This window comes from Schistocerca piceifrons, chromosome 5 (genome assembly GCF_021461385.2).
Source record: "Schistocerca piceifrons isolate TAMUIC-IGC-003096 chromosome 5, iqSchPice1.1, whole genome shotgun sequence".
Classification (NCBI taxonomy): domain Eukaryota; kingdom Metazoa; phylum Arthropoda; class Insecta; order Orthoptera; family Acrididae; genus Schistocerca; species Schistocerca piceifrons.
The window spans coordinates 572,471,422-573,624,854 of record NC_060142.1 but is presented as its reverse complement, the minus strand read 5'-3'; the positions used below and the strand labels follow the sequence as shown (position 1 = coordinate 573,624,854).

The following is a 1,153,433-nucleotide window of genomic DNA, read 5'->3' as shown; positions in this document are numbered from 1 at the left end:
ACAGCCGTTGAAGGCAACTGAAGGTCATACCATGGCGCCACATCTGCGAGTGGCATGGCGGTGGATAATAAACTTCCCCACACGACGCTAGCCGTACCCAATTCACGCATGGACTGGCGGTGGTCAATTCTGCCGATGCATCGCCGCGCGCCACAACCTGTCACTCTCGTCTGTTTACCCGCCTAGTCTAATCCACAGCTTACAACATCGCTAAGTGCTTATAAACTGTATACATTACTCAAGTGTTGCTCGCTGTGTGACACGGAGGAACCAATTTCATGTTGGCTAGCAACGCAAACGCTCTTTTTAACTCATGGAGCTGGTCGCGTGTTGCATTGTGTGTTCCCTGAGGAATATCCAATTGTAGAGACGAGTAACCCCATGCAGGGCTCAGCCGATAGTTTATTATTATTATTATTATTATTTTATGGCCTTCATTGGACCACTCTAGTAAAAAATACGAAGTTGTAAACAAGTTGTTACACAGGGATACAATTTGGCTCAACAATAACTTAATATGATATTTAGGTAATATAATTATTAGAATCTATTTTTATATGAAAGGTGTTTTGCTCTTCTGTCTGCCCAATATTTCTTCATTCTTTCAGATATTTTCTTTCTTTCTTCATCTGAGACCACTCTTCCTGTACTCCTTTTATTGATTTTCATTTGTAGTCTGGTTTGCGGGTCTTGCAGTATTCTGGTTTTCTCTGTCTTGTTTTTTAGGTCATCTACTGTAATTTGGAGTTCTTTTATATCTTCCTTAATTGCTGTGATCCATTTAATGTCGCTCTTGCTATTCCACAATTTTTGTATTATTTTTTTACTAATTCTGTTTTCTGGAGTTCTCGTCGGATGTCCAAAGAATGAGATGCGTTTCTTCCTTATCGTGCTCATGACTGGTTCTATTTTCTTATATACTGTTTCATTTGATGCTATTCTCCAATGTCCATTTATTTTATACTGTTTATTTATACATGTCCTAATTATTCTTCTTTCTATTTTTAGTATTATCTCAATTTCTGCTGTAACTGTTTTATAATGTTTTAGTTTTGCACCTATAGATAGGCTTTTTTTGTTTTATGTAGTTTTGGTAATGTAAATTGCATAGTTCAGTTTTTTTTATTCAATTCTGCCGTGATGGCTTCTCATTTAGATTGTATGTTATTATTTCGCCTAAATATTTAAATTTATCAACAATTTTGATTTCCTGATCTCTTATTGTAATTTTGTTTGCAAGTGGTGGGTCAGTTGGCATAATCTCCGTTTTTTCAAATGATATTCTAAGGCCTAATTTCTCTGCTATTTCTTGTAGTGATCAGCCGATAGCATAACACTTTCCAGTTTTCTGAGAAACATATGGCAGCCTTTATCAAAGTAACTGCCAGGTCATTTATAGGGTGAGGCAACTAAGGCAGACCATCCCAAATACCAGAAACTGGTATAGGAATGCGTATTGAAATGCAGAGATATGAAAATAAGCAGAATACGGCGTTGCGGTCGGCAGCGGCTATATAAGACAACAAGTGTCTGGCGCAGTTGTTAGATCGGCCGCCGCTGGTGGCCGAGCGGTTCTGGCGCTTCAGTCTGGAACCGCGCGACCGCTACGGTAGCAGGTTCGAATCCTGCCTCGGGCATGGATGTGTGTGTTGTCCTTAGGTTAGTTAGGTTTAAGTAGTTCTAAGTTCTAGGGACTTATGACCTCAGCAGTTGAGTCCCATAGTGCTCAGAGCCATTTGAACCATTTTTTTTTGTTAGATCGGTCACTACTGCAGGTTATGAAGATTTAAGTGAGTTTGGACACAGCATCTCCGAGGTAGCGACGAAGTGGGGATTTTCGCGGACGACCTAAAACATCAAATCTCCGACATTGCTGCGGCCGGAAAAAGATCCTGCAAGAACGGGACTACCGACGACTGAAGAGAATCGTTCAACGTGACAGAAGAGCAACCCTTCGGCAAACTGCTGCAGATTTCAATGCTGAGCCATCAACAAGTGTCAGCATGCGAACTTTTCAACGAAACATCATCGATATGGGCTTTCGGAGCCGAAGACCCACTCGTGTACCCTTGATGACTGCACGACATAAAGCTTTACGCCTCACCTGGACCCGTTATCACGGACATTGGACTGTTGAAAATGGTTCAAATGGCTCTGAGCACTATCGGACTCAACATCTGAGGTCATCATTCCCCTAGAACTTAGAACTACTTAAACCTAACTAACCTAAGGACATCACACACATCCATGCCCGAAGCAGGATTCGAACCTGCCACCGTAGACGTCGCGCGGTTCCAGACTGTAGCGCCTAGAACCGCTCGGCCACCCCAGCTGGCTTGGACTGTTGATGACCGGAAACATGTTGCCGGATCGCACGAGACTCGTTCCAATTTGTATCGAGCGCATTGACGTGTACAGGTATGGAGATAAATTCATGAATCTATCGACCCCGCATGTCAGCAGGGGACTGTTCAAGCTGGTGGAGGCTCTGTAATGGTGTGGGGCGTGTGCAGTTGGAGCGATATGGGATACCTGATACATTTACATCATATTCCGACAGGTGACACGTGCGTAAGCAACCTGTCTGAAGACCTGCATCCATTCATGTCCATTGTGCATTCGGACGCACTTGGGCAATTAGAATTCGACACTCCACTCGTACAGAATTGCTACAGAGTGACTCCACGAAGACTCTTCTGAGTTTAAACACTTCCGCTGGCCACCATAGTCTCCATACACGAACATTATTAAGCATATCTGAGATGCGTTGCAACGTGCCGCTCAGAAGAAATCTTCACCTTTCGTATTCTTACAGGTTTTGGACAGCACTGCAGGTTTCATGGTGTCAATTCTCTCCAGCACTACTTCAAACACTAGTCGAGTCAATGCCACGTCGTGATGCGGCACTTCAGCATGTTCGCGGGGGCCCTACACGATTTTGTCCGCAGCTCGTGGTCGTGCGGTAGCGTTCTCGCTTCCCGCGCCCGGGTTCCCGGGTTCGATTCCCGGTGGGGCCAGGGATTTTCTCTGCCTCGTGATGACTGGGTGTTGTGTGCTGTCCTTAGGTTAGTTAGGTTTAGGTAGTTATAAGTTCTAGGGGACTGATGACCATAGATGTTAAGTCCCATAGTGCTCAGAGCCTACACGATATTAGGCAAGTGCACCAATTTGGATTGGATTGGATTGTTTGGGGGAAGAGACCAAACAGCGAGCTCATCGGTCTCATCGTATTAGGGAAGGACGGGGAGGATGTCGGCCGTCGGTGGTCTAGCGGTTCTAGGCACTCAGTCCGGAACCGCGCGACTGCTACGGTCGCAGGTTCGAATCCTGCCTCGGGCATGGATGTGTGTGATGTCCTTAGGTTAGTTAGGTTTAAGTAGTTCTAAGTTCTGGGGGACTGATGACCACAGATGTTTAGTCCCATAGTGCTAAGAGCCATTTGAACCATTTGAAGTCGGCCGTGCCCTTTCATAGGAACCATCCCGGCATTTTCCTGGAGCGAATTAGGGAAATAACGGAAAACCTAAATCAGGATGGCAGGACGCGTGATTGAATCGTAGTCCTCCCGAATGCGAGTCGAGTGTGCTAACCACTGCGCCACCTCGCTCTGTTGCACCAGTTTCTTAGGCTATTCAGTGTATATGGTACTCAGAAACAGTCTGGAATGTTTGTAAGAGTGGTACAAGGTAGGGTGCGATGAGAAATAATTAGCATCGAACTTAGCCAGTCAGTCCAATATGTGAGCCAATTCAAGCGGCCCATCATGTACGATGCCGCCAAACGTGTTCTTCGTTATAATTTCCTAAAACCGAAAAAGAGAGCGATACAGAAAGGGGAGATTGGACGGTAGTACGGATCGAACCAGAGACCGAGGCTGAAACGTCTCCTGCGCTATCACCTACACTATGATAACAACTGACAGAAGTAATTGTATCTGGCAGGCTGCTTGAATCTGCCCGCGCAACGGCCTGATTGGCTAATTAACTCCGAAACGGCGAACGCATCGAATTTCTCAGCGCGACTGATCCTGAAACACTCTTACAAGAAACTTCCTGGCAGATTAAAACTGTGTGCCTGACCGAGACTCGAACTCGGGACCTTTGCCTTTCGCGGGCAAGTGCTCTACCACCTGAGCTACGAAGCACGACTCACACCCCGTCCTCACAGCTTTACTTCCGCCAGTACCTCGTCTCCTACCTCGGACCGGCACACAGTTTTAATCTGACAGGAAGTTTCATATTAGCGCGCACTCCAGTGCAGAGTGAAAACCTCATTCTGGGAACACTCATACAAGTTTTTCAGAATGTGTAAATACACTTCTCGCGCTTGCCGCCGAATCATATTGTGCAACTTGCTCGATACAACTGTTCGACATCTTCGGGAGGTGGTAGCTGCTGTTGTCACTGCTACAATACGCGACTGATGGTAATCGAGCGGCGGCGTCGACATTTGTCAGGCCACGAGCAGGCGATACACTTGCGCGGGAAGACGCTTGCGGTTGGAGGAAAGCAGCACTCATAGCGCCCCCTGCCGGGAGCCGTAGAAAGGCCATCCGTGTGTGGGCTGTGGGCAGCGACTGTGCTGCAGGACGCTCCTGTAGCTAAAAACTGAATGAAATCTCAGCAGTGCGCTACGTCAAGTCATGAAGCAGAAATTCTTATTTAATTTATTGGCAGCCACTGCTAGATTCCAGGCGGCGCTTATTGAAAACCTGCATCCCCGCTGATAAGATTGGCCTCCTCAAGAACACAGTACCAGACGCATGAAGCTGAGGATAAAACTTCAGACTTCTCGTAATACATGCGATTTCCCGCGTCCAGGCAACGCTCCGCTACTGCTGATTTATCAGATAGGCCCATACAAGTTTCTTGCACGGTTCGACATGTCTGCCCAACATATTTCCCATATTGGCATGGGATCTTAAAGACGCCACGTCTCCTCAGGCCAAGATCGTTTTCGACCGAACACGATAAATTCCTCAGTTTTGTTGGTGGTCGAGAAACGTACATGATGTTGTGACTCTTGAGGATTCTTTCTATTCTTGAGGACTTGCCGCGAAAATACGGTAAGAGCGCCGTTGCAATTGGCGCCTCCGCATCTTCATTTACATACCTGCTCTGAACTTGCTTAGAACGGATTGCATGGCGTATCTGTTTATCCGAAAATAATTGTGCTGTTGGAATACAGTTCTGAGGTGTTGTAGCTCACCAGACGGACTGTCGGTATCTAGAGACCGTGTGCTATATGTACCAAAGAGCGCAAGACACGGTCGCATGGTGCAGGGTGATGACAGCATGTGGCCTGCCAAGTATAACCTTGTATGAATTGGTTTGCGGTGCACACCATGTCCCAGTGTGGAATTGGCTTTTCTTCTAACTACGACTCCAATTCCGTGGATAACTGTATATTCGGATGGAGCGAGTTCTGATGATCATGATATTTGATTTGTGGGGCGCTCAACTGCGCGGTTATCAGCGCCCGTACAAAAACCTAATTTTTACGCAGTCCAATTTTTTCACAATCCAATCTAGCCATTGTCACGAATGATGATGACAATGTGGTGTCACCGCCAGACATCACACTTGCTAGATGGTAGCCTTTAAATCGGCCGCGGTCCGTTAGCATACGTCGGACCCGCGTGTCGCCACTGTCCCCAAAGTCAGCTTCTAGCAGTTTTTGCACTCTTCTCTAAAGAATTCATGTTAATTTTTTGCAACCTTGACATATTAAACTGACAGTTCGGTAATTTTCACACGTGTCAGCACCTGCTTTCTTTAGAATTGGAATTATTATATTCTTCTTGAAGTCTGAAGGTACTTCGCCTGTCTCATACATGTTGCTCACCAGATGCGAGAGTTTTGTCACGGCTGGCTCTCCCAAGGGTATCAGTATTTCTAACGGAATATAGTGTACTCCCGGGGCCTTGTTTCGACTTAGGTCTTTCAGTGTTCTATCAGATTCTCACGTAGTATCATATCTCCTGTCTCATCTTCATATACGTCCTCTTCCATTTCCATAATACTGGCCTCAAGTACATTTCCCTTGTATAGACTCTATATACTCCTTCCACCTTCCTGCTTTCCCTTCCTTGCTTAGGACTGGTTTTCGTTCTGAGCTCTCGATATTCATACAGGCGGTTCTTATTTTTCGTTGCCCTCTAAGGGTCACTTTCGAAATGACAACCACTTAAAAATAGAAATTTCGCCACAGAGGGACTACGATTTGCCACCTCAGCACCACGAGAGCTGTCGGCTGAGGCCTCGATTTCGCGTGCTCCAGACCGCTCTCTACGAAATTATATAACGTGCAGACCTTTTAGCCAATCAGAATCAGAAGGAGGTAAGCAGGTATTGTCAGTGACCATTTTCTGCACGGTATTGCCTACTTGTGAGATATTAGGAACTTTTTCTGCAACGGATGTTTGAAATAACGACCGTCATCGGCCCCGACAACAACCAATTTAGGAGGATTAGGAAAGTGCAGCCCTTCAACCCCAAGCTGAAGTAAAACTCCCTTCCCTCGGACACTGGTACCAAGAGACAACAGTAGCAGACACGGCTAGCAAACATGTGTGGCCATGAAGTGATACAACATATTATGTCACTGAAGGTACCTTTAAAGGCTCTTTCCAATGCTACAGAAAAAAAATATTTCGATCAAGAAACAAAGTTCGTGCTACAATTCGGAAGGAAGAAAGGAAGAAATGTTAGAGTTCAATGTCCTGTCGACGACAAGTTCATTAAAGCTTTCACAAGGCAGTTATAATTACTGGCATACGTCAGAAAATTCGCGACATCGTTTGCTAAAAGAAAGCAAAACCTCGCTATTTGCTCGTCACTGATGTATCTCAGGTAGCCTATCTCAGGTGCCTCATCATGTAAACGCAGTTGCACAGGTTTCCGTATTCTCTTCCTTGCAGCCGTCGCGTCACTTTAGCGACGGCGCTGGATTTTCGCACCCGCCTCCCAGACTCGCAGTGCATACGCGGATCACGGCGCCGGCGCTGACATTTGTGCAGCGCGCGGCTGATTCGCGCCTCTGGGGTCGGCGGCGACCCAGAGGTCGACGGCCCCGGGCTTCCGCGGGTACAACACGCTGGCTGCCATCACGCTCCGAAAATCAAAGGGCAGGGCAGGCGCGGAGCCGGACAATCGATACGAGCAGCGGGTCGCTCGGCTGCCTGGCCCTGCTGACACCGCCTTCTGCAGAGGTAGGCCTGACCTCCGGATCGGTGGTCGTCAAACTGCGACCCGCGGTCCTCAGCCATATTTTATAATAATCTGAAACTAGCAACTACCTGCAGAATCCAAAAAAGGCAACTAACTTCAAGAGTCTCATGAGAGTGTAGCTCTCCTGCTGAGTAACAAACAAAAATGCTTAAATAGGCAGTAATATTTTAAGGTGTGTTTAATTTTAAGTGACATTGGTGAGCGAAGTATGGTTCACCTTTTACCTCAGTGATAGAGAGGTATGCAGTGCGACCACACCGGGGTTAAGAGGATCTGAGAGGGACCATATTTTATTGTTTGTCTCCCAGTTCTGAGAACTCTGGGGCCTGTGTGCCTCGTACTGATTAGCTGCTACAGTATAAATTCATGGCTCCATGAATGGCCATTATATGGTTCACCTGGTGCAGGGTGATGACAGCATGTGGCCTGCCAAGTATAACCTTGTGTGAATTGGTTTGTGGTGCACACCATGTCCCAGTGTGGAATTGGCTTTTCTTCTAACTACGACTCCAATTCCGTGGAGAGCGGGTTCCAATACCGGAGAAGCATGGGTAATGTACATCACAAATGTATCCTCTATATACTGCTAGAAGCAGGAACGTTGGAGACTTGTCGACTGTAGTGCTTTCTTCCTCAAACTCTTCTATTAAATAGTTCAAATGGCTCTGAGCACTTTGGGACTTAACTGCTGAGGTCATCAGTCCCCTAGAACTTAGAACTACTTAAACCTAACTAACCTAAGGACATCACACACATGCATGCCCGAGGCAGGATTCGAACCTGCGTCCGCAGCGGTCTCGCGGTTCCAGGCTGTAGCGCCTAGAACCGCTCGGCCACTCCGGCCGGCGGTCATTATATAGACGATCATTTTCAAGTGCGGTACGCACCATTATCAACGAATATGAAATTAAGATTGTTGCAATACATCGCAATGAGAAGAAAAAAAAGTGAGATTCAAGATATTTAGTAAACATTTGTGATCGTGTCTCATACTGCAAAAGGCATTTAAATACCAGTACAGTTACTGCTATTAATCAGTTAATTATCAGCTCACGCAAAGAGCACAACACAGACAATTATAATGTGACAAGTTTGGGGTCGCTGAAGGTGGCAGCACTCTGATAGAGAGAGAAGATTCGAAACGAAATGTTCCGAATGGTGCCGTCATTTAAAGACTTGCCCTTAATGAAACTCACAAGATACTAATTTATACATATTATCTCGAATTGCGGGTATCAGCAACCAAATGTTCACAATTCACAATTTTTATATGAAGACAAGAAACACCGCTCTGGCTGTAGAAAGTTCATTTAAATCACAACCGGCCAGTTAGGCGCATCCTGAGGTCATACAATTGTGTCTACATTATTACTTAATGCTTTTTTTGAAGGACGGGAAGAGGCTTCAAGAAAAGCGTTAAATAATATTGTAGACATAACTAAATTAATGTTCAGAATAAACAGATCACCTCTAACGACTAGAGATAGGACGTTCATAATCAAAGGACATGTAGAATAGTATGCTGTGCAGAAATGATTAGCATTTAATCACCTCGGTTCAGCATGTGTCCCGTTGCCTAGTAGGCAAATGGATCCGCCAGGGGCAGCGATAACTTGTTCCATGCGTGATTGCAGCGACGCGTGCAAGGCGCGAATGGCGTCGTGTGGTATAGCCATCCGTGCTGCATTCACCTTGTTCCAAAGTCGATCTGTGGTGGTTGGAATTGTGTCACAGCGCTGCACCGTCGTTTCAACATATCCCACACATTTCCGACTGGCGGTAAATCTGGTTATCTGGCGGGTTATGGCAAAGGACTGACAGCCTGTGACACCAAGAAGGCGCTTGTTCATGCAGCAACAGGTGGTCGTGCATTGTCTTGCTGAAAAACGGCGTCTGGGGTGTTGTACAGAAAGAGTATGGCTACGGGTCATAAGATGTCATTAAATTAGGCCACAGTGGTCACAATGCTCTGGACACGCACCAACTGTGATTTGTGTTTTTATCCAATAGCATCCCACACCATAAGGCGTGGAGATGGCACTGTATGCGTTATGCGAATGCAGTCACTGGGATGCCACTCTCCCTGTCTGCGGCGAACCAAAATGCGGCCACCATTTTCAAACAAACAGAACCTGGATTCGTCCAAAAACAATATTTGATGCCATTCGTGTCCCCAGTGACGTCGTTCCGTACAACATTCCCTTCTAGTATGTTACTGCACATTCGTCAAAGGTACCGGGGAAGTGGACGACGCGCACGTATCCCATGCCGTAACAAGCGGCGACAGGCTGCCACCCCTGGCAGTGTGTTAGACTGTACCACTGTTGTTCCATAGCCGAGGAGGACGGAGATCTGTCTTGCAGTGCCATTCTGATGAGGTGTCGGTCTTCTCGGGGTGTGGTCTGAGTGTTGTGACTTCTACATCTACATCCATACTCCGCAAGCCACCTGACGGTGTGTGGCGGAGGGTACCTTGAGTACCTCTATCGGTTCTCCCTTCTATTCCAGTCTCGTATTGTTCGTGGAAAGAAGGATTGTCGGTATGCCTCTGTGTGGGCTCTAATCTCTCTGATTTTATCCTCATGGTCTCTTCGCGAGATATACGTAGGAGGGAGCAATATACTGCTTGACTCTTCGGTGAAGGTATGTTCTCGAAACTTTGACAAAAGCCCGTGCCGAGCTACTGAGCGTCTCTCCTGCAGAGTCTTCCACTGGAGTTTATCTATCATCTCCGTAACGCTTTCGCGATTACTAAATGATCCTGTAACGAAGCGCGCTGCTCTCCGTTGGATCTTCTCTATATCTTCTATCAACCCTATCTGGTACGGATCCCACACTGCTGAGCAGTATTCAAGCAGTGGGCGAACAAGCGTACTGTAACCTACTTCCTTTGTTTTCGGATTGCATTTCCTTAGGATTCTTCCAATGAATCTCAGTCTGGCATCTGCTTTACCGACGATCAACATTATATGATCATTCCATTTGACCCATCTTGTCGTTCTCAATGGTCTTCCGTGAACCAGTCTGCAGTCACCCGTTGCATCGGCGAAACACTTCGTCCCACACGAGCAGCAGTTTACCGGATGTTTGCATCATATTCTCTCATGCCAGTAGTGCGCCCTCTTTCAAACTCACTTAGTTGACGGTACTGCGCGCCTACATCTGGGAGGCATCCTGCACGTCCGCTCCTGTAACGCTGATCCCCTACCTTCACTTTATGGCGACGAGAGCCGCAGGCACATTTTACAGGCCGGTGGTGTTGCGCCGCGATATCGATGTTGAGGCTGAGCCCGTGGGCCGACATGGTTAAAATGCTGATCATTTTTGCAGAACATACTAATGTAAATGTCCTGTGAATATGAATGTGCTATCTCTAGTCGTTTTCTCTAAACATGAGTGTATACCACCTGAGGATGCGGCTACACTGAAGTGAAACCATTCGTGGTTCTAATAAACCTCCTACAGCCAGAACGGTCTTTGTTACATTCAAATAAAAATACTAATTTGTGTAGGTAAAATCTTTTCTACTCATTTGGCTTTATTTCCAAAATAATGATTATTTAATAACGCATTCAGCAAAAGTAGCATTGGTCAAAAAACATTGAGACACGGCGTGGACCTTAAACGTATCTCCGGATGCTGTTCATTAAGGTCGAAACCGTAAGTAAACTGTTTTGATGAATGGTAGTAAGTTAAGAATTAATAATAATATCGGTACATACACAGCCCGAGGTATCGCCCCACAATGTCGCTATTGACTCTCGAGCAAAAAGGTTTGACGACCGCTGCTTTGGATGGAGCACTTGTTGCCTAGCACGGAGCACTCCACTCGGTATCGGCGGAACTTCCCCCTCTCATCGCACTCGAGATGACTGGAACCTACATGGGGCTGCTTCCTCACTAACATCCCTATATACATCACGTTACTACATTAATGTAAGGATGTAGAGGCGCATATCACTAGGGGTAAGATAGATACTGCCTACAGGAAAATTAAAGAGACCTTTGGAGAAAAGAGAACCACTTGTATGAATAGCAAGAGCTCTGATGGAAACCCAGTTCTAAGCAAAGAAGGGAAAGCAGAAAGGTGGAAGGAGTATATAGAGGGTCTATACAAGGGCGATGTACTTCAGGACAATATTATGGAAATGAAAGAGGACGTAGATGAAGATGAAATGGGAGATATGATACCGCGTGAAGAGTTTGACAGAGCACTGAAAGACATAAGTCGAAACAAGGCTTCGGGAGTAGACAACATTCCATCAGAATTACTGACAGCCTTGGGAGAGCCAGTCCTGACAAAAATCTGCCATCTGGTGAGCAAGATGTATGAGACAGGCAAAATACCCTCAGACTTCAAAAAGAATATAATAATACCAATGCCAAAGAAAGCAGGTGTTGACACATGTGAAAATTACCGAACTATCAGTTTAATAAGCCACGGCTGCAAAATACTAACGCGAATTCTTTACAGACGAATGGAAAAACTGGTAGAAGCCGACCTCGGGGAAGATCAGTTTGGATTCCGTAGAAATGTGGGAACACGTGAGGCAATACTGACCTTACGACTTATCTGAGAAGAAAGATTAAGGAAAGGCAAACCTACGTTTCTAGCATTTGTAGACTCAGAGAAAGCTTTTGACAATGTTGACTGGAATACTCTCTTTCAAATTCTAAATGTGGCAGGGGTAAAATACAGGGAGCGAAAGGCTATTTACAATTTGTACAGAAAGCAGAGGGCAGTTATAAGAGTCGAGGGACATGAAAGGGAAGCAGTGGTTGGGAAGGGAGTAAGACAGGGTTGTAGCCTCTCCCCGATGTTGTTCAATCTGTATATTGAGCAAGCAGTAAAGGAAACAAAAGAAAAATTCGGAGTAGGTATTAAAATCCATGGAGAAGAAATAAAAACTTTGAGGTTCGCCGATGACGTTGTAATTCTGTCAGAGGCAGCAAAGGACTTGGAAGAGCAGTTGAACGGAATGGACAGTGTCTTGAAAGGAGGATATAATATGAACATCAACAAAAGCAAAACGAGGATAATGGAATGTAGTAGAATTAAGTCGGGTGATGCTGAAGGAATTACATTAGGAAATGAGACACTTAAAGTAGTAAATGAGTTTTGCTATTTAGGGAGAAAAATAACTGATAATGGTCGAAGTTGAGAGGATATAAAATGTAGACTGGCAATGGCAAGGAAGCCGTTTCTGAAGAAGAGAAGTTTGTTAACATCGAGTATAGATTTAAGTGTCAGGAAGTCGTTTCTGAAAGTATTTGTATGGAGTGTAGCCATTTATGGAAGTGAAACATGGACGATAAACAGTTTAGACAAGTAGAGAATAGACGCTTCCGAAATGTGGCGCTACAGAAGAATGCTGAAGATTAGATGGGTAGATCATATAACTAATGAAGAGGGATTGAACAGAATTGGAGAGAAGAAAAATTTGAGGCCCAAGTTGACTAGAAGAAGGGATCGGTTGGTAGGACATGTCAAGGGATCGCCAGTTTAGTATTGGAGGGAAGCGTGGAGAGTAAAAACCGTAGAGGGAGACCAAGATATGAATACACGAAGGATGTTCAGAAGGATGAAGGTTGCAGTAGGTACTGGGAGATGAAGAAGCTTGCACAGAATAGAGTAGCATGCAGAGCATCAAACCAGTCTTTGGACTGAAGATCACAACAACAACTAGATTACTTAAATAGGACGTCTCTGCTATATGTTTATTGGTATTTTCGTGAAAAGGACTATTTCAATGCGCAGAGTGGAAACTCTTCACGCGTATATTAATTTAAGAACTTTCACTGTCTAATATACCAAATGAACAAATGACCAAGATGGCGAATTGATGGCCAGTATTCTGGAGTTCTCAGGAGGTGGGATATAAACTGCAGAGGAAAGATACTGCGTAGTTTGTTCGTCACAATACACACATCATTAGAGGTGTCCTGCAGAAAAGGTTAAAACGCGATGCTCAAAACTATAAGCATCGTTAATAGGCGACTTCGAGTTTCTTGGAAAACAGTCAGGGCGTACCACGAGTCTATGTTAGCATCAGTTGTAGGACAAGGTACGAGCGTTTACGTCCATAGATTACAGCTAGTGAAGCCAGTCTCATTAGTCAGAATAGTGCAATGAGATGTAGCGCTGAAATTAACGGACACCTAACGTACGATCCCGAATAACGTATTGTTAGCAATTCTAGGGATACGCCCGTTGGAAACAGAAGAGCTGCATTGGTTGAAAAAAAAAAAAAAAAAAAAAACAGTGACTGGCGACAGAAAACTTTTAGTTTTGTTCGACAAAAAAAGGTAGTCAAACGCAAGAACAAAGACCACCCGAACTGAGCAAATATAAAAAAGTTAATACGAAATCTGATTTTACAGCTGTGGCAATATGAATAGCACACCTGCAGAAGTGTAGGCACTCCGAAGCACACACCCTACGAAGATGCAGCAGATAATGGTCGTCGGGCGTTAAGGACGGTGGTTCCCAAAGCAACACAGAGGAACATGTAGGTCTGGCACATCTTGGACGATACTGCAGCCGAAGTATCCATGAAGACGAAGGAGGGCTTCACGAGACATTCAGCCACACACCTCAGCATACTGCCGTCCCCACAAGACAAAATCAGTACCGTTGATCACGAGGAAACTGAAGTCGATGGCCACTGAATGAAACGGTCTGACTATCCATCGCACTGGGGCAAGTGAGTCCGAAAATGTGAATTCCAAGGAGTTACAGTGAACCGTGGAATCGATTATCTCGGAGGGAAAGCTGCTGACTTGGTACCCTACGCCCATAAAATTCAGAAGACAGTAGGTGTTGACTAAGGTATTTTGGGTGCGGGTCCAACAGAAGAGCACAGCTTAGAATGGTGAAAGAACGGAGATGCAAAAATTACAGACTAATATCTTTAACATCGGTTTGCTGCAAAATGCCGCGCCGGATTAGCCGAGCGGTTGGTCCCGGCGGAGGTTTGAGTCCTCCCTCGGGCATGGGTGTGTGTGTTTGTCCTTAGGATAATTTAGTTGGCTCTGAGCACTATGGGACTCAACTGCTGAGGTCATTAGTCCCCTAGAACTTAGAACTAGTTAAACCTAACTAACCTAAGGACATCACAAACATCCATGCCCGAGGCAGGATTCGAACCTGCGACCGTAGCGGTCTTGCGGTTCCAGACTGCAGCGCCTTTAACCCCACGGCCACTTCGGCCGGCGATAATTTAGTTTAAGTAGTGTGTAAGCTTAGGGACTGATGACCTTAGCAGTTAAGTCCCATAAGATTTCACACACATTTGAAAATATTGTCAGTTCGGAAATACTAAATTTCCTCCAGAGTGAAAAGCTTCCGTCCACAAGGCAGCACAGTTTTAGAAACCATCGCTCGTGCGCAACTCATCTCGCCCTTTTCTCACATGGCATCCTGCGAATCATGGCTGAAGAGCAACAGGCGGATTCCCGCTGATTGCACATTCCTCGACGTCCGTAAAGCATTTGACACGGTGCAACACCGCCGACAGGCGAAGGTACAAGCATACGGAATAGATTCCGAGGTATGCAAGTGGGGCGAAGACTTGTAAAGGAATAGAACCCAGTATGTTGTCCTTGATAGCTAGTATTCATAAGAGACAATGGTATTGTCAGGAGTGCCCCACGGAAGTGTGATAGGACCGTTGTCGTTTCCTATAAAGATAAATGACCTGGCGGACAGGGTAAGCAGCAGTCTGCGGTTGTTTGCTGTTAATGCTGCGGTGTATGCCAAGGGGTCGTCGTTGAGTGACTGTAGGAGGATACAAGATGGCTGAGACAAAATTTCTGGTTGGTGCGATTGACAGCTTGCTCTAAACGTAGAAACACGTTAAGTCAATGCAGACGAGTAGCAAAAACAATCCCGTAATGTTCGAATACAGCCTTAGTACTTGACACAGTCACCTCGATTACCTATCTGGGCGAAACGTTACAAAGAGACATGAAATGGAACGCGCATGTAGGGATTGTCTTAGGGAAGGCGAAGGGTCGACTTCGATTTACTGCGAGAATTTAAGGAAAGTGTGGTTCATCTGTGAAAGAGACCGCATACAAGACACTAGTGCGATCCATTGTTGAGTTAGCCGGCCGCGGTGGTCTCGCGGTTCTAGGCGCTCAGTCCGGAGCCGCGAGACTGCTACGGTCGCAGGTTCGAATCCTGCCTCGGCGTGGATGTGTGTGATGTCCTTTGGTTAGTTAGGTTTAAGTAGTTCTAAGTTCTAGGGGACTGATGACCACAGATGTTAAGTCCCATAGTGCTCAGAGCCATTTGAACCATTTTTGAACCATTGTTGAATTACTGCTCCGAGTGTTTGGAATCCGCGCCAGGTCGTGTTAGAGGAAAACATCGAAGTACTTCAGAGTTGGGCTGCTAGATTTGCTACCGGTAGGTTCGAACACGCAAGTATTACGGAGATGCTTCGGGAAATGAAATTGGAATCAATGGACGGAAGGCGATGTTCTTTTCGAGGAGCACTACTGAGAAAATGTAGTGGACCGGCATTTTGGCTGACTGCAGAACGATTCCGCTGCCGCCAACATACATTTCACGTAAGGATCGTGAAAAGGTACGATTAGGGTGAATAGGCTGGTACGATGGGATATAGATAGTCGTTTTTCCCTCGAGTGAATCGGAGAAGGAAATAACCAATAACAGTACAGAGCCCCCCCCCCCTCCCCCCTCTCCACGCACCATACGGTGGCTTGTGAAGTATGTATGTAAATACAAACGTAGATGTGCCTTAACGATTGAACCAAAAGGGAAGTGCACCAGTGTTTCTCACAAAAGTGGTAGTTTAGCGGTACTAGTAGTATGGCATTTAGCTTAGGGTAGTATGTACCGGGTGATCGAAAAGTCAGTATCAATTTGAAAACTGAATAAATCACGGAATATGTAGATAGAGAGGTACAAATTGACACACATGCTTGGAATGACATTGGGTTTTATTAGAACGGAAAAAAATACAAAATTTCAAAAAATGTCCGACAGATGGCGCTTCATCTAATCAGAATGGCAATAATTAGCATAACAACGTAAGACAAAGCAAAGATGATGTTCTTTACAGGAAATGCTCAATATGTCCACTATAAGTCCTCAACAAAAGTTGTAGTCGAGGAATAATGTTGTTAACAGCACTGTAAAGCATGTCCGGAGTTATGGTGAGGCATTGGCGTCGGAGGTTGTCTTCCAGCATCCCTAGAGATGTCGGTCGATCACGATACACTTGCGACTTCAGGTAACCCCAAAGCCAATAATCGCACGGACTGAGGTCTGAGGACCTGGGAGGCCAAGCATGACGGAAGTGGCGGCTGAGCACACAATCATCACCAAACGATGCGTGCAAGAGATCTTTCACGCGTCTAGCAATACGGGGTGGAGCGCCATCCTGCATAAACATCGTACGTTCCAGCAGGTGTTTATCAGCCAGGCTGGCGATGATGCGATTCTGTAACATATCGGCGTACCTCTCACCAGTCACGGTAGCAGTTTTGCTGTCCAGCACCATCTGTCGGACATTTTGTGAACTTCGGTTTTTGTTTTTGTTCTAATAAAACTCCATGTCATTCCAAGCATGTGTGTGAATTTTTACCTCTCTATCTAAATTATTCCGTGGCTTATTTAGTTTTCAAATTTATACTGACTTTTTGATCACCCTGTATTTGTAAGAACCAGGTAATAATAATAATAATTATTATATAAACTTTTTATTAAATACAAAATGTAAGTTGTATGGTCCATTTCAGCTTTCCACACATTAGCCGTAACTGTGAATAACGGATAATGGCAGGACATCCACTGAGGAGGACGAGGCCACTCTGCTGTGGTAGGCTGTAATTCACCGATGAGATGAGCAGTACTGTAAACACAATGGCTGAGTTGATTTTGGAGCCTGGGCGTGGTTGGTGGTGCGAGGCCGATGGAAGGGACGGCAGCGAGTTGGCGGCGCCTCGCCGCGACAGACGAGCGCCCGCTTGCTGCGTCCTCGGCTTGGAAAAATTCCCGCCGTTATGGCGACTTTAAAAAGTGAGGCGGGCTGGCGGCTCCGCAAGTTCTGGCGCCCCAAGAGGGGGGAGGACGGTGGAAACTCGCCGAGTCGGGCTTCCAAGAGGCTGGCCGGCGCTTCCCGTATTGGCGAAACTTGCCGGCGGACGGGGCCGGTCGCTGAAAACAGCGGCCGCGATAGACGGCCAAAAAGAAGGCGCGGACAGCAGGAGTCGCCGTCGCGGGCTGCTGGTCTCGGCGCTAAACTCGGCAGCGGGCCGTGCCGCCACACGGCGTAGTTCCGGCCGACGCGGCTGTACCTGTGGGGAGTAAGGCCCTGTTTACACGACGACACTGGCTCGCGCCTCTCGTTCGGTGAAACGAGTTGCACGCAAATGATTTTGCATATGTCTGTAGACTCGGTGGCATCAGTGTACACTTCAGTTTCGTCGTCTGTGCGTGCCGTATATTCTCGTGTTTTAAAATGAAATTTTTGGCAGCTGTACGAGATGTGGCGGAGCTAATGCTTCTTTGTGTCAAATCGCTGCGTAACAGAAAAAATAAAAAAGTTAAGAAAATTGTTTGGGTTCGTGACTGGATCAAGAAAAGACGTCAGCCCGGTTGCTCAGCGACCTTGCTGAAAGACAATGTAGTGGACAACTCCAGAAGTTATTTTAACTATCTTCCAATGTTCCCAGACCAGTCCACTTTTTTTTAATACAGTTAACAATGCAATAAGGAAAAAAGATACTATAATGCGTAAAGCAGCGTCGCCAAAGCTAAAATTACAAAGCGCATTGCGTTTCCTGGAAAATGGGGATTCAGATACTGGTCTACAGTACCTATACCGTTTTCTTAAATCTACGCCGGCCGAAGTGGCCGTGCGGTTCTAGGCGCTGCAGTCTGGAACCGCGCGACCGCTACGGCCGCAGGTTCGAATCCTGCCTCGGGCATGGATGTGTGTGATGTCCTTACGTTAGTTTGGTTTAATTAGTTCTAAGTTCTAGGGGACTAATGACCTCAGAAGTTGAGTCCCATAGTGCTCAGAGCCATTTGAGCCAATCTTAAATCTAAAACTGCCAAATTTGTTCCAACTGTTTATGACGGCACCTACATGAGACTTCCAGAATACATTACTGCAAAGCAGAACAGTGTTTAGTTATTTATTGTAATTAAAGAACAAATTGGTTCAAATGGCTCTGAGCACTATGCGACTTAACTTCTGAGGTCATCAGTCGCCTAGAACTTAGAACTAATTAAACCTAACTAACCTAAGAACATCACATACATCCATGCCCGAGGCAGGATTCGAACCTGCGACCGTAGCGGTCGCTCGGCTCCAGACTACAGCGCCTAGAACCAATTAAAGAACAAAAAATACATTTGCAGTAAGAAGGCACCATTACAATTAAACTTAATTCGTTGTGGTGTGAGAGCATAAGATGATGGCTTCGGACTGCCAAAGCCTTTCTTCCCCGCCTAGTATTTCATCGTCAGCAATCAACTATTCTGACTGGGCCAGTTCTTTATTTTACATTTCGGCCAAAAAACGCTTCCGCTTATAGGCAATTAGACACTTGAATCCCTCCATTAGTTCTAAGTCGTATTCTTTTGGCAATTTTTACATTTGCTTTCTAAAGCTCTTGCGAAAACTGACAATTTCGTACTTCTCCTTAGGCTGATATGTAATTGGCCTTAGCGCATCGACAGCATTTCTGAAATGCTGTAAAGGGCCTTCGACACGTCTTTTCTGCGTACTGTGTTTTGCTGCTGACTGCAAGCTGCTACTGAAAGATTGAACAATCCCGCTGTCATTGATTGTGTTCATGCCTGATGTGGGTGGGGACTGAGGATCACTTATTAGTGTGTCCTCCAATGCATGGGCGCATTTTCATCTTCTTAATTTTCTTCATCAACATCCTGGAAGAGAGAGAGAGTAAGATTGTTATACGTTCTTGTAGCATACCTGATCGTAATTTCGTATTGTTATTATGAACTACAATGTTTGGATCAGTAATCCTGACTACTTTTTTTACAGATATCTTGGAGTGAAGATGAATGGAGCGATATGCTGAAGGATTTCGAAATTAGATGGAATTTTTCATGCTTTAGTGGAGTAATTGGGAAACACGCAGTGATTATATGTCCAGCAAAAAGTGTCTTTGAGTTCCATAATTATAGGGGTACCTTGGGTATTGTTCTCCTAGTTGGTGCAGACAGTAACTACTGTTTCACTTGCGTTCATACAACTGAAGAAGGAACGACATCTGATAGTGGCATTTTTGCAAGCTGTATACTAAAATTGGTTATGAATCCGGAACTCTCAGCCAGCCAGAAGATCCAGTTTTAGTTGGGGAAGATGCTTTCCCATTAATACCTTTTCAAAACTATCCTTTTTAAGACCATGGCCCACTGAATTTAAAAGAATATCTTCAACTACAGACTTTCGAGAGCTTGCCTTGTTGTGGAAAACGCGTTCGGAGTTCTGGTGTCAACATTTCGTGTATTTGAAAATCCAATACCACTTCGCCCGCAAATAGTGCACAAAATTGCCATGACTACATGCCCTGTCCATAGCTGGCAAAGTAACACAGCTCTCCAACAATACGGACAACCCCGAACTGATAGACCAAAAGAATTGGAAGTGGCGTTTGCCAGCCAGGAGTGTGGAGAGACATAAACACCGTGGGGCCGATAGACGCAAAGCTGCAGCCCGCATTAAGAAGGGAATGGTTTTCCAACAACTTTATTACAGATGGAGCTGCACCTTGGTAAAATTTAAGAGTTTAAAAATATGTACCAGTATTACAAATTGTGAATGTGAAGCACTGATATGACTTTTTAAATAAACGAATACTCATTATAGAATTCAGCTTACCAGACTTGCGTATCCTTTTCTCCTGTACGCAGTTTTCCTAAAAAACGAACCAGCCAACTCGAATCATGTGATTTTCATCTTGTAGACGTGCGCTGTTCCACAGCCAGATGTTTTGCTTCCCTGCATTTTTCTCAGTTCGTTTGTATATGTACTCCTAACTGCATGTATTGTGCCTGTCTTGCAGTGTTCAGATCGCGTAGGACGGCCTCAAATGCAGCAGCACGTCGCTGCTTGTTTTTGTAGTCAGCATCATTGAAATCCCATAAACACTTACGCATAGCGTAGATGTCCAAAAGGTGAAGAATTTGTTCCGTTCCTCCGCTTCATATTTCAACTTGTTTACACTATACTGACACACCTAAACTAAAAACTCGTGCAAGTAGTGTCGCCAAAATTACAACGAACCGAAACTACTTAGTTTCACCAAAGAGCTGCGCAAATGTGCGCCGCGCATGCGCAGTGGTAAGGTAGCGGCGTCGTGTAAACTAGGCTCAACTACGGACTGGGTAGGTGCGGTTAGCGTATACCTTGCACAATACAGATCGTCGTTCAACTGAAACATAAAAACGGGCTGCAGTTTCTGTCACACAATTCACATAACACCATAGTTTAAATTCAAAAGCCAAGCTGATTCTTATATTTTTATTGGACTGAAGGCAAACAGGATACTCAGTTCAAAGTTTAGCATCCAAGATGCTGTACCGAAACTGGCAGCTGTTGTGCTGATCATCAGAACATGCTCCGCTGTTAATGGCACTGAATCGTCAAGGCTTATTTATTTTGTTTATTTTCGTTCTACTACGATTTAGGGTATCGTACCGTAACGTATATTCCCGAAGGATTTTCTGATGCCAGGGTGTTAGTCTATCAGCTGTGTGTAAATGGACATTCAAGAGTTTAGAAAAGTAAGGAAGACTAGCGTTGAAGGTCCCGTTGACGACGAAGTCAAGAGTTTGGAAATACTGGCACCTATATCTCAGTACATTTTTTTACCGTGGGATTCTTTGTTAAGATGGATTCGTCATAATAATAATTAATTAAACATGCAGTTAACAGCCAGTTCCTCCCAATTTTTCAGAAACCGCATACGCAATCAAGCATAATCAGCTAGCAAAAAAATATGGTTCAAATTGCTCTGAGCACTCACTTAACATGTGAGGTCATCAGTCCCCTAGAACTTAGAATTACTTAAACCTAACTAACCTAAGGACATCACACACATCCATACCCGAGGCAGGATTCGAACCTGCGACCGTAGCAGTCGCGTGGTTCCGGACTGAAGTGTCTAGAACCGCTCGGCCACACCGGCCGGCCAGCTAGCAAAATTAATACACTAACAATTGAGCACAGACGTGGATTACAAACCGCCTTATTATATATACACTACAGTTTCGGTTCCTGTGTTGGAATGATCGATTGTCTACTGTTGAGACAGTTCCATACAAAAGACCAGACATTATCCACGAAGTCAACAAGACATACATATTGATATTGTATTTCTTCTAAAACAATAGAAAGAAAACATAAACTGCGAAAATGAGCAAATACTGTAAAAATTAATAACATTTGACACCCGCAGGCTGATGAAACAAAAACAATGCCGATGGACCCAATCTCAACTACGGCGCACAACTCGGTAGGAAATACTAGAAAACACTGACTGACTGACTAAAAACGGGTTCAGATCAAAGATCAGAGAGGCGAACAACCTCCAGCTCCAGAATAGCATTTAGTGGACCACTAAACATGTCTTCCCAATCCTCCTGGTAGGTCACCAGTCACAGTGTGACATACTTCAGCGTCCGCAGAAACACCAAGGCACGATCTTAACGCCTACTCTTCGACAATACGTTTGGTGATCTGATTCCCTCACACCACCGCCACACTCCGATGAGGTGAATTTTCCCAGTCTATTCAGCGTACGTCCAGGGTTTAGAAAATTAAGGAAGACTAGCGTCTCTCTACTGGACAATCCACGATGCGGTAGACGGCAGTGTGTGATTGTGAAAAAGGAGACCATTGATCAAATCATCCAAAATGACAGATGGGTGACGACACGAGAGCTTGCTGAAATGACTTGTTTGTCATTGAGTAGTGTGGTATGACTGGTACAGTAACTAGGGTACAGAAAAATCTGTGCACGTTGGGTACCTAGATGATTGACAAGAGAAATGAAAACGATAAAGAAGAATGTCTGCGAGGGTCTCATGAAGACCTGTACTGAAGAGTGGAAACAGTGTTTTGACGGCGTCGTTACCCAGGATGACACATGGTTGTTTTTGTCCGAACCTGAGAGCAAAACCCAATCCATGGAGTGGTGTCATCCGGGTTCCCCTCGGAAGAAGAAAACAGTTGTTATTTTATTGAATTCACACACCCTGTGCGCCGAGACCCTGGGAAGCCACAGACTAACGAGGCATGAACTGACAGTGATAGGAAGAGTGAGGTGACCACCAGTCCCAACAGTGTGCATAGACGGAATTCACTCTCTGTAGATGAGCAGCTGCCATGAGCAATGTGCTGCGTGGCCGAAGTCTATTAACTTGGATGTCTCCAACTGTGAGGGATTCCTGGAATAAGAGTTCGGTACATTCTGCCAAAAACACGTTTTCCGAGTGATTCAGATGGGAAGAAAGGACGGTTAACGTTTTATGCCGCGCCGTCGACGTGTTCATTAACGCCAGAGCACGATTTCGGGTTTGAGGGGGATGCTGAACATTTCCACAACGCGGATCTGATTTCCGCTCCTCCTGAATGCGAAGACGATGTACCTTATTTAGGGATACGTCACTGAGGACAGACAGAAACTGTATGAAGGTTGATCTTATGAGGCCACTGATTCACTGAGTTACATCCCCACGCTATGCTTGCTCGTGTGTCTACTGTGGTTTATACAACAGGCACTGGCACTGTCTTGAAAGCATCCAAGCCTGTTTGCAGGTGGCCTACAGTGCAGACTTTATTCTGTTACGTGGCTCTACTGGTGTGCAGATGAACCTATCTTGCAGGAGTCTGTAAAGATGCGCCTTCTCTGTGTAGAACTGGCCACGGCCACGTGTGCTCTAATGATTTACCTTGCAAGGATTGTACTGTACTATGATTCACTTTTCCTCGAGTGGTAAACAGCGGCAATGAGATTCGAACCGCGTTTAGAAAAGTTGTTCATAATGCCATGATGGGCTATACCAAAGTCAAGGATTACGCTATAGCATTCAAAGTGGCTCTAATACTGTGACTGGTACCGCACGATTGTTGACGTGTGCAGCGGCCGTAAAACACTAGTGGCCTGACGTGTACCGAACTCTTTCGATTATGAAGTACAGAACGAGCGCTAAACAAAAAGCGTACTGGTTTAACAGAGATGACCTACATCGAAGAAGTAAGGTTTTCTTTTGCAGACAGTGCTTCATATCTTCACTGTATTTAAAGAATGACATTGTGGGATTAGTAAAAACTACTTTAATGATTATCTTTCCGGTCAAGTAATTCCCTTCAACGGTCTTGTAAACTGACATACAGCCGGGAGAGCGATGTGCTGACCATATGCCCCTCTATATCCGCATCCAGTGACGCCTGTCGGCTTAAGATGACACGGCGGCCGGTCGGTATCCTTTGGCCTTCATGCCCCGTTCGGGCGGAGTTTAGTTTTAGATTCACTTCAAGTCATCTACATACACACAAAAAGGTAAGAATCATTATATGCCAAAATAATTACGGGACCATTGTTCGTAACAGACATACGCAGCTTAACACGAGGGGCGGGTCTTTGGTGTCAAAAACATAATAGATTTTTACTTGCAGCAACTACATGAAATAGTTAAAAATAAAACAAGTCCAAAAAATCGACAGACTGTTATACCATTAAGCGTGCTATTATACCAAAGTAGTGCCGTAAACAGAAGGCTGGACCGACTTACGTTAGTTGTCTTTACTAGTACAGTAGTACTGCTTAAAAGTTACCATATGCGAAGATTTGTAAATAACTGATCGTAACTTTGAGAAAGTTAGCTGTTAGTGTTTTCACGAAGTCTTTCTTTAAGACGAAAGTATTGCAAAAGTGTGTTTTAAGGCTACGTTCCACGCGTTGTACATGTCGTGCGGGAGTGTGCAGAGCAGCCTACTTTGCAAGCATTACACAGGTCAGGAGCTGTTGTCTGCAGCGGGTGTACACCAGTGGTCTGTTCACCGTTACTTAAGGATTGACACTTCCGCAGGAACATATCGATGATAGGCAATGAAAACTTGTAGCACCATCTTTCCGTCAAAACTTCGTATTTCCAAAGTCAGCAACTCCATTATCACAGAGATATTTGAAAGTGCATAGATTTCTCTAATCTGTCAATAAAGAGACTTCTACTATATAGCTACACATGTGGCAACGTTACCCGTACCTATTATTTTTTAAGAAACCGTTTTTCCTTCTCCTGTAGAATTTAACAAAATGCAGTTACGAGGTTTTCACTGCCTACTATCGACATGGAGGTGCGGAGCGAGTTGCCACGTCCTATACAGAACACATACGTAACTGCACACTTCATTTAGCTCATTCGAACTCGCAAACTTTTTTATATACAAATATGAAACTGACATCAGAGTGTTCTGAAAGAGCTATACTATGTTTTCATTTCAGTTTATTTAATGCAACAAGTTATTAAGGCGATACATTGAGTTACTTAATCTTCTTATTCACTTACTCTCCTGGCCCTGCAAACCACTGGCGGTTCAAGACCTCGTCAAGTAGCCTCCTCCACAGTATTCTCTCTTCGGCATCTTCTTTCCTTGCTTCCAGTACCTGGAGATCCTTGGCAACCTGGCCTCTCCATCTCATTTCCGGCCTGCCTAGAGATCTTCGTCCTTCCGGTTTATTCTCTGAGGCATCTCTCAATAAAGATCCCCGCTCTCTTCTATAGACGTGACCGGCCCATCTTAGTCTTCTTGTCTCGGCTTCCGCAACTACATCTGGTTCATTGTATAGCTCACTGTTCTTTCTTCTTCGCCATTCTCCTCCCTCATAGATTGGACCAAATATCTTTCGCAGGATATTATTTCCAAAAATTTTTTTATCTTTCTCTCCGTATCTTTATCCATTCTCCCTTATATAGCAGTACTGGTCTGATAATGGTTTCATATATTCTTACTTTGGTTCCTCTTGAAAACATGTTCGATAACAGTAGTTTACTGAGTGAGTATTATGCTCTGTAAGCAGCTCTGATCCTCGCCTCTTTTTCTTGTTTCTCATCAATTCTTTTTGTTTACTATTACACCCAAATATTTAAACTTATCTACTTCTTCAAATTTTTTGTTATAGCTGTGCAGTTTCCCGTCTTTTTGTTCTGTAATTTCTTTCTACCCTCATGAATTTTGTTTTCTCGTCATTTGCTTCTAATCCAGCTTCATTTGCTTATTAAAAGAGTCTTTTTGCCATTTGTTGTTGTTGTTGTGGTCTTCAGTCCTGAGACTGGCTTGATGCAGCTCTCCATGCAACCCTATCCTGTGCAAGCTTCTTCATCTCCCAGTACTTACTGCAACCCACATCCTTCTGAATCTGCTTAGTGTATTCATTTCTTGGTCTCCCTCTACGATTTTTACCCTCCACGCTGCCCTCCAATGCTAAATTTGTGATCCCTTGATGCCACAGAATATGTCCTACCAACCGATCCCTTCTTTTTGTCAAGTTGTGCCACATACTCCTCTTCTCCCCAATTCTATTCAATACTTCATCATTAGTTATGTGGCCTACCCATCTAATCTTCAGCGTTCTTCTGTAGCACCACATTTCGAAATCTTCTATTCCCTTCTTGTCCAGACTATGTATTGTCCATGTTTCACTTCCATACATGGCTACACTCCATATAAATATTTTCAGAAACGACTTCCTGACACTTAAATCTATACTCGACGATAACAAATTGCTCTTCTTCAGAAACGCTTTCCTTGCCATTGCCAGTCTACAGTTTATATCTTCTCTACTTCGACCATCCTCAGTTACTTTGCTCCCCAAATAGCAAAACTCCTTTACTACTTTAAGTGTCTCATTTCCTAATCTAATTCCCTCAGCATCGCCCGACTTAATTCGACTAAATGCCATTATCCTCGTTTTGCTTTTGTTGATGTTCATCTTATATCCTCCTTTCAAGACACTGTCCGTTCCGTTCAACTGCCCTTTCAATTCCTTTGCTGTCTGTGATAGAATTACAATGTCGTCGGCGAACCTCAAAGTTTTTTTTTTCTTCTCCATGGATTTTAGTACCTACTCCGAATTTTTCTTTTGTTTCCTTTACTGCTTGCTCAATAAACAGATTGAATAACATCGGGGACAGGCTACAACCCTGTCTCACTCCCTTCCCAACCACTGCTTCCCTTTCATGCCCCTCGACTCTTATAACTGCCATCTGGTTTCTGTACAAATTGTAAATAGCCTTTCGCTCCCTGTATTTTACCCTTGCCAACTTCAGAATTTGAAAGAGAGTATTCCAGTCAACATTGTCAAAAGCTTTGCCTAAGTCTACAAATGCTAGACACGTAGGTTTGCCTTTCCTTAATCTTTCTTCTAAGAAAAGTCGTAAGGTCAGTATTGCCTCACGTGTTCCAATATTTCTATGGAATCCAAACTGATTTTCCCCGAGGTCGGCTTCTACTAGTTTTTCCATTCGTCTGTAAAGAATTCGCGTTAGTATTTTGCAGCTGTGACTTATTAAACTGATAGTTCGGTAATTTTCACATCTGTTATCACCTGCTTTCTTTGGGATTGGAATTATTATATTCTTCTTGAAGTCTGTGGGTATTTCGCCTGTCTCATTCATCTTGCTCACCAGATGGTAGAGTTTTGTCAGGACTGGCTCTCCCAAGGCTGTCAGTGGTTCTAATGGAATGTTGTCTACTCCCGGGGCCTTGTTTCGACTCAGGTCTTTCAGTGCTCTGGCAAACTCTTCACGCAGTATCGTATCTCCCATTTCATCTTCATCTAAATCCTCTTCCATTTCCATAATATTGTCCTCAAGTACATCGCCCTTTTATAGACCATCTATGTACTCCTTCCACCTTTCTGCTTTCCCTTCTTTGCTTAGAACTGGGTTTCCATTTGAGCTCTTGATATTCATACAAGTGGTTCTCTTTTCTCCAAAGGTCTCTTTAATTTTCCTGTAGGCAGTATCTATCTTACCCCTAGTGAGATAAGCCTCTACATCCTTACATTTGTCCTCTAGCCATCCCTGCTTAGCCATTTTGCACTTCCTGTCGATCTCATTTTTGAGACGTCTGTATTCCTTTTTGCCTCTTTCATTAACTGAACTTTTATATTTTCTCCTTTCGTCAATTAAGTTCAATATTTCTTCTGTTACCCAAGGAGTTCTACAAGCCCTCGTCTTTTACCTACTTGATCCTCTGCTGCCTTCACTACTTCATCCCTCAGAGCTACCCATTCTTCTTCTACTGTACTTCTTTCCCCCATTCCAGTCAATTGTTCCCTTATGCTCTCCCTGAAACTCTGGTTCTTTCAGTTTATCCAGGTCCCATCTCCTTAAATTCCCACCTTTTTGCAGTTTCTTCAGTTTTAATCTACAGTTCATAACCAGTAATTGTGGTCAGAGTCCACATCTGCCCCTGGAAATGTCTTACAGTTTAAAACCTGGTTCCTAAATCTCTGTCTTACTATTATATAATCCATCTGATACCTTCTAGTATCTCCAGGATTCTCCCATGTATACAACCTTCTTTCATGATTCTTGAACCAAGTGTTAGCTATGATTAAGTTATGCTCTGTGCAAAACTCTACCAGGCGGCTTCCTCTTTCATTTCTTAGCCCCAATCCATATTCACCTACTGTGTTTCCTTCTCTCCCTTTTCCTACTCTCGAATTTCAGTCACCCATGACTATTAATTTTCGTCTCCCTTCACTACCTGAATAATTTCTTTTATCTCATCATACATTTCTTCAATTTCTTCATCATCTGCAGAGCTAGTTGGCATATAAACTTGTACTACTTTAGTAGGCGTGGGCTTCGTGTCTATCTTGGCCATAATAATGCGTTCACTATGCTGTTTGTAGTAGCTTACCCTCATTCCTATTTTTTTATTCATTATTAAACCTCCTCCTGCATTACCCCTATTTGATTTTGTATTTATAACCCTGTATTCACCTGACCAAAAGTCTTGTTCCCCCTGCGACCGAACTTCACTAATTCCCACTATATCTAACTTTAACCTATCCATTTTCCTTTTTAAGTTTTCTAACCTACCTGCCCGATTAAGGGATTTGACATTCCACGCTCCGATCCGCAGAACGCCAATTTTATTTCTCCTGATAACGACGTCCTCCTGAGTAGTCCCCGCCCGGAGATCCGAATGGGGGACTATTTTACCTCCGGAATATTTTGCCCAAGAGGACGCCATCATCATTTATCCATACAGTAAAGCTGCATGCCCTCGGGAAAAATTACGGCCGTAGTTTCCCCTTGCTTTCAGCCGTTCGCAGTACCAGCACAGCAAGGCCGTTTTGGTTAATGTTGCAAGGCCAGATCAGTCAATCATCCAGACTGTTGCCCCTACAACTACTGAAAGGGCTGCTGCCCCTCTTCAGGAACCACACGTTTGTCTGGCCTCTCAACAGATACCCCTCCGTTGTGGTTGCACCTACGGTACGACCATCTGTATCGCTGAGGCACGCAAGCCTCCCCACCAACGGCATGGTCCATGGTTCATGGGGAACCAGATCATCCGAATTTTCAGCGATTAGTGCTACATTATCTGCAACGACCAATACATTTATTTTTGTTCCAATTTTATTCACTTGCTGCGTCCAGAGCTTCCTGTATTATAATGTTGAGCAAAAGGAGTTCCATTTCCTTGTCTGAATATTGTTTTTTTTATCAAACTCTTTGGAATATCCTCCATCCATTTTCACTACCCTTTCGAGAATTTCGGTGTCACTTCGACAAGCTTTATAATCTCCTTCGGTATTCCGAATCTCTGCATTTTCTCCCACAACTTATCTCTGTATACACTGTCATGGACTTTCTTAAAATCAACAAATGCACTCATGCTCATAAATTAAGGATAATTCCAGAACGTGATGCCACACACTGTGGCACTATACAAATTGGCGCTAATAGCATAGGTACATAGGGAACACACACGACACAGATCTGTAAGTCCGCGGTATTTGTGACAAGTTGAGAAAACTGTCCCGAAATACATGTGCTACGAAACATCATTGTTTCCTGCGCATGTACCCCGACATCAATACGGAATATGATCACCATGCACACGTACACAGGCCGTACGACGGGTTGGCATACTTTGGATCACCTGGTCGAGCAGCTGCTGCGGTATAGCCTCCCATTCTTGCACCAGTGCCTGTCGGAGCGCCTGAAGTGTCGTAGGGGTTTGAAGACGCGCAGCGATAAGTCGACCGAGAGCATACCAGACGTGCTCGATGGGGTTTAGGTCTGGAGTACAGGTAGGCCACTCCATTCGCCTGGTATCTTCTGTTTCAAGGTACACCTCCACCATGGCAGTTCGGTGGGGCCGTGCGTTACCATCCGTCAGGAGAAGGTGGAACCCACTGCACCCCTGAAAAGGCAGACATACTGGTGCAAAATGACGTCCCGATACACCTGACCTGTTACAGTTCCTCTGTCAGAGACATGCAGGGGTGTACGTGCACCAATCATAATCCCACCCCACACCATTAAACCACGACCTCCATACAGGTCCCTTTCAAGGACATTAAGGGATTCGTATCTGGTTGCTGGTTCACGCCAGATGAAAACCTGGCGAGAATCACTGTTCAGACTATACCTGGAATCGTCCGTGAACACAACATGGGACCACTGTTCCTAGGATCATGTACTGTGTTCTTGACACCAGGCTTTACGGGCTCTCCTGTGACCAGGGGTCAGTGGAATGCACCTTGCAGGTCTCCGGGCGAATAAACTATGTCTGTTCAGTCGTTTGTAGACTGTGTGTCTGGAGACAACTGTCCCAGCGGCTGCGGTAAGGTCCCGAGCAAGGCTACCTGCAGTACTCGATGGCCATCTGCGGGCACTAATGATGAGATATCGGTCTTCTTGTGGTGTTGTACACTGTGGACGTCCCGTACTGTCTGCTGGAATCGTTGCCATAATCTTGAGATCACACTTTGTGGCACATGGAGGGCCCGTGCTGCGACCTGCTGTGTTTGACCAGCCTCCAGTCGCCCTAATATTCTACCCCTCACAGCGTCATCAATATGTGGAGCCATTTTGAACACACACGTCTGAAAACGTCTGCACACTTACTTGCTGCACCGTACTCTGACATCCACCGTACCTTGACATGCACGAACACATCTCTGCGTATGTGGACTGCTGCCAGCGCCACCGTGCGACGGCCGCAGGTCAAATGCACCGCATCGTCATACCCTGATGTGATTTAAACCCGCAAACCACCCACCAGAGCGTTGTTTCACTATGTATCAGCATTATCCTTACTTTATGAGCATGAGTGTAGTATTGCCATTCTTTTGTTAAACTCCCAATATTTGGATATGGTTTCTTTCAGTATTAGTTGAACGATTCTTCATAAACACCGCTTGTTTCTCATTGATTATCTCTTTTAAATATGGTTCTAATTTTTTCTGGAGGGTCTTGGAGAACACTTTACAGGCTGTGCTAATTAATGATGTGCCCCTGTAGTTCGTGCATCGTTGTTTATCGCCCTTGTTTATTTGTTTTGCAATTTTTATTCCTCCCTTCTTAAACAATTCAGCTGATATGCTGTCTCCCCCTGGAGCTTTTCTTTTTCTTAATATTTTGTGACTCTTTTGTCTCTTTCGTTCTCGGCGGTTCCACGAAGGGATCTACACTCTGATAATCATGTTGTTGCTCCATTTCTCCATTTCTAGCTTCAACATTTAGAAGCTCCTCAAAATATTCCCTCCAAATTTCCAAACGTTTGGATCTTTCCAGAATTGTATTGCCACTTTGATCTTCAATGCCATATATCCATGGTATATAACTTTTTCTGAAAAAATCTGACTGATCTGCAAAATTCTCTTGCATTCCCAAGCACTTTTATCCTCCTCTGCTATTTTGATTAATCTATCTACATGTTCCCACTTTTTCCTTCTGATAAGATTTTTAGTTTCGCTTTTAACATCTTCATATGCTTCTTTACTTTTGTTGGAATCCTCTTCTAGGTGTTTTTCTTTCGCTGTTCTTCTTTCTTTCACTTTTTGCTCACATGCTTCTAAAAAACATGGATTTTTCTCCCCACTTTTTTTCTTTTTCCGCATACTTCTAGTGCCGCTTCTTCCACATTTGTTTTTGTCATGTCCCAGAGATCTTCAATGCCAAGGTTGTCTTCCATTGTTAGAACATTAAATTTGTTTTGTAGCTAATACCAAACTCCTACGCTTTGCCGTTATCCTACAATCTGTCTATGTCAATGTTACGGTCTTTTCCTCTTCCCCCTCCCCTCCCCCACCACCTTGGCTTTTCTATGGCTATTCTTTGGCGTACCTCTGCTACGGTTGGATAATGGTCTGTGCCTGCCTCGGTTCCCCTTATGGTTTTCACGTTCATTATACTGCTTTTATGTCTTTTCTCTACCAGGACATGGTCTATTTGGTTTTTTGTTCTTCCGTCTGGTGATATCCAAGTGACCTTCTGAGAAAATGTGTGCTCATAACGCTTTGGATGCTCTTGCACAGCTTAGTGCCTCACTCCATTATCGTTACTTTCAACATGTAAGCTTTCAGTCCCAGCTGTTCCGTTCCAGATGATCTCCCTTCCAACTTTAGCATTGGCATCTCCCAAATGAACTTCATATCATATCCTGGTGTCTTACTGATTACCTCTTCGACAATTTAAAAAAAAACTGTCCTCTGCTTCCTCGGTCGGAGCATATAGTATCACCATTGTTATATTTGTGAATCTACCTTTTAGTCTCATGACACCTGGTCTATCATCAATCGCATGGAACCCAATTACTGCCGTTGCTGAACTTTTGCTCACCATAAAACCTACTCACTCCTGGAACTTTCCATCTTCCGATCCACTGTCGTATAGAATGTGCCTGTCCGTTTCCAGTTTTCCTGTTACTGGATATCTAATTTCTTACAGTGCTACAAAATCCATTCCATATTTGTCGAATTCTTCTGACAGAATATTGAGAGCTCGAGGTGTTGCCAAAGGCATAATATTCCACGTTGCAACTCGTAAGTCCTTGTTCGTAAGCTATTTTCTATATTCCTTGTATCTACTTTCTTCCGAGGCATTTTCTTGACGTTTAGTAACCCGCAACCTGGATGACCAGTCCAGTTATTTTTTCACGGTGAGTATTTTATTTTCTCATTACATCGACAGCTTACGAAAATGCATTTCCTGATGCTGTTACCGGATTTTGGATGTGCGACAATCTTTTTTGTTATTGAAGTTAGGTGAACACATTGCGTGAATGAAATCTTACGAACAAGTCCCCATTTCTTGTACTTCAGACTGGGACTCTGTTAGAAATCTCTAACACGAGGTAATGTATGTTAAATGTGATGTGCAATGGTTCGGTAATGCGTCAGGCACAACACCGTCGCCTGCGTGGTTTCGTTACGAGAAACAGATAGCTAAGTTTACAATTAACTTCCTGACCGACCTTCTTGTTAATAATATAAAACATTGGCCTTCTCTATTTTTTAATAAAACTATCTATGTCATTAAATAAAATATCTTCATTTATAACGACGTTTCGGCGTCTGCCATTATCATATATCAGAAAGCTTTGATACCTGATGATGGCAGATGACGAAACGTCTTAATGAATAAAGACATTTTAGTTGGCGATCTAGATGGTTCTTTGGTAAAATATTCAGGCCGGTCACGGACTCATAGCGAACATTTGTTTCCTTTGTTAACAAATGGCCTTCTTATTAAAATGTCAAAAAAAACAATGTCGAATTTTTCCACTCATAGTTTCGACAAAGTTGCTTCTGATATTATTCAGTACCACACAATAAATAACAGTAATAAGAAATAAAATACGTTCTGTAGTGGCAAAAAATAAACCATGCGAAATCACAGGGCGCAACGAACAATTACACGGGACAGGAAGTAGACTTAAAATGAAACATAGTGCAAGCGGGAAATGCAGTAGTGGCAGGAACGACGATTTGGCAACTACGAGTGTTTGTTGCGACTACAGGTCTCGCAGGATTGGCGGAATACGTACGGTGCCTCGTGCATTGATCTCATCCCATTACTCCAACATTAGCTGTCAGTGTTAGAGTAATTTTGAACCTACTGCAGGTGTGGACCTAGCAGGTGCTATGCACATTCGTGCTTACTGAAGGTCTGCAGGTGTGCAGAGCAGCCTACCTTGCAAGCGTTACACAGGACAGGTGCTGCCGCCTGCAGTAGGTGAAGACGCAGGTGTCAGCCTACCTTGCAGGCGCTGTACAGGTGCGCCTGCTCCTTCAGCGCCTCCAGGTGTGAGCGCAGCCGGCCGCTCTCCCGCAGCAGGTGCTTCAGGTAGGAAGTCGTCTCCGGGAACTCAGACTCCTCCAGCGACTGCCCGTGCCCGCCCTCCACGATGCGGACGATCGGTCTGACGCGATGCCTTTTGGCCGCGTCCATTGCGGAGGTCTTATCCGAGACGCGGTCTCAGTATAATAAAGCAACTCTTCAGTCCAATCGAGTTAACGCAATGGTACGAGAAAACTGTCCTCAGTTGGAGCGGATTCCATCTATCAAGCTGTTAGCAAAAGCAGGATCGTCTTCAGAGGTGTGTCTTATATTACATGCTTCCGAGTCACATCCGCAGTATACTTAAAACGGAGCTCGAGGCGAACAGATGTAATGCACTCAAAACATGTCCACGGCTCTCGCTGCGGAAGAGGAAAGATTCGATGACAGGATAGACAGGACACTTTTTCGTAACAATGAAAAATAAAGTGATTGAGTCAGCAAGTCAAAATGATCACTTCACGTGGAACAATCTCACTTGATTAGTGCTGGAGACTTCCTTTCTTACACGTAACAAAGAAAAAAGGGCACTGCGAAATTGTTTACCTCCCTCCCTAACTACATCCTATACCCACGCATGGAACCCCAGGATTAAGAGACAGAGGCAATATCACTTGAAAACCGTTTGCTGAATCCCACGATAGCCACCATATTTAATCAAAAGCCGCTGTACTGTACACGAGACTCGGTGGCGCAGGACGGGATACAAGAAGGTACTCGTGCGCAAAGTTTGATAAACGTGATCTTCTAGCGACATCTACAAGCCAACAGGAGGATAATTTTAAATATTGTCAAAGAAATGTTAAGTTACGTCAAAGCTCTGATCTGCTGGAGGAGGATGGAAGCGATACAATAGGTAGACAAAGTGAAAAATGAAGAGGTGTTGAGAAGAACGGCGCAAGAGAGAGAAATTTTAAAAGTAATCACGATGAGGAAACAGAATTGGCTTGAACATTGGACGAGAGGAGATTGTTTACTGATGGGCGCTATGGAAGGAACGGTGAATACAAGAAGAAGAAGAAGAAGAAGAAGAGGAGGAGGACGCAGGAGATACCAGATGGTGGACAATATAAGGATAGGAAACAATTATGAGACAACGAATGACAGGACTGCATGGAGAGCTACATGTGAAGACCTGCCCTAGGATACAACATTGATGATGGTGATGTTGATGCACCAAATACCAAGTATGGTGATGGATTATTGAAATTCACAGAGAATTTTAGAATAATGCACTTACAGCAAAAATGCACCCACCACCTGGAGCCCATTACTACAGCAAAGCGCTAATGTATTACAGAATCGGTTTCAGATCCAGTCACCTGTCGAACTCTGACGCGACAGTCGATTTTAGATCTTTTTTCAATAGCGCATTGCAAACAGTTTGAATGAATAATCACATCTGCAAGGCCGACATAAACTTTGCAGACAAACTTGGTAAGGTTTTTTTCACTGGTTGTGTTCTTTGAGACATGTGACACGGCTTAGAGAACAACTACAGCCGCAAAATGATCAGCTGAACGTTACTGTTCCAACTGACCAACTGCTGCCTATAAGGCAGTACGAGGAGCGAACTATGATCGTAGGACAGTTGATCAGTATATTGCCAATATAGGTCATTTCCAGTAGATGAATCCTAAGGCAGCGACGTTACAGAGGTGGCCCTACAGTAATTTAGCAGCAGGTACGCTCAACAGACCATGATCCAGGTTTTCCGTGGCTTCCTTAACTCGATTAACGTAATCACAACGATTTCTCTTTGAGGAGGTCAAGACATATCTCATTTTCCATCTTTGTCCTATACGAGTTCCTGGACCTCTGCTCATGATCGAGTGGCTGACAGGACGTTAAACCGTAAATAAACCCGAATTCATTTCCCGGAAGAGATGGCGCAGTGGTAAGACACTGGACTCATATCTCAGTCCAGCCACCCAAATTCAAGTTTCCCATGATTTTCTAAATCATCTGGCGCGAGTGTTGAATGATTCTGTTCACAGGCACGGTCGATTTCCTTCTTCGTCCTTCCCCAATACGAGTTCATGCTATGTCTCTAAGGACCTCGTCGTCAACGAGATGTTAAACCCCCAATCTTCCTTTTCTTTTCCTAATCTTCCTTTCCTTTCACAATGGACACTACAATAGGCATCGTTCAAGGAGAAAGTCTAGATGCTGGTGGTAGGAAACTGTGTGTGCAGGATGGTCAGTGTAGAGTCGACGTTGACTATTCATGTTATGTTTGTATCAATTAAGGTTACACAGCGCTTTTACAAAATATACGTATACCTCTTTTTCCAGTCTGTAATCGAAAAGTCACACGTGACGTAATAATGGTGTAAACAATACGATTTAGTGCTATGTTGTGTATTGGTCGTAGATGCCGTTAGAAACTTTGTGCAAGATCCAGGAAGACTTCACCTTTGACATCTAACTCGTAATATAGATGTACGTAGTGTAACATGCATAGAGATTATGTACAGAGATAGTTTGATAAAATGTTCGGAAGCTAGTCAGTGGAAACAGTCACGATAGTGAAATTGCATCTTCTCCAAATTGGTAGGGAGAGGCTGTCGCAAGATTGTTAATTCCATCTGTAACCCAGTGCCACAGTATCACTTTACAGCCGTTCCGACCACTGGGATATTTGGAACACGTTCTGAAATGCACAGGTACTGGCATACTTATTCCCTTTACTGGCACCCTGAGGGCGGTGAGAGATGAGGGTTTGGAGAAGAGCTAGGTATAACTCGCTAAACCTTTCCTGGGCGGAATACTCGGAGAGTGTCCCGTGATGTACTGGAAACGTTTCTGGTCATTGGCTCGTCAAATTAGGCTTGTGTGATTTTACGGCAACAGCTTCGGTGTGGTCATACCGGATCGACAGCTGCGGCTTTGAAAGTCGAGTATACGATGACTTATCCCATGCTGGTGTTACTGTTTGTCCTTGTTTTGGTGTTAGAGCTGGGGACTATGCTCTTACATATGAATCAGACATCAGGCCCTGAGGACCGATTTGTCATCCTATACTATTTGGATGTGGTATGAATGGGCATGGAAGGGAGCGGGAGGGATCAGCACACCATCCTCCAAGATGTTGTCAGCTTTCCAGACCTTTGAACTGCTATTTCTCTTTCAAGTGACCTCATCTGGACTCAAGAGACTAATTCCAATCCGTTCCAATACTTCCGCCAAAGAAAAATACAAGGCAATGCACGAAATTAAACTCAGTCCTCTCAAGGCAGTCTGAATCGCTGACCGCTCAGATACAGAGACGAGCATGCCCGTAGTTAGCTGGAAGAAGTGCTGGTCAGAGAAACGAACTTTATTAAGTTTATTAAAGTGGGAAATGTTTGTGAAGAATCGGGGTGTGTGATTGTGAATGGACGTTATGACCTTCATATCTCTAAACCGTTATCTTTAGATGTTTCCTTCGCTGAGATAAAAAGAGGCAGTTGAAGGGCAAACGTACGGTTAGCGAAATACGTGTCGGGCTCCAGTGTTCTCTTATCCCAACAGTAATGTGATTACGTCACGAAACTGGGTCGTGTGTGTCGCGAAGACCTGGAGCCAGTGGACCGCGGAGGGACGTGCGTTCGGGAGGTAACGTACTAAGAGGTGAGGAGGAGTAGCTACTGAAAAGCAACTAGCAGTAAGTACAAAGGACCAAGTAAAACTATTCGTGCGGGCGACCGGTGCCTGGGTGACAGATGGCAGAGGAATTCCATACAAGTGGATTTCACCCGTCACCGACGTCTGTTACAAAACCCTCACTCCGTCAGTTCTTGATTAACGTTCGTCAGTTTGGGAAACGTTGCGAGGTCTGCCAGCTTGTCTTGGGTTTGTTTAGTCAGCTCGAGAACATAACAGAATGCTCAAAGAAATCGCTTCAAGGAAAAAACTGCGCACAGCAGGGGGGACTGACTCTCGAATTTCCGACAGTCGAAGCTTGCTTCTTGGATGCTGGAAACGATTTGACGTCACTGCCCATTATTTTGTTGCTATTTATTTTGTTGACAGTCGCTGGTAGCATACTCGCTGATCAACGACTGTCAAAAAAATAAACAGCAGTAAAATAATGTACATGGACGTCAAAGAATTTCCAGCATCTAAGGCAAAAACACTCGCATAGTTCACATATTGTTTTATAAAGTACGTTTTCAACGTGGGAGGAGAATATATAACAGACGTTGAGGGACACATGATGAGGGAAAAACAAGAAATCCTCAACAATAAATGAAAAATCTCTGGTACCAGCGACTATTTTAATTTGATAAACATATAATGTACACAGCAACGATCGGAAATCTTCAAAGGCTACTTTTTTCGAGTTTTTTTTCATAAATCCGTTGTACTGGTTTAGAAAACTGACGTCGTGACACTGACCTCGCGCGTCTGTAAATATAAGGAAAATCAGTACAGGAACAATACTCGAGGGTGGCGCAGCCCGGGGCCGAATCAATAGCCACGAGTAGTCGATTGACACAAGAAAGCCATTCGTGTGAAAAGGGCTTATCAGACTGATGGGGAACCACAGTGGCGGTGCTGTCTGTTTCTGTGTGGCGACCGAGAGGCAGACAGACGCCTTCCACGATGGCGAGAATTCGACATGTTGCTGAGCACAACGGCGATCAATGCTGTATTTCCACTGAAGCGCGGCCACGGCGCAGCCTCGAACAGTGCAGAGGTCGCCATCCAACACTACGGCAAAACGTCCGGAGGAGGACTAAATGGCACTGGATGCCGGCTGTCAAAAGGGGGCGATGCGCAGAACGGTTCGAAACCGAGCCGCCTTCCCACTGTAGGCGTCAGGAACTTCCAGCACGGGGTCCGGCGTACCTTATGTTGCCGTGTTGGGCGTCATCAGGGAGCGCAGAGATCACTGCCGGCAGGTGTGTCAACAAGCTGCTGGCGAGGATCCTATTGTCTGCTCGAGAACACACAATAGGCGTCACACCGCCCGCGCTGATGGCTCTTTGCATCCACTCTGCCCGCCGACAATATCGGCCTGTTGTGCGCAATTGGCTTTATTGTCAGCGAGTTGTAGCGTCTCTCCCGCTGACAAAAGGGATTAAACGGGGCGCTCGCTCGCGAAAACTCGTATCAGTGGAGACAGAGGAGGGGGGTTCTGTGACGTACAGTCGGAATGCAGAGACGAAGGCTTTGGGGATTAACATCCGTCGGCAATTCGTTCTGTGGAGTCCCTTTTTAACGTCGTCTGCTGGGGAAACTCCTTCCTTTTCTGCGGTCGCCTCTCTTTGATCTGAGGCACGACAAAGGAGCAACGGCGAATGCCTCCTGACGGCAAAGCAGACGGACTGTAGCGGAAAGGCGAGGGAACACCTGTAGTAGAAAGGAAATTGTAGCGCTTTCTTTACAGCAGCCATACCAAACGTCCCCATTACGGTGACTTCATTTCATTACAAGGGAGGCCGTTGAGCGAAAAGGATCGCAGGCGGAAAGGAGGAAAAAAAAACCAAGACAGTGGATCGCGTTACATCTCGGTTACGTAAGTACCAAGGTGGTCTCTTATGCAAACACAATCCTTGTGAACAATAGGTGGAGGAGTTGTTTTGTATAGCTCATACAACCTATGGAAAACTCACGTGTCGAGCTTTCATAAATAAAGCTCTGACTGAACGCACTTAAATCAAGATGTCATTCCACTGCTTCTGCATATTGGTCAAACTTGGACTTTCACCAAACTTCAGCGTATCCGCCAGCAGATACATCGACTCAGTACGAAGTTGTACTGGGAGGATTTCTTCACCAACACCCAAATCCTAGACGAGCAAATATCTGCAATACTGAAACTTCAGTTGATGGTCATCAGTTGAGATGGTCGCTGTACGAGTGATGCCAGACGCACTCGCCAGTTGGTTTATGATGAACCGTATTCCGGTTCGAGACTCTATAGTTCTTCTCTGGGGCGTTGTAAGGTCCAGCCTAAACATTAAATGAAAATAATTAACATAATTAACCTGCAAAAGAGAGTCAATTCTAGCGACAATTTAGGCATACTGGTGTCGGTATCTTTGAGGAGAAATGTCGCAGATATGAAAAGCGATGAAAGCGAAAGGTTACGCAAGTTCTACCACGATCAGTCCCCATCCCTAACTGCACTAATTTACCAAACACGGTCGGCACAAAAGCACACAAGAGAAGCTGCATAAAGAAGATGGCAAACATCGTATATGTGAGCGAGTAACACCCCAAGACGTAGGCGCTATGCTGGAACAACTGCTCATATGAATATGTCCATTATCATGGAAATTTGCTGTTTCTAGTTTGTTTTGATTTGCAGGTTCAAATGGCTCTGAGCACTATGCGACTTGACTTCCGAGGTCATCAGTCGTCTAGAACTTAGAACTAATTAAACCTAACTAACCTAAGGACATCACACACATCCATGCCCGAGGCAGGATTCGAACCTGCAACCGTAGCGGTCGCTCGATTCCAGACTGTAGCGCCTAGAACCGCACGGCCACTCCGGCCTGCATTTCCAGGTATTACCATGGGCGTTAAATATGAATTTCATCTTTTCACATAGGATGGACATTGATGGACGTGGAAATACCTTGCATCAACACGAAACAAACAGCCTCGAACTACCACGTATCAAAAGTACGAGAAAATATACACCATCAAACGGACGTCATGGTAGCGTACGCGCAGTTCTGACGGATTATCTGTACTTTGATACCTTTGTGCAGGTCCATATCGTCAGCAACCACCAAATCAGAAGCTCACAACTTGTCGTACAGCCCTTAATACGAACCATTCCACTACTGCTACGACACGCCTTTCGCCGGAGGGAACAAAGGATCATAGCACGTCACATAATCCAGGTGCGCACACGATAGATGTACTGCGAGAGAGAGGAAGAGAGAGTGAGAGTGAGAGAGAGAGAGAGAGAGAGAGAGATAGAGAGAGAGGGGGGGGGATAGGCTTCATGATAGAAGTGCCGTAGTGGGTGCTGTTGCCCCACTCACGCAGGTACTGCAGACCGTGGGGATAGCACTGCATTCGTCAACCTGCACAACATCCATCCGTCACTGTCTACAGAAATCTGTGTCAAAGGCGTTGCGGCGGTGGATAAACCGGTTCCCGTCAGATCACCGAAGTTAAGCACCATCGGACGTGACCAGTAGTTGGATGGACGACCGGCCGGCTACGCCGCGTGCTGTTGACACTTCTACCTTTGGTTTTACGGCAGAGGGAACAGAAAGGCCGTAGGCGTAAAGTGCCTGATCGCCAGTCTTTGCACCAGTGTCCTGGATTAAATTCCAAATCTCTCCACAGTGCTTCATGTAGTGAGGGAATGCGACACTGTGGACGGTGATCCGTCCGTTGGATGGGGACCATAAGCTCGGTGGCCCACTTTGTGCTCTGCGAGGAGAGTAGGCTATGTAGTGTCAAGGGGTTTCATCTTCTCTCTTCTCTCATCATATCCAGTGCGGACATGGCATGACACTACACTACACACACAAATAAACACACACATACACACACACACGCACACAAACGCGCGCGCGCGACAGCCACGTACACTTAACGCACACAATTCTGATGGTTCGCGTTAGAAAGGTGTCTGCGGACGAGAAGTATAGGGAAAATCTTTGCAATTAGGCGGCTGAACCTGCCCTTCGGGGTGTCCCTGTCCTTCTTACTATACGACTTTACATAAGTTTACAGGAATCTGACCTTGATGCACGGCATTTCGCTAGCAGTTTATGGTTGACCAGCCAAATCGTGGCTGACGCATGTAAAGTCGCACCTGGACGCAAGGACGGCACTGTGTTCCTCTAACGACTCTCGTTCGACTCTTAGGGCAAGTTCCGGCGCCAAAGAAGACAATTCACCAACAATGCCTGAACATTTCATTCGTTTTTCCACTGTGGGTTACGCCTTGTGTTACCATCAGTTAAAACGTCCCATCATCTCACTGTATAATTATCTCGCATTAACCTGACATAAAACGAAGAATATTTAGCAAAACATACAGAAAGACTATTGCTCAGAAGCGCAAAAATCTGTTTTCACTGAGTATGAGAACATGTTGACGGACTCAGACTTCATGCTCCAATTGAGCATTTGCACGGGTACCTTACCGACTGTCCCTCTTCGATTCTCTTCACGATTTGATGATTAGGAGAACGGTGACACTGATTTTCTAAAGCAGTGAGACGGAATTCCGAAAAAATCGCATCTGAAGATTGCGGAGCGCTGTTATGCACAAAACATGAGATTATCAACATAATCGCCAGGAACCAAGCGCATAACTAAGTCTTATAGCTGTAAAATCGAGAGGTCAAATCTCGCTACTCGTTTCATTTTTTACTTTTATTTAAATTCTATGTTTATTTAATTAACAAATATTGAATCATAATTATTAACAAGAAAAACATGTTTTTACTTTTAACTACATGCGAAAGATCTGGTGATGACATTTCTCGACCTAGTGAAAGCATATGACAGTGTTCCCAGGGAAAAGGTATGGGCAACCTTGAAGAGAAAGGGAGTTGGAAAACAAACACTTGAAGTCATCCAGGCGATGTATGAAAAAAGCCCTAGTTGTGTGCAGACACCAGTTGGAAGAACTGAATGGTTTAAGAATGTTACGGGACTAAGACAAGTAAGTCTGATATCACCACTACTATTTATAATGGTGATGGATGAAATAGTCAAAGAGACGAAAGAAGCCCATAGAGGAAGGGGGATGAAGCTGTTACTATTTGCTGATGATATTGTGGTGTGGAGAACAAGCAGTGAGGAGGTACAAAAACAAATAGACATCCTAAATGTAAGGTTGAGAAATATGGAATGAAATTTCGTGTGGAGAAAAGCAAGACCATGGTGATAACCAGAGGGGATAGAGAGCGCAAGGGACAAATTCATATTAAGGGACGGGATATTGAAATAGTGGACAACTTTAAATATTTGGGAAGTGTATTAATGGGAAATGCTCATTTGGAGACAGAAATTAGTCAAAGAATACAACAGAGTAGTACATTTTAGCAGTGTGTGAGGGGCTTGGTGTGAGGAAGGGAAGTGCCAATGAGATGCAAGCTGGTGCTATACAAGACTTACTTAACACCCATACTAAATTACGGCTCAGAGACTATGACTAGAAGAGAGGAGAGTACGACACAATCCAGTGAAATGAAGTTTCTGAGAAGTATGCTAGGGAAGAGGAGCATAGACAGAGTGAAAAATGAAGATGTTAGGAAGGAAATTGGAATGGAGAAGTTGACTGAGAAAATTGAAAAGAATACATTAAAATGGTCTGAGCATGTGAAGAGGATGGTAGAGGGAAGATACCAAGAAGAACGATGGAGTTCAAGATTGAGGGCAAGAGGCCAAGAGGAAGACCGAGAACAAGATGGATTTATACAATAAAGATGGGTTTAAGGAGGAGAAACCTGCTATGGAACCAAATTGTGGAAGAAGAATCGTGGAAAGACCGACTAAAGTGGCGAAGTACCATTGATGCCCCAACCCGACCAGATGTTGGATAGAGGGGAAACGAAAACGACGATGACTTTTAACTACTAATCCCATGAAGATGCGAGTATTCACAACAAATTAAAATTTGGCATAAAAAGGCGAAACATTAATAAGAAAGAGAGTACTTTACTTCCATGTGATGAACACTGTTTTGAAGATATTAATTTTTATTTTTATTATAACAGTAAGTTTCGCTATTAGTTCGTCAAAATTTTTATTAATAAACACGGAATTTAAATAAAATTAAAAATATATTACTTCTAGCGAGATTCGAACCAGGGACTTTACTATTAGCCTAACAGACTTTTACGGTGCGCTCTCCGCTATCCGTGTCTGTGTTAATAAGTTGGAAATTTTTTGTACATAAAAACGGTCGGAGATCTTCCAACCTCCAAGGGCGATTTTTAGAGTTTATTTGAGAATTGCCTCGTACTGTTTTAGGAAATTAATGTCCAGGTACTTACTTTCAAACGCTACCACTATAAAGTAAGCGGAAGAGGACAGAGCTCTCTACAAGGCCCCTTTGGCCTACGTGGAATTGATGGCAGGCAACGAGTTACGGCGAGAAGCCTGCAGCGTGAAGTTGCCTGGTTAGCCAACGAGGCGACCGCACAGGCCTCCTGACATGCATTCGGTACCTGCAATTTGGTAACGTAGCCGTTCATGTTTCCCAGCGGCCATTTTCGTATTTTCGAGCCGAAATTGTTAAATCGTTCAACCTGCTGTCATGCACTCCATGTTACTCACGATCAACTTCAACTCAGTCATAATGAACGAATGCTTCTCGGACTAGATAGCCCCCAAGTCCCGAGAACTTCCACAATGCGGAAAAAGATTTGGGCACAAAATGGCAGCCATTCTGGGCGCTCACGAGCACCAGCGATTAGAAAGATGGCAAAATGAACACCCGAGATCCCTGACGATATCGGAACTAACAGAAGAACCTACAGCGCCGCGAAGCCAACACTGGGTGCGGGTGGGTGTCTCCTCACGGCGGCAGATGTTCGCTGCAACTGTGGACATCACACGCAACGAAAAGTTTTCACAGCCCACAACAACGCCATCTCAGCCTCAAGGTTTTGGGGTAGAGCTTGAACAAACAGAAAGTATGCAGTGTGTTCCGTTACGATGATAAAAACATACAGGGACAATGGAGAAAATAAAATATATCAATTTCAAATAAAGAATCCTGCTCGGGAAAAGACTGAGTTGAAATTTTCATGCCGGCCGCGGTGGCCGAGCGGTTCTAGGCGCTCCAGTCCGGAACCGCGCCTCGGGCATGGATGTGTGTGATGTCCTTAGGTTAGTTAGGTTTAAGTAGTTCTAAGTTCTAGGGGACTGATGACCTCAGATGTTAAGTCCCGTAGTACTCAGAGCCATTTGAACCATTTTTGAAATTTTCTTCCAAACATATCGTGGAATACCTCTGCCAGTCGAACGTCAGAACCCAGTAATCGTTGTCTGTACAGCTGCAAATCGTGATGGGTGAGGGCAAGGAACTCCAGTAATGCACTAGATATGAGATAGTGCATTCAGTGACACGGGCAGCCCTGACGTAAAGTTCTGTAAGACTCAGTCAGTTGTTCAAGTTGCAATGAACAGTCGATCGGTCTTGATGAAATTGTGTTGTATCTGGCTACGGAATTAACAGTCATACGGAATAAACAGTTAGACTAACCCTTCGACACAGATTTAAATTACTTGGAATCAAACGAGATAGAAGAGATAGATAAAATGCCAGCGGAATTTCTAAAGCAACCAGGTAAGTTTCGACCAAATGCCTAGGTATTCAAATTAGCGCGTAGAACCTATGAGACCGGAGACGTGCCATCGGACTTCCAGAAAAAGAATTTCGTCCACACAATGCCGAATATAGCAAGGGCATGCAAATGCGAGAACTATCGCACACTCAGCTTGAACAATGGTTAATTCAAGTTTAATAAGAAAAATATACAGAAGAATGGAAAATAATAGTGCATGCCATTTACTTTTGGTTTAAGATAGGTAAAGCACCAGACAGGCAGTTATAGTGTTACACTTGATAATGGAAGCAAGAGTTCATGAAAATCAAGAGACTTTCACAGGATTTCAAAAATGTTCAAATGTGTGTGAAATCTTATGGAACTTAACCGCTAAGGTCATCAGTCCCTAAGCTTGCACACTACTTAACCTAAATTATCCTAAGGACAAACACACACACCCACGCCCGAGGGAGTACTCGAACCTTCGCCGGGACCAGCCGCACAGTCCATGACTGCAGCGCCTGAGACCGCTCGGCTAATCCCGCGCGGCCCTTCACAGAATTTCTCGACCTCGAAAAACCTTTGAACAAACTAAAATTGTGCAAAATGTTCGTAACTCTCAGAAAAACAGGTAGCGGAAGCTGCGGCAGGACAGAACCACAGGGCAGAGCGGAAGTAGCGGTATTTTTTGGCTGCTAAGCAGTGCACTGCAGAATCACTTTCAGAAACTGTTATCCAAGCGAGAAGCCAGTAACGTGTTTGCGCTTGTTTTTCATTTACGTATTGCAATATTAGTAACTTTTTATCTGCAGGGTAAGCGAGTACGCTTTATCTACTAGTTTTCTCTTCCTTAACAACTCAAAATGCATGAAAGGCCATTTATGTTAGTGGGTTTAGGCGATGTTTATTTTTCAGAGCGGAACGGGCCGAGCTTCAGCCAAGGGAAACTCCGTATCGCAACACCCTCAGATCTAGTAGTAAAATGGCCCAGTGGATAGCACGTAAAAAACTGAACATGGATCAAGCGTGAAAACAAGAAGATGATGTACCGAACTGTGGAAAAAGAAGCAAAATAGAAACAGTGAATACTCTAAGCTCAAGATATGTAACATCGAACGAACTGCATGAACCGCGCCGTCGTTGTAGTGTTGTTATAGTGTTCGACTGCAAATCGAGCGATTCGTGTTCGAATCACCGTTGACCCCGATCTTTTTTCCTTTCACAAAATTATGAACTTCCTATCAGGGCATTGACGTGTCTGTTCTCCCTCCGCAGTCTTGGCAATTGTCATACTATACACTGGTTATAGAATATGAATCATGTGGTAAAAATACATTATCGTAGCAAGTAAATGTGATGAATGGTGAGAGCAGGCGAAATCCCGCATAGCCCTCTCACAGAAATGAAAACAACAAATAAACGGGTATGAATTATGTTGCAATAAAGATATTCAAGACTCACAACTTCCAAAACGGAACGCAAGAATCATAACATGTGATACTTGTGTAGAACAAATAGGAGGTACGTACGTCTAGAGGTTTCTTCCGCACACCTCGCTGTGGCAAACGGACGCTACACCACGGCACAGACAGAAATTTGAATACGGCGAACAGATACGTCAATGACCGGACGGGCAGCTCATAATTTTGTGAAAAAAATTATATATACAGTACACGAGGGACATTTGAACACGGATCTCCCTCTTCGGAGTCAAGCACCGTCTCCACACAACCACGACGACTCCACAGGTATCCAATCACGCTCGATGTTACACATCTTGAATTTGGGCCGTTCAAAGTTTCTATTTTGCTTCTTTTTCCACAGTACGGTACATCTTCATCCTGTTTTCATGCCTGATCTGTGTTCAGTTTTGGTGGGCTGTCCAGTGGGCCACCTAACCATTAAATCTGAGGGGGGTGCGACGGGGAGTTCCCCCTCTAAGATACGTTACTGCATTTTCAAGTTTTTCATACTGATGCTAGTGGCAACGCTTTTTCGTTCACAGATGGTTAGACGATACGAACGCAAAACTGACCGTCATATGCGGTCTACAGAACACACGGAAGAGGCAATGACGGATGTTGTGAAAAAGGAAATGGGACTTAGGAGAGCCACTGTTCAGCTCAACGTTCCCAAAACAACTCTTCAAAGAGCAGTTCAGAATAGACTTCAAAATGAGACTTTTAAAAACTGACAAGTCAGACGGAAAATTTAATCGTATTTTCTGGAATGAGCAAGAGTTAAAGCTTGTCGGTTATTTAAAAGACATGGATGGTAAATTCTTTGGCTCTAAAGTGAAGGAGATCAGAGCATTAGCTTCTCAGATGGCAGAAAATAACAAACTGAAGCCCCAGTTTAATAAAGGAATGAAAATGGCGGGCAAGACCAGATGACTCCTTCTCTTTCGAGGCATTTAACATTCTGCCACATGTAAACTCATATGTCTAGTGTATTTTTGTATATTTTATGTATAATGATCACTTTTTAAAGTTAAGCTTATAAGGAAATGTAAATTAGGAGTTTCCCTTATACTACTGTATATGAGAGTTATGCATGTGTTTCCATTCCGCCTCAGACCTGGGGCCCAACGTACCGATTTTCAGCCTTTTTAAATGTTTTTATGGCGTTAGCTCTGTGTCTTTACATCTGATCTCTTTGTTTCACTGTGTAAAGTTTATATCAAATGTCACACAGAAATGTTTTAGCGTTTTCCTTGTCATATTATTTTAACTCTCATCTTTTTAATGTTAGCGTTACCGTCCTGTCCCTCGTTCCGCTATGCACAACAGAGAAACACAGATAATATACAATACGCACAAGAAACAAGAGGGAAATGTAGGAAAGGAAGTCGGAATGAAGTGCTCGGATTAAAAATTGAGTAAGGGAAGAGCACAGTCATCCTCATCTACAGTTCAATCTGTAAATCGGAGAAGCGATTAAGTAAATGAAAGAAAAGCTAAGGAGGAGGATAAAAACTCAGAGTGAAAGGATAACAACGTTAATATTCGTTAATGACAGATTGTCCTCTGTGAAATTGAGGAAGAATTTCAGAATCTATTCGATAGGATGAACGATCTATTGAGCACAGGCTGTGGGTTGAGGCTACACCGAAAAAAGGCTAAGTAATGTCAAGAAGCAGAAATGAGATTAGCGATAAACTTAACATTAAAACTGGGGACAATGAAATAAACGAAGTGAAGAGTTTGCGCCACCTTGGAAGGAAAATAATGCATGAAGGACAAAGCAAGAAACGTATAAGGAGCAGAATAGAACAAAGAGGGCAGTCACCATTAGGAGTCTACTTGTATCAGAGGCCTTAATACGAGGGAGAAATTTCTGTGAATGCACGTCTGGAGCGCAGAATTGCATATAAGTGAATCGTGGACTGTGAAAAAACCAGAAAAGATGAGAATCGAAGCGTCTGAGATGGGGTGCTACGGAAGGAAGTTGAAAATTAGGTCGACTAGTAAGATAAGAAATGAGCGGGTTCGCCGCAGAAACGACGAAGAAAGAAAACATGAAAATACTAAATAGAAGAAGCGATAGAACGATAAGATCTGTGTTAAAATACCAGGGAATATCGTAGTAGCACTAGAATGAGTTGCAGAGGGCAAAGATTGTGAGAAAAGACAGGGATCAGTTTACACATGGTCAAGCAACCAATCCAGGCCAGAATGAATCGATATATCGAGGTGCGGTTTTCACCGAGTTATAGCGGACATTATGGCATATTTGCTGACGTTCGCAAGTCTTTTTATCGTTTATAGTCGCCAAATTACGACACCGACTTTTATTCTAACGGAGCTCTATACTTCTTTTCTGTGGCTTTTGAAACAACCGTCTAAGAGAACTTCATCGCATAACACGTCTGGGACTTGATCAAGATAACAGCGTCACAAGCCGCTATTCCACCGTCAGCAGAAGAGGTTCCACAAACGTTTTTCCTATTACACCAAATGTAAGCAACCCCGCAACTCAGGTATGGTTTTTGTGTTTACCTGTGCGCTTGAAGCGCATCCGACGGTGTTTTGCTTTTGTAACAATCAAATAACTGATTGGCGACTCCGTGGAGTGCTGTGTGCACAACGACCATACATCTTAAATTAAAAGGAAGATCAGCGTTGGCCGTAATATTGATGGTTTATTGATAGCAAAATAGATTTTCAATTACATAGTGATCATCTTCAGTGCTGTGGTGCACAAATTAAGCTCATAGGCACTGGTGTCAAGTTATTATCAGTAACCAAAACTGAGAAACGATCACAATAACTCATTATGGTCTGCACACTCACGAAACATAACATTTCTACACTTTTATCTGTGGCGAAAATTAAAATCAGGAAAATAGGAAATTAACTTTAGGAAACACCGACGATTCCTGAATGCAGGAAATGCCTTAAAACACAGCCATGCGCTGTCGTTAACTCCACATGAAACTGAACTTGTAGACTCACTTTGTAGCGCGTAGCTGACATTTTGACCACTTGGCATGACAATCGTGATAGTAAACAGACGAACTCGTGTTTGCTTACACTTGCTATAGGCCTGAGAGGACAGGCGTTTGTGGAACCCCTTCTCCTGACGGCGGGACAGTGGTTTGCGGCGCTTTTAAATTGATACTATTTGATCAAGTCCCATACATGATGTGTCTGGAAATTCTCTTAGAAGCTTCTTTCAAATGCCATAGAAAAAATATGCAGTTACACTAGAAAAAATAAATAGAGCCGGTATCGTAATTCGGTGACAATAAACTATAACAATGACTTGCGAAAGTCAGCAAATTCGCCATATTTTCGGCTATAATTTGGCAAAAACTGCACCTTCATTTGTGTATTCATTCTGGATATATTTGGTATGGCCTGTCTTAGGTGGCCAATATTGTATAGTACGTTGCGCGTAACTGTTACACAGAGACGAAGAGTATGGCGTAAGAGATGAAAGAATCATAAATCGTATAAAATCAGTGTAGGTAGAAGCAACCGAACAAATGAAAGGGGAGGTGGCAGGTTGTATCGTGATAAGTATCCCCGTGGGAGAAATCCGACGTACAAGATTTCCACAGAATAGTTCCGGCGGTTTAGGGAAACTGAGCACAAATGGGCGGTAAAGTCGATGTGGAGCCGTCAATCAGTACTCTACTAGTTACACGTGAAGCAGTTGTCGCACTCGCTATTGTGTGTAAAATAACAGAGGACGAGCAACTGTACTCGTGCCATTCGCGTAATGTGCAAGCTCCAACTCATGCTGAATTCGTACCTCGCGATGATGTAGTGCTACGTGGTGGTCGATTGTCGTGTCATCAGAGTGGAATTCCCAGCAATCGCATAATGGACTGTTTGAAATAGCCACGATACAGCTTTTTATAGTGTCCACATCCATTTGTAGGGAGTTTCTGGGTGGGTTTAGTCACTGATTAGGTAGTAGATCCTAATCTGCTTCCTTCCTGTTTAATTACATGCACATGCACAGTGTTTCCGAAGACATACTCCCCACGTCGTTGGAGGATATCTCATTTGACCTTCGTATACATATGTGTTTCTCACATGATGGACCCCCTACTCGATTTGCACATTCTGCTCTTGAACATCTGTATCAGAAGTTCGCTGAAAGATGAACAGGAACAGGGGGTCGTGTTTCGTGGTCAGCTCATTTCTTTGATATGGCTCCATTACTTTTCTATTGCACGTTCACGTGAAAATTCTGAAAAGCCCATGACACCATTCGAACAACACTGGGTTTGCGCGGACGAGTATTCCTGGATTTTATTTGAAGCGGGCACCAGTTTGAAGAACTGTTATAAAATTACCACCTTAACGCGGCAACTTAGTTTCATATCATCATTAGTAGAACAAGGGTAAATTTAGAAATGTTCCCTTGTTATTTCTCCATTTCCATACCAGAGCTCCACATTTCAAACTGATAAAATTGCTCCTCTCCAGCGTACCTGAAAGTTTGTATCATAAAAACAGAAGCACTCTGTGAAAACAACTTTTGCAGTTCTTCGTGAAAATCCTTTTGAACATATACCGATACCCAATACTGAAAATGGGTTATACTAAGCTGATTATGTCTTGCAGGGAGTCGTGTATACAGTCATAAGTTAGCACACTGACGCTTTCGACGTTCGTAACGCACTTGTCAGTTTCCATATGATTGCTCCAATTAACAGTGCCCCAACACTCAAAGTGACAGACATCCTCTTCTGCCTGATCAAAGACTGGCCAACTGAACGGAGGAGTACATAACACGAGTGTAATGTATTGTAAACCAGCTTCCCTACTGCAATAATAAACGGAGGCTGCAGCTTGCAAACGGCTGGTGTTGCTGTTATTTTGATGGCCAATTACACGTAATGGGCTGTGAAATGCCGTCGTCAAAGGCAGATAGCTACCAGTCACAACAACGTGACCCCCAACCTTTGTAGATCATGACTGGCTGTAAACTTAACTCACTGAAACAGATCACACGCAGCATCAGAACGAAACAGCGAGAAGTGCAGTCCATACCCTGTGCTGCACAGAAGCCTATTGCCTGAAAGCCTAAGAACCGCACTCCACCTGAGTGAAGACGAATGAATGCCCTGCCCTGCCAGAGCAGTATACCTTTGTGACAATCGTATTATAACGTAACGCACTGTTCACGCAATTTGTACATTTCTGATTCAGAGATCAACTCGAGTTCGAAGTTTTCCTGCTGGCTGTTTCCACGATGTGCAGCAGAGCGATAAAACTGCCAGATGGAATAAAACCTTTGCGTGATACGTGTCGCATTCCAACCGACTGGTATTACGACTTTCGATCACTCCGCAATTAATATTAACATTCTACACAGAAAATCCTGCATAGCCTTTAACTCTGGAGTTGCACTTCTATCACTAGAGGCCGGCCGCGGTGGTCTCGCGGTTCTAGGCGCGCAGTCCGGAACCGCGCGACTGCTACGGTCGCAGGTTCGAATCCTGCCTCGGGCATGGATGTGTGTGATGCCCTTAGGTTAATTAGGTTTAAGTAGTTCTAAGTTCTATGGGACTGATGACCTCAGATGTTGAGTCCCATAGTGCTCAGAGCCATTTGCACCATTTGATTAGTTGGGCGTACCGTGTTTTACCACACTCAGTAAAGACTTACTGACTGACTGCAGACGTGGAGGTCAAGTGCAGGATGGTGTCGGCGCATTCGATAGCGGCCAGGTCATGGGTACCCTCCATCTCCGACGTCGTGCAGTCGTTTGAGTTTTCCGCGTGTCACTATGTTATTTGCGAACAGCGAGTGCGGCGATACAGAAGACATCGCCTCTAGCACAGCCATCTGCCGTGGGCAAGAACTTGCTGACGTCAGGGGGCTGCCGTCGACTTCCTCGGATAGATGGGCCACAGTAAGGCAAACCACTCTCCGATTTAGTGTCGCACAACTGCAATCCGCGAGTAGCCGTTCCATATAGTAAAACTCCTGTTTGTGGGATAAAGCACCTCCCATGTGTGCACCTCTGCACAGGGCACGTCACAGGCCTCGGAGGTTAGCCACCAGTGGAACGGCACCGCTATTGAAATATTAAAGCTGGTCGCCTTTACTGTTAGGTCGTAGAAAATGATGCACCACGTCCATGATAGGGCTGGCAGTGCGTAAATAAAAAAAAATAAAAAAAAAGAAACACCAGGAGGCAAATCGTTCCGTTACACAACAGGAGGTCATTCAAGCAAATGGGGGAGGTATCCACGTGGGGATAGACGGATATTTACATACGATGAGACAGGACTCCTACCACACTTGCCACTGCCTCACACCGGCGAACGATATAAGAACATGTTCGTTGTTCATTTGCAGCATGCCGCAGGTGACCTGCACCTGCAGCAAAACAATGCACTAGAATGGTTCAAATGGCTATGAGCACTATGAGACTTAACATCTGAGGTCATCAGTCCTCTAGAACTTAGAACTACTTAAACCTAACTCACCTAAGGGCATAACACACATCCATGCCCGAGGCAGGATTCGAACCTGCGACCGTAGCGGTCACGCGGTTCCAGACTGAAGCGCCTAGAACCGCACGGCCACTAGCGGCCGGCAATGCACTAGACTAAAACAAAAGTCGCTCCACAATTCTCAGATTAGTTCCCAGGCCACACACTGCAGTCAACTGAAAAACGTGGGATACCATCGAGCGAGAACTGAAAGTCGCAAGACCTCTACACGGGTACAAACATCGCAGAATTTTCCAAAAGCATGCACGCCCACTTTAGATTCGAAAAATCCGTGACGGACCCTCCAATCGAAGCAGGACTTTCAAATTCGACAAAGTCACACAAGAAATCCACGCCGCGCGAGAACAACATTTTTGCATTGAGAAATTTAGAGAATTCCTAGGCAATGGCATCCGTTGGGACATTTAAATGGTGACTGATACCTTAGAAACTGGCTGTTCCGGATTCAGTAACAAATGGAGAAATTTTCCCAGCTCAACGGAAACAGAGAGTGATGTGGCAGATAACCTGCGTGAATAAGCTGCACCGTAGAAGAAAAGACACCGGTAGGTACAATTAACAGCTCACACAACGCAAGGAGACAGGACTGCCTCTCCGCTGCAAGCGCCATCAAACGCGCGTACAGCGACGGTTAAAGAGCCGTTCCAGAGAGCAAGAACGTGAGTGTCGCACGCGACGCGGACGGGACGCGACGTTTCGAGCAGAGCGCGGCGCGCGTCTTCAGCAGCGGGCGGGCGGCCCCGCACTGAGCCCTGTGGGCAGCGGCGCGCGCTAACGACTGGCGTGCTGCCGCCTCGCCTCATCGCACAGCCACAACGCGTCGCGTCGCGTGCTGCCGCTCGGCGTGTCTCTTATCTACACAGCGGGAGCGGCCAGCAGCGCGGGCCGCATCAGCCCAAAGTGCTTCGTGACTCGCAGCCCCAACCACTGTGCCCGCTCGATCATAGGCAAGTGTCAAATCTGGTAGTACACTGTCTAGTCACGTTAATGTGACCTCCTTCCGAAAGCGCAAGTAACCACATACTGCAGAGCGGACCGCTGACACGTGGAGGACGAGAATCAATGAGATTTGGAAGGTATCGACAGGGATGTGGGGCCATGTCGACTCCAGTGCGAGCCATGCTTACTCCTGTGCGCGTGGCCATCTGTGCTAGGTTTCTCGGCTGAGGACCCATAGTGCAAACAGCCCGATCGAGGTGGTCCCACAAATCATCGATTAGGTTTCTATGCGGGGAGTTTGGTGGCCAGAGGAGTACTGTTAACTCATTCTGGTGCTCTTCGAACGACACACATACACTGCGAGCTGTGTGACACATTGCATTTTCCTACTGGTAGATGCCATCGTGCCAAGGAAAATAACAAACTGCATGCAGCGGTGGACATGGTCTCAAAGGATAGATACATAATTGCGTTGACCCACTGTGCCTTCCAGAATGATGAGATTACCTACGGAACCCTCCTCTGGTCTGGACTGTTTCGACAATTGTTGCTGGGTGTTCGGTTTCAGTCGTTTCACACCGTAAACGCCAACTGCCATCTGTCCAATGGAGCATAACATGTGATTCATCTGGAAACACCAATTCCACCGAAAGCCAGATAACCAGTACAATGATGGTGTAATTCGGGTGAGGACAAAGTGACAGATAGCATTGCATCTCCAGAATCTGGTGTTTAGAACACCAAAAGGCAGAAGGAACCACTATAACCTAGGTAGACAATGAAAACAATTATCCATACCCCAATCAAGGAAGCTGTCAAGTTACACGCCCACCAGACAGCATCAGCAAGACGAGGAAAAGTACACTGCCACAAATTACGCTAACCTCCAGGTCAGGGAACTGGGTCGTTAGCGGCCACTAGGCAGTAAGTAACCGCTGGTTGCATTTCACCAATGACAACACTAAATTCAAACTAATATCAAGCAGTAGAAGGTGGCTAATAGCTTCCGCCACCCTGACAGACTATACTTGTTGCGGTTGATCTCATCGACCTTGGGAGAAGCAACATGCAAACAACAGCGGGATCTCAAATAGTGGAGATTTCACTACTGGAAAAGATTCACTCAACTTCAAACCTACTGGATTCGGTCGTCGGCTACAGCCCCTCGATCCGACAGTGCCTGCATACCGCCAGTGGTCCCAGCCTGGCCTCGCGCTGTGGACCTGCTCACTGCTCCGTCCCAAGCCCAACTGCCTGACACACACAATGACTTGGAAATACCAGTGGTCACACCAAAGATAGTACCGCAGTACTGGCTATCGATAACCACTGCTGCTGGCACTCGCAGATAAACAATACTAGCAACTCAGTGGCGCCATTAACATAAGAAGGAAACGAGACGCCACTACCGCTATTACAAGACACCAAGTTATGAACGGCAAGAACGTGAGCCACTCACGGCTATCTCTCTCTCTCTCTCTCTCTCTCTCTCTCTCTCTCTCTCTCTATATATATATATATATATATATATATATATATATATATATATATATATATATATTCACATGATTACATTGCATGTGGTACCCAGAATTCCGCTGCACGACCTGCCTTACCATTGGCGAGAACCAGATCGTCCATCGAGACAGGTTCTGCCAGTTCCCTGCAGTTGAGCAGGTGTTGTTGGACTTGACGTTCACCACGCTCAAATAGCTCGTCCTTTGAGATTTATCCCCATTTCTTCATTTTTCCCTTACATCTAGGTACTCTAGTTCTCAGTCTATTGAGGATCATTCATATCTCGTGTGGGAGGTGGTGACCTGCAGAAAGTTCTTCCTTGGGGTCCTCCCAATATTCCTCTGATGATGAACTATGCCAGAGTTGTATTCTACGCATTGCAGGTGGTGTTGAAATTGGTTGTGTTATCAGCAGCAAGCTTTTTCTTGATTTCACGCTTGGTGACTGATGTGCATGTCCAAACAGGGGATGTCTTGATGTCTTGGGTCTGTCTCCTGCTTCTTTTTTTCCATTTCCGCTACAGTCCTCCTTTGGATATCTGGAGGGGCTATACCTAAGAGAGAGTAGATTTTATTAGCCGGGGTTGCCCGCAGGCAGCCTGTCACAATGCATCCCATTTCATTTAGGGCAATATTTACCTGCTTGGCATGGCTGTAGTTCTGTCAGACAGGTGCTGCATATTCTGCAACGGAGAAACACAAAGAAAGGGCAGATGTGTGGAGGACATCCGGATGAGCTCCCCAGTTGTTGCCCATCAATTTCGAACAATATTGTTCCTAGCATAGATTTTCATTTTTATATCTGTTCAGTAGTCTTTGAAGGTAAGGGAACGGTCCAGCTTTACTCCCAGGTATTTTGGAGAATCGCAGTGAGTTAACTGTTGACCTCCCCAGGCTATGCTCAGTTTCCTCCTGGCCTGTCTGTTCCGTAAGTGGGATGCACACACTTGTGTCTTTGATACTTCCGTTACTCGAGAGCAGAACAAAGGGTATATTCCAGGGATGTTATTTGTAGCTCAAATATTTATCGTTGGTAGGAAGTTTCCGCCTTCTAAACGACTGGTATCATCTTTAAATGACATTATATGTTGTACAATGACATCATATGTTGTATACATCTCTCAATTGCCGTCGATACTATCTCTTTGAAAACATTCCACATCTTTTCTACGCTTACATGATCAGATTGGAAGGAATGATGACTGTCTCTTAAAAAGGCGTTAAGAGCATTTTCATCAGCTTTTTAAAAATAGATATACATTGCGTTTCTTTTTGATGGTTGTAGGTATTACGGTATTCAGCCTAGCAGCAACTGCCTTGTGGTCGCTAATCCTTGTATTCGTCAAGATATTCCCTATTTGTCCAGGATTATTTGTTACTAAGAAGTGAAGCATGCTTTCGCAAGCATTTACGCCTCAAGTGGTTTCATGTGCTAATTGTTGAATATAATTTTCTGATAAAGCATTCAGTACAGTTTCGGATGACGTTTAAAGCCTGCCGCCGGCTTTAAATATATATATATATATATATATATATATATATATATATATATATATATATATATAATTATTTTTTTTTTTTTTTTTTTTGCCGGCCGCGGTGGTCTCGCGGTTCTAGGCGCGCAGTCCGGAACCGTGCGACTGCTACGGTCGCAGGTTCGAATCCTGCCTCGGGCATGGATGTGTGGGATGTCCTTAGGTTAGTTAGGTTTAAGTAGTTCTAAGTTCTAGGGGACTGATGACCACAGCAGTTGAGTCCTATAGTGCTCAGAGCCATTTGAACCATTTTTTTGTATAATTTTTCCAGCATATCGAGGGTAGATTGAAGTCACTACCAACTATAATTGTATGAATGTGGGGTACCTATTTGAAATGAGACTCAAGTTTTCTTTGAACTGTTCAGCAGCTATATCTGGGGGGGGGGGGGGGGTTCGGCAAAAGGATCCAATTAATAGTTTAGTCCGATTGTCAAGTGTAACCTTTGCCCACACTATTTCACAGGAACTATATCCTTCAACTTCACTACAAGGTAAGCTACTTCTGGCAGCAATAAATACTCCACCACCAACTGTATTTAATCTATCCCTTCTGAACACTGTTAGATTCACTAAAAAGATTTTGGCTGAACTTATTTCCGGTTTTAGCCAGCTTTCTGTATCTATAACTATTTGAGCTTCACTGCTTTCTACACTCCTGGAAATGGAAAAAAGAACACATTGACACCGGTGTGTCAGACCCACCATACTTGCTCCGGACACTGCGAGAGGACTGTACAAGCAATGATCACACGCACGGCACAGCGGACACACCAGGAACCGCGGTGTTGGCCGTCGAATGGCGCTAGCTGCGCAGCGTTTGTGCACCGCCGCCGTCAGTGTCAGCCAGTTTGCCGTGGCATACGGAGCTCCATCGCAGTCTTTAACACTGGTAGCATGCCGCGACAGCGTGGACGTGAACCGTATGTGCAGTTGACGGACTTTGAGCGAGGGCGTATAGTGGGCATGCGGGAGGCCGGGTGGACGTACCGCCGAATTGCTCAACACGTGGGGCGTGAGGTCTCCACAGTACATCGATGTTGTCGCCAGTGGTCGGCGGAAGGTGCACGTGCCCGTCGACCTGGGACCAGACCGCAGCGACGCACGGATGCACGCCAAGACCGTAGGATCCTACGCAGTGCCGTAGGGGACCGCACCGCCACTTCCCAGCAAATTGGGGACACTGTTGCTCCTGGGGTATCGGCGAGGACCATTCGCAACCGTTTCCATGAAGCTGGGCTACGGTCCCGCACACCGTTAGGCCGTCTTCCGCTCACGCCCCAACATCGTGCAGCCCGCCTCCAGTGGTGTCGCGACAGGCGTGAATGGAGGGACGAATGGAGACGTGTCGTCTTCAGCGATGAGAGTCGCTTCTGCCTTGGTGCCAATGATGGTCGTATGCGGGTTTGGCGCCGTGCAGGTGAGCGCCACAATCAGGACTGCATACGACCGAGGCACACAGGGCCAACACCCGGCATCATGGTGTGGGGAGCGATCTCCTACACTGGCCGTACACCACTGGTGATCGTCGAGGGGACACTGAATAGTGCACGGTACATCCAAACCGTCATCGAACCCATCGTTCTACCATTCCTAGACCGGCAAGGGAACTTGCTGTTCCAACAGGACAATGCACCTCCGCATGTATCCCGTGCCACCCAACGTGCTCTAGAAGGTGTAAGTCAACTACCCTGGCCAGCAAGATCTCCGGATCTGTCCCCCACTGAGCATGTTTGGGACTGGATGAAGCGTCGTCTCACGCGGTCTGCACGTCCAGCACGAACGCTGGTCCAACTGAGGCGCCAGGTGGAAATGGCATGGCAAGCCGTTCCACAGGACTACATCCAGCATCTCTACGATCGTCTCCATGGGAGAATAGCAGCCTGCATTGCTGCGAAAGGTGGATATACACTGTACTAGTGCCGACATTGTGCATGCTCTGTTGCCTGTGTCTATGTGCCTGTGGTTCTGTCAGTGTGATCATGTGATGTATCTGACCCCAGGAATGTGTCAATAAAGTTTCCCCTTCCTGGAACAATGAATTCACGTCGTTCTTATTTCAATTTCCAGGAGTGTATTATGGCTTCGAGCTCTGGGTCTCTCCCAACACAGCCACAACAATTTACGACTACAATACTGATGGTTTCTACAACGACCTTACTGTGTTTTACCTGCCCCCTTTTAAACGGACGTCCCTTCTGTGGTTTCCTGAGACCCTCTAACCTAAAAAACCGCCCAGTCCCTTCCACACAGCCCCCACTACCCGTGTAGCCGTTTCCTATGTGTAGTGAACTCCTGACCCATTAAACGGAACCCGGAAACCCACCACCCGATGGCGCAAGTCAAGGAATCCACAGCCTACATGGTCACTGATTCAAACCCTCCACTCTGCTCTGCACCAAAGGACCACAGTCGGTTCTATCGGCGATGCTGCAGATGGTGAGCTCCGCCTTAATCTCGCAAGAAAGACTGGCAGTCTTTACCATTTCCGCTGGCCGGCCGAAACCAGAGAGAATCTCCTCCGTTCCAAAGCGACACATGTCAATGGTACTGACATGAGCCACCACCTGCTGTTGGCTTCACTCTGTACTCTTCAAGGCACCTGGAAGCACCCTTTACACATCCAAAATGACTCCCCTCGGTATGCACACAGAGTGCACACCGCCTTCCTTCCCCTGTTTGGCAGCCACGTTGCTAAGGGGCCCCATTACGCACCTAATGTTGGAGCTCCCAACTACCACCACACCCACCCTCTGTGAATGCCCAGACCTTGCGGGCCGAGAAACTTCCTCTGGAGCAGCGTGGATGACTGCATCCAGCTCAGAGACTTCGTAATCCACAGATAATGCCCGAAACCTGTTCGTCAAACGAACTGGGGTGGCCCTACGATCGGTCCCTTGGAAAGTCTTTCCCTGCCTGCCAGACTTGGAATGATCTCCCACTCGACCACAGGTGAGGGGTCAACCTCAGTGCAGGCAGTACCCGGGGCGGCTACAGCAGTGGACCGATCAGAGGACACGTGGGACATGCTCGATGTCCCTCGCATCCCCGCATCCGACCCCCCACAGTGATGCCCTTTGGCAGCAGCCTCAAGCAGTGTGACGGAAGCCAACACAGCCTGGCGCTGTGAGCGAAGGGTCACGAAATCAGCTCGCATCTGTACACAACAATCACAGTTCCTATCCATTACTGCAGTCGCTCCTGTTTGAAGCTCATAAAAATATGTAACGAACGGTGTACTCGGCTTATTAGCAGCAGGAATTCGAAGTGCTCTCTCACTGAGGGTCTACCGACACTGAGCTACACTAACTAAAGCAATAAAAAAGCCTGTACGACACGAGGGTCGATAACAACGGCGGTACTGTATGCTGCACTGTTATTAAAATAAAAGGTTGTGCCTAGTAACCACTCGAGCATGCAAGAAATTAGAAAAATAAACTAGTAACTACACAGATATCTGTAAATATAAGTCGCTCCTGGGGGAAGCTCGTAAAAATATATAACGAACGAACGATGTACTCGCCTTATTGGCAGCAGGAACTCGAGTTACTCTCTCACTGACGTCTGTCCGACACTGATAACCATGAGCACAATGGTGCACTGGATTTATGATCTGTCGTTTCTTCTGTTTATAATGTAATTTCATAATATTCTGGGGTAGCCATTATGCGGCGTATTTCGAAGTCAGTCGTCTTTGACACCTTCATCATTTGGCGTCTCTTCAACCATCTCTCCCCAACCACAGTACTCCCTGCCAACTCACTGGTTTGGCATCCGCTCCGCCCCCAACCAGCTCACTCTTCGTGTTTGCAGAATTCTCCCTCTGCCAGGTCGGATAATGGGCGTTACCTCACGCGACACTTCACTGTCAACATTTATCTCCTGGTATAATGTATTCACCTTCTGTGGGTGGTCGGTCGGCGATGTTCGGACCACGGACATACTGTCAGTTTGTAAGCCTACTCCTTTAAATTTCACAACAGGCTTTGAACGAAGTGGTACTATCGTATCACTTGCATGCATCGTTCATGGGGTACCGTTTTCACAACCACTGATGTCACCCACGAAGTTTTGGACAGTGCGTCTCACTTTCACGACATTTCATGATACTTCGTGTCACGTTCTATGCACTTGTGCATATTTCACAAACAAACTGCTCGTTCCCACAGGAGAAGCGTCCGCGTTACTTATGCCGTGACCGTGCAATGCATTCTTAGCTGGAGCTTACCTTCACGTCATTTTAATGTTCCCTTATGAAATAAGCACAAAGTCACATTAAGAGAATGCTGGCGTGTTGAGAAAATTATCCACAAAGTTCCGTCCAATAGTTGGTAGGTAGCCGCTGCGGACTTTGGAGCGCTATGCAGCAGTGGGGGCGTGTCTACGCCTTTGCACAGGCACATGCCTTGCAAAACCGAACAACTTCGCCACACCAGTCTGCTGCGGCTATCTTCCGCGTTTCACGTCTTCTAGTAGTTTCTTCCGAAACCAGTGATATACAGAGTGTCCAATGGAGGAGTCCCTATTTCAAAATTTAATATCTCGAAAACGAAGCTGATACACGAGCGCAAAAAAACAGTATGCCTATTGTGAAATCTGTAAGAATTTTATACACAAGTTATACAGAAGTTTCGAAATAGCTCTAAAAGCTAATAACAGATGGCGCTGTAATTGCAACACATAGTGCCTATAAATATAGCGCATAGTGAGCAATCAGTTCCACTGTTGGAACGTGAAAGGAGGTTAGCATGCCGAAGGAAGAGGTCGGAATCATGTGCTTCACTGAATAACATGTTTTTCTGGTACTGGAATACCAAACGTCAGAAAACAGTGCTACGGCAACCAGGTACAATTTTCCAACCCGATTTAATTTTCAGAATGAACCGATGCGGAAACCTTTCGCAAGCTCTTCCCCAAATTTCAACCGAAAGGCAGTGTGGCTGATGATCCAGCGGGAATATTGGCTCCAGGCAGATTGTAATTTCTCCTGAAAATACCGCCTCGGTTTACAGAATTATTCAGCAAAGTCCAAAGAAATCTGTACGAAGAACTCCAGCAGAGATTGGTTTAAAGAGTTCAAAAGCACAGAGCTTGCACATGTTTCCCTTCGAAATCCAATGCCACCATGTCCGTACGAGCTGCGCGACAGAAGGATGCCTTTGTGAACCTGACTCTCTCAGTGATCGATAATTGTATGATAGTTGTGCTTAACTAAAGGTAATTCTTTGATGCAAAACACATCCCAATTATCGAGTGACATTAGGGCTCTTTCCAGTGTTGGGATGCAGGTGCTGAGGTTCCTGTTTACACGAAACCGCGTTGATTAACCTTGACTACTGAATGTAAGCATTCACCCTTTGATTGACTCTTCTAGGCAGGGTCGATTCTGGATGTTTTCGAGACTACATGGAAACGTATCTCTTTCTATGAGTTCCTCTTGTCATGCTGATTGCTTTTTAGACATAAGTTCATATCATGGATTCTTTTATCACCTTTACTCTCAATAAGGTGTTCATTATGAGAACTATACTGTTCATCAGACACTTTGTTTTCGCAGTCTTTTTAACAGAATAAGTAAATCTAATCTAATCTAAGTAACCATTTCAAAACTATAAGTAAATCTAATCTAATCTAAGTAACCATTTCAAAATTATATGATTACTACTTACCACAGAAGTGAAATAAAAGGCGAGTGCAAACATGAAGCGGTTGACATTGCAACACGATGGTACGATATTACGTAATTTTTTTCTTCTGATTATTTATGCTTTGCATAAAGTGTATTTTCTTCAATATGTGCTATTTGATATGTTGTACTATGTTTCCTCTTTACTGATTAATTGCTTTGATTGTATTTAGAAATGGATTATTTTGGGTAAATAATTTTGTATTGATTCGTTAATATGGGTAAATGCAATGTTTCCTTAAAAATGTTTACTTGCTACTTTGTAACTGCTGATCCACACTTAGGGCTCTTGATTCATGTCATGGTAAAAGACGAAGAGGTTCCCCTCTAAAACAGAAGTTATTTAGCGCGTCCAAATTACAGTTGGTGCGAGTGAAAAGGTGGACATGAGAGGCAGTCGGAGTCTAGTTACCGTACAGTTGGCAGCTAGTGATTGGAAAGTGCATTGTGCAGGTGCCGAGTGAGGCTTTTAGTGCTTGGATTTATTACGCCAAAGACTCGGGTGGATGAATGGATTTAATACAATGCTCTGTGGCCTGAAAGTATCATAAAATCTGATGATCGCCGCCATGACGAAAATAAAAGAGCATATCAATTACAAACGCAAGTCCATCTGCCATCATATGCTTGCCACCAATATTGCCCAATCACTGTAACAGAGAGGAGGAATCATAGATTTGTAAAGTGATGGATCAGCACATTTAGTATGTGCAAATACAAGGTAACTCATACCAAAATTTATGCACCTACCTTGATTTTTCCCTATCGTGACACCTATCAGGATCCTCTCCTTCTGAGCTATGATTGCCGAGTGTCCAGATTGCGAGAAATGATTATCAAAAAAGTAAGACAATTACCTAATTAAATTTGTTCGAAATTGAGTGAAATAGGTTCTCTAAAATTATTGTGGATTTTGGTGAAGCCGAGGGAGGAAGTACCTGTAGCTTCTGTGAAAGCCTCCCAGTAATTGAACTTCTTCATTTCAAAGTTTTGTGATCTCTTAAAATTACTTGCTTATCCTCTGGTTTCAAAAGTAAACAACTGAAATGATAACAGACAACAAACCATTTTGAGGTCAGTTAAAGTAAATATTCTTAATGACTGGTTTGAAAAGCAATACCTAGTGAATATATTGACTGTAGAATCTGTTAAAAAATGCATACAAGGTCAGTCAATTTACAAAGAACTGTTTTCCTAGTTTTCCTAGTTGGCATTCTTTATATTGTTCATGAAAGTGTGTTTAGTTTGCTTCACTATAGTAGTCAAAATTAGGGGGCTTCCCATTGAAAGTTGCTAAAAATACATAAAGTTACTGGATTAATGAATATTCTCACTGCTCTTGAAATTTATGTTGATTTTTGTGCACATTGTGTGCTAAAAAGTGTAATATCAGTTTATGAGCACCCACTTACTGTTTTATTCTCACTGAAGGTAAAGTTACTATGAATAACATTATTCATGAATACATTTACTTCTTTGCTTTTAAAGAAAAGTGTGAATATTTATGCAAGTGAAATTTAATTGAATTTGTGCTGTGTAGAAAATATCTGACAAAATAAGACTAGACCCATGCCCAACTTCCAGTTTAGTATTGGCTTGCAATTGTTGTGTTGTAGAGTTACTCAGGTTTGACAAAGTATTTAAAATTGATGAGTGTAGCAGTCTCTTTTGTGTTTGTGAGGACAGGCATGTTTTACAATAACTGTTAGCATCCATTTTACCACTTTTTTGCTTGTAACTGGGGTCATTGCACTTTCATAGGAAAAAAGTAAAGGCTGTGTTTTTTTCCACTAAAACTGTTGTCGTCCAGAGTGGCCGAGCGGTTCTAGGCGCTACAGTCTGGAACCGCGCGACCGCTACGATCACAGGTTCGAATCCTGCCTCGGGCACGGATGTGTGTGATGTCCTTAGGTACGTCAGGTTTAAGTAGTTCTAAGTTCTAGGGGACTGATGACCTCAGAAGTTAAGTCCCATAGTGCTCAGAGCCATTTGAACCATTTGAACTAAAACTGTTTACCTTCTCTTTAAAAGAGTTGTCACACATTTCTATGCCGAATTAGGCTAGCGACCATATTCTGTTTCATTTGGCAAGTTTGATTAGTTAAAACAGTTTCTAAATACGATCAGTTACCTTCAGTGTGTTTATGTAACTTCAATTTCATGCCCGATAAGCAAAAACCTTTAGGCAATCACGGTCAAATCTACAAAAATCCTTACTGTGGGTAACATTATACTACATCTAACAAGGGAACCTCCCCATCGCAATCCCCTCAGATTTAGTTACAAGTTGGCACAGTGGATAGGCCTTGAAAAACTGAACACAGATCAGTCGAGAAAACAGGAAGTCGTTGTGTGGAACTATGAAAAAATAAGCAAAATATACAAACTGAGTAGTCCATGCGCAAGATAGGCAACATCAAGGATAATGTAAGCTAAGGAGCGCTGTGGTCCCGTGGTTACCGTAAGCAGCTGCGGAACGAGAGATCCTTGGTTCAAGTCTTCCCTCGAGTGAAACCTTTACTTTCTTTATTTTCGCAAAGTTATGATCTATCCGTTCGTTCATTGACGTCTCTGTTCACTGTAATAAGTTTAGTGTCTGTGTTTTGCGACCGCACCGCAAAACCGTGCGATTAGTAGACGAAAGGACGTGCCTCTCCAATGGGAACCGAAAACATTTGATCGCAAGGTCATAGGTCAACCGATTCCTCAACAGGAAAACACGTCGGATATATTCTATACGACACTGGTGACGGAATATGCGTCACATGACAGAAGTATGTTGTCGACCAACCTAACTTGTACACTTGGCGAATGGGTAAAAATATTATTCTACCTTGCCCGATTTAGGTTTTCTTGTGGATGTGATAATCACTCCCAAAAAAGTGATGAAAACATAACAGTTTGTCACATAAACTGCAACAAATGAATGCAACAGTTTCACAGTCGCACAGTTTCCCCTGTGCTCTGTCAAAACATGTCTTTTTAACGTTTTCAAATTTTTACGTGTGTAGACCGTCAAATCCTGCATATGTGCAAGCAAATCTGAACATGTCTTGGAATTTTGGAGAGCGAAGTTGATTATGTGTGAGTGCCTGACTTTGATAATTGTCTGAAAATAAAATGTTAAACTTTTCACTCAAGGGAAGACTTGAACCAAGAACCTCTCGTTCCGCAGCTGCTGACGCTAACCACGGGACCACGGCGCTCCTTAGCTCACATTATCCTTGATGTTGCCTATCTTGCGCATGGATTACTCAGCTTGTATAGTTTGCTTATTTTTTTCATAGTTCCACACAACTTCTTCCTATTTTCTCGATTGATCTGTGTTCAGTTTTTCAAGGCCTATCCACTGTGCCAACTTATAACTAAATCTGAGGGGGGGTGCGATGGGGAGGTTCCCTTGTAAGTACCGTAATTGGTTATAAATACAGTACCAGTACACAAACGTGTAGGTAGTTAATGTTGTACGTGGCGACTGTGACAGGACTATTTGTTCTGTTGGGGCATAGTGCATAGTGAACCAAATTTGGTAAATGATAGCACACGTGTAAGCAGTTAGTGTTACACCTAGAGACTGGAAAAAAACCATAAGTATTAAGTGTTTCACAAAAGTAAAGTGAGCATAAAACGTCCAGCGGCACGGAATTGCAACCAATTTGAAAGAATAAATAGTAAGAAGTTAGCTAAGATTTAAAGTGAAAGATATCTTAATATAATAGTAACTAGAATGGACAAAAAAACTAGAAATGAATCCAGACAAGCAAGAAGGGAGTGAGTGAAATGTGCCAACTGACAGTAGTTCGAATAGCGTACTGATAGATACTGCCAGGCGCGAACTAAACTACATAGAATTTCACTCGGCCGTAAATGAACAGATCCAACAAGCCATGAATATTGCTCGTACTAAACAAGATAAAGACAGACGATGTTACTGGAGACAGTGGTCAAGATTAAGCCCCCCCCCCCCTCCCCCACCCCATTGAGAGTTGTTGAAAATACATAAAGTTAATGGATTAATTAATATTCTCACTGCTTTTGAAATTTAAGTTGAGTTTTGTGCACATTGTGTGCCAAAAAGGTGTAATATCAGTTTATGAGCACCCACTTACTGTTTTATTCTCACTGAAGGTAAAGTTACTATGAATGCCATTATCCATGAAAACAGTTACTTCTATGCTTCTAAAGGATAGTGAATTTTATTTAAATTTGCACTGTGTAGAAAATATCTGATGAAATAAGACTAGGCCCATGCCCAAATTCCAGTTTAGTACTGGCTTGCATTTGTTTATGTTGATGAAGTTACTCAGGTTCGACAAAGAATTTAAAATTGATGAGTGTGACAGTGTCTTTCGTTTTTGTGATTTTTCTTTAAAAGAAATGTTACACATTTCTATGCCTAATTAGGCTGGCGACCGTATTGTTTCATTTGAATAAACGTGATTAGCTAAAACATTATCTAAATTGGTTATGACATTTTCTGCGTTGTTTACGCAAATTTAAGTCCCGCAAGCAAAATCCTTTAGGAATTTCACGGTTAAACCTATAAAAATCCTCCCAGAGGGTAACATTAGCTGCATCTAAATACCTAAATTGGTTACAAATATTATATCAGTATACTAAACGGTGCAGTATAGTGTTATACTGCTTTTCCCATGAGAGGACTATTTGTTCTGTTGGGCCATTGTGCGTAGTAAGCCAAAATTGGTAAATGATAGCACACGTGTAGGCAGTTAGTGTTATAACATGTAGAACTTCTTGAAATTCGGAAAGAAAGTTACGATCAGTTGCGAAATGGAAACCACAGTGAAAATCAGAACTGTTTTACTTGCAACAGTTAGATACACCTTCCAGTGACGTCTCTACATAGTCGCTGCTCCGACTTAGGCATACGGTGAAATGGTTCGCGACTGTGTAGGCGGATCATGGATACAGGGTAACCCTCATAATTTTCGGGATGTTTTTATAAGCGCGCCTGAAAAATTGATTTACTGGCGTTACATACTCTATTCCCGTTTTCAGTCTTCACTTAGTTGTATGCAAGTGGCCGATGGAGAAATGATTCGCGACTATGTAGGCGGATCAGATATAGAGAATTAATCAGAAATCAGTGACCCAGTAATGCTGATGATAGTTTTTTCCCGGGAACAGGATTCGAGCAGGACAGTTCAGTGCAGCGTGTTACCATGGTTGAGCGGCTTTGTAAAAGCAAGCATTTACGCTGACACAGACTTTACTAAGCAACAGAGGTCAGTAGGAAGACATCAGATATCGTTTCTGAAGTGAACAGAATATTCAACGCATGAAGAACTGAACGGTGAGTTTAAGAGGTAAATATTAGTTGTTAATGACACCATGAAATTTTTTCACCAACAACACAATATTCTGGTATGACGATGGATTAGTTGCATTTCCTATATTACCAACGAATTACTTTTGTACGAGTATGTGAATGGAAGAAACGCCATAATAAATTTCAACTAATCGCCTTGGAGGAGAAGTCTTCGTCCCTGTATTTTCCAATTAACTTTTCTGTAATGTTCGTGAATAACGAGTACACCGATCAGAGCAGTAAGGCGCTGGATCCTTTTACGCTGGAGAGCACGAATTGTCTCTGTTAGCCATGCTGGCCATTACTTAGGATCCTTGCGACCCTTTTACTGCGCATCGTAAAGACGAGCTCGTCTGACTCGACACGATTGCTCGGCTGTTATCGCCGCCCGATGTGTGGACGCAGCACACACACACACACACACACACACACACACACAACATATATACACAGACACGGCCAGGAATCACGCGCCGCACAAGATCGCCCATCGCCAACGAGGCCGAGAGCGCTGACAATAACTGCCAAGATCCCTTGTGATTAATCCGAGGAAAAGAAACGTCGTGTAGTAAATGAAACAGATTTCTCATTTCATAACCAGAATGGAATGTAGTCGAATTAAGTCGGGTGATGCTGAGGGAATTAGATTAGGAAATGAGAGATTTAAAGGAGTAAAGGAGTTTTGCTATTTGGGGAGCAAAATAACTGATGATGGTCGAAGTAGAGAGGATATAAAATATAGACTGGCAATGGCAAGGAAAGCGTTTCTGAAGAAGAGAAATTTGTTAACATCGAGTATAGATTTAAGTGTCAGGAAGTTGTTTCTGAAAGTATTTGTATGGAGTGTAGCCATGTATGGAAGTGAAACCTGGACGATAAGTAGTTTGGACAAAAAGAGAATAGAAGCTTTCGAAATGTGCAACAGAAGAATGATGAAGATTAGATGGGTAGACCACATAACTAATGAGGAGTTATTGAACAGAACTGGGGAGAAGAGAAGTTTGTGGCACAACTTGACAAGAAGAAGGTACCGGTTGGTAGGACATGTTCTGAGGCATCAAGGGATCACAAATTTAGCGATGGAGGGCAGCGTGGAGGGTAAAAATCGTAGAGGGAGACCAAGAGATGAATACACTAAGCAGATTCAGAAGGATGTAGGTTGCAGTAAGTACTGGGAGATGAAGAAGCTTGCACAGGATAGAGTAGCATGGAGAGCTGCATCAAACCAGTCTCAGGACTGAAGACAACAACAACAACCAGAACTTGTTAGAGATATTATTAGATAGTAGAAAGCGAAACTGACATACAACGGCGCTGACCATCGTGCAGAAATTACGCGACGTGCTGATCTGCAGACCAGTATCGTTCACCAAAACATCGCCCTCCAGCTAGCTAGTGGCTCCGCGATCTGACGTGAGGGTTCTGCCCACCGGGCATGTGCGCGTTCACTTGAAGGCAACACTCACCCTGGGAAACGGTTATGTGCCTAACCAAAATTCTACGCTGGATCTCTGGAATGCACTTTCGATTCTTGTAGACTTTACTTAGTGCAAAAAACTACTCGATTGATCACAAAGGTTCGTCCACTACTTACTTCTTCAGCAAACTACAAAAACACCACCTCTACACCAGAGGGCAGACGACTTCTACATCTCATGAGAGCTCGCTGCTCCAAACCTCTCCACAAAATTATTTAACATTTAGGCATTTCAGACGATCAGAACAAGTGCATAATGTAGTCAGTTTTAGTGCTCACTTCCTCCTCCCACTTACAGCGCTTCTGTAAGGTGCGGGAAATCACAAAACGCCAATCCAGGTCAGCTTCAAGCCGGCCACAGCTCATTTAGGAGGGTTAGCAGAAGACCAGCTGGAGCACACCTCCATCTCGCGGAAACTGGCTCTGGCGCGTTCAATAACCAACTGAGGAGCACACAGGAGCGATACCGGAAATGACATATAAGACAGAAGCTTGTTATAAAGAAATTTTAATGATAAACACAGGTTTCCTTCGACGGTACGCTCTTCTCGTAACGAATCAAATTTGAAGTAAATTGTAGTTTGTAGAAGCAGAAGTTTGTTTACTGAACGGAGTTTTAACAACCTACTTTAGCGGTGACAGTTTCCCTGGCAAAGGAAGTATGAAATCAGCCTCTTTCTCATAATTTAGCAGTTTTCGCACTGTTGTACTCGGCACAGATGTATCTGACCAATCTAACATTCAGAGGATGCGAGTGTCTGGTTCCTACATAATATACACTATGTGATCAAAAGTGTCCGGACACCTGGCTGAAAATGGCTTACAAGTTCGTGACGCCCTCCATCGGTAATGCTGGACTTCAATATGGTGTTGACCCACCCATAGCCTTGATGACAACTTCCACTCTCGCAGGCATACGTTCAATCAGGTGGTGGGGTTCATGGGGAATGGCAGCCCTTTCTTCACACTGCGCTGTACTGAGGAGAGGTATCGATGTCGGTCGGTGAGGCCTGGCAGGAAGTCGGCGTTACAAAACAACCCAAAGGTGTTCTATAGGAGTCAGGGCAGGACTCTGTGCAGGCCAATCCATTACAGGGATGTTATTGTCGTGTAACCACTCCGCTACAGGCCGTGCATTATGAACAGGGGCTCGATCGTTGAAAGATGTAATCGTCATCCCCGAATTGCTCTTCACCAGTGGGAAGCAAGAAGGTGCTTAAAACATCAATGTAGGCCTGTGCTGTGACAGCGCCACGCAAAACAACAAGCGGTGCAAGCCCCCTCCGTGTAAAACACAACCATACCATAACACTACTGCCTCCGAATTTTACTGTTGGCATTACACACGCTGGCAGATGACGTTCATCGCACATTCTCCATACCCATACCCCGCTATCGGATCGCCACATTGTGTACCGTGATTCGTCACTCCACACAACGTTTTCCCACTGTTCAATTGTTCAATTTTTACGCTCCTTACACCAAACGAGGCGACGTTTGGCATTTACCGCCGAGACGTGTGGCTTATGAGCAGCCACTCGATAATGAAGTCCAAATTTTCCCACCTCCCGCCGAACTGTCGTAGTACTTGCAGAGCATCCTGACGTAGTTTGGAGTTCCTGTGTGATGGTCTGGATAGATGTCTGCCTATTACACATTAGGGCCCTCTTCAACTGTCGACTGTCTCTGTCAGTCAAAGGACGAGTTCGTCCTTTACGCTTTTGTGCTGTACATGCCCTTTACGTTTCCACTTCACTATGAAATCGGAAACAGTGGACCTAGGGGTGTTTAGGAGCGTGGAAATCTAGCGACAGACGTATGACACAAGTAATACCCAATGACCTTACCATGTTCGAAGTCTGTGAGTTCCGGGGAGCGCCTCATTCTGCTCTCTCACGATGTCTAATGACTACTGAGGCCGCTGATATGGAGTACCTGGCAGTAGGTGGCAGTACAATGCACCTAATATGAAAAACGTATGTTTTTGGGGGTGTCCGGATACTTTTGATCAGATAGTGCAATTAGGAGTAAACTGTTGGGTTCGTACCGATGGTACCCAACGTAGTTTAGACATATCTACCTAGGACCGTGTTCGCCTTTGCGACGGCGGCGACGAGTCGTGATGTGTACACCGGTAGCCACTCAAAGTGCTGGGGAGCCATCCTGATGGATGTGCGCACAATTCAAGAATGTTACTTCCAAAGCGTGTACATCTCGGTTGAAGTCGTCCGAAATCTGCTCACACAGGACAGTGTTCAGATGACCTGGCGGACCACATAAAACCCTATTACTTCCTCAAAACCATCTGATAACATTCTGAGGTGATGGGGAGATGCGTTGTCTTGCTGAAAGTACACGTTGGCTTCGGGGTGCTGTAAACGGAACAAACGGATGCACATGATCAGATAATAGGCTATGTACTGCTTCTTTAACCGGTTATACAGGGTGCTACCAAAAGGTACGGCCAAACTTTCAGGAAACATTCCTCACACACAAAGAAAGAAAATACACTCCTGGAAATTGAAATAAGAACACCGTGAATTCATTGTCCCAGGAAGGGGAAACTTTATTGACACATTCCTGGGGTCAGATACATCACATGATCACACTGACAGAACCACAGGCACATAGACACAGGCAACAGAGCATGCACAATGTCGGCACTAGTACAGTGTATATCCACCTTTCGCAGCAATGCAGGCTGCTATTCTCCCATGGAGACGATCGTAGAGATGCTGCATGTAGTCCTGTGGAACGGCTTGCCATGCCATTTCCACCTGGCGCCTCAGTTGGACCAGCGTTCGTGCTGGACGTGCAGACCGCGTGAGACGACGCTTCATCCAGTCCCAAACATGCTCAATGGGGGACAGATCCGGAGATCTTGCTGGCCAGGGTAGTTGACTTACACCTTCTAGAGCACGTTGGGTGGCACGGGATACACGCGGACGTGCATTGTCCTGTTGGAACAGCAAGTTCCCTTGCCGGTCTAGGAATGGTAGAACGATGGGTTCGATGACGGTTTTGGATGTACCGTGCACTATTCAGTGTCCCCTCGACGATCACCAGTGGTGTACGGCCAGTGTAGGAGATCGCTCCCCACACCATGATGCCGGGTGTTGGCCCTGTGTGCCTCGGTCGTATGCAGTCCTGATTGTGGCGCTCACCTGCACGGCGCCAAACACGCATACGACCATCATTGGCACCAAGGCAGAAGCGACTCTCATCGCTGAAGACGACACGTCTCCATTCGTCCCTCCATTCACGCCTGTCGCGACACCACTGGAGGCGGGCTGCACGATGTTGGGGCGTGAGCGGAAGACGGCCTAACGGTGTGCGGGACCGTAGCCCAGCTTCATGGAGACGGTTGCGAATGGTCCTCGCCGATACCCCAGGAGCAACAGTGTCCCCAATTTGCTGGGAAGTGGCGGTGCGGTCCCCTACGGCACTGCGTAGGATCCTACGGTCTTGGCGTGCATCCGTGCGTCGCTGCGGTCCGGTCCCAGGTCGACGGGCACGTGCACCTTCCGCCGACCACTGGCGATAACACCGATGTACTGTGGAGACCTCACGCCCCACGTGTTGAGCAATTCGGCGGTACGTCCACCCGGCCTCCCGCATGCCCACTATACGCCCTCGCTCAAAGTCCGTCAACTGCACATACGGTTCACGTCCACGCTATCGCGGCATGCTACCAGTGTTAAAGACTGCGATGGAGCTCCGTATGCCACGGCAAACTGGCTGACACTGACGGCGGCGGTGCACAAATGCTGCGCAGCTAGCGCCATTCGACGGCCAACACCGCGGTTCCTGGTGTGTCCGCTGTGCCGTGCGTGTGATCATTGCTTGTACAGCCCTCTCGCAGTGTCCGGAGCAAGTATGGTGGGTCTGACACACCGGTGTCAATGTGTTCTTTTTTCCATTTCCAGGAGTGTATGTTATGTGGACATGTGTCCGGAAACGCTTACTTTCCATGTTAGAGCTCATCTTATTACTTCTCTTCAAATCACATTAATCATGGAATGGAAACACACAGCAACAGAACGTACCAGCGTGACTTCAAACACTTTGTTACAGAAAATGTTCAAAATGTCCTCCTTTAGCGAGGATACATGCATCCACCCTCCGTCGCATGGAATCGCTGATGCAGCCCCGGAGAATGGCGTATTGTATCACAGCTGTCCACAATACGAGCACGAAGAGTCTCTACATTTGGTACCGGGGTTGCGTAGACACGAGCTTTCAAATGCCCCCATAAATGAAAGTCAAGAGGGTTGAGGTCAGGAGAGCGTGGAGGCCATGGAATTGGTCTTCCTCAACCAATCCATCGGCCACCGAATCTGTTGTTGAGAAGGGTACGAGCACTTCGACTGAAATGTGCAGGAGCTCCATCGTGCATGAACCACATGTTGTGTCGTACTTGTAAACGCACATATTCTAGCAGCACAGGTAGAGTATCCCGTATGAAATCATGATAACGTGCTCCATTGAGCGTAGGTGGAAGAACGAAACTAAAATGAGCTCTAACATGGAAATTAAGCGTTTCCGGACACATGTCCACATACCATCTTTTCTTTATTTGTGTGTGAGGAATGTTTCCTGAAAGTTTGGCCGTACCTTTTTGTAACAGCCTGTATACTATGTCAGGCCCCATTCCATACGGTGTAAACATCCCTCTCACGAGAATACTTCCACCTGTCTCAATAATGCATAGCTGACAAACGGGACGCCTCGCCTCGAGTGGTTTCCGACGCATCCCCCTCTCCCATCGGCGTGCAGCGGTGTCTACAGCGACTCTTTTGTCGGCGACTGTTTCCTTTGCTTTAAGCGTCAAATTTCTGTTTGCAGTGTCTTTGTGACCTTGCCGATCTCACTGACCAGCGACGTGCGGTGAACAAAGCCGAATGTCGGAGGCACTGGCTTCTTAACCTCATAGCGAAGATTTACAGCTGTGTATATAGTAGGATTTACGTCAGGAACTCATCATCTGCCCGCGATCAAATCAAGATGTCACGTGTCATGACTATACTGAGATCGACTGTCGGTCCAATGGCCAGCAGAAGGTCTGATGACACACCCCAGGCATGTGGCGTGCTCAATTATTCCATTCGCAAGGGTGACAAGACCACTTCCCCTACATTACAGTTGTCTCCAGTCGAGTTTGCGTATGAGTGTATAACACTAGCAACAAAACCGTCTGTCCGGTAAGTAAGAACTGACAAATAACCAGCACGGATTCAAAAAAATATCGATATTGTGTAGCACAACTGGCTCTTCGTTCAAACGATGTAACGAGTGCTGTCGACAGAGGATGTCAAGTTGATTCCACATTTCTAGATTTCCAGAAAGCTTTTGACACCGTTCCTGACAAGCGGCTTCTAATCAAATTTTGTGCCTATTGAATATCGTCTCAGCTGTGCGAGTGGATTCGTGATTTCCCGCCAGAAAGGTCAGTTTGTAGCAACTGACGGGAAGTCGTTTAGTAAAACCGAAATGATATCTGGGATTCTCCGAACAAATGTTATAAGCCCCCCCAACTTACAGACGAGTAAATGATTTGGGAAACAATCTGAATAGCCCTCTTAGATTGTCTGCACGTGATTCTGTCGTTTATCGGCTGGTAAAGTCGTCAGTAGTTCAATGCGGATTACAAAATGATTTAGATAAGATATCTGTATGGTGTGAAAAGTGACAATTGAAATTAAACTATAACAAGTGTGAGTTCCTCCACTGGAATACTAAAAAAAGTCTGTTTAGTTTCGCTTACACGATTAATAACACAAATTTAAAGGCTGTATATTCAACTGCATACTGTACCTAGGTATTCCAACTGCAACAAAGGCGTTCCTCTTTCGTCGAGGCCATTTCACGAAATTTTGGTAGCTAACTTTCTCTTCCGAATGCCAAAATATTTTGTTAACGCCCACCTACACAGGGAGAAATGGATACCTTAATAATATAAGAGAAATTAGAGCTTGCGCGGAGAGATTTAGGTGAAAGAATAAGCCGGCGTAATGAAATAAGGGAAATTAGAGGACTTAGTGCAACTCGGACGTGAACTGGTTGAGAGATAGTCTGAAAGACGTTGTATGAACATTCTGCAAAACATTTAAGTGCGAACAGCGGGGTAATAATGTGGATGTAGAAGAGCCTAGCTCGATCTGAACGACAGACAAGAACACGTCATTAATATGTAGAGTATATAGAACTCACCAGGAAAATATTTCTTCACCTCTGAACGTTAGTGTACAACATTCAACATACAGCCGGCCGGAGTGGCCATGCGGTTCTAGGCGCTTCAGTCTGGAGCCGAGCGACCGCTACGGTCGCAGGTTCGAATCCTGCCTCGGACATGGATGTGTGTGATGTCCTTAGGTTAGTTAGGTTTAATTAGTTCTAAGTTCTAGGCGACTGATGACCTCAGAAGTTAAGTTGCATAGTGCTCAGAGCCATTTGAACCATTTTTTCAACATACATTAATCAGTCATAGTGACGGGCAGCAAAAGTCGCACTTATATTGCAAATGAGCGATGTATTTTATATACACTCCTGGAAATGGAAAAAAGAACACATTGACACCGGTGTGTCAGACCCACCATACTTGCTCCGGACACTGCGAGAGGGCTGTACAAGCAATGATCACACGCACGGCACAGCGGACACACCAGGAACCGCGGTGTTGGCCGTCGAATGGCGCTAGCTGCGCAGCATTTGTGCACCGCCGCCGTCAGTGTCGGCCAGTTTGCCGTGGCATACGGAGCTCCATCGCAGTCTTTAACACTGGTAGCATGCCGCGACAGCATGGACGTGAACCGTATGTGCAGTTGACGGACTTTGAGCGAGGGCGTATAGTGGGCATGCGGGAGGCCGGATGGACGTACCGCCGAATTGCTCAACACGTCGGGCGTGAGGTCTCCTCAGTACATCGATGTTGTCGCCAGTGGTCGGCGGAAGGTGCACGTGCCCGTCGACCTGGGACCGGACCGCAGCGACGCACGGATGCGCGCCAAGACCGTAGGATCCTACGCAGTGCCGTAGGGGACCGCACCGCCACTTCCCAGCAAATTAGGGACACTGTTGCTCCTGGGGTATCGGCGAGGACCATTCGCAACCGTCTCCACGAAGCTGGGCTACGGTCCCGCACACCGTTAGGCCGTCTTCCGCTCACGCCCCAACATCGTGCATCCCGCCTCCAGTGGTGTCGCGACAGGCGTGAATGGAGGGACGAATGGAGACGTGTCGTCTTCAGCGATGAGAGTCGCTTCTGCCTTGGTGCCAGTGATGGTCGTATGCGTGTTTGGCGCCGTGCAGGTGAGCGCCACAATCAGGACTGCATACGACCGAGGCACACAGGGCCAACACCCGGCATCATGGTGTGGGGAGCGATCTCCTACACTGGCCGTACACCACTGGTGATCGTCGAGGGGACACTGAATAGTGCACGGTACATCCAAACCGTCATCGAACCCATCGTTCTACCATTCCTAGACCGACAAGGGAACGTGCTGTTCCAACAGGACAATGCACGTCCGCATGTATCCCGTGCCACCCAACGTGCTCTAGAAGGTGTAAGTCAACTACCCTGGCCAGCAAGATCTCCGGATCTGCCCCCCATTGAGCATGTTTGGGACTGGATGAAGCGTCGTCCCACGCGGTCTGCACGTCCAGCACGAACGCTGGTCCAACTGAGGCGCCAGGTGGAAATGGCATGGCAAGCCGTTCCACAGGACTACATCCAGCATCTCTACGATCGTCTCCATGGGAGAATAGCAGCCTGCATTGCTGCGAAAGGTGGATATACACTGTACTAGTGCCGACATTGTGCATGCTCTGTTGCCTGTGTCTATGTGCCTGTGGTTCTGTCAGTGTGATCATGTGATGTATCTGACCCCAGGAATGTGTCAATAAAGTTTCCCCTTCCTGGGACAATGAATTCACGGTGTTCTTATTTCAATTTCCAGGAGTGTAGAATGCTTCATGAGTGTAGTATGTACAGGGTGCCAATTATTCAACTATATGAAATTAAAAAGTCATAACTTCTGAATAATTTTCGTTTGGACGTTCAAACTGCACGGCTGGCCGAGGGGCATAGTAGGAATTAATATGCGCTGTATGGATTGGTTTAGCGACGTCGCCCACTTTCATTTGGATCGGTTCGTCAATAAGCAAAATTGGCGCACTTGGGGGACGGAGAATCCGCATTTCGCGATCGAGAAGTCTCTTCACGCTCAACGGGTGAGTATGTGGTGTGCAACGTCCAGTCACGGAATAATCGGTGCGATATTCCTTGATGGCACGGTGACTAACGAATGGTACGTGAAGATATCGCAACATGGTTTCATCCCCATTGTCCAAAGTGACCCACATTTCGACAAGGTGTGGTTCGTGCAAGATGGAGCCCGACCCCATTGAAGCAGGAGAGTGTTTGATGTACTCAGAGGCCACTGGAATGGGCCCCGATTGGTCGACATATTCTCCGGATCTGAACACATGCGACTCGTTTTTGTGGGGCTATATTACAGATAAGGTGTACGGCAACAACCCCAAAACCATTGCTGAGCTGGAAACAGCCATTCAGGAGGTCGTCGATAGCATCGATGTTCTGACACTTCAGCGGGTCATGCAGAATTTCGCTATTCGTCTGCGCCACATCATCGCCAACGATGGCAGACATATCGAACATATCATAACCTAAATACGAATATCTGTAGTGACGTTTTCATGTTAAATAAAGTGCGTGCACGCCGTAGTTTGAATCTAATTTACGTTTTTTTCATATAGTTCAATAATTGTCACCCTGTATGTTCCTCACTCATCACAAAGAGGAGACTTTTAGTAGATATTCCACACATTTGTCTGACTTTAAATCAAAAGAAAACCTTTTATTCAAATAGAGTTCCTTGGTTAGCATGCAAAGCGACAACAAATATGTTTAGATTTGGAAATAATGTATAGTCACTTTAACCCAACAGCCATTCACGAACTGAATGACATCGGGAGAAGATAATCTACGTATAGCATGTCCCAGGAGGAATGGTCAATATTCGAGGCTATAACAAGAACGCTCATTTGAAGCAAAACCCTTCAAACGGGCATATGGCCTATTCCCAATGGTTTCTGAGAAAGAACACATTTAATGTACATTTGTTTTTGGGCTACTGGTGCGCAAGTATGTGTCTTACCCCCCGCCGCCCCCCCCCCCCCCCCCAAACTCTCTGACATTCTATTCTAGCCAGCCTTCCTCGTTGCTTTGTTCGGGATGTCTTCGAGCCATAGGAATCGGAGTGGACACAAAATTGAATCGTGTGGGATTCCCTTTGTGATTTGTTCCTTCTTACCAACATTTTATACCTTTCCAACATTGTTTGAATTGTTCAGCACAACTTTTTGCATTCTGATTGTTAATTATGATTCAAAACTGATGTGTGTAAAGCCATAAGTTCAATAAATCACTATGTAGCATAAATCTAGGAACCCATTAGGTAGAGGGCATATGTTCATATGAAGTGTTTTGCTTCAAATAAACGTTCCTGGGAGACCCTGTCTTTAGGGTTTTGCACGCCTCTGTGGTTGGCAGCCCTGACGCAGTTTGCACACGCTTGAATATTGAGCTCGCGAAGGGAATTAATTAATTATACGAGGGTCGGAACTTCCATAGTGGTAACTATTTATTTACAGCTCGTACAAAATAGATACATTTTTCAAAGTTCTACTGACCTTCAAAGCAGTCACCAGCTGTTCATGTTTGGAACACAGCCTACGACCAGCTTAGAGGTAGAAGTGATGACGCTTTCTTTAGGACCTGACCATCATTTGGCAGCACAGTGCTCAAGCACGTACACTGCAAGCTGTTACTGATTTGTTTCGCTGATGGGGCTGCTGAGTGCTATACCACCTATTGCATCCCCTGACTTAAGCCCTCGTGAATTCAACTCGATTTCTAAACTGAAGGAAACGCTTCACAGCATTCGCTTCAGAACTGCTACAAATTCGTGGGGCAACAGACTGCACCGCTCGAACTGTCAACACAATTGGCACTGCTAAAAGTATCCTACGACTTCCACATCGCTGGCAACGGTTTATACACAATGTTGGTGAATACTTTGAAGGTCAGTAAGACTTTGAAACACGTATCTATTTTGTACGAGCTGTAAATAAATAGTTGCCACTATTAAAGTTCCGACCCTCGTATAATAACTGTCAATTAAGTTACTATTACACCGTAAGTTAATTAGAGTTTGTTTTATATTATCTATTGAAGGTTCCACTCGTTTCAAAGTAATTCTCGAAAAAAAACAAAAACATAACCTAATGGCCGGTTTCCGCGTACTTCAGACGTAGGTTTACATACAAATTTAAGACATTTCTTTAAGTATTAAGTGAAGAACTTAGGTTGTTTTCATTATACATATATTTAGTAGTGCCGTATCTACTCGGGGAATTAAAGGTTTTAAATTCTATCTTTTATTTCCTTTCAAAACGCGTAAAGTACGTGTTGCGCATACACAATCTTAGGCTTAATTTTACGGATATACAAGTTTCAATTTTTAACGTTAGTTTAAGTGCATTACATTACTATATTAATAGTATACATGTACATTAGTGTTCCACATAATTTTAGTGGCTCTTGTGATCTGTAGTTAATAGAATATTACTGTTATTGCCAAGATAAATTCTGTAAAAATATTATAAACAACCACGAGCAAGAAGTGTTTGAGCTGCCATACGAAAATCAGTTCTGGGGTTCTGTACAGCTGTCGTGGCAGATGTTTATATTGGGGTGAATGCAGTGTCATGGGAATCGGTGAAGCAAATGGGTCTCTTCCGTCGTATTGCAGATTATGTTCAAGGGACAGGGAAATAGCGGAATAGAAAGGGAAGATTAGAGCCCTTCAGGCTGAACTGTATAGTGCTGGGGAGGAACTGGTGAGGTTAAGGGGGACCAGGGTGAAGACAGGTGGAAAGTGGTTGCAAGGAACAGGAGCCACAGAAAGAGAACAGTATCTGACAATTTCATCATTGGCACAAAAAATAGATTTGCCTTGTACCTCAGTCAACTAAGGAAGAGGCTCAAGTAGATGTAAGTGTAGTCAGCACTCAACAGACTTTCACTAGGAAATCAACTGTTTCAAAAAAAAGTATAAAGTAGGAGGAAAGTCTTGTTGTTAGGTAGTAGCCATGGAAGAAGTGTGGGCCGATCTTAGGGGAAAAATTAGGTGACAGGTACCAGGTCACAAGTGTTTTCACGCCCACTGCAGGTCTTAGCCAAATGATAGAGGATGTAGGATCATTGTGAAAGGATTTTACAAAGCAGGATCATGTTGTGGTAGTGGGTGGAGCAGGAAACTGTATTTATAGGGACCAGGGCTACAATATTGAGTGACACCTGGTAAAAATAGCATCTGCAACGAATCTTACGAAGGTTGGCTTGGGTCCTGCTTTCATGCGGTATGATCGGCCCCAATTGAGCAGCTCTGTCACTAGAGTCAATATGGAGCTAGATCAGCTGCTTCGGGCAGCTACTTTGTCAGGCATAGGTTTGGTTCCTGTTGATGGTATTGGTCGGTGGGACTTCACAAGACATGGCCTGCATCTCAATAGGAAACGGAAAGGTAAACTGGCCGGGATGATAGCAAAATCTTTAAAGGGGGGAGGGGGGGGCGGGGCACTGAAACTCGTGGGAGTACTTTTTTTAAGGCTAAGATCAGTGTCCAATCATTTAACATTGATTGAAATTAAGCTTAATGAGAAGTTCAGACAGGCAGTTACTAGAGATATTAAAATATCACATGATTCTCATAACAGTACAGTGAAAAATAATATTAGTATGTCACAAGATCCTCATAAAAGCACAATGAAAAATAATGTTAGTACATTGCATCAGAATACCAGGGAATTAAAAAACAAAGAGGATAAGCTTCTTGTTGGTTTAGAAGATTTAGAAACTGAGGGTAGAATAGATGTACTATGCCTGTCTGAACATCATATAGTCACAGGTATGGAAATGGTACATGCAGGGGGATAGAAGCTTTCAGCACCTGTAAGTAGAGGCACTATGGACAGAAGAGGAGAATGGTACACGTAAGTGGATATAAGCGTTCAGCAGTTGTAAGTACAGACACTATGGAGAGAAGAGGAGTTGCCACATTTGTTAAAATCTGTCACAGTGTGATGAATTTGGAAACTAGAAAATTTTGTGTAGAGCAACATATAGAAGCATGTGCTTGTGAGCTTAAACAAAATAATGGTACTTTTATAATTGTAGCCGTGTATTGGTATAGGTCCCCATTGGGAAATTTTCAACTACTTTTGAAAAACTTGGATTCTTTGTTGTGCTGTCTATCAGATAGAGGAAAGCAAATTATTGTTTGTAGGAATTTCAATGTAGATTTTCTAAAAGAGTCCGATTGAAAGCTTGCCTTGAAGTATTACTTGGTTCTTTTAATTTGATGTCAGTTATTGATTTTCCTACTCGGGTGGTACAGGAAAGTAGCACACTGACAGATAATGTTTTCATAGACTAAGATAAATTCAATCAAATAAAAGCTTTTCCAGCTAAGGATGGTCTGTCTCATCATGATGCACAGCTAGTTACAGTATATGATATAGCTCCATACAGTAATGCAAACCAGTCCTCCAAAGTAGAGAGTTCAATTAATGATTTAACAATTCAAAGTTTTAGGGAAAGCTTGCAACAGTTAGACTGGGATAAGGTGTACAGGGAACCTGATGCTAATTTAAAATTTAATCTATTTCATGATATCTTTGTGAGTATATTTTAAAACAGTTTCCTTAAGAAAACAGTGAAACATAATTTTAAGAAATCATGTAAAAAGCCTTAAAGGGATAAAAAATCTTGTAAACAGAAAAGGGAAATGTATCCTATAGCTAGGAGGAGTAATGATCCCAAAACAGTGAAACATTATAAAAACTACTGCACTGTATTAAGAAAAGTTATTAAAAAGTCCAGAAGGATGTGCATTATGTCTGAGAATAGCACATCTGATAATAAAATTAAAACAATTTGGAATATTGGTAAAAGGGAAACAGGGCAACTGAGAGCACAGGAAAGACTTTATTTGTATCAAACTCAATGAAAAATTTGTTAACAAGAAATCAGAAGCAGAAAACATTTTTAATAGTGTTGTAAAGAAAATATGATCCAGCTATTCTTTAGAAAATGCAAGGCAGTATATGGAATTGTCATACCTATGTAATTTGATAAAATCGAAAATCAACCCATCTCTCCTACTGAAATCAGGAAAATAATAAATTCATTCAAAAGTAAAACCCACATGGAATTGATGGCATTTCCAACAGGGTACTGAAAGCTTGTTCCCAACAAATATGTGGAATTCTGTAGTTGCTCACTGAAACAGGGCATTTTTCATGATAGGCTGAAATATGCTATTGTTAAACCATTGCATAACAAAGGAGATAGGTCTGATGCTAACAACTGCCACCCAACCTGACTTCTGACAACTTTATCCAAAATTCTTGAAAAGTAATGTATTCAAGAGTAGCTTCACATATTTGTAAAAATTAAGAACTAACAAAATGTCAGTTCGGTTTTCAGAAAGGCTTTTCAACAAAAAATGCTATGTATGCTTACACTGATCAAATATTAAATGCACTGAATAACGAAACATCACCCATTGGGATATTTTGTGATCTCTGAAAGGCTTTTGACTGTCTGAATCATGAAATTCTTCTAGATAAGCTCAAGTATTGTGGTATGAGTGGGACAGTGCACAAATGGTTTAATTCATATTTAACTGGAAGAATGCAGGAGGTTGAAATCAACAGTACAGATAGCCTGAAAAAATCAGCAGAGTCCTCTAACTGGGGAAGTATCTAGAATGGTGTCCCACAGGGTTCTTAATATATGTCAATGACTTTCCACTCTATATTCATGAATGTGCAAAGCTATTCCTTTTTGCTGACGATAAAAGTATAGTAATCACATCCAACAAGGCAGAATCAGCGGAGGCAATTGTAAATAATGTCTTTCAGAAAATTATTAAGTGGTTCTCTGCAAATGGACTCTCACTAAATTTTGAGAAAACACAGTTTATACAATTCAGTACAGTAAATGGCGTAACACCATTGATAAATATAGACTATGAACAGAAGTCTGTTGCTAAGGCAGAATATTCAAAATTTCTGGGTGTGTGCACTGATGAGAAATTGAATTGGAAGAAACACATCGATGATCTGCTGAAATGGTCAGGTTCAGCTATTTATGCTATTAGGGTTATTGCAAATTTTAGTGATAAACATATCAGTAAATTAGCCTGCTATGCCTATTTTCATTCACTGCTTTCATATGCCATCATATTTTGGGGCAATTTGTCATTAAGAGAGAAAGTATTCATTGCACAAAAGCGTTTACGCAGAATTATAGCTGCAGCGCTCCCAAGATCATCTTGCAGACATGTATTTAAGGAACTCAGGATATTCACAGTACCTTCGCAATACATATATTCACTTATGAAATTTGTCATTAATAACCCATCCCAACTCAAAAACAACAGCGAAGTGCATAGTTACAACCCTAGAAGAAAGGACGATCTTCACTATTCTGGATTAAATTTCAATTTGGCACACAAAGGGGTGAATTATGCTGCCACAAAAATCTTTGGTCATTTGCCAAACATCATTAAAAGTCTGACAGATAGCCAACCAACATTTAAAAGCAAATTAAAAGACTTTCTGTATGACAACTCCTTCTATTCAATAGATGAATTTTTAGATATAAAGTAGTAACTGTAAAAAATTACTTAATTAATTGTTTCGTGTAAAGAAAACTCATGTTAAAGTGACACGTTCCACATCACTACGAAATGTCGTATTCATGATCTATGGGACAAGGATTAATGTGCGCCACATGGAGTTGAGACGATACACTTCTGGAGAACTGACGTCGTTGAGTGTCATCTACATTCTTAACGAAATGCATCGAACGATGGACCTGTAGAACGTGTCTGCGACGTCCTCAGGGGACATGTGCGGTTCGCAGTGCCCCTTCCTAGACTCTCAAAGTGCCTATACCACCTGTGTGACAAAAATGGCATTCACTCCGTATGAAGCTCCATTTTACCACCCCTTTAATCACGTTGCGTGTACTTTTGAGTTATTGATATGTGTATGATTTTTCCCACTATTTCTGAAAAATTTTGTGTATCTGTCGTAAACATTGTTTCAGAATTTGATGTTTCGTGCATAGCCCACACAACACCGGTGTACAAATCACAACGAAATAATGCGCTGCTGTCAATAAATGAAGTAAAATTAGGAAACATTAAATTAGAAAACAATGTCACAGTAGAGAAGTTAGGCCTAATTTTACTTACTTGATTAGTGACCCAACACCTTCAATATTTCTGTTCTGTGTGGACAGTCGATCGTGTTCTTCGAGACAGTCGTCGGAGTGTGTGCTCAGCGTTATTGCGCAAGACGGCCTGTGTTTACAGCCCAGTTCTCCCAATCGATACTCGGCAAGTTGAGGTCGCGTTCTACATTTATTACGTGATCGATCTGTTTCCGTACTACCTAACGTAAGCAGCTGCTCAAAAACTGGTTAAAGATAAACAATATCACGATAAAAAGCATGCACAGCAAACGAGCTCTCCATTGAGCGCTTGATTCAGTAACACGAAGTTCCAGAGGTACTAAGATTTGAACCTACTGTCGACGGGCACTGATTAGATAGCGAATCGCAGGAAGGATGCTAGGAAGGAGTACCATGTCTACAAAACAGTCAATCTACGAAATATTCTTGCAGTCCAGGCACACCAAAGCCGCGGTATCTGCTAGCACAGACGAAATGTACTGATCAATTGTTAACGTCAAAAAAGGTGAAGTCTCTCCAAATGTATTAAAAAGAGGCACATTCGAGGAAGAATATATCGAAGTATTTTGAGCTGGAAACGATTTTAATGATATTAAAAGTTACATAAATATAGTCGAAATAGAGAAATAGGAGCGCTTACGGACCTCTCGGGTATACATTATAATTCATCATTTTTTAACAACCTGTACAATCGGACAGCAATGGAAACAGAAAATATATCTGCTGCAGTACTACAGAAAGCAAGGGATAACGTAAAATGAGTGAAGTTATACAGATTTATGTACAAATACTTTGAGGAGAAAATAACTATCATGTCAAAATAAATAAAATGCCAATGAGGGCTCCATGTGCAGAACATTGGCGTTACTATCCCATCTACTTAAAATTACCAAAAAAGATCAACCTCTGCGTTTAACCAGTTTTTGATAAAAGGAACGAGAAATACCATAACAGCCATAGGACATATTTTACAAAGAAGAACTGAAACGGACAAGGAAATGTGCAATTTCCACTGGCCTAGAAAAGGCTTTTGACACAGAGAACTGAACAAAACTAGGGTAGATTAGAGACTTAAAAGATTGATTCTCAATTTATAAAAAAAAGGTCACAGACACTAAACATTTAATTTGTTTAGAGGACGTGCAGCAAAAACTAATAAACAAACATAAAAATAATACCAATTAATAGTTCGTAAGTACACTGCAATGTATTTGAAGATGGTACTATAATGTTAGGAGAATCAAAACATTAATTATATACGTATTACGAATACTGAGTCGTGGCACAAAGCACTATAACCTCAGGAGAAACAGAAACAAAATCAAACTATTGTGGAAGACAGCAAGGAGGTAAGGAATGAAAATACAAGGCACGTAAACGACTTCTGCTACTCGGGTGCACAATAACCCATTGTTGTATAAGTTTGCGAAGCTATTGTTAGACAAATCGCATTGACAAAAGAAACCTTTAGAAACAAACCTTCACAAACAAACACAAAATGTAACAGCCTTAACGCAGAAATAGAGAAGACATTCGACAAGCCAGTTATTTATAGCATTTTAAGAGGGGAATCGCACAGGGACAAATTAGAAGGAATAGCACTGTGGATATACATAAACTACACCAAGAAATCCGGTATTGAGCCGGCCGAGGTGGCCAAGCGGTTAAATTCGCTACAGTCTGGAACGGCCCGACCGCTACGGTCGCAGGTTCCAATCCTGCCTCGGGCATGGATGTGTGTGATGTCCTTACGTTAGTTAAGTTTAAGTAGTTCTAAGTTCTAGGGGACTGATGAGCTTAGGAGTTACGTCCCATAGTGCTCAGAGCCATTTGAACCAAATCCGGGATTGAAAGAAGATCGTAAGAGCTTAATTATACACCGATGTCGGCATGAGGAATTTCTAGACACCACCTTTGAAGGAAATATCGTGGGAAGGAAATCAAGAGGCAGCCCACTAACGTCCTTAGTGCGAACTATATTCGGTGGAATAAACCGCAACAGTTTCAACCGAATGGAACATAAGCGAGACACAGAGATGGCTACGTCGGCAAGGAAGGGTTGCCTTTAGTAGACGATAATGACGTGTTAATCACGCCTACGACTGACGGAAATGGATTAAAAAAATCGTATTTCACAGTTCGTTGCGCCACCATGACGGCTTGAAACGGATTCTCATCAAATGAATCTTCGGGAAGGCACACGTTGGCCATCTGGTGAAAAGCTGGTTTAATAACTTTGAGAATCCATCGCGATAGCCAGGCACATTAACTACGGTAAGGATTTGTCTGTTAGCGCAGCAAGAGTTACAAGCTCCACTGCTGAGTGACTAGTACTAGCCCGCCGCTTCTTCATAGAAAACTCGGCTGGTAAGTAGTGCACTCCAGGTTCCGCTATTAGGCTACTGTATTATGTCTTACGTCCCTGTCATGGAGCATCTGGCAGTGGTTCTTAGGACATAAATCTGACATTAAATCAACAACAACTGGTGAGGCACACTGAAATATTACAAGCAGAGCAACTGCTAATCCCGAAATGGTTGTAGCGCGATGCGTACTACGACTTTCAAGCCGTACTCGTGAACATGATTCGTAAACTAAGGATTAAAAAGGGCAAGTTCTTTCTTGGCCACCTCTCTCTCTCTCTCTCTCTCTCTCTCTCTCTCTCTCTCTCTCTCTCTCACACACACACACACACACACACACACACACATAGAGAGAGAGATACTACGGACAATACTGTGCTTCGATCGAAGCAGATTTCTTTTTGTTGCTGTATTACTTTGATCCATAGCACTTCTAGATGTTTTCTGTCATTCCTTGCCATGGCAGTCTATCTGAATAACAATACAAAAACTACTACTACAACCACTGCTGCTACTGTATTACTGTTCTAATGTAATACTACTAATGCTAGTAACAACAGTTATAACATAAATCACAATTTCACAGCAGTGTTGAGCACTCTGGTGGCATATAATTCAGATAACCTTCGTATTTCAGGCCATGACAGTAATCTATCTCTATTTACTTAATGGACGTGTGCTGTGCAGTCTGCAAAACCCATAAAATATGTGGTAATCTGATGCCATATGTGTCTTAGAATTTTCGACATTACTCCGCCGACAACAGATACTACTGATTCCAAGAATACTATTCATAGCGTGACCCAGTGTGACACAAATAATTCTTGCCGATGCGTTGAAAACGAGTATCCAGTTACCATATTAATCACTACTCCGTCCGTATCCCACTAGTAGCACAATGATGGAATTGAAGACGTTAGAATAAATACTAAAGATTTGTTTCTTTCACAACATTCGTGAACGGGATCGAAAGAAAACTTAGTTGATACTGATAAGAGGCAGCTTCACGCTCACACGATGTAGAAGATGACTTTACGCCGATTAATAACTGTTCCTTCCTCCGCCTGAGGATTAACTGAACACTGCTATTTGAAAGATTCGTATTAATAAAATAGCTCTCGTGGTAGTGTCAGATTTTGATACCTGAGTTTTTCCTTCATCTTCAGATCTCTCCACATACATCCTTACGATGCTGACTGGACCCCATTGTAGTCCAACCAACAATCAAGGAAGTAGGTCGGTTGGGGAGGGGGAGGAGGTCGGAGAAGTAAGACAAGAGTTTAATGTTCTGTCGACATCGAGATCATTAGAGACAGACTGCTGGCTCGTAATGAGAGGAAGGAAGGAACATCAAGTTTTTATGTTCCATCAGCGACGAGATCATTACAGACGAAGCACATGCTTGAATTGGGGAAGGATAGGGACGGAAACCGACAGTGTACTTTCAAAGTAACTATCCCGACATTCGCCTTCGGTGATTTAGGAAAGTCACGGAAAACCTAAAGCCCGGATGGCTGGACGGCGATTTTAGCCGCCGCGCCTTCCTTCTGATACAAGTCCAGCATCTGTCTCGTCACTGACTGGGCCGCCTCGCTCGATGGCTCTGTTCGGGCAGAAGTAGGGACGTTCCAGTATGGCAGATATGAGTAATTGTGGATTCTTTTGATTCGACACATATAAGCTTATTGACATCGGAAGCATTGAAAGGATCAAGAGGGAGAACAGCGATTCACTACTTGCTTGATGAAGCTTGAAATGTAAGTAGTCTCTACAGGGATTGGACAAAAATAAGGAAACACAGCGAGAAATGCATGTTTGAACATAAACGCAGATGCTAACCAAACCTGCAGGTTGCACTGTTGTTCTTGACCACGAACGGCAACTGTGCAGTGTCCTCAGCACGTTGTAAGTTTCAACCGTGATCAGAATAGTGTCCTGTGTAGTTGTGAGTGCATTATGTCGGAGCTAACTGAATTCGAACGTTGGAAAATTGTTGGCGCTCGTATGGTCGGTGCTACCGTATCAAATGGAGCAGAACCGCACACAGGGAATGCGGAAAAATATCATCCGCTAAGTCACAACGCGGATGAAGCAGCGCGATGAGTGATCGCGAGAGACCGACATTGAAGAGGATTGTGACGAAAAGTAAGAGAGTGACAGCTGCCAAAGTCACCGCACAACTGAACGTCGCAATCGCGAATCCTGTCAGCAGAAAAACAACACGAACGGAGCTAGGTAAGCAGCTAACTCAAATGGCCCTAACAGGAAACTGTGGCGCCGAAGCCACAAAACCTGGACTATGGAGCAATGGAAGAAATTCATTTGGGCGGATGAGCCTTGTTTCACACTCTTTCCAACTTCTGGCCTAGTTTACATCCCAAGACTGAAACATGGCGGGGATTGGGTGATGATTTGGGCAGCCATATCGTGGTATTACATGGGCCCCATGATTACTGTGCAAGATCGTATTACTGCCAGGAATATGTGACCATTTTGGCTGATCAGGTTCATCCCAAGGTACAGTGTTTGTTACCCAATGGTCACGCTACGTTTCAAGACTGCAGTGCTCTTGTTCACACGGCTCGCATCGTCCAGGACTGGTTTTGTGACCACGAGGATGAATTGTCGCTTCTCCCCTGGTTACTACAGTTACCAGATTTCATTCTTATTGAGCCTTCATGGTCTACTTCGGAGAGAAGGATGCGTGATCGCTATGCACCTCCATTATCGTTAGCTGAACTTGCCACTACTCTGCAGGAAGAATGGTATAAAATTCCATAGAAAACCATACGAGACCTGTATTTACCCATTTCGAAACGACTGGAAGCTGTTTTGAATGTCTATGGATTTCCTACACCGTATTTGTCATGGTAATGTGCTGTGTTTTTGGTGTTTGAATATTTTTGTCCAATGTGGTATGTATGAATCATACAAGTGTTGTATTAAAAATTACTGACCATATGAAGACTATAACGAAAATATAAAATTTAGTGAAGTCTATCAGTCATATTAACTATCTCATCTGGAAATGAGAGTGTTTATCTTGAAAGAATGCTTGTGATAAGGCGTTGTAATAGTGATATCTATGCGTAGCGCAATATTTATATCAAGGCCTCTGTGTTTGTGTTTGAAATATTTGTCCTTTACCGTTCATGTCTGTACTTGTGCGTGGTATGCAAACGTTACACAATTTACATATTCCTCCATGTAATGCCCTATTGTGTTAAATGGTTCAAAAATGGTTCAAATGGCTCTGAGCACTATGTAACTTAACTTCCCCTAGAACTTAGAACTACTTAAACCTAACTAACCTAAGGACATCACACACATCCATGCTCGAGGCAGGCTTCGAACCTGCGACAGTAGCGGTCACGCGGTTCCAGACTGTAGCTCCTAGAACCGCTCGCTCGGCCACTCCGGCCGGCCCTATTGTGTTAGAAATGTGTTTAAAATACATAGAAAATAAATCAGTATCTTGGAACACTGTCGTTATTGACACTTTCGATGCGATATTATAGTGGTAACGACACAATTTCAGATGCTTGTAAGAATACCAAATACAGTGCAGGATCAGCTACTGCAACGTCCCTAGGTAGAGTCCATCCTGGCGTTCACTTAAGCGGTCTAGGAAACCACCTGAAAACTTATATTTCGATAGTCGGTCGTCGATTTTTGGGCCAGTATCTTCTGAACTTCAGATTAATGAAAAATCGTTAATATTGTGGGTAGAACTTAGGTACTCCATGTGGCAGCCGAAAACACTACAGAGGCTGTGAAACATTCCAAACATTGTTCGTTGTGCGGATCATTCTGATACATTACTCATATTTGCATATTGTAGGAGTAGAACAATTGATGCACGTTTGCAGTGACATGTTAATGCTCCGAGGAACGACAGAGTAAGATCTTACGCAGTTTGAGCGTTCAAAACGTTCAGTGCAGGGGAGGAGCAGAGAGAAGAAACCCCGTGTGAGGCGAGTGCGTGCGTGTCCGGAGGGCGGCGTGTCGGCACGCGAGCCGCGGGCCGAGATGAAGCCTGCCGGCCTACCTGTTACTGGGTCGCGCGCTATCGACCGGTCGATATGTTTGCCGAGCGGGCAAGTTGGCCCCGCGTGGGCACGGAGTTGCAAGCGTTCAAAGTTCAGGGTTCAGGTGGCGCGCCGGCTCACGCGAACCTCGTGGCCAGCTTCACTTCTCATTACGGGATCGATCTCGCCCCCTCGAAATAGCGGCGTGCGGCTCAGGTACCAACTACGGCCTCTCAAGCTCACTAAGGCGGCTGCATGCGCAGCAGTTCGAGTTGTTGTTCTCTCTTCAGTCCTGACGATGCCACATGGTCACCGTTCCACATAGCACGTGTATGTGCTTCACGATACCGAACGTCCGCGACGCCAAACTAATTTCACATCTGACGATCTGAAATAATTAAGAAGTTGTTGTCACAAAGTAATAGCCACAATAACACACTTAACACTAACGGTAGAAAAGACGACCAAAGCAAAACGGATTATTGTTGATCTCATCTACATTTATACTGCGCTAGCCACATTACCATATATAGCGGAGGATATTTCTGGTACCATTGTCTCATTTCCAAACTGCCCTGTTCCATTCGGCTACGGTGTTCGGGACGAACGATTGGACTGTCCTTGTGTCTCTGTACGACCATGAATTTCTCTGATTTTACTCCAGTGATCATTTCGGTAGATGTATGTGGGAAGAAGCAATATGTCGCTTGACAATTTTTTGGAATGTATACTCTCGAAACTTTTAACAGTAAACCTCCCCCTCCCCCCCCCCCTCCCCCACCCAACGACAGGCAACACCTCTCTTGTAGTGTCTGTCGCTTCAATGACTTATCACCAATCGTTTAATAAAACAATAATGAGTGTTTTCACCAAATGATGTGCAATGTGTTACATTTCCTTATTCGGAGGATCATCTGTTAATCTCTGCATCGAGCATTTATTCTCTGTTGGTCTTACTACATTTTGCTACTGCATTCTCGAAGGTATCTTCCATCCGCGACCTGGCTGTCAAGCGTCCGTTGCCATCTGCAACATCATTCATTGATACGTTTCTATTAGATCGCCTAATTATCTGTTCGTTCGGTAAAAATTTTGCAGCTGGTTTCGAACTAACTTTCTGATGAGCTGGAGACTTGAAACTTTCAAGATAGGACAAGAGTGGCTGACAACGCAACATTAACTCGCTTCCTTCTCTGGTGTGTGGTGGAGGATACTTTGTGAGATGCTGCTACTTCCCCGTTTCCCTGTACCAGTCGCGGATGTTCCGCAGTAAGAACGATCGCGATAAGCGTCCGTGTGAGCTTCACTCTCTCTAATTTTACCTTCACGGTTTTTTCGCAATACACACGTAGGAAGAAGCAGCATACTGGCTGACTCAGTTGAGGAGAAACAAATAAACCTGGGATTTACTATATGTCTCTGTTGCAATCTCATCAAAATGTCTGAAATCGATTGAAAAATTTCACACACACAAGACTACGAAACAAAACATAATTATCTAAATAAAGAAACTTTTTGGATATAACATTTTTCTGAAACTGACTAAAATGTATAAAATGAATTCTCCTTTCCACATACAGATTCGTAATCCCATACAGATAGTCCCAAAAATTTGTGCTTGTAAATTTTTTAACAGCTACAATAATACCTGTAATACTTAGAACGAAAATCGCGGGGTGCAGTGCAGTAAATAATGGTACGGAGTGTAGACAGTAGCTGTCGTCGAGACAAATCACTGAATAGTTCACATTATTTGCAGTGCCATAAAACAGTTACGGTCTTAAGCGAACTACTCATGCATCAATTACCTATTGCATGTGCCCCATGTTTTTCGTTTTAAATTTTACAAGTATTGTTACAGCTATTAAAATATCACAAGCGCAGATTTTCAGGACTATCTGTGTGGTGTTAGGAATATGTACGGGGCTAGGCGAAATTATTTTATACTTTTTAGTCCGTTTTAAAGAGTTTTATATTGAAACGTTTTTTATTTAAATAATTTTACGAAACGTGAACAGTAACAACTCTGTAAAACTATCGTGGGATACCTCCGTAGTAAATTATATATCAGACCATTTCATCACGTTAAGAAAGTCGTGCTGAGTTCTACGTGCTAGGAATTATTTTATTCAATGACAAAGCTGGTACGATCTCCCGTAAGGCAGTATTTTGTTCATTAGGCGACAATTCAGTGACACATCTGAAACCTTACTGAAGGCAAGGCACACGGCATTGGCATGTGGATCTCATATATGAACAAATCAAGCTGCGTTTCTCAAGACTGATGTTTATCGAATCCATGACTAATCCTATAGACGAGGTTTTCGTCAGGTTTATTGGTTTACAGTTTAGGGAATCTGCGCGACTAACCAGAGGTGTGAAGGGTCCACGTTGATCGAGAAGTTTTTAGAAATCAACGGAAACCAGTTGACTATAATGATCCCTATGGTAGCACAAACGACTAAATGACTTATATAGGGGCCTAGAGATGGCGCCAAACCTGGTACCTAAATAAACTATTAAATAAAATTGCGGCAATGGGTCTCTATTACCTTCAAGTCTTCGTCCAGCTGCAGTCCCATTCCTTTTAAAGAAGAATAAATTACAGAAAGGCAGATTAGCTGGGGCATGAATGCGGGCTGTCCAACCTATGTACAAGGAATGATGAATTACTGGCAGCCTTATAACACGAGGCAGGATCAGCGGTCGTAAGAAGATACTAACCGACAGCGACCGAAGACGAATGTCACGCTTTGTCTGCGAATGCAGGTCCACCACAACCAGTTTTCTAGTCAACAATGCGAAGGGAACTGTATGCAATGGACATCTGGAGTCGAGTACCTACCAAAAGAGCATTGTTCACAGCGGTTCCTCAACCTACACATATTCAGTGAGGCAAACATAACAAAAACTAGATAGTGACGGATTAGAGCCGTGTCGGGTGCTCTGAAGAGTCGCGAGTTTGCCTCTATTTAACTAATACGGGACGCCGAGTGCCTCGACTTTCCAATGAGGCGTCGAGTTGTTTTCCGTATCATATGTTGGGCCCCCGTACTCAGGCTAACGTGAACATGACCAGGATGTATCTTTCAACATTTTCGCTGACCAGGTGTAGCTCCTTCTTCTACATCCTGACGATGAGAGTACTATGGACACTCCGGTCTTCCAAGGTGACATCAGCCGTGTTGACGTTCCTCATTTCATGAACTCTCAGGCACACAATCTGACTTCGACTGCTCCGCTAAATCACCCGATTTTAATTTCATAGAAAATGTCTCGAACTATCTGGAAGTGCGGTCGAAACGTAGCCGTCGCATCTCCGCAATTTGACAGCTCTACGCGAGCTAATCGTCAGTGAGTGGCTTAAGCTTGATATGTCATGCCTGAAGACACCTAAAGATTCTCTCCCTCGCCGAATTGAAGCCATTATCAGCGCTACAGACGGTATTACACAGCATCTGCATGATGTCCACTGGGGATGACTAATTTCTTATCCAGTGTGGTTATATTTTCTGTTAGATTGTATCAGCATGGGATACAACAGTGCACAGTAGCATTCTAGAAGTAGCCACAGCAAGAAATGTTCTCCAGTGCGACGTAACCATTACGAAGTGTATCAGTGTTTTACTGTCGGCAGGTCACTGGCTGTGAAGGCCTTTTTAAGTACAGTTTTCGTAACACGTAACCGTATAACAGACGCTGCAGCAGAAAGAGAAGTGGCGCTTTTCCAGGGGGCTGTGCTGAGTCGGACCAGAGACGTGACTGCGTGCCGCCCTATACCGGGTTGCACTGGGAGTGGCGCCTTACTGCGCAGATCCTGCGTCCACGGCGCCCGTAACTCGCTCCACCTGGACGGTGGCCGGCAGAGGCCTGTCGTTCCATAATACATGGACGGCGGGCTTAAACGCAACTCTCAACTCAATTACGAGGAGGGGCGGGGCGCCCGCTCCGGCAAAAATAATCGCCGCCGCTGCCGCTAAGCCGGTTACCGTGTCCCCAAACTTCCTGCCCGCCTGATAGCAATTTAGTTCTTGGCTGCGCTATAAAACAAAGTGAAGAATTAAAGCTTTTAGTGGTCCTGTGACTTTCTGGAAGTAGGGCGAGAGCTTCAGGATTCCTTTTCGTTAAAATCACCGACGTGAAAGACCGCTACTATGTCTCTGATACAGTGCGACTGCAAAGTCTCTCCGCAGCGGCGAGCTCCGCTCGCGTCGCCTTGCGGGCCGCGTAACGCTGGCAGCGCACTCGTGTCGCTGTATGAGCCAGGCGCCGGCATTAGCTGCTAGTGGCTGCAGTCGTGTTGGGAGATGGGATTCAACATTATTAAAATTAAAACAATGAAATTAATTAATTGCATTAATTACGAGGGCAGTTCAATAAGTAATGCAACACATTTTTTTCTGAACAGGGGTTGTTTTATTCAGCATTGAAATACACCAGGTTATTCCCCAATCTTTTAGCTACACAACACTATTTTTCAACGTAATCTCCATTCAATGCTACGGCCTTACGCCACCTTGAAATGAGGGCCTGTATGCCTGCACGGTACCATTCCACTGGTCGATGTCGGAGCCAACGTCGTACTGCATCAATAACTTCTTCATCATCCGCGTAGTGCCTCCCACGGATTGCGTCCTTCATTGGGCCAAACATATGGAAATCCGACGGTGCGAGATCGGGGCTGTAGGGTGCATGGGGAAGAACAGTCCACTGAAGTTTTGTGAGCTCCTCTCGGGTGCGAAGACTTGTGTGAGGTCTTGCGTTGTCATGAAGAAGGAGAAGTTCGTTCAGATTTTTGTGCCTACGAACACGCTGAAGTCGTTTCTTCAATTTCTGAAGAGTAGCACAATACACTTCAGAGTTGATCGTTTGATCATGGGGAAGGACATCGAACAGAATAACCCCTTCAGCGTCCCAGAAGACTGTAACCATGACTTTACTGGCTGAGGGTATGGCTTTAAACTTTTTCTTGGTAGGGGAGTGGGTGTGGCGCCACTCCATTGATTGCAGTTTTGTTTCAGGTTCGAAGTGATGAACCCATGTTTCATCGCCTGTAACAATCTTTGACAAGAAATTGTCACCCTCAGCCACATGACGAGCAAGCAATTCCGCACAGATGGTTCTCCTTTGCTCTTTATGGTGCTCGGTTAGACAACGAGGGACCCAGCGGGAACAAACCTTTGAATATCCCAACTGGTGAACAATTGTGACAGCACTACCAACAGAGATGTCAAGTTGAGCACTGAGTTGTTTGATGGTGATCCGTCGATCATCTCGAACGAGTGTGTTCGCACGCTCCGCCATTGCAGGAGTCACAGCTGTGCACGGCCGGCCCGCACGCGGGAGATCAGTCAGTCTTGCTTGACCTTGCGGCGATGATGACACACGCTTTGCCCAACGACTCACCCTGCTTTTGTCCACTGCCAGATCACCGTCGACATTCTGCAAGCTCCTATGAATATCTGAGATGCCCTGGTTTTCCGCCAAAAGAAACTCGATCACTGCCCGTTGTTTGCAACGCACATCCGTTACAGACGCCATTTTAACAGCTCCGTACAGCGCTGCCACCTGTCGGAAGTAAATGAAACTATACGAGACGAAGCGGGAATGTTTGAAAATACTCCACAAGAAATTTCCGGTTTTTTCAACCAAAATTGGCCGAGAAAAAAAATGTGTTGCATTACTTATTGAACTGCCCTCGTAAAAACGAAAATCACTGTGCTCACCAGTATCACAGTAGGTGCCGAAAATGTTCCCCTCTTGCTTGAAGATATAGTTCAACAATTTTACATTTATTTGCGTACACCTTTACCAATGTTTCAGGTGTAATAGAAAGCAGATAATCAATCATCGCTGTCTTCAGTTCATCTAATGTTTTTGGGTTGTTTTGATACACAAATATTTTAGCCGCTCACCAAAAGGAAATAGCCGGGCGGAGACACTACAGAGAACGCGGGGACCACAGACCTTTCGTAATTACTCTGTCTCCAAAGATTTCGTCCAAGAGTCGCAGGGACTGCTGTTGTGCCGGATGAACAGTAGCGTTGTCTTGTTGGAAAAATGAATCATTAATCTCATTTTCATCGAGCAGGGTAATAAATGGATAAATTATCTGGGAACAATAGAGATTGGAAGTGACCGTAGTATCGAAAAAGGCCACCCCTATAACTCGCGCTCGTGTTATGGCAACCCGCACTTCGATTTGCTCTGTGTGGAATGGCGTTTCTCTTACGGCATGTGGATATTCTCACGACCAGATTAGTGAATTTTGGAATTAACGTGGCCTGACTAGTGAAACCAACCCCCACGCTGAAACTATTCAAAGACACTATAGGTTTCGCATCGTCCACACAATGTAATTGTCGCACAACAGTAATTTTATACGGATAAATACCTAGTTCTTTGGTTATGGCCTTACGTGCTGTCATAGAGAGACTTTAGCCTCTTGCAATAATCTCCTCACTGTTTTTATTGAACTTCGCAACATGGTGTCCAAATTGTCGTCAAGCGTCTGTTCTGTTAAAATTGTGGGCCTACCAGTTCTTGGTTCATCACGAGCTGAAGCTGTTGTCTGGAATTTGCGAATGAAATCACGTACAGTGTCACGACGTGGACACCGCGAGCAGGAAAATAACAGTCTGAATCGTTGCCTCGTACGCTCCCTAGTTTCCTCCTGCACGGGAAACCTCTTCTACTAAAAAACACTCGCTCTGCAATGGTAAGCATTCTCACTACACTCAGCTTACACAAGAGCTAGACAATAACACAACCGTCAGCCGCAACGCACACACCAAACTACTACCTCCTCGCTACCACTGCAGGTCCACGAAACACATGCAAGCGAGACTCGAATGTGCTGCCAACCTTACGCGCTTCGCAAGGCGAGACTTTGCGGATGCGCGATAGAAGATCATTTTGTCTAATCAAATCAAGAAAACGTATTAACGCACTCAAAAAATACTACAAAAATTGAAGTTTACAATAAATAACTCACTCTTAGGTAGTATCGCAGTTGTTAAGACAACTGCGAAATATTCGGGACTGAGTGGTGTTCAAATGCCTATCTGGCAATTCAGATGTTGCTTTTCCTGTGGTTCCATAAATTATCTCAAGGTGAATGCCGGGATGGATCCTTTCAGTATTCCACGACTGGTGTCTTTCTCCTAAGTTGTCCACAAGACCACAACCTCAACTGGACCGTAAAGTCCAATTACTCTTTTGATAATTACTTATTGCTGCCTTGATTTCGTGAACAATTCCACAATCGAATACTTCCATTCAAGTCTTCCATACTCTTGGACCATTAATCTACGTAACTAGTGCTCTGTGTTTGCGATTGCCTATTTTCGTAACCAGAACCTCAGCAAATTAATTTCTTTAGCAAGCTTCCATTCGTTATTGTCCTATGAACACTCTATGACAATTTAGATTATCTTTTTAAAAAGTAAAGAATCCTATGGTGAGAATTTTCAAATAACGAACCAATAACCACCAATATTACACGTGGCACTTTTCAAAACTGCTTATGTTCCATAACAAGCAAATACATGTTGCATAAAAGCTGGTGCACCTACATTAAAAAATTAAATAAAACAAAACATGACATACTGCCAGGAAAGCTGAATGAATGCACAAGTTTGACACTAGGGATCATCCAAATTGGACGACTTTTATCGCTATCCACATCTATATTCACGTCCATATTCTCAAAAATAGTTTAATGCGTGGCTCAGGACACTTCCTGTCCTATCACATATTACGGTGGCTTCCCTTTCCGTTGACGTATGCAGTGCAGGAGCAATAAGTGTTTATATGTCTCAATGCACGCTGTAATTATTTTCCTCTTGTCCTACTTTAGAATACTTCTAGATTCCTTACTTAACGTTGTTTCGTGAAAGTTTGTAGGTAAACCTCTGCAATTGACTTTTTTTTTCTTTTTCAAGATTTCAGTTTGCCTTTCCGTGCCCCCTTCATAAACGCGTATCTTACTCTACCCGCACAACACTATATCCCCAGTGCCTACGCACGACCAAGTACTCTGTCACGTGCTTCCGCATGACACCTTTCCCTGTCTGTGAGAAAAGAACGTCTTGCGCTTCGGGTGACCGATGTTTTCGGATCCGTGCTGGTTGGCCTGCACGAAGTCATTCTGTTCGAGATACCTCATCACGTTTGGCGTTAGAACATGTTACGACATTTTTAATTGATGATAGTGAAGTTTTGGGTCACTTCAATTACGTTCTTGTACACGCACGTGACTTACTCTTTCTTCCCGTGGCTGGACATAACTTTTGTGCAATCGATCTACAGTATATTATGGTCAAGAGAGCGGTGACCTCATCATAAAATCTGTCAAGAAATCCACCAGGTTCTGAATCCGGGTTCACTTTTAGCTATTTCAGTTACTTTTCATTGTCACTGACACTAGGATCTACATAATTCACCTTTGCAAAGGTGCGAGGATTGAAATAGGGCAGTACTCCGGAATTTCCTTTGAAAAAGAACATTTAAATCGGATCTGGAAATATTTGCTTTTTCTTGACTACCTTCACTTCTGATTCATGGTTATCCATGAGCGTCTGAATGCCAACTGTACTGTCACTGACAGCCTTTACATATGACCAAAATTTGCTGTCGGTTTTTGCGAGGTTTCCTTCCACAAGACTCTGCTACGGCATTTACTGAAAGCTTTATGCATTGCCCTTTTGACAGCCATACGTGTTTCATTTAGAATGTCTATGTCTATAACACCATATTTTGTTTTATGCCTATTATGAAGTAAACTCTGTTCTTTAGATGTTTCTTTATAGAGCTGGATTAACCTTATAGGAAACTGGATCGTAAAAAACACGGAGAGCTTTGCAAGGTTCTTGCAAAATAGAGCTTGACGAGAGGGCATTGCGATGCGTGAAAAACAAACCACCAAAAACAACCCTAAAAATCATAAAGCGTCACCCTGGCAAGTGAAATAAGCACTTCAAAGAATTTATAGTGGGGAACAATAGAGGAACAACCGTTATGCCTCCATCAAAAACAACATGTGCCAGTAGCGGGGCCACACGATTTTCAATCCTGAGCGTGGTTCTGTCAATGAACAATTTTGTAACGCATGCACTGAGAGTGGCAGTTCTAGCTTTGAACGGTTTCTATGGGCTGATGTGTCGTTTTGTGTAGTGTTATGTCATGTGTAAGTTGTTTATATCAGGAAAAAAATAAATATTAACATCTGAACATTCCTTTCTTACCACGAAATTCTCAGGTTATAATTCTCTGTTGTCTGTATAATGTTGACCTTAAAGATTTCGAGTATCTTTTATGAATGTACAAGGTGTCAAATTTGTAATGATGCTGTCACGTTCTACTGCACAAAAAATCGTACGAGTTGTCGAAGAAATAGAATTTCTCTAACTTTTTAGGTCCTTGCATCGTTAAAACATTGCTGCCAGTGACACTCAGGCGTCATGTGATGGAGCCGGATGGGTACTGAAGTACCGTGCAGGGTTAAGCGATGTAGCCTTTGTCCACACGGTCCCATGTTTTCCAGGTGCGGGTGAACTACAGCCTTTGGTGGCGTACCGTAACGAAACCGCCAGAGCAGTAAAGCACCCACGTTGGCGGTCGCAGCTGCGTAGAACGTTCAAATGCAAACAACCGCCCATACAAATTTAACGCCACTTCCCGCGGCGCTAAGCGAGTAATTTCGTATACATTTCTAGCCCCCTCCCTTCTCCGTTTGAAGCAGCCGTATCATCTGTCCATGTGTCAACACTGATGTGATCTTAATTGTGCTCCCTCACTAGTTTCTTCATCTAAAGACAAAGGATACGGCAGAACGCAAACGCAAACGTTCTGCCAGTCTTGAGGGGAAATAACGTACTGTAAAACACTGTACCACTACCACATGCGTCACATGTTATATATACACGTACAGACAATAAAACTTTTTATTCACTTTCTTGATCTCTGTAAAAGATAATTTGGTGTTAATTACTGGAAATTAATCATGTTTTTGTATAACGTCTCATAACTATTCCTGTAAATTTATTGATCCATGCACAGGATTTATAAACTACATTTGATATGTAATATCAGGGAAGCAAAATTAAGGAGGGAGTCCCTCTGTATTAGGTACGCATATGGACGCCAGAGTGAAAGATGGAGAACAGAAGTTGAGTGCGGGCAAAGTGAGACGGAGGGAGTCAGTCGAGCCGTGATTGCCGAACAGCACAGTGGAGTGAGTGCTAGTTATCAGTCAGCACAAGTTGTACTGATAGTTACAGGCTCATAAAGTAGTACACTGATTTTGTATCATCCGCCGGGCTGATTCGTGCCGGGGAGCGGCACGCCTTCCCGCCCGGAAAGCAGTGCGTTAGACCGCACGGCTAACCGGGCGGCCAAAAAGTCCGATAATTCGACACGCAAGTCGTCCAAGTTGTGTCAGGTAAAAAGATTTGCACCAGGCGGTAGAACACCCCACAACTGGGGTTCTCGGCCTAGCCATACACATTATCATTATCATTACCAGTCCTATACTATTCGCGATATACCGGGTGATCAAAAAGTCAGTATAAATTTGAAAACTTAATAAACCATGGAATAATGTAGATATAGAGGTAAAAATTAACACACATCCTTGGAATGACATGGGGTTCTATTAGAACAAAAAAAAAAAAAAACAAAGTTCACAAAATGTCCGACAGATGGCGCTGGACAGAAAAACGTTAGTGACTGCACATGACAATCGTGTATAAAAGGAGCTGAATTGAGAGAGAGGATCAGATGCGCCAGCAGTCGCAGCATGTTGACGCTACCTGAAAAGGCGCTTTTAGTGAAGCTGTATTATCAGAATGGGGAATGTGCTAGTTCAGCGTTACGATCCTATCGCCATAGGAAGGGGATTCGAACGGGTAAAGACCCCTTGACAAATGCAGCTGTGGCGAGAATGATTTCGAAGTTTGAAGCCACGGTTTGTTTAGACGATAGACTGCGTAGAGGCCGACCGAGCACAAGGCGTAATGCTGCTGAGACAGTTCAGGAAGAAATGGAGACTGTAACGGGTTCGTCTATGCACGGGGAAGTCAGCGCTCGTGCAGTCGCACGTCGCACCGGCATTCCATAAACTACTGTTTGGTTGGCACTTAGGCGTACCCTCCGATACTATCCGTACAAAATCCATCGGCATCATGAACTGTTACCTGGCGATTTAATGAAGTGGAGGGCATTTGCGATGTGGCCGTTTCCAAAGATGGCGGAAGATGACGATTGGTTGAGTAACGTGTTGTGGACCGACAAAACTCATTTCACGTTCCTAGGGTCTGTCAACGCCCACAACTGCAGAATTTGGGCTACCGAAAATCCTAGAACTGTCGTGGAAACTCCATTGCAAGACGAGAAAGTCACGGTATGGGTAGGATTTACCACATCTGCCGTTATCGGGCCTTTTTTCTTCGCGGAAATGAGTGATTCTGGTTTTGTAACTGCTACCGTGACGGGTGAGAGGTACGCCGATATGTTACAGAATCGCATCATCCCCAGCCTGACTGATAAACACTTGCTGGAACGTACGATGTTTATGCAGGATGGCGCTCCACCCCATATTGCTAGACGCGTGAAAGATCTCTTGCGCGCGTCGTTTGGTGATAATCGTGTGCTCAGCCGCCACTTTCGTCATGCTTGGCTTCCCAGGTCCCCAGACCTCAGTCCGTGCGATTATTGGCTTTGTGGTTACCTGAAGGCGCAAGTGCATCGTGATTGACCGACATCTTTAGGGATGCTGAAAGACAAAGCCTCACCATAACTCCGGACATGCTTTACAGTGCTGTTCACAACATTATTCCTATACTATAGCTATTGTTGAGGAATAATGGTGGACATATTGAGCATTTCCTGTAAAGAACATCATCTTTGCTTTGTCTTACTTTGTTATGCTAATTATTGCTATTCTGATCAGATGAAGCGCTATCTGTCGGACATTTTTTAACTTCTGTATTTTTTTTATTTATTTATTATTATTTTTTTCTAATAAAGTCCCATGTCATTCCAAGCATGTGTGTCGATTTGTACCTCTCTATCTACATTATAACGTGATATATTCAGTTTTCAAATTTATACTGACTTTTTGATCACCCAGTACATAAATGACATTTACATAATCTATGGTAGCTTTTCAATGCTGTTAGCAGTCTAGCGGGTTGCTTTCAGGGAAAAATATATAGGCACATAATAGGGGATACTAGAGTGAACACTTCTGAGACCAGGAACAAGGGACCGAGCGAGGTGGCGCAGTGGTTAAACACTGGACTCGCATTCGGGGGGACGACGGTTCAATCCCGCGTCCGGCCATCCTGATTTAGGTTTTCCGTGATTTCCCTAAATCGCTCCAGGCAAATGCCGGGATGGTTCCTTTGAAAGGGCACGGCCGACTTCCTTCCCTAATCCGATGAGACCGATGACCTCGCTGACTGGTCCCCTTCCCCAAACAAACCAACCAACCAACCAGGAACAAGGCTGGCCGATGTGGCCGAGCGGTTCTAGGCGCTTCAGTCCGGAATCGCGCGACTGCTACGGTCGCAGGTTCGAATCCTGCCTCGGGCATGGATGTGTGTGATGTCCTTAGGTTTAAGTAGTTCTAGGTTATAGGGGACTGACGACCTCAGATGTTAAGTCCCACAGTGCTCAGAGCCATTTGAACCATTTGAACCAGGGACACGAAACACGCGTGTGCAAATACCGAGTATCCAGTAAAACTACATGTTCGACAACCGTGAACCTCCACGGGAAACTCCAAAGTGGCCACATCCTAGATGACAGCATATTGTTTCTCAAGTTAGTGACGCCAGCGTCGATGCGTAAGGCAGGTATTTACTACGAAGCGTAAGCAGTTTATAAACACATACCTCACACGAATTGCTCTTAATGCCATCTCTAACACTGATTTCTGGCCCTCAGTTCACAATTCAAACTACGATCCTCTGCAGTCTGTAAAATTACGACTGTAACGGTTTGGGACACACTGTGAGACCATAAGAGTCGTCTCGAGCCCTGTTATGCAACGTCCACGTCTAAAGCAAGGTGGATTTGCACTATGTCGCATCTGAAGTCCACACTTTTACTGCATTTGTCGCCAATTATTGCAAAATTTATCACTGGAGACAACGACACTCTTGGTTATAACAGATTTCTTGTATCTCTTTAAATTTTCGTTTATTCCGTGTTAAGATAACTATGGTTGCTTCAATACTGCGATATATGAAAAGACTGAATGTTAGCCACGTAGCAAAACGTTTGCCCCTTCACGTACAACACGCGTTCAAACAATGTTTTCATATCTCGAAAAGGCTATCCAATATAGGAGGCGTCCATTGTAAAACTATATGTATCCTTGTCCTCTGGTCTTTCCTCTGGTCTTAAGTTGTGATGTAGCGTTACTTTTCTAGTGGTTATTCACAGCCGTTCTGTGCCTGATCACTGACGAGCGCACCTACACCATACAGTATTTTCAGGATAGGCTGTGCACTTTGTGCGGTCTGAGCGTGAGGTAACACCTAAAGCATGCACCCATACGCCGCCAAATGTCTTAATGCACAGAAATACTCTGGTATGGGTTAAAGCAGAGTTCCAGGGAGATGCAGTTATGGGTAATGTGAGGTTCTAATTTTAGCGATAACGCAAGTAAATAACGTAAAATCTATTTACATTTATTAATCATTCATATCAAGAAAATTCACTGCTTATCCTTTTCTGAATACAATATTGAGACCAAATTAACATTGTGGGTGCAGTGACAACAATCAGCAGTCCGTCTGAACTACTGTGGAATAAAAGTTAGCTACAAGTAAAAAGTCTTTCATTTGGAACTGCCTAAATCCATACATACGCTGAAGCGCCAAAGAAACTGGCACAGGCATCTGTATTCAAAAACTGAAAAATGTTTTTTAAATGATTTCCTGAAGCCTTCAGCCGCCATTTTCTTTATTTCCTGTACGATTGTACAGTTTCGGCCTTAGGCCATTTTCAACCATCTAAAATGGAACTTTCATATAGTGGCTACATTAGTGACACTTGTGTTTTTGATATAGGAGCAGGTTATATCTGTAGATATACTAGTCGCATTATAACTTGCTTTACTGATGATTTTTTGGTAACAGATTACTATTACTTCATATCATGCTCATAAATTAGTTCGATGTGTTCACGCTATTTTAGGAGCACGTTACTTTCGAGCAGTTGTCGCAAAGCACTTACATATAACGTACTTAACACTAAGAAGATTATGATCATTCTACAGGATTTTGCTACTTAACCTGTATATGCTTTTGTTCTCAGTCATATTTAATTATCGCTCATCATTGGTATAAATATGACTGTATGTAATTTCTTTAAAATAACTTGTAAATATTTGTTCTGTTATTGCAGGAGCACGTCATTTTTGAATAGTTGGTACTAAGATCCTATGTGTCACATTTATCACAGTATTCTAATGAGAGAGTACTGAGAACCACGAGAGTCTAGTAAAAACTGCTTTATGGTTGCTTTATATTTAGCATTACAGTCATATTTATTAACGAGTGCAGCGATAATTTTATGTTCTGTGCTTCTGTAACGCTTTACCCTGGAACTGGTAGAAAATTGTCCAGGAATTTCCCATTTCGCAGGTATTTTTGGTCATTTAAAACTTTGTCTGACTGATCTTTCAGATGTATGTAGATTTCAGTTTCTTCGATTACATCCACGACTTTTAATTTCTGTAGCTTATGTAACATTTGAAGTAATCCATCTGTATAAGATATGACTTGCTGCTATATTTAACCCGCAAGTGTCACTAATGTAGCCACTGTTTGAAACTTTCCATTTTAGATAGGTGAAAATGACCTAAGACCGAAATTGTACAATCCTACATGAAATAAAGAAATGGCATCTGTAAATCATCTTAGTGTTAAGTACGTTATATATAAGAGCTTTGCAAACAACTTCTCGAAAGTAACGTGCTTCCAAAAGTAGCGTGAACACCTCGAACTAATTTATAAGCATGATATGATGTCATAGGAGCAACAACGTATATGACATAATCTGTTACCAAAAAAAATCATCAGTAAAGCAAGTTATAATGCGGCTAGTATATCTACAGATATTACTTGCTCCTATATTAAAAACACACAAGTGTCGCTAATGTATCCAATGTATGAAACTTCCATTTTAGATAGCTGAAAATGGCCTAAGGGCGAAATTGTACAATCGCACAGGGAATAAAGAAAATGGCAGCTCAAGGTTTCAAGAAATCATTCAAAAAATTCATCGCAGCTGTGGACCCTATCGCACTGAAAATTACTGAGATACGTAAACAGGCAGAAGACGGCGCTGCGGTCGGCAACGCCTATACACGACAAAAAGTGTCTGGCGCAGTTGTTAGGTCGGTTACTGCTACTATAATGGCAGGTTATCGAGATTTAAGTGAGTTTGAACGTGGTGGTGCAGTCGGCGCACGAGTGCACCTCCGGGGTAGCGATGAAGTGGGGATTTACCCGTACGAGCATTTCACGAGTGTACCGCGAATATCAGGAATCCGGTAAAACATCAAATCTCCGATTTCGCTGCGGCCGGAAAAAATCCAACAAGAACGAGACCAACGCCGAGTGGAGGGAACCATTCAACATGACAGAAGTCCAACTCTTCCGCAAATTGCTGGAGATTTCGATGCTGGGTCATCAGTAAGTGTCAGTGTGCAAACCATTCAACGAAACTTCATCGATATAGGGATTTCGGCGCCGAAGGCCCTCTCGTGTACCCTTGGTGATTGCACGACACAAAGCTTCAAGCCTCGCCTAGGCACGTCAACACCGACACTGCACTGTTGATGACTGGACACAAGTTGCCTGGTCGGACGAGTTTCGTTTCTAATTCTATCGAGCAGATGCATGTGTACAGGTAACATGAATCCATCGACCCTGTATGTCAGCAGGGGACTGTTCAAGCTCGTGGAGGCTCTGTAATGGTGTGAGACGTGTGTAGTTGGAATGATATGGGACCCATGATACGTCTAGATGCGACACGTACGAAATCATCCTGTCTGATCATCCATTCATGTCCATCGTACATTCCGACGGACTTGATCAATTCCAGCAGGACAATGCGGCACCCCATACGTCCAGAATTGCTACAGAGCAGCTCCAGGAAGACTCTTCTGAGCTTAAACACTTCCTCTGGCCACCAAACTGCCCAGACATGAACGTTATTGAACATATCTGGGGTGCCTTGCAACGTGCAATTCACAAGAGATCTCCACACTCTCATACTCTTACGGATTTATGGACAGCCCTGCAGGATCCATGGCGTCATTTCCCTCCAGCACTACTTCAAGCACTAGTCGTGTTGCGGCCCTTCTGCGTGTTTGGGGGGTACTACACGATAGTAGGCAGGTGTACCAGTTTCTTTGGCTCATCAATGCAATATAAAAATGGATGTATGTACGTGCGTATGTTCCACATTTTTCTCCTAAACCACTGGACCGAATTCAACCAAAATTGATACAGACATCGTATACAATCAGGCAACAAACGTTGTCGTGGTAAGAACCACCTGTCTATCATACATCAGGAGATATCATAAACAATGAGACGCGTGAAAAACTGCCGCATCGTGCTTGTCGTTTGAATTTATTACTTCTGTGCTACTAACTCTATTGGCAATAAATTTCGCAGGTACCTACAAAATTATATCATGGTACCACCCTAAGTCAAGAGATATGATGTCATAAGCACTGAGATTCATAAAAAATTGCAGCATCGTGCATGACGTTTTACAATATTTATTCTTTACTACTAAGACACTTCCTAAAATGTTCAAATGTATGAAACCTTAGGGGACTTAACGGCTAAGGTCATCAGTCCCTAAGCTTGCACACTACTTAACCTAAATTATCCTAAGGACAAACACACACACCCATGCCCGAGGGAGGACTCGAACCCCCGCCGGGACCAGCCGCGCAGTCCATGACTGCAGCGCCTAGACCGCTCGGCTAATCCCGCGCGGCGACACTTCCTACAGTCGAGTCAGATTAAGAAAGTCTCTGACACTTGGCAGCGCTTTTGACAGTCTTCAGTCGTCAAACGCAAAAGGGTGTACGCGAAAACAGTAACCGTCTGTACAGTCATGAAGATACGTTGCCATGGACACGTTTACAAAATCGCGTTGCACACACACGAAACTGCTGTGTTCCGCGTGCAGAAACGGTTTCATAATTTCACAGGTGTTTCTGCCTACACAAGGAAACAAAATTTGTTTGCTATTACACAACAAATAAGTTCATTTTTCTCGTTTGTAATGGAAAATTGGCAAATTAACACCTGGGCAATGCCAGGTTTGTCAGCTCATCACAGTATAAAAGAAAAAATAAATAATGACAAGTCATACCTGTATTTAAGGAGTCACTTTGCATTCGTTTTCTTTTTTTTTTTTTTTTGCCATCCACGAACGGCTTCGAGAAAATCATATTGGACCCGTCACGCGCCACTTGTACACGGGAGTTGTCGGCGACGGCCAACAACGAGGAGTTTGCAGTAGGGCACCAAAGGTTCACTGTAGTTGTAAGAGGTCCGAGCAGATGTAATTTCGATGTATTGCTCATGCGCTGCCTGCGATATGCAAGGTATAAGAGAATCGCTGACCAGAGAGCAGTGTGGACTGAGTAGGAACTGTGTAGCTGTAGCAGTAAGTTGTTGCTAGTCTGCGCTTCTGTGGAGTCTGCTCTGCTCTGGTATAGTGTATCATGTTGGCTGGGCCGGTCGCGGTGCAGCGATGCCGGAGCCTGAGTGTTATTGTATAAGGTAAAAAGCAGCCTCGCGCATATCTAGTAATGTTATCTGAACTCCGATGTAAATGTTTTAAAAATGTCCTAATAATAATCTTTGTCATATAAAGTAATTTTTTACAAGCATTCATTTCAATTTAAAGAATTTACCAAATTCTCCAATCCATGATCATTCCGATTGTTGCAAAAGAAAAATCAGTTGCTTCTTTTCATAAATGACAAATCTATCGGCCAGCGTTGCACAGAGCTGTGCCAGAAAAATTTTATTGTAAGAGCAGATTTTTGGCGAATTTATTGAGGTAAGATTTTTTTTTTTTTTTTTTTTGCTTTTTTATTCAGAATGATCTTATAGGGCCATGACGCAGCACTGCTGTTGTCCAAAATTTACCAGGTTACTGAATTTATTTTTTATTATGAGCTTTAGGAATTTTTCTGTTTCGAGTTTACATTAAATGAGAAAAGAATTTTGTGGGTACATTAAATGTGAATGAATTTCTGTAGGGAGGTTATAAATGGGAACCAATTTTGTTCTGAGGTTACACTAAAATTAGAATCATTAACCAAATAATATTTATTTTATTATTTTTTTGTGGGGAGGTTACACAAAAAATTAGAATCATCATATTCATATTATTCATTTTATTAAAAATTTTGTGGGGAGGTTACATAGTGAAGCGAAGTTGTGTGGGCGCGTTACGGACCGAGACAGGGAGGTGCCGCAACCCAGTGTGGATAAGTGAATGATATGATTACCGGAGTAAAATGGAGTGTTGGTGAGCACCCACAGATATGAAACTCATAGCTCAGTACAGCAAAAGTAATGCATGTAAAGATGCGTTCAACACGAAGGTTGGTCTGACTACCGCAGTGCTATGTTACGCTAGGTCTTACTGGAGGCGGTATGTCGTCGCCTTCCTTCAACATTTGAGCTGAGTTACCCAGCCAGTTATAGTGGGACCTACGGTTATAGAGGACTCTCACCCACGATGCATCTCGCCATTTTTTACATTTCTGCATAGGTGAAGAAAACGACAAATAAAATGCTAACATCGACACAAGATTGAATCCCGGTGACTTGGATTTGTACTCTAACACTTACCCATCAAGCCACCGAGCTGAACAACTCCCACAGAAGTGATAATCGCACGATATAATTAAGCAAAGTTATTAGCAACCAAAGCGGATCTTATTCACATTCTAAATTCATTTAACAGAGTGATTATCCGTGATCGAACATTAGTATTGTCAGTAACTGAACGTAAATGCAGCTAAAGAAAGGTGTTCTGTTACCAGTAGAATCCGACTGTAATAAATGATAAATTATGAACGTACTTTAAACAACATCATTTATTGCGTTTCCTTTGCCATTTCGGATGCTGTCGCAACACAATGCGCGTTTACAGACCTCTGATACAATGAAAATTGTGTACTAGATACGACAGGTGTCCGAAACATGTTTAAATTACTGATATTTGAAGTAACAGTTTCTGGCATTCCAAGTTTCCTCCCTCCTTCTCTGAGTCTAAAGTAAAAATATTAAAAAATTGGACACTAATTTACTGACGCGGCAACTACACTATCCGAAAAATTTGAAAAACTTTACAACAAAGATCTTGGTTTTTCTCCATCATTTCTCGCAAACTATAAAAGTTCTACGCTGTCGTTGTGGGCTTCAGTCTGAACACTGGTTTGAAGCAGGTCTCCACGCTACTCCGTGCAATGCAAACCGCTTCCTCTCTGAATAACTACTGTAAAATACACTACTGGCCATTAAAATTGCTACACCCACGAAGATGACGTGCTACAGACGCGAAATTTAACCGACAGGAAGAAGATGCTGTGATATGCAAATGATTAGCTTTACAGAGCATTCACACAAGGCTGGCGCCGGTGGCGACACCTACAACGTGCTGTCATGAGGAAAGTTTCCAACCGATTCCTCATACACAAACAGCAGTTGACCGGCGTTGCCTGGTGAAACATTGTTGTGATGCCTCGTGTAAGGAGGAGAAATGCGTACCATCACGTTTCCGACTTTGATAAAGGTCGGATTGTAGCCTTTCGCGATTGCGGTTTATCGTATCGCGACATCGCTGCTCGCGTTGGTCGAGATCCAATGACTGTTAGCAGAATATGGAATCGGTGCGTTTAGAAGGGTAATACGGAACGCCGTTCTGGATCCCAACGGCCTCGAATCACTAGCAGTCGAGATTACAGGCATCTTATCCGCATGGCTGTAACGGATCGTGCAGCCACGTCTCGATCCCTGAGTCAACAGATGGGAACGTTTGCAAGACAACAACCATCTGCACGAACAGTTCGACGACGTTTGGAGCAGCATGGACTATCAGCTCGGAGACCATGGCTCCGGTTACCCTTTACGCTGCATCACAGACAGGAGCGCCTGCGATGGTGTAATCAACAACAAACCTGGGTGCACGAATGGCAATACGTCATTTTTTCGGATGAATCCAGGTTCTGTTTACAGCATCACGATAGTCGCATCCGTGTTTGGCGACATCACGGTGAACGCACATTGGAAGCGTTTATTCGTCATCGCCATACTGGCGTATCAGCCGGCGTGATGGTATGGGATGCCACTGGTTACACGTCTCGGTCACCTCTTGTTCGCATTGACGGCACTTTGAATAGTGGACGTTACATTTCAGATGTGTTACGACCCGTGGCTCTACCCTTCATTCGATCCCTGCGAAATCGTACATTACAGCAGGATAATGCACGACCGCATGTTGCAGGTCCTGTACGGGCCTTTCTGGATACAGAAAATGTTCGACTGCTGCCCTGGCTAGCACGTTCCCCAGATCTCTCACCAACTGAAAACGTCTGATCAATGGTGGCCGAGCAACTGTCTCGTCACAATACGCCAGTCACTACTCTTGATGAACTGTGGTATCGTGATGAAGCTGTGTGGGCAGCTGTACCTGTACACGCCATCCAAGCTCTGTTTGACTCAATGCCCAGGCGTATTAAGGCTGTTATTACGGCCTGAGGTGGTTGTTCTGGGTACTGATTTCTCAGTATCTATGCACCCAAATTGCGTGAAAATGTAATCATATGTCAGTTCTAGTATAATATATTTGTCCAAAGAATACCTGTTTATCATCTGCATTTCTTCTTGGTGTAGCACTTTTAATGGCCGGTAGTGTACATCTATTTGACCCTGCTTACTGTATTCGTGGTCTCCCTTTATAATTTTTAACCCCCACGCTTTACTCCATTATCAGAATGATTATTCCTCGATGCTTCCGAAAGTGTTCATCAACTGAAGTGTTTTGTAGTCAAGTTCTGGCATTAGTATCGTTTCTCCCCAGTTCCGTTCAGTACCTCCTCATTTGTTACTCTAACTTGCCATCTCATTTTCAATATTCCTTTATATCATTACACCCTAAAAGCTTCATGTCTGTTTTTGATTGAGCGGCTCATCGTCCATGTTTCACCACTGTGGAAGGCTACGCTACACACAAATACTGACTTACTAAAATTTAACTTTATATCAGGTATTAACAAGTTCTTCTTCTTCTTCGGAAATGCTTTTCTTACCACCGCCAGTTTGCATTTTATATCTTCTCTTCTATGGCCACCATCAGTTTGTCTGGTGACCAAACAGCCAAACTCATCTACTGCTTTTAGTGTCTGATTTCCTAACCTAATTCCCTCAGAACACCCTGATTTAATTCAACTACATTACGTGAACGTAGTTTTGGTTTGGTTAATGTTCATCTTTTAAACTATTTTCAAGACACGCTCAACCGTTCTCCCAAGTCCTTTGTCGACTCTAAAAGAACTACAATGTCAAAGTTTTTATTTCTTCTCCCTGAACTTTAATCACTTTTCAAATTTCTGCTTTGTTTTCTTTATTGCTTGTTCAGTGGACAGATTGAATAACATAGGGGATAGGCTGCAAACCTGTCTCACTCCCTTCTCAACTACAGCTTCCCATTCATGCCCCTCGACTCTTTATAACTGTTGTCTGGTTTTTGTACGCGTTGTAAATATCTTTTCGACTCCTCTGTTTTAGCTACAAAATTCCTAAGAATCTTGTCCAGTCTACATCATCAAAAGCTTTCTCTAAATTTAAAAATTATACAAATGTCTGTTTAGTTTTCTTTAACATCTCCCGTAAGGTAAGACGAAGCATCAATATTGTCTCGCGTGTACTACATTTCTCCGGTCGCCTTCTACCAGTTTCTCCATTCTTCCGTAAGTAATTCGAGTCAATATTGTGCAACCACGACTTATCAAACTGACGGTTAGGTAGTATTCACAGCTGTCAGCACCACCCTTTTTTGGAACTAGAATTATTACATACCTCCCGAAGTGTGAGGATACTTCCTCGGTCTCATACAACTTGCCCATAAGGTGGAATAGTTTTGTCATGGCTGTCTCTCCCAAGGATCTCAAAAACTCTGAGAGACTCTGGTCTACTCCATGAGGATCTATGTGAAGCAGACAAACTTGAGGACAATATAGTAGAAACAAAAAAGGAAGTAGGTGAAAATGACATACAGAGATAAGGCGCAGCGAGAGGAATGTGACAGATCACTGAAAAGACTTTAATAATTAAAGGAATGTGACAGATCACTGAAAAGACTTTAATAATTAAAGTCTTTTCAGTGATCTGTCACATTCCTCTCGCTGCGCCTTATCTCCGTATGTCATTTTCACCTACTTCCTTTTTTGTTTCTACTATATTGTCCTCAAGTTTGTCTGCTTCACATAGATCATCTACATATTGTACTGACCTCCTTTCCCTCCTTTACTTAGTACTGATTTGCCGCCAGAGTTCTTGATATACAGCTCCTTATCTTTTCTCCAAAGGTCTCTTCATTTTCCTATAGCCGGCATCTATCTTTCCCAATTCAGCATGTTTCTACAGCCTTGCACTGTCCTCTAGTCAATCCTGCTCGGTCATTCGCAACTTTATTTAAATCTCATTTTTTACATGGATGTATTCCGTTTCGCCTGCTCCGTTTGTTGAATTTTATATTTTCTCCTTTCGTCAATTACATTCAGTATCTCCTATATTATGTAAGGCTTTCTAATAGGCCTTAGCTTTTTACCTACATATTCTTTGCTGGCTTGACTATCTCATCTGTCAAAGCTACCTATTCGTCTTCTGTTGTATTTCTTTCCCCCGCATCCGTTCAGTGTTGCCTATTGCTCCATCTGAAACTCTCAGGAACCTCTCGTCGTTTCAGTCGATGTAGGTCCCATTTTCTTAACTTCCTACCTTTCTGCAATTTCTTCAGATTTAATATGCATGTCATAACGAATAAATTATGGTGAGTGTCATACCTCCTCCAGGAAACGTCCCACAGCTTAAAATCTTATTTCGAATTTCTGTCTTACCATCATATGATCAATCTGAAACCTTCTAGTGTCCCCAGTGAACCGTGACGAAATGTCACGGTTGGTTCTCTGCGTTTCCTCCTCGTCTGTAGCGCGTTCCTTTTGAAGTGTACAGGAGGCCACGCCGTTTTGTTGAAGGTTTGGCGTGACTAGTGTCAGGTGTGATGCATCATTAAAGCCCTGATAGCAGCCAATGTTACTGTCTTGGTCGTGGGTGGATCCAAGGAGATGAGGCCTGGTTGTGCATTGAAACTCCTATCCTACGGATGTCATCGGACGTACAGTTAGACGCTTCGACCATTATTTGCGTCATTTGCAAGTTACTGGGGATTCCGGCGTCTGCAGTAATTCGGTGAAGATTATTTGTTTCGTCGGTGTGTAAATGACTGACCAACGAGCAGTTCGTTTAATGCTCACCTTATGTTCGTGTTCTGCGTGTGCTGCCTGCGAGTATAAACTTGACTCTCACCTTTGTCTGTTGATTTTAAGCGCATCGTCAAATAATGAATCAAAGTAGTGACTTTCAATTAATTAGCTTTCTTCCCTAGTCATGACGCGTGTTAAGTGGCAAAGTAGAATTGTAGACCTTAACTTGTTACCTCATTTGCGTGGCATCAATAACAGAGCCTAACCTGTTAACTAACTAAGGCTTGTGGTAAACAAAGGTATTTAAGTATGTTGTTTTAAAATATTATCTGAAATGTGTCAATGATTTATGTTGCGCTAGGGGTATGAACGGAAGTGTTGGCACGTCTGCCGTGTAAGGGAATTCTGCTAGTTTTGATTGTTTTGGAAACTTTAATTGAGAGAGAAACTAGTGTGCTTTAGTCCTGCCTTGGGTTAAGGCTATATTCGGGCTCTGGCATTTGTACTGCAAGCTGCAATATCATTTTCTTGATTCGTGGTTGTTTTGTTCTCAAACTAGGTGTTTGCGTTAAACATGCTTTGGACTGGACGTTTCGCCCCCTCAGAATTATACTTGAGTTTCAGCTGGGTGTTCAACCTATTGACTGTCCATCTACGCCACATCGGTGACGGTCAACCTGTCATCAGTTGATTTCAGTGCTGTAGTTAGTTGTAAATTAGTACTGGTTTCATTACCTTCTGACCAGGGTTCTTGCTCGACACTTGTCTTTAAATACGCCGCCAACCTGGTTAGCGTATGTTGTGGCTAGCTTAAATTAATCACTGCCCAATAGCCCAACACAGTTTGTCGGCCTTCAGAAGCCGTGTGTGTGTTATTTATTCCTTTATTCTAGTCAATCTATAACCATGCTATTCTTAATTTTGTTACTCTAGGTAGCTATTAGGTTGCTATTTTTAGGGTGTTTAGATGGAGTGCGGCTCCTCTGAGTATAGATTTGTCATTTTCCGATTTAGTGTATATATATATATCGGTAGAATCATATGTTTTTTATTACTATTGAGCTGTATTTAATGTCATATTGTAAAGAAAGGAACTTATTGGAGGTTAACTGTCGCCGTAAGGTGTTGTGGACGGTGCACTTTCCTGTTATTCACCTTAATGTTCTACTCAATGTGTAAACTTCCTAATTATTTTCCATTTAAATGGAGTGTGCCTACCTTGATGTTATAAGTGACTGTTTCATAACCAGTTCCTTAACGCGCCTACGCGCATATTTATATTTATGGGAGAACTTAAATTGTGTTCGCCTGTTGAACTTTAACAAAGTGCAGAAAACTGAATCAGGTGTTTATTTTTGTTCTAGTGCTACTATCTGTCAAGTGTAACACGCTACATTTTCTTGGTCTGTTATCAAGTGCTACAATTAATGCAAATTGCAGTGAAGTGATGCACTATTTCAGTTGTTCCCGTGATTTCCTATCTCCGCATATAATATTTAATTGTTTGATATAAGACTGATTAAGCCTTTGTTGAAATATTGGAGGGAGGTGCGCCTGTCTCACCCAGGTCTCTCCCACGTATACAACCTTCTCCCATGAATAGCGCGAATGGCGAGCTCATAGCGACGTCACAAATTTTCAGGTGAACGCTGTAGTCCCTAGCACTCAGCCGTGCAGTGAGAAACGGATCTAGAGTCAGAGAACCCCCCGGACAGTAGTACAGTAACGAAGGTTTCCGAGTTGGTGAGAATGCCGGAAGTAACCGCCACCGAGCAACAAACACTGCAGCAGTTTAGTATATGCAACTGAATTTGTTAGTAAATGATACTGTTATGCAGATCATCCGTCTTCCAGTCCTTCCCCCAGACAGTTTTAGGCGTTTGTTGACGAAAGGAGAAAATACAAAAATGCAGCAAATGAAGAAGCAAAAAGGGAATACAACAGTTCTAAAAAAATGAGATTGACAGATAATGCAAAATGGCTAAGCAGGAGTTGCTAGAGAACTTATATAAGACTGGAGAATGATGCATGACTTGAGGAAAGATAGATGGCGCCTACAGGAAAATAAAGATGCTTTTGGAGAACAGAGAAGCAGCTGTATGAATATAAACGGCTCAGGTGGCATACTATACTAAGCAAACAATGAAAAATTGGAAAAAAGGAAGGAATATATGCAGAGTGTATACAAAGGAAACAAACTTGAGGACAGTATTATAGAAAGAGGAGAGGAGGTAGGTGAAAACGAGACGTGAGATACGATACTCCGAGAATACGTTTGTAGAGAACTGAAAGATCTAAGCTAAAATAAGGTCCTTGGAGTAGACGATATACTGTCAGAATTAGAAATCCTTGGGAGGGCCAGCCATGACAAAACTGTAACACACGGCGTGCAAGATGTATGAGACAGTAGAAGTGTCCTTGGACTTCAAATTACTGAAACGAATTATTTTCTGAAGAACGGAAAAACTAGCAAAAGTCGACCTCAGGAAGATGTTTAGGTTACGGAGAAACGTAGGAACACGCAGGGCAATAGAGACCATATGTCTTATCTTAAAAGACAGTTTGAAGAAAGGTAAACTACGTTTATAGCATTAATAGATTTAGAGAAATCATTTGACAGTACTGACTGGATTACACTCTTTGAAATTTTGAAGATAATAAGATAATATGGATGAAATAGAGAGACCGAGAGGTTATTTACAACTAGCGAAGTTGTCACCTATCCTCAGTGTTATTCAGACTGTAAGTTGAGCAAGCAGTAAAGGAAATCAAAGAGATATTTGGGAAGAGAATTAAAGTTCGGAGAGAAGAAATAAAAAAAAATGCGGTTTGCTGATGAAACGGTAAAAGGATTGGGAAGAACAGCACCGGCCGTGGTGGCCGAGCGGTTCTAGGCGCTTCAGTCTGGAACCGCGCGACCGCTACGGTCGCAGGTTCGAATCCTGCCTCGGGCATGGATGTGTGTGATGTCCTTAGGTTAGTTAGGTTTAAGTAGTTCTAAGTTCTAGGGGACTGATGACCTCAGATGTTTAGTCCCATAGTGCTCAGAGCCATTTGAACCATTTTTTTTTTGTTTTTGTTTTGAAGAACAGCTGTAGAGAATAGTAACAAATTGTAACAAAACGACACACCTACTCCCGTCCTTATGATGTCATTTATTGTGTAGCTACCAGTTTCGGCGCTTCAGTGCACCATCTTCAGGCCTCAATTGATGCTGAAGGGGTTATCATAATCCATATCTACGATGAATCAGTGGCCAATATGATGGTTTACGCAGTAACACTGTAACTCTGATGCCGTCTCTCCAACCCAAGACGGTGCACTGAAGCTCCGAAACTGGTACCTACACAATAAATATCATAAGGACAGCTGTAGGAGCTTTATTTTCTTACAATAGACCGCCGGTCGAAAGGGTGGACATATAAAAACTAGAGCAGATAGTGTCTTGGAAAGAGGTTAGAAGAACATGAACAATAATAAAACCAGGTTAACGTAATTTAGCTGAATTAAATGAGGTGATTCCGAGGGAATTGGGAAAGGAAATGAGAAACTAAAAGTAGTAGCAAAATTTTTGATGGTCGAAGTACGGGGGATATACAGTGCTGACTGGCAGTAGCAAGGGAGGCATTTCTGAAAAAAGAGAGAGGGAAGATTAGCACATCTAGTCCACATCGAGGTCGTGAGGGATGGAACACAAGATCGGGTTATTGCAAGAATGGGGAAGGAAACTGACCATACCTTTTAAAAGGGTCTATCTCGGCATTTGCCTGGAGCGGTTTGTGGAAATCACTGAAAACCTAAATCGGTATGTCGGACGCGGATTTGAAACGTCGTCCTCTCGCATTCGATTGCAGTGTGCTGATAACTGCGCCACCTCTCTCTGTTTCTGAAAAAGAGGAATTTGTGAACATCTAATGTAAATTTAAATGTTAGGAAGCCTTTTCTGAAGGTAGTAGGTAGTGCTTGGCGTTGTACGTACCAAAGGAAATGTTGAAGGTGAGTAGTTGAGACAAGAATAAAATAACTTTTGAAATATGGTGCTATAGAAGAGTGCTGAAAATTAGATGGGTAATCGACTAAGTAATGGGGAGGCACTGTGTCGAATTGGAGAGAAAGGAAATTTATGGCAGAAATTGAGTAAAAGAAAAGGTCGGTTGACTGGACACGTACTGAGGCATCAAATAACCATTATACTGGTAAAGGGCGGAAGTATGGGATGTAGCAATTGTAGAGGGAGACCAAGGGAAGAATAAAGTACGCATTTTCAAATGGACGTGGGTTCAGATATGAAGAGGCTTGTACAGATGGATGGCAGCGACAAACAAGTCTATGGACTGAAGGGCGCACCAGCGACTGACTACAGCAATTAGATCCTCAGCCAGAATAAGAGTGTACATTTTTTGCGACTGTATGGTTCTTTGCTTAAAGAGGAACACAAATAGTTTTTTCGAGACACTGGGTATCTGCGGCGACACTCAGTAGTTTGCCCCCTGGCTTGCGTGCGCTGTGTCAGCCGCGGAGAGGACGCAGCGGCTCGTTACGTCAGAATAAACGGACGGACGACGAGGCCCCACTGTGTGCCGTGCTAGCCAGAGCACGGCAATTACCGCGGCCATTACTCGCCACAACACAGGCCGCCGTGTCCAGCTGCAGGCCGGCGAGTTCCATCAGATACGACGCTTCCGAGACCATCGCCCCTCCTCCCCTCCCCCCCCCCCCCCACCGCCCACTCCAGACCGGCAACGGCGCCCCCGCAACACAGACACGGCTGTGAATTAATCCTGGCTGCTCCGGCCCTAGACGTAGAACCGAAAGGAGCCTTCCGTACCACGGGAAGCCTCGCAATCGTTGAATAAACCATTACCCTCCAACGAGGGATATGTGAGCAGTAAATCTACCAGTAATTGAGTACTGAAAATAGGCCGTAACAATTATTGTCTAATTTCATCTCAGTGATGACCACATTACGGAGGTATTGCATTCCACAGTTGCTGTTGAGTGATTTCACAACAAGGTCGTGCTTTTCATGGTCTGCACTGCTTGGAATTCTAGGTGGCATTTATTAGACAGTCAGTATTTACTCACATAAATCCCACAAAAAAGGAAAGATAGAAAAAGTGTATAATCAACTTCTCTTCTATTTTTCCTTTGAATATCCGATGGATCTGCAATCAATATATCCGAATATATTAACTAACAGACGGTGCCACGCCAGGCTACTAAAAGACAATTACGAGTAGCACCAGACTGCTCACTCTGGTAACCACGCTAGTTGTTCCTAGGCAGTGATCTCTATATAAACTGGATACAGAACTTCAGCTATCTAAGAGTGCCGGTCAAACATGCTCACGTGGTTATCTCGTCCAGCTACAATTCGGTGGTCATGAAGTCGTCACAAGAATGCAAAAAAAATACCTTGAGATTCTGCGCTCACATGAGCCTATTTCATCGCATTTCCTAAATTTCTGGAGGAAACAATGCCTACAGTTTTCAAGACCGATGAAAAGAATGTGACTATTCTGCTGTGTCATTTCAAATACCTCTTGTGATCTGGAAATTGACAGGATGACCGGGAAACTGATTATCTTTATTTCACTTATATTTTACTCGTTTACTTCACTTTCGTACAAATGAACGTCATGAGATACAGCAGAAACCAATAAATTAGGTAGCATATTATCCAAACATTTAAATATGTGTAATTCGTAAATCAAGTGTTGTAAACAACGCAGACGCCGCTTAAAAATGGTTGACATTCTTTGCTCAGCCACGTCACTACTAATTATTATTACACACAAACAAAAGCTGTACTTATTAATTTTTACATACTTGGTATCCGAAGTTATGCATTGCCTACTAATATTTATGTTGCCAGTCACTGTCATAGAGACACGTACTGCAAGTGAGACAGTACATTTCCTTCAACGGGGCTTAAATATCGAGTTTTCAGGACAATTATCTGCACGACACAAATAAATGTACAAACTGACAGATTTCGGTAATTATGTTGCAAATTCTTGTCAGTTTTCTTCACGATAAACACGAAATATTTCTGAAGCGCTAAATTTTCTGCTACAATACGCATGATTAAGACCATGGGAGAGATTCTAGAAGACTTAGGAAACGTGAAGAAAGCGAATATTCCGGTTATGTACGCCTCTTCTAATGAAGTATTGCAATACTGTACTGGTCTGACAATTCCATTCGCAAGTTACTCTTACAGTCCACAACATAAGGTTTTTATTTTGCCCATCCACAACGTGGCACAGTAATGAACAGGCGCGCGGAAGTTCTGTGTTCGGAGACAACAGTTCTGCAGCCACCTGACACAGAAATCAGTGCTCCTACATTATCTTACTCTAATACACACTGACAATAGAGCAGCTGCTTTCAAAAACGTCACTCCCTTTCCTCTTACACTACATCAAATGGCTCTGAGCACTATGGGACTCAACTGCTGAGGTCATTAGTCCCCTAGAACTTAGAACTAGTTAAACCTAACTAACCTAAGGACATCACAAACATCCATGCCCGAAGCAGGATTCGAACCTGCGACCGTAGCGGTCTTGCGGTTCCAGACTGCAGCGCCTTTAACCGCACGGCCACTTCGGCTGGCTACACTACATCGTTGCTGTTTCTGTGGTGTCCTTCATACGGAAAGATATATGTGTCCGGTTTTCCCGCGCGCTGTTCAGTAGTGGTATAATAGAGAATTATTCTGAATGTTGTTCAACAAACAGTCTACCAGGCACTTAGGTGTGGTTTGCAGAGTGCCCATGTAGATGCAGAAGCATTTACGTGACTTTTCACCGAAGACTAGCAACTGTATACCTGCTGGTAAAGCAGAACATGTTTAACACGTACATTAGCTTACAACCCTGCGTCAAAATATTGTAACAAATTATAAAAGAAATTAAGCTTGTTGGTAGACTGTAGCGGTATTCCGGACATTGGAGTCCACAAGGGAAGATGGGTTGAGGTGAGGTGGGAGAGGGGGGAGGGGGGGTTAGGGGTTCGACGGTCAGTTGCCCCCTCCTGGAACCTGGAGTACAGACATTTTATTCATTTCAGAGTTGTGACGCATTTCTATAATGAGAAATGATTGTCTGTGATCATGCACATCTGTAGACTTATTTTCGAACGCAAAGTGAATGGTGAGTCTTCAGTAGTGATGTGGACAGGGAAAATGCCCATTGGGCAGGACATTTATAAATGGACACATCTGCCCGGAAATTTGCCCAAAGCAATTTTAAAATTCTCTAAATCTGAGCATTTATAAAGAAGTACTATTTTAAAGTTTTTTATTGTTAGAATGTATAATCTACCAATTAAAACAGGGGAATGGGACGTTACTCCCAGTATTAAAAGTTAGTAAATGTTTGCGCTTGCCTTCAGGAGAAGACGTTTTTTAGTTTTTTTACTAGCATTCCAAGTTGCTGTACCAAGGAAGAGCTCATGTTGCTGACAGCTGCGTATCATTTATAATGTGCTTTTATTCTTACAAGTTCTACTCTTCACTCTCGATCTCTCTTTCTCGCATTCACACACACACACACACACACACACACACACACACACACACACACACACAACGCGTTGAACAGCCGTGTTGTGATACGCTGCTATAAGAACAGTGTCCTTCGGTCATCGCTTAATAATCCATGATCCATGTCAAATCTCTGAATATTACTGAAGAATATTTATTGATAACAAAATTATTACTGAATGAATTAAGCAGCTGGCATTTGTTTCCTGATGATAAATGGATTCTTAAATGTTAAATTGTATTCAGTGAAAAAACAAAGATTTACTGCCAGATTTAGCCACATCTGTGACAGACTATATGTTTTATGTTCTGCTTATTTCTTTATCTACTTTCGTATGACTCCACTTCTGTCAATATGAAATGAGAACACTAACATAAAAAAGTTTTAATAACAATGAATCGATGCCCAAGACACTGGAATCGTTCTATTCCGATACTAGTAGATTTCTGGAGAATCCATAGATTTTTGGCGTTGTGGAATTGAAATCAGTAGGTGACACATCTCTAACTAAAATCATTACGCATAAACGTTTTTACTCTAATTCCAATTATTATAAGTAAACATTAGTACTATTGCTATTATTGCAAATAGGTAGTAGACGAAATTTTGAGTGAGTGGCTGATAATTTTAGGTAAGTCATGCCATTATAAAAGAAATTAAGCTTGTTGGCAGTTAATTGGAATTTACAACATTGGTCTGACACTGACAGTCATTCAAGACTATGTGGTTAACTGAGAAACAACATAATCTCGTCTCTGGGTTATTTACAGTGTTATAGACAATAGGCTGTTGAACAGTTGGAAGATCGTTAAGAAAAAAAGGACCTATTTGGAACTCTTTCAGTTTAAAATGGAAAGGATTATCTTATGAATATTGTTTTAAGCAATACAAACAGTCAAATTCCAATAAAATGGAAAAGCACATCATAAAGGGTTTCAAGTGCCCTCAGGACTTGAAAAAAGTACTTGAGTTAGGGACAGTGATTGAGAACAACTTTTTAGCTTTTTGCAGTAGTGTGGTATACTCGCAATTAAAAACACCGGCTACAGGCTATCTACTTAATACAAACCATACTTTATTTAAAAATGTACTTTTAAACTTGAGTACCGTTTTTTAAATTATGTACTACCCCAAGAACTGGCCTCATTAAAGACGTAAAAAGTTATTTTTACTGTCCAAATTATTTAACCTGATAAGTCTCCTCTAAGTCTCGAGCAGCTTTTTCAACTTGGTCACTGAAGAAGCGGTGTTGCAAAAACCCTTTTCCAATACAAAATGTCCGAAAGAACAGATACCATCTTCATATAGTTAAGGCTAACCGGCCATTGACCTTCTTATCTGCGGATGCACACGTATTGCCCGAACTCTTACGGGACTCGGTAAGATTGTCTGCCGCTAGAAATGAGTGTAATGGGCAGGGGCACTAGGAATGTAGTGTGTGGATATTAAGTTGGAAATGTGGGCCTGACGGGGAGCGTGCAAGGGATAAGTCCCTGCACTCGCACTATCGTCTGTGCTCCCGGTGGCTCAGATGGATAGAGCGTCTGCCATGTAAGCATGAGATCCCGGGTTCGAGTCCCGGTCGGAACACACATTTTCAACTGTCCCCGTTGATGTATATTAACGCCTGTCGGCAGCGTAGGGTCTTGATTTAGTTATCATTTCACTTCCGTATGATGTGTCACTGCCAAGCGATCAAACTTTGAGCATGCATAGAAAGATTTGCTACAGTGTAGTACAGAAGGTAAATACAAGAATTACGTAATGAGGTGAACAGAAATGACACTTTTATTCCAATACATTAATTATATTGAAGCAACCGCGATCCGTGATGGTCCTCTGGACATTACGAAAGGCGGGACATGGTTATTGATAGGAAGAGTGATCAGCATGCACGGCGATGCATGCTCTTCAACGTGTTACCATGCTGGTCACAATGTTGGAAGGTTGGTGAGGATTTATTGTGGTAGGGTGTTCCTTCCTGACCAGCGCGGCAGACAACTGCTGGATGGTCGCTGGTGCACCTGGACGTCTCTCTAGCGCATCCAATATGTTCTCTATGGGATTTAAGTAGGGGGAACTGGCAGGGAACTTCATTTGCCGAGTATCCTCTCGTTCCAAGAGATCATCCTTCACCTCGGCTGTTCGATGCGGTCGCGCACTGTCGTTCACAAAACTGAAGTCAGGGCCAAATGCACCACTGGAACGACATAAATGGGGAAGGGCTGCAGTGTCACAATAACGTTGACTGGTGATTGCACCGCGTTCAAAAATTTGGTGGTCATTACGTCCATGCAACATTATGGCTCTCCACATCCTAACATCTGGACCACCAAAACGATCATGATGGAAAATGCTGGACGTACTCTCATATGATGGCTGGTGGGAACACATAATGTGTCCAGGAACATCGAGAAACATGATTGTTTTGGTGTACCATTTGTTATGGTGTGGGGAGCAATAGTGTTGCAAGGACGAACTGACCTTCAAATCTTCGAACACGGCACAGTCACCTGTTAACGTTTGATACTGTACTCCTTCTCCATGTGTATCTTTTCAAGGGTGTATTCGGCCCTGACTTCATTTTTGTGGATGACAGTGCCCGACAGGTGGAGAGCAGGAGGAGGGGGAGGAAGAGGAGGAGCTGTTGGAGAGAAAGAGAATTTTCGCTGAATGGAGTGGCCGCCCGTTCCCCCAGCTTAGATCCCATCGAGCACTTGTGAGACGTATCGCAGCACTTCCACATGCACCATAGACTTTCATGAATCGCGTTGACTTTAGTGTACTGATTATCTCTGAATAAAAGCGTCATTTCTGTTCGTCTCATTGCGTATTTCATTCAGTTATCTTCTGTACTGTACTGTACTGTACTACAGTACGGTCCAAGTTTCATCGAGCCATGTTATTTGGTAGTGAGAAAATTACTATCATCCTTAAATTTTGCGCACCAATGTACTTGGGTTCGGTTGGTTGTCAACTTTTCAGTTCTAAGGGAAGCACGACGGCGGAACAAGCAGTCATGGCATCCAACTGAGGGGAAAAAGAGGGTCTTGGTCCAGTCCTATGCTGTCTTCTTGGCGTAACCTCGGTTTCGGCGCCGTCCTGCAGTCAATGTGGACGAAAAGCTTTACAGAAAATTACCAAAACAGATTCCCGAAACTACCTTCCGTCGCTTGTTGGTTCGGCCCTTATGGAACTACAGTGAAGTACTGGCCCGACAATACGCGCGCCGTTCATCGCCAGTTGTCATCACACTCATCTTCTCAGTCAGCAGTGACACAAAAATGCCTGTAATGTAAAACCCAAGCTGGGCTGCTGGGACTACATTCTGTTTTACACGACAGGACGGCTGTAACAGACTGTGGGGAAAAATGCCATGTTATACTGTAGGTGTGCTCAGCCATCCACACCAGTGTACCAAAATTCAATAACCGGAAAGCAAAAACAACGTTTTCTGCTTTAGAAAATAAGAAAAGAGTAAAATTTCAATGTAGGAAAGATTTCTCGTCTAGAAATTGGCAACTTTTCAGTTCTAAGGGAAGCACAACGGCGCAACAAGCAGTCATGGCATCAATCTGAGGAGAAAAAGATAGTCTTCGTCCAGTTCTAGGTCGGTTCTACAGGCCAGTTTGCAGTTCGTATTGGTAAGTTTCCCACACTGATGTAGTCAAACGTTGATCTTAACTTCCTAAACACTTCTGGTTAAGTTTTAATTATGTCGGTCGACATTAAAGATAGAAGGCAAGAAAGTAATACAGTAAATTCATTAACATGATCAGATGTTGAGTTCTGTGCGTATGCGACATGTAATTGTTACTGATGTTATGATCCATCAAGTCCCTCTGACACCTGTGACACGATGAACGATGTCCATTCATGCACTCCTGGATGTTTTGGTCCTCAGTTCTTTCAGGGTCACTCCGTTGCTTTTTTTAATATCCTGTATCCATCTTCTCCCTAGTTTTCCTACGCCTTTGATCTTCTGTTCTTTCAAACGTTTTCTAATGACTCTTATGCTTTCATGATATGACCAACGTACCTTAATTGCATCTGAACTACTTTGGTCCCCAAAGATATTTTTTTTCACAAATGTTTTACTGAAATCCTCAAGACTCTCCTCAAGATCCACATTTCCAAAGAATTGATTTTCTTACCACGACTCACATCCGTAAAAAAAACAATGGGAAAAGTCAAAGTGTCAACCACTTTCATTTTGGACAGTGACAGTTTCGTTTCCTATAGCAACTTGATCAATTTAATTGCAGCTGCTTTTTCATGTTGCACCATTCTTCTTATTTCCTCAGTGCAGGAGCTGCTTTTTGCTGCTTACTAAAGTACTTCTTACTGTTGTTATTTATAGATCCCCAGACTCCGATTTCAAAACAATTTTGCTAAAGCTAGAGGAGGTTCTTGGTTCACTTTATAGGAAATACAAAAAGTTAGTTATATGTGGTGACTTCAATATTAATTGTATAAGTGATTGTGCAAGGAAAAGGATGCTGGTAGACCTCCTTAATTCATATAATCTTATGCAAACCGTATTCTTTCCAACGAGAGTGCAAGGGAACAGTAGAACAACCCATAGACAATATTTTTGTTCATTCGTCATTATTGGAAGGGCATTCTGTTAGCAAAAAGGTGAATGGCCTTTCAGATCATGATGCACAAATTTTAAGTCTAAAAGATTTTTGTGCTGCAACACATGTTAAATATAGTTACCAACTTTTTAGGAAATCTGATCCAGTTGCTGTACAGACTTTTGTAAACCTTATCAAGGAACAAGAGTGGCAAGATGTTTATAGTGCTGATACAGTAGACGATAAATATAATGCTTTCCTCAAGACTTTTCTCGTGCTCTTTGAAAGTTGCTTTCCGTTAGAACGTTCAAAACAGGGTACTAGCACAAACAGGCAGCCTGGGTGGCTGACTAAAGGGATAAGAATATCTTGTAGAACAAAGTGGCAATTATATCAAAACGTTAGAAACAGTCAAAATCTAAATGCAGCAGCCCATTACAAACAGTATTGTAAGGTGCTTAAAAAAGTTATTAGGAAGGCAAAAAGTATGTGGTATGCAGATAGAATAGCTAAGTCTCAGGATAAAATTAAAACCATATGGTCAGTCGTAAAGGAAGTGGCTGGTCTGCAGAGACGGGTCGAGAATATAGAATCAGTGCGTAGTGGGGATGTCCGTGTTACTGATAAGTCGCATATATGTACAGTACTTAATAATCACTTTCTGAATATAGCAGGTGAACTAAATAGAAACCTAGTCCCAACAGGGAATCATATAGCGCTCTTAGAAAAAAGTGTTCCGAGACTGTTACCTGAAATGCTCCTCCATGATACTGACAAGAGGGAGATTGAGTTAATAATTAAATCACTAAAGACCAAGAACTCTCATGGATATGACGGGGTATCTAGCAGAATACTGAAGTATTGTTCCACGTATGTTAGCTCAGTACTAAGCCATATCTGTAACTTTTCCTTTAGGAGAGGTCGGTTTCCTGACCGATTAAAGTACTCGGTAGTGAAGCCACTTTATAAAAAGGGAGACAGGGATAATGTTGACAATTATAGACCTATTTCTATGCCATCGGTGTTTGCTAAAGTTATCGAGAGGGTTGTATATACAAGGTTACTGCAGCATTTAAATTCACATAATTTGCTGTCAAATGTACAGTTTGGTTTTAGAAATGGCTTAACAACTGAAAATGCTATAGTCTCTTTTCTCTGTGAGGTTTTGGACGGATTAAATAAAAGATTGCGAACGTTAGGTGTTTTCTTTGATTTAACGAAGGCTTTTGACTGTGTTGACCACAAAATATTACTGCAGAAGTTGGAACATTATGGAGTAAGGGGAGTAGCTTACAATTGGTTCGCCTCCTACTTTCAGAACAGAAAGCAGAAGGTAATCCTCCGCAATATTGAGAGTGGTAATGATGTTCAGTCCCAATGGGGCACTGTTAAATGGGGCGTTCCCCAAGGGTCGGTGCTGGGGCCACTGCTGTTTCTTATTTATATAAATGATATGCCTTCTAGTATTACAGGTGATTCAAAAATATTTCTGTTTGCTGATGACACCACCTTGGTAGTGAAGGATCTTGTGTGTAATATTGAAACATTATCAAATAATGTAGTTCATGATATAAGTTCGTGGCTTGTGGAAAATAATTTGATGCTAAATCACAGTAAGACTCAGTTTTTACAGTTTCTAACTCACAATTCAACAAGAACTGACATTTTAATCAGACAGAATGGGCATGTTATAAGCGAGACAGAACAGTTCAAGTTCCTAGGCGTACGGATAGATAGTAAGCTGTTGTGGAAAGCCCATGTTCAGGATCTTGTTCAGAAACTAAATGCCGCTTTATTTACCATTAGAACAGTATCTGAAATAAGTGACATTTCAACACGAAAAGTAGTATACTTCGCATATTTTCATACGCTTATGTCATATGGTATTATTTTTTGGGGTAATTCTTCTGATTCAAAAAGGGTATTTTTGGCTCAAAAACGGGCTGTTCGAGCTATGTATGGTGTAAGTTCGAAAACCTCTTGTCGACCCCTATTCAATAGCCTGAGAATTTTTACATTGCCCTCACAGTATGTATTTTCTTTAATGTCGTTTGTTGTTAGCAATATTAGCTTATTCCCAAGAGTTAGCAGCTTTCACTCAGTTAATACTAGGCAGAAATCAAATCTGCATGTGGAATGCACTTCCTTGACTCTTGTGCAGAAAGGAGTACAGTATTCTGCTGCATTCATTTTCAATAAGCTACCACAAGAACTCAAAAATCTTAGCAGTAGCCCAAACTCTTTTAAGTCTAAACTGAAGAGTTTCCTCATGGCTCACTCCTTCTATTCTGTCGAGGAGCTCCTGGAAGAGCTAAAAAATTAAGCAAATTCCAGTGTTACATTCTTGATTTTCTTTATTTAAACTAACGACTTGTCGCCTGAATATGTTTCTTATATTTCATTTTATCTGTTTCTACAATCGTGTTATAATTTCATGTATTGACTCGTTCCATGACCATGGAGACTTCTCCTAAATGTGGTCCCACGGAACAATAAATAAATAAATAAATAAAAATAAACTAAAAATCGACATCTTCAACTACACGTTATAAACGACGTCAACGTTAAACGAACATTTTTTGAAGTTATTTTCTGTTTCTGTACTTTGAGAAATTTTACTCAATTGTATTTCTTGCTAGTTTTATTGCTATCCAACAGGATTTCTTTAGTAATTCTGACTTTTCTCTACTTTAAATTCTTCATTTTACGTTATAAACCTAACGTTAATGGTATACCAATGCAGATATATTTTATGCATATTTTCTAGCTACTTACTAAATTGTTGAATACTCTGGATGTAATCATATAAGGGCCAGTAACTCAAGAAAGGTCTCATTTATAATCAAATCAGTAATCAAAAAGATTGGTATAACCTAATGAATTATGTTTACCTTTTGGGAAGCACAATAATCTGAGTGGATATCTACAAGTACTTTGAGAGAGCATAAATTTTCGTTATCTCCTGCAAAATTTAATTCTTGGGGTATGACACGTTCTCATCGAATCAATTATATCATAAAGGGTAATTTCAAAATCTCGTCCACTCTTGGATTAATCTCTGTGTACGGCCATGGTGCCGTACGGGGACTCGAACAGAGAACCGTGTCTGTTGCGGGTACGCTCATATCGGCTGAGCTATCCGGGCGCAATTTAACACCGTATTCACAGTTTAGTTTTAGCCTACTAGGAAGTTTCAAAACAGCGTACAGCATGAAAAATTCATTCCGGGAATAAAGCAGTGGCTAATAAAGTACTCCCTTAATTTCATTCTGAATATTTGAGAACTTCCAGTGTCATGCCTAACGTCTGCAGTCAAACTGTTACAGCGTTTTACACCACAATATAATAACTCTCAAATCTAGACAGGGACGCCCTCTCTACTTGGAAATATTTTTGAACTAGTGTTATGGCTGTGAATTTCGCCGTTCATTCTAAACTCACCCTTATTATTAAGCACTAACATCATCTGGAGGTAAATGTGCAGACATATGGCTGTACTTCTCTGAACAAGCTGTTGCAACATTTTCGATGATCACCTATATACAGGGTGTCCCTCCTACGAGACGTCAGGCCCATTTTCTCTAATGTTTCCGCAGATATTCGCAATTTCATTTTTCCAGCGTGTAGCTTGAGTTAACCCAGACAATTACTGCTCGTCGCGTCATTCTTGTGACGCTCAGTCGCAACAGAAATCGACGGTTTGTTTCCGACTAGAAACAAAATAATTTTTAAACTGTAATTTTATGTGTCCATTTGATAAAGCGCTTCCAAATTACTCTAACCCAGTGTTTACCGATATGTGTTAACAGGGACAGTAAAACTTGAGGAATAAGCACCAGTTCAGCAGCGACTCAGTAGCGCTGCAGCCGGCCGGTGCGGCCGTGCGGTTCTAGGCGCTTCAGTCTGGAACCGAGTGACCACTACGGTCGCAGGTTCGAATTCTGCCTCGGGCATGGATGTGTGTGATATCCTTAGGTTAGTTAGGTTTAAGTAGTTCTAAGTTCTAGGGAACTGGTGACCTCAGATGTTAAGTCTCATAGTGATCAAAGCCATTTGAACCATTTGAGCTCTTATGAGAGACACCCTGTATAACATTCATCCTGAAAGCTTCTGTGGATAATTATGCCAGAGGTTAGTATTGAGTGGATGTTTGCTGACAATCCCTTCTGTAGATCAGCATCTGAGGTATGGTTGACTTATCCACGTGCTAGTGGCACCTTAGTTTGTTATCCATGTGTACGCCGTTCGTGCAATAGAAGTCATTCCATTCATACCTACTCTCATAGTGTGCTCAGGGGGCGACTGGTTGCCGTTTACCGGCAAACAGTTTTACCATAAAACGTAACTGTTACAGCGGTAGTGGGAGCTGATTCGATGATAAAGATTTCAAGTGATTACTCTTTTTCGCGCCAACTGCACGAGAAAGGAAATTGGAAACTGGACATGCCGAACGCTGTGGTCGCGTCAAATTTCACATGCGCTCTCGGCGCCGGGACTCATGCAGCCCGACAAATCGCCTGGAAGTTAGACTAACCCGCGTCACCGCGCTGTTGCTCGCCTTGTCTGTGGGCTGAGCGAGCCGGGGGTGTTAAATGGCGTTGTGCCCGCAGGTAGGCAGCGGAAGGCGCGCAAGGCGCCGCCTGCGGGCAGCGTAGAGCCGCACGTGGCAGCCGGCAAGTGGCCAAAGTACGGCGCTGGCGGACCACCATAGACTGCTGTGAAATTACAATTAAATCAATACCATCAGCTGCTGACAGGCGTTGATATACATCAACGGGGGCAGTTGAAAATGTGTCCCCCGACCGGAGCTCGAACCCGGGATCTCACGCTTACATGGCAGACGCTCTATCCATCTCAGCTACCGAGGGCACAGAGGTTAGTGCGACTGCAGGGACTTAACGCGGCGCGCTCCTCGTGAGACCCACATTCTCAACTTATAGCCCAGACACTACATTCGTAGTGCCCCTGCCATTATGCGCATTACTCGCGGCAGACAATCCACGGAGTCCCGTAAGAGTTCAGGCAATTCGTGTGCATCCGCACTGAAGACTGTCATCAGCCGTTTAGCCTTAACTATACGAGGTTTGTCCGGAAAATACGTATAAAAGTTGAATAATAACTTTATTTTACAATTATTCAGGTATTACAATATAGTCTCCTTCAAAGTACTCGCCCTGAGACGCGATAGCCGGCCGTGGTGGCCGAGCGGTTCTAGGCGCTCCAGTCCGGAACCGCGCTGCTGCTACGGTCGCAGGTTCGAATCCTGCCTCGGGCATGGTTGTTTGTGATGTCCTTAGGTTTAAGTAGTTCTAAGTCTAGGAGACTGATGACCTCAGAAGTTGAGTCCCATAGTGCTCAGAGCCATTTTTTGAGATGCGATACACTTCTGCCAACGCCGTTTCCACTGTTGACAACGTTGCTGAAAGTCTTCAGCTGTGATGTTGTTCAGTTGCCGTGTCGTTTCCGCCTTGATGGCTTCCACATCTCCCAAGTGCCGCCCCCGAAGCACCATTTTGCATTTCGGGAACATGAAGAAGTCACACGGGGCTAAATCGAGTGAATAAGGCGGGTGGTCTGTCACGGTGATTGAGCTTCGGGCCAAAAACTCGCGCACACCGAGCGACGTGTGAGCGGGCGCATTGTCGTGATGAAGGATCCATCTGACCCCTTTTGCCAACTCCGGTCGAACTCGGGCCACACGAGCTCTGAGACGTGTCAGAACTTCAACGTAAAAATTTCCGTTCACTCTCTGGCCGGGAGGAACAAATTCCTTGTGAACAATGCCCCTAGAATCAAAGAAAACAATCAACATTGTCTTCATATTGGAGCTTGATTTTCGCGACTTTTTTTTTTGTTCTCGGTTCTTCTGCTAATTTCCATTCCTTGCTTTGAGATTTGAGCTCCACATCGAATTCGTAAAACCAGGACTCGTCTCCAGTGATGACTCGGTTGAGAAAGTCCCCTAGTTCCTCTGCTTCCAACCAATCCTCACAGCACTCAACCCTCTTTGCTTTCTGTTCTGGCGTCAAGAGCTTCGGTACGATCTTCGCACACAATTTCTTCATTTCAAATTTTTGTGTCACGATTTCGTGAACGATTGTTTTGGGGATTGACAGCTCGTCAGCAATCATTCTGACTGTCAATCTACGGTCTTTAAGAACACAACATTTGCATTGGAACTCGATGTCGACGGGCGTCCTGGGCGAGGGTCATCGTTCACTTCTTCTCGGCCATCCCGGAACCTTTTTAACCACTTATTCACGGTTGGTTTCTTCAGAGAATTGTCTCCGTAAACCTGTTTTAAACACTCAAAAATCTCAAGGCCATTCTTGCCTAGCTTTGCAAGAAACTTGATGTTGAAGCGCTCTTCCTCAATCAGCTCCATGACGACGGCAGGTGAAAAAGGGTAACTGTCAACAAGCTGCCGCACACTCCCACCTTCACCCAGAGTGCTCTGACTCGAATTGAGCGTTGATGGCATTGATTACAGCAGTAGTCCCACCTGGAGGTGACTGCAACTTGTAACATAAGGACATTATTCAACTTGTATACGTATTTTCCGGACAAACCTCGTATGAAGATGGCATGTCCGAAAGAACAGATGCCATCTTTATATAGATTGCTGTGGCTTGCTTCTCGAGCACCCGGCCCGCTCCACCGTGGCGGGTCATGGAGTACTACTCATAGCGGCCAGTGAGCGCTACCGGCTTCACCTCCCAACAACAAGATAACTGTAGAGAGTGCCTCAAGTACGCAAACACTCTTCCGTGCCTAAATGTACGCTAGGAGTCTCTTATCCCAAAAATATTTAAAGCAATAATATCACTCAGAAATTTTAAACGTTGCAGGGATAAATTGCATGCAGCAAACGGATCCTTACGTCTTGTACAGAAACCACACTGCATTATAGGAACTGAAGGACACGAAAGGAAACAAAGGAGAAATTTCAGTTTGGCAAAGGGATTAAAGTTATGAAGGTTCAGGGAGGATAAATAAAATCATTGAGGTCTGCCGATGACACTATTTCGTCAGAGAGAGCAAAGGGCTTTGAACAGCAATTGAACGGAATGGACAATGTCTGGAAAGGAGGGTATAAGACGAACGTAAACAAAAGCAAAACGAAGATAATGGAATGTAGCTGAATTAAATCAGGTGATGCTGAGGGAATTGCTTAGGAAACGAGACACTAAAAGCAGTAAATGATTTTAGCTATTCGGGCAGAAAAATAGCTGATAATGCCCAAGTACTGCAAGCTGGTAGGAGCACGAAAAATATTTCTGAAAAAGAGGAATTTATTATCATGTAATATCAATGCAAGTGTGAGCAGTTATTTCCTAGACATTTGTATGGGGTGGAACATGAATAATAAGCAGTTACGGCAAAAAGGGAGTAGGATCTTTTGCACCGTTGTACTGCAGAAGAATGGTGACGATTAGATCAGAGTATACCAAATAACTAATGAGGAGTTAAGAATCAGCCGGCCGGTGTGGCCGTGCGGTTCTAGGCGCTTCAGTCTGGAACCGCGTGACCGCTACGGTCGCAGGTTCGAATCCTGCCTCGGGAATGAATGTGTGTGATGTCCTTAGGTTAGTTAGGTTTAAGTAGTTCTAAGTTCTAGGGGACTGATGACCACAGATGTTAAGTCCAGCCGGCCGGGGTGGCCGTGCGGTTCTAAGCGCTACAGTCTGCAACCGCGCGACCGCTACGGTCGTAGGTCAGAATCCTGCCTCGGGCATGGATGTGTGTGATGTCCTTAGGTTAGTTGGGTTTAAGTAGTTCTAAGTTCTAGGGGACTGATGACCTCAGAAGTTAAGTCCCATAGTGCTCAGAGCAATTTGAACCATTTGTTAAGTCCCATAGTGCTCAGAGCCAGTTAATGAATCAATCTCGAGAAAAAAGAACTTTATGGCACTTCTTGACTAAAAGAAAGGATCGGTTGATAGGAACCAAGTAAGGTGGCGCATTTGGTAGCACATTGGGCTCGGGAGGACGACGGTCCAAATCCATCCCGGTTCGGCCATCTGTGATTTCCCTAAATCGCTAAAGGCCAATGCCCGAATGTTCCCATTTCCTTCCCCTTCCTTCATTAGTACGCCGTCGACAGGACGTAAAACTCTGATTTTTCCTTCCTTCCGATGGCGGGACATATTCTGATGCATCAGGAATCGTTAGTTTGGTGATACAGGGAATCGGGAGGGTTAAAATTGTAGAGGGAGACCAAAGGACCAACTAAGTAAAGAGGTACCGACTGATGCAGGTTATAGTAGACAAGTGTAATGTGCTGCGAGTACATAGAAAGATAGATCCCTTATCATTTAGCTATAAAATAGCAGGTCAGCAACTGGAAGCAGTTAATTTCATAAATTATATGGGAGTATGCATTAGGAGTGATTTAAAATGGAATGATCATATAAAGTTGATCGTCGGTAAAGCAGATGCCAGACTGAAATTCATTGGAAGAATCCTAAGGAAATGCAATCCGAAAACAAAGGAAGTAGGTTACAGTACGCTTGTTCGCCCACTGCTTGAATACTGCTCAGCGGTGTGGGATCCGTACCGGATAGGTTTGATAGAAGAGATAGAGAAGATCCAACGGAGAGCAGCGCGCTTCGTTACATGATCATTTAGTAATCGCGAAAGCGTTACGGAGATGATAGATAAACTCCAGTGGAAGACTCTGCAGGAGAGACGCTCAGTAGCTCGGTACGGGCTTTTGTTAAAGTTTCGAGAACATACCTTCACCGAAGAGTCAAGCAGTATATTGCTCCCTCCTACGTATATCTCACGAAGAGACCATGAGGATAAAATCAGAGAGATTAGAGCCCACACAGAAGCATACAGACAATCCTTCTTTCCACGAACAATACGAGACTGGAATAGAAGGGAGAACCGATAGAGGTACTCAGGGTACCCTCCGCCACACACCGTCCGGTGGCTTGCGGAGTATGGATGTAGATGTAAATAGTAGTTATTCAGATATTAAGACAGGTTAATGCAGAGAGCTGTACAAAACCAGTCTTCGAAATGAAGACCAAGACAGATTTTCATTACCTATCCATCGGACGAGCGGATCATCCTCAGCTATGAAATACACTGAATGTTCTGCTGTTGTTACTTTAGATTCCATGTTGTGCTCAGCAAATTCTGGGGCCAAAATTTTATATTCTTATGCCTCATTTACAAGGAAGTTTCCCATCTTTCATTAGTTCTGCGATTTTAAAACGTTGTACTTCGTTGCTTATTCATAATGCAGTAACAACACAGAGTTGTTACCATACATGTTCTGTTTCAGTTATTGTACACCGTGTGCATTGATCCCCGTTCAATACCAGTCTGTTTCGTATAGTCCATGTGCTAATTATACTCGCTAACATACGTACATTGCATTCTAAATATTTTGGCATGACGATTTTTTAAAGAACACGTTTTTTGTGAGGTGAGGTTTGTACAGCACATTGAGTGACGTTCGCAATGCAAAGGAAGTAGAGCTAAATTCGAACTTAAACTGAATTTGCACAGCAGATGTGGTATAAGCACGATATACTATAGTAACTATCTTAGGGTAAACACGAAACATACAACTGATGACTAAAGGTTTTGCTCATGACTCACAACTCACACTACAGAATAAAGGAGAGAGGGGACCAATGTAATGTACGTTGTAAGACAAACACTCCATACCTTATTTCTTCATACGAGTATGTACTCGCTGAGGATGTTCGATTTAGCTGCAATATTTGCCAGGACCCGTAGACAGGTGGAAAAAAGCAGAGACATCGATGATGCAGAATAGGCTTCAGTACTCCACAAAGTTCGATTATTGGCACTCATGCCAAAGCAAACATCACGACGGTACGAATGAAATATGGAAGTAATTTCAGAAAATTGCTGAACTTTATTTTTATGAGCGACGTGCAAACTGCAGCAGTGTATCTGTCTCACACTCTCCACTCTCAAGTAAACACATTGTATCATATTGCCGGTATACTGTTTCTCTTTTCTACATATTGTCATTTGAGTAAAAGGTGGTATAAGACCTGCGGCGATTCTGACAAAGCCTTTTTTATCGTAATATTGATGCAACATGAAATTGTCGTGAAAGTGGGGAAAAGATTTACGCAGGGGTTTCAACTTTTGAAGAAACTTTATGGAGACGATGCTCTAAGTCGAACGCATTGGTGTGGTTAGTTACGCTGACCTTAAGGACACTTCGTATTAGGCACTGAACGACTTTCCAAGCGAAACCTTCCTGCATTTTGTCGCTAATTTAATAAAATCAGCTTCAATGAGTTCTGAGCACTATCTGCTTAAGCAACACGGCCAATGAATATATACTCACCATCACGAAATGATGAACAGATTCATTCGTACTGGTTCTCGTTTCCTTTGTAGTTCGACAAATTGTGTGGTTTTTGTCTCTTGCTGTAGTTCACAAACTGAACGATTCCTCAGACATAGCATCTTGTCTTACCTGTGGGGAAAAAAGAACAAAACTGTAAAATGCAGAGATAAAAATTATTTTAATAAGTAGCATACAAATTGGCAGAAATACAAACAAAATATTTTCTATGATGCATGGTTTAACGTAACTAGTACTGTGTCATATTTCTAAATCGATTTAAATAATGGAAATTATAACGAGCCACACTACTGAATCGTTACACGTATGGTTTTGAAACGTCTCTGGGAAGTTCACTGGAAAATACTGACTACCTCTAAAACTGCGTAAAATGCATACTCGGATGAAGTAGCGAAATAGTATCACTTGTTAAAAACAAATGTAACAGTATTAAAATACGCACTGCACAGTAAGCAGTATCTATATCCAAGTCTATAAATTTAATGCACAGAACGACTCTCTGATAACTAACGGAAAACATGTCACAGTACAGTATCTGCTTCAAACAGTATTGTTCAGCTGTAGCCGGTGATAGCTATAGCATGCATCTATAAATCTAAAACGTCCTGCTATATGAAATTAAAAACTGTTATAATTTTTTTTTTATTTTCGACTCGTTCCGATATTAAATCAAAATCGAGTCTACAGATATTATTAACATAACATGAGAGGACGTGTCGCTGACTTAGCTGATTTTAAGATGCCTTTTCTGAATATTACACATACATCTCCAGTCTCCGCGATGGAGAATAATACCAATAGCTCCGATAACTGTTTTTGTTCAGAACTCGAATAATATCCGTTTCTCACCACAGTTACAGCATTTGAATGATTGTCATCAAAACACCTGATTCTGATAATTAGTTTTAGTTAGAAGAGGCTGTTTTAATTGCTAATAATTAATAAAACATCGATAAAAATACAGCGATAACTCTCATAATACCTTTCCTAAACGAGAACCAGTTTCATTTTCATAATCCTCTGCCTAAACGGAATTGTTTTTGTCACATCATAATAATGTTCTTTTTTATTATTATTTTGCCACTTTTAGAGATTTTTATTTTTGTATGTTTTTAGCGCTTCAACCCCCTTTCAACTATGTCTAATCAGTATATTATAAACAAGATCTGCATGTGATCAGAAGCAGAATTTTGTAAGGGATTTTGAATGTTATTTAGATGCACTGAATTATATTCATAATTGACATCGTAATTCTGACGCAGGGCTTGTTGGATACAATGCAAATGACATCAGAATCCACTGGAATATAAGCCAAAGGAGTGCAGTAGTACCAGTCTTGACACGATATCGATGGATGTAGCAGGCAGACATTTTGACAGCTACAGATGTATATATTTTCATGACGTAACTGTATTGTGTTTGCCTACCGTCAGGTGGCAACACTGATGCGGTGAGATATTTCAGTGCATCATACTCGTGTTACTGTTTAAGCTCTGAACAATAAAAAGCAAATATTACTCGAAGTTTTTGAGTGTTATTTATTAAGCCAAGATCACCTGACGGAGTATTACAAGCCTTAAATAATAAAATATCGCCAACTGGTATTTTCTCTGCCTTTCCAAGGTGTTTGATTGCGAAGTTCATCTTATTCTCCCAGAAAAACTTTAATTTTATGAAATCGGTGGCTTTACGCAGAACTGGTTTCAATCGTACTTAACAAACAGAATGCGAGACGTTGTGCTGAATAATTCAACTAATGTTGAACGGGGAGAAAATTTTAGTGAATGTTTGGAAATCACAAGGTTCAATTCTGGATCCACCCCTATTTGTTACACATATGAAAGACCTTCCACTAAACATTCATCAAGCAGAATTGGTACATTCTGCAGACGACACTAGTGTTACAACAAATCCCACTAGACAGAAACTGAAGAGGTTGTTAATGACGTTTTTCAAAGAATGATTAAGTGGTTCCCTCAAAATGGTGTCTCTACAAATTTTGAGAACAAACACTAGATTCAGTTCTGTCCAGCAGATAGTCATACCAGTAAGTTAGGTAGCACACGGACAAGAATCGGTAAACAGAGTAGACTGCTCCAAATTTTTGTGTGTACATGAAATGAAAGCCGGCCGTTGTGGCCGAGCGGTTCTAGGCGCTTCAGTTTGGAACCGCACGACCACTACGGTCGCAGGTTCGAATCCTGCCTCGGGCATGGATGTGTGTGATGTCCTTAGGTCAGTTAGGTTTAATTAGTTCTAAGTTCTAGGGGACTGTGAACTCAGATGTTAAGTCCCATAGTGCTCAGAGCCATTTGAACCATGAAATGAAATCTACTCAGACAGTTAATTTCAGCTACTTTTGCTCTTAGTATAACTGCCAGTCTTGTAAACAAACGAATTAACCTCCTGAAATATTTTGCATATTTCCACTCAATCATGTCTTGCGGACTAATCTCTTAGAACGAAAGAACTGTCTGCACAAAAGCAAACGGTGAGAAAAGTTATTGGTGTTAACCTGTGGTCGTCTTCTAAGTACCTCTTCAAGGAGTTACGGATTTCAACTACATCACCGCATTAAATATATTCGCTAACGAAATTCGTCATAAGTAAGTCTCCACAATTTGAGAAGAATAGTGAGATCATTACCTGACCCGCCGGGTTAGCCGAGAGCGCTAATGCGCTGCTTCCTGGATCGGGTAGGCGCACCAGCCCCGGATCGAATCCGCCCGGCGGATTACCGTCGTCGGTCGGTGTGCCGGCCAGCCTGGATGTGGTTTTTAGGTGGTTTTCCACATCCCGCTAGGTGAATACCGGGCTGGTCCCCCCGTTCCGCCTCAGTTACACGACTCACAGACATCTGAACACGCTCGCACTATTCCATTAAATACACACGACGCAGACAGCAGGGGTACATTAATTCTGTCCTGGGGGGTACGGGGCGGCGGCAGGAAGGGCATCCGGCCACCCCTTTCCACTAACCTTGCCAAATCCGTTAATAACAATGCCGACCCTGCGTCAGCGCGGGACATGACACCAGTGAAAGAAAGAAAGAAAGTGAGGTCATTACCTACAACACTAGTCGAAAAAATGACCTATTAAACCTGGCAGCGGCGCAGACAGGAGTTCAGTATGCAGCTATGATATCGGCCACTATTCGGTCGGACGGACTTTCAAATACGCGCGCCGCCAGTTACGCCGCCGCGTTCCCTGCAGCCGCCACCGCGGCATGAGGGCGCTACTACGAACGATTACACCTCTGCGAATGAGATGCAAGCATCCCCTCTCCGGAGCTCCAGTAGCGGGTGTACTTAAGTTCCAGCATTGATGCACTGACCCCATTTTGTGTGTTTGCCAGTTGAATAACATTTACAGAGTTTCATAGAGGCCAGGGTACGTCATTTACTGAATAGTCGTAGTACTGTCACAGCTGACGCTCCCTCCATCAACAGCAACAGAGTTATGTATTACTTTTATTATTTGATATTAGATGTAGAATAAATTAATATTTGAATTCTCTGTTCATTAACAGCATGTGTTACTCGGTCCTGTATCCATTACAGACCCGTACAGCGTGCAAAGGAATACATAACAGCAGCAACAAAAATTTTATATCATTGGCCCAACAACGTAAAATGTCTGACAGGTTGCGAAACATGTTTAAACCAAACTAAAATAATTTCTTCTGGATAACTTTTTATTTCATGGACGAACTGATAACCTCAAAAATACTAGTTTTAAAGAGCAGCTGAATGAATAGGACTACGAGAAGTCAGGTCTAAAGAACGAGAAAAATACAACTCTTTACGACGTTATTAGTTATGTAAGGAAAAAAACCTGAACGGATAAGATAAAGGGTCTACTTATCCGCTTATTGGTTGACACCTCGGTAAGTAAGTATTTTCGCTAGTAAATAAATGTCGATGGTTGGAAATGTTGTTTCCCTTTTCATCACTTTACCACACAAAATTGATCAATAACATACACAAGGTGTTTCAAAAAGGACTTTACAACTTTGAAAATTTATAGAAATTAATTCATAGTGCCTACAGAGGTGATTGTAGTGTCAATTTGTAGGGAAGTACATAAAATTTTGTCTCGCGTAGTTCGCTAGTGCCGAATCGCACCGTAAGGAGCGCTAGCGGCAGTTGCGTTAAGGATAGCTGCCTTCACTAGACCCGAGCGTGCTAGCTGTGTGTTTTGGTTTGAAGAATCGGAGTCGGCGACAACAGTTCAGCGTAATTTAAGTACCAAGAACGCTAAAGATCCTAGTAGGCCTACAGTTTATGAGTGGCATAAACGTTTTGTAGAAACAGGGTGCTCGGTAATATATGGGAAATCATCAGGTCACCCAAGCACACATGACGACGGCGTTGAGCGAGTGAGACAACGTTTTGTCAACAACCCTATGAAATCAACCGGGGTTGGATCTGGCGAACTGCAAATCCCACATACGACTGTGTCACGTGTAAAGTAATCTCTTCTGACGAGTCGACTTTTCACTTAAGTGGCAAGGTTAATACACAAACTTTAGGATTTGAGGCAGAGAAAATTCACATCAAACATTGCAACATGGTCGTGACAGCCCTAAACTGAACGATTTTTGTGCACCGAGCAAGAGCAAAGTGTACAGCTCCTTTTTTCCGTGAGATAACCATCAATGGGAAAGTGTACCTCGATATGTTACAACAATTTTTGATACCACAGATCGATGAGGATGACCAAGAACGAAATGTTTATTTCATACACGATGGTGCACGACCCCACTACTTGGCTGACGTCTGGGATTTTCTCAGTGACTGCTTTCCAGGTTAATGGATTGGCCGTGATGCGCCAATTGCGTAGCCCCACGTTCCCCAAACCTGACACCACTGGATATATATATATTTTTAATGGGGATTCATCTAGAATATCGTGCTTGTACTTCCTGTGCCGGCTTCTTTACCTGAACTTAGAGCAAGGATTTACGCCGCCACTGAGCAAGTCATACTTGAAATACTACAACGAATTTGGGAAGAAAACGACTTCCGATGAGAGGTGTGCAGACAATGGAAGCCATATACAACATCTTTAGTTGAAGGTAAAAAAGAAAATGATGTATTTCCCTACAAAACAACACTAAACCCAGCTCTATATCTTCTTTAAATTAATTTATATGAATTTTTAAAGTTGTAAAGTCCTTTTGTATGAAGTTTGCTTTGACCATTTAGAAAGCTTTATCGTTGTAGTTGCTCAGTTCCGATGCTATACTCCGATGGATGGTATTTCATAACCTCACCTTCACTCGGTTCTGGGTTAAGTGAACAGATGACGTCCGGGGTGAATACACCCTGACGAGACGGCCACGTAACGTGACGTGGCGTGACGTGACGTGACGCGACGCGACGGTCCATTCACGTCTATCGTGAATCGGCCTCTTAAGCCGCCGGCGCTCAGACCTCCGCGCCACCTGGACGCTGAGCTGAGCTGAGCTGACGGGCCGTGACGGGCGGCGTGACCTCCACGGCGGGCAGCCCCGCCCTCTGAATGCCAACAGGTGAGGCTGACCCGCCACCGGCGGCCCCTGGCATTCCGCCCCCGCGGTCGGCTGTCTGAGTCTACGGAAATGCGCGGCGTACTGTGACCAGGGGCGAGGAATACTTGGGGTGTTGACAGAGGACACGAAACAAACATGTGCGTACGTGCACTAAAAGTTTAAGCGTGGGCCGTTTTAAACAACTATGGACATTAAGCGCTTCTTAAATGGGCATGAGCTACATCAATATTATCAGTCTGATGATGACGAAATGAGGGAAGTTTATCACTGCAGGATAACCATTAGCTGTTGACGGCTGCAAGAGATTAACATGTACTGCGTATTAGTGACACTGACACTCGTACATCTGATGGTGACAACGTGACGGCACAGAACCAGTGCGGAAGAACGGCTTCTACTGCGACCTCTATGTAGAAGCGCAGTGGACGCCACAGAAATACACAATACACAGCATTGACAGTCCTAATGAAGAGAACGCGTTCATCTGACGTGCAACGCAATGCTCCTTCCATCCTCGCTGCACTGCAGAAGACCTTACTAATCGTTGCCATCAGAATGACGCAAATAGCGAACAGGAACGGTCGTTAACTGCTATTTGTGCGATTTTAAAATGTGTAACTCCATTAACGACCCCGCCAAAGGTGAGTTTCGTAATGTAATACGGTTTCTGAATACAAAACAGTCCGCCTTGTCGTAATGTACAGACAGGTAAACGAACTCTATGGAAATGTGATGAGTGAAGCTTCAGTACGAAAATGGCGAATAAAGTTTAGTGGCGGAAAAACAACCTTCAGTTATAACTGACGATCTCAAATCAACGACCGAGGAAAAAATTCAACATGACAGACGCTTCATTGATGATGGACTGAGCTTGTACTTTTCTGAAATTTCACGATCAGTTTTTTTTTATCAAATTGTTAGAGGTGATCTGATCTATAGTGAAGTGTGTGCCAGGAGGGCTCCTCGGCGTTTAACAACTGAACACAAAAAAAGCAACGAATGGCAGCTGCTTTTCTCGCACGGTACGACAAAAAAAGTCAAACAAATTTCGCGCATCGTACAGGTTATGGCCGCAGTATTTTCAGGTGGAGGGGTCGTCCTACCCATCGATTTTATGTTAAGAGGCGAGACAATAAACACAGCGACCTGCTGTTACACCCTTCACCGACTTCTCCGCGCCTGTCAAAACAGCTGGCGTGGATTATTGTCCAGTGGCATTGTGCTCCTTCACGATAAAAGTTGCCCGCATTCCGCTACTTGACGGAAGATTGCCTTCTGCAGTTCGTTGCATACAAGTTAAAGACAGAAATCAGTGTACACAATTAACACAAGTAAGCATAAACACTTCATTAAGCAACAAGTGAACTTTCATTAATCTCCAAAGCTGTGGCAGGTTACGATAGTACGTAATTATTCGATACTTGGTATCCGAATTGTTTCAAGTAAAGTAGCCAAATAACAACTGCGTTGCGAGATAACAGTGGTCAGCAAGTCCACCCCCCTGTCACGGATGAGCAGGTACACTGTACAGAAAGAGTAAACAATGACTTTGAGGACAGTACTGGTACGTGCAGTAGTACAGCGAACAAAGCTAAGAACTGTTCGCTCGGTGCACAGGAAGAGCGATTCCATTCGTCAGTAATCCAAACTAATAATATTGGACGCACACTGTAGTGTTGGATACACAACCGAAGCGAGGCGACCCCTGGTAACTAGAACAGTTTGTCTGGAGCGGCCGTTCTTTAAGTGGGAAATTTGTGAACACGTATCTTACAGCGCGGACTTGGCCGCGAGTAATTACCATTTATTTCCAAACTGAAGGTTCCTTTTTTTACGGAAAGCACTTGAAACAGAATGTCAGTGACAGCGTGGCGGCAATTGTGCATGCAAAGGCATACCAGGAAATCTTGAGGTGCGCTACGAGAAATACACTGACGGAAACAGAACCTAACACTAAAAAATGATTAATGAAGAGTAACGAAATTTTGGGAATTCATTTGGCTCAAATGGTTCAAATGGCTCTGAGCACTATGGGACTCAACTGCTGTGGTCATAAGTCCCCTAGAACTTAGAACTACTTAAACCTAACTAACCTAAGGACAGCACACAACACCCAGCCATCACGAGGCAGAGAAAATCCCTGACCCCGCCGGGAATCGAACCCGGGAACCCGGGCGTGGGAAGCGAGAACGCTACCAGGAATTCATTTGTCTAGATAAAATATTTTAGTGATTAAGATTGCAAGATCACGTGTTAATTAAAAACCGGTGTAGCAGGCAGAATGTTGAACTCAAGCATGCAAACGTGCATGCATTATGTTGTAAATGTGTCGGATGTCAGTTTGTTGGATGGGGTTCCGCGCCTGTTGCACTTGGTCGGCCAATACACTGACGGTTAATGCTGGTTGTGGATGACGCAGGAGTTGTCGTCTGATGATGTCGCACATGTGCTTCATTGGAGTCAGATCTGGTGATCGAGCAGTCCAAGGCAACACGAGGACATTCTGTAGAGCATATTGGGTTACAACAACGGTATGTGGTCGAGCATTATTCTGTTGAAAACATCCTCTGAAAAGCAATCCATGAATGACAGTGCAACAGGTCGAATCAGCAGACTGACGTACTGCTTTCCAGTCATGGTGCGTGCGACAACCATGAGAGTGCTCCTGTTGTCGTATGACATCGTACCCCAGACCATAACTCCACGTGTAGCTCCAGTGTGTCTAGCATGTAAAAGGTTGGTTGTAGGCCATCAACTGCCCTCCTCCTAACCAACACACGGCCATTCAGTGGCACCGAGGCAGAACCAGCTTTCATCAGAAAACACAGCCGACCCCCAGCCTACCCTCTACTGAGCTCTCGCTTGACATTACTGAAGTCTCGAATGGCGAAGTCTGTGGTCTGTGAGATGCGCTTTACAGGGAGTCTGCAACGCAGCTCTCCTTAAAGTAACAGTTCGTTGAGTCACTGTCGTGCCAATTGCTGCTCAAACTGCTGCTGCAGATGCAGTATCATACGCCAGAGCCATATGCCGAACACGATGGTCTTCCCTCTCGGTAGTGCCACGTGGCCGTCCAGACTCCGGTGCCCGGTCTCCTTTCGAGCGAACATTCTCGTGATGGCCGCTGCCAGCAATCATGTACAGTGGTTACATTCCTGTCAGGTCTTTCTGTACTGTCGCAGAAGGAACATCCAGCTTCTCGTATCCGTATTACACGACCTCATTGCAACTCAGTGAGGTAATGATAATAGCTTCTTGGTCGTCTTAAAGGAATTCCTGACTAACATCAGCAAGCCACGTCCACTCTGAAAGGTAATTAAAGCTCAAGACCATTACAGCGTGTATTTAAAGCTAACCTGATATGCATCCTCATAGTGGTGCCACTTATGCGACTGGCTCGAAATTTGAATAGACATCACCTTTCAGATGTAGAAACACACATACCAACTTTCGTGTATCGCAAAATTTCTTCTTGGTGTCGTGATTTTTTTCCGGCCCTGTATTTTAATCAGAACGGCGACTACGTAGAAAAACAACAAAGATATCAAAATATGTTGTAAAATAAGTTTTATTTCATTATCTTGAAAACATCCGTTAAACAAACGTTCTTTGTTTTTAGTTTGACCACTGTAGAAGGAAAGAAGATTAGCTTTTAAAGCCTCGTCGATGACGATGTCGTTGGTGACGGAACATTGGCTCGGACTGGGAAAGGAGAGGGAAGGAAATCGGCCGTGTCCTGTACAAAGGAGCCATTCCGGTATTTGCCTTATGCGGTTTACAGAAACCACTGACAATCATAGTCTGTATGGCTGGAACGGGATTTGAACCACTGTCCTCCCCAATATGAGTCCAGAGTGTTACCGCTGTGCCATCTCGCTCCGTAGCGGTAAATAGAAGTGGGACTCGCGCACTGATGTAAGAACGATTGGTCCTGAAATGGAAATCACAGTGAAAATCCTATGAAGCTTTGCACAAATATGTTGGGTAGTGTCTCTAGTACGCCCATAGATAGCTTCATTCTGCTCTCCTCAGTTCTGAGCGCACTGTCGGCGCGTAAAGATGCCAATAAAATAGCGTCTCCTGCCAAATATGGGTGCCTACCGAGAGATTTCGCCTGATTTCATGCAACCCGGCATAACGTACTTGTCACACATTTCATCGTCTTCTTGACGATTTCTGCCGCCCACTGCTGGGGGAATGAGGACGGTCCTGCAGCGTTTTCGATGGGCAGTGTTTGATCACTCACCATATAGCCCGAACTTGCCTCCTCCTGATCTTCATCTCTGTTCACATGAACCGTTGGCTATGAAGACAACATTCTGGCACGGACAAAGAGCTGCAGTTCAGAGTAGAAACTTGTCGGAAAGCACAAGAGGCTGTCTTCTATGACGAGGGTACTGGAAAGCTGATACAACGCCACGACAGATGTCTAAATTGGGGCGGCAGCTACGTAAAGAAGAGGCTGGAAGGTGCAGCTAACTATTGCAAATTTGATTTTCATCGTGGTTTCCATGTCGTGACCGATCGTTCCTTACTCTCCGAATAGCCCTTGTACATGTATAGGTATTTCATCTACAGATTTTGGTAAGGAGTTTCCAAGTACCATAATATGTGACATGTAGGACCGTATCTTTTGGTTGCATTGACTTAAAAACTTAAATTTTTTACGCCGCCGATGGACCGTAGACCTTAGCATTTGACTTACAATTCAATTTGATTCCTCTACCCGCTCCTGTCTGGACAGACAGACAAACAGATAACAAAGTGATTGTTTAAGGGATCCGTTTCTACCAATTGAGGTGTGGAGTAATTGGGTGATCAAGAAGTGTATGAGACGGAAAGGCACCGTTGCCGCCCGTCTGCTTGTGCAGACAGCTGGACAACCAAACGGGAAGTATCATCCTGCAGCAAAGCAGACAAGTATTTGAATTTTGCACAATCCCTGACTGCTCGAGACACGGGAAGGACTGTGAAGAATGTGTCACAAAGAATCTTACTGAAATCTATAAGACTAGAGAGTCATTTTCCTCTGTCTTCATCAATAAGTTCAGAACAGTCGAGAAGTTGTCGCTAAGACCCACAAAGCAGCGACAAAGAATTAGAAAGAGATGTCCGTCATTTGCAGTGGACTTTTGAAACCAGGTATGTCTCTGTGCGTTAAGACTGCACCAGGCTCATTTTTGACAATGCCGTTGCTCAAACGCCCAGTTAGGAACAGTGCAATCAAACAAGTTTCTCAGAGTCTACGCGTCTCAGTATCTCGCAGCACACCTCAGGTACTTACTATGTCATCTACTCGCAACACAAGGTCTCATCTACCCCACATGTATACATCCACCAAAGGAACACATGCCTAACACCTCCTCAATTGCCGCTGTCCGCTACTGGGACAAGTTACATTGCACTGCACGCACAATTCAATATCCTGTTGCATTTCAGAAAGAAATGAAGGACTTCATTTTCTTTGCATAATTTCCTTTCCAGAAATTTACCAAATAGCCATTTTTCTTAGTTCAACAGTGAAGTAAATGGTCTCTTCATCGTCAGCAACGTTTCTGTTTCGTTCCTATCCTTTCCAGTTACTGATTCGTGTTTTTTCCTCTCTTAAGTACGCGTTTTCTATAAATTTTCCAAGTCTCTCTATCTCTCTAACAGCCATATCTTTTCTCCCGCCCATAAACATACGGGCCAAGACTTAAACCTTCGTTATCTACAAATTAGTTATATTAATCTCCTTTTCATAAACGTATGAAAACAGCGCTTTCTCCTGCAGTATCTCTTACACTTTTTGTCGTTATCATTTCAAACTTGTAGAGTACATCCCACATACAGTATACAGAGTGAATTACCTAAAACCTGCCTCGCTTATACTGCGGAAATGGAAAGTGCTATTGACAAGCGGTTTTCACAGAATGGATTGGTAGTCACGGGCTCGTACTGTTAATCAGTAAACAGATTGAAATAGTACTTAGAAAGGGTATTTTTTGTCCAAAAATACATTTTTTTAAGTCTGTCAATGCCTATTGACACTACCAAACTAAAAGTAGGGTAAAACAGATTGTTGGTGGCGTTTGTTGCAAGAGTCTAGTGCGAGTCGTTCACGAGATATCGTATTTTGAAAAGTTCCCACAGTTAAACTTGTACAATACCTGTGGTAGCACACGCTAAATAACAATACTAACGTACACACTAGTTACGTGGATTCTGACCAATAACGAGACAACTGGCCATCGCAAGCTGTGTTCAAGATGAACACCGGCAACGGCAATACACGCCTCCAGTCTGGTATGGAACGACCGCTGTACAGGTGATAGCATTTCAGCGGAGATGTCCGAGCAGGTTGCAGTAATACGTCGTTGTATATCATCGCGTGTAGTTGGTATTTCCTTGTAGACAGCGACTTTCAGCTTTCCCCACAGAAAAAATACAGGCGTCAAATCCGGGGAACGGGCTGGCCAAGCTACAGGTCCTCTGCGTCCAGTCCAACGATTTGGAAACGATTTGTGAAGATATGGTGTAGTAATTCGTGCACTATGAGCTGGACAGCCATAGTGTTGGTACCAAAGGTTCCTGCTAGTCTGTAGAAAACATCTTCTACCGTCCGTGGAAGATGATCTGTTAGGAGGCTGCGATACTTATGCGTATTCAGTGTTCCGTCTATGAAAATTGGGCCTTTGAGCTGATTGTTTACTATTCCACACAACACGTTTACACACCATGGACGCTGACGCTCCACCTGATCAACTCAATGGGGACAGTCAACAGACCAACAGTGCATGTTTTGGAGTTTTACCTGACCATGATTGGCAAATGTGGCTACATCACTAAACAAGATACTTGATACATCTGGAGTATCCTGTCTTATTGTCCTTTTATAGAAGTTAACACGATTCTAATAATCGTTTCCATGCACCTCTTAATAGAGAGAGATGTGATAGGGGTGGAACCTATATCGCTGGAGATTGCGTAGGATACTTTCCTGACTCATGCCAATTGTTCGTGCGATTGCGCGGAAGCAATGTGCGGATCAACTGCAACAACAGCAAGAATATTAATTTCCCCTTCTTCTGTCGTTACTTGTTTCGTACTGTTACGTTGTCTAGGCTTTACACTACCATTTTCACGTAACTAGATGAAGTGGTCGATAAATAATTTCCGAGATCGTTGACCTCTATTGGGATATCTTGCCACATGCACTACGCAAAACCGAACTGAATCTCTTCCTACACTCTCCACTCACCATCAGCAGGTCGGCTTTTTCTGTATTGGTAAGCCGCGTGGGTTTAGGCGAGCGGTCTAAGGCGCTGCAGTCATGGACTGTGCGGCTGGTCCCGGCGGAGGTTCGAGTCCTCCCTCGGGCATGGGTGTGTGTGTTTGTCCTTAGGATAATTTAGGTTAAGTAGTGTGGACATTTGAACATTTTTTTGTATTGGTAAATCCCATCGTCCACTCACGACCTACTGCTTAGATTGCAACACACTAACTGACAAGTAAATCGCAATACACTCAAGTCACACACAAGCACACTCTAGGCAAACAAAACAACATCGTACATAACGAATACGTAGGTTGAGCAGCACAAACAAGTTTCAAAAAAATACGACTCGCACTAGAATCCTCCAACAAACACCTCTGACATTCTAATTTACCCTATTTTTAGTCCGTTAATGTCAATCAATTCATTCTGTGAAATCCGCACATCAATAGCACTTTCCACTCCCTCAATATCTGCGGTGCTACTTTAGGTGACCCACCCTATTTCATGTAACCAGTTTGCCGTGATAAAAGTAGTGGCAGTATTTGGAAAATTTCTGACTAGATATAAGACAGAGCCTTAATGATCTTAATCTTGTCAGCAGAAATAAGTACGCAGAAAGTAACAGCCAGCGTTTCTAGCAGAAAAATTGTGTTAATGTCATTTTCGGAACGTCATACACATACATCACACTGGACTGAAATAAGTGGAGAGAGATTTATCGACCCTCCAGCTGTAGAATAAATTATGTAAAACTACTGCCGAGCCAACACTTCATGTTTTTCCTAAAAAAAAGAGAATGTCTACTGTGTTTCCTACTTTGAAGGATATGCCAAAATGTGGAGTCTAATGTAGTACTACCTATTAGAAGTAGCACATTTTTATCAGTTACGTTCTATATACTGAAGCGCCAAAGAAAGTGGTATAGACATGCGTATTCAAATACAGAGATATGTAAACAGGCAGAATACGGCGTTGCGGTCGGCAACGCCCATGTAAGAAACAAGTTCAAATGTTGAAATGTGTTTGAATTTATAAGGGACCAAACTGCTTAGGTCATCGGTCCCTAGACGTATACACTACTTAAACTAACTTATGCTAAGAACAACACACACATACATGCCCGAGGGAGGATTCGAACCTTCGGCGGGAGAGGCATAAGAAACAAGTGTCTGGCGCAGTTGTTAGATCGGTTACTGCCGCTACAATGGCAGGTTATCAAGATTTAAATGAGTTTGAACATAGTGTTACAGTCGGCGCACGAGCATGGCACACAGCATTTTCGAGGTAACGATGAAGTGGGGATTTTCCCGTACGACCATTTCACGATTGTACCGTGAGTATCAAGAATCCGGTAAAACATCAAATCTATGACATCGCTGTGGCCGGCAAAAGATCATGCAACAACGAGACCGATGACGTCTCAAGAGAATCTATCAACGTGACAGAAGTGCAACCGTTCCGAAAATTGCTGCAGATTTCAATGCTGGGCCATCAACAACTGTCAGCGCGAGAAACATTTAAAGCCGGCCGCAGTTGCTAAGCGGTTCTAGGCGCTTCAGTCATGAACCGCGCGACCGCTACGGTCGCAGGTTCGAATCCTGCCCCGGGCATGGATGTGTGTGATGTACTTAGGTTAGTTAGGTTTAAGTAGTTCTAAGTTCTAGGGGCCTGATGACCTCAGATGTTAAGTCCCATAGTGCTCAGAGCCATTTGAACCATTTGAAACATTCAACGAAACATCATCGATATGGGCTTTCAGAGAAGAAGGCCCACTCATGTAACATTGATGACGACACAAAGCTTTACGCCTCGCCTGGGCCCGTCAACACAGACATTGGACTGTTGATGACTGGAAACATGTTGCCTGGTCGGACGAGTCTCTTTTCAAATTGTATCGATCAGATGGACGTGAACGGGTATTGACACAACCTCATCTATCCACGGTCCCTGCATGTAAACAGGGTCTACAATGGTGTGAAGCGTGTGCAGTTGGAGTGATATGGGTCCCCTGATACGGCTAGATACGGCTCTGACAGGTGACACGTAAGGATCCTGTCTGATCGCCTGGATCTATTCATGTTCATTGTGCATTCCAACGGACTTGAGCAATTCCAGCAGGACAATGTGACACGCCACACTTCCAGAATTGCTACAAACTGACTGCAGGAACACACTTCTGAGTTTAGACACTTCCGCTGACCAGCAAACTCCCCAGACATGAACATTATTGAGCGTATCTGGGATGCCTTGCATCGTGCTGCTCCGCCCCCTCGTACTCTTACGGATTTATGTAAAACCCTGCAGGATTAATGGTGTCAATTCCCCCCAGAACTACTTCACACATTAGTCGAGTCCATGCCACGTCGTGTTGTGACTCTTCTGCGTACTCGCGGTGGCCCTATACGATATTAGGCAGGTGTCCCAGTTTCTATGGCTTTCTTTTTGTGTATTTGACTTACTTTAGTATTTAGAACGCCACGCCTAACTAGTGTTTGGCTATGTCTGCCACATTTTCAGACTGAGCGACGAACGGCTTCGCCACTAGACCGGCGGGCTGGCTCCATACCTTCACAAATTACGCCTCTCGGGAGGCGCGGCCATCACACGCACGCGCGCAGGCCGCCCCCGCTGACGCAAGGCTTCAGTTGCCGCGCACTCGCCCACTCTCCTCCCTCCCCTTCCCTGCTATTTATCGGCTCGTCCTCGTTAAGCCTTTCTTTATAGCCGGTTCGCACTAATTGCGATGGCGTGTCCCGAACGACAACCGAATGCCATCGTTCGCTCCATGTTTCCCCTCTTCTTTGTTTTTTTTCCGGCATTCGTAATTGATGTTCGCACTCGGACGCGGCTTAGCATTGAAGCCCGGTGCTTTATGTCCCTTTTTCTCTCCCGCCGGAGGCGCAAAGCCGCGGGAGGGACGGTGGAAAAGTGGGTTGGGGGAAGTATGCCACATTGTGTCACAGTGACGTACTGTCCGGCCGTCACGCCGGACCGTGCTTTTAAAATGTAATATATGTCAAAACTGTATGCCTGCTAGCAGTTAATCACTCAAGGCGCGATGCGGGAGAAATACCACGGCCAGTATTTATCACGGCCCACCCCGTAAATACCGCCTATACGGATACGCAGATGGCCGTCACTATCTCCGAGACAGCCGATTGCTCTGTACAGTCGCCAGATTAGGAACCTATACAAATACGTGCACGAACCGCATTCAGTCTCCAAGACTTCTCCCATATAGAACTTTCAGTTGCGTTAAAGTTGATTCGCTGCTCCCTAAAGATGACTGTTCTGGAGACAGAACGCCTCTTTTATATGATCCAACACGGTTTCCACAATCTCCGATCCCGTGAGACTCATCTTGCTCTTTTTGTTCGTGACATCCATAAGGTAGGTGACTGCAGAACTCGAGTAGATGTCGTGTTTCTTGACTCAAAAACAGGTTTTAATCTAGTTCTGCTTAGTCAACGAATTACACGAATGTGAAATAGGCCTACCCCAACGGGTACGCAGTTAGGAGGAAGACTTCCTCGCAGACGGAACTGAGTATACGTAAATTGAAGGCGGAGAGGTGGTGTAGAGTGAAAATGTGTACCGGACCGGGATTCTAACCTGGGACCTCTTGCTTTGTATTGTATTGTATTACATTGTATTGTATGGAACTGGGGACCTAGAAACTACGGAGAGGCTGGGCCTTCAACAACTGTCAGCGCCCGAATCAGTCAACGAAACATATGGGCTTTCGGAGCCGAAGGTCCATTCGTGTATCCTTGATGACTGCACCACACAAAGCTTTACGCCTCGCCTGGGCCCCTCAACACCAACACTGGACTGTTGATGACTGGAAATATGTTGTCTGGTCGGACGAGTCTCGTTTTAAATTGTATCGGTCAGATGGACGTGTACGGGTATGGACGTAACATCATGAGTCCACGGACCCTGCATGTCAGCAGGGTACTGTTCAAGCTGGTGCATGCTCTGCAGTGGTGTGAGGCGTGTGCAGTTGGAGTGATATGGGACCCTTGATACGTCTAGATACGTCTCTGACAGGTGACACGTACGCAAGCATCCTCTCTGTTCACCTGCATCTATTCATATCCATTATGCATTCCGATGGACTTGGCCAATTCCAGCAAGACAATGAGACACACCACACGTGCAGAATTCTGCAGAGTGGCTCCAGGAATACTCTTCTGACTTTTAAGCACTTCCACTGGCCACCAAACTCCCAAGACATGAACATTATTGAGTATATCTGGTAAGCCTTGCAACGTGTTGTTCAGAAGAGATCTCCACCCCCTCGTACTCTTATGGATTTATGGTATCAATTCCCTCCAGCGCTAGTTCAGACACTAGTCTAGTCCATGCCACGTCGTGTCGCGGCACTTCTGCGTGCTCGCGGGGGCCGTACACGATATTAGGCAAGTGTACCAGTGTCTTTGGCTCTTCAGTGTATAGTAATGAGAGACATGCATATAGCAAAATCCTATTCTATTATTCTAGTACCTAATACCATGTTAAGAGTTTGTAATAGATTCTTATTTACTAACGTCACGTGGAAGACAGCATGCCTCTGAACTGTTCAAAACCGCGTATCAAGTTGTTATTACGCTGATGGGTATGCATACAACCAGTGATGTAACCACCTCCGTCTACATTGAATATTTGTTCGTCGACAGCCCGTCCCTAAGATTGACAAAATATGGCGGAATGGTTGCTGGGTTCCACTCATCTTGTTGCTCGATTGCCTTATGTGCCTCGCACAGGGCGCGACTGCTGCGAAGTGAGATAGTGAAGAACGGGAGAGTCCTTTCCCTTGCACGCCACCCTAACGTTAGGTTGTACGGCTTGCCTGGCGAAGTGAATCAACTGAACGTTCTGGGGTTTCCAACCGAATGAGGCTACGGGCGAGGTGCGGCACTGCAATGAAATTAACTGTCACCACCATATTTCATACTGTAGGTTGCCAAACGTGAGAGATGCTGGCACGGAAAACAGTAGATCTCCAGACGTACCCAAGTCAGTGATTCCAGTGTCAAGGCGCAAAGGGGCGCACGTCAGTGTGCCTCCATAATCCAAACCGTAGTAAGCCAAGTGTGTATCTGCCTTCTGTGGTTAACTGATGAATGGGGTTTCACGTTTAGAGAAGAGAGAGAGTGGAGACCGCGTGCTGTGCACAGTCTGCTTACCGTACCACTGCTACATCCCGTTCAGTTTCAGTTGTGTCCTAAATACGGCTCCACCCAGCGAGCCGCTGGAGAGTGGTTGGGGATTAAACGTAAGATACTGACACAAAGACTGGTGATTAGAAACGTACACTAATTATCTCTCCTCCTCTCATTGGGAAAGGTTTGGAACCATCATTCTAAAACAAAAACGTGTGGATAAAAAGAAATCTAAAGTCAAGTAGTATGTGGCAGGGATGGAGGGGGGAAGGGCGAACCTGTGCGGCTGTGCTACATGGCGGCCATATTGGAAGCCACCATCGTAGATGCAACTCGTAATTGTCAAATGGAATGGGGATAATGTGACACGTCAGGCGATAAATAATTACACGAGGAACAATGACGCTCTCTATTTGAGCACATGTCTATTATTCTCCAGTCTTGACTCTTCATTAGAGCTGATACCGCTCTGATATTAGGAGAGAGGTGCACCCTTGTTATCAGAGAGGATTTTAACCAACGACACCTAGACAGACGACCGATCACCCACAGCGTATCGTTAAATTTCTCGCAAATTCCGTGAAACAGGCTCTGCTCTAGAGGAATCGAATGCCGAACGATCGAAAATGGCTACGGATGAAGCAAGATCAATGACTGTTCTGGTACCGTTCAGTAAGAGTCCAGAAAGCTGTACTCTCCGCTTCTCACAGGGAACTGCGGTAAGCCGTACATCAATGATGAGAGTTTTGGTCACAAATAAAAGGCACACTTATAAAACGCAAATATTACATCATATCGCTGAGGACGATCCAGATCTTCAGTCTGCCCAACGAGTCTCAAACAAGGTGGACAAACCGCGTTGTTCGTGCCCTGATCCACTGTTTATGGCTGAAGCTAATTTCGATGTTAACGGAGACGTAAATAAACAGAATCACAGATCAAATGTCAAGCCGCACCGTATGAATCCATCGAAGGTAGTTGGCGCATCAAGCTGCTGCTGTAAGAAGAAGATATGCTTCTGACACTGCTGTCATAAATTTTCTTTCAGAATGATGGTGCCCGACTTCATTACGGGCTAGTTGTAAGTACATCCCTACAGTCTCCTGGATATGGATAAGTCGCAGACATGTCAAGGTCAAGTGTGTGTGAATTCCTAAGGGACCAAACTACTGAGTTCATCGGTCCTTAGACTTACCCACTACTTAAACTAACTTTAACTTATGCTAAGAACAACACACGCACACCCTTGCCCGAGGGAGGACTCGAACCTCCGGCGGGAGTGGCCGCGCAATCAGTGACATGGAGCCTCAAACCGTGGGGTCAGTCCGCGCGGCGGAGGTCATTATCTATGCGTTGAAGATCAGAAGTCTTGCACACCTCAGGGTAAAAGTGCATGAGGAATCGATGAAACAGTTAACGACAACTTTACAACGTGCTGGGTAACAGGTCGAGCACGTTCTCTATACCCTTTAAGTGTTATCAGCAGCACTTGCCTTGTTCTGTATATAATGTGGCATAGCTCGAGAATGAATAAAGCTGTGCTCAAATGAAAGGCACAAACTTTATTCTGGTGTTATTCTCTATCTGTCAGATGTGTCACACGAGACCCTTTCCATTTGAAAATTACAACTTGACTCTAAGGTACCGGTTTCCAAAACGGTCGCCAAGTTGGCAACATAACATCACAGGTTTTCCCTCTCTCCGATCTCGTATTAGTTTACTTTAAATATGTGTTATTCTAATTTTTTTCTCTTCGAGATTATGGTTCCACACTTATGGACAACCCTGTACTAGAAATACCATTTGCAGCATGTGGTACACATTCTGCATCCTCAGACGCGGTGACCCACTGAAAGAGAATGTATTAAGCGGACGTCCATTAATTACGTGAGGGTCTTTTTTTTTCAAAATTTTGATTTCCCCTTGGCGAAATTTGATGACATTTAGTGGAAAGTCCTTCCCCCTCACGTTAGGTTTACCCAGTTGTCGCGTAAAAATGAAATTTTTAAAATTTGTTTTATACACTACATAAAACACTTTAATAAACCGCACTTTATTTAGAAAGCGTGAGTAGTATTCGGCCGGACAGACAAACAGAGACAGACGGACAAAAAGGTTTCACGGATATAGTATTAACCGTTATGACGGAACCCTAAAAAATAGACTTTTGTTGTTATATCTACACATTAGATGTCACTGAACCTTTGCCTACTTTGCAGCTGAAAGACAACATTGTTTGTAACTTCGTTTGAACCATATGATAATGCAGCTTTTCAGTCTCATGATTCAAATTATCACTTACAGAATTCTTGTCAGTGATTTTCAGCTTGGCTTGCTTCCACAAACGATTAACGCCTTGCTCGCACGTGTGTTTTGACTTTTTGGCATGCCGCTAAACATACGTGTTGTAGAAGTTTTGATATAATTTCATGCTGGGCACAGTAACGTCGGCTTTGTATGCGATGCAGAATACAACGACTAATTCACCGACTAACACTTTGATTTCGAACGGCGCAACAGGGAATTTAACTAATGAAATCTGACACTTGTGCGGAACTCGTTTCAAATCGGGGAATCCTGGACATGCAAACGTGTAAAGCATTCAGTTTAGTTCAGAGAGGACAGAAGAGTTGGTGGCCACTGTAATACTGTCTGTGCTCTGGATTAATTTTATAAAACAATATGTTATAAGTTATAGTAATGTAGATTCTCTGAATTAAAAAGTTGAGATTTTCATTGCCCCTCCCCCCGTTTTAAATGAGATTTGGTGAGATTTAGCCGGAACCTTCCACCCGCCCCCGCCCCCCCCCCCTCCCCCACCCTCTCCCATTTCGGTGCTCACGTAATTAAAGGACGCTCCCTATGTGCTCTGGGTATCTCACGTGGTTGGTTTCTACGGGCGTTACAAGTCAGCACAGGAGGTAGTGAATCTGCTATACGAGGTACAAAGTTAGTGTCCGCACTGTAGAAGCACGACGAGCCACCCGCAACCCAACAGCTGATACACTACAAGCTCCAAGGAGCGTCGGAAGCGGAAGGCTGTTGGTTCCGGAGAGAGCAGTCTTACATCACTCCTATTTGTATAGATATCACACACCGAACCAGTATCCTTCAACATGGAAGTGAAAGCTGGACAAGAGGCGAGATACACAAAAATTATCTGGAAGTAACGATAGGTGGATACAGTGGAAAATCACCAAAACGACCAGAGCACAAAACTAATCCATCGAAGAAGTTCTGGAATATTTACGTAAAAAAGCCAATTTCTTAAAGAAACGGAGCGACAGAAAACGAAAATGATAGCCTAGCTCTGAAACACATCACGTTGCTTGCGAAAAATATGTGAAGCAAAAGTGCTAGAAAAAAGACTTAATGGTAGATCCGGGAGATGTTACTGGGAAGACCTCAAGAGAACAATGGGACTTGGAAATTACGAGTATCAGGAAGCGACGCATGAGGCAGAAGACAGTAGATGGCAGCTGCAACGTCGTAGCTTGGCATTTAGAAACTGACATCTGTACCCGTACCTAACAGTTTAACCGTTCATTGTTAGCTGCAGGGAATTCTCTCTCGTAACGATAATGTCTTCGTAAGCCACCTAAGACACAAAAAATGTGTAGTGCTGCCTCGTGAGGTATGTAGGGGGACGCATTTGAACTATGAAAATGTGAGAAGATATTTTGCACAAGCCTCTGATAAGCCCATATAATGTTTTAATGGAATTGTCGGTTCAGAGAGTTCCCTGTAACCTTCGTCAAATTATTCTGTACATTCAAATTTCAGATATTATCTACAGAAAAGAATGCAAAACAAACTTAGTGACAGATGACAGACGAGTGCCGCTTGGAGATTCGAATCGGTATCCTCGCTTTTTTTTTTTTCCATACAATACTCTTACCGACTGAGCTATACCGCCACTTCTAACGAGTTGATCTCACGGCTTAAATTTTCGTACTTTCCAAAACCTGCATACCTAGCCGGATAAGCCACTATCGCTCGAAAACAATACGCGTGAAACGGGTTACCTACCCTTGCACTGGAGTGAGTGCAGCTCGGAAACTTCCACAAATGTTACAACAGACAATGCACGAGAGCGTGTGTCACGTTTCCAAGTGGATGAGAGGGACGCTCGATTTGTAAGCTGGGATGTGAGTCGTACAAGGGTAGCTCAAATGTCAAGAACATTTCCTGAAAAAAGCAAGGATCCAGGACAAATCCGGCCTGCTATCACAACGTTTCATAGCAGCGTATACTCTACTGCAAAGTACACTGAAGAGCCAAAGAAACTGGACACCTGCCTAATACCGTGGAGGCCCTTCGCAAGCAAGCAAAAGTGCCGCAGCAAAACGTGCCTTGGACTCGCCTAATGACTGAAGTAGTGCTGGAGGAAATTAATACAATGACTCCTGCAGATTGTCCATAAATCCGTAAGAATACGAGCGAGGAGGTGGAGATCTCTTCTGAACAGCACGTTGCAACGCATCCCAGATATGCTCAATAAAGTTCATGTATGGGGAGTTTAGTGGCCAGTGGAAGTGTTTAAACTCAGAAGAGTGTTCCTGGAGTCACTCTGTAGCAGTTCTGAACGTGTGGGATGTCGCATTGTCCTGCTGGAATTGCCCTACTCCGTCGGAATGCACAATGGACATCAAAGGGTGCAGGTGATCAGACAGGATGCTTACATACGTGTCACCAGTCAGAATCGTATCTAGACGTATCAGGGGTCCCATGTCACTCCAATAGCACACGCCCCACACCATTAACAGAGCCTCCACCAGCTTGAACAGTCCCCTTATGATATGCAGGGTCCGTGGATTCATGAGGTTTTCTCAATACCCGTACACGTCCATCCGCTCGGTACAATTTGGAACGAGACTCGTCCGACCAGGCAACAAGTTTCCAGTCATCAACAGTCGAATGTCGGTGTTGGCGGGCCCAGGAAAGGCGTAAAGGTTTGTGTCGTGCAGTCATCAACGGTATATGAGTGGGTCCTCGGCTCCGTAAGATCATATCGATGATGTTCGTTGAATGGTTCGCACGCTGACATTTGTTTATGGCCCAGCATTGAAATCTGCAGCAGTTTTCGGACGGGATGCACTTCTGTCACGTTGATCGAGACTCTTGTGTCGTCGTTGGTCTCGTTCTTCAAGATCTTTTTCCGGCCGCAGCAATGTCGTAGATTGATGTTTTACCGGATTCTTGATACTCACGGTACACTCGTGAAATGATCGTACAGGAAAATCCCCACTTCATCGCTGTCTCGGTGATTCTGCGTTCCATGCTCGTGCGCCAACTATAGCACCATGTTAAAACTCACTTAAATCTCGACAACCTGCCATTGTAGCAGCAGTAACCGATCTAACAACTGCGCCAGACACTTGTTTCTTATGCCCCTCCCGCCGGAGGTTCGAGTCCTCCCTCGGGCATGGGTATGTGTGTGTTGTTCTTAGCATAAGTTAGTTTAAGTAGTGTGTGAGTCTAGGGACCGATGATCTAAGCAGTTTGGTCCCTTAGAAATTCACTCACACTTGAACATTTAAACTTGTTTCTTATGTAGGCGTTGCCGACTGCAACGCCGTATTCTGCCTGTTTACATATCCCTGTATTGGAATATGCATGTCTATACCGGTTTCTTTGGCGCTTCAGTATATGACACTCTCATTCATAAAAAAATAGTTCTTTTATCGGAATATTAGTAATGTGCTACAACGAATCCAACTCGCTTTCAAACGTTATTGTAATGCTCGAGTCCTCGTATCCCAGAAGTAACTGGAAAACGATTTCGGGACGCTTGTTTCTTCTTCTCACGAATAATACTGCTCCGCAAAATTGCGAGCTCTTTTTGAAACACGACGCTCTTTCACTCTACCTATACTCTGTTATGTAGTGAGGGTAAGCTACCGGACAAATATACGCAAACGGCGTGTGGCCTGCTGGAACAAGAGCGGAAGAGTGCCGCACGAGGCCTGGAGTATTCACCGTGCGCCGTTAAGGGCACTTGCCGGCACTGGGGTGGCATTTGATGCCCGGACGGTGGCGACCCTTGATCTTTGATGTCCGCCAGCAGGCTGCGCCGCACGGTCTGAAGGGGAGCGGACGAACTCCCCAGAGGAGCGGGCAGGGCTCACCGGCTAACGCCAACTCTGTCCAGCTGCCGCAGAGCACACTGAGAGGGGTTCTACGAGATCCAGGCAGTATTTTGGCGCACCTGGATAATGGAAGATCCGGTTGGTAACAGTTTTCTTTAAAAAAATATTTATACTACCACGCATCGTTCGTACTGGACTGTGATTTCGAAACTGCAGCTGTGTATCACACGTAAGACGCAGTGAAACACTTATCTGTGTCAGTCACTAAATTGTTCACAGGTTCTCAAGCATGCCAGGTGATATACAATTACTATTATTGCTTCTATTCTTTAGAGAATGAAATTTAAAAAACGAGAACTTATTGCCCAAACCATTAAACAGATTCGTTATCGTATGCATATTGTGAACTCTATGTGTATATTATTAATTAAAATTAAAGAGACCTTTGGAGAAAAGAGAATCAGCTATATGAATATCAAAAGCTCAGATTGAAAGCCAGTCCTAAGCAAAGAAGGGAAAGCAGAAAGGTGGACGGAGTACATAGAGGGTCTATACAAGAGCGACGTACTTGAGGGTAATACTATGAAAACGGAAGATGACGTAGATGAACATGAAATGGGAGATACGATACTGCGTGAAAAATTTGACAGAGCACTGAAAGACTTACGTTGAAACAAGGACCCGGGAGTGGACAACATTCCACTAGAACTACTGTCAGCCATGGGAGAGACAGTCCTGACAAAACTCTACCATCTGGTGAGCAAGATGTATGAAACAGGAGAAATACCTTGAGGATTCAAGAACAACATAATAATTTTAATCCCAAAGAGCAGGTGTTGACAGGTGTGAAAATTACGGAATTATCAGTTTAATAAGTCATGGTTGCAACATACTAACACGAATTCTTTACAAACGAATGGAAAAACTGGTGGAAGCAGTCCTAGGAGAAGATCAGTTTGAATTCCGTAGAAATGTTGGAGCAAGTGAGACAGTACTGATCTTACGATTTATCTTAGAAGGAAAGACAAACTACGTTTCTTGCATTCGTAGACTTAGAGAAAGCTTTTGATAATGTTGACTGGAATGCTCTTTTTTTTCAAATTCTGAAGGTGGCAGAGGTAAAATACAGGGAGCGAAGGGCTATTTACAATTTGTACAGAAACCAGATGGCAGTTATAAGAGTCGAGGGGCATGAAAGGGAAGCAGTGGTTGGGAAGGGAGTGACACAGGGTTGCAGCCTCTCCCCGACGTTATTCAATCTGTATACTGAGCAAGCAGTAAAGGAAACAAAAGGAAAATTCGGAGTGGGAGTTAAAATCCATTGAGAAGAAATAAAAACTTTGAGATTCGCCGATGACATTGTAATTCTGTCAGAGACAGCAAAGGACTTCCAAGAACAGTTGAACGGAATGGACAGTGTCTTGAAAGGAAGATATAAGATGAACATCAACAAAAGCAAAAAGAGGATAATTGAATGTAGCCGAATTAAATCAGGTGATGCTGAGGGTATTAGATTAGGAAATGAGACGCTTAAAGTAGTAAATGAGTTTTGCTATTTGGGAAGCAAAATAACTGATGATGGTCGAAGAGCAGAGGATATAAAATGTAGACTAGCAATGGCAAGGAAAGCGTTTCTGAAGAAGAGAAATTTGTTAACGTCGAGTAGAGATTTAAGTGTCAGGAAGACGTTTCTGAAAGTATTTGTACGGAGTGTAGCCATGTATGGAAGTGAAACATGGACGATAACAGTGTAGACAAGAATAGAATAGAAGCTTTCGCAATGTTGTGCTACAGAAGAATGCTGGAGATTAGATGGGTAGATCACGTAACTAACGGAGAGGTACTGAATAGAACTGGGGAGAAGAGGAATTTGTGGGACAACTTATCTAGAAGAAGGGATCGATTGGTAGGTCTCGTTCTGAGGCTTTAAAGGATCACCAGTTTAGCATTGGAGGGAAGCATGGAGAGTAAAAACCGTAGAGGGAGACCAAGAGATGAATACACTAAGCAGATTCAGAAGAATGTAGGTTGCAGTAGTTACTCGGAGATGAAGAGGTCAGCACAGGATGGCGTAGCATGGAGAGCTGCATCAAACCAGTCTCTGGACTGAAGACAACAACATGTGTATACACAGCTCTGTTAGGACTGCTTGTGTGAAATTCCAAGCTGCATGCTATCTCGTGGCGAGTTCCAGCTTATAATCCTTGCAGTTTCAAAAACAGTCGTGTAGAAGGTCAAAGTGCTAACACTGCTGCAGCAGGCGCCCTGGCTACGAATTTTACAGTACGCATCTGAGAATGCGAGAAAATGGCGCTCAAGCAGCGAGGCAAGGTCAAGTTTTTTGAGTCCTCTATTACTTGTGGGCGAGAATTCGTCGAACACGGTCCGAATACAGGGGCCAGGCCCCTGGCTGCTCTCTCACGACAACGCCGTGGCTCACAAAGAGAAGTTTGTGTGTGAGTTTTTTGGCCAACGAACGCATCACAGTCGTGGATCACTCACCGTATTCGCCGGATTTGGCCCCAGCCGACTTCTCGTTGTTCCGCAAATTGAAGCTGGCAATAACAGGACACTGTCGTGGTGCCCTTAAGAACATCCAAGAAAACTGCACTGCAGTACTAAACGAAACTCCAAAGAAGGACTACAGTGACAGTTCCAAAACACTTTTAAAACTATTTCAGCTCTGTATTGATTCAGGGGGAGACTGTTTTGGATAAACACAGTGATTTTGAGTGCATAATTAATGAGTTTTATTTTTCATAGCCACAATCCAACGGAACTGGCGCGCGCTAAGACCTGTTTTAAATAGCGCTATATTTATTTCAGAAGTTTCTTGTGTCGTAAACTGCTATATGCATGTTGTCTGTATCTTTAATTCACAACGTAAGATGGTAATGCTGTTCACTTACGAGGCACTGTCATTCTATACCCGTATAATCTCAAGAGTATTTTTGTTGTCTGTTTATATGTTATACAAATGGGTACATGCAGCGACCTGCATTGTATCTCTTGCTTGAACATCTTGATAGTAACTTTGTTATCATTTATATTGTAAGACTTCAGTGTCATAGTACGATACGAAATGACACAAACTAGCTGACTTGTAGCGAATTGATTTGTAAAGAAGACTATTGACAAAACACTTAAACATGTCGCTCTTAGCACAACAAAAGCGACAGATGTAAAGGTAGTTTCAGGAGTAGCGCAAAAAAGTGTGATAGGTCCGCTACTGTTTACGTCAGAAGCTCCATAAGGCGGTTGGAAGATGCTGCGCTCCACTATAAGAAGAAAGCAACACTAGGAGACTTAAGCGATTTGCAAAATGACCTGCAGAGGATTGATAAATGATGGAAGGACTGACCATGATTGTAAATAAATGTGACACTTTGCGCATACATAGGAGAAGAAATCCACTGCTGTACAACTACACCACTGGTGACGAATTGCTGGAAACAGTATCTACCATAAAATACCTGGGAATAACTATCCCCAGCGATCTTAAGTGGAATGATCACATACAGTAGGAAAATCAGATGTTAGACTGAGATTCGTAGACAGAATATTAAGGAAATGTCACTCATCCTCGAAAGAAATGGCTTCAGAAACACTTGTGCTACAGATGCTTGAATGTGCACAACAGATAAGATCAATAGAAGAGATAGACAAGATCCAAAGAAGAGCGGCCCGTTTCGTCCTGGGATCGTTAAGTCAGTACGAGGGCGTTACAGAGGTGCTCAACAGACGCCAATGGCAGACGCAACAAGAGAAGCGTTGAGCGTCACGGAGAGGTTTACAACTGAAATTGCCGGCCGGTGTGGCCGTGCGGTTAAAGGCGCTTCAGTCTGGTACCGCGTGGCCGCTACGGTCGCAGGTTCGAATCCTGCCTCGGGCATGGATGTGTGTGATGTCCTTAGGTTAGTTAGGCTTAATTAGTTCTAAGTTCTAGAGCACTGATGACCACAGATGTTAAGTCCCATAGTGCTCAGAGCCATTTGAACCATTTTTGAACAACTGAAATTCCTGGAGAGGGCGTTCTGGGAAGAGTCGGACAACATATTACTTCCACCCACAGAAGTGTCGCGAAGTGATCATAAAGAGAAAGTTCGAGAAATTAGAGCTAATACAGGGGTTTACCGTCAATCATTCTTCCCACACGCCACGCGCGGGAAGGAACAGCGAACGCGGGAACAGATAATGGTGGAAGATGCACCCTCCGCCACACACCGTCAAGTGCTTTGCGGAGTACAGATGTACTAATGTAGATGTAGATGAGGGTGTAAGCCGTCGAAAAGCACTGTGGAAGAAAATAACAGTGACTGAAAAAGGTAATTGTTTTAATAGTGTTTTAAACGTAAACCAGATGGTAAGAGACTTCAATTGCAAAGGATTTGCAATATATTCCCTGACAGAAGATACTAGGTGGTAAAGACAGAAACACTGGATCTTTCATTCCTTAACATGTCACGATATGCTCATAGACAGAACACTGAATAAAAATGAATAAAATCCTACGGAGCTGATTTGCAGATGGCGCCACCAAAGAATTCATCATGGCTAATGTAGCGAAATAATGAGAATACAAATCCCCAGAAGATAACATTTGAGGCCAAATGACCTATCTGTTGCCCTCGGTCACCTTTATATCTCAATTACGAAAAAGCACCCACTGGAAAACGCAAACTATATTCCTCCTTTTGTTCATCCAAAAAAGTAACGCGACTATGGGCGTCTGCACAAATTGATCTCGGGATGGGGGGAGGCGGTAGTCTCTAAAATTCTCATTTTATGACACAGGGTGAGTTACTAACTATTGCCACCAAGAATAACTCCGAAAGTATGATAGGAGCTGAAAAGTTTGTGGTACAAAAGTTGCATGGGACTACTGGGGTCATAATATGACGTTGGTTTTTTGTTGCTAGGTGGTGTCATGTAAGAGATATGAAGGTCAACTTTGTTTTTTTAAGTGGAATGCTATAGTTTGGTACTTATTTTCTGATAGCGGCTATCGAGATGAATCCAGTGATGTGTAACAGTAAGGTCTTCGAATTTCAACGGAGGTCACAAAGGTGGCACGAACGTCCATTTACAGAAGGTGTTCGAAGTGATGACAATTGGTATCAGTGTAGTGCTCCAGCCTTCTTATCATGGACTGGGTGGTATTCCTTATCACATCGGCACTTATCGAAGCACATGCTCTGACAATTCTCTCTAGTGCATCTTCATGTGTAGTTGGAACGTCTTTATAAACAACGTGTTTTACGAATCGCCACAAGAAAAAATCCAGAGGCGTCAAGTCTGTCGAACGAGCCGGTCACGAAAGATCTACTCCGCGTCTAATTCAACGATTTGGGAATTGTCTCTGTAACTCATTTCTAGCCAGCAGCGAAAAATGTGCCCGACACCCATCGTGTTGACACCATGTACTATTCCTTGTTACTAAAGGTATTTCTTCCAGTAACAGGTCTCATGTCTCTTGCAGGAATGTGTACTTCCTACTATTATGATTTCCTTCTATGAATAGGGGCCTATAATTCTGTCCTCCAGAATCCCACACAATACATTTACCGACCACGATTTTTGGTGTGCAACTTGCCGCAGCCAACATGGGTTTTCAGTTGCCCAATAATGCATGTTATGGTTCGAATGGTTCAAATGACTCTGAGCACTATGGGACTTAACATCTGTGGTCATCAGTCCCCTATAACTTAGAACTACTTAAACCTAACTAACCTAAGTACATCACACACATCCATGCCCGAGGCAGGATTCGAACCTGCGACCGTCGTGGTCGCGCGGTTCCAGACTGAAGCGCCTAGAACCACTTGGCCACAACGGATACTTAAAGGATACTTTGATACACTCCTCAACTTTGAGAAATGGTTCAAATGGCTCCGAGCACTATGGGACTTAACATCTGAGGTCATCAGTCCCCTAGAACTTAGAACTACTTAAACCTAACTAACCTAAGTACATCACACACATCCATGCCCGAGGCAGGATTCGAACCTGCGACCGTAGCGGTCGCGTGGTTCCAGACTGAAGCGCCTAGAACCGCTCGGCCACACCAGCCGGCCAACTGTGAGAAGCCCAAAGAAAAATTACACTTCACGAAAACACTTCCAAACCCAGACTCGAAACCGCCTACAATCACAGAGGTAGAGGAGGTTATAAAACAACTAAAGAACAACAGAGCCCCAGCAGAAGACGGCATTATCACTGAGATATGGATACTCGCAGACCAAAATATTTCAACGAAAATTCATAAAATTCTCTTGGAAATATGGAGTATAGAGAAAATTCCACGGGAATGGAAATGCGCACTGATTCACCCACTCCACAAAAAGGGAGACAGGAGAGACCGTAATAATTACAGAGGGATCTCTTTATTACCGGTCACTTACAAAAGTCTGTCCAAGGTGTTACTGAACAGACTGGAACCACAAGTGGATACAAAGATAGGTGAATACCAGGCAGGGTTCAGAAAGGGAAGATCCTGTATTGAAAAAATTTGGTACCTGCGAACACTCTTGAAAGTCAGACAGGCGAACAACACTGTAGTTACATTTTTGGAAGTTAAGAAGGCCTATGCCTCCATTGACAGGCAGACTCTCTTTCAGACACTAGAAGAATATGAAATAGACAGAACAAACTAGGGCACGGATAGAACAGACGCTCACAGACATCACAACGAACATAAAATTTATGGGAGTAATCTCAGAGCCATTTGAGACACATAGAGGTGTCAGACAAGGAGATGGTCTCTCGCCACTTCTAATCAACATAGCCCTCGACAAAATTATCAAGCAGTAGGAAGAAAAAATAAAAGGAATTCAGTTAGGATGGACACGTGCAAACAAGACAATCATAAAATGTCTAGCATTTGCAGATGACCTGGCAATGCTCAGCAACAGCTGAAAAGAAGCGCAAAAAGCCCTGGAATATTTATTTATATGAAGTCTCTGGTAAAACGGGGTTACGGATATCATACGAGAAAACACTGTACATGGAAGGAAAGAACAACAACACACAAGTCGTGCACACAAAATACGGATTTGTTAACAGAGTGGAAAAATTCAAGTATCTTGGAGAATACATACAAACAGGAGGAACAAACAAGGCATCTAATAAAGAACAAACAGAAAAACTTCAGAATGCGTACAAACTTACATGGACGCACTACAGTAAAAGAAGCATCTCAAGACAGGCGAAACTCAGGCACTACAATATAGTTGTACTTCAGAAGCCCTCTATACATCAGAAACGACCACAATCGGGGCATCAGGCATCACGTAGACAGCAAAGATAGAACATAAAATCCTTCGAAAATTTTTTGGATCATTACATAGAGATGGTGTATGGATGAAGAGGCGAACCAAATAACTGTACGAACCAAACAGACAGACTCACAAACATAATCAGAAGACGTCGGTTAACATTCTTTGGACACATACACAGAATGAACAACAACAGACACACAAAGAGGATTTTTGGTGTAGTTAACAGCTCAATCAAAAAAACAAGTTGGTTTTATGAAATAGAAGACCTAAAACAAGCAGGAGTCAATAAAGAAATGATAAATGAACGAGACAAATTCAGAAACAAAATAAAGGACACGAAATTTGAAGGGAAGGAAAGGAAGAGACTGGGAAATATATGGACAGAACAAAGGAAATATGAACACAGTCAGAGAATGAAGAGATTTTGGGAAGAGAAAAAGAAGAAGAAAACACAAAAGGGGGAAAACTGAATAAACATTTAATATTCAAGTTCAATCACTGTCTTAAGGGCAAAATGTATAATAATAATAATAATAATAATAATAATAATAATAATACAGCTGTGCCACTTAGGGTACAGACAATAAAGTGTGATAAATACATCTTGAATGTCAAAATTACCTGTCTTAAATACCTTCTTTTCGCCAGTGCACTGGCCAGCCGAACGTCTTGATCAATCATACAACTCAGTTAGGCCACATGGAAATCACATGACGGGATACGAAACGTATATAAAGGAATCGGTGGTAAAAATAAATCATTCGGTGCTCTCTGAGTACGGGCCGTAGCAGAAGCTGCCGATTTAAACGACTTTGCCAGATGACAGATACTGGTAAAAACTAGAACCATGAGCACGATTAGAGTAATGTTCTTGAGTTCCATTAATTAATGTGTATGGAACAGGCGGAAAACTGGCTTGTACTTATTAGTGAAGTACAGTATTGACGAAGGAACGAATGCTTCGGTGCAAGTTAATGCAGCAGTAAAATTTTTGTTAGAAATTATTTTAACTGATGCACAATCAGTTAGGTGCCAAATTAACTTGAGCATAAGAATTTTTATAAAGGACTGTAAATCAGATTATTTACTTATTATGGTTCGCTGCGAAACAGTTCTCATTATTACTCAAGCAGAGTTTAACATCGCTTGTCTGGCACGTCCATATGGTGCGATGGGGATGTCTCGTTGCGCTGCACAGTGCACGCCTTCTAAATGTTCCATTTGCAGGCATATTTGTAGCTTCATTTATCCGTTTAACTTGTGGAACGAATGTGCATTAAATGATTTTACTGTTGGTGAAACGATTGAGGCCCCACAAATCCTGCAGTGATTGCAAATCTAAACTCTGTCCAATACATTCCCTATTTTCTGCATCATTCCTTATTTTCTGCAGTAATTTCACTTAAGGTTATGCTGGCAATGACTACAGCCACGTCAAGAAAATGCCCCATTTGAAATGCCACCATTTCAGATTCACCGCCAGAGGTTACTGACTTCTCGTCACCTGGTAGGTCATCCAGTAGCTGTTACAGCACGATACTAGTCAGATCAGCAGCACGCATATGCCACGAATTTGTTAATGAAAAGAGACACGACTCGACCTTTACTTACCAACGGGTACCAACTGAAACTGCACTTGATTATCTTGTCTATTACTAAAGCTGTCTCGTAGTAATTACTTGCTTCCCAAAAAACGTACTTTCGAAGACCCGTCGACACTTAACATCAACTATGAAGTTCTTTGAATTGTACGATCACAAACCAGGGTAACTTAAAGATAACGAAGCCAATAGGAGGTGACAATATCCAAATCGGGAAGGGCGGGAAATATGTGCTGCTCCAAAACCGAGTACTGCAGATGATCGAAAGACGTCAGTAGCAATCAGTAAAAGTCATGGTTTCGATATCACACCTCTGGTAAGCTATGTAGTCGTCTTAGGGGGGGTGGGACGTCAAACGGGCCGACTTGGAGGAGGACAAGCACCACGACATGTTATTTTCTACTGTCTATACCTTTACAAATAAATTCATAAAACTTTGTCAGCATGACCAGGAAGGATTCAGGATTCACACTCATAGTAGTGGAAGTGCAAAACATAACAAAATAATTTTTTTAGATATGAAATTTCATGATTTTTCACTTACTGTTGGCTGTATTTGTTGCTATAGGTAAATTTTTCTTCACAAGTAAGAGAGATTCTTTGATGAATTTTGCACAGCATACAAACCATACTGACAGGTGTATGAAACTCTAGAATTTTCCAAATCTATTAAAAACTGTGGTAAAAATTGAGATAATTAACTACAAGATTTGATTATTTCTAAACATAAAGTTTAAAACGTAACAGCTCATTCATTTTTTCATAAATTAAATAGATTCTAGAGTTTCAGACACGTGTAAGTATGGTTTGTATGCTCTGCAAAATTCATCGAACAGTCTCTCTTACTTATGAAGAAAAGTGTACCTATAGCAACAAATGCCGCCAATAGTAAGTGAAAAAATGATGAAATTTCACATGTAAAAAAAATTATTTTGTTATGTTTTTGAACTTCCACTGCTACGAGTGTGAATCCTGAATCCTTCCTGGTCATGCTGTCAAAGTTTTATGAATTTACTTGTTAAAGTATAGACAGTGGAAATTAAAATGTCCTCTGGTGCCTCTCCTGCTCCAAGTCAGCCCGTTTGACGTCCAACCCCCCTTAAGAAGGGTCGTTCCGCACACTAGCCACGTTTAAACAAAGATTAAAGCCTGTATCGCTCACGATATCATCGCGACTGGTTATTAGTATTCGTCACACCATTCTGTCTACAACCCCCCATTGCCCGTTTTCATACGCTGGCCCATGTACTTTCCGCTACATTTTCCTCGCGCATCTCATCAGAGGCATACATGCACAGTAGCTCAGCGGAGAACAGGCTACGCCCAAATGCAGCCATACAGGCGACGCGCGGCTGATATGTTTGCTGCGGCTGTGTTCCATAGAGGGAGGGCGGTGCGCTGTACACTAAGTCCGCAACGGCCCGCTCGGCCCGTCCCAGCGGACTCGCGGAAATGGGATAACGGCCGGCGGAAATTTGCGGGCTCGCCGCGCTGACCCCGCACAATCCAAGCTCTCCCGTGTGCGCCGGACTCTGCCCGCGTCCACCAGGGTACGGCCGCCGCCCTCCGCCCACATTCGGCGCCAAACCGTTGACCGGGGGCAGCCTCGCTATCAGAACTCCGCATCTCAAGCGACACACTGATACGCCCCGAGAACGTAACATCGGCGAAGGTCGCGCTGCGACAACGCTGCAAGGTGGCCGTGGGTGTATCAGAGTTAAGGCCGCGTCCTACGTAAGCGACCGACAGCGCGCTACAGCTTCAGGCGACGAAACACCATCGCAGATACGGTTACGGAGGTGTCCTAAGTGGGCGACGTCCATGGCGTTGCCTCTACCCTGCTACAACTGACGACGTTTGAAGTCAAACGCGTTTGGTTCAAATGGCTCTGAGCACTATGGGACTTAACATCTGAGGTCATCAGTCCCCTAGAACTTAGAACTACTTAAACCTAACTAACCTAAGAACATCACACACATCCATGCCCGAGGCAGGATTCGAACCTGCGACCGTTGCGGTCGCGCAGTTATAGACTGAAGCGCCTAGAACCGCTCGGCCACATTGGTCGGCAAACCTGTTTGAATCTTGTCGCTGCAGCACGCGTGACAGTGAGAGCGACAGGTGCGTTTCTTCTCAGGAAAGCAGGGGAGCGGACGCGCTGGCAGCTATGAACTACTTATCATCCGATTTTAAGAAAACTATTCGGTGAAAAAACCTTGGTCTTCTGCATATTACAGCTTGATATGTTTGCTCGATAAAGGTCTGCATTTATCTTAGTTACTTGTCATTGTATGCTGCACGAAACTGAATACATGGCTGCACGAAATTATTAAGAGATTACAGAGGTAAAATCACATTTCGTTGACTTTCCGTACAGTTTATTTTATGCCATACATTACTGCGTGTGAAATGTAACCAATACATCTAAATTGTATTTAAGGTTAAGAGCGGAATAATGTCTCTTTTCATTCTGGAGATATTAGTTGTTACATCCGCGGACGGGTCGCTCGCGGCGCGTCCAAATCCTTTCCTGCACATCGGGAATCAAGTGGTCGTACAGATCGTCTCATAAACGGTTCAAGATATAGAAATGACGTTTTTTGGAAATGACAGCACGCAGAAGGCATTATTTTATCGTATAATTAACACTCGATACGTTTTTGTCAAATGTGTAAGCAGAACAAAAAGAAGACTGCCTATAAATTACACAGTGAAGTTTTGTCCGAATTTTCAGAGCCAAACAAAGCGAGAGAAGCAGGCAAACGCAGTTCAAAGTGACCAGCGAGAGGTCTAGTTTTGCATGAAAATATCTAATTGATTGAAAGTAATCCGGGTTATTCAGGAAAACTTTATTACTTAGTTGAAGAAAAACTGAAATATTTCACGAAAAGCTGCTGCAAACTATGTAATTGAAGTGTCAAAAAGTTCGTCTGTTCCAGGCCTAACTCTTTAGCACGTAAAAAGATAAACTGATGCGATATCTAAATGTCAAAGAGTCTTCATTCGAATCAGGTACCAAAGTTAGGATTTTCGACCACAGAAGATGTTAGGAAGACAAATGAGGCACAATAAGATCATGCTTTCTGAATAAAACTTGAAAATAAAAGGTGAAACAAATCAGTCAAATATTTTGCGAAATGATTTGTGCAAAAGAAATGAATAGATCAGAGAAACATTGGACGTGCCTTTAAATGATGCTCGAAATCATGAACAGAAAATGAAGTACATCAAATGTGTCTCTAATATTTTTTGTTTCGTACTTTTAGACATATAATTTCACAAAACGTTTGACTTTCTTTTCAAAACATTTGTATGCTTCACTTCTACAGACTATTTAGGTTAACTGAAACGCTTCGACTTAACACTGACTGTTGCTGAATTACGTTCGCAACAATCAGTAACGTTTCATGATTTTTCATTGTATTTTATTAAGAATTTAATGTGTGGGAGGTACTGGGATAGGTTTGTATACACTTAAAAATCAAGTACTTTGGCAAGACCTTAAAAATATACTTAGCGATGCAGTGTAATCAGTATACATAAAACTTAATATACAGAATGGTAGCTGAGTCAGCTAAAATGTAAACCATAACCGGGACCGAACCCATATTCGTACATTAACCGCAATTACTAACCGAAAACAGTACCCTTACTCCACAGCTACCACTGATTTCGTTCACTTTTACTTAAACTAGTCAGAGACTGTACCGCATTTATCGGCTGTTACAAGTTCTCGATCATGAAAAAACTTTCGTCTTTAATTTACTGACGAGATAGTCGAATGCTCTTCTGCTCATTTATGTGTATTCGAGGGCCGGCAGGTGTGGCCCAGCGGTTCTAGGCGCTACAATCTGGAACCGCGTGACCGCTACGGTCGCAGTTTCGAATCATGTCTCGGGCATGGATGTGTGTGATGCCCTTGGGTTAGTTAGGTTTAAGTAGTTCTAAGTTCTATGGGACTGTTGACCACTGCAGTTAAGTCCCATAGTGCACAGAGCCATTTGAACCATTTTTTTTGTATTCGAGGAATTTGTCTGGTGATCTTCGTAGTTAATGATATAAATTATGAAGTTCATCTACATCTACATTTATACGCCGCAAGCCACCCAACGGCGTGTGGTGGAGGGCACTTTACGTGCCACTGTCATTACCTCCCTTTTCTGTTCCACTCGCGTATGGTTCGCGGTAAGAACGACTGCCGGAAAGCCTCCGTGCACGCTCGAATCTCTCTAATTTTACATTCGTGATCTCCTCGGGAGGTATAAGTAGGGGAAAGCAATATATTCGATACCTCATCCAGAAACGCACCCTCTCGAAACCTGGTGAGCAAGCTACACCGCGATGCAGAGCGCCTCTCTTGCAGAGTCTGCCACTTGAGTTTGCTAAACATCTCCGTAACGCTATCACGGTTACCAAATAACCCTGTGACGAAACGCGCCGCTCTTCTTTGGATCTTCTGTATCTCCTCTGTCAACCCGACCTCGTACGGGTCCCACACTGATGAACAATACTCAAGTATAGGTCGAACGAGTGTTTTGTAAGCCACCTCCTTTGTTGATGGACTACATTTTCTAAGGACTCTCCCAATGAATCTCAACCTGGTACCCGCCTTACCAACAATTAATTTTATATGATCATTCCACTTCGAATCGTTCCGTACGCATACTCCCAGATATTTTACAGAAGTAACTGCTACCAATGTTTGTTCCGCTGTCACATAATCATACAGTAAAGGATCCTTCTTTCTATGTATTCGCAATACATTACATTTGTCTATGTTAAGGGTCAGTTGCCACTCCCTGCACCATGTGTCTATTCGCTGCAGATCTTCCTGCATTTCGCTACAATTTTCTAATGCTGCAACTTCTCTGTATACTACAGCATCATCCGCGAAAAAGTTCTCCATGAAGATTCCTCCCTTTGTAAATTTCACGCACAGGATCCCTTCTCGCTTTATTTTCCGAAGTAATTCTAATTTTCTAGCGCTACTCTCGAGCTATAGTATTCTAAAGTTTAGGGGTGCCGCCTTATAGAAGCAGCTGATCGGCTCTAAGTAGCCGTCCTGTAGCGGGAAGTGGTCGCTCGCACTCAGGACACCCGAGCTTTTCGCCCGATACTAAAAAAAAAAAATGAGTGTGAAATCTTATGGGACTTAACTGCTAAGGTCATCAGTCCCTAAGGTTACACACTACTTAACCTAAATTATCCTAAGGTAAAACACACACGCCCATGCCCGAGGGAGAACTCGAACCTCCGCCGGGACCAGCCGCACAGTCCGTGACTGCAGCGCCCTAGCGCCCGATATTGCTGCTTGTAGCTGGAGTGTCGCGTATCTGAAGTCGCTCGCTGTCGGTCGCATCTGGCGCTTACGTAGGACACGGCCTTAGTAATTATGCACTGCCTGACAATTGTTACGGAACAGGGACATTTATTGAGAGGAATAATCGCAGGCAATGATGGGCGACGTGAAACGCAGTACACACGTAACAGAGGTGGACTGGTATATTTCTAATGAAAAGTGGATAGATTTCACCATGTGGTAAAGCAGGACAAACGTAAATAACGTTCTTGTTTGACGCAGGTCAGAGCCCCAACATAAATGTCGATATCGAATTTTCAGTAAGGATTATGCCCTCCTCTGACACTAACGCACACTTTCCACATATTATTCATTGTACCACTTCTCTCTGAAGGCGGTCTTCAGATCTTTCGCGGTTCAGGGAGAGTGTGTTCGTTGAGAAACACGTCTGCCAGGAGCATCCCAGGCATGCTCTATATGGTTTAGGTCCGGGAAGCACCTAGGCCATTGCGTACCTTCAATATCTTCACTTTGCAGTTTGTCCGACACCTCAGTGATCCTGTGTGGGTGGGTATTGCCGCCCACAGAGAGAAAGTTGGGACCTACGGCACTCCTGAACAGACGGACCTGATCCGGCATTATATCCCTGTAGTAGTGCGGTATCACGCGCAAAGATATGCAGCGGTGTTCGGTCACTGTGCATAATTCCTGCCCACACCATAACGCCCAGGCCATACCGACGACATTCATGTATATTCTGTGGTATGTAATGCGTTCCCTCCTCTCTCCAGACTAACTGGTGGCCTGAACCACTTGCCACAGTGAAGCGGAATTCGTCGGAGGCCGTCATTCTGGACCACTGTTGCTGACCCCAGCCAACAGTGAACTTTTTCTCGACGACGGCGTGGTTGAAGTGGGGTGCACTGAAGAGGCTTCCGAGCGTGCAAACCTGCCTGATTTAATCACCGCGAAATGTTTCTGGTAGAGACACGTGAGCCGATAGCGGTTACAAGATCTGCGGCGATCTGCCTGGGAGTGGGATGTCTGTTCCTTTTCGACACTAGGGCTATGTATCGATCGTCTTGAGGTGTGGTCGTCCTTTTACAACCACCGGCATGCTTTCGCACAGTATTTCCAGCTTCAGCGGCCTTTTCTAACCGCGAGATGACAGAGTCACTTTGGTCGGCTTCGGGCCGTCCATCTGCTCGTCCACGATCGTAAACACTCAAGCGTTGCCTCGCAGATACTCTGCCGTGGTACACGGAATGTCACACGAACTGCATGGGCTGTCGAACGCACGCAGAGCGTTCGTGCACAGGTGTCGCCGCAGTTAGCCCGCCCTCTACAGTTCCTTTCACTATCAGTGGTCGGGTGTTCCGTAGCGACTTTCAGTAGTTCCTTAGCATGTGTCACTTGGTCCTTAGCGATTGCGAAGCAGTGTATATACATTACAAACAAATCTAAATCTGTTCCCGACAAACCCCCTGTGGTGTGTGCCAGAGAGCTGTTTCCCTTCTTCCTATTCCAGTCAATGATGCTACCCAGGAAGTAAGACTGCTGAAAGTTCTCGGAATAAACGCAAATTTCTGTAATTTTAGTGTGGTGATCATTATTGAAGTTACAGTCTTCAGTCCGTTCATGCAAATTTCAGCGCCAGTCTAGCCTGCGGAAGTCCTTCTATCTCTCGGTAACTACTGCAGTCTGCGCCATCTTATTCTTAGCGTTAATCCTGTCTAGTATGGGTGTCTGCTGTATTCAAGATTTGACAGATATATTTTTATTGAACTCTGCGGCCGGGTGGCCTTCCTGTCGTATCAGTCGGCCGCAGTGGCCATGCGGTTCTAGGCGCTTCAGCCTGGAACCGCGCGACCACTACGGTCGCAGGTTCGAATCCTGCCTCGGGCATGTATGTGTGTGATGCCATTAGGTTAGTTAGGTTTAATTAGTTCTAAGTTCTAGGGGACTGATGACCTCAGATGTTAAGTCCCATAGTGCTCAGAGCCATTTGAACCATTTGAACCTGTCGTATCAGTCGTCAGCTACCTGAGGAATGGAAGTCGTTTGCGCCACGTCACGTCTCAAATTTTAGAAAGTAGAGACTCAAAATGTTTTTTTTTTTTTTGTGTGTGTGTGTGTGTGTGTGTGTGTGTGTGTGTGTGTGTGTGTGTGTGTGTTGATCTCGTAATGAATATTTATTTCTTGTGAATCTTCAGACAAGTATCGTACCGATGTACTAAATTAACATAACACCTAAGTTTTCACAAAATCGACAGTCATAAGTCAACATGCGATTAAGTTACTTAGTACTGTTGTGCAAAGGCCAATGTATAAGGGGCGATCAAAAAGTTTCCGTTTGAGGGCGTTGCTGCAGGGTACAGGCAACGTTGTGCGTCTTCCATGCATGCGCCTCCGATGCAGGTATATAAACACCGACATTTTTGCAAGGGATAAGTGTGGCATTCCTGACTTCCGACGTGCGCGCGTTAAATGCTGAAACATGAACTAAGACGACGCTATTGCCAAATGCGTCCAAACAGGACCAACGTGCTGTATTTCTTTTTCTGGCTGCCGAAGGACAAACACTGGTAATAACCATCGGAGAATGAAGAATATGCATGGGAGAAATTAAGGCGAAACGTCCGGGAATACTGCGACAAGAGATGCTGTTGCTTCATGATAACCCATGTCCCCATATCCCTAGCGTCGTAACGCAGAAGTTGCGCCAACTCAATTAGGAGATACTCGAGCAACCGCAAGAAAGTCCTGATCTCTCCCCATGCCATTATCACGCCTTCGGTCCCTTAAAAAAAATTTAAAAAAAAGCCTTGATGGGTCAGCGATTCCTGTGAGACGATGATGTGGAGCAGGCAGTCACGAACTTCTTCGCGTAGCAGGACACGGTTTTGGTCTTTTACAAAACGGATATCTTCAATCTCGAGCGTCGGTGGGATGACTGCCACACCTGTTCACGGCGATTTTGCTTGACTGGCATACCGATCCTGGACTGTACGACCTTCGAAAGGAAACGTTTTGATCGCCCCGTGTATCTGTAGACAGTTGCCCGTCTGAAAATCAGCACTGAAACAACTATGAATGTTTGCAGGACTTTTACACATCGTACAACACAAACACTGTTGAGCAGTGTAGTCATTAATATCAACATTAATCAATATTTTTCAGGTAGTGTCTATACTGAATGCAAAGGCATCCCACCATCGGTAAATTGGCGCAAGGGATCCCTTACGAGCAAATTCTTAGACAATTATTCCGAGCGCTTAAGATTGCAAGAAAAGAACGCATAATCAGGTGCCTGTAAATATTGATAACGCAGCAGCAAATCAAAAGTGACACACGAGCATTTTTCACAATCGCGTCAGGGTTTTCAAAGCACAAGTCGCGTGTAGGTCGTTGCTGCAAGGCAATGAATATTCATTATGAGAGTGACGTCAGAAGTTCCAGACTTAACGTCCCAATTTAAATAATTACGTCAGATAGCAGAGACCAGAACCGTTCCGTGCCTGCGAACACGGTAACGCGTTCCTGCCCAAGTGCACCAATACCGCCAGTCGTCTCGGAATAGATACTGTTTTCCCCGATAACAATGAATGTCTCCTAAAACTGCCATGTGTAGGTTTTAAGGTCTTTGCTGTCCAGCAGGTCTGCAGCAGATTCCCTGCAGATTAATTTTATCATAATTTTAGAAACATTGAAGAAGTTTACTCTAACCAAACAACAAAAAGCGTGAATTACTCTTGGTAGTCTATCGAAAACGAGAAGCAGTTTCGGTTAAAGCGTTCCACCACGTTTACAAAAATGGTTCAAATGGCTCTGAGCACTATGCGACTTAACATCTGAGGTCATCAGTCCCCTAGAACTTAGAACTACTTAAACCTAACTAACCTAAGGACATCACACACATCCATGCCCGAGGCAGGATTCGAACCTGCGACCGTAGCGGTCGCGCGGTTCCAGACTGAAGTGCCCACAGCTGCTCGGCCACACCGGCCAGCAGATTTGGGATACCTTGAATGTATAAAATGTTTCTACATTCCTGTATTACACCCTGAAGGATTGAAATGGGACCAAGATGGTATAATTTCGAATAGAAACTCACATCAGGAATGTACCTTTTTCGAACTGCAGGAACAAACGTGTGAAACAATGCGTCTCAGTCTCCATTTTCTGCGTCGTGAAAACTGGTAGTAGTTTAGTACAGTTCTGTTGGTGGTTATATTTGCAACAAACTAACGATAACATTTTACAACGTTAACAGACTCTAGGACAAAAAAAGAAATGACGCACCACGAAACAATTACCCGAATGGGACGGAAATCGGTTCATGTGATGAACATGTACAGACGAACAAATGATAACAATTTCAAAAAAATTGGACGATTTATTCGAGAGAAAGAGCTTCGCAAATTGAGCAAGTGAGTAACGCGTTAGTCTCCCTCTGGTCCTTATTCAAGCAGTTATTGGCTTGGCATTGATTGATAAGAGTTGTTGGATGTCCTCCTGAGGTATACCGTGACAAATACCGTCCAGTTGGCGCGTTAGATTGTAAAAATCCCAAGCTGGCTGGAGGCGCCTGCCCATAATGCTCCTAACGTTATCAACTTGGAAGAAATCCGCCAACCTTGATGGGTTTTACAAGGAAGAAGACAAGCAGTAAAAACTCGCGTCGCATGCGGGCGGGTACTATCTTGCTGAAATGTAAGCTCCGGCTGGCTTGCCACGAAGGGCAACAAAGCGGGACGTATAATGTCGTCGACGTACCGTTGCGCTGTAACGGTGCCGCGGATGACAACCAAAAAGGTTCTCGTATGAAAAGAAATGTTACCCCAAACCATCACTTACGGTTGTTGGGCCACACGGCGGGACCGCTGGTGTTGGTTGATAATTACTGTCATACCCATGCACCTATTTTATACACACAACAAAGAAGTTTTGCAACACTTCGGCTCCGAGAATTCCGGAACTTGTACGCAAAATTGGAATAGAGATCAACATAAACATCATTTCCACCCTATTTATTGATCATGAAAAACACACATTGCATGTTGTACCTCCATACAGCGAGACCTTCAGAGGTGGTGGTCCACATTACTGTACACACCGGTACCTCTAATACCCAGTAGCACTCCTCTTGCATTGATGTATGCCTGTATTCGTCGTGGCATACTATCCACAAGTTCATCATGGCACTGTTGGTCAAGATTGCCCCACTCCTCAACGGCAATTCGGCGTAGATCCCTCAGAGTGGTTGGTGGGTCACGTCGTCCATAAACAGCCCTTTTCAGTCCATCCCAGGCATGTTCGATAGGGGTCATGTCTGGAGAACATGCTGGCCACTCTAGTCGAGCGATGTCGTTATCCTGAAGGAAGTCATTCACACGACGTGCACGATGGGGGCGCGAATTGTCGTCCATGAAGACGAATGCCTTGCCAACATGCTGCGGGTATGGTTGCACTATCAACCGTAGGATGGCATTCCCGTATCGTACAGCCTTTACGGCGCCTTCCATGGCCACCAGCGGCGTACGTCGGGCCCCACTTAATGCCACCCCAAAACATTAGCGAACCTCCATCTTGTTGCACTCGCTGCAGATTGTGTCTAAGGTGTTTAGCCTGACCGGGTTGCCTCCAAACACGTCTCCGACGATTGTCTGGTTGAAGGCATATGCGACAAAAAAAAAAAAAAAATGGTTCAAATGGCTCTGAGCACTATGGGACTTAACATCTCAGGTCATCAGTCCCCTAGAACTTAGAACTACTTAAACCTAACTAACCTAAGGACATCACACACATCCATGCCCGAGGCAGGATTCGAACCTGCGACCGTAGCGGTCACGCGGTTCCAGACTGAAGCGCCCAGAACCGCTCGGCCACCAGCGGCCGGCGCATATGCGACACTCATCGGTGAAGAGGTGATGCCAATCCTGAGCGGTCCATTCGTCATGTTGTTGGGCCCATCTGTACCGCGCTGCAGGCGTCATGGTTGCAAAGATGGACTTCGCCATGGACGTCGGGAGTGAAGTTGCGCATCATGCAGCCTATTGCGCACAATTTGAGTCGTAACACGACGTCCTGTGGCTGCACGAAAAGCATTATTCAACACGGTGGCGTTGCTGTCAGGGTTCCTCCGAGCCATAATCCGTAGGCAGCGGTCATCCACTGCAGTAGTAGCCCCTGGGCGGCCTGAGCGAGGCATGTCATCGACAGTTCCTGCCTCTCTGTATCTCCTCCATGTCCTAACAACATCGCTTTGGTTCACTCCGAGACGCCTGGACACTTCCCTTGTTGAGAGCCCTTCCTGACACAAAGTAACAATGCGGAGGCGATCAAACCGCGGTATTGACCGTCTAGTCATGGTTGAACTACAGGCAGCACGAGCCGTGTACCTCCTTCCTGGTGGAATGACTGGAACTGACTGGCTGTCGGACCCCCTTCGTCCAATATGCGCTGTTCATGCATGGTTGTTTACACCTTTGGGCGGGTTTCGTGACATCTCTGAACAGTCAAAGGGACTATGTATGTGATACAATATCTAGAGTCAACGTCTATCTTCAGGAGTTCTGGGAACCGGGGTGATGCAAAACTTTTTTGATGTATGTATAAATAGGTGACATGTCAGTCAGTAAATAAAACAGTGTATATTTCATAAACTCTTGTGCTTATGAAACACAAATATCGTACTCAAAGCGTACTTATCGACTAAAAGCGTTTGATATACCTCTGCTCTGTCGCAACGTAAACAAAAGATGTGAATCGTAGCTGAAGTAATCCAGTATCCACGATTCCGTTTGGTCTCAAGAAACATCGCTCCTCGCAGACGATTCGTGCCAAGAACATGACGGCAATATTAGCCTAAACAGTGCGAATGGGAGCTCGAAGCTGGAGGGGAGGGGGCATTATACAGTATGTATCCACTGCCATACATTTTAAGAAAAATGCTAAGATTAAAAACTCTCAGATCGAGGAAGGATAGAGGGTGAAATCGACCCTGTTCGTTTCAAAGGAATTACCCCGCCACCTACCATAAGCGATTTACTGTGCTAACTACCTCGCTCGATCACATCGTAAGAAGGATTGTGAGTACATATGTAGGCACGCTCCTCACAACATTCCAATCTAAAACTGCGTTCACATGACGCTTCAACCTGAGAGTCGGTAGACTTATCGAGGTAGTGTCTACAACAGCTGCTGCGGACAGTATTAGGGATCTCTTCTGCTTTAACTTCGTCCTGAAGCTCCTTCGCGTACGAAATAACAGCATACCCGCTAACAAGCAAAAGCCTGAGGGGCGTAAAGTCTGAAATCTCTTTTTACATTTTATGTCAGGCCTAAGTATCACGAAGAGGAACATAAAAAGGATGCTGCACTCCTACTCTCGCTCTCTCTCTCTCTCTCTCTCTCTCTCTCTCTCTCTCTCTCTCTCTCTCTCTCTGTGTGTGTGTGTGTGTGTGTGTGTGTGTGTGTGTGTGTGTGTGTGTGTGAGTGTCGGAAGCACTTTTTATCACTTTCATATCTGGCTGTGAGTGCCAATCATCTTCCTTTGACTATATCGGAAGTGTAAAAACTCAAATGGTCTACTCTAACGCACACCACCCAGTGACTGCGTGACTTGTTAGCGCCACAGAGTGCATTTAGCGCATTACCCAAGCGAGGCGAAATCATCACGGTTCATAGTTCTCAATTTCAATGCTACGATGTGCTCGTAGTGTCTACTCGCAAAGCTTCTGTTACTGCACACACTGGGAATTACTGGATAAAATTCAAACACATCCACTGATTTTATCGTTGACACAATGTGCTTTCCGATACCGTGAAATGCAGTTAGTTCTTTCCCCTACCTTTCAGTCCACTAATTAACGGGGAGACATATCGGTATTTTATCGTCCTGTATTTGCTTCGAAGTTTGTCCATCTTATACAGGTAATCATTTATAATGAAATTACAATGAAATGAACACCCTTAGCTGCTTACAGGCGTTGACATACGTCAACGGGGACAGATGAAAATGTGTGCCCCGACCGGGACTCGAACCCGGGATCTCCTGCTTACATGGCAGGCGCTCTATCCATCTGAGCCACCGAGGACACAGAGGATAGCGCGACTGCAGGGATTTATCTCTGGCACGCCTCCCGCGAAACCCACATTCTCAACGTATTGTCCCGCACTACATTCGTAGTGCCCCCGCCCATTATACTCATTACTCGCGGCGCGTTGCGGATTCCCGTAAGAGTTCGGGCACTGTTTGTGCGTTCGCACAGAAGAAGAAGATGGTCCAGTGGCCGGTGAGCGTTAACTATATATTTACTAAGATGGTATCCGTTCTTTTGGGCATGTCCGAAAGAACAAATACGATCGGTGACCAAGCAGCTCGTTAGAATGAAATTACAATGAAATGAACACAGATTCTTGACTGGAAATGGAGGAAAAGAAGGTCCTATGAAATGCATCGTTGCCACGATAGGTGACACTGACAAATGGAAGTTTCTCTGACAACGTGCCCTGTGTTTCTTGAGCGTGGCAGGCTGTGTGACTGGCGCAGCAGAATGGTCCGGCATTCATGTCGGTCACAAGCCGAGACGGTATTTATGTACAACTAAGCATATATAAACGATCGAGAGGCAGGACGGCCGCGCGGGATTAGCCGAGCGGCTTTGGGCGCTGCAGTCATGGACTGTGCGGCTGGCCCCGGCGGAGGTTCGAGTCCCTCCCTCGGGCATGGGTGTGTGTGTGTGTTTGTCCTTAGGATAATTTAGGTTAAGTAGTGTGTAAGCTTAGGGACTGATGACCTTAGCGGTTAAGTCCCATAAGATTTCACACACATTTGAACATTTGAGAGGCAGGACGGCTATACGAAAATAAGTACCAGCACGGACACCAACTACATCACACAAGATTTCAAGCCCTTTTTGGGCGTTTGTGTGATCATAGGTCCTTTCAGACAGGCGAACATGCAGGGAGGCGACGGACTGTGCGTAGACCAGTTTAGGAGGGCCGCGTTCTACAGGATATTGAGACGAACCCTAGTACATGCGGTAGCGTTCTCGCTTCCCGCGCCCGGGTTCCCGGGTTCGATTCCCGGCGAGGTAAGGGATTTTCTCTGCCTCGTGATGACTGGGTGTTGTGCGATGTCCTTAGGTTAGTTATGTTTAAGTAGTTCTAAGTTCTAGGGGACTGATGACCATAGATGTTAAGTCCCATAGTGCTCAGAGCCATTTGAACCTAGTACATGCTCGAAGCAAGTGGCTTGCGAACGTGGTGTAAGCCAAAGTACGATCGTGTGTATGTGTATCCTGCATGGCAACCGCTACCATCCCTACCACCCGCAGTCCCATGGCGGCCACTCTGAACATCTGTTGTGACGTGGATGCGATGCAGCCCTGTTGTGTGTTCCGGGACGATTTTTGTTGCACGTGCACCGACCATTTCCGGGCACATGTTCGTATGGCCTTTTTCCCTCCACTTTCAGTCAGGAATACGTCCCTGCGGTTTGTTGGCTTTATTAATGTTCAACCTGTATACTTTGCAACCAACTCCCTTATTGTACATTAAATCAATCATAGACAAAAGTCTTTACAACCAATCACTTAATTAACTGTTTTATTTTAGGCACCAGTTTCGAAAAATTTAGGTCTTATCTTCAACGCAGAGGTTCACACAACTGTTGATAAAGCATAATGCTGGGCACTGGGCATTGCTCCAGGATCACAAAAGATTGAAAACTGTTTCACGTAGCGCAGAATAGATGGCACACTGGCACTGTTGCAAAAATGTTACTGACAGCTTTCATTACCGCCGCCTTTCAGTCTCAGAACTAAGTGCTTTGAATTGTCAAAGGATATCGTTTTTATTGCTTCTGAAAACACTATGTGTCGTGAAAGAAACAGTCTCCATCAAGGATGTTAAGTGTAGTAAAAGACTCTTTGACTAAATAGATAACATTTTTATTTAAACAGGAAACTTAACAATGCCCTTCACGTCACCTCTGCCGCTATCTCATAGGTTCAGCTCTCTTTGTAGTATGTTAGGATTCTCACGTGAATTCAACTCTTTCCGGTACTTTAAACACCAGGGTTCGTCTAAGTTCTTTTGATAATTACGGATGTTGGTTCCTGAGTTTACTGATTATAATGGCTGTATGTCAGAAATTCATCTGATCGGTGGACGTTATTCTGTGCTATATGTCTGTAAATTCTAGAAGAATATATCGCACTAGCGTAGCGCCCACTGCCTCCTTTGCATAGACTGTATGGTCTGCACAATTTTCCTTTTGTTTTTCTTTAATCGAATTTTTATGTTTTCACAAACTGCAACACCTAAACTTTTCTCGCTAATTAAGGTCGTGGTCGTTTCCCAATGCACTTCTGACCAAAAAGGGATTCTGGTCGCTTGAGTCCAAGGTTTTTGTTAATCATGCCTTTTGCGTTCTTGTGGTGATATTTACACAGAATCCTTCATTACTTAACGCATATTTCTTTATGTCTAACCGAGAAGTGAAATAACAGTTTTCGTAGATGTAGCTTTTAAACTTTTCTAATATAACAAACTATTTTCTTAAAACTTTTCATCCCATATTTAACCCCCTTAGGGTTTCAATTTGATAAAACAATAAAACACGTAGTAACAGAGGATCCAAACACAAATTTTCATAGATTTAGCTTTAAAAATTCTTTCATAATGAAATAATGCCAAAAAACATTTCATCCCGAATTTCACTCCCTTAGCGGGTTGAATTTGCAAACACACTGAATCACATAGTTCTTTAATTTCTAGCCGAGAAGTCAAATACTAATTTTTAAGATGTAGCTTTAAAAATGCTTCAGATGTTCCTTAATAATGATTTATTTTCAATTTTACCCCCTCAGTGGTTTCCAAAAATGCTGAAACAAGTATTTCTTTCTGGCTGAGAAAAAAATACCAATTTTCGAAGTTCTAGCTTCAAAACTGCCTTAATAGCTACATATTTTCAATAATCCTTTTACCCGCTATGTCAGTCCTTCAGGTGTGGAATTTCGAACAACCCCTTCTTAAACGATGCCTACAGTATAAGATTCACACTGTCTTCAAATTTCAAGTTCGTATCCTTAGCGATTTGGGCTGGGCGATGACGAGACAGTGAAGCAATCTGCATAATGGTTTCGTAATGAAATGTCTCATAAAATATTTGATCCCCTATTTTACACCCCTAGAGGTTGAATTTCCAAAAATACTGAAACAAGTATTTTTCATTTGTAACCGGGAAATTAAATACCGATTTTTATACATGTAGCTTTAAAAATACTTTAATTGTTTTTAATAATGATTTATTTTCAAAAAAACTTTCACTCATTATTTATTTCTTTACTTCTGAACGAGAAACCAAATACCCATTTTCCTAGGTCTAGCTCCAAATGGCGACATATTTTCGAAAAACTTTTCATACCCCGCATTGCTAAAAAGACAAATCAGGAGGCGACACCTTTGTGAACAAAAGACGGTGTCTGTCCTCTAAGTCCCCACAGGCAGTCCTTGACCACTGCCACTCCCAGCAATTTTTTTCTAGCCCTATTTTCTGAGGTCAGAAGTGTTATGTCCTAGCCAGTAATGCCACCCGAGCCCGCTGCCAAAAGGTTGGCAGCATCAAAGTACGGACGCCGTCCGCATAAGCAGCGCCAGCGAGACAGCAAATCGCCGCAAGTCTGCGCGCGCCACCGCTGGCTTCTGGCTTCTTAAGCGCTGGAGTCGCTAGCGCTAGGACAGTTCTGCATTCGCCGCTCAGTTGTGTACTCGCCACCGAATTGTGTACTTGCTAGTCAGTTGTGTGTTCATCGCAGCAGAGTTGTTGTTTGTCGTCAGCCGACGCTGACCGAGCCGCTCCGACTCGAACTAGACAGATTTCTGTAGACACCGAGTTCACTATTGTGTTTCTGTATCTTCTGTAATAAAAGATAAGTACCGACTTTTATTTAATATGAGTGTTTGGGCTTTCATCTTTCTGTTCACTGTTCCAGCGGACCGGTCGGCCCGCTATTAAAAGTGTGGCGGTGACTTCGTAAGCCATTTCTACAGCCAAGTGTTTGTCGCTACGAACACCGCCACAAAAAGAAGCACACCAGTGTGCGACCGTTCAGAGGCCATAGCTCTTCAGAGCACACCCGGCCCACCCTCAATATGCTAGCGTCGCTTCGGACTAACCGTGGCAGCAAGACGACTCTGACTCGTATGCGCTACGACCTCGACACTTGTCACCTTGAACCAAGGTAATGTTTGCCTGCTCATTACCTTGAGCTGATGGTACACTATGTGATCAAAGTATCCGGACACCCAGCTAAAAGTGACTTACAAGTTCGTGACGCCCTCCATCAGTAATGCTGGAATTCAATATGGTGTTGGCCACCCTTAGCCATGATGACAGCTTCTGCTCTCGCAGGCATGCGTTCAACTAGGTTTCTTGGGAAATGGCAGCCCATTCTTCACGGAGTGCTGCACTGAGGAGAGGTACCGATGTCAGTCGGTGAGGCCTGGCACGAAGTCAGCCTTCCAAAACATCCGAAAGGTGTTCTACAGGATTCAGGTCAGGACTCTGTGTAGGGCACTCCATTACAGGGATGTTATTGTCGTGTAACCACTCCGCTACAGGCCGAGCGTTATGAACAGGTGCTCGATCGTGCTGAAAGATGCAATCGCCATCCCCGAATTGCTCTTCAATAGTGGGAAGCAAGAAGGTGCTTAAAACATCAATGCACGCCTGTGCTGTGATAGTACCGCGCAAAAGAACAAGGGGTGCAAGCCCCCTCCATGAAAATCACGACCATACCTTAACACCACCGCCTCCGAATTTTACTGCTGACACTACACACGCTGGCAGATGACGTTCACCGGGTATTCGCCATACCCACACCCTGCCATCGGATCGCCACATTGTGTAGCGTGATTCGTCACTCCAAACAACGTTTTTCCACCGTTCAATCGTCCAACGTTTACGCTCCTTACACCAAGCGAGGCGTCGTTTGTTATTTAACGGCGTGATGTGTGGCTTATGAGCAGCCGCTCGACCATGAAATCCAAGTTTCCTCACCTCCCGCCAAACTGTCACAGTGCTTCCAGTGGACGCTGATGCAGTTTGGAATTGCTGTGTGATGGTCTGGATAGATGTCTGCCTACTACACGTTACGGCCCTCTCCAACTGTCGGCGGTCTCTGTCAGTCAACATACGAGATCGGCCTGTACGCTTTTGTGCTGTACGTGTCCCTTCACGTTACCACTTCACCATCACATCGGAAACAGTGGACCTAGGGATGTTTAGGAGTGTGGAAATCTCGCATACAGACACAAGTGACACCCAATCACCTGACGACGGTCGAAGTCCGCGGAGCGCCCCATTCTGCTCTCTCACGATGTCTAGTGACTACTGAGGTCGCTGATATGGAAGCGCAATGGACCTAATATGAAAAAATATGTTTTTGGGGGTGTCCGGATACTTTTGATCGCGTAGTGTAGGAATGTCGATCGCGTACAGGCGCGTCTGTTTACGATCGAAGAGCGTTACTACGTCGGGAGCTTGCTGTGAGACAACACACTCCACCGTATTGGTAAGCAGTCGTAGCAACCACCTCCTTTTCGTCACCTCGATCGCTACGTCAGTGGGTTCATCTCTGTCTGTAATAGGTTAAGGTACTCAAGTAAATTTCCTCTCTCCCTGCACTTTAGATTCCAGGGGTTGTTCAAGTTCTTTTATGAATTATTTATGTTGATTCTTGCATTCACTGATTACCATCAGTGGAGGCTGCTCTCGGCTATATGTTTGTAGATTTTAGTAGAATATATATATAAATATATATATATATATATATATATATATATATGTTGTTTAATATTCATCTGCTTTAATTATAAATGTGTCCCCCATGCACTTTCCTCGGTCTCCGAATTACTTGTGGTCCCCTGCAAGTACAATGGTGTGCAAAACTTAAGGACGAAAGTAATTTTCGCATGATGTGTCATTACCAAGTACTATAGCTTGATAAAAAATGGACCATGCATAGAAAGAACTGCTACAGCATAGTATATGACGTAACGGAACGAAATACGCAATGAGGGAAATAGGGAAGCCACTTTTGTCCAAAGACAATAGTTACACTGTAATCACCTCGATTCATGATGCTCTCCTGGACATTACAAAAGGCGGGGCATAGTTCTTACGGGGTCTGTGATCATCACGGACGGCAATACGTGCTCTGCGGCGTGCTCTTGACGCTGCTCACAAGGTTAGTAAGGAGTTCTTGTGGTAGGATGTTCCATTCCTCCACCAGCGCGGCTCACCACTGTCGGATGGTCGTTGGTGCATGTGGACGCGATGCGTCTCTCCAGTGCATCCCACACGTGGTCGGTGGGATTTAAGTTGGGCGAAAGAGCACGCCAGGCTATTCGCCGAACGTCCTCTCGTTACAAGAGCTCATCCAACTGCGTTACGAATTGAGTGGATGTAATGCCGACAGAGGCCGCGTCCGTTTCTCTAGTTTGTGCTCTGCACAGTCACTGGGCTAAAAAGGCATTCCGTAAACAAGTTCACAGCAAGACGTCAATATCTACATCTACATCCATACTCCGCAAGCCACCTGGCGGTGTGTGGCGGAGGGTACCTTGAGTACCTCTATTCCACTCTCGTATTGTTCGTGGAAAGATGGATTGTCGGTATGCCTCGGTGTGGGCTCTAATCTCTCTGATTTTATCCTCATGGTCTCTTCGCGAGATATACGTAGGAGGGAGCAATATACTGCCTGACTCCTCGGTGAAGGTATGTTCTCGAAACTCAACAAAAGCCGGTACCGAGCTACTGAGCGTCTCTCCTGCAGAGTCTTCCACTGGAGTTTATCTATCATCTCCGTAACACTTTCGCGATTACTAAACGATCCTGTAACGAAGCGCGCTGCTCTCCGTTGGATCTTCCCTATCTCTTCTATCAACCCTATCTGGTACGGATCCCACACTGCTGAGCAGTATTCAAGCAGTGGGCGAACAAGCGTACTGTAACCTACTTCCTTTGTTTTTGGATTGCATTTCCTTAGGATTCTTCCAATGAATCTCAGTCTCGCATCTGCTTTACCGACGATCAACTTTATATGATCATTCCATTTTAAATCACTCCTAATGCGTACTCCCAGATAATTTACGGAATTAACTGCTTCCAGTTGCTGACCTGCTATATTGTAGCTAAATGATACGGGATCTTTCTTTCTATGTATTCGCAGCATATTACACTTGTCTGCATTGAGATTCAATTGCCAGTCGCTGTACCATGCGTCAATTCGTTGCAGATCCTCCTGCATTTCAGTACAATTTTCCGTTGTTACAATCTCTCGATATACCACAGCATCATCCGCAAAAAGCCTCAGTGAACTTCCAATATTATCCACAAGGTCATTTATGTATATTGTGAATAGCAACGGTCCTACGACACCCCCCCCCCCCCCCCGCGGCACACCTGAAATCAATCTTACTTCGGAAGACTTCCCTCCATTGAGAACGACATGCTGCGTTCTGTTATCTAGGAACTCTTCAATCCAATCACACAATTGGTCTGATAGTCCATATGCTCTTACTTTGTTCGTTAATATCGCGGTCACAATCCACATAATGTCCACAACAGTAGTCCAGGCAGTGCAAGGTCGCCTTGGGACCAACGCCCACTGTAGTTGGTCTTATGAACGATGGTGGTCCAGTTTAGGACTGTACTACGCACCTACGTCACGCATACTCCGACAGCCAATCAGCGTTCAGTAGCGTTCTGCTCTGAATGCCATAACTAATGTGAGCATTAAACGTGATCGTAGCGAGTTGTTTAGTAAACTTGTATTTCATTAGTTGCGAGTTGTCATTGCTGATGGTGGTGGGAAGTGATAAATTCTGCACAAGCAAGCGAGAGGAATAATTTGCAGGATATACGCTTCCTTAACGCGGAAATCACGCGCATGCGCGTACCGCAGCCGTCGCTTGGAATCGTCAACACTGCCGTTCCCGTCCGTGGCTCGACATGCGCGAACCGCCATCGTTCGTGGATCGGATTCTAGTGTAGTGGCGATGGTGAGGCATACCAGGGGAGAGCTGGAGTGAGCGGCGTGATGAAGTGAAGTGCTCAGGCTGCGACGGTGGCTTTTAACGGCGGCGTGACACCGCAGAAAAGCGCCACCGCATCGCGTGCGGCGTATACCGCCGTGACCAGAGACGCGCTACCCTGTGGTGGGGGGCCGCCCGCAGTTGCGTGCCACCTATGGCGATATCGCTACGCGACACCGGAAGACTGGTTCTGTCTGTCTCGACGGTTCCACGTACTCTACTACGAAGGTATTGTACAACAGTAGCCGTATAGAGCGGTGCCGAGTACATGGCCAGATAGGTCCCTGCCAAGCGCGCAGGCAGAGACGGGGTGCAAAAACGGAACATACATTAAACCAAGAAATAAAGACAGTTTAAGAATTTATTGGCAGAGGTACGTGAGTTCTCCCACCCCTCGTATTCCTGTCTCCTATTTACTAGAAGGAGCCTTTCCCTCGCACCGCGACCGTTAGCGCACGTTGCACAACGTCGTTTCCTTGTGGCGGCATCACAAAGAAACGATTGCTACAGACCGGATGTCTACCGCTAACATAGTTTGTGTGGCAGCATTGCTCTTTGTTTGCACAGCTCGCTCACGTTCTGGCAACTACACTACTGGCTATTAAAATTGCTACAGACGCGAAATTTAACCGACAGGAAGAAGATGCTGTGATATGCAAATGATTAGCTTTCCAGAGCATTCACACAAGATTGGCGCCTGTGGCGATACCTACAACGTGCTGACATGAGGAAAGTTTCCAACCGATTTGTCATACACAAACAGCAGTTGACCGGCGTTGCCTGGTGGAACATTGTTGTGATGCCTCGTGTAAGGAGGAGAAATGCGTACCATCACGTTTCCGACTTTGATAAAGGTCGGATTGTAGCTTATCGCGATTGCAGTTTATCGTATCGCGACATTGCTGCTCGCGTTGGTCGAGATCCAATGACTGTTAGCAGAATATGGAATCGGTGGGTTCAGGAGGGTAATACGGAACGCCGTGCTGGATCCCAACGGCCTCGTATCACTAGCAGTCGAGATGACAGGTATCTTATCCGCATGGCTGTAACGGATCGTGCAGCCACGTCTCGATCCCTGCGTTAACAGATGGGGACGTTTGCAAGACAACAACCATCGACACGAACAGTTCGATGATGACGACGTTTGCAGCAGCATGGACTATCAGCTCGAAGACTGTTGCTGCGGTTACTCTTGACGCTGTATCACAGACAGGACCGCCTGCGATGGTGTACTCAATGACGAACCTGGGTGCACGAATGGCAAAACGTCATTTTTTCGGATGAATCCAGGTTCTGTTTACAGCATCATGATGTTCACATCCGTGTTTAGCTACATCGCGGTGAACGCACATTGGAAGCGTGTATTCGTCATCGCCATCGCCATACGGGCGTATCACCTGGCATGATGGTATGGGGTGCCATTGATTACACGTCGCGGTCACCTCTTGTTCGCATTGACTCCACTTTGAACAGTTGACGTTACATTTCAGATGTGGTACGATCGTGGCTCTACCCTTCATTCGATCCCTGTGAAACCCTACATTTCAGCAGGATAATGCACGACCGCATGTGCAGGTGCTCTACGGGCCTTTCTGGATACAAAAAATGTGCGACTGCTGCCCTGGCCAGCACATTCTCCAGATCTCTCACAAATTGAAATCGTCTGGTCAATGGTGGTCGAGCAACTGGCTCGTCACAATACGCTAGTCACTACTCTTGATGATCTGCGGTATCGTGTTGAAGCTGCATGGGCAGCTGTACACGTACACGCCATCCATGCTCTGTTTGACTCAATGCCCAGGCGTATCAAGGCCGTTATTACGGCCAGAGGTGGATGTTCTGGGTGTTGATTTCTCAGGACCTATGCACCCAAATTGCGTGAAAATGTAATCACAAAAAAATGGCTCTGAGCACTAAGGGACTTAACATCGGAGGTCATCAGTCCCCTAGAACTTAGAACTACTTAAACCTAACTAACCTAAGGACATGACACACAACCATGCCCGAGGCAGGATTCGAACCTGCGGCCGTAGCGGTCGCGCGGTTCCAGACTGAAGCGCCTAGAACCGCTCGGCCACTCCGGCCGGCAATGTAATCACATGTCAGTTCTAGTATAATATATTTGTCCAATGAATACCCGTTTATCATCTGCATTTCTTCTTGGTGTAGCAATTTTAATGGCCAGTAGTGTACTTCGCTATGGTTCTGTAGGATCTCAAACCGCGCGAGTGGGTACCGAAGCAAATATGTTGTCTGTCCGAAAGCTAACGAGTTTTTTTTTTTTTTTTTTTTTTTTTAGATTTCTGCCAACTGAGGACTGTAGCGAGACGCGACGGCGGAGGAGGCAAACAGAAAAGGTGATGGGACATGTAATTTATTTGTCCCTTCAGCCGGTAGTTTTGCTGCTCCGAAGTATCGATCGATACATTCTATTGTATAAGTAAATAATAATTCACGAATAAGACTTTTATGGCCGGTTAATAGTAGTAAAAGAGTTTTTATTTGTTGTGCTTAGAGACAGTTATATCATGCTCATTTACGTTGAATCCTAATATAAACAAACGTATGCTGTGCCATTGGTCGTCGAAAGCGAGCCTGAAAAATCTGGTCTTCTAATACCACTGAAAGTAGATAATACTAATGTACTAGTTGTTATTCTAGTGCTTCAAAAATGGCTCTGAGCACTATGGGACTCAACTGCTGTGGTCATCAGTCCCCTAGAACTTAGAACTACTTAAACCTAACTAACCTAAGGACATCTCACACATCCATGCCCGAGGCAGGATTCGAACCTGCGACCGTAGCAGCAGCGCGGCTCCGGACTGGAGCGCCCAGAACCGCACGACCACCGCGGCCGGCTATTCTAGTGCTAATGAAACTCTGTGACACGTTAAAGAATCGAAAGTCTTAATGTTCTTCGCTAAACACTTCGCTAAACGTTTCACCCATGTAATTCCTACATCAAATCTCAGTTGACAGTGCGTTTCGCTGTGCTTCATTTTTATTAAATCTACACAGAAAATTAATATTTGTTAAAAACGCGTAGAAAAAAATCGAAGGAAAGGGCGCTCCCCCACACCCCCGGTGGGGGTGGTCAGCACGGGATTTCCAGGTTAGGGTTCTGTTACAGTGATGGCCGCATACTGTGGTCTGTCCGAGGGACGAAGAGCAGCTATCAGGCGAATTCCCTGTACGCATGCGTGACATAACTAGTCAGGCCCTAGTGGCAAACATCAGCCATCTCAGTGACAAAGTGGTGAGTTCGCCAATGTCGGTAGTTGAGGCTGCAGCGAGGGCGCGATCTGACATACCTCCAAGCTGCTGCAATCTTCTCTTGGTTCGGTGATAGCACGTGTTACACGCTAGCGCGGTGATCGCAATGTAACAGGCTGTATTATAGAGCAACATACCGAACAGCGCCTAGTTGATGGTTTGAGGACCTATTGCAGACAACATGTGCTCTCTATTTTCGCATCTGTGCCCTCCGGATCAACAACGCATAGTGGTGGGTGAAGCCACAGAAAGCAATATATATCACACCTATATCGTATGTGTGCCCTGAATTAAAAAGTTTCTCACGTACAAAAAATACACATTATGTGGTGCATTTTGTTGTGAAGTATGCCATATGCTTTTTACTCTTTATGGATTGTCATATTTTAGAAGTGTGTCCCAAAAAAAGTTACAATTTTAGAAGAAATGTATCGCAAAAAATTTGCTATTAATAGAGATAGCTGGCCAGATGCATTTTATTGACTGTTACATTAAACTGAAAATACCTTTTTCAGAAAGATGAGACCAATGCGTATGATTTAATTGCAATAGTTATTTCACAACGAAGGGAATAAACTATTTCTTATATCACGATAATCACGCTATGTTTAACTATTTTTTGTCGTATAATAATGAGAATGACGTGCAGCTAACAAAATACGGATATTCTGATACAGCAGGACAATAGTGGTTAAATAAGTCAACATCTGCACCTAAGATTTAGCCAGACATCTTGCTTTCTTGTCGCGCGGAGTGGCCGCGCGGTTTGAGGCGCCGTGTCGCGAAGTCGAGTCCTCCCTCGGGCATGGGTGTGTGTCGTTCTCAGCATAAGTTAGATTAAGTAGTGTGTAAGTCTAGTGACCGATGACCTCAGCAGTTTGGTCCCTTAGGAATCCACACACACATTTCTTGCTTTCTTACTGAGACCATTGGTTGGCAAATGTCCACTTCATAGATGGAAGTCTGCCGATTTTATCAACAGACTGGGGGTTCTCCACCTAAGTAGTTTGGATCTTTTAGTAATTTGATGTAGTATTTCTTTTTACAAAGGTACCTCTTGCTGATTCCTTGGCACTAATTGGTAAAAAGTTTCAGTCGGATATCACTGCTTTGTTTCGGCACGCTCTTTTGTCAACCTATTTAATTTTCAACCAAGATTATTTTGAACAAACTGTTGGCGTTGCCATGGGCAGCCCCTTGCCTCCCCTGGTGGCTAACTTTTTTATGGAGGATTTTGAGGAAAGAGCACTTGAATCAGCGGTTCTTAAACCAACTGTTTTTTGGAGGTAAGTGGATGATACTTTCGTAGTGTGGCCCCACGAAGAAGAAAAGTTAATGGAGTTTTTACATCATCTTTACTCCATTCTGAGAACATTCGCCTTATTGTGGAATTAGAGAAAGATGGTTGTCTCCCATTCCTGGATGTTTTGGTTATACAGAAGACTGATGGCTCTCTGGGACACACTGTTTACCGTAAGCCCACTCACGCTCTTCAAGTTGCCATTACCCTCCCACATCATGAGTGTGCTTAAAACTCTTGTACACAGGAGCCATATAGTGTCGGATGCAGATAGTTTACCTAAAGAGACTGCACACTTAAGGACTGTGGTAACAGACACTGGATACTCGACCTGGCAAATTAACAGGACATTCTCAGCTAAAACCAAGAACCGGGAAGTGGATAAAGAGGACAACGCACCAGCGAAGTCTTCAGCTTTTCTTCCTTTCGTTGGAAATGTTTCCTTCAAAATAGCAAGAATCCTTAGTAATTTTTATGTGAAAGTGACTTTCGTCCCCCGGCCGGTGTGGCCGTGCGGTTCTAGACGCTCCAGTCTGGAACCGCGTGACCGCTACGGTCGCAGGTTCGAATCCTGCCTCGGGCATGGATGTGTGTGATGTCCTTAGGTTAGTTAGGTTTAAGTAGTTGTAAGTTCTAGGGGACTGATGACCTCAGAAGTTAAGTCCCATAGTGCTCAGAGCCATTTGAACCTTTTTTTTTCGTCCGTCATCTATGATTTCGGACCTGCGGGGTTCAGTGAAAGATAATTTGTTGTTGCGAAAGGCGGGAATTTACAAAATACCTCTCCAGTGTGGTGTAGGACCACAACAGGCACAGTGGAAGAGCGTTGCACAGAACATAACAGTTGCTCTCGCCTCCTGCAAAACAGAAAGTATGCAATTGCGGAACATTGTATTTCCAACGGACATTCAATGAGTGTGACAAAACATTAATTCTGGTCACAGCAACATGTTTTTGGGACTGTATTACAAAAGATTCCGGTGATATACGCATCTCGGAAAATCTAATGAACCGTGACAGCGGCTGCCAGCTGCATAATGCGTAGAATCCCGTCATCTCCGAAATTTGCTCAAGATGAGGACGTCAGAATACTCCGATGACTGCAGCGAGCAGCAGCGCTGAAGTCAGCTGATTCTTGCAGTTCCACCAGAGAGGGCGCACCGGCAGGGCGGTGTGGCCCTTCTCTCACCGTGACTGACGCATGCGCAGCAATACTACACTCCTGGAAATTGAAATAAGAACACCGTGAATTCATTGTCCCAGGAAGGGTAAACTTCATTGACACATTCCTGGGGTCAGATACATCACATGATCACACTGACAGGACCACAGGCACATAGACACAGGCAACAGAGCATGCACAATGTCGGCACTAGTACAGTGTATATCCACCTTTCGCAGCAATGCAGGCTGCTATTCTCCCATGGAGACGATCGTAGAGATGCTGGATGTAGTCCTGTGGAACGGCTTGCCATGCCATTTCCACCTGGCGCCTCAGTTGGACCAGCGTTCGTGCTGGACGTGCAGACCGCGTGAGACGATGCTTCATCCAGTCCCAAAATATGCTCAATGGGGGACAGATCCGGAGATCTTGCTGGCCAGGGTAGTTGACTTACACCTTCTAGAGCACGTTGGGTGGCACGGGATACATGCGGACGTGCATTGTCCTGTTGGAACAGCAAGTTCCCTTGCCGGTCTAGGAATGGTAGAACGATGGGTTCGATGACGGTTTGGATGTACCGTGCACTATTCAGTGTCCCCTCGACGATCACCAGTGGTGTACGGCCAGTGTAGGAGATCGCTCCCCACACCATGATGCCGGGTGTTGGCCCTGTGTGCCTCGGCCGTATGCAGTCCTGATTGTGGCGCTCACCTGCACGGCGCCAAACACGCATACGATCATCATTGGCACCAAGGCAGAAGCGACTCTCATCGCTGAAGACGACACGTCTCCATTCGTCCCTCCATTCACGCCTGTCGCGACACCACTGGAGGCGGGCTGCACGATGTTGGGGCGTGAGTGGAAGACGGCCTAACGGTGTGCGGGACCGTAGCCCAGCTTCATGAAGACGGTTGCGAACGGTCCTCGCCGATACCCCAGGAGCAACAGTGTCCCTAATTTGCTGGGAAGTGGCGGTGCGGTCCCCTACGGCACTGCGTAGGATCCTACGGTCTTGGCGTGCATCTGTGCGTCGCTGCGGTCCGGTCCCAGGTCGACGGGCACGTGCACCTTCCGCCGACGACTGGCGACAACATCGATGTACTGTGGAGACCTCACGCCCCACGTGTTGAGCAATTCGGCGGTACGTCCACCCGGCCTCCCGCATGCCCACTATACGCCCTCGCTCAAAGTCCGTCAACTGCACATACGGTTCACGTCCACGCTGTCGCGGCATGCTACCAGTGTTAAAGACTGCGATGGAGCTCCGTATGCCACGGCAAACTGGCTGACACTGACGGCGGCGGTGCACAAATGCTGCGCAGCTAGCGCCATTCGACGGCCAACACCGCGGTTCCTGGTGTGTCCGCTGTGCCGTGCGTGTGATCATTGCTTGTACAGCCCTCTCGCAGTGTCCGGAGCAAGTATGGTGGGTCTGACACACCGGTGTCAATGTGTTCTTTTTTCCATTTCCAGGAGTGTATTAGCGCGCTAGGTAAGGCGGAGCGGAGAACGTCATCGTCAGTCTTCCGTGGCTCACCTGAAGATGACTGACAGGTGTGCAGATGAAATATCGGCTACAGTCCCGAAATCTCCTCGATCACGAAATATTTGTGTTTCCATAGATCTCCTTGGAACGTACGCTCTCAGCATATTGATAGTAAACATTTCTAACCTTCTGTTAGCACTTAAGAAATTGTTATTTGCTTTAAACGGTATGATCAACGCCGGCCCTGGAAATAACATAAATGAAAATCGCACTATGAACATGACTGGAATATCCATTATCTTTGTAATTGTGCAATCAATATGCACTGAAGCGCAAAAAGAAACTGGTATAGGCAAGCGTATTCGAATACAGATATATGTAAACAGGCAGAATACGGCACTAACGGTCGGCAACGCCTGTACAAGACAACAAGTGTCTGGCGCAGTTGTTAGATCAGTTACTGCTGCTACAATGGCAGGTTATCAAGATTTAAGTGAGTTTGAAAGTGGTGTTATAGTCGGCGCACTAGCGATGGGACACAGCATCTCCGAGATATACCGATGAGGTAGGGACTTTCCCGTACGACCATTACACGAGTTTACAGTGAATATCAGGAATCCGGTAAAACATCAAATCCCCGGCATCGCTGTGGCCGCAAAAAAGTTCTTGCAAGAACGGGACCAACGACGACTGAAGACAATCGTTCAACGTGAGAGAAGTGCAATCTTTCCGCAAATTGCTGCTGGTTTCAATGCTGGGCTATTAACAAGTGTCAGCGTGCGAAATATTCAACGAAACGTCATCGATATGTGCGCTTTCGGAGCCGAAGGACCACTCGTTTACCCTTGATGACTGCACAACACAAAGCCTTACGCCTCTCCTGGGCCCGTCAACACGACACTGGACTGTTGATGACTGGAAACATGCTGCCTGATCGGACGAGTCTCGTTTCAAATTGTATCGAGCGGATGAACGTGTACGGGTATGGAGACAACCTCATGAATCCATGGACCCTGCATGTCAGAAGGGGTCTGTTCAAGCTGATGGAGGCTCTATAATGGTGTGGGGCGTGTGCAGTTGGAGTGATATGGGGCCCATGATACGTCTGGATACGACTCTGGCAGGTGATACGTACGTAAGCATCCTGTCTGATCACCTGCATCCATTCATGTCCATTGTGTATTCCGACGTACCTGAGCAAATCCAGCTGGGCAATGAGGCACCCCACACATCCAGAATTGCTACAGACTGGCTCCAGGAACACTCTTCTGAGTTTAAACACTTCCGCTAGCCACCAAACTCCCCAGACATTAACATTATTGAGCATATCTGGGAAACCTTGCGACGTGCTGTTCAGAAGAGATCTCCACTCCCTTGTATTTTTACGGGTTTATGGACAGCCCTGCAGAATTAATGGTGTCAATTCCCTCCAGCACAACTTCAGACATTAGTCGAGTCTCTGCCAAGTCGTGCGAGCTCGCAGGGACCCTACACGATGTTAGGCAGGTGTACGTTTGTTTGGTTCTTCAACGTACATGCGATATAGCTTGCGATTGTGATTTGAAATGCAAGGAGAATGAGACTGTTTAGGAATAGATTCGGAAGGATACTTTTAGCTTTAGGGTAACAAAGAAAAGTAAAATAATTGTGACAAAATCCGAGCTTAATTAAAAATATTAATTAATTAGTTCTCCTTGCAAGACACAAGCTGTTGTTATATTTAGATTAAAGTTCAGTCTTGATCACGTTATGTCTGTATTAATGACTCATTAAAACAGACATAACGTGATCAAGACTGAACTTTAATCTAAATATAACAATTAATTGATCACTGTATTCCAAAAATGTTAACCAAAATTGTACAAGCTGTTGTGCTTTACTACACAATATGTTCCATATATTATTGTACCTATCACAGTGGCAGTTACTTGTCATTTTCAGCATATAAGGAGACGCGTAAGGAACAAAGTTCGACAGTGCCGAAATAAGTCTGTGTTAAAACCAATACAAAAATATTTCTTTCAAGGAGGCGCTTTTCTCCTAATTATTTATGTATTACTGAAGAGAACATTAAGCCTGAGCTACTAGTCACTGTGATTTCAATATGCTTGCTAAACTGAAGGATGTATGAACGATTCATTAGTTAACTTCGAAAGAAATTACGGTCTACTGTTATTTTAATAGAACTGCAGTAACTACACGTGCGTCAGCTGCACAACTTCCACGACATCGCAATTTCACGTCCAGTCTAAGAGCTACCCGGAGGACGCCGGATGGCTAACTGCTTCGCAGTGTTACTGGCGGAAGTAATTACAAAGACAGTTTGCCGCACCTGCTGCCCTCTTCCGCGGAGACTCCACGTCCCGTCCCGACAGAGAGTTGAGTAAACAGGCGAAAGCGCCTCCAGCGCCGTTGGCGGCGGCCGCGCGAACTATTGATCGCACCCCGTCCCCCCTGCCCCGTCTATTCCCACCCACCACATCGGCCAGGCCACTGACACATTTGGCTCGCGCCCAGGCAGGCGGGCGACTCGGTGTGGGAGGAACCCAGCACGAGCAAGAGCGGAGGGTCGGGGGGGGGGGGGGGGGCGGGAAGGGGAGAGGAGGAAGAGGAGGCGGCCTTGAGCTGTCGCCAAAATTACTGTCGCGGGCCGGCCTTTCCCCTTCCGCGCGACCCGAATAACTTTCTCCGGCGGCGCCGCGCCGTGAAGCCTGAGTACGCGGTCGGAATACCAGACGGGGGCGATCCGGGACGCCCCTCAGCGACGGCCTGGGTGCTGGGAGGAAGCACGTGCTCCGATCCAATGGCGTCGCCACAGGTACAGCGTCCGATTTCAGGGCGATGTAAACTGGATGATCACCAACAGCAGGTAGCGTCATTGTATCAGGAAAACATAGGCCTGACTGTCAACACGGATTCATCAGAGTGCTATCACGGCACACTGATCAACATCATCGCTTTAACAGTATTTTTGTGATTATCGAGGCACGTGTGTTCCAAGCAGGAAAAACTGTGGTAGTTGGGAAGTCTCAACATGAGAGAAGCTGGTGATTGCATAAAAACGATTCAGATTAACAAAATCTACAGCCTTTTCTGAGTAGCACAAAAGATCGACGCTGCCACCACCTTCAGCCCAAATAACCAGTTGAGTACGACATAACTGCATGGACCAATTATGTGTTCTGTGAACTTTGTGTTGAACAACCATAATTTATCCTTATTCGTTTGCCTAGACAGGGTCCTACCCCAAGTGCTACCATAAATCCGCGTAGTCTATTTTACTGAATCGAAAATCAATTATCTTCATTAACAAAAATTAATAAATTTTGTGGAGTTATAAAGTACATAATTATGTAGAGAGCGTCAGTACTGAAATACTAAACGTAGTTTTCATAAATGAACGGTTAAAGTTTCATTAAACTGCAATGATTAAAGGAAGATTTAAAGTATTCACTTCAGAGATTCGTCTTACTGAAATTACAGTGTTTGCAGTTTCATGTGTCAGGAAGTTAACAGTGTTTCCCATATTGTGTCGCGACTAGTGTGTTTACCCTTGATCTGAGTTTACCGATGGATCAGTTTCTGGGTCCTCATGCTAATAGTTGAGCCAGATTTAAATCTCATTCTACTATAACAGCAATCAAGGATAATCAACTGGCTACAAATATTCCAACTATACTACATCCAGGTATCACATTTCCACTTGCACTAAATAATGTAAGGAAGTGAATGTTTCATGAGAATGTAAATAATAATAAGTACAAAAGATATAAGTACTTCATATCTATTTCAATAGTAGTAATTTCTATAGTTAAACTGAGAAAAGAACCTCTTGTCTAACTCACAAGTGCTCCACCATTATTTATCATTTACCTATCATTATCCTTATCTTCCAATTGTAATGTAAGATAGTTTTATTGAGAACCAGTTGTTGCCTAAAAGTTGTTGTTTTTGGGAAGGAGACCAGACAGCGAGGTCATCGGTCTCAACGGATTAGGGAAGGACGGGGAAGGAAGTCGGCCGTGCCCTTTGAAAGGAACCATCCCGGCATTTGCCTGGAGCGATTTAGGGAAATCACGGAAAACCTAAATCAGGATGGCCGGACGCGGGATTGAACCGTCGTCCTCCCGAATGCGAGTCCAGTGTCTAACCACTGCGCCACCTCACTCGGTGCCTAAAAGTATTAATACCCCTACTGTGTAGTTCAGGTGAAATCACTGGTACATCACTTGCTAAACTGAACCTTATCAGCCAAACAGTAGTTCAGTATCAAGTAAAATCAATCCCAACAGTTATCATTCTCTATGAATGATGCTAATACTGGAAACATTTTTGCCTAATTAGGCTGGCGACCGTTTCCTGTTACTTAATTATAATTTACTTGATAGCTAACAGAACCTCGTTAATGCTTCCTTTCAATAGCAATCTTTAGGAACACAAAATTAGTTCGATATCTTACCATTATATACAATGACGGTCACAAAAATAAAAATCCTTTCACAGGACTAACATTATCTGCAAATTACTAATTTAATAGTAGCCGTTCGTGTTATATCCTCGAACGTTCCTTTGTTATAAACTGGACTCGGGTGGAATTACAACGGTTGAAATGGAATTGGCTTGCTAGCTAACTGTGGCTATAGGTGTCCATGGACCCACTCGATGCGTGCCTCGTGCAGCTGACCGAGCCAAAAGTCCTCTCGACACCATACAGCAGTCCGCCCCTAGTAGATGTGTGGGCAGCGCGACTGAATATTATACCTAACGGCTCAGGTTCGATTCCCGGCTGCGTCGGAGATTTTCTCCGCTCAGGGACTGGGTGCTGTGTTGTCCTTATCATCATCATTTCATCCCCGTCGACACGCAAGTCGCCGAAGTGGCGTCAACTCGAAAGACTTGCACCAGGCGAACGGCCTACCCGACGGAAGGCCTTAACCACACGGCATTTCCACACCAGACAGCAAGTTGGTGACCGCCCCTAATACACGTGCAGGTGTCTGTTGGGCTAAGCGCTGCATTCGGTGTTAATTGCAGTCTGGAGCCTATATTTACAAGCTGCCATCCCAAAAGCTCTTTTCTCTTCCGCATCTCGAACCTCCACGTTTCTCGTCATCTACAGTATATCCAAACCGATTCTCCAGTTTATAACGCTTCTGTCTGCTACCGTTATGCCATAACCTCAAAACTGGAGGCAAATTGTATAATGTAACTATCCTGTTAAAACTACTATGGTATAAAGCAACAGTGCAGTGTTACCCTCTGGAAGGAATTTAGTTGTGTTGATCGTGATATACCTAACGGAGGTGGCTTATCGGAAGTGAAAGTCAGAATTACGTAAATATTTAAACAGTAGCAAACAATATTTTGCCTACCCACACTCTCCATATGATAAAGAAAACGGTCGCCAGCCTAATTAGGCATAAGAATAAGTAACATTTTTTCTGTTCAAGAAACTTTAACGGACAAACACAACCTATACTTCGCCACACGAGAGTGCAATGAACTCTGGCACCTGCATATGTTAACGTTAAGGTTGGAGCTGACAGTTAGAGCAGAACAAACTATTTACATAAATATAACAGATAACGATACACACTATTATCTTCAGGGCTTAGTCAAACTGAATGGTCTCAATAATATTACTATCAATATTCACTGTAGAATCATAAAATGGACATAGGTTCAGTATTTCTTTTACCAATTACTTTTCTAACTGACATGGGACAAAACTTCACTAGCAAACTATTTCTCACTGTCCTCTGAATAATAGACGTTACTGTTTTCATAGAAAGTGGTCTTTCTGTTAATTGTTATCTATCATGAGCACAATGTGCAAACTGTGGATCCTGTTACACTATTAATATGTACTTTCAATGCACCAGACAAACAAGTACTTAGCAAGCACAAGTATATAACTTTCCACAATCGCAGTTTTCAATTTTTACTGCAGTGAGACACAAAATTGACATATTTGTAAGATACTGACTCAACTTTTGCGATTTACAACTGGCAGCAATATGATCTTTTACTAAGCAAAACTTTCATAAGCCTCAGTTTTAAGAACTTTTAATTTTGAAGTTGACAGCAAACTATTATAATACCTGTTTGTACTACTTTATTACTTTAAATTGTAGTTTTCACTTTAGTTTTTTAGCAACCCCACAAACTTTTAATAAGCAGTTTCAATTGCAAAATTACTTTCAGCAAACATTATTTACTTTAGCTCACTCTTTTGCCACAATAAATTTAACTTTCTTTTTACTACGTTCAAGAGGCATTAATTAGTAAGACACTGGGCTTTAATGTTCTTTCAATAAGGACACTCGGTAATTACTTTAGCTTGGGAAGGATCCTAACAAGGGAACCTCCCCCCCTCAGATTTAGTTATAAGTTGGCACAGTGGATAGGCCTTGAAAAATTGAACACAGATCAATCGAGAAAACAGGAAGAAGTTGTGTGGAACTATGAAAAAAATAAGCAAAATATACAAACTGAGTAGTCCATGTTGAAGATAGGCAACATCAAGGAGAATGTAAGCACAGAAGCGCCGTGGTCCCGTAGTTAGCGTGAGCAGCTGCGGAACGAGAGGTCCTTAGGTTAAGTCTTCCCTCGAGTGAGGAGTTTAATTTTTTTTTTTTTTTCAGACACTTATTATCTGTCCGTCAGTCCGTCCGATGCGAGGTAACTGCACCGTGGTATGGGGACGCTACACCTAAACAAAGATCGTAACACACGACGTCAGTGGAGAGAGAGTATTCCTGCTAACGAGTCTCCCTGGCTGGCAGTTGACTGTTCGCTACTTTGGAGGGGAGTGCATTAAATACGTGAGATGCATTCCGTGGGCAATATGAATCCAGCAAATATAGCTTACTACTTCAATTACAAGGTCAATGAATATTTTCCGAACTCTAAGGAATCGGAAAGTTCTTCCTGGGATCGAACGATTGTCGAACATTTGTATAATTATATTCTTCATCTGTTGATAAACAGTACGTGTGGTGATGTTTGTCTGAAAATAATAAATTAAACTCCTCACTCGAGGGAATACTTAAACCAAGGATTTCTCGTTTCGCAGCTGCTCGCGCTAACCACGGGACCACGGCGCTCATAACCTCACAGTCTCCTTGATGTTGCCTATCTTCAACATGGACTACTCTGTTTGTATATTTTGCTTATTTTTATCATAGTTCTACACAACTTCTTCCTGTTTTCTCGATTGATCTGTGTTCAGTTTTTCAAGGACTATCCACTGTGCCAACTTATAACTAAATCTGAGGAGGATGCGATGGGGAGGTTCCCTTGTAAGTGGAAAAGTGACAGAGGATAAATCAAGGTAAGTTTTCATAAATAGTCTTTTCGTTTACCTTATAATTAAAAACAAATAAATTATCCACATGAGCTGATCCTTCACTGTGCATTTCTACAATTCCATGGTTCCTTTTCAGTGATTGCGCGCAACGCGGTGGCGAGTGCACGTTGGTGGGTGGATTTGCAGGCGGAAATGATGGACTCTGTCATTTCTTGGTGGCGATGATAGATACCAATTCCAGAGTAGTTCCAGCTCTTTCTCTATCCATCCGAGGCATTAGCACCTTGGAAAATAGCACCAAAAGCCTCTCTCGGCACCAGCACAATACACAACTTTTACATGAGCAGTTGACAGTTTGGTAGCTCGTCCCCGACTGACTCTTGGTTCCACCTCTTCTACCTATGTCAACCACAATTTGCGCGCGCTTCTAAGTTCCGTTCCGGAGGGGAACCACACCACGTTTTACATACAAAATAAATAAGAACCCTAAGTGAATGTCAGCAGTTTACATAACAGCAACCAATCACTTTAAACAAAACATATTATTTACACATATTGGTAGTTCTACACAAAACTATTTAAATAAAATTATTCAGTTTTAAAGACAACCAAAGAGATTATGTGGGAAAGACAAAACATATCATTTGCTCATATTGTGCATATTACAGAGATTACACTTCATTACAGTATCGAATTAATCATACACTAATTACAGAAGTTCAACGATGGGATGTTGAACAAAACAGGAAGCTAAATGAATCAACAACAGGTAGGTAGTGTCTAAGCTGTGGTGTTACATGTTTTCTCTTTTGGTGACTGCTGCATCTCCCACCTACCTCTCTTCTCAGTCTTGGGCCATATATGAGACAGGGTGGACTGCAAGTCGGGTGCAGCACACTTACGAGGAGAACGCAGAAAGTACCATAACCTGATTTCTCAGAAACTTCGCTGGGTGGAATAGGAGTTAAAATAAGTGAACACGTGTTTTGGCTTATCCGTAGATACTCGACCGTTTCTGAGAAAACGATGGTGATAGTTCTCGACGTAATTTACATGCCTTTTAGCGCGCGATAACCTCAGCTGAAATGGTGACACGGTAACTAGCGTCGTAGCATCTCACTTTTGCGCCCCGTGTTCGAAACCCGATTATTCTTTTTATTTAATTTATTTTAGTATTTTTTTATTTATCTACCCATGTCCACAAAAGGTTGCTACACGGATGTCCCTTATCATGGTAGTCGACACAAGGACGTTACATTAATTATAAAATTACAACTGGGTTTCACAACGTTATACACTTATTATATAGTAGAAGTGTGTATGGTATTTTCACTAGTTACAATCTTTTCAGAATTATATTTTCTTACATTTCATTCTTAGATCAAGTCTTATTTTAATTCCGATATTTTATTCTTAGGTTTATTCTTCAGGAAGATTTGGTGCAGTCCCTTGGATGATACGGATCGTAGAAACATTCGAAAGATACAAATTCGAAACTCCACGAGCATCGCACGAAGGCAGGTTTGCACAGTGACTGAGATTCATACGAAAATCACTCGGAAAAGAGACTTCGATAACATTACTGACGATTTCACGTGTTGGCAATAATTTCACTGCAAACCACGCACAACGGATTACATTTCCTAAAACTGGCGCTTCAAACTGATTATGAATCAACATTATGAATCACAGGAATTTCACCGAAAGCAATTTGAAACAATTTTCTCGTTCATTTCTTTAAATTGATTCACCAAACATACTATCAGTAGACGAATGAGGACAACATTATTTCGGTATGCAGTGCATAGGAAATCATTCGTACAGTACTCTTCTACGGACACGGATAAAAAAATGAAAAACAAAAATAAAAGTAACCATAGGGTTTAGAACACGTGACGCAAAACTGTGAAGCAGGGACGTTGCAACTGTGCCACTGCTTCGGTTGAAGTACTTACTCGCTAAAAGGCACATAAATTAACTAGAAAACTTAAACCTTCATTTTCGCGGAAACGATCGAATATCTACGGATGTGTTAGCTTGGTTTGACTCTTCTTCCACTGTCCGAACCTTCCGCAAAATTGGTTTATGGCACTTTCCGTGATGTTCTCCTCGTTCGTCTATCGAAAGACACGAAAGACTTAAGCATGTCCTTGGATGAGCATCTAAAGTGAACAGACAAACCTATCACAACATGCAATAAATCTCTGTCTTGCCTATACGCAATAAGAAATTTCAGTATAAAGCAAAACAAAAATTATTCTAGCGGACTATCTAGTACTGGGATGTAGTTCAACATGCCACAAATGGCGAAAAATACGAACGAACCGAGCATTTCGCCGGTGCGAGGTGGCATCGTAGTTTAAGCACTGGATTCACATTCGGAAAGAACAACATTCTTAGCTGCCCGTCTGGCCATCAACATTTACACGTGGTCCATTGGTCCATTTCTGCACCTGACCTGCTGCCCACAGGAAAATAACCATTAATCGATTGCTCTTGCCACATGTGCTTCGAGATACTACCAAACCCAAAACATACGACTTGTAATAGTTATAATTATTAGTCTGCAAACGATAAAAATACTGATGTAATGTTCTTGAGTACACCGTTCTCAGTCACCATCCCCAAGGCCCTGTATAAGAAGTGCAGAGACGAATGGGGTATGAGTTGCAACATGGACGAGTATGGGCCGGATAACGTTCATCGCGGCATACCGAAGACCGAATGCCCCAATGAAAGGTTAGTTAGCCATCATCTTGATGTTCTAGCCACAGCCACCACGATCCCACTTAACTGGATGCAGATGGAAACAAACTGGAATCAGTGCTACACTGCGTAAGCAACAACATTTGTCCTACGGTTACCGACATCACGCCTGAGGAGTTTGATACAGCAGTTGAGTACAAAACCGATGGAATACAAAAACCAGACTAGCTAGCCTACGTCCAGCTTCCTACTACAAACATGAGATGAATGGCGGCTGGTTACGTGGCGAAAAGACACCAAAACAACCATAGATCTGTCAGCGGACCCTCTGTGCAGAGCAAAGATCTTCGCAACAACAACTGAAGAACAGAAATCACTCTTGCAGGAAGCGCTGAACATTGTGGACAACGAATTCGAATAACACCACAAAGCAAATGGCTGAGCGTATTCTCGACAACGAAACGCCTGCAACTCCATGTCTCACTAAACAGTCAGTAGTGAGGCGTAAGAGTTCCGGATCACACCGTTCATCGCACGTTCTTGAATATGGGGTTCCGCGGCAGCTGACACCTTTGTTTTTCCTTGTTGTCCCAACGAAATCGTCAGTTACGATTGCAATGGACACAGGACTGTCGATATTGCACTATGGATCAATGGAAACGTGCCGGCAGGTTGGATGAATAATGTTTCTATGAACATCAGCTCAATGGTCTTCTCCGAATATACCGTCATCCAGGTGAACGGACACAGAGTAGTGGGGGCAGTATTATGCTATGGGTTACTTTCATACGGTTTTCATAGGACCTGTGGTAGTAATCTAACGCACCATGACAGATGTCGACTACGTGAACATTGTTGCGGACCACTTGCAGCACTTCATACTTTCATGCCTTCCCTGACAGAGATGGTATCTTCCAGCTGGATAACTGCCCATGTCACAAGACCAGAATAGTGCTAGAGTGATTTAGGAAGCATGACACTGAACTGACGTTAATGTCTTGGCCCCCAAATTCACCTGATCTGAACCCGATGGAACACTTCCCGCAAACCACCGGTCATTTATTTAAGGGAATTGCATGACTTGTACATAAACGGTTAGCACACAGGACTCGCATTCGGGAGGACGACGGTTCAAACCCGCGTCCTGCCGTCCTGCTTTAAGTTTTCTGTGATTTCCCTAAATCGCTTCAGGCAAATGCCGGTATGGTTCCTCTGAAAGGACACGGGCGATTTCCTTCCCCATCCTTCACTAATCCGAGCTTGTCCTCTAATGACCTCGACGTCGACGGGTCGTTAAACACTGATCTACTCCTCCTCCTGTGTACAGATATCTTTTGCCAGATACCTCCGAGAGCCTACCAAAGACCTGTCAAACCTATGAAACGCATAATCGCTGCGGTACTGCTTTCCAAAACTGAACCAACATCTTATTCAACAGGAAGTCATAAAGTTTTGGCTATTAATGTTTGCTGCAGCGTCATCCGTAGAGGTCACAGAGTATCGAAGTTTCAGGGATCAATACCTGGCAGCAAGTGTGAGTTTGGACGGTGAAGGAGCTCAACCAGAACTTCAAGCAATAGGCTAGGCGGCATGAAGGCCATTAGAGAACGCTTCGTAAGGGATGGCCTAGCGGAAGTTGAGTGTTGCTCATCGTACTGGGACGCTTAGCAAATTGAATTAATGGAAGAGACAGACAAGATCCAAGAAGAGCGGTGATTTTGCACGGCTTCATCTAGTCGGCTCGACAACGTTATAGGAGATGGCCAACAATCTCCAGTGGCAGACGCTGCAAGAGAGGCGTTGTGAGTGACGGAGAGCTTTGGTACCGAAATTCTGAGAGAGCACTTTCCGAGAATCGTCGGCCAATATATTACTTCCTTCCGTATACGGCTCGCGAAATGATCGCAACGAGAAAAGCCGAAAAATTAGAACCAGTACGGAGATTCATTACCAATCATTCTTCCTTTGCGCCATTCGCGAATGGAACACGGAAGGCATCACATAGTGCTACGAGAAGTAAGCTCTGCCACACACCGTAAGATGGCTTACAGAGTATAGATTTAAATGAAAAGATAAAACTTTGACTCTCTGCAGCGTTGCTGGATATTTCCGATCAAGAGTGCACATACTGAATTCGTTCCTCAGCATACCCACTATGAGGGGCAATCAGGCGAAAGCTGAACATCCGCCATATTGGGAGCACGGGACGGTTCCACACAAAAGTAATACCACAGCGTTAAGGGAGATATCCTACTGGCAGACGAGACTATAAATTCCTGTTTTGTAGGACACGTTCGGCCACTGGTGGATCCACAACCACATCCACTCTTGCACCTCCTCGTGCGGCAGAAACCGACACCCACGAATTGCTGTCTTCAGGTTGCCAAAGGTGTAAAAATCACACAGAGCACGATCTGGACTCTTCGGAGGATGATGTAGTGTTTCCCATCCAAACTGCTGAAAAGCGTAGCCTTCGTCCTTATTGGCATCTTGGGGGTGGGTGTTACTGTGCAACTCTGCTCGTCGAGTTCCTCGAGCGTGGAACCACAATCAGTGTGCATCACTGTGAAGACACTCCAGAAACTGCGACGCGCCATAAAGTCAGAACGCCTAGGATTGCTGTCGGACGGAAGAATTGTGTTTCACGATAACGCCCGCCCACACTGCCAGTCAGGAGCGGTTCTAGGCGCATCAGTCCGGAACCGCGCGACCGCTACAGTCGCAGGTTCTAATCCTGCCTCGGGCATGGATGTGTGTGATGTCCTTATGTTAGTTAGGTTTAAGTAGTTCTAAGCTCTAGGGGACTGATGACCTCCCATAGTGCTCAGAGCCATTTGAACTGCCAGTCGGACGAGAGCTACGCTTCACCGTTTAGGATCTTTCAGCGTGTCACTTTCTCATCTTTGGCGACCTTAACAAAGACATGCGTCGACGTCGGTTTCAGTCGGAAGGGGAGGTGCGGGAGTGGGTCCGGTCGTGGATCCGTCAGCGGCCGAGCGCTTTCTAGAAAACAGGAATTGATCTACCATCTCACAATGGTATAAGTATGTTTACGCTTAAGGTGTTTTTTTTTTAATAGAACCAATCCATGGCCCTGTTATGGTTGGTGTTCGGCTTTCATTTGATTGCCCCTTACACAACTCCTCGAACTTTGCCGGTATATTTTTTGATACATCTTGCGTAACAAAGAATTAAATGATGAAACAGTGTCTCTATACAAGATATTGACAATAGGTTAAATAGATAGATGTAAAATACTAAGTTATGAAAGAGAGAAAATGTGTGTTTTCTTGTGTAATATGAGGCGTATTCCGAAAGTAAGGTCCAATCGGTCGCGAAATGGAAGCCATAGTGGAAATCAAAAGTGTTTTATTTGCAATAGTTAGCCACATCTTCCAGCAACGTCTCTACATAGTCGCCGCTCCGCCTGAGACATTTGTCAATACCCTCGTCATAGTAGGCAGCCGCCTGCACTTGTCGCCGATTCTCCACGCTGATCTGCAGTTCGTTGTCTGTGCCAAAACGTTGACTTGGTAGCCAGCCGTTCACGTCAGCGGAGATGAAAATCAGAGCGAATAAAGACCGGGCTGTATGGAGGGCGATCAAACAGTTTCCATCGAAAACGCTGCAGGGGCGTCCTAATTGCCCCTGCACAGTGCGGCCGAGAACTGTCATGCAGAAGGAAATTCATGACAGTTATGTTTTGCGGGCTGCATCAAATCAGGTGAAATCTCTCACGGGCACTCTTACTTGACGGGAGACGCTGTTTTCTAGGCATCTTTTCGTGCTCACTGTGCGCGCAGAACAGAAAAGACAGACGTGACGCCATCAACGGGCATACTAGAGACACTGTCCAACACACCTACGCAAAGCTTTATCGCATCTTCACTATGGTCTCCATTTCGCGACCGATCAGACCTTACTTTCGGAATATGCCTCGTAAATAAAGAGAAAAGATAATGTTCCATAAACTGGCACTAGTTTTGATAGATAATTTGCATGGATGTCTTTCTTCACCTACTGTTAACACCGAATTTACATTTAAAAAGAGATCTACGAAAATTTCGAAGCACAGCATTACTGTTGAGGCGTAGCGCGTATACCGATCCTGCCTTGGAGGCGGTGAAGTGGGGGGTGTGTCTCAGAGCTGGATAGTGACAGATGGTGACGCGAGACTGGACGCGCACGTAGTTTATGTATCAGCCCATAGAGGACAGTATTGGATAGGGGACTGATTTAGTTTCGATTGTGCCCAGTAGAGTGCACTAAAGTAATAGAATGTTTTTCATAAACTGTTCTAGTATTTTCATAAAGTGTTATTATGTCTTTTTCTGTATGTAAAATGTTATAAATGTGTTTTAGCAGTATGAATGTTGCGTGAGTGTGGACTAATGTTAATATGAAGATAATTGTTTAACGAGTTATGTAGTAGGATTTAGTGTGGGAACATTTCGAAGAAGTATGGATATGAACAAAGGGGATTTTTGTAGAATAGATTTGTACAGTAAGTTTATGGTAAAGGGAAAGTTAATTCAGGTATAAATAACAATAGTAAATAACTTTATGCATAAACAAAACTTCAGAATATTAGATAATTACGTCGGTATAAAGTGCAGTCGTTAGGTTTACTATTTTGCGATTGGTTATGAATGAAAAGCGCGGACTGACGCGGGAGAATGTTGTTTTGCTATTGGCTACTAAGTAAACTGACGAATGGTAAAGCAATATTCTTCGCGTGCCTTTCTCTGCTGGTAGAGAAGACTTAGAGTATTCTAGAGAAGAGTGGGAGCCTAGCCATGATACAGATCGGACGTGTGTAGTAGTAGTTCCGATGGAAACGACAAGTTGCCGGATCTAGTAGTGTTTCATACATCAAAAGTGTTGGAAAGTGGCGGCAAAATTATTGCGATGTGTGTGTATAAATTTCGGAATTTTTAAGTGAATTTTGTGACGAGATAAGACACATATTCCGCGTGGCGTATTGAGCAGGTCGGTGGCTATAAACTGTGACTGCATTTGGTACAGACAGACTTAATATCTGGCGAGCATTATCAATCAAAAACAATCAGAATTTTTGTAGCTATTACGTTTTCGGGAAATGCAATACCATAAACCTGCTAACGTGAGTGAAAGGGATTGTGAGTGACTGTGTTAAGACTAGCACGGGCTTGGCAGTGATACTTGTTCACCTAAGTTCCAGAATATATTAATTGAGGACAAAATTTCCGAACTTTCATTTCGTGTTTCTCCCAAAACGTAGATTAGTGACTTAAATTGCACCCTGGTTCACGTCGAAGTACAGTAGGTTTCACTCGGCTTTCCTACTGATGATCTGCTGAGACAATGTTCACAGGTAGGTGCAGGTTCGTCGTAAAGGGGCGGAAAGAATCGCGCGCCCGCACTGTAGCCCAGTGCACGTTTTATCCTTCTAGAGAGAGAGAATAAAATAAGTAACCATCACAGGAGCTAGCGTTCGACATTTAGTGTTCAGTTCATCGAAGCCTGAAAATGTTAACAGGCAGCGCAGAATGTCCGTCAGTAGTGGGGTCGCACAACGAATGAAAACCCCGATAAACAGATGCCTGCGGCAGCACTGGCGCTCGCTCTGCCCAGAGAGACGTTAATTACTGCCAGCGCAGGTGAAGGCCGGCCGCGATCGGAAATGCGTCCGTTAATCGTAATATCTCTTATTTATGATGCATGCATTCCGAGCTCCGAACAGCATATGCCACACTGTGGTTCAATAAATCAAAAACGATTTGATAGCTCAGCCATTTCCGCAGACAAATAAAAGGTCATTACAATCCAGGCCACACAGATGCCACTTATTGAGTTCATAATAAAACTGAGAATAAGCAACCTGCTGTCACAGTCTAGGAATTCAATTTCTTTCAGATCAGAAAACAAGGGTAAATGTACAAGTAATGTACCAATCGCTTTGTTTGAATACATTTATCTGTCTCTTTATTTGTTGGCTTTACAATATCACCTTACACAATACAGTCTCTGTCGGGATCGCAGCGGTACAACACGAGTTAACTGATATTCCCAGATAGCAAAAAACAACACAGTTTTATTTTAGTCACCGTGCATACAGTTAATCAGTGCATACAGTTAGTTCGGACACAAGTCTACACAATTAAAAATGATTGACGTAAGGGTTTATCTTCCCAGTCAGAGTTCAAAAGATGAAACAAAAAGTTCATTTTTTCAGTCAAGTCTGAATGAATGATTGATTAAACATCAATGGGCTAAATCAACTAGAAAGTTCATCAAGGAGACTGTACAACTACGAAGTTCCTCGCAGAGAGACTAAGTCCAACTGTAAGTTTATTGTTCATTGCTGGGACTATTCTAAATGCAACTAAAAGTTTGTTTAAGCATTTCTGCAGTTGTGCTGTATTTTCCATCCAACAGAATTTATTTATCTTGTTATAGTCCCAAGACTGTACCATCTACCCACATGCACTTCAGGTAATGTACTTTCAAAGTTAAATGACAGCGAACTGGCTACAGATCATTAATTAATTTCCTTAGAAATTTCATTAGCGGCACCTTCTAATACTATAGACTACTTAGGTTGCTGTATTTGTACCGTCTATAAACCGAACAAACTAGAATTTGGAAGTGTAACTGATAAACGTCATTAACCCATACACACTAGAAAAATCATTGGTCCCACAGTGGAGCCTTGTGGGTCTCACACAAAATGACTCCTTTCCTGTGCAAAGTGCATTGTTTGTTAAGCGTATCTGTACAGTGTAGATGACTGTGATGAGTTAATGTGGAGTTATAACGTCATGTTTGTGTTGATGTCGATGAAAGAGAGTGACGCCCTTGCTGACACACACGCTGCTCACCCCGAATTGTACCACTGGGAAACTGGCGAACGGTCCACTATTAACAGCGTCACATGCCAACACTCGAAGGGTACTGCCAAGAGGTATGGAGTGTCACACAGGATGTTGGTGCAGCGTCTGCTAATGAGGAACGTCACCACCTCAGCGTCTGTTACGGGCCAGTACTAACAGCGAAAATTTCTTCCAACACCAGTATTCGAATCGGCTGTCTGTGAGTCGACCGCCACCACACAAGCGCGTGCTACTGCGCCCGGATAGGGAGGCACCGTGAGCCTATAATATGCACCCTCCAAATTGATCCGAAGTACACACCGCGCGACTCAGTAATTAGGCAGCACACCCAAGACAGGCTATGGTCCTGTCATTGGGTGGGCGTTTCGGCAGTAACGCATGCGCCGAGGTGGCTCGGCGATCCATCGCCCTCACGACAAGGTAAACCTGCAGGCGGTCAGCAGGAACCGCTTTCTTCCACACATCAACCGCCAAAGCTGCCGTGATCGTAGTGCGAGGCATGCCATTTTCACTGCTTGAAGCACGAATCCAGCACACGATCTTCGGGGATATGTAATAGGCTTGAGCGCTATTATGTTGCATGTGCTGGCTGGCTTTCCTTCGTGCTGAGGGTTGGTCGTATCCGAGTATTGCCTTTAGTCTGCGTACACAGACTGTACGTACAAAACTTCTGAAACAACAGAGGAGTGCAGTGGTTTAGGAGTTTCACCCAGTGCTCACAGCTCTAGGGTGTTTTCTTCGTCAAACACATATATCTGCTATTACTTACCTTCCAAGTGTGAATGCTCACTACCCACTGATGTAAGAGTCCTACCACAAGGCGCCATGGGGTATGGGCTTCACAACGTATCGTCCCGAACGTCAAAACTTCCTTTCCTTACGCACGATAGCATGAGACAACATGAGGGAGGGCACTTGACATCAGAAAGCAAGGATGTCATCACACAAGTAGCTCGATGACTCAACTATGGCATGTGTGTAACTACAGGGTGTATACGACCCGGGACAACCGGGAGATCCGGGAAAAACCCGGGAATTTTTTCATCCGGCAGAAAACCGGGAAAAACCCGGGAATTGTTTAGAATTACGCGAATTTTTCATTGTTGTAGTTTTCAGTTAAATTTTTGTGATTTTGGCTGGTGAGAACCGATACTCGAACAAAGGATATTACCGTATCCCGCTACTGCAGAATAATTCTGCAGCAACAAAACATTAACGAGAGAAAAAAATAAATCGGAAATGAAACTTAAGTTCAAAGGAAACGCGCCATATACAACTAAACACAGTGCTCAGACGAGTGTCTGCTAACAGCAAAGTGTGTCAGAGGCTTTAGAAAGACTATGCAATTCTTCAGAACAACAAATTGCCTCCGATGAGCTTGAGTGACAACTGTTTAAATTAGATTCGTTTGAGCAGTTGCTTGCGGGCTCTTGGGCATGCGCAGTTTCTTCTGGTTACGGAAGTGTGGCTGGGTGCCACTATCTAGTATTGTCCCGGTTCGGAAATATCGTAGATCCGGGGCTGATGCACAGAGCAGTCTGAGTTGTGGTGGGGAGGTGGGTCGCCTCCACGTGACCTCTGTTTAAGTTCAGTGGTTTTTTTGTTTCCTCCTTGTTTCTTGCTCTCACGTTAAATGAAAACAAAAAAGATTTTTGTGGCCGGGAGCTAGCAAATGAATTATAATACGTTCGCATAATTACGGAAGGCTAAAATATGTTATTAATTTCAGATTTTATGTTCACCTTTCTGACAGTCAAGAATTAATCGCCTTGCAGAACAATAAAGTTATTTTTGTCGGTTTGCTAAAGAGATTTGGCTTTTATTAAATCTTTTCCGCTGAGGCAGTCAATTTATTTGAAACAAAGTGTTTAATTTCACACTGTTGGCTAGTTTCAACTGTTCGCTGCATTTCAAGTGCACGTATGGCATTATGCAATAATAAAGAACCAAACATGAGATAATACAGCACTGGTACTCCAACAAAATTTGCATCCGAATCTGGACATACGAATGTGCACTTTAAGCCGAGTTATCCATTTTAGTATGGTTCACGAAATTCCGATGCTCTTGAAGTATCCTCTGACATCTTGTTTCTTTTATGTCATAATGTAAGATCTTTTAATGTTTTACACGTAGGAACAACGGATTTCCTGCGTCATCGTACCTGCGCAAGAGCGGTGACACCCGTTATCTGGCGCTCTCTGGCAACTGCTGAAACGAACTTATTTCTAACAGGTCGCGGGAAAATGTTGCGATTAGTGGTTTGAAAAGCGTTACATTCAAAGTAAATTTCCGTTTACGCAAGATGAACTACGTACGAGAATGTACGATGAATTTCTTAAATCACAAAGCGTTTGACTCTCATTTAAAAATCAATTCTTTGAGGACGACCACTTAGAAGAATTTCGAGCCCAGAAGATCATACATTTACATCGCTATTAAAAATTTACTGGTACATTTGTGTGATGTATCTTAAAGTGTAACATGCGCAAATAAGATCAACATTATATGTGGAATCTTATGTGAATGCTATGAATATTAACGTAAACCATTAACTTTCCTTACTTGTGTGTTCGCGCTACTTAAGAGTGATCATGCTATTGACTGACTGCATCACGTATCTTATGCTGTCATCAGCTGGCGAGATCACGTGACATGAGCTATATTCAAATGTCCAAATGTGTATGAAATCTTATGGGACTTAACTGCTGAGGTCATCAGTCCCTAAGCTTACACACTACTTAACCTAAATTATCCTAAGGACAAACAAACACACCCATGCCTGAGGGAGGACTCGAACCTCCGCCGGGACCAGCCGCACAGTCCATGACTGCAGCGTCTTAGACCGCTCGGCTAATCGCGCGCAGCTGACATGAGTAAGACTGGCTTATAAAAGCGCATCGCAATCTCGATTTCAATGCTTCAGAAAGTGACATGCTGTGTTTGCTGGAATTCAGATTTATACCTTCGTAATACGAAAATATGCAGCGTACATGTTTTTGAATATCAAAGGTCTTTCAAAACTTGATTTTCCCCCGTGAGTTTCGTTTTCTAAAGTGCCGGGAAATTCTACGTCGGTATATAAAACCATAAACATTCAAACGATTGATGAGTTTTACAGTGCCGAGGAAGAGTATACTGTCACTTAACACAGAAAAAGTGTATTTTCACTCGGGAGAAAGCGTATTTTTAACCGGGAAATCTGGGATTTTTTTTTCCTTGTCCACGTATACACCCTGAACTAATAAGGTAAATGAGACAGAGTGTGTGTAGAACCAGCTGCATATTCAATCTGTACGAGAAACTGGACTTAATTTGCTGTCAAATTGGTAGCGCTGTCTCTTTCATCAGATCTGTTTCTCAGTCAAGCTTACGTTGGCCATAAGATGGCTGCACGAGTGTCAGAAACTTCTAGTTACATTCAGATTCGCGTCCGTTTTATATTTAATTTTTATGTTATGGTCGTGCAGCAGAGTGCAAGGATTCCAGTACGGCAAATTTAAAAGCAGAGATGTGATTGATAACTAGCAAAACAATAGACCATATTCCGAGTTTCCGGTGTATCATGCCCCACGTTTCACCAGTATTTGTGTGTGTTATCTTCAAATATGCTGAATCGGCGATCCTCGGTCCGCTGTTACAGCCGAGTTCGCTAAAGTACGAGGGTTGCCCAGAAAGTAATGCACCGCATTTTTTTTCTTCACCAGTTCTTTATTGAGCATAATGAGAATTACACACAAAGGAAAAATTGTGATTTATCCAAACACCATATTTTTCCACGTAATCTCCATCACGTTCTATGGTCTTCCTCTGGCGCGAAACATGTGCGTGTATGCCCTGTCGGTACTAATCCTTGTTCTGGTGGCGGAGCCCGTGCTCCAATGTGTAAATCACCTCCTGATCGTCGTCAAAATGTCTTCCACGAATGGCATCATTTAATGGTCCCCTGTCCACAGCACGTGGTTTCGCGGTCGCGTTCTCGCTTCCCGAGCGAGGGGTCTCGTGTTCGATTCCCGGTGGGGTCAGGGATTCAGCTGCCTCGAGGTGACTGGGTATCACTTCATCATCATTCATGACAGTGGCGAGATTGGACTGAGCACAGGTTGAGAATTTGTACGGGCGCTGTAGGGTGGATGGTGTAACACTGTCCAACCCTGTTTTGCGATGTCTTCAGCAGTCTTCAGACTTGTGTGGGGCCGAGCTTCATGGTGTTGCAGCAAAACATTTCCTGGGTTTTTGTAGTGGCGAAGCGCGTCTTCAACTTTGTTAATGTGTTAACTTATGCTTCTGAATTAATGGTACTGCCTCTTGACATCACATCAATGAGAATCACACCTTCACAGTCCCAGAAAACGGTGATCTTGATCTTACCGGCAGAAGCAGTTTCTCTGAATTTATTCTTCTGTGGCGAGTGGGAATGGCGCCATCGACTGTCGTTTTGTTTAAGGCTCAAAGTGGTGAACCGAAGTTTCATCACCTGTCAAAATTTCGGACAAGAAGGCCTCCTGCTCAGCTTCAAAACGTTGCAACAAATCAAGACCAATGCTTTCAAAAAATGGTTCAAATGGCTCTGAGCACTATGGGACTTAACATCTGAGGTCATCAGTCTCCTAGAACTTAGAACTACTTAAACCTAACTAACCTAAGGACATCACACACACCCATGCCCGAGCCAGGATTCGAACCTGCGACCGTAGCGGTGGCGCGGTTCCAGACTGTAGCGCCTAGAACCGCTCGGTCACCCCGGCCGGCACCAATGTTTTTTCTGTGCGATTTGTGGTCCATCGTTGGACACCGCGAGACTGTTCTGTATACACTTTTGAATATCCAAGGGTGCGGATAGTTCCATCCACACTTCCTTTGCTGATCGACAGATGCAGCGCCAGCTGCCGAGTCGTAACGAGTCCGTCCTCGCGAATGACAACATCAGCTCGCTGCAGCATGTCAGGTGTCAAAGCCGTGGTTGGTCTCCCCGACCGCTGCAAATCGTGGAGCTCCACCGAATCGCATTCTAATGACCTCACCCTCCGTGCCCAGCGACTAACTGTACTTCTGTCGACTGCAGATTCTCCATAGACTTTGCACAAGCATTTATGAATATTCCCCACAGTTTCTTTCGCTGCATTGAGAACTGTAATGACGCCACGTTGCTTGTAACGTACATCACCTACAGACGCCATTTTGAAACTGTCCTGCAGCTACGTTATCTGTCGGAAGTGACGGAAACTTGGCGCGCTCACTCAGGAGACTTCAAATAATACATCCGTGATGTTTCGCATTCGTAGCATTATTTTCGGCCGAGAAAAAAAATACGGTGCATTACTTTCTGGACAACCCTCGTACGCTTGTGCGATGGGGCTGGACTCGTAGATAGCCAGGTCACATCTTGGTGGTGAAGCAATTTTTACTGTCAATATCTGGCCAGCGGTATATCGTTCGAGTTTGTCGGACTCTGCGCCAAAGTCCCCGTTGAGAGCATGTGCTGATGGCGATCTGTCTAACAAATGGAAACATTAAGCTCTGCTGCCCTCTTGATTATTCTCGAGGGCAATAGGCTACGTGTCAGCACCTGACTCCTGCCGCGGTACAAGAGAGGGAACCACACACATGACACTGTACTAGTCACACACCCATCACAGTTACAGAGGGGAGACAGTAATACTTAGGACAAGTCACGTGGAAGCCGCCCAAAAGGCATTAATTAGAAACCCTCGCGACTGACCGTGGGACAAGCGAAGTCATCATCGGCGATGGACGTGCTCATTTGCATGAAACAATCAAAATTCACACATGCAGTACTCAAAGAGTCATATTCCCCAAAACAGAAGTGGCTGTGCTTTCGTATGTTCTCCACTTATTCGTTCAGTTTTTTGACAAACAATATCTCATTTGTGACTGTTGTCACTCTGCTGGTCATAACTGGCTGCTACAAGGTACTGTGCACTCAGCGACTTGTGGTTCTCTGATCATCTGATTTGTTATCTTTCAAACGTCGATTGTACACAAATGCAGAGTTTTACAGATAAACGTATTTGACAGATTGTAGAACAGATACATATCTGTATTTTATAATAATTTTATACGGTTTTAGCCGCTAGAATCAGGGTATTTTCTTCGCAACAAACAAACAAAAATTGTTTGGCATACTCTACCTTGGTTATTTGACAACGCTTACTCCCGTCGTAAAACAATAGTGTAGAAACATATGTCATGTTGTACATTGTTTCGGCCTCATAAAACAATGACCGTTTACTCTGTGCTGAAGGTACGGCGCCTCTTGGGCCAATGTCTCATTGTCGGCCTTAGTTCCGTGTAGCATTAAAATGCCACTAAACGAAGATACAGTGAGTGATGTATCCACTGTTTGTAGTCAGTAACTCATTTCCCGGCTTTTTATTATTACAATTTGTAGCAGCACTGTTTGTAGTCTGGTACTCATTTCCCAGCGTTTTATTATTCCAGTTTGTAGCAAAAGCGACGAGACTTTCACAGATCAACGCACCAGTACCTCGAAGCATCACGTGTTTGTAGACGCAGTTTACAATACTAAATAAGAACGTTCATTACTGAGCCAATAGCAAATCATTCTGCACCTCCAGTCTGATTTACGGACACGTCTCAACGATAAAACAATTTAGGCAGTGGCTTTGAACAGACCTCCAGCGTGTACAAGGCGAGTAGTGGAGCTGATGTTTAAACGTTTTACACATTTCTGGTCTGGAAATTACTAATCCACAATGAGCGATGAAGTAATTATTTCAATACAGAAAGCTCACAAGTATTCGCAAGTGTGTTCGTAGTTTGCGGGCTTGGAATTCTTAGGGCATTCCGATTGTTGTAGGCTAATATTGCACCTTAATGTGTGTACCCATGATTAGTCGGTGGACGTCTTACATCATATTGTCGAACTATTGGCCAGCTCGAGGTGATATTGACACAGGGATGCATTTGCTGATGTGCATTTAAAGTACGAGATGAAACGTGTTTGCTTCCGAGAAAACTTGGACTGTTTTGATTTTTATGTGGCTGTTGACCTACGCTGCCGTGAATCATTATCCCTTCTATGTTTTTGGTGATTTCTGTGGAAGCTGATACGTTTCAGGTGGAAGAAGACTTTTAACGGTTTACGTTTCTCAGTGCAGTAACTGGATCTCGGAATGTTTTCAAATGTGTTTAGATTGCTACAGGGCATTAACATACATGCTGGATTTAACAAGTTTACCTTTGTCTCGTCAGTCAAAGGGATGCTGGTGGCCCATACTAAAATTCTTTTAAAATGATGCAGGTCCGAGAAATTATTCAGGTTGTCCTACAAACATTTCCCATCTAATCCGTTGTGTAACACACAGAGCGCGGTTCTAGTCCCTGAAAGCACGCGAGCCTTAGCGAAGCGCCACGTCAGGGAGAACGATGGAAGGATCGTTTCGGAACTAGCACGGCGTGGTGTTGACAGCAGGGATGAATTTGTTAACTTTCATTCAGAGTAAACAATAAAAGGTATTTGTTTCCGAGGAAACGTGAAATATTTGGATTTTTGTGTACCTCTTGATATGAGCTGCTGTGAATCTTTATTCTTTTTGTGTTTTGGTGACTTCTGTCCCCCTCGCACTGCTGCTTCCAAGTCGGGAGTCACTGCTATGGGCAAAGTTTGCTTCCTCCACAACACCCCGTCCTACCTGTAAGTGGTCCGTGGAAGTGCGACAAATGGTAGACAGGTCACCTAATTACAGGGGAGGCTAGCCGCTCCAGACTCTTGTCAGAGGCGGACGGCCGAGTTGGCGCGGGGGCGGCGTCCTGGGAGCCAGGCCACTAAACTACCGGCCTCGGAGGCTCTCGTGGCTGCCGCAGGGACGCCCACGCGACTGACCAGCAGTGCTGCGAAGCTCAGGTAGCGACCAGCACAGTGATAGCTCCCTGCGCTTGTATCAGAGTGATAGATCACTGCTGCAGAGTATTATCAGTCATTTAAACTAACTACGTAGCATATATACGTAGCGTAATAGATTCCTGCGTCAAAATTTAATGTATGGTGTGGCTCGGTAGTTCAGTGTGTAACTGTCAGACTACAAATCCAAAGGTCCGGTCTTTCCTAAGGTCTTCCCCGTCACTCATCGCTTCTTTCAAATTTGTATACGACTAACACATGTGAAAATAGCCTGGTTGCGCCGCGTTTCAGTGTCGACGTTAAACTGTGCGTTCCCCTACAACTGGCTACGTGAGTCAGTTGAAATAGTGGCGAAAATGCAAGAGCATATGTGTTTGCCTACATTTACATTTATGCCCCACAGGCCACATTTAGAAATACTCGTCGCCAGTTTTGTGAAGGCCTCGCCGCTACTGCTGTGGAGACCGAGTTACCACTGTTGTTATGGTAGGCAGAGTTTCTGAGATCGTGAAACGGTTTCTGGTGCAGTACACCGCTAGGACAATTTCTCCCTGCCAGTATTTCTCAACTATGCCCCAGCGCCAGGTAACAAGTTAGGAGAACGAAGATTTTACACACTCCAACAAATTAATAACAAAGTCACACAAATGAGTTAAAAGGGTTTACATATCTTTGTGACTTATTGAATGATTAAGTCTACAGCACTGCATGCAATATAACACTAAACAGGCCCTCAATGGTTGAGTCCAAATCTATATCTACATCTGCATTTATACTCTGCAAGCCACTCAACGGTGTGTAGCGGAGGGGCACTTTACGTGTCACTGTCATTACCTCCCTTTTCTGTTTCAGTCGCGTATGGTTCGCGGGAAGAACGACTGCCGGAAAGCCTCCGTGCGCGCTCGAATCTCTCTACTTTTACATTCGTGACCTCCTCTGGAGGTATAAGTAGGGGGAAGCAATATATTCGATACCTCATGCAGAAACGCACCCTCCCGAAACCTGGACAGCAAGCTATGTGGCGATGCACAGCGCCTCTCTTGCAGAGTCTGCCACTTGAGTTTGCTAAACATCTCCGTAACGCTATGAAGCTTACCAAATAACCCTGTAACGAAACGCGCCGCTCTTCTCTGGATCTTCTCTATCTCCTCTGTCAACCCGATCTGATACGGATCCCACACTGATGAGCAATACTCAAGTATAGGTCAAACGAGTGTTTTGTAAGCCACCTCCTTTGTTGATGGACTACATTTTCTAAGAACTCTCCCAATGAATCTCAACCTGGTACCCGCCTTACCAACAATTAATTTTATATGATTATTCCACTTCAAATCGTTCCGCACGCATACTCGCAGATCTTTTCCAGAAGTAACTGCTACCAGTGTTTGTTCCGCTATCATATAATCATACAATAAAGGATCCTTCTTTCTATGTATTCGCAATACATTACATTTGTCTATGTTAAGGGTCGGTTGCCACTCCCTGCACCAAGTGCCAATTCGCTGCAGATCTTCTTCCATTTCGCTACAATTTTCTAATGCTACAACTTCTCTGTATACTACAGCATCATCCTCGAAAATCCGCATGGAACTTCCGACACTATCTACTACGTCATTTATAAATATTGTGAAAATCATCGTAGACAAACTTCAGAGTAAATATCAAATGCAGTTAACTACTGTCAGTTCACTTCTAAGACTACACTAAACGAAGTTCCCCGTCTAAGTCAGCCCTGGGCGATGATCCATAACCATGTGGGCGAGAGCTGCTCTTCTGTCTTCCACGTAGGCTTCTGTCTTTCGTCGTCCGGTCATTGGCGGATTGTACTCAGCCGGCAGGTGGCCGAGGCGAAATGGGTATGTTCGTCCTCAGCGCCGCCCGTGCCGGAACTTGCGCAAGTGCCGAGTCTCTACGGCACTGGCACCAGGTCACATCTTTGCGCCTGTGGTGCTTTTTTGCCCTGGCTGTGCCTTGTTCGGATGACACAGCGCCACCTCTCATAGAGTGTGGTCCACTGTCACTTTCCTTCTTTTCTGTTCCAGTCGCAAATAAGGAGTTCGAAAAACGATTGCTGATAAGCTCTCTCATTTTACCTTTTCCTTTTTTCGCAGTTTCAAAAGTACATCACACCGAGTTATAGAACGGCTCTCTTGTAGCGTCTGCCATTGCATTTGACTCTTTCGTGCTTAATAGACGAACCCGTGACGAAACGTATTCCGCTTCTATTTTCTCTATCAATCCTGTCTGCTGTGGATCCTGAACTGACCAGCAACACTCACGTAACATTCGAACAAACTTATTTTAAGCTACTTCCTTCGTGTAAGAACTACACTTTCTGATGATTCTTCCACTGAATCTGCCTGGCATGTGCCTCTCCTGCAATTGTCGTTCCACTTTAAACCTTTCCGTATTCCCTCTCCCACAAATGTGTTGGTTGTGACTCCATTTAGTTGTTATTCACCAATCTACACTGAAGCACCAAAGAAACTGGTATAGGCATGCATATTCAAGTATAGAGACATGTAAACAGGCAGAATACGGCGCTGCGGTCCGCAACCCCTATATAAGACAACAAGTGTCTGGCGCAGTTTTTAGATCTGTTATTGCTGCTACAATGGCGGGTTATCAAGATTTAAGTGAATTTCAATCAAATGTTATAGTCGGCGCACCAGCGATGGGACACAGCATCTCCGACGTAGCGATAAAGTGGGGATTTTCCCGAACGACCATTTCACGAGACCACCGTGAATATCAGGACTCCAGTGAAACATCAAATCCCCGACATCACTAAGGCCGGAAAAAGATCCTGCAAGAACGGGACCAACGACGACTGAAAAGAATCGTTCCACGTGAGAGAAGTGCAACCCTTCCGCAAATTGCTGCAGATTTCAATGCTGGGCCATCAACAAGTGTTAGCGTGCGAACCATTCAACGAAACATCATCGATGTGGGCTTTCGGAGCCGAAGTCCCACTCGTGTACCCTTGATGAGTGCACGACACAAAACTTACGCCTTGCCAGGGCACCTCAACACCGACATTGGACTGTTGGTGACTTGAAACATGTTGCCTGGTCGGATGAGTCTCGTTTCAAATTTCATCGAGCGAATGGACGTGTACGATTATGGAGACAACCTCATGAATCCATGAACCCTGCATGTCACCATGGGACTGTTCAAGCCGGTGAAGGCTCTGTAATGGTATAGGGCGTGTGCAGTTTGAGCGATATGAGACCCATGATACGTCTAGAAACGAGTCTGACAGATGGCACATACGTAAGAATCCTGTCTGACTACCTGAATCCATCCATGTCCGTTGTGCATTCCGACGGACTTTGGCAGTTCCAGCAGGACAATGCGACACGCCACAAGTCCACATTTTGCTACAGAGTGGATCCAGGAACACTCTTTTGAGTTTAAACACTTCCACTGGCCACGACACTCGCCAGACATGAACATGCTTGAGCTTGTAATTCTTCAACTTCTCCGGGCGTATTTCTTGCTCGAACAGTCTTTTGCTCCTCATTTTACTGTGCGTGAAATCTGTTCACCTCACGCAACTCACAACAAAATCCACAACTCTTCGAATCCATAAAACGGCTGAAGCGCTGACATTTTGGCCGTTCAGGACTGCAGCTACAGACTTCTTGGGCACGTCTGTTGGAAGTCTCTCATTATATGCCAGATTCTCTTCTCTGCACAGTGGATTCTCCTCGCTGTACCTCTCATTATCATCATTTAGAATCTAATGTCTTGGACAGTTTTCGCAGACGTAGCGTGAAACCTTCAGACAATTGGACCAGCTCTAATATTCTGTGAGATCCAACGGCTGGACTAAGAAACGTACACCGCTAGCAGCTAAAACGCCGCCTCCAGCTGACTCCTAGCAAAGTCCACCGACAACCTTAACAAAACAAAAGCCGGCCGCGGTGGCCGTGCGGTTCTAGGCGCTCCAGTCCGGAGCCGCGCTGCTGCTACGGTCGCAGGTTCGAATCCTGCCTCGGGCATGGGTGTGTGTGATGTCCTTAGGTTAGTTAGGTTTAAGTAGTTCTCAGTTCTAGGGGACTAATGACCACAGCAGTTGAGTCCCATAGTGCTCAGAGCCAAAATAAAAATAGGGTTACAACTCAAAATCAACAAGTCAAATATCACGCAAAAACACCAAACAACACACACGTAATTTACTGCCCTGCTATAGACCTCGCCAAATCCGTCTCGTTCACTGAACACCACCGTCCAGCTATCCAATGGTTCCACTTTCTGATATCATGCCTCTTTCTACAAGGCACTTGGTCACCCAGTAGCTGCAACGCTCGTCTGGAAAACCGGATAGCACCAAGCAGAATTTTTTTTTCTACTTTGTGTAGCCTTTCCGCGCTGGAAAAATGAACTTGTTAAGCAAGAAGGCTTAATAGCTCCTGACTTCTTACATGTTAACCATTTTAAAATACGAACTCCACCTCAGAGAATACGCTACTTGTCTCGAACACCCAGAAGGACTCATGACAGACTCCTCGATTTCTCAACCTCCCGGAAACTGTTGTTGAGACATTCATGCGATTCAGCCAATCAACACGAGATGCAGATGGCAACAACTTTTATTGGTCATTTCTTGATCCTGCTAATAGAACTCCTCTGCAAGCTGCTGCTTCCTGTCTAGATTTTTCAGAAGTTTATTGCCAACAGGTGCGGAAAAACAGCTACCTTCATGGGAGGGTCACTACCGCTTAAGCCAACCTAGTAGGGTTGACTCACAAACTACTTCAGATGGGTCATGGAAAGAGCAACCCATCATCTGGTTGTTGGACAAAGACCAGAACAACGGAAACTAACTTGTAAGAAGACGATCTACGGCGTGGTCATAATGATATGTTACACAAGATGTTGTATTAAGATATCCCTGAATAACAGCTACAGTAACGTGGGGGCCAAATTTCGTCACCTTAGTAAGTTATGACCTGTGTAAGTCTTGAAAGGTTATAAAAAAGGGTTGAAAATTGATACATAATATTCGTGAATTAATTTTCCAGTTTTAGGCAAATTACAATTGAATTTGCTGTATCAAAATACAATCACTATTTGAGGTAAATATTAACACTGTAAAAACAGAAATACAAAAAAAGTGTTCGTAATTTCATCCCACATAAAAGTTCTCACAAGTGCAATTAATTTAAATGTATTTTTCCGTTCTAACGTTGCCAGACAATTGAACTATTATAAATCACTTGATGGCTATGAATGAACAACGTTTTCAAGCTATTTTCAGCCTTCTAAACATGTGTCGCATATGAACCGGCATATCTGTGTAGAAGGAAATCATTTTTCGTTATATTAGACCAAGCATTTCATGCAACGAATACATTGCCCTCTGCTTGCGTTTTCCCATCTGAAAGAAGTAAAATAACCTTTATAAATACCAAACAAAATTAAATTTTAATAAAAGTACCAAATTTTGTCCCCGAGACGAAAGCAGGAACTGCAAGAGGCACGAAATTAAGTATCATCCCTGATTCATTATAATGGCCACTACAGAAACCGACGCCAAACCCTAGAACGTAATGATTAAAAGCCAGTAACTACAACATGCTACGGAAGTACAGCCCAATATCTGAACCCTAATCATTGCTCACACTAGAAAAACAGGCTGTTAATGTGACTGCTGCGCTAACTTACTTTCGCGTAAAAAAAAAAAAAAGACCTCGAACACAGAAGCTCAACGTGCTGTACAGACTCTCTCGACAAGGCTATGGAACGAGGTGACGTTTGCACACGCAGTTTAATGTTAGTTACATACTGTAGGAACTGGAAGTTCCTAGGGGGACGAAAGCAGGAGCAGGGACGGAATTCAGAGCCCCTAACCCTGCTAGAGGAAGTAGTAGAGAGCGAAAACTGTAGGGGCAGCGAAGATTATAATGTCTGCAACAAATAACTGAGGACTTTGGATGTAGGTGCTACTCTGAGATGAAGAGGTCGGCACAGGAGAGGCATTCGTGATTGCCCGCGTCAATCGATAAGAACAAAAAAGTAGGGAGTCCAGTACAGGGACACCTGCAGCAAGTGCCACGAACCCGGAGCACAGCTCACCTTGTGGTTTAAGTTCGGCTGTGAAGTATAGCAGTTGCTCAGAATAACCCGAAATACGCGGGATTTCATGTATTATCAAACTACAATACATGCACGATCAAGATAAAAATACAGTAAAATATCCATTATAATTTAATAATTAATTTATTAATTTACTACACATTTTGCACAGTAAATAGCTAACGACATTTATAATTTTTTTTCTGCGAGGTTCCTGCACTTATCAGTCAAAATATCTTTGTAGGCAAAAGATGACCTCTCTACATTACAAGAAATTGAAGGTGCAAATATGAATGAACATATTTCTGACAGTGTCAGGTCAAGTTCTTCATTCATGGTTTCACCACAAAAAAAAACCCTTAAGAGTTCGGTTTCTGAATTTCTCAAGTGGTATATTGGTTCCTACAAAATCATCGCACAAATCTATGTAAACATTATTTCGCCGTGCGTTTACTGCGAGAGCAGTAATAAATGACTGTATTTGGTGTGTTTCAGATTCTTTTGCTTTTCGCATTCTTGCAATATGTGATGCATATGCGAAATGCTTTTCAAATTAAAAATTTTTAGTATATTTTATCTAAAATTATAAAAGATTTTGCGGTTATATGGATATTATTATTTTAAAAAACTGGGATTTTTATTTAATTAATTATTTTCATAAATTATGTAATGTTTTACAAAGAAAAAGTGTCATAGAAAATTTTAGGAAAAAGGACAACTTACATTTTTACGACAACAATCACAGAAAACAACATCTCCATCAGATCCTATAGAATCCTTTCGTTTCATTCACTGTGCATCGATTACACTTCCAGAACTCTTAATTGGAGGCATATTGGAAGCACATTGACAATGCAAATATAATAACACAGAAATTTACTAGTTACGAGATTCCGACACACACACACACACACACACACACACACACACACACACACACACACACACACACACACACACATTGTGAAGACGGTGTAGCGAATGATTTCAGTCTTACAAGGCAACCTCTCCATCGCACCCCCCACAGATTTAGTTATAAGTTGGCACAGTGGATAGGTCTTGAAAAACTGAACACACATCAATCGAGAAAACAGGAAGAAGTTATGTGGAGCTATGAAAAAAATAAGCAAAATATACAAAACTGAGTAGTCCATGCGCAAGATAGGCAACATCAAGGATAAGAGCAGCTAAGGAGTGCAGTGGTCCTGTGGTTAGCGTGAGCAGCTGCGGAACGAGAGGTCCTTGGTTCAAGTCTTCCCTTGAGTGAAAAGTTTACCTTCTCTATTTTCGCAAAGTTATGTCTGTTCGTTCATTGACGTCTCTGTTCACTGTAATAAGTTTAGTGTCTATGTTTTGCGACCGCACCGCAAAACCGTGCGATTAGTAGCCGAAAGGACGTGCCTCTCCAATGGGAACCGAAAACATTTGATCGCAAGGTCATAGGTCAACCGATTCCTCCACAGGAAAACACGTCTGATGTATTCTATACGACACTGGTGACGGCATGTGCGTCACATGACAGGAATACGTTGTTGACTCACCTAACTTGTACACTTGACGAATGGGTAAAAATATTATTCTACCTTGCCCGATTTAGGTTTTCTTGTGGATGTGATAATCACTCCCAAAAAAGTGATGAAAACATAAGAGTTTGTCACATAAACTGCAACAAATGAATGCAAAAATTTCACAGTCGCACAGTTTTCCCTGTGCTCTGTCAAAACATATGTTTTTAACGTTTTCAAATTTTTCCGTGTGTAGACCGTCAAATCCTGCATATGTCCAAACAAATCTGGACATGTCCTGGAATTTTGGAGAGCGAAGTTGATTATGCGTGAGTGCCTGAACTTTGATAATTGTCTGAAAATTAAAAATTAAACTTTTCACTTTTTTTTCTTGTTGGCGAAGAAGCAATCTTTTGGAACAAAAAAAAAAAAAGTTTCTCAAAGCCAAAATCAAATTTCTTTTTCCTTTAAGAACAAATTATGAGGAATAAATAAGTAAAAGTCTTTTTTTCTTTTAATTAAAGTCGTCGTGCGACTTGTAGTTAAAGACCAGTTCTTACAGGAGCTCCTGAAGTGCATCCGCCTACAGCATGCCAGCTCGTCCAAACGTGTCTTCTCATGGCGTAGGCGTGGGTTCTGGGTAGCAGATCTATTCAGTTCGGTTCGGTTTATACAGTTTTCAGCTTCTCAGGGCTTGGACGTTCCAGCTACTAGGTGGGTCATCGAAAGTGCTCCGTAAGAAATTGGAAAAATATTGTTTATAGCGTCGGTTGCGTATCGGGACGCAGTGTCGTTCGTTGAGATAAGTCCAATATCCTAGCGTAGACTTGTCGCCAGAAGTAAAAAGATAGCGGATCGTGTGGCCACAGATCCAATTCACAGAGTGAGTTTTGGCGGAGGGGTAGAAAGTCATATCGGGGTACAAAAGCATGTGGACGTCGATCTGAGCCGGTGTCTTGCGAGTAAGAAACGCCAAAATTCGCCGCGCACTCTCTCGAGGGAAGCCTTGAACCAAGGACCTCTCGTTCCGCAGCTGTTCACGCTAACCACGGGACCACGGCGCTCCTGAGCTCATACTATACTTGATGTTGCCTATCTTGCGTATGGACTACTCAGTTTGTATATTTTGCTAATTTTTTCATAGTTCCACACAACTTCTTCCTGTTTTCTCGATTGATCTGTGTTCAGTTTTTCGAGGCCTATCCACTGTGCCAACTTATAACTAAACCTGCGGGGGGGGGGGGGGGGGGGGTGCAGGGGTGCGATGGGAGGTTCCCATGTTAGAAGAATCGAACTTGCTAGTGAGGTTTGTTTGAATTCCACAGTACCGCTTTACCTGTGTCAGCCGCGGTCGAGTCCGCGCAAGATGTGCAGTGGAAAATTTTCGTCCAGAGGACAGAGCGAGTTCATCTGTCTGGTCGGAAGGGGAGGCCGGCAGTGTCTGCCGCCTTCTGGCCGGTCGGCGATGACAGAGTCGAGACACACGCCCTGTAGTTGAGTGAAATATCCACAACAATTCTCATATTTTATAAACAGTTTGAGAGTTCGAAATGAGATTTTTCCAAACGATAGCACACAAAGAATAGAGTATTTTGTATATGGTTATTATGCAAAACTTCATTATCTACCGTGTTATTCCACTAACTACAGACTTTTTCGATGAAAGAATGTAGTTTTTAGGAGCCATCGGTAGCTGGTGGAACGAGATAATATATGGGTTTTCGAACACCATACGTGAAGACATTATTTTGTACTGAGTATTTGCTTTTGCATAAGCTACTGACCTTACTTTTCCTCAGTTCCTCAGTAAATAAACTTAAAAAACCATACTTCAAAATTCTCTCACAACTGTGTCTACACAACATGTTAATGAGGTGACTCCGAGTAAACTCCGTTGTGTTTCGACAAAAGAAGCAAATTTTAACACGGTAACAGAAATGTGTGGATTTTACTAAAAATTCGTCACTCATGACGTTTCTCTGGAAGTTATAAATTGTTATCAAGCCAAGCGAAAATAAATCGCTGCATTTTCAGTGGAATTCTTTTTACATGCTAACTAAAGCAGACGTGACAGATCTTTCTGAATGGTCACCATGCAAGGGTGGGCGTGGAGAGGCTCCACTTGATATCCACAGAAAATTTGAGCGTAGGTCTTAGTTTAGAACGGCGCTTCCCGGCGCTCGCCATTTCCCCTACAGTTTCTGCCCGTATCCGCCACCACTTGCTCAGAAGGCTGGCTAAATTCCCACCGTCGGGAAATCAAAGTCTTGCCGGTGTTTGTTGTGGTAAATAAATCTTTTTATGACACAAGCTCTGCAGAGTGTTGACGGTAACATTCTAGAAAATTCGTTCATTTATGAGAATCTTAGGTTTCAATTTTCCTCCCCATCTTCTTTCGTCAATCCTAACTTCTGAAGCAAACATAATGACCATAAAAATCGAAAAGCTGACGTGACTACTCAAAACCATTACAATATCCATAATTAATCTCAAAATTCCTTACATATGCATTATACGTGTTTTATACCCAAAAAGGTCAAAATATGCAAACATGCACGGAACAATTATACATATGTGGAATGGATAGGTATTACGTCTGGGCTCTATCCAATGATCCTGTAAAATATTATATAACATAAAATATTATAAATATTGTATACTATGAAATATAAATACTATGCACAGGGTGACGCAAAAGGCTGGACACTGGGCATGGGCACTGATTTAAACAAAAGATTGAATTTATGTTTCATTACAAATACAAACAATACTTACAATTATTTTTTGTGTTCAAACTATTTTCCATCTTATCTAATACATCTTTGAAGTCTTGTTGGAACACTGTTACATACTCTATACCACTGTCCAAATCATGAAATGCGTCGTCTTTGTAGTCTTTTAGTTCAGTAATGGCCTTCTGTTTGTGTAACATTCTTTGCATTGGCCTTCGTGATAAATCCAGCTCAGCTGATAATCGTCTGGTTGATTTTCGCGGACTTTGGGTCATAGGTAAAAATACCAGCAATTCTTTTTCCTCAGTTGTGAGTTGTTGGGCGGCCAGATCTTGGTGCATCCATAACAAATTCATGTTCTTCAAACCTGTCTCGTATGTCGTACTCTGTTTGTCTAGACGGTAGTTTCGATCTAAAGTGTCTTCCCCATTCATTAACAACTGCGCTAGCACCAGTTTTATAAAATGTTTTAACGCGAAAATCCTTTCTTATTTCGTTAACATCGTGACAATTCGTAAACTATAGCTGTAAACACTTCTCACAGACCACGCTTTCAGGAGTTCACTAGTTTGATTATTGTGTTTGCTTTCTTTGTCATTTCCTTGTATACCAACTTGACATGACGTAATTGCGAGGGCTATTCGGAAAGTAAGGTCCGGTCGGTCGCGAAATGGAAACCACTATGAAGATCAAAAATGTTTTATTTGCAACAGTTAGCTAGACCTTCCAGCTACTTGTGTACAAAGCCGCCGCTCCGGCTCAGACATTTGTCGGAGTGTCATACCAACTTTCAAATGGACTCGTCATAAAAGGCGGCTGCCTTTGCCTTCTGCCAAATCTCTACGCTGATCCACAGCTTGTTGTCTGTATCATAATGTTGTCCTCATAGTCACCGGTTCACGTGAGCTGAAACGAAACTCAGTGGGAGACAATTACCAACTATATTGTGGGTAATCAAACAGTTCCCATCAAATACTCTGCAGGAGCATCTTCATTGACCTCGCAGAGTACGGGCGAGAATTGCCATGGAGACGGAAACGCATGACAATTATATTATGTTGGCTGCATGATATCAGGCGAAATCTCTCACCAGACACTCCCACATGGCGGGAGATACTATTTTCTAGGAGTCTTTACGTGCTCACTGTGCGCTCAGAACAGAAAAGAGCGATGATTATTCGATTGGCGGGCATACTAGAGACACTGCCCAACAAATCTGTACAAAGTTTCATCGGATTTTCACTGTCTTTTCCATTTCGCGACCGATCGGAGCTTACATTCCGAATGGCCGTCGTATAACCACTTGGTAATAACAACTTTATAGGTTGAAACTTCCTACTGTACTACGTCTTGCTGTTACTTTTGTTGAGTTTTAACTAACTTTCCGGTAACTTTTACATCAACCCGTATTCCCAACAAATTACAAAAACATGTATTTGCATGGACATCTCATCTTTAGTCATAAGCTATGTCTTTTGCATTACCAGAAGCGTTCTCAAAATTCACCCAGTATCATATTAAAAATCACAGTCAGGAAAGGGTCATAATGACTGGAAGACAAGGAAACAGGTAGTGGAACATTTAGGGTCTGGTCAGCCCCCACACTGCCACTTTTTTCATAAAATGGAGAGGTACTGTAGGCTGACGAAGGGGTCCTCGTTTCGCTGGTCTGGCACTAAATTTTGATTTGCGTCGACAGTGCAATAAAGCTGATTCATGACAGTCATAGTTACGCCATGACATCCTTCACACAGCGCCAGACTACATTTCCCGTCCTGTGGGCGCGTTTCCCACTTTACGTAATTATCCCCTGACAGGCCAACACGATCTCCAACAGTGCCAGTGTTGGCGGCTGACGTAGTTTGGATGCTAGCACACAGAGGGAACCGTACGTCCGCGTAGCGCGGCAGCAGCACCACAAAGCGCGCTGCGAGTACCCGCGCGAGCCGGAGATCCAGTACGCCAGCGGGCGGCGCGGGATATTTTTGCCGTCAGCTGGCTGCTAGCGTAGCCGTCACTGCCGCAGTACCTCCGACCGCGAGAAAGCGGCGGCGCCGGCGTTAAAAGCTTATAGGGTGGCCGCCTGGCTGCACGACGCTGCGGAATTTAATTAAAGCGGTTGTGCGCGCTAGGGGGGTGGGGAAGGGGTAGCCATCGGGTGGGGGGGGGGAGGGAGGGGGAACTGCGCTGTGGCGCCTGCGGGTCGCCCCGGGGAGGGGAAGCCTGGCATTCCGCGACGGCTCCCCGCTACTACCACGTGCTGCCCCGCTCGCACCAACGCAAACGCGGCTGTCAACGCAGAGGGCTCTAATGAAGTACCCACAGGGCTGCTCTACATGTCTGACTACCGAAATCAGATTCTCAACGCACTGCGTCTACACACAAAGCACGCTCATGTCGTCACTGCTTCGAGCTACGCTTTCCTAGCTGCGGGTATTTCCCGCAAAGTGTTGCATAAAACGCACGCGAGACGCGCTCCCCACTCGCACAGTGTAAACATACCAGACCGTTTTCCTAGTGTGCGGGGGCAACTCAGTGCCGCTACGGGCTCTACCTGTGGGTAACGCTTGCGTTCTTCGGGAGGAGTCCGTTCAAAAATGGTGCAAATGGCTCTGAGCACTATGGGACTCAACCGCTGAGGTCATTAGTCCCCTAGAACTTAGAACTAGTTAAACCTAACTAACCTAAGGACATCACACACATCCATGCCCGAGGCAGGATTCGAACCTGCGACCGTAGCGGTCTCGCCGTTCCAGACTGCAGCGCCAGAACCGCGCGGCCACTTCAGCCGGCGAGGAGTCCGTTCCGCACGTCGCAGCGATTTTCTCCGTTGGAGGAGTGGGGGCAGACGAACTGAACAACAGGGACTTTTAGGTGACAGCTGCCGTATTTGTTTCACGTACACGGGCAGGAAGAGAGTAGATTAATTCTTCCGATCTAATTATTGAAACATTCACCAGAAACGTCGGCTGACCGCATCTCTGCCTCAGAGGATGAGCAGCTTATCGAGTAGGTATCCAAACAGCATGTTTTGTGGAATGTGGCTGACACCGTGTTGAGAAACTAAATGCAGGACTTAATGTGGGTAGAAATCGGGAGACATGTACGAAGAAATGTCTTTGATTATGTCCAATGTAACACACTTGTCAATTTATTGGTACTTCAGCCGGCGAGGAGTCCGTTCCGCACGTCGCAGCGATTTTCTCCGTTGGAGGAGTGGGGGCAGACGAACTGAACAACAGGGACTTTTAGGTGACAGCTGCCGTATTTGTTTCACGTACACGGGCAGGAAGAGAGTAGATTAATTCTTCCGATCTAATTATTGAAACATTCACCAGAAACGTCGGCTGACCGCATCTCTGCCTCAGAGGATGAGCAGCTTATCGAGTAGGTATCCAAACAGCATGTTTTGTGTAACGTGGCTGACACCGTGTTGAGAAACTAAATGCAGGACTTAATGTGGGTAGAAATCGGGAGACATGTACGAAGAAATGTCTTTGATTATGTCCAATGTAACACACTTGTCAATTTATTGGTACTGAGTCTTTAACCAAAGTTATCTACATCTACATGATTACTCTGCAATTCACATTTAAGTGCTTGGCAGAGGGTTCATCGAACCACAATCATATTATCTCTCTACCACTCCACTCCTGAACAGCGCGCGGGAAATACGAACAACTAAACCTTTCTGCTCGAGCTCTGATTTCTCTTACTTTATTTTGATGATCATTCCTACCTATGTAGGTTGGGCTCAACAAAGTATTTTCGCATTCGGAAGAGAAAGTTGGTGACCGAAATTTCGTAAATAGATCTCGCCGCGACGAAAAACGTCTTTGCTTTAATGACTTCCATCCCAACTCGCGTATCATATCTGCCACACTCTCTCCTCTATTACGTGATAATACAAAACGAGCTGCCCTTTTTTGCACCCTTTCGATGTCCTCCGTCAATCCCACCTGGTAAGGATCCCACACCGCGCAGCAATATTCTAACAGAGGACCAACGAGTGTAGTGTAAGCTGTCTCTTTAGTGGACTTGCACCTTCTAAGTGTCCTGGCAATGAAACGCAACCTTTGGCTCGCCTTCCCCACAATATTATCTATGTGGTCTTTCCAACTGAAGTTGTTCGTAATTTTAACACCCAGATACTTAGTTGAATTGACAGCCTTGAGAACTGTACTATTTATCGAGTAATCGAATTCCAACGGATTTCTTTGGAACTCACGTGGATCACCTCACACTTTTCGTTATTTAGCGTCAACTGCCCCCTGCCACACCGTACAGCAATCTTTTCTAAATCGCTTTGCAACTGATACTGGTCTTCGGATGACCTTACTAGACGGTATATTACAGCATCATCTGCGAACAACCTAAATGAGTTAAATGTTGTTATTGCGATCATTACTGTGAACGACGATTAAAATTCGGCCCGCTGAAGTGTTCAGTGAATCCGCTCCTCACAATGAATCCCCCAGCTTTGGTACAACCCCCGATACCTACCAAGCTTATCATGTTGTCCATAGTCTACATCTACATCTACATCCATACTCCGCAAGCCACATGACGGTGTGTGGCGGAGGGTACCTTGAGTACCTCTATCGGTTCTTCCTTCTATTCCAGTCTCGTATTGTTCGTGGAAAGAAGGATTATCGGTATGCCTCTGTGTGGGCTCTAATCTCTCTGATTTTATCCTCATGGTCTCTTCGCGAGATATACGTAGGAGGGAGCAATATACTGCTTTACTCCTCGGTGAAGGTGTGTTCTCGAAACTTCAACAAAAGCCCGTACCGAGCTACTGAGCGTCTCTCCCGCAGACTCTTCCACTGGAGTTTATCTATCATCTCCGTAACGCTTTCGCGATTACTGAATGATCCTGTAACGAAGCGCGCTGCTCTCCGTTGGATCTTCTCTATCTCCTCTATAAACCCTATCTGGTACGGATCTCACACTGCTGAGCAGTATTCAAGCGGTGGGCGAACAAGCGTACTGTAACCTACTTCCTTTGTTTTCGGATTGCATTTCCTTAGGATTCTTCCAATGAATCTCAGTCTGACATCTGCTTTACCGACGATCAACTTTATATGATCATTCCATTTTAAATCACTCCTAATGCGTACTTCCAGATAATTTATGGAATTATCTGCTTCCAGTTGCTGTTCTGCTATTTTGTAGCTAAATGATAAGGGATCTATCTTTCTATGTATTCGCAGCACATTACACTTGTCTACATTGAGATTCAATTGCCATTCCCTGCACCATGCGTCAATTCGCTGCAGATCCTCCTGCATTTCAGTAGAATTTTCCATTGTTACAACCTCTCGATATACCACAGCATCATCTGTAAAAAGCCTCAGTGAACTTCCGATGTCATCCACAAGGTCATTTATGTATATTGTGAATAGCAACGGTCCCATGACACTCCCCTGCGGCACACCTGAAATCACTCTTACTTCGGAAGACTTCTCTCCATTGAGAATGACATGCTGCGTTCTATTATCTAGGAACTCTTCAATCCAATCACACAATTGGTCTGATAGTCCATATGCTCTTACTTTGTTCATTAAACGACTGTGGGGAACTGTATCGAACGCCTTGCGGAAGTCAAGAAACACGGCACCTACCTGTGAACCCGTGTCTATGGACCTCTGAGTCTCGTGGACGAATAGCGCGAGCTGGGTTTCACACGACCGTCTTTTTCGAAACCCATGCTGATTCCTACAGAGTAGATTTCTAGTCTCCAGAAAAGTCATTATACTCGAACATAATACGTGTTCCAAAATTCTACAACTGATTGACGTTAGAGATATAGGTCTATAGTTCTGCACATCTGTTCGACGTCTTTTCTTGAAAACGGGGATGACCTGTGCCCTTTTCCAATCCTTTGGAACGCTACGCTCTTCTAGAGACCTACGATACACCGCCGCAAGAAGGGGGGCAAGTTCCTTCGCGTACTCTGTAAAATCGAACTGGTATCCCGTCAGGTCCAGCGGCCTTTCCTCTTTTGAGCGATTTTAATTGTTTCTCTATCACTCTGTCGTCTGTCAATTCATTATTACCTGATGCGTCTGCGTTATAAAGCAGCGGGAACTGGTGTTCCTCCAAATCGTCGAGCAAGTGTTTTGTTACCAAAATGTTAAAGACTCTTTCTTCTTCACGACGCAAGAATATTTGTGTGACTGACTTGCACTTCCTGAGTACTCTTCCCTAGCTTCTGCTTACTTTCTGAGTACCAACAGTAGCAGGTTTCTAGATCGATCACTGCGCTGCGTGTTTTGCCTTCGCCGCTCCAGGTACTATTGTCGCGCCACACTGCACCGCGCCTCTATAATAGCAAAATGTTTCTCGCAAGGCGCTGGAATTCACGTCGCGCCAATGAACCACACAACACTATTCTCGTTTACAGGAAACTGTAGCACCCACCGAGTTCAAAGAAACTGTAAAAATAAATTCTAACCTTTCGGAAACTTTGTCTCACATTGACTCCCCACAAAAAGTGAAAGGGGAAAAAGTTGTCACTTATTACATGTAAATGTTGTTTTGTTAAAAAGTCCGCGTCATACCTGAGATTTTCATTTATTACTTCACCTTTACCGACTCTATTCGCCAGATAGTTTGCATACGTTATTGATATAAACTGCTAAAGACAACTATAAAATTATGTCTCTTTTGATCCACCATGGACAGGCGACATCGGCTGGTTAAGTAATTGTGAATATCAACGAATTTCTCTAACATCCGTGTAACTAAGAAGTTATTTTATTTTATTTTGAAGGCTATCAGTTTCGGCATTCCACCATGCCATCTTCAGGCCCCATATGCATCTCTCCGAATAAACGATAAAGTTATATTGTGCCTTAAATCCCTGGATGTCGTGGACTCAATCGTTTCGCTAGTGCTTCATTCGAAGACTTGATAGAGTTAATAGAGTTACACGACCACTGGAGAATTTCATTGATACTGACAGTAAAATTATGTTGTTATACGACAGGTAGCTTAGGAGATATGTCGTGATAAATATTCAGTGGCGCGAAAAACCAACTTTTCTTAAAAGCTTAAATATTTTTCTATTTCAATAGCACAAATTTTTCATCGAATTACAGAAATGTGTCACACGGTAGTCCTAGTATCACTCTGTCAAGAACAATTGTCCAATTATAAATAAATACCACTTTAATTTCTTACATCCTGACGCACAGCACTCCGCGCCTAGGAAAACATTTCACGCAGCATCCTGCACCCCCATCGGACAGCGAAAGACGCAAACGTATTCCGCAGCACGCTACGATAAATTTCCGCAGGTTGAAAACTTAGCTTTCATGCAGCAAGATGTACAATTCTTGGTCATTGGGAAATATAATTTATTTCGCCACTCTAGCCCTGACACTGGCCCCGAGCATTAGTTGGATATCGTGAGTATGGAAAAAAGATCAGGGACACCTTATGCCTGCAGTAAAATCGAAATATGTCTCAATTTGTCTCCTGGCACCAACACTCAAGTGTAAATAGTGTAGCGGGTACAGCACTTATTTATTTACTTACTTATTTACATGGGCAAATTAGGGTCGCTAGGCTTATTTTACATGAAACCAGGTACCTCTCGTTTTACAATTTTAAAATCGCTGAAGAATCAATTAATGAGCGGAGACGCCTTCACCATACACTCACTATTGGAATCCTTATCGAACTGCCATTGTTAAATTAAGTAACATAGAAGTACTTTTAATGAAGCTTCAAACTGTACGGTATTCGTAACTAGGTTTATCAAATAATAAACTGTATCAAACTCATTTCTCCAAACGCTGTGTAAATTTACACTCAAGAACGTAGAAAAATAATAAAACAAAAGTAACAGAATGTAGTCGAATAATTTTTATCGATCTATGAATTTTTGACCACTCTGGCACATTAGATATCACAAGGATGTAGCCAGGATTTTGTCAAAGGGGGGTCTGATTTGTTAAAGAGCACCTTAAAAAGGCTTATTTTTTATTTATTATGAAAACAAATTTATTTATTTTTTTAATTTTATGTACATAATTTGCTTTTTGGAGGCCTTCATACAGATAGTATTTGGTCTACACAATTAACCAATAAAAACTCTTATTCAAATGGTTCAAATGGCTCTGAGCACTATGGAACTTAACTGCTGAGGTCATTAGTCCCCTAGAACTTAGAACTACTTAAACCTAACTAACCTAAGGACATCACACGCATCCATGCCCGAGGCATGATTCGAACCTGCAACCGTAGCGGTCTCACGGCTCCAGACTGTAGCGCCTAGAACCGCTCGGCCACCACGGCCGGCAACCTCTTACGGAATACCAAGATGTATAATTAAATTTTTATTTATTTGACAATAGAATAAATTCACATTATCGCCAAACGAATTAAAAATGTAATATGATGTATTGTCTCTTTGCTAACAAACATAGCTCAGTCTTCCCAGTCTTCCAATGTAAGGTTCACTATCGTAGATCAGAGGAATCTTACCACTGGACTGAATAACTTATAATTTTAAAGACTTCAAACCTCTTTTGACGATACCTACCTTCCTCTAACAACAATCCTGTATTTAAATTTCTGACTTATCTGAAACTACGTGAGAATTTCTTCAGCACATCAAAGTATCCCACGTTCCTCATTTCAATCTCAAATTGTCTCTTTCATTTCATTAATATTCTTAAATTTCCTTAGGTTAACAAGAACTTGAAATTATAGCAACCTAATTTATTTGTAAAATAAAACAGAATACACAGATATCATGAGCTACACTTTGGGATCCTAACACTGATTCAGGCACTGATTTCAGCTTGACTTGTAATGTATGCGACGTCACAAACGAGTTGGTGTTTAGCTATGGTAATATGGTTATACAGTCTTTGGTGCTAATAAACTCCTCTGTGATGTACAAATTACTTTATCGCGTGTATGTTGTTTATTTGCTAATATGCTAGAATTTTGACAGTTGGACTCATTGTACCACGGATATTACGAATAGGACATTCAGCAATAGGCCATCTTTCTTGTAGCAAAACTTGAAGACATCTCACCTTTCCACAAGTGAGCCGTCTTTCTTCACAAGTAACAGAGATTCTTTGATGAATTTTGCACAGCATACAAACCATACTTACAGGTGTATGAAACGCTAGAATTTTCCAAATCTATTAAAAACTGTGGTAAAAATTGAGACAATTAACTACAAAATTTGATTTTTTCTAAACATAAAGTTTAAGACGTAGCAGTTCATTCATTTTTTCATAAATTAAATAGATTCTAGAGTTTCAGACACCTGTAAGTATGGTTTGTATGCTGTGCAAAATTCATCTAACAGTCTCTCTTACTTATGAAGAAAAGTGTACCTATAGCAACAAATCAGCCAATAGTAAGAGAAAAAAATGATGAAATTTCACATCTAAAAAAATTATTTTGTTATGTTTTTGAACTTCCGCTGCTACCAGTGTGAATCCTGAATCCTTCCTGGTCATGCTGACAAAGTTTTATGAATTTACTTGTAAAAGTCTAGACAGTGGAAATTAAAATGTCCTGTGGTGCCTCTCCTGCTCCAAGTCGGCCCGTTTGACGTCCTACACCCCTTAAGTCGGAGCGGCGGCTATGTAGAGAAGTAGCTGGAAGCTGTAGCTGAATGTTACAAATAAAACGTTTTTGATTGTCGCAGAGGTTTCCGTTTCGTGTCTGATCGGACCTTACTTTCCGAATAGCCCTCGTACTCCGTATTCTTTATGTCGTACCCCCCACAACCCAACCCCAATGGAAAATGAAACGGCAGGAAAAATTCTTTTCATATTGACAAAATAATCATGTATTGTTTTTGAAATAAAATTGGTAGACAAATGGTTAATGCACCACTACGTTACAGTATCGTTAAAATAAACCTCACTGTAATAAAAGTATTGCTCGCTGTGGCTCTTTGAAAACTGTGCAGAAAAAAAGTTGTGTTAGAGCGTCCCTCTTATCACTAGGGCAATAGCGAGATATTTGATGGCAGTGTGAATGACAATCGCTGTATAATGTTACCAGGAGTATTTGTTCGGGTCGTTACACTGTGTCGGAACGATTAGCAAGAGAGGAGGTTAATCCCATACACACGTCCACACACACACACACACACACACACACACACACACACACACACACACACACGACCTTCCTACGCGAATGAGCGTGGTCGGAGAATTAAAGCGCCAACGACCAGAGACGGCGGCATTTCTGCAGCCGAGCCCACGGCGATCTCATTTTCCGCCGAATGCTTTCCGCCCCTGCCGCTCTCGTTCTTTCATTTTCTTTTCCCCGCTGCGCGTCGAACGACCCAAATTGCGCGGCGCCGCTCCTCGGCGCTGGAAATTTCTTGGCCGTAGAGGGGGCACGAGTGCAAACGAAATTGGCCTGCGGCGACTTCATTAGCCGCGGGCGTCCCGCGTCCCGCGTCCCGCAAGCGACGAACACGGCGCTAATTGCTGTGGCCACACCTGGCGCGCCCCCGCTTCCCGGGGAGCGCTACAGACAGCCGCACTTAGCGGAGGGTCGCCTAATGCAGTCACGCGGTACGCGCGTGCAAAATAAAACTTGCTCTCCGAAACTTCAGCTTAATTGTACTACCGATACTTGAACAAAGAACTGTGACACTTCGCTTCGACATTCACTCAGTTGACAGAAGTCCTCCTAATTTCGTGTCTGGCGTCTTTTTGTTCGACGCGGCCGGACTCAATTTGTCGTTGGAACTCCCCTGCACAAATATTGAACCAAGTTGCCTCTATAGTCATCCATAATTGCGAAACAGTTGCCGGTGCAGGAGTTTGTGAATGAACTGACTTCTCGATCACGTCCCGTAAATGTTCAGTGGGATACGTGTCGATCGAGGTGTCCAGAATGTTCTTGAAACCGATCGCGAACAAATGTGGCCGGTGACATAGCGTACGGTCATCCAAAAAAATCCATCGTTGTTCGGCAACATGACGTCCACGAACGGCTCCAGTTGGTTTCCAAGAAGTTGCTGGGCCAGAGGACCCAGTCCATTCCTTGTAAACACAGCCCATACCATTATGGAGGCACCACCAGCTTATGCAGTACCTTATTGACAACTTGGGTTCATGGCTTCGTGGAGTTTGTGCCACACTCGAACCCTACCATCGGCTCTTATCAGCTCCAGTCGGGATTCATCTGACCAAGCCACGGTTTTCCAGCCGCCAACCGATCAGGTCACATCTGAAATCTTTCCATATGAATCGCCTGAGTACAAATGACGGCTTCGTCAATGCATTGCTCTTTTATACCTTGTGTACGCTATACTACCGCCATCTGTGTAAGTGCATATCACTATTCCACCTCAGTGTATATTTGTGTTTCACAGACATGGAAAAACATCAGATAATGTGGCTTGGGATAAGCTATAGACTAAAATTAACGAACAAAAGAGTAGACTGGAAAATCCGAGAGCTATAAGCTCATGATATTTAAATCAATAAGCGTCAGTGAAAGTAAGAGTAAAAAGTACGAAATGGATAGCACTAGGAAAAGGAGTACGACAAGGTTGCTATCCGTCTTCTACCCTTCTTAGAGTACATTTACAAAATATAATTGACCACTTCCCAAGGGAGTAAAAACTGGAGGGAGAAGATTGTGGCGTTTGAAGTTTGCAGACGACATGATCCTTCTAGCAACGATATAGTGGATATCATTAGAGCTAAAAAACAGTTACGGAATGAAAGTCAATATAAAGAAAACAAAAGTAATGGCACTGGGAGGAAACAGAAAGGAAAAGATGATGCTGAATGGAAAGTATTAGAACATGTGGCAAAGGTTTGAATACCTCGGAAGCTGGATAGAAACCGAGCACAGAAATTAAAACCAGGATGGCAATAGCGGAAGAGGCATTTTATAAGAAATAGAGAATTTTCTGCAGCAACACGGATAAAAATTCCAGGAAAAGCCTAATAAACTATACTGTATACAGTGTCCTTTTATATGGTGCTGAAATGTGGACACTAATGAGGAAAGATCGAACAAGGTTGGAGGCTTTTGAGATGTGGTCACGGCGGAGGATGCAGAGAATAGGTTCGATGGATATTAAAATGAAGATGTACCGAGAAGAGTGGGAGAACCAAGGCAGTTACTGAATTTAATAAGAATAAGGAAAAGAAACTGGATTGGACATATATTAAAAACGGGGGGACTTATAAAAACAGTTTTAGAGGAGTAGGTGCAAGGGAAGAGGAGGCGAGGGAGGAACAGATTTTAGATCCAGGGTGATGTGATGGACGGCAACACAGACAGCAGTATTAACAAGGAAGCAATGGATCGAAGGAAATGGAGACGCGAAGGACCTGCTAATATTGAAGAGAAATGATGACGATGACCTTCCACAAGGCAATGTAGAATGTCTTCCGAGTGTATATGTAGAATATGTAGATGTAGGCATGGAAGGCAGAGCTGGAGTCATATTAAGAGGCGATTTCTATCACAAATTCATACAGAAAGAAGCAACAGCGATGGTGTTCTGTGAGTAACGTGAAGAGAGTCTTTATTGCCACATCGAATGATGTGTTTCAGTAATTCTGTGAAACCATGATAGAACGAGGAGGGAAAACGTGGAAGGCTGACGAGGTACGCCATCTTGTCCACGTGGATAGAAGAATTACGGCCCCAAAAAGAACACCCACTGGCTCGTTTGAGGAAGAATTTGGAAGCAAGAGACCAAGAGGAGAGTAAAGGAAGAGGTCTATCGATCACGTTAGAAACAATGTAACACGAAGAGGTCTGGATATGCAGCAGGTTAGGGACCACAACATACTTGAACAGAAATAATAAGAGAAGAGTGCTCATTCACTGATACCAAATATAAAAAAGAATATGGTTGAAAAAGATGACAATATAGCCGCAATCATAATTTAGCTATCAACAAACTAATATTAACACGAAAATCATTACCGAGTGTTTGACCAACACGCACGAGACAGACGGAAGGGCAGAATTATGCAAACCTTTTATCTTCTTTACACTTTTTCCTTCACTCGCCTCGCTCACACTGCCACTTTAAGTAGTCTATGTTCCCGTTGTAGCTATTGTTGTGGTCTCCATTCATGTAATTACTCACGTTAGACTATACTGTGCAAGCCTCTTCACCTCTGCAAAACTACAGCAACCTACATCAATTTGAACCTCATTATTCTACTTACGCCCTTTCTCTCTATATATTTTTACATCCGCCCTCCTCAAACACTTCCTTCCATTATCAAATTCACGTTTCCTTCATGTGTCAGAATGTCCTTACACTGACAAGCCAAAACATTGTGAGCACCTGCTTCATAATACGAAGAGCCAAAGAAACTAGTACACTTGCCTAATATCGATGTAGGGTTCCATCGAACACCAGAAATGCCGCAACACGACGTGGTATAGACTCGAGTAATGTCTCAAGTAGTGCTGGACGGAACTGACATCATAAATCCTGCACGGTTGTCCGTAAATCCGTAAGAGTACGACGGGGAGGAGATCTCTTATGAATAGCATGTTGCAAGGCATTCCATATATGACCAATAATATTCATGTCTGGGGAGTTTGGTGGCCACCGGAAGTGTTTAAACTCGGTAGAGTATTCCTGGAGCCACACCGTAGCAATTCTGGATGTGTGGGATGTCGCATTGTCCTGCTGAAATTGACCAAGACCGTAGGAACGCACAACGGACGTACGTGTCACCTGTCAGAGTCGTAGCTAGACTTATCAGGGTCCCATATCACTCCAACTACGTACGCCCCAAACGATTAACGAGCCTGCACCAACTCCAACAGTCCCCTGCTGACATGCAGGGTTGTGGATTTATGAGGTTGTCTCCAAACCCGTACACGTCCATTCACTCGATACAATTTTAAACGAGACTCGTCCGATCAGGCAACATGTTTCCAGTCATCAGCAGTCCAATGTCGGCATTGACAGACCCAGGCGAGGCATAAAGCTTTGTGCCGTGCAGTCATCAAGGGTACACGAGTGGGCCTTCGTTCCGAAAGCCTATATCGATGATTTTTCACTGATTGGTTCGCACGCTGGCATTTGTTGATGGCCCAGCATTGAAATCAGCAGCATTTTGTGGAAGGGTTGCACGTGTGTCACGTTGAACGGTCCTCTTCAGTTGTCGTTGCTCCCGTTCTAGCAGGATTTTTTTCCGGCCACAGCAATGTTTTATCGAATTCCTGATATTCACGGTACACTCATGAAATGGTCGTACGGGAAAATCCCTACTTCATCGCTACCTCGGAGATGCTGGGTCCCCCGACTACAATATCACGTTAAAACTCACTTAAATCTCGATAACCTGCCATTGTAGCTGCAGTAACTGTTCAAACAAATGTGCCGGACACTTGCTGTTTATATGGGCTTTGCCAACCGCAGCGCCGTATTCTGCCTGTTTAGATATCTCTGTATTTGAATATGCATGCCTATACCAGTTTCATTGGCGCTTCGTTCCATAGGATTTACATCAGACGAATTTGGTTGCTGAGTCAGCAATGTGAGTTCACTATAATGCTCGTCAAACCACTGTAGCACGATTCTGGTTCGGAGACACGAACAATTATACTGCTGAAAGATGACATTGCCATCGAGGAAATGGTTCGCAACTGTCAGCGTGTCTTCGATGACTGCCAGTGGTCCAAGCAAGGGCAGGAGGATGCCTCCCATATCATAATACTGCTCCTACCAGGCTGCGTCCGTGGCGCGTTGCACGTTTCGAGCCGCCGTTCACCCCGATGACGGCGTTTGTGGAAACGACCATGAACCTAACGTAGCAAAAATGTGATTAACCCGAAAAGCCGACACGTTTCCATCGATCGACGGTTGAATCCGATAGTCCCGTGCACACTGCAATCGTAATTGACGATGTCATTGGTTCAACATGTGGACACGTAGCAGTGGTCTGGTGCGAAGCTCCGTGTTCAACAATGAACGATGAACGGTGCGCTCCGAAACACTTGTGCGTGCACCAGCACTGCGCATTTTCGGCAGAGATTCCACATCGTATACTACTTTACAAAGCAGATAAGCCTCCACACCTCACATTCTGTGAAGAGTCCTGGACATCCAACCATTTAGCGCCTATTGGTTGTTTCACTGTCTCCGACCTCGTTCCGTAGATACTCACGTAAGTAGCACTTGAACATTCGACCAGCTTCGCCGTTTTCGAGAAATTCGTTCGCAGGCTCTGCGTAATAACGATCTGCTCTTTGTCAAAGCCACTTATCTCAATGGATTTTCGCATGTGCGGTACATATCTTCGCTAGGGTGATCCTCCGCCCGTGTCTACTCCGTTTACATACTTCTGTTACCACATCATGTCCCCGCAACGCCACCAGACGGCATCCACCGTCGCAGTGGGCAGTGGTCATAATGTTTTCGCTTATCAGTGTATATCCTTCGTTTAGTCAAGTTGTACCAGAAATTTCTTTTCTCCCCAGTTCAGTTCAGCACCTTCGCATTAGTTACTTGATCTATCCATCTAATCTTCAGCATTTTCTGTACCACCACATTTAAAAGGCTGCTATTGTCTTGTTTACTGAACTATTTATCGTCCAAATTTCACTTCCGTAGGGACGAAAACCTTCATAAAATAATACTTAACGCTTAAATTTATATTCGATGTTACCAAACTTCTCTTTTTCGTAAATTCTTTTCTTGTTGCATCCACTGTCCGTTTTATTTCCTCTCGATTTCAGCCAACATATTTTTCTGCCCAAATAGCAAGACTTACTTACTAATTTTAATGTGTCATTTTCTAATCAGGTTCCCTCAACATCAACTCATTTCATTCAACGGCAGTCCGTTACCCTAGTTTTATTGAATTTCCACATTTTGAGAGTACTGAAGAAGCGATATGTTTTACTTGCAAAAAACATTCAATTGCCTAGATCGCATTAAATATTTCTTTTATTTAAAAAAACCGGTTTCGAAAAACTTTGCGGGCCTTCGATTTTAAAATTGCAAAACGAGAGGTACCTGGTCTTATGCATACCGCTCAATTGAACTTCCAAGTTTTTCGTCGACAAAGTGCACTGTAGGTATGGAGTAACTACTCTTAGTGTGGTGTACGGGCCGCTCGCCCAGCAGAACTGCAACCTTTCTCACACTTATGGTATGCGAGCGGAATGGATTACATCAGCAGACGATAGAACTTCAATCAAGCACGGTGACTGGGACAGCAGGCAGCAGCATGAGCCCTGCTAGAGTGCGCCGGTCCCGCAGACCTGTTTGCTTCCACGGGTCACCTGATCGCAAATTATTCCTCTAGTATCTCTATGCGATCTGGGCATTTAGGGTGACACAATACTGTCCAAGCCAGCCTTCAGTCAAGTTCTGGGCGAGGCGCTGACTGCACCGGCACTTCTTCAGAGTCTCATTCGGAATCTTTGCTGCATACGATGTTGTTCCGCATCAGCCACCACCAACTGAAGGAGCCACCAATATCTGCAATTACCATCACTAGGACTTGGCCTCAGCATCAGACACAATCAGGAACCTTGTATCAGATGTCTACCGAAACTACGTTAATTTGTTCTGCTTCCAAGTGAATACTGAACTTCCACTGTTTCAAAATTGTGGCCATCAGTTTACGTAAGACTTGTGTAAATTCAGTGCTAATCACGTACTTTCACGGACTATTGTAGTGATTCTTTTTTCTCCAAAGACGAGGTTTTGGTTGATGCATTTATTAACAACTCTGCTCAACATCGTTTACCTGGGCTGTGTTCTCACTGCACCTTTACTGGCGCAAGACACATCAGTTCGCGACAACCATTTTTGCGGCCCCAGTGCCTCCATTAGCTCCAGAATTTTTCTGTGAATCAAAACCTTCACATGTAATCCACAGGCAGACAACGTCTCTCTGTATGAGGCTCCTATGTCATGAAGACTTCGAAGTGACTTTCTGCACCAACATATCTATTTACCAGTGGTTCGTCATCAACATGGAAGCAACACCTCAACCTCTGTCTTTACCATCCAATATACGGCAGTCGATGTAACGCATTCCAGAACTGTTGGCCAGCACCTTCACGACACCAGAGTTACCCAGCCATTGTCTCAGGTGCTCCTTCAACATCAATCAACTCCAGAAATGTCTGCCAAAGCTTCTTGCTTCTGGCATAGCACCAGAACCGTTGGACAACATTATCACGGTTCCAGCCATCGTACCTAACGCCCATCCATGGTCAGCCACCTTCGGATGCGTCCGCCACAGCTTCCTGCTCCTTGTATGGTACAGGAAGCCTTGGTTAGCGGCATCACGACATCGGATGGCCCCAGCTGCCATCGAAAGAGCTCCTACAAGGTCAACTGCCGGTGGAAAGTAACGACGCAGCTTTATCATATTGGCACTGCATCTTAACCTTATACCACATTTGTCCTCTTTTATAGTCCTGCCATCAACTCTTATGTGTGTACCGGTACCTCTGTATTCGTGTCTATTCCCTCCTACCTGGCTTAGCATATGCCTAATCCATACACGCAACTTCTATTTCATTTTACTGTATCTCATCTCAGCGCACATTTTTTGAATTTCTTTTCCCAGAACGATCACTGCACTTATGTAACTGTTTTTCGGTGCTTCTGCAGCCAACTGTGTCCTTCGGGCATAATCATTTCCCCACCCCAAGCCTTCCCATACCCATCTATGCCCTCCAAGAACAATACTCTTCGATTTTAAGTGCTCCAGCATGCGTCTCTGCCCTCCCAGCACACTCTTCTACCCTCTGGGCATAAATATTGTTCATCTTAAGTGCTACCGAACCCACTTCTACCCTCCCAGCATCATCATTTTCCATTTCGCATGTTTCTGCACGCGTTTATGCCTCTGGGCCCAACAGGTTAACTTTTCACGTGCTCCCACGCCCTGTTCCGCCCTCTGGACTCCGCATTTTTTCTTTCCAAGTGTTACGGCTCTCATATCCATCTTCTGGGCACAATTTGTTTATGTTCTTTTCAGATTGCTTTAGCGCCACTTCTAGCTATCTGCATCCCATAGCTCTATTCCTATGTTTGGTCCAGACAGCTCATTGCTGATTTGCTGCCAGTGTTCCAGCCACTCTGAGTCCACCCATACCAGCCTCGCAGCAGGGCCAGGATCGCAGCCTAAGGCACAACCAATGGGTATCTTGGACACCTCCATTTCTCGACAGTGCCACTGGACGCCAGTTGTGATCACGCTGCTGTTGGGTCTGGCCACAGGAAATGTGACGCTGCACGCCAGACCCACATGCCTCCAGTCACAACAACCTGGTGCATCCCTGGAAAATACCGATACGTCCTTATCAGAAGATTTTCGTTAACTTTTGTTCCAGCCTTGCACTTCCTACCTCCCAATGCCAGGGACAACGCCAACCTGCCATTGCCTCACTAGGATTGTTCCCCCAGCTCCCAGGGACGCCAGCCTTTCTCCAATCCCGGCTTCCATACCGATCAACATCGTTCACAGTTTCCTGGGTTACTAATTCCAAGGGAGGGCGTACGCTTCCTGAGTCCTCGATATGGGCACCATCTTCTCATTTTTCACAGGGGGAGGGAGCGATATTTAGTGTATGAACTGCTCGCTCGGTAGGTCTGCAAACCCCTCTCACCTGTTGTGTGGTCTTCCGTCCTGAGACTGGTTTGATGCAGCTCTCCATGCTACTCTATCCTGTGCAAGCTTCTTCATCTCCCAGTACCTACTGCAACCTACATCCTTCTGAATCTGCTTAGTGTATTCATCTCTTGGTCTCCCTCTACGATTTTTACCCTCCACGCTGCCCTCCAATGATAATTTGTGATCCCTTGATGCCACAAAACATGTCCTACCAACCGATCCCTTCTTCTAGTCAAGTTGTGCCACAAACTTCTCTTCTCCCCAATCCTATTCAATACCTCCTCATTAGTTATGTGATCTACCCACCTTATCTTCAGCATTCTTCTGTAGCACCACATTTCGAAAGCTTCTATTCTCTTCTTGTACATACTAGTTATCGTCCATGTTTCACTTCCATACATGGCTACACTCCATACAAATACTTTCAGAAATGACTTCCTGACACTTAAATCTATACTCAATGTTAACAAATTTTTCTTCTTCAGAAACGCTTTCCTTGCCATTGCCAGTCTACATTTTATATCCTCTCTACTTCGACCATCATCAGTTATTTTACTCCCTAAATAGCAAAACTCCTTTACTACTTTAAGTGTCTCATTTCCTAATCTAATTCCCTCAGCATCACACGATTTAATTTGACTACGTTCAATTATCCTCGTTTTGCTTTTGTTGATGTTCATCTTAAATCCTCCTTTCAAGACACTGTCTATTCCGTTCAACTGCTCTTCCAAGTCCTTTGCTGTCTCTGACAGAATTACAATGTCATCAGCGAACCTCAAAGTTTTTACTTCTTCTCCATGAATTTTAATACCTACTCCGAATTTTTCTTTTGTTTCCTTTACTGCTTGCTCAATATACAGATTAAATAACATCGGGGAGAGGCTACAACCCTGTCTCACTCCCTTCCCAACCACTGCTTCCCTTTCATGCCCCTCAACTCTCACCTGTGGTATTCGAGTAACCTAACTCAAGGGAGTTACGTCAGCAGATGACAGAACTTCAATCACATACGGTGATTACACCAGCAGGCGGCATCGTGAACGCTGCTAGAGAACGCCGTCCCCGCAGACCTTTTTGCTTCTTTGGGCTACTTTCGAGTGAATAGTGACTGCTCCATCACTATAGCCTTCAGCCTATGTCGGACTTCCGCAACAGTTTTACGTCAGCGATAGAGGCCTACAATTAAGTGCAACTCTCTTACAACCCTTCTTGAAAACGGGAATGACCTGCGCTTTGTTCCAACGACCTACGATAAACTGAAGGCTAGAAGGCGAGGGGGATCTTTCGGATAATTTATTTAGAATCTTACAGGTATCTCACCTGAACCAGGTGCCTCTCCATTACTATGCGATTGTAGTTACTTTTCTCACCAATTTTGTGCTTTCAAAGTTATACACGGATGCCATAGATCATTCTGCAAGCAGAGTTTCAGAAACGTCCTACTCAGAATCAGACCAGAGGCTTATACTAACAAGGTAAATTCCCCATCGCACCCCCCTCAGATTTAGTTATAAATTGATACAGTGGATAGGCCTTGAAAAACTGAACACAGATCAATAGAGAAAACAGGAAGAAGTTGTGTGGAACTATGAAAAAATAAGCAAAATACACAAACTGAGTAGTCCATGTGCAACATATGCAACATTAGGGACAATATTAGCAGAGGAGCGCCGTGGTCCCGTGGTTAGAGTGAGCAACTACGGAATGAGAGGTCTTGGATTCGAGTCTATCCTCAAGTGAAAATTTTACTTTCTTTCTTTTCGCAAAGTTACGTTCTGACCGTTCGTTCATTGATGTCTCTGTTCACCGTAATAAGTTTAGTGTCTGTGTTTTGCGACCGCACCGCAAAACCGTGCCATTAGTAGACGAAAGGACGTGCCTCTCCAATGGGAACCGAAAACATTTGATCGCAAGTTCATAGGTCAACCGATTCCTCCACAGGAAAACACGTCTGATATATTCTATACGACACTGGTGACGGCATGTGCGTCACATGACAGGAATATGTTGTCGACCCACCTAACTTGCACACTAGGCGAATGGGTAAAAAGATTCTTCTACCTTGCCCGATTTAGGTTTTCTTGTGGATGTGATAATCACTCCCAAAAAACTGATGAAAACACACGAGTTTGTCACATAAACTGCAACAAATGAATGCAACAGTTTCACAGTCGCACAGTTTTCCCTGTGCTCTGTCAAAACATATGTTTTTTACGTTTTCAAATGTTTCCGTGTGTAGACCGTAAAATTGTGCATATGTCCAAGCAAATCTGCACATGCCCTGGAATTTTGGAGAGCGAAGTTGATTATGTGTGAGAGCCTGAACTTTGATAATTGTCTGAAAATAAAAAATTAAACTTTTCTCTCGAGAGAAGATTCGAACCGAGGACCTGTCGTTCCACAGCTGCTCACGTTAACCACGGGACCACGGCGCTCGTAAGCTGACACTCTCCTAAATGTTGCATACATTGCACATGGACTACTCAGTTTGTATATTTTGCTTATTTTTTCATAGTTCCACACAACGTCTGCCTGTTTTCTCGATTGATCTGTGTTCAGTTTTTCATGGCCTATCGCTGTGCCAACTTATAACTAAATCTGAGGGGGGTGCGATGGGGAGGTTCCCTTGTAAGAAACATTTGCTGAAAAATATGCCTTCGACGTTTGCTCCCGTATCTGAATGTAAATAATCAACCTCATACAATAACTGCAACAAAATTCTATGTTCTTCCACTAGCTACATGCTACATGTTTCCCGCGCAGTCAGAAATTTCGCTACTTCTCAGCGGGAAATGAAGTGATAAAACTGGATCTTCATCAAAATATTTTCACTCGCTGAAGGCATTAAACCGTTACGTATCACGATCTGGTATTCATTCTTTCATGAATTAGAACTCACATGCAGGGACCAGAAACTACTGACGTCAATAAGAGGACTAACGCCGCCAATAAGCAACCGCGAGCATTTTTGAAGCTGACTATCCGTTCAGAAAAGCCAAAGTTCAGCGGGTAGCTTCAGAAGACTATCGACACTTAGAGACAAACTCGACAAAGTGGTGAAGCCAGATAAGATGTGATACATCGGCCTTAATCCCGGAAAATGTGGGGAGCACGCCGTGGCACAGCGCTTCATCATTTACCCGCCAAGGGGATAAAGTGAGGTTACAGAGGTAATGTCAGTCGTAGAGCCTGTACAAAAGAAAACTACTGGCAGAGAATGGCTCCACGGTGATAATTCTGCGCACTTGTTTCTAGACGTTAAACCTGCTAACTGCAGCGGAATTGTTTCTCTCATACTTTACCTACCTCGATAGATCAGCAAAAGCGCCCATGCCTGTTGTGCAACATTTTATTTGTTCAGTTAATCGGAAACATTCTCTGGCAGCACGGTCGGCGTGGGTTGTTCGATATACGACTCATTATGGAGTTCGGTAATCTTCTGGTAAACGCCAGCGAGCTGCTGGTGTCCCAGAGGGATTCCTGATTTGGAATTTTTAGGAGGGAACTTCCGGAGACGAGCGATTGGACTTATTTTCGTCTGTGGAACAACAAACACCAATAACTATATGATCGTGGGTAACAGTCGACGATTTCCTCGACATGTATAGTTGTGTACCTCCGATCGAACAGGAAAACATTTCCTAATGTAGGAGAAGTTTTTGATGGGATTAAGTGCTGAGTTTGGCAGCGAGACACACCCACCGTCTCATGACCGCAAACGAGTATCGTGGCTGAGTTTAGGACAGTTTGTGACGTTTTCGCTCAGATCGGAGAGTTATGATTCACTTCTTACGTTTGGCTGAAGGAAGATCTGTGTAGTCTCAGGATCCATTGCTCAAGCACTGCAACGCTAGAATTTTATTGACGATTTGAAGCTGGCTGGATCTATCACAGATCAGTACTTTCCGTGGTTGATGCCTACAATGTCTGTCAATGACTCTGCAAAGGGAACAGTTATTCAGACAGATGGCAGAACCGTTCGCTACCATGCAGAGGTGCAACATTAGCATTTCTCCTCCAGAACGGAAAGAGTTTCTTTAATCTCAATGATTATAAGTTGTTGTTCACACATCTGACAAACGACAATCGGAATAATACAGAATTAAGTAATCCACTTGCGAAATGTGTGGTATCATTTATCGATACCATCCCACAGGCGTCATGGCCAGGGAACTGCAAGTTTCCGTCTGACACCCAATGCAGTCGCATGGAATCTGACGGACCCAGTGATGCACACCCGCTGAGCCACGCCTCCAGTGGCTCTGTACAACGGGCGCCCCCTGCCCCCACAATACAGGACGGCCGGCGGCAGCCACTCGCCCACTTGCACTTGGAGCTCCTGCGCTATGGCACCATCTTTCGCAATTAGTACAGCGAGACCCTTCCATGTTTACATCTACATCATAATCCGCAAGCCACTAATGGTGCGTGGCGGAGGGTACTTTCGCTACCACTGTCTGATTACTCCAACCCTGTTCCACTCGCGAGTAGTGCGTGAGAAGAAGGATTGTCGGTAAGCCCCCGTATTGGCTCTAATTTCTCGAATTTTCTCCTCGTGGTCAATGCGCGAGATGTATGTAGGGAGAAGTAGTACGTTGTCCGACTCCTCATGAAAAGTGGTTTCCCGAAATTTCGATAGTACATCTCTCAATGATGCACAACGCCTCTCTTGTAACGTCTGCCAGTGGAGTTTGTTTTTCATTTCCGTAACGCTCTCTCGTCAGCTAAACGATCCCGTGACGAAACGCGCTGCTCATCGTTGGATCTTCTCTATCTCCTCAAGCAGCCCTACCTGATATGGATCCCAGATAGATGAACAGTACTCAAGAATCGGGCGTACAAGCGCCTTATAAGCCACTTCTTTCATGGATGAGTTACATCTGGTATCTTCTTTTCCCACTATCTGTTTTATGTGGTCATTCCACTTAAGGTCGCTCTGGATAATTAGGCCTAGATATTTTACGGCAGACTCTGTCCCCAGCTGTTTGTCATCAGTGGTAAGGTACATTGCGCTCCATGAACTTTATTTCTTGCTGCATTAATTGTAATGAGTCTTTGCGTGGTGAAATACGAGTAAAGTAAATCTTCTGTTTGTTCTATTATCTTGTTCACTTATCACTTCTGCTGCTGCCCCTCTCTCCTACGACGGCAGTTGCCGCAACACTCCGTAGCCTGCCTCGCCTTACCACTGTGTGCGATGCCGTACATAACAAAATAATCACAAAAATGGTTCGAATGGCTCTGAGCACTATGGGACACTTCTGAGGTCATCAGTCCCCTAGAACTTAGAATTACTTAAACCTAACTAACCTGAGGACATCACATACATCCACGCCCGAGGCAGGATTCGAACCTGCGACGGTAGCGGTTCCAGAATGAAGCGCCTAAAACCGCTCGGTCACTCCGGCCGGGCAAAATAATAACATTATGAACATATTATGGAGTTGCTTCGTCTACACAAAAAAAACATCGGTCGGTAAATACACGAAACGTTCCGGTAGTGAAACAAGCAAATGAGGGTTGTAAGCTAGGAAACATTTTTTCCTGGGTTCGCAGCCAGCGCTACTTGATGAATGCCGTCTCGAGCACGCGTCGTACCTTTCCTTGTACCTACAGTACCTACCGCGTATTGTAGGAGCCAGCAAAGAAGTCTGCTGCGCGGGTCGGCCGCCTCTTCCGACATCCGCCTGCCACAGCCAGTTTCCCATAGTCGTTCCCATAAATAAAATACTTTGAAGTAAATTAATAATTCAATCATAGGCCAAATAGAAAAGAGGCGGACAATTTTCATCACTGAATCGTGTCCTCTTGAGGCTAGTTTCAAGCGACCGCGAAAAGAAGCGCAACCGGTTACATATCCCCCCCCGGCGTGGTGTTGAGACCACGAGAAAAAATTTTTGGGTGCAGTGACGAGAAACACCACAAGTGGATGCAATGTTACTCCCGTAGCACGACCAGCCAGTGTTTAGTTCGGCACAGGGAGTGCGAGCAACTTTCGCTTCAGACGTAATAAGAGCTGTCCTCTCCTGTCGTGGATCCACTACCCAATACTCGGCCATGCTATTCTATTCTATTCTATTCTATTCCATTTCTCCGGCAGAGCCACGCAGCGCGTCGCCCACCGCCGCCGCCCACGCCGAATCCCGGGGTCGGCGCGCCCTCGCTATCCCTATTCGTACACTCCGTCTTATTTACCGGCAAATTGAATTCTTGCTGCGGAAATTGGTTCGCCAGCCTCCCGCACAGCACCCTTTGAGTGATCGCCTGCTTCTGCCTGCACCCCCAGCAGCCGCTACCACCCCCACCCCTCTCCAACTCGGTCGCGTTCTCCGAGACACCGGGCGCTGGCATGTTGGCGGGCACACGTCTCTCTAGTGCAGGGGAAACCTCTGATGCCATCTCGAGGACCCAAAATCTAACGCTAAAAACATTCATTCTTCCTAAAGACAGCGATATGAACAAGCTATTGTCAGTTTTTAACTCACCACAGTTCACCACAAAATCGTGAGTTTTAAGAGTGGCGAGACGCTTGACTAACATCGTGATATTAGCAGATTTTCCGGTGACCCGTCCTGTTCGAACTGAACAAAACGAAAATTTTTTTCTGCCCGTCAAGAGATATGCACGAAATGCCCAAATGTGGTGCAACATGCTTTCTGGGCACAGGGAGGGGTGTTGGCTCACCTCTCTTTACTTTTCTCCTGCCACTCAGGAATGTTGAAGAACACAAATTTTACCACGAAGCAACGGAATACCATTAAACATCATCATTCGACAATGCTTGCAGATGAGGACAGAGAAACTGAGGCTTTTGTGTTAGTCGAAGATGTCTCGACACTGATTTTAACACCGTACCCACAACGTAATCCGACAATGATAATAAGAATTTTCAATTACAGACTAAGTCATGCTCGTCGCTTTGTAGAAGCCATCTTTTGTATACTAAGCAATAAATGGCGCAAGCTTCGTCGTGCAGTCGATGTCCGTTCTGTCGCATGAGTTTCTGAAGCGATGGCTTGTTACTTAGTGCATAATTATTTTACAAAAAAACTGCAGTTTTCATTTTGAAGATGAAGTTCATGTGCGCAGTTTACCAAGGTTTAACTCCTAGAACACAGCCGACGAGCATGGGCATCGTACAAAGTTACTTTGCAAATATTATCACATCGGTAGTCGGTTCTGCACCGTGGGCAATAAGGCTATATTTATTTTGCAAATTTCTTCCCAGATATTGTGTTCCGAAATAAAAACAATATAACGAATTCATACGATTGCTGCCAGGAAAGTAATGCACCGCATTTTTTTCTCAGCGGAAAACAATGCCACGAATGAGAAACGTTATGTTTGTATCATTCGAAGTCTCCTGACTGAGCGCGCCAAGTTTCCGCCACTTCCGACAGGTAGCGTAGCTCCAGGACAGTTTCAAAACGGCGTCTGCACGTGATGTGGCGTCATTAAATTTCTCACTGCAGGGGAATATTCACAAAGGCTTGTGCAAAGCCTATGGAGAACCTGCTGTCGATACAAGTACAGTTAGTCGCTGGGCACAAAGGGGGATGTTATTAGAAGGCGGTTCGGCAGAGCTCCACGATTTGCAACGGTCGGGAAGACCATCCACGGCTATCACACTTGACATGTTGCAGTGAGCTGATATTGTCACTCGCGAGGACAGACGCATTCGTGGAAAACATTTTGAGGACAACGAGGAAGTAATTTACACAGTGTAGCACTGTCTCCATCACCAGGACTAGGATTGGTACCGACAGGGCATACAGATCCTTGTTTCGCGCTGGAGGAAGTCCGTAGAACTGGATGGAGATAACGTGGAAAAATAGGGTTTGTAGATAAAACACCATTCCTTCGTGTGTGTAATTCTCATTATGTTCAATGAAGAACTGTCGAAGAAAAAATTGCGGTGTATTACTTCCTGGGCAACCCTCGTATTTTCTTCTTCAGATAATTGACGGTATGCGCCCGGGTGACATTGGCGACAACCGTCGATACTTCAACAGGAGCACGCCCTGCCATTTTCAAGGCAAAAAATGGCAGAGTGATTCCTATCGAAATATCAGCGGTTGTCGCCAATGTCACCCGGCTGCGCTCCCGTAAGTTATCTGAACTTTGTACATGCCGGGAGAAATTAACGTCTTACATATTGTCTTCCTTCATTAGCAAATAACGCAAGGTGTTGAATAAGGAATTCCTCTTTTCGAGAGGTGACAGTATGAATTAAAAGAAATTAAAACCCTCCAGTGATGAGCAGTCGTTCATCTTCACTGCTGTGAAATGCATCTCTTCTAACGAGCAAGGCTGGAGAAGGCTTTGGTCGAAAGGTAAATGGGTAACAGCCTCGTTTTCGTGCCTATCTGCAACTCAACGTACCATCTTTTCGTTGACTAGCAATCTGTCCTTTTCATAATTGTTGATAAAATAACATTTTGATCTTTTTAATCTTAGACGTACACCTATTGTCCAGTACTTTCACAACAGTTGCCTCCTTCCCTTCCCAATCTCTTATTTTTAAAGACAGTTGCTATGCCATGCTTTGACCATCTCTTATGTTTGTCTTACCACAAACTTGTTTAAATTGTAAAAGGCGAATTCATTCATCTGTGTGTGGTAACACGCTATTCCCATAAAAGCAAATGTTACAAAAATCCGTGTTACAAGAGACGCTTTGTGAGACTGTTTGCTTCTCCAATAACACTTATTATACGAATGTATCTCGTAATAATATCCTTCTCCAATTCTCCAGACATACAGTTGCTTTAAACAAATGTTTTTGAGTTAACAAACGTACAAGCAGTTGTGTAAGAGGTCCATGAGTAAGAAATTTGTTGCTAGCGCACTCGAGCAGATGTAATTTCGATGGATTGCTCACGCGCTGCCTGCTATATGTAAGCTGTAAGAGAATCTCAGACCAAAGAGCAGTGTTTACTGCAGTAGGACTGTGTCGCAGTAGCAGAAGTAGTTGCTAGCGAGCAGTCTGGTGTATCGTGTTGGCTGGGCCGGTCGTGTGCAGCGATGGCGGAGTCTCAGCGTTGTAGTATAAGGTAAAAGCAGCCTCGCGCATATGTAGCATTATCTCAAGTCCCATGTAAATGTTCCTAAAAATCTCTTAATAATAATCTTTCTCATAAAAAGTAATTTTTGACAATCATTCATTTCAATTTAAAGAATTTACTAATTTCTCCAATCCTTGGTCATCCCGATTATTGAAAAGAAAAATCAGTTGTTTCCTTTTATAAATGACAAATCTATCGGCCAGCATTGAACAGGGCTGTGCCAGAATAATTTCTTATAGGAGCAGATATATATGCGTTATCCGGCGACCTTATTGAGGTAAGAATTTTCAGTTTTTTCAGAATGATCTTTCAGGGCCATGACGCAGCACTGCTGACGTCCAAAATTCACCAGTTTAAATTCACAGTCATTATTGAACGGTTATAAGTGAGCGACAATTTTTTATTGAGAGATTAGTGACATTTTATTATTGATAGGTTACGCAATTTATTCTTTTGAGGTTACACTAAATGTGAATATTATTCATATTATTTTTTATTTTGTGGAGAGGTTGCAGTTGGAACTCCTGAACTGTGTATCAATGTTGTTAGCTTTTCGGTGGCGTGTAGTGTACGAAGAACATTTCGTAAATAACGCAAACAATTTCTTTTATTACACGTTTATTTTTTTCGATGTCTCTTTACAGTCCTTCTGTACAGTCTCCCTGATTCTCTATTACTGAATCCCAACGTCTTTGAAGCACTATTATTCCATCCAGGACATCACGTCTGTTTATCTGTCGAATGGCTCGGGTAACGATGGTAGAAAGCTCTTCGAGAGAAAGATAACGACGTCCACGCATAGATTTTTTCCACTTCGGGGGTCAAGTCGAAGTCTGGTGGACACATGTCCGGGCTGTGGAGAGGATGCGGCAACACTTATCTTCCGTATTCGCGCAGTTTTTGGTCTATAACATTGCCGATATGCGGACGAGCATTTTGTGGTGAATGAGTGGCCTAGTCTCGAACAACTGAGATCGGGTTTTGTGCATTTCTTTGTGCAGCTTTTGCATGATGTTGTGATAACACACTGCTGTTTCACATGAGATTCTGTCTGCCATGATGATTCCTTGACGATGTTAAGCAAAAATCATCATTTCCTTAAACTTTGACTGGGCGCGTCAAAAATGTTTTTGAACGTGTAGGATCTAAAGCTCTCCACTCCAAGTCAGTCTCTAGTCCATGTTTCATCAACGGTGACAATTAGACAAGAGGGTCCTTGATTTTCCCGGTCGAATCATTGTTTCAGCAAGGTTGCAATGTCTAGGCGTTTCTGCTTGTCTTCAGTAGTCAAACAGTGTGCGTCTCATCTCGCAGAGATTTTTCTCTTCTTCAAGTAATTTGTCAGAATACAGAATACTGATGTTGGTGGAATTCCCGTCACTCTTCAGAGTGTTCTTCACAAGTCCCACTGCGATCTGCTTCAAGAACACCTGCCACATGTTTCACACTTCGTTCATTTATTGACGTTCCTGGCCTTTCGGCTCTTGGATTATTACCTATGCTCATATAACCACCACGAAAACGATTAACCCACTGTGAGAATGTTCTGCGCTCCACTGTAAACTCACCACAAACTTCACTCAACTCACTGTGGATATCTGTCGGGTTTTTGATGCGTAAGGTGTCGATCTACATGTACGACCTCAGGTCTTGAACAACCACAGTATCCGAGATCCCTACAGGGTCCATTTCTACCTCTCGCCAGTTTTATGTTAGAGTACAGAGAGAAAAAACGAAAACGTGTTCTTCATCACGTTCCCAACTACATCTGACGTAATTTTCATTGTTCTTGCATTAAGCATCCCACAGTAATATCAAACTGTGGATTATTTATGAAAAATCCCTCGTATCTCGAGAGTAGCAGGACTTGCTGGTGGTTGTTCTCTTAGCTCTAACCGTCCTTTCTCCTCCTCCTCCTCCCGTCCATCTTGCATATCCACTGCCATTACCTCCAACATTATAAGTGTCATCCATCGTTTTCTCTAACTGAGAGTAACACGTGAAAGCTTACCCTGTGGTGCTGTTATAAATGATTGAGAAAGAAGCAAAATTTACTAGAGTTCTAACAACATTTACTTTTCATAAGAAAAAAACAGACATAAGTTATTTTAAACAAGTTATTTATTGAATGCTGTAAACAATTAACAGGTGGTTTAAGACCACAATGGACAAGGATTCTGGGTGGCAGAAGTGAGCCGAGTACTCTGGTCCTAAAAATGTGGCTAACACAATCTGAATTGTTCTGATGCTGAGCAGACTTTGATTGTTCAAGTCTACAGAAGTTTCTCTATATTGGTGCACCTGACATCAAGTGGCGATTGAGATCTGTACGCCCTGACAAGGCCGGAGCAGCAGTACGTTACCCTGTCTGCTTCGTGCAGCGATGTAACTTGCAGCTGGCGAGATGTGTGCAGCGGAGGAGAGGCGTGAGGCGGGCACGTGTGAATCGATCGTGGCCACGAAAGAAATGCAAAAATCTCACGGTCTAGCGATCAGGCAGACGGATCGCAATTTACTCTCTACCAGAGCCCTGAAATCATGGTAGATTTCAGTGTGTGACACACCCATTCGCTGGTCATACCAAGGACCAGTTTGGCTCACTTATACGACAGAGTGCACAAGGACACCAAACATCAATACTAATAAACCAAAAACGAATAAGTGTACCCTCGGCAAACGAATAGTCCGAGACGTTTGAAGTCACACCGTTGGTACAGTAAGAACTTCACCACACATGCCAGAGCTTCGACCAGAAGGTGCTCTTACCAGACCAAAGTCCAGCAGCCGAGTGCTTCGCACCTCTCCAGAAGAAAAAAATCCGTTTTCCCGCAAAGTGCACGAACGACACCGCCTTCATGCCGCCTTCAGCCAATCACTGGGCTCTGGAGGCGCTAAATCTCCCCTCCCACACGACAGCACAAACTAATGATGAACCAGGGCATCTCTGAAAGCAAAGGAAACCGCCAATTACTGGCTTTTTTAAGTTTTCGCGGAGGGGGAAGATGATTTTCTCCAAAGTCATGTCACTTCCCACACCAACAAGTGAACAGATACAGTTTTAAAGCTCTTTATCTAAATCGCCTGTGCCTTGTTAGTCCTAGCTATGAGGTGTACTAAAGATTCCGTCTCCAAACGTTTCTCAGACACCAGAGTATTTTTATATAACAGAGGCGACTCATGGAAGTGGTTCACAGGCCTATTTGCGGTATCGGCAAACAAGAAAACGTGTGAATTTTTATAACATGTGACTCTGCACACAATGCCTGGTTTACGACTCCACTGTGTAGATGCATTCCTTCAGTCTGTCGGTCCCAGCCCAGTCTTCGGCTAGACCGATGACCTCACTGTCTGGTCTCCTCCCCCAACCAATCCAAATCCAGGCTTCGGCTGGCGCCAATGCAGGTATCGTGCCGTTGTTCTGCTGGAGACCTGTCTCAGTGAGGGACTGCTCTGTCTGCCCTGTACAGCTGTGGACCTGTCTGACAAGATTTACTGAGGGATGGGCTTGCCGCCAGTTGCTTTCAACTCCCAACATGCTGTTTATGAAAGCTAAGAACCATAAAAATACCTCATGTTTTTAGCGCCCTACCAGGCTCCATCAACGTCTACTCAGGCCGTTAACTTTCTAGAGTCTTGCTCAAGGTGTGTCGGGTTGTAACAAAATATTTAATAATTTTCCATATACGAAAAATAGGTGAGAGAGTAACTTGTCCTCTCTCACACGTTTGTCATTAGTTCCGCATTAGGTCGAAAAAGAGTTTTGCAAAGGTTGAAAATTACTTTCTTTCTCATGCTGAGTGAGATAAAGGAATGATATACATCTTCGACATCGCTGTGTCTGCTGTTTTTTTGCAGATCCATTGAAAAGTTGGCATCTCTACGGTTCTTGGAGAATCAGTGTGTGTGGCAGAAACGCCACGATGGAGAACAAATCAGATTTATTTTACTGATCATCATGCTGCCGTGAAGGTAAGAAACAGATTAAGTTGGATAGCTACCTTTCGCGTACAATGCTCTCGCCAGTGAGACAGACAAGTACGTATTCACCTCAAGGGGATAGCGTGCAGCCACTGAGGAGAATCTCGATGATGTTCAGAATCTAGGGAGATAAGTTCTCCATCCGTGAAGAGGGTCAAAATGCCATCGAAATGGGGAATACGGGCTCGAAACCCACTTCGAAATACAGATCTAATATATCGTTAAGAACCGCGTCAACGTACATCACACTAAAAAATAATACCAGCCATTCCGTTAGCGGCGTTTGCGGTATTCATCTTCGTTTAAAGTAAAGGGGCGCTGTGTTTCACATTTCGTGCGTTCCAGCCACATCCCTACGTCTCCTCTTCAGGCGTACTTCCCCACATTCTGCTTGACAAGAACTCCATTGTATGTATCCCAACATCGAAGAGAACTCTTCTCTTAAAGTTTCCATGGTATTTTGTCGAACTTTGCTTTCTGAAGCGACATCCTTCGTGCCACCTTACAGATCGTACAAGATTTATGTCTTCATTAAAACACCTGATGAACGGCTCGGTTCTCAAGGCTTCTAGAGGTGGAATCTCACCTGACTCGTTAATAAGACACCGCAGCCGCAAAGAAAATTTATCATCTGCAGCGCTACAATTTAGCTTTTTAATCGATATTCGGTTACTGTGAGACTAAACAGAGGTGTAAATTGTAATGTCGACTAAAGTTTCCGAAACAAGTGCACAACATAGTTGAGATGGAAAACGAAATAAAATTAAATTAAAATAGAGTCAAATGAATAGTTCTTATAAGTATCGGAAAAAATGATTACCAATGAAATAACTGATAGCAAAAACATCAAAATAACTTAGCTGTTGAGAAACAACGGATTACAGGTACCTGATATGGACATCTACTAACAATATTAAAGGCGAAATACTGAAAACAAATGCAATACATTAAGAAACTTGGAATAATTTCTGTGATACGTGTAGTAGGTTAAAAGAGGCAGATGAAAGAGACATAGCACCGGACTGTGGGATAATGTTTAACCGAAAACACTGAACGTGTTGCACTCAACAAGAAGCTGTAACAAATTATCGTATGAGCAAAGATGAATTACGCGACCTCAGGAGAAGAAACCAGCTCATTTCCTGATTCTAGGTGACTAGCAGTGGCAAGAGTCTTATTACATATTTCTCTCTGTGGACAGGAAATTAAAGTTATGATGATTACTACACAAATTTTGCATTATGTTGTTAATTTAATAACATGGCACAAAAATGTTATAAGGCTGCTAGTAAAATAGGACTACAAACTTGAAAACGTCTACTTCATAATATCTTACATACGAGTACAAGCTTTATATCGGACAGCAGAAATTACGGTAACTGTTACTTAAAAATCAGTTACAGTTGTCGGTTCCTCTGCTTCAAAAGATGAGTAGTATCAAAATATTTAAATTCCTTCGAAAACGTATCGGTGTTTAACAGGTTTCACTTTTTTCTCTGATGAAGGAGATCGAACTGCTTAATTACCTCTGTCGATTCTGTTTTCAGAAATTGTAAAAAATTATTAATTTGTTTCGCCAAAAATTACGACTTTTCGTCTTATTTCTAAATTTTAATACTTATTTTTCGTTCAGTACGGCAGCCATGCTACTGAACATTGAAACGTATCAACAGAACCGTTCCATAAGAACTTCCTACTAACTAAAGCAATTACGAATTATGTGGCCCACTGTGTATCTGTGGTTGAGGGTATGAACCGCCCCAGAAGGCTGGAGTACGTGGACTGACGGCAGAAAAATGTTTTTTCTTGCCACAAAACCAAGTATTTTGCAAAAGGTCATCAGTGATTAATTATACCATGTCATTTATTATGTTCCACGTTTTCACATATACACCTATTCCTTTCCCTGAATCCTCTTGTGTGTGTGAATGTGAACAAATGATCGTTTGAATGTCTTTTCTATCTATTTATGGTGGAAGTTGAGTTTGTCATCGTCTACTAGAGCGAGGGCTGTGTGTTCGCTGCTTGGAGGGGAGAGCAGGATGACCAACTCTAGATCCTTGTACCTGGGCAGAGAGGTCTATTCTTTCTGGAGGTGGTATTGTCTGTCTGTCAGGTTGGTGACGGAAGCTCTCTCTGGTTTCAGTTTTCACTTGGTAGCCGGTGGAACCTTCGTGGAGAGGTAGGCATTCTGCTGCTGGTTACTGGTGAGTACAGACCTAGTCCTATTTTGTTCTGCTAGGAACTTCCGAAGTTTGCGTTTTATCCGTTGTAAATAGCCTGAAATATTTGTTCACATTCACACGCAGAAGACGATTCAGGGAAAGGAATAGGTATATATGTGGAAAAGTGGAACATAATAAATGACATGATATAATCAAACACTGATGACCTTTTCCAAAATACTCGGTTTTGTGGTAAGAAACAAATATTTTTCTGCCGTCAGTTCACCTACTCAAGCCTTCTGGGGCGGTTAATACGCTCAACCACAGTTACACGGTGGGCCACATAATTCGTAATTGCTTTACTTAGCGGGAGGTTCTTATGGAACGGCTCTGTTAAGACGTTTCAACATATATCTTAAATTGGAATATGTTTTTTGTGTCATTGTAAACGATGGTAGGATATATCCTTTAATCTTTGTTCGCCTATATATATATATATATATATATATATATATATATATATATATATATATATATATATATAAACAAAGATGAGGTGACTTACCGAACGAAAGCGCTGGCAGGTCGATAGACACACAAACAAACACAAACATACACACAAAATTCAAGCTTTCGCAACACACTGTTGCCTCATCAGGAAAGAGGGAAGGAGAGGGGAGGACGAAAGGAAGTGGGTTTTAAGGGAGAGGGTAAGGAGTCATTCCAATCCCGGGAGCGGAAAGACTTACCTTTGGGGGAAAAAAGGACAGGTATACACTCGCACACACGCACATATCCATCCACACATACAGACACAAGCAGACCTGTCCTTTTTTCCCCCAAAGGTAAGTCTTTCCGCTCCCGGGATTGGAATGACTCCTTACCCTCTCCCTTAAAACCCACTTCCTTTCGTCTTCCCCTCTCCTTCCCTCTTTCCTGATGAGGCAACAGTGTGTTGCGAAAGCTTGAATTTTGTGTGTATGTTTGTGTTTGTTTGTGTGTCTATCGACCTGCCAGCGCTTTCGTTCGGTAAGTCACCTCATCTTTGTTTTTATATATAATTTTTCCCACGTGGAATGTTTCCTTCTATTATATTGATATCATTATATATATATAATATCTTTGTTTCCCTGTATATATATCCTGTTGGGAGATTCCATCGTGCTAAGGAAAAACAAACTGCATGGGGGGGTGTGACCATACATGGTCCCCAAGGATAGACGCGTACTTATGTTGATCCACTGTGGCTTCCAGAATGACGAGATCACCCAGGGAGTGCCACAAAAACATTGCCGAGGCCATAATACTCTCTTCTAGTTGCACGGTGTTTGATTTCAGACGTTTCACGGCATACACGCCATTGGCTATTTGTTCGACGGAGTATAAAACGTGATATATCTGACAAGCCCCCTTTCATCACTCAGTGGACGTCCAGTTGCTCTATTGGCGTGCAAATGCCATCCTTCGTCGCCAGTGAACAGTAGTCAGCATGGGTGCATGAACCTGGCGCGTGCTGTGGAGGCCCACACGCAGTAACATTTGCATAACGACCGTTGAGGAGACACTGTTGCTATCCCCTTGCTAGACCTGGGCGGTCAGCTGCTTATCAGTTCCACGTATGTTCGCCTATACACATCTCTGCAGCTCTATACAAACCCGAAGCCAGTGCATCACAGGCCATAGACGACAGGAGTGAAAGATTGCTGCAGAGATGTGTATAGGCGAACAGACGTGGAACTGATAAGCAGCTGATAGAGCCATTTTGCCATGCACGGTATACTTCAACAATGGCAGCACGCGAGCAATTTACAAACATAAACGTTTCGGAAATGCTTCCAGCCTTGGCCCAAAAGCCAATGATCATGCCCATTTGAATGTCACATCGTTTTCACCGTACAACAACGACTGCGCTGTCCCCCCTCCCCCCCCCCCTCCTCCCTCCGACACGCTTTATAAACCTTTCACTGCTATTGCTGCCACTTGCCCTCTGTGGGTGGTTATTGGACGTTGACATCAAACATAGGCCGTGGTCACAATAATGTGACTCGGCCACATATTTTGTTAAATGTCGTTTGTTGTTAACAATATCAGATTATTCCCAAGAATTAGCAGTTGCCACTCAGTTAATACTAGACAGAATCCAATCTGCATTAGGGTTGGGGTTGTTTGGGGAAGGAGACCACATAGCAAGGTCATCGGTCTCATCGGATTAGGGAACGAAGGGGAAGGAAGTCGGCCGTGCCCTTTGAAAGGAACCATCCCGGCATTTGCCGGGAGCGATTTAGGGAAATCACGGAAAACCTAAATCAGGATGGCCGGACGCGGGATTGAACCGTCGGCCTCCAATCTGCATTAGGATTGGACCACCTTACTCTTTCGCAGAAAGGCGTGCAGTATTCTGCTGAATCCATTTTCACCAGTCTACCACAGGAATTAAAAAATCTCAGCAGTAATCCTTGATCATTCAAGTCTAAACTGAAGACTTTCGTCATGGATCACTCCTGTTCTGTTGGGAAGTTCCTGAAAAAATTAAGCTAATTCCTGTTTTATGCTGTTGATTATGGTAATGTACCGTGTACTCGCAGCTGGTCATCTGCACAGTATTCGTCTAGATTTTATTTTATTTACGTTAAATTAATGTACTGAGAAACTTAGGCTAGACCATTACTTTCATTCACGTCAGATAGGTGCGGTGTGCAAGAGGCGAATACCGTTGGCGTTTCTTACGCAGCGCCCAATGGGACTGTACTGCCGCGGACCGGAGCCGTCAACAGCCGCGGAGGGAGCCGTCAGGCGGGCAGTAATAGCGGGCGGCAGCAAGTGCCAGAGGCGGCGGCGAATAAATGAGCGCCGCGCGCGGCCGCCAGTGAGCGGCAGGCCGTAGTATCGACGTACGGGGGCGGCGGCGGGGGCGGCGGCAGGTAGTACGGCCACGGCCGTAGTAGCCGCGCGTGGGCGGCAGCCGCCCCCGCCCCCACCCCCCGCCGCCCAGCGCGCAGCCGCGCCGCCTGCGGTCGATACGCGGCGGGCCGGCTCCCAGCTGCCCGGACGCACTGCCGGCGGCGGCATACGCACGTCGCGGCACAGCGCGCCCGTACTCGCGTCTGGGGGCAGCGAGCCGACTCTGCTCCCTACTGTCCGCCTGTCAGACCGCTGAACGCCCTGCATATCAGCGCAGCGCTGCACACGTCTCCCGTAAAATCCCTCGCAGCGGCAGTAGTGGCGGCGGACCGACACCCACTGAGGCACGTCCGACACATCCCTGTCGTCATCCAAAAGTCACGTGCATTGAGCACAGTTATACGAAAATATGAGTACTGTCAGTTTTCTGCCGAAGTTACTACCGAGTTCGTGACGTAGCATGTTTTCGGTAACAGTATAGGTGCGTAACGTTACAAACACAAATCCCTCGAGGTGCCACATGATTTTTATCACTCTTATACCTTCATTGATCTCTCTCAGTGATATGTTAATCTGAAAATCTCAAAGTGCATTTTGGTTCGGAGTTCACGTTAGTCGGCCAGAGTGGCCGAGTGGTTCTAGGCGAACAGTCTGGAACGTTGGAATGCCTCGGGCATGGGTGTGTGTGATGTCCTTAGGTTAGTTAGGTTTAAGTAGTCCTAGGGGACAGATGACCTCAGATGTTAAGTCCCATAGTTCTCAGAGCCATTTGAACTATTTTTAGTTCACGTTAAGCTTTAGGTCCCTCCATAACTACAAAAGTCTGATGAAATGTGGGAGGAAGACATCATTTCAAACAGCGCCGTGTCTAGTAAAAGAATGCAGCGTTCAACCCTGCCTTGGGTTTGAGGATGGTTTTTCCTTATATGGAAGATGTCAAAAATTTCGCTTACAATGTGTCACGAGTGAAACAAAACATTACAACAGATACATCTAAGAGGAAACATAATAGTCCAGCAGCACAGCCTAAAAAGCTACTAATTAGGTACGATTCGAATGCGACCACAAGTGATGGGTGAACTAAAATTTAAACCACGTAAAAATTTTGAATACTTGGTTCTCTACAGCTTTCAGATATTTATTAAAGGTCGTCTTATATATACCATAAGCTCCACTAGAAATCTTTTATTTACCAAAACCGGTTCTCGGGTTTCATCAGTGACATGTCAAAGGAACTACATACAGCTGTGTCTTCCTCTGTATCAGATGCAACTGATGCTGGGCTATAGATCCGAAAACCGGCCTTGGCAAATAAAACATTTTTAGTGTAGATCATAGATATAAGATAGTGCCCTTTCATAGTTAAACCACTTCTTACAAAGCGACCAAAATACAAATACATGTATCTACTGTCCACACCATCACCAAACTCACAAAACACGGGCACTCCCATGTACATACTTGTTGCCTGGTCGGACGAATCTCGTTTCAAATTCTATCGAGCGTATGGACGTGTACGGGTATGGAGACAACCTCATGAATCCATGGCTCCTCCATGTCAGCAGGGGACTGTTCAACCTGGTGGAGGCTCTGTAGCGGTGCGGCGTGCGTGCATTTGGAGTGATATGGGACCCTGATACGTCTAGATACTACTCTGACAGATGACACATACACTCCTGGAAATGGAAAAAAGAACACATTGACACCGGTGTGTCAGACCCACCATACTTGCTCCGGACACTGCGAGAGGGCTGTACAAGCAATGATCACACGCACGGCACAGCGGACACACCAGGAACCGCGGTGTTGGCCGTCGAATGGCGCTAGCTGCGCAGCATTTGTGCACCGCCACCGTCAGTGTCAGCCAGTTTGCCGTGGCATACGGAGCTCCATCGCAGTCTTTAACACTGGTAGCATGCCGCGACAGCGTGGACGTGAACCGTATGTGCAGTTGACGGACTTTGAGCGAGGGCGTATAGTGGGCATGCGGGAGGCCGGGTGGACGTACCGCCGAATTGCTCAACACGTGGGGCGTGAGGTCTCCACAGTTTATCGATGTTGTCGCCAGTGGTCGGCGGAAGGTGCACGTGCCCGTCGACCTGGGACCGGACCGCAGCGACGCACGGATGCACGCCAAGACCGTAGGATCCTACGCAGTGCCGTAGGGGACCGCACCACCACCTCCCAGCAAATTAGGGACACTGTTGCTCCTGGGGTATCGGCGAGGACCATTCGCAACCGTCTCCACGAAGCTGGGCTACGGTCCCGCACACCGTTAGGCCGTCTTCCGCTCACGCCCCAACATCGTGCAGCCCGCCTCCAGTGGTGTCGCGACAGGCGTGAATGGAGGGACGAATGGAGACGTGTCGTCTTCAGCGATGAGAGTCGCTTCTGCCTTGGTGCCAATGATGGTCGTATGCGTGTTTGGCGCCGTGCAGGTGAGCGCCACAATCAGGACTGCATACGACCGAGGCACACAGGGCCAACACCCGGCATCATGGTGTGGGGAGCGATCTCCTACACTGGCCGTACACCACTGGTGATCGTCGAGGGAACACTGAATAGTGCACGGTACATCCAAACCGTCATCGAACCCATCGTTCTACCATTCCTAGACCGGCAAGGGAACTTGCTGTTCCAACAGGACAATGCACGTCCGCATGTATCCCGTGCCACCCAACGTGCTCTAGAAGGTGTAAGTCAACTACCCTGGCCAGCAAGATCTCCGGATCTGTCCCCCATTGAGCATGTTTGGGACTGGATGAAGCGTCGTCTCACGCGGTCTGCGCGTCCAGCACGAACGCTGGTCCAACTGAGGCGCCAGGTGGAAATGGCATGGCAAGTCGTTCCACAGGACTACATCCAGCATCTCTACGATCGTCTCCATGGGAGAATAGCAGCCTGCATTGCTGCGAAAGGTGGATATACACTGTACTAGTGCCGACATCGTGCATGCTCTGTTGCCTGTGTCTATGTGCCTGTGGTTCTGTCAGTGTGATCATGTGATGTATCTGACCCCAGGAATGTGTCAATAAAGTTTCCCCTTCCTGGGCAATGAATTCACGGTGTTCTTATTTCAATTTCCAGGAGCGTATGTAAGCATTCTGTCTGGTCACCTGCGTCCATTTACGTCCATTGTGCATTCCGACGGACTTGGGCAATTTCAGCAGGACAATCCGACACACCATACGTCCAGAATTGCTACCGAGTGGGGTCAGGCACACTCTTCTGAGTATAAACACTTCCGTTGGCCACCAAACTTTCCAGACATGAACATCACTGAGTATATCTGGGACGCCTTGCAACGTACTGTTCAGAAGAGATCTCTACCCCCTCGTATTCTTACGGATTTTTGGACAGCCCCGCAGGATTCATGGTATCAATTCCCTCCAGCACTACTTCAGACACTAGTCGAGTCCGTGGCACGTAGTGTTGCGGCGCGTCTACTTTCTCGCGGGGCCCTAAATGATATTAGGCAAGTGTCACGCAGCTCGCGGGGTACGCGCGTGGTTCGAGGAGCACCAGGATAAGTTTACCGTACTGCCCTGGCCACCAGACTCCCCGTATTTAAACCCAATCGAGAATCTGTAGGACCAACTCGATACGGCTGTTCCCGCCATGGATCCTCAAACGAGAAACCCAGCGCAGCTGGTCACGGCGCTGGAGTCTGCATGGCTCCACGTCGCTGTCGGTACCTTCTGCAATCTCAGCCACTCTCTTCCTGTATGTTCCGTAGCGGTCCGCGCTGCAAAAGCTAGTTATTCATGCTACTGACAGGTAGTCCATTAATGTGACTGGACACGGTAAATACTGAAAGGCCAGTGTCAGAATTCCCGGACTCGTGAACAACGTTCGCGAACTTACACCACATGTGTGTTTGTACGTTCACTAATCGCTCTTACCTCGTTCTTATGGTCATGCCAGCATAATGGTCGATGATCGCACAGCTTTTTCGCATACAGGTTATCTAAATTTCCCCAACTGGGTCTAGTACGACCTACATCGTCTTTCTTCCAACAATTCCCGTTTAAGTTCTTCGTGTGTTCCAGTTACACTTTCGTAAGAGATTTGCTGACCTATGTTCCTACCAGCACTTCTCAGCTCCACTTGGTAATGAGTCCTAACACCGGAATAATACTCTGCAACTGATTGCAGTAACTTGAATGCTACGTATTTACTTTATAGATAAACTGAATTTTCCCAGAACCCTTACAACAAATCTAAGCCATCCATTCGCCGCCGCTGATACTGATTTTACGTGATGGTCTCACTTCAAATCTCTTCTTCGTGTCATCTCTAAATGCTAAACTGAAGAGCCAAAGAAACTGGTACACCTGCCTAAAACCGTGTAGGGCACCCGCGAGCACGCATAAGTGCAGCAAAACCACGTGGCATGGACTCGACTAATATCTGAAGCAGTGCTGGAGTGAAGTGATACCGTAAAGCCTGCAGGGCTCTGCATAAATCCGAAAGAGTGCGAGGGGGTGGAGATCTCTTCTACACAGCACGTTACAAGGCATCCTAGATACACTCAAATATGTTCATGTCTGGGGAGTTTGGTGGCCAGCGGAAGTGTCTAAACTCGGAAGACTGTTCCTGGAGCCACTCTGTAGAAATTCTGAACGTGTGGCGTGTGGCATTGTCCTGCTGGATTTGCCCAAGTCCGACGTAATGCACAATGGACATGAATGGATGCAAGTTATGAAACAGGATGCTTACGTACGTCTCACATGTCAGAGTCGTATCTAGACGCATCAGTAGTACCTCTCCAACTGCAGACGCCCCACGTCATTACAGAGCCTCCACCAGCTTGAACAGTTCCCTGCTGACATGCAGTGTCCATGCATTCATGAGGTTGTCTCCGTACCCGTACACCTCCATCCGCTCGATACAATGTTTCCAGTGATCAACAGTCCCATATCGGTGTTGACGGGCCCAGACGAGGAGCAAAGCTTTGTGTCGTGCAGTCATCAAGGGTACATGAGTGGGACTTCGGCTCCGAAAGAGCATATCGATGATGTTTCATTGAATGGTTTGCACGCTGACACTTGTTGATGGCCCAGCACTAAAATCTGCAGCAATTTGAGGAAGCGTTGCACTTCAGTCACGTTGAACGATTCTCTTCAGTCGTCGTTCGTCCCGTTCTTGCAGGTTCTTTTCCGGCCGCAGCGATGTCGGGGATTTGATTTTCTAGCAGATTCCTGATATTCACATTACACTCGTGAAATGGTCGTACGGGAAAATTCCCACTTCATCGCTACCTCGGAGGTGCTGTGTCCCATCGCTCGTGCGCCAACTATAAGACCGCGTTCAAGCTCACTTAAATCTTGACAACCTGCCTTTGTAAAAGCAGTAACCAATCTAGCAACTGCGCCAGACTCTTGTTGTCTTATAGAGACGTTGCCGACGTCGTCGCACTATTCTGCTTGTTTGCATATCTCTGTATCTGAATACGGACGCGTAAGTGTATTACTATGTGACATGCTCGAGGCCTTCACCACTAATCCTGTAATCAAAATACTACTGGGCTCCTTCTGTTTGTTTTATGCATTATCTTGCATCCATCCACATTTAAAGAGAGCCGCTCGTCACTAGCGACGGCCTTACAAAATATTTCTTAAACCATGTGTTATGCTACCCAATTAACTTGATATTCAGATACTCCAGGGAGCAACTCACTACTCTTGAAGCATTCTTATAAGAACTGTAAAAGTAACTACACAAACAAACTACTACAATCTTCACTCCATCAAGAGCACGTCTTTACCCTCCGGAGTACGGCAACCGGATGACACAAGGAGTTGGCCGAAATGTCTCTCTCTCTCTCTCAGAGGGCTGGCATAGGGGGATCTGGGGGTACAACGGCTACTCAGCGGGCTATGTTCTTACCTTACATTTATTTAATGAACGAGCTATAACTTAATGAAACTAAAGCGCTACTCGGGAGATGCGAGAATAAATTTCTCATCTAGTGCGTTCTGATTTCAAATATGTTTTACACTGACTGCAGTCTCGTGGTCGTGCGGTAGCGTTCTCGCTTTCCACGCCCGGGTTCCCGGGTTCGATTCCCGGCGGGGTCAGGGATTTTCTCTGCCTCGTGATGACTGGGTGTTATGTGCTGTCCTTAGGTTAGTTAGGTTTAAGTAGTTCTAAGTTCTAGGGGACTGATGACCATAGATGTTAAGTCCCATAGTGCTCAGAGCCATTTGAACCATTTTTGAACTGACTGCAGTTTCTCTTCCAGGCGTCGATCATCCATGCTCGTTATATTTGAAGAAAACCTGTGAGCGAGAGGGGGGGACCTCTGACCTGGGCGCTACCAGCACGTGACATCTCACCTCAGGAAGGGCCGCAGCGTGCTTGGATGGTGTCGCCGCGCTGTACTTATTCATCACCCTTTGTGCCCCTTCCGGTTTGTTTTATATAAGTCTTTTTCTCGACCTCTCCAGACGACAGATGCCTAATCAGATATCGTGGGTAGGTTGTGTAGCGTGGAAACATTAACTGGATATTTCATAAGTGCTACGTGACTTGTATTTTGTATGTGGACTGCAGTTTCACGGTTCTCTACGGCAAACTGTAACTCAGGCAATTTCTAGTCATTCCAGTACACAGGTACATGTGACACCTCACACCACTAGCCTTCGCAGTGTGTTTATGAAACATGACGTAAGACATACCACCACTTTTGTAGAGTGGAGATGCGTTGCACTTTCGACAGCTGTGCATGTCAGATGTGGACAACTTTCAGGAGCCGTACTTGCAAATAGCGATATTTAAAAAAAAAAATGACTTTTATTTTGCTGCGCAGCGTATACGTCCTGTCTGTCCAAAATTTTAGAGACTGGATTAATAAAACAATAGAGAAATCTTAAGATGGTGATGTGTTGCAAGAATGCTCTTTCCCCAATTACAGGATGAAATTGAAAATTTTATTTGCAAGATGGAGCCCTCCTCTCTGGCATCTCTTTATACAAGAGTGGTTGAGCACTGTAGTCTCTGATCGTGGGATTGGTCGTAATCGTCACTTGACCTCACGCCATGCTATTTTTTCCTTTGGGGCTTTAGAAATAATAGTTTCTACGTTCCGCCACTACCTAATGATTTGCCACAGCTGACCTTCAGATTTGAAGGGGCTGTTGCTTGCATTACTCCGACTTGTTAACGAAAGAGGGGGAAGAAATGGATTTTAGGTTGGATGTGTACAGTATAGCTGATGGTGCCCATACTAAAAATTTGCAAGAAAAACTAGGTTAGTTTGCCTTCAACTTGATGTATGATTTGTTGTAAATGGTCTAAATTAAACAGTTATTATATACCATTGAATATGGAACATTCTTTCATGGACACGCTGTATTGTGAAACCACAGATTCCAAACTGTTCAGACTCACAGGCGTGTAACATGTTAAAGAACATGTCAAAGATACATAGATCGACGAGAAAATATCACATCATCATCATCATCATCATCATCATCATCATCATCATTTAAGACTGATTATGCCTTTCAGCGTTCAGTCTGGAGCATAGGCCCCCTTATAAAACTCCTCCATGATCCCCTATTCAGTGCTAACATTGGTGCCTCTTCTGATGTTAAACCTATTACTTCAAAATCATTCTTAACCGAATCCAGGTACCTTCTCCTTGGTCTGCCCCGACTCCTACCCTCTACTGTTGAACCCATGAGTCTCTTGGGTAACCTTGCTTCTCCCATGCGTGTAACATGACCCCACCATCTAAGCCTGTTCGCCCTGACTGCTACATCTATAGAGTTCATTCCCAGTTTTTCTTTGATTTCCTCATTGTGGACACCCTCCTGCCATTGTTCCCATCTACTAGTACCTGCAATCATCCTAGCTACTTTCATACCCGTAACCTCAACCTTATTGATAAGGTAACCTGAATCCACCCAGCTTTCGCTCCCATACAACAAAGTTGGTCGAAAGATTGAACGGTGCACAGATAACTTAGTCTTGGTACTGACTTCCTTCTTGCAGAAGAGAGTAGATCGTAGCTGAGCGCTCACTGCATTAGCCTTGCTACACCTCGCTTCCAGTTCTTTCACTATGTTGCCATCCTGTGAGAATATGCATCCTAAGTACGTGAAACCGTCCACCTGTTCTAACTTTGTTCCTCCTATTTGGCACTCAATCCGTTTATATTTCTTTCCCACTGACATTACTTTCGTTTTGGAGATGCTAATCTTCATAACATAGTCCTTACATTTCTGATCTAGCTCTGAAATATTACTCTGCAAACTTTCAATCGAATCTGCCATCACAACTGTCATCCGCATATGCAAGACTGCTTATTTTGTGTTCACATATCTTAATCTCACCCAGCCAGTCTATTGTTTTCAACATATGATCCATAAATAATATGAACAACAGTGGAGACAGGTTGCAGCCTTGTCTTACCCCTGAAACTACTCTGAACCATGAACTCAGTTTACCGTCAACTCTAACTGCTGCCTGACTATCCATGTAAAGACCTTTAATTGCTTGCAAAAGTTTGCCTCCTATTCCATAATCTCGTAGAACAGACAATAACTTCCTCCTAGGAACCCGGTTATATGCCTTTTCTAGATCTATAAAGCATAGATACAATTCCCTGTTCCACTCATAACACTTCTCCATTATTTGTCGTAAGCTAAAGATCTGGTCCTGACAACCTCTAGAAGGCCTAAACCCACACTGATTTTCGACCAATTGCTCCTCAACTAATACTCGCACTTTCCTTTCAACAATACCTGAGAAGATTTTACCCACAACGCCGATTAAAGAGATACCTCTGTAGTTGTTACAATCTTTTCTGTTTCCATGTTTAAAGATTGGTGTGATTACTGCTTTTGTCCAGTATGATGGAACCTGTCCCGACTCCCAGGCCATTTCAATAATCCTGTGTAGCCATTTAAGACCTGACATTCCACTGTACTTGATGAGTTCCGACTTAATTTCATCCACCCCAGCTGCTTTATTGCACTGCAATGCTGGAAGAGAGATGATTCTACATACACATCTACAAACACATATAGCTAACTACACAACTTCATTTGCAGATACAGACAAGGATACAGTGACCACATAGGCTCAGAATCAAGTGAATCGGCGACAGCTGCTGCATTGGGCAGAGACGATTCCTTTCCCCGCGAGAAATGGAAAATTTAGGCGTGTGGCGTGACCGTCAGGTCGTCAAAGCTTGCACTGTGCGTGGCGTTTGAGCGCGGGAACGACTGGAATGGCGGTAGCAGCGGACAGTTCTGAGTGTCGAACGCGGACGCTTGGTACAGAGGTGGTGGCACAGTGGCACAGGTTGAGCCGTGGATTCAGGTGACACCGCACTGCCAGTCAACTGCTGCTATGTCAGTCCAGTCTACAATGTTTCTTAAGGACGAAGGTCGTTTTATTTCGGCTTTATCTTTCAAAATAAGATGTAAAAGTTTATATTTTTGCTGTGGAAAACGTGTCCCTGCATTTTATGGATGTTGCCAGAACTAGCATGCTGTATATACAGGGCGATTATTCAGCTGCCCCTACCGCTGTCATTTTATGCAAGCCACAACGTTATAGCTGGGCTTGAGAAACCACACGCGAGATTTTCATAGTCTCTCACTCGCTATGCACAAACTATTACTCCTACAGAAAAAAAATTGACAAGCTTTTTGTAGGAAATTTACATAAGTAAACTTCTGCACAGGGATATGTTTACGCTAAAGGCCGTAACTTTCGAGTTATGCAAGAAAAACGCACAAAAGTGAGCTCAAGCGCACCCCAACACTCAGTCCCCACAGGTCAGGATTTCTAGTGTGTTGTTCATGGCACTCCTTCCTACTACTGTACAAATATTTGCGACTGCGAGAATTATTTCCCACATTCAACTTTTTTGGTCTTTCCTGATGGGCCTCATTATGCCACCGGCAAAAGTCGAGCACATACAAAATGTAAAATTGACGTTTGTGTAAATTTTACCTAACAATTTTGTGAATTTCAACAGCATAAAATAATGACACCGCGGTATCCATCAGGCCTTCTGACTGCGAAACTACTGTGCTGAGAAGGGTTAAGTTTGGATCGAGTTATGAACGTAATTAGTTTTTCGCGTAACGTTTACAAAGTGCTTTCTTGTTCATAGCCCTCAGGGGCACATTTCAACTAATGATGTTAACGAAGTAGCCGACTATGTTGGTGGCGTAGTAGCCTAAACAATAGACACCAAAAAAGGTCCAATATCGGAAATAGCATGTGTAGTCGGAAATTTTTGTACAGTGGTAGGAGGGAGTGCCACGAATAACGTGGTAAAAATCATGACTGGTGAGGGATGAGTGTCGGGTAGAGGTGCGTCTGAAGGTCATTGTTGCACTTTTTCTTGAATAACTCGAAAACTGTGGCGTCCAGCAAAAACGTATTTCAGCGTAAAATCTGACTATACTAAATTTTGTACAAAAAGGTGCTTCTCATAGTTTCTATAGGATTAACAGTTTGCCCATAGCGAGTGAGAAACTATGGAAATCTCTCGCATGGTTTATGAAGGCCAGATATAACACTGTGGGTTATGTAAAACGAGGACGGTAGGAGCAGATGACTCAGCCTACATATAAAACAAGCTGCTAATAAACAGCGAAAAGAGAGTTCTGGCAACACCCTTAAAATGCGGGGAAATGTTTTCTATAGCAAAAATATAAATTTCCATACCATATTTTGAAAGCTAAATCCGATAGTCGCCGAGAAACTGATATGAAACGACCTTCTCCCTTAAGAAACATTGTAGACTGGACTGACACAACAGAAGTTGACTGGCAGTGAATCTCACGGTTCAGCCTTGCCAAGGTGCCACGATCTCTGCAGCAAGCGTCCGCGTCCGGCACTCGGAAGTGTCCGCTACCATCGCGTGTCTCGCCCGTCCTGTGCTCGAATGCCACGTCCAGTGCAAGCTTTGAGTTTGTGCGTACTCCTATGAAACAGCGGTTAAAGAGTCGTCTGTAACTTAGAATTTTTTTTCCTTTTTTGACAGCCAAGAGTCCGTTCCGCACAACTGAGTTGCCCACAAGTACTATTCGGCAGGAAATGAAAAATATGTGACGTTGACAGCTGGACAGGTACTCGCTATGACGCCAAGCGTGAGCTCCGTGTCTCATTCGGGCAACGGCCAGTGCACTCAATGTTTTGCTCTTGTATTCCTGCACTTTTACGATACTGTACTACTACTTCTTGGGACAACAACATGCAAAATTGCTTAGTGATGGTTCCATTACGTCACGATATAGAACAAGTGCGAACAAATAGAGTGAAAAGGCACCATCAAACCTGTCAATCTATTGGAAACGTCATGCATTATCGTGGCACACAGAAAAGAAGGAAAAATCACTCGTAATTTCTGAGCTGATAGCTTTTCATGAAAGCTGTGTTGTGTTCACAGGCACTGGTCGCCGAACAGCGGTAGGCGGGGCGTCTACAGAAAGAATCTGACCTCCATCGACAAGAATTCCGACGCATGTTTTTTTTCAGTATTGTGTTATCAAACACCCGTGGTATCCATTGGCTCGTTACAGAGTAATATTGTAAATCTAATTTATTCGGTTTGTTATCCTAAGTAACTTTGTTTCTGTGAAAATAGCCTCACGACAGTGGTTAAGTCTGTAATAAGCAGTCGCTGAAATGTAAAACACAGAACAGAGAGTAATGCAATAACCTTCAGATGCAAAAGAACTGTGACGACAAACCCGTCGCTGTGACGCACTTCCACTACATTCAGTGAACCCATACACGAGGTGCACATTGGGAAACTCTTCATCAATAAACCTACCCATATATCACTTTATTTCGGTTAACGTACAAATAACACTGCCCTAAAAGCAAATCCGAAACGGTACGGAGCAACAAGTAATGGAAGTCTGCGGGCCGGGACAACGAAAAAGGCGAAAATCCAGTTCGCCAATTTTCTCGTTGTAAAAACTCTCGGTGCTATAATTAAGACTGCGCCCCATCGTTTTATGAATTTATTTGTTCCTTAAAAATTTTACTTTCCTAAACGTCTAATTTTTCACGTGATTTTTTTAGTCTCTAACGTTTTTCAATCGATTTTGAAGAAAGTAAGCGGTTAAAAACCTAATTATTGTACACGTGGTAGAATAGCGTCTTAGTATTTTAACAAACCATACACTTCTTCATAATTCGTAACAGTAACTGCGAAATGACGCTATTAGTCAAACATGTGCACTTGATTTACGAATCTTGTAGTGAGAAAGTTTGATAGCGGGTAGCTTGCTCTCTGATATGTATGATACCATACACTATTATGAATGAAATGTAGCTAAAATTTAAAAAAAAGTGTTTCTGAAAGGGTAGTCTCCGTTCACAAGTAAATGCGAGTTATTTAGTGGTGTCAATGCCGCGATCGCCAGCCTATCGAGTTCATCCGTGTTTAGCGTAGTGCCAAACACTGCAGGATACAAAAATCGAATTACTGGCAATCATTGCAGGCCTAGTGTCGTGTTATTTTACTGATCCATGTCCAGGAAACTCCAAATATATACGATTTTTTCTCTCGGAGACGACCGATTGCACTGGCTATGTTTTACAATAGGTCACAGTTGACATTATAAAAGACAAGCAATTATTCGCTGTCAACATCTACAATCAATGGAATGTACATTTCGTGAATGGAACTAGAAGAGAAGAAGTAATTAATCTGAGACCTTACTGTGGATGGACTATATTAAAAGCTTCTGACATTTTATTTAATTGGATTCTAGTTGAAGACGAAAAGCGGCAGATGCCATAAAATAGAATTACATTCATAGTAACTTTAACAGTCAAGTGACTAGTCGAGTCTTTAAGCACAGAAGAAATAGGAGGTTATGGACTCATCCCAGCAATAGCGAGAGACATTTAGGTGATCTTTTTACTTTACATAAAGAAGTAAAAACGCCCCTGAAAAATTTTATTCGCATTACTGAATGAATCATAATTCATTTCAGTATATGCTGCAGAACATTCAAGATATGAGACACATCTGGAAGTAATTCGTGTCGTCATTTTCGATATTCTGCTGTGCCCTTCATCAGAGGTATTTTGTCCGCTCCGAGTTACAAAAGTTCAATAATCTTCGCACTGGTTTCTTTTCTTTTTTCTTAACGATGAGATAGTTGGCAGTGACGATGGTTCACCGACTTGAGCCAATGATGATCTCTCAACATGATCTTTGTCTTGCGACACACACCGATAGGCAAATGGCTCACTGGTTCTGTTCCACTGACTAGGAACTGTGCATTGCGACAGCTTTTAAGAAATTGTGATGAAATCAAAACCAAGTAAAACTACTTTCCTCTGGACTTTTCCCTGGATCATCTAACCTGATTTTGCCAAGTTTTTCTCTGTAACTGCGTCTAAGGTGTTTCCATTTGAATTTCACCATTTTAATTTGAGTAACAATAAAAATGTGCAAGAAAAGTGGCTCTTTAGTTCTCTATTGTTACAGATGTATGAAAATAAATGGAATAAGTAATTTTGGATGTGTCATTACGATGCCCGTAATTTTTTCTCCCTGACTTTGAAACGTGAAAGGGCCTCTTCTTTAATTAAAAAAAAACCCTCATGCAACGACGCCTCTGATAAAGGCAGGTGGGAGATGGCTGACGCGTGTACTGCAGAAGCTGAGTCGTAGCTGAGAGGCTTGCGCTGGCCGCCGGCTCGCACCGTAAATACTAGACATTATGGATGTGGCCGGCCGGGCGCCTCCCCGTTCTCGTCGTTCGCCGCAGTGCAAAACAATGGGTCTGATACTACGGCACGTCAGGGCCCGGTGCGGTGTGATCACGTCCTTAAGCCGTCCTCTCACGGGATATGAAAACGCACGTGGAGGAGCAGCTGGTGAAGTTGGAGCGTGGAATTCCACGATCCACTACACTACGAAGCGTAAAATAAAGAACATATCATATGACGGTAGTTCGGAAAGAAAGCTCCGTTTCGATTTTTCTCCGCGGCACTACTACGATCGCGGTCCCTCCCATGTGCAGTAGTACCACTGGTTCAATGTAGCGACCCTTTTTTCTATCCCGTATCTTGCATGAAAGTAGGAATGTTAATTTATCGATACATTGACTGGTGTTGACGGGTTTTGTTTTATCCCGGCTAGTTCTTAAATTAACCCCAGTGAGTCACTACACGTATTGTCTTCCCAGTTTTGAAGGAAAAAACCATAAGTAAATTAATAATAGTGTTTCCAATAGATTCTCGTTCACTTGTTTCAGTTACTAGTCTGCAGTTTATTCTTGGTGAAAATCACGTAACCTAATTATTTATGAACCTAAATCGAAGTAAAGTTCAAGACGAATAGTCAGTTTCAAACTAATACGTTATTTTATTTAACAATAATTATTAATAAATCAGTTCATTCACACGATCGCATTCAAAGGGGTTCTTTGAATAAGTATCTAATCTGGAATCCCGTCAATATCAGAGATACTAAGCAATGTTCTGTCACTTTCGATAAAATGATTGTTCCCGTTTAATATCCATAAACTGTCAAGAACTATGATTACTAGTCGCGTGAAGTAAAGCTTTTCCACTATCACAATACAAAGTCCGAATCTGTCCAAAAATCGTTAATTCCGTAAAATATTTAAATCTTCACACGAAGTGACGTTAAAGTCAGACAGATTATTGATCACCTCCCCGTTCCTCTAATATGACAAAAGTTCCAATTCTGATCTGAAATTAATGCTTCCCAAAAAACAATCTCGTCGCGATTTATTCTTGCGCCCTGGTTTAATAAAGCTCCTATTGTTGCTTCCTAAAGCTGTACGTCCTAATTGACTTCGAACAGACTAGAGGATAGAGACTGGAGTATCATAATTGCATTGTATGTCTATTTATACTTTAGTAAACGCTATCTTTGGTGTTCAAGACCTACGTTCTGTGACTATAATATTGATTTTCTCATTTATAAGAATAACTACTAATTTAACCATTTCTATCGTTTTTCCCCCTCCCATGTTTCCAAAATTTATGATTAAAATTCTTTTCTTTTTCTATTATTTTTCTACTATAGATTTCCCTCTATTTGTCTCTTATTTCTATTTCGTAAATTACTACTAGTGGAGGGGCTTGGGACATTTTCTGAATTTATATTTCGAGGGCATGGGAGCTAATTTGGGAGATATTTTGGTTTATTAACACCGAGAGGCGTTGTAGGTGTTACATCAAGCAGAACGAAATGACGCCATTTCGAGCTCGCTCTGTGTTGTATGTCGTTCGTAGAGATTGTTTATAATGACGTTGCTGATCAAAAATCCCGCCGCGTGTGAAGTGAAATCTGCGGTTCGTTTTCTGAATGCTGAGAACGTTGAACCAAGTGATATTCATCGACAAATCTGCAAGGATTACGGAGAAAATGCAATGAGTGCTTCAGTGGAGAGAAGAGGGGTCCGACAGTTTAAAGATGGGAGTGATCAAATGTACGACGATGTGCACGTCCACCTGTGACTTCTGATGAACTGGTTAGTGCAGTCGAAGGAATGATCAAGAAAATCGTAGGTTTACGATTAATGGTATTGCTCATCAACTTCCACAAATTTTACGAACGTAATTTGCGTGATTGTTACTGAAAAACTGGGTTTTCATACGCTTTGCATACGTTGGGTGCCTAAAGTTCTTAGTGAACAACACAAGCAACAACGGATAGGGAGCGCACTTGATTTTTTTGACACGTTACAATGACGATGGCGAGAAATTTTTATCCGAGATTGTCACGGGGGATGAAACTCGGGTTGATTGTGACACCCCTGAAGCGAAACTGCAATCGATGGAATGGAGGCACACCTCGTCTCCAGGAAAGGTTAAATCTGAGCTACTCTTGACACCCCGAAAAGTCATGCGCACAGTGTTTTGGGACAGACAAGGCATTTTACTGACTGATTTCTTAGCACAATGCGAAACAACAAGGATGTTTATTGCGAGACGCTAAAGGAATTGCACCCCGCGCAACACAGGACAAGCACAGAGGAATGCTCTCAAAAGGTGCGGTTTTCATTCACGATAACGCCCGACCACACACTGCGAATGTGACAAAACGACTCCATCAAAGCCTTGCCTGGGATGTTTTTGGGCATTTCCCGTCCGTCCCGACATGGCTCCTAGCGATTTTCATCTCTTTGGCATCTGAAGTCGTTCCTTGATGGTAAGCGTTTCGACATCGTTCAGTCCCGACATCGCTACTAGCGATTTTCATCTCTATGGCATGTGAAGTCGTTCCTCGGTGGCAAGCGCTTCAACATTGTTGAAAAGGTAAAAGAACTTGTTACCACATGGTGGCAACTTTCTACGACGAAGGAATACATAAACTTATACCACGCTATGATAAATGCCTGGAAAACTATGGGGTCTATGTTGAAACGTTGTGTAAGTGTTATAGGTATTTGTGATATAAACTGTCTTTGTCTGTATTCGATACCTTTTTTAATTAGCAAACGGAACCTACTTTCCGAACTACCCTCCTATTAGATTTTTCCTCGTGGCCAGAGAGATGCGACGTCCCAACCAGGACACACGAGCCGCTATATTTTACTGAGCTAAACATCGTATTTAGTGGATTTGCTTTCTCACGGACAACATGGTTTGAATATAAACTGTTTCAAAGCATCAGAAAATTGAGACTCTCTCGAAAACGCTCCGTTTTAATAAAATGACAGGAAACTACGTACACATCGGCAGGTAACGGTTTCAAGTAGACTTTTTTAGTGTCATAAGTTGTGAGCTACGTAAGTACACCGTTTCAATGCTGCGGTTCAATGACGATCTATCAAAAGCGCGGTGTTTTGGTACAATTTGCATATTAAATATCAAGCAATGACATTTGTAAGTACAGTGTGTAGACAGAGGTTCAACACTTGTGTCGAAACTGGAGCGCACTTGGTAACGTCGTGGCTTGTGAGTGGTGAAAAGACAATAGTAGGTTCAAGTCCACCACATTCTATGTTTTTTTCCTTTTTCTATAAGATTCTGGGTCTTTCTTATTCATTTAATAGAAATATTATCTCAAAAGTATATGTTATTTATTATAAAAACCTATTTGCTGCAATTTTTGTTGCGAAGGCCAACGAGTGGGATGTTTCCCCAGTGACCAGAAATCGTAACGTGACTGCCAGTCTATGTCTTTTAGACATTGGAAGTTTTTGTAAAATACATATACCTATCTCTGGGTTTATGGAATGGCTCATGTATCTTGCTGCTAAATATCTTTTTCGGTGGTGGTGAGCAGCCCAGAAAAAAATCTCTCCTACCACTCGAATAAAATTACGAAACGAATCTCGATCTTGAAATCTGTGTTATGAGGTATATTATTTCATAGCGTTGTTAGTCGATGAAACATCGAGAATATCGGTGTTAAGCATTTGCAAACTGACTTTAGAAACTGTATCTTAGCTACATTTAATTTAAAACCGAAAATGGGATGAAAATTCGATTTAGTTAACGAATAACTTCTACTAGTATGTATCTCAGGTCTTTATGTAGCACTATGTAGTGTTCCTCTACCAGTAATTCGCTGTTCAAGCCAATTACGAGTCCAGAATCGTCTTCGCTATTTTCTCCGCTCTTGTTCGGCAGTCGCTAACAGAGTTGACGCACCTATTTTACGCGCGTCCATATTCGTAAAAAAAAAAGTACGGTTTGCGCTCCAAATAAGACACATACAGAAAACCCTCCACTTGTGCACTATTGTGCAGTTATTTTCCGTGCAATGTAGATACAAAGATAAATGTGGGTAAGCAGTCAAAGGAAGGGCAACGCACTGCCGGAGACCACGGGTCCCTTACAGCGAAATACTCAGAAAATATCCCCTAGAAAACGCCGACATTTTGTGGACGTAGTTGGGGTCCACCCTGTTTGGTGCAGGGCCGTGACCCCGTCAGCCAGCAGGTTTATTCCCGTCGTGGGCAGCGCGAGGCGGCTCGCCCCGGCGCCGTATGAATGGAACCGGCCGGCCGCAGACGCTGGCTGCCGCTATCGATTCGGCCCAGTTTGCCTGGGCAGGGCCGCCACTGGCTGCCACTCCCCCCTCCACTTCTCCACTGCCCCACCCCCAGCACGTGCCGGCGCGCTATTTTAGTCGTATTTTCGGCGGAGGGGAACTTCTCTGATCTCCCGCGTACGCCGAGCCTCTGGGGGAATAATGAGCGCACGAGTGCTTGCTCACGCAGCGCTCCAGCCTCGGCAGCCTAGCCTACCTGCTGACGCCAACTACCGTGCGCTGCACCGGGACGGGGACGTGAATGAGATTTCGCACCGCGTTACTTCCCCCACAAGATTCGCGTACAGTTTTGACAAGTACAGTTTGATGTGTTACATACGTTGCTATTTAGGCGGGTTTGAAACTTACACAGTTCAGTGAATATAATAAGAAACTGCACAGGTAAATGCCTTAATACTGAAGTATCTGTATGAGACATATAATTCTGCTGACGATAACGTGCATTGTAGATTTCAGACGGTGTAGTACAAGGTGAATTCGAAAAGCAATACATGTTAGAAATAGCTTTTTACTTTCCATGTAATATCCGTTCTCATCGGAGTAGTCCATTTTCGTAATACAAGCTTAGGTTGACCAGACGTCCCGGTTTTGCAGGGACGGTTTTCACATTAACGTCCTTTCCTTCCGCGTAAATCATTTGGGACACATAACTGTCCCGGTTTTAAATCTACAAACAAAATACGTGCACTAACGATTTTCATTTAATTAAATATCTGCGAAAAACAAGTTTCCTAGAAGTAGAACGGCATAGAAATATATATTTTCACAGTACACAGATCTACCGCATTTGGTTTAACTTGTCTTACGCCTAGGAAAAGAGTAACAGACAATTTAGAAGAAAATCAGGTATTACCTACCCCAGCCTCTAACTTCCCGATCTTCCACTTTATTGTCCTCAAGACAAGTAAAAACAAAACGAAAGTACGTATAAAGGAGCATTACTTAACTTAAATCATTTCTCCCAACGGGACTGCAGCCTTGTGGAAGTTAATTTTGTGACGAATGTGAGCGATGCGGCTTGTGTTAGCAGTGTTTCCTGAATATTGTTTGCATGTGTACACGCTAGCCCTAACAATCCGAAATCTTACTATGAAACGTATAATTTGCATCTCATCATTGGTTAGTAATATTACATTCTTTTCAGGATTAACACATTGTACCTAAGTACCTAGTGAGTGAATGGTTCAAATGGCTCTAAGCACTATGGGATTTAACATCTGAGGTCATCAGTCCCCTAGACGTAGACCTGATTAAACCTAAGTAACCTAATGACATCACACACATCCATGCCCGAGGCAGGTTTCGAACCTCCGACCGTAGCAGCAGCGCGGATCCGGACTGAAGCGCCTAGAATCGCTCGGTCACAGCTAGTAAGTGAATAAACATTGCAGAAAATACATCCAGGCTGTTATAAAAAAACGTAGGCTCTTTAATTCGGAAGAAAATAATTTTATCTACATGTAACGTGCCCACGTTTTCCTTTCTAATTCACAAAATGAAGATACATTCTTACTATGGGTTTTTCAGCTTTTGCATCGTCATAGGTCTATTATCGATTTCAAAATACTACGGTCGCTGACAAGAAAGGTAACCGTAGTTGCAGCAATGAAATTAGGTATAAAGTATGAACACAAGCGTCCTGATTTTTTCTCTCTGAAATCTGGTGAGCCTATACAAGTTGATTTCTGAAAGAAGAAAACAGCAACCACTCACTGACGTAACACTATGTACACAAACAGGGCCGTCGCCGGTTTCAGACCCACAGGTTCGTCTTCAGACGGCTATTCACGATTAGATTTCATTTGTTGATTTTCAGGCCTACATTACTCAAACTTGCATTATTTGTTGGCTGTTTTTCCCTCTTACGATGCTCTTAAGAGAGAGAGAGAGAGAAAGAGAGAGAGAGAGAGAGAGAGAGAGAGAGAGAGAGAGAGAGAGAATGGCCTATTTAACTGCAGTTTTACCTAATAACGAGTGAAAGCAATGTAAACAAATCTGTAAGGTAGAACTGTTTCCATTTGAGGTTACATACGTCTAAATTCTCGCGTCGTTATGTTGCACTATTGACTGATTCTTTCACAAAATAGTAAAACATAATCACGCGGAAATTTCGAAAACCCAAGCAGTTCTACCTTATAGATGTTTACATTATTTTAATTCGTTATCAGGTACAGTTACAGCTAAATAGGCCGTTTCTCATGTCGTTTTTTGCTTTAGGGCACCATCACCCCAAGGAACCTTCGCCACAAGAGGGAAAAAATAGCCAACAAGTAATACATACAACAAAGAATTTAATCCAAACTTGAACAGCTGCTTGAAGATGGACTTGTCCGTTCGAAACCGGTATCGGCGCTATTTGTGGAAATAAATACGATTATTAACAGCGACTGGTTCAAACATCAGTTTCTAGTTTGTACACAGCCACTGTCTCAAAAGTCAGTTTCCGACAAAATAATAATCGTAATGTTGCACTGGCTTCTGATCGTCTGCACAGGAGTTCTCGCCAGGGTACTGAATCAACTGACAACGGCGTCCTGGATTCTTCGTCATTATGAAACTACTGCCTAACAAGGCACTGCTTCAGTCGGAGGTGTAGAGTGCATCGCCGAAAACGATCGCCCCCTTGCTTTTTATGTTGACTGGTTAGCATTTTCAGTATCCATTTCCTACACCATTTGGTAAATCTCGGCTTTTCCATGACAGTAGTGTAAATAGTGGTGCGTCCAACACGAAAAACTTCATCATCTCCAGCACCAATCGTCGATCTGACCGAAGTTTCTGGCCCACTCGTATCGCAGTTTCATCCATCTGCATTCTGGGTCTGCCACTCCTCTCTCCAACGTGTACGTTTACACGGCCTCTTTTAAAGTCTTGACTCCATTTTCCAACAGTTCATCCACGCATCACTGTAGGTCCACGAACTAAGCACAAGTCCGGATTCATTTGAACAACAGTAATTACTTTTGCATACAAAAATCAAATTACAGCACGGCCTCGGCAACAGTCGAGAGCAAAGATTTACGAACTTTGTTTTTTTCTTTTGTGTTTCCAGCCAGTAACACAACTAATTCATTAAGACAATGACTTCTGTGGCTTCGTAAACGATTATTAGGTGACGCTGCACCCTGTAACTTTTTCTGAGCTAGCAAAAATTATATATCAACAAATGGCTCTTACTTTCCGAATACTCCTCGTATTTGATCCTAATACGAGACACAGCCGTCCATTTTAGACGCACAAGTATCCTGACACTTCACAAAAAGTATTCGGACAATTATTCTTTTTCTGTTTTAATGCACAAATGCCTGTACTAATATGGTTCTAACGTACTAGGGAACCTACAAGATATGTTACGGCACAAAGTCATTTTGACACAGAGAGTTTAACGTGGGAGAATTATGCCGACAGAAACACTGTTTTGTGTATACATAGATTCTGCTTGCAGGTCGATTAGCTCACGAAACTATTTTCTCTATTGCCAGTTCACTGAGACATTTAGGTTCAATAATCAGAGCAAACACACACTACCGCTATGCTGGAGTCTCAATGGCTGAAAAAAATTGTCTTGATTCCAGAAACACTACGATCAGGGAGTTACAAAAGTTCTACAGTAAGGTGGGCTATACATCGTGAGATAAAAAGAAAATGCCATAGGCTAGAATTCTGTTTCATCACTTACAAACTTAAATAACATTTTTCACAGTTTGTAAAATATTTAGTTACACTTCCTGCGCGTAAAACTACAGGAACAGAGGTGGTCAGTAACAGCACGCTGGAAGGCTGAAAGTGCGATACACAGTGACGTTATTTACAAAATTCGGATGGCTTGTGTGTTTATAGGCATCCTTGACACTGCAAGGCCCAATCGAACAACCAAAAGAACAGTAACATTTCACATTTTAGGATGGTATTAATCTATTAATTGAAAAGAGATACCACAGCGAATGTGATGTCACTGAAGTGGACTCTATAATGAGAGACGGAGATACGTTCCATTCCAGCCATCGAAAGGGACGTGAGTTCGATAAATCATGCTGAATGCCAGTGAGCCGTTTAATTTGCAGTAAGTAGTGAATTTTAAGTTACTAACTTGATTTAAACCGAAAGCCCATGATCCGAAATTCGAGCACCTACGAGGCAAAGGTAATCAACAACTTTAACTCGTTTGAAATTTACAGGATACTAACAACATTCCTTTCAGTTCCTCACTGTCGACCCCTGTTATTGCCTGGGTTACACCAGATGCGAAATTTAAGTACGGCGAGGAAACGACAAGTGTGCTTTTGCAACCTAATTACAAGTCGGGAACAGTAACGTGGCGAGATAACAAAACGTTGATTGCGTTAGACAGCAGATAAACATTTACGATACCGCGGGGCCCTCGTAAACGAGCGCTTGATTGCGTACGCTAATGGTACAAGACAACTACAATAGCATCCCTTGGTACTCCTATAGCCGCTGTTGCATCGCACATTATATACTCGAAAAAAGTTGGCAAGCGCGCAGACTAAATACATCAAAAAAGTTATTTTAAATAGAGTGTTAAAGGCACCCGACTTAAAACTACCCACACTTCGGCACGCAAAAGGCAGTTTATTTCATTATAAACGAGGATGCAATTGATACAGATACTGCGGAAAATTACTACTCACATAAATTTCTGATCCATTTTTCTTTGCTTTTCTTTCTTTTTCATAGATGATTCCATTCACCAATTTAAAAACCGAGATGTCAAGAGTGACTACGCGTTAGCTTGCACATTACTTGCTAGCTCGATGACACGACACTGCTGTTCTGAACTGTGGTGGCACAGCTCTCGTTTCGTGAACTCCCTATATTGGACCAAATAACTTTCCAATTTCAGTAGCTCCTACTGTTATAACTAATTCCGATTTCTTCACAGCGATATCTCTTAATTATTACCTACAATGATTGATTGAAATGTGAACTTAAGATGAAAATATCGACACAAAACTGTAACCTGCTGCCCTGCTGGCGTCATTAAGTGAATTATGTTATGTACCTCCAAATAACACGGAGAAAGTAAGTAGTCTTCCCCGAATTATACTTACTTTTGCTCTGAATGAAGCTGCAAGAAACCTTAGGCATCCTCCTTACCTGCAAGGACAAGAGAACGTCATATTATTACTGTCCCTCTTACGATGAAAAATGGCTCTGAGCACTATGGGACTTAACTTCTGAGGTCATCAGTCCCCTAGAACTCAGAACTACTTAAACCTAACTAACCTAAGGACATCACACACATCCATGCCCGAGGCAGGATTCGAACCTGCGTGACCGTAGCGGCCGAGCGGTTCCAGACTGTAGCGCCTAGAACCGCACGGCCACTCCGGCCGGCTCTTACGATGAAAAAGGAGATTAATTAGTTACGACCAGATATAGAAACACAAGAAAGCTTTTATTACATCAGGCAGCAATGTTCATTGGCTGAAGGAGCCGTAATTTGCTGGCTCTTTTAGCTCAGTTGTAGAGTTCAAAGCTTTGCGCTTAAGAATCCTGGGTGGTCCCAATCTTGTTGATAATCAAGAGGGCCACACCACTGCCAAAATACAGAGAATAAGCTGCAGGAATACATATTATAGGTGTAGACTGCTCTTGGACCTTCAACGACAACAAACAATTAGAAATACATTGAGAATACAAAGTGCTGGATGTTTGAGGTGGAGGATATAGAAATATGTGAATATAATAGAAAGGAAGGGGACAATATTCTCAATGAAATAACGGTGTTCAAAAATTCAGTGCTTAAATTTCTTAAGTCATTCCTTACAAGTAGATTCAAGGTGTACCACTGTCGAGTTCAACCGTTCATTTCGGACTTACGATGCCGACGGAATCGGAAACCTCATCGCAGCTCATGTGTGCTCCACATAATGCTGATGTTGGCAATGTTCATTTACGTCTGTACAGTGAAGTAGTGGTGTGTGTGTGTGTGTGTGTGTGTGTGTGTGTGTGTGTATGGTGTAATTCGTTAAACTTCGTTAAACTTAGCTGTGAGTTGCATCAGTGATATGGTGTAATGTTAAACGTAGCAGTATAGTGTGGTGGCACAAACAAGAAATACAGTACAAATGTGACGATGGACTAACAGTCAGAGTGGTACGAGGTATATTCGACGTGTAGAAATTTGTGCTACAACAATCCACCAAAAGTGTATCTTTTTTCGGCAAACGCAGGTCGAGGCGTACAACTACACAAATGACTGTATGCGTAAAACGCTTGAAAAGAGCAAGACAAGATCTATATTTATTTTTTTATTTGTGTTAAGTTCCTATGGGACCAAACTGCTGACGTCATCGATCCTTAGGCTTATACACTACTTAATCTAACTTCAACTAACTTACGCTAAGGTCAAAACACACACACCCAGGCCCGAGGGTGAACTCGAACCTCCGGCGGGAGCGGTCGCGCAGTCCGTTACATGGGGCCTCAAACCACGCGTCCACTCCGCGCGGCCCCACTCGTATACCCTTCATGACTGCACGACACAAAGCTTTACACCTCGCCTGCGTCCGTCAACACCGACATTCGACTGTTGATGACTGGAAACATGTTGCTCGGTCGGACGAGTGTCGTTTAAAATTGTATCAAGCGGATGGAAGTATTCCGGTCTGGAGACAACCTCATGAACCCACGGACCCTGCATGTCTGCAGTGGACTGTTCAAGCTGGTGGAGGCTCTGTAATAATGTGGGGTGTGTGCAGTTGGAGTAATATGGGACCCAGATACATCTAGATACGTCTCTGAGAGGTGACATGTACGTAGATAAGCATCCTGTTTGGTCATCATCCATTCATAGCCATTGTGCATTCCGACGCACTTGGGCAATTCCAGCAGGACAATGCGACACCTCACACGTCCAGAATTGCTACAGAGTGGCTCCAGGAACACTCCTCTGAGTATAAACACTTTCGCTGGCCACCAAACGCCACAGACATGAACATTATTGAGCATAGCTGGGATGCTTTGCAGTGTGCTGTTCAGAAGAGATCGCCACCCCCTCGTACTCTTACGGATTTATGGACAGCCCTGCAGGAGACGTGGTTTCAATTTCTTCCAGCACTACTGCAGACATTAGTCGAGTCCATGCCACGTTGTGTTGCGGCACTTCTGCATTCTCGCGGGGACCTACATGATATTAGGCAGGTGTACCAATTTCTTTGGCTCTTCAAGGTATGTATGGTAGCAGTAAAGAAAACATATGAGTATCTCATATTGCTATTGAACTCAAGTTGGATTTTTTTTTACTTCACTACACTGAAAGAGAAGAAAGTAAGTACACAAAATTTACGTGGCTAATTACGGGACGGCAATGAGTTGTAATTTGCTATCAAAGATAATTCCAGTTTTGACCGTCAAATGGCTAGCGAATGTATAACTGTTGAATATAATTTTGCAAAATATCCATGGACATTTAATTAATATGTTGTACATGGCCAATTACTGTGCATTAATGAAGTTAAGCGGACAGCTCTGCTATATAGTAATAAGCAGGTTATGGAACGTTCAGAGCAGTGGAAAATCACGCAGTAGAGACGAGTGTGTCAGGGGTGGATCTTCAAACGAAGCAACAATTATCCGTGTTAAAGGTTGTTATTGAAATGTGTGTTATCTCTAGGAATGTATGTAAATTGCTATAAGGCGTATTTACGATGCAAAATTTTCTTTGTGATCACCGAAATTAAAATCCATAATACGTACATGATAACAGACAGGACGGTTTTAGCAAAGTGAAATCTTGTGAAAGGCGGAATGGTGGTTATTGTGAATATGTTAAAAATGGTTCTACGTTGCATTTCTACTGGAAAAACATAAATATCTAAGTTTTCGATCGTTTGTAATTGTCTTCTACCAATTACTTGTGCGAAGGTAAAGAAATACAGGAAGCAGAAAATGAGAGAATGAAATAGCAATTGATAACGTAGATAGGACAGTTGATAACAAGATAGGGCAGTAATAAAACGACAGAGATTTACAAATCTATAGACGAAAGTACAAGTACATATGCTATAGTGGAAGTGGAAGATAAGGGAAGGTGAACCTTCCCAAGTGGATACACACTATCACTAAAATGATCAAGGAGAGCTTATCATAAACTGAAGAAAACACATTCACTAGTGAAGGTGAATCATCACTGTAATCAGCTAGGGAAAGTGTACAGTGTGCATATTATCCACTACTGGCGTCCAACAATGCTACCACTCGTCAGCATGAATGTAATTGTCGTCAGCTTGTTATGTTATACAGCACTGTAGTTATGGTTGACAGTAGTGCAGTTACAGTTTACAGTAGTGCAGCTATGGTTGATAGTAGTGCAGTTACAGTTCACATCAGTGCAGCTATGGTTGAATCAGTGAAGTTCTACGAACATCTTAGAGTGGAACGGGGAAATCTCAGTTACAGTTCTGTCTTCCTGGACAAAGAAAAGCACGAGTCACTTATCAGCAAGACTAAGTCACTAAAATCTGGACGAATGGGGGCTGGCAACGACTACAAGTTTTTGAAGAGATGTGAAGTGCTAGAAGTGAATGGAGTAACCAAATTAATTCAACCTATAACTGAAGAAGGTAAGATTAAATACTATGTTGATGATGAAGAACTGTATTATGTTCTGCATGATGCTCATGTAATAACTAGCCAAGATGGATGCAACTGAATGATGAAATGCTTGAAGTCCAAGTTCTATAATATAACATACAGAGATGTTCAAATTTATCTTAGTTTGTGTGAGCGTTGTTTACAAAAGCAAAGAGGTCGGAAAAAAGGAATAGCAGTGAAGCCAGTGCTGCTCAATGAGCTTAAGTCCAGATGTCAAGCTGATCTCATCGACTTCCAATCGTAACCGGATGGAGACAACAAATTCATAATGGTTCATCAGGACCACCGCACTAAATTCGTTGTTCTCAGACCAATGAAGTCCAAAACAGATGAAGAGGTATGTGATAACATTATTGACATTTTTACATTGTTAGGCGCTCCCTCAGTGTTGCAGTCTGACAATAGTAGAGAGTTCGTTAACAAAGTAATGAGCAGCTTAACTGAACTATGGCCCAATTTTAAGATCGTCCACGGTAAACTTATACACAGTCAGAGCCAATGCAGAGTAGAGGGAGCAAATCAAGACAGAAAATATGCTAACTACATGGATGCAGGAGCACGACACCGCGGAATGGAACCGTGCATTAACATTTGTGCACCTAATGAAGAATAGCCTGTACATTTGGGAATTAAAAGATCTCCGTACGAAGCGATGTTTGGCTGTCCTCAACAAGTTTACCTCCTGAAGCATTGATGAACGTTCACTCTGAGGATGACCTTGAAAATATAGTTAATCAAGTGAGTGTTAGCAGTGAGATTGGGACTGAAACGCTGCAGCATAATGATCACAACAAATCTCCGTTGCAAGAGGATAACATACCAACAGGAACAGAGGTTGAGAACAGAGAGAAAGAAAGTATTCGTGACGATAATGACTACTGCCTGACTGATTAGACGAGTAAACTCGTGCTATTAAAAAACACAAAACTGAAGCATAGAAGTGCTTAGAAGAACAAGCTCAAAGAAAGCGGCGGTGTTCAGATCGCTGCTTCCCAACAGTGGAGAAGGGCTGTACTGTAAGAGTTCCAGTTTCCGACTTCGACAGAGGTCGATGTTGGGTGTCGTCCTCGAGACAACGGCCGATGGCGCTTCTACCGAATCGGGGCGAGAGATGGTGTGCTGAAACAACTATACGCACGGTGATAAATTGTTTGTTTTTAAATAATTATGGAAGGGACGATACGATATGGCACTGCGGCTACAACAACATTTTGTTTCAGATCCCAGTTCAGTACTTTTTCTCTAAGAATAACCTCAGGGGAGGAAGTTCCAGCAGAGAAAACTGTTGCCCTGAGGACAGTTGCGACGTCTCAGTCGATGGGAAACGGCCAGGGATTCTTCAAATGCAACTACCAGCAAAAATGTCAGACTCTGAGATGCTTTTTCAAAAACAAAAATGTGTTGTGCTGCTCAAAGTGCTATGGTGCACGTCCTTGGTGGGAACAGCCACACAGTAATACTTTTGGCAAATCGATTTTTGCACGTGGCCGCCGCAATTGTACATAATATGACCATGTTTTCAGACTACAGGTGATAAATGCAACTTTCGAAGTACGACTGTTTTGTTATTAGAGCCATGGTTCACATTCCTTACTTCTTGGCTGTGAAGGTATACATTCACTAGTCATAGTGCACTGTCCCTAATCAATGTGTACTGTTTGACAGAACTGGAATCAGTAATTCAATTTCACTAAATGGGCCAGTGAAGGTATACTTTCCCTGAAACTTCTACTATAACACATATAAGACAGAAATGCGGATGTCAGAAACAAGAATATAAAGAAAACAAGAGCACTAGAACTGTAATAGTGGAAGGATTGTTATGGAGTAACAGTAAGGAACTGGATAAGGAATTAACGATCGCCGGCCGGAGTGGCCGAGCGGTTCTAGGCGCTACAGGCTAGAACCGCGCTACCGCTACGGTCGCAGGTTCGAATACTGTCTCGGGCATGGGTGTGTGTGATGTCCTTAGGTTAGTTAGTAGGTTAAAGTAGTTCTAGGTCTAGGGGACTGATGACCTCAGAAGTCCCATAGTGCTCAGAGGCATTTGAATCATTTTGAATTAACGATCAGGACAGAAAATGGGAATTGGGATTTGATATCATTGAACTGACTAAACCAAAACGGTTGCTGAAAGCACTGTGGCTACTCAGAGAATTTGAACCTGATGCAAGTAGAATTGCGAGTGTCGAAATTTCCAAAAAACTGTAACGGAGGAATTCTAAAAGATTTTTTTTTAAATCTTTAGTTACCACGAACTATTACAACGTGTACACATGCGGAACTCTGATCCCGTCAGCTGAGCGAAAACATTTACGAGGCTGGAACTATCCGCCGTGGCCTCCTGGTGGGAACAGCCACACAGTAACACTTTTGCCAAATCGACTTTTGCACGTGGCCGCCGCAGTCTGGAAAGTTGGCGTAATGCGGCTGCCGTGTTGCTGAAGAAGCTGGAGTGTGGGTTGGCTCGCTTTTACTGCCTCGTCAGCGGCATAATACACTCGGCTCAGCTGGGAAAAGGGGTGGCGTGATGGACGAGCGCGGGTCGGCGCTCGGCCGCGTGCGCCCCCCACGGTGGGTAAGCCACTCGGAAAGCGCGCCCTTCCGGGCCCTGCCATGCCACGCCACGCCACGCCACGCACCCTCAGGCGACGCGACAGCCGTTAATTATTAGGTACGAGGGCCTGAGTGGCTGCTATACACTCACAGGACTTCCCTCCAGCCTCACGCCTCAGCGGCGCCCGCCACAACATTGAATGCACAGCGAGGCGGACGTGAGGGCGTGGCGCGGCCACGCCTACGTACGGACTTCAGAAAGTGAGTTACTCGTGTCGTCTCACACTATTGTGCAACAATAGTCGCACATTGTCAAAGAGAGTACACGCTCTAGTTTCCCTGCGGACACAGATAAGCTGCAGTACAGATAAAGGCCGATTCACACTTGACGGAACGGAACGTCACTTCACGTCAAGTCAAGTCACGTCAAAATATTCCACAATGCATTTTCAATGGCGGCGTTCACACAGCCCGTCAACGGCATGGACGCCAAGTCAACGTCACGTCACCGTCGAGGTATCTCGGGAAGGAGGTTTTTGCGCAGACGTAGGTATGGGGAACTGTGTCGTCGTCTGCTAACATCGGAAGTAAACCTATTTTCCTCGCCCTCACTCATGTTATTCTAATGGATTTCGCGCTTAAGCGAGGCCAGATTCCTGAAATCAAAAACTGATTTAAGTTTTAAAATGACAGAACAGAGCTGTGACCTACACTGTGTATAAATAATAATCGCTGAAGCAACTTTTGTTAAATAACCTTTCATTAAGTAAATAGTCAGCTCTATTGAAGGAGGAAAATACAGTTGTTTATGGCGTTATTTGCTACAAGAAAAAAGCAACGTAATGGGTACCCTAAACAGACGCTAGTAGCAACAGCAATTGAGAGATTCATACCTCATAAATTGGTAAGAGATGGAACTGATCCCCCATGGTACACAAAACAGGTCCGAACGCTGTTGCAGAGGCAACGGAAAAAGCATGCGAAGTTCAGAAGGACGCGAAATCGCGAAGATTGGTTAAAATTTACAGACGCGCGAAATTTGGCACGGACTTCAATGCGAGATGCCTTTAATAGGTTCCACAACGAAACAGTCTCGAAATTTGGGAGAAAATCTGAAGAAATTCTGGTCGTATGTAAAGTGCACAAGCGGCAAGACGCAGTCAATACCTTCGCTGCGCAGTGCTGATGGTACTGTTACCGACGACTGTGCCGCTAAAGCGGAGTTATTGAACGCAGTTTTCCGAAATTCCTTCACCAGGGAAGACGTATCGATGATTCCAGAATTTGAAAGACGAACAGCTGCTAGCATGAGTTTCTTAGAAGTAGATACCTTAGGGGTTGCGAAGCAACTCAAATCGCTTGATACGGGCAAGTCTTCAGGTCCAGATTGTATACCGATTAGGTTCCTTTCAGATTACGTTGATACAATAGCTCCCTACTTATCAATCATATACAACCGCTCGCTCAACGATAGATCTGTACCTACAGATTGGAAAATTGCGCAGGTCTTACCAGTGTTTAAGAAGGGTAGTAGGAGTTATCCATCGAACTACAGACCTATATCATTGACGTCGGTTTGCAGTAGAGTTTTGGAGCATATACTGTATTCAAACATTATGAATCACCTCGAAGGGAACGATCTACTGATACGTAATCAGCATGGTTTCAGAAAACAACGTTCTTGTGCAACGCAGCTAGCTCTTTATTCGAACGAAATAATGGCCGCTATCGACAGGGCATCTCAAGTTGATTCCGTATTTCTACATTTCCGGAAAGCTTTTGACACCGTTCCTCACAAGCGACTTCTAATCAAGCTGCGGACCTACGGGGTATCGTCTCAGTTGTGCGACTAGATTCGTGATTTCCTGTCAGGAAGGTCGCAGTTCGTAGTAATAGACGGCAAATCATCAGGTGTTCCCCAGGGAAGCGTCCTGGGACCTCTGCTGTTCCTGATCTATATAAATGACCTGGGTGACAATCTGAGCAGTTCTCTTAGGTTGTTCACAGATGATGCTGTATTTTACCGTCTAGTAAGGTCATCCGAAGACCAGTATCAGTTGCAAAGCGATTTAGAAAAGATTGCTGTATGGTGTGGCAGGTGTCAGTTGACGCTAAATAACGAAAAGTGTGAGGTGATCCACATGAGTTCCAAAAGAAATCCATTGGAATTCGATTACTCGATAAATAGTACAATTCTCAAGGCTGTCAATTCAACTAAGTATCTGGGTGTTAAAATTACGAACAACTTCAGTTGGAAAGACCACATAGATAATATTGTGGGGAAGGCGAGCCAAAGGTTGCGTTTCATTGGCAGGACACTTAGAAGGTGCAAGTCCACTAAAGAGACAGCTTACACTACACTCGTTCGTCCTCTGTTAGAATATTGCTGCGCGGTGTGGGATCCTTACCAGGTGGGATTGACGGAGGACATCGAAAGGGTGCAAAAAAGGGCAGCTCGTTTTGTATTATCACGTAATAGGGGAGAGAGTGTGGCAGATATGATACGAGAGTTGGGATGGAAGTCATTTTTCGTCGCGGCGAGATCTATTTACGAAATTTCGGTCACCAACTTTCTCTTCCGAATGCGAAAATACTTTGTTGAGCCCAACCTACATAGGTAGGAATGATCAGAATAAAATAAGAGAAAACAGAGCTCGAACAGAAAGGTTTAGGTGTTCGTTTTTCCCGCGCGCTGTTCGGGAGTGGAATGGTAGAGAGATAGTATGATTGTGGTTCGATGAACCCTCTGCCAAGCACTTAAATGTGAGTTGCAGAGTAGTCATGTAGATGTTTCTTTATAAATATTGACTGAACTGTTTGTATGTATATATTTTCGCCAGCAAATAAATGCCGATGTTTGATACGTTATTTTACTTTTCAGCAATTTACCATACTATAGTTATCAAGAAGTTTGCTTTGGCCATTAATAAACTTCATCGTTGTTTGTTCCTCAAATTCCGACACTATACTGCGACTATTTGTATTACGGATGATATCTCCAACCTCACTTTCACCGTTCGGTATGGGCTACGCGGCTTGGCGTCATGTTGACCACCATTTGACGGTGAATTGACGTGACGGTCGGTTGCCTTCCGTTGATGTTTAGTGTGAATCGGCCTTAACAGGCGCACAATAGTATGGGAACGAGATGGCGCAGCCGCTGTAAACCTACTCCACCGTTAAAGTAGGCGGGACGGTACAATTCTTGTGGCCAAAACGTCAAAACTACACACTGATTCAGAAGCTGTAGTGAAATGGTGCGAACAATCTGACCAAGGCCGCACAAACCTGCTTGATGCTGATAGGGAAGAAAGGTCAGCAACCACAGACGACAATCTCCAGCCAGTCGAGGAACTGATTCGCAGCAGTCACAGATTTTTCAGCTGTGGGAACGTTCACACAGCGGTTCTCGAATGGCTCCGTGACCAAGGAGCGGATTTCTACAGTCGAGGAACTGGACGATGGGTAGAACGTTCCAAGCGTTGTATACAGGGGCTTGGAGATTTGGTGACCATGTTGAAAAACAGTGGCATGTATCTGTGTCACTTTGAAATGTAGTGCAGCATTTCATAAACGCTGCTTGGCATGCCAGAATACCGTGTAACTCACTTTTCAAGTTCCCTCGTATATATTCTGCAAACCACTGTCCAGCGCGGCACGGGGTGCGCTTTTTACCATTATTTGCCATAAGTTCCCCTGTTGACGTCGGTAATGAAGTAATGTCTCTATGTACCCGTACGCTTCTTAATCTCTCAAACGTCTTTCTGCGAGACATATACACAATGGATATAGTACAATCTTTTCGCAGCAGCAGCCAGTGGTACTCTACGTCTATCGAACAGCGTTTCGCGAAATCCAAGCCTTTCTTCGTGCAAAGTTTCCCAACCGTGGTGTGTGATCAGCTCATTTGGTTATAACACTGCCCGCGGAAGTTCAGAATCCTGGTTCAGCTGCCGGTCGGGTACATACTTTTCATCTGTCAGGAAGTTTCATCCTCAATGAAGGTCCTGAGCCATCTCCGTCTCACTCCTGAGTAGCTCAACTGACCGCTCACGTCAGCAATTCACTGAATTCTTTCAACAGTTTACCTCCACACGGCCAGGGCAGGACCCCAAACACTTGACCGGTACTCAATAATCGGTTGCAAACAACCCTTGTACACATTCAATAATACTATACATGAGAGTTTATACATCATTCATATTGTAACTATCTTAATTTAAATATCTATCTTAAGTCAATGTTATAAAAATAAAAAAAACAAGAAATGGAAATAAACTAGCGCCAAGGAGAAAGAGAAAAGGACGCCATCAATTACATAGTCTCTAAGACTTTGGGTAACAACACAAACTCCACATTACCGTGATTTCTGCTTCAGCGAGGACTGAATGAAAAGCTACCAGATTTTTCAATCACTTGCTAGTTTTTAAAGTTCGGGAAAAATCATAACTTTTCTGATTTTGAGGGGTAGGCTATTCTATACTTGTGTGGTTGCGACACAGAGCACTTACGCAGAAACACTGATATACAGCATATCGTGTACCGTCAAAGTACAAGCTGCTACTGCACAACTGCCTTTATATCAGAAGTGTGACATAGTTTAAAGTTAGAGAAGACTTGATCCAAAGTAGTGTTCATAAACATTTTGAATTAGCAGCTATTGAACTAACAAAGATAGGCATCCATAAAAAGTAAATCATTCTATGCCTGTACCGCTCACGTGATGGTAATGTGAACACTTTCTTCAACAAATTAACTGACGCCCAAGAAAGAGTGTAAAGCCATACAACTGATATAACAATATGGAGAAACGTTAATATTAACACAGATTTTGAGAGTGAAATTAGTAACAATTTCCTAAACATTCTGAACGCTTTTGGCACTGCAGAAATGAAAACACTGCTACTAGGGTCTCAAGAAATTTACCATCTGTCTCAAACTATGTACTTACAGATATCGACAGGGAAAACGGTAAATTATTTATAAAAGATCTCGGCCTATATGATCATTACTGTCAGATAATAAAGCTAAAGACCCACTTGGTAAGGCCCAGAATAGGAACTTTTCTGAAAGTAAAATACATACTTTCTCTAAGGTATTGGCACATCAAACCTGGTATGAAGTGTGTACGGAAAGAAATTAGATTTTAATTTCTATAAATTCTGCACATCATTTAAATTAATTTTTGAGGATACATTTCGGAAAGTAGATGCATAGCTGCGGGTATTATAAAGCCCTCCCAGAAGCCTCAATTTCTCAGTTCTTTGCAAAATCACCACACTAGTCCACAGTTCCAAAATCAATACCAAAGGTACAAAAAGAAACAGGATGGTAGTGCTTGCTAAAAAAAATCATTCCATGGTAACATAATGACAAGTATAGTAACATACAAGTAAAAAATACGACTAGAGCAGTAGAATATCCTCAGTAACTAGCACATTTTGTAAATGACTATTTCTCTGATATTGCGGAGAAGTTGCAACAAAATCTTCCTAAAACACGTGAGGCACTTACAACGAATTACACTGCATGCACAATGATACTGTTCCCACAAGTGAAGACAGGAAGACAATACAAAAATTAAAGAATAAAAAGTTAGCAGGAATAAATGAGGTTCCAGTCTCTGTTCTGAAGACGTGCACAGACAGTATACGAACTCTGCTAACAAACATAACAAATGCGTCGTTTTTTTCAGTCATTTTTCCAGAGTACCTGAAGCAGGCCCCGGTTGTGCCTGTACAACCTAAAGGCAATACAGAGAGTATAGAAAACTACGGACCCGTTTCACTAGTGTTAGCATTCTCAAAAATAATTAAATCAATCACGAAAGATACACTAATGACTTACATCACTAAGTATAACCTTTTTAACGAAGCACAGTTTGGCTTCCGAAGTGAAAGAAGTACAATATCGTCCATAACAGAATTCATAAAAGTGGTACTTGAACCTCTAGACAGGAATTATTGTGTTAAACATGGTACTTGTCTTGTCAAACGCTTTTGACACTGTTGACCACAAAACCCTACGAGTATTACACAAACTAGACAGAAAAGGTGTAAGAGGAATAGCAAACGTATGGTTCCGTACTTACGTGAAAGATGAGGTGCAAAAGGTAGACATAGTTCACTCACTTGTTGGTGATACATTTTTAGTAAAACTATTATCAGACAAGAAACATATAAACACAGATGTCCCTCAGAGTAGCGTATTCCAGTCCAATTCTGCTTGTACATCAATGGCTTTCCAGACAGTATAAAACATGAAGAAAAAATTCTCTTTGTTAATGGCAGCAACATTATAGGCACCGGTAAAACAACAGAATTTGTAATAGAGAAAGCAAATGAAACCTTCAAGGATGTTTACAACTGAGCAGTAGTATTAAATTAACACTGAATGTAAAGAAAACGGAAGCAGCATGCACTTCAACACAAAGAGTGAATACATATATGTTGCACTGAGTATATATGATAAACCTGTAGACTTCGTAAAAACATAACATTTTTAGGGATGAATATCGATTTTCAATTAGCATGAAATGAACACACAAACATACTGGCATAAAGAATGTCATCAGAGTGCTACGCTCTTAAGGTTCTAGCATCGGTTTGTAACTGCCTGTGTCTTGTTGCGACATACTATTCGTACGTGCACTCAGTTCTTAACTTTTTGACTCTTTTTTGGGGATCAAATGCATAAACGACGGAGAAGTTATCAAACCGCTGAAAAGTGCCATAAAATTAATAACTAAAATTAGCAGTCGGTCTCATTGTAAAGAACTATTTAAGAAACTGGATATCCTTTATTACTGTGAGATGATCCCTGGATGAATCAAGAAATAATAAATAAAGGTAAAGGCATAAACAGTCATCGTATGGCAAGATACTTAAGGGGGATAAAAATTAAATTTCCTTTGTGGGGGAGCGAAAGACTGGAATAATTGGAGAAAGGAGGCAGGGGATGAAAGGAGAAGCCAATTTTGTACAACGCATAATTTAATCACCGACAACACTTGGTTTCAGAAGCACGAAAGAAGACTGCATTGTGGAATGGACCAACGTCAGATACGGAATGTGATCATAATTTATTGGCCATGAACTGCAGATTAAAACTGAAGAAACTGCAGAAAACAAGAAGATGCGTCCTCGGTAAACCGAAAGAACCAAACGTTGTTTAAGGTTTCGAAGGGGTTGATAAAGAAAGACTGATTAGAGGACCACTCGTCTACGGGTAAGATGATGACGCCTAAACATAAATTAAAGAGATTTTTGGAGAAAAGAAAGCAGCTGTATGAATATTAACATCTCAGATGACATGGCAATATTAAGAAAAGAAGGGAAAGCTGAAAGTTGGGACGAGTATATAGAAGGGCTGTACAAGGGAAATTAACTTGAAAAACAGAGGAAGTAGATGAAGTAGATGAAGATGAAATGGGAGATATGATGCTGCGAGAAGAAACTGACAGATCACTGAAAATGCTGAACCGAAACAAGGCTCTCTAAAAATTACTGACGTCCTTGCGAGATAGCAAGCCACGACAAAACTGTTCCACAGGGTGTGCAAGATATATGAGACAGGCGAAATACCTTCAGACGTCTAGGAGAATGTAACAGTTCCTACTCCTACTCCTACCCCGAAGAAAGCAGGCAGTGACAGGTGGACGCATTACAGAACTATCAGTTAATAATTATATAAAGAAGAAAAGACGTAGGAATCGACCACGGTGAAGATCAGTTTGTGTTCTGGATAAGTATGGGAACATGCGACGCAATATTAACCCTACGACTTATCTTAAAAGATAAGATACTCAGAAAGAGTTTGACAGTGTTGACTAAAATACCCTCTTTCAAATTCTGAAGGCTGCAGGAATAAAGCACAGGGAGCGAAAGGTTATACAACTTGTGCAGAAACCAGACGTATCATTTCCAGGCCAGGCCACGCCCGTAGGCAAGTGGTGGTCGCTATTGTGAACGCCAGCGGCGGGGGATATTTTCCAGCCTGGAAATAATGCACTGGTCTTCCCCTAATCCGGCTAAATGGCTGGTTGCCTGGTTCAAATAGCTCTGACACTATGGGACTTAACATCTGAGGTCATCAGTCCCCTAGAACTTAGAACTACTTAAAGCTAACTAACCTAAGGACATCACACACATCCATGCCCGAGGCGGGATTCGAACCTGCGACCGTAGCGGTCGAGCGGTTCCAGACAGAAGCGCCTAGAACCGCTCGGCCACTCCGGCCGGCGCTGGTTGCCTGGACCGACCACGCTGTTTCCAAGGACTTTTGGCAAAGAAAGTTCTGAACGTCCTGGGAGGAAGCAGTACATTACCGCAAGTAGTATGAGCATTAACAGCAATGGCCAAATAAAGTGCTAATTGGCTGAAAAGCCCAAATATTAAAATAACGTTGTGGAACGGTTTTGCAGCACGCGAAGCCGAGAATCAGCCGGCAGCCCTCGCGAGGGTAGGACGGGATTTGTGGGCCCTGTGGGGAGGAGTTGAGGTTTGAAAAGTGTTGCGCGTGCGAAATCGGGAATGAGTTATTATGGAAGACAATACATTCCATTTTTTCCAGCGGAAACTAGAGGCGTTTTTGCGGGTGTCCTCGTTCTTAACTTTAAACTGTTATCCTGTTTTATTTGTAGGGAGGAGATGGTAGGGACCATTTGTTGACGGTATAGTGACTGTCTGTGGTGCTTATTTTCCAATCCAGTGGTCGGGTCTGAGAGACTTTTGAAAGAAGTTAGATTGCGAAAGGTTAATGACTAGTGACACACGTTAGTGACAATTTTAACCCTATCTCGCGGGTCAAAGCTAAGCTAGTGACCCTTGATTGTAAATTTCTAGTAGTGTGGGGAATCAATTCGGATGAGCCAACAAACGTTTCCAAGGAAGTCTACGGAGCAATAAGTCGTGCGATTTGTCTCGCACCCCGCGCGTAAGCCGTCCTCCGACGGGACGTGTTTCTCATCGCTAAGCACGCCAGACGTGGTTTACATCGCGGTTGCTGTACGCCGACAACCGAGCTGGTGCATCACACGGAACGCTTTCCTCGGCATGATTTGCGCTGGAGCGCTCTTCAGTGTAAGTTGTCGGTTGTATCTGGCTCGCAACTCACACTATTTGTTTGCGAATATGCACAGGCGTAAAATTCCTACGTTGGCTCTATTACTCGCACATTTCCTCTTTGTAAATACGCTAGTAATGTTGTTCTCCCTTTAGTATATATGCATGAAAACAACAGTATCCAGTCAGTAAGAATATCAGCTTAAAAATTTCGTTTCGAAACAGAGTGATACAAATTTGAATGAGTCTCCACATACGAGGTGCGACTAGAAAAAAAAGCGGACTGATGCTGGAAAAAAACATTTATTTACAATTATTTACAATTTCATGTTATCTCCTTCAATGTACTCTCCTCCTCGGTCTCTACACCGCTCCATACGAATTTTCCACTGTTCATAGCAATGCTGCAGATCATTTTCGGTAAGTCCATACATTACTTCCGTCGCTTTTTCTTTTACTGCTTCAACAGTCTCAAATCTAGTTCCTTTCAAAGCTGACTTGACTTTAGGGAAAAGAAAAAAGCCACAGGGGGCCAAATCAGGTGAGTAGGGTGGATAATCTAAGATGGGAATGTTGTGTTTTGCCAAAAACGTCTTCACTGACAACGCACTGTGAGCTGGGGCACTGTCTTGGTGAAGGATCCATGACTTTTTTCTCCACAAATCGTTCCATTTTCTCCGTACTCGCTCACGTAGGGTAGCCAGGACGCTAATGTAGTAATGCTGATTCATTGTTTGTCCCTCTGGTACCCAATCAATGTGCACAATCCCTTTGATGTCAAAAAAACAATCATCATTGCCTTGAATTTCGATTTTGACATTCGTGCTTTTTTTGTCGTGGAGAACCAGGAGTTTTCCAATGCATCGATTGGCGTTTAGTTTCGGGATCGTAAGTAAAAAACCACGATTCATCGCAAGTAATAACATTTTGTAAGAAGGTGGGATCTCTTTCAATGTTTTCCAGGATGTCAGAACAAATCATTCTTCGGCATTCCTTCTGTTCAATTGTGAGACACTTTGGAACCATTTTTGAACACACTTCGTTCATGTTGAAACTTTCATGAAGAATCTGCCTAACACTTTCCTTATCAACTCCTGTTAACTCAGACACTGCTCTGATTGTTAAACGGCGATCTTGTCGAACAAGTTTACCGATTTTTTCAATGTTTGCATCAGTTTTTGCTGACAATGGTCTGCCAGTGCGAGTGTCATCACTGGTGTCTTCGCGGCCATCTTTAAATCGTTTAAACCACTCAAACACTTGTGTTCGCTATAAACAATCATCGCCGTACACTTGTTGTAACATTACAAACGTTTCACTTGCAGATTTTCCTAGTTTGAAACAAAATTTGATGTTAACACGCTGTTCTTTCTGTACACTCAACATTTTCCGACGCATAGACCAAACGTCAACTACTTAAAACAGACGCCACGGGCAGACTGAGTGCAGGAGGCAGATGAAACTCGAGCAGTAGGCGGAGCGAGAGTCACGTGACAGGCCACGCGACTTTCAGCCTTATTGCATTCGTTTTATTGTTTCACCAGTACTAGTCCGGTTTTTTTCTAGCCACACCTCGTAAGTGAAACTGCTTCATCGTTCGCACTTTTTAATAAAACCCTAAGGTGATACTTACTGGATCACTGTTTTTAATCGTTAGCAGAATTTTCAAAACAGGTGAAATACAAGACTTGAAACAAGAAAGCGCAAAAATCCTACCGCAAATAGTACACGCTCTCTTGCATATAAAGCAAACATTTTTAAAAATCAAATATTTATTACAGTAGAAAAATACTGAATTCGAATAGAATCAGATACTGATGTAGAAAGAAGATTAGCAATTAACTGGTCCATGCTGCTTGGCATGTTCACAAAATAGAACAAACTCACTCTTGTGAGAGAGTGCTCTTGTATTTACTTGACATAAAATATTACAGAACGCACTTGTAGTACATTAATAAGTAAGTCCAAAACCTTTTAAAAAATCCGAAGTTACATGAAATTTTTTAATGTAGTAGGGCGCGAACGAGCTGCTCTTTACCTCCACATTGTGACTCCGCGTCTCTATCCACCATACAACACTGGCCTTACATAAAATGCGATTATGTCTTTTATGTGACGTCCCCTGAGGACTTTAATCGACGAAATGTTTTTAACTGACATTGACAACTAAAAATTGAACCCAGAAACATCACGTCCTTTTATGAATTTTCAATGTGCTGCTGCTTCGAAACGAAATACTTTCATAACATGCAAAACATACTACGAAGAAAACCAATTACGGAAATTCTTTAACCACACATATGACATTTCTCGTCATTTTTCTACAGTAAATAGTACCGAGAACAACGCTTTTTCGATAGATCCTCAGCGTTCTGGTGCTTTGGGACAGAATATCATCATAGACCGCAACTTACGATACAAAACTCACCAAATACGAGCTTTGAAAACGACGAAATCCAACATGTCTTCTTCCAAGTTCTGCTTGTGGCTTAGAGGCGACCTCGTATGTTACTGGCCACGTTCCTCTTCACAAAGCAAAAACCTGACTTCTCTTACGCTACACAGTGCTGTGGAACGTGAAATTCCAAATTGTGACATTATATAATTCGAAAAGCTCAACATCCACGAACGCTTCCTCGTCCCGTGCGAAAACGGCTTAAAGTCGTGAAAAGGGTGAAAAAAAATATTTGGAAGGAAACTTACTACCTTGCGCATCACAGCTCACGACACTATCAGCTTAACTACGAGTTCAGTATAGCAACATTGCTTTGTTACGTTCAAGAGCCAAAGAAACTGCTATAGGTATGCGTATTCAAATAAAGAGACATGTAAACAGGCAGAATAAGGCGCTGCGGTCCGCAACCCCTATATAAGACAACAAGTGTCTGGCGCAGTTGTTAGATCGAATACTGCTGCTACAATGGCAGGTTATCAAGATATAAGTGAGTTTGAACGTAGTGTTATAGTCGGCGCTCGAGCGATGGGACACAGCATCTCCGAGGTAATGATGATGTGCGGATTTTCTCGGACAAACATTTCACGAGTGTACCGTGAATATCAGGAATCGGTTAAAACATCAAATCTCCGACATGGTTGCGGCCGGAAAAAGATCCTGCAAGAACGGGACCAACGACGAATCAAAACAATTGTTCAACGTGACAGAAGTGCAACTCTTCCGCAGACTGCTGCAGATTTCAATGCTGGGCCCCCAACAAGTGTCAGCGTACGAACCATTCAACGAAACATCATCAATATGGGCTTTCGGAGCCGAAGACCAACTTGTGTATCCTTCATGACTGTACGACACCAAGCTTCACGCCTTGTCTGGGCTCATCAACATCGACATTGGACTATTGATGACTGGGAACATGTTTTCTGTTCGGACGAGTCTCGTTTCAAATTTCATCGAGCGCATGGATGTGTACGGGTATGGAGACAACCTCATGAATCCATAGACCATGCATCTCAGCAGGGGACTGTTCAACCTGGTGGAGGCTCTGTAATGGTGTGTGGCGTGTGGATTTGGAGTGATACGGGACCCCTGATACGTCTAGATAGGCCTGTGACAGGTGACATGTTCGTAAGCATCCTATCTGATCACCTGCGTCCATTCATGTCCATTCTGCATTCGACGGACTTGGGCAATTTCAGCAGGACAATGCGACACCCCTCACGTCCAGAATTGCTACAGAGTGGCTCCAGAAACACTCTTCTGTGTTTATAAACTTCCACTGGTCACAAAACTCCCCTGACATGAACATTATTGAGCATATTTGGGATGCCTTGCAACGTGTTGTTCAGAAGAGATCTCCACCTCCTCGTACTCTTACGGATTTATGGACAATGCTGCAGGAGTCATTGTATTAATTTTTTCCAGCACTTCTTTTGACATTAGTCGAGTCGATGGCATGCCGTGCTGCGGCACTTCTGCGTGCTCGCGGGGGCACAACACGGTATTAGGCAGGTGTATCAGTTCCTTTGGCTCTTTTTTACATATGGTATACACTCTCTACAGACTGTATGAACAAATATAGCTCTTTGTTACTTAACTACGACAAATTGTACCAAAAGGACGCGCTTTTGATAGATCAACGTTGTGCTGTATCGCTGAAACGATATTCTTTCATAGCACCCAAGTTACAACAGGAAAAAGATCAAATGCAGGAAGCCTGCCGATATATACTTTCCTGCCTTTTATTATAACAAATCGTAGGTGAAATAACGCGTTTTCGAGAGATCGTCAATTTGTTGATGCTGTGAAACAGCTTATATTCATACTATGTACCCTATGGTAAATAAATCCCGCCAAATACGTAGTTTATGTCAATGAAATACGACGGCTCGCATGTTCCGCTTGTGACGTAAAACGATGTCGCGTCTCATTGGCCTCGTTCCTCTCCACGAGGCAAAAATCTGAGATGCCAGACTTTTCATTTCACGCTCCGTGGTGTGGGGCGACGTGGAAGTCCACGCTGTGATGTCAACAGCTCCTCGTCCACGTGCGTTTTCACATCCCGTGAGAAAACGGCTTTAAGAGTAAGTGGATTCTGATCGCGGCCAGATCGTCACCCGATGCTACGGAAGCTCCGAGTCACGTAGGAATGCAACGTTTCAGAACGTGAAAGGGAAGCACTAGTTGAGAAGGGAGTTAGACTCAGTAGTAACCCATCTCTGATGTTATTCAGTCTTTGTATTGAGCAAGCAGTACAGTAAACAAAGAAAAAATTTATAAAAGGAATTAAATTCCAGGGAGAAGAAACGAAAGAAGTTCGAGGTTTGCTGATGAGATTGTAATTCTGTAGGAGACGGTCGGGATTTGGAGGAGCAGTTGAACGGTACGGTTAATGTCTTGAAAAGATGAACAACAACAAATGTAAAACAAGGATAATGGGACGTGGTCGAATTAAATGAGGTCATCGTGGGGTATTACACTAGGAAATGAGACACTAAAAGTAGTGTTCAACTTAATGGAACCAAACTTGTGCTTAGTTTACTACAAGCGGATATCGAGAGAGCGTAACTATACGAAATTTTTTATTTTTAGCGGAAGTGTTCTGCTTGTCATTTCACATTAAATCGGATTGTTAGTTCGCCGTAGAAGAGGTGAAATAACTACGGAAGCGTTGGCTTTCAGTACTTGGGCTGTAACTTGCCGTTTATCGCTGCTCGTACTTCCTGACGTTTTCAGCACAACCGACTGATACTAAATCAGGTATACAGAGAAATTTATGCGACAGTATTTAGCTAGATGCACGACACCATTGCTCTTACTTTGCTAAATAAATGATTATACCAGAATGACGAACTGATCCCATTCAGTTAGTCATATGTCTGACCGTCACGCTTAACAATAAAATATTGGATTCGAATACAACGTCTCCCATAGTTCTGCATAAAGACTGACGATGACAGACGACAGTGAAATAAGGACACATTTCTAGTTGAACTCGACCAATGCTTCCGAGTGTGCACACATAATGGCACAGAGTTAATAAACTATTTCCGAACCAACACATAACGTTCGTGCTACGTCTTATCGTGCAAGTCCTGGTGCTTTCCTCATTGCAGCTACATGTTACGATTAAACGTCGACTACTTGTAAAACTCATGAACTGAAAGTGCATCAGCATACTGGATGGGTATGATTGAAGTGAAGCTACTCACAAAAGTGCACCGCGGGATGGAATTATCGTATGGTAGCGAAACTTGGTAGATGTTCTAATGCGTTAATGCGGAACCGATTTACGCTGTAAAAAATATATTTCCAATTTTGTCCACCAAGTGCACATCTGGTGTTGTACAGCATCTCATTGACGCCTCCCGTGTGTAAGTGGTGGTTACTAATAACATCAACGTTATGCCTTTCTCATTTGTTTGACCTTTTCTGCCCACGTCCCGTTCTTAATCCATTACATAGTGAAAAATTTCTATACTTCTTTTCTGCATTCACAGTGCCAGATTTGCACCTGGTGACGAAAATTGGAACTAATTTTTTCCAAAGTACATCGGTTCCGCATTAACGCATTAGGAAATCTACCAACTTGTGCTGGCATTCGATAATTACAACCCACACTGGACCTCTGTGAGTTGTGCACTTTAATTACAGAGGAGTGAACAGCCGTAATGTTTCCTGTATTGAACAAGATATTGCACAGGCTTTCGCCGAGTAATGAAACGCTTTTGTATGTATAGTTCATATTTAAGTTGTTTATTCATCGCGACACTGAAGCTGCAGTAGTCGAAAGTACATAAGCGAGTGCTGAAAGCACCAGGAGTTTTTTCTCCGCCAGCAGAAATTACCCACTAAACCGATTTCTCACTCGTAGAGGTTCAAGAAGTAATATGTCTCACGTAAAGTTTTATTTAATCCAAGTCTAGCATCGGCGTCTCTCACTTAGGGAGATATAAGAAAAGAGCGTAGAGAAGAATTGTATGTGCTTAGAATTTAGAAATATTGTATTGTTGATGATGAAGTCCCATACTCCTTGACAGAGCGTAGGGGAACGATGCGGGAGACCAGCACCGCCGTACTAGGCAAGATCCTAGTAGGTGGTTTGCCATTGCCTTCCTCCGACCGTAATGGGGATGAATGATGAAGACGACACAACACCACCCAGTCATCTCGAGGCAGGTGAAAATCCCTGACCCAGCCGAGAGTCGAACCCGGGAGACGCTACCGCGAGACCACGAGCTGTGGACGTATTGTAATAATTATAAAGCTTTCGTCTACTATGCCTAATACAAAGTTATTTAAAGAAATCTGCCCGCTTCCCTTTTTTTCTGTGTTTTCAAGCTCATATCTTCTACCGAAAATTAAATGATCAGTATCTGTAGAAAATAGAAAAAAACCGGTGACTATATATACGATCGATACATGTCAACTAATTCGTCTTTATTTCCTACAACACTGACGCCGTGCAGAGAATCAACAATCATGCGTATATTTGTCTGACCTTTCGATTACGTACAACGCATAGCATTTTCTGTGGTAAAGATCTAAATCTACGTCTGTATTCCACTAGCCACCTTACGGTGTGTAGTGGGCACGAAACAAATGATTTATCCAAAATCTTAAGTGTACAACAACAGACACACACTGACGATACCAAAACGTTGCTACCAGCTGCTTAACCACTGAACTGGGTACTTTTCGAGCGCGCTCCTTTGACTCGGTGGGTAATTCCTCCTAGCGCTGGCTGGCGCATTTGCGCCATGTGTCTCGCTCACTCATTCAAACATTTCTCTGTTTATTTTAATTTCTGAGTCAAACCTTAAGTGGGCCGGGATCGAGTAGAAAGTATTAAAGAAAAGAATGAAATTTTATTTTCGCTTAGCTACATGTCTTTTCTGTGTGAAATATTTTCAAACACGGTGCTGCACAGAAAGGAGCTTCACAATATGCCCACCAGTAAATTGTTCTAACGGTAGTTCGATAGGCACCTAAAATTACCAGTTCAATTTTTCACAAGAAAGAAGTAAGTATAACAATATTTACGTCGTAATTTTGCACAATAGACCTAACGGAAGACAATTTATTGGTTGTTAAGCAGGGTCAGTTCGGTTGTTAATCTAGACCTCCAAATGAATTCCAGCGTCACCATGGTGATTTACTCTTTATACTGCATAATCAGTGAAAGAGAAACGTCTGGAACGTTACAGAGGTGGGCTTTGGTAACTGGAGTATGGAAACTAGCGGGCGGAAGACACAGCCACCCACTGTGAGTGCCTGCGGCTGGCGATGCAGATCAAGCACATCCTGCGACCTGAGAGGGAAGACCTGTCTCAGAGTGCCTGGAGTTCGCAAAACGCCCCGTAAATGTGGTGCAAGCTTGTTAAGAGCATAGAATTTAGGAACAACGAAATTTGTTGGCCAAAAAGTGTGGAAGTGTAATTAATAATCAACTTCTTTCTCTTCTTTTTTTCATTTGGTTGTGCCTTTGTCCCGCATCGGCTCAGGATCGGGATGGTTATGCACGGATTTGGCATCATTAGTTTAATGACTGCACGGATGCACTTCCAGTCGCCAACCCACTACCCCCACCCCCTCTCCGGGATATGTACTGTGTGTGCCCCTACTGCCTGTGTGTAGCGTTAGTCACGCAAAAATGAGCGAAAGTTTTCTAATCATTTGCAAATCGTGTAACTGAGATGTGACTTGGGTATTACTGCGGTGTTCACTTGCGGGATGTGGGAAACCGCCTATAAACCAGTCCAGGCTGGCCGGCACACCGACCTTCTTCGTTAATTCGATGGGCGGGTTCGATCTGGTGTCTGCGTAACTCCCCGTCCTGGAAGTCGCGCTTTAATGCGCGCATCTATCCAAGCGAGTAATCACCATTCAACTTCTTTCACTTCGTGTTCTACGTGAGTCATTCCAGCGATCTGCACTGACGTAAGTAGTCTGTTTTACAATGGATTTGACGGTAATTAGGAGCCACTTGGAAAATATGGAGACCAAATTTATGGAGATCTTTTGGTTAAAAATCATTTTGGATACAGCCTTAGTGTTCATCTTTAAGACATTTTAAAATGCATCTTGCATATTAGTGCATTTTAATACGTTGATTAGAAGTTCAAACAGGCAGTTTTAATCCCGTATTTCGAATGACTTGAGTCTGATATTTGTATTTCAGATTATTTGGGCAAGCATCAACTTCAGTTAAACTGCAAACTTTGCATGCTGCTGCGCTGCAGAACTATTAAAATTAGTGCGTACTGTGGCTGGCGGCGGTTCAAGGTAAGCCGTGTTTACTTTTCAGCTACTGCAGCTTCAAATTAAAAAACTGAACTGCTCTGTTACACTCTTGACAGCTTGCAATACCTAGTCTCGCGTCTCAACGATTTGATAAACATTGTATTTTTAAGGCAATACCAAAAAAGTTTTTTGTAGAATTATGAACTTCGTTCTAAGTTCGTGTGTATCGTTCGGTTTGGAGAATGGCTATCTCCTCTACAGTAACCAACATAGTAATCAACATGTACTACGTACATAGAGATTTTGTGAAACTGAGCTCGCTCTGTTCTTCCTTGTGCTTCAGAGAAGTTTGCAGGTAACGCAATGGAATTTCCAGATAAAGCATCGGCGTATATAAATGATCTGCTGGGTAACGTCATAGGTTCTTTGAGGCTATTCGTGGAAGATGCTGTTGCAAGTTGGAGGACAGTTGAAACACCACAAAACTGTAGCGAAATATACGGAGATCTGCTGATGGTCAAAAACTCCACTACCGTTCGTTTACTCTATTGGTTATAAATCACTGAAGACTGTAACAACTGTAAAACATCTGTGAGTCACCGTCCGGAGCACCATAAAGTGGAACAGCCATGTAAAACATGTTGTAGGACCGACAGATTCTGGACTTGGGCTCCAAGGAAGGACACGATGGAACTGTAACAGTTCAGTGAAAGAAGTGGATGGCAGAAAACTCGACTGACCAATTCTTGAGTGTTGGTCGTCAATTTGAGTACCTTATCAGGTAGGATTAAAACAGAAGGTAGTTAAGATCAAAGAAGAGCGGCGCGTTTCGCCACGGGGTCGGTTAGTAAGCCTGAGAGTGTTATGGAGATGCATATCAGTTTCCACTGACAGAGGCTGCAAGAGAGGTGGTGCCCCCCAACGGAGCGGTTTAGTGCTGAAATTACGAGGGTGCACGTTCCAAGAAGAGTCTAGCAACGTGTTACATCCACTCACATATATGTCCACGACGGGAATGATGAGAGACATTACAGCTCAATCAGATAGTTACTGACAACTCTTCTTCCACTAAACTTTAACGGGTGTAGCAGGAAGATGGGTAGATAATAGTGCTGCTCGAAGTACCCTTCGTTTAACATTGGAAGTTGGCTTGCGGGGTATTGATGTAGACGCTGGGTGCGAGAACAGGTTACAATAAAGTAGGCCTGAAAGGGTAGCACTTCTCTTTTTTCCACACTTTGTGTCAGCCTACAGTTCTACATTGTTAGAAACTGCTCCGCGACTAATCCTAATACATAAAAATGTAAATGTTTGTTTGTTCAAAACTCAAATCTCCGAAAGTTCTTCGCCAACTGCTTTGAAAGTTTGGCACAACGTTACATTCGAATAACTGGTTGTTTTATATATCTAACGCATCGCGATCTTAAAATACATAAATGCAAGTACGTATTTAATATGGATAGGGGAAATGTTTGCTGAAGATCTCGAAAAACACGTGACCGATTTATTTAAAATTTCTACTCGATACTCTTGTGAATATTCGGACCGATACAGGCTATATATTGTTAATACACAGTGTGTCCCAAAAAAACACCAATAACGTTAAGTATGTCGTTCGGGAATGCAAACGGATCGGTTTTCACAAAGGAACCCATATCCGGAAGCGCACGGCTTGGACTCTAGAGAGCGTCGAAGCCTGAGAACGAACGGTTATGACTGTTTGTTTCGATCCGTTTTGGAGTCTGAACACGGAAGGTATGCAACCCTCTAGCCATTCGTGTACTGCGGATGGACGAGATGAGCTTAATAACATTCCTGAGCATGTGCTACATTCCTGCACACAGCCCCGGTGCGCATCCTACAGCGGACCTTGTGTGTCTGCCAGTGCAGTAACGTTGTTGACAGCAGTGCGATACGTACCAGTACACAGCTGCGAATACGACTAACATGGTGCTTGCACACGGCAAAGCGGATTGCAATAAGAGAGCTGCTGCAAGATTCAAACTTATCCAAACAGACGTATCCCACATCGTTCCACGTTTGCAGCCATCGAAAGATGCCTCAGAAGCCAGAAAGCCGCACGTATGTATTTTGTGCCGGAGGTGTGTCCTTTGTGCAGTAAACTAGTAGCACTTTGTGCTTGGTACTTGCGAATACTGTCCCCTGTCCACTGTTTGCCCTATGGTCGTCGACACTCGGCTCGAACACTACAGCTGGAGAAGGAAGTGTTTACAATGTTCGAAGAGGACCATACAACCAGCACTCGGCAGGTGGCACAGGCGCTGCACACGGGTAAAAGTGCCATGTGTCGGGCTGTCCATGGACACCGACTCCACCCATATCATCAACAGAAACTCCAGGCATTACGGGAAGAGGACTAGCCACGAAGGGTAGAGTTTGTGCAGTGATATTTACAACAATGCATTCTCCAGCCACAACTCCCGAGCTTGGTGCTATTCACAGATGAATGCACATTTGCTAGAACGGGATATTAAACTTACACAACACGCATGTTTGGGCGCAGGAAAACTCACGAGCGCCGGTGATTCAAAATCACCAACATAGCGTCGGTATTAACGTCTGGGCTGGGATAACTGTTGACCAAATCATTCGGCATTCCACTACCAAACAGACTAAAAGGACTGATCTTCCTCACATTTATTAGAAATATTTTGCCTGTCTTACTGGATACAATACCACTAAATGTTCGGATGGACATGTGGCTGCAACACGACGAAGCTCCAGCACACGTTGATATCGACGTGCGAAATCACCTTAAAGTCGCATATCCCAGCTGATGGATTGGTAGTTGCATGGCCAGCACGGTCGCCAGACTTGACACCTCTCGACTATTTCCTGTTGGGTAGTATGAAGAGTATGGTGCATGGCACACTTATAACGTCAGTGGAGGACCTAATTGGTCGATTTCACGGAGCGATTGAAATACTGCAAAGATCACCTCACCTACTGGCTCACTCACGTACTGGTTCATATGCGTGAGGCTCAGTGCGGACGATGGGGGCTCTGCATTGACGCAGGATGTAATCTGGTCGAAGCGTGTGCTATAAGCTACTAATGTGGTACTCACACCCATCTCGGTATTCGACGCTCTCCAGTGCCCAAAGCACTGCGTTTCTGGATAGAATAGGATACATAACTTGTACATTATCGTTAATAAAATTACATATAACAGTAATGTGCAGGTTTGCTTTTACAGCCGACTGCGAGAAAGAAAATGCTGTACCTTGCTCTGCTGTGAATATATGCAGCTTTGTTTTCTTTCTCGCAGAGAGAACTACGATAGCAAAGCATTTTAACCATTAGAAAAACAGTTTCAGGTGTAGATTTTCTTTCTATTTATATAAACACATTGTTCAGCCAGAACATTATTATCGTCTACCTAATAATCGCTATGTGCACCTTTGGCACGGATAACGACTGCGTCGCTTCGTGGCATGGAAAGAATGAGGGACCTGCACACACAAGTCACTTAATTCTTGTAAGTTCCGAGGACAGGGACGATGACTCTGACGACATGTTCAGTCACATCCCAGATCTGTTCGATCGGGTTCAGATCTGGCAAGATGGGCGGAGGGGGGCAGGGGGCAGCACTCGCCATTGTGTTGCTCGACCCATTCCATCACACTTCTGGCTTTGTGAAATGTCGCAGCATTATCTTGCTGAAAAATTCCTTGCACGAGCTCCACTGGCCCCATGGATGCCAACGTCAATGTTCTCCAGAGTAAAATGGAACCGCCGCCGGCTTGTCTCTGTCCCTCCACACGGGTGTTGAGGAGCTGCTCCCCTCGAAGACGACGGTTTCGCGCCGTTCCATCAGCATGGTGAAGAAGGTATCGGGATTCATCAGACCTTGCAACGCTCTGCCACTGTGCCAACGTCCATTGCCGATGGTCACGTGCCCATTTCAGTCATAGTAGCTGATGTCGTGGTGTTAATATTGGAACATGCATGGGTCGTCGGCTGCGGAGGCCCATAGTTAGGAGCGTTCGGTGCACTGTTTGTGTTCAGACACACTTGTGCTCTGCCCAGTATTATAGTCTGAGTTTAGTTCCGCCACAGACAGACGTCGCTTCTGTTTTACCAGTCCACTCAGTGTACAACGTCCAACATCTGTAATGAGGGGTGGCCGCCCATCCCCACGAAGTCTGGACATTGGTTTCACCATGTGTTGAATATATTCACCACAGCACTCCTCCAACAACCGACAAGTCGTGAAGTTTCCGAAATGCTAGTGCCGAGACTACGGGCCATCACAGTCTGCCCTCGGTCAAGCTCAGTTAAATCGCGCACCTTCGCCATTTGTCTCGTTATTTCTCGCCAGGTGACACTGCTGCCGCCTGCACGCTTTTATATCGATAGTAGGTCAGTGGTCGTAACGTTCTGGGTGATCACTGTATGTAAAGGGAAGTCAGATGACAACCGAACACCTACCAGAACGGAACGATGGAATGGTTCCGTTCACAAGTAATCATCACACGCGTTAAGGCATTTATACCACTGGAAGATGGGACGATCAATTCCTGTTTCGCACAACTCGGCCGGCCACTGACTGATCCACAACCGCAACCATCCTTGCACTTCCTCTCCTAACTGAAACCGACATCCACTCATGTCATTCTCCAAGTCGCCAAATATATGAAAACCACACAGTTAAAGATCCGGGCTGTATGGAGGATGTTGCAGTGTTTCCTAACCAAATCGCTGAAGTGTAGCGTAGCCTTCATCTGATTAGCTGTGTGGTGCGGCCTTTGTCGTATGGCAGGACGATTCAGTCCGACAGCATTCCTGGGCCCTTTGACTTTACGGCGTACTTTCTGTAAAGCGTCTTCATAGCGCTGCGCATTGACTGTGGTTCCACTCTCAAGGAACGCGATGGGCAGAGCGCCCCTCTGCTCGAAGGAGGAGGTCATCATGACCCTACCGGAACTTGCGTGAACAGCTTTGAATTCCTTTGGCAGAGGATATGTGGGATTTTTCCACTGCTGGCTTTGTCGTTTGCTCTCGGGATGTGGGAATGCTACCGGACGGAATCATTAAACACCCGCTCCCACACTGCCAATCGGGTGAAGCCTATGCTACACTTCAGCGATTTGGTTGGGAAACAATGCAACATCCTCCATACAGTCCGGATCTTTCGCCAAGTGATTTTTTGCATCTTTGTCGACCTGAAGAAATACTTGCGTTGATGTCGGTTTCAATCCGACGAGTAAGTGCATGAGTGGCTGCTGTTGTGCATCCGTCAGCGGGCGACCGCGTTCAACAAAACAGGAACTGATTGTCTCGTCTGTCAGCGGGATAAATTACTTAATGCGTGTGGTGATTATTTTTAACGGAACCATTCCATCGTCCGACTGCGGCGGGTGTTCAGTTTTCAAATGGTTCAAATGGCTCTGAGCACTATGCGACTTAACTTCTGAGGTCATCAGTCGCCTAGAACTTAGAACTAATTAAACCTAACTAACCTAAGGACATCACACACATCCATGCCCGAGGCAGGATTCGAACCTGCGACCGTAGCGGTCGCTCGGTTCCAGACTGTAGCGCCTAGAACCGCACGGCCACTCCGGCTGACGTTCAGTTTTCATTTGACTGCACCTCATACGTTGTAAACAAGGATTGTATACACAACGATGAGCTCTTTTATTTTCTTCCTCACATACAGTACTCACAAAAATATAGAAAAGTTGTATTTCTGGCTTATCACCTTATAATTAAAATATTACTACGGAATCTGAAATTGGTATAACAATAAACAAGGCTCAAGTAGGAGCTGGGCAGAGAAAGAGAAAGGAGGAGATGAAGAGAGATGGATGAGGAGGAGATGGCTTCAGAGAGGAGAGACAGAGGGAGGGGGAGGACAAGGAGAAGTACAGAGAGAGGGAGGTGAAGGAGATTAGGACGTTTATCCAATTCCCATACGCAGTTAGCAATTTCGAAGCTCTGCCGTGTTCGCTAGTGTGAGATAAAAACTGACGCGAAGTTACAATAAATGCCACTTCCCGAGTGGAAACCAGTGCACAGTGTCCTGGACATCGTCCCTCCACGGTTAACTGTCATTGCCCACCCGCATTGTTCCTCGTGTCTCTGCAGAGGAAGCTTTTACGGTAATGACTCGCGGTGCTGTCAGAGCTGGCCGTGGTTTCTGCAGTCGTACAGTCGCTCGCTACCTCTACTGTCTCCATCGTTTCCTCGCAGAAGCCATTAGCTCGAAGTTTTGACTCAAGTGTGAAAGATCAGCCGCGTGGTCCTCATTCTGAATTGCACAACCACTGCCGTCAAAAAACGTAATTCTACAGCCCAAACCGGTGTCGGGAATGCTTGCAAGAAGCGGGACAACAGTGGCTGCGCCCCGCGGCAGTCGGACGCCGCTGGAAGCCGACGTGGGGAGGGCGAGGCGCTAATGGGGAAATAATCCCATCAATCAGGCGGCAATTTCACGGACACCAACGTCGCGGCGGCGGCAGCGCGTTAGCTGCAAATTTGCCGCACTGCGGCGCCCCATGGATGAGTAGCCAAACACCAGCAAGTCAGCACTGGAGCGCCCGGGGGATCGAGGCAATCACGTCCACCCCTCAGCAGGCGTGTGGGTGGCATGGGCTGCTTGTGGTGATCGTACAGTCACAGGCTGTCCACACCGAGGCCCCACCGTGTATAATTTGGTTGGAAAAATCATGTCCAGCGTCAGGTTCAGTTGGGAATTGGTTGTCCGGGACACCACACGTTGAAATCCATTTCAAATAATTATTTAGGGACTACGGTTCTTGTCGTTCTCTCTCGCTTGCCATCTTCTCCCGAGAGCAATCGTATAATAAACATGACGCGAAGCCCAGAAAGAAGACTACTGGATGGCTAGTAAGCCCTTGATGCAGCCGCTTATAACGAAGTTCGTTAGGCGAACGCCGACGCTTTGCCATGTAGCAATGGAGGGCGCTGATGCCGTTACTTAACCCAAAGCTGTACTGATGAAAATTTTTGCAGTTTAGTGACGTAAATAATTGTCAGTTGTATCTGCGATGGGCACAACAGTAAAAACAAAAACCAGGAAACTTCAGTACTACAGGATGTAAGTCAATTGGAAGCTATATATCAGAGTACTAAAGGAGTAGACAGACTGACAAAACAGACTGGATGCTCTGTTCCAATGACAGGAAATTCACTACTGAAGCCACTTTTGCAGTTGTTCAGACTTATTATTTACGGAGTACAGTGATGGCGACTGAACAGTAGCGAAATACCACCGACCAGAAGCACCAGAAATTTCATAGACGAGCATGTCAGGTATCAACATAGTAAAGAATTTGGTCTAAACGAATAAGAAATCATGTTATCGTCTACATCTACATTTATACCCTGCAAGCCATCTTATAGTGTGTGTTGGAGAGTACTTGAGTATCTGTGTGACTTCCCTTTCTCCGTTCCAGTCATGAATGTTTCTCAGGAAGAATGACTGCTTGTAAACTTCCGTGTGGGCTCGAATCTCTCTAATTTTTCCGTCATGGTCTTTTTCGTGAGACGTGGGCGAGGAAGAGATATATTGACTGACTTTTTTAGAACCATACGCTATTTGAACGTTAACAGTAGGCCACACCATGACACACAACACCTCTCTTACAGCGTCTGCAATGGAGGTGGATGAGTATCTCCGTGACGCTTTTGTGCTTACTAAACGAACCTGTAAAGAAACGCTCTACTCTTCTTTAGATGTTCTCTAGTTCCTCTATCGCTCCTATCAGCGAAAGAATAGACAAAAGGTACAATAAATCATACCCAAAGACGATATTTTGCTGTCAGGAAGACTAAAGAACCATGCTTAACGCGCTGTGTTACGAAAAATACAAACAACAAATACTCTTCTTGTAGTTATAATACAAATTTATCAAGGAATATAACTATTCTCGAGCAATAAATAGCTTTCGCCATCCACGTTGGCGCTGGTTGAATTCCATACTTGCTGGACTAAGTTGTCTCTGCATGCTCAGAAGTTCTCTTTCTTAGATAACTGGCGACTGACAAACAGCCGATCCCCGCAACATCTCTGAAAAGAGGAAAATACGGAGTTCGGTACGTTCCTCTACAAAAATGCTGCTTCGACAAAAGACAACGTAGTTCATTTCAAACTTCATCATTTAAGAACTGGTATATTTGATCGCACGTTTCTCCAGCTTATCGTCTACTTGAAAACGTTCCTGAAAACTGAAATGCTTCTGAAAATGTTTTCGTGTATCTGGAGCCTGTAAGGTAAATACAATTTATTCAGTGAAAACGTATGGACCTTTAAAAGTATTAGTATTTGATGCTGTTGAACCCAAAATTAATGTTCTAACTTAGAACTGAAAACACCGTTCAGCGAGAGTGCCACAGACAACTTTCCTTGCCGGCCGAGGTGGCCGAGCAGTTCTAGGCGCTACAGTCTGGAATGGCGCGACCGCTACGGTCGCAGGTTGGAATCCTACCTCGGGTATGGATGTTTGTGATGTCCTTAGGTTAGTTAGGTTTAAGTAGTTCTAAGTTCTAGGGGACTCATGACCTCAGAAGTTAGGTCCCATAGTGATCAGAGCTATTTGAACCATTTGAACAACTTTCATCGTTTGTTTCCTGTAGTAAGTTACATGACCTAAACATACTTAAAAATTCCAAGACTGAATGAGCGATTAATTCATCTCTACTATTTTTCAAACGACGTTTATGTGTAAAATTTATATCATAAGTACTTAGCTACGTATAAAACTTACTTACTGGTTGAATTCCGTATTTGATACACACGCCGCGCGGGATTATCCGAGCGGCCTCGGGCGCTGCAGTACTGGACTGTCCGGCTGGTACCGGCGGAGGTTCGAGTCCTCCCTCGGGCATGGGTGTGTTTGTTTGTCCTTAGGATAATTTAGGTTAAGTAGTGTGTAAGCTTAGGGACTGATGACCTTAGCAGTTAAGTCCCATAAGATTTCCCACACACATTTGATACACTCGGTTGCCTCTGCTTGCTCAGAAGTTCTCCTTCTCAGATAACTGGCGATTCATTACAAGCATCAACCTTGGACCTTCTTTCAACCATTGAGTGATAATGAACGAACTGTCTTCTTCAATAGTTACGATATTCAAAGCATTAGCATGTGCTGCATCCTAAATTTCTTTCCGCTAGTGAACTTCCCACGATTCACAGTTTTTTTTCCCCTCTCATTGGCATAAAGATTCTAATTTTCCTATGCAGTTTCTCAGCTCAAGTGTCGGACAGAGTGTTTTTTCCCGATAAATTATCAAGTCCTGCACAGCTTATGTGGTACTCTGATGCACAGTTCATTTACACACCAGCTCATTGTAAAAGTAAGCCATTAACGTTCGTTTGAAAAACGACCCATCTGGTCGCCGCAGATGATGGTTGAAGTGATCGTTATAGCAAGCAGAAATCTACAGGTACCAGTATGCGAATGCTGACTCCTGTTTTGACCAGAACCGAGGTGGAATGATCCTACACGTCGGTCAGGGGCCTGAAGATGACGTAGTAAATCGCCAAAACTGGTAGCCAAATAAAATAAGTTTGGAAACTAGACGTCTGAAAGCTGTTTGATTTGACATCCTGCATCAAACAGGCGGGTCCCGCAACCATCTCTGAAAAGATGAACATACAGAGACTTCACTGATTTAGGTCAGAGCAGTGTTCAGAATTTTTACATCAGTGTGAGACCCGCTCATCAAACTGAAATTGAGTGATTATTTGCGTAATACATATTATTTTAATAAATGATCATTAATTGTTTCTCATCGTGTTTCCTACCTTATTTGTGTTTTAGTTGCTAAAGCCCTTTGACCAGACAGCTGCAGCGTGCAGGAAGGTCACCTTAAATACAGTAACTGATTTCTGTGGTAGGGCGCCAAATTTCTTAATCGAACACAATACTTTCACTTCAAGAAAGTTGATCATTTAATGACACACTGCAGAACTCAAATAACTGTCCACAAGTTACACTTTCAATCACGAGACTTCAGTTTGTGCATTTATGGATGTTATGGCTTCAAATGGCTCTGAGCACTATGGGACTTAACTGCTGTAGTCATCAGTCCCCTAGAACTTAGAACTACTTAAACCTAACTAACCTAAGGACATCACATACATCCATGCCCGAGGCAGGATTCGAACCTGTGACCGTAGCGGTCGCGCGGTTCCATACTGTAGCGCCTAGAACCGCTCGGCCACTCCAGCCGGTTTATGGATGTTACGAAGGAGTCATAATTTTCTTATTGCTTCAATTAGTATACACATATACTATGTTGATAATGTTCACTGAAATTCCTGCTTTGAAATTCTGACGGTAGCAAGGATAAATCACAAAGTGCGAAAGGCAATTTATAACTTAGACAGAAACCAGACAGCTGTTATACGAGTGCAAGGACGTGAAAATGAAGTACTCGTAGAGAAGGGAGTGCGACAGGGTTAAATTGTATCTCTGATGTTATTCAATATGTACCCTGAGCAAGCAGTAAAAGAAAAGAGACAGAAATTTGGAAAGAGGGTTAAATTTCAGGAGGAAGAAATAAAACCTTTTAGGTTTGCAGACGACATTTCATTTCTGTCAGAGACGGCAAAGGACTTGGAAGGGCAATTGAATGGAATGGATAGTGTCTTGAAATGAGGTAACAAGGGTAATGAAATGTAGTCGAACCAGGCGATGCTGAATAGATGCCTATTTGGGCAGCATAACAAGTGACGATGGGTGAAGTAAAGAGCATATAAAATGGAGAAAGGCTATAGCAAGAAAAACATTTCCGATAAAGAGGAATGTGTTAACATTGATTATAAATTTAGATGACAAAGTCTTTTGTGAAGTTATTTGTGGGGAGTATAGCCTTGTACGGATGTGAAGCAAGGTGATAGGCAGTTCAGAGACGGACAGAATAGAAGGTTTTGAAAAGTGGTTGCAACCTCCTCCTTCCTAATCGTCCTACTGGATTGCGATATAATTGACCATGATCGTATATGCCTAATGAAATTTTACTGTGAGTAAGGCTATCGTTACCGAAGGAAAATAACAAAGTGGCTCTGAGCGCTATGGGACTTTACATCTGAGGTCATCAGTCCCCTAGAACTTAGAACTACTTAAACCTAACTAACCTAAGGACATCACACACATCCATGCCCGAGGCAGGATTCGAACCTGCGACCATAGCGGTCGCGCGGTTCCAGACTGAAGCGCCTAGAACCGCTCGGCCACAATGGCCGGCAAGGAGGAAAATAAAGACAGGTTAGTTGGAAGAAAGTATGCAACAGACTCTTCTGAAGGAAGAACCTATTCTAAACTTAAGCTAAACACTGATGAAAATTTTGAAAAGGGTGGAATATAGTGCAATCGCTCACGAACCACACATCGGGGGGGAGGAGGATACCACGTAATATTTACAACAAAAGATTAGCTTAAAAGGAGATAATTAAGCGGTCGTTAGGGCAATGAAACTCCAGAATCTGAAGAAAGGCAATGGCAGAGAAATTCAAGCAATAATCACTGGCGTGGCAACAGAAGGTTGTCACGTTTTTTCACAGCACAACAGTCATGAAAGCACTGAGTTCGCAGTTGCTTATTCTGAAATACTAAATTTTGAAAGTAAGATTAAGTGGAGTTACTGGTTAAATAAATGTAACTAAAACTTCGTTATGTAAAAAACTTTCAGTAACCTCAGCGTAACGTAACGCAAAATTTAGAAAAGTGCAACCAATTTACTTTTGATTATACCAAGACAGCAGAAGTCACTCGCTAAGCTAAATACAGAATAAATGAAATGTGCACTCTTAATTTGTGCTTTATCTTAAGTTATTTGTTATGCCAGTGAAATTTTGCGCTACCTTAAGTCAATGAAGTTTATACTAAAAACTGCAAATTAGTTTAGGCTCTGTTATGCTATGCATGAATGAACTGTCACTGAGGCAGAAAATTTAGACTGAGACTGGTCATTGGCAAGCACGCAAAACTGGTAGTAAATAGTTAATCAATTTTCATGTTCTTACGATACTTGCGTGGAAAGGAAAGGGACCCTGCTTGGTAATAATGTCTGAGGACAATGACAACACAGAATCCCTACAAGTTTTATCTATTGTAGGCAATTATTCAAATTAGTCATACTTTGTGAAAGGAATGTCACTGGGTAATGCTTAAGTAAGTTATGATTTTTCATTTAAAACTCTTACGACATTGTAACTGTGCGGACGACGAAGAATGTAGCCGACGACAATGCTGAGCTGCTTCTAGTGCTGCTGCTGGATGAGAACCTCGAGTCGTCTCCAGAACCACGGATAACTATGGGACAGGCAACTGTTGGAACTGCAGCTTCTTCCGCCTGACCACTCCTACCGTGCTCTCAATACTCGCGGGTTAACCAATTAGGTGCGCCTGCACTGGCGCGATCACAGCTGCACCCCACGTCTGCGGGAGCGCCCAACAAACACTTCCGCACCCTTTCATGACTGAAGGTGCTCTGCGTCCTCTCTGCTCGCAGCACGATAGGGACTCTTCATACGGAAAGATAAACAACGGCACAGCTACTGCCATTGCATCGATACGTTAAAATAATGGCTGCAGTACATTAGGACGTTGTTTTTATAAAACAGACCTGAAGATGGTCATTATAGACCGAAACCGTTTATCTGTTGACAAAAAGTTTGTGACCATAGACGTAAAGTAAAGGAAATTTATTCTATATTGCCGCGCGGTCTCGGGCGCATTGTCACGGTTCGCGCGGCTTACTGATGACCTCAGCAGTTTGGTCCCCCCCTTGTCACAAATTTCCAATTTATTCTATATCGGATACACTGTTTTATTCGCGACAATGTCGCAGCTTGTCATTAAAATAAAGTTCCCTTGGTTATTACCCTGCAATTTACAATATTTTCGTTATAATTATAATCAAATATATACAGTCAGAAATAAATACACTATTACATCGATTACGTATTAAATATAGTTTCTGTAACAAAGCTTACAGATTCAGAATCAGAAATACAGTACAAGTTATCAACGGATATTACGCGGCGAAAAATTTTGGATGGTGCAGGAGGTATTTTATGTGCTATTTCGGTGTTACATGGTGTTACAGAAGAATCCTGAAGCGAATCGAATTGGAGAGAAAAGAAATTTGTGCAGAAGTTCAAAAGAAGGGATCACTTGATAAGACACATCCTGAGGCATCAAGAAATCGTCAGTTTCGTAATGGATGGAAATGTTGGGGAGTAAAAAACTGTAGATGGAGACCAATTGGATGAATACACCAAGCAGGTTGAAATGCAGTAGTTATGCACAGATGGAGAGGCTCAGACAGGATAGACTAGCGTCGAGAGCTGCATCAAACCAGATTACAACAACATAGAGATGGCATACTGTAGAGGATTCGCATACAGCGTGTTGTAAGACGGCGCGACGGGAAGGATTTGCGAATTACTGTCGCTGGTTGTTTAACGTGTAGTTGCTGACGGCTAGGGTTGGCATATAGTTCGGGGGCGGGATTCCTGGCGACATTTGACTCGAGTGTGGCCGAGACTGAAGATCCGGTACGAGTAGCGAGCAGACGGCCATTTTTGGCTCGGTGCGCCCGCCGAGCTGAGCAGAGAGCGGGTCGATACGGCGGCGGCCGCCTCGCGGGTTGCCAGCCCGGCAGGCGCGGCAACGTCGCCACCGGCAAGCGCGGCCGGGCCGCTCTCCCTTTCAAACGCTACCCTACCCTACCTACCCGCCGTCGCGCGCTGACACACATACGCGGGGTCGCCGCTCCGCCTCACAAGTGCTTCCTCAACGTCACACATCGCTGTTCCTTTCGGCACGGAGAGATGCCTAGCGAACTGAGGCTTCCGGAATGTACCCATTCTGTCAGCGGCCCATACATGCTGCAGTGCATCGTCCAGAAAAATCAACACATCCCTTTTTCACTGCTAATTTTCTAATCACGTCAGTTATTCACATACTCTTCACGCCCTGATTCGACCTGCCACAACCGGTGTCCTTTCACCCGAAGTATCAAAAAGAATCGTCCGATATAAAAATATCGTAATTATTATGTTGTTTGAGATATACTGTTGAAAAGAGCAAACTCTCGAATTTTACATGATTCCCGATAGGTAACAACAGTATGCACCCACTTCAGTTCTAGTAAACGTGGTGTCGGGAAAGCGTTTTGTGTTCTACGGTTTTCACAGTGCGTATCAGTAATAACTGTTCAGCGTGACTTTTGTAATGGTGTGGACCCTCCTACAGCACAGAGCATTAGACGGTGGCATGAACAATTCCAAGAAACAGCTTGTTTGCGTAAAGGCAAATCGTCGGGCCGTCGCCGAGTATTTGACACACACGTCGAACGCATCCACCATAGTTTCACAGGGAGTCCGTAGAAATCTGTTCGCCGTGCCGCTCGACAGCTCAACATGCCCCGATGTCCGTCTGACGTGTGCTGCATCGACGTTTACACATGAAACCATACAAAATTCAGCTACTGCAAGCTCTTCGTGAAGGTGACAACCACCAATGTGTTTGTGCTGCAATTTCGTTCATGGCAAGATGGAGGATGACAGTTTTTTTCCGCGGTCAGTGTTAAGCGACGAGGCAACATTCCATTAAATGGAAAGGTGAACCGTCAGGGCGTGAGAATACGGGGTACGGAACAACCACATGAAGTTGTACAACATGAGAGGGACTCCTCAAAATTTAATATGTTTTGTGAAGTTTCATTGGGGAAGGTGTATGGTCCATTTTTCTTTGCCGAGAACACTGTTACGGGAAGCACATATCTCGATATTCTGGAGAACTTTCTTTTCCCAAGGTTGGAGACTGATTCAAACGACTTCATTCACCAACAAGACAGGGCACCGCCACACTGGACGTGGGGAATTTTTTAAATCAAAGGATTACTGGATGATGGATCCGTCGCGCAGGACCAAATGATTCAGCCTTACGTTACTGCCCACAAAGGTCACCGGACCTGACTGTATGTGATTATTTCTTATTGAGGTTTATAAAAGACTCTGTTTATGTGCCTCCGTTACCAACAACAATGAATTAACTGAAACATCGCATACAGCATCTGTGGAAGCTGCAACTCAAGACATGCTCGCTGCAATGTGGGAACAATCTGAATACCGTATTGACATATGCCGTGGATCTCAAGGTGGGCATATTGAATACCTATGAAAAGGTATGAAAAAACACTTTTTGAATTTCCCGCTCATCGAAAAACAAAATTCATTGTACATCTACATCTACATTTATACTCCGCAAGCCACCCAACGGTGTGTGGCGGAGGGCACTTTACGTGCCACTGTCATTACCTCCCTTTCCGGTTCCAGTCGCGTATGGTTCGCGGGAAGAACGACTGTCTGAAAGCCTCCGTGCGCGCTCTAATCTCTCTAATTTTACATTCGTGATCTCCTCGGGAGGTATAAGTAGGGGGAAGCAATATATTCGATACCTCATCCAGAAACGCACCCTCTCGAAACCTGGCGAGCAAGCTACACCGCGATGCAGAGCGCCTCTCTTGCAGAGTCTGCCACTTGAGTTTATTAAACATCTCCGTAACGCTATCACGGTTACCAAATAACCCTGTGACGAAACGCGCCGCTCTTCTTTGGATCTTCTCTATCTCCTCCGTCAGACCGATCTGGTACGGATCCCACACTGATGAGCAATACTCAAGTATAGGTCGAACGAGTGTTTTGTAAGCCACCTCCTTTGTTGATGGACTACATTTTCTAAGCACTCTCCCAATGAATCTCAACCTGGTACCCGCCTTACCAACAATTAATTTTATATGATCATTCCACTTCAAATCGTTCCGCACGCATACTCCCAGATATTTTTCAGAAGTAACTGCTAACAGTGTTTGTTCCGCTATCATATAATCATACAATAAAGGATCCTTCTTTCTATGTATTCGCAATACATTACATTTGTCTATGTTAAGGGTCAGTTGCCACTCCCTGCACCAAGTGCCTATCCGCTGCAGATCTTCCTGCATTTCGCTACAATTTTCTAATGCTGCAACTTCTCTGTATACTACAGCATCATCCGCGAAAAGCCGCATGGAATTTCCGACACTATCTACTAGGTCATTTATATATATTCTGAAAAGCAATGGTCCCATAACACTCCCCTGTGGCACGCCAGAGGTTACTTTAACGTCTGTAGACGTCTCTCCATTGATAACAACATGCTGTGTTCTGTTTGCTAAAAACTCTTCAATCCAGCCACACAGCTGGTCTGATATTCCGTAGGCTCTTACTTTGTTTATCAGGCGACAGTGCGGAACTGTATCGAACGCCTTCCGGAAGTCAAGAAAAATAGCATCTACCTCGGAGCCTGTATCTAATATTTTCTGGGTCTCATGAACAAATAAAGCGAGTTGGGTCTCACACGATCGCTGTTCCCGGAATCCATGTTGATTCCTACATAGTAGATTCTGGGTTTCCAAAAACGACATGATACTCGAGCAAAAAACATGTTCTAAAATTCTACAACAGATCGACGTCAGAGATATAGGTCTATAGTTTTGCGCATCTGCTCGACGACCCTTCTTGAAGACTGGGACTATCTGTGCTCTTTTCCAATCATTTGGAACCCTCCGTTCCTCTAGAGATTTTTATTAGTTTCAGAAATATAGACGTACCAAATAGGATGATTCTTTTTGATACACCGTGTATACGGAAGCCCGTCTTACGTCCCCCTATACTTTGGAAAGTGGACACTGAAATCACATCAAAATAAAAGTAATATAGTTTATGTCCGCCCCTCGTGGTCTCGCGGTAGCGTTCTCGCTTCCCGAGCACGGGGTCCCGGGTTCGATTCCCGGCGAGGTCACGGATTTTTCCTGCCTCGAGATGCCTGGGTGTTGTTGTGTCGTCATCATCATCATTCATCCCCATTACGGTCGGAGGAAGGTAACGGCAAACCACCTCCATTAGGACCTTGCCTAGTAAGGCGGTGCGGGTCTCCCGCATCGTTCCCCTACGCTCTGTAAAGAAGCGTGGGACTTCATTTCCATTTTTTTTTCCAATATAGTTTATATACTGCCTTGGACAATAAGCGATTTGCTCTATTTCAAGGAATCTTGAGTGGTCACTGTAAAAATCTGGTTTTTGTAACAAAGCTGTTTGTCAAGATCATGAACAGTTCTAACGTTTTACATCACTACCATTAAACAGCATTAAATTAGAATTAGTACCCACAATTTCTTCCTATTTAATACTAATTTCTTCCACGTATAGGTACCCAATTTTTTAGAATACTGCACTTCATTGACACTGGATAGATTTATGGACATGCCCTTGTACCTTTGTTGTATGCTTTGATATTGCGAGACGCAATCGTCGTTTTTTTTTGTTTTTGTTTTGTGTGTGTGTGTGTGTGTGTGTGTGTGTGTGTGTGTGTGTGTCCTAACTTCCGTATGCACAAATTATTACTTTACTAAAGCTACTTTATTATGGGGCTGTGGTAGATGATCGTGAATGGACAGCCACCGCACACCTTCCGACAACACACTGGATGGCTTTGTAGCTTCTGTTGTCAGCTCAGCTGCTACGATTCTAGTAGGTTGGTGACAAACACACATAATCATGTTGGGTTTCGGACCCAATACCTTCCTGAATAACATTTACAAGGGGCATCGTCTGTCGCTTGACGTAGATTCACAGGAACATATTTTAATCGGTAAAGTGGTGACAGTTCGTAATTTTAACACAGACTGGACGTTCATCAGTGGCGATGGTTTTTATTAACTGAGGAGGACTGAGAACTTTGCCTAGCCACGCCAACAGTTACTCTGCGGCATTCTCTAACAACTCCCTATGCCACATAAATAAAAGATGCAACTTAAAGGTAGCGAAACCGGTTGTGAGAGTCTCTAATCGACTTAAGTAACTAAAGCTGCAGTGGACAATTGGACTTTTCATTGAGTTTTACATTTTAATATTTTTAACGCCTGTACTGAAACACCTATTGTACTGTATGTATTGTCAACAAATCGTGTGTAATTATTTTAGCTGCGGCTGTCCTAGTTTTAAAATTATCTGTTAGATTGAAGTCGTTAAACGCCAATTTTTATAGGCATATTGCAGTGTCATCCTCCTCCTTTAAACCTACTTTTATTGCAGTATTACTTTAGTCAGTCATATTCGTTCCTTGTTTCTTTACGATATTACCAATTACATGTTACCCTCTTTCCTTACGCGAGTATGTACCAGCTTGGCTGCCTGTTGAGCTTTAGTGTTTGAAACATTCTTTCTCGTCCTTCGTCTCGTAGCGTACCGTCTGGTGAAGTCCTGTCACGGCCACAGTCAGAGTCCACGAGCTCTTAGCATCGTGTGATGCGCGACGCACTCACGCGACGTATTGCTCCGTCGACTTCCTTCCAAACGTGTGTTGGCTGACCGGGTAATTTCTAGGCCCTGCTAAACATACGCTCTGAAGCCAAACAAGGATCGCCAGCCCCGCTTAGACCCGCGAGACGGGCTAAAACAATCCCAAACTCTATAACACTATTCAACGCCCTGAAACCATCTGATTACTTACAAAAGCTTCATGGATTGGACAGCAAACACCGAAATCAGTCTTTGCACCGTCACCAACCGGTTTCTCCCTGATCCTCTGTAAACCATATAGGATTACAGTATGAAGTTAAAGAAGGTAAGGACATACGCAAAAAATCCACTGTTCAAATTTCCACTGAAACAAAAAGTTGCTTATTTTCTCCTAATATCCCTCACCAAGTCCGCTTCGTTCGTTAGACAACGTCTCCAGCAAGCCTGTTGCTCCACACTCTATTAAGCGGTCTATTTCTGAACAGCCAGTGTACGCTAAACAGCAACACTCGCCTAGAAGACAGGCAATACACAAAGACATTTCCCACGCGCGCAAAAGGGAACGCACTTCGGAACACTTTTTGAACCGTCCATACTTAAAAACAACCATACTGACCTGAATGTCTCGGGTTTTCCCTGTCGTAGTTGGCACCGCACTGAACAATGTATCTCGTATACAACTGCTGTCTTGAGGGCATTTACGGCGTCTTTAGTGGACCCTACAAAACTGAGGCTTCTGCAGCCAGATCGGAAAGCTGGTTTCATTCCATCTCGGCAAAGCACCTTGCCTAACCGATTGCTGAAGGTCTTGACGCAAGTTAAGTATGATAAAGTGGATGTTCTTTTATTTCCTATTTATACCAGAGATACAAATTCGGAGAGGAGTGTTTACACTGTTTTGGTAACACAGGACGAAGGAGCATTTACCACATAAGACAAGGGTCTGGGTTCGGTTCCCATTAGTTATTAATTATGCTATCTGTCAAACACAGGTACCACAATGTAGAATTATGAAGGTAGGAAGATTGAGGCTTAACGTCCCGTCGACATCGAGGTCATCAGCGACGAAGCACAAGCTCGGAGTGTTCAGAGGATGGCGAAAGGATTAGGCCTTGTTCTTTCAAAGAAATCATCTCAAAGTTGCCTGGAGCGATTTAGGGAAATCACGGGAAACCTAAATCTTGATGGCCGGACGCGGATTTGAACCGTCGTCCTCCCGAAAGCGCGTTCAGAGTCCCAATTGCTGCGCCACCTCGCTAGGTGTTGAATTATAACAACATGAAAACGCTACTCGCTGCCCGTGAGTTTTGTTCATCATCTGACATACTGCTACGTCCCATCGTAAAGTAAAGTATATCTTAAATAAAGACAACACACGCTATACTGTGACAAGAATCACACGTAGACACGGTGCCTGTGGAAAGTGTTATATGAAATTAAGCAGCTTTAGCCATAATATTAGATCCTGTGTAGCAGACCGCAGATTACCAACGTCCATTGACAGTACTGTTCATTGAATTCACATTTTTTGGAACAGGGAGTAAACAAAATAGTACAATGTCTGATTTACAATGAATGTGTGTTACCAATTTTGACGTACGGCAGTCAGATATGAAGTTCATCTCGCTTTGTTCTGCTTTATCTCACAGTGTTCACGTTCCAGCTCCAGTTCCAGTTCCTTTGATTCACATTATCTATGGCAGTGGCCCTCAACCTGGCGTAATTACTTCCTGAGGGGTAAAACCAAAAGTGTTTGACTGTGTTTTGGGTAATAAATTATTTTTAAAAGACCATTACTATTATCACTATTTTTTACATAAGTTACCAATAAATTTTTTTTCAAGTAACAACATTAATACGTGGCACAATACGGTGGAGGTTACAGCCTGTGAAACGAATGTATGGTTCAAATGGCTCTGAGCACTATGCGACTCAACTGCTGAGGTCATCAGTCGCCTAGAACTTAGAACTACTTAAACCTAACTAACCTAAGGACATCACACACATCCATGCCCGAGGCAGGATTCGAACCTGCGACCGTAGCGGTCACGCAGTTCCAGACTGAAGCGCCTTTAACCGCACGGCCACACACGAATGTATGAACAATATCTTCTTCACATAGACTATGCACTATACATATACTTCGTACCATATATCTATGACGATAAAATTGTGATGTATAAGTCACATATGTTTAAATATCTCGTGAAAATGACTTATCCGAGTTGCAGGTAGTTCCCACAATGGAAAAGAAATTGCTTCGCAACAGATAAACCAACTATTGACAACACAACTGTAATTATGTAATGGCTACTACATTGCTGTACGGCCTACACATTATTATTATTATTATTATTATTATTATTATTATCATCATCTTTCCTTTCTTAGACCTTAGAAGATCTGGTTAAAAATGGAAAGTGAAGCAGACCTTGATCAAGCGTGACTTCCTTTTAACTGTACGGTATATGTTACAATGCATTTAGGAACTTTCGGGTAATTGAACATGTATCAATAATTACAGATTTCTGTAGTTGTATATATACGGTTGGATGTAGCTGTATTGCGTTGATGTACTGGTGGATATTGTGTGGTATGACTCCTGTAGTTGATAGTATAATTGGTATAATGTCGATGCCCGCATCTCGTGGTCGTGCGGTAGCGTTCTCGCTTCCCACGCCCGGGTTCCCGGGTTCGATTCCCGGCGGGGTTAGGGATTTTCTCTGCCTCGTGATGGCTGGGTGTTGTGTGCTGTCCTTAGGTTAGTTAGGTTTAAGTAGTTCTAAGTTCTAGGGGACCTATGACCACAGCAGTTGAGTCCCATAGTGCTCAGAGCCATTTGAACACTTTTTTTATAATGTCGAGTTTATCCTGATGCCACATGTCCATGACTTCCTCAGCCAGTTGGATGTATTTATCAATTTTTTCTCTGTTATCTTCTGTATATTTGTTGTATTGGGTATGGATATTTCGATTAGTTGTGTTAATTTCTTCTTTTTATTGGTGAGTATGATGTCAGGTTTTTTATGTGGTGTTTTATCTGTTATAATGGTTCTGTTCCAGTATAATTTGTATTCATCATTCTCCAGTACATTTTGTGGCGCATACTTGTATGTGGGAACGTGTTGTTTTATTAGTTTATGTTGTATGGCAAGTTGTTGATGTATTATTTTTGCTACATTCTCATGTCTTCTGGTGTATTCTGTATTTGCTAGTATTGTACATCCACTTGTGATGTGATCTACTGTTTCTATTTGTTGTTTGCAAAGTCTGCATTTATCTGTTGTGGTATTGGGATCTTTAATAATATGCTTGCTGTAATATCTGGCGTTTATTGTTTAATCCTGTATTGCAATCATGAATCCTTCAGTCTCACTGTATATATTGCCTTTTCTTAGCCATGTGTTGGATGCGTCTTGATCGATGTGTGGCTCTGTTAGGTGATAAGGGTGCTTGCCATGTAGTGTTTTCTTTTTCCAATTTACTTTCTTCATATCTGTTGATGTTATGTGATCTAAAGGGTTGTAGAAGTGGTTATGAAATTGCGATGGTGTAGCCGATGTATTTATATGAGTGATTGCTTTGTGTATTTTGCTAGTTTCTGCTCGTTCTATAAAGAATTTTCTTAAATTGTCTACCTGCCCATAATGTAGGTTATTATTATTATTATTATTATTATTATTATTATTATTATTATTATTAGTGGCAGTGGTCAGAAAGAAAATATTGGCAGCCTTATAACACTATCGTCTACGACTGCAAAAGCAATACCTGATAATGCTACCCCTATGAAGGGAACTTAATTTGACCGTGACTGTGTGTTAATGGTATTAATGGAATGATTACAGTTTTAATAGGAAAGGTAATGGAACTAGAGAGAATCGAACCAAAGTAGTTGTAGTTTTAAGGTAACTAAAAATTATGTAAATGAAAGAACGATTGCAGCCTAATTAGACTAAGTGTTATCAAGTACTTACCTTGCTCATTAACAAAATTAACTACTATATATGAGTTTAATCAGCACTAAATTCTGTATTTGCAAATGGGACATGAAACAGGTGGCACGCGGTGTGACCACGCGGTTGGAGACGCCATGTTACGGACTGCGCGGCTCCTCCCACCGTACGCTCGAGTCCTCCCTCGGGCATGGGTATGTGCGTTGTTCTTAGCAAGTTAATTTAAGTAGTGTTTAAGTCTAGGAACCGATGACCTCAGCAGTTTGGTCCCTTAGGAATTCACACACACACATGAAACAGCAGCACAGTCTAGCTAGTATTGGAACAGCAGTTTGTTATGAGCAACATAGATCAACACTTATGTTATGACAACAAAGTACCTCACTCTAACATATATCTCCTGTATTCAGCACCAGGAAGCTAAAATCCACCACGCAAGAAAGTAACACAAGTGATTTGTATGTGAGGCGCTTTTACATACTAATTATGGAAAAACCACTAACATAGAATTGATCTTTAAATGGTTATGTTAACTGAACTGACTAATTTTTTTAGGGGGCAATTACTTCTTTGCATTCAGTAGATCATAAATAAACCATGGGGTCCCTGAAACTGCTATGATCGAAACAGTTACAGTCAGTTAAGCTTTACAGAACACAAAAGCTATTCAATTGATTCCAGCACTTCATAAGTACTTGTACAGTAATATTGGTCGTAGTACTATTTCAGCATTTAGCATGAGGATCCAGAAACTATCCTAGCAATTCCCCAAGTTCAAACTGAGCACTTCAGGCAAGACACAATGAGGAATCGCTTTTAAACTAATACATGAATATAAACACTTTAACAAACCCGTAAAGCAGGTATTCATTGAGTCAGCCCTTAAACTGCAATAGCCAAATACCATTTTTTAAGATCACTATTTTATTCAGTTACTTTTAATTCTGATTATAGCTTTTAAAGTAATTAGTTTTTGCTTTGCATCTACACTTACACAAAACTTTAGCTCTTCACTTACGCAAATTTACTTGGAGTATTTCAGAAAGAATACCAACTAAATACTTAAGGAATTCAGTATTCCACTAAAGTTAAAGAGCACTACTGAATCAATAAACAGTACTTTGCAGTTCAATTACGTGGATATATTGCCTCACTAGGAAAATGATCCCGTCTAGGCTAATGACTTTTGTATCCCGCCTGGAAGGCGGCACGTGAGTCTGCTCCTGAACACTGAAACGTTGGCCGAATGAAGGAAGCGAGTAGCAGCAGGTGAGGTAAAACACGTCGGCACTGCAAGTAAGTAAAAGTGGTTTACTGGTGCATGAATATATACGGAGGCATACATAACTTTGTGTAGAGGAGCAGGGTGCAAAGTCTCTATATGAAGCGAAGTGTCCCGACCGTCTGCTCTAGATCAAATGGGCTGAATCCGGAACGACGCTCGCAGAGCTCCACAGCGCCGGCTAGAGGGCGCTGTCGTCGGTGTCTGTCGTAGTGCCAACTTAAGAACTTGCACCTACGCCGTGGCATCGTAGCTATCGATACCACAATGACAAAGGAGTGATTCAAGGTTCTCGCCACAAACTTGAACTAAAAAAAAATATTATTTACAAATAAAGCAAATAACTAGCTCATGGGAGTAAATACGGTTTTGAGCTGTTACTTGAGACGCTGATGGTGGCTGTAGCAACATTCTGTGGCTAAAGTAAAGGCGACAAAATGTGTTCATGGGTCTTGATGTATAAGTGTTCTGAATATTATCCACTTGGCGCCAGATGAATAGCCGGCCGGAGTGACCGAGCGGTCTTTGCGCTACAGTCTAGAACCGCGCGACCGCTATGGTCGCAGGTTCGAATCCTGCCTCGGGCATGGATGTGTGTGATGTACTTAGGTTAGTTAGGTTTAAGTAGTTCTAAGTTCTAGGGGACTGATGACTTCAGAAGTTAAGTCCCATAGTGCTCAGAGCCATTTGAACAATTTTTGAACCAGATGAATACCATGAATAATTGTCCAGTTATTTTCTACATCCGAGGCATTATTAATTAATCTCGCTGCTTTCCTAGCATCATTCAACATACAAGATGTTATCAGTTTTCATGCTACCCACCGATTGACTGTGTCAAAGATTTCTTGCGGTCCCACCGTCAAATTTACGTTTTCTATTAATGCCATGGGGATTTCTTAGCGGAGGACCTCCCTTCAGGTTTTACATAATGATAAAACGTACCCTATGCATGAACCAGTTCTACAAATATTATTTTAACGTAACAGCATTCAAACAGAACACAGATTCGACACTTAGGTGCACAGATTAATTACAGTGTGATAAACTGATAGAAAATATAAATAAACATTTATATACATGCTTAGCAAAAGAACATGGTGGCACAGATGTCACATTAAGTGTAAGAAGACGAAGAAATTACATGATATAAGTACAGTCAATATTGAACAAAAGAGTTGCAGTCTGAAGCCTTCTCATTCTATCAGCTCAGAAATAAGGAGACCAACAACCAAGTGCTTTACAGTCAAGTGGTATGTTGTATATACACATTTTAAATTAGTTGTTTTTAAATGAGGTGGAGGATATGGTAGAAACAAGAATCGCATGGGAGAGGGATGGTGCTGAGGAAGCATGTTTACTAACAAGTGTCAACCCTCAATGTGGATATTAAGATTTCTTTCCTGAAAAGGCGCTGTAAGTAGCACTCTCGATGCGCTGAACATTAATTCATAATTCTATAAAAAAAGGTTGTTAGAAATAAACTGTACCAATTGTCTCACCGACTCATTAGTCCGTTCTTCAATAAAACACCTACGAAAGTAAATATGATCTTCCATCATTTTAAAACTAAAACTGTTCATTAAAAATTCTTTTTGATTCTAAAGTGTAGTTAAGTGCTATTGTTGATGGGGGGGGGGGGGGGGGAGGCGGGGTGACTAGCTAATATCTACTCACACTCAAGAGTAAAGGTCTCAGAAAGGTTGGGAACCACTGACCTATGGACTGGTTCAAATGCCTATGAGCACTATGGGACTTAACATCTGAGGTCATCAGTCCCCTAGAACTTAGAACTACTTAAACCTAACTAACCTAAGGACATCACACACATCCATGCCCGAGGCAGGATTGGAACTTGCGGCTGTTGCGGTCGCGCGGTTCCAGACTGAAGCGACTAGAACCGCTCGGCCACACAGGCCGGCGACCTATGGACTGTAACATATTGTTACGATCTGCACTTCACACCAGCAAGACGAAGTTAGCGTTCTTCTGTGCACTTTAAATGTAACCATTGCACTGTTTTCACAAGAGATCGCTTCGTGTTTCGTCTGCAGTCACGCAATGATGGGAGAAATCAATCGGATTATGTAATTAAACTTCCTAAATCCATCGGATTATTTATGACCATCCAGATCACGATTGTGAAACTTCCTTTCTCGTAGGTTTTTCGTTTAGAGTCTAATGCTGCACGCATCGCCCTCTAGGCACTTTTACATGCACAACTTTATTTAGCACTATGTAAATTGAAAGTGGATGGGGGTGAAAGGAAAAGGCAATGAACTATAGATCAGCTGCATCGGGACTTTCTGCGGAATCAGCTACGACGAGTGAAAATGTGTGCCGGACACGGATTCGAACCCGGGATTTCCTGCTTGCGAGACAATTACGTTAACCACTGCGCCACCCAGATACAGTGTTTAGCGCACTTGCGCAGACCATCTCCGTACGCCCCACGGCAGACCCCACACTCGCACCTAGCGCCATCTATCAGCAGTCTGCGCCCAGGTCCTCCATGTTCGCTACTTCGAGGTTCCGGCAGGAGGTCGAACGTAATTGTGCATCCGCACTGAACGTGGTAAATTCATTGCCCATCGAAGCGAATCAATTACATGATTGTGTAGTGTCTGTTCTTACGGACAGATAATTGATGCAGAATATTCTGCATGAAAGGGAAGCAGTGGTTGGGAAGGGAGTAAGACAGGGTTGTAGCCTTTCCCCGATGTTATTCAATCTCTATATTGAGCAAGCAGTAAAGGAAACAAAAGAAAAATTTGGAGTAGGTATTAAAATCCATGGAGAAGAAATAAAAAACTTTGAGGTTCGCCGATGACATTGTAATTCTGTCAGAGACAGCAAAGGACTTGGAAGAGCAGTTGAACGGAATGGATGGTGTCTTGAAGGGAGGATATAAGATGAACATCAACAAAAGCAAAACGAGGATAATGGAATGTAGTCGAGTTAAGTCGGGTGATGCTGAGGGTATTAGATTAGGAAATGAGACACTTAAAGTAGTAAAGGAGTTTTGCTATTTGGGGAGCAAAATAACTGATGATGGACGAAGTAGAGAGGATATAAAATGTAGACTGGCAATGGCAAGGAAAGCGTTTCTGAAGAAGAGAAATTTGTTAACATCGAGTATAGATTTAAGTGTCAGGAAGTTATTTCTGAAAGTATTCGTATGGAGTGTAGCCATGTATGGAAGTGAAACATGGACGGTAAATAGTTTGGACAAGAAGAGAATAGAAGCTTTTGAAATGTGGTGCTACAGAAGAATGCTGAAGATTAGATGGGTAGATCACATAACTAATGAGGAAGTATTGAATAGGACTGGGGAGAAGAGAAGTTTGTGGCACAACTTGACCAGAAGAAGGGATCGGTTGGTAGGACATGTTCTGAGGCATCAAGGGATCACCAATTTAGTATTGGAGGGCAGCGTGGAGGGTAAAAATCATAGGGGGAGACCAAGAGATGAATACACTAAGCAGATTCAGAAGGATGTAGGTTGCAGTAGGTACTGGGAGATGAAGAAGCTTGCACAGGATAGAGTAGCATGGAGAGCTGCATCAAACCAGTCTCAGGACTGAAGACCAGAACAACAACAACATTCTGGCCCTGTTCAGGGAAGATACCGGCCATTGAAAAAACCGGGCGTTTGCTTCGGGCTAAATCTACAGTTCTCAAGCGCGGAAGTGTAAATTTATGCATGGAGTAATAAATTATATTGAGCACTCGTTACACTCAGGGGTAGTGGTGTCGGAAGGGTTGAGAACTGCTGATCTAAGGACTGCATCACCCTGCTATGATAACGATCACTTCACACAGATCCTAAAGCTTCAGTCCTCCTTTTTATAAATAGAAACGGTTATCGCCTGACAGTATTAGCTTTTTTTTATCCATTCCCGCTTAAGTGCGGCACACGACCCTGGCAGCGAAAAGCTGCACAGAGCATCCGTTTCAAACTCCGAACCGAGCCGTTGGACGAATCGTGCGAAGTAAGAAACATGCTGTTTAACAAAATTCTCTGCTATTTCGCAGGAGAAATTTGCTTTACTGATGAATCCACCCTGGTAAATGGTATTCCGAACGAGCATCGAGAGTGGAAGTACAGCCAGCGAGCTGCACACGCTGCCATACAGCCATCCACATCAGATTATCTACATCAAAGGCATTAAAGCGATAAATGATCTCAAAGGCTACCCACAGATAGCTGAAAGACCACTCCCCATTAATCTCGCTATTCAGCTTGGGCTCCACATGTGCTTCGCAAAGCCCATGTTATCGGTTCACACTGATGAGAGAAACTACCAACACACGCGCTTGCCAGCCACAAATAAGCAACAGGGCATATTCGTTCTTGAACATAAAACAAAACGACAGACTTTTAGTAACGTTTTTCTTTTAGTCTCGATTCACTAAACCGAACGCTTAAAGTAGGCATTTAATAAATGCCATACGTCTGTGATAATACCATATTGTTCACAGGATTCAACAGGTTTATGGAGTCGGTCGTATAGTGTAACGCGCAGCGTGCTAGCTAGCGAGACAGGGAGGTGAGTCAGAATCGATTTCGGGTTAACAATCGTGGGCCGGCAAGCCTGAGTATTGTACTTTTTTTTAGGAAGTTTCCCCGCTCACTTAGGCAAATGCTGGACCGTGTACTGCGCTACCCTTTAGATACCGCTAACGCCAACTTCGTACTATGTTTCAATCGTAGGAGATATACTTCAAGAACAAGCACTAATACGTAGATGAGAAGCAACGTCGGCCAACGTAGCTCACGCTCGTAATACTACAGTTAGTTGTCCTGACAAGATCGTGCCTACACTCAACGACGTAATCTGTGTGACTTGAAATAATAGTATGTACCAACACAACGAGGTCACGTAAGATTTTATATTCAGCTTCTCACGCTTTAAATTACACTACCGCTCGCTACGACATCACTATGTACGAAAGGATGGACACAATAACACTTTTTGTGGTACAGTGGGGTCCATGATAACTATCTGGACATTAATTACAACAAAGCATCTATCACGGTTCACTAGGTTCGAAAGATAAACTACCACCAAAGCTAGAATCAATCACAGAAAAATACTAAATGCCAGAGTCAAAGGGGAGTAGGAATGATGTATTTACTTTACCAATAACAGCAACGTATATTAATCTCTTCATTCCTTTAGCACATAAAAATCGATATGAAGTTGAGGCGATACAAACAAATGTTGCACTGTTTTCGGGCTGAAGACGGTTTGGCGCATTACAACTGGTTCCCAATTGCTGCCTCATAAAATGCGATACCCAAACGGTTAAAATACGATAATGCACACAACAAAGATTACACGATTCAACAGACAGACGGCGCACCCGTCTTCTTTCCCTTACATTGTCCTGACGACTGTGGCGTCAGGAACGGCATCTGGCCACAATGTTAAATATTAAAATAAAAATATGACAAGTACTCAAAAAGCAGACCGCCCACTGGACGGCATAAACGCTAAGGAAAAGAAGATTCAACAAGTTTATATCTGGAATGTTTCTGTTCGCAGTACGACGCTCCTAAACAAATTTCACGTCACCGTGGTTTCATTTGCTTCTTGATTAAGCCGCTACCTACACGTACGGGAGTGTCTTCACTTATAGTCATTACGGCGTTGTTCGTTATGAATTTACTGCCACATTATTTCTCGTCTGCTACGACTGTTTTATCACGCAAATGACTTAAAGCACACCATCTCAACAGGACCGCATGAAAATCTAAGCGTCACATTCAGCAAAACAAAACAGCGGTAAGGCACTGGCATCGCATTCGGGAGGACGGTGGTTCAAATCCCACTTTTTCCGTGCTTTTCCCAAGTCGCTTAAAGGGAATGTCGGGATAGTTCCTCTGAAGAGACATTGCAGATTTCCTTTCCCATTCGTCCACAATCCGAGCTAGTGATTCTAACAACCTCGCCGTCGACGAGATGTTAAACCCTAATATTCCTTCTTCCGAAGCGTCACTCTACAACTGAGTATTGAAAGAAAACAAGGAGTGAGCCACCATGAGGTTTCTGTTAGATTTCATATTTGCTATGAGCACCTCTTCTAGTTCACATTCAACGAGAATCTCTCGCGCGGACAAGTCTCGCGTCTCCGTAAATGACGACACGATGCAGTCATTTGTAAATAAGCTCAAACAAGGCACGCACTGAAATACTGTACACTCTTTCATTCCTTGCTGTCAGATCGACCACGTCGATTTCCAGAAACATCACTTGCGATAAAAACCTCTTGCTTCTTCCTCGTTATTTGGTGTCTGAAGTTCACACAATAGCCGTGATTGTAGACTATGTTATGGGAAATGGGTTCCACCTGAGTATGCAAACTCAGCAAAAGGACATCGAGAAGCAAGACAAAAAACAATAAACGTTGCGTTTCTGGAATTGCTGTGTTTTAGCTTGTAAAAGCAGTTCACTTAACAACGTATACCGAGTTTCTGTGCTTCTCTGTGCAAGACAAGAGCACGCACATGAGGCCAAGGATAACGAAAAAATACATGAAAAGGTGTAGGACCATTTAAAAAAGGTCCTACAGGTCGTTACCTTCTAGATACTAAGACCTGAATTTTAAAAAAAATGCCTCACTGATTATGACAACATCCGCTGAAACGTGTTCGGGCAATAAGAAATTTTGTTATCCGAATTATCAGGAAGAGCCCAGTTCCTACACTTATTTTTTCCACACACAATTTCTTGCCAAAAAGAGCAGTCAGCTGGAGAGGTAATTTTCATCTTTCTGTACTTTCGAAAAGCGTTCAGCATCGTACCACACTCCAACTGAAATCAAGATGCGATCGTACGTTATTTTTTTTAAACATGTGACTGTCGCGAACAACTGACTGAAAAACCCTACAACACCATACTGGGAGGAGAAATTTCAACAGAAGGGTTAATAAAGTGGGCTGTGCACCAGGGAAATGTAAAAGAACCGCTCAATATATACAGAACATCTGTCAACTACGTCAGACGCCGTTTCAGAATTTGGGTTCAAAATGGTTCAAATGGCTCTGAGCACTATGGGACTCAACTGCTGAGGTCATTAGTCCCCTAGAACTTAGAACTACTTAAACCTAACTAACCTAAGGACATCACAAACATCCATGCCCGAGGCAGGATTCGAACCTGCGACCGTAGCGGTCTTGCGGTTCCAGACTGTAGCGCCTTGAACCGCACGGCCACTTCGGCCGGCCAGAATTTGGGCTGGCCTTGCTGTTTTCTGCATCAAAGTAGTTTCTCGACGATTGTAAAGAAACTGAAAACGACGCAGGTAGTCTTACTTCGTACGGTGAGTGTCAGTTCTCCACAAATGTGGATAAATGTAAGATGCAGCCCGTGTTGTTGTTGTTGTTGTTGTTGTTGTTGTTGTTGTCGTCGTCTTCTGTCCGATGACTGGTTTGATGCAGTTCTACATGCTAGTCTACCACGCACAGACGAAAGTTCCCTATAGTATCAAATTACAGCTATAGTAATAATGTTTACATAGCTAGGTATAGCACTACGAGACGAAGAGAAACAGAACGAACACGTGAAATCAATAGTACGAATAGCGAATGCAATGTTTTGGAACGCCAGGAAAATTATGGCAAAGTGTTGTTTATCTGTTAGGAGACTGCCAAACTACAGCACAACCTATTTTAGAGCCGTCCTCCAGTTTTCGGGTCGACGTAGAGGAAAAGTGAAGGAATTCAGTGTTAGGGTGCTAGGATCGGATGAAATCAGTATAGCCCATACCAATGTGTGAGACAGATGCTTGCAAAGCTTGGGAGAACGAAGTTCTTCCGTGAAAACCTAGCTGGGTAAATTCAAACAACGATATTAGAAGTGGACTGCGCAACAATTCTGCCTCAGGCACCGTTCATCTCGCGTCCGCATCAAGAAAAGAAAAAATGAAACACTGAGCCAGAACACAGCCCTCAGTGGACGAGGAAGGAGACAGGGAGAAGCCTCCTGCGAGAAACCATCTCGACTTGCGCCTGAAGTGATGTAGAAAAATAATGGGAAACCTATGTCCGGATTCTTGCTCGGGGTTTGAAACCTGCTCCTCTAGTATGCGAGCCCGGTGCATCAACCAATGTGGCATGTCACTCACTAGGAGCCCATTAACGGAAAAAGCAAGTGACAGACTCCAACATGTTGAAACAATCTCAGACGGTGAATTTCATTTAAACAGGCCATCGCTCACAACTCACTTCCAATGCACGTTTCACCTCTCTTCGTCCGTCGGAGATGAGTTTGATACGACCGATAAAGGAGAGTGGGAATGTGAGAAACGTTTTCAGCAGCTGGCCTTCAAATATGGAAATGAATTTCTTGCTAAAAATTCTCGCTCTATGTGACACGGTTTGAACAACAGAGGTTTATCGAACAAGTACGACAAACAATGTTTTGCACCAGCGTAGGAGCTGTGAGACACCACTCTAAAGAATGGTTGTGAACGTGATAGATTGTGAAGCTATGCACATAGATCAAAATCTTAACGAAAATTTGTCTTCTTGGACTTTCATCATCGTATGCACAAAAATAAAAGGCTCATTTCTTTCCAAACCACTGAAGGGTATACCAAATTGATAATCTTGCATCGTCGATCTTCCCTCACAGCTTGTATAATCAGTAAACACACTGCACAAAGGTCCAAGGAACTGCTGTGTCGTTTGTCACGGGTTTGTTTAGTCAGCGCGAGACCTTCAAAGAAACGGTAGGCAAACTAGAGTGCGAAATGCTTCTGGAATGACGTTGAGTAGCAGTTAAATATTTAATTTTACAAATTCCAAAGTGTATGCTCCAAGACTGACCCAGTGCCACACTTTTTTTCTGTCTATAATGCCTCACGCTTAATAACTGTGAAGTGAGACTTAGAGACACTTGGGCTTTAACACAATAATACCGATGATCGCTCTTCTAACATAACCTTCGTGAATACATTAGGATGGGAACAAATGACTACAATGCATCACCTACCCTCTAACACATTCCATACAATGACATGTTCAAATGTGTGTGAAATCTTATGGGACTTAACTGCTAAGGTCATCAGTCCCCAAGCTTACACACTACTTAACCTAAATTATCCTAAGGACAAACACACACACCCATGCCCGAGGGAGGACTCGAACCTCCGCGGGATCAGCCGCACAGTCCATGACTACAGCGCCTTTGACCGCAATGACATGTACCGCACAAATAAAGGATCAGAAACGTCAGCGTACGGGCCGTCACTCTTCTCATCACAAAGTGAAGTAGGAAAGGGGAGATGATATATGAATGCGTGGTGTCTGTTCTTTCCGACATGTCCGAAAGAACAGACACCAGTTTTCCTCAAAGGGCAATGTTGGGTTGTTTTTGGGGAAGAGACCAAACTGCGAGGTCATCGGTGTCATCGGTTTAGGGAAGGATGGGGAAGGAAGTCGGCCGTGCCCTTTCAAAGGAACCATCCCAGCATGTGCCTGGAGCGATTTAGGGAAATTACGGAAAACCTAAATCAGGATGGCCGGACGCGGGATTGAACCGTCGTCCTCCCGAATGCGAGTCCAGTGTGCTAGCCACTGCGCCACCTCGCTCGGTAAACGGCAATGACTCCACAGCCTTCAATGTGGATGCACATTTACCTTCGACCTCAAGTGGGAATCTAAAATCAGCGAGCATGAAGGACATGGACGACGAGTGCGGACAGGTGTCTCTGGGTGAAAACATGAGTCAGTCGGGAAGGGTGCCGAGAACGTCCGTGCAGTTCCGATAAACTCTGTGTCCGGGTGGCACAGTGCTAAGCGCAACTGCCTAGTAAAGCTGGAGACCCTGGGTTTGAGTCCCAGTCCTGCGCACATTTTCACTCTTTACCATTGATTCCACACAAAGTTCGTGTGCAGCTGATATTAGTTCCTTCCTTTTCTTTTCCTTTCTCCACCATCCACCTTCGATTTACATACGGAGAGATATGTTAGTGACACACCGGTTGCCTTCCTCTCACATATCTCGGTGACCTGGAACATACAGGGTGTTTCAAAAATGACCGGTATATTTGAAACGGCAATAAAAACTAAACGAGCAGGGATAGAAATACACCGTTTGTTGCAATATGCTTGGGACAACAGTACATTTTCAGGCAGACAAACTTTCGAAATTACAGTAGTTACAATTTTCAACAACAGATGGCGCTGCGGTCTGGGAAACTCTATAGTACGATATTTTCCACATATCCACCATGCGTAGCAATAATATGGCGTAGTCTCTGAATGAAATTACCCGAAACCTTTGACAACGTGTCTGGCGGAATGGCTTCACATGCAGATGAGATGTACTGCTTCAGCTGTTCAATTGTTTCTGGATTCTGGCGGTACACCTGGTCTTTCAAGTGTCCCCACAGAAAGCAGTCACAGGGGTTCATGTCTGGCGAATAGGGAGGCCAATCCACGCCGCCTCCTGTATGTTTTGGATAGCCCAAAGTAATCACACGATCATCGAAATATTCATTCAGGAAATTAAAGACGTCGGCCGTGCGATGTGGCCGGGCACCATCTTGCATAAACCACGAGGTGTTCGCAGTGTCGTCTAAGGCAGTTTGTACCGCCACAAATTCACGAAGAATGTCCAGATAGCGTGATGCAGTAATCGTTTCGGATCTGAAAAATGGGCCAATGATTCCTTTGGAAGAAATGGCGGCCCAGACCAGTACTTTTTGAGGATGCAGGGACGATGGGACTGCAACATGGGGCTTTTCGGTTCCCCATATGCGCCAGTTCTGTTTATTGACGAAGCCGTCCAGGTAAAAATAAGCTTCGTCAGTAAACCAAATGCTGCCCACATGCATATCGCCGTCATCAATCCTGTGCACTATATCGTTAGCGAATGTCTCTCGTGCAGCAATGGTAGCGGCGCTGAGGGGTTGCCGCGTTTGAATTTTGTATGGATAGAGGTGTAAACTCTGGCGCATGAGACGATACGTGGACGTTGGCGTCATTTGGACCGCAGCTGCAACACGGCGAATGGAAACCCGAGGCCGCTGTTGGATCACCTGCAGCACTAGCTGCGCGTTGCCCTCTGTGGTTGCCGTACGCGGTCGCCCTACCTTTCCAGCACGTTCATCCGTCACGTTCCCAGTCCGTTGAAATTTTTCAAACAGATCCTTTATTGTATCGCTTTTCGGTCCTTTGGTTACATTAAACCTCCGTTGAAAACTTCGTCTTGTTGCAACAACACTGTGTTCTAGGCGGTGGAATTCCAACACCAGAAAAATCCTCTGTTCTAAGGAATAAACCATGTTGTCTACAGCACACTTGCACGTTGTGAACAGCACACGCTTACAGCAGAAAGACGACGTACAGAATGGCGCACCCACAGACTGCGTTGTCTTCTATATCTTTCACATCACTTGCAGCGCCATCTGTTGTTGAAAATTGTAACTACTGTAATTTCGAAAGTTTGTCCGCCTGAAAATGTACTGTTGTCCCAAGCATATTGCAACAAACGGTGTATTTCTATCGCAGCTCGTTTAGTTTTTATTGCCGTTTCAAATATACCGGTCATTTTTGAAACACCCTGTAATTATGGTAAGTGCGAGCCACTGAGTGGCTTCGTTTCATGCTCAGCCAGAGCTACGGAGCCGCCAAGGCCGACACCAGTGTTGGGTTCACGACTGTCAAATTCCACTGATATTTCGATGGCGATCGCGCAGCGGCCGTGCCACCGGACTCTTCGGGGAATACCCGGCCGCGACGCAGCGGGACTCCCGCGTATCGACAGCACAGCGGCGGCTGGCGTCTACCGGCGACCTCTTTGGCCACCGCCCACCGGGGCTGAGACTGCGATAAGAAGAGGGATGTGCATGTCCACATTGATCTGTCAGCTGGCGGACATCCGCGAGCAGGGCAAAGAGGCTGCCCACACAACAGCTGTAACACACTGCATAACTTTGTCTGCACAATTTTCAGCTGTCGTTTCCAAGAGCCAAGATACAGCTGCCGATCCACAGAACTCACTAATCACTACTTTGTTGTTGTGAAGGTTAAAGGTGCATGAGGGAGACGTCATTAGTGCCTAGAAACAAAAATGGACAGGATCGTAATCCATGAATTACATTCACATTAATAAAAGACACCAAAAATCAAAAATAGGCGCACTCATACATTTAGGAACTCTAAAGATGAATAAAGAGCCATAAAACTACGTAATTTCAAGGTTTGCTGCTAAGCAACCTTCCACTTACACTGAGATGACAAAAGTCATGGAATATCTCCTTGCGTCTGGTCCCGGCGGACGTTCGAGTCCTCCCTCGGGCATGGGTGTGTGTGTTTGTTCTTAGGATAATTTAGCTTCAATTGGTTCAAAATGGTTCAAATGGCTCTGAGCACTATGGGATTCAACTGCTGTGGTCATAAGTCCCCTAGAACTTAGAACTACTTAAACCTAACTAAACTAAGGACATCACACACATCCATGCCCGAGGCAGGATTCGAACCTGCGACCGTAGCGGTCGTGCGGTTCCAGACTGTAGCGCCTTTAACCGCTCGGCCACTTCGGCCGGCTAGGTTCAATTGGCTCTGAGCCCTATGCGACTTAACTGCTGAGGTCATCAGTCTCCTAGAACTTAGAATTAATTAAACCTGACTAACCTAAGGACATCACACACATCCATGCCCGAGGCAGGATTCGAACCTGCGACCGTAGCGGTCGCTCGGCTCCAGACTGTAGCGCCTAGAACTGCACGGCCACACCGGCCGGCGATAATTTAGGTTAAGTAGTGTGTAAGCTTAGGGACTGATGACCTTAGCAGTCAAGTCCCATAAGATCTCACACACATTTGAACGTTTTTTGAATATCTCCTAATCCTGTCGGACCTCTTTTGCCTGGCATAGTGCAGCAACTCGACATGACATGGACTCAAAACGTCGCTGGAAGTTCAAAATGGCTCTAATTACTATGGAACTTAACATCTGAGGTCATCAGTCCCCTAGACTTAGAGCTACTTAAACCTAAAGACATCACACACATCCATGCCCGAGGCAGGATCCGAACCTGCGACCGTAGCAGCAGCGCGGTTCCGGACTGAAGCGCCTAGAACCGCTCGGTCACAGCGACCGGCTCTGCTGGAAGTCCCTGCACAAATACTGAACTATGCTGCCTCTTTAGTCGTCGATAATTGCGAAAGTGTTGCCAGTGCAGTATTTTCTGCACGTGCTGACCTCTCAATTATGTCCTGCAAATGATTGAGGGCATTCATGTCTGGTGATCTGGGTGTCACATCATTCACTCGAATTGTTCAGAATGTTCTTCAAACCAGTCACGAACAACTGTGGCCCGGTCACATGGAGCACTCTCGTCCATAAAAATTCCATCATTGTTTGGGAACAAGACGTCCATGAATCGCTGCAAATGGTTTCCAACATAAACCCCAAGACTGGCTAAGTTTCACGGAAGCTCGAAATTTAGTAAGGACGTCAATGCGAGATGCTTTTAATAGTTTGCACAATGAAATATTGTCCCAAAATAGGGTAGAAAACCCAAAGAGATTCTGGTCGTATGTAAAGCACACCAGTGGCAAAAAACAGTTAATACCGTCACTGCGCGATAGCGATGGAAATGTTACTGATGATGGTGTCACTAAAGCGGAGTTACTAAATACAGTTTTCGTAATTCCTTGACGAAAGAAGACGAAGTAAATATTCCAGAATTCGAAACCAGAACAGCCGTTAGCACGAGTGACATAAAAGTAGGTATCAAAGGTAATGCGAAACAACTCAAATCACTAAAGAAAGGCAAGTCTTCCGGTCCAGATGGTATACCAATCAGGTTCCTCTCAGAATATGCAGACACAATAGCGCCTTTCTTAGCAATCATATACAACCGCTCACTTGACGAAAGGTCTGTTCCTAAGGACTGGAAAGTAGCACAGGTCACACCAATATTCAAGAAAGGAAATAGGAGTAACCCATTGAATTACAGACCCACATCACTGACCTCAATTTGCAGTAGGATTTTGGAGCATATACTGTACTCGAACATTATGAATCACCTTGAAGAAAATGACTTATTGATACATAACCAACACGGATTCAGAAAATATCGTTCTTGTGCAACACAGCTAGCTCTTTATTCCCATGAAGTAATGAGTGCTGTCAGCAAGGGATCTCAGATCGATTCCATAGTCCTAGATTTCCAGAAGGCTTTTGATACCGTTCCTCACACGTGACTATTAATCAAATTACGTGCATATGGAGGATCGTCTCAGTTGTGTGACTGGATTCGTGATTTCCTCTTAGAGAGGTCACAATTCGTAGTGAAAGACGGTAAATGATCGAGTAGAACAGAAGTGATATCTGGCGTTCCGCAAGGTAGTGTCATAGGCCCTCTGCTGTTCCTGATTTATATAAATGATCTAGGTGATAATTCGAGCAGCCCCCTTAGACTGTTTGCAGATGACGCTGTAATTTACCGTCTAGTAAAATCATCAGACTATCAATTCCAATTACAAAATGACCTAGAGAGAATTTCCGTATGGTGCGAAAAGTGGCAATCAGCACTAAACAAAGAAAAGTGCGAGGTCATCCACATGGGTACTAAATGAAATCCGATAAATTTTGGGTATGCGATAAATCGCACAAATCTAAGGGCTGTTAATTCGATTATATACCTAAGAATTACGATTACGAACAACTAAAACTGGAGAGACCACATAGATAATATTGTGAGGAAGGCGAAACAGAGACTGAGCTTCGTTGGCAGAACAATTAGAAGATGCCACAAACCCACTAAAGAGACAGCCTGCATTACACTTGTCCGTCATCTGCTGGAATATTGCTGCGCGGTGTGGGATCCTTACCGGATAGGATTGATGGAGGACATCGAAAAAGTGCAAAGAAGGGCAGCTAGTTTCGTGTTATCGCGCAATAGGAGTGAAAGTGTCATTGATATGATACGCGAGTTGGGGTGGCAGTCACTGAAACAAAGGCGATTTTCTTTGCGGCGAGATCTATTTACGAAATTTCAATCACCAACTTTCTCTTCCGAATGCGAAAATATTTTGTTGACACCCACCTACGTAGGGAGAAATTATGATAATAATAAAATAAAAGAAATCAAAGCTCGAACGGAAAGATTTAGGTGTTCCTTTTTCCCACGCGCCATTCGAGAGTGGAATGGTAGAGAAGTAGTGTGTAAATGGTTCGATGAACCCTCTGCCAGGCACTTAAGGATGAATTGCCGAGTAACGATGTAGATGTAGATCATTTCCAGTCAATGAACGGTACAGTTGGACCCAGAGGACCCAGTCCGTTCCATGTAAACACAACCAACACTAATTTGGAACCACCACAAGCGTGCACAGTGTCTTGTTGACAACTTGGGTCCATGGCTTTGTAGGGTCTGCGCCACAGTCGAACCCTACGTCAGTTCTTACCAAATGAAATCGGGACTCATCTGACGAGGCAACGGTTTTCCAGTAGTCTAGGGTCCAACGGTAGTGATGAAGAGCTCAAGAGAGACGCTGCAGGCGATGTCGTGCCGTTAGCAAAGGGAGTCGCGTCGTTCGTCTGATGCCACAGCCCATTAACGCCACATTTCGGCGCACTGTCCTTACGGATACGTTCGTCGTACGACGCACATTGATTTCTGTGGTTGCTTCACGCAGTGTTGCTTGTCTATTAGGCCGGCCGCAGTGGCCGAGCGGTTCTATGCGCTTCAGTTCGGAACCGCGCGATTGCTGCGGTCGCAGGTTCGAAACCTGCCTCGGGCATGGATGTGTTCAAATGGTTCAAATGGCTCTGAGCACTATGGGACTTAACATCTGTGGTCATCAGTCCCCTAGAACTTAGAACTACTTAAACCTAACCAACCTAAGGACAGCCCGCATCTCGTGGTCGTGCGGTAGCGTTCTCGCTTCCCACGCCCGGGTTCCCGGGTTCGATTCCCGGCGGGGTCAGGGATTTTCTCTGCCTCGTGATGGCTGGGTGTTGTGTGCTGTCCTTAGGTTAGTTAGGTTTAAGTAGTTCTAAGTTCTAGGGGACTGATGACCATAGCTGTTAAGTCCCATAGTGCTCAGAGCCATTTGAACCAACCTAAGGACATCACACACATCCATGCCCGAGGCAGGATTCGAACCTGCGACCGTAGCGGTCACGCGGTTCCAGACTGAAGCGCCTAGAACCGCAAGGCCACACCGGCCGGCGGCATGGATGTGTGTGATGTCCTTAGGTTAGTTAGGTTTAAGTAGTTCTAAGTTCTAGGTGACTGATGACCTCAGATGTTAAGTCCCATAGTGCTCAGAGCCATTTTAACCATTTTTTTGTCTATTAGTACTGACAAATTTACGCAAACGCCGTTGCTCTCGGTCGTTATGTAAAGGCCGTCAGCCGCTGCGTTTTCCGTTGTGAGAGGTAGTCCCCGAAATTTGGTGTTCTCGGCACACTCTTGACACTGTGGACCTCGGAGTATTGAATTGACAAACGATTTACGAAATGGAATATCCCCGTGTGTCTAGTTGCAACTATCATTCTACGTTCAAAGTCTGTTAATCCCTGTTGTGGTTCAAAGACTGTTAATCCCTATAGTGCGGCCATAATCACGTCGGAAACCTTTTCAAATGAATCATCCGAGTACGAACGACATCTCCGCCAGTGCACTGACCTTTCATACCTTGCGTTCGCGATACTACCGCCAACTGTATATGTGCATGTCGCTACCTCTTGGTTCAAATGGCTCTGAGCACTATGGGACTTAAACTTCTGAGGTCATCAGTCCCCTAGAACTCAGAACAACTCAAACCTAACTAACCTAAGGACATCACACACATCCATGTCCGAGGCAGGATTGGAACCCGCGACCGTAGCGGTCGCGTGGTTCCAGACTGTAGCGCCTAGGACCACTCGGTCACCCCGGCCGGCGCTACCTCTTGACTTTTGTTACCTAGTTTATCTTGGTAAGTAACTGCGTGTGCAAACAAAAAACAACTTGCCATGTTACGCTCCTAAATATGCATCTAAATTCATACTCCCCAAATCACTGTGTAATGCAGGTAGAACTTCCCATTGTGCCAGTTACTATGGCTTCTTTCCGTTCCATTCAAGTGTGCACTGTTATCTCAATACATTTATAAATTATAATTAAGGTTTTACAATTTTGAATAGTTGATTAGTAAATCCATATTCGATTCTAAATGAATTTTCGTGTGTGTGAATAATTTATCAGAAACACATCCCTGAGTACGTGTTTTCATTTGTTCAAATAACACTTCATACAAAAATCTTAGCCGTGCGGGATTAGCCGAGCGGTCTGAGACGCTGCAGTCATGGACTGTGCCGCTGGTCCTGGCGGAGGTTCGAGTCCTCCCTCGGGCATGGGTGTATGTGTTTGTCCTTAGGATAATTTAAGTTCAGTAGTGTGTAAGCTTAGGGACTGATGACCCTAGCAGTTAAGTCCCATAAGATTTCACACACATTTGAACATTTTTTGAACAAAAATATTAATTGCTCCATTATTATATAAATGTATTTGGTCTTAGTATGTTTTCGCTGTAATTTCGAAATATTTAATACATTTCGAATACTGGCACAAAAATAGTAAGTATAGCACCAACTGTGTTTGTTTACTTCACATGGTAACTACAAAGATCTTTGGAGCACAAGATGAATCTTTATTCATTGAAAATGTGTAATAGGTTTACTAATCACATTCCAGTCTGTGCTGTTTGAGGCCTTCCCGACATAGTAACGGCTTCATTGGTTCACGGGCGTCGCGGCGGATCGTGTTCTGACAGCTGCTCGTCATCTTCAGATTGTTACTGACGTGCTGCTGCAGTGGCTCGCTAATGAATACGCTTGCTCTTTAGAGAAGCGCAGGCTTCAAGGGGTGGGGCTGTAACGTCATCGTAAACGAATCGTTGCGGACGACGACATCCAGTTCTTCCTGCCGGAGAAACGGGCCACAGTCTTCGCAAGCGGTCTTCGCGGGAAAAGCGCGGCTGCAAATCGCTGCGCAGCGCGCGCGCGGGCATTGTGTTCGCGCCCAGTAAAAGTGTGCCGACCCTTGACTCCCCGTCCGTATTAACTTGGACTTGTTCGTCTGCGGCCGACGATGTCTTAGTGTCGGCAATGCTCGTTCCAACTCCTTGCTGAATTAAAATCCCATTTCTTATATGTATTTAGACTGCTTCTTTGCTAACGGAGTCCCAATACGTGGAGGCGGATGGAAAGACCTTTGTCTGTCCACAGTTCACGCTACGTCAAGTGTCAAGACAGTGTTCAGCAACAGGAGATTTTTCTGGTTGACCCAGTCTCCCGTGCCGTCTATGTTCGGCGCATCTATCTTTTAACAGTGCGACATATCTGGCCAACGTGTGAATCAATGAAGCAAATTCTTATCTGTCTCTTTTCATCTGAATAACATTGTTAAAAAGTGTAGAAAACTAAATATGCTTCTCATATGCAGGGTATCACAATCTTAGAAATACCGGGCATCAACCTGTTCATAGTGCTGTCCATGAAGTACCTTGTGGAGTGTACCTGAAGATCTTGGCCTACAGCCTAACGTGTACTCCAAAGCACGGTGCAATTCGGTATTTTTCACACTAATAGACAACTCATTGCCAAAATCGAAAGAAGCGGTAAATGGTAGAAGAAATCCTATAAATGATAGGAAAGAAACTCCAGAGCTTTGGATTTATAATATGACACCTATCCTTAAGCTATCGAGTCACATAAGGAAAAGAAGAAAAAAAAATAATAGCGTATAAACACCCACCCCCTCTCCCGAGCTCGTCCGCTCGCTCGCTTAGTTCCAGTATCTGCCACCAGAAAAGACATTTGACATGCACCAAAGCGCCACTGGAAGAATATCTACAATATAACTCATTATAGATACGGAAGTGAAGAACACCATAGCACATTCAGCAGCACGTAACGGCTCTCTTTCATACACGTTGAGTATGAGGTCGTCCTTCACAGTGGAGGCCGCTCGCTCGGATGTGGGTCGCGCGGTATGAATGTGGCTGGATGGCTGGCTGGCTGTATAAACCGCCACCGCCGAGTGAAGTCTCGGCGAGAGAAAAGCGCCACGGTAACCGCCGTGGCCTCGCCGAGCGGGCAGAAAAGAGCAGCAGGTAGGCAGCCGGTGGGAACTATTACGGCGCCAGAATAACAAATAACTGCGCGGGGCGCCCGCGGCGACAAAAAGGCGGAAGCGAGCGCGAGCCCGAGCCGGAGCGCCTCTACTCTGCTGCAGAGCCGAGCGCTAAAGAAGCGGCGGCCATTAAATGGATATGAGCGGCGGGTGCAGGACGCAGATGGGACGCGGAAGTACGCCAGACATCTCTAATTGGCGGCGACGTCGCCGTGGGCGTACCGGCGCCCCAGAAAGGTCACGCCGTCGAGACGCGGGGGCGTTCCCACAGTACTGATATCGGTAAGTACTTGCACTTCCCTTGCGGTACGCAAGGTATCGCTGTCGGTGTCATCCCCGATGTTAATGTTTACACTGAGCAAGTTGTCAACGTGACCAAGAAGGTATTTGGAAAGAGAATTAAGGTTCAAGGATAAAAATAAGTATTCTGAGGTTTCTGTCAGAGGTGCCGGCAAACGTCTTGGATGAGCAGTTGAATAGAGTGGATCAAGGACCTAGCATACGGTGGGTCCGGCGGAAGGGGAGGGGGGGGGGGGGTGAACTCCCGCTATAACCTTAATGAAATTACACAGGACCTATTTGCCATGTAGAGAAATTGAAAGATGTTTTGCTTTTCAATCGTGCGACGATAAAGCGATACGCACTATTGACAGTTAACATGGCCATCGATATACTTAAACTATCGACATGTCAACAGCACTAACGGCTATAGTCCATCCATACTTTAGTCAAAACCCAATACATAACAGTGTTGCCTTTTGAGCTCAGTTGTTGTATTAATCACTTCAGTTATACCTGCAATTGAATTTGAAGTAAGTGTTGCCGTTTACTGCTTTTGCACAGTGTGCTGATGTGCCAGTTTCTAGTTATGGTTAGGTTGGTAACAAGAAACAAAAGGAAAACCAAGTTTGATTCATTTACTACTGTAACGGTAAGTTGAAAATATGTACGCGCCACTGTAATACCCCAATTACCTATCTACAGCAGTGTAATGTCAGCATTGGCGTCGTTATTTGCAGACTGGCAAAACTCTGCGATTTCAGTATTTCACAAGGCAGCGGAGCGGTAAACACCATTACAAATAACATTAAATTGCAATCAGTGCATAAAAATACACTTGAATTTGCATGTGTTGCCCAAATATCTGATTGCTCAACAAAAATATCGCCCAAACGGCGATGGTTGCATTTAGTTAAAAAAAATTAGCTCGAAATTCTGTCATTGGTAGCCCAAATGGCAAAATGTCTCCGAATTTTCTCACCCGGCGGTACTTAATTATGAAAACGAGGCCCGATACAAAACGATGAGGAGGAGTTTATGGAGAGTGGAAAGGGTTTGTGATGAGAACACATATTATAGTTCGTTTCTAAAAGATTCTTTTCAGCGAGCTTCCTGAATTCCTCCGAGCCACTGCTCCCTGCATACCTGCCCTACCCACCCCCTACCCCATTTCGCATAGAATCTATTTACGCTCTTGTAATACTATAATAACTGAAGCTTTTTCATATGGTCTATGGTTATCTTCAAACTGTAATGTTTTTAAGTTGTAGAAACAAAGATATAAAAAATAAGTTTTTCGTTAGTTTTGTAACTGTACTTGTTTTGATTTGGGGAATAGTATTTATTTCTCGGGCAGACAGTATTTAATTTTAGTGCTGGTTTGCGTAAGATTTGGACAATATACATAGTCAGCGATATTTATCACGGAAGGCGGCTAGCGATCGTCATTTTGTACCATGTATCTGTGTACAAAGATGGCTTACTCGTGGAGCGGTTTTACTACAAGAACGATGTTCTACTGTGATACGACTTATTCGTAATATTCTTGGAATAGTGAGTCCAACCGTCTCAACTTTAACGTAATTGTAAATAAATATCCTAGAAAAGATAACGTATCGTAGAGGAGTGTATTAGATTCGAAGACTGTATAGCCATGTTATCATCCATAAATACAAACTCATGTATAAGGTCGCATACATTAGAAGTGTAGCTGAAATCAATGTGTGGATTAGTTAAACGTTTTTAGGATAAACATTAACAAAAGTAATACAAAGGTAATGGAATTAATTCTGGCGATACTGGGCGAATTAGATCAGGAAATGACACAGTGGCAGATGTAATTTGCTAATTGGGGCAGATAAATAAATGACGATGGCCAACTTAGAGAGGATATAAAGCGCCTGGCAATAGAAAGAAAAGCACTTATGAAAAAAGCAATATTTTCACACGATATATAAATTTAAATATTACGAGGCCTTTTCCGAAGGTCTTTCTCTGCATTGTAGCCCAGTAGAGATGTGAAGCTTAGGCGATAAGCAGTCCAAACAAAAATAGAATAGAACCCTTTTGGAGAGTTTTGCTACAGAAGAATGTTAAAGAAGGGTAGATCAGGTAACTAATTAAGAGATATTGAAACGACTTGGGGTGAAAAATTTACGTTACTACTTGGCTAATAGAAGGATTTGTTGACAAGACACATGCGGGGGCAGAAAAAATTATACTGGGACGATAAGGGTTGGCTACAGTAAACAGATTCAAGTGAATATAGACTGCTGTAGTTACACAGATATGAAGAGTCTTGCACTGGACTGAACAGCTGCACCAAACTAGTTTTTGGACTACACAACAACTTCAGTATTCAATATAATCACAATGATTTCGTAGTTCGTAACAAATATCGTAGTACAAATATGGGATGTATTCAGTGGCACGGATCTACTTTCATGTACTTTTTCATCTACTTTGTTCCGAACACTTGCGTAGAAGTCAAACGTTATTCAAAAATGGCTCTGAGCACTATGCGACTTAACTTCTGAGGTCATCAGTCGCCTAGAACTTAGAACTAATTAAACCTAACTAACCTAAGGACATCACACACATCCATGCCCGAGGCAGGATTCGAACCTGCGACCGTAGCGGTCACGCGGTTCCAGACTGAAGCGCCTTTAACCGCACGGCCACACCGGCCGGCTCAAACGTTATTCATTTACCCGTTGTAAGGAAATTAATAAAAAGAATACATTGTTAAGCGCAGAAAATACTGGCCATAACCTTTCTGCGAGTTGAAATGGGCTTTGTCCTTTCCAAGCCACGTGTTCAACTCGAAGCTGTTTAGGATTTTGGGTAAAAGAAATTTTTATTACCAGTTGCACGACTAGTATACATGATAGAGTTCTTAAGAAGAAGACTCTGAGGCAATGTCTACAGTATTCCATAACGAGGACATGTCGTACTGTTGACACTGTCCAGTCCGTTGGATACGGAAATTAGGTTCAGATATGATTCCACTCTTTTTTTTTTTTTTTTTCCTTGGTGCAATTCAAGAATATCGTGGTTTCATCTTCTCCCTTCCTTGCAATCCACACTCATCCATAGCAACAAACATGCAACACTATAATGGTGCTGGCAACCAAACATCGCAGTTACACTTGCACTGAGTAGCCTTAAAGAGATACTTTACACGAAATCAGTTATTTACATGAGGCTAGATACTTAAAGGGTACATCAACATAACTGACTTTTTTCTGCTAGAATAAGTGAACGGAGAGAACGAGAGAATTTCGAAACACATCCGTTATTTCATCATTTAGTAATTACTGGAGTTACCTACGCTGAAGTCCAATGTCATCAATGTCAAGCTGTTCACTTATCTGTTGCAAGCAAATCAATAAAAAGAATAACAGTCATCGGTTTTAAAGGACTGCGTCGTTACGGTATAGGATGCAGTCACCGGTTGTTTTAAAGGACTGGGACATTACAGTATAAGGCTCAATCGGCAGTTGGCTTTGACTACAACTACAAAGAACTCGGGAGAGCAGCGGAAGTACAGCTCGAGCAAGGCACGCAGTTTCGTTCTCAGCACTGGCCGAGTCCATCCCTCTGTTCCGGCGGGTGGCCCCTTTAATTTGCTGTCGGCTGCTGAGCAATGCCTTCCGTCGTTACGAACGAAACGCTCTCTGCCCGCCACGTCTACATCACGGGAACAGAGGCGCGCGTACGCGCTGCACTGCATTCTTTTTCAAACGATTTTAACGAAACCATTCGATAAAAAACATTGAGTCTCACACATATAATGATGAACTGCCTATCATTTCGTTATTGGTCATAAGTATTGTTATATTTCTACATTAAGTACGAGACTGTGCAAAATTTGAAAAGTTTGTAATGAAAAATATGGGTCGCTATGAGTTTAGGTTTGGTGAGTGTTTACATTTTGCTGCGGATGAAATGGAACTAACATACTGAATTTATCTTCAAACTTGGGACGACATTTATATCTATCGCCAATCTCGAGAAAATGGATTGTATGTAGTGCGCATCTTCAGATTGTGTGAGCAAACGACAGAGTGGAAGTGAAATAAACGTACATCATATCTCATAAACAGTTCGAGGTACCGAAAGAAATTTTTGACGCATGGTAGCATGCAAAGCGAAGAATATTTTGCCACATAGATAATCTGCGTAAGTTTCTCATCTACTGCGTTATAGAAGTGACTACAGATTTTTTCAATGAAAATAATGTCATTATTTCAAGGCTCATCGATGGCTGGAGAAATGAGTATTAGTATGGGTTTGTAACAACGAAAATGAAGAAATCATACTTTTTTTAATTTTTATACCGAGCATGAGCTTTTCATAAGCTATGGCACCTGTCCACAAGTGTTGTATTAATAGCAGATTATTTCAAGATTCTGCCAGAATTGCAACTGCTTCAGCGTTTTAGTGAGGTAAAATTGTCTACACCCCGCTGTGGTGTGGGAAAAGCAGCTCATTTTAACATGGCACCAAGAGAAAGAACAAAAGGCGTACAAGACAGGCTAAAATAAATTGCTCTCTTGTTGCAGTTTCAGCATGATCCCGTACCCACTGTGTTTTTAATAATAAACAGTTAATTTGTCGAATTATTCGTCGTACTGGCATAACCTGTCAATAAGATCGTTTGCAGAATGGCTAGCTGTAGGTTAGAAGTTCTGTGTGATATGCGTTTGTGTGAAGGTTTCAGCTATAGAATTACACCTTCCCTGCCCTTTGTTCTGTTCGCGCCTTCTGCGCAGCTAGAGGCCATGTGCATCGCACGCGCTCAACCGTTAGGAGACAGAGCTCGGCTTTCAACATCTAGTTACTGCCTATAACCCTCTGACCAGAAGAACGAACACACAACACCGACCCGATACATGTAAGCATCATCGTTAGTACATGGACCACAGGAAGAATATGTAATGAGAACAACCTTCACCACTGTGGATGATGCGAGATATAGTTTGACGCTTGCACATCGTGAATACTTCACCTCATTGCGTTGTGACGAGAACGAAATCCGTTGGAGAAGGCGTTGCTAGTGCTCTGCCCGTGAAAGGCTTGGATCCGGGTTAGAATCCCAGAAAGATTTGTCAGGTCCAAAAATTGAACAGCTGGACTCGGCGTTACGTTTAGCTGGACATTTTCCCTACAAGCCGGATTACCTATTTTAAATACAAATAGAATGATTTGGATATCGTTTATTAATAGTCAAGTCACTCAGTTTTTGCGAGATCAACATTAAATGAGCTGCAACTTTTTAAACAATCAGTAAACAGCCTTATAATTTGGCAGTTACGACAGGAATTAAGTGCTCAATCTTATTAATTACTAAGTTATCTTACTATAATAATCTTATGTCAAAATATACTAAAAGTTCTTCATTACATAAAATAAACAATTATCTATTATTCTGGGACGGTAAACGAAAAGCTTTTGAATATCTTTGATCATTTTGATTAGACTTATAAAGAAACAACAATACAGTATAGTTAGGTATTAACACTTCTCGTTTAAACCCACTTTATTAAGAACACAATTTTTCTTGGAAGTCATTTGGTGAAACTCTTGAGAAGATAATTTTAATTTAAACGACAACATCGCCAACATCTTTGTGATTGTGTCTGCTTGCAATTTCTTACGTTCCTCTCGTCATTGGACGTTTATGAAACAGCACCCATTCGACGTTGCCCTTAGGGCCTGGAATTGCAAAGTAATATTCAACCATTTACAGTACAACCGAATAAAATTTTCAAGTGCCAAAAGCTTTTTAAAAGAGAGACGTCTTTTTGTTGCATAATTTTTGTGGAATTTTGCCACTGATCAAAGAATTTACTGTCATTCAACTTTACGTTTTTTGTAGAAAAATACCTCAGCTCCTTGTTCTAGGCCTGGAGCTTCAGCAAATGTCTTCCACTGAAAGTGATTCAATTGAGTTCTAAATACACATACTCAGGATTGTAAGTAGTTTTTGGCAATTACATAAGTATTAATCATGTTTGCTCTTGTGACTCTCGAAATTTTCCCGGCGTATCGAATATTCCACAAGATTTCGGTATTGCAGTCGGATCTCATCGACTTCCTTCCACGATATTTCGGCTGACAACCTTACAGCCATCTTCAGGCGAGTGTTTGACACTGGAGATTGCTAGTGGAAGTCGCTCTATTTATACGTAAAAGTGCCGCAGGCGCGCATGCGCAAGTTACCGTAACATGCGCGCCACCTGTCGATTCCAAGGCCCTCTACAATATTACTGCATCTATGGAGCGCAAACGAATGCGTGAAAAAAGTAAAACATACACGCAGATGTGACCAAAACATTAAAATGCAAAATTTCATATTAAAATAAAAATTACTTGTCGCTCGACATGTCAGAAGCCATAAAAAGTTTTCTTTTGGTTGAAATTAAAGAAATCAACGGGTCCCAGGCCTTATTCAATGAAAAGCCGCCATCACGATTAATAAGATTTTCCGCTAAACGTATTTCCACGGATTCCTTCACAACTGAATCCCAGAAGGATCTCGATGGGGCCAAGATTTTCGTGGCCGAATAATCCATAGTATGTCCTGTGGAAATACAATGTTCGGCTATGGCCGACTTACTGGGCTGCAAAAGGCGAGTGTGGCGCTCATGTTCAACGCAGCGATCGAGTACTGTGCGTGTGGTTTGACCAATGTAGGCTTTCCCACACTCGCAAGTTATTTTATAAATTCCAGCCTTCCGTAATCCCAGATCATCCTTGGCTGAGCCCAGAAGAGCACGAGTCTTTGTAGGTGGCCGGAAGATTGCTTTCACACGATGTTTCTTTAAAATTCTGCCTACTTTCGATGAAATGTTCCCGACATATGGGAGAAATGCTCTGGACTTAAACACCTCCTTATCTATCCTCTTGATCTTGTGGGTGGTCACGTTTTTTCCTCCTTAAAGCAGTACTGACCTGATGTGCAGAATATCCATTATGTTGAAATACCGATTTCAAGTGCTCTAATTCGTCTGCAAGGCTGTCTTTATCAGACACGACATGTGCCCTATGCACCAACGTTCGAAGGACACCCATAGTTTGTGACGGGTGATGACAGCTTGACGCCTGCAGGTACAGATCCGTATGCGTGGGTTTTCGATGGACAAAATGCCCCAATGACCCATCCACCCTGCGTTTAACCATGACGTCCAGAAATGGTAGGCAACCATCCTTTCCAACTTCCATCGTAAACTGAATGTTTGTGTGGATGGAATTCAGATGTTGTAAAAACCGTGAAAGCTCTTCTTCACCGTGAGGCCACACTACAAAGGTATCGTCCACGTACCGCCAGAAGACTGTTGGTTTCAACATCGCCGAATCGAGAGCCCTCTCCTCAAAGTCTTCCATATAAAAGTTTGCTACCAGAGGGGACAGAGGACTGCCCATGGCAACACCGTCAAGTTGCTCAAAATATTCATTATTAAATAAAAAGTAAGTAGAGGACAGGGCATGGTGAAACAGCGCCGTTATATCGGCCGTAAACTTATTGCCGATAAGTGACAATGAATCCAAAAGAGGGACCCTCGTGAAGAGTTAAACGACATCGAAACTTACAAACAAGTCCGAATCCTTCAGCTGTAGTGTTCTCAGTCTATTGATAAAGTCCGCAGAGTTGCGAATATGGTGCGTACATTTGCCGACAAAAGGTCTCAGTAGCGAAGCCAAATGACTAGATAAATCATATGTTGGAGCACCGACATTGCTCACTATGGGGCGTAAGGGCACATTATCCTTATGGATCTTTGGAAGACCATATAACCTCGGTGGAACAGAACTGTGAGGTCTCAATCTTTTCACAACTTCTTGCGGCAGAGAAGAGGAGTTTAGCAACTCTTGACGTTTTCCTTTCTACTTTCCGAGTAGGGTCTTTATCAAGCTTCCTGTACATTGTCTCACTCAGCAAACTATATATCTTCTGATCATACATATCACGTGGCAACAGCACAGTAGCATTCCCCTTACCCGCCGGAAGGACCACCCTCTAAGGATCTTCCCGTAACTTGCGCAGCGCAGCCCTTTCCATTAAAGAAATGTTGCTCTTCTGAGGCCGAGTTCTCGTATGGGCGCGACATGTTTCCCGCCTGATTTCTTCTGCTGCTTCACTGGATAGAGGCCTGTTAAATCTGTTAAAGATAAGGTCCTAGGTGTCGGTGCGAAGTGCAGATTTTATTAGTGCTGTTGAAGAAGCTGTAAGGCCCAGTAAGTCGGCCATAGCCGAAATTGTATTTCCACAGGACATACTATGGATTATTCGGCCACGAAAATCTTGGCCCCATCGAGATCCTTCTGGGATTCAGTTGTGAAGGAATCCGTGGAAATACGTTTAGCGGAAAATCTTATTAATCGTGATGGCGGCTTTTCATTGAATAAGGCCTGGGACCCGTTGATTTCTTTAATTTCAACCAAAAGAAAACTTATTATGGCTTCTGACATGTCGAGCGACAAGTAATTTTTATTTTAATATGAAATTTTGCATTTTAATGTTTTGGTCACATCTGCGTGTATGTTTTACTTTTTTCACGCATTCGTTTGCGCTCCATAGATGCAGTAATATTGTAGAGGGCCTTGGAATCGACAGGTGGCGCGCATGTTACGGTAACTTGCGCATGCGCGCCTGCGGCACTTTTACGTATAAATAGAGCGACTTGCACTAGCAATCTCCAGTGTCAAACACTCGCCTGAAGATGGCTGTAAGGTTGTCAGCCGAAATATCGTGGAAGGAAGTCGATGAGATCCGGCTGCAATCCCGAAATCTTGTGGAATGTTTGCTCTTAATTCTTCCGCCTTATTTGGCATCGGACAATCAGCACGTTCTATTTTACTTCAGTTGCTTTGCGTGTAGCGTGCTTGTCACATTATGTATTAGGCTCGTTCGACCTGCAAACAAAACCTTAGGTCATACACCTAACAACAGCATTGGTTGGTACATCTACAGTGAAAGGACAAAAGTCATGGGGTACCTCCTAACATCATGTCTTACCTCCTTTTGACTGGTGTAGCGCGCCAGCTCGACATGGCATGGACTCAACATGTCACTTGAAGTCCCCTGCCGACATATTGAGCCATGCTGCCTCTATAGCCGTCCACAGTTGCGAAAGTTGTCAGTGCAGGATTCTGTGCACGAACTGACCTCTCGATTATGTCCCAAAAATGTTCGATGAGATTCATGTCTGGCGTTCTGGGTGGTCAAATCACTCGCTCGAATTGTCCAGAATGTTCTTCAGGCCAATTGCGAACAACGGTGGCCCAATGACACGGCGCATCGCTATCCATCATTGTTTGGGGACACAAAGTATACGAATGGCTACAAATGGTCTCCAAATAGCAGAACATAACCATTTCTAGTCAATAATAGGTTCAGTTGGACCAGAGGACCCAATCCATTCCATGCAAAGTCGGTCCACGCCATTATGGAGTCACCAGCAGCTTGCATAGTGCCTTGTTGACAACGTGGGTCCATGACTCCGCGGGATGTCCCCCACAGTGGAACCCTATGTCTGCTCTTACCAAATGAAGTCCGGACTCACCTGACCGCGCCACGGTTTTCCAGTAGTGTAGGATCCAACAGATGTGATGACGAACACAGGAAAGACGCTGCAAGTGATGTCCTCCTGTTAGCAAAGGCACTCGCGTCGGTCGTCTGCTGCAACAGTCCATTAACGCCAAATTTCGCCGCACTGTCCAAACGGACACTTTCATCGTACGCCGTACATTGATTTCTGAGGTCATTTCATGCAGTGTTGCTTGTCCGTTTGCACTATCAACTCTATGCAAACGTGCCCTCGGTCGTGAAGCGAAGGCCGACGGCCACTGCGTTGTCCGTGGTGAGAGGTAATGCCTGAAATGTGGTATTCTCGATACCCTCTTTACACTGCGGATCTCGGAATGTTGAACTCCATGACGATTTCCGAAATGGATTGTGTCGCGTGTCTAGCTCCAACTGCCATTCCGCGTTCAGAGTCTGTTAATTCCCGTCGTGCGGCCATTATCACGTGGGAAACCTTTTCACATGAACCACCTCAATACCAATGACAGCTCCGCGAATGCTCTGCCCTTTTATACCTGGTGTACGCGATACTAACGTCATCGGTATATGTGCACATCAGTGTACTTACCCTTATGGCACAACTCCTTATCCCTTACGCTTAAATTATTAGTTTGGAACGGGCCGTAGTTATGCTTTCTCCAGTTCATTGCTAAAGAGCCTAACAAAATCCGGATTGTGGCCAGGCTTGAATATACGTATTTGGCCGGACACGCCCTTAAAAGCCGGACACGTCCGGCTAAGGCCGGACTCCTGGCAATCCTAGTCTCAGAGAGGCGCACAGGTTTAACTTTCACAAATGCTCATCGCTTCTTATGCTCTGCTGAAGTATAGAAGGGCGTCACGTCATCTCATGTCAGACAGGGAGCTGCTCCCACAGTTTGGCAGGAGTGTGTTGCAGCTGACTGAACATCGACACCGCATTGAATGACTCTTCGTTTGTCTTTTCACTTATAGTGTATAGAGAAATTTTTCAGTGAAAGCTATACACTCACTGACGGTGTCAGTAAATGGTGAAACACTGGTGCCGGCTCCGCAATAGCCGTAACGAGGCGCTGTTCGGTGTAGGTTTCGCGCCCCTGGCAGACAATGGGGTGTGGCTCACCGCTCGGCACCTCTGCGGACCGCAAGTGGGGATCAGCTGCGGCCCGCGACAATAGCGGCGCCACAAAGCAGCGAGCAACATCTGCGCGCCTGCCACAAAGGCGGCCGAGGGGAACCCCCGCTCTCGCAGCTGGAGATCTCGTGGTCAACACAGCCGCTCTGTCCACAGTACTGCTGGTCAAGGCCCGCAGTTAATCACGCCCCTCACAGTACATTTATGACGGCCGTTCTTGGCACGCAGCCGTGTTTATCACTTAGGAGATCCACTCAAGATGAGTTTGTGGACCGTGAGGCGCGAGTAAGGAATATTAATGAGTCTGGAGCACTACCGCCCAAGAGATGACACATCACGCTTCTCTTGGCAGAGAAGCCTACTTGGAATGCGCCCCTGGACCTTAAGTGCCAACAGAAACAGTATATACTATTCCCCAGGCTTTGTCGGCAAAACTGATGAATGACAAATTGTGTTGCCGGCCGAGTTGTAATTTACTGTGTACACATTATTTCGTCAGCTCCCCTACCTTAGGGTGACCAGATGCAATTGTTTAAAAAGGAGGACAAACAGCTTCAAAAAGGAGGACAAAGGAAGAAAAAAGAGGACACATCAAACGGGTCAACTGCACGTGAGGATACCACCCGTCAGCTTTGGACACGTCACATGACTGCCGGGAATTACCGGTAAAACTAGTACTTAATTGTTACTGATGGTCAGGTGATGGTTAAATGAGCAATATAAAAAAATTAAAAACATTGATTGTGGTGACAGTGTGGCGTCAACTGTTTTGTTATGTCAACCACACGGAGTTGTTTACAAAGCGAAAAAAGTAAGACCATTCACCTTCCTTCATTCGACGCACCGCTAACAACATCTACAATTCAAACAGCAGCTGACGACATGTAAACTGCACTTTAACCTTCCGAATACAAATAAACTGAATGACTATGAAACAATGAAATAAAACCATGACATTTAATACGTCAAGTTTGTTCTTACCTTTATTGGCCACTGAGACGTACGTTCCAACTCCACATATCTTACATTCCGCTTCAAATTCATTTCTCCCTTTCTTGAAAGCCGAATATTTGCAGGAAAGGACATCAGAAAATGAAAACTTTCGTTTAGGCATAGCCAAATATTTTACGTAACTCACTCGGTTAAAAATTACACTCACAAATCATACGTGCACTACAGCAAGCCAAGCCAATACAAACTGGAGATACGAAACGAAAATTTGAAATAATCGATATATGCATTCGCTTATAGGTCGATCAACGATAACATCGACGATCCTGGTGCCACCTACTAACACCGCATTCGTTCGTGTTTATCACGAAGGCTGTGCCAATAGTTAAAGTATTTAAGAAAAGAGCAATAGAACGGGACGAATTATAAATTTAACTGTATTACGCTCAACTTTGCGAAAAAGCCGGACACTGCTAAAATCCACCCGGACCCCGGACTAAGAGCTAAATAGGAGGACATGTCCGGATTAATCCGGACGTCTGGTCACCCTACCCTACCTGTCTTCTTCAGATGTCGAGTATAAATTTCGTTCCTCAAACAGGAATCTAAAGTTGAGGAAACTGTTGAATCCTGTCTTGACGTCAAATATGTGGAGTCTAGGAAACCTGTTTTCTCGGATTGCTGGACAACAAAAATGGTTCAAATGGATCTGAGCACTACGGGACTCAACTGCTGTGGTCATCAGTCCCCTAGAACTTAGCACTACTTAAACCTAACTAACCTAAGAACATCACACACACCCATGCCCGAGGCGGGATTCGAACCTGCGACGGTAACGGCAGCGCGGCTCCGGACTGGAGCGCCTAGAACCGCACGGCCACCCCGCCCGGCGCTAGACAACAATTCAAGCTGAGTTTTATTACGAAAATTACACGACAATACTTAACTTTGAGCACATAGATGTGTCGCAAGCAAAAAGCGACAGACAAGTATCTTCAGTATAGACAATGCTACATTGGACAAGCCAAATGACTCGTCTTGAAGCTACTGTAGAACTGGGCAGCGACCAGTCGGCGCGGCGCCTGTGTCCTCTTCGCACAGAGGCCGCTGCCGTCGCGTTGTTGTCCTGGAGAGGGGTCGATCAGCGTGCGATTGGCTGTCGTCTTCTTCACAGCTCTCTCTGCTCTATCGTTTCCGAGTGGCGTGCCGGCGTCTGACTTTACACCGCAAAAGAAACATCGTGGAAAGAGCAAATGAGAGCTCGCTGTAAACCAAAAAGCTTGTAAACCAGTATCTAGTTTGTCTCTATCTAGACGATAAAAGATATTCTTCTGCTTTTTGTAGCTTTCACAGAAGTCAGACATGAACATACAATGATTTGCTTCATTCTGAGAAAGAAATGGGATAGAAAATACAACTGTTTCTGATCACTGCAAATTTTGAGTCAGCGATTGCTCTATCCGTCTGTAGATTCAAGATCTGCTGTTCAGCTGAGCAGAACGACCGTGCAACACGTTCGTTCGGCAAGCTATGCGAACATCAGATTGCGAGGGACAGTATGTACTTCGACACTAACAACACACGCTTTTAACCAAAAGAGTTACATGTTTTCTTTCGCACAGTTGAAGCACGTACATAGATTAACTAGTGCTGCCCTAGTACAATGCGCTTTCGAGAAATGCAGGTTTCAAGTTATACAAGCTTGCCGAGTACCACACGAAAGCGCCGTATGATGAGCAGCGCCATAAACTCAACTGGCTGCGGAGGCAGAGTGCAAGTCACTTCTTACTGCGTTCGAGTCTCGTAATTTTCTTTCTGATTTCCAACCAGCACTTTTATCGCTCCGACGGATCTTGTTTGTTAGGAAAGGAGAAATGGTGACATGAGAAATAATAATAATCCATATACCTTGTAGCCGGCCGGAGTGGCCGAGCGGTTCTAGGCGCTTCAGTCTGGAACCGCGCGACCGCTACGGTCGCAGGTTCGAATCCTACCTCGGGCATCGATGTGTGTAATGTCCTTAGGTTAGTTGGGTTTAAGTAGTTCTAAGTTCTAGGGGACTGATGACCTCAGAAGTTAAGTCCCATAGTGCTCAGAGCCATTTGAGCCATATACCTCGTATGAATACCGGTAGAACTATCACCTGTCCTTCCTTACGCTTCCCTCTTAAACCACTTGAGCGATTTCAACCAAACGTGGTATGGTACACATATCCTTTACTGTGACGCAACAATCGCTGTCGGGGTAAGAACCACCTACCAAACGTTCTTCAGGAGATATGACGTCATGAACACTGAGATTCGTTAGTAAATGCCGCGTCATGCATTAAGTTTTAATACCTTTACTCTTTACCAGTAGGACACTACTACAGTCGAGACAACTTAAGGAACCTCTGACATCTGGCAGCGTTTTTGACAGCTTTCCACTGTGAAGCGCAAACGGTTGTTGGCGAAAGCGATAGCCGCCTGCAGAGGTATGAAGAAGCGCTGCATAGAGATGTTCACAAAATCGTGTTGTAGACATGCGAAGCAGCTGCGCCCAGCGTACAGAAAATGTCCAGGACCATGTTTCGTAATTTGGATACTGTACTTATACATCTGTACATGATGTACGCCACTTTGCAGGATTGTTTCATAATTTTAAAGAGGTTTCCTCGAATACAAGGAAATTAAATTTTTTCGATATTTCACTATAAGCATAGTTCATTTTTGTTTTTGTTTCTAATTGAAAACTGGCAGAATGAATATCCGGAAAATTCCAGCTTTATCAACTAGTAGTAATAATTATTATTGTGGTACATTTGTGGTGGAGTACAATCGAGGCATAATAAGCAATTGTGATGAAATGAACATTTCTGTAGCGACACATTTATTAGCGTGTAACAGATACAGTGTACGTTAGTCAAAACAGATACAGCCCGGTATGACTTCACTGCCAGACGCTCATGGACGTATCGATAAATAAACGTTCATTTCCTCATGATTCCTTCTTGCACTACCATTATATCACGCCACAAATGAACCTCAACAATTACCATTAATGTTATTGCTCCTTTCCGAAGAAACATATTCGTTGCAGCGATTCAAATATCTAGCGGAACAAAACAACTAAGACGACGGGACTGGAATGCAGTACGGGCAGACATGTACACTAGTCTGTCGCCTTACGTGGTTACGCTAACGCTGGTACTCCACGATTGGCGCTGTCGTATGTCATTCAACAGGCTCGTAAAATTCTGAACACTGATTTCTCGAAAACGCATGTGAAGTGCATCGAACTTGAACAGTATCTGTCACGTCTAAATATGTGCTACAGCTGTGTGAAAGAAGAGCAAAATCAGCGACTCGTCGGGCCTGTGGTTCCCTTGTAAATGGGTTCACACTCCGGTTAACTATAGAGGCACATTGCCATGGTAAATATTGCACGTTATTATGATAGTGCTACAGGTATTCTAACGGAACTTACGTAGTTTGCGCATTTGGTTTCGCAATGTATTTCATCAGTTTAACCCAATCTGATCAAAACCTCTTGTCCAAAACTTTGGAGGCCTGATTAAGGAATCTTCTTGACTTTATCCCAGTGTATTAAGGAAGCCACTGAAAACAAAAATCAGAATGAACTGATAGGGATTTGAACGCTGATCTTTCCTTATAAGAGTTCAAGGTATGCACTTCATTTATGTGAAAATAGGTTTCGTACTTCGGTACGGGGTAGTTCATATTTGGTTTAGCCGCAGGAGAGCTACAACTGTTCAATTCAGTTCACGGCTTCGAGCCTTATAACCTTGATGAATATTTGAATTAGTGTGCATTTCTTCACTCTACATGTATAGAAACTTTGTTGTGTTAATACCAAAGGCTATTATAGTATAAAAATTGAAGTTGCTGTCAGACCAAAAGAATAACACCACAGAGCTTTACTAGATATGGTCCTATTGCATCTTTAGCTTCCTCCGTCCTTTGAAAAGTCCTTGCTCATATAGTTACAAGGGGACTAATAATTTGAAGTGTACTCCGAACCATAGTGCAGCTGTGTAATTTTATAGATAGACGAACCAGTCCCAAAGATGAAATAAGTGAAAGGTGGCAGGGAAAACATCCTAGGGCCGACATGGCATGCAGCCCAAAATTTTGGGGGTTATCTGAAACTCACTCACTCACTCACCAGCTACACTTTTAATATCTAACACAAACAAACAAAAGTAGGGTAAAACAGAAAATTTTCCCAACTAATGAACTTAGACCTTCAGGCAGAGCTTAAATTTTTATCAAATAAACTGTCATCGGTTACCTTGGAAAAACTCGAGCCTTCTGAGGTCGTACTAACTACAATTTCTTCTACGCCTTAACCTATTACTATCGTGAAATTCCAAGTGGTTCCTGTCGACGTTTACGTGCGCTGTGGCTATCGAGTCTGATCATACAAGTGTGATTATTTTACAACAATGTTGCTCATATCACATGTTGCAAGCAAGCACGATAATTTAATTTCAGCTTAATAGAACACATTTACATCCCTTATTACAGTCACGAACACTATTTTTAGCTATTCGTATATTTAAATATTTTATTTACAATATACATAAATAATCAATTGGATAGCGTCGGAAGCTACGTGCGACTTTTCACGGACGATGCCGTTGTCGACAGGAAGGTTGAAACCAGAAGACTCTAGGAAAATGAAGGAAGACCACAGACGATCTGTGATTGGTGCACGGGCTAGTAGTTGACCCTCACCATAAATAAATGCAACGTATTGCGCGCATATAGGCAAAGAAAACCATCACACTTCAGTCACCCTATTGGCTGGCAAAAATGTGTCAGCCCAGCTTCACAATACATTTCTGTGAAAATACAATAGGAAAGTAAGGGAATACACGTACTTGTATGACATCAACCATGCCTTGTATTAGGTGATATTATACCTAATTAAACTTTCAATTGCATTTAAACAAGACAAACAGTTACCCTGTTACATAAACGCAATAAATAAAAAGTGAGTACCTCAAAAATTTCTTTTCCACGCTTTCGTCTAGCGAAGTCCTCTACCACATCCTGGAAGTCAAGAGAACTGGTCACCTCATGTTCGACTGATAACAAGGCAAGAGTGGAAATGCGTTCTTCTTGCAGTCTAGTATCTAATTTGCTCTTGATGAGGGCTAGTTTCGAGAATCCTCTCTCAGCTTCACAATTCGCAACTGGTATTGAGAGGAAAATTTGGTAAGCAATCATCACATTTGGAAAAACATCACCAAGATCATTTTCAACCATTAATTCATATCATGCGACGCGTAAAACGGTTAGAAGCCTATTCTTTGAGGGAACACTTCAAATATTAACTACAATGAAGAGCTTCACAACGAAAATTTTCCTCATCGAGATCACCTCGGTATTTTCACAAAGTTCTGACGTTTCTGTTAAAAATTCTTTAGCTTCTTGGTTTACTATATTGTTTGTTACAGGCAGGAAAAGATTGACTACTTCGCAATACTTTTCGCTTTTTTAGTTTTGCTTATCGTTTATCACCAACTGCAATAAGTGCCACACGAAGTTTATCATGTCCACTCAATTCTTCTGATTTTTCTCCATCATGGAATCTTCTTACTTTGTGTTTTCTTCCGCCGCTATATTCTTGATACACATGCTCAGTTCAGCTCCTAGCTTGGATTTCATATTTATCAAAACTTTGCCTAGCACGGCTGAAAAACAAAATCAATGATCACAACACCTCAAACCCGTTAACTAAGTCCAGTCCTGGCTTTTGCAAATATTTGTTATTTTTGTCAAAAAAATGGTTCAAATGGCTCTGAGCACTATGGGACTCAACTGCTGTGGTCAGAAGTCCCCTAGAACTTAGAACTACTTAAACCTAACTAACCTAAGGACAGCATACAACACCCAGCCATCACGAAGCAGAGAAAATCCCTGACCCCGCCGGGAATCGAACCCGGGAACCCGGGCGTGGGAAGCGAGAACGCTACCGCACGACCACGAGATGCGGGCGTTATTTTTGTCCATTCGAGACAACACGTCATCCCAGGCAACAATCGATATTACTGTCTGCAGTTTTTTTAGAAGTGGTTTTGCCTCATTTCCTGACGCTGCCTTTTCTTCTATGTCCTCGACAATTTCTTCAGGTGATACGTGAACGAAATCGAAATTCTGTCGAACAACTGATACTGCTTCCTCACGGCATGGCCATCTAGTATCGGACAATGTCTGAAGTCGCCCATTATTCTTCACAAGATCGTGCCAACGATGAGTAGAAGATACAAAAACGTCATAGAGTTGTAAAACATGAAATAAAAAACTGATTCTAACGATTCCTCACTGTTTTGGACCACAAGGTTTAACGAGTGCGCAATACATGGCCCATAAAATGCTAATGAATTCAATTCATTTATCCTTGCGTTTAAACCTTAATATTTTCCACTCATATTACTGACATTGTCACCCGCCAGGTTAGCAGAGAGCTCTAATGCGCTGCTTCCTGGACTCGGGTAGCCGCGCCGGCCGCGGATCGAATCCGCCCGGCGGATTAACGACGCGGGCCGGTGTGCCGGCCAGCCTGGATGTGGTCTTTAGGCAGTTTTCTACATCTCACTAGGTGAATACGGGGCTGGTCCCCACGTTCCGCTTCAGTTACACGGTTCGCAGACATCTGAAACACGTTCGCACTATGTCATGATTTACGCTAGACGCAGACAGCTGGGGTACACTGCTCCGGCCCAGGAGGGTTTGGGGTGGCGGCAGGAAGGGCATCCGGTCACCCCTTCGAATTACCCATGCCACATCCGATAGTAACAGTGCTGACCCTGGGCAGATTGCGGGACAAAGGCTCAAGCAAAAGAATATTACTCGCATTGTCATAGAATTGCAAATGACTATTTTCTATCCTACTATTGTATTTTCCAAAGAGATCTTGGATAACCTTCCTAAGATTTTCTCCCATATGGCTGTGCATGGGAACAAAATAAATATCTTTCATGAACTCTTCCCTAGAAATAATACCTTACTTCAACGACTAGTTGATCTTGCACTGTGTCTGCTGCTGAAGCTACAACTAGTCTGCAGTTTGCTGTTTGAATTTCGCGAAGTATTTTACTCAATACCTTGTTTCCCATAAGGTCAACGAATTCTTCAGAAATAGTCTTTGACAAACATGACTGAAGGCTACGACCTTTAGCGACATGGTCTTGGATGCGTTGTTTCAAAAGTGAGTCAAAATGAGCAATTAGTTCAAGAGAACCTAAATAGTTACCAATATTTGGGGTTCCAAAAGCTTTGTTATCGCCACGAAAAGCAAGTCCTCTTATTGCCAAATGTTTAATTACTTCTACTACGCGCCGAAGCAATAATTTTCCTCTGTTTCAATCATATGCTGCAGTTCTCTGTCGATACGTCCTTCTTCGATCGCAGAAGTCACGTCACTGAATTTTGCAATGATTAGCGCTGTTTTCAGGAGACTTCACTTTTTCCCCCCCTTCTTCCAGTCAGAAAATCCACCGGTTGAAAATGGAGTATGCGTGTTTTCTAAGTCAATGCTGTCACTGAATGATTTACAGAAAATACAAAATAAATTTCCTGTAAATTCGGAACACAACAGCTACTTCCTTTCATTCTTCTCTCCATTTGGCAGTTTTCTAAAGAATAAGGTTTTGGATGTGTCCCTTTTTTGTAGTTTCTAGACACTTGGACAGATTTACTTATATCATCTAATAGATTTACTTAGATCATCTAAATTGTTCTTGAAATAGTCTAAACCTTTCGCTATACACAGTTCAACGAGTTCGTTTCTCAAGTTTTTCCATTTCGCTGAAACTTTCTCCAGTGCTGGGGACCTCACTAATTCATTGTCAGTACTGTCGTCGATTTCGGTATTATGACCGCCTAGTTCAATATTCGCATTTCTCACCGCCTCACTTCCAAAATACTGCTCCACAACAATTTCAGATTCAGCAGATAGAAGAAGTAGGCGCAGGTGCACGAGGTTCTGGTTCTGTACAAACTTCAGTAACCAATGGAGTAATCTTTCTTCGCAAAATACGAAGTCACTTTTGGCAGTTCCTTCACAAATTCAGCTGCTTCTTTCTGTGTTTTTCTTTTCCTGGCACCACTGGAAAACTTTCGCATGCGACGAGATTCACGTCCCGTAAACCAGAAATGACTCTCAAATACTCGTATAATTTACACACTAACTGATTAGAATAAGCAATGTCACCCCACGTACTAATAGCCAGTCTGTAAATCTGTTGCAAATTACAACGCTCTAAACAAGACTGCCACACGAATTGACAATTCAGCTCTACAACAATAGACGAGAGATAAAATCAGTGAAAAAAGAAGGAAGAGGCGACGGGTGATTTTATCTCACAGTGCACAAAAGTGTTTGAAGTAACCCGCCTACTAATGTGGTCAAAAAGTTCTACCCGATTCCACGCAAACGGAGTTTATAAATACACGAACTTGTCACCATGAAAGGAATACTGTGATCATCTAGAATATCATGACGACCAACCTACTATCGATATAAACCCGCCCAGGCGATAGCAGCGTCACCTGGCGAGGAGTGACTGCTAGTCATACACTCGCACGGTGCCAGTAGCATCATGGAGCGTGCTGTCTGTGTGTAGAATGGGGAAGGCGTGCGATCTATTTGAGTTTGACCGAGGGCAGATTGTGATGGCCCTGGGGCTCGGCACGAGCATTTCGGAAACTTCACGACTTGTCGAATGATCGAGGAGCGCTGTGGTGAGTGTCTTCGACATGTGGTGAAACCAAGGTGAAACCACGTCTAGACATCGTGGGGTTGGGCGGGCACCCCTCATTATAGATGTCAGAAGTCGTAGGGTGGGCAGACTGGTAAAAGAGACAAGCGGTGAACTGTAGCGGAACTAACATCAGACTTAAATGCTGGGCAGATTATAAGTGTGTCTGAACACGATGACGCTCCGCAATCGACGACCCATGCTTGAGCCAATGTCAACACCACGACATCGGCAACTACGACTGAAATGGTCACGTGACCACCAGCACTGGAAGTTGGCGCAGTGGCAGAGCACTTCATGGTCTGATGAATCCTGACAACGTCTTCGTCATGCCTGGGGAGAGCGTGAACTGGTAGCCTTCCAGGGCAACAGTACATTGACACATGTACTGCGGTGTGGAGACAGACTGGCGGCGGCTCCATTTGCTCTGGGGAACATTCACATGGGCGTCCATGGGTCCAGCGGAGCTCGTGCAAAGGAGTATCGTACGCTGGTTGCAAAAAATGGTTCAAATGGCTCTGAGCACTATGGGTCTTAACTGCTGAGGTCATCAGTCCCCTAGAACTTAGAACTACTTAAATCTAACTAACCTAATGACAACACACACATCCATGCCCGAGGCATGATTCGAACCTGCGACTGTAGCGGTCGCGCGGTTCCAGACTGTAGCGCCTAGAACCGCTCGGCCACCCGGCCGGCACGCTGGTTGCAGACCACATACGTTGGTTGCAGACCACGTATACCCCCTCAGAACGAGCACTATGGGACTTAACATCTGAGGTCATCAGTCCCCTAGAACTTAGAGCTACTTAAACCTAACTAACCTAAGGACATCACACACGTCAATGCCCGAGGCAGGATTCGAACCTGCGACCGTAGCGGTCGCGCGGCTCCAGACTGTAGTGCCTAGAGCCGCTCGGCCACAACGGCCGGCTACTGGCTATTAGGGAGGTGATCGTAATGTTCTGGCTGATCGGTATATATCCTACTGCGCAAGTAGGCAGTGACTTAATTTCCCTTCGATTGGGACTGGGTATTCTACAACTACATGAGACAGCAGAACACTTCTGTTAAACGAGAATATATGGATCTCGATTATTATGCACTATTTTCGACCTCTTTTAAGAATTGGTTTATGCTAATTTATTAAGATAGTGGATGTAACAAACAAAGAAATTTCTTTCATATTTTTGGTCATATTTTATCCTACGATGATGACTGTATCTTGAATGATCTTTATTAGGCACCAGTTGAGAGCTCGATCAGAGTGGAGTTCCATCGTCCACCTAGAGGCCCCGATCTAGTGCTCCCCCTAAGCCTCCTCCCCCCCCCCCCCCTACACCTTAATCCGGCCCTGCGTGATCTTTTAGCAAGTGCGAAACTGTTATGTGGATGCTCAACCAACTCTAGCGGAAGATGCTACATCAATGGAGAGTTTTACTGTTGAAATTCCGAGAGCGTACATTCCAAAGAAGAATCAGACAACGTATTACTTCCTATCACACATCTTGCGAAATGATCACAACGAGAAAGTCAAAGGAGTTAAAGGTCATAATGAAATATACCAGCAGTCATTCATCCCACCCAACATTTGCGAATGGGACAATGAAGGGTGGGGGGTGGGATATGACAATGGTACCATACTGTGAATTCCGGGCTATAGACGTAGATTAAGCCATTCTTAGTTTTCTGAGACATCAGCTGAACTGATCTTGAAGACAACCCAGGTCTTGTTAACACTTATTTCAAACTGCTTGGCATGGCTATCTTTTTCACGACGGACATACGTCCACCAATACCGTCGGGGTCTCGTTGTAAAGATAAATTGTGGACTACAACAGTTATGTTCCTACGGTGAAAGGAAAATTTGTTATCTTCCAAATTACCTGAGTTGGTTCTTCAAATCCGTTGAAGTTTATTCCATATTCAGTGAACCCCCTGTCCTTGAGTGATGAAAATGTAGCATATGCTTCCAAATCATTAACAATGCAAGACGTCCTGCTGCCCGGAAAGGTCCTTCGACGCTCAAAAGGGGAGAGTTTTGACGTTTCGTCGACGAGTAGGTCAGCAGGAACACGGAGCCAAAGGTCGGGTTGGACGAAGGTGGGAAACGGAACTGACTGTGTCTTCCTGAAAGGAACCACCTCAAAATTCGCCGCAAACGATTTAGAAAAACCACGATAACCCAAATCCGGAACGCCCGAACGGAGTTTGAATCCCACTTTTCGCGAATGTGAATCTAATGTGTTAACCACAGCAGTGAGTCTGATAAAAGGTATTTCGCTGACTAAGGGGGACTTTACATAAGTGAACCTTACTTGTGCAACCAAGTAATTCTATACTGACAGAAAAAAATGTGAATTTACTCTGGAGGATATTTTACAGGTTCTCCCTATATCTGGATCCCGTCTTACTATGAAAGTTTCCCAACGCATAATTGGAAACTGACACGTTTAACTTTCATCCTAATGGCTTCCTATGCTGAGGCTAGCGCGCAGCATATATCAGGAGGAGGTCACTGGATGAAAAGCACACGGTTTCAATGATTACGTTTGTTATTATCTCATAAATTATATCAGTGCAAAGTCAAAATGGCTAAGCAGTCAGATAATACACTCCTGGAAATGGAAAAAAGAACACATTGACACCGGTGTGTCAGACCCACCATACTTGCTCCGGACCCTGCGAGAGGGCTGTACAAGCAATGATCACACGCACGGCACAGCGGACACACCAGGAACCGCGGTGTTGGCCGTCGAATGGCGCTAGCTGCGCAGCATTTGTGCACCGCCGCCGTCAGTGTCAGCCAGTTTGCCGTGGCATACGGAGCTCCATCGCAGTCTTTAACACTGGTAGCATGCCGCGACAGCGTGGACGTGAACCGTATGTGCAGTTGACGGACTTTGAGCGAGGGCGTATAGTGGGCATGCGGGAGGCCGGGTGGATGTACCGCCGAATTGCTCAACACGTGGGGCGTGAGGTCTCCACAGTACATCGATGTTGTCGCCAGTGGTCGGCGGAAGGTGCACGTGCCCGTCGACCTGGGACCGGACCGCAGCGACGCACGGATGCACGCCAAGACCGTAGGATCCTTCGCAGTGCCGTAGGGGACCGCACCGCCACTTCCCAGCAAATTAGGGACACTGTTGCTCCTGGGGTATCGGCGAGGACCATTCGCAACCGTCTCCATGAAGCTGGGCTACGGTCCCGCACACCGTTAGGCCGTCTTCCGCTCACGCCCCAACATCGTGCAGCCCGCCTCGAGTGGTGTCGCGACAGGCGTGAATGGAGGGACGAATGGAGACGTGTCGTCTTCAGCGATGAGAGTCGCTTCTGCCTTGGTGCCAATGATGGTCGTATGCGTGTTTGGCGCCGTGCAGGTGAGCGCCACAATCAGGACTGCATACGACCGAGGCACACAGGGCCAACACCCGGCATCATGGTGTGGGGAGCGATCTCCTACACTGGCCGTACACCACTGGTGATTGTCGAGGGGACACTGAATAGTGCACGGTACATCCAAACCGTCATCGAACCCTCGTTCTACCATTCCTAGACCGGCAAGGGAACTTGCTGTTCCAACAGGACAATGCACGTCCGCATGTATCCCGTGCCACCCAACGTGCTCTAGAAGGTGTAAGTCAACTACCCTGGCCAGCAAGATCTCCGGATCTGTCCCCCATTGAGCATGTTTGGGACTGGATGAAGCGTCGTCTCACGCGGTCTGCACGTCCAGCACGAACGCTGGTCCAACTGAGGCGCCAGGTGGAAATGGCATGGCAAGCCATTCCACAGGACTACATCCAGCATCTCTACGATCGTCTCCATGGGAGAACAGCAGCCTGCATTGCTGCGAAAGGTGGATATACACTGTACTAGTGCCGACATTGTGCATGCTCTGTTGCCTGTGTCTATGTGCCTGTGGTTCTGTCAGTGTGATCATGTGATGTATCTGACCCCAGGAATGTGTCAATAAAGTTTCCCCTTCCTGGGACAATGAATTCACGGTGTTCTTATTTCAATTTCCAGGAGTGTAGAATGAGTCTGGAGAGTCGCTGGATGTCAAGAACCAGACTTGAGATCCAGTCTTAAGGTGGACTTGGAGGGGTGTGGATGAAGAAGAAAGGTCCTGTGGGACTCGTAGTAGAGTCTTGGTGTGATCTCAGCGGCGAGCCGTGGAACGCAAGGGGTCCTGCGGGACGTGTACCACAAGTTTCGAGAGCGCTCAGTGAAAGTTAAGAGTCCCGGAGCGGGCTTGGGCGAACAACGTTAGTCGGCAGTGAGGAAGCAATTCCGGGAACAGAAGCGACTGTAGGGTGGCGCCAAAGCCGAGTACCGGAGTGGCCATGGAGATCTTACGTTTTGGAGAGTCACTAATGCTTAGTTACGCCGTTTTCCAGGGAGTTTTGAGACAATAAAGTAAGTGAAAGCGGAATTTTTGAGTATCAGCTCTCGTTTAGCTCTATTCGTTTCGTGATTATGGTGAGCTGTAGAAGGTTATGGTGTTAGAAAGTGAAGTAACTCGGATGTGTGCAATCTACAACATGGGCCAGGTATTTCCTGTGATGGCCAAAGCGAGTTCAAAGTTGAGAATATTTGAGGAAAAACTGTTGTCCGCTACTGTTCAAAGTGGTAGCTGACTGGAGGGAGTCTCTAACAGTACTTACATTCACTATCGCATCGCCATATGGTCTCCAGTTCAGACTGTCATAACTTTCATTATACCGTAATTACAGTGAACCGCCTCACTTTAGAGTCTCTGATCAAATGATTGGTTATGTTCTCTGAAGTTGAAAGGTTGCTGTGCCCGTTCCGCGATTGCAAGAATTCAGAATAACTGTTCTTTTCCTGTGTAACAAAGACACAATGAGCCGGCCGAAGTGGCCGTGCGGTTAAAGGCGCTGCAGTCTGGAACCGCAAGACCGCTACGGTCGCAGGTTCGAATCCTGCCTCGGGCATGGATGTTTGTGATGTCCTTAGGTTAGTTAGGTTTAACTAGTTCTAAGTTCTAGGGGACTAATGACCTCAGCAGTTGAGTCCCATAGTGCTCAGAGCCATTTGAACCATTTGAAAGACACAATGGTTATTCCTGCGTTATGCCCTTCGAAATTTACGGACTTTTCCCTACAGAAGCGTCGGAGGTGTAAAAAAAACAATAAATAAATAAAAAAAAAGGCAGCAACATTACAAATATTTGCACTTACAGTACTATTACAGTTAACTCGTGAGGAGACCTACTTTCAGTGAGCAACTGAAGAGCATAGCGTTTGTAGACAACCGTGTACTGGACTCCAAAATGTGCGAAAGAGGTACACGTCGCATAATGACCATTTTAGAAAAATATCGACAGTGGTTCTTTCCATGTTGTAACCATAAATTGTCTAGGAAGGAAGGTGGTAAATCATATTGTACAAATAGGCGCGGCAACGAACCGACCGGTGTCTTGTGGATAAGGCATGTAGATGCAGATGTAAAAACATTTTCGTACAGGTGCTATGTAGCAATTTTGTGGCAGCCGTCAATTCTGCCTCTGTATTCAGTAAGTTTATGCGGGCATTTTTAGCACAGTTCTTAGAGTGAAGTCAGTGTGGCAAGTTGTGCGGAAAAGATGGCACTGTGGAACACATGGGTATTTGCGCGATCATTTGAGAAGAATACAGCCACTGAATATCGGCTTTGGCCTAATGAAAAATTTGCTTCCATCATCGCGAATAAAAGTGGTACTGGCACAACACGAATAAAGAGTAAAATTTACGCTGTGAAAATGCACAATTGCGAGCCACGTCGGCCTTGAAGATACACTTGCGACTCTGCTTTAGAATGTGAATAGTGTTATACCCTGTAAAAAACACGTAACATCGATTTCTGCGGTCAATGAGAAATGTGTTGGACGGGCGGCCGATCAGCACGAGACACGACTAATATTCGTAGATCGCTGAAGAGACGTTCATCACGCCTGATTGGAACTGCCGGCAAAGATTCATGAGGAATAACTCTGAACAAATCTTTCCCTCTCCGGCGGAATAAATTCTACTGGAACATTGTGACAGCAATTTTGTGGACCGAGACTCGAATCCAGACGGTTGACTTCCGGTTCGAAAGGAATTCTTAGGCTGCGGCTAAACCATTCTCCTGCACAGCCTCCCCCACGGAGACCAGTCCAGAAAGCTACACAAGATGAGCATTGAGTTATTCCGTGAGATTTGCGTGTATGGCTCAGCCGTTAAGGACAATGCTCCTGGGAGACAAGGGTCTGGGTTCGTGTCTCGATCCTAAAAGTCGTTGTAACCTCTCAGAAAGTTTTAGAGAAAACTTACCTGAAGTCAAACGCGCCAAGGCCTTACTGTTCAAAACAGCTGCGTTAAGGGGATGTAGAAAATATGGAAACTTTCTACTTATATTTTATTGACAGCGATTTGAAGAGCGTAATCATTCCGACAATACTGAAATTGGTATAAAACGCTAAAAGTAGTTTTTGTCGCGATCTTAACACTGCTGTTTTGAACAGTAAGGCCTTTGTCGCGTTTGACGTATTTATTTTATTTACTTATTTATTTATTGTTCCGTGGGACCAAATTAAGGAGAAGTCTCCATGGTCATGGAACAAGTCAATACAAGAAATTATAACACGATATTAGAAACAGATAAAATGAAATATAAAAAAACATATTCAGGTGACAAGTCGTAAGTTTAAATGAAGAAAATCAACAATGTAACACTGGAATTTGCTTAATTTTTCAGCTCTTCCAGGAGCTCCTCGACAGAATAGAAGGAGTGAGCCATGAGGAAACTCTTCAGTTTAGACTTAAAAGAGTTTGGGCTACTGCTAAGATTTTTGAGTTGTTGTGGTAGCTTATTGAAAATGGATGCAGCAGAATACTGCACTCCTTTCTGCACAAGAGTCAAGGAAGTGCATTCTACATGCAGATTTGATTTCTGCCTAGTATTAACTGAGTGAAAGCTGCTAACTCTTGGAAATAGGCTAATATTGCTAATAACAAACGACATTAAAGAAAACATATACTGTGCGGGCAATGTCAGAATTCCCAGATTTTTGAATAGGGGTCGACAAGAGGTTCTCGAACTTACACCACATATAGCTCGAACAGCCCGTTTTTGAGCCAAAAATACCCTTTTTAAATCAGAAGAATTACCCCAAAAAATAATACCATACGACATAAGCGTATGAAAATATGCGAAGTAGACTATTTTTCGTGTTGAAGTGTCACTTATTTCAGATACTGTTCTAATGGTAAATAAAGCAGCATTTAGCTTCTTAACAAGATCCTGGACATGGGCTTTCCACAACAATCTATCCGAACGCCTAGAAACTTGAACTGTTCCGTCTCGCTTATAATATGCCTATTCTGTCTGATCAAAATATCGGTTCTTGTTGAATTGTGAGTTAGAAACTGTAAAAACTGAGTCTTACTGTGATTTAGCATCAAATTATTTTCCACAAGCCATGAACTTATTTCATGAACTACATTATTTGTTACTGTTTCAATATTACACACAAGATCCTTCACTATCAAGCTGGTGTCATCAGCAAACAGAAATATTTTTGAATCACCTGTAATACTACAAGGCATATCATTTATATAAATAAGAAACAGTAGTGCCCCCAGCACCGACCCTTGGGGAACGCCCCACTTAACAGTGCCCCATCGGGACTGAACATCACTACCACTATCAATATTGCGTAGAATTACCCTCTGCTTTCTGTTCTTAAAGTAAGAGGCGAACCAATTGTAAGCTACTCCCCTTACTCCATAATGGTCCAACTTCTGCAGTAATATTTTGTGGTCAACACAGTCAAAAGCCTTCGTTAAATCAAAGAAAACACCTAGCGTTCGCAACTTTTTATTTAATCCGTCCAAAACCTCACAGAGAAAAGATAATATAGCATTTTCAGTTGTTAAACCATTTCTAAAACCAAACTGACCATTTAACAGCAAATTATGTGAATTTAAATGCTCCAGTAACTTTGTATATACAACCTTCTCGATAACTTTAGCAAACACCGATGGCATAGAAATAGGCCTAAAATGGTCAACATTATCAATGTCTCCCTCTTTAAAAGTGGCTTCACTACCGAGTACTTTAATCGGTCAGGAAACCGACCACTCCTAAAGGAAAAGTTACAGATATGGCTGAGAACTGGGCTAACATACATAGAACAATACTTCAGTATTCTGCTAGATACCCCGTCATATCCATTAGAGTTCTTGGTCTTTAGTGATTTAATTATTAACTCAATCTCCCTCTTGTCAGTATCATGGAGGAGCATTTCAGGTAACAGTCTCGGAACACTTTTTTCTAAGAGCGCTATATGATTCCCTGTTGGGACTAGGTTTCTATTTAGTTCACCTGCTATATTCAGAAAGTGATTATTAAATACTGTACATATATGCGACTTATCAGTAACACGGAAATTCCCACTACGCACTGATTCTATATCCTCGACCTGTCTCTGCAGACCAGCAACTTTCTTTACGACTGACCATATGGTTTTAATTTTATCCTGAGACTTAGCTATTCTATCTGCATACCACATACTTTTTGCCTTCCTAGTAACATTTTAAGCACCTTACAATACTGTTTGTAATGGGCTGCTGCATTTAGATTTTGACTGTTTCTAACGTTTTGATATAATTGCCACTTTGTTCTACAAGATATTCTTATCCCTCTAGTCAGCCACCCAGGCTGCCTGTTTGTGCTAATACCCTGTTTTAAACGTTCTAACGGAAAGCAACTTTCAAAGAGCATGAGAAAAGTCTTGAGAAAAGCATTATATTTATCGTCTACTGTATCAGCGCTATAAACATCTTGCCACTCTTGTTCCTTTATAAGGTTTACAAAGGTCTCTACAGCAACTGGATCAGCTTTCCTGAACAGCTGATGACTATATTTAACACGTGTTACAGCACAATAATCTTTTAAAGTTAAAATTTGTGCATCATGATCTGAAAGGCCATTCGCCTTTTTGCTAACAGAATGCCCTTCTAGTAATGAGGAATGAACAAATATGTTGTCTATGGTTGTTCTACTGTTCCCTTGCACTCTCGTTGGAAAGAATACAGTTTGCATAAGATGATATGAATTAAAGAGGTCTACCAGCATCCTCTTCCTTGCAAAATCACTTATACAATTAATATTGAAGTCACCACATATAACTAACTTTTTGTATTTCCTATAAAGTGAACCAAGAACCTCCTCTAGCTTTAGCAAAAATGTTGTGAAATCGGAGTCTGGGGATCTATAAATAACAACAGTTAGAAGTTTAGCTCCGTTAAATTTAACCACACCTGCACAACATTCAAACACCTTTTCAGTGCAGTACTTTGAAACATCAATTGACTCAAATGGGATGCCGTTTTTCACATACATGGCTACTCCCCCACACCGCAAAGAGCTCCTCGAAAAGCTGCCAGCCAACCTGTATCCTGGTAAAGGAAGCCTCTGAATTATCTCTTTATTTAAGAAGTGTTCAGATATACCAATAATTTCAGAGTCAACATCTATAAGCAGTTCACTAACTTTATCTCTAATACCTTGTATATTTTGATGAAATATACTAATTCCCTCATTACTCGGATACCTAAGCTTTGTCAAAAGTGATTCCCTTGTTAGAGAGACTTCCCTTAAGCAGGAATATCTATCAGCTGACTTCAGTCTAAAAAAAGGTGCAGCTCTAACACCCACTACTGCAGGAATTTTCCCATGAGTGATCCCACCAACCCCACCTATGCTGTCACCTATAAGCTTTGCCAACCTCCCCTTCCCATACCTGTTGAGGTGCAGGCCTGATAAACTCCACCGACACCACTGAAATGTGACCCATGCTTTCTGTCATCAGCGCACCCCCAAGTCTCATGTTATTACGCCTGACGGGTGTATTAAGATGAGGCCGATCGTGACGCTGAAACAGTTCCACGAAATGCACATTCGTGTTGCCAGTCTGAGTGGCTATCTTTTCCAGGTCACCATCTATGTTATACTCCCCATCCCTATCAATACTATTACCAGCCCCACCCACAATCACTACCTGATCCTCTTTAGTAAAATCCCTACATAACCCCCCTATGTTAACAGTCACCTGAGCCAACCCTGCATTAGGCTTCACAATGCTGGTGACCTGGTACTCACTCCCCAGCACTTCCTGCAACTGCTGGCCTACACCTCTGCCATTAGAACTACCTAACAGCAGAACCTTCTTCTTCCTCTTCGACTTTGCAACTGTTCTAGACACAGTAACTACTGAGGTCTGCTGCATACTTCCTACATCTACAGCCACTAGAGATTCCTCTCCACTAGACTCTGACAGTTGGTCATATCTATTGTAAACACCAATAGTAAAACTATCTGAAAATCTTCTTCTCCTAGCAGATCTCTTGCCAACAGCCAGCTCCCATTCCACAACCCGCTTCCTTCCTCATCCTATCTAGCTCCTCCTGTTCGTTTTTCATCTGCACCTGAAGGGCACAGATCTTACGCTCCTGCTCCTCTATCAACTTACTCTTGCTACATAACCTGCAGTTCCAGGAGAGGATCTCACCAGAATGCCCACTGGCTTCCCCACTGCATTCCCCCCAGTGAAAATACTTCGAACAAGTCTCACACTGCAATCCACTACTCACGAACCTACGGTAAAGCCCACACTCTCACTCATGGTAAAATTTTATTTTTTCTAAGTTCCGCTACTACAATAAGAAGATGTTAAAAACCTGACTACAATAATCACAAACATACTCTACAAGGGAAGTAACTACTATTATTAACAGTGTTAATAAACAACAAATGTGAATATAACAAAAGACTAATACAGAAAGAGAATCAAACGTCTAATGACACAGTAACGAAGCTGAAAACAGTTCCCAAAAGGTTCTTCTGAAATTATTTCACTAGAAAACACCAAGAACACCGGTTGAAGACTACTAAAGTTCCTAAATAAACCAATATACACAAACAATTAATTAGTACTTAGCTTTCGATGCGCCGCTATAGCTGCAACTGGTCAGCGCGGAATGTAAACACAGGCAAGAGGTTAAGTTGCTCGAAAGGAAACACTCATAAATATCAGGTCACAACACAAGAAAGGCAGAAGTGAATGAAGAAACCACTAATACGTCACTTATATAGTAAATATTATCACAAAACCCGTTAAAATATGTAGCTGAAACCTAAAAATATATGAAAACTTAGAGAGCGATCTCACACGCAGTCACTCGCTTATGACGTCACACCAAAAATCTATTTCAGGTAAGTTTTCTCTAAAACTTTCTGAGAGGTTACAACGACTTTTAGAATCAAGACACGAACCCAGACCCTTGTCTCCCAGGAGCATTGTCCTTAACGGCTGAGCCATACACGCAAATCTCACGGAATAACTCAATGCTCATCTTGTGTAGCTTTCTGGACTGGTCTCCGTGGGGGAGGCTGTGCAGGAGAATGGTTTAGCCGCAGCCTAAGAATTCCTGGCCGGCCGCTGGTGGCCGAGCGGTTCTGGCGCTACAGTCTGGAACCGCGCGACCGCAACGGTCGCTGGTTCGAATCCTGCCTCGGGCATGGATGTGTGTGTTGTCCTTAGGTTAGTTAGGTTTAAGTAGTTCTAAGTTCTAGGGGACTTATAACCTCAGCAGTTGAGTCCCATAGTGCTCAGAGCCATTTGAACCATTTTAAGAATTCCTTTCGAACCGGAAGTCAACGATCTGGATTCGAGTCTCGGTCCACAAAATTGCTGTCACTATGTTCCAGACCAGTAGTGATTCTTCCGTCGTGGCATCGGAAATGTCCAGCAGTATAAAAAGACTGGAGGCAGTTGCACAGCAGTTATTTTGAAACACTCGTCTCTTTTGGTACGTGAAATTTTATTATGGTAGAAGAAAAGCGAAATAGCAGATCAGGTCGAGTTTACGGAGAAACAAGGGTCGTCGAGAAGTATGGGACAGATTTATAGTTACATCTTTGTGAAACATTACGCATCCTGCAGATACAGGGGCCGCAGCAATTAAAGGACTCCCTGCGAGTGAAAAACATCTTGCTCTTATGGGATCTTTTTAATGCGGACGTTTTCTTTCTCGGGCAAATCCCAGCGAGCTGAAAATGAGGCAGAGGGGCTTTCAACTGAAAGTATTTGGGTGGCTAGCACACTGCAGCAACTGCCTCACAACCAAGAAAAATCTCCCGGACACATTGGTCGGAACTGGGATTGGAGATATTTTTATTGCTCGGACACTATATCCCAGACAAAAATACAACCAGCTTCCGTGTATTTGTAGGTGTAAGGAAGTAAAGTCGGTGATTTGTGCGGGATTTTTTTTTTTTAAATTACATTCCCTACTAATGAGGAAGGTGTGGTCTGTTACGGGACTTTGTTTCTTTCATCCAAATACGCTACAGGCTGGCAGTAACGCTGAGAGTTTCCCAAATGTTAATATTTGGAAGGGTATTCCCAATTCCGGCATTCGCTTAGCAACCAAGGGTAACCTTACGGACATCTTGGTCGGAACCTGCCTTAACAAACGTCATTCACTAGTGCAGAAGCAGTGGATTATCCTGCTGGTTCTTAAGCTTGTGAGAACATTAACGTTGCACGAAATTCTGGTAACAGCCGACTCATTAAGCGTAGTAATGACACTATAAGCACTTGAAACACGGTTAAGCAGCACCTCGCATTTCAAGAACAGTAAGCTAAAATGGATGAATGTCTTCAGTATGGAACAGCACGAACTTTTTAACGGTAAAAGTGAACCAAGAAAATCGCCAAAATGAATTACTGATCTTCTGGCGAAAGAAACAAAGAACAGAGGACACATGCCATTCGTCGATTTTAACATAGGTAAACTGTAAACCGGAGGATATGTAGCGAGGAGAAGAGGAGAGTGAGAGATAACGAGTTGGAACAAAGATCGTCGGTACACAACAGACAAGTCTGGCATCCTAGAATGTCTATCTTTACTGAATGAAAATGCAATAGACGAAAAAATACCGTTCGGTGTAAGAATGCGTTTCCAGCACAGAAATTTTCTAGACATTTCCTCCGTCCGACAGGCATCATTTAATTGCCTAGCTTCTCATGCGACACAACAGCAGAAGAAGGACTCCGATCATCCACTCTTCTCGTGCAACAAGAACCGCATAAAACACACAGGATTTAAGAGATTTAACAGACAAGCAGACAGAATAGTCAGTTCCACGCTGGTACAATAACTCATTTCGAACTGTAGGGTTCTACTACACGTAGCTATAATTAAATTTTGGAATGATTATCGCCTGCAACTATAGCTGCTTAAGTAATCCCCCAAAGAAAAAATTGTGAGTTGATTTGATTATTCAGTAAAAGGGCGTAAATGTCAAACCACGAAACGAAAAGGCCCAGGACTCAATCCATAATCCCTTACCGCCTTTTTCACCACTGCAGATGTAAATCCACATGACTATCCTGAAATTCACATTTAAGTACCTCACAGAGGGTTTATCGAATCACCTTCAAGCTATCTGTCTACCGTTCCATTCTCGAACAGCGCGCTTGAAAAATGAACACTTAGATTTTCATGTGCGAGCTCCGATTTCTCTTGGTTTTTTTTTTTTTTTACAATGATCATTTCTTCCAACGTAGATGGGCACCAACAAAATATTTTCGCATTTGGAGGAGAAAGCTGGCGATTGAAACTTCGTGAAAAGATGCTACCGAAATGAAAAACGCCTTTGTTTTAATGATTGCCACCCAAACTCGCGTATCATATCCGTGACACGCTCTCCCCCGTTTCGCGAACGCACTAAACGAGGTGTCCTTGTTGGGACCTCTCCGATGTCCTCCGTCAGTTCCATCTGATACGGATCCCACACCGCGCAGCAATACTCCAGAAGAGGCCAATAACATGTTTTTTCGTCACATGCAGGTGGCTGGACAGCATGGTGGCTTGCCCTCACACACGTCAATTGCTGCTTGAATTTTCAACAGCATAACAGCTGAAACTGGCGCGAACAGTGTAAAGGAAACAATACTTACAGTCGAAGGCGGAGAGGTTTTCATTTCAAAAATCTGTATCTTTTGATTTTCTCGACGTAATTGATTGGTGGTACATTTGCTTCTTCCTCATCGAGTTGACGATTGCATTTTTCGCACACTAGTTCAAAGAGATACCTAGTCTTCTACTTAAGGCACCGAGTCCTTACGTTTGCTTATTATCTAGGCTCTAGCCATACTGTGAAATACTTCTCACTCGGTGGAATCCTTGTAGGCCTTTCTTCAGAGAGGTCGAAGTTCATAACCTTCCGATTTTTCCTTACAGTTTGGTTAGTCCATGGTTTGTGTATTTCATCTGGTTGCCTTTAGTTATGATCCCTTTAACTCCATTATCCAGTACATGCAGCTCATCTATTCAGCAAATCTGGCCAACTAGTATTGGCACTGCGATGCCTCGCTATGCCCATTTGCTGGGCTGACACGCCTTCTCGTAAAACAGTTGTGCGGCGATTCCCTGAAGGGGAGGGGGCGTGGAGAGGGTCGGGAAAGCCTGTGACTCCCTGCAGTTTTGCTGCGGGGAATTCCGTCCACTGGCAGGGGCTCTGGTGCGACTCTAGCAGTCCACAGTTCTGGACATACAGTTGCAACGCTCGTCCCACGTTGTAGGTGCTAAAATTTTACACTTTTAATTCTAATGTAACGACATGCACATCGAAACTTTAATTCTTAAAACAGTTACTTTTTATGGTGTTAGTTTGGCGCGATTCAAGTATCTGCAATTCTACTGAAACATGCTATATTGTAGATAAAATCCCGAAAGAGAGATAATAGGAATGTCATGCGAAAATGTGAAGTACCAGGCAATGGAACATTAGCATTGGCAAATACATGTGCGGAGACGTCGCTAATATTCAACAAAGCGCCCCGCGGTGTAGCCGTGGTGTCTGAGGCGCCTTGCCAAAGATCGCGCGGCTCTTCCTGTCGAAGGTTCGAGTCCTCCCTCGGGCATGAGTGTATGTGTTGTCCTTAGCGTAAATTAGTATAAGTTAGATTAAGTATCGTGTAAGCCTAGGGACCGATGACCTCAGTAGTTTTGTCCTATAGGAACTTACCACAAATTTCCAGATTTTTAAACAAAGTTAAAAAAATATTTACAGCTGAATGACTAAAAGGAAAACAAAGAGTTACCGGTAGCTCATGGAGCAAGCGTCTCCTAGGTTGCTTTGCCTGCACTACTGGAGACATATGTTGTATAAGATTCTTTCTTCAGACTGAGTTTCTGTTCTGCAGCTGACTGCACAGTGATTTGAAATTTTTGCCACAAGTTAAAGAAAATTGCGACTCCAAAGCTTCTGACTAAGCATTTCGAGAGATTCCCTTGGTTATTAGGGGAGTGATGGAATTATAAATATCCTTCCGAATATTCCCAATTATGCAATTCAGAATGTCTCCCCCCCCCCTCCCCCTTCTACCGGCCACTGAGAGGTCGGCTGGAGGGGAAAAAAAACTACTTGGCTCGCCTTTTTTTGCTTGAGTCGAAACAGCCAGCACGTACAAGATGTATTATAGCCGCCCCTATCGGAGACGGAGGTCTTTCGGTTTAGTTTCGCTATTATATGGTTTTTACCCTTTATTTGGGATTAGGTTGCTTTACAGTTATCGCCCAGAAAAGCATGTTTATGCCAGTATCATTGATGCCTAATCCACTTTAAAGTGATACAGTGAAGGAGGAGGAAGATGATAAATGCAGATAGGACATTTTTGTTTTTCCCATTGGAGAGGTTAGAGATATACATTGGTTGATCTGGCTGAAACGAGTGCGCCGTATGTATGTGTGTGTGTGTGTGTGTGTGTGAGAGAGAGAGAGAGAGAGAGAGAGATTCCTTTCTGCAGCAGTGAGTGTGTAAAGCCCTGAACTAGATTTCATTATAACTTTCTGAAAAGCATCATTTTGTACTGTACGAATCTCTCCGGAAATTGCAGTACGAAGATCTTGGTTCCAGGTATATCGTTAAGACTCTGTACTTTAGATAACCCCATAATAAATAATCACTCGGGTTGCGACCGTGGCCACAAGGGGGCCATTCCGCGCCTTATCCAATGAATGCTAAGATATCCAGGCAACCATCTGAAGTCTGAATATCGTCTGAAGGAAATGGATGCTCCATCTTCAAAAAATGCTCAAATGTGTGTGAAGTCTTATGGGACATAACTGCTAAGGTCATCAGTCCCTAAGCTTACACACTACTTAACCTAAATTATCCTAAGAACGAACACACACATACCCATGCCCAAGGCAGGACTCGAACCTCCGCCGGGACCAGCCGCGCAGTCCATGACTGCAGCGCCCTAGACCGCTCGGCTGCTCCATCTTGCTCGACCTTGCATGAACCAGTAGTTTCAGAGCATTCGGCTGCGTCGTACAAATCTATGTCCCAGAACTTGTTTGTATTGGTGTTCCGTGACAGGTTTCCCGATAAAAATAGGCCCAGCAATGCATTGTGCACTTACTGCGCACCAGACAGTGACTTTTTGTGGATGATGTGGAGCAGCAGCTTGATCGTGTGGAGTCAGAGTACCGCTGTTCCTATGATGTGCTACCATTCTGAAATGTGGACTGAGGCCACGGAGAATGAGCTATAGAATTTTCGGAGCTACAATACAACAATATAAGTAGGAGTATCATTAACGGTGTACTTTACCACAGTAGACAAATACTTTCTGACACGTTTTTTACGCCATATTTTGTTTCGTTCGTGTGTTCTTCCCTACCTCGGATAATTGAAAGCGATTATTTATCGTCCATTTTTAAGTTATGTAGTTTAAGAATAGATTGTGGTGGACTGTAGATTCGTACACATGTATGCCAACTGTGTAATACGGCGTGGACGGCATGGTGTGTATAAACCAAAAGCCAATAAAGGAAGAAAGAACACTGCCGAGAGCAGCGGCACGCGGAGCAGCGCGGTGCGCTCGGCTGCTGAGCCAGACTGGCTTGATCGACGCGCTGACAGAGCGCGGAGTGTACTCCGGAGAACGAGCCACTGTGTGCTCAGCGCCGCCGCTGCCTGCCTCCACGTGGGGAGTCAGTCTCGCATCACATTCGGGCAGGGGAAGTACCGAGGAGAGATGAGAAACCCATTCATAGCTCGAAGAATGGACGCTTTTTCACCACCGACTCGAATCACCAGTGTCTTCCTATAATAATGAGAGTTACTCGTGTACTGATGAATTCATTCACCGTGTACCGTAAATCTTATCGTAAAAGCGAACCTTTACTGACGTAGAACGAATCAAATTATTCATCAACAGGCGGAATCAGTAACTGTTTCTGTAAAATCCATATTTATTATGAACATGAGTGTACATATATAAGTACGATTGTGTGTTCCGCATCGTCTCCTAAACCATTAATCTGATTTCAGCTAAACTTGGTACACATGTAGCTTATTATACGGAAAGAATCGCTGTGGGGGTAAGAATCATCTACCTATCAAAAGGATGGGGGTCTGAAAACAGAGTGGCCAACGACACGAGAATGCCCTCGTTTTAGTCACCCCATATTTGAGAATGACAGCACTTAGTTACTTGCAACAAATATGACACATAATTTCAAACTTTTAGAAAAACCTTTTCTCGCTGACAACGCCAGTAGCATAATGAAAGGAAATAACTTTGTGACTTACTACATTTTCGCTATTCATGCAGTAAAACTGTCGCATGAAGCAAGACGTTTTAATTTATTACTTCTTTACTACTAACTGTATTTGCGAGACTTCTCGCAGTCGGTATCCACACATACCGCTGAATGTATCAGCGAAGTTATATCATTGCATGACTCATAGTTCAGGAAAAATGTCAGATACACTGAGCTGCCTGAAAATGCAGGGCGAAATTCGCTAGAGATTGAAACGTCTCTGTGAAGTCGTTTCATTGTACTACCTGATTTTAGCTCAATTCATGAACTCTTCCAGAAAGACTGAGCACTCAAAATGGTTCAAATGGCTCTGAGCACTATGGAACTTAACTGCTGTGGTCATCAGTCCCCTAGAACTTAGAACTACTTAAACCTAACTAACCTAAGGACATCACACACATCCATGCCCGAGGCAGGATTCGAACCTGCGACCGTAGCGGTCGCGCGGTTCCAGACTGTAGCTCCTAGAACCGCTCGGCCACTCCGGCCGGCACTGAGCACTCAAATAAGGCCTACTGATTATTATAAGTGTGTTTTAATGTGGGTTTCGTTTTTGTTTTGTGGGAATCGCTGAATTGGTCATCGTCTGCTGGGAGCAGACGATGTTGCTTCTCGTTCAAAGTAGAGCACAGGATGACCAACTTAGGTTTCCAATACCTGAACAGAGAGGTTTACCCATCTTAGCCGAGGGCTGTTTTTGTGTGTGAGGTTGGTGACGGAGGGCTACCCCTCTGGTACCTTTCGCTGCACGAGGAGCTAGGTAATCTGGAAAGAGAAAGGGGCACTCTTCGGTGAACGCTTGGTGAGTACGGATCGTAGCTCTTAAGGGGGGTTTCAGGTGATAGGAATCAGGATGAGTTAGGACGTCGTTATGTTAAACTGGTGAAGAACTTTAGCTTATCTGAAGCGTGTGAAGCGAGTTATTTTTTTAAATGGTTTTTAATCTTATATTTTGTGGAAATTGCTTTTGTCTTTGTGTGTCGATTTTGTGCCACGTGTTTGGCAATCAATGACCCTTCTGGTTCACCACGGCACCGCAATAGGCTTTATTTTAACAGTTTGCTTGTTTAATGAGCTACAATTTCTGCAAGAATATCTGTTCTGTCGTGCGCTTTCTACAAAGCAGCACAACAGTTTGAGTCAGAATGCACCACGTGCTGTAGTATGATATTAATGCAAAGGAGATGATAGTATAATTGTCTCCCACCCCCGTCTTCTGTGTTTCTTCTTGCTGTAGTTAAATTGTGCTCTGTTTTATTCTCACGTAATTCTTACTTAAATATTTCGAGTCAGGCACCAGTTATGTGTAGTTAGGATGTTCAACCAAATATTTAGTTACAATAAATAACTTACGTGAAAGATAAATTCTTTGGTGTCGATCTTACCCCCTTACTCTGATTTCCATTCCTGAATTAATCAAGTTGCTTCATGTACGACATAGAGTGCTATTTATCTGGCTGCTTAAAGAAATTTGTGTACTTGTAATTAAATTATTAAAGTAATTAAACTAATAATTTTCCAGCTCCGTTTTTTTCTAAATGGTTAGGAAGGGCTTGAGCTAGTGGCGACCCTGAATTTCTGAATTTCTATCATTATTTGTGTGAGAGAAGCAGCTATAAATGCGAGATAACGTATATGGCTCGACGAGAAACGTCGTGAACATAGTAATACGTTACAAGATACAAGTGAAATATGTGTGCACGCACGTCTGAAGTATGTTAAACATATGAGAAATAAATTTTGACATGTGGCAAAACCAAAATGCTCATCCTAAATCCCTGGAATGATTTCTAGGACGTGGACAGAGAGATGGGAGACGAGGAGATAGACAGAGAAAGGAAAGAGGAGGAGGTGGACAGAGACAGGGGGAGCAAGAGATACACAGAGAGGGGAGATGAGGAGATGAATAGAGAGATACGGGCAAGGAAATGGACAGAGAAACGAAAGAAGAGGAGCTTGACAGAGAGAGGAAAGAGGAGGAGATGGACTGAGTGGGAAGAGGAGGAGATGGACAAAGAGAGGGGGGAGGAGAAGATGGACAGAGGGGGCAGAAGCACTTGAACAGAGAGCACATGGAGAGAGAGAGAGGTAGGAAGAGACAGACAGAGAGTGGAGGCGGGGTGGAGGATGTGGACAGAGAGATCGGGAAGGAGGAGCTGCACTAATAGGAGGCTAAAATAAATACGACTACATACTTGGGCCACGCCAGGATCTCAGCTAGTAAACAATAAATTATGACTAGTGCTAATCTCCTCACAATTCTAATTGTGGGATTTACTTCTAGGTTACTTTAAACTGGATGGGCAGGATTGATTCTTATTGAGGAACATCACAGAAGATGCCGGGAACGGCCATCGTTGACGTCGATGTAGCGGTATGCTCGATTTATCGAACTGTGAGACACGCATAGCAGCTGAGGGATACCAACAATAGCGTTTCAGCGTTCTATTGCAGCTTTTCCAGTATGTGAAGATTATTTGAGTACACCCCCAAGAAAAAATCCCAGGGAGAGACATCAGGCGATCGAGGTGAGAGGAGATTGCACTGCCTCTTTTGATTGACCTCTCTTCTCCGAAAAACTAATGCACTCGTTACAAAGTCGTCGTTGAGTGCCATTGCTCCATCTCGCTGAAAATATCCATACAGTCGTTCGTCTTCTGTAAGCTGATGCAAATGTGGATGAAACAGTTTCTGTACGTACCAACAGTTTGGTAAGAAAGAATCGTGTTACCATGCGAAAGGGAGACATTGCCCACCAAAAACCATTCTTGAGATTACACAATGGCTCTTCAAAGTACTGATGGAGAGTTTCTGATTCATGATGGCGCACATTCTGTGAGTTCACAGACCCTGACGGGCTGAACTAGGCCTCATCTGAAGAAATGAAAAACTGAGTTTCCGAAAGTCCTAATTCCACTTCACTCAGGAACCAACGGCAGAACTCAACACGTGAAAGTCCGTCTGGACGCTTTACCTCAGCAACAACAGTTAATCTGTAAGGGTAGAGATGCAGGTCCTTTCGATAATATTTCGACAGGATGACCTCGTAATTCCGCCTTGTGCAGATAAAAGGTGTCGACATTTCGACAGACTTCGTTCGAATCTTTCCATCACTCGAGCAAAGTTTTCAGGCGTCCTGCGCCATTTTTCCGCTACAATGAGTTGACAAAAATTATGGTATACCTCCTAATATCGCGTCGGACCTCCTTTTGCCCGAAGTACTGCAGCAACACGACGTGTCATGGGCTCAACAAGTCGTTGGACGTCCCCTGCAGATGCTACCTCTACAGAAGCCAATGATTACGGAAGTGTTGCCGGTGCAGGAATCCGTGCACGAACTGACCTCTCGATTATGTCCCATAAATTTTCGATGCGATTCATGTCGGGCGATCTGAATAGCCAAATCATTCGGTCGAATTGTCGAACAACTGTGGCTATATGGCGCATTGTCATCCATAAAAATTCCATCGTTGTTTGGGAACTTGAAGTCCGTGAATGGCTGGAAACGGTCTCCATTTGGCCGAACATAACCATTTCCAGTTAATGATCGGTTCAGGCCCATGTAAACACAGCCAACAGCATTATGGAGCCACAACCAGCTTGCACGGTGCCTTGCTGAAATCTTGCGTCCATGACTTCGTGGGCTCTGTCCCACACTCGAACCCTACCATCAGCTCTTACCAACTGAAATCGGGACTCATCTGACTAGGCCACGGTTTTCAAGTCGTCTAGAGTCCAACTGATATTGTCATGAGCCCAGGAAAGGCGCTGCAGGCGGTGTCGTACTGTTAGCAGAGGCACTCGCGTCGGTCGTTTGCTGCCATAGTCCACTAACGCCAAATTTCACCGCACTAAATGGATACTTAATGGATACGATCATCGTACGCCCCACGTCGATTTCTGTGATGGCTATCGGCCACTGTGTTGTAGGTGGTGAGAAGTAATGCCTGAAATTTGGTATTTTCGCCCAACTCTTGCCACTATGGATCTCGGAACGTCTTATGCCTCTAGCTCCAACTGCCATTCCGCAATCAGAATATGTTGTTTCCAGTCGTGCGATCATAATCACGTCGGACACCTGTTTATATGGATCAACTGAGTATACATGACAGCTCCGCCAACGCAATGCCTTTTTATACGTTGTGTACGCGATACCACCGCTATCTCTACATGTGAATAGTGCTATAACATGGCATTTGCCACCTCATTGTAAGTTTTGCATTGCAGACGTTGCTGGACACATCGTCTAAACACTTCCACACTCTTGCGCAAAACGTTCCACACACGTTTTCTACAAATTGAAGTTCGGATAGCACTTGACTGTGAACTCGCGCTGTTTTACTGTGAGCACCATTTTGAGCTGCATGCAGCCGGTGACGAGACAAGTCTGCCCCTCTCCCTCTGTCAGATGTAATGACGCAGTGAAGTACTCGGGTCACTAGCAAACCGAAGATGCAGCATCAAATCTCGGTTTCCAGCATTTTCTGCGATGTTCAGTTCTCCTCTCCAACAACAACTGTCAGTTCCGCTTGAGTCTTATAAATATTTTGAGAGTCAGTTTTATTTTACCCACCCAGCCTGCAATTATACACTGATGAGCCAAAATATTATGACCACTGCTCACCGCGACGCTGCATGCCGCCTGGTGGTGATGTGGCCACGTGACGCGGTAAGGAAAGTACGTAAGTGGGTCAGACACGGTCGGGGAATCACCCTAGCGAAGATATAGAATGCAAATGGGGAAATCCATTGAGATAAGCAACATTGACAGAGGGGAAATTATTATTGCGCAGAGACTATGAACCAGTACCTCGAAAACGGCGAAGCTGGTCGAATGTTCACGTGCTGCTGCCGTCAGCATACACGGAAAGCGGTCGAAGGACAGTGAAACTACAACTAGGCGCTAAATGGTTGGGCGTCCACGACTCTTCACAGAACCTGTGCTTCAGAGGCTTGTCTGCTCTGTGACGTAAGATATATGGTGATCCGTGGTAGCACAGTGCTGGTGCGCGCATCGGTGTTTCGGAGCACACCGTTCATCGTTCATTATTGAACTTGGAGCTCCGCAATAGACCACCCCAACGGCATCGTCAATTACGATTGTAGTGGGCACAGCACCAAATGAATCTGACCGTCGATCAATGGAAACCTGTCGGCTCTTCGGGTAAATCACATTTTTGCCACACTAGGTCGATGGTCGTCTCCACAAACGCCATTATCGAGATGAACGGCGGCTCGAAACGTGTAGCGCGCCACGGATGCAGGCTGGTGGGAGCAGTATTACGAGGGCAGTTCAATAAGTAATGCAACACATTTTTTTTTCTCGGCCAATTTTGGTTGAAAAAACCGGAAATTTCTTGTGGAATATTTTCAAACATTCCCGCTTCGTCTCGTATAGTTTCATTGACTTCCGACAGGTGGCAGCGCTGTACGGAGCTGTTAAAATGGCGTCTGTAACGGATGTGCGTTGCAAACAACAGGCAGTGATCGAGTTTCTTTTGGCGGAAAACCAGGGCATCTCAGATATTCATAGGCGCTTGCAGAATGTCTACGGTGATCTGGCAGTGGACAAAAGCACGGTGAGTCGTTGGGCAAAGCGTGTGTCATCATTGCCGCAAGGTCAAGCAAGACTGTCTGATCTCCCGCGTGCGGGCCGGCCGTGCACAGCTGTGACTCCTGCAATGGCGGAGCGTGCGAACACACTCGTTCGAGATGATCGACGGATCACCATCAAACAACTCAGTGCTCAACTTGACATCTCTGTTGGTAGTGCTGTCACAATTGTTCACCAGTTGGGATATTCAAAGGTTTGTTCCCGCTGGGTCCCTCGTTGTCTAACCGAACACCATAAAGAGCAAAGGAGAACCATCTGTGCGGAATTGCTTGCTCGTCATGTGGCTGAGGGTGACAATTTCTTGTCAAAGATTGTTACAGGCGATGAAACATGGATTCATCACTTCGAACCTGAAACAAAACGGCAATCAATGGAGTGGCGCCACACCCACTCCCCTACCAAGAAAAAGTTTAAAGCCATACCCTCAGCCGGTAAAGTCATGGTTACAGTCTTCTGGGACGCTGAAGGGGTTATTCTGTTCGATGTCCTTCCCCATGGTCAAACGATCAACTCTGAAGTGTATTGTGCTACTCTTCAGAAATTGAAGAAACGACTTGAGCGTGTTCGTAGGCACAAAAATCTGAACGAACTTCTCCTTCTTCATGACAATGGTTCAAATGGCTCTGAGCACTATGGGACTTAACATCTATGGTCATCAGTCCCCTAGAAGTTAGAACTACTTAAACCTAACTAACCTAAGGACAGCACACAACACCCAGCCATCACGAGGCAGAGAAAATCCCTGACCCCGCCGGGAATCGAACCCGGGAACCCGGGCGTGGGAAACGAGAACGCTACCGCACGACCACGAGATGCGGGCTCTTCATGACAACGAAAGACCTCACACAAGTCTTCACTCCCGAGAGGAGCTCACAAAACTTCAGTGGACTGTTCTTCCTCTTGCACCCTACAGCCCCGATCTCGCACCGTCGGATTTCCATATGTTTGGCCCAATGAAGGACGCAATCCGTGGGAGGCACTACGCGGATGATGAAGAAGTTATTGATGCAGTACGACGTTGGCTCCGACATCGACCAGTGGAATGGTACCGTGCAGGCATACAGGCCCTCATTTCAAGGTGGCGTAAGACCGTAGCATTGAATGGAGATTACGTTGAAAAATAGTGTTGTGTAGCTAAAAGATTGGGGAATAACCTGGTGTATTTCAATGCTGAATAAAACAACCCCTGTTTCAGAAAAAAAATGTGTTGCATTACTTATTGAACTGCCCTTGTATTATGCTACGGGAGACGTTCTGCTGCACGTACGTGGGACCTCTGCTACTAATCGAGGACACTGACAGCTGAAAACCACCTGCAGCCCTTCATGCTTGATGTCTTCCACGATAGTGATGTCGTCTTTCAGCGGTATAATAGTCCGTGCCTCTGAGCCAGAACCGTGCTCCAGTGGTTTGAAGACCATTATTGTGAACTCACGTTGATTCCTTGGCGATCAGATTTTGCCTGATGTAAATCCTATGGAACCCATGTGGGTCGCTATCGGGCCCCATCACCGCGTACGCAAATCAGCGGCACTTTATTTACGCGAGTTACATGACCTGTGCTTAGGCATCTAGTGCCACATACTTCCACAAACGTACTAACAGACTGTCGCATCTCTGACACGCGGAATCAGTTACGTATTTCGTGTTTTGGCTCATCACTTGTTTCACAGAAACATAAGTGCCGTGCGGAATTTATAACCCCGGATTAAAATATTCTGATAAATTTGTAGGAGTGGCTAATGAAGTGTTCTTTTACTTTGCATTTGAATATCTGGGCATTTTCTGCTTCCTGTCATTGTGCGGCGCTCAGTTAGTGAGTAGCACATATCATTTACATAGAGTGACCAGAACAAAAACTGGCTTGGACGTAATTGACAGGTGTGATACGAAGTAAGTTAACCTAGTTAATGCTCCTTGGCGCTGTGTGCGATATATCAAACTGTGAGAGACGCACAGCTACTCTCCCAGTAGCAGCGATTCCAGGGTTTTGCAGTCAGAGCGACTGCCAGTGTGTGTGGTTTACCTGAGTACCCTTCCCCCTCCTAAGTGTGCCGAACGTTAACATCAGAGGCAGAGAGATCAGGCGATCTAGGAGGCCAAGACATTTAAATGTATTTACTAGCTCTTCTCCGTTAACCTAATACCTCATCAAAGGTCCTTCTGGAAATGACATAGTTGATTGTTCTTGGTACTTCTGCTGTATTCAGAGTTTGAACCCACAATATAGAAAGCACCATTCGGTGTATCGCCTGGATTCAGGAAAACATCTCAGTTGTTGAACGGAAGACACTGTGCAAGAATTTAACCGTTCATCCATAAAACAGAAAACATCTCAGTTGTTGAACGGAAGACACTGTGCAAGAATTTAACCGTTCATCCACAAAACAATATGGTACTGAGAGTTCAGAGTCGCTCTACGCCTTATGACATAAGTGATAAGAATACGAAATGCACACAGGGGTTCCCCTGTACATCTTCACAGAATCAAAGTTTTAATCTCTCTGTTGTTGTTGTGGTCTTCTGTCCAAAGACCGGTTTGATGCAGCTCTCCATGCTACTGTATTCTGTGCAAGTGTCTTCATCTCCCAGTAACTACTGAAACCTACATCCTTCTGAATCTGCTTGCTGTATGCTTCCTTTGGTCTCCCTCTACGATTTTTACTGTCCACGCTTCCCTCCAGTACTAAACTGGTGATCCCTTGATGCCTCAGAATATGTCCTACCAATCGATCCCTTCATTTAGTCAGGTTGTACCATAAATTTCTCCTCTCCCCAATTCTATTCAGTACCTCCTCATTAGTTACGTGATCTACTCATCTAACCTTCGGCATTCTTCTGTAGCACCACATTTCAGAAGCTTCTATTCTCTTCTTGTCTAAACTGTTTATCGTCCACATTTCACTTCCATACATTACGAAAATCACTTCTCAGAACTTGAGTATCCAAAGCACTTATAAAGCAGCACTTATTATTATGCCAGACTACAGGCCAAACTCAGTAAAACTATCGTCATACTCAGAATTCTCCAACCGAAATTATCACAAACACTGCTCGAGAACCTACAATGTATGTACATATTGCAAGAGATTTTTAAGAAACAGGCATTCCGCTGTAAATTTCCTATATGGGAAGACATCGATCCACAGAAACCTCAATATTTAACTGAAATCAACATAGGCGCACATTGGCCAACTGCTACTAAAATAAAGAACAATCTGTAGTCATTTACATGGTGTCCTTAATAACGTTCTTAATCCTAAGTTTCCATTACTTAGTTATCTCGAGTAATGAGCTCCATAAAATCTACCACGAATGTCAGACGACCGTTAACTATGATACATTCTCAGCACATGACAGTCACTTTTACTCCATGAACTAATAACGAAGATTGTATTGCATATTTCGGAGTGACAATTCGTAATCAAGAACTCTGAGAGTGGTGTGCCGAAAGCGTATCATGTTATGTGTAACATATCAAACAAAAATTGTAGTTAGGTGGACAATTATATGTAAAGTAAGAATCAAAGTTTTAAAAAAATCCTCAGAACAATTCGTAAATTAAAGCCTATGTTGCATAAGCGGTGTATGCAGTTGCTTTAGCTAGCTGAAAGTATCCGTTCCGTCGATCTTCACATCGCTGTTTGGATTACAAAGTTCCGAGTACACTTTTAGGCCCAGGTTTGTTTTGGCTACCAAATATTACTGGAAAATACAACAGATATTGACAGCATACGAAGTCCCATATGTTACACAGTTTAAGCAGCCGTGAACATCTTTCATACCACGTTCGCAAACACGTGGACTAACCACTTGCACACAATTGTGATGAGAGTATCCTTACCTGGAAAATGTCGCGCATGTAGTTCACCTTTAGTAGGTAGTTTTAATGAGATTTGTCATACAAAGCCGGCCAGAGTGGCCGAGCGGTTCTAGGCGCTACACTCTGGAACTGCGCGACCGCTACGGTCGCAGGTTCGAATCCTGCCTCGGGCATGGGTGTATGTGATGTCCTTAGGTTAGTTAGGTTTAAGTAGTTCTAAGTTCTAGGGGACTGATGACCTCAAATGTTAAGTCCCATAGTGCTCAGAGCCATTTTTTTGTCCACAGAGAGAGAGAGAGAGAGAGAGAGAGAGAGAGAGAGATAGAGAGAGAGAGAATCCAAATGTTTCAGTGAAATCCCAGTTGACGTGACTACTACGAGTCGTGATGGTATCCTGTTCCCGCTAAAAGCTTTCTTTTCCTCTGCTCTGACCCTGGAACGCAAGCCTCCAGTTCCAGCCATTTATACTTGTACTTTCTAATATTAACGATTTTAGTTATTTTTATCGGTAATGTGTGTTCATGAGACTGCATCACTTTTCGCTAGTTCCATTGGTGTTAGTTACAAAAGGGACGCACGTAACAGCACAAACTGATGGGTGTGTAAGTATTTAAAACAACGAGTATGCAAGTAGCCGGTAGCTGCATAACAAGGCAAGGCACGCTCTTGGAACACGCAAACGGAGCCTAACCACCACATACACACAGACAATAAATCCAACGCAAGCCGCCAAGGACTACCCGTGATGCTTTATAAAAACAGAATAGAATATACGTTGCTATTGAAAAGCGCATTCGTAAGCGTGCTGACAAATAAGTAATAAAAAAATACGTGTCTCTACAGCGGTTATCGGCGTCACCTCCACATGAATTAAGATGTCAAAATTCTTTTCTTGGCAGAAAGAGCTATACTCAGCATGCTGCGTGTATTTGGTACTTACACATATAGACGCTGATTAAAAGCACTGCCAGCACACGCAACGATACGCACCTGCAACAGAAGAGAAAAATGGGTGTATCAGTTTATTTCCCGCTGGTGTCTTTCTGAAAAAGAATTATTTTGTTTAGGTAGGTGCAAATAGCGACAATAGAAAGCATGACCCATTAGACACGTACAGTCGCTTAACGTCGTCCTTAACTGGGAACAGTCTCTTCCAAATTTTCTAGGTATAGTTCTTGCGAACATCGTCCAATGTAACAAATAAAAATTGTATTGGCTAAAGCTCTCTGGCAGATAAGTGAACTGAACAACTGAGGCGCTGAAGCCCTCAGGGCAGACTCAACAACTGTATATTTCGAGTAAATCGCATATTTGTGAAGTGTTACCAGGGAGAGCTCAACAGCAACTGATTGGGAACTATATACGATTCCACAGTTTATTTACATTCGAAACATTTGGTTGCACATAAAGATCAATAAATATAAGAAAAACAAAAACCATTGTGGAGGTAAAGGTCAGTCGCAGTCCAGGTACATGTCATCATGAAGTCACACCTAAATATTTGTGGCCTCACTGTAAAAATTAGATTACTAGTGCTGTATTATGTTTGTAAGGCAAGTGCTGCACGTCAACAGGACATGTGGAAGAAGAGACTGTACATCTTTCAATTCCGCCGGTCGTACATGGATTGGCGAATCGTACAGTGGGCTTAAGCGCTCCTTCCTAAGGTCGAACTTCTGCTGAAGTTTGTGAGACCACTCTCTTGCCTTATGAAGTTTCATTCTCACTTTTGCATCAACTCTGCCGTAACTACTATGGACATAAAATCCCTCTTTTTATTTTATACTGTGTTGTTAAATTCTCTCTTCTGCATCTTTCACCAATTCAGTGCCGATTTTGTGATACATTTTTGCAAATCAGAGAAATCTCCGGAGCTGAATTACTGTAAACGATGTTTCTTACGACATTTCTCTATGATGAATTAATTGTGTTCTCTATAGTAAGCCGGCAGAAGTGGCCGTGCGGTTCTAGGCGCTGCAGTCGGAAACCGCGAGACCGCTACGGTCGCAGGTTCGAATCCTGCCTCGGGCATGGATGTGTGTGATGTCCTTAGGTTAGTTAGGTTTAAGTAGTTCTAAGTTCTAGGGGTCTGATGACCTCAGAAGTTGAGTCCCAAAGTGCTCAGAGCCATTTGAACCATTTCTCTATAGTAAACATCAAAGCGTCGTTTCGCTTTTTCGATATTACCAAAATGACACACAAACACACACACACACACACACACACACACACACACACACACACACACACACCGTAAACAAAAATGAACGTAAGTTCGGAATGTTTGTGCGTGCATGTAAGCTGGCTGGAATGTACATTATCGGAATGAATTAGTAGTGGATATCAGGATGCAACGCAAATATCCTAAAACGTAAAGATATTTTCGTTCCGTGTGCGTTTCTCTAATTATACCTAAATGACTGATATTTTCACCAGCACTATGATCACAGCTTCTGGCTGCACGTGGAAAATAATGTTTCTGTAGCACGTCCATCTGATGATGAGGCTGCCGTGGGTCGAAAACTAGTTTGTACTACAATAAATCGCAAAAAATTGAAAAAGCGTTTCGTTGCTTATGATACCTACATTAACCGTCAATTTAAATCTCAGTTGGTCGCGCAGGGTAGCCTCACCGTCTGAGGCGATTTGCCACGGCTCGTGCGGGTCCGCCCGTCGGAGGTTCGAGTCCCTCGGGCATGTGTGTGTATGTTATACTTAGCGTAAGTTAGTTTAAGTTAGAGTAAGTAGTGTGTAAGCCTAGGGACCAATGACCTCAGCAGTTTGGTCCCATAGGAACTTACCACAAATTCCCCCCCCCCCCCCACCCCACCTCAAAAAAAAAAAAAAAAGAAAAAAAAAATAACTACTCTCAGTTGCAGTTCGTCATCTACAGTGGATATAATAAATAAATTAACCACCTATTCACAGAAGGCAGCACGTAATGTTCTTAATCGTGTGTTGGTGTAAGAGAATAACGCAGAAATCCCGCTGCAGCCTCTTGACTAGGCTGCGCGGCCTCTGCGCTCAGCTGTTTCTGCCTGTGGGACGGGCGGTGATGTCACGCGACCGTGACGTCAGCGCTGGAAGCGCTCTGCGCTGACACAAGCAGTCTGGACGGTGTCCACACCGCAGCGGCGCGTGGGCCAGGCGTAGCAGCGCGCTGACAGTTCCTCGTGTCGCCGTCAGCTGCCTGTCAGCGGTCAGGTCCTTCGGGCTCGGTTCCGAACTGACAGCCAGTAATGGAAACCAACCCGTCTGCAGGTTTACTAATCATCTGTGAAATTATTCATTCTGCAGGAACTAGGCCGAAAATGTTGTTGTATTCATTTCTGTGAGAGGTCTATGCGACATCTCGCCTGTTCTCATTATTTCTACATCTACATCTACATGACTACTCTGCAATTCACATTTAAGTGCTTGGCAGAGGGTTCGTCGAACCACAATCATACTATCTCTCTACCATTCCACTCCTGAACAGCGCGCGGGAAAAACGAACACCTAAACCTTTCTGTTCGAGCTCTGATTTCTCTTATTTTATTTTGATGATCATTCCTACCTATGTAGGTTGGGCTCAACAAAATATTTTCGCATTCGGAAGAGAAAGTTGGTGACTGAAATTTCGTAAGTAGATCTCGCCGCGACGAAAAACGTCTTTGCTTTAATGACTTCCATCCCAATTCGTGTATCATATCTGCCACACTCTCTCCCCTATTACGTGATAATACAAAACGAGCTGCCCTTTTTTGCACCCTTTCGATGTCCTCCGTCAATCCCACCTGGTAAGGATCCCACACCGCGCAGCAATATTCCAACAGAGGACAAACGAGTGTAGTGTAAGCTGTCTCTTTTGTGGACTTGTTGCATCTTCTAAGTGTCCTGCCAATGAAACGCAACCTTTGGCTCGCCTTCCCCACAATTTTTCTGTGTGGTCTTTCCAACTGAAGTTGTTCGTAATTTTAATACCCAGGTACTTAGTTGAATTGACAGCCTTGAGAATTGTACTATTTATCGAGTAATCGAATTCCAATTGATTTCTTTTGGAACTCATGTGGATCACCTCACACTTTTCGTTATTTAGCGTCGACTGCCACCTGCCACACCATACAACAATCTTTTCTAAATCGCTTTGCAACTGATACTGGTCTTCGGATGACCTTACTAGACGGTAAATTACAGCATCATATGCGAACAACCTAAGAGAACTGCTCAGATTGTCACCCAGGTCATTTATATAGATCAGGAACAGCAGAGGTCCCAGGACGCTTGCCTGGGGAACACCTGATATCACTTCAGTTTTACTCGATGATTTGCCGTCTATTACTACGAACTGCGACCTTCCTGACAGGAAATCACGAATCCAGTCGCACAACTGAGACGATACGCCATAGGCCCGCAGCTTGATTAGAAGTCGCTTGTGAGGAACGGTGTCAAAAGCTTTCCGGAAATCTAGAAATACGGAATCAACTTGAGATCCCCTATCGATAACGGCCGTTACTTCGTGCGAATAAAGAGCTAGCTGCGTTGCACAAGAACGATGTTTTCTGAAACCATGCTGATTACGTATCAATAGATCGTTCCCTTCGAGGTGATTCATAATGTTTGAATACAGTATATGCTCCAAAACCTTACTGCAAACCGACGTCAATGATATAGGTCTGTAGTTCGATGGATTACTCCTACTACCCTTCTTAAACACTGGTGCGACCTGCGCAATTTTCCAATCTGTAGGTACAGATCTATCGGTGAGCGAGCGGTTGTAGATGAGTGCTAAGTAGGGAGCTATTGTATCAGCGTAATCTGAAAGGAACCTAATCGGAATACAATCTGGACCTGAAGACTTGCCCGTATCAAGCGATTTGAGTTGCTTCGCAACCCCTAAGGTATCTACTTCTAAGAAACTCAAGCTAGCAGCTGTTCGTGTCTCAAATTCTGGAATATTCCATTCATCTTCCCTGGTGAAGAAATTTCGGAAAACTGCGTTCAATAACTCCGCTTTAGCGGCACAGTCGTCGGTAGCTGTACCATCGGCACTGCGCAGCGAAGGTATTGACTGCGTCTTGCCGCTTGTGTACTTTACGTGATTCAAGCACGTCCTGTATTTGCCATGCACCCTTTGAGATTGCAGCCCACCCCGTACTTTCCCGAGGCCTTCTAACCTAAAAAACCGTCCAGTCCACGCCACACAGCCTCCGCTACCCGTGTAGCCGCCAGCTGAGTGTAGCGAACTCCTGACCTATTCAGCGGAACCCGAAACCCCACCACCCTATGGCGCAAGTCAAGGAATCTGCAGCCAACACGGTCGCAAAACCGTCTGAGCCTCTGATTCAGACCCTCCACCCGGCTCTGCACCAAAGGTCCGCAGTCGGTTCTGTCAACGATGCTGCAGATGGTGAGCTCTGCCTTCATCTCGTAAGCAAGACCGGCAGCCTTCACCAAATCAGATAGCCGCTGGAATCCAGAGAGAATTTCCTCAGATCCAAAGCGACACATGTCATTAGTGCCGACATGTGCCACCACCTGCAGCTGGCTGCACCCTGTGCTCTTCATGGCATCCGGAAGGACCCTTTCCACATCAGGAATGACTCCACTCGGAATGCACACGGAGTGCACACTGGATTTCTTCCCCTCCTTAGCCGCCATATCCCTAAGGGGCCCCAATACGCGCCTAACATTGGAGCTCCCAACTACCAATAAGCCCACCCTCTGTGATTGCCCGGACCTTGAAGACTGAGAATCATCCTCTGAAACATGGCACGCAGCTGCATCTGGCTCAGCCAGAGACAGTGCCTGAAACCTGTTTGTCAGACGCACCGGGGAGGCTTTCTGATCAGCCTCCGGGGACGTCTTTCGCTGCCTGCCACGCCTTGGAACGACCTCCCAATCAACCACAGGCGAGGGCTCAGCCCCACTGCGGGCAGCAACCGGGGCAACCACAGCGGCAGACCGATCTGGGGACAGATGGGACGAGGTTGATATCCCCGTGATACCCAAGTCCGGCTCCCCACAGTGGTACCCATTGGCAACAGCCTCAAGCTGTGCGACCGAAGTCAGCGCCGCTTGCAGCTGTGAGCGAAGGGATGGCAACTCAGCCCTCATCCGAACACAGCAATCACAGTCCCTGTCCATTCTAATCGATGTTGAACAACAGCTACTGAAACACGAGTCAGTGCCTAGATAACGCAAGGGAAACACGCAAAGAATGTATTAACTAACCTGTACAAATGCCTAACGACTGCGCTACAATCTGCCTGAATTTACGATTACAGTAACTAAAACTCGAAATTACACCTCCTATACGAAACTCACACGCAATTTAAGTAAGAATCTACGAAGTAAACACTAAAGCGCGATGCTACAACTCTCAAATACTATAATACGCCCGAAATTTATGAATTAAACAATGCAAGTACCCAAAAACGCGCAGAGAAATTAAGAATTAAACTATGTAACAAATAAGTAAGCTAGGGGTATACGACTTGCTGCTGCAGCTGCTTATCCAACGGCGGCAGGGAGCACACATTACATTTACGTGTGACGATAATATATTCTTACCATACGACTCAAATTCTATAACCAATGTATAGTATGACAGTTGCCAAGACCATAGAAGAAGAACAGACACGTCAGTGACCACTGTATGGGAATTTCATAATTTTGCGAAAAAAAAAAATGGGGCACGAGGGAGATTTGAACGTGGATATCCCACTTTGCAGTCCAACGCCGTAGCCACATAACAACGACGCTGTGATTTTTGCAATTAGCTCGGCGTTGCACATCTTGAGCTTGGACCGTTACCGTTTCTATTTTGCTTCTTTTTTTCGCAGTACAGTACACCTTCTTCCTGTTTTCGTGCTTGATCTGTGTTCAGTTATTGACGGGCTCATTCGGTGAAACTATTGCCCGCGAAAGGCAAGTTTCTGGTTCCACGCTCTGTCTGACATACAATTTCAATCCCCCCGAAAGTTTCAAAACATCTCGCTCCGCTACAGAATGACAGATTCACTCTCGTCTCATTCTAATCGTTCGCGGTACCCAAACAGCGAAGCCCTGGTTGTTATATTTTTTTTTTAGTTTCGAAAAGCATTCGATACGGTTTCGCAGCGATTAAACTACATACTTGCTTACAGAATACTGCAACAGGTATGTAACTAAACCGAAATACTGGCAGCTAAACACCACTGCATGTAATAAGATGGCCGGCCGAGGTGGCCGAGAGGTTCTAGGCGCTACAGTCTGGAGCCTCGCGACCGCTACGGTCGCAGGTTCGAATCCTGCCTCGGGTATGGATGTGTGTCATGTCCTTAGGTTAGTTAGGTCTAAGTAGTTCTAAGTTCTAGGAGACTGATGACTTTAGAAGTTAAGCCCCATAGTAATCAGAGCCATTTGAGCCATTTTGTAATAAGATGGGCGTAAATACACAAAAAGATCCTACACCTTTTGACAACACGATCTACGAACATCACTAGCGACTCTCCCATCCGTCAAGCGTGTTAGAGTATCTGTATCTCTAGCAATGTAGCGCCGAACGACCACGCCTACACGCGGAGACGGAAAATCCGGGGCCCTTGACAAGTTAAATTAATGGAAGTGATGAAAAAACAGCTGTTTGCTGTGTACGTGAGAAAGCTTCAAGGAAATGCTTAACATTCCGCAATATGGGATGCTACAAGAACGGCCCTGTCCGCCGCGGAGGTTTCAGTACCAATGAGCGTATTGGTTGAAGAAACTGGCCTTACAGTGTTCGAACAAAAATATGGAAACACTGCGAGCACTACATGTTAGAACGTAAATGCCTGCAGGTTGCGCTTCTGTATTTGACTACGAACGGCACCTGTGCAATGTCCTGCGCACGTTGCAAGTGTCAGCAGTCGTCAGAACATTATTCTGTGTGGTTGTGAGTGCACTGTGTCGGAGCTAAGTGAATTCGAATATCGGCAAATTGTTGGTGGTCGTATGGCAAGTGCTTCTGTAACCAAGGTAGCCGAAGTCTTTGGTGTTTCATGAGTCACCGTGTCGAAGATCTGTGCCGCACACAGGAAACGTGGAAGACATCATCTGCTAAGTGACAGCGCGCGCGAAAGTCTCAACGTGGACGAAAATGTGTGTTGAGTCATCGTGACAGAGGTCTTTGACGAGGATTACGACGAAAAATAAGAGGTCAACAGCTACAAAAGTAACTGAAGAACTGAATGTCAAACTCGCGAACCCTGTCAAGGCCAGCGCAATACGAAAGGAACTTCATAAGGTGGAATTACAAGGCGAGATGGAACTCCAAAACCACATATTAGTGGCGCAAACGCGTGTAACAGAAAAACGTAGTCTCGAAGACATAAAACCTGGACTACAGAGCAATGGAGGAAAGTTATTTTGTCGGATGAGTCTTGTTTCATAATGTTTCCAACTTCTGGCCAAGTTTATGTCCCAACAGTGGAAGATGACGGGGATTCGGCGATGGTTTGGGCAGCCATATCGTGTTATTCCATGGGCTCTATGGCTACTCTGCAAGCTCGTATTATTGCCAAGGATTATGTCACCATTTTGGCAGATCGAGTACAATCCACAGTACACTGTTTGTTCCCCAATGGTGATGCTGCAGAACGACAGGGCCCCTGTTGACAGAGCTCGCATCACCCCTGACTGGCTTTGTGAGCATGAGGATGAACTCTCGCGTCTCACCTGGCCGTTCCAGTCATCAGATCACACTCGTATTGAGCCTTGGTGGTCGACTTTGGAGAGAAGTATGAGTGATCGTTACCTGAACGTGCCACTATTTTGCAGGACGAATGGTATAAGGTTCGCTTGAAAACCATGCAGAAGCTGTATATATCCATTCTGAGACGACTAGAAGCTGTTTTGAATGTCTACCTGTTTCCAACAGCGTATCAGGCATGTTAATGTGTTGTGTCTTCGGTGTTTTCCTATGTTTCTCCAACCCCTATACGTTCGTATATTCGGCAGCGGCAGTTTTCAAATCTCCATCTGGCAGCTCAGTTTTAGGATCCAAGCCCTGAGGCTGTTTCTTATACATACCAAAGGCGATTTCTTCGGCCACCATTCCCAGTCAAGCTAATATTCCGTCTATAGTGATCTCGACCTGATGTTGATCTCTAACTTGCGTTCCCTCCGTTTTAACTATCTCCACAGTCATGTCACACTACAACAGCACATTGTAAACTCTGCTGATATGTGACCCGAAACATTGTGATGCGGAGTGTAACCTCGGCTGTCAATAGCAGCTAACGCAAGCAACATTGACAGCTATTGATTTGGTTATGCCCTCCGCCTCGTGATTCACACAAACAATAGGTATCAGCACAGTCATAGCCCCTACGAAAAGTAGACTAATTAGAAATTCAAATCTCCTAAACATACTGCATAGCGCACAAAAGTAAAATATGCGTAACTTAGAAAATGTTCGCTTGGTTTCGAGAATGTCACGAATGAGCTAGTTGTTATCTGTGCTGTCCATCCCATGTAACTAATCGAATCTGGACACCCAGTTGAAGTTTGCTCATGAATTCATTTTCACTTAGTGTTATTAAGAATGAGAACGTTCATCTTAGTGACAACATTAACACTTGTACGCAGACTGCCATTTTACTTATCACGCAAATAAAATGGAGATTGCAACTTAGCTTTTCTACATGTTGTGTGCAAAAGAGGCACCGCCATTGGCGGTTCGTATTATTGTGTATATATTTATTTCTGACTACCGCTGACAGTGGAAGAATTTATGGGCGCTCACTGGTCCTCAAGATCTCATCTAAGTGTATCGTACAGAATATTCATTCTGATACCAGAAACGGATAATTTGTAACCGTAACCGGTTAATAACTTTCGTTGATTGTAGTTCTAGTCAGTCTAGCACTTCCCCACAGCAATGAATCTCTTGTGCAAATGTGCTGGAAGCATTTCCTGGGTGCTTGGATTGTTTCAGTTTTTGCATAAATACGCTATTTTATAAAATGTGTTACCATTGTATGCAGCTTTAAATTCCACTTTTGGCTTTAAGAATTTTCTCGTATAACTATCTGTTAGTAGCAGAATCCGTCACCTTCTGTCCATTTTCTGTCCCGTTTGTCATCGAGCTACGTACTCCAGCTTTTTAAGGACAAAATAAAGTGGTCAGCAGCGATAAAAGTGAAAAACACGAAAGCTGCAACACAGACAGACATGACACACTTGCAACAAGTGATAAGTCTGCCACACACATAAAAAAGTCTTTAGTGCTATGAGTTTCCAGTGTGGATTAGCTCTGAGGTCATTGCCATGTTACTGGCAACGAGCACCAGTGAGCATATTATTACTTTAAATATAAAGGTCATTTCAGTCAATGCTCACATAAATTGTTTTATGGAATTTTGAGCAAAAAAAAGTCACAAAACTGTAACAGCGCTTCTAGACGGAATTTCAATGCAATTAAGGCAAAATGGCAAGCTTATACAGACAATGTTAAAATGTGTGTGAAATCTTATGGGACTTAACTGCTAAGGTCTTCACTCCCTAAGCTTACACACTACTTAACCTAAATTATCCTAAGGACAAACACACACATCCATGCCCGAGGGAGGACTCGAACCTCCGCCGGGACCAGCCGCACAGTCCATGACTGCAGCGTCCCAGACCGCTCGGCTAATCCCGCGCGGCTGTTGCTATACTGTCACAGAACTTGACACACGCAGTTCCTCAGGTAAATTCTATTGAAAAAGTAGTTAACATAACTGGTCTTGGAATTTCAGCTCGGAAAATTATGACAAACACAAAAAATGCAGTAAAACATATAGGAACACAATGCAAGGAGTGGTCAAAAGTATGGAAATAACAAAAACGCAACTCATTACATGCCTAATATGGTGTAGGAAACCGTTGGCATTCAGAAGAGATCCGAGTCGTCTCGGAATGGATAACTACAGGTCCCGTATGGTATTCAAGGGAATTTTGTACCATTCTTCCTGCAAAATAGTGGCACGCTGAGGTAACGATGATGGAGGTGAATAGCGGTCGCTCATCCTTCTCTCCAAATGAGACCACGTAGGGTCAATAAAATTGAGATCTGGTGGCTATGGTGGCCAGGGTAGGTGCGACAGTTCATCCTCGTTCACAAACGGTGCGAGCTATGTGAACAGGGGCGCTGTAGTCTTGGAACACTAGCATCTCCATTGGGTAACTTTGTTGGGATGGATGTGATCAGCCAAAATGGTCACATAATGCTTGGCAGTAATAAGACCTTTCAAAGTAACCATCGGCCGCATGGAATACCACGATACAGCTGCTCAAATCATCACCTGACCCCAACATTGTGTCACTCTTGGCAGCGACCAGTCTGCATCATAGTCTTGGAGCGGCGTACTCCAGGCGTAAACTCGGTCAAACGTCGGGAGCAGTGAAACAAAGCTCATCCGAGCAAATGACATTCCTCCATTGCTCCATAGTACAGGTTTTATGGTTTCGGCACCACGTTTCCCTGATACAGGCATTTACATCACTAATCAGTGCTTTTGGAATTCCCAGCTTTCCCTTCTCCCTTGTTTTGGTGCCGACAAGGCTTGCGAGTGCGACATTCGGTTCTGCAGTGGCTTTTGCAGCTTATTTTTCGTCACAATCCTCTTCGATGACCGTCCCTGACGCTTACTCAACACACACTTTCGTCCGCGTTGTTGAGTTAGTGGGAGATGTTTCTTCGCTGTCCCTATATGCGGTAGAAATCTTTGATACGGTGCCTCTTAAAGCACAAAACACTTTGTCTATCTTTGTTACAGAAGCACTCACCATACGGGCACCAACAATTTGCCCACGTTAGCTCCGACATGATGCACTCACAACTACACTGACCACTGCTGACACTTCCGACGTCTTGAGGACATGGCACAGGTGCAGTTCATGGTCAAATACAACGTCATAAGCTGTTGGCTTGGATAGCATCTGCGTCTATGTCCAAGCGTGTACTTCTCGCGGTGTTTCCACAGTTTTCTCCATCATGAGTAAGTTTATTTTGGAAAACCTGTAGAGCAGAATGGACTAGAAATTTTGCAATAGATGTATTAGTCAGTAAACTGAAAGAGTACATGGTTTAACTAAAAGTATCTACAACTAGAAATGCATATCTAGAGACACAAAACTAAAATACTGCACAGCAATGGTAAGACTACAATTTTTATATGCATGCGAACGCTAAGCAATGAAGTATAACATAGACAGAATAGAGACAGGTCTACTCGAAAGGCGGATTTTTAGAAAAATAATGCAATACACACTACAGATGATTGGGAAAGGAAGAGTAATGGGAAGATCAACCAAAATGTATGGAATATATCAGAAGTCTTAGCAAAGTGAAGGTTAATTCTCTTCGGACAATTCGAGGGAATAAATGATAACACGCGAATGACACAGATATTGCCGTATGTCTGAAAAACACGTCAACAACAGCATGAATCACAGAAATAAAAATAACTAGGAAGAAACATAAAGTAATCGGGAATGACAGGTAGAAACTGTTTTAAGAATAACATACTAAATTTAGAAGACTTTCAATGCACAAAAAATAATCAATCAGGTGTAACATGGACAGAAGAAAGAAAAAGACAAATGGCGAGACGATGAGCACCTACTAGAAAGATAGGAAACAGCAACAAAGAACGACGAGGAACTGAAGTTGTTACCTGATTCTAGTGGGCAAATATGAAGGTTGGAAAAAAAGTTTCGTTTCAGTGAGAGTCAATATGGCTTTCAATTGAGGTACAGACAGGACGGGCAGTCAGAAGGCAGCAAATGTTCTGAGAACGATTCGGAACATGGCTCAGTGGAAACGGACAGTGCAATACACAGTTCTGTCGTCGGTGGTGCAGTAAGACATGACTGGGATTACTTCGAAAGCAGCCTCGTGTATGCGGTGACGGTACAAACCCCCGTTACTAGATGAATCGGTCTAGTATGCAGGGATTGCTTTGTGGAGAGCGAGCGATGCGGCAGTGGATTGTGGTCAGCAATATGCACCTTCTGAAAGATCGATCTTTATTTTAAGTCACGAGACGCAAAAGTTATAGTAACCTCAAAATCAGTTAATATCACGAATACTGAAAGATTAATAAAAATAGTAAATAACAACTTACAGGGATGAGCGAGCGCTCATTAAAAACCTGTCATCATAGCGGATCGAGTTCCGTAGTCATATGCTAAGATTCATAAATAATCAAGCTCGTAAAGAGCAATAAACAAAGTTTGATGGGAAATAGTTTATAAAATTAAACAGAAAATTCATGACGTAAAGAACGGCACTATATAATATTTTGGGTGGCATCAAACGTATTTTAAACTAGTCAAGTTATACTATACACTTAACTTGCAATAGGTTTCATTGTTTGCAAATTATTATTAACATTTATTGCCCATAATCAATTAATTATTATAGATATGAAGATTTTGAACAGCGCAATGTGTAGATCGCTATAGATTACGTCTAAAAACAGTGCTATAAGCAGTTCTATGTTAAAACTTTGCAGCACAGATGTAAACATTTGTAAAAACTAAAACTTGATTTACGGGCACTAGAATAATCCTAAAATTAATGTAACATAGCAGATCAGATGCACTTTTTATCGCGGTTCCGATGGTGTACTTATTTCAGTTGAGGGATGTATGTGTCAAAATTTGTAACCTTAACTGGTGAGATTGGTACTTGCATAATCAGGGGGCGTAGACATCCGAGCCTATATAAGAGAGCGGCGATCTTGGCCAGGGTTCAGTCGTTGGTCAGTCGTTTGGGAGGGTGGGTGGCGAGCGAGCCCCACTTGACTTTTTTTTTCGCGACGATTTATTTCGACAAAAAGTATTGTTTAATAGTGCAAGTGTGCATGCACATATTTGGTGAACTCGAAGTGCTACGATTATTTGGGTGAGTAAGAATTACGAGGTATACATCGGCGTAAGTGAACATGTGGCGATATGTGATTTCGCGCCAAAACTGCTAGAACAAAGAGGACAATGGGACTTGTGGTTCTGTTCGAGTTTGTTGAGTAACATTCGATCATAGCAGCCTACATTACTGCTATTGGGGGCTCGGAGTCAATTTATTATTAAAGTAAAACTGAAAACCGTCTCACCAGTGCTAATTTCATTGTGTGAAACAAAAAGGACGACGTCAATAAATAGTGCTGAACTGTGTCGTGAAAAATGATTTTGCTATAATAATCGCCTAATTTTTGTTCCCTGGCATAAACTGTACTCATGTCTGAGTGAATGTTAATTCAAAAACTGTAACTAATGCGCGGGTGTGGAACAGTGAAATAATACACCAAGTGTGGAATTGATCCCCTGAGACTTATGTGAGAGCCAAAATTTGCTCTAACATTTTTTAACGCACATTTGTATATGCACATTCGTGTGGACTCTTCAACCGCACTTATTTTCCGCCCCGTCGCAATGCACAATGTTTTTTTATAGTATTGCATATTTTAAAAGGTGGTAGTATGGTCCATCGAAATATAGAAAACAAAGTGGTTAGAACAGAAGAGATACGTTTCACAGTAGAGAAGATGAACAAGTATTCGTAGCTCTTAAGAGATGCATTTTAGAGACCATGTTTATTGGAGTTTTTTTTCCTTGTTTGATCTATGGTACCACTTCTCAAAATATGGAATACCTTTTCCTTTAACACCCCGTATAGAGCCGGTTTAAAGCTGACGGGTTATGCTGGATGGCTGCTCGGCTGAAGCGCGCTTTCGTGTCCCTGTGCACCCGCCAATGAGGTTGGGTGCGGCAGGTGATGTGCCCAATTTCGGTGGGGCAAGTGGCTCGAATGCCATTGAGAATGAAGATACTACACTAATCCAGCAGTAGGACAGGAGGGAAGATTAAGATTTAGCGGCCTGTCGATGATGAGGTCATTAGAGGCGGAGCACAATTTCAGATCGGCGAAGGATGGGGATATAAGGGAAAAATCTAAATCTGAATCGCCAAAGGGGGATTTGAATCCGCCGTTCTGCCAAATACGAGTCCAGGGCCTCACGACTGCGCCGCCTCTCTCGCCGGTACGAAGGGGAAATCTTTCGCAACGACAGCCGCCACGTTTGCACCATACATTAGGGAATCGGTCAGAGTACGATCTCAACATGAGATGTGAGAGCACCTCCTAACTCCACCCCACCCGCACATTTCGCTGGAGGCGCAACGCATGCCTGGAGATAAAGTTTGCCAGACACTCTGCAGCCAAGCATTCTTCCGCCAGAGCTCCACAGGCTACGCGTAGCATTTGTCAGTATGACATGTGGCTTCTGGAGAGCCGTCCAGCAAACGGGACCAGTTTTAATGCCGATCGGGTCCATCAGTCATGTCAGACGAATTAGTTCCGGAGCATGATGGGGCTCTTCAGTAAGAAGCAACGGATGATGGAGGATAAGTGGTTCACCAGATAGACTTTTTCAGAGGCTGGCGATGTTTGGAGATCAAAATGTTGAATCGACTACGTCACATTTGGGGCATGACCACTGTGCAGTGTTTCCAATTCGCTTCCGCTACGATATCATAACTAAGTAATACGGGTATGTTATGGAATTTTGAGCCCGCTACTCCCGGATACTCTTTGTTACAATGTCGACATCCAATCACCCAACAGTGTTTGAAGTTTCAGAGGCAGCGTAATAGGTTTTATTCCAATGTATAGCATTCCCATGCGACTGTGATAATTAAAAAAAATGGCTCTGAGCACTATGGGACTCAACTACTGAGGTCATTAGTCCCCTAGAACTTAGAACTAGTTAAACCTAACTAACCTAAGGACACCACAAACATCCATGCCCGAGGCAGGATTCGAACCTGCGACCGTAGCGGTCTTGCGGTTCCAGACTGCAGCGCCTTTAACCGCACGGCCACTTCGGCCGGCTTGTGATAATTAAAATTTATCTTCGAATAAGGTGGAAGCATTGAAGGAGCTACAGTATTTCCGTTGCTGTCCGAACGTGTTCCGCCACGAGAGGTTCTTCGACTGGTGCCTCTGCAATTTCTTGTCAAGAGTAAAGAATGCCTGTAAATGTGAGCTCGCATGTTTCGTTGGCGGGATGTGTCATGTGCAGGTCGATTACGCCCTAATCACTGTATCAGGCTTAAAATAATTAAAACCGAAAACGCAAAAAATGTTACATATGGACTGTGTGCCATAGTGATTGCCAAGAACAGAAAAATAAATTATTTTGTACTGGAGGATGAAGCAGACGCTTCTCCATTCTTCGCGTTAGAAATTGAAATAATTATAGATTACGTATACTACGCATCATCTACACGTTCCAATATTTGGAGGTACTCGACACGTCCAAATAGCGTCAGCTTTCCCATCAGTCTGTGCTGTGTGTCTTTCACAAGCCAAACTATGTATATTAATTACGGCACGCGGTCTGAGTTCCTCTTTGGCACAACGGCCGCTATGTATATTTGTAATATTCTGAATCAGTTTGTGCTGGCTCCTTTTCGTTGCGTAAACTACTTTCTAGTGTCCTCCTGCCTGCAGGATTTACTGCATTAGCAAAATCAAAAAAGGAGATTATCTATTTTCTATATCATATGGTAGAATGCAGCCTGCACTTCTGGCTGTTCCCGCGAAATTTCTATTTCAAGCGCAGTAGTCTACATTCATTAGGACTTTCTTAATTTACCGTTCATTTTATTAGACAGGGTGATGAAAAACAGTGTGAAAAGGTTGTAAGGATGTTGCAGGGTAGGTAATGTAATGCCGTGTGACTAGGGCCTTCCGTTGGGTAGACTGTTCGCCGGGTGCAAGTCTTTCGATTGGACGCCATTTCGGCGAATTGCGCGTCGATGCAGATGAAATGATGATGATTAGGACAAATCAACACCCAGTCCCTGAGCGGAGAAAATCTCCGACCCAGCCGGGAATCGAGCCCGGGCCCGTAGGATTGACATTCTGTGGCGCTGACCACTCAGCTACCGGGGGGTAGGGGGGTGGCGGACGCAGCATAGCTTGTACTGAAAAATAACTGTTAACAAAAAAAATTTGACATGTTGCGCCGTTTCCAAGTTGATTAGCATTGAAGTTAGCCAATCAGGTCGTTCCGTGCGCAAATTCAAGCGGCCCGCCAGACACAGTTAGCGTCAGTTGTTCTCATAGCGTAGATGACAGCGCACGAGGCTGCTCACCCTTTGGGTCGGGTTCGAACCTTACTAGCGTCCCATATCCAGTTTTTGTATCGCTCTTTTGTTCTGTTTTAGGACACTAGAAGAAGCACACGTTTGGCGACACCATCTATGGCGAGTCGCTTGAATTTGCGTGCGCAACAGCCTGATTCGCTAGCTTCAGTACTAATTAACTAGGAAATGGCTCAACGTATCGAATTTTTTCTTAACAACTATTTCTCAACACAACTGTCCCCGCAACACCCTTACAAGTTTTTGGTTGCTTGCTTGCTTTGCGGGAGGGGACCAAATAGCGAGGTCATCGGTCCCATTGAATTAGGAAAGGATGGGGAACGAAGTCGGCCGCGCCCTTTCAAATGAACCATCCCGGCATTTGCCTGAAGTGTCACCAACTGCCGCTGTTCCAATTTCGATATCTCACAGGTTCGAATAAAATAGTTAGCAAATCAGCACGGGCTGTGCACTGCATTTCAATGAGTCGATAAACACCATCAACACTATTTATCGTGTATCCTGACGTGAATCCTGTTCTAAATATTACTGACGACAACTAGCAATTCTGTCTAGCATGTCATTTATCTTAGAACTGATCAAACGTTGCCCCGCCATCTTTGTCTGTCTCAAATCGTTGATCGAGTACGGCATTTCGATCTTTCATCAACAGAGGACCTACGTTTTATAATCAGTTATGCACATTTGACAGACCAGTTCCTGATGTACCACCCTTATTGTTATTTTGGACCACAAACAATTCTGCATATCCAAACTGTTTCTAGAGGGCTCTGTCAATACCAGTTTCCCTAAATCCTTAATACTGCTGATACACCCAAACCGACCACCCCCACCACCTATTTCAGTACGCTGAGGACACAACCTCATCTGCCCTTTAACCAGTCTTTACTTCTAACTTTTGGAACCAGAAAGTCAGTCCTGAAGAAATCCCAGCGACACCATTCCGATCTCACCATGCACAATCATACCATCCAGATTATTCACAATCATACCATTCAGATTATTAGCAGTTCGACTGCAAATTAAACTAGAAATCTCAATTACTGACCGTCCAACACACAGACCACATTTAACTGAAACCGTTGAGTCGTTGAATGAAGGGATTGCAACTTCACATCACCCGGTTCCATGACACATACAAATCCATGTCTCTTAAGAACACACTACAGTTTCCTGAACGCTATAACACCAATCTGCTCGAAATTCTATTTCAGACTGAATTTAATACTCTCCCTGTTCCTGATCCCGAAATCTGTCTGTGACACCCATACATTTACGTATTCACTCACTCTCACCACTTCCATTGCAAACCTTCTACAGATCTCAACAATGCCCTCCCGAAAGTTTTTTACTTAGTCTGCATATTGCACAACGCATTTCTCAGTAGTCGTTAGAAACACCACGATATGGAGAAAGCTCCGATTAGATACTGATCTGAAACGAAACGCATTTAAGGAGATATCACGTTTGCATGCTAGAGGAATAAACACGTAAAATAATTTGTTCCACTCTCCCGTGTCTGTTGAATAAAAGACCGGCAGTAATTTACTGCCATTCTGACAATAGTTACATTTGTAACGAAGAGTAAAAATGGGCAATGCTAAGGAACACGAGATATGTAGAGAATTCATTTTTTCATTATATGTCCGCCGGCCGTGGTGGCCGTGCGGTTCTAGGCGCTGCAATCCGGAACCGCGGGACTGCTACGGTCGCAGGTTCGAATCCTGCCTCGGGCATGGATGTGTGTGATGTCCTTGGGTTAGTTAGGTTTAAGGGCCTCCGGAAAGGCTCAAAATCATGAAAAGTTCAATTTTTACTTTTTTGCGTTTTCTGAATCTGCAGACTATTACCTTTTAATAGATATATAATTTATTCAATTCCGAAGACTACAACTATTTTTAAATTTTTTTTGAAATGTGTTCTACATGGGCGTGACCCACTGTGGCGCTGTTAAACTGCTGTCAAATGGTGTTATTATTAACGTCCGTGTTCATCAGGTACATTTTAGTGATGTGAGATAAAGTATGTGTTGTGGCTAACCTGTGATGGTTCAATATATATCGCTGGTGTGATTGTCGATTGTTTCATGTTTATTTACTCTGTCGTTATCTGGAAAATATTCGTAATTAATTCTGTTTCTTGAGTCTCTGTTTTGTTGAAGTATAATAATGAGTAAAAGTAAAGTTATTAGAAATCCTCTGAAGGCTTTTAAAAGGCTTTTAAGAAAAGGAGAAATGTTGGAAAGCCAAAGGTATGTGTTATTACTGTAAACAATAAAGACGATAACCAAGTGAGTGAACCTAACCTCTCAAGTACACCTGCCCATAGCAGTCAAAGTGGGAAAGAAAATACTTCACAGAAGAAGCTTGGTTCAATGAGTGAAAACTATGAATGTTTTATGGGCGAATCGGATGTGAATGAAATATTTGATATGTCGGTTCTCAAAGGAATTTTTTCAAACTGTGTAAGATGTATTCATTGTAGTGAAGTTGGTCTGGAACTCTCCATAATAAAGCACGTTGGACTTGCTAGTGAAATACAACTGAAATGTGATAAGTGTTCATACATGACCACCTTTTCGAACAGTGTTGCAGTAACTGCAACTGAAGAAAATGGTAGCAAAATCTACGAACACAACAACGAGCGATGCTTGCTTTAGACAAGGAACGCCTTCGGGCTGCAGACAGGGCTGTAAAGAGTCTAGAAATACAAGCAAGAGTAAACAGGAGGAGGAACAAGAGGAAGCTGGAGGAGGAGTTTGCAGAGGATGAAGATAATCCATCCTATGGACCTGGAATGCACTAAAAAGTTAATCCAATCTTTGTCGCTCGATTCCCAAAACTTTTATTTTCTCATACTAATTACATGTTTTCTGAGGATCTTCCAAACATATTTGTTTCAAACTTTCAGTAAATGTTACACAGTACCTTCTGCATAATATAACACAGCCCTTTTCCAAAAAACTGTATATTTTTGAATATACAAATAAAAAATTGCAAAAAATGTTGTGAATTTTCATTACAATCGAAAAAAATCATCTTTAATAACTGAACTAAAATTTTGTAAAATCCCTGTGTTAAGTTGTAGCCCATATTCCAATAAATAATCTGTAAAAAGTTCAACTTCCTACCTCAAATACTTTGTGAGGAAAGATGTAATTTATAAGCGTTAATTTAACATTGCAAGTATAGGGCGTTCCGGAGCCCCTTAAGTAGTTCTAAGTTCTAGGGGACTGATAACCTAAGATGTTAAGTCCCATTGTGCTCAGAGCCATTTGAACCATTTGAACCATTGTATGTCCAATGTCTCTTCTTGGAGTAATGCTCCGCATACTTTTCCTCTACGGTCAAAGTGGTTAGTGTTTGACACTTCTACCACAACAGTTAGTTTGTTAAATTCGTAATTACAACCCGAGTCACACAAAACTGCTATCCCTCTTTCGTCCAGCAGATGATGCTGGAGAATGGAACACACTGTTTTAAATGTTTGTTACTGCAGCATCAAAACCATTCGTCACTGCATGGTTGCTTGTCAAGTTTGTGTGGAGAAATCAGAAACGCCCTTTATATAGGAATGAGGTAGCACACTGAGGAAGACGCTAGACTCAAGTGCGGGACGACCGCTGTTAAAATCCTTGTACGACATTCCTAATTTAAGTGTCTTCGTTATTTATTTATATGGTCTAAAACTAATGCTGAGACTGTTTGACAGCATCCATGTTGGATTAGCTAGTGACGCTTCGCTAATAAATGCGCTGCTGCTGAGACATTGAATTCAAAATTTTCGTCACCTTCGTATCCCTTATCCTCCCTCATCCGCCAGTCCATACATTCATTTTGTTCCGTCGACTCCGGAATCTATACAACTAACATTTCACACTGATGGCACGTTAGTTGGACACACGATAAGGCATACATGGAGCTGCACTGCCTTTCTTCTTCACACATACATGGAATAGCTCATCAGATTACAGTATTTCCATTAATAAGTCCCAGAACTCTGCAGATATCACAAACGCTAAGTGATAAATAATTTCAGGGGAGGTATCGAGCAAGAGACCCAGATGGTGTCAGCCAGCATCATCCGACATCAGTCGGTCATCGTTAGCAAAATCTCTATCAGGCACTGGTTTGTATTAGCAACTTAATACAAATGTAAATAAAAAGTAAACAAATAAATTCATCAACGAAAATTTTAAAATGTCACTGTCGAATGTTTCATAAAATATTCCTCAGCTAAACACTGAATTTTATTGTTTTCTAACCTTCATTAAACCGGTTGTGGAAGTATCATCTGCTTTTTTTCTTTAACATTTGCAGGTTGAAGAGCATAAACACGGCAGCTCAAAGTGCGCCGCTTCTGTGTGAAGTGAACGGAAAAGGAAAAATGGAAAAAAGGACGGGAGCGCCTTGGTGAGCCGATTGTTGGTGTGACTGCCAGCAGCCAGTTGCCGGTGCAAGCTGCCTTCCGGAGCCGAATTCAATTTCCGGAACTACCCGCACCGGAGAGCTCGCCCGCCGTTTGCTCAACACCGCGATGGAGGCGAAGAGCATTGCATACTTCCTACACCCGTCGCGGCCCAGACACACGAAGCTGAAGCCGACCAGATCTCTAGAAACAAGGGTACATAAAACGCCGCACAATGGAGAACAAGTCATTAACGCTGTTATCATCAATTAAATACGAGGGACGTTCCAAAAGTATGTTTCGTCATTGTTTTTTTACACGGAAACTTCATTGCCAAAATCAAATACACCTCGGCATCATGAACTATAAAACTTGCATTAGTAATTGACACAGTCGTCACCGACATTGAGACATTTGTCGTAGCGTGCAATCAGTCTGAAGATACCACTCTGGTAAAACTAGGTACCTTGCGATGCAAAGAACCGTCGCACTGCCTGCTCCAACACTGCATTGGCCTGGGTGTGGAGAGGCGTCCCCTTCGACCTCTATCGTACACTCTGCCTTCTATTTCTGAACATGAAACACCAGCGACCGACCATATGATGATGATGACCTTATAACCCTACCACTACTATTGTCACATAGTATGCTTTTACCTAAAGAACAGAAACCCTGTCTCTATGTCGCCACTTATAACCCTTTTACTAAATTTAGTTTAATTTCCAAATAAAGTACACTATGGGAGGATAGTCCTCTTAATAGGAAAAGCTAATCAATAGAGTTACTCCTTTTACAGGATTTGACTGTGTGTTGTGTCTAATGGATTAGTTAATGAGACTATTGAATTCTGTCCCTAAGATCTTACCCAGCGGTTGGATAGAAACGCAGTATGAATAATATTATATTGAAGCTAGGACAACTCTGTTCCGAGTTCATTTAGTGGTTTAAAACATGTAACAATGGTCGCCAGCTTATCCAGGCAATGAAACAGTGAATTATTGGAAAAGCATAAGTATGAATTTTGCCTACTTTCTTGCTACTGTTTAAGTTGCTTCTTCAAATAAATATTACTCCACTTAAACAATGTTGGATTACACCACTATATGGCTCTTAACATCTGAGGTCATCAGTCCCCTAGACTTAGAACTACTTAAACCTAACTAACCTAAGGACGTCACACACATCCATGCCCGAGGCAGGATTCGAACCTGCGACCGTAGCAGCAGCACGGTTCCGGACTGAAGCGCCTAGAACCGCTCGGCCACAGCGGCCGACAGACACCTATACATTAAGTTTTTAAAAGAGGAAAAAGCCCAGTAGATATCTTCAAGGAAGCTAAAAAAAACCTTTAGAAAAGCACTATCGATAACAAAAAAACTTAAATACTAAAACACTTAGATACTAAAGCACACACGTTTTATGCTGAACATTTCACTTCAAGAAAACCTCTTCCTTGGTAGAATTTACTTTCAAAAGCTATTACTCTTTGAACTAATTCTTTATAGTCATTTAACAGATTCTAGTAACTTGGCTTCACTCTGATTGAATTTTACGTAAGCAAACTTTTACTATTATACTTCGCAATAGCTATGAAAAATTATTTCATTGTTTACACAAAAAACAGTTTAAATGGTGCCTCTTTAAATTAACTTGGCACTTCATAAGTCTGTAAAACAGGATACTCGGATTAATCAAACATCAGGAAGGAACCCTATATAGGTGTATGATTAGGATGAAATAACAGGGTGAAGCAGTTTCTTTAAAGTTCAAGAATCAGTATTGAAACACAGTTTAAATTAAATGTTTCACGCTGTACAAATGTAGAAATACAAAAAAATCTCATCTGGTGGCTGTAGGCTAGGGTGTGGCGAACAATTATGACGGCTACACTACCCACAGTACGGCCTGCAAGTATCTTACTGTATGGGCTCAATTTCTCTTCTTGGCGTCGTTCAGTTTTACATACAGTTGCCCAACAACTCGCAGCTATGCCGTAAGCTGTTTGCAGACTTCATCCGAGGCATCTTTGTGCAAATTTGCAGGCAAAGCTTCTCCTGCTCCTGAAAGGTGTTGCCTCAATCACTGCTGCCTACAGACTGTGTGACTCACTTCCCGCGCTTGCTATAGGTAGCGTGCCGATACGCCCTTGCCACCTTTTCCACTCCCCAGAGGTACTTTCGTTTCAAACAAAAGCACACTGGCTTTTACATAACACCTATTTCTTACATTGTTCATAAGCGTTACCATTTATTAAATTGTCAAATTTACATCAACATGAACAGCTTACACACACAAATATTTTAAATACAAAATGTCATCAGAAAATTATTTAACGTAATAAACAATTTACAAAGTATTTTACATACATTACTCACATACAATGCAAAGAACTTCAGACTCCAGTATAGCACACTTTACTTTACAGCTACAGGAAATATAGTACCAATATTCGAAAATTATAAAGCAAAAGAAATTATAAAAATTTAGATGAACCATAAACAAATATTCTTCTAACCTCACCACCTTATACGGTCCGTATGTGTCCAGGAATGACGGACACACTAGTCCCAGGTGCCCAATCATACCGGATAACAGAGAGCACTTCCACTGGCGTCCATGTTGTCAGTACACATTCGTCTGCTATCATGATGTATACTCGAATAACATCGAGCACGCCCGTATCCTGCTAAAACCTCTTCTTCGGAGCTCTGCGCATGCGTTATTCCACATCCGCTGAGGTCCCTTCCGTCGTTGAGCTAGCAACGGGTGTGACGTGGTATGATGTCCGTTTGTGTCACTGGTGTACCATCTTCTCTTTCAAAAACAATGACGAAATTGACTATCGGAATGTCCCTCGTACATTTACAAAGCCAGTGGATGTGATACTTGACAACATCAACAGGTGACGATGCCAAATTTTGGGACAGATTCGTACACTGGATAGATATTCATCGTCATCATCATCATCATCACCATCAGTAGGAGCAGTACTGCAGTGCCTGTGTTATTCCGAATTACGATGTAATGTTCCCTGAGACATGCTTGCATGTGCAAAGGAACAAGCACTGCGGCGACTACAGCCGTTGTGAAATATGTGAAACATATTCGCAGTTGCAAATATGGACAAACATCAACTGTACAATGAAATGAGACAATGAAAATTTGTGCCGGACCGGGACTTGAACCCGGGTTTCCCGCTTATTGCGAGCGGCCGCCGTACCGTTAGGCTATCCGAACATGCTCCGCGGCCAGACCCAGACTTCCATATGTCGTCAACCATCTGTGTACGACCTGTGCCCGTACATACATTACGCACACACCCCTACGGTCGAGACGTTTTAAACGAAAGTCGCTTGCCCGGCGTCGGCAGATAGGTTCGATATTTCAGTGCCTTTGTTATTTCTAATTACGAGGCGATGTTCCTTCAGACCTGCGTGCATATCGTTTTCATCTGCCGACAATGGGCAAGCGACTTTCACGTAAAATGTCTCGCCTGTACGGGAGTGTACGTAATGGGTGTACGAGTACAGATTGTAGACAAATGGTTGACGACGTAAGGAAGTTTGGGTGTGGGCGTGAGTCGTGCTCGGATAGCCTAATGGTAAGCCTATTGCTCTGATAAGCGGGAAACACGGATCCGCGTCCCGGTCCGGCACAAATTTTCAATGTCATCATTTCATTATGCAGCAGCAGCCTCCCCTAAACAGTGGCATGTGTTACGGCCATCAGTCACATGCTTTCCTGTGCTCCTGGATGTTTCATAATGCCGTCCATCCACCTGCATTAGGTCGACATCTCAGCCTTTTGTTGTCTCTTGGAAGCCGACGAAGAATTTTATTGGTCCATCTACCACCACTCACCTGGCTACGTGTCGCAACCAACTCTACTTAAATTCATTGTAGCGCCAGTTACGAGTACATCTTCCACTCGATTCTGTAGCCTGATCCATTTGTTTATTCTCCTGTCACTCCCACCAAGTTCCATCGTGCATTTCTCGGTTGGCCATTGAGCAATCCACAGTTTCTGAATGGTTTTCGCGTTTAAAACCTCTGTCTCTCTGCCGTAAGTCAAAACTGGTAATACACGTTGAGTATAAACTTTCCATTTCAGACACATCGGAATCTTCATTTTGAAAACAATTTAGTTTACCAAAGCAATCCAGGCCAATTCTATTTTTACGAGTATTAACTTCGTTGTCCATTCGCTCGTTCTCTTCATCTACCCTAAATACAGTGGTGTGTAAAACTTAAGGACGAAAGTAACTTCCACGTTACGTGGTATTGTCAAATAACGTAGCTCGATGAAACTTGGACCATTCATAGGAAGAACCGCTACAGTACCGTACACAAGGTAACTGACATAAATACGCAACGAGACAAGCATAAATGACACTTGTATTCAAAAACAATAATTGTAATGAAGTCTGCGAGAATTATGACGTCCCGTGGACCTTACAAAGGGCGCGACATGGTTGTTAATAGGGAGAGTGATCACCACGGACGGTAGTAATGCTCTGCAACGTGGCCCACGCTGGCCACGAGGTTGGTGTGGAGTTCTGGTGGCAGGGCGCTCCACTCTCCCAGCAGCGCGGTTGACACACCTGCTGGATGGTCGTTGGTGCCTATGGACGCGCTGCGGTACGTCTCCACAACGCATCCCACACGAGGTCAGGAGTCAGGGGAACCGGCGGGGCAGTCCACTCGACGAATGTCCTCTCGCCCCAAGGGATCCTCCACCTGTGCTGTTCGATTTGATCGATATTGTCATCATTAAAAGGAAGTCAAGGCCGAATGCACCCACGAAAAGACGAGCATGGGGAAGGAGGACACTGTCACCATAACTTCGACCGTTAAGTGTACCACGTTCAAAGATCTGGACCTCAGTACGGCCATGCAACATTACGCCTAAACACACCATAATACCCAGACCACCAAAACGATCAGATTCTACAATGGTCCTGGGCGCGTTACGTGTTCCCACCTCTCGCCACACGAGGGTACGTCGAGCAACCGACTTGGGAAATCTGAATATTGGGTTCCTACAAGTGACTGAAATTCGATGTCCCTTGTCGCAGTGCGTATAGATGTGTTTCTCACACCACTCCTTTAACATACACCTTAACAGGCAGTATGTTACATAATCGACCATCTTTGATATTAACATACAAACTTATATAAACTGCAGGTACTTCGAGATTGCAATATTCCGGTACCTTTCTCTGGTGTTAACACTAAGTTGCAGAACACGAGTTAACTGTGCTAGATATGGAAATATCGGACGATTCCTTTAATTACAACTTCACAATTAAACAAAAAAAGATGTCAGTACCTTTACATTTTGGTGCAGACATTCTGAAGTAGATTCATGATTCATTCACGATATATATATATATATATATATATATATATATATATATATATATATATATATATATACTGGGTGATCAAAAAGTCAGTATAAATTTGAAAACTGAATAAATCACGGAATAATGTAGATAGAGAGGTACAAATTGACACACATCCTTGGAATGACATGGGGTTTTATTATAACCAAAAAAATACAAAAGTTCAAAAAATGTCCGACAGATGGCGCTGGACAGCAAAATGTCAGTAACTGCGCATGACAATCGTGTATAAATGGAGCTGTAATGAGAGAGAAAATCAGATGCGCTAGCAGTCGCAGCGTGTTGACGTTACCTGAAAAAGCGCTTTTAGTGAAGCTGTATTATCGAAATGGGGAATGTGCTAGTTCAGCGTTACGATCCTATCGCCTTAGGAAGAAGATTCGAACGGGTAAAGGTCCGTTGACAAATGCAGCTATGGCGAGAATGATTTCGAAGTTCGAAGCCACGGGTTGTTTAGACGATAGACCCCGTAGTGGCTGACCGAGCACAAGGCGTAATGCTGCTGAGACAGTTCAGGACGAAATGGAGACTGTCGCGGGTTCGTCTATGAACGGGGAAATCAGCGCTCGTGCAGTCGCACGTCGCACCGGCATTCCATACACTACTGTTTGGTTGGCACTTAGGCGTACCCTCCGATGCTATCCGTACAAAATCCGTCGGCATCATGAACTATTACCTGGCGACTTAGTGAAGCGGATTGCATTTGCGGTGTGGGCGTTTCAAAAGATGACGGAAGATGACGATTGGTTGAGTAACGTGTTGTGGACCGACGAAGCTCATTTCACGCTCCGAGAGTCTGTCAACGCCCACAACTGCAGAATTTGGGCTACCGAAAATCCTAGAACTGTCGTGGAAACTCCATTGCACGGTGAGAAAGTCACGGTATGGGTTGGATTTACCACATCTACCATCATCGGGCCTTTTTTCATCGAGGAAATGCGTTATTCTGGTTTTGTAACTGCTACCGTGACGGGTGAGAGGTACGCCGATATGTTACAAAATCGCATCATCCCCAGCCTGGCTGATGAACACCTGCTGGAACGTACGATGTTTATGCAGGATGGCGCTCCACCCCATATTGCTGAAAGGCAACATCCGACTCCAGTGCCTCACCATAACTGCGGACATGCTTTACAGTGCTGTTCACAACATTATTCCTCGACTACAGCTATTGTTGAGGAATGATGGTGGACATATTGAGCATTTCCTGTAAAGAACATCATCTTTGCTTTGTCTTACTTTGTTATGCTCATTATTGCTATTCTGATCAGATGAAGCGCCATCTGTCGGACAATTTGTGAACTTTGTTTTTTTTTTTTTGTTCTAATAAAACCCCATGTCATTCCAAGCATATGTGTCAATTTTTACCTCTCTATCTACATTACTACGTGGTTTATTAAGTTTTCAAATTTATACTGACTTTTTGATCACCCTATATATAAATATATTTCGGACGAAATGACTTTACGACTAAGTTGTCAACTAGAAGCATTCAAATTCTAAGGTAGCCATAAGGATTTTAATACAGTATTCCAAAAGTACTCTGCATTCGCCACCTAGCTCTATGTACAGGAAGACAAGAGTGAACGGTACCTCTTTCGTTAGCGCAGATGGACAGCTGGCGTTTCGTTCATATTTGCGTTTCTTTCACGGTGCGCGTTTAAGATGAAGTGCCTTTATGGGTTTACCACAGCTGTGAGCAGCGTGCAGCACCCACTTTGAGACTGCCACGGCACGATGTTCTGACGCTGTGTAAACATGGCTGAGCACGGAGCAGTGTGCTTACAAGAGAGCATTTTGCCGCAGCACGGGTATCGGGGTGCCCTGGCGCTGACGTGCGGCGCCGGCTGCCGGGCAGCACGACAGCTCTTATCTCGCGGGCGGCGCCTTCCCCAGAAATCACCGTCACGCACGGGAACCCCGGCCTCAGACGCTACGCTCCACGCTCCATGAGGGGCTGCTCTCCAGCGCTCTCCAGCGCTCTCGCTCGAACTGCCGTCAGGGCGTCCCTTGTGCTGCACGTTTTCTGTGTAGCGCACAGCACCAAATACAGGTCCTCCTTACATCAGATAGAAACACAACATCAAATGTCCAGCCTAATGCTTAAATGCTCGCTGTTGCGTTTTACTGATAATACTTCTGAAGTAGTTACGGGAATGAGCACTACACCACTCAACAGAATCGTTTCCTGCGCTCTTAAAAGATAATTGGAATGAATAAGATTACTTTAAGGTGAGTAAAATGGTCATTTTGTTAAAAAAAATTAATTTTTCTTTCTGTGTAGAAACATTACTTGTAATTGATTGAATAAATGACCGTTTTGTTACGAAAATTTAAATTTTGTTTCTATGTTGAAAAATTACTTGGAATTTGCTGATTAATTTAGTGTATGATTTATTAGATTTGGCTGACTGGGAGTATATTTAATTAAATTCAGTTAGTTGCGTAGGACATTTTGGGATTTCATAAGCCGCTGTACAGTTAAAAATTAACATTTCAACAACCATAAGGTCTACACAGCTGTGGGATGATGTAAATTCTAGTGGAAACCTAGCTGCGTAAGTTGATAGGACTCGCATGAGACAAAACAGATATGATTATTGTTTACGTTGTGCGTGTTATATTCTCGATATAACGCAGGAAGCAGGAGCTGTGAAAACACGGCTGTGTGATGGCACGTCTATTAGGAGTCGTCTGCTACACAATACATCTACATCTACGTCTACACTCTGCGAATCACTGTGAAGGGTGTGGCGTTTTCCCATTCCATTCACGTATTGAGCGCGGGAAAAACGATTGTTTAAATACCTCTGTGTGTGCTGCAATTAATTGAACCTTATCCTCAGCATTCCTATGGAAGCAATATCTGTAGGCGGTTGTAGTATATTCCAAGACTCATGAGTTAAAGTCTGTTCTTGAAACTTTGTAAGTAGACTTTCTCAGGAAAGGTTCTGTCTGTCTTCAAGAGACCGCCAGTTCAGTTTTCTCAACATCTCAGCGCACTCTCTCGCGAGTCAAACGAACCCGTGCGCGTCCGTGCTGCCCTTCTTTGTATACATTCAATTCCCTTGGCTAGTCTAATTTGGTAGGGGTCCCACATACTTGAGCGATATTCTAGAATGGGTCGCTCGAGTGATACGTAAGCAATCTCCATTGTAGACTGATTGCACTTCCCCAGTATTCTACCAATAAACCAAAGTCTGCTGTCTGCTTTACCTGCGACTAACCCTATGTGATCGTTCCACTTCACTCCCTGCTATGTGTTACATCCAAGTACTTGTATGAGTTTACAGATTCCAACAGTGCCTCACTAATATTATACTGATAGTTTTAGTTTAGTGCAGTGCACAGTTTTATGGTTTTGAGCATTTAAAGCAAGCTCCGAACTTTGCACCACCTTGAAAACTTATCAATGTCTGACTGAATATTTGTACAGCTTCGTTCAGACTGTACCTCTTAGCACATAATTGCATCATCTACGAAACGCTTGACGTTACTGGTGATACAGCGCGCAAGGTCATAAACATGCAACACGAACCGCAAGGGACCTGACACACTTCTCTGGGGTACACTAGAAGTTATTCCTACGTCTGTCGATGACTCTTTATCCAAGATAACATACCACCAAGCAACTATCAGACTACTATGGTCAAGCCATAAGAAGCAACGAATATAAGACTGTTTTTCCACAAAATAACAACAGATGACAAGCAGATCCACAACCTTCTTTCAGGCTAATGGTACAAACATTATAACGCTGAATCTTCTGGAACTTTAAGTAAGTCTACCCACAATAGCTCCAACTCCAGCTGTTATGTTGGTTATAAAGCCAGTTTACAGAGATCTGGCAAATCCAGACCTATTGAATAAATGTCTGATAGGGAAAACACAAAATGTGACTGAGTCATTCAGCAATGTACTGTGGACAAGAGTACCTAGAAGTGTATTTGTGGGTACCATACATTGAAGCTTCGTGCGTATGACTCTCTCATCACACTTAATTATGGTAATACTGCTAGACTGAAAGTCTTGAAGGAGCTGGGAGTGAAGACTACTTGGAATCCGCTAGTCAGCTTAAAGTGCCCATGCCTCCCGCTTTGGTTGGGACAGTGCCGCTTCCGGGCTGTCTGTCCCGTTGTTCCGAGCCAGAGTAATAATATCCCACTTTTTCAAACAGACTAAACGATAATTGATTAGACGTACCCCCTACCTGCCTCTATTCATTACATTCGAAACGGTGACGGCGGCAGCGCGGGCGGGGTGGAGAAGAGAGAGAGAGAGAGAAAAAAACATGCTAGTGCGAGACAGATGCTGGCGCTCAATTCAGCCAACAATTACATCGCGCGAGTGGCAACTTGACGTGCGACAACATTATCAAACAACAAATTCAACTTTTTCGTGTTTGTGTGTTTGTAATATCAGAAAAATGCATAAACGTAAGTGTACCCTTACTATTACTTTGCAAAATAAGAATCCATTTATTAAACAAAGAAGTGGTGCATTCAGATGTTACGTGTGAGAAGTGTCGTATTGATCTTAGTGTTGATCATGGTGGTGGCAGCGATACTGAGAAATATTTAAAATCGGAAAAACGCGGCTTTCCGATCAAGCTGCTGCTTGCAGCTCGTCGATGCTTGCTTTTTTCAAGGTAACCTATTTGCCGACTTTGACAGATTTGGATGTAGCTGCAGCAAAGGACACATGGGAGCATGACACGGCTCAAGAAAACCACAGCTTTCGCTCAAATCACTGTGCCTCTAATTTAATTCAAACGTGTTTTGAGAAAAAATTTAGACATGCTCGTATAAAATCCCAGGCTATTCTTGTAAATGTGCTGTCACCTATGGTGATGTATGAATCGAAAGAGCATCTTTCTGAAGCCTGCTCCATATCTTTATTAATGGACGCTTCAAATTATGGCTCAGTAAAATTATTTCCTGTTTTTATTCGATATTTTTTACCTTACGAAGGCGAGAAAGTCAAGATTTTTAGAGTTTCGAGAGCACTCTGGTGAAACGTCGGATATTGTTGTCGATTATTTGAAGGAGATATTATCGTGCAACGATTTGAATAAGAAAACTGTGGCATTCTGAAGAGATAATACTAACTGTAACTTTGCTAGAAAGAAAAGAGAAGGGAATAATAATGTATATGCAAAACTGAACCTCTCACTCGGAAGGCAACTCATTAGGACTGGATGACGATGACGATGTTTGGTTTGTGGGGCGCTCAACTGAGCGGTAATCAGCACCCATCAGGATTGGATGTGGAGCCCATATAGTTCACAAAGCGATTAAAACAGCTTCAGATTGTCTCCCTGTGGAGTTCGAATTTATCATTCTGTAAATTTACTTTTGTTTACAGCGTTTGAGAGGAAGCTCTCAAAGAGTTCCGTGATTCCAATGACACAGAGTATCAGAAACAGGTGGCTCGCGTTAATATCGGCTCTTAAAAGAATTTTAAAAATATTTCAGCCCTTGAAAAGCTATTTTCTGAGCATCGATAAATGCCCAAATATCTTAAAAACGTTCTTCGAAAATCCCATCTCCAAATTATGATCATACTTTTTGCATGCCCGAGGCAGTTACTTTCCATCAAACGGTGTTAAAAACTGAAAGACAATGCATGTCTGTTGTAGAATCTACAAAGGAAATTAAGCGTCTTCAAGATAACTTGGCACGTAAAGAGAGTTCGCTTTTTCTTCCTCACACCGTCCGTAATCTAATAACAAAATTACAAGAAACTGACGCTCTTGTTCAGGGTGTAGGAACTGAATTATATAGGACTAAGACTAGTAAAGAGTACTGGGATCAGTGATATCAGTTTAAAGCAAACTTAGAAGTGTTTGACTGGGAAACTTTGACAAAAGTACCTACGTGGGAAGAAATACAGAATGTGACGTATTGAAACTTCTTTATTTAAATTTGTGTGAATCTGTACTAAAATTTCTGAATGACTGGGAAGATGAAACTTCTACGTTATTTGATTCTGAAACAGCTGAGTAAAACTGAACGTACTGAGCCTACTTTCTCTTCACTTTTTCTTATCATGTCAACACTGACCCACAATATTCCGGCGCAACACAATCTGACTAAAAAAAAATTACAACCTGACTTCAAAAAATCAATACAAAAGAATGGCCCTGAATAAGAAGCAATCCTCACAATAACCTATACATTTCATTAACCACTTACCTCACAAAAATCTTCATTACGCGAACTACTGCAATACACCGAGCGTCAATACCTCCAGCTAAATAAAAGATTCTAGCTACTAAAGCCACTAACTACTAATGACATGTGGTTAGCATAGAAAAGATTTTGTTGCAAACCAAATAATGTATTTTTTACCTTAATAATGTGACATCCAGTTCAAACACGAATATAAATCGTCATTGACATCCAGTAAAAAAATATATAATCATGAATAATTTTCAGTCTCCAAGTCGGACACTTCCAGATGGTTAGTCTACGCTAACACTTCACACCTCTATCCTCCATCAATGCTAACTTCTCACATCTAACATCCATCACTGCTGCCTATTCACCTCCAACTGCCCAACAGTACTTCCATCACTGCTGGCGACTAACTTACAACAACGAGTCCGACCGGCCACAGTCTCTTACAAAGAAAGCGTAGATCGAATGCAAAGCGCTACACAGCGCTGCCAACACAGAAGGAGATCACTTACAGAATTTGCTGAAAAAATGTTCAAATGTGTGTGAAATCTTATGGGACTTAACTGCTAAGGTCATCAGTCCCTAAGCTTACACACTACTTAACCTAAATTATCCTAAGGACAAACACATACACCCATGCCCGAGGGAGGACTCGAACCTCCGCCGGGACCAGCCGCACAGTCCATGACTGCAGCGCCTAAGACCGCTCGGCTAATCTTGCGCGGCGAATTTGCTGATTACAAAAGTATTTCTTAGCAGCGACCCAAGATAATGAACGTATTCGGTGAGTTTTCGCTGATTTCCAAACAGGTCACAGATGAAAAAATACCAAGCTGGAACGCTAAAAATGTTGCTGCTGAAGACCGTTGGGGAGAGTTGTTCACACATTTACGCGACAACAATCTGAGCTATACGAAATTTCGTATAATTTTTAAATACGTTTTATGTTTGCCTGGAAGTAACGCATTTGTCGAAAGTGTTTCTTCTCTAATGGACAAGACAAGGACAAGTGCCAAAACACAGTTAAATGCCGCAGCTTTGAAAGCCATTTTCATTACCAAGACGAACATCAAAAAAATCATGTGATAAGCTCAATTCCTGCTTGAAAATGCAAAATTTAATGTAGAGGTGTTGTTCCTCTAACTCTGCCATCTCGAAATTCGCAAACTGTGCGCACAACATTCTACTCAATACAACACTGAACAATAGCAAACTGACATACGACAATGAAACTTCGGCATTACACATTAAACATAGGCGTGTGCATGGTGCCCAATGGCATTTCGCTCTACCACACCATTGGCGTGAAATTACGAATGTTCGGAATTTTTTGAACAGACCTTGTACCTTTGTACATAGAATCGAGTCCGCTGCGGAGAACTAGCGTATTGCTGCAGAACCAAATCGTGTACAATTTCTGTTCCAACGGCAGGTTCATGCGTTTTAGGGGTGCAATCAGACAGCACATCAATGGCGTTTGAATTTTATCTAAGTAAGGTGATCTTGCGGATGAAAACGAAGCTGTCGATCCCGAAGAAAATAATTTCGTAAGTATAGGAGTACGGAAAGTGAATTACGTCCGCTCATGAACTGTATTTTTTACCAACTAAAGGATAACTAGCTGACACATCAAAATTGCATATGTGTGACACCATCTGGGCCACGTAGCGGGTGGTTATAATTAAACTGCAGCAGCTCAAGTAGGTCCAGTGTGGGTTGTAATTATCGAATGGCAGCGAAACTTGGTGGATATGCTAATGCGTTAATGCGAAACCCATGTCCGTTGAAAAAAAAATTAGTTCCAGTTTCGCCACCAAGTGCAAATCTGGCGCTGTTCAGTATCTCGTCGACGCCTCCGATTCTCATATCGAACAAATTACGTAAGTGGCCGTCAATAATAAGATCAACATTATGCCTTTCTCACTTATTTGACCTTCCCACCCACGCCCCGTTCCTAACCCATTACTTATGGAAACCTTTCTATACCTCTTTCTTGCATTCACAGCTCCATATTTGCATCTGGAGACCAAAATTGGAACTATTTTTTTCCATCGTAAATCGTTCCGTATAAACAGATTACAGTACCTTCCAAGTTTTGCTGTCTTGCGATAACTGTAGCCCACACTGGATCTCTGTGAGTAGTAATTATAACTACCCAGTACATGACAGTAGGGAACATACAATAGTTTCAGAAAACAGACAACGAACATTTCATTTGGTGACTCTACCAGTGTTAAAGAGAGTGCAAGGAGTCAACGGTTGGTTGTTTTGGGGAAGGAGACCAGGCAGCGTGGTCATCGGTCTCATCGGATTAGGGAAGGATGGGGAAGGAAGTCGGCCGTGCCCTTTCAGAGGAACCATTCCGGCATTTGCCTGGAGTGATTTAGGGAAATCACGGAAAACCTAAATCAGGATGGCCGGACGCGAGATTGAACCGTCGTCCTCCCGAATGCGAGTCCAGTGTCTAACCACTGCGCCACCTCGCTCGGTAAGGAATCAACGGTTCCCTAATAGAAAAACTGTCCCCTTGAAAGGTATAAATGCCTCAGATGGAGCAACTAACTGCAATGTGTAAAGTTGTTGGCAATAGCGTCACTTCTGCAAGGAAGATGAGCATCATGGATTCTTCGTCTTTTTTGAAATGGTACATTTATAAAAAAGCGGATACGGCGTTCTGAAAAAGAGGTCTTGACAGACAGTGCTTACGAGAGATTCTGGGAAAACACATACGTCAAACAAGCAGTCAGTTACCGAGCGAGGTGGTGAAGTGGTTAGCACACTGGACTCATATTCACGGGGACGACGGTTCAAATCTGCGCCCGGTCATCGAGATATAGGTTTTCGGTGATTTCCCTAAATATCTCCGAACAGATGTCGGGATGGCTCCTTTGAAAGGGCGCGGCCGATTTCCTTTCCCAGCGTTGACACAATGCGAGCTTGTGGTCCAACTCTGATGACCTCGATGACGACGTTAAACGCAATCTTCCTTCCGTCTTGTTTTATGCAGTGAATTTCCATTTCATTCCACACTCTAATTGTGAACAACCCCTGGTGCCCATCAGGAATCGTACCACGAGGATTTTCATTCGTCCAGTGCCCACATTCAGCACAGTCACGATACAGGGTGCTGGAGGAAAAGTGCTGTCTATAGCGAATGAGAATGAACCGGACAGAACCGGCAGTATTCCATATCTCCAGCGATCGTTTCTCGAAAGCACACGAGGCAATAAGGCGGAGAAAACGGGAGCAAGGAGATGCGCCCGCCCCCCCCCCCCCCCCCCTTCACCGTCACCATGCGAGAGACAAAGGTTAGATGGAAGGCGACACTAGCGGGGAAAGAGTTATTTAAGGTAAGACAAGTCCCGGCGGCCGACAAGCAAATCTGTATTAGACGCCACAGTGGCCCTTAGGTACGCATTACCCTTAGACAGGAAACTAATCCCCTTTGCACAGCGAGGAGCAGACAGTTACCCCTCTGCAGCAGCCGCGGGCAGCGTCTGGCGAGAAGAGGAGCCATTCGCAGTCTGCACACGGCTCGCACAGCGTCAGAAGCGGCTCCGCTCCCCCGACTTTTCCGGCCGTCCCGCGCAAGAAGCGCGCTATAAATCTGCGGCGGCGCCGGCAGACGCAGAAGGGCCGCGGGAGGCGAAGCGTCGGCGATTTATGCCGCGGAGCGCCCCGGAATATCTCCGCGGCCGCGCTGAGTGCGGTGCCGGCCGGCCGTATCTCTCTCCTGCTTGTCGCCTGCCCCTAACGGCCACTGAAGCACCCGCTCAATTACTGCAGTCCAGTATCACTCATAGTTGTCAGCAAGCACATGCCACCCAACATGACGTCCTGAAAATTATCTGTCAAGGCAAACACGTGGATACAACATTCACTTCTGAAAAGCACCAAACAAACGCATTTTAATGAATGTACAACCACGTGGGGCATCAAACGAAACCGGATTGAGCATCTCTTGGTAGGGGGGAAGTAGCATGTTACCTTAGAGGAAGACTCATCTACAGACGTAAAAGTAACTTCAGCCGTGCCCCAAGAAGAGTGTTCGGATCCTTGCTGTGTTTATGTTGTATGGCAGATGCCTTTTCGCAGACGATTCAGTCATTTACAGCGGAAAAAGGTGCACAAATATCCAGTCAGATCTCGGTATAATTTCAAAGTGTCGCTTTAAACTTCCAGAAATGTAAAATTGTGCACTTCTCAATACGCAAAATATATCATTAGCTGGCTGCAAGTTTTGTGGGGATATAAAATGGAATGATAACAAGAGCTGAAAAGAAGGTAAATTAGATAGCAAGCTCCGATATGACAGGAGGGAAATGTAATCAGTCTTTAAAGAAGATTGCTTAACGAACGCCCATGCGACCCATCCTAGAATATTGCTCAGCTGTATTGTATCCGTAACGCATAAAACTAATAGGGCATACTGAACGTATACAAAGCTGGGCTGCACGAATGGTCAAAGATTTGTTTGCCTCTCGGAACATGTCATGAAAATGGTGAAAAAGCTGAATTGCAGGTTGACGGCAACCATCGCGCGAAAGACTACTCTCAAAATTTTAAGAACCATATGAAGTGAGGAATCCAGGAACACACTTCGGCATTCTACGTATCGCTCCAGTACGGGCCGCGAGGACAAGTTAAGTTGAATTACAGGGCGTACAGAGGGATTTAAGCAGCCATTTTTCCTGCATTCCATACGCGAATGCAACGGGAAGATTCCATAATACGAGGTACAGCGGGCAGTAGCCCCTGCCATGTACTCCACTTTGTTTGTTGAGTATGGCTGCAGAAGTCGAGATCGCCGCACGCCTCTGACGCATTCGTACAGAGGGATTTAAGCAGCCATTTTTCCTGCATTCCATACGCGAATGCAACGGGAAGATTCCATAATACGAGGTACAGTGGGCAGTAGCCCCTGCCATGTACTCCACTTTGTTTGTTGAGTATGGCTGCAGAAGTCGAGAGCGCCGCACGCCTCTGGCGCCTTCGCACCTGCCCGGCAGGCAGCCCGCTCCACCGGTGCGCCTTGTTGGCCGCAGGCCTTCAGGTGTGAGCCAGACTAATGCCTCTTTAAGCAAAAACTCACCATCAAATTTTTCGTCTTCAGGTGAACGTCGGAAGTAAATCAGCACGTATAAATTTTATTTATACACAATCACAGTCGTGCAACTTTCTTTGCACCATGAAACAGACGCACGCTAGTAAATCGGCCATAGCTGTGCAGTCTTCATCAACCGGAAACATGAAGGAAGGAAGACTGGGATTTAACACCCCGTCGAGGACAAGGTCATTAGAGACAGACCACAAGATCGTGCTGCGGAAGGAAATCGGCCGTGTCCTTTCAAAGTAGCCATTCTGGCATTTTCCTTTAACGATTTAGGGAAGAAAAGCACCTTAATCTGGGTGACCAGACGAGCATTCGAAGCGCTGTTCTCCCAAATGCGAATCCAGCTTCTTACCACTGTGGCCTTCACTTGGTATGAATCAGGCGTGTACAGAACTGTTAGTAGCCGGGGCCGCAAATCCCTCACTGTGGCTGCGTAATGGCCGCAAGGAAAAGAAAGTTTACATCATTTGTTTCACAAATATTCATTTCGTTTAGCAAACACAACTGCGAAAATGTATTATTTTGACAGAAACATTATTTACACAGATTAATTTGAAACATGGCACTCCACTAACTTCATAATTGCTTCGATGTTTGGCTCAACTTCTGTCAGTTTACAAAAACGAGCGGTGATGGTCCGGCCGCCATCAGATCAGTGGCGTGTCGTATGTGACTCGCGAGCCGGGGTCTGCGCATCCCTGGTCCAAACTATCAATCTGAACTACTCCAACTGTTACTACAAGACAAAAATCAATTTATTTACGAATATTGGGAGAAAAATTCATGAAGATAGTGTCTTTCTTCACGTATTATTGCATTACTATATCACGGAAGATGATACGTCAACAAAACTTACTTCGACTTCAGGTCTACCCTGAGAAAAAAAATCTACCAGTGTCGTTAGGTTCGGTTTCAATATTTTACTGTTACTATGCTACCTAGAACTGTCATTACTGGCATAAAAATTGGTAAAGAAATCTTTAAAAAATTGTGAATCGTAAGTAATCTCGCTATCTAGTTTCTCGAGAAGACACAATTTTATTGATGTTATTGTGGCACAATAATTTGTTAACTACGTTCCGTAAAGTGATTAATCCCACTGCTACGTTTCAATACTTCTGTGGAAGGACTATAATGTTACTTGAGTATGACACAGGATTGCACATAGACACAGACAACATTTAAGTCAAACTTTTTATTAAGTCTTACTAATCCGTCACTGTTTGGGCAAGCTCGTGTCACGGATACTTCATGTTCTACTAAACTATATTTTTGTCGTAAAACTGAGCAAAACAGATAAACATAAGAGAGAAACTGATCACCAACAATATATTCTCTCACGCTATATAAAACAGTCTCACAATGCTAAGGTACTTTATCGATACCACGCTTGTAGAAATATATTGATTCTAAAGTTAAAACACGTTGTTAAAACGATGATTGAAGTGAATTTTTGCCCGGAAGAGGATTTTCTTGATGTTCGCTCAATAGCGATCGTGAAAGGTAAACATTTTATTGAGTAAGAGGGGAGTAATAAGTGTGGTGGTGGAATATTTCCCAACCAAGCATTTGGATAACTTCTTTTCTGAAATCGGGAGACTGCTGGCGTGCTTTATCACACAACAACAACATTTTCTGTTGCAGCCATCTCGTTTGTTTTTCTTATACAGCGACCGAAAGGCGTCTCAGTTGTTGACAAAAACTACCAACAGCGATGTACAAACTCTGGGAAACAATATGTAGTACATAACATCTTCTTTCTACCAAAAGATGCAAAACATTTTCTTCTGACCACTTACACTAAAATTTGCTTGAGGTGTATTTTTGTTAGTATTGAATATTCAATTTCTTTTTTATGCCGTTGACATTTAGGTGCCATATCTCGTCACTAGTAAAGATATTTGATAGGTATATTCGATGAGGCAGCTAATGATGGTCAAGATAAAATGCATATATTCAGTTCCCTTAAAACGGAATTTTTGTTCGGTTGAAATCTCCATCTGGCAATCTTCATATAGTTTTATTGTATTTCCCTGTACAGCTGTAGGCGAATGTTGCATGGTGTGCTGGACTGGTTCTAGTTTACTGTGCCAAAGGTCTCTTGTTCAATCCTAACTTCAGACAAATTAATAATTAAAAAGTAATTAACCTTTCGCTACTTGACGTAGCGACAACGGAAACCGAGTGGTAGTAGAAGAATGAAACCTTTTGGAAACATTTTTAAGTTCATTCGGAAGAGAAGTAACGAATAAACCATCGGATGAAATAGCTTTTAATTTCCATAGGAGAGAGTAACATTCGTTAACTGTCTACCATGTTTAAGTTCCAAGTTATAAACGTTTCTCAGTGTGACGGCCATCTGCGTCCACGACCGCCTGGAAGTTAGTACGGGTACCACTTCACAGTTTTTCGTAGCATTTTTCAAACGGTGGACCACGGAATATTCAGCTGTCGTGACAAAGCTCGTGCACTGACCGAAGATCGCACACTGCGTCCAGCATTCTAAGCCACGGTAACAGTTACTTCTTCAACAATTTGTGGCGCAATTGACTGTCGGCCTCTCCCAGGTGTAATTCCGAAATCGTCAATTAAATCAAACTTCTGAATCACGTTTTTCAACCCCGGTGGGGACTCCACCGTATTCCTTCAACGCATAGATGCTATTGTTTTGATAAAGCAGCTTTAATAGTAAAGCCCAGCTCACCTTGTTCACAATCATGTTGACTGTCTGCAACTGCAATACACGCTGATACTCATGTTCCAACCCTACGTAGCCGTACAAGTACCGGTGCCTAACGGTAAGTCATGACACTAACACAACTAACAACGCGAATCCTGCAGCCCACAGTCAGAACACCATTCACATGAAATTAGGGTCCTTTGCGGCAAATAGTTTTCCGTCTACACTGGCTCAAGTAGCGAAAGTTTAATTATAACCACTCCACATTTTAACTAGCACCAAAGAACAGGGTGAAATCGGGTTGTATTACACCACGACAGAGGCAAATGTCGCGGCAAATGGAAACTCTGCATCTTGCTTAACCAGAAAATTTAGTTTTCGTGTCGTTATTCAAAAACAAGCAACAATAAGTCATTAAGTGTTTGAGAAATGTGACTCCATACAGTTCCCTGTTCCACACGTTTCGTTTCTTATCATGAGGATTTGTCCGAGCTTACAGAACAAGACTGAATGACTACATTACTTTGCGCATAATGATTACAATCCCTCAGTATTATTAAAAATACACATGAGTTTTTCTTTATGATCACAAAAACCTAATACGAAGCATATAGAAATGCGAGAAATCGACAATACTCGAGCGTCCGATGTTTGTATTTGTTGACCACTTGTATGTGAGCTGGTCTGACTTTGTATATAAGCTAATCTGGCTTCAGAAATAAGCTTACATTTTTAACAAAACTCAGTGGTTTGAGTTTTCGTTTCACACACTTCCTGAGTGTCCGTATTAGGCCCCAGTATGCTATAGTATGATTATCATTAACTGTTTCCATACAACACCGATTTTGCACCGGTTAAATACAGCTGGAGAGGTTGACAAACGATTGTCAAATTCTGTAGTTGCGATTACTGATGTAGGGCAATAATATGTACACAATGAGTGGACTCGGTTATTCGTGACTGGCTCTTTAATGGTACGTGGGATCGACGCATAAATTTCCTCCGGTGGACGGTATGTGATCCATCACTTCCAAAATTGAGACACGCAGCTGCAGAGACGCCCTAAAGTGGCCGCATAGTTTAACGTACCGGTGGGATGGTTCCCTTGAAAGGGCACGGCCGATTTCCTTCGCTTTTCTTGCAACATTGCGAGATTGTGCTACGTCTCTAATGACCTCGATGTCGACGGGTCGTTAAACCCCAATCTACCTTCCTGTCTTTCGTCTCGGATAGAACTTATGTCGTTCGATTAGACCACGCAATTCGACCCGAGAGTGGGTTTCATACGTTTTCTCATCCACTCCCAGGCGAACTTTGGAGTGGTCAGCGGTTTTCCTTTTAGTGAAACTTTTCACAGTTAGGAACAACAGAACAGGTTTATTTGAATCTTAGTACAACTATGCGAACGAATTTCAGAGACAACTAGGTTCGCATATAAACATACACTGAAGAGCCAAATAAACTGGTACACCTGCTTACTATAGTGTAGGACCCCACGAGCCAGCAGAAGTGCCGCAACACGACGTGGCATGGACTCGACTAATGTCTGAAATAGTGCTGGAGGGAACTGACACCATGGATCCTGCAGGGCTGTCTATAAATCCGTAAGAGTACGAGGGGTGGAGATCTTTCCTGAACAGCACGTTGGAAAGCATCCCAGATTAGCTCAATAATGTTCATGTCTGGGACATTTGATGACCAGCGGAAGAGTTTAAACTCAGAAGAGTTTTCCTGGAGCCACTATGTAGCAATTCTGGACGTGCGGGGCGTCACAGTGTCCTGTTGGATTTGCCCAAGTCAGTCGGGATGAACAATGGACATGAATGGATGCAGGTGATCAGACAGGATGCTTACGTACGTGTCACCTATCACAGTCGTATGTAGACGTATCTGCGGTCCCACATCACTCCAACTGCACACGCCACACACCATTACAGAGCTCCGCCAGCTTGAACAGTTCCCTGCTGACATACAGGGTCCGTGGATTCATGAGGTTGTCTCTATATTCGTACACGCCCATCCGCCCGATACAATTTGAAACGAGACTCGTCCGACAGGCCAACATGTTTCCAATCAGCAACATTCGAATGTGGGTGTTGACGGGCGCAAGCGAGGCGTAGAGCTTTGTGTCGTGCAATCATCAAGAATACACGAGTGGGCCTTCGAGTTCGAAAGCCCATATCGATGTGTTTCGTTCAATGGTTCTCACGCTGACACTTGTTGATGGCCTAGCATTGAAATCTGCAGCAATGTTCGGAGGAGTTGCACTTCTGTCACGTTGAACTATTCTCTTCAGTCGTCGTTGGTCCCGTTCTTGCAGGATCTTTGTCCGGCCGCAGCGATGTCGGAGATTTGATGCTTCACCGAATTCCTGATATTCACGGTACACTCCTGAAATGGTCGTACGGGAAAATCCCCACTTCATCACTACCTCGGAGATGCTGCTTCCCATCGCTCGTGCGCCGACTATAACACGTTCAAACTCACTTAAATCTTGATAAGCTGTCATTGTAGCAGCAGTAACCGATATAACAACTGCGCCAGACGCTTGTTGTCTAATATAGGCGTTGCCTGTTTACATATCTCTGTACTTGAATACGCAATCCTATACCAGTTTCTTTGGCGCTTCAGTGTAGAATCATATTATTGCCGATAAAGGAAGATCCTCAAGGCCTTCCGGTCACGTTTATCCAAATACATCGCCAACGGTACCTTAGCAACCAATCACACGTTCGTATCCTGTATCTGGAGTAATCAAGTGACAGAAACTTGCAGCGGTAGTAACTGTCGATAGTTTGCATCACGCCACCTAATTTGCGGAATTGCACGTGATGTAAGCACAGTTCCATTCCAGTGTGTCAGAAATGTCTGACTAATGTTTTAAACTGCAGAATCTCAAGTATTATTGCTATCTTCGTTCGTTGAATTCACGATGACAAAGATGTAGGAAAGAATGTATCAATCGTGAAGATCATAAAATGCAGTGGGAAAATAAAATTGCAAAGCAGTTGAAAATTCCTTAATAAGGTGCACAAAAAGTCTCATTAAAAAATTTTAAAAAATGCAAAGAAAGTTATTATTAGTGGCTGTGATATGGTGCAGATGATTATTTTCCTTCCGTGTGTTATGGTATTTCATCAACTGTTTTTTCTTGAAATTCCTTTGTATTAACTTCTAATGTTGGCCTAACTGGTATATCACCATTTGATTCCTGTAAGGAAAACCTGGGACACATGCGGGTTGACAATACTTCGGTAGCAGTCTCCTTACCTGTTACGCGGTCTAACAGACAGTAAAGTTTTTCAGACCTTCAAAACGACAAGGCGAGGGATCTTGAGAATACTGTCCGCGACTGTACATTTACACTGCAACGGCACTAAGTAATATTATAAATTTATAGATACGGAAAAATTTTTAATGTAGTTACTGAACGACAGAGTCAACTGGTTTTTGTGAACGGAAGTTCATGTCGTTAGCAGTTGATATTTAATTTCGTCATTATAAATTATAATGACTTTGATTTAGCACATGTCAATTAAGGGAAAGTGCATTCTCTATAACAATAGCCCAGTTTTTAATACTTGATGAGCTTCGTGAACCTTCCGCGACAGATCGCAAAAAAGTAATTACGTGACCCGAACCGACAGTTCTTCAGCATCAAACGAATAGAGCTGTTTGTGATTCTGCAACCCGAGCACCATTTGCCGATCGGACGATCCCCACAACTGGTTATAGTTAGTTATAGACGAGTACACATTACTGAAAACATCTACGCCGATTTTGTCGTTAACTATGAAGTGTGGAGCTAAATGTTTTCAGCAACGAGTATCTGTGACACACAGCGGCCGGTCTCCTATTGCAGGCATCTAAGAAGATACTGACACATGTTGGACACAGGGATTTTCCTTGGTACCACGAATTCAGTTTTAAAGCTTTACCCTCCAGAGGTGTGTAAAACTGGAAGAACGCAGGCATTTTAACGTTTCGTCGACGTCTTTAGAGTCCGAGTACAAACTAGCACTGGACAACGACGAGGAAGTAATTAGCCCCGCCGTTTTGAAGAAATCACCTCGGCATTCACCTTAACTGATTTACGGAAATCACGGAAAACCTAAAACTGAATGACCCTGTTCCTCCGGAATGAGCGCTCTAGCCACAGACTAACCACGAATTGGTAAAACGCTCGATATCTGATTTTGTTTTCTTGTTTTCACTAGTGAAAGTAACGAGGTTTCTTAATCTTACGCTGCTTTTTTGATACCCGTGTATTTCGGAATCTGTAAGTAGGTTTACATTCGTAGCGGAATGCTGTGCAGTAGATGTGACGTCCGTTTCCTTTTACTGCCCTGGCTACTTGAGAAATCACAACTTCGGACTACAGCGCGCACACGAAAGGATGGCTGGCCGCAGCATTCGCTAGAGCCTGACTTGTAGTCTCCATTAAAAGATATGCGTTCCGGTACGTATCGCGCACTCACAGTATTGCTTGCGCTGTTCCCATCAACAGAAGTGGTATCCAGACACTTACAACTTACAACCTCAGAAAGTCAGCGTATCTGCTCGGTGCGATGCTGCAGCGAACGGATACTTCACGCACATTGACTGAGAAATAGTGATATCCTCACAGTGAACGGGTCTCCAAAACGTGTGATTCCAGAATTACTACCAATGTTTACTTAACGATTCCAACAACGCAGTTACTACTACTAACCATCCCCTGTAAATGTTAGACCTAGGTCTTTATCCCACAGGACAGCACAATAATTTTGCCAAAAATTTCTTGGAGTTTAAAATCTCCAAAACTGTGCAATTGCAGGTACGTCTGTTTCATTTTGGTTAGAAGTGAATACTTAACTACTGTTGGAACCAATTACATGAATTCTGTCATTTTCCAGAATAAATGATAATGTTTTGTTGGCGCCGTCAGCTGTCTATCAGCTTCTGCATTTCCTTTACAGACTCCTTTAGGCAAAACACGCAGCGAGACTCCATATTCCTACAAAACATTGTGTTCTGGGCTGAAATAGATTTACGCCATTTTAGTGAGATCAACTACAGCGAATGGGTAAAGTAGCTCTCTAGCACGCATACATAAAAGTTAAACCAAAACATTATGGCCACTTTTTAACAGCTATTCTGTCCGTTTTTGGAACGAAATACACCGCTAATGCTGCGTATCAGGGACCCGACAGTTTGTTAGTAGGTTTCTGGAGGCATGTGGCACTAGATGTCCACCCATAGGTCATGTAATTCGCGTGAGAAATGGGCCACTGATTTGCGTACGCGGTCATGGCGCCCGATAGTGACTCATATGGGTTCCAAGGAACTTACATAAGGCGTGTTTAGTCGCCGAGACTGCAACGTGAGTTCACTATAATGCTCCTCAAACCACTGCAGCACGGTTCTGGCTCCGAGACACGGACAATTATACTGCTGAAAGATGACATCGCCTTCGGGGAAGACATCAAGCATGAAGGGATGCACTTGGTTCGCAGCTGTCAGGGTGTCTCCGATTATTACAACAGGTCCATTGCGAGCGCGAGAGAACGTCTCCCACAGCGTAATACTACTCCCACCAGCCTGCATCCGTGTCGCGCTGCACGTTTCAAGCCGCCGTTCACCTCGATTACGACGTTTCTGGAAACGACCATCGACATAGTGTAGCAAAAATGTGATTCACCCGAAGAGCCGATAAGTTTCCATTGACCGACGGTCGAATCCCGATGGTCCCGTGTCCACTGCAATCGTGACTGATGATGCCGTTGGGCCAACATGTGGACACGTGGGGGTGGTCTGCCGCGGAGCTCCATGGTCAACAATGTAAGATGAACGGCGTACTCCGAAACACTTGTCCGCGCACCAGCATTGTGCTCATTCGGCAGAGATGCCACATATCACCATCTATCCTACTTTACAGCGCTGACAAACCTCCGAACCCCAAGCTCTGTGAAGAGTCGTGGACGTCCAACCACTTAGCGCCTAGTGGTAGTTTTACTGTCCTGATACTTCATCCCGTAGATGTTGACGACAGTAGCACGTGAACATTCTACCAGCTTCTCCGTTTTCGAGATACTCGTTCACAGGCTCTGCGTAATAATAATCTGCCTTTTGCAAAGTCTCTTACCTCAATGGACTTCCCCATTTTCAGCCCATATCTTCGCTAGGATGACCCCCGTTCGTGCCTGCTCCGCTTACATACTTTTAAATTGCCACTACATCACTGGCCCACAACGCCACGAAGCGGCAATCAACGCCGCGGTGGGTGGTGGTCATAATAGCTTAGCAACGTATGTATGTGAGAAAATGAACAGGCGTAACTGCTGCATGTAAGGAAATGGGAAATCAGACTCTGTTAACGGGATACATTGCTGACCGTTCTACGCTGAATGGATGTTGTGAAAAAAAAAAAAAAAAAAAAAAATGGCTCCGAGCACTATGGGACTTAATATCTGAGGTCATCAGTCCCCTAGAACTTAGAACTACTTAAACCTAACTAACCTAAGGACAGCACACACATCCATGCCCATGACAGGATTCGAACCTGTGATCGTAGCGGTCGCGCGGCTCCAGACTGAAGCGCCTAGAAACGCTCGGCCACACCGGCCGGCTGTGGATACGCCCTTCAAATTCAAATGGCTCTGAGCACTATGGGTCTTAACGTCTGACGTCATCAATTCCCTAGACTTAGAACTACGTGAACCTAACTAACCTAAAGACATCACACACGTCCATGTCCGAGGCAGAATTCGAACCTGCGACCATAGCAGCATCGCGGTTCCGGACTGAAGCGCCTAGAACCGCTCGGCCACACCGGCCGGCTATTTGCTCTAATTTCTCTAATTTTCTCCTCGAGGTCATGTATGTGGGGAGAAGTTAATATGTTGTCCGACTTCTCCTGAGATGTGCTGTCCCGAAATTTCAGTAGTAAATCTCTCTGTGATGCACAACGCCTCTCTTGTAACGTCCGCCAATGGAGTTTGTTTATCGTCTCTGTAACGCTCTCTCGCCAGCTAAACGATCCCATAACGAAACGCGCTGCTCTTCGTTGGATCTTCTCTATCAGTCCTACCTGATATGGATCCCAGATAGATGAACAGTACTTACCAGACTTCTTTTTTCCTTTTATTACACACCATTGCTGTGGATTACTTGTGCACTCCTGGCTTTGGTTGGACGACTGTAATGAGTGCCTGTTAACTGAACTGTTGTATTTCTGTAGTTATAGATGGGAGTGAAATGGAAGAAAGGAGGAAGCAAGGAACTGGCACACAGCCTACTCCCCTCCCATAGCAGAGCTTACCGTTCCCACGCGAAGGACGAATGAGCACCCACAGTGATGAAATCTCCTTGGGTGAGCATTGGAATACGCCGATAAAGCCTGCAATCACATATTGCAACCACGATGTCACGTCCCACCACCCCACGAGACACCGCAGATTGGTGCACCAACTGCTGATTAGGAACTTCACCATGACACCTCTGCCTCCTCTGCCAGTCAAATGCTGGTGACCTAAAATGTCTCCCGCCGCTACCGCCCTGTTAAGTGCCGGAGGCGCTGCAACCAGACAAATTTGTGCCGTTGAAGACCCAACTTCCTTAGCGGTACGTCTTCTTTTTTGTGTCAACCCTCTTTGATGTCCCGCGTTGTGGAACGCTGAGAAGGCGTTTCACCAGGCGAGTGTTACATCAACACCACTATAATACACTTAGCACAGTGTCGGCCTTCTATACGTCGCGGTTAAACAATCTACCGTTGTTGAATGCATGAGATCTTCAAAACTGCGTCACTTCAGTCTGGATCGCTTCATAGCTGAATACGGAATGGAGTTTTTAGCGTAGTGCGAAATAACTTGCTTCACTGTGTTAAAGAACTGCAGCCATTCATGTGTCAATATCGCAACACGAAAAATATGACAAGTACGATCTATTCGTGCAGCTCAATGCGAAGCGCATTGGCTTGGGATACAGAGAGGTAAGCCAAAGACAAGTTCAATCCATCCTGAGTGTGTGCTGTAAACTATTTCCATGTTTACTAGACACATACCTGAGTGGTTTACCATTTCTGCCTGAGAGAAACTTCACATACACACTTACGCGAACAAACTCTGTATAAGACGATAAACACGGTGAGTTACAGAACCTACGCGTTTCAACTGCCCTGGTAATCATCGGTGTATTAACAAAAAAGCCTTCCATCCGTGTCCTTCATACTGTACTCTACACACACCCAGCAGATGAAATACACCACAACACTCAATACTATATTTTCCATTTACCAAGGCGAAAGAAGGTAATGTCAAAACAGGAAACACGAGAATTCAGGGAAAAAATTGCGGGATGTGACAGCCAATGACATACATTGACGGAAAAAGAATCGCACCACCAAAAAATAATTAATGTAGAGTGATGAAATTTCGGGAAGATATTTGTCTTGGTAACATATTTAAGTGATTAACGTCGCAAGATCACAGATTAATGTAAGCGTGAGATAGGTCACTGCAAATATGAAACGCTGGTACATTAATAGCTAGTGTAACCGCCGGAATGTGGAATGTAATCATGCAAAAATGCATGCATTGTGTTGTACAGGTGTCGGACGTCAATTTGTGGAATTGAGTTCTATGCCTGTTTCACACGGTCGGTCAAAACAGGGACAGTTAATGCAGTTTGTGGATAACGCTGGAGTTGTCGCCCAATGATGTCCCAAATCCGCTCGGCTGGCGACAGATCTGGTGATCCAGCAGGTTAAGGCAACATATCAACACTCTGTAGAGCATGGTGGGTTAAACAGCGGCATATGGGCGACCGTTATCCTCTTGGAAAACATCCCCTCAATGCTGTTCATGAATGACAGCACAACAAGTCGAATCACCAGACTGACGTATAATTTTACAGCCAGGGTGCGTGGGATAACCACGGAAGTGCTTTTGCTGTCATACGATATCTCACCCCAGACCATAACTCTAGGTGTAGGGACCGAGCGAGGTGGCGCAGTGGTTAGCACACGGGACTTGCATTCAGGAGGACGACGGGTTCAAATCCGCGTCCTGCCATCCTGATTTAGGTTTTCCGTCATTTACCTAAATCGCTTCAGGCAAATGGCGGGATGGTTCCTTAAAAAGGGCACGGCCGACTTCCCTCCCCATCCGTCGCTAATCCGATGAGATCAATGACTTCGCTGTTTGGTCCCCTCCCACATATCAACCATTCTAGGTTTAGGTCCAGTATCTAGCACGCAGACTGGTTAGTTACAGGTCCTCTACTGTGTTCCCTTTAACCAACACACGGCCCTCACTGACACCGAGGCAGAACCAGCTTTCATCAGAAAACATAACAGAGCTCCACCCCGCCCTCCAATGAGCTCTCGCTTGACACCACTGAAGTCGCCAATGTCGGTGGTTGTTGGGGTAACTGGAATGCACGCTGCAGGGCGACCTAGAAATAATCGATCTGTAACAGTTCGTTGTGTCACTGTTGTGCCAAATGCTGTTCAAATTGCTGCTCCCGAACACGATGGTCTACCCTCTCGGTAGTGCCAAGGTCCGTCCAGAGGCTGTTCTTCTTGCGACCGTACATTCACGTGACCACCGTTGCCAGCATTCATGTACAGTGTCTACATTCTTGCCACTTTTTCTGCAATACCGCAGCTACTCGTAGCCCTAATACACGACCTCGTTTAAATTCAATCGGGTGCTGATAATGGCCTCTTTGTCGCCTTAAAGGCATCTTGACTAACGTCAGCTCAGCACGTCTCATCTCAAAGGTAACTGACGCTCAAGACTGTCACAGCGTGTATTTAACCCTTTCAGACCATCTGGCTACAATTGTGTACATTAACTTTTACAGTCTGTTAGCTGCATCAAAAGTATTTCTTCCCTAGGCGAACCTGAGCTACACACTTGTAAATGTGCAACCTTTTAATCACGCGCAAATGCTGCCAACCGTTGGGCATTACTACACTCCTGGAAATTGAAATAAGAACACCGTGAATTCATTGTCCCAGGAAGGGGAAGCTTTATTGACACATTCCTGGGGTCAGATACATCACATGATCACACTGACAGAACCACAGGCACATAGACACAGGCAACAGAGCATGCACAATGTCGGCACTAGTACAGTGTATATCCACCTTTCGCAGCAATGCAGGCTGCTATTCTCCCATGGAGACGATCGTAGAGATGCTGGATGTAGTCCTGTGGAACGGCTTGCGATGCCATTTCCACCTGGCGCCTCAGTTGGACCAGCGTTCGTGCTGGACGTGCAGACCGCGTGAGACGACGCTTCATCCAGTCCCAAACATGCTCAATGGGGGACAGATCCGGAGATCTTGCTGGCCAGGGTAGTTGACTTACACCTTCTAGAGCACGTTGGGTGGCACGGGACACATGCGGACGTGCATTGTCCTGTTGGAACAGCAAGTTCCCTTGCCGGTCTAGGAATGGTAGAACGATGGGTTCGATGACGGTTTGGATGTAACGTGCACTGTTCAGTGTCCCCTCGACGATCACCAGTGGTGTACGGCCAGTGTAGGAGATCGCTCCCCACACCATGATGCCGGGTGTTGGCCCTGTGTGCCTCGGTCGTATGCAGTCCTGATTGTGGCGCTCACCTGCACGGCGCCAAACACGCATACGACCATCATTGGCACCAAGGCAGAAGCGACTCTCATCGCTGAAGACGACACGTCTCCATTCGTCCCTCCATTCACGCCTGTCGCGACACCACTGGAGGCGGGCTGCACGATGTTGGGGCGTGAGCGGAAGACGGCCTAACGGTGTGCGGGACCGTAGCCCAGCTTCATGGAGACGGTTGCGAATGGTCCTCGCCGATACCCCAGGAGCAACAGTGTCCCTAATTTGCTGGGAAGTGGCGGTGCGGTCCCCTACGGCACTGCGTAGGATCCTACGGTCTTGGCGTGCATCCGTGCGTCGCTGCGGTCCGGTCCCAGGTCGACGGGCACGTGCACCTTCCGCCGACCACTGGCGACAACATCGATGTACTGTGGAGACCTCACGCCCCACGTGTTGAGCAATTCGGCGGTACGTCCACCCTGCCTCCCGCATGCCCACTATACGCCCTCGCTCAAAGTCCGTCAACTGCACATACGGTTCACGTCCACGCTGTCGCGGCATGCTACCAGTGTTAAAGACTGCGATGGAGCTCCGTATGCCACGGCAAACTGGTTGACACTGACGGCGGCGGTGCACAAATGCTGCGCAGCTAGCGCCATTCGACGGCCAACACCGCGGTTCCTGGTGTGTCCGCTGTGCCGTGCGTGTGATCATTGCTTGTACAGCCCTCTCGCAGTGTCCGGAGCAAGTATGGTGGGTCTGACACAACGGTGTCAATGTGTTCTTTTTTCCATTTCCAGGAGTGTATAAAAGTATCAGCAAGTCAATGTAGCAGCGCGAAGCAACTCGTGACCACCATAATACATGGTTCACTATATTCCAGTGTATAACTGAATATTGTTGTTGTTATTTTACATGGAAATTATTGAATAATCATTTGACTATTTATTGCAATAGACAATATTTCATAATTACTTATTTTAGTCCTTACAGTGAAGCCAAGTGAACAAAGTACGTTTTGGAAACGGGTACATATTTTTGTATAAATCTTGCTCCTAAAATCATTAAAAAATCACCTAAGACCACTACCACATAAAGAAAAATTTTTCTTCCTCCAGAAAAATTTCGGGTCTGAAAGGGTTAAAGCAAAGCTGATTGTCATCCTCTTAGTGGCGCTACAGGCGGAATTTGAACAGACATCATCTAACAGATGTGGAAACACGCCTATGAACTTTCGATTACGTCGCACAATTCCTTCTTGATACTGCGATTTTTTTCGGGAGTGTACGTACGTCACTAAATTTCGTAATTCAGTACATCACTGCCCTGCACTCTATCTTCTCTCTCCGGTGGCACCGAATTAACCGTCGCTGTGAAGAAAGGTGGATGGCTGTGGCGCGCCTCCCTGTCTACGGACAGCAGGTAGTCATATGACGCGTAGTTTTCCGCTCCAAAGAGACGATTCTCTAACGCGTGGTAATCGTAGCCAACAGCTTTCAGTACGCCACACTGATGTGTTTTATATTCAGACAAGAGGGCACTGGCAAGTTAACCGGATTACACAAACATACCAATATGATCCGACTTCAAGGCTTTGTCTGTTTCCTAAATGGTGGTTGGTAGAGTGTGATTGTGGGAGTGAATGTGAGCGAAAATAGGACACAGCAAAGAAAGTTTTACTAAGGTTCCGTTTGAGGCCTTTGTATTTTTTTCTCGTTTAGATGATACAATACCGACAATTTTAGCGACGGCGCAGAAAACCTTCATGCTGAGCATCCTAAATTAACGAAAACCACACATACCAAATCATCTTCAGCCCGTGAAATGCTATCTGTTTTCTTTGCCAAGATATGTTTCTCTTCTTTTAGGGCTAGCGTTCAAAACCACTGTGTTCTCCTATCATCCCTAAAGGAAAGGATGTTACACTATGGTGTGACATTCAACACGACTTTCGAGATGGTTTTACCAGTGAGGCTACTAACATTCTGTGTTCGGGCAGATTAATTCTTGAAAAAAAAGTGAATGAAATTGAAGTTAGAGCGAAAGCCAAGAACTTGGGCAGCGGGTTTTTCATTCGACTGGCAAGCAGCCAGAAGAGAGGGGGAAGTGGGGGAGGGGACCTTCGGCGTCGTTTAATCCCATTACCGGTACTTATAGGCTGAAAACACGTCTTTTCTCTGTTACAAGGTAAAGAGGTACTACTGGAAATTGCTCTTATTCTTCAACGATCGTTTAACACAGCTCTCAAATTCCACTTTGGTTGTCCTCGGGAAAATCTTTGGGTGTGTGGTGTAATATTTCCTTCCATTGACCTAATGATGTGTTAAATGCGTACCTACGTCCTGTAGATGACTGAAGTAAGCATTTGTCGAGTTCCATGCTATATTTGTCTTGTACAGTAAAACACTGGATAAGAACAAGATTGTTCGCCGACGATTTTGATGTCTGCACAAAGTATCGTCGTTCGATGATCGTTAAGAATTGAAAGATTTAGAGGAAATTTCCACCTGGTGTAACGAATGGCGGCTTCCTTTAAATGTGTAAAAAAAAAAAAAAGAAAAGTGTCCCTTTACAAAAAAATCCGCGAATATCTGAGTGCTTCTTCTTCACCATCTTCACAGCAACCAAGTAGTTCCATCTTATTCGATGGGCCGCCAAGCGAGGCTTCTCCAGCCATTACGATCCATAAAACTCTCCCTCTTTGATGCTGTCCCAGATACGTCCCCCCTGTTCGATGTCAGATTTCACCATATTGCTGTATCGGAGTCTTAGTCTTCGTCTTTGGCATCTATGTCTGAATTTCAGGTCACACTTAGTCTTGGTAGCAAGTCAGCATCCTTGTGTCGCCTACATCCATTCCATTGCAATCGCTGCGACGTTATTTTGTCTTGTAGTCTTACAATCTAGGCCTGTTTACGCATTTCTTCATTTCCGATTCTATCCCTCCCTGTCTTTCCGACCGTGTTACGAACAAACCTAATCTCAGCTGCCGGAATTCGGCTGATGTCTTTACTTCTCATCGTCGATGTTCCACAACCATATGTCAAAATGGATATGTAACAGGTTTCATAGATGCCTCTTACCATTTAATGGTAATTTCTTGTTCCATATTACATCTTCAACCATTTGATGGAAGTTAATAGCTTTTTGAATTTTGTAAATGATTTCTTTGGCTGTCGTACCAGTATCGCAGCAACACTACCAAGATATTTGAAACCATGGGTCATTCGTGCAGTCATCAACAGATGTAGACGTAACTTCTGGTGTACTCCAGGGAAGTGTGTTGGATCTTTGCTATTCGTGTTGTATGTTAATGATCTTGCACACAATATTAATAGTAACCTCAAACTTTTCGCAGATGATGCAATTATCTAAAACGAAGCTGTACAAATATGCAGTCAGAACTTGATAAAATTTCTAAGTAGTGCAAACCTTTAAATGTTTGCAAATATAAAACTGCGCACATCACAAAACGAAAAAACATAGTACCCTATGAATATAATATTAGTGAGTCACAGGTGGCATCCGAAAACTCATACAAATATTTGGGTGTAAAATTTAGTAGGGACACGAAGTGGAATGGTTGCATAGGCTCAGTCATGGGCAAAGCAGGTACCAAGGTTTCGGTTTATAGGTAGAATACTAGGGAATACAATCAGTCTACAAAGGAGATTGCTTACAAATCACTCGTGCGACCCATCCTAGAATATTGTTCAAGAGTGTGGGACCCATAACAAATAGTACTAGCACGGGGTACTGAACGTTTACAGGGAAGGGCAGCACGAATGGTCGCAGTTTTGACCTGGGGGAAAGTGTTAATGAGATGTTGAGAGAACTGAGCTGGCAGGCTCTTGAAAATAGACGGAAACTATCCCGAGAAAATTTACTACCAAAGGTTTCAAGAACTGGCTTTAAATTATGACTCTAGGAATATACTATTAACCCCTACAAATTGTTCCCATAGCGATCGTGAGGATAAGATTAGATTAGTTTCGGCATGCACAGAGGCATTTAAACAATCGCTTTTCCCGTGCTCCATACATTAATGTAACGGGAAACTACCATAATAACTGGTAGAGAGGGACGTACCGTATGTCATGCACTTCACCGTGGTTCGCTGAATATAGATGTAGATCTATACCTGTTTCCCCTCCGTTTCGACGTGTCCCGTCGGTTGTCTGTATCTTTTCATGACCGTCACCTCATTTTCATTTTATCGTGGCGGAAGATGAGACCATACAATTCAGCAGATTCTACTCAGGTGTTTATTACATATTGGAGCTCTTCTTTAGAGTCGCCCCACAGATATACAGGGTGTTACAAAAAGGTACGGCCAAACTTTCAGGAAACATTCCTCACACACAAATAAAGAAAAGATGTTATGTGGACATGTGTCCGGAAACGCTTAATTTCCATGTTAGAGCTTATTTTAGTTTCGTCAGTATGTACTGTACTTCCTCGATTCACCGCCATGATTTCATACGGGATACACTACCTGTGCTGCTAGAACATGTGCCTTTACAAGTAGGACACAACATGTGGTTCATGCACGATGGAGCTCCTGCACATTTCAGTCGAAGTGTTCGTACGCTTCTCAACAACAGATTCGGTGACCGATGGATTGGTAGAGGCGGACCAATTCCATGGCCTCCACGCTCTCCTGACCTCAACTCTCTTGACTTTCATTTATGGGGCCATTTGAAAGCTCTTGTCTACGCAACCCCGGTACCAAATGAAGAGACTCTTCGTGCTCGTATTGTGGACGGCTGTGATACAATACGCCATTCTCCAGGGCTGCATCAGCGCTCATGCGATGGAGGGTGGATGCATGTATCCTCGCTAACGGAGGACATTTTGAACATTTCCTGTAACAAAGTGTTTGAAGGCACGCTGGTACGTTCTGTTGCTGTGTGTTTCCATTCCATGATTAATGTGATTTGAACAGAAGTAATAAAATGAGCTCTAACATGGAAAGTAACCGTTTCCGGGCACATGTCCATATAACATATTTTCTTTCTTTGTGTGTGAGGAATGTTTCCTGAAAATTTGGCCGTACCTTCTTGTAACACCCTGTATGTCACCTCCAAACAGTATGGACTTCCCTTCTGCATTTCCGATGTTTTGGTATACTTTTTTCCTGGATCTCGTTCATTATAATAATGAAAAGAAGAGGAGACAGAACTCCATCCTGCCTTAACACAAATTCCATGTCAAAGGTTTCAGTCATTCCCATGGGTGATTTGGTTTTACTGTGGCTATCTTCGTACAAATTCTTGATCCTGTGTACCATGTCATCCTGTATTATAATTTTCTTCAATGTTCCCCACACCTATTCCCTATTAAAAGCACCAAACGCTTTCTTTATGTCCAGAAGGGCTAACCACAGGACTTGGTTGCATACATAATATTTTTCCATTAACTGGCGGAGAGCAAAAATTAAATCATTTGTGATCTTCGCTACCTAAATCCATACTATTCTTCTAACAGTTTTTCTTGGATGAGGTGTCTGGTAAACACCATCACGGATTAGGCCTAGTACCAAACCACCCAACCTAAGAAAATTCAGAGGAGGTACAGGAAATCAACCCACGATTCTTCCACACCGAAGGCAGCGACGCAAATCATTGGGCTACGGAGGCGATTCTGATCTTATATCTGCTCTTACTCGTATATCTTCTACCTGAATTATAGCGTATAAATGTTTAGGACGAGAACTGAGCAGCGATATGAAATGAGACGAGAACACAAAACCAGTGACAGGAAAGGCGAAAGGGTGACAGATTTGTCGGAAGAGTTCCGGGAAAGTGTAGTGCAACTGTAAAAGCAATCGAATGTAGGACCACAGTAAGTGCAATTCTGGCGTACTGCTCCAGCGGTTGCGGTCCTTATCAAGTAGGCAGCACAGCAGACATCGAACTAATTAAGAGCCACGCTACTAATATACTAAAAGGTCGGTGTAGTCCATATGACTGTGTAACTGAGATGCTCCGCAAACGTGAATGGGAATTTTTGAAAGGAACAGGTGTTTCTCTCGTGAACGCTGTTGGATGTACTCAGACAATCTGTATATGATGAAGACTGTGTGATAATCCTGCTGCAACCATAGTTTATCACGCACAGGGATTATAAGAATAAGATAGTTAGGAAGCGTGCAGCAGCAAGTAAGGTATCTTTTCTTCCTAGCGCAGTTCAAGATTGTCACACGACAGAAAGTAGTAACGGGCACAACAGCCCATGGGAATTATGTATATTACACTGACGGGAAAAAAAACTCACAATACCAAGAAGCAGTGGTGAGAAATAAACGAAAGTTGGTAGGCGTGTTTCTACACCTGATAGACAATTTATACTCAAATTTCATGACAGTCACGTACGAACGGTGGTAGTAGCACCACAACGAGGAAGCAAGCCAGCTTTGCTTTAAATACACGCTCCACGCGCGTGGCGTTAGTTTCCTTTGAGATTGGACGTGGTGAGTTGATGTTAGTCAAGAACGCATTAAAGACGAAAATCCCATTACAAACACCTCAGTGAATTTGAACGAAGTCGTGTACTTGGGTTACGAAGAGCTGGATGTTCCTTCTGCAATGTCGCTTCAAGACTTGGCAGGAACGTAGCCACAGCACATGATTACTGGCAGCGGTGGTCACGAAAATGTACGATCGCAAGAAGACTGGACTCCGGAAGGCCACATGGCATTATCGAGAGGGAAGACTATCATCGTCGGCCTATGGCTCTGGCGCATCGTACTGCATCTGAACCTGCAGTTGTAATTTGAGCAGCAGTTGGCACCACAGTGACACAACTAACTGTTAAAAACCGGCTACTTAAGGACAACTCCGAGCCAGACGCCCTGTAGCGTGCACTCCATTGACCAAAACCACCGTCATTTGCGACTTGAGTGGTGTCAAGCCAAAGCTCACTCGAGGGCAGGGTCGAGGCCGAACAGCATTCCACGAGATGTTGTCCAACCCCGCCCACATAGCACTGCTGCAACCCAACATGCTCTACAGAGTGTCGACATGTTGCCTTGGCCTGCTCGATCACCAGACCTGTCTCCAATCGAGCACCTATGGAAATCATCGGCCGACAACTCTAGCCTCATCCAGAACCAGCATTAACCGTCCATGTACTGACCAACCAAGTGCAACAGCCAACACTCATGGAACTCCATCCCACAAACTCAAACTGACATCCGGCACCTGTACAACACAATGCAGCACCGTTTGCGTGCTTGTATTCAACATTATGGCGTTACATCCGTTAGCCTATTACTGTACCAGTATTTCACATTTGCAATGGTTTGTCCGCGCTACGTTAACCAGTGCCCTTGCAATGGTAATCACTTAAATACGTTACTTAGAAAAATGTATTCCCGAAATATGATTGATCTACATTAATTGGTTTTGGTACTGCGATCTTCTCAGTCAATATATACTGAAGAGCCAAAGAAACTGGAACACCTGGCTAATATCGTGTACGGCACTGCGAGCGAGCAGAAGTGCCACAACACGACGTGGCATGGACTCGACTAATGTCTCAAGTAGTGCTGGAGGGAACTGACACCACGAATCCTGCAGGGCTGTCCATAAATCCGTAAGAGTACGAAGGGATGGAGATCTCTACTGAACAGCACGTTGCATAGCATCCCAGATGTGCTCAACAGTGTTCATGTCTGGGGAGTTTGTTGGCCAGCGGAAGTGTTTAAACTCAGAAGACTGTTCCTGGAGCCACTCTGCAGCAATTCCTGACGTGTGGGCTGTCGCATTGTTTTGCTGGAAATGCCCATGTCCGTCAGAATGCACGATTGACATGAATGGATGCAGTTACCATACAGAATGCTTACGTACGTGCCACCTGCCAAAATCGTATCTAAACGTATCAGGAGTCCCATATCTCTCCAACTGCACACGCTCCACACCATTGCAAAGCCTCTACCAGCTCGAACAGTCCCCCGCTGACATGCAGGGTCCATGGATTCATAAGGTTGTCTTCATAACCGTACACGTCCATCCGCTCGATACAATTTGAGACGAGACTCGTCCGACTAGTCAACACGTTTCAAATCATCAACATTCCAATGTCGGAGTTGATGGGCCCAGGCGAGGTGTAGAGCTTTGTGTCGTGCAGTCATCAAGGGTACACGAATGGGCCTTCGGCTCCGAAAGCCCATATCGATGATGTTTCATTGAATGGCTCGCACGCTGACACTTGTGAACGGCCCAGCACTGAAATCTGCAACAATTTGCGGAAGGGTTGCACTTCAGTCACGTTGAACGGTTCTCTGCAGTCGTCGATGGTCCTGTTCTTGCGCGATCTTTTTCCGGCCGCAGCGATGTCGGACATTTGATGTTTTACCAAATTCCTGATATTCACTCGTGAAATGGCCGTACGGGAAAATCCCCACTTCGTCGCTACCTCAGAGATGCTGTGTCTCATCGCTTGTGCGCCGACTATAACACCACATTCAAATTCAATTAAATCTTGATAACCTGCCATTGCAGCAGTAGTAACCGATCTAACAACTGCGCCAGACGCTTGTTCTCTTACATAAACGTTGCCGACCGCAGCGCCGTATTCTGCCTGTTTGCATATTTCTGTATTTAATATGCATGCCTATACCAGTTTCTCTTGCGTTTCAGTGTATATATGCCACTATTATCGCAGAGAAAGTTGTACACAATTATTAATCACTCTGGCAGCGAGCGGCCTGATGCGCCCACAAACTATGGCTGGTTAACCTTTGGAGTGACACCAGCGTGTCGAGAGCCGTCGTCTGCTGCGCGGCTTGCTTTACGGAGCGGCTGCGCTGACAGCAGACAGGGGTAGGCAGCGCTGACAGGCGTCCGCTGATGGCGTGTTCTTCCTCTCCGGTCTTTCCTCACCTATCTCGCTTCCTGTCCGAGGCGTAACCGGCTGCACTGGGGATTTGTTGACAGGCTTACGTCTGGGGAGCAGAAGGCATTTGAATCCTCTGCTACATAAACGGCTCCCGTCCAGAGTTATCCTCACATTAGTACGGTCTTCAGCTACACGCATCCATGTTGATCTTGCAAGTTTTTTTATAACCCATCCAGCTTCCAGTAGGCCGTGTTTTCGGTTTTTTCTTAACTCTTGGACTGAAGAAAAGATCTTACTTTGCGCATCTACCATCTTTTCGCCTGACTGTACGTCTGGCTTATTTCAATTTCGTTTCTATAATAGTCAAAATTGTGTCTCCCACTTCAGTCTGTCCCTGATCCATTTGCTTGCTTTCTGTCTCTTTTGGTAATCCCAAACATGCACCTCTCCGTTGTTAGTCAAGCGAATCTTAGTTTTTGTCTGGTTTTCACAATGAATTTTCAAGTCCTGCAGCCTTAAGCTAGAACTGATATTACTTCAGATTGTAAACTTTCTTTTTCAGACACAAAGGAAATTTGTTTCAAAGAATCTATTTCATTTGTAAATATACTTACACGTCATTCTTATTTTTGTGTTTATTTCTCTTGCTGTCCTTTCAGTCGTCTTCATTTGGCGTAAATACAAAAAGTTATCAGCTGGTTCCATGACTTCACTGTCAATCCACACAGTTAGGTCTTCGATATAATGATTATATATACTATTTTAGCCTTACTGTGGTTAATTTTTCATGCCCACTTTGAAACCGGTTATATTACGTTTGCCGGAAGTCGGGCGTATTCCAAAATACAACCGGCAACTTCCTACGAACCTCGGCGGATAAACAAATAAGCTCAGTTGACAGTACTACCAACGCAGATCACAAAAAAGTAGCATATCCCCATGAAACCCTAAGAGTGATTATCAAGATAACTGTGGTGCTTACAGGAAACGTTAATTTAAATCTCGATTTCATGAGGAAACCTGACATAAGTGATTACGGTTGGAGAGCGTTGGTAACTTAATAATGACGGTAGGATAAATACTTGGATCAGAGAGTTCGATCTGCTAGTAGTATACATCTAGTTCACGAATAACACATGCAAAATACAATTTTTACACATTGGCTTTATAACACAAACCAAAGAGCAAATAAAGCAGAAATACAAACTAGGGTCGCCACCAGCGTAGTCCTGACTAGTACTGGCTAAGTAATGTTCAATTAGCGCCAAAGCTAGCAAACTAAATTAACCGTGATTTCATTCAAAATATTTTTAAAAAAGGCAAGAACGTGAACTGATTATACAACGTCTCTATGAACGTAAGAAGATGGAAATTGTCATATCAGCATGATCTCAAAGAAATTATTCATGATTTCAAAAGCGATTCTTGAGTTAAAGTTTTCCTCCGAATTTAACATGACAGCAAAAGAGAGCAATATACAAACGGCTGTGTGAAGCTCATGTTACAGTACGAGATTAGTGGAAGCTTAAGAGGGTAGGACGTCAAACGGGCCGACTTGGATCAGGAGAGGCACCACAGGACATTAATTTCCATTGCCTATACTTTTACAAATAAATTCATAAAACTATATCAGCTTGACCAGGAAGGATTCAGGATTCACACTCATGGCAGTGAAAGTTCAAAAAACATAACAAAATACTTTTTTTAAATGTGAATGTTCATCATTTTTTTCACTTATTATTGGCTGCCTTTGTTGCTACAGGTACACTTTTCTTCATAACTAAGAGAGACTCTTCGATGAATTTTGCACAGCATACAAACCATACTTACAGGTGTATGAAACTATAGAATTTATTTAATTTATGAAAAAATGAATGGAGCTGTTACATTTTAAACTTCGTGTTTAGAAAAGACTCAAATTTTATAGTTAACTATCTCAATTTTTACCACAGTTTTTAATAGATTTGGAAAACCCTAGATTCAGATATCTTTTCCAGGTCGTTTGCAATTTGTTTTGATCTTATAATGACTTTACTAGTTGATAAACAACAGCATCAGCTGCAAACAACCTACGACGGCTGCTCACATGGTCTTCTGAATCGTTTATATAGATAAGGAACAGTAGAGGTCCTATAACACTATCTTGGGGAACGTCCATAATCACATCTGTTTTACTCGATAATTTTCCGTCAGTTACTACGAACTGTGACTCTCTGAGAGGAAAACACGAATCCAGTCACATAACGCTATTCCATACGCACGGAATTTTACTACAAGCCGCTTAAGTGGTACAATGTCGAAAGCTTCCTGGAAATCTAGAAATACCGAATCAATTTGAAATCCCTTGTCAATAGCACTCAAAACTTCGTGTGTGTAAAGCGCTAGTCGTGTTTCACAATTACGATGATTTGTAAATCCATGTTGACTGTGTGCCAATAGACCGTTCTCTTCGAAGTATTTCATAATGTTTGAACACAATATATGTTCCAAAATCCTGCTGCATATCGGTGTTACCGATATGGGCCTATAACTTGGTGTATTACTTCTACTACCTCTCTTGAATTTTGGTGTGACCTGTGCAACTTTTCAGTGGTTGGGTAGGGATCTTTCGTCGAGCGAGCTGTTGTTTATGATTGTTAGGTATGGAGCTATTGCATCAGTATACTCTGAAAGGAACCTAATACGTATACAGTCTGCACCTGAAGACTTGTCTTCATAAAGTGATTTAAGCTGCTTCATTACTCCGAGGAAAATATACTTCTAAGTTACTCATGTTGGGAGTTGTTCTTGATTCGAATTGTGGAATACTTACTTCGTCTTCTTTGGTAAAGGAATTTCAAAAGGCTGTGTTTAGTAACTCTACTTTATCAGCACCACCATCGACAATATGTTCGTTGGTATCGCGCACAAAAGGCATTGACTGCGATTTGCTGCTAACATTACATATGACCAGAATCTCTTTGGATTTTCTGCCAGGTTTCGATACAAAGTTTTGTTGTGGAAAGTATTGTACACATCTCGCCAATATTTGAGATTTTGTGTTCGCTTAAATTTGTTTCGTTGTTTCTGCAGCTGTGATCTCATCTGTATTATGTACCAAGCAGGATCAGCACCATCGTTTGTTAATTTATTTGGTATAAATCTCTCAACTGCTGTCCATACTATTTCTTTGAATTCAAGCCACATCTAATCAACACTTACATCGTTAATTTGGAAGGAGGGAGATCGTCTCTCAAGAAGGCGTCAAGTCAATTTTTATCTGTTTTTTTTTGAATAGGTATATTTTTTGTTTGTTTTTGGAGGATTTGGGGGTTACAATATTCAACCCTATGTTCGCCAATCCCTGTATGCGTTTTGCTGCTCGTTATTCGTTCAGGATTATTTGTTGCTAAGAAGTCAAGTGTGTTTTCACAACCGTTTACTATTCGCATGGGCTCATGAACTAACTGCTCGAAATAATTTTCAAAGAATGCGTTTAGCACAATTTCGGGTGAAGTTTTATGCATTCCTCTGGACTTAATGTATTTTCGCCAAAATATCGAGGGTAAATTAAAGCCACTACAAACTATAATTGTATGAGTCGGATATGTGTTCGAAATTAAGCTCAGGTTTTTTCTGAACCTTTCAGAAACTGTATAATCTGAGTTGGAAGGTCAGTACAAGGATCCAATTATTATTTTACTGCGGTTGCCAAGGATGACCTCTACCCATACTAACTCACTGGAACTATCTGCTTCAGTTTCGCTACAAGATTAATTACTTCTAACAGCAACACTGTGTTTTGCCTATCCTTTCGGGACACTGTTAGGCTCTTTGCATGAATTTCGGCTGAATTTATCTCCAGCTTTAGCCAGCTTTCAGTGCCTATAACGATTTGAGCATCACTGCATTCTATCAGCACTTGGTGCTCTGGTACTTTCCCAACACAGCTGCGACAATTTACAACTGTTACACCGATGGTTGCTGTATCTACGTTCTTCCTATGTTCCATCTGCACCTTTTGAGACTGAAGCCCTTTTCGTATTTCCCCAAGAGCTTTAATTTAAGAAACAACCCAGTCCACGCCTCACAGCCCATGCTACTAATGTAGCCTTCTCCTGCGTGTAGTGGACTCCTGACCTATTCAGCAGAATGCGAAACCCTACCACCCTATGGCGCAAGTTAAGGAATCTGCAGCCAACATGGTCGCAGAACGGTCTGAGCCTCGGATTCAGACCCTCCACTTGGCTCTGTACCAAAGGTCCACAATCAGTCCTGTCTTCTATGCGGCAAATGGTGAGCTCTGCTTTCATCTCGCAAGCAAGAGTGACAGCCTTTACCACTTCTGTCAGCCGCTCGAAACCAAGGAGAATCTCTTCCGTTCCACAGTGACATACATCATTGGTACCAACTTGAGCCACCACTTTCAGTTGACTGCATCCTGCGCTCTTCATGGCATCCGGAAGGACCTTTTCCACATCTAGAATGATTTCACCCGGTATGCACTCGGAATGCACTTTGGCTTTCTTCCCCTCCTTGGCAGCCATGTCCCTAAGTGGCCCCATAATGGGCCTAACATTGGAGCTCCCAACTACCAATAATCCCACCCTCTGTGACGGCCTCGATCTTGCAGGTTGACAGGTTCCCTCCGGAACAGGACAAGCGACTGCATCTGGCTGAGGGATAGTGTCAGCCACAAACAGCATCTGGAACCTATTTGTCAGACTAACCGGGGAGGCCTTACGTGTGGGGCCCCTGGGGAGTCTTTCGGCCGCCTGCCACGCGCCGAGGTGATCTCCCACTCGACCACGGGTAAGGTGTCAACCTCAGTGCAAGCAGCAACTGGACTAGTCACCAGCGCAGATCGATTGGCGGACTCAGGCGTGACGGACGTCCGTTGGATCCACATGGCCGACCCACAACAGTGGTGCGCATCCACTGCAGCATCAAGCTGTGTAACAGAAGCCATCACAGCCTGGAGCTGAGAGCGAAATGTCACCAGCTCAGTTCACATCCACACACAGAAAACACCGTCCCTATTCATATTCACCGTCCCTGTTCATATCACTAAACTACATAGACAAACAAGGACAATCGACATGTGCTATGGAACTGTACTGTAGACACGAAGGAAAACCAAGAACTGTGTCCAGTAAATTAGATTAATCAGCGAAAAGTTGACCAGGAGTTAAAGGTCGCATCTGTACCATCACATCTCAGCTGTAAAGAAGATTCTAGGAGGAATGCAAGATTCAGTGGCAGTATGGGAAAGGGCGACAACATGCTGCAACTTAAGGCCAGGAAAGTCATCTTGTCACAAGTGACCAAAGATGTTTTAACTAGCACAGCACATGCTCCTACCAGAATCTCACGCCACTCGTCTCCAATCAGAGTGAGTGCCCGTTCCGAGACGTCGGCCTGCGTTACCAGCAACGTGCAAAATGAATTATTCTCACACCGTGGCACCAAGTTGCTTGGAATGGACCCAGTAACAGAGAAGTAGAGTCTGGCCTGTGGATGAACCGCAATTTAGCCAGGATAGCTATTCCCTCATAGACCCCATCATGTGATGTGCTCGTATGGCACATTGCACCTCTGTGAAAGATGTGAAAAGATTCAATATGGTGCTGCCAGTATTCTCGCCTGTGGCGGCGTCTCGTTAGAAACACATACACAGTGTCTGTCTTTCCTAGGGATATAGAGACGGCAGAGATCAATGGGGACAACGTGTGGTGATGATATTTGATGGATATGGACCTGGAGATCATCTGATGGATGATGACAGTCCACCACACAGGTGCGGCCTACTGTATGCGTCGCATCTCTCAATCCATTACCCCTTATATGTCCCATATCTCTTCAAATAACATCGTCTCTAATCTCATCCACAGCAGTCTTACAAGGAACACACGTCATCATAATCCCACATGACACAGAATTATGCACATCAGAAACATCTCATCATCAATTAACTCATCTTTTTTTATGTCATTCAATAAAATTTGACTACCACAGTATTGGTAATCTGAGGCGTAGTCGGTCGCTTGCCTCATCAATGAGCCTTCGCAATGCTTTCCTGCCTGTGCATTCCTCTTCTTCTAATTATAACTTAGCAATGTGTCTTATAATGTTATCTAACCGTCTCTGTCTGTCTTCCCCTCTCTCATTCCATCCATTTTTACCTTCAACATTCGCTCTACAATTTTTCCAGCTCTTGTCGTTACATGTCCTTAAGGGTACAGTTGGGCTGTTCAGATCACGGGACTAATCTGCCTGAAATAAGAAATGTTGCAACAGTGCACTAGTCCCTCACAGAGTCACGGTCGTTTTGCCTTCTGTGTGCGCCCCGTGTTTTCTATTTCAATGACAGGACAGAAGAACAAACTCTAGAGGTACGCGAATTATGATGGATGTTTGCCATAGTTAAACAATACAACCTCACAAATTAAGGTATACTATGCACAATAAGGTGAAATTTTAAACTCTTATTGTTACATGTACAAGAACACAGGTAATGCAGTATCAACAAGTATTGCTGGCTTTTTCCAAGAAGGTCTGTTCTGTCATGTCTTTCTGAATGTCTGAACATGGGGTTATTTCGCCACGTACATGTGGAGCTATTTCCGCTCAGTCAAATTATTGGTTTGGTTAATGTATTACAGAAAAACTCTAGAGATACGTTTTCTTGGTTTCTTTTCAGATGGTCCGTGTATGCGAAAGGAAAAAGCCAAGTGCTTCATGGTCCGAGGAAGACATCAAACAAGCAGAAGGACGAAAAATGTTTACTTGTGGCAAATGCTTGTGATTTTGAGACTGAAATACATTGGGCGGAATAGCCTCTTGACCGGGTGGAATAATTTTTTATCAAATGTGATTCCTGCCTTCTTCAGATGTTTGTTCAATACTTGTTTCGTGGAAAGGAATTTCGCCTTTTTATATACTGGAGCGTATCATAGTTAAAATACCGTAACTGTATCACATTGACAGAGCTTTTAAAAAGTTTCATGTCGTACTATATAGGAATTGCAGTTGAAATGAACGGGATAGCCCCGCTATACCCTACATTTTAGTCTATTCTGCTTCACTTGTGCTACTATCTCGGGTGTTCCATTCATTTTTTGCATCCCACTGTTTCGCCTTGTTCTCGACGTGCCTTGTTCCTTAATACCTTGATAGGTCATAAGCTTTCTCTCTGTTTTTCGAGTTAATGTCCATGTGCCATCTTTATACAAAATCTATAGGTGGAGTATTGTTTTGTACAGTTTCATCTTAGTTGTCCTTAAACTGATAGCTGAGTAATTTATCAACTGTAAACTGTGCCTTGGTGCCTGCTTTGACCCTGACCAATGTAACAGACCTCCGAGGTAGTAACAGAAGCTTTCTACTTTTTCAAAGGGTATTCCTTCGAGTTCCAACCATTTTAAGTTTTCACCTATTTAGTTATTTTAACCAAAGGCCGCAAATCGGCTATCTGCAACATGAAGCTTTTAAGGCTGCCGTTTCCTCGGCGAGATATGTGAAGTGTGACTGCGATCAGCTGTAATCAAACCGAATCAGCCGCTCGCCAGGGTATAAATAACCGCGGCAGAAGACTCGTTGACGCCGCCTTCTATTATTCAGACGAGTCAAGACATGAGACACGGCGCAGGGCAGATGGGCCGCCGCGTTATAAACGGAACAGCGAGGAAAAAGAGCGGCTAAAGCCGTTAATGTATTTGCTGAATTATTCAGTTCATTATTCACAGCTGCCAGACCTTTTTTTAAGGCAAAGCGCTGTATCTCACCCCCTCCCCTCCCCTCCCTCCCCCCCCCCCCCTCCCCCGGGAGAGTCTGACGAGCTTACAAGCGGAAGCGCCGGCGACGGAAGGACGTGGCAGCGCGCAAGACGAAAACGCTCTGCAAATGCGAAAGGAAAAAAAAAAGAAAAAGAAATAGCAGAGTAATTTTAGAGGAGCTCAGTGCGGCGCGAAAGAGCAGAACCCGAGATGCGGAGTCGGATCACGACTTGAAAGATTCTTTCAAAATGAATACAGAGACGTTCACGAGAGCCAGACGGCGGCAGATAGCGCAGCCCAAGTCGATGCAGTGCTTCCTGACTTCCAGACAACATTCGATATATTTTCCGCCTACTTCCTAGTAAACAAAACGCGTGCTAACGGCATTTCATGTCTTACTGGTAACTAGACTGACCACACCCTGGAAAAGAAGAAGAAAAATACCAGTACTTCAGTCTTAAAGAAAAGTAATTTCTGTTCATGATGTATGAGATATATACTGTCAGTTGCGCTCTTACGTGGGATAATCAAAGTTTTAATTATGATCTCGATAAAAAAAGTACATCATACTTATTTTTTTGTTTGTAGGTACATGTGTGCAGTTCTGGTACATATTGAAATCCGTGCGGGACAGTATCTAACACGTCGCTAAAGGAGCCATTTCGTTTTGCTCCTCTAGCACTGAGTTGCAGTACTGTAGTGCAGTTATTTCATTGTCAATAGTACTAACATGTACCTACAAACAAACAAACATTAATTATGTACCTTTACTTTTTCCATTTGATAATTAAAACTTTATGAGTTCTTCCCGTAAGTTTATTCGCGAATAACGAAACTATATAAACGCAATTACATAATTAGAAGATAGTTGCGAAACGGTGTAAGACCTGTAGACGCCTGGTACAAAGACCCACTGCTGATCATCAGTTTTAAAGAAAAAGGAATGAAATTTGCATAAACGGGCAGCTACACCTGGTGTTTCATTACACTACATGTCGATCCATCACTAGATCCAGTCGAATTATTAACGATCCGGAGTGATTTCATTTTAAACAATAATATAAATTTAGGTGTGACGAAAGAGGATGGGCCGGCCGCGGTGGTCTAACGGTTCTAGGCGCGCAGTCCGGAACCGCGCGACTGCTACGGTCGCAGGTTCGAATCCTGCCTCGGGCATGGATGTGTGTGATGTCCTTAGGTTAGTTAGGTTTAAGTAGTTCTAAGTTCTAGGGGACTGATGACCTCAGATGTTAAGTCCCGTAGTGCTCAGAGCCATTTGAACCATTTGAAAGAGGATGCTACGGAGATTCATTGCATGAATTAAAAGAAAGTGTAATTTAAATACGTCGAAGATCACCTATAAAAGCTTCGTTCCACCAACTCTGAAAACATTATTTTTGAATCTACTTTGAAAATATTTAGGAACTACGCAAAATGTGCAGCATCGGCCATGTTTATTTTGTGCTTATGCCTGATGTCTTCCAGAGGAGCGCAGAACACGCATGCAGTAGACTTCTCGTCCATTCCCACTGTGTTAACTGAACAGCAAAATTGCGCTAGATGCCGTGTTCGAGTGCTGGAAGGCGTATTTATTTCTTATCGTGTTTCAATTTTTCCTCTAATCTGAAAGTAGTAATGAACGAAAAAAGTAAATAAGTGTCCTGTGGCTCATTGCCGCGGACACTTGATGAGAATTAACACCGCGTCGGCGACTTGGGGTATGTTTTTATTTTTATTTTACCAAGAAGATTGTCATTTCGTCTAGTGACGCTGAGCGATCCTCGTTCGAAATATCTGCAACACATAAAAAAATCTGAAGTAGTCCCCAGGTATCGAATCTCGGACCTCATCCTTAGTAGCCAGCGAAAGCTAACCGGTAGACGGTGTAGGTTACTACAGACTACAGAAACGTATGACAATTCGACTTTTCATCTGAGTACAGCTCGATATGTTTCCCATCTGCAGCACAACACAGAAAAGCGGTAACTTCAACACCACGAACACGCTCCTGCTACGGGAGATGTAGGGGGTGGACAAAAATATGTAAAGACCTACATTACAACACATTACCATGCCTAATACGGCACAGAAAACCCACTGGGATTCGAAACAGCTTCCCGTCGCCTCGGAATGTATGGATACAGGTCTCGTATAGTTTTCAAGGTAATGTTTACAATTCTTCCAGCAAAACAGTGGCAAGTTCAAGCAACGGTGGCAGAGATGGACACCGATCACACACTCTTCTCCCCAAATCAGACAACAAAGGGTCAATAATATTCAGATCGGGAGACTGTCGTAGTCAGGGCAGGGGCGACAATTCATACTCGTGCTCACAAACCAGTCACGTACAATGTGAGCTGCGTGAACCGGGGGCACTGTCGTCTTGGAACCTTGTGTCAGCATTAGGGAACAAACACTGTTCCATGGGACGGACCTGATCAGCCAAAATGGTCACATAATCCTTGGCAGTAACTCCGTCTTGCGGATTAATCACGGGGCCCATGAAGTACCATGATATGGCTGCCCAAATCATCACCCAACCCTCGCCATGTTTCATTCTTGAGACGTAAGCTCGGCCAGAAGTTGGAAACATTATGAAACAAGACTCGTCCGACCAAATGACTTTCTTCCATTGACCTGTAGTCCAGGTTTTATGGTTCCGGCACCACGTTCCTCCGTTACGTGCATTTGCGTCGGTAATATGTGGTTTGAAATTGCATCTTGCCCTGCAGTTTCCAGTTCATGCAGTTTCCTTCGTGTTGCTTTAGTGCTGACAGGATTCGCGAATGCGACGTTCAGTTCTCCAGTGATTTTTGCAGCTCTCGTCCAATCATTTTTCGCCACAGTCCTCTTCAATGACTGTCTGCACGATCACTTAACATGCACCTTCATCCACGTTGTGATTTAGCTTCCTCTGTATGCGGTATATATTTTCGATACAGTGCTGAGACACTCCGGCTCCCTTGGTTACGGAAGCACCAACTACACGAGCAGCGTCAACTTGTCCTCGTTCGAACTGACTTAGTTCCGACATAATACATTCACAACTACACAGAATACTGTTCTGACCACGACTGACACTTGCAGTGTGTTGAGGAGATTGCACATATCGATTTCTTGGTGAAATAAAACATCGCAACTTGCTTCACATTTTATTCATAAATTCCGAAGCTTTAGCTTCAAAATTCGAAGGAAAAGCATTTGCTTCACTTTATTCTTATGGCCCAATGTATCCATTTCTGTGTAATGACCGCATTCGATATAAATACAATTTTAGCATTTCTATTTCCAGCCGGCCGGTGTGGCCGAGCGGTTCTAGGCGCTTCAGTCTGGAACCGCGCGACCGCTACGGTCGAAGGTTCAAATCTTGCCTCGGGCATGGATGTGTGTGATGCCCTTAGATTAGTTCCAAGTTCTAGGGGACAGATGATCTAAGATGTTAAGTACCATAGTGCTCAGAACCATTTGAACCATTTTTTTTCTATTTCCAGTAGCCAAGTGATTTGATCAGGGCGGTTGTTGATGATACCCTTAAAGAAAACACTATAATTTCATGCTGTCTTTTTTCTGAACATGATGTTAGTGCCATATTTGAGTGAATTAGGCATGTCTCCAAAATTTGACCTGAGACACAATTTACATAATTAACAGATAAATTTTATTCCTGGTCAACAGTTTTGACATACTCTAAAATGCATTGTGTTAACTCTGTCTTTCAAACTTTTCACTGTGATTTGGTTGACTTTTCAGTTTCTATACCATATGCGACCATTGCCAAGGTAAATCAAGTACTAGCCATGCTTGGCTGGCATCTGAATTTATGTTCAGATGTGCATTCATCGCGATTTTCCATATTTTGTCCAACTTCTGTACACGCGAATCACACGACGGATCACGGCGTAGCAGGCTGCGGTGCGTTGCTCCCAGCAGCTGGGCCTGTTGCTATACTTGGGATACAGCTGCGTCTGGGGAAAAAGGCCGGCTGGTGCTGTTCGCTCTGGTCTGGAGTATAACTGTGTCAGCCGCGATCCCGCCTCCCGGGACGCGGTGGAGGGTGGGGCCAGCCGGCGCGGCGTGGCCTGCAGATTTCTCCCGCCCGTGGCAGGACAGGGCGGGCCACCACAAAGGACGGCGGGCGGCTAAACATAGCGCAGCCAGCGCACTGCCGCGGCCGGGAAGCCGAGCCGAGGCGAGCCGGCGAACAGGACCTTCCCGGAACACAGCCCCCGCCACCGGCGGCAGCGGGGCTCCTGCCTGGCGCAGCGTGGGAGGCGCTATCACACTCGTGCCAGGGCTGCAGCTAAGCAAACGCGCCGCCCACTTCGCCTGGCCAGTAGGACGCCTGTCAAGCGAAAATATTACCACGCCGTGTGCGTCATGGCTGTAGCAGTATCCGCCTGGCGACGCGCGACTTCTAAGGTACACTCCTACCAGCTACTGTTAATTTGTAACACAATATTCATGACTGCATATATGCGGGTGGCGCCTCTTCCGTCGAACATGTCCGACAGAGCAGACACCACTCACATATGTACAATGGAGAACCAAAGAAACTGGTACACCAGCCTAATATCGTGTAGGGCCCCCGCGAGCACGCAGAAGTGCCTCAGCACGACTTGGCATGGACTCGACTAATGTTTGAAGCAGTGCTGGAGGGAATTGACACCGTGAATCTTGCAGGGCTCTCCATAAATCCGTAAGTGTATTGGGGGGGGGGGGGAGGGGGGGGGGGAGATCTCTTCTGAACAGTACGTTGCAAGGCATCCCAGATGTGCTCAATAATGTTCATGGCTGGGGAGTTTGGTGACCAGCGGAAGTGTTTAAACTCAGAAGAGTGTTTCTGGAGTCACACCGTAGCAATTCTGGACGTCTGGATTGTCGCATTGTCCTGCTGTAATAGCCCAAGTCCGTCGGAATTAACAATGGGCATGAATGGATGCAGGTGACCAGACAGGATGCTTACGCACGAGTCACCTCTCAGAGTCGTATCTAGCCGTATAAAGACTGCATATGACTCCAACTGCACACGACCCACACCATTACAGAGCCTTCACCAGCTTGAAAAATCCCCTGCTGACATATGGGGTCCATGGATTCATGAGGTTGTCTCCATACTCGTACACGTCCATCCGCTCGACACAGTTTGAAACGAGGCTCGTCCGTCCGGGCAACATATCTCCAGTCACCAACAGTCCAATGTCAGTGTTGAAGGGCCCAGGCGAGGCGTAAAGCTTTGTGTCGTGCAGTCATCAAGGGTACACGAGTGGCCCTTCGACTCCGAAAGCCCTTATCGATCATAGTTCGTTGAATGGTTCGCACGCTTACACTTGTTGATGGCCCTGCATTGGAATCTGCAGCAATTTGCGGAAGGGTTGCTCTTCTGTGACGCTGAACGATTCTCTTCAGTCGTCGTTGGTCCCGTTCTTGCAGGATCTTTTTCCAGCCGCAGGGATGTCGGATATTTGATATTTTATCACATTATTGATATGCACGGTACACTCGTGAAATGGTCACACGGGAAAATCCCCGCTTCATCGCTACCTCGGAGATGCTGTGTCCCATCGCTCTTGCGCCGACTATAAAACCACGTTCAAACTCACTTAAATCTTGATAACCTGCCATTGTAGCAGCAGTAACCTATCTAACAACTGCGCCAGACACTTGTCTTTTATAGGCGTTGCCGACCGCAGAGCCGTATTCTGCCTGTTTACACATCTCTGTATCTGAATACGCTAGCCTATACCAGCTTCTTTGGCGCTTCAGTGTACATTTCTGGAAGAGTACGATGACTCCTTGACGTTTATTTCAGGGACGATGCATATATCGTGCGAACTTCTACGGAAAACAATAATTTGCGAATAGGGGGTTAATAGACGAGGGACACTGTGTTGCAGCGTTCGATGTGTCGAAAATCTCTGTCGATCAGAGACCGTTTCCGGATAGTTGAAGCGGTTGAGGCAACTGCTCATGAGAAGCAGTAAATCCGGTTTCGTGTCCAGTTCCAGCACAAATTTTCAGCTTTCGCCATTGCATTACCACAGTCTCCTGAGCGAATGGAAGTAACGAATTCCGACCCATCCCTTCTCTTCCTCTCACCATTCTCTATTTCATATAAATGTTCATGACGCCTGGATAACTCTGGCACTTGCTTGTTAGTAAAATGTTGGCTTTTATGGTATCCATAGTGACTATTCTTGTCGACACCAAAGTAATAAAATAAATGGAAAACTTTGTTAAATATTCAAGCTATTGTCTCTTCAATTACAAAGCACAGTTTAATCATTTCATTAGGGCTGTTTTCCAAATACCTTCATTGCGATGTCAGGCATCACAATCATGTATCTGTGAATTTGTGTGATTTCTGAATTAGTATATGATATCACAATGAAGTAGTGTTCGGGCGCTGTATCGTGGCAGTTTTAAGTGGGGCGTATTTTGATTTATGGTTGCTAAAGTAACCGGTAGAGTTCGCGAGTGTCCCACCGCTTTCACAGCACTGCCAACCATTAACGAATGAAAATAAACTAAACAACGCCCGAATAGGCCTCGAAAGGCCGAACGATACCGAATGCCTCGTGTATTCTCCGCTTTGTGTTGTGCTTTGCTTGTTGCTCGTCTCAGATTTTGAAATGAGTGAAGACGCTACTCCAGGTCCATTACGGGGTTCGAATACGACTCCCGCGACCCCTAAAAGGAAATGGTTCACGTAATATAGTGCATAATGTGTCGTAGTGCTGCGAGGTGCAAAACGAATGCAAAAAGCTCCTACATCCTATCGCTCAGGCTCGTAAGAGAGCTGCTACTTGCACCGGCGAAAATGTACGAACCCTGGACGGGGCTAGAAAATTTGCAAGCTCGCATCCAGGCGAATCACCTGCTATCCCTGGTAAGAAAATGCCAGTTTAGGTTCTAACTTGTAATGTACAATTGTAAAGCTATCTATACTCGCCAATGCTTCCATGTAAGCAGCTGTTAGGTTCGAATTCCTTTATTATGTTTCATTTAGGAAGGGAAGCAGTGATACTGAAAAAGAAGTCGACGACTTTAGTAAATTAATAAAAATAGGAATAAGAATACCATTGCGGAACTCTGCACACAACAGAAAGAAGTAGTTGCTAGCGTGGCAAAACTCCTTCCAGTGCCGCGTAAGCAGGTAAACTGGAGATGGGGCAGGACCTCATTAAAAAGTTTACTAAGTCGATGGGATTCGTATGGAAATCCGTTCTGAACAAACGAAAACTCTTGCTTGAACGTTGTGACATGGTTATTTGGCGATGTCGTTGTCTTGCCAACCTCAGGAGCATTATGGAACACCGATTTTTTTTTTAATCTTGACGAGTCGTGGAATGCCCGCTATCTAACATGCGGCAAATGTTGGCGGAGACGACGAGATATAATGCGTGTTATGGCGTAGGGAAGTGCCTCCAGAATAATGATTGTGGCAAGTGTTGGCTCGGAAAACGGGTTTGTGAAGCAAGCGGACCTGAAGTGCTGGACGAAATGGACGCACGGAGATTAATATGGTGAAATATACTCTGAGACTTTCGAAAACTGGTTTTCGGAGATGATGCTCCCAATTGTGTCACTGTTACGGACAATGCGTCACGTCACTGTAGGCAGGTGGAGAAACACCGTCAATATACTACCCAAGGATGGTAATGACGAAATGGCTACGAAAAACGAAAGTTAAAGGCAATGACAGCATGACAAAGGCTGAGCTGTACGCTATGGTGCTGACAAATAAGCCAAATGATGAAAGTGTATGTAGTAGACGAACTAGCTAAGAGTGTAGACCACATGGTTCGTATACCGCTATACAGCTGCAACCTGAACGCAGCTGAACTTGCATGGGCGAAAATTAAACGTTACGTATGGGAACACAATGTCTCTGGCGACATGTCTGCAACAAATCTCGAGAAACTGACACACGATGCCTTCAGTTCTGTCACTCCAAACGACTGGGGAATGGTGCTGCAGAAATGTGCAACAGATTGAGCTTGATCATAGGTGGTGCACTGGCGTAATGGAAATTGCAACTGACGACATTATAATACGTGTTAATGACTCTGGTGACGACTCATCTGAACGCGAGAGCTCGTCCCGCACGGACGCAGCTGATAAAAATGGTCAAACTTTTTCATTCAATATGTAAACGTTGCATTCTGTATAATTACATCTACATCTACATCCATACTCCGCAAGCAACTTGACGGTGTGTGGCGGAGGGTACTTTGAGTATCTCTATCGGTTCTCCCTTCTATTCCAGTTTCGTATTGTTCATGGAAAGAAAGATTGTCGGTATGCCTCTGTGTGGGCTCTAACTTCTCTGATTTTATCCTCATGGTCTCTTCCCGAGATATACGTAGGAGGGAGCAATATACTGCTTGACTCTCCGGTGAAGGTATGCTCTCGAAACTTCAACAAAAGCCCGTACCGAGCTACTGAGCGTCTCTCCTGCAGAGTCTTCCACTGGAGTTTATCTACCATCTCCGTAACGCTTTCGCGATTACTAAATGATCCTGTAACGAAGTGCGCTGCTCTCCGTTGGATCTTCTCTATCTCTTCTATCAACCCTATCTGGTACGGATCCCACACTGGTGAGCAATATTCAAGCAGTGGGTGAACAAGTGTACTGTAAACTACTTCCTTTGTTTTCGGATTGCATTTCTTTAGGATTCTTCCAATGAGTCTCAGTCTGGCATCTGATTTACCGACGATCAACTTTATATGATCATTCCATTTTAAATCACTCCTAATGCGTACTCCCAGATAATTTATGGAATTAACTGCTTCCAGTTGCTGACCTGCTATTTTGTAGCTAAATGATAAGGGATCTATCTTTCTATGTATTCGCAGCACATTACACTTGTCTACATTGAAATTCAATTGCCATTCCTTGCACCATGCGTCAATTCGTTGCAGATCCTCCTGCATTTCGGTACAATTTTCCATTGTTACAACCTCTCGATGTACCATAGCATCATCCGCAAAAAGCTTCAGTGAACTTCCAATGTTATCCACAAGTCATTTATGTATATTGTGAATAGCAACGGTCCTATGACACTCCCCTGCGGCACACCTGAAATAATTCTTACTTCGGAAGACTTCTCTCCATTGAGAATGACATGCTGCGCCCTGTTATCAAGGACCTCTTCAATCCAATCACACAGTTGGTCTGATATTCCATATGCTCTAACTTTGTTTATTAAACGACTGTGGGGAACCGTATCGAACGCCTTGCGGAAGTCAAGAAACACGGCATCCACCTGGGAACCCGTGTCTATGGCCCTCTGAGTCTCGTGGACGAATAGCGCGAGCTGGGTTTCACACGATCGTCTTTTTCGAAACCCAATTAATTAATTACATTGGACTTCTAAATGACGTTATGCTTAGCTATAATTTCATATCACTTGTGGTAATTGTTACGCACTTCGTAGCAATAGATGTCTTCACTGGTTCCGGCGTTCTCTTTCACCAGGCTTCAGATCTGCTTTCGTTGACGCGCAGAACACGGGTGTAGTCTGGATGCCCCGCGAGAGGGAGGCGGAGCTAGTCCCCTCGCACATCTCTTCTCCCCTCAACCGGCTGTATTCTTCGTTTGTTTATGCTCGCGGCCGACTGCCGCTATATACTGTCCGGGTACTAACTTCTACATGTTGTTTACACTGTTATATAAATATACACTTTCATGTTCGGCGGCCAGCGCGGAGGACTGGTAAGAGAAGGGGCCCATCTTCGATTCCCGACCGAGTCGTAGATTTTTTATGCTCATGCACTGGGTGTTGTGTTGCCCTTACATTCGAATGGTCACGATTGACACTACACCACTGAGATAGCTGTGTGGGCACTCTCCGAAAGCCAATAAAAATGTTTATATAAAGAATTAAACACCTTGTGAACTTACTTCATTGTGATGTCATATAGCTACGATATCAGTAAAATTCAGAGATACGCGTTTCTCGCACGTTGACATCGTAATGAACGCACTTCGGTAACAATTGAAAACCATGATGATTAAATTGTGCTTCCAAATGTGCAATGCCGAAGTAGAATATACAATTGTAAAGAAGGAAGGTGGAATTAATTACTGACTTTTCCAAGATCTTGGATTACTCTAGAAGCTTCAGTCTTCCGCATAGAAAAGGCCGTTTTCCGTGCAGGAAGCAATTGATATGTACTCCCGTCATCAAAAGTTCAAATGGCTCTGAGCACTATGCGACTTAACTTCTGAGGCCATCAGTCGCCTAGAACTTAGAACTAATTAAACCTAACTAACCTAAGGACATCACACACATCCATGCCCGAGGCAGAATTCTAACCTGCGACCGTAGCTTTCCCGTCATCTTCCTGTGCTAAGCCAGCTCATTTCCACTGGCAACCCAGCTGGTCAGATTCGTTCAGGACTCTTACAGACTACATGGCAGAGACTGACGTAAGACGTCACACTGATATTGACTACATCCGAATTAAACCGCCACAAAGCCGTCGCCTGCCTGCACGGCCAGGAGACGGATTACAAGCAGTTAGTCACTCGGGGTCCACTTCTTCAACGCACCAAACGATATGAAAGCGCTGGTGAGTCAACTAAACATCACGCATCCAATAATAGAATTGGATTCGACTGATTCGCCACGTTCCCGGGTTCGATTCCCGGCGGGGTCAGGGATTTTCTCTGCCTCGTGATGACTGGGTGTTGTGTGATTCCGTAGGTTAGTTAGGTTTAAGTAGTTCTAAGTTCTAGGGGACTGATGACCATAGATGTTAAGTCCCATGGTGCTCAGAGCCATTTGATTCGCCACGTACAACATGAACAGCAATATCATCTGTCTCTGCAATGTTTACTTGTAATCGTGCGATATAAACCTGCAGTGATTCGAAAACAACGTACACAAACATAATAACTGTAACAGCTGTGGTCTCGCGGTTAAGGCGCTCAGTCCGGAACCGCGCGACTGCTACGGTCGCAGGTTCGAATTCTGCCTCGGGCATGGATGTGTGTGATGTCCTTAGGTTAGTTAGGTTTAAGTAGTTCTAAGTTCTAGGGGACTGATGACCACAGAAGTTAAGTCCCATAGTGCTCAGAGCCATTTGAACCATTTTTTTGTAACAGCTGGCAGACGTTTTATGCAAAGTTACCGTAATACACGAGCAAAAGCAAGTACGCTTAGAGTAAAAACAATCAAGGTTGAGAAAAGTATATTGCAGGGTAACAGTCAGTCTTTATTACACAACAACGTTTAGTGACTTACTGGTTTTGACACACACAAAGATCTCTCACATATATTTTGCTGCAAGGAGAACTTCCAATACTCTCTCAAAAACAGTTTTTTTAGCGGTCCTAGACAGACAAATACAAAACTTTTAACTGAAGCACAGAGATATTGTCAGGGGGACTGTTTTGACAGCAGAGTTGGTTAGAAGTTTGCGGTCCTTTTCATATGGCTGTATTTTCACCAACACTGAACATACACTCCTGGAAATTGAAATAAGAACACCGTGAATTCATTGTCCCAGGAAGGGGAAACTTTATTGACACATTCCTGGGGTCAGATACATCACATGATCACACTGACAGAACCACAGGCACATAGACACAGGCAACAGAGCATGCACAATGTCGGCACTAGTACAGTGTATATCCACCTTTCGCAGCAATGCAGGCTGCTATTCTCCCACGGAGACGATCGTAGAGATGCTGGATGTAGTCCTGTGGAACGGCTTGCCATGCCATTTCCACCTGGCGCCTCAGTTGGACCAGCGTTCGTGCTGGACGTGCAGACCGCGTGAGACGACGCTTCATCCAGTCCCAAACATGCTCAATGGGGGACAGATCCGGAGATCTTGCTGGCCAGGGTAGTTGACTTACACCTTCTAGAGCACGTTGGGTGGCACGGGATACATGCGGACGTGCATTGTCCTGTTGGAACAGCAAGTTCCCTTGCCGGTCTAGGAATGGTAGAACGATGGGTTCGATGACGGTTTGGATGTACCGTGCACTATTCAGTGTCCCCTCGACGATCACCAGTGGTGTACGGCCAGTGTAGGAGATCGCTCCCCACACCATGATGCCGGGTGTTGGCCCTGTGTGCCTCGGTCGTATGCAGTCCTGATTGTGGCGCTCACCTGCACGGCGCCAAACACGCATACGACCATCATTGGCACCAAGGCAGAAGCGACTCTCATCGCTGAAGACGACACGTCTCCATTCGTCCCTCCATTCATGCCTGTCGTGACACCACTGGAGGCGGGCTGCACGATGTTGGGGCGTGAGCGGAAGACGGCCTAACGGTGTGCGGGACCGTAGCCCAGCTTCGTGGAGACGGTTGCGAATGGTCCTCGCCGATACCCCAGGAGCAACAGTGTCCCTAATTTGCTGGGAAGTGGCGGTGCGGTCCCCTACGGCACTGCGTAGGATCCTACGGTCTTGGCGTGCATCCGTGCGTCGCTGCGGTCCGGTCCCAGGTCGACGGGCACGTGCACCTTCCGCCGACCACTGGTGACAACATCGATGTACTGTGGAGACCTCACGCCCCACGTGTTGAGCAATTCGGCGGTACGTCCAGCCGGCCTCCCGCATGCCCACTATACGCCCTCGCTCAAAGTCCGTCAACTACACATACGGTTCACGTCCACGCTGTCGCGGCATGCTACCAGTGTTAAAGACTGCGATGGAGCTCCGTATGCCACGGCAAACTGGCTGACACTGACGGCGGCGGTGCACAAATGCTGCGCAGCTAGCGCCATTCGACGGCCAACACCGCGGTTCCTGGTGTGTCCGCTGTGCCGTGCGTGTGATCATTGCTTGTACAGCCCTCTCGCAGTGTCCGGAGCAAGTATGGTGGGTCTGACACAACGGTGTCAATGTGTTCTTTTTTCCATTTCCAGGAGTGTATATTCCCACCATGTCAATGAGGAAAGTTTGTAATGTCTGATTTAAAAACAGTCCTGGTTGCAATTTATTCTTTTATTAACAACGCGTTTCGCCTTGTGGGGGATCTTCAAGTTTCTTAATTTTATCCGTTTCCGTCAGTGTTTCTTCCGTGACTGTATTACTTTCGTAAAGTAAAGAACAACCACCTTCAGTCACAATTGTTTTTAAAACGTAAAACGAAAGAGTCTCTCCAGATTCATTTGATTCGATGCGTGCTTCAATCTAGCACAGAGCCGTTTTATTTTTAAAATGTCGTAAAAGGAAAATTTTAAGAGAATCTAAAGATGCCCCATGAAGGCGAAACGCGTTGTTAGCAAAAGAATAAATTGCAACCAGAACAGTTTTTAATACAAGTATTCTACATATGGTTGCTGTATCAGACGGCCTAACGTAGAGGAAGATATTTTATGAAAGTCATGTAATGGCCCTGTCCATCGACGGAATGACTGAACTGTTGTGTCACTGAATGGGAAAAAAATACGCAAGCACAGATAATTCCCTACTTTATGGAACATCGGATACGTCGAGTAGGGCCGGTTACGTGGCCTGCAGTTTCACTTGATGTTTTATGTGGGGATGATTCAAGAGCATTAACTACATTACATCAGGGCTGCGATTGACTACCTGAACCAAGACGCGTGTCATGACATGATTCAAGTTCCCCCACACAATTTGAAGACCTGTGTCTTACCCCATGACCACTACCTGTGTTACAACAACAACTAAAACGCTGGTAAATAATGCCTCGGGCTAGCTTTACGAATTTTGAGTTTATTATGCAGTTATCTGCTGTATAGGCTCATTCCGTCGTCTTCGGTGGATTGGATAGCAGCATTAAACCAGAAGGCAGCCGGTGGCTCAACTCCTTCTTTCCTTCGAATGCTGTCAGCTTAGGATTTTGAGTGAGATTATCAGCGACCATTAGCAGAAGCAGTCGGTTCAAGTCCCGTCTTGTGGCCGTCCCAAGTGAGATATTATACACTAATACTGAAGTGCAGTACCCACTCGATGGTGAATAAAAACCAGTGGGCATTGGACTCAATACTGCAGGCAGTGTAATTGTGCAGTTGTGAGCAGTCAGACAGGATGAACTAGAACGGGTTTCTTAGGAAATTTATTTTCGCGACCAAAAAAGATGCTGCATTCTTTATGAGCCATCCAGGCGTGGTATATTAGTAACGCATCGAATCTGCTAGCCCGGAGGTACGCATAAAACATCATCCGAAATTATGCTAAATGTATTCTCTGAAAATTATTTCGAGCATTTACTTCATGAGCCCACGCGGATAGTAAACGGTTGTGAAAACACACATGAACTCTTAGCGACAAGTTCAAAATGGTTCAAATGGCTCTGAGCACTATGCGACTTAACTTCTGAGGTCATCAGTCGCCTAGAACTTAGAATTAATTAAACCTAACTAACCTAAGGACATCACACACATCCATGCCCGAGGCAGGATTCGAACCTGCGATCGTAGCGGTCCCTCGGTTCCAGACTGTATCGCCTAGAACCACCGGCCACTCCGGCCGGCTAGCAACAAGTAATCCTGAGCAAATAACAAGTATAAAGGCATTAGTGAAGACACGGTTGTAGTAGCGAGACAGAATACTGTAACTCCCAAATCCTCCAAAACTAAACGAAAATGTACCTACTGAAAAAGGCAGATAAAAATTCACTTGACGCCTGCCTAAGAAACAATCTCCACTCCTTCGAAATTAACAATGTAAGTGAAGACCAGCTGTGGCTTGTATTCAAAGAAATAGTATCGGCAGAAACTGAGAGATTTATACCAAATAAATTAAGAAACGACGGAGCTGATCCTCCTTGGTATACAAAACGGATCGGAACACTGTTGCAGAAACAACGAAAAAAAAAACATGCCAGATTTAAACGGACGCAAAATCTCCAACATTGGCTTTTGACACTGTACCACAAAAGCGGATTGTAGTGAAATTGCATGTTTATGGAATATCGTCTCAGTTATGTGACTGGTTCGTGATTTCCTGTCAGAGAGGTCACATTTCGTAGTAATGACGGAAAGTCATCGAGTAAAACAGATGTGATTTCTGGCGTTCCCAAAGGTAGCGTTATAGGCCCTTTGCTGTTCCTTATCCATATAAACGATTTAGGAGACAATCTGAGGAGCCGTCTTAGGCTATTTGCAGATGATGCTGTAGTTTATCGACTAGTAAAGTTATCAGAAGATCAAATCAAAGTGCAAAACGAGAAGATATCTGTGTTGTGCAAAAATTGGCACTAGACCTTAAATAACAAAAAGTCATCCACATGAGTGCTAAAAGAAAGCCGTTAAACTTTGGTTACACGATAAAGCAGTCAAATCTAAAGGCCATAAATTCAGCTAAATACACAGGAATTAGAATTACGAACAAATTAAATTGGAATGAACACACAGAAAATGTTGTGGGGAAGGCAAACCAAAGACTGCGTTTTATTGGCAGGAAACTTAGAAAATGTAACAGATCTACAAAGACACTGCCTACATTACGCTTGTCCGCCCTCTTTTAGAATACTGATGGGTGGTGTGGGGTCCTTACCAGATAGGATTGACGGAATACATAGAGAAATTTCAACGAAGGGCAGCACGTTTTGTACTATCGGGTAATAGGGGAGAGAAATGATGCAGTATTTGGGGTGGACATCATTAAAACAAAGGCGTTTCCGTTGCGGCAGAATCTTCTCACGAAATTTCAATCACCAGTTTTCTCCTCCAAATGCGAAAATATTTTGTTGACGCCGACCTACACAGGGAGATACGATCTTCACAATAAAATAAGAGAAATCAAGAGTTCGCACGGAAAGATATAGGTGTTCGTTTTTTCTGCGCGCTGTACGAGGTTGGAATAATAGAGAATTATTGTGAAGGTGATTCGATGAACCTTCTGTCAGGCACTTAAATGTGATTTGCAGGGTATCCATGTAGATGTAGATGTCTGTCTAACCGCCTCCAGGAATAAACATACTCCTGGTTTCCTCATCCGCCTGATGCTGCGGCCTCGAATTATCCACTGACGTCTCTGAACACTCTTACAGCGACGTTACAGAGACCGCGCGAGTAACGCCCCAAAACAAGACTACAGAGATACTAACTACAATAATGCGCCCATACATACTATAAAAATGTAGCCGCGTTGTCAGGGGCACCTTGTCACGGTTCGCACGGCTTCCCCCGTCGGCGGTTCCAGTCCTCTCTCTTTAGCGTAAGTTAGTTTAAGTTAGATTAAGCAGTGTGTAAGCCTAGGCACTGATGACCTCAGCAGTTTGGTCTCATAGGAACTTACCACTAATCAATATAAAAAAGTATGTATGTATGTAAGTTTCACATCTCCTCTTAAATTATTGTGTCGATTTGAATCAAATTTGGTACACATATCACTCACTGTATGGAAAGAAGCTCTGTGGAGGTAAGAACCGCTAACCTACCAAAGGTGTGGGAGTGGAGTCGCAAAAGGTGTGCAGCGCACCATGCGCGAATACCCAAACTTCATCCATTCAGTGCTTGAGAAAGAGCGCACTTAGTTACTTGCAACAAACTTTATACATAATTAAGTTTGAAACGTTTTCTCGCAAAATTTTTAAAGGAAAAGAAAAAGGTTTATTGTTTACTGCATTTTCGCTGTTCATGTCGAAAAACTGCCACATCAGGCATGAAGTTTTAATTTATTACTTCTTACTACCAACTCCGTTCACGGCACAGTTTGTAGACTGTATCCACATATGCGGCTGAAAGTACATGAAAAGTTATATCATAGTTCGGGAGATAAGACGTCATAAACATTGAGCTGCGAGAGAACGAAATTGCAGTGCGAAATTCGCCAGAGATACAGATGAAATAAGTGCTCAAAAATGTGCAAAAAATGTTAAATAAATGTGAAATATATGTTAATGTGCGTGCGTCGGTGAAGCCGCGGGTGAAAAGCTCATCCCTGGAACGATTTCAACCAAACTTGGTGCACATGTTACTTCCTATCTGTAAATAGATATTGTAGGGATAAGAACCATCAATCTCGTATTGATGTGGGAATGATGGACAGAGAGGGGTCGCGGAGGAGAAGACGGAGAGACAGAGAGAGGGAAGGAGACGATGGACACACACAGGGGGGAAGAGGAGATGGACGGAGAGAGGAGGTAGGAGGTGAACATGGAGAGAGATAGGGGTGAGAAAGAGAGGGAGATGGTGAGAGAAAGGGAAGAGGAGGAGATGGAGAGAGACAGGAGGAAGGAGGCGATGGACAGAGAGAGGCAGAGGAGTAGATGGTCAGAGAGAAGGACAGGAGGAAATGGACAGCAAGAGAAAGGTGGAGGAAGTGGACAATGAGAGAGGGCGGAGAGGATGGATCGATAGAGGGGGACTACGAGATGGACAGAGATAGGGGAAGAGGAAGTAGACAGAGAAGGGGAGGAGGAGATGGAGAAAGAGGGGGGAGAACAGGAGATGGACAGAGAGGGGGGGAAGGAAGAGATGGACTAATAGAAGACTGGAATAAATACGTCCTCATTCAACGCCTGGTACTCCACTAGTCATAGAATAAGTGGGGAAATACCAGTCAAATTACAACTTATGGTCTGTATGATTAGGGACTCACAAATTAGTCTCAATCTAAAATTACGTTTTCTGGGACTACTTTAAGTATGTCTGCAGTAGCCTCCGTGGCTGAATGCGAACCCAAGGATATGACTTCGATTCCAAGTTCACGATTTTTCTTGGTGGGAGGAGTGGAGCCGGCCGGTGTGGCCGAGCGGTTCTGGGCGCTTCAGTCAGGAACCGCGCGACCGCTACGATCGCAGGCTCGAATCATGCGTCGGGCATGGATGTGTGTGATGTCCTTAGATTAGTTAGGTTTAAGAAGTTCTAAGTCTAGGGGACTGATGACCTTAGATGTTAAGTCCCATAGTGCTCAGAGCCATTTGAACCATTTGGAGTAGTGGAGTAGGGTGTAGTACGCCTCTTGATTACAGAGGAAGTGCTTTTTGAACGAGTAGTGGCTGCGGATTGACAAGCCTACATTAGCAGCCTGGAGAGCGATGTTTTAACCTCAGACCTCGCCATACTGACGTACAAATGACAGCAATGGCTAACACACGACACAGCGATCAATAGATGTTGCGTGTTTTTAGAGAGTCTTTACAGACTTTAGTTTAAATTACTTAACAAACTCATAACTTCCTACGACACACCTGGAAACACAGAGAACATAACTAGAAATATTTCTAGCCTGTAATACCCACGCTATAAGAGAGCAAGTTTCCGCGGTTGTAAATGAGGCAGTTGACTCTCATCCCATAAGACGGTAACTGTATTTCCTGTCCGGCCATCCGGATTTAGGTTTTCAGTGGTTCTCCGAAATCGCTTAAAGCAAATTCCAGGATGGCTTCTTCAGAATGATAGGGCTTGTTTCCTTCCCAGTCCTCCGCCCGTCCGAGCTTATGCTCCTTCTCTAATGACGTCGTTAAACCCGTTAATTGTCTACTGTCGGTTGATTTGATGGTTGCACGTCCCGCTGGCGCCGTACACACCGCTGCGTGCAGCTCGGGTATTTGCGCACTGCCAACAGCAAGTGCTCCCACAGCCGCGACCTCACACAGCGCCCGGAAGACGCTCTGTTTACAAACACCATCCTCACTCTTCGGCACCGTTCGACACTTGCAGGCGCCACAAACACCCTGAGGCTGCCAACACAAACATCGCACCCTGCAAAGCCGAGAACAATCTTAACACAAGCTCCGCGCGTGCTAGGCAGCTCAATGCTCCATCAAATACTCTGGCCCATTAATGCAGTACTGTTCCTACCATCGATCAGTTACCTCCTTACGTCTCGTTTTTGTTACCCAATAAAAATTTCTTTGTTCCTGTTTTAGACTAGTCACAAGATAAACATCCCAGTCCGTAAGGTAAATAATTTTTTCTTTTGTATTTGGTTTTCATAAACTTAATACAGTCTTCTTCACAAAGACTTTTCCATTTACGGCCTAGGAGTTCGATGTGTGATTTCCTGGACTTTCGTAAATGTCACAGCTATAGCTATCAGTATTTCTTGTAATGTTTGTTGTCACTTTATTCAACTCATATTCAGTTAACTAAGTTAATTTTAGATTCAAACTTTATGAAATTTCTAAATAATTACTATGATGCTGGAAGCTATAATGGTCAGGATTTAACATCACCTCTACCTGAATACAGATCGCGGAGGGCCCAATTGGGCAAAGGACGGGGAGCAAATTAGTCGTGACCTCCATGTAAAAACCGTCGGTAAGCGTCCTAAGTAAATCAGAAAAGCTACCGCATCAGCATAGCCGAGTGGGCACCGGGAATCCCGCTCCACAAAGGAACAGGTCCAGTGACTTACCTACAGGATCTCTCGGTTGTCTGAATGGTACACACAAAGCTATAAACGTGGTGCTCTTTATACTAGCTTACAAAATCAGGTGAGATCACTATGTTGCAGAGACTATCTCTTTTCACCCGGCCTTTTGAACACCTTTCGTGTGAAAAGAACAAAAAAGAATAAAATCAGAAACGTATTGAGGACAGTGCATTTGAAATACGGTAGTACCAAAACGTACAGCTGTTCTACCAGAAACAAACTTCGCTTAGTCGGGTTACATTATGTTGTAATTATACATACGTATACGACGACGGCGGTGGCGGCGGCAGGATAAGTACTGTATGCGCTGCCACGTTGTACATTATTCATGGCCCAAACCCCCAACATTTGGTCAAAAACTAGAAACGACACAGAGAATAACAGGAAAAATTCGGGAGACAGGATGCCAACTATCACGTACTTGGGTATAAACCGAATCTCTGTAATATATGATATACTTTCAGCAGCATCAAAACAACGTGCTTACGTGCTTCTTACAACATTTTCTTCCTTATTACTAAATCAGATTAACCTCATGCTATTGGAAATAATTGACACTGCCAGCTGTGAGTGAGGCTCTGAGCACCGTACAACCGCAGCAACCACGGGTATTATCAAGAAAATCCCATTAAGCAGTAACACAGTACATGGCGGAATCGACCAAATGTCTGAGGATTGGGAGTCTTTAATCGAGTTTTTGAAGACGGTCAAGTTTTTCTTCTCGTCCCGATGAATCTCGTTTACTAGATAATGAATCCTTGCTTCTTGCATATGTTAGTTTCACGAAGCATGAAAAAAAAAATGGACAAGATCTGTTATTTGCAAAGGAATTCAGAGAGTGATACCAAAGGAAAACATATATTTGATGTACCGGAACACTATTTTAAAGAAAAAGTGTTCCTTTCAATAATATCTTTTCTGTTGCTACACACGGCGGTCCGGCGGTGGTGGGGCGATATTGTGGATTAATATTTCAAAAAGGCGGTTACTAACATAGTTGCTACGCATTTTGTAATTCACCGACAGCACTTGGTTGCAGTTAACAAAATCAGCAGGACTGCTCTCAGTGATGGTTGTTTCGTTAGCTCTGTGCAAAAACGGACGAAGCTTACAATCTTTTACCATGGCACACAGAAGTTTGTTGGCCATCAAAAGGTACCTGCTTAAGAAGATTTTTTTTAACTGTATGTTGTTTTTCTGGAAAGGGGACGTCAGTAATTTTTGGAAACCTGTGAACTACACTGAAGACATTGATAGTCAGCCCGTTCCCTACCGCTAACTTATGGGCGTTCCAGCCTTCACGGAGGGCAATAGGCAGTTGGGGTTTAAAAACCTTTTCATTGGTTCTTCATAAAATTTTGACATACAGTATTTTGTAAGTAATTATTATTATATCTTTTAACTTGCCGTAATTTTGCTTTATAAATTTTGTAACGTAAAATGACTTCCTAAATTACAAAGCATCATTATTAAGGAACCGGTGGTCCATTAGAAAAATTTACTACTAACACAGATACACAAGTGGGCAGTAGGTAAAAAGGGTTGACTTACCCATGGAGGCGACGTGTTCTCGACAGAACTGCCAGACTTTAAAGTACATCTCAATGTTTACCTAAGTGGACAACGCGTATTTGTTGCCAGCACGTTTCTAGCGTATGTAAATCGTAGAATTTAATGTTAAATTGACAAGAGCGACAAGTCGTACGAACTTTAGAAGAAACAGATACTGATAACAAATAGAGTAGATATACAATAGACAATAAGGCTAGGATACAAGGCAAGGAGCTGTCAAAACTAAGTGTTTCTGAGGACTCCATGAAACCGTAATCGTGTCTAGAACAGAAATGAATGTGCAGCACATAGATCAGGTTAAGTATTTTTCATTTTGTTTGTGATGGGTTAATTCCAGTCAGTAAAAGTGCGTTCAATTTATCGCACATATATCTCCTGTAGAAATGTTGTCGTAAATTGTGCACGGTTAAATGTTGACATAGTTCATCCGCGTGTATCAAAAGGCTTACTGCAGAGATTCCAGGTCTTCAATGAAACGCGTATAAACAAACAGTAAGAACTCGTCGCATCATTTTACTAATGTAACTTAGTTCAGTTTCACGTTATGTCCAGATATATAGTGTTCAGGTCCAAACCGGTCGTCAGAGATTAATGAATAATTTCAAGCAGCTGGAGTTATCTTCCTAACGCCTTCAGGGAGATATTTCCTACCGCCATTGATCCAGAGTCTGACTGAAACGTTACTTCTCGTATGTCGTCTCGCAGCTTCCATAGCGTCTGGAGAAGACCCATTCACGGGCAGAATCCACGCACGCTTATGATTAGCGCCGTACGGGGCACGAGACAAATTATATGGCGTATTGCTTCGCAGACTTCCTTGGAGACGTATGTTGGTGGACACGGGTTGTTTCTGTGCGCTGCTCCACGTATACTATCAAGCTAAATAAAGGTCGCCAACCTCGCTCAGACGCGTGAGACAGGATTACAGTCACTACCTCTTCTATACCACCGATCACTACTCTGTAGCAGTCCAACTCCTTTCAAAAGACTCCCAAATGAGGGCACTGGTTTGGAAAACGAGCACCGTAAACAGCAATACACAGTCTCCAACCGGTATCTCCTCTGTAAACACATCCAGACAACAGTCTCAATTTAAAAAGCAGAAGGACACGCACGAGGACCCAAGTTTCGACTGGAAGAGATGGAATTTATTGTCTGTAAGACCTCGATAAATGCACCTCATTATTATCAAACACTGTCTCCAGCTAGCTGATGTCTCCAAGTTCTAATATGAGACCTATGTCGACCTGGCACATGTCCGCTGATTAAGTCCGAGGACCACTCGCTACAGACATCATATACCAAACAGTTACAAAACCTCACCTCCAACCCACAGGACTCACAACTCACGTCCTTCCCTCGCGAAGACTGCCAGCTGACTCCCAGTTCACGAGTTACCAAACCGCTTCACTAGATTATTTTAACATTCAGATTTTTCGGCCATTCACCTTCCAATTTAGTCACTTCAATTAGCTATTTGCTGCTAACGCTGGTGGGGAAAATAAAATTGGGCCGGAGAACAGAATTCCAGGGTATAAAGGACCACAAAAGGGAAATGAAATACGGTACTGACCTGACTATAGCAGATGTTGAAAGTGACCACCATTCATCTCCTGGCAATTTTGGGCTCTGGTCAACAAGTTGCTGAAGACTGATCGAAGCTGGTCTGCTGGAATTTCTGCAGTCTCATCCGAAATATTCTGTTGCAGTTCTTGAAAACTATGAGGGATGCGATGCACCTTAGACTTGACAGATCAGGTGATCAGGGTGACCAGCTAGGGCTGCGACCAGACTGAACTCTGCTAACAACTCTGTCAGGTATGAAGATTTTGTAAATATGCTCCAAGGTTTGGTCAGCTCCATGGGCAATTGCTCCATCCTGTTGGAAGTAACTGTGGGTCTTTCTCTCCTCCGTTAATTTGCCATATATGGTTTCAAAATGTTGGCAACGTAACGCGCCGAAGTCAGGTCTGGTGAAAGAATACGGGACCAATAATGTGCCGTGCTGACATTGCACATCAAATCCCAATCTACTGGTGTTTCGAGAAGTTATGCGGGTTCTCCACTTCCCAGAACCTGTGATTCTGTGAGCTGACATAACAACTCAGGTGAAATCGGACTTCATCAAACATGAAGAACAAATCTCTCTGTGAAAAGTCACTCACAAAACTGGAGGCGCTGAGGAGCATGAACCACAGACATTCAGTAGGGATGCATGTGCAGGTCCAGATGGAGTACTCGTCCGCACGACCCACGTGATATGCCACTCCGTCGTGACCGGCGCCGGGTTGATTTGGTGGGACTCTGAAGCATTTTTTGGAGAACTGCAGCCACATTTTCTAGAGTGCGGGCACGTTTCGTAATGTTTTTTGACTTGTTCAAAAACAGATCCTGTCAGACGCTCTTTTCGGACTAAGCATTGCATGGCACTTTTTGGTGGCACTTTGACACCATTAAACTTCTCACCAAGCAACTGACCACACCGTTCCCACGACTTTCTTGTCACGTAACTTTCCACAACGAACAACCGCTGTTCCACTGTATCATCGTCCTCTTTGCACTGCTCCACTCACACTGACACAGCCTGCGCTACGCTCTGGACCGATGTGGATGACGTGACGGGCGTACACGTGGTGTGAGTTATGGGGTGTGGTTATATGCATACATTCATATCCAGTCATATCCACTCGTTCGAGCCATTTTTATTTGCCCCACCCTGTACCTGCTGTAAAGTGCAGCTTCTGTCAACACTTTCAGCAGTTTCTTTCCCAAAGGGTATTTTGAAGCACCAGTCATGCTGCGGAAACCATTCGCCTCTGAAATCATCCATTTAGCCCCAGGCTGGGAAGACCAGCCTATTATCTCTAGGCCACAGAATAGTTCCCATGCCAGAAGTAGCCGACGGGCGCGGTCCAGGAATGATATGTTACGAGCATCGAGAAACGTTATATCGCAAAACTACTCAACAAGCTTCCTTTTTGCTCTGGGAAATCTCTCGTAGCTGTCTGATCAACAGCTACAGCTGTGGCATCGTCCAGCGATGGCGTTGCCACACCACAGTCGGCAATGCAAGTCGATACCACAGACATTAACGAGGGCTCGTTGCAATCCGCAGCAACCAATGGGGGACATTGCAGAAGACACGCTCTCCTCCTCAGCATAGCACCGCCCTCGCACTGGAGTGTCCAGCATGGCAGAGCACCGAGCGAAGTGGCGCAGTGGTTAGCGCACTGGACTCGCACTCGGGAGGACGACGGTTCAAACCCGCGTCCAGCCATACAGGTTTAGGTTTTCCGTGATTACCTAAATCGCTTCAGGCAAATGCCACGATCGTTCCTTTGAAAAAGGCACGGCCGACTTCCTTCCCTAATCCAATGGGACCGATGACCTCGCTGTTTGGTCCCCTCCCCCCAAATCAACCAACCAACCACGCCAGAGCTCAGCCAGTTCGTGACCTCAGCTACAGCAGTCAGTGTAAGACAGTGACAGTTGTCGAAGTATATGATGAAATGTACTTTACTAAAGGTTGAACATTGTACTGGAAGAGAACAGTTGTAAGTCTGTGAATCAAGTCATATTTTCATAGTCAATAACAGTTGTAAATTATCAAGCATTCCTGCCGCAAAGACGTGTGTCAAAGTAAAGTGAATCTTCGATTCATATATATAATAAAGTGAACAAACATCCATTTGTTCTGGTTTGATGAGCCTTCTCCCAGAACAATCAAAGAACCCGCAGCTATGGCTGGACGAAAGTAGTTTCGTCAGTCACAACAATGGTATAACTGATAGCAAGAACTCGGCAAGTTGCATACTGTGTATGTATGGACAGGTCTAAACGTATACAGTGGCGAGATAAAGAGAAAGCCACGTGGAGTCTTTCACTGAGAAACTTCTGTTGCACCCTGTGTATGGTACTCTGATTAATCATGAGATGCCATCAGATGAGAAGCACACAAACCTAAACGAAGAACCTCTAGGCCGTAAACAAAAGTGCAAAAACGCGATCAACTGGGTTTTATGGGCCCGTATTCCTGCTAGCCTCTGGCCGTGCTGCCGTGGGAGCCCCGACTTGTTCCGTTTACGGTGGCGTAGCTCGAAGTGACAGCACGCTTTCGGGGCGCTGCTCTGAAGGGCGGCCTCTGCAACCAGGGAGACCTCCCGCGTTTCATTATACAAGGAGGACAAGGGCGCTCCGGTTCGTAAAGTCAGCTAGCGTCATGTGATCAGGGCTGGCCACGGCAAAGGCGTCCTTTTGTTGTACCGAGAGAGAGAGAGAGAGAGAGAGAGAGAGAGAGAGAGTCAGAGGGAGTATCGGGGGTGGGGAGGGTGAGTCGTCTCCATCCACGACCACTGATCCGCCCGGAATGTGCCCACTATTCCGTTTCCCCTCGCGTGTATTGCTCCCTCTTTTCCTCTCAGCCCCACCCCCACCCCGGTTTCCAACGCCCCTGCTGTTCTGCTTGGTCTTGTGGCGCTGAATGCACACAAAGCCAGGTGCGTGCAGATGGGCCTACAAAAGCGCCGCCCCTCCCCCCCCCCCCCCCCCCGGCTCGGGATTCGAGGAAGTAGAAACTGGAGAGAAACGTGGTAGGTGTCACGCACAGCACAGGCCTGCTACTGCAAGGCCGCAGTTTGCCTGTCTTCCAGCAGGTATCAACAAACTCAGCCTAAGTCTACTAGACTCTTCAGAGAAGATGCACATAATTTTTTGGGCGCCCTCTCTGCACACTTGTTAGCTATACGATTTATTTAGTATTTTGGACATTTGTATTTATAAATTTCGCCCTTTAGCTTAGTCTTGGAAATTGCTCTTTTCTATTTAATTTTGGTGATTTACATGTTTCACTATAGCTGACATATTCGTCTTGAGAAACACCAGACTCGCATTCGGGATGGTGACAGTTAAAGTTCGCGTCCGGCCATCCAAATTTACGTTTTCCGTGATTTTCTTAAATCGCTCCAGGCAAATATGCCTGTATGCCTCCTGAGAAAGGGGATGGTCGATTTACCTCCCCATCCTTGTCACAATCAGAGCTTGTGGTCCATCTCTAATGACCCCGATGTTGATGGGACGTTAAACCCAATCGTAATGTGTCTTGAGAGATTCAGCAATTTTATTGATATTTAAGATAATTATCATGGTACTCTGATATGTGTTTCTCAGTACACAAGCAGCGTTGCTAACAGACAACTACTCATATCCGAAGATGATCCTGAGTATCGAAAGATGTAATCTAATTAATTATGTGCAACTGAGACGGGACAATAAATGTGAATTATCTTAAATATTTACATGTTTGTTGCACAACAAGAATAAATGAGTAGTGGAATTAAGTCACATGATGCTGGAGAAATGATGTTCGAAACTGAAACGTTAAAAGTAGTAGACGAGTTATTCTATTTGGACAGCAAATAACTGATTACAGCCGACTAAAGTGGGTGTGAAAGTCTAACTGGCTATGCAAAAAAAGCTTTTCTGGAAAAGAGAAATATGGTGACGTTGAATATACATTTAGGTGTTAAGAAGTCTGAAAATTTTTTTTGAGAGTATAACTTTAAACGGAAGCGAAATATTGATGCCGGCCGGAGTGGCCGAGCGGTTCTAGGCGCTACAGTCTGGAAGCGCGCGACCGCTACGGTCGTAGGTTCGAATCCTGCCTTGGGCACGGATGTGTGTGATGTCCTTAGGTTAGTTAGGTTTAAGTAGTTCTAAGTTCGAGGGGACTGATGACCTCAGAAGTTAAGTCCCATAGTGCTCAGAGCCATTTGAACCATTTTTTGAAATATTGATGATGAGATAATAGAAAAAAAGAACGCACAACGTTTTGAAATGTGGCGTTACAGAAGAACACTGAAGATTTCTTTAGGTATATTACATAACTAATGATGAATTACAGAATTGAATCGATTAAAAAGAGCATTGTGGCAAAAATTGAATGCAAGAAGGGATACATTGGTAAGTCATGTCCTGAGGTATCAATAAATGGTTGATTTGGAAATCGACGGAATTGGGGACGAACGGGTGGGGGGGGGGGGGTTGCGGGGGGAGGGGGAGGAGAGAAGAGGGTTAAAATTTTACAGGGGGACCAAAACCTGAATACCGTAAGCCTGTTCACATCAATGTAAGTTGCAGTACTTACGCAGAGATAAAGAGACTTGGACAGGACGGACAGACTACGTGGAGAGTCGCAACAAACTAGGCTTAGGATTCAAATTTACAACATTTTCGTTTTGGTAGGTGCCATTATGTTAAAATTCCAAGTCAACTACCAGCATTTGAGGCACAAGGTGAAGCAGTGTATGAAATGAGTAACAAAACTTCATTAAAAAAATTAGTGGGTTAATAAGCAAAAGATTACCGGGCGAGGATCGCTGTGATCTAACCCTAGGACGCCTAAAGGGGGGGGGGGGGTTCGTTGATCCCACAATTTTTTTATGTCCCCTGCTTTTGCCCAAGTAACTTTCATATACATATTCCCTTTAAGTTATTGTTTGTTGGCTATTTTATGAAACGTTAGTGTCAATATATTTTATAGAAAATTCCCGCTTTGAAAGAAAAAATAAATAAACTTATTATGGGTCCAACAAACGCCCCCTTACTAGATGTAATAAAGAGAAGAAAAAGAAATTGGATTGGGCATATATTAAGAAAGAATGACGGACTGATAAAAACAGTTTTAGAAGGTTATGTAGAAGGGAAAAGGAAGTGAGGAAGGAAGAGATTCCAGATACTGGATGACATGATGGACGGTACAACATACAGCAGCCTTAAGAAGGAAGCAATGGATCGCAGAAAATGGAAAGGCAAAGGACCTGCTAATATAGCAGATAACTGATGATGATAAAACGCCCCCTTTGGCTTCCATGCTATAGAAAATTTCCCTTAGTTAGGATTTCGTATTTCTCATCTCTACAACAATGCAAGTTAGTTTCTTGTTGGTTGGTATTCTTGATATTCACAACAATCGGTTTACTTTCAGAGGAAGTGATTGCTGATGTCAGTCAGCTGTTATTTATCTTGTAAACTTGCAGTGAGTTAGTGCAGTTCCGAACACATAGGCCTCCAGTAACTTTGGTGTCCTACATAGCAAAAACGAAACCAAGTAAAAGCTTACTGATGTCAACAATGCACTAAGATAAAGGCACTGTTGGAGGAGAGAAGAATAAAACCGAGATAAATGCATATTATAATTCCACTAAAGGTGGAATTGAACCCATGGATCAAATGGCGCGTATGTACACCTGCAAGAGGGTAACAAAGAGATGGCCTCTATCTGTATTTTACTGTCTCATCGACATTTGTGCTGTCAATGCAACCACCATACTCATCCAGCAACATCCAAGATGGAATGAAAAGAAACACAACAAACGGAAACTTTATCTTCTGCAAGCTGGGATGGAACTAGTGAAATTGCAGGTAGAAGAAAGAAGTGCCAATGCAAGAGCGTTATCTAACCAAATTGTTCAATCAATGGAGACTACTCTACAAAAGAAAATCAAAGAAGTGACAACAGAAGCACGTCAGCCTCCTGCAGGGAAAGGTCGGTGCCATATTTGTGTAAGAAAAGCTAAAACAAAGAAGCAGAAGTACAACAATCTAAGTAAACCAAAACAGTATTGTGGACAGTGTCATAAACACGTGTGTAACACACATTCAGAAAAAGGGCTCGCCGAACCCCGCCCCCCCCCCCCCCCCTTAGGCACCCAAGTTACGGCTTGGGCGTCCAAGGGTTAATCGTCGAACTCAAAAATTTTGGATCTTACAGTGTGGAATACACTAAATATTGGCTCCTACAGTGTGGAATACACTAATGTAAGATTTGCGGCCGACAGAGTTATAGGGAGACTAGAACTATTTCTTAAGGACGTCCAAATGAAACAATCACAAGTTAATTTGTTATTTAATAAAGATTTCAATCATGAATTAAAAGACCGTAAAATCGGAGATCTAAAAATATTTGTATAGGTCATGACTTGCCCCGGGCTGAATATACTATAAACCCCCACTACTTGAACCACGAGCTCATTGAACTGTAAACGGCCATGACTTAAACTACCGGTTGACTGAAGTATAGTCCCTCAACTACCTTTGTCTACAATGCGCCGCGCTATAGCTCTCGGGTGTCGTTTTACAGCAGTAGCATTTCACATTCATTGTTGTGGTCTCCAGTCCGAAGCTCTCCAGTTCGAAGCTAGTTTACCCAGTGAAAGCCTCCTCATGGAGGACCTCTTACTGTATAAACGATTCCTTCTTTTAGCCAAGTTGTGCGATAAATGTCTTTTTTTCCCAATTTCGATTCAGTGCCTCCGCATTAGTTACTCGATCTACCCATCTAACTTTCAGCATTCTTCTGTAGCGACACATTTCAAAAGCATCTATTCTCTTCTTTGCTGAATTACTTACCGTCCGCTTTTCTCTACAAGATAGCACTAAACTAAAACTAAACTTTTACTGTCCAAAGAGAAAAACTGCTCTACTGTTTTTAGAGTCTCGTTTACTATTTTAATTCCCTCAGCATCACCTGATTTAATTCGACTCCATTCCATTACCTTGTTTTACTGTTACTGGTGTTCGTCCAATAACCTCTTTTCATTGTACTAACCATTCAGTTCAAATGCTTTTCCAAGTCCTCTGCCATTTCTTACATAATTCAATGTTATCGTCAAACATCGAAAGTTTTTTTTTCTTTTTTTCATCATTTGTAGTTGCTGCTCTTGCATTTGCTGAGTTTCAGTTAAAATTACTGAACACACGGCCCTCATGTTATGTAGAACAGTTTTTTCATGAGACCCAAACATGTTTCAGCACCTCTGTGCCATCATCAGTGGGTTTTCAAATCTGTGAAATGTGAAACACATTTCAAGTGATAACTAATCCACGAAAAGTACGAGTAGGTCTAAAGAACAGTTTTTGCGTGTTCTGTCGTTACCTTAATTGTACATTGTACGTTTATGCAAGACTATTTATACGTGTTGTTGCTTAAGTTCGTAGCGTTTTTCCGTAAGTTTAATAAACACAACAAATACAATAACACAGAATTTAGTAATCAATAATATATTCTCCTTCACTGCTTGCAACAGTCTGACAACGCTGGGGTAACTTCTCTATTCCGCCACCGTAGAAATCACGTGTTTTTGAACCGAAGAATTCGTTGAGCCATGTTCGGAGCGCATTTTCATTGGGACAGGAAGTTCCTTGATGTTATTCGATAAAGAGCGGAAAAGGTGGAAAACTGAGGGCACAAGATCAGGTGAATAAGTTGGAGTAGCATCACTTCACGTTCAGATTCTTGGTCGTTGCCCTTGGATTGCGTCTGCAAGACGTCACAGTTGTTGACCATAAATGTCAGCAGTGGTGGTTACATATCAGAGCAGCAATTCGCAGTACATCACACCGTCACTGTCCCATCAGACACATAACATTATTTCTTGTGGATGCGCGCAGGTCTTTTTACGGGGAGTTGATACTTTCTTTTGGCTCAACCATTCCTTCTTTTCTTTATGTTAGCATAAAGATACCACTTCTCGTCACCATTAACAACACATGATAGGGATGGCCGGTGTTGTTCACGAACCAATTGACAAAGAGCAAGCAGAGATGCACATATGGGCATCCGCAGATTTTTCTGATTTTGGCTTAGAGTACACGGTAGCCATTTACCCGATTTTTTGACCTTCCCCATTGCATGAAAATGCCATACGATGGCGGAATGATCACAGTTCATTACATTTGCCAGTTCTCGAATACACTAACGTGAATCATTGTGGATTAATGCGTTTAAACGATCTCCATCAAACGCCGAACGTATTTCTGGACGTGCAGGGTTTCTACTCGTAGTCTTAAAACAAGCTTCCTTAAAACAAGAAAGCCATTTTCTTGCCGTGCTCTGTCCAGTGGCATTATCCCCATGCGCGGCGCAAATGTTTCTGTCTACCTCTGCTTCTGTCACCCTTCTACTGAACGCTAAGAGAAGAACACGTCTGAAATGTTCCGATTTCTTCACTTAGCACTCCATTTTATAGCGTCCCAGTTCCACTCACTATCTCCAAACACCAATGTGTAAACTCAAATAGCAACAGTGAACTACAACTAAAAAATGACACTCGATAAATAGCTAATGGCAGCAGGAATACCAACATGCAAAACAAAAACGCTACGAACTTATGCACCAGTCTAATACGTTGTCAAATACCGATAGCTTGTAATCTGCAACCAAACGCTATTAAAGCGTATTTGGTACTAGTTAACACAACGCTTTATATTTCAACGTAATTTTGCTGTGTGAAGATATTTCGTGCATATATTAGCACAACGTAGTAATAGCAAACATATGAGCGAAATATCTTGACACAACAAAATTACGTTTAAATATAAGGCGATGTGTTAAGTTGTCAACGAAATTCACATTTACGTCGTTTGGTTGCAGATAAAAAGCTACCAGGAAGTGATAATGTACAACTGGTCCTGCGTAAGCGTGTAATATAAAATTAAGGCAGTGACAAAAACAAAACAAAAAAAATTTTCTTTGCACCTAATTTTCGTAGGTTAGGTACCACTTAAAATTTGTGTCACATTTCACAGACTTGAATAAAAAAAACCACTGATGATGGCCCAGGAGTGTTGAAACGTGTTTGGGTGACAAGATAAAACAGTGTTTTGCATAACAGGCGGACCTTGCATCCAATAATCTCAATTTTTATTTATTCTTCTGAACTTTAGTTCCTTTTCCAAATTTCTCCTTGGTTTCCTTCACTGCTTCTGAAACACTGTTTGGTGGCACAGCACAAGGGCAGTTTCTGAGAGGAAATCCGCTAGGCTTCTAGCTCCAAAACAGACCTGCCTCGTTAGCTGCACACAAAATCCCCCATCTCGCGAAAGCCTACTTATAAAGCTTCAAGAACCAGTATTACGTAATGAATCTAGGAATATATTTCAGTCGCTCACGTATCCCTCCCATAGGTAGTGATCGGACAATGTTTTACTAATTACAGCTAGCACAGATACATTCAACCAGTCATTTATCCCATGCTTCACATGCGAAAGGAAAGTGAAGAAATCCTAATGCGTGGTGCAATAGTGATAAAATAAGGAATAATACCCCGTCAGTCAAAAATTTCGAGACTGGATTAATAAAAAGTACAGAAAAGTTAAGATGGTGATTTTAATGCTTCAGGTGTACTACACAGCCTCTCCCAACTTGAGTACAGCGCACAGAACGTTCATACAACCATCACTAGTGATAATTTTTTTCATAAAATTGTTCGCTCTTGCATTTCAATGAAGATGCGGCAAACGTCCAGTCGCCGTCTTTTTTTTCCGGGAATCAGGGTGTGCTGGAGAAACCCCTTTGCACACACTTCTCTCACCTTCAAAAAGTTCTGGAGAATGTCTTCAATATTTGATTTAGAGATGTTGTTGCACTGCGATCTGTGACGCAACAACATTGACGCTGCTCACAGCTGACTGGTCGAAGTACAACTGTCCTCGTAGTTACTGCCCTGACGTCACTTACACGCCGGTAGTAAAATTAGTCTCGGAACTTTCTGGTAGATGATGTGTGCCTTGCTTATAAACGAAAAAATAAATCATCTTTTACGAGGACAATGTAACAGGCCACATCAATTTCAAAAATGAAATATTTCATTTATAAATTGTTAGAGCTGACACACTAAATTTGGCAAATTCTGACTTCCATCTGTTCCCATTCCTGTATAAATTCGTCACTTGAAACCGCTGTCTGTGAAGTGAAGATGTTACGGTAGCCATAGAGATGTAATTTGCAGAACTTCGAGGAAAGTGCTTTACATGTGGAATTTACCAACTGGAAGAAAGTTTGATTATGTACAGTGACCTAAAAGGGGATTACGGAACAGTTCCGATTAAAGGGGTTAAGCGAATTAGAGACTGCACGGATAACCGGAAAATACGGAAAATCAAAAGTACCCCTGTTTCACCGGAAACTACTATTTCCTTTATTTACGAAATGCTGCATGCCACATATGAAAAGTTGTTACGTTACTTACACGTTACTCACACAAAACTGACAACTTATTTCAAAATTACGCCTAAAATGCTCCGTATTTTGTACCACTCGCATTCAGATCGCTTTCGGGAAATAATCATTCGCTCTATCCTGTGCCCATTTTGATTATTCGTTACAGTGAAAATATGTAAGTGAAATACACTGAAGCGCCAAAGAAATTGGTGTAGGCATGCGTATTCAAATACAAAGATATGTAAACAGGCAGAATACGGCGCTGCGGTCGGCAACGCCTATATGACAACAAGTGTCCGGCGCAGTTGTTAGATCCGTTAGTGCTGTTACAATGGCAGGTTATCAAGATTTAGGTGAGTTTGAACATGATGTTACAGTCGGCGAACGAGCGATGGGACACAGCATCTCAGAGATAGAGATAAAGTGGGGATTTTCTCGAATATCATTTCACGAGTGCACCGTGAATATCAGAAATCTGATTAAACATCGTATCTCCGACATTGTTGCGGCCGGAAAAACATTCTGCAAGAATGGGACCAACGACGACTGAAAAAGAATCGTTCAGCGTGACAGAAGTGCAGCTCTTCCGCATATTTCTGCAGATTTCAAAGCTGGGCCACCAACAAGCGTCAGCGTGCGAATCATTCAACGAAACATCATCGATATGAGCTTTCGGAGCCAAAGCCCCACTTGTGTGCCCTTGATGACTGCACGGCACAAAGCTTTACGCCTCGCCTTGGCCCGCCAACACCGACATTGGACTGTTGATTACTGGAAACATGTTGCCTGGTCGGACGGGTCTCGTTTCAAATTGTATCGAGAGGATGGATGTGTACGGGTATGGAGACAACCTCATGAATCCATGGACCCTGCATGTCAGCAGGGAACTATACATGCTGGTGGAGGCTCTGTAATGGTGTGGGGCGGGTGCAGTTGGAGTAACATGGGACCCCTGATGCGTCAAGATACGACTCTGACAGGCGACACGCACGTAAGCATACTGTCTGTTCACTTGCATCCATTCATATCCATTGTGCATTCCGACGGACTTGGGAAATTACAGCAGGGCAATGCGACACCTAACACGTCCAAAATTGCCACAGAGTGGCTCCAGGAAGACTCCTCCGAGTTTAGACACTCCCACTGACCACCAAACTCTCCAGACATAACCAATATTGAGCATATCTGAGATGCCTTGTAACGTGCTGTTCAGAAGAGATCTCCACCCCCTCGTACTATTACGGATTTATGAGCATCCCTGCAGGATTCACGGTGACAATTCCCTCCAGCATTACCCCAGACATTAGTCGAGTCCATGCCACGTCGTGCTGCGACACTTCTGCGTGCTTGGGGGGGGGGGGGGGGGGCTACACTATATTAGGCAGGTGTACCAGTTTCTTTGGTTCTTCATTGTAGACGCCTTACGCTATATGGGAGATTCGAGGAGTCGACTTTATTGCGAGGCCGGCTCTTTTGAATTCACTCGGTCCCAATTCAATCTTAGGAAGTCCAATGCTGCAGTCGAGTTGGCGCGACAGCTCCACCTCCGTGACTCGCTTTAGGTAGCATAGCTTTGCTTCGTGCGTACTTTAAACACTATTGTAAATCTAAACATATTATTAAATTTTTAACAAAAGGAGTCTTCTGCATATTGCCTCATATTGTACTCATGGAGGACTCGTAAATGCTACATTGACAGTAATGAGGGTTACTCAGTTTCGTGTACGACACGGCCCTGCCCAATGCTCTTTCCCCTGCACGCTAGGTTCGCGGTGGCGTCTCGCAGACCGCAGGGAGTCCCGACTCCCGCCAGATGCCGCCCACGTGTTCCGCGTTTCCTAGCAACGTCTGTCGCTCACACGTCTGCTTGCTGCGCAGATGGCTCGCTGCCAGATTTCGCGCTCTTGAGCGTGGTCGCGGACCGACGTCACGTGTGGAAATTCACTGCTTTGCAACGGTGTTTTCGGAGACAGCGAACAATGGATGTTTTTGGAAAAAAAAGTCTAGCTCAGTTGTGTTTCAGCACTCAAATTGTTCATCAGTGTTACGAGGTCAAAATGAAAAGTTCACAACCTGAGTGTGAAAACTGTGTTTTTTCAAGTCAAATATGAACTCAATATTTTTCTATATACAGGAAGCTCCCCTTTATCCTGGTGCTGGTTGTTCAGTTTACACATTATCATTGAACTATTCAGCGATTTTAAACAAATTAAAGCCGAACCTAAAGTCTTCTACTATAAACAGATCGGTATTTTTCCTTTATAATACGTTGTTATGCGTGTCATTCAAGTTTTGTCACGCACAAAAAGGCGTTGATCTGTTATTAGCGTATGCAGGACAAAAATTCGTGTCAGTTTACCGGAAAATCAGTACCATCGCCAGGAAGAAAATGTAAATGAAAAAGACAGAGAGCAAACGTCTACCGTTGTACACATCCTGTAGCGTCGTAATCAGTCCTCCTGTAGGTAGAATCACTTAGCAGACCATAGATCTTATCATCACACACACTACAAGGCAGCAAAACGGTGCCACTACCTGCATTCGGATGCTGCAGAAACAATAACAAGGGACACCTGCTGGGCTCTTTTGAAAACCCCTCCTCAGAGCAGTAACTTAACCCCCGCAGAAAGGGCCCACACTATGTAATCTACGAGAGGACCCTGACGATGACAGCCCGCTAACTGATTCTACCTATAGCAGGACTGATTACGACCCTAAAGCATATGTGCAACGGAAAACGTCTGCGCTGCTGAATTTCTCCTCTTTACCTTAAGAGATCATTACGAGGTTAAGACCACATGGTTGTGTACCACCAAGACTGTCTGGCCTTCAGAAATTCATTAGGAAAGTGTTCCATTATACCCGACAGCGAGCAACATTGGAGCTCGTACATATAATTTAGCCAAGCATCTCGCTTCTTTACTGAGACCGCTGGTGAGTAAATGCTCACATCACATCCGTAACTCAGCTGACTTCATCAGTGGACTAGGGGTTCTCCGTCTCAGCAGGTCTGACCGTTTAGTTAGCTTTGATGTGGTACCACTTTTTACGAAGGTCTCTCTCTCGCAAACTCTTTGGTACTAACTGGCAACAAGTTTCGGATGGACATCACTGCTTTGTTTCGGCACTTTCTATTCTCAATCCACTTTATATTCAATTCAGAATATTTTGAATAGACTGACGGTGTCACCATGGGCAACTCTCTGTCTCCCTTGGTGGCCATCCTTTTACAGAGGATTTCGAGGAGAGAGCGCATGAATCAGCTGTCCTTAAATCAACTGTATTTTGGAGATATGTGGACAATATTTCCACAGTGTGGCCTCATGGAAAAGATAAATTGATGGTTTCTCCACCACCTCAACTCCATTCATAACAATATTCGGGTCACTATGGAAACAGAGAAAGATGGTTGTCTGCCTATCTAGGATACCTTGGGTAGACAAAAGAAAGATGGCCCTCTAGGGCATTCATTTTATCGTAGGACAACTCCATCTGATTTGTATTTGCAAGCGTCAAGATGCCATCACCAGTCGCAAACCATTAGCTTGCTTAAAACGCTTGTACACAGGACTCACACTGTCTCAAGTCTAAATAGTTTGCCTAAAGACCTCGGCCATTTAAAGACACTGTTCAGGAAAAACGAATATTCCACCCGGCAGATTAATAGGGCAATGTCAGTCCAAACCAAAAATCAGGAAGTGATTAAAGACGAGAAAAGGCCGGCAAAATCTTTAGCCTTTATTCCTTTTGTGGGCAACATTCCTCCAACATCTATGATTGCAGTCGTTTCGGGATCAGTGAAGGACGACTTGTTATTGTGGAAGGCGGAATTTACAAAATACCTTGTCAATGTGGTGTGGCTTACATAGAACATACCATACGCACTGTGAAAGAACGCTGCACTGAACATCAACGTTGCACTCGCATTTTGCAAACAAGCAAGTCCGCTTTTGCCGAACACTATATTGTCACTGGACGTTCAATGGAGTATGATAAAGCTACGATTCTGACTACACCAAAACCTTTTTGGGACTCCATTATTTAAGATTACAAGGCCTGACGGAAGAGCCGATGTACAGTGATAGCGACTACCAGTTGGGTAGTGCATGGAACGTGATCCTCTCCACGATTTGTTCTAATCGAAGACGACAGAGTGCTCCACCAGTCTCGGTGAGCAGCGCTCTGTTATCGTGTAAAGTGGCTGTAATTTCGCACCTTACAAGCACTCATCTACATACTTTGCCGCGATTTAAAACCGGAATTACGTATTATTTGATAGGTTGTAGATCGTATATATGAATGTTTAAAGAAGACTGGCATTGTCACGTACACCTTGTAAATAGTTGTTAACGCTTACTGCATGAAAGGTGATGGATTGTCTTTATTATCAAAAAGGCGTAATGAATGATTGCCTTTACTAGCAGAGGTTGGAACGCCAGTGGAAATGAAACAGCAAGCGTAACTCAAGCCCTGGGTGGAAAATCCCGCACGAGTGTGTTGTTCTGCTTAACACAGGAAGTATCCCAAGACGGACGGTCGCGGCACTTGAGTGCTGAAGCACAATACAGCGGCGGCCGGCCGGTGGTTTAGCGGGTCAGGAAGGATAACCGGATAATACTTCGGAAACTCTGAAAATCATGGACGCCACAGAGAGGAACGAGGAAGCGTTACCTTGGAAATCACGCAGGCTGGGTTATTTCAGAGGCTTTTTTTACGCTGAGAAGTGTACCATTGTATGTATTCCTAATTAATGGGTACAGGTATTTCCTCGCAAACTTTCTGCACTAGATGAGAAAAGACTAAAATATGGTTGGTCGGCATTCGGAAGAATTTGTAATGAGGGAGAAAATTCCGTGGTTTCGAGAATATGATTCGCCTTCTGCAGTTACAAGGGAGGGGAGCCGAGCTTTGCTGGGAAGTCAGCAGTGGGGAGAAAAAGGTCTTCCGTTTTGAGCGCCTGTGTTTGATGGTCGCTTGGTATCAGTTTTTGTTGGTACACACGGACTTGCTGTCTTTGCTCTCGGGAGGTTTTATAGTTGGAACGGTGAAAGGTGGCTACACTGAGCCACAGCGCCAGAGATTGCGCAAAAGAGTACTATTCAGCCGCCTCCACTGGCAGTTCTTGTCGAGAAGTCGTGGTGGAGAGTGCTTGTCGAGATGTGGCAGTAGTCAGTGCTTATCGAGATGTGGTAGTAGTGAGTCGGTGTTGAGATGTTGTAGTAGGGAGTGCTTGTTCCATGTTTTATGCAGTTGTTTGATGGGCTAGACAGCGGATGTTGTTCGAATGGAGATATTGTAATGATCAGAGTGCTTTTCGTCAATATATATGAAGGTAAAAAAAATTCCCTTTTTTTCATTATTTTAATGTAAATAATGCGTCATTACAGGTTCAGTCAACAAAGCATCTGGCTCGTGTTCTTGTATTAGAGTGTAATTCTGGTTTTCTTGCGCAATTATAGTATTTCTATTTTTTTAATTACTTCAGTATAAATGATATTTAAAATTTCTTGTCTTATTGAAGAAGAACCGTGCCAGATGTGTACGTTGAATCACACTTCCATAGATAGAACAGTTACACTTGTGCTTTGGTTTCGTACGTTTTATAATTGCTGGGGACTTAATTAATTAATTGTGTTAACGAAAATTTTCTTTCATTCTTTGTTGTTATTCTATGCAGTCAGATTGCGTACTAAAACTAGTCAGGGCCAACCGTTTACGAGACTTCGTAATCGGACAGAGAACTACTAAAAATTAAAAATATTTGCATTAAATTTATAATTAAGCCCCCATGCACGTGGCGACCGCTGCTTCGGATCGTCCCTTGGAATTCTTCTGATTGTAAAAATAGTAGACAGTAGTATTGTTGTAGTAATTTGTAGTTTAGTACTTGTAGTCTATATTGCATGTGTAGATTTGGTAATTGTCATTCTTCTAATGGTTTTTTTTTTGTAGAATTTAATTTTTGTTGTCTTGTCTACGGGTTTGACAATTTAGTGCAATTATTTCAATTGTTCGTTAATCGTGTTTGAGGGAAACATTTCGTGTGAATGGTATTGTTGGAGATAAAGAGTCATTGTGTGTAATTTTCGTACAGTGACGAGTTTTGTACGTTTTGTAAATGATTACGCGATCGATGAAAAAGGCAAAAATGATGGATAGTGTGAATGACGAAATTGTTGACATGGCGAACTCGCCAACACAGGACAACAGTATGATGAATAATGAAGTTGAAAACAATTTAATAAGTCGGGAAAATAGTCCGGAACCGATTCAAAATTTTTCACAATCAAAAAATTTTCAGAATACGAGATTAACGACAGAAGATATGGAGCAGTTGATGGGTGCTATATTAAATTTGGGATCACGAATGGAAACACGGTTAGACTCACAAAGGGGAACAATGGAAACACGGTTAGACTCACAAATAGGAACAATTGAAACAGAGATGGAAACAATGGAAACACGGTTAGACTCACTGGGATCACAAATAGGAACAATTAAAACTGATATGGGAACAATGGAAACACGGTTAGACTCACTGGGATCACAGTTAGGATCTGAATTAAAAACAGAGATGGGAACTTTGGCAACACGGTTAGACTCACAAATAGGAACAATTAAAACAGAGATGGAAACAATGGAAACACGGTTAGACTCACTGGGATCACAGTTACGATCTGAAATTAAAACAGATAGGAACAATTAAAATTGATATGGGAACAATGGAAACACGGTTAGATTCACGAATAGGAACATGTTTGAAAAACATGAAAGATGAATTAAAGAAAGAAATTAGAGAAGAAGTACAACCGATTTTGAATGCTCACAATAATAGATTAATTTCAATAGAAATCAGACAAAAGGAACAGGATAGAGAACAGGAAGAAAGAGATCGCGTGGTAGTACAAAAATTTTCAGAGTTAAATTTACAACGTGCATACGATAAGGAAGAAATATTTGAGAGAATCGAGGAATCCGTACCAAATGACAGATTAAATAACCTAACACAACAGTATGAACAGTTAACTACTAAATGTGTTAATACTTAAACCCGAGTCGCGACACTTACGGAAGACGTAAATAAACGGAAAGAACAATTAGGTGACTTATCGGAAAGAGTTGAGGAGATTTCAGATAAATTGACAAGTCTTAGCTTAAATGGGGACAGAGATTCGGATGATACAGCACCATTACCATTTGCAGAAACTGAAGAGTATCAGAACATAAATAAACATGTTGAAAATCACGGAAAATTTAATGAACGCGTTAAAAGGGAAGTTGAGGCATTACGAAAGCAAGTCAAACAAATTGAAGGCGAAATCGTAGGAAAAGACAGCAGAAGAAATTTAGAATCACAGATAGCAGAGGGCTTTGAAGAAAATAATTTGTTTCATTTACGGGATGTAACAAGAGAGCGCCAGGCGCGTGAACTTGACAATAATCGACATTCGGACTGGAACAGTCGCGGTAGGTCTTTGTCGCCACGAGGCGAAAACTTTGACTATAAACACTTTTTGACTGTTCGGAAATTTAAGATCTTTCGTAATTCTAAGAATGACATACATCCATGTTCATGGCTAGATCAATTTATGTACGCACTTCCACCAAATTGGCCACTAAGTCACAAACTGGAATTTATGTGCGGATATTTAGAAAACGAACCGGCGACGCGGATGCGCGCACTTATTAGAGATTGTAATAATCTAAATGATTTTTATCATGCATTTCTATCGGCATATTGGTCCGAAAACACGCAAGACAGAGTCAAACACAGTCTTATTATGCAGCGTAATTTTAAACAGTCTGAATTCCACACGCCAACAGAATACTTTGAAGATATGATTCGAAAGAATCAGTTCCTTTCCAACCCCTATAGCCAGACTGAATTAATTCGCATTTGTTTAACTAAGCTGCCACAATCGATAAGACAAATTGCTTTAGCCGGAAGATGTAAAGATGACATTGAGACTTTTAAGACTTTGCTACAAGAACTTGAGTATGACAACGACGACGGGACTTCTTGTAATTTTTTCAGTAACGGTAATCACAGTAGATTTTCAGAGAAAAGGGATAGTGATCGGAACGGACGTTATAGCGGTAATTTTGATAATGACAGACGAAACAGACAGGACAATAGATACCAGCCTTATGACAATAATAGACGTTCTAACAGAAATTACACAGACAATTATAATAACGGTAATTCCTACCGGAATGATCAATCATACGGAAAAAGTAATCGGTATCATCAAGACAGAAATTATTCATACAATAATAGAAATTCTTACTACAGAAATAACCAGGGTAGTAGACACAACAATAATTTCAGAAGTGCCAATCGAAATTCCACAAGAAGTAGTCATGCAGTCAGACAGGAAAATAGAAATTTTAATAACAGACACAACCAAGAATTTGTATCTAACAGACAGGAGGGACCTAATTGGCATCCTCCACGTGACAGAACTTCAGAAAGACACGTGCAAATCGTAGAAATTGATCCGCGAAATGACGCGAATAATTAATATCCTCAGGGGATTCACTACACTAAGTGAATATGTGCCGTAGCGTGCATAGGGCTCCGAGCTGTAGTGGTGCTATTTTCCTTTTAGTTTTCTGCACCGCTGCCTACTCTTTTACTATTCTTTGCATCTGTCAAAACAACTCTTCGACTATCAATCTATCTAGAGAGTCGTTAAAGAATAACCGGATATGACGATTTTACCCAAAAGAGATTTCGGAAATTACCGTTTGGACTTACTGTACCTTCAGCAGCATTCATTCGTAGTTTAAACGAAATCTTACCTGTTTATCTTCGTGACAATATTACTTCATATGTTGACGATATTCTTATTGCTAAACATTCTTGGAGCGAGCATAACAAAATTTTGGATTCATTATTACGTATTTTTGCAAGAGTTGACATTACAGTGAACATGGAAAAATCTGAATTTGGTCGTTCTCAGGTGAAATTTCTCGGTCACATTATTTCTACAGAAGGTATTCTTCCTGATCCAGAGAAACTAGACGATATTCGTAATTATGCTGTTCCTACCACAAAACGTGATGTTCGTAGTTTCCTTGGTGTCTATAATTTTCTTAGACGCTTTGTTAGATTGTACAATTTGACCACACCTCGTTTATGTGAACTATCTGGAAAGAAATCTAATTGGTGTTGGGATGAGGAAGCTCAGTCAGAATTTGAACAACTTCGTGATGCTTTAGTTACTGCTCCACTTCTTTCACATCCGGATTTATCTAAAGATTTTTGTTAGACAGTATTATTTAGTTCGCAATGATATTCTTTTTAAACAAAAATCGGTTGACAACTCTGTTTGGTTAGTTTGTATTCCTGATGAGTGGCTTAATAAACTGATTTGGTACACACATTTCAGTTATGCACACTTTGGTCCCAGAAAATGCTTTCACAAATTACGAGAAAATTGCTACTTCAGTAATATGGAAAAACCTATTCGATTTGTTCTTACCAAATGCAAATTATGTCAAAAGGCTAAGCCGCCAACTATTTCTCACAGAGCACCGTTGTTTCCTATCATTCCAGCGAAATTAAAAGACGTGGCTGCAGTCGATTTGTTCGGTCCAGTGGTTCGTTCTACTAATGGTTTTGCGTACATTTTGGTAGCAGTGGAATTGACATCAAAATATGTGTGTTTTACACCTTTACGCAAAGCAACAGCTCATTCAGTATCTCATGCTTTCATCAAACATTTTCTTAAATAAGTGGGTCATGTTGATAAGGTTATATCAGATAATGGATCACAGTTTCGCTCTAAAATTTGGCTTCGTACTCTAAGGTGTCGTAAGATTAAACCAATTTTCATTTCACTTTTTCACCCTCAATCTAACGCTTCAGAGAGATGGATGAAGGAAATCAATAAATTGTGTCGACTTTATTGTCATCAGAATCACAGAACTTGGGATCAGTATCTTCATATTTTTCAAAACATTCTGAATGAACTTCCTAATGACTCAACTTCTTTACCGCCTAATCTGATATTAAAAAACAAAGCACCGACAAATCGCATTTCTGAAATCGTTCCTTTTCCGCCTACACGGAAACTGCGGCATTCTGAAGTTGTCAACCTGGCTCTGCAAAATATTGCATCTCCGGCTGCTAGAAGAGAGAAATCAGCTAAACATCCTGGTCGTTTAAAAATCTTGTCAGTTGGTCAAAAGGTGTTAATTAAGTCTCATCGTTTGTCTCATAAAGGAAAAGGCTTGTGTCGCAAATTTTTTCTGCTTTACAACGGTCCATATAGAGTTCGCGAAATTATTCATGATAACACCGTCGAAGTAGAAACTCTTAAATCTCGGCGCTCTAAGGGAGTACATCATATATCTAACGTTAAAATTTTTGTGGAATGACATACTTTAGAGAAACTAACAGCTACATGTAAACATGCAGAGAGTACAAGGATACCGCGCTGTGTTTTGGCGGCGGCACAGACTCAAAGCAACAGTCAAGTCTGCGCGGCGCACGAGGCAGTCGTTGACCGCAAACAATCACTTCCTACGTCACGCGCATACAGCTGATCGAGCGCTCGGTGCGAATGCACTGACAGCCGTAAACAAATACACAGGCTAATTTCTCTGAATAAATTCAGTATAAAGCTATAGTGACTTGGTAAATTATGTTATTAACGTTCAGTATTTTTCAGGATATGGTTGTATAATATATTTAAGAACTTCAGGTAAATTCTGTGCGTGTCCGACGTTAAGAGGACTTGCTATGGAGAAAATTTCAGGAAGAGTGTAATTTCGAAGAAGAAAGTAATAAACTAAAAAGGTAACTATTAATTGAGTTTATTTTTCAGGTAATATATTTCCACTTACGTACGTACTTTCGACGTAATTTGCTGCTCGCGATTACGTGATTCATACTTTGTGCTAAATTTCATGTTCTATGAATTTACTTGTGAAGCGACGTGCTTGCGTACATTTACTGATTTTGACAATGATTGATTAATGAACAGGGTTGTTACTTGTGTATATTACGCATCGCTTGGCTGCACTGCTTTTTCACTGATGTCATATTTTTTAATATGTGCCTGCTGTGCTTATTTATTTAAATTATAATTGTCACCTGATTAATTGTGCTGATATGGTTATACTTTGTGATTTATCTGCTTGCGCCTTCATGTTTACTTATTAAGATTACATATGAACATTTATTTGCTTATGCTGATATGATGCTAATGACCTGTTTATTATGTGAGATATATATTTGCTGCTTTGCGTATGGATTGCATATTTATACATTTCTGTTTGTTGTCATAACTATTCTTTAATTTGCTATATATAGAAATGCTGATATACTGTGTACGAACATAGAGTTTAGGTCACACTATGGTATTAATTATAGACTGTTTGCTTGGCAGAGCCTCGTGGTAGGAATTGTGCTGCATCCACTTGTTGACATTATGTTCTCTACTGGTATATTTACCCGCTATTGCATGTTTTGCTTACGCTCAGTGCCTTATATTTTTAAGATAAGAAAATGAACTGCTATAATTCGACGAACGACATTAGTACAAGAAACTTCATTGAAGTCACATGAGCTGCAGGTTTTATGGAAGCTGTATAAATTTATGCTAATAGGAAGGAAGCTAACGACATGACATACCAACACTAGGGTTAGACCATTGACAGTTATTACACTGCATTCTTCGTGAGCAATTGAAATAGGAAGTGACACTTGACACAAGAAATACTCCACATGTATGTTTCTGATTTGCCATGATTCTTGAAGTGGTGTACACACTGTGAAATATTACGATTTATTCACTCAAACTCTTATGTGATCTTTCATACTATGTACTCGTACTTACTTACTGAGAGATATTCAAACTAAAGGCTGTTAGAAGTCATGTATGCATTTCTTTTGTTTAATGATGGACAAGGTAACCAAAATGTATCTTATAATTCATAATGAGTAGAAGATTTGGGTCAGATGGATTACACAGAGGTTGTGTGTGGACACTGTGTCTTTGGATTGTATGGGATGATGAATTGAAGTTTGCACTAGGATTTTATCTGTACTTGTTCGAGGAGACTGACTAGAGGAAAGAGTTGTTATGGAAGTTAAATGATATTGGTAATAAGGTTTATATGTATCGACGTATTGAAGAGGTATTATTGAGGTATTGAGATTATGTGAAGTTGATGATTATTGGAGTTTTGGTGGACAAGAGGTAAGGTAAATGATATTGATGATAAGGTATATATGTATCGACGTAAGAGGTATTATTGAAGTATTAAGTCTATGTGATACTGATGATTATTGGAGTTTTGGTGGATAAGAGGTAAAGTAAGTGAGGAGCATATTTTTTTGTTGGTTTATATGGAACAAGGAAGATGAAGTTGGCAGACTAGAACACTCAAGTAGAAGGAAGATTGTCTACACACACACTTTGTTAAATCACTAAGCAGTATATACTTTTTTTTGAGAGAGGAAGCATTTGCATATCTTGGCTCACTGACAGTTGTTCAGCAACTGTACATTTGATTTGGCTTGGCAAACATTGGTCTTGACATGATGACTATGACGTTGACTAACTATTACTGACTGTTATACACTGTGCCACTACTACTTGATACACAAATTGAACATCAAATTTTGACAGAATTGCATTTACACAGTTAACACTATTCAATTACACAGTAGTACTTAATGTGGATGAAAGATGAATGAGTCTGTTTTGTGTGTTTTCCTTTCCTAATCCTACCCACCTATCTCCTAAATATTATTTTATTTGTTTGTAGTGGCTTGCACTGACACCCATAAATATTATAGGTTTACTGATATTTGTGCATTTGTAATAGTTAATATGACAATTATCTGATATGATTTGTGTGTTTCTTATAATTTGTATGTTTAGTGTAAGAGCATTGATAATAATTTTGTAAAAGCAATTGTGTGTGCATTCAAACTGTTGTTTGTGCTTGCACCTGTTCAACATTAATGGGTGCCACTTAGAAATGTTTAATTTCTGCTGATGAACTATGTGATTAGTGATAGTGAATATTATGGACTGCTGTCTGCACCTGTTCAACATTGCTGGGTGCCACTAATGGAACTGCTTATACTGAAAATGTCACTTGTTGGTGTCTGCACCTGTCAACATTGCTGGGTGCCACTAATGGAACTGTTTCTGCTGAATGATGTCACTTGTTGCTGTAGCACCTGTTCAACATTGCTGGGTGCAACTTATGGAACTGATTCTACTGAATGATGTCACTTGTTGCTGTCTGCACCTGCTCAACATTGCTGGGTGCCACTGATGGACTGCTTCTACTGAAATGATGTCACTTGTTGCTGTAGCACCTGTTCAACATTGCTGGGTGCAACTGATGGAACTGATTCTACTGAATGATGTCACTTGTTGGTGTTTGCACCTACTCAACATTGCTGGCTGCCACTAATGGAACTGTTTCTGCTGAATGATGTCACTTGTTGGTGTTTGCACCTACTCAACATTGCTGGGTGCCACTAATGGAACTGATTCTAAAGAAATGTTGTCACTTGTTGCTGTCTGCACCTGTTCAACATTACTGGGTGCCACTGATGAAACTGCCTCTACTGAAATGTCACTTGTTGGTGTCTGCACCTGTTCAACATTGCTGGGTGCTACTGATGGAACTGCTTCTACTGAAATGTCACTTGTTGGTCTCTGCACTTGTTCAACATTGCTGGGTGTCACTAATGGAACTGCTTCTACTGAAATGATGTCACTTGTTGGTGTCTGCAACTGTTCAACATTGCTGGGTGTCACTAATGGAACTGTTTCTACTGACATGATGTCACTTGTTGCTGTCTGCACCTGTTCAACATTGCTGGGTGAAATGATGTAACTTGTTGCTGTAGCACCTGTTCAACATTGCTGGGTGCAACTGATGGAACTGATTCTACTGAATGATGTCACTTGTTGGTGTTTGCACCTGCTCAACATTGCTGGGTGCCACTAATGGAACTGATTCTACAGAAATGTTGTCACTTGTTGCTGTCTGCACCTGTTCAACATTACTGGGTGCCACTGATGAAACTGCCTCTACTGCTTCTATTGAATAATGTCACTTGTTGGTATTTGCACCTGTTGACCATTGCTGGGTGCTACTGCTGGAACTATCAACTACTTGTTTTTTTTTTTTAATCATTGAAAGCATTTTATGTGAACATTTGTATAAACTGATTTTTTTGTGTATTGTGTAAACTATTATGTAAAGTCACATGTATGAAAGAATTTGTATTGCTTACTGTATTTTATATATTAGGTTATTGAAAGGTCAGTGCAAAGCCAAAATTTTATCTAATTATGTGATATATACGTATTAATATTATCTTTTATTTTTGTCTGTATTTTTGTGGACGAATTTGGTGGTATTTTCACCACCAATGCTGGCAAAAATACCATCAAATTCTGGCCCGTGGAGGAAGGGCATATGAAAGGTGGCTACACTGAGCCACAGCGCCAGAGATTGCGCCAAAGAGTATTATTCAGCCGCCTCCACTGGCAGTTCTTGTCGAGAAGTCGTGGTGGAGAGTGCTTGTCGAGATGTGGCAGTAGTCAGTGCTTATCGAGATGTGGTAGTAGTGAGTCGGTGTTGAGATGTTGTAGTAGGGAGTGCTTGTTCCATGTTTTATGCAGTTGTTTGATGGGCTAGACAGCGGATGTTGTTCGAATGGAGATATTGTAATGATCAGAGTGCTTTTCGTCAATATATATGAAGGTAAAAAAATTCCCTTTTTTTCATTATTTTAATGTCGTAAATAATGCGCCATTACAGGTTCAGTCAACAAAGCATCTGGCTCGTGTTCTTGTATTAGAGTGTAATTCTGGTTTTCTTGCGCAATTATAGTATTTCTATTTTTTTTAATTACTTCAGTATCAATGATATTTAAAATTTCTTGTCTTATTGAAGAAGAACCGTGCCAGATGTGTACGTTGAATCACACTTCCATAGCTAGAACAGTTACACTTGTGCTTTGGTTTCGTACGTTTTATAGTTGCTGGGGACTTAATTAATTAATTGTGTTAACGAAAATTTTCTTTCATTCTTTGTTGTTATTCTATGCAGTCAGATTGCGTACTAAAACTAGTCAGGGCCAACCGTTTACGAGACTTAGTAATCGGACATACAGCTACTAAAAAAAATTAAAAGTATTTGCATTTCATATTTATATACTTAAGGCCCCATGCAACGGTTAGGCACTGTACTGTTGTGGACTTATACGATTCTGGACTTCGCCTCCGGGTAGGGAGTCGTCATTGTGTACGCAGTGTTCAGTGATTGAGAGCACTACTTCTGTTTGTACTCACGTAGAGACGTTATCTGAATTCCGTGCTTGTGGCTGGGAGTTCGCGTTTCTTGTCCGCAGAACACAGAGAGAAGAAGACAGTATTAGATTACAATAGTCAGAGGACCGCCTTCTGTCGTTCTAGTGTTTGAAAGAGTTTCTTATTTTGTGACTGGAGTTCTTCCATCGTCGCAGACATGTACGAGAATCATTGCTCCGATGCACCGGTTGCAGTACATATGGTGATACTGCTAATTGCTTTGGCTTATTAGGGCTATAAAACTAAACAGCTGTGATCAAGTAAGTTGTATTTCCACTGAGGTTGCACACCACTGTAGATCATCTTTGAAAGTATTGTCTTCTAGTGTTTGATACGTAGATGATGTCAGTCATCTCGCGTTATTTATGTTAGATTGCATTGCCATAAAAAGGGGCAGATTTGGGCAATTCGATCAATCATATTAGTTAGGAAATTCACTTGTGTCTCTTTATGTCCACTGGACTTTGATATATAAACATTTGTAATATATAAAGGGATTGCAATCTACAATAAATATATAAGCAGAAACAACATTTATCATTTCTGTAGTTACTAGTTCCCTTAACCATTCGTTTATGTTCATGTTGTAATTTATATGTCAAAGAGTAAGAGGGAGGAAATAATATCACAACTAAGAGATCCTAAGATCTGCTTCAGGGGGTAGTCAGACAGGGCCAAATCTTGATTTTCGCGTTCAGTGTTTTCCGTTGCGCACATTCATTTTTACACTCACCTGGAGTACCATCTTGGAATCGCATCAGCCTGTTACCGCTGCCGCTATACCCATGACCAGCACTGTTCACAAAATCGACGCCAAGAGGTCAGATCCTACTGCCGCATATGGACTCCGCCTGCATCACGGAACTGCTTTGAGATGACGAAGCTATCAGAATGAACACCGCCTGCTACCTGGACAACAACATCGACAACTGCCTGGCGAACGTCCAGAGAAGTTTTAACAACACTCCAGCACCACCACCGGGGCTACCGGCCGCCCTGGATACACACCGTCACCATGACCATCACCACCTGCTCCCCCAGTACCAGCCACCTCATCATCCGCAACATCGTTAGCAATACCAGCAGCCAAACCATCACCAGGAGCAGCCCCAACGCCGACAGACACACAACGAGCTACAAAGCATACACCCATACCAGCAGATGAATATTACTTAGCCCCAAAAAACTATCACTAAAACTAACAAAACGCCGAGTACCAGTGATCGTCAGGTGGAACTAAAAGGACTCAGCTATCTCTTTTAGATTATGACGACATGCATATCCAGCAACTCATCCCTATGAGAGATTCTATCACCATTAAAACGAACGATCGTCATTCGCAATCATCGCTCCTCCAAATTATCCCCTCTTTCGAAGGAAATGCCACCAATACGACCCTTGCAAACCCTCCACCTAAATAATCCCAGCCTGCGCACCGACCTCCAACATTCACAGCAGTGATCAAAAAGGATAACTTGGAGCACACAGATTAAGAGGTCGAAAGTTAACTCAACTTGCAGCCAGGAATCAATGTCCGCAAGGCACTCCGGATTCAAAATGATGATGGACCTCGCTTCTTACTACGAATATTCTCAGAATCACCTGACAGTTATTCAGGCATGGGGCCTTGATTTACCTCAATAAGCCTCCTGTAGAAGCATCTAGATCCACGACACAAGCGTACAGATGTCAGTGATGCCTCCAATAAAATGATCACCCGACAGAAAATTACAGGAGCCTACCCAATTGCCCTCGCTGCAAGCAAAGCTACCTTCACAAACAATACCAGAATCTAAATTCCCCATCTATGTGCAACATCTGTGGCCAACCTCAACCCAAGTACTTTCACAAATGGAAATTCAAACGCTCTCCCCAAAAGCATGAGCTCACTGAATCCATATGCACAGTTGATACACCACTCCAAATAAATAACTTCCTCTGCCCTCCACACACTGTGAAGATACAATCTGCTATGCAACATTAATCCTGCAAAACATACAAATCCCTGTCCACATCATTTCTGACACAGATACCGCCCCCAAAGCCATTATTGTCTCCCCTCCCTTTTTGAGGCTCACTACTATAGAGGTCATAGATCGAACTGGGAGTGGACACCTACCTGTTCTTCTCAAGAACTCATACTGTGTAGCAAACCAAACTGGCTCCAATCTTAATCATCCATCCTGACATACTCAGGATTATTGCTGTGCAGATTGGAACGTATACTGTGCCCAAACTCACAACATAAGCGAAACCCATGATTCCAACCTTCAAAACCCTGACGGCATCCGAAGTGAGGCTGACTTCCTACAACAAACTATCTTGGATGCAAGTTCCAACTATATCCCACTTCAAACCCTCTGCTACGAATGTCCTCCTCTCCCATTGTGCATACAGAGAGTTCCTTCGTACTCGTGATCGGGAGACTCTCACACGTACCGACAGCTCCAGCGACATGTTTGCAGTTACTTGCAAGCCAAACGACTGGGGAACTGGCACACAAGATGCACTAAGCTAAACGAAAAACCAATTAACTCCACGAAGAACTGGAAAGCATTCCGTAGACTCGCAAGAAACAACCCCCCTCCCACGTATCCCACCCTACGTAACAACAGACCACTTTTAGACGACCTCATTAAAGCCAACCACCTGCAAGCCGCATTCACCATCCCACATAATCCAGCTTTGATTACTCGATGGACCCCTATGTGTATGAACGTACCAACACAACGCTCCCACCTCTCGCATTAAACTTTTGGTACTTAAACAGCACATGACGAACAGGACTAAATACGCCAATAACAGGTGACGACGTTATACAAACCCTCGCTAAAAAGCGACACACTGCGGCCAGTCACGATACAATTACCTACCGCCCCTTTAAGGAAGGTCCAAGAGCCTATCACGCAACCCTTGCCATCCTTTACAATACCGTCCTCTGCAAAGGTTATTACCTAGAGCAGTGGAAAACATCCATAGTCCTCCTCCTACTGCAGCCTGATAAACCACCCTCGCAGACCTCATCAATCGACCTATCAGCTTCACATTGGTTTTCAGCAAAGTTTCTTGCCCAGCGAATCCATCATCACCTTGAAACCCACCTACCCATTCCCAATACGCCTTTCGTCCCAACTGCCGGCCGGCGTGGCCGTGCGGTTATAGGCGCTACAGTCTTGAACCGCGTGACCGCTACGGTCGCAGGTTCGAATCCTGCCTCGGGCATGGATGTGTGTGATGTCCTTAGGTTGGTTAGGTTTAAGTAGTTCTAAGTTCTAGGGGACTGATGACCACAGTAGTTAAGTCCCACAGTGCTCAGAGCCATTTGAACCATTTTTTTTTTTTTCGTCCCAACTATATCATCGATGACCAACTTATTTACCTGACTAATCTGTCTCAGTGACTATATTTTAATGGAAATAAAAGAATCATCAAACGAGTTTCTAAAACCACTAATATGTTCTGTCTACATGTATTTTACAAAAATCTCTTTTATTGTTATTTATTTTATGTAAAAATCGTAATTATCATAATCAATGTGTTTTTTTTTCCAAAATCATCTGTTATCGTCATCTTTTTATGTATTTCATCCATCTTTTAAATACAGTTTATGTAACTTTTGGCTGAAGAGCGGCTTTTATCCGCTGCCAGCCTGCCTCCTTTGTAGGAAGTTGAAATAAAGAAAAAAAAAAGGAAAAAGAAAGAGTCTTCGTCAGTCTTTGATGGCTCACCAGAAGGTGACTGGCACGTGCCCAGTTGAAATATAATGGGATATATTAAACGACGACCGGTGCAAGCCCGGAATTTGTTTGAACATCCAATTCGCCGGGAAGATTTTAAAATTCACAAAACAGTTGATGCTATTTATTATCTCTCTAAATTATTTTCTCGCTTTTCCAGTTACTTAAAACAAACCAACTAGCTACCTTGCTTCACAGCTTCCTTGGTTTATCACATTTACCAGCTACCCGCGCGACACGTTTCGTTGCAACCGTATGTTATACAACCGCCCTTCTCTTTCCAACAACTGTATATTTTAGTGACATGTCTGTAGTCACATAAAATAAGCATTTTCTTCATTATTTCGTTAAATAAAAATGTTACTCCTATTAGTTACACGGTGAAAGTCTGTTTTCTTTGCGTAACGTCGCTTCTCAAACACTTTACTTCAATGGGGCACATCTGTCTAACGATGTGCGCAACACAGCACTCTCCCTAAAAACAAGATACTAAAAAAACTAAGAGAGATGTCTTGTATTTCGTCATATCTAGTTCTGTGAAAAAATTTTCGTCGACCTCAAGTCGCAGAACTATTCCATTGCTCACAAGATGTCAGTTTATCAGGAAAATAAGTAATTCTGTGGGAAAAAAGCGAGCGTTTCTGACAGTTTGCGAGAGTGGTAACAGAATTGGCAAGTTCCAACCAGTATTACGCGACAACACTGGCGCCTTTGCAAGGCAGGGAGAAAAGAATGCGCCACAGATTCCTGGGAGGAAAACAGTACTATAAAGAGACACGAAACGACAACGGCGATAAATCCTGTCCTCGCCGAAACGCCACCCGCGAACACACACAGTAGCGGCGGCAGCGACGCCCTGGAGCGCCGGCGTCGCGACGCTGGGACCGGAGGCGCCGGCACTGGCCGCACACGTAAATTACGTGTCGGCGGCGGGGGCGGACGTTTATGGGGTGGGGCCCATTACGCTCGCAGGTAGTGGATGCGGCAGATGACGAGTGGCTCAGCGAGACGCGGGGGCGGCGGGGGCAGCGGCGGCCCAGATTCCCGGCTGACCCACTTAGTGGGGCGCTACGTGCTACTCGCTGCTCTGCGCGGAAAACACGGCCGTCCGTCTTGCACAAGTTGAGCTTCCCCACCTGAGTTACCGTTCCTCTAAGAGCAAGTCCAGGAGCTGCTGTCAAGAGGGCGAAGGCGGGGGGAATCGGAGAGCCGGGGACGCGGTGGCAAATGAATGCTGGCTGTACTGCGAAGTCTACCGGCAAAGCTTTCAAAATCTAAGGGCCTTTACAGGAAAAACTGTGACATCCTTTTTTTCTTATTGTTTGCCCTTAATCTCTCGACTTCCTAGTCCTGAAACGGTAAACTTCAGTTTTTGCAGTTGTAAACTCCCTAATTTTTAGGATTTCGTGAGTCAGTCGGTGTGTACGGAACTCTTACAGGATCACTTTGTTGTCTGTCTGTCCGACTATTTTCTCTGCAACGGCTAGACACGTGTCAGGCTGAAATTTATTTCACTTACTGAGGTCTGTGGTCTCTTGGCGGTGTAAAAAAACTGAAGCTTCTAAGCCAATGCAATCAAGAGATACGCCACTTATGTCACATTTTCTTCTTATTTGCAAACTCTCTCATCAAAACCTACTTCCCGTGAGCATAGAATCAAGAAATTTGGCAGAAAGGAAGAGTTGACAACACAACCAAAGGGAAAAAGCCAAAAACTGTAAACCTGTAACCATACCACGCTTCGCTCTTGCATTTACCTCTTCAGAGTTTTAAGTCAACTTTATTCCAGATATCGAGTGCAAATTATTAATCGTGTGTACGTTGATACTTTTCAACTGGATCTGTCTGTACAAGAAATGTAATGACTTTCAAAATCTGCACACAGCTTACGGGCAGAGGTTACGTTGTGCCAGTCAGGTGACTTTCGGAGGTAACGTACGTTGTCGACAAAAATTCTGTATTTGGGCATCTGAATGTTAACTCCATACATATTCCTAGCCTATGTCTGCAGGAAAATAAACAGTTACGAATATAGAGGCTTTCATTCTAATGAGAGAAATACTGTTGAACCGTTACTGTCCTGAAATTTTGATAACCAACACTGAAAATATATAAGAAAAAATAATTGAGTATCAGTGGCGGTATTTAATCTTTATCCTGACTCGGAGTCAACAATGCACAACACAATTAGGCATCGTGATGAGTTTTAATTCAGAAAAATACTGGTAACAATGATCACGAATTTTCTGATTATGTGAAAGAAGAAACAGAGGTTGTTTCTTGGTATGCAGCATCCCGGACTATTAATGAAGTGGCTAAACTAAATAAACTTCGTCCAAACAGGTCACGGAAGGCCCAACAGCGCCGGCCGAGCGCCGTGTCATCCTCAGCCGACATGCGTCACTGGATGCTGATATCTAGTGGTCAACACACCAGTCTCCAGGGCAACGACCAAAATTAACAGATATAAGGTGAAGCACAAATTTCAACATACATTATCGGCTGAAGAGAATCGACAGAAATGTTATCAAGTTTTGTTGAGCAGACGGGGAACTTAGTGATCACGTGTCAGGACTGATAAGCTAATCAGCTGAAGTGGGTGCAGAAAACTACTTCAGAATAGAAACAAATAGGCAGAACGTTCAATTCTGGAAGCGTAGTGCTCAACTTGGCGCATAGCATCATCGAAACAACAGCTCAGTGCTGAAGTATCAGGATGACGTTGGGGTGTGCCGTATTTAAATCTCGAATCAAATTTCTGTAATTTGCCTAAACCTTCCAGGCGGAATCTGCGTTGATTACTTCTGCAAGGCGATGGAGTATTTCTGTCCCAGTACTGTAAACCATTCAGTGACAATACCGTTTTTAATAATCTCTCATACTTCTCGACGCAGGATGAATATACAGGGCAAAAAGTGAACGGGACGAACAGCAGGCCGAGAAGAAGGAGATCGGAAGTAGGTTACTGCATCGGTAGCAAGAATGGTTTTCGTTGGGCAGGAACATGTTGAATATTATATGTATGTGGTGTCTGTTCTTTCGGACATGTCCAAAAGAACAGCATCATTTTCGATCCAGTAACCGTAAAACATAACTATGAGGAAATTAAATAATTTCTGACGTCGCTCGCAGTTGGACACTGAAACGAATTCAGTGGAGACAAACGAAAATTTGTGCTGGACCGGGACACAGACCCGAATTTCCCGCTTTAGGCGAGAGGTCGTCTTAACCGCTTAGTCCAATGAATATGATACCATTGGCTAAAGTCTCAACAAAAATTCTGCATATCGGAGAGAAATGTTAGAGGGATAAATTCTTATTAGCCGAGGGTGAGACAATTCTTCAGATTGGCTTACTTGTAATTTTGGCAACATGGCAAGGGAAGGTGTGGTAGAGCCTTATCTTTTATTCTCATCCTCATGCTAGATTCAAGACTGGCCATTCAGGGTAGAGCTTCAGGCTTGGAGATAGGGACGGATTCGACGTCCGACAATCGAGAAACGCTCGATGGCCTTCTGCAGTCCACCACCTGGCTGGGAGTGCAGAATAAAACGTGTTTCCCAGTCTTGGTTCTACAGGAAGTAGCCGAACTTCAGTGGCGTGGCAGACGAATTGATTTCAGTCATCAGCCAGAGTAATTTGAATTCCACCAATATATAGTCTACAAAAAAACTGTCAGTATCACTGTTTGTTTGTAATCGATTTCCATGTAACAATTAAAACTATAGGCAACCAGTGCATAGTTTTACACTACAAATAAATAAAGACACATTGAGACAGAAATCAGTAGATATGATGTACACGTACAGACAAGCAAATGATTAGAATTTCAGAAAAAATGGATGATTTATTTAAGAGAAAGAACTTCACAAACTGAGCAAGTCAGTAACGTATTGGTCCACCTCTCGCCCTTACGCAAGCATTTATTATACTTGTCACTGATTGATGGAGTTGTTGGATGTCCTCTTAAGGGATAACGTACCAAATTTTTACACACTGGTGCGTTAGATCGTCAAAATCCGGAGATGGTTTGAGGGCCTTACCCGTAATGCTCCATATGTTCTCAATTGGGGAGAGATCCAATGATCTTGCTGGGCCGGCCGAAGTGGCCGTGCGGTTAAAGGCGCTGCAGTCTGGAGCCGCGAGGCCGCTACGGTCGCAGGTTCGAATCCTCCCTCGGGCATGGATGTTTGTGATGTCCTTAGGTTAGTTAGGTTTAACTAGTTCTAAGTTCTAGGGGACTAATGACCTCAGCAGTTGAGTCCCATAGTGCTCAGAGCCATTTGATCTTGCTGGCCAAGGTAGGGATTGGCAGGCACGGAGGCAAGCGGTAGAAACTCTAATTGTATTCGCTAGCGAGTTGTTTGCTGAAAAATGAGCCCACGATCGCTTGCCGTGAAGGGCAACAACCGAAGTGTCCTGCTATGAACAGAAATGGCACCCCAGACCACCACACCTGTTTGCTGGGCCGTATGGCGGGCGACAGTCAGGGTGGTATCCCACCGCTGTCTGGGGTGTTTCGAGACATGTTTTCGGCCGGAATCTCATTGACTGGAATTGTCATGACGAGCGAAAACGAATCTGGGGATGCCCTAGACAGAGGAGCTAAGCTGTTAACTGTTCTCATTTTGGAGCACTGGATGAATATAGTCTGGGTAATTTGAGCTGCATTTTAAGCAAAAGCATGTTTTTCAAGCTTCTCAATGTTTATAACGTCTTATCTCCGAAAATATGTGTCATACAATGACATAATTTTGCAGGTACATTCAGTGATATACAGATCGTCCCAGGAGGAATACTAAGCTTTCAGAAATATCACAGACATGATCATTCGGAGCAAAAAATTCTAGTAAACACGAGCTCTAGAATGGATACCACGAGAGCTATGGGCCCTCTTCAGCTTCAATACTGTCAAAAAAACTCTTCTACTGCGAGCTCTTTTCTTTCCATGTTTTGAAATGTAATAAGCTGGACCAAAATAAGAAAAAATGTCCAGTAAACGTAGGCCCTTACGTGCATACCCTATCAACTACGAGCACTCGTTCATCTTCACTACTGAGAAGCACGTCTCTTCTGCTGAACAAGTGCTGACAGCTCTTAAAGTGTGAATTTTGAAGCCCTTGTTTCCTAGACTTTTCCTCTTCGAATGATCGTTCCTGTCATATGTCCGAATGTTGGCCATTCCTCTTGGCCCTGTATGGTGATAGTCTCAGCAAACAATGTTAGGAATAGAATCGGCAGTAAAGACGTAATAAATTAAAATGTCATGTGTGATGCTCAAGTTTACTGCGCAAACAGCGAAAATGTAGTAAACTATCTTCTTTTATTGTGTTAAAGTTTTAACAGACGATTACACCTCTTAATAGTACATTATGAATCCATTTCAAATCTGCTCAATAATTAGGATCCCAAAGAAAGCACTAACACGAATTCTTTACAGACGAATGGAAAAACTGGTAGAAGCCGACCTCGGGGAAGATCAGTTTGGATTCCGTAGAAATGTTGGAACACGCAAGGCAACACTGACCCTACGACTTATCTTAGAAAATAGATTAAGGAAAGATAAACCTACGTTTCTAGCTTTTGTAGACTTAGAGAAAGCTTTCGAGAATGGTGACTGGAATAACCTCTTTCAAATTCTGAAGGTGTCAGGGATCAAACATAGGGAGCAAAAGGCTATTTATAAGCAGTACAGAAACCAGGTGGCAGTTATAAGAGTCGAGGGACATGAAAGGGAGGCAGTGGTTGGGAAGGGAGTGAGACAGGGTTGTAGCCTCTCCCCGATGCTATTCAATCTGTATACTGAGCAAGCAGTAAAGGAAACAAAAGAAAACTTTGGAGTAGGAATTAAAATCAATGGAGAAGAAATAAAAACTTAGAGGTTTGTCGATGACATTGTAATTCTGTCAAGGACAGCAAGGGACCTGGAAGAGCAACTGAACGGAGTGGACAGTGTCTTGAAAGGAGGATATAAGATGAACATCAACAAAAGAAAAGCGAGATTAATGGAATGTAGTCGAATTAGATCAGGTGATGTTGAGGGAATTAGATTAGGAAGTGAGACAGTTAAATTAGTATATGAGTTTTGTTATTTGGGAAGCAAAGTAACTGATGATGGTCGAAGTAGAGAGGATATAAAATGTAGAATGGGAATTGCAAGGAAACCGTTTCTGAAGAAGAGAAATTCGTTAACATCGGTCCGCAGCTCGTGGTCGTGCGGTAGCGTTCTCGCTTCCCGCGCCCGGGTTCCCGGGTTCGATTCCCGGCGGGGTCAGGGATTTTCTCTGCCTCGTGATGACTGGGTGTTGTGTGATGTCCTTAGGTTAGTTAGGTTTAAGTAGTTCTAAGTTCTAGGGGACTGATGACCATAGATGTTAAGTCCCATAGTCCTCAGAGCCATTTGAACCATTTTTTTGAACCGTTAACATCGAGTATAGATATAATGTTAGGCAGCCTTTCCTGAAAGTATTTGTATGGAGTGTAGTAATGTACGGAAGTGAAACATGGACGATAAATGGTTTAGACAAGAAGATCATAGGAGCTTTCGAAATGTGGTGCTACAGAAGAATGCTGAAGATTAGAGGTGTAGATCACGTAACTAATGACGAGGTACTGAATAGAATTGGAAAGAAGAGGAATTTGTGGACAACTTGACTACAAGAAGGGATCGGTTGGTAGGACATGTTCTGAGTCATCAAGGGCTCACCAACTTAGTACTGGAGGGCAGCGTGGAGGGTAAAAATCGTACAGGGACACCAAGAGACGATTACACCATCCAGATTCAGAAGGATGTAAGGTGCAGTAATTACTCAGAGATGAAGAAGCCTGCACAGGTTGAGTAGCATGGAGAAGAGCTGCATCACACCAGTCTCTGGACTGAAGACCACAACAACAATAATTAGGCGAAATATTGAAAATCTTATTTTTTGCGCCTGGGAGTCGTTAGAGAGGCAACCTGAATCTTGTACCGGGTTCCGGGATGGTAGCTTAGTAATAGAGACTACTTCGACTTTGTTCGTATTCGAGCGCCAAACAACTAATGTCGCGTGTCGGCCATTGACAATTGACGGGTATTGCCTTCGCGCAATTGTCGTTGTTTCGGATGTATAATAAATTTAGATGTTTAAATGTAAAATAAAATTAGATATAAAATGTAACACAAAGAAAATGGTGAAATGTAAATAAAACAAAAGAAAAAAATGTGTAACCTATCTGACTGAAAAGAGTAAACAAGACGCTCCCAAGCAACCCGCCCTCCTCCCTCAGAGGAAGGATATGAAGAGAAATAAAAAAAAAGCTGCAGTGAATAGTAAAGCATCGTTCAGTGTTGTCACAATTTTTCAAACTTCAAACTATTGTTTAGTAATTCGTAGACTGAGTTACTTAGGTGTCTTCGACCACAGACTCAAGTTAAAGTTTAAAAAAGGCAAATCCAAACTTAAATGCAGCAGACAAATTCATTCTCGGCAATATATTGCTCAGCGTCGTACAGGCCCAACGTTAATGTAGTTTCAGCAAATGAGTTACCCGAAAAAGACAGACTAGCGGAGAAAATCTTAAATACGGCATTTTAATGTCCTGTACAAGGCCCAGACGGGATAATTTTTTTTAAACCGTCAAACAGGGACATTTCTTACGCTACAGGGTGGTCGGCAACCTTAGGTCACAAAAATAGTACCATTGCCGGTTTCAACTTAATGCCAAGTCATCATCAGATAATATGAATAAGTTACATAACTCAGCTTATTAAGTTACCGAAATACTGAACATGACTTCCGTAGAATTAAGTCTACGTTAGTTTTAGCACTCCGCTTTATCGTGCCCTCTGCAAACAAGTCTAGAAATAATAGCAGTATGTCGCGTGTCGTATGTAGACCAATAAAACAATGCATCTGTTCTCCATAGCACAGATGCAGAGTCATGATTGGAACACATCATCTCTGCCATTTCGCAGCTTCACAGACGTTGCACATAAGTTAACGAAGAATCACCGCAGGTATGGCCATTTTACTGGCACCGTTCCCAGGAACGACTAAGCTCCCGCCGTGAGACGACAATAACGACCGTTATCATAGAGAGGAATAAAAGAAATCGAGCAACGCAGGGAGCACGGAAGATTGCTGGAGGCTGGACGCCCCTAGTCCGCAGCATCCGCGGGGAGCAACATTTCAAAGTGTCGCCCTCAGATAAGCAAATTTAATTTCTTACGACCTGCGCTCTCTTAACCGCGCCGTCGAGCCACGGGCTGCCGTCTATCCTGCCGCTAAACCATTTATGCTTTCAATTAATCCCGCGGTTGTTCGGTTAATTACGCCTCGGCCGCGTCCCGCTCTGTGTAAATCACTGTCTTCCAAGGCAAATGGCAAACGGATTGCGAAAGACGTTCTGTCGGACGACGTGGCACCAAGCAGAAAGCAGACCTACGACGTGACTGTTTCGAGGTACGCCAGTTCAGCATCGTCGTCATTTTCGACTTCTTGTATCTCCTCATCGCCACTTCCTGCCATTATATTCTGCTTGCTGCAGACCTATTCTGCACGGTTCTGATTTAACAGTTTCATCCATCTTTTCCTGGTATTTTATCCATATCGTTTCTCAATTGTTTTCTTTCTGTGTGTATTCTTAATACATACCAGTACTATTACAGTTTAGAACTGTTACAACATCGACAATTCTTACAGTTAAGGATGATTTCACACTTGACCGGCAGCCGCCCACACGGCATCGTCTGCACCTGTTATTTCCAACCTTTTTTAGACCATTACCTCTGAGTGCAATCAGATATTAGTAGTGCCCCCTTCCCCCTCATCTCCCGCCCTCGCCTACATTATCGCCTAACTAAACTTTACGACGAAAAAGAATTTTCTATGAACCCTTTAGTAATCTGTATAAATAAAAATCACTTGCCTCATGTATGGAAGATCAAAGATCATTACCTGAGAATGGCTTGACCGACATTTTTGGGTTCGTTATTGTCAGGACAAAATTTGTATGAAAGGAATTTTTTTGGAAAATCCACCGGAGATGCTGGAAACGACAGTTATATATACAATATATAAATGTATGTGTAATACACAAAGGGGAAACATTTTTACCAAAAATCTCGAGAAGTTCTTGACCGATTTGCTACAAATATTTACATGACATTTTAATAAACATTCGGACATAAATAAGCTATATATTTTTGTAAAACTGTTACCCCAAATCACGTTCTTGACCGATTTCCTTCAAATTTTTACATGATGCAGAGAGTGGAGACGAGAAGTAGTGGGGGCTCAGTAAACGCTGGCGAATTTATACCTTTCAGGCAACAGCACGTGCACCAGATCATTCGTTCTACTGTTATTTGCCTTTCTTTTTGGCTTTGTAACTGCCCGTAGGCCTACTCTTGGCTTGGGAAACAGACACCGAGCGATTAATTTCGTTAGTGGCAGAACGGACAGTTTTGTGGAACAAAACTCTAGAAAATTGTAAGTGCAAGATTCAAACAAAAAATGCATGGGTCGAGGTATTCAAGGAACTGAGGCTATCATTTCAAAACATGAACGACAAGGAAAAAATGTATTCGGCAACATCTGAAGATGTTTTATGGTATCATTTGCAAAAATTTGTTTACACTGAATGGAGTTATAACAATCTTTCCACATATATAGTACTTTAGAGAACTTACAGCTAGAGTCAAAAAGGAATCCATCATTATATTCCTCACATTAATTACTGAAATTCCTCCAAGTACCTGTTTAGCTGTCTGCACTCGTTCTAGTCCAATTATTGATAACGTATCTTCAGTTTCACAGACGTCTCTGCCACGCACAGTTATGCAAAATGACACAGGCTTCGCAAGTCTACAGAAAAATCCGGATGCAAGTTCAAAAGTCTTTGAAAAATTGTCAGTTTATTGCTCAATATTCCGAATGTACATTCTACGTGCCTTCAAGCTCTGGAAAGACGGTAATTGAAAATTCTATTGCCAGCTGTCAACGTATTTCCTCCATATGGTCGAAGGAGGTTTCTATGCAACACAAAAGCTTCAACCACCACGAAAATGTAAGATATATTGGATCCTTATCTTAATGAATTTCCAGTTCTTTAGTTATTAGTGATTTCCACATCTAACTGCTTTGAATATGTTTCATTCACAATCCTTCCCATAACTTCCAATACCGACATATATGAACCAGCGATCCGAACATGTCGCCGCCATAAACACCACGGACGAATTAATTTTTCATCTCCAAGCAGAAACGAACTAAATCGAATGCCACTAGTCCATCCAAAGCAAAGTTTCGTCTTGCATTAATTCAGTCTCTTCTTCTTATATCAAATACGGAATGTATATCCTATTTAATTGTACGACACGGACAAAAATTAATTGCCTGCCTTTTTTATGTTACGTGTGGGTCCCGTACTTGGCCCGCAGTAATCAGTTTCTCTATCCTGCAATGTTTGACACTGCACTAAACCAACGCGGACGCCGTTACTTCCGCTCGCGGCATTGACTCCACTCAGTAACTCGTTTTCATTGGTGGAAGAAGACGAATACAGCTCTCATTACCATTTATTTTGTATTTTTAGTTACATTTCAGTCGCAAAATGTATGGCCTAAAACTTAGCGAACTGTAAGCTACACGCTATCGCACTTTCCCAATTCACTGTCTGTAAATAAAGTGCACGTGTTTGACACATAGTATCGTCTCTCTATGACTGTCGAGCTTTATTAGAAGGTACATGGTTTTTTAAGAACTTCGGATTCCACACAACCACAAGTGGAAAAATCTGATTTTTTGATCGAATACTTTCTTCATAATCGACTGAGAAATTATGCGGAACAAAGGAAAAAAACAGGCGGTATTAAAACCAGGCGTTTTATTTTTTCGCAAGGAAGGTAAAGATTTTAATGAAAAAATAAGTTCAGAAAAAGATCTGGCGTAGTCTTACATACCGGTGAATGTTTTTACAGCGTGAAAATCGAAGTAGATTTTTCTTCTTTCCTCCGTGATGTGGCCTGCGCAACAGTAGCCGGGAAAAGGCCAGTCCACATTGTCCGTCACGTCACGCCACGTCACATCACATCAATTCGCTCAGCCCAGTACCGAATGGTGAAAGTGAGGTTACGAGCTACCATCCGTGATAAAGGAGTGTAGTACTAACAACGATAAGGTTTTTACTGCCCAATGCAGATTTCATAACGTATGTTCTTGATCAGTTTTGTGTGGGAAAGCACTGGAAGTGAAACAATATTTCAAAACATTGACGTTTATCTCCTAACTGAAATATATACATACAAACATATCAAACAATATTTATATTTATCAGCGAATAAATAAAGCCCTTTTACCTTATTTGTTACCTTTTTCTCTTAAATAACTATTGACGTCATAAAGAACTGTATTTCTCTTCTTCGTTACTGCTAACTTTTTCATATGAAATCTTCTTTAAAGAAAACTGCTGCATCAATATATACAGTGTGGGTGTCAGCTCTGTTTCGTTATTCTAAAAGGTAAATAATTTTTTGCTTTCAGATGCCTGACCTTGCTTGTGGAAGAAGAAAATCAATGGAGAAAATATTCAAGTCGCCAAGGAACATTTGCAATTTGCCACGAAAACACACAAAAGGACGAATTCCAGAATTCCACTAGAACAAAATGAGTGAGCGTCGCGATTATTTTTTTTTTAGTTTATAGGCTTTCAGGAGGTGACCTTTCAGCCATCTCAACAATGGAATGTCAATTTGACGACAGGAACGTAAGGACAACTCAACACCCAGTCCCCGAATGGAGGTTCTCCGACCTCGCTGGGAATGGAACTCGGGCTTCCTTCGCTTGACAATACGCCGCACTAACCACGCAGCTACCAAGGCGGACGCGAAAATAGTTTAACTTCCTACGTTAGCAGACAATGACACCGTCAAAACTTTCTTCCTGAGATACCTTGACCATGACGTAGCGAAACGTAAGATAACATAACGTAACGTGACGTGACGTGACGACCTGCTGATGGTCTGCGTGAATGTTGCCGTTTGAAATACATTTTGGAATGTATTGATATGACTTGACGGCCAGAGTGAATTGGCCTTAAATGTGAAACCGCCGTGGCATGCCATCTAAATAGCCGTTTCGACGGCTGCCGGACGAATGTGAAATGGGCCTAATTGTAGGGGTTTTACTACATCTACATTCATCCTATATAAGTGGCAAGAGGTACTTCCCACTGTACAAATTTCTCGGTTTCTTCCGGTTTCATTCGCGGCTGAAGCACGGGAAGAGTGACTTTTAAGTGCCTCTGCGCACGCCGTAAAGGAGCATAAGTATTTTTCAACCAGAGAATGAAGCATTCAGTGAATATAAACAGACAGTTAAAAATTTCGAATTTGGACTTCATGCTTATCGCTAGCAGTGTTCACAAAGATCAGGCAACTTGAGTAAGTCTCCTTGTCCGACCCAAACCTTCGCTGTCATCGATCTATTGCTCCTTTTAACTTCCCAACACTACCGTCATAACTTCTCCGTCGTAGTGGTAAGTTACTATAGGACCAAACTCCTGAGGTCATGTGTCCATAGCCTTACACACTAGTTAATCTAACTTAAATAATCTTACGCTAACCACAACACGCAAACCCATGCCCGAGGGAGGACTTGAACCTCCGACGGGGAGACGGGTGGAGGTAGGGGGGGGGGGGGGGGGGGGAGCTGCGCGAACGGTGGCAAGGCGCTTAAGACCGCATGACGGCTACCCCGTGAGGCACCTTCTCTGTCGACTTATTTATTACACTGCAGGTTCAGTATTTATAAACGATCTTCACTGTTTGCGTGTCACTGCATCTTCATTAGTTCAATTCCCATTGACCCATGCCAGCCGGTGTGGCCGTGCGGTTCTAAGCGCTTCAGTGTGGAACCGCGTGACCGCTACGGTCGCAGGTTCGAATCCTGCCTCGGGCATGGATGTGTGTGATGTCCTTAGGTTAGTTAGGTTTAAGTAGTTCTAAGTTCTAGGGGACTGATGACCTCAGTTGTTGAGTCCCATAGTGCTCAGAGCCATTTGAACCATTTTTGAACCGTTGACCCATATAGTTCATTTCAGTAAATCTAATTCAACTGACCACGGTCCTTCAACGATTCTGACTTCCCCCCACTGTGCTATTCCCACATATTCAGCGGGAGGAGCTGGGAAGTAGTAATGTCTTACCGTCTTCGACCAATTTTTGTTTAATCATTTTATTTATTTTCTTCTTATTGAAGTACAGTGCAAAATCCGTTTAGACATTATTTTAATTTTACAATATGAGTCATTTGGAGATTATTATAATTCTATAATACTCCATTTTTATTTTGTATTTAGTTGCTTTTTCTGATTGAGAAATTTTTGATAGATGTTACTTATAACATGTTGACGGTAGTTCGGGGCTGACGGAGAGCGATATGAGGAGACAAGAATGAGGTACGACATATAAAACGTACAAAGTTTAAGTAGAGTGTTGGTACAGAGGTGAAAAGTCTTTAATTACTGTATACATAGACGTTTATATTTATAGTAACAACGTAAAAGGGTGTACTTTGATACTCGTATATTATTGAAATATGATTACCATTTAGGACCAAAGTAACCTACATTAACACTGCTAAGCAGAAGACAGTGAGTCTTTGGATATACAATACGTTTCGTGCACATTTTGCCGCTCGGGATTAGCCGAGCGGTCTCGGGCGTTGCAGGCATGGATTGTGGGGCTGGTCCCGGCGGAGGTTCGAGTCCACCCTCGGGCATGGGTGTGTGTGTTTGTCCTTAGGATAATTTAGGTTAAGTAGTGTGTAAGCTTAGGGACTGATGACCTTAGCAGTTAAGTCCCATAAGATTTCACACACATTTGAACATTTTGATCATATAGGGTGTTAAAATGTGTCGAATACTTTGAGAGGTGGTAGTACTCATCGAAACCAGAAAAATAAGTCCAATAAACAAACATGGACCCGGAAACGCATATTTTCCGAGATAAACACGTGCTTATAGGAAGGGCGGTGCGACGCTTGGTTGGGAATATTAGCACAGTCGTTGCATTGGCACTCCGTCAAATGTGTGGTATGGTGTTATGATGTCTTATGTTATGTTGTTTTGTTATGTTAACCGGGGACCTAGAAACGACGGAGAGGCTCTGTCTCCGCCGCAGCCGCAGTGATCCGCAACCCCACGACGACTACCGCAGTCCACTTCACCCATCCGCCGCCCCACACCGAACCCAGGGTTATTGTGCGGTTCGGCCCCCGGTGAACCCTCCAGGGAACGTCTGACACCAGACGAGTGTAGCCCCTGTGTTTGCGTGGTAGAGTAATGGTGGTGTACGCGTACGTGGACAACTTGTTTGCGCAGCAATCGCCGACATAGTGTAGCTGAGGCGGAATAACGGGATCCCGCCCGCATTTGCCGAGGCAGATGGAAAACCGCCTAAAAACCATCCACAGACTGACCGGCTCACCGGACCTCGACACAAATTCGCCGGGCGTATTCGTGCCGGGTACCAGCGTTCTTTCCCGCCGGGAAAGCCGTGCGTTAGACCGCACGGCCAACCGGGCGGGCTATGATGTCTTACAGTACTCTACCTACCACTAGGTGGCCTGCAGTCAGTTGTGTGGTTCTAGTTGTGTTGTACGTTACGTTAGTTTTTGTCGTGTTTGTGTGCCTTATTGTACAGCATTGTCAACTCTGAGTATGGATCATGATGTTTTAGCTTCTTCCAAACTCGGATTCAGTTATGTGTTTACTGTTATCGCGCTGTTTTGGTGTAGTACATTTACGTTTTCTCTCTTACACCACTTGTTAGCAATGGAAACCTACTACTCGACAAGTGAAATGGAGAATGTGATATTCAGCTACGGTTTATCAAATGAAAGTAGCCTAAGAGCCCGTGCCCTCTACGCTGAAAAATAGCCACAGCACAGAGTGCCCTCTGACAAACTGTTCGGCAGATTTTTCCAGTGCCTGAGGGACACAGGTACCCTTACACCTCGGAAGATTGACAGTGGAAGTTCCCGCACATTTCGCATGCCTGACATGGAGGAGCGTGTGCTACGTTCGTGGATGAAACTCCTGGAACCAGTGTGCGACGATTAGCAGCAGCAGAAGGCGTGTCTCACTCTTTTATCTCGGGGGTACTTCGTCAAGAGTTGCTGTACCCACATCGTCTACAGCGCGTTCAGGCTCTAAGGCCATACGACCGTCATAGTAGACGGCGGTTGTATCAACGGCTGTGCAGAGGTGTACCGCAGATCCATTGTTCACATCCAAGATTTTATTTACCGATGAGGCAGAGTTCACAAGAGATGGTGTTGTGAATTTCCATAACCAGCATGTATGGGCAGATGTAGATCTTCAATAAATTTAGGAAAGAGGGCATGAACACCGATTCTCGATCACCGTACGGGCAGGGGTACTTGACGCATGCATTTCTGGATCGCTGGATTGGTCGAAGGAGGGGGGAGGGTACACCTTGCCCTGCTCGTTCCCCAGTAAGCAATCCCCTAGACTTTTGGTTCTGGAGACACTTGAAGGAATTGGTCTAGGCCACGCCAATCATCGATGTGCGAACACTGCAGGGTTGCGTCTTCAGTGCTTGGAAGCAGGTACAACAAGTGAACACGTGTTTGTCGCGGAATGTGTGAATTTCCGGATCCATGTTTATTGGACTTATCTCTCAAAGTACGTATTTCCGGGTCCATGTTTATTGGACTTATTTTTCTTGCTTCGATTAGTACTACCACATCTCAAAGTATTCGATACTTTGTTTTGAACACCCCGTATACACCTGTCATGCCAACGTCTTACTACTCTGGCTCGCCTATTTCTACCTCCAACGGTCGTTCGCTGCAGCACGAGAATCCAGGATCTTGAGGTTTTCTTCCTTCTTGTTGAAACTGTTGTCTCGTTCATGAATTTCGATTGCTTCTCTGAACAAAATGGCGAAGTAGCTCTTCTCCACAGCGAGAATCTCAGACGTTGCCTTTTCGTTACACATAGGTGTTTTGTTCGCGTGCGCAGTTTGTTGCTCATAGTTACAGATTAATAAATATCGCAGTGAATTCCGTCCGAACAGGTCTCGGAAGACCCTAAAGGTACTGACCGACCGCCGTCTCATTCTCAGCTCACAGGCGTCACAATATGAGGATACGGAGGGGCGTGTGATCACTGTCAGAACACGGCTATCCCGGCCGTACGTCAGTTTTCGCGACCGAAGCCGCTGCTTCTCAGAGTAGCTCCTCAGTTTGCCTCATAAGGGCTGAGTGCACCAAGATTGCCAACAGCGCTCGGCAGACCGGACGGTCACCCACCCAAGTGCTAGCCAAGCGCAACAGCGCTTAACTTAGGTGATCTGACGGGAACATGTGTTACCACTGCGGCAAACCCGTTGGCTTAAATATCAGAATGGCTTAAGTTAAATAAAACGGTCATACACTGGGGCAGTAACGACGGCGGCAGCTTGAACTAACAACTGTAAACAAGCGATGAGTATTCGGCCAATCAGTTACGAGCAGGGAGTGTTAAGTAGTGGACGTGCGGCCGTAGTATGTCAGCGTTGTTGTGTAGAAAATCGCAATACTGCAACACCTCAAAATCTAGGGTTCAAGACATTCCCCAGAATGTTTCCAAGAAGAGAAAAGTGTTTGCAAAGTTTGTTCCATACACCTTGACTTACTTAACAAAAACAACGATGTGTGGACGCCTGCCTCGACTTGATTGAAATGCAAAAGGCAGGTTTCATCTACGAAAAAAAAAATCTTAACGGGTGACAAAACTTGATGTAAGATACAGACCTACCACAAAACGGCGAAGTGCACAAATTCACATAAACTATCGACGCTTTGGCAACGTAACTGACATTCAGACTAATATCACACGCGAGTTGAACAGCATCCCAAAGAAGGACTTTTCTTACAGTTTCACATGGTTGTATGCTAGTTCCGTGCGTTGTACTTATGTGAGGAGAGACTATGCAAAGCACCCGAAGCATTAAAATCAGAAGCATTAAAGGCAATAAGTAGCCACGACAGCCTCAATAACTTTGTGTCGGAAGTGTTTGGAAATCACAGGCGCGAAATCTGTGACAATGGAAGTTTGTGTACGCTGGGAGGGGTGCTCAGGTAGCCATCCTCCAGGTGTAAGATCTGAGAGGGAGAAAGTGTCATAGTCAACGGCTCGTGATCTGCTGGTGGTCCGGGTTCGGATCCTGAAATGGCACTCATTTTCACTCATCACTACATATTGACTACGATACAGGCTCATCATAGCTGAACGGTTTGCACCGATATCATTTCACGTCATTGCGTCTCCACTGACTTCAGCCACATCGACCCATTCATTTCATTTCAGTGGATTTAATGAATTTCAAACTAGCCAGTGTTAAATCGCCACTGGGAAAAAGCAGTATATCGTTTTGTCGGTTTGAATTTTCGTGTCACTTCCTTAATCACGTACATATAAAGTTACAATACTAAGAACACCTATCAAAACGCATCTTGAGACTATAAACAAATTTACACGCCTGCCTACCAGATTTGTAGAAATTTTCGATGGCATTATTGGTATAACAAAATCATAACTCGCTCGAGGTCAGAGCAGCATTGCGGCATCCAAATAAATCGAGCGTTAGACAGCCGTAAAACAGACTGTCCGGTCGAATATTAATCGTGTGCTAATGAAGGGAACACCGGCTCTGCCCTATTGACACGTGTTAAATCATTGTTCGGGCTTAACGCACACCATCAGCACGTTGCACACTGCGCGCTGGACCTGCGCGACAACTGTTGACCAATGCTGTACATGTCGCCGTTGTTCAGGCTTGGCAGCGAGCCCTGAGCGAAACTTTATACAGGGGGCGGGATCCACTGCTCCGGGGGAAGCAAGACCACGCGTTACCTGCAGTGTGATTTGAAACTTGTCGCTACTTGTGTAATCACAGAATGCTTATACACTGATAAAGTACATCTGCGGTAGTGCGCAGTATGCTCCAAACCTTTTGTGTCAGAGTTAGTCCACGCTGACGGTAATGCAGGGTTACCAACCTGGGGGTAATTACCTCCTGCGGTGTAGAATGAAATTTTCTGAGGTACTGAAACTAAACGATTCGATTCTGTTTCACTCACGAAGCTAAATTATTTTCTGAAAATAATCGCCACTATAAGACTCTAATACTGATTATATAAGTTATCAGTAATTACCTTTTCTAAATTAGTAACATTAATGTGGTGGAGGTTACAAGTTCCTCACGCAGTCCACCCACTACATGCGTGTGTTGTGCTTTGTCCCGTACATCACTGATGATAAAAGTGAGACACATATATGTAAAAATGCTACATATCTCAACAAAATGTCGTCTCCAAATTGTACATAGTACCTGCCAGCAATCCAGAAATTGCTTCATTACTCGCTTCGAAACAGATAAGTGAATTAATTGACAGCACGACACAGCAGTAAATACATAAGGGCTAGTATGGTGCTGTACGTAATATTATTGTTATTATTATTATTATTGTTAGTGGCTCTGGTCAAATACAAAGCATTAACAGCCTGAAGTCTTCCAATTTCTGCCAGTTCAGAAGTAAGAATTGCAGCAATCAAGTGATTTACGAACAGTAAGTATAGTGCACACATCTTAACTCGGTTTATTTTAAATGGGGCTGCAGTGTGGATGTCAAGCAAGTGCCGCAAAGGAGATGAGTAATGCAGGGGAAGTATGTTTTGTAACAAGTGCCTACCCTCACTGTGGAGCTTTTTTATCTGAGAAGGAGTTGCGGGTGGCACTTGCGATGCACCACGAATTCCTTCGTCATTCATTCTAAAACACATACACACACACACACACACACACACACACACACACACACACACACACACACAAACTAAATGTTATTCATGGTTCAAAATTGTTCAAATGGCTCTGAGCACTATGGGACTTAACTGCTGTGGTCATCAGTCCCCTAGAACTTAGACCTACTTAAACCTAACTAACCTAAGGACATCACACACATCCATGCCCGAGGCAGGATTCGAACCTGCGACCGTAGCGGTCGCGCGGTTCCCGACTGAAGCGCCTAGAACCGCTCGGCCACTCCGGCCGGCAAATGTCATTCATCTTTCAACATTTTAAAAATAAAAGTGTTCCAAGGAAAACCTTTCATTCTACAGTTTAGTTAGGTGCTAAAGTTGGTGGTAATGCCGAGGAGGGGTGGGGAGGGGGGCAACAGATGACGAGGATGGGAAAGGGCGGGGTACTGCCTAACGTCCAGTTGCATTAAGGGGTAATGGTCTAAGAAAGGTTGAGAACCACTGCGGTTGAGGAACCTAAACAGGGAACTCTGAGATAAGAAACTGATGGGCGGAAATGAATATTTCATTTTCCTGTTCCAATCGCGTATGCGCAGTGACGTTAATGGACAATCGTCTCATTACGCGTCCACTGTGCAGTTAAAAACTCACGATTAACTGTTGAGGATTGAGCATTACTTCGAGATCTATTTAATATATGGCGTAGCAGACTGTCGTGGCTGTATAGCTGAGCGAATTTACAGAGAATAGTTTCGCAAATGGCTTCATCCTAATTGGCAGAAATAGGATAGAAACTTACTAAATATTTCCGTTCAAGCCACAGAGAGGTGGCCAAGGTCCTCAATAAAGGATTGCCGGTCGATGTGGCCGAGCGGTTCTAGGCGCTTCAGTCCGGACCCGCGCTACTGCCTCGGGCATGGATGTGTGTGATGTCCTCAGGTTAGTTAGGTTTAAGTAATTGTAAGTCTAGGAGACTGATGAGCTCAGATGTTAAGTCCGATAGTGCTTAGAGGCATTTGAACCAATAAAGGATTGTTTGTGCAGGAGAACTTCGGGGATGGTACTGAATCGTGTGAGAAAAGATTAAGTAGCTGTTAACTTGCCTATGAAAAACACACTTCGAAGAAAAGAGTACGGATAGTACGAACTGAGTACTTACACCCCTATATCGCAAAGAATATGTGCAAGCTATGGTGTCAAATGGTTCTGAACCCAGAATTCAGTTCAAATGGTTCAAATGGGTCTGAGCACTATGGGACTTAACATCTATGGTCATCAGTCCCCTAGAACTTAGAACTACTTAAACCTAACTAACCTAAGGACAGCACACAACACCCAGTCATCACGAGGCAGAGAAAATCCCTGACCCCGCCGGGAATCGAACCCGGGAACCCGGGCGTGGGAAGCGAGAACGCTACCGCACGACCACGAGATGCGGGCAGAATTCATTTCCGTCGATGGACTGTCCAGTGCAATACTGCCTCAGTACAATACTACCAGACTACCTACACTAGGTTGGTATCGTTCATGGATGAGGTTTCTTTTAACGTTGAGTGTGTTTCCAACTGCCGGAATAAGTACGTCCGGAGTAATGAGAACCACACACGCCAAGCTTGTCTCAGATCTCTATCAACATGTCTCAGATCCCCTGTAACAAGTCTCTATCAACATGTCGGGTGGAACTGAACAAGACCAATTAACGGATTTTTATCCGCTGCACCCCATATGAATGATGAGTCTTACCTGGCGTCATTTGATACGTGCTGCCATATTTGATGGAGACTGTACCGTCTGTTGCATAAGAAAGGAAATGGTTTAAAAACTGCGGTGCCAAGACCCCACATTGATATCAACGTCCGTGAGCAGCTGCTCAACAAATATCCTCAGCACTGCATTGAAGTGGTCGTTCATATCCCATAACCACGCTATCTCCAGATCTCACTGCTATGGAAACTATTTTTCCTGCGGAATTAAACAAAATCGTTTAGGTATGAAATTCTAATTGGAACTGAAGATTAACTAGTTGGCAGCGTCCTAGCCGCCTGCCTCATTGCGGAGCAATCAATAGGGAGACCAGAAAATGCGAAAAAGTTTTACGCGCTACTGTAATGCTTGTACTGAGACTAGTGATCATCATTTTGAACATTAGCTAAGAGCTTAAGTAAAATACTGAATTCTGTTTATTTCGATGGCGTAGCATGCAGCACTTATGCTTTCCAGCGCTGAGAATGGAGAAGTGTACCAGACGAAACATGTGGCTGATGACCAAAACAACAGTTCCCTATCCCAACTAGCCAGTTCAGGATTCTCTGCCATTTGTATGATTGTTGTAGTGAGCTGAGATACAACACAACAAGAGATACAACACAGTTGGTACCATAAGTACCGTGGACGTCATTCCGCAGCAGGACCATCGCTGCGCACAAATCGCGCCGAGGCAGCGCCACAAGAGAGAGAGGAGCGCGGTTAGAAACTGTGCACGATCAGACCTTGTCAGTTGCAAGCTGTAAGTCAGTCTGATTCTTGCAAGTCAAGTTCCTGCACAACGTTCGTCGTGTCTTCAAGTCGTCGAGTGAGAAACAGTGGCCGATGGGTAGACAGTCTCCAGTAAAAAGAGACCAGTGAATAATTGTGCATCGACAGAGACCGCATGCCTAGATACTTAACTGAGTACTTAAGATCATCAATACAGAAGATTCGTTTTCTTCCTACTTTAGTTCAGAAAACATTATTTAGTTTGTGTTCATGGAACTGTAGTCACCGCAGGACAGACTGGCTAAACTTGCATTCTACAGTCGCTGTAACCAGCGTCACCATAGCTGAGTAATATATTTTACTACTCAGTATTACGTGTTACTTTCATCGAACCCACGCATACGTCCTACCAGGACACATGTATTACTCTGTTTCAGCGGCAGCGAGATTTCGCCCCCAGTCCACAACAGTTGTGATACTTGAGAGCAGTACAGGGAAGGACAGGGCGAGATGGCACAGTTGTTAGCGGACTGGACTTGCGGTAGCGAAAAGAGGGACTCAAAACCTCCCATCCAGACACCCAAATTCAGGATATGGCGGTTTTCCAAAATCACTCTTTGCGTGTGTGCCAATGTTTTTCCTTCGAAAAGGCCGCTGCCGATCGCCTGGCCCTCCTTGTTCAATGGTGGCCTGTGCTTCATTTCTCGCGAAACCTTTTTGTCGTCAACAGCTTGGAACTTCCGTTGCGGCCAGCGAAAGCACACACTTGGCGATGTGCGGCGCGCGCGAAACTAACTACGGGCCGCATTGCTCTGCAGATTTAGTCGGAAACGGTTATTGTCGGAGTCAAATTAGTTCGCTGCTCTGCTGCAACACTAGTCATTCCAAAAAAAGGGTCGTCAGCTTCGCTGGGAGCCGCGGGACACGGTTAAACTTCTCAAACAGTCAAATCAAAACGAGACAGCTCTAAAAAAAGTAGGTAAACTCTTTATTATGTCGAAAGTAATGGCCATAACTGTTAATACATTTATCCCACTCTGAGACGAGAGGTCAGTCCGTTCGTGAAAAAATGTCCAAACGCCCAGGAACGTTGACGGGCGGAATCATTCTGTTGCACGATGATGCCCGTCCACATATTGCCAAGGCTGTTACGACTACGTCGCAGACGTTTCGCAGGGAAGCCCTTACACATCCTCCATACAGTCCCGGTATCTCCCCATGCGATTTCCATATTTCTGAAGCTCTGACGGAAAACATTCGTGGCTGTCGATTTGTTTCGGCCGAAGAGGTGTGCGCCTGGGTTCAATCATGGTTTCGTAGGCAACCACACACATTTTTCCATGAAGACATTGACCGTCTTGTCAATGTGTTGTACTTTTAAATATTGTACTTACTTTTCTTCCATCTGTCTCGGTTTCGTTTGACTATCTCTCTCTCTCTCTCTCTCTCTCTCTCTCTCTCATACCTTCAAGAAAGATCCTGACATCCGACCATTGAATTGGAATATGTTAATCGCTAAATTCCACACACCGCCTCCAGCCAGCTATTAGCAATTTTCGTCGATAATCATCACAACAACGAACAGCGATACAGTAAAAAGCCAACAGGGACAGTCACACAAAAGCATCACTCTCAGATCTAGACGGTCACAAATGAAATTTATTGAAATAAATTAACCCTAGTCAAGTCCGTCACTTTTATCCTACATCACCTCCAACTAGCTAATGGCTACACGCTCTGCCTGGGCCCCCTTTCTACCGATCACGCTGACGCTCACTAACCCGCAACACTCGCCGAGAAAAGCAGTACCTAACCAGAATTTCACGCCCGCACACAGGAATACGGTTGCGAGTAATTTGTAGGTCTTCCTTGCCGGAAAAAGTAGCCTCGTTCATCATGAAAGACTACACACTCCAGACTTCCGAAATGATAACCACTTTCAAACACAAACTCCGCCCAAGTGGACCCACGACCTGCTATTTCAATCCCACGACGGCTGCAGACTGGCTCCTCGATTTCGTTGAGCACCAAAACCGGCATGAAATTATTTAACGTACAAGATTTTTAGCATTCAGACTCAGGAGCAGAATGTTGACAATCTCTTTGGCCATTTCCTTCTCCCACTTACAGCGTTTTGAAGGTGCTGTCTACTGGCAGGACTTCAAGAACTTTTTTTCTGCAAGGGATCTTGGAAACACTAGCCGTCATAGGGAAAATACTCGCCCTTAAAAGCAGCCTAGTCTGCTCCGAGCACCACCCATTTAGAAGGATCAGGGAAATCCGCTGTGGCCGAGCGGTTCTAGGCGCTTCAGTGTGGAACCGCGTGGCTGCTACGGTCGCACGTTTGAATCCTGCCTCGGGCATGGATATGTAGTTCTAAGTCTAGGGGACTGATGACCTCAGATGTTAAGTTCCATAGTGCCCAGAGCCATTTGAACCATTTTGAAAGCCTGGCCCATCAAGTTTAGGCCGATGAAAGACCCCTTTCTCATGCAAATAGAAAATGGCGAACAGGGCTAGCACACCTGGATGGCCAGGAAGAATGTTGCGCTTGTTGTAGGCTGGTCGTCACACTCTAATTTCCCTTGATTTTCTTAACGAGACCTGCAAGTGAAAAATGATCAAAAATTTGAAAAACAATGTTTCTGCTCTATAGAAAAGAGTATTTCATCAAGATTATAAAATGCATGGTTTATGAGTATTTGCATTTCCTGATTGTTCGTAAAGTTAGTTTGAAAATAATGTTGTACCACGCCCATCTGTCATCTTGAAGTCCGTCAGAATACGTAACGAGTTCTCCTTTCCCTTTCTTCGGCTTTTACATACTGATCATAAACACAGAAGTATTCTAGAAGGCACTGTCTACCGCAACCTAAGCACAGGAGTATCTAGAAGGCTTTGACATAGCTGCAAGCAAAGATCTTATGATATATTTGTTTACTTCTTGCTTTCGGAATTTGAAACACGTGTGGTTCGGAGTTACTGCCTTGGTGTTCTATTTCAGTGTAAGCGTTTCCTGTGTTCGAAATTCCGAGGATTAAGTATCAAATGGAAGTTTCGAGGCAACCAGTTCAAAGCAACATCGAATAATACACATTTCGTTCAACAATCACTTACAGAAATTGGGTGTACAGGCATATAACACACTTACAAGCACAGCTTGCCGTTATGGAGGCAATTAAGCCTCAAGATAGGAATCCGGAAAATACGAATCTTATTACGAGATATGTCCATGAATTAGAATAAAGAGTATGAAGCATAAAGAAACAAGTGACCAACAGGGATATGCAGCTTCAATGACGTAAAACTGCATAGTGGTAGTTAGTAAGTTTATGAATTTTCTTTTGTGATTTATTGGAAACCTGAATTTTTATCATTAGGGTACATTTTTCTCCTAAATGACTTATGTTAGATTCATCGAAATTGGTACATATAATTGGAATAACCTTCTCTAACTTCCTTGTCTACTATTTTCAGAAAATTTTAAAATACGATAATGCTTATGATCTAAATTTTTACGAGTGCTATTAGAAAAATAATGTCCGATGGATTGCGAAATGGACACCACAGTGAAAATCCGATTAAGCTTTGCATGGATGTCTTGGATAGCGTCTTTAGGATGTCCATCGGCTGCGTCACGTCTCTCTTTACAGTTCTGAGCGCACAGTGAGAACGCCAAGAATATAGTGTCTTCTGGTAAGTACGAGTGCCTGTGAAAGATTTTGCCTATCAACTGTCAGGCATTTTCTCTTCAAGACAATAGTTTTAAAAAAATGGTTCAAATGGCTCTGAGCACATCTGAGATCATCAGTCCCCTAGAACTTAGAACTACTTAATCCTAACAAACCTAAAGACATCACACACATCCATGCCTGAGGCAGGATTCGAACCTGCGACCGTAGCAGTCGCGTGGTTCCGGACTGAAGCGCCTAGAACCGCTCGGCTACACCGGCCTGCGACAATAGTTTTCCTCGGCCGCACGCTACAGGCGCAAGGAGCGGTTTCGATGGGAAATGTTTAATCACCCACCACCCAGCCCGGACTTGGCTTCCTCTGACTTGTAAGTCTCCTCACATGAACCGCTGGCTATAAAGAAAACATTTCGGCACAGACAGCGAACTGTAGAGCATCACTGAGAACTGACAGAAAGCCCTGGCGGCTGTCTTCTATGACGAGGGTATTGGAAAGTTGGTACAACCCTACAACAAATGCGTCGGAGCGACGACTATGTAGAGAAGTAGCTGGATGGTGTAGCAGTGTTCCAAATAAAACATTTTTAATTTTCACTGTAGTTTCCATTCCGCGACCGATTACTTGTAGTAAAACAGATTTTGTATATTTTTCACAGATCAGCATGAGAAGAGGAAATTGGAGGCATAGTATACTTCCCTAATGTTAACTGTAGCCTGTTTTCATACACTCTGAAGTCTGTGGTGCCAAAGAAAACTGTATGTTAGTTAAACAGTGTTTTGTTTCGTAGCCTTCTATAAATATTGTTGTCAACATCACAATATGATAAATATTTATACCGATTTTGTCAGAAATGTTTTGACTAATAACCCTAATTGTTTGAGCAAATTTTTAGCTTCCGCTGCTTTATACGTCAGTAATACTGTGAGTGGGAAAATAGTGCTAAAAACGCAGTCCGTAGGGGCGGGTCCTCTTAACACACTGATAGTCTCTAAACAAGAACTGATTGAATTTCATTGTAGTTGAGACGGACACCTGATGAGTGAGCGGCGGCTTCGTCAGGAAGTAGCGGCTGGCAGGGCAGGGTGAAAGCGGTGAGGCAGTCCCTTCCCCTGCCGCCCTCCTTGATTAAAACTTAGGGCCGCCACACCCCCTCTCCCGCCCCCGCCACAGCCGAAATGCGCGGGCTGTAAAGTCGTTAGAGCAGCGGGCGTCTAACTCAGTTTAGGTGGCCGAGCGGCCGACAGCTGCCGACCAGAACAGCGGCCTGGGCAGGCGGGGAGGGGAAGGGAAAGGGGAAGGGGAAGTACCGGCGAGGACCTAAATCCGCCCATCTGCCACCGCGGCTGACCCAGCAGTAATGCAGGAGGCGCTGAAGGTGCGGCGCCGAACGTAGTGGCCAGAGCGTCATCATAACGTTATGCCCGTAGAACGAACACTTTCAAGCAACACTCACACATAAAAGAGGATTTATTCGTATACACACAAATATTACTACACATTGTAAATGGTCATAAACACAAGGATATGCAATGGTGAAGAGGTAGACTTGGACATTCACAGGCAGCGTAGCAGGAAGTAAATGCAGAGTGGGGGTAATCATTTGTGGCGTCTCACAGGGCTCGATACTGGGCCTGCTTTTGTTCTTAACTGCATAAAAGGTCTTTTGGTGCCTTCAAAGGGCGGTTCACAAACTGTAACCAGGGTTGCCAGGTCCAAAGGTGGAAAAGTCGGACTCAGTGCCATATTTAGCTGGACGTTTTACCCTAACAGCCGGATAAAATTTTTAAATGGAAATTATGTCACTTGGATTTTTTTCAATGGTTTATTAATAATCAAACAATATAAATTTTTTGCTCTATATCAACATTGAACGTGCTTAAACTAAAAAAAAAAAGAATGTACAAAGCTTTATAATTTATCAATTATGATAGCAACTAATTGCGCAGGTTTCCTTACTATGATAATCTTAGGGCGAAATGAACTGACGTTCTTCATTAAATGAAACAAACGATTATCTATTCTTCCGGGAGGGAAAACGAAAAGATATTCAGTAACTTCGGTCATTTCAATTACATCTATAAAGAAATTACAATAACCTGTATTTAAGTATTAATATTTCTCAATTGGACACATTTTCATCAAGAACGTTATTTTTTCTGAAAATCATTTCGTGGAACTCTTAACAGGATAATTTTAAATTACACAACAATATCATTACCTTTGTGCTTGTGTGTGTTTGCATTTTATGCATTCTTTTATTCGCTGAACGTTTATGAAAAAGAACACCTATTCGAGGTTGGCAGAAATGGCCTGGAATTACAAATTAACATTCCACTGTAGGAAATATTGCAACCAGTTACAAGTTTTCTTGAAATCATTTCATTATACCATTACTAGTTTTGGGTGTGTGCCAATCGTCAGATGGTAGCACTGACTTCTTGCAAGTTTTACATTTGTGTCCTAAAATATAACATTTTTGTGATGCATAGTTTACAAAAGATTTTACATTTGCGTTCTAAAATTTAACAAAGCTTTTGTGATTGCATAGCTTTACACTTAAATGTGCTCTGTACATTGTACTTATTTCCTGAAAAGCCCTCCTTTACATAGGATAGAGGATTGATTTTTTCTTACAATCCATACTGATCAATGAACTGAACTAAAAACAAGATGGCGGATACATTTTAGTTCAGTTCATTGATCAGTATGGACTTTAAACAAAAATCAAACCTTTGTCCGATAATATGTAAACGACTTTTCAAGAATTAAATACAATGTATAGAGCATACCTAAGTGTAAAACTTCGTAATCACAAAAACTTTGTTAAATTTTAGGATGGAAATGTAAAATCTTTTGTAAGCTATGCAACACAAAAATGTTGTTACGTTTTATAACACAAATGTAAAGCTTGCAAGGACTCAACGCTATTATCTGACGATGGACTCAGGCACAAAATTAGTAATGGTAAAATGAAATGATTTCAGGAAAACTTGTACCTGGTGGCAGTATTTCCTACAGCGTAATTTACGAAAACAGCTGCGGCATTATTCAGCCAAAATGGAGGAAATAATGAAATTAATATTCTGCCAACTTCACTAATTCCGAATAAAATTCTTCATATGGGCGTGATTGGATATAAGCTGTCCACTTTTCATGAGTCAAAAGCTTTTTAAAGGCAGTATTGCTTTTTTTCCCTTGAATTTCATGCACTTTTGACTGATCAAAGAATTTACTTCCATCCAATTTCATATTCTTTTCTAGAATAACACTGGATTGAATATCCAAATGTACTTAAGGTTTATCTTCTTATTCCTCTAAATACTTCCTATGTCTTATTAGCTCGGAACGGGCTTTAGTTGTGCATTCTCTGCTTCATCGTTAAAAAGCCTAACAAAAGCCAGACAGGGCGGACTTGTATATATTTGGTCGGACATTGTTGATGGCACATGCATACTTATCAACCCACTAAACCCAGTCTTACCAAATAAATCCCAGATCATACTCAACAGGCCTATATCTGACGAAAGACATTTTTTCGTGCAGCTGTATTTACTGGTATTAATTTTACACGCTGTTGGTTTCTAAGCTCGATACCTTGATCTTCAGATCCCTTAATAGGACACAGGAATCAGTCGAGATCGCAAACTTATGGTGTTTTACCCAAACCAGAGGTATAGACTCACGATCTGTATGCACAAACTTTACTTGAAAAATAGTCGTAACTATAAAAATCGTGGATACTCAAATGACCTTTACCGCGGCGAGGCGGCATAAAGTGTGGGAGGACCCTACCGACGCACCGCCCTCGTATAAAAAAAAAATTGACTGAAGGTTGCCAATGGTTTCATTGTTATAGCGACAATCGAAGGAATTCAAAGTGACACGCTTATAGATGGGAAAAGTCGTTCTTTTTACGGAACGCTTCCTCTTGAGAAAGTTCTTCCTCTTGAACTAGTTCGATGATATAGTTCAAATGAACTACATACTTCATTTTCAATATTAAGGTACCAATAAACCAGTCAACTTAGAAGTACCCTTACACCAATAAATAACAGAGCAGATCTTTACAGTCTTCAGAAACTGAATGAACTTTAGTAACAAACCCAATCTGCATGCTTCTAATAACTTTCTTTGTACATGCAATCTTTTTCGTAAGGATGGGCTGAGTGTTTTCGGTTTACTTGGGAAGCTGGGTAGTGGAAACCACTAAATTATTTTCATTGTCATCAAGAGCTTTTATATGCTTCCTAGTAGTTTCTGTCATCTCATAGGGTAAGACCTGTAATACATTCCGTAAGTCGGATAAATTGAGGTGTAAAGATAGAACATTGTTTTTGCTCACTGACGGGGTGGAATACATTACAAGAGCTGCACGGGAGAGGAAATTACCCTGGGTAGTTTTAAAATGAGGTACACTGGATTAAAATTCCCTCTGTAGCTGATTCTGCGCGTTATTACCGTTCCTTTTTACGTTGCGATGAGATTAATGCAGACGCAGAATTCGCTGCTGGACAGCAATAAGTTGGGTGATTTGCGTCCGTGTGAAATGGCAGTACAATGCGTTGATATATATCGCAGGGCACAACAAGAAAAAGCGGACTTTGAATTTAAGGCAAATCGGACTGCAGGCTCTAAAATAAATGAAGTAATAAATCGTAACAGTACGCAGATGGCGTGTAGTTATCAGACCACCGAACTTATGTATGCTTCACAGCGGAAATGAATAGCTGAAACATAAAAAGCGAGCACGTAAATATTCATGGATTATATGACAGATAGGCGTAATAAACATAAACTCAAAATGTGTCAGAATTATGGTAACTATCAGCAGCTTACTTAAGAGTGTCACGATGGACGTCTTACCTTTAAGACAGCAGAAGCGAGAAAGGCGATTCTGGAAGACTCGATGCTGATTCATTTGTCTACACACAAAGAAAGTACGAAAGTGGAAGTGGGACAAAGGCACATCAGAGATACTGAATCGATAAAATTAATATGTTATAAATCAAAGGATTGGGACTGGAACCTGAACTGAACTAAGTGAAATAACGGAATGGCTTTGGTCTTCCGATTAGACGCAGTTCGCATAGTACATAGTTAAGAGTTCAGAACTTCGGACGCTTAGACCCTGGGAGTGGGATGTACTCAGTACCAAGGGAAGGGAGATCTGTGCAGGAGTATTCTAACTTCTAATTGGTAGGGCAAGCGAGAGATAAAAGTAAGATGGTTCACTAAAAGAGAAACCGCTCAAAACAGTTCCTTTCCCGAAAGACATCATTTTCGTACATGAACTACACATCCCTAGACAAATCCAAAGGTGTTTTCTTGTAACTGTAGTCTGGGACATGTGTATTTCATGCAAGGAGGCGACTGAAAACGCTGAAACAAATACTGTCACTCTCATCCAACTGTCACTGAACCTACATCTACACCTGTGTTGGTATAACGGTAGCGGTCACCTGAATGCGATGTCTCACTGGTATTATCTGTTGTTTGGAAACGACAGAAATACTAGTTGGATAAAAACTGGGACAGTTCTGATGAAGAAGCTAAAGCCACTGACTATAGCGAGCACGATTCATAAAGCAGGCAGGAATACCATCCCGAAGATGACTGTAGTAAGGCAATAGGGGGCTTGCAAATGAGGTGTATTTCATAGAAAGAGACAAACAGAGCAAATGAAGAAAATCTGTAGCGTCAGTAAAAGCAAGACAAAACGAAATAACATTATGAAAAGTTAGAAATTGTGACTCTTAACAAAATAAATCATTAAATAAAAATGCTTTATCTCATAAATTTAGCAAACTTTTATATATTACTATGCGCGCTGCTTCACTCGCATAGACTGTGTGACCTGCACTGATTTTTTTTCTTTAATCGAATTTTTATATTGTTCACAAATTGCAATACATTCTAAACTTTTCACGACAGTTAAAGCCACAGAAGCATGCTCTTTTCCGAATTTACTTCTCACCAAAAACCGATTCTGGTAGCTGGAGACCAAGGTTTTTGTCAGTCATGCCCTTTGCGTTCTCGTGGTGGTATTTCAATAGAAGCACATATGTCTTTATGTCCAACCGAGAAACGAAAAACGATTTCGCTTTAAAATTTTTTTAATACATCGAAATATTTTCCCCTTAGGGACTGAATTTCCAGAAATTGTGAATCACGTATTTTTTATTTCTAACGCGGAAAGCAAGATTTCATACATTTACCTCTGAAATGGTTTAATAATGAAATAATTTAACAAAACTTTTCATCCCCTATTTCACTCCGTTAGGGTGTTGACTTTCCAAAACCAATGAAAAACTTTTTTTTTTTAAATTTCTAACCTAGAAGTCTAACACCAATTTTCATAATGTAGCTGTAAATGCTTTAGTAGTTCTTTAATAAAGATTAATTTTCAAAAAAATGTTCACCCACTATTTCATCCCCATAGGGATTAAATTTCCAAAAATTCTGAAACACGTTATTTCCTTATTTCTCACTGAGAAACCAGAAACAAATTTTTGTAGTTCTATTTTCAAAATTGCCACAATATCTATATATTTTCAACAAGATTTTCATCCCTATTTCACCCCCTTACGAATGGAATTTCAAACAGACCCTTCTTACACAATGCCTACAGTATAAGATCCACACCCTCTCCAAATTTCAAGTTTCTACCCTTGGCGGGTTGGGCTGGGCGATGGTGGCTCAGTGAATCAATCCGGCGCTATTTCACACCCTTAATGGATGAATTTTGAAAAACAGTGAAACAAGTGTTTTTTATTTCTAACCGAGAAGGCATAATTTCACAGATGTAGCTTTCAATATGCTTTCATAACGAAATAATTTCATAAAACTTTTCATCCCATACTTCACTCCCTTAAAGTGTTGAATTTCCAAAAGTACTGAAACACGAATTTTTTTAATTTCTAACTGAAAAGTAAATAGCAGTTTTCATAGATGTGGCTTTAAAAAGACTCTAGACGTTCTTTAATAAGGGCATGTTAAGAAACTTCCACCCACTATTTCACCACCGTAAGTGTTAAATTTCCAAAAATGCTGATGCCAAATACGAATTTTCATAGTTGTAGCTTCGAAATTGATTTAATATTTTCAAAAAAACATCTGATCCCTTATTTCACCCTCTTAGGGATGGAATTTCGAAAATCCCTTCTTAAACGACGTGTAAAGTATATCAACACCATCTACAGATTACTGTTTGGACTGGGCAACGATGAGCCAGTAAGTGAGTCAGGCAGTAGGGACACCGCCTTTTACATAAAGAGATGGGCTCAAATACATAATTCTCCTGCCGGCCGCGGTGGCCGTGCGGTTCTAGGCGCTCCAGTCCGGAGCCGCGCTGTTGCTACGGTCGCAGGTTCGAATCCTGCCTCGGGCATGGGTGTATGTGATGTCCTTAGGTTAGTTAGGTTTAAGTAGTTCTAAGTTCTAGGGGACTGATGACCACAGCAGTTGAGTCCCATAGCGCTCAGAGCCATTTGAACCATAATTCTCCTAGAACTAACAAATGAGGTATTCGTGAAGTCCTGCTCCACTGAAGTGCTGTGTATGTGATACACGGGTGTGGAGCACAAAAGTACGTGTATACCGCGCGCCTGCTAACGTAAGAAGCATGCAATCGCCCGCTCCAGGGTTAAGGATTGATCACCATATATAACACACCGGTGAAGGTAAATATTTTGTCGAACGTGGTCAAGAAAAAAACAAATTTGAAATCTTCTAAAAGTATCAAAATGGCGTTAATTGGTGCTAAAATATCTGGATCAATTTCTTCAGGATGTTCTAGAATAGCACTAAACACATCACAAAGTTGAGTTCTGGTAGTGCACACACTGTTTACCGGTCTTGATGAGTAATTCCATCATGTTGGACAGATGCGTGGAGCACGACGTGGCAAAAATTTATCCCAAACATTTAAACCTGTTTGGGAGATCTTGTAAAAAAATCTGCATGTCCATTAAGCGAATTAAAAAATAATTTACACTCCGATATCTGGCTGGAACGTTGAGATGACGGCCTATTGACACACAGTCAACACGGGTTTAGAAAACATCACTCTTGTGAAACACAACTAGCTCTTTATACACACGACACAGGATTTCAAACTGATTTCGTATTTCTAGATTTCCAGAAGGCTTTTGACACTGTGTCACACAAGAGGCTTGTAGTGAAATTCCGTGCTTACGGAGTACGTCTCAGTTATGTAACTGAATTCGCTGGCTGGCTCTGAGCACTATGCGACTTAATTTCTGAGGCTATCAGTCGCCTAGAACTTAGAACTAATTAAACCTAACTAACCTAAGGACATCACACACATCCATGCCCGAGGCAGGATTCGAACCTGCGATCGTAGCGGTCGCTCGGCTCCAGACTGTAGCGCCTAGAACCGCACGGCCACTCCGGCCGGCAACTGAAGTCGCAATTTCCAGTCAAAGTAACTTACGGAAATTCATTGAGAAAAACCAAAGTGATTTCTGGCGTTCTCCAAGGTAGGGTTATAGATCCTTTGCTGTTCCATATCTTTATAAACGATTTAGGAGCAACCCGAGCAGCCGTCATAGGTTGTTTGCAGATGACGCTGTCGTTTATCGACTAGTAAAGTCATCAGAAGATAAAAGCAAATTGCAAAACGATTTAGAAAAGATATCTGTATGGTGTTTAAAAAGTGGCAGTTAACCCTAAATAATGAAAGTGGTCAGGTCATCCACATGAGTGCTAAAAGGAATCCGTTAAATCTGCTTTATTTGCCACATCTGAAGTTTCGTCAACCGTAACATACAAAATTTCGTGCTTTATAGCTGATAAAACGGTTCATCATTTTGAATTCGACTGGAAATTCCTTTACACAAAGCAGAAGTTTCTATGTGGTCAGCCGAAAGTGTATTTTTGTAAATGTCAAGCTGTCAAACCAAAAAGACAGCATTTATGAACCAAAAAGAATAGAAAACACAAATTTAAAGATGTGCATTTCGAATTATAAGGCACATTTCGAATTATAAGGCATAGTTTTCTATTGCAAAACCACAGCATCACTTGAGAATGGACTACAAGGCTAAAATTAGTCGTGAACAAATAAATTTAATACAGCAAAAGTGGAAACAACACCCTAAATTCGACGCTGTGATATCTTTTACGGAAAACAAACTTTCAAACTAAATTTGCTCATACACTCACTTTTTTTACGACCTTCTGTACCTTCTTGACTTGCAAGGGTGGTAACAATAAGTAAACTCAATATATTAATTTTATTTACATAATATGAACCGTTTAAATAAATTTAAATTTATAATCAATTACTTAAATTGTAACGTAGAAAATAAAACTACAAAAATGTTGGTAGGCGCATCCATCGAACCCAGGCCGTATCACCAGTCAGTGCAACTAACCGCTCGCCCAAGGAGTCGTTACTGTTGCTGATGTTCCTTCTCCGCCTCCTCAAAAACCCCTCATACGCTACGCTTGCACAGTATGTTACACGCAGTTTTAAGGAAAAATATTAACTGGGTGCTGTGAGCAACGTAGCACTCCTTGTCAGAAGGGATGACGTCACATCAGGGCATGAGTAGTTGAAAAGAAGACAGTTGCGTCCCTTTTCTGAATTACCTTAGAGCAGCTGACCATCACTTCAGCACTCGTCAATGGATTCTAGTCTCTGAGGAAAGAGCGCTCCAAAACATGTTTTCGTACGTTTTATTTGCGTACCAGGACACATTCGAAGAGGTTTCCGACTCGCATTCGAAGAGAAATGACAATTTTAGTGACATATTTACGGTGCGCTGTAGCACATTAGCACATGATAACCGACCGCTACTGGGCAGTTCGATTCGCTAGTGTGCTTTATAATCATGAATTAATGAAGGTCTGCCCACTTTCGAGAGCACATTCTGCAACAAAGGGATGTTAGGGCAACACATGAACGGAACTTTTGTTTAGGCTATTACCTCTAAACTACACTGCTGGCCACCGTAAATGCAACACCCTGAAGGAAGCATCCGAATCGAGTGAAATTTACACCATGAGTTTGCAGCGATGAGATATGCAACTGATTAGAATTTCAGCGCAGACGCACACCATGCGCGCCTGTGGCGCCACCTCATAGCGCCATTTAAGGCTTGGCGATTTCGACGAGTGTACGTTCGGCACGTGTGTTTACCTTGTGGTTGTTTCACAAGACGATCAGTTATGCCTCGTAGACAACAGCGAACATCTTTTGAGCAAGTATCCGAGTTCGACAGAGGAAGGATAGTGGCTTACCGAGATTGTGGATTATCATACAGAGAAATCGCTAGTCGTGTTGGACGAAACCAAACAACTGTAATGCGGATATGTGACCGTTGGATGCAGGAGGGTACTACGGACCGACGTGGTCGATCGCATTCACCTCGGTGCACCACTGCACGTGATGATAGGCAAATTGTGCGCATGGCAGTGACGGATCGCTCAGTGACATCACGAACCATAGCACAGCACATTGCGTCTGTAACGCATCATCCAGTGTCTGCGCGTACCATTCGACGCCGTTTACAGCAGAGTGGTCTGTCCGCAAGACGTCCATTGCTTCGTCTACCATTGACGGAGAACCACAGCCGGCGCTACATATCCGAGGTGCTGGAGCCAGTTGTCCTTCCTTACCTTCAGGGCTCGGCCACAGCTATATTTCAACAGGATAATGCGCGACCACACGTGGCACGCATTGTCCAAAGGTTCTTCGTCAATAAACAGATTGAATTGCTTCCCTGGCCGGCTCGCTCTCCGGATCTTTCGCCGATAGAAAACATGTGGTCCATGGTTGCTCAACGAGTGACCCAGATTACATCCCCAGCTGCCACACCAGATGATCTTTGGCAACGTGTGGAAGCCGCTTGGGCTGCTATACCCCAGGAACACATCCAACGTCTCTTTGAATCAATGCCTAGATGTGCGGCAGCGGTGATCTCCAGCAATGGCGGCTACTCTGGCTACTGATTCTGGCAGGAACCACATGTCACAGACGTCTGTAAACGTAATCATTTGATACTTGGTCAACATGTTATCTACAAAATAAATTTTGTTGTGCTACCTCTTGTCTTTCTTGGTGTTGCATTTACGGTGACCAGCAGTGTATGTATTCTGGTGAAACAGTTACACATTTGTATGTACATACTTGCTCTCTGCAAGCCACCATACGGTGCATGGTAGAGGGTACCTAGTACCGCTACTAGACATTTCCTTCCCTGTTCTACTCACAAATGAAGCGAGGGAAAAGCGACTGTCTATATGTGTGCGAACGAGCCCTAATTTCTCTTATCTTGTCCCGCACTAGACTTGCGAAAAGTGTGCTGGTGGCAGTAGAATCGTTCTACATTCTGTCGCAAGTGCCGGTTCTTTAAACTTTCTCAACAGTGCTTGAAAGTCTGGGGCATGCAGCCGGATTAATTGATCGTTGTAGAACGAATTTTCGCCGCGTATTGTGCCATCATCATGAGGTTACCCCTACTTAGTGACCGCCTGAACCAGTGGGTGCGATATGTAAACCGGTCCTCTCCCCCTTCCACAGACCCCTTGTATGGACAGCGCGGCGCGCCGGCCGCGGTGGTGGGGGTGGCTCGCGCTCGGGAGTCGAGTGGCGGTCCTCAGTCTGCGCTCCGCCTTCTCCGAGCTCGGTATTCCGTTTCCGTTAGGTTTGGAGAATTTTTAGTGCCGGTGCCCACGCTTGACTAAGATGAAATCCATTGTCCCTGTTGCTGAGATTCTCATGTAGCCGTATTTCGATAGCCTCCTTGTATACACAATCCCAATAGTGGGACGCGTTGTGCAGAACTTTTAGATCTTCGTATTTCATTTTATGGTTGGTTTCAAGGCAATGTTCAGCAGTTGTTGATTCTGTGGGCTGCTGGAGGTCGGCGTGCCGTTTGTGTTCCGTGCACTTTTCTTCCACAGTGCGAATGGTTTGTCCGACATATGCATTCCCGCACTCGCATTATATTTAATATACTGCAGATTTCCCGAGTCGCATGTCGTCTTTTACTGTTCCTAAAAGGAGTTTGGTCTTTCCCGGCGGGCGGTACACACATTAGATACTTCGCCGTCATAAAATCACACACATTTCACAATAGTGTTTCACGAGAAGAACGTCGTCTTCCTTCCAGAGCACATCCTTTGAATTCATAGATCATGTCCATAACACTCGCTTGTTGATCGAACCTATCAGTAGCAAATCTTGCAGTACGCCTCCGAACTGCTTCAATATCTTCCTTTAATGCGACCTGATGTGTGTCTCAAACAGTCGAGTAGTACTCGAGAATGGGTCGCACAAGTGGTTTGTACGCTGTCACCGTTAAAGATGGGCTACGCTATCCTAAAATTCTCCCAATAAACCGAAGCCTATCAATCGCCTTCCCAACCACAGTTGTTAAGTGCTGGTTTCATTTCAAATCTTTTTACAACGTTACGAATAGACGTTTAATCGACGTGGCTGTGTCAAGCAACACATTACTGATACTGTATTTGAACCTTACAAGTGTGTTTTTCCTACTCAACCGCATTAACTTACATTTTTCTATATTTAGAGAAAGTTCAAAATGGTTCAAATGGCTCTAAGCACTATGGGACTTAACTTCTAAGGTCATCAGTCCCCTAGAACTTAGAACTACTTAAACTTAACTAACCTAAGGACAACACACACATCCATGCCCGAGACAGGATTCGAACCTGCGACAGGAGCAGCCGCGTGGTTCCGGACTGAAGCGCCTAGAACCGCTCGGCCACAGCGGCCGGCTTTAGAGCACGTTTTCAATCTCCACACCAAACAGAAATTCTGTCTAAGACATCCCGTATCGTTCTTACAGTCACTGAAAGTCGATGATTTTTTTTTAAACTTGCCATAGCTGTGGTTGAGCTGTAGTGAGCTGTGCCTGGTTATTACTTTGCTGCTAAATGTGTCGTTTTAAATTCGCAACATATTCTATAAATAGCAAACTGTACCTAACATTCTTCCAACCAGCCGGCCGAAGTGGCCGTGCGGTTAAAGGCGCTGCAGTCTGGAACCGCAAGACCGCTACGGTTGCAGGTTCGAATCCTGCCTCGGGCATGGTTGTTTGTGATGTCCTTAGGTTAGTTAGGTTTAACTAGTTCTAAGTGCTAGGGGACTAATGACCTCAGCAGTTGAGTCCCATAGTGCTCAGAGCCATTTGAACCATTCTTCCAACCAAAACGCCATGAAGGTTTACCGATTCTCACAGTTCACTTTAAACATAGAAACAAAAACTACAACAACACATTCAGCAGGAAAATAATAGCCACGCGCAGTTCATGAAATTCAGGCTTTTCGCCTTACATAACTTATTTCAGATCACATCCTGTACTACACTGAAGTGCCAAACGAACTTGTATAGGCATGCGTATTCAAATACAGAGATATGTAAACAGGCAGAATACGGCACTGCGGTCGGCAACGCCTATACAGGGTGTTACAAAAAGGTACGGCCAAATTTTCAGGAAACATTCCTCACACACAAAGAAAGAAAATATGTTATGTGGACATGTGTGCGGAAACGCTTACTTTCCATGTTAGAGCTCATTTTTTTACTTCTCTTCAAACCACATTAATCAAGGAATGGAAACACACAGCAACAGAACGTACCAGCGTGACTTCAAACGCTTTGTTACAGGAAATGTTCGAAATGTCCTCCGTTAGCGAGGATACATGCATCCACCCTCCGTCGCATGGAATCCCTGATGCGCTGATGCAGCCCTGGAGAATGGCGTATTGTATCACAGCCGTCCACAATACGAACACGAAGAGTCTCTACATCTGGTACCGGGGTTGCGTAGACAAGAGCTTTCAAATGGCCCCATTAATGAAAGTCAAGAGGGTTGAGGTCAGGAGAGCGTGGAGGCCATGGAATTGGTCCGCCTCTACCAATCCGTCGGTCACCGAATCTGTTGTTGAGAAGCGTACGAACACTTCGACTGAAATGTGCAGGAGCTCCATCGTGCATGAACCACATGTTGTGTCGTACTTGTAAAGGCACATATTCTAGCAGCACAGGTACAGTATCCCCTATGAAATCATGGCGGTGAATCGAGGAAGTACAGTACATACTGACGAAACTAAAAGGAGCTCTAACATGGAAATTAAGCGTTTCCGGACACATGTCCACATAACATCTTTTCTTTATTTGTGTGTGAGGAATGTTTCCTGAACGTTTGGCCGTACCTTTTTGTAACACCCTGTATAAGACAACAAGTCTCTAGCGCAGTTGATAGATCGGCAGCTACAATTGCACGCTATTGAGATTTAAGTGACTTTGAACGTGGCGTTGTAGTCGGCACACGAGCGAAGGGACACAGCACCTCCGAGGTAATAATGAAGTGGCGATTTTCCGGTACGACCATTTCATGAGTTTAGCGTGACCATCAGGAATCCGGTAAAACATCAAATCTTCGACATAGCTGCGACCGGAAAAAGATCCTGAAAGAACGGGACCAACGACGACTGAAGTGAATCGTTCAACGTTACAAAAGTGCAACCCCTTCCACAAATTGCTGCAGATTTCAGTGCTGGGCCATCGACAATTGTCAGCATGCGAACCATTCAACAAAAAGATCATCATCATCGATCTGGGCTTTCGGAGCCGAACGCCCACTCGTGTACTCCTGATGACTGCACGACACAAAGTTTTACGCTTCGCCTGGGCTCGTCAACACCGACATTGGACTGTTGATGACTGGAAACATGTTGCCTAATCGGACGAGTCTCGTTTAAAACTGGATCGAGAGGATGGACGAGTACAGGTATAGAGACTATCTCGTTAATCCATGGACGCTGCATGTCCGCAGGAGACTATTCAAGCTGGTGGAGTCTCTGTAATGGTGTGGGACTCCTGATACGTCTAGATACGACTCTGACAGGTGTCTCGTACGTAAGCATCCTGTCTGATCACCTGCATCCATTCATGCCCATTGTGCATTCCGACGGACTTGAGTAATTGAAGGAGCACAATGCGACACCCCACACGTCCAGAATTGCTACAGAGTGGCTCCAGGAACTCTCTTCTGAATTTAAACACTTCCACTGGCCACCAAACTCCGAAACAGTGTCATACAGAGTTAAGACTGGTTTCTGTTGGCAGCCACAGGGCATAGAGAATGTTCAAAGAGGTACATACGTATGTAATCTAAACAACAACGAGATGCAATATCAACATACTCCTAATCTATTTAAAATTTGTATGAATACATTTCAGAAGTAATAAAAAAAAAACTCCACTGAAGATGCCACAGTTATAGTGAAACACGTTTGGACATTAAACATAAAAAGAAATTGTGTTCTCGGAAGAAGGTGGGCCCTCCTTAATTCATTATTATTTTCTGCAAGCGCGGGAACAGAGCTTTAAATTCCGCTATGACAGCTTTGTAAACTACTGGATCTATCGTCAACAGAGAGGTATGAGCAGGGCAACTGAAGAGAAAAACGCGGCAAGTGTACTTTGAAGGACAATTTGTAGCGAAATTTAAGGCCCTTTATTCGGGGTAACGGTGTGGGCCAGTTGTAGTTCCGTCCGGCAGGAAGCGCAGTAACGGACGGATAGCAGCCGCACCCCGGGCCGATGGCTGGGAATGTAGGGCGATCCGGCTGTAAACGCGCGGCGATAACCACCGTCCTGGAGGGGATTTAAGCACTGCTCCCCGTCCGGGGCTCCTGCATATTGATGAACCGACAGCGCCGGCCAAATCTCTTTAACAGTCTGCTCCAGCGGCAAATACGACGCTCCGCAGTAGAAAGGACGAACAGCTCTTCGCAAGGCGCTCAAATCCCACTGCAGTCTCATGCCGCAGCATGACAAGCATACCGATTTTCGACGAAACACAGATTAAACGAACGGAAACAAAAATTCGAATATTTTATATCGTAAATAATCGTTCTAGTATATTATTCATCGCCGGCCACGGTGGCCGAGCGGTTCTAGGCGCTGCAGTCCGGAAAAGCTCGACTTCTACGGTCGCAGGTTCGAATCCTGGCTCGGGCGTGGATGTGTGTGATGTCCTTAGGTTAGTTAGGTTTAAGTAGTTCTAAGTTCTAGGGGACTGATGACCTCAGATGTTAAGTCTCATAGTGCTCAGAGCCATTTTTTTATATTATTCATCAGTCTGATATCTTTCCCGGAGAGTGATTAAAAGAAAAGGTAGAGGAATTCAGAGAAGAGATGTGGGATTCGTCAGGGATTTGTTCAATCAGTATGAGAGCTTCATAGTAATGTTCGACACTGTCGAATGGGAGACTCTACAAAGGCACAGAGCATCGCAGAATGTTTTACTCTTCATATTCCGAGAAGGGGTGATCAAAGACGAGTCACAAAACTCATTAATTTCCTTCAGAACTCTGTATCATGCATCATGTTCGCAACACCAAAGTTAAAGAGATTCAGGCTTATGATGAGGCTTATCGGAAATCGCTCTTTCCGTGAATGGACTAAGAAGGGTGATCGTTGTACACAATGCATCCCCTGCCACTCACTGTACTGTAACTTCACGTGTACTTGTTTGTAAGGCACTGGTCGTCAAACTTTTCTGCTTAAGAACCAATATTGAAATTGTACGGCGACACCTTGGGCCGTATAGGAAAGAGGGGAAGGGGGGGGGGGGGGGTTTAAAGCAGCCGATCAAACAGAAATTGAAGTTTCGCTAAACCATGGTCATGTCATTGATAGAATCTTACCACTTACAAATTTTGAATCTACATGTGGTAAGCTACCACAACTGCTATTTTTCTTACAAAGCGACCAATTTTCCGTACCGAAGCGGGTACTGTGACGAGTGCTATCGCAACAAGGTTCCATGAATCTTTTACTGATTTCCGAGAACATTCTCTAGACATCTTCACACCATAGTATCCGAAAGCAGCTTAATCAGACTGTTTTCAGTCGGACTAATGTATAGGGCCAATAATAGAACAGAGGCAGTTTTAAATAATATAACTCAATTTATTCAAAATTGTCGGAAAACGACAGAATGGTCCATTATAATGGCTCTGAGCACTAAGGGACTTAACATCTGTGGTCATCAGTCCCCTAGAACTTAGAACTAGTTAAACCTAAATAACCTAAGGACATCACACACATCCATGCCTGAGGCAGGATTCGAACCTGCGACCGTAGCGGTCACGCGGTTCCAGACTGAAGCGCCTAGAACCGCACGGACACAACGGCCGGCTGGTCCATTATAGCTTTGTATATAAAAGGGTTTCGAAGCCAATTTTACTTCTTGTATTGTGCGTGTTTTTTGGAAGTAACTAACTCTTAATGGTGTGAACACCTTGTTCACATTTTCCCGATCGCACGACACGTCGACATTAGTGATCTACAGAAGAAACTATCAAACTGAAATAAATAAAAAGGAGATACGGTACATTTGAAGGCCACAAGACGTTGTTCAAACATTGATACTGTAGAAAATTACTACTCTTCATACAACTGAGGTAACAAGAGTAATATAAATGACTTACCATGCATCAGGCGACTCAAAAGCAAAAAATTATTTACTAAAAAATAACGGAACAAGCTTACACTGTTAGTCTCAGTGACAACAATGGCGTTGTATATCAGAACTAGTCTGACCTCTTCTCGGCAGTACTGTTCAGGGCAAAAAAATGCGCCATGGCCCCTTCCACAAATTAGTAACTCATATGAATTAATAGCAGTAATTGCAATACGAAACACGATCACGAATGTTAGTAAATGTTTTGAATGTTATTTCTCTTTCAGCCATTGCATTGTATCACAATAGCCTTAATATGATTTCATATTACTTCCTGCAAACAAGTACCATATTTGAAGTTGACCGTTTCTATAAAGCGCATTCACTATTCGATGTTACCTATACGATAGCAGCTGGTCGGTGCTAGATGCATACGCTACTGAGCTTTGAGCACCGCAAGACAGAGTTAAAAGATTCCCCCTCTCACTCCTATGAACCCCCGCGGTGGCCGCGCTGCGTACCATTCTGCCCCTGACGTAAGCGGCGAACTCTACTTGGCTCACGTCCAAATTCACTAATGTCAACTAAAAATTAAGCACATCGTAAAATATTACTGTCTTTGTATTTTTGTTTGTTAATGAGCAAGGAAAATACGTTCTCAAGAATCTCTCAATGTTAGCTGACGTTTTTGGACTCGGCTATTGGTTGTTAGAAGGATATTATTATAAAATACGGCTGAGGAGCGTGGGCCGCACGAATTCTTGATTCGGGCCGCGTGCGTCCCGCTAGCAGCAGTCTGACCTTAGTTGGTCAGTTACAAGTTCCATAGATCATTTTGCACGGCAGTTCGTAATGGTGTGGAACAAGTCATTTCACATTCACATCGCAAATTGATTTGTACATACTGTTGAACTCTGAACATTTATAAGAGTATTTTTAATACATAAAGGAAAAAATACAGATGTGAGATAGTAAGTCCTACACACCACCTTTTATACATTACAGTAATAGAAATTCTTAAATAGACGTTGTTCAACAATTTCTAATAAACGCTTCCGGAAGTGTTGATAAAGTTTTACATAGGAATACGCAGAGTGTCCCTAGCCTCTAAGCCGAGTTTACTATGCGCTGGGCCGGATCAGAATATCAAACAAACCCACTGTGCGGCGTCGTTCAGCACGTTTAATATTTCCGAAGTGAGCCGTGGAAAGATTACGAAGTGTTATGGTAGTCAGCGGTATATCAACCGCAATATTTAACGTTTGTGTGTTGATTACCTTTTTCTGCGCACAAACACGTGCACACACACACACACACACACACACACACACACACACACACACTCGCGCACACACATACTCATTGACATTCACTCACGTCGTGTGTTCATTAGCAGGCGTTGCTTTGGAGGTGTTGTAGACAACCTCGCCACACTGCTCGTGTCACCACTGGTACGAAACCGATAAAGGGAAGTAGGCTACTTGGGATCAGACTCCAGCAATATCACAACTGTGATGGCGAACGTAGATTATCAAATGAAGTGGCAAATGAATGCTTTGCAAATGGTTAGCATGAATATAAATTATCTTGCTTTATATGTCCTATTGCTTTATGTAGCATGAGCTGACACTGACATACAGTGTGGTAAATTGCCCAATACTTCGAATTTTAAAACTATTCTTGAAAGATTAACGAATTTTTTACGATGGATTTCCGAAAAAATACGTTATTGCAGCGCCTGTGTTATTCCCAATTACGATGCAAAGTTCCTTCGGACACACACGCACGCAAGTCCGAAGGAACTACCCATCGTAATTCGGTATGACACAGGCCCTGCAATAACGTATTTGGCCGCCGACAGCTGGCAAGCGACTTTTAAGTAGAATGTCTCCCCTGGACGGAATATACATAATGGATGTACGTGTACAGGGTACGGAGACATGGTCGACGAGTTGTGGAGGTTTGGGTCAGGCTGTGAGTCGTGCTCGGACAGCCAAATGGTAAGGCGACCCCTCGCGAAAAGCGAGAAATCAGGATTCGAGTCCCGGGCCGGAACAAATTTTCACTGTCGTCATTCCATTATACAGCTAATGGTAGTCCATATTCGCAGTTGCGAATGCATTTCATTTATTCCAAAAAAATGTTCAACACAATGATTTCAGACCGTTTTCGAATGTGATGCGTGATGTTCGCTTATCACGTTGTTACAAAACTGCTGAATTTCAACATTGCATCGTTCTTCGTCAATGAAAAAGAACAGCAGCCGGTCACTTACCAGCAAAGCATTCGACACTTAAAGAGGACGTTAATATTGAGTCCTATGAGGCCCTCATTCCTTGGGACAGAAAGGATCATCATTTCATATAATAACCAACATTTAAGATTAACACAAACGAATCTACGTTTGCTAAGAAACAGAAGCGACTCTCTACTCGTCGAAAATTTCGATACACTTACTTTTGCTCCACAGAAGCAGCTACAAGACGTTAGATGTTCTCCTTACCTGAAACAAAAAACAACATTAATTTAGATATTGTGTCTGATGTAATTAGTTAAGAAGAATTATTAAGTGTCGTTAGCAATTAAGAGTTTAGAACGGATTGGCGGTACTCCAGTCAGTTTCATTTTAACGGAATTTTAAAAAAAAAACGTAATTTGGCACCGATAATATACTTCTCCACTGACGAATCAGTCTTTTATTTCCCACAGCAACGAATGTTGCAGATAAAAACATGAGTTAAAAACACAGATACTGCATGCAACCGATATGTCGCATCAAGAAAAATAGGTAGCACAGGTTGAGGAAAAATTCATCGAACGTCTTCCACAAAAACAATAAATCTATAGAGGTAGGATAAAAATTACGTACATTCTTCTGTTTCTACGTGCTAGCAAGTTAATTGCGTCCCTTTATTTCTTTAGTAACAATGGAACAAAAGAAATAATTTCTAAATCTTACGACAGATTACAGATAGTCAGCTAATGAATCGTCTAACATGCGAAATGAAACATCCTTTTTTCTGTTCCTTATAAAGTCATTCTGAGTTCGCACCTGAGATATCTATCCAGTTGCCGTCACAAGATAGATCGACTGCATGTGCGCGTCGATAGCTCACCAACTCCTATAGAATGGAATATCTGATTTCCAACATAAAATTGTGTCATTTTTTTAAGGAAAGCGTTGTCTTTTATAACAAATAATTCTAATTAAAATGGGCACGTTCTTGTAATGTACTGATAGTAGATTTCGTGGATGACTACTGCAAGGTGCTAATCCGATCAAACCGTAATACAAAAATTTGCATACGACGTATTTAATCCCTTTGTATGAGTACCACAAAGATATCAAAGTTTTGTGTTACTGCAGGAGCAGTACAGGTACATATACGGCACAGACATTCAGATCCAGTCAAAAGATTATATAATTATCTTGTTAATGACATTAACAATTTTTAGAACACGAACATGGATAAAAGTCACTTCCAGACACAAAATCTGCAGTAAATTGCGCCCAGTAATATAAATATCAACGGCACTTTAACTAGTTTACATTTTCATCGATTTGTAGTTATACTTGGTTAGTAACGTCATCAATATTCCCCGCTACGCAGTCAACGTAGTTTAATAAATTTTACCAGAAGCGGCAATCCGTGAGAGATCCTGTGTAATGCACTGGTATTTATTCAAGTTAAAAATACTGTCTTTCTGTCAACGTTTGTGTGTCCCTTAACTACGAAACCTGGCTTCACAATCTGTCTAGGAAAAAGCATTGGCACTAGCAGAGGAGGCACCGCAACTCGAACAGTTGAAACCGTACGAAAACGATTTTAAAATACGGAGATGTGTCTCTTATGCCACCCATCAGTGCCATCTATGAGTCTGTGCACAAGCGATGGCACAAGGTTAACGAATGTAAATACTATACAGTAACACGTCCCTCCACCCCCTCCCCCATCCACCCCCAAAAAAGGACACGATTATGGTCTGCAGATTTCAGAAATTATAGGTCAGATATTATTTGACAAAATGTTAAACGTTTTCTTGAAACAATTTGTTAACATATGCAATAATTACATAATCATATTTCACAAAGTAGAAAGAAGTTGTTCAAATGTGTGTGAAATCTTATGGGACTTAACTGCTAAGGTCATCAGTCCCTAAGCTTACACACTACTTAACCTAAATTATCCTAAGGACAAACACACACACCCATGCCCAAGGGAGGACTCGAACCTCCGCCGGGACCAGCCGCACAGTCCATGGCTGCAGCGCCCAGACCGCTCGGCTAATCCCGCGCGGTAAAATGTGCACGAAACGTATTGTATATCCAAAGACACACTGTCTTCTGCTTAGCAGTGTTAATTTAGGTTACTTTGGTCCTAAATGGTAATCATATTTCAATAATATACGAATATCAAAGTACACCCTTTTACGTTATTACTATAAATATAAACGTCAACGTTTTGATTCAACAATCTGAAATTACATCCTCACATGATTCAATCCGCGCTATCCAGCGAGATAAGAAATAATGCTAGAAACTATTCACAAATTTAATTTACCCAGACTCCCATAATGTTAGCTTTAAACTGACAGAAAAAAAGTTGAAATAGGGAAAAAGTCAGAATGACTCAGAAACTCCTACTGGATATCAACACACATACCGCATTAGTAGTCCTTGGAGTGAAGGAACAGGAAATAAACTTTTAAAAAATATGGGCATTCAACTTTGGTGCCACCTGTAACGACTACGACACATCGTTTGCTCACAAAACTTCACATCTGTTCACGCCAGTGAGCTTATTTCATTACTTGCAAGGTTTCTATTTTTTAGTGTCGACTGGCTTAACTGAACTTGAACGAAATACGTTGTGAAAGCAACGTTTTTTTTTTTGGGTTGGTTGGCTAAAGTATAGCCCAGGGCTACTATGCGAGTTGATGAATGTGGGAACTTCCTAAAACATTCCCCAAATTGGCCAGTAGAATCAACTTTTAGTGTCCTGCTACTGTACGAAGTACTGCTCGTTTTTCCAGTTTGTCACATTATAGTGCGATCTGAGAACTGGACTGCTGAATTCGTAGCTTTGTGACTGCGTGTAGCGTTGTCCTGCCCTCTTAAACTGTGAGAAGGTCCCAATCCTGAAGAACACATTTTCTTGACCTTGAAATTTCACGCTGTTTTCTCTCCTTTTCTAGCGCAAAAAAATGGTATTTTCTTTTTTCGACTCATTTGTTAGGTATTAAGTGCTGATGTACACACCAACAATACAGCATGGCTGTGTTCTTCCTAGCGTAAAACTGAATGCGAAGTCAGCAAGGCACAGACTTCCGTTGCATTATCAAGGGAAGGGGGTGTCCTTATCGGAACTGAGGATGGATAACCGGCACGTGTACTGATTCCATGTTTAAGGGCTGGGAATTGGCGGCGGAATCCTTGCGCCAGTGTGTTAGACCGGCTCCTTTCTGCAGCTCGGTAAGGGCTGAAGGAGAAGTCCACAGAAAGGACTGAATACATTATTTCGGCACCGTTCTGTAAAGATTCCATCTTGAGTCGGCATAATTTCCCGTGAACAGACTGACAAGTAAGAAACCCCAAGGTGTATAGTCAGTTGCTAATGCTGCAAAATTTTTCGTCACGGTTGGGAATATTGAATCTACAGTTTAGCGGTGACGCTAACAATGATGGTTAGAAATTCGAAAGAATTCCTTAATGGAAATTGGAAGTTTGTGGTAAGTTCTATGGGACCAAACTGCTAAGGTCATCGGTCCCTAGGCCTACACGTTACTTAATCTAACTTACGCTAACGACAACATACATACCCATGCCTAAGGAAGGACTCGAACCTCCACCGGGGTAGCCGCGCGAACCGTAGCAAGGCGTCTAAGACAGCACGGCTATACCTTAATGAAGGAAGACTTGTGGAGAGATTCCAGACGAGGGCAAATGCGCCCTCTTGCCTCTCCTTGCGGATGCTTATCTACACATTACGTCATTTTCGGTGTACTTTCATTATAGTAATCCAGTATCAAAAGCCAATGAGATCACATTAACCAGATTTTCGGCGGTGTTTTAATCATTTCATTGAAACTGCATAAGATAAAAAAGGGAAGGAAGCACGACAGCAAAGCAACTTCTGTTTAGTGAAATCTGTCATTTCTGCTAGTTGATTTGTTGAATCTATATCTGTCACTGATCTCTAACTTTCTCTTTGTTTTATGATCGGGTTTGATCCGTTAGATCGTGAGATGCGTCTATCTTCCTAAACTATGTAGTAAAGAATATATAAAAAATTCGTAGGCAAGTTATGCACGATGATGTAACTGGTCTAAGGGTTTAGACCCTAAACCAGCGGTCGCCGTACCCGGCCCGCCGACAGTACTTCAATATGCATGACACAAAGCATGGAAGACGAGAACTTGTGATACACATTAATTATTATGTTCAGAACACTATATCTTCACACCTGCGGAGACCACTTGCCTATGTTCCTTCAATTCACAATGTTCCAGTTTTAAACTATTTATCTAGATATTGTATCTCTGTATTGCACGGAATAATGATGCGGCCCACGCTCGTCATTTCTGTCAGTTACCCGGCCCGCTCTTTGCTGACCTCTGGTCTAAACCGATCAAACAATGAAGAAAAATTAAGCGGTCAAAAAGTTTTTACGATTTCATAAGTTCTTAAACACTTAATCGTTGTTTACTTTAATGTGGGCTAGTCACACTTCACCATTACTACATGTGTTAACTTACTTTATACTGTCTCATGGAAGTGGTCAGCTTTTGCTAAACAAAGTTCCATTTACGACTCTCGTGACGCTGTTGCCGGAGTTCTCCGCTACGCGGCACTGATTCTTGAGCGACGTTTTGCTTCCGTAGTCTTTAGACTGCTTAAATTTCCAATATCGAGTTTTAACATGCGGTATAAATGATTTTGATGGATGGTAGAACACACACATCCCTGTACTTTAAGAATCAGTTTACTTCCCTTGTCATTCGTAAGTTACGTAGTAAATCTCTAATCTTTTGTGTTTTCTTCGCTTCTATCAGTGAAGACAATGTTGTCGTGTAGGTAGAACTATCTTCCGATTATGCAGATGGAAAACTTGAACATCACATCTGAAACCACATTTAGGACCAATCTTTCATTTGGGGGTGGGGTGAGGTGGCATAGGAGAGTGCACGCACTGCGCTGCAGACTATCGATAGCGTATATAAACAAAAATGTCTTCGTAACCGAACTCGCCAATCCAAAAAGTTTCGAGACTGGTTAAATAACAAACTGAGAAAAGGTAAGATGGCGGTATTAATGCTTCAGGTGTTTTACCCTGCCTCCTTTCACATGAGTAAAACGCACAGAACGTTCATACAACCACGGTTTTTAGGTGGTTTTCCACATCGCGCGAGGTGAATACCGGGGTGGTCCCCTCGTTCCGCCTCAGTTACACGCGTCGCAGACATTTGAAAACACGTTCGCACTATTTCACGATTTACACTAGATGCAGACAGCTGGGGTACACTGATTCCATCCCTGGGGGTACGGGATGGCGGCAGGAAGGGCATCCAGCCACCCCTAAAGCTAACCTTGCCAAATCCGTTGTAACCAAGCCAACCCTGCGATCGCTGCGGGACTATGGCGTAAGCGAAAGAAAGAAAGAAAGAAAGAAAGAAAGTTCATACAACCACGGGGAACTGTCAGAAAAGTTCATCTTCGGGATGTTGTTCAACTTGTGCGTCACACTGGCTTGAATGTCGGTTATGTCGTCAAAGCGTCGACCTTTCACGTGAATTTCTGCACACTGTCGTTTTGTGGTAGGTTCATATTGATAACACCAAGTCTCGTCACTCGTGATAATTTTTTTTCCAGGAAAGAACTGTCTCCGTTTTGCATTTCCACCAAGTCACGTCGGGCGTCCATGCGTCGTTCATTTTGTTTAGGAGTAAAGGTTTGTGGCACAAAATTTGCACACACTTACTCTTCTTAAAAACATGTTGGAGAACGACTTCAGCACTGCATTTAGAGATGTTCCATTGCGATTTGTTATAGAACAACGTTGTCACACTACGGGCGCACGCCCATTAATTAACACTGCCTGTTCACAACTGACTGGTCGAATGCACGTCTGTAATTTACAGTTGATAGTTCAAGCTTCCACCATAATTACTGCGCTGACGTCGCTTATAGTGCTCCAAGAATAAAATCAGTCTCGGAACTTTTCGTTGAACGCTGCGTTTCAATTAAGTTTCAATCTGGAAAAAGGCGCCACATGGAATGGTTATAGACCGTTAGCAAATGTATCCAGGAACATTCGTCGTTAACGGTTCAAGTGTTTGCTCCCGGTAAAGATATTTCATATATATGTGGTGTCTGTTCTTTCGGACATGTCCAAAAGGACGGACGCCATTTTAATCCTGCAGCCACTATGTATCAAGCCACAAGGGAATTAGTGGTAATAGCTGCCAGTGGGCATTGATTTAAATCAATGGAAACAGTTCAAAATTTGCGACTGACCGGGATTCGAACCCGGGTCTCTTGCTTACTACGTAGTTGCGCTAAACACTACGCGTCCCGGACACAGCAGTCACCACAACCACATGTATTACCCTACAACGCCGCCCGTCAGACCAGATTCACAATTTATTCCACATACTACTGATGTAGTTCCCTACTCACTCGCAGTATCTCGCTGGTTCCTGTCAGAGTTCCAGCTCGGGGTGCATCTGGTCTAAAGGAATCATTGGCCGTCATCGCTGTAATCATACATACAGGCTGAGCAAAAAGTCTTGCCCTCATTATAAAAATTTATAACAGAATAATAGTGTGACATAAGTTACATTTGATGCCGTTACATAGGTTAGTGTTACTAGTTGTTGTGACCGATAGATGGCGCTAGTGTTCCACGACGCGGTCTGTTAGGTCACGTCAGTTGCTGGCGAAATGGCGTCGAAGCAGGAGCAAGCGCAATGTGTGCCTTGGTTTCACGAAACGAAATCGCCCATCAGTGTTCAGCGTAAATTTCGGGCTTCTTATGGAGGCAACCCTCCTGACGTTAAATCAATAAAGCGATGGTATGCAAAGGTTAACGAAACAAGCAGCGTTGAAGATCGTCCTCGAAGTGGCAGGCCTCGTGTGAGTGATACAACTGTTGATCGTGTTCGGCAATCGTTTCAATGGAGTCCATCTAAATCAACTCGTCAAGCATCACATGAACTTCACATACCGCAAGCAAGTGTGGTGAAGATTCTTCATGAAAGGCTTAGGCTGCATGCTTACAAAGTGCAAATCGTGCAGGTCTTGCTACAGAATGATTTGCTGACACGTGCTGAATTTGTAACTGATATTCTCAACAGGATTGATGGCGCTAACGATTACTTAAATCGCATATGCTTTACCGATGAATCCACCTTTCATGTCAGTGGAATGGTAAATAGGCATAATGTTCGTATATGGGGTTCAGAGTCTCCACATGCTACTGTACAGATACAGCGAGACAGAGAAAAAGTGAATGTCTGGTGCGGCCTCATGAATAACAAGGTTTTCGAACCGTTTTTCTTCGCGGAAAAATCCATTACGGCTAACATTTACTTAGACGTTTTGCAACAGTTCATTGCCCCACAGTTAGAAGAATATCAACTATGAATACTTCTCCAGCAAGATGGAGCACCCCCCCCTCCCCCTCATCACCACCACTGAGCTTTGATAGTGCGTGATTTCCTGGCTGAAACATTTCCGGATCGGTGGATCGGAAGGAACGGTCCAACACCCTGGCCACCCCGCTCTCCAGACATTTCGCCCCTTGACTTTTTTTTCTGGGGCTATATCAAGGACAGAGTCTTCGTCACACCAGTTGCTGACGTCGACGAACTGAAGGCTAGGATACAGGCTGCTGTGGGCACTGTGACAGAACACATGTTACGAAACACCTGGCGGGAACAGGAATACCGCCTCAACATTCTCCGAGCTACAAAGGGAGCACACGTTGAGGTTTCCTAACGTAAGTAGTCTTTAAAAAAAAAAAACTAGTAACAGCAACCTATGTAACGGCATCAAATTTAAATTATTATGTCAAACGGTTATTCTGTAATAAATTGTTATAATTAGGGCAAGACTCAGTGCTCACCCTGTATATTGTGACTGTTCTTTGGGAGGCACCAAGCTCAAACACTTACAGGTATCGGCTAATGAGCAGGGGCACTACATCAGCAGTGTGTGTGGTATAGGGTGAGAATTTGGGTCTGACGGGAACCGTGCGGTTGTGGTGACCACTTTGTGTGGATGGTGCAGTAGTCAGGGCATCTGAATAGTAAGCAGGAGACGCGGGTTCGAATCCCACTCCGTCACAAATTTTCAACTCGCTCCACTGATATAAATCAATGCCCACTGGCACCTAATGTCCTTAATTCCTTTGCGTCCTAAAAGATATTTCAGACGACCAAGAAAAAGTTAGTAACATAGTGGAAAATGTTTCCCACTACGTCGTTTACAATGTTGTCAATTTCAGGATGTCAGTTGAACAGATGAAATATTTTTCACGAGATACCTAACAGACAGTGCCAGGAAGAGTAGCTTTCTGTAAGTGCACAGTTATTGGCTTAATAACCAAATTTATCTGCGAGCCGTCCGTTGCGCGCACTGCCGAACCGTGCAGTGGCGTGACACCGCCCACCCCCGTTATCACGAGGGCCGTGGCACGCCGTGGATTCCTGCGATTAGATAGCGGCCGTCAGCTGCGGAGAAGGGAGTGCGCCGACGTAGGACAACACACTGCTGGGCAGTGCAGTCTCCACCGCGGCAGCCAGCACGTATTCTCCCTTTTACACAGATTTCCACGAGAATGTTACGGCTGTAACATCAGCACGTTCTGGTTCAAATGGCTCTGAGCACTATGGGACTTAACATCTATGGTCATCAGTCCCCTAGAACTTAGAACTACTTAAACCTAACTAACCTAAGGACGTCACACAACACCCAGTCATCACGAGGCAGAGAAAATCCCTGACCCCGCCGGGAATCGAACCCGGGAACCCGGGCGTGGGAAGCGAGAACGCTACCGCACGACCACGAGCTGCCGACTCAGCACGTTCTCCTCGTCCTAGAAATCCAGAAAACAATAGATAACGGACTCCAAGAAAACGAAGTGAGCTTAGACATCCGGACGGCATTCGAAGCATTCGCACACTGTAGCCCAATGCGCAAAATCCGACCTTATGGGATATCGGAAAAGCTTTGTTGAATTCACGACTTCCTGTTGCCGCTGTTGTAGCCTTTAGTCTGAAGACTGATTCGATGCAGCTCTCCATGCTAATTTACATTCAGCAGGCCTCTTCATCTCTACGCAACTACTATAGTCTACATCGGCCGGCCTGTGTGGCCGAGCGGTTCTAGGTGCTACAGTCTGGAACCGGGCGACCGCTAGGGTTGCAGGTTCGAATCCTGCCTCGGGCATGGATGTGTGTGATGTCCTTAGGTTAGTTAGGTTTAATTAGTTCTAAGTTCTAGGCGACTGATGACCTCAGAAGTTAAGTCGCATAGTGCTCAGAGCCATTTGAACCATAGTCTACATCCACTTCTGCACAGTACTACAGTGAAGACTTGGCCTCCCTCTACGCTTTTTACCGCCCACATCTCCCTCCATCACCAAATTAATCATTTATTCCCATGTGCCTCGGAATGCTTCCTAACAAATTATCACTTCTTGTAGTCAAGTTACGCCATAAATTCCTTTCCCTCCAATTCAATTTCGTACTTCCTGATTAGTCGTCCAATCTACCCATCGAATCTTCAGTACTCCTCTGAAGCACAACATTTCAAAATCTTGTACTCTCTACTTGTCTGAACTGCACTGCGTATCACCCATATTTCACTTCCGAACATGGTTACGTCCTATAAAAATAATTTCAGTAGGGAGTCCCTAACACTGAAATATCTCTCTTTTTCAGAAAAGTTTTTATTGCTTCTGCCAGCCTACATTTGATATACTCATTAGTTCAGCCAAAGCTAAATATTTTGCTTCCCAACAAGTAAAACTCGTCTACTAGTTCTAGTGTTTCGCCGGCCGGTGTGGCCGAGCGGTTCTAGGCGCTTCAGTCTGGAACCGCGCGACCGCTACGGTCGCAGGTTCGAATCCTGCCTCGGGCATGGATGTGTGTGATGTCCTTACGTTAGTTTGGTTTAAGTAGTTCTAAGTTCTAGTGGACAGATGACCTCAGATGTTAAGTCCCATAGCGCTCAGAGCCATCTGAACCATTTTTTCTAGTGTTCCACGGAAAATCTAGTTCCAACAGAATCACCTGATTTCATTCGACTACACTCCGTCACCTTTGTTTTATTTTTTTAATGTTCATCTCGTTAACCCCTTCCAGCAGAGACTTCGAGAGTACTTAAAGAAATAAGGTTACTTGAGAATGGCAGAAAATTACAGCAAAGTAAAGGCCGAGTTGCAGGCGATCGACGCTTCGTTCAGTGACTGCTGGTAGACTCTCGACATACATAAATCTGACACAGTGCGCTCAACTAGGAAGAAAGAGCTGTTATTGTTCGATTACACGACTGGCAACAGAACTAACAATCGTAAAATTCGCAAATCCGCAGCCCTGTAGTGGCATTACCACATAAATCTAGCGTTAAGGCAAGTAAATTTCAAAATGAGGTCCATCGGATCCTTCGTCAATCTGAGAGTTTCACCAGGTAGAATTGACAGAGGAGAGCTGCACGTTTGGTCACGAATTCGCTTAACAAGCTAGGCAGCATCACGCACATGTCCATTCAACTACAGTACCTGTCGCTAAACGCAAGGTTGCAGCTAGACCTTTAGCGTCGAAATTCCTAGAACATAAAATGTTAAAAAAGAGTAAAGCAAGGTGTTATTTTCTGCCACGTAGAGCTTTCGAAATGATCATGACGGGAAAATCAGACATATTCAAGCCTCTACGGAGGCATACGAACAGTCACACTTTCTGCGCACCATTCTACATCTGCATATATACTCCGCAAGCCACCCCATGGTGCATGGCGGAGGGTACCTTGTACCACTATTAGTCATTTCCTTTGCTGTTTCACTCGCAAATAGAGCGAGAGGAAAACAGCGAGGGAAAAGCGACTGTCTGTATGCCCCCTCACGAGCCCTAATTTGTGTTACCTTATCGCAGTGATCCTTACGCCCAGTGTGCGTTGGTGACAGTGGAATCGTTCACCAGTCAACTGTTCTCTAAATATTCTCAATAGTGTTTCGTGAAAAGACCGTCGTCTTCTCTTCACTCATATCCATTTGAATTCACGAAGTATCTCAGTACTACTCGCGTGTTGATCGAACCTACCGGCTACAAATCTAGCAGTCTGTCTCTAGCCTTGTTTCGATGTCTTCCTTTAATTCGACCTGGTGGGGATCCTAAACAAATGGTTGAAATGGCTCTGAGCACTATGGGACTCAACTGCTGGGGTCATAAGTCCCCTAGAACTTAGAACTACTTAAACCTAACTAACCTAAGGACATCACACACATACATGCCCGAGGCAGGATTCGAACCTGCGACCGTAGCGGTCGTGCGGTTCCAGACTGTAGCGCCTTTAACCGCTCGGCCACTCCGGCCGGCAGGGATCCTAAACACCCCAGCAGTATTCGAGAATGTGCCACAGTAGTGTACTACACTAGTCTCCTTTACAGATGAACTATAAATACCTAAAATTTTCGTAATAAATCGAAATCGACCATTAGCCTTCACTACTACCGTCCTTACGTGTTCGTTCCATTTCACATCCGTTTGTAACATTATGGCTAGATATTTAATCGACGTGACTGTGTCAAGCACCACACTACCAATTAGGTAGTCGAAATTGCGGGATTATTTTCCTACACATCCGCATTAAGTTACATTTTTCTACATCTAGAGGAAGCTGCCGTTTATCACTACGAATTTTGTCTAAGTCACCTTGTATCCTTTTACAATCACGACACCTTCCCCGTACAACAACACGGCATCATAAGCAAACAGCCGCAGATTGCAGCTCGCCCTGCCCGTCAGACAGTTTATGCATACAGAGAATAAGAGCCGTACTATCACACTTCCCTCAGGGCAGCCGCGTGGGGTAGCCGCGCGATCTTGGGCGCCGTGCCGCAGTTCGCGCAGTTCCCCCCGTCGAGGTTCGAGTCCTCCCTCGGGCTTGGGTGTATGTTGTCCTTAGCGTAATTTAGTTTAAGTTCGATTACGTAGTGCGTAAGCCTAGGGACCGGTGACCTCAGCAGTTTGGTCCCATAGGAACTTACCACCTCCTCCCCTGAGGGCACTCCTGCCGACACACTTGTATCTGATGAACACTCGCCGTCGAGGACAACATATTGGGCTCTATTACTTAAGAAGTCTTCGAGCCACTCACAGATCTGTGAACCTACTACGTATTCTCGTATCTTCGTCAACAGTCTGCAGTGGAACCACGTGTCAAATGCTTTTCAGAAATCTAGACTATGGAATTTTCTTGTCGTCCTTCATCCTTGGTTCGCAGGACATCATGCGAGAAATGAGTAAGTTGAGTTTCGTTCGAGCGGTGCTTTCTCAGTCCATGCTGATTTGTGGACAGAATCTTTTCTGTGCCAAATAAAATTTACTGCACCTGAACTGAAAACTGTTCCATTCAAGAAAGGAACAGAAAAGAGGGGGAACGATTGTAGTACCCGAGAAACATCCACCGCAATGATTGTTGTAGCTTGTGATATACAAATGTAAATGTAAATCTAAGTACAGTGTGATTCATTTTCAGAAAGGAAAAATGTGACTCCCATTTAAGCAATTAGTATTGTTGCTTCGGGTAAAGAGAAAAGCTGCGCGGAATGCACATTTCTTTGACACTGACGATGACTTTGAACATACTACGAGCACTGCAGTCTTGCATGTAGGGCACTTCAGTAGAAATGACCAGCACTAGCTACACTCAATTGCTCAAAGTGACGAGTAAGCTCCTGTAGCAACATACTTTCTAAACGTAATGGGCAACGGGAGTACCGAATTTTTCCTTTATTACTTTCAGAAATCTACCACACAGAGGTGGCAGAAAAAGAACAAATCTCGGTTGCTGCAAAACAACTTGTGTAATTCACTGGTGACCCAGTCCTTTGTTCTCATACGGAACTCTGCGCACGTTCTCGAAGTAGGCAGCTGGCGGTGCAATTCCACTGCGCTGAAATTCTCTTTGTCCTCTTAAATAACTTACGGTTGACGAGGCTGCCCCGCTATGCAGCCAGCACCAGATTAGTCCGCTGCACCTGGTCAGATTCAGAGACAGATGACTGCTTGATGGTGCTGAGCCAGATACTAACTAGTGAATAAATAAGTGGATGGATGAGCGAACGGACTCTTGTGGATCAGTCTTGATTGTAACTGTGTCGCGATGCGTACAGTGGAGTGTCGTGTTTGTGATGCTGCTAATGGCGCCGCTGCTCAGTATACCAACACACTGGCCACTCTTCATGAAAAGCACCAGTTTTAATGTCTTCATCGAACGGACGCACCACTAGTACCAGATCATCCAACTTACTACTTAACATAAAATCCAAAACACAGAGCAAATTAACGTTTGCAGTAATAGTTGTAAATCAGTCTTCCAGTTTCCTTTTCAATACACCGCCACACAGTGAGTCCTGACGAATTGAGAAAGACGCACCGGCTAATTTATAGCACTTCGAACAAGCCCAGAATTCACGTCGACGCCGTCAGCAATTTTAACATCAGTGTTTAATTTTCGATATGATTTTATGCATTAGACCACAGTGATGTTTAGAACATAAAAGAAACACGTAAATAACCAGCTCGGCTACTGTTCTGCACAGTGCTTTGTTGTCATTACCGCCTACGTGCTAAGTTCGTCATCGAGTGACTTCTGGTGCAAACATACAAAGAAAAGACACCCCAGTGTCGATTCTGCGATCAAAATTGACAACCTGAAAAGTTACGCTCATATACAAGAGTGGAACGTGCCGTTACAAACTGCTTTGAAACATATTTGGACAAATTGTTAATTATATGTTGCATTTCAGAAAACATTCTTCCTTTGGTTTATCGCTACAACAGGGGATGGCCAAAAGTGTACAAGCACCAAGGACAGAGCACATTACCATGTCCAAAACGATACAGGAAACCTGTTGGCATACAAAACACCTTCCACTGGTATCGAAACCGGTAACTACAGGTCCTGGATGGTTTTCAAGCAAATCTTATACCATTCTTCCTGCAAAATAGTGGCACGCTGAAGTAACGGTGATGGAGGTGCATGGTGCTCACGCACCCTTCCCTCCAAAGTAGACCAGAAAGGCTGAATAATATTGAGGTCTGGTGACAGAGGTGGCCAGGGGAGATGCGAAGATACGTCCTCCTGCTCACAAAACCAATCCTGGACGATGGGATCTGCGTGAAGAAGGACCCTGTCGTCTTTGAACACAGCACCACCGTTGAGAAACAAACATTGTACAACAGGATGGAGTTGATCAGCCAAAATGGTTACAAAATCAAATGGTTCAAATGGCTCTGAGCACTATGGGACTCAACATCTGAGGTCATCGTCCCCTAGAGCTTAGAACTACTTAAACCTAACTAGCCTAAGGACATCACACACATCCATGCCCGAGGCAGGAATCGAAACTGCGACCGTAGCAAACGCGCGGTTCCGGACTGTAGCACCTAGAACCGCTCGGACACCGCGGCCGGCCGTCACATAATCCTTGGCGGTAATGCGGCCTTCCAGAACAACAATGGGGCCCGTGGAATACCACGATATGGCTGCCCAAATCATCACCGAGCCCTCAACATGTTTCAGTCTCGGGAATTATACTCGACCAGACGTTGGAAATATTGTAAAACAAGACGAATCCGACTAAATGACATTCTTCCACTGTTTCACAGTCCAGGTTTTATAACTTCGGCACCACATTTTCCTGTTATGGGCTTTTGCATCACTGATCAGTGGTTGCTGTATTTCAGCTCGCCCTCCAGTTTCCTTCTTATGGAGCTCGCTTCGTGTTATTTTGGAGTTGGCAAGTTCGCGAGAGCGACATTCAGTTCTACAGTCACATTTGCTGCTGTGCTCTTATTTTTCGCCAGCATTCTCTTCAATGACCGTCCGTCACGACCACCCAACACACACTTCCGTTCGCGTTGTGACTTGGCGGATGATGTTTCTCCGCTCTCTCCGTATGCGGTAAAAATCTTCAGTACGGTCCTTCTTTAAAACACCAAACACTTCGGCTTCCCTGGCTACGCAAGCACCAACCATAGAAGCGCCGACAGTTCGCCGACGTTCGCATTCACTTAGCTCCGACATAATGCACTCGCAACTACACGAAACACTGTTCTGGCCACGATGGACACATCCAACGTACAGGTGCCGTTCGTGGTCAAACACATCGGCGCAACCTGCAGGCTTGGCTGGCATCTGCGTTCATGTTCCAGCATGCATTTCTCGCGCTGTTGCCATATTTTAGTGCAGCCTCTGTACGTAACAATGGTAGGGGTACATGAACGAATCATATCGTAACGCCGTGGTTAATACTACACTGCACTAAAAATTATCCTTATATGTTTGAAAACACTCTGTAAAGACACATTCGACATATGTCGCGCGACGATGTTCACCTGAAGGTGTTCTAACAACATAACCGGTAGTGGCAACAAAGAACTCTAACGAATGACAGTTGACGACATTATTTTTTAGTTTAATATATACTTAGTTTTTGTTCTCAATTTCTTGGGATGCTCTGGCAGACGTAGTATGAATTGCAAAATATTTACAGCTCAGCAAGAAACTTGGGAGTTTGATGTGTTGGCAGGTACAAGTACGGACGAAATAGAACGGATTTATTAAACTTCTTTCTCTCTCTCTTTCGCACTTCTAACGCCACACTTACACAGTATACTTTCATCATATAGTGTACCGCGTTCAACGATAGCTTAACGCACAATGAATTGATGTAGATTTCACAGGTTTCATGTGATCGAGATTTATCTCTTATAGCTTACTGAATTTCGCTGGGTTAGGACATGTTACCGCGAAAGAAATACACCTCATGCGTATACTGAGGAACCAAAACATTATGATCACCTGATTAATGGCTTCTTTGTCCTTTTTGAAGCGAAATACAAAACTGATTCTGCGTATCAGGGATTTGTTGGTAGGTTTGTGGAGGTGGGCGGGGGGGGGGGGGGGGGGGGAGGATTGGGTTGTTTGGGGAAGGAGACCAGACAGCGAGGTCATCGGTCTCATAGGACTAGGGAAGTACGGGGAAGGAAGTCGGCCGTGCCCTTTGAAAGGAACCATTCCGGCATTTGCCTGGAGCGATTTAGGGAAATCACGGAAAACCTAAATCAGGATGGCCGGACGCGGGATTGAACAGTCGTCCTCCCGAATGCGAGTCCAGTGTGTTTCTGGAGGTATGTGGCATTAGATGTCTACGCAAAGGCCATGTAATTTGCGTAAATAACTCAAAATGGCTCAAATGGCTCTGAGCACTATAACTTCTGAGGTCATCAGTCCCCTAGAACTCAGAACTAATTAAACGTAACTAACCTAAGGGCATCACACACATCCATGCTCGAGGCAGGATTCGAACCTGCGAACGTAGCGGTCGCGCGGTTCCAGACTGTAGCGCCTAGAACCGCTCGGCCACTCCGGTCGGCCGCGTAAATAACTGGCCGCCCATTTGCATACGTGATGATGGTGCCCGATAGTGACCCAGATGCGTTCCATACGATTTACATCAACGTGAGTTCACTATAATGCTCCTCAAATCACTATAGCACGGTTCTAGCTCCGACACACGGACAATTATACTGCTGAATGCTGACATCGCCTTCGGGGAAGACATCACGCATGAAGGGCCGCGGGTAGTTCGCAGCTGTCAGGGTGTCTTCGAGTACTGCCACAGGTCCATTGCAAGCGCAGGAGAATGTCTCCCACAGCACAATATTGCTCTGCTCCCACCAGCCTGCGTCGTGTCGCGCTGCACGTTTCAAGCCGCCGTTCACCTCGATGACGGCATTTGTGGAAACGACCATCGACCTAGTGTAGCAAAAGTGTGATTCACCCGAAGAGCTGACACGATTCCACTGATCGACGGTCGTATCCCGATAGTCCCGTGCCCACTGCAATCGTAACTGACGATGTCGTTGGGTCAGCACGTGAACACATACCGGAAGTCTGCTGCAGAGCTGTATGTTCAACAGTGTAGAATGAACGGTGAGCTCCGAAACACTTGTGCGTGCACCAGCATTGTGCTCATTCTGCGGAGATGCCACAGATTACCATCTATCCTATTTTACAGAGCAGACAGGCCTCCGAACCCCATGTTCTGTGAAGAGTCGTGGGCATCCAACCATCTAGCGCCTAGCGATAGTTTCAGTACCCTTCTTCCTCTTTCTGTAGATGTTCACGATAACATTCGACCAGCTTCGCCGTTTTCGAAATTCTAGTTCACAGGCCCTGCGTAACAATAATCTGCCCTCTGTCAAAATCCCGTATCTCAATGGATTTCCCCCTTTCGCAGCCCATAACTTCGCTACGGTGATCCCCCGGCCGTTCTACTCCGTCTACATACTTTTTTTAGCGCGTCACGTGCCCGCAACGCCACCAGTCGACATCCAGCGTCTTGGGGCGGAGGGGGGGGGGGGGCAGTGGCCATATGTTTTGTCTGATGAGTGTATTCAGCAAAGGGAAAATCGGGGATGAGATCATGGTGAAGTATCATCTTTCATACTTTTGTGTCTATGCATATTATAGCTACACTTAATACCTATCCGGTTTTCATCTAGAAACGTCATTGCTTGAGGCAATGGTTCGATGTCTGGCTGCTTAACCAAATGTGGCACTTGAATCAAACTTACCTACAGTTTGTAACTCACAAAGCCTCGATCTCTGATACGTCAAAATGTTTGAAACTGCAACTGCACGTGTATTCAGTTCTGACTCTCACGAGGCTTCAGGTACAAATAGGAACATTTAGATAAATAATCCTAATTACATCCTTGTATTACAGTTCTTTTAAAACCACAAAAAATAAAGGAATATTAATATTTGAGTAGCTGATGCCCTACAGCTCGTAAGTACACTACGTGATCAAAAGTATCCGGACACCCCCAAGAACATACATTTTTAATATTAGGTGCATTATGCTGCCACCTACTGCCAGGTACTCCACATCAGCGACCTCAGTAGTCATTAGACATAGTGAGACACCAGAATGGGGCGCTCCGCGGAACTCACGGACTTCGAACGTGGGCTGGTGATAGGGTGTCAATTGTGTAATAAGTCTGTACGCCAGACTTCTACACTCCTAAACATCCCTAGGTCCACTGTTTCCGATGTGACAGTGAAATGGAAACGTGAAGGGACACATACTGCACAAAAGCGTACAGGCCGACCTCGTCTGTTGACTGACAGACACCGCCGACAGTTGAAGAGGGTCGTAATGTGTACTAGACAGACATCTATCCAGACCATCACACAGGAATTCCAAAATGCATCAGGTTCCACTTCAAGTACTACGACAGTTCGGCGGGAGGTGACAAAACTTGGATTTCATGGTCGAGCGTCTGCTCATAAGCCACACACCAAGCCAGTAAATGCCAAACGATACCTCGCTTGGTGTAAGGAGCGTAAACATTGGACGATTGAACAGTGGAAAAACGTTGTGTGGAGTGACGAATCACGGAACACAATGTGGCGATCCGATGGCAGGGTGTGGGTGTGGCGAATGCCCGGTGAACGTCACCTGCCATGGTGTGTAGTGTCAACAGTAAAACCCGGAGGTGGTGGTGTTACGGTGTGGTCGTGTTTTTCATGGAGGGGGGGTTTGCACCCCTTGTTATTTTGCGTGACACTATCGCAGCACAGGCCTACAGTGATGTTTCAAGCACCTTCTTGCTTCCCACTGTTGAAGGGCAATTCGGGGATGGCGATGGCATCGTTCAACATGATCGAGCACCTGTTCATAATGCACGGCCTTAGGCGGAGTGATTACACGACAATAACATCCCTGTAATGGACTGGCCTGCACAGAGTCCTGACCTGAATCCTATTGCACACCTTTGGGATGTTTTGGAACGCCGACTTCGTGCCAGACCTCACCGACCGTCATCGACACTTCTCAGTGCAGCACTCCGTGAAGAATGGGCTGCCATTCCCCAAGAAACCTTCCAGCACCTGATTGAAGTTGTGCCTGCGAGAGTGGAAGCTGTCATCAAGGCTAAGGGTGGGCCAACACCATATTGAATTCCAGCGTTACCGATGGAGGGCGCCACGGACTTGTAAGTCATTTTCAGCCAAGTGTACGGATACTTTTAATCACATAGTGTATTTGGGAAACACTATAATTCAATCGCCAGAAGTTACTGGCAAATAATTCTTTATTCATTGCCATATTAAAACTTTTGTGCCAAATGACATAAAAGTCATCCTGCGTCAGTTTTTAATATCTGTCTACATACTACAATATAGCTCTATCCGTATGGAGACACACTACATACTAATATATATAGTGTCTCTACATGAAAAGATGTGACATTATTTTAATAGCAACCAGCAGTTGTAAGGTGGGACACTATTGTCACAGGTCAATCCAAAGTAAAAGATGAATCGATATGTTTCCTGTCAAATAACAGTTTTAAATTAGTCGTGTAATGGGGACTTCCGAATGAGGATCTCTATCTCTACATCTACATCTACACTCTACAAACTGTCATTCTCTTTTCTGTTCTACTTGCAAGTGGAGCGAGGGACATCGGCTGTCTATATGCATCCGAACGAACCCTAATCTCACTTATCTTGTATTCGCAGTCCGTGCGCGAGGTGTACGTTGGAGGCAGTAGAATCGTTAAGCAGTCTGTCGCAAATACCAGTTGTCTGAACTTTCTCAATAGCGTTTCACGAAAAGAGCGCCGTCCGCCTCCCAGGGCATTCCATTTAAGTTCATAAAACATTTCCGTAATATTCGCATGTTGATCGAACCTATCGGTAACAAATCTTGAAACATGCCTCTGAACTGCTTGGATGTCTCCATTTTATCCAAACTTGTGGGGCCCCAAAGATTAGAGCAGTACTGCAGAATGGGTCGTATTAGTGTTCTAGGGCATTCCATTTGAGTTATAAAACATTTCCGTAATACTCGCGTTCTGATCGAACCTATCGGTAACAAATCGTGCAACATGCCTCTGAACTGCTTCGATGTCTCTGTTTTATCCAACCTTGTGGGGTCTCAAAGATTCGAGCAGTACTCAAGAATGGGTCGTATTAGTGTTCTACTCGCGGTTCCTTTGTAGATGAGCTAACCTTTCCTAGAATTCCGCTAATCAACCGAAGTCGACCATTGGCCTTCCCTACAACCGACTTTGTGTCGTCGTTCCATTTCTCGTCGCTTTGCGCAGTTACGTCTAGATAATCAACATGACTGTGTCAAGCAGCACCCCACTATTACTGTATTCGAACATTACAGGATTGTCGTTAGGCATTAACTTTGTAAGGTTTCTGGTTTATTTTTTGTTTTCAATTAAAGTGATGGGAGCTCTCTTTTTATTCGATGTTTCATTCTTTATATCTGTACACAGGATATCCTTCAAACGTAATTCTGCAACAATCGACATGTCGCGACACAGATGTTCTGAGTACAAGGAATGTGACCTTTGGTTGTCAGTAGCACTGTTGTTGCCAGTAGCATTCACTGGAAGTTAAGTGAGGGAGTCGGATCTCGATCACGCTACTGAACGGTCTACAAATAGCTAGCGAAGCACAGAGGTAAGAATGCAAAGAAAGCTAAATTTTGGAAATATGATTTGGTAAAGATTTCTTTGGGCCAACGGCCTTGTCGCAGTGGTAACACCGGTTCCTGACAGATCACCGAAGTTAAGCGCTGTCGGAGTGGGCTAGCACTTGGATGGATGATCATCCGGTCTGCCGAGCGCTGTTGGCAAGCAGGATGCACTCCGACCTTGTGAGACAAACTGAAGAGCTACTTGATTGAGAAATAGCAGCTCCGTTCTCGTAAACTGCCGTATGGCTGGGAGAGCGGTGTGCTGACCACATGCCTTCCATATCCGCATCCAGTGATGCCTGTGGCTGAGGATGACACGGCGGCCGGTCGGTAACGTTGGGTCTCTCAAGGCCTGTTCGGACGGAGTTTAGTTTAGTAACGATTGCCTTGAGAAGTGTGAAGATTTTCAGGTAATTTTGTCGCTGCATTGCTTGCTCGCGCATAATTTATCATGAGTTTGGGAAACCTAGCGATTTTTTCTTTATTGGTATGGGTTAGTTAATTTCAGTCTCGAGAAGACATCTAGTAAAATCATCTGTTCACATGGTTTGCTCTCAAGAGTTACAGATACGCCACTCCTTTACCATTTGAGCAACTAATCCAACAGCAGAGTAATAAATTTAGTATAAGTGACTTTTGTAAAGATGGTTGCAACTGTTAAGGAATCAGAGTTTCAATGCAGTTTTTGAGCGTTAGTCTTTTCTACATCACTCTGTAAATGCAGTATCTTCCATCGCCTCCTCACGAGTTTTATTTGCCACTTGTGTGTCGCCGGTCCCGTTTCCACAAGGTAAATCGAAAGATTTGTTAAGGCCAGTTAAACATTACAGTCAGAACACACTTGCATGACGCACAATAAAGCATATCATTTCAAAATTAATATCAGGTTCATTTAGGTAAAGTTCAGTCCAGACCTCATTTCTTATGCAGACAGTCTTATTCTCACAGTGCAGTGTTACATTCGCGTGTATATCTTTTAATTTTTGGACCTTAATTTAGTCACTTTTGGTACGTAAATTTACATGGGATTGTATGAGAAGCATTTTGGACATTTGTACTTTTAAAATTTGGTTTGTGATTTTATGTAGAATGTTTGCTCTATTAGTTTTGTATTGCAGCTAAGACGGCACACATTATAGTACTGTTCACGCCCTGCCCAGTACAGAATTTCACAGGACATTTTATTTAGTACACATTTTACATTTTCTAAAAGTTAATTCAAATACAGTTATACAGTTCCAGATAGGTTTGGCGATACCTTTTATGAGATAGCGTTTACGTAAACACACCACTTTCATTGTTCAGGATCACAATACAGACACGCACGAAGTTGAAAACAGAAATCCAGTTCAGTTTAGTTCAACACAACATAAAACTTTAAAGAGTTACAACTTACACATTTCCACATTTAGAGCAAGCAGCTATTCATCGCACCAAATGTAAGTATGTCTGAATCATCCTGTATCCTCAAACATTCACTCACGGACATTTTGCCGCACGCTACAGCGTCATCAGAAAACAGTCGCAGATTGCTGCTCGCCTTATACGACAGATCGTTTACATATACAGAGAACAAAAGCGGTCCTATCACACTTCCTTGGAGCACTCCTGACGACACCATTGTCTCCGATGAACTCTCGCCGTGCAGAACAACATAGTGGATCCTATTACTTAACAAGAGCTCGATCCAGTTACGCATCTGCTGATCTACTCCGTAAGCTAGGACCATCGTTAACAGTCTACAGTGTGGCGCACTGTCAATCGCTTTCCGGAAACCTAGGAATGTGGAATCTGCCTGTTACCCTTCTTCCATGGTTCGCAAGATATCGTGTGAAAAAACAGCAAGCTGAGTTTCGCACGAGCGTTGAATTCCAAATCCGAGCTGATTTGAGGATAGAAGCGTTACTGTCACCAGTACAGATGATTCCGCAAAGGTTGGCTGATGTGAATGGGCCACTTGCTAAGCACTCGAGACTGCTGGGTCAGAAATTCGGTCTCGTATTCAGAGCTGGTGCAAGTATATTTGGCTCCTACGCATTCCCGATAGCGAGTGGCAACCCTGTGTCGGGCCATGACGCGCCACGCAGCTGCCAGTGCGGGAATCTGAGTCAGCAAAAAGAGAACGCAGCGCGTAAGGCGCTGGAGTATGTATTTAGCGGCCTCTCACTCGGCGGACAGATGCGGTTACACCGGTATACACCCTGCTCCTCCGTGTCTTTTCAGCGGTCAGAGGCACCAAGCCCACCGTCGGAGCCTTTGTGATTCATCTCACACGTACCTGTCCCCCCCCCCCCCCCCCACCTATCTTTCCTCTCTCCCGGCATTCACATACGTTCCTGATTCGCGGTGAATTTTTTGCTAACAGACGTGTAGGATTTACTGTAGCAAAAATAAAAGTAACGAAGTCTCAGTTATCACATAAGCTCAAAAAGCGCAAAATAAAACTGGCCTAATTGAATTTGCAGAGAGTCGATAAGGCAGGGCGAAAGTTCTGAGCTTCTCAGTGCGCGGCGTCATAGCAACAGAAAGGTCATCAGAGACGACGCACACGCAGGGATTGGTGAAGTATTGTGAAGGAAAGAGGCCTTGTTCTTTCAACGGAACCGTCCCTGCATTATCTATGAACGATGTAGGAAAATGTCGAATAACATAAATCTGGATGGACAGGTGCGGATTTGATCCACTTTCCTCCCGTATGCGAGTCTGCTGTCTTAGGACTGATCGACCTCGCTCGGTGTCATGATTAGAGAAAATTTCCAAGGAAAATACTAATATGAAGCACTATCCACATTGCCGTAGTACAATGTTTTTTGGCAATATGGCCGAAGACAATCATTCGTTGCATGAATTAATTCGGTTGGGAAGGGTGTCAAAAAAGATGTTGTATTGCCGGCCGGAGTGGCCGAGCGGTTCTAGGAGCTACAGTCTGGAACCGCGCGACCGCTACGGTCGCAGGTTCGAATCCTGCCTCGGGCATGGATGTGTGTGATGTCCTTTGGTTAGTTAGATTTAAGTTGTTCTAAGTTCTAGGGGACTGATGACCACAGCAGTTAAGTCCCATAGTGCTCAGAGCCATTTGAACCATTTTTGATGTTGTGTTCTCTACTGAGGCAAGGTGGCCTACAACTGTTGTACCTATTCTTTGATGTCCTGCATGATAGCATTGGGACGGAGTTGATGCACGAGGTGTTCCCAAACGTGTTCTGTCGGGGACAGATCTGGGATGTCGTTGGCCACGTGATCTGGGATGTCGATGGCCACGTGAGTACCTCAACAGCACGCACACAGTTCACAGAGACACGTCACGTGTGTTAACGAGCACTGTCCTGATGGACAATGGCACCACGGGTACTGTCGCACGAGAGGTAACATAGGAGGACCCAGTATGTCCGTGACATACCGTTGTGCTGCCAAAGATCCCTCAACCACTATCGGCACTGACCTGAAGTCAAAGCTGATGGCTCCCCATACGGTGATGCCAGATTAACACCGATGTGCATCTCCAAAACATTGGAAGAACTGGACCTCTCGCCAGGTTATCGCCATACTCGCCGATAATGGACATCCTGGGGTGTGCCGAAGAACGATTCGTCGCTGAACACAATGGGCGCCATCCATCAGCAGTCCATACGTGCAGATCACGGCACCACTCTAAACGCAGCTGCTTGTTTTGTGGTGTAACAGCAGCCTAAGCGTGTGACAGCAGAGTCCGGCTGCTGATAGTCTCCGACCAATGGTGCGGGATGGCATAAAATGTTGCAATGAGTCCATTGCTTGTTCTACGAGGCCTGGTGTGAACGGGGTTATGGTGTGCTTGGTGCGCAAAACGGCAGTGGTCCCTCTGGGCACTCGTGGTCGGCCGAACCTTGACAACGGGTGTGCATCGGGCCATTGTCACATCTGAATGACCTAAAACTCTGGATACTGCACGGTTAGACCAGCCGGCAAATTGAAGACACACAACGAGGTACCTTTCAAACTCTGTCAATTACTGACAATGCTGTCTCAGACGGGTAAGCGGCATCTCCGTGTCCTTCACGGTGAGCACTTAAGAGCTAATGCTTTTCAGACCCTTTGTATGCTACACTGAAAAGCAAAACTTAACTAGTACAACTGCCAAATATCGTGTAGAACCCCCGAGAGCATGCAGAAGTGCTGCAACATGACGTGGCATGGACTCGGCTAATGTCTGATGTAGTGCTGGAGGGAATTGATACCATGAACCCTGCAGGGCTGTCCATAAATCCGTAAGAATACGAGCGGAGTGTAGATCTCTTCTGAACAGCACGTTGCAAGGTATCCCAGAATTGCTAATAGTGTTCATGTCTGGGGAGTTTGCTGGACAGCGGTAGTGTTTAAACTCAGAAGAGTGTTCCTGGAGCCACTCTGTAACAATTTTAAACATGTGGGGTGTCGTATTGTCCTGCTGAAATTGCCCAAGTCCGTCGAAATGCACGATTGACATAAACGGATGCAGGCGATCAGACAATATGCTTACGTACGTAAGAGTCAGAGTCGTATGTAGACGAATCAGGGGTCCCATATCACTCCAAATGCACACACTCCTAACCATTACAGAGCCTCCATCAGATTTAACAGTCACCTGCTGGCATGCAGGGTCCATGGATTCATGAGGTTGTCTTTATACCCGTTCAAGTCCATCCGCTTGATACAATTTGAAACGATACCCGTCAGACCAGGCAACATGTTTCCAGACATCAACAGTCCAGTGTCGGTGTTGGCAGGCCCACGCGATGCGGAAAGCTTTGTGTCATGCAGTCATCAAGGGTACACGTGTAGGTCTTCGACTCCGAAAGCCCATATCGATGATGTTTCGTTGAATGATTTGCACACTGACATTTGTTGATGGCCCAGCATTTAAATCTGCAGCAATTTGCGGTAAGGTTGCACTCCAGTCACGTTGAACGGTTCTCTTCAGTCGTCGTTGAAGCAATTTTACCAGCAGTTACCGATCTAACAACTACGCCAGCCAGTCACTGTCTTATACTGGGGTTGCCGACCACAGTGCCTATTTTGCCTATTTATATATCTCTGTATGTGAATACGCATGCCTGTATCAGTTTGTTTGACGCATCGATGTACAAGGCCTGGTAACAACATTAAACACAAGCGTTACTGCACTCTGGTCCAAAAATGGTTCAAATGGTTCTGAGCACTATGAGACTCAACATCTGAGGTCATCAGTCCCCTAGAACTTAGAACTACTTAAACATAACTAACCTAAGGACATCACACACATCCATGCCCGAGGCAGGATTCGAACTTGCGATTCTAGCGGTCGCGCGGTTCCGGACAGAAGCGCCAGTAATCGCTCGACCACTGCGGCGGCCTGCACTCTGTTGGCCATTCTACCTGTCACAGAGGACTACAATTCTAATCATTTACACTCCCTTACTTGTAGGAATTTAAATTGTTACCCGGTCATGTCTTCTGAGTGCTTCATTTTTTGTGGTCAGGCAGTGTACTGTGAACTGTACTGGTTCTTCATAATTATTTAGTTCGCGTCTAATAAAGCTTCCGCATTAAAAAGTACACACTGTATTTCGTTCGATAGCTAGTCTTCAATCCAGTCGCATATCGGTCCGCATATTCCACTGCAGTGCAATCTGTTTACTAGGTAAGGGTACTTCCTCGAAGAGAAGGAACACGGCCTCAAGTTGTGTTCCGTCTCTTGTCTTCTGGATCTCAAGAGTGAACACAGCAAGTAATTTTCAGGCGGCTCCTATTTGCGCATACCATGTTCATTCTTACAGACGAGTTGTTTGTCTCCTAAAACGTCTTCAGACGATAGCACAAAATGTGTGTTGCATTATTCTACAAGGTGCTGACATCAGTGAGATACGTTTATATACTTCTGTGTATCAATCCTGCGACGCTTCTTACGCACTGGAAGATAAGGTGCCTTTTTCTAGTCACTCGAATCGTTTTGTTTATCTACTGACCTGTTACAGAATGAATATGAGTCATAAGTTAGTGTTATAGGCTGCACCAGGTTCGAACCTGGTTCCTTGTTTTTTTGCTACCGATCATTTCAGACGAACACAATGGATTCAAAGATTCAACCTGCTTCAAGTTCCCCCTCTTTTCTTTGAAATTCAAATCTCTGCCGATACGGTCGGCAACGCCTACATAAGACACCAAGTGTCTGGCGCAGTTGATCGATCGGTTACTGCTGCTACAATGGCAGGTTATCAACATTTAAGTGAGTTTGAACGTGGCGTTGCAGTCGGTGCAAGAGCAATGGGACACAGCATATCCGAGGTAGCGATGAAGGGGGGATTTTCCCGTACGACCATTTCACGAGTGTACGTACCATGAATATCAGGAATCCGGTAAAACATCAAATCTCCGACATCGCTGCGGCCGGAAAAAGATCCTGCAAGAACGGGACCAACGGCGACTGAAGAGAATCAATCGTTCAACGTGGCAGAAGTGCAACCCTTCGGCAAATTGCTGCAGATTTCAATACTGGGCCATTAACAAGTGTCAGCGAATGAATCATTCAACGAAACATCATCGATACGGGCTTTCGTACTCGAAGGCCCATTCGTTTACCCTTGATGACTGCACGACACAAAGCTTTACACCTCCCCTGGACCCGTCAGTACCGACATTGGACTGTTGATGACTGGAAACATGTTGCCTGGTTGGACAGGTCTCATTTCAAATTGTATCGAGCGGTTGGACGTGTACGGCTATGGAGACAACCTCAGGAATTCATGGACCTTGCATGTCAGCAGGGGACTGTTCAAGCTGGTAGACGTTCTGTAATGGTGTGGGGTGTGTGCAGTCGGAGTGATATGGGACCCCTGATAAGTCTAAATACGGCTCGACAGGTGACACGTACGTAACTATACTGTCTGATCCTGTCCATTGTGCATTCCGACGGACTTGGTCAATCCAGCAGGACAATGCGACACCCCACGCGTCCAGAATTGCTACAGAATGGCTCCAGGGACACTCTTCTGAATTAAAACTCTTCCACTGGCCACCAAACTCCCCAGGCATGAACATTATTGAGCGTATCTGGGATGCCTTGCAACGTGCTGCTGAAAAGAGATCTCCACCTCCTCGTATTTTTATGGATTTATGGACAGCCCTGGAGGATTCATGGCGGCATTTCCCTCCAGCACTATTTCAGACATTAGTCGAGTCCACGCCACGTCGTGCTGCTGCCCTTCTGCGTGCTCGCGGGGGCCCTACACGATATTGGGAAGGTGTACTAGTTTCGTCGATTCTTCAGTGTAATATTCAATAGTCTGTTCTTCATCGAGCAACTGGCTTTCAGTAACATGCTCACATATTTCTGTCTCTTTATTTTTGCATCTGTGGGACGCCGAAAGTAGAAACTGCTTTATGATCTACGGTGAAGCACACATTGTCTCCTTCTTTCCGCTGATGGAACGAGAGAAATTTTATGAACTTACATGCTTCGGTGCGCGCTCTAATTTCTATAATGTTGACGGTGGAGTTGTTATAAAGTCTTCCTTAGATAAACGTTCTCTACATGTGCTAGACATAAACTATCGAAAATAACGTTGCCTCTCTTCCAAATACTCCCACTTACTTTCCCTGAGCATCTCGTAGCATTTTAATTACTTGTAGGAAAATCAGTGCCAGGCCAAGATTCATTGGAAGGATATTACGAAAATGTAATGCCTCTAGGAAGTAACTGGATAACACAATGTTCATTTGACCGATTCTCGTCAGTCCTAGATCCTTCCAAGGTTGCATTAATGGCAGAGATAGAAAAGACCGAACGAAGAGTGACGCGTGTGTCGCGGAATCGTTTAGTAAGCGCACATCGTTAAGGAGATGCTGAACGAACTCCAGTGGCAGACGCTACATGGGAGGCGTTATGCATCACGGGCAAGTTTATTGTTAACTACCTGTAACTGGCCACGCTTTGCTGTGGCTCAGTCCGTTTAAGCAGAAAATAAAGAAAAGTGCAAGCACACGTTTCTAATGTGTGCGGGAATTCTATATAAGTCCTAATCTCCTTGTCTCCTCTGTCTCCGTCCATCCCCTCCCCCTTCCTTTGTCCCTCTTCTGCTCCTTTTCTCTCCTTTTCTGTCCATCAACTCCACCCGCTTTTTCTGACACTCTTCTCTCTCTCTCGATCACCTCAAACTCCCTCTCTCTTCCTCTCTCTCAGTCCATCACCACTTCCCCCCATTCTCTGCCCTTCTCCTACTTGTTTTCTATGTCCATTTCCTCCCACCGGTCTGTTCATCTCCTCGTCACCTATCTCTCTAACCTTCACTCTTGTTTATTGTTACTGCAAATTCAGAGTTTGCAGTAGTATTCTAATGATAAATCAATAAGCCGTAAATACAACTTTCCTTCTTGCTAAGAACTTTGCACTATATATATATGTACAGGGTGGTCCATTGATCGTGACCGGGCCAAACATCTTACGAAATAAGCATCAAACGAAAAAACTGCAAAGAACGAAACTTGTCTAGCTTGAAGGGGGAAACCAGATGGCGCTATGGTTGGCCCGCTAGATGGCGCTGCCATAGGTCAAACGGATTTCAACTGCGTTTTTTTTTTTTTTTTAGTAGGAACCCCCATTTTTTATTACATATTCGTGTAGTACGTAAAGAAATATGAATGTTTTAGTTGGACCACTTTTTTCGCTTTGTGATAGATGGCGCTGTAATGGTCACAAATATATGTCTCACAATTTTAGACGAACAGTTGGTAACAGGTAGGTCTTTTAAATTAAAATACAGAACGTAGGTACGTTTGAACATTTTATTTCGGTTGTTCCAATGTGGTACATGTACCATTGTGAACTTATCATTTCACAGAACGCATTCTGTTACAACTTGATTACCTGTAAATACCACATTAATGCAATAAATGCTCAAAATGATGCCCGTCAATCTCAATGCATTTGGCAACACGTGTAACGACATTCCTCTCAACAGCGAATAGTTTGCCTTCGCCTTCCGTAATGTTCCCACATTCATTGACAATGCGCTGACGCATTTTGTCAGGCGTTGTCGATGGATCACGATAGCAGATATCCTTCAACTTTCCCCACAGAAAGAAATCCGGGGACGTCAGATCTGGTGAACGTGCGGGCCATGGTATGGTGCTTCGACGACCAATCCACCTGTCATGAAATATACTATTCAATAACGCTTCAACCACACCGACCTATGTGCCGGACATCCATCATGTTGGAAGTACATCGCCATTCTGTCATGGAGTGAAACAACTTGTAGTAACATCGGTAGAACATTACGTAGGAAATCAGCATACATAGCACCATTTAGATTGCCATCGATAAAATGGGGGCCAATTACCTTTCCTCCCATAATGCCGCACCATACATTAACCCGCCAAGCGAAAAAAGTGATCCAACTCAAACTTTCATATTTCTTTACGTACTACACGAATATGTAATAAAAGATGGGGGTTCCTATTTTTTTTTTACCTATGCAGCGCCATCTAGCGGGCCAAATATAGCGCCATCTGGATTCCCCCTTCAAGCTAGACGAATTTCGTTCTTTGTAGTTTTTTCGTTTGATGCTTATTTCGTGAGATATTTGGCCCGGCCACGATCAATGGACCACCATATATATATATATATATATATATATATATATATATATATATATATATATATATATATATAGCCCATATGTGTCTAAACGTTTATTAGAGTAACGTGTAAAGAAGTAAATCGAAGAGTACATTTTCGGTAACAATATCATGAGATTAGTGTTTAACGTCACGTCGACAACGAGGTCGAGGTCATGAGAGACCGAGCACAGCCTCCGTTTGGAGAAGGATGGGGAAGGAAATCGACCGAGTCCTTTCAAAGGAATCATCTCAGCATTTGGCTGAAGCGGTTTAGGGAAATCACGGAAAACCGTCATCAGGATGGCCGGACGGGGGTCTGAATCGTCGTCCTCTCGAATGCGAGTCCATTGTGCTAACCTCGCTCGGTGAACATACATATAATTAGGTACCTAACGACAGTCCCGTATTAGAATTCAATGCTGTGTCAAAATTTTAAAGCACTGGATCAAGATCTTTCGGAAACACTATTTTGAACAAAGGAACATGTACATTTTTATTTATACAGATATTCCGAAAGCTACGTTCCAAGTTGAACAAAGCAACACTACTGCCTCTCACATACCTCTCGCGAAACGACCACGACGAGAGAAATTAAAGCTCATACAATGGTTTATCGACAGTCGTTCTCTCGCCGCACCATTCGCGAGCGTAACAGGGAAGGGACAAATGATAATGGTACCAGAAATAAACCTCCACCACGCACCGTGGCTTGCAGAATATACCTGCAGATATATGCGCTATATCGACCTGGTACTGTCCTATCGTCTCGACTTCGTTAGATATCTGTGTGCCAACTGGATGAGGAGTGTAAGTGTTACAGCAGTATTCTGGAGTTACTCGCATTACCGTTTCCTGTGCTCTTTAGTACACAGACAAACTACAGTTTTCCGGAGTTCTCCCACTGGATCTAAGCATTCAATCCGCCTTCTTCACAAGTGACTTAACGTGTTCATCTAATAGCGCTTCGCAGTACTACTCCTAGAAATTTAAACCGTTTGACAGACTCCAGAAGTGTAGCACTAAGCATGCAATTGCATACTGTTGAATTTATAAGCAGTTAAATAAATTCTAAGTCATTGTGATTTTCCTTAAGATCATCCGGTGACGAATTTATTGCTGTAAACAACAGCTTAGTCAGCGAACCATTTAAGAGTGTTCCTCACTCCACACGTTTCGGTAGGTGCGCGGCCAGCGCGTCTTGACTCCCATGCAGAGGACTGGATTCTACTATCGATACAGCCGGGGATTTTCCTTGATCGGAGGTCTGGAACGCCGGACACTCAGCCTCGTGATGCCAACTGAGGAGCAACTTGACTAAGAAGTAGCCTAGAAGTCAGAACGGGCGGTAGAGCAGTGTGCTGAAAAATGGCTCTGAGCACTATGGGACTTAACATCTGTGGTCATCAGTCCCCTAGAACTTAGAACTACTTAAACCCAACTAACCTAAGGACATCACACACATCCATGCCCGAGGCAGGATTCGAACCTGCGAACGTAGCCGTCACGCAGTTCCAGACTAGCGCCTAGAACCGCACGGCCTAACCGGCCGGTAGCAGTGTGCTGACCCCGTGCTCCTGCATAACGTATCCGGAACATGCCATTTGGCAGAGTATCAGACGGCGGCCAGTGGCTATCTGGGCTTGACCGCCGAATAACTCCTTTTTCTACTTACACACAAAGTCATCCTGTGTTGATCGCAGTTCATTATTTTTTGAAAATGAGTTTAAATTGAGCTATCTTCAAATCTGCCATAAGACAAAAAGTATAAACATGGGACATAGGTTATTTCGCACCAAGTATTTCAGTTTTACTTCACGTATCGTAGATGTGTATTACATAAACGTTAATTCAGTTATTATATAAATCATTAATAATGTAACAATCGAATTATTATGTAACCCAATAGAATTAAATTTATTATTATATTACGAAATGAGACTGTAAATACAATAGATGAGTTTTGCTTTTTGGGTATCAAAATAATGATATAAAAAACAGACTGGCAATAGCACGTAAAGTGTTTCTGGAAAAGAGAAATTCGTTGACACATAATATAAATTTTAGTGTGACAAAGTTTATTCTGAAGATATTTGTCAGGAAAGTATGCTTGTACGGAAGTGAAACCTAGACGATCAATATCTAAGGCAAGAAGAGAATAGAAGCTTTCGAGATGTGGTATCACAGAAGAATGCTGATGATTAGATGTATAGATCATATAAGTAATGGATAGAAACTGTCGTGAACAGCGGAGAAAATAAATGTGTGGAATGCAGAAGGTGGCTAAAGGAAAGGCTCAAATGGCTCTGAGCACTAACTAACCTAAGGACAGCACACACATCCGTGCCCGAGGCAGGATTCGAACCTACGACCGTAGCGGCCGCAAGGAAAGGCTCGGTTCATAAGATACATCCTGAGGGATCATGGAGTCGTAAATTTGATAATGGGAAAGCACGTATGTAGGGAGCGAAAACTTTAGATGAAGACCATCCCTTGACAACAGCAATCAGGTTCAGATGGATATAGATTGTAGTAATTATGCAGAAATGAAGAGGCTTTGTTGCACAGGACAGATAAGCGTGTACAGCTGCACCGCACCAAGATCACATCAGCAACACGTACTGTCATTTCTGAAATTAAAATCTAAAATCCTAGCTGAGAACAGATCACAGAAATATCATCTTCGGCGACAACTGCCATCTGCGTACCTCGCAGACACGTGTATCGAACGTTATCTTGATGTCTAAATCAAGCAAATCACACCCCGGCCATGAAAACCACGGAATTACTATCACTGTGGACTAAGCAGCGAAGGGTCGGCTCTGGCTCCGCTAAACGCGGCATTACACCTCGCGCCGAGCTGCCCCGCCGGAGATAAGCCGCGTGTGATGACGCACGGTGGCGCGACCGTCGACGTCCGGCTGCAGCGGGCGTGCGTCCGCGCTACAGTACAGTACCACGAAACTACATTAGAGCGCTGGTGTCGGCGCCGGCTTAACCCACTCACTCACTCTTCCTGGATTTGCCGTATCGACAGCTGCAACTCCGAAGTGCCGTGCGGCCCGAGGTTTCGCTGTCAGCCTGAGACTACGGCGTGAAAAGTTAACAGAGCCTTCATCCAGTTACGGCACTAGATGTGGTCCCCATCTATAATAGCGTATCCTGCCTGCTGCCGACGATATATTTTCGGGCTTCTCGTCCAGTCGACGATTCCATTTTCCGCTTCGTTATTTCAAATGGTTCAAATGGCTCTGAGCACTATGGGACTTAACATCTGTGGTCATCAGTCCCCTAGAACTTAGAACTACTTAAACCTAAGGACATCACACACATCCATGCCCGAGGCAGGATTCGAACCTGCGACCGTAGCAGTCGCGCGGCTCCGGACTGAAGCGCCTAGAACCGCACGGCCACAAAGGCAGGCCCGCGTTATTTCGACGACTAACTTACACCCTGAGAAGTACGACGAAGTGGTTGACAGCTGTTTGTTTACATGACAGCTGTCACAGCAACATCAAACGCCGGGATGAGCTCGGTCGCGCCTTCCGCTCTGTTCGCCCTCTGTCACACTGCTCTGCTTCCTCAAGAAGGCCTGCCTGGTATCCGACTTAGCTGACAGCTCCGGTTTCCTATTGTAGTGCGCGGCCAAATATTTGCAAGTCCGACCTCTCCGGCTTTTGATAGGCCTTTAAAAGATGAAGTAGAGGAGGCCTGTTCCAAGCTGACGACATAAGCGCGAGGAATAACTACGAGGGTTGCCCAGAAAGTAATCCACCCCTTTTCTTTTTCTCAGCTGAAAACAATGCTAAGAATGCGAAACGTTACGTATGTATTATCTGAAGTCTCCTGAGAGAGCGCGCCAAATTTCCACCACTTTCGACAACGTAGCTGCAGGGCAGTTTCAAAATGGCGTCTGTAGGTGGTGTACGTTGGAAGCAACGTGCCGTCATTGAGTTTCTCACTGCACTATTCACAAAAGCATGTGCAAAGTCTATGAAGCATCTGCTGTCGACAGTACAGTTAGTCGCTCAGCAAGGAAGGTGAGGTCATCAGAAGGCGGGTCCGGCGGAGCTCCACGATTTTCAACGGTCGGGGAAACCACCCACGCCTGTTACACCTGATACACCTGACCTAGCCCTTCGGACTTCACTTGTTTGGGCCATTAAAAATGGCTCTGAGCACTATGGGACTTAACATCTGAGGTCATCAGTCCCCTAGAACTTACAAGGGGACCTCCCCATCGCACCCCCCTCAGATTTAGTTATACGTTGGCACAGTGGATAGGTCTTGAAAACCTGAACACAGATCAATCGAGAAAACAGGAAGAAGTTGTCCGGAACTATGAAAAAATAAGAAAAATATACAAACTGAGTAATCCATGCGCAAGATAGTCAACATCAAGGATAGTGTGAGCTCAGGAGCGCCGTGGTACCGTGGTTAGCGTGAGCAGCTGCGGAACGAGAGGTCCTTGGTTCAAGTCTTCCCTCGAGTGAAAAGTTTAATTTTTTTATTTTCAGACAATTATTATCTGTCCGTTCGTCCGTCCGATGCGATCACTTTTTTGGGAGTGATTATCACATCCACAAGAAAACCTAAATCTGGCAAGGTAGAAGAATCTTTTTACCCATTCGCCAAGTGTACAAGTTAGGTGGGTCGACAACAAATTCCTGACATGTGACGCACATGCCGTCACCATTGTCGTATAGAATATATCAGCCGTGTTTTCCTGTGGAGGATTCGGTTGACCTATGACCTTGCGATCAAATGTTTTCCGTTCCCATTGGAGAGGCACGTCCTTTCGTCTACTAATCGCACGGTTTTGCGGTGCGGTCGCAAAACACCGACATTAAACTGATTACAGTGAACAGAGACGTCAATGAACGAACGGACAGATCATAACTTTGCGAAAATAAAGAAAGTAAACTTTTCACTCGAGGGAAGACTTGAACCAAGGATCTCTCGTTCCGCAGCTGCTCGCGCTAACCACGGGACCACGGCGCTCCTGAGCTCACATGATCCTTGATGTTGCCTATCTTGCGCATGGACTACTCAGTTTGTATATTTTGCTTATTTTTTTTCATAGTTCCACACAATTTCTTCCTGTTTTCTCGATTGATCTGTGTTCAGTTTTTCAAGGCCTACCCACTGTGCCAACTTATAACTAAATCTGAGGAGGGGTGCGATGGGGAGGTTCCCTTCTAGAACTACTTAAACCTAACAAACATAAGGACATCACACACATCCATGCCCGAGGCAGGATTCGAACCTGCAACCGTAGCGGTCGCGCGGTTCCGGACTGAAGCGCCTAGAACCGCTCGGCCACAGCGTTGGGACATTAAAAGATGCCATTCGTGGAAGAAATTTTGAGGATGAGGAGGAGGTGATTCAAACGGTGAAGTACTGGTTCCGCCACCAGGACAAGGACTGGTAACGACAGGGCCTCCACGCCTTTGTTTCGCGGTGGAGGAAGGCCATAGAACGGGACGGAGATTACGTGGAAAGATAGTGTGTATGGATAAAACACCAGTCTTTCGTGTGTGTAATTCTCATTATGTTCAATAAATAATTGTTGAAAAAAAATAATGTGGTACATTACTTTTTGGGCAACCCTCGTACAAGGAGTGACAAGGAGATATATCAACAATTGCTGTTTTTATATCTGTATCCTACGTTTTCCTGCGTAGGTCGAAATGTATCTAATTATTGCGTATCATCCTGTCAAGAGTCCCACGAAATGATTTCCAAGAAAAACAACGTCCTTGGTAAAGTGGGATCAAATGAGAAACACTAATATTTAACAATACTTTACAGATATTTCTTTATAAGTCTAATTTGAATGACTGACGTTACTGAATGTCTTCCAGTTTTGCTTCCCATAACAACAGATAATTGTTTATTTTCCTCACTGAAGAACTTTTAGTTTATTCTGACATAAGATGATCTTAGGAACAAGACTGAGCGCTTCATAAGACCGAACACTTAGCTGCTGTCGTAATTGTCTAATTATAATGATGCTGACTGATTACTTGTTTTAACCACATTTAAGATTGATCTCGCAAAAAACTGGCAATAATTTATTATTTATAAGCGGCTGAAAGTACCCAAGTGATTCTATTTCTACACAATGGAGTTACAGGTATTGGTTGCGAGTGGGCATTGATTGAAATCGATGGGGAAACTTGAAAACTTGTGCCGAACTGTGATTCGAGCACGGGTCTCCCTGCTTACTAGGTAGGTGCGCTGACCGCAGCCGTTCGAACCCCGGTCTGGCACAAATTTTTAACTCTCCCCATCGATTTAAATCAATACCCACTCGCAACCAACGTCTGTCATTGTAATATTTCTGGCTTATTCAGCCATCATATCAGGCTCCAGGAAGCTATTCCCAGGGCAGTGGAGATGCAAGAAGCGTAGAGATGACGCAATGTGGGATGAGGTACAAGTGACAGATGTTAGATTCGGTACCATTCCCGTGAGAAAGGCCGCCTGTGATTGGCTGCTGTGTACGGCGGTAGAGCGCCAAAACGTTAAATTTTAGTTGCTATTATTAATTAACCTGTCATCCAAATTACTTCATTTCTTTTAAATAAACATCTCTCAACAGCTAGCTATCAATCAGTCATTTCAAAATTATTAAAATCAAAGTATTACTAAAACAAAAGACTGACAATATTACTGCCGATGCACTTCGGTGGCGTTCGGGTCACGCCTTGCTGGCTTGGCGCGCGAAGTGTCTCGGGCAGTTCAGACCGTTCCAGTAGACAGACATGTTGTTTGTTATAGCAGTATTTGTTTCATGCAATTATTTACTACAGTTCCGACCGTCGCTAGGTACAGACATGTCGTCCGTAATAGTAGTATTTGATTCATGTAATTTCATTCTCTAGTTCTGACGGTTCCAGTAGACAGACATCTTGTCTGTGGCAGGATGTATTTCATGTTATTTTAGCCAGATATAATGACTGTGGAAAGATATGTTCAATACGTTGTGATCAAGAATAGTTTCTCGTGTCTATATCAATAAAAACGCGAGTGACATGCCAAATGAGTTATAGTTTATCCGTAGCAGTAGTTCCTTGCGAAGTTAATTTCAGCCTCAAGAATAAGAATCCACGGCCTGCGTGCTGTTTTCTGCACTGGGAACATCATCATCATGAAGACAGCAGGTTAGTGAAGTGTACAAGAACTTATGTATTCCACACAGGGCAGTGGAAACAACTAGGCACCTCACGTGTACTGCATGCACAGTACAAATGTGCTCAGTGACACGTCATCTGCAGTATTGCAGAGGAGGTAAAGAAGGATGAAAGTATTAACACTATCTCACTTGCACTCCTTTTTTCTTGCCGTATCATTCCTTTGCGTTTTAATTCACAATGGCTGCTGGATGAAAATGGTGTGTGTTCTTTCGGGCATATCTGAAAGCACACACACCACATATATACAGGGTGTATCAAAAAGAATCATCCGATTTGGCACGTCTATATTTCTGAAACTAATAAACATATACAATAAATTATGGCTCTTGATGAACGAGAAACTCAAAAACTTTTTTTTTTTTTTTCATACTTCTTCATAGGCGTTCAATATACCCTCCTTTAGATGCACGGCATATGTCAATGCGGTATTCAAGTTGTTCCACACTGCAGCGACCATGTCTTGAGTTACAACTTCCGCAGCTGCTGTTATGTGTCTCAGTTCATTCACTGTTTGCTACGGTCGCAGGTTCGAATCCTGCCTCGGGCATGGATGTGTGTGATGTCCTTAGGTTAGTTAGGTTTACGTAGTTCTAAGTTCTAGGGGACTGATGACCACAGATGTTAAGTCCCATAGTGCTCAGAGCCATCTGAACCATTTGAACCATCATTCATTGTTACTGATAACGGAGACACATAAACAGAGTCTTTCATAAACACCCTCAAGAAATAATCACATACAGTCAGGTCCGGTGACCTTGGAGGCCAGTAACGTGAGGATGAGTCATTTGGTCAAGTGCGATCGATCCATCGTTCAGTAATCCTTTTATTTAAAAATTCATGCACTTCCAGATGACAGTGACTGTGGGAAAATAAAGTTCTGAAGCATATCGAGATATGTGCTTCCCGTAACAGTGTTCTCGCCAAAGAAAAATGGACCATAAACTGCACAGAACACATTAAAATTTGCAGAGTCCCTCTCAATTGGTACAACTTCATGTGGTTGTTCCGTACCCCATATCCTCACATCATGACAGTTCACCTTTCCATCCACGTCACTGAACTCTAAGCCTGGAAGAAAACAGTCATCCTCCATCTTGCCAAGAACGAAATTACATAACTCCACACGTTGTTGTTTGCTACCTTCACGAGGAGTTTGCAATAGATGAATTTTGTATGGTTTCACATGCAAACGTCGACGCAACACATGCCAGATAGACATCTGGGGCATCTTGAGCTGCCGAGCTGCACAGCGAACGGATTTCTGCGAACTCCTTGTGAAACTATGGCGGAACTGTTTCACGTCTGTGTCATACACTCGGGGAGACCCGGTGATTTGCCTTTACAGAAACAAGCTGTTTCTCAGAATTGTTCATGCCATCGTCTAGTGCTCTGCGCTGTACGAGGATCCACATCATACCTAGTGCGAAAGTCACGCTGAACAGTTATTACTAACCCGCAATGCGCAAAATGTAGAAAACAAAACTCTTTTTGTTGTTCCGGCACCGTTTTTGCTAGAGCTGAAGTGGGCGCACACTGCTGCTACCTACCGGGAACCATGTAAAACTCGATACACCCTTTATATCATAAGACGTGGAGAGCTAATAATCTCTTCAGTGCAGATACACATCAGGCTTGAACTCCTACGGATATCGGCGAAATGCCGCGAGTAATGAGAGTAATGGGCAAGGGGCACTACATTAATAGTATGTGCACGAGTTGAGATTTAGGGTCTGACCGGAGGCGGGCTAGAGTAGTCCGTGCAGCTGCGATAACAGTGCGTCTGGATGGCGTAGCCGGCACGGTAACTCAGCGTGTTCGGTCAGAGGGCTAACTGCCCTCTCTAATAAAAAAAACTGAGTTAATGGCTGAACGACGAACTGAAACGGGTGTCTTGCGACGTCCGCCCCGAACAGATACAACGAACGATAACGAACAAAATGAGATTAAAAAAAAAGAGGGCGCAGTGGTCAGTGCATCTACCTAGGAAGCAGGAGGCCTAGGTTCGAATCTTAGTCTGGCACAAATTTTGAACTTTCCCCATTGATTTAAATCAATAATCACCCGCAACCAACGTCTGTAATTTCTTTGTGTCTTAGTTCGTAGTGGCTGCTGAATCAAAATGGCGTCTGTTCGTTTTGGAGATGTCCGAACGAACACACACCAAATATCAATTCTATTTCTATTTAAGAAGGTAGTCTGGCTTTTAGAGCAAAATGTCCATCTAAACAAAAAGCAAAGACTGGCTTTTCAACATTGGACCTTGCAACATATCATCAAGTCCCAGTTACAACAGTCAGATGTAGACAATAAACACTGCTGCTATCTGAACTGTTGCGATGTGGCCGCGGGGTTAGAGGCGCAATGTCACGGACTGCACGGTCCCTCTCGCCGGAGGTTCGAGTCCTCCCTCGGGCATCAGTGTGTGTCTTGTTCTTAGTATACATTAGTTAAAGTTACTTTAAGTAGTGTGTAAGTCTAGGGACCGATGACCTAAGCAGTTTGGTCCCTCAGGAATTCACACATTTTGTTGCGATGTGTTTTCGTCGCCTGGCTCTGTTTCTCTATGCTGATTTTCTGTATTTGACAGAGCGGAGGTCTGAAATTAGCGGGGGAAGTGCATGGAAAAGTGTTCAGGCTGTTACAATCTTGCGAGGTGAACTTAGCACTGCATGTTAGCGTGAAACGTATGAGCAAAACTGAGAACCGAATGTTACAGCTCTTGCTGCCGTAGCCATTAAGCCCAGGCGGGCACCGCGCAAAACACACCTTCCATGGTCATTCGCTCTGCTATTCTGGTACACATTGGAGCGCCAAAGAAAATGGTACAGGCTTGCGAATTCATATACAGAGATACGTGAACAGGCAGAATACGGCGCTGCGGTCGGCAATGCCTATATAAGATAAGTGTCTGGCGCAGTTGTTAGATCGGTTACTGCTGCTACAATGCCATGTTATCAAGATCTGAGTGAGTTTGAACGTGGTGTTGTAGTCGGCACACGAGCAGTGGGACACAGTATCTCAGAGATAGCGATGAAGTGGGAATTTTCCCTTGCGACCATTTCACTAGTGTACGTACCGTGAATATCAGCAGTCTGGTAAAACATGAAATCTCCGACATCGCTGCGGCAGGAAAAAGATCCTGCAAAAACGGGACCAACTGAAGAGAATCGTTCAACGTGACAGAAGTGCAGCCCTTCCGCAAATTGATGCAGATTTCAGAGCTGGGCCATCAACATGGGCAGTGTGCGAACCATTTAACGAAACACCATCGATATGAGCTTTCGGAGCACGACATGATTGCACGACACAAAACTCTACGCCTCGCCTGGCCCATCAACATCGACAATGGATTGTTAATGACTGGAAACATGTTGCCTGGTCGGATGACTCTCGTTTCAAATTGTATCGAGGGAATGGACGTCTACGGGTTTGGAGACAACCTCACGAATCCATGGACCCTGCATGTCAGCAGGGGACTGTTCAAGCTGGTGGAGGCACTGTAATAGTGTGGGGCGTGTGCAGTTGGAGTGATGTGGGACCCCTGATACATCTAAATACGACACTGACAGGTAACACGTACATAGGCCTCCTGTCTTATCACCTGCATCCATTGATGTCCATTGTGTATTCCGACGGGCTTGGGCAATTCCAGCAGGTCAGTGCTGCACCCCACACGTCCAGAATTGCTTTAGAGTGACTTCAGGAACACTCTTTTGAGTTTAAACTCTTCGATGGCCATCAAACTCCTCAGACATGAACATTATTGAGTATATAGGGATGCCTTGCAACGTGCTATTCAGAAGAGATCTCCACCCCTTCGTATTCTTGGGGATTTATGGACAGCCCTGCAGCATTCATGGTGTCAGTTCCCTCCTGCACTACTTCAGACATTAGTCGAGTCCATGCCAGGTCGTCTTGCGGCACTTCTGCGTGCTCGCGGCGGCCCTACAGGTACATTATAGCTGTCTTCTCCAGGTAAAATGGAAATGTCGTGTGGCTAGGGCCTCCCGTCCGGTAGACCGTTCGCCTGGTGCAGGTCTTTCGATTTGACGCCACTTCGGCGACCTGCGCGTCGATGGGGATGAAATGATGATGATTAGGAGATATGTGTGTGTTGGATCGCTGTATTCCAACACACTGCTCACATATTTCTGGTACCGAGTGTTACCGCCGATTTCGACTACTGTAATCGCTCCTGATGGGCCCTTCATTTCACCCGTTTCTATGCGGGGAAAAAAATTTGAACTTTCAACAAATGTTCACAACTGAAAGACTTACAAAACAAACATACGTAAATACGATGACAATAAAACTGAATAATCGGACGTTTTTGAAGTCAGAGCACGCGGTCTACTACATTCCAAAGCAAATTTTGCTGTTGACGAAACATGTACAGAGCATGCACGAAGCAAACATGACTAAACCAATTAAACTCATGAATCCAATAGCGAAAGAGATACTGAGAGACCACACTAGCGATGATGTAACTCATGAAACGCCAACAGGCTGGAAACGTAATTCTCGGTACCAAGAGAGGTAGTGCTGGGGTACAACACCGGGCTTGCAGTCGGAAAAACAGTTGTTTAAATCCCCATATGGTCATCCAGGTATCCCGTGGTTCCCCTTAACCGATGTCTCAGGGCATGCAGTGTCAACCTATTCCCTCTTTTAGTATAGTGTTGCCACAAAACTCTTTTATCCCCGATTCTGTTCAACTCCTTTTCATTAGTTATCCGATCTATCCACTTAATCTTCATCGCTCTTCTTCAAAACACTTTTCAAACGAATTCATTCTTTTATATGAAACAGAAGACGGGGAAAGAAAGCGAAAGCAGGGGTGGGAACTCGTGACTTCCAACCGCACAGAGCAATGTGGTAATGCAATGACGAAAGCTGAAAATTTGTGCCGGGTCGGGAATCTAACCCGGGTGCTCCATTCTCAAGAACGGATGCCTTAAACCGCCTCGGCGTCTGGACAGGCTTTCCGTCCCGCCCAAAATCTCAACTTATCGCACAATACAATGCAGTGTCCCTCGTCCATTAACCCCCGCACCCGCAAAGTATTGATTCCTGTTGGAGTTGTTTGCACTGTTTATCGTCCACAGTTCACTCCAAAAAAATGGTTCAAATGGCTCTGAGCACTATGGGACTCAACAGCTGAGGTCGTCAGTTCCTTAGACTTAACTACTTGAACCTAACTAACCTAAGGACATCACACACATCCATGCTCGAGGCAGGATTCGAACCTGCGACCGTAGCAACAGCGCGGTTTCGGACTGAAGCGTATAGAACCGCTCAAGCACAACGGCCGGCACAGTTCACTTCCATATATTCTACAGACAAACACTTCCAGAAAATACCTCCTAAGCTTTAAATTTCTATCCAATGTTAATTTTTTAGAAAAGTATTTCTTGCTGTTCCCAGTCTGCATTTTATATGTTTTATATTTCTGTTTTTGACCGTTAATTTGCTCCCAAAATAGCAAAACTCGTCCACAACTTTCAGTGTTCCCATTTCCTATCCTCGTCTCACCATAACAAGTTGACTTAATTCATCCAAACTCGATTATCCACCTTTTTTTAATTTTTTGATATCTCAATAGTCACTTTTCATGACTCTGTCAGTTCCGTTTCCATTCAACCCCATTTTCAAGTTTGTTGCTGTCTCGACCAGAATTAGTATTTCATCGGCAAACCTTGAGCGTTTTATTTCCCAGTGAACGAGAATTTCTCCTTGATTTCCTATATTGCATGCAGTAAGTGCAAATTTCATAATATGGGGGATAGGCTACATCTCTATCTCGTTCTATTCTCAACTACTGCCTCCCTTTCATGTCCTTCGGCTCTTATAATGTCGTCTGGTTTCTTTACAAGTTGTAGAAAGCCTTTCGGTTCCTGTACCTTTCCAGTAAAACACACACGAACACACACACACACACACACACATATATATATATATATATATATATATATATATATATATATATATATATATATATATATATATCCGTCATGAGGAAAATGCAAAACCTTTTTTGAGCAGTTTTTATGAATACTTGCAACGAATTATTCTCTTTGTAGACGACGACGAAGTTAGGCGATTGCCTGGTGACAATAATACTTTCCGAAAATGAAAAATTAAGCGGAAAACCCTCAATGCTGAAGCTGTGCGGTCTCTGGAAGACCGAGATCGACGTTATGTGCGGGGCGCCCCTGCTGGGGGCTCAGCGTCTGATTCAGGGAGGTGGACTCCATCCACTGCAGCCAATTTAAGAGGCGCCTGACTCACAGATGCTTTGCTCTGAGGCGTTCCATTCCACGGCCGCTGCTGACTCAGTGTTCGTGAGCATGTCTCCACTTCACTCGCAACACGGCATGCGTAACTTTACTGAGTGGTTGTTTTAAGAAAAATTAAAACTACTCCTCTAGTACAGCAGAATGAAAATGTAACTAGAGTTTCAAATAGAATAGTACCCACGAAACTTCAATCTAACGAGTTTCCACTGTAAGCAGTCATATTTGTAGAAATTCATACGGAAATGAGACACACAATTCGAATCTGTCACACGTAATTAAATCCTCTAGTTATTCTAAAACAGATAGAAAGAAATAATAAATTATCCAATTCATATAGGAATTGGTTTCGAAAGGAATCGTCACAAACTTACAGTATTAGATGGGCCAAGTTGTATACAAATCTGCATTAAATGATGATGCAATGCAACTGAATGACAACACTGTGAGAGATAATTCATAAGCTCCAAGTATTTTGATAACTGATATTTAAATATAGTAGGGAAATGAGCATAAAGAAGTTGAAAAACCAAGGAAGTACGTTGAAAAAACTATTTCAAAAAAATTAGCAGTGACATCAGTTGCTGAAATCAAGAGATTAGGATATTCTAGAAAAAAAAAATCTGAAGAATTGCTCTAGCTCTACAAGTCACGCACCTCGTGATGTACAGGGTGGCATGCTTTTGTAGACAACAAGGCATGAAGCGTTGCTTTTTTTCTCCTGGACTTACTTTGCACACAATAAGCAGAAGTTAACCATCTAACGAGACACAGAAGAACCTAAAGATGTGGTCACAGTAATCTCCTACAGATGCCTCAAATGACACATCAAAGTCCTTATTTGCATCAGCCAGCGCAGGAAACACATGGGGAGAAACTCATTTTACCGTAGACTGCGAGCAATAGTATAAGAACATGTGAATCACACGATGCCAAGCCGGCCGAGGTGGCCGAGCGGTTCTAGGCGCTACAGTCTGGAACCGCGCGACCGCTACGGTCGCAGGTTCGAATCCTGCCTCGGACATGGATGTGTGTGATGTCCTTAGGTTTGTTAGGTTTAAGTAGTTCTAAGTTCTAGGGGACTGATGACCTTAGAAGTTAAGTCCCATAGTGCTCAGAGCCATTTGAACCATTTTTGAACACGATGCCAGTAGTGACAAGAGTTTACAATATCGTGCCACTGTGTCACCGGAGCTGTGAGCGGAAAGAGCGGCCACTGTCTCAAGGAAGCCAGCTGGTAAATTGTGCAGTCCTTTCACTCTTTTCCTTTGGCTTACGCAGATGCACAGCAACATTCGAAAGTTCCCTTCACATTTCTGGATTTTATGAAATTAATTGCATTTGCATTTGCTGACACCGGAAGTTGGGAATACCAGTTTTGTGTTTGTATCCCAGTGCGTGACACTATGCACAAAACATTTTTCTTCATTTATGATTCGCCTGTATAAAATCCACCACTAACACAGAAAATTATTTCCGACACAAAATATGACTTTTTTAAACTTCTTTCCATTCAAGGTAACAGGAAAGATGTAAATAATTACCTGTCATTATTAGTTCTTCAGTCTTAAACTTAGATCAATTTAATTAAGTACAATTTTACACCAGATGCTTTTATTTATAAAGAAACTTCCGTGGTTATTCTGAAAACTGCATACATATTGTGGTGTCACCGCCAGACACCACACTTGCTAGGTGGTAGCTTAAATCGGCCGCGGTCCATTTAGTACATGTCGGACCCGTGTGTCGCCACTGTGTGATCGCAGACCGAGCGCCACCACAAGGCAGGTCTCGAGATACGGACGAGCACTCGCCCCAGTTGTACGGACGACATTGCTAGCGACTACACGGACGAAGCATCGCTCATTAGCCGAGCAGACAGTTAGAATAGCCTTCAGCTAAGTCCATGGCTACGACCTAGCAAGGCGCCATTTGTAACATTGCATGTACCTCAAGATAGAGTCTCACTTGTATCACCAAGAACGTTGTAAACCAATGAAGATATGAAAGTTAAGTGTTCTAGTAGCTACATACTTTTCTTTATAACATTAATAAGTATCCTGTTTCAGACCTCTATCAAGCCTACTTAAGATTACGCGTGCCTTTCGGCTACTTCAGTGTGGCGTAGCTGTCTTGTTACGCCACAACACATATGTTTGCACATTTTAGTTGTTTCAGATTAAAGACAGCGTTTTGATTATAAAGTTGGAGTATTGGAGTGCCAGTTACTTACGGTGTTTTTTTATGCATTGTCCAAGCCACTGCTTCTTCCCTCCTTGCTAGCAATGGCTGGTGTCGAAAGACTTCGCTTCACGTGTACGCGGGGCAATTTTTGCCATTCTGCAGTATTTCTTGCGCTGCATTGGGTTATTTACACCTCACCTTTTTAGATCGAACTAAAGTTATGTGTGTTTCTCACTCTGCACAGGAATACAGTGTTTATGTTTGTTCGTTTGTTTTCGCCGACCCGTGAAACTACATTTCTTTTTAAAAAATTCGTGTGTGGCTGTAAGTGTGTGTGTGTGTGTGCATGTGTGTGTGTGTGTGTGTGTGTGTGTGTGTAAGAGTGTGATGGGGAGGGAGGAGAGAGGGAAGGTGGGAGGGGGTAGTGAGTGAAAGAGAGAGAGAGAGAGAGAGAGAGAGAGAGAGAGAGAGATAGAGATTAGAAGGTAGGGGAGGTTAGAGAGTGAATGTGTGTGACGTGTGACGTGTGGTGTGTGTGTGTGTGTGTGTGTGTGTGTGTGTGTGTGTGTGTGTACGTATGTGTGTGTGAGACAGGGAGTTAGTGTAAATTAGTTAAATGTCTAGCATGTTTAGCAGAAATGTGAGAGGAGATTGGGGGTGCGGGAATGAGAGTTGTGTTTTTTTCTTTTTTGTGTGGTAGGAGCGAGAGGAGCTGAATGATGATTGTAGGACAGAACCTGGGAGGAGATGGTAGTGGTAAATGGAGCATGAGATTATATTTGTATATTTAATGTTATATTAAGTGGTCAATCAGTTTAAAGAGTGCAGAACCGATCATATTAACAAAATAGTGCCAAGTATGTACAACATCCTATACTGAATTAGGTATACGGATGTGATTTTGTGCTTCATAGATGAACCATGCAATAAAATTGACCAGTTACACAAATAAATTATGTTCACGGTAAGATACATTTTACACCAGAGAATGAGCACAGTAGGTATTTACATCTTTTGGACATAACCATAAAGATGCAAAACAACCAACACAGATTCGACATACTGTATGCCGAAAACCGACACAACAGACACAATTATACATGAGACATCACAACACCCCAGTTCTGAAAAGCAGGCAGCACTTCGATACATGATCAACAGGCTAAACACAGTACCATTAGATACAATTACCAAAAAAAACGAATACTGTAATGGAAATAACCACAAACAATGAATACAGAGATAAAACTTAGTAACAAAGTTGAACAATAAAATCAAGAAACAGAAAGGAACATACACCCAGCAGTCACCAACACAAGGAGAGAGTCACACACAAATAAAAACACAACATAAATAACAGGAACAATACAAAGTGAGAAAGAAACAGAAAACAAAAGATGGTACACAGTGGCATACAACGACAAATATACAAACGGAAAATTCAATATTTTCAAAAACAACGCATAAAAATAGCCCACCAAACCAACAATTCAATTCAAAAACACCTCGCAAAAACAAGTGGTAAAACTGATCTATAGCATAAATCAGGAATATACCACCTAAAATGCAATATACAAAGAACATGAAAGAGTTGTGAAGCACAGGACAAATCGTTCAACTTTTGCAGAACACTTAACACCAACCCCAACATAAAATTACCATCACAAACAGCAACAAAAAACATTTCCTCGCCTTACTATACCATAACGATTCAAAAAACCATAACAGAAAAGAAACAACTCATAAATGATCAGACCAATCTGTGAAACCACACACTCTTCAAACTGACTGACCGCTTAATGTAACATTAAATATACACATATAACCACAGGCTCCATTAACCACTACCATCTCCTCCCAGGTTCTGTCCTGTAATCACCATCTAGCCCCTCCCAAAAACAGAAAAAAAGATACAACCCACAATCACCTGCCCCCCCCCCCCCCAAAAAAAAATCTCCTCTCAGACAGATTTACTCTCCCTCACGTTCTAATCTCTCTCTCTCTCTCTCTCTCTCTCTCTCTCTCTCCCTCTCTCTTTCTCCCCCTCTCCCCCTCCCCCTTTCTCTCTCTCTTCTCTCCCACCCTCTCGGCCCCCCCTCTCTCTCTATCTATCTCTCTCTTCCTCCCCCTCCCTCACTATTACCCTATTACACACACACACACACACACACACATACGAATTTTTTTTAAAAAAAGTTGTTTCACAGGTTCGAAACGCTCACAACCTGCACGAAAACAAATGAACCGCCACAAACACTTAAGGGGACACGGAAGGCAAGTGGGCTTCAAAAATTTGATTTTTATATTTTAGCATATTTAAAATGCCTGGTCTTTCCTGCGTGAAACCGTTTTTGTTTTATATAAATACGACAATTTTTTCGTGAGATGTGATGGTTTTCCTGAGGCTCTGTAGAATCTGGCATTTAAATGCCACGCCTTCCTTTTTGCGCTATTTTCATGCTTCTTACGACTTATCTTAGAAGAAAGATTAAGGAAAGGCAAAGCTACGTTTCTAGCATTTGTAGACTTAGAGAAAGCTTTTGACAATGTTGACTGGAATACTCTCTTTCAAATTCTAAACGTGGCAGGGGTAAAATACAGGGAGCGAAAGGCTATTTACAATTTGTACAGAAACCAGATGGCAGTTATAAGAGTCAAATGGTTCAAATGGCTCTGAGCACTATGGGACTAAACTGCTGAGGTCATTAGTCCCCTAGAACTTAGAACTAGTTAAACCTAACTAACCTAAGGACATCACAAACATCCATGCCCGAGGCAGGATTCGAACCTGCGACCGTAGCGGTCTTGCGGTTCCAGACTGCAGCGCCTTTAACCGAACGGCCACTTCGGCCGGCTTATAAGAGTCGAGGGGTATGAAAGGGAAGCAGTGGTTGGGAAGGGAGTAAGACAGGGTTGTAGCCTCTCCCCGATGTTGTTCAATCTGTATATTGAGCAAGCAGTAAAGGAAACAAAAGAAAAATTCGGAGTAGGTATTAAAATCCATGGAGAAGAAATAAAAACTTTGAGGTTCGCTGATGACATTGTAATTCTGTCAGAGACAGCAAAGGACTTGGAAGAGCAGTTGAATGGAATGGACAGTGTCTTGAAAGGAGGATATAAGATGAACATCAACAAAAGCAAAATGAAGATAATGGAATGTAGTCGAATTAAGTCGGGTGATGCTGAGGGAATTAGATTAGGAAATGAGACACTTAAAGTAGCAAAGGAGTTTTGCTATTTGGGGAGCAAAATAACTGATGATGGTCGAAGTAGAGAGGATATAAAATGTAGACTGGCAATGGCAAGGAAAGCTTTTCTGAAGAAGAAAAATTTGTTAACATCGGGTAAGATTTAAGTGTCAGGAAGTCATTTCTGAAAGCATTTGTATGGAGTGTAGCCATGTATGGAAGTGAAACATGGACGATAAATAGTTTGGACAAGAAGAGAATAGAAGCATTCGAAATGTGGTGCTACAGAAGAATGCTGAAGATTAGATGGGTAGACCACATAACTAATGAGGAAGTATTGAATAGGATTGGGGAGAAGAGAAGTTTGTGGCACAACTTGACCAGAAGTAGGGATCGGTTGGTAGGACATGTTCTGAGGTATCAAGGGATCACCAATTTAGTATTGGAGGGCAGCGTGGAGGGTAAAAATCGTAGAGGGAGACCAAGAGATGAATACACTAAGCAGATTCAGAAGGATGTAGATTGCAGTAGGTACTGGGAGATGAAGAAGCTTGCACAGGATAGAGTAGCATGGAGAGCTGCATCAAACCAGTCTCAGGACTGAAGACCACAACAACAACAACACTGTTTTATCGCTTCAATGTTTCCTATACTGTATCTACTAGCGATACTCGTTTTTCCGATCGTGTTAGTTATTGTTTTCGAGCGTTAATGGTTGTACTTAGTGAAGTTTGTTGTGAGTGAAGTACGTGTTGATTTGCATTTTCTTTGGTTCCGGTGTTTCATAAAAAAGCCACAAAGAAATTCTCGCCTAAATTAAAATGGCTTCAAATGGTTCAAATGACTCTGAGCACTATGGGACTCAACTGCTGAGGTCATTAGTCCCCTAGAACTTAGAAGTAGTTAAACCTAACTAACATAAGGACATCACAAACATCCATGCCCGAGGCAGGATTCGAACCTGCGACCGTAGCGGTCTTGCGGTTCCAGACTGCAGCGCCTTTAACCGCACAGCCACTTCGGCCGGCCCTAAATTAAAATTAAGAGGAAATAAATACCGAGGTAAATGAGTTTAGTGGGTCAAAAGACCCAAGAATGTTAGACATAAAGAAAATCAGCACATCAAGAAAGAAACTGCAGTGTCTTCAAGGCATTTCCTCCCAGTCAGCTTGTGGAGATAATAACAATGGCGTGTGACGAGGGCCTCCCGTCGGGTAGACAGCTCGCCTGGTGCAAGTCTTTCGATTTGACGCCACTTCGGCGACTTGCGCGTCGAAGCTTGTGGAGATAAAACATTCGTTTGGAAATATTATGGTGAACTTTAGCATGCTCTGTGATTTCATTTCCAAAAATACTGTGTGCAGAATATGTGCTAGTGACGTATCTTTGGGTGAGAACCAGCGTCTTCGTAAAGGGATTGTGTCAAACCTGACATTGAGTTGTACAAAATGTGATGCAGTTGCTACAACAATGACATCAAAAATGGCAAATAATAATTTATATGAGAACAACATAAGGCTAGTTTATGGTCTCAGATCTATTGGTAAAGGGATGGGGGCAGGCAAACTCTTATGTGCATTACTTGACATTCCAAATCCTCCTGCAAAATTTATGACTTACAATAATGTTGTTGGTATAGCTGTTGCTGAAAGTGGTGATATTTGTGCATGTTTTGATGGCAGCTGGCAGAAACGTGGACGTACTTCACTAAATGGTGTCGTGACAGTTACATCATTTGATACCTTGCGGTAATTGATGTAGAGATTCTAAGCAAGTACTGTAAAACTTAGGGCACTGGAACTGAGAAAGAGCATGAACGTAACTGCCATATGAATTATACTGGTCCAAGTGATGGGATGGAAGTAGAAGGAATTTTCAGGATTTTAATCATTCAGTGGCAAACAGAGGTGTCAGATACACATAGTATTTAGGGGACGGTGACAGCAAGGCTTATGACAGGGTATGTGCAGAATAAGCCTATGGTCCTAATATCACAATTTCTAAATTAGAGTACATTTGGCATGTCCAGAAGAGGATGGGGTCCAGGTTGAAAAGATTATTGAAAGACAAATCAAAAATAGTGTTGGAAGATGGTAAGAAGATAGGTGGTAAAGGTCGCCTGACAAATGTTGAAATAGATAGATTACAGAATTATTATGACTTGGCCATAAGAAGAAATGTAGGGACTTTATAAAACATGAAAAAAGCTGCAAGGGCTATCTTTTTCCATAAGCTTTCCACAAATGAAAATCAGGTGCACAGTCTTTGCCCAGATGATCCTGACACTTGGTGCAAGTACAGGAGAAGTCCCAGATATGACCACAAACATTCTTTACTTGCATCAGTAATGAATGAAATTAATCCCATATATAGAGACCTTTGTAAAGATACCTTGTTGAAGAAATGTCTCCATGGGAAAACCCTAAATTTAAATGAATGTGTGAATTCTGTCATTTGGAACCAGTTACCGAAAACTGTATTTGTTCAGCTTACAACCCTCAAATTTGGTGTTTATGAAGCTATTTTATGCTTCAATGAGGTGTAATTAGGAAACTGGATGTTCTGGAGTTATTGGGCATAATATCTAGTGGAAATACTGCAAAATACTTGGTACAAATAGATAAAGAGAGAATCCGCAAAGCAGATATTGCTAATTTAAAATGCACAAAAGAAGACAGACAGAAAAGAAGAGGGACCAAGAGAAGAAGAGAATATCAGTATGATTCAGATGATGCTCAGTATGGTGCAGGCAATTATTAGTGGTAAGTAATTCTCATCAATAACTATACTAGAATTGCAATATTAAACTTTAAATGTATTTTTCTGAAAACAACATTTTTTTACTTTCAGGTACCATTATTTGATAAACTAATGGGGTTAGAAACATGAAATTTGGTCAATTTGTACTGCAGATGGTAATAAGTTATTACAAGTAAATTGAGAACCACCAAACAATCAGAAACTGTTTTATAATAATTAATGTACAAAAAAAGTTAAATTTTACTACTGAAAGAATAAAATTTTTTCTTCAAAGCCATAAGAGGTATTATGTTCATTTTACTTGTAAATTAAGGCATAGATGTTAAATACATGCAGTAAAAATTTCACTGTTTTATCGCTTTTAGTTCTTTTGAAAAGTGTACCTATTCAAAGGGTAAAATAGCATTGGCAGGATAGGAATAAAAATTGCTTTCCGTCTCCGTTAATACTGTGTAGAGTGAGAAAGACACATAACTTCAGTTCGATTTACAAAGGTGAAATGTAAATAACGCAAATGCGGTGAAAGAAATACTGCAGAATGGCAAAAACTGCCAAGCGTGTATGTGAAACGAAGTATTTCGACGTCGGCCGCTGCTAGCAAGTCGGGAAGAAGCAGTGGTTTGAAAAAATATGTATAGAAACACCTAAGCAGCTCGCACTCTAACTTTATAAACAAAACGCTGTTTCTAATCCAAAACAACTAAAAATGTACAGACATATGTATCCAATTTGCAGAATAACCATGGAAGTTGCTTTATAAATAAAAGCGAAACGCATCTGGTGCAAAATTCTCTTTACGGAATAATTGCAGTAACCTCAAGACAGAAAAACCAATAATAACTGATTTTAAGAGCTGCTGCGGACGATGTCCACGCAAAACAAACGTAAATAACTGATATCCTTCTTTTCTAAAGTATTCGAGATAGTGAGAAATACCGTGGAATTTAAACAGAAACTTTTTTTTTTGCATCCTACTTCTAGTACCAGAACGGTTGCCCATCTAAGAATATCATTTATACGAATTTTTATGGGATAATGTTACAAACAACTGGTTTGAATCATAACAACAAAAATAATACTGTTGAGTTGTTATTTTTTCACAGATGTCAGAAGTGTCATAACCAATCCTTGCAAAGAGAGGAGGGAGAGGGAGAGAACAAGGAAGACAGTAGAAAGTGGAGAGAGAGGGAGAAATGAAATGTCGTGTGGCTAGGGCCCCTCTTCGGGTAGACCTGTCGCCTGGTGCAAGTTTTTTGAGTTGGCGCCACTTCGGCGTCTTGCGTGTCGATGGGGATATGATGAAGAGAACGCAACACCCAGTCCCTGAGCGGAGAAAATCTTCAGCCCAGCTGGGAATCGAACCCGGACCCCTTTGCATGGCATTTCGTCGCGCTGACCACTTCTTATTTTGTTTGTTACTGTTCATTCTGTTGGCTCGGGGCGGACGTCCCATGACGCTTTTTCAAGTTCATCGTCGACCCATTAACTCAGTTTTTTTTATTACAGAGGGCGGCTAACCCTCTGACGGAACACGCTAAACTACCGTACCGGCTTCTACGCAGCTATCGAGGCGGACAGAGAGGTAGAGAAGAGGGATTACAGTAGAGGGGATATAGGAGAGAGGAGAGAGAGGAGAGTGAGAAAGAGAGCACTGTAAGAAAATGCAATGTTATTATATAGTGCTCTAGAAATGGACAATCCCGTAACGTAGTAAAATCTCAGTGTACTCATCACTGTTCAACGAACTGAATAAATCCAACGATAAATGTAACACATAAGTAAGGTCAGTGAGTAGGGCAAATTTTTGGCTAAGTACTGACCGTGGAAAATGTGAACCGAAAGAAACATTTTATTGGGCTTTTCAAATAGCTAGGTTCAAGTTTTTCTCTTTGCGCAGTCGTTAGTTTCGCAAAGAAACAAATCGACTTCGTGACATACTTGTAAAAATCCACTAATTAATGACTTGTAGTATAATATTTTGATACAACGATCGAAAAACGTGTTAATTTGTTTAGCGCTCCTGGCCTGACAGTCCTCAGTTGCTAGTTACATAACGTGGTGCAGTGAGAATACAGTTTGTGTGTTGACTGACTAGTAGAGTATTAGAAAGAGAACAACAATACACCAAAAGAAAAGCAGGCTTACGTGTAGTGCAATATCAACGCATACAGCCACTGAAGATGCTTCAACTGAACTCGGGCAAATCTCAAATTGCAGAACTCACGACCAGCTGCTGTTTGACTACTTTATGTTTCGCATGGATTGATTACAAGAGGACTGGTGGAGAGAATGCCATCTGGTGAGGGCAGTAAGTTTTGACACCACTAGAGTCAGTGTTAACAAGAAACACGATTGTAAAAGGTAAATAAAAGTGAATATACTTGGCAACTGAGAATAGCTGAAGGTCTGGCCATTTGACGGAAAATATAAGTTCATTACGTATCATAAAAAGTGTCAGTAGCTAAAAAAGCTGTCCAGTATGCAGACACAAATATCTTTGATCATTTGCACAGTAGCTTAAACAACTGAAAGAAAGCAAACCAAACTGAAATGCTTTCGTCTGCACAACTTCTGTTCTACTTCATAACACAAACGTTTGCTACTGCTTTTATAATCATCAGCATGAACGACTAGTCTACTTAACACTGTTAACTCTTGGAGGATCTGCACATTAGTCTTTCCATGTTTTCTGTGATCTTTCACTGCCATATTTCCCTCTGGGCGCTGTGATTATACATTACCTTTGGATAGCTACTATCGACAATTCTTTCAGCTTGATTTATCTATTTTATCTGATGTTCAGTTTTTCCCAATACACGCTTCACACGTAATCTGATTTTATATCTTCATTTCGGACGCGATCAGAATACTATTCATTGCAGCATTTTAAGCACTAAGACAGAAGAGGAAATTGCATAAAAAGGGGGCTAAGAATATGCAATAATGCTGTTGGCAAGAACACTCATGTTCAGAAAAAAAGAACTCCTTGAACGACTAGACATAGAAAGTTCGTATTCACAAGACATGTACGTTAGTATGGTCTGCAGAAATGATTAGCATTTCAGTCACCTCGGTTCAGCACGTGTTCTGTTGCCTAGTAGGCACAGGGTCTGTCATAGGCCCTTATACATTGTTCCATGCGTGATGGAATCCACGTGTATAAGGCGCGAATAGCGTCCAATGGTATAGCCATTCACGTTGCATTCACTTGGTTCCAAAGTTTATCTGTAGTGAATGGCAGTGAATCACAGTGCTGCACCCGTCGTTTCACCATATCCCACACATTTTCGATTGGCGACAGTCTGGTTATCTGGCGGGGCAGGGCAAAAGACTGACATCCTGCGACACCAAGAGGGCACGTGTTCGAGCGGCACCACGTAGTCGTGCATTGTTTGGCTTAAAAATGGCATCTGCTATGTTGTGCAGAAATGGTATGGCTACGGGTAGCAGGATGTCAGTCACGTGGGGGCACACTGGTCACAGTGCCCTGGACACGCCACATGCGTAATTTGTGGTTATACCCAATAGCACCCCACACCATAAGGCCTTCAGTTGGCGCTATATGTCTTGCGCGAATGCACTCAATGCGATGCCGCTCCCCTGTCTGCGACGAACCAAAGTGCAACCATCATTTTCGAACAAACAGAACCTGTATTCGTCCGAAAAAACTATTTGATGTCATTCTTGCCCCCTGTGGCGTCGTTCCATACACCATTGCCGTCTAGCGTAACAGCTGCACATTCGTCAAAGGTAGGCGGAGAAATGGACGACGTGCATGCCGTAATAAACGGCTACGGACTGTTACCCCTGATAGTGTACGATGTGTTCCACTGTTCCACCGTTGCGCCAGAGCCGAGGAGGACGCAGATCTGTCCTGAAATGCCATTCGTTCTCCTTGGGCCGGGGTGGTGTGCGGAGGGGTGAGGGGGTCTGGACGGTGTGACCCGACCCATCTCGTGTTTGTGGCTTTCCGTGAACCATTCTGTACACACTCGTTGTAGTCCCGAAACACTTCGTCCCACACGAGCAGCAATTTCCCTAATGGATGCATCGCAGTCTCTCATGCCTTCCGTGAACCATTCTGTACACACTCGTTGCAGTGCCGAAACACTTCGTCCACACGAGCAGCAATTTCCCGAATGGATGCATCACAGTCTCTCATGCCAGTAGTGCGCCCTTTTTGAAACTCTCTGAACTGGATGTACGGTTCACGGTTACGTCCGCGAGGCATTCTGAACGTCTGCCCAAGTCGCACTGATCCGTTACCTTCAGTTTATAGCGACAACGACAGCCGCAGGCACATTGTACCAGTAGGTGGTGTTAGTCTGCGATATCGACGTTGGTGGTGACCTCGCCGGCCAGTGTGGCCGAGCAGTTCTAGGCGCTACAGTCTGGAATCGCGAGACCGCTACGGTCGCAGGTTCGAATCCTCCCTCGGGCATGGATGTGTGTGATGCCCTTAGGTTAGTTAGGTTTAAGTAGTTCTAAGTTCTAGGGGACTGATGACCTCAGATGTTAAGTCCCATAGTCCTCAGAGCCATTTTGACGGTGACCTCGCGTGCCGACATGGTTCAAATGATAATCATTTCTGCAAAACATTCTCTTGTACGTGTCCTGTGAATATGTACGTCCCGTCTCTACTCGTTCGTTTAAGGTGTTCTGTTTTTTTTTTCCTGAATATGAGCGTATCTCAGAGACAAGAGAGAAGCTTAACTGAAATACTTAAATAACAATAACGCTGAAGATAAAATACAATCTAAGACAAAATATACAACAGTACTCTTGAAATAAGAGAACGAAAACGAGAGAGTCGGGAAAAATATTTCAGTGAAATAGAGACGAGGACACGAAAATAAGGCTTATAAAATAATTTAATTCCTCAATAGAAACGAAAAGACAAGGTAAAACCATGTCACTAGGAGAAATGGAAAAACATCAGTTAGAATTTTGAGTAGGGACAACAAAACAAACATTACAATCAAAGAGCATAACACATGAGAATATTTGATAACTGTGGATGAAGTCTCACGAGCTCTGAAAGAGTCTGAAAATAATTGTCAGAAACTGGCACTATATTCAAGTAATCTCCTCCTGTAAAGATTACTGGACTTTACATATTCTCATTGAAAAATTGATTATATACCATATGACTGGTATGACGACCTTAGGAAAAAAGCTTAAAAACAAAAATAACTGGGCGAATAAATGAATTTTCAGCTTACATAATTCGCAAAACAAAATCTATGGCAAAATATTAGCGAGAAGACTAAAGGTTATTTTACACAAAAAGCAGTAGACGAGCAAAACGGCTTTATAAGCCGCCATAACACTATACGATTAATAAAATTTATAGCCTTCGTAGATAATAATAATGTTTTTGACAGAGTAGTTAGAGATAAACTACGTGAAATGACGGAAGAGAAAGGAGTCCCGCGATCTGCTCATAACTTCGAAGAAGGACATTATTCCACCAGGGTGTGTTTTAAAATATTTCATACGCACTACAAGTTTCGGGTACTGACCATTTTCGAGTACATCTGTAGTAACTGCTATGGATACATCTGTTACTGTAGATGCACTTGAAAACTAGGAGTGCAAATAAAATACTTTGAACACAGCCTGGTAGAATAACGTCGTTCTTCACATTTCTTGAGGCTTCGGGTCCACCCAGAAGAAAATGCTTCTAACTGTTAAATGCTTTTATTGTCAAAAAGCTGAAACGAGGTAAGTGCACAGAGAAGCAAGCAAATAACTGTAAACTAAGGTGCCTTGCAAGCGTGTCCTTTATCAGCTACATTATTTGATTTTTATGTGTATGAGATGATTCATAATTAGAAAAATTGCTTGCCTCTGAAATATAATAGGGAGTTACTAATGATGAATTTATTTTTTGCACGTGATTAAATAATTGTAACAGAATTATAAAATCATGTAGAAAAGTCAGTCCACGAATACGAACAAAACATATAATTTTGAAACATGTGTATACAGGATGTTACAAAAAGGTACGGCCAAAACTTTCAGGAAACATTCCTCACACACAAAGAAAGAAAATATGTTATGTGAACATGTGTCCGGAAAAGCTTACTTTCCATGTTAGAGCTCATTTTATCACTTCTCTTCAAATCACATTAATCATCGAATGGAAACACACAGCAACTGAACGTAACAGCGTGACTTCAAACACTTTGTTACAGGAAATGTTCAAAATGTCCTCCTTTAGCGAGGATACATGCATCCACCCTCCGTCGCATGGAATCCCTGATGCGCTGATGCACCCCTGGAGAATGGCGTATTGTATCACAACCGTCCACAAAACGAGCACGAAGAGTCTCTACATTTGGTACCGGGGTTGCGTAGACAAGAGCTTTCAAATGCCCCCATTAATTGAAAGTCAAGAGGGTTGAGGTCAGGAGAGCGTGGAGGCCATGGAATTGGTCCGCCTCTACCAATCCATCGGTCACCGAATCTGTTGTTGAGAAGCGTACGAACACTTCGACTGAAATGTGCAGGAGCTCCATCGTGCATGAACCACATGTTGTGTCGTACTTGTAAAGGCACATGTTCTAGCAGCACAGGTAGAGTATCCCGTATGAAATCATGATAACGTGCTCCATTGAGCGTAGGTGGAAGAACATGAGGCCCAATCAAAACATCACCAACAATGCCTGCCCAAAGGTTCACAGAAAATCTGTGTTGATGACGTGATTGCACAACTGCGTACGGATTCTCGTCAGCGCACACATGCTGATTGTGAAAATATACAATTCGATCACGTTGGAATGAAGCCTCATCCGTAAAGAGAACATTTGTACTGAAATGAAAATTGACACATTGTTGGATGAACCATTCGCAGAAGTGTACCCGTGGAGGCCAATCAGCTGCTGATAGTGCCTGCACACGCTGTACATGGTACGGGAACACCTGGTTCTCCCGTAGCACTCTCCATACAGTGACGTGGTCAACGTTACCTTGCACAGCAGCAACTTCTCTGACGCTGACAGGGTTATCGTCAACTGCACGAATAATTGCCTCGTCCATTGCAGGTGTCCTCGTCGTTCTAGGTCTTCCCCAGTCGCGAGTCATAGGCTGGAATGTTCCGTGCTCCCTAAGACGCCGATCAATTGCTTCGAACGTCTTCCTGTCAGGACACTTTCGTTCTGGAAATCTGTCTCGATACAAATGTACCGCGCCACGGCTATTGCCCCGTGCTAATCCATACATCAAATGGGCATCTGCCAACTCCGCATTTGTGAACATTGCACTGACTGCAAAACCACGTTCGTGATGAACACTAACCTGTTGATGCTACGCACTGATGTGTTTGATGCTAGTACTGTAGAGCAATGAGTCGCATGTCAACACAAGCACCGATGTCAACATTCCCTTCCTGCAACTGGGCCAACTGGGGGTGAATCGAGGAAGTACAGTACATACTGACGAAACTAAAATGAGCTCTAACATGGAAATTAAGCGTCTCCGGACACATGTCCACATAACATCTTTTCTTTATTTGTGTGTGAGGAATGTTTCCTGAAAGTTTGGCCGTACCTTTTTGTAACACCCTGTATAAAACTAAGAAGCATTCACAGTTGACAAGAGCAATAATTTTAATAGGAGACAAACTTGTGGAATAGATCTGTTTTCGAATGACTCGTTTACAGTTGGAGTATTGACAATTATAGTGACACTGACTCCAAAAATAAATCATTTTCTAGCTTAAGTAGCACAATTAAAAAACCCCTTACATGGGCACGTGTTATGTCAACGATAAAACTTTGTAGAACCGTGGCAGTGACTGTAGTCCTTCTCGGAGGAGAGTGTTGGGCCCTGACGTAAGAACAAAGAACGAAGAACACAGACTGCAGAAATGATTTTCCTACCCTCGAGTTTTAAGGATACGTAAACGTGTTCCACTAATACGTCCATTTTATTTAACTTAAGCCATTGTAGACTGGCAGCAACAAACTACACACCAGCAAAACACGCTTACGGAGTCTGTAAACTGACTAGCTGAATACTGGATGCAGATATCGGAACAAGCCGCATTAGGACTTGGCTAAGCATTATCGGAGCACCGCTGAGGGGAAGGCAGCCGCTTGATTCGATAGCGTGGCCGACAACTGCCCTGGAGTTATTAAACCTGTAGCGAGAGAATCATGGCGCTGTCAGTGTCTGGTACAGATAGCGGAGCGGAGTGGGAGCTGTCAGACGACACAATGTATGGAACTGTTTCAACTGAGGCGCGTGTTGCTTCTATGGATGCAGCCACACACACACACACACACACACACACACACACACACACACACTCGCGGCCTTGAAATTATCAACAATATTGAGCTTGATTTTAAGTTTGGGTTACATACATGAACGAGCCACCGACAAGTTTTTTCTAAAATTAAGGCTTAAACTTGGGCAGTTATTTTATTGTGAGTACTTTACTGAACTTAGTACGGCACCATTACATCCGACTTGAGCACACTTCCTTACATCAAGATCCGCACTCCCCATGGCATCGTACTATGCGACGCGGACTGCACAAGGTCTATCAAAATTATTTTCCACTGCTCCCTATTCGTGGACGGCGCGAGTATTCGCAGAACCGGTGGGTGCCCCATTGTATACACATTATTTTACCTCCGTGATCATTACGCGAGATATGAATTGTGGTTCTCGGAATTTTGCGAGACAGCTATCCGCTGTGCAAATCACTTTGTTGGCAGCATCTCCCAGTGCAGTTCGGCGAACATCTCTCTGGTACTCGCACGCTGACAAAACAAATCTGAGACGTACTCTTCTTCAAATCGTCTGTCCCTCGGCTCCCCCGCTCTCTCTATCTTTCCCTCCCTCCAGTGAATCGAAGTTGGTAAGGATACGACACCGACGAATAACACTACAAATGCAAAAAAAATTATGTTTTAGACTACTCTTTCGTTTTATCATATGTACATCTTCTGGGAACACTTATTTGTATGTAGTTTAGCCTCTGTGTTTCCAACCGCGTTACAACTGTCAAAGGTAACTTTACTCTGACCTTGTAACAGTTAGGGCGGCTCCCCCCGTCGGAGGTTCGAGTGCTGCCTCGGGCATGGATGTGTGTGTTGTCCTCAGTTTAAGATAGTTTAATTAGTGGGTAAGCTTGGGGACCGATGACCTCAGCAGTTTCGTCCCATAGAACCTTACCACAAATTTCCAAAAATTTTCTTTACTCTGAAAAATCTTCTCGAGATCGAAAGTTGTAAGTGAAAATGAGGGCCTTTCAAATTCACCTCTGATCTTCATGACGATTAGAAATACCCTTTCGTACTAATTTTATTCATCAGTACAATTAGAACTAAGTGCCACATCCGCAAAAGTTGTTAAAATTTGCTTACTGAAAGCTCCTCATCATCCAATTTGTGCATCTTCGGAACATAGAGTCCGCACAGTGCCTTGTTGTTCTACGTAGTTTGTGCTGCAGTACGATTATGACGGTTTCCCTTATGCGCTGTAACGCTGTTGGAGACACAGTATGGGCCGGAAGTCTCCTAGTGAGTACTTGGTCAGATTCTAGCTGTCAGCTTCCCTATTGTTTCTAATTGTTCGTCTGTACACAAAAATTGCGTCTGCTAATTCTGTGACCGAGTACCACGCCGTTTCACTACGGCTGATCAACTGCACACTCCTAAGCATCGACTGTAGTCTTACAGGCCTTTACATCGGGACTGATCATGTCCGTGTACATATCATATTACGTCATGTGCAGTAAAAGTCAGCCGAGTTCTGTTGCCACGCTCCACGAAGTGCGCCTGTACGATGGTCACGTTTATCTACCCAAAAATATCAGGAACGAAGCCCATAATAAATAAGCTTCTTACACTGTACAAACAACGATTGGAAGATTCTCATACTTCGCTGGCACAGTTTGCCCTTAATACGTTTGATTTCGTAACTTTTGTTCCAGTCCAAGGCTCCTTACCTTACATTGACATATCTGTCCTGCTCCATCATCCTTCAAAGTTTTTATCATTCAACAAAAAAATTATACACTGAAGCGCCAAAGAAACTGGTATAGGAAGGAGTATTCAAATACAGAGATATGTAAACAGGCAGACTACGGCGCTGCAGTCGCCAACGCCTATGTGAGACAAGTGTCCTGTACGAACCATTCAACGAAACATCATCGATATGGGTGTTCAGAGCCGACGGCCCACTCTTGTGCCCTTGGTGACTGTACGACACAAAGCTTTACGCCTCGCTTGGGCCCGTTAACACCGACATTGGACTGTTGATGGCTGGAAAAATGTTTCCTGGTCGGACGAGTCTCGTTTCAAATTGTATCGAGCGGATGAACGTGTACGGGTATGGAGACAACCTCGTGAATACGTGGACCCTGCATGTCAGCAGGGGACTGTTCAAGCTGGTGGAGGCTCTGTAACAGTGTGGGGCGTGTGCAGTTGGAGTGATACGGGACTCCTGATACTTCTAAATGCGACTCTGACAGGTGACACGTACGTAAGCATCCTGTCTGGTCACCTGTATCCATTCGTGTCCATTGTGCATTCCGACGTACTTGGGAATTATTGAGTATATCTGGAATGCCTTGCAACGTGCTGTTCAGGAGAGATCTCCACCCCCCCCCCCCCCTCCCATATTCTTAAAGATTTATGGACAGCTGGACAGCCCTGCAGGATTCGTGGTGTCAGTTACCTCCAGCACTATTTTCGACACTAGTCGAGTCCATACCACGTCGTATTGCGGCACTTCTGCGTGCTCACGGGGGCCGTACACGATATTAGGCAGGTGTACCGTTTCTTTGGTTCTCCAGTGTACATTATAAATCGTAACGGTCTTGTTGCGCTTCCTAGAGGTACACTAAAACTCGTTAGTTTATAAAGTAACCTGAATTCTATATGTTAAAAGATCGGACATGAATTGCAAATAGAAGCAGTTTCCCTCTGAAAACGATCCACTCGTGATATGTAACACAATTGCAGGGTCACTTTTCCGAAGCCAGGTAATTATCTCCAACTGCGTCGATCAAGTTTGAAATTTTGCTCAAAGGTGCCAACAGCCTTCCTCGGTAACGGTGCAAAAGCACGGCACCCTGCGATGTCACCCTCGAGCTCGGCAGTACTTTCATGTGAGTTGTAAGGTGGTATAATGACGTCATAGTCGCACGCAATTTCACCACAGTGCTACCCAACGCCACCGTGGACGAGTCACGTGATGGCAAAATCGTCACACCCCCTCTTACCCACATTTCAAAAAAATTGGAATTTTGTGGTAAGGTCTTATGGGGCCAAACTGCTGAGGTCATCGGTTCCTAAGCTTACACACTATTTAATCTAACTTTAACTTACGCTAAGAACGACACACACACCCATGCCCGAGGGAAGACTCGAACCTCCGAGGGGGGGGGGGGGGGGGGGGGGGGGAAGGGGGAGCCGCGACGCCTCTGCGATGGAAGCCAGAACCGAGTTGAAATGACGCGGTTTTGTTACAGGTGGTCGAGGGAAACATTTCAGACACATCGCCGCTCAGTGTCGACAAGAGAAGGCGTCAGGAGGTAACAAAATGATTCAAATGGCTCTGAGCACTATGGGACTCAACTGCTGAGGTCATAAGTCCCCTAGAACTTAGAACTACTTAAACCTAACTAACCTAAGGACAACACACACATCCAAGCCCGAGGCAGGATTCGAACCTGCGACCGTAGCGGTCGCGCGGTTCCAGACTGTAGCGCCAGAACCAGCGGCCGGCGCAGGAGGTAACATAAAGGGCGTCAACGGGACCACCTTTTCCCTATGGAGCACTGTGTTATGAGCAACAGGAGGACGTTCTTGACAACCTTCGACAGTGCTGACATCCCCCTGGACGATTCAGCCCTCCTCTTAAGGACAGCGTGGGCATGCAGCCCCAACGAACGTGATGGCAGCTCTTTGGAGTAAGGCGCGACAGCAATTTTTACTCTGGTAGACAGACTAGGACCACTGCGGACCGTTCAAAACCATTCGGCGGAATTTGAACGTGATACGAAGGAGCAAAGGCCGTTTATGCTTTTTCAGTCCTCATGTTTTGCATAATTCTGTGGCGTCATCCACATCAACAAGGGGGGAGGGGGGGTTGGCGGAGGCGACACTGTCGCAAGCATGAATAAAATGGCAAAGGGTCCCTCTATGACCCTCTAGTTCGGCAACACTTGCGCACCTCTATTGAGCACTTGAAGAATGTACCTGTACAGAGACAGCCAGTCACTGATTATTAGGCGCCAGTGTGACAGACATCCCTTCCGACAATCCAAAGATTTCGCATGCAGCCAGCAGGAGCTAGTTCAGCGACATAGCGCGATTCAGTTCAGGGATGTCGAAATGCAGTCTGCCCCGCGAGCCGTCACTACAGCACAAGCCAGTGCTACTTATGAGTTGCCGCACATGCCACCAAAAGTGAATTCAAACATCTTTCACTCAATGCTAAACAGTATCTCCCATCTTCCTATCATGGGGGTTTTCCACACTTTTTAATAGCAGCCCCTACGGGTTGGTCGAACTTTTTATTCGTCTTTGGTATTCCTCTTTTATAAATTCATAATCCCGTAATCATTTGCTTTTATGGTTCAATATATAAAGAAAAATGAGTTGAATTTCTGCCTCTCTCTTACTTGTTTTTGGTCTACCCCCTATTATTCATTCTGCAACATTTTCTGGCTAAAATATCTGCTGTAGGTTTCGTTCTCTAATGCTGTTACGGTCTAGGAGACAGAAGGATCTTCAGGTAAGCTGTTACCCAACTGGAGATAATGGGAGCAAGGTAAAGTTAAGGCAGTAAGTCCGACATTATTCCACCACTTCATCACGTTATCTCTTTGATGTGATTGTACTGAGACAATACATATACTGAGGTGCCAAAGTCATAGGATAGCGGTATGCACATATATAGATGGTGGTACTATTGCGAACACAAGGTAAAAAGGGCAGTGAATTGACGGAGCTGTCATTTGCACTCAGGTGATTGATGTGAAAAGCTTTTCGTCGTGGTTGTTGCCGCATGACGGGAATTAACATACTTTTAATGCGGAATGGTAGTTGGAGCTAGACGGAAGGGGCATTCTGCAGAGAATTCCACATTTTAGGCATTACCCCTCACCACGGACAACGCATGGCCGACTGCCTTCACTTAACGGCCGACAGCAGCGGCGTTTGCTTTGAGTTGTCAGTGCCAACAGACAACCAACACTGTGCGAAATAACAGGAGAAATCAATGAAGGACGCACGACGAACGTATCAGTTAGGACAGTGCGGCGAAATCTGGCGTTAATGGGCTACGGCAGCAGACGACCGACGCGAGTGGCTTTGCTAACACCACGACGTCGCCGGCAGCGCTTCTCCTGGGCTCGTGGCCGTATCAGCTGGACCCTAGACGACAGGTAAACCGTGGCCGGGTCAGATGAGCCCCAGTTTCGGTTGGTAAGATACCACCTGCAGCCATTCATAGACTTCATGTCCTCAAACAACGGTGAAATTTGATCGCGATTGCTTTCAAACATTCTGGTCGATTCGAGCGAATGATTTGGCCATTCAGATCGAGCGACATGAATCTCATTGAACATTTATGGGGCATAATCGAGAGGTCCGTTAGTGCACAAAATCCTGCACCGGCAACACTTTCGCAATTATGGACGGCTATAGAGGCAACATGACTGAATATTTCTGCAGGGGACTTCCCAGCGCCGTGTTGAGTCCAGGTCACGTCTAGTTGCTGCACTACGGCGGGCAAAACTAGGTCCGACACGTTATTAGGAGGTGTCCCATGACTTTTGTCACCTCAGTGTATAAAGACAAGTCGTTGTTTAACATTGTTACCAAAAATCTCTAAAAGTTCTTGAGCGATTTACTTAAAATTTTTATACGATACTCCCAAAACAATGGGATGGACATATGACGGGGCAAGTTGTCGTTTAAAATTTTTACCATAAATCTCGAAAAGTTCTTCACCGATTTACTTCATATATTTATCCGATACTCTAGCAACTGTTCAGACAGATGTGCTACATTTCTTTTAGACAAGGAAGTTCAGGTTATTTGTTAAAACCGTCTGCGAGAAAGAATATGCTATGCTGTGTTGTGAAAAATGTGTGGTTTAATTTTCTTTCTCGCAGTCAGTCGTAACTATGATAGCAGGGCATTCAAACAATTATATAAATCACTTCTTCTATATACATTCTTCTTCCTTATGTATAACGATACACAAAAATTGTATGGACAACGATCTACTGATTTGATTTCTTCCTCGCAGTAAGTTTTAACAGTAAACAGGAAAGTATTTATGGGTAACTTTGTAACCCTATCCGTTCGAAAATTAAAACTATGCGAAATGTTGTCATTGAAACTACTCATCATAGACGCAGCAATTGGAGAGGTATCTCTTATATTCTTTATAGCAATGTTCCCAAACGATTTACCCATTTATTTTAAGCGACCTCACTTCCCAGTCAAGGTTTGCAATACCAACAAAACAGGGCTCAAGATCAGTGGCGAGAGAAAATGGACATAGATATGGGGAAGGAGTAGATGGGCAGGCAGAATGGAGAGAAGAAGATGGGCAGGGTAAGGGGGGTGGGGGTGACGGACGGAGAGATGGAGGAGAAGGAGCGAACCCCCCCCCCCCTCCCCAGTATGAAATGAGGCGGAGAGTACGGTGTCAACAGTACAGGAGCAGTGACAGCAGAATGGGTCGATCAAGAGAGCTCAGGGACTTTGAACGTGGACTGGTCACTGAATGTCAGCTGAGTAACAAACCCATCAGGGATATTTTAGTTGGTGACGTGATTGTGAAGTCCAAACGAGAAAGATAAATGAAGACGAGGCAGACTTCATTTACTAACGGACAGGGATCGTTGCGGAGGGTGCTTGCAGAAAATCAAATGAAATGTGTGGAAGGAATCGCTCATGAATCCCGAAGTGCTACCAGGAATCTAGTTAGTACAGTGGCCGTGTGTAAAGAGTTAACGAGAATGGGAGACAATGGTCTTCATACATCTCTGTAGTTAACGACGCCACTGGACAGAGGATGATAGGAAACGAGCCTGATTTGGAGAGATGAATCACGCTCTATCCTGTAGCAATGCGAGGCATGGGTCTGAGTTTGGTGATTTCTGGAAAACGTTACCCGCCATCGCATGTAGTGCGAACATGAAACACAGAGGAGACGGTGTTACGGTACGGGGGTGCTTTTCGTGGTTAGGGTGTGGTCCCCTTACTGTGCTTAAGAAAAGACTAATGCGAACAGTAGAGGAACAGCTCGGAGACGGTGCTTATCTGAGACGATGCTTATCTGTATCAGAATGAGAATTTATCCTATCATAAACCAGCATATGTGAAACAATGGTTTGGGGACTATCACATTCCTGAAATAGAGTGGCCTGACGGAGTCCCGACCTGAACACCTTTGGGATGAGTTAGAGCGCCAACTTGGCACCACAGCTCAGCATTCAACATCAGTGCCTTCTCTGGTTTCGGGCCTTGAGGAAAAATGGGATTCCACTCCTACGCAGACATTCAGTGACCACACTGAACGAATTCCCAGCAAGCTCAAGCTGTCCAACAGCTACAGCACAAAATTTACTATCCAAATGAGCCTATCAATAATTTACATTTCTTACATGTATTCTTTTTACATGAAAATATCTAAACCTAGTCATGGTGGTTCAAATTATTGACATTACATAAAAATAGCATTTCCACACATTTTCTGATCGTCATAACATCTTATACAGGATGTCCCAAACCTTAGAGTCAACATTATACAAGGTGTCCCAGGAGGAATGATCAATATTCAAGGATACGACAGGAATGAAACAAAAAAAGTGTAGTAAACAACGGCTCTAAAATGCACACCTTACGAGCTATGACCTCTTGTTGATATTAGCAACTGTGAAACACATTTCTTCTATTGTGCAAGTGGCCATAGCTCCAAGCTACGGAAGGTAGGGCTGATATTTACAAAACATTTTCTCTTTTTTTGGTCCAACATATGGAAAGCAAAGAGCTGGTAGTAGAAGGAGATTTGTTTCACAATATCCAAGATGAAGAAGTTCTCGTTTCTATCATATCCGTGAATATTCACCATTCATCCTGGGACACCCTGTATAGAGGGTAAAGGATCCTAATTTGAGTACTTTGACATAAAGCACTAGTGATCGCAAATTATTATTTGCTTCTTATTGACATAAATGACTTACTCTTTGTATCAGCAATTTGAGGTGACAGGAACTGTTGAAAGCGAAGACCACAGGTCTCAATGGATGCTTTACAACGTAACACATTGGTATAATCGAAGTCTGGGTTCCAAATCGTTTGGCCTCATTGCTTGCACACATTTTTTTTAATGAGATTTTCCACCAGTTCCCTACAACTGGTCTTCCGCGAGGTGTGCGTTTCACGGGCAAAGTTGCAGCGATATTTTTGTTGGCATCTTCTCTTCCGCGACACAACATCTTTCCTGAGAGAACAATTCTCTGTCGAGCATTTGACCAGCCCTGTGAGGTTAAGGGTAATTTGGGGGGAGGAGACCGAACTGCGAGGTCATCGGCCTCATCGAATTAGGGAAGGACGGGGAAGGAAGTCGGCCGTACCCTTTCAAAGGAACCATCCCGGCATTTGCCTGAAGCGATTTAGGGAAATCACGGAAAACCTAAATCAGGATGGCCGGAAGCGGGATTGAACCGCCGTTCTCGCGAATGCGAGTCCAGTGTGCTAACCATTGCGCCACTTCGCTCGGTGGCCTGTGAGGTTTTAATTATTTCGTTTCTCGTACGTTTAAGTGGACTGCGATTAATTTCTTCCAATTAGGATGAGGTGTATTGCGAAAAGTCTTTTTGTACATTTGTTCGCTTTGCGGGCACTACACCCTACTACACCGTTCGTTAATCTCGTGTAGGAAAGTTCTTGTAACGAGGAATGCTGGATATTCGACAATCCAACATCAGCTGTAAACCGAAACGAACTGCGCCGTGACGACTGTGGGTTACATTTCAAGGTAGCGCCACCATCGTCGATGCCGCTGGCAGTTGTTTGTCACGAAACATAAGCAGTTCGCAGACGGGTATCAGTAACACTGCTCGTTCAAGATCTCGTGCCGCCTTATACTGGGTGTTCAAAAAGTCTCTCCGTAGTGCCGTATGATTGTTAGCCGCGCGTGCCGTATGATTAGACTAATTGAATTGTGTATTCAGCAACAGGGAGGACACTTTCAACATTTAATGTGAAAATTTGTAAGTAAAAATGAATATTCAATAAATTAATAACTTGTATTTCACTGAGTTTCATTTCGGTATATTCACTGCGTCACAACGGCACGCGCGGCTAACAATCATACGGATAGACTTTTTGAACACCCCGTATATTCATCTTCGACCAGTGGTTCGTAATCTAAAAATGTTCGCAATCAGCTTGGGATTTTCTACAGTCTACCATAATTTTCAGTGCAACGTTTGGGAGACTTGGCGTTTCAGCATGGTGATGCTACTTTCTGACCAATACAAACATTTGACGGGTTTATTATCATTTCATCTTTGAGAGCAGTCCGTGACTGCTGCTTTTAACACCCAGCATGGAAGAGTTTTAGATGTCCCGATACGCAGTATAATGAAACTGCGTTGTGAATGATGATGAAAGGCCGAATATTGTAATATCTACATATGTAGTCGGCAATCCACCGTACGGTGCGAGGTGGAGGGTACCTGTACCGCTAGTAGCCATTTCCTGTCCTGTTCCACTCCCAAACAGAGGGAGGGAAACGGACAGTCTATATGCCTCCGTATGAGCCCTAACTTCTCGTATCTAATCCTCATGGTTCTTACGCGAAACGTATGTTGGCGTCTGTAGAATTGTTCTGCAGTCAGCTTCATATGCCGGTTCTCTAAATTTTCTCAATAGCGCTTCTCGAGAAGAGCGTCGTCTTCCATCGAGGGATTGCCATTTGAGTTCCTGAAGCATCTCCGTAACACTTGCATCTTGTTCGAACCTACAGGTAACAAATACAGCAGTCCGCGAATTGCTTCGATGTCTTCCTTTAACCAGACCTGGTGGGGATCTCTAACACTCGAACAGTAATCAACAACAGGTCGCACTACCGTCGGTCTCCTTTACAGGTGAACCACACTTTCACAAAATTCTCCCAATAAACGGAAGTCGACCATTTGCCTTCCCTGCTACCGTCATTACATGCTCGTTTCGTTTCATATCGGTTTCCAACGTAGCGCCTAAACATTTAATAGGCGTGACTGTGTCCAGTAGCGCCGGCCGCGGTGGCCGAGCGGTTCTAGGCGCTTCAGTTTGGAACCGTGCGACTGCTACGGTCGCAGGTTCGAATCTTGCCTCGGGTATGATGATGTCCTTAGGTTAGCTAGGTTTAAGTTGTTCTAAATTCTAGGGGACTGATAACCTCAGATGTTAAGTCCTATAGTGCTCAAAGCCATTTGAACCGTTTCTTGTCTCCAGTAGCGCATTATTAATGCTGTAATCGAGCATTATAGGTTTGATTTTTCTGCTCATCTGTGTTACCTTATATTTTTCTACATTTAGAGCTAGCTGCCATTCATCGCACCAACTAGAAATTTGGTCAAATTTATCTTCTATCCTTCTACAGTCATTCAACGACATCTTCCCGTACACCACAGCATCATCAGCGAACAGCATCAGACTGCTGTCCACCCTGTGTGCCAGGTAATTTATGTATACGGTAAATAATAGCGGTCCTATCACACTTCTCTGGGGCACACTTGATGACAATCTCTGATGAACACTCGCCGTCGAGGACACGTTCTGGGTTCTATTACTTGAGAAGTCTTCGAGCCACTCACCTATCTGGGAACCTATTCCACGTGCCCGTACCTCCGTCAAAAGTCTGTAGTGGAGCACTGTGTCAAATGCTTTTCGCAAATCTGGAAGTATGGAGCCTGTATGTCGACCTTCTTCCATAATTCATGAGAGAAGAGGGCAAGCTGAGTTTCGCACGTGTGATGCTTTTAAAACTTGCTGATTCGTGGACATAAGCTTCTCGGTCTCAATATAATTTATTACATTCGATCTGAGAATATGTTCAAAGATTGTGCAGCAAACGGATGTTAACGACATTGGTCTGTACTTTTTCAGTTTCTTTATTTTCTCTTCTTATATACAGTACTCACCTGCGCCATTTTCCAGTTGTTTGCTACTTTGTGCTCGGCGAGAGAGCCGCGATAATTGCAAGGTAAGTAAGACGCCAGAGCCAGTGCATGTATACGTCTGCAAAAGGTCTACAGTTATCATCAGCCTCACGACGCTGCTGCCAATGTGCAGTTCGCTTCTGTAAATATCATTACAATGTGACGTGAAAGTGCAGTGATTTGAAAGCTGGCTGATAGGAATATAAATATTTACAGACAATAACCGGTGACTTGTTTCTGCACGGGTAATCAGATGAGCAAGACGCAGGCAGCGCATTGCACGTAAAGCGATCCGCAATGTAAACATGTAAAAGTTTCAGCTAGGCTGAGCAGGCCTGGACTGGAGAACATCAGCAGGCAGAGGAGGGAAGAGAAGGAGGAGGTAACCGGGGCCCGTGGGAGGATTAGGGCAGGCCCAGGGCCACCACCGCCACACATCTGCCTCTCGCCAGCTGGCAGGAAGTCCGGCGCGGCAGGTAGCGAGTTCAAGTACCAGCCGGCTCCGACAAAGGAAACAGTCTGCCTACACGCCACCCAGCGCGACGACCCGCCCTGAAGTCAGTTCTACACTCAGTTGACCACAGGGATGGGCTAAACTGTGACTTTCCGATATCAGTGATTTCTGTGAATGCTACTTTTCGGTACTTTTCGATTTCTACGAGGGCTGTTCCATAAAGACTGACAGAGTCTTTTCCGTCTACTAAGTGCCTGCTTGCGACATCTAGCCGTGTGTCGTTGAACTAAGTATTCTAATCGCTAGCAAATTTCAAAGTTATAACTCTGACAGTTGAACTTGCCAGTCTGTATAGAGAACGTGTTTCACAATCGGCTCTAAACATCGTCATGACTGATCTTCCTGAACAGCGTTATGTAATAAAATTTTGTGTTCTCTTGAAGAAAATTGCTACCGAAATCTATGACTATCTGAAGAGAGCTTATAGGGACTCCGAAACCTCGTCGAACACGTTTCTGTTGGCATCATGCTTTCAAAAATGGCCGGGAAAAGCAAGGAGGAGCAGACGCAACCGTTACTGCCATAAAAGGAACAACAATCAACACAGCAGGTGTCATTATTTGTGATGATTCATATCTCACTGACAGTGAGACAGCTGGCACACATCTTTGGGATATCAGTTGGGAGATCTTACACAACTTTAAAGAACATCTGCAGATGTATAGGACGTATACGATGGATACCTGAACTGCTTACTCCAAAGCAAATGCAGCCTCGCGTCGCTGCATGCTGCTGTCGGAAACAATGTGTTAAGGACAAAGCGATGTTTGGTGGCAAAGCATCGTTACTGCTGATGAAACATGGCTGTACTGTTATGACCCAGAGATGAAGCGGAGCAGTACAGAACGGGTGCAACATGATCAGCCCCCACCACAAACGGCACGAACGCAGAAGTCAGCCAATAAGATCACGGTTATAACTTTTTTTTTTTTTTGATTATCAGGGGATGGTGTCACTATGACACACCATAGTCACTGCAGATTAGTATAACAACGTCCTGAATCAGTTGTTAAAGGCTCACATCTCCAAAAAACGAAGGAACCTCATTGGACAATAGAAGCTTCATCACGACAACGTCAGGCCACATGTTGCTGATGCTGATATCGAGTTCCTAGCCTAAAACGTATCTCTATGGTACCCCATTCGCCTTACAGCCCCGAACTGGCTCCGTGTGACTTTCTTTCTTATGTTGAAGGCCAAAAAGGAATTTGAGGGACGTCGTTCGATAACGAGCCCAAGGCAGCGAAAGCTTTAGAGGCGAGGCTGAAGAGGATGCCAAGGAATGGCTTCCCACAAGTCCCCTAGGAATGGCAAAGGAGGTGGCACAAGTGCATTGCATTGGCGGGGAGGGGGGAAGGGGGGAGGTAGTATTTTGAAGGGGGACAAAAGTCTCTATGAGTGTTTTTTTATTATAAATTGTTGTATGAGCATTAGTACCAGGCCAGCCGAAGTGGCCGTGCGGTTCTAGGCGCTACTGTCTGGATCCGCGCGACCGCTGCGTCGCAGGTTCGAATCCTGCCTCGGGCAAGGATATGTGTGATGTCCTTAGGTTAGTTAGGTTTAAGTAGTTCTAAGTTCTAGGGGACTGATGACCTCAGAAGTTAAGTCCCATAGTGCTCAGAGCCATTTCAACCATTAGTACCAGTCTTTATTGAACATCCCTCATAGCTGCGATTTGTCACAATTTACAAATTCATAACATTTATCCCTCCGCGCTCCACCAACGTTAAAATTCTATTTATCACCGTAGATGTCACACTGTGGTTACTCGCAAGTTACCACTAACAAGCACTCGCGAGTATATCGGCTAACTCCTATACTTGGCCAGGTGAACTGTGTCAAGACAACGGAAGTGGTACAGTCAGTTCCACAAGAAAGGGTAGGTCATAATTTTAAGTGTAACATCTGGAGCAACAACTCTCGTAGTGGTCTCTAATCCGTAATCAATGCGCTTTTGTACAGTGTATATATAAATAGAGTGAGAGTTGAATGTTTTGTTATGTCGGTTGCAGTTTAAAATCTGTGCAAAATATTTATATTTATATGTTTATCAAAAATGCCTACTGAGGTCCGTAAAGCAAGTAAGCTGGGTGCTTCAAGAGAATAATGATCCCAAACATCGCAGGCGTCTCTGTACAGCGTGGGATCGAGACAACTGGGTGTCGACGATGGATTGGCCTGCAATGTCTCCGGATGCAAATCCGATTCACAATGTTTGGTGCTATATTAAGATGAAGCTTAAAGGAAAGCCAATGTATACTTTGAAGCAGCTGTCACATAAAATCAGAACGATATGGAGATCGTTACCGAGAGAATATGCAGAAAATCTCGTGAACAGCACGCCAAAAAGGTGCCAAGCTATAATCGATAATGGCGACAATTGGATTAATTATTAGATGATTGTGCACTTAGTAACTACACGTATTTTCATGTAAACATATATTTATAATAGTGTCTTTTATTTCATACAGACACTTTCTTGTGGAACTGACTGTATGTTCTGGGCTGCAAAGTGTGCAAACTGAATATTTCAACAGTATGTCACTGAAGTCGTTATGCGATTTGAAAGGCATGATAAATAAATGTAACATATACTGTGAGTGAATAAGGACAATTTCTTCTTTATACGTTTACAAAATTAGCTGCAAATAGTTGTTTCTTGTTGTTTTCACGTAGGTTCCCGACTGTTTGCAGCTAATTGTATAAAAGTATAACGAAGATGTCATATTCTGAACTTCTGCAGGCTGCAGGCCCAGCAAGGAAGATATGAGAATTCCATACTCTCTTGTTAAAACCGTCCCATAACCCTAAATTTTCTGCCAAGTGGTTGTTGATGAAGACTCAGTCATGTCTTTTAAGGTTGATAATATGGAAGAGAAATGAGTGGGAGGTACGGATCTCTCAGTGAAAAGATGACGTCGGGAATAGTTTAAGAACAAATCTGGAAGATACATACAAAAGTTTACTTGTGTATTGCAGTGTAAAATACTTTTCTTGTATATTAAGTACTGTTAAAAATTTTGTGAAAGTGACGTAGTGGACCACTCCTCATTGCACTTTTCTTAGTTTATGTACGATATATGAGAATAACACGCATCAAAATACTCGTCGGAGCATTGTACATACGTTTTCTGAATTCACCTTGCAGTTTTAGTTTTTATTATGGAAAACGTGTTAAGCGTATATAAATATGGCTTGAACGTAAGCATTAGGTTACAGTATAGACGAATCACAACTTCTGTTTGGCATTCACATTTGTTGGCTGCACCGACTCTCAACCGAATTATGACCTGTCAACCAAAACCAGATCTCTGGATAAGCTACACAACCACGATTTCAGGAAAAAGGGACCGGAGGGTCAGATAGCACACTGTAGCCAAACGTAAAAACACCGACTAACAATTTTTTTCTCAGAGCGATGTAGCTTATTGATTCCTTCCTTCGTCCATAGGTAGGTGACGCAACCATGGCGTTTGACACAAGGTTCTTAGAATGAAGTACAAACGCCGCTCAATAGAGGCATATGGTGGAATGTCAAATGCTACTTTTAATTACTAATTGCGACTTCTAGTTGCGACTTGTCACTAAAATCGCAGCTAGACTATAAAGCGTGTCACATGATTCTTGGAAAGAAGTACGAACTTCGGCCGACAGATCGCAAACGGCGTAGAATGCTAAATGCTACTTTTCGTTTCTATTTGCAATTTATAGTCGTGACTGAAATCACAGCCAGATGCTCTAAAGTTACTGTTATGAAAACGGCGACTTCTCAACGATTGTACTTTGTAACAGATACGCGGTTCTTGCCAACCCCTAACTGACTACCCGAGACACGTGAGTCTACTGCAGCGACCCTGGTGTATTATTCCTCTACAGTCACGTGCGTCTGAAGTGGCCGTTTTCGTTTACACACCAGCGCCAAAACCACGCGTGTTGTGAGAGCTGTCTGCTGTGCAGGTTGTCACCTGAACAGTGAAAGTTAATTTATAAGCGACTACCCTTTTTATGAAAAGAATCGAAATACGGTAACAAAATAGGAACAAAGATGATAATAGTTTACTAATGACCAAAGCAGAATTCATAGCGGAAGTTCTTGTCAAAGGTCATGTGGTAAATTCTTTACGCTCCTGAGAACTGAAACAACAGTGACAGTGTCACGCAAACATTTCATATATTTTCATTTGCTCGAGAAAAAACACACTCTTTTATTCTTTGTACCTTATTTTCTAGCCTAGTGCCAAATAACATCAAAAATTATTTTTCTCGTCAAATAATTTTGACTTTTTACATTAAAACACGTTTGTCTACTTACGTTCTTATTTACGAATAGCGCAGGCTTTTTCTCTGTAAAACGTAGTCCCGGCGGAGGTTCGAGTCCTCCCTCGGGCATGGGTGTGTGTGTTTGTCCTCAGGATAATTTGGGTTAAGTAGTGTGTATGCTTAGGGACTGATGACCTTAGAAGTTAAGTCCCATAAGATTTCACACACATTTGAACATTTTTTTGTAAAACGTAAATACCTTTTTGCTTTCAGATATTTCGTCTCTCTTGTAGAACGGTAGTAGGGATAATACCAGGGCATCATGCAACTTTATCAACGTGTTGCGAAAAGAAAGCAAACAATACAATTAAGATTAAGAAGACCCGAAAGCACAGCCACGCGGGGTTGCCGTGCGGTCTAAGGCGTCTTGTCACGGTTCGCACGGCTCCCCCCGTCGGAGGTTCGAGTCCTCCCTCGGGCATGGGTGTGTGTGTGTGTATGTTGTCCTTAGGATAAATTAGTTTAAGTTAGATTAAGTAGTGCGTAAGCCTAGGGACAGATGACCCAAGCAGTTTGGTCCTATAGTCCTTACCAAGAATATCCAAAGGTCCGAAAGCACAATATCAAATTTCTATAACAGGAGTGAGTTAGGTCAGAACAGGTTAAACTTCCTAAGTTAACGGACGCCGGCAATAGTCCTCTGTTTTCGCGCATGCGCAGTGTGCAGCATACTTGGAAATGTAGAACTCCACACTCGGCAACGTCATTGACGTCACAGACGCACTCGTGCCGTGGTTGGATGCTGATTTTCATGCAGGCACGAAAGGCGCACGCACTTCAAGCAGTCGATTTTGACGAGAAAGTCACTCGTATAAAAGGGGCTTAAACTGAACCACACACGTCTGAAAACCAAAATAAACGGCCAGTGTTCGTTTCTCTAGGTGCCTCCATTATTTTCATGTGGTCACCATGTCTGTGTCATCCAGAAAAGATGTTTTTAGTACCTGCACCTAGTGGCGTTATTATGGTAATTGGTGCTCTGGGTAATTTTACGGCCCCCACAACGCCGGCGCTCTGGTGGTTTTTTTTTTCCGTCACTGCTTACCCGTCTTAGCTCGTTTATTCGTTTGTTGAGATCAACACAACTTAATAATTAACCAAAAGTTGCGCCTTTCAATAGATCTTTTTCCATCATACACTTAAACATGCCAACACTTAGTCCAAAGAAAAACTGCTTGCAACAATATTGCAAATGTTTTTCATTATTTTATTGACGATTAGTGCAAAGCCATGAGAAACAAAACAAACACAAAACATCCTTTTTACACTTTCATTGCATTAGCTCACTGCATTGACTCCATGTAGTAGCTGGAAACTAGATACAGGCTTCTCTGAACTGGGGACCCGCAGATCTTACTGAATCGTTACTCAACACGGTCCAACCCGAATCTAAACACGATTCCCTTTCATAAGTCACCGACTCCTTCCCCTTTTAGAGTCCTTTAGTCCTTTCTCTGCTTTAAGTTCTTCTTCACATTTAGAGCTATTCACGATACATATTCCAACGGCAGACAGAATAATTGCGCCTGTCCGTCAGACGTACTCGACAAACCAGACAGGAAAAGCCTTACGTTCTGGCTTCAAATTAATGCTCCAGCTACACACATGATTTTAGACTGACGCTATTACAATCGGTGCTATACACAGAAAGGAGCATTGCAGACGTGGGCAAGGTCGTGGTGAAGGCAGTTTGTTCTGCCTTCCTCAGCCCTTCTACGAGGTGTGAAGTGTACGTATGTGGATCATGTAAATGACTGATGAATGCTGGCTGAATGTGGCTAGTGTTTGTCTTGTTATGGAAGAACAGAAGGGAGAGGACGTAACGCGGTGACGACACACAGCCAACTCCTCTAGAGTAGCTCCGAGGTAGCAGCCGAGCTTAACGCTTCCATCCGACAGACGTATCAGCACCAACACTGTTCCGCGCCCTCACTCGGTGGGACACTGCAGAAAAGATTGAGGTTTAATTCAGAATATTGGTGCAAAGCCTGATGATAATTTCTCCTACTACCAGAATTAGAACCGGCTGTCAGGTGTGCGTTAGCGAACTGAGCTGTAGAGGCACGTTCACTTTTGTGAACAGTACATCAGTCCAAGACACGAAGCTATTACTACTTGCAAGAGGTACGACAGCAAAAGTGGCCCGGCAGGTGCCAGATGACATACTTTGCATAAACCTGCAACGAAGATTTGTCATCACCGATATTTTACATGCACTGTCGTTCACCGCAAACTTACGATCTGTCGTTTGTTTTCCACAAATAACGACAACGGCGCTTCCATATACTGTCTAGTTAGTTAACGGGAACCCAAAAATGTTGAGAGCAGACTCCCCTGCAACGTGTTAGCCTGCAGTATGAATCAAAGGATTGGCAGTGGGGCTTCGAAATTTTTCCACCGAACGAAACTGATACCGTTCCACATTCATTTAGCTGAAAGCTGGCTACTTCCCCATTCTCACCCAAACTAAATATTCTACAGACACTTACAACATGTAAATCAACAAGAAAATCAATCACACGACTCATTATGGCGTGGTATTTCCGTCTGTAGTGGCTACATTAGTAGTCACATATAACAGCCTTACAGTTACCTGATAACAGCCTTGATCTCCTGAACAGATCAGCGAGAAACAACGTGCCTGTACTTGGACATCACACAATTAAAATTGATTAACGAGATACTGTGACTCCATATTTACTAACTGGAATGTAAGACTTCCGCACATGCGATTAAATTAAAATTAACTTTCTAAGTGCTTTTCGTGAATATTAAATCTCGAAGGCGTTATTTATGCAATGAAAAAGAAGATACATGTAAGCAAGCATCTTTGTTGGCCAGATACTGGACACAATGAAAGAACTTTTTATCTGAAAATTGCAAAAATATCCCTTCCAACGTAGAAGGTAATCTTGTCATTATCTCACTGGACTAGAGCTGTTTCAGATGTAATTTAGAACTACATCAGGATAAGAAGCAAGTCGCGGAGATAAGGGAATTAGGGACACGTTTGTCACTTTGATCGGAGATGGATTCTGCCCTTGACAGGTGAATATCAATCACATCTCAAGAGCGTTGACTTCAGTAATATAGGGTGTCTCAAAAGAAAGTTTATATCTGAAGAGTTCTCTGCACAAGCGCAACAAATCGGAGGATGCTGCAGGTTACGTTCATCGCTTGCTTGGCCTTTTAGGAATTCAGTCGATACAGAACGCTTCTTGGGAACGGACCGCGAGTTCTGTGTGTGTGAATTTTACAAAAACGGTGATTCGGCGACAGTAGCACAGAGGAAATTCTGCAGTGATCGCGGATTGCATGATGTAAATGAAACTCCAAATGTTCCCCTTACCGGGAAATGGACCTTTGCGGAGACATATTCAACACTGGCCAAACCGAAATCCGACGGACCAAGGCCATAAAGTATGCGCGAATCCACAGAGAGTGTAAATTGGTCAGTTCGTGACGATACTAACCTCTCCATTCCTAAGCTTTCAAGTTGTTTGAATGTGTATAGATCATCAGTGCACTGAATTCTGCCAAAGGACCTGAAACTGCACCCTTATAATATCCAGTTGGTACAAGATTTAAAGCCTCGGAATGCAAAACATAGACTGCTGTTACTTAATGATGTGACTGAGCACCTGTCATTTAACAACGTCTTTTTTCTGACAAGGCTCATTTTCATCTGAGTGGTCACATTGTAACGCCGGAAATGCATATCCTCCTATTTCCATCTATTGCACTATAAATTTTTTCCTCATTTTGTTACCTGAAGATATAACATTTCTGTGTCTTTGTATATTGTAATTGTTTTACTGTTTGTATATATATATATTTATGCATTTATGTTGGTTTGTTTTGTGAATATTATTTGTATTTATACGCTGGGTCTGGCCTAGGGAAAACTATGCTATCGAACGAATACATCGATAGGTCGTGTGGAGAACAAAAGTGTTTAGGATCTTTGGTAGTGTTAACTCTGTCGCGTGGAGCGCGGGCAGAGTGGCTGGAGTAGTGCAGTGGAGCAGGTGTGTTGTGTGACGCTCCCGCTATTTGCCGGGCTTTCGGGGTTTGGCAGCATGTAATTGCGCTCGACTTGCGATGATAGTTTCTGACATGGTGTCGCGGACGGAAAGCATTAGCTGGCGCATATCAAGAGCCCGTTTCGCCTGGTGACCGTGTCGAGAAGGAGGCGCGCCAACATCCAGCTTCTGCAACAGCGACGGCCGACAATGAGTGACTGTCGCCACCTCCTCGATCGACGGCTTCAAACCTTCAATCAACCAACAAGGAAGACTGGAAGAACGTAAAGTTTTAGAACTGTATGGCAGACCTCAGCTTTTCAAACTGTTCAAATCACAAAATTACAGCAACGTAGCATGAACCTTTGTTGCTCATTGTCCCAATTGCATTACCAAGCAGGGTCTCTTCCTTTTCCGGAATGAACCCGAGTGTCGTTGAAATTCAAACGCCAGCACTAAAGCACTATTATTCTATTTCACTGCTTTAATTTCAAAGTTCAGTTAAAGTATTCATAGCTGGCTACAATATTTAGATTACACAAGCACAAATTATGAGTGCGAGTTTTGTTACCATATTTTAGCTTACCTGTGACTACAGCTCAGCTTGGTACGTACCAAATTTTACTATTGTTAATTTTCAGAATCATTTAATTCAAGTTCAAAGTTAAATCTCTTATTTCTAAATTGCGTAGATTCAAGTAGCTTTTGAAATGATTGTTGAGGTAGTCCAAGACTAACCGTATTTTACTGAATTTCGATGTGCTTCAGAAAGAAAGCTCACTATTAACTTCAGTCACTAAATTAACTTTCGATTTTCCGGTTTTATTAATTCTTTTGCTAAATTAAGTCAGGGTGTAGCGAAATTTATTACTTCTGACAAACTTTCAGTTTGCACACTACACGTGTCAACCTTCAGTTGCCACGCTTCTAGTGCTAATTATATGTGTAACAACCTTTCTTTTTCAGTTGCTATAGTAATTGTCCTTAGGACTGGCGACCGTAATTTCCCCCAAATCTCAAATATCGAATTACCGCTAGTTAATTGTTAACGTAACGGCCGCACATTTACTTTCTTCATTAACTTTACCCCTTTTCAAAATTAATTTCCACCAGTTTCATTTACATTTTTCCTTTCATTTAGATGTAACCCTTTCCTCCCTCTTTACTGACATTAACTTCGGTGACGATTGCTTTTCCCAAATTTCCATTAGGTACACGCGGTTTAATTTTTCACTGTCATTAAGGTCGGTAAGTGAGGGGGAGGTTACAACATCAGTAAGCAAAATTGGTGCTACTGGAGAGCAACGAATCCTAAACAGAAGCACAAGAAACACTTTCATTACCCAAAAGTTACTCTATGGGCTGCGATGTCGGCTCGAGGAATAATTGGCCCGTATTTATTGGTGGACGAGAGTAATCATGCCATTTAGTGGTTTCGGAACGTCATGTGGCGATGTTAAAAGACTATTTATTGGTGGACGAGAGTAATCATGCCATTTAGTGGTTTCGGAACGTCATGTGGCGATGTTAAATGACTGTTTAATGCCTGAATTGCAAAACTTCCCTGGTTATAACCAAAGAACATGGTTTCAGCTAGAAGGTGCCACAGCACACACATCCAATGCGTCTACACTGCGAGTTCGTGAAATTTTCCCTGGCAAATTGATTTCCAGGAGGGGTAACACAAATCGGCCCCCACACAGTCCAGATTTGAGTCCCACGGATTTTTCTCATGAGGATATGTCAAATCTATACTGTATGTCAATAATTCAACTTCTCTGGAGCAATTGGAAGAAAATATTCGTGGCGAAATGGCAGCCATTCCAGTGCCTACATGCCGACCCGTCACGCAAAGTTTTGTTCGTTTAAATGAATGCCGTAGGCGTGCTGTATTGCATTTAAACGACATTATTTTTTAAAAAAATTCCTGAACTGTGCATTTCAATAATAAATAGAGATTTTGTCGACAGACTTCAATCTCTGTTTTATTTTGACGTATCAAACATAAACTTTCTTTTGAGACACCTGTACTTCGATCTGTATGCCTTGAGAGTGGTTACGAGTGACAGGGCTCTGTTCTACATCTACAGCTATCTACTAGAGATCAGTATAAAAGAATCGTACGGTAGAGAGTACTTCTTATTGTACCAAATATTGGGATTTCTTCTAATTCCGCTCACGCATGGAGCGTTGGAAGAATCATTGCTCATAACCCACTGTGTGGGCCGCAACTGGCCCAATTTTATCACTCTGTACAGGAATCATACGTACGGATGTGAAGAATAATGTTCGTAAAAGGAAGGAAGGTAGATTGATTTTAACGTCCTGTCGACAACGAGGTCATTATAGACGGATCACAAGTTCGGATCGCGTCAAGGATGAGGAAGGAAATTGGCCGTGCTCTTTCAAAGGAACCATCCCGGCATTTGCCTCGAGCGATTTAGGGAAATCGTGGAAAACCTAAATCTGGATGGCCGGACGCGGGTGTGAAACGTAACCCTCTTGAATGCGAGTCCAGTGTGCTAACCACTGCACTACCTCGCTCGTTAATAATGTTACGTACCGTTCTCAAGAGAAGCACTTGAACCGTTTCTGGATACTTTCACGCGAGATATTCAGTTTTCTTTCTTCCAATGTCTGATAAGTTGTGTTATATTTCTCAGTATTTCTGTTTCACTCAGTCGCCTATCCATATACGCGCCATCCTTCTTTGTATATGCTTGATGTTCCTTGTTAGTCCGATCTATTGTGGATTCCACACATTTAAGCAGTAGGCCTGTAACGTATACAATTGCTTGGTAGAACAGTCAGTATTTTTGTGGTCACCAACATTGTCATCAGGCATCTGATATCACTGCTGGACAAAGACCTCCTCCATATTTTTTCGGACATTACGGTTTTTATCTAGTAGTATCCACATGGATCATCCGTGTTTTCTAGTGCCGTCTACCCTCCCATTATGTCGTCCTCTTAGGACACTTCATATCTATTCACTTTCAGCAGAGAACTTCCTCGGTCCAACTATTACCTGTTCACCTGCCTACATCTACCGTCCACTTCCATTTCATTTTCGTTACATTCATAATAACATCTTCTACACCATCTTCTGGGAGATGAAAAAGCTTGCACAGGATAGAGTAGCATGGAGAGCTGCATCAAACCAGTCTCAGGACTGAAGACCACAACAACAACAACAACACCAGTCTGTTCCTGATCGATGTGTTTTTATTCCTGTCTTCCCTTATTAATCCCACCATGCATCTTTCCATTTATCGCTGCCAAACCTCGCATTTTAACACCATGTCTCCTTCCGTAAGTCAAAGCTGGTAATATACACTGATGGCACACTTTCCTTGCGAGACACATCGTATGTTTAGTTTTATAAACCCTAATTAGTTACGTAAAATACTCCACACCATTTTTACTTTGATATTTACTTCTTTTGCCTTCCATCTTGTCACTGACTCCAGCTGACCAAAATACAAAACCTCTCGACTGGTTCTACGACTTAGCTGTTTATTTGCCGCGCAGTGTGAGGCGCCATGTCACGGATTGCGCGGCCCTTCTCGCCGGAGGTTCGAGTCCTCCCACGGACATGGGTGTATGTTTTGTTCTTAGTATAAGTTAGTTTAAGTAGTGTGTAAGGCTAGGACCGATGACCTCAGCAGTTTGGTCCCTTAGGAATTCACACACATTTGAACATTTTTAACTGTTAACTTGTACTGTACTATCTTTTGGTTCGCTGATTAGAATTTATTTTGGTATTACTATGGCTGATCTTTAGTCGTACTTTCAACATTACACTATTAAGTTCCTTCAATTGTTGCTGTTTACCTGCGCTAGAAGCACCCAGTACAACATCAACAGCATTTTCGCAGTCCCCCACCAGCGAATCGAAGACGGACATTTGATTTACCTACAACAGACTGAAAGTGCTCGTTCTCCCTCATGCCACGCAGACTGGTGCTTCCAGACGTTTCTTATTAATCCTGCAGTCAAATCTTACCATTATTTAAGTTTCGTCAGCTACATTATTTTACATCTTACGCGGGACTGCAACTAACTGGTTCGTTGACATCCAAGGTCTGGTTTTATAATTGCTCGAGCTCCTATCACTACAACAACACAACATGTTGCATATTCTTTCCTTTGAAATACTCTGAACGCAGTATATGGAAAATGCAGGTACACCTGTGCCTAAAAGAAGTAATGTGTGTCATCTGCTTGACAAAAAAGACCATGCTCAATCATGCAGTTAACTGTAGATTAGACTTATAACAATGAATTTTCGTTTGGCTCAATGGCCGGGCCAAGTCTTTCAATTGGCGGCTACTTCGGTGACTCGCGTATTCCAACGGTGAAAAGGCACCTGAAGTTTAACTTTTTAACTTGGACTCTGAAACACGTGTCGTTTCTTGCGAATCCTGACATCGCTGAAAGGTGAAAGCTAAGTTAAAGGCAAACCGAAAATTTCCCCGGTCCTACCGGGATTCGATCCTCTTGGTTTCCAGGCACGCACTTATCCACCAGAGCAACAGATCCCACACTGTGCTCATGAAATATAACGTTATGGTATGTCTATCGACATAAAGGCTGTCTCATAATATGGGCATCATGCTAGACGTCTTACAGATCTCGGGTTTTCTACACGGTCAGTGGCGTCCCACAAGGGGCGGCAACATACACGATCCAGTCACATTAATGTGATCATCGCTTATATTCAATGTCAACTTGCAATAACCACTAACAGACGGCAGGTGGAAGCACTAGCATTGGAGAATAAAGCGTGTCTGGGGACGCAGAATACAATGCACTCGTCGTCGTAGTGTGTAAATGGATTGATTTGTCATACGTCAAATGGTTCAAATGGCTCTGAGCACTACGGGACTTAACTTCTGAGGTCATCAGTCCCCTAGAACTTAGAACCACTTAAACCTAACTAACCTAAGGACATCACACACATCCATGCCCGAGACAGGATTCGAACTTGCGACTGTAGCGGTCGCGCGGTTCCAGACTGTAGCGGTTAAAGGCGCTACAGTCTGGAACCGCACGACCGCTACGGTCGCAGGTTCGAATCCTGCCTCGGGCATGGATGTGTGTGATGTCCTTAGGTTAGTTAGGTTTAAGTAGTTCTAAGTTCTAGGGGACTTATGACCACAGCAGTTGAGCCCATAGTGCTCAGAGCCATTTGAACCAGACTGTAGCGCCCAGAACCGCTCGGCCACACCGGCCGGCTGTCCAACGTCCAGAAGGGCTTGATCATTGGCTTATGGGCCAAAGTTGGAAGCATTTCTGAAACGGATAACTCTGTAAACTGTTTGCGTGCCGCCTTGGTTAAAGTATATGGTCAATGGCAAAACGGCGCCACCCAAAACTCGCGTCACCTGTGGTGCACCAGGTGCTATAGATGACAGGGCTGAACGACGGCTGCGGGTATGTGTACGGGCAACTTGAGCAACAGACCGCCCAGATGAACCAAGGAGCTACCAACAGTGTCTCGCCAACGACCATTCAGCGAACGTAGATGTGTATGAGCCTCCGGAGCAGGTGCCTCATTCACGCACCCATGGTGACTGCTGTTCATCCAGTACCACAGCTAGACTAGACGTCCACTGAGTGGCTACATTCGCCAGAAAGATAGCCATTGGTGTGTACTGCGTGAAACGTCTGAAAGCTAACACCCTGCAAAACAACCGTCGGAGGAATCCAGGCCGGACGCCATTCTGTGCGTGATGTCGTCGTTCTGGAAGGCGCAGTGGGACAACACAAGTATGCATCTATCCTTGGGGATCATGTCTATCCCATCATGAAGTTTATGTTTCCTTGGCACGATGGTATCTACCGGCAGGACAATGCAACGTGTCACACAGCTCGCAGTATACGTGCGTGGTGCCAAGAGCACCAGGACACATCAAAACTTCTCTATCAACAGATATTAGAGAACCCCATTGCACGTGACCAGCCACTTAACTATCTGAATTTAAACACAATCGAGACTCTTTGGGACGACCTCGATCGGGCTGTTCGTGCCATGGCTCGAGCTCAAGCAAGAAACATAGTGCAGGTGGGCATGGTAGTACTGGAGTCGGCGTGGCTCTGATGGCATATTCCAGAACCTCATGAACTCTCTTCCTGCAAGTCTTGCAGCTGTCCACACTGCAAAAGCTGGTTATTCAGGCTGTTGACAGGTGGTCACATTAATGTGACTGGACGATGTACGAGGGTTGTCCAGAAAATAAGTTCCGATTGGTCGCAAAATGAACACCACAGTGAAAACCCGATGAAGCTTTGCAAAGATGTGTTGGGTAGTGTCTCTATTATGACAGTCGATCGCGTCAAGACGCTCTTTTCAGTTGTGAGCGCACTGTGACCGAGTAAAGGTGCCTAGAACAACTATGTCTCCCGCCAAGTAGGAGGGCCCACCGAGTTGGAGGGCCCGCCGAGAGGCTTCGCCTTAATGAATGCAGCCCACCTAACACAACTGCCATGCAATTCCTTCTTCATGGCAATTCACAGCCGCACTCTGCAGGGGCAGTGAAGACGCTCCTGCACCCTTTTCGATGGGAAGAGTTCGATCACCCACAACACAGCCCTAATTGGCTTGTCCTGAGTATCATCTCTGTTCACATGAAACGCTGGATACGAAGACAACACTTGGGCGTAGACTACGCGCTATAGACCAGCGTAGAGAATTATCGGGAAGCACAGGTGGCTGCCTTCTACGACGATGGTGTTGGAAATTTGTTATAATGCTCCGACAAATGTCTAAGTCGGAGTAGCGACTATGTAGATAAGTATCTGGAAAGTGTAGCTACTCTTGCAAATAAAGTTTCTGATTTTCACTGTGGTTTCCATTTAGCGACTGATCGGAACTTACTTTCTGGACAACCCTCGTATATACGCTCTATACTGCAGACAACCAACAATCTGAACAATGGAACGAGGAGCTGGCGCTGTGCGCCTTGACACGAGCTGTTAGTGTCACGCTCATTCAACAGAGCATCCGCTGCAGATAAACACAAAATGTGTAGGGAAACCAGAATTCTAGCTGCAAAATTTCCATGGTCCTACACCGGAATTCGATCCTCCTGGTTTCCACGCAAATTGTTTATCACCAGATCCTAAAAAGTTAGTTTCTTGTGTTTTAATACATGCAAAGAACCCAGCAACCGCAGAAGTTAACAAATGAGATAAGAAACTAAAAGTTCGCGTCCAAAGAAATAGCTATGTACTTAGGCGTAACCAAAAACAGACTCTCTTGAAAATCCCACACTGACTACGTGAGAGTGACGGCACCGTGAAGGTGACAAGAGCCAAGGCAAATGGCACAAGAGGCGACACATTCGTCGACCAGTATAAAACAGGCATTCGATCTGCGATACAGCGCACGGTTCCAAAGCGCATGGCTCATCCACAGCTGATTAGCGGGCTCTTTGAGGCCTAAGGGCGAGTACTTCGAGTTGCACTTTGGACAACCGATACTAAAATACAGCACGATAGTGTACAAATAGATCAGAATAAGAAAGCGAGTGTAGCAATTTTTCAAATCAAAAACACGGACTGAAATACAAAATCTAACGATCGACCTTATTAAACTGACGCTAGGACAATTTCACTTTTCGAGATGTAAGTATCCTTACCGCCCAGAAATTAACGTGGAATCTCTGCACGCAGAGGAACCGATTGAGTAGAGCGCAACACCGGATCAAGTCAGAAACGTGAGAGCATTCCAACTGGAGAATGATGACCAAGGAGGTACTATTTTAACTCGTAAATAAGCTCCCACCAAAGTCTACACTTGACAAAAGTCACACGAGTCTAACTGAGGTTATCCCTCGGCATTCAGGTAAATCCCACGTTCTTGATACTCCTCCTGCATTGAGCATGTACTCATAATGGAGCAACATACCAAAACAAAAAGAAAGGAACTCACTATAGTATTAAATTAACAGAGACTCAACGGAACAACCTAAGCAAGCTAGAATAGCAAAAGATAGTAACGGCTCCACGAGCCCGCCTCCTTCAGTCAGAAGGAGAAATGGAAGAGTGAATGAAAGGAAACCACAAAATCTAAGTTTCTCTATCCACAGAAGTTAGAGCACCGCAGTAAAAGTGAGTGGGCTGGTTTCACAATCTGACTCTGAATATCTGTCTGGAAGTAGTAATCTTATTGGTGCACAAAGAAGCAAGAACAGCACGTTCAAACGCGATTACCCAGGGGTAACGTGTCTAGTCTGTCTTTCCGACAAAAGTCAGTGCGCTATCGCGGAAACCTCAACCGCCTCGCCTCACCCTACACACATTTAAGCAGCAATATGCACTAACTGCGACTTCCTTTTATGCTTTTTCGCACGCGGGGGACGCATTTTATCTACTGCGGTCGACAAGAACACGTACGACGACGGTATCCCCGTCCTCCCTTTTCTCTAAGGATACTTTTTCTTGCACATGTTATCCAGAGAAAAGTTTTCTCGTGAATGGACGTACTTGGAATTTGCATAGTGTAATAGCCTAAGGGGGTTATCTCTTCTCTCTCGTAATGTTTGCTCTGAGACTTCTATCACAAGAACAGGGACATATTGTACATAAATTCAAGTGCATTCCATGTTAATGCCTCGTAGATTAGGAAGGCATCTGCATAATTTTTATTCCATTATGACAAAAAAACAACAAAGTTAACATTAGTTTTCCTCTTATGTAACTCAACGAGTTTACTTCCCGATAGCACTTAATAACTGTTTCAAGATAGAAATTGTAATCATTACGCTCTTGCAGTTGTATTGTAAAGTAGGCGATTATTAAACACTTTTTTCATCGCTCAAAACATTCAATTTCAAAGCACAACTGGCGTCTTAGCTCTGTCAGTTATCAGCGTATGGTAACACGTTCCGGATGAAAGTCTCAACTGGCTGTTTCTTCCTTTCCACATTACGTGATTTGTCTGTAATCAGGGAAACGCATATTTATTTTCCAGTTGACGAGGCGTGGATAATTCACTTTCTTTTGAGTCACCCCCACAACATCAACAGCTCACGCATTTCTTTGAAAAGCTGTTAGTTGCAAACTGTATGCAGGAAACAGCGGCGGTACACTTTTATGCCATAAACCAACAAATTTAAAATTCTCCCATGATGGAAGCAAACAGTTTGTGGTTAATCAGATTTATTAAATTTGCGTTCGGTCTACAGACAGCGGAGCTCCTCGGCTCACACACAAACGTGCAGCATTGGCACTAGTGCCGGGGTCAGTGTCGGCCGCAACCATCAAATCGCCGTTTACTGAGAGAGAGAGAGAGAGAGAGAGAGAGAGAGAGACCTCGAACTGTGTTCCTATGGAACTTGGAGCTGCCAAGAAGTCACATTTGCCGAGTGCTGCGTGTAGAGAAGCTGCTGGAAATCACTGTAAGCGAAGTGAAGTGAATACAGGAAAATGAGAGGGTGAGATATTTTTATCACACGGATGCCTACCACTTCGACGGATCTCCTTTTCAGTTTTAAGATACTGCAATTTCATGTGGAACTTGCGTTCTCATTTGCAACCAGGTGTTGTGTTAAAAATATTATAATGAATTTATAAACTATTAATTACCTCATAATTTATATACTGATTTCCACTTTCAAAAATATAAATAAAATTCCTTCAGTTTTACACCTTTGATATTGATGTCACACATTTTCCTGACGATTTGGGGTAAATAACCAAGCGGGCAACGTCAGGAATAAAGTTAACAATCTATAAAATTTTCTGCCCATCCATAATTCATAATTGTATCATTTTACCCTTCGGGAGGAAAATTCACAACCGTTGAGTAACCTGAGGGGAGCCTCCTCGACATATGAACTGTTTATACACGCATATCTCTAACAAGTTAAAAAGTTTTTTAAAGCATTTCATCTTTTTTCAGCTATTAGAATTTTATTTTGCGACTGCAATTTCGGCATCAAGCCGTCTTCAAGCACCTACAGAAAATAATACAAAGTAATGAGAACAATTTACAGTAGGATTAACTGTACGTACAACCAGTTTTGTAGTTTTCTTTTTCATTTTTTTTCTTTTTTTTTTACATCCATATACCGTTCTTACAACATTTTGACATATGGACGAATACAACGTAACATGCACTAGTTGTACCTACTTTTAATCCTACTTTAAAGTGAGAACGGTCCACAGCTCGTGGTCTCGCGGTAGCGTTCTCGCTTCCCGAGTACGGGGTCCCGGGTTCGATTCCCGGTGGGGTCAGTGATTTTTTTCTGCCTTGAGATGACTGGGTGTTGTTGCGTCATCTTCATCATCATCATTCATCCCCATTACGGTCGGAGGAAGGCAATGGCAAACCACCTCCACTAGGACATTGCCTAGTAAGGAGGCGCGGGTCTCCCGCGTCGTTCCCCTACGCTCTGTAAAGAAGTATGGGACTTCATTTCCATTTTTTTTTTTCAAACTGAGAAGGAGGTAGAGCACTTGCCCGCGTAAGGCAAAGTTCCCGAGTTCGAGTCTCTATCCGGCGCACAGTTTTAAATCTGCCAGGAAGTTTCCTACTGTAAATTGTTCTCATTAAGTTGTATTAACCGAGCGAGGTGGCACAGTGGTTAGCATACTGGATTCGCATTCGACAGGGCGACAGTTCAAACCCGCGTTCGGCCATCCTGATTTAGGTTTTCCGTGGTTTCCCTAAATCGCTTCAGTCAAATGCCGGGATGGTTCCTTTGAAAAGGTGCGACCGACTTCCTTCCCCATCCTTCCCAATCCGATGGGACCGATGACCTCGCTGTTTGGTCCCCTCCTCCCAACCCGCCAACCAACCAACATAGTATTATGTTTTGTAGATGCTTCAAAATGGTTTAATGCCGAAATTGCAATCGCAAAATAAAATTCTAAAAGCTGGAAGCACGATGAAATCCCTTAAAAAATTATCGAAACTGTGGACCCATTCTACAAGAAAATAGTTACAGTTTCCATGTTGGTAACGGACCGCTGATAGCCCCTGTATGACAAGCTGATCACGTTTCAGATTAGCGGACGCATAGGGGTCACGTTTGAAGGTGAGACAGGGCAGCCAAAAATCACGCCCTCCCCTTGTGTTGGAAACAATACAGCATGCACCCTCTCGCCTGCCTGGAACGCGACGGCTGTTCGCACCCAACTGTTCTAGACTTCGCGCGCTCTTCCCACCCCTGCACGCCCCTACTATGCTGTGTCGGTGTGGAAGAGGGGGCAGGATGGGAGGCAGTAGAACAAAAGACCTTCTGGTATAGCACACGAAAGTAAACAACCGTTCATTCCAATCCGATGGCTGCAGTACACGAATGAGAACAATATCATTGGTCGTATTTTGCTTGTTTCTGGGTCCATGGATGAGAGGACACCAAGAGGAATAATTATCTCGTGGCAGTAGCACATTAAGAATACCATCGACAGAGCACGCAGCAAGCATAACTTCATAAAACCATACGACGGGTAGCACTAATAACGCCATAACTGAAACCGTCATTCGATTTCAAAAAATTAAGTTTTGCAGCAACCGAAAGATAAGCCCCAAAAATTCGCCTAACAATAGCACGCGACACACATAGAGAGGTAGTGTAAAGAACACCAAGAACAAATTAACAGAGACATGCAGCAGTATTTGGCAACAGTAGAGTGCATTCATTACACAACTGTAACCGCAGACCTATATAATACCTACATAAGAAAGGTAAAAGAACGGACCTGCATAAATACAGACCAATATCCTTAACATCCGTTTGCTGCAGAATTCTTGAATTCACTGCTAGCTCGCGATAAACTAAGAGATCATGCTTCACAGCCGTGAAATGAGTCGATCTTTGGGTAAAATCTGGTCAATGCCAAATTGCAGTTTTCATCTAAGTCAGCGTGGCAGTAACTCAGTAACAGAATACGGTGAGGAAGGACATAATAAATCTATTACAACCACGGTAACACGGCTACTCTTTCCAATAACCCTTGTGCTGTGTATTGGCAGCCCACTGTTTTTAAGGGGTACTACTGTAGAAAGTCGTATGACGTAGTCATTTGTCCCCTTATGCACTGCTGGTTCTCTGAAAGTTTCGGAGTTGACAAAGGGACCCTACCAACTTCTCCCCACCGATCCCTTTCATAACGCAAGGTGTGTGGGGTACGACTAGGTCTTAAACATACAGGTATGCAAACAGGAAGACGCAACTCTCAACCATTTTCGAGAAAAACGTGTCTGAAATTTGTAGGCGTGCTTATCTAGTTTGTAGTGTTGCTTGCATTTAACGAGTCCGCAGCGGACCGAGTAAGCGCTTAGTTTCGTAAGTGCAAGGCCTCTGGATCGATCTCGCCTCCAGTACTTCGCTTTAAAAAAAAATGTTCAAACGTGTGTGAAATCTTATGGGACTTAACTGCTAAAGTCATCAGTCCCTAAGCTTACACACTACTTAACCTAAATTATCCTAAGGACAAACACACACACCCATGCCCGAGGGAGGACTCAAACCTCCGCCGGACCAGCCGCACAGTCCATGACTGCAGCGCATAAGACCGCTCGGCTAATCTCGCGCGGCTTCGCTTTTTATTCCGACGTAATTCTAACAACAGATTTATTATAACTGTGCAAATTATCAATATTTAATGCTTCATTTATTATGTTCGTAATTTTCATCCTGAAAAAAGCAGGAAAAAGAATTTTCTTAATGAGGCTGGAAATTAAAGAAAAGGATACACAAGAACTTTCAAATCAGTATATTGATTTTATTAATATTCTTGCATACACATTTGTGAGAAGAATAACATATAAACCTATGAATCATTGCACAAGTCACGATAATACTGGTCGTAGAAGCACGGAAAAGAATAATTACTGCGATGTACAACAGTTATAATGAACGTTGAAGTTTTCCATGTGCATGGTTTTCTCGTTGTGTCTTCTTCAAAAGAAGCCTGGTTTACATTCGTAGCCGGCCGGGGTGACCGAGCGGTTCTAGGCGCTTCAGCCTGGAACCGCGCGACCGCTACGGTCGCAGGTTCGAATCCTGCCTCGGGCATGGATGTGTGTGATGTCCTTAGGTTAGTTAGGTTTAAGTAGTTCTAAGTTCTAGGGGACTGATGACCTCAGAAGTTAAGTCCCATAGTGCTCAGAGCCATTTGAACCATTTTTTTACATTCGTAAACAGTTCTCAGCCGCCAAACAATTTTGCGGCATATCACGCACATCGAAGCATATCACCGAACATTGGTGCAGATAGCTCACGAAAGACTAAAACCGGCAGTGAGATTCGATCCGGCGACCTGACGCTTATAAAACAATGGGCTTACTCGCACGGCTGCGGAGTCCTCGAATACCAGCGACCCTGAAAAGTATATAAGCAGACCTATAACTTTCTAACTCGATTTTCACGAAAACGGTTGAGGGTTGCGTTTTCCCGTTCACTCTTAGTCACTCCCGTACACACCCTGCGAAAATGAATCAAATCGCCGAGGGGAAGTTCGCACGGTCCCTTTGTGAGTGCTCCTTTTGCGGCAGGGCGCTCAGAGTTGCTGCTTCATTCAACAGCGACCAAGCGGTCCCGCATAGGTGCCTTTATACGAAGAGAGGCCGGTCGTTGTTCAGGTTTGACGTGGAACGGTCATATGCAGTCGAGTCGCATCAAAAATACATGAACAATTGTCTATAAAATATGAGTTCTGAAGTTTACTGAAATGGGATGTGTGTGAAATCTTATGGGGCTTAACTGCTAAGGTCATCAGTCCCTAAGCTTACACACTACCTAACATAAATTATCCTAAGGACAAACACACACACCCATGCCAGAGGGAGGACTCGAACCTCCGCCGGGACAGTCCGTGACTGCAGCGCCTCAGAACGCTCGGCTAATCCCGCGCTCTGAAGTTTACAATCGAATGGTAGGGCACCAGCGAGTGATTAGTGGAAGGTGTGCTTAATTACACACGAACTCAGTGGACAAATCAATATTATCACTCTTAGTCAGCAGACACCGTTGGTGGCCTTTATTACTATTATTTGGTGAATTATTAAGGCTGCAGTGAACTGTTACGGAGTGATAATTTAATTTGGAAAAGCACTAGAGCAACTGAAAACTTCAATGTGAAAACTGAAGTACATTTAACAGCTAATATGAGCACGGTTGGGTCTAGCCATTGTTAGGAAGTGTACTACGTACCAACTGAATGAACGAAGTAAATGTTATGGACCGTTATCCTTTCAAAGAGACCCTTCTCACTTATAATTCAATAACTGATATTCGTAAGGAAAAGAGGCACCTTTTCGTTAGAACCTTTTAACTATCATATGAAATTACAATGAATTACAGACCTTTAGCTGCTTACAGGCGTTGATAAATATCAACGGAGACAGTTGAAAATGTGTGCCTCGACCGGGTTTCGAACCCGGGATCTCGTGCTTGCATGGCAGACGATCTATCCGACTGGGCCACCGAGGACACAGCAGATAGTGCGACTGCAGGTACTTATCTCTGGCACTCTCCCCGTGAAACCCACACTTCCAACTTACTGTACACACAGTACACTTGTAGTAACCCTGCCCACTATACTCATTACTCGCGGCAGTCAATCTACCGATTCCCGTAAGAGTTCGAGCAATGCGAGTGCATCCGCACTGAAGAAGATCATTGGCCGGTAAGCCTTATCTACATGAAGATAGTATCTGTTCTTTCGGACGTAACTATCTCTCGGACATGTCCGAAAGAACAGATACCATCTTCATATAACTCTTATCTACGTCCGATCGCAGCAAAGAAAACTGTTTTTCAAATATCAACAAAGTATAGCCGGAGAGAAGTTACAAGCTCAATGTGATGGCAACCGATCGGGTATGATACTCATCACGTCCACACAAAGATGATGATGATGATGATGATGATGCTTGGTTTGTGGGGCGCTAAACTGCGCGGTCATCAGCGCCCGTACGCATTCCCAATCTGAACACAATCCAATCTCGCCACTTTTCACGAATGATGATGGAATGATGAGGACAACACAAACACCCAGTCCCCAGACAGAGAAAATCCCACCCCGGGCTGGAATCGAACCCGGGACCCCGTGATCCAGAGGTAGCAACGCTAGGCACTAAACCACGAGCTGAGGACACCATACAAAGAGATTGTAATAATTTTCTTTTAGGAAAGATGTGGTCACGTCAAATAAATTAATGTTTACGTAGAACGCATCTCCTCTTACTATTTTCTTCGCCTAGCATTAAGTGCCGCACTAGGAAACATGACCGCCATGCTGTAAGTAGGCTGTTTATGTTTTCTCTATGTAAGTAGGCTGTTTATGTTTTCTTATTGGCAATGTTACGTAGCGCTCAATATGAAAATCACTGGCTGTGCTGTGTGCAGTCTGTGGCTGCTTTGCATTGTTGTAATACTCGCCATTGTAGTGTTAGGCAGCTGGCTGTGAACAGCGCGTAGCGTTGCGCAGTTGGAGGTGAGCCGCCAGCAGTGGTGGATGTGGGGAGAGAGATGGCGGAGTTTTGTAATTTTTCATGAACTGCTTTATTTATATATGATGATATCAAGGTAAATACATTGTTTGTTCTCTATTAATATCTTTCATTTGCTAACTATCCCTATGAGTAGTCAGCGCCTTCCATAGTTTGAATCTTTTATTTAGCTGGCAGTAGTGGCGCTCGCTGTATTGCAGTAGCTTGAGCAGCGAAGATTTTTGTGAGGTAAGTGATTTGTGAAAGATATAGTTTAATGTTTGTCAGGGCCATTCTTTAGTAGGGAATTTTGAAAGTCAGATTGCGTTGCGCTAAAAACATTGTGTGTCAGGTTAAGCACAGTCGTATATAAATTGTTCAAAGGGGACGTTTCATATGTCGACCCTTAGCCTAGGATACCTCACTGGAATCTTCTGATTTTTCTTGTAGTTTGTGTATTTAGTGTAGCTTTTGTTTATTGCTAGCGCGTAATTGTAGAGAGAATCTCCTTTGTAGTTGTAGCCTTTCATTGTTGTACAGTAAAACAGTTGTGGCATGCATATAGATTTGCACCAAGTATTTCGCAGCTGTAATTAACTAGATATTATTTTCAGTGTTATGTTAATGTGTTCTCTTATTTTTGCTCTTCAAATTGTGTTTTTCTGTGTTGTCGTGTGAAATACTGTGACAATAATGGCGTGTGAAAAACGTAATACTAGGCTCCAAAGTAAACTGAGAAATGACAGTGAAAATGAGAGCAGTGTGTTAGCGCCACCGAGTAATGAATTAACTGATGTTCAAAGTAGTAATTTGGTAATTGTGCATAGGGAAATGGAGCGGGCGGCAAACAATGGCGTGGACAGTGAAACAATTAGTGAAGAGGGAAGCATTATCGATCGATCGGTCGGCAACAGCTCGCCTCAGGAATCCGAAATGACAGGACACAATTTCGCAAATACTGTAGATTCAGGTTTTGGGTCATCACCGTTTTCTCAAATAAGTCATGACCCATTTTCTGCTTGTCAAAATGTGAATGTTGTCGGTGCAAATGCACTGCCGAAAAGCGTAGAGAAACAGATTCCAGACACTAATACATTATTATTGCAATTAATGCAACAAATGGAACAAAATCAGAGACAAACACAGCAACAGTTAGACACAGTGGAACAAAATCTAAAAAAGTTAGACACAGTGGAACAAAATCTCAAAAAGTTAGACACAATGGAACAAAATCTTCAAAAGTTAGACACCACACTTGAACAAACACGTGAAGATTTAACTAGTGAGTTACATAACATTGAATCGAAATGTCAAAAAGTCTGTAATGACGTAAAATCACAAATTTGTGAGCATTTCCAACCTATTTTTTCGCGGCATGAAAATGCATTACAGAATCATGAAGCAGCCATAAAAGAACTGAAAACTATTTTTCATGAAAATCACAACACCTTGCAAGCTAAAATTGACTCAGTTGCATCTACCGATTCGGTTACGCAACTTGCAAAAACTCAGGAAAACTTAAAGGTCACAGTAGACACGATTGCAACACAAATGGACACTCTGAAACTTGGTTCAGAAAAACATACAGAGGAAATGATTTCACTATCGGATAAAGTAGCCGAACTTTCAGATCAGTTCACTAACTTATCTACAAAGGTAGATGATGATCTGAATGACACAACACCTGTAGCCTTCACTGACACAGAAGAGTATGAACAAATTAGAAAATTCAAACAAAATCAAAATCAAATCAATACACAGTACAAAAGAGAAATCCGGGAAGTGCAAGATCAGTTGGCACAAGTAGTACAAGAATTACGTATTTCAGAGGACACTCGCGCCCCAATACGGGAAGAGGGACATACAAATACGGAACAGACACAAAATAACAATACAGGGCATTTCGGTAATTATGAAAGAAATTGGCAAGGTACACCGAATTTTGAGATGGAACCGCCGACACGACGTAACTATGACCGAGATGCTACTCGCCGACACGATGATTTTGACTATAAGCTGTTCATTACTACACGTAAATTCAAAACGTTTAAGAATTCTGCCAACGACATTCATCCACAAGCATGGCTCCATCAATTCTCTCATTGTTTTCCTCCCAACTGGTCGTTGGAACACAGATTAGAATTTATGTGTGGCTACTTGGAGAATGAACCAGCTGTAAGAATGCGATCGGTAATTCACGATTGCCACAGTGAAGGAGAGTTTTACCATGCCTTCCTCTCAGCATATTGGTCTCAAGCCACACAAGACCGTGTAAAACATAGCATCATAATGATGAAACGTTTCGAACAATCTGAATTTTCCAGTCTTATGAAATATTTTGAAGACATGTTGCATAAGAATCAGTATCTTTCAAACCCATACAGCCCCTCAGAACTCATCCGCATTTGCTTAATCAAACTGCCTGAACATTTACGACATATTATTTTGGCAGGACGTTGCAAAGACGACATTGAAGCATTTCAGGGACTCTTACAAGAATTAGAAATTGACACTGACAATCGCGGAACGCGAAACCAGGAACACAGCAATTACAGGTCACATCCGTCGCAATTCCGCGATGAAAGAAGTAATAACTTTACACGACAAGGCTATTCTCACAACACAAATCGTGACCGAAACAGACACCACCCGTATTACAACCGTTGGCAGAGTAGTAATAATTACAGAGAAAGATCGCATTTCCGTAGTAATGACTATCACAGAGACAATCAGAGAAACAGACAATATGGTAATCAGAACTATTATTATCAAGGGAGACAGAATAACTTTAGACGCAACGGACCAGCGCGCAGTTACGATTCAGGGAGAAATTCTCCACCATGTGACCGACAAGAAAGAAACTATCGAATCTACCGACATGACAACAGACGATATGATCGTAATGACAGACCTGAATTGCATCAGAACTGGCGGGATTCAAACAGAGCAGGGCCTTCTCGTCACGGTGAATTTGTAGAAGTTAGGTCTCCAAATCCCAATAACGACGCGCGCCAACAAAGAGACAGACAATGACTCGCACAGCAGGCAGCTGCGTGCGGCCGCTGGCTCAGGGAAAAATAACAAAGACGCTAGCCTTGAGAAAAGATTTAGCATTCTTTAGCGATGTAAACAACATGATAATTGCTTTGAAGTTGAAAGTCTGCGTACTAGGAAGAGTAAAGGATTGCACCACACTTCACATGTAAAACCGCTTACTGAGAGATAATCTGCTTTTTAACTTTGTCTTTGCCTTAAAACTTTTCACTTTACATTACTAGTATGCTGTGTTAGACTTAAGAAACTGCTAACATACAACAACGTTTGAAGTTAAATATCCAGTGTAGAACCTAGGGAACATTTTTAAACAGAAATTACGAATGCATTGTTATAGTGAACAGACGACACAGTGTTGTATTTGTACATTCTTACTTGTTAGTTGCACGATTACGTAACGACTATCAGGCTTACATACTTAGAACATTTACCAGTACTGCTAATGAGATTTTAATGCAACATTTTGGTTACCTGAAAATACATTCTGTATTTAAAGTACTTTCTGTGAGATACCAGATGACACAGTGGTTAGTTTATGGGACAGCTACACGATTTATATTACGACGTTACTAATGTGTGACAATTTACATTGTTGCTTTTGCGGAGTATTTGTTTTATATCTGCACAGTTTTTCTGTTTCATTCTGCAAAGTAAAACATGTTTTAGTAGTAACTTTTGTGCTATTGCTACAAGGAGACAGCCTTTTACGTAGGACAACAATACGTTACAGCACAGTACTTTCCTCATTACGGCAATAAGCGTAATAACTAAGTTATCTATACGCAAAGCATTTCACTTTTGTGTATTATGAGGTAAGTACATTGACTTCTGCAGAACGTAGCTTTCGGAGGACAATAACTACGACACTTCCCAGAGATTATCTTACAACAAGTTGCACATTTAGCGCTACAGGACACGTATTTGAGTGCTTAATTTTGTACTTAAGCCATTTATTTTTAAAGATTTTTTGAATTACAAAGAAAGTTTTCCGTGATACATTTCATTCCATTGCTGTAATTTGTAACACCTGAGGGTATAATTACATTAATCCTCAGGGGGGTACATGCTTACTTTGTGTACCATGTGTTTGGCAAGCACAAGGAACCCTAGCTAATATGGTATTTGCTTATACAACTTTACACATCGGTACCATATTTCTCTAACACACAAATTACACAGCTATCTGATCATTTAACTGAGAGAGACAAACATTTATTTTACTATATCAGTGACAGATGTTTACGTAATTACACAGTTGGATAACTTCACACTTATGAAATTGTATTTTGTCTGTACTTTGTGAAATGCTCATATTTTTTCGGAACCATTGTGATACTATGAGAGCTTTGAATGATGTATATGGTATGGATTCATGATTTTTAAAGTACGTTTGAGGCAGATGACACTATTGACATGAGCAGAGAATTTTTTTAGGTTTTGAAATTATTACAGAAAGCTACGACGTTTTTGAGATTTGACTGAGGTGTTATGATGTTATTTTTACGACGACGATGTGTATTATGCTGCTGAGGTATGTTTATGATTAATAGGCTGAGGCTATATGAGTTATTTGATTATGCTTCATATTTATAATGACGAAATATTGACGAGTGTCGATGGATACGTATATGTGTAATAAGGTAAGGAGTAATGAATAGTGGGTAGGGACTCTTGACTTGTGAAACAGGATGTTGGAAACCAAGATTTGTACTTTAAGAGTTATGAAATGTGTGTGTAAATGCGTGAATGTATCACAATGCCAGCGAAAATTTTTTGGACACTGTTATATTCATAGGAGTTTGTTTCTACACATTTGCAACGTAAATTCTCGACCTGTGAAATGTTTATATGAGACTGTCTCTGTAGCGGAAAAATGTCGTAAATATTTCCATAAGAAAGTTAAGTGACCACCTGCACGTGCGTCGTCGGCACACAGCTGTGTCAAACACCTGGAGAACAAGCCATTAGGGTGTGCCTTTCATCGCTAATGCGACACCCTTGTTACTTGAAAACATATGATTACTCGCACTTTGTGCTAATTATTGAAATGCTTATGAATTGATGGGAAATATTCCTACATCTGCACACCTGATTATGACAAGTGTCTTTCTCCGAGAGTTGAGTGCTACTGACTTACGAAATGCCACATGACTATTGAATGATATTTTTATGCTTTGCTTTTCATTGTTGCTTATTTCATTAAATATCTGGTTTCCAGCTGTGTTGCAGCATTGCTTTTATAAAATGAAATGCATTTGCTAATGTGAACACTTTCTGTCAACAGATCTATTAAATAATTATTTTATGATCCACATTCTTTAAAAAAGGAGCACTTGGAAAGGAAAGAACAATAAGAAGGAAGTAGTAACAGTAACACATAATTTTCTTTTCAAGTACATGGTAATATTTCTTTTTACAATAAGTTGTTATGGTGCACCACTTTAATTACATAGACATTAAGATGTGATTATACATTTCCCTTATCTGCATTGTTATCTTTAGTGTACTATTTTTTCTGCTTGAGCTATGTCATGTTTCGATATAAGCTGCTGTTTGCCAGGCATAGTGTTATTGAATTTGACTTTTGCTCATTTATGCTGCTAGCTTTGCCAATTTGCATTTTTTGCATTGCTGTTTGTGTTGATTTGTTATGTGATGCTGCATTGCCTCGTCCCTTAGTTTAGTATCTGAGCTCAGTAGATTTAAGTTAGCTTAAGAGGAGACTATATAAGAAACTAACTATTATAAATTTATAAGAAATGCATTGAGAAGCTATCAGAAAATGGTCTGGCAAAATAAAAAGGATACTGTACAGTGGAGAAAAACTGTTATTGACAGAGGATATGAACAAAAAAAGTAGGGTTTAGGGACAACAGGTTTAGGTAGGATTTTCTTGGAAATAAATGTTGAGGTAAGAAATGTGTGAACATATAAATACAGAAAGCATGCTTAGATAGAATTTTTTTGGTGGAAACAAAGGATGAAATAAGAGGAAAGATATATGAAGTTTTGGGTTGGACTGCAGTACCAAATGTTACACTGAAAACGAACCCTGTCCTTTCCTATTGGTGTTATCCCACTATGTGTGTGTGTACCCTTGTGTATTTGTTTTCTTCCTGTCTCTGTGTAGTTTCATAGAATTTTTTCTTCTTTTAATATTAAGCTACATTCACTATGATGAGGAATACTGTTATCCTCAAATGTAATTGGCATTAATAATATGTTATTTACTTTGTAAAGATGTTAGACATTAATTCCGTTCTGTTTAATGCTCATGTGTGAAGTTGATGTTTCGAAAGTTATTCTGATCTTTTATGTATGTACTCATGTCATAATTCCTGTAACACTGACGTATATGTCTATTTCTATTCTTTTGTAACGCCTGTTTTACTACAAATGTTATCTGTATTGTTATGTTCTTTAATGATGTATTCTGTACCTTTGTTATTGTATTCTCATGTTATAAAATTGTAATTGACACCAGTTTATCAAATTAAGTAACATTTCACTGCACACGTTTCTGTTGGTCATAGTACATGGACAATATGTGAGAAGTAGGGACTGATAGTGTTTGCACGTGTGTTAATGATTCAGCAAGGGACTGGATAACAGCATTGCTGGATCTAAGAACAATTTCAAAAACTTTGTGAGTGCACAAGTGGTGGTTTATGGACTTGCTATATTGTCCGCAAGACTCTTCAGTGGTGATTGTGCACCAGCACAGTCACAACAGATGGCTGCTGGCCATCTCTTCAAGGACTACAGTGGGTCTACATCTTTGATGATCCACCATTACCATTATCTCTACAAGGACTACAGTGGGTCTGCACCTATGGTGGCCCACCAATACCACAATCTCTACCAGGACTCCAGTGGGTCTGCTCTGTGATGACTTACCTACCAATACTTTTCAAAACTTCGAATGACTCTGCTGTGGGTTTGCTCCATTGTGGACCAATACTTGTCTGCATGTCGAGAGTCAGCACTGTCTTTCCGTTGGAAGGACAACACTACTTCTTCAAGACTGCATGGAAATCCACTACTTCCGTGTGCATTTTCTTTTACTGCTCAGACTTTGAGAAAAACACTGCTATTCTACTGTAATGAATGATCAGGACTATCTTTATGGACTGTGAGAAAATTTTAGCTTTTGACCAACATTGTATCAATAAGTGTGTGCATTTGATTTCTTTGTTATTGTAATTATGAAAAATTTTATCAAATCATTATTGGCCACTGCCCAAAAAAATTTTGTAAAATTTTTTGTGGGGAGCATGGGGGCTATGTAAGTAGGCTGTTTATGTTTTCTCTATGTAAGTAGGCTGTTTATGTTTTCTTATTGGCAATGTTACGTAGCGCTCAATATGAAAATCACTGGCTGTGCTGTGTGCAGTCTGTGGCTGCTTTGCATTGTTGTAATACTCGCCATTGTAGTGTTAGGCAGCTGGCTGTGAACAGCGCGTAGCGTTGCGCAGTTGGAGGTGAGCCGCCAGCAGTGGTGGATGTGGGGAGAGAGATGGCGGAGTTTTGTAATTTTTCATGAACTGCTTTATTTATATATGATGATATCAAGGTAAATACATTGTTTGTTCTCTATTAATATCTTTCATTTGCTAACTATCCCTATGAGTAGTTAGCGCCTTCCATAGTTTGAATCTTTTATTTAGCTGGCAGTAGTGGCGCTCGCTGTATTGCAGTAGCTTGAGCAGCGAAGATTTTTGTGAGGTAAGTGATTTGTGAAAGATATAGTTTAATGTTTGTCAGGGCCATTCTTTAGTAGGGAATTTTGAAAGTCAGATTGCGTTGCGCTAAAAATATTGTGTGTCAGGTTAAGCACAGCCATACATAAATTGTTCAAAGGGGACGTTTCAATGCCGATCTTCTACCGGTTCCTAGAAGGTCACAAAGAGCAAAGCTGTACTCACATGGGCCATGTTAATCTAACGTCGACGTGGAGCTGTACGATTTTTGTGACGACATTTCTTGCTATTTCACGTTGAGGAACCATTTCGTCACGGAAACACAAAATATGTTCTGCGATATGGCGGCAACGTACGACGTAAAGCAGGACCAATAATAAGCAAGAAAGCAGTATAAGTCACATGCAGAACTTGCGACACGCCACATTCAATTTGTCGTTTCCGCTTTATGCCCGTATTTGGTGGGTTTTATACACTGAAGCGCCAAATAAACGGTTATAGACACGCTTATTCAAACAGAGAGATATATAAACAGCCAGAATACGGCGCTGCGCTCGGCAACGCCAATATAAGAAAACGACTGTCTGGTGTAGATATTAGATCGGTTACTGCTGATAAAATTGCTTCAACGACGACTGAAGAGAATCGTTCAACGTGACAGAAGTGCAGCCCTTCCGCGAATTGCTGCAGATATCAATGCTGGGCCAACTACACGTGTTCGGCTTTACGCCTCGCCTAGGCCCGTCAACACCGACATCGGACTCTTGATGGCTGGAAACATGTCAGCTGGTCGGACGAGTACCGTTTCAAATTGTATCGAGCGGGTGGACGTGTGGAGGTATGGAGACTACCTCATGAATCCATGGACCCTGGATATCAGCAGGGGACTGTTCAGTATGGTAGAGGCTCTTTAATGGTGTGAGGCGTGTGCATTCCGACGGACTTGGGCAATAACAGCAGGACAATGCGACACCCCCCACGACCAGAATTGCTACAGAGTGGCTCCAGGAACAATCTTCTGAGTTTAAACGCTTCCGATGGCCAACGAACTCCCCAGACATGAACATTATTGATCATATCTGGGATGCCTTGCAACGTGCTGTTCAGAAGAGATCTTCACCCCGTCGTACTCTCAAGGATTTATGGACAGCTCTGCAGGATTCATGGTGTCAGTTCCCTCCAGCACTACTTCAGACATTAGTCCACTCCATGCCACGTTGTGTTGCGGCGATTCTGCGAGCTCGTGGGGGTCCTATACCATATTAGGCAGGTGTACAAGTTTCTTTGGCTCTTCAGTGTAATATCAATCACACTCCATGAATACGTGCTGTTTCGGAGGACCAGTGCGTTCATGGTCGAAAAGGCGTCGTTATTGGCACTATTTGTTGTTATACGATGGCGAAAAACGTCATACTGGCAGTTAAAGAATTTTCGTATTTTGTTATTTTCGTGCTATAACTCACGTGTTTTGAAAGTACGCTGTTTTAATGCAACGGAGCATTGAAAATTCATCAAGAACGCCTCGTTCTTTGTAGGATTTGTTGTAATTAAATGTCAGTTAATAACATACCGGCGGGCAAAGCCTTCAGGATGGCTCTGAGCACTATGGGACTTAACATCTGTGGTCATCAGTCCCCTAGAACTAAGAACTACTTAAACCTAACTAACCTAAGGACATCACACACATCCATGCCCGAGGCAGGATTCGAACCTGCGACCGTAGCAGTCGCGCGGTTCCGAACTCAGCGCCTAGAACCGCGAGACCACCGCGGCCGGCAAAAGCCTTCAGGAGATCGTAACATAAAATACAGGGTCGCTCGTTCCTTAACTCCAGAGTAGCGTAGCTGGTAGAGGCGTCAACTTACGGAACACCGTGCAACGGGTTAGCGCCCCACTGTTTTCAGTTTATTTTTTCCTTTTTTTCCATCTTCGCGTTTCCTAAAAGGTTGTGGGACTTCCTTATTAAGGCAATAGATTTGATTTCTGCATTTTTCGATGTTATGTAAATATAAAAACTGTCTCTCGAGCGAGAGTATGTCCGATTTTGTGAAGCTTTATGTCAGCAGCTGGGGGGTCTTGAGGTTAGCGTTCACGGGGTTCCAAGTTCGATTCCCGGCCGATTTTTTCCGCGCGGGACTATGTGTGTGTGTGTTGTGTGTGTGTGTGTGTGTGTGTGTGTGTGTGTGTGTGTGTTTTGCACCCATCATCATCATCGACGCGCAAGTCGCCGAAATGGCGTCAAATAAAAAGATTTGCGCTAAGCCAGACTACCCAGAAGCGGACTCCCAGCCAAATATTCCAAACGCAGATTTCATTTTTATGCAGTTTTATAGGTTGATGTCCTTGCTGACTTAACATGGAACTCTCGTTTTTTCTTATAACATGTTCATGGATACTGCAGTTTTTATTTATGTATAATGCAGACGGGATAACGTGATTAGCAGGTGGAGGAGGTAGGGAATGTGTGTTATAACAGAGTTAACGTATGCATTTTACGTGTGTCCACTTCCGTAAACAAACTGCGTGGTTTGCGAGCCAGGCACAGCCGACAGGTGCCGCAAATCACGTAAACCAGTAAGTCCCATGTGAGGCGGGCGAGGTGTCTCGTGAGGCTGGAGTTCCCGCCAGCGTCCACGTTATCGGAGGACGGCTTCAGCTGAGAGCGGCGCCGACACGCGGAAGAGGTAAACTGTATCTCCCTGTCACAGCATCAGCCTTACAGGTACGTAAGCGAGCAAGTGCGCCGCAACTCGTCGGAGATTTTTCTACTGGTTTACGTCTAGGAGAGTGCCCCGGCTGAGTAAACGAGTGGAAGATGGATGTCGTTATGAATGTGCCCTTGTTTAGGGATGACAGCCGAGGCGCGTCCACTCGGCCACCCCCGCGACACAGCAAACAGCGGGCCATCGCCCGGCGGGGCTGTTTGCGCAGACATAAAACGGCCGACGACGCGCGGAGGTGTTTGTCCGGCCGTCCGCGCCATCTCGCTGTCCCATAACAGTAAAGGCCAGAACAGGCCGCGCCGCCTGTCACACAATCGTTACGAGCGCCGCCGCACTCGTCGCGCGGAGACGAGGCAGCAGGCGACGCCGTAAGGTACGAATCGGCAAGCCTTTTACAGTTTAGAGTAACGGCAGTGGCTTTTATTTGCAGAGAATGTCGAGCACCTGCCATCGCCACTGTATTCGGGTTAGCACTTTCTATAGTGTTCACTGTAAAACACCTCTGGCTCACTTTCGGCATAAACTCATTCTAATTTCTATACCACAAACGTTCCTTCGGGCTCTCCCCCCCCCCCCTTTCCGTCCTGTTTTTTCCCCCGCCTACCCTCTCTCTGCCTCCCTTCTTCCCCCCTCCCCCCGATTCCTTTTGCATTCCCCTCCTCTGCCGCTGCCCACTCCCTCTCGCGCCTGCCCAGCCCCCCCCCCCCCCCCCCCGATGAGTCCTCGTCCGCCATCGGCTCCTTCCCCCCTCCCCCCACGTCGTTTTTCCTCTCCTTCCCCTTTTTCTTTACCATCATCTGTCCAGGTTCCCCCAATCTGCCCTCGTCTGTGGTGTGTCATCTTTGTGCCAACGTTTTAATGCAGTGTTTTAAGTGAGTGTACAGAGTTGTGCGTCTTTTCCAGTGTTGTGAACAGAAATCATGCTGTCGCTGGGTGTGATTTTTATATCTCTTGCGAACAGAAACCAGACTGTCGCCGTGTTTTTTAATTGTCTGTCTATTATTTTACCTGTCTGCTTCCTGTGTAATTTATTAGGATCGCAAACCCTTTGTTTTATATTTTAAGTACCTCAATTTTCCGCCATTTTACCATCTGAGTCACCGATTTTATCGCCTGCTTTTATTATTTATTATCTTCATTAAAAAAAAAAAAAAATCTGCAGGCTGAAGAGCGGCGTACTAAGCTGCTGCCAGCCCGCCCCCTTCGGGGGGGGGGGGGGGGGGGGGAATCGAATCTCAATAAAGGAAAAAAAGCGTTCCTTCCATCCTGTCCTCAGAGCTTCATTCCGCACCCGTTTACCTTTCCCCGCTTGGATCCTTTACCATCTCATAACATTTCCACCTCTCCTCACTGACACTGAACACCTCCTAAACTCCTGTACCATCCGCATACTACACTCCAGTAATCGTATTGTTTCCCCTCTAATTTCCAATCCCACATCTGTACAACCTCCACGTCCTCTCCCAGAGATATTTCAACCATCTCCCCCTCCCAGACCATGACTCCAACCCGACATTTAGCCATTCTACCAACTTTAAATCCAATTCGCCTTTTCCACGCCATCAGGCTCCCATTTCACCCCCTCCCCTCCCCATGTTTCTCTATGCCTTTTCCCCTCCCCCCTTCATTCCCTAACACCTTTTCCCATTAATTTATAGCCCTGCCGATACCCCCATCTACTCTTCCCATCTTGTCCCCCAATATCCTTTTCTACCCATTTGATACTAAGCACCAGTCTTCCATCCTTCTATCACTACCCTCCTATCCTCCTTAACGACCAACCTTTTCCCCTTCAACAACAGCCTACCTACCTCAGGGCACGCCCCTCCAGTTTTAGTGACAGTGATGTGCTTCTTTTTAACATCAATGTTTTCCATCATGTTTTGAATGTACTCTTCTTGTGTTTCTTTTCTGTCTTTTAATAATATTACTGTTTTTAACTAAAAACGAAGAATTCGTGTCTCTTCTCAGTAAAAACATCCATTTTATTTCACCTTTAAATTTTTTTTAATTTATTGTAAATGTTTCACCTTCATATTAGTGTTTATTTTTGTCTCATTTAGTTTTTACTTTTCCCTTGGCTGAAGAGCGGATTGAATGTACCTCCCCTCCTCGACCCGGCCATACGGAGTGATGCAGGGATAAAATTAAACAAACAATAAAAAAAACAGAGCTTCCGTGGCGTCACGCTGAGTCCCACCCGCGGCCGCTGCCATAGTCCACATACTCCCGGCGAAACGTGGCGCGCAAGAAAAATTACACAACCTACTAGTCCGCAGATTTACAGGGAAACCTTTTTATTGGTGGACCCATATTAAGTCTCTGCAGTTGTACACTATAAACATCGGTCTCAAATAGACGTTCCAGTCTCGTTTGGACGCGTAAGCCAGGCTTACGAAAGCCACTACTCCAAAGTAAGTAATCACAGATCAGACCGCTGGACATCAACATCCGTGCTCTGCAAACCATTGTGAAGTACACGGCAGAGGGAATTTAACATTGTACCAGTTTTTAGGCTTCTTTCCATTCCATTCACGTGTGGAACGAGAGAAGAAATGTTGTTTAAATGCCTCTGTGCGCGCTGTAATTAATCTAATCTTGTCCTCACGATCCCTATGGGATCGATACGTAGGGCGTTTGCTGCGTATTCCTAGATTCATTACGTAGAACTGTTTCTTGAAACAGTGTGTTTCTCTGGATAGTTTGCGTCTATCTTCAAGTGTCTGCCAGTTTAGTTTCTTCAGTATCTCTGAGACCCTCTCCCATGGGTCAAACAAACCTATGACCATCCGTGCTGCCTTTCTCTATATACGTCGAACGGCCCCTGCCAATCCTACTTGTTACGAAACCCCTCACATACTTGAGCAATATTCTAGGATGGACCGCACGAGTGATTTGTAAGCAATCTCCTCCCTATTATTTCACAAATAAACCAAAGTCTGCAACTTGCTTTACCTTCAGCTGACCCACACCAAGGTATTTGTAAATTTTTTTTACTCGTTCCACCAGTGACTCGTTGATGCTTTAGTCAAAGCATACTATGTTTACTATGTTTTTTTTCCCTTTTGTAAGATGCACAATTTTACATTTCTGAACTTTTAAAGAAAGTTGCCAGTCTTTGCACCACTTTTTATCTTATGTGGATCCGATTGACTATCTGTGCAGATTTCTTTAAAATAATACTTCGTGATAGATAACTGTATAATTTGTGAAAACTCTGAGGTCACTAACCCTATTCTCTGCAAGGTCATTAATAAACGACATGAACAGCAAGGAACCCACACACTTCCCAGGGACACACCCGAAGTCACTTCTACACCTGTCGAAGACTCTTCATCCAGGATACCATGCTGTGTCCTCCCACCAAGGAATCCTCAACCCAGTCACTAATTTCGCTTGATACCCCACACAACTGGAAAACGTAGGCCGCAAACAGATCATTCGTCACCTGCAGCTAGCCACTGGGACCCTCCGCCGACAATCTTCACAAGGCCAAAATCAGGATAAAAGTTCAGAATCAGTAATCATCTTTCTGGGATTAGAAGCTCCCGCTGTCGTTTTTCTTCCCGCATTTGCGAATTAGATTTGGGTTTTTAAACTCCATCTTCTGCAAAACATAAAGTATTTCTTTTTTTTTCTATTTACTCAAATGTGTTTCAACACGTAGTGTCATCTTCTGTGTGTATCGATTTATCTCTGAAACTATGTTAATTATTAACATAGACGTGCACAGTTCAGCCTGCATTTATGCCTTTTTGTGGTTTGACAGTATGTTAAGTACTCCGTCCTATTAGCTTTAGTATGTTTTCTTTCTTTCTTTTAGTTACGTACACCGTTTTTCACACCTTTCAACCTCATCCTCACCTGATTATTGCGCGTTGTTGCACACAAAACGAGGTTTTGGAGAAAATGTCGCCATACTTATCGCGAGGTGCAATATTAAAACAGTGTATGCAATTACAACAAAAAAGAAAGCACACCAAAGATGAACAGCGTAGTGGAAAATACGAGATGCTGTCAAACGATAAAAGGGCTTAAAAGCATGCTGACCTGTTCCACTCCACTTTCTCAACTAACGCAGTTTCAGAAATAAATTGAGACCCACAGAATATAACACACAGATGTCGAAAAATGCTTGGCTAAATAGAAAAAAAGAAATACACTGTGTTTTGGAAATTTATAGTAAACTGCTGAGGTCAGCGGTCCCTAAGCTTACACACTAATTAATCTAACTTAAACTGACTTACGCTAAGGACGACACGCACACCCATGCCCGAGGGAGGACTCGAACCTCCGACGGGGTAAGCCGCGCGGACCGTGATAAGACGCCCTAGACCGCTCGGCTACCCCGCGCGGCACTCTGTTTTGCAGAAGGCGAAGTTTACAAAGCGTAATTCAGAGTCAGTAGGTAAAAATCATACAACAACAACGAACTTTTAGAGTCTAGGCAAACAAACACAATTTATAAGCTAAAATCAGACATCGTCAGAACTCATCACCCTGAGCTTATCAAATGTCTATTTCCTAAAGGAGTGGGAAACAGCTGTCACCTTGGGAAAATGAATCGCCCTTCAGACAGCATGGTAGACGCCGACCATAACCCATATAGGAGGATTACAGAAAGACCGGTCAATCATCTCCAGGATTGACAAAAGTGCCCGTCGCTCCGGATACCGCTCCGCTCTAGCGTCCGTAGCGAACAGGACGAGGAAACTACACGTTCGACCAAAAATGATCTGTTACAACCTGGTTAAATGAACAACACTGCTGCTGGTTTACGAGCGACTGTCGTTTGTATACAAGCAGTCTATAAACAGCGAGAAGTTCGTAGAAGCCTTCCCCAGGTAAAAGCTACATATAGCATCCCGCAATGAAGTCCGTGCTAAATTTCGAGCTTCTGTAAAAGATAGCCACCCTTGGGGATTTTGCTTTCGTTTAAATTTGGCATGCTTTTTTCGTTGTTCCTGCAATAGTGTTCTGACCCGTTTGTGTGGCAAGGGGTTGCGCTCCGCTGTTTGTTAATTTACTTGGTGTAAAATTCTCAATTACTGTCGATACTATTCCTTTGAATTGAAGGCACATCTGGTCTACACTTACTTTGTTAATTTGGAAGGAGAGGAGATTTTCTCTCAGAAAGGCGTCAAACGAATTTTTATTTGCTTTTTTAAATAGGTATAATTTTCGTTTATTTTTGGAGGATTTGGGAATTACGGTACTCAGTCTCGCTACGACCATTCTGTTTTTACTAATCCCTGCATCTGTTTGGACGCTCATTATTAGCTCAGGATTATCTGTTGCTAAAAGGTGAAGTGTGTTTTCACAATCGTTTACTATTCGAGTGTGCTCTTGAACTAATTGCGCAAAACAATTTTCAGGAAATGCATCTAGCATAGTTTGGATGGTGTTTTATACGTACCTGTGGATTTAAACACGTATTTTCGCCAACACATAGAGGGTAAACTGAAGTCACCATCAACTATAATTGTATAAGTCGGGTACGTGTTTGAGAGATATCGTGTAATAGAGCTACGAGTAGTTGGATGTTTTCCTGCGATGCTGCAGAAAGACTTGGCAGGAATGTAGCCACTTTACGTGATTGGTGTAGCGATGGTCACGAGAATGTATGGTCGCAAGAAGATTGGGCTCCGGTCACCCACGTGGCACTACCGAGAGGGAAGATCATCGAGTTCGGCGTATGGTTCTGACACCTCGTACTGCATCCGCAGCAGCAATTTGAGCAGCAGTTGGCACTACAGTGACACCGACGACCTGTTAAAAATTGATTACTTCGAGGACAGCTCCGAGCTAGACGCCGTGTAGCGTGCATTCCAATGCTCACAAATCGCCGCAATTTGCGACCTCAATGTTGTCAAGCGAGAGCTCACTGGAGAGCAGGGTAGAGATCTGATAGAAGCTGGTTTTGCCTCGGTGCCAGTGAGGCAGTGAGGGCCGTGTGTCGGTTAGAAGGAGGCCATTGAGGGCCTGCAACCAATCTGCTACGTGCTAGACGCACCGGACCTACACATGGAGTTACAGCACGGTCTGGAGTGAGATTTTGTACGACAGCAGGAGCACCCTCGGGTTAGCTCACGCACCCTGACTGCAAATCCGTACGTCAATATGGTGATTCGGCCTGTTGCGCTGTCGTTCATGAACAGCTTTTACAGGGGATCGTTTCCAACAGTATATAACACTCGCCCACATACCAACAAAACGCTGTTGTAACCCATCATGCTCTACAGTGTGTCGACATGGTGCCTTGGCCTGCTCGATTACGAGATCTGTCTCCGATCGAGCACATATGGGACATCATCCGACAACTCCAGCGTTATCCACAACCAGCATTAACAGTCCCTGTATTGACTGACCAAGTGCAACAGGCATGCAACTCCATCCCACAAACTGTACAATACAAAGCATGCACGTGCCGGCCGGAGTGGCCGAGCGGTTTGAAAAAATGGTTCAAATGGCTCTGAGCACTATGGGACTTAACATCTGAGGTCATCAGTCCCCTAGAACTTAGAACCACTTAAACCTAACTAACCTAAAGACATCACACACATCCATGCCCGAGGCAGGATTCGAACCTGCGACCGTAGCGGTCTCGCGGTTCCAGGCTGACGCGCCTAGAACAGCTTGGCCACACCGGCCGGCGCCGAGCGGTTTTAGGCGCTACAGTCTGGTACCGCGCGATCGCTACGGTCGCAAGTTCGAATCCTACCTCGGGCATGGATGTGTGTGATGTCCTTAGGTTAGTTAGGTTTAAGTAGTTCTAGGTTCTAGGGGACTGATGACCTCAGAAGTTAAGTCCCATAGTGCTCAGAGCCATTTGAACCACTTTTGAACGCATGCACGTTTGCATGCATACATTCAACATACTGGCCGTTATAACGGTTATTAATGTACCAGCATTATTAATATAGCGGCATTTTACTTTTGCAATGTGTTACCTCGCGCTTACATTAGCCTGTGATATTGCAGTGTTTATCACTTAAATATGTTACCTAGAATAATTCCATTACTCCACATTAATTATTTTTGGATGTTGGAATCTTTTTCCCGTCAGTGTATACAGCACGTGGCGAAATTGAAATTCTGACATTAGCTATAATCGGGTATTGGGATAAATTCAGTGGCGGCAAGTGAAACTTCATGCCGGAACGGGACTCGAACCCTGATTTCCCGCATTACGAGAGCGGTCGCCTTAACAACTTCGACGATCCGAGCATACTTCTCGTCCAGTCGAAATTCTCTTAACTTGTCCCTCACTACATACATAGCGTACCCTGTCCATTACCCTTACTGCTTGCAGCTTCAATCTGATTCTCGCAAGGTCGGACTAGGAGAGCATCTGAAAGACGCCCACATTTATAAAGTGTCCAGTCACATTAGTGTGACCTCTGTCAAAAGACTGAAAAACCAGATTTTGCAGCACGAACGACTGCGAGACGTGCAGGACGAGTCACTGAGGTTCTGGAAGCTACCGGCAGCGACGTGGTCGGCCATGCCGACTCCAGTGTCATGGCGAGGTGCGGCGCTAGGTTTGTCGGTTGAGGATCCACGGCGCGAAGAGACCGATCAAAATAGCCCACAGATTCTCGATTGGGTTTAATTCCGGGGAGTTTGGTGACCTATTGTCGGAACTGAATATTAAGTGACAGGTCCCCATCATGCCCTACAGACATAAAAATACGTTATAGAGCTGCACTTTACTGGCTTGAGAGGAACAGGCTTGATAAAGTCACCGGAATTACAGGAACCAACATTACAAAACAAAACAAAAATGAAACTGGAGGCTCCAAACATGGCAGAGAGAGTGGGACGCATCAGACGAGGGTCGCCTAGTACAGTCTTTCTTTCCTGACGTACGCGAAAGATTACAACTGAAACATGTCGACCCAAGCCAGGGGATGGTCCATTTCCTGACAGGGCACGGGACGTATCCGGTACACTTAAACCGCACGGGACTAACTAACTATGAAATAAGCATTTTTGGAAAAACTGGGACACCAGAATATGTTATACTCCATGCAACATGCTAGCATACTTTAGACCTAAAGAGAACGACAGTGACATCGCCGGAATAAAATGTAATCCCGATGATTGGAACACAATAAACAGCGTGATGATATTGTATCGAACACATTACATAAAGAATACAAGCGCCAAAACCCAAATTTCAGGAGGCGTGGGCAAGCACGAACAACACAGCAAACCACGAGGGAGGACTCAAGCACACCACAGATTCCGAAACCGAGGAAGGAACCATCACACTAAGTGCACATGACTCAAAAGGGATCAACACGTAAGGTAACCAAACCAACACATGACACTACAAGTCGTAACACAGTCACAAACAACATAACAGGCAGCAACAATCATGAAACAAACACTAACACCACATACTAAGACTCTAGTAATCAGGTACCGTTACATGGGAGGAGAAGGCTCGAAGAACTTTTATTCCGAGGCTCCACCTCCGCAATGACACACTATATATTGTTTAAAGTATACTGCACACGCTCAGTAAAGCATTATTCGTCTTATTATCTGTAGATAGAAGTGTATCCTCTTCTTTATGTAAAGCTACAATCAATGAATTTTACATATCAAATATATTTTCTGTGTTAAGTATGTATAAAACTAAAAATTTAATGTATTACGTTATTTAAAAAATACTACATTATTTCAAGTAGCAATGAACTACATTCTGTTTCTACTAACAAATTTACAACCATAAGTGTAAAGCTAAAATTCATGTATTCTATTTATCAAATACTCAATCAGTATTTAATCTGTACCATACCAGATGTATGTAGCTAAGGTACCACACAAAATATACGATAACTACCAACACTAAGACAAACATACATCTACTGAATATCATGTAGTGTACCGAATGCAACACTCCCAAGTAATATGTCAACACACACAAACACAATAAACGTACATAAACAAAAGCCACTTCGGATCTACATCTACATCTACATCTATACTCCGCGAGCCACCTTACGGTGTGTGGCGGAGGGTACTTATTGTACCACTATCTGATCCCCCCTTCCCTGTTCCATTCACGAATTGTGCGTGGGAAGAACGACTGCTTGTAAGTCTCCGTATTTGCTCTAATTTCTCGGATCTTTTCGTTGTGATCATTACGCGAGATATATGTGGGCGGTAGTAATATGTTGCCCATCTCTTCCCGGAATGTGCTCTCTCGTAATTTCGATAATAAACCTCTCCGTATTGCGTAACGCCTTTCTTGAAGTGTCCGCCACTGGAGCTTGTTCAGCATCTCCGTAACGCTCTCGCGCTGACTAAATGTCCCCATGACGAATCGCGCTGCTTTTCGCTGGATCATGTCTATCTCTTCTATTAATCCAACCTGGTAAGGGTCCCATACTGATGAGCAATACTCAAGAATCGGACGAACAAGCGTTTTGTAAGCTACTTCTTTCGTCGATGAGTCACATTTTCTTAGAATTCTTCCTATGAATCTCAACCTGGCGCCTGCTTTTCCCACTATTTGTTTTATGTGATCATTCCACTTCAGATCGCTCCGGATAGTAACTCCTAAGTATTTTACGGTCGTTACCGCTTCCAATGATTTACCACCTACGGCATAATCGTACTGGAATGGATTTCTGCCCCTATGTATGCGCATTATATTACATTTATCTACGTTTAGGGAAAGCTGCCAGCTGTCGCACCATGCATTAATCCTCTGCAGGTCTTCCTGGAGTACGTACGAGTCTTCTGATGTTGCTACTTTCTTGTAGACAACCGTGGCATCTGCAAATAGCCTCACGGAGCTACCGATGTTGTCAACTAAGTCATTTATGTATATTGTAAACAATAAAGGTCCTATCACGCTTCCTTGCGGTACTCCCGAAATTACCTCTACATCTGCAGATTTTGAACCGTTAAGAATGACATGTTGTGTTCTTTCTTCTAGGAAATCCTGAATCCAATCACAAACCTGGTCCGATATTCCGTAAGCTCGTATTTTTTCACTAAACGTAAGTGCGAATCCGTATCAAATGCCTTCCTGAAGTCCAGGAATACGGCATCAATCTGCTCGCCAGTGTCTACGGCACTGTGAATTTCTTGGGCAAATAGGGCGAGCTGAGTTTCACATGATCTCTGTTTGCGGAATCCATGTTGGTTATGATGAAGGAGATTTGTATTATCTAAGAACGACATAATACGAGAACACAAAACATGTTCCATTATTCTACAACAGATTGACGTAAGCGAAATAGGCCTATAATTATTCGCATCTGATTTATGACCCTTCTTGAAAATGGGAACGACCTGCGCTTTCTTCCAGTCGCTAGGTACTTTACGTTCTTCCAGCGATCTACGATAAATTGCTGATAGAAAGGGGGCAAGTTCTTTAGCATAATCACTGTAGAATCTTAAGGGTATCTCGTCTGGTCCGGATGCTTTTCCGCTACTAAGTGATAGCAGTTGTTTTTCAATTCCGATATCGTTTATTTCAATATTTTCCATTTTGGCGTCCGTGCGACGGCTGAAGTCAGGGACCGTGTTACGATTTTCCGCAGTGAAACAGTTTCGGAACACTGAATTCAGTATTTCTGCCTTTCTTCGGTCGTCCTCTGTTTCGGTGCCATCGTGGTCAACGAGTGACTGAATAGGGGATTTAGATCCGCTTACCGATTTTACATATGACCAAAACTTTTTAGGGTTCTTGTTTAGATTGTTTGCCAATGTTTTATGTTCGAATTCGTTGAATGCTTCTCTCATTGCTCTCTTTACGCTCTTTTTCGCTTCGTTCAGCTTTTCCTTATCAGCTATGATTCGACTACTCTTAAACCTATGATGAAGCTTTCTTTGTTTCCGTAGTACCTTTCGTACATGATTGTTATACCACGGTGGATCTTTCCCCTCGCTTTGGACCTTAGTCGGTACGAACTTATCTAAGGCGTACTGGACGATGTTTCTGAATTTTTTCCATTTTTGTTCCACATCCTCTTCCTCAGAAATGAACGTTTGATGGTGGTCACTCAGATATTCTGCGATTTGTGCCCTATCACTCTTGTTAAGCAAATATATTTTCCTTCCTTTCTTGGCATTTCTTATTACACTTGTAGTCATTGATGCAACCACTGACTTATGATCACTGATACCCTCTTCTACATTCACGGAGTCGAAAATTTCCGGTCTATTTGTTGCTATGAGGTCTAAAACGTTAGCTTCACGAGTTGAGAATAGCTCGAGGTTCTTACCGAGACCTTCTCACCTGAAATAGGTAGACATAGGCTATTGTGAACCCATAAGCTACTTAGACTACATTACACATCCAAATATAGTATATCACTTCCCGCTACATATTGCAACTCATTTTCATCACACTTACTGTATTACATTTTTTTCTTTGACTTATGCATTATATAAATTGTATTCTCATCAACTAGGAAGAAACAAATTATATAGATCCACTTTAACAATTGTTAATTATTCTATTCTCGGTAACCTTAGAGAAATTTTTATTTATTATGTTCTTTATATTATTAAATAAAGCATTAACAACTGTATACCAATAAGACCCACCTTACATTTCAAGGCGTTGGGTTACTCTGTACTGTTAATGAAATAAATAAATAAAATTAATTAGGAGGAGGTGCGGAGTGTTTGCAGTCTTGGGTGAGCAATATGTCTAATATGTGGATGGCGTCTGTTCTTTCGTACATGCATGTCCGTAAGAACAGATACCACTGGCTCAAAATCAGCTATATCCAACATGACGAAAGGCATATCCGACATTTAGCTGCAGTGCGAAGATGTAACTTTAGTCTTTACAGTAACTTGGGAGATATACATTTAATTTATGATGCAGCTTGATGTACTGCCTGGAAATCGGACGAATCCACAGAAAAAAATTGCAACAGGCGTCATCGTAAGTGAAAAAAAAATGCCATGTTGACAGAAACTAACGAGAAACTGGATAGCAAACGCCCATAGAGCGGGTCAAGGTTTTCGACAAAGAACTGTTCTCACAGTAGTATATGAGAAGATGGTCTGAATAGGGTGAGAGAATATTCATCAGCTTGAACGTGTGAAGTTGTTCGTGGAATCCCACTTCGTAGAATACAGTGTGGGTAGTAGTGGTGTGACAGCAACTCCTGCTACCCTATGACAAATGGCGTATGCATGCTACGGACCCAAATAATTTTGAACGCAGGTTTCAGTTCTGGCAGTGGATTATGTAGTAATGATTACATTGAGGCTGGCTGTCGTCACTTTGAACAGTTACTATGAGCTTACATTGTTGCTAGAAGGCGTTAAGTTAATTATATCAGAAAAAAACAGGTATTAATTTCCAACTATTAAGCCCTCATCTGAAAGTACACGGCTTAGGATTCGCTGCCAATCGCATAATTTTGACGATTAAGGTTTGCGAAGTCCTGTACTACGTTGAACACGGTACTGTGACACGTGGAGGATGGTAGGGAAGGGTGTCCTGGGCCTGGCCCATCAGTGCTTCACCCTGACCTGGAGCCTGGGACACAAGGCGGGGTTATCGGGGACGGGCCGTCGCCCGAGACGACGATATCGACTGGGCGGCGCGCGGCCAAGATTGGGGGGCGGTGTGGGCGGTTGGGGGGGGGGGCGGAGGCCGCAGTGTGGAGCCGACGACCCCGCGCCCCGCGGGGTGGCGGCAGTGACGCATGCCGCGCCGACGCCGCCCCCAGCGGCGGCCTGAAAATTACACCGCCTCCAGCCTCGGCCTCGGAGTCTGGCTCCGCGCCGTCCATCTCGGTTCTTCCCCGCCGTCTGCGCCCCCTCCCCGGTGCTTCCCCAGCACCCGCCTTGCTCTCTCTGTTCTTCCCCTCTGCCGTCTTGTCTCGCTGGCGCCGCTAATGGTTCGTGTAATGAGGAGTCGCGGCCGGCGGAACGGCCTGCTCTACTCTACCCTACTGTGCGCAGCGCTGGCGGCGCGGCGCCGTCTCGACCGTCACACAAAATCAAGTCCGCCGCCCATTACTGGCTTCCTCCCTACGGACTGTTTTACAGGCAAACACCTACTGTAGCAGATGCTAGACGCCCTAAGTTATCTCTACTGCGGACGTATCTGGGTGTTGTACTGGTCCGGTCGTGACGCACGTACATCACTGCGACAAGTCCCGTCATAAAATCGCAGCAAGAAATAATGTACTAAGAAAATTAGCTACCAGCAAAACGGGAGCTAGACCAAGGGAGCTAGCTGGGAGAAACAGCCCTGTGCTCCTCCACGGCAGAATACGCTTGGTCAGTGTGGTCCAGAAGTATACGTGCCAAAAAGGCCAATTTTAGTTTAAATGGACCATGTTGACCATAGTGGTGATGGTATTCAATATGAGTAAAGAAGCGACAGCCATAGTTTTTCGAGCATATAACCAGCAGAAACAGTGACCCATGTCGCGCCTAGTCGAGCATTGCCTTTACTAGGATAGGCGACATCTGGGGCTTGAGGCGTGGGATGAAGTCAGAGACGCAATAAAGTATGCTCTATCCCTCTCTGCGCAGAACACATCACGCTGCCATCATCTTACTTGAACACTACTATAATAATCGGCTGTATGAAACCCCCTCCGTTAGATTAGCTATACAAAGAGGACGGATTTATGGACCCCCAACTCCCGAAATGCCGGTCACGCAAACACTGAGACGCTTAAGTACACCTTTGATGAACACCAGACCTTACTTGGCCTCGCCTGTGGACTTTAAAATCCCGCAAGATATTCTCAGAGAACTTACCGGGCCTCCAAAAGACTACCTTCAGCTACAGGAGATCCCCAGCGGCGAGAACTCGAGATGCAAGATGTAGAGGAGCCGAACCACATCAGAACGGCCGTTCCACCATTGAAGTGGTGTACAGAGTGACCCATTTATCTTGACCATCAAAAATAACTTTTGCCCACAATCAAAATAAAAAATGTGTCAAAGCATTTGTTGTTTAGCTGGCAGGGCGATATTAACCAGCATGATTGCTTTTCGTTACAAACAGCAGTTTCTTTTTTAAATAGCACTCTGAACTTTTAATCGATAATCCACGTCTTCTCCTCAAGATCTGTTGAAAGACATATCACAAGGTACCACACAGGTAAACAGGACGTTATTGAAAACTGAACGCACACCGTGTGGGTATCCAGAGTACCGTAGCTTGTCCACTTCTTGGAGTTGACAGTAGAAAGATGAAAGCACAATGAAAATACACAGCGGTGATTCAGTTTACCATCTTCAGTTGAGGGTTTGTGTGCGTGCTATGTACACCGACGAAGAGAAGGCAGAAATGCTACTCATTTATGTGTCTATCTGAAGACGGATGACTGAATGACCTGTGTTCATTTTCCTTGCGTTGCCATTTGTTTACTGTCAACTCCAGCAAGTGGAAGGTGTTCGTTACCCCAGACCGCAACACTATGTCTTAGTACAGGACCGTTAACGAAGATACAAGCAAACGGAACAGGTTCTCAGGTATGTGAGTGGCTCGAAGACTTCTTACGTAAGTGTATCGTCAGCAGTGGCTCACTGAAGAATGACAGGACCGCTGTTATTTTCTACACACAAAAACGATCTGGCGGACTGGCTGAGCAGCAGTCTGCGGCTGTCTGTCAATGACGCAGCCTTGTATGGGAAGATGGCGATGCTGAGTGACTGTAAGAGAATACAAGATGACGTGCACAAAATTTCTTGTTGGTGTGATGAATGACAGCTAGCTCTAAATGTAGAAAAATGTAAGCTGGCGCAGATGAGTACGAAAAAACAAACCCTCAATGTTCGAGTACAACATTAGTAGTGTGCTTCTTGGCAGTCACGTCGATTAAATATCTAGACGTAACGTTGCGAAATAATATGAAACGCAATGAGCATGTAAGGACTGTAGCAGGGAAGGCGAATGCTCAACTTCGGTTATTGGGAGAATTATGGGAAAGTGTGGTTCATCCGTGATGGAGACCGTATACAGCACATTCGTGAGATCCATTGTTACATATTGTTCGAGTTTTTGGGATCCGCACCAGATCGGTTTAAAGGAAGACATCGAAGTAGATTTGTTATCGGAATGTTCGAACGAGACGAAAGTGTTACAGAGATGCTTCACGAATTCAAATGCGAATCTCTGGAGGGAAGGCGATGTTCTTTCCGAGGAGCGCTTTTGAGAAAAATTAAAGCACCGACATTTGAGGCTGACTGCCGAACGATTCTACGGCCGCCAAAGTACATTTCACGTAAGAACCATGAAGACAAGGTTAGAGAGATTAGGGCTCATACGAAAGCATATACACACTCATTTTTCCCTATTTGCGAGTGGAAGAGGAAAGGAAATGACTAGTCTTGGTATAGGGTACGGTCCGTAGTGCACCTTACGGTGGCTTGCAGAGTATATATGTAGATGTACCGTAGATGCAGAGGGTCAAAATCAATTTTCTGTTACGTTTCTAATAACTTTGTGCTACGTGAATGGTACACTGTGATGCGTATTCGAATAGGCATTGAGTAGAGGAAGTGGACTGCCGAATAAGAAAATATAGGGTGCTATTTCCAAAAAAAAAAGACGTTCCTTTAGTGATATTTTCGTAAAGAACAAAGTTACAATAGTTGTAATCGTGAAGGTTAACGTCCCCCTGGTAGAACCGGACAACTGATGGATACAGTTATTATTTTCCTTCTAGATAAGAAGTTATTTAGGATGTCAATATAAATGAGACACCCTGTAGAAAAAGCGTTTGCTACAAGACATCGATAAAATCGGGGAATACATCCGTCATATCGCAACATTCTTTATCAAGACAATGCCATATGTCACACAGTATGTCAAGCAATTGTTATTTGACGGAGAAAAACCTCTAATTTATGTTTCACTGCCCGTGTTCACCTGATTTACCGCGTAGTTATCTATACCTCGTTCTATGTGTGGTCTTCTTTATATTACTTCACATCTCTTCTGTACGTAGAAGCGATTCGAATATATATATATATATATATATATATATATATATATATATATATATATGAGTGTAAAACAGTCGTAGTACTTTTGAGAGGGCTAGTGTGTCAAATGAATCGCTGGCTGTGCTGATATACGTTGCCTCTGGCGAGTGCGCGCGGCTACGTGGACTTTTCGGCCGTGGCGTTTCTGACCAATTGGTTTTGTACCGTGGTGTTTCCGACCAGAGCTACCCCCGCTGTTGATGTACGCTAGTCGTCCATCAGTAGCGGATGTGTTGTCAGCGTCAGTCAAGCAGTGCTCTCGTCGACTGCCTTCTTTTCCGTGGAATTTCGTACGCTACTTGAGTTCACTACAACGTGCGTAATGGAAATACTTACAAAAGCGAAAGGAAAGCCGTGTCTACACAAGGTAAGTCATCGTCACCAAATTAAAAAACAAAATTAAACGCGGTGAGTAAACCAACTGGTAGTGCGTGAATTCCGAACGGATGAAGTGCCGAGACCGTTCAAAAATTGCAAATGGCAGAATCATGCCTAACGTAATCACCGTGACGAAACAGATGCGGAGATTAAAAAGGAATGCATAACTGCAGGCAATGAATCTATGAAGAACAGACAATGCCTGTTTCCCAAATTTTTAAGGTATAATTTCAAAATCTGAAACATAAAGATTTAGATTTCGTTGCAAATATGAAAAATTATTGAAAAATTATCAGAAGTACACGAATCTGTTGTGCAGAGGAGGGGTAGTCGACCTTTTTTACCTACCGCCCAGCTTCGCAATCCTGTTAGTAGTAAAATTTTCTAACCGCCCACTGCCTACACAGCAATGGTGATTTATAAAACATAGAACTAACATTTATAAAACAGAGAAGTAACGTTACTTCATTAAATATATAAAACACAGTTACAGCAAGTTAAAGCGTGTAATAATAATTACTTACGAAAATAAATGTGCCAAAAGATTATGAAAACCTAATGAAGCTAGCAGTTATTTGAAAACTGACGGTGGTATATACCCGACAGAAGAGTGCTGGTGTGCTGTTGTGAAGAAGCGGAGAAATTCCTGTGTGTTCTTATCAGCGACACATTTGACAGTTGTTCGAAACAATTCAAACAACTGTCCACAATACACGTCGACATCGGAAGCGCAGAAGAAGAGACGAAGGTATTTTGTTCCTAGACAAAATTCGAAGTTTATTTGAAAGACTTTTCGCGGATTGAAAAATATTATGCCTGGGCGGCCAGTTAAAACGGCAGTGGCTACAATTAAAGCTATGAAAATTGTACTCCTAGAAATATCACCGAGTGGGGTGGCGCATTGGTAGCACACTGGACTCGCATTCGGAAGGACGACGGTTCAAACCCGCGTCCGGCCACCCTGATTTAAGCTTCCCTTGATTTCCCTAAATCGCTGCAGGAAAATGCCGATATGGTTCCTTTGAAAGCGCACGGCCGATTTTCTTCCCCATCCTTCCCTAATCCGAGCTTGTGCTCCGCCTCTAATGATCTAGCTGTCGATGGGACGTTAAATACTAATCTCCTCCTCCTAGAAATTTCCCATCCCAGTTGCAGTTCTCATTTCACGCACTGTCTATGGAAGAAAATACAAGAATTAGAATTAACGGAGGAATACAGGTATAGAGAAGAAGTCCGATTGTTTTGTGCATATGTACTGTAACTGCTCTTCTTTCATTGAATAATGATGAGGAGTGGATGATAGTAATGGGAGAAATGCGCATTGCAGAAGATATCACGCAATTCGCAGACTGTATGTCAATGAATGGTTGGGAAATCCTAGTGTACCAATCGAAATAATCGACCGATTCCTGAGTATTGCTTGTCACTCTGGGAACCATACCAGGTAGGACCCCCAGAAGTATCCTCCGCCATACACCGTGAGGTGGCTTGCGGAATACTGATGTATTTGTAGATGTAAGTGTGGAATGGTTTAATCAGCGGCACAGTATCGTGAACGTTGCCGAAGGTTGGCACAGAAAAATAAACTGCTGCATATGGTTCAAATGGCTCTGAGCGCTATGGGACTTAAATAGTGTGGTCATCAGTCCCCTAGAACTTAGAACTACTTAAACCTAACTAACCTAAGGACATCACACACATCCATGCCCGAGGCAGGACTCGAACCTGCGACCGTAGCAGTCGCGCGGTTCCGGACTGCGCGCCTAGAACCGCTAGACCACCGCGGCCGGCAAACATAAATCGGAAATACACGAACGTATACTTTCTTATAAATAAGCTGGCGAAGGAAGTATTAAATGCTACATCTGGAATTAAAAAAGACTCCATTGCCCTGTCTCTTCAAAAAGGAAATCTACAAATGTATACTTTCTGGTATATATAGATGAATCTACTAAGCAGTAGTTACTCGGAAATAAAGAGACTTTCACAGGATAGAACAACATGAAGAGCTGCATCAAACCAGTCTCAGGACTGAAGACCGCAACAACAACAATGAGGTAAAAAATAATAAAAAAGACATTTAAACAGATCTATGTAGGAGGGCTGTTCAATAAAGAATGATCATAATTTTTTTATGGTCATAATTTCTCGCGCTAAAATTTAATCTTATGATGTTCTGTTAGCTTAATGACCAAACACGCCGTAGTAGTTACACTGTTGGGACTCCTGGTTCCCGCCTGTGAGAGGCAGGCAAGGTCAGACATGTTCAGTATCGCCTACCGCTGCAATGGAGATAACACGCGAGGAGCAATATGCGGCTTTGAAATTCTGCTTTTGTCTCAACATATCTTCTGCTGAGGCCTATACAATGTTACAGGAAGCCTATGGAGAGTCTGTTCTCTACAACAGCACAGCTCGAAGGTGGTTTAAAATGTTTGAAGAGGGCAGACAAACAATTTCAAAGGAAGGTGGACCCAGTGCTCTAGTTACTGCTCTTACGGAAGAAAACATCAACACTGCTGCTGTCATTCTGAGAGAGGATCGACGAATTACCTTAAGATCACTTTCTGAAATACTGAACATTTCATTGGGTGCCACCCACACGTTGGTGACAGAAAAATTACACATGACACGTGTTTATGCGCGATGGGTTCCAAGACTGTTGATTCCCGAACAAAAGGACATTAGCGTGCAGGTCTGCTTGCAGTTAAAATTGATGTTAGAGGAAGATCCGGAGTTTCTTTCAAATGTAATTACTGCTGATGAAACTTGGCTACATCATTTTGATCCTGAGAGCAAACATTAAAGCTCAGTGTGGAAATCTCCTTCATCAGCAACCCCCAAAGTGGTTGCTTCTGCTGGGAAAGTTATGGTCATCTCATTCTTTGATATTCATGGAATGGTTTACCAGCATGTTGTACCTGCACACACATCAGTAACTGGGCAATACTACAGGGATGTCCTGAAAACATTGCAACTCTGTTCCTCACAAGCTGCGGGCCTATGGGGTACCGTCCCAGTTGTGCGACTGGATTCGTGATTTCCTGTCAGGAAGGTCGCAGTTCGTAGTAAAAGACGGCAAATCATCGAGTGAAACTGAAGTGATATCAGGTGTTCCCCAGGGAAGCGTTCTGGGACCTCTGCTGTTCCTGATCTATACAAATGACCTGGGTGACAATGTGAGCAGTTCTCTTAGGTTGTTCGCAGATGATGCTGTAATTTACCGCCTAGTAAGGTCATCCGAAGCCCAGTATCAGTTGCAAAGCGATTTATAAAAGATTGCTGTATGGTGTGGCAGGTGGCAGTTGACGCTAAATAACGAAAAGTGTGAGGTGATCCACATGAGTTCCAAAAGAAATCCGTTGGAATTCGATTACTCGATAAGTACTACAATTCTCAAGGCTGTCAATTCAACTAAGTACCTGGGTGTTAAAATTACGAACAACTTCAGTTGGAAAGACCACATAGATAATATTGTGGGGTAGGCGAGCCAAAGGTTGCGTTTCATTGGCAGGACACTTAGAAGATGCAACAAGTCCACTAAAGAGACAGCTTACACTACACTCGTTCGTCCTCTGTTAGAATATTGCTGCGCGGTGTGGGATCCTTACCAGGTGGGATTGACGGAGGACATCGAAAGGGTGCAAAAAAGGGCAGCTCGTTTTGTATTATCACGTAGTAGGGGAGAGAGTGTGGCAGATATGATATCCGAGTTGGGATGGAAGTCATTAAAGCAAAGACGATTTTCGTGGCGGCGAGATCTATTTACGAAATTTCAGTCACCAACTTTCTCTTCCGAATGTGAAAATATTTTGTTGAGCCCAACCTACATAGGTAGGAATGATCATCAAAATAAAATAAGAGAAATCAGAGCTCGAACAGAAAGGTTTAGGTGTTCGTTTTTCCCGCGCGCTTTTCGGGAGTGGAATGATAGAGAGATAGTATGATTGTGGTTCGATGAACCCTCTGCCAAGCACTTAAATGTGAATTGCAGAGTAATCATGCAGATGTAGATGTAGTTCAGGCGCAAAAGACCACATTTTCGTGAAGCAGGCTGGATGCTGCACCACGATAATGCACGGCTACATATGGCCAATTTTCTTGCCGAATATCTTGCAAAAATCAACGTAACGTGTATCCCTCACCTTCCCTATAGTCCGGATTTAGCCCCATATGATTTTTTTCTACTCCCTTAAATGAAGAAACGTCTTCGTGGGAGGCAATATCAATCATTAGAAGCAGTGGTGAAGGCTGCGGGGGCGATTTTGAAGGACCCCTCAAAAAATGGTTTCCAGCATGTATTTGAATACGGGCAAAAACGCTGGGACAAGTGCATCGCATTCATGGGAGAATACTTCGAGAAGGACCATCAAAATTATGAGGAAGAGTAAAGGTATGTTGTTAAAAAAAAAATGATCATTCTTTATTGAACAGTCATTGTACAAGCACATAGCCAGTCCTAAGCTGACATACGTGAAGAGACGTTGTTATTATTCGGACGGTCGGAAAATCCATTGCTAAAATATTGGTGGTCGGAAACTCTACGCTCACATCACGGTTCGCAAAATCCACGACACCCTGACGGCCACGCGCTAATGAGCCGTCACAGGAGCTAGCGGGGCGGGACCGGGTCGCCAGCGGCATAAGCTGTGCGGCCAAAGCCATACAAATACCAAGTCCGTTCGCAGCGCAGCACAGCCAGGGGCCGCTCTGCCTAGTTCACCTCTTAAAAGGCTGGCTGCCTGCCTTCTCTGCTCAACGGCCGCATATCGCCGAAATGCGCGTAAATTTTTACGCCTCCGTAAAAAGGGCAGTGTCCGGTATCGTCGCGGGCAATGGCGCCATCCTATAAAAAAGGAGACCTCGTCCGCCTCCGGGCGCAGCGGCCTCTTTAGGAGGCAGAGGGGGCGCAGGAAGGCGTATCTTAGTTTCGGCAGTAGCGCTGCCCACGTCGTAACTCGGTTTAGAAGCGTCTTTCCCGTGAAAGGACAAGGGTCGCATCAAAGTATGGCGTGGTCCCATATTGCTGAGACTCAAGCCAAGGTCAGACATCGCACTTTTCTTGGAAAGGTCCTTGAGGCAGTGGTTCGCTGCTGATGTCTCTTTCCAAGCTGGAAATTATGAGTTAACGCTGCACCTATTTTGCATGGATGACTGTGAGCAGTTCTTATAAAAATTTTTGACACGTAACTTCTTTCTTCAGCTTCATACTGTGAAACACTCGTGCTGGATGCCCGTTACAAAGTGCAAAAGTAATTTAAAAGTATTGAAATAAAACTGAGATGTATACCAATGTTCAGACGGTGTGTGAAATTTAAATCCTGAAGAGTAGACGTGTACAGCTTTAGGGAAAGACGAATGTCTTGTACTTTATTATTACATACTTCAGCCTCAGGTCACACAAATGGCAACATTACCAGTTTCGACTTTCAAGCAAGTCATCAACTCGTCAAGCTGCCGAGTTACCACGTAACGTACTCAAGGCATCTGATGATGTCTCAAAAATAAGCCATACAACGTAATGATCCAATTTTTGTCACCTTAAGCTGAAATACGTAATTAAAAAAAAACTGTAAAAAATTACTTTATAGGAGTCACAATCTAGGCAAACTAAAGTCAGATTCCGAGGTGACAATTCAAATTCAAATGGCTCTGAGCACTATGGGACTTAACTTCTAAGGTCATCAGTCCCCTAGAACTTAGAACTACTTTTACCTAACTAACCTAAGGACATCACACACATCCATGCCCGAGGCAGGATTCGAACCTGCGACCGTAGGGGTCGCCCGGCTCCAGACTGTAGTGCCTAGAACCGCTCGGCCACCCAGGCCGGAAAGGTGACAATTACTGCACTATATGAAAAAAAACGTAAGTTAGTTACTAACTACGGCGTGCACACACTTTATCAAACATGTAAACGTCACTACAGATATTTGGATTTAGGTTATAAGTTGTTCAATATGCCTGTCGTTAGCGATAATGTGGCGCAGACGAGCAGCGAAATTCTGCACGACCCGTTGAGGTGTCGGAATATCGATGCTGTCGGCGACCTCCTGAATGGCTGTTTTCAACTCATCAATGGTTTTGGGGTTGTTGCTGTACACCTTGTCTTTAATATAGCCCCACAAAAAGGAGTCGCATGTGATCATATCCGGAGAATATGTCGGCCAATTGATGCCCATTCCAGTAGCCTCTGGGTACCCCAGAACCAGAATGCGGTCCCCAAAGTGCTCCTCCAGAACATCAAACACCCTCCTGCTTCGATGGGGTCGAGCTCCATCTTGCATGAACGACATCTTGTCGAAATCTGGGTCACTTTAGATAATGGGGATGAAAAAATCTTGCAAACCTTCACGTACCGTTCGTTAGTCACCGTGCCATCAAGGAATATCGCAGGCATTATTCGGTGACTGCACATTGCGCACCACACAGTCACCCGTTGAGGGTGAAGAGACTTCTTGATCGCGAAATGCGGATTCTCAGTTCCCCAAATGCACCAGTTTTGGTTATTGACGAACCCATCCAAATTACAGGGGGCTTCGTCGCTAAACTAAACGATGCAGCGGTCGCTAATTCCTATCTTGACCCGTGCTAGCCGTGCAGTTTGAACGTCCTAACGCAAGTTATGACGATTTTATTCATATACACTCCTGGAAATGGAAAAAAGAACACATTGACACCGGTGTGTCAGACCCACCATACTTGCTCCGGACACTGCGAGAGGGCTGTACAAGCAATGATCACACGCACGGCACAGCGGACACACCAGGAACCGCGGTGTTGGCCGTCGAATGGCGCTATCTGCGCAGCATTTGTGCACCGCCGCCGTCAGTGTCAGCCAGTTTGCCGTGGCATACGGAGCTCCATCGCAGTCTTTAACACTGGTAGCATGCCGCGACAGCGTGGACGTGAACCGTATGTGCAGTTGACGGACTTTGAGCGACGGCGTATAGTGGGCATGCGGGAGGCCGGGTGGACGTACCGCCGAATTGCTCAACACGTGGGGCGTGAGGTCTCCACAGTACATCGATGTTGTCGCCAGTGGTCGGCGGAAGGTGCACGTGCCCGTCGACCTGGGACCGGACCGCAGCGACGCACGGATGCACGCCAAGACCGTAGGATCCTACGCAGTGCCGTAGGGGACCGCACCGCCACTTCCCAGCAAATTAGGGACACTGTTGCTCCTGGGGTATCGGCGAGGACCATTCGCAACCGTCTCCATGAAGCTGGGCTACGGTCCCGCACACCGTTAGGCCGTCTTCCGCTCACGCCCCAACATCGTGCAGCCTGCCTCCAGTGGTGTCGCGACAGGCGTGAATGGAGGGACGAATGGAGACGTGTCGTCTTCAGCGATGAGAGTCGCTTCTGCCTTGGTGCCAATGATGGTCGTATGCGTGTTTGGCGCCGTGCAGGTGAGCGCCACAATCAGGACTGCATACGACCGAGGCACACAGGGCCAACACCCGGCATCATGGTGTGGGAAGCGATCTCCTACACTGGCCGTACACCACTGGTGATCGTCGAGGGGACACTGAATAGTGCACGGTACATCCAAACCGTCATCGAACCCATCGTTCTACCATTCCTAGACCGGCAAGGGAACTTGCTGTTCCAACAGGACAATGCACGTCCGCATGTATCCCGTGCCACCCAACGTGCTCTAGAAGGTGTAAGTCAACTATCCTGGCCAGCAAGATCTCCGGATCTGTCCCCCATTGAGCATGTTTGGGACTGGATGAAGCGTCGTCTCACGCGGTCTGCACGTCCAGCACGAACGCTGGTCCAGCTGAGGCGCCAGGTGGAAATGGCATGGCAAGCCGTTCCACAGGACTACATCCAGCATCTCTACGATCGTCTCCATGGGAGAATAGCAGCCTGCATTGCTGCGAAAGGTGGATATACACTGTACTAGTGCCGACATTGTGCATGCTCTGTTGCCTGTGTCTATGTGCCTGTGGTTCTGTCAGTGTGATCATGTGATGTATCTGACCCCAGGAATGTGTCAATAAAGTTTCCCCTTCCTGGGACAATGAATTCACGGTGTTCTTATTTCAATTTCCAGGAGTGTAGTTCAATAATTGTTACCCTTAAATACATTTTTGCGCTACCATGCTTGAGAAAAGTCGTTGTGGTTAGTGAAGGAAGTGAAGAACCCAGCCGACATTGTTGGATGTCAGTGTAACACACCATCAGCGGGTATGTAAATGATTTAGAGCTGCAATTATTCGTGGCAGGTGGAGCGCCCACCAGAGTGGATTAGTGTTGTTCGTGTTCAGGATTGTTACCAGGCCTAGTAGGGTATATATAGGCCGTGAACTGCATCAGATGTTGAGTGATCAATGTGAAGGACACGGAGATGTATTCTCGTGTGAGACAGTGTTATCAGCAAGTGATAAAGAGTTTGAAAGCGGCCTCATTTTCGGTCTCGATATGGCCGGCTCCTCGAATCGTACAATACCTTGGGGCATTAGGATGTGACAGCGTTCCGATGTTGGTCTGCGTGGGAACGAGAGGTCATCAAGGATCCAGTCGACCACGTCTGACCATCACGTGGGAGAATCGCCGTACTGTGCACCAAGCACATCGTAACCCCTTCACATCTGCGCCTGCCATCCGAGAACAAGCAGTGGACTCTCTGCAACATTCTGTGTAATGTCGCATCATTGTTATCAGACTATACAGCAACACCAGGACTAAGGAATAACCTTCTGGTGCGTGGACCGACGTTTAACACCACGACACAAATGACTCCGTTTGGATTGAAGCCGTGATTGGGATGGATGGGCTGCTGATGAATAGATTCGCAGTGTGATGAGCTTTGAATTTCGGTTATGTACTGTCCTGGATGACCATTGTCTGGAGCGAGGTCCCATTCTTCTAATATTTGGAAAGACGCACCGATGTTACTCCTGGCGAAGTGTGTGCGGGGTCATAGGGTATGAAATGAAAATGAAATGTCGTGTGGCTAGGGCCTCCCGTCGGGTAGACCGTTCGCCTGGTGCAGGTCTTTTGAGTTGACGCCACTTCGGCGACCTGCGCGTCGATGGGGATGAAATGATGATGATTAGGACAACACAACACCCAGTCCCTGAGCGGAGAAAATCTCCGACCCAGCCGGGAATCGAACCCGGGCCCTTAGGATTGACAGTCTGTCACGCTGACCACTCAGCTACCGGGGGTATGACGTCAGGTCACAGTTGGCAGTGACCGAGGATTCTCTAATAGCACACCGGTACGTCGTGGAAACACAGCGTCGTCATGTGTTCCTTCTCATGTGACAACGTCGTGGTGCCATTTTTGAACAGGATAATGGTCGTCCACACCTGACACGTGTCTGTATGAACTGTTTGCGTGAGGTACTCTCGTGGCCAACAGGATCCCCAGATCTGTCCGCCATAGAACACGTGTGGGACCAGCTAGGACGTTCGCTCTGTCACAGTGTCAGTACGCGGGGTATCAAGGAGCAGTCACAATAATTGCGGACCAGCTTGCCTCATGAGAGGATACAACGGCTTGATGATACCCTTCTCAACCAAATCAGCGCACGCATTCAAGCCAGACGGGGTGCACCGTCATACCAATAAGTGGGCTATAATACCAAGTCCTTCACAAATTTGTCTCGATTTTGTAATCACTGAAATAACATCGCATACCCTCTCAACCTGTAAAGTTTCATTTCGTTGCGTCCTATCCTTCTGGGTGCTTCTCTTTTCTGTGTCAGGCAGCGTAAGTACAAGCTCTCCGTGAGTCAGGTATTATTTTAAACTGTAGCGTATGTTGCATAAAATATTTATCTGAAATTCAACAGCTTCCGCCAATTCATTTTTGAGTCAGGACAGTAACGAAAACCTTTTTACACAGAATTTCTAGAATTCCACAGAATGTCGAAGATAACCTCAACATTTATAAACAACAAGCCACCTTCGGTTGTATGCCGGTTGGCGGTTGGTGCTTTTAGTACCGCTATCTTCCTCCCCTCCGATCCCCCCCCCCCCCCCCTGCTTCATTTTGCCTGTTCTCTTTCGTGATTGTAAACAGTAAGAACGACTGACAGTCAGCCCGTAAAAAAGCTCAGATTTTATCTTCGTGGTCATTTTGAGGGACGTATGTGGGAAGACCTAACATTTTGCTAGACTCCTTTTGGAACATACGCTTTCGGAAATTCAACAGATCTTACCGGTACACACAAGTTTCGCTTTTAGCGACTGCCACAGATGTTGGATAAGTATCTCTGTGACGCTTCCCAAACGTACCTGTCACTACAGTGGTACTCTCCTTCGGATCTTCTACGTCTTCTCTACCAATGGTAAGGACCCCAGACTGACGACCAATATTAAAAATTTGTTGGGATGAGTCTTTTGTAAATTCTTCATTTGTGAAGTGTTTTGTGAGATACATCCTTCGCGGGTTAATTGCATGTGGTTAAGATTCTTCCACCAATGAATGTCCGCCCAGCGTCGGCTTTTCCCACAGTTGGTTTTACGCGGTCGTTCAATTTCAATCACTCTTCACTTAAACTTCTAGACATTCAACGCTTGTAATTGTTTTCTGTGATTGATGGCGAATCGTGTACTCGAACATTAATGGATCTTTGAGTCTATTTATGACCAATACTTTACTTAATGACAGATAATAAACCTACTGAATAATTATCTTGGGAGTGGCATAAATTACGGCAGCGATCAAGATGATCTTTTTCATTTGCCATTGTCTCGCATCGGCGCAGGTTCGACATGGTTATTTTACGCATCTGGTGTGGTTAGTTTAAGACGTGGCCGGATGCTACTCCTGTAGCGATCCCATTGCGCCTCCCCCAGGACGGAATATGTGTACCCGAACTGTCTGTGTACAGTGTTAATTATGTGACAGTGTGCGAATTATGTTACTCAAGCAGGAGTTGGGTACGAGCCCGGTATTCACCTACTAGGATGTGGGAAACCGCCTAAAGCCTCAACAGTCTGGTTGGCACACCTCCCCGTCTCGGAAGCGGCGCAAGGCTATCCGGGCGGGTACGATATTGATCTTGATGTTGATCACATACTAAAAAAGTAGCATGGCATATGTGGAACAATCCGAAGAACGTCAGTCATCCAGGAAATTGAGTAAAGTAACAAAAATTAAGTTTTATAACTGATGGCGCGCCAGTTTTGCTGCATGGCTCAGACACACAAGTGACGAATACGAAAAATATTTGTACGATACAGGGATTGCAAATGAGACTCCTGAGATCTACGAGTGAATGCTCTAGAGTAGACAGATTTAAAAATGAGAAGTGCGCAGAAACAACTGAATATTTTTAAAATAGGAGATAAAATCGAAGAATGTATAGAAAGATGGTCCCCACATCTTAATATAATAAAAGAAGGAAGAATACCAAAGGAAGAATCATCATTTGGATTGGGAGGTAGAAAAGACTCTGGAAGACCAATGAGGGCTTGCTTGACAACACTTATTCTGTGACCGGAAAAGGCGAATTGCCTTCTCCTTTTAGGAGGAAGAGGAAGAAGAAGAAACCTTTATATTTTATTATACTGGTGGTACAGCTCGTCTCTGCACCAGCTGTAGAGTTCCTGCAGGTCGAAGTCACTGCGATTTTTTGGCGAACTTCCGACGTTATTCACAAGTCGTTATTCCATTAGTTAGCCTAAGTGATTGAGTAGCCGAGCAGTCGAAGGCGCTGCAGTCATGGACTGTGCGGCTGGTCCCGGCGAGGTTCGAGTCCTCCCTCAGGTTGGGTGTGTGTGTTTTTCCTTAGGACAATTTAGGTTGAGTAGTTTGTAAGCTTACGGACTGATGACCTTAGCAATTAAGTCCCATAAGATTTTTTTAGAAACTAAGTGACTGAGTACAGAAATGTAATGTTCACCGCTAAGTCAGTTTTGGAAAATGTGCGGATAGCTGAAACATTTATGTGCTGATACAGATGTAATCTGAACTTTCTTGCATTTTTCTGAGCGTTTATTTCAAAATGGCAACAGAAGTTGAATTCACCTGATTGTGTGAGACATACAGACTTCCGTGCAGTAACTACAAAAGGATAAAAGTTCAGTGTTGTCACTTAACTGTCATCCACCGTGTATTTGTGTATCACAGTTCGCTCATGTCCTCTCTCTCACTTCAGTCATTTTTTCACGGATGTTCTAATACAGGATTTAGTGTAACACTTCATGCCGGGAGAATGTATGAAGGTCACCTTGCAAGACCCAAGAATGACTTTATGGCCTTAATCTCGAGGGTAAAGCACAATCGCAAATAAGTAAATTTTAATCCTGTGCAATTTTTGGACTATCATAAATTTTTTTGGAGAAGCAGAATGTATCACCGCTAATGACAGATGACTTATCACAGAATGATAGAATAAAGACAACCTTCGGGATTTCTACTTAAGTTAAAAAGCCACACCGACCTTATCATTAATGCCGCTGGGAAAGCCTAAAAGCAGAATCACCGCACCAAAAGATAAAACTGGAAACTGGCCCCCTACAGGAAACCGAAACGTGGTTAGCTGGCTTCAGCAGCCACAGGGAATCATGCCGCTGGAATGAACCCCGCATGAATATTTATGCACTTGGGAACGAACAGCCCTCTCCATTTCATCCCCCGAGGCTGGTAAACTCGCAGTGTTTATTGGAATTGCAGTCCTACAACAGCAGGAACAAGCAAGCAGTCCCTTCGTATTTAGGCCCACAACATTATTCCGAACAGTCTCTAAAATCAGGCCTACCACGGCAGTTGGACGACCTGCTTTCAACAGAGAAAATGAGATACAAACACGCATCTTCAGGATCAAAAGCGTCAGCCAGTTAATAGGAGAAAATCATCTGTCCGAAATCTCGTTGATTAATGACAACAAGGAATTATAAGATAATAAAATGAAGAAATTAGCACTAAATTCCGCCTTACGAGACCACTTCACTGAAGATGATCACTTTGCGCCTTTTACGTCCGACAGTGGTACGAACGCGAAATAGATATCGAAATAAATGAGCTCATAACTCGAAAACGTATCCAGTCACTCGGTGGAGGAATGGCTGCATGACCTAAACGGGTGCCCGATACTTAGTATATTGAATGTGCAGAAGAACTGGCCCTTTAACCAGCGTCAGTTTCCCGTAGATAACAGGCACAATAAGCATTCCACGTGACTGCACAAAGACACAGGTCGTTCCGATCTAAAGGAAGGGCCACAAGATCGACTTGCAGAACTACAGATCTATCTTACTTGCGTCGATTTCTTGTAGAGAAACGTACGCGTGCATGAGGTTTTTTGAGATTAACCAACATGGTTACCGAAAGCAGTGACCATGTGAAACCCAGCTTGCCACTGCTACGTTCCTTCTACGTCTACATCAATAATCCGCAAGCCGCCTAACGGTGTATGGCTGAGGTAGTTCTGTTAGGTACCATAATCCGGTCCGTCATTTCTCGTCCCACTCGCGAATGACACACCGGAAGAATCAGTGTCGGTACACCTCCGTGTTAGCCAAATTTCTCAGGTTTTCTGGTTCTGGTCATTTCGTGTGGCGTGTGGTGTGTGTGTGTGTGTGTGTGTGTGTGTGTGTGTGTGTGTGTGTGTGAGAGAGAGGAAGTGGTATTTTTTGTAACCCTTGGGAGAACATATTCTCTTGTCATTTCAGTAGTGGAGCTCTCCGTGATGCACAATGACCCTCTTATAGCGTATGCCAACAGAATTTGTCGATTTTGTCTGTAACGCTCCCTGTCAACTAAACGACCTCGTGACGAAACATGCCGCTCTTCTTTGAATGTTGTCTCTCTCTTCTATTAATTTAAGGTGGTAATGGTCCCAGAGGGATGTGCACTGCTTAACAACCTTTCACACAAGTGTTTTTTAAGCCACTTCTTTTGTGAATAATTATATTTCCTTAAGATTCTTCCCATGTACTTCAGCCTGGCATCTGCTTTACCTGCAGTTTGTTTTGTGTGGTCATTCCACTTAAGGTTGCTCCAGATAGTTACTCCCAGACATTTTACGGTAGTTAACTGTTTCCAGCAATTTATCATTAATAGTGTAACTCTACAGCAGTGCATTTTTTGTCCTATGTATGCTCATTATGTTTCATTTGTTTATGTTCAGGGTCAACTGCCAGTTCCTGGAACATTCATCAGTCTTACCGGTTCTTCTGCAAGTCTCAACAGTTTTGTGGTGTTGCAGCTTTCTGTTTGACAACCGCATCATCTGTGAATAGCCTTAATAGCCTTACGGAGCTTCTGACATTTTCTGTAGTAAACATTATCAATCCAATCACACTTTTTCGGGGTACTGCTGAAATTACCTTTACATATTACCATCTGACGATAATGGGAACATAATTTCGGAGATAGAGACTGAAATCAAATCCCACCAAGACACAGACGACTTGCTATTGGTCGGCGCAACAGAGCGGCGATTAGCTCCAGGTCTATTTTGTGACAGACTACTTCACCACAATCAGCACGCAAAATGTCTAGGGGCTACATTGGACCGGGCACTGTCCTAAAAGAAGCATCTGAAAAATACCATTGCGAAGATACGAACTAGGAACAACATCCTAAGTAAGCTGTGCGGAACAACCTGGGGCTCCGCTGCTGAAACTCCGCGTGCATCAGCACCTGGATTAGTCTACTCTACTGCGGAATATGGTGCTCCTATACGGCTCAACAGTTCACTCACACCACCTCTCGACGCACAGCTGAACAACACAAAGAGAATTATCAGTGGTAGCCTAAGATCAACCCCCACCGAATGACTCTCCAAACTGAGCCACATTCCACCCCCGTGGACATTGACGAAACGCAGCTCTACTGCGTGAGTTTAAGCGCATACAAAGCACCCCGCAACCCCCTATCCATCAAGATGCGGTTATCCTAGAAAGAAACAGGGTCAGATCAAGAAAACCACACATCAAAACTGCCATGGAACTGCACACTTCTCAGTTCAACTCAACAGACTCATGGGAACGAGACTAGACAGAGAATTGCCCTCCACATTGCCAGAACTTGCCCTGCACAAGAAACAACGCTCTACCTTTGACCACACACTCAGAACATGGGCAATGTTTACGATGTCTCAGAATATGTCCTACCAACCGATCCCTTCTTCTAGTCAAGTTGTGCCACAAGCTCCTCTTCTCCCCAATTCTATTCAATACCTCCTCATTAGTTATGTCATCTACCCATCTAATCTTCAGCATTCTTCTGTAGCACCACATTTCGAAAGCTTCTATTCTCTTCTTGTCCAAACTATTTATCGTCCACGTTTCACTTCCATACATGGCTACACTCCACACAAATACTTTGAGAAACGACTTCCTGACACTTAAATCAATACTCGATGTTAACAAATTTCTCTTCTTAAGAAACGCTTTCCTTGCCATTGCCAGTCTACATTTTATATCCTCTCTACTTCGACCATCATCAGTTATTTTTTTCCCCAAATAGCAAAACTCCTTTACTACTTTAAGTGTGTCATTTCCTAACCTAATTCCCTCAGCATCACCCGACTTAATTCGACTAGATTCCATTATCCTCGTTTTGCTTTTGTTGATGTTCATCTTATACCCTCCTTTCAAGACACTGTCCATTCCGTGCAACTGCTCTTCCAAGTCCTTTGCTGTCTCTGACAGAATTACAATGTCATCGGCGAACCTCAAAGTTTTTATTTCTTCTCCCTGGATTTTAATAACTACTCCGAACTTTTCTTTTGTTTCCTTTATTGCTTGCTCAATATACAGATTGAATAACATCGGGGATAGACTACAACCCTGTCTCACTCCCTTCCCAACCACTGCTTCCCTTTCATACCCTTCGACTCTTATAACTGCCGTCTGGTTTCTGTACAAATTGTAAGTAGCCTATCGATCTCTGTATTTTACCCCTGCCAACTTCAGAATTTGAAAGAGAGTATTCCAATCAACATTGTCAAAAGCTTTCTCTAAGTCTACAAATGCTAGAAACGTAGGTTTGCCTTTCCTTAATCTTTCTTCTAAGATAAGTCGTAGGGTCAGTATTGCCTCACGTGTTCCAACATTTCTACGGAATCCAAACTGATCTTCCCCAAGGTCGGCTTCTATCAGTTTTTGCATTCGTCTGTAAAGAATTCGCATTAGTATTTTCCAGCTGTGACTTATTAAACTGATGGGGTACGGCACCATATCCAAAATGCGATTGTGGAGCAGCCAGGCAAACTGTTCGTCACGTTGTTACAGAATGTCCCAAGAGGGCCTATCGCGGCATTTTCGACGGTTTCCCGATGGCAACAACGGACACAATCGATTATATAAAATTTATATGGCCGTTTGTAAATTACATGTATTACTGTTTGTATTATCTTTAATATTGTGCTTGAAAAACCGTACCATAAAAAAATAAATCATCCATTATGTTCCATAAGAGCGACGCGTTGAGTTCTCTCTGATGGTGGTGTAGCGTCGCGAGGTGTCTCACTCGCGGCCGCTCTGGAGGCGTGTGACCATTAGGGAGTAAACTGGTGCAAGTAACTAAGTCCTCTTCTGAAAGATTGGTCAGCGTTCATAAGTGGCTTCCGCAAGTTAGTGGAAAAACAGTTCTCTGTATTGCTTGCTGAACATGCCAGTTGCTGGAACTTTATTCAGACTTGCAGAAGTTTTCTTGTTCAATACCCGTACGGAAACGTCAGTGTCGAAAAGGTGAATAGTGTAGAGACAGACGAGGAAAAAAAAAGCACCATTGCAATCTCTAAACAGACGCAACTGAACGCAGTCAGCCAAGAAAGTGCCAAATCAATTTATCGGTTATTTTGTTTCACTAGAACGGGAAACAGAATAGCAATGTAGATGGCTTTAAATCTTAGCTGATTTTTTTTTTAAAGTTATTGTGAACATAAGTGGATTAAATTTGAAAAAAAAGGAATACCTACATTTTGTTGAAATCGAAGAGTAACTGAAAGTGTTCTAGATAGCTTGCCGCATTTTTTATTTATTGATTTATTTAACTTGGCAAGTTGTGGCCGGCCAACGGCCTTTCCGCGGTGGTAACACTGCTTCCCGTCAGAACGCTGTCGGGCTGGGCTAGCATATGGATGGGTGACCATCCAGTCAGCCAAGCGTTGTTGGTAAGCGGGGTGCACTCAGCCCTTGTGAGACAAACTGAGGAGCTACGGCCAGGAGTGCGGTGTGCTGGCCACATGCCCCTCCAAATCCGCATTCACTGACGCCTGTGGGTTGACACGGCGACCGGTCGCTACCGTTGGGCCTTCTTGGCCTGGTCGGGCGGAGAATAGTTTAGGGTTTTTTTTTAATTAGGGCCATAGGTCTTCTCTTACATCTAATCAGACTCCTATATATATATATATATATATATATATATATATATATATTGCATTACTCTGATTATGGTAAGCTCATCTACTAAACAACATTACATCACAAGACATTTAATAATTACTGTAGTGCAGAAAGAGAGTAAAATAAGCAAATTTTACATTAGTTCATGAGAAGAACAATACAGACAAGCTATGGGGAGGTGGTTTTAAACTATAAGCGCTAGCAGCGATGGACATGAGAGTAGGGATCGAAAAGAGGAAAGAGTAACGTGACAAAACACTGTATTATGAAGATGCCTGACTGCACGACAGTCAACAGACGTTCAGAGCCTGGATACCACACTCTGAGGAAGTTTTAAATCTGACTGGAGTCTTCTGATTAGTTCACTCGACATTGTTTCTTGAAAGCTAAATTTGTATGCATATGTATCCATCTTCTCACCCAAAACTTCCTTGTTTCTTAACTTTTTGTTTTACATCACAATTTTCCTTTAACAGCAATAATGCAACAACGGTAGCAGTTGCTGCAATTTTCAATGACGTTGCTGTAAGCTTCCACTCATCTAATTCACGACGTGACTCTAGTCGGAGCACTTTAGCAAACACCTGCACAGCAAGTACTCAGATTAATTTGCTCAAGCGAATTGCAGAAGTAAAATTCCTGAAGTTTTTGTTGTAATGCAAACTTCTCGGCAAGTGCTTGCAGAAATTACTCACGGAAGTTACTTGCAAATGAACACACGCCTTGTGCGGTGCGCAGTGCGACGAATTACGCTGCGCACAGGGTTGTTATAATTAAACTTTCGCTAATTGAGCCGGGAAACTGTTTACCATTTGGGTACCCAACTCTGTAGGAATGATGGTCAGATCGTGCGCTGCAGGATTTGCAATGTTAGTAGAATTGGCGTCATGACTTGCTGTAAGGCGCCGATTACCTGAACGGTTGAAACACAAGCATCAGTGTGCATTACAGTTGCAGTCAGTCAATATGGGTCTAGACAAAGTGAGCTGGGCTTTATTCGTAAAGCTGTTTAATCAAAACAACAGCAGAAGTACTGCTGCTCTTCGTGAGTTATCGACGCATTAAGGGAACACGGAGAGGTCCTCTTTCCGCACCGGTGTTGGAGAATATGATTGAAAGTTTAAATTAACTGCCATTTGAGAATTGCTCCTGGGAGAGTCCGACGGCCAAATACACCAGAAGTTGTTGAACAAGTTATTGTTGCCATGGCTAAGAATACCGAAAGAATGCGTGACCTCCCAAGCAGTGCACGAACTGCGTCACGACAGCTGAACGTTCCTTAGTTCACCATAGAAAAAGTGCTGCAAACAATTGTGAAATATTTCCCTTCCACTTGTCCTTACAATAATTTCCACAAAGTTTCATTGTCCTATGCTCAGTCATTTGTCATGGGGTCCCTCTCAAGTAGAGAAAGTTCAATCATAATCACCCTATATTGCGCTACTGATCAACAAGGAAACGGTTATCGGCTATCTCGAAACAATTATCGGCACTGCTACGCTTATAAACAGTGTTAACTAGCGTCAACAGAAATCTCTGAAAATGGAGACAAGGCTAGAATTACCACTGCTCCAATATTACTGATATTTTGCCATATAGCAATCTAACTCCATCCTGATAGATTCCAATATCCGGCTCCTGGACTTCAGAATCTATACTGGTAACAGTCAACATGCCACCTTGAAACTTCCTGGCGGATTAAAACTGTGTGCCGGACCGAGACTCGGACTCGGGACCTTTGCCTTTCGCGGGCAAGTGCTCAACCAATTCATTCTGGAAACATTTCACCTTCTTTGCAGTACAACTTCCGCAAAAATTTCCACAAGGGCAAACACATGAGGTAGTTCACGGCTACACAGCTCATGAGTCACACTGGAAATGAAACACTTAAAAGTTTCCACGGCAACAACTGTAGTTTATTGGTCTCATTTAAATGGTACCATGTCCGTCTCTTTCCTTAAGCACAACTTCGAGATAGCTATTGGCTTCACGACCTGATAATAATAAGTCTCTGCCTATCGATAATGTGCTCGCTAACTGAGCCTCAACAATGGAGACGGCCGGCCGCGGTGGTCTCGCGGTTCTAGGCGCGCAGTCCGGAACCGAGCGACCGCTACGGTCGCAGGTTCGAATCCTGCCTCGGGCATGGATGTGTGTGATGTCCTTAGGTTAGTTAGGTTTAAGTAGTTCTAAGTTCTAGGGGACTGATGACCACAGCAGTTGAGTCCCATAATGCTCAGAGCCATTTTTTGAACAATGGAGACGATTAGTCAGAACTACATCCCACACATGCGGACGCACTTACGAATACTTCTGAGCTTTACGTACTAGTAGAAAAAACTTAACAGTTGGCTGTGAATCGATAGCTCCCGAACTCAAACCTGCACATTTTCAAATAGAAACTTGCTCCCCGAGGGCCCTATACCCAGGGGGCTGCCGGACAACGCCCAAATGTTCACCCCAAGCAACCCCGCAACTTTTCAGACATTTCGAACTTACATGCAACATCCACAAGGGCAGGCTGCCTTGTCATAATCTCGCGTAAGTGTATTTCCAAGTTAAAAGAAACTAAAAAAAGTAAGCAAACATAACGAGGAAGTCAGCTCTTACGACAGTCTAGCGGGCTACGATCACAATCCTCATCTTGAGTTATGTATCTCCCTCACAGCATAATTTCAGTGGGTTAGGGAAAATTCAACCCATCATCTCAAGGCTGGAAACACCCACTCACCGAGCTGAGAAAATATCGAACCCGGACCCCTAGCATGGCATTCTGCCGTGCTGGCGCCTCAGCAATGGAGGCGGACAACTCAAGGCAGGAGAACGAAAGCCTAATTCGATGCATGTCGGACGCCGGTTCTTGTGTCTCTTGTAGACTAGAGGATGTCCCTGTGGCGCAGCTGTCTGTTGTAGGTAAACGGAGAGACTCCAGCCCCGTCTGAGTGCGGTAATATTACACAGTGTACAATATTATTGATAAATATTACGACTTACAAGCACGTGATAAATGGCTCTGAGCACTATGGGACTTAACTTCTGAGGTCATCAGTACCCTAGAACTTAGAACTACTTTTACCTAACTAACCTAAGGACATCACACACATCCATGCCCGAGGCAGGATTCGAACCTGCGACCGTAGCGGTCGCACGGTTCCAGACTGTAGCGCCTAGAACCGCTCGGCCACCCCAGCCGGCAGCACGTGATACGCTGCAGCATTAAGTGTCAGTGTTTTAAAACGGAGTGTGCTGGTGTTCCCCTTCCCCCAGCGGTGCTGCGATTTCCATAATAACAAACACCAGCGCCCCGTTTGCCCAGCAGGAAAGTGATCTCAGACAGGTGATAAACAGCTGCGGCTCAGAGAGAGATAGAGAGAGAGAGAGAGAGAGAGAGAGAGAGAGAGAGAATGTGGTCCACGCTTGGAGACCTGCGTGAGTTCTGCACGTGCCGGTGTTGTCACAAGCCGCGCTCTACTGGATGCATCGAGCCAGCGGCACTAAGCCAGCCTGCCACAGGATGGAAGTAATTTAACGTCCATTACGGTGCGCGGGGACCCGCGGCGGCGGGGCGCGCATGCGCATACGAACTCGCAGTGACAAAAGAAGCGCGCGGCGCAGCTGCCGTACCAGACTAGGCAGCTTCGTTTCCCTATTCTCCGCATGAAGGCTGCGCGTGATGCTAAGCGCCGTACCGGCTCCCGACCCATTGTGGCGCGTGCGCCGCCCCCACACAGAATCTCTTATCCCGATGCTCATTTCCGCTGTCTGGCGCGCGGCACCCGTCGTTACTCAGGCCGCCCCGTTCATTTTCTGAAGAGCCTGTTCTGAAACGGTAAACCGGTAACAATGGAGACACTGAATCGAAGACTTAGATGAAGCATTTCGGTCATGTCGAGGCTATTAGAGACGGATCGTCAGCTCCGTTTGACAGTATAAGGGCAGAAAGGCTGCGGAGCTGTAATTGAAGAAATTACCTCGGTATTCATTTGAAGCGAATTATGAAAACAAAAGCAAACAAAATATGTCTCGTCGAACAAGGATACGAAATCCTCTTTTCCGGACTTTACAATTGATCCAACGCGGACAGAAAGATGGAAACTTAGAGTTTAACGCCACGCTGAGGTCTAGATCGTTAGTTGGTCCTGGTGCTACTCCAGGAACCACGCTGGCTTTAGGGTGAAATGAAATGATGAATGGCCAAAATTACAGAGGCCCGGAAATTGCGAACCAAAAGCCAGTCTTAACATTCTGTAACGGCTGTTCGAAGTATTTCTGATAACACAATGGCGCTAATTCTGTGTGTCCAGGCACGCTTCAGCTGAAGAAATAAAAAACTAAAGATGCAAATGTCCCAGAAACCACACCATTCAGAAACCAGAGGCCGAAGTTAGCATGCACAGGTTAAACTGGAAACTTTAATTCAATCACAACAGGAAATTTGCGAGGATAAAGATGCTTTTCTTTTCCGATAATATTCCAGCACGACGACTTTTCAATTTTCATTGCATAGTTAATCGGCGTTGCGATTTTGGCGGACTTCCCCGTGAGCTATCTTTCAGCAGAGCAATGTTTCAGATTTTCAGATTCGTTTCGGTAATTTATCTGACAACACATTTTCTGTCACGATAAGCCGAAAACCCTTATTGGAGTGGTTTCATTTAAAACCCACACGAACATGGACACCCACTGCTTCTTCCGTGAAAAGGCGCGGAGTCTCATCCACCGTACAACCACACCAGGTACACGCTATGATAGTCAGACCATTCTCTGTGAGCATGAGACAAAGAAAAATCAACAGTAACTAAAGCAATCCGTCGTTGTTGCGATTTTTTAGCTCCATTATTTTATTTTAGCGTTTTTTGAACATCTCCTACTCAGCCTCTGTGTCACGGATAGACGGAAAGCCCGAACAACACCACTTTTTCTTCATATTATGTCAACAGAAATATTTTCATGTAAGAGATACATCTCAAGAGAATATAATTAAAATAGCATAATAAAACCCCTCTTTGCATCGCTTATAAATGAAAGAAAAGTCTTTTGCATACGACACTGTTACTTTCTTTTCGGCTTCAGAGCTGTTGTTAGTGCGAATCAGTTTAAAAAAAATGGTTCAAATGGCTCTGGGCACTACGGGACTTTTTAACATCTGAGGTCATCAGTCCCCCAGAGGCGGCCGGGGTGGCCGTGCGGTCCTAGGCGCTACAATCTGGAACCGCGTGACTGCTACGGTCGCAGGGCCGAATTCTGCCTCGGGCATGGACGTGTCTGTTGTCCTTAGGTTAGTTAGGTTTAAGTAGTTCTACGTTCTAGGGGAATTATGACCTCAGAAGTTAAGTCCCATAGTGCTCAGAGCCATTCGAACCATTTTTAGTCCCCCAGAACTTAGAACTACTTAAACCTAACTAACCTAAGGACATCACACACCTCCATGCCCGAGGCAGGATTCGAACCTACGACCGTAGCGATCGCGTGGTTCCAGACTGAAGCGCCTTGAACCACTCGGCCACAGCAGCCGGCTGCGAATCACTATCTAGACAATTTGGCGTTTGAGGTTTTTCATCCACCAGCGCCGTGGTCTTTCGATGCTGCAATCGATTTGGACATGGAAGTATACGTCGTGTAGATGGAGGACAGCCCGAACGCATTGCAAGTGTGGATACTATGGTAAATACGCTCTGTGATCAAACAATGACTGAAGAGAACGCCCAGTGCACCTATTATTTGTTCACTGGACGGGAGTAGCTACATCGAATGACCTCTGTCGGTGGTGACAGTTTTTTCGGCCAGCCAGCCTAGTTGGCAACTGCCCCCGTCTGCGTGCTCGCAGTTCGTCATTACTCAAGGCTCATTACTTTCGGTATTGATTCCAAATTCTCTAGGTTCTTCTCTGATTTTCTGATCATAACTCCCTCTAGAGACTGAAGAAGTGATAATTATTTCTAATGTGTTTTTGTGTCTCTTCATGTAGATTCGACTTAGCCCACAGCAAACCTACGGATCGCCGTATAATCCAAAATTGTGGGCTGTCAAATTATCACGAGACAAATTATCAACGAGACTACATCGCATTTGTGTGTTTCGTTAATAATGTATCAAAATTAATTACGATTGCCCCTCTCTTACTGGTCTGTAGACTCCCCCCGTCCCTTTAATTAACCAATCTTTGATTTTTCTCGGCAGTTGAATTCCCTGCAGCAAGGGAAGGGATCCCGTGTCTACATGGTCCAGGGAGTAGAAGATCATCAGTTGAGTTCAATTCGATCTGATGGCAGGGGAAACAGCGCGAGCCGAAACTCCTTTATTTCTTGAAATTCAGTTCCGTCAATTTCTTAAACCATCTACAAGATCACAACATAGCTGGCGGATTAGTCACGCAGTAAAACCCAAACACATGTCTAAAAGTAATTTCAAATTGAAAGTACTGACATGTGTAGGTATATATTGTTCTAAAGTACTGTAGGTAAGAAGAGTATTTTATTACTGAAAATCATAATACTTAGCATAATGTATGGCAGAAATTATTTTTTAAGAAAAATATGCGAAGTACGGAATAGCAGTTGGCAACGGTTTGAACGATCCGAAAATACAAAATGGCAGAACCAATGGCAGAACTGCATTCGATATACGTCAGCGCGACGTTAACAATATGACAAAACAAAACTAACACAGACCTATAATCGCGAAGTCGTAAAATACACGCCGTAGCAAGAAATATAATTCTTACCGCGATATCACATTCGTTGTCTCTGTCAACTGTATGTACTAGTTCGTACGTTTTCCCGAAAAGGTGCTGCCACTCCCTCTGGATAAGGTTCCCAACTTCCCTTAGGTCCGGACTACTAGTTACGTTTAGCCCAGTTTTGCTAATTACGAGCGTTATTGCAGGTCATGAGAGATGCGCTGGAGAAATAAGAAGTGGCTAGCCTCTGGCGCAGTCCACGGCACAGGGGTCTCTTAATGAGCATGAACATCGAACCCAGACAGGCGTTCGCCGAGTCCTATGTCTGGAGTGCACGGCTCTATAAAAGCGAGAGTTGGACAAGGGCCAAAAAAGGTAAAGAGCTGCTACGTACTAGGTGACCCAAACCTTTAGGATCAAAATTACACTGACAGTTGTCTCAATACTATCTAGAGGATGCTGCTAGTAATGGCAGCCGTCCTTCCTCAGTATTTACTTCAAAACTATTTATCTTGTAGATACGAATAGCAATTAATTGTCTTTTGCAACCGAATGGTTACTTTTGTTTTAACGAAACTTTGTCCACAGATAGTGTTGAGGATCAGTGGGCAAAGTTCAAAACCATCGTACAATATGCGTTAGATGAGTATGTGCCAAGAAAGATCGTAAGAGATGGAAAAGAGCCACCGTGGTACAACAACCGAGTTAGAAAACTGCTGCGGAAGCAAAGGGAACTTCACAGCAAACATAAACATAGCCAAAGCCTTGCAGACAAACAAAAATTACGCGAAGCGAAATGTAGTGTGAGGAGGGCTATGCAAGAGGCGTTCAATGAATTCGAAAGTAAAGTTCTATGTACTGACTTGGCAGAAAATCTTAAGAAATTTTGGTCTTATGTCAGAGCGGTAGGTGGATAAAAACAAAATGTCCAGACACACTGTGACGAAAATGGTACTGAAACAGAGGATGACAGACTAAAGGCCGAAATACTAAATGTCTTTTTCCAAAGCTGTTTCACAGAGGAAGACTGCACTGTAGTTCCTTTCTAGATTGTCGTACAGATGACAAAATGGTAGATATCGAAATAGACGACAGAGGGATAGAGAAACAATTAAAATCGCTCAAAAGAGGAAAGGCCGCTGGACCTGATGGGATACCAGTTCGATTTTACACAGAGTACGCGAAGGAACTTGCCCCCCTTCTTGCAGCGGTGTACCGTAGGTCTCTAGAAGAGCGTAGCGTTCCAAACGATTGGAAAAGGGCACAGGTCATCCCCGTTTTCAAGAAGGGACGTCGAACAGATGTGCAGAACTATAGACCTATATCTCTAACGTCAATCAGTTGTAGAATTTTGGAACACGTATTATGTTCGAGTATAATGACTTTTCTGGAGACTAGAAATCTACTCTGTAGGAATCAGCATGGGTTTCGAAAAAGACGGTCATGTGAAACCCAGCTCGCGCTATTCGTCCACGAGACTCAGAGGGCCATAGACACGGGTTCACAGGTAAGTGCCGTGTTTCTTGACTTCCGCAAGGCGTTCGATACAGTTCCCCACAGTCGTTTAATGAACAAAGTAAGAGCATATGGACTATTAGACCAATTGTGTGATTGGATTGAAGAGTTCCTAGATAATAGAACGCAGCATGTCATTCTCAATGGAGAGAAGTCTTCCGAAGTAAGAGTGATTTCAGGTGTGCCGCAGGGGAGTGTCATGGGACCGTTGCTATTCACAATATACATAAATGACCTTGTGGATGACATCGGAAGTTCACTGAGGATTTTTGCGGATGATGCTGTGGTATATCGAGAGGTTGTAACAATGAAAAATTCTACTGAAATGCAGGAGGATCTGCAGCGAATTGACGCATGGTGCAGGGAATGGCAATTGAATCTCAATGTAGACAAGTGTAATGTGCTTCGAATACATAGAAAGATAGATCCCTTATCATTTAGCTACAAAATAGCAGGTCAGCAACTGGAAGCAGTTAAGTCCATAAATTATCTGGGAGTACGCATTAGGAGTGATTTAAAATGGAATGATCATAGAAAGTTGATCGTCGGTAAAACAGATGCCAGACTGAGATTCATTGGAAGAATCCTAAGGAAATGCAATCCGAAAACAAAGGAAGTAGGTTACAGTACGCTTGTTCCCCCACTGCTTGAATATTGTTCAACAGTGTGGGATCCGTACCAGATAGGGTTGAGAGAAGAGATAGAGAAGATCCAACGGAGAGCAGCGCGCTTCATTACAGGATCATTTAGTAATCGCGAAAGTGTTACGGAGATGATAGATAAACTCCAGTGGAAGACTCTGCAGGAGAGACGCTCAGTAGATCGGTATGGGCTTTTGTTAAAGTTTCGAGAACATACCTTCACCGAAGAGTCAAGCAGTATATTGCTCCATCCTACGCATATGTCGCGAAGAGACCATGAGGATAAAATCAGAGAGATTAGAGCCCACACAGAAGCATACCGACAATCCTTCTTTCCACGAATAATACGAGACTGGAATAGAAGGGAGAACCGATAGAGGTACTCAGGGTACCCTCCGCCACACACCGTCAGGTGGCTTGCGGAGTATGGATGTAGATGTAGATGTAGAAATATGTATCTCCTAGTTGTTTTAGGCATCTTCAGTGGTCCACAAGAAATCAAAGAAACAATTATTGTTTCTTTATCTATAAATATTTTGTCCTGAGGTACGTAGACACCCGTTTTTCTAACAGCACTTTTACGTAAACTCAATAGTCACATTATTTATTAATAAAGAATGCAGACTCGTCTCTTATATTTTTGTAACCTGTGTATGTCTCTGGATTTAAACTCCTTGATCAGTTACAGACATACATACGTTCTGTTCATGATAAGATAAATGTTATAATAGAAAAAAAATCAAAACAGACAGTTGTTGAATATTACCATACACACTGAAGAGCCAAAGAAACTGGTACACTTGCCTAATATCGCGTAAGGACCCCGCAAGCACGCACTAGTGCCGCAACACGACGTGATATGGACTCGACTAATGTCTGATGTAGTGCTGGAGGGCACTGACACCATGAATCCTGCACGACTGTCCATAAATCCGTAAGAGTACCAGAGGGTGGAAATCTCTCCTGAGCAGCACGTTGCAAGGCTTCCCAAACATGCTCAATAACGTTCATGTCCGGGGAGTCTGGTGGCCAGCGGAAGTGTTTAAACTGTTAAGAGTGTTCCTGGTGTCACTCTGTGGCAAATCTGGACGTGTGGGATTTCGCATTGTCCTGCTGGAATTGCCCAAGTCCGTCGGAATGTACAATGGATATGCATGGATGCAGTTGATCAGACAGGATGCTTACGTACGTGTCACCTACCAGAGTTGTATCTAGACGTATCAGGGGTTCCATGTCACTCCAACTGCACACGCTCCATACCATTACAGAGCCTTCATCACATTGAACAGTCCCCTGTTCACATCCAGCCCCCGGATTCATGAGGTTGTCTCCATACCCGTACATGTCCATCCGCTCGACACAATTTGAAACGAGACTCCTCCGATCAGGCAACATGTTTGCAGTCATCAACAGTCCAATGCCGCTGTTGACGGGTCCAGGCGAGGCGCAAAGCTTTGTGTTGTGCAGTCATCAAAGATACACGAGGGGGCCTTCGGTTCCGAAAGCCCATATCGATGAAATTTCGTTGAATGGTTCGCACGCTGACACTTGTTGATGGCCCAGCATTTCACCGGATTCCTGATATTCGCGGTACACATGCGATATGATCGTACGGGAAAAGCCCCATTTCATCGCTACCTCGGAGACGCTGTGTCCCATCGCTCGTGCACCGACTGTAACAACACGTTCAAACGGACTTAAATCTTTATAAACTACCATTACAGCAGCAGTAAGCGATCTAACAACTACGCCAGACACTTGTTGTCTTATATATGTGTTGCCGACCGCAGCGCCTTATTCTGCCTGTTTACATATCTCTGTATTTGAATACGCATGGCCCGCCGCTGTGGCCGAGCAGTTCTAGATGCTTCAGTTCGGAACCGCGCTGCTGCTACGGTCGCAAGTTCGAATCCTGCCTCTGGCATGGCTGCGTGTGATGTCCTTAGGTTAGTTAGGTTTACGTAGTTCTAAGTCTATGGGACTGATGACCTCAGATGCCAAGTCCCATAGTGCTTAGAGCCATTTTTTGAATACGCATGCTATACCACTTTCTTTGGTGCTTCAGTGCAGATTCAGAACAAACAACATACATTCAACATATACCAAAACCCACAACAAAACATACAATATAACACCAGACATCAAATCGCCCAAACTCACACAAACAAGCAGCACTTAGATATATGCTCCACAGTACAGTATTTCGGTAAACTGAAGAGCGAGTCCCTATACTGTCTACCCAACTACATCACAAGGAGCAGCTACAGGCTGATTCCCTATGTTATACCAACCCTTCCGCAATGGGCCTTTTAAATTATTCGCAACGCAGTGCTCAGGCATACTTGGGAATGTTTATTTTCTACAGAACATGTTGGCAATGCATGTACTACAGTAATTAGTAACTAATATAATGAATTGAAGAAATGTACATGAACAAAATCTACATAAATTGCCACACACTGCACTGCGCTGAAGATAGGAATCTGATTCTTAACGATCCTGTATGGCAGGCCAGGCTTTCTTCCGAGAAAGGTCACTTCCCTCAACGCAAGCGCTGCTCACTTTTCAGTTTATAGACAGATCATACTCCTGGACACAGAAAACTACCAAAGAAAGTGAGTACTGTAGTACAAATAGCCACAGACAATGCTGAACAACAAAAGCAACAAACAGAAAAGAGCGAATACACACCTTCCACCAATAGAAAGGCACAATCCTACGCAAACAAACATACAAGACAAAACAGGAACATCACAAAGTGATAAAAAAAAGAAAACGAAATATGGTTTAGAATTAAATACAATTACAAATACACACATAATATCTAATACCTTTTTGAAACCAGGCATAAAAATTGCTCACCTAGCCAACAATTCAATCTAAAAGCAACAATCCGAAAGACAGAAAAAAGATATATGTCAGCAATCAAGAGTCTAACAACTAAATATATATGGGGCAAAACAGGGAAAAATTTGACACACAGATACAAAGTGCACGTAAGAGCACGGAAGTACAGAACACATCATTCGACTTTTGCCGAACACTTACACCAACACCAACATAAAATACCACCAGGGATACAGACATGCAAATCATAAAAATGAATAGCCGGCCGGAGTGGCCGTGCGGTTCTAGGCGCTACAGTCTGGAACCGAGCGACCTCTACGGTCGCAGGTTCGAATCCTGCCTCGGGCATGGATGTGTGTGATGTCCTTAGGTAAGTTAGGTTCAATTAGTTCTAAGTTCTAGACGACTGATGACCCCAGAAGTTAAGTCGCATAGTGCTCAGAGCCCTTTGAACCATTTGAGCCAAAAATGAATAACAAAAAACACCTTCTCACCCTACAATAGTAATATCACATTCATAAAACCATAACACAAAAGGAACATTCATAAATGATCAGACCAACCTAGCAAACCACACACTTTTCACATAAACGGACCACTTAGTATATTTTATTAAATACAGACATATGAATGCGATCGAAGAACACCGAATTCAAGAAGACCAGCGCTAGTCAATGCTAAACAAATGATGAACTCAAACTGTGGCGTTCTCAATGTCTGGAAACACTAAGTTTCACGATTACAGAGAAGCCTCCTGGTTTCAAACAATCTTGTGAAGTGTGGACGACACTAAACCGAATACACGCTGACCATGAGATAAGTGCCGACGCCCTTCATAGATGAGGGAAGATACCATCTCCAAAATGTGATTGCACAATCGAGAAGTAAACAGCGCGACATATATTGGAGGAATGTCCAGATCAAGCTTGCAAGGGACCCTTCACCGATTTCCTTGTAACAACAGATAAGGCGATGAATGTCAATTTGTAACTATCGAAAGTTTCGTTCGTAATACGTACATGTGCACATGAATTACATCTGTGCTGATCGGCGAGAACATTACGACCATCTGCCTAATAGCCGGTATGTCCACCTTTGGCACGAATAACAGCGGCGACGCGTCGTGGCATGGACGCAATGGGGCCTTGGTAGGTCGCAGGAGGGAGTTAGCACCACACCTTCACTCAAAACTCACCTAATTCAAGTAAATTTCTGGAATAGCGACGACGAGCTCCGACGCTACGTTCAGTCACATCCCAGATGTGTTGGATCGTGTTCAGATCTGGCCAAATGGTGAGCCACCACGTCAACTGGAACTCGCCGCTGTGTTCCTCGAACAACTCCATCACATTCGTGGCCTTGTGACATGGCGCATTATCTTGTTGAAAAATGCCACTGCTGTCGGGAAACGTAATCGTCACGAAGGGATCTCCGATACTCCTTCGGCGTCTTGGTGTCTTGCACGAGCTATACTGGACCGAAGAATGCCCACATGAATGTTCCCAGAGCTAATGGAGCCCTGTCAGCTTGTCTCCGTCCCGCAGTACAGGCGTCAAGGAGCTGTTCCCCTGGAGGAAGACGGATTCGCGCCTTCCCATCGGCATGATGAAGAAGGTATCGGGATTCATCAGATCCTGCAACGCTCTGCCACTGCGCCAACGTCCATTGCCGATGGTCACATGCTCATTTCAGTCGTAGTTGCCGATGTCGTGCTGTTAACATTGGTACATGCTTCAGTTGTCAGCTACGGAGGTGCAATGTGTGTTCAGACACACTTGTATTCTGCTCAGCATTAAAGTCTGATGTAGTTTCACGACAGTTGGCCACCTATCCTGTTTTGTCAGTCTGCCCAGCCTACGACGTCCGACACCTGCAATGAAGGGTGGCCGCCTAACCCAACGACGTCCGGACGTTCGCCACATGTTGAAAACACTCATCACAGCACTCCTCAAACATCCGACAAGTCGTGCAGTTTCTGAAACGCTCGTGCTGAGCCTCTGGGCCTTCATATTCTGCCCTCGGTATAACTCAGATAGATCGCGCGCCTTCCCCATTCTACACACGGACAGCACTCTTACTGACAATACATGCACCGTATGTTTGTCTGACTAGCAGTCATTCCTCGCCAGGTGACGCTGCTATCGTCTGAACGGGTTTATATCGATGGTAGGTTGGTGGTTATAATGCTCTGGCTGATCAGTATAATGATGCATACCATCCTATACGTAAATAAATGAACTATGACCACACCTCTACCTATGTCTCCCCTTTTCCCAGTTGCTTTCCCTGTTATTTCTGCCCCCCCCCCCCCCCTCCCTCTCCGAACTGTAGCAAACACGCTCGAGGCGGCCGCGGTGGTCTAGCGGTTCTAGGCGCTCAATCCGGAGCCGCGCGACTGCTACGGTCGCAGGTTCGAATCCTGCCTTGGGCATGGATGTGTGTGATGTCATTAGGTTAGTTAGGTTTAATTAGTTCTAAGTTCTAGGGGACTGATGACCATAGATGTTAAGTCCCATAGTGCTCAGAGCCATTTGAAACACGATCGGCCCCCCCCAACTCCACTGACATCTCTGCTGAACATCTGAAACAATTTGTCTAATTTACACTCAATTGAACACATCCCTTCCCCCTCCCCCCCTCTCTCTCTCTCTTTCTCACACACACACACACAAGCAGAGCATTCAGAAGGTTGGCAATACTTACAATTTATTCAGAAAACAAATGAACAATCACAAACACCGTGATGAGTGCGTAACAGGTGATACTACAATTCATTTCTCTAGTGGAGCTTACAAACGTGGAAAAACTACTAGAGTAAGAAAAAGATGGTTCATAAAAGGACGAATAACTGTGAAAAGTGAATGGGCAATCAGCTTTTTACGACTTCAACCTCTGCTAACAGATGTAGAAAGCAGTGGATTTCAAAACATACAAACAAGAGGCAAAAACACCGTAAGTAATCTGTACGCTAATTTGATAAAGATAAAGTTTTTAAACTGTAAGTATCAAAACGTAGAGACCGTATTTCCAGAATGTCCACAGAAAATGATGTAAAATTAAAAGCGAAAATCTTCTGGTGAAAAATACTCTTTAACTCCAGTAAGATTCAGACGTAAAAACCAATAGTAGCTGACATCCTTTGTTAAGTTTCCGCTTTACTGCATGTGACATGCTTACTGTTCACTGGACCTGGTCTTGCTGCTTGATTGACTGAGCGACTATGGGAAATGTTGACTACAGGGTAGCAGCGAGATGAGGAGAGATGCTATGTGGTGTGGAACTGGAGGCACATTGGAAATCTTCATGTGTGTTTACTTTTTTTAGATATATATACACTCCTGGAAATCGAAAAAAGAACACATTGACACCGGTGTGTCAGAGCCACCATACTTGCTCCGGACACTGCGAGAGGGCTGTACAAGCAACGATCACACGCACGGCACAGCGGACACACCAGGAACCGCGGTGTTGGCCGTCGAATGGCGCTAGCTGCGCAGCATTTGTGCACCGCCGCCGTCAGTGTCAGCCAGTTTGCCGTGGCATACGGAGCTCCATCGCAGTCTTTAACACTGGTAGCATGCCGCGACAGCGTGGACGTGAACCGTATGTGCAGTTGACGGACTTTGAGCGACGGCGTATAGTGGGCATGCGGGAGGCCGGGTGGACGTACCGCCGAATTGCTCAACACGTGGGGCGTGAGGTCTCCACAGTACACCGATGTTGTCGCCAGTGGTCGGCGGAAGGTGCACGTGCCCGTCGACCTGGGACCGGACCGCAGCAACGCACGGATGCACGCCAAGACCGTAGGATCCTACGCAGTGCCGTAGGGGACCGCACCGCCACTTCCCAGCAAATTAGGGACACTGTTGCTCCTGGGGTATCGGCGAGAACCATTCGCAACCGTCTCCATGAAGCTGGGCTACGGTCCCGCACACCGTTAGGCCGTCTTCCGCTCACGCCCCAACATCGTGCAGCCCGCCTCCAGTGGTGTCGCGACAGGCGTGAATGGAGGGACGAATGGAGACGTGTCGTCTTCAGCGATGAGAGTCGCTTCTGCCTTGGTGCCAATGATGGTCGTATGCGTGTTTGGCGCCGTGCAGGTGAGCGCCACAATCAGGACTGCATACGACCGAGGCACACAGGGCCAACACCCGGCATCATGGTGTGGGGAGCGATCTCCTACACTGGCTGTACACCACTGGTGATCGTCGAGGGGACACTGAATAGTGCACGGTACATCCAAACCGTCATCGAACCCATCGTTCTACCATTCCTAGACCGGCAAGGGAACTTGCTGTTCCAACAGGACAATGCACGTCCGCATGTATCCCGTGCCACCCAACGTGCTCTAGAAGGTGTAAGTCAACTACCCTGGCCAGCAAGATCTCCGGATCTGTCCCCCATTGAGCATGTTTGGGACTGGATGAAGCGTCGTCTCACGCGGTCTGCACGTCCAGCACGAACGCTGGTCCAACTGAGGCGCCAGGTGGAAATGGCATGGCAAGCCGTTCCACAGGACTACATCCAGCGTCTCTACGATCGTCTCCATGGGAGAATAGCAGCCTGCATTGCTGCGAAAGGTGGATATACACTGTACTAGTGCCGACATTGTGCATGCTCTGTTGCCTGTGTCTATGTGCTTGTGGTTCTGTCAGTGTGATCATGTGATGTATCTGACCTCAGGAATGTGTCAATAAAGTTTCCCCTTCCTGGGACAATGAATTCACGGTGTTCTTATTTCAATTTCCAGGAGTGTAGTTTTATTATATATAATTTTCTGATTTATTTGTTCCAGTTTTAATTTATTTTTATATTATGGTAACTTAAGAATCAGTGGGAAAATTTTTTTTCTGGCCCTCCGTATGAAATACCATTTTTGGAGAGCATTGTTTCGATCCTGTCGTTACGGCGTAAGAGTGCCATGTCTGATTTTATATCAGTGTGGTAAAGGTTTTATTATACAAAGTGCCCTGTAGAATCGGTACAGTCACTCTTTAACGTTCTTGGCGCTAACGTGAAAAATTTCTGGCAGTGTCAAGCAACCTGAAGCTGCAGATATTAAGTTTTAATTCATATATCCGTCAACTATAACACTTCCCTTTCTCCTCTGTCGCTGTTTTTAGTTTCTTTTAACTGTACTCTTTGTTCAAAGGCTATTTTTAATTCCATGTTTTTATAAACATGTTTCTAATTTTGTGAGTATTTTATACTTTTCATTTTCTATACCTAAAGGCAGACTGGGTTGTTCGGTCTTCTGTCTTTAGCCTTACAACCAAGGACAACCTCCCGAAAACGTTTGTCGGACTGGCTGATGGGAATGAGTTATTTTTAATTTCATTCCGGGACAGTATGTTCCAGATAAAAATATGAAAGTGCGCGTGTAAGTGCTTTTGTTTATGCGTGTACAGAGCATGGTCGATGACTTACCCCCCCTTATATACTATACACATGTCGCCACCAATCGGTGACAGTAATCCGGTCGTGACAAGCTATGGTAAGCCATTTTCTGTCTGTATTGTAAGATTAACTCTCCAGTGTACGAATTTATAGTGTATTGCGTGTTTGTATGCCTGTATAATAATTGATAATTTTACTGGCAGTGCTTATAATTAGAAAACCCTTCAGCGCAGGTACGAGGCAATAAGGCCAAGCCCCACGTGCACATGGGCGTCGGCCCCCTTGTGACGGCACGTGGTGCTCTGCCTGGTGGGAGGCGGCAGAGACAGACAGAAATAAGCGGGCACGGCGCCAACTAGCCGCTATCCCCCCCCCCCCCCCCCCCTCCACAACCATAGCGGCCACCTGTCACCCGCCAGTCAGGCGTGCGCCAGCTGCACCTGACCGTCTCCCAGTCCCTCCGCTCGGCTTGAAGCAGCACGCTCTGCTTGCTCTCGGTACACGTGGTGCAAGGGTTCGTTCGAAGAGCGTTGTTTGACAGTCGGTAGGCCGGTATTACACTATCAAATTTCTTTGTTCAATATCTTCGTCACCTATCTTTGTCAAAGAAATTTGACGGTGTAATAGGGAACTTTGTCAATTGTCGTCAAATATTTGATCAAATCTAGGGACTAGCTGTAGATTTGATCAAAGAAGTCGCTTGTCTTCTGTTCATTGCAATGTGACATGTTACCACGTGGAGCGCTAGCATCACTGCAGTTCTGTCATCTGTAGTGTCTTTATAAACATTGTCGGTAAATACAATTGGTGTGTACCGACAACTAAAAATTTGATCGAGATGTGTGAAGCTGATGAGGCGCTTTACAACGTGAGGCACCCTGAATACAAAAAGAGATTAAGAAGATTGGAGACCTGACCTGACATGACCTAACTCTCTCCTGTAGAAAGGAATCGGAGTGTTACAGTGAGCCTGTTTTCTGCAGACACAGCAGTTCTTAAGTGAGTATTGTGCTTTGTGATATGAGGATACACTTCACTGACCACATACAGAAATGTATGCTCATCCATTCTTAAGTAATTGATGTACGACTTGACATCCTCCACTATAAGCTCACGTGACAAGTTTTGTTGAATGCTTTTATCGTGTCGTCGTAAAACCCACGGCTTCACCCAGGTACGTTTCCTTTTTTTTCCCCGCTTCTCTTCCGCATATGCACACGGTGCAATTGTGGTACATGCAACTGCTGCGGTTAATAACAAGTTGTTGTTGTTGTCAGCCATCTTGAACTTTAACGAAAAATATGATAACAGTGTAATACCCCTTTTTAGCGCCACGCCAAAGATCTTTGTCTTCACACCGTTTGCAATTTGGTCACGCGTAGCGCTAGACGTCAACACAGAACAGATCGGAAGCTTATCGGCCGCATTAAGTGGTTTTCCTACCATAACTTGCGTGCTATGCTAATATGAAGTTTTAAAAGCACTAGCGCATTAAAGAACCTACAAAAATAAGCTTTGTCAGGTAAAGACATGGCGCGGGTTAAGATAGCTTCTGACTGCAAATATGGAACGTATACAGTTTCAATTCAACTATTTTTTTGTTGTGCAATACGTAGGACGACAAAATAATTACATTGCAAGCCGTCTAACCTTTCACTCATTTGATTGTAGTTGAACACCTACAGAAAGCGCATAAGAAGAGATCGTTGGTGTAGCACGCCGAAAAAAGTTCAATAATCCACGGCATGAGATGACATTCGTCTGTCATTACTTTCCTGGTACGCTTATTAAGAGACTTTAGTCAATGTCTCTTCTACTTCTGATGTTCGCCATTACCGTTAGGTGGATTAAGATGTTTTACAGTGTGATATTTCCTTAACACGCACATGTGTCGCCTAACTCTGGTAAAGCAACTTTACCGCCAATTTACAGCACTGAAAGGTGTTGTACACGCTTATATGCGTATACGGAAATTTACTTACAACAAATCTGGAAGAATATACTTGCTGTATGCTGCCACAGCACACAGCACGCGTTTTTCATCAGCACATTTCAATATCACGACATTTTGTCTTACAATGCAAAGATGTTAGCTGCCACAAGGATTCTGGATACTGGCCAGAGTTACTTCAAAGATGCTGAGATACATTGCTCTTATGGAATTCTTAGCTCTGCATAATTATTTTAATTAAAAGAAAAAGTGTAACTATGACAATTATTACTAACAATAATCAAATAATATTTCTGCGAAAGTTACAGCTAGAGGTGAGCTGCATAAAATATTCTTTTCAGTTTGCTGTTATCACATCAATATACTGGTTTTCACATCCTGCGCTTTGTTCTTAAGGTGTATAACGGGCGACTGGGTATTCCACGTGTGAGTTAGGCCCACATGAACGATCTTGCCTCCTATATTCTTTCTTTGTAGCCTCTTATACTCCCTCTCAGCCTGTCTTCTTAGTGTCTTTTATAATTATAATCAATGTTTGTGTTCTTGTAGCTTGCTATTTCCGTAACATGCGGTCACATATTGCGTGCCTTCAGTATTTGGTCACGTGTATGTTTACACTCTACGTAACTGGAACTCCATTGCCTTTTACAATTTGACTTACAATGTATTGGTTTATACTACATCGTTTATCTCTTTCTTTAATCCAAGTCAACAATTTTTCGTAGGTTAGTCTGTCGCTATAAGCGTTTACGAGATGCAGTGCAGAGCATGGAGAACGTCCGTTGCACATAATCACCGGTACAATAAGAAACGTTCTGAGTTTCAGGGCCTAATTCTGCGAGTAAATCCAGGTGAAAGTTAATTCTCTTCAAATAATAGGTTCATTGCATTCAGATAATGTCGAGTTTAAGACAGATTACAGTTTAAATTATATGAATTTAAATGACTTTCCTATAAAAATCTTTTCACTGTAATGAACTGTGGACTGATTGCAGCTGCTGCTTGATCGTTCCTTTTCCAGGCGGACACCCAGGATATTCCGTAGGTTATGCTGAGCTTGTATTAGGGGCGTAATCTGTTAACACTTCCTAATTCCAAAACAAACGGAGGCAAGATTCTGTCATCAGTACACTGTACAGTAAATGTTATTCCGCAAACGTCATTATTTCGAAATGTTGGAATTTGTAACCGAAAATATTCTGTCAATGAACAGAAATACTAAAAACAAAACCTTGCGCAAAATACAGTGGAAATGGCCTAATGAGGATACATTTACCGTGTTAACAGGAAAAAACTCTCCAAAATACTATTTAAGTACTCAGTTTAAGAGTCCGCAGCTCGTGGTCGTGCGTTAGCGTTCTCGCTTCCCACGCCCGGGTTCGATTCCCGGCGGGGTCAGGGATTTTCTCTGCCTCGTGATGACTGGGTGTTGTGTGATGTCCTTAGGTTAGTTAGGTTTAAGTAGTTCTGAGTTCTAGGGGACTGATGACCATAGATGTTAAGTCCCATAGTGCTCAGAGCCATTTGAACCATTTTGAACTCAGTTCAAGAACGGTATAGATTGAGTGATGCGGCATATTTACGGTAAATGAATACTGTAGGAAATATCATGAGAAATCGAGCGGCCGTTGGAACACTAGATTTGTTGAGAAAGTTTCGGAGAAATTTGGTTATTTGAAGAATAAACCACATACCAGACAGTAGTGCGACCGATTCTAAAATATTACTCCAGCGTTTGGAATCCTTAAAAAGTTAATACGACAGGTGACGTCGGACGAATTTAAAGAGACACTTTTCCAGGGTTAAAACAGATCAATAAAGCCCACGTGAAAGTGCATCGGAGATGCTCAGGCGCCTTAAATGGATATCTTCGGAAGAAAGGTGCAGTTATTCTTGCGAAACTCAGTTGGATAAATCTTGACAACCGATAGTTGATAATATTATCCAAAAGATATAATTCTCCGACGTACATCTCACCGTAAGAATAAGGTACGGGAGATTTGAGTATGTAACGAGACACGGTGAGACCCACTTTCCCTCGCTCCACATGCGAATGGATCAGGAAAAAAATGGTAATATTGGTACTATGTAACTTCCACCATGCACAGTACAGCGGATCACAGGGTTAATTAGGTAGATAAATAAAGCGCAAATTCATGGAGAAACTTGAAAGCTAACTTCCAAGAGATAACCAGAAGAACGTAAGAAACAACACAGCGAATTCACGAGACATTTCTGGAGGATAAAAAGGAAAGAGTCTTCAAGCCAAATGACATTTTTAAACATTTTCTTGTAATCGGCAAAACAAAGCATGAAGTATAATTATGAAGTGATATTACACCGGTAATCTTCACTGAGCGAAAGACTTTTAATTCGCGAGAGAAAACACTAATACATAATAGCAGTAGGAAACCTCTCGTGACATTATTGCACCAGCCAAAGTATTGGTGAAAGAGAAACAGGAAAGATGTGCTTTATACTTTACTTTATTTGATTTATATATGCAGACACAGTGACGAATCAAAATTTGTACCCAGGCCGGGATTCGAACGCGGGTCTCCCGCTCACTAGGCAGATGCGCTAACCACTACGCCCCCCGGGCACAGTGGCTTTGCACAACTGGACGCTCCATACGTGACTGGATCAAGAAAGAGCCCTACTAACTAGCACAGTGCGACGTATGCTGTGCCATGTACTTCACAGTGGTTCGCAGAGTGTGTATGTAAATGCAGATGTTGATGGAGACAGTTGTGTAACGCCTCTGTGGTTAAGCACATCTGCCTAGTGAGCAACAGACCCAGGTTCGAATCCCAGCCTTGGTACAAATTTTCATTCGTCACTTCAGTCTGCATATGTACATTATAGATATTTGAAACTTGAAAAGGTCTCTGGAACCAAAAGTCTCTGAAACCATATAGTTTTATCTGATTACATTATTTTCTTTAAGTACCCTTTTCCAGCGAAAATTGTTAATTAAAATAAATGACGACGAACTGTATATGAATCCTGCAGAAGAAATGCTATCTAAATAACCTGCTAGCCTCGTGTTCCAATCGCCGTGACAAACAACGCCATTAAGCGAATAAATTTCTGCTAGTTTGGTGAGCTACAAACGTGATCACATGAGATGACATTGCGTGCTGTGGCTTAATGACGCCGTATGTAGTTGGCAGGAAAAGGCGTTAGTGAAATCGGAGCATCTAGACTCTAGAGGTATGACGTTTCAGAAACAAGCCCTTAATATCAAACGAGAATGGTTAATTGGAGGCTAGACTTTGAAGCTGGAGAGCACTGGCAGTGCCCGACCCGCTGTTCGCAATTAGCGGCCCTTTGGTGTGAAAGGACAGATTTTTGAAACTATTCTACGAGAAATACGAGAGCTGTAACAAAGATGTAGAACCTGAGAGACTGGATTTTTCCATATGATCATGCAGCACGTCGCACGTTCGCAACTAAATAAGAACCACTGCTGCTCCGAGTGTGTGCTGTGTCCAGCAAATGGCAACTGAATCTACAATATCTGCAAATAAATTAGCATCAGAAGGAAGAAATCTTCTGTATTCTGTGAGTGTAGAGCATCAGCTAGTAGCTGGCAAGTCAATGCTTTAGGTGAAACATTTTGGCCTCTTAGCTCAAAGCGATGTATCGTCGAATGAAAACATGAGTGTTGCAGGGAAACGGTAAATATAAATACTCTGACGTGTAATGACGACAGCAAAGCGATGCCACTCGTACATGATAGTGTTGTGTTTTTAAGTCGCAGCCGGCCGCTGTGGCCGAGTGGCTCTAGGCGCTTCAGTCTGGAACCGCGCTGCTGCTACAGTCGCAGGTTCGAATCCTGCCTCGTGCATGGATGTGTGTGCTGTTGTTAGGTTAGTTAGGTTTAAGCAGTTCTAAGTCTAGGGGACTAATGACCTCATATATTAAGTCCCATAGTGCTTACAGCAATATGAACCATTTTTTTTTAAGTCGCAACGTCAGAAATTTGCAGCAAAATACAGGGAGGCTTGGTGAACACGGACAGTTGACCAACTCTACAATCTAAGACAAAGAAAATGACACACCACTAAGGACTTATCCAATGAGGACGGAAATCGGTAGATGTGATTTGAATCCACAGACAAAGAAATCATTACAATTTTTTTTTAAATGGATGATGTATTCAAGAGAGAGAGCTTCGTAAATTGGGCAAGTAAATAACGTGTTGGTCCAACTCTGGCTCCTAAGCAAACAGTTATTCGGCTTGGTATTTATTGATAGAGTTGTTGGACGTCCTCCTGACGGATATCGAGCCAGATTCTGTCCATTCGACTCGTCAGATCGTCAAAATCCCGAGCTGTTTGAAGGGCCCTGCTCATAATGATCCAAACTTCTGAACTGGGGGCAGATCAGGCGACTGACCTTGGTGGCCAAGGAGGGGTTTGGCAAGCACAAAGACAAGCAGTAGAAACTCTCGCCTTGTGCGGGCAGGCATTATATGGCTGGAATGTAAGCCCAGGGTGACTTGCTATGAAGGGCAACAACACGAGGCGTTGGATATCGTCGACTTACAGCCGTGCTGCAAGAGTGCCGCGGACGATAACCAAAGAGGCCCTGCTATGAAATGAAATCTGTCCCCCCAGACCCTCACTCCCAGTTGTCAGGCCGTATTGGCGGGCGACAGTCAGGTTGGTATCCCACCGCTGTCGGGGGCTCGTTTCGAAGCAAGACTCCTCACTGAAGACAATTCTACTCCAGTCAATGAGATTCCTGGCCAAAGACGTGTCTGGAGACGCCGTGGACGCGTTGTTATACCAATCTGAATGTCGCCCGCTATACGACCCGACAACCAGGAGTGATGGTGTGCGGTGCCATTTCATTTCATAGCAAGATCACTTTGGTTGTCATCCGCGGGACCCTTCCAGCGCAGCACGATATTCTACCCTCTGTTTTGTTGCCCTTCATGGCAAGCTAGCTCAGGCTTGCATTTCAGCAAGATAGCGCCTCCCCCCACCGCACACAGCGAGTTTCTCCTGTTTGTCTTCCGTGCTTTTTAAATCCCACCTTGACCAACAAGGATATCTCCCCTACTGAGAACGTTTGGAGCATTATGGACAGTCTCTCCAACAAGCTCGTATTTTGACAGGGCGAGATTTTCTACTGCTTGTCTTCGTGCTTGCCAAACCCCACCTTGACCACCAAGATCACCAGATCTCTCCCCAACTGAAAACGTTTAGAGCATTATGGACAGGCCCTCCAACCAACTCGTTATTTTGACATTCTAAAGCGCCAAATGGACAGAATCTGGCATGATATCCCTCAGGAGGACATCCAACAACTCTGTCAATCAATACCAAGCCGAATATCTGCTTTCATAAGGCCCAGAGGTGAACCAACGTGTTACTGACTTGCTCTTGAAGCTTTTTCTCTTCAATGAATCATCCAATTTTGCTGAAATAGTAATAATTTGTTTGTCTGTACGTGCACATTACATCTTCTCATTTCTGTCTCATTCGAATTATTCCTTCGTGGTGCGTCTTTTTTTGTCTTCCCATGAATAGAAATTAGGTTTTGAGCATAAATGGGCAGAAAAGTCGATTATTGCTCTATTACACGATTGGCGGGCGCTCATTGGAAATAGGCACAGTCGTAAAATAGCTAGAAGCATGCCTCCCGAGATACTTAGAGGGTTCAACTACATGCAACCACCTGTAGAAAAGGCAGGTACCAGACTAAAATTCATTGAAAGGAAATGTAATTTATCCATAAAGGCAGGTAGCTTACAGAACCTTAGTCCGTCCAATTTTAGACTACTGCTTGTCACTCTGGGCCAACGGCCTTGACGCAGTGGTAACACCGGTTCCCGTCAGATCACCGAAGTTAAGCGCTGTCGGACTAGGCTAGCACTTGGATTGGTGACCATCCGGTCTGCCGAGCGCTGTTGGCAAACAGGGTGCACTCAGCCCTTGTGAGGCAAACTGAGGAGTTATTTGATTGATAAGTAGCGGCTCCGGTCTCGTAAACTCACAGACGTCCGGGAGAGTGGTGTGCTGACCACATGCCCCTCCGTATCCGCATTCAGTGACGCCTGTGGTCTGAGGATGACTTGGCGGCCGGTCGGTTCCGTTGAGCCTTCCAAGGCCTATTCGGGCGGATTTTTTTGTCACTCTGGAGACCTCTTCGGGTACGACTGATCAAGGAAATTCAGAAACCAAAAAAGAGCAGCACCTATTTGTTGAGTAACAATGGCAGCCTCAAGGAAACACTCATCAAATTCCAGCAGTTGACACTAGAAGAGACGGTGTTATGCGTCACGGAGAAGTTTATTGTTAAAATTCCGAGGTTGTACGTTTCAAGAAGTCATATAATACAGCAGGATGTCCCAGGAGGAATGGTCAACATTCTGGGATATTACAGGATTATTTGAAGCAAATAAACTCCATATGGACATATACCCCATTTCGAATGATTCACGAGTGCTAGCAGCAATCCATCTAGCACAATGACTGTGCGCAGGGAGCTAGAAAGAACGGTTACAACGGTCGAGCAGCTCCTGATACATTTCTGCAGTCAATGCTAAGCGATGTTAGGCGTGGTGTAAAGACCGATGCAACTGGACAGTGGATGACTCGAAATTTGGAGTGATGAATAACGCTGTACCTTGTGGAAAACCGATGGAAGAGCTTGGGTTTGGTGAATGCCTGGAGAACGTTACCTGCCAGCAGGTGAGTGCCAACAGTGAAATACGGAGGGGATGGCGTTACGGTATGGGGGTATTTTTCGTGGTTAGGGTTTGGTCCCCTTATTGCGATTAGGCGAAATGCAGAAGGGCATGGGTGCGTTTTACAGTACTGTGTACTGTGTACAGCAGAGGAGCAATATCAGCATGATAATACACCATGTCATAAAGCGCGATATGTGAGGCAACGATTTGCGAACAATAACATTCCTGAAATAGACTGGCCTGCCCAGAGTCCCGGTCTGAAGCCAATGAAACTCCTTTGGGATCAATTACAACGTCGACTTCGCTCCCGACCCCAGCATCCAACACCTCTACCTTCTCTGCTTTCGGGTCTTGAGCGAGAATCGGTTGAAATTCCTCCATATACACTGAAGCGCCAAAGAAACTGGTAGAGGCATACATGCGTAAACAAGCAGAATTCGGCGCTGCGATCGGCAACGCCTATGTAAGACAATAAGTGTCTGGCGCAGTTGTTAGATCAGTTACTGCTGCTACAAGGGCAGGTTATCAAGATTTTAGTGAGTTTTAACGTGGTGTTATAGTCGGCGCTCGAGCGATGGGACACAGCACCTCCCAGGTAGCGATGAAGTGGCGATTTTCCCGTACGACCATTTCACGAGTGTACCGTGAGTACCAGGAATTAGGCAAAACATCAAATCTCGGACATCGCTGCGGCCCGAAAAAGATCCTGTAAGAACGGGACCAACGACGACTGAAGAGAATCGTTCGACGTGACAGAAGTGCAACCCTTCCGCAATTTGCTGCAGATTTCAATGCTGGCCCATTAACAAGTGTCAGCGTGCGAACCGTTCAATGAAACATGATCGCACGACACAGAGCTTACGCCTCGCCTGAGTCCGTGAACACCGACATTAGACTTTTGATGACTGGAAACAAGTTGCCTGGTCGGACGAGTCTCGTTTCAAATTGTATCGGGTATGGAGAAAACCTCATTAATCCACTGACTCCACATGTCAGCAGGGGACTGTTCAGGCTGGTGGAGGCTGTTTAATGGTGTGGTGCGTGTGCAGTTGGAGTAACATGGAACCCCTGATACGTCTAGATACGACTCTGATAGGTGACACGTACGTAAGCATCCTGTCTGACCACTTGCATCCATTCATGTCCATTGTGCATTCTGACGGACTTGGGCAATTCCAGCAGGACAATGCGACCCCCCCCCCCCCCCCCACACACACACACACACGTCCAGAATTGCTACAGAGTGACTCTTCGGAGTTTAAACACTGCCGCTGGCCACCAAACTCCACAGACATGAACAATATTGAGCATATCTGGGATGCTTTGCAACGTGCTGTTCAGAACAGATCTCCACCCCCTCGTACTATTACGGATTTATGGACAGCCGTGCAAGATTCATAGTGTCAATTCCCTCCAACACTGCTTCAGACATTAGCCGAGTCCATGCCACGTCGTGATGTGGCACTTCTGCGTGCTCGCGGAGCTCAACACGGTATTAGGCAGGTGTACCAGTTTCTTTGGCTCTTCAGCGTAAAATCAGATATTTCACTGAAAGTCTCTCAAGACATCTCATTGAATGTGTCCTCAGCATAGTTCAAGCTGTCACAATGGCGAAGTGTGGACACACCTCATGTTAATGTCCTTTAACAGTTGTCCAGATACTTTTGACACATAGTGTTCAAACGAAGCACACTTCCGTCTTAGCGAAGCAACATGAAGTATACTGGACACACTAAATTTATGCCTAATTCATGGATGATAACAATTAATAATACTTGAAAATTTGAATCAAAACGCCAGAAATAAGCTATTTTTTAACGAAAATTAGATGGAATTGGGCGGCTATAGGCAGGGCAAGTAGGACACGTAAAGTTGAAGAACATAATGCATGATGAGTTAGATGAGGCAATCGTCCAGCAGTGGATATCAAATGGGCGATGAATTAAATTTAGGCAGCCGTTCAGAACAGATCGTTTGCAAGGACCACGGGAGTTTATCTATCGCTGTAATGAAGTGTCCCGCCACAGCAAATCAGTTTTTTAGTCGTTTATTTAGCCCGTCTGGCGCAACGTTCAATTATTATGTTGGCAACGGCGACAGACGTGACAAATTTCAACAGAACGTCTATACTTTGGCGGTAACTGGCACCATGTAATTTTTCCTAGCACGTGGTAAGACGCTAGGTCAATCGGCAAAACAGTTCAATCGACTAGCTGGCAAAACAGCAGACGACTGAGACATAATCGAATAACTCATTTGTCTCCTGTCTGACACTGATACCGGTATATTTTGCTTTATATTCTGCGTTTTACTGTTGAGCGGTGTTATATTTAGCAGCTTTTCGTGTTCTCAGATCAGACGAGTGGATGCACGATTTCACTATCGGTGAAACAATCTTGCACGAACTGCCAAGATCCAGTTACAGATTTACTGCAAAGTGTGTGTGGGGGGGAGGGGGGGGGGAGGGGGAGGGAGGGATGGAGGGACTGGGGGGGGGGGGGGGGAGAGGGAGAGAGAGAGAGAGAGAGAGAGAGAGAGAGAGAGAGAGAAGCTGGTTGCAACCCCGTCGTGGTGGCCGAAAAATATCTCATCGAGCTGCCATCATTGATCTGGCATTTCAATAACGCCCTGAACTTCTGTTCTACGGAAAAACCGTTTATCGGAGCTTATTTCATGTGACAGCATCAGCCACGCAGTATGACTTTATCTTGTTTCTACGAAAAATGGCGACTCTCGGATAAAACCAGTCGAGTGAAACGAATTAAAAATGTTATTAGGGCCGTTAAAACAAGTAAAGAACATCATTTCGCTTTTACGAATGAGTTCATTGTCAGTCCCTTTTTTACGCTTAACATGAGTTAACCGAAAACAAAGAAAGTTAAAAAAGAGCACGAAAACCCACACGTATTCTCGCAGGCAGAGACAGTATGACACAGTTAATAGCGTTAAAGTTTTGTAAATAGAAGGCAAATTAGAAAAATCTGCAATAGATGTATGAATTAATACAATAGAATGAAGATGTTGCTTAACTAAACACATTTACAACACAATGTGTACACCGAGAAATACTAAATTAAAATTCTATTCCATAATGGCACTAGCTGAAATGTTTATATGCATGAGAATGCCTGACACTGAGCTACAAGTTGGATAGTCTAAAGGTTCTTGGAAGATGGTACTTTAGAAAAATAAATTATACACGAAAAACAAAGAAAAGAGAGCTGGAAAATTGAAAACAATGAAGAGATCCACCAAAATGTGAACTATTGGAGGAAATGGCAAAGGAAAGGTTATTCTTTTTTGGTGAGCTCTCCCGAGTGAAAGAAGACAAGCTAACAAAACAAATACTCATATATTTCTGGAAAAATGCTTCAACACAGCCTGGATTACAGAAATATGAAAATAACTGGAAAGTAAGAATACGAAATAATTAGGAATCGGAGCCAAACCTCATTTACAAAGACGATCCTCACCTTCGAAGGCGACCAAGGCATTAAAAAATAAAATAATAAATAGCAGTAGTACAAAGTGAAGAAAGGAAAATAATGGAGAGAAGATGAATGAGCACTGGATCAAGAAGAAAAAAAAAACAAGGCAAAAATGATAGGGAGGAAATGAATGAGTACTGGAATAAAAGGACAAAAACAACAAAGAAACCAGATGAAATGAAGCTGTTAGTGTAAATAGTTTGTTAATGTGAAGGTAAATGAGGTAAATCAGTTTATATGCTCCGAGAGGCTTAATCATTTTCATACTTTTATCGAAACAAGCTCTCAACAAGTTAAAAATAAATAAAAAACAAGTATAATTTCAAGTTATTCCGTTTTCATTTTGTCTTTCTTTATGTATAATGCCTATCAAGAATACAATGTCCACCCCCATATAGTAGTTATTGTTCTTCTATAGTTATTTAACACCCTGTTTTTCTTATGGGATTAGTTACTTTTAAAATCTTGGTTAAATTCTTTCCCATTAATGCTGATTCTATATTCTTCGAACTTCCTCTACATTTTAGTGAAATTTAAAAAAAAATTATTTTGCACGTCCAGTTCCGTGGGCCCAAATTGAGGTGCAAATCTCCATGCTCATGGAATGAGCCAGTACATGAAATCAACATAAATAAAATGAAATGTAGACGAATACTATGCATAATACGTAAAATGGAGGTGGAGGGGGAAGAAAGGAAAGGAAAGGGAAGGAACTATTATTTCAACTGCATCGATGCTTTATGCGGAATCAGCGGCGAGTGAAAATGTGTGCCGGACCGGGATTCGAATTCGGATCTCCTGTTTACTAACTCTTCATAACCTATTCTGAAGCCACCGTGGATCAACCGGACACAGTGTTTATCGCAACTGCGTAGACTATCTCTGCACGCCACTCGGCTGACCCACATTCCAACCTAGCACCATCTAACTACAGTCCATGTCCTCTATGCTCGCTACTTTGAAGTTCTCGCAGCAGGTCGACCGTAGGTCTGCATCCGCAATGATGAATGAAATATGAAGGATGTTGTGAATATTCCATTCTCGCTTTATTTGGGCACACAAGCACAATGGAGAGCACTATATAACCCACTTTCTCGAGAATGGAGCGAGACATAGATCCCCTCCAACATTTAAAAAATATGTTAGCCTAATTTTGTATGCAGGAATGCATGATATACATTATGTGATCAAAAGTATCCGGACACTAGCAAAAACACACGTTTTTCATACGAGATGCATTGTGATGACACCTACTGCCAGGTACTCCATATGAGCGACCTCAGTAGTCATAAGACATCGTGAGAGAGCAGAATGGGACGTTCCGCGGAACTCACGACTTCGAACTTGGTCAGGTGATTGGGTGTCACTTGTGTCATACGTCTGTACGCGAGATTTCCACACTCCTAAACATCCCTAGGTCCACTGTTTCCGATTTGATAGTCAAGTGGAAACGTGAAGGGACACGTACAGCACAAAAGCGTACAGGCCGACCTGGTCTGTTGACAGACAGAGACCGCTGACAGTAAAAGAGGGTCGTAACGTGTAATAGGTACACATCTATCCACACCATCACACAGGAATTCCAAGCTGTATCAGGATCCACTGAAGTACTATGACAGTATGGTGGGATGTGAGAAAACTTGGATGTCATGTCGAGCGACTGCTCATTAGCCACACATTACGACGGTAAATGCCAAACGACGCCTCGCTTGGTGTAAGAAGCGTGAACACGGGACGATTGAAAACTGGAGAAACGTTGTGTGGAGCGACTTAGGGAAATCACGGAAAATCTAAATCGGGATGTCCTCCCGAATGCGAGTCCATTGTGCTAACCACTGCGCCGCATCGCTCGGTAGTTGTTATGTAAACAACCAGAACGACAAATATTAGAGTTCAGAAAATCCTCGCGTTCACCACCCAATTACAATCACAGAAGGTTGGTGTTTGGTATGCAAGTTCACGCAAAACAATTGCAGGCCCGTTTGTTTCTTCGGAAACGATAATAGCTGAACGTTACTATGACATTATCATGCGATTTGTAGCATTGTTAGGGCCTGATGAACGACACTACGAACTGCAGCAAGATGATGTAACGGTGCACACGGGGAATAGGACAATGACAATAATGCCTGTGTTTTTTGGGGGACACGTCATTTCAAGTGACCTGTGGCTGCCTAGATCCTCAGATTTATCTCCGACTTTTTTCTTTGGGGCACCCGAAGAACAAGGTCTATAAGAGCAGTCCTCAGACAATCGACTAACTGAAGCACAACAACATCGAAGACGAAATATGCAACACAAATATGGCAACCATCTAAAAAACGAAAAAACCTGTTGAGATGTGTGTTGCAGCACATGGATGACATTCTCAGAATTTGTTATGAGAAAATATATATTTCATGACCCCCCCCCCCCCCATGCCATGAACCATGGACCTTGCCGTTGGTGGGGAGGCTTGCGTGCCTCAGCGATACACATGGCCGTACCGTAGGTGCAACCACAACGGAGGGGTATCTGTTGAGAGGCCAGACAAACGTGTGGTTCCTGAAGAGGGGCAGCAGCCTTCTCAGTAGTTGCAGGGGCAACAGTCTGGATGATTGACTGATCTGGCCTTGTAACCCTAACCAAAACGGCCTTGCTGTGCTGGTACTGCGAACGGCTGAAAGCAAGGGGAAACTACAGCCGTAATTTTTCCCGAGGGCATGCAGCTTTACTGTATGGTTAAACGATGATGGCGTCCTCTTGGGTAAAATATTCCGGAGGTAAAATAGTCCCCCATTCGGATCTCCGGGCGGGGACTACTCAAGAGGATGTCATTATCAGGAGAAAGAAAACTGGCGTTCTACAGATCGGAGCGTGGAATGTCAGATCCCTTAATCGGGCAGGTAGGTTAGAAAATTTAAAAAGGGAAATGGAAAGGTTAAAGTTAGATATAGTGGGAATTAGTGAAGTTCGGTGGAAGGAGGAACAAGACTTCTGGTCAGGTGACTACAGGGTTATAAATACAAAATCAAAAAGGTGTAATGCAGGAGTAGGTTTAATAATGAATAAAAAAATAGGAGTGCGGGTAAGCTACTATAAACAGCATTGTGAACGCATTATTGTGGCCAAGATAGACACGAAGCCCACGCCTACTACAGTAGTACAAGTTTATATGCCAACTAGCTCTGCAGATGATGAAGAAATTGATGAAATGTATGATGAGATAAAAGAAATTATTCAGGTAGTGAAGGGAGACGAAAATTTAATAGTCATGGGTGACTGGAATCCGAGAGTAGGAAAAGGGAGAGAAGGAAACATAGTAGGTGAGTATGGATTGGGGGAAAGAAATGAAAGAGGAAGCCGTCTGGTAAAATTTTGCACAGCGCATAACTTAATCGTAGCGAACACTTGGTTCAAAAATCATAAAAGAAGGTTGTACACATGGAAGAATCCTGGAAATACTAGAAGGTATCAGATAGATTATATAATGGTAAGACAGAGATTTAGGAACCGGGTAATAAATTGTAAGACATTTCCAGGGGCAGATGTGGACTCTTGAGCACAATCTATTGGTTATGAGCTGTAGATTAAAACTGAAGAAACTGCAAAAAGGTGGGAATTTAAGGATATGGGATCTGGACAAGCTGATTAAACCAGAGGTTGTACAGAGTTTCAGGGAACAATTGTCACAAATGGGGGAAAGAAATACAGTAGAAGAAGAATGGGTAGCTCTGAGGGATGAAGTAGTGAAGGCAGCAGAGGATCAAGTAGGCAAAAAGACGAGGGCTAGTAGAAATCCTTGGGTAACAGAAGAAATATTGAATTTAATTGATGAAAGGAGAAAATATAAAAACGCAGTAAATGAAGCAGGCAAAAAGGAATACAAACGTCTCAAAAATGAGATCGACAGGAAGTGCAAAATGGCTAAACAGGGATGGCTAGAGGACAAATGTAAGGATGTAGAGGATTATCTCACTAGGGGTAAGATAGATCCTGCCTACATGAAAATTAAAGAGACCTTTGGATAAAAGAGAACCACTTGTATGAATATCAAGAGCTCAGACGGAAACCCAGTTCTAAGCAAAGAAGGGAAAGCAGAAAGGTGGAAGGAGTATATAGAGGGTCTATACAAGGGCAATGTACTTGATGACAATATTCTGGAACTGGAAGAGAATGTAGATGAAGACGAAATGGGAGATAAGATACTGCGTGAAGAGTTTGACAGAGCACTGAAAGACCTGAGTCGAAACAAAGCCCCGGGAGTAGACAACACTCCATTAGAACTGCTGACGGCCTTGGGAGAGCCAGTCCTGACAAAACTCTACCATCTGGTGAGCAAGATGTATGAGGCAGGCGAAATACCCTCAGACTTCAAGAAGAATATAATAATTCCAATCCCAAAGAAAGCAGGTGTTGACAGATGTGAAAATTACCGAACAATCAGTTTAATAAGCCACAGCTGCAAAATACTAACGCGAATTCTTTACAGACGAATGGAAAAACCAGTAGAAGCCACCCTTGGGGAAGATCAGCTTGGATTCCGTAGAAATACTGGAACACGTGAGGCAATACTGACCTTACGACTTATCTTAGAAGAAAGATTAAGGAAAGGCAAACCTACGTTTCTAGCATTTGTAGACTTAGAGAAAGCTTTTGACAATGTTGACTGGAATATCCTCTTTCAAATTCTAAAGGTGGCAGGGGTAAAATACAGGGAGCTAAAGGCTATTCACAATTTGTACAGAAACCAGATGGCAGTTATAAGAGTCGAGGGACATGAAAGGGAAGCAGTGGTTGGGAAGGGAGTGAGACAGGGTTGTAGCCTCTCCCCGATGTTGTTAAATCTGTATATTGAGCAAGCAGAAAAAGGAAACGAAAGAAAAATTCGGAGTAGGTATTAAAATCCATGGAGAAGAAATAAAAACTTTGAGGTTCGCCGATGACATTGTAATTCTCTCAGAGACAGCAAAGGACTTGGAAGAGCAGTTGAACGGAATGGACAGTGTCTTGAAAGGAGGATATAAGATGAACATCAACAAAAGCAAAACGAGGATAATGGAATGTAGTCGAATTAAGACGGGTGATGCTGAGGGAATTAGATTAGGAAATGAGACACTTAAAGTAGTAAAGGAGTTTTGCTATTTGGGGAGCAAAATAAGTGACGATGGTCGAAGTAGAGAGGATATAAAATGTAGACTGGCAATGGCAAGAAGAGTGTTTCTGAAGAAGAGAAATTTGTTAACATCGAGTATAGATTTAAGTGTCAATAAGTCGTTTCTGAAAGTATTTGTATAGGGTGTAGCCATGTATGGAAGTGAAACATGGACGATAAATAGTTTGGACAAGAAGAGAATAGAAGCTTTCGAAATGTGGTGCTACAGAAGAATGCTGAAGATTAGATGGGTAGATCACATAACTAATGAGGAGGTACTGAATAGAATTGGGGAGGAGAGGAGTTTGTGGCACAACTTGACAAGAAGAAGGGACCGATTGGTAGGACATGTTCTGAGACATCAAGGGATCACAAATTTAGCATTGGAGGGCAGTGTGGAGGGTAAAAATCGTAGAGGGAGACCAAGAGATGAATAGACTAAACAGATTCAAAAGGACGTAGGTTGCAGTAAGTACTGGGAGATGAAGAAGCTTGCACAGGATAGAGTAGCATGGAGAGCTGCATCTAACCAGTCTCAGGACTGAAGACCACAACAACAATAACATATATCATGAATCAAGTACATTAATAAAGATTTGAATTTTTGAATTTATGGTTGCGTGACTTCTGGCTCACCCTTAGTCTCCTGATACTTTACATTGAGTGTCCAGTCGTTCTAGCCAAATACACGTGCCGCTATATGCGTGCTGAATCGATGGAACAAAGTTCAAAGACAGTACAACCAGCACTAAGTCGCAGCATAGCCCGTCATTCTTTTAATTATCATTCAGGAGGCGTGGGAGAGAGGCTATGTGACTGCCCACATCATCTGCCTGCAGAGAGATACTTCTGGTTATGCTCTTTTGTGATTTAGTCCTGTTACAAGGCAGACGGCTTTCCGCCGTCTATTCTTGCCTCTTTTGTGCTTTTCGTCTGCCCTTGTATCTTTTATAACACGCAACTGTCCCTCTCTTTCTATTATCCTCCATTTGCACAGCAATATCACTGTTCCTTTTTAACATCTTATTACAACCTTCCCTATTGCCTACGAAACTGGCATATAGCTACCTACATGTATCCCGCAGAGTCCTTTTGTAACTCGAACCTGCAATAAACGCAGACATATTCTTTCTGTGCATGACTTTTTTATAGCTCCTGACAATCATCTTTTCCGTTCCGCCCATATCTCCCACCCGAGCCGTCCTGTACAGTACAATAAGCCATGTCATTTGAAATTTCCTGTTCTTGAAATGTACAGTCTCATGTGTTCATTTGCGGTCAGTGGTATGTTCTTCTGATGAAATGAAATGCACATTAAAAAAAAAAAGGTCGCCTACCACAAGACAAAGCATATTGAAAGTTCAAGTAAGTACACTCGTGAGTAATTGAAGTAGAGATAGCTGCTGGTTTGGAAACTGTATCGCAGTGGCGAATGGAATATTTCTCCGCATGTTGCGTGACTGGAATGAGGCCAGAGTTCGGGCAGGCCATCGACGCGACAGTCGGGCGCAGGATGGACAACGTGCTCATACCAAAATATGTGGGCGAGGCTAGGTGGTGGCTGCCCGACGCATGCGGCTCCACGTCTCAGAGATGTTGCCAGCACAGGTTTTGCAGCGTACCACTGCGTCGCGAGCGCATCGTGAGCACCACGGTTTGTGCAGACAACTTGTTGACGACGGGTGCCGGTTTCAACTACGGAGAATTGTAGCGGTGGTTAGACGAGTCGCAATGCAAAAAATCACTAACCAATTCAGTGTCCGCTGACAGCTACAATAGGCGAGCAATCGTGCAACCCAGGAGCACCAACTCGCTGCGGGCTACCGAAGCTGCTGCCCCAAACGTGTACCTTTGGCCATCGCAACGCCGCACATCATAGAGAGCTTGTGCACACGAACCACGTTACTGGACGCTCCACGCAAGGACCGACTGCAGTAAGCAACAGATTTGCCACGTCGGCATCAGAATGTGGTTAAAACGAAAACCAAACTGTTAGGTGGTGGACGCGGTCTCGTGTGCGGGGTGTTTACGTGGGTTGAAATGCGGCTCCTGATACGTTTTCTACCGTAGCTGACCAAGGGCCAACGGCAAGAACGTACACGCCACAGAAGGCGACTTCGTTGGCACTGAAGCCCCGCTAACGAAGGCGAAATGGAAAGCGACGGCAATACTAAGAAGAAGAAGAAGAAGAAGAAATGGCTCTGAGCACTATGGGACTTAACAGCCATGGTCATCAGTCCCCTAGAACTTAGAACTACTTAAACCTAACTAACCTAAGGACATCACTCAATACCCAGTCATCACGAGGCAGAGAAAATCCCTGACCCCGGCCGGGAATCGAACCCGGGCGCGGGAAGCGAGAACGCTACCGCACGACCACGAGCTGCGGACGAAGAAGAAGAAGAAGAAGAAGAAGAAGAAGAAGAAGAACTCTTCACAGAATTGGTTCGCAACCTTTCTGAAACCATTACCCCTACGTGGAATCAAATATTAGACAATAACCTCTCCCCCTCCTGCCCCCCTCCCTCCATCATCATCAGCCATAGCGTACAACCAAACTTCAGAATGAAAAAGAACTTTCTTGAAATACTTTCATTTTTAAAACGACAAAAGATAAATGACATTTAGTTTGTGTAGGCGCTTTATTAAACCACGAACTAATGAGTCAATGAGACTTCTGGTACTGGTTATTTCCAACAACCCTTTTATGGAATGATGAAGTAATTCTCAGTGCCTGGTGGCTGCTAGGTACAACTCCTTCTCCGAAAAATAAGTAGGCTATTCACGTTGTGGGTAGACACTTGTTAAAAAACATGCTTCCTCCACGCAACCATATCCTGCACCCCCATTTCAAATCAAGCAAGCTAAAATGTGGCCACTATTCGTAAGACTACTGTTTGTAAACCACGTGACTTCTGTACTCCTTACTTCTGAAATGATATAAACTGGAAGTTCTCAGTCTGCCAATGCTTTGTGTCTGACCACCGCCGTTAATAATAAGAAAATAATAATAATAATAATAGTAATACAGTGTTGGCACTATAGCAGTATAGTATCGCTTATATACTTACCAGTGTGTTGTGCTATCAATTATACTGTTTATTGTTGCGAAGTGAATAATGAAGCGCCGGTCGGAGTGGCCGAGCGGTTCTAGGCGCTATAGTCTGGAACCGCGCGACCGCTACGGTCGCAGGTTCGAATCCTGCCTCGGGCATGGATGTGTGTGATGTCCTTAGGTTAGTTGGGTTTAAGCAGTTCTAATTTCTAGGGGACTGATGACCTCAGAAGCTAAGTCCCATAGTGCTCAGAGCCATTTGAATAATGAAGCAATTTCTGCTCTGTTGCGAAAACTACCTGCAGAGAATGCACTTTCGTGAGGTATTTAAGCACATGTGATATAAGTGTATCATTTTCATAATCATACATTTGCGGTACAAAGTATGTGTGTAGTGCGTGGACCGTGTGCGGAAGATACTGTTCATACATTTGTTTCACAAAGTGTAACCTTCACCTCACTGTGGCATGCGTTCACTAGTATTTGAAAAAAATTGTAATTCTTAGTAACTTACGTAATCAGTACCAACGGTCTTGCATCAGTGGTAACACTGGTTCCCGTCGGATCACCGAAGTAATGCACTGTCGGGCTTGGCTAACGCTTAGACTGGTGACCGTCCTGGTCTACGGAGCGCTCTTGGCAAGCAGGCTGCACTCATCCTTGGGAGGCCAATTGCGGAGCTACTTGATTGAGAAGTAGCGGTTCCGGCCTCGAAAACAGACAACAGGCAGGAGAGAAGTGTGCTGACCATATGTCCCTCCATATCCACATCCAGTGACGCTTATTGACAGATGATGATAGGCGGTCGGTCGGTACCGTTGGGCCTTGAACCCTTTTGTTTTCATCCCTCATAAAATTTCATTTTACCCCTCAGGGGGTAATTACCCCCAGGATGGGAGCCACTGCTCTACAGTATAGAAGGCTTCAGCGAAAACTAGATGAAACTTTGTTAACTAATGAAAGAATCCTTCAGATTATTCGATGGTGAAGCGATAAACTGTTCATGTGCTTTATAGTAAACGGTAGTTCAGTTGATGATTACTTATAAAGAGTTTAATAAGATGTATTGCACTATGAGGTTATCACCTGTAATGCAGAAGATACACAACTGTAAAGCAACAAACTTCATTGTGAATAAAAGCGATACAGAAAGGCATTGCCCAACCTTACTCATCACTTTATACAATAGTTACGTACAGCACCCTGCAGGCGATGTATAACTTCAGCGAGATATATACCGTTCCATGGCTCCCAACTGTATAAGAGTAATCCTTCATAAAAAGTCCTGATTGAGCATTTCTCCATACTAAGAATTAAGCAGAATCCGAAAGGTGAGACGGATGTAGAGACGACATGAAACGACATCTTCAGTTCCTGGTGGCAAGATGGAGCAGGTCCCTTGCGAGAGAAACGCCCCCTACTATTGCCAACATCACCCGAATTCACGCACGCTTTGATCATGCACTGTGGTTCTTTCACGCAGAACAATGCAAAAGCACACACCACCAATGCTGCTATGGCAGTATCAAGGGGTGTTTTCGATGATAGAGGAACCATCCAATAACTGTAGGCCTTTTCGTTAGTGGTCCGTTCTGTGGTAAAATGTTTCATTGTACTGTTCACGTACCTGTCATAAGATACAGACCGGGGAAAAAAGATCGGTCGAATAATTCGTGTTGCACTAATCGCGCACCACACTCCTGTTTTCACATCATTCACAAGCTCCTGATGCAACTAATGAAGGTTTTCAGAAGTACAACATGATTTGTGAAACGTGAGCCTTTTCCCGACTTATCGAATGTTCAAATAGTTGCCGGGAACGCATCCGGGTAACAGCTTCGACAACTCGCGATATTTCGACAGCTGAACACCGCCGTCTTTTTCAAGGCAGCACAAATTAATGTGAGGTCTCTGTGCCCGACAACCTAAACCATAAATGTCAAATTGTCAACAAAAAGGCATTTGCAGGAAGACAACACACACCGTAAAAACTCCAAAGTGCTACCAGCCGTCCAGTTGGCACAACGACTGTGCGTGGCGACTTGAAGAGAATGGTGTACAATTGTCCTGATGCTCCTCATAAGCCATATACGTCTGTAGTTAATGCTAAGCGCCGCTTGAGGTGGTGTAAAAAGCGACGCCACTGGGCAGTGGACGACCGGAAATGAGTGATTTAGAGTGATCAATCATGCTGGGCCCTGCGGCAATCCGATGAGAGGATTTGGGTTTTGCGAATTCGTGGAGAACATAGTGCCATCAATGAAGTTTGGGGAGATAATGCTATGGTATGGGGGTGTTTTTCGTGGTTAGGGTACGGTTCTCTTACTGCACTTACCAAGACGCTAAATGCAGAAGAATAGGAACACATTTTACAACACAATAGATGAACATTTCGCAGACGGTGACTGTATCAGCATGACAATGCACCGTGTCATAAAGCATGGTCTGTGGGGCAATGATTTGTGCACAATAGCATTCCGGATATGGACTGGACTCCAAGAGCCCCGATCTGAACCCAATGGAACAGCTTTGGGAGTGGTCTGAACGTCGACTTGGTTCGAGACTCCAGCGTCCTACATAACTATTTTCTATGGCTTCGGCTCTTCAGAAAGAATGGGCTACCATTCCTCTGCAGACATTCAGACACCTCGTGGTACTGACACCAGCAGGGTTCAAGCCGTCAGAAAACGAATGGTGGACACAGCCCATATTAACGTCCACTTACAGCTGTTCAGATAATTCTGCTGGGGAGGTGTATATGCTACCTGTCAGGGCGCGAGAAACGATTGGTTGGTTGATTTGGGAGAGTCGACCAAACAGCGGGGTCATCGGTCCCATCGGATTAGGGAAGGACGGAGAAGGAAGTCGGCCTTGCCCTCTCAAAGAAGCCATCCCGGCATTTGCCTGAAACGATTTAGGCAAATCACGGAAATCCTGAATCAGGAAGGCCGTACGCGGGTTTGAACCATCGTTCTCCCGAACGCGAGTCTATTGTGATAACCAGTACGCTAATTCGCTCGGTGCGTGAGAAACGAGCCGATTATGCGGCGATGGAAACCTGCCTTCCAGTTATTGGTTCCCGAGGAAGCCACGCGCAGCAAGAGGTGCATCGAACGTGAAATGCCTGCATATTTCGGAAAGCAAACAACTTAACACGTCAGACATCGCTATGTGGTGAAGAGCCACGTCTTAGGTCTAGAGATTTTAGTACTTGAGTTGAAACTACAGGATGATTTAACCACGCACATTTCAAACACCGTGTATGCACGATGGTGAATAGTGGGGTTTTGTCATAAAATCTTTGCTTACCGCAGAAGTTCATTAAGCCTTCTCAGTTTTATGACACGTAAGTGATTAAAGTAAGAACAGTACTCAAACTTCCTGCAAAATTAAAACTCTGTGACGTTTGGAAAGTTGTAGATGAGGTACTGGCGGAAGTAAAGCTGTGAGTCATGTCCGGGGAACTTTATTGGTGGAGCAGGTACCGATGAAAGGCGAAGGTTCCCTCTTCTAGTCCTGGTCTGGCACACAGTTTTAATCTGTTAGCATGTTTTATTTCAGCGCACGTTCTGCTGCAGAGTGAATATTCGCTGTAGAATAACAACTCTGTTCTAAAAAACTCTGTACAGGTATGTCTTTTCGCAGACTGCCTCTAAATTGAATTGATTTCATCACTGCTCCAACTTTTGTCCGTGCCTTGTACACACCGCTGCTGATGAGAATGCTGTGGCTTGTAAGCGACCTGCTCCAAGGATAATCAGTCTACAGGATGTTTCCGTGTTGATGTTCCATACTTTCAGGGATCATGGAGAATGCCAAATGTATCAGTCTGAGGTAAGGGACCCTGGTTCGGAAGCGACAGAGTCGAAAGTTATAAGAGAAAATCGGGACGATACCTCTGGCTATGGAATACAACTACATCTACAGCTACATACATACTACGGTGCGTGGCGGAGGGTACCTTCTACCACAACTAGTCGTTTCCATTCCTATTGAACTCGCAGATAGAACGAGGGAAAAACGGCTGTTTATAAGCCCTATTTCCCCTATCTTATCTCGTGGTCCCTTCGTGAAATGTATTTTGGCGGCAGTAGGATCGTTCTGCAGTCAGCTTCAAATGCCGGTTCTCTAAACTTTTTCAGAGGTGTTCTTCGGAATGAACGTCTTCTTCCCTCCAGGGATTCGCACTTGACCTCCCGAAGTATATCCGCAAGACTTCGATGCTGATCGGACCTACCGGTAACAAATCTAATAGCTCGCCTCTGAATTGTTTCTATGTCTTCTTTAAATCCGACCTGGTGCGGGTCCCAAACACTCGAGCAATACTCAAGAGTGAGTCGCACTATCGTCCTATTGTGGTCTCCTTTACAGATGACCCACACTTTCCTAAAATTCTCCCAATGAACCTAAGTCAACCATTCACCTTCCCTACCGCAATTCTCAAATGCTCGTTCCATTTCATATCGCTTCACAGACACTTTCCTGTACACCACAGTATCATCAGTGAACAACAGCAGGTTGCTGCCCACCCTGTCTGCCAGATAATTTACGTATATAGAATATAGCAATCGTCGTATGTCACTTCCCTGGGGCATTCCTGATGTTACCACTGTCTCCGATGAACACTCTCCGCCGAGGACAACGTACTGGGTTCTATTGTTTAAGAAGTCTTCGAGCCAGTCACGTATCTGTGAGCCTATTCCGTATGAACATAACTTCGTTAACAGTCTGCAGTGGTGTATCGTGTCGAATGCTTTTCAGAAATGTAGAAGTATGAAACTGAGAAAGGAGCAAGCTGGGTTTCGTACTAGCGATGCTTTCAAAAGCTGTGCTGATTCATGGACAAGAGCTTTTCGGTCTATAGGGTGTTACAAAAAGGTACGGCCAAACTTTCAGGAAACATTCCTCACACACAAAGAAAGAAAATATGTTACGTGGACATGTGTCCGGAAACGCTTACTTTCCATGTTAGAGCTCATTTTATTACTTCTCTTCAAACCACATTAATCATGGAATGGAAACACACAGCAACAGAACGTACCAGCGTGACTTCAAACACTTTGTTACAGGAAATGTTCAAAATATCCTCCGTTAGCGAGGATACATGCATCCACCCTCCGTCGCATGGAATCTCTGATGCGGTGATGCAGCCCTGGAGAATGGCGTATTGTATCACAACCGTCCACAATACGAACACGAAGAGTCTCTACATTTGGTACCGGGGTTGCGTAGACAAGAGCTTTCAAATGCCCCCATAAATGAAAGTCAAGAGGGTTGAGGTCAGGAGAGCGTGGAGGCCATGGAATTGGTCCGCCTCTACCAATCCATCGGTCACCGAATCTGTTGTTGAGAAGCGTACGAACACTTCGACTGACATGTGCAGGAGCTCCATCGTGCGTGAATCACATGTTGTGTCGTACTTGTAAAGGCACATGTCCTAGCAGCACAGGTAGAGTATCCCGTATGAAATCATGATAACGTGCTCCATTGAGCGTAGGTGGAAGAACATGAGGCCCAATCAAGACATCACCAACAATGCCTGCACAAACGTTCACAGAAAATCTGTGTTGATGACGTGATTGCACAATTGCGTGCGGATTCTCGTCAGCGCACACATGTTGATTGTGAAAATTTACAATTTGATCACGTTGGAATGAAGCCTCATCCGTAAAGAGAACATTTGCACTGAAGTGAGGATTGACACATTGTTGGATGAACCATTCGCAGAAGTGTACCCGTGGAGGCCAATCAGCTGCTGATAGTGCCTGCACACGCTGTACATGGTACGGAAACAACTGGTTCTCCCGTAGCACTCTCCATTCAGTGACGTGGTCAACGTTACCATGTACAGCAACAACTTCTCTGACGCTGACATTAGGGTTATCGTCAACTGCACGAAGAATTGCCTCGTCCACTGCAGGTGTTCTCGTCGTTCTAGGTCTTCCCTAGTCGCGAGTCATAGGCTGGAATGTTCCGTGCTCCCTAAGACGCCGATCAATTGCTTCGAACGTCTTCCTGTCGGGACACCTTCGTTCTGGAAATCTGTCTCGATACAAACGTACCGCGCCACGGCTATTGTCCCGTGCTAATCCATACATCAAATGGGCGTCTGCCAACTCCGCATTTGTAAACATTTCACTGACTGCAAAACCACGTTCGTGATGAACACTAACCTGTTGATGCTACGTACTGATGTGCTTGATGCTAGTACTGTACAACAATGAGTCGCATGTCAACACAAGCAGCGAAGTCAACATTACCTTCCTTCAATTGGGCCAACTGGCGGTGAACCGAGGAAGTATAGTACATACTAACGAAATTAAAATGAGCTCTAACATGGAAATTAAGCGTTTCCGGACACATGTCCACATAGCATCTTTTCTTTATTTGTGTGTGAGGAATGTTTCCTGAAAGTTTGGCCGTACCTTTTTGTAACACCCTGTATAGGAAATTTCTTATATTCGAACTCAGAATATGCTACAGAATTCTGCTGCAAAGCAGTATTGCTCCTGGAACATATCCCACTTGCTATTTGTCAAGGGATGCGGTTGCAACGTGATTGATCCCCACCTCACTTTGGACCGAGGGTTCGTTAACACCTGGATTAGATGTTCCCTGTAAAGTGGATAAGCAGAGGAGGTCCTGTATATCACTAAACGGCTGAAACCGTCAGCGGGTCACCACGTCCCAGGTGCAGGTTGTCTATATAAAAACTTCCAGGGGAACTATTGATCGAATTTAAAATGGTACCATAATCAACTCATTAAGAGGTAAATTTTACTCTGAAGGTGTAACACAATAAATCAAGTACACTGCTCAAAATAATTAGTGGTTTGTGATTTTGGGCGTCTGCCGTACTCAGCTGGGCAATAAAATGAGGACTGGTATGTTACCAAATCATACCTTCATATTTTACAAGTTAAGTACACACGAAAACATCTTCACACCCTCGACCATGTACAAGGAGAGAACTGAAATGTCGAAAACAGAGTGGAAGCAATCATTCATCCCGTCATCCTGGGTATTTTTGATTGGACTTTGAGAATTTCGATAACGTATATGCCCTCCGTGAGGGTTTATCACTCATTGCCTGACACCTATGCGGCATTCTCCGTACAAGTCTACGGAAGTCGTCCTGTGGTATCCATTCCCATTCGTCCATGAGAGCCCATGAGAGTTCATGAAAAGTCTGTCGAGGAACTGGACCACTAAGTACACGTCTGACAAAGAAGCATATCCCATTTATGTACGATGGGGTTTAGGTCGGGACTCACTATTACTTCAATGTCCACGCTTCGCAAGACATCCCTGCTGACTCTCGCCACATAGACCCTGACATCAGTAGGAATTCAGGGTCAAGCTCCCCACAACATCACAGAACCTTGGAAACTGTCGATTTCCTAGACCATTTTTGGCAGATACCGCTCGTCCATGGGTCTCCGCACACGAACACGGTCATTAGCTTGCATTACAGGAAATCTGGACTCGTTTGTGAACAACACATTTCACCGGTGACGAAGTTGCCAGTTGACTTCAAAACGACAGAACTGAAGGCGAGCAGCAAAATATCGTATCAAATGTGGTACTCAGCCGGGACGTCTGGGTCGTAAGGTCCTTTCGCCCAAACTATTCATTACAGTTTGATCGGGCACGGCGGCTCCAGTGGTCCTTCTGAGAACGGCTTGGAGTGCTCTCGCGGTATCCGCACGACGCCGCAACTCAGAGATGGTCAGATACTGGTCTTCACGTGGGGCTGTAATGCGTAGGAGACCTTGTCCAACTCGCCTTTCTTCCTGTAGCGTCTCCACGACCTATGGATGACACACGGAGAGACTTTGGCACCTGCAGCAAAACGACCGAAAGCCCATCCTCTTTGGTCAAACAGATCGCTCTTGCAATTTGGCACTACATTAAGATGTCGCATTGCATGTGCTTGGTTGAGTACAACTTTCGCAAATGACAACTGCCATCTGCGTACCTCACTAGAGAACACTGGAAGAGGAATACAGTTTATCGCTTACCAGTTTTTGTTTTGACTTTTTCGTTAGTCTAAGGATGAATAATCCGTAATTAATAAAACCAACATACTTAAGGTTGCCGGCCGGGGTGGCCGAGCGGTTCTAGGCACTACAGTCTGGAATCGCGCGACCGCTACGGTCGCAGGTTCGAATCCTGCCTCGGGCATGGATATGTGTGATGTCCTTAGGTTAGTTAGGTTTAAGTAGTTCTAAGTTCTAGGGGACTTATGATCTCAGAAGTTAAGTCCCATAGAGCCTGGAGCCATTTGAACCATTTGGACCAATTAAGGTTTTGCGTCTTCAACCATAAAGGTTTTACATGCTTAACGTCAGCTATTTAACACTTTGACTCATTGTAAAGTAATGAGACGCTTGCAACTTTTGTGTCCGGGACTCTAATTCGGTGTAGGGAGGTCGTGTGATTACAGATAATTTTAAGATGGTAGATGGTTCAAGTGGCTCTAAGCACTATGGGACTTAACTGCTGAGGTCATCAGTCCCCTAGACTTAGAACTACTTAAAGCTACCTAACCTAAGGACATCACACACTTCCATGCTCCAGGCAGGATTCGAACCTGTGACCGTAGCAGCAGCGCGGTTCCGGACTGAAGCGCCTAGAACCGCTCGGCCACGGCGGCCGGCTAAGATGGTAGATCTCGAACGTGTGCTGTTCCTACTTTACTCCTCTTCTATTTACACCACAGTCGCAGTCTTCACGTAAGTAATGTACTGACATAATAACGTCATATTTTTACTTCTTTTACAGCTTACTTCCTGGACCTTTCCCGAACATGCGAAAATCTTAACGTGAACAGTCTAGAAGAAATCGTACTGACATCTGCCCGTCCTTACTCTGGAACCTCGGAAAACCTAACGTCTGTACATAGTTGTGTAGACTCCGACAACGACGCAAAAGTAAGCCAGCCAAGGAGGCGAAGGCGGGAGCCAGAACAGTTTGCAAACATAGCCCTGAATGCCGATCGTCCGCCAGGTGGGGCCGCCGCCAGTGGAATTCGTCCTTGGCAGTTACGCCCACTGTCTTACCACGCCAGTGTGTACGCCATGCTGTTACCACTGTCTTACAAGTTTTGAACGGCCTTTGCTGCTTAGTGCATTCTTCTAAATAGGAATTACTCCAACTAGGCTAAATCTCGATTTCACATAAAAAGTTGAAAGCACTGGGGCATTAATGTGTTCCTGAAACTGAGACACAGTAAACACTTTAGTTTAGTGTAAAAATTCTCTCTTTCTCTCTCTCTAAACAGATTGACTACTGTTCTGCGCTACCTGCTGTGTGATAGCCCGTGAGGTTATATTGCCACTGTTGCAACCATTATCAGTCATGCAAACGATATGCCAAAAATCCCTTTCTGTTTTAGTTACTATTGTTGCGACTCTTCCCACTAGTTAGAAATATGCTGTCGGAAGCAGGCATCAGCTGATACTTATTACATCGCAGAGCCATTTAGCACACGAGGAACAGGAAGAAGCAGAAAATGGATCAATATGATGACAGTCAAACTGCAGACGACAACCACAAAACCACGAGGCTAAAGGGAAGGAAACGTCACCGAATCTATACTTTGCACACAACAGGGAAGAAGAGGAGTGGAACAGGAAGAAACAGAAAATGGATCAACCATCACAAAATCGTGAGACTAAAGGGAAGGAAAGGTCACTGAATCTACACTTCGCGCACAGGAGGGAAGAAGAGGACACCCTGCAAAGATCCTACTGAGAGACATTCTCTGTCATTTATCTTTAGCAGTGTCCAGTCTCTATAACGGAAAACGCATTGCGCTCGTTCTCTCATGCAGCGCTATGAATGCCTGAATTGTGTGCAAACATAATATTCATATGACGTCTGTTAGCACCCCCAAGGACGTAGGTAGGACCACTCAGTGGAAAAGAAGAAACAGCGATCAACGTTTGGTCAAACGGAAATTGCATCCCTGAGCATATAAAACCGTTTTTCGTTTCCACGAATTCGATATGAAAAGAATTTGAACATCTGTCAGTAGTACACAATATCTGCAGAAAGATAAATCTTTTTCGATGAATGGTCACCAATGTAAATCTCAAAATCTCTCTCCAATCGACAAAGAGTGAATGAAGGAGGAAGAAGAGCATGGGCAGAGAAAGGAAGAGAGAGGAGAGGGGGGGGGGGTAATTATAGCGTGATTAATCTCTGTGAATGCTGACCAGCGGAATGTTACGAGAAACTAAGTAGATGTGTCATCGAGTGTTGTATTTCAAGTAGGACATTAAACAACACGAGGGCAAAATCTCTCGTCGTGCAAAAGCTGAAAGGTTTGTGACTTGAGTGAAAACGGTAATAATTAGCAATATCGATGAGGATGAAATGGATTCACCTAGAAATGTACCTGGTACTCGCAGTGTCCATTAAAAAACGAACGATAAGACGAAGAACAATGCACGCATCGACAGACATTTATCTCAGATGTAGCACACTTTCGTATGCCAGGTGTCTGCAGTGTCGGAGCATTGCAGGTTTTCTTTTGGAACAAATTTGTCGAGTAGCAGTCGCTCAGTGAACTGCATGCACGAATAAAATCAAAAATATTTTCCTTAGGTACTTCACTTTCTCGGTGACGATTTTAGCCAGCCTCCACTAGCGAAATACGGTTTGATGGTTCCGTAAGTGTCATCTGATTCGGCAGTTGCACTCAAACAAGCATATACATTCTTGTTTTTGGCAATTCTATAAGCTAGAGCACCTGTTGTTGTTGTTGTTGTGGTCTTCAGTCCTGAGACTGGTTTGATGCAGCTCTCCATGCTACTCTATCCTGTGCAAGCTTCTTCATCTCCCAGTACCTACTGCAACCTACATCCTTCTGAATCTGCTTCGTGTATTGATCTCTTGGTCTCCCTCTACGATTTTTACCCTCCACGCTGCCCTCCAATGCTAAATTTGTGATCCCTTGATGCCTCAAAACATGTCCTGCCAACCGATCCCTTCTTCTAGTCAAGTTGTGCCACAAACTTCTCTTCTCCCCGATCCTATTCAATACCTCCTCATTAGTTACGTGATCTACCCACCTTATCTTCAGCATTCTTCTGTAGCACCACATTTCGAAAGCTTCTATTCTCTTCTTGTCCAAATTGGTTATCGTCCATGTTTCACTTCCATACATGGCTACACTCCATACAAATACTTTCAGAAACGACTTTCTGACACTTAAATCTATACTTGATGTTAACAAATTTCTCTTCTTCAGAAACGATTTCCTTGCCATTGCCAGTCTACATTTTATATCCTCTCTACTTCGACCATCATCAGTTATTTTACTCCCTAAATAGCAAAACTCCTTTACAACTTTAAGTGTCTCATTTCCTAATCTAATCCCCTCAGCATCACCCGATTTAATTTGACTACATTCCATTATCCTCGTTTTGCTTTTGTTGATGTTCATCTTATATCCTCCTTTCAAGACACTGTCCATTCCGCTCAACTGCTCTTCCAAGTCCTTTGCTGTCTCTGACAGAATTACAATGTCATCGGCGAACCTCAAAGTTTTTATTTCTTCTCCATGGATTTTAATACCTACTCCGAATTTTTCTTTTGTTTGCTTTACTGCTTGCTCAATATACAGATTGAATAACATCGGGGAGAGGCTACAACCCTGTCTCACTCCTTTCCCAACCACTGCTTCCCTTTCATGCCCCTCGACTCTTATAACTGCCATCTGGTTTCTGTACAAATTGTAAATAGCCTTTCGCTCCCTGTATTTTACCCCTGCCACCTTTAGAATGTGAAAGAGAGTATTCCAGTCAACATTGTCAAAAGCTTTCTCTAAGTCTACAAATGCTAGAAACGTAGGTTTGCCTTTTCTTAATCTTTCTTCTAAGATAAGTCGTAAGGTTAGTATTGCCTCACGTGTTCCAACATTTCTACGGAATCCAAACTGATCTTCCCCGAGGTCCGCTTCTACCAGTTTTTCCATTCGTCTGTAAAGAATTCGCGTTAGTATTTTGCAGCTGTGACTTATTAAACTGATAGTTCGGTAATTTTCACATCTGTCAACACCTGCTTCCTTTGGGATTGGAATTATTATATTCTTCTTGAAGTCTGTGGGTATTTCGCCTGTCTCATACATCTTGCTCACCAGATGGTAGAGTTTTGTTATGACTGGCTCTCCCAAGGCCATCAGTAGTTCTAATGGAATGTTGTCTACTCCCGGGGCCTTGTTTCGACTCAGGTCTTTCAGTGATCTGTCAAACTCTTCACGCAGTATCTTATCTCCCATTTCATCTTCATCTACATCCTCTTCCATTTCCATAATATTGTCCTCAAGTACATCGCCCTTGTATAAACCCTCTATATACTCCTTCCACCTTTCTGCCTTCCCTTCTTTGCTTAGAACTGGGTTTCCATCTGAGCTCTTGATATTCATACAAGTGGTTCTCTTCTCTCCAAAGGTCTCTTTAATTTTCCTGTAGGCAGTATCTATCTTACCCCTAGTGAGACAAGCCTCTACATCCTTACATTTGTCCTCTAGCCATCCCTGCTTAGCCATTTTGCACTTCCTGTCGATCTCATTTTTGAGACGTTTGTATTCCTTTTTGCCTGCTTCATTTACTGAATTTTTATATTTTCTCCTTTCATCAATTAAATTCAATATTTCTTCTGTTACCCAAGGATTTCTATTAGCCCTTCTTCTACTGTATTTCTTTCCCCCATTCCTGTCAATTGTTCCCTTATGCTCTCCCTGAAACTCTGTACAATCTCTGGTTCTTTCAGTTTATCCAGGTCCCATCTCCTTAAATTCCCGCCTTTTTGCAGTTTCTTCAGTTTCAATCTGCAGTTCATAACCAATAGATTGTGGTCAGAATCCACATCTGCCCCTGGAAATGTCTTACAATTTAAAACCTGGTTCCTAAATCTCTGTCTTACCATTATGTAATCTATCTGATACCTTTTAGTATCTCCAGGATTCTTCCAGGTATACAACCTTCTTTCATGATTCTTGAACCAAGTGTTAGCTATGATTAACTTATGCTCTGTGAAAAATTCTACAAGGCGGCTTCCTCTTTCATTTCTTCCCTCCAATCCATATTCACCTACTATGTTTCCTTCTCTCCCTTTTCCTACTGACGAATTCCAGTCACCCATGACTATTAAATTTTCGTCTCCCTTCACTACCTGAATAATTTCTTTTATCTCGTCATACATTTCATCAATTTCTTCATCATCTGCAGAGCTGGTTGGCATATAAACTTGTACTAGTGTAGTAGGCATGGGCTTTGTGTCTATCTTGGCCACAATAATGCGTTCACTATGCTGTTTGTAGTAGCTAACCCGCACTCCTATTTTTTTATTCATTATTAAACCTACTCCTGCATTACCCCTATTTGATTTTGTATTTATAACCCTGTAATCACCTGACCAAAAGTCTTGTTCCTCCTGCCACCGAACTTCACTAATTCCCACTATATCTAACTTTAATCTATCCATTTCCCTTTTTAAATTTTCTAACCTACCTGCCCGATTAAGGGATCTGACATTCCACGCTCCGATCCGTAGAACGCCAGTTTTCTTTCTCCTGATAATGACGTCCTCTTGAGTAGTCCCCGCCCGGAGATCCGAATGGGGGACTATTTTACCTCCGGAATATTTTACCCAAGAGGACGCCATCATCATGTAATCATACAGTAAAGCTGCATGCCCTCGGGAAAAATTACGGCTGTAGTTTCCCCTTGCTTTCAGCCATTCGCAGTACCAGCACAGCAAGGCCGTTTTGGTTAATGTTACAAGGCCAGATCAGTCAATCATCCAGACTGTTGCCCCTGCAACTACTGAAAAGGCTGCTGCCCCTCTTCAGGAACCACATGTTTGTCTGGCCTCTCAACAGATACCCCTCCGTTGTGGTTGCACCTACGGTACGGCCATCTGTATCGCTGAGGCACGCAAGCCTCCCTACCAACGGCAAGGTCCATGGTTCATGGGGGGCTAGAGCACCTAGCTATCCTAAATTACCTTTATTCTCGACTGCTGACACCTGTATTCTAGTCGTTTACCTCGTCGGTCCTAAAACTGTGCCAGCAATTATTTAAACCCTCTCACTGGCTGCGTAGTTTCTGCACCACTCTCCGGTTGCAACAGCGAAGTGTATTGTCTTTTACATTACACGTCTTTGAAGTCGGGTTGCCTCAACACATTTGTCGTGAATGATAGGTGCACTGTAGATGGCTGTTACGATTCTGACGGATTACGGCTGTGGCTATCCGCAGGGAGGGGGAGTGCAGGGAGGAAATTGAACTTAATAATTCATAAATTATAGGGTTTTCCAGAACTGTATTGAAAGATATCGGAATTTTGTAAATAATAAAAAGAAATACAGTGAAAACGATTTAACCGATCATCTACATCTACATGGCTTCTCCGCAGATCACGCATAAGTGCCTGAGAGAGGGTTCATCGAACCACCTTCACAGTAATTCTCTATTACTCCACTCTCGAACTGCGCGCGGAAAAAGAAACATTTATATCTCACCGTGCGAGCTCTGATTCCCCTTATTTTATTATGATGACCATTCCTCCCTATGTAGGTCAGAGTCTAAAAAATATTTTCACATTCGGAGAAGACAGTTAATGATTGAAATTTCGTGAGAAGATCGCGCGACAACGGGAAACGCCTTTGGTTCAAATGGCTCTGAGCACTATGGGACTTAACATCTGAGGTCATCAGTCCCCTAGAACTTAGAACTACTCAAACCTAACTAACATAAGGACATCACACACATCCATGCCCGAGGCAGGATTCGAACCTGCGACCGTAGCGGTCGCACGGTTCCAGACTGTAGCGCCTAGAACCGCTTGGCCATCGCGGCCGGCGAAACGCCTTTATTTTAATGATGTCCACCCCAAATCCCGAATCATGTCCGAGACACTCTCTCCCCTGTTTCGCGATGGTATGAAACGTGCTGCCCTCTCTGAACTTTCTCGAAGTACTCCGTTAATCCTATCTGGTAAGGATCCCACACCGCGCTGCAGTACTCCAAAACAGGACAGACAATCGTAGTGCAGGCAGTCTCTTTAGTAGAGCTGTTGCATCTTCTAAGTGTTCTATCAATGAAACGCAGTCTTTGGTTAGCCTTCCTCACAACATTTTCCTTGTTCTTTCCAATTTAAGTTGTTCGTAACTGTAATTCCTAGGTATTTAGCTGAATTTACGGCCTTCAGATTTGACTGATTAATTGTGTAACCGAAGTTTAACAGATAATTTTTAGCACTCAAGTGGATGACCCCACACCTTTCATTATTCAGGGTCAACTGCCAATTTTCGCACCATACAGGTATCTTTTCTAAATCGTTTTCTAGCTCTTTTTGATCCTTTAATGACTTTAACAGACGATAAACGACAGCATCATCTGCAAACAACCTGACGGATGCTCAGTTGTCTCCTAAATCGTTTATAAACATAAGGAACAGCAGAGGGTCTAAACACTGCGTTGGGGAAAGCCAGAAATCACTTCTGTTTTACTCGACGACTTTCCGTCAGTTACTACGAACTGTGATCTTTCTGACGGGAAATCACGATCTATCAGAGGCTACTTATCTGATTCAGTAATTTATAGTTTGCACTGATGCTATTACATTTCGCAAGTATGCGCTTCACATATCCATAATCCACATTATTTTCCGTTTGTTCCAGACAGCAGATCTGTTCAAATAAGGATCAGCAGCAACTGTGGCGGCCGCAGCGTCAGCTTTCGGTGAACAAAGTAAGTTCTCTGCTAAACGCGTCGTCCTGCTGCAAGTTAGATTCCTAGATTCTCCATTTCCTATGATACTTCTGGATCTTCCAGTATTTGCAGCTACCGTGAGCCGACTGAACAAAGCCGGCTTTACAGCACAGTGCATCATTTGTAAGTCGTGAATGAAAGCAGCAATAAGTATCAGTGATTGCTTTGCTGGGACTGGTAGATTTTGAACAAGCTTTTGATTCAGTTTCAACGTACTGGCAGGCTTTGAGAAAAAAGACAGCGATTCAAATGTTTTTGTGTACTGCTCAATAAATATATCAAAGCTACAACTTCCATTAGGCTTTGTCACGCTAGTAGGATATTCTGAATCAAAAGATGAGTCTGGCAATGGGATTCCGCATCATCAGAACTATTCGCAGAAGCTCTAGAGGGAGCTTTCATATAATTGAGAACGTGATGAAGAAATACGCATTAATGGAACATGCTTGACACATGCTTGTGTTTATTGCGATAAATTTAACAACGAATAGGAGAATTTAATAGAGAGAGTCTGCAAGTAGGCCTTAAAATCAATCAAAACTGAAGACTAAAATAACTTACAATTGGCATATAAAAAAAATTACAGATTAACAAATATGCCGTAGAGCTAGTTGGTGCGTTTTTGTTTCTAATGAAGTTGAAGACGAGGACTGGATGGGCAGCAAAAGAAATAAACAGAAGAGTAAAAAATGGTCTCAAGTGCCTATGGCAAACTAAACATGGTTTTCGAAAATAAGATGAGACAAAAGCTGATCTGAGAGCGTATTATGGCAGGCTGCTGATTAGCGATCAGTGGAGAGAAGCAAGTTTAAAACAGCGACCGGAGAGGGGTGGGTTTGGGGGGGGGGGGGGTGGATGGGTGGAGAGGGGGACAAGAGAACAAGTAAATGGATGAGGAAACAAACTGGGGTGGAAGACAGCTGTAATGAAAATGAAATGGAGGGATGGCACAGGGGAGTATATGTAAACAGACGAATGGACAGTAGATGGACAAAGAATATACTTCTGTGGACTCCAAGAAGTAAGAAGAAACCGAGGGGACGACGTAGCGGAACGTAGGTAGATGGCATTAGGCAGAGATCGCAAACGTCCTCCAAATGATACTAGGATGTTCGCGATATGAAAGAAACGGCATAACCTCCTCAAAGAGCTCGATAAGAGCAGGAATTCCCCAAACTGCGTGTGTAACAGAACTTTTTCGGCTGCTGTCTACAGCGGATGCAGTCAGTATTGCCCAGTTTCTGAAAGAAGCATATATCCAGGCATAACGCAGAAGCAAAGGCATAAGAAAACCAAATTCAGAAAGATCCTCAAACTCAGTAATCCGTCTGATTTATTACATGACCCGACAGTTAGGACACAACGCGAGACGTTATGAAACAAGTGTGTTAATCTGTAAGTTTCGTCGAGTTTTCCCAAGGGATGTGTGTTTCGAAATTCACTTGTACTCTCATGTCGTTGCTGTTCCTTATTCTTCAGTATTATTTCTTTAGAGAGGAAAATATCGACTGTAAAAAATTACACTTAGGACTGCAATTGTCGTTTGCGAAGAATACACAAATGGTTCAACCCATTTGTTTAACAAGCAGAACACAGTACAGTACCGGCAACACAGTACAGTACCGGCAGTTCGCTCGCTCGAGCTATAAGAAAGAAGAAAGCGAGCCTCAGCTAAGTGTAGCACATCTGCAAAAGAATGTGTGCACCAGATATTAATGCGGTCTAATCTTGAATATTTATCAAGAGTTAGTGACGCCCCCTCCCCCTTTCCAAAGTTGTACGGGGGCTGTAAACGGCACGTTCATTCAGCTCGTGAACAATTCACTGAGGTTCTTTGGGCATCGTCTGAGGATTATTTTGGTTCACTTGCACTAGATATGTTCGTCGTTGGGGAGGGATGTCATTTTCAAGTTCTGCACGTGTAACACTGGTAATACTAAGCAACGCATACACTTGCAATACTGCTAAGTGCCTCTCCTTGTCTTGTCTTGCTCCCTAGAAGAACGCGAGAAACACGAAGTGAATTATTCAACAGGCAATTGAGGACAAGACAGGTTAGAACGCAATGAAATTTCGTGCGCGATTGCTATATAGATGATAGGAACTTCCATGGGAATCCGTTGAAGTAAGGCTCTGTCTTCTCGTGAAAGGCTGTAGTGAAGGTTAGGGAACAAGTACTAGAAATTACACAGAACCAATATTAAAAATTACATTCTGGTTCATTCACTGTGTTAGGACCAACGGACAAGATAAATGAGGTTAGGGACTGCACTGAGTTAGTTTTTATTCTTGACTAGACTAGTTTCAACTTGCGAGAAGCTTAAGTTTTATATACCATTTCAGTGCGGTTTTAAACAAGGAAGATTCAACCAGTGGGTGAAAGAAGTGATGCTATCACATAACCAGACAGTTTGTGTATATGGTATTTAAAAAAGGTGTCTCATATTCTTACAAGAAATGGAACCAGTAAAAACTAGAGGAAAAGGTCCTACAGACCCATGTCTGTAACCATACACTTTTTGAGACATGGGTCATTCTGCCCTACGATAGCCATCTGTCTGTTAACACAACAGGAGCTGCCCAGTGTAGTTACCACTCATTCTTACATATCTTAAAACCATCATGAGCTCGTGCAAACCCACCAAGTTGCATTCGTATTTTGTTACTTGCACAGGACACGTACTCCTTTAGTGTGTGGACGTCGTCGATGGGTGTGGAAAACGCCTTCCTTTTCTTCTTATGGCTTTGGAATTGGCATAGTTAGTAACGGATTTGGCATAGTTAATTTAAAGAGCTCGCCGAATGCTCTTCCAATCGCCACCTGTTACCCCAGGGACGGAATATGTGTATGCCAACTGTCTGCGTGTAGTGTTATTCATGTGAAAGTGAGCCACATCTAGGCTGGCGTGCACACTAATCCTCGTCATTAATCCGCTGGGCTGGCGCACCTCACCGTCATGGAATTGTCGTTTTAACGAGCACGGCTTTCCAGGAGGGTGGGTGTGGAATATACCAAGGATTTTAAATTCCCCGCAGCTAGAAATTCGAAGCGATTAAGGTCAGTGAACACAGAATGACCTCCTCGATCAATACATCACTGATCGAACTTTGCGTTTAGTACTGTCGTGCCGCGCGGGATTAGCCGAGTAGTCTGGGCGCTGCTGTCATGGACTGTGCGGCTGGTCCCGGCGGAGGTTCGAGTCCTCCCTCGGGCATGGGTGTGTGTGTTTGTCCTTAGGATAATTTAGGTTAAGTAGTGTGTAAGCTTAGGGACTGATGACCTTAGCAGTTAAGTCCCATAAGATTTCACATACAATTGAACATTTTTTGAGTACTGTCGTATGAGTCGTAGAAAATGGGATGACATCTACACCTATGCTCCACAAGGCACCTTACAGTGTGGCGGAGGGTACTGTGTGTACCCTTGACACTTTGCCTTTTCCCGTTCCCGTCGCATATGACCGTGGGAAGAACGATTGCTGGTAAGCCTCCCTGTGGGCTCGAATCTAATTTCTTCTTGATGGTCTTTTTGCGAGGTATTTGTAGGAGGAAGCAATATATTGATCATAAACATCCTTTGTCTCACTTCAGGGGTAACGTTCTCCAGTAGCGCAAGTAGGTTGCCCCGTAGAAATTGATGATAAAGTGCACGTGTTAAATCGCCTGGCAAAGTGTACGGCCGTATCAATCTGTCATCCACGGTACCTGCCCATGCAATGACTGTAAAGCGAACCTTCTTCCTTGATCGCTCGAGGATGTACATCAGTCCACAAATGGTTAGTGCGGTACTTTATTGTTCCACTCTGTGTGGATCCCGCTTCGTCGGTAAATAAAGTGCAAAGTGTGAACAGCAAATCTTCCACGTTCCAACTTAGAATCCATTGGCAGGACTGAAAAATGGTGTAGTGACCTTGTATGTACCCTGGGAGCTTCCGGAACTTCCACATCATGCAAGTGGCATGAATAATGTAACCGCCAATCCAGAAATGACCACGCAAGAGCGTGGGCTATGCCTTCAGCAGCTGATTTTTTTTCTTTCATTTTTGTTGTAGGATCATCTTCTATTAGGCTTAACACTCGCTCCTTCACATTTGGCGTGTGAATTGTGCGAGAACTACAGCGATTCCTTGTTCTTGATTTCGGTTGACACGTGGCAAACTACGTCACGCCTATATGCCTATAGACGGGCGGCTGAGTGGAAGGCTCTTGCCTGTGCTGGTCTAGCAGGTTATCGCAGTAAAGCGCACTCCATTGGTACAAGCTGCAGATTCGTTGTTGCCTTCCAGTTACCTGTGAGGATAGTACAGACAACAGTTTCCCGAAGAGCCACGTGTCCCCAGGCATCCAGATTTTTCATTGTCCAATGACGATCATGGGAGTGACCCTTGTGTATGACAACTGAGGTAAGACAGGTTATAGGGAAGACCACTCCCAGGAACCAGCACTATAGTCGCCCTGAGAAGGACCGCTGTAAAATCGGTCGAAACATCGCTTTTAATAGTGGTTTTCCTTTCAAAATGACGTATCCCGAATATCCATACGGAGTGCACCGGTTTCATTGCAGAAAATACGATCAACACTCTGTATGTCACCTTTTTGTGAGCTACGATATCGCCTTACCTGCTTTCCTTTACTAATATCTGAAGCAGCTGACTATGATCTGTCGAAAGGTTTCATATTGTACCTAAAGCATTCTTGCATGCCCCAACAATTGATGTGTCGAGGCAGCAGAATGTTGAGCCTCGATAATTACAAGATAGCTGTCAATACTTAATGCCTATATTCAATGCTAGAAGAGGCCTAATTTAGACAACAGCCTTTTGTGGCTTCAGGATGGTGTTTATATGTAATCGATGTGTGCATCTACTGATGAAGTTTATTGAAGAACTTATCATCTGCAGAACTCGTTCGTCGTACTTCATCCTCCAGACTTCAGATGGGGTCATGTGAGGCTGAGTAATCAATTTTAATAGTGTAAGCAAACGCTAATATGAAATTAAGTTGCAGCCGTGCACATTGACAGTCAGTTCATAAGCAAAGCGGTAGCAGACGTTAGCGAATGAAATCAAAAGGGTTCAGGCTGTGTGGCTTCTTGCAGCTATAATGTGTATAATCTTTTGCAATACCGTGTGCAGCTCATCTATACGTGCATTGAGTGTTCCATTACTTTTCTATGTGAATTTGAGAACGGTCTAATAACGGTTCCAAGTTTGTTGCGGCACAGTTTCCCAAGTCTCAGCCAAGGAGGATGTCTCGATTAGAGGCAAATTGTAAAAGACGTAGGTGTCATAGCTTCTTTTCGTGCTTTACATACTTATGGTGATTTTGATTAATGGTGTTCTTGGTAAAAAAATAAAATTCAGTTTCGAGTGAACCGTGATTGACATTACTACACCATACGATATAGTAATTCCAAACAGAATCGGCATCTAATTACTTTTTATACAATTTTTTTAAGCTGAGTGTCTTAGAGACACGCAGAATCCCAGAGCAACACTTTCTTCAGAATTGTCGTCGTCTTCGTCAATCAGGGAAGACAGTGTTCTGGTAGGTTATTTAGAAGTGTAAATAGAGTATGTGAAAAGCCTTTGACAGATAGGATAAGCTGATTTACGCCTTTCATAAACGATAATTATTATTTCAGTCTACTGGAACAATTAATCATAGCTATATTTCTAAGGTAACGCAAACTCTGACTTGTTCGACGTCCCCTGTGTCCTCCCTCGTGGTAGGATACGTGGAATACATGTGGATGGATGAGTAAGGATTAATAGGAAAATAGAGCGGTACAGACCTGATTTTCGGAGTTGAGCAGCTTGAGTTGGTCGTTGATGAGGCTGTACTTGGCCGACTCCTCCTTGCGTAGGGCGCGCTCCTTCTTGAGCTCGGGACTCCAGAAGGTCTTGATGCTGTGCATGCTGGAGCCGAGCTTCTGGTTGGTGAGCTCGAGCTCCTTCTTGAAGTTGGCGAGCTCGCGCTGCAGGTCGCTGTTCTGCTGCTGCAGCTCGGCGACGATGTCGCGGCCGCTGCCGCCCGAGGCCATCATGTGCGGGTTGGGCGACTGGCGCGCCGACCGGCTGCCGCCCCCGCCGCCGCCGTACAGGTCGTCGTCCAGGTAGAGGCCGCCCCCGCGGTCGAGCGAGCGGTCGCGGCCGGTGCCCATGCCGCGGTCCAGCGAGCGCTCGCGCGGCTCCCGGATGGGCACGAACTCGCGCTCGTGCGCGTCGCCGCCCAACCCGCTGCGATCCAGCGACTGGTAGCGCGTGCCGCCGCCACCCCCGCCGCCCCCCATGGCGGGCCGCGAGGCGGAGCGCGACCGGTGGTGGCCGCGGCCGCGCTCGTCCATCATCACCGGCGAGCCTAGCTCGTCGTCGCGCGTCGCGTAGTACGGCGAGCCCATGTAGCCGGCGGACGCTGACGCTGCCGAATGGTACTGCTGCTGCTGCTGGTACTGTTGCTGCTGCTGCGCATGCTGCGCGTCCGCCGCCGACGGGGGTGGGGAGCGCGCGCCCTTGCGGCTCCCCAGAGGGCTGCCCCGTGTGGCGCCGCCGCCGCTCAGGCCGTAGTTGGAGCGCGACGGCGACCGGTCTACGGTGGGCAGTTCGCCGGCCAGCCGGCGCGAGCTCCGCGGCGATCGGTTCCCGCCGGCACCGACTGCTCCGCTGCCTCCTCCAGCGCCGTATCCGCCGCCCCCGCTCAGATTGGAGGGGGCGCCGTACGACATGACCGCCCGCTGCTGCGCTTTCCTCCGCTTCGAGTCGCTGCCGCAGTCGTCGTCGTCGTCGTCGCAGCCGCCGCCACCAGTGCCAGGAGGAGTCCGAGACCGCCCGCAGACGGCGGCATTATCGCTCTCTGGTCTCCGCTATCGACGCACGCACGCCCGCACTCGCCTGCTCCCTCTCGACCGCACACCGCACGCCCGCGCCGTGCGTCACATGCCCCACGCGCACCGCTGCCGCACCACTGCCCGACTGAGCGGAGCGCCCCGCAGCTCCTCTTCTCCGCCGGCCGCTGATCAATGAAGGCCTCCCCCCAACCGCTCTCGTACTCCAGCCAACTGGCTGCGCAGCTCCGCGCCGCGCCACGACGCGACGTCCGCCCTCTTTTGGCGGGAGCGAGATCCTCGTGCGCTCCGTTCGATCAACGCGTCGGCTCTGCTCCACGGAAACGTCCAACAATGTTTCTCACAAAGATGATGCTTTTGTTTTCCAAAGGCACGTCTTCCAATCTTACAGTTAGCCTTTATTTTACTAATAATATTTTTCATACACAGCTCTCTGAATTGTCTCTGCTCTTCTTCAGATTACACGAACAGACATTTTTACCAGAATAGTCACTTTTATAACAATTCAATGAAGTTGTTTAAGAGCGAAACATCACTTGCCCGTCGCTTTTACAATCGTGTATCACCTAAATGGATAACCTTACTGTCACCGAACAACGGTTCTTCCATAAAAATCTTTTCATGCTGATGTAATTGCGGTCGGTCAACTGTATCATCCCAATCGGTTTATTCGTAGCAACGGCGATTGTTATTAAGCAGCATATCATGTTCAGACCACACTGTATATTCTAGTCAAGAATATTATGTTCTCCCTACACTATGAAACACCTTGCCAGTTACTTCAAAGAACACTGATTCGAAACTAGTTATGTATGCCGCACTTACGTTTCCACTGCCCCTTAGCAACGGCGAAATCGGAAGTACGAAATTTCCGCTCTCACTGTGTCATTTAAAATATACCGATGTCGATCGTGTAGTTCCACTGCTCACCGACAGACTGCACTTCACGCACGAATTGCCGAGGTATGCCATCTGCTGGCCCTTACGAGAAATACGTTTCTTTCTCGTGTGCTGATGAGTTCAGGACCCAAAATTATGAAATAAATTAATTCAGTTACAATTTTTTAAATATTTGAAATCTGGCAGAAAATATTTATCCTCCTAAAACGAAATGGCGTAATTTTGACGCAACCTTATTAAAAAAAGGGGAAAATAAAAACAAATAATTGCTATTTGAATGTGATGTACTGCTATCCTTATAGCAGTACAAGCAACAAAGTACACTCTATACGAACTATTTCGGACTGGCATTAACTGGGAGGGAGAAGACAAAGTCGAGTCGTCCTCTTCCCTTTCGCTGTCCTAGCCGGTGGAATATCTTCAGAGTCAAAGACAAATTCGTTGTTTAGTTGTCTTACAATGTTTTCATATTTTATTTGTATTAAGAAACACGCATTTGTTAGTGCTGAAGTAGGTGAACGACATTATTTGGCGTGAATTTGGTTTGCAGATTGATTTTGATTTGTGTGATGTCTTGAAGAGCCTTAACAACTGTCATTATGTCCGACGAAGAAGATACAACGATTTTACTAAGTGGAAAAAAAGAGGGAAGGGAAAAGTCTGTGACTGTTACACCTCCGCCGGTAATAATAAAAAGCAATAATAATGCAGTCACAGACAAATCTCAGAGCCATGCCATCCTTGCTTCGTCAGTGGCGATGCTGGGAGGCTTGGCGTTTGGTTATGACATAGGATCAAATGACAGTATTCTTCACGAGATGGAACTTTCGTTTAGACTGACATGCCTTCAGCAGCATATGACATTCAATATGTGGCTTGTAGGAGCCGCAATGGCATCTGTTTTCGGCGGTAAGTAATACTTCCTTCGTTGTAGCCATGCAACATACATATCGAGTAAGTCATTAATATTTGTGATGTATATTTTACGATGCCTTGTGTTCTCAAGCAGACATACCTCGTGAACAAGTTTGTCTTTATTTTCCAATGGAATTAAGTGTATGATAAGGTTATATTCGGTATTTACATATTATTACTGTGCACCATACCAGCAATATTATCACCAGCTTCAAAATTGTTATAGGTGTACCCGTTGACAGACTTGGTCGGCGTTGGAGCACTGTATGTGCAAACATAATGCTGAGTGTTGGATCAGCCGTCTCTATACTCTCATCTTCATATGCAATGTTGTTATGTGGGCGCCTGGTTGCAGGTTTTGGTGGAGCACTGTCAGCAGTTGCTCTGCATGTTTATTTAGCAGAATTGGCTACTCCTGTGTCCCGGGGGAAGCTTGTACAGGTATATACCAGATATTTTCTATTTGTAAGAAGTTATTAAGATGAACCCATTTCTTTTTAGCAAGTAATTTATTTCAGTGTATGATATTTGTAAAAAGTGAGAGAGTGTTCTTGCTAATATTGTTTGACTGTTAGACTTTGTGGTATGGTGGCTGTAAATACAATTGTGCATATCAAATTTTATGCAATAATCGCAACTATATCTCCACTGTAAGAATTACCTGGTTTTTACCTAAGAAAAATGAGATGGCTTTTGATGTGATATTTCTTCACATTTCAGTTATTGTATCTTTCCATGTTCATTAAATTTTTCGTTGCTCAGTTTTGTCTTGGCTAAAGATTGTGGCACAGGTTGATTACTGGAAGTCCTTACACCTCAGAATGTGTTTCTATAAATACATTTGTGGAGTGCAAGATTTGTGAAAGTCAGCTGAAGAACGTGTACTGTTCAGAACTTTCCATAGCGGCTGTATCAACAACTAATTATTTTAACCCTAGTGTGCTTAAAAGAACTTTCTGTAAATGTAATACATCAGCTTTTATCATTGTTGCTATTGAAAATTTAACCTTTCAGTGAATTTGCCTTAAAGTAAAGATTGTTAACTTGTCTCGAGTAGTCGTATCAAATAAGTGTGAAGTTCTAATACTGTGTTAGAAACACTACCTACCAAAAGTAATGGTACCTTTTGAGTGGTTTTATAATTTTTATGATTATCTGACTTTGTTGGCAGGAGAGTGATCTCTGAATTTGTGTAAAGTAATCTTGTTATTACAGAAGTTCATTTGCCCCGATCTTCTATATCTATTCTCAGAAAATGTGAATTGACATCCTCTAATCATCTTCATACATAGACCATTATGCCACTGTGTAGTGCACCTTTTTGGGCAACAATATATTCATTTTTACCAAAGACAAGCTTTAGCTACCATTGCCAGTCAGTGCAGAAGGGAGCCTGAATCAAAAATCTGTGGACAGCAGAAAATGATAGACACATAGTAAAAAGAGCAGTAGTTTTGAAAGGATAAGGACAAGAAAACTAAAGCTATCTAACGGTTTTACGTGCTCTTTAAAAAGCCAAATAAAAAAAATGGTGATAATAGTGTAGTTAAACCTGAATGTTTGTATGTTACAGAGACTATTGCCAGGGAGTCGCTTTCAGAAATAGAAAAAAAAGAAAGGACATTTCTAAGAAGATCCTGAGGCCAAAATAAGTAAATTGACAGCAGATGCATTTAAATTTCATTTGACATAAAGCAAGGAATTGTATGAAAATACTGGTAAGATTGTAACCACAATAAAGGAATGAAGACCATCTTTCTATGGGCACATTACAAAAGCAATACCAGAAAGGGTTGCAAGTAGTATATTGATTGATCAAGGGAACCAAAACAGTCCTACAGGTGAAAAAAGTGCAGTAGGATCCAGGAAAGTGTGGTATGATTGAGAAGATGGAGGATCAAAGGTGGTTCAGAGCAAAAGAACAATGAATGAAATTGTGTGTGTGTGTGTGTGTGACTAGGTCACTCCTTTTCTTCCTTGCTTGCTGAACTGTTGTATAACAACATCCACATCTGTAGTTATTTGGAGTCATTAAGTCTATGAAACGTTATTGGAAACTTGCAAGTTCATTTTGGTAGAAAATCATTTGATCCTCCTCCTTTTGCTGTTGTCAGAATACTCCTGGAAGTTTAAATACACCATTCCTAACTCTTCCTTTGATATTCTAATATTTTCAGTTAAACTTGTCCAAGTAGCTGACCAAGTAGTTATGTTAATATAATATAACTGGATAGATAAAATCTACTCACCTAGTGTATGTATGTTCTTAACTTTTATATGTGTTTTTTTCTGCCACCACTTGGTGAGTACGTTTTTTTTTTTTTTTTTTTTTTTTTTTTTTTTTTTTTTTTTTTTTTTTTTTTTTTTTTTTTTTTTTTTGTATATCCAATTATATTATATCTGCAAAAAACTATTATTGTCGATCAGTTATGTTACCATGTAGACCAGCATTCTGCTACAGTGGCAAGTGGCCGTTATCAGGGCTGTGTATTTGTTGAAGATGACAGTAGCCCCAGAAGCCTTCACCCACATTACAGGTTGGCGATTCTTCTGGATAATATGGAATTTTCACAGAATTACCAACATTGGAATTTAATTTTATTGAGCCTTATAAATCATAAATTTTAAAATACTTAATATTTCAAAATATGTTATATATTTAAATGTTAGTCCATATAAGTTATTGATGTTTAAAAACTGCAGTTAAACTACAGCCAAGAGAAAAGAAAAGTCGTTACTGTGAGATGCTCAAACACTGCCCCGCCCGCTCCCCCGCCCCTTCCAACACCCGCCCTCCCAACCCTCACTGTTAATTTCTCAGGAGCTTGTTATGACATGATATTCCTCCCCACATATTAATTTCTCAGGGAATACATTTTTCAAGTTTGAGTAGCTGCCCTGCATTATAGCCTAATATGTATTGTCTAGTTTTTTTCTGTCTCCTTTTGTGTGTGTAATACTGTCTGCAATACATATAGAGCAACCTTGTGTTGTGCAGGTTCACTTGCAACTCTTCTCAATGTTTTCAAATGATCTAACTGATCTCCTAACTTCTGACTTCAGTAGAAGCTATAACTTTCTCAAATTTCTGGTTTTATTTTTTTCTCTCTTCAAATACTTTTGAGCTGTTTTGTTATTTCAACTGAGAGACAAAAAGCTGAATGTATTTAATATTTGCAGATTTTGCCGATTTTGGAGTACGCTAGCAATTGCATGCAATAAACATGTTTAACTTCTCTGGAAGTAAAATCACCTCAAATGACAAAAGTTCAGCCCTAGGGGAGTATGGTAGGACCACTGTTCTCCATACACATAAATGAGCAGCAATGTGCGGTTGTGTGCTGATGATGCTGTGGTGGCAAAGTGTCAAAGTTGAGTGTCTTTAGGAGGATACAAGATGATTTAGACAATATTTCTTGTTGGTGTGATGAATGGCAGCTAGTGTAAGTTAATGCAGATGAGTAGGAAAAACAAACCTATAATGTTAGAGTACAGCATTAATAGGGTCCTGCTTGACACAGGCTGGTTGTTTAAATATTTGAGTATGATGTTGCAAAGTAGTAGGAAATGGAACGAGCTCCTAAGGCTGTGCTACAGAAGATAAATGGTCGACTTTGGTTTATTGGGAGAATTTTAGGAATGTGTGGTTCACCTGTAAAGAAGATTGCATGTAGGTCACTACTGCAACCTATTCTTGAATACTGCTTGAGTGTTTGGGATCCATTCCAGGTTGGATTAAAGGAAGACATTGAGGCAGTTCAGAAGTGTGCTGCTAGATTTGTTATGGGAATCACTGGAGGGAAGCCGATGTTCTTTTCAAGAAGCACTATTTAGAAAATTTATAGAACCGGCATTTGAGGCTGACTGCAGGGTGATTCTAGTGCTGCCAATGTACATTTCGCATAAGGACCAGGAAGATAAGGTTAGAGAGATTAGGGCTGATATGGAAGCATACAGACAGTTGTCCTTCCCCTGTTCCATTTGTGAATGGAACAGGAAAGGAAATGATTAGTAGTGGTACAGGAATGGTGGCTTGCAGAGTACTGATGTAGGTAAAGAGCAAAATTATGTAGGCAAAGTTGGCCTGCTGCAAGAAAAGGGTGCAGCTTGTGTTGAGAAACCAAATTTGCAGAGACAAAGGATTTAATAATAGATTTTTCTAGAACCTGGCTTCATGTTGCTTGGAAATGTCACATGCACCAAAGGTCTACAACGGACATGTGGAAGTAATTTAAATTTTCTGCTAGAGGAGGATAGAAAAGATCTGTAAGACAGCAAAGTTCGCAAATCAAGAAACTATTAGCATAGGAGATAAAAGATCTCTGCTACCAAAGTTTTTGAACAGAAGAGACCAATTAATTCTCCACCTCTAGTGAGACAGCAGTTTTCTGGTTATTGTTGTGGGAGGGATAATGCAGGGCATGAGAGGCAGGGGAAGACGTAGACTGCAATATTTCAAACATGTAATGTACATTGTAAGACCATGTTTGTATGAGGAAGTTTAGAGGCTAACAGGAAACAGCGAAGTGAGGAGAAGAAAAATTGCTGCCTACCAATTTTTGGATTGGGACTTATAAAATTTACATTTGTGATGATTAATTACACCTCCTTTGTGCTGTTAATGTAAATTTGAGAGTTACTATAGGACCGCAAATTTTTCTAGCATCTTTATTTTAGTGTATTCATGTTTACATAATCAGTCAGTATAACAAGTGGCAATTTCATAACAGCATTCTGTGGAAACATTGAACCACATTAATTCTTTTATGATAGAGTTAACATATGGCTAGGCAGTCAGTATATACCCTAATTGATACATCCTGCGCTAGATTGTGTGTAGTGCTCCTATCTCAAAATTTTGTCTGAGCAGCACTTTTCTACTGTCGGAGATGTTGCCCTTATTGTCACTTTTCAGTACTTAAAATGTATTGTTGCTCTTGCACACACATCTTCGTTTCTTTAGAACTGTTTTTCTCTTCTTCAGTTGTGTTGCATATAAACACCTATTTAATTTTCTTTCAGTGTTGAACTGTGTTTGTCCAGTTGGATTGCAGGGACCTCTTCATACCTGTAAGCATGTGCTTTCTTTGGAAGTGGAATTATTACAGCCCTTCCTGAAGTCCGAGGGTATTTCGCGTGTCTTGAATACCTCACACATGGAGTGGAATAATCCTGTGATGACTGACTCTCCCAAGCATCTCAATCATTCTGAGGAAATGTCATGTCATCTGTTGATGGTATCTGTCTTTCCCCTCTTATGCATGCTTATACAGCTCTGCATTTATCCTCTAGCCATTCCTGCTTAGCCATTTTGTGTATTTTTTACAGTTCAATATTTCCTGAGTTATCAAAGGATTGTTACTACCAGGCCTTTTCTTTTTACCTGTGTGATCCTCTGCTGTCTTCTGTAATTCAGCTCTCAAAGCAACCCATTCATTTTCAGTTGTAGTCTTTTGCATTTATTTCAGTCTGATGTTTCTCAATGCTCCCTCTAAATTCGGAACAACCTCTGGGTCCTTCAGTTTATTGAGGTTTCTTTTCCTGTAGTTTCTGCCTTTTTGAAACTTCTTGATTTTTTATCTGCAGTTCATAACCAGTAAATTATGATCAGAATCCGTATCTGCCCCAGGACTTGCAGTTTAAGATTTGTTTTTGAAATCTCTGTCTTACCCTTACACAGGGTCCCCAAAAAAATTGTTGTGACAAACTTTGAGGGGTTGTCTTGTCGAACAAATCAAGGAAAGGAACCCCTGTCTGGAAACGTTTTCCAATGACAATACAGAGCATCGAAGTTGTAGGTCCCCAGCCTGCCCCCAGGCCACCCCTTATGCAGCAAACTTTACTTTATACACGGATGGACAGTAGGCAGAATGTTTCGAAATGTTGATTGTTATTCTGTGATCACAACTGATTATCATGTTCATCAGTGAAGAAGATGGAGCTAGCTGCTCTGTAGGGATGCATTCACCTGTGAATGAAATGCTCTGTTGTCTCAATGGATGATGCTTTCAAACATGGATTTCCGTCTGAAGTTTATTTTTCACCTGGATTCTCTGAAATATCCAGTGTTTTTCGATATAACCCCTTGATGTCTGCTGCAGCGTTTCTGGGACCCCTTGCACAATCAGTCTGAACTTTTGAATGTCTCCACATCTCTTCCACATATACTGCTGTCATTCATGATTATTAGACCAGGTATTAATGATGATTAAATTACACTCTGTGCAAAATTCTACGAGGCAGCTTCCTCTTTAATTCCTTTCTCCCAGTCCACGTTCTGCTTTTTTCTTTCTCTTCCTTTTCCTACATCAAATTCCAGTCACCAACCGCACTTAAATTTTCGTCTCTCTTATCTAAATAATTTTCTTTATTTTATCATACAATCTTCCACTCTTCACCATTTGTGGAGCTAGTACCCATATGAACTTTTACTGTTGTAGTGAGTGTTAGCTATGTGTGTATCCTGGCTATGATAATGTGTTCACTGTGCTGTTCATAGTACCTTACCCATGTTTATATTTTCTTGTTTATTATTAGGCTTACTCCTGTAGTATTCCTATTTGATTGTGTTGACAACCCTGTGTTCATCTAACTACTACACTCCATTAATTCCCACAATATCTAACTTCATCCTATGCATTAACCTTTTTAAATTCTCCAACCTACCTACCCCATTAAGGAATCCGACATTCTATGGTCTGGCCCATGGAATGCTATTTTTGTTTTTCCTGATGACAGCATTTTCCTGAGCAGTCCCAGCCCCGAGATTTGAGTGAGGGTCTATTTTACCTCTGGAATATTTTACTCAAGAGGATGCCATTATCATTTAACCATACAGTAGGGCTACATGCCCTTGGGAAAAACTATGGCTGTAATTTTCCCATGCCTTTAGCCATTTACAGTACCAGCACAGCAAGACATATAACAATGCCAGATTAGTGAATCATCCACATTGTTGCCCAGCAACTGCTAAAAAGGCTGCTATCCCTCTGCAGCAACCATGGGTTATTCTGATGATTCCAAAAATGCCCTTCCATTGTGGTTGCTTCTATGGTACAACTATCTGTATCATTGAGCACACAAGCCATCCTACTACAGCTTGTGTTTATAGAAAGTATGGACGACAACATGCTGACCATTTTCTTTGTTTCTTAAGTTGATCCCCCCTCCCATGCATACAGTGATAGATACTCAAGTATGTTCAATGTCTCTCTCTCTCTCTCTCTCTCTCTCTCTCTCTCTCTCTCTCTCTCTCTCTCTCTCTCTCTCTCCTCCTCTTCAACACACACATAGAGCAGAAGAATTTGTCACGCAGGTATTATTTCAGCTTGTGTCTGAATTTATTTTTGTTATTGATTAAATTCTTTATATCTTTAGATAGCTGGTCAAGAGATTTTTACAGCAGAATACCTCACTTCTTTCTGTGCCATATTAAGGCTGAGTGAGTGATAATTTGTTGTCCTAGCATTATGCACTGTTGAGTCACATTAATGCAAGCTCCTGCCGAAAGCCTTAATAACTACCTTTTGTGGAATGGATCACTGAGAGTGTGGCAGGAAGGGAGTCAGTGAGATTCTGGAAGGTGCCAGAAGGGATGTGGAGGTATTCCGTCGTAGTGCCATGGGCAGCTGCACAAGGTTTCTTGGTTCAGGATCCATGGCGCAAACAGCCCGATCATGGTAGTCCCAGAGATTCTTGCCTGGGTTTAAATCTGGGGAGTTTGGTGGCCAGAGGAATACAGTGAATCCACCCTTGTGCTCATTGAACCACGCACATACACTGCGAGCTGTGGTATGCATTGCATTAACCTGCTGGAGATTGTGCCAAGAAAAAACAAACAGCTTGCAGGGGTGGGCATGTTCCCCAAGGATAGATGCATAGTTGTGTTGATCCATTGTGCTTTCCAGTATGATGAGATCACCCATGGAATGCCGTGAAAACATTTGCCAGACCGTAATGCATGCAGGGTATTTGCTTTCAGATGTTTCACTTCATGCACGTTAATGGCCATCTGTCTGACCGAGCATAAAATGTGATTTATGATTCATTTGAAAATGCCACCTGTTACCACTCAGTGAATGTCCAGTTGTGGTACTGATGTGCAAATTCCAGCGTTCATCGCCGATGAACGGCAGTCAGAGTGGGTGCACAAACCAGGCGCCCACGGCGGAGGCCTATGTGCAGCCGTGTTTGTTGAACAGCTGTTGAGGAGACACTGTTGGTAGCCCCTTGGTTCATCTGGGTGTTCAGTTGCTCAGCAGTTCAATGACTGTTCGCCTACACACCTTTCCACAGCTGTCATTCACCCATGTCATCTATCGCCTGTGGTGCACCACAGTTGCCTCTGCTTTGCTTTTGGTTTTGGATAGTGCCATCTTGTCATGTTCAATACATATTACACAATACACATTAACCATGGCAACACACAAACAGTTTACAAAATTAGCCATTAGTAATTTCAGATATGCTTCCACCCTTGGCCTGAAAGCCGTACCTTTTTGGATGTCAGACAAGTTGCTTTATTTCTGTGTCCCCTCCTCTCCCAATACGCTTTATGTAGCCTCCACTGCTACTGCTACCACCTCTCTTCGGTGACTGGTTATTGCATGCTGATGTAGACCATACGCCATGGTCACAAGAATGTGACTGGTCTGCATATTTCTTGAATGTTACTATAGTTTTTCTTTTCTTTTTCAAATTATGGTTATTGACTGTTAACAACAAACTTTTGTGGGGACTAAATGTACTGTGGGGATGCTGTCAATATGCCCAGCTGTTTAAAGAGCTGTCTATAAGAGGTTCTATAGTGGACACCACACATTTGCCTTATTTCAGGCTTCTGTGCAACAGACATTTTTCGTTGGAGACTTGTTCCCCCACGTCATGAAGCTACAAGACATTAGTGAATGCAAATAACAAAAGTCAGCCAATCTTCTTACTTTTTCAATTCCAAAATCTAATATTATTCATAACATAAAAGTTGCAGAATGTAGACATTTAAGATCTAGAACATGTGACTTTCAGTTCAGTTTCTTATCAAGAATTTAGAATATATTGATTCATTTAATGATTTACTCTCCCGCATTTTTCCGTTAGTCTAGCCTGGTCTCTTACAGAACTGAATTGTATTTAGTGTTTTTTGTCTAAATTCAGTGACATTCCATTGGGAGAGACAGTTATTAATTTTCAAGAGAATATTATTTACTTTTGCAAGTGTTGACTGTGGTCTGTTAGGCTTGATCATAATACTTGCATTGTCAGCAAAGAGAACTAATTCTTCTTCGATATATGATGGAAAATCATTTACGCTTAACAGGAACAAAAGAGCACCCAATATCAATCTCTGTGATACTCCTGTAGTGAAGGTACCCCATTCTGAAGATGCTGTTTAATGGTTTACACTTCCTGATTTTCTTAATGCACCCTTGTAGCTAGACAGGATGAAAACCAGTTACCTGCAAGATCTCGGATACCATAGTATTTGACATGCTTTAGGAAAATACTGGAGGAGAGTACGGCAGATATGGAAACATTTCAAAGTGAAAGTCATACAGTATTGTAGAAATGATTTGAGATTTGACTGGGACCAACATACAAGGGGGTACCCAAAATAATCGGAATAACATTGCCGTGGATGGAGCTTGTGTGGTACGCATTTCTGCTGCTAGGCGTGTATAGCGAAATTCATTGCCAGTTCAGTACTGCCTGTGTTGTTGACCTGGCTGCTTCTGTTCATATGAAGTGATAGTTTGTGCTGGCACCATTTTTTTTTTTTTTTGTTTAGTTTTTTATGATGGCTAGTTTAACTTACCAGGATGACGTCAAGGGAAAAACTTGAGTGTACGAGTGGTCTGCTCAGTTTAAAAATTGCGACATGTCGATTGATGACAAACCTCATTCTGGACATCCGTCAACTGCCTGAATCTCAGAGTTTGTTTCCCCAGGTTAGACTGTCAATCAAACCTTTTATTTGGAAGTTTTAAGAAGATTGCACAACAATGTTAATCAAAAAAGACCCGATTTTTGGCAGACAGGAGACTGGTTCTTCGATGACGATAATGCACTCGTACACACAGCCATCTCTGTTAGACAGTGTTTGGCTAAAAAGGGCATGGTTCAGCTGCCCCACGCGATTTACTTGCCTGACTTGGCTTTGTGTGACTTTTTTCTATTTCTGCGCATGAAAAAGGGCATGAAAGGACTCTTAACTTGACAATGTTGAAGAAATCAAGAAAAATGAAGGAGGTGCTGTCAGCCATTTCCAAAGATGACTACAGAAAATGTTTCGAACAGTGGAAGCACCAGTGGGAGAAATGTATTTGTTGTAATGGAGAGTATTTTGAAGGGATAATGTTGTTTTGTAAACAATTTGAAAATATATAGTTTGTTTAACCTGTATAGCATCCTTCAGTGTTTCCAGTAGTAGTGTTTGTAGTGGTGTAGTGGTTCTACGCTTTTGGAGGCTGTATGTTTGCATTACTCCATGAGTATGCAAAAAATAACAGCATTGAGGTTTCCTGCTATGGAACCGTGTTTCATTTCTTTGATACTATGGCACATTCTTTCATTTAGCATTTTGACTGTTCATTTATCTCTGACATCTTATTGTGAACCAGTATTTCATCTGTGATTATGGAATGTCCAAACACCTCACCGGAATTCTGTTTAAAACAAGTCCAAACAATCTTGAGCAGTGTTCATTTAAATACGCATTTGGTTGACAATTAACAGACATGACAATTGTAGTGTGAGAAGCTTATTCATAGCCCAAATTTGTCTAAGTGCTGCAGACACATCGAAATTTTTCTGTTGTCAGTAGCTGGTATACTTTCAGTTAGCCACACACATTTGTGGACATTGTCTAAATGGCTGGACATACATTCACCTGAAATATGATTATATTCTCTTTGTGCTGATTATCTTCCTTCCAGAATTAGTTTATCACAGCTTCAGCTTAATTTTATTTATTTTTCACTGAAACATTAATTTAATATTTGCCATAATCACCACAGGAAAAAAGCTAATGAAAGTGAAGATACAGGAAGAACTAGTTGTCATAGCATCTCATCCACTATTAAATCTAATTATGATTATTTTGTTCGTAATCTAAAAAAATAACTATAAGAGATTACATTCAGTTTTAACCTCTGTGAGTCAGGAGTAGTGTACACATGAAGTTGCAGTACTTCTGAACCAGGGCATAGTTAGGAATGAGTGTCCTGGTTGCATTATAGCCCTGTGAATACAGTCATACATTATTTGTAAATACTCGATGCAATGTTTATTTGTCTTTGGCGTATGGATAATTGTGTAACTTTCTGTCTTCGAGTCTACCTGAACCTTCTATGATGTGTTTCAGTGAAATTGCAGGAAACCATATGAAACTTCCTGGCGGTTTAAAACTGCGTGCCAGAGCGAGACTCTGAACTCGGGACCTTTGCCTTTCGTGGGCAAGTGCTCTACTGACTGAGCTACCCAAGCGTGACTCATGACCTGTTCTCACAGCTTTAATTCTGCCAGTACCTCGTCTACTAGCTTCCAAACTTTTAATCTGCCAGGAAGCTTCATATCAGCACACACTCCGCTGCAGAGTGAAAATTTCAATTTGGAAACATCCCCCAGGCTGTGGCAAAGCCATGTCTCCGCAATATATTTTCTTCCAGAAATCACTAGCCCTGCAAGTCTCGCAGGAGAGCTACTGTGAAGTTTGGAAGGTAGGAGACAGGGTACTGGCGGAATTAAACCTGTGAGGAGAGGTTGTGAGTTGTGCTTGGGTAGGTCAGTCGTTAGAGCACTTGTCCACAAAAGGGAAAGGTCCCGAGTTCGAGTCTCAGTCTGACACACAGTTTTAATCTGCAAGGAAGTTTCATATTAGTGCACACTTCGCTGCAGAGTGAAAATTTCATTCTGGAAACATACCAAAATGTTTGAGTGACATTGCATATATCTGAGTTGTTCTCTTTATGCAGGCCTTCCATCTGGGGGCAGCAGCCGGCATAGTCCTGGCTGGCAGTGTCGCAGGTGGTGGTGTGCACTGGCTGGCAGCAGCGAGCTTAGGTATTCTCCCACCACTCGTTGCTGCGGTGCTGGCCGTTCGTCTGCCTCCGTCTCCTCACTTCACCATTTTGCGGCATGTTGCCGGAGACCCCAGCACTAGAGGGTCAAGTAGTTCAGTGGCAGCAGCTGGGAGCCTGCTCGAGACACTAGCTTTGGCATTGGTTTTGGTGTCTGTGGTGCAGTTTTCCGGACACTCATCGGTGGCATTGTACACTCGTCGTCTTTTTGCCCTGCTTGGTGTCTGCAGTGAAAGCGCAGGAGTTGTCACCGATATTACCATAGGCATCGTGAAGGTAAACATTAAATTTTTGCCTATTTCCATAAAACTAGAACGTACCTTGTAGTAAAATTTGGTTAATAGCAGAATTTGTTATATAGAGAAGTTGGAACTCAAGAGAAAAATAATTTTTCTGTAAACAGTGAAAGATGTAGTCAGTTGGTATAGGCTGTTGGTGAAGTGATGAGGAACTGACGTAGTATCAGCTGTGCTCAATTTTTAATACTTGGAATATAAAAAGAATGCTACAGTGTATTGATTAAGGTTTAAAACTAAGAATTTTCTGAAGTATTAGGTATATAAGAAAATAAGAGATATGTGATAAGGAATTAGAATGTATGCAGATTTAGTCATAATATAGTTACTTCCTTTTGTATGAGACAAGTTTCCTATAAATAAATTCAATCTCTGCAAGTTATGTAATGCTGCAAGAGTTGTTGAAGCAATAGCAAACCTTTACCACTAACAGAGAGAGGAGTGGATATAGGAGTTTACAAATTAACGAACTATGTAGAATACAGGGCTAATACCAATCAGTTTGATTTTTTTCATCATTTATGTAGGCACTTCAGGTAGTTCTTTACATTTAAAAAAATGAAATAAAAAATAAAATGCGTTTCCGTACACACTTAAATAAAGGAAATGAAAAAATTCCAGGTCGACAAATGGCAACATGTAAGTAGCCACAAAAACATTCCAGATCCAGCTCTGTTAAAAACCAGCATAATTCTGACTTTTAAATTGTTGTATTGAAAGAGAAACACCTGAGTACACAATATTGTTTCCTTTACCTGTTAACTGGGGTTGGAGGCTGCGGTCTCCTCTTGCCCCAGCATATGGGAGCCCTTGTTGATATGCTCTTTTCTATTCATGTGAATTGTACTTGTAGCATTAAGTCCTCTGTCATATGAATACGGGAAGTAATTTGGGAGTGTGTAGCAGTTGTCATTGTACAGAGTGTGCCCAGGTCCTGTATTCTGATGAGGCTTTGTTTATTCATGAAGGCTGTTTCAGTACCCACAGTTTGCATGTTTGGGCACATGTGAATCCACAAGGTACTTGACCATGTGCTCATCGACAGTGATTCGGTGTTAATATTTGGACTGCTACTCTCTATGGTAGGCTCTTCCATTCCACCTCAACGGATATTGTGTATTCATGGAACGTGTGTTGCCAGAACTGCTGGAAAATGTACCTCCGAATGTTAGATAAAGGATGTACTTCCAGCACGATGGGGCATGAACCCATTCCAACGTTGCTGTGAGGAGTGATCTGAGAGCCACCTTAGCAAAACTGTGGATTGGCTCAGGTGGCCCCCTGCCCTGGACACTCAGGTCACCTGACCTCATATGTCTGTACTTCTTTCTGTGGGGGTATAGGAAGCAGCTGGTGTATGAAACCAGTGTTCAGAAGACCTCATCGGTAGAATTGCTATCACTGCTGATACCATTGTGGACATGCCAAGAATCTTCAAACAATCGTGACACCAATGATCTGTGCATACAGGTCAATAGTCGCCCATTTAAGCTCTTCCTGTAGATGTCTGCTATAATAGTATGCTAAACTACTTTCTGTGTAGATCGTTCCTAGCATCAGAAATAGCTGTCAGGGATCATACATGCCATAACTAAATATATTTGTTTTGATGTTGTCTAACTCCTGTATTAATTTGAAGAAATAATTTTGGAACACCCTGTGTATCTTGCAAGTTATTAAAGTCTTAATATTTGTATAAATTGTTGTTAGACATTTCCTTTTGAGTGCAGTTGGTGGTATGCTACCCCTTTTTGTGTATGTTAGATTACACAAAATTTTAATTAGTTTTAATATGGTTCTGTTGAAAAAAATGGTACTGTTACTTACAGGTATGCTTCACTGGCATGTCAGTGTGCTTGGTGGATAGAATTGGACGACGTCCTGCTCTGCTAGTGGCTACAACATGTGCAATGTTATCAGTTGCTCTGCTTGGTGCTTTCTCAGCATATGGTGGCTCATCAACAAGCTGGACAAATCCATGCAATGCAGTCCCTTCCATTTCCTCTCAGCCTCAACTCATTCAGTACAGTGTCGGTGAAGTTGTGGCTCCAGACTTACCGACAGGTTCACCACCACCCTTCCCCATGCTCCCGACACCAGTGCCTCTCATTGCAGAACCAGCACCACGCTGCATGCAACATGAAGCCCAGCCACCTGCAGGTATGTATGTCACTGTGTAGTAGCATCTGTCTGTTCTTCTTTTCTTATTGCTTTAGTTATTTATTCTTAAATTTAAGAAAATTCATAAAACAGGCTTAATAATCTGCACTCCATGGCAAAAATGTAAATCACCCAGACCTTTTTGTATATCAGTGTAACTTTGACCACGTACACACCGTTGGTGAGTATGTAAATAGAGTTGCAATTCTCTTTGAATGGTTACCAAAGTGCAGTTAATGTTGTTCATGTGTAGTGTTCTTACCAGGGCTGGTAGTGTATAAAAGGGTCGTGAACACCATCAGATGTTAAATCTTCACTGAGAAGGACTCTGAGACACTGTGTACTCATATGAGTCAGTGTCATGAGCACCTAAAAATGTGAAAGGGGCCTCATTGTATGTCTCATTTCGGCTGGCTGTTCTAATCATGCGTATCCAGATTTGTGGGGTGTTCATATGTGACATTGGCCTGATGTTGGACTGCATGGGAACATGAGTGCAGGCATATTTGTCGTCAAGATTGCGGTCAACCACATCTGACCACCACAAGGTAGGATTGCCCTATTGTGCATGAAGCACATCATAATGCCTTCTCCATGCTTGCCTTTCGAAAACAAGTACTGAATAAGCTGCAATGTTTTGTGTCATCGTACACCAGTGGTCAGAGACAGGCAGCAGCTGGAATAGGGAATCACCAGTTATCGTCCCATGCATTGACTACCATTAACACAGCAACATGGACACCATTCATGCTAAGTTTGGTTTAAACAGCACCTTGCTTTCCTAGGCATGGATTTGTTGGAGGTGGTATGCCATTGCCTTACTCCGATCTTCTAACGGATTTATCAGCCAATTAAAGGGGGACGTAAAGTAAACCCTAATGTTATCAGGATTTGTAATTAGATTAACTGGGCTAGCACTAACAACATTGTAAGAAAGTTAACCTCTATTCTTCTGAAATTTGACCTCTGGAGTGAATGTTAACAGTATTTACAAATAAGAAGAAGAACTGATTACCTGATTTCTAAACATAAATAACAGAATTATTTTTGACAGAAGCATTCATAGCAGAAAAACAATATTAAAGTGGTATAGGAAGAGTAGGTTGTTCAAGTGGTGAAGGGAGGGAAAACTTGCTCAAAATTATTGATCCAGATAATAGAGAAAGTACAAGAAATGATCTGTTAGTGGTATTAGACTAACAGTAGAGTTTCAGTTCCATTTTAGTGGAATTTGTGCTAATTGTTGGCTTAAATATAATGTTTAAACTCCAAAATAGTAGAAGCAACATGATTAAAGTGACAACAAAAGTTACGTAAAGGCAGACAAAAATGTGGGGAAAAAGTTGGAACATGTTACCAAGGGGGAAAGGAAAATCTACACCAGTAGAGAGACAAGAAAAGAATGGCAGAGTGGAAAGCAAATTAAATAGCAGCTAAAAGACTTTGGAGAGGAAAGGAGGACTAAGGTGTTGTGACTTGCCGATCATTCAAAGTGCCGCCGCGCAATTACGCACATCCTCTACGTGCGGCGCTGTCTGCCACCCATGCAGCAGCTACGCCACCTAAGCGGCCAGCCGAGCAGCGGCCGCTAGACTGGGACTCAGTGCTCATTTGAATGCTAACGTGTACACATGTCTTGCTTGTCAACTTACTCTGTGACTTATATGTGTTATGTCGTTCTGAAATATATCTGTTAAACTTGATGTTATAACAACTGGCGACGAGGTAGGGGATTTTTCCTTTTCACCGTTGACCCACAGGTTTCCATGGCTACTGTTGAGCAACTATTGCAAAATCTCCTTGAACAGCAAACGCTTCTAACAGCGGCGATTCGCAATTTCGTCGCGGCGTCAAATGCTGGGCGTTTCTCGTTGTTGGCTATACCTCCTTTTCCTCCTTACGACGAGACGGCGGATGACTGGTCCGATTATGAAAAACGTCTTCGACAGCACTTCTTGGCATTTCATGTCACGGACGAACAACCATGTGAGTCTCTGTTCCTTTCCTGGATTTCACCTCAAATGTGTCGGTTGTTGTCGCAATTGGCTCCTTTGAAGGATCCTGCGTCTTTGTCCTTTGCTGAAATGTGCTCACTTCTGCCTGTCTATTTTCAAAAGCAAATGCATGTGGTAGCCTCTCGTGTTGTCTTTTATCGTTGTCAAAAACAGCCACATCAATCCTATCGCACTTGGGCTGCTGAACTTCACAGCCTCAGTCGAAAGTGTCAATTTGTTACTGACGTTCACAAAGAATCCTATGCCGATTCCATGGTACGGGATGCCGACAAAGAAGTTCGGCAACGTGCCCTTCAGTTGGCAAATCCGACTTTAGATGAAGTTCTCTCCATTGCGCAGTCTTTTGAAATTTCTCGCGCCGCTGGGGCGCAGATATAGGCGTGAGGTGATGTCGGGGAAATACAACCTCTGTTCGCTGTTGATGACGCGTGCGGCGCGTCCCCGCCGGCCGACGTGGCCGCAGTGCGCTCCCACGTGCAGCCTCGGCCTAACCGTAAACAACCCGCTAAGAAACTGCAGCAAAACCCCCGGCAACTTCCTTCATGTCCGCGGTGTTTTACGAAACATTCACGCGAGGATTGTCCCCAACATTGGGCTGTGTGTCACAATTGCAAAAAGAAAGGTCATGTGTCTTCCGTTTGAAAACCTGACCGCATACATGATGTTCATGAACATGACGCTGATTCTAATTCTGTGTTGTCTGTCAATTGCACTTCTTCCCTTTCAGGGAAGTTATTCCTCACTGTCCAAATCCTTGGTTGAGATCTTCGCATACAGGTGGATACCGGTTCTGCTGCTGCTGCTATAATTAATTCTCAGACGTATTTTCAGTTGGGTTCTCCACTCCTGTCACCTGTCACTCCGGCAATTACGGACGTGCAATAAACAGATTTCTCTCGTGGGACAGTTTAATGCTGAGGTATCTTACAAATCTGTCATTCGCACTGTCCCCATATTTGTGGTCGACCAGAGTAACGCAGATAATCTTTTTGGTTTCGATGCCTTTCACGTTTTTGGGTTCTCCATAGATGACTCTGTCAATATTGTCTCTGATGCTATTCCTTATGCTCAACTGGATTCCTTGTCGATGACATTTTCGTCCCTTTTTTCTCCTGGGTTAGACCTTGCAAACAACTTTGAAGCTCATATCATGCTCAAACCCACTGCTCGGCCTAAGTTTTTTCGGGCTCGGCCCATTCCTGTGGCCCTTCATGATCGGGTAAAACGGGAGTTGGATCGTCTCACTACTTCAGGGGTCTTGTTTCCTGTCGCTTCCAGTGAGTGGTCCTCTCCTGTCTTTGTCGTTGCTAAGCCAAATGGTGATATTCGTCTCTGTGGTGATTTCAAAGCCACTGTAAATGCTCAATGCCTCATCAACACTTACCCTATGCCCTTCCTGAAGAACTGTTCACTAAACTTGCTGGAGGCCAGTATGTTTCTAAAATCGACGTGTCAGAAGCTTATCATCAACTTCCTCTCCACGCTGCTTCCCAGCAGTTTCTGGTCCTTAACACGCCTTTCGGCCTCTATCAATACCAACGCTTGCCATTTGGGGTTGCTAGCGCCCCTGCTCTCTTTCAGCGATTCTTGGAACAATTATTGCTCCCTGCCCCAGGGTGTACCAATTACATGACGACATTGTTGTCACTGGCTCCACCACTGAAGAACATCTTCAAAATCTCCGGACACTTTGTCACGTCTTACAGACTGCCGGTCTTAAGTGTAATCTTCAGAAATCACAATTTTTTGAGGCATCTATCACGTACTTTGGGTTTCAATTCTCTCGGGATGGTATTCGTCTGCTTCAGCAAACTGTCACTGCAATCGATGCCCTTCCTCGCCCTACATCTGTTAAGGAACTGCAGGCCTTCTTGGGGAAAATAGCATACTATCACAAGGTTTTACTGTCTGCGACTTCGGTGGCTCAGCCGTTGCATCGCCTGTTGCATAAAAACGTGCCTTTTCACTGGTCCGCGTCATGCAATGCGGCTTTCCAGAAATTGAAGACTATGCTGAAACAGGCCTCATGCCTGGCTACTTATCGACCTGGCCAACATCTTGTTCTTGCCGCAGACGCCTCTCAATTCGGGGTCGGTGCAGTCCTTGCGCACCGTTTTTCTGACGGTTCGGAACAACCCATTCTTATGCCTCCAAAACGCTCACGGATGCCCAACGAAAGTATTCTCACATTGAAAAAGAAGCTTTGGCCATTATTTATGCTCTTCATAAGTTTGGTGTTTTTCTCTATGGCTCAAAATTTCATCTTGTTACGGATCACAAACCACTTGTTTCCTTGTTTCATCCATCATCATCACTTCCCGACAACGGTGCACACCACCTCCAGCGTTGGGCTCTTTACTTGTCTCGTTTCAATTATGAGATTCATGTCCGGCCAACGGCTCAACTTGCAAATGCTGATGCTCTGTCTCGCCTTCCCATGGGTCCTGATCGGGCATTCGATAGGGATGAACTTTTGTGTTTCCACCTGGATGTTGCCGAGCAGCGGGTTGTGGACCCCATCACTGGGGACAGGCTGGCGGCTGCTACGGTTTCTGACCCTACCCTCTCCCAGGTTTTACACTGTATTCAGAAGGGTTGGCCAGATCGCCTGTTCGCTAAGACTTCTGATCTGTTGCGGAACTACTGCGCCTTGCGCTACCGCCTCACGGCTAGGGTTGTTGTTATCCTCCTTTCCACTGACAATGCTTCGCCGCGTGTTGTGGTACCTGCGTCTTTGCATGCTTTGGTCTTGCGCCTCCTTCACCAAGGGCACTGGGGTGTGTCCCACACAAAATCTCTGGCGCGCCGTCATGTGTACTGGCCTGGCATTGACTCTGAAACAGCACACACGGTCGCTGCCTGTGGCCCTTGTGCGTCACAGGCCGATGCCCCAAAGTCATCTTTGTCACCGTGGCCTTCGCCTGAGAAGCCCTGGGAGCACATTCATGCTGACTTTGCGAGACCCTTTTTAGTTACTTATTGGCTGCTCGTAATTGACGCCTACTCTAACTTTCCTTTCATTGTCCGTTGCATGTCGCCTACCACCACGGCAACCACCAGTGCTCTCGCCCGCATTTTTTCTTTGGAAGGCCTCCCCTCTACTCTTGTTACTGATAATGGTCCGCAATTTGCCTCTTCCGAATTTGCGGATTTTTGTGCTCGTCACGGCGTTATGCATGTCACGGCCCCGCCGTTCCATCCACAATTAAACACTGAGGCTGAACGACTGGTCCGCACATTTAAGGTTCAGATGCGGAAACTTCTGATTTCTTCTGCTGCTGCTGATGTGCTTCTCTAGTTTCTGGCATCTTACCGTTTCACCCCCATGGGTGACCACAACCCGGCTGAGCTCTTACATGGCCGACAGCCCCGCACGTTACTTCATCTTCTGCGGCCTTCCACCTCACGGCCGTGGGTGCCTTCACTTCGCCGGTTCACCGCCGACGACCTCGTCTGGGTACGGGGATATGGCAGGCGGCCAAAATGGAGCCCGGGCCGCATCTTCCGACACTGTGGCAGACACCTGTATGAAATCCAGATGGACACGGGTGTTGCAGTGTGTCATTTGGACCAGCTTCGGCCTCGTGTACCGGCAAAGCCTGTTCCGAATGCCGCTACACCACCTTCGGCTCTACCTGATGCTCGGGATCTTGGCATCTCTCAATACTCACAACACAGCCCTCTCACCATCATCGCGATGCCAGCACAAGAACGGACGCCACCAGGAGACGTGCCCATGCAGGAACCGGATGACCATCCTCTGTCAGAGCAAATCTACTCGCCTCCTCCTCCAACGGATGCCGACCCATCGCCCATGTCTCCTGTCATATCAACTGGACTTGCCACAACGGGCAGATTGGTGCATGGGGCCCCAGCAGATTCGACCCCTACGTCTCCTGTCATCTCGACCTGTTATCATCGGGGACACTTCTGTCCGTACGGGAAGCCTCCTCCTCGAGACTTTACGGCGAGTCAAACAACGCCTATGGACGTTAGCCATCTCCCGGACACCTCTATCAGGACTAGTGCAACAATTTCAAAGGGGGGTAAAGTGTTGTGACTCGCCTATCATTCAAAGCGCCGCCGCGCAATTACGCGCGTCCTCTACGTGTGGCGCTGTCTGCCAGCCATGCAACAGCTGCGCCACCTAAGCGGCCAGCCGAGCAGCGGCCGCTAGACTGGGACTCAGTGCTCATTCGAATGCTAATGTGTACACGTGTCTTGCTTGTCAACTTACTCTGTGACTTATATGTGTTGTGTCGTTCTGAAATACATGTGTTAAACTTGACGTTATAACATAAGTTAGGGCAAATTAAGTCATTGAGGAGGGCTTTGTAAAATGTGTTTGGGGAGGGAGGGGGGGGTCGCTGCAGAGGGAGTCCAAGCGATGAGCACAATAAGCAGGTTTAGTTGGATGTAGATTGCAGTAGTTATTCAGAGATGATGAGGCTTGAAGAGGGTAGAGTAGCATGAAGAGCTGCATCGAACCAGTCTTCAGACTGAAGAAGAAGAAGAAGAAGAAGAGAAAGAAGACAGATGATAAATGCTAGAGACATGTTGGAGAGTAATTTCCTTTTGGGTGTAACAGTGAAACTTGAGTTCCATTTCGATAGTACTAACCTATTTGCATCAGGCTTGAATGCGTCACATCCACCACTGGAGGCAAATTGAAATGAGTGGTCAGCTGGCTTGAAGACCATCGTATTGTATAACATGTTGAATAACTGACTGCCCCAGGCTTACCCCAAATAGATGCAGATTAAATTGTAGTAATTGATCACTGGCCAGCTACAACAGTTCTCTTTCCTACGCAGTTGATGCCATACCCCTCTGACTTACCAGAACCTGTCTCCCACAAGTGCATACACAGTAATGACGTATGTCGTTTGCCCAACAGACCAGTCTCTATAGGCAGAAGAAATGACAGAAGACCTGTGTGTGTTGGGTAGGCATTCCATAACTTGAAAACTAAAACCAAATTTACCGAAAACAGGAGCAGCAACATTCCATCTAAATGACAAATTTGCAAACTACTGTCTGCAGTTGATCAGAATCAGTATATTACACTGCAACAGTACGTCAGAGTGCCTGAGTTCACTTTGGCTATGTCACTTACCTAATGTCACCACCTTTGGAAAACAGCTTTGGTTTTATTGGAGTGACTAAATGGATCTGTATGGGTAGCAGATGCAAACACTCTGAGATTGACAGCATTGGCTTTGGTTTATTCAACAGCTGAGAACTGTTCAGCTATATGACACGGTAGTAATTTGTTACACTGTATCTGGTACACTCCTCCCTATACTTCTTGAACAGCTCCTGGTGCTAAGCAACATCACTTCATCTCACACAAGAAGATAGTAAGCTCTCAGTTGGTCATGGAAGGAAAGCTCAAGAACGAGTCTCTTACCATACACAATGTAATCCAGCAAGGTTTTATAACCTGACTGAAATTTTGTAAAGCAGATTGGACAATTGCCATGAGCCTCTTAGGCAGGACTTTGAATCTTATGGCTGCCTTGGAATCAGAGTGATTACCTTCATGCCAGCTAGGCTTCTTGCAAGGCAAAATCCCATCTTTGTAACTTCTGGATTTCAACGTATCTCACTGTACCCAGTGCATATCCAATCATATTGGATGTAGAACATGAAGAACTGCCTTCATTCCCTGCATCTGTAGATGTCAAGACTCTCCAAGAGGGAATCGTAAAAGAACTGTGGCAGGGTACTTCTTAAGCAATCACGGGACTGGAAAAACTGGACGTTGATCTTTAATTTCTCCATTTGTCTCTTTTTTCTGGTTGCCTATATTTTTGTTTGTAACATTTGATGTACAAGAACTATGTATTTTTTCTGTCAAAAAGTATTGAACACTAAATAGTGATAGATATTAAACTGAAAATGTATATGACTTTTTAGAATCCTCACACTTATCATATATGTAGCTTCTGACAAATTTTTGTTGTGTTAGGTTTGGGAACATTATGGCGAGCACAGAAAGACAGAAGTTTTGTACTGCCATGCAGTTCCACTTTGCTTTCCTCTGCTACAGTTCACTGCACACAATTTTGTTAAGATTCTCCCTCTTCTCACTTGTTATGAAATGCATCAACAAATGAGCCTGTGAACATCGTGGTGTAGATCCTGAAGCAAGTCATCCTCTTGTTACCAGGAGGTGCAGTTCTCTTCCCCAGTGTTTGAACATTTTCTTTGTCTGATCTGTGAGGCAGTGATGCACAGCATCGGTATGGGATATGAATATGTCCAAAATATAGGAAAAACTTTCTTGGTTGCTTTTTACAATGTTTCATATCACTGGAAACACTGTTGTGATTTGGTCTTGCAAATTCACCCCTCCTATTTTCTATCTGATACTCCAGAACACAGATCAATTTTTTGACTTCCACCTTTCCCACATGGCGTCATTTGTAATAATATCAGCTGGTTTTCAGTTAAGTCAGAAAATGGATATTGTTGTTATCTTTCCACTTATGTCGCAACATTTTATTTGCTGGTCAAATATAGATTCTCCTCTATTGCAAGTCTTTGACAGTACAGGTAACTTACTCAGCTCCTCCTACAGTCATTGATATATTTAGTGTTCCTCTGAATGACAAGAACATGGTCTTTCTTATAAACATTTGGAGCAGTATTGTTAACCTCTACGTCTAAATCCATAGCTGCAAGCCACCATGAAGTGCATGGCAGAGGGTATGTTCAGTTATTAGAGTTTCTTCCTGTACCATTCACATATGGAGGGCGAGGAGAATGATTCATTGAATGCTTCTGTGCATGCTGTAATTATTCTAATCTTGCCTTCACAATCCATATGTGAGTTATTCATAGGGGATTGTAGTATAGTCCTTGAGTCATCTTTAAAGCCTATTCTTGAAACTTCATTAGTAGACTCTCTCGGGATAGTTTATGTCTAGCTAGTTCATTTTCCCCAGCATCACTTTAACACTCTCCCACAGGTCAGATAAACCTGTGACCATTTTTGCTGCTGTTCTCTATATACCTTCAGTATCGCCTGGCAGATTTCGTTGCCCAGCGATTCTACCAATAAACTGAAGTCCACCACTTGCTTTACTCACAACTGACCCTATGTGATCATTTCATTTTATATCACTACATAGAGTTACACCCAGGTATTTGTATGAGTTGGCTAATTCCAACTGTGACTTATTGATATTATGCTCTTAGGATACTATGTTTTTTCATTTTGTGAAGTGCACAATTTTATATTTCTGGACATTTATAAGCAAGTTGCCAGTCTTTCCACCACTTTGAAATCTTATTAAAATCTGACTGAAGATTCATGCAGCTTCTTTCAGACATTACTTCATTACAGATAACTGCATCATCTACAGAAAAAATGTCAAATTGCTGCAATGTCATAAATATGCAACATGAACAGCAAGGGTCCCAACACACTTCCCTGGGGCACACTCAAAGTTACTTCTACATCTGACTATGACTCTCCATCCAAGATAACATGCTGTGTCCTCCCTACCAAAAAGTCCTCAAGCCAGTCACAAATTTCGCTTGATACCTCATATGATTGAACTTTTGACAATAAGCATACATGTGGCACTGAGGCAAATGCTTTTTGGAAGTCAGGAAATACTGCATCTGCTTGGTTGCCTTGATACAAAGCTTGCAGTATGTCATGTGAGAAAAGTGCAAGTTTCCAGAATCCATGCTGGTTGGCATTGAGGAGGCCATACTGTTCAAGATACCTCATTATGTTTGAGTTCTGAATATGTTCTAAGATTCTACAACAAATTGATGTCAGAGATATGGGACAGTAGTTTTGTGGATCACTTCTACAACCCTTCTTACAGATCAGTGTTTCCAGTGCGTTCTTCCAACTACTGGCCACAGTTTTTTGTTTGAGTAATCTACGATAGATTATCGTTAGAAGAGTAGCTAACTCAGCCCCAGATTTAATACAGAATCTGACAGGGTCTCCATTTAATGATTTCAGCTGTTCGTCAACACTACTGACACTAATACTGATTTCACTCCTCTTTTTGGTGGCATAAGGATAAAATTGGGGCAATACTCCCGGATTTCTTTTGTAAAGGAACATTTGAAAACAGAGTTAACCATTTCAGATTTTGCTTTGCTACCCTCAATTTCAGTTCCCGTCTGATTTGCTAGGGTCTGAAAACTTAACTTTGGTGCCACCAACAGCCTCTACATACGATTTTGTGAAAGATTTTTTTGATAATATTCTGCTACGGTAGTCACTGAAGGCTTCACCCATTGGTGTCTGGACAGCCAAATGTGTTTCACTCAGCCTCTCTCAATCAGTGGTTCTATGCCTTGTTTTTACACCCATTATGCGGTAGTCTTTATTTCCTTAGAAACTTTTTTACAGTGACCATGGGGGGCCCCCTCCCATTATGAACTGTTATACTGGGTACATATCTATCCAGTGCGTGGTGAACTGTTGTTTTAATCTTGATCCATACTTCCTCTATATGCTCCTGTCCTGTGCTGAAAGTTTCAAGTTCCTCATCGAGATATGACACTAACGATAATACTGAATATATCTGTCTTTCTACTTGGTTTAACTGTCCGTTGTACTTTGGTAATCATTGTTGCCACAACCACATCATGATCGCTGACACCAGTTTCAATGTGGACATTCTCAAAGAGGTCAGGCCTATTTGTTACCATTAGATCCAGTATATTTTCATCATGAATAGGGTTCCGAATTATCTGTTCTAAATAGTATTCGGCACAGGCATTTAATAATGTTTCACAGGCTGTCTTATTCTGCCCACCACTAATAACACTGTAATTTTCCCAATTGATTCTTTGATGAATAGCCTTCACCAGTGATTAAAGTACACTTGGTGTACTTAAGTACAGGTGAACTGAGGTCTTCTCTGAAGTTTTCAGTTACATCAGGAGATGAGTCTGGTGGACAATAGAAGTATCCAATTACCATTTTATGTCCACCCCTGATATTGAGTCTTGCCCAAACAGTCTCACATGCAGCTTCAATTTCTATCTTAGTGGACTTGAGGACCTTGTCCACTGTTACAGATACACCACCTCCATTTCCCATTAGTCCATCCTTTTAATATACACTTAAATTTTCCCCAGAAATCTCACTGCTATCAATTTCAGGTTTAAATCGGCTTTCTGTAACTAGTATATGTGAGCTTCATTGCCTTTTGGGTGCAAACTCTGGCACTTTGTTGTGAATGCTTTGATAATTAACACTAGGATTTTAATACTCTCACCTATAGGAGGCATTTATTTTGATACTGCACTGATACTTCTGGATTTCCTGCAGCTGTCATTATCTGAATTTGATGGTGAGTTGCCTAATCTAAAAAACCTTTGTGTCTGCTTCACACACAGTCGGCTACTGGGGTAACAGCCTCTGATGTGTAGTGCACAGCTGATCCATTTAGGGGCATGCTACAGTTCTCTATGGCACAAGTCCGAGAAGTCACAGTGTAATTTGTCACAGAACTTTTGAAGTCTCTGGTTCAGTCCTTCCACTCGATTCAGAACCAAGAGGCCACGATTAGTTCTGGGGACAATGCTGCAAATTGTAAGCTCTGCTGAAACTGCATGTGCGAGGGTGGTGTTCTCAACCTTCTCTCCAGTTGCTGGAATGATCTGTATATGACCTCTGAGCCCAGACGACAAGACATAATTTGTTCCAACATTTGCCACAGTCTGCAGTTGATTGCACCCTGTTCCCTCAGTGGCTGCCAGAATAGTCTTTTCAATATGTTGAAAGAGGCCACCAGGAATACACAACTGAGTGCCTTGTATAAAATGTCATACATTTGGCATAACTGCCCAAAATGCAATTTGAGATTTCTTATTGCCTTATCTTCATAGAAACAAAATTATCTTAAAAACATTTTTTTAAAGTGGAGAACACTTACGCTGTAGTTAAATGCAGAAAACACACAATAGAACCATACAACACACTAGAAAACCATAAGTGTACAATTACACACAAGAGACATCTGCAAGTGAAAATGCAACAGGTTGTGTTTACTGATTGTTCTCATTATGCAAGCTGTGTACACCAATGCAATGGTTAGTAATTATTTTTTATAAATTGTAGTAAAAATATGAGGAGTAAAATAAAAAATCCAGATGAGTGTGAGTGGAACTTACTTATCAAGGATTGTGTTCAAACTTAATTGTGTACACAGATAGTTAATCAATCCAGTTCATCCATCCCGGGAATCGTGAATCTTGACAATTTTTACCTGTTATCGGCATTGATTCTGGCAAGATGTTGATTCTGGGTATTGCAAGAGCTTGGAGAATGTTTTAATTTTAAGATTGGAGTTGGATAATGAATGTTAAAAGAAGTATTTTTGTGAAATATAATTACAGTTAATAATTTTTGCTTTTTTCCATTAGTTGTGTTGTGATACCTTGCTTCTTGTCAAATTTCATGATTCCAGGTCTAAGGGAAGTGCCCAGTAGTTTTTGATGAGTGAGTTTGCAACTATCAAAACATGTGACATAAATAGCTTTCTCTTTTGATTGCAATAACTTAGCTTACATTTATTACACTGCCAAGAGGCAGTGGATCTTCAGATGTGACATAAATTTCAACTTCAGATGTCTAATAACAGTTCCTGAGAAAAAGGGGTTTCAACAGTCGGGTAGATAGTGTAAATAAAAGTTGCAGTTAAGAAAGAACCTAGGGAGGCCATGGAAAGGAACATTGAAGCCAGTGTGGATAGTAAATGCTGAATGTTGTTCCTATTGTGGTCCTCAGCCCAGGAGACTGGTTTAATGCAGCTCTCAATGCTACTCTACACAGTGCAAGTTTCTTCATCTCCAAGTAACTATTGCAACCTACATCCTTCTGAATCTGCTTAGTGTATTCATCTCTTGGTCTCCCTCAACTATTACATTCCACGCTTCCCTCCAATACCAAATTGGTGATCACTTTATCTCAGAATGTGTCCTACCTACCGACCCCTTCTTCTAGTCAAGTTGTGCCATAAATTCCTCTTCTCCCCAATTCTTTTTAGTACCTCCTCATTAGTTTCATGATCTACCCATCTAATCTTCAGCATTCTTCTGTAGCACCACATTTCAAAAGCTTCTATTCCCTTCTTGTCTAAACTATTTATTGTCCATGTTTCACTTCCATACGTGGCTACACTCCATACAAATACTTTTAGAAAAGACTTCCTGACACTAAAATCTATACTTGAAGTTAACAAATTTCTCTTCTTCAGAAACACTTTTCTTGCCATTGCCAGTCTACATTTTATATCCTCTCTGCTTCGACCATCATCACTTATTTTGTTCTCCAAATAGCAAAACTCATTTACTACTTTAAGTATCCTATTTCCTTATCTAATTCCCTCAGCATCACCTGCTTTAATTTGGCTATATTCAATTATCCTTGTTTTGCTTATGTTGATGTTCATCGCATATCCTCATTTCAAGACACTGTCTATTCCGTTCAGCTGCTCTTCCAGGTTCTTTGGTGTGTCTGACAGAATTACCATGTCATCAGCAAACCTCAAAGTTATTATTTCTTCTCCATGGATTTTAATTCTTACTCCAAATTTATCTTGTTTCCTTTATTGCTTGCTCAGTATACAGATTGAATAACATTGGGGATAGGCTACAACCCTGTCTCACACCCTTCTCAACCACTGCACCCCTTTCATGCCCCTCGACTCTTATGTTATCTTGTTCGTGTACAAATTGTAAATAGCCTTTCACTCCCTGTGTTTTACCCCTGCTGCTTTTAGAATTTGAAAGAGATTCTTCCAGTCAGTATTGTCAGAAGCTTTCTCTAAGGCTACAAATGCTAGAAACATAGGTTTGCCTTTCCTTAATCTATCTTCTAAGATAAGTCATAGGGTCAGTATAGCCTCATGTGTTCCAACATTTCTACGGAATCCAAACTGATCTTCCCCGAGATCTGCTTCCAGCAATTTTGTCATTTGTCTGTAAAGAATTCATGTTAGTATTTTGCAGGCGTGACCTATTAAACTGGTAGTTCGGTAATTTTCACACCCGTCAACACCTGCTTTCTTTGGAATTGGAATTATTATAGTCTTCTTGAAGTCTGAGGGTATTTCGCCTGTCTCATATGTCTTGCTCACCAGATGGTAGAGGTTTGTCATGGCTGGCACTCCCAAGGCTATCTGTAGTTCTAAAGGAATGTTGTCTACGCCCAGGGCCTTGTTTCGACTTAAGTCTTTCAATGATCCGTCAAATTCTTCATGCAGAATCATGTCTCCCATTTCATATTCTTCTACATTCTCTACCATTTTCATAATATTGCTGTCAAGTTCATCACTCTTGTATAGACCCTCTATATACTCCTTCCACCTTTCGTTTTTTCCTTCTTTGCTTGCAATTGGTTTTCCATCCGAGCTCTTGATATTCATACAGATGGTTCTCTTTTCTCCAAAGGTATCTTTAATTTTCCTGTAGGCGACATCTATCTTACTCCTAGTCATCTATACCTCTACAACCTTACATTTGTCCTCTAGCTGTCCCTGTTTAGCCATTTTGCACTTCCTGTCACTCTCATTTTTGAGACGTTTGTGTTCCTTTGTGCCTGCTTCATTTACTGCGTTTTTATATTTTCTCATTTCATCAATGAAATTCAATATCTCTTGTGTCACCCAAGGATTTCTACTAGGCCTCGTCTTTTTACCTACTTGATCCTGTGCTGCCTTCACTGTTTCATCTCTCCTAGCTACCCCTTATTCTTCTACTGTATTTCTTTCCCCCATTCTTGTCAATTGTTCTCTCATGCTCTCTCTGAAACCCTCTACAACCTCTGATTCTTTCGGTTTATGTAGGACCCATCTCCTTAAATTTCCACCTTTTTGCAGTTTCTTCTGTTTTAATCTACAGTTCATAACAAATAAATTGCGGTCAGAGTCCACATCTGCCCCTGGAAATGTCTTGCAATTTAAAATGTGGTTCCTAAATCTCTGTCTTACCATTATATAATCTATCTGATACATTTTAGTATCTCCAGGTTTCTTCCATGTATACAACCTTCTTTTATGATTCTTAAACCAAGTGTTAGCTATGATCAAGTTATGCTCTGTGCAAAATTCTACCAGGCGGCTTCCTCTTTGATTCCTTACCCACATTCCGTATTCACCTGCTACTTTTCCTTCTCTTCATTTTCCTAGTGTCAAATTCCAGTCCCCCATGACTATTAAATTTTCGTCTGCCTTCACTATCTGAATATTTTCTGTTATCGCGTCATACATTTCTTCAGTCTCTTCATCATCTGAGGAGCTAGTTGCCATATAAACTTGTACTACTGTGGTGGTGGGTGTGTCTGCTACAATAATAATTTCACTATGCTGTTCATGGTAGCTCATCCGCATTCCAATTTTTTTTAGTCATTTTTAAAACTACTCCTGCATTATCCCTACGTATTTTTGTGTTTATAACACTGCATTCACCTGACCAGAAGTCCTGTTCTGCTGCCACCAAACTCCACTAATTCCCACTATATCTAACTTTAACCTATCCATTTCTCTTTTCAATTTTTCTAACCTACCTGCCCGCTTAAGGGATTTGACATTCCACACTCCGATTCGTAGAATGCCATTTTTTTTCTCCTGGTAACATCTTCCTGAGTAACCACCATCCAGAGATCCAAATGGGGAACTATTTTACTTCCAGAATATTTTATCCTAGAGGATGCCATCAACATTTAACCATACAGTAGAGCTGCCTGGCCTCGGGAAAAATTATGACTGTAGTTTCCCCTTGCTTTCAGCCATTTGTAGTACCAGCACAGCAAGGCTGTTTTAGTTGATATTACAAGGCCAGATCAGCCAGTCATCCAGATTGTGGCCCCTGCAACTACGTAAAAGGCTGCTACCCCTCTTCAGGAACCATATGTTCGCTTGGCCTCTCAACAGATGCTTCTCCATTGTTGTTGCATCTACGGTACCACTATCTGTATCTCTGAGGCACATAAGCCTCCCCACCAAAGGCAAGGTCCATGGTTCATGGGGGATTATTCATACCAGGTTAGATAATGATGGAGTAGGAGTGGGAATAATAATAATAAATAGAAAACCTGGCTGTAGAGTAAAGGGTTATCTGCAGTGAACAGAAATAATGTTGATGTTGACATTGAGTGGGTATCTCAGAGAGATTGTAATCATACAGAAGTATAAATGCTGCTGACAGATATGTATGTTGGTAGGATTGAACAAGTGCAGGGTGGTGCAGGTAAAAGTAGCCCCCCCTCCTCTTTGAATAGGAATGCAATATTTCATCTTCTGAAGTAGAGTAAACAGCTGCAACAATAGACAGTTTTATGCAATAATTGATTGATAGCAGTCTTCTGTCAGAATTTCAGTTTATTTCATCATTAAAGCCTGCAAAAGGGTTTCTCAATAAAAGAAAGGATTGAAATTGTGGCTGCATATGTGAAAACTGGTTCAGTTAAGGAAACTCACAAAATTTTCAGGGTCAAGTATCCGGCTAGAGGACTACCAGCAAAGGGAGCAATACAGAGTGTGCTTAAAAATTGGCACAGCTAAGGATCTGTGCAAAATGTAAAGTGATAAAGAACTCCTTCAGTTTGCACACCAGAGGCTATTGCAGACCTTTGCCGAAGAATTATTCAGAGTCCAAAGAAGTTTACACGTACATTGACACAACAGGTGCATGTAAGGAGGAGGAGTTGCCAGTGGATATTGAAAAGTATTAATTTGAAGCCCTATCATGTGATGTTTGTGCAGCATTTAAAGGAGGATGACAATCAGAAAGGTGTAGATTACTGCATGTGGCTTCTGAATAACATCAATGCTGGATGGTTAGACCCGTTCCATTACATAATGAGTAATGAAGCATGGTTTCATTTTTCTGGTTCTGTGAATTGAACATGAGGTACTGAGGAGTGGAGAACCCTAAAATTGTGTGTCAGAAACTACTCCATGATGAAAAAATCTGTGTTTGGTGCAGTGTAACAAGAACACACATCATTGAGCCGTCATTAAACACTACCCTCAAACATGGTCGCATATATGGAAATTTTTTGAAAGATTTTGTGCTCAACTCACTTAATATGAAAGACAATACTGCTTCATCTGGCAATATGAGGTATTCCTGGAATCTAAGGTATTCCTGGAATGAGTCCGTGATGTCTTCACTGAGGAAAGAAATGCCAGCAAATATTTATGAAAGACAGCATCATCAATATCTGAACTTTGTGCCAGGTGTATCTGAATATGCTTAGGCATGCACAGCTGTATACAATGTTGCAGGGGGCTACTTTCAATGTCTTCTATAAATGTATTTTTCACTGTAAATAAATCGTAAGTCCATTTCCGCTATCCGTTTATGTAATTTCACTGCATTTCTTTTACGCTTACATGGGCCACTTTTATCTGTGCCACCCTGTATTTTATAATATCAGTGAGTTTGTAAAATATGTCAGTTGCTGGTGTGGAAAACTGGTGGGATGTTCTTAAAGAAAATGTAGTAAATTTAGCAGAAAAAAATACTAGGATCTAAAAAGGCAGGTAATACGCAGCTATGGAATGTGGATGAGAAGACAGCAACAATGCTGGGCATTCAAAGACATGATTACATGGAATTGTGGAAACGCTAAGTAAGAATGGATTGGGATAAGATGTCAGGAAATTGATACAAAATTGAAACATGATGCTGCACAAATACTAATAAGCAGTCACTTTGGGGAGCTCACTGATTAGAGATGAAAGCGATAATTAAGTATGGAAGCAAAGACTAAGTGAAAACATGGAAATAATTCTTGAATAAACTGTACTGTTCCTCGAAGAAATTAGGCTGGTTGAAAATGAGGTCATGGTCCAAAATGGTTATGAGGTGATTTAGTCCATATCTCTGAATTTTAAGAGGCTATATATAAACTCGTGAGGAAGAAGTGTCTAAATGTCGATGAAATACCATGGACATTCTTATGGGCATCAGGCCAAAGATCAGAACAAGGACTTTACTAGCTCATGAATGAAACATGTATAATTGAGGATGTTACACCAGGTCTTGAACAGTAAGTATTTAAATTATACACATTCAAATGAGCAAAAAACAGATAGATGTAATAATTACCTTACAATCAGCCTAATGTCACATGTGTCAAAATAAGCACAAGAGTGCTTCACCAAAGAATAAAAGGGAAAATTGAAGTTGGTTATGGGAGAACCAATTTGGTTTTAGGAGGAGACACTAGTGAAGTAATTTTAATACTGCAGTTAGTAATAAAGGTAAGTTTTTGTAAAACAAAAAAGTTTGTAGATTTGAAGAAACAGTTCCATTTGAATCCTTGCATGTGTTGACAGCTTCTCTGAATAACATAGATGGGCATTTTCCTTGCAACACAACTTCTGTTCCTGCAGTCCTTCTGGCTCTTTTCCCTATCCCGTGCCCCACACCCACCTCCACCTCCACTGCTGCCACTTGATGCTAACTTGATTAGTCTTGCTTCCACACCCTTCCCTCTTCCTCTCTTGTATCTCCACCTCACAGTCCATTACTCCACATCACCATGCTTTGCATAAAACTAACTTCAGGCTGGTGGTCTGCATCCATAACCAGCTCAATTACTTCCTAGAGCACAAGAGGTAACAAATTTTTTACAATGTGTTGTTTAGTGCTATTTCCGCCAGTAATAGATTTATTAGAAACATTTTCCTGGTGCCACTTGGTGTGTCCAAGTAAGTGTTGTTGATCCGGTCCATGATAATGGTGTAAATTTAATTTTGATTGTCATTGAGGAATGGTTTGTTGTGAGCTATGTACTGAAGTAGTTCGTTGATGTTGTAGCTTTTTCTTTCGTAGTTTCGATGTTTAGCATGCTGAAACCATCAACAATCTTGAAATCTATGAAACTTGCTGATCCCCATATTTCGTGTAGCAACATCCAGAGATAGAAACATTTGGCATTGTTTGGAAACAGTGTTTACTCGGCCTAGTGCACCAAATTTCATAACTCCTGGATGATCTTCTACTGGAATTCCTTATTTTTGTCATTGAAAGATTATTACTGTTGTGTTCCACATATAATATATAGGGATGTTGACATATAGGAATGTTTTCACGAATGGATCCACTTGGCACAGTTGGTAAAAAGCTGTTAATGTTGTGTTCTGAGATGCTTCGTTTGCTGTTTTACTGGCAGTGTCTTTTGTGTAGTAGACTGTCTGTCCATTCTCCTAATGTACTGGCAGAAGTTGCACAATTAGTTAGAGTTTGTGAATGGCAAACCAAAAATCCACCAAGCTGCTTCGTTACTGTTGATGCATTTTCTCATTTGGTTCATGAGGATCTCGTTGCTTCTTTTTTGTTGTTTGCTGTCTTTGGCTGTTTGAAATATTGCCATGTCACTGCCTGTTCACATACTTGTGGATATATTTGATGGATTTCACAAAATTGCAAAATTTTACATTTATGTGTGCTTGGAACATTTTGGAAAGTAATGTGTTATTATGGTACTGGTCACTGATTATCTATATCCAGTTTGTGGCTTGGAATGTTACACAATGCCTTAGGTGCTCCGAGCTGTTCCCGAACGTTCTGGAAATTTTATGAATGTTCCAGACTATTCCCTACTATTCCAGAGCATTCTGGAATGTTGTGGATTGCTCTCAAATACTCTGGAATGTTCTTGAATACTCTCGAATGTTCTGGAATGTTCTAGAAATTTCCCTGCCCTTATATCTTCAAATGCACACCCTTCATGTAAAAGTGGGAACCTTCTTCATGGGTGGGGGATAGATGGCTACCACGCTATTTAACTCCCTTGGTCATACTAGGACCCGTTTCCCAGTTTTACCGGTATAACATGGTTTAGTTACTTTAATAATATGTGTTGGTATTGATTATTGATTAGCTAATTTGATTTTGCAGTCTGAGCACATTTTGTGTTTCCTGTTCTAGAGTTAAGCTGCCCTATTTCAGTGTTTTATGTGTGTTCGTATAGTGACGGAAGTGAGATGTGGGTTGCACATTTTTCATTTTACTCATGAACTTTAAGTCACATTTTTTTCACCCTGCTCTGCGGATCGTAACATATTGTAACATAAGTTTTGGTGTGATGTAACTTGCTAATGCCCAAGGGGGCAAAATTAGCATATCGCTAATGATAAAATAAAAAATGATTATTTCAAATAAAAAGACAACCTATGTACTATCACTTATTTAAGAAATCTAAGGCAGGATTGCTCATTGTCACCACTGATATTACGTTTGTGTTATGGAGAGACAATGAGGAAAGTAAATGACTGTCGAGTGTGGAAGTTGTTTGTTATGGACAGTAAATCATCTTGATATGGCTCTCTGGTGATGTAGCATTGGATAACAAAAATGAGAACAATAAGAGTAAGTTCCTCTCATCCACACAGTGGAGGAGGGGGGAGCGGACCCCCTCAACCTGTGATCTGAGTGACCTGCCTCTCCTTCCCAGTCTATCCCTGATTCTTCTCTGAGGAGGAAACAAACAGTTTCGAAAGATAGGTACAGTTCTTTCAACTTTTAAATGTACCTATTGGCACTTTTTGAATTTAGCTCGACAGTCAGACCTGGCTGTTCATTCTGTTGTCCTTCTGATTTTATAAACCGAGTGAGATGGAGCAGTGGTTAGCACACTGGATTCTTATTCGGGAGGTCAGCGTTTAAAGTCCATGTCCCAACTTCTTGATTTAGGTCCCTAAATTGGTTCACGAAAATGCTGGGACGGTTTCTTTGAAACAGTTGAAGCTTGTGCTCCGTCTCTAATGACCTCATTGTCAATGTTAAACCCTACTCTTCCTTCCTTCTAATTTTATAATATATGGTGAGTATGTTTTGGAATAATTTAGCAGTAATTTAGATTGAATTGTAATTTTTTAAAATTTTTGTGTAATCTCCATTTCCCCGTGTTCATGACAGCTGCTCATGTGCTGGCAATCTTATCAGCACTATGCTACCAGGCAGCATATGCTTTTGGACTGGGACCTGTGACATGGCTGTTACTGGCAGAACTCTTTCCGGCCACCACCAAGGGCCGCGCTTTAGCACTCACAGCTGGAGTTTACTGGTTGGATGACTTCATTGTTCGCTCAACATTTTCCAGTATGGTTGGTAAGTCACAGTATAGATGTAATCATCCATATCATGATGTACAGCTGTTCTGCATGATGCACTTAATTACTTTATATTTTAGGAAAAGTTTAACACTGTGGATGTTCAAATGCTGACCTATATCAGTGAAACAGCATGTGAGGTATTTTGTTAGGTAATATTTACACAAAGTGATGCTATGAATGATGAGTTCTGTCATTTATCAGTTTCAAAAGAAATAGTTGTCAGTGCCATTGGGAAAATATAAATTACTGTTGTTGACCTGATTTCAGACCACTTACAGGTCAGGGAATAAGAGGCAGGCTTCTCTTGAATCCGTGATTTTCAAGTGGGCACAACTGATTCTTCCCCCCCTCCCCTCCCCCCCAAAAAAAGTGGCCAGCTGGTTGTTGGGAGAATTTTATTGTTGCCAGTCTTCTGACTGGTTTGATGCAGCTTGCCTTAGCATTTTCATCAACAATGTTGTTGTCTTGCCATGTGTCCTATCATCCTGCCCTTTCTTGTAGTTAGTGTATTCCACATATTTCTTCCCTTGTTGATTCTGTGGAGGACATCCTCATTTATTATTTTATCAGTTCACTCAATTTTTATCGTTCTACTGATACACAACATCTCAAGTACTTTGATTCTCTTCTTTCTCAGTTGCCAATACTTTACAGTCTTTCAGATAAGAACTTAACAGGGTTGGGGGAAGGGATGGATGTGTACTTCACAGGGTTGGGGGGGCAGTTAAATGTCTAAGGTTTGATGACATATTTAACTTGTACATTTACAATTAAGTGAAAAGGTTCATATTAGGGAAGTAAACTGAGGAGAAACAATTACGATAAACTACTACTTTATGAGCCTACTGCTAACCATAAAGAGTAATTTAACCATCAAGAGTAATTTTACTTCCGTTGCATCAAGCAAGGATATTTGCTATTCTTATTATACCTCAACTTCCTGTAGTCATTTTCCTACACCTGCCTATCCCCTTCCCTGTTCCCTGTCCAGTGCTACACAGCCCTCTATTCCACCTCTTAATAACAGTAACAACATTCAACACTCAATAACTTCTCAATTTTTTTCAAAAATTACAATAATTAAAAAGTAAAAAATGATGCGTTTCCAAAATCTGCATAGCTGTATGAAGCAGCTTTATTCGTGACTACCAGTTTCATGTCAGTATAAATGCGTCTTCTGATTTATGGTGGTTATATTTCCATGATTATGGAGTCTCAGCTTTTGGGAAGATGTCTACATTAAAAGTCAAACCACAATGGTGAGTTGTCATAATGAAATTGAGTACACCCAAAAGATGTTTGTAAAACTGTACATAGCACTACTGCTTAATGAGTCAGTGTGGATAACACCACTTAGGTTATATTATGGTATTAAAGCAATTAAGTAAAACTTATTGTGTAATGTGTGTACTTCTGCCATATTGATAACCGATCATTGTGGTGTAAAAAGCCTGTGGAGGCTAGCAAGAGACTCTTTTTATTCTCTCCTTTCCCATGCCCCCCCCCTCCCACCCTCCTCCCACCTGTCCCTGTCTAACCTCCTGACCGCACCTAGCTGCCCAACCCTCTCTCTACCTCGTCCCTGTGTGCTCCCACAAGCAGCACTTTACTGTCCCCCACCCCTACGCAGCTATTTCTCAGATCTCGTAAGAGGACCGATCATGTCAATGGTAGCTAATTCTCTTAGTTTCACTAGGATGATCGCAAATAGTGGTGTTCTGCATGTAGCAGTAGATGGTTTTGCCTTTTAGCGCAAATTGCCTCCCCCTCCCTGTCCCAGCCACCTCCTTGCCCCCATCACCCAGACTGTTTCTGCCATCATGTGCTGCTGCTCACAGTCAGCCAGAGACTGTGCCCATGTGTGTGTGTGTGTGTGTGTGTGTGTGTGTGTGTGTGTGTGTGTGTGTTGTAGTGTTACCTTTTCCTCGTGGTTCTGCCGTGAAAATATAAAATAGAAAATCTGATTGGGTTTTGAATTTTGGTGGTTTCAGTTTTGGATAAGGCGGACTTCGTATTATTGATTGAGATCGTGCTGTAATTTGACCGTGCATGGCAGACAGAGTCGGCAACACTACAAAAAGCGACTGTACGGAAATAGCATCAGAAACTAATTGAAATTTACCTTATAATCTTGTTAGATATGCAGTATTAATTACAATATAGTCTTTATGGCTGTCCTCCCAATTTCTCTTGTAGGACGACCCTTCTTTCACTTTTCTCTGTCTGTTGAAAACGTCTTCAAGTTGTCACTGTCATGATCAATTTACAAATTTGGCGATAACCACCTCGAATCAATATTGAAACAACCTTGCTTTGTAATGTAATTTTAATTTCCACCCAAAAGCACATTCAACACATCGCCGAAAAATACACGTCTTTCGTATCAAGACAAGAGAGAGAGAGTGTGTCATCAATTAGTTGTTAAAAACAAAAAACCTACGCAAAAGTAAAAAGACGAACAAAATTATTTATAAAAATCGATCGGTGGCGCAGCGCTCTTCTGCATGCGCGATCGTAAATTATATCTGTGTATTGGTGGAGGCGCGGTAGTCAAAGTACCATTACAGTGTGTGAATTGCGTTAGCGTGAGTGTGCCTGTGTGTATGTTGTCCGGTTCCAATGAAGGCCTTTTTGGCCGAAAACTTACGTGTTTGACAGTCTTTGTTTTTTTATGCCTATCTGTGACTGAATGTCTCCACTGTGTGATGAATAGCAATCTGTCTTTTTCATAATATTGACATTTTAACAGTTATGTTTGTGTGTATGAAGATCATAATATTCAATGTGTATGAAGATCATAATATTCAAAAGATTGCCTTTATACCAGTTATGCTGTACAACTATTATTTATATACTAGTAGTACTGAGTGTGAGTGGAAGTCAGTCCATATAAATACTTCTGAAAGGAACGTATTTTATCAGTATGAAACTTATTTCATCAAGCACATTATATAGTGAGGTGTAGTGGACTGTGCAGTCCTAATTAGTTCGCTTGTTTGTTTGCAGTTACATGTCTGCAGTCTTTGTTCACATTGAAATCTCATACCAAAGTGCCGTAGCACACCACTAACTGGAGGAGCTGAAACCAAAATAGTTCGGCCCGTCAATAAAATGGGGTCTTACACAATAATTCATTCCTAGTAATAGAAGAAATGTTGCAGTTTTGTCAGGCCAACTGTGGTGGCTAAAGGAGTCATTGAGTTTGGCTCAACACAGCTGTAACATTTTCACTGCTGCTGATTCAGAGAAACTATAAAAAGAAATCTTAGTTGCCGTATGAAGATATGAATCACGCTCTTCCTGAAAGTACATCAGTACGTTACCCACTGTACAACCTTACTTATTAGCCCAAACAAGCATTATTAGTATTACATTCTTAGTACCATGTAATACAGCTAATGATACGGTCTTGTTAATTTGTACATTGTGGACAGAATATGTATCCCCGTAACAGCTTCAAGAAAGCTGTTGTGTGAAGGGTCACATTTTTCATGGGAGGAAAACGAAATACAAAATCAAGAGTAACAATTATTTGTGGTTTAAAAATAGAAAAATATTTCATTTATCAGGTGGTGACAGTTACATGCAAACAAACACTGGCAAAGAGTTGAAGGAAACAAGGCTATTCAAGAATTGCTGAGAAAAGTCACTTGGGACACTGAGATATGTAGCAGGATAAGGCAAGTTGGAAATAAACAGTGAAATGTGATCAATAAATGAGATTTGAAAATCTGTAAAGTTGGGGAAAATTCTACTTTACTAATGGCAAAAAGTATTGAAATGAACAAAACCTTATTTTCATTCTATCCCTTTTAAACTAAAAGTGAATATTGTAATTAGAATTCCTTGGTGGATAAATAATGTAACAAGTAAAGGTTTCAGCTCGCCTTATAGTTGAAACATTGAGGTGACAGAATAGTCAAGATCTCCCTCATTTTGAAGCAGACATCAAAATTATGGATGTTGTGCTGCAGTGTCTTACAAGTATGGGCTGTGTACATTCATCCCTAAAGACGGCCCAGTGGTTTTTTATTGGCCACGAGACTGACAGTGGATGCATTTAAGATGGCGTGTGACATGGGTGATCCCAGTGAGGGCTCATCAATAGTCAGCACAGTCCTAATAATATGAATTACATTGCAAGAAAGTCGACTGAAAAGGAGCAGAGGGTGTGATCTGGATGCTTGTGAGGTTAAGTTGGAGCACTGGTGTAGTGTCAGCAGATGGGGGGAGTCAAATTTCATGATATGAGTTCAGAAAGTCGTCGCCCTAGTGCTGCACTTTAGGGCAGGATTGTATCTGGGACTAGAGATTCACTCCTGACTGTTTTCTAAGAATCTGAGTTGTAGGTTGGCTTCAGTGACATGAAAATATTTGCTTTTAAACCAGGTGGATAAAAACAGGTCCTCTTCTCTGCCTTTGCCCTTGCCCTGGCCCCCACCCCTGCACTCCCCACCTTCCTCCTGCTGCCCTCCCCTTCCTAGCCAACCTTCCCCTCCCTCCTCCCTCTCTCCCCAATCTCATCCCTCCCCAAGTCCACCTGCCCCCTCTCCTTCTGCTGTGCTTCTCTCTCTCTCTCTCTCTCTCTCTCTCTCTCTCTCTCTCTCTCTCTCTGTGTGTGTGTGTGTGTGTGTGTGTGTGTGTGTGTGTGTCGCAAGACAGCAGCTGTTGGGGAGGAAGGTAGTTGTTAACGAGATGGAATCATTATGGAATAGAACTGCGTAAAATTCAAAAAAGAACTGTAAGAGTCTTACATCGTATTTAAATTCTGACGTTCTAACAAACTTATTCTGTGTTTGCCAGATCTTGTGAAGCAGATCAGATAGAAATAGGCACAACAGATGACATCATAAGATGAATCATGACTGAAGTATCTGCAGCTCATATAAATGATAGAGAGGGGAATCAGCATGTCAGGTAAGGGAAGAACATACTGAAACTAAAGAATAAATGAGACAAAGTAGGGCAGTAACATAACATGGAAAGAAACAGTGGCATCAGTGGACCATATCTGAAGCTGCTGCAAAAAAATCACTCAGACTGATTTGAGGCAGAGACACACAGCTGTGGCACAAATGATCCCCTGGAAAAATTGCCATCTGCAGGTGGCAAGGAACTGGTAAGACCACAAACCAAAAAAAGTTGTCTAAAATGAACATGTCAAATTTCCGAGGTACTTAAGACCATCAGAGATCAGATACCGGAATGCAGTACGCCAGACATCACAGTTGTGGGGGAAAAAGAAGGAGTGTATCATTGGCATTGCCATCATAGATGATAGCAGAAATGACGAGAAACAACTACCAAAACTTTCCAGATATAAGGACTTGAAAATTGAACTACACTGGCTCAGGTGTAACCCAGTGAAAGTGGTCCCATCATTTCTCAGCGTACCGGAAGCAATGCCAAAAGATCTTAATGGACATTTGAAAACCATTGACACTGATAAATTATCCATCTGTGAACTACAGAAAGCCACTTTACTGAGATCTGCATGAATTATCCACCAATCCATTGCCCAGTCCTAGACACTTGCAAAGTATCCAGCAAGTTGTGAACTACAAAATCCAGCATAGTGAACTCATTTGATGTTTTTCTGTTAATAATAATAATAATAATAATAATAATAATTGGCACTGCAAACTATAAAAGAGGGACCAAACCGTAAACTTAAGATGCAGATGACAAAAGACAATAATGAAATAATGAAAGCAGGTGAAAGGAGAGCAGAAAGTTTCATCAGGATAGGGATTAGTGCAAGTACCCATCACAGCAATCATTCTCAGGCTTTCTTTTACTCATTACACTGTACTAACTCCCACAGCCAACTGTACCTCCGGACCATTACTCACCTCATTTTCTAGCTGTCTATACGTCTTCATTGATGTGTATCACTATCTTGTTGTAGTGAGATGTTCATTGGCATTTCCACGTCTTCCCCTTTTACTGTGTTTCTGATTTACTTGTGTGTGTCATACTGTTTTCAAATTCCTTAAATATCGAAGCTTCCTGGCAGATTAAAACTGTGTGCCGGACCGAGACTCGAACTCGGGACCTTTGTCTTTCGCAGACAAGTGCTCTACCATCTGAACTACCCAAGCACGACTCACGCCCCGTCCTCACAGCTTCACTTCTGCCAGTACCTCGTCTCCTACCTTCCACACTTTACAGAAGCACTCTTGTGAACCTTGCAGAACTAGCACTCCTGAAAGAAAGGATATTGCAGAGACATGGCTTAGCCACAGCTTGGGGGATGTTTCCAGAATGAGATTTTCACTCTGCTGCAGAGTTTGCGCTGATATGGGTAGCTCAGATGGTAGAGCACTTGCCTGTTAAAGGGAAAGGTTCCGAGTTCGAGTCTCGGTCCAGCGCACAGTTTTAATCTGCCATGAAGTTTCATATCAGCGCACACTCCACTGCAGAGTGGAAATCTCATTCCCCTTAAATATCGTTAATGGGTACATCTGCCCTGCGCCATTTTCACAGTCAATAGAACAGATTTATTCAGCCATACTTCTACTGGGTTATATTAAGTGGCACTAAGAAGCTACATCCAGTTAAGTTTTCTGCAATATAAGGTCTTTGAGAATGAAGCAAGATGAACTACCTGTTTAGTGTGAGTTAGCAGCTACATGTAAGTTTTACACTCTAAATGTCGTTCCTGAACTGGTCTTTGTATCTTTGAATGGATAATTATTAAATCAAACAATGGAAAATCCAGGATGGAATGTAACAATACCAGAGAAGGAAAGTTGCTACTCACCATATAGCGGAGATGCTGAATTGCAATAGGCACAATAAAAAGATTCACACACTCATAGCTTTCGGCCATTAAGGCCTTTGTCAGCAGTAGACACACATACACATATGCGCACACACACTCAAGCAAACGCAACTTGCACACACATCTGCAGTATCAGAGAGCTGAAACTAAACTGCGAGCAGCAGCACCAGTGCATGATGGGAGTGGCGACTGGGTGGGGGTAAGGCGGAGGCTGGGTCGGGGAGGGGGAGGGATAGTGTGGTGGGAGTCATGGACAGTGAAGTGTTGCAGTGTAGATGGGGGGCAGGGGAAAAGGTGCGGAGGGGGTAGGGGGTAAGTAGCGGAAAGGAGAGAAATAAAAATAAAAATAAATTAAAAGACTGGGTGTGGTAGTGAAATGATGGCTGTGTAGTGCTGGAATGGGAACAGGGAGGGGGCTGGATGGGTGAGGACAGTGACTAACGAAGGTTGAGGCCAGGAGGGTTACAGGAACGTAGGATGTATTGCAGGAAAAGTAATTATTCTTACACGTGATTAATTACAATAAATTAGTGTAGAAATGTGAAGGTGTGGAGTACATAGAACAAGTAACAGTTAAGACAGCAATGACACACATGGAGATGTGATCAAGCTGGGAAAACTACACGTATCTGTAGAGGGAGACTGAGAGACTGCTGGCCTCAACATATCATCTTATATTGCTGTCTAAGTTAGTGGCCTCATCCATTGCGCTACTTGACAGTTGTAATTACACCTTTTGGGTTTCTTTAAAAAGAACGTCTTCATCCTCTCCATTGGAATGCAGTGTCAGTTGACACCTCAGGTGTGAGGCTGTGATACCTGATGTTCTTCAGAGCACGTTAAGTGCTATATTTTTTAAGGTAAAGCTGTCCTGAGCCTGAAGTTGGATTTGGACACCACAGATTTTTACTAGACATGGTCTTACTCATTCTTTGATTGAAAACAGTGACAACTTTTTATCTGCTGGCCTGCTAAGCCTAAAGCATTCAAGGATTTTCTTTCAGGATTTACTCCCTCAGCCTGTGAAGATCCCTCTTCACCACAAGGCAGTGGTTCCACTCCTCATTTGCCCTTAGGATGCAAAAGGTGCCGTCTCCGCCAGCTGCGCCGTACCAAGCTATGCTACCGCCGACGTAGCCCTCCGGATCCAGAGCACAGAAACCTCCTCACCCATACGGATAGTGCTACATTAAGGTGGTGTCCCTTGAGGAGGAAGGAATTGTAATACCATTGTTCAAGAATAGTAGTAGGAAGAAATGCACCAACTACCGAGGAATCACACTGTTATCACATTGCCTTCAGATAATGGAAAAGGTCATAGAAAAAAGAACACCAATTAGAGGAACAACAGCATGGGTTCAGAAGTAATAGGGGAACAATAGATCTCATTTTCTCCCTCCATCAGTTAATGGAGAAATATTAGGAAAAAGTAAAGGACTTGATAGTAGTATTCGTGGATTTGGATAAAGCATATGACAGTGTACCAAGGGATAAAATACAGGAATGCTCGAGAAAACATAATGTTCCTGATTCATTAATTAAAAAAGTCCAGATGCTGTACGATGGTTGTGAGAGCAGTGTACAAGTAAGAGGTGGAAGATAGGAGGTGGAAGATCAAAATGGTTTAAGACAAAGAGAGGTGTTCGGCGAGGCAGTTCGCTCTCCCCATTACTCTTCATTATATTTATGGACACAATCATGAAAGAAATCAAGGAAGAAGAAGATGAAGATCTTTTGTTTCTGCTGATGACATTGCCATTTGGGGAGAGACAGAAATGGAGGTTCAGAGGAGGGTAGATTTCTGGAACACAAAATTTTAAAAATTCAAGTTAGCTATGAGTAGGAACAAGACAGTGGCAATGAAGATTAGTAGGACACCCACGCCTTGTCACATCATACTGAAGGGGGAGAAGGTTGAATGTGTGAAGAGCTTCAATTATCTGGGTAGCATCATACCATGTGATGGAAGTTCCAAACTAGGAAACAGAATAACAAAAGGATCTAGCTTGTTCCGCCAAGTACGAAATCTAATCTGGGACAAGGAAGTCCCTCAAAGAGCCAAACAGACAATGTATAAAACTTATCTCCTGCCAATCATGATGTTTAGTCTAGAGGCCTGCGTCATAAATAAGAGAGAAGAGAGTCAAATACAAGCATCTGAAATGACGTACCTTAGGTCAGCTCTACAAAAAACTAGGAGAGACAAAGTCAGGAATGATTATGTAAGGAGAGACCTGCAGGTGACATTGACTACAGAGGAGGTAATGAGTGCTTTGAGATTGAAGGGGTTTGGTCATGTGAAGCGAGTGCACCCCGACTCGAACTCCATGCCAGTATTTGAAGATGGAGGTACCAGGAAGAAGACCAATTGGGCAGCCTAGAAAGAGATGGACAGACCAGGAGAGGAGTAACATGGGATATAGTGGAGAGGGAAAAGCTATACCAGAAGACCAATTGGGCAGCCTAGAAAGAGATGGACAGACCAGGAGAGGAGTAACATGGGATGTAGTGGAGAGGGAAAAGCTATACCAGGACAGAAACCAATGGAGGCATATCGTTCACAAAGTTCCTACCTGGCTCGCTGGACGGAAATCCTGATGGTGATGGTGATGGTGATGGTCTTACTACTTTTGAACTGACTGACTGCCAATTATAGGGTGAGGGGGGAGGGGTGGGAGGTCCACAGTGCAACTTCACATTTTTTGCATACACAATTCATTGAAAGATGTGAAAAAAATGGTAACTTCAGGCAAAAAATTATAGGACTGATTGGGGGTTGAAACCTGAACGTTTGGGTTGGAAGGCTGACATTTAACTCACGTAGCCACCAAGCCATATATTATCTTTCATATGGTCAATTTCCAACAAAGATATGTGTAGTGAACATAGAAAAAATGTGTACTGGGTGGTTAGCTGACTGCCATGAGGGCGACCTGGGTTCGATTTCCACCACTCTAGGGATCTCTCCTTGGTGGGAGGACTGGAACATGTTGCACCCAGTCTCCTGATGGCAGTTGAGGAGCTACTTAACTGAGTAGTAGCACCTCCAAGTCACGGAAACTGATAGCAGCATAGAAAGCTGTGTGCTGAATTCACATACCGCATCCAGTGACACCATTGGCAGAGGTGACATGGTGATCAGTCAGTACCGATATACCCACCAGGGCCTGTGGACAGGGTTCACATTTACATTTACAGTTTACCTGAAGACACTAAAGCTTAGTTTACACTGGAGCACACACAAGTAAACAAGTGTATGTGAATGAGAATTCTCTCTGGTATAAAAGGTGGGTGAACAAGAGCAAACAGCATTGGTCATATCCATTCTGCATTCACTAGTGCTTGTTCATATTCTGTTGGTTGTCAGTCTTTTAGTGAACCATCGTAGGAAGTTTGCATCCTCTCTGCTTTGGTGCTAACAGCACAAAGTGTATATTCAGCTGCTGTTTTGCATGCAAACTACTTTTGTTGTTGACACATGGTAGAAAGTTGCTAAGGTACTTGAGGGTCCAACTGGGGACATGAGAAAGACGAAACCCCATTAGACACTTAAAAACGCTAGAGAGCAATGAGTAAGCACAAGATTTATATTATTTTTTATTAAAAAGGAACAGTACAATTAATTTTCTTGAAAGTAAACAAGTATGGATATGTATCTATTATACTGATTAAAAGATTTGCTTATTCTTGTTGCTTACTTTCACGTAGCTGTGATTACATGTCTGATGTCTCATTGTTATTTTAGAGATGTCGAAAACAAACATTTTCCCAAAATTATGGTATCTCCACTCATAACAAACTATGTAGCAGATTTTGTCAAATGGCCTATGTGACAGTCAATTTCTTCATCATACTTCATTGATATTATCTCCCTTATATGTACTTTTATTATACTTGAAGAGTATTTTGATTTTTAATTTCCTCTTCAGTTGTATTGAGAAGCCATTGAAAGACATCAACTGATATACGGTCCTCAGGGCCTCAGCATTCGTTTGCTGGGTAGGGGTGTAGCAACACTGGTGTTTCTGAGCTGGGGCTGGTAAGTGCTGCCAGTCTTTCATCACTGTAAGCTCTGGGGCATGCTTCAGTGACCACCGCACTGTGCATTGATGGAACAGTGTGCCAGAGGGAATGGGGCTCTTGGCTTGACCACCCAGATTGTCACGATGGTTAAAAAAAACACACCCCTCAATCTCACAGTGTGCTGCATGCCAGTGAGATGCATTGTTGTTGAGGTGGAACAGTTAGCAGCAGACAACCTCTGGGGAAACTGCTGCACCTCAGCTGTATGAGGCTTACTCAGGCAAGTGGGGCTCTGTGTGATGAGAACATTACTTCGCTAACTGCTTGTGGACTAACATGAAACCCTTGAAATTTTCTCCTCCACCTTCCAGCAGAATGGGTGGGCCGCTGGTATTTATCAAAACCAAGTCTCTCACGAGGCCTTGTCTGACGAGTCCTCCCTGTGTGACAAGACTTTTGTAAGGGAACACATACTATTGGTCGGAATGTGCTTTCCATAGCTAAACAAAAGGAGGGAAGCTTTGAGAAAGTTTCCTCTTTCTACATGCAGAGGGGTTCGGAGGGCATAGCAGGTACATTAAAATCTGTTAAATATTTGCACAATGGGACACTGTTGGTCAAAACGTCTCGTTTCCAACAACTGAAAAACCTGCAGAAGTGAAAAGCCTTGAGGAATATGCCATTGAAACTGAGCTACACACCACCTTAAACTACAGCAAATGTATTGTGAACATTCTCAAAGAAAAATCAAATGATAAGTGGGCTTAAGAAGGTATAGTCAGTGTGCAAAATATCATGAAGAGGGTGGATGGGGATATGCTAAAATTTGACTCCTTTATCCTTATGTTCAATAGCGCAAAACTCCCAGAGCATGTCAAAACAGGTTCCCTTTGCTTAAGTGTGTGGCCCTATGTCCCCAACCCTATGCGCTGTTTTAAATGCTAGCACTTTTTGGGAACATCACTTTTAAGATCTAAGGGAGAAGCCATGTGTAATAAATGTGGAAGTGTGTGAATTGCTCTAGGGATGACCCTGTCTGTAGTAGGGACTGCTGTGTACACTGATCAGCCCGAACATTATGACCACCTACTTTGATAGCTGTTATGTCCACATTTGGCATGGACAACAGCAGCAATGCAGCATGGTATGGAAGTAATGAGGCCTTGGCAGGTCACTGGAGTTGGTTGGCACCACACGTGCTCACACAAGTCACCTATTTCCCATAAATTCCTGGGAGGGGGCCAGTGAGCTCTGAAATCACGTTCAGTCACATCCCAGATGTGTTCGATCAGGTTCATATCTGGCAAATTGGGGGGATTGGGGGCAGCACAGTACAGCACTTTGGAACTCACCAATGTGTTCAGGAAAGCAATCCATCACGCTCCTGGCCTTGTGACATGGCGCATTAGCTTGTTGAAAAATGCCACTGCGGTCAGGAAACATGATACAATCTGCCTTCTGTCAAACTTGCATAGATTGTGCACCTTCCCCATTCTACACACAGGCAGCATGCTCACTGGTACTACATGCACAGAGTGTGTGTGTGTGTGTGTGTGTGTGTGCATGTCTGACTTGAGGTCAGTCCTTGCCAGGTGATGCTGCTACCACCTGGATGAATCTATGTTGATAGAATTTCGTTGGTCATAATATTATAGCTGATCAGTGTATATCGTGAAGAATGGAAGATACAAGAGCTTACAACTAAGAAGTGCATCACAATATGGTGAGGCCTAAAAGATGTATGAGGCCATACTGCCCCCCCCCCCCCCCTCCCACATCCCTCCAACATTTGCTACCTCAGTTGCTTCCGCTCATAAAAAGCCAGTTCAGAAAACAAGTACAGCTACACAAATGGAGATTGCTAGTGTCAGCACTAGCATCTGCATTTGTCATTGCGCTCCCCCCAGAACATCAGAAAAGGCCGTGGTTGCCGACATTGTTGAGATTCCTGCCTCTCCGAAGGTTGTCTGACCCACCATCCAGTGCTGCCCATACTGCCGCCACAGTTGTCTCTGAAACCTCCCCAAGGCAAAAAAAAAGGGCAAAGTGTTAATCACTGATTGAGATGTGAATCAAACAGTCCAATGATGTTGACGTCATTCTGACATCTCTCATGGTTAATCTCCTGAGCCGATGCACCTTGATGTTGGCCTGTGGCACTCATCTCGCGCAAGACTGAACCTCCACTCATTGGGGGCTCTACTCCTTTGTGGTAAGACATGGCGAAAGTGCAACCCCCTTGATTATTGGAACTCATACTACAGTGGGACATTAATGAGTTCAGGACTCCAGTGGAGGAACATAAATTCCTAGCAGAAGAGCACCCCATGTGCTTATGCTAGCGGGAAATGCATTTTAAAGCATCTGATGCCCCTGTGTTAGGGGCTACATTTTCCATTCCAAGGATGACTTGACTGGGGAAAGGGCCAGTGGTAGGGTCACTGTGTTTGTCAATAACTTGTGCCACCCCTCTGCCTTCTCCTGGCTACTGACCTGCGAGCAATTGAAGTTGAAATTGTAGTGTGTTAGAGAATCACTGTTCTTTGCTGTATTTACCTCCGCAATATCCGATAGACTCTGCGGCTGTCACAGATCTTGTAGAACAACTCTCTTACCCATTTCTCTATTGGGTTACTTCAATGCCAGTAATGTATTATGGGACATGGGACTCAAACCCAGCTTGCCCTAAGGGTCAAATTTTGGAGATCCTCATTATGTCCCATGAGCTGTACATTCTCAGCACGGGCAATGCCCCTAATTTCTCAGCTGCTACCTGGTATCCTCAACCATGGACCTCTCTTTCTGCTCTTCAGCCCTCGCATATTCTGCTCTGTAAGAAGCAATGGATGATCTTCGTACCAGTAACTGCTTCCTATTGTGGATCCACCTACTGAATGGAGTATTACCAGACAGAAAGCCACAGAAATGGATGGTCAATAGAGCTAACTGGCTGCTGTTCAGTCAGTTGGCTGTGTTGAACACTGGGGGAGCATCCGGGAATGGGTGAACCACATCACACGAGTGATCCACCATGCCACAGACTTACCCATCCTAAAATGATCAGGTCATCTTAGGAGGCAACCTTTGCCTTGGTGGACTAGTTAGCGGGGCTCAGCAATCCAGGTCAGTCACGTGACTCTGTAATGGTTTAAATGTGGTCAACCAGCAGACCCCCCCCCCCACTCCCCTCGTTGTTTTGAGTCAAGAGAGCCAAGATTAAGGAGAGCAATAAAAAAGGTCACAACAAGCATCCCCGGACTCTATCAACCATTCTACCTTCTCTAAAAAAGTATAGGAAGCCATCAGGAGGATTTCCATTAAAAACAGTTGCTTACCATTAGCAGCAGTGCTGAAACAAGGCTATCTCCAAATGACACTCGGAGACATCTCACAGACAATGGCAGAACATTTTGCTACGACTACTGCCATGCCAATCAGATGTTCTGTTGCTGATGTGTGACCATAGAAAGGAGCCATTTGGGCCTCAATGCCAACTATTATGACTCTAAGTGCCTTTTTTCCATGTGGGAGCTGGATTCGGCATAGTCTGAGGCTTGTGATCCTGTACCTGGTCATGACGAAGTGCTTTGACATTTGCAGGCAGCTTCGAAGAAAATTATCCTCGAATATCTGAATTGGGTATGGCAGACAGGCCAATTTCTCAACTACTGAACAGAGGCCATTTTTATATCTCTCCTCAAACAAGGAAAGGACCTGATAGTTACTGGCGTGGTGCCTTAACATGCTGTGTAGGAAAGACCCTTGAACGAATGGCTAACCGTCATCCCCCCTGGATGTTAGAGACAAGGCAACTCCTTTGCCACTCTCAATGTGCATCGAGAAGGTTTTGATCCAATGTTGACAACCTGACCCTACTAGAGGCGGCTATCCAGCAAGCTTTCCTATGTAACCACTGCTGTGTTGGTATATCCTTTGGCATCAGTAAGGTGTGTGATACTATTGGAGACAAGTTATTCTAGGGCAGCTCCACCAATGAGGCTCTCGTGGAAACCTGTTCATTCTCACAGCCCTTCCTCTGTAAGCTCTTTTTAGATATTGAGTTGGTGAAGTGCTGTTGGGTCATTTTGAGCAGTGAAAAGGTAGTGTTCCACAAGGCAGTTGTATAATTGTTACCCTCTTTGCCATAGCCATAAACAATATGTTTACGGTTAGGAGTCCTGGACAATGCTCCTTATTTGTGTATGATTTTGCAGTTTTCTGTTTATGCTCAAGTACTGCAACAATGACTTGCCAGTTGCAACTTACCAACTTACAGTGAAGAGGTTTTAAGAGTGTGCTTGCAAAGATGGGTTTTTCATTTTCTGCCAATAAGTGTGTGTGTGTGTGTGTGTGTGTGTGTGTGTGTTCATTTGAATTGTTTGCATTGTCACTTTACTTCACCTAACTTGCATATGCAGGAAACCATTCAACCTTTTACAAATTTTGTGAGGTTTCTGGACCAATGTTATAACAAGAATGAACATGATTTATGGAACATAGTTCTTTATAGAGCAACATGTGAGGTACAGGTTGTGCATAGCATTGAACATATAGACTGGACAACAGTAACACAGTGTAAAAAAAAATAGGCCAAGCACTCATTTGCGAAGGCTTAAATAATGCCATTTCTTTGGCCGCTCACTAGAGTGCACTAGAAGGCTGACGTACGTGGCCTCTATAAGCACACCTGTGAACTGTATGGATGTGCGCTCTGAAACTGCGCACATCATCAATGAAGGTATGTCATGCCTGCCTTCGGGGAGGGGGGGGGGGGGGGGGGGAGAGGGAGGAACCACTTACATACATACATGCATATATAAAAAACACTATGCACCTAAAATGCATGGTAGAGAAAGAAAAAGCACTGCTACCTCAACAACACAATGGCGGGCAGACTCTTTCATGGTAATGTGAACCTAAAAGCTGGTAACACAACCTAGCCCAGGGGAAGACAGACGAAAACTCAGAGCAGAGGGACTCCAGTTGCTGATACGGAACTTGATCTGAAAATAAATTTACCTCATCGGCAGTGGAGAAACCAAAAGTGTTAAATGCATCTAACCTGAATAGGCCTGTGATATAGGAATGACCCACAACAAGGAAGGTTAGAGGGTTAACAACAGATAAGAGACAGGAGTGGAAAACTGACCTAGGATCAGAATTTGTTGTTTATTGTAGCTAACAAACTTCTGTGAAACCTTTGTGAGGGGAGGAGAGCCCAAATCCACGTATGTTTGTGTGTTTACTAAAGTCATTGCAGCTTTTGTGTCCACTTGCATGTTTAGTGCTGTATTAAACACATACAAGTTAACCAACAATTTGTTCAGAGAAATAGTTATTGTAGAAATATAGTTTATGTACATTGGTACTACTGTGTCTGCCATGTTTGAAGAGCAGTTACACACCGATGCACTGTGGCCTTTCTTTCAACATTTGTTGCAAACCGACCAACGCTTAGGGCATGCAGCAAGCTCATGTTGGATGAAGCAGTACGAGCAAGACAGAAGAGGGGCATGCGGCCGCTGATGTGACAACGGCCTGTTGCTGCTGTGGCCGTAACCAATGCTACCCCATGCGACTCTGAATTGAAGGTTGTACTGCTGCAACAGCTTCCCCGTCATCCTGAACACTTGCAGTGTGCGTAACAGAGATTGATGAGCAACTTCTGATACCTCACTGCATGCAGCAATCTGATTGCCTCTGGCCTGTGACACTTTAAAGGACTGTGCTATGTTGAGCACATCCATAAGCATCACATTCTCATATTGAAGTGCTTTCTTGCAGATTTCCCTATCCAGATCCGAATGAATAATAACATCATGTTCCATGTGATCAGTATAGGATTTGTGGTGAGTACCAGTGACTAATTTACAACAATGGCTCAACCCATGTAGTTCTGCAGCCCAGGCTTTGTAAGATTGGATTGGGCATTTCTGACAGTGGTGAAAATCTACACGTGTCGCAATGACGTGCGTTCTGTCACAGTAATAGGTTGAGAGAAGCTTGCACATTTCATCAAATGATAAGCTGGCCGGTTCTAGCGAAGGCACATGTTGGCCCAATGACTGAATCAGTGTGGAGAAAGCCTGGAAAGAAATGAAGCTCTACACAGGTTTGCATTGCCCAAGCAAAAAATGTGGAAATGTTGGTGTAACCATGCCTTGTAGGAGTCCCAGTCTTCAACCGATTCATCATAAGGTGGAAAGGGCGATGGTTGCACTGAGTGGAGAGTAATAACTATATCTTGAAACTCTTCCATTTATCTGTGTTTGCATACAAAAACAACAATATGAGGTTGTGGGTCCACCTTGATGCAAAACACTTTTGTTATTTGTTTGTTTATTCCCCCAAACTAGTTTCAGTGACAAATATCTCCATCATCAGTGGGTTCTTTGATTCTTATTTACTGCATATCATAGCATGATATTACAATTGTTGCCACTGTTTCTGACATGTTTTCTTTGTTGCCATTTTTCTCAGCATATATTGTGTCATCTGCAGGGCTATTGGAAAGTTCGCAGCTTTTTTTTGACACATAGAAATATAACTTTTGCACCTTACTCGCGATCTGAAACATTATGCCATCTTGTTGTGGTTACCAGGTCTAAAGTACCTGAAGGCAAGGACCCAGAATATATTGAATGTCTTCAAGTGCCTTAGCCACAGGTCTAGGGGAGCAGACAGGTTGGGCCTGTTCCAGTTTTATAGAGGTTTCATGATATCACAGCTAGACTATGAGTGCACAGTATACGGCTCAGTGAGAGATCTTTGATGCTATCCACTACGAGAGGCTTAGGCTGGCCGTGGGTGCTTAAAGGATGCCCCGTACCGAGTATTTGTGCTGAGGCTGGAGAGCTGTCACTTCCCATCTGGTGGAAACTGATCATGGTACATCAAGTGTATAAGTTCCTCGCTGCTCCGAATTCACCATTGTATTGCACTGTTGCTTGTCCAGTTATGGAATGCATTGTCTTCAGTCGTCCATGATCAATGAGGCCCTTTGGAATCCATGTGAAGTGTGAGCTGCAGTCCCTTGTTGTGGGGTATATACTGATTCATATCGGAGATTTTAACCAACTACAACTCTGGTTACTGCAGAGGAAAAGAATAATTTTAGATTTAGTGCAGCACAGGAGAGATTGCTCTCCTACTTATGTTTTTACAATGATATTTTCCAACGTTTTAACTGAGCTCCACAACTGGTAGCTGTATTCATGGATTAGTCTAACCAGGCAGTTTTCATTGGCTGCTATTTTGTTTTCCCTGATCATGTCCTCAGGATTTGGTTGTCTCCAACCTCATTGTCGTCAATGTCAAATTATTTGCATTCTTGAGGATGCTGGAGTAAATGAGATGTGTCTTGCCTGCGAAATTCATCGTCTGTTCCAACTCCCTTCATGTCCTTCAACCTCTGCAACCCTTGTATCCAGCAGATAAAGTAGTCTAGGATATCCAGGGTGCCCTTCTCCACTTACAAAGGCTGGGGAAGGATATGTCTTTCTGCTGGGTGGCAGGTCACATGGGTGTTAAGGGGAATAAAAGGGCAAGTGTAGCAACCAAGCAGGCATGTCGTGAGCTTCAGGTAATTTATTATGCGATCTCCCGGCGTGCTATCACTTTTCTGTTTAGGTGCAGAGTCATGCATCAATGGGAAGAAGAGTGGCTTGAAGTGACAGACAATAAGCTGCATCTAGTAAAGTCCACTCCACCTCCTTCCACTCATGCAGTGGGGGTGGCAGGGGGGGGGGGGGGGGGTGAGGTGCTCCTTACTTGTCTTCCGCGTGGGTCGCAACCCTCTGTAGCATGGCTTCTTGTTCTGGCGAGAGGACCCTCCAATGCATGATGCTTGTGACGCACAGTTCTCTCTGTGCCACATTTTGCTAGAATGTGTTTTATTTTTGGACCAGAGCGCAGCAGCAGATTGACCAACAGATCTGCCCTCTGTTTTAAGTTACTTTCAAATGGCTGTGGATAGAGTTTAATGGTTTAGTGATATGTTCAACTTGTTTCCTAACATTTTTGGGAAGTGTTCTTAATGCATTAAAGGGTGACTGGCCCACCCATATTTTTTGTAACTGCTCAGCCATTCACACTTACCTACGTTACTATTTTAGCTCTTCTCTCACGATTCTTGTATTTTCAGTTTTAGCACCTTTTAAGATATTAGAGTGGCTTGCCCTGGTTTTTGCAAGTGGTGAGCTTCCATAGTGTTAGAATGCTTTACTCATTCTTTTGTGTTTTCTCTAGTGTAAATGCTTGTTCGCAGGAAAAAATGTATAGTAGTGAATAATGCAATTTATCTGCGACTGTCATTAGTGTGCTTTTACTTCCATTTTCTCTGGGATTTAAACAATGTGTAGGAGCATTCTGCTTGGACAGGCTTCTACAAATCCATATATTTTTCTTTAGTTTTTGTCATATAAGTCGCGTTTTTAAAGCTAAAGAGGACAACTGAGAGTCCCATGTGATTTCATTCTTTACTTTTAGTGCACAAATTGTTAAGTTTACTATTGTACAGCAGATATGTCATTATCAATTGATTTACTCTATAACTGGTTTCTCATTTGTTCCAGAGTCCCTTTCAGTGGCTGGAACATTCCTACTCAATAGTGTTGTGTGCATGATGGGAGTTTTACTGATATTTTTGTTTGTACCAGAAACTAAAGGCAAATCTTTGCATCAGATTGCACAAGAACTGAAGAATGTGTAAGTATACATTTTTTACTCTTTTTTGCATTTTTAAAAATTTATTAAAATTTTAGTGTTACAGTCTGTTAAAGAAACTGATTCGGTAATATGTTTCTTCTAATTGATTTTAGTGTTTCATTCTTTTTATTGAGGTATGACAATACTGAATGTAGACAACAGCTGTTTCTTTGTCTTAGCCCTGCCAGTGTGCATAGAATTTGTATTCTTCCTAAACAGTTCTCTTATTTCGGTTTTCGAATGATAGTGATCTAGTTGTTATAGTCTCTTGATTTTATATTTTTGTTTTCATTTAACATTGACCTTATATCTGTTGATAATTTCAGTTGTTGGGAAGATCTTTTATTCCTTGTTTCTTGTTATTGACTTTCCTTGTTCAGGATCTATTCAGTTATGCTACTTGCTTGAACTACTCCCAGAAATTTCATTTCTGAAATCTTATTCTTACTGATGCCATGACCTTTCTAGATTATTGATTCAGTCTTGTACAATAGAATTGTAATAGCCATTGTTTTTGTATATTCGGTTTCAGCACGTGCTTTTACATCCAATACAAGACACACAAGCTCAACTGAATTGACTTATTGTTTATTCACACAATTCTGATTATTTGAACAACCAAATTAAATGTACTTAGAGAGTCTTCCAGAGTAAACACCAAATGAACGAACACTTCTTCTGTAATTCTTAGTTGGCATAAAGGGCTGCTCTTGCTACTGCCAAGAATGAAGTCACCTGCTAGACTATATAGTGGAAACAAAAGTTAAGTTCTGAAATGCTACAAGTCCATTTGTCTTGAAAGCTAAGTTCTTTTATGAGTATGAATGATGTCAAATTAAATTTCTGTACTACAATCCTGTCCTAGTCCAGACCCGCCTAGCTGGTAGTGTCTGGTCCCTGGTAGCACAACGTCATGGTCAGAACAGCGTTGGTGAACAGTGAAATGGATGACGAAAGCTGCAGTCGCGGCGGATCTAGTGATGATCATCAAGTCTGGGCAGGCAATGTCAAAGCTTTCTGCTGCTCCAGCGAGAGCTTAAATCCTCGCTTCGTAGAGGATTACTTTGTTTTGATTGGCTGCAGAGCTGGGCCGCAGAAGCAGAACATAGTGCTGATCTGTGCATGCTGGTTCTATTTGTGCAATGATTGCGGTGTCAGTGCGACTGCCGAAGCTGCGCTCTGCTGGCGTTCTCGCTGACTTCCTTGTCCTGACAGAGTCTGAGCGGAGCCATAGGCGATTGAATATTGAGGGCAGCAGACATTCAGCTGCTGGCACTCTGTGGTAGGTGCGCCACAGAACCTGCAGCAAAGTTCTTCTACACTCTCCTATTCTGTCGCTCTTCTGCAACAACTTAAGTAACTTGTTGATGGTACCTCTGTCACATTCATGTGTGGCACTGTGTGCAGCATAGCAGAAAACAATCTAAGTTTATTTACTATTGAAGCAAGACATTACTGTGTTTTTGCCTTTTGAAATGTAATAATTACACATCTTTGTTACAGTATCTAACAGATATATGGTTTTCACCAAATCATACAGATAAAAATGGTGCAGTAGTAAGACACTGAACTTGCATTCACGAGGATAGCGTGTCTCTCTCAGTCCAGACTTGTTCTCTGTGTCTAATGATCTAGTTGTAAGTGGAAAATTAAATCTTAATCTTCCTTCTTTACTTCTAACAGATCCTCTCCAGAAGAGTTGTAACACTTCGGTCACTGATAAATAATAGTGTATGAATTGCTTTGTTTAAAATAACATCCTTGCAGACCAATTGATTTTCAATAACAGTTGCCATAGTCACATTCATACATGTGATCTCCAATAAAAAATGTTCCTGGAACTTGACAGTGAACATTAGTATAAATGAGTCACAGATATGTACAGCCCTATTAATGGAAACAGATTGTTACAAAATGATGAATGGTAAGATATCTCCCCTAATTCATATGCTCCAGAATTAGCTCCATTTGTGAGTGATGCTAAGAAAGTGGCAATGGCCCTTCCCTTACGCATCTGCTAGTCATAATGAACATTGGACTGTATTCTTTAGGACAAAAGAAAATTTATTTTTCATTGTAATCCCCTTTTATATCAATGCATTTGCTTAGTTTGGAATTTAGACTATTGGAATTTTGTGTGTAAGGCTTTTCCTGATCCACAGTTTTTTTCTCGTAATGTTTCTCACTGAAATTAATTGATCATTTTTGTAACATACTCATTATGATGAATCAAACCCATGATCTACACAAAAGTGTAAGTAACATGTAGAAAACTTATATAATCCAAATGTGTCTTTTTAGTTTTGGAGTCAAGGTGTGTGAGACAAACTTTACACACACTTTTCTCTCCTTCAAAACAGTATGGAGAATGTCTTGAACGCTTGTTTTAAGAATGTCTTGAACACTGATTTAGACATGTTATTCCACTGCAATTTGTTACACAACAGTGTTGGCACACTATGGGTGGATGTCCACTGCTTAGCACTACCTGCTCACATGTGTCTGGTTGAAAGCGCATCTGTTGTTTACAGTTGTTAGTTCAAGATGCCACAGTAGTTACCACATTGACATCACTTACATGCCGGAAATAAAATCTGTCTTGGAACTGTTTCAATGCATCGTGTGTGACTCTGGAAGCTGGTGTATGCTTTGTGCATCCATCTTTTTATAGACACATCAGTTTCTACAAACTTTCACCTGTCACCATTTCTTCATCATTTATTTGCTCTGAGAGTGCAACAGTCTCTGTTTCCTCAGCGTTTTCTGACTTTTGTTATTTAACCGTGCACGATCTTTTCTGCCCTTAATACACTTCCTTGGCACACATTTCTCCAGAGCACTATTTAACAAACTCTGCCCATAATTCTTCTACATCCACAATATTTGAAATAATGTTGTCCATTCATTGTCTAAGTAGGATGCTAATAACTGCTCATCTATTCTTTCCAGTACAAAACCTCTTGTAGCATTCTTTGTGGGTCTGTTAACTCCAGTAACCAGTGTGATGACATCATGATCACTAAACCTGACCTCTGTAGTGACACCGTCAAAAATGTCAGGCCTGCCCATAGCTACAAGGTTGAAAATATTTCCATGGCTTGTGAGATGTCGAACTTGCTGCACGAGATAATATTCGGAAAATGTGTTCAGAAGTACTTCACAAGACTGCCTCTCCATACCACTGCAATGAATTGATAGACTTGTATGAATGGGCAGTAGATCCACATTCCTCGGTGTGAATGCACAAGTACATCCAACCTCCTAGGGGAATCCCACGGCAGCTAGCATGGAGGAAATGGACAGAGACTGTGGATAGGAAGCACTTATAGGGAATGTTGATTGGCCATGAGGTGTGCTGAGAAAGTCCGCGCAGTTGCGGTAACATTGTGTCTCACGATGCAGCGGTTGATGAACTACACTGATTCTACATAATGTCCCAATGCAACTTACATCAGTAATCCCTTCCCTTTCCTTTCCTTTCCTTTCCCCCCTCCTCCACCTTCAATTTACAGAGAATCAATACGTTCCAGTCGCAGCCACATGGAACAGAAAATGGCATATATGCCCAGCTATTTGTAAACTGATTTAATTATGTACAAAGTACTCATGGTACAAACATGTATGTAATGAAAGGGCAAGAATTATCGTACAGAAATGATGTATCAGATGTTGCAAAAAGGTGAACAGTGCAGCAAAACACACGCAGTTTCTCGCTGTTGTGCGCCACACAAGATGGTCTGAGTTTTGGGCATCTATCCTAGAAACTATTCACTTTAAAATATTATAGCTTGAAACATATTTGTCTGATATTAATGAGATTTTAATAGATTAAGAAATGGCACCCCAGACCATCACTTCTGGTTGTCAGGCCATATGGCGGGTGACAGGTCGATATCCAGGGCATATCCAGACACATCTTCATTGGTCATCTGGGCTCAGTTCAAAGTGGGACTCATCCCTGAAGACAATTCTGCTCCTGTCAATGGGATTCTAGGCTGAAGATATGTCTGGACAAATCCCAGACAGCAGTGGGTTACTAACCTGACTTGTTTGCCATATGGCCTGACAATGAGGAGTGATGGTGGGATGCCACTTTTTGTCATAGCAAGACCCCTTTGATTGTCATCTGCAGCACCCTTACCGCACAGTGGTATGTCACTGATATTCTGTGCCCCATTTTGTTGCCTTTTGTGGCAAGTCATCCTGGGCTTACATTTCAGCAAGATCATGCTCGCCAAACCCTACTTTAACCGGAAAGGTTACCAGGTCTCTCTCCAGTTGAGGACATTTGGAGCATTATGGGAAGGCCTTCCAACCAGCTTGGGATTTTGATGATCTAGTGCACCAGTTGGACAGAATTTGGCATGATATCCCTCAGGAGGACATCCAACAACTCTATCAATCAATGCCAAACCAAATAACTACTTGCATAAGGGCAGAGGTGGACCAACACACTGTTGACCTGCTCAATTTGTGAAGTTCTTTCTCTCGAATAAATCATCAATTTTTTATGTTATCATCTGGCAGAAAAGGTTCATACTGTACCATACTGTAGGTTCATACTGTAGCTTCCCCACTAGCCACATGTCACGTGGATCCAGTAATGGCTATACCAACTGTACACTCTGCCCATATAGTGTATTCTTAACAATTAAAATCAACACCTCTAGAATTACCTTTTGTACGCAGTCGACACAGCTGGTCAAAGTCTTTCTGAATTATTTAATTTTATACGAAATTATGCTAAGCACATCAGTTAATCAACAATTATTTGAAGCTTTACAGTAATAATTGACAATTTCAGTCAAAGTCTATCAATCATATTATATTTTTTCCTTTATATTCACCACTGAACACCTATGGGCTTCGGGATTATTTTTAGATGCTTAGGTCTACTTCATGTAATACCAACAATTCCAATTAGAGCCCATTAATAATTACATATCTTATGAGTCAGGAACTGGCAACAACCTTGCCGCAGTGGATACACTGGTTCCCGTGAGATCACCGAAGTTAAGTGCTGTTGGGCGTGGTCGGCACTTGGATGGATGACCGTTCAGGCCGTCATGTGCTGTTGCCATTTTTCGGCGTGCACTCAGCCTCGTGATGCCAATTGAGGAGTTACTCGACCGAATAGTAGCGGCTTCGGTCAAGAATACCATCATAACAACTGGGAGAGCGGTGTGCTGACCCCACGCCCCTCCTATCCACATCCTCCACTGAGGATGACAAACCGGTCGGATGGTCCCGGTAGGCCATTCGTGGCCTGAAGATAGAGTAATAGATGCGTGTCTCTTAACTATCTCATACATAATTTATATTACATTATAATCGGACACTAGAATAGGTAATAGGATAAAGTCTTAGTATAATACCTCTTCGTATTTGTTCTTCAAGGCATGAGAACTGATGCTATCACTGTTACACAATATTAGCATCATTAATCTCTCTTCTTTTTACTTGTCCAGTTGTGTTATAGTCTCTCCCATGGGTAACGCAAAGCCCTTCATTATCTTTTCAATATCCCTTGTTAGTCCTGTTTGGTAGAGGTTCCACACACTTGAGCAATATTCTAGGATATGTCACACAAGTGATTTGTGTGCAGTCTCAATTGTAGACTGATTGCATCTCTCTAGTATTCTGCCAATTTATCAGTCTGCCAACTGCTTTTTCTATGACAGAGACTGTCTGATCATTCTATTTCATACCCCTACACATCGTTACACGCATGTATTTGTATGAATCAAATGATTACAAATGCAGCTCATTGATATCATAGTCATAGGATACTAAGCTTCTTTTTTCCATTTGGGCAGTGCACAATTTTACATTGCTCAACATTTAAAGCAAGTTGCGCCTCTTTGAAATCTATCAAGAGCTGTCTAAATATTTGGACAGCTTTTTTCAGATAGTATTTGATAATAGATAACTGCATCATCCGCAAAAAGGCTGAGCTTACTATTAATATTGTCTGCAAGATCATTGATACAGAACTTGAACAGGGTTGCTCAGAACACCCTTGCCTGGGACACACATGAATTTATGTCAATGGCTCTCCATCTGAGATACCATGCTCCATTCTTTCTACCAAAAAATTCTCAGCCCAATCATAAATTTTGCTTGATACCCCATACCCTTGTAACTTTGATAATAAGCATAGATATGGTACTGATTCAAATAATTTTCGGAAATCGAGGGATACAGCATCGACCTGTCTGCCTTGATCCATAGCTTTCAATATGTCGTGTGAGACTTGTAGAAGTTGGGTTTCAGATGACTTATGTTTTCGGTATCTTGCTGATTGGCTTGGAGGAGGTTATTCTGTTACAGATATTTGGTTATGTTTGAACTCAGAGTATACTTCAAGATTCTACAACAAATGGATGTCAAGGCCTCTGAGAGGACATCAAACCCTAATTTTCTTTCCATTCTGTGAAGATGGGTTGCAAGCAGTGGTACACATATTGGAGGTGATAGCTTCTTTACCCCATAGCTTACAGTTTGGATAACATATCGGTTCAGTGTCCAACATTGAACTGGTAAGCAGTTTTCTGTACTGTGGCAAGTGTGTCTGCTGTTACAATTTGTGATAGTTGATGGCACCCCTGTCACAATTTCCTGCTACCTACAGCAATTGACATGGAGGTGTTGGTTTATTCCTAAATTGACTCAAAAATGGAGTATTTTATATGTTGGGCATGTGCAACATGGGCATGATCAGATCCAGTTCACCACCAGCAATGGTGGGTGAAGCTTTGAAAACGGCAGCCACTCGTTCTGACGAAATGTCAGTAAAATCATTAGACAAACGTCGACCGAAGAACCCGAGACAAAAGCCAACAGACTGTTTGTCAACAAGTGGCCACAAAAGCCTTAAAAATTTTGTATGATCAGATTTGTTGATGTTGCTTGTCATGCCCATACTGTGGTCGACAGTCATGCAGGTGACCAGCAAAAGGTCTGACAACCCCTGTCGTGACAAAGTGAACTATTCCATTTGATATGTTGACAGAACTTTTTTCTCCAACACAACAGCTATTTCTCAAAGAGTTGTTCATTAGTGTATTATCCCTCCCTCATCTATATACCTAATTTCCACCAGTTTAAAATAAGCTAAGCATTGAATAAAGTATCTATGTTTAGTATTGAGTTTTTGGAGGAAAATCAGTTGTAAGATTATCTGAATAAAGAACTTGTGGTAACTGAATGTTGAGCAATAAAGCTGTTTACATTCACTAATATTGAAGGAGTGTTAGTGATTTTTTTTGTAATGAAAACTGCAGCACTTTTTGATAGGACATTCTGTTTCTAATAAGATTGTTTGGTGTATTAAATCACCCTCATTGTGATATTCCGTACATATAATACAGTGTGTTTTGTACTATTGAGGATGCTTACTTGACAGCTCTTTGAAAGTTTCAGGTTGTGGAATTCAGTTACAGTAAATGCACTACATTGTTCATTCAGTCACCATCCATAATGACAACTGCACATTCAGCCATTCTGCCAAGTAGTGATGTAACAATTTCTCTGTTGTTACTTTTACAAAGTGGCACTTGAAGTTCATGCAATCAGTTTCTTTCTGATAGTAGTTGTTTTGTGTGCTCTTTCATTCATAGAGTGAAGACACACTAATTGCACAAGGCAGTCATTGTAGATATGCAAAAGACTGACTGACATTCACTGTCATAAGGTAAAAATGTTAACTCAAGATAGGGATGTGTGTGTGAAATAGACTTAGCACTCAACACAGAGGTTTAGCACTCAACACACGGAGGAGGCACTGAACAGTGGACAGAGGTTTAGATCCTTCTTGTTCCTTTTTTGTGTCTTGCTAGTGGTAAATTTGTTTTTGCACTGATGCTAGTAGTAATGTATTTGTACTTACTTTGTAGAGGAATTTCTGTCATAAATATTTCACATGTGATTGCAGCACACATTATTAAAAATGCTTACATAAAACTTGTCAGAGATATTGGTAACTGTGGTGTAAGTGAGAGGTACTAAAACAGAGGAGAAAAAAGAATGCGTTCTCTTGCGGTTGAACTTAAAACACATTACCTTGTCAGTAGGCAAGATGAACAGGATATATCAACACATTTTTCTTTTACCATTTAATATTTCCTATTGCTATTTCCTTCCAGTGATAGAGATATGTTTACTGTTACTGTGTCAGTGATTCAATAGTAAGCACCTCTTCTGTGTCTCACATACCATCAATCTCTGTATTTGACTTTTGATTTTTGCTTTAGGAAATATTTCTTTATGTATTGCACAAGTCTAGATTAGCTCTTCATTTTTCTTTTCTCATTTCAGGTCCCCCAAAACACGAATGTACCAAAATCTCCATGGTCTGCCATGCTTAAGTAATAATGAGTGGCTTCTGCACAAATCAAGACAGTATCGTCAAGTTTCTCATTCTGGAATGGAGAGCACAGTAATTTGAAGATATATATTGTAATTTATTTTATTACCACTTGCAGCTTTGAACACAATGACAGCATATGACTTTATATGGCTTCATAATGTTTGGCAGCTTATTTGACTTTTGTAACTTCTGTCAAAGTGTAGAGATCCTCAGGACAGTGAGATGCAAAAATACATGCTAGGAAACCCCCCAGCAAAGCTGTCACATTAGGCCTTGTATTGCTGAGATTTGAAAAAGCTGCATCCCAAAGGTCATAACACCTGAAGGTTAGCTGAAGCTGTTGGTCACAATTACTTGAGAAACACAGAATAATAAAAACGTAATGACAGTTGTATCACACAATGTGGTAGTGACATAATGGTAAATCCAAGTTCAGAATGCACAAATAAGGGCTTTCTCTTTGGGGGTTACACTGTGTTCCTAAAGTAGACTTGAAAATAGATTTGGAAATTAATCATGTTCTTTCAGGATTAATATAGTAAGTTTCCCATTAATACAACTATTCATCGAATTTTGCGATGGAACTCTACTACTAAGGCCGAATCTTTTACTGAAGTAGTAGTGCATTGTATTCAAAATTCTCTCTTGGCTCTCGAATAATATCAACATTATTCCTGATGCTACACATTATTAATATCCTGTCATTATGTTACATGCTGGTAATTCATAGACAGTTTGAACATACTGATCTGCTCCTATTACTGGGCTTATGTAACATGAATTGAACCAGTTGACATTCTCTCTAATCATATTTAAAACAATTGCACCAATTTTGTATGTAAATGATGTACACGTTCCTGCGTATTATACTGAGGTAACTGTTTCTTCCCCTTATAAACTAGTTTTGTAAAATGTTTGTCTTGCTGTACATTTCAACCTTTATGTATTAGGCATATCCTGAACTTTGTGCTTCCTGTCAGAAGGGCAAGTAACTTTTATGTAATGTAAATATTTTTCTCATACTCACTGTAAACAAGTTTATACTATGACACATTTTGACGTGGTCATTCATCAAGTAACTTTATTCACTATTGCACACTGCCTCATCAATACTGCTTTAAGAATGTAACTTTTGTGTTTATAATGTTTTTCTTTTTCATTTTATACTGGAAATATAAAAGTATTGTAGAATGTAAGGAGATATTTGCTTCAGCTTTAACATTACTTTAATTAAATTTTAAGACTTTAATTATATTTTAAGTTTTGTGAAAATATTTTAGACCTCTTGTTTGTATTTAGTCAGCAGTGTGTTATTTTAAATAATTGCTAAGTGATGTACAAGTTTCTCATAGATGAATATTTAAAAAAAAATCTGTTGGGTCTTAAACAGATAATAAGAGTTGTCTTGCTTCAGTTTAGTCATAAAAGAATTTCATTTATAGATGCAGATTCCAGCAGATACAAGTCACCCTTTCTAGGAACTGTTCTTTGCTTAGTCAAGAAAACAAATTTAGAAAAATATAATTTTGTACTATAAAGTTAACTATGTTAGTTAGCTTAACATTTCCTAAATATTTATGATGGTATAACCTTTGTTCTCTTATAACTTTATCAATTATTCCAACATTTTGTCAGTGTAATGCCTTTTGACTCAATTTTTAGTGTTGTGTACAGAAATTTTTTACCTTTAAATGTCGGACCATTTTCAGTAGCTCTGTGTGTGTGTGTGTGTGTGTGTGTGTGTGTGTGTGTGTGTGTGTGTGTGTGTGTGTGTGTGTGTGTGTGTGTGTGTGTGCGTGCACGAGTGAATGCACACTTACATTTTCTTTACTGCTTTTATTATTTATGAACTGTATTTTGCTACATCCAGCTGCCTTAACTGTACCGGCTTCTCTTTTTCATTTGATAATCAAGCAGGTGGTAAAGTTGTTGTGTCAGGGGTTTTATAGAATTGTGAAGAGAAAAACAAGGTGATGATTTGAATGTTATTAGAAATTCCACATACAGATTGTGCTCATTGCTCAACAGGTCCTCTCATTCCTTCCTTTTCTGCAAATAAGTAATGTAATTTTTCATTATCATGCACAAATATCCAGACTTAGTATACCACAGAGCTCTGTAGTTCTCATTTTTTAAATAGTTGTTGGCTGTAACTAACAGTCAAGACCTTGTTAGTATTTAGAAAATACAAAGTTTACAAGTTACTCCAATGCAATAGGTGGAGTGAGCCTTGGCTGGTGCATGTATGAATCTGTATTTGATATTTATATGTGATGCATTGTAAACAGTCTGGAATCTCAGAATTTAGTGAATTCCTGCAAACAATAGATGTGGCATTTCTACAGTAAGTTACATCTGGTCTCCTCAGGTATCTGAAAATTTTATCTATTAGTTTGAGCAAGTTGTTATTTATTCAGTAAGTACATTACGTATCATAATAGAGGAAAGTACTTCAGGAACATGAAAAATACACATCAACCTATCACCAAATCAGACAAAGTAGGGACACAAAAACAGTTAAGGACAATAAAATTCCCTATGTTCTATATAAACTGTTTCACTACCAGCATTTGTAACAAGGTAAATTTCATAAGAACATTTCAGGACGATCTTCATCGTATATGTACGGTATAGCAAATGAATGCACCGGAAGATCAGGTAGCTACTGTTCAATAATTATGAGCAACAGTCCAACTATAAATCATTGGACTGTGACAAATGGAACTTTGTCAGTCAGTGAGTCTTGCATGCAATTTGAATCCCTCTCATACAATCAGTAAATATACAGAATGAAACTTGCACAAAATAGAGAAGAACAAAACTTTGCTAATCAGTTTAAAATGTGGTAGCTTACTAAGAACCAGACACAGGGTAAGGTTTGGACAGAGGGGATGGGGGGCAGACTCCATTGCCTGCTGAGACTTTTAGGATTGCTACCTACCATGTAGAAGATACGTCAAGTTGCAGACAGGCACAATTAAATGATGCTTACATAAAGCTTTTGGCCACAGCCTTCATCAGTAAATGAGAGACATACACCATTGGCACACACTAGCAAGCATATCTCGTGCACAAATGACCGCCAACTCAGTCTTTTGTTGTCTTGCAGAATAGGCAACAACTATCCAAGAACGACCAGACTGTTGTCTTTTCCTTGCAGCTTCGCCTGTGCGTGCATTCAAGACATATTGATGAACACACGTCCTCCTCCTCTCCCTCTCTGTGTCCACCTCTTCCTGCCTCTGTTTGTCCATAATTATTTTGTTTCTAAAATATACAGTAATGATGAATTTGTGATGATAGATTTGTGTAGTATGTTTTGTATTGATTTTTGTGTTTACCAACAGTTCAGTTTTCTATGGCCTTCAGTACTGATCTTCAGCAGTGTAGTGGGATACTCATTCTCTGAAGCCAGTTGTGTAAATATTTTATCTTTCAGTGGAGAAAAAACTGTATTCAATGAAGATGTACAAGCAACAAAACTGATCACTGAAAATTTTCATTTCATACAATATGTCCAAGAGTAGTAAATATAATTCTGTAACTGAAACAGTTGTATGAAAAAAACTCAACCATTCACTACATAGCTGAACACTGTACCACGCACTCGTGTGTGTGAGAACATAATGTTAACTGTGGGAATATGTTTGCAATGGTAAAAAATTATGAACAATAGTTACAGTAATCGAAATGTGTTTAGTGCCAAACTGCTAGTCAGCACTACCTCTGTAAGATGAGTGTTTCAGCTACAGAATTAAATTATCCCTGTTTTACACAATTGTCAACAAAGGAATTCGCAGTGCTACAAATTATTGCTTTCCATGATGTAACCATGTGATTATAAAGTTTGATCTATCACTTAAGTGCAGAAGACAAGAATCCAGTTTGTTAAAACATGAATGTTCAAGAAACAGAGCATTATTTGAAATCTCATTAACAGTTACTATTAAAATCACATTTTTAATTATAAAACAGTGAGAAGTCCAGTTTGGAGTATCATCAGTTATGAAAAGCATAGACTGCTACACACTGTAAAGATGACACATTGAGCTGCAGACAAGCACAGTGGAAAGTCTGTTACAGACACAGACTGAGCTTTTGGCCAAAGCATTCAGAAAAGAATGAGAAACTCACATTCACACAAACAGGCGCACCTCATACAAACATGACCACTATCTCCGCTGCTTTGACCACACTACAGCTGTTGCATTGAACGAAAGCAGTTAAGGGGGAGGGGTAGCAGGGTATAGGTAGGGGGTGAGAAGGTGTTGTTTGGCAGAGCATGCAGACGCTAGAAAGCAGCAGGAAAAGTGTGGGAGGTGCAGCATTGGGAGCTTGTAGGTGGAGGGGGGGGGGGGGGGGGGGGAAGACTGGTGGGAGCATTGGCAGAGAGAAGCACACAGTGAGATTGGGGGATGTGAATTGGGAGAAGGTGATTGGACAGAGGGGATGGAAATTGCTGGATGGAAGGCGTGGTGACAATAGTTTATCGTAGGTTGAGGCCAGGATAATTTCGGGGGCAGGTACTGTGTTGTAAGGATAAATTCCATCTGCACAGTTCAGAAAAGATGGTGGTGGATAGGAGGATGCAAATGGTTCAAGGTGTCAAGCAGCCATTGAAATCAAGCGGTGTCAAACAGGCACATTATGTTCAGCTGCAGTTGTGTCTCAGGATGTTCCACTGTGGTCTTAGGCACAATTTGGAGGCAACAACCATTGTCCATCAGTATGAATAACACTGCCAAACTGTGGCCAAGAGCAAGTGGCACAACATGCAACTGAACATAGCATGCTTGATTTCAAAGGCTGCTTGACAACCTGGGCCATCTGGATCCTCCTCTCCACCACCAGGTTTTCTGAAGTGCACACATGGGAATTATCCTTAGAACACACTCACAGCTCTCGAAGTTATCATGGACTCAACCTATGATAACATACGCTCCCCAACCCTCCACCCAACAGTTTCTTCCCCCTTTGTCCTATCACCTCCAAGCAACTCGTATTCCCCTTCATTGCACGCTATTGCCAGTTCCCCAGTCTTCTCTTACCGCTTTCTAGACCATGCGTGCTCCGCAGATAACACTCTTTTCTCCTTCCACCCGTACCCTGCTATCCCTCTCCCTTTCCTGCCCCACTCAAGACTGCTGCTTTCATTCAACACAACAGTTGCAGTTGGGCCAGAGTGATTGGAAATAGTGGTCATGTGTGTGTTAGATGTGCCTGCTTGTGTTTTCCTTTCATTTCTGAACAAGGCTCTGGAGGATGCTCAGTGTGTAACAGTCTTTTTTTTCTTATTCCTGTCTGCAACTCAATGTTTCATGTTTGTGGCAAATCGCAATCTGGACTTTGTTGATATTTTTAGTTGTGGTTGAACTCACTTTGTTTACCATCAGTTAATTACATACAGGTAATTGTTAAGGTCTGGTAAGATATTAAATGCCCACAACCAGCATGTTTGCAATACCTCTCTCTCACCCCCCCCCCCCCCCCCCCGCCCCCTTTTCCTTTTCTCCACTCCCTTCCATACGCCAGGGGAAACTACTCTCCGAAGAATGATATATATTCGTTAGTGAGAAGGGAAATAATTTCAACAAACATAAAGGGGGTTATGTATGAAACGGGACTCTTCGTATTCTAGATTTTATTTATTCATTTGGCACAGCCTAGACAGAGGATAGCTAAAACGAATATTGATTTAGTTCCTGAGGGTTGCTTTCAGTCTGCAAAGAATAGTTTTATTACTCATGAGTAGTCGGTCTCTATAGCTTAGTTCATTGATAATTTTTACCTACCTGTCTCAGTTGTTTGAAATGTGTAGTTGTGAAGTCTCACGTCCGTTACTGTAAAGTGTCAGTTTTATTTAATTCATTTTAATATTAAGTAATGTTTCTCATAAGTTTTATAGAAATGTTCCTGTAGAAGAAAGGGTATTTTGAAGTTCCATGACAGACTTGTATTTTAGAGTTTCAATGTACATTCTGTAATTACTTTCAGCAAAGCTATGCATATAAGCCATAAAATATTTTATACTAAATCAGTTACTATATATTGTCTGTATTCTTCTCTGACTCGCATTTAATAAGTATTTAATGTTATTTACTGTTGTGAAAAAAAAATAATGCTCTTAACTGCCCCTTCATGCTTAATATTTTAATTTATAGACAAAGTGAATGCACCGATTAGAGCTCTTATAGTAACTTTTTATAGATATTTTGTATTTCACATGAGCTTGACAATATGTCCTTTCATTATACAGCATCATTGCACAGTTTTTAACATGTATGCAAAGGTAAATTAGGATGCATATTAAAAATAATACTGGATACAAATAAAAATAACCAATCAGATGAAATTCTACTTAAAAACTCGTATTTAGGAGACAGTAATACTTAATTTCTGCTGCAAGTGAATTTGTGCTCCAAGTGAATGATAGAGATTATTGCCTGCAATGTAAACATAGTTTTTATGACTATTACACAGTGTTATTCACCATTTTCATCCACTCAATAAAACAACAGTTAAAGTTAAAACCTAAAATATGTTGTTTAACATAAAGGAAAATGTGATAACGGTGCTTGAAAAATTTTCCTTTTGTTACATCAAATAGTTCTATTTCTGGTGGTTAATTTTTTTGCAATTTTAATCATGATGTAAATATTTAATATTGAATCAAACTGGGCTTTGAATTTAAAGAACTCGAAAGGGCTGCCTGACTGTGTTGATATTTCTAATGAAATAATATTTTTTTAATAAAACTTTCTTTCTGATATGGTTGTGAATAAGGATAAAGAGGTTGTGCCATAATCAAATGGATGTGCTATGCTGAGTTGTTTCCAGTTGTGGCACCGTATTTTTATATTTGTTTTATACATAAAAAAGAAAATACTTAATTTTTCTGGAGCAACCACACAAAATTCTTGATTCATGGCAATATTCCCATGTTGTAATAAATGCAATTGGCAGATGAAAAACCTTATATTTTGTGCTTCTCAATTTTGGTTGTGTATTGACAGTTGTTATTTGAACTCACAATATAATTGTTGCTTAATTGTATTTCAGTAACAGTGACATTTATTGTACATATGAATATCATGTTTTGAATATCAGTATATTAAAAAAATATTTTAGTGAATTTGTGTTGATTTTTATCTGTTTCCTTCGAGTTACTCACGTGATGAGAAACTCCAATTGCACTTACATTTAATTTGCACAATGTACCTGTAATGTTATTTGTTTCGTTTTCCCCCTGACATTGGTTCAATTTTGTAGTGTAGATTGCTTATCTCTTCCATCCTCCGTATTTTGTGATTTTTTAAAAAAGTAAAATGAAAATCAGGCATATGAATTTCCACAAAGTCATTAACATATATTGCCTCCCATATCTGTAGTGTCTCAAATCAAAATGGCACAATATTAAGCTGAACATTGTTTTGCAATGTAAAGTAGTAATGAACCATCTAATGAAGAAAAGATTGCACTAATGTAGGTAACAGTAGTGAGTAGAGACTGTAACAGACAACTGTGTTTGAGGAGTTTGATGGACGAGAGGCGTAAGTGCTGATTCGATTCCTCCTTGTTTGATTTACCCGTCTTGAAAATTTCACCTCAATATCTTTCATGAACCATGGACCTTGCCGTTGGTGGGGAGGCTTGTGTGCCTCAACGATACAGATAGCCATGCCGTAGGTGCAACCACAACGGAGGGGTATCTGTTGAGAGGCCAGACAAATGTGTGGTTCCTGAAGAGGGGCAGCAGCCTTTTCAGTAGTTGCAGGGGTAACAGTCTGGATGATTGACTGATCTGGCCTTGTAACACTAACCAAAATGGTTTTGCTGTTCTGGTACGGCGAACGGCTGAAAGCAACGAGAAACTACAGCCTTTATTTTTCCCGAGGGCATGCAGCTTTACTGTATGGTTAAATAATAAGGGCATCCTCTTGGGTAAAATATTCCGGAGGTAAAATAGTCCCCCATTCGGATCTCCGGGCAGGGACTACACAGGAGGATGTTGTTATCAGGAGAAAGAAAACTGGCGTTCTATGGATCGGAGTGTGGAATGTCAGATCCCTTAATCGGGCAGGTAGGTTAGAAAATTTAAAAAGGGAAATGGATCGGTTAAAGTTAGATATAGTGGGAATTAGTGAAGTTCGGTGGCAGGAGGAACAAGACTTTTGGTCAGGTGAATACAGAGTTATAAATACAAAATCAAATAGGGGTAATGCAGGAGTAGGTTTAATAATGAATAAAAAAATAGAAGTATGGGTAAGCATAGTGAACGCGTTATTATGGCCAAGATAGATACGAAGCCCATGCCTACTACAGTAGTAAAAGTTTATATGCCAAGTAGCTCTGCAGATGACGAAGAAATTGATGGAATGTATGATGAGATAAAAGAAATTATTCAGGTAGTGAAGGGAGATGAAAATTTAGTAGTCATGGGTGACTGGAATTCGAGAGTAGGAAAAGGGAGAGAAGGAAACATAGTAGGTGAATACGGATTGGGGGTAAGAAATGAAAGATGAAGCCGTCTGGTAGAATTTTGCACAGAGCATAACTTGATCATAGCTAACACTTGGTTTAAGAATCATAAAAGAAGGTTGTATACATGGAAGAAACCTGGAGATACTAAAATGTATCGGATAGATTATATAATGGTAAGACAGAGATTTAGGAACCAGGTTTTAAATTGTAAGACATTTCCAGGGGCAGATGTGGACCCTTACCGCAATCTATTGCTTATGAACTGTAGATTAAAACCGAAGAAATTGCAAAAAGGTGGGAATTTAAGGAGATAGGACCAGGATAAACTGAAAGAACCAGAGGTTGTGCAGAGTTTCAAGGAGAGCGTAAGGGAACAATTGACAGGAGTGGGGGAAAGAAATACAGTAGAAGAAGAATGGGTAGCTTTGAGGGATGAAATAGTGAAGGCAGCAGAGGATGAAGTAGGTAAAAAGACGAGGGCTAGTAGAAATCCTTGGGTAACAGAATAAATATTGAATTTAATTGATGAAAGGAAAAAATACAAAAATGCAGTAAATGAAGCAGACAAAAAGGAATACAAACATCTCAAAAATGAGATCGACAGGAAGTGCAAAATGGCTAAGCAGGGATGGCTAGAGGACAAATGTGAGGATGTAGAGGCATATCTCACTAGGGGTAAGATAGATACTGCCTACAGGAAAATTAAAGAGACCCTTGGAGAAAAGAGAACCACTTGCTTGAATATCAAGAGCATTGATGGAAACCCATTTCTAAGCAAAGAAGGGAAAGTAGAAAGGTGGAAGGAGTAAATAGAGGGTCTATACAAGGGCGATGTACTTGAGGACAATATTATGGAAATGGAAGAGGATGTAGATGAAGATGAAATGGGAGATATGATACTGCATAAAGAGTTTGACAGAGCACTGAAAGACCTGAGTTGAAACAAGGCTCCTGGAGTAGACAACATTCCATTAGAACTACTGACAGCCTTGGGAGAGCCAGTCCTGACAAAACTCTACCATCTGGTGAGCAAGATGTATCAGACAGGCGAAATACCCTCAGACTTCAAGAAGAATATAATAATCCCAATCCCAAAGAAAGCATGTGTTGACAGATGTGAAAATGACCGAACAATCAGTTTAATAAGCCAGAGCTGCAAAATACTAACGCAAATTCTTTACAGACGAATGGAAAAACTTATAGAAGCTGACCTCGGGGAAGATCAGTTTGGATTCCGTAGAAATGTTGGAACACGTGAGGCAATACTGACTTTACGACTTACTTTGAAGAAAGATTAAGGAAAGGCAAACCTACATTTCTAGCATTAGTAGACTTACAGAAAGCTTTTGACAATGTTGATTGGAATACTCTCTTTCAAATTCTGAAGTTGGCAGGGGTAAAATACAGAGAGCGAAAGTCTATTTACAATTTGTACAGAAACCAGATGACAGTTATAAGAGTCGAGGGGTATGAAAGGGAAGCAGTGGTTGGGGAGGGAGTGAGACAGGGTTGTAGCCCATCCCCAATGTTATTCAATCTGTATATTGAGCAAGCAATAAAGGAAACAAAAATTCGGAGTAGGTATTAAAATCCATGGAGAAGAAATAAAAACTTTGAGTTCGCCGATGACATTGTAATTCTGTCAGAGACAGCAAAGGACTTGGAAGAGCAGTTGAACGGAATGGACAGTGTCTTGAAACGAGGGTAAGATGAACATCAACAAAAGCAAAACGAGGATAATGGAATATAGTCGAATTAAGACGGGCGATGCTGAGGGAATTAGATTAGGAAATGAGACACTTGAAGTTGTAAAAGAGTTTTGCTATTTGGGGAGCAAAATACGAGGGCGGTTCAGAAAGTAACCTCCGATTGGTCACAGTGCGGGTTGTGGGGGGAGTAGCGACGCCATCTGTGTGTTCACGCACTCAACAGGTCAGTCGGCATCAAGCCGTGGTCGAGTGAACGTCGTACCTGCGCTAGTTTAGTTTTTGTGGCAGTTTGAAATGTGTGCTGCAATAGAAATGTGGGCACAGTCATTAACATAACACATAAAAAGGAAGGGACCAATTATCAATCCCTGAGGCACACCAAATTTAACATTCCTGACCCTTGATGTATAACTTTTTAATGTGTCTCTATTATTGTGTGAGATTGAGCTACACTGTCTTATGTTTTTTAAATATGATGTGATGAGGTGCAATAATTTTCCACTTATGCTATCTCCGTCCAGTTTTGACAGAAGTACCTTAGGAAAACTCCAGCTACTTGCATGCCTTCATCAATTTTGTCAAGAGCTTTCAGCATAAATTGAAGTGTTGCAGTCACGGTGCTTTGACCACTTCTGAAACCAAGCTGAAAATCTCCCAGGATGTTGTGCTTATTATAATGCTCTAACATATATTTCAGAATTTTTTTTCAATTAACTTGCTAAAAACAGACTCTCCTGCAGCACAGACCATTTGATGGTGGCATGAACAACTCCGAGAATCAGGTTGGCTGTGTAAAGACAAATTGCTGGGCCATCCTTGAGTGTCTGACACAGACGTTGAACGCATCCGCCATGGTTTCACAAGGAGTCTGCAGAAATCTATTTGCCATGCAGCTCAACAGCTGAACACACTCCGATGTCCATTCGGCATGTGTTGTGTCGAAGTTTACACATGAAACCATACAAAATTCGACTACTGCTAGCTCTTTGTGAAGGTGACAAACAATGGTAGAAGGTGAACGAGGAAAGGAAAAAAGGAACGAAAAATAGTGGTGATACTTTTCTGGTGTCAGCCACTGAAAATGTGAAACACATTTCAAAAAACATCCCAGATATGTTCTCCAAGGGAGGAGAAAAAGAACAGCAAGACGATAGCCATGCAGCACGAAAGGGAGAAGATGCTGCAAAGGTTGGGGTGCCATGGTAGCCAAACATGAACCTGCCAAAAAGCGGCAAGCCCCCTGGCAGTGGCTCCATTAATGAACAATGCCTACTTCACATATTCTCTTTTGTTCACAACAAGCCCTAAGGAAATTGGCCATAAGTGCTTCATCCTGGCTCATGGAAATTTCGTTGGGATACCATTATCCCACATAAGTCTTCATGGGAATTATACGCTATCTTTGTCCTCACTGTACTATTTGAAGATTGCACTAGAGAACTGAATTCCAGATTTTGCTGAGAGTAGTCCCAACAGGCAGAGGTAACATCTGATTTTTTTTTTAACCTTTAAGCGCCATGCGATGGATACTTGATATCTGTTGAACAGCTTAAAACAGTTTTCAATCAAGCCCTTTACAGTGCATAACACTTTTGTTTTCTGTTTCTACTTGCACATGATTACCTGCATGATTAAGTGCCTGGCAGAAGGTTCAATGAACCACCTTCAATCTGTCTCTCAACCATTCCACTCTCAAACAGCACACAGGAAAAATCAGCACATAAATTTTTGTGTGTAAGCCCTGATTTCTCTTATTTTATCGTGATGATCATTTCTCCTTATGTTGGTGGGTGCCAACAGAATGTTTTCGCAATTGGAGAAGAAAATTAGAAATTTCATGAGAAGATCCCTTCACAACGAAAAATGCCTTTGTTTAAATGATTACCACTCCAATTCACATAAAAATACAATACGAGCTTCCCTTCTTGGAATTTTTTCGATGTCATCGTCAGTCCCAACAGATGTGGATCCCACACCACACAGCAATACTCCAGAAAAGGGTGGACAAGCATGGTGGAAGCAGTCTTTGTGGAGGACCTGTTGCACATTCTAAGTGTTCTGCCAATGAATCACAGTCTTTGGTTTGATCTACCAACAACATTATCTATCAGATCATTTCAATTTAGTTTATTTGTAATTGTAATCCCAAAGTATTTAGTTGAAATTACAGCCTTCAGATTTGTGTAACGTATTGCATAATCGAAATTTAGCGATTTCTTTTAGTGCCCATGTGAGTAACTTCACTCTTTTCTTTATTCAGGGTCAATTTCCACTTTGCACACCATACAGATATCTTATATAAATCTTTTGCAATTCGTTTTGGTCATCTGCTGACTTTACAAGATGGTAACTGACATTATCAACTGCAAACAATCTAAAAGGGCTACTCATATAGATCAGGAACAATAGAGGGACTATAATACTTCCTTGGGGAACGCTGGATATTACTTCTGTTTTACTCGATGACTTTCCATCTATTACTACAAACTGTGACCTTTCTGACAGGAAATCACAAATCCAGTTACACAACTGAGGCGATATTCCATAGGTGCGCAGTTTGGTTAGAAGATGCTTGTGAGGGACAGTGTCAAAAGCCTTCTGGAAATCTAAAAATATGGCATCAATTTGACATCCCGTGTCTATAGCACTCATTACTTCATGTGTATAATGAACTAGTTGTGTTTCACAAGAACGATATTTTCTGAAACCTTGCTGACTCTGTGTCAATAAATCATTTTCTTCAAGGTAATTCATAATATTTGAACACAGTATATGTTCCAAAACCCTACTGCAAATTGACGTTAGTGATATGGGCCTGTAATTCAGTGGATTATTCCTATTTCCCTTTTTGGGTATTGGTGTGACTTAAGCAATTTTTCAGTCTTTAGGTATGAATCTTTCTGTGAACAAGCGGTTGTATGTAATTGCTAGATATGGAGCTATTGTATCAGCATACTCTGAAAGGAATCTGACTGGTATACAATCTGGACCAGAGGCCTTGCCTTTAATAAGTGATTTAAGCTGCTTTGCTACACCAAAGTTATCTACTTCTATGTTCTCATCTTGGCAGTTGTTCTTTATTGGAATTCAGGAATATTTATTTTGTCTGCTTTGATGAAAGAGTTTTGGAAAATCATGTTTAATAATTTTGCTTTACAAGGGGAGGCCGCCAATTGTGAAATTCAAATTCGATTCATACTGCGCATAATAAAAGCTCATGGCCAGGGGTGTAAAGTGGCAAAGCACCAAGATGCACTTTTCAGCCGTTGTCAAGAAAATTGACAGTTAAAAGAAACCGTTGCGGTGAAATACTGTCTACGATAAATAGCTTTCTACAGCGTCGTGGCGCAGCGGTAAGCGCTCGGGTTCGTAATCCGAAGGTCGCCGGATCGAATCTCGCGCCATGCAATTCTTTTTTAGTATTTGTTTTTTGTAATTCAAGTGTGTGTATACACACACACACACACACACACACACACACACACACACACATATATATATATATATATATATATATATATATATATATATATATATATATATATAAAAAAAATTCCCGGCAATCAGTTGCAACAATTATGCATATAATAAGTTTGAAAGTCGTTTGTCTTGGAAAAACTGGCGACTTCGAACATCATTATGTTTTCCGCAAACAAAGTTGTATTTCACAAATGTTATTAATTGTCTTCATAATGTTAACCATGTATAGTTAACGGAAGACGTAGAAATGATATTCCGAAACGAATAAGTATAGCGTAAGTCAAACGTTCGAATTAGAATAGAGACCCCCACGAACACAAAGTTGCTGTGGCAGGTATGAAATATAAACTCGGTTACTTGCTCGTTACACTTGAAGGACAGATGCTGAATGGGCCGAAACGAGCCGCCTTATAACAGCGTAGTTGCCTGCTAACTTCGAAAGAAGGTAGATGCGGCCCCTAGCGCAAATTATAACATCGTCGAAAATCAGTGCAGACGTGAGAGCTTTGGTACAACCTGTTAAACAAACGGAAAAATGGAGGCGGCACAATTGGAGAGCGACCCGCCTTCACCAACATGCATAAGCAATTCATTAATAGTTTAAATTTGAATTACAAAAAAATAATAATAAAAAAATTGCAAGGTGCGAGATTCGATCCGGCAACCTTCGGATTATGAACCCGAGCGCTTACCGTTACGCCACGACACTGTAGAAAATTTTTAATCGTAGAGAGTATTTCACAGCAACGGTTTCTTTTAACTGTCGATTTTCTCGACAACGGCTGAGAAGTGCATCTTGGTGCTTTGCCACATGACACCTCTGGCCATGGGTTTTTATTATGCGCAGTATGAATCGGATCTGAATTTCACAATTGGCGACCTCCCCTTGTTAGTAGCACTGTCACCAGTGACTTCACCATTTCTGTTGCGCAGTGAAGGTATTAACTGTATCTTGCCAATGGTGTTATTTATTTATGACCAGAATCTCTTTGGGCTTTCTGCCAGATTCCAAGACAGAGTTTCATTATGGGAATAATTAAAAGCATCTGACATTGAAGTACACGCTGTATTTCGAACTTCTGCATAACTTTGCACCCAGACTAGTGGCATAAAATTAAACATGTTATTGTAAAACAACTTAAAGACAATTACCATAGTGCTGATCTAAGTGAAACAGGTACGTGCATATGGATCGATGAAATTCTCAGCGATAGTGACAATGATGTCCGTGTTAATTTAATGAAAGTGTATCAAGACAATGAAAATGGTAAGAACAACAATGATTTTAGAGGCTTTAGTTTTGAAGAGATAGAAGATACCTGTTGTATGAGGATGTTAAGACTGATAAATGGGTTGTTTGGGGAAGGAGACCAGACAGCGAGGTCATCGGTCTCATCGGATTAGGGAAGGATGGGGAAGGAAGTCGGCCGTGCCCTTTCAAAGGAACCATCCTGGCATTTGCCTGGAGTGATTTAGGGAAATAACGGAAAACCTAAATCAGGATGGCCGGACGCGGGATTGAAACGTCGTCCTCCCGAATGCGAGTCCAGTGTCTAAGACTGATAAATGTGCTGTAGTTTGTTGTCCATACATTAAGGTCGGAGCAGGATCATGGGAAGGAAGGTGTCTACTTCACACAGGCAGCCAAATTTCAGGAGTATCAGAATTGTTAAGGAAAAAATTAAAACATAATGAGGAGTATGTAGAATTACCTGTAATTGGAATATGGATTAAAGGTGATTAAAATTCAGGCTTTGATAACTTTTACAATTGAGGGAGTGACTTTTACGATGGATGTCTAATAATTCAAGATGTCTGTGAAGATCATATTCTTGGCATGACATGGATAATTAGTGGGAATCCAGGTTTTGACTGGGGAGGGCAGAAGTTGATTATCAATCCACCAGACTGTATTTGTACTGATTTTATAAAGTCAACTATATCTTATGAGGAAGATAATATGAACAGCATACAATGTTTAAAAGACAGTGGATTTGTAGTCAAAGATGTGCCAGATTAGATACAGATGTAGCAGAATTTAAAGAACTTGTAGACATTAAGATTTCAGAAGCAAAAGAATTAACTGATAATCAGAAAAGGGCACTGGAATCTTTGTTATGGGAGTATAGTGATGTGTTTAGCAATATTCCAGGTAGGGTGAGAAAATATCAGTGTACTTTACAACTAAAACCACATCAACCATTGTCTATAAAGCCATATTGTGTACCTATAGCTAAGAGAACTACAGTTGAGAAAGGGTTGCATAAGATGGAAGTGTGTGATATCATTGAGAGAAGTGTTATCCCATGTAACAACCCACTAGTCATTGTTTCCAAAAGAGACAGAGAAGTGAGATTGGTTCTGGATTCTAGACATTTGAACAAGTATTTGTAGAGAGAAATAGATAACCCTGAAAACCTTTACACAAATTTAAAAATATTCAGATTATGTGCAGTTTGCATTTAACTTCTGGATTTCATCAGCTACCTGTAGCTCCTGAATCTGATAAATATACTGCCCTTCTTTACAGTGGTAGATGTTAACAATACTGTGTAGGACTTGTGGTTTGAACTCATCTCTAGCTCAGTTTATAAAAGCATTAGATTATGTACTTGACCAAGATCTGTAGAAAAACTTACTGTTTATGAGAATGACATTTTGGTAACTGGATAAAGTGGGGAAGAACATTTGGAATTGTTGAAGCAGGTATGTGAAAAATTTAGACAAGGAGGTATGACCCTGAACTTGAAAAATGTAAATTTGCTGTTCCTGAACTAAAATTCTTTGATCATGTAATTACAGGGGAAGGAATATTGGAGGATCCTAATAAAATTAAAGCAACCTTAGATTTTCCAGCACCATGTAGTAGAAATCAGTTGAAGTCTTTTTATGGTTTATGTGGAATCTAGCTAAAATTTATGAGTGGATGAAGTTCAAATGCATCCTGTTTAAGCAATTTACTTAAAAGAGTGCTAATTGGGTGTGCACCCAAGAATGTCAACAAGCACATGAAAACATTAAGAAAGAATTGAATAATCACAATTTGTTACACAAACCAGATTTTAGCCTGCCATTTTGTTTACACACAAAGATTAGTGATTATGGCTAGGGAGCAGAACTATTTCAGGAAAAAGGAGGTAATGGGGAAATCATACATGGCACAATTGCCTTTGCAAGTAGAATGTTGTTAAAACATGAGAAATCTTACACAGTTACAGAGAATTACTCATTAGTTGTTTACTGGACATTTACTACATTCAGAGCCTATTTGTTGTGATTGTATATTCAGACCACAAAGCACTAAGCTATCTACAGAAATGTAGACTATATCAAAGCAGACTTACCAGATGGGGAATGTATTTGCAACAATTTGATTATTAAATTAAAGGTGCAGACAATGTTGTTGCAGATGCTTTGTCAAGGATGCCATTGGGTCGAGGTAAAGAAAATTTTGATCAAAATGAGGAAAGACAGGTTAAAATCAGGTATATGAAGAGTGTACATGATGAGAAAATGGTTAAAGCAACGTGTAACAAAATTAGAAGGAACCAAACCATGATTCAAACTGGAGATTAGTAAAGAGTTTTTTTAGGCAAAAGAGGTTATGAAAAATTGGATAGGTATTATAAAGTATACAAAGGAACACTTTTCAGGAGAACAGATGTGGATTTTGAAGATTGGAAGTTATGTTGCCTGGAGGAAGAAGCTGGAAAGTTGATTAAATATACAGGGTGGTCAGAAAATGTCTGAAACGCTTGTCGTGATGTTGTAGGGCAGATTGTACTGAGACATAAATGTTAAGAAAACAATGCAATGTGTTGCGCCGTTTCTGAGTTATTTAGCATTGAAGTTAGCCAATCAGATCGTCGCGCACATAAATTCAAGTTTCAGCTAATGAAACAAAGCACTCGTTGGGCAACACCGCCCCTGGCAGGCTGCTTGAATGCAAGCATGTGACGCCCCAATTGGCTAAATTCTATGCTAAATAACTCATAAACGGAGCAACATATCAAATTTCTTTCTTAACATTTACGTCTCAGTACAACCTGCCCTGTAACATCCCTACAAGCACTTCACACATTTTCTGACCACCCTGTATAAATGAGAGTTATGGACACCATGGTATTCAAAAATTTACACAAAAGCTACAAGAAAATGTTTATTTCTATAATAAGACTACAACGTTTAGGGGAGAACTATCTACTTGTGACAAGTGTCGGAGAGTCAAGGTAATGCTGTGGATTTTTATGGAAGTTTACCAAAAAGTAAAAATGGATATTGTTATGTTTTTTTATGGCTGCCGTTTTCTCCAAATATATCAAATTATATCCTCATAGAAATGAAACAAGTAAGGAGATTATTGCTAAAATTGAAAAAGATTACTTTAAAAATGTAGGAAAACCTAAAGGAATCCTATCAGACAGTGGATCACAGTTTATATCTAAGTGTTGGAAGTCATTCATAGAAAAATCTGGTATTAGACGTGTTTTAATTTCAGTTTATAATTCTTCATCCAATCCAGCAGAGAGATATATGTGTGAAATTAATTGTCTATATCATACATATGGTAGCCACAAACACCCTACATGGTATGAATACATCAGCGATTTTGAAGGTGTAACGAATAGTTTGCAACACAGTTCCACGGGATTTTCACCTTTTGAAGTTATGTTTCACAATAAACCAAAAAACCTTATCTCTGAATTAGTAGATTATCCACCATGTACTGTCATGTCTGCTCAAGAACGTGAAGCAGTTGTGAGTGAAACCATGAAGAAGCAGGGAGAGATATGAAAGAAAAGAAATGATGATAAGGTCAAAATCACACATTGGAGACTATGGTAATATTAAATAACATGAGAAATCTAAAATGTTAACATTTGAGTCAAAAAAGTTTTTTGATATCTATATTGATCCATTTGAGGTCTTTGAGAACCCACGTCCCCATGCCTACTGATTGGTTTATCCTAAATCTAAAAAGCACCTTGGGCTAAAAAATTTTATCTCATTGAAACCACACAGACAAAAGAGTAAAGATAACTAATGGAAAGGATTATTACTGGAATTTTGTAGAAACAAAATGTTTTCTATCATATGTAAAGAACTATGCAGTTACAGTTTTTCATACCTATTTGTGCAAATGATTTAGATGTGGTAACTTATTACTCTTGCTTGTGCTGTATTATTTTCTGCAGGTTGTAAATAAGTCATGATTTGTATTTTATTATGTTCATTCATGAGAACTAATTAGTTTATTTTTTACTGTGTTGTTTGTCAGTGTTTAGAGTAATCTTTAAGTGCAAGTCTCAATAAATTCCTGAGCATATTCAGTTTTTACTATAACTTTCTTTGTGGTATATGATGGATTAGTACTTGCATCATTTCCATGTTGATTTTGATCATGATATTGGTGTAAAAGAAAAGAATTCTTGCAAAATACAGCAAGAAATATTTTTTGTTATAGCGTATTTTTATAGGCCGAGGGTTCAGTGTTCTGCATGAAAGATAAATTTAGACATAAGTCAGTATAAAATGTTGTTACAAATACATTTCATTTGTGTTATGAGAATAAGTTCCTAACTAATGCCATTAATTTTGTCATGTGATCTAAAGTGTTTTGCTATATTTTCTTTTTTTTAAAAAAAGAAAAAAACAAAAAAAATCCACTACAGGTGACTCTATATGGTCTAAGACATTTTCTTTTGATCATAGGGCATTATTAATCAGTGATGTTTCACCTATTAAAGACAGTCTTATAAATATTAAATATTGGTATACAGACCTTCTCATGAAATACAAGTTATACTGTCATGCTAATGTGATAAAACCACTGTTATGTGTGCCATCCTTTTGCTTATCCCATATATGGTATATGGTATTTGGTAATAATTTGAGAGTGACAGAATAGGTAAAAGATCAGGCTTTGAAATTGTATTTGAAAACTTGTGAGAAAAGAACTTAGTAAAATGAAATTCTTTTCTTGGTCTCATCTGAATGAAGTGGTGGCACTAAGGGATCCAAACTGCGGTATATTATGTAATGAAGAACCATTGAATATTGATTTGTTATATTCAAAAACTTATTGGCATAACCAGTTCTGTTATGTTCTATCAAAATGTTTCTCACATTTTATGCTTTCAATTTTTTCTTTTTTTTTGGGGGGGGGGGGGGGGATTATTGTAATAAAACTGGTTATGGTGAGATAAATGTACTAACTGACCTTGGGTGTGAAGTGAACAATACTGCACCAAAGATATAAAAAATGGAAAACCCCTACTGCATAGCTATGTGAAAATGTTTAAATATTAATGTTTATAAATACTTAAAGTAATTATGATGAAAGTTATGGACTTCTCAAAAAAGATAGACAGTTCACGGTATTTTATTTATGAAATGTTTGTTTAAAAGGTTGTTTTGCATAAATAGATCAATATATGATAGTAATTTCATGCCTACATGTAGTTAGAGGTAAATATTTGTTGTTTTGTGCGGTTAGTTGTACAAGTTTGAAGCGTGAGGATGGTGAATGAGTTTTGTGTGTTTTATTGATTTGCACTGTGAAGTGAAATGACTGAAAATGTATGTGTAATTCTGCAGAAAGTCCACTAGAATTCATATTATTATTGAAACATCAATCCGATCATCCTCTAGACAATTACAGAAAGATAAACCACAGAAAGGAAATGCACAACAAGCCATCAATATACAACAAAGAAGAGAAACAAAAAAGATGAAGTATTTTTATTGTTAGTAGAACTGGTTATTTAAATTCCACTGTCCCTGTCAGTCGCTGCAGTGTGTCACAATCTTAGCACGGCAAGTGATGTGAAAATGTGATTGGCTGCCCAAGTTACTAACTCACTCCAAACACTAATAAACCAACCTTGGGTAAGAAGAGGGTGGGGATGGTTAGAACATGCCCAGAAACAAATATTTGTTGAGATATTTTACGTATGTTGGGAATGACAGGCATTCAGTGTTACTGACTATCTTCTTGTTGAACTTCATTGTTGTTTCTTATTTATACACTATCTGATCAAAAGCAGCTGGACATCTTTATGTAATTATGACCTGTAGACGTCATGGTAGGCAGACCCAACAGTATAGAAGGAGGCAAGAAATATTATGTTGTGAGTAGAGGAGCAGTAACTACAGAATGGTTTGAGGAGAGAAGCAGTAACAACAGAATGGTTTGGTCAGGAGAGCTCAGTGACTTTGAGCATGGACTAGTCATTGAATGTCACCTGAGTAACAAATTCATCAGGAACATTTCAATTCTTCTAAAGCTTCCCAAGTCAACTCTTGATGACATGACTGTGAAGCGGAAACCTGAAGGAACAATCACAGCTAAACAAAGACCAAGCAGACCTCACGTACTGACGGACGGGGACCATTGAGCATTGCAGAGGGTAGTTGTAAAAAAAATGCATGAAATGAGCAGAACAAATGACACTTGAGTTCCGAAGTGCTACCAACAGTCCAGCTAGTACATTGACTGTGCATATGGAGTTAAAACCAGTGTGGCACAATGGTCAAGCAGGACCTTGTGAACCAGACATTTCTGTAGCCAATGCTAAGATCACTTGAGGTGATGTGAAGAATGTCATCACTGGATAATGGATAACTAGAAATGAGTGATTTTGAGTGCAAAATCACACTATATCCTGTGGCAATCCACTAGAAGTATTTGGGTTTGGCAGATGCCTGAAGAATGTTTCCTGCCATCATATGTAGTACTATCAGCAAAGTATGGTGGAAGTGGTGTTATGGTACAGGAGTATTTCTCAGGGTTAGGATGTGATCCCCTTGTTCTGCTTAATGAAAAACCATATTCAGAATTATATGAACACATTTTAGGGCACTGTGTGCTGTGTACTGTGTAAAGTAGGAGTAGTAGATGATCGATTGTATCAGCATGACAATGCAGTCTCACATAAAGGAGGATTTGTGAGGCACTGGACTGTGGTCAATAAAATTCCCAAAATGGCCAGAGTACTGGGTGAACTGGATTGAAGACCTTTGGAATGAATTAGAACATTGCTTTCTCTCCTGACCCTAACATCCACCACCATTCTGGTTTCATCTCTTGATGAAATGTTGGCTTCCATTTGTCCATAGATATTCAGACACCTCATTGAAAGTGTCCCCAGCAATGTTCAAGCTGTCATGAAGGCGAATGGTGGCTGCACCTCATATTAATGTCCACTAATAGATGTCCCAATACTTTGGGTCAGATAGTGCACTTGTTCCTGTATTTAGACCTCTGATTGTGATTCTCTTGTCAGACATAGCATTTTCAATTTTCTTCTACACTAGTGATTCCATGTCGCACTGTCATCAGAATAAGATAAATTATTTTGTGGAGTGTTAACAACACAAACAGAAAAATGTAGTCCTGTTATTCCCCACTTCTATGGTTTTGCCAATGTCATCTACACCTTGTGGAAAAGAAATAAAAAATACTGAACAGATTCTTCCAATGATATGCACACACAGGATTACTCGCAAAAAGAACATGACCCTGCTTAGCTTCTCTGCTGGATATGGAGCAGAGAGAGTGTAAGGTGATCCCAAAACAAGTGTGCTGAAAGTGCAACCCGCACTCTTGTGTGCTCAGTTCTGCATGAGAAGCTACTTTATCCACATCACTTATGTTGTGAGGATACTCCCAGGTCTCAAGACTGCCACCCCAGCTTGCAGTTCTGCTAGCAGATTCTAAAGTGGATTGCTGAAGATTTGCTGTTCACAACTTGCATTTTATTTATGGTTGAAGTGGTATTCACGCCATGTGAACAGTAACCACATGTGGGCAGATTCACATCCTCAAGTGATCAAGAAAGCAAGGTCAAAGGATTGCTTTAGGGTCATTGCACGGGGAGGTATTGTGGGTACAGACTCATGGGGCCGTACACTTTACCAGACAAATTAACTGGTGCAGTTTATCACCAATTCGTCATTTCAGTGATCTGATGTTACCAGTACTTCAATCATACTTTCCTCATGAGTGTCAGTGAACTCGAAAGGAGAAGCAGAGAATTGTTCAAATTAAATTTGTAATGCCACACTTTTTAGGAGTGGCAGAATTTATTCAGTAATTTAATGATTAGAATAATTAAAACACAGAAAGCCTTTGACACCAGAATAATGTAGAAATTTGAATTTATTAATAAGTGTCCAATTTTTATTATTAATTTTATATTGGTGCAGGAACCCACCTGGATAGCCATGAGTGTTAGCATTCCGCTTTTGGGATTTGGGGAGGTGCACCTGCCATGGTTCGAATCTGCCCAGTGGATTAATGACCAAGGCCGGTGTGTTGGCCAGCCTGGATGTGATCCTTAGGTGGTTTTCCACATCTGACTAGGTTAATAATGGGCTGGTACCCACATCCTGCCTTACCCGATTGACAAACATTTCTAAAACATAAAAGCATGTAGGCGGGGAAAATCAGGTGTTGGATAATCGTTGAAATTAAGGGCGGTCTTTTATTTTGCACAATGCACTAGGAATTGCACTGTCCAAAATATTAGATTGGTGCATAAGTTTGTAACGTTTTTGTTTTGCATGTTGGTATGCTACGGGTTTATTTATTGATTGTCATTTTTCATTTGTAGTTCACTGTTACTATTTGAGTTTATATATTGTCATCCGGAGGCATTGAGTGGAGCTGTGGGCGCTTGAAAATGGAGTGACAAGTGGAGAAATCGGGACATTTCCGACATATTCTTCTGTTTGAGTTCAATAGAGGAGTGACAGCAAGGGAGGCAGACAGAAACATTGGGGGTAATGCCATTGGACAGAGCACAGCAAGAAAATGGTTTTCTCATTTTAAGAAGGAGCGTTTTGACATTAGTGACTGTCCACATCCAGGAAGACCTTGAGGATTTGAAGAAGCTCATTTAAAGGCAATAATCCATAGTGACCCACGTCAGTGTACTTGAGAACTGGCAAATATGGCGAACTGCAATCATTTCACCATCATGTGACGTTTGTATGCAGTAGAAAAGATTCAGAAAATGGGTACTGGCATGCACTAAATCAAAATCACAAAACAACATATGGCCATATGTGCATCTCTGCCTGCTCGTCACCAACTGGCTCATGAACGACACTGACCATTCCAATCCTGTATCATTACTGATGATGGAAAAGAAAGGGATGGTTGAGCCCAAAGAAAGCTGCAACTCCCCGTGAAAAGGCATGCGTGCATCAACGCATCAACAAAAATAATGTTATGCGTCTGGTGGAACAGCAATGTTGTGATGTTCTACAAATTGCTTCCCTGATGTGTATCTGTGACTGCTGACATTTATTGTCAACAACTGAGATGTCTTGCATACGCAATCCAAGAACAACAAGACTGTGTGAAGTGACACTATTCTACGATAACGCCCGCCCACATTCTGCAAGACTGACAAAAAAACACTATTCAGGAACTGGATTGGGAGGTCATTTCGCACCCACCGTATTCACCTGATCTTACGCACAATGATTTTCACTTTTGCGCTCTACCGAACAACCTCCAAGAAACTTCCTTTCTGAATGAAAATGTGCTCTGAACATGGTTCGACGAGTGCTTTGCCTCTAAACCATGTAATTCCTACAGTAGTGTAATTGGAAAGTTACCCCAGCATTCGCATACTGTTGTAAATAGTGAACGAGAATATATTATTAATGAGTAAGGTCTCTGTTATGTGTATCTGTTGCAGTTATTGAACTTATGGAAAAACGCTACGAAATTGTGGAAAAACGCTACGAACTTATGCACCAACGTAACAAAAGACAGCTGACGGTTTTCACCATGAATTTCAATCATTTCGGAAAGGTTGATATACTTCACATGGAATAAAACTGCTTGCCGGCCGCGGTGGTCTAGCGGTTCTAGGCGCTCAGCCCGGAACCGCGCGACTGCTACGGTCGCAGGTTCGAATCCTGCCTCGGGCATGGATGTGTGTGATGTCCCTAGGTTAGTTAGGTTTAAGTACTTCTAAGTTCTAGGGGACTGATGACCACAGATGTTAAGTCCCTTAGTGCTCAGAGCCATTTTTTTTTTTTTTTTTGAATAAAACTATATGTACCAGATAGCATACAGGAATTCTGTTCCAGGGAGGAGTTTGTGACACTTGCATGGAGACGGAATGTCTTGACATTTGTACGGAGGCCAGGACACTGTAGGTATTGGACAGGCTGTTCCAGAAGTAGAATACACCAGCCTATCCGCTGCTACCTGTGACGTATTCCAGGGAAGACCAAAGCCCATTTCCTGCACAAAGTTCCCTGAGCTCGCACCAATTTATGCCTGTCTGCCGCTACCTGCGATGTATTCTGGGGAAGGCCAAAGCCCATTTCTTGCACAAAGTTCCCTCTCCCCGCACCAGTTCGTAGTGTGCATGGCTTTCTCTCAGGATTCAGTACTGGAGTTGACCTCTGATTGGCAAGTAGTGCTTTGTGTTTTAGTGCTAAGATAATGGAGTTCACAGAGACCACCAAAGGGAAGCCTTTACTGATTTACTACGAGCATCGTATGGTGGCCCAGACAAACAAACAACAAAAGTAACTGGCACTGTGTAAACTTTAAAAACCGTAAATGCAAATGAAGACGATCCACAAAAAAGAACACAGTTTTAGGGGAAGGTAGCCATATTTGTATTCCAGATGAAGCAGCAAATGAAGTGCGAAAACACTTTGTCAGCTCAAAGTAGTGGGTAAAAGAAACAGACACTTCAGTTTCGTCAGTTCATGCTGAAGATCAGGCTACGACTCAGTAACATCGTTACCATCACACAGAAGTGCGAAACAATCGTTACATCGCATCAGGCGAAAATATATGGGAACTACACAAAGGCCCATCGATTCTGAAGGAATATTCTTCCACGAAAATATGAGGATTGACTGAAAAGTAATGCCTCCACCTTCGTAACACTTCAACAGTTGGCAGCGTTGGTATGCGGCAGGTACTGGCTTATTCCGTAGTCTCTTCTCTATAGCTCCAGTTGGCGGGAAGCCTTAGCAATGATCGGTTGTGTTGTTATGGTGTAAAGTATGGAACCCTGTGCAGACGGTCGGTCAATGCGATTTAAGCAACGTGGAGTCATTGAATTCTTGGCAGCAGAAGGTGTGACCCCAAAGGAGGTTCATCAGAGAATGGAAGCAGTTTGTGGTGATTGTGTTGATGTGAGTTCTGTGCGTCGTTGGGCGAGTAAGTTTAAAGATGTTTAGGCGGGAACATTTGACCTGCGTGACAAACAGAGTTGGACATCCTGTGACAGCAGCCATCGAGTTTCACAAGCAAAATGTTGACAGATTGATTCAGGACGATCGTTGTATCACTCAGAAACTGCAAGCACAATCGGCATTTCACAAGAACGCGTGGTCACATTATTGCTTTGCTTCGCTATCGAAAGATGGTCAAACCGCACACTTTACGTGCCACCATAGCAGAACTTGAGAGACTGAATCTCATCACTGTCACCACTGTACAGCATCCTCCATACAGCCCATATTTAGCACCGTCTGACTTCCATCTGTTCCCTATAATGAAAGACGATCTGTGGGGACATCATTATGCTTCTGATGAAGACATTGAGATAACTGTGAGGCTGTGGTTGCGGAAACAGTATCGACTTCTTCCGTGATAGCTTCAGGAAACTTTTTCATCATTGGCAGAAATGTATCCAATTGGCTGGTGATTATGTGGAAAAGTGAATTGGTAATTAAAGATCACATTCTAAGGATTATTTCTGCGTTTGATTTATTAAGAGATTCCCATCCGAACCCAATTAACGAAGGTGGAGGAATTACTTTTCATTCAGCCCTCGTAATTCACTGATGAAAGATGGTAGCAAGTTTTTACTTGCAGATGATAACAGGGGACCGAATACAGAATACTGGTGTTCATCAGCGAAGAGGGAATAACACATGTCGCAGACTACAGCAGGCCTGCTGAGGATGTGAGTGGGCGAACAAGAGCGTTCACGCTCGCTTGCAGCCTGTATTATGAGTGCTCCCGCCAAAGTGGTAAGGTCTGACGTCTTTACACAGCGCAGCACGACCGACTAGTAACGCAGAAGTGCAAACAATGAGCCTTCGAGGGAATGACTATACTTAGGTTGGGCATAGCCTTAGATACGAACGTACAGTACGGACAGTGCAATGCTTACAGGGAGACTCAACTCATAAATTTAAATTTTCTTCTACTTTGCTCGTAACAACCAAGTATTAAAATCGTATCTGTAATGTAAAGATGTAGCAATATTCAAGTTTTGAAGTCCATAACTTAATAGGTTTTCCAGTTTCGAATTTTTAGTATGATTTTAATGGAATTCTTGAAAACGAACTTTTAGTGCTCACATCAAAAATTTCACATGCCATAGTTCAACGGCCCTGTGCATTCATTTCGTAAGAAATAGTAATAATTTGTTGTTGTGTTTATGTAAAATTTCAGCCTTAAATTTTCTTTATTATCGGTCCATAAATGTGATGATAAAATAAAGTACATTTTCGATAATATTAATGCATAAAAAATGCAAACACATCAAGACTATTTCCTACAAAAAATTCATTCAGATTGTTTAATATTTATGGTAAAAAAGTTGGCGCTCAGCTCAGAAAAACAAATTTACTGTAAAATGGATTTTAACATTTTATCAAGAAATGAATGTTACAATACACATACCTATTTAAATTCACCGGTACCATAACGATTTCTCTTCCTACTTATATGAGGTTGCTCCTTGTAATTTCAAAATCATGGTAGTGTTTTTCTTGAATTTTCTGACTAGAAATCTACTCTTAGTCTTCTTGAGCAGGTGTAGTGGTAGGGATGTCTGGATGTAGGCCAGTGCCTGTTTCCTTGGAGCTTGCTGATTGCAGTGAACACGACTGTATTCCCTAACTTTATATTTACATGGTTAACAGGCAAAGTAATTGATTTCCAACGACTGACTGCCGATTGTTTCGCTTCAGTTTTCGTGGAAATCTTGCAACTTGTTCTACCCATTTTGAGTTTATGCCAAGTTGGAAGTAAAAATGATTCTGTTTGATGGTCATAGAAATCGAAAGTTATCTTTGACATCTTTCGGTGTGCCACAGCCCCTTACACAGACCATATTTCAGACAGTTCTTAGACGTACTTATAATTCTAATACAGTCAAATTTTTTTGGAGTCTAAGATTAAAGACCCCAAAGATGGAAATAGCAATTATTTATTTATTTATTTATTTTTTGCAGAATTGAAGTTTTAGGTTGGAGTCTCCCATTAAAATGGAGAGTAACTGTTTTTAAAGCGACGAAAGATAGCATGATGGTCGGGTTAGGAACTTCAAAGCGGTCAGACTCATCAACATCACTCAATCAGTGCAGGCTGCCTAGCCCAGATGTTTATTGTATGCTACAGTATCTTAATATGCTTAGTGTTCTATTAATGTGCTTCAAAATTTTGAACACAACGAAAAAAATTTAGTTTACAAAAAAATTAAATAGATTACACGCAAAAGATTAGGGACACTTGAAGATAAGCAACGAAAAGCCGATGTAAGCGATATGACTGGAGAAAGTATTCATCATATGGGAGCAGAGAAATAATTTTCCCAATTTTTTCACTATGAAAATTCGTTTTTGTTTTCAGGAGGAACACTCGACGAATGTGTGGTGTCACCGCCAGACACCACACTTGCTAGGTGGTAGCCGTTAGTATACGTCGGACCCGCGTGTCGCCACTATCAGTGATTGCAGACAGAGCGCCGCCACACGGCAGGTCTAGAGAGACTTCCTAGCACTCGCCCCAGTTGTACAGCCGACTTTGCTAGCGATGGTTCACTGCCTACTTACGTTCTCATTTGCAGAGACGATAGTTTAGCATAGCCTTCAGCTACGTCATTTGCTACGACCTAGCAAGGCGCCATTATCAGTTACTATTGATATTGTGAATCATGTACCGTCAAGAGCGACGTTCATCATTAATGGATTAAAGTTAAGTATTCCACCAGCTACGTCCGTTTTTCTAAATTCTAATTTCCTTGTCCTGTTCCAGAAATCACGCCAGCCTGCGTGAGCTAAAACGCGTGCCTTTCGGCCTCCTCTAGTAACACGGTGTAGGCTCTCCTGCCAACCACAACAGAATGAATCTACAGTTAGATGAAGTTAGCATACTGCTTTTCAGCTCGCAAAGGGTTGTGCAGTTTGGCTAATTTTTGGGTTATGATGACAATACGGAAACTTGGCTGCTGCTAGAACTTACACTCCCAAAGTGTGACGTTCGCATGATTAGTTTCATAGCAAAATTAGTCTCGTAGACTTCTGTTTACTCAATGTAACTTCTCACAACTTCACAAGTTTGCAGCTACGATTTTGTTGATGTTTAGACTTACATGTACATAATACTTTTTTACGCTATGAAGAGTACGAAATCCACCCACGGAAGCTGACTGGCGGACTTTAACCTAAGAGCCTGTCTTCGAATTACCGTTTCTCGAAAAGAGGTACTCGAAAAGTGATACCAGACATTGACCAGTTAGTGGAAAGAATTGTAAGTAATATTCGTTGACATTCTGTGTTTTTATGTTTAACATTTAAATAAAATGGTAAAGAAATATAAATTTGTCAATCTAAATTTTTTCCTTAAACGTCAGTCTTCGTAAGGCTGCAACAGTCGAAATTTGACAGGAAACGCGTTAGTGAGCCACCCTGAAGCGATATATGGTTGGTCACTGCTGTGGTGCGAGCGAGAGCCAGCTCGCAGTAGCAGCTGCGCTGTCTTATTAGTGTGTGTGTGTACCTGTGAAAAGCCGGAACGCAACGCCCAGAAAGAGCCCCAGGCTCCGTGCAAGAGCAAGTACCACTCGGTGCAGATGTCACTTAGTCTTCGTGCAAGTGTTCCACCAACCCCCTCCCCCCACCCCGAGGCAAAGGTCCCGAGTTCGAGTCTCGGTCGGGAACACAGTTTTAATCTGCCAGGAAGTTTCATTAACATAAGCAAATTCCGATTAACATGCCGACATTGTGAAGACACAGGATATGGCTGTGGGGGAAAAAAAGAAAAAGTATTAGATGCGTGATGTGCGAGCAGGTGCTAGTAGCTAGAGTCATACATACTTGACATACGTGTGTGTGTTTAACATTGCGGATAATTACTCCATTTTATTAAGAAGTCAGTAATTTTAACAAAGACAGCATTTTCCATTAAAAGCAGGCGCTTTGTGGGAACGTGTACACCAGAGGGACGGCTTCAGCAGTTAGAAGACGACGGTTTCTGCCAACCAACAGGTGTGAGCAGTCTTCCCAAACCTGTGAAAATGAAATTGGTCAGCTTAGCTTTAAAAAAAATAAATCCTGTCTCGACAGTCGACTATTTTCTTCAAGTGTAGAGGTTTCAAGTGGTACACAAAGCTAGCGGTAGCTCTCAATTTATGAATAGTCTTCTACAGGCAACAATGTCTTCCGTGGTTAGTACAATCGGCACCCAGGCTACATACATGGATCTAGAGCTCAGATGCCTTATTGTAGTAATTTTCCTGAGTGCGTAGGCTTCAGAAATTCTGCGGAAGTTGCTGGTTTGTGAAATACAACCGTTTACAGTCTCTCTGCTCGCAATTCACGAGAACGAGAACAGACAACTTGCAATTACGACCGCCAGGGTGCCGTCGCTATGGTTGTCTTTATGCTCTAATGCCGCATAGCGTCAGTAGACAGAATCTTTCTCACCCTCAGATTTTGGTGTTCAGTTTCCAGCCTCGCATTGTGCCACAATTCCTACTGTGTTGTCTATTTCCTATTGACAGAGCATTGTCTGCGGGTCCTTTTAACCGTTGACTGTCTACAGTAACAATACTTTCGCCACTGATTACAGTGCTTCCTCATTAATTAAATGTACAATCGTTCTGTCAAATATACGAATGAGTTTATATGAACAACATTTCAGTTTAATTTGGTGTGTGATCGACTGTTATTTAAGTTGAGTTGTGCTTTCCCCACCTATCTTTAATTGTAATTACACATGACCACGGTCATTGCCATCAAGTATGAGGCCAAGACGAATGAAGCCTGTAGGTGGAGGAGAGTTTGATACTTTTGACAGCAATCAGTACAGTTAGGTGGAATAGTCGGGTGCTCATTTTTAAAGTTATGTCACCCAGCAATGCAGAAACTGGTTTCACAAGTGGTTTAACCCACTAACGCTGGGCGTCGCGAATTCGCATCATTCCAGAGCTACTCTAATAAGTGTAAGATTAACTGTTTTCGAACGCCAGTGTCGGTATTGCAGAATCTATACGAAGCTACTAACGCTTCTGACATTTGCTCTCATGTCTTGTGGGTTTCGGGTACTTCTAGAACGACACAATTTTTGACTTTTTTCTCCCGCGAAGAAATTTATTCAGGCATTAAAGGGTTAAAAATTTAGTCCGCATCAGTTAGTGTGTATGAAACTAAATTTTTAAACGAAACTGTATCGCAGCTGCTGTTGAAAAAAGTGCAAAGTGATCACTCATGGAACACAATTGCACACAACCATTTTGGAGGCCCGATGGTGTGATAACTTCTGAATGATAAACAATGTGTCTGACACATCGCCATACCCATAGTCTAAACATATACATTCATAAGAATGAATATATGCATTGTGTGTAATATGTTGCACATCTCTTCCTAAACCAGCGGATCGATTTCTAACTTGGTACATGTAGACTAATACTTACTGTTGGGGAGAAGTAGTGTGGGAGTAAGAAGCACCTAGCTCCTATGGGGAGGGAATGGGAGTGAAAAGGTTTGGCTGCCCTGCCCTACCCTGCACACCAGGTGTTTGTGTGCATAGTATCGGAATGTGCTCCGGAGGTTAGTTGTGCAGATGGGAACAGCTGAACAGAGAGAAGGGCAAGGAGGACATGGGTAGACAGATATCAGTAAGAGGAAGTGATGAACAGATAGAGGGTGGAAAAGGAGATGGATGGAGAAATGGGGAGGAGAAGGAGTGGGGCAGATGGAGGGTGGAGAAGGAGATGGATGGAGAATTGGAGGAGGAGGAGGAGGAGGAGGAGGAGGAGGAGAAGAGGGGCAGATAGAGGGTGGAGAAGGAGATGGATGGAGAAATGGGGGGGGAGGAGGAGGAGGAGGAGGAGGAGGAGGAGGAGGAGGAGAGGGGCAGATAGAGGGTGGAGAAGGAGATGGATGGAGAAATGGGGGAGGAGGAGACGGGAGAGAGAGAGAGAGAGAGAGAGAGAGAGAGAGAGAGAGAGAGAGAGAGAGAAGGATGATGTGGACAGAGACAGAGAGAGGGGAGGAGGAGATATACAGAGAGAGGAGGAGGAGAATATGGTCATAGAGGAGTACATGGACAGTGAGTGAGAGGACGAGAAGATGGAGAGACAGAGGGGTCAGAAGGAGATGGGCATGGAGAGAGGGGAGGAAGAGATGGTCAGGGAGAAGGTGTAGGATGGAAATGGGGAGACATAGGAGGCAAGTGGAAGATGTAGTGGGCAGATGTGGAAGGAAGAGGGGGAGGGGAGATGGACTGTGGCAGGGGGAGAAGAAGATGGGCAGAGACAGGGGACAGGAGGAGATGGACTAACAGAACATTGGAATAAATAAATACCTGGGCAATGTCTGGTGCTCAGTTAATTGTACATATAAACGCCATGTATCCACCACCATCATGCCTTACACAGAGACCTGTGCGTCTCCATGTCGTCTTTGACATCTTGCAGGGCGTCTCCGAAATTGTTTTTTAAAGGCTTTTTTAATACTTACACAATTCTTTATTAGTCGCGCACCGACGTTGAGCCACATGGAACTGGATTATTCCTCTTGAAGGCCGGCCGTACACTGGGACGCAGCCGGCGAAGGGCGGGGCAGAGCAGCGCAACGAAGGAAATACTTCGCGACACAATGTGTGCGCATGTTGGAAGGCAATGTCCATGGTCGCGCCCACCCCACGAGAGCACGTGGTCTGTATGCCGCTCGTCCGTGGTGCTCGCGCAATAAACCTGTCCCGGACACTAGGCGGAAGTGGGTATTGTGCTGCCCGGCCCTACCGTGCCGTGCCCTGCGCCTCAATTTGTGCTGTCGTGAACTGAAAAAACCTCCGCTGCACTGCCCTGCCCTTCGTCAGCTGCGTCCCAGTGTGCGCCTGGCCAAAGAGGCGCCTAGCGTGATAAGATCAGTCTTACTGGTGGCCATTTTAATGGGGCTAGAGATGTAACTGAACCACACCCAATACAGCGCAGTCGAAATAGTTTACTGATGAAATTACACAACTGAAAATGAAAGTGTATTGGAGTTCTACCATGCTGTAGCCAAGCATGATCTACGCCTCTCTGGCATTCGAGCAGAGGTTTGCAACATGCCCAAATAAGAATTTCCATTCATGTGCCCTTCAAAAAATGCAGTCCGAACAGGTTCGATGACGTCATCACCGTCTATATCGTAACATGAGGCGGCTTCCTTTCCAACTCATGCAAATAAAGGGTATTTTCCTTGGACCAGAATACCACACTACTTCTGTGTGAACTGTGATGAGCGCACATTGATCGGAAAATAACGCTCCTAGGCGTGACGCGCCATTTGGGAAAAAGTCCCAAAAGGCACGACGTTATCAGATAATTCATTGAAAAAATCGATCTACATCCGTTCATTTTTAAATCTTTTTTTAATGTGGTCATGCATTCAGCTGACCTTTTGAGAAAGGATTTCATTGGAGGCTGATCAATTGATTCAGCGACGGCAGCACACATTTCGTCTCGCTTTTTTCTTTCGTCCGCTACGCACTCTATCTTTGACGCTTTACTTTATAAGATGAAGCCTAGCCAAAGCGACCTCAAAATGCATTTGGTATCACTATAATTGTTTATCTTGTGTGTGGGTGTCCGTGGAACACACACACACACACACACACACACACACACACACACACACACACACACAAGCACACAGTGTAGCAATGTTCATTCACATGAGCTATGGTTTCAAGTATGAACTAATGCAATACTGAAACGAAACAATTCACTACTGACAACAATGTTTTCGTCAGCTTCAAAGTAGGGATATAAATAAAACAACTATTCATTTTCCCAACTATATATAAAGTTAAGAGATTGGGTTTATTAAATATAGAGAAAACTTATGATGGTGATTTTAATGCTTAAAGCATTGTACATAGTCCCGCCCCTCCCCCAGCAAACTTGGTACAGAGCAAATAAAGTTTATACAACAACATGAAATTGTCAGAAAAGTCCTTCTTCGGGATGTTGTTGAACTCGCGCATTGCTTTCACCTTTTCCGTCTTCGCGAACCCCATTCTTCACTTTGTAGTTATGTTTAGGTTCGTACTGATAACACTAAGTCTCATTATCTGTGCTGATTTTTCATTTCAGCTAAATCTTGGCACGCATCCATGCGTTCTCATTTTTGTTCGGGAGTCAATGTGTGCGGGAGAAACTTCGCACACAGTTTCATCGTCTTCAGAAGATCCTGGAAAATGTCCTGGACATTTGATTTAGAGACGTTGCTCCAGTCCGATTTTTGACACAACAACATCGTCACACTACGGCTGCACGTCCATTACTTAACACTACTTGCTCACAACTGACTGGTCGAATCATGGAGGGGAGATGGCGCTACATACTCACGCTTTGCTTTGCTTTGAAACCGACACCGCCATAACGAATACCCTAAACATCAGCAGACTACTGTTTACGATTGTTTCTTATTGTAAATTTCTAATTGCTTTAAATAGTACTTGTTTCAGTGCGTATGTGAATAAGTGTCAGGAAGTCATTTTCTAACTATTTCTGGTCTTGAATGCATATTTTAATCTGGTAATATGGCGCATTTAGCCTCGTTAATGTAATTTAGTTTTTCTACATCTACATTCCCATACGCACTCAGCAAGTCACCGTACGACACGTGGCAAAGACTGCCCTGTACCACTACTGGTTGTTTCCTTTCCTGTTCCACTCGCAAATAGAGCGAGGGAAAAACGACTGTATACCTTCATATGGCCCCTAATTTCTCGTATATTATCTTCGTGGTCCTTACGAGCCATGTGTGTTGGCGGCACTAGAATCGTTCTCTAGTCAGCTTCAAATGTCGGTTCTGTAATTTTTCTCAATAGTGTCCCTTGAAAAGAACATAGCCTTCACTCCAGAGATTCCCATTTGAGCTCCAAAACCATCTCCGTAACATTTAGTTATTGTTCAGATATACTGGTAAGAAATCTAGCAGCCAGCGTCTCAGCTGCTTCGATGTGTTGCATTAATCCGACCTTGTGCGGATCCCAAACACTCGAGAAGTACTCACGAACTGGTCGCACTACCGTCCTATATACGGTCTCCCTTACAGATAAACCACACTTTCCTAAAACTCTCCCGGGAATCCGAAGTCGACCATTAGCATTCTCTACCACAGTCCTCACATCTCATATTTTTCGAATAAATAAGAAGTGAAGTATGTAATGCGACACCAAGCTTTCGTAATCCGGCGTTTTCCTTTATATGGACTGAAGAAACTCTTGTTCTCTTCTAGAAAATGCTGAGAATATATTTTGCTATGTTTAGTCGGTTTCCAATATTTTCTTCTACAGTGTTCAACTAGGTAGTATTTAGCAGTGAACTGATGGGAAATCTAAAATCGAATGATGGAAATGAAACCACAAGCAAAAGTAATAAGCGCAATCAAAATTCACGTGTATAAAAGAAAATATCGTTTGAACGAGTCAAATTACAAGTCACATGTGATTCCTTTACGTTTTAGACTACACCCAGAACGATTAGTATACCCGTAAATGACGTAAGCTGGCATTTTTAATCAAAAACCTTCCACCACAAAATAATGTTTGGGGTAACTGACATGCCGGACGTCGGCTTCAAATCTGTGACGTCTTGATAGCTCCCTGTATTATATAGGGTGTTTCACAATTCATCTTACACACTTCTAGAGATTGAAGAGAGGCTTAGAAGATCAAGTTTTACGTAGGATCCTAGGTCCGGAAACTTCGTTTCCGTGTTACAAGAAAACAAAGATGTACAGATTTCACTACGATTTACTGTGATATTATAACAGCTGTTCGATATGACGACCACGAAGTTTGGTGAACAGTACATTTGCGCAGTAACTTCACATAAACTCTGTCCAAGAAGCGTAGTATATGGTTAATCACTTCTGACTAAAGCCATGATCCGTGTACAGTCGTGTTACAGTCGTTCAGCTTCAGCGTAAATTAACGATCTTTGGATGTACTCTGCGAATATGTTCTCAGGCATCCTGTTACTGCAATATTAGTCAACGTAATGTTGACGCACCACTCAGGAGGCATGAAAACAAGGCAGATGGAAACCGAAGATTTCACTTGACATCGCGTCATCGTACATTCACGAGTGTGGGCAGCCTATCATAACAGGCTAACTGCGTAAGAAATATCTAGCGCGCGATTGCGTAGCTCTTGTTTTCCTTGTAACATGGAAGTGAACCGTTTCCGGACATGGTTTCCTATGTAAAACTTGATCTACTAACAAGGGGAGGCCACGACGTTTGGAACGCGGATTTACTGCAAACTTCGTACAATCGTAGTACTCCATGACGACAACAAAATGTGTAAGCAGTAGCGCATACTTCTCAATCGCAAGATAATTTCGGTTGTCGAAGATATATATGTGCGTGGCCATTTTAACCACGAAGCGCCTGCAGCCCAGTGCTGCCAGCACGGTAGCTCAGCGTGTTTGGTCAGAGCGTTAGCCACCCTTTACAATAAAAAAATTGAGCGAACGGATCATCGACAAACTGAAAGGGTGTAATTGGACGTCCGCCCTGAACAAATTCAACAAAAAATATAGAGCAATTTTTTTTAAGGGTTTGGCGTTCAAGCCGCTGGATCGAGTTGCGTTCAACAGTTTTTTTATTTTCAACAGTCATTTTCTTCATTATTTATATTACAACTGATATAATGGGGAAATTACGTGTAATCGGACGAAATTTTGTTAAATCTACAATGTTATTTGGCAGTCTACTAATTTTTATTATCACAAATAATGTAATATTCCTAACTATCGACTGGTAAACGACCAAATGTATAAAGTCATACTGAAAATGTATGCTTGTCCGTGATCTGAGAAATCCCTTATACCTGGAAGGAGGCCGAAACGACTTGTTACCTCCAAGTTTTGACCGGCACAGACGGCTTTCGAAAGATCTACAATTAATCATCGCTTTCGACATTACGAGTATAAGTTGCAGGATGGTATTTTTCGTAAAAACATGGAAAACAATAAGCTAAACGGCACCAGCTCCATTGAATAAATGCTATGTTTCCGCATACGCAAAGTCTTTTGACGTTTTCTGTGGAAAAACAAACCTTAACATTTTCAAAAACCTCTCTTTCAGACGATAGTTTGCAAGCAAACCATGCATAACGCAGTATTTCCTTAAAAATAGGCTCTGATAATTGGTTATGCAGTATCGAGTGTATTTTAATAGCGCCTTAAAAAAAAAAAAACGTTTTGTTCTATATTGTCCGCTGAATTTGTTCAGGGCGGACGTCCGGTGACACCCGCTCAGTTTGTTCGTACATCTGTTAGCTCAGTTTTTTTTTATTAGAAACGGAAGCCAGCGCTCTGACCGAACACGCAGAGCTACCGTGCCGTCACCACTCGGCTTCATGGTTAAAATGGCCACACACAGATATACAGGGTGATTCAAAAAGAACACCACAACTTTAAAAATGTGTATTTAATGAAAGAAACATAACATAACTTTCTGTTATACATCATTACAAAGAGTATTTAAAAAGGTTCTTTTTCACTCAAAAAGAACTTCAGAGACGTTCAATATGGCCCCCTCCAGACACACGAGCAATATCAACCCGATACTCCAACTCGTTCCACACTCTCTGTGGCATATCAGGCGTAACAGTTTGGATAGCTGCAGTTATTTCTCGTTTCAAATCATCAATGGTGGCTGGGAGAGGTGGCCGAAACACCATATCCTTAACATACCCCCATAAGAAAAAAATCGCAGGGGGTAAGATCAGGGCTTCTTGGAGGCCAGTGATGAAGTGCTCTGTCACGGGCTGCCTGGCGGCCGATCCATCGCCTCGGGTAGTTGATGTTCAGGTAGTTACGGACAGATAAGTGCCAATGTGGTGGCGCTCCATCCTGCTGAAATATGAATTGTTGTGCTTTTTGTTCGAGCTGAGGGAACAGCCAATTCTCTAACATCTCCACATACTGTAGTCCAGTTCAGTAGCACCTTCGAAGAAAAAGGGACCAAAAACTTTATTGGCCGAAATGGCGAACAAATGTACAACTAAATCAAACTTTATAGCTCCCTTAATTCGCCGACAGATAGTGCTTAGCTCTGCCTTTTGTCGTTGCAGGGTTTTAAATTCCTAAAGTTGTGGTATTCTTTTTGAATCACCCTGTATATTCGACGACCGAAATTATCTTGCGACTTTCTCAGTAACACTTGAGAAGTACGCGCTACTGCTTACACATTTTGTTGTCCTCGTGGAGTACTACGAGTGTACGAAGTTTGCAGTAAATCCGCGTTCCAAACGTCGTGGCCTCCCTTTGTAAGTCTCCTGTACAACCTCTAGAATTGGCTCACATGAATTATGAGACACGCTGTATACCACCGCCAGGAATAAAATCAATCTCGGAACATTTTGGACTGACGGTGCATACCAAACTTCTTTGCTACCAGTGTTCCCGGTTCGTATAATCCACGCTGAGTCGTGGGTTATTTTAACTGCTTCTGTTTATTTGGTCATAACTTAAGTGAGTGTTGGTGTGCACATTGTATTTAGAGGCGGTGTGGCTTCTTGCGCCTAAGAAACTACGCCAGCCTCCTGTAGTCGGCGTGCGGCCTGCTGGGACGGACAGGCAGGCAGTAATACGCCGCAATTAGGGGGGTGGGCTTGAGGTTCCCAGCAGAGCCGTGACCTTCCGGGTTCGTGGGGTCCTCGCTCCGCCCCACCCCGCCACACTTGCCGTGGGGTCTTCGGCCGCTGCCACCTGCTGGGCCAGAAGGAGCCTCAGTTAAGTCGGCTCTCCACAGTGACGCCACTTGGTCGCCACTCGACTGGTGTCACTGCTGCATAGAAGCGAAATCTAACGTAACAGATAACAGTCGCCACACTCCATCTCCCTTTTTTTTCTAACCATAGCAGCGCCCCAAGTGGCCAGCAAGCAACATTTCTGAATACCATATCGGATGCTAACGTTTATATTGATTAGTAACACCGTTTCTACAATGGGGGGGTGTATTTAGTGCCATAAAAACCGACAATAACTATAAAATGACACCAAATTTGCCATTCTTTAGCTTGCTAAGGACCCTGGGAGGTACAAAACGGTACAGTACAGGACAATTTATTTACGATTCTCTCGTAACGTACAGATATTTACTGAATACTACCGTTTTCCATTAATAACAAATGACAATGTTGACTGGAATACTCTCTTTCAAATTCTAAAGGTGGCAGGGGTAAAATACAGGGAGCGAAAAGGCTATTTACAATTTGTACAGAAACCAGATGGCAGTTATTAGAGTCGAGGGGCATGAAAGGGAAGCAGTGGTTGGAAAGGGAGTGAGACAGGGTTGTAGCCTCTCCCCGATGTTATTCAATCTGTATATACTGAACAAGCAGTAAAGGAAACAAAAGAAAAATTTGGAATAGGTATTAAAATCCAGGGAGAAGAAATAAAAACTTTGAGGTTCGCCCATGACATTGTAATTCTGTCAGAGACAGCAAAGGACTTGGCAGAGCAGTTGAACGGAATGGACAGTGTCTTGGAAGGAGGATATAAGATGAACATCAACAAAAGCAAAACGAGGGTAATGGAATGTAGTCGAATTAAGTCGGGTGATGCTGAGGGAATTAGATTAGGAAATGAGACACTTTAAGTAGTAAAGGAGTTTTGCTACTTGGGGTGCAAAATAACTGATGGTCGAAGTAGAGAGAATATAAAATGTAGACTGGCAATGCCAAGGAAAGCGTTTCTGAAGAAGAGAAATGTGTTAACATCGAGTATAGATTTAAGAGTCAGGAAGTCGTTTCTGAAAGTATTTGTATGGAGTGTAGCCATGTATGGAAGTGAAACATCTACAATAAATAGTTTGGACAAGAAGACAATAGAAGCTTTCGAAATGTGGTGCTACAGAAGAATGTTGAAGATTAGGTGGGTAGATCACGTAACTAATGAGGAGGTATTGAATAGGATTGCGGAGAAGAGAAGTTTGTGGCACAACTTGACTAGAAGAAGGGATCGGTTGGTAGGACATGTCCTGAGGCATCAAAGGATCACAAATTTAGCATTGGAGGGCAGCGTGGAGGGTAAAAATCGTAGAGGGAGACCAAGAGATGAATACACTAAGCAGATTCAGAAGGATGTAGGTTGCAGTAGGTACTGGGAGATGAAGAAGCTTGCACAGGATAGAGTAGCATGGAGAGCTGCATCAAACCAGTCTCAGGACTGAAGACCACAGCAACAACAAACAACAAATAATTACCAGGAAACACCAGAAGATCTGACCTTTTCTAGAAAGACGTCGTGTACATACTCGAGAAAGCGAAGTTTTGTTCACTACACTTTCAGACAAATCAGTAAATGTGCAACGTAGGAAACCTACATGGAATGTAATACCCACATTATTCAACATACCAGATAAGTCACCACACCTGTAACTTAAACGAAAACCACGTAAATGTGGTAATAACTCATCAAAAGCAATAAGACTGTTTCCCAACACACAAGAAACCAGGTTCTTCTCATGCATGAAATATGTGTTTTTATTCTCTTGTTTTAAGAGGTGGAAGTTGCAAATGCACACACTTTCGAAAGTATTTCTTTATGAATAAGTTGTAACTTTTGTGATAGAATCAGTGTGAGTTGTATGTTTTTACAAGCATTTCACGATAATTCGCGTCTCTTGGTAATTTATTAACTCATGGAATGCAAAAATAAAACAACTACTTTGTTAATTAAGTGGAAAATTAAACTTCCTGGCAGATTAAAACTGTGTGCCGGACCGAGACTCGAAGTCGGGACCTTTGCCTTTCGCGGGCAAGTGCTCTACCAACTTTTTTTTTTTTGTAAATTCATTTTGTTCGTTATAGTTCGTTGTAATTGTTCGTGGCGGACGTCCCCTGACGCAATATCATTTCTTTCAGGAGTGCTAGCTCTGCAACGTTCGCAAGAGAGCTTCTGTAAAGTTTGGAAGGTAGGAGACGAGGTACTGGCAGAAGTAAAGCTGTGAGGACGATGCGTGAGTCGTACTTCGGTAGCACAGTTGGCTGCGCAGTGTGTTCGGTCAGAGGGTTTAGTTACCATCTGTAATTAAAAACTAAGTGAACGAATGAACGAGCAACCTGAACGAGTGTCATCTGACGTCCGCCACGAACAAATTCAGTGCACAGTACAGAACAAAACGAGATATTTTAAAAAAAAAAAAAGTTGGTAGTGCATTTGCCCTCGAAAGGCAAAGGTCGCGAGTTCGAGTCTCGGTCCGGCTAATAATTTTAATCTCCCAGGAAGTTTCATATCAGCGCACACTCCGCTGCAGAGTGAAAATCTCATTCTGGAAGTGGAAAATTATTAAAAACAAACATTAGCCTTACGACAGATGCGATTGACTGCTTCCTCACCGCTTGGATCGCTAGCTGTACTCCAGCTGTCAAACTGTATCAACTTTCGCACCAGACAGTGTCGTGACCGTATATACTAGACTATGCTGTGACTATACTTACCTGTATCACAGTCTGGTACAGTCGAAAAAGTTTACGAAGTTCGCTGACAGCTCGCAGCGCTGTTACCAGCTTTCAATTGCGAAGCGCCAACTGATGCAGGCGGAGACAGTAGCCGTGCGTCCATACAGCTGTGACAACACGGAGGCGTTGCCATGGAGACGTTTGCAAAATCGCGTTAGTTATTGGTTGAAGTAGGCAGGCGAAGCTGTCGCGCCCAATACACTGCAACTGTCAGGGACAGGGTTGCCATCACCGTTATGGACCTTTTTGTCCCGACATACTACGAGCTTGGCTCAAGTACTGACGTAAAGCCATTTGGTAGCACAATGTGTAAATGCAGCCTCAGTTAGCTTTATTTATGTCAAAAAGTGTATGCTGATAAGGCCGTCTTATATATGGCGTTGCATGTTGCTTATCCTGCAACGACGATGCAGTCACCTGCTACATCCAGTACCATCATTCGAAAAAATACCAGATTTCTCCAGCAGTATGGGACTGGAACTTTTTAAGCAGCGCCACACGGAGGAATTGGGCCGTTCCCATTTGAACAGCTATCCGATAAGACGATTCTTTCCAAACGGAACACGAACAAAGGGTGCAAGGTAGCAATGTTTGATGTGTTTACTGGGGGTTTGTAGGGCGTGAAGTGTATAGTGACGCGTAATTCGATGACTAAAGTTTTATTATCGACTGTTGGCCGTCTAATAAACATATCTTATCATAGCTTAAGAAAATGCCTAAGGATGGAAAGACAGGGTGTCACTTTCTGGAAGATTAAACAAAAGAGTGGCCTTTTGTCAAAAAGGACGCACGGATGAGGAAGCGTTGCGTGACATTTGTAGTTTTTTCATCTCAGTAATTCACGGAGGTAAGGCAGATGTGAGGCATCACATTTCTACGAAGAATTATACAAATAGATTCGCTGTAAGTGTTGATATCAGTTGAAGTTGTTGCTACAGGCAAGGAGTTTTCCAGATGAGTGTTAGTAATTCGTGTTCTCATTTGTGATTTGGTGTAATTCATCCGACTAAAAAGCTGTTCACACACATATTTGCAAATAATGAATTCATTTTTAAAGTATGTTTGTAAGACGCTGGATATTTCGTCTTGTTCAGATATGTTTTACAGAACTCTTCCAAACCAACGTGACAAAAATTCTCTTTTAACTGTGCATCTAATTGCATTTCTCAGGATTCCATTTGTATATGTCCCGGTAGTGAACTGATCTCTACGGAGAATGGCGTAGCAAATACAGAAAAAGCAGACGATGTTTCTAAAAATCTTGAAATCGGGTTTTGAATTCGTATTTCAAGTCAGATTTCAAAGAAGCGTATTTAATCGCTGGCTCCTGTGTGATGTCCGATTGCTTCTTTGACAGTGAAGGAAAATGCCTGAAGTTTTTTGTTCGCAACTGTTGTTCCCAAAGCCCAAGTTTCATCTGGAATACGGAAATAAGATCATGTATGGCATTAATCAGCTGATCTTTTCCTTGGAGTTGAGTTTTGAGATATATCGACCAAGAACGCAAAGTCGGAAAGCCATTCTTTGTCTTCGAACTCCGGGAGTATCTTTGACTAGCTTTCAAAGAATAGTTGTATTTCTTGCTTCAAATTAAAAACCTCTGTTCGAAATCTTCGACCGGGTTAGTTATCATACTTCTGTATAATACGAAATGTTATCATACCCCGAAACCAAAGACTACAGAAATTCTTGGAACTGATGGTGATTCTCTACTTTCGACTTAATACAGTTCACTGTTTCGACAAAGATCTTGATGACATGTTCCATTTCGAGGGAATTGGCACATAAATTCTCTTGATGGATAATGCAATGAAAGTTCAGCATCGACGTATGGCCAACTTTGCGGGCCTCGTTTTCAATCAACTGAACTAAACCTTGATGTTACCCAGCCAATGCAGGAGCACCATCCGTTGTTCGCCCCGACAGGTTGTTAAGTTTTAACGAATAACGACTTAATGCCGATATAACTGCTTCCAATAAATATCGTGACTTCCTGGTATCCGTAAGTGGATAGAATGCCGCTAATTCTATTTTACTAAAATTTGCTCCGACACCTCTGACATAAATCGTCAATTGGGCGGTATCCGCCATATCTGTGCTTTCATCCAAAGCTAGAGAATAGAATATAAACTCAGAGGCACGATTTTTTAAAATTATTTTCAGTTTTTCTTCCAATGTCGTCCACACGTCTAGTAATAATTTGACGAGACAGGATTATTTTTGAGAAACCCTTTTTCTTTTCTGGGCGCACACTTTCAACGACGGTCTCTAAGCACTCATTAACCGTTTCGCCGTCAGATTACGGCTTTGATCTTTTTGCCAGTATCAGAGCTACTGCAAAACTCGCTTTCACATTACATGTTGACTCTGAATTCGCCCTTGTAAATATCTGCTATTGAACAGAGTTTCCTTTTTCAGTCGTTTATCTGGTTTTGTCGAAATTGTCCCTTGTACTTATTAAACATAACTGCATGTTTAGTTTCGGAATGGCGTTTGCTGTTATATTATTTTGGAATCGAGACAGATTCACTGCGTATCAGACATATGGGTTTTGTTTATATTCCATAAAAAAGTAGTTTACAGTGCACTTGTCATGAAAAGTTCTCGAATCCTCTGTAACTTGCCTCTTCTTAGGTCCTATCTGCTTACTAGTTGACGCCATATGAAGTTTATGTCTTGAATTGAAACAGACATTTTTTACCGAAAGTCGGAAACTGACAAAGAGACTACACGGTAATCGGAGTTTTGTAATTTTTTTTTATAAGTATAGTATGTGAAGTTCAGAATCAAGTATCAGTTACCTAAAGTAGTTCAATGCAACTCTCAAAACTTCCTCACAAAACCTACTTTAAAGTTCCACCAAGTTGCTTAAAACCGTGAACCAAGTTGTTTTGATGGGCTATGTGGCTCTGTGGTAGGATGCCCAGCTTCGATTCCCAGTTGTGGTGAATTTTTAAACAAAGGTTCATGTTCCACGGGTTTTTCCATGAAGCGTAGGGTACACGGAGATGGGAAAAAATTAATTTGAAATGTTTTTCTTTCTTTTTAAAACAGCCTTATATATAAAGGATCGGTGACTAGGGATTTATATCTGCAACAAAAACTGGATTTTTGGGTGTGATATGAAATTAGAAATAAGGGGAAGTGCATTTTTCATGAAAATGACAGTTAAGTATGTGCTAATTAGCGTATGTTTATCTGACGCAGGTATTCGAACTGAGCGGAAAAAACTAAAAAAGTAATGACTAAAACTATACTTGAACCAGCAATCCAGAAATTACCAGTCTCGTGCACCGTTTTTTCCCAATCTTTACGTATTTCACGCTTCACGAAAATGCTTCTAGAGCATGCGACTATGTTTGAAATATATATCAACAATGTACATCTGTATAAAAGTACAAAACATATGGGAATCGAACCCTTACGCTCCACGTGGAACGTTAACATCGTACCACACGGCTACACTGCTCGTCGAGGTACCGGTGTTTTATTAGAGTGTTGTATGCACTTGGGAAACTTCACAACGTTCTTTCGAGAATTTTTGAGAGCAGTATTCAACTGCTTTAGGAAATTCATCATAAATATAAAAAAATGCATATGCTCCACTAACCTAGCAGCCTTACTTTATAATTGCGACGCCCATTTCGACTGCTTTTGTTATGATGGTTTCTTAAAACTATTCTACATTTCAAGTAGATAACATTATTAGTTGCTGTAAATAAGAGAAAAAGACGGGTGGATGAAGTTGCACTAGGAGGGACCCTTTTCTACCTTTGTAACACGGAATCCTCAAACGTCACTAGTAAAAACACATTATCTACATCTACATCTACATCCATACTCCGCAAGTCACCTGACGGTGTGTGGCGGAGGGTACCCTGGGTACCTCTATCGGTTCTCCCTTCTATTCCAGTCTCGTATTGTTCGTGGAAAGAAGGATTGTCGGTATGCTTCTGTGTGGGCTCTAATCTCTCTGATTTTATCCTCATGATCTCTTCGCGAGATATACGTAGGATGGAGCAATATACTGCTTGACTCTTCGGTGAAGGTATGTTCTCGAAACTTTAACAAAAGCCCGTACCGAGCTACCGAGCGTCTCTCCTTCAGAGTCTTCCACTGGAGTTTATCTATCATCTCCGTAACGCTTTCACGATTACTAAATGATCCTGTAACGAAGCGTGCTGCTCTCCGTTGGATCTTCTCTATCTCTTCTATCAACCCTATCTGGTACGGATCTCACACTGGTGAGCAATATTCAAGCAGTGGGTGAACAAGCGTACTGTAACCTACTTCCTTTGTTTTCGGATTGCATTTCTTTAGGATTCTTCCAATGAATCTGTCTGGCATCTGCTTTACCGACGATCAATTTTATATGATCATTCCATTTTAAATCACTCCTAATGCGTACTCCCAGCTAATTTATGGAATTAACTGCTTCCAGTTGTGGACCTGCTATTTTGTAGCTAAATGATAAGGGAACTATCTTTCTATGTATTCGCAGCACATTACACTTGTCTACATTGAGATTCAATTGCCATTCCCTGCACCATGCGTCAATTCGCTGCAGATCCTCCTGCATTTCAGTACAATCCGCCATCGTTACAACCCCTCGACACACCACAGCATCATCCGCAAAAAGCCTCAGTGAACTTCCGATGTCATCCACAAGATCATTTATGTATATTGTGAATAGCAACTGTCCTACGACACTCCCCTGCGGCACACCTGAAATCACTCTTACTTCGGAAGACTTCTCTCCATTGAGAATGACATGCTGCGTTCTGTTATCTAGGAACTCCTCAATCCCATCACACAATTGGTCTGATAGTCCATATGCTCTTACTTTGTTCATTAAACGACTGTGGGGAACTGTATCGAACGCCTTGCGGAAGTCAAGAAACACGGCATCTACCTGGGAACCCGTTTCTATGGCCCTCTGAGTCTCGTGGGCGAATAGCGCGAGCTGGGTTTCACACGACCGTCTTTTTCGAAACCCATGCTGTTTCCTACAGAGTAGATTTGTAGTCTCCAGAAAAGTCATTATACTCGAACACAATACGTGTTCCAAAATTCTACAACTGATCGACGTTAGAGATATAGGTCTATAGTTCTGCACATCTGTTCGACGTCCCTTCTTGAAAACGGGGATGACCTGTGCCCTTTTCTAATCTTTGGAACGCTACGCTCTTCTAGAGACCTACGGTACACCGCTGCAAGAAGGGGGGCAAGTTCCTTCGCGTACTCTGTGTAAAATCGAACTGGTATCCCATCAGGTCCAGCGGCCTTTCCTCTTTTGAGCGATTTTAATTGTTTCTCTATCCCTCTCTCGTCTATTTCGATATCTACCATTTTGTCATCTTTGCGACAATCTAGAGAAGGAACTACAGTGCAGTCTTCCTCTGTGAAACAGCTTTGGAAAAAGACATTTAGTATTTCGGCCTTTAGTCTGTCATCCTCTGTTTCAGTACCATTTTGGTCACAGAGTGTTTGGACATTTTGTTTTGATCCACCTACCGCTTTGACATAAGACCAAAATTTCCTAGGATTTTCTGCCGTGTCAGTACATAGAACTTTACTTTCGAATTCATTGAACGCCTCACGCATAGCCCTCCTCACACTACATTTCGCTTCGCGTAATTTTTGTTTGTCTGCAATGCTTTGGCTATGTTTATGTTTGCTGTGAAGTTCCCTTTGCTTCCGCAGCAGTTTTCTAACTCGGTTGTTGTACCACGGTGGCTCTTTTCCATCTCTTACGATCTTGCTTGGCACATACTCATCTAACGCATATTGTACGATGGTTTTGAACTTTGTCCACTGATCCTTAACACTATCTGACCTTGAGACAAAAATTTTGTGTTGAGCCGTCAGGTACTCTGTAATCTGCTTTTTGTCATTTTTGCTAAACAGAAAAATCTTCCTACCTTTTTTAACATTTCTATTTACGGCTGAAATCATCGATGTCGTAACCGCTTTGTGATCACTGATTCCCTGTTCTGCGTTAACTGTTTCAAATAGTTCGGGATTGTTTGTCACCAGAAGGTCTAATATGTTATCGCCACGAGTCGGTTCTCTGTTTAACAGCTCAAGGTAGTTTTCAGATAAAGCACTTAAAAAAATTTCACTGGATTCTTTGTCCCTGCCACCCGTTATGAACGTTTGAGTCTGCCAGTCTATATCCGGCAAATTAAAATCTCCACCAAGAACTATAACATGGTAGGGAAATCTATTCGAAATATTTTCCAAGTTATCCTGCAGGTGCTCAGCCACAACAGCTGCTGAGCCCGGGGGCCTATAGAGACATCCAATTACCATGTCTGAGCCTGCTTTAACCGTGACCTTCACCCAAATCATTTCACATTTCGGATCTCCGTCAATTTCCTTCGATACTATTGCACTTCTTATCGCTATAAACACGCCTCCCCCTTCACTGTCCAGCCTGTCTCTGCGGTATACATTCCAATCTGAGTTTAGGATTTCATTACTGTTTACGTCTGGTTTCAGCCAACTTTCTGTCCCTAGTACTATATGGGCGTTGTGACCCTTTATTAATGAGAGCAGTTCTGGGACCTTTCTATAGACGCTCCTGCAGTTTACTATTAGCACATTAATATTGTTATTCCCTGTTGCATTTTGCCTACTCCTACCTTGCCGCGTCTCAGGAGGCGTCTTGTCGGGCCTAGAGAGGGAATTCTCTAACCTAAAAAACCCCCATGTGCACTCCACACGCACTCCGCTACCCTTGTAGCCACTTCCGGCGTGTAGTGCACGCCTGACCTATTCAGGGGGACCCTACATTTCTCCACCCGATAGCGGAGGTCGAGAATTTGCACCCCAGATCTCCGCACAATCGTCTGAGCCTCTGGTTTAATCCTTCCACTCGGCTCCAAACAAGAGGACCGCGATCGGTTCTGGGAACGATACTACAAATAGTTAGCTCTGATTCCACCCCGCGAACGAGGCTTTCCGCCTTCACAAATTCCGCCAACCGCCTGTACGAACTGAGGATGACCTCTGAACCCAGACGGCAGGAGTCACTGGTGCCGACATGAGCAACAATTTGCAGTCGGGTGCACCCAGTGCTCTCTATCGCCGCCGGCAGGGCCTCCTCCACATTTCGGATGAGACCCCCCGGCAAGCAGACAGAGTGAACACTGGCCTTCTTCCCCGACCTTTCCGCTATTATCACAATTTCTTTTGTACTACTAAAATTTAAAGAAGGTTCTGAGACAGAAACCATTGCTAAAGTCGATTGTTGTACCTACTCACCGTAACTGAATACATAAAATAAATACAAACCTACTAATATTAAAGACAAGCTTCACAGATTTGAAGTGATAGTGTTGTGAGTTTGCGGTAAAAAAAAAAAAAAAAGAATGTACTGTCTAAGTCTGGCACTCGTTTGACTCGCACAGCATAACAAACGTATCCATAGTACTGCTGATTATTGGCTGCGTATCGCCAAGGCGAACTATATTTTCTTCAAGATAGCGTGCGGGCTTTTCAAAACAAATCGAACATAGTGATTTTTTCCAAACAGGAATATGGACGAAAATATAACGATAGTTGAATCAATGAACTGAGATAATCATATTGTAATTGGATATGACACGAAGGACTCTTGATGGAATGCTCTTTTGGGGGTTTTATGTGAAATTAAAGTTGAATTTTTCTTTCGTAGGAAACAGCTCCGCGGGTCAAAAATTAGCATCCTGCTGGCCGCACGCGGATCACGGGCCTCGGACTGGCCACCCATGGTCTAGACACTTAAAGTCAACTGCAAATTCCATTAGACAAATCAATCGCTTTTTGTGGAGACAACACCAATACCAACTTCGGAGGGCTTCATCGATGCGGTCAGCTGAATGTCTTTCTCCAACTTAAAGAACAACTAGGAAAACATGTAGAAGGGACAGGGTGTTCTGCTCATATTCTCCAGAATACTATATCATGCTCTGTCGACACTGAAATAATCGTCATCAAAATACTTAATTATTTTTCAATAAACACGGTAAGAACGCCGACCGCGGTGGCCGAGCGGTTCTAGGCGCTTCAGTTCGGAACCGCGGGACTGCTACGGTCGCAGGTTCGAATCCCGCCTCGGGCGTGGATGTGTGTGATGTCCTTAGGTTAGTTAGGTTTAAGTAGTTCTAAGTTCTGGGGGACTGATGACCTCCGATGTTAAGTCCCATAGTGCTCAGAGCCATTTGAACAATTTGAACGGTAAGAACAGAGACGCTGAAAGAGTTCTGTTTACTTCGATGTCAATCATCAGACTATTCTATCCCACTCAAAAACAAGATGGCCGTCGTTAATGCCAGCAGTTGAGAAAATTCTTAAGCTTTGGATTCCATTAAAACAATTTTTTGATACCGAAGGCAGACCACCTAAAATAATTTCGGATTTTTTCAGTAGTCCGATCAGTGAAATTTACTTCTAGTTTCTGCAATTAAATTTGGCTCTGTTTGAAAAAATATAAAAAGCGCAGAGAAGAATAAATTCTCGATAGTCGAAATAAGAAATACGAGTATATTAATCGACACTCATATGTCCGTATGAAAGGAAGGCTACCAATTTTATTGGCATGCAAACCAAGATGAATTTGGTCAAACTAAAGAATAAGAGCCCTAACCAAGAAGTAATAAATTGATTTCGAAATTTGGGGAAGAGACAATGACTTACTATCCAATAGCATTTGCTTACTTAGATAAGTGGGCTATTTCTTATAATAAATATCAAATATTTGATTGGATGGCGCTATCTGAAACCTCAGATTGGGAGGTGGTTGAAAACATTGTTACATACCTGAGTAAAAATGGTGTGAAGATTTCAGGTGAGTATTTTTTTTCAGGAATATATGAATCTGAAGAAATTTTTAGAAACTAAGCGTGACTCGGAAGAAAGGAAGTCCAAACACTCCGTGGAAGAAAGGTGGATTTACTTTCTTAAGGAAGCTGGAAATCCTGAACGCAAATGCCAACTGCTAAAATTATGCGAGTAATTGTTTTTAAATGCCGCACACAACGCCATTGTGGTAAGAGTATTTTCGCTGATGTCGGTCCAGTGAACTGTTGAAAGAAATGGACTGGTGCCAGGGACTCTGGAATCAATTTTACAGTGCCACTTTAACTAGAAGCTGACTTGCATGGAGTTTTATAAACACGTAAAAGTGAAAAAAGACTTGCTGAAAAAGGTGAAATCTTCCGGAATTTCCCATTATTTCTGTCACAACAAGTTCCATGTAACTACGTACTAAATAAAACGTAATTGTATTAAATAATTCTTGTATTTCATTTCTACTCCCCTATTCAGAATGTCCCGACGAGGACCCAGCTAGATACTGCAGCCCTTGTCATGGATCAACTTACGCCGACTCAACTATAGAGAGGCGAGGAACCGGGGGGCTTGTGTCTGGAACCCCCACCCCTCGGCTACCTACCGCCCTCGTGCGTCACCAGTCTCACTGCTTTTTTCTCTGTGTTTTCTTGTTTACTCACTACCTGATCTCGCCTTTCTGTCCGGTTTGCTTTATATTTGTCAATTTTCGAGTTCAGTATAAAGTGTTTATTTTACAACTTCCGACGGCAGAACGCGGAACTAAACTTTGTGTACATGCAGACGAGACCGAAGTCACCCGACGATACTCGACAGTACACGCTTGACCCGATGGACGACCCGGACAGAATGAACGCCTCGCCGCTCTAAAGTGGCTCGTAGATCGTCGTCAGACTGCAAAAGAAGGTCCCTGTGGACTTAAATACCCTGGGCCGTATTTAAGCTCTTATGAAGCGTGATGGTAACAGAAACAGCCCCCAACTTGCCACAAGCGAGTAATGCCGATGACTGCGCAGAGGATGCTGTTTTTATCAAAACTGACGCAGACCGCATTTTGGACAAGCCCTCCACCTTCCCAAACTTGCCCTCCAAATGTTCCACAAAAAACTGAGGCTTCACGGACATGAAAGATTCCCCATCAACTCTCGTACATACGAGGTACCAGGGCGAATAAGCTTCAATGCCATCCTTAGCCTGGCGTTCCTCCCATGGTGTGGCTAGGGAGGGGAACGACTTGGGGTCATATTTCTTAGCATTGAAGTTAGACCTTGATCGCTTGGAGTCTGCTGTTGTTTGACCACCAGCAAGAGATGATATACACCGCTTCATGGTGTGTCATCTGCCCTGATGTCACCCACTCTGACCAGGGTCCCTCCCCATGGGAGCAATGGCCACCTGGTAGGATGACCATTGCCAGGATTCCTGATGCCCCAGGGTGACAGGCATCAGCAGAGTGATCCCTGTGTTGTCAGGGGGCTACAACCAACAGGGCACATGGCAACCCGACCACAACAGCCTGGCTACTGTGCTGGATATGAGGTGCAAAGAAGTCCATGGTCATCGTTGGTACAGAAAGTGACAATGCATAGGCATGGTGGAAAACGCACCCAGGAAGGTGTCCTCGCCCAAGAGATGGAGAATGGGTGGGACTACAATGCGACGACGAGAAAGTGGGCTAAAGATCTCAATACACAATAGACATATGCACCATGTAAGGCGCCCTATCCCAATTGGCTCACTCTTCGGGAAAATTTTGAAAAATGAAGTTCAAACCCTACAGGGGACCATCAAATAAAGGCCAAAACGTGTGATACTCTTACGCCTCTTACGATACCTCGTGTCTATTCTAACCCCCAGATCCACAGGGGGGTGAGTGAGTGTGTATGTTCTTCCTACAAACTTTAAAAAGGGAAATGTATTCTGAAAGGTAGCTAATCTCTGTACCTTTTGTTTGTGTAGCTATCGACGATACAGCGTTACGAGACGTGCAGGAAGAGTCAGTGACGTTCTGGAAAGTACAGGGATGTGGAGTCATGCTGACTCCAGTGCCATGGCCAGATGATCTAAGTTTCTCAGTTGAGGATACACGGCACAAATAGCCTGACTGAGATGGTCCCACAGATTCTCGATTGTGTTTAAATATGGGGAGTTTGATGGCCAGGGGATCGTGGTAAACTTAGTGTTTGAAGCTTGCACGTGCACTGTGAACTGTGTGACGCGTTGCCTTGTCCTGCTGGTAGATGTCATCGTGCCAAGGAAAAACAGACAGTGTTAGGGGTGGACATGGTCCCAAAGGATAGATGCATACTTGTGTTAATTCCAGAACGACGAGATAACCCAGGGAATAACACGAAAACATTACCCAGAAATAACTCACCCTCCTCTGACCTGAACCTTTCTGACGTTTCACGTTGCACCTGCCAGCAACCATCTGCCTACTGAAAAGGCCACCTGTCGCCGCTTAGTAGATGTCCATTTGTGTTACTGGAGTGCAAATTCCAGCCCTCATTGCCAATGAACAGCAGTCGGCACGAGTGCACAAACCAGACACCTGCTGTGGAGGCCCATACGCAGCAACATTCACTGAACAGTCTTTGAGGTTGGTCGCCCCTTGGTTCATTTGGGTGGTCAGTTGCTCAACTGTTACACGTTTACTCATCTGCACACATCTCCACAGCCATTGTTCACCCCTGTCATTTATGACATGTGGTGCTCCACAGCTGCCTCAGTGCCATTTTGGATGGTGCCATTTTGCCATGCTTGATGTTGTATTGTGTATTAAACCGGGGATCTACAAACGATGGAGAGGCTTTGTCCCGCTGTAGCCCCCACTAGGGGCCATAGCAGTCCACCTACCCCACCGCCGCCACACACCAACCCTAGGGTTATGGTGTGGTTCGGCCCCCAGATGAGTGTAACCCCAACTGTTTGCATGGCAGAGTAATTATGGTGTACGTGTATGTGGAAACGGTGTATGCACAGCAACTGCCAACACTGTGTAACTGAGGCAGAATAAGGGAAAGCAGCCCACATTCGCCGAGGAAGATGGAAAATCGCCTTAAAAACCATCCACAGGCTGGCCAGCACACCAGACCTCGACACTAATCCGCCGGGCGCATTCATACCGGGGACCGGCACACTTTCCCACTCGGGAAGCAGCGCATTAGACCACACGGCTAGCCAGGCAGGCTATGCACGGTATACCTTAACCACGATGGCACGCAAACACTTCACAAACTTAACCTTTTCGGAAATGCACTGTTTAATTCATCTCCTTGACACGCTTTATATGCCCTCAAGTGCTAGTGCGGCCGCCTACCGTGAATGCTTACTGCACAATGCGGTCGAACATTGGCGTACATTAATGTCATTGGAACGTGAATATGCAATATAAAGTACATAATATGTATTTCATAGTAACTATAAGGTTAGGATTATGCACGTGTGTAAGTGACATAAGCTGTACACTGCTTCTTCTCACACTTCTGGTGATTCATGTGCATCCTCAGTATGTCACTTCAAAACAGGATAACAATTGGCTAGCCACCAGAAAAACTAGTAGGAACTTTTTTGAAACAACAGAGTTAAAATAGCGTTTAGAACAACACGTACTCTTAAAAGTGTAAATGCATCACAATCTATAACAAAACGAAGACACTTATGAAATCCTGGGATTTATTAAATATCCCATCGTGACTGCATCAAGATCAGCATATGTTCGTGCGAAACTCAGCTTGCATTTTTCTCACATGATCTGTCAACTATAGATGAAGGGCAACAGGCGGATTCCACATCCCTAGATTTCTGAAAAGCATTTGACACCATGCACCACTGCAGACTGTTAACGAAGCACATGGAATAGGTTCCCAGATATGTGAGCAATTCAGTCTCCTTAAGTAACAAAACCAAGTAAATTGTCCTCGATCGGAAGTCACAGAAAGGAGTGTCATGTTGAGTGCCCCAGGGAACTGTGATAGGACCGTTGTAATTTTCTACATACATAAATGATCTGGCTGACAGGATGAATAGCAGTCTGCAGCTGTCTGCTGATGAGGCTGTGGCGAACGGGAAGTTGTCGTTCAGTGACTGAAGAACGATAGAAAGTGACGCAGACAAAATTTCTAGTTAGTGTTACGAATGGCAACTAGCTTTAAATGTAGAAAAACGTAAGATAATGCAAATAAAGAGGATAAAACAAACCTGTAATGTTCGAATATGGCACTAGTAGCATGCTTCTTGACTGAGTTAAACATCTAGGCATAACGTCTGAAAGCGATATAAATGGAACGACCGTGCAAGGATTGTAGTGGGGAAGACGGATGGTCGACTTCAGTTTATTTGGAGCCTTTTAAAAAAGCATGGTTCATCCGCAAAGGAGACACTAGTAAGATCCATGCTGAAGTACTGTTCGAGTATTTTGGATTGAACCAGGTCGAATTAAAGGAAGGCATCGAAGAAATTCTGGGGGAGGCTGCTAGGTTTGTTTCCAGTGGGTTTGAACAACAAGCAAGTATTACGGAGATGCTCTGGGAACTCGAATGTGAATACCTGGAAGGAAGGTGACGTTCTTTTCGAGGAACACTATTGAGAAATTTAGAGAACCGGCATCTGAATCTGACTGAAGGACAGCTCTATTGCCGGCTACGTCCATTTTGCGAAAGGAGCACGAAGATAAGAGAAATTAGGACTCGGACGGATGTATGTGGACAGTCGTTTTTCTTTCACTCTGTTTGCGAATGGAACGGAAAAGTAAACGACTATTGTTGATACAGTGTACCCTCCGCTAAGCACTATACGATGGCTTGTGGAGTATGCACACCACCGGAAAAAAAACATAGTACACCTGAAAAGACGATGTCGGTTTTGATCCGATGACGACATATGCCACCTGGAGGATTGCAAATGTACTGATAGCGGTTTCAACGTCGTCCGCCAACAAATAGCGTAAAGGCATGGCGACCAAAGTGCCACCTGTGTCTACCCTTTAATAGCGAATGCTCACAGTGAGAAGGCTCATTGTGGTGCAAATATGTGAAGTGAGCTAACAACCATGTCGCGACGACTCATTCGAGCTTCCTACAGTCAACGAGCTAGTTTGGCAAGCGTCAAACTGTGGCCTTGTGCCGGGATGGTCGTTCCAGAGAACTGCCACACGAGTTGGACGTGCTGCCTCAGTTGTGCAACGATGCTTGACTCCTCGGTGAAGGTATGTTCTCGAAACTTCAACAAAAGCCCGTACCGAGCTACTGAGCGTCTCTCCTGCAAAGTCTTCCACTGGAGTTTACCTATCATCTCCGTCACGCTTTCGCGATTGGTAAATGATCCTGTAACGGAGCGCGCTGCTCTCCGTTGGGTCTTCTCTATCTCTTCTATCAACCCTATCTGGTACGGATCCCACACTGATGAGCAGTATTCAAGCAGTGGGTGAACAAGAGAAATGTAACCTACTTCTTTCGTTTTCGGACTGCATTTCCTTAGGATTCTTCCAATGAATCCGTGTGGCATCTGCTTTACCGACGATTAATTTTATGTGGTCATTCCATTTTAAATCGCTCCTAATGCCTACTCCCAACTAATTTATGGAATTAACTGCTTCCAGTTGCTGGCGTGATATATTGTAGCTAAATGATAAAGGATCTTTCTTTCTATGTATTCGCAGCACAGTACACTTGTCTACATTGAGATTCAATTGCCATTCCCTGCACAATGCGTCAATTCGCTGCAGATCCTCCTGCATTTCAGTACAATTTTCCATTGTTACAACTTCTCGATATACTACAGTGTCATCCGCAGAAAGCCTCACTGAACTTCCTATGTTATCCACAAGGTCATTTATATATATTGTGAATAGCAACGGTCCTATGACACTCCCCTGCGGCACACCTGAAATCACACTTACTTCAGAAGACTTCTCTCCATTGAGAATAACATGCTGCGTTCTGTTATCTATCACACAATTGGTCTGATAGTCCATATGCTCTTACTTTGTTCGTTAACATGAACAGTCTCACACCTGTAGACGAGCTTCTGGACGTCCAGGCAGCACAAACGCTCTCCAGGATCGTCGTGTTATAAGGGCAGTAGTGGGAGATCGTGCATCTACTACAGCATGACAACAGGGTTTATGAGCCTAGACGTGTCAACACGAACTGTTGCTAACCCTTTATTACGAGTGGGATTACAGGCACGCAAACCTCTGTCCCGATTTCCATTCCCGCCACAGCATCAACGTGCACGACTCGACTGTCGCCGTCGGAGGATCCCTTGGAAGATGAAACGACGCTCCGTGGTCTTCAGCGATGACAGCAGATTCACGCAAGTAATGGTCTTTTGAGCGTACGACGTAGACCTGGTGAGCGCTGTCTCGTAGAGTGCATCCGTCCAAGACACACTGACCACACCGCAGGCCTTATGGTTTGGAATGTGATAAGCTACAACTCTCGTTCAACTTTGGTGTTTCCTGAGGGTCGCTCGTTATGTGCAGATTGTTGTTAGAACAGTTCTTTTGTCGTTCTCGCAACAGGAAGGTGACATGTAGTTCCAGCAGGGCAATGCTCGCCCTCACACTGCCCGTTGTATTCACGTGATCAGCAAGACGTGCAGCAACTTCCCTGGCCAGCACGAACTCCAGAATTGTCACCAATCGAGCGCGTGTGGGATGTGCTGGGACGAGAAATAACTCGCGTGATTTATCAACCAACAACTCATACAGGACTACGAGAACAGGTCGAGGAGGCGTGGCATTTCGTATCCTAGGTCAGTATTCGCCATCTGTACGATCGACTGGATGCCAGAATCGACGCCTACGTTGCCACCCGTGGAGGCTACAAAACTTCCTAACATGGGTATTTCAGGATGGGTTGATACCTGGTACCTCAGTACAGCTTGTGCTGTTGACCTGTAAATGTAATCATTTTATGCAGTGTTGCAACGATAAATCTTGAGCAAACTGTAAACCTCTAGAAGGGAGTACTATTTTTGTCCTGGCAGTTTATGCAGATGTAAAGAAAATATTTAGGATAGCAAAACTGCATTAGGTTTGCATCTGGGAAGATAAACTTGGTATAGATAACACTGGAAAGCAAATGAAGGCAATGCATAAAACAGAAAGAGACAGGTGACTCCAGTTGGAGACCTACTTTGCGAAAAGAAAGGAGCCAAATTAATTTGCTACTAATTCCTACTTTATTTATGCTGATTGCTGTTGTGAGCCAGGTGCTGTGGTTGGAGACGGCTAGTGCCCGCAGTGAGGTGGTGGGCGCCGCTATACAACTGACCAGTATCGTAAACATCGTGCTGGCGAAAGAAGCGCTCTGGCATTGATCGATGTAGCGTTCCACGATATGCCCTCTTTCATATGAACATTGCATTGGGTCTAGCTGTTTAACTGTTTAAAACCTAATTTTCCTTCTTTTACGATGCATGCAATATCCTAAAAAGGAAAATCATGTCATTTATTGCTACCGTAAGAAGCTTTTTCTTTGTTATTATGTAAGTTATTTTATGACGCATGCTATGTCCATTCAAAATGTATCTGCCTTAATACACCATTTTATGATGCTCTTATATCTTCCAATTGGCAATACAGACAATGAAGCGCAGAATTATAATTACAAATAAACTTCTATACTTGTTTTGAAGTCATATACACTCTAAGACAAAAAAGTCACACTATACGAAAGAATTATCCGAATGTGACGGAACTCGGCAGATGTGATGTGCATGGACAGATAAACAAATGATTACAATTTCAGAAAAATTGTTCAAATGGCTCTGAGCACTATGGGACTTAACATCTGAGGTCATCAGTCCCCTACAACATAGAACTACTTAAACCTAACTAACCTAAGGACGTCACTCACATCCATGCCCGAGGCAGGATTCGAAACTGCGACCGTAGCGATCGTGCGGTTCCACACTGGAACGCCTAGAGCCGCTCGGTCACACCGGCCGGCGAACACATCTAGGATGTGATTGACTTGGCGTCAGAGCTCATGGCCCCCCTCCCCGGAATTTACGGAAATTAAGTGACTTGTGGTGCCAGCTCCCTCCAGCGACCTATCAAGGCATCATTGCTTCCATGCCACGACGCGTCACCGCTGTTATCTATACCACAGGTGGACATACCTGTTATGAGGAAGGTGAACGTAATATTCTGGTTGGTAAGTGTATTTGTGAGAAGTAACGATGACCGTTTGTTGTATATTTTTATCTTGACACGTGACCTACAGGAAAGATATGACATCGATATAAGTGAAAATGTAGCTAATTTTGGTATTCAAGGTAAAAAAATCTCTACAGATAAGTAACGAGTGAATTTACAGGGACACGTTCCAGTATTTTCAGTTCAAGCTCTGTGTACAAGATGCAATGATTTTTTTACTATGCCTTTCTCATTTGTAAATGTTGTTCTCTATTTTGGATGATGAGGGTGCTGACGGCAGATAAAACCATGATAATAGCTAAGAATTTTATTTTATTGCTATAGTGCTAGGATTTTGACCATTTAATACACTGTTTGTAAACATTGTGTGTACTGCTGAGGTTGAATGCTGAGCTTTGCATGAAAACAGTAAGGCAGTTACTTCTCATTTGCCTTTACTGTAGCTTTCCTAAGAGGAATTCCGTTCAACGACAGACTAATACTATCGTAACCTCAGAAATGTGTCATTATTAAAATATGTTAAACATCACTGACTGGTTATCAAGTTATTGATTCTTTCTCGTTTCAACATACAGGCAAAAATGCAACTTTTTACAAACATGGTAAGGCGTAAGGTTGTGTGATATCTGTTTGCAATAAAAATTCTCCTGTTACGCCCCACTCGCCGCGCGGGATTAGCCGAGCGGTCCGAGGCGCTGCAGTCATGGACTGTGCGGCTGATCCCGGCGGAGGTTCGAGTCCTCCCTTGGGTATGGGTGTGTGTATTTGTCCTTAGGATAATTTAGGTTAAGTGGTGTGTAAACTTAGGGACTGATGACCTTAGCAGTTAAGTCTCACAAGATTTCACACACATTTGAACAAGACCGCACTCGAATGGCCGTCATCCCTACAAACCTGTTTTCAGTGATATCCACAGATGATTAGTTTGTCATCAGTAGCAACGCTGATGTTGACAGACACTGAGCCGTACCTGAAAAGAAAGGCTGTGTAGGCCGTGCCGCAAAAATACATCTCTGAAACTTAGAATCTGTGGTTGGTTGACACTTCGTCGAGGCAATCAATAATTTTTTATTTACAGAGGACGCTTTGAAAATATATTACCTGCGATTTATGCAAATTCTCCGTCGGTCGTGCTTTTTACTGCGGGAGTCGTACCGTGACGTTGCAACTGCAAACTTGCTCCTGCTACGGTTACAAGCCTTATCGGATCACGGGCGCTTCCGAAATATCCTTTGCTGTGCTTCTTACCTCTACTTCTTGCTAATTTATTCACAAAAAAACTTTAAGTGGCTGAACTCTTGTTTCGTACAGGGAGCTATTGTTTTGTAGGCTGTGTCGCCTCCTCGAAGTCAGAAGTTTCCATCGAGTAACTGCGGCTCTTCGTTAGCATCGTGAATAGCACGGGACGGTAATTGGGGGGGAGGGAGGAGGAATAAAATACGGTGCAAAGCGCTGGGACTCGTTTAGAACAAAATAAACGAGCGCCAAGTAAATCTTCTACGGCGACACGGGAGCGAGTCGCCCACTCGCTTTCCTGCGCTGATATATATCGCGCATTGTGCACTGATACTGGAGCGCCGGCTAAAATTAGCGTGTTTATTACTTTCGTTAGCGGCAGCGCAGAAGCAGTGTGCTAACTTTATCGAGGACCCGTCTCTGGTTCCCCACGTGGTGGCGCCTCTCTCTGCATAAACAGCAGCAAGCCGCACCCCGAGCTAACTGACGGACGCGAACCGCCGGCGCAGCTCAAGCCTCACGGCGGCTTCAGCGCGCCCGTATTTATTGCCGCAGACAGAGAAGAAAGCCGTCCTCGGAGAATTACGCCGCCGGCCGCGGCGCGTAATTAGCATGAAATGAAGTCGCGGCTCGGCTTTCGGTTTCCCGCAAGGCCGCGCTGGCTGCTGGCTCTGTCACGGCCGCGAAACCCATCACCAGTCGCCGCCATGGGCCGCGGCTCAGACCTGGCACCACGCGTTATGGATGGCGCTTATCGCTGAAACAACCACTTTTCGGTTATATCGGTTTTCCCCACGTCATTTTAACAGGGATGGGAAAATCCGACTGATTAAAACCGATACCGGGTTAGGTTGGGGTTGGGTTGTTTGGGGGAAGATGGCAAATGGTTCAAATGGCTCTGAGCACTATGGGACTTAACTTCTGAGGTCATCAGTCCCCTAGAACTTAGAACTACTTAAACCTAACTAACCTAAGGACACCACGCACATCCATGCCCGAGGCAGGATTCGAACCAGCGGTCGCGCGGTTCCAGACTGTAGCACCTAGAACCGCTCGGCCACTCCGGCCGGCTTTGGGGGAAGAGACCAAACATCTAGGTCATCGGTCTCATTGGATTAGGGAAGGTCTGGGAAGGAAGTCGGCCGTGCCCTTTCAAAGGAACCAGCTCGGCATTTGCCTGGAGCGATTTATGGAAATCATGGAAAACCTAAATCAGGGTGGCCGGACGCGGGATTGAACCGTCGTCCTCCCGAATGCGGGTCCAGTGTGCTAACCACTGTGCCATCTCGCTCGGTACCGATACCGGTATTTTAGATCTGAATAGCCAGTATTTATCGGTACTTGTTTGGTCTCGGTATTAAAAGGTCTTTATACACTGAAGAGCCAAAGAAACTGGAGCACAAGCCAAATATCGTGTAGGGCAGAAGTGCCGCAACACGACGTCGCATGGACTGAAGTAGTGCTGGAGGGAGTTGACACCATGAATCCTTCAGGGCTGTCCATAAATCCGTAAGAGTACGAGGGGATAGAGATCTCTTCTGAACAGCACGTCGCAGGGCACCCCAGATACGCTCAATAATGTTCATGTCTGAGGAATCTGGTGGCCAGCGGAAGTGTTAAACTCAGAAGAGCGTTCCTGGAGCCACTCTGTAGCATTTCTGGACGCGTGGGGTGTCGCATTATCCCGCTGGAACTGCCCAAGTCCGTCGGAATGCACAATCGAAATGAATGGATGCAGGTGATCAGACAGGATTCTTATGTACGTTTCACCTGTCAGAGTCGCATCTAGACGTATCACGAATCCCGTATCACTCCAACTGCACACGCCCCACACCATTACAGAGCCTCCACCAGCTTGAACAGTCCCCTGCTCACATGCAGGAACCATGTATTCATGAGGTTGTCTCCATACCCGTACACGTCCATCCGCTCGATACGATGTGAAACGAGACTCGTCCGACCAGGCATCATGCCTCCAGGCATCAACAGTCCATTGTCGGTGTTGACGGGTCCAGCGAGGCGTAAAGATTTGTGTCGCGCAGTCAGAAAGGGTGCACCAGTGGGACATCGGCTCCGAACGCACATATCGATGATGTTTCGTTGAATGGTTTGCACGCTGACACTTGCTGATGGCCCAGCATTGAAATCTGCAGCAATTAGCGGAAGGGTTGCACTTCTATCAAGTCGAAAGATGCTCTTCATTCGTCGTTGGTCCCGTTCTTGCAGTATCTTTTTCCGGCCGTAGCGATGTCGGAGATTTGATATTTTACCACATTCCTGAAATTCACGGTACACTCGTGAAATGGTCGTACGGGACAATCCCCACTTCATCGCTACTTCGGAGATTTTGTGTCCCATTGCTCGTGTGCCGACTGCAACACCACGTTCAAACTCCCTCAAATCTTGATAACGTACCATTGTAGCAGTAATCGATGTAACAAATGCGCCAGACAGTTGTCTTATACAGGGCGGTGAAAAATTCTGTCGAAATTTTAACCCTGTATAGCTGATGCTAATAGTAACCAAAATTACTAATGTTGTGCGGGTCGATAACGCACAATTTTTAAATTAGATCATTAGAAGAGTTGTTTTTCAAAGTAGCAAAGATGAAAAAGTGCTCATAGCTCTTAAGGAATGTATTTTGGAGCACATGTTTACTGGACTTTGCTTTCTTGTTTTGGTCCATACTACCAGTTCCCAAAATGTGGAAGCAAATAACTTGCAGTAAAAGAGATTTGTTTGACAGTATCGAAGAAGAAAAATTGCTCGTAGTTCTTAAGGTATGCATTTCCGTTTTCGACCCTATTACTGAGCGTCTAATATCGTGTACTTTCAACTGTATGCATTTACGCGATTAATTATGATACCTCCTGTATAGCATAGACTTATCCTTCTGTAGCCCTCGGAAAACGGACAGCGTAACACGAAAAATAGTGTTTCCCTGCCTCACTTTTCTCCATTCAGCCGTGACTAATCGTAGTCAAAACAGTAGTATGATCGCGGATTAAACATAATTTGTGAGCAGATTTTCATAAACTTAGAATCAACAGCAAAATAGTTGACTTTTTTGGTTGTATTCAACCCCTCTTTACGTTTCGAGAAAAGCAGCGAACAGTATACAGGCTAATTTTCTTTTATGTACCTATTTTATTTCATATTTTGATTATAGGTATCTTAAAAAAAATGGCTCTGAGCACTATGGGACTCAACATCTTAGGTCATAAGTCCCATAGAACTTAGAACTACTTAAACCTAACTAACCTAAGGACATCACACACACCCATGCCCGAGGCAGGATTCGAACCTGCGACCGTAGCAGTCCCGCGGTTCCGGACTGCAGCGCCAGAACCGCTAGGTATCTTAAAACATATAATGCAAAAGTCTGACGGAGTCTTAGAATTTTTCAATCTTTGTACAATGTCTACGTCTGTTACTGGAAATGACAGCCATAAAAATAAAGGAAATAGATTATTCCAAATACCTGTTATTTTGAGCGGTTGTAACAGGCAGGTTAAAGTAGATGAAAAAACCGGTGTAACCGAAAAGCAGTTGTTTCAGTGATACCCGCCATCCCTACAGTTTAACCTTACTGTTAAAACTGTTCAGAATAACCGTTTTCTGAAATAACCGGTTCACGGTTTTATATTCAGACTATTTTCTATAATAAACTTAGAAATCGAACAAAGATTTCATAAATTTTGTCCCTCTCATTTTCATGATACATATAAACAAAATATTGAATAAGATAGGCAAATAAAAGAAAACTTAGTCCTTCCATTGTAAATTGCTGTTCTCGAAAAGTGAGAAGTTGTTGAATACCACAAAAAATCACCACTATTCTATCGATTCTAATTTCTTGGAAACTCTGCACAAAAATCTTGTTGTAATCGTCAGCGCTTCGAAAACTGAGGCTGAAGCTTATACAACTCTTTTTCGTGTTGATTTGTCCATTTTCAAGGGCTACAAGCAGATAAAGGCATATTATGTGGACACAGGCAGCAGATCAGTTACTTTCTATTTTATACTATGAATGGATTGTTGTTAAGTTTTCAGTTTATTGCAGTTACCATAATTTCGTTCCTCTTTCATTATTTCATAGAAATGGCAGACAAATCTTTGATCTTTCAAAGCAAATGAAGCCCTGTACTTCATTGCTACGTCACTTTTTAGAAGTATTTCCAGACCAGGCTTGGATCCGTTCTGCACAACGGATGACTGGGGACGACAGCGAGAAACTGCCTACAGACCAGGTGGGGACTCGTCTTGCACACAGTCGCTGCAAGTACACGTGTACCTCAAGCCACGACACACGACATCTTGGACGTTATCGTCTCAGCAATGCTGCACCAATTCTTAAGCCATGTTTTTGATGCTCATGTTGGTCAGCATTGTTGTTAAAATAGCAGTGACCACTTCTCCCTTGTTCTATAATAAGGTAGTATTTCAAAACAGTGCCAATTTTACGAATAAAACATACTCATCCATTAAAAAAGGTTTCTGTAACAACGAAAACTTCCCCCATGAACCATGGACCTTGCCGTTGGTGGGGAGGCTTGCGTGCCTCAGCGACACAGATGGCTGTACCGTAGGTGCAAACACAACGGAGGGGTATCTGTTGAGAGGCCAGACAAACATGTGGTTCCTGAAGAGGGGCAGCAGCCTTTTCAGTAGTTGCAGGGGCAACAGTCTGGATGATTGACTAATCTGGCCTTGTAACATTAACCAAAACGGCCTTGCTGTGCTGGTACTGCGAACGGCTGAAAGCAAGGGGAAACTACAGCCGTAATTTTTCCCGAGGACATGCAGCTTTACTGTATGATTAAATGATGATGGCGTCCTCTTGGGTAAAATATTCCGGAGGTAAAATAGTCCCCCATTTGGACCTCCGGGCGGGGACTACTCAAGAGGACGTTGTTATCAGGAGAAAGAAAACTGGCATTCTACGGATCGGAGCGTGGAATGTCAGATCCCTTAATCGGGCAGGTAGGTTAGAAAATTTAAAAAGGGAAATGGATAGGTTAAAGTTATAGTGGGAATTAGTGAAGTTCGGTGGCAGGAGGAACAAGACTTTTGGTCAGGTGATTACAGGGTAATAAATACAAAATCAAATAGGGGTAATGCAGGAGTAGGTTTAATAATGAATAAAAAATAGGAGTGCGGGTAAGCTACTACAAACAGCATAGAGAACGCATTATTGTGGCCACGATAGACACAAAGCCCATGCCTACTACAGTAGTACAAGTTTATATGCCAACTAGCTCTGCAGATGATGAAGAAATTGATGAAATGTATGACGAGATAACAGAAATTATTCAGGTAGTGAAGGAAGACGAAAATTTAATAGTCATGGGTGACTGGAATTCGTCAGTAGGAAAAGGGAGAGAAGAACACATAGTAGGAGAATATGGATTGGAGGGAAGAAATGAAAGAGGAAGCCGCCTTGTAGAATTTTGCACAGAGCATAACTTAATCATAGCTAACACTTGGTTCAAAAATCATAAAAGATGGTTGTATACCTGGAAGAATCCTGGAGATACTAAAAGGTATCAGACAGATTATATAATGGTAAGACAGAGATTTAGGAACCAAGTTTTAAATTGTAAGACATTTCCAGGGGCAGATGTGGATTCTGACCACAATCTATTGGTTATGAACTGCAGATTGAAACTGAAGAAACTGCAAAAAGGTGGGAATTTAAGGAGATGGGACCTGGATAAACTGAAAGAACCAGAGGTTGTACAGAGTTTCAGGGAGAGCATAAGGGAACAATTGACAGGAATGGGGGAAAGAAATACAGTAGAAGAAGAATGGGTAGCTCTGAGGGATGAAGTAATGAAGGCATCAGACGATCAAGTAGGTAAAAAGACAAGGGCTAATAGAAATCCTTGGGTAACAGAAGAAATATTGAATTTAATTGATGAAACCCAGTTCTAAGCAAAGAAGGGAAGGCAGAAAGGTGGAAGGAGTATATAGAGGGTTTATACAAGGGCGATGTACTTGAGGACAATATTATGGAAATGGAAGAGGATGTAGATGAAGATGAAATGGGAGATAAGATACTGCGTGAAGAGTTTGACAGAGCACTGAAAGACCTGAATCGAAACAAGGCCCCGGGATTAGACAACATTCCATTAGAACTACTGATGGCCTTGGGAGAGCCAGTCATGACAAAACTCTACCATCTGGTGAGCAAGATGTACGAGACAGGCGAAATACCCACAGACTTCAAGAAGAATATAATAATTCCAATCCCAAAGAAAGCAGGTGTTGACAGATGTGAAAATTACCGAACTATCAGTTTAATAAGTCACAGCTGCAAAATACTAACGCGAATTCTTTACAGACGAATGGAAAAACTGGTAGAAGCGGACCTCGGGGAAGATCAGTTTGGATTCCGTAGAAATGTTGGAACACGTGAGGCAATACTAACCTTACGACTTATCTTAGAAGAATGATTAAGAAAAGGCAAACCTACGTTTCTAGCATTTGTAGAGTTAGAGAAAGCTTTTGACAACGTTAACTGGAATACCCTCTTTCAAATTCTGAAGGTGGCAGGGGTAAAATACAAGGAGCGAAAGGCTATTTACAATTTGTACAGAAACCAGATGGCAGTTATAAGAGTCGAGGGGCATGAAAGGGAAGCAGTACTTGGGAAAGGAGTGAGACAGGGTTGTAGCCTCCCCCCGATGTTATTCAATCTGTATATTGAGCAAGCAGTAAAGGAAACAAAAGAAAAATTCGGAGTAGGTATTAAAATTCATGGAGAAGAAGTAAAAACTTTGAGGTTCGCCGATGACATTATAATTCTGTCAGAAACAGCAAAGGACTTGGAAGAGCAGTTGAGCGGAATGGACAGTGTCTTGAAAGGAGTATATAAGATGAACATCAACAAAAGCAAAACGAGGATAATGGAATGTGGTCAAATTAAATCGGGTGATGCTGAGGGGATTAGATTAGAAAATGAGACATTTAAAGTAGTAAAGGAGTTTTGCTATTTGGGGAGCAAAGTAACTGATGATGGTCGAAGTAGAGAGGATATAAAATGTAGACTGGCAATGGCAAGGAAATCGTTTCTGAAGAAGAGAAATTTGTTTACATCGAGTATAGATTTAAGTGTCAGGAAGTCGTTTCTGAAAGTATTTGTATGGAGTGTAGCCATGTATGGAAGTGAAACATGGACGATAACCAGTTTGGACAAGAAGAGAATAGAAGCTTTCGAAATGTGGTGCTACAGAAGAATGCTGAAGATAAGGTGGGTAGATCACATAACTAATGAGGAGGTATTGAATAGGATTGGGGAGAAGAGAAGTTTGTGGCACAACTTGACTAGAAGAAGGGATCGGTTAGTAGGACATGTTTTGAGGCATCAAGGGATCACAAATTTAGCATTGGAGGGCAGCGTGGAGGGTAAAAATCGTAGAGGGAGACCAAGAGATGAATACACTAAGCAGATTCAGAAGGATGTAGGTTGCAGTAGGTACTGGGAGATGAAGAAGCTTGCACAGGATAGAGTAGCATGGAGAGCTGCATCAAACCAGTCTCAGGACTGAAGACCACCACCACAACAACAACAACGAAAAGATTTAGCACTGATACTATGGCTAACTAAAATTTTGGTTTTTTATTCGGTTATCAGCAAAAAATAAAAAAAAACAGATACCGAAGTATACTTTTCAGAACTAAAATACCTTTCTCGGTATCAACTGGTTGGTTTCTCCCATTCCTACTTCGCATCCGGCCTTCGTGGTGCGGAAGCAAAACTGCCCTCACACAGGACGAAAAGGCGTCCCCGGATGAGGAGCTGGTCGAGTTTCATGTTGTCACATCGTGCAATTTCGCGTTGTAGAGCATTCAGTAGCGTGAAAGACCGAATAAGAACAGTCAGATTTTAGCTTCGCGGATAAGAACGTGGCTAACCAGATGTAAGATGACGTTCTACGTCAGAAGCAGAGCTTGCGAGGCACCATACTGGATTTCGTCGTTTTCAGATGAAGTCCATGTTTGGATGTTTGGTGCGTTTCGTATTTTATGTATTCGCTGCTGTCTCAAAGCAGCAACACATTGAGGATCCCTCGAAAATTTCATTATTGGTACGATCTGTTACCAAGTGCGAGTGGGTGGGACTCATGCCCTGAAGGCTCCGTATTAACATATATCAAGAATCGAGAATCTCGACAAATTTTGGCTGTTACCGACATTGATACTATTAAGATATTGACCCTGGTGTGGAGCGACGGGTAATAATCAAATTTGTCGTGTTTTTCGTTATGTAGTTATCAAAAGACGCTTAAATTGTCTCCAAGTGCTTTACACCTACCTTCGCCGTATACAAGTGCCTGAAAACAATTTTTGCGGTCAGCCAGAAAGCGATGAAGAACAAACTGATCATAATTTCCAGTCCGCAAGTCCGCATTACTCTGTTTGCTCACTGAAAGAACATGTTCCTACTTGCTGTTTACTCAAAGGGATCAGGAACTGTGAGTATAAATAAAAGTTTTGAGTTTTAACAATACCAATAATAATAATAATAATAATAATAACCCACAAGTCGAAACAACAATAAAAACTATCAACACAATCATACACAACAAAATAAATGAAAACACAACTATGGAAGAGTTACAACTACTTGTTTACATAGGAACACTCACTACACTAAATATACACACTAGCCAGAGATCAGAACCAACCAACACACAGAAGAAACCCACAAAACCAGCATGGCAGCACAGGCTACAGATCAGAATAGAAAAACTGAGAAAAGACCCCGGACAGCTAACACAATTTATAAGAAATGAAATGTCAGAAAAAAAAGAAAAAGGTTAGGTAAAATCTCACAAGAAGCGATAGAGCAATTAGATGAAAAGAAGCAGAAATTACAAGCATTGGCCAAACGACTTAGAAGATACAAAAAAAGTGAAAATATAAGGAAACAAAACCAAACATTCAACACAAACCAAAAGAGATTTTATCAGACAATAGATAACACACACATTAAAATAGACAATCCACCAAACATAACAGACATGGAACACTTCTGGAGCAACATATGGTCAAACCCGGTACAACATAATAGGCATGCATGGTGGATACAAGCAGAAATAGACACATACAAGATGATACCACAAATGCCTGAAGTGATAATTTTGCAACATAAAGTCACCCAAGCAATTAATTCTACTCACAATTGGAAAGCCCCTGGAAAAGATAAAATAGCAAATTTCTGGCTAAAGAAGTTCACCTCAACACATACACATATAACTAAATTATTTAAGAGTTATATTGCAGACCCATACACATTCCCTGATACACTTACACATGGAATAACTTATCTGAAACCTAAAGATCAAGCAAACACAGCAAACCCAGCTAAATATCGCCCCATAACATGCCTACCAACAATATACAAAATATTAACTTCAGTCATTACACAGAAATTAATGACACATACAACACAGAACAAAATTATCAATGAAGAACAAAATGGCTGTTGCAAAGGAGCACAAGGGTGTAAAGAGCAACTGATAATAGATGTAGAGGTGACATATCAAACTAAAGCAAAACAACAGTCGCTACACTATGCATACATTGATTACCAAAAAGCTTTTGATAGTGTACCCCACTCATGGTTACTACAAATATTGGAAACATACAAAGTATATCCTAAATTGATACAGTTCCTAAACATAGTAATGAAAAATTGGAAAACCACACTTAATATCCAAACAAATTCAAATAATATCACATCACAGCCAATACAGATTGAGTGTGGAATATACCAAGGAGACTCATTAAGTCCTTTCTGGTTCTGACTTGCTCTGAACCCACTATCCAACATGTAAATAATACAAATTATGGATACAATATTACTGGAACATACCCACACAAAATCACACATTTGCTATACATGGATGATCTAAAACTACTGGCAGCAACAAATCAACAACTCAACCAATTACTAAAGATAACAGAAGTATTCAGCAATGATACAAATATGGCTTTTGGAACAGACAAATGTAAGAAAAATAGCATAGTCCAGGGAAAACACACTAAACAAGAAGATTACATATTGGATAACCACAGCGACTGCATAGAAGCGATGGAAAAAACAGATGCCTATAAATATCTAGGATACAGACAAAAAATAGGAATAGATAATACAAATATTAAAGAAGAACTAAAAGAAAAATATAGACAAAGACTAACAAAAATACTGAAAACAGAATTGACAGCAAGAAACAAGACAAAAGCTATAAATACGTATGCTATACCAGTATTGAACTACTCATTTGGAGTAGTGAAATGGAGTAACACAGACCTAGAAGCACTCAATACACTTACACGATCACAATGCCACAAATATAGAATACATCACATACATTCAGCAACAGAAAGATTCACGTTAAGCAGAAAGGAAGGAGGAAGGGGATTCATCGACATAAAACATTATGGATAGGTAGACAATTTAAGAAAATTCTTTCTAGAACGAGCAGAAACTAGCAAAATACACAAAACAATCACTCATATAAATACATCGGCTACACCACTGCAACTTCACAACCACTTCTACAACCCTTTAGATCACATAACATCAACAGATACGAAGAAAGTAAATTGGAAAAAGAAAACACTACGTGGCAAGCACCCGTATCATCTAACACAGCCACACATCGATCAAGATGCATCCAACACATGGCTAAGAAAAGGCAATATATACAGTGAGACGGAAGAATTCATGATTGCAATACAGGATCAAACAATAAACACCAGATATTTCAGCAAACATGTTATTAAAGATCCCAATACCACAACAGATAAATGCAGACTTTGCAAACCAAAAATAGATACAGTAGATCACATCACAAGCGGATGTACAATATTAGCAAATACAGAATACCCCAGAAGACATGACAATGTAGCAAAAATAATTACCAACAACTTCCCATACAATATAAACTAATAAAACACGTTCCCACATACAAGTATGCACCACAAAATGTACTGGAGAATGATGAATACAAATTATACTGGAACAGAACCATTATAACAGATAAAACAACACCACATAACAAACCTGACATCATACTCACCAATAAAAAGAAGAAATTAACACATCTAATCGAAATATCCATACCCAATACAACAGATATACAAAAGAAAACAGGAGAAAAAATTGAAAAACACATCCAACTGGCTGAGGAAGTCAAGGACATGTGGCATCAGGATAAAGTTGACATTATACCAATTATACTATCAACTACAGGAGTCGTACCTCACAATATCCACCAGTACATCAATGCAATACAGCTATATCCAAACTTATATATACAACTACAGAAATCCGTAATTATTGATACATGTTCAATTACCCGAAAGTTCCTAAATGCAATATAACATATACCGTACAGTTAAAAGAAAGTCACTCTTGATCAAGGTCCGCGTCACTTTTCATTTTTAACCAGACTTAACGTCTGAGAAAGTAAAGAAATAATAATATAATATCCCTATCCAGTGTTGGGTTTGTCAGCCCCCATCTTGCAAATCCCCAAGTGGCGGATAGGGAAATGCTCGGTAGATATGCCGGCTGGGTGGGAAATAAAATACCATGCACTGACCAAAATGACAACCAGACTCCATGGTGCGTCTGACTTGGAGCAAGCGACAGTATGGTCGGAATCTGTTCACCAGGAGGTGCGGCAGTGAACATGCTCCAGGGAATCACAATACCTGCTTCTACACAAGTAGCAAAGCTAGACAACTGATGGCAAGCAAACATGACTCTTAAAGGTAATGACAAAATTACCCCAGGTTGACAATCCATACCGGTGTGCTCTGGTAAACTTCCTCGAAAAACACACACATACATGGGCACTTTTAACATTCAGACAGGTATTCAGGCATGAAAATTACAGTCTCACAACAGGACTCACGAAGCACAAAATTCACATTCTCGCCTTGCAAGAAACGCGCTATACAGATTCAGAAACGATGTACACTCAAAAGTGGAACAAACAAGAAAATTGTTAAAGGACAGCACTATTTGCAATAGCCTTTATTGTAGACAAAAAAGTGCTGGACTCAGTGAAAGATGTGAAACCCATTAATAATCGACTAATGACCCTAAGATTCAAACACACAAACAAAAACTACACCTTTATTAACGTGCATGCACCAACAAATGGCGGTAATAAAAAAAGCTTGAAGAAGGAAAAAGATTCTGGGAAGAACTTTAAACATATGTGCCAAAATTCCAAAAGATGATATCAAAAGTCTACTCGATGACTTCAATGCACAAATTGGCAGAGAATACAGATACAAGAGGACAGCAGGAAACTATGTAGCACACAAATTTTCCAAGAGAAATGCCACGCGACTCATTGAATTATGCGAATAAAAAACCTAAAAATTATGTCAACCTCACTTCGGAAACATCCCAAAAAACAAAATAGGCGATCACCCATCCACCATTTGGGAGAATTTCAGACTGCTCATGTTGCAATATCATATGGCTACCAATAAGAAATTCACGATGTGCAAGTACACAGAGCTGCTAATATCGATTCGGATCATTATTCAACCAGAATAAAAATTGAATTCACACCAAAGAAGAAATGCCGGCCGTTGTGGCCGAGCGGTTCTAGGCGCTGCAGTCCGGAACCGCGCGACCGCTACAGTCGCAGGTTCGAATCTTGCCTCGGGCATGGATGTGTGTGATGTCCTTAGGTTAGTTAGGTTTAAGTAGTTCTAAGTTCTAGGGGACTGATAACCTCGGATGTTAAGTCCCATAGTGCTCAAAGCCATTTGAACCATTTTGAACCAAAGAGGAAATTCAAAATAAAAACACTGCTGATCCGAAATTTTGATATACACAAAATCAAAGACTGCAAAATGATTCAAAAATGGGAACAACAACACACAGAAGATTGGGAGAAATTTCAAACTAAAATCATCAAATGAGCAAAAAACCAAAAACACTCTTGATGGAGTCAAGAATGCGATAACGCATTAGAAGAAAGAAGAAAGGCATTTCAAAATCACAATTCCTACAAATCAGAAGAAACACAGAAGAAATTTTTCTAAATGCGCAAACAAACTTATAAGATTTTAAGACAAATTAAACGAAAATTTGTAGTGATCAACTGCAGTCAATGGAAGAAAACTTCAAATATTACAATAAAGACGATTTCTATAAGAGATGGCAAACAAGGTCAAACGGTACTCGCCACAAAACCTTTGCTTTCGAAAACAAGATGGTAAATCGGTCCTGACAAATAAAGAAAATTGCCAAGTACTGGCCACATATTTTTCAATGCTTTTAAATTGTGCAGAACCCAAAGAGAAATTCCTGAACGCGCAACCAGAAATCTCACCACAGAACTGGTGACAACTAATACAAGAAGAAATTTATGCACACATCAAGAAACTGGGAAACAGACAGGATAGCGCATACTAAGTTTTTGTGTGTACATATAGACGAGAATCTTAATTGGAAAATTCATATTTTGGATCTTCTAAAGCGACTAGGTTCAGCAACTTTTGCAATTAGAATAATTGCCAATTCTGAGGATACAGAAATTAGTAAGCTAACATATTTTGCATACTATCAATCTCTGATGTCACACGGAATAATATGTTGGGGTGACTCAACACTTAGACAAAAAGTATTCACTGCTCAAAGAAGTGGTTAGAATAATGTGTGGGGTTCATAGTCGCACATCTTGTACATCTACATCTACGTGATTACTCCGCTATTCACAATAAAGTGCCTGGCAGAGGGTTCAATGAACCATCTTCAAGCTGTCTCTCTACCGTTCCCCTCTCTAACGGCACGCAGGAAAAAATAGCACTTAAATTTTTCTGTGCGAGCCCTGATTTCTCTTATTTTATCGCGATGATCTTTTCTCCCTATGTAGGTCGGTGCCAACAGAATTTTTTCGCAATCAGAGGAGAAAACTGGTGATTGACATTTCATGAGAAGATCCCGTCACAACGAAAAACGCCCTTGTTTTAATGATTACCACTCCAATTCACGTATCATGTCTGTGACACTATCGCCCCTATTTCGCGATAATACAAAACGAGCTGCCATTCTTTGTACCTTTTCAATGTCATCCGTCAGTCCCACCTGATGCGGATCCCACACCGCACAGCAATATTCCAGAATAGGGCGGTCTCTTTAGTAGACCTGTTGCACCTTCTAAGTGTTCTGCCAATGAATCGCAGTCTTTGATTTGCTCTACCCACAATATTATCTATGTGATCGTTCCAATTTAGGTTATTTGTAATTATAATCCCTAAGTATTTAGTTGAATTTACAGCCTTCAGTTTTGTGTGACTTATCGGGTAATCGAAATTTAGCTGATTTCTTTTAGTAATTATGTGAATAACTTCACACTTTTCCTTATTCAGGGTCAATTTCCACTTTTTGCACCATACAGATATCTTATCTAAATCATCTTGCAAGTCGTTTTGATCATCTGATGACTTTACAAGACGGTAAATGACAGCATCATGTGCAATCAATCTAAGACGGCTACTCAGATTGTCTCCTAAGTCGTTAATATAGATCAGGAACAATAGACGTCCTGTAACACTTCGTTGGGGAACACCGGATATTACTTCTGTTTCACTCGATGACTTTCCTCTATTACTACGAACTGTGACCTTTCTGACAGGAAATCACAAATCCAGTCACACAACTGAGGCGATATTTCGTAGTTTGGTTAGAAGACACTTGTGAGGATCGGTGTCGAAAGCCTTCTGGAAATCTAAAAATATGGAATCAATTTAACATCCCCTGTTGATAACACTTATTACTTCATGAGTATAAAGAGCTAGTTGTGTTTCACAAGAACGCTATTTTCTGAAACCATGTTGACTATGTGTCAATAAATCGTTTTCTTCAAGGTAATTCATAATGTTCGAATACAGTATATGTTCTAAAACCCCACTGCAAATCGACGTTAGTGATATAGGCCTGTAATTCAGCGGATTACTCCTACCTCCCTGTTTGGGTATTGGTATGACTTGAGCAATTTTCCAGTGTTTAGGTACCGATTTTTCTGTGAGCGAGTGGTTGTATGTAATTGCTAAATATGGAGCTATTTTATAAGCATACTCTGAGAGGAACCCGACTGGTATACAATCTGGACCTGAGGCCTTGCCTTTATTAAGTGATTTAAGCTGCTTCGTTACTCCGAGGATATCTACTTCTATGTTTCTCATCTTGGCAGCTGTTCTTGATTGGAATTCAGGAATATTTATTTCGTCTTCTTTGGTGAAGGAGTTTCGGAAAACCGTGTTTAATAACTCTGCTTTAGTGGCACCGTCGTCAGTGACTTCACCGTTGTTATCGCGCAGTGAAGGTATTGATTGCGTCTTGCCACTGGTGTGCTTTATGTATGACGAGAATCTCTTTGGGTTTTCTGTCATATTTCGAGACAGAATTTCGTTGCGGAAATTATTAAAAGCAACTCGCATTGAAGTACGCGCTAATTTCGAACTTCTGTAAAACTTTGCCAATCTTGGGGGTTTTGCGTCCTTTTAAATTTGGCATGCTTTTTCGTTGCTTCTGCAACAAAGATCTGACCCGTTTTGTGTACCATGGAGGATCAATACCATCAATTATTAATTTATGTGGTATATATCTCTCAACTGCTGTCGATACTATCTCCTTGAAAACATTCCACAACTTTTCTACACTTACATGATCAGATCGGAAGAAGTGAAGACTTTCTCTTAAAAAGGCGTTGAGAGCATTTTTATCAGCTTTTTTTTTAAATAGATACACTTTGCGTTTCTTTTTGACGTAGGCATCTTTTTAAAAGATTGGGATTTCTTACAACAGCCGAACAGTACATTCACTTACTACTGAAATTTATTCTGAACAACATGGACCAGTTTACAAACAACAGTGACATTCATGATTATAATACCAGAAAAAGAAAGACTTGCACTATCCTTTACTCAACATATCTTTGGCACTGAAAGGGGTAAAATATGCTGCTATAAAATTTTTTGACAAATTACCATAAGAAATAAAACGTCTGACAGACAGCAGCGATAGCTTCAAAAATAAATTGAAAACATGTCTCCTTGACAACTCCTTCTATAGCAGAGATGAATTCTTGAATAGGAATAAATAAATCTATAAATATAGTAGATGCATGTTGTATCATTTAAGGGAATGGGGTAAATAATAGAAATATTAATCTTTAACACTGTACTTGTAATAACAACGACGTTGTACTATTGTACATATAAATAATTTTTTTTTTCATCTGATTTTTCGTTGAACTTGAGTAATTGATGTTCTGATTTCATTTCTTTTTTGTTTCATGTCATTATGTTAAGGAAACTGTAAACAATTTTCAATGTGAATATTAATGTTTATGTCAAATGTCAAGCAATATTGAAATAGAATTAAAATGTAACAAATGTTGAGAGTGTTGTAAGATGTTAAAATTGTAATTGTGCGTCTGGTCCATACATAGGCATTGTGTTAGGATATGTAGAATGCAAAACCTCGGGTGAATACCCTGTCTGAAGGGGAGCGGTAAAAGATGGATGGCAGGCGAGCGCGGGAAAATGCACGCGAGCACTGTACGGCACAACGGGCTCAGCAGTAGTAGTTGGAGTTTGGCATTGGTCTGAGCAACACGTTCTGGATCGAGGAGGCTCTCCTGGAAGACGTAGTTTCATTGAGCCTCGGGTATGCCGTTCCAACGCCCATACAGCATGGCAAAATCCCATAGGCACTAAACGGAAAAGTATTGCGACGCTATGAAGAAATAAAGTGCCGATACATCAAGAGCCATAGCTATAGTTGTATGTGTGCTCTGTGCCTCGCCATCTCGCCGCCCGCCAACCGCCGCATCGATACGAACAGGTTGAAACTTTTAGTACTGTATTCGTATGTACGAGTGTTACTTTTGTTCCATACTGTTCAATAACAACTTAAATTTTACCAGAACTTTCCTATCATTTAATTAGCCTCACAACTAACCTAGATAGGGTTCTTTCCAAATGTTGTGCAATCCGAGTGTCCCGAAATGAAAAATTAAATTTTGTGTTAATAATAATTACTTGCAGACCTAACTATGTTAGAATGGTGTTTAAAGAACTGTTTTGTTAATGAACCAGTAAATGAATAACGAAGGTCTGATAAAGTTGGAAGATAACTTTAATATTGATTTAGTAATGAAGTTTAATTATTTCGAGACAGATATAAAGGTATTTAAATGAGTAGGAAATAAGATAAAGAGAGTAGTAACTCATATATTGGAAATCTTGAGGGCATAATGGTGTCAGTAATTAATTTTCTTAATACAGTGATCATAACAGTTTCAGGGTCCACCCCCCTTTTTATTCATTTGAATTCTGAAGTGTTTTAAACTGATTTGACCAGCAAAGTGAAAGTCAATATAAAAGCCAAATTTTATCAGTGTTTTACCTTTATCAAAATTGACATTGTGTGTGTGATTCGAAACTGCTATTTCTAGGGGTAACCTATGCCCGATTCTAATCAGATCAATAGACAGTACGAAGTTTTGTAGTATACATTATAGTGTAGTGTTATGTATTCATGGTTTTTCCATATCTGTACAGAAAGTGAAACTATCAGTTCAATAGATTTTCTGGTTCTAAAATTTACTATATTATGCAGTGTTACTACGTGTTGTTTTGCATGAATATACACCAACTTGTACAGGTAAGAATCTCAGTTAATGCCTAATTAGGCTGGCGACCGTATTATTAACAAATTGGTAGCATCTTCTGTGTTGCTTTTTGTCCGTCCTGACGTGTAATTGCATTTTGAACTTGCTTGACGTATCATTGTTATTACAGAGTGGGTGTAAGTCTGATTTGCCTCCATTCAGGTACACGCGGTCGATAACTATACGAAAATCCTGTCTCGTAAGGTGAACCCCACTCACTTACCATAGTACAGGCTTTAATGAGTATTGTGTGCCCCGCGCGCACGTTACATACTGTAATAAATGTATAATAAAAATCTTGTTTCATATGTCATTTCTTGTGAACTTGACACATTCCACATCATAACGGCTACTGTGTCGTGCGATTGATCAGTGGAACACGCAACCAACCAACTACCTAACTACCAATAAAGCATCGGGGGAGAACGGAACAGTAGCAGAACTCTTGAAGAATTTAGGCTCAAATTCACTCAAATTACTCAAACAATCGAAAACATCTGGCAAACCGAAAAAATCCCAGATGACTGATTCATCCACTGCACAAAAAGGTAATAAATCAGATGTAAACAACTATAGGGCATCTCGCTATTGCCAGTCACTTACAAAATTCTATCAGTTTATCTCTTGAATCGCACACAACAGCAATTAGAACCCAAACTAACAGAATATCAAGCAGGATTCACACCGAAAAGATCACGTCCAGTACAAATTTTCAACCTCAAAACCATACTCAAAATGCGAGCTCTCAGACAAAAACCTGTAGTATGCACATTTATAGATTTCAAAAAAAGCATACGATTCAATAGACAGGCCCTCTCTATTCCGAATTTTAGAAGAGAGGGGATTAGATCCCAAAACACGAGAAATCATAAAACAAACACTAATTGGCAAGAAATCTAAAGTAAAATGTATGGGGGAGATCTCAGAACCCTTCGACATTCAAACAGGTGCGAGAAAAGGTGATTGACTCTATCTTTATTTTATTATTTTATTGACACGTCAGGTTCCGTAGGACCAAATTGAGAAGCAAGTCTCCAATTTAATGGAACGTGTCAGTACACGAAATTACAACGTAAAAGTAATAACAGATAAAAATAAAATATTTATGAACCCGAAAAAAGTAAAGCCGTACGTTTAAGTAAACTCAATCAACAAAACAACAAGAATCAGCTTAATTTTTCAAGGAACTCCTCGACAGAATAGAAGGAGTGACCCATTAGGAATCTCTTCAGTTTCGATTTGAAAGCGAATGGATTACTGCTAAGATTTTTAAATTCGAGTGGTAGCTTATTGAAAATAGATGCAGCAGTATACTGCACACCTTCTGCACAAGAGTTAAGGAAATCCGATCCAAATGTAGGTTTGATTTCTGATGAGTATTAACTGAGTGAAAGCTGCTTGTTTTGGGGAATAAACTAATATTGTTAACAGCAAGGTATATATATATATATATATATATATATATATATATATATATATATAGAGAGAGAGAGAGAGAGAGAGAGGCCAATGTCAAAATAACCAGACTTGTGAACAGGGATCGACAAGAGTTTCATGGACTTACACCACTTATTGCCCGAACCGCCCGTTTCTGTGCCAAAAATATCCTTTTAGTAGGGGAAGAGTTACCCCAAAATATAATACCATACGGCATAAGCGAATGAAAATGAGCAAAGTAGACTAATTTTCGTGTCGAACGATCACTCAGTTCAGATACTGTTCGAATAGTAAAAATGGCACCATTAAGTCTTTGATCAAGATCCTGAACGTGGGTTTTTCCACGACTGCTTACTATCTATCTGAACACGTAGAAATTTGAACTGTTGAGGTTCACTAATCATATGCCCATCCTGGGAAATTAAAACGTCAGGTTCTGTTGAAATGTGTGTTGTTGTTGTTGTTGTGGTCTTCAGTCCTGAGACTGGTTTGATGCAGCTCTCCATGCTACTCTATCCTGTGCAAGCTTCTTCATCTCCCAGTACCTACTGCAACCTACAACCTTCTGAATCTGCTTAGTGTATTCATCTCTTGGTGTCCCTCTACGATTTTTACCCTCCACACTGCCCTCCAATACTAAATTGGTGATCCCTTGATGCCTCAGAACATGTCCTACCAACCGATCCCTTCTTCTGGTCAAGTTGTGCCACAAACTTCTCTTCTCCCCAATCCTATTCAATACTTCCTCATTAGTTATGTGATCTACCCATCTAATCTTCAGCATTCTTCTGTAGCACCACATTTCGATAGCTTCTATTCTCTTCTCGTCCATGTTTCACTTCCATACATGGCTACACTCCATACGAATACTTTCAGAAACGACTTCCTGACACTTAAATCAATACTGGATGTTAACAAATTTCTCTTCTTCAGAAACGCTTTCCTTGCCATTGCCAGCCTACATTTTATATCCTCTCTACTTCGACCATCATCAGTTATTTTGCTCCCCAAATAGCAAAACTCCTTTACTACTTTAAGTGCCTCATTTCCTAATCTAATTCCCTCAGCATCACTGTAAAAACTGTGTCTTATTGTGATTTAGCGTTAGTTTATTTTCTACAAGCCATGAACTTAGGTCATGAACTGCATTATTTGAAACTGTGTCAATGTTGCACACAACATTCTTTACTACCAAGCTAGTGTCATCAGCAAACAGAAATATTTTAGAGGTACCCATAATACTATAGGGCATATCACTTACATAAGTAAGGAACAGGAGTGGCCCCAACACTGATCCCTGGGGTACCCCCTACTTAACCATACCTCACTCACAGCCATTCTCAACATTATGTATAATGATCATTTGCTGTCTGTTGCTGAAGTAAGAGGTGAACCAATTGTGAGTTACTCCCCATATCAGTAACGGTCCAACTTCTGGAGCAATATTCTGTGATCAACACAATCAAACGCCTCCATTAAATAAAAAAAAAAATGCCTACCGTTCGAAACCTTTTGTTTAACCCATCCAGTACCTCACAGAGAATATAGCATTTTCAGTTGTTAAGCGACTTCTAATGCCGAACTGCACATCGTGTGATGTAAAATGATCAATCATCCTTACACACATAGCCTTTTCAATAACTTTAGCAACGACTGATGGCATAGAAATAGGTCTAAAATTGTCTACATTATCCCTTTTTCCCGTTTTATTAAGCGGTTTTACTACTGAATACATTAACCGTTCAGGAAACTGACCATTCCTAAAGTAATAATTGCAGATGTGGCTAAATACAGGGCTAACATGTGCAGCACAGTACTTTAATATTCTACTAGGTACTCCATCATAACCATGAGTGTCCTCAGTCTTCAGTGATTTAATTATTGACTAAATTTCCCCCTTGTCTGTATGACAGAGGAGTATTTCAGACATCAATCTTAGAAGGCATTTGCTAAAAGAGTTATATGATTCACTGTAGAAACTAAATTTTTATTTAATTCACCTGCAGTGCTCAAAAAATGATTGTACATATATCCGAATTATCAGTGCCAGAAATATTTTTACTACGAACTGACTATATCATCGATCTTCTGCTGCTGACCAGACACTTTCTGCACAATTGACCACATGCTTTTAATTTTATCCTGTGAACTAGGTATTCTATTTGCATACCACAAACTCTTTGCCTTCCTAATAACATTTTAAGCAGCTTACAATACTATTTGTAATGGGCTACTGTAGCTTGATTTTGACTACGTCTATTATTTTAATATAATTCCCGCTTTGTTCTACACGACATCCTTATTCCACTTGTCAGCCACCAGGCTGCCTATTACTGCTAGTACCCCGTTTAGGACGTTCTAATTGAAAGAAACTCTCATAGAGCATGAGAAATGTGTTAAGGAAAGCATTGTATTTATCATCTATGAAATCGGTACTATAAATATCCAGCCATTCTTGTTCTTTTCCAAGGTTTAAAAAACACTCTATTGGTGTTGGATTAACTTTCCTACATAGTTCGTAATTATATGTAACATTTGTTTGAGTACAAAAGTCTTTTAGTGTTAAAATTTGCGCATCATGGCCTGAAAGGCCATTTACCCTTTCACAAACAGAATGCCCATCTAGTAATGAAGAATGAATAAAAATATTGTCTATGGCTGTGCTACTGTTCCCCTGCACCCTAGTTGGACAAAACACAGTCTGCATCAGATCATATGAATTTAGGAGATCTACCAACATCCTTTTTCTTGTACCATCATATACATAATTCATACTGAAGCCACCACGTATAACTAATTTCTGGTACTTCCTACCAAATGAATCAAGAACTCCCTCTAGCTTGAGCAGAAATGCTCTGAAGTCAGAGCTGTGGGACCTATAAACAACAAAAATTAGAAGTTTAGTTTCACTAAATTCAACTGCCCCTGCACAACATTCAATATCTATTCAGTGCAGCGCCGTGACACGACGTCTATGGACAAAAATGGAATACTGTTATTTTACGTACATGGCCACTCCCCCACCCCGCAAGGAACTCCTTGAAAAACGGCCAGCTAATCTGTATCCTCGTAAAGGAAGCCTCTGAATTGTCAAATTATTTAAGTGGTGCTCCGACATACTAATAATTTCAGAGTCAACATCTCACTAACTTTATCTCTGATACCTCTTGTATTTTGATGAAATATGCTAATTTCTTCTCTACTTGGATACATGACGTCCTCTGAAGGTGAGCCCTTAGAGAGACTTCCTTTAAGCAGGATACCTATCAGCTCACATTAATCTAAAATGGTGCAGCTCTAACACCAACTAATACAGGAATTTTTCCATGAGTGATCCCACCACCACCCACTACGGTGCCACCTGTAAGCTTTGTCAGCCTCCCCTTTCCATACCTATTGAGATGCAGGTCATGCCTAGTGAAAAGTTATTTACTGATAGACCCAACTGGCACCACTGAAATGCGACCCATGCCATCTGCCATCAGCGACCTCTCCAGCCCCAAGTTGACGCGCCTAACAGCCGCATTAGGATGAGGCCGACAGTGACGCTGAAACAGCTGCACGAAATGCACATTAGTGCCACCAGTTTGAGTAGCTATCCAGGTCACCACCTACATCATACTCCCCGTCCCTATCAAGACTGTTCCCTGCTCCACTCACTAACACTACCTGATCCACCTTCGTAAAATTCCTACATACCTCCCCTACGCTGTCAGTCACCTGAGCCAACCCTGCACTAGGCTTCACAATGCTGGTGACCTGCTACTCACTCCCCATCATTTCCTGCATCTGCTGGCCCACATTTCTACCATGCGTACTGACTAGCAACAGAACCTCCTTTCTGTTAGACTTTGCAACTGACCTAGGCCTCCTAACTGCTGAGGACTGCTACATGTTCCCAATGTGAACAGCTACAAGAGGCTCAAATCTGACAATTGGGGCAAATCTATTGCATATACGCCAAGTATAACTGCCTGAATACCACCGCCTCCTAGCAGCCTTCTTGCCAACTGCGGGTTCCCATTCCCAACCTCCTTTCATCCTCCTCAATCTATCTGGTTCCTCCTTTGCGCGTTGTAACTGCATCTGATGGGCGCATATCTTACGCCCAGCTCCTCTATCAACTTATTTCTACTACAGATTCTGCATTTCCAGGAGAGGATCTCGCTAGAATGCCCACTGACTTCCTCACTGCATTCCCACCAATGAAAATATTTTGAGCAAATCCCACACCGTAACCCATTACTCACAAACATTCGATAGAGACCACACTTCTCACTCACGGTAAAATTTTACAGTTACTGAAAAATACTATACTTCTGCGCACCCAAGTTCAGTAACACCAGTAGAACTATCTATAGAACAATAGCGGTCTCGAAAATCTCTGTCTATTATGAAAGCAACTACTTGTATTAATACTACTACACCACAGCTAATACCAATACCAACAAAATTTCACAAAATTACTAGCTAAAACCAAAAATTCAAGCAGCCACTGGAACACTCAACGTAGTTAAAACACTACATGAAAATTTTACTGAGATATTTCACTAGAAACAATAAGAAACGTCAGATGAAAACTAAAGCACAAAATTTACTAAACGACTTCAACGCAGAAAAAACTCTAAAAAAACACAGCGAACGAACGTTTCCAAAAGTTTATTAAATCGTTATTTCGCCACAAACAGCACGGAACGCTACTGAAAACTATTAAATTTAATAACAGTGTAACAGTGCACAAATAACTTTAACAGTACTTAGCTTTATAGCCGCTACAGCTGCGACTGCACGCCGCAAATTGTAAACACACTACTGAGGCGTGAGGCTTGGAGGAACGTCGTAAACACACTCACGAATAACAGTCACTCGAGTCAATAACACAGGAAGGAAGACTGTGATCCACTAATAAGCTACTTTTACAGCAAATATTAACACAAATAAACTTAAAATAAGTAACTGAAGATTAAACCTTTATAAAATATTGACGAGCAATTACAACAGCAGTCCAGCACACGTGAGGCACACCAAAGATACTATTCTGTTCAACGTAGTTCTAGACAAAGTTATAGAAGAATGGAAAAAATAACTCAAGAAATGGGTGCGGTTTGGAAGCCAATCCGACTGGGCGTTGCCAAAACCAACCTCTACATACCATATCTTGCATTTGCGGACGACCTGGCGATACCAACAGAGAATGAGCAGACTGCAGTCAAACAGCTGGAAATACTCAGACTGTACAGAAAAAGCAGGTTTACACATTTCATTTAAGAATACTGAATTCTTTTGTTCAAAAACAGAAACTGCAAGTTTGAAAACAAAATATGGTAAAATAAACTGGGTCCAATACTTTAAATACCTTGGAGAATTCATCGAACCTATAGGTACTGAAAAAATCTCAGAGCAACATCGCCTCTAAAAAATTAAAAAAGGATTAGGGTTAATGCAAAACCCCTACAACAAAAATTAATGTCAAGAGAGGCAAAAAGTCGACACTGCAATACTGTCATAAAACCAGCAATCCTCTACGCAAGTGAAACACTGGCCTTAACAGAAAACAACGACTTGAAGACATCAAAAACGAAGAGAGAAAGATCATCAGGAAAATTGTAGGAGGAAGACGCACCCAAGACTGTTATAGGCTACAATCAATTAAAACACCGAAAAACTTTTCAAACATCGAAACTGATCTTAGGAAAAGGCGGATGAAATTCTTTGGCCATCTCAGCGACTACCAGAAAATCGTTTGACGAAAAGAATAATAGATTATGTAACCTCACTTAATAATTCCACGCCTTTGCTAGATGAAATTCGAAAGGACCTAAATAACACAAACATAAGACCAGCCATTCTAGAAAGAGACACCTTCAGACACAAATTAGACAAATGGGAAGTAATATCAGAGCAACTAAAAGAAAAACAGTACAGACCAAATTGATCGTATGAGCGTAAACAAGCCTTATCAGTAAGAATGAAAGCCTATTGGAAGAACAAGAAGAACTCAAAAGAAAAATTGATCGAGTTATTTGCTTAACGTCTTCCATTTCTGGGGAGAATTCGCCAGTAATGATAATAATATCCCCATTGGAAACAGCACAATTAAGAGTTCAGAGAGGACCCGTACGGGAAGTTCCAAGTAAAATGGTCCACCGGCCTGACTTATAACCACCAAACGTTAACTGCTCGCCTTAAAAGTGAACAATAATCTCGCCCCTTTTCACACGGTTTCGTCAGCATTACGTGCGGCAAACAAAGAAGTTACTTCCGTGAAATCTAAGCAATGCAGAACGGTGCACAGTCCTCTCGAGTTTGCTTCCTACTTTAGACAACAACGCCTTCAATTCTGCCCAGCTCTGACGTCATCCGAGGCACTAAGCCCGCAGGCGTTTGACTGACGCGAACTGATTGATATCTCACAATCAGTGTGAAGTGTCTCTTCTTACTGGTACTCTGGCTGTGTTTACGTCTGGGTGCAGAGGATAACCAAACGGAACATCTGCTACCAGCCGCCCTAGGTACAGGTAGCAGCATCAAAATGGTCTCTTTTCGGACTCGTATTAATTAAAAACTCTGTCGTTTAACAATTTATAATCTTCCTAATTTTTATGTAAATAGAGTTAAGTTTGCTTTGGTTACTGAAAGTTTTGGCTCGACTGTATTTAAACCTTGCCGGCTATAATTTTTAGAAGGGAAACAACAGTTGAACGTGACCTCTGAACTGCCTCTTTAAGATTTCTTATAACCATAGTTATATGCTATACACTCTTGGAACTTGGTACAGTTGTATTATTGCATAACTGTAAGCAAGTGCTGTATTTAGAACTGTCTATTACAAATAAAAATGATAATTAATCTATCATGAATAAGGACGTTTCGTTACAAATTCGGTTTTTAGTAAATGTAATGTATGTAATGTTTTTACATGAAACTGAGGCTTCATAAGAATTTTCATCTTTCTGAGTCTAACATTTAGCGGCTTCAATTTTTCGTAAAACCGCCAGTTTTAACCAAAATATTGCTCTGATAAGCTGAGACTCATAACTTTAAACTATGGTAGACCTTTTCATATTCCGAACAACTTTTACCTTCGTAATTTTTTTATTCAGCGCCACTAATTTTTTCTTAAGACTGTGTATTGTGCCTAACACATTAATTCATTTGCTCATTCTGAAACTTTACAATGTTAACATTAATGTACTTAAGCATACACTGTCGAAGTTTGGATAAGTTATTTTAATTTTTAATTTCACTGTTAGATTTTAGTGGAAACCTTTGTATGTTGAGCACAGGTGCGTTAGCATGACGTGACGCTCGTCGTAGTAAACTGGGGACAGGCGCGGCACACTCGCTCGCCCCTGTATCTCTTACAATGGTACAGCGCTTGTTTCGTCTCACTGGGAATTCCAACACTATCGGGAATCTTTTACTTTTAAGTTTGAAGTGTGATAACAAGTGACAAAAAATTTTTGCGTGTTAGGTAATTACAAATTAATATAAAACCTTGCTTCTTGCCGAATTTCATGATTCTAGATCAAAGGTGAGTATCATATATGTTTTGATGAATGAGTCTGCGAGTGTCAAAATATGTCACATAAATCATTGTATCTTTTGATTGCTTTGATTTAGAAGCTTCAGTTGTGTACACCGCCAAGGGACCATAGACTTTATTACGTGAAATAAATTTCAAGTTGATACATCTACCCATTTCTGAGGAAAAGGGTTTTTAACAGACAGACAGACAGATAGACAGATAGACAAACGGACAGCTTAGTGATCCTATAGGGATTTAGTTTTTGACGACTGGGATATGGAATCCTAAAAAAGATGGAAAACGTCATATTAGTGGCTACATAATTTTCTTATTTGGATGTTTTCTTATTATAACTTGCGTTTTATGAACGTATGCTGATTCAACGCAACGTCGCACTGAAGATTTATCAAAAGTGCGTCATTCTTGGTATTTTTGGTCATAATGAAATGTTCGTTAATGATATATCGGCAGCTGAAGCCTTCAGGAGGTTGTAACACAAGACATGGTTCTATTTTACCAAAGTTCAGGACACTGTGACAAAAAATAATAATAGTGTAGTGGATAGCGATAGGTGTGAAGCTATGAAGTTAAATGTACTTGCTTCGTATCCTGCTGTATCCACATATTTTTCATTCAGCTTCAATTAAAAAAAAAAGTCCTGTAACTTTGTTATTGAGTTACTGGTAGTATGTTCCTTACTAATCAATGTTATATACATATAAAAGCAATTTGTTTCTGGAGTGAGTTTGTTCAGTTTTGTGGACAAGCTGGGGAATACGGGCCAACGAACAATAAGACTGCGTTTTACATCACTACTTGATAGGATCACAATTCAGTATTTATTTACTCATTCAAAAAAATTTTTTAAGTTTGTGGGATACCGGTACATAATTCTTTTATGAACGTTGTGTATGCAGAAACATACATGTACATGCATGCATGTATGTACACACACACACACACACACACACACACACATACACAGTACAGAAAATTTAACAGTAATATTGCAGTAAATAAATAATTTTTTTGGCCTTATCTACAAATGAGATTGCTCTTGTTACAGCAGGATATTATTATCTTATTGTTGAAAATCTTTTATTCTACCGGCTATAACACTTCTGCTACTGGGTTGAGGCAAAGACCTAGCAAGAGTGATCTTAGGGTTTTATTACTCAGAGAGAATAATGAAATAATTTTGTAAATTTACATATATAATATTATAATCACCGCAGAATGTTTGTAATGGATGTTTTAAAAGCTGATGTCCTTATTAACCGGACTTCGTACTTTTATTTTTGTTTTATGTCATATTCTTGGATATTGAAGTCTTTATTTATTTATACCGCTGACAGCAAACATAGCTAGCATGTGGACAACGAAGGAAATGCACGTTATAATAGAGCTAATGTTGCAATTTTACGCGCACTGATTTTTGTAAACAGACTGTGTGATTTGCAAGACAGTTGCAGCCGTCAACTGCCGCCAGACAGCGCTGCGTTCGCAAATTGTGACGAGGAGCACGCTCCGTGTGACGCAGCAGTTTGTTTTCGAAGCGTGCACCAACCACGATGAAAAGCACGTCTGGCGTGCTTAACGACGCGAAACACGTCTGGCGTGAGGGCGGCTTATGAGGACGGATGCGCGATGCGTTCTGAACAGAGGGCTGGAGCATACCTGGCAGCGTCGCCAGTTAACCTGAGCTCTCTGTCTGTCTGTCCCACGCCACGTCCTCCAGCTGTTGCCTGTCCCGGTAACCGGCAACGCTGGAGAAGATGTCACACTGGTCCACTGTTTCTTCCTCTGACTCTCCCTAGACAAGATCATATGCTCGGAATGCTATCGTTGTCGCTGCTTAACGTTCTGAGTTTGCTTTATGCTACCTGTAGTGAACACTACAATACCTAATACCTTTCACCTACGAAAACTGACATGAAAATGAGCAGTAAATGTGCTACATGCATGCCAAAGCACGCGTGACAGACTCGACGCAATGACGCTAATGGGATGGTGCGTTGTGGTGTACACTGCCCCTTTCACTGTGCGTCGCTCTATCAAACGCCTTCGTAACTGCTAACCACTACCCTGATGAAAGAAATCGTGAACTTCAGCAATTGAGATCCTTGCACTCGAGAACTAAACTCAATAGTGTATCCTTTAGACGACTAATATCTTTCACACGAATAGCCTGGCGCTTATGTTGCCCATGGCATACATTACTCGCGTCCCTGATAAGTGTTATTTTGTACACTAGGAGCAGCATACATTTATTGAGACTTTTGATAGCACCGTATGACACATCGTCTGTTCTGTAGTTAAATCTGTTGTCTGAGCAGCTATCCCTCTATCTAAGTTAGTCCCTGTACGCAACAGCCTGTGTGCTAAGAGAGTGATCGCTAGCTGAAAATACGACGCTTTCATTAATATTCGTCTTTTATGACAACCAAGCAAAGGCAGGAAACACTCCAATAAAAAAATTAATTATATTGGCTTACTTTGATCAAACGTTACTAATGCTTTGAGCACCTCAAATAGTACTACAAACTCCAACATGTTTAATACGATAACAATTCATATCTCTCACCGTAAACATTATACAAAAACTCATTAACTGAATTACACTGACGGAAAAAATTACAGCGCCAAGAAGGAGTTGTGCTCCATTCGAGCGTTGGTAAGCATGTTTCTACATCTGAAAGATGATATCTGTTCAAATTTCGCATCAGTCGCTTAAGAATAGCTTTAGTAGCACCACTATGAGGTCGTAAATGGTGTTTGCTTTAAATTTGAACTGTAAAGATCGTGAGCGTTGGATACGTTTGAAACTGGACTAGTAAGTTGAAGTTAGTCAAGAATGCCATCAAGACGACGAAAATGGCATTACCAACAGCTCAATGAGTTTGAATGAGGTCGTCAAAAAAAAAAAAAAAAAATGGTTCAAATGGCTCTGAGCACTATGGGACTTAACATCTGAGGCCATCAGTCCCCTAGAACTTAGAACTACTTAAACCTAACTAACCTAAAGACATCACACACATCCATGCCCGAGGCAGGATTCGAACCTGTGACCGTAGCAGTCTCGCGGTTCCGGACTGAAGCGCCTAGAACCGCACGGCCACCACGGCCGGCTGAGGTCGTCAAATAGGGCTACGAGAATCTGGATGTTTCTTCCGCGATACTGCAAAATGACTTGGCAGGAATGTAGCCACCGTACTCATATATGATTGCTGGCAGCGATGGTCACCAGAATGTACGGTCGCAAGAAGACCAGGCTCCGGACGGCCACTAACGAGATGGAAGACGGTCGTGTTCGGCACATGGCTGTGGCGCACCGTACTGGGTCTGCAGCAGAAATTCCAGTTCGAGTAGCAGTTGGCAGCACAGTGATGCCATGTAGACTACATTCCACTGTCCCCAAACCACCGCCATTTGCGATTTCAGTGTTGTCAAGCGAGAGCTCACTGGGGGGAGGGGGGCGCAGGGTGGAGGCCTGTTGTGTTTTCTGATGAAAACTGGTTCTGCCTCGGTGCCAGTGATGGCCGTGTGTTGGTTAGAAGGAGGCCAGTTGAGAGCTTCCACACAGCCCATCTCTGTGCTAGACACACTGAACCTACACTTGGAGTTATGGTCTGGGGTGAATTTCGTATGACAGCATGAGCGCTCTCGTGATTATCCCACTTACTCTGACTGCAAACGTATACATCAGTCTGGAGATACTATCTATTGTGCTGCCATTCATAAACAGCATTCCAGGGGGCGTTTTCCAACAGGATAACGCTCGGTCACATACCGCTGTTGTAACACATTTGCTGTAGAGCGTCGACATGTTGCCTTTGGATATTTTATCACTAGGTCTGTCTTCAGTCGAGACAAAGGGGGCATCATCGGACGACATCTCCTGCGTCATCCACAACCAGCACTAACCGTCGCTGTACTGAACGACTAAGTCCAGCCAGCCTAGGTGGCCGAGCGGTTCTGGACGCTACAGTCTGGAACCGCGCGACCACTACGGTTGCAGGTTCGAATCCTACCTCGGGCATGGATGTGTGTGATGTCCTTAGGTAAGTTAGGTTTATGTAGTTCTAAATTCTAGGGGACTGATGACCTCAGAAGTTAAGTTCCATAGTGCTCAGAGCCATTTGACTAAGTCCAACAGGTATGAAACTCTATCTCACAAACATCCGGCACCTGTACGACATAATTCATGCACGTTAGCACGCCTGCATTCAACATTCTTACATTTACACCTGTTATTAATGACCCGCATTTCAGATTTACAATGGCTTATCTCGCGCTTGCATTAACCTGTGATCTTGCAATGTTAATAACTTAAATAAGTTGCCTAGCCAAACGTATTCCGGAAATTTCAGTACTGTACATTAATTATTATTCGGTGTTGCGATTATTTTTCCATTAGTGTATAAGTATGGTTTATAAGCTGACAGACAGAAACGAATTTCAACCCAGATACCAGTCAACAAGGCAGCATTTCATTCCGCCCATGTATGTCATCTGTTGTCAGATGTAGAACAGTGAAGTAAGGAGGAGGTAGATATTTGTCATGGAGGTATTTTTCGTGGTTATGGTGAGGTTCACTTTCTGAGCATGAGAAAACGCTAAGTTCGGAAGCATATAGGCACATTCTAAGCACTCGGTACTACATACGATAGAGGAGCAGTTCGGAGACGGTGATTGCTTTCATCAGCTTGACAATGCACCCTGCCATAAAGCGGAATCTGTTTGTAGACAATAACATTCCTGAAACGGACAAGGTTGCCCGGAGTCCCGACGTGAACCAAAGGAAACAGCTGTGGGATGGATTAGAACGTCGAGCCGGCCGGGGTGGCCGAGTGGTTCTAGGCGCTACAGTCTGGAATCGCGCGACCGCTACGGTCGCAGTTTCGGATCGTGCCTCGGGCATGGATGTGTGTGATGTCCTTAGGTTAGTTAGGTTTAAGTAGTTCTAAGTTCTAGGGGACTGATGACCTCAGATGTTAAGTCCCATAGTGCTCAGAGCCATTTTTAGAACGTCGACTTGCACCAGATCCTAGTGTCTAACATCACTAACTTCTCTGATTTCGACTTTTAAAGAAGAATCCGTAGCCATTGCTCACTAGATATGCAGACACCTTACTGAAAATATCCCCAGCAGAGTTCAAACCGTTATATAGGTGAAAGGAGGACAAAACCCAAATTAATGTCCACTAAGAGCTGTTCGGATGCTTTCGATCCGATACCGTATTAAGTCTTAGCTTCTAAGCTGTGATGGATAGTGTTTGATGGTCTAACGGGAAACAGAACTGCTATGAAATTCACTTCCGAGGCCGTTTTGATTTTCATCATCTTCATAAACACTTGCCGCCACCGCCACACAGTTCACAGTTATGCGAAAATGCCTCTGAACTCCAGCCAAAACAGCAACCTTTGAATGGTGCGTGCGTAAAATACTAGTCTCACTTAACGTTGCCGGAATTCATCAAGGGGACGACTTCCTGCATGAACTGGGGTACACTGACCTAGCCGTTGGTGGCCCTTCAAAAGAGTGAAAGAAATTAACCTCCATATCGAAAGTTCACTGCACATACCAGTCAAGGACTAAATTATTGGAATGTGTTCCCCAACAAAAATCGTTTTACCGAGAGCCAGTATTCTGTTCTTCAAAGTGCCCTCTTTCGGTGCCAGACTAATGACGATGTCGGGACACCTCACCGATAACCATTAAGCGGTATCCGCCCTGCTTCTTCCGTGTGATCGCCCGTTATGGGATGTCCTGTCGGCGAGCGTTAGAGCGTTGCTTCGTTTACGGGACGGAACACCTTGCACGAGAACGCGTGGGACTCTCAGAAATGTAATTATGAAAGTCGGTAATGGACCAAATGGGGCGTAAAATCTTCGGAGCGGTCCACAATTACAGGTACAATGGCGCAGGTGAAGACAGGCTTATTAATAACGTGGCGCCATCAGGAGGGATCTAATGAGTCGATGTGATGCGAGTGATTACGGGGCGGGGGACCATTGTTTCGACGTCGGTAACGCCCTTTTGTAATTCTCGCGGCGCTCCACCCACATCCGGCACAGACTGCAGGTGAGGGGGGGCTCTGCCTTCAGGAAGACGAAAACTCCCAGAGTCACAAAGGACGCACCTCCCTTTCCTCTGAATACGGACTGTCACGTAGACTTCACAATAGTTATCAAGAAACTGTGCGTTCTGGGTTCAATGCATGTTATTACATAAGAGGGTGGGCCAGAAAGTAATTTCTCCTCTGTCTTAAACAATTTTAATAATGAACATTCACTGATGGAAAAAAATCCCAAAACTAAGAAGTAATTACGTAATATACAGCAATGAAATACATTTGTCTACGTAACATGTTTAGGGGATTAACACCGCAAGTTTACAGGTTAATGTAAGAGAGAGAAACGCCATTACAGTTGTGAAATACTGGTACGTTAATAAGCTGTGTAACCGACAGAACGTTGAATGCAAGGGTTCAAACGTACATGCATTGAGTTGTACAGGTTCCAGATGTCAGTCTGAAGGACGGTGATCCGCGTCTGTTGCTCTTGCTCGGTCAATACAGGGTCGGTTATTGCTGGTAGTGGATGGCGCTGGAGTTTTCGTCGTTCGGTATGGTATACATACACAAATGGAGACAGATCTCGTGATCGAGCACGGAAAGTCAACAAGTCGACACTAGAGCGTGTTGGCTTACAGCAGCGGTATGTTCAAAAATGGCTCTGAGCACTATGGGACTTAACTTCTGAGGTCATCAGTCCCATAGAACTTAGAACTACTTAAAGCTAACTAACCTAAGGACATCACACACGTCCATGCCAGAGGCAGGATTCGAACCTGCGACCGCAGCGGTCACGCGGTTACGACCTGAAGCGCCTAGAACCGCCCGGCCACTCCGGCCGGCGCAGCGGTATGTGAGCGAGAGTTATACAGTGGGAAAACACCGCATGGGATGCTGTTCATGAGTGGCAATACAACCTGTCGAATCACCAGACTGATGTACAGGTTTGCAATCAGGGTGTGTGGAACAATCAGGAAAGTGCTCCCAATGTTATACGTAGTGGGACCCCAAGCCACAACACTAGGTATTTGTCCAGTGTGTCTAGGCCACAGACAGGTCCTCAACTCGCCCCCTTCTAGACAACACACGGCCATCACTGGCATCGAGGTAGAACCAGCTTTCATCAGAAAACCCACAGATCTTCCACTCCACCTTTAAATGAGCTCGCGCTTGACACCACTGAGGTTGGTTTGCGTTGTTTTGGGGTCACTGGAATGCACGCTACAAGGCATCTGGCTCGAAGTTGTCCTTGAAGTAACCGATTTGTAACAGTTCGTTGTGTCACTGTGGTACCAACTGCTCCTTACGATGCGGCAAAGCCATAGGCTTAGTAGAGATTCGTGCTGCTGTAAAAAGAGCGATGCGCGAAGCATTCAACCACTACCACCGTCATACCTTAGCAGAAGATCTTGCTGAAAACCCAAGGAAATTCTGGTCTTACGAAAAATCGGTAAGCGGGTCGAAGGCTTCCATCCAGTCACTCACTGATCAGTCTGGCCTGGCAACGGTAGACAGCAAAACGAAAGCTGATATTTTAAATTTAGCAATTGAGAAATCTTTCACGCAGGAGGATCGTACAAACATACCGCCGTTTGAGTCTCGTACAGATTCCCGTAAGGAGCACATAGTGATAGACATCCCTGGGGTTGTGAAGCAGCTGAATGGGTTGAAAATAAATAAATCGCCAGGTCCTGATGGGATTCCAATTCGGTTTTACAGAGAATATTCTACTGCATTGGCTCCTTACTTAGCTTGCATTTATCGCGAATCTCTTGCCCAACGTAAAGTCCCGAGCGACTGGAAAAAAGCGCAGGTGACGCCTGTATATAAGAAGGGTAGAAGGACGGATCCTCAAAATTACAGACCAATATCCTTAACATCGGTTTGTTGCAGGATTCTCGAACATATTCTCAGTTCTAATATAATGAATTTCCTTGAGACAGAGAAGTTGCTGTCCATGCATCAGCACGGCTTTAGAAAGCATCGCTCCTGCGAAACGCAAGTCGCCCTTTTTTCACATGATATCTTGCGAACCATGGATGAAGGGTATCAGACGGATGCCATATTCCTTGACTTCCGGAAAGCGTTTGACTCGGTGCTCCACTGCAGACTCCTAACTAAGGTACGAGCATATGGGATTGGTTCCCAAATATGTGAGTGGTTCGAAGACTTCTTAAGTAATAGAACCCAGTACGTTGTCCTCGATGGTGACTGTTCATCAGACGTGAGGGTATCATCTGGAGTGCCCCAGGGTAGTGTGGTAGGTCCGCTGTTGTTTTCTATCTACATAAATGATCTTTTGGATAGGGTGGATAGCAATGTGCGGCTGTTTGCTGATGATGCTGTGGTGTACGGGAAGGTATCGTCGTTGAGTGACTGTAGGAGGATACAAGATGACTTGGACAGGATTTGTGATTGGTGTAAAGAATGGCAGCTAAGTCTAAATATAGATAAATGTAAATTAATTCAGATGAATAGGAAAAAGAATCCTGTAATGTTTGAATACTCCATTAGTAGTGTAGCGCTTGACAGAGTCACTCGATTAAATATTTGGGCGTAACATTGCAGAGCGATATGAAGTGGGACAAGCATGTAATGGCAGTTGTGGGGAAGGCGGATAGTCGTCTTCGGTTCATTGGTAGAATTTTGGGAAGATGTTGTTCATCTGTAAAGGAGACCGCTTATAAAACACTAATACGACCTATTCTTGAGTACTGCCCGAGCGTTTGGGATACCTATCAGGTCAGATTGAGGGCAGGACATTAAAGCAATTCAGAGGCGGGCTGCTAGATTTGTTACTGGTAGGTTTGATCATCACGGGTGTGTTACGGAAATGCTTTAGGAACTCGGGTGGGAGTCTCTAGAGGAAAGGAGGCGTTCTTTCCGTGAATCGCTACTGAGGAAATTTAGAGAACCAGCATTTGAGGCTGACTGCGGTACAATTTTACTGCCGCCAACTTACATTTCGCGGAAAGTCCACAAACATAAGATAAGAGAGATTAGGGCTCGTACAGAGGCATATAGGCAGTCATTTTTCCCTCGTTCTGTTTGGGAATGTAACAGGGAGAGAAGATGCTAGTTGTGGTACGAGGTACCCTCCGCCACGCACCGTATGGTGGATTGCGGAGTATGTGTGTAGATGTAGATGTAGATGTAGGCTGGACACAACGCTCTTTCCTGTCGGTAGCGCCATGTCATCGTCCGGAGCCTAGTCATCTTGTGATTGTACATCCATGTGAGCACCGCTGCCAGCAATCATGTGTAGTGGCTACATTCGTTCCAAGTCTTTCTGCAGTACCGGAGAAGGAACACTCAGCTTCTCATAGCCCTATTACACGACCTCTTTCAAACTCACTAAGGTGCTGATAATGGCGTTTTCGTCGCCTTGAGGGGACGCTGTAAACCTATGCCGTCAATGTTAAATTATCGAATTTTGTGACCCATTATCTTGGAAACTTTTTAAGACACCAACTTACAATTTTCCATAATTATTGAATGCACCTTTCTAGATACACTGAAATAGAATTATTACTAAAATTGTATTCTGGGGGATGTTATCCTTTTTTTTCAAACACTCAATTTTCTGACATAATTTTGTAAATAAATGAATATAAAAACAAAACAACTCAGGATATTTTAAATATTCTAGTTCCATATGCGTTCAATCTCACACTTGGCATGCTGTGAAAATTTCATGTCTCTACCAGCAGTACTTTTTTTAGGAAACGGGTCGTTTATTGCAAAAAATGTAATTCAGAGATACTGAAGTTTAAAACTTTTTTGATTACAAATTCCAATACAGACTTACATTTACGCAACTTTTATGCACTAGAATTGCCCTAGCCCATAGTCTGTGGCTTCTTCAGTGACACAACAGCCCAGTGGTTGCCTCCTCCTTTTCTTTCTTGCTTCTTTTGTCATTTGCTGAGCAGCTAACTCTGCTTCACGTACACGAAGCTCATCCAGTTACCGCAGTCCTTTATCTGCGTTCTGTCCAAATCTTACCCCTAACTTCTCCAGAACCTTAAGTCTTTCATAGTTCTCACCATTAAAAGTTATTGCAGCGTCAGACACTGCTAACTTCAGTCATAAGGCCAACAAATACATTTTTTGGCACACGGCACCACACAACATTATTGAAGGACTCATTCACATTCTGGGTCTTCACATGTAAACTTTAGTAGCTCAGGATTTGCCAGATCTCTGTAAATAGGTTTGATTTCCTCCATTACTGCCAAAGGAAGAGAATGTTTATGTGTAAATTCATGCAGGGTGCCAGAAAAATCAGCTTGCCTATATTTACTCCAAGTGTTTGGTGGAGGTGGACACAGAGCATGACATGGCTTTTCATCGGTTGATATTCGATGAAAGAAAGTGCTCCACACAGCTCTCTTCATCTTCTGCGTTTCTTGAAGTTACGTTTATGCTTAGTAATTTGATTTATGTATAAATAGCAATAGAAGTTAGCTTACTACAAAAGTAGCTGATAATCGCGCTACTTTCAACGAAAACTAGTATCAGAAACAAAGGACTGACTTGTTTATTCGTAATGCCAACTTCGGAGACGTAGCAGTAGGTAAAAAACAAAGCAATTCACAGCCTTCTAGACTGTGTAGTTGCCAAGATATGACTGCTCAACTGTGGCAGTATATGCGTAGCCGCGAAATTTGACAGTCACACATCAACACTCAAAATTTATTTGAAGGTCTCACAATTGTCTGATATTAATGCATTATACAGCAAAATGCTCAGGAAAGTCCAAAGTACATTACGGAGTAGAAAACAGAAAACGAAAAATATCAACGAATTTCACTTACAATGTCTAAGTCTATCGCATTAGCAAAATCGCTTTCTCGTTAACGGTGAGATGTAAGCTTACAGACAATTCTTAACGTCTAATCTGCATCAACATTAAAAACTATATTTACGTCTACGCTCTACTACCTACTTTATGGTGTGTGACGAAGGGTAGTTTAAGTCCGACTGTCGTTTCACCTCTTTCCTGTTCCAGTCGCAAATGGTGTGTGGGAAGAACAATTGTTGATAAATCTCTATGGGATCTCGAATATTCCTAACTTCATCCTCATGGTCTTTTCGCAAGATATACGTAGCAATTAAAATAAAGTGGCCTTTTCCACTAAAGCTGTATTTATTTAGCCTCTTCGTCCCATAGCTACAAGTAATTTCGGATTTTTAAGCTACTATCGCGTGTTTAGCTATATACGAAAACACACTGCATTACCGCCGCGAAACGGAAACATAATGGCGCAACTTAACGGAGAGACGGATATAAAGAACCAGGTGCCATACGTATGAAAATACGTATACATGATGTGCTTCCTATCGTTTCGATTAACAAATTGTACTACGCTTCGGCCAGTTATTCAAACTGTGACAGCTGGAGCATCGATTTTACCCTCAATTCTATTAGGAGCGGCCTTCCAAAGAAGTCTAAGAAAATTGTTCCTCTAGACTGGCGTGTCGGAGGATCTGCTGACAGGTTTGTGCTCCATTTCATATTGAAACCCAACAAGTAAAGGTAGCACGTCGACACACTTTTACTCGGCGTTAGGACTGCAGCTGACTATTGCAGTCTGTGCATGATTGAGAAGTTGAGCCCGAACGGCTGTTTTTTCGGATGTATTTATTGGTCAACGTGAAGTCACCGAGCAGTCGACGTTGTATTCCTGAAAATACTCATCAGTTACATAATGTACAAGAAATAAAAATAGGGGTTTTGTCTGCAATTAGTGCAACAGAAGTTGTTGGACTAATATTTTATCCAACGAACCTTAACGCCTGATTTTTCTATGAACAATATATACACAATCTTTATTTCAAAGAACTACACTCTTAGGAGAGAAAAAGCCAACACCCCACGCAGGAATTATTTGAATAGGACGGAAATCGGTATGTGATGCACACGTAGAGACAAACAAATAAGTTACATTTCAGAAAAAAATGAGTGATTTACTCTGAAAGTTCTTTATTTTAAATGAGTGTGTCTGTACTTAAATTGCTGAATGACTGAAACCCACAATATCCTAGCGCAACGCAATCTGATTGCTCAAAAAAAAACTGACTTCAAATAATTAATTCTAAAGAATGGCCCTGACTAAAAAGAAATCCTAACAATAACCTATACATTCCATTAAGCACTTACCTCACAAAAATCTTCATTACGCGAACTACTGCAGTACAGCGAACGTCAATACTGCCAGCTAAATAAGATTCTAACTACTTAAGCCACTAACTACTAATAGGCATGTGGTTAGCAAAGGAAAGATTTTGTTGCAAACCAAATAATGTATTTTTTTTACCTTAATAATGTGACATCCAGTTGAGACACGAATATAAATCGTCATTGACATCTAGGACAAAGGCATATAATCATGAATAATTTTCAATCTCCAAATCGAACATGTACAGATCGTTAGCCTACGCAAACTCTTCAGACCTCTACCCATCCATCAATGCTAAATTCTCACATCTAACATCCATCACTGCTGGTTGTTCACCTCCAACTGCCCAACAGTACTTCCATCACTGCCCAACAGTACCGGCGATTAACTTCTAACAACGAGTCCAACCAGCCACAGAGTCTCTTACAAAGAAAGCACAGTCAGAAATCCAATGCAAAGCGCTACACAGCGCTGCCAACACAGAAGCAGCCCACTTACAACCCAAGAGAAAGAGCTCCACAGATTCAACAAGCCAGTAACGCACTTGTCCACCTTTGGCCCGTACGCAAGCAGTTATTCAGCAAGGCATTGATTGATAAAGTTTTTGGATGTTCTCCTTAGGGTAATGGTGGCAAATCCTTCGAATGGGCGCGTAAGATTCTCAACATCCAGAGCTGCTAGGAGGACCCTGCCCCCAGTGTTCCAAACGTTCTCAACTGGGGAGCAATCCGGCGACCTTGCTGGGTAACGAAGGGTTGGTAAGCACTAAGACAAGTAGCAGCAACTCTCGTCGTGCGCGGGCGGGCGTTATCTTGCTGAAATGTAAGTCCAGAATGGCTTGCCGAAAAGGGCAACAAAACGGGCCGTACCAAATCGTTGGCGTACCTCTGTGCTGTAAGGGTGCCTCACATAGCAATCGAAGGGGTCCTGGTGTGAACATACGTGGCGTCCCAGACCATAACTCCTGGTTGTCGGGCTGTATGGCAGGCAACAGTCAGGTTGGCAACCCACCTCTGTCTCGGGCGTCTCCAGACAAGTCGGTTCAAATGGCTATGAGCACTATGGGACTTAACATCTGAGGTCATCACTCCTCTAGAACTTAGAACTACTTAAACCTAACTAACCTAACGACATCATACACATCCATGCCCGAGGCAGGATTCGAACGTGCGACCGTAGCAGCAGCGCGGTTCCGGACTGAAGCGCCTAGAGCCGCTCGGCCATAACGGCCGGCTCCAGACAAGTCTACGGTCTGGAATATCATGGACTGGAGCAGAATTTCCTTCAGTGATGGCTCCCGCTTCGATCTGAGACCTGATCACCACTCTCATGAATGGAAAGAGCGAACTGAGTTTCAAACTATTCAGATTGCCACTTTCTATTAAGTCATCTTTTTATTCCTAGTTGTTACGGACCCCGTGGCTTATGGTCAACTTGTAAGGTGCCAGGACATGGGCACTTATACGTTAGCTTACCAACATTAGTATTAATAATAAAGGAACTGGCAAGGGCATCATATCGTGACTCTATTGAATTATGATAAATATGAGGCACTCTCGAACAGTACTCCCTGCATGTCTGCAGGATTGAGCCAATAAATTAAAGCGTTGGTGAAAAGCGTCGGAAGTTGAGAATTGTGGAATGTTAAGTCTGCAGATGGCCGTAGCTCGCCGGGCCGCCGTGGGCGGCAGGTAGCGGTCACCGGAAACGCGGGACAATACGGCGCTTTTGGGGGTAGCCCTGCATCCGGAGCCACCTGTGCTGGGAAACACGTGGCCAAGACGGGAATTTCCCTTGCCTAGAGGCATTATGACCTACTCGATCATTGGCTAGATCTCAGTGGAGGGATTTCGGCGATGGTAGAGCGTTCCACATTGGCCGAAACTGAGTATTCTTCCGCCGCGTTTTCGTACGCGTGGGAGACGAGAGAGTTGTGGAGGGACTTCGCCTTCAGCCATCGAGCGGTACGGACTTGGAGACGGCGTCTTGCCCATCGTCTTCCAAGGGAGATATACGGTCTGTATGGCAGCATTGCACCATCACGTGTTCCGTGCAGAGTTCTGTGGTTAGAGCTCTTTGTGTGCTCAGAAGCGAGATTTTCACCAACGCGTAACCACTTCCAACAACTTACCTAATATTCTCGATCTAGAAGTTATTCTTGCGAGGTGCCGAGTATTTATCAACGCAGCTTCCGGTAATAGGGGCGCGTAATTGCAAATTGTTGATGTGCCATTCTCAGGAGTGTGTGGGTGGACAATGAGATTCAATTTTTTTTGTTGTAAATTTTGTCAGTTGTGGGGAATATCAAATTAAAATGCCAATATTACGATGGAATTATCGACTTCATTGTAGCTAACATTTACCCTGTCCAGTAAGCTTTACATGTACTCTTGTCACTGCACAGCTTGCCCAGACGGGAAAGAAAGAAGGTTGGCAGTCTTCTATGTCAGCGACGGACTGATAAGCTTACAAACTGGTGCCTGTATGCTCCTTCAAAATCACTATGCAGCTTCCACCTGCGTGTTTTTAAATTCAACGATCACGAGACGCGCTTCTACAGGAGTGACTTATCAATGTACCTGTGATCATCAAAAGCTCTGTCCTCTGCATTTTACGTAACATCCTCGCTGGCTGTACGCACCGAAAGCTGTTGGCCCACGCACTCTGTCATGCTCTGCGAACAGCCTCAGATGGCTACTCATACGTGAACACAGTATACACTGCTTAACAAAAAAAGGTGAAGCACCTAGAAGACATGGATGGACGTCAATGTGCCTTCGGACACGTACACACTATCGGCGGGCATATACACTCCTGGAAATGGAGAAAAGAACACATTGACACCGGTGTGTCAGACCCACCATACTTGCTCCGGACACTGCGAGAGGGCTGTACAAGCAATGATCACACGCACGGCACAGCGGACACACCAGGAACCGCGGTGTTGGCCGTCGAATGGCGCTAGCTGCGCAGCATTTGCGCACCGCCGCCGTCAATGTCAGCCAGTTTGCCGTTGCATACGGAGCTCCATCGCAGTCTTTAACACTGGTAGCATGCCGCGACAGCGTGGACGTGAACCGTATGTGCAGTTGACGGACTTTGAGCGAGGGCGTATAGTGGGCATGCGGGAGGCCGGGTGGACGTACCGCCGAATTGCTCAACACGTGGGGCGTGAGGTCTCCACAGTACAACGATGTTGTCGCCAGTGGTCAGCGGAAGGTGCACGTGCCCGTCGACCTGGGACCGGACCGCAGCGACGCACGGATGCACGCCAAGACTGTAAGATCCTACGCAGTGCCGTAGGGGACCGCACCGCCACTTCCCAGCAAATTAGGGACACTGTTGCTCCTGGGGTATCGGCGAGGACCATTCGCAACCGTCTCCATGAAGCTGGGCTACGGTCCCGCAAACCGTTAGGCCGTCTTCCGCTCACGCCCCAACATCGTGCAGCCCGCCTCCAGTGGTGTCGCGACAGGCGTGAATGGAGGGACGAATGGAAACGTGTCGTCTTCAGCGATGAGAGTCGCTTCTGCCTTGGTGCCAATGATGGTCGTATGCGTGTTTGGCGCCGTGCAGGTGAGCGCCACAATCAGGACTGCATACGACCGAGGCACACAGGGCCAACACCCAGCATCATGGTGTGGGGAGCGATCTCCTACACTGGCCGTACACCACTGGTGATCGTCGAGGGGACACTGAATAGTGCACGGTACATCCAAACCGTCATCGAACCCATCGTTCTACCATTCCTAGACCGGCAAGGGAACTTGCTGTTCCAACAGGACAATGCACGTCCGCATGTATCCCGTGCCACCCAACGTGCTCTAGAAGGTGTAAGTCAACTACCCTGGCCAGCAAGATCTCCGGATGTGTCCCCCATTGAGCATGTTTGGGACTGGATGAAGCGTCGTCTCACGCGGTCTGCACGTCCAGCACGAACGCTGGTCCAACTGAGGCGCCAGGTGGAAATGGCATGGCATGCCGTTCCACAGGACTACATCCAGCATCTCTACGATCGTCTCCATGGGAGAATAGCAGCCTGCATTGCTGCGAAAGGTGGATATACACTGTACTAGTGCCGACATTGTGCATGCTCTGTTGCCTGTATCTATGTGCCTGTGGTTCTGTCAGTGTGATCATGTGATGTATCCGACCCCAGGAATGTGTCAATAAAGTTTCCCCTTCCTGGGACAATGAATTCACGGTGTTCTTATTTCAATTTCCAGGAGTGTAAATCAATATAGTTGCAATTTTCTCTGGCAGGTGGAACAGACACCAGAGAACATTAGTCATAATTGTGTTTCGTGTTGTTACAAATCGTGAACAGCGTCAGGTGTTGAGTGATTACTGTGAAGGAGATGGTGATGCCGTGTACTAGTACGAGACAGCGTTATCAGCACCTCACAGAGTCTGAAAGAGGCCTCATTGTGTCTCCATTAGGCCGTCAGTTCGAATCGTGCAGTGTCCACTTTTGTGTGGCATTCAGATGTGACAGTGGCCGAAGTAGGACTGCGTAGGAACTTGAGGACAGGTATACTCATCGTGAAGATTCCGGTCGACCACGTCTGACCACCAGAAGGAACGATCGCCGTATTATGCACCAAGCACATATTGACTCCTTCATACCCGTGCCTCCCATATGAGAACGAGTAATGGACTCCCTGCAACATTCTGTGTCCTCGAGCACCATTGGTTGGAGACTAGTAGCAGCGCGACTAGGGAACTGCCGTCCCAAATGTAAGCTGTCGTCAACACCACATGACAAACGGCTGGGTCTGGAGTGTTGTCAGGAGCAGAAAGCGTGGGCTGCCGATGAATGGCGTCGCACTGTGTTCAGTGGTGGATCGCGGCTCTGCTCGCTTCCGATGACCATCGTAGGCGAGTATGGCAACGACTTGGGAAGAGATGCCGTCTCTGAATGTTCTGGAGAGGCACAGCGGTGTTACTCCTGGCGTCATGGAGTGGGCAGCCATTGGGTTTGGCTTCAGATCACGGCTGCTAACGATTGAGGGAAAGTCACAGACATCCTGCGCCCTCATACGTTAACTCTCACGCGACGGTATTGTGATGCCAGTTTTCAATAGGATATTGCTCTTCCACAGATAGCATTTTATGAACTATCTGCGTGATGTTGAGGTACTCCCATGGCTAGCAAGATACCCCGGTCCATCCCTGATAGAAAATGCGTGGGTCTAACTCGAAAGTTAACTCCTTCTCAGCGCCAGTGACCATGATATCAAGTACCAGTTACAACAGTTGTGGGCCATCTGGAGTCAGGAGAGGATATAACGTTTTTATGACACCCTTCCCGACCAAATTAGTGCATACATCCAAACGAGAGAGAATGCAACGTCATACTGATAAGTGGACTCATGAGGCCAAGTTCTTTGTAAATTTGACTCCATTTTGTAATCACTGAAATAACGTCATATACCCTTTCAACAGGTGAAATTTCCTTTCATGTCTCCTCTCCTTTTGGGTGCTACCCTTCTTTGTCAGGCTGTATATGCCCATAATTATACAAGCGTTAGAGGTCAGCGAGACACGTTTATAGATCCACTACTCAGCCTAGCGTTCCTTGTTATACAGGTTGAACATGAACCAGGATGAACGTGAACTCAATCGATAAAAATTCCGAGATTGCTCACAGATGTTTTCTGAGTATTTTTGCACAGTGGACCCGTCGTCTCCGTTGGCCTGTTACATAGTAATAATGGAATTAGGATTCACTCGTTTTTTTACTCGATTTACCCTTTTTGCTGCAAAAATATATTCACAGAAGTGGAAAACACTGCAGTATGCAATAACCAAAACATACGATGCAAAACACAGATAAACACAAAAACTGCTAGGCAGATGAGAAAGTACTGCGTTGTGGTTGCCGTCAATAGGTGAGCACCTCAGCACGAGATGCATATTGGTCAAACCGTTCTTCAGTAAACCTACCTGTTCAAACTGCTGTGTATCGCTGTCTGCCTACGACTAACACTGCCGGAAAAGCAAGTCTGAGACAGAACCGAGCAACATTGCATGCAGGCTTGAAGGCCAAGAGCAAAGCGAACATTCTGTTTCAACAGCATGTAGCTTGAGTGAATGGAACAATTTTGTTTCCAAATACAACACTCATACTGTCGAAATTTGCAGTGCAATGCGGATTCAAAGATAAATATAGGTAAGAATGATCGTGTGGATTGAGGGTCGGGAGTTCCCACCTGGGGAAGTTCAGGCGCCAAGTTGCAAGTCTTTTTAGTTGTCACCACACTGGGTGACTTGTGTGTCGGTGATGATCAAAACACAACACCCAGACTCCGAACGGAGTAAATCTCCGAGCCGGCCGGTATTTGCAACCGGACCCACTGCATGACAGTCAGACGCTCTGACCACTCAGCTAAAGGGGCGTAGTGTGAACAACAAATCAAAGGAAATCCAGTTATTCTGCAAAACGCCATCGGAGACCAAGGGTCCTCCACACCAAAGTACTCAGCAAAATCTCCAAACCACCTTACGAAATTTTGTCGGTGTAGCTGAGGTTCACCCAGTCCAGTGGAATAACTTGCGCTTTCGGTAATGACTCGCCAAACTCTGGGTGAACATTCTCGCGAGAACAAGTACTCTAGCACCATTACCAAGGTTTCTATAAGATCTGGCTAAGAACTTGGTCAATCTGAATTCGGCAGTGGACAGGTATGGCCAGCTTGGACCTGGCTTGGCAGTCTTTGTACGGTTGCTTCTGCACCATAGCTTCCACATTGTTTTTAGGATTCCATATCCCAGTCGTCAAAAACTAAATCCCCATAGGATCACTAAGCTGTCCGTTTGTCTGTCTATCTGTCTGTCTGTTTGTCTGTTAAAAACCCTTTTCCTCAGAAATGGGTAGATGTACCAACTTGAAATTTATTTCACGTAATAAGGTCAATGGTCTCTTGGCGGTGTACACAACTGAAGCTTCTAAATCAAAGCAATCAAAAGATACAATGATTTATGTGACATACACTTCTGGAAATGGAAAAAAGAACACATTGACACCGGTGTGTCAGACCCACCATACTTGCTCCGGACACTGCGAGAGGGCTGTACAAGCATTGATCACACGCACGGCACAGCGGACACACCAGGAACCGCGGTGTTGGCCGTCGAATGGCGCTAGCTGCGCAGCATTTGTGCACCGCCGCCGTCAGTGTCAGCCAGTTTGCCGTGGCATACGGAGCTCCATCGCAGTCTTTAACACTGGCAGCATGCCGCGACAGCGTGGACGTGAACCGTATGTGCAGTTGACGGACTTTGAGCGAGGGCGTATAGTGGGCATGCGGGAGGCCGGGTGGACGTACCGCCGAATTGCTCAACACGTGGGGCGTGAGGTCTCCACAGTACATCGATGTTGTCGCCAGTGGTCGGCGGAAGGTGCACGTGCCCGTCGACCTGGGACCGGACCGCAGCGACGCACGGATGCACGCCAAGACCGTAGGATCCTACGCAGTGCCGTAGGGGACCGCACCGCCACTTCCCAGCAAATTAGGGACACTGTTGCTCCTGGGGTATCGCCGAGGACCATTCGCAACCGTCTCCATGAAGCTGGGCTACGGTCCCGCACACCGTTAGGCCGTCTTCCGCTCACGCCCCAACATCGTGCAGCCCGCCTCCAGTGGTGTCGCGACAGGCGTGAATGGAGGGACGAATGGAGACGTGTCGTCTTCAGCGATGAGAGTCGCTTCTGCCTTGGCGCCGTGCAGGTGAGAGCCACAATCAGGACACACAGGGCCAACACCCGGCATCATGGTGTGGGGAGCGATCTCCTACACTGGCCGTACACCACTGGTGATCGTCGAGGGGACACTGAATAGTGCACGGTACATCCAAACCGTCATCGAACCCATCGTTCTACCATTACTAGACCGGCAAGGGAACTTGCTGTTCCAACAGGACAATGCACGTCCGCATGTATCCCGTGCCACCCAACGTGCTCTAGAAGGTGTAAGTCAACTACCCTGGCCAGCAAGATCTCCGGATCTGTCCCCCATTGAGCATGTTTGGGACTGGATGAAGCGTCGTCTCACGCGGTCTGCACGTCCAGCACGAACGCTGGTCCAACTGAGGCGCCAGGTGGAAATGGCATGGCAAGCCGTTCCACAGGACTACATCCAGCATCTCTACGATCGTCTCCATGGGAGAATAGCAGCCTGCATTGCTGCGAAAGGTGGATATACACTGTACTAGTGCCGACATTGTGCATGCTCTGTTGCCTGTGTCTATGTGCCTGTGGTTCTGTCAGTGTGATTATGTGATGTATCTGACCCCAGGAATGTGTCAATAAAGTTTCCCCTTCCTGGGACAATGAATTCACGGTGTTCTTATTTCAATTTCCAGGAGTGTATTAGGGTTACGGTAAACCACTGATTGATCTCTGTCTACTTGCATGACTTGAGTAGCAGTACTAGAATGAAATTCGTCAGTATAGACAGATTTTAGGCGCTGGAGGTAAACATTGCATTAGGGGAAGCTTTAGAACTTTCCTCGAGCAGCAAGCAAGTTCGCCTCCCTTTGTAGTCAATGAAACTGGCCGTGGGCCCTGCAGGGCAGGGGTTTATGGGCCGCCATTCTGGCGTCGGGCTTTTTCCGCTAGTGGCCGAAGCAAGAGGGTGGGAACGCCGTGGCTGAATGCGAAATGACACACTTTTAAAAACTGGCGGCGCCGGGCATCACGGTGCCGATCTAACCGCTTTATTATCGAGTTGACGCAACCACTGTGCTGTGTTATATGTGGGCATGACAACCAACAAGCTGTCTGTCTGCACGAGTGGGTGTGGGAGTCTGGTCTCCTTATCCCATGTGTGGGTCCAGCTATACCGGCATCGCGCTGGCTCCCGGTTAATGTGTTTATTACAAGAACAGCGTACCTTGTGAAACGGGACGAGGAATTTCTCCGGATGTCTCGTTACTTAGGTGCCGCATCGCCTCGCCAAAACGGCATCCATTAAATCTTTTTATGGACGACACTTAGCTTGTTTTCTCTAGGAAGCTTCCCTCATCTTGTGAAATGCTCCGGGGGTTTGGCTGCAGGACCTCCAGGCATTGCGTGCTGTTTTTTCGGGGAACAGAATGTGTACTACACTGCAGTGATTGGTTGAGGAAGACCGGGTCTCCTTGCTGGAAAACATGATTGGCACGGTAACCACTGCTGGGCCATGATAGGTTTATTCAAGAAAACTTTTTTGGAAGGTTTTGACCAATGTGAGAGTCGGGGACTTGTTTCTCGACCGTCGCAGAGCAGAGTCGCTAGAGCTCCTTTGTTTCTACAGAGAGAGCAGTTAGTTGTAAACATGTCCGGACACCCGGGCGAAACTTCGTATTTTCGCAGATGTGAGACAATCAGCAGCAGATATGAGGTCATCTCCCGCAGCACAATGTGCCACAGAACCTAGCAGCTTCGGCAGCGCCCACACGCTGATGACAACATCTCGTCTTTCACCCGCTATATCGATAACGTTTTGCATATTGGAAGCCTATCAATCGTTTTCATGGCCATCTTTTTTCATAGCAGCCTTGTACTCGCAGTAGTCACTCCCAGTGTCCGTTGCATGCTTAATTATATTTTGACGTGAGGGACCAATAAGTGGAATGATACAGCAGAGTGTGCTTGCCTGCATTGGCATTCTAGCACTCACAGTAGACAGTCTCATCTACACGTAAATTCCGGTTAGCTTCCCCAAGTCTATGGCCAACCAACCTGAGTTTGTGTTAATGAAATGTTGTACAGTTGAAGTTTCTGTTTATGTGTTTGTTCTCTCTTGTCCTTGATATTAGTTAATACATCTATTCGTGATACCGTAGGTCCTTGTTATTAATTTTTCAAAGACACAGATTCTCATTTTCTGCGATGTCATTTATTTTGTTGTGGGTTTGAAGGAAATAAATTAATTTTATGTCAAGCTAGTCAACTCACTAGCTGATCCACACAGGGGCTACGATTTAGCTGATGTTAGATTTCCTTGCGCTACTGATAAACGTGGCACCTGTTTGGTGTGGTTGTTATAACTTTTTAGTAGTTTGGCAGACTGAGAATTGCCGCCACCACAGGCTAGCCTGCACGGTGGCAGATGTTCCCCTCAGTGGATCCGACACTTAAACAGGGTGATTTTTCTGGGCTACTATCCGAGGCACAATGTAGAGCTGGCAGCAGCTGTCATCAGAATTGAGTGCTGGCTCGCTGAGCGACTGTCGACTTACAAAAAGAATCGGCCAACCCCTACCACCCCCTCTCCCTTCCTCTACTTTGTTCCGAACTGCACTTATATCTGTATTGTCAGACATAACCTTTCAAAGAGTATTTCAAAGAGTATTTCTTACGGTATTTAGCTAACTACAGAGTGGCGCAAAACAGGTGTTAGAAAGTATTTGTCTACTGCGCTGTAATTCTATGCCGTAAAAGATTCTGCTTGAGATATTACTGTACTGTAACTCTGAAAATTCTATAGCTCGCTTACCGATACATCAGTTCATATTTCAGAATGGAAGCACAAACATTGGAACAGCTTTTGTTGATCGCAAAGATATTTTACTCAATTTCTAGACATATCGTTGCAGTGAGACGCGTATTCAAAACCACATTTGGTCCAAAAACAGCACTATTCGGAATAACCATTTCTCGAAGAAATTACTGTACAGTGCCGGCCAGGGTGGCCGAGCGGTTCTAGGCGCTACAGTCTGGAACCGCGCGGCCGCTACGGTCGCAGGTTCGAATCCTGCCTCGGGCATTTTTTTTTTTTTTTTTTACTGTACAGAACTGAAGTCAGACTGAGATGACAAAGTTTAAGCATAGTATTATGCAGATTTTGTGTAATGTTTTCCCTGTTTTAACAGGTTGGTGAAATGTTTCGAAAAGAACGTATTCCTACACGATTCCAGGAAGAGCCAGTCAGGACTATCAGACTCAGTTCCAGCCTTCGAGAATCTGGAACGAGTGAGAACCCTATTCAATGAGAAAATCCACTGCATCAACAAGACACGCAGCACAGAATTTCAGAGTGTCACGACTGTCCTTCCAGAGGATAATGAAAGAGAAACTTCGCCTATTCTCTCACGAAATTAAACTATTCCAGCCTCTGAGAGAGAATGATGTGGAGCAGCGATATTCTTTTCTAAATGAAGTATTTGAGGCTTCTGAGAGTGAAACAGTCGTATCGGATCAAATCTGCTTCAGTGATGAGACACACTTCCACCACGATGGATAAAGTAACAAACAGAACTGGTTCCACCAGGCTACTGATAATCCACAAGTTCAAGCTGCTGCTCCAGCTCGTTAACAACAAGCCATTGTTTGGTGTGCAACCAATGCATAATGCATTATTGAGCCCATTTTTATTGATGGACCTGTCACAACAGAGAAACGCAAACAGGTAATGGAAGGTGAAACTGTACCGGATGCACAACCCGGCTGAATGCTCCGGAACTGCTGGTTCATGAAGGGTGGAGGGCGTCCGCACCTTACTGTCAATGTCTTCCAGTTCTTTCAGAGATCAGATCATCGCCCTGGACACATTACCAACACTGGACACGGTGTGGAATGGCCTGATCTCAACCAGTGTGATCGTTTCGTATGGGGTTATATGAAGGACAGAGCCTTCAAAGGTACATCTACAACACACCAGGATGCTGGTACTTCAATTTCCAGAGATTTGTGGAATCTAAAATGACTTTCTTCACAAAGTCATCAAGGAATTCAGTTCAAGGCTCCACACACTCGTTGCTGCAGCGGTACGGCACTTTGAAAACCTTCTGCATTAAATTTCAGGTTGTCTGTTATAACATAAATATGATAACAAGAATCTATCACACCTTATTATGTCCTAGTAGACAAAGACTTTCTAACACCTATTTTGCGTCACCCTGTATCTAAACCTCCTATAGCTAAAATGTTATTGAAAAGCCAGTGACATAACATACAGATATGCTCTTACTGAGACAAAAGCAGTGTTCAAATGTTCAAATGTGTGTGAAATCTTATGGGACTTAACTGCTAAGGTCATCAGTCCCTAAGCTTACACACTACTTAACCTGAATTATCCTAAGGACTAACACACACACCTATGCCCGAGGGAGGACTCGAACCTTCGCCGGGACCAGCCGAACAGTCCATTACTGCAGCGCCTTAGACCGCTTTGAAATCAGTATTAGAGTGGTTCATTATATGCCTGTAAATACTGTCTAATAAATATAATAGTCATACACACATAATTATAACAGCTGCAATAAACTGAATATAATGTAGGTCTATCATTTAAGGCCAGCTTGAGGTTCGGCAGATTCTGAATTTTGAATTCGGACGTTGAGGGAAATAGTAACTACAATACTAAAAGCTACTTTATTTCATTATTAGGAGGAGAATGGGAAATTTTAGAATTTCATAATTTTTGCTGCTGAAAAAACTTAAGAGTCAGTCTCCAAGTGGGCCTAATTAAAACCATGAACCTTAAACAATGCCCCATGGGTGTTCTGAATAAGACCAAGGCTTTTAAGTTATTATGCAAGTAGAAAATAAAAAGACACAATCATCTTAAATGTTGTTATATTATTGTAACGAAGTAGGAGAGACTGTTGCATCTTGGGACACTTTTCAAACTTTTGCATCTGGCTCTGTAACGGAAATTTAATACGATCATCTTTATTATCCTATTTTTAAATGATAGCATTCACTTTTACGTGCTGGTGTCTTTTCCTGAAATTACAAAAATTACTCCAGAATACTGAAGTTTTCCAAATATAAAAAAATGTTCCAAGGTCCAACATGTTCACGTACATAGAATAAATATTCTGTTGAAATTTGAAAGCGTTACAGTAGAGAATATCTTGCGAATGGGCGTACTGTATTCATTCGTCTATTGGTTGATTATTACTCCATTACATACCTATAATAAGCAAGCGAAATCAGATTAAGCAGAAGTATTATCAAAAATCAGTTACAAGTTAAATACGTTTTGAAACTGAAACTATTGGAAACTAAAACAAATTTTCAAGACAGATAAAATGTTTAAGATATTAAAGAAACTTAATTTGGAAATATTCCGTATTCCATGGTAAAAGAACTTGTGAGCCAAGATTTTGTACGACTAACGAAGTATGGCTTTAGCATCCACACTGACAGGGCGGCCGTTACTGAACTATATGAAATAAAATCGTCATAATTTCTGAACTATTTGCGTTAGGACGTTCAAGCTGTACGGTTGGCAGCGGCGCATGATAGGAATTAGTATGTGCGGTATAGTCTGGTTTATTGACGAAGCCCACTTTCATTTGGATGTGTTCGTCAATAAGCAAAATTGGCGCATTTGGGGGATTGAGAATGCATATTCCGCGATCGAGAAATCTCTTCACCCTCAACGGGTGACTGTGTGGTGTGCAATGTCCAGTCACAAATAATAGGTGCGATATTCCTTGATGGCACGGTGACTACTGAACAGCACATGAAGGTTTTGGAAGATGATTTCATACCCATTATCCAAAGTGACGCTAATTTCGACAAGATGTGTTTCATGCAGGGCGGAACTCAACCCCATCGAAGCAGGAGAGTGTTTTATGTCCTGGAGCAGCACTTTGGGGACCGCATTCTGGCTCTTGGGCACCCAGAGGTCACTGGCATGGGCCTCAACTGGCCGCCATATTCCCCGGATCTGAACACATGCGACTCCTTTCTGTGGAGCTATATTAAAGACAACGTGTACAGCAGTAACCCCAAAACCATTGCTGAGATGAAAACAGCCTTTCAAGAGCTCATTGACAGCATCGATGTTCCACCACTTCACGCGGATCATGCAGAATTTCGCTATGCCACATCATCGCCAATGATGGCAGGCATATCGAACACGTCGTAACCTAAATCTAAATATGTGTAGTGATCACTGCATCTTGAATAAAATGTGTGCCCGCCGTAGTTTCTAACTAATTCACGTTTTCTTCATATATTTCAATAATTGTCACCTTGAGTATAACTAGTTTTCAAAATATGCAGAATTTCACATGCCAGAAAAATCTGTAACTGAAGAATTAACAATACATACCAAATAGCTTTAATATACCAAACAGCACGTATATGTGTATAACTCGAAATATTAAAAAGATGCTGCACAAAACACAACCTCATATCTAGCAAGAACAAACACTGTAGAAAGTGGCGGAAACTGCTTATGTCAGTATCTAGTGCGGGTTCCTCGATGTGCTTCTAAAATAAGTCGCTGGACGGAAGGAGGAGGAAGGAGGGGAAGAAGGGGATTAGTGTTTAGCGTCTCGTCGACAACTTGGTCGTTAGAGATGGAGCACAGGTTCGGATCAGGGAATGATGGAGAAGGAAATCGGCCGCGCCCTTTTTCAAGGGGAACCATCCCGCCATTTGCGTGAAGCGCTTTAGGGAGATCATGGAAAACCCAAATCAGGATGGCACGACGCGGGTTTAAACCGTCGTCCTCACGAATGCGAATCCAGTGTTCTAACCACTGCGTCACCTCGCTCGGCCACTAGACTGAGGTACTAACGAAAAGACATCTTTTCCTAGGTGCACTATCCTATCCTCTATGTACAACACTCTTTCGTACGCTAATTATGAATAAAAAACATGACAGCATTTACAAACACAAATATATGAGGAATCAAAGCAGGTGTAAAATAATAGTGTTCACGAATTAAAAACTCCGACTGCGTTTACAAACATTTACAAACAGAAAAATTCAAGGAGGCAAAACAGGTATAAAATAAAGTAAGAAAATTCCGTCTAAACTGATAATGAAATGCTAAAACGTCACATCACAGATCATCCTCACAATCAGGAGAAATAAAAGGTTCAGCATCTTCTGAACATAAACACAAACATTCTTCTTGAACATGCACCATCAGTCCGAAAAGTTTCGAGACTGGACTAATAAATTAACAGATAAACGTTATGATGCTGCTTTTAATGCTTAACCAGTTTTACATAATCTCCCTTCCTCACCCTCCTCCCCACTTGTGTACAACGCATAGAATGTTCACACAACCATGTGAAATTGTCAGATTGTTGTTCAAGTTGGGCGTCACATCGTCCTGACTTGTATTATACCATCAAAACGTGGTCCCTTCATTTTCAATTTCCGCACTTTGTCTTATTGTGTTGAGTTCTTATTGATAACATCAGGTCTCGGCAACTGTGACCACGTTATACAGAAAAGAACTGAAGCCGTTTTGCATTTCAATCTAGTCGCGGCAAGCGTCCACGCTTCATTATTTAGTTCGGGAGTCAAGACGTGCAGGACAAACTTTGCACACGCTTTTCTTTTCTTCAGAACATTTCATGATTTGTAACACAACAATGTTGACATACTACGGTCGCACTTTCGCCACTTAACGCTGTCTGCTCACAACTGATTCATCGAATGCATATCTGCTATTTACAGCTGTTAGTTCAAGCTGTCATCCTATAGTCAGATTAAAATTTCTCGATAGTTGTCGCTACAATGTTGCCACATTCTCTGCCGGCTACCGCTCTGTTATAGGTGCCACACATACACGGCGGGTCCCTTCACAAACGCTGTAAATGTGCAAAGCGGAGCATTGTTGGAAGTGGGCGCCGCGGGAAATGAGAGACGCTGTGTCTGTAACACCATAACTCTAGTGCTCTACTGATCTATTTTGCTTTTGTTTTATTTAATGTTACATCGTTGAGCTTCTGTAAATGTGTCTAATTGAATTGATAACACAAAATTGCTTGCTCCTTTGTAGGTCAAAACTTTGACGTCATGATTTGATTCTATGCAATGTAGTATATCTGTCATTTAAATTCTTTGTCCCATTTGGGGGAACAAAACTTACTATATATAATTGTAATTTCTGTGTGAATAATTTTTTATAGAAATGTTAATATGTGCAAATGTTCTGTGTTATTTAATGCGTTTGTTTGCTGTTATGTTAACTGCTGATCCTCACTTAGGGTTCTTAGTCCTTTAGTATATAAAAGGTGTAGTGGTTCCCCTCGGGAACGGAACTGTGTAGCGTGCGCAAATTGTGGTTGGCTAGGTAGAAAAGGTGGAACAAGAGTCAGTCGGGGACGATCTACCATACTGTGCACTGCCATGTTAAAATTGTATATTGTGCTGGTTCCGAGAGAGGCTTTTTCTGCCACTTCCCAATGCCTCGGATGGATGGATGAATAGCTGGAACGATTCTGGAATTGGTATCCATCATCGCCACCAAGAAGGGACAGAGTCCAGCAATTCTGTCTGCAAATCCACCTACCAACATGCAGTTGCCACCACATTGCGCAATCACTGTAACGGAATGCTATAATAATGTACAGTGAAGGATCAGCTTATTGGGTGATTTAGTGTGCACAAATATAAGGTAACTTATAACTGAATTTATGTACCTACCTTGATTTTTTTCCCTATCACAACACCTCTCAGGTTCCTCTCCATTTGAACTATGATTACCGAGTGTCTTATTTTGTAGAAAAAATGAAAGCCTCAAAGTTAGATAGTTAATTACATAATGTTGTTTGATCTTTGATGAGAAGGGAATATTCAGATTTATTGTGGATTTAGCGAAATTGTGGTAGGCAGTAAATGTAGTTTTGTGAAGTTTCAAAGTCACCTATTTAATCATTTATTTGAAAGTAAAAGACTGTGGTAAAGAAGACAAATTGCTGTTTCTTTTATAAGTTAAAGTCCTTAAAATTGAGTCTTATAAAGTTTTGCTTGGTTAATGATCATAGTGCTACTTGTGGTAAATTCTAAAAGGTGAGTCAGTTTCTTGCAATTTTGTCAATATTGTGTTTCACTGTAGCAAAGTGGAAAACTGCAATAGTAGAAAATTATACACTCCTGGAAACTGAAATAAGAACACCGTGAATTCATTGTCCCAGGAAGAGTGTATCTCCACCTTTCGCAGCAATGCAGGCTGCTATTCTCCCATGGAGACGATCGTAGAGATGCTGGATGTAGTCCTGTGGAACGGCTTGCCATGCCATTTCCACCTGGCGCCTCAGCTGGACCAGCGTTCGTGCTGGACGTGCAGACCGCGTGAGACGACGCTTCATCCAGTCCCAAACATGCTCAATGGGGGACAGATCCGGAGATCTTGCTGGCCAGGGTAGTTGACTTACACCTTCTAGAGCACGTTGGGTGGCACGGGATACATGCGGACGTGCATTGTCCTGTTGGAACAGCAAGTTCCCTTGCCGGTCTAGGAATGGTAGAACGATGGGTTCGATGACGGTTTGGATGTACCGTGCACTGTTCAGTGTCCCCTCGACGATCACCAGTGGTGTACGGCCAGTGTAGGAGATCGCTCCCCACACCATGATGCCGGGTGTTGGCCCTGTGTGCCTCGGTCGTATGCAGTCCTGATTGTGGCGCTCACCTGCACGGCGCCAAACACGCATACGACCATCATTGGCACCAAGGCAGAAGCGACTCTCATCGCTGAAGACGACACGTCTCCATTCGTCCCTCCATTCACGCCTGTCGCGACACCACTGGAGGCGGCCTGCACGATGTTGGGGCGTGAGCGGAAGACAGCCTAACGGTGTGCGGGACCGTAGCCCAGCTTCATGGAGACGGTTGCGAATGGTCCTCGCCGATACCCCAGGAGCAACAGTGTCCCTAATTTGCTGGCAAGTGGCGGTGCTGTCCCCTACGGCACTGCGTAGGATCCTACGGTCTTGGCGTGCATCCGTGCGTCGCTGCGGTCCGGTCCCAGGTCGACGGGTACGTGCACCTTCCGCCGACCACTGGCGACAACATCGATGTACTGTGGAGACCTCACGCCCCACGTGTTGAGCAATTCGGCGGTACGTCCACCCGGCCTCCCGCATGCCCACTATACGCCCTCGCTCAAAGTCCGTCAACTGCACATACGGTTCACGTCCACGCTGTCGCGGCATGCTACCAGTGTTAAAGACTGCGATGGAGCTCCGTATGCCATGGCAAACTGGCTGACACTGACGGCGGCGGTGCACAAATGCTGCGCAGCTAGCGCCATTCGACGGCCAACACCGCGGTTCCTGGTGTGTCCGCTGTGCCGTGCGTGTGATCATTGCTTGTACAGCCCTCTCGCAGTGTCCGGAGCAAGTATGGTGGGTCTGACACACCGGTGTCAATGTGTTCTTTTTTCCATTTCCAGGAGTGTATGTTCATGATTGCTAAGTGTTCGTCTCTCTTGTGTATTGGAAGTGCATATTAATAGTATAACAGGATCCACAGTTTGTCTATTGTGCTAATGCTAGGTAACAAGTAAAGGGAAGACCACTATTTATGAAAACCATAATTTCTTTATTCAAAAGATAGTGAGAAGCAATCTGTTAGTGGATTCCAATTAACTCTCATTCTAAATAGTAAAGTATTTAACTGAGAGAGACTTAACCTATGTCCAATTTATGATCCTGCAGTGAATGTTAATAGTAACGTTATAAAGACCATTCAGTTTGAACAAGTCCTGAAAGTAATAGAGTGTTACGGTATCTGTTATATTTTTTCAAATAGTTTGTGCTGCTCTAGCTGCTAGCTTCAATCTTACCGTAAACATATGTATGTGTCAGAGTTCATTGCACTCGCGTGTGGCCAAGTATAGGTTGTGTTTATCCGTTAAAGTTACTCATACCTACTTCCTTAAACGAGAACGTTAATCTTTCTCTTGCCTAATTAGGCTGGCGACCGTTTTCCTTTTCTTTAAACGGTATAGCTAGGCAAAAATATTGTTGGTTACTGTTCGAATATTTACGTAATTCTGACTTTCATTTCCGATAAGCCATTTCCATTAGGTACAACACGGTCAACTTAACAAAATTCCTCTCAGAGGGTAACACTGCTCTGTTGCGTTGTACCATAATTGCTTTAATAAAATAGTTTTATTTCACAACCTGCCTCCAACTTTAAGGTTATGGTACAGCAGTAGCAGACGGTAGTGTTATATGTCCACAGCTGATCTTAAGTGACCAATGAGTAAACAGCGGGGGACGACACGTTTTTGTAGCCCCGAATTTAAACTCATGTCCTAACCTAACCACCACCTCGTGATGCGTAATGTATCCGCCGAAACGGCGGTCAACAATCTGCGGCAGAACTAAATCACGATTGCTTTCTTCACGGCAATTAAAGCTAGCTCTTCGAGCAAACTCAATACAGAAAAATTCAGGTTTAGTGCTAAAATAAAACTGTAATTTCTCTCTGTCACTGGTTACCTGAAACTATCGTCACACTGGCTACCCAAGCTGCAGCGTTACCAACCGATAAGCGTCCTCGTTTTCACTTGGTTGCAGATTATAGGCGACAGACTCAATCTGCACGACTTCGTGGGGTTTCTAACAACCCTCCTTCTACATCTACATCTACATCTACATCTACATACATACTCCGCAATCCACCATACGGTGCGTGGCGGAGGGTACCTCGTACCACAACTAGCATCTTCTCTCCGTGTTCCCCTCCCAAACAGAACGAGGGAAAAATGACTGCCTATATGCCTCTGTACGAGCCCTAATTTCTCTCTTATCTTATGTTTGTGGTCTTTCCGCGAAATGTAAGTTGGCGGCAGAAAATTGTACTGCAGTCAGCCTCAAATGCTGGTTCTCTAAATTTCCTCAGTAGAGATTCATGAAAAGAACGCCTCCTTTCCTCTAGAGACTCCCAGCCGAGTTCCTGAAGCATTTCCGTAACACTCGCGTGATGATCAAACCTACCAGTAACAAATCTAACAGGCCGCCTCCCTCAATCCTACCTGATAGGTATCCCAAACGCTCGAGCAGTACTCAAGAATAGGTCGTATTAGTGTTTTATAAGCGGCCTCCTTTACAGATGAACCACATCTTCCCAAAATTCTACCAATGAACCGAAAACGACTATCTGCCTTCCCCACAACTGCCATTACATGCTTGTCCCACTTCATACTGCTCTGCGATGTTACGTCCAAATATTTAATCGACGTGACTGTGTCAAGCGATACACTACTAATGGAGTATTCAAACATTACAGGATTCTTTTTCCTATTCATCTGAATTAATTTACATTTATCTATATTTAGAGTTAGCTGCCATTCTTTACACCAATCACAAATCCTGTCCAAGTCATCTTGTATCCTACTACAGTCACTCAACGACGAAACCTTCCCGTACACCACAGCATCATCAGCAAACAGCCGCACATTGCTATCCACCCTATCCAAAAGATCATTTATGTAGATAGAAAACAACAGCGGACCTACCACACTACCCTGTGGCACTCCAGATGATACCTTCACCTCTGATGAACAGTCACCATCGAGGACAACGTAGTGGGTTCTATTACTTAAGAAGTCTTCGAGCCACTCACATACTTGGGAACCAATCCCATATGCTCGTACCTTAGTTAAGACTCTGCAGTGGGGCACCGAGTCAAACGCTTTCCGGAAATCAAGGAATATGGCATCCTTCGGAGATCAGGATGAACCTAGGCCCTCCGAAAGGAAAACAAAAGAAGAATAATTACGTATCAGAACGATGGCTCCGGGCGCGGTGGCCGAGCGGATCTAGGCGCTACAGTCTGGAACCGCGCGACGGCTACGGTCGCAGGTTAGAATCCTGCCTCGGGCTTGGATGTGTGTGATGTCCTTAGGTTAGTTAGGTTTAAGTAGTTCTAAGTTCTAGGGGACTGGTGACCTCGGAAGTTAAGTCCCATACTGCTCAGAGCCATTTTTTAGAACGATGGCGTCAAGCCGCGGCTGTTGAGTGAAGAGGGCGGGCTCACACCCCGTCTCTTTCGGATTCGAGGGAGCCACACGCGCCGGACGTGGCGGCAGAGGGGGGACGCTCTCTCCCTGAACCCGGAGCAGGTGGCGAACGCGGTACCGCGTCTGGAGAATCAGGAATTCAGTTAGCAGGGCGGCCGCTGCTCGCATACAGAAGAGCGGCAACCTGCTGCGGCCACGTTTCATCTGCACACCCGCCACCTGTCAACTGTCCACACGGGCTCTCAGGAACGAGTTTTCCGGAAACCATTAACACGCTCCAGGGGTGTGGGCGGCATGTTTTCGTGTCCGACGACTAATGTTGCCTCCTCGCAGTTGACTGGTGATATGAAACATTCCCACCTCATCCAGTAACAGGCGTGACGTATGAAATCTCTCTCGTGCTTCTTAAATTAACTCCGGGATAAAATGTTGAAGCTCGACGTTTATACCGTCACGATTTTCATTGTTGCTTTTACATTGAGATTACGGCTTTGGTGTTTAATGTGCAGGACTCTAATTTAACAGAGGGCTTTCAAGAAATAGACAGCCGCAGACCATCCAAACTGAGATTCCCAAGAGTTACTCTAATCAGAAACTGTAGCCACCAAGGTACTCAACACCTGCACTGTTAGCAACATATGCACTACTGGCCATTAAAATTCCTACACCACGAAGATGACGTGCTACAGACGCGAAATTTAACCGACAGGAAGAAGATACTGTGATATGCAAATGATTACCTTTTCACAGCATTCACACAAGGTTGGCGCCGGTGGCGACACCTACAACGTGCTGACATGAGGGAAGTTTCCAATCGATTTGTCATACACAAACAGCAGTTGACCGGCGTTGCCTGGTGAAACGTTGTTGTGATGCCTCGTGTAAGGAGGAGAAATGCGTACCATCACGTTTCCGACTTTGATAAAGGTCGGATTGTAGCCTATCGCGATTGCGGTTTATCGTATTGCGACATTGCTGCTCGCGTTGGTCGAGATACAATGACTCTAAGCAGAATATGGAATCGCTGGGTTCAGGAGGGTAATACGGAACGCCGTGCTGGATCCCAACAGCCTCGTATCACTAGCAGTCGAGATGACAGGCATCTTATCCGCATGGATGTAACGGATCGTGCAGCCACGTCTCGATTCCTGAGTCAACACATGTGGACGTTTGCAAGACAACTACCATCTGCACGAACAGTTCGACGACGTTTGCAGCAGCGTGGACTATCAGCTCGGAGACCGTGGCTGCGGCTACCCTTGACGCTGCATCACACACAGAAGCGCCTGCGATGGTGTACTCAACGACGAATCTGGGTGCACGAATGGCAAAACGTCATTTTTCCGGATGAATCCAGGTCCTGTTTACAGCATCTTGATGGTCGCATCCGTGTTTGGCGACATCGCGGTGAACGCACATTGGAAGCGTGTATTCGTCATCGCCATACTGGCGTATCACCCGGCGTGATGGTATGGGGTGCCGTTGGTTACACGTCGCGGTCTCCTCTCGTTCGCATTGACGGCACTGACCCGTGGCTCTACCCTTCATTCGATCCCTACGAAACCCTACATTTCAGCAGGATAATGCACGACCGCATGTTGCACGTCCTGTACGGGCCTTTCTGGATACAGAAAATGTTCGACTGCTGCCCTGGCCAGCACATTCTCCAGATCTCTCACCAATTGAAAACGTCTGGCCAATGGTGGCCGAGCAACTGGCTCGTCACAATACGGCAGTCACTACTCTTGATGAACTGTGGTATCGTGTTGAAGATGCATGGGCAGCTGTACCTGTACACGCCATCCAAGCTCTGTTTGGCTCAATGCCCAGGCTTATGAAGGCCGTTATTACGGCCCGAGGTGGTTGTTCTGGTTACTGATTTCTTAGGAGCGATGCATCCAACTTGCGTGAAAATGTAATCATATGTCAGTTCTAGTGTAATATATTTGTCTAATGAATACCCGTTTATCATCTGCATTTCTTCTTGGTGTAGCAATTTTATGACCAGTAGTGTACTAACCACTTATCCGTGTCTTTCTAACCTACTCCACCGTTTTGCAAATTTGGCTTGTTTGCGGAGTCTATTTCACAATTTAGTTGTTAGATAACCACACAGGCTTCCAACATCTGTTTATTTTTTCTGCTCGTATTCTATAGAAACTCAAGAAGTTCCTTCATTTTTCAGTTTTAATATACTGTAGTGCAACTTAGGATACATGTCCTGTGGCGCTGGATTTGGATGGCAGTGGAATTCGGCTGTGGCTTGTACAAACCTGGCCTTTAAATCAGTTTTAGATTTATTAAATGACAATGTACATGAGGGCATCACAACAACCTCACGGTGTTTACGGACTGAAGAACAATTATGATACGATCAGATCGCACCATGGACTTGCGTGTCTTTTGAAATTCAAACACAGTTCTGAAACAATCAGAGCACATCACGGCCGTGCTTCTTCACTCAAATGATATTATCAAAGGCCTGACACCAAAAATCCAGTCATACGGCGCCCCATAGTGTTGGGAGTTCAGGGCCCTGCAAAATATTAATTCGTGCCAAGTCCAGTCATTCTTATGCCCCGTACTGGATCGTCATAACGGTAACCCTCTTCCAATCTTCTTCCCTGTCTCTATATCTGCGTGATTATTCTGCAATTCATAATTAAACAGAGGGTTTATCGAACCATCTATAAGCTACTTCTCTACCGTACTCTCGAAAAGCGCTCGGCAAAAACGAACATTTAAATCTTCCCATGCGAGTTCCGATTTATCTTATTTTACGATGACGATCATTTCTCCTATGTAGATGGACGCCTGAAGAGAAAGTTGGTGATTGATATTTCATGAGAAGCTCCTGCCGCAGCGAAAAACGCCTACTTCGTGTTCATATCCGTGGCACACTCTCCCTTATTTCACAATAACATAAAACGAGCTGCCCTTTTTTGAACTTTTTCGATGTCCTCTGTCAAGCCTACCTGATGCGGATCCCACACCTCACAGCGATACTCCACAAGAGGACGGGCAAGTGTAGACCTGCTATGTTTTCTAAGAGTTCTGCCAATAAATCGCAGTCTTTGGTTTGCTTTACCCACATTATTATACGGGGTGAACATTAATAAAACTGACAAACTGCAAGGACAGATTACTGACTGGAAATGGATGATAAAAGGTCCTATGAATATGTGTCCGCAAATGGACGGCGTGCATGCAACGACGACGTATCGTTCTGGAACACAGAACTGGGCTGTGTCTCATCCACGTCACAACAGATGGTCAGAGTGGCCTCCATGGGACTGCAGGTGGTAGGTATAGTAGCGGTTGTCCTGCAGGATACACATAATCGTACTTTGGTGGGCTACTTGCCTGGAGCTTGTACTAGGGTTCGTTTCAGTATCTCGTAGAACCCGGTCCTCCACATCTGGTGTACCTCCATTCCGCCGCCTCCCTGCACGTTCGTCTATCTGAAAGGACACAGAATTACACAGACGCTCAAAAAGGACTTGAAATGTTGTGTGATGTAGTTGGTGACTGTGAGGGAACTTGTTTTGGTATAGCAGTGCTGCCTCTCGACCGTTTCCATCTTCTTGACCGTACACAAACACCATCTCGGCTTGTTTCCGACATGAATAACGGACCATTCTGACGCTTACAGTACGCTGCGTCAAATACACAGCCTGCAACACACAAGGGACATCTGCCCGGGGACTGGGTGTTTCTGTTGTGCACATCATATCATCATGATCATCATCATCATCATGATCATCATCATCATTCGTGAGAGTGGCTAGATTGGATTGTATAAAAATTGGACTGTGTACAAATTGGGACTTTGTATGGGCGCTGATGACAGCGCAGTTGAGCCCCCCACGAAGTAAACATCAGACACAAGGGACACACGGTACGTGCTCAGAGGAACTGTCATTCGTCACCGCTATCTACCGTGGCAACAATCTGTTTCGGACATATGTTCCTCCATTTACAGTCAGGAATTCGTCCCTGCAGTTTGTCGGTTCCATTGATGTTTACCCTTTACATGCGGACTGATGACCTCAGAAGTTGAGTCCCATAGTGCTCAGAGCCATTTAAACCAGAGCTTTATATGCGATCATTCCAGTTTAAGTTATTCGTAATTGTAATCCCTAAGTATTTAGCTGAGTTTACAGGGTTTAGATTTGTATGATTTATAGTGTAACTGAAATTTAGCGGATTCTTTTTAGTGGTCTTGTGGATGAATTCACACTTTTCATGATTTAGAGTCAGTTGTCACTTTCTGCACCGTACAAATATCCTGTCTAAATCACTTTGTAATTGGTTTTGATCTTCTGGACACCAGAAAAAAGCACCGTATGCTGCCACAGGCAAACGATATCTGTGTTATAGCTGGCCACGCCTCATGTTGACCACGGAAGTGCAGTTGCCTGCTGACTCCACGCTCTTCTCGGCTCCGCAGCGCTCTCTGCTTCTTCAGGGTTTCCCCACTTTGGTCGGCGTCAGTGTCCTGCAACTCGCTGCAGCACCTTTAGCTGAAGAGTGCAGCGAACCCGTTGCCCAGCCACGCCGGAAACAAAACGAGCGCGGCCGACGCGCTTTGCCAGGTCTTGTGTCTACCCGAGGCCCCGAGGCCGCGGTGCGTACGTCACAGCACGTGACGCTGCAGGTCTTACGGGCGCCAGCAGCCCTCTCCAGCAGGGAGCGAGTAACTATTTCAAACGAGATTAATAATTCTTGACTGTGCCCGCCAGGTCAGCCGAGAGCGCTAATGCGCTGCTTCCTGGACTCGGGTAAGCGTGCCGGCTCCGGATCGAATCCGCCCGGGGGATTACCGACGTCGACCGGTGTGCCGGCTAGCTTGGATGTGGTTTTTAGGCAGTTTTCCACATTTCACTGGGTGAATACCGGACTAGTCTCCACGTTCCGCCTCAGTTACACGACTCGCAGACATCTGAACACGTTCGCACTATTCCGTGGATTACAATAGACGCAGACAGCTGGGGCACACTAATTCCGTCCCAGGGGGCACGGGCTGGCGGCACTAAGGGCATCCGGCCACCCCTTAAAATTAATCTTGTCAAATCCGTCCTAACCATGCCGACCTTGCGAAACCGCGGGACAAGGCACCAGCAAAAGCAAAAGAATTAATTATCCTTGACTGTGCGTTTAAATACATGCAAGTTATCAACAGCACACGATGAAAGTAAGACATTTAATGAGTACATTTTCAATTAAATATTGTTTTCCCGTGGATCCTGATCGGAGCCGAGCTTTCGCTAAGTGTGACGGACGAGCTCGACTAGTGTGACGTCTCAAGTTCGTTGCTGGGCCCGTATACCTCGTTAGCCCAGGTCAAACCCAACCTAACACGTACAGTCACGACACGCGTGCTCAATTTTGTTATACTCTGCAGCAGCAGCGCTCCAAGCGGACAGAAAGCTACATTTCTGAACACGATGTGAGACGAGTGCATATTTTGATTTGTAACATAGTTTTTACAATGAGGAGCGTATGAAATGCCACAGAAGCGATAACAAATAAAAGAAACTGCATCACATTTGTGTTTCTATAATTTTCTGCTGATCCTGGGAGGCAAAAACGATACGTTACAGAACAGTTTACTTACGGTTCTGTTGTACTCTACAGATATTTATTGAAGACTCTCGTTTTCTTTTAAGAACAAACAGTTGGCTTGTAAACAACACAAGACCGGACCTTCTGCGGAAAGATGCCGTATACCCACTCAACAACGTGAACTTCTGTTCACTGCACTTCCAGTCAAATAGGTGATTATGGAACGTAGGAAACTCGTATGTAATGCAATACCTACTTTATTTAGCGTACCAAATAAGCGATCATAGCTGTAGCTGAAGGGAGAGCCATGCAGTCGTGATAATAAAAGTCAAAGCAATAAAACTGTTTTGCAACACGCAAGACACCAATTCCACTAATGTTACTACACTTGAGCCACAAACGGAGAGAATCTTCAACACATTCGCTTTTGAAGAAAAAGTAGTTACATTTACAAAAATATTCGTGTTCTGGAAAGTCGAGTGAAATATAAGAAAATGTGAATCATTAGACTGCATACAAAATTATTACGTTTCAAGGAAAGTGTCAGTCATACGAAATAGGTATTTATGTTCGCTTGATTTCAGCAGAGTAAACCGCAATTATACACATATTCGAAAGCATTTTTTTCATAAGCAAGTTAGAGTTCATGTCACTGAATCAGCAAGATTCGGTTGTTTTTACATTTATTTCACGATCATTCATGTCTGCCGATAATTTATTGATGATTAACGCAAAAATATAATAGCTATTCCGTTAATTAAGTAGAAAAGTAATGAAAAGCGAATATTAACATTACGGCTACTTTCTCGTAGCTACTGTCGCAGCAACAGTCATACGGCAAGAATTTTCACAGCAGTGAGTGTCGCGACTTTGTATGCTGGAGTTAAGATTGTGACCCGACCTTGTCCGCAGCTGCCCTAACGTAGAGGATTAAAGGATTAATGGAGTACCTCGAGAAAATTCAAAGAAGGCAGCTCGTTTTGTACTATCGAGAAATAAGGGAGAGAGTTACACGGACTTGATACAGGATTTGGGGTGAACATAACTAAAACAAAAGCGTTTCTCGTTGATGCGGGATCTTTTTACGAAATTTCAATCGCCGACTTTCTCCTCCAAATGTGAAAATATTTTGTTGACCCTGACCTACGTATGGAGTAATGATCATCACAATAAAATAAGGGAAATCAGAGCTTGTACGGAAAGAAACAGGCGTTCGTTTTTCCCATGCGCTGTTCGAGAGTGAAATAATAAGATAATTGTTATGAAGGAGGTTTGATAAACACTCTCTCAGGCACTTAAGGGAGATTTTTAGAGTAGCCATGTAGATGTAGAAAAAAAAAAAAGAAAACAGCCGAGACCGTCACCTCTGGTTGTCGGGTCATGTGGCGGACACAGATCGGTATTCCGCCGCTGTCCGGGCCGTTTCTAGACACGTCTTCCGTCTGGAGTCTGATTGAATGGAGTAGAATTGTCTTCAGTGGTCAGTTGTGTTACGAACTGAGCCCCAACGACCAGCGAAGACGTGTCTGGAGGCGGCCTGGACAGTGAGGAATACCAACCTGTGTCCGCCATTGTCCCGACACCCAGGAGTGCTGGTCTGGAGTCCATTTCATTTCACGACAGGACGCCTTTGGTTGTCATACGCGGCACTTTTACAGCACACCGGTGCGCCGACGGTATTCCACGCCCCGTTTTGTCGCCCCTCATGGCGAGCCGTCCTGGACTTACTCTTCAGAAAGATAGCGCCCATCCGCACACCTCGACAGTTTCTGCTGCCTGTCTCCGTGCTTGACAAACCGTACCTTGGTCAGCAAGGTGGCCGTATCTCTCCCCAGTTGAGAACGTTTGAGCATCCAACCATCCAACCAACTCAGAATTTTTTCGATCTATCGCACCAGTTGGACAGAATCTGGCACGATATCCCTTACGACGGCATTTAGCAAATCTGTCAATCAATGCCACGCCGAACAAATGCTTGGATAATGTCCAGAGGTGGACCGACGTATTATTACTTGCTCAGTTATGCGAAACTCTTTCTCTTGAATAAATCATCCAATTTTTCTGAAATTGTAATCATTTGTTTGCCCGAAGATCGACCGATTTCCGTCCCATTGGGCTTCTTCTTCTTCTTTTATTTTTTTAACTTTTTTTTAAGCGTATATCGCTTGCCATAGCTTTCTGCTGAAGCTGCAGCGCTGCACCGTTTGTTTTCACCCACTGTGCGACAACCTGATATTCCACCTTAATTAGTAAAGAATACTATCTACTACAGTTTTAGTGCTGCGGTTTTAGTTAGCCTTGTCTTTAGTGCCGAGGGAAAATGATACTGAGGAACAGTCACAAGATACAAGGAATCAGCATCATTGCGTCACCAAGATAACATGGAATATTCTTCACGTAGCTGTATTCGCACGTATATACAGACCGAACTGAAGATGAACAATTAATTCAGCTAATACTTTCATTACTCATGATGGCCGCAACTGGACTATATTTTGTCCTACGATAGATACCTGTGGTGGCCACCAGTCCACTGCACTAAGATGCACTGAAATCCTCATAACTTCGTAGATCTTCGTAAATTCTCATCGGTGATCGGTTTCACAACACAACCCCACTTATGATTACTAAATTGTACTTACTATCAATTTCTACATCTTTTTTTAAAATGTGATTATATTAATGTTGTTAGCTGTTCGAAGGATGAGGTTACCGCATGTGTTACGAGCAGCACTTGCTTCTCACAACGTGCACTCCCACGTGGGCCATGTGTCACTCCAGCGTCACGACTGCCTGTCGCCACATTGGCAAGCGGTAACTCGTCCTATGCGCGACTTTCATTTCAACGTACAATCCGGCCATTATCAGGGCGTTCTTTTGGATCGTAATCCACGCATTCGTGGAGCGTCCAAGACGTTTTTCAGTTCCTTAATGTCAAGTACTGTTCTTGTCGTATGGTTATATTCGCGGCGGATGACGTACCTGTACCAGCGTAGACGATTTTCCGCTATGTTTGCTGCGAGCCTCGGATGCCATTGTTTCTTACTCTGTCGTTTAGGGTCACTCTAGCCGACCGGCGTAATATCCTCGTTTCTTTAATCTAGAACTCCTGCTCCTCTCATCTGCGAATGGCTCAACATTCTGAACCATACGTTAGAGCTGATCTTATCGCTCCTTTGACTTCGATTGGCATTTCTGCGTCCCATATCACTCCTGTAAGTGACCTCCATGGTTTTCTATGTTTTTGTGCGTGGATGCTATTACCGGTCCGGGGTATCTGACCTACTCGGTTGGTATTATAATGGCATTGCCTAGCTGTAGTTGCGGCTTAGAATTTGTGGCCGTTCTTGAGAATCTGCAATACATATACTCCACTTTGGTCGTACTTGCTCTAAGCCCTCTACTTCTAGTGTCGTGCATGAAGCATTAAGGTCGTATTGAATCTGCTATTAGAACGATGCCGTCAGTGCGCAAAAGCGTCCATAGAGTTGGTCTCTGTAGATGTTGTGTTCAAATGGTTCTGAGCACTATGGGACTTAACATCTGAGGTCATCAGTCCCCTAGAACTTAGAACTATTTAAACCTAACTAACCTACGGACATCACACACATCCATGCCCGAGGCAGGATTCAAACCTGCGACCGTAGCGGTCGCGCTGTTTCGGACTGAAGCGCCTAGAACCGCTCGGTCACACCGGCCGGCATTTGTTACGTAATACAGTTATTTTTTTTTTCTAAGGCGCTGCAGTCATGGACTGTGTAGCTAGTCCCCGCGGAGGTTCGAGCCCTCCCTCGGGCATGGGTGTGTGTGTTTGTCCTTAGGATAATTTAGGTTAAGTAGTGTGTAAGCTTAGGGACTGATGACCTTCGCAGTTAAGTCCCATAAGATTTCACACACATTTGAACAATACAGTTTTTGACCAAATTTAACAGCAGTGAACTAAAAGGACATCTTTGGCTGGCTCCAAGTTGTATCTCGAACTTGCAGGGCTTACACTTTTTGTCTTGGTGTTCCCATACTTGACCACTGTAACAGATTTTTTTTAAAAAATCGAAAAGGAACTCGTCGTTCCTGTTGAAAACCTCACAATGTCACGGAGGCTACCTGTCAGTTGTCGCTGGCTCCGGTTCAAATGGTTCAAATGGCTCTGAGCACTATGGGACTTAACTGCTGTGGTCATCAGTCCCCTAGAACTTAGACCTACTTAAACCTAACTAACCTAAGGACATCACACACATCCATGCTCGAGGCAGGATTCGAACCTGCGACCGTAGCGGTCGCGCGGTTCCAGACTGAAGCGCCTAGAACCGCTCGTCCACTCCGGCCGGCGCTGGCTCCGGTCTTTATCCAGTAGGCTACCTGTCTACCTACTCGGTATTGCCCGCAGCGCAACGCTGGACACACATCGTGGAATCTCCGTTAGGACAGTACTGTATGCGAAAGGTAAAAGTCCGGATGAAGTCGCGGTCTAGCGTGAAGATCGGAATCAGTAATAAAGAGAAACGTTCAACAAATTCGGAAGTAGAATTCCATCTACGGACTTGTAGCAAATTCTAAGAAGTTTTGAGCTTATGTTAGCTCAGTGAAAGGATCGAACGCATATGTTCAGATACTCTGTAAAGGAAATGGTATCGATACGGAGGATGACACAGAGAAGTCCTAAATGCTAAACGTCTTTATCCAGAACTGTTTCGTTCAGGAAGACCCCACCGTAGTTTCTCACAAATATTGACAACATTACCCTGCGAGCTAACATCCCAAAGATGTTCCGGCTCACATGCTGTTGCTCTTCATTGAAATGTCTTGGCTCAAACTCGTCTAGGGGTTGAACCGTATGTGTCACATTACACGCCCTAAATTAGACACTTTTGACCCTTTGGTTAAATTGCCTGGAAGTTTGCGAAATACAAAGTTAACGTAACATATAATAACAATAATAATAATATCTGGAACTAAATTAACGACCCATAAATGATGGAGGCCACGCAGTTGCCATTTGGTTTTAACAATGTTTATTACGAAAGCAAACTAATAGTGAAAGTGGTCGTATTCAGATTTATTGTTTACACTCGAGCGCATATCCATTTGACACAGTTAGAGCATTCACAATCTGATCGCGAATTACCAGTCCAGTACTCAGCCTCCTGAACTACGCGAAAAGTTAAAGAGTTCACAACAGGCGCGCGGCTGCTAATCGCTCAGAGACTGAGTCCCGCGATACCACACATCCAAGTCGTTTCACTTCCTAGCTGCCTAAAGACCGACCGTCCGCTTTCGCGTCTCCACCAGCACCGTCTGTTCGGTGTCTAGACCAGGACTGTCCCTGTGCCCGTCTCCGGCCACGTTTCCGGCGTGCCGAGCATCGTCGCTCAACTGACAAAGGAAGTTCCTTTCCTGAAGCTGTCCATCAGATTGGCTACAGCTTATTCTACATTATTTTACATTTTAACACATTTAAATAATCAAAGCTTGACAACTTTCACGTTCTAAATAAAGTAACAATAATATCCATTACATAATAAACGTTACACTCTTTTACGTAAAACGAATACAATTTCCTTCTTAGCTTTGAATGCCACGGGCAGTACTCTTGCACCGATGTGCTTTCTGATAAATAAACAAAGAACAAAAGTAACTATTATGCACTAATCTTTACAACACATTATTTATTACCTAATGATTCAATAAGGTGTCATGCTGTCATCGTTCAATGTGTTTTGTGTGGAGGAAATGATGATCTGATGCTTAACTGTAAATACTGATAATTTAAATTTACTATGTCTTTTAAACAAATAAAGTTACAAAGTTGATATTTACAACGTCTGTCATTTTAATGATGAGCTTCTATATGAATGTCGATCGCTAAGATCGACCAAAGCTTTCAAATTTGAGCATTCAGGTCTTTATTACAAAACTTGTTAATTTCACTTTCACATTGAATCCTAAACTATTATAAAGATCTACATCTAAATCTACATCCATACTCCGCAAGCCACCTGACGGTACCTTGAGTACCTCTATCGGTTCTCCCTTCTATTCCAGTCTCGTATTGTTCGTGGAAAGAAGGATTGTCGGTATGCCTCTGTGTGGGCTCTAATCTCTCTGATTTTATCCTCAGGGTCTCTTCGCGAGATATACGTAGGAGGGAGCAATATACTGCTTGACTCCTCGGTGAAGGTATGCTCTCGAAACTTCAACAAAAGCCCGTACCGAGCTACTGAGCGTCTCTCCTGCAGAGTCTTCCACTGGAGTTTATCTATAATCTCCGTAACGTTTTCGCGATTACTAAATGATCCTGTAACGAAGCGCGCTGCTCTCCGTTGGATCTTCTCTATCTTTTCTATCAACCCTATCTGGTACGGATCCCACAATGCTGAGCAGTATTCAAGCAGTGGGTGAACAACCGTACTGTAACCCAATTCCTTTGTTTTCGGATTGCATTTCCTTAGGATTCTTCCAATGAATCTCAGTCTGGCATCTGCTTTACCGACGATCAACTTTATATGATCATTCCATTTTAAATCACTCCTAATGCGTACTCCCAGATAATTTATGGAATTAACTGCTTCCAGTTGCTGACCTGCTATATTGTAGCTAAATGATAAGGGATCTTTCTTTCTATGTATTCGCAGCTCATTACACTTGTCTAAATTGAGATTCAATTGCCATTCCCTGCACCATGCGTCAATTCGCTGCAGATCCTCCTGCATTTTAGTACAATTTTCCATTGTTAGAACCTCTCGATATATCGCAGCATCATCCACAAAAAGCCTCAGTGAACTTCCGATGTCATCCACAAGATCATTTATGTATATTGTGAATAGCAACGGTCCTACAACACTCCCCTGCGGCACACCTGAAATCACTCTTACTTCGGAAGACTTCTCTCCATTGAGAATGACATGCTGCGTTCTGTTATCTAGAAACTCTTCAATCCAATCACACAATTGGTCTGATAGTCCATATGCTCTTACTTTGTTCATTAAACGACTGTGGGGAACTGTATCGAACGCCTTGCGGAAGTCAAGAAACACGGCATCTACCTGGGAACCCGTGTCTATGGCCCTCTGAGTCTCATGGACGAATAGCGCGTGCTGGGTTTCACACGATGTCTTTTTCGAAACCCATGCTGATTCCTACGGAGTAGATTTCTAGTCTCCAGAAAAGTCATTGTACTCGAACATAATACGTGTTCCAAAATTCTACAACTGATCGACGTTAGAGATATAGGTCTATAGTTCTGCACACCTGTTAGACGTCCCTTCTTGAAAACGAGGATGACCTGTGCCCTTTTCCAATCCTTTGGAACGCTACGCTCTTCTAGAGACCTACGGTACACCGCTGCAAGAAGGGGGGCAACTTTTTCGCGTACTCTGTGTAAAATCGAACTGGTATCCCATCAGGTCCAGCGGCCTTTCCTCTTTTGAGCGATTTTAATTGTTTCTCTATCCCTCTGTCGTCAATATTTAAGTTTTATTGGGATCACCATGAAAATTTATGAAGGATGGTAGATTAAAATAACTGTGGCTTAATTTCCTGGATTACTACAGAATTAAATAGTTTCCATAAATGTTTCGCTTTTATGGCCGACCTTAGGTCCGCCGTATTTAACACTGCTACGTCTCCTTGGCCACAATAGCCTTCTACTGGGTTTCCCTATGACGAAGGTTCTCGTCTGTCTCACTTGCACACTACAGCGCTTAGGCCTCAATAGACAATAGACGCCTGTGAGTTTCCCCATCTTGTGGTGAATCAGCGCCCTTTATGGCATCCGGTCCTCGACGACAGGGTTCGTTTCACTATTCCTGAAGGCTGACACTTATGACCATATACTTAAACGAGAGCGAAATGCTCGTTAACCCACACTCCTTTAAACCGTCGCACGAACTTGAAAGTGAAAAATCTCGGAATAAACGATAGGAAAGCAACTGACATCGTCTAAGCGAGGAAAGCCCACGGGAAGGGTCGTCGAGCAGTTGCGCAAAACTATAGACCTATATCTCTGACGTCGATCTGTTGTAGAATTTTAGAACATGTTTTTTGCTCGAGTATCATGTCGTTTCTGGAAACCCAGAATCTACTATGTAGGAATCAACATGGATTCCGGAAACAGCGATCGTGTGAGACCCAACTCGCTTTATTTGTTCATGAGACCCAGAAAATATTAGATACAGGCTCCCAGGTAGATGCTATTTTTCTTGACTTCCGGAAGGCGTTCGATACAGTTCCGCACTGTCGCCTGATAAAAAAAGTAAGAGCCTACGGAATATCAGACCAGCTGTGTGGCTGGATTGAAGAGTTTTTAGCAAACAGAACACAGCATGTTGTTATCAATGGAGAGACGTCTACAGACGTTAAAGTAACCTCTGGCGTGCCACAGGGGAGTGTTATGGGACCATTGCTTTTCACAATATATATAAATGACCTAGTAGATAGTGTCGGAAGTTCCATGCGGCTTTTCGCGGATGATGCTGTAGTATACAGAGAAGTTACAGCATTAGAAAATTGTAGCGAAATGCAGGAAGATCTGCAGCGGATAGGCACTTGGTGCAGGGAGTGGCAACTGTCCCTTAACATAGACAAATGTAATGTATTGCGAATACATAGAAAGAAGGATCCTTTATTGCATGATTATATGATAGCGGAACAAACACTGGTAGCAGTTACTTCTGTAAAATATCTGGGAGTATGCGTGCGGAACGATTTGAAGTGGAATGATCATATAAAATTAATTGTTGGTAAGTCGGGTACCAGGTTGAGATTCATTGGGAGAGTGCTTAGAAAATGTAGTCCATCAACAAAGGAGGTGGCTTACAAAACACTCGTTCGACCTATACTTGAGTATTGCTCATCAGTGTGGGATCCGTACCAGATCGGTTTGACGGAGGAGATAGAGAAGATCCAAAGAAGAGTGGTGCGTTTCGTCACAGGGTTATTTGGTAACCGTGATAGCGTTACGGAGATGTTTAATAAACTCAAGTGGCAGACTCTGCAAGAGAGGCGCTCTGCATCGCGGTGTAGATTGCTCGCCAGGTTTCGAGAGGGTGCGTTTCTGGATGAGGTATCGAATATATTGCTTCCCCCTACTTATACCTCCCGAGGAGATCACGAATGTAAAATTAGAGAGATTAGAGCGCGCACGGAGGCTTTCAGACAGTCGTTCTTCCCGCGAACCATACGCGACTGGAACAGGAAAACGAGGTAATGACAGTGGCACGTAAAGTGCCCTCCGCCACACACCTTTGGGTGGCTTGCGGAGTATAAATGTAGATGTAGATGTAGATACAAATGCAGTTCTTCACAGAGGATGCTGAAGAAATAGCTCCTCTTCTACCAGCAATGTACTGCAGCCCGCAGGAGGAGCGAAGCTTTCCTGGTGATTGCATAAAAGGGCAGGCCATTCCCGTTTGTGCGAAGGGTCACCCAACAGACTCACAATGCTGTCGTCGGCCTTTGTAGAATTTTGGAACCGCCACTACGATCCTGTATTACGACATTTCTAGAAACTGAAAAAGAATTCGATCATGTGAAACACAGCTCGCTCTGTTCGTTCACGAGACCTAGAAAGCCGTACGTAACGGCGCTCACGATGACGCCGTGCTCCTTGATCTCCGGAAGGAGTTAGATACATTTCTACATTGACGCCTAACGAAAAAAATACGAGTGTTCGCAATATCAGACCAACTGTGTGACTAGACTGAAGAGTTTCCAGCAAACAGAACACAGCACATCAACCTCAACGGAGAGAAGTCTTCAGATGTAAAAGTAACTACGGGCAATATATATATATATATATATATATATATATATATATATATATTAAAATTGCTACACCAAGAAGAAATGCAGATGATAAACGCGTATTGATTGGACAAATATATTATACTAGAACTGACATGTGATTACATTTTCACGCAATTTGGGTGCAAAGATTCTGAGAAATCAGTACCCACAACAACCACCTCTGGCCGTAATAACGGCCTTGATACGCCTGCGCATTGAGTCAAACAGAGCTTGGATGGCTTGTACACGTACAGCTGCCCATGCAGCTTCAACACGATACCAGAATTCGTCAAGAGTAGTGACTGGCGTATTGTGACGAGCCAGTTACTCGGCCACCAGTGACCAGACGTTTTCAATTGGTGAGAGATCAGGAAAATGAGCTGGCCAGTGCAGCAGTCGAACATTTTCTGTATACAGAAAGGCCCGTACAGGACCTGCAACATGCGGTCGTGCATTATCCTGCTGAAATGTAGGGTTTCGCAGGGATCGAATGAAGGGTAGAGCCACAGGTCGTAACATATCTGAAATGTGACGTCCACTATTCAAAGTGCCGTCAATGCGAACAAGAGGTGACCGAGACGTGTAACCAATGGCACCCCATACCATCACGCCGGCTGATACGCCAGTATGGCGATGACGAATACACGCTTCCAATGTGCGTTCACCGCGATGTCGCCAAACACGGATGCGACCATCATGATGCTGTAAACAGAACCTGGATTCATCCGAAAAAATGACGTTTTGCCATTCGTGCACCGAGGTTCGTCGTTGAGTACACCATTGCAGGCGCTTCTGTGTGAGATGCAGCGTCAAGGGTAACCGCAGCCATGGTCTCCGAGCTGATAGTCCACGCTGCTGCAAACGTCGTCGAACTGTTGGTGCAGATGGTAGTTGTCTTGCAAACGTCCACATGTGTTGACTCAGGAATCGAGACGTGGCTGCACGATCCGCTACATCCATGCGGATAAGATGCCTGTCATCTCGACTGCTAGTGATACGAGGCCGTTGGGATCCAGCACGGCGTTTCGTATTTCCCTCCTGAACCCACCGATTCCATATTCTGCTAACAGTCGTTGGATCTCGACCGCCGCGAGCAGCAATGTCGCCATACGATAAACCGCAATCGCGATAGGCTACAATCCGACCTTTATCAAAGTCGGAAACGTGATGGTACGCATTTCTTCTCCTTACACGAGGCATCACAACAACGTTTCACCAGGCAACGCCGGTCAACTGCTGTTTGTGTATGAGGAATCGGTTGGAAACTATCCTCATGTCAGCACGTTGTAGGTGTCGTCACCGGCGCCAACCTTGTGTGAATTCTGTGAAAAGCTAATCATTTGCATATCACAGCATCTTCTTCCTGTCGGTTAAATCGGAAATCTACACAAAAAATGGCTAACATTGATGATGTAACATCTAGAATTCGTGATGCTGTGTCACTAATCACACCGCAACACCTGCGAAATGCATTTCGTGATACTGTACATAGATGGCAAGTATCCAGAGACATCAATGGCGGAAATATTGAAATGAACCAGTGAAGTGTAGCAAATGGCAAACATTTTAAAAGAAAGGTGTCTGCAGTGCACAGAAAGCGTATGAAGTCTGAAATACATCGATTTTGAGGATGTAGTTACTTATTTTGTGGGCTCCCTCTCTCCCTATATGTACACTACTTGCCATTAAAATTGCTACACCAAGGAGAAATGCAGATGATAAACAGGTATTCATTGGACAAGTATATTATACTAGAACTGACATGTGATTATATTTTCACGCACTTCGGGTGCATAAATACTGAGAAATCAGTACCCAGAACAACCACCTCTGGCCGTAATAACGGCCTTGATACGCCTGGGAATGGAGTCAAACAGAGCTTAGATGGTGCATGCACGTACAGCTGCCCATGCAGCTTCAACACGATACCACAGTTCATCAACAGTAGTGACTGGCGTATTATGACGAGCCAGTTGCTCGGCCACCATTGGCCAGACGTTTTCAATTGGTGAGAAATCTGGAGAATGTGCTGGCCAGGGCAGCAGTCGAACATTTTCTGTATGCAGAAAGGCCATTACAGGACGTGCAACATGCGGTAGTGCATTATCCTGCTGAAATGTAGGGTTTCGCAGGGATCGAATGAAGGGTAGAGCCACGGGTCGTAACACATCTGAAATGTAACGTCCACTGTTCAAAGTGACGTCAATGCGAACAAGAGGTGAGCGAGACGTGTAACCACTGGCACCTCATACCATCACGCCGTGTGATACGCCAGTAAGGCGATGACGAATACACGCTTCCAATGTGCGTTCACCGCGATGTCGCCAAACACGGATGCGACCATCATGATGCTGTAAACAGAACCTGGATTCATCCGAAAAAATGACGTTTTGTCATTCGTGCACCCAGGTTCGTCGTTGAGTACATCATGGCAGGCGTTCCTGTCTGTGATGCAGCGTCAAGGGTAACCGCAGCCACGGTCTCCGAGCTGATAGTCCATGCTGCTGCAAACGCCGTCGAACTGTGGGTGCAGATGGTTGTTGTCTTGCAAACGTCCCCATCTATTGACCCAGGGGTCGGGACGTGGGTGCACGATCCGTTACAGCCATGCGGATAAGATGCCTGTCATCTCGACTGCTAATGATACGAGGCCTTTAGGATCCAGCACGGCGTTCCGTATTACCCTCCTGAACCCACCAATTCCATGTTGTGCTAACAGTCATTGGATCTCGACCAACGCGAGCAGCAATGTCGCCATACGATCAACCGCAATCGCGATAGGCTAAAATCCGACCTTTATCAAAGTCAGAAACGTGATGGTACGCAGTTCTCCTCCTTACACGAGGCATCACAACAACGTTTTACTAAGCAACGTCGTCAACTGCTGTTTGTGTATGAGAAATCGGTTGGAAACTTTCCTCATGTCAGCACGTTGTAGGTGTCACCACCGGCGCAAACCTTGTGTGAATGCTCTGAAAAGCTAATCATTTGCGTATCACAGTATCTTCTTCCTGTCGGTTAAATTTCGAGTCTGTAGCACGTCATCTTCGTGGTGCAGCAATTTTAATGGCTGGTAGTGTATAACCGCAAAGACTTGACTCTTCTAAAAAGGTAACTTTAACAGTGAAGGACACCGCGATGTTTAACGCCTCTCTTGCAGTTTCTGCTACTGGAGCTGGTTGAGCATCTCCGTGACGACCGTTTCACGCTTGCTAAATGATTCTGTAACAAAACGCACTCTTCTTTCGATCTTGTATATTTCCGATGACAATCCTATCTGACACTGATCCCAAACGGACGAGCAATATCCAAGTACTGGCCGAATAAGGGGTTCGTAAGCCACCTTTTTTGTGGGTGGACTACATTTTCTGGCGATCCCTCAATGAATCGCTGTCTGCCGTTTGCCACAGCCTGCAATTAGTTGGCCTTTCCACTATAAATAGCCGTGTACGCTCTCTCCTATATATTTTATGGATGTGACTATTTCCTGTTGTTGTCCTCCAATCGTGTAATCATACAACAATCAGAGACCTGAGTTTCTCCTGGCGTATACAACTTTCAAAATAACTTCCGGGAATTCAGCCAGGTAACACTTTCAGCGACCGCCGATATTTCGGCGGGAGAACACCCCGCCATTTTCAAGGCAAACTGCAACGGACAGGCGGCGTACATGCAAATTTAATACCTCGGTCCTCGGACCCAAGCAGGAAAGATAACACACACACACTGAACACTAGTGCCACCAAAGATGGCCAAAGTCAGAGCTATCGATAGTGAGACTATGAATTCGCCGGTGAGGTAGCATTGAGTCTGTCCCTCTGTTTCTTGACAAGGGAGAGAGCCGGATTCCAAACAGAGTTTAAACAGAAACCTCCATCCCTGTTAACAAGGTTGCTCGCTAATTTAATCTCAACTGCCTCCCGAATCACACTGTCCCAATAGCTGGACGTGCATGCCAATATCTCGGTCTTATTATATAACATGGGGTGACCAGTATCCAAGCAATGTTCGGCAATAGCAGATCTATTAGGCTGCTGTAATCGTGTGTGCCGTTTATGCTCAGTACATCTGTCCTCCACGGTCCTGATAGTTTGACCAATATATGCCATGCCGCAGCTACAAGGGACACGATATACACCCGCCTTACGCAGTCCAAGATCATCCTTAACGGAACCCAAAAGTGCTCTAATTTTAGATGGAGGTCGGAAAACGCATTTCACATCGTATTTCCGTAAATTCCGACCTCCATCTAAAATTAGAGCACTTTTGGGTTCCGTTAAGGATGATCTTGGACTGCGTAAGGCGGGTGTATATCGTGTCCCTTGTAGCTGCGGCATGGCATATATTGGTCAAACTATCAGGACCGTGGAGGACAGATGTACTGAGCATAAACGGCACACACGATTACAGCAGCCTAATAGATCTGCTATTGCCGAACATTGCTTGGATACTGGTCACCCCATGTTATATAATAAGACCGAGATATTGGCATGCACGTCCAGCTATTGGGACAGTGTGATTCGGGAGGCAGTTGAGATTAAATTAGCGAGCAACCTTGTTAACAGGGATGGAGGTTTCTGTTTAAACTCTGTTTGGAATCCGGCTCTCTCCCTTGTCAAGAAACAGAGGGACAGACTCAATGCTACCTCACCGGCGAATTCATAGCCTCACTATCGATAGCTCTGACTTTGGCCATCTTTGGTGGCACTAGTGTTCAGTGTGTGTGTGTTATCTTTCCTGCTTGGGTCCGAGGACCGAGGTATTAAATTTGGATGTACGCCGCCTGTCCGTTGCAGTTTGCCTTGAAAATGGCGGGGTGTTCTCCCGCCGAAATATCGGCGGTCGCTGAAAGTGTTACCTGGCTGAATTCCCGGAAGTTATTTGAAAATACAACAATCAGTCTTTCTGCCTATTTAGGCGCACTGCGTTAAATTTGTTTATGTTGAGGACCAATTGCAAATCCCTGCATCAAGCGTCGATATCGATATATATTTGGTGAATTTAATAAGCTCAGAAGGTTTAAGGTGTGTTTAGCAAGTCCGAAGCTCCTCCTCTTTTTCGTTTAAACCTTGCACCCTTGTTACTACTTCTCAGCGCGTTAAGTTTCAGGCCTGTTACTTATCGCCGCGCGGGATTAGCCGAGCGGTCTCAGGCGCTGCAGACATGGACTGTGCGGCTGGTCCCGGCGGAGGTTCGAGTCTTCCGTCGGGCATGGGTGTGTGTGTTTGTCCTTAGGATAATTTAGGTTAAGTAGTGTGTAAGCTTAGGGACTGATGACCTTAGCAGTTAAGTCCCATAGGATTTCACACTCATTTGAACATTTTGTTACTTATCAGTATTAACCCTTAACTCATGAGGTGTAGTCTGTCACACCGCGCAAGAATTTTCCAAGTCGCTCTCGTATGTCAATTATGGCAGAACGCTTTTATACGCCCCGCTTTTAATCACCAGCCCTACTAATTATTATTGTGAGTTGCGTTTTTGCCTTATTTGATTGTTGTTTACTTCTGTTGTTGACGCGTGAGGGGGTCTCCCACACTGCGCCTCGTGAACTACGCACCTGCTTTCGTCAGTTCAGTACAAAATGTGTTAGCAAGACTGTCACAATTTTACACACTCTAGGTGCTATGAAATTTTTAGTCAGTGGATGGAGAATGACGCCAATGATATAGAACAAGAAGTAGACGAAGAAGACAACGATTTTTCAATAGCCAGTGATCACAGTTCTGCTAGCGAACAAGAAGACCATTCAGAGGAAGAACTTCAGGACAATGGTGGTTAGGAACTTCCAGTTTCTCCAACAAAGTACTTAGTTAAAATTAAATGTGCTCTGAGTGGTGGTAAAGAAAGATGTAGATCTCAGTACTGAATATTAATTTTGCAGCCTTTCTTTTTCCAGTTATCGAGTTCAGTTTTTACACGTAAGTTTAAACCCTGGAAATTAGTTTTACGCGAAAATTTGCTTTCTTCAGAGATACCATAATTTTTCAGAATGTAAAATTTAGTTCTCTAACAGTTAGTTTTGTACACTATTGAAAAAGCTTCACAAAAGTATGTGATTTTTGCTTGATACAAAAATAAAATACTGTTGCCTTTATTTAGTGCAATAAAATCAACAAGGAGTATTTAAACACTTATATAGTTGTAACCATAAATGTTATATAACATAAATTAAATTTTCAAATGATTTACAGCTTAAATCTTGGTTTAAGGATAAGGGTCTCAGAGACCACACACCTCGTAGTGTACATTGCAGAAAAATCACCTTGTGAGTTAAGGGTAAATTGTCGAACCTTGCCTTGCTCCACAGTTATTAGCTAATTCTAATCATTGTGAAACTTAGCTACTCGTTCCTTATTGGATGAGATCGCCATCTGCTGTAGCTCACAGTTAATTTTGGACAATTATGTATTTATTAAAGGTCACTGTCAACGTATCTGCTGGTCTGTACCAGCTAGGAGTTACATTTAAATTGCATGTACTCCCAACTTGTCTTTTATTTTGGGCACTTGTATTTTTATTTAAGGGTCATTTTTAATGTTTTATTGGAAGCACCGGTTGGGATTTATATTTAAGTTTTATACCTTCCCAGTTTGTCTATTTTAAGGGATTGTGTATTTTATTGCTTAAGGTGTTTTTTAAATTAAGGCTTGTACGTTGTGAAGCGGCCTTTCAGCAGCCACAGTGTCGGGACTTCTGACCCTTTCTGTATTTGGGTGGGTGTTATCCAGTTGTGCATCGGTTACCTAAGTTTGGAAAGTGGTAGTACATTTAATGGCTGTCATTGTAATTCATTTGTTGCTAAAATTGTTTGTTGAACTTCCTAACAGCCACGCCCAACTGGTGTGACTTTTTCTGCTTTTGGGAACGGTATACTGCCAGTTTCAAGCCCTGGTCTTATTGGTATAAACTGTTAAAATTTGTTTTTTAGGGAATTCAGCCTGTTCAAGTTTGTAAGATTGTGAGAGCTGAGATTCTTTTAACAGGTTTTTTAAATTGTAATGATAATATTATTGGTAAGCAATAAAGTGTATTCCATGGAACAACAGATGAAAGATGTGGGACCATCTTTCATGTGTTTTCCTTAAAGCCATCCCAACCCTAGTTGTGAGGTATCAACTGGTACACTAAGTACCCTCCACCACACAACGCAAGGTGGCTTCCGAAGTACAGATATACACCGAAGAGCCAAAGAAACTGGTACACCTGCCTAATATTGTGTAGGGCCTCCGCGAGCACGCAGAAGTGCCTCAACACGACGTGGCATCGACTCGACTAATGTCTGAGGTAATGGTGGAGGGAACTGACACCATGAATCCTGTAGGGTTGCTCATAAGTCTGAGAGTACGAGGGGTGGAGATCTCTTCTGAACAGCACGTTGCAAGGTATCCCAGATATGCTCAATAATGTTCATGTCTGAAGAGTCTGGTGACCAGCGGAAGCGTTTAAACTCAGAAGAGTGTTCCTGGAGCCACTACGCAGCAATTCTGGACGTGTGGGGTGTCGCATTGACCTCATGGAATTGACCACGTCCGTCGGAATGCATAGTGGACATGAATGGATGCAGCTGATCAGACAGGATGCTTACGTACGTGTCACCTGTCAGAGTCGTATCTAGACTTACCAGGGCTCCCATGTTACTCCAACTGCATATGCCCCACACCATTACAGGGCTTCCACCAGGTTGGACAGTCTCCCACTGACATGCAGAGCCCGTGGATTCAAATGGTTCAAATGGCTCTGAGCACTATGGGACTTAACTGCTGTGGTCATCAGTCCCCTAGAACTTAGAACCTAACTAACCTAAGGACATCACACACATCCATGCCCGACGCAGGATTCGAACCTGCGACCGTAGCGGTCGCGCGGTTCCAGACTGTATCGCCTAGAACCGCTCGGCCACTTCGGCCGGCGCCCGTCGATTCATGAGGTGTTCTCTATACCCGTACATGTCCACCATCTCGATGCAATTCGAAACGAGACTCGTCCGACCAGGCAATATCTTTCCAGTCATCAACAGTCCAATGTCGGTGTTGATGGGCCCAGGCGAGGCGTAAAGTTAGTGTCGTGCTGTCATCAAGGGTACACGAGTGGGCCTTCGTGTCCGAAAGCCCATATCGATGATGTTTCGTTGAACAGTTCGCAAGCTGACACTTGTTGATGGCCCAGTATCGAAATATACAACAATTTACTAAAGTGTTGCACTTCTGTCACGACGAACGATTCTCTTGATCCCGTTCTTGCAGGATCTTTCTCCGGCCGTAGCTATGTCGGAGATTTGATGTTACACAGGATTCCTGATATTCACAGAACTCTCCTGAAATGGTCACAGGAAAATCCCCACTTCATCGCTACCTCGGATATGCTATGTCCATCGCTCATACGCCGAGTATAGCACCGCGTTCAAACTCACTTAACTCTTGATAACCTGCCACTATAGCAGCAGTAATCGACCTAACAACTGGCCAGACACGTGTTGTCTTGTATAGGCGTTGCTGACCGCAGCTCCGTATTCTGCCTGTTTACATATCTCTGTATTTTAATTTGCATAACTATACCAGTTTCTTTGGCACTTCGGTATAGATGTAGACGTAGGAATCACTAGCGACGAAACGTCAGGACTGTAAATACCGAGCTGAAGGTGAGAGACTGGAAGGCGGCCCCCGCCGACTGACGAGACACTGGGCTCTGGATGACGTGGTGGCAGCGCCGGCTGTGGCGGAGGCGACGCCCGCGCCGTGATTTGCAAGGCGCGCCAGCCATTGTGTGGCCGCTGCCTGGCGCACGCCGCAGCTGCTTGAGGCTCACCTCCTCCAGATCGATGACCCGCCTGCTCCCAGTCGGCGGGCCGGTGCATTGCGTTGCGCATTCGCAGACCTTTCAGCTTTCTCCCTCGCCGGAGGCCTCTCACAGCCGACAATACGGCACGCTGCCTCCTCGCTAATGCATTAGCCAGACAGCTGTCAAAGATATCACACAGCAGTGACATTCGGGTCTTTTATACTGACGCGATGACAGGCGTACGTATCTAGTATTGTGCGCTGCGACAGGCTCTTGTGCGGAAAAATGAAGCCACTTACGCAGCGCTGACGAGGCGAGCGGCTGTGGAAGAATAACCGGCCACAGCGACAGAGGCCACAAATGTATGTCTGTGCGGTGGGCCTCTATTCGAAGGAGGCTGGTTCGAATCCCGATGGTCGAAGAAAAATTGACCGCCAGTACTTGGACAACAAAGGCAGGAGAGATGCCGGTGCAAAGTTCATAATCACCGGACTGTGTGTCCGTGTCCTGAATTAAATTGAGAACCTCTCCGCAGTGTCTCGTGGAGCGAGGGCATGCGACATTGTTGAAGGTTAACTGTTTGTCGTCTGCGGACGTTAAGACCAATGGTCTCCTTGGTGTTATCTGAGAGGAGGAAGTCGCGTGTCAGCATTGGTTTGACACTCTCCCTTCTCTCATCATCAACAACACAAACATGACACCACACTATATACACACATCCACTGTATATACAGTTTGGTCCATTGATAGTGACCGGCCCAAATATCCCACGAAATAAGCATCAAACGAAAAACCTGCAAAGAACGAAACTCGTCTAGCTTGAAGGGGGAAACCAGATGGCGCTATGGTTGGCCCGCTAGATGGCGCTGCCATAGGTCAAACGGATATCAACTGCGTTTATTTAAATAGGAACCCCCATTTTTTATTACATATTCGTCTAGTACGTAAAGAAATATGAATGTTTTAGTTGGACCACTTTTTTCGCTTTGTGATAGATGGCGCTGTAATAGTCACAAACGTATAAGTACGTGGCATCACGTAACATTCCGCCAGTGCAGACGGTATTTGCTTCGTGATACATTACCCGTGTTAAAATGGACCTTTTACCAACTGCGGAAAAGGTCGATATCGTGTTGATGTATGGCTGTTGTCATCAAAATGCCCAACGGGCGTATGCTATGTATGCTGCTCGGTATCCTGGACGACATCATCCAAGTGTCCGGACCGTTCGCCGGATAGTTACGTTATTGAAGGAAACAGGAAGTGTTGAGCCACTTGTGAAACATCAACCACGACCTGCAACAAATGATGAGGCCCAAGTAGGTGTTTTAGCTGCTGTCGCGGCTAATCCGCATATCAGTAGCAGACAAATTGCGCGAGAATCGGGAATCTCAAACACGTCGGTGTTGAGAATGCTACATCAACATCGATTGCACCCGTACCATATTTCTATGCACCAGGAATTGCATGGCGACGACTTTGAACGTCGTATAAAGTTCTGCCACTGGACACAAGAGAAATTACGGGAAGATGACAGATTTTTTGCACGCGTTCTATTTAGCGACGAAGCGTCATTCACCAACAGCGGTAACGTAAACCGACATAATATGCACTATTGAGCAACGGAAAATCCACGATGGCTGCAACAAGTGGAACATCAGCGACCTTGATGTTTTAATGTATGGTGCGGCATTGTGGGAGGAAGGTTAATTGGTCCCCATTTTATCGGTGGCAATCTAAATGGTGCAATGTATGCTGATTTTCTACGTAATGTTCTACCGATGTTACTACAAGATGGTTCACTGCATGACAGAATGGCGATGTACTTCCAACATGATGAATGTCCGGCACATAGGTCGCGTGCGGTTGAAGCGGTATTGAATGGTATATTTCATGACAGGTGGATTGGTCGTCGAAGCACGTTCGCCGGATCTGACGTCCCCGGATTTCTTTCTGTGGGGAAAGTTGAAGGATATTTGCTATCGTGATCCACCGACAATGCCTGACAACTACGTCAGCGCACTGTCAGTGCATGTGCGAACATTACGGAAGGCGTACTACTCGCTGTTGAGAGGAATGTCGTTACACGTATTGCCAAATGCATTGAGGTTGACGGACATCATTTTGAGCCTTTATTGCATTAATGTGGCATTTACAGGTAATCAAGTTGTAACAGCATGCGTTCTCAGAAATGATAAGTTCACAATGGTACATGCATCACATTGGAACAACCGAAATAAAATGTTCAAACGTACCTACGTTCTGTATTTTAATTTAAAAATCCTACCTATTACCAACTGTTCGTCTAAAATTGTGAGCCATATGTTTCTATTACAGCGCCATCTATCAAAGCGAAAAAGTGGTCCAACTAAAACATTCATATTTCTTTAGGTACTACCTGAATATGTAATAAAAATGGGGGTTCCTATTTAAAAAAACGCAGTTGATATCCGTTTGACCTACGGCAGCACCATCTAGCGGGCCAACCATATCGCCATCTGGTTTCCCCCTTCAAGCTAGGAAAGTCTGGTTCTTTGTAGTTTTTTCGTTTGACGCTTATTTCGTGAGATATTTGGCCTGGTCACGATCAGTGGACCACCCTTTATACATTGTCACCTACACTCGACAGATGTACTTCAGACACAAATCTCATAAGCCGAATGGAAAGGGACGTTGTACACAGAAGAAGAAAACGGTTTCCAATTCGGCGGCTCAGCTACCCCGGGGCTCTCCTAGCCAATAATGCCATACTCTAACATTCTGCGTGGTGTCTGTTTGTTCTATGTCGTGCCTCCCTACCACTTTCGCGCAACGACGCTCTGAGCGTGTTTTTTTTAGGGAATTGACTAGTTTGAACCTGGGACCTGTTGCTGGTAAGGAGACACCAGACCACACATGACAGTTCAGAAGAGTTCAGTGAGACTAGCGATGTTATAAGCAAATACTTAATGATTTCTGCGTCAGCTCCACTGCACTCCCTGTAAAAGAATCTTAATACTAACTAAATTTAGTGGAAGGGGTTCAAGGCTTTCCTATTTTTAGTTAGCTGGTAAAATAACGTCGAAAAAGCAGTTAAGTTTACCATTGGAAATTTTATTCTACTCACAAAACATTGTTTATAAATTGCACTATTGATAAAAGGAAATATTTTAATACAGGATGATAAAAACCAACTGCGTTCAACAAAAATGTGAACGAATATTCCCTGAGTGGGTTTCCAAGTTCTACAATGGATCGAAGGATGATCTACATATCTATAATCTAGGTTTAAATTAAGTTTAACAAAAGAGAAAACTATTAAAATCGTCTACAGCGACCCTCGATTATCTTTAATTACTTATCTAACTTGTAAATTACAGTGGCTGATGTGGCTTCTCAATAATTATATAACAGAAAAATCATCGCGTTTCAGATTTTAACTTACGTAGCAAATGTGAATACCATGTGCTTCAATTGACAATCGACACTAGTGTTACGTAAAAAAGAGATGTAACAGATGAGACTTCTGCAGTTCTGAGTGAAGCCTTATGCGCTCAAAAATGCGGCATCGCGTGCGTTCATTACCTTGTCGGTGTTCGTCAGGGGACGACGGCCAACGCAGCTCCATACAGCTCGCCGTCTCGGAAGTAACTCTCTCCTAACTTCTCCTTACTACAATTTACCGAAGTTGGTTTAAAAAAAACTATCTGGCTGTGTTTTCATTTAACCAATCAGGGTCTCAATGTTAACCTTAAGCTCCGCCTACAAAAATTCTGTCTATCCAATGAGAAACGTTATACTTTTCATGTTGAGGCAATGTTTTTAACGTTTGCAACGTAACAGAGACGCGAAAAAGTCTCACGCTAAAACTTGCAGCTGGTGTGGCCCTTTTAGTGTTATCGTAAGATCTATACTGTTCTTCTGGAGGGCTCTATCTTTTAACATGGGCGGGAGGGTGGTCCTGGTGGTTACTTTTCGTGGTGGGGCAATGTTTTTAACGTTTGCAACGTAACAGAGACGCGAAAAAGTCTCACGCTAAAACTTGCGGCTGGTGTGGCACTTTTTGTGTTATCGTAAGATCTATACTGTTCTTCTGGAGGGCTCTAGCTTTTAACATGGGCTGGGGGGTGGTTCTGTCGGTTAGCTGGCGACGTGGGTGTCCGTCCCTTAACGTAGGGCCTTCTAGCTTAACACGGTTCTGCTCTCGGTTTCTGTTCTCGTTTCTCCCTCGGAACTGCGTCTGTCTCACGGTGGGAAGGTATGACATGCATTTAGGCATTCGTGTGTTAGTCTGTGGTATTCCATTTGCTCACTCGTTACTCGTATTACTTTGGTTAATTTAATGTCACGATTTATTCGGAGCTATGTGACATACTACTGGATTTGCTTATCATGTCAGGGTTTTCATGGAAGTTGTTGGATTTGCCTGACACCTTATAGTACGACTCTTCCTTTTCTGTACGAAGTGAATCGGCCAATGTGGTACAGGGATGCAAAATCGATGGGAGTCTGGAGATGGACAGTTAGCTAGCTAAAGTGAGGGGGCCAGTGCTGCCAACCAAGCTGCTGACGAGGTTACTGAGTTGTCCCAATGGGCTGCTCGAATCCCGTAACGAGCAGACACACTCTACCGTTTGTTTTGAAAACGAATTTATTTACCAAGATCACTGTGATAACTCAGTTACTGGAGTACTAGTTTTGGCAATTTGTATCGCCATCCTCATATCCATAAAACCGGACGGTGGTAGTTAAATCACACAATGCTTCCACCACTCTGTCACATGAGGACTATTCAGTATGCGTAAAAAATCGAGGCAATACAATGCGATTACTTGACTTTTTATGTATATTGTGTAGTCCTCTTGTGACACAGTGGTGTATGCATTGCATGGTGTAACTACCACTGCCGGTTTTGTGCATCTGAGAATGGCAATACATATCGCCGAAATTAATAATCCAGTAACTGTGTTGACATAGCGATCTTGGCAAATAAACTGGTTTTCAAAAGAAGATTGCAATACAAAAATATAGATCGCCGCCTGCACTGAATTATCGTGGAACCACAATTTGACTTAAAAATACTGTCACTAACTATTCAGGAATACTCTCACTACCTAATGAGTTACAGACATCTGATGGCGCTGCGATACTTGCCGGTAAGAGCTCCACAAGACACCCAACGCTTTGGGGACTGGTTGAAGTTAACAGCATGATTCAGACATGTGTCAGAGTCGTGTTCAAGACGCCTATAAGTTGATCAGTGCCGTCCCAGAGGGGCTCCATATGCTTGGGGTAAGGTATACACAATAAACCCGAGAGGAAGGTACTGAATGTAAGCCGGAAATCTCTACTACACGTTGTACATAGGATTGTTACAGGAAATAAGTAGGGAAGATACAACAATGACATTAAAAAAAAGACCAACTGGTTAAGTGTACTAAGAAGAGTTGTTGTTGTTGTTGTTGTGGTCTTCAGTCCTGAGACTGGTTTGATGCAGCTCTCCATGCTACTCTATCCTGTGCAAGCTTTTTCATCTCCCAGTACCTACTGCAACCTACATCCTTCTGAATCTGCTTAGTGTATTCATCTCTTGGTCTCCCTCTACGATTTTTACCCTCCACGCTGCCCTCCAATACTAAATTGGTGATCCCTTGATGCCTCAGAACATGTCCTACCAACCGATCCCTTCTTCTGGTCAAGTTGTGCCACAAACTTCTCTTCTCCCCAATCCTATTCAATACTTCCTCATTAGTTATGTGATCTACCCATCTAATCTTCAGCATTCTTCTGTAGCACCACATTTCGAAAGCTTCTATTCTCTTCTTGTCCAAACTATTTATCGTCCATGTTTCACTTCCATACATGGCTACACTCCATACGAATACTTTCAGAAATGACTTCCTGACACTTAAATCAATACAGGATCTTAACAAATTTCTCTTCTTGAGAAACGCTTTCCTTGCCATTGCCAGCCTACATTTTATATCCTCTCTACTTCGACCATCATCAGTTATTTTGCTCCCCAAATAGCAAAACTCCTTTACTACTTAAAGTGTCTCATTTCCTAATCTAATTCCCTCAGCATCACCCGACTTAATTAGACTACATTCCATTATTCTTGTTTTGCTTTTGTTGATGTTCATCTTATATCCTCCTTTCAAGACACTGTCCATTCCGTTCAACTGCACTTACAAGTCCTTTGCTGTCTGTGATAGAATTACAATGTCATCGGCGAACCTCAAAGTTTTTATTTCTTCTCCATGGATAGTACCAGAATCCAGGCTACAGGAATGAAATTTTTGACAGCATTCAGAAATGTGGACATAAAGTAACTACTGAGTGTCATACGAGGGGCGTTTAATAAGTACTGCAACATGTTTTTTCTCAGCCAGTTTCAGTAGAGACAATGTGAAATTCGTTGTGGGACATCGTGAAATATTCCCGCTTCAGCCCCTGTAGTTTCATGAAGTTCCGACAGGTGGCTGTGCTGTACGTAGCCTTCAGAATGGTATCTGCAGTGGTGGTGCGTTCCAAGCAGAGTGCTGTCAATGAGTTAGTTTTGCCGGAAAACCAGAGCATCGTAGATATTAATTTTCATGTCTACGGAGACATGGCAGTGAACAAAAGCACGGTAAGTCGTTGTCGAGGCATCTGTCAACGTCGCAGTAAGGCCGAGCCAACCTGTCCGACTACCGCGAGCCGCCCTCTCGCAGACAGCTGTGACCCCTGCATTGCTGGAACGTGCGGATGCTCTCATTCTAGGTGATGGACGGATCAGAATCAAACATCTCGCTGCTCAACTGGAAATCTGTTAGTAGTATTGACACATTCGTTCTCCAGTTGGGTTGCTCAAAGGTGTGTGCCCATTGGGTTCTCCATTACCTAACAGAAGACCATTAAGAGCAGCGAAGGATCATTTGTGCGGAATTGCGTGTGCATTACGAGACTGATATCGCAGTTTTTTGTGGAACATCTCACAGGCGATGAAACATGGGTTCATCACTTCGAACCGCATCACGTCCCCTCCGAAGAAAAAGTTCAAACCCGAAGCCTCAGCCGGTTAAGTCATGACAACGGTTCTCTGGATATCTGGAAGGTTTGATGTCCTCCCTCACTGTGCAACATTCAACTCTGAAGTGTATTGTGCTGCCCTCAAGAAACTGAAGAAACTACTTCAGCGTCTTACTCACCACAAACATGCTAACGAACGCGTCTCCTTCTCCATGGCAATTCAAGGATCTACGCACTCTAGAGGGGCTCACTGAACTTCCCTGGACTGTTCTTTCTCATCCACCCTACAGGCCAGGTCTCGCAAAATTCTACTTCCGTCTGTTTGGCCCAAAAAAGGATGCTCTCCGCGGGAGTCAGTACGTGGATGGTGGGGAAGTTATGGTGCAGCAATGTGCTGGCTCCGGCGTGACCACTAGAGTGGTACCTTGTGGCCATACACGCCCTCCCAGTAAGGTGACGTAATGCGTCGCATTGAACGGACATAACGTTGAAAAATAGCATTCTGTAGCCAAAATAGAGGGGAATAATATGATGTGTTGGTATCTTGATAAAACCAGCATCTTTTCAGAAAAAAACGTTGCATTATTATTGAACGCACCTCGTACGCTATGGAAACGGTTGGTTGCACCGCACACAGAACATCGCAAATGAAAATTTACCCCGCAACGCACCGTAAAGGCGACTGCTTCACTGAACAAGAAAATTTCGGTGAGGGCATTGCTTGGAGATACAAGGGGTGTCGGGGTCTGGTTCCCAGTTTTAGTGCATCGGATAGTTTCACAACTCGCCAGCCACATACAGAATGAAGTATTTGCTATGGAGGTCCGTGGTTATCACGTCTGGTGTCCAAGCTGTTTGTGGATTGGTCCATCGTGTTGCCAGGAGGCAAGCTTCTCTGCGGGAACGGGAAATCGCCAATTAAAACGACTCTGCTCCTGTTTCGGTTTGGCTGGAAGGCGCGAACGTTAGATAACTTACCGAAACGACCTCGAGATCGTGAAATCGCGGAGTTTGTATTTTCGTTGTGTATTTCTGAGGTTGCGAGTAGGTGATCTTTCGTGATTACCCAAGCATCTTAGTGCGGTATGAAACACCGGGAGAATGCGAAGTTCATTCCCGTGAGCCACTGTCGAATTTTGTTTAGGCTCTTTCCTTCTTTTCTCGGGGGGGGGGGGGAGGGGGGGGGAGGGGGTTTTCCGCATTTGTGAGCGTGGACTTTTTCGCTAGAAGGAGAGACATCAATGCAGAACGCAGGTTGATTAGCCAACTTCAGGTGGTGTTGGATAAAAATGATGGACTTGGATAGGATTAATTCATATCAATAACGTGCATTTGTGTTCGTGCAAGTCTGAGAATGATGTTTTTGTGTGACATTCTATTGACTTTGAACTATATTTCTCTTTTTCTATTGTAATTATTGGAGAAAGTTCCTAGTGACCAGTTGTAAGTGGTGTTAAGTGTTAGTTGCGTACGTATTCCAGTTCAGTGCTCGGATCTCGGAATATTTCTGAAAGTGATTACATTGGTACAGAGCTTTAATTATACAGCCTAGAAACGTGAAAAGTTTAACCCTGTCTTGCGGAACAGAGGTGAGTCTGGTGACCATTATTTAGACTGAACTGATAGTGCAGCGAAGCAGAGGATTAAGTCAGGACAGTCAATAAACGATTTCAATTAAATCCCCCGAGTGTAATCTGTTTCGCGCCTCTCGCATCACCCACCGGAAAAGGTACTGAAGCTCTGACGCATAGATGACTGAGACATTTCAATACAAAAAGAAACGTTAATTCAGTAACGTTTTTAAATTTATGGTCTTTTTAACCTATGAAAAGCGTGTCAGCAGTAGTGCATTCTTTCCTACTGATTTCAGTGCACAACGGTCATTAATTGTGCCTAAGAGCTTGTATGTTTTTGGTGCAAAATGTAGGGTGATTATAATTAAAGTTAAACTTTCAAAACGCTGTAGAAATAACACCACTGGTCAGAATGATGTCGAATTGCAGGCGAATAATATGGAGAAGGGGGAAACCGTATGGCGGAAGAAAAAAAATAGTGTGAAAATTGATCAATAGATGGCGCTGTATGTGTCAGAATACGTAAATGAAAACACCTGTCATGCGCACGACCCACTGAAGTCCTCCTTTCGCGTCTGCGACGTTCGCCGTGACTGTCTCAATGCACGCTTGCACTCTGCTTGTAAAGCTGTATTACAAGAATGATAGCTGTGCACACGTCGCTCTGCAGAACTTCCGGACACTGAAGGGTTTGGAAAAAGGCGTTGGTTCGATGACTGTCGTGGGTCTGGAGAAAATGATTTGAAAATTCGAAAAGGCGGGTTCCTTTGGTGTGCAACCTGGTAAAGGGAGAAAACGAATTGATTCGACGTCAGCGGAAGCAGTGGCCACAACAATGCAAGAGGAGACGAGTGGTGGTGTGGAAACATGTAGTGCGCGGAGAATTGCCCAACATTGGACATACGCGTGAGCATGGTGCGTAATATCCTACGATAATCCGTCTTTGCTATGCATTCAAAATTACCCATGTGCACGAGTTGCTTCCTGTTGACCTGCCAGCAAGAGAGACCTTTGGGTTAGAATTTCTTGCTCACACGGAAGTGGACAATGATTGGCCGTGGAAGATTTTGTGGACAGACGAAGCCCACTTCCATCTGACAGGATATGTGAATACACAGAACTGTCGAATATGGGACAACGGAAAATCCATACGCAAATCAACCAGTACCACTCCATCCTGAAAAGGTCACTATATGGTGCTAGTTTACGGCATCATTTATCATAGGACCATATTTTCTCAAAGAGACTGGTGCTTCCGGTCCTGTTACCTGTACCGTCACTGGTAAGCACTATGAGTGTCTTTTGCGCGACCACGTCATTCCAGCTCTCCAACAGCGTGGATGTGTGGATGGAATCATGTTTATGCAAGATGGCGCACCTCCGCATATTGCAAATCCAGTTAAGCACCTGTTGAAGCACCATTTCGGAATTGCTAAAATTATCAGCCGCCGTTTCCCTACAGCCTATGTGATATGACCTTGCCGTGGTGGATGGGCTTACTTAACTAACAGTATCACACCTGTACATCCATGTACACTGAGTAGTACAGTTTGTTTAAGGTCAAACGTACACTTTAGGCATTGTTGTATAATTCATTTGCCATTTGTACTCGACCACTATGAAATTACGATGCTTACAGCGCTATCTATTGCTACATTTTGTAACTATTTATTTTCCTTCTGCCATACATTTTACCCCTACTCCGATAATATTCCATTGCAATTTGACGTAATTCTGACCAGTGGTATTATTTCTACAGCGGTTTGAAAGTTTAACTTTAATTATAATCACCCTGTATATTACAATTTTCGAGAAGAATTTGGTCTCTCCCAGGTTATATTATCATTATGTTTCTTATTTCTCTAGACTCCAGCGTTATACAGACAGATTGGGAGAGTGGTGGTTATAATATCTGTGAGATGGACAGATCCGCATTACGCTGTTCCGACTCCACGTGTCGCGGCAAACTGTTACATGGGAATGGCTATTGTCCCCGTTCAGGAAGTAAATACCCGACACAGGTAGTTTGTACTCACTTTTGTAGACTTCGTTACACCAGTGAAAAAAGAAACTATTACCTCGGAGTTCTAGATCTGGTCTTTGGTTTGGATCTCCGTTTGATCGTGTGCTGTTGATTAAAACGACTCTTGACTTTGTTCACCAATACTGATGTGAGCACACGTTATCTGCAGGTGTAAGGTTCGCTGTCTATTGTGTTTTCATTCATCGATTAGAGTCATTCTTTGTTTTCACACGCCGTAGGGTTCGCGGCAGCATCTTACCTGATCTGTGTCGCGCTATGAAACGTGTGGAAGCCATTTTGCTCTTATGTCACATATCCTGAAAGCCAAGGAGCAAGGCGGGCAGGTAGATGCCACGTTTATTTACCTCCAAAAAGTGCATGAATCGGTTCCACACTTACGTGTACTCTCGAAAGTGCGATCTTTTTGGGTATCAAGTGATATTTGTGACTGGATTAGATTCTTTGATAGAGAAGACGCAGCATCTTATCTTGCAGTGAGAGTGATCGAGAGATGTAGAAATAACTTCAGGTGTGACTGAGGAAGTATCTTGGCATTCTTCGTTTCCATGTTGTGTATTAATGACCTTGCGGACAATATTAATAGTACCGACTTTTCGCATATGATGTAATTATCTGTAATGAACTACTGTTTAAAAAGCTGCACAGACATTGTCAAATCTTCAAAAGATTGAAATTAGTGCAAGGACTGTAAAATTGTTTTGTTGTTGTTGTTGTGGTCTTCAGTCCTGAGACTGGTTGGATGCAGCTCTCCATGCTACCCTATCCTGTGCAAGCTTCTTCATCTCCCAGTACCTACTGCAGCCTACATCCTTCTGAATCGGCTTAGTGTATTCATCTCTTGGTCTCCCTCTATGATTCTTACCCTCCACGCTGCCCTCCAGTACTAAATTGGTGATCCCTCGATGCCTCAGAACATGTCCTACCAACAGATCCCTTCTTCTAGTCAAGTTGTGCCACAAACTCCTCTTCTTCCCAATTCTATTCAATAGCTCCTCATTAGTTATGTGATCTACCCATCTAATCTTCAGCATTCTTCTGTAGCACCACATTTCGAAAGCATCTATTCTCTTCTTTTCTAATCTATGTAACGTCCATGTTTCACTTCCATACATGGCTACACTCCATACAAATACTTTCAGAAACGACTTCCTGACACTTAAATCAATACTCGATGTTAACAAATTTCTCTGCTTCAGAAAGGCTTTCCTTGCCATTGCCAGTCTACATTTGATATCCTCTCTACTTCGGCCATCATCAGTTATTTTGCTCCCCAAATAGCAAAACTCCTTTACTACTTTAAGTGTCTCATTTCCTAATGTAATTCCCTCAGCATCACCGGACTTAATTCGACTACATTCCATTATCCTCGTTTTGCTTTTGTTGATGTTCGTCTTATACCCTCCTTTCAAGACACTGTCCATTCCGTTCAACTGCTCTTCCAAGTCCTTTGCTGTCTCTGACAGAACTACAATTTATTTCTTCTCCATCGATTTTAATTCCTACTTCGAAATTTTCTTTTGTTTCCTTTACTGCTTGCTCAATATACAGATTGAATAGCATCGGGGAGAGGCTACAACCCTGTCTCACTCCCTTCCCAACCACTGCTTCCCTTTCATGTCCCTCGACCCTAATAACTGCCATCTGGTTTCTGTACAAATTCTGAGTAGCCTTTCGCTCCTTGTATTTTACCCCTGCCACCTTCAGAATTTGAAAGAGCGTATTCCAGTCAACATTGTCAAAAGCTTTCTCTAAGTCTAAAAATGCTAGAAACGTAGGTTTGCATTTCCTTAATCTTTCTTCTAAGATAAGTCGTGAGGTCAGTATTGCCTCACGGGTTCCAGTATTTCTACGGAATCCAAACTGATCTTCCCCGCGGTTGGCTTCTACCAGTTTTTCCATTCGTCTGTAAAGAATTCGCGTTAGTATTTTGCAGGTTTGACTTATTAAACTGATATTTCGATAATTTTCACATCTGTCAACACCTGCTTTCTTTGGGATTGGAATTATTATATTCTTCTTGATGTCTGAGGGAATTTCGCCTGTCTCATACATATTGCTCACCAGATGATAGAGTTTTGTCAGGTCTGGCTCTCCCAAGGCTGTTAGTAGTTCTAATGGAATGTTGTCTACTCCCGGGGCCTTGTTTCGACTTAGGTCTTTCAGTGCTCTGTCAAACTCACCACGCAGTATTATATCTCCCATTTCATCTTCATATACATCCTCTTCCATTTCCATATTTTCCTCAAGTACATCGCTCTTGTATAGACGCTCTATGTACTCCTTCCACCTTTCTGCCTTCCCTTCTTTGCTTAGAACTGGGTTTCCATCTGAGCTCTTGATATTCATGCAAGTGGTTCTCTTTTCTCCAAAGGTCTCTTTAATTTTCCTGTAGGCGGTATCTATCTTATCCCTAATGAGATAAGCCTCTACATCCTTACATTTGTCCTCTAGCCATCCCTACTTAGCGATTTTGCACTTCCTGTCGATCTCATTTTTGAGACGTTTGTATTCCTTTTTGCCTGCTTCATTTACTGCATTTTTATATTTTCTCCTTTCATCAATTAAATTCAGTATCTCTTCTGTTACCCAAGGATTTCTACTAGCCCTCATCCTTTTACCTGCTTGATCCTCTGCTGCCTTCACTATTTCATCCCTCAAAGCTACCCATTCTTGTTCTACTGTATTTCTTTCCCCCATTCCTGTCAATTGTTTCCTTATGCTCTCCCTGAAACTCTGTGCAACCTCTGGTTCTTTCTGTTTATCCAGGTCCCATCTCCTTAAATTCCTACCTTTTTGCAGTTTCTTCAGTTTTAATCTACAGTTCATAACCAATAGATTGTGGTCAGAGTCCACATCTGCCCCTGGAAATGTCTTACTATTTAAAACCTGGTTCCTAAATCTCTGTCTCACCATTGTATAATCTATCTGAAACCTTCTGGTATCTCCAGGGTTCTTCGATGTATACAACCTTCTTTCATGATTCTTGAACCAAGTGTTAGCTATGATTAAGTTATGCTCTGTGCAAAATTCTACCAGGCGGCTTGCTCTTTCATTTCTTAGCCCTAATCCATATTCTCCTACTACGTTTCCTTCTCTTCCTTTTCCTACTGTTGAATGCCAGTCACCCATGACTATTAAATTTTCGTCTCCCTTCACTACCTGATTAATTTCTTTTATCTCATCATACATTTCATCAATTTCTTCATCATCTGCAGAGCTAGTTGGCATATAAACTTGTACTACTGTGGTAGGCGTGGGCTTCGTGTCTATCTTGGCCACAATAATGCGTTCACTATGCTGTTTGTAGTAGCTTACCCGCACTCCTATATTTTTTATTCATTATTAAACCTACTCCTCCATTACCCCTATTTGATTTTGTATTTATAACCCTGTATTCACCTGACCAAAAGTCTTGTTCCTCCTGCCACCGAACTTCATTAATTCCCACTATATTTAACTTTAACCTATCCATTTCCCGTTTTAAACTTTCTAACCTACCTGCCCGATTAAGGGATCTGACATTGCACGCTCCGATCCGTAGAACGCCAGTTTTCTTTCTCCTGATAACGAAGTCCTCTTGAGTAGTCCCCGCCCGGAGATTCTTGTTTTAAATGTTCAGAAATGTAAAACTGTGCACTTTACAAAACGAATAAAAGTAGTGTCTTATGACTACAATGCCGCTGAGTCACAATTGGAAGGAGTCAACTCATGCAGACATTTGAATGTTATAATTTGCGGCAATGTCAAATTGAATGATCACATAGGCTAAATTGTAGGTGGCAGACTTCGAGTCATCGGTAGGATACTAGAAAAATACAGCACAATCAGAACATAAACAAGATCGCTTACGTGATATTCGTGTTACCCATCCTAGAATTACGTTGAACTGTATGGCGCCTTACCATATACGAGTGTCGGAGTGTACTGAATGTTTACAAAGTAGGCCAACACGAATTATCACATTTTGTTTCTGTCATGGGGGAGCTTCTCTGAACTTCTGAAGTACCTGAATTGGCAGACACTTGGAGATAGATGCCTGTTGTCCTACAAAACCTACTGACAACGTTTCGACAAAAAATGTTAAGTGAAGAGGCTAAGAATGTTCCACAGTCCCGTACATAAACGCTCCTGTCGCGACACGGTAGTCATTAATTACAGAAAGCTCAGACGGATTTAAGCAATCCATAGACCTATGTGAACTGCGCGGGGAGAAATCCTAATACGTGGTGTACCCTCCCCCAATGCTCTTCACTTTTTTCGCAGAGTACGGATGTAAATGTAGAGCTTCTAAATCTTTCGTCGTTTCTGAGACAGATACGATGTCAGTGGAGCACCTTAAACTTTTATTGCTTCTCTCTAAACTGTATTTTGAATTTTTGCCTTTGTTTTCTTTACTGCGTGATCAGTGTACAGATTGAGTGTTATGTGAGACAGGCTGCAACAATATTTCAATCCTTCTCAGCTACTCCCTTCGTTTCATTTCCCTTGAAGGAATAAAGTGTGATTTCTGTACACGTTAGAGATAATTGCTCCCCGTATTTTCTACATCTACATCTATACCATATAGGCCACCTGACGGTGTGTGGCAGATGGTACTTCCGGTAACACTATCTGATTCCCTTACCGCTTCCTTCTTCCATTCACGAATGGTGCGCAGGTAGAAATTTCCCATTGCGGTCATTTCGCAAGATGTATGTAGGAAGAAGTAAGATGTTAAAAAAAATTCTCACAGGTTGCCCGAACTCTTACGGGAATCGTCACCGTAGTGTGCGCGAGTAATGAGTGGATGGGCAAATATCTATTAGGTACATTACGTATGTAGATTGTGGACAGTTGGGAATGTGGGTCTCCGGGAACCGTGCAAGTGATAAGACCGTGCAGTCGCGCTCTCTATCTGTGTCCTCGGTGGCTCAGATGGATAGAGCGTCTGCCATGTAAGCAGGAGATCCCGGGTTCGAGTTCCGATCGGGGTACACATTTTCAGCTATTCCTATCGAGGTATATCAACAACACCTGTCGGCAGCAAAGGGTTTCAATTAATTATCATTTATTCTAGAAAAGCTGCACGGTCATCAATGGAATCTGGTCTTTCGAGAACAGTTACTATCTTCATATATAAGTAATAGGTTGTTTGTCTCTCCCCGGAAAGTGCTTTCTTGGAATTTCCATAGTAAACCTCTCTGTGGTGCGCAACGCCTCTCACGTAGCACCTGCACTGGAGTTTTTTGAGCATCTTAGTAAGGTTCTCGCACCGACTTAACGACCCTGTGACGAAGTGCAATGCTCTTCGTTGGATCGTCTCTATCTCTTCTATTAGTCCTACTCCATAAGGGTCCCCGTCTGAGGAACGAAACTCAAGAATCGCTGGAAAAGTGTATTTGCAAATTATTTCATGGATGAGTTACACTTCCTTATGATTCCCCCTATGAATCCATCTAACATCTGCTTCCCCTGCTATTTGTTTTATGTAGTCATTTCACTTAAGCAGCAACAGAGAAGTAACCGATTTTGTAACATTTTACGACTTCCCAACCAGGAGGTGCTTTGGCAGTTGAGTTTCTGAACCTCTGCGTGTTAAAATTTATTAGACACAGTTCCTGCATTTTCGTCAGTGTCTGCAGTAGAGCACGCGTTGACAGGCGTTTGTTTTTCTGGTAGTGTAGTTTTCCACTGTCTTTGTTATAAATAGGGACTGTGATTGCTGGTGCGGATGCGAGCTTTGTTGGTGACACTTCACTTTTAGCTCCAGGCTGTGTTGGCTTCGGTTACATACCTTGAAGCTGAAGTGGATGGGCATCACTGTTGTGGACTGGCCGTGGTATCCAACGGGCGTCCAGCACGACCCACGAATCCGCCAATCGGTCCGCACCAGTGGCCAGCTCAGTTATTACTCGCACTGAAGTTGATCCCTTACCCGTGGTCGAGTGGGTTTCGCCTCAGGGAGTGACAGGCGACATAAGATTTCCAAGGCGGCAGAAGGCCTCCCCAGTTAGTCTGACAAGTAGGTTCCAGGTGCTGTCTGTAGCTGACACTGTCCTTCAGCCAGACGCAGTCGCTTGTTCTGTGTCAGAGGAAACCTCTCAGTCTGCAAGATCCGAGCAGTCAAGGAGGGTGGGATTACTGGTAGCTGGGAACTCCAGCGTTAGGCGCGTTATGGGGCCATTTAGGGACATGGCTCCCAACAAGGGGAAGAAAGCCAACGTGAATTCCGTGTGCATATCGGAGCAGTTATTCCAGATGTGGCACGGGTCCTTCCAGATGCCATGAAGAACAAAGGGTGCAGCCAACTGCAAGTGGTGGCTCACGTCGGTATCAGTGATGTGTATCACTTTGGACTGGAAGAAATTCTCTCTGGTTTCGAGCGGCTAACAGAAGTGGTGAAGCCTACCAGGGTTGCTTGCTAGATGAAAGCAGAGCTCACAATTTGCAGCATAGTCGAAAGGACCGATTGCAGACCTCTAGTACAGAGCCGAGTGGCGGGTCTGAATCAGAAGCTCAGGCTGTTCTGCGACCGTGTAGGCTGCAGATTCCTCGACTTGCGCCATAGTTTTTTGAATTCAGAGAAAGAGCATCGATGGCAATTGAGAGACTTATACCCAATAAATTAACAAACGACGGAGCTGTTCCTCATGGTTCACAAAAAATGTCACAGAACACTGTTGCAGAAACAACGCTGACTTAAATGTGAGATACTTATAATAATTCCCACAACGAAACTTTGTCTCGAAACCTAGCAGAAAATCCAAAGAGATTCTGGTCGGATATAAAGTATGCTAGCGGCATGACACAATCAATGCCTTCTATGCGCGATGGTCCCGGCAGAGGTTCGACTCCTCCCTCGGGCATGGGTGTGTGTGTTTGTCCTTAGGCTACTTTAGGTTAAGTAGCTTAGGGACTGATGACCTTAGCGGTTAAGTCCCATAAGATTTCAGACACATTTGAACATTTTTTTTCTCTGCGCGATAGCAATGGAAATACTATCGTTACAGAAATCAGAATTATTAAACACAGCCTTCCGAAATTCTTTCACCAAAGATGATGAAGTAAATATTCCAGAGTTGGAATCAAGGACAGCTGGCAACATGAATAACTTAGAACTAGATATCATCGATGCAGGGAAGCAACTTCAATCAATAAAAGCAAGGCTTCCGATCCAGACTATACACCAATTAGGTTCCTTTCAGAGTATACTGATGCAATAGCTCCAAGCTTAACACTCATATAGAACCGCTCGCTCGACGAAAGATTCGTACGCAAAGACTATAAATTTGCACGGGTCACACCAATATTTAAGAATCGCATTAGGAGTAATCCACTTAGTGACAGGCCCATATCGTTAACGTCGATATGCAGCAGGATTATGGAACATTTATTGTGTTCGAACATTATGAATTACCTCGAAGAGAACGGTCTATTAACACATAAACAACACGGATTTAGAAATCATCCTTCTTGTGAAACAAAACTACCTCTTTCCTCACACGGAGTTTCGAAATGTTGAGTGCTATCGACAAATGATTTTAAATTGATTCCGTGTTTCTATCCCAGAAGGCTTTTGACCCTGTACCTCTAAAGCAGCACGTAATTAAATTGCGTTCTTATTGAATATCGTCTCATTTATGCTACTTGTTTCCTGTCGGAGAGGTCACAGTTCGTAGTAATTGACGGAAAGTTGTCGATTAAAACAGAAGTGTCTTCTGGCGTTCCCCAAGGTAGTGTTACACGCTTTCTGGTGTTCCTTATCTATACAAACGATTTAGGAGACAATCTGAGGAGCCTACTTAAGTTGTCTGCAGATGATGTTGTCGTTTATCGCGTAGTAAAGTCATCAGAAGATCAAAACCAATTGGAAAACGATTTAGTTAAGATATATGTATGGTGCGGAAACTGGCAATTGACCCTAAATAATGAAAAATGTGAGGTCCTCCGCATGAGTGTTAAAAGGAATCAGTTAATCTTCGGTTACATGATAAATCAATCAAATCTAAAGGCCGAATATTCCACTACATACCTAGGAATTACAACAACGAACAACTTAAATGGGAAAGAACACATAGAAAATGTTGTGGGGAAGGCGAACCAAAGTTGATTTTTGTGGGCAGAATACTTAGTAGAGGCAGCGGATCTACTAAGGAGAATGCCTACACTACGCTTATCCGTCCTTTCCAGGGGCTGCGCCGTTTTGGATCCTTCTCAGATAGGATAAACGGAATACACTGAGAAATTTCAAAGAAGGACAGCACATTTTGTATTATCGAGAAATAGGGGAGAATGCGTCATGGACATGCTATAGGATTTGGGATGGACGTCATTAAGACAAAGGCGTTTCTCGTTGCGGCGGGATCTTCTCACGAAATTTCAATCACCAACGATCTCCTCCGAAAGCGAAAATATTTTGTTGACGCTGATCTACATAGGGAGAAACGATCATCTTAATAAAATAAGGGAAATCAGATCCCGCGCGGAAAGATATAGGTTTTTTCCGCGCGCTGTTCGAGATGGAATAACAGGGAATTATTGTGAAGGAGGTTCGATGAACAGATCAGCCAGGCAGTTAAGTGCGATTTTCAGAGTCGCCATGTAGATACAGATGTTGATGTAGAAGGCCGTTCCGGATGGTTACTCCTAGATATTTTACGGTAAATACTGTTTCCAGTAATTTGTCTTTTATAGCGTGGTTGTAGAGTAGTGGATTTCTTTTCCGATGTATGTGCAATAGGTGACATTTATTGACGTTCAGGGGCAACTACCAGAAACTTCACCAATCATCAATCTCTTGCAGGTCGTTCTGCAAATCGATTCTGTTTTATGGTGTTACTGCTTTCTCATAGACAACCGTATCATCTGCGATCAGTCTTATGGAGCTTCCGACGCTTTCTAATTGATCATTTATATACATTGTAAACAGTAACGGTACTATCACACTTCCTTCTTTTACTGCTGAAATTACCTTTACACCGGCTGATTGTATTTCACTAAGAGCAACGTCTTGAGTTTTTTGTATCCAGCCGTAAATCTGATCCGACACTTGTAAGTTTGTATTTATTTTACTAAACGGCAGTGCAGGCCGGTGTCGTATTGAAACGTCCCCTTAGAAAAATTATAAATGACTGTGCTTAAACTGACACACAATATTTTTAGCGCAACGCAGTCTGACTTTCAATAATCCCTACAAGAGAATGGCCCTGTCCAACATTAGCCTATACGTTTCACAAATCACTTACCTCACAAAAATAAAACTATTCTCATTATTTTATATATTTACTTATGTCATAATTCCTGTAACACTGATGTATATGTTTATTTCTATTCTTTTGCAAAACCTGTGTTACTACAAATGTTATATGTATTGTTATGTTCTTTAAAGATGTATTTTGTACCTTTGTTATTGTATTCTCATGTTATAAAATTGTAATTTACACCAGTTCATCAAATTAAGTAAGTTGTAAGTTGTAAGCATTCATTTCACTGCACATATTTCTGATGGTCATAGGATATGCACAATATGTGAGAAGTTGGGACTGTTAGTGTTTGCACGTGTGTTGATAATTCAGCAAGGGACTGGTTAACAGCATTGCTGGTTCTAAGCTCAACTCCAAAAACTTTGTGAGTGCACAAGTGGTGGTTTATGGGCTTGCTATATTGTCCGCAAGACTCTTCGATGGTGATTGTGCACCTGCACAGTCGCAACAGATGGCTACTGGCCGTCTCTACAAGGACTACAGTGGGTCCACACCTTTGATGACTCATCAATACCATTATTTCTACAAGGACTACAGTGGGTCTGCATCTTTGATGGCCCGCCAATACCATTATTTCTCGAAGGACTGCAGTGGGTCTGCACCTATGGTGGCCCACCAATACCGTAATCTCTAACAAGACTACAGTGGTCTGCTCTGTGATGACCTACCTACCAATATTCTTCAAAACTTCGACTGACTCTGCTGTGGGTTTGCTCTGTTGTGGCCCATTACCTGTTTGCATGTCAAGAGTCAGCATTGTCTTTCCGTTGGAAGGACAACACTACTTCTTCAAGACTGCATGGAAATCCAGTACTTCCATGTGCATTTTCTTTTACTAATAAGACTTTGTGAAAAAAACTGTAATTATTACTGTGATGAATGATCAGGACTGTCTTTACGGACTGTAAGAAAATTTTAGCTTTTGACCAACACTGTATCAATAAGTGTGTGCATTTGATATCTTTGTTATTGTAACTATGAAAAATTTTTTCAAAACTGTATTGGCCACTGCCCAAAACAATTTGTAAAATCTATGTAAGTAGGCTGTATAGGTTTTTATATTGGTAACGCCACGTAGCGCTCTGTATGAAAATCACTGACTGTGCTGTGTGCAGTCTGAGGCTGGTCGGCATTGTTGCAATATTCGCCATTGTAGTGTTGGGCAGTTGGCTGTTAATAGCGCGTAGCGTTGCGCAGTTGGAGGTGAGCCGCCAGCAGTGGTGGATGTGGGGAGAGAGATGACGGAATTTTGAGAGCGGACGATCTGGACGTGTGTCCATCAGAGACAGTAAATTTGTAAGACTGGATGCCATGAACTGCTATATATATTACGACTTTTGAACACTATTAAGGTAAATACATTGTTTGTTCTCTATCAAAATCTTTCATTTGCTAACTATGCCTATCAGTAGCTAGTGCCTTCAGTAGTTAGAATCTTTTATTTAGCTGGCAGTAGTGGCGCTCGCTGTATTGCAGTAGTTCGAGTAATGAAGATTTTTGTGAGGTAAGTGATTTGTGAAGCGTATAGGGTAATGTTAGTCAGGGCCATTCTCTTGTTGGGATTATTGAATGTCAGATTGCGCTGCGCTAAAAATATTGTGTGTCAGTTTAAGCACAGTCATGTATAATTTTTCTAAGGGGACGTTTCAATATAACTCCCTGAGGCCTAGGAGCACGGCATCAGCCTGAGTGCTGATGTCTACAGCACTGTCGATCACTTGGAAAACAGACTGAGCTGAGTTTCGCATGATCTCAGTTTGCGGTATGCATATTGATTTTTATGAAGGAGATTACGTTGTCCAAAAACGTCATAATACGTGAGCGTAGCACATGTTCCGCAATTCAACAACAGAGTGACGTCAGCGATATAGGCCTACAATTACGTGCATCTGCCCTACGACCCTTCTTTAAAACGCGTTTTTTTCGAGTCAGTAGGTGACCCTTCTTTGCTGCAGCGACCTACAATGAATTGCTCCTGGCAGGAGAGAAAGTAGTTTCGCATAATCTCTGTAGGATCTTGCAGGTACCTCGCCTGCTCTTTTCTCCTTTCCGCTACAAAGCGATTGTAGTTGCTTTCCTATTCCGCGATCACTTATCTCAATATCTGCCATTTCGACGTTTGCACTATGATGAAAGGAGGAATCGCATTCCGATCTTCCGCGTGGAAATAATTCCGGAAGACCGAATTCAGTATTTCTGGATTCTCGCTGTCATCATGAGTTGCGGTGCCAGTATGGTCGCTGAGTGACTGATAGATGATTTCGATCCGCTTATTGCTTTTAAATAAGACCAATATCTCTTAGGGTTTTTTGTCAGATCGGATATCCCAAACAAATTCAAAATTTCAAAGTGTGTTTTCCATCAACTTTGTGAAAGCATTTTCTAAATCTACAGATGCTACAAATCTTAGATTGAAAAAGACATATTCGAACCTAAGCCTCACATGTTTCTATATTTCTCCAGAAGCCAAGTTAATCTTTCCACAAATCAGCTTATAAGAGTTCTTGATCTCACAGAAATGTTTAGGGAATCATTCAAAAATGGCTCTGAGCACTATGGGACTTAACTTCGGAGATCATCAGTCCCCTAGAACTTAGAACTACTTAAACCTAACTAACCTAAGGACATCACACACATCCATGCCCGAGGGAGGAGTCGAACCTGCGACCGTAGCGGTCGCGCGGTTCCTGACTGTAGCACCTAGAACCGCGCAGCCATCCCGGCCGGCAGGGAATCATTGTTCCCGCGCTCCATACGCGAATGGAAAAATGTTGACTACCTTCTGGTATGCACTTCTTAGTCGTTTTCAGAGTATAAATTTAGATGTAAATGTTATGTTACCTTGCGGTTCATACGCATCTCCGCGATTAAACTCGACTGTATAACGTAAGAATTCCTGCCAGTAAATAGTAACGAGTACGTCACTCCCAAGGCTGCAGAGAACGAAATCTCCTCCACAGAGTTTCAGTTGACAGAGGAATCAGTGGGCACAACGGGAAGCCAAGAAAAATTATCGTTAATTGTTGCCGCGCGTGTTTAGGCTCGGCAGTTGTAGCTCTCTCGTATCCCAGAGAGCCAGTGTGTCAAGGCTTCTGCCTTGCTGCGACATCTCGCAGAATGGAGAGGCCGCAGTCAGTGCTCACGGGATGACCATTCGGCAGAGCGTCCACCGTGCGATGCTGACTGCTGTACTCAGTCCACCGTTACTTTAGAATAGACAGGAGAATATGGAGGCGCTGAGCTGTTGTAATCGTTAGTTTGTCCTAAGACACAGAAGAAAATAATATGCATGTTCGTGGAAATTTATGAATGTCAAAGTTCGATTACGCTTATAAGTGGATGGATCAGAAAATTATAACCCTATAACTATTCACAAGCTGACATGAATGAGTCCCTGAATAGCTGTACTACAATTTAATCTTGATTTTACTAGCGGCAACAAATTATTAAGCCAGTAGACGGCCAGCCGGTGTGGCCGAGCGGTTCTAGGCGCTTCTGTCTGGAAGCGCGCGACCGCTACGGTGGCAGGATCGTCCTGCCTCGGGCATGGATGTGTGTGATGCCCTTAGGTTAGTCAGGTTTAACTAGTTCTAAGTTATAGGGAAATGATGACCTCAGATGTCAGGTCCCATAGTGGTCAGAACCATTTGAATTTGAACAATAGACGGACAGTTTACGAAAATGCATTTCCTGACGCCATTGTCGAATTTTCGGTATGGGGCAAAAGTGTTTCTTATTTTAGAAAGGTAAAAACATTGTTGTTGTCTTCGGTCCTGAGACTGGTTTGATGCAGCTCTCCATGCCACTCTATCCTGTGCAAGCTTCTTCATCTCCCAGTGCTTACTGGAACCTACATCCTTCTGAATCTGCTTAGTGTATTCACCTCTTGGTTTCCTCTACCATTTTTACCCTCCACGCTGCCCTTCAATGCTAAATTTGTGATCCCTTGATGCCTCAGAACATGTCCTACCAACCTTCCCTTCTTCTAGTCAAGATGTGCCACAAACTCCTCTTCTCCCCAATTCTATTCAATAGCTCCTCATTAGTTATGTGATCTACCCATGTAATCGTCAGCATTCTTCTGTAGCACCACATTTCGAAAGCTTCTATTCTCTTCTTGTCCAAACTATTTATCGTCCATGTTTCACTTCCATACATGGCTACACTCCATACAAATATTTTCAGAAACGACTTCCTGACACTTAAATCTAAACTCGATGTTAAACACATTTCTCTCCTTCAGAAACGCTTTCCTTGCCATTGCCAGTCTACATTTGATATCCTCTCTACTTCGACCATCATCAGTTACTTTGCTCCCCAAATAGAAAAACTCCTTTACTAATTTAAGTGTCTCATTTCCTAATGTAATTCCCTCAGCATCACCCGACTTAATTCGACTACATTCCATTATCCTCGTTTTGCTTTTGTTGATGTTCATCTTATACCCTCCTTTCAAGACACTGTCCATTCTGTTCAACTGCTCTTCCAAGTCCTTTGCTGTCTCTGACAGAATTACAATGTGTTCGGAGAACCTCAAAGTTTTTACTTCTTCTCCAAGAATTTTAATGCCTACTCCGAACTTTTCTTTTGTTTCCTTTACTGCTTGCTCAATATACAGATTGAATAGCATCGGGAAGAGGCCACAACCCTGTCTCACTCCTTTCCCAACCACTGCTTCCCTTTCATGTCCTTCGACTCTTATAACTGCCATCTGCTTTCTATACAAATTGTAAATAGCCTTTCGCTCCCTGTATTTTACCCTTGCCACGCTCAGAATTTGAAAGAGAGTATTCCAGTCAACATTGTCAAACGCTTTCTCCAAGTCTACAAATGCTAGAAACGTAGGTTTGCCTTTCCTTAATCTTTCATTATCCGAACGAAATCTTAAGATACATCATATTTTCATCTGCTGCAATTCTGAACTCTGTCAGAGTTTTCTAAACCGCGATAATTTCAATTAAATATGGCGCTCAGTGGGACCCCTCGTTCACCAAGTGCCAAATAGTCACTCGTATTGTTCCGCTACTAGAAACAGAGCGCTATTATTATAAATTCCTAATAAACCTACATATTAGCGTAGTCGAACTTCGACATTCACAACTTTCCATGGACTTGCTTCTGCTTTTGTTCTGTGCCTTAAAAAAAATAACGATTACAGTAGGTAAACTGACACATCCTGCAACCTTAAAAACAAAAATAAACCTAATCACGGCGGGCAGTGAACGATCCCACACGACAGCAAGCAGCCTGAAACTGCAGCATTAGGGGCTGGCAAGAAATCGCGTATCTATTACAAATCAAAGTGATTGCAAAGTGGCAGTTTTCACAACAAGATCTTAACAGTATCTGGCTGCGATTTCAGTCACAACTACATCTATCTACATGTACATCTGCGTGGATACTCTGCAAATCCCAGTTAAGTGCCTGCCAGAGGCTTCATGGAACCACCTTCACAATTCTCTATTATTCCAATTTCGTACAGCGTGCGGAAATAACGAACATCTATATGTTTCCGCGCGAGCTCTGATTTCCCTTATTTTATCATGGTATTCGTTTCTCCCTACGTCGGTCGGCGTCAACAAAATATTTTCGCATTCAGAGGAGAAAGTTGCTGATTGGAATTTCGTGAGAAGATCCCGCCGCAACTAAAAACACATTTGTTTTAATGGTGTCCACCCCAAATCCTGTATCATTTAAGTGACACTATTCCCCCCTCCCTATTTCGCGGTAACACAAAACGTGCTGCCCTTCTTTGAACTTTTTCGATCTACTCCGTCAATCCTATCTGCTAAGGATCCCAAGCCGCGCAGCAGTATTCTAAAAGAGGACGGATAAGTGCAATGCAGGCAGTCTCATTAGTGGATCTGTTACATTTTCTAAATGTCCTGCCATTAAAACGCAGTCTTTGGTTAGCCTTCCCCACAACATTTTCTATGTGTTCCTTCCAATTTAAGTTGTTCGTAATTCTAATTACTAGGTACTTAGTTGAATTTATGGCCTTTAGATTTGACTGATTTATCGTGTAACTTAAGTTTAACGGATTCCTTTTAGCACTCATGTGGATGACCTCACACTTTTCGTTATTTAGGATCAATTTTCGCACCATACTGATATCTTTTCTAAATCGTTTTGCTTTTTGTTTTGATCTTCTGATGACTTTACAAGTCGATAAACGACATCTTCGTCTGCAAAAACCTAAGACGGCTGCTCATATTGTCTCCTAAATCGTTTATATGGATAAGGAACAGCAAAGGGCCTCCTAAATACTACCTTGGGGAATGCCAGAACTCACTTCTGTTTTACGCGATGACTTTCCGTCATTTACTACGAACTGTGACCTCTCTGATAGGAAATCACGAATTCAGTCACATAACTGAGACGATATTCCATAAGGACGCAATTTCACTACAAGCTGCTTGTGTGGCACAGCGTCTAAAGCCTTCCGGATATCCAGAAATACGGATTCAATTTGAAATACCTTGTCAATAGCATTCAACTCTTCGTTTGAGTAAAGAGCTAGTTGTGCTTCACAAGAACGATGTTTTCTAAACCCATGTTGAAAGTGTGTCAATAGACAGTTTTCTTCGAGGTAATTCAAAATGATCGAACACAGCATATGTTCCAAAATCCTGCTGCTAATCGACGTTAATCATATGACTCTGTAATTTAGTGGTTTATTCCTACTACCTGTCTTGAACATTGGTGTGACCTGTGCAACTTTCCAGTCTTCGGGTACAGATCTTTCGTCTAGCGAACGGTTGTATATGATTGTTAGGTATGCAGCCAATGCATCAGCATACTCCGAAAGGAACCTAATTGGTATACAGTGTGGACCAGAAGACTTGCTTTTATTAAATGATTTAAGTTGCTTCACTAGTCCGAGGATATCTACTTCTACGTTACTCATGTTGGCAGCTGTTCTCGATTCGAATTCTGGAATATTTACTTCGTCTTCTTTTGTGAAGGTATTTCGGAAGGCTGTGTTTAATAACTCTGCCTTGGCAGCACTGTCTTCGATAATATCTCCATTGCTATCGCGGAGAGAAGGCATTGATTGTTTCTTGCCGCTATCATACTTCACATACGACCAGAATTTCTTTGGATTTTATGCCAGGTTTCGAGACAAAGTTTCGTTGTGGAAACTGTTGTAAGCACCTCGCATTGAAGTCCGTGCTAAATTTCGACCTTCTGTAAAAGATCGAAATCTTGAGCATTTTGCGTCTGTTTAAATTTGGCATGTTTGTTTCGTCGTTTCTGCAACAGTGTTCTAACCCGTTTTGTGTACCGAGGAAGATCAGCTCTGTCGTTTGTTAATTTATTTGGTATAAGTGTTTCAATTGCTGCCGATACAATTTCTTTGAATTCAAGCCTCATCTGGTCTACACTTACAATGTTAATTTGGAAGTAGTAGTGATTGTCTCTCAGGAAGGCGTCAAGTGAATTTTTATCTGCGTTTTGGAGTAGGTATATTTTTCGTTTACTTTTGGAGGATTTGGATGTTACAATATTCAGTCTCGTTACGACAACCCTGTGTTCACCAATCCCTGTATGCATTTTGATGCTCGTTATTAACTCAGGATTATTTATTGCTAAGAGGCCAATAATGTTTTCAAAACCGTTTACTATTCACGTGGGCCCATGAACTAATTTCCCGAAATAATTTTCAGAGAGCGCGATTAGCACAATTTTGGATGATGACTTATGCGCACCTGCAGAATTAAACACGTATTTTCGTCAACATATCGTGGATAGATTAAAGTCACCAACAACTATAATCGTATGAGTCGGGTACGTGTTTGAAATAAAATGTAAGTTTTCTTTGAACCTTTCAGGAACTGTATCATCTGAATTGGGAGGTCGGTAAAAGGATCCAATTATTATTTTATTCCGGTTTCCAATAATGGCCTCTGCCCATACTAACTCACAGGAACTATCTACATCAATTTCGCGACGAGATAAACTACTTCTAACAGCAGTAAACATGCCACTTCCACCCGTGTTTAGCGTATACTTACGGAACACCGTTAGGTTCTTCGCAAAAATTTCAGCTGGGTTTATCCGCCTCTTGCATGTAGTGGACTCCTGACCTATTCAGCGGAACCCGAAATCCAACCACCTTTTGGAGCAAGTCGAGGAATCTGCAGCCTACACGGTCACAGAACTGTCTGAGCTTCTGATTCAGACCCTCCACTCGGCTCTGTACCAGAGGTCCGCAGTCGGTCCTGTCGACTATGCAAATCTCCCAAGCAAGACTGGCAGCCTTTACCACTTCTGTTAGCCACTCGAAACCAGAGAGAATCTCTTTGGATCCAAAGTGATACACATCATTGGTACTGACGTGAGCCTCACTTGCAGTTGGCTGCACCCTGTGCTCTTCATGGCATCCATGAGGACCCGTTCCACATCTGGAATGACTCCACCCGGTATGCACACGGAGTGAACGTTGGTTTTCTTCTCCTTCTTGGCAGCCATGTTTCTAAGGGGCCTAACGTTGGAGCTCCCAACACCATCCTCTGTCATTGTCCAGATCTTGCAGGCTGAGAGGTTTCCTCTGAAACAGGACAGGTGACAGCATCTGGCTCATTGATGGTGTCAGCTACAGACAAGACGTAGAGCCTGTTTGTCAGATTAACCACGGAGGCCTTATGTACGGGCCCCTGGGAAGTCTTCCGCCAACTGCTACGCCCTGGGTTGACCTCCCACTCGACCACAGGTGAGGAGTCAACCTCAGTGCCAGCAGTAACTGGGTTGGTCACCGGTGAGGACCGATCGGTGGTCTCGGACGTGCTGGACGTCTGTTGGATCCCTGTGGCTCGCCCACAACAGTGTTGCCCATCCACTGCAGCCTTAACCTGTGTAACCAAAGCCATCACAGCCTGGAGCTGAGAGCGAGGTGTTACCAACTAGGCTAGCATCTGCGCACAACTATCACAGTCTGTATCCATACTTAAGTTCATTGAAAACTAAACTACCCAGATAAACGGACTATCAGCACGTGCTGTGGAACTCTACTGCAGACACTGACGAAAATGCAGTAATTGTGTTTAATAATTTAGATTAATACACAGAGATTCAAAACCGTAACTATTGAGGTACTCAGGTGCAACTAAATGATTCGCCCCTGATTAGGAACTTGTAATATGTCACAAAATCTGTTTATTTTCCGATGCAAACGAAAAGGTGATGACTGTGGCTGTTAGATATTAAATTAACACGCAGAAAGTCAAGAAACTAACCTATTAAAGCACACAGATGACATTATAAAAATCGCTCCTGGTTAGGAACTCGTAAAAGTCACAAAATCGGTTACTTCCCTGTTGCTGCCTTTGTCTCGGCCAGCTGCTGTTGCCTGACTAGAAGCCACAAATAGCTAATAGCAGCTAAAAGTAGCCTTTAACATTCAACGTCATCTGCCATCTGTCGGTCGAAATTGGCCAAAGAAATGAACCAATAAGCTGATTTGCTCTGACAAAAATCACTTGGTGTTTTACCTGGCAGCAGCACTAATATGTTTGTTTACCACTACTGTGTTCACAACACGGATATTTTTTTCAGTACTCAGATAAACTTTCGTATCTTCAGCTATTGCACTTTAACTCTTCTCGATGCAAACTTTTAATTGTAAGATCTGTACTTCATACTCATTTCACTTGCCAATCATCAACCTTAAAACACTTAACCAAGACTTTGACAATAAGTGCATGGCCGAAAATCTAGGGGTATGGGACGGCTTTAACAAGTGGGGAATGGAATTTTCATGATTCACTCATTGTATTTCACATTTGTTCATCATCCCGTTCGAACTGCGTAACGATTTCAATGAGACATTGTTGACATATCATTTTGCGCATGTTACAGGCGAGAACATATCACTTCCGTTGCAGTGACATAGATCACCTGGCCTGATACGCCAGTTAGCAGTGCCTGTTTTCAGTTGCTTGTGACTGATCATAGCGTAACACTTACGGTGTTCAGTTCCAATAGCAGCAGAGTGCAAGCGATGTTCAGTTCCAATAGCAGCAGAGTGCAAGCGGGAAGTCTCGTGGTGCAGATGAAGGTATAAATTACTTTTATTATTTTTATATTTTATACCAATTTAACATGTTATTTCTTTTGTAAATTTTTGAAAATTATTGTATACCTAAGAACTATGGTTATTCGTAGTAAAGCACGTAAAAAGATGTTAATGACTTTCTTACGTATGTGACGGCAATTTAATATATTTGTGCCTAATTGATTTTTGTCTGTTACCTTCGTGCTTCAGAAATGGCTCTGAGCACTATGGGACTTAACATCCGAGGTCATCAGTCCCCTAGACTTAGAACTACTTAAACCTAACTAACCTAAGGAAATCACGCACATCCATGCCCGAGGCAGGATTCGAACCTGCGGCCGTAGCGGTCGCGCGGTACCAGACTGAAGCGCCTAGAACCGCTCGGTCACTCCGGCCGGCCCTTCGTGCTTCCTTTTTTTGTAATGGTGAGTGGAGTGTCACGCGCAGTGCAATGAGCGTACTTGCTATTCTGCTAAATGTGAAAGTTACGTTTTTTATTTACTTTATTTGAACAGTGGGAAACTTCATACTTTCCGAAGTTGTAGGCTCTATACGCTTGACCATGAATCGACAACGCTACTATACCACTTCCTGTAATAGGTACGTGAAACAAAATGAGATTAATATTCAACGTATACTATTGTTTACAGATCAGTAAGTAAGAAGATTATAATTCTCACCAGAATATATTTAGACTCTACTGATATCTTGACAACAGTTAATAAAGCACGTCAATTCCAATTATCATTCTGATTATAGTCTAAAGTGTAAAGCAATCAAGTTTCGTCTGTAGGTGTACTCGTTGAAGCGATATTTTCCTTTATACACAGGAAGTATGGTTGCACTGTTTGCTTTTACTGTAGTGAATTTGTTTCTGTCATTTTACTTTAGGTTTCCTATCAATGTAGCTTGAAATTTGAAGTTTGGCAGTCCATATTAAGGAAAACACTGGATTATGAAAGCAGATTTTTCGTGTCACACACATCTCTTGTTGGTTATTCAAAGCGTAGAACAAAAAGTATGTTACATCAAAAAGGGGAAATGTGCCTAATTGCGGGATCAAATATGCACTTAAGAACGAAAAAGCGTCTGAAAATAACTTCCTGTCGCTTATTATTCACGAAAGTAACATAAAATTTTCTATTTGAAACAACTGTTGTGTGCCAACGGCAGAAATTCAGGACAAGAAGTAATTGTCTTCTAATGTTTTGAGGTATCTAGCATGGTGGCGCCAGCTTCAAAGCAACGCACAGCTTAAAAGTCTGCAGTGCGATCTCCCACCATTACAGAGCGCGCGCAGAATAACGTGAAGGGTATATGCACAATCGGCAAGGCAAGTGTGGGGATAGCAGTAGTGGTGAGAGTTGCAGGCAGGTGGTGTAGGGGAATTGCCGAGTGCCAGAGAGAAAGTACCGTTCTAAACGGAAGCCTATACTCACATTTGTCGTAAATATTAAGTGGAGCCCCTCCATGCCTACACTTGCATGGTGACCATCCAAAAAGATCTACTGTCACCTCTGCTGTGGTTAGTATCTGAAACGAATTCCGCTGAAAATGCAACAAAAACAGTGATTTATTTCAGCATGGGTTATTAATCATTTGTAACTTTCAGAGGAGTGTCGTCAGTCGCGAATTTTAAGTAAAACCTACAGTTCTCTTGTTGCCATGTTAAAATTTGCTTCTTTTGCCAAAACACAGTGCAGTTTACACACTGTTACCTTAATAAGATATTGTGCAGACACAGCTGTGACAGAATTCTGAAACAGTTGTTTATTAAGTTTATTAAGTGAGGAACTGAGGAGAGTAAGGTCAATAGCTTATGAAGAAGCACATCTTCTGTTCAAGAATAAACGTGTAATGTCTTCACTTATGTTGTTCCAAAACCCACAGCATTTCTCGTTTCACCAGCTATCGATGGCCCTTAAAAATTATATTCTTTCATCGAAAAAATCTGCAGTTAGTTTAATAACATGGTAGATAATGAAGTTTTACGTAATAACCATATGCCGAAATACCCCCCTCTTTATGTGCTATCATTGGGCAAAGTTGCATTTCGATATTTCAAACCATTTATGAATTATAAGGAATGTCGTGGCTTTATTGCTGGTGCACGTGATCGCAAATAAGTGTGCTACGTAGATCAATTTTCTCTAGACTGATGACAGAGACTCCCACCCACGACTAAAGAAAAATTCAATATGTTAGCTAAATTTCATATGCAGCAACATGTTATGTAATATGCACCGAGGCAAAATCATAGCGATCCCTATTTCTCACTGCAAGCTTTTTCGAATTTTACTCTGTGTTTACTTACAAGTAGATATCACAATAACTATGGCTAATAAATGAAAAGCACCAGTTTCCTTTTGTTCTACAATATTACTTTTATTGTTAACCGGTTTTCGGCTTACAAGGCCATCTTCAGACATTTACTGAGTATTATCACCAAAGAAGTTAAATGTTAGCAGACAACATTGGAAGAAAAGTAACACATCTAGACTAAAGTAGAAACATACAGTAAGTAACATCTTTGCAATGAAAGTTCCTTATGTATTCTGTATTTACATTGACAACTGTCTCTTCTTTTAACTGGTTATGTACCACTCTCGATGTTTCATACCTCCTGATGCAGCTTTGTGTAGTACTAATTTTATTTTATATTATTACTTTTGTTTATTAATAGAAACTGTTCTGTAGGCATGCTATTCCTATTTTGTGCTAAAGGTTTTCCAGTCTACTCCACTGTTATTTTTGTACTGTTCAGTTTTTACTTTTTCATTGCAAAGATGTTACTTACTGTATGTTTCTACTTCAGTCTAGATGTGTTACTTCTCTTCCAATATTGTTGCTAACATTTAACTTATTTAGTGATAATACTCAGTAAATGTCTGAAGATGGCCTTGTAAGCCGAAAACCGGTTAACAATAAAAGTAATATTGTAGATCAAAAGCAAACTGGTCCTTTTCATTTATTATTATGTTGTTCTACCAAGAACCGACGGAATATTCTGTTAATATGATAACCATGGCTGTTTACGGAGTGGTGGGCACGACATCATGAAGATGATATTTAAAGCTGTAAATAATGCAAAAATGAAATTTTGTTACCCAATAGTTTTTGTAAAATCGTTTGAGAAAGGATGCAGGACGTGAGCCTCGACTCTGTCATCGCAGCGCATTACGAGTTGACCGAAAGCGGGCAAACAATGTCGGCCTCCCCTTGCGAACAAACGAATGAACTCTCCCAGCGCTTAGGACTAAAACTGATCACCGGACATCGGCCAGCTCATCCTGCACGAACTTTACCATCATGATTTTGATAAAGAAGCTATCGGACAAACGAACAACAGCAGCGATCATAATGTGCGCGGAAGATTCTTAACCGCGATTATTCAACAAGCAATTGCTATGACCTTCTAACAACCCTACCACGACAAAGGTCAAAGTTTAATGATTGTGGTGTTGCTCACGCTGCTAAATACTGCATTTTCGGGCAACAACAGTCGTATTATGTGGCAGGTGTCATTAGAGCACGGTTAATAAAGTCATTTCATGTAATAATAAAAAAACTAGGCACTCACCTTTTTGTGTTTCCCACGCTGGTCTCGTCGTAAAATCATGGCTCAATCGTGGAAAATCTAGGTGGTTATGATTCCAAGTTCGGATGCAAAGAGGCCTAGGTTTTATTCTGCTATATTCAAAAGTTTTGTAGATGCCCTTCTCAAACCATTCTTGGAGATTAAACTTGAAAACATCTTCCTCACAGTCACTGTTGAAGTTCACATTTTATAAACTGACGACAATATTTGTCTTTCCAACATGACGTCCACGACTTGACTTTCTCAAGGTCCGACTCTCTAACAAGTTAACAACTAACTAATAATCGCTTACGCGCCCAAAAATCAGAGTTACAAGTACGTCAAAGATCATAGTGACAAAAGAAAGAATAGACATAAGAATAATATCATTGCAATATAAACATATCGATGCATCACAAATTAAATCAAATCTGAATGTTGTCTCAGAAATATGTTAAGTAGTTAACAGAAACACAGTAGAATATTACTGGTATCGAGAGGTTCAGGCGAGGTACCATAATGGTTACGTAATTCAAGTACCATTACAACCTGCACTTGGCGAACAGCTTTCTAAAATACGAGGGTCACTCCAAAAGAAATGCACACTATTTTTGTAAAAATACAGTTTTCATTCTGCATGCGTGAAAGTTTTACAGTGTGTAGATACATCCTTCCCGCTTGTTTTCAAACTTAGTTCAACCTGTTCCCGTGACTGGCGCCGTCACAACATGTCTTCAAGATGGCTGCTACACTTGACGCTCGTCAGAAGCAACGTGCTGTCATAGAATTCCTGTGCTGTGAAAACGAGGCAGTGGGAAACATCCACAAGATGTAGAAAAAGATGTATGGAGATGCTGTTGTCGATCGCAGTACAGTTAGTCGGTGGGCAAGCAGGTTACGTGGTGAAAGCGGGCACGGCAATATTGAGGATTGTCATTGCAGCGGAAAGCCTCGTACTGCACACTACCAAGTGGAACGACCATGAATTCTGATGCATATGTGACGACACTGAAGAAACTTCAAGCTCGACTGAGTCGTGATCGAGCACATCGACAAAAGCAGGATGTTTTGCTGTTGCACGACGATGCACGTCCACATGTCAGTCAAAAAACCATGGAAGCGATCACAAAACTCGGATGGACAACACTGAAACACCCGCCTTACAGTCCTGACCTGGCTCTCTGTGACTATCATCTCTTTGGGAAACTGAAAGACTCTCTTCGTGGGACAAGGTTTGAAGATGATGACTCCCTTGTGCACGCTGCCAAACGGTGGTTCCAACAGGTTGGTCCAGAATTTTACCGTGTGGGTATATACTGGCGCTGGTTCCAAGATGACGTAAGGAAGTTGAGAGGAATGGAAATTATGTGGAGAAATGAAAATATTGTTCCTAAAGGATGTATCTACACACTGTAAAACTTTTAAACATGCAGAATAAATGATGGATTTAAAAAAAAAATACTGTCATTTCTTTTGGAGTGACCCTCGTACTGGAAAAGTCTGGCAACCACGATGCTTTCTGTGGCTACAGGTATTGCAGGATTGGCGGAACGAGTGCCGTTCCTCCTGCAGTTGCCTTACCCCGCTACTTCCGTCTAAGCTGTCAATGCTAAAGTAATTGTGAACGGATTACGGGCAGTGCGCGGCGCGCGTGGTAACACGGAGGCAGCAGAGGCGGCGGGTCCAGGCCGCGGGGCCCGGCAGCTAATGACACGACCGCCCGCGGCATGCATTATTCATGCGCGCCGCTTCCCGCGCCGGCCCGTCCCTTTGTGAGCTCGGGTGCGTGCTGCGTGCCGTATGGGCACGCATTTGTCCGCCGCCTCTCGTAAGGCGCGGCCGCAGATAAATCTTGGGACGCGTCCCGTCCGCCGCAGACTCCCAGCTTTTTCTCTCTTTAGCGGGAGCGAAATGGTTTCTTCAGGAGCAAACAAAAGCCTCGGGATCTACGGACTGTGTGCCGTGTGTAGACTCTAGCCGACCGCGAGCTAAAGCCGTGCCCTCGCTCTCACGCACGTCTAAAGCCCGGTGGAATGCTGCGAGCTGTAATTTGTCGTCATTACCGCTTCGCCTCTTACACCTGAAGTAGACGAATATAATACGGACGAGACAGACTTTTTTTATTAAAAGAACTTTCTATATCTGCACCTGAAACGTTCTTTCGTCTGTGTCCCGGAGCATCTGTGACGACGCACAAGCTACGACTGCTGTCCAGAAAGTACACTATTGGCCATTAAAATTGCTACACCACGAAGATGACGTGCTACAAACGCGAAATTTAAGCGACAGGAAGAAGATGCTGTGATATGCAAATGATTAGCTTTTCAGAGCATTCACACAAGGTTTGCGCCGGTGGCGACACCTACAACGTGCTGACATGAGGAAAGTTTCCAACCGATTTCTCATACACAAACAGCAGCTGACGGCGTTGCCTGGTGAAACGTTGTTGTGATGCATCGTGTAAGGAGGAGAACTGCGTACCATCTCGTTTCTGACTTTGATAAAGGTCGGATTGTAGCCTATCGCGATTGGGGTTTATCGTATCGCGACATTGCTGCTCGCGTTGGTCAAGATCCAATGACTGTTAGCACAACATGGAATTGGTGGGATCAGGAGGGTAATACGGAACGCGGTGCTGGATCCCAACGGCCTCGTATCACTAGCAGTCGAGATGACAGGCATCTTATCCGCATGGCTGTAACGGATCGTGCAGCCACGTCTCGATCCCTGGGTCAACAGATGGGGACGTTTGCAAGACAACAACCATCTTCACGAACAGTTCGACGACGTTTGCAGCAGCATGGACTATCATATCAGAGACCGTGGCTGCGGTTACCCTTGACGCTGCATCACAGACAGAACCGCCTGCGATGGTGTACTCAACGACGAACCTGGGTGCACGAATGGCAAAACGTCATTTTTTCGAATGAATGCAGGTTCTGTTTACAGAATCATGATGGTCGATTCCGTGTTTGGCGACATCGCTGTGAACGCACATTGGAAGCGTGTATTCGTCATCGCCATACTGTCGTATCACCCGGCGTGATGGTATGGGGTGCCATTGGTTACACGTCTCGGTCACCTTTGTTCGCATTGACGGCACTTTGGACAGTGGACGTTACATTTCAGATGTGTTACGACCCGTGGCTCTACCCTTCATTCGATCCCTGCGAAACCCTACATTTCAGCAGGATAATGCACGACTGCATGTTGCAGGTCCTGGCTCTGAGCACTATGGGACTTAACATCTATGGTCATCAGTCCCCTAGAACTTAGAACTACTTAAACCTAACTAACCTATGGACAGCACACAACACCCAGCCATCACGAGGCAGAGAAAATCCCTGACCCCGCCCGGGAACCCGGGCGTGAGAAGCGAGAACGCAACCGCACGACCACGAGATGCGGGCTTGCAGGTCCTGTACGGGCCTTTCTGGATACAGAAAATGTTCGACTGCTGCCCTGGCCAGCACATTCTCCAGATCTCTCACCAATTGAAAACGTCTGGCCAATGGTGGCCAAGCAACTGGTTCGTCATAATACGCCAGTCACTACTGGTGATGAACTGTGGCATCGTGTTGAAGCTGCATGGGCAGCTGTACCTGTAAACACCATCCAAGCTCTGTTTGACTCAATGCCCAGGCGTATCAAGGCCGTTATTACGGCCAGAGGTGGTTGTTCTGGGTACTGATTTCTCAGGATCTATGCACCCAAATTGCATAAAAATGTAATCACATGTCAATTCTAGTATAATATACTTGTCCAATGAATACCCGTTTATCATCTGCATTTCTTCTTGGTGCAGCAATTTTAATGGCCAGTAGTGTAGATTACGTTTTCGTCTGCAGCAACAATGGGCGGGGCTTACGCGGCCATACTATTATCTGAATGTTCGTCTCTTCAGGCGACGTCCAGTCATGCCAGACTGAAGTTCGTGTGTCTTTTCACGTTATTTCACAGTAAAAATTTTAATTGTGTGCCGCAACTGAAAATACCGCGAGTTGTGAAGTGCAGTCAGTAACCAGGTTTTTTGGGCAAAAAGTCTCAAAACTGATTGAAATTTATCGCCAACTGCTTGAAGTGTACGGAACAAGATAATCACTGAAGGTGGAGTGCGGTAATGGTGCACTAGGTTTAAAAGTAGCCGAACTAATGTTCATGATGAAGAGTGACGTGAACGACCAAGCTTTGTGACTGACAAATTGGTTACAAAGGTCTTCTTTTTCTCAATCGTTTGCCCCGTTTAGTGACAGGATCCGCTGAGTGGATTCACTGTCACCATTTTGTTAAATCCTGAGTCATGTCTGGATGAAAATTCCAGGTTTTAGGTCGTTTTGCAGAGTGTCTAGATCGCTGTCTAGATCATCCATTGGGTCTCTTTCCCATGATTCGCACTGGGTATGCTGCCTCTTTAGTGGTATCGTTCTCTGCACGCAGCACATGTGAAAACCATCGCAGACGGCTTCCTCACATTTTCATCTGGAGCGGTGCGACCTCGAAACGTTTCCTGATAATGTTGCTCGAAACGTGATTCAGTCGAGTGATGCTACTTGTCCACCTGGCCGTCTTATTGTCTAGGACCTCCACTCATCATTCGGCCTCTTTTGCCAACACTCGGTGACGTAGAGAGCAACAGGACGGATGACTGTTCGGTAGTTCTTTGACTTCAGATGGTCCTTCATCCGACGATCGCAAGTGATGCCTTTTTAGTTCGCCACTTCACCCAGGCAGCCTGCTTTCTTGCGTTGACCTCGTCTGTAAGCTGTCCATCGTCTAGAACCGACTTACTTACATTTTGATACTCGCGATAGATATCATAAGCTCAGGTTTGTTTTTGTTTAGGCACTGGCCATATCGCGCGAGTCGGTCGTTTCACTCTTGTGTTGGTACTGGAGATAAAATTTGATCTCCACGGCCAACATGAAATCATCACCATAGAGAAGTGTTCATGGTGGTTGCATGTGCAGGCCTGATGTGACAGTGCCCAACACAAGAATAAATAGCAGTGGTGATAACGCCGAGTCTTAGAGGACTCTTACTGTGATGCGGAAGTCGATAGTCGAAAAATTCGATGTAAAGATTGAAGAGAACCAGCCGACTCACGATGAAAGAGCTCTCGTTTAGTTTTCCACAAATTTCATGAAGTTTATTGCGTTAAATCGTTGCACAGAAGCTAAGCTGGTCACAAATTTTGTGCAAGATGGTGACTCGTTGTTTGATCCAAACTTCGACTTGGATCAAACATGGGAACTGCGAGACCAAACTGCAGTCTATGGAGAGGGGCAAACAAATCCCCCCCCCCCCAAAAAAAACAAGAAAATGCTTGCAAACGTTGTCTACAAGTAAGATTATGGAGACTGTTTTTGGGACACGGAAGGGGTGCTTCTTGTCGATTTTACTGAGCGCGGCACAAAATAAACTCTACGAGGTATTGTCAGATTTGGAAAACTTAAGAAGAGGCTTTAATTATAAGCGTAAAGGAAAGTTGAGCACAAAAATTATGTTCTTGTACGACAACACTCGATCGCACACAGCAAATCGTACTCTGGAATTACTTGATGCTTTCAAGGGGGAGGTGTTTCCTCGTTCACCACACAGTGTGGATCTTGCTTCTAGTGACTACCATCTGTTTTCAACGACGGAGACCTGGCTCGCAGCGCAGCGTTTTGATGACGACACGGAACTTCACGAATGCGTAACTAACTGGTTGTAGTCTCAGGTGGCAGAATTGTATGACAAAGGAATTTCAAGGTTGTTCACCCAATGATAAATACCTAAATTTGTGTGGAGACTGTGTTGGAAAGATCTATTCTGCGTAGTCTATATACTATATGTCTAATAGCGGCCAGTTTATGAGAACTTCTTTTGTGTTATCATGTCTGTATCAATGTTATCTGTCAATTGGAAGTCTCTATTGTGTGCATCTAATATTTGTAGAAGAAAGTGCATGAAAGGGATTGAAAATGAATATAAGTGATAATTCACAGCCATATATTTTTAGATAGTTAGAAAACTAAAACGTGCTGCTAAGAATTACTACAGACATTCCAACAAAATATGTACGCCTAGTATTACGTTTTTCACACGCCATTATTGTCACAATACTTCACACGACAACACAGAAAAACACAATTTGAAGAGCAAAAATAAGAGAACACATTAACATAGCACTGAAAATAATATCTAGTTAATTGTAGCTGCGAAATACCTGGTGCAAATCTACATGCGTGCCACACCTGTTTTACTGTACAACAATGAAAGACTGCAACTACAAAGGAAATTCTCTCTATAATTACGCGCTAGCAATAAACAATAGCTACACTAATTTCACAAACTACAAGAAAAAATCAGAAGATTCCAGTGAGGTATCCTCGGCTAAGGGTCGACATATGAAACGTCCCCTTTGAACAATTATACATGACTGTCCTTAAACTGACACACAATATTTTTAGCGCAACGCAATCTGACTTTCAATAAACCATACAAAAGAGTGGCCCTGAGTAACATTAACCTATACCTTTCACAAATCACTTACCTCACAAAATCTTCGTTACTCGAATTATACCTTTCACAAATCACTTACCTCACAAAATCTTCGTTACTCGAATTACTGCAATACAGCGAGCGCCACTACTGCCAGCTAAATAAAAGATTCAAACTACGGAAGGCACTAACTACTGATAGGCATAGTTAGCAAATGAAAGATTTTAATAGAAAACAAACAATGTATTTACCTTAAAAGTGTTGAAAAATCATAATATACATAGCAGTTCATGACATCCAGTCTTACAAATTTCAAAACTCCGCCATTTCTCTCCCCACATCCACCACTGCTGGCGGCTCACCTCCAACTGCGCAACGCTACGCGCTGTTAACATCCAGCTGCCCAACACTACAATAGCCAACAACAATCCAAACCAGCCACAGACTGCACACAGCACAGCCAGTGATTTTCCTACAGAGCGCTACGTAACGTTGCCAATAAGAAAACATAAACAGCCTACTTACAACGTGCTGCTAAGAATTACTACAGACATTCTAACAAAATATGTACAATTAGTTTTCTTTATACGAGGTGCATTCAAGTTCTAAGGCCTCCGATTTTTTTTCTAATTAACTACTCACCCGAAATCGATGAAACTGGCGTTCCTTCTCGACGTAATCGCCCTGCAGACGTACACATTTTTCACAACGCTGTCGCCATGATTCCATGGCAGCGGCGAAGGCTTCTTTAGGAGTCTGTTTTGACCACTGGAAAATCGCTGAGGCAATAGCAGCACGGCTGGTGAATGTGTGGCTACGGAGAGTGTCTTTCATTGTTGGAAAAAGCCAAAAGTCACTAGGAGCCGGGTCAGGTGAGTAGGGAGCATGAGGAATCACTTCAAAGTTGTTATCACGAAGAAACTTGCGTAACGTTAGCTCGATGTGCGGGTGCGTTGCCTTGGTGAAACAGCACACACGCAGCCCTTCCCGGACGTTTTTGTTGCAGTGCAGGAAGGAATTTGTTCTTCAAAACATTTTCGTAGGATGCACCTGTTACCGTAGTGCCCTTTGGAACGCAATGGGTAAGGATTACGCCCTCGCTGTCCAAGAACATGGACACCATCATTTTTTCAGCACTGGCGGTTACCCGAAATTTTTTTGGTGGCGGTGAATCTGTGTGCTTCCATTGAGCTGACTGGCGCTTTGTTTCTGGATTGAAAAATGGCATCCACGTCTTATCCACTGTCACAACCGACAAAAAGAAAGTCCCATTCATGCTGTCATTGCGCGTCAACATTACTTGGCAACATGTCACACAGGTAGCCATGTGGTCATCCGTCAGCATTCGTGGCACCCACCTGCATGACACTTTTCGCATTTTCAGGTCGTCATGCAGGATTGTGTGCACAGAACCCACAGAAATGCCAACTCTGGAGGCGATCTGTTCAACAGTCATTCGGCGATCCCCCAAAACAATTCTCTCCACTTTCTCGATCATGTCGCCAGACCCGCTTGTGTGAGCCCGAGGTTGTTTCGGTTTGTTGTCACACGATGTTCTGCCTTCATTAAACTGTCGCACCCACGAACGCACTTTCGACACATCTGTAACTCTATCACCACATGTCTCCTTCAACTGTCGATGAATTTGAATTGGTTTCACACCACGCAAATTCAGAAAACGAATGATTGCATGCTGTTCAAGTAAGGAAAACGTCGCCATTTTAAGTATTTAAAACAGTTCTCATTCTCGCCACTGGCGGAAAAATTCCATCTGCCGTACGGTGCTGCCATCTCTGGGATGTATTGACAATGAACGCGGCCTCATTTTAAAACAATGCGCATGTTTCTATCTCTTTCCAGTCCGGAGAAAAAAAATCAGAGGCCTTAGAACTTGAATGCACCTCCTATTAGAGCCCATTGAGGATGCCTAGAGCGAATAGGTGAAAAATGTTTGCTTTGAGACAAATAAACATTCAGTTAAAAAAGACATACTTTTCTTATGTACATGATGAACATCAATTTGAAGTAGCAACTGAAGAAGAACTGCTGCAAATATTAACAATGTTGTAGCGCTCCACATCAAAGGGAATATGACTGCTGTAAACTACATAACATCCTGTAGCCTATTGTCAGCGGATATGAAGAAGTACATTCAAGTATTTTTCACATCCTTTTCGACCAGACTAGAAGGTGACGTATGAGATTAGTATCATTTAGTCAGTCGACGGAACGGCGACGAGCAATGCTTTGCAGAGAAACATAACGAGCACTTTGTAGGCGCTACCCGCAATACTGGCCGCCGTCCAGATAATGGTTAAAGCTGCTTGTTAGTGCGTTCCACCTTAGCAAGGCTAATTTCCGACCTAACACAAACGCTTCATTTTAAAATATGTTCTCATAGTCCTCCTCCTCCTCTACCTCCTGCTCTTCCTCAGTGAACAAACTGCCATGTCTAGGAATCTGTACTACTGCGTCCAAGTCTTCTTCTACATGTGCAAAACTTAAGGATTAAAGTAACTTCCGCATGATGTGTCATTGCCAAGAAAACATAGCACGATATATCTTGGACCATACATACAGTTGCTAAGTATAGTACAGAAGGTAACTCGAAAAAATACGCAACGAGACGATTAGAAATGATACTTTCATTCAAAGACAATAATTACACTGAAGTCACCGCGATTCATACTGGTACCTTGGACATTACAACAGGAGCGTCATGTCTCTTAGTAGGATATGCAGCCATCACAGACGGCAGTGTATGTCCTGCAGTGTGCTCCCACGCTGGCCACGAGGTCGGTCAGCATTTCTCGTGGTAGGCCGTTCCATTCCTCTAGCAGGGCGGTAGGACAGCTGCTGGATGGTCGTCGGTGCACACGCGTGTGCTGCAGTACGCCCCTCCAACGCGTCCCGGATGTTCTAGGTGGCATTTAAGACGGGGGAACGGCAGGCCAGTCCGTTCGCCGACTGTCCTCTGCTCCATATCTCATCCATCTGCGCTGTTGGACACGTTCGTCCATTGTCGCCCATAAATATGAAGTTAGGATCGCACACATCACTGAAAAGATGGGCATGGGGAACGAGTACATTGTTACAATAACACTGACCGGTGAGTGTTCAAAAATTTGAAGTTCAGTGCGGGCGTGTAACGTTATGCCTTCCCACACCATAACATATGGACCTCCAAGACGATCATGTTGAGCAACGTTCCTGAGTGCATTACACGTTCTCACCTCTCACTATATGAGGGTAAGTCCAGAATCACTACTCAGCCCGCATCTATTCTCATCTAAGAAGATCACGCGATTCCACTTCTCGTGGGTCCATTCCCTATGCTATTGGCACCGTGGCAAACGGTGCTGCTGATGGGCAGGTGACAACGAAACACAAAGTGCTGGTAATGGAGCAGAGAGATCACCCCCATGCAGTCGTTTTGCCACTGTCGATCATGATATTGCTTGCCTTGCAGTTCCGTTAAATGTGGTTGCGGTCGTACCCGCTGCTTGACATCTGTCTCTTCTTGCCTGTTGTTCATTGTAGCGGGGATCTGTCGCTGCATTTGACCGTGCTCCGCCACTTCCTATCCTCCGACATCTACATCGATATGACTACTCTGCGATTCACAATTAAGTGCCTGGCAGAGGGTTCATCGAACCATCTTTAAGCTAGCTGTTTCTCTACCGTTCCACTCTCGAACAGCGTGCGGTAAAAATCTTTCTGTGTAAGCCCTAATTTCTCTTATTTTATTACAGTGATCATTTCTCCCTATGTAAGTGGTCGCCAAGAAAATATTTCACATTCGGAGCAGAAAGTTTGTAACTGAAATGTAGTGAAAAGATTTCACCGCAACGAAAAACTACTTCGTTTTAATGATTGCTACACCAGCTTTCGTATCATATCCGTGACACTCTCTCCCCTAATGTGCGGTATTACAAAACGGGCTTTCCTTCTTTAAACTTTTTCGATGTCCTCCGTCAGTCCTATCCGATGTGGATCCCATACCGCGCAACATTACTCCAGCCTCTTCAGTAGACCCGCTGCATCTTCTAATTGTGAGTATTCTGCCAATAAATCGCTGTCTTTGGTTAGGTTTCACAGCATTATCTATGTGGTCGTTCTTGTTTAAGTTGTTCGAAATTGTAATACCAAGGTACTTAGTTAAATTGATAGCCCTCAGATTTGTATGATTTAGGGAATTCCTTTCAGTACTCTGGTGGATGACTTAGCACTTTTCGTTGTTTACGAGTATATAAATGACAGCATCTTCTGTAAACAACGTAACAGGACTGCTCACATTGTCTCCTAAATCTTTTAAATAAATTAGCAACAGCAGAGAGCCCATAACGCTTCCTTCTGGAGCGCCAGATACCATTTCTGTTTAAATTTCCATTTTCTGACAGGAAATCACGAATCCAGCCACACAACTCAGACGATACACCGTAGGCACACAATTTGATTAGAAGCCGCTTGTGAGGAACTGGGTCTAAAGCCATCTAGAAATATCTGCAGTAAAACCCGGTATCTGTGTTTACACAGTTCTTAATGAAGTCCTAGGTTTTTGCCATTATTCACGGGAAAAAAAGACGACACCCATAACGTCCGATTGCAGTGTTGATCAAAAACACTAAAACAAAAGTTCTTTACGGAACGAGCCGCGGGAATGAAACTAAGAACTTCGAGAACCTAGGTCAGGCAGTCCACTACAAAACAACAAAACCACTGCCTTCTAGAATAAATAGTTTCTTAAGTATACGTGGTCAAATGAGTCAACGTTCAGTGCATGTGAATAAGAAACGATGATAAAAATCTCAGGAGAGATTGTTACCTCCCGTTAAAAAAATGTGAGAATATGCAGGAGTTCCCGAAGATTTTAATACAATGAAATAAAATAAAAATCAATTTGTTTTCATTTTGTAACCCGCATCTCCCCGTGAGTGGACGGTTGATACCTCTCTATCATCATAGGTAACAACAAGCCTGTGGCAGTTATAGAATGGAATCTCTCTAAGGAAAGCGCCATTCTATTTAATCAAACATTTCCAACGAAAACACGATACGTAGGTCAGGCTACCCAGTATAAGAAAACGAAAGCCACGTCCTTATAGATAACCTGTATGTAATTCATTAGGAGGCAAACTTACAATGCAGGTTAAATGTATCGTTATTCCTTTTTACTTTCTTACTAATGTTCTCCCATTACTTATTTATACTTCTGTGGCAAAACTGCATTCAAAATATGGATATAAACATTCAAATATACAACGGTGACACCTGTAGAAAAATTACAATTCTAGACAGTTTCTGTCCGTAGAACTGGTACGGTACACATTATAAATAAATTTATTGCTGGGTAAAAATCCATACTAATCTTATAAATTCGGATATAACTCTGTCACGCTTTCGCGACTAAACCAATGAACCGATTTTGATAAAATTTGGTATGCAGAGAGCTTAACCGCTGAGGAAGAACATGGGCTACTGTAGAAAACGTGTGGTACAACGTATTTACTGATTTGAAGAAAATAACGCGAAATAGGGAACAATAAATATTCTTTGAAAAATCTATTTACTCTTTTAGCATATTTGTGAAAATGCGTTTAGTGTTTCATATGTTCTAAATAATACTATTCAACTTCAACGTAATGAATACAAAGCTTATTACAAACCCCCACGTGTTCAATCCACGTTACTTTACTGAGAATGCCATTTCACGTTCACTCATCAGATTTTACAAGCATTAAATAATAAAATAGGGCTGGTTGGTATTTTCTGCGATCTGTCTATGGCGTTTGGCTGTGCGGATCACAATATTCTTCTAGATAAATTGAAGATTTTTGGGGCTGATGGTACAGCCAATCAATGGATAATGTTATATCTAACCAGAAGAATGCAGAAGATTGTTCTCAGTAACTCAAGCAATATAGTCCAGGTACGTAATTCTTACTGGGGAGAAATCACATGTGGGGCTCCTCAAGGTTCAGTCTTAGGCCCACTATTGTTCATCATATATGTAGACGATCTTTCATCTAGTATACAACAAGCAGTATTAGTTCTTTTTCCAGATGACACTAGTATTGTATTCAATCCAAGCATATGTACAGAAACAGAACAAATGGTAAACAGAGTTCTTAAAAGTATCATTAATTAGTTTCCAGCGAATGATCTCACCCTCAATTTTAAAAAGACGCAACATACTCAGTTCTGGACATCAAGACGTGGTACATCAGTGGTAAGTGTAACTCAGGGTGAGGAAATATTAAATAGGGTGGAAACTTCAAAATTCTTAGGGGTTCGCATTAATGGGAATTTAAATTGGAAGAAACACATTTTGGAAATTCTAAAAAACTTAGCCACATTTGCGCTTAGAATCATGGCAAATATTGGGGGTAGACAAATCAGTAAGTGACGTATTTTGTATATTTCCAGTCAGTAATGTCATACGGAATATGTTCTGGAGGAATTCATACTTAAGATACAAAATATTTATGGCGCAAAAGGGTGCTGTAAGCATAATATGCGGTGCTCACCCACAATCATATTGTAGACGTCTGTTTAAGGAGATGGGCATTCTGAATACTGTTACATAGTACATTTATCCCCTCACGAAGTTTGTTGTAAATAAAACGAACCATGAGATACGTAATTACAATACCAGAAGGAAAAATGACATTCATTACTCCACTTCCAGGTTGTTTTTAGTACAAAAAGGGGTCAGAATGCTGCAACAAAAATTTTTGTACATTTACCCAGTGGTATAAAATGTCTTACAGACAACGAAGGTTAAAATGTGATAACAAAATGAAAACGTTTCTCCTTGACAACTCCTTTTCAAAAAATGGCTCTGAGCACTATGGGACTTAACTTCTTTGGTCATCAGTCCCCTAGTACTTAGAACTACTGAAACCTAACTAACCTAAGGACATCACACAGATCCATGCCCGAGGCAGGATTCGAACCTGCGACCGAAGCGGTCGCGCGGTTCCAGACTGTAGGGCCTCGAACCGCATGGCCACTGCGGCCGGCGACAACTCCTTCTATTCTGTATAAGAATTTCTATTACTATAACGTGTAAAAGGTGGTGGTTAGGAATTACTAAGTCATATCTGTATATCTTTTTTCTTTCCGAAGAAAAAGCTTAGAAATGTTCGGAACGTAGCGGTATGTACAAATTAATATAGGATACGAATGTAAAATGACTCGTTCCACATCATTACGATCTGTCTTGCAAAGTGATACATGGAACACGTAACTCGCTAACTAACATACTTCCTTACTAATATCAGTCACAAGGTCGTCACATTTTAGCCGCTGAGTGTCATGCATCGTTATTCTCCTTTGCTGTGTTTACATTGATGTCAACAGCTCGTGGTCATGTGATCAGCGTCACGGGTTCCCGAGCTCAATTTCCACCCGGGTCCATTTCTTTTTATTCTGTTTGCGTCTGGATGTGTGTGTTGCCCTCATCATTTTATCGTCATTGTCCTGCAAGTCACCGAAGTAACGTCCAATAAAAAGTGCTGCACCAAGCTCTCGAACACCCCAACTGGGATCTCCAGGCCAATACAGCTATATGTACCTTTGATTTCATTCTACTGACACGCGAGCGCAGCAGAGGGTAACAGTTCGAGTAAAATGCTTATACAATTCTCAACGTGTTTAATCCATGTCAGTCTATAGTTCCATTATAAATGAGAAGTAACTCTGTCCATTGTATTGTCACGGCTAAACTGCTGAATCGGTATCGATGAAGTTTGGCGTGAGATAGCTTGAACCCTGATGAAGAAGATAGGCTACTTTACCAAATGTGTAGTACAAGATATTTATTGATTTGAAGACTGTTACTGAAAAAGCCATTCACTCTTTCACTTTTAAAATTTGTCATATTTGTGAAAATGCTTTTATTCATTGATTTGTTCTACGTGATATGATTCAAAATAATTAAATAAATAATAAATGTCGTGTGACTGGGGTCTCCCGTCGGGTAGAGCGTTCGCTGGGTGCAAGTATTTCGATCTGACGCCACTTCGGTGACTTGGGCGTCGATGGGGATGAAACGATGATAAGTAGCACAACACAATACCCAGTCCGTAAGCAGATGAAATCTCCGATCCAGCGGGGAATCGAACCCTGGCCCTTAGGATTGATATTCTGTCGCGCTGACAACTCAGCTACCGGGTACGGACTGCGAAGTAATTAATACAATGCTAATTCAATTCTCAACGTGTTTAATCCGTATTTCCATACTAATACCAGTGTTATTAATTGCGAAAGTAGCCCACTCCGCTTCGTTTTCACGACTCTACCGCTGAACCGATTCCGATAGTATCTGGTATGGATATAGCATGAAACCTGAGGAAAACCAGATGCTACTTTAGAAAATTGAATCTTTTTGAGTATTAGTAACATTTTTAAATATGGTAAACGTGAGTGGCAGGCAGACGACGCTGACGCGATGGTCGGCTACTCTTAGTGTCTATAATTTGTTCCGTGACTTTACAAATCAAATGTTATTGTGCTCGTGGTTTGTGATATTGAGTTCCTACATGATGGAGGTGTGGCAGTAAAATCGGACGCTACTCCCGAGAACCATATTCAAAACTATTACTATAAGCCCCGCAAACGTAAGTCTGATTTAGCTCATAGTTCTAAGAGAGCTTAGCCTGCGAAAATTACTCGAATCCAACAGACCTCAGAGCAATCTCATGTCTGCCGGAAGGCAAAACGTCAGGCGTCCCTAAGAGCTACAGAAACATTAAAACAGTCACAAGCCCGTTGCATTTTAGACGTTGAGTGCCACGCGTCTCTTACAGCTTCCAAAAAGCTTGAACGCTGATAACGACGGCGTCATTTAAAGGCTGTACGACAAACAGAGAATCGTACCTCTACATACGGGATGTGAGACGCTTTTGCGAGGCTGCATTTGATTATGATCTATTAACTATGTTAATCATAAATTAATCATCATACGGTGACGGATAAAAAATGTAGGCGCCGTAATGCATTGAAATGGACGGGAGAAAAGGTTCGTATGCGTTGCTCTGGCGGCAAGATCTCAAATCGAGTTCCAATTGAACCAGATAAACCCCCAGGAACTCTACTTCTGCACGAATGTAACGAATCGAAGAATTCCAGAATGAGAATTTTCACTCTGCAGCGGAGTGTGCGCTGATATGAAACTTCCTGGCAGATTAAAACTGTGTGCCGGACCGAGACTCGAACTCGGGACCTTTGCCTTTCGCGGGCTAGTGCTCTACCAACTGAGCTACCCAAGCACGACTCACGCCCCGTCCTCACAGCTTTTACTTCCGCCAGTACCTCGTCTCCTACCTTCCAAACTGTACAGAAGCTCTTCTGCGAACCTGGTGGAAGTAAAAGCAGTGAGGACGGGGCGTGGCTCGTGCTTGGGTAGCTCAGTTGGTAGAGCACTTGATCGCGAAAGGCAAAGGTCCCAAGTTCGAGTCTCAGTCCGGCATACAGTTTTAATCTGCCAGGAAGTTTCAATCGAAGGATTTTTTGAATATTATTAGGAAATATAATACATGCTTTCAGATTCGACGTACGGCAAAATAATACACTCCTGGAAATGGAAAAAAGAACACATTGACACCGGTGTGTCAGACCCACCATACTTGCTCCGGACACTGCGAGAGGGCTGTACAAGCATTGATCACACGCACGGCACAGCGGACACACCAGGAACCGCGGTGTTGGCCGTCGAATGGCGCTAGTTGCGCAGCATTTGTGCACCGCCGCCGTCAGTGTCAGCCAGTTTGCCGTGGCATACGGAGCTCCATCGCAGTCTTTAACACTGGTAGCATGCCGCGACAGCGTGGACGTGAACCGTATGTGCAGTTGACGGACTTTGAGCGAGGGCGTATAGTGGGCATGCGGGAGGCCGGGTGGACGTACCGCCGAATTGCTCAACACGTGGGGCGTGAGGTCTCCACAGTACATCGATGTTGTCGCCAGTGGTCGGTGGAAGGTGCACGTGCCCGTCGACCTGGGACCGGACCGCAGCGACGCACGGATGCACGCCAAGACCGTAGGATCCTACGCAGTGCCGTAGGGGACCGCACCGCCACTTCCCAGCATATTAGGGACACTGTTGCTCCTGGGGTATCGGCGAGGACCATTCGCAACCGTCTCCATGAAGCTGGGCTACGGTCCCGCACACCGTTAGGCCGTCTTCCGCTCACGCCCCAACATCGTGCAGCCCGCCTCCAGTGGTGTCGCGACAGGCGTGAATGGAGGGACGAATGGAGACGTGTCGTCTTCAGCGATGAGAGTCGCTTCTGCCTTGGTGCCAATGATGGTCGTATGCGTGTTTGGCGCCGTGCAGGTGAGCGCCACAATCAGGACTGCATACGACCGAGGCACACAGGGCCAACACCCGGCATCATGGTGTGGGGAGCGATCTCCTACACTGGCCGTACACCACTGGTGATCGTCGAGGGGACACTGAATAGTGCACGGTACATCCAAACCGTCATCGAACCCATCGTTCTACCATTCCTAGACCGGCAAGGGAACTTGCTGTTCCAACAGGACAATGCACGTCCGCATGTATCCCGTGCCACCCAACGTGCTCTAGAAGGTGTAAGTCAACTACCCTGGCCAGCAAGATCTCCGGATCTGTCCCCCATTGAGCATGTTTTGGGACTGGATGAAGCGTCGTCTCACGCGGTCTGCACGTCCAGCACGAACGCTGGTCCAACTGAGGCGCCAGGTGGAAATGGCATGGCAAGCCGTTCCACAGGACTACATCCAGCATCTCTACGATCGTCTCCATGGGAGAATAGCAGCCTGCATTGCTGCGAAAGGTGGATATACACTGTACTAGTGCCGACATTGTGCATGCTCTGTTGCCTGTGTCTATGTGCCTGTGGTTCTGTCAGTGTGATCATGTGATGTATCTGACCCCAGGAATGTGTCAATAAAGTTTCCCCTTCCTGGGACAATGAATTCACGGTGTTCTTATTTCAATTTCCAGGAGCGTAGAAACACATTCAGTATGTACCTCCTTACCGGCATTGTATACATTTTTTATACAAACGTCTCTACACCACTACAAACGCAGATATGTCGTAAACTACCAACTTACTTACTCACCATCACTCCTCATAATAAAACTACTGACATGCGAGCGAAGCAGCGGGGAGCAGCTGATAAGTTCATAAATAAGATACATCCAGCATCAAGAATACTGATGGATTGCCACCTTTATAAATACATACATTCGTTACAGAAACACTACGGAAGTAACCGAGGTGACAAAAGACACGGGATACATCCCAGTTTTTTGTCGGACCTCCTTTTGTCCGACGTAGTGCAGCGACTCGACGTGGCATGGACTCAACAAGTCGTTGGAAGTCCCCTGTAGGAATACTGAGCCGTGCTGCCTCTATAGCCGCCCGTAAGTGAGAAAGTTTCGCCGGTGGAGAGGTCACTTGGCGATCTGGGTGCCAAGCCAGAGTGTTCTTCACGCCGGTGAGATGGTGCATTGGTACCCATAAAAATTTCATCGTTATTTGGGAAAATGAAGTCCAGCAATGCACGCGAATGCTCTCCGAGTAACCGTACATGACCACTTCCTGTCTGTGATCGGTTCCGTCGCACCAGAGGACCCAGTCCATTCCATTTACGCACAGTCCATACCATTATGGAGTCAACACCAATTTGCGCAGTGCCTTGTTGGCAACTTGGATCCATGACTGCGTTGGGTCTGCGCCATATTCTAACCCTAAAATCAGCTCTTGCAACTGAAATGGGGACTCATCTGACCAGGTCACGATTTTCCAGACGTCTAGTATCCAATCAATATAGTCACGAGGCCAGGAGAGGCGCTGATGGCGATTTCGTGCTGTTAGCAAAGGCGCCCGTGTCCGTCGTCTGCTGCCACAGCTCATTAATACCAAATTTCACCACACTGTCCAAACGGAGACGTTCGTGCATCGCACATTAATATTGTGGTTCTTTCACGCAGTGTTTCTTGTCTGGTACCAGTGACAAATGTCTGCCAACGCCGCTGCTCTCGGTCGCTAAGTGTTACCAGTCGGTCAATGAGCTTCCCGTGGTGAGAGGTAATGCCTAAAATTTAATACTATTGGCACACTCTTGATATTGTGGATCTCGGAATATTGAATTCCCTAACGATTTACGAAGTGGAATGTACCATGCATCTAGCTCCAACCACCATTACGCTTCCAGAGTCTGTTGGTTCCCGTCGTGCGTCTATAATGAGGTCGGAAACCTTTCCACAGGAGTCACCTGAGCGCAAATGACAGCTCCGCCAAGCCACGGTCCTTTTATATCTTGTGTACGCGATACTACCGCCATCTGTATATGAGTATATCCCATGACTTTTGTCACCTCAGTGTGTAATAACCGTTTGCTTTCTCCTGCGATAATGGTTCTAAAACGATACCTTCCGTTAAAAAATGTTTAAACTATGTTTTTAGTCCTTTCCATGTGCACGATATAATGTTTCTTTTAATTAGCTTTGCTGTCAATGTTTTTCGATGTCCCATGAAGCGTCTCATATCTTGTGCCGTATGAAGACAGTGAGTGATCCAGAATGAGATTTTCACTCTGCAGCGGAGTGTGTGCTGTTATGAAACTTCCTGGCAGATTAAAACTGTGTTCCCGACCGAGACTCGAACTCGGGACCTTTGCCTTTCGCGGGCAAGTGCTGTACCATCTGAGCTACCGAAGCACGACTCACGCACGGTACTCACAGCTTTACTTCTGCCAGTATCTCGCCTGCTACCTTCCTCTTCGCAGGAGAGCTTCTTTAAAGTTTGGAAGGTAGGAGACGAGATACTGGGAGAAGTAAAGCTGTGGGTACCGGACGTGAGTCGTGCTTCGGTAGCTCAGATGGTAGAGCACTTGCCCGCGAAAGGCAAAGGTCCCGAGTTCGAGTCTCGGTCGGGCACACAGTTTTAATCTGCCAGGAAGTTTCATATCAGCGCACACTCTGCTGCAGAGTGAAAATCTCATTCTGGAAACATCCCCCAGGCTGTGGCTAAGCCATGTCTCCGCTATATCCTTTCTTTCAGGAGTGCTAGTTCTGCAAGGTTCGCAGGAGAGCTTCTGTAAAGTTTGCAAGGTAGGAGACGAGATACTGGCAGACGTAAAGCTGTGAGTACCGGGCGTGAGTCGTGCTTCGGTAGCTCAGATGGTAGAGCACTTGCACGCGAAAGGCAAAGGTCCCGAGTTCGAGTCTCGGTCGGGCACACAGTTTTGATCTGCCAGGAAGTTTCACAGTGAGTGATGCTGCAATTTCCGCTTCTGTTGATTTTGTCGAAATAAAGTGGCACCTTTCTTGATTTATGACGAACTACACTAAAAATAATTATTGACGCTTTAGTCCGACGAACTGGCTTGCATAGCAGTATATGAAAGAATATTCAGGGGAGACAAATATTTTTAATTTAGTCACAATCGGCGATTTTAATCATATTTGATCGCAACGCCCGATATGTATCCCTAGAGGCGCGACCTTTATTTCACGGAAAAGACACATAAACAGGTTTGTTATGCCAAGTATTGTTACGTATAACTGACACAGCAACTCTTCCATGCTCATAAATCGCTGCCGAGCGGTTCTAGGCGCTTCAGTCTGGAACCGCGCGACGGCAACGCTTCCACGTTCGAATCCTGCCTCGGGAATGCAGGTGTGTGATGTCCTTAGGTTGCTTAGGTTTAAGTAGTTCTGAGCTCTAGGGGACTGATGACCTCAGATGTTAAGTCTTATAGTGCTCAGAGCCATTTGAACCATAAATCGCTTGCAGAAACTGTACAATCTTAGCTGCCTGTAATTACACGTTCTTTGTTCACATTTATACATCTTTTTCACTAAGTGTTGCTTCTTGGATCGTTTAAATCTCATTTTGGTACATTCGGTGTCCAGAAAAACGTCACCATTACTCATTGCTTTTCAGCTGGTTGTTCCTCTGGTTTTACACAGATATGAATATCACTGCGCATACCGCCGATAGAACAGGAATATAAATGTAAAACACTTGTGAATATGCAAATTTGTATGTTTCAGGTAACACCAATAGTATAAACTAAAGAAAAAGGAAAGGTATATAAATAAATGAACCCACGAATTTCATCACAGGACGTGTAAGAAAAAGACCACAAAACCAGGAAGCAACTGTTTCCTCCCAGTATGCAGCGTGGTTCTTATTAGCTCTACAAACCTTCGAAGTGACAAGTAATTTTAAAAAAGGCTCATGTGGTCGAAAATGTCGGGAAATACCTGAAAAATGGATGAGAAATATTGAATATGTGACGTCATCAGATGACGTACCTCGAAGCACGTGCAGCTGTTGGGCTTGGGCGTGAAGGGATGATTGAGATACTTGGATTCATGCAAACGGTGCAAATTTAGTACGTGTTTTGTAAATGTGACCTGTTTTGAAGAGAGAAGTTACAAAATTATTGTCCTCGGTGCAACCAAATAAAAGCAGTTCTCATTTTCTGTTTCTTTCCTTTTGTCCCGCTTTTTTTGTTTACAGACAATATTTACTCAAGGAAACGCAGGTCGTTTACTAGTAACGACGTAGTTCTGAAGCTCATGCTTATTTACTTGTGAAGCAATTGAACTGTATTTTTGTTGAACTGTATTTTGCAAAAAACCATCAGAGAGCGTGAGACCGGCAAATGAAATAATAAATCTTACCTCAGCGTAAACATGCAATTCTCTAACACAATGAAAAAAAATACTGCCTGCAAGACGCGAAACTTGAGCCCCACGCGTTAAAGTCAAGCACTTAGGCCCAGAGGCACACCAACGCCCATATTTGACTTGGATTTGTACGATCAGGTGCGACACACGTCTAGGCTCAACCGCTGTACGTACGGGTGGTGGTCACAAGTTCAACATTTGTCAGCCACTTTTGTGGTATTTCCCAACATTTGCGACCCCATGTGTCTTACATTAAATTAATGGTCTCTACCTTATCTACGTCGCTGCGGCGGTTTTTAAACGTTAATAAGAATCACTCTGGATAATGTAGCAAATATATATACAGGACGATTATTTCAACTGTATAAAAAGTCTAGGGAAGATCGATGAGCGGATAGGGAATAAAAAAGGTATAACGAACATATGTCCGGAAATGTGTGATTTGCATGTTAGAAACCATGTATGCAGTCATACTTTGTTACGACTGCGGTGTAGTACGCGCTGTAACATGCACCCACAGTTGCATTTTTTCCTCCTAGATGGTGGTACTGTTCCTCATAAGCCATGCCCTAGCTCCCTCTCCTGCGATAGTAGCTGGTAATATTGTGTCGGATTCACTTCTCTTGCTGACTCACCTTGTAGTGGATGTGATACAGCCATCCGTATTCGAACCGAGAGCTTGCCGACGGGGTTTTTATTTACGGGAAGGCAAATGGCAACGGGCGATGGGCAGCAAGGTTGTACCATCAGGTTAGATTAGATTAGTTTTTCGTTCCATAGATCCGTGCTGAGGAGATCCTCGTGGATGTGGAACATGTCACTTTCTTTTTTAAGCTGAAATAACAATACTAATAGTATGAGTATATACAAATACATCATTTATAAGCTGAAATAACAATACTAATAGTATGAGTATATACAATACATCATTTGTTTCTATTAAAAAATTCGTCAATGGAGTAGAAGGAGTTTGCCACTAGTAAGTCTTTCAGGCTTCTTTTAAACTGATCTTTATTTGTAACTAAATATTTTATGTTTGCTGGCAAATTATTGAAGATGAGTATTACTGAGTAGCGGACCCCTTTTTGAACTAAAGTAAGTGCTTTTAAGTCCTTGTGCAGATAATTTTTGTTCCTGGTATTCTATATATGAACTGAGCTGTTTTTTGGAAGAAGAGATATATTATTAAGGACAAATTTCATTAAGGAGTAAATATACTGAGAGGCAGTAGTTAGTATACCCAGTTCTTTGAAGAGGTTTCTACAGGACGTCCGTGAATATACTCCACAAATAATACGTATTACACGCTTTTGGACTCTGAAAACTTTTGTTTGACTTGAAGAGTTACCCCAAAATATTATACCATATGACATTATGGAATGAAAGTAGGCAAAGTATGCAAGCTTTTTCATTTTTATGTCGCCTATGTCTGTTAACACTCGAATTGCAAATACAGATTTGTTAAGGCGTTTCTGCAGTTCTGTGGTGTGCTCCTCCCAACTGAATGTATTATCAAGTTGTAATCCCAGGAATTTAAGACTGTCAACCTCTTCTATCTGCTCTTCTTCATACTTTATGCATATGCTGGGTGGAAACCTCTTACAGGCTCTGAATTGCATATAGTGAGTCTTTTCGAAGTTTAATGTCAGTGAGTTGGCTTTAAACTATTTATTAATATCCATGAAAATATCATTAGCAGATCTTTCTAGAACTACACTCGACATGCTATTTATTGCAATACTTGTGTCATCTGCAAACAAAACGAACTCGGCTTCTGGCAGTGCAACTGATGAGAGATCATTAACGTACACAAGAAAAAGCAATGACCCTAAAATGGATCCTTGTGGGGCACCACATGTAATTTCTTTCCATTCTGGTGATGACTGATGACTTAAATTCACTAGTCCCTTGCACTGACACCCTTTGTTTCCTATTGCCCGCATCCCGTGGTCGTGCGGTAGCGTTCTCGCTTCCCACGCCCGGGTTCCCGGGTTCGATTCCCGGCAGGGTCAGGGATTTTCTCTGCCTCGTGATGGCTGGGTGTTGTGTGCTGTCCTTAGGTTAGTTAGGTTTAAGTAGCTCTAAGTTCTAGGGGACTGGTGACCATAGATGTTAAGTCCCATAGTGCTCAGAGCCATTTGAACCATTTTTTGAGCCATTTGAACCTATTAGCGAGGTAGGACTTGAACCATTTTGCAGCACTGCCTGTGACACCATAGAATTCTAATTTATTTAAAAGGATGTTGTGGTTCACACAATCAAATGCCTTTGACAAATCACAGAAATACGTGCTGCATGTAATTTGTTATTTAATGAATTAAGTACATTTTCACTGTAAATGTAAATAGCCTTCTCGATATCAGAACCCTTCAGAAATCCAAACTGTGTTCTTGATAATATGTTATTTGTGGTCAGATGGTTGAGAAGCTGCCTGTACATTACTTTTCCTAAACTTTTTGAGAATGCTAGCAAAAGGGAAATCGGTCTGAAGTTTGATGGCATCTCTTTATCCCCTTTCTTGAATAGAGGCTTAACATCTGCATATTTTAGCCAGTCAGGAAATGTCCCAGTTATAATTAATCGGTTACACAAGTTAATTTAGAATTGTACTAAACTCACAAGAACATGCCTTAATTAACTCTGTTGATATTTCATCGTAACCACTAGAATGCTTTGTTTTTAAAGATTTTATTATGGAAGTTATTTCTTTTGGTGAAGTGAATGACATATTCATATACCTGAAGCTATTTGTAAAGGCTAGTTTCAGATATTCAAGGGCATTATTAACTGATCCTGACAATCCTATTCTATCAGTAATGGATATAAAGTACTTGTTAAAGAGATTTGCCACACTATGCGCATCAGTTACTAATGTGTCACCTACCCTTAAATCTATTTGTTCCTGTTCTTTTCTGGTTCTACCAGTCTCCTGTTTCACTGTATCCCATTTTGTTTTAATTTTGTTCCCTGACATTGCTATCTTCTTCTCGTAGTGAATTTGTTTGGATGTCTGAATTACTTTTTTAATATTTTACAGTATTACTTGTATTTAGCTAAATCATCAGCATTGGAGCTATTCTTGGTCAACAGATACATTTTCCTTTTTGTCTTACAGGAAATCTTTATTCCTTGTGTAATCCATGGTTTTATTATAGACTTCTGTTTAATTTGAGTAACTTTTAGGGGAAAACAGGTGTCAAACAAGGTACTGACATTGTTCATGAATGTGTTATATTTTTCATTCATATCATGAGCACTATAAACATCTTTCTAGTTCATATCTTTGAGCAGTTTTCTAGAACACTCAATTTTTGGTTGATTGACTACTCTCCTGTACTCAGATTTATCAGTCTCGATAATCTGCTTAGAATTTACATCTAAAACAAGGAGCTGCATGTCATGATCTGATATTCCATTTATTACAGGTTTTATGATATGATTTTGTTCCTTTGATTTGCCTATAAAAATGTTATCAATGGCTGTCCTTGAGGATTTAGTGATCCTAGTTGGAAAGTGTACATTGTGAGTTAGATTGAAAGACAACATTACTAACTGCAGTAAATGTTTACTGGAAGACTGCATAAGAAAATCTGTATTAAAGTCACCAGCAATAAAAATTTCTTTGTTTCTTCCTGTTAAATAACCCAAAAGAGCTTCTAGATGATTTATGAATAGATTATAATTTCCTGAAGGTGTACGGTAGATAGTTACTATTATATAGGATCTGTTATGGAACTCTACTTCTGTTGCACATGCTTCTAGATGCTGCTCTAAACAGAATTTATTAATGTCATGTTCTCGAATTTATGACAGTTTTTAATAAATATGGCAATTCCTCGTCCATCCATATCTACTCTGCAGAAGTAGGAAGCTAGCTTAAATCCTGAAATGTCTGACATATCTACAAATACAGGACACCTATCCCCACCGACAACAACCACAGCATTCAATGTTTTGCAACAGTGTTTCGCCGTTTATCTGAGACAGGGTCGTTTCAGGAAGCAGGAAATCATGAAGGAGTACCAGAAATTTTTGGACACAAGACTTGGAGGAAAATGTGATTAACACTATGGAAGAGAACCACCGTCCCAGTACCAGGCAGTTGGCCCGTCAGTACAGAGTCAGGTGGACGTCCTTGTGAAACATACTCGATGACAATTGTTACTACCCTTATCACTTACAACATGTGCAGGGCTTACTAGAGACAGACTTTCCACATTGGGAGCAGTTTGGTCACTGTTTTCTTTACCAGGCAAGCACGATTCCGGGATTTGTGTCATCCATTTTATTCACAGAAGAGGCTACCTTTACGCGGAGTAGTATCATTAACTTTCGTAACAGTCATCTGTGGGATAGTATGCAGAACCGACAAGGTATGGTGACAGCGATTCAGCAGCATCGCTGCAGCAGGAATGTGTGGACCAGGATAGTAGGCGATCGTATTTTTGGATCAGTCTTCGTTCCACGTCACCTAGCAAATCGGAACTATTGGCGTTTCTTGCGGGTAACTGGAAGAAGTGCCATTGATGATTCAAAGGGTTACGTGGCTGCTACATTACGGTGCTCCAGCTCAATTCGCCGTTAACGGCCGGACGCATTACGGTTGTGTCTTCCCTGGTCGATGGATCGGACGACGGGGTCTAGTTGCATGGACTTCTCGTTCACCAGGTCTTAGCCCTTGGGATTTCTGGGTATGGGGCCATCTCAAAAGTATCGTGTAGGCGGAGCCCATTTCACATGTAGGGACAGTGGAGCAGCGTACTCATGCTGCCTTTGACAGTGTTCGGATGCAGCCTGGTCGAGTGGACGTGTGTGACAGAACAGCTACGGCGCGTACACGCATGCGTTGGGGCACATGGAAACCATTTTCAACAAATACTGTAACTGTGGCTGCGTGGTACAGCGCTTGTTAGACCGCAGTCTCCTTAAGAGTGTATGTCTGAATAAATGGTGTCCAGCATGGAAACAATGCATTAGACCTTTTTTGTTCCGCATTCTCTCATCAATCAGTCCCTATAGTGAGTAGAAAAAATCACCCTGTATAAGATATTCCATAGATTTTAATGAAATGAAATGAAGCAAAACTTGTTTGCAGAACGAATTTTCACTCTGCAGCGGAGTATGCACTGGCTAGAAGTAATAAGTGCTATCGACAGGGGATGTCAAATTGATTCCATATTTTTAGATTTCCGGAAGGCTTTCGACAGCGTTCCTCACAAGCGTCTTCTAACCACTGCGTGCCTACGGAGTATCGCCTCAGTTGTGCGACTGGATTCGTGATTTCCTGTCAGAAAGGTCACAGTTCGTGGTAATACACTGCTGGCCACCGTAAATGCAACACCAAGAAAGACAAGAGGTAGCACAACAAAATTTATTTTGTAGATAACATGTTGACCAAGTATCAAATGATTACGTTTACAGACGTCTGTGACATGTGGTTCCTGCCAGAATCAGTAGCCAGAGTAGCCGCCATTGTTGGAGATCACCGCTGCCACACGTCTCGGCATTGAGTCAAAGAGACGTTGGATGTGTTCCTGGGGTACAGCAGCCCAAGCAGCTTCCACACGTTGCCAAAGATCATCTGGTGTGGCAGCTGGGGATGTAATCTGGGTCACTCGTTGAGCAACCATGGACCACATGTTTTCTATCGGCGAAAGATCCGGAGAGCGAGCCGGCCAGGGAAGCAATTCAATCTGGTTATTGACGAAGAACCTTTGGACAATGCGTGCCACGTGTGGTCGCGCATTATCCTGTTGAAATATGGCTGTGGCCGAGCCCTGAAGGTAAGGAAGGACAACTGGCTCCAGCACCTCAGATATGTAGCGCCGGCTATTTGAAGTACCGGCAATGCGTACTAGAGGCGTGCGAGAGTAATATCCAATACCGCCCCATACCATAATACCCGGTGCAAGACCAGTGTGGCGGTGCATAATGCAGCTGTCCAGCATCCTCTCTCCACGGTGTCTCCACACTAGAATCCGACCATCGTGGTGCTGCAGACAGAAGCGTGCCTCGTCAGTAAAGACAACGTCATTCCATTCTGCCGTCCACCTCCGTCTGTCATCACACAATTGGCGACGGAGACGTCTGTGGTTCTGCGTCAGTGATAGAAGAAGCAATGGACGTCTTGCGGACAGACCACTCTGCTGTAAACGGCGTCGAATGGTACGCGCAGACACTGGATGATGCGTTACAGACGCAATGTGCTGTGCTATGGTTCGGGATGTCACTGAGCGATCCGTCACTGCCATGCGCACAATTTGCCTATCAGCACGTGCAGTGCTGCACCGAGGTGAATGCGATGGACCACGTCGGTCCGTCGTACCCTCCTGCATCCAACGGTCACATATCCGCATTATGGTTGTTTGGTTTCGTCCAACACGACTAGCGATTTCTCTGTATGATAATCCACAATCTCGGTAAGCCACTATCCTTCCTCTGTCGAACTCGGATACTTGATCAAAAGATGTTCGCTGTTGTCTACGAGGCATAACTGATCGTCTTGTGGAACAACCACAAGGTAAACACACGTGCCGAACGTACACTCGTCGAAATCGCCAAGCCTTAAATGGCGCTATGAGGTGGCGCCACAGGCGCGCGTGATGTGCGTCTGCGCTGAAATTCTAATCAGTTGCATATCTCATCGCTGCAAACCCATGGTGTAAATTTCATTTGATTCGGATGCTTCCTTCAGGGTGTTGCATTTACGGTGGCCAGCAGTGTAGACGGAAAGTCATCGAGTAAAACAGAAGTAATATCCGGCGTTCCCCAAGGAAGTGTTATAGACCCTCTATTGTTCCTGATCTATATTAACGACATAGGAGACAATCTCAGTAGCCGTCTTAGATTGTTTGCAGATGATGCTGTCATTTACCGTCTTGTAAAGTCATCAGATGATCAAAACGACTTGCAAAACGATTTAGATAAGATATGTGTATGGTGCGAAGAGTGGCAATTTGCCCTGAATGAAGAAAAGTGCGAAGTTATTCACACGAACACTAAAAGAAATCAGCTAAATTTCGATTACGCGATAACTCACATAAATCTGAGGGCTGTAAATTCAACTAAATACTTAGGGATTTCAATTACAAATAACCTAACTTTGAAGGATCACATAGATAATATTGTGGGTATAGCAAACCAAAGACTGCGATTCACTGGCAGAACACTTAGAAGGTGCAACAGGTCTACCAAAGAGACTGCATACACTACGCTTGTCCGCCTTATTCTGGAGTACTGCTGTGCGGTGTGGGATCCGCATCAGGTGGGACTGACGGATGACACCGAAAAAGTACAAAGAAGGGCAGCTCGTTTTGTATTATCGCGAAATAGGGGAGATAGTGTCACAGACATGATACGTGAATTGGAGTGGCAATCATTAATACAAAGGCGGTTTTCTTTGCGACGAGCTCTTCTCACGAAATTTCAATCACCAGTTTTCTCCTCCGATTGCGAAAACATTCTGTTGGCACCCACCTACATAGGGAGAAATGATCATCACGATAAAATAAGAGAAACCGGGGTCGCACAGAAAAATTTAAGTGCTCGTTTTTCCCGCGTGTCGTTCGAGAGTGGAACGGTAGAGAGACAGCATGAAGGTGGTTCATTGAACCCTCTGCCAGGCACTTTATTGTGGAGAGTAATCACGTAGATGTAGATGTAGGAAGTTCCTGGCACTTGTTCGCGAAAGGCAAAGGTTGCAGGTTCGCGCCCCGGTCTGGCACACAATTAAAAACTCGCAGGAAGTTTCTAAGCCGGCCGGAGTGGCCGAGCGGTTAAAGGCGCTACAGTCTGGAACCGCACGACGGCTACGGTCGCAGGTTCGAATCCTGCCTCGGGCATGGATGTGTGTGATGTCCTTAGGTTAGTTAGGTTTAAGTAGTTCTACGTTCTAGGGGACTTATGACCACAGCAGTTGAGTCCCATAGCGCTCAGAGCCATTTGAAGTTTCTAAACTCGACTTGTTGTTTACGTATCGCGCCCCGGGTCTCCCGTCGACTCCTCTATCTTCGGTGACAGATGACAGCGAGCGCTGGAGGAGCGGAGCAGCCGAGCAGCCACGAGCTGCGGCCGCAGCCGCTGTGCCGCGTGCCCGGTGTTCGTCACCCCGCCGCCTACCTGGAACTAGCGTGCTCCTGCCGCCGCGGTGCGGCAGCGGCGTCCCGCACAAAAAGGCGGCCTGCGTGCGCAACCTGTCGCCTCGCAGAATGCGCGCGCCACGCACCGGCGTATGCCAGCAGCAGCTCACGTCGCCCGTCACTTCCGAAACCGCCGGAAGACTTATTCTGAAACTGAAAAAACTGATTCCATTCCTTCAACTCACAACACTCCTAAAGAATAGCTCAGTAACTGCAGTTTGGAATGGATCTTAGCAACATTCAAGACCAACAATGGATTTGTCGTAAGGACTATGGGACCAAACTGCTGAGGTCATAGGTCCCTAAAAGAATGGACTACCACAATCTACGAGGGCTATCCACAAAGTACATTACGTTTTGGTTCAAATGGTTCAAATGGCTCTGAGCACTATGGGACTCAACTGCTGAGGTCATTAGTCCCCTAGATCTTAGAACTAGTTAAACCTAACTAACCTAAGGAAATCACAAACATCCATGCCCGAGGCAGGATTCGAACCTGCGACCGTAGCGGTCTTGCGGTTCCAGACTGCAGCGCCTTTAACCGCACGGCCACTTCGGCCGGCTATTACGTTTTGGAATTAACAATAAATAAAGTATTGGAAAATTTTATTATTATATTCAGATGAAAGCCACACTTAAATACTACTTTTCTACATAGTTGCCATTTAAATTAAGGCACTTGTCGTAGCGATGGACGAGCTTGGAAATTCCTTTGTCGTAAAATTCGGCCGCCTGCGCCTTCAACCACGTGGTTACCTCTTTTGGGGACAGAAAAGGTGTGATTTTTGTGGATTTCCTGGAAAGAGGTACTACAATAAACTCTCAAAGGTATTGCCAAACTCTGCACAACCTCAGAAGAGCAATACAAAACAAGCGCAGGGGAAAGTTGGGCTCAAAGATCTTGCTGATTCACGACAACGCCCGGGCCCACACGGCAAATGCCACTCGTGAAGTTCTCGAATCTTTTAAGTGGGAATTCTTTCCTCATCCGCCGTACAGTCCCGACCTGGCACCGAGCGACTTCCACTTATTCCCAGCACTGAAGAAGTGGTTGGCTATGCAGCGTTTTGATGACGACGCACAGCTTCAAGAAGAGGTAACCACGTGGTTGAAGGCGCAGGCGGCCGAATTTTACGACGAAGGAATTTCCAAGCTCATCCATTGCTACGATAAGTGCCTTAATTTAAATGGCAACTATGTAGAAAAGTAGTATTTAAGTGTGGCTTTCATCTGTATATAATAAAAAAATTTCCAATACTTTATTTATTTTTAATTCCAAAACGTAATGTACTTTGTGGATAGCCCTCGTAGCACCATTACAAAGCAGCCTCTACACTAGCGATATGCTTTACATAGTGATCAAAAATTTTGGATATGCAGATCATCTGGTCATAGCACTTGCGCTGCGCCGAAATTGCCTGCGAGTGTCCACGTATCTAACCCTTATAAAACGATCAGGCGTCACCCCAACCCATTACAAGAGGAAATCGAGAAAAAAGTTAAATATACTCGTAGATGCAATAAGTTGTTGATAATTCTTGGACAGGCGCAACAGGTCCCCATCTAACCTCCCAGAAGATAACAGGTTCTTGAAAACTCTCTATGAATATAAGAACTAAGGCTTCCGCGGCCGGTGTCATGGTGATTAAAATTCTTCTGGGTATTATGCCGCGTCATTGCTAAAAACTAACAACAATAATAAACTGAAACCGACATTTCGGCCGAATTGCAACGGTATTCCTCAGGGCACGACTGGTTTTGCATGGGGATAGGTGCTTCTATTTATTACAGACTATCGATGTCTGTCGTCACTGTTGTAAAACTTTTAATTGGCCCTCTAACATGATTGGCTACTCATGGCGTAAGGGAAGATGGAAGGAAAGAGGCTATTTGTGGATGTCCATGTCGTCAACGATTGGTAGCTGTCCGCCAGTCAGCAATTGCCTTCTGGTCGGCAAGTTTTCCTCCTGGTGTGCCCGGAAGTGGACTGACAGTTGCTCTACAGCTGTTTGTGCAGGTACGTCCGTGTCCCGTGTAGCTTCTGCCCCGCGATAGCTCGCGGCCCGTTGGACTGGGATGGTCGACAGCCAGGACGCCCGGAGTTTGTACGCATCTTCTCTGTTGATGTTGTCAGGTTGCTTAATAATTTCGATCACCTCCCGTATTTTGCGTTCTCGCATCCACGATTCTTTCGCCAGTACTCGGGCTTCCTGGAACCTGATAGGTTGTCCACAGTCACGGTGGTGTTCCGCTATCACCGATTCATTATGTTGTTGTAGTCGTACATAGCGTTCGTGTTCTGCTACTCGTTAGCTCACAGGTCCCCCTGTTTCTCCTATGTAGGCAGCTCCGCACTCACACCGTAGTTCGTAAACACCTACAGTGTTAAGATTGTTGACTACATCTTTGGTGAAACCTATCATTTCGCTCGATCCTGTGACTGCTTCGAAAAATCGGTTGGAAACCTCGTCGGCGGAGGACGTTGCCTAGCCGTTCACTGTTTTACAACAGTGACGACAGACATCGATAGTCTGTAATAAATAGAAGCACATACAAAACCAGTCGTGCCCTGATGGAGACCATTGCAATTCGGCCGAAACGTCGGCTTTAGTTTATTACTGTTGTTAGTGTTTAGAAATCACGCGGCATAATACCTAGAAGAATTTTAATCACTGTATAAATAATTCAGGTAACTATCTACACTCGTATACCTGATCGAATTGGTAAGTAAGCTTTCCGACACTATAATACTACAACGATACCATGGAACTTTCTAAGTTAAGCTCATAAATAGCTACAGAGATCACCAACAAACGTGAGTACCGTACAAATTGCTGTTAATGAAAATTATAGGGGACAGTCGTACTCTACCACGTAATATTGACAGCATTTAACTCGTTACTCAGATAATAACATCGTTGTTGTTGTGACTTGGCAAGACAGCCAAGCCACTACGAGGTGAAGGAAGCCGAAAGGCACGCGTATAAGCTCACGCAGGCTGGCGTGAGGTCTGGAACAGGTAAAGTAATTATACTAGAAGGAAAAGTACGAAGCTGCTGGAATACTTAACTTTAATCCATAATTGGTGAACATCGGTCTGACGGTACATGTATCACAAGATAAATAGCAAATGATAATGGCGCCTTGCTAGGTCGTAGCAAATGACGTAGCTGAAGGCTATGCTAACTATCGTCTCGGCAAATGAGAGCGTAATTTGTTAGTGAATCATCGCTAGCAAAGTCGGCTGTACAACTGGGGCGAGTGCCAGGACGTCTCTCTAGACCTGTCGTGTGGCGGCGCTCGGTCTGCAATCACTGATAGTGGCGACACGCGGGTCCGACGTATACTACCGGACCGCGGCCGATTTAAAGGCTACCACCTAGCAAGTGTGGTGTCTGGCGGTGACACCACAGTTGTACTTGGCATTAAATTATTTAGCTAGTTAATCCTACTTATTAATTAGAGTACTTGTTGTTGTTGTTGTTGTGCTCTTCAGTCCTGAGACTGGTTTGATGCAGCTCTCCAAGCTACTCTATCCGATACAAGCTTCTTCATCTCTGAGTAACTACTGCAACCTACATCCTTCTGAATCTGCTTGGTCTCCCTCTACGATTTTTACCCTCCACGCTGCCCTCCAATACTAAATTGGTGATCCCTTGATGCCTAGGAACATGTCCTACCAACCGATCCCTTCTTCTAGTCGAGTTGTGCCACAGACTTCTCTTCTCCCCAATCCTATTCAATACCTCCTCATTAGTTATGTGATCTACTCATCTAATCTTCAGCATTCTTCTGTAGCACCACATTTCGAAAGCTTCTATTCTCTTCTTGTCCAAACTACTACTACTGTACTTACACATTCCAAATTGTATAAAAGGACCTGCAGTTATTCATTTTTTTTTCTATAACCCAGTTGTCGCCTCAGGCCAAAGATGTATTGACTACTATGGAAACAAACAACAGTTACTTGCATTCTCTGATTATCGATACATGTGCTAATAAATTTTAAATACAGTCTTTTGTATTAAATCCGTATTCTCTCGTAAGTAAATCTTCGAGTATTCGTTTATAATTCTCAATATTTCTTTAACTGTAACTCCAATGTTACCTTTCAACACAATACATAAATAGTAAACTTTGCGTCGTTACACTTTGATATAATACTTCTCTGCTTTCCTTTTAAAGACGCGTCGTTTACTTATTTATAATATGTCACTGACTCGCGCGTGCTTGCTCTACTTGTTATACGTGAGATCACTAAACTTTTAACTTTTGTTTTTTTTGTTTTGTTTACAAAGATCAACATTATATTTCACTTAACTTGGAATAGTGGGTACAAGGACAATTCGGGGACTTGGTTTTAATTTTAACAAATCAGTTTATTTAAAATGAATCAGATTTTTACATTGGCACACGTTGATGTAAGCGAGTGATCACAAATCTAGTCTCCACACTGAACGAGATGGAAATAAAATTAAAAAAAGGAAAAGAAAGAACAACATATTACCTACGCGCCATCATCACTTTCAAGCTCAACTTAAATCAGATTTTCAAAACACAACCACTTCTCGCATACCCACTACAAATGTAATTGAATGACAGGCGTCAATTACTACTACAATAATGGTAGCAGTTGGGTTTTCTGTCTTGAAATGGTTCAGCTAGGGCAAGGGAATATCTATAATTGTCTCGCTAACAATGAGTATGAGCAACATGAACCGATAATCACAATTCATTTTCGGTCCGTCTGTTCCTGTACTTGATCCTACGACCAAGAAAAAAATCCACAGTATACAACTAGTTACTACCTCTTAGTAACACTCTCCTTCACAAATCTACGCAAATCTAGCACTCATCTACCTTAGTTAGTTAGTTGGTTAGTTACGTCTTCCATTGATCAATAGCACGAAAAACCGTTATGATGTGGAATGTGTCAAATGCACAAGAAACAAGTTTTTTTTGTTTACATTATAGTGTTATACCTAAATATTTCTATTATCTATCCCATTCCCTTAAATGGCACAAAATGCATATATTATATCTCCAGATTTATTTACTCATATTCAATAATTCATCTATGGTTAGAGTGTGCTTACCCCAAAATCTTCAAACAGTACGCAATATTCAAATCCTTTGGCGTGGGCAACAAAACTGGCCCTCGTCAGACACAATGGCTGACATTAAAACTTTCACTCACGGTCGTATCTACGACACACAAATACCAGCCTTCAAACTAACACGGCGTACCAGCAACGCTACACTAAATCCGTCGCTCAAAGATCGCTTGACCACAGGTCAAGTACAAAACAAAATTACGAGGAGCTACAGTCCAATAAAATTCACCAAACTGTTCCACTGATTGTGCCCTAGTATCGTTACTGCATCATTTAATCTTGCATTTTAAAATCTAATTCACTCATTACAAGCTTCCGAAATCTCTCCCACAAAATTCACGGAAAACCTCCAACTGTCATGATAGTCAACACTGAATGGCGAAGTATCAATTGTGACACATGTAAACGTGTCTCGAACCACATGCAGAAACACAAAAATCGTCTTACCGACTCAAGCTCACGTGCTCTTCGGCCCTTCTATAGTGGCTGCTTCTTCTCACAAAACCCCAGCTGAACCATAAATCCATACTAAAATAGAGCACTACCGTTATGGTTCAGAATGGCTCTGAGCGCTATGGGACTTAACTTCTGAGGACATCAGTCCCCTAGAACTTAGAACTACTTAAACCTAACCAACCTAAGGACATCACACACATCCATGCCCGAGGCAGGATTCGAACCTGCGACCGTAGCGGTCGCGCGGTTCCAGACTGTAGCGCCTAGAACCGCTCGGCCACATCGGCCGGCACTACCGTTATACTTTAACAATAAATATAATATTTCTTGCAGCTGTCGTTTCGTTGTAAAGCTGAAACTAAAGACCCGAAATAATACCATTAGAAAATTGGCCGGTAGTTCTTGGGGTGAATATGCATCGAGACTGCGAACAGCAGTGTCACTGCAGAATACAGTGCTCGAGTCTGGCGAGGAATTCACTATACAAACAAGGTGGATGTGCAGACCCACAAACCACGCGTGTGATCACCTATACCTTAAGGTCTACGAGATGTGTGAGTAAAGTAATGAGACTAACAACACTGCCAGCGATCTGGCAACACTGTATTGTTCTTCTTGTCAAGACCGGTGTGTTCATCTCTTCCAGATGCTCAGTCTCAGTTTCAGTTCAGCTCAGCCATCACATGATTTTTGAGAGCTCCGTCAGTGAAGTTTTTTTTTTTTTTTTTTTTTTTTTGTTGTGTGTTACGAAAATGGAACATTGAATTTAGAGCAACATTATGCCATTAAGTTTTATGTTAAACTTGGAGAATCTACTTCTGTGACATCCGAAATATTGAAACTGGGGAATATTCCTTATCAGGAGCACAAGTTTTTCGTTAGCACAAATCATTTTTGACAGGGACATCTTCAGCTTCAAAAACAGACGAAATTGTCCAACGCGTGTGTGCTCTTGTGACATCAGACTGACGTTGGGCAATAAGGATGATAGGTGACTTGTTAAACTTAAAAACTTAAAACATGAAATTTTGACCAAAGTTTTGCTAATAGGGAAAGGTTTGTGACAAACTGATGCCAGAAAACGTCACAACTGAGCAGAAGGACAACTAGAAGATACGTGTGCGTTTATTTTCTTCGAAGGACTGCCAATAACCTCGAATGGTTCAGCCGTTAGAACACAGGTGATGAATCACGGTTTTTTCAATACGATCCTGAGACAAAGCGGCAAAGTGAGGAGTGGCGCAGTGAGGCATCTCCTCGATCGAAAAAAGCTAGAATGAGCAAATCAAAGATCAAAATAATGCTGATTTGCTTTTTTGACAGTACGGGTGCCGTGCATAAAGAATTTGTTTTCCTAGGAAAAATTGTCAACCAAGTGCTTTTCGAAGATGTCCTTTAAAGGCTCAGGAAAAGTGTGAATGGAGTAAGACCGGACATTGCAGACAAATGGATGCTGCATTATGACAACCTGTCATACGGTCACTTCCGTCACGGAATTCTTGATCTCAAAAGGTAATGCCGATGTTGCACTGCCACCTTATGTGAGGCCCTGTGACTTGTTTCTTTCTATAAAATTGAAAAAAAATATCTTAAAAAGACATGATTTTGGGACTCTGGAGAACATTCAAAAGAATGTGACCGACTAGTTAGAGCTCCTACCAGCTGAAGCCTTGCAGCGCTGGTAGAAAGACTGGGAACAACGATTCCAGCTGCGTACAGCTGACGAAGGGCACTACTTCGAATGGGCCAATATTGCTTTTTTTGGAAAAAAGAAAAGTAAAAAACTTTGATACATAAAAAATCAGTCTCATTCCTTATACCACACACCTCGTACTCCTATACACTGGCTCTCTGTCAACAACATAGTCCCACCAGAGGTAAGGTGAAAAAAAAAAACCAACTATTAAAGAATGGGAAAAATATCACGGATAGACCACGCAAAAATTCGCGTATTCAAGACGTAATAATTAATTTACGGAATACAAGAATGAAATCACGAATCCAATACAGAACAACAGCTAGCCAAAAGGACAGAACACATTTGTTTTAATAGACGAGTGGGAAAAGGACTGGAAGAACTCCGACTGTAATCATCATCTCATAACTGATCTCTCTAATGCACTGCAAGGGTTCATCTTCCAAAAATAAACTGGAGCAGATTCAGTTGCACGAGAAGTGGCCACACAAATGCGAGACCATGACTTATAAATGTGGACTTGCTGACAGCCCAACAGTGTGTCTGCGGAGCACCTGAGCGGACTCTGGACCATATCATAAACGCGTGACCTGTAAAAAAGTATGGTGGGCCAATTGAGCTCTTTATAGAAGCCACACGCCATGCTACAAAGGGGTACAAGATTGGCCATCGAAGTGTAAATGGTTCAAATGGCTCTGAGCACTATGGCACTTAACATCTGTGGTCATCAGTCCCCTAGAACTTAGAACTACTTAAACCTAACTAACCTAAGGACATCACACACATCCACGCCCGAGGCAGGATTCGAACCTGCGACCGTAGCGGTCACGCGGTTCCAGACTGAAGCGCCTAGAACCGCACCCCTACACCGGCCGGCATCATCGAAGTGTAGGCGACACATATTCTCGCATAATAAATCTAAACTCCGCCAGAACAGGCGATACCGACCGGCCGCCGTATCACCCTCAGCCCACAGGCATCATCGAATGGGGATATGGAGGGGCATTTGGTCAGCACACCGCTCTCCCGGCCGTATTTCAGTTTACGAGACCGGAGGCGCTACTTCTCAATCATGTAGCTCCTCAGTTTGCCTCACGAGGGCTGAGTCCACCCGGCAACAGCGCTCGGCAGATCCAATGGTCGCCCATCCAAGAGCTAGCCAAGCCCGACAGCTCTTAACTTCGGTGATCTGACGGGAACCGGTGTTATCACTGTGGCACGGCCGTTGGCAGTCTGGCATACTACATATCTTAATTATGTGTTTTTGTTATGTGATCCATATTACATCCCTTGTGTTCAAAAATGGTTCAAATGGCTCTGAGCACTATGGGACTCAACATCTTAGGTCATAAGTCCCCTAGAACTTAGAACTACTTAAACCTAACTAACCTAAGGACATCACACACACCCATGCCCGAGGCAGGATTCGAACCTGCGACCGTAGCAGTCCCGCGGTTCCGGACTGCAGCGCCAGAACCGCTAGACCACCGCGGCCGGCCCCTTGTGTTCCTTTACGTATGTTGCACGTTTGTATTCTTGTTTATTACCGTGTTTATATTTGTATATGTGTTGCTGTCATGTGCCGTACGATAAATAAACAGAAAAAAGATGGAAGTGGAAAAGTTAAGTCATCTTGTGCTTTGGCGCTGAAGATTGGGGGGTTCACGACGCGGATGGAGCACTACTTCCGTTGCTAAACTGCTCATGGTATCAAATAAAACGTTCGCCCTGGGGAAGTTTATGACCAAAAGCTGCAGTATCCTTCCTCTTAAGCTGCCCAACCCGGTACCGCTCCACGTTTCAAATACCACTAATGGAGGACACTTTTGAACGAATTAGCTACTGTAACGTCCGGCAACTGTACTGATACAAATATTGTTTAGTAAACAATCATGACCATCAGTCTGGAAGTCGATACTCTAATACTACAGTTCGTAGTGAAAACTTTAGTAATTTCTTGCAGGTGGGAACATACGTAAATTCACCTCTTGAAACAGAAGGCTTATCAAATACTGTATTCGATAAGCTGACGCTTAGCACATTCTAAAATGGACATGAAACAGTAGCTGATAAGAAAAATATGGGCACCCCTATGTAATGTGCAATTCACCGCTAGATGTCACGAGAGGTCAACCCCCAGTATAAAAGGAGGCGATGAGAATTGTGCGGTGTGGTGTCTAGGAAGGAGCTACGCAGAATCAGCGCCCATCCGATCTTCACCACCCAGGACTGGGAGGACATCTACCGAGTCTCGGAGAAGTGGGTGAAAGAGGAGTGGCGCTCAGGCAGGAAACAGCCTGTCCCTGAAGATCTTGCCGCCATCGCTTAGTTCAACAAACAGTCGAGTTACGCCAGTTCAGCCCGCCCGGCTAGCCGCGTGGTCTTACGCGCTGCTTCCAAAGTGGGAAGGCGTGAGGGTCACAGGCATGAATCCGCCCGGTAGATTAGTGTCGAGGTCCGGTGTGCCGGGGCAGCCCGTGGATGATTTTTAAGGTGGTTTTCCATCTGCCTCTGCGTTATTCCGCCTCAGCTACACTGTGTCGGCGACTGCTGCGCAAACACTGTCTCCACATACGCGTACACCATAATTACTCTACCACGCCAAAAGTTGGTGTTACACTCGTCTGGAACGAGACATTCCCGAGGGGAGGGAGGGGGGGGGGGTCCACTGGGGACCGAACCGCTTACGGCAGTTCACAGGAGAGGTCATCACATCACCAGAGAAGATCAAGGAAGAACAGCAGCCAGGATGCTTACCCTCCGCCATATTCGGACTCTACGATCAGTCCGCCACTTAGTGCAGTGCAGTGCAATATGTTGTCAATAGAGAAGAAATAACTGCAGAATGGGTCTGCTAGGTGAGCTCTGTGACTTCGAACATGACCAAGTCAATGGACGTTGCATGAGCAGCAAACCTATCAGGGACATTTCAACCATTCTAAAGTCGTCCATGTCGACTGCTGGTGGAAGGATTGTGAAGTGGAAACGCGAAGGAACAATTGCAGCTTATCCAAGACGAGGCAGGCCCCGTCTACTGACGGACATTGACCATAGAGAATCACGGACTGTGGTTTTAAAAAATCGCATCAAATCAGTGGAAAGAATCATTCATGAGATTAGAAGGACTGCCAGTAGTACACCTAGCGCAACGACTGCGCTTAGGGAGTTAAAACTAATGGAGTGTAATGGTCGAGCAGCTTCTCATTTCTTTAATCAATATTAAGGGACGCTCGAGATGATGTAAAGAACGACGCCAATGCGTAGTGGGTGACTGGAAGCCAGCGATTTGGGCTGATGAATCACGCTATACCGTGTGAGAGTGCGACGGAAGAGCTTGTGTTTGGCGAATGCTTGGAGACCGTTGCCTGCCATCACGTGTAATGCCGACAATGAAGTTGTTAGGGTGCGGTCCTCTTATTGCACTTAAGAGAACGCTAAATACCGAAGATTATTAACATACTTTGCGGCATTCTGTACTGCTTACCGTAGGGGAAATATTCGGAGGCTACGACCGTTTGCATCGGCATGACAATGCATTTTGTTATGAATTAGTGTCTGTGAGGCAGTGGTTTGTGAACAATAAGACTCCTGAAATGGACTGGTCTGCCTAGAGTCCCGACCTGAACCCAATGAAACACCTTTGAGATGAGTTATAACGTCGATTTCGCCGCAGATCCCAGCGTCCAGGACCACTGTCTTCACTGGATTCGGCTCTTGAGGAAGAATGGGCAGCCATTTCACCACAGACATTCAAATACCTCATTGAAAGAATTCCCACCAGAGTTCAAGTCGTAGTAAAGCGGAAAGGTGGACGCATCCAATATTAATAACAACTAATAAGTGTTTGCACAGTTTTGATCAAATTATGTATGTTAAAAAACTTTTGTGTGACAGCTTGGAGAACCACAAACTTAAACTAAATACAAATCAGACCAAAATAATAGTGGTAGATAAATCGAACAGACATTAAACGCAAAAATTAAGGAACTAAATGAAGTGCTAATGCAAGTAAATGAATTTGATACTTAGGAAGTACAAAAACAGATATATAATGGATATTAAAAGGAGAACTGCCATGAACACACAAGGTTTCAGAAGTAAGAGCAATTTATTAACAAAAAACCACCTTAATACAGAAATTAGAAAGAAATTTAGTACAATTTTTATTTGTAGCATTTTAAGCTATGACAGTGAAAAAGAAATAAACAAATAGAATCGGTGGAGATGTGCATGTGGAGAAGAGCCACAAAAACGTCCTGGACAAAAAGCTAATTTAATGGGCAAACACTAAAGGAAATTAAAGAGAAAATGGCCTTCATTCACACGATACACAGATGAAAAACTATATTAATGGGACACTTAATTCGACATAACAGCTTCATGAAAATCATCTTATAAGAAAACGTCCTGGGGAAGAAAATCATGAGGCAGGTCCAGGACACTCAAATTACGAAATGTCATTAGTGGAATGAACCGCAGCAACGGCCACCGAATGGTAAAGGTGGCAAGGGACAGAGAATGATAGCTACCTCAACAAGGGGTTGCCTTTGGTGTTTGATGATGATGATGATGATGACCACCATATCATATAATTACTATAAAAAATTCTAAGTGCTACTGTATGCTGCAGTATATCTGTACCTTAGAATTTTTTGGGGTGATTCGTCAGATACACCCCGGCCATGGGGCTGCGTGTAAGTTGTTACATCAAAATTTCTGCTGCCTTGCGAGGTGGCGCGGTGGTTCTGGAAGACAGCGTTGAAATTCCAGTTAGTTCAAACTTGATTTCCCTTTCTAACCATTTCGTCGTTGACGGGACGATAAACTCAAATTCCACTTTCCCTATTTGTTCAACGCAGTCGCATCTATGACTGTGAATTACGGATGAAATTAAAGTAGTGTTGCAGATCAGAAACGGACGATACGATTCCATACGGGATGTGACTCAATGAATCGCACTGTGGATGCCGGAGATATTCTCTGGATATCGACAACAAGAAATGTGTAACATATCATTTCTGGACGGCGCCTGTATGCTCGTTTCTTTGGGTTGTATGTACGCCAGGGAAAGAAGTTTTCTGCATCTTAGAGCAGTGGACCCCTATTTCCAACGTCGAAGGTGGTCGGAGCCGACTAGGCTGATTTCAAGGTCGGAAGATGTTTTCCAAAACTTGTTGCAGAGGAAGTTCTAGAGGTCCTACCAGGCAGCAGCATCTTACAGAAGCGTTATAAATGGCAGCAGAAAATAGGAAATTAAGATGCCTATATTCTACCCCTCATTCTGATTGACTGGAATGCCTGAAAGTGAAATAATTTCGTGGAGCGTTTTGGGAGCCCTCGTGAGGTATAGAAGCGTTGCGCTCTCTGCGGTGGAGCTCGTGTTTTCGTAGTGCATTTCAGAAGTCTGGAGACGGTGATGCTTGGTGATCGACCAAGTTATTTCTTGCAGTATATAAAGCTGAGAGATTCTCAAAGTTCGATCCTACGCGCGGGACGTAGACTTTGCGCTGAACTGTTCGGTGTTCTAGGCGGATGTATTGACAAATAGTCAGCAAGAATTCAGAAAATATCGCTCTTATGAAACGCAGTTCGCTCTTTATTCACACGAAACAGTGACTGGTGTCGACCGGGGTTGTCAAATTGACTCCGTAAAGATTCCCAGAAGGCTTTTGACTCCGTTTCTCTCAAATTGTGTGCCTATGGATTAAAATTTCAATGGTGCGACTGGATCCATGATTTCCTGTGAGAAAGCTCACAGCATGTAGTAATTTACGGAAACTCGTGAAACAGAAGTGATATCTGGCCGTACTGAAGGAAGTGTTGTAGGCCATCCGCAGTTCTTAGTCTATATAGATAATTTAGGAGACAATGTGGCCAGCTCTCTTAGATATTTTGTAACTATCGGCTAGTATAGTCAGCATAAGAACCAAAACCAACTGCAAAATGACTGAGACAAGATATCTGTATAGTATGAAAAGTGGTAATTAAATCTAAATGATGAAAAGTGTGAGGTCATCCACATGAGCACTAAAGGAGTCTGCGAATCACGATAAGGCACACAAATCTAAAGGCTGTCAATTTAACTAAATACTTAGAGATTATAATTACGAATAACTTAAACTGGAACGATCAGACAGATAATGTTGTGAGGAAAGCGAACCAAAGACAGCGTCTCATTGCAGAACATTTTGAAGATGCAATAAAAACTCTAAAGAGACCGCGTACACTACTCTCGTTTGTTCTCTTCCAGGGTATTGCTATGTGGGGTCATTACAAGATAGGACTGACGGAGGATACCGACAAAGAAGGACAGCTCATTTTATACTGTCGCGAAACAGGTGAGAAGTATGATACACGAGTTGGGTTGGAAGTCATTAAAACGAAGTTTTTCGTGGCAGCGTGATCTTTTTACGAAATTACTATCACCAACTTCCTCCTGTGAATGCGAAAATATTTTGGTGGCGCTCACCTACGTAGATTTAAGTTAGTTTTTCCCGTGAGCATTTCGAGACTGAAACGGTAGAAAAATACTCTGAAGCTTGTTAGATGAACCATCCACTAGGCGCTTAAGTCTGAACTGCAGGGTTTTTCTGTATTGTTGTGGTTCCAGTCTAGTGTTATGATCTCGGAATATTAACTGAAAGGAGTTATATAGCTACAGGTCTATTAACTGTTGACTTTGGAGTTGCAAGAAGTTCAATCCTATCTCGCGGATCAAACCGAGGCCGGCGACCCTGTCGTAGACCGGCCGGTAGTGTAGCAGAGCAGGCAATTAATCCGGGATCGCGTAAACCATCCAGACTTAATCCGTGAAGCAGAAAGTCGCATACGTCGCGGTTCTGGCAACAATGTTTACCAAAGTACAAAGGACAACTAAAACAAGCACAAAAATATCTATGCTCAGTAAACTAGATAAAAAATCAGTAGTGTCAGATTGAAATGGTTCTTTATTTACGTGACCATTACGGCACTCCAACCCCAGTTCTCCATACCAGTAATATCGTACTACTTATCTGCGAAGTAACAGACATATTTTTGTGACAATATTCACATTTGGATTTATTAATGTATAGGTACTCCGATGTATCGATATATTACAGTGATATGGTTCTTGTGTGTTTTCATTTCTGTGAGACTGTCATAATCTTTGACTTACTTGTAACCGTTTTGGCGCGAATGCGCACAGACAGCAGTTTTTGTTTCACTTTGCAGAAGTTAAATTGTTATTTCGCTTTGTAAAAGAACAGTCAAGTCTTGTGTTTGGTTAAAGTGGAAATTAAATATATGAAGATTGATACAAAACTGTTTTCTTGAAGATGTGACAATTAAGAAGAAGTATATGTGAATTTACAAGAAGTTTAATAAAACTGTGGATCGTGAACACCAAGTCAAAAATTATTTCTGCCATACCATTGTTCTGATCTGGGATTGTTTGATCATTAAGAATTTCCTGAAAAATGCATTTGTTAGGTCTTCAGATATTGCTAAAATACAGATCTCGATCTTCTAGCAGTCAAAGTGGAATCAGCCTAGAATCAACAAGATGAGCCATAACAACTTCGACGAAATCTACTTGGGAATCCATTCAAGATAAGTGCCAAAATTAATGACTTTTTTTCAGTGACTTCATTTTTTCGATTCTGACGATACCCTCCACAGTCAATAACTTTGTTGTTGCCCGATAAAGCGAACATATGCTGCGTGAGCAACATTATTAATCTGATTTCTAACCTACTTTGCAAGTGGTGGCATTGTTAGAAGATCTCAATGAGAAACCTGAAACTTTCTGCACAGGGGAGAAGCATATAGATAAACGTTGGCTCAAGTTTAAAAGAAAAGTTGAACATGCACAGGATAGATCTGTAGCCAGTAGAACAGTTCACAATGGGAGAGAACTTCCATGGTATACAGTCATTGTAAAGAAACTTCTAAAGAAACAGAGATTACCAGAGATTAATGCATAATATGCGTAAAACAAAGCATAGAAACGTATTTGGGTGTCAAGAGAGCAATACGTGATGTATTCAATGAATAGCGTAGAAGAAGATCTTTCACAAAACCCAACGAAATTCTGATCACATGTAAAGGCTGTTAGTGGAACCAAAGTTAGTGTCCAGACTCTAACAAATGAGCCAGGAACTGAAGTTGAGGGTAGAAAGCAAATGCTGAAATGCTTAGCTCCGTTTCCAAATATCCCATTACAAAGGAAAACCCAGGAGAATTGCCAGAATTTAATCCTCGTACCACTGAAAAGCTCAATGAAATAAATATTAGTGTTAGTGGCGTTGAGAAACAGCTGAAATCGTCAAAATTGAACAAAGCTTCAGGACTCGATGGAGTCCCTGCAAGATTTTATACTGAATTTGCAGCTGAGATAGCTGCTCATCTAACTACAATCTATCGTAGATCCCACAAACAAAAACAGTGCCCAGTTCTTGTAGAGGGCACAGGTCACAACCGTTTACAACAAAGGCAACAGAAGTGATCCACAAAACTACAGGCCAGTATGCTTGACATCGTTTTCTTGTAGAATCTTAGAACGTATTCTGAACTCAAACGTAATGAGGTATATTGAACAGAATGACCTCCTCAGTCTGAACAAGCACAGATTTCGAAAACATCGATCATGTAAAACCCACCTCGCACTTTTCTCACCTGACACACTGAAAGCTTTGGATTAAGGTTGTCAGGTAGATGCAGCATTTCTTGATTTCCGAAAAGCATTTGACTCAGTACTACACCTTCGCTTATTGTCACAAGTACGATCATATGGGGTACCTAGCGAAATTTGTGAGTGAACTGAAGACTTTTTGTAAGGGAGGACGCAGTATTTTGTCTTGGCTGGCAAGTAATCGTCAGATGTAGATGCATTTTCGGGCGTGCCCCAGGAAAGTATGTTGGGATCCTTGCTGTTAATGTTGTACATTAATGACCTTGCAATCAATATTAATAATAAAATGAGGCTTTTTGAAGGTGATGCAGCTATCTATGATGAAGAACTATCCGAAACATGATGCATGAATATTCAATCAGGTCTTGATAAGATTTCAAAGTGGTACAGAGATTTGGAACTTGGTTTAAATGTAAAATTTAGCGCTTCACAGAACGAAAGAACGTAGTATCCTATGACTACAATATCAGTGAGTCACAGTTGGACTCGGCCAACTCATACAAATACCTGGGTGTAACACTTTGCAGGGATATGAAATGGAATAATCACATAGGTTCAGTCGTGGGTAGAGCAAGTGGTAGGCTTTGGTTTATTGGTAGAATACTGGGCTCGAAGCACTATGGGACTTAACATCTGATGTCATCAGTCCCCTCGACTTAGAACTACTTGAACCTAACTAACCTAAGGACATCACACACATCCATCCCCGAGGCAGGATTCGAACCTGCGAACGCAGCAGCAGCGCGGTTCCGGACTGAAACGCCTAGAACCGCTCGGCCACAGCGGCCGGCCAAAATACTGGGGAAGTGCAATCAATCTACAAATCACTCGTGCGCCGGTTATAGAATATTGCTCAAGTGTTTGGAACCCTTACCAGACGGGACTGACAGGGGATATTGAACTTATACAGAGAAACGCAGCACGAATGGTCATAGGTTTGTTTAATCTGTAGGACAGTCTCACAGAGATACTGAGGGAACTAAACTAGAACTCTCTTGAAGGTAAACGTAAACTATCCCGACAAAATCAGTTAACAAAGTTTCAAGAAGCGGCTGTAAATGATTACTCTAGGAATATACACTATGTGATCAAAAGTATCCGAACACCCCCAAAAACATACGTTTTTCATATTAGGTGCATTGTGCTGCTACCTACTGCCAGGTACTCCATATCAGCGACCCCAGTAGTCATTAGACATCGTGAGAGAACAGAATGGGGCGCTCCGCGGATCTCATGGACTTCGAACGTGGTCAGGTGATTAGGTATCACTTATGTCATACGTCCGTACGCGAGATTTCCAGACTCCTAAACATCCCTAGGTCCACTGTTAACGATGTGATAGTAAAGTGGAAACGTGAACGGACACGTACAGCACCAAAGCGTACAGGCCGACCTCGTCTGCTCACTGACAGAGACCGCCAACAGTTGAAGAGGGTCGTAACGTGTAATAGGCAGCCATCTATCCAGATCATTAGACAGGCATTCCAGACTGCATCAGTATACACTGCAAGTACTACGACAGTTCGGCAGGAGGAGAGAAAACTTGGATTTCATGGTCGAGCGGCTGTTCATAAACCACACATCATGCCGGTAAATGCCAAACGACGTCTCGCTTGGTGTGAGGAGCGTAAACATTGGACTATTGAACAGTGGAAAAACGTTGTGTGGAGTGTCGAATCACGGTACACTATATGGGGATCCGATGGCAGAGTATGGGTGTGGAGAATGTCCGCTGAACGTTATCTGCCAGCGTGTGTAGCGCCAACAGTAAAATTCGGAGGCGGTGGTGTTATGGTGTGGTCGTGTTTTTCATGGAGGGGGCTTGCACGCTTTGTTGTTTTCCGTGGGACTATCGCAGCACAGGCCTACATTGCTTCCCACTGTTGAAGAGCAATGCGGAGATGGCGATTGCATCTTTTAATACGATCGAGCACCCGTTCATAATGCACGGCCTGTGGCGTTGTGGTCACACGACAATAACATCCCTGCAATCGACTGGCCTGCACAGAGTCCGGACCTGAATCCTATAGAACAGGTTCGAGATGTTTTTGAACGCCGACCCCGTGCCAGGCCTCACCGACCGATGTCGATACCTCTCCTCAGTGCAGCACTTCGTGAAGAACGGGCTGCCATTTCCCAAGAAACCTTCCAGCACCTGATTGAACGTACGCCTGCGAGAGTGGAAGCTTTCATCAAGGCTAAGGGTGGGCCAACACCGTATTGAATTCCAGCATTACCGATGGAGGGTGCCACGAACTTGTAAGTCATTTTCAGTCAGGTGTCCTGATACTTTTGATCACATAGTGTACTACTACCCCCTACGTATCGCTCACATAAAGATCGTGAGGGTAAGGTTAGAATAATACCTGCACACACGGAGGCTTTTAAAGAAGCATTCTTCCCGAACTGCATACTTGAATGGAACGGGAAGAAACCCTAGTAACTGGTACAATTTGACCTATTCTGTGCCATGCACCTCACGGCGTTTTGGAGAGTGTATATGTAGATGTATATGTAATTTTTGTAACGCGTCGCTCATTGGCAAGAGTACCATGGATTCTGTACGAATCTGTGAGTGTGACTTCACTTCAGGCCATGGAAACTCCGAGGAACGGACGAAGAGAACATTTCGAATGGTGTTAAACAGATAAGTCCTCTGTCTGGTGAAGCGAAGCGCACGTGTCCCAGAGCAGTTAGCCTTGCAGTAGCTTGAGCCTGTTGTCGGTGACTAGCTGTCCGCGGCATTCAGAACGTGGGTGTAGCTGCGTTCCATCACGCGGGCAGCGGCGGCGGCACGCAGGAGGGATTCCGGCAGCCGGCCACGCCCTCGCTGTGGGTGGCGACGTGAGGGAAGTGTGACGGACACGCACGCGTTCCTCACGGGGCCGACGTTCAGCGGCAGGCGGAGTCGACAGGAGACGCCTCGCAGTGCAAGGAAGGTGCTACCGTCCCGTTACCAAGGACACGTCCTTCACGCTCGCTTACTGGCAGCAGAGATTTTCTTTTACATGATCGTTAGTCTTATAGTTGCCCTTCATAGATTTAACTAAACTCCGCCCGAACAGACCATGAAGACCCAACGGTACCGACCGGCCGCCGTGTCATCTTCATCCCACAGGCGTCAGTGGATGAGGTTATGGAGGGGCATGGGGTCAGCATACCGCTCTCCCGGCCGTATGTCAGTTTACGAGACCGAAGCCGCTACTTCTCAATCGAGTAACTCCTCAATTTGCCTCATAAGGGCTGAGTGCACCCCTTGTGCCAACAGAGCTCGGCAGACCGGATGGTCACCTATCCAAGTGCTAGCCCAGCCAATCAGCGCCTAACTTCGGTGATCTGACGGGAACCGCTGTTACTACTGCGGGAAGGCGTTTAAAAATGTGTCCCATATTGTTACAGGAATTAGTACTGATCAAAATTAGAAAAAAGTGGCCCATAAACATATGTAGAGAAACGACTACTTGCCGAGATACGGATCATTTGGATTTTTGCAAAGAACAGCCAGTATTAAGGAGGGGACCGCAGGCAACGCTTAGCGGTCAGGTCCATCACAGAGAGCCTCATGGACGCCGGTCATCGTCAGCACAACACGACGAGATGCTACGGCCTACAGGTTGGATAACGCTCCATCATGCTCCACTGTTGCCGCTCATTGCTGGAATTTCTCTCTATCGCTCGTCTCAACCTTATACGGGCTTATTGGTAGCATTTTGTAACTTTTCGTAACTAGTAACTGGTGCTTGATAACTTGTGAGCTTGGTATTGAACACTACATCTACATTTATACTCCGCAAGCCACCAAACGGTGTGTGGCGGTGGCGGAAGCCACTTTACGTGCCACTGTCATTACCTCTCTTTCCTGTTCCAGTCGCGTATGGTTCGCGGGAAGAACGACTGTCTGAAAGCCTCCGTGCGCGCTCGAATCTCTCTAATTTTACATTCGTAATCTCCTCGGGAGGTATAAGTAGTGGGAAGCAATATATTCGATACGTCATCCAGAAACGCACCCTCACGAAACCTGGACAGCAAGCTACACCGCGTTGCAGAGCGCCTCTCTTGCAGAGTCTGCCACTTGAGTTTGTTAAACATCTCCGTAACGCTATCACGGTTACCAAATAACCCTGTGACGAAACGCGCCGCTCTTCTTTCGATCTTCTCTATCTCCTCTGTCAACCCGACCTGGTACGGATCGCACACTGATGAGCAATACTCAAGTATAGGTCGAACGAGTGTTGATGGACTACATTTTCTAAGGACTCTCCCAATGAATCTCAACCTCGCACCCGCCTTACCAACAATTAATTTTATATGATCATTCCACTTCAAATCGTTCCATACGCATACTCCCAGATATTTTACAGAAGTAACTGCCACCAGTGTTTGTTCCGCTATCACATAATCATACAATAAAGGATCCTTCTTTATATGTATTCGCAATACATTACATTTTTCTATGTTAAGGGTCAGTTGCCCTTCCCTGCACCAAGTGCCTATCCGCTGCAGATCTTCCTGCATTTCGCTGCAATTTTCTAATGCTGCAACTTCTCTGTTTACTACACCATCATCCGCGAAAAGCCGCATGGAACTTCCGACACTATCTACTAGGTCATTTATATATATTCTGAAAAGCAATGGTCCCATAACACTCCCTCGTGACACGCCAGAGGTTACTTTAACGTCTGTAGATGTCTCTCCATTGAGAACAACATGCTGCGTTCTGTTCGCAAAAAACTCTTCAATCCAGCCACACAGCTGGTCTGATATTCCGTAGGCTCTTACTTTTGTTTATCAGGCGACAGTGCGGAACTGTATCGAACGCCTTCCGGAAGTCAAGGAAAATGGCATCTACCTGTAAGCCTGTATCTAATATTTTCTGGGCCTCATGAACAAATAAAGAGAGTTGGGTCTCACACGATCGCTGTTTCCGGAATCCATGTTGATTCCTACAGAGTAGATTCTGGGTTTCCAGAAATGACATGATACGCGAGCAAAAAACATGTTCTAAAATTCTACAACAGATCGATGTCAGAGATGTACGTGTACAGTTTTGCGCATCTGCTCGACGACCCTTCTTGAAGACGAGGACTACCTGTGCTCTTTTCCAATCATTTGGAACCTTCCATTCCTCTGGAGACTTGCGGTACACGGCTGTTAGAAGGGGGCAAGTTCTTTCGCGTACTCTGTGTAGAATCGAATTGGTATCCCGTCAGGTCCAGTGGACTTTCCTCTGTTGAGTGATTTCAGTTGCTTTTCTATTCCTTGGACACTTATTTCGATGTCAGCCATTTTTTCGTTTTTGCGAGGATTTAGAGAAGGAACTGTAGTGCGGTCTTCCTCTGTGAAACAGCTTTGGAAAAAGGTGTTTAGTATTTCAGCTTTACTCGTGTCATCCTCTGTTTCAATGCCATCATCATCCCAGAGTGTCTAGATATGCTGATTCGAGCCACTTACTGATTTAACGTAAGACCAGAACTTCCTAGGATTTTCTGTCAAGTCGGTACATAGAATTTTACTTTCGAATTCACTGAACGCTTCACGCATAGCCCTCCTTAGGCTAACTTTGACATCGTTTAGCTTCTGTTTGTCTGAGAGGTTTTGGCTGCGTTTAAACTTGCAGTGAAGCTATCTTTTCTTTTGCAGTAGTTTCCTAACTTTGTTGTTGAACCACGGTGGGTTTTCCCTTCCCTCACAGTTTTACTCGGCACGTACCTGTCTAAAACGCATTTTACGATTGACTTGAACTTTTTCCATAAACACTCAACATTGTCAGTGTCGGAACAAAAATTTTCGTTTTGATCTGTTAGGTAGTCTGAAATCTGCCTTCTATTACTGTTGGTAAACAGATAAACCTTCCTCCCTTTTTTTATAATCCTATTTACTTCCATATTCAGGGATGCTGCAACGGGCTTACGATCACTGATTCCCTGTTCTGCGCTTACGGAGTCGAAAAGTTCGGGTCTGGTTCAAATGGCTCTGAGCACTATGGGACTCAACTGCTGAGGTCATAAGTCCCCTAGAACTTAGAACTACTTAAACCTAACTAACCTAAGGACAACACACACATCCATGCCCGAGGCAGGATTCGAAACTGCGACCGTAGCGGTCGCGCGGTTCCAGACTGTAGCGCCAGAACCGCTCGGCCACCAGCGGCCGGCAAAGTTCGGGTCTGTTTGTTATCCGTAGTAGTGCACGCTTTCGTCATATTTCAATGCTTAATATCCGTTTTATGTCACATGTAACGCATGCAGAATATATTTCGATTATGGAGTCGAATTTCGGCTTTTCCAATTCTTAAGATTGTTGTACTACTCATCCTGTTCATCCATAGAGGCTGGACAAACATATGGTGTCTGTGCGATGTCCCCAATACGTTACAAGTGTCACTCATGGTCAGAATAGTGTAGTGTGTAGTTGTGAGTGTGAAGTGTGTAACTCGTAGCATCATTGCTGTGAGACTGACGTGCTGGTGAACGACAGTGGAATGCGCTATCTGCCTGTCACATTTACGTGCTCATCACACAAACAATATGCAAACTAATGTAAGTCTTACATTGGTTTAACCCAGCAAACTGCAAATCACAGTAACTGAAAGCGATCTATGATTCCAGAACTGTTAAATACAAATGACAGCAATTCTCATCAATGTTTGGCACGTAAATTAATTACATTTTCTACAAAACATATATTCTTCCGTATAGGGGTACCTGCTTTCCAACCGAAAGCTGTCACAGTAAGAGTATAATTCAATGATGTAGAATAAATCGGTCATATTTCTTAACTGTGGGCCAGCAACTGGTGGACACATCTAATTGAACAGGAAATTACTATGGAACCGTAATTCGCTTTCCAAGCTCTGTGCAGCTCGCAAATGTTTGTTAAAACCAGATCCATGACCCAAAGAAGTGAAGACACTGAAAAAGCAAAACATGTTGCGGAATTTACTTCGCAGATTGTGAGCTTCTCGGAGTAAAATCAGTGCGAGCGCTAAAAAGGCAACACTTAATCGATGGATTCAGCGAAATCTGCATTCAGGCTGCGATCAGGCGCCTACCTCTCTCGATGTGACCTTTCGGACAGGCGTCCTCGCAACGACTTTTTGACTAATTAACGTTCCTCTCCACTCCTAGAAAACTACCACTTAGAGAGGAGGATTTGCATATTTCGCTAAAGCGACGACCGAGAATTCGCTCAGCACACTGAAACGCAGAGGAAGTCTGCCAAAACTTCTCCAAGCTGTGTACCCTGTGTAGCCACTCACTGTTTCACACACTTATGCTACGGCGCCTATGCCGATGACCCTTCCGACTGGGTGACATCATCTGGACAGTCAGATCCTAGAATTCTGCCACACTGAACATGGCATAATGTCGGTGTTGCGTATCTGTAGCCGCCTACAGGAGCTGCTGATTCGTCATACCAGAAAAGCTCAAGGGACCTGTGGCCGCCATGTGCTATTTTCCAAGAGCGTGTCGTCTCGCGGACACCAGAAATCGCACCAGAAGCCCAGCAGGGGAGAGCGTAAGCCGTCCCGTCCTCACACCACCGTGACCACTCACATCCGTGACTGTACCTCCACAGGCCTGCCTCAGTGAAGGGGGATTCACGAATCATACACGCTGTATTTCCCTACAACACAGTTAAGAAAACTACGCTGCCAGTTTGATTTATTATCGTAAAACGATGTCTGTGATGGTATTGTCACAACTGGAGTATGCCGGAATTCCGTGAATTCGAACGTCGACACACGGCTGGAGCTCGTACGGTGGGTGTTTCTGTAAACAAGATTTATATTGCATATAGGGAAAGTGTGAAAACATCATCCGCTAAGTCACAACGCGGATGAAAGTGTGTGCTGAGTGATCGTGACAGATGGTCAATTAAGAGGACTATGGAGAAAGATAAGAGGGAAAGAATTGCAAATACTGGAGAATAGAATGCGAGACTCGGGACCGCTGCCAGTGTTAAAACAACTCAAAGAGACCTTCATAAGCAGGAAATTACAGGGTGCGTTGGAATTCCAAAACCACTCGTTAGTGATCCAAAGGCCCATGACGGGAAACGTGGGGGCGCAGCTATAAAATCTGGATTATGGAGCAATGGAAGACTGTCGTTTGGTCGGATGAGCCTTATTTCACACAATTTTCTGGCCGAGTTTACGACCTAAGAGTGAATCATGGATGGAAGGTTAGGTGATAATTTGGGCAGCCATCCCAAAGGCCTTCTGTCAAGGGTTACGTGACCATTTTGGCTCATCAGATCGATCTTACAGTACAATTTTTTTTTATACAGCGCTGAGTTATAGGCGACAGGGATCCTCTTCACACAGTTCGTGCCTTCCAAAACTGGTTTTGTAAGCACGAGGATGAATTGTCGCATATGTCCCGACCGCCACAGCCGCCAGATCTAAATATTATTTCGCCTTTGTGCTCTTCTTTGGGGAGAAGCTTGCATGTTCGGTATCCACCTACATCATTGTTACCTAAAGTTGCCACTACTTTGCAGGAAGAATGGTCTAAAATTCCATTGAACACCATGTTGTTGTTGTGGTCTTCAGTCCTGAGACTGGTTTGATGCAGCTCTCCATGCTACTCTACCCTGTGCAAGCTTCTTCATCTACCAATACCTACTGCAGCCTACATACCTCTGAATCTGCTTAGTGTATTCATCTCTTGGTCCCCCTCTAGGATTTTTACCCTCCACGCTGCCACCCAATGCTAAATTCGTGATCCTGTGATGCCTCAGAACATGTCCTACCAACCGATCCCTTCTTCTAGTCAAGTTGTGCCACAAACTCCTCTTCTCCCCAATTCTATTCAATACCTCCTCATTAGTTATGTGATCTACCCATCTAATCGTCAGCATTCTTCTTTAGCACCACATTTCGAAAGCTTCTATTCTCTTCTTGTTCAAACTATTTATCGTCCATGTTTCACTTCCATACATGGCTACACTCCATACAAATATTTTCAGAAACGACTTCCTGACACTTAAATCTATACTCGATGTTACCACATTTCTCTTCTTCAGAAAAGCTTTCCTTGCCATTGCCAGTCTACATTTTATATCCTCTCTACTTCGACCATCATCAGTTATTTTGCTCCCCAAATAGCAAAACTCCTTTACTACTTTAAGTGTCTCATTTCCTAATCTAATTCCCTCAGCATCACCCGACGTAAGTCGACTGCATTCCATTATCCTCGTTTTGCTTTTGTTGATGTTCATCTTATATCCTCCTTTCAAGACACTGTCCATTCCGTTTAACTGCTCTTCCGAGTTTTACTGTCTCTGACTGAATTACAATTCATCGGCGAACCTCAAAATTTTTATTTCTTCTCCATGGATTTTAATACCTACTCCGAACTTTTCTTTTGTTTCCTTTACTGCTTGCTCAATATACAGATTGAATAGCATCGGGGAGAGGCTACAACCCTGTCTCACCCCCTTCCCAACAACTGCTTCCCTTTCATGTCCCTCGACTCTTACAACTGCCATGTGGTTTCTGTACAAATTGTATATAGCCTTTCGCTCCCTGTGTTTTACCCCTGCCACCTTCGGAATTTGAAAGAGAGTATTCCAGCCAACATTGTCATAAGCTTTCTCTAAGTCTACAAATGCTAGAAATGTAGGTTTGCCTTTCCTTAATCTTTCTTCTAAGATAAGTCGTAGGGTCAGTATTGCCTCTCGTGTTCCAGCATTTCTAAGGAATCCAAACTGATCTTCCCCGAGGTCGGCTTCTACCAGTTTTTCCATTCGTCTGTAAAGAATTCGCGTTAGTATTTTGCAGCTGTGACTTAATAAACTGATAGTTCGGTAATTTTCACATCTGTCAACACCTGCTTTCTTTGGGATTGGAATTATTTTCTATTACGAGATGACTGGAAGCTGTTTTGAATGCAAAAGGTTTTCCTCCCCCGTACTTGGCATGACAGTGTGTTGTGTTTTTGTTGTTGCCATACTTTTGTCCACCCCTGTACATCCCCAAGAGTAGCTTCGCTTAATCAGTGTTCGAGTTACTGCTTGATTCGCCCATGCAAATAGGATCGACTTAAATGCATCCAGAGCCGCAAGGTGTGGCATTCACCTTCTCTGGGTGTCATTTGTTTGCGGAAACGGCCGGCAAGCTAAGTGTATCACCACACAGCGCTCCACGAATTTCTCAGCGGTTTATTCAGTGGCTTCCACTCGGTGGCAGGGCTACTTCGTGCACGGGCCTCTAGGGGCGTGTGCAGACCGACGCCCACAGGGTGTGCGGCCACCGGGTGACGAGCGCTCCGTCTGCAGTGGAGGGGCAGCAGGCAGCAGGCGGCAGCCGCAGACGGAGTGCGTTGACACCGGCGAGCAGCCGGGTCACGGCCGGCGGTGCGGCGCTGGGACACGCCCCCCCGCACACACGCAGGCCGGACACGGGCGGCAGCTGCTGGCCCGGCGCCGCCGGTAAACACGCCTACCGGGAGAGAGCGGAAATACGCGCCACACTGGTGCACAGGAGTTACTGGCACTTGGCCGTCGCTGGGGAGAATTAGAGCATTCTGTTCCCGTTTTTGTAAACATTACTCGACAAATCACGTTGTGGACCTTCGTGCTAGCTGCAACTACCTTGTTCAACTAAGCTATTTACAGTGAACAACGTAAGATAGATACTGCCTACAGGAAAATTAAAGAGGCCTTTGCAGAAAAGAGAGTCACTTGTATGAATATCAAGAGCTCAGATGGAAACCCAGTTCTAAGCAAAGAAGGGAAAGTAGAAAGGTGGAAGGAGTATATAGAGGGTCTATACAAGGGCGATGTAATTGAGGACAATATTATGGAAATGGAAGAGGATGTAGATGAAGATGAAATGGGAGATACGATACTGCGTGAAGAGTTTGACAGAGCACTGAAAGATCTGAGTCGAAACTAGGCCCCAGGAGTAGACAACATTACATTAGAACTACTGACGGCCTTAGGAGAGCCAGTCCTGACAAAACTCTACCATCTGGTGAGCAAGATGTATGAGACAGGCGAAATACCCTCAGACTTCAAGAACAATATAATAATTCCAATCCCAAAGAAAGCAGGTGTTGACAGATGTGAAAATTACCGAACTATCAGTTTAATAAGTCACAGCTGCAAAATACTAACGCGAATTATTTACAGACGAATGGAAAAAACTTGTAGAAGCCGACCTCTAACATCCACAGCTCCACCCATTACCTCCAAATGGCAGAATGACAATATGCAAACTCAGTTAGCAACAGTGAACTACAAATAAAAATGAGGATCGAGAATAAACCCATAGCAACCGGAATACCAGCATGCAAAGAGAAACGCTACGAAGTTTCGCACCAAACTAACGTGTAACTGCTGCAGTAGTAAATATGAGCGAGAGCAACCTTCTACATGTATATTCATCAACACGTTAAACGACAGCTCTTACATTTTTTCTGCGTTTTTACACACCAGCAAGGGGTGATGGTGTAAATTTATGAGTACAGGAATACGCACATGTAAAGAGATAACAGACGAAGTCAGCTGATAGCGGTGCAAACGACAATAATTGTGTAATAGTCAGGGTGGGAAAGGAATTGTGTTTCTGTGAATTTGTGGCTACTGCATTCGAAACGAAAAAATTCGTTTTGAAGAGTGTGGCTGATCTTGTGTACCGACATTTTATTTTATTTTTTATTTACAGTAGAAGGTCATCTTTCTACCATTTCACGACAGAAACGGAGCAGTAATCAGAGGATTGGTTGGAAGCCGATGAACTTTCCCCTAAAGAGGATCAAGTTGGTTTCATTTCCAGAAAGCTTTTGTGGGCTGTAAAATGGTTGAAATGGCACTGGACATAACTTCTGAGGTCATCAGTCCCCAAGAACTTAGAACTACACTACTGGCCATTAAAATTGCTACGCCACGAAGACGACGTGCTAAAGACGCGAAATTTAACCGACAGGGAGAAGATGCTGTGATATGCAAATGATTAGCTTTTCAGAGCATTCACACAAGGTTTGCGCCGGTGGCGACACCTACAACGTGCTGACATGAGGAAAGTTTCCAATCGATTTCTCATACACAAACAGCAGTTGATCGTCGTTGCCTGGTGAAACGTTGTTGTGACGCCTCGTGTAAGGAGGAGAAATGAGTACCATCACGTTTCCGACTTTGATAAAGGTCGGATTGTGGCCTATGGAGATTGCGGTTTATCGTATCGCGACACTGCTGCTCGCGTTGGTCGAGATCCAATGACTGTTAGCAGAATATGGAACCGGTGGGTTCAGGAGGGTAATACAGAACGCCGTGCTGGATCCCAACGGCCTCGGATCACTAGCAGTCGAGATGACAGACATCTTATCCGCATGGCTGTAACGGATCGTGCAGCTACGTCTCGATCCCTGAGTCAACAGATGGGGACGTTTGCAAGGCAACAACCATCTGCACGAACCGTTTGACGACGTTTGCAGAGCATGGACTATCAGCTCGGAGACCATGGCTGCGGTTACCCTTGACGCTGCATCACAGACAGGAGCGTCTGCGATGGTGTACTCGACGACGAACCTGGGTGCACGAATGGCAAAACGTCATTTTTTCTGATGAATCCAGGTTCTGTTTACAGCATCATGATGGTCGCATCCGTGTTTGGCGACATCGCGGTGAACGCACATTGGAAGCGTGTATTCGTGATCGCCATACTGGCGTATCCAGCCGCCACGATGGTATGAGGTGCCATTGGTTACACGTCTCGGTCACCTCTTGTTCGCATTGACGGCACTTTAAAGAGTGGACGTTACATTTCAAATGTGTTACCACCCGTGGCTCTACCCTTCATTCGATCCCTGCGAAACCCTACATTTCAGTTGGATAATGCACAACCGCATGTTGCAGGTCCTGCCCGGGCCTTTCTGGATACAGAAAATGTTCGACTGCTGCCGCGGCCAGCACATTCTCCAGATCTCTCACCAATTGAAAATGTCTGGTCAATGGTGGCCAAGCAACTGGCTCGTGACAATACGCCAGTCACTACTCTTGATGAACTGTGGTATCGTGTTGAAGCTGCATGGACAGCTGTACCTGTACATGCCATCCAAGCTCTGTTTGACTCAATTCCCATGCGTATCAAGGCCTTTATTACGGCCAGAGGTGGTTGTTCTGGGTACTGATTTCTCAGGATCTATGCACCCAAATAGCGTGAAAATCTAATCACATGTCATTTCTAGTATAATATATTTGTCCAATGAATACCCATGTTTCATCTGCATTTCCGCTTGGTGTAGCAATTTTAATGGCCAGTAGTGTACTTAAACCTAACTAACCTAAGGACATCACACAGATCCATCCCGAGGCAGAATTCGAACCTGCGACCGTAGCGGTCGCGAGGTTCCAGACTGAAGCGCCTAGAACCGCTCGGCCACACCGGCCAGCGGGCTGTAAAAGGAAATCTTCTAAATGGCTGCTTTGCGAACCGCGAAACCTCACAAGTCCGCTGAACTGAGCAGATGAAAAACTATGCGAGTAGATGCCTGGATTATAAAAGAAAAAAGTTGAAGAAAGCCCACTGACCTAAAAGAGATTTAAATCGAAAGATAGCAGAAATTTTAGTTTCAGGTTGGATGTTCTGCCGCTTCCTTTCTCATTTGTGGATGCTTCGTCCCACCTCTTCCGCACTTGTATCGCTGTGCCAGTGATACTCCCCTACAGTTTACAGTTTCGCGACTCTGCAAACCATGTCAACAAGCCCTGACCACAGAACGCCGTTCAGATGTAACCATCCTCTCTTGCATCGCCTACCAATAGGCAGTCGGAAAGTAAGGCTGAATGCTCCTCTGCAGCCCTTTACCTATATGCTCAAGGTGGACCTTCATATGAACATTCTCTGATCTATAAATCGCTATCGCTTTATAATTGCCATCCTCTAGGCATACAGCGAAGGGCAGCACGAATGGTCACAGGGTTGTTTGATCCACGCGAGAACGTCACAGAGATGATGCAAAAAAATAAATAAACAAATAAATAAAAAATTGAATCGGAAAACGCTTGAAGAGAGAAGCAGACAATCCCGTGAACATCTAATAAGTTTCAAGAACTGATTGTACGTGATGAATCTAGGAATATACCACAATCCTCTATGCATCGCTTCAGTAGGGACCGCGAGGACAAGTGCAAACTACCGTATTTTACGGACTATAAGATGCAATTTTTTTCTTCCTAAAGTTGCCTCCAAAATTCAGGTGCGTCTTATACTCGAATTTAATATAAAAATGTGCAGTGTTTGATTTAAAATTCCCGCAAATCTTAAAAATGGCCATATATTCGATGCTGCGAGAAATCTGTCTCTATCTGGCAACACTGGATTCAACTGACAGCAGCATTGCACCGATGCAACGAACATGGGTTGCGGGGATTCACAAGCTTTTTAATACGGTCTGCCTCCTGCCCCGCCGTCACAAACCCAGAACACCGTCTAGCCTATGATGTGTCATTGCAGTCTACGGTGCCAGTGAACTTGAATTGAAAGTGATTTGTATTATCGGTAACAGTACAATATTTTTGTTACTAGCTAGTTTTGTAATGGAAAAAATTGAAAGGTATTCACATGATGAGGCCTATAAATTGAAAGTAACAGGATATGCAGAAGAAGATGGAAACAGAACAGCTGAGCGGCATTTCGGCCCTCCGCCGACAGCGAAAGCCATTTACGAACTAATAAAGAACAAATTAAAAAAAGAGGAGGAATAAATGTACAAATGGAGGAGTGAATGGAAAAAGGGCCCAAACTAGAACATGACGTATTGAAATGGATTCAAGGTCATAATCAAAATAGGACTGGAATTATTACAAAAAGGATTAAAATACACGCACGTAAGCTAGCGCTACAGTGGAACTTAACAGACTTCGAGGGCGGAATTGGTTGGTGCTATAGGTTCACGAAGCGTCATGGGCTTAGCATGCGAACCAAAACCAAAATATCTCAGAAAACGCCACAAGAGTATGAGGAGAAAATATTAGCTTTCTATTGCTTTATTATTCAGCATCGAAAGAAAACCAGTGTGGAACTGAGCCAAATAGAGAATGTGGACGAAACCCCCTGACTTTCGATGTGCAGAGTAACAGAACTGTTGCCAAGAAAGGTGCTAAAACTGTAACTATAATAACAGGTGGATATGAAAAAAACACTGTTGTCCTTGCATGTTGTGCTGACGATACTGATCATTTTCAAGCGTAAAACAACTCCAAACCCTTCTGAAATAGCGCAGGTGCTGTTGTTCACATACATGACATTGGTTAGATGGATGAGGCTCGAATGAAATTATGGACTAGTAGTGTGTGGTAGATGAGGAAAGGTACTTTATTGAAGAAGAATTCTTTTCTCGTGTAAGATCAGTTTAGTAGTCATTTGAAAAATTCTGTGAAAGAGGAAATGAGACAGGGAATACAGAGCTTGCTGTTATTCCGGGAGGATTTTCTTCACAATCACAATCTCTTGATGTCTCGATAAATAATCTAAAGTGTTTATGAGAGAGGAATGGAACAAATGGATGTGGATGAAACTCAACATGAATTCATTTCGAAGGGAGCTTTAAACAATGAAACAAGTGTGTCAGTGAATAAAACAGTCGTAGTCTAGAGTGAAAGAAGACATTACTGTTTAATCTTTCAAGAAGCGCGGCATACGTAACGCTCTCGATGGTAGTAAGACCACCTTATATATGAAGAGGACAACGACGACAACGAAGAAGAAGAAGAAGAAGAAGAAAAAGAAAGTTCAGATGATGATTATCTGGGATTTTAAAGGTCAGTTAGGTTTTGTAAACAAAGAATTTTTTATGCTGGCTTTACAGTCTAATAATAAAAATGATAAAATTTTATTTTTTTAAAAGAATTGCTTAAAAATTAAAGTCCGTCCTATAGTCAGCAGTATCTTGGAGTCCGTAAAATATGGTAATCGCAGAGCGCACAGAGGCGTTCAAGCAGACATCCTTCCGTGCTCCATAAGATCTAATAAATGATACCATGGGAGGTGACCTGTTCCATAGCCTTCAGAGTGGTTTTCAGAGCACAGATTTCGATGTAGATGTAGATAAATACACTGAATTAGAGATCTGTAAGTTTCATATAATTTGTGTACTTTCTACATGCTTGGTAGATTTCGCAAACAATTATGTATATTTCTTGATGTAATTTCAACATACAGGAAACGGGAGGTTGCGAAGGTTTCATCCAGAGATCGTGTACGCCTGCACATCATAGTGCAGTGTATTGTGTTAGTGACATTGGGATTAAAACATAATCATTTGCTATTCTACAGTATAAAGTGTGATTGACGTTTCTATCATTCTTCACAAAAAAGTACTTTTTGCACTTTCTATGCTGTAATGTGATGAAGTTTATCATGAAGACAGTGCTATGGCGGACAATATTCTGTTCCGAGCATTAACGAGCAAGTTTGTTCTAACAAATGAGCGAGACACACTTTCCTTACTCCCCTCGTTTTGTCTCTAACGAGCTGCCAATTAAATCCGTTTAACCTTTCGACAAGTGTTTCTTGTCGGGAGACGAAGCAAACTACAGCAGCAGTGAAGCATTTCCAAATCTCATTAACGCGCCAGCCTGGATTCACTCTTTCTAAAAAAAGCCTTCTTCGCGCGAACTCTTAACTGCGGAACTGAAGGGCTCGGCGTCGGGAGAGAGTTCTTAATGGATTGGTCAAATGTTGCTTCTGTCGAGTTTCAGCCACTCTGTAAGTTTGGCAAGTCACTGCTCTTACCTACAAGTAGCCGTGTACTGTTATTGTTCAAACCCAACACAACTTTCCGACGGCTGTAAGTGCTCTAGATACACAACGCCTAAATTAAACAATATACATTTTGTTATTTCTACAAGCTGATTTTACGAACAGTTGTGTATATTCCTTGATATAATTTCAACATGCAGGAAACGAAAGTTGGCAAAGGAGTCATCCAGAAATGTTGGACGCCTGCACATCATAGCGTAGTATATTGTGTTGGTGACATTGGCATTGCTACACTGCTATATTAAGAGGTCGTCTCACTTTGAAGAAATTATCAGAGAAGAATGATCGATAAACATACGTGGGAAGACAGCTAAGACAGGCCACCACTAATATATCCAGGAGGAGTAAATATTGTTGAAGTTCGTTTTACACTGAGTTACAGCGGACAATGTGGGGAATTTGGTGACGTACACAAGTAGTAATTAGCGTTTTTAGCTACTGAGTTGTAACACCATTTAATGCATGTAATTATATACTTCCTTAAATGGCACTGGAAAGAGCCTCCTAAGAGAACTTTATCTACGTAACACCTGTGGAACTTGGTCAGATAGTAACAAGATAACAGCGCCTCAAACCACTGTCCCACGTTCACGAGAAGTCTGACGAACTGGGGTTGGAAAAGATATGGAAACATCAAAAAACTCAACACATTAACCATGCCTTACATGGTGTAGAAAGGCCGTTGCATTCAAAACAGCTTCCAGTCGTCTCGAAATTGATAATTACAGGTCCTGTATGGTTTTCAAGAGAATCTTATACCGTTCTTCCTACAATATAATGGTAAGTTCAGGTAACGATGGTGGAGGTGGATGGCCATCACGCACCATTCTCTCTAAAAGTTCAAAAATATTGAAGTCTGGCGACTGTGGTGCTCGGGGAGATACGACAGTACATCCTCGCGCTCAAAAAACAAGTCCTGGACGAGGGGAGGTGTGTGACCACGAATCATGACGTCTTGGAGCTCAGCATCAGCATTGGGGAACAAACATTGTACCATGGGATGGACCAATCAGTGGAAATGGCCACATAGTCCTTAGCAGTAATGCGTCCTTGCGGAGTAGCTACGGGAGCCGTGCAATACTACGAGATTGCTGCCCGAATCATCACCAAACTCCTGACATTATTCAATGTTGCTATGTAAACTCTGCCAAAAATTGGAAACAGTGTGAAACAAGACTCATCTGACCATATCATTTCCTTCCCTTTCTCAATATTCCAGGTTTACAGCAAAGGTTTTGTGTCGTCTCGTTGCCACTGTCGAGTGTTGTACCATGGGAAGCACGGAAGAGGGCGTTTTTTTGGTGGCCGGCATACTTTTTCTACGACACAAAATTGCACACATGTGTTAACCGGGTTCTTCATTAACCAGGACAGAAAGCTACGTATCCCTAAGCTAGTCCATGTGTTGTGGTACAAGCTCCTCCGTAATAGTCCTTGTTACCCTCACTGCTGGCGAAGTACAAGTTCCACTATAAACACTACACTCTCGTAGCTGGTAATGTAAACTGAAAAAAATGTTCGAATGTGTGTGAAATCTTATGGGACTTAACTGCTAAGGTCATCAGTCCCTAAGCTTACACACTACTTAACCTAAACTATCCTAAGGACAAACACACTCCCATGGCCGAGGGTGGACGCGAACCTCCATTGGAACCAGCCGCACAGTCCATGACTGCAGCGCCTCTGACCGCTGGCTAATCCCGCGCGGCAATGTGAACTGACATACGTCAACTAGAATAGTGACAGCTAGTAACTGACCTGACTACGAATGCAACAGTGACTGACTCTGTTTGCAACTGGGCTGACTGTCTGTGACTGACTGGAACTGGGTGGGTCCTCCAGTCCGCAGAAGCGTCTGTTGATTGATTGATTTTAACAGGAGAGCTAAAACAGCTTAGGTCTGACCCGCCGCTGCTCGCGCCGGAACTAGGTTTATAGCGCGGTATCGCTCCCTGTATATCTGGTACAGCCAACCAGTGCCCTTAAATAGTACAAGGAGTCCCTCTAGCAGTTTTCTGTTAGACACAATTTCTTCGGGTCTAGTTGTCCCGAAGATTCTGTATCTTTTACTCTCCAATGTCATGCATTCAAAGATTAGGTGTGATGCAGTTTCTTTACCCTTATCACAGATCCTACATTTAGGGTCCTCTTCCGTTGTACCCATTGTGTGTAGGTGTTTTTTGAAGTTCCCATGGCCGGTCATCAGTCCAGTCATGAGTCTGATCTCTTTCCTGTTCAATCCCAGGATTACAGAGCTTCTTTTAAAACATGGCTTGGGCATCATTACCTTACCATGTTTTTGTTTATGGACCTTGGTCCAATATCCTACGTGCTGTTTCCTAAGCCAGTTCCGTAGTTTTAATTTGATCATAGCCTTGGTGATTGTCAAGACAGGTTCCTGTCCAATAAATGGAGTTGTTGCCCCATCCTAGCCAATCTATCGGCTTGTTCACTGCCACAGTTCCCTGAGTGGCCTGGGACCCACAAGCGATCTAAATACCGGCTGTTGAGAGGGCGTTGTCGGCGCGTTGCTAGTGAGTCTGCCTTTGGCCTCTTTCCTGATAGGCGCCCTTGATTAAGGGCCTATTTCGATCATCTTGCAACCACTTTGCCGACCAGTGTGCTGGTGACAGCTTACCGCAGCACACAAGGCACCACATTTACCTTTACGGGCATTTTCATCACTGATGAGTGGGTTTGGAATTCCAGCTCTTCCTGCAGTTCCCAGCTCGTGGAGCCCCCTTTGTGTTGTTTTGGTTATGAGAAGGGAAGCGAGCGCCACATTCAATTCTTCATTGATTTTTGCAGCTGTCGTCCTCTCATTTTTCATCATGGTCCTCTTCAACGACCGTCTGTCACAGTCACAGAACGAGCAGTTTCGTCCGCATTGTGACTTAGAGGAAGCCGTTTTTCTGCTTTTCCTGTATTTGGTATAAATTTTCGATATGGCGCCTCTTGGAACACGTGACATTTCGGCTACTTTGGTTACGGTAGCACCCACCATACGAGCGCCAACAATATGCCCACGTTAGAATTCAGTTAGCTCCGACATAAAGCACTCACAGCTACACTGCACACTATTCTGATCACAGCTGCAACGTACAACGTACTGAGGACATCGTGCAGCTGCCGTTCGTTGTCAGATACAACAGAGCAACCTACAGTCTTGGCTAGCATCTGCCTTTATGTTGAAGCATGCGTTTCCCGCAGTGTTCTCACATTCTTGTCCAACCCCTGCACTACCCTACTGTACTAAAAGTAAGTCCACGCGTAATTCAGGTACGCTTCGTCTGTTTACTATTATGAATCATATTAAGTACTCAAAATCTTGACATTAAGCATTGCTACTTATTATAAAAGTTTTCAGACAGACAGTACTCCACGTCGACTTTCATCTAACTTTGCCGCACAGGGTAGCCGCGCGGTCTTAGGCGTCTTGCCACGGTTCGTGCGGCTCCCCCAGTCGAAGGTTCGCGTCCTCCCTCGGGCATGGGTGTGTGTGTTCTCCTTAGCGTAAGTTAGTTTAAGTTAGATTAAGTAGTGTGTGACCTTAGGGACCGATGGCCTCAGCAGCTTGGTCCCCTAGGAACTTACCACCACCATATCTGAACTTTCCACACATTCGTCAGTGTTACACGGCATTTTTTACCTTCGGGAACCGCCAGTGTTTCCTAGTGTATTTTTGTTCTCGCCACATGAAATCAAGTGAAATGATCGCATGGATAAAAGTTCTGGCGAGTTCGCAGCCTATTTTGTGTTTTCCGAACGACGATCCTACCACCTCCAAATGTACCTTTAAGATGATATGTAATTATTAAAATGATCAAAAATGGTTCACATATTGCGTCAGAACAAGTGTAGCCGAGATTAGATATCGTGATGATGTTTGTGACTCTCACTCTATCGGTGTCTTCTCGTATTATGTGCCAAGCACTCTGTAGATATATGTGTTATGTGTTCAAAACGAGATTAATCCGCATTTCCACATATTACATCCCATAATGCCACAGTACTGCCGCAAGGTACCATTTTTTGCATTGTATAACGAGAACAGTTACCCCTCTCTCTGTAGCCTCAGTGGTGCTTGACTGAGAGGTCGTCGCTTCGAATCCTGGTGGTAGAAGAAAGTGTCTTCGCCAATATTTGGTCAGCTAGGGGAGAGACGTGCTGACCTACAGTTACCGATCATCAGATTTTGGACTAATGCCATGGGTTAATTTCCAAACTTCTCCTCTGTGTCTCGTGGTGTGACGACCTGTGACATTGTTGACAGTGGACCATCTCTAGGATTGGGACGTCAAGCTCAGCGTCCTCGTGGTGCTATTCAACAGGAGTAATTAAGATGTTTTTCTATTTTCCTACACAATCACAAGTATCTCATACAACCATTTTCAGATCTAAAAATAAACATTAAAATCTCTGTGTGATTTAGGAAATAACTGCGTAAAACAAATTTAGTGTCATACAATAAAGAGAAAATTCTCATACCTAGCTGCCGCGCAGGAGGCTCATTGGTTGTCATTAACGTAAAAGTATTCTGCGGCAACTATATGGTAAAACTGGAAAACAATAATAAAATGAAAAAGTTTTATGGGGTATCAGCTGTGAAGTTTTGCGTACCCCTATGATGCTAATGTCTGATCTCTGTTGACATACACAGAAGGGAAGCACCCATACGACCACACAGGTTAATTAAAAGAAATAATAATGTCACGAAATGGAAATGTCTTACTAAATGATGATTAACAGGGGTGGCTCACTCAGATATGACCGTATGGTACCACACCATTCACGAAGACATATTAATGAAAGGAGGAATCATCTAATCTATAACAGGAACAAGTGGTGAATATAAAATCATATTTATTATTATAAAGTAAACCATATGAATTATCCTCTGAGGTAAACAGTTGAACATTAAAGACCTGGCTCAAATGGTACAAATGGCTCTGAGCACTATGCGATTTAACTCCTGAGGTCATCAGTCGCCTAGAACTTAGAGCTAATTAAACCTAACTAACCTAAGGACCTCACACACATCTATGCCCGAGGCAAGATTCGAACCTGCGGCCGGAGCGGTCGCTCGGCTCCAGACTGTAGCGCCTAGAACCGCACGACCACTCCGGCCGGCATTAAAGACCTGGACAAGGATTTTAATGATTACCTGTAACCTTGGCACAGGTAGGTGGGCACGATAAATGCAAAGTTATGCAGATGATACACGAACACGACCAGTGACTGTAAGCTTGAGTAGGAAATTACACGAACAACTCAGAAAAATAGCATCAGTCACCACTGAGATCGCCAAAGCATACATTGCGAAGCATTAAAACGGTATAACTGCCTCATGAAAGGTGTGAACTAATGTCGCATGCCTACAGAATTGTCGATTGCAATGATGGTGCATCTTGCCACATTCTTAGTGTAATCCAGCAGACAGTGGTAGTAGCGGCTGGATACTCAGAGTACATCTCTCTTTCTGTCGTCGGAACTCAGGTGGAAACGTCCTTCCCTGCGACCGCAAGGCTTGCCTTATCGGTCATCCTAACTCCTCCACCGCCTAGCCATCAGTTTACTCCTTCATCTCTTTACTCTACAAAACCCTAATATGAAGTATAGATCTAAAATTAAACTCCGTCCGGACAGGCACGAAGGCCCAACAGTACTGACCGGCAGCCGTGTCATCCTCAGCCTAGGGGCGTCACTGGATGCTGATATGGAGGGGCACGTAGTCAGCACACCGCTCTCCCGACCGTATGTCAGTTTACGAGACCGGAGCCGCTACTCCTCAATCAAGTAGCTCCTCAGTTTGCCTCACGAGGGCTGAGTGCAACCCGCTTGCCAACCGCGCTAGGCAGACCTGATGATCACCCATCCAAGTGTTAGCCCAGCCCGACAGTGCTTAACTTCGATGTTCTGACGCGAACCGGTGTTACCACTGCGGCAAGGCCGTTGGCGAACTATAGAACTTGTAACCCCCCCCCCCCCCCCCAGTTTCGCACCGAACTATATTATTCGCATACGCTGTAGGTGAAGTTATATTTAAATTATTTTAGCATAATATATATCTTTCCTCCTTGTCATGAGATTCATTGTTGTCCACTTCCGTTATTGTGAAAAGTACTAAATGATAACATCTCCTTTCTTAAATGCTGGAATTTATTAATTAAATCACTCAATTTACAAACATTTATGAACATCAAACACTGTGTGCCATTCTGCCACTCATCTCCGGCCTCGCTACCGAGCAACCTCTCTCTCTAGCCTCTCACACCCGACTTCCACCCACGGTCTCCAACACTCGACTACTGCTTACCCACTCGCACATTGCTGACTGCACTTCAGTCTTTGCTTAAACCGTGTATGATCTGTGTGTAGTGCATAATCGATACTACGTAAGGGTACTGTACCCTTACAAACTGACATAATTAAATTTTCCTTCAGACATATGAGTCTCAACTTTATCTACGATAATGATGAAAGCTGAAGAAATTAATTAAAATTGAAGCTACACCTGGGACCCGAACTGCGATTTCCTGAGATTACTAGGTAGATATCCCAGCCATTACACCATCGTATTTTTTTTAAATCTCATTTTGTTCGTTATAGTTTGTTCCATTTGGAAGGGGCGGACGTCCTATGACGTCCGTTAAAGTTCTTCGTTGATCCGTTCACTCAGTTTTTTTTTTATTGCAGAGGGCAGCTAACCCTCTGACCGAGCACGCTGAGATACCGTGCCGGCGCTGTAAGAGCACCGGTAAATCACCTACACGGACTACCCTTGTTCAATGCCCTCCCAAACACAAACTTCAGTCCACGTCTTCCGCTTATTTTCCCCTTCTTAAATCGTCGGAGAGCCTCAGCAAAAGTGACGATTTAGGAAGAGGAAAATAAGCGGAAGACGTGGACTGAAGTTTACAAGGGTAGTCCATGCAGCTGCTACAGTAGTGTAGTGGCTCTGAGCACTATGGGACTCAACTGCTGAGGTCATTAGTCCCCTAGAACTTAGAACTAGTTAAACCTAACTAACCTAAGGACATCACAAACATCCACGCCCGAGGCAGGATTCGAACCTGCGACCGTAGCGGTCTTGCGGTTCCAGACTGCAGCGCCTTTAACCGCACGGCCACTTCGACCGGCGGTGGTGTAATGGCTAGCACACCTGCTTAGTGATGCAGGAAAGCCAGGTTCAAGTCCTGGCCACGGCAGGAACTTAAATTTATTTCTTCAGCTTCCATCATTATGTGACATGAAGTATTCTGTTTCTCAATCCCCTGTAGCTTGGCTGCTTTTCGCCACAGCAGTAACTCGACAGCCAATGACGGTTGACATCGTGAGTTCCAGACAGTAAAACTCAAGTAAGAACCTTAAACAATTTTCTACTCTCGTGATTTTGTTTTCTTCCAACTAGTAGTACTCTAGTTGGAGAGGGAAGCAAAAATTCTCTCCCACTACATGGCACTGTTTTGAAACAGAGGCGTGAGATGGCTGACAGGTAGGCACGCCCAAGAAACTATGTGCTCTACAGAAAACAACGGAAAGAACCAACCAGAACACTGGATACTGAAAATTTAAACTGAATGTTATTTCGTGGCGTCACTCCTGATGTGACGAAGATTTACGTGCGAACCTCTGAGAAGCGAACCCTACCTAGAGATCTCTTATCTTGCTAAAATGCTTCTATGAACAAAGCTGTGTTTCTTCGACAGAAAGCAGCCGTCCCATGTTCCGCCTGCAGGGCGTAAGATGAGGGAACTGAATGCCTGTCTGTTTTTCTTAGTCTGCTATTTCGCTTGGTATTGGTTCAAGTGGCTCTCAGCACTATGGGACTTAACATCTGAGGTCATCAGTCCCCTAGAACTTAGAACTACTTAAACCTAACTAACCTAAGGACATCACACACATCCATGCCCGAGGCAGGATTCGAACCTGCGACTGTAGCAGTCACGCGGTTCTGGACTGAAACGCCTAGAAGCGCTCGGCCACCGCGTCCGGCTCGCTTCGTATTCTGAACATTTTCTATAGTAGACGCTTCCTCTTAAAAGAGCTCTTATCTTTCGTCAGTCAGCTCCCCCTTCCAATTATGCAATCCCCTCACTATACTAAAAGAAGAAGTGAAGAGAAACCAACGAAAGGGAACGGTCACCAGAGGTACTGAATCTCGATTGCAATTATTATGCAGCGTCAGTGATAGACTACTTAATCAAGGGAAATGAGCGTAAAATATTCTGAAGGATGTCGAGTGACAGTTTCAGAGAAAACTGGCCACCTAATAGTGTCTACTATCGACAAATGGTGTTTGTTACAAAAGTGACAAAAATATATTATGTTTGTTAAACTGTTTGATTAAAATGAGGAGCGTAAAAATTCTCCCGTTGCAGTTACTCATAGGATTCAAATTCTTTTTCACAATATAAATATTTAAAAATTCGTGAAATACTGACGAAGAGTTGGCCAAGGTCCACTAGAGGGGCCTGGCTCTTCGCCTGTTTGTTCGCTTACTTTGTAGTCCATCGGGTGCCGCAGTCGTCAACAGTCGAAAGGGTACACAAGAGTCCAAAAAATCGTCCGTGTAATGATCATGAAATTTAGAATATAACATTTATGCTCCTTGGTTTAACGAAACAGATTAACACATGTAATGTATTTTTATTACTTTTGTAACCGCCTCTAGATGGCGATAGCAGATGAATTCCTTTTTCTTACTTTTATTTTTCAATTTTACTATTTAAAATGTGGCAGTAAACTTTCAAGTTACTGACAACGGGTAGTCTTCCTCTGCTACAAGTGGGTATACGAATTTTATTATCTCATTATTTTATAATACTAAATGGTAAATTACACAGAGGATTTAATTTTTATTTTTAGATCTGAAGATGATCGCTTGAAATGATGAAACCAGCACTCTGTAAAGGTAATTGTGATTGTGTCGGAAAATAATAAAATAGAAAACATGTAAGTATTTAGTCCCCATTGTGGTACGCATATGATATACAAAAATAATGTCGTACTTTGTGAGAGAAGTGGGCTATGTGCCGGCACTGACTTTTACATCTACATTCCCTTTACTCATAAGAACATCGACACGGCACAACAACTCGAAAGCACTCACCACTGTCACCAGTACATAAATTCACTCTAGATACTTCGTAATAGTTCAGAGGAAGGCAACCGCAAACCACCCTGCTGAGGACGACAGTGTGGGACTCTCGCATCTACCCGCAGCACTTGTTACTTGAGTGTGGGACTGACTCTGATGACAGACTTACGTCCTCCTTGAAGGCTCTTGGCGTTACGGGAAGCTCCTTGTGGGAGCACCTTTCTGCTGCACCACAGCCTATACGATATATCACCATTGGGTGTAGGCGCTATGTCTGCTGACTGCGTGGTAAACTTACTCCAGTAGTCGGTTAAATGGCCAGCTACGTTACAAGGAACTAGAACAGACTGTGTGTGCCTCTTAAGTCAGGAGCAGCACGATGTGGGGACACAAAGTCGCTATGGCTCATTTATCTTTCACTAAACACGTTAATTATGTAGGAAGTGCAGCATATATTTTTTCAAATCGCATGGTTATTTCAGTAGAACGAGATCAAAAATTCTCGTGCTATTTATGCACACTGACTGGAAAAAATCGGAGCACCGAAAAATGATTATCGTAGAGTAATGTAATTTCGGGAATACGAAAACGTGCATGCACTGTGTTGTACAGGTGCCGGATGTCAGTTTGTGGATAGAGTTCCGTGCCTGTTGCAGGTACAGATAATGTTGTTTGTGGATGACGCTGGAGTTGTCGCCAGATGACGTCCCGTATGTGCGGAACTAGGAGACAGATCTGGTGATCGAGCAGGCCGAGGTAACACGTCGACACTCTGTAGAGTACGCTGGATTACAACGGCGGTATGTGGGCCAGCGTTATCCTGTTGGAAATCACCCCTGGAATGCTGTTCATGAAGGGTCGAATCACCAGATTGTCGTAAAAATTTGCAGTCAGGATGCGTGGGATAACCACGAGAGTGTTCCTGTTCTCATACGAAATCGCACCCCAGACCATGACTCCAGGTGTAGGTCCAGGGTGTCTAGCATGCAGACAGGTCGGTTACAGCCCCTCAACTGATTTCCAGCTAACAAGGGAACCTCCGCATCGCACCCCCCTCAGATTTAGTTATAAGTTGGCACAGTGGATAGGCCTTGAAAAACTGAACACAGATCAATTGAGAAAACAGGAAGAAGTTGTGTAGAACTCTGAAAAATTAAACAAAATATAAAAACTGTGTAATCCATGCGAATGATATGCAACATTTGGGACAGGCTGAACTCAGGAGCGCCATGGTCCCGTGGTTAGCGTGAGCAGCTGCGGAGCTAGAGATTCTTGGTTCAAGTCTTCCTTCGAGCGAAAATTTTAATTTTTTATTTTCAGACAGTTATCAAAGTTCAGGCACTCACACATAATCAACTTCGCTCTCCAAAATTCCAGGACGTGTTCAGATTTGCTTGGACATATGCAGTATTTGTCAGTCTACACATGGAAAAATTTGAAAACGTTAAAAACATATGTTTTGACAGAGCACAAGGAAAAGTGAGCGACTATGAAACTGTTGGATTCATTTGTTGCAGTTTATATGACAAACTCTTATGTTTTCATCACTTTTTTGGGAGTAATTATCATATCCACAAGAAAACCTAAATCGGGCAACGTAAGAGAATGTTTTTACCCATTCGCCAAGTGTACAAGTTATGTGGGTGGACAACATATTCCTGTCATGTGACGCACATACCGTCCCCTGTGTCTTATAGAATATATCAGACGTGTTTTCCTGTGGAGGAATCGGTTGACCTATGACCTTGCGATCAAATGTTTTCGGTTCTCATTGAAGAGTCACGTCCTCTCGTCTACTAATCGCACGGTTTTGCGGTGCGGTCGAAAAACACAAACACTAAACTCATTACAGTGAACAGAGACGTCAATGAACAAATGGATAGATCATAACTTTTCGAAAAAAAAAAAGAAAAATTTTTCGCTCTAGGGAGACTTGAACCAAGAACCTCTCTTTCTGCAGTTGCTCACGCTAACCACGGGACCACGGCGCTCCTAAGGTCAGACTGCGCTTGATGTTGGCTATCTTCGCTTGGACTACTCAGTGTGTATATTTTGCTTATTTTTTCATAGTTCCACACAACTTCTTCCTGTTTTCTCGATTGATCTGTGTTCAGTTTTTCAAGGCCTATCCACTGTGCCAACTTATAACGAAATCTGAGGGGGGTGCGATGGGGAGGTTCCCTTGTAAGCAACACTCGACCATCACTGGCACCAGGCAGAATCAGCTTTCACCAGAAAACACAACAGACCGCCACGTTGCCCTCCAATGAGCTCTCGGGTGAAACCACTGAAGTAGCAAATAAGGGTGACCAGTGGATTGCACGCTACAGGGCGACAGACTCGGGGCTGTCCTTGAAGTAACCGATTTGTAGCAGTTCTTTGGGGTAAGTGGAATGCACGCTACATGGCGATTGACTCTGAGCAGATTTGTAAAAGTTCGTTGTTTCACTGTAGTGCCAATTGCTGCTCAAATTGCCGCTGCAGATGCAGTGCGATGCGCCACAGCCGTACGCCAAACGCGATGGTCTTTCCCCTCGGTAGTGTCACGTGGCTGTCCGTAACTCTGCCTTCTTGCCACCGTACTTTCTCGTGACCACCGCTGTCAGCAATCATGTACAGTGGCGCCATTCCTGCCAAGTCTTTCTGCAGTATCACAGAAGGAACGTCCAGCTTCTTGCCGCCCTATTACATGACCTCGTCCAAACTCAGTAAGGTGTTGTTGATGGCGTCGTTGTCACCTTAAAGGCATTCTTGACTCACATCAACTCAACACGTCCAATCTCAAAGATAACTATCGCTCACGACCGTCCACCGTGTATTTAAAGCAAACCTGATTTTCATCCACACAGTAGATGTGCGGCTGGTGCGAAATCTGAGTAGACATCAGCTTTCAGATGTAGAAACACCGCAACCAACTTTCGTCTATGGCGAACAACTTTTTCTTGTTTTTTGACTTTTGTTTCAGTCAGTGTATTTCTGGCACTATACTTATGTGTGTCATTGTTCCTTTGGAAGTATAGTGAGTTACTTAGAAGAAATTCAAGAGGGAATAAATATACTGTGAAACAGTAGTCAAATTGTCCGACTACTTAGAAAGATGTCTGCAAGATGATTAGGGGTGAGCACCACATATTCTTACAGTACGTTTTTGACCTATGAAAACTTTATTTCTTAAAGACGACTTAAGTGACTGGAATTACGCAAAATATCTGAAGTTTCCGATTTATTTCTCCGGAAGATCTGCTATGATTCGATGTGCAAATGTGGCTGAACTAATTTGTTTTAGGTGGCCAAAAATTTTTATTCCAGTTTAAGTTCTCCTCAATACGGGCACCTAAAAATTTTGAATCTTCGACCTAGTTGTTGTTTCACACCATATGTTACATTTATCAATGGTTTAGTACGTCTAGATGTGGTGTGTTTTTGAAACTGGGAGTCAGACCTGTTGGATAAAACTACTCAGTAATACTTGTAATAACATTATTTACCGTATCTTCTTTTGTTGCATGTACGAGTATGTTTGAACTGATTGCAATAGTAACGTCATCTGCAAAAAGACTGGTCATTTACTCAACAGTGAATCTCATATTGAGACTTTTGGAAGCGCATAAGTGATTTATTCCCAGTCAGAAGATTCTCGTCTATTTACATGGGCTGAATTATTAAGTACAATTTTCTGCATTCCTTTGGTTATATATGTCTTTATCCTTTGGTTGTTCTACCATCCAATCCATAAATCCTTAGTTTGTCTTGGAGGAGATTCACATAGTCAAATGCCTCGTCTAGGTCACAGAAATTACCAGCTGCTGCTAGTTTGTTGTTTAATACTCGTAAAACTTGGTGCCTGATCGTGTAAATTGCATCGTCAGTTGAGCAATTCATCTGAAATCCAAACTGAGATTTACAGAGCATATCACTGTTACTGATGTGTTGCTCAGGTGTTGCTGAAATGAAGATGAACAAGTAGTGCAAATTATGAGTTTCAATGAAGCCATTAAAACACAACGGAATGGAAAGTATGCACCATTAATAAGGGCAACGTGCGAACATGCTACACCATTTTCAGTGTATCCACTCTGCAGTAGCTGAATACCGTAAACAACAATGATCACATTATCCACGTCCTTGTCACAAGCGGGGGTACTTTGTGTTTTGGCTGCGCCCTCTTGTAATGTTTTTTGGTTCCTGGCTGGATGAGGACAAGATGGTATGATACATGGGTGGTCGGTTTCCTCGCACTACAACACAAAATGCACACGTGGTTAAAATACAGTTTACGACAGGAACCAACTGAGTACTTAACTTCAATGATGTTCAATCTGAAGTTGCGAGGTTAACAGCAATGAATAACACGTCCTAATTCTTGAACCTTGTCTGTCTCCATATCGCAGCTACGTATATACAGTGACTAACGCTCACAGCTAGCTAAGGTGCGAGGCGACGACTATCATTGTGGAAGACTGGAGCACAGTGCAACGTATTGAAGTGCAATGCGAACTGAGTCCCCATGCGGCGCACTCAGGTACTGTGATTGAGAGTGAGGCGGCTCGGTTGGCGGGGTCGGCCTACATGCACGCTACCCGGGGGGCGTTGTCGGCGCGTAGCCTGGGGGAGTGTCTTAGTCTTCCGATGTCATAGGCGCGCCTAGTTCAGCGCCTGCTATACAATGTTTCCTAGTGCCGACCGGTGTGCTGGCGAAGGCGTACGCCAGCACACTTCCCTTGTTAGTGTCCAAGTATGGCGATCGTAGTGTTCGCCAACGAACGGCTTCTTCGTTGGCCTACAGAATCTACATCTACATCTGCATTTACACTCAGCAAGTCACCCAACGGTGTGTGGCGGAGGGCACTTTATGTGCCACTGTCATTACCTCCCTTTCCTGTTCCAGTCGCGTATGGTTCGCGGGAAGAACGACAGCCGGAAAGCCTCCATGCGCGCTCAAATCACTCTAATTTTACATTCCTGATCTCCTCGGGAGGTATAAGTTGGGGGAAGCAATATATTCGATACCTCATCCAGAAACGCTCCCTCTCGAAACCTGGACAGCAAGCTACACCGCGATGCAGAGCGCCTCTCCTGCAGAGTCTGCCACTTGAGTTTGCTAAACATCTCCGTAACGCTATCACGCTTACCAAATAACCCTGTGACGAAACGCGCCGCTCTTCTTTCGATCTTCTATGTCTCCTCCATCAATCCGACCTGGTACAGATCCCACACTGATGAGCAATACTCAAGTATAGGTCGAACAAATGTTTTGTAAGCCACCTCCTTTGTTGATGTAGTACATTTTGTAAGGAGTCTCCCAATGAATCTCAACCCGGTACCCGCTTTACCAACAATTAATTTTATATGATCATTCCACTTGAAATCGTTCCGCACGCATACTCCCAGATATTTTACAGAAATAACTGCTACCAGTGTTTGTTCCGCTATCATATAATCATACAATAAAGGATCCTTCTTTCTATGTATTCGCAATACATTACATTTGTCTATGTTAAGGCTCAGTTGCCACTCCCTGCACCAAGTGCCTATCCGCTGCAGATCTTCCTGCATTTCGCTGCAATTTCCTAATGCTGCAACTTCTCTGTATACTACAGCATCATCGGCCAAGAGCAACAGCGTGGGCAAGTGACGGCTGTCCCCCGTTGTAAAGCTGATGAGCGTTGTCCAGTGACGTCAGAGCCTGGGAACCTGGAGTGTGGTGTGGTGAGAGACAGGTGTGTCCCTCCTCCAGGTCGTGTTCGGCGCCCGTGACGGGAAGCTGCGGCCGCCAGCGGACTGCCGATGAGCCGTGGCAACAGCAACCCCAGGCTTCCGGCCTCTGCGCCGGGATGGTGTGGCTGAGAAGGCGCGCCGCAGCTGGCTGATTTACATCTCCTGGAAGCGTCTCCGCGCTGCGTGAGGTGCAGCTTCCTGTCGGTGGTGGTGGGCCGCGCACTCAGTTCTGACAATATGCGCTGGAAGAGCGGGTGTTGCTGCTCCGACATAGGAACTGTACTGTCCCACTGACACAGGGAGTAGAATAATGTTAACAGGAAGTTCGTTCAGGGATAAGGCTCCAGACTCAAGAACTACAAGACAGACACAGAGAAAAAAATGAGAGTGGGGGCGGGGATGTGGGGAAGGGGGGTGGGAGAGAGAAAGGTGGAAAGGAAACGTCGTTTGTAATCGCACTCTCGAGTCGGGTTTTCTTGACACCACAAGTACTGACAATCGGAGACTTCACAAGCAGGTGAACCCTAAGAGGTTCTGGTGGTGTGCTACATCAGTAACGGGATCGATGCCATCTATCCGGTCGTGCGGAAGCGTTCTCGCTTCCCGCGCCCGGGTTCCCGGGTTCGATTCCCGGCGGGGTCAGCGATTTTCTCTGCCTCGTGATGACTGGGTGTTGTGTGATGTCCTTACGTTAGTTAGGTTTAAGCAGTTCTAAGTTCTAGGGGACTGATGACCATAGATGTTAAGTCCCATAGTGCTCAGAGCCATTTTTGAACCATCTATCCAGACAATCTGTGACCCTAATGGAAGCGCTACAGTCAGTGACACAGAAACGGTCAAAATACTAAAAGTCGTTTTCCAAAACAGTTTACAGAGGAAGATCGCAGTGTAATTCCTCATTTAAATCGTCGACCGAGCGGCAAAATGACAGATATAGAAACAAGTGAGCAAGAGATACGAAAGCGGCTGAAATCACTCAACAGAGGAAAGGCCATAGGACATGGTGGGATACCAATTCGCTTCCACATTCTTTTAGAAGCAGCACCCCTTAGGTCTCTAGAGGAGCTAAGCGTCCCCAATGACTGGAATAAAACACAGGTCATTCCCGTTTCCACGAGGGTCGTCGAACAGACGCACGGAACTATAGGCCTACATGTCTGACGTCGGTCTGCTGTGGAATTTTTGAACATTATTTATACCAGAATGTTATGACGTTCCTGGAGACCTAAAATCTCATCTGTAAAAAGCGGCTGAAATCACTCAACAGAGGAAAAGCCATAGTACATGGTGTGATACCAATTCGCTTCCACATTCTTTTAGAAGCAGCACCCCTTAGGTCTCTAGAGGAGCTAAGCGTCCCCAATGACTGGAATAAAACACAGGTCATTCCCGTTTCCACGAGGGTCGTCGAACAGACGCACGGAACTATAGGCCTACATGTCTGACGTCGGTCTGCTGTGGAATTTTTGAACATTATTTATACCAGAATGTTATGACGTTCCTGGAGACCTAAAATCTCATCTGTAAAAAGCGGCTGAAATCACTCAACAGAGGAAAAGCCATAGTACATGGTGTGATACCAATTCGCTTCCACATTCTTTTAGAAGCAGCACCCCATAGGTCTCTAGAGGAGCTAAGCGTCCCCAATGACTGGAATAAAACACAAGTCATTCCCGTTCCCACGAGGGTCGTCGAACAGACGCACGGAACTATAGGCCTACATGTCTGACGTCGGTCTGCTGTGGAATTTTTGAACATTATTTATACCAGAATGTTATGACGTTCCTGGAGACCTAAAATCTCATCTGTAAAAAGCGGCTGAAATCACTCAACAGAGGAAAAGCCATAGTACATGGTGTGATACCAATTCGCTTCCACATTCTTTTAGAAGCAGCACCCCATAGGTCTCTAGAGGAGCTAAGCGTCCCCAATGACTGGAATAAAACACAAGTCATTCCCGTTCCCACGAGGGTCGTCGAACAGACGCACGGAACTATAGGCCTACATGTCTGACGTCGGTCTGCTGTGGAATTTTTGAACATTATTTATACCAGAATGTTATGACGTTCCTGGAGACCTAAAATCTCATCTGTAGGAATCAACGTGGACTCCGAAAACAACTTTCGTCTGAAACCCCGTTCCCTTTGTTCGTCTTCGAGACCCAGGAAGCAGTAGATACCGGCGCCCAAGTAGATGCCGTTGACTTCCGGAAGGCGTTTAATTCAGTTCTGCACTGCCGCGTAATGACCGAGCGTACGGAATATCAGACCAACTGAGTGACTGGACTGACGAGTTTCTAGCAAACGGAACACACCATGTTATTCTGAACGGAGGAAATTCTTCAGACGTAGAAGTAACATCGGGCGTATCCCGAGGATGTGTTGAAGGACAATTACTTCCACTATATAATAATGTAAATCTCCTAGTACAGTGGTGGGCAAACCGCGGTTCGCGGGACGCATGCATCTCTTTAGCACCTTCAGTGTAGCTCTTGCACCAAATACGTCGTGCGGGCGTGCACGTACAGTACGACTGAAACTTTGTGGCCCATGCGCAGAAGTCGGTTTACGGCCTGGGCGAGCCTATTTAGAAGAAGTCGCGTTAGAAAAGGGTGTACGTCACACACGCTCCAGCATCATCGTAGCTGCTTGTGGCAATGTCTTCGAAAGTGTGGGTAGATAATCCTTTGAAGTCAGACGCGTAAAATAATTTTCAACGACCTGAAGTTCTTGGAAAATGAAGCACTGTAAGGAGTATCTTTTCCGTTGCTGACTGTGGAGTTGTTTCTCGTGAAATGTGGAAAAACAGTGCTGTCGGGTGAAAGAAGAAGAACAGAATTATGTTAATAATGAGATAACAAGGGTTCATCTGGGAAGTGATTTAATAATAGGTCTGAGGTCTAAGTCAGATATAAGTGAAACAGCCGATGATAGACAAAAAATACGAGTTTGTGTAATAACAAATGAAAATGCTCGTAGATACGGCTGGTTTTCTTATTTCTACTTTTATATGCTAATGTGTCTTTATCCTTAGGCGAGTGCTATGAAACGAAGATAAGTGGACTTTTAACACCTGGAATAGTATTCCTGACTCATATAATCAGCTGAAAAAATTAGCATTTGCCGTTCTTTTATATTCGACTCTACATATTCATGCGAGCAATCATTTTCAAGCAAGTATTTAGCAAGTCGTCTTATTGATGAGAACCTGGAATCGTGCTTAATATTAACTATTCTGCTGCCTACACAGATAAATCAAGTTTAATAAATCTAATGCTCAAAAGAAATTTCAATCGTTGTACTATTTATATTAGGCTTTTGAGACTAATGAATTTGCCTACCACTGATCTGAAGCTTCATTAGGCTTTCCGTGGATGCTGCTGTTGTATACAGAGCAGTCATAACACTAGAATACTGTAGTGAAATGCAGGAAGACTTGCAGAGGATGCTTGGTGCAGGAAGTAGCAACTAACTCTCAATATAAATGAACGAAACGTATTGCGGATACATAGACAGAAAGACACTTTACTGTATGATGGCACGATTGCAGCACAATCGCTAGAAGCAGTTACTTCCTTAAAATGTCTAGGAGTATGCGTACCAAACACAAGACTAAGACTTACTGGAAGGATCCTCAGGAAACTTTGTCCATCAAAAAAATGATTCAAATGGCTCTGAGCACTATGGGACTTAACATCTATGGTCATCAGTCCCCTAGAACTTAGAACTACTTAAACCTAACTAACCTAAGGACAGCACACAACACCCAGCCATCACGAGGCAGAGAAAATCCCTAACCCCGCCGGGAATCGAACCCGGGAACCCGGGCGTTTGTCCATCAACAAAGGAATCAGCCAGCAAAACAATCGTTCGACCACTGCTAGAATATTGCCCATCAGTGTGGGATCCGGACTGATAGAGAAAATAAAGAAGAAATGAAGAAGAACAGCACAGCACGTTTAGTCACAGGTTCATTTAGTAAGAACGATAGTGTCACGGACATGCCCAGCTATCTCCAGTGCAGGCGTTGCAAGAGAGGCGATCTGCATCTCGGTATGTTTTACAGTTAATGTTCCGAGAGCGTTCGTTCCTAGAAGAGTAAACCCACATATTGCTACCTCTTGCATAGACTATAGCGCCAAAGAAACTGGTATAGGTACGCGTATTCAAATACAGAGATACGTTAACAGACAGAATACTATGCAGCGGTCGGCAACGCCTATATAAGACAAAAAGTATCTGGCGCAGCTGTTAGATCGGTTACTGCTGCTACAATGGCAGGTTATCAAGATGTAAGTTAATTTGAACGCGGTGTTATAATCGGCACACGAGCGATGGAACACAGCATCACAGGTAGCGATGAAGTGGGGATTTTCCCGCACGACCATTTCACATGTGTACCGTGAATATCAGGAATCCAGTAAAACATCAAATCTGCGACATCGCTGCGTCCAAAAAAATACAAGAACGTGTCCAAGGACGACTGAAGAGGATCGTCCAAAGAGGCAGAAGTGCAAACCTTCCGCAAATTGCTGCAGATTTCAATGCTGGGCCATCAACAAGTGTCAGCGTGCGAACCATTCAATGAATCATGACCGATATGACCTTTTGGAGCCGAAGGACCACTCGTGTACCCTTGACTGCACAACACATAGCTCTATGCCTCGCCTGGGCCCGTCAACACAGACATTAGACTGCTGATGACTGGAAACATGTTTCCAGAATGAGATTTTCACTCTGCAGCGGAGTGTGCGCTGATATGAAACTTCCTGGCAGATTAAAACTGTGTGCCCGACCGAGACTCGAACTCGAGACCTTTGCCTTTCGCAGGCAAGTGCTCTACCATCTGAGCTACCGAAGCACGACCCACGCCCAGTCCTCACAGCTTCACTTCTGCCAGTATCTCGTCTCCTACCTTCCTAACTTTACAGAAGCTCTCCTGCGAACCTTGCAGAACTAGCACTCCTGAAAGAAAGGATACTGCGGAGACATGGCTTAGCCACAGCCTGGGGGATGTTTCCAGAATGAGATTTTCACTCTGCAGCGGAGTGTGCGCTGATATGAAACTTCCTGGCAGATTAAAACTTTGTGCCCGACCGAGACTCGAACTCGGGACCTTTGCCTTTCGCGGGCAAGTGCTCTACCATCTGAGCTACCGAAGCACGACTCACGCCCGGTACTCACAGCTTTACTTCTGCCAATATCTCGTCTCCTACCTTCCAAACTTTACAGAAGCTCTCCTGCGAAGACGAAGGTAGGAGACGAGATACTGGCAGAAGTAAAGCTGTGAGTAGCGGGCGTGAGTCGTGCTTAGGTAGCTCAGATGGTAGAGCACTTGCCCGCGAAAGGCAAAGGTCCCGAGTTCGAGTCTCGGTCGGGCACACAGTTTTAATCTGCCAGGAAGTTTCTGGAAACATGTTGCTTGGTCGGATGAGTTAGTTTCAAATTGTATCGAGCGGATGGACGTGTACGGGTATGGAGACAACCTCATGAATCCATGAACACTGCATGTCAGCAGGATACTATTCAAGCTGGTGGAGGTTCTGTAATGATGTGGGGCGTGTGCAGTTGGAGTAATATAGCACCCCACATACTTCTAGATAAGACTGTGATAGGTGACACGTACGTAAGAATCCTGTCGCGACGGACTTGGGCAATTCTAGCAGAACAATGCGACACCCCACACGTCCAGAATTGCCACCGAGAGGCTCCAGGACCACTTCCGCTGGCCACCAAACTCCCCAGACATTGTCGTTATTGAGCGTATCTGGGATGCCTTGCAACGTGCTGTTCAAAAGAGATCTCCACCCTATTGTACTCTTATGGATTTATGGACATCCCTGCAGGATACATGGTGTCAATTCCATCCAGCACTACTTCAGACATTAATCTAGTCCATGCCACGTCGTATTGCGGCACTTCAGCGTGCTCTCGGGGGCCCTACACGATATTAGACAGATGTACGAATTTCTTTGATTCTTCATTGTGTATCTCGTGAGAAAATACTCAAGATAACATCAGAGAAATTCGAGCGCACACGGAGGCTTACCAACAACCATTTTTCCGCGAACCATACGCGAATGGGACAGGGAAAGGGGGTAATCTGAACAAAAGTTTCCAGACACCCTTACGTAAAACAGAGCTTACCACTATATGTCACGGGAGACCTACTCGCGAGGGTAAAATGAGGCAGAGAGGCTGTGTTGTCAGTAGAGAAGCAGGCTAGGAATAAGAAGAATCTATGCAGTTGTAAGAGTGTTAGCCGAAGTTACTAGTGTTTTTCCGTAATTTGTCTCAAACAATCAGTTATTTGGTGAGTGTATACGCATTGACAACTTTCAGGTGACAATGGAAAGCGATTTTGTGAACGGTGATAGTGGAAACTTCCGAAGACTGATGCATTTATTCTCTCTTTGCTCTTCATAAACAATCCAGATTTTTATACTTCGGAAATAAGATGCTTGAAAACTGCATTTCATGGCGACTGAGACGGAAGCACTGTGAGACAATAAAATGTCGCAGAACTCTCTTAAAACCGGGGAAATCTGGAACTGGATTATTTGCTCGAACCATGCTGAACAAGTTTTCCTGGCCAACTTGCGAACGCCTGCAAAATAAAACACAATGGATACTTTTTCTTTAAGAAGATAATTCTTATCGTTAATTTCTGTAGGGGTTGCCAGAACTACTGTTTTTTTCCAGGTACCTATCTTCCCCATTTACTTTTTTTCAGACAGCGCAATGACACTCATGAGGAACTGCACAGCATCTTCGCGTTTGCTTTCAACAGATTACAGTTTATCCGTTCCTACGCGCAATTAACGACCGGAAAATTACTTCTATAAAATCTGCAGTTGTCGCAGCAGAATGTCAAAGTATCTGTTGTACTTCTGCTTACTCACCTAATGCTGAAACTCTATGATTTAAAAGTTCTTAAGCAGGACCAACTTTCATTTTATAGTAAAACCTCAGTCTTACTACATTTCTTCGTAGGTTCCAAGCAATATTCAATTTTTCGCTACGTCAAAATCATACAGCCTTACAACAGGCTCAATGGAGACAGTTGGAAATGGCAAATTATTTTCTTCAGCTACTTATTTGGTAAGAATAATACAGTCGGAAATTGTTAAATGGTTTCTCAGATTCTTCAGATTAAGGGCTGCATGAACCATGAAATGTAGTTTCTGAACACCATCCTTGTGATTCATCTAAATTGATCAAGTGTGAATTGAAGCTAATAAATGAAAATAGATAGTAAAATGTAATATGATATAGAACGTAAAGCTCTTACACAACTGTATTGTGAATAAATTAAACATAAGACGGCCTTGCTGTGCTGGTACTGCGAACGGCTGAAAGCAAGGGGAAACTACGGCCGTAATTATTCCCGAGGGCATGCAGCTTTACTGTATGAGAGCTGCATCAAACCAGTCTCAGGACTGAAGACCACAACAACAACAACAAAGACGATAGTAGCATTAAGCCAAGAGAGGAAAAAAGACTTGCTCCAAATGAGAACTGAGGCTGCAAACATTGTATTTAAAGTCCTGCACGATAAATATTACGTTACAAGCTATGACGTATTCATATGGAATGTTTACTTAAATTAATATTATCCTCGCAGAAATAAATAGTGGCGACTATCTCATGTGGATCTATACGAGCGAGTTGCAACTATGTTTCATGCATCTTCTCATAATTTGGAACGCTCAAAAAGAGTTTTTAGAAGTTCTCGTTGATATATTTGTACATTGTGATGCTATACCCCATTTACAACGCATTTTCCGAAATGTAAACGCCAAAACAAGACATCACTGTGAATGAGCTTTACGATAGTAGGAACAGCGTGACATCACAAGCATCACATGGCTAAAACGGAGCGTCCAACGGGCTTTCAAATTCTTTGACTTTCAGCTCTTTTTTTTAAATACTGAAATTCAAGAGGTCGAATTCACTATTAAGGTATTTTCAGTAGAAGTACGATGTCAAAGTACCTCTAAAGAGAAACAGTCTAAAAGATGATGTTTTAATTACTTTCAGCTAATTAAAACGTCGAGGAAAATGCATCAGTAACTTCCGAAATGTTTTGCCTTGACAAGATCCAACCTTAGATTTTTTATTGTGATAACCAAATGTTATCTTATGATATACATATCAGTAACATTGTGTTTGGTTTCTATTTTGACATTTTTGTAGTGATTTTTGTGTTTGTAAGATTGATTAGCCCTTCTGCCCAGATGACCAACAAGTTAAATCAGTCTACTATAAGCATTAATTGTATGCTAACAGACCTGGAAATTTACGAGGGCCCCGGAATTCTATTTTGATGCCTTATTCTTGCTTAAAACTGGTCCTCAGTGTAATTTGAAATTGTATAAAAGTTAATCTGGTTCTAAAATCATTTTAATGCTAACTTTTAACTTGGCTGGTGTCATAAGACTGATGTTAGAAGGCACCATTATTAAAGAAGCTGTCTCAGGTTCTACTATGGCGGTTAGTAGCAGAGTGACGGGGGCGATTTGGTCTGACAGCTGCAGCTGTACATCACTTCAGGTGGCGCTATATTTCGTTTTTGAAGCTTGGTGCCAACACTAATGACGGCCATATTGAAGTGCTCTCCATGGACACTATAACGTGACAATGTGGGGGTATTTTAAATAATTGTTGCGTAAGATACTGCTAGAGGTCGGGGCTGAACCACCACTGCCAACCTCAGCAAAAAATTGGATTGCAGTCTCTCCCAAATGCTTTATGTACTCTGGCCTGCTCTATGTTGTGCATTAGTCGTTGTTTACTCCATGATGCTGCTGGTACTGTGATACGGTCGGTCCGCGATAGAGTGTAATCTTAGGTAACAGCCACGTTGCTATTTAACGATCATTGTCAATCACGATCTTAGGCACGCACTCAAAATAAGCTTATTTTATTTTGTTAACGCGTTATTTCACTTTGCCATAAGTAACAGTGGTTTCGAGAGAGCAGATTCCATCACATTCCGAAGAGGCGGCCAGCATAGTGACAGGACCAATGTCGTTCTCTATATACGTAAATGATTCGGCGGATAGGATGGACAGCAATCTACGGTTGTTTGCTGGTGACGATGAGGTGAACGGTAAGGTGTCGAAGTTGAGTGACTGTAGGAAGATACAAAACGACTTAGACAAAATTTCCATTTGGTGTGATGAAGCGCCTAGAACCGCTCGCCTACAGCTGTCGGCCGGGTGGGAATCCTTCTACAACTAAACGATGGAACTGGCCAATGGATTCCACGTGAATATTCTCGGAGTTCCCTGTTGCAGTACTTGAAGGAATCCGTTCTTGTGCCTCCAATCTAGTCCGTTGTCGCAGATTATTTCGTTGAATAAACAAGCGCCCTGAGGAATTTCCTCAAAACGTGACATGTGGAAGTTTGCCCAACATATATTTCGTCTGCCTTGCAACCGCCTACAAGAAAGTGGGACGGGATACCGGACGTAACAAACATTGGTATAGATCTAATCCCATGTGGTACTGAATTTTGTATCTAGTAGACCACTTTTAGAATTTGATGCTTTTTACCTGTCCGCAATTAGAAAGTACTTATATCAAGTCCTTGTTGTCTAGTTCTGGGGGAAGATTTAGCACCCTGACGGTTTTCGGTCCGCTGTTAGCGTTGGTTATGTCGACGGTCCTGACAGAATCGTCACGATGGCGGAATTTAAATTTCCTCTGGGTTTTCGGTAATATTCTGTCTAACATAACAGGACCATGTAGTTTATCAAAACACAGTATATCTCATTAATCATTTGAGTGAATGTGAAAAAATGTAAATGCGAATGAGTAGGAAGATCAAACCTCTAATGTTCGGATACTGTATTACTAGTGTCCTGCTTGACAATGTCAACTCGTTTAAATATCTGGGCGTACGTTGCAAAGTGACATGAGGTGGAACGAGCATACGAGCAGTGTGGCAGGGAAGGCGAATGGACGATCTCGGTTTATCGCGAGATTTTTAGGAATGAGTGGTTCACCTCACCCGGAAAGGAGACCGCATATAGGATGATGGTGCGACCTATTCTTGAGTTCTGCTCGAGTGTTTGGGATCCGTACCGGTCAAATTGAAGGAAGAAATCGAAGGCGGGCTGTTGGATTTGTTACAGTTAGGTTCGAACAACACGTGAGTGATACATAGATGCTTCGGGAACTGAAATGGGAATCTCCGGAGGAAAGGCGATGTTCTTTTAGAGAAGCACTATTGAGAAAATTTAGAACGGTTTTTGAAGCTAACTGCCGAACGATTCTACTGCCGCCAACATACATTGCGCTTAAGGGCCACGAGGATAATATACGAAAAATTAGAGCTTATACGGGGGCATATAGATAGTCGTTTTTCCCTTACTCAATTTGCGAGTGGAACAGGAGAAAAAATGACAAGCAATGGTTCAGGGCACCCTCGGCCACGCACACTACGGTGGCTCACGGAGTTTCTATGTAGATGTTGGTGTAGATTCCAAGCACGGTTTGATAAACAGTACTGTAGTTTGCATGTGTAGCATTAGTTTAGTACACTTTTCGCTCTCTAAGTCAGCCACTCCAAAGTCCTTAGACAGTGAGAGGATTATTTAACAAGCCCGTGTTGCCGTGAGGTGAAACCTTTTGTTTATACTTATTTTTCGTTTTAGTTTTCCTTGCATGTTCTCGTTTCTGGTGCTCAGATCGAGAGTTTGATCCACTCTTTATGAGAAACCATTTCAGTTTATGAAAGGTCAAGAGCATTCACCAAGCTTTACCAGAACCAGTACCACCTGATGATAGAGAAGCGCTACGGCTTCGAATTAGTGTGCCATACACACACACACACACACACACACACACACAAACACACACACACACACACACACACACACACACACATACACAAACACACACATTCGGATGCATACCAGGGAATTGGTTTCTCAACCACAGGATCGAAAAAACCTAAGTACTCGTATTTACAAAACGAATTATGATTATCCTCATTAATGACGTGACTATTTTGACGTATCATCATCATGACGTGTATTTGTTTTCTCTATATCTTCAGACTGACTATATACTATCCACTTATACTGAACCACTATTTCATAAGAATTATTTTGATTGTTGTGCCTAGCACACTCCTTGCGATCTGCGCTCCTCTATTAGATATTACCGTTGAAATAAAAGGGCCAATACGTCTGTCAGTACATTAAAAGGTCTAACAGTGATTCAGACAGATAGTGAGTTCCAACAGTAGCAGACGTGTTTTTAACTTTTCATGCTATAGAATAGCCCAGTCCGTGTGGCAAGCCGTAGGAGGATTGGAATGTTGACAAAAGGAAGACAGGGGCAGCCATTAACAACACACTCTGTACCACAGTGTCGATTAGATAACCAAGATACGATCGTAAAGAGTATCTCCACAACTACATGACTGACATGAAGGGTCATTTTTATTTATTTATTTATTTATTTACAATGAAATGAATACTCCTAGCTGCATACAGGCGTTGATGTAAGTCAACGGGGACAGTTGAAAATGTGTGCACCGAGCTTATATAGCAGACGCTCTATCCTTCCGAGCCACCGTGGACACAGATAGTGCGACTGCAGGGACGTATCTCTGGCACGTCTCCCGTGAGACCCACATTCCTAACTTACTGTCCCGCACTGTATTCATAGGCCCCTGCCCATTATACTCATTACTCGCGGCTTTTTGCCGATTCCCGTAAGAGTTCGGGCACTGTTTGTGCATTCGCACAGAAGAAGATGGTCAAATGGCCGGTCTTGCGGACAGGAATGCATCGCGGCTGAGTGACTGGAAGGAAACGCGTGCCCGCCTCGGTAGTTAAGTCGTGGCTTAGTGCTCAATCTTTGTGGACGTCCGTTGAGGCGCTCCGTATCATAGCTGACAGGTTACGTAAACAAATGATACGGTATGTGTATATAGCGTTCCTTGTGCAGTCACCGAACTTGTAAGTAGTGATACGTCTTGTTCATCGTCTTCACCGTCTTTGTGTAGTGTTCGTGGAGCGGAAGTTCCGCTTCGTACCCGTTAATAATGTCCATTGATTCCATCAGGAAAAGTACTTTGTGGTTCGCCTTTGACAAGAGTTCGCGACAGACAACATGATAATGAGGAGTTCACTCAAATGATTAATGAGATATACTGTGTTTTGATAAACTACATGGTCCTGTTATGTTAGACAGAATATTACCGAAAACCCAGAGGAAATTTGAATTCCGTCATCGTGACGATTCTGTCAGGACCGTCGACATGACCAACGCTAACAGCGGACCGAAAACCGTCAGGGTGCTAAATCTTCCCCCAGAACTAGGTAACAAGGACTTGATATAAGTACTTTCTAATTGCGGACAGGTAAAAAGCATCAAATTCTAAAAGTGGTCTACTAGATACAAAATTCAGTACCACATGGGATTAGATCTATACGAATGTTTGTTACGTCCGGTATCCCGTCCCACTTTCTTGTAGGCGGTTGCAAGGCAGACGAAATATATGTTGGGCAAACTTCCACATGTCACGTTTTGAGGAAATTCCTCAGGGCGCTTGTTTATTCAACAAAATAATCTGCGACAACGGACTAGAATGGAGGCACAAGAACGGATTCCTTCAAGTACTGCAACAGGGAACTCCGAGAATTCACGTGTAATCCATTGGCCAGTTCCATCGTTTAGTTGTAGAAGGATTCCCACCCGGCCGACCGCTGTGGGCGAGCGGTTCTAGGCGCTTCAGTCCGGAACGAGCTGCTGCTACGGTCGCAGGTTCGAATCTTGCCTCCTACGTGGATGTGTGTGATGTCCTTAGGTTAGTTAGGTTTAAATAGTTATAAGTCTAGGGGACTGATGACCTCAGATTTTAAGTCCCATAGTGCTTAGATCCATCTGAACCATCAATTCCCACCCTTGAGCAACAGACCAGCAACAAATGAAGTACACAGGACCTCAGAGAACGATCGTAAGTGAGCAACCGATAAAGACCACTCTGCATCTATTGTTCAGGAAAACAACTACAGAGTCTATGAGATTTCAATTCAGAAGCAACAAAACGAAACAGACGCGGAAAATAAAAGTTCTTCTTGTTCTTATCGAAATTAGAACAACAGGATACGACTATTAGAAAATGACGGAACGAGCTCTGAAGAACATCCCGAAGAAAAATCGGTACACTTACCAAGGAAACAGAAACCTGATAACATTCTATGGTACCCAAGATTGCGATAGAAATTCATGCGGACGCTGATATTCTTCAATCCCAACAACCACACGTGGCGAGCCCCTTGAACCGTCCACTACAGGAAAGTATACACCAACCACTGCACCAACACGCCAGGCAACAACAATGGAACACTGAGTGAAACAACAGCAGCTGTGACTTGAGCATGTAAACGGAAAAGTAAGTGTATGACTATGCGGAAACAACTTTCAGTGTCACCACACGATCTGCAAACACATATTTAAGGCAACAGAGGGAAGTATTAACAACCAGAAGGGTATAGCATCTCGACGTGTTGAAAAGAACAGAGTGAAAGCCAAACCAAATCTACATGCAGCACGTCGGAAAAATAAGGAAGATGCGGAAAGACGAAGAGAAAGAAGAAATGGAAAGTGAGCCTACTAGTAACGAATCCGGAGAAGATTGTTAAGAAGGGGAAAATGAATGGACATGGAAACTGACAATTAGCTTGTAAGGGGCAGTAGGAGGATGCTTACTCTACTCATGCTAAATATCGGAGAAAACAAGTGAAAAAAAGATGAGGATTGTAGGGAATTACTTAAAAAAACCAATGACTTGGACATTACCTTCCTTCAGGAAGTAGCTTGCGAAGAGATGAATCTACAACAGCAATACAATGTGCACAACAATGTCTGCTCTAGCAGTAGGGGTTGCTACATTTTAACCAGAATAGGGGCGGAATTATAGAACTGAGGAAAGATGTAGGATGGCGCGTTGTCAAAGCCAAACTAAGTGAAACAACAATTTTAAAACTTTACGCGCCATCAGAAACAAATACCAGAACTAGTACAGACAAGTTTCTTAGTGAAACTATCCAGTACTTTACGAGACGCATAAGGTGACAAAATAAAAGGGGGAGATTTTAATTGTGTTGTTAGATCAGCCCTAATTGCAGTCTCTTAAATAACATTATTGGAGGACTACAAATGATAGACATCATAGACCGACTATCCATCAGCCTCGAGACTGGACAGATTTTATACCGCACAGAAACAGATGTACAGAACTGTGAAATAACCCCTGTCAGCTGCTCGAACTACTATGGAGTTGCTGTTGAAATAAAAGGCTTACCCTGGCCCACCGTAATGGGAAAGGGATACTGGAAGTCAAACTGCAGCCTACTCAAAGTTGAGTAGGCAAAAACAGAATTCTGCGAATGTAATGGAACAGGTGTTAATTGGAAAGGGTTCTTTAGTAGCGTTCTTGAATGGTGGGATAACCTGCTGAAACATGGAATTCAAAAGTGGATAACGGAGATCGCTGATCTCGGGAACTGAAGAAATTCAAAAAGAAGGTCCTCGAAGGCAAAATGATCACTTTCACAGATAATGGATGCGGTCCAGACGAACAATGGAGCATCTGTCACCTCAGTAGAGAACGGAAACGGTGCAAACAGAGGTTTATCGAAAATCTAACGCCTTCCGACGGGAAAGGCTCTGCTAATACGGAAGATATTAAGGACCATTTCCGGAGACTGATTGGAGAACAACCATCAGGTGCTTTCCAGATCGCAAGTTTACTACAACACTGTACGACTTCCCTCACCAACGAAAATGTCACTATATTGATAGAGCCCATATCCGAAGAAGACACTGCGGACATTATAAAGCAAATACCACGAAATAGCAGTCCGGGCGTTGACGACGTACCGTATCAGCTTTACTAGTCTCCTTGCCAGTTATCTAAGCCGAATTTACGGAGCTCATGGAAGAGAAACAAAGAGTAGGTGAAATATATTCAGAAAATGAAACTTCGAAACCAAGAAGAATACTGATTATAGGCCAATGTCTTTCTTGCTTGCCGACTCAAAAACAACAGCGCCCTTAATTGCCGCAAGACGAAAAAGAGACTCTTCCAGAGATAAACAGGGCTGGTCAAACGTGTAGTGTTCCATACAGGACGGTCATTGATGGACTTTTCTCTCTGAGAGACACGAAATTCTTCTCATGGATTTACCAAATCAGAACGATAAGATGTTAGAAACTGCCTTTGACCAAGTCAGTCACCAATATCTAAGAAATGCTTTGCAGTGCTTCCCACAGGCCACAATAGACCTGCTACCAGCAGACCAAAATCCAGTGATGTCCGAAGTACAGCAGGTTGGGTGGCCGAGCGGTTCTAGGTGCTATAGTCTGGAGCCGAGCAACCGCTACGGTTGCAGGTTCGAATCCTGCCTCGGGCATGGATGTGTGTGATGTCCTTAGGTTAGTTATGTTTAAGTAGTTCTAAGTTCTAGGGGACTAATGACCTCTGAAGTTAAGTCCCATAGTGCTCAGAGCCATTTGAACCATCTCCAAAGTACAAATAAACGATCGATACAAATAATTGGCCAATTCAGTGCTCAGTTCGGCAGGGACGCCTGTTATCCATGATATTATTTATAATTTCCTTGAAACCGGTGATTTGCTCAATTATCAATCAAATCTCTAGGATAAATGTTGATGCACAAAGGTTCGCTGTTAACGCTTATGCTGTAGATGTAACAGTTGTACTCTAGTAGCATCAAGATATTGGGAAAACATTAGAAATAATGGATTCTTATAATGAAGCAGCAGGAGGAAGAATAAACAATAATAACGAAACCCGGCTCCTATTACTGAACAAAACTTCACAACTCACGCCATATCCCTCCACAGAATGTAACGAAATGGAAGTGCTCGGCTATAAACTGAAGAAGAACGTGAACGAACTGGTTGCGGATAATTCCAAATTAGTGGCGGAGAAAGTGAGAGGCGCCTTAATAGCGAAGAGTACTAGGAAAAAAATGGAAATGATCGTATGGCATTGTCGGCCAGGAGGCCCCATTCCAGGGAGTTCGGCCGCCGTATTGCAAGTCCTTTTTAGGTGACGCCACATCGGCGACTTGCTAGTCAATGATGATGAAAATGATGAGGAAGTACACACAAGAGCCAGTCCCTTGCCGGGAATCGAACCCAGAACCCTGCGTGGTAGGCGGTAACGCTACCGCTACGCTACAGAGGCAGACAGATAGAACATTTGGATTAAGACAAGTTAAATTCAGTTACGATAAAATAACTATTGGTCATAAACAATATCAAGCTGCAGGTGGATTAATGAACCTTTTAACTAAAAAAAATATAATACTATGAACGATACGAGTGAGAAATTTGATGATGTTGATTTAGGTAACTACACAGATATTTTGTACAAATCATGGGCATTATATTATGGTGGTAATCCAAATGGAATAACATCAAGTAGAGGTAGAAAATATAAAGGTTTGGGAAAAAATTGTTGATTACTATTTCAGAAACTTAAGAAAAGAAAATATAGTTGTTACAGATTCAAGATCAGATGAAAAACCAGGTCAGGGTCTAATAAAGAATATTGAGAAGTAATCGAATATGTTTGAATGGATGATGTCCATCAGTTAATAGATAGATTGTCAGAAATTCATGGTGTAGAATTATCTGGAAATAAAAATTATCGTAATGAAAAATTTAGAATAACACAAATTTTAACTAATAAATTTAGTGATTTCATCATCAACAAAATGAAAGATAAAATATTTGTAACTCTAAATAACTGGTTAAAGCTGTACCTGTTTCAGGCGAATTACTTATGTTTGGTGAACTTATTTTAGAATCAAATGATGATGAAAGAATGGAACAACAGTTTAAATCTTATTAAATTTTTAATCTACCTGAATGATTAATCATGCCTCGCACTCAGTGCTCTGGGACAGTCACATACACTTTTTGAAGTGTAAAAAATTTACTGAAACACATAATTTTTTCAGAGTAACAAATAAAGATGGAAGACAGAGAATTGAAGGACTTTGTACAATCTGTAAGAGTAAAAAGAGTAAATTCGTTTAATAATTATTTTGTAGATGAAGGAGTTAGTATTCATCAAGAAATTATTAATGAATTATATACTATCAATTGCTCAATGGCAATTTTTGAGACTGAATCTGTTGTAAATTCTAGTACAGTCACACACAAATTAAGAAATTTAAATGCTGAAGTAAAAGGAAATTTTTGTCAAGTAGAATTTCAGAAAATCAAATATCCTGATATATATCTTGTTGAAAAATGTTTGAAAGAGGAAGAAGATAAAGTATATGTTAAATGGTTGGGATTTTATAATTCACACAGTTATATCTATAAAAATAAAATAGTCTTATAAAAATCCTATCTCATGAAGATTTATTATGTCATTAATCAATTGTTCTTGCTTATAGTTACCCAAAATACTGAAATACTTCATACGACAGCCCGATCACAAATTTTGTTTTATTCTTTTGCATAAATTCTTTGGTAAATCATACTCAAGTCTCAACATTTCTTCACAAGTCCATATAACTGTCTTTGTAAATTTCTTCATTCTATTCTAATAACATAATAATTACAAACAGCTTTGTCATCAAGTAATTTTGAAAGAACAAACATGTCTCGGATCAGTATTGTCTGTTGGTACAACACATTGTGGTTGAATTACTCTCATTATTTCACATTTCTCATTAATTTGTTCTCTTAAGTTTTGAATTTCTCCTTTCCTTTTCTTCAGAACACACATAGCCATTTCCTTATCAATTTATAAATCTTCAATTTGTTCTTGTTATTTTTCAGTTGTTGATTGTAATTTATATTGACCATATTTTCGAACAGATGGTTAAACTTCTTTAGTTATCCGATCTGTAAATATTTCAGCTGCAAGCATTTTAGATATGAATCTAAGTTTGTGTAAGGCTGATTGATTTATAAAAACTGTGTCTGATTGTGTATTATGAGGTGCTGGTGATTGTAGTGTTACTTAAACATCGATAATTGATGCATCAGATATTATAGATAGTATTTTTAAAAGCTATCGATATATCGATTAACTGTCGATTGTATGGAGAGGTATTTGAAATGAAAAATAGCTTCCTAACAATTTTTATTGCTTAAAATACAACACTAGAAGGTATCCAAATTTTCTTTCATAAAAAGTATAGTATTTAAATCCTTGTGCTTTCGTATGTTGTTTAAAATACATCATAAGATACACATAAGGTGTTTAAATTCTTCTCCTATAGTCTGATGCATTTCTAAGTAATGGTTTATCTGGCCTTGGAGAAAACCCACTCAACAGGAACTGAAGTTTCTGGGCAACACAAAGATTTACTGGCCATTACATGTAGCATACTATTAGATTTTGCACAATATTCTAATACACAAGCATGCGTCTATTACAGGTTTTTCAAAATAATGATGCAGGTCAGTTATGAAGTCACTGACTGGTGTGAAGACATCAACGTTTTGCTGTTGCTGACTGGGCAGAAAAGGAAATCATCCGATTTCAAGCTGTTAGGCATATCAGTAGATATATTAGCACTGCTCATGGATGCTTGTGTTTCAGGTATTACTCATGTAATTGATGCGATGATGGCAGCAAACTCTTTCTGGAGTACATGTGCAGTGTTCTCTGTCTCTTGAAATGTCCTGAAACAAGTTTTTTTAAACCTAGGATCTAATAATGTCACAAGCATATTAACAGTCAATGTGTTGAATGGTTCCACTCTTTCACTGACTAATTTAATCAATGAATCCATAACATAACACTTCCTTCTTCATTAGTTGTTAAGGTACTTTACAAGTCTGAAATCTTCACAGCAATACTTTGTGTAAGAGGTATAATTACAGAAGCAGTGATGTATGACCCAACTGAGATCGTTGTTGTTGCTGCTTCAAAAAGTTCAAGAAGGTTTATTATCTCTTGTGTAGCTAAACACGTTTCTGCTGTGAGAGTAGGTAGTGCATTTGAACTTACGTTGATCGCAAAAAATGATTCAAATGGCTCTGAGCACTACGGGACTTAACTGCTGAGGTCATCAGTCCCCTAGAACTTAGAACTACTTAAACCTAACTAACCTATGGACATCACACACATCGATGCCCAAGGCAGGATTCGAACCTGTGACCATTGCGGTTGCACAGATTCAGACTGTAGGGCCTAGAACCACTCAGCCACTTCGGCTGGCCATTGATCGCGAACTCATGCTCACTTCACTTCCAAAATTCTTTTGAGTGTGTGCCCTTGAGCTGTTTCATCAAGTCGGCACCTCTTATATCAGTCTCAGTTCTTTTTTATTTGCTGGCTTTTGAACACTGTGTAATTTGTCACTGGCTAGTGTATAGCTAAGAAAGAAAGCCACAATAACCTATGTTTTCAATAAAATTTTTGAAAATATTTCTTCTTTGAAATAGTCTTGTACTGTCACGATGCTGCAGTGAGCGAAACAGGGTGAATGTCGAATCCTTAAAATTGAGGCCGATTTTTCGTAACTGTAACATTGTATGTAACCACTACCACTGTCTTATCACGGATATTATATTGTAGTAAAATTTGACTGATGACCTGAAGAAAATGTAATGTTAAAGTAACCTGCCAGTATGTCTCAAATTTGGCGTAAATGTGTCAAAAAATTTCTTTTCTTTCGGTGTCTTGCTATGCGAAAAATTACTTGCCAATATAAAAAATAATTCTCATAATAATTAGGCCAATATTTTATTTGTCCATGTTACGATGAGCTTCAGCGTCTTAGAAGCACGAGCAGGAAGAGGAAGAGGAAGAGGATACAGAAGAAGAGGAAGGTCACCATAAGGAATAGAGATGCGAGAGGGGAAATGTTTGCTGGTCTACCACGCAATTGAGCTACCTTAGGTGTGCATGCTTGCTGATGAACTGCAGCAGATACAGTATGAACTGTACATGGGAATAAGAAGACTGAAACTGCGATGAAGAGATGAAGGGTGGCTTCTTCACTAATTACATTTTTTCGCAGTACAAAACAAAAGGGCCATCACTCTACTGCAGCGCTACAGCTGCTTCATCGATGAGATCAGCAGCACTTGTGATATTAGTGCAGTCGACATAAAGTGTGCAGTTTGTAGAAATTTTGTTGGGTGTTTCGCCTTTCGTCGGGGGAAGCGCACAGAGCGGTATAAAGAAGACAACACGGTATTAATGAAGGATAAGGAAAAGTGAGGCGAGAGACAGCAGTGCTGGCAGCTTCACCCATCATACTGATTCCTATAATATACCCGCGCTGCTGAAAGTTTGCAGTTGCGTGAGGCGAGAGACAGCAGTGCTGGCACCTTCACCTATCATACTGATTCCTATAATATACCTGCACTGCTCAAAGTTTGCAGTTGACAGAAACTGATAGATAGCGTTTCGTCAGCTTCACTGTAGTAGTAATACAATAGCTTCCAGTACACAATAGCTGAGAGTTTTCCACTACTACTGGTAAGTTCCGATTCGGTTAGTAATACTTGTATTTAAAACTTGCTATGGTTAGTCTTATTTGAGAAGTGTATTCATTAATATTGACACTGCTTTATAAGCACTGAAAGTTTTAATTCTGTTTCCATTTACTAACACAATGGAAGCACTACCGCGTAAATTGCCTCAAAATCAGTTTGTTTAAATACTCGGAAGACAGCAAGAGAAGTGAATCGGACACGTCATTACCAATTACTATGGGCGTGGAAGTAACAATGTTTTGAGAAAGTGCATGATAGAGCCATTTATGTTCAAATGTGTAGCTTATTTGTAGTAACAAATAAGAAAATATAGTAAGCCTGTTACAATGTAATTATTCAATTATAACTTATGGTTGGCAGTGTCTGTAAGCAGAACACAAATAACACGATGGCTTCAGATTTCTATCGACAAGAAGGGTGAGGGGGAGTGGAGTTTGGGAGGGGAGGGGTGAACTGCCAAGAAATACCTTACAAGTTACGCCAATGTGACTTACATTGACATGTACCAGTCACAAGAATGAAGCAAAACTCAGCATGGCATTGTCACATCAAAGAAAGAAACATTTTAAAGAATGTTACATACATGTGCATAGATTCTGCATAGTGGTGATCCACAGTTTTGTCACTTTTAATATAGCTGAAACTAATTTTTGATCTATAACAAAGTGGCAAGTCAATGACTGACTGCCTTCATTCACGTTGCTTTCCCACATGTCCATTTTAACACTAAAAAAATTACATTTTGTAAGGGCTTCCTCTGATTTATTTTTTCTCTTTTCCTATAGTTCTGAGATCAGTAAACATTTGTAAACATTGAAGTGTGATTCTGTCTGGCAACTCATATCTGCTGTCTAAGGCATAAACAATTTTTTTCAAGCCTTGATGGTTGGAATTTCTGTATGATAACTTATCAATAGCAATCATTTTTCGATAAAGAGAACAAAGTTCTTTTTTTACTTTTGAATTGACATTATACAAGTGACTGCTGTTAAAATAATTTTTATAAAGCTTCTCGGTTCTTTGATTGCACCTCTTGCACTTGATCTAGCTCACAAGTTGATCCCTCACCTTTCAATTCTATTACTAATTCATGGTTCCTAGTTTTTCACCATGCTTTTTTTTACTGGTTTATAAATTAGCCCTGTGTCGTGATCTTGTTTATAATCTTTAATACAGATGGTGCACTTTACAAATGGACTATTATCCCCCATTTTCTTGAAAAATGTCACACAGATGAGTGATTTTTATGGTTCATTTTCAAAACAATAACAAAAGACTCTATTTACGCACCTCTTACATAAACAGAATAATCTTGGAAGCACGGAATTTCCTCAACCAACAGAGACTATCAGCTGTGTGCAAAAATACTAATTGTTTCATGTCGGCACCATTCGGAACACTTCTTCACTACTGTTCTGTTTGTATCACTGCCGCTAAGGACTGTGATTCAACAGTTGTGGCACCATAGTTGCGCGAAGAAGAATAGACCTGTTGTTGTGTGGCATTTAAATAACGAAATGAGTGACGAAGAAGCCATTTTTTGGCACATTCAGGTCACCTCATATGATCCCTATAAGTCTAGAAGCTTTAAGGGTAGAATTCCTCCTTGTGACGCTCGAAAGATTATTAATCAAGTTTCAGAAAGATGTAAATTCGAAAAAATGAAAAAAATAATAATGGTGAGCTTATTCACCTACTGCCCATTTTAGGATTAATGGGTAAGAGCTTAAGAAATATCTGTATGATTTGACGTTTTGCAAAAACATTCCTAGGCATTCACAGTTGCCAAGAAGAGATTAGTTTTTTCTCACATCCACTGAACATCCAATTATGCCAGAATTACTTACGAATATGCACTGCAATTTTGTGAAAGCAGATAGCGTGTAAATACAGCTGTATGTTTTAATGATTATGGCCAAGCACGATACAAATAAAAACGCTTGACACTCGACAGGTTGGAGCTGGTGTATCCTTGAAGGAACAAGCGCCGTTCATCAAGCACAACATGGGCAACCAACATATGACGATATTTGCGCTTCTGCAAAAGCAGAAGTGTTGCAGGGGCATTAGGACTGTGTCACTGTTTTGTGGTTCGAATCACTTTACACATTAACATGTACAACTAAAAATACATGTATGTACAGTCAGGAAACAATAGAAGACAGTAGCAGATTTATTTAATTAATATTGACAATAATTGTATTTATTTTAAAATGCATTATACAGTACAATCAGAAACATTAACTAATCTTTAAAAAGTCATTTTTTCCTCTACTAACTGTGCTGTATTATAACAGCCTTACCTAAATTTGTATTACTTGCTACAAGTGGTCAGCTCACAGATTTGAAGATGAAAATCAGTATAATGCACATACACGAATCTGTGTTATTCACATGTGAACTTTCTACCATAAGCACCTGATTAGCGTGAGATGCACATGACCATGAATTGTCCTCACTGAAAGACAAACAAGAAAATTTCCTCTTTCACAACCCTTCCCCCACAGCAACCAATCTATTAACAATTAAGTTTGCAAACAATTTAGACTGACTAAGATCTCACCATATTTGTCGTTGATTAAATACCTCCACAAAATCTACTTTGAGTCTACTCTCCAAATGCCATGGAGGCAATGGGAACCAACAATTTTTCAGGTGACAACTCAAAAAGAATTACATTATAAACTATAGGACTATCGATAGTTAAACCAGACTCACAATAATGACGATAGTGATTATTCTAATGATTAATCGATAGTCTGTCGATGTTTAAGTAATACTGGGAGATTGACTGGCACCTAATTCAACATATGTAGTTCGTTAATATTCTAAAATTCTAGCTACATCTCTTCATTGAAACCATCAAATATTTTCTTTAACAATTATCACAAAAACTTCTTTATTGTTATAAACAACTGTTGTTATTCTGAAAGATATTCATTACAGATGCTTCAGCATAAGATATACCTGGAATTGGCTCCATTTATTTAGAAAACTTTTTAACTCTATTTTTTATTTTTAAATTTTCAGAGTATGCATTTGGATCCACTGCTGACCTAATCTTGAAATTTTTCAGCTTGTTCATTTGTAATTTCTAATTAAAGATTATTACTCCACTTCCTCTATAAATTATTGTATATTTTATAATATTTTTCTCTAACAAGATTTGTAATTGCTTGTTTAGGCTTTTGATATTATAATATTTCAGCAATATCATTTTCTTTGAACCATAGATTATCATATTTATCAATTATAAGAAGAACTTCTTTGTCATTATAAGTGATATTGTTGATATTCTGAATCAATTCAAATAAATTCATCGAACTAGATACACTTACAAGAACTGCCAGTAACTACAAATTATTTTTTGTAGACTTTCAATTTTTATATTCCAAAATTTAATCGTGTTTTTGTTTATAAATATTGGTTTATTTTTGCTGTAAGCTACACTCAGCAGATCAACGGGGTTAAAAATGTCCTTATCTTTTCATTTCTCTCCAATATCTTTAACCCCACTTACAGAGCAAGTCTGAAAATATCTTCAAGTTTTAATTTATTGTCTTTGTATTATGTTAGAAAAATTGAAAGTAATTAATCTTCAAGATATACAAAGATTAAATTTTTAATCCGTGGAATTCCATCATGAATAAAGATGAAAATATCGATTGTAATTATTCCATTCTTCTCTTCAAACATTAGACAAATAATAATTAAGTGGTAATTGATATTTTCATTGGACATGTATGATATACGAGTTTCATTTGACACTGTGATTATTGTTTCTAACTATAAGTTAGAGCCACCTATAAGACAAAGTTTTACATTTTCTCACCTTCTCTGGAGGTTTTAGAAATTGCTGAGTTTTCATTTTTTACAAATTTTTAAAAATATCTAATAAATGGCAAACCTGACACTGTAAAACTGATCAAATTAAAAGCTAGAACAAAAGAATTAGCACTTAAATGTTATTCGAAACTGAGAAACCAAGAGCTTATTAGTCTTATTAATAACCACTAGATTAATGAAGAAATGGACAATAATATTAATGATGAAGTTTACAATATTATCAATGATGAAATGTAGAAATTAAAAATTATGTGTAAAAATTTAAATTTGAAACTATTATATTAATTGGATCTAACAGAAAATGCATACACAGAAATACTTGATTATATTAGGAAGGAAAATCCATTTAGTGAACTTGAATGGGAAAATTTGATTTCAAGGTATTATAATATACCTGCTTAATTTATCAGAGAATTTGCATGACAAATTGGATTGGGAATATGTAGTAAGAAGTCGTGAAATACCTGAACATTTTAGAAGAGAATTTCAAGATCAATTAGATTGGAATAATATATCAGGAACTCAAAAACTATGTGAAGATTTTAACAGAGAATTTCCAAGATAAAGCTAATTGTAATGTATATCAGGTGATCAAATATTGTCTAAAGTTTTTATAAGAGAATTTAAAAATGAAGTTATAGCGAATGTATTTTATAATATCATGAACTATCAGAATAATTCTTACATGAAGTATTAAAACCGTAGAAATAATTAATTCTTCAGAATGTACCAAATGTTCTATACCTAAGTGATAAAAATCTTGAGTTTCTTATGAGAAACTGAAATTATATTCCTTGTAAAAGTGTTGAGAAATGGTTAGAAGAAAAGATTTCTTGTCAAGTACCTATGAAATTTATTACAAGAATAAACCTCTGTTTTGGCAAGGAGTCAGCTTAAGCAGTCTTTAGGCTGTGCCTATATTTATTACATCAGAAACTATTTTTTCTTGTGTGGAGTCATTCAAAATATTACAATAATTCTGCCAACAAACAATTCATAACATTTCATTCTTTGGTATAAATGTACTGATTTAGGATTATTATTAGGTCTTCCCATTTCTTCACAATTAGGATGCTTATCTTAGATTTTGTGTAACTGTTATTGTAAATGTTTTCTAGTGTTCTAATGACATAATAATTATATGCACAGTTATCATCAAAGAATTTTAAAAGAATGAATTTTGGTCTTAAATTTTCATTGTTTGGGGGAAAACATGAGGTAATAAAGTAATTATTTCTTTATTTATTTCTTGTATTATATCTCAAGCATTATCAATTTTTCAATTAAATGATCCATATGATCATATTTAATTTATTTCAGTTTTCTAAGTTTGTGTTTTGATTTTTGATTTTATATTCATCTTGTTTCCGAATTGATGGTAAAACTTCTTCATAAACCTAATCTAGGAAATTTTTTACAAAAGGCATTTTGGTACTCATAATTAAAGAATGTAAATGGGTTCATTAATAAATTTTGTTGAATTTTGTACATATTTCGGTCATGTAATTTTACTGCTACTGAAATTTTCAAATCTTTTACAGTACTTTTCTTTAACATGGTGTTTTATTGTGTCTCAAAGATGAGCATATTGATTTCTCTAAAACTATAGATGAACTTTTCAGCAACAGTTATTAACACTTGCTTATTATTATATGTAATTTTGTTGCTGATGAAGTCGACTCACTCCATGTATTGAAAAGCATTTTTTAATAGATTTCTTATTTTTATTAATAAAAATTTTATATACAGCCAGATACAGACAAAGGTTCATTAATAAATATCGTTGATGCTTGGGTTTAGATCAATCCTATGATACCATTAAGTGTATATAAATGGAGATGCTTCTACTACTGTTGTTTGTAATATCTACATCTGCTGAAAAGAATAAAGTTTTAAACTTTTTTATGATATGATTATTTATATATTCATGATAATATAAAACGTACTCAGATGAATGATGATATGTTCACATGAGCTTTAATGTTATATCAATACACATAAAATCTTGAAGCAACTGGTGGGTTAAGTGATGTAACTTTAAAATTTATGACTAAATCTAGATGGAGTGTAAAATATTCTGTTGGTAGCTATAGATCTAGTATGTATTAATAGAATCAAAAGAATATAAAATGGCTCTATAAAGGAACACCTAAAAATATTGGAAGTAACAGAAAAAGCATTTTATTTATGGCAAAAATGTACTGATATTAGATTTGATCTTGATAATAATAACCATGACATTTTAATGTCAAATAAAAGAAGATCACATAAAAATGAAATATATGGTCACCACTATCCAAAGAATCTAGATGGAAATTGGCTTGGTCATATATTTTTTCAAATATTAAATGACCAAGTAGATATGCATATGTATGATGATGAGTTATGGTACTTACAGAGTGACAAAAATGACCAAAACATCAGACAAATTTATTTTGGTTCATGAAATTTGTTCCACTCATAAGGTTTAGATAATACAAATGTTTATTGATTAATAATGTTTCTGTATTATACTGGTTCACATTTATAATTATTTCAAGATGAAATGAACGATTTTCAGAGTTTGTATGGTGAAAATAACATCAACACAAATAACCATACCAAAACACGCACCAGCTGGACCACCAGTTAATGCAAATGAATCAGTTGAAGAATTAAATGAAATTAATAAACTCGATCACTCACTACTTGTGAATGCAATTAATTGTATTTTTTATAAGAAGAGAGTGTGGAGCAGTAGTGGTATGAATGTGCAATTAATAGCTAATTGGTTAAACTCTTACTGCAAGATTCACAGAAAATATGATGTTAACGACTGAACAGTGAGTCACTAAATAGTGTGGTATCATGTAAAAACTTTTTTATTAAATGGTGAAGTAAGTGCTTATGCTGGTAGAACATTTTTACTCTCTAATGAATTTTTGTCTGTAGAGTTGGATGAAAGCAATCTTAAACATAAATCATGAGGAATTATAAGTAGACAATTTCCAGATTTAATTACAGAATTTAATTCTGCATTCAGATACCTTGCTGGGTAATTGTATTTCTTGAAGATGATACTTTTTACTAATATATTAAACTAACAAAAAATCAGTTAAAGAAGGTACAACTGACTTATCTTTTTTGGTATTGATTGTAATAAATCATCAGAATTACTTACTACAGAAATAAATGGATTGAAAGATACATCACAAAAGTTAGAAATTTAATAAAATCTAGAAAATTTTTTAATACAAATGGAAGTTATTAACAATAAACTGTATAAATATTGTACCACTGAGAAGTCAATTAGTAATGTTTTTTTCGCAAAAATACACAAAACATAGTTATAGATCGATGCGTAGACAATGTGTGAGAAATATCATATAAAAGAATACAATGAAAAACTAATTCCTTGTGTATGTGGAAAAATATATTTGTAAATATTATCATAAAAATCATTTAGAACGAATGCCTAGTGAAGAGCATTCGAATCTATTATAATTGATGAATAATGATGAAAAACAAGAAACTAATACATCTACGAGGAGATGTACAGTTTGTCGAGAAATTAAAGGTTTAAAATGTTTTTACAGAAATCCACCACATAAAATAACCATAATAATACTGTAAAAAGAGTTTCAGAAAATTTGAAAAATAAGAAAGGACAATTATCTTGTACTTAAGGTTTAAATACCTATTAAGTTCTTTCTGTGCGATTTTTGAAATCTTAGGTTTTTACAGATCTAATAAATTTTATTTTTAATAAACAGAAAGACTACAATGAGGAAATTGCTGGTTGTTCAACTTTGTGATTATTGTAAATTAAAAACTGAAGAGGTTATATTAAATTAAATAAATTTCATTCAATTTAATTTATTGAGAGAGATATAGGAGGAACTCTTTGGAAACGGTTACCTCGTTTCGATGATGAAATTTTCGAAACTAAAGGAAATAAACTATTGAAAAAATATTTCCATTATCTACAAATGTCTCTAAGAAACAGAAAACCGAAAAAGAGTTAATGAGTATGTAGTTGTTAAAGCATTTGCCGAAAGTTTACAAACTATAAATTCTGAAAATAATATGAACTCAATTGAACCTGAACATTTCATAACTGCGGTGAATGTGAAAACTATGGAAACCATAAAAGATAATCTAAGAATACAGAATGGATCGAAAGCAACTTTTTGTGAGTACCAAATGGAGAAAAGTGAAAATATTATGGAATTTAAGTTCCATACAGTAAACTATAGGCTCACAAATGGAAAACAGTTAATTAAAAAATTTCAGAATAGTAAACAAGACATTTTATCTAGCATTGGTAATTTTCAAGCACATAGATTATGATGGACATTAAACAGAATTACAGGTTACAACTAGGCATTAACAGATATGTTCCACTGAGGGAATTATCTTACATTGAATTATGAAGGTAAAATTAAAAACTTAGAAATGCAGAAGAGTTAGTTAATATAAAAATGTTGGTAATGATCCTCATCACAAAATTTCCACTTATGGTCGATAATATTCCACAATTTGAGAGTAAATTTAATGTATCTATTTATGTTTATTCATGTGATGAAAGTTATCATGTCTATCCATTAAGTTATATAATGTAAGATAGAGAAACATGTATATTTCCTTCCAGAAGGGAAGGAGTTCATATTATTGTCACATAAATAATATATCTAGCCTTGTTTTGAGACAAATTAATACACACAAGTCAGTAAAATTTATTTGTAATTTGTGTTTACTCCATACAATAGTAAACAAAAATTAAATAATCACACATCAAACTGTTTGGTTAACAAACTATTAAATGTAGAAATGCCAGAGAATGGTTCACATGTACATTTTAAAACTAATCATTATGCAGAAAACGTTCCATTTGTTAGAGAGGTGGCATGAGCCCCCTCTCATATTTCTATCTTACGATTTTACTCTCTAATTGCATGCGGTGAAAAGTTGCTATTCCTTCACACGCAGACTTCCCATGCAGCGTCTCTCGTCACCCAGGTGGTCCGGTGACAGGCGGGATCTGCTGATATTGAAAGGGTAAGCCGACGGGTGTGAGGGAGTCGAGTGAATGCTTTCCAGACGCCAACATTGTCAAAAGACACGCCCAGAGGGGCCTGAAGTAGCGGCTGGGCTAGAGGTTCCGTTACTTCGCAGAAACTTAGCGAAAACACTTTCTGGCGGGCTACCAGCGAGGCGTGGGAATGACTTGTGTTCCCAAGCAGCCTTGGCGCGCAAATTCCCGCGTTTTCTGCCGTATAGTAACTGTGATTGGCTTGCTCAGGGCATAGCTCCGTGACGTAGCAAAATTGGCACCAAGAAACTCCATTGGTGGAATGGTAGTGCTCCGGCAATAGTGTGGAATTTTCCGCCGGTTTTCGAGTTGCTGATTGGAACGGTTAACCACGGCCACTGTCGTGGGGGCGGGAATGTTCTGTGTTCGGTTTGTACGGGTGCTCTTGTGAGTAGTCGTCTCTCGCCTTTCGGTGGAAGTAGGTTACAAGACTGAGCTCTCGCTGCTCGGGTCAGCCTGCCTTCCGTGGGCTGTCTAATATACTTTTATTTAATTGTAACTGTTTGACGAAGTTGCTGAAGTTCCGACTTCAACGTAACTTTCTGAGTACAGTTGGTAATTGAGCGTTCTGTGTACAAGAGGCCTATGTTGTCTGTCTTGAGCAGTTTTGGCTAATGTTGACTGTATCGGAGTTACTGGGTGACTTCGCTTGTTAAAATCAATCACTGTACCATCAGTGATTGTGTGGCGAGCCTTCTTCGTCTCCCTCAGAGGCGCATTTGTATTGCTAGGAAGTCTTTTGTCTGGAACGACCAGACCACGATAATTAATTTCGGGCTATACTCGCGACATTATCATCACCACGACAGGACGTCGAAGCAACCAGCCATCGCCTCCGGTACGCCAGATTGTGTTCTTGCAGCACCAGCAGACAGGGATTTTCCTAGGTGATAATCAGAGCTCAGCAGAGCGCGCCTGTTCGTCTTTTTCTAACTTTGTTCCGTCTTGGGTAGCAGCAATTAATGTTGGGTTGGCTGTGTGTTTTCTCTTAAGATTTGAGTTGCAAGGAATTGGCTCCACATTCCACTTCATCATAAATGTCACAATCTAATTTAGGGACAACTTCACCTTCACAGCATTTATTTGAGTATCCAATTTGAGCCAATTTGATGTATTGTAAATGTTTCATGTGTTTTGTTTATTATTTTGAGTTTAGTCATAATAAATCATATTGTTATTTTGGACAGAACTTTCATTCTGTTAATCGGTAGAGCAACCCTTTCATTTCTCACTACGTTACTGAAACTTTCCTTTACTTAATTAATGTCTATCAAATTACATTATTGCAGGTGCCAAACTCTTTTCTACTCCACTTGCAGGGTCTATTACAGTCAGTTTGCGTTTCTTTTTAATCCATGTGCAACAGCAAAAGTCGGAGTTAGAATAGGGGGGGGGGGGGGGCTTAGAGCATCATTTATATATGAAGATTCTCGAAGAATTTAGTGTTAAATACACTGCTAGCCCCAGCACCTCACAATCAAACTGTTTGGTTAACAAACTATTAAATGTAGAAATGCCAGAGAATGGTTCATATGTACATTTTAAAACTAATCAATATGCAGAAAACGTTCCATTTGTTATTTATGCCGATTTTGAAAGGTTACTATTGATGATGGATCATGGTTAATTAAATCCAGAAAATTCATTCACAATGAAATATCAAAAACATGGATCAAGTGGATTCTGTTATTATATCAAGTACATTAATGGCCATTACAAGGATCTTGTTGTGCACAAAGAACCATGTTGTCTTACAAAATTTATTGCAGATAGAAAATAAGAGGTAAAAGATACTGGAAAAATTTATCCTGAAATTGAAATAATGAAACCGTTAAAGATTGAAGAACAATCAACATATTTAAGATCAAAAATTTGTACACTGTGTAATTGTCATTAGTCACAGAAATATAAAAATGTTCATCATCATGAACATTTGACTGGAAAATATATAAAGCTATTGTGTAACAACTGTAATCTGAAACAGATGTATCCGAAGTTTTGTACCAATTTATTTACATAATCTCTCAGGATGAGCTTGACATGTTTTTGTAAAAGTACTTCATCACGACAAAAAAGAGATAGATTTAATATCTAATAATGAAGATAGATACATCAGTTTTGGTAAGAAGACAGAAAATATGAAGATGAGGTTTATCAATACATTCAAATGTATGGATTTTTCACTTGACAAACTTTCATCAAATCTGGAGAGTAATCAAATTGAAAAACATTAGAAAACATGTTTCCCAGAAGATTGCACTTCATGCTGAGGACTTCAGATCAATGTATTCGATCTTCTGATCAGAAAAGGCATTTATGCAGATAATTACATGGATTCTTGGGAGAAATTTGAAGAGACATAGTTACCAGCAAAGGAAGAATTTTACAGTAAACTGAATGACTGTGAAATAAGTGATGAAGATTACACACATGCAAAAATGGTTTGGGAGAAGTTAATACCAGAAATTTTGGTGAGTATCATGAGATATAGGGTGAGTCACTAACTATTTCCACCAAGAATAACTCCAAAAGTGTGATTGGAGGTGAAACATTTGTGAGACAAAAGTTGCATGGGACAATGGGGGCCATAATATGACGTTGGTCTTTTGCTGCTAGGTGGCTCACTTTGGAGATACGAAGTGCAACCTTTTTTTTTAATGAGATGCATTAGTTTGGTACTTCTTTTCTGATAGCAGCTATAAAGACGAATACAGTGATGTGCAACAGTAACGTCTTTGAAGGTCACCAACGGTCACAAAGGTGGCATGAACGTCAATTTACAGAAAGTGTTCAAAGTGATGACCAATGGTATTAATGCAGTCTGCAATCTTCTTATCATGGATTGAGTGGTATTTCTTATTACATCGGCACTTATCGAAGCACATGCTCTGACAATTCGCTATTGCATATCTTCAGGAGTGGTTGGATGACTTTATAAACTATGTCTTTTATTAATCCCTACAAGAAAAATCTAAACGCGTCAAGTCTGGCGAACGAGCCGGTCATGACACATCTCCTCTGTATACAATCCAACGATCTGGGAATTGTCCCTGCAATTCATTTATAGCCATCAGCGAAAAATGTGCCAGGCACCCATTGTGTTGACACTACATTCTGTTCCTTGTTCCCAAAGGTATTTCTTCCAGTAACAGACCTGATGTTTTTTGCAAGAATATGGTGCGCTTCCTAACATTAAGATTTTCTTCGATGAAATAGGGTCCTATAATTCTGTCCTCCAGAATCCCATACCATACATTCACCAACCATGGTTTTTAGTGTAGAACTTGCTGCAGCCAACATGGATTTTCAGTTGCCCAATAGTGCATGTTACGCAAATTAACATTTCCATAGTTCATGAATGTAGCCTCATCAGTAAATAAAATCAAATTAATAAATATGTCATCCCTCTGAATCTCAAGTTGATCCCATCGGCAGAATTTAGTGTGGTGCATAAAATCCATACCAGTTAGTTCTTGGTGGAGACTGATATGGTATGGATTATATTTATGGTGATGCAGGACACAAACAATACTACTCTGGCTCATGCCAGATTCCCTTGCGATTTGATGTGAACTAACACAAGCATCTCGAACCACAATGGCAACAGTACCAATTTCCTCGTTAGTAGCTTTCCTTTGCTGGATTTGTTTTGGATGCATTAAGGATCCGGTTGTTCTCAATTTATCATACACATATTTAAATACATGATGTGCAGGGTGAGTATGTTGAGCATATCTTTCAGAGTATAAGTCTCTAGCTCTCACTGAATTTCGTTGGTATTCTCCATTCGCCTTCTTCTTTGAAGGAATACATCATACACATTCACTTGATTCGACAATACTAGTCTTACCGTTCCTATTAGTGTTGTATTGTGAAACTGTCGAATGGTGCTTACATGTCAATGGCATGTTAGATGGCTATGCTATATTCAGCAAATAGTCACTAGTTGTGTGATATACGAGAGACAATGGTCGGAGCATGTGCATTGATAAGTGCCAAGTGATGAGTAATATCACTCAAGCCTTGATAAGGAGGTTGCAGCACTACATTGATAGCAATTGTCGTCACTTCGAACACCTTTTGTAGATGGACGTTCATGCCACACTTGTGACTGTCATTGACCTTCAAAGGCCTTACTGTTACACATCACTGGATATGTCTCAATAGCCGCTATCAGACAAGAAATACCAAATTATAGCATCCCATTTAAAAAAAAAAGTTTACTTTCACATCTCTGATGCAATGCCATCTAACAACAAAAAACCAACGTCCCCATTGTCCCACACAACATTTGCACACGAACTTTTCAGCTACTATCATACTTTTGGAGTTATTCTAGGTCCCAATAGTTAGTGACTCGCCCTGTATATCTTAAAACCGATGTTTTGCTTTTGGCTAATGTTTTTCAAAACCTTAGAAAAACTTGTGTAAAAGCATGCAATGTAGATCCATTTTGGTATTTTATAGCACCTGGGTTGCAATGTTAAAAATGACTGAACAACTGCTAGAATTATTGTGTGAGTATGATATGGTTCTTTTGGTTGAAAAAATAATAGGAGATGGTATATTACAGTGTTGTAAAAGGTATGTGAGAGAAAATAAAAATATATGAAAAATTATGATGTAAAAAAGAAATAAAATTATATTTAGATGCAAACAATCTATATAGTTATGCTTTGGGCCAATATTTACCATATGGATAATTTGAATGGGATGAACCAGATTCTTTTGATTCTAGAAAAATAAACCAAATTTCTGACACTTTTTGAGCTAGTTACATTTTTGAAGTTGATTTAAAATACCCAAAAGAACTACATGATTTATGTGAAGACTTACCACTTGCTCTTGAAAATAAAATTGTATCAGGTACCAAAAGAAGTAAGTTAATGGCTACTTTGTATGACAAACAGAATTATGTCGTTTGCTATGGAAATATTAAACAGAATGTATGATTAAGAATGAAAATAACAAAAATACTCCAAGTCTCAAAATTTAAGCAGTCTGACTGGCTGAAAAAGAATATAGACTTAAATACAGAAATGAGCATGAAATCGGAGAATAAATTTGGAAAAGATTTTCCAAAGTCATGAATAACTCTGTGTTTGGAAAAACGATAGAAAATATGAGAAACTGAGTGGTTATAAAATTGGTTTCAGAGTGTGATAAATTAGTATCTAAACCAAACATGAAACAAAGAACTATATTTAAGGAAAATCTAGTTGCCATCTATATGAAAAACACAAAAATTGCATTTAATTAACCCATCTATGTTGGTGTGAGTATACTTCATTATCAAAAGAACTGATGTTTAATTTTCACTATAGAATAATGGAACCTAAACATGGGGAAAATAGTGAACTGTGTCATCAAGAAATGGACAGTTATGGATACAATATATGAATTGAAGACAAGAAATCGATGACTGATTATTTTGATACAGGTGATTACCCAACAGATAATATTTATGGTACCACATGTAAACAAGAGAGATTTAGGGAAAAAAATCAATGTAATGGATAAATAATGGAAGAATTGTGTGGTTTGAGATAAAAAAGGCATGTTTATGAAATTAGTGACAAGGAAGAGAAAAAATCTAAAGGAGTTTAAAAAAGGATTGTTAAATAAAGAATAATATTAGAAGATTATAAAGACTTTGTTTTACAACAGAGAACAGTATAGATCAATGAATTTGAAGTGAATAACATGAAAGGTACACAGTTGAGGTAAACAAGAAAACACTGAGCCATCATAATATTAAATGATACGTTCAGAAACTAATATAGATACATTAGCTTAAGGACATTATGCAGTCTGAGACTGCTTAAGCAGTCACTTTATACATTATTAAAAAATCTAATAATTTTTTTTCCTTTAAAGAAGGAAACATTTCTGAAAAGCTCAACAATATTAGCCATATCAATTTGTTTAAAAAGATTAGTGCATTTCAAGTAAATGCTTTATAAAATATTACCAGATGTGAATACGCACCAACCAAATATGGAGAAAAAATATACTTGGAACTCAATAGTGAATTTAAAATTATTTTATCTACTAAATTTTTAAAAATAATTAGTGATTGGTAGTTTCAATTTTTTGAAGAACTGAATATTAATTTGAGGAATAAAAGAATGAATAAACTTAAAAATAATGGTAAAGAATTTCATGATTTGGAATTTATTCAGTGAAATTTATTGAGCAATTTGGATTTTCCTGTAAGATTTTATGATATTTGAATGAACAACACCAAGGTGTGTCATCAGTACATGAATAAAAAATTTTAGAGAATTTCATAAGGATATACATAGAAAACAAGGTATCGAATTTTTCTTAGAATGTGTTAAGATATACCAGAAAATTAAAGTTACATGTGTATGTACTAAAACTGTGAACAAGTTTTAGATTAACCATCATGAACAATCGACAGTTCATAAAAATCTTACATTTGATAAAGGAGAAAGAACCTGGAAAATTTTGCGTTGGGAATAGAAGATACAAAAACGGTTTTTTTAATTTTCTTGTATTCGCCTTTTCTTATAAAAAAGAATTTATGTAAATGCAAGTAATAATAAAAAAATATTCATTCCTTAATTTTCTATGTATTTTATAGTAAAATATGTTTTCTAAATGGAAATAAGTGGATTAGAACTGAAATTTGGACGATAGTAGTAGAAATCAGTAGGTTCTGAGAATATTTTTAAAGAATATATGTGAGGAACTGAAACGATCAAACGAATTTCTTGAAGAAGTTGGGCTGGAACCTACTGATTTCTACTACTCAAATTAAGTAATAACATACCGTGAAGAAGAAGGTCATCGTTTCGTAAGGACGTTAAGGTTTTTATTTAAATCCAAAGAGGAAAAATATAGTCCCTTAAGGAAACTTGAAAAATAAAATTTTAAAAAGTGGCTACAGTGAAAAAAATAACTCTTTCGTTCGTATCCTCATAATTGACATTCCACAGATGAGATGGCTGAATGGGCACGACCTGGAAGCAATTTTAAAAAAAATTAAAAACCACGAAAAAAATTGGATAATATTTCAGCTTGGAGTGCTACACGGTCAAGACAGAACTGTGGGAAACAAGGGGCCCTGTGAAATGGGTTATGTAACCGAATTAATGAGTGAAGGTCCTTAGATGATGAAGAAGTAAGTAATGTGGCACAATTAATAAGGAAAGATCCTTAGACAATAAAGGAATGAATAAAGTGATAGAATCAATGTGGAAAGTGCCATGGAAGTAAATATGTAAGTGATGTGACAGAATTAATGAACTTCTTGAAGACTGATACGACGGAATCGTTGTAGGTGGTTGAAAAATTGACAATCTCAGATATGCATATGACTCTCTGATAATTGCAACACATACACATTGGCTGGAAACCATCATGTGATGGATGGACGAACGAAGCAGAGAATATGGCCTTGAAATCAACAACACAAAGACCAAAATGGTGATTGTAGATCGCGCTAATGGTAACACACTTGACATAACAAGATTTGCTGTCTATGCGGTTGTCAGTTTCTTCGAGTATTCAGGATCTGTTGTCATTGATACTGGGGATTGCGAGCCTGAGATCTGTAGGTGCATTTCGATTGCGAGAAATTTTATGTGATAACTTTCTCGTCTTTGGAAGGACACTTCCATTACTGCTAAGACAAAGTTATCCCTTTCCCAAAGTCTGATATTCCCTATCTCGACCCATGCAGCAGAAACTTGGTCGATGATGATGGCGGACCGCCGCTGGATTGATCTGTGGAAATGTGGTGCTATGGAACATTACTTAGAATTTCATGAACAGCACATCGAACTGATCAATCACTCCTGTGGCAGCTCGTCACCAGAACAGAACATCGACACTTGCCAACCAAAATCAGCTGAAATATATTGGTAATATTGTCAGAAAGCCAGAGGCAGTAGAAAGAACAATCATGGAGGGAAAAGTCGGCAGGCGAATATCAAGAGGAAACCCACCATTGCAGTGGGCAGACCAGATTAAGAGCTTGACCGAAATGAGCTTGCAGCAAGCAAGTCACTGTGCCCAAGATAGATCTTCGTGGAGACAGGTCGTCAATTGGCTTACTACACACATTAAAAGAGTTTTGCATCACCTCAGTTCCGAGAACTCCTGAAGACAGACTTTGACTGCGGATATTGTATCACAGACACAGTCCCTTTTTCTGTTCAGAGATGTCACTAAACCCGCCCAAAGATGTAAACAACCATGAATGAGCGGCGCCTATTAGACGAAGGGAGTCTGACAGCCGATCAATTCCAGTCATTGCAGCAGGAAGGGGGTACACAGCTTATGTTGTTTGTAGTTCAACCATGCCTAGACGACCAGTAACGCGGTTCGATCGCGTCCGCACTGTTACTTTGTGCCAGGAAGGGCTCTCAACAAGGGAAGTGTCCAGGCGTCTCGGTGTGAACCGAAGCGATGTCGTTTTGACATAGAGAAGAAACAGAGTGACAGGAACTGTCGATGACATGCCTCGCTCAGGCCGTCCAAGGGCTATTACTGCAGTGGATGACCGCTGCCTACGGGTTATGGCTCGGAGGAATCCTGACAGCAACGCCACCATGTTGAATAATCCCTTCGTGCAGCCACAATATTTTATGTTACAACTCAATCTGTGCGCAATAGGCTGCATGATGCGCAACTTCACTCCTGACGTCCATGGCGAGGTCCACCTTTGCAACGACAACACCATGCAGCGCGGTACAGATGGGCCAAACAACATGCCGAATGGAGCACTCAGGTCTGGAGTCACGTTCTCTTCAACGATGAGTGTCGCATACGCCTTCAACCAGACAATCGTCGGAGACGTGTTTGGAGGCAGCCCCGTCAGGCTGAACGCCTTAGACATACTGTCCAGCGAGTGCAGCAAGGTGATGGTTCCCTGCTGTTTTGGGGTGTTATTGTGTGGGGCCGACGTACGCCGCTGGTGGTCATGGAAGGCGCCGTAGCGGCTGTACGATATGTGAATGCCATCCTCTGACCGATAGTGCAACCATATCTTCAGCATATTAGCGAGGCATTCGTCTCTTCATGGATGACAATTCGCATACATCTTCAGAATGGAAGATAACGACATCGCTCGACTAGAGTGGATAGCACGTTCTCCAGACATGAACCCTATCTCACATGCCCGGGATGGACTGAAAAGTGAAACTGGATGTTTATGGACGACGTGACCCACTAACCACTGTGAGGGATCTACGCCGAATCGCTGTTGAGGAGTGGGACAATCTGGACCAACAGTGCCTTGATGAACTTGTGGATAGTATGCCACGACGAATACAGGTATGCATCAATCCAAGAGGACGTGCTACTAGGTATTAGAGGTACCGCCGGCCGGAGTGGCCGAGCGGTTCTAGGCGCTACAGTCTGGAACCGCGCGACCGCTACGGTCGCAGGTTCGAATCCTGCCACGGGCATGGATGTGTGTGATGTCCTTAGGTTAGTTAGGTTTAACTAGTTCTAAGTTCTAGGGGACTGATGACCTCAGAAGTTAAGTCCCATAGTGCTCAGAGCCATTTTTTCGAGGTACCGGTGTGTACAGCAATTTGGACCACCACCTCTGAAGGCCTCGCTGTATGGTGGTACAACATGCAATGAGCGGTTTTCATGAGAAATAAAAAGGGCAGAAATGATGTTTATGTTGATCTCTATTCCAGTTTTCTGTACAGGTTCTGGAACTCTCGGAACCGAGGTGATGCAAAACGTTTTCTTGAAGGGTGTACAAGGTGTCACTACACCGTTGGGTAGGATTACACCAGAGAGGAGAGAGAGATTAAAGGGGTAAGGATAGAGACGGTGATCTCTGGCACGGAAGTAGTAAACAAATGCAGGTTTTGCGTCACTTGATGAAGACAATAATCAATGACTATAAAATCTGAATATCACCAGATAGAGTTGTAATCCACAACACTCTATAAATTTAACTATGCTTTCTCTTTCGTACGTCAGCAAAATGGCACTCATCACTTGAATATTAATCTAATAATGTCAGTCAAGTTATCTAAAATATATACATGGACACACTAGAATTCACTTCGCTTATTTTAATATCTCGTAACAATTACAATGTTCGTATCTTGTCAAGTCAGACAAATTATCATGGAATGATCGAATGCAGAATGAACGAAGGCATAGTGAAGGCAGAATGGATGTTTTCCACGTGTGTTAATTGATTTTATAACTTTATGAAGTTAGTCAATAGATCACTGAACATAGCAACGTTGGATCTCCAGTTTTAAAGGCAGAGATAAGACAAGTGCACGAATTACTACCTCGTGCGTGATATGCTACACTTCTATTTAGCCTGTGAAGAACAGTGTAGTAGGATAGCGAATATGGAAACGAGAAGCCCTTCAACATCACGTCATGTCGGGGCCAGGCGGGATAGAAGTTGAAAAAGGACCAAAATTCTAGGGCCGAGCTTCTAGGGGCAGTCAGTAGTCAGTGAACAGTTAGTAACAGAGTAAGACGTTGGAGTCACAAACAATCGCGGGCGGACGCAGCCAGTGTGAAGGTATGTCTTGCTGGGGAAGCTATTTCTATGCTTGAGATTCTGAAGAAAACTTAGGAGTTACCTGTATCTTCTCAACTGACTATTCCTCTCATTGTCCTACGGTCCTATATGTGGTGTCTTGCCCTCTCGTCTCTGATTGGGTGCCTACGAGGTGCAGCGTTCTCAGAATGCTATACAACAATTTCAAACAAACAACATTAGTAGCTTTATTTCCAGAAAAAAAATTGACAATACTTAACTTTACTACAGCAAAGGTAGCTAGTGAGAGCCGATATGAAGACTACACAGTTCTTGCTATACACCAAGTCCAAAGATCCACTTGATACGGATCTGTACAGCGGAGCACTAACCGCGTGGTATACTCGGGCCGATCTTGTGCGGCTAAGTCTAACACGAGCTGCGTTTGTGTGCAGCTGTTGCAGGTGGCGCGGTCTGATTCCGCGCACCATTGGCCGCCGAGTCTTCACTGCCTTCTCTGGTCTTTCGTTTCGCCTTTTCGTTCCGGCGTTTGTGGTTACGTCAGAACACTATATACCCACTATGACGAATTCAGTCCAGGTTGAAAAGTCTCCCACTCACTCCGGTCAACCGACTGAAATCGCTTTAGCACGAGCCCCTGTCACTAATGCCCTTCCAAAACTTACGCTCGATACGCGACTGTGAATGTATGTATAGAAGATAGGCGACGATGTTCTCTCGACACTTAGTTGGGTTTGTTTAAAGAACCACTATTTATGGAAGACTGTGGAACAGTTCTGCTGACTTCATACTATATGTCGTGAAGAGAACACGGTAATAAGATAAGAGAGATTAGCGCGCATGTTGAGGCATATAGAGAGTATTTTTTCTCTCGATCATTACGCGAATGGACAAGGAATCGCGAATATCGGTAAGATACCCTTCTCCAAGCACTATAAAGCGATTTGTAGAGTATGCAAGTAGATGTAGATATAGCATAAACGCATAGTTCGTTAAGAGACTATGATTGTACTAAACCTGTACTGTTTACACTTCCTAAACTTTGATTACGTAACTGTTGACTGTATTATTCAATAAAACAAAATAGTTCCTACACTCTTTCATATAAAAAAACGTAGCATAGAGGCTCAAGTATCTGTTGACGAATTCATACAGCTAGTGAAGTGCTTTTGGAAGGCGGAAGCTGGAATTGTTGTTTCAGTGAACGGCGAAAACATACACATACACCAAAAGACATAAAAAACAAAAATTATGCGCTGGGTTGTTGTTGTTGTTGTGGTCTTCAGTCCTGAGACTGGTTTGATGCAGCTCTCCAAGTTACTCTATCCTGTGCAAGCTTTTTCATCTCCCAGTACCTACTGCAACCTACATCCTTCTGAATCTGCTTAGTGTATTCATCTCTTGGTCTCCCTCTACGATTTTTACCCTCCACGCTCCCCTCCAATACTAAATTGGTGATCCCTTGATGCCTCAGAACATGTCCTACCAACCGATCCCTTCTTCTGGTCAAGTTGTGCCACAAACTTCTCTTCTCCCCAATCCTATTCAATACTTCCTCATTAGTTATGTGATCTACCCATCTAATCTTCAGCATTCTTCTGTAGCACCACATTTCGAAAGCTTCTATTCTCTTCTTGTCCAAACTACTTATCGTCCATGTTTCACTTCCATACAGGGCTACACTCCATACGAATACTTTCAGAAATGACTTCCTGACACTTAAATCAATACTGGATGTTAACAAATTTCTCTTCTTCAGAAACGCTTTCCTTGCCATTGCCAGTCTACATTTTATATCCTCTCTACTTCGACCATCATCAGTTATTTTGCTCCCCAAATAGCAAAACTCCTTTACTACTTTAAGTGCCTCATTTCCTAATCTAATTCCCTCAGCATCACCTGACTTAATTAGACTACATTCCATTATCCTTTTTTTGCTTTTGTTGATGTTCATCTTATATCCTCCTTTCAAGACACTGTCCATTCCATTCAACTGCTCTTCCAAGTCCTTTGCTGTCTCTGACAGAATTACAATGTCATCGGCGAACCTCAAAGTTTTTATTTCTACTCCATGAATTTTAATACCTACTCCGAATTTTTCTTTTCTTTCCTTTACTGCTTGTTCAATATACAGATTGAACAACATCGGGGAGAGGCTACAACCCTGTCTTACTCCCTTCCCAACCACTGCTTCCCTTTCATGTCCCTCGACTCTTATAACTGCCATCTGGTTTCTGTACAAATTGTAAATAGCCTTTCGCTCCCTGTATTTTACCCCTGCCACCTTTAGAATTTGAAAGAGAGTATTCCAGTCAACATTGTCAAAAGCTTTCTCTAAGTCTACAAATGCTAGAAACGTAGGTTTGCCTTTCCTTAATCTTTCTTCTAAGATAAGTCGTAAGGTCAGTATTGCCTCACGTGTTCCCGTGTTTCTACGGAATCCAAACTGATCTTCCCCGAGGTTGGCTTCTACTAGTTTTTCCATTCGTCTGTAAAGAATTCGTGTTAGTATTTTGCAGCTGTGACTTATTAAGCTGATAGTTCGGTAATTTTCACATCTGTCAACACCTGCTTTCTTTGGGATTGGAATTATTATATTCTTCTTGAAGTCTGTGGGTATTTCGCCTGTTTCATACATCTTGCTCACCAGATGGTAGAGTTTTGTCAGGACTGGCTCTCCCACGGCCGTCAGTAGTTCCAATGGAATATTGTCTACTCCGGGGGCCTTGTTTCGACTCAGGTCTTTCAGTGCTCTGTCAAACTCTTCACGCAGTATCTTATCTCTCATTTCATCTTCATCTACATCCTCTTCCATTTCCATAATATTGTCCTCAAGTACATCACCCTTGTATAGACCCTCTATATACTCCTTCCACCTTTCTGCTTTCCCTTCTTTGCTTAGAACTGGATTTCCATCTGAGCTCTTGATATTCATACAAGTCGTTCTCTTATCTCCAAAGGTCTCTTTAATTTTCCTGTAGGCGGTATCTATCTTACCCCTAGTGAGATAGGCCTCTACATCCTTACATTTGTCCTCTAGCCATCCCTGCTTAGCCATTTTGCACTTCCTGTCGATCTCATTTTTGAGACATTTGTATTCCTTTTTGCCTGTTTCACTTACTGCATTTTTATATTTTCTCCTTTCATCAATTAAATTCAATATTTCTTCTGTTACCCAAGGATTTCTACTAGCCCTCGTCTTTTTACCTACTTGATCCACTGCTGCCTTCACTACTTCATCCCTCAAAGTTACCCATTCTTCTTCTACTGTATTTATTTCCCCCATTCCTGTTAATTGCTCCCTTATGCCCTCCCTGAATCTCTGTACAACCTCTGGTTCTTTTAGTTTATCCAGGTCCCATCTCCTTAAATTCCCACCTTTTTGCAGTTTCTTCAGTTTTAATCTACAGGTCATAACCAATAGATTGTGGTCAGAGTCCACATCTGCCCCTGGAAATGTCTTACAATTTAAAACCTGGTTCCTAAATCTCTGTCTTACCATTATATAATCTATCTGATACCTTTTAGTATCTCCAGGGTTCTTCCATGTATACACCTTCTTTCATGATTCTTAAACCAAGTGTTAGTTATGATTATGTTGTGCTCTGTGCAAAATTCGACCAGGCGGCTTCCTCTTTCATTTCTGTCCCCCAATCCATATTCACCTACTATGTTTCCTTCTCTCCCTTTTCCTACTGACGAATTCGAGTCACCCATGACTATTAAATTTTCGTCTCCCTTCACAATCTGAATAATTTCTTTTATTTCATCATACATTTCTTCAATTTCTTCGTCATCTGCAGAGCTAGTTGGCATATAAACTTGTACTACTGTAGTAGGTGTGGGCTTCGTATCTATCTTGGCCACAATAATGCGTTCACTATGCTGTTTGTAGTAGCTTACCCGCATTCCTATTTTCCTATTCATTATTAAACCTACTCCTGCATTACCCCTATTTTATTTTGTGTTTATAACCCTGTAGTCACCTGACCAGAAGTCTTGTTCCTCCTGCCACCGAACTTCACTAATTCCCACTATATCTAACTTCAACCTATCCATTTCCCTTTTTAAATTTTCTAACCTACCTGCCCGATTAAGGGATCTGACATTCCACGCTCCGATCCGTAGAACGCCAGTTTTCTTTCTCCTGATAACGACATCCTCTTGAGTAGTCCCCGCCCGGAGATCCGAATGGGGGACTATTTTACCTCCGGAATATTTTACCCGAGAGGACGCCATCATCATGTAATCATACAGTAAAGCTGCATGCCCTCGGGAAAAATTACGGCTGTAGTTTCCCCTTGCTTTCAGCCGTTCGCAGTACCAGCACAGCAAGGCCGTTTTGGTTAATGTTACAAGGCCAGATCAGTCAATCATCCAGACTGTTGCCCTTGCAACTACTGAAAAAGCTGCTGCCCCTCTTCAGGAACCACACGTTTGTCTGGCCTCTCAACAGATACCCCTCCGTTGTGGTTGCGCCTACGGTACGGCTATCTGTATCGCTGAGGCACGCAAGCCTCCCCACCAACGGCAAGGTCCATGGTTCATGGGGGGGATGCGCTGGGGTGCTACTTAAAAGATTAGGTTCTTCATCTAGGAGTTTCGGCATGACGTAGGTGGGAGGAGACTTTAAGCCGCCTTTGAGACTCTGCGAAGTACTATAGGACTTAGCGAATCAACTAAAATTTTAATGGACTTGAGTTTACCGTGGCTTAACGTCCCGGCGGCAACAACGGAAATTCCGTCTAAAACTTTCCTCTAGAGACAGAGTTTTAATGGGTGCTCATAAAACGGAAACTGTCTGAAGAGTAGTTTCCCAAATAATTTTCAGACGACGCAGCCAAAACTTTAGAAGTGAATTGTAAATTGCTTCTAGATTGTAAACGAATCAGGTTACAATGGAATCGCAATCATCACTATTTCATATAATGCAGAACAGAAAGGTAAACTGAGTTCACGCTGATTTAAAGGAACGATGTAGCAGTGGCAACACAGGATAGAAAGTGGACAATGTTATCTATAATGCCTCGTAAACAGCCGATACTGTGACTTCGTCGTGGCGTGGCTCGTCTTCCTGTTGCAACGTATCGTCCAGTGTCTGAGGTTCCTAATTTGCGTTTAGTTACACCTGTATCTTCTGGAACGTTATGGACTTTGAACATTGTCCGTTCTTAATTTTCAAATGAAGTTCTGTTAACGATATCTTCCCCCTAATAACGCACACAGTCCATATCCCTGTTTCCTCCACCAATTTACCTCTGTTGTCATTGTTTGTAGTCGCTTTACATCCGTATCACACCCGACACATTTTTAATGTAAGTATTTCTAGCGAAGCAAGTAAGTTCGTGAAGAAGTGTTACTGATGTCAATGTATTTGTTGTATATCTGTTGTATTTGAATTGAGTTCATAATTATCAGTCTCATTATTTGCATTCTGTCTTTTGATCTGTTCTTATTAACATACAGGACATTACAGTGATGATGTTGTGTTTCATTTAGTATGAGCTTGTAATTATGAATTTCAGCACTCAGTTTTGTGACTTTTAATCTGCTTGTATTATTATCAGGATACTTCTGTGATGGCGATACTGCAGTGCGCTAGTTTGTCGTAAGGAACCCTCGTCTGCAAACGATTGAGATGAAAGTTACAATGTCAGTCTTTTTTATGAATAACTATGCCAGTGACATTACAAAACCGAGGAATTCTTGTTTGTAAGATTTAAAGAAATTTATTTATTAAATACGTAATGGTTAGCACTCTTTGGCAGGCAAGTCTGGCCGATTTGTGGACGTCCATGATGGTGATTGGAGGCAGAAAACTCCAGTTACACGTACAGATGGCGCGATGTATGCACTGACATAATTGGGACTGTTGTAAAGGTTTATAAGTAGATGAGGCTCTGTAGGTAGTTTCACAGTGAAACTTTTACTCTTCGCGTAAAAAATTAAAAACCAATGTTTTGGGAGTTGCACGTGTTCTTCATTATGCATTTATTCTCATTCGATTTTAAGAAACTAGCCGATGGAAAAATGATTTTTCCGTGTCTTATGGCTAATTTTTATGCTATGAGGCTTCTTTTGGCAAAAAATGTCCTCTTTAGCAATGGTAATCAGCTTTTCATATCTTCCTCGTGAATTGTTACGTTGATGGTTGATTGTGTGGTTACACGTAACGCAGGTCTGTCGCCCTGATTCCTGTATGTCAACGTTGCCTCTTAAATAATTTCTGGTCGCCGTTCTGGAAGCTAATTACTTTCGTGGTCCTCCTACGGAATGCCAAGGAGCCGTGCCATTGGACATCTTCTCCATGTTGCGACGTGCGGGTGCTGGAAGAGAGCTTCGATTTATGCAAGATGTTAAATGAGGTGTGCACTTTTGCATGAAATCTTCTGTATATTACAACACAATCTTAATCTTAAACAAAATTTGCAATGAACTCATCTTTCGTAATGAACAGTTCTGAGTAAGTCACAGCAAATGTGTGTAACTCTTGAACACAGATCACTAAATCAGAAGTGAGATTTATCAAGCCTGATTTTCAACTGTTCTGTCGGTTTCATGCTTGCCAGCTCCTTTTTCTGAGGCTTCCGGATCACCACCAAGGCGCGACACCAAAGCATAAGCGATCCTTCAAGGCAGCCTTGTCAATGCCCAGAGATGGCGGTTTTCGAACCCCATCTGTACATATGTTAATAATATCTGAAACAATAGGATGTACGGACAGTTACAAACTATCTAAACTATGTTTCCAGTTACTATGCATATTTTCGTCTGCGTTTAAGGATTAAGGTGGGACACATACTCTGAAGGATCCTCTGTTACACCACAGATTCCCCCACTTAGACGAAAGATGTGTAGCCCAACTTACTTAATTACTTATAGCAGCCTATAAAAATTACTCCTTAAATAATAATATGTTTATTTTTATCTCCAGTAACATTAATTGCAGTGCTTAGAGTCCGTTAAGGCAGAATTCAATTTTATCTTTGAAAATGCATCTCCATCAAATTATTTAGTTTGGTCAGTCAAAATATAGAGTAACATATGACATACTTCGTTCCGTTATTTGTGAAGATCCAACCGATCATTCTCTTCTGTCTAGAAAAGTACAAGCAATAGCTGAACTTTTTATCCGACTGTATCACATTTACTCCAGCGTAACTTATCGATCCCACGAGGATAAGCATATGTTTTTCAAATGTATTGAGGTAGAAATATGATTAGGTTCATCTTTACCATACGGAGTTACATGTTGACAATTTAATTCACAGGACTCTCAACAATCTCAAATCTCAGATTAGTAGTAAATCCAGAAATGTGGATGCAAAGAATCGTCAGTACCCGGGTAAGACTATTAGCTCCTCACTATTTCTGAGAAAGCTGTGTGACTAGCCGTCACTGCACAGCTTCCTATCTCAGTAAGAACTGCACTTACATCTTATTCTGTGGGCAGATAACTTTTTACCTCTTCAATGCGAGAGTCCCTCTACTCACCATTTTATATAAAAGGAATGGTTCAAGTCTTCCCTCTATGGATTCTACTGACCTAGGCGTAGGCCATACCTTCTCTGTGTCTATCTATTTATTCTTCAACACCTTCAACACCTAACCTAGGCATAGGCCATCCCTTCCATGGATCCGCCTACCCTTTACTCTCTTATACGTACCTAAAATCTGGTACTTCCCAACTTAAATCGTTAACAGCATGCACACACAGCCTCTGACCCTTATCTTTACAACTCCCAAAGGCAATGTTTTTCCGACTCTATCCGGTATTACCAATAGGTGATTCTAACTCCTTCTTTTATAATTTCTATCTATACTTCTCATAATTCTATACACTAGCTTCCTATAAATAACGTTTTTTAATTACTATGCCTTACATGTCCATTATAATCAAACATATTGTCGCGCAGTCAGTATTACAAGTAAGTCATTCTTTTTTTTTTGCCTCCATAACCTGTTACTGCCTCATGGTATGTAAGCTCCCGTATAAAAGTCATACAAACCCTGCCATAATGAGTCATACTGCAGGAAAAGTGTAAAACTCTTAATATACATAACATACATAACATGTCATTTCAATGTTGCAATGTCGTATAATATAGCTGTAATGGTGTCTATTTGTATTTTCGTATTCATTTCTAAGAGAGAACTGTAGTAGGGCTCGTCGTTCTACGATAAAAATTCAGATGGGACTGTGAAAGACATACTCAAATTAAATATCACAGAACAGTAACAGTAGAAAAACTGCTTCAGGAAAAACGAAATATAAAAGTTTGAAGTAGCTGACTCGGAACACGGCGGTAGTTGGTCCGCATATTCTTCAAAGGTGTCAGGTTCTCCTGAGGATTTAAACGAAATTCCTTTTACTGTTCTACCAGATTCGCCCTAAAAATAGTTATAGCGCTGATGTATTCCAATTTTTCTCGTGCTTTTTGTTAGAAAGGTTCTTGTAAACCTAACTATAGTTAGGTTTACAAGTGTTTGGGGCAAAAATTACTTCACTAAATCCTATACTTTGTTAAAACGCCTTTGATCTGTCTCGCAATCTGAGATGTGATTAATTAACGTCTTAGTTTCACTGTGTACCTGTTTAAACCGTTCATTCATCTTGTTTCTTACCGGGTTACTCTGTTTATTCAGCTTAGTCAGTAACTTATTAGGCAAATTACTATTATTGTTTCTACATCAGAAATTTTATCTACTTTGGTAATTATCTCCATTCCTAGTACATTCATGAAGGCCATAAACTCTTCCATTATGCGGGTGGTGACCGGCGTTCAGTGTAGACAGACAACAATATATTCGCTTAATAGCACGGAAATACGGGCGCACTGTTCCGACACCAACGTTCAATGCTTAACATACTGAATTTCTAAAAATATGTGCACATAATCTGGCCGGAGCACAGATCTACCATACCTTACATCATCCAGTGGCACTGGAGTGGCAGCTTTCTTCTGCTTGTGGACTTGTTGTCCATCCAACGGCCAAAGCTAGGCTTCCACCTCACAGAATAGATCAGTTCATTTGCAATGCTTCAGGTAAGCATTTGCTAAGACGTCTGTATAATAATTCACCTTCAAGACTTCCTCTTGCCGTTTATAGGCAGTTTCCGTTGCACAAGAAAATGCTGTACTAAAAAATCTAAGGAAACTGCTACGCAGGTAACTGAGGCTCACGTAACCTTACACAGTGTCTGCTAAAGATGCACACTATTCAGAAACTTTACACCAGAGACAGTAGAATACTTTTGCATATGAGAGCTTGAATCTTACTTGAAAGCCCAATTGCCCATCCAAGGACTAAACCTGAAACATGTTGCAGAAAAGACTGTGCAATTTTGATGTTGCTTGAGAGAAATATTGCTCAATAAAGGATTGAATTTCTAGCTATATAAATTTCTGCTATTCCTCATTACGTTATTCTTTTGTCTCAATCCACATGCACTACTCATTACATCCTCCACTCCATTAAACATATCCTGTAATTCTTTTTGACTTTCACTTGATATCCTTTTACCCTGAATTTTAATTCAAATGCCGGCCGCGGTGGTGTAGCGGTTCAGGCGCTCAGTCCGGAACCGCGCGACTACTACGGTCGCAGGTTCGAATCCTGCCTCGGGCATGGATGTGTGTGATGTCCTTAGGTTAGTTAGGTTTAAGTAGTTCTAAATTCTAGGGGACTGATGACCACAGATGTTAAGTCCCATAGTGCTCAGAGCCATTTAATTCAAATCTTGAACCTTTCCGTTTTATGTCATTGGTTTTTCGATGTATAGATAGAACACAAAGGGCGAAAGACTACAACCTTGCCTTACTCCCTTTTTAATCCAAGCACTTCGCTCTTGGTCTTCCAGTCTTATAATTTCCCCCTGACCCGTGAACATATTGTATATTACCCCGACCTTTCCCTATAACTTTCTCAGAATTTCGAATATCTTGCACTATTTTATATTGCCGAGCGTAGTTCGTACGTTCACTTATAGTACTAACGTGTCTCGATTTTTCTTTAAGTCTTGCTTGCATTATGAGGTGCAACATCAGAACTGCATGGCTGGAGTATCTACGTTTCTTTTTCTAACAGATCCTAATTTTCCTTGCTCATTTTTCTGTTTATTATTCTTATAAGTTACTAGTACGTGTATGCTGCTAAGCTGACTGTGCGATAGTTTTCTCACTTACCTGCCCTTGATATATATATATATATATATATATATATATATATATATATATATAAATCAAGTAGCTACACAATCCAGGGCAGATAAGTGAGAAAACTATCGCACAATCAGCTTAGCAGCATATATATATATATAAAAATCAAGTAGCTACACAATCCAGGGCAGATAAGTGAGAAAACTATCGCACAATCAGCTTAGCAGCATATGCGTACTAGTAACTTATAAGAATAATATACATTCAGTATTAGAGCTTAAGACTTGAGATCAAACAAGACAGAAGCATACATAACACCTCTCCAGGTACTCTAAAATATTTGCGGGACATGATAACAAAATGCCAAATGACTGTTCAACTTGGAGTGAAAAATCTTTGAGACTGGAGACATACAGTCAGACTTTCGCAATATATATATATATATATATATATATATATATATATATATATATATATATATATATATATATATATATATATATATATATATATATAATACTGAATCCCCCACGACTTCCATATCGAGTTCCATTTCTTCTTCTATATACAGGGTGTTACAAAAAGGTACGGCCAAACTTTCAGGAAACATTCCTCACACACAAATAAAGAAACGATGTTATGTGGACATGTGTCCGGAAACGCTTAATTTCCATGTTAGAGCTCATTTTAGTTTCGTCAGTATGTACTGTACTGCCTCGATTCACCGCCAGTTGGCCCAATTGAAGGAAGGTAGTGTTGACTTCGGTGTTTGTGTTGACATGCGACTCATTGTTCTACAGTACCAGCATCAAATACATCAGTACGTAGCATCAATAGGTTAGTGTTCATCACGAACGTGGTTTTGCAGTCAGTGCAATGTTTACAAATGCGGAGTTGGCAGATGCCCATTTGATGTATGGATTAGCACGGGGCAGTAGCCGTGGCGCCGTACGTTTGTATCGAGACAAATTTCCATAACGAATGTGTCCCGACAGGAAGACGTTCGAAGCAATTGATCGGCGTCTTAGGGAGCACGGAACATTCCAGCCTATGACTCGCGACTGGGGAAGACCTAGAACGACGAGGACACCTGCAATGGACGAGGTAATTCTTCGTGCAGTTGACGATAACACTAATGTCAGCGTCAGAGAAGTTGCTGCTGTACAAGGTAACGTTGACCACGTCACTGTATGGAGAGTGCTACGGGAGAACCAGTTGTTTCCGTACCATGTACAGCGCGTGCAGGCACTATCAGCAGCTGATTGGCCTCCACGGGTGCACTTCGGCGAATGGTCATCCAACAATGTGTCAATCCTCATTTCAGTGCAAATGTTCTCTTTACGTATGAGGCTTCATTCCAACCTGATCAAATTGTAAATTTTCACAATCAACATGTGTGGGCTGACGAGAATCCGCACGCAATTGTGCAATCACGTCGTCAACACAGATTTTCTGTGAACGTTTGGGAAGGCATTGTTGGTGATGTCTTGATTGGGCCTCATGTTCTTCCACCTACGCTCAATGGAGCACGTTATCATGATTTCATACGGGATACTCTACCTGTGCTGCTAGAACATGCGCCTTTACAAGTACGACGCAACATGTTGTTCATGCACGATGGAGCTCCTGCACATTTCAGTCGAAGTGTTCCTACGCTTCTCAATAACAGATTCGGTGACCGATGGATTGGTAGAGGCGGACCAATTCCAAGGGCTCCACGCTCTCCTGACCTCAACCCTCTTGACTTTCATTTATGGGGGCGTTTGAAAGCTCTGTCTACGCAACCCCGGTACCAAATGTAGCGACTCTTCGTGCTCGTATTGAGGACGGCTGTGATACAATACGCCATTCTCCAGGGCTGCATCAGCGCATCAGGGATTCCATGCGACGGAGGGTGGATGCATGTATCCTCGCTAACGGAGCAAATTTTGAACATTTCTGGTAACAAAGTGTTTGAAGTCACGCTGGTACGTTCTGTTGCTGTGTGTTTCCATTCCGTGATTAATGTGATTTGAAGAGAAGTAATAAAATGAGCTCTAACATGGAAAGTAAGCGTTTCCGGACACATGTCCACATAACATATTTTCTTTCTTTGTGTGTGAGGAATGTTTCCTGAAGGTTTGGCCGTACATTTTTGTAACACCCTGTATATCTGACATACAGTCAGACTTTCGCAATATACAGGATGCGTAAAATAAAAGTATATACACTTTGAACTGTCATAGATAGACAATTTATATCCCGTTCTACAAGGTTAAATATCTGTGGGAAAGTAATGTTATATTTCTTCAACAGGTGGCAGCAGTGGCAAGGAAGTAACTGCAACATGGCGGACGTGCGTTTGAGCTTTGAAGCGCAGAAGCAGATAATTAAGTGGTACTGGAAGTTTGAGAATGTAGCTGCGGTTCGAAGACAGTGGAGAAGTGAGTATGATACAGAACCACATACAAGGTTAACAATTACACCTCTACGAGACAAATTCGAAATTCGTGGAACAGTGTGTGATGTGCATAAAGGTCCATCAGGGCGACCTCGTACAGCTACAAGTGATGATTCCACAACTGCGGTCTTGGAACTGTTTCAGCGTTCGCCTCAAAAATCTTCAAGGCAAGCGGCACGTGAGAGTGATGTAAGTTCTAGTAGTGTGCTATGCATTCTGAAGAAAGGCAAGTTTCGTGTGTACATTCCAAGGCTCATGCAACAACTAAGTGACGACGATCCAGATCGAAGGTTAGAATTTTGTGAATGGGTTCAGGAGATGGAGAGACGTGAACCGGGATTTATGGGTAGCGTAATTTGGTCGGATGAAGCCCAATAAAAACTCAATGGAACTGTCAATATTTGTGTGCACTGGGCTGGAGATAATCCTCACATTACAGTTGAAAAGGCTGTGAATTTGCCTGGTGTAAATGTTTGGTGTGGTTTGTCTGCAAGGGGACTCATTGGGCCTTTCCGCTTTGAAGGTACTGTTACTGGAGAAACGTACCTAACAGTGCTTGTTGACTCCATATTCCCTGCCATTCGTGCATTATACGGTAATGGTGAGTTTTATTTCCAATAAGATGGCGCCCCACCGCACTATCATAGGGATGTACGAGCATACCTGGATCACAATGTGCCAGGCCAGTGGATAGGATGCAGGGGAGCAATCGAGTTTCCTCCACGCTCTCCAGATCTCACGTCGCTGGATTTCTTCTTATGGGGCACAGTAAAAGATGAGGTGTACAAACGTAAACCACTTAACCTGGACACATTTTGGAATGAGATTCAGGCGGTGTGCACAGAAATCTCATTGCACACTTTGGTACGATGTACAGAGTCGGTGGTGACTCGTACTCAGAAATGTATTGATGCTGAAGGCCATCAGTTTGAACATTAATTACATTTGCAAACACATTTATTTTTCCAATTGGACTTTAAGTTTTCCATTTCCAGAAATTTAACATTGTAGAACGGGAAATAAATTTTCTATGACGCTTCAAAGTGTGTATACATTTTTTTGACGCACCCTGTATATTGCGAAAGTCTGACTGTATGTCTCTAGTCTCAAAGATTTTTCACTCCAAGTTGAACAGTCATTTGGTTACCATGTCCCGCAAACATTTTAGAAAACCCGGAGAGGTGTTATGTATGCTTCTGTCTTGTTTGATCTCAAGTCTTAAGCTCTAATACTGGATCCCCCATGTCTTCCATATCGAGCTGCGTTACTTCTTCTATATATACCGAGGGAGGTGGCGCAGTGTTTAGCACACTGGATTCGCATTCTGGAGAACGACAGTTCAAACCCGCTTCTGGCCATCCTGATTTAAAGTTTTCCGTGTTATCCGTAAATCGTTTCAGGCAAAAGGCAGGACGGTTCCTTTGAAAGGGCACGGCCGACTTCCTTCCTCATCCTTACCTAATCCGTTGGGACCGATGACCTGGCTGTTTGGTGCTCTTCCCCCAGATCAACCAACCAGCCTGCTTCTTCTACAACCTCTCAGACAAGTCCTCTCCGTCGTAGAGATCTTGAAGGTATACTTTCCATCCATCTGTTCCCTCTTCTGCGTTTAACAGTGAAATTACCATCGCATTCTTAACGTCTGCCGATCTTGTTTTTAATTTTACTGAAGGTTATATTTCATTCCTAAGTGACCTATAATGCTGTATTCCTTTACTTTGCTCTGCAAAACTTACGGACGAGACAGATAAAGTAACATAACATATTAACTACTCGTTGGAAATGGGTGAAAGCGCGGGAGCAGTTGCCAGAGGTTTCCCGGTCATACACAGGAAGTTGGACGTCACGTGACGTGACGTTAGCGTGATGTAGCGCTAAATGGGGCTGGGCCACAACCTCGAGGCAAAAGACAGTTTGTGTCAATCAGCGAGAGGTTAAGGTGCACTGTGATGCCGTTCTTCATTACAACGTGGCCGAGATGGCCCAGAGACAATATCTGGACGGGCTCACACAGCGGAAAACCATCGGGGAACTGGAAGAACGACAAAGTGTGATGTGTGTAGCCCAGGAGTTCGGTACTGCTCACAGCATTGTTTGACGTGCAAGGGGAGTGTTTCGAACAGTAGGCAATGCTGACCGAAGGAGAGCGGGCTTCTACCGAGGTCAACTACAGCAGCAGCTGACCTCTGCATTGTGCAACAGGCAAGAAGAGAGTCACGTCACGCAACGGTTACAATTGCAACCACATTTATTGGGACCACGAGATACGCAATATCACATTCAACAGTGTCACGGCGACAGCATGGTGATGGTCTCCTTACCCGACGAGCGGTTCGTTGCGTTGCGTTGACACCCGCACGTCGGTAGCACCGCTCGCGATGGTGCATAGAGCACAGCGACTGGACCACTCAGGACTATGATCGTGTGCTCTTCTCTGAGATTGATTCTGAGAAGTGATTCTGGAGGAATCCTCAAATGGCGAGGAGCAGGATATAAAATAAATAAATAAATAAAATAAAATGTTAATTATTGTATATGTATGATAGTGATTGGTTGTAATTAATATTTGCTTATCTAGAACGTGGACATTTAATTATTTAGTATCAGACGTTTGACAATGGCTTTTTCGTAAATGCAATGTTATTCGTGGTTGACCATGAAATGTAACTCAAATAAACGGACTTCGTATTTAAATCGTTTCCAAAGACTGCTGCGGTAGGTGCGGACTCAAAAGCTCAATATTAGAATAATTTGCCAGCCATGTCAATACGTAGTAATGAGGTGACTGTCTACTAAACATAAAAAAGTTTACACAGTTAGTTAAATCAGATATATTCGATGAATAAGCCTACAGTTAAATAATTCAACTTACTTTCATAAATGTAGAATCTTCACAGAGTCGAGTGCCTAGTGAGATTGCAACTCGCAGTGTTCTTATACAACATCAAATATGGCGGTGTGCCAGTTAATAAAATATACGTGCTTCCCTCACCAGTTATTGTACAAGACCTACTTCTTCTTAATGAAACATAAGAGTGTCGTAATTGTATTTTGTTTTATCAGCGACATAGCGCTGCAGTTCTGTGCATAGGCTTTATTTATTTGTCAGAGATTAATTATTTGATTAAGATTTCGCGTTTCAGAGGAAACTCACGCACGGCATGCAAATGTGCCTTTATAGGGAGCACATAATACGCATAGGATTGTTGTCGAACATGATCCTTTTGGTGGTCCACTTGGTCATCTGCGGAGAAATAATGTTGCGTGAGCGTTCTGGCCTCCAAATATTTAAATATAGTACATCAACAATCGACGTTATTCTGACATATACTCCTTCCCCATGTGCGTCTTTTGACAATCCGTAGCTTCATTTTTATGAGTGACAATACACGATCACATCGAATAGTGCCGGTGGGGGAGCTCTTGGAATGAGAGGATATTTGAGAAAGGGACGGGCCTGCCCTTTTCCCCGACTTAAATCCCATCGAGCACGTGTGGGGTTCATTGGAGAGACGTATTGCAACACGCCCACATCCACTTTTGAGCACTTGCCTAAAACGTTGGTGGAGGAACGGGGGGGGGGGGGTTCAAATGGCTCTGAGCACTATGGGACTTAACTTCTGAGGTCATCAGTCCCCTAGACTTAGAACTAGTTAAACCTAACTAACCTAAGGACATCACACACATCCATGCCCGAGGCATGATTCGAACCTGCGACCGTAGCAGTCGCGCGGTTCCGGACTGAAGCGCCTAGAACCACTCAGTCGCCGCGGCCGGCCCGGAGGAACGGGATGCCCTACCATAAGCACTCCTTACTAGTGTTGTGGGCAGCATGGGAGCACACTGCAGCGCTTGCACCGCTCTCCGTGGTGATCACACACTCGTCCTCTGCAATGTCCAGGGGACCATCACAAATAGCGGTGACTTCAGTGTAATTATTGTCTCTGAATAGAAGCGTCACTTGTTTGGGTCTCATTGCGTATTTCTTTCATTTACCTTTTGTACTATACTGTAGCAGTTCATTCTATGCATGCTCCAAGTTTCATCACGCTTTGTAATCTGGCAGTGACACATCATTCGGAAGTTACTATCGCACTTAGGCTTTACACACCACTTCTGTCACCAAAGTTTTATTCTCCGTTAACTTCCTTGTATCCATGTTTGTTGTCTAGCTTTTGTGACCGTCCGTTTTAGAGATTTCCCTTTCTATTCAACTGGTCTACCTGCTGTGTCCAGCCTTAGAGAACTTCAAACACACATCGCCATTGTCCAGTAGTTCAGTATCTCAATTCTTTCCACACTGATTCTTCTGGATGATTCTCTTAAACTTCAGGCTACACTTCAGCGTTACTAAGTTGTGGCCTGAGTTTCTGTCTATTACTTAATACGCCATGCAATCTAATATCAGATTTCGGAATCTCTGCCTGACCTTGATGTAATCCAGCTGAAATTTTTGTGTGTCTCTGGGCCTTTTCCAAGTATATTTCCTCCTTTAATGACTCTTTAACAGCGAATACTCTAGTTCCAGCTGAAATTAATTGTATAACTCAAGTAGTCTTCCTCTACTCTCATGCCCAGTACCTGGCCCATATTCTCCCATAAGTCTTTCTTCTATTTCATCCCCCTCTGCCACGTTCCAATCCAGCACGATTATTAAATTTTCGTCTCCGATTACATAGTGAACTAGTTGTTGGCGCTGGTTTGTTGTCGATTCTGATCAGAACAACCCTATAAGTGAACTGTTCGGAGTAGTTCACTTTTTGACCTACCTTCCTATTCATAACGAATTCTACACCTGTTATGCTATTGCTGTTGGTATTAACCCGTATTCGTCTGACCATAAGTCGTTACCTTCTGTCCATTTCATTTCACTGACCCCATACATCTAGAACGTGACTTTGCATTTTCATTTCAGATTCTCCAGCTTCCGCAATCTACGTTATGTGCCGTTGAATGTTACCCTTTCGTTGCTTAGTCCGACTTTTTCTCATTGTTAATTCTCCATTGGCAGTCTCTGCGAAGATCCGACTGGGGGACTAATTTGTCGAAGGAGAGATCATCACGACACTTTTTTCAGTTACTAGCCACATGCCTTGTGGATACACATTATGCGTATTTCATTCAGTGGTTTTCATTGCCTTCTGGAACCTCATGCCGTTAATAATTACTGATTCTTACACCTTTTACTGGCAGTTTCCCACCCCAAGTGCGAGACGATGAGCTGAAACTAATGACCGAACCCTCAAGATTTTACGTAAACTCAGTCTGTGCTTTTAAGTGGTGACGAATTGCGTAACGGTCGCGTCAAGTTTCTTGTTTGGCAGTTATTTTAAAACTGCTATTTTGTGACAATTGGTTTTATAACATTTTGGTGTATAAGTTAATATAATTTAAAAGCACCAACTGTGGTGAAATCTTTTATGCTGCATAACTGAAGCTACTGTTACACGTCATTGTCCGCTGCGCGCGAAATCGGGCGCTGTAGCTGTCGTCTGCGTAGTCGTGGCGCGTAGTAATTTTTAGCCTTCGCAAAAATCGTGAGTAAACAAAAAATAAAAAAAAAAAATCGCTCTGTCACTCACTGGAGTATCTGCATTGAATTTAGTTAGGCAACTAACGGTATTATTATTACCTTTCTGAACTTGATTTTTGTTACAAAAATTTCGCCAATCGACTTTTGATTTAGAAGTAACTGGCGGATGCAGGGACTCAGTCGTAAAATTCATTCCATATTACAAGAGCACTGCCTTAATCATAGTATTGTCTGCTTACAGTATCGTTTTGATACTGTGATACATCCATTTGCTGAAGATCTTAAGTTACAGGTGCAGGAAACTAGATGATTCTGTCTTACCTTATTAATCCCTCCGAAAGAAATATTATGTCTAGGTTCGTACGGTCACCAAGCTCTCAAGGAGCTAGTCTGATTTCATTTACTTCTGATATTTACTGTGAATTTAAAAGCAAAGCTGTTCGCTCTACTTTGTACTAAAAATTCTAAGACGGAACTAGATTGATTCTAATGCCATCTTTAAACTGCTTTACGTAATTAATTACTGAGGAATTTTTACTTGTTTCTGAACTTTCAATTAGAATTTACTTCTGCAAAAGGAACAGCTAGGTCGAAGAATGCGTAGATACTTAAAACTGCTGTTTAGACAAATTGTATTACTAGCATTGTATTCTGATGTATTATATTCTAGAAATATTACTAACTGCTGTTTAGACAAATTGTATTGCTAGCATTGTATTCTGATGTATTATATTCTGGAAATATTACTACGATTCTAAATATCGTAATTTTATTCAAGTTATTACACTCCTGGAAATTGAAATAAGAACGCCGTGAATTCATTGTCCCAGGAAGGGGAAACTTTATTGACACATTCCTGGGGTCAGATACATCACATGATCACACTGACAGAACCACAGGCACACAGACACAGCCAACAGAGCATGCACAATGTCGGCACTAGTACAGTGTGTATCCACCTTTCGCAGCAATGCAGGCTGCTATTCTCCCATGGAGACGATCGTAGAGATGCTGGATGTAGTCCTGTGGAACGGCTTGCCATGCCATTTCCACCTGGCGCCTCAGTTGGACCAGCGTTCGTGCTGGACGTGCAGACCGCGTAAGACGACGCTTCATCCAGTCCCAAACATGCTCAATGGGGGACAGATCCGGAGATCTTGCTGGCCAGGGTAGTTGACTTACACCTTCTAGAGCACGTTGGGTGGCACGGGATACATGCGGACGTGCATTGTCCTGTTGGAACAGCAAGTTCCCTTGCCGGTCTAGGAATGGTAGAACGATGGGTTCGATAACGGTTTGGATGTACCGTGCACTATTCAGTGTCCCCTCGACGATCACCAGTGGTGTACGGCCAGTGTAGGAGATCGCTCCCCATACCATGATGCCGGGTGTTGGCCCTGTGTGCCTCGGTCGTATGCAGTCCTGATTGTGGCGCTCACCTGCACGGCGCCAAACACGCATACGACCATCATTGGCACCAAGGCAGAAGCGACTCTCATCGCTGAAGACGACACGTCTCCATTCGTCCCTCCATTCACACCTGTCGCGACACCACTGGAGGCGGGCTGCACGATGTTGGGGCGTGAGCGGAAGACGGCCTAACGATGTGCGGGACCGTAGCCCAGCTTCATGGAGACGGTTGCGAATGATCCTCGCCGATACCCCAGGAGCAACAGTGTCCCTAATTTGCTGGGAAGTGGCGGTGCGGTCCCCTACGGCACTGCGTAGGATCCTACGGTCTTGGCGTGCATCCGTGCGTCGCTGCGGTCCGGCCCCAGGTCGACGGGCACGTGCACCTTCCGCCGACCACTGGCGACAACATCGATGTACTGTGGAGACCTCACGCCCCACGTGTTGAGCAATTCGGCGGTACGTCCACCCGGCCTCCCGCATGCCCACTATACGCCCTCGCTCAAAGTCCGTCAACTGCACATACGGTTCACGTCCACGCTGTCGCGGCATGCTACCAGTGTTAAAGACTGCGATGGAGCTCCGTATGCCACGGCAAACTGGCTGACACTGACGGCGGCGTTGCACAAATGCTGCGCAGCTAGCGCCATTCGACGGCCAACACCGCGGTTCCTGGTGTGTCCGCTGTGCCGTGCGTGTGATCATTGCTTGTACAGCCCTCTCGCAGTGTCCGGAGCAAGTATGGTGGGTCTGACAAACCGGTGTCAATGTGTTCTTTTTTCCATTTCCAGGAGTGTATCTCGTTACAAACAACTATGCATCTGCGTGTCATGTAGCTTATTGTGCTACATACAAAACAAAACAGAACAAAAACATTCAGTATATTTACGTTGTACACATAGTTTTAACGAAACACTTGTTAATCAACTTTCGTCAGAATGTGTAACTTTCCACAAAGGGGTGTAAACGCTTTGTATGTAATTAAGTGTGTGTGTCTTTTGCACACACATTTTACAGTGTGTTCTTGTTTCATACGTTTCAAGTATTATACTCCGCAAATAGTGGTAATTTCTTCACTTACAAATTAAATTTCTTCAAATATTTTAAACTTTTTTCGTACTTATCTATTACAAACATATACATCACTTTATGAGTGTCTGTGTACACAAATAATGCGAAGTTTATAGCATGTTATATCCACACTTTTCACTAGGACAACGTATCCAGAAATGTCCTTTGCTCATGTCTGTTTCTTTCGCTATTTTCAATTCTTGGTTGTTTAACGAGTCCTTTACTCACACTTTTAAGTATTACTCGTAATTTATTACTCACTCACAAAGTGACTTTTGTAACAACTTTGTAATATGTGCCTAGATGCTGGAAAGTACAATAACAATAACGTTGAACACATTGCTGTGTTTATTCCCCTGTTGTGGGAATCCAAGTAATGTTGCTAGCATTGGATCAGTCCGAGAAGCGTGCACGGATGGCCGAAATTGTTAACTGACCCTATACCTAATACATCTGTTGTCAAAGAATTCGCAGTCAGCTAATAAATTTCGTAATAATTATAGTTGCGTGCAAAGGAAGGTAATCTGCAGGAAATAAGGAAGAAATATTGCACTGGGCTATGATTACAGTGGGATATGACATGGATGTGAAAGGAAATTGACCGTAACTTTTGCTTTTCCCAACCTGGTACTCACGTGCAACTCAACTCTTGCGATGTAATGAGCTAAGGACAAACTAAATGTCGATGTTCGGACGGGTATCTGTCTACCTGCTCCCTCCAGGTGCGAGCTCCACTTGCTGACAGATCGTAGACCAGTGCCTGTATTACTGAAAGACGAGATGAAACACGGCTTGGCACTTCGCTGCTTTGGCTCCAGGACACAGAGCGGTACGGTTGGAGACAGTCCCCTCACGTACTCAGCTCTAGTCGCTGGACTCCAAAATCCTGATTAGACTTGTAACAAGCTGATGCGAAGCTGTCTTTCCAGTACGACGTCTGTTCCTGTCCGTCGTAAATGCTGAAGCCGCTACCCGAAACCTTTCAGGAAAACCAAAAACATGTTGTTGTTGTTGTTGTGGACTTCAATCCTGAGACTGGTTTGATGCAGCTCTCCATGCTACTCTATCCTGTGCAAGCTTCTTCATCTCCCAGTGCCTACTGCAACCTACATCCTTCTGAATCTGCTTAGTGTATTCATCTCTTGGTCTCCCACTACGATTTTTACCCTCCACACTGCCCTCCAATGCTAAATTTGTGATCCCTTGATGCCTCAAAACGTGTCCTACCAACCGATCCCTTCTTCTAGTCAAGTTGTGCCACAAACTTCTCTTCTCCCCAATCCTATTCAATACATCCTCATTAGTTACGTGATCTACCCACCTTATCTTCAGCATTCTTCTGTAGCACCACATTTCGAAAGCTTCTATTCTCTTCTTGTCCAAACTATTTATCGTCCATGTCTCACTTCCATACATGGCTACACTCCATACAAATACTTTCAGAAACTACTTCCTGACACTTAAATCTATACTCGATGTTAACAAATTTCTCTTCTTCAGAAACGATTTCCTTGCCATTGCCAGTCTACATTTGATATCCTCTCTACTTCGACCATCATCAGTTA

At 43.2% G+C, this 1,153,433-nt stretch overlaps 2 protein-coding genes, 3 non-coding genes and 1 pseudogene across 7 annotated transcripts; 3 read left to right on the top strand and 3 right to left on the bottom strand.

The window, feature by feature from the left end:
* Positions 1 to 123,653: 123,653 nt before the first annotated feature.
* On the top strand, positions 123,654 to 123,728 carry Trnat-ugu. The gene has a single exon. It is a non-coding gene; the product is annotated as a tRNA-Thr (tRNA).
* A 59,594-nt stretch (positions 123,729 to 183,322) lies between these two features.
* Trnat-ugu lies at positions 183,323 to 183,396 on the bottom strand. The gene has a single exon. It is a non-coding gene; the product is annotated as a tRNA-Thr (tRNA).
* Positions 183,397 to 291,018: 107,622 nt separating this feature from the next.
* Positions 291,019 to 773,102, bottom strand: LOC124798682 (ERC protein 2-like). 3 transcript variants are annotated; one of them, XM_047262184.1, is made up of 2 exons: positions 771,142 to 773,102; positions 291,019 to 293,596 (listed from the first exon to the last, which is right to left on the bottom strand). In XM_047262184.1, the coding sequence occupies exons 1-2, from the start codon at positions 772,069 to 772,071 to the stop codon at positions 293,489 to 293,491; spliced, it is 1,038 nt and encodes a 345-aa protein (XP_047118140.1). In that variant the 5' UTR covers positions 772,072 to 773,102; the 3' UTR covers positions 291,019 to 293,488. The 3 variants fall into 3 exon arrangements, with proteins under 3 accessions (XP_047118140.1, XP_047118141.1, XP_047118142.1); XM_047262185.1 differs by lacking the exon at positions 291,019 to 293,596 and adding an exon at positions 408,246 to 408,932; XM_047262186.1 differs by lacking the exon at positions 291,019 to 293,596 and adding an exon at positions 571,909 to 572,970.
* On the bottom strand, positions 733,713 to 733,784 carry Trnat-agu. The gene has a single exon. It is a non-coding gene; the product is annotated as a tRNA-Thr (tRNA).
* On the top strand, positions 736,991 to 737,108 carry LOC124799795 (annotated as a pseudogene).
* Positions 773,103 to 773,577: 475 nt separating the features above from the next.
* LOC124797985 (solute carrier family 2, facilitated glucose transporter member 10-like) lies at positions 773,578 to 844,645 on the top strand. The gene is made up of 7 exons (XM_047261163.1): positions 773,578 to 774,000; positions 774,233 to 774,447; positions 785,976 to 786,356; positions 788,206 to 788,536; positions 809,467 to 809,658; positions 829,044 to 829,176; positions 837,493 to 844,645. The coding sequence occupies exons 1-7, from the start codon at positions 773,691 to 773,693 to the stop codon at positions 837,620 to 837,622; spliced, it is 1,692 nt and encodes a 563-aa protein (XP_047117119.1). The 5' UTR covers positions 773,578 to 773,690; the 3' UTR covers positions 837,623 to 844,645.
* Positions 844,646 to 1,153,433: the final 308,788 nt, after the last annotated feature.

What these genes read in the sequence shown, in the direction of transcription:
- LOC124798682 (XM_047262184.1), bottom strand. Translation starts at nt 772,071, where the DNA reads ATGTCGTACGGCGCCCCCTCCAATCTGAGCGGGGGCGGCGGATACGGC. An exon ending in TGCTCAACTCCGAAAATCAG is followed by an intron (nt 293,597 to 771,141) that starts GTCTGTACCGCT and finishes TTGTCCTTGCAG; the next exon opens with GTAAGGAGGATGCCTAAGGT.
- LOC124797985 (XM_047261163.1), top strand. Translation starts at nt 773,691, where the DNA reads ATGTCCGACGAAGAAGATACAACGATTTTACTAAGTGGAAAAAAAGAG. An exon ending in CCCGGGGGAAGCTTGTACAG is followed by an intron (nt 774,448 to 785,975) that starts GTATATACCAGA and finishes CTCTTTATGCAG; the next exon opens with GCCTTCCATCTGGGGGCAGC. An exon ending in AACATTTTCCAGTATGGTTG is followed by an intron (nt 809,659 to 829,043) that starts GTAAGTCACAGT and finishes CATTTGTTCCAG; the next exon opens with AGTCCCTTTCAGTGGCTGGA.